The 1153433-nt window shown below is 39.0% G+C and overlaps 10 protein-coding genes across 33 annotated transcripts; 8 read left to right on the forward strand and 2 right to left on the reverse strand.

Annotated features, from left to right (window-relative positions):
• The first annotated feature begins 297413 nt into the window (after positions 1-297413).
• TENM2 (teneurin transmembrane protein 2) lies at positions 297414-723723 on the forward strand. Of its 4 annotated transcripts, XM_030458896.1 has the most exons (31): positions 297414-297639; positions 332305-332580; positions 335225-335246; positions 560977-561192; positions 573473-573711; positions 606522-606585; positions 610500-610531; positions 612473-612498; positions 613659-613665; positions 616567-616772; positions 623508-623703; positions 626407-626508; positions 645284-645478; positions 650544-650744; positions 652229-652414; positions 672462-672608; positions 681982-682192; positions 686763-686882; positions 688474-688735; positions 689385-689652; positions 690666-690809; positions 693893-694142; positions 700238-700470; positions 701975-702129; positions 702624-703498; positions 709962-710137; positions 711731-711966; positions 715512-715808; positions 716689-718303; positions 720912-721042; positions 722081-722842. In XM_030458896.1, the coding sequence occupies exons 1-31, from the start codon at positions 297414-297416 to the stop codon at positions 722840-722842; spliced, it is 8076 nt and encodes a 2691-aa protein (XP_030314756.1). The 4 variants fall into 4 exon arrangements, with proteins under 4 accessions (XP_030314756.1, XP_030314752.1, XP_030314753.1 ...); XM_030458892.1 differs by lacking the exons at positions 335225-335246; positions 610500-610531; positions 612473-612498; positions 613659-613665 and adding exons at positions 466778-466861; positions 522048-522257; positions 697021-697041 and having other exon boundaries at positions 560958-561192; positions 606522-606635; positions 652229-652441; positions 722081-723723; XM_030458893.1 differs by lacking the exons at positions 335225-335246; positions 610500-610531; positions 612473-612498; positions 613659-613665 and adding exons at positions 522048-522257; positions 697021-697041 and having other exon boundaries at positions 560958-561192; positions 606522-606635; positions 652229-652441.
• An 11588-nt stretch (positions 723724-735311) lies between these two features.
• Positions 735312-800952, forward strand: WWC1 (WW and C2 domain containing 1). 3 transcript variants are annotated; one of them, XM_030459286.1, is made up of 23 exons: positions 735312-735772; positions 762868-762977; positions 767241-767444; positions 769117-769193; positions 770136-770215; positions 771112-771241; positions 771781-771927; positions 772909-772982; positions 777742-777984; positions 779502-779591; positions 781869-782398; positions 786268-786376; positions 788107-788187; positions 790036-790122; positions 792290-792482; positions 793798-793950; positions 794540-794640; positions 795435-795579; positions 796290-796454; positions 797838-797930; positions 798648-798878; positions 799579-799700; positions 800224-800952. In XM_030459286.1, the coding sequence occupies exons 1-23, from the start codon at positions 735654-735656 to the stop codon at positions 800288-800290; spliced, it is 3351 nt and encodes a 1116-aa protein (XP_030315146.1). In that variant the 5' UTR covers positions 735312-735653; the 3' UTR covers positions 800291-800952. The 3 variants fall into 3 exon arrangements, with proteins under 3 accessions (XP_030315146.1, XP_030315148.1, XP_030315147.1); XM_030459287.1 differs by lacking the exon at positions 762868-762977 and adding an exon at positions 739205-739293 and having other exon boundaries at positions 735693-735772; positions 800224-800944; XM_030459288.1 differs by lacking the exons at positions 798648-798878; positions 799579-799700; positions 800224-800952 and having other exon boundaries at positions 735468-735772; positions 796290-796437; positions 797838-797924.
• A 220-nt stretch (positions 800953-801172) lies between these two features.
• On the forward strand, positions 801173-815161 carry RARS1 (arginyl-tRNA synthetase 1). Of its 2 annotated transcripts, none has more exons than XM_030459170.1 (15): positions 801173-801248; positions 804575-804709; positions 805195-805383; positions 808306-808417; positions 809330-809430; positions 809680-809801; positions 810114-810234; positions 810512-810641; positions 810968-811072; positions 811957-812135; positions 812645-812754; positions 813061-813166; positions 814039-814211; positions 814397-814644; positions 815010-815161. In XM_030459170.1, exons 1-15 carry the CDS (start codon positions 801204-801206, stop codon positions 815117-815119), a joined length of 1986 nt encoding a protein of 661 aa, XP_030315030.1. In that variant the 5' UTR covers positions 801173-801203; the 3' UTR covers positions 815120-815161. The 2 variants fall into 2 exon arrangements, with proteins under 2 accessions (XP_030315030.1, XP_030315031.1); XM_030459171.1 differs by having other exon boundaries at positions 801183-801338.
• Positions 815162-831141: 15980 nt separating this feature from the next.
• Positions 831142-833501, reverse strand: LOC115599115. Its single transcript, XM_030459396.1, has 3 exons — positions 832996-833501; positions 832587-832949; positions 831142-831707 (listed from the first exon to the last, which is right to left on the reverse strand). The coding sequence occupies exons 1-3, from the start codon at positions 833499-833501 to the stop codon at positions 831488-831490; spliced, it is 1089 nt and encodes a 362-aa protein (XP_030315256.1). The 3' UTR covers positions 831142-831487.
• A 7508-nt stretch (positions 833502-841009) lies between these two features.
• On the forward strand, positions 841010-846654 carry CCNG1 (cyclin G1). 6 transcript variants are annotated; one of them, XM_008498729.2, is made up of 7 exons: positions 841010-841207; positions 841870-842133; positions 843186-843439; positions 844030-844108; positions 844192-844290; positions 844506-844700; positions 845332-846654. In XM_008498729.2, exons 2-6 carry the CDS (start codon positions 841870-841872, stop codon positions 844695-844697), a joined length of 888 nt encoding a protein of 295 aa, XP_008496951.1. In that variant the 5' UTR covers positions 841010-841207; the 3' UTR covers positions 844698-844700; positions 845332-846654. The 6 variants fall into 6 exon arrangements, with proteins under 6 accessions (XP_008496951.1, XP_030314969.1, XP_030314966.1 ...); XM_030459109.1 differs by having other exon boundaries at positions 841010-841184; XM_030459106.1 differs by lacking the exon at positions 841010-841207 and adding an exon at positions 841257-841375.
• A 102-nt stretch (positions 846655-846756) lies between these two features.
• NUDCD2 (NudC domain containing 2) lies at positions 846757-850805 on the reverse strand. Its single transcript, XM_030459112.1, has 4 exons — positions 850554-850805; positions 849796-849844; positions 848496-848647; positions 846757-847619 (listed from the first exon to the last, which is right to left on the reverse strand). Exons 1-4 carry the CDS (start codon positions 850785-850787, stop codon positions 847536-847538), a joined length of 519 nt encoding a protein of 172 aa, XP_030314972.1. The 5' UTR covers positions 850788-850805; the 3' UTR covers positions 846757-847535.
• A 112-nt stretch (positions 850806-850917) lies between these two features.
• HMMR (hyaluronan mediated motility receptor) lies at positions 850918-863165 on the forward strand. Its single transcript, XM_030459187.1, has 18 exons — positions 850918-851010; positions 852087-852185; positions 852730-852806; positions 853613-853693; positions 854339-854527; positions 854830-854916; positions 855397-855497; positions 856665-856739; positions 857413-857591; positions 858351-858499; positions 858807-859021; positions 859628-859744; positions 860576-860734; positions 860977-861129; positions 861226-861325; positions 861573-861749; positions 862271-862433; positions 863146-863165. Exons 1-18 carry the CDS (start codon positions 850965-850967, stop codon positions 863163-863165), a joined length of 2187 nt encoding a protein of 728 aa, XP_030315047.1. The 5' UTR covers positions 850918-850964.
• A 4690-nt stretch (positions 863166-867855) lies between these two features.
• MAT2B (methionine adenosyltransferase 2B) lies at positions 867856-878724 on the forward strand. Of its 2 annotated transcripts, XM_030459213.1 has the most exons (8): positions 867856-868005; positions 869464-869658; positions 870517-870631; positions 870922-871074; positions 873289-873339; positions 873805-873998; positions 874938-875051; positions 877136-878724. In XM_030459213.1, the coding sequence occupies exons 1-8, from the start codon at positions 867943-867945 to the stop codon at positions 877304-877306; spliced, it is 1056 nt and encodes a 351-aa protein (XP_030315073.1). In that variant the 5' UTR covers positions 867856-867942; the 3' UTR covers positions 877307-878724. The 2 variants fall into 2 exon arrangements, with proteins under 2 accessions (XP_030315073.1, XP_030315074.1); XM_030459214.1 differs by lacking the exon at positions 873289-873339.
• A 4877-nt stretch (positions 878725-883601) lies between these two features.
• ETF1 (eukaryotic translation termination factor 1) lies at positions 883602-910348 on the forward strand. 2 transcript variants are annotated; one of them, XM_030458944.1, is made up of 11 exons: positions 883602-883723; positions 883820-883958; positions 898542-898717; positions 899506-899645; positions 902933-903071; positions 903289-903479; positions 903996-904125; positions 904537-904692; positions 905470-905534; positions 906709-906856; positions 908249-910348. In XM_030458944.1, exons 2-11 carry the CDS (start codon positions 883873-883875, stop codon positions 908329-908331), a joined length of 1314 nt encoding a protein of 437 aa, XP_030314804.1. In that variant the 5' UTR covers positions 883602-883723; positions 883820-883872; the 3' UTR covers positions 908332-910348. The 2 variants fall into 2 exon arrangements, with proteins under 2 accessions (XP_030314804.1, XP_030314805.1); XM_030458945.1 differs by lacking the exon at positions 883602-883723 and having other exon boundaries at positions 883811-883958.
• An 8645-nt stretch (positions 910349-918993) lies between these two features.
• FBXW11 (F-box and WD repeat domain containing 11) lies at positions 918994-987414 on the forward strand. 11 transcript variants are annotated; one of them, XM_030458970.1, is made up of 17 exons: positions 919062-919146; positions 927532-927611; positions 932174-932230; positions 935412-935513; positions 952664-952749; positions 955134-955196; positions 956279-956504; positions 964919-965105; positions 965966-966056; positions 976214-976351; positions 976755-976873; positions 977708-977957; positions 979051-979169; positions 979787-979897; positions 980883-980961; positions 981566-981754; positions 984888-987414. In XM_030458970.1, the coding sequence occupies exons 4-16, from the start codon at positions 935477-935479 to the stop codon at positions 981725-981727; spliced, it is 1668 nt and encodes a 555-aa protein (XP_030314830.1). In that variant the 5' UTR covers positions 919062-919146; positions 927532-927611; positions 932174-932230; positions 935412-935476; the 3' UTR covers positions 981728-981754; positions 984888-987414. The 11 variants fall into 11 exon arrangements, with proteins under 11 accessions (XP_030314834.1, XP_030314830.1, XP_030314832.1 ...); XM_030458972.1 differs by lacking the exon at positions 952664-952749; XM_030458971.1 differs by lacking the exon at positions 932174-932230.
• The last annotated feature ends 166019 nt before the right edge of the window (positions 987415-1153433 follow it).

Genomic DNA, 1153433 nt, shown 5'->3' on the forward strand with positions numbered 1-1153433 from the left:
ATGTGCAAAGCCTGACAGTACAGAACACAATGCTATACAGCAGGATAACAGAGGAGAACTCACCTGCTGCACTTCAGGGCCTTTCTTGAATGAAAATTATTTATATGGATGTTCTACAGTTTCCCTGTTAGCCCTAGGGAATGCCTTTGCACTTGATTAGGGAACAAGATCCCACCTTTATAGACTCAGTAAGATCTTTACATGTTTAAATACAGATAATTAATCCACATGTTTAAATACAGATAATTAGTCTCAGTTCTCTTTTTTTTTTTTAAATAGACCCTTATTTGTGGGGTTTTGGGGTGGGTTTTTTTTTTTCTTTTCTTGTACCACTTGTTGATTATATAGTTTAATTTTCAGTGCAATATGAAATATGTTGATACACATTTTAAAACTGATCTTAAAAAGGGAGTTGGGAAGTCCTTCACATCTCTCTATGTAGCACCGTGATGAGATATGAGCTCTGGACTAGTTGGGAAGTAGCTCTGTCCTCCCATAACCTGTATAAAGGATGAGCTTTTGCTTGGGCCCAAGTATCTCCTCTGACAGAAGCTCTTCTCTGAGCTTTTCAGCAGGTGAAATGAGCTGTGCAGAAGGCTGTACTCAGCTCACAGGTATGTGCTGTACCCTGGGATGAGGAAATTGGTGGGAATAGTTATCCTGTCATTATTTGCAGTGTCTGAAAATTGCATGATGACCCCTGGGACTCAGTACATGGTTATCCATCATGAGAGATGATGGCCTACAGGCTTATTTTAGTCCTTGTTTCTTTGTTGTCCTAAAAGATGGTGCATTCTGCCAAATACTTACATGAGTTCAGCTATATAGGTGGGTAAATATAGCTGAACCTTTATATTTTTTCTCTACTGTCATGGATGAAAGCTTGGTTTTCATCATTACTCAACTGTAACATGACACTGGTCCAAGATAAATTTTGGTATAAGTGTATTCCACCATATATGGAAAATAGTCCAGTGCTTTTACTTCTCTCTCTGTTGGAAGACTTGTTACTGACTGACTGTTTCAAATTATTACTCTGGAATTTCCCATTTGCCATATCTGTAAATAACCCTTTCTCAGAGAGGTGCTGAAAAGACAATTCAGTTGCTTGTTTCATGGAATTCACACCCAATTAGAAATAGAAATAGAGCAGGTATATTAGTGTCTGATTCCTCTTTTCTGTCATGTGCCCATCCTGTGTATGGAAGGAATAGAAAGGCAGACCTGTTCATGAGTCTGGCCTGCTACTGGCTGAGGGACTTTTTATGAAGCCATTTCAAAGCTGTTTTGTAGGCAACGTGCAGCAGGTTATTCTGTGTCAGGGCATTATACAGGGAATGTAATGGGAGCTTACTGTGCATATTTGTTTGTGCCAGGCTGTGCTCCAGTGTTGAGGTGTCAAATTCACAGATGAGAGTCTTACCTTTAATTGATCTACTCTGCCACAGGTTAAAATTAAACACACCCCTCCCACCAAAAAGCCAAACCAACCCTAACTGCTGGTTGTGTTCCACTCTGATGCACCAGTTCCCAATGACGTTGTCTCACTTCACTGCTTTCTTGGAGGTGGGGCTTAATCTGTGAATCTCTTGCATGATATGTTAGAAGTGATTATCTGAGGCTGAACTGTCAGGTTACCTGGGCTGTCAGGAAGTTATTTTCATAAGCTATGTCTTTGTGTTGATATTTATGGACTATAGGTTCTATGCTTTGTTGGATTTTACAACTGAAAAGCTAGGTGCAAGGTATTTGATTTAAATGCTGAAAATGGAAAACTGAAGGTGAGGGTAAATTACATTCCACACAAAGTTAGCATTGTGGTTACCTGTAGAAGTGTGGACTTTTTTGTTATATTTCTCTTTGGTCCTTTATTCTTACATATTTATATATATATATATCTATCATATATATATATATGATTTTCTTTTGCCCAGAAACTGCCTTTTCTAAATATGTCAGTGACTGACATATTTATGCCTAGTAAATTACCTGTGTTTTGTTTTTTGATCTGAATACTACCTGAGCTAAGTGAAACATACCTTCAGGGTGCTAAGAGGTTTCCCATGATCAAAGATTAGAACTTTTTTAAATTGAGTTTTTTACAGTGCAACAAGGTACCAAACACTTGTTTTGCCTCCTAGGAACTTTAAAGTCAGTTTTAAAGCAAGAAATAAATAATGAGATGAAAACAGATTATTTATTTTTTTCCTGTTGTGTGCTGTCCCTTATACCAACATTATGACATCAGATTATGCCTGATCTGTGGGAACATGGTATATTTTGGATTCCAGGAGTGTGACAGACATTTTTACATTTTCCAAATTACCCTCAGATGTAGTTCTTAACTGTTTTCATTGTCTGAAAAGCATATTTTATAACTGTGGGACTGTTATCTTTAGGTCAAATTACTGTCTGCTGAAGCATGGCCCAATTTTCAGTTTTAACATGAGTCCTTGTTTTGGTTGTGAAAAAAAAATATAAAAACACCCATTGACTGTGAGGTGTTTATTTAAGTTTTACTAAAGAACTACTGATTGCAAGGTAAGGACACTGTAATATTGAAACTGCCTTCTTTAAAAGCATTGTCACTTATGCGATGGTATAAAGGTTGAATTTGTAGCTGTGTAACTATTGTGTGGGGTTGCTTAGGTAGTGCTGCTTCATCTGCAGATACTTTCTGTTCTCTCTCTTAAAAAAAAAAAGTCCTGACACTTTTACATTTCAAGACAGTTAGTCTCTAGTTTTTCACTATACCAATTAACTGTGAACTATTAGAGAAACAGTAAGCCATGAATCATCAGCTACAAGTAGGCAGAGTTTAAAAGTCAAGAGATTGGGCATTTCTTAATCTTACATACATTCAGCATCAAAGTGAATAAATCCAAGGTTAAAAAGAAAGGCTATCACATTCCCACTGGTTTAGAAAAAAAAAACTTTCTTTCTTTCTTTCTTGTTCCTCTGGTAATCCAACACAACAAAAGAAAGGACCTGATTCTGCAGTCCTCAATTCCTACAAAAAGCTCTTATTCCTATTATCAGTCACACTAAGCAGAGTATAGGATGAATAGACATTATTCACAGTCTACAAATAAAATTCACAGGAACAAATAGCCTTCTGTAAACTTTTAGTTCGGTGGAGAGTCCTCAAGAAAATGAATACTCTCATTTCAAGGGTATTATGTGTGGTATTATGTGGCAATTCAATTAAGAACCTTTGAAACCTTTAAAAGCTTGTACTCTGCCTAACTATGAGCATATAAATAGTCTTGGGATTTCATGGAGTTCCTTATCTCTGACAAGTCAAGCTGGAGTCCCTGTACTGCTGGGCTGGTGAGAGGCTCTTCTGCATCTTGCAGAAGAAAGGCTGGAGACATTTCTGAGGTCAGAACTGAGAAACAGTTTCACCAAGGCAGTGTCTGTAAGTCAGGATTTTGACACTGTTGTAGAGCATTTCACTCTAGCAGGTCTCTTGCAATGGAACAAGCTTTCAGAGCAGTGGATACTGAGTATGCTCTGCTGGGTTGGGAATTTCTGAAAATTCTAATTGAAGTAGGCTCAAATTCAGATTTCTGCACTTCCTCACAAGATCAGTACGCAGAGGTAGGCTGGTTTATTCTGGAGAGTATTTTTCTGTAGAAAAGATACTCAGCAAAAGTGACAGCCTTAAGGAGAAAAGAGTAAGGGAAAGAATAATTCAAACCTAATTTTGAAGCATTTTCAGTTCTTAGAACATATTGCACAAAAAGTTCAAAGAAGCATTGTATCTGTATTTGCTTGATCTTTGGGAGGTAGCTCAGTTGAGAGGATCTCCTTGTTCCATAATCCATACTTACTTTGCCAAATTGACATGTTTTATAGCTCTCTGTGTTAAACTAACAAAATATTCTGTCCAACACAGAAATAGGAGGAAGAGTGAATTTAGTATTGAGTGTATCAGAGAAATATCTTTAAGTAGCATCCAGCTAGATGCTTTCCACAGCAATGGTAAGAGTTCTAATTTTGTGTGTGAGGCATTTTTAGTTTTGATAGTAAACATTTCAGACAATTCTAGTGCTAATGTACCCAAGGCCAGTGCTGCTGCCTTATCATTACTTTTTCTTTCTCAGCCATTTTTAGTATTGTAGGAAATCCTTGTAGTGGTTCCTTGCTCAAATATTTTCAAGAAAAAAAAAATAATCCAAAGAAACACAGGAACTGATAACATTCTGCTTTCGTTGTTTTTCTCAAAGCAGTCTGTTGACCACACAGTAACACTAAAGTAACACTAAAGCTTCTGATGTGTTCAAATATATTAAATAGGAGAATTAATCAAATTCTGCTCTGTCATTAAGAATAATAAATAGCTAAAAATCCTACTCTGTTGGAAATGTAAAATTGCTTAATTTAAATTTCTGTATCAACAATGCTGAAATAGAGGAAGCAAGTAAAGTTAGTAAGTGGCCTGGTAAGAATCATTATGTGATCTAGTTCCACAGAGAGAAAATCAAATGTTGAAATATAGTTTTATCTGCATTAAGTTACTAATTTACTATCACATTAGTTATGAACCAAGATGGAAACATTTTTAATTCCTGATCAGAATAACAGTAATTAGACTAGAGACTTGAAAGGACCTGAGAAACTGTTCTGAATCATCCACAATCTTGGGGCAGAATGTTGCAGTCTGATATTTCCTTGCAGTAAACTTCCTTCAAATGATACATTTTTAAATCAAATTTAAAAGAAGAAAGAATTTCCTTCCCAAAAATCAGAAATGATCTATTTCTCCAATACCCTGTGAGAATATTTGTAATCATTGCTACTTAAAAGTTAAATCTACAACAGCATTTCCTCTATACCCATCTTCCTTTCACCTGCAGTAGGTGAGATACAGTTGGTGTGATGTCCTTCTATGTTCTGGAAGGGTATTTGCTGAATATTTTTTCTTTTTTTTTTTTTCTACTTATGCAACTTTTTTTCTTGATTTTTTTTACATTGCATAGATTTCTTTGCTGTTATTTTTTGGATGGAAAGTTCAGCAGCTTACAGGGGAAAAAAAAATAAAATGAAATTGTTCCCTAAGACCTTACAGTTTGGACCTTTAACTCAAACCCTTTCTGTCTAGTGAGAACCTTCATCATCTTACTCCCCAATTCATACCATAATTACACATTTTTTTAAGCAGTTAATGCATTTTACTGACAGAAAAAGTTGCTGTGATACAAATTTGGTTGGGGCACTGCTGGTGTCACAGAAAGATTTTCTTTTCTTCTCTTCTGTTGAGGGATTTTCTGTCTTGTAATGATACAATAAGAAACTGTATTTTAAAAAGCAGATGCAGTTACACTTTACATCAAAATTTACATTACAGTTTTAGCAGTTTCTCAAGAGTGTTGGTAGAGATTTGCCTTAGATGTAGACTTACCCACTGCTCTTCAAGGAAGCAGGTGGCTTTAGCCCATGTAGCTCTAAAACACAATTTTCTGGTTTAATAACAAGCTGATGCATAATGATACTCTGAGAATTAAAAAAAAAAATCTGTCATCCTCTCTTCCTTCTCCTCCTGGGGTGGTGTTACTTGAATTGTTTGAGCTGTAACAATTTGTAATAGGATGGTGTGTGTCATTGTATAAACATCATACACATTTCCTATTATCCAGAGTGCCAGAAAATTATAGCAATGTCACAGTAAATAGAGAAACTGAACACAAGAATTTTCAAGACACTGAAGATACTAGGAAACAGCCTCAGGGGATGTTTTTCTGATCCAGTCAAGACTCAACACTTGTTACATGTGGACAAAACATCAGATGTTTTAAAAACTCCCTACCAAACCCCCCCAAAATCTCAGCCACAAAATGTAATGAACATGGGTCCTGTAGTTTTTCTTGCAGCTGCTAGAGCAGTGAGCTATTTAGTAGGACCTATAGAGCTAGAATTTATCAATACAGTTTTGCAAAGACAGTATATTACTATTTAAAACTTTACCATGTCTCCATGGAACTGTCTTGTTATGAAGCACCACTATGCATTCCATCATCACCCAGCCAAATCTATATTCCAGTACATTAAAATAGCTGAAAATGAAAAATTGGTTGTCAGTTCTGTTTAAAAAGAAGCAAGCAAACAAAACCAGAAGCCAAACAGAAGAGGTAAAAGTGCAGTCAGTAGGAATTCTGCTGCTGTTATCAGTGCACTGACTCCCAGCATATATAAAGTTATCTTCTTGCTGCATTTTCATTAAGTCAGGTCTAGTACTTCTTGTTTTTCTTTTTTTATTTTTTTTTATATTTTTTCTTTTTAATGTTTACTTATTTCAGTGATGCAGTTTGTAGAACAGCCCCTCAAATAGCAGAAGACAAGAAAAGTGACCTGGCGTGAGAAAAAGTTGTTTAAAAGCAGGAGGATGGAAATATTTCTTGTTGGCTTTCCCAAAAGCAAATGTATCATATTGCTACTTCCATAGGGTATAAATATTATTATAATGTAAATTAGCACCTGCTTTTCTCAGTGAGGAATTCACAGCTCTGGACTCTTTCTGTGGGTTCTTTCCAGATACAAACAGGCACTGGATATTCAAGTAACTTCTGAGTTCTGGGCAACCGTTGTGTTTAGTAATGACCTCTGCGGTTTTGTAGAAGTAAAGCTGAGGCTGAAAAGGAGTGAAACATCCCAACCCATTGTTCTTGACATATTAAGGATTAACCCACATATTTTCCTTTGTGGTTTTGTGTAATTGTGACCTTACAGAGAGGATTTAGAATTTAACCATGTTCTTGAATATGAGGACTCAGTGACAAAGTCTGCCCTTCCGCTCATACAGAAAGCAAACTCCAAAGTACATTTCAAATTGCCTTGTACTGATACATCAAAACATGAAAATAAATGTGAAGCACAGAAATTTTGGCCCTCAGGGACAACTGTGCAGTCATCATGGGTGCTGCAACACTTCCCACTGATGCCTCATGGGGTGAAACTGTTTGCAAGTGCTGACTGACTGTGGAGAGGAGGGAGTGGCAGTGGGTTGTGAAGACAGAATAGGGTAAGGGCTAGAATGTGTTAGCATACGAGCTGACATGCAGGTATCCCAGGGCTGAAGCTCAGTCACTGAGTGCATCTGGCTGTAGAGATATGAGTGTTAGAGTTGCTCTTGGTCTTTAATCGCTGCTTAAAAGGAGACTGCTTTTAGAGCTAGAGAGATAAAGTAGGGGGCAATCTGATCTGGAGATGTGATGTAGATCTTACCACTCCTTCTGCTTTTAAAGCAAATATTCCCTCAAAAGACATAGAATCTCAAAGGCAAATTTCTATTTGCTAGAACCATGAAATTGGAATACACTTGGTAAGATAATCAAAAGATTGTACGTTGCAGAGGTGGTTGTTTACTCCATGCTTTCAGTCCCACAGGTTCATTACATTTAGTCAGATGATTTGGAAAACTCTTTATCCTTGTTATTTCTCACACTTTGTTTAATTTAGTGATTTCCTTTTCTCTGCTTAAACTATAGATTCTACCAGTCTGATTCTTGCCCAGTGCAAAAAAAGCTCATCCATCCACCCTCACCCCCAGTATCAGCTTCATGCAGAGGAGGATCCATCCAGTCCTTGGGTGGTTCCACAGCCAAAAAAGTGTAACAGGTACCTTGCATCAGCACCCATTCATTCACACTTTAAGGGAAGATAAGATAATCATAAGAATTTCTCCATTTCCAGATGGAGACCAGTGACAAATTGTGTTCCTCAGGTCCATACTGGGACCTGTACTCTTCAATATTTTTATATCAATGATACAGACAGTGGTATTGAATGCACCATCAGCAGGTTTGCAGATGACACTAAGATGAGTGGTGCTGTTGAACTGTTTGCTTTTTATTGGCATACAAACCACACATTATGAATCTCAGCACTGCTGGCTTTTCCTGTGGGGTAAAAAATATGACCTGGTTTAACTCAAGTCTTCAGCAACGTTCTTGCAGGGAAAACCAGGTTCATTCACAAGTATATGATCTGATCAGCACTAAAACTAAGTAATTATTTTTAAAGCTTAAACATACCATCAAAAAATTGTCGGTTCCATGTTACTTTTCTTGACCCAGATTGCCAGTGGCATAAATCAGTATACATGGATGCTTCAGCTGAGGGTCTAGATGCTCTCATCAGCTTAGCTGTGTGCTGGACATGAACGTGTAAAAGTAGACTCCCAGACTTTTTGAGGCCATAGAGTTTGCCGCAGAAAAAGTGAATGTTACAAAAAGTTTTAAGTCCTGTGCTGTTCCTTCTTTTTAGAAGTGGTTCACTACATCTCCTAATCACAGTGCATTATGTTTCTGCACTCCAAATGCAAATCACTTAATCGCTTTCTTAGTGACAGCAAGCCCTGTCAGCAGTAGGTACTTTGAATGTGCCAATAAGATTTTTAACTGCTTTGAAATGGTTGCAAGAGACACAGTTTGGGGAGATCACCATCAGAGCATTCCATCAGAGGGTTGCAAAAATAGCAGAGCTTTATTTCCAGCAGCCTATATGCAATGAGCTAATAAGTGATTACTGTCTTTGTGTCTTTATGTTTGAGGACTAGGTAGAACATTTTGTTCTGTTAAGAATGATTGTGCCTTCTCAAGGCGTGTGAGGTTTCATTAATATTAATGAAGCTTGCATGCACACATCAGAAAAGGTCTTATACCCTATATAATCACTATTTATGTAGGGAAATTTAGCTTCATCATTGTCTACTTACTAAAAATAAGCCATGTGCTCTTGATTTATAAGTTCTGCCTCGTTTGTGTTATGGTCTTGCTGTCTGAGGCTGTGTAACTACCTCCTGCTCATTCCAGAGAAGGAAGCTAACTCTGACTTACAAGAAGAATGCCCATTTGTCAGGGGTCCCTCTGTCATTTGGAGAATCTGTGAACAAAGAATGTGAAAGCTTACATATTAACACAGAAGTTCAGCACTTTTTATTATTACTTTTCCATGATTCTTGTTCTTTTTTTCAAGTGTAGTGTAAAATGCCTTGCATGAAGTTACAATGGAATTTAGAGAGCAAACACAATTCAGAGCACTTCCCACACTGCAAGTGCTTCTGACAAGTCTGTTCCTTTCATTCAGTTCGAACCAGTGACTCAACAAGATGAGCTTTTATTTTTAATCATTTAGAAACATTTCCAAAGAAGAGATGAGAAAGGTTTCTGCATTTAAAGAACTATAAACTGTTCATGAACATCACAAGTTCTTAATATGTCATTACATGTAGTTATGTATATGCCTACAAAGTAAGTACTTTTTGACAGTTTAATTCAAAAATAAACACCAACATTTAAAATGCTACCTTTTCTATATGCAGCTGAATACCAGCCAGGATTCAGAGATACCTGGAGTAGAAAATCAAATGACAGAAACATCTGAAATGTGGTCTCTGTATTTATCCAAGCACTTTGCTCACACTACCATGGCAGTGGTAAAATCTTTTTGCATTATTTGTGTCTTATACTTGAGCAGCTGTATTAAAAAGCTTACAGGAGCAACCTGATCCTGTAATTAGAAGATTTTCTGTAGAATGTTTACTCCAGAAACATAGTGAACAAACACTAATAGTCAAATTGTATTTCAGGTTTGTAAAAGCAAAAGACAAAAATAATGCTCTGGTGAATCATGAGAGGGTAACACCTGCTATTGAATTTCAGGATGGTTACCTGATATTGTACTTCTACATTTTCCTATGGTTTCTCCCACTTTTTAATTTTAGGTATTTCTTTTAAGTTCATTGAGAGAAAATGGAATTTGAAAACCAGATCCAGATTTTCTGTGACTCTGTTACATTTTCTTTTATTTCATAAGTGTGACTTCAGTCAAATGATTAAAAGTTTGATATCTCAGAGAGAATTGATACAGACCACACACCACAAGTAAATCCAGCAGATATGGAATAGTGAAAATAAGTATTGCACACTTTACATTATCATCAACAATATAGGAGCTCTAGAAGTTTTCTATTTTTTTTCTCAGAAATCGGATGCTTTGACTTTTATTGGATTTGATTTAATTAATTTAATTAGAATGAGATCACATTCCAAGACAAACTACGTATGTTCATTTTGAATAAGCCTCATATGCTGTGCCTGAATCCATACAATTTCTATCCAAGTCTAAAATACATTCACCCGTGTGGGGTAAGCTTAGAGCAATTATTCATCATTATTACTCCTTTTTTCCAATAGAACACAAAAACGGAGAGCTAGGGCTATTTATCTGAGAAGGAAAACACATTCTTCTCAGGATTATTTATCTTACATCAAGTGTACATTGAGAAAGGAGTGGCAGAAAAAGTAAAATAAATCTCTGACCTTTACTGCCTGCCTTTTTAAATATTCCTTGCCTCTTCTCTGGCAGGTCCATAGCTTCCAAAAAGATCTTTCCTTCCTACAAAGCACCTACTGCTAATCACTGCACACAAAATCTTGTGTGTTCCCTATTTCTTCTGTCCTTTCTTTTACTTTGAGTATTTGTCTTGTGTCCTCTTGTCATTCCACTCTTTTGGAGAGTGTAACACTCATGCTATATTTTCCAGAGTTGGTGAGTGTTCCCAGTTCTTTCTTGGATTTGTGTCCATCCCTTTCCCTTACAATGTGTGAAGGGGACACTTCCAATGTCAGAGGTTTCACTACGTAGGAACAGACTAATTTGTAGTGGTTTGCTAAATTAAAAAAAATCTGAGACTGATGGCACTTCTAGCACATTACTTGAGCATTTCCTTGCAAATGAGAAATTTAAAGAGTTCTACATGTCTATTGCAGTGAAAAAGATGCAGTCCTGCTATTGAGGCTAACGCCTCAAACCATATTAATTTCAGAGAGGTGCAGGAGTGAATGTCTATTTAATGTGCCTACCTAAAAGCTACTATCTCTTAATCTGATATGAGGCTTTGAGAGAGGATTAATTAGGTCTACTACTGGAGCTTACTACGTAGTACTGAGTTCTTTGTCTATTTGGGGAAAGTTTACCTTCTTCCCTCCTCTCTAAGCTTAACTGTGAAATGCATTACAATTGTTTTCAAGCCAGCACAAAATTGTTCTGAAATTGATATGAGCTAGAAAATGCCTTTCTAGCCACCTCCCCACTATTATAGATCACACTGCTTTTGACAATCTGCCTGACTATGGAAGCTAGTGATGCTTGAAAAAAAACCTAAAATTTAGGCAAGAAAACTCATGGTACAAATGATGATATAGAACAGGATCATTGGATATTGATAAAATATTTCTGAATCTATAATTTCTCAGTGCTCTAGCCATTAGGAATAAGTGGAGCATATTTTTACAGTCAGCATGGGCTCCCTACTGATATTACTTCTGTGGTCATATGGTAGAAATAAACTACTACTCTACAGTATTATGCAATTTCAAGTGAGGTTACTAGGGAAAATTTTATAGGAATTAAACTTGGGTAAAGAAATAAAAGAGAATTTATCATCTGAAGTAGTCAGAGCATTACATTTTGCATACTGTTGAGAGAGGCTAAGCAGAGCCATAAGGAAGCAGACCTCATTCAAGCTGTGGGTGTAACACTTGAAGCTCTGAGAATTAAAGCAGTTTTTGCTTGCTTTAATTTGTGATTTTTGTTCTGGAAGTCCTTCCAAAATGGAAACCGTGGGCCAGCTCCTTTGAATCTGGTAAACTACACTTCAGTCACAAGCAAGGTCTTAATGCTCAGTGCCACAGGCACTGGGAGACATGGTGAAGAGGAGTCATCCAACACAACCTTGAAGAAGGACAGTGTTTGCTAGTGATACATCTCGTCCTGTCTTGGAATTCATTGTACATTTGTGAAAAGGTAATTCAATACGTTCTGTATCACTCCAGCCCCAGCACAAAAACATCTTATGATTTCTTTCAATGGTTCAAACTTGCTTATTGTGTCTTTTCTGTACTGTTCCCAGTGGTCACAGGCCTTGTCTGACTGATTTATTTATCCCATTGCAGTGGTGCAGACTATGACGCTCAGCTCTTGGCTAAACTTTTCTGTAGCATTTTTTTCTTGACTAAATGTTAAAAGAAATTTATTGAGGATGATTTTTAATTATAAAAGTGCTTTGGAAAGATTTTTATTCACCTGTATAATTAGAAGACATTTTTAAAGAAAATTTTCCAATTAATTAGTCCCTAATGAAGCTCAATTTGTTTTGAGAATTAACCTTTTCTGAAAATAACAGGATGATTTAATGCAAGTTGTTCTGCTTATTTCAGTGCATACTACAAGTTCTCTTCCACAACTCTACAACCCTCTTAATGTAATAGGTGATAGAATTTAACTTAATAGCTTTGTGTTCCCTAAAGCTCAACTTATGCTTTTATGGTGACTATTTAACACTGGAATACCAAGGCTTTTCCAGAACTTTGATCTGAGCTCTGCCTTATTTCTTGCTCCAAACTCATTGTGCCGTGGTTGTGAAATCACCTGTGGGGGCTGTATAAAATGTGGTTGCCAGTTTTTCAGCCTCTTCATGATTTTGCTCTCTGTTACTTGAGTCAGCTCTGCTGACTTGCTAAGTGGCCAAGCATACTCTCACCAGAGTTTATACAGCTCTGCTTGTGTCTGATTCTATCCTTTCTCTGGTGAGACTTGCTTGGAGTCAGTGGAGTTAGAAAAGAGTGAGAGAAGTTTGCATTGTAGGGAGGTAGGACTGTACTTGGCTCTTGGTTACACAGATTGAGGTCCCCAGCCTCAGTGGCCTTCCCTTGTATTCAGGGTATTGCAGGGTGAGTCTTTCCAGGCAGGGGAAGGGTTTGTGCTCTGCCTCATCTCAGATGCTGCTTTGTTCTCTGGATTGCCTTTAGTACAGTGTCTTGGCTTGATTAAGTGGGAAAGTCAAATGTTAATTGGGTTAAGCAACTTCTTAATTGCATGGATTTTGTTTTGAAGTAATTATAGTTCATATTTTAGTGTAGTGCATAAAATGTTTTAAACAAAACATGACAGTATTCAGTAGACCATGGTATTAATCACTGAGTGAATGAAGTGCTGCCATTAAAGTCTGCCTGTATTTACAAATGTACATTTTTACATTTAGGTCAATGTATATGACTTGTGACTAATAAGAGATAAAATCATAAACCACAGCAACAGAACTGAAATGTTTGCCATTCTCAGTCAGATTTCTTTGCCGAGATGGGGATGTTCAGAGGTAAGAAGGGCAGCTAAGCATCCAGTTCCTGTTGAAAGCACACAGGTTGAGTTCCTTGATTTACTCTCACTTGGGCCTAAGAGAAGGTTCTGTTTAATGTTGTTGCTGAGCAGCTGTAACAGCTTTGAGGCCAGATTTCTGCCTTGAATGTGGAGGCATGAGGGTCATTTTGTTTCCCTCTGTGGTCATCATGTGTTGACATGGGGGAAGGGTAAATGGATAAGGACATTGGTGCTCTGCCAAGGTGGCACTGGTGTTCAGTTGCTTTTCATACTGAAATACTGCTGGAAACTGAGGCAGGAAGAAAATAACGGGGCAAAACTGATTTTATTCTGTATTTGAGAAAATCTGTCATATATATATGAATGCCCTAGGACTCTGACTGGTTTGCACATCTCTCCTTAGGAAAGACAGTATTATCTGACATCGGTTGGACAAACAGGTCTTTCCTAAAAGGGAATAATGCTATCTGCTATGAAGAGAGATGAGGACTGTAGGCAAGCTGAATTCAGCTGGAGTTCAGCTTCCTGCAGGGAAAAAGCTGACTGAGCTGAATATTGAAAGCACCTCAGGAAGCTCTGGTAAGAATGCTGGTCTGTGTCCTACTTCAGAATAGTTTGAAGGTAAAACCACAGCTAACATTTCATCTTTAAATTATCCCTTTCTGCAGACAATGATAATTTTGAAGTGGCTTAAAACAGGAGCTGCCCTTTTTTTGAATTTCTAATACTAAGCCAGATTTAGGTGTAGGTATCAGCAAGTTCTGTTGAAATGAGGAGTCTGGGGCTGCCTAGTAGCTAAGTGGACTTACTTATATTTAGAAAGTTCTGAACAGAATTAATGACTGGAGCAATTGTTTCTTTTCATCCTGTCTCCTACAGGCATTAGCTCAAATTACTTAAAAAAGAAGCAAATTGTGGGTTAATACAACTCTTGTTTAAGAGGTGGTTAAGGCTGAAAACAGCAGAAAGTATTGCAAAACTGACTGATCACCATTTAAAATATTTGGCAGTTGAATCTAGTGATGCCTATCATCTTAGAGATACACACTGCCTCTTCCCTTTTTTTTCCCACCTTATTCATTCAGGGTGAGATTTTGTCTGGAACATGATGTGCCTATCTGTCATAGAATTACACTTAAGGAAGAGAGAGAAACAAATACAGTGCCTCTCCCAAATAAGGCCACAAGTTTCTCCAGCTTCACGTTTCTGTTAGAAACTCCATGCCTTTCAATATTCTGTACGTTTTAGTTAGGAATAAGTGTGCTTTTCAGATTTTCTGCTCAGGGCCAAGTAAGCTCTTCTGTTAAAGTACTGCAGTAGGAGTGGTACTCCCTAGTACCCCCTTTTGGACTGAAGTGACTTTTCATGCCAAATGTTAAGCTGTTGGGTCATTCAAGGTTAGATATCTCACCATGATTACCAGCAGTGATTTTTCAAAAAGTGAATTTAACATCACATTCAAGAAAAAACCAGCATGAAATATCATAATTTGTCTCACTAAAACATGCTGTTAAATGGAAGAGAAATATATGTCATTCATTAAGTATTGTTGATTTAGCTGACAGTGGTAGAAATTTGAGAATACTTTTATTATACTCTAATTCTTCTATGTTCATTCTTCAATACAAGTACTGTACTTGGAACTAATTTTCATCTCTTACACATTTCATAATGCTATTAGTCTGATTAATTAATGCATAATATATCCTGGAGACTAATTTGTTTACTTCTGCCGGGCTCATTAGGACTTACTATATAAATGTGAGATTAGATTTTAAAGTAATCCACCTTCTAAAGATGGAATCATATGTCTGCAGTAAACTGGCAAATGAAAATCTGGTAATCTGTATCCCTCACTGATGTGCAGAAGTGTGTTAGATGTTAGTGATGCTAGAAGCACAGCTAGACACATCTCACAACTAAAATTTTTTTTTACAATAGGCATGGCTTTATGTATTTCAAACCACTGATTTATGTGAGTAATTTGCCACTGCTGTGAGTCTGAATGGAGAAGTACATGCATTTTTATTTTGTATTTGAATGTACGTTGTATTCTCATAGGGTTTTGCCTTAGTTATTTTACTTTTTAATGATATTTTCAAAGCAGAATGAACAGATAACTCTTCTCTGAGGCTAAACATTCACCAAGTAAGAAAAAATTTTAAGAGTTGCCTTGAGTGCTGTGAGTCAGTCTAGGTTTTGTTGCTCTTTCCTGTATAATAACATCACATTGTTATGAGCTTTTGCACAACTGACCTGAGAGGAACTTACTATTTTTAAGTCCTAATTTCTCATACTGGCATGAATTCTGAATGTTTTGTAACAGTGGTGCAAGCAGTGCTAGAGAATTGAGTGTCATTACAGAAAGAGCCAGTGGTAGCTCCTCTAGAAATATATAGACTTACGTAATGAAATATGAGTTCCTATATATATGTATGTAATGATATATATATCATTCCAAAAATGCAGTATTCATTGCTACCTTACTGGTTCTTAACCAGTCATTCAAGATGATTTCTATCCTTTCTGTTTACAATCTGTTAGCCTTTTCAAACAGAGGAGGTAGGTTAGTGCTTTTCCAAAAGCTTTTTCCTGGGCCAGTATTCTCTTCAGACAGGTGATTTATGAATGTCCTTAAATTTATTGTGGTCACTAGCAACAAGATGTGAAACAAATTATTGTGCACACATCTTTAATTTCCAAAACTTAGATCTGAAAACTTGCTGGCAGTGTAATGAGACATCCTGCTTTCAGTCTACCTTTATTACTGTGAAAATACTCTTCTTTGTATTGGCAACCTTAGGTTTGCATTCTGTCTTGATTAGGAAAATGTGAATCCAGAAAATGAAGAGAAAAAATTAAGTATGTTTTTCTTTCATCCCCTTTCATAAAGAGTTAAAACACCAATAATTTACAAGGCTTTTAGTTTCAATTTAAGTCTTCGTACTTTTTTCAGGAGTATTTCCATTACTCTCATACTATTATGAAATCACAGATGGCTGCAAAGTTTCTAGGTGGTGTTCTATTTTTTTTTTTTTTTTTCATCAGTAATTCTTGATTATTTTCCTGTGTCAGTTCCTCTGGGAAACTATCTGTTTGGGTCATTCTAGAGATGTTCCTTGAGCTACCTGCCCTGGAAATGGTGCTGTTGTGCCAAGGAAACATAAGAAATAAACTGATTGCCTAATTACTCAGTATGGTTGAAAATCTTGTCTTCACAAGGGTCCCTTGTTTCTTACTGCCCCCAAACTCTAGCTTCAGTGACAAGGAAATAACAAGCCCACCTCTGCTCTGAGGTTTGAGTTTCTACTTCATAACTGCTCTAGTGTACAAATGATGTGATTTCCTGTTTAGACAGAAATTTGGGGCCAAGTCTATGCAACCAGCTACCCAGCAACTACATCAAGATGTATGTTGGCTCTTCTAGATGTCAGAGTAGGTGTTGTAAAGTGGAACCCATTTCTCAGATGCTTCTCCTTGACAACACTGTCAGAAACACTTATGGTTAAACCTTGATCACTGGAATGCAGGAGGTTTGTTTTTTCATTTTAGTGGGAAGAGAATGTGGCCCTGAAAGCAGTTAGTGGAGTGCCCAGGACAAGCTCATTTGTTTTGCTAACACAGTTCAACTATGTTAGAAAATATTTTTCAAAAAGAATTAAACTTTGATCTGGTTTGGACAGGACTAATGAAACTTCCTTCAGAGCCCATCAGTGCCATTGGTTTATAATCAACCAGAGGGACTGCTGTCCAGTGACAGGAGACACTGCTCCAACCTAAGGGAAACCAGTTGCATTTGCTGTGTCAGGGTGTAAGCAAACCCGACAAGTTAAGATGTCTTGAGAATTCTTTTTCCATCAGCAGGTATTTTATGTGATTCAAAACAGGGTAGGCAAAGCTTCCCTTGGAGTTTTCAGTGTCTGTCCTTACTGGTACCTCCATGGGGCTGAGTAATGTCCCTTACCTCAGCAATACCGTGCCTTTAATTTCAAGTATTGAGCCTTGGGGAATATCACTTGCATGACAGTAGAAAAGAAATGAATTGTTTAATGTTAAGCACTTGTTTCCAGGCTGCATTAAACTATGGAGGGATAAACAAAGCATGTAACTGTCCTTCAGCGTTGTTGATTAAAGCTTAGATTATTTCAACTGGTTAAAACAATTTTTCTTGCCATTGATATTCCTGTGGCAGAGACCAGAGCTCATGTGCAGAAAGCAATTTTAGTATCATCCAGAAGGTAAATGCTCAGCACTGTGGCTCTGTGCTGGGCTCCCTGCAAACCATCAGGAAAGAGTGGGACATTCAGCACTCTATTTTACCAGTTTTCAATATTTTATTAAATTATATTGCTTGAAATTAAAATACACTGTATGTAATTATTGAGAAAGGAATGTTCCTGTTAAGTGACTTTGGGATGTACATATTTACAATAAGGTATGACATGTACATAAAGGCTATCATTGCTGGATTTTTCTCTTTTTTTCCATAGTTAACACTGCTGATGGAAAAAGCAAGTTTACTCCACAGCTAATTACTTAGAAGCTTATCCACTATTATTTCCAGATAAGCAGAATCTGGGAAGTTATATTTATCCTGTGAGAAGAATACAGTGATTAAATGGAATCACTGTGAAAGAGTTCGGATAACTTAAAAAAAAAACATTTAACAAATCTTGGATTTGGGGCTTGATATTATGGCAATGTATGTATGTTGTGCCCTGGAGCTGAGAAGGTATCTGTCAGTTATGAGAGGCGTACATCAGACAAGAGTGCACTGTAACATATACCATAGTGACCTATGTCATAGACCTAAGGGCACTGGTGAATGTTTTTAGAATCCTAAATTACACAAATGACTTAGAAAACCATAGCCAATAATTGGCTAAAATTATCTTTATTCTGACAATCAGCTTTGCAGCTGGAGAAAGCATGTATTTCCAAAGCAAAAGTATTCTTTTGGTTTTTTTAAGACTACAGCAAGTAGCAATGAGCAAGCATGAACTAAATAGTAAATGTAATTAAGCTTCCATAAGTATAATGCAGGATGAATTCAAGGATAGTGAATTACCTGTGGCTGACTACAGATATTCTGGACAAAAGGTACTTGATGTTTTGAATAGCAACATGTCTTAGGCCAGAGTGTCATCATGGCTACAGAAAAAAGTTAGTGTCTCCTCTCTGCTGGTTTTTTTCAAGGCTGGTCTTTCATTTTGCTCTCTGCCACTACACGGATTTGTGCAGGTGTCTCATGAAAGGGATAGCGGAGTTAATCTAGATAAAAAATAATCTAGCATAGTCTAATTTCAGAAGGCTTTCTTTTATTAATTTATCTCCTAGTCTGGTTTTAAATCATATCCTAAGTTCTCAACTGCCTTGCAGCAATTTCACCCACAGAACAAGGCAATGTAAAGTGAAGCAACTCAGTGTTGTAGCCACAGGGACAAGTTTGTAGCTGAAAGCAGCATTACAAAAATGCTCCATACATTCAGGCACATTTTATACAAATTTCCTGGTCATGTCAGTGCTTACTATGGATCAGATGTTCTGCCATGTGGATTGCTGCTTGCACTCTCCATTTGTGCAGTCCTTGAAAAGCCACTGCATTTTTATTTTTTTCGTATTATTCTTTTGCTTATAGACAGTAGTGAGTGTAACCACGTTAGTAATCACATTAGTATGTTTATCTAGTAAGTACTTCAGAAATGCTGAACATCATCCCTGAGCTCTGGGGGAATTAAGTGGACTTTTGAGTAGTCATCTTCCCCAAAACTCCAGAGCCTATAATAGCCAAACTGCTGTGACAATGAAGGAAACAGGTTCAGTCTGGTATTGAGTAAATCACTGAAGTCAGATATAACCCTGACTCACTAAAGCTGCATCAGACGTGGGCATTTACAAGAATAAAGACACGACATTTCCTCTAGCCTTGGAATCCATGTACTAAATCAAGGTGTACCCTATATGGTATGGATAACAAGAAATTATCTCTTAATTTTAATCTTTATTAAAATTAATTATTTATTATTTTTATTTTAATTATTATTTATTAAAATTAATTTTAATTTTAATAATCTCTTAATTTTAAAAGAATAGTCAGTTGCTTGATTTCATCCTTTAATATGTGCCCTATTTTCTTTATCCCCCTATCAAAACCCTTTTTTCACTCATGATTAGTACTTTCACCTACCTCTCAGACTGCCTTCTGTTTGTCATTATATGCATTGCACAAGGACAACTTCAGTCAAACAATATTCCTGGCTTTAAACAAGAATCTGCTCAAAAATTCTCTTTGAGGAAAAATCCTATGTAGAACATCATCCTTTGTAATCACATTAGTAAGAGACTAAAGTAATTTCTTATCACCTTTGCAAATTAGGATTTTGTTAGCATGCTTTCTGTTTCTTACAAAGATTGTCTTAATGAATACACCAATCTCAGTTATTCAGAGAAAATGGTAGAAATGTTGCCAGAAGAGTTGAATTACACTGAACAGTAAGTATGCAGGGTGGCAGTATTTTTTTTTACATATAAACACTAGATGTTGAGGTCACAAGCAAAAAAAAAAAAAAAAAAAAAGATTCCATTAAGGATTATTTTTCTATTAAGAATTTGGAAGTTATGCTGTAATTAGCCTAATCAATAATCCAGTCCTGAAATGATTTCCAATTTCCTTTACAGTGATGTTGGTGTGGGTGAAGGTGGCAGAAGTAAGAGAAGGAGAGGGAACAGAAAAGATATTTTTTTCCCATCTGCTGATAGATTAGTGATCCCTGAATCTTCAGTACAGTTCTAGAACTGGAAACATAACAGAGAATCTTCATGTTTATTGATTTTCTCAAGGGCATGATTTATATAAAAGTATTGTATTTTGACATGAAAAAAAAATCCCAAGACTTATTCAACCTCCTTAGAGAAGGAAAAGCGCATCCATTTCAGAGTAAGCGAAAGTGTGTCTATGTTTTTAAAAATGGGTTGTAACTTGTGCAGAAAACTTCCACTCATGAGGCTATGCTTCCTGTGTGTGCCAGGAATGCCCTAGGGATATTTGAACTTAGCTAAAATTTTCAGAAGTGATTAAGAATGTTGTCTTCTTAATTCTTCAGATGTTGAAAAGTAGGTGAAAAAATACCTTGATATATCCAAATGCATCTACTTAGGTTCTTTTTGTGTTCTTCCTCCAGTCTGGGTTTATCAGAGTACCACTTGTTAGTTTGCATAGCCAGATCTAGTTTCTTATACTAGATAAGAGGTTTTATCAGCTGGTAGCTTTGCACATGGGTGTCATTCTCCAGAACAATATCTGTCTTCACACTTGCATGGAGCGACGTGGGCCAGACTGGGCTGTAACACAGTGAAAGGAGAGAAAAGGGAAAGTGTGCAGCACTTCCCTGGTCTTCTCACTAATGTGCCCTGGATCAAGCTCTTTTCCTAATATCTCCCTGGCTTTGGTCTGTTGTTTGTTTCACAGAGATTCTCAGAAAGTACTTCTTCCCAACTCACCTGTTCTCATACTTTCACTGGAGCTATATAGGGAAAGCATCCTGTCTAAATATTAATACTGAGTTAGTGGATCAAGGGTTGGACATTATGATCTCTGAGGTCCCTTCCAACCCAGCCAGTTCTATGATTCTATGATTCTCCAAATGATCCTCTGAAATATTTGAGCGTACCCAGTTCTTAAGGATTGTTGCTTGTGTGTGCATAGTATGTCAAATTTCCTGCTATTTTCACTTCTACTTAGAAATGACACTTATTAAACACTGAGGTAAATGTACTTCTGTATGAAATTTGAAACTCTAAATTATTTTTAAAGCTGTTGGCTAAGACTTGTAAGACATCCAGTTAAACTGTGTTTATCCAAGGACTGCATTTAAGAGGCATCTCTCTCTCTTTATTGAGTTTGGAACTTGCAGACACATGCTCATCCCCCTGGTCAGACTGTCATGGTTCATGCATACTGTGTTCATGCTAGTTGTGTTCAGAGGAGAAAATTACCTGTTAGCCAAGCTATGCTAACTTTCACATCTTTTTAATTTCTGTATGTCTTTGCTATGTTTCACTTTGCTGATAAATCTTTTCTCCTTTCTCCCATTTTTTAATCCTTCAAAAATTTTCTGAATCTTTATCTCAGTCAAAAAGATTTATTCATTTTCTGCTGTTTGCTCCCTCCTGGGAGTGCTCATACCCCACAAGCATGTCCAGTTGCAGGATTGCTTATCTAGCCAGATGTGAAACAGGAGCAGCAATTAATTGCTGATGGGCTAATGGCTTTGTAGTGGCTTAGCCAGCTGTGCAGCAGAGTGCCCTCTGCACAGGAATGGGTAGTGCCCAACTGAGTCGAGTCCTTTTGTGATCCGTTTGTGCTGATAATGTCTTTCCCATGTTTTAGACATTAACATCTGGAATACAGTAGTAAATTTAGATCTGCTCCTACATGTGCCATGTAGATGCAGAGATCTAGACGTGTGAAGAGTGCAGTCTGCTACAAGGGTTGCTGGGGGGAACACTACTCTGAGAAGAGCTTGTTTGGACACGACAGCTGGTAACAACGTAGTTTTTTGCAAAGAGAAAATAGGCATCTGAATATGGAAAGCCAAAACAGAGACACTGCAAAAATAGTTAAAAAGTAATTATGCTAGAATTCTGTTGAACAGCCCCTCCCTTTCCAAAAGGGGAGCTTTGCTGAAAATCCCAAATACAAGGTGAAGGACAGACTGAAGCATGCAGCCTGCGGATCCAATGCTTCAGTGAGAACAGATGGTATTCTGAAACAGTCCACTTGTGATCATTCCATAATAACAATTAAAGCTGCATATTCCCTAACAGAGGTGCTTTCAGCAGCCTGCCAATTCAAAGGCACATTTTCAGCCTTCCTCTTCTAGCATTTGTTTCCTTTTTGGGTTTTGTTTTTTTTTTCCCAACTTATCTGAATCATCTGACTTTTCCAATGATAAATCTTTCTGTTAAAAGTCAATACACAGGTTTTAAATTGACATTGTTTTCCTGCTATAATAGTCTATTAACTACAGTAGGAAGTTGTTTTACTGTTCCAGACCATAGCTGTATAGTCATGTTTTTAGTTGCACACATGTTGGAGCTGTACTTGGTTTCCAAGGTGTTTGAGGTTGCTAATTACACAGTGAATGCAGTGTGTTTTCTCATTGACTTTGTCCTTGTGAGCTAAAGTGTGGGAATGTTATAAAAAGGCAGCAGCTGTAACTGATGTTCTGATCACAGTGGGCAGGCTGATATAAATTAATGTTGGTTTGTTTTGTTTTTTTTTTTGGTAAGTGTCCTGCAAACTTCTGTTTTACTAGTTATAGTGGACTTCATACCCTGATAGGTTGTATAGTAGCAGACAACCATCTGGTAACCTGGGCTAGCAACACTGAAAAAATATTAAACTGCTCATAAGTGCTAGGTATACAGATATTACATCACACTTTCGTGCTGAATGTGATTTGAACTGTGATGCATTTCCTGTAAAATTTTCCAGAGGTCGGTTTTATTCTGATAATAATTTCTTCCTCCACAGCTTGTCAGTTTTACAATATTGTACATGCATCATCTTACTGATATTATATTTGAAATATATAAGTATGTTGAAAAGCAAGTTCTCCAATCAACCCTTGAATTATGAATGCACACCAGAGTGTATTATACTAATGCTTAAACAAATAGGGAGTCAGGCCTGAGTGATGCAGGGTTGTTGGTAAGGCACTGAGTTCTTACTGTATTTCAGTCAAAGTAGATGTTCATTAAAATTGAAACAAATGCTTGCTTTCATCCTTCCTCAATTACTGGCTGTTCAGGAACCACTTAGATGAGTAAGCTTTGTTTGATTTCTGTAATTCTTATAATGTTTGCTGGAATGATGCCAGTTTGCAATTGATGAGATGGAGAATACAGATACCTACCTTACGGATGCAATTAAGATAACCTAGTGTTTGCATGGGATGTACATAATATTATGTGTTTCCTTCTCTCCATAAATACTGAATTTCCTATATATTAGATAATGAATGTAAATGCTTTCTTACACCATGTATCATCTCTTAAGAGATCTTCTGTTTTCCACTAGTGTTTTAGAAACCATTAGCAGAACCATTTTAACATTTAAAACCTATTTACGTTCCTGTGTCAGTTGCAGTGATTACTTCATCCTGGGCTGATAGCTGTCATGCCATCAATAAGAGATGTGAATGGTAGGACTTTTCTAAATGGAACCAAATACTTTCAGAGAACATGGCCCAGCATAAAAAAAAACCACCAACAAAATGAAAAAAAGAAATGAGTAAGTATGTCTGAAGCTCTGAAACAGAAAGTAATTAAGACTCTTGAGTAATGACTTTACAGAAATAGATTAAAAGGAAAATAAAAGATAGTTGGCTTCTTCTACAGAGATTCTTGGCTAGCGTAGCTTAAACTGTTTCGTTCTTTTGCATGGTTGTGCAGGGCCAAATATATTAGCTGTGTTGTGTTATTGGAAGAAATTTTGTAGCTAGAATATATCGTGATATGTCCATGACATCTGTGGGAAGGCAAAGAACTAGTTCCAAGTAGCTCAGAGCCTTAGGAAAACAAGGTCACTTAAGATTTAAATTATTTTTGAAGGCTCAAGTGAGAACCATAATACTTTGTGCTGGTGGAGTAAATTCTGTCCAACACTAATCAGTGGGAACTGTGATCATGTTAATGAAAATAGAATATAATAATTTTCTAGGTTCTTCTCTGTGTCCTTTCACTTCCTCACCTGCAAGAAATAACCAAAACTTTCAGTTAAATAGTTGAAATGTCTCACAACAGTCACATTTCTGTGTTATTTTAATGTCACAAACCAAAGATGTTTCATAGAATCTTTCCATAACCTGTTCTTCATTGGTCTTCAGAGATCATGTGAAGAGGTGCATGAGTGCATCATACAAGAACAGACTACGTATAAACAATGATGTTATCTGAAATTAGACTTTGAGTCACAAAGTCCATATTCTTGGTAGGAAGGGCAGCCTCCTGTGCCAGCACTTCATGTCTTTTTTTTTAAAGAGCTGAGGCTCTCTAGTAAGATGACAAAGACCCACATGGGAAGAGGATTCAATGTGGTTTTCCTAACAATTGAAACATTTAATTACCTCTTTTTTTTTTTTCCTTAACACATGTATGTCTACATCGCAGTTAGGAAACTTCAGTCACTTTGACCAGCTCATAGCATGATCACAGAACCTGGATGTTCTTGATCTGGCTTAGTCTGTAAAAGTTGCTGACTCAGGCTGACTTTGCAGTGGCTTAACTATCAGTAATGATCTCCATGCTGAAGCTAATGCAAGCATACCCTCTCAGATGAAGCCCAGTAAAGGTAGGGTGATTATTTCCTTTCTTCTCCTGGCTACCTGGTGCAGTCAGTCTCGGATAGAGAAGCAGAGGCTGACCACTTCCTAACAGTTCCCAGGCTGCTCTGGCTGGTTACTCCAGGAGGTAAGTACTGTGCTTTTCCCATCTTTTGTGACAGTGATGACAGAATCATTGCCTGGTAAACAGGATGTTAACAGAAGAAAAACTGCTGGTGTCTCTCTTCCCGGATGGAATCACTTCTGTTCTCTTTTACAATGCTTCCTTGCAGAGCTCCTTCCCAAAAAGTTTTCCCTATCCTTCTCTCACATCGTGAGCATGTTTTGTTACATGTCCCTGAAATACTTCATTGTCATCAAAAGGAATAAGAAGTTATGTGTCTGTCCTTCCTTAGTCTTAAGCCTTTAGAGCTTTGTCTCTTGAAATGGAGCAGTCTGGTTTACAGACAAACATTTTAATTCCTCCTAGTTATAACCCAGGAGAAACTCTGATAGGAACTGAAAGCTGTGTTGGGCTCTACTTCTGGAGTAATTTGACAAAGTGACGCTTGAAGTTAGTTTGTGAGATGTGTTAAAGAATCTGTGTGTACATACACACTGTGCAGCTTGTGTACTGTATATACACTGATTTTTATTGCTAGGTGTGAAACTTCATTTTTCTATTCCAATGCAAACTTTAGGCCTTTTTGTGTTCCTGTCTGCTTTTTTTCCTTGTATTTTTAAACCAGTGTTAAATTATAGAAATACAGAAAGCAGTACTGCAGGATCTTTATGTTAGCAGATAGCATCATTCTCAGTTTCTGGATCTGGCACTCTGCTGTTTTTCTCTATTTCTCTAGCAAAAAACACTTGCTTTTGTTGACAAATGTACTCATATTGGTAGTACATGAAATTCTAAGTATGGCAATATTGGTAGTGTAATTCCCAGAGGTGTGTGCTCTGTCTAAAGCCAGGAGTAATCTAAATAATTGGAACCTGAACAAGACCATGTCTCTGACAATAATGTCTAAAGATAAATAGCTTGACCCAGGATCTTAGCTGAATTTAAAATCAGGTAAAGAGCAGTAGCTGATGTCTAGAAGAAGATGGTCTATTGAAATGATTTATATCTTCTGAGATTTGTGGTTCTGCATGTTTAGTTAGGTGCCAGGAGGAAAGGGGAATCAGGGAGTCAGTGAAGGCAGCAGAGTGAACTGACTCATCCCATCGTCACCTGCTGTTCCTCAGAGAGCATGAGATGCTGTGACACCTTCCATACCTCTGATCTGAAATTCATCCAAGGTCACTCAGAAGAGACAATACTTTAGTATCTGCCTCTAAATCTGGAGAGCGAAGAGTTGCCCTGTTCTGGGGGCAAGGGGGGCTCACTGTTTCCATGCAAAAAAATTACATTTTTTCTCACATTGAGGCAAAGTTAGACAAAAGGTGTAAGACCATCCAATTTAACAAAGTGGCAAGAGTAAGCAGCAAAACAAAACCAAAACATTACAGAAATACCTAGCTGTAAGTTTGGTTTATTTATTTAATCTGTTTTACTCCCTTACTTAATATTTCAGTTTTCTCTCTTCTTATTTGTTTGATTCATAATTAGTGTAATTTCTATCCCAGTTTACCTCACATGCAAGATTTTTCTTGATGTCTACCTTTCAGTTCCTGAGTAGAAACAGAGGTAATACTGATACAAATAATGGAAAGAGCTGCTTCTCCCTGGATTTAGCAATCAGTCAGGCAAATGTTTATCTGAAGAATACCTTCTGAGGTTTGTTTATCTACATAAAATCAAGACTGGGATTTCTCTGTACAGTAGATACTGTTTAGTTACATTAAACAAAATATTTGCCAGGAGCCTGATGTGAATTTTTGCCCTGTGTGATTTTGTTCTTTATACAACAGGTACATAACTATCTTTAAAGCAAAGTGAACTCACTAGGAAGGGCAGACCCAAGCTGTCAGTGGAAGAGATCCTTTGGGCACCCATTGAGACCAATGAAGAGTAACTAAAAATAGATGGATTTTGTTGCCTTCCTGTTTTACACTGTTTGAGTCTTAGTTGCTGTGAGATGAATGGCAGTCGAGGCAAGACATTCCCCATTGCCTCTTTCTTGTGAATGCTCTTAAATAGCTTTTAGATGTGCCTATATCATTCTAGGTCTGTTTTCTTTTAACTTGGGCTTGTTTCATCTCTCTGAGTTCATTGCTACTGTGAGATCACTCTGAGCAAAGACTGATTTAATACATGGAGGTGCATCTTCAGCTGTAAATCAGGCTTTAATGTTCTTGGAGTCTGACTGATTTACATCACATTATGATTCGGTCTTTACCTCTAGGCTTAAAATTTACAGCCCAAACAATTTATATTGCAACCATTTGACTCTGTTTTACAGAACAAATATTTTTAATCCACTGTTTCCTTGGATCCTAATTTTTGGGTCAAATTCTTCGTTACATCCAGGGAGTCACCACAGTGTTATTGGCCATGTGCTTTTCTGCACAGATTTAAATTAATTATGCTCATTTAAATGAAATAATCATTGTGTTTGCTGGCACATCGTTTGTCCTCTACTGCTAAGATGTGTCCAGAAGAAAAAGCATTTGTGTTCTTATCCTTCCCTGGCTGATTCATTCCAGGTTGATATAATCAACTATTTGTACCATCATGGATACTATTAATAAAGATCTGAGGAAATTCTACAGTATTTTGCACCCTAGCTGAAAGTTCTTTTTATTCTCCAACAGTAAGGAAATATCTACTGATTTTTACATCTGATTTTTACTTTTACTGATTTAGTGATACCAGGTTGAAGCCTTACCAGCACACTCTCTCCCAAAATGGAGTTCAGGCCATGTTCTAGACTTGCTTTTTTTTTCTTAGCGTAATAGAGTGCTTTCTATTATGTGGAATCAGATTCACACATTTGATCTCATCAGCAGAAAGGTTGGGCCTTTCTGTAGCTTGTTACTGCTGTGACTCTCTGCATCTTAATTTCTGGTTTGGTTTTCAAGTTGCAGTTGTGACAAAGTGATGATGAGCTGTACCACAGGTAGTTGTTTGTTCTGTTTAGGCTAACATCTGTTAGCCCCAAGATTTTGTTGAAATATGCTCACAATATAAATGTGAGAAACTCAGTGTCCAATTATGTGTATGGTACTAGTGTATGATGTAATACAAAATAAATAATAAAAAAAGAAAAAACCAACCCAAAAACCAAACCACAAAATTATAATGAGAATTGGTTTCCCCAGCTGTGCAGGAGAATTAGACATTTGTAAAGGCATTACAGAGCAGAGGGACACAGACTGGTCTGTCAAAATATACTGTTGATCACTGTCGTTAGGATGTGCATTTTTATTACTGGATTCAGTCCCAGAATTATTTGGCTCTGTCTTGTATACTGTAGAGGAATTCATCTCTCTTGTTCTTGATATAATAGAGATTCACAGCATCTCAGTTTCAGCTGGTTAACCACTATAGAAAAGGAAGGTGCACATTTCATGAGGATCCAATCATAGCAGGTCAGTATATCAGTAAAACTGTCTACAAATTAAATCATCACTTTCTTGTGACTGCTCTTTCTTGGACACTGCTACTTAAGGGTGCAGGTGAAGATGATAAAAACTGTTCTGATCTGTAGTTCCTAGCAGCTAACTGGAGTTTTTCCACTAGGGTTAAAATTTTGGTGGGTTATAAAATGAGAGCCTGCAGAGGGGGGAAGGTAGGAAAAAGGCAGGTGCAGAAGTATTGGGCAGCAACACAGACTGATATGAATGCAGATAAGCTTAAAGTTACACTTGGGTAGCATCTTAAAAGTGATGTAGATGAACCCCCTCAATGTTTTCTATATGGTTCAGTAAGGCTCTTTGAAAATCATTCTGGCGTAGAGTATATCTTTTTAACACTTCACAGTAAGAGCATGAGCAGAAGTAGAGAGATTTGTAAATAATTTAAAGATTTCTCAGGCTCCTCAACTAATCACAGAGTTATTTATTAAAAATCTATTTAAAGCATTGCATTTTTCTCAATAAATATTCATGTTTATTTTAATAAGTGCTTTACAGATTTATTTTAATCCCACCTAAAATCCTCCAGTGAGTCAAACCCTTCATATTCAAGTCCAGGTGTACAGACAAATCTGGAATGTATTTCTAAGATCTTGTAGCATAGTTATTAAGAGTATTATTAATAACAGCTATTTTTGTTGTTGTTTTTGATTTCACAAGAGAGCACAGAAGCTTGCAGCTGGGATTCTTTGAAGAAACACTCTATTCTGCAGGGAGCTTTTATTTCAATAGAAACAATGAAATCAGTTAGCATAGGTAATAAAATAATTATAGTAATTTGTTTTGGCTATTAAGTGTTGAATCCCCTTAGCTAATCATCCACTTAAAGCTGTTACTCAAAGCGCCATAGTTGCTTTTGCCTTAAACATCATAAATTCCTTTCAACTGATAAATCCATTTTTAATAATTCCAGCTGTGCTTTTCTACTAGTGTTAATCTGAGTACTATCAATAATGTAATCTGTTGTAACTCAAAACTAGTAAAGGCTATTTCCCATTGTCCCACAAGAAGAACAGGCATTCCTTTTCTGCTTGGTACCTGGTTACAAATGTATTTGAAGGTCACTTGCTTTACATTTAGAACAAGCCCATGGCTCAGCAACAAGAGCTGAACTAGAAGAGAATTTCCTCTCAGGGTGTTTAGAAAAAGCTGTATGTGAGCTGGCTCGACATACTGTTTCACTGTTTGGTACTCCTGAAAAGTACAGTTTTTCCTTCAAGAGTCCTCTAGAAGTGCCAAGAAAACGTTGGTTTATCCTGACTTTTAAAGGGAAAAAAATACAGTCGTCTTCTTAATTTTTTGACACCAATTCTATTTTCAATAATTCTCAAAAGCTGAGTAAAGCCTTTGTTAGGTGATGATATAATCGATTTTTCGTTGAAAGCATTCTCTAGATCTCTGCTTTTAAATACTTAAAGCTCAGGATATAGGGGAGGTTATTATTAAGAGATTTTGATATCCACATTGCTTTTTTTTTATAAGGGAGTGTTCTTTTGTTTACTTCTTGGAAGGATATATAAATTAACATCTTTTGGGAGTTACAGAGAGGGACGGAAGAGGATTGTAGCAATAACTATGAACATGGAGTGGGCTCAGTCCCAGCAGCAGCCACTGCCTGAGAAACTTGCTGTTCATTTCAGCAGTGCAGCTCCTGACAAGAGACTGAGCTGAAAGCAAAAGTACAAGACAGAAAATTACCTTTATGCTGGCTCAAACCAGGACATACATATTCTGTTATTTATTTTCTAATTTCGTTGGCTAGAAAAGTGCAATTTGCTTTGTAGTAACAGTCCAGCTGGCAAGAGAAAAGTTCATTGTGTATTGAGACTTTTTTTTTTTTTAAAGCCTCTGCTCTGGAGATCATATGATTACTGACAGCTTCCACATACATAAAGAAGAAGCTTCAATGTATTATTTCCACTTTAGAGAGAGAAAATAAATGACAAAAAGTACTGTTCTAGAGGTTGCACTTTGTAAAAGACAGTATCGTGTTGTGAAACAGCTTACTAGTGGTTTTGACTACTTTCGTTCCTCAGTATTTAGTTTTGTTGCTCTTAAATCTTAGACCTTCTTTATTTTCTGTTTTGATAAATGCTGGAAATGGGAAAGGCAGTAGTGTAATTCAAATGTGCAGGCCAGAGTGTGTGTTGCTGTGACAATCAGTTCAGGTACATTGGTGTATTAAGTCTTAAAAACAAACAAACAAAACAAAACAAAACAACCCAAATAAACAAGGAAAACCACAACACAACAACAGCAAGAAACCCAAAAACAAACCAAAGGCAGTCTAAGCTAATGGCCAAACACTACATTACTTCTTCAGTTACCATGAAGTTTTTCCTCTCTTAAAATGCAGCAAAACACATTCACTTAGAAGCAAGAAAAGATTTCTAGATTTCTATAAGTGATGGATTTAACACACTGGATAACCTCTTCATTAGACAATTATGTGTTTCAGTCCATGGGATATGAGCTGTATATTTTTCATAGTATGTTTTCAGATGTCAATGACCCTATTTCATGGAATATAAGTCACACTGTGAATTTAAAGATCTGAAGAAAATCAATAGATGAGGCATTGTAGACTTATATCAGCTAAAAATATTTTTTCAGGCTTTTTTTTTTTTTTTTAAATCTTGTGACTGAAAACTCAACCCAAACATGAAAAGTCATTGTAAGACTCTGATAATAATTACTAGAGTCTTGGATTTCACTCTAAAGAGCTTTTGTTATCCTATCATTATTTGAAGTCCTAATCCACCAGGTACCACACCTCTGGGTGGACACCAGTAATAAAAGAGGGAGTTAAACCATTGAGCAACAAAAAGTGTTGCTCTGCATCGATTTTGAAATTCTTCTTCTATCTTCACAATCAATAAAATCCCATTTTACAGACACAATGGACACTAAGAATTATGATTGCACAGGCATGCACTTGGTGCTAAGAACAGGGGAGACATTTTCACAAGCAGCTTTCACTGACACTTTAATCAAACTGAAAGAAAGTAGACTATCCCTTAATATGCTTCTCCCCCATAAGAATGTGTGAAACAATCCCAGTCTATTTCTCACAAGTTTGAAAGTTCCATTTTGGACACTTGAAATTATAAGAGCAAGCCCCATTCTCAGAAGTGCATCATCAGGGATTTAAACTCATGTTTCTCAGGAAAAGAGACTGGATCATCATATGCTCTGATTAGATGTAATCCAACAGGTTTAATCCTGAAAAAGGTGACTTTTATGAATACTTAGCGATTGTGGGGATACAATTTTATACTCAGGACTTGAGAACAGGCAGAGCTTTGCTGTTCTCTGCCTAGTTCTCTTGGATGCATGGATATTAAATATGAGAATCACTTTAATAGTGAAACATAAGAAAAAATGAAGAAGACAGCAAAGTGGAACAGTAGCCCAAGTCAAAGTATAACTAATTTCAAGGGCACTTATCGTGCCACTTGGCCAGAATTATTAATCATTTAATCTTTTTGAATGAACAAAATACCATCAAAAATAGCAATATGTAATTCAATACAAATTTAAACAGAAAATAAAATATATTTTTAGAAGTGCATATACACAGAGTAAATATTTATAAATTATAGGTTTTTTTTCAGGTGGTTTCTATTGAGGAAACAGGGATTGTTGGCAGGACTGTTAAAAACACCTATGATTGTTTTCCCAGATAAATAATCATATGTTCTATGATGAAGGAAAAACACAGTTTAGATGTGTTATTATTAAAACCAATTGCATTTAAATAGTAGCATCTTAGAATTTGATATTTTTAATAATTTTAATTACTTTATGTCTTTACGCTAATATCCAGATAAAATATAAATAACATTGAGGAGAATATCTTCAATTTACAAAAGTCTTCTGGATTTATGTTTGGAGTTTGACAGTGATTTTTTCTTTTAGTTGTTTTTTTCTGAAGTAGAATCTTGCACATAAATTGATAAGAATTGATTTTCAAGGTATTTTTAATTTTATGATACATATGAGAATGATTATTCATCTATAAAATTGCTGACTAGGTAGTGAAAATTTAAAACATTCTAAAAAATCACCCGTAAGTCTCAGACTTAGTCAGCAAGGATTTTGGCTCAAAAATTTCTCTGTGCTTTACTTCTCATGATAGTTTTGAGAAACTATTCATATATAACTTTGAGCTTCAATGTTGTACTGAAATTCACTTATTTTATCATAGTTCATCCTGCTTTCAGCTACCTCAGGCAACACTTTAGAGGCTGTGTTGTTGTAATGAAAGTTACTAGAAGTACTGGCAAGTACTTAAGCTGGGTAACAGGTCAGGTGGGAACTTGGGGGAGAACATGGACTGTTACAAAACTGTTGCAAGAAGCACATAGTTTAGGGCTGCAGATTCTTCCATCTGAGATTCTGTAATGCAAAACTACACTTGGAGTTGAACAGAATAGCATTTAATTTTAAAATTGCTTTAGATCTGTAAATGCCATGAAGAAAAAATTGAGCATCAGACAAAAGTGAATAATATTAAGGACCAGCATCTCAAACATCTCTGTAGACGTGACCAAGGAAGAAATAGTAACTTGCTTAAGGTCAGAGCAGGACTCTGTTCTGTTGTGCATCATCATTACACTTTACTTTTCATGCAACATTTCCTAAATATCATTTGCCCAATCTCATATACCTCATATGCTACTTCAGTGACCCAATACAATCTCAATGCTTTGCAGTATTGTTTGGTGTAAGTGTGGATTAATGGGAGTATTGTAACTTTTTTAATCTTGAAACTTCCAGCTTTCAGTATTCTCAACTGAAATTGTTTCTTTGATTAAGGACTGCCATTACTAATTGTTTTTGTATATTGCTTGGATGGTTCTAGTTCAGTTCTTCAGCAATATCTAACAGTTCTACACTCTCAGTAATTCATTAGAACCTTATGTTCTGTTCCCTGACCAAAGCCAGAAAAGAAATATCTGGAACAAAAGCTAGTACTGAAGTGGTTAATGGCTTCCTACACTGCTCATACAGCTGCATCTTTATGTCCATTCATTCCTTGCATTAAACTAATGCATGGGGTGGCAACCATCACTGAGTTTGCCTCTCTCACATCTATTCATGCAGCTCTGGAGGAAAGGTCAGATAAGGATAACATGTCAAAAGGGTATAATTAAGACTCAGAAAGATTAATACCTGTGGTATTTAGTGAAATTGCCTTCTAGTGGAATGCTCATCTATTACTTTGATATTTAACATTTCTGCTGTTAAAATTTTAGTGCTTGTAAAGGTACAGAATTGCTGTCAGACACTTGGTTTATATGGTCTTTTTATACCAAAGGAGAAGCAACCAGGTGTGGGATTTTAGATTGGGTAGGTTGGTTGGTTGGTTGGTTGGTTGGTTTTTGTGGTGGTGTTTTTTGTTTGGTTGGTTCTGGTTATTTTGAGTTTGTTTTTTATATTTTGGTTTGGGTTGGGTTTTTTTCTGGTGGAATTCTTATGTGGAAGTCTTTCAGTATTTCCAGTAGAAACTTGTATTTGGCAAGTTTTCTTTACTCACATCAATTGATTTGACAGATGGTGTCATTTTAAGAGGATAAGGAAGAATATACCAGTAACAGTATCTGAGATATGTGGAATGGGGTCTCTAGTGAAATAAAAATGTACATTTGTAGGATGAAGAGGAATAAATGTTATTTAATTCAACATGAAGAAAAAGATCTTTTTTACATGATCCAGTGCTTACTTTATAGAAAGCAGAGAAGCAGCCTGTTCAAGTTTGTGGTACAGAGGAGCTACAGTTGCACCAGCTATTCCAGATGCTATACAAACACATAAAAGTTGGATTACTTCTCAAGAAGTTCACATAAGATGTAAAGACTAGTCCAAGCTGACACCCCAAAGCAGGTAAAGTCAAAATAGTATCTAGTTGGGTAGTAACATAATGAAATCATAAGGTTTTTTTCATTACTCATCATGAAGATTGCAAATAGCTTTCTGTTACACACTTTACCTTCATTCTAAAAAAAAAATATGCGAAGTGCAGTGGTGAAAATTATAGCAAAACAAATTCAAATAAAAATCTACAGTGTTTTCCTGGATTCGTGGCCTTTTTTCTAATCATCAGTTTCTGGAATAAATGGAAATTTTGTTTTATTGAGAAAAAGGTCCTGCAGGATGTTTACATGACTCACACTTATACAAATGGAGCTGCTAATTAAGTGACTCATAGATAGAGAAAATCTAGATTCACTCAGGAAAACTTTTACCTGGCTTTGCTACAGGTACAACAAGTATCAAGATGTTGAGTGGTGGCAGTACTACATATGCTGTAGTAAATGTACAACACAGGATGCACTAAGTGCTCAATGTAAGGATAGGATCTTCAAATGTCATCAAAACAAGGAAATTCAGAGCTATCACTGAAATCACCACTGTAGTATCAGTGAAATCATCACTGTTATGTGAGAGTTTACAAGATGACACCCCAAAATTTCAGTTGTTCTGAAAAAATTATGATTCCTGTGAGTATTGTATCTCTACTCCATTGATTTAGTCATGGGTGCATTTTACAAAATTACAAATATGTTTAGAATCACGTAATGTCAGGCTGGAAGGGACCTCAAGGATCATCAGGTCCAACCCTTCTAATATTAGTGTTTATATGAGACATCTCAGCACCCCAATAAGCTGAGACTTCCAACTTTCCAAAGAGAGGGAATCCACCACTTCCCCTGGGGGAGGGCAGCATTCTAATAGCTGACTGATTTCATAGTGAAAAATTTCAGGTTAATTTCATTAATTGTGCTTGTCTGTCTGCTTGGCCTGGGCTTGACTGTACTTTCAGCTGAACACACAAGGATATTTGAGGTATTCAGAGTACTTCAGATTTAAAAGAGGTTTCACTAGTTGTCTTCCAAAGCTTTGGGAAGGTCTTCTTATTGCTTACCATATAGGAGGAAAATTTCTTCTTCTGTTTGTAGAGATGAAAGCCTTATACTGCAAAGAAAGGCATTCTAAAAGAGAGTTACAACTTTTTATTTCCGTTCTTGCTTTCATTTATGGTACTGATTTTGAAGTATGAGGATAGGGGTATAGCCTGGAAGTTGTTTTGGACTCTGTGTTACCCCCACAATATAAAAAAGCCTTTTTCTTTCTGCAACTGACAAGAAAAAATACATTGGGGCTGAATATTTCTGCTTTAGATTTAGGTATCAAGCACCATCCTTCTCTGGTATTGCCAAATGCATAGAGTAAAGCAAGGGATTCAACACCTTGTTGAATTTTATGTTACTGTGTCAGCATCTGATGGGAACACAAGTATTCAGTGTCACAAATATCTCATTGCTAAAAGCAACAATAGGCTGGACAGGACAATTGAAAGAAAAAAACCTTTCATTCATTCATTCTTTAGTCAGGCAGAAGTTTCAATGAAGTGGGATGTTGTGAGAGGATTGAGAGAGAAGTATTATTATTTATCCAGATTTTGTCTCTCTGAAAAGTAGCCAAAATAAATACCTAAACTGAGTTTTTAATTGCCAAATATTTTCAGAATTATAATAAGCTCTGTGAGTACAACTGCTTGAATAATAGATTTTTTTTAAAAACCTTTTAAGGAGAAATGAGAAATACTGTCTGATGTATCTCATCCATTTACAATGGTGCTTCACCTGCACCTAGATCAGCTCTTCAGGTATGCAGCAAATGTTCTTGAGTACTTCTGCCTTCCCATTGCCTATACTGTCTCCTTAATTAGCTGGTTGTGTATCTTGACTTCTTATAAACTTTCTTGGGGGGGATAGTGTGTATATGGCCATAAAGACAATTGCATTGAAGGCTTTGGAAGCATGCAGAGGATTTCTGTCACTTATGAAGGCATGAGTTTGCCTTTGTAAACTGCAGGTATCAAAGCAGCTTTCCTATTTTGTTTGGACTCACCATGTCGTAACAGGAGGATGAGAGGCAGCTGTGCTTCAGACCACATGAAGTAATTTGCAGACACATTTTAATTGCCTTTTAGAGAGCATGAAGGAGTTCCAAATAGTCTAATGAGATCCAGCAAACACCTGTGAAATGCTTTTAGACCCTCATGTAAAACAAATTAAGAAAGAAATAAGGCACAAATCTAGTATGTATATTCTAATGGAGGTTAGAGAGGATAAAAATATTTTCTTAATTATTCACCACATTCTTTAAGACAAAAGTGAAGAAAGCCACAACACATTCCAGATTTTTCATACAGCCAAAAACACAGAGAGAAATTTCAGCAAATGGTCTTTGTGAAGCAAATAATATAGGAGCCTTAGGAGGAGAGGCTTGTTTGATGTTGCATTACAGATTCTAACTGTAATTTAATGAGGTTGCATTATAATTTCAATGTATAAATGTGGTTTTAATCATTATGTTGTATCTCAGCAAAGTGATTATGGTCAGTCTCAACTAGAAGTATATGGGACTGTACCAACTGAGATCAGAGGTGTTCTGGAGTGCTTTTCCTCTCTTGAGACTTAAATATAATTGCAGAATCTCATTGCAAAGGTCCTGCAAATCACAGAATTAGTTATATTTATACCTACATAGTATTCTCTGTAAATTTCTCTTTGCTGGAATTGGGGGTTGCAAACCTCTGCTGACAGTAAATTTGTTGTTTATGTTTAATACTTGACAGTTTAACAGAAATAGCACATGAAATATAGAGTGAAGATCTTTGAGGCGAAGCCTTGGGTAACACAAGAATAACCCTGTTGTGCTTTGACTCTGTAAAATACAGTTAACACCCCTGTGAGAAATGCTATGGAATTCTTAATGTTCAATAACAAGAGGTTTTTCAAAGTAGATTGCTCAAAGAAAATTTTCAGAAATTTAGAAAAATTATTCCAAAACCAAACAAAATTGGAAGCCCTACATAAGGTAGACATTGTGGATGTTGCAGTGTGTGCTTGCTTTTCAAAATCTGTTCTAGTAAGATTTGCAGAAGGAAGTATTTCTAAAATGTCTTTCTTTAGCCTTAAAAAAATGTCCAACAGTAATACCTTTCTGCCTTCAAGAACTCCAGCAAGTTGATGGAAGTTATATAAGTTAGACATTAACTATATAGCAGAAGAATATCAATTTGACAAGAAAAAGTATATGTTTGACATTCTGTATTTTATCATTTGAACTTGCAAGACTGATTTGTGGCTTGCAATAATGTTGTCTTGGGCCTCTTTGGAAATGTTACATTGCTCAAATGATGAGAATGCTGAATGTTTACCTTTATAGAGAAAGGAAGGAAAGTGTGCTCTTTGGCTGACATGAATGAAATGACAGCTCAGCTCTAAAATAAGACATTGTGCAGTGAGGCTGCTGTATCATTACTTCCTTAGCAATGAAAAATTTCACTAAAAATCATCTCTCACACATTTTGTTGCAACTTATATTCTTCCTCACTGGCAAGGACAAAACTGTTTAGAGTATATGAATCAAAAGGAAGACTTCCTATGTTGGGTGCATGCTGTTGCTTAGCAGAGAAACTAAACTGAGGGAGAAAATAGAGAATACCCATTCCTCTCTTCTGATTAATCCTTCAGAATTACTGACCTCTTTTTTTTCAGAAGCAGTTCAGACATGAGTAAGACATAAATTGATTCATTTTTCATTTCTGACACAATAGAGGCAGACTTGAGAAAAAACACATTGCCTCATCGTGTGCAAATTATATAAATTTCTCTGTAACATTATGGAACTTGTTGTCACAGACACTGTCTGAAAGTTCCTAAGGGTGTGAAAACCCCAGCTGTGTCAGTGTCATTACCTTGTCTGGGAAGCAGGGAGGTGTATTCCCACACTGGAGACTGCTTGGATCACACAGACCACTGCTGAGTGCAATATATGAAGCCAAGTGTCAGTCTTGCACTAAAATGGAACCAGAGAGAGAGGTGTGTGGTTTAGAGGGAAGCTGCTGTTACCGTCATTCTTAATCAGGAAAAAGGTAGACATATTAATTAGCAATCATTCATCATCTTCAGTAAAGAGTTAAATCATCTGACTTTTGAAAGATTGTAACGTGCTTTTCTATCACAAACACACATAATTATTATAACAACACTTGAGGCTGTAAACCCTCTCTCTCTCTCCATATTTTTTCTTGGAAAACGTTCTGTCACAGTAAATAGTAAATATTACTGAATGCTTTTAGTGACAGTAGAATAAATGTACAGCAAATGCTTGGAGATGTTACATATTTTTATCAAAAGGACTGTTTTTTACCTCTGTATGAAATATTAAAAGCTTTAGTGTAAGTACAGCTGAACCACAAAACAAGGAGAATTTGATTTTAATCAGGATCAAAAAAAGTGTTTTCTACACAACACAGGTAATATTGTAAACAGTTTGTGGAAATAGGTCACAGTTGTGTTAAAATAGGAATCAGACCTCTGCTGCTGGCCCTCTGCCCTCAGATTTTAGAATGTACCATTAAGAACTTAAAAATAATGAAGCCAAACTAAAATATAGTCTTATTTTCTCCAGAACGTGAGCCTTGTACTCTTACAGTCTTTATTTGTATAAAATAAGCTGTCCACATATAGTCCTCTACCCACCATTGATTACCTAATTACACAATCACACCATCAGTAAATCAGCACAACATCTGTGACCCCACATGTCACTGCTGTAGCCCCCTCTGATTCCCCAGGAGCTTTGCTGAGGCAGTTCTGCTGACATAATATATTCATTATCCATTAGATCTGGCACACGCTCTGCAGTGCTCAATTACAATACAATCGAGCGAAGGGCCTGGTGTCAGCCAATGTAATGACTTTCTGATTATCTGTCTTTAAATGATGAATGAAATGAAAATGTACTATTCAAACCAAGTGTAAGACTGCTAAAGATGCTAAATTAAAATTGTACGTATACACTTTATGGAAAGAAGGATGAGGGTAGAGGGTGAAGGTTTACCTCACGCTCAAAAATTAAAAAAAGGTAGAAATCTTCTCATAAACCACTGAAAAACAATCTGGTGGAATGATTTTGCCTTCGAAGTTGTTATCGTGTGCTCATGAATTTTCTGATCATCTCAGATGTTTTCAATCTCCCAATAATTCATTGGAAGGATTTAAAGTTCAATTATTTTTTCATTTAGTTTTCTCTTTTCTTTTTTAATTGGAGAGATGTAAGTAGTTGATGTAAATTTGTGTGTAAAACCATTTCTTTAGACTAAAGATGTTTATAATACCTCTAATATTGTGTCATTTCCAACTTTATATAATTTTTTCCCAATTCATTAATTATGGCTAATGCTCTACGTGGTTTCAAGTTCTACATGGAATTCTCTATTTTATAGCTTATTGTTAAAGAGGTGTTTGGGAGGAACAGTCCTGGCCTCCATTTTATCTTCAGATAAGAAGATATAAGATGTTCATGTTGTACAGTACCAACCTGTAAAATCTTAGATAATGAATGATTTAGATCAGTGCCAGATGTGGTTTCTTATAAATTTTTTCAAATCACAACTTCAAACAGCATGTAACCATGTCTCAAAATGTAGGCTATTATCTTACAGAGTAAACACAACATACCAGTATGGGGAATAATATTTTAACTAAACAGTATCCTTCTGAGTAGACTAAAACAAAATGAGAGATTTCAGAATATGCCAGGATTTTAAATAGATGTGAGATTCATAAACATTCTGCTGTTCAAATAATTATGAAGCAGGTGTTTGATGGCACAGTCATTTCTCTCTCTGTTTAGATCTTTTATCATTTCAGTTATAATGGAAAATCCCCCAAAGCCACGTGTTGACGTGTACTTAAACTCTTACTTTGGTTAGAGCTTCCCATTTTACACCCTTAAGTGGAACGTTTCAAGTTTTTGAGTGGTTTGCATTGTTTCTGGGAAATGTATCTCTACCTTTTCAACAAAACTGTGACCAGTTTCAGGGCTATTTTTTTCCTGGAGTACCATAGTGGAACTTATTGCAGATTTTTGCAGTGCTTCCAGATATGTTCATTGGCATCCTGGTATCTACTTTCCAGTAATATTTCTAACAAAAAAATTATATTGACCTGACATAGACTGTGGACAAAGTAATTCTGTTGCTTGTAGACCTTGTCTGCATATTCTGAGTACACATTAAATGAGTAATAAATGCAGTTGCAATTCAGAAGTCTATAGGTGAATGAAAATGAAGACAGACAGTGGCACACCTTTGGATTTGTAAAGGTATTCTGGTCAGTTATAAAACTTGATACTGCACAGCAGCTGAAATAAATTTGGTTTTACAAATGCTCTCCCATTCGGGAAGCTTGAGAGAGAAGTAAAAAAAAAAATGTGGAACCTTACTGGGTCTTTATGAATTAGGATGAATTTATGATAATTTGGAGAGGAAAATGAATCTGCCTTAGAAGTGTCACCTCTAAATGAAAATCTACCCAAAGATTTTATTTGTTTGTTTGTTTCCTCAGCTGTGTATTTGAGGTTGAGTTAACTTTTCCTAGAAGCAGGAGTATTGAAAAGATTTTTAACCTCTTTAGAACTCTGGAAACTTCTTTATTCCCCCGACCCCAGGATCTCATTTTGAGTAGATATTTGCTGATAAGCTTTCTGATCAAAAGCAGAAAAATATGTCAGCATAACATGAGAAGTAGAGATGCTATCAACAAATAGAGGGACATTCTGCCCTTAGAAACACATTGGTTTAATCTGAACCATGGGGCAAATTTGCTCTGGGTTGGTTGCAGGAATCCAGATGGATCATACAACTTCATGAAAGGGAAGTTTGGAATGTATCAAATAAGAAGAGAATTGCTGCTGAAATTATTATAACAAATTCTTTACTACTGTATATAATGTTCATACTGTTTTAATCATAGGACTTTAGTCCTTTTGCTGTAGCTTTTAAAAAAAATCAAGGACTGATTTTTTTGGAAGTCAGTGAATTTTTCAGCTGAGTTTTTTTTCCAGACCTAGGAAGATATGTCTTAAGGTGAACATTTCCTGCTTTTGAATGATAAAGATGTTTCCATCCAATTCAGTTATAAATGAGTCCTATCTCCACAGTACAAAATTTAAAAAATAAGTAAAAACCCCCATCATTTAATATTTTCACTTGGCTATAGAACCCAGACCATATGAAAAGTTTAAATGTGTGACACGTAAGTATTGTTTTCTTTAATTTTCTTCACTCTGTCCTCTTTGGGCATAATCCTTGCAGCCCTGAAGTTCCGTAGGATCAGGTAACAAAGCTGGGATAATGCAACAGAGCACAAACCCTGGACTGTTCCTTAAGTAAAGTAGAGAGATGACCTCTGGAAGAATAAGGCAATTTAGTGCAGCTCCACTGGATTTACTCCTGTTTTTCTTGTTAGTGTTAGAAGGAAAAAAGCCAGACAGCAAGGAAAAAAACAAAAATGTAAGGAAAGTCAAATAAAGGAAAATGATTGGAAAGATTGTAGTAATTTTATGACTTTCATAATAGCTAAGAAAACTTGCAAGTTTACAAACTAATTGGCATAAATACACATACTAAAATAATTATAAATGCACATTCAAACCTGAATACTGTATCTTACTGTTTCTTTTTTGTAAATCAGGTGCTGACCTTCTGTGAAATAACACTAGAGAATCTCTTGAACAACATGTAGTTAGTAGTCTTTAGGATTTTAGTATTCTTTAGGATTTTAGTATTAGAGAATTAGAGATCTCATGGGAGAATTTGGTCGCTCCAGGAGATGTGTTTCCTCACTTCTTTCTTCATTTGTATTTCACAAAAGAAATTTTTCACACTAGAACCAGGTGCTTGCTCTCCTGGGATGACAGCCCCTCTGTGCCAACACATAGCCAGTGATATGTTTGATAAAAAAATTTAATGGAGTGGTATTATAAAATCTAGTTTATGTGTTAATTTCACTGTAAACTCCAAGAGGTTTGGCAACTGTGAGGAATTAATGGAGTGCAGCCCAAAGCAGTACTTTTCTGCCCTCCAGGTCCTGACACCATACCCACAAAAGAGCTCAAGATGTCACCTTTGGTTTAAAGGCAGGTGTGTAATGCCTGGATTTATTGTAGCCAGGGATACAACTCCCCTTGGGTTTTGAATTACCCCAAGTGAGTTACAGCTCATGCTGGAAGACTCCATTATATTCCCAGGCTCTGTTTAGTGGCATAGGCTGACTGATTTAAGATGGTGGTTATCAGAGGTGATTGTGGTGTCTGGATAACATGAGTTTCCTCCTTGTGTTTCCCTTTCATGTAGTTTTCTCAGACTTTTATTTGAAGGCCATATGGACAGTTTGGTTTTTTTTTGGTGTTGGTTGTTTTTTGTTTCTTGTTTTTTTTTTTGGAGGGGGAATAGAAATGAAAAAAGAAACCCAAGAAAACCACTGTGGCAGCCATGTAGAAATTAGGCTAAGCTGTCAGTGTTTATTTCCCCTCTTTTGTTTAATCATGCACATGTACGAATGTACTGCATATATGTACATATTTATCCCCTCATGACCACCATCTAACATCTGACCCACAGTGCTGTGCAGTCAGTTAGGCTGAGAAGCAGTCTTCAAGGACAGTCTGGAAAGCTTAAGACATCTGTTTTCCATGATATCAACTATAGCTGCTTAAAGATTCTAGGGTCTAAAAAGTGTTTCTATCTTCTGCCAGTAGTTGGAATGCATACTTATCTATTTCAGTGATATCAGACATTATCTGCTAGTGTTGTTATTCTGCTTGCTAGTGATACAGGAATATTTATGCAATTAAAAGGTACAACTCTAAAGCCTTGCCCTGGCTTTAGATGTAGTACTGATGTTGATGATCTACATGTGTGGGCATATTTTAGATATGCAGAAAAATGCATAGGTGATTAGCATAGGAATTGTAAGTTTATACTAAAATATACACAGTTGATGTTGGGAAATGCATTCACAACCTGTCAGCTTTGGCTGCCTGACAGAGTGTTCAATTATGCTCTAATCGAATAGCTGCCCAATGTAGGCCACATAATGACTTCCTGATTATCTGACTTTAAATGATAAATGAAATGAATATGTAACATTCTTTTCAAATACAGGCTAGTCACTGAGCCAAATTAAAACTGATTTTGTGCCTTTTTATCTGAAAAAAAATTTTCTATTCAACAGGTGTTCTGTTGCTAGTTTTGCCTTCATTAAGATAAATGCAGAAGAAGTTAACTAGGATAACATCTTATCTGTTTTCAGACAGATGCTGGAGGTGTTAAACAGTGCTTAGGTTCTTCTAGGTTCTCTCTTTACATTGCATTGTTATAAAAAGCAAGGTCATATTTACATTATCAGTTCCTATTGGAAACATATGCTGGCATTGCAACAAGTCTGTTTTGAGTAATACATTGTACAGCCAACATTAAGGTCTGAATAAATTATTTATTGGTCGTAGTACAAGATGTTTTTCCAGTCTGTGGAATACGGCATTTGAAATCAAATAAACCCCTACCATCTCATTGGGAGAGCATACACTTGTTAAAGTGAGAGCTGAGTCTCATAATGATCTTTTAAGGGCTTGTTAGGGAGATGCCCCAACCATTTTATCCAACAGTCTATGATGGGCATTTTTCTGAAGCTCTTCTGTTCAATTTTAATTATGACTTTCTGTGCCAAAGTGATTTGTGTGAGAAGTTGTCTTTGTATCAAGACTTGAAATAAAGCAGGTCCTGGAGCAGGAACTGTTTCCAGCATATTCTTTTTTCAATTATTGTTCCTATTAGGCAGATAATGGCTGGGAAGAGGATCTCAAGGCCCACTTAATTCTTTCTTGAAAGTGTTTTAGTAGTCAAAAAATTTGAGAGACAAATCTCGTACTTAAAAGGCAGTGTTTTGGGAATGATCCTCTTCACTTAAAATTAAATCACCCCATAGAAATAAATCCCTTTCATGGAAGAAATTGATGAAAATATTTGTAATGGGCAGACTGATTATGATCCAGTCATGAAGGTGTTTTAAAATATATTCTGTCCCTCTGTGTCAGACCAGGTGACAGGAAGGCTGCACACACACAACCCCCACACACATACCCTGCCCCTGCTTTAATCTGGGAGAAAAGCATGAGAGATACAGTTGACTTGAGCAGCAGATCATTTTTTCAAACCAGTAGGTCAACTATATAAGTAGTTTCTGTATGTTTACCATAAAGGGATTTTTTAGGTATTAAATAATATCTATTTTGAAATAAAACAAAGAATTCCCAGAATCTGGAAAGACATGGTGTTTCTCACTGAACTTCTTGGGACTATATTAGAAGTCTTTTTTAACTACTTTTTAGCAGCTGGAACACACAACAGAAGTAAAAGGAAGAGTACCTGAGCTCTTACACAGTTCAAGTACTCCAGTTGCCTAAGTTCCCTTGATTTCATATTGCTGTGCTTAGGATCCTTTAAATTAGCTACAGCTGAGCTGACTGCAGCTAATACATATTTGCTGTGAGCATGGTTATTTCCTTAGTAGATCTGGAGTGAAATGGAGGCTATTTCTGTTTCCTGATTAGGTAAGTTATTATTTATATCTAGAACAAGCAAATGTAATTAATTGAAAATGTCTCTTTTTTTTTTCTTTTCTTTTCTCTTCTTTTTTCCCCTGTACTAATAATTGTTACTATGCCAAATTGAAGTAATTATAGTGGATGTCTTTACTTATGCAGGCTGGGTAGTTCACTGTTACTAACCCCCTACATTTTAGTGCAATGCCTGAATATTTGTCCTGTGGTTTATTGTTGTTATTTTTGGTTGGTTTGTTGGTTTTTATAAAAGATAAAGTGCGTTTTCGTGTCGCTGCTGTGTTAATTTTAGCAGTACTTTTGCTGCCTAGTGGGAAGTGATGTCTGTTTTACAAAAATACTGGTACACTTTCTCTTACTCTCTGACATTCAGCAAAGAAGAAAGAAATATTTTCTCTGTTATTTACAATCCATTAAAAACAACAAACAGCTTTGTCTCTTCTTAGTTTTATGTTAACTTAGTTGGTTCTTGGATATCTCTTGTAAACACTCGTCAAAGAGCGTTCTACTATATAAATACGATATAATAACTGCAGTTCTGAGGAATATGTTTATTTAACAAACGAGGAGAAGAAATCGATCCAAAATGCATCCTGTCTTACTTCCAAAGTTGCTGTGGGAAGAATGTGCTAATCTATTTTTTCGGTGCTTTACTATGCATACTTTTCTGACTTTCTTAGTTCTCCATTTCTCCATGCTGTCCATGAAGAGAACAATAGGTGGGCTGAGGGACACTCTTAGATGGGTTTGAGCACTGAGGAGGGCTTCTCAGTAAAGACTGGTGACTGCATGTTCATAGTCATTCTGACAGGAAAGGAGAACAAACAAACAAAAAGGCAGAAGGGAGAAAAGGGTATAGACTTTTCCTAGAGTTCATCCAGAAAAAAACAGGTATTTTTCCAGCTTTCTTCCGGTAACAGCTTTCCTAAAAGCAACCAGGTATTCTGGTTATAGGACTTTAGCCATTTCTCTAACATAGATGACAAAATACATTTCTGATTGAGGAAAACTGCTGTATGTGGTCAGGTAGCTATTCCTGCTGGTGTTGCTGGATATCTCTTAAAGAGGCAAATCCAGTGAAATTAAATATTTCTTATCTGAACACAGCAGTATGGTATTAGTTATGTTATAAAATGTATATATTTGAAACTAAAGAAGGCAAAGGAAAATAGTACTCAAACCTGATCCTTAGAGAAAGCTGGAGAAAAGACAGCAACGAAAACCTTCGTTAAGAAAAGCCTGTAACAGTCTCTCTCCCAGGCCTTCTCTTACACTTCTGCAGTATGAAAACAACAGATAGTCCAGGAGGATATTACTTTGATTAGTTCTGCAATGTTTTATTGAGCCTTAAAAGGGTGGCACATAAGCCATTCATCGAGTCAAGTATGAACATAAAAATGCAGAGAAATTCTTCTGAACCTGTTCTTTGACTGTTATGTGTGATTGGTACGTGCTCTAATGATGTTAATCATCTTGGCAATTTGAAATACATTTTTCATTTTTGAAACTTGATTGTGCAAGAACCCTATTTGGTGCAGGCAGAACAGAATGAAAACATCTGCAAAAAGCCAGGCAACCTCTTGCTAATTCCCCAGAGTGAGGGAGTGTTGCTCCTTCATTATCAAGATTTGAGCAATCAAAGAGGATAATAACTTTAAGAACAGTATTTGCCTTTTTATTGATTCTGAATCAGGATGAGTTAGATAAAATGTATAACTTAATGTCATGTCTCTATGTAGGATTCATGAATGTTGCTAGGACAGTAAGTGATAGATCTGTGTTGACAAGGTATTTCTAATTCTGTCTAGGTTGGTTCCTCTCAGGGACAATTATTCCAAGGGAAGTTCAAGGGTGAACAGGAGCTATTTGAGCTCACAGCAGTGCTCCTTTAGGGCTAGGAACTGGCGTGCAGCAGTTTTCCAGTATTTAGCAATTGTTTAATTTTTCATATTTTTTTCCATCTCTGGTTAGTATGTAGCTACATGAAATTAATGGTTAGTGCTTGTGGGGTTGGTACACTAAGTCCTGTACATTTAGAGGAATGTAAATTGTCTTGGCAGGTTTTGGATACTCAGCAGGAATCATGCATTTGTAATTGGGAGGCAGGGCAGCATACAAAATGGTCTCAGATGCTTTTTGAGAGTTTTTTGAGGAAAGGGAAAAAGAAATGCATGTTGCTGAGTCTTGATGCATGTCATTTTTCTTAGTTGTTTGCTTTCTCTAAGAAAAAATAAAATAATAATAAAAAGAATTTCTACCTGTGAAAATGGATGCTGTTTTTTGGGGGACAGTACGGATGGTGTTGCTATCATTGTAACCAATACTGGTACTAAGTAAAGTATCCCTGCATACATAGGAACACATGAAATTGTGAAGCTGAACTCGACTGAGAAGCTCTAGGGTTTTAAAATTGCCTCAGAAGTTGCCTGTTTTTTATCAAATTAGCAACACTTACCCGAAAACTGCATGTGTAGTATGAAGTACCAAAGGTGCCCATCCCTGAGAAGCGATCTGCTGGGGAATGCCTCACGCCTCCATTTTCCTGACCCAGAGCGGGGTCCCCCAGGGCCTTCACCTCCTCCTTCTGTGGTTGTAGGGCTGTTTCTCAGACTTCTTTTGACCACTGCCTCTTTCCTTTCTTCCACATGTTTGTATTTACAGAGGTTCTGTCAGGGTGGGCCCAGCTGTGCCCGGAACCAGCGGGTGCCATTTTGTTCCTCCGGGAGGAGCCCGCAGGAGGTGAAATCCTGACATAGGAGCACCTGAAAGCTCACCTGGTAACTGACCAGGGGACAGCAAATGGAAACAGAACTGGAAGCAGTGGTGTAGGGAGTTTTTTAAGAATATTTTTTGCTGTAGCACTTCTGTAACACTTGCAAAACTTTGCTGTTAAGATGCTGTTCGCTGGTATAAGATAAAAGAGGACACTGTTGCTCCAGCATACAGGCAGGCCAGATGACTTTGAAGGCAGCAGTAACAGACATGGATGGAATTTAAATCCAGCTCTGGATTCAAATCGAGGTATGTAATGAAGGAATTAGAAGATTTTATCTTCAAGTTTGAAGCTTATCAGCTGGCCACATGACACTGGGGTGTATGGGCTGGGCCAAGGACAACTGCTACCAGGAATTGTACTTACCCACAGAGTGCAACTGGTAAAATATTTCCTATAGACAGGGAGGAAGTTCTGAAATGACCTTGCATTGAAATATAGTGTTTAAAATCTGTTTTTTTGTGTTAAATAAATGAAGGGAAAAAAGGATGGGTCAGATACTGTACAATGACAATTAGGATAATGGGTAACCTTATCATGCAAATGAGTCTAAAAGGCCTTTAATCACTGGGCCTGCATGGTAAAGGATCTGAGTTTATAACTACCTGTTGTAAATGCAGTAAGAACAAATATTGGAAATGGGAAAAGAACTATTTAACTAGAAGGAAAATATTGCTAAAGGAACTGAGTTCTGTGCTACCTATTGGAGGATCTGGAATGGCCTTTGAATAGTTTAATGGGGTCAGCAGAGTGGTGTCATTTTATGAAGAGTATAGCAATGGTAGTAATTACAATAGCAAAGGATTGTCTCAGATATCCAGTGTTGCTTTCCCAGGTGTTTAACTGTTTCTTTAAACCTTGAGGTGTTTTTTCCATTATAAAAGGATACATCTAAGTCAAAACATTCCACCTCCTTTCACGAAATGGAAGTGTAGCCCTACAGTATAAAAGGTGGTGGGAGATTGCTGGGGGTGATGGTTTTGGGAGCCAGATAATCATTACTTCCCTCTGAAACACAGAAGACTTAAAGAAGAGTGTGGTGAAATATTTGCTTTTTTTTCATTCAACCCTGTCAATGTCGACATTTCACATAACATAGAAGAGCTGTGAGAGAAAATGTAATGATTGTAAGGACCAAGGAAATACATTTCATTGCAGAGTAATGTTGAATGTCTGATGTGCTAATGTTACACCAAGTATCACAGAGGCTGCTGCTGGACAGCCTTACTATTTTTCAAGAGGGAAGTACAGTTTAAAGAAATTTTGAGGTTTGATTGTTGCAGAAGTCATACATGGTATTCTGTTTTGACAAGAGCTAGTTGCTGTCAGCAATTCAGTGTGCTGAGTACAGGTATACAGCTTCCATCTTTGTTCTATTGTAACATCAGCGATCTGGGCTGAAGTCATACTGTACTCACATACAGCCTCTTCCAGGATTAATCTTAATTTTTTCTTTTTCTGATGGTATTTTAAAAAATGCCTATCCAGGAATATGTTGTTAGTCAAAATGTTGTTTGTTATTACAATACTCAGAAGTAATTTGTCCAGAAAAACACACAAACTATGGAGCAGTGTATTTATGTGTATAACCTGACATTTTTTCCATGTTCTATGCTTCATTCTTGCAAATAGTCCTACTAAAAATGTAAAGAGAAGGTATGTTCTTCTCTTTCACTGGTCTTACCTGAGATATGAAAATATCTGAATACAGTGGAATTCGTATGGACATATTTTTCCTGTAATTTCTGAAATTTTTAAACCATCTATGCTTCTGTATCCTGACTTAGCAAAGTTTAACAGGACAATTTCATTTAAAACTTTCATTGTAGCTATTGGGAATTAAAATCAATTAAGGGAGGAAATGCAACTATGGGAGATAGATACTGCAGACTTTTTAGCAAAGAAAAGTAAATCTGCTAAAGCTAAATGTATCTATTCTGCCTTGAAGACATTTGTTCAGAGAACCGAATGTCATTTCCCAGTCCTTCACAATATAAATACTGAGAAAATGCCAGAGTATCCAGACACAGAGAAAAGAATCTCAAAAATCACTGAAATTGCAGAATTTAATGCTAGGAAGATCTAAGTCAACAAAATGATTATGTGTTTGTTTTCTGAAGAAAGTGATAGAAGTACTCAGGTAGTTTGTACCAAGGAAGCAAGGAAGTTTGAGCTTTGCACTGTTGGAACCCAGGCCCTGGGTCTGCCTAGGCTCCATCCATTGGCTCTGAGTTTGGCCCTGGATAAACTCAACATTCAAAACAATATAACCTGTATTATGGGGGCTCAGAAAATGAATGACTAAAGCATATCTGCACATTATAGAACAGGATTTAATGTGATTTAACACTGAAGGATTTGCATACCTGCTCTTTTTTTTTTTTTTTTTTTTCTCCTCTCTTTCTTCCTCTACCCACTCCCACCCCTCACCTTTCTGGATGTACATTTTAAATGACAGATCCTCTCAGATAATATACACGTGGTGAGGCAGTACAATCTCGAACTGTTAGTACCGAACAATTGTTGATGGAACAATTCGACCATAAGCCCTGGGCTAAGCCCAAGGACAGCTCTGCGTAAAGCATATCTTGTAGCCGCAGTAGACAAAACGCTGGGGCTTCTTCAAGGTTAAAAAGTAAACAAGCGCTGGGGCTTCTCCAAGGTTCAAAAGTAAACAAGACAGTTAGATCAGAGAGCTTGGCAACGATTGCAACATCCATGAAAAATCTCGAATGTACTAGAAATTCATTAGCTCATTAATTATTGTTTAAGATTTGTAGCCAATCAAGTTTAAACTTTTGTAACAAAATGTAGGTACTACCAATCAGCAATAGATATACGTGGCATTAGCTCTTAGAATAGTGTATAAATATGGCCTTCTGATTCAATAAAAGTTAGACATTTGTTTGCATCAAACAAGTCTCCGTCTCGCATCTGTTTGCATCAAACTCTCACTGCGACAACGTGGTACTCCAAAAAAATTCTCCAGACACAGTAAAAGCTTTTAGAGACTGTAAAACTGATTATCTCTTCTGTAGCTCTTTTCATCTTCAAAGCACTTACTAACATTAACTAATTAATCCTCACAGCGTTCCTGTGAGTTAGATATCACTGCCATTATATAGATGAAGAAATTGAAATAAACACTTTGTGACTATCTTGTGATCACCAAGACAGCTGGTGACATGGAATTAGAATACACAGACCATGTACTTTGAGCTTCTCTGCTCAGACTGGCATGCCATTCCTCTCTTGACTGATGTGTGTATAGGTATTAGTACACTAATTGTGGCTGTGGACTGAGTTTAGGGTAGTGGAGTCCTGTTAGGGATTGCTTTGATGGGAAATCTGTAGTCAGACTTTTATCTTTCTAAACCCACTTCTGCAACTTTTTCTGGAATGGTCCAGAGTGCAAGGACAGCTGTTTTGCAGATGCTGCCATTGTTGGTGCTGTGACTTGAGCTCTTCCTGGTCACCAGCAGTTGAGCACAATGGCTGAGGCCTTAGGTGGGCTGCAGCAGAGTGAGCTCAGTCACTTTGCTTTTCTGTGAGTGCTGAAAGCTGCCCTCAGAAGGAGGGAAGGGTTTTGGCTCTGGTTCTGTCAGTAAATAGTGATCAAAGTTCAGCAGACATGCTCTTAACAAAAATTAGGAAGTATAGAATTAATATTTAACCTGATTACTACATTTTGTCTGCTTCATTAATTTTTTATTGCTTTATGAAAATGCTGTTGATGGAAATAATATTGACAGGGTGTGTTCTTTTTTTTAATATCTTTTGGTAAATGGAAACTTATTTTCCGTATGAATACAAGTGATCTAACAAGTCATACTGGGCAAATGTTCTGATAAGACTATAATTCTTAGGGCATTAATATTTTATGTTGTTCATAACTCAGCTTTAAGAGATTAATAATGGAGATGTGAGAGCAGTCCTGTCTTAAGTGTTCATAATCATGGTAATATTATAAGACATAGTGTAGGAAAGTAGCTTACTTACAGGTAACTCTTTTTGTTTGTAGAGGGAGAATTCTGAAGGAATCATAGAATGGTAGTGGTTGGAAGTGACCTCTGGAGATCATCTAATCCAACCATCCTGCTAAAGCAGGTTCACCTTGACCATGTTGCACAGGATTTTTGAAACCAGGTGGGTTTTTAATATCTCCAGAAAAGGAGACTCTACATCCTCTCTGGGCAGCCTGTTCCAGTGCTCTGTCACCCTCAAGTTTTTCCTGATGTGCAGGAGGAACTTGATGTGTTTCATGTTTGTGTCGATTGCCCCTTGGCCTGAGGTTGGGCACCACTGAAAGGACAATGGGCCCATACTCCTCACACCCACCCTTTAGATGGTTATAAGCATTCATAAGATCCCTTCTCAGACTTTGCTTCTCTGGATTAAACAGATCCAGGTCTCTCAGCCTTTCCTCGTAAGAGAGTTTCTCCATTCTCCTGATTGCCTTAATTGCTGTCTTCTGGATGCTCTGCAATAGTTGTCTTCCTTGAACTGGAGAGCCCAGAACTGAGCACTGTACTCCAGCTATGGCCTCTCAAGGAGGGAAAGGATAAATCTCCCTTAATCTGTTGGCAGTATGTTTCTTAGTGCACCCCAGGGTGACGTTGGCCCTCTTGGCCACAAGAAGAGTTGGGAATTAAAACTTGTTCATGGCTCACTTGTCCACCAGGCCTCCTAGGTCCTTCTCTGCAGAGCTGCTTTCCAGCCCATCAACCCCTAACCAGTACTGGTGCATGGGGTTATTTCTCCTTAGGTGCAGGACCCTGCACTTGCCTTTGTTGAACTTTGTTGAACTGTGAATTGGGTTCACAGTTGTTCCTTCTGCCTCTGAAATAAATCTTAATACCCCAGAACTCTGATAGGATTTTTTTTACCTGTGCATTTGTATTTGAAGTGTGCACTCAGATTGGCTGAACCGCTTTCAAATCAGAAGTAGCTCTTCTAAAAGGCAGAAGAATGCTTGGAAAATTTGGAGATAGATAGTATTTAAACACAGTGACTGACTGAACTAATGTAGTAAGGAGAAAGAAAAGCAATAATTTATTGTGGAAATTATTGGAACATACAGCGTGGTGATATTTTGTAAACCTCTTAAGCTAGTTGTGGGCATAGCAGAAATATTCTGATTGCAGACGTTTTATCCTGCCTCTTACGCCAATCATAAGAAACTGCTGACTGTCCTCCTCTCTGCAGGAAGATACTGAAACAGAATTGCCTTTTGAAGATGAGGATTCTTTTGAGAATTCTTTGCTGCGTATTAGAAACCAAAAAAATCTCTTTAAAGTGATGTGTCATTTGAAAGGTGTAGGTAGAATAAAAATGTGGTATTCATATTTTTATAGAGTTTTTCTCTCTGGCCCTCTTTTGCCACAGAACATGTGTATGTGTGTGTTTGCACTTGACTCCCTTCTCTTTTGTTGATGTTGTCTTCTCTGCCCCTTTTCTTCCTATCTTAGTCATATTTTCTAATCTGAACCTGAACCCAGTAACAGTCAAGTTGAACTCTTAAGATAATGAAGTTAGAAATTAAGCAATACAAGGTCACCTATGCAGAACTGCCCCTGCTACCAGCATACCACAAGCTTGATCAAACTTATAAATTTACTTGTGTTTTCCTCCTGCTTTTAAAAGTGCCTGCACACAATCTGTGCATACTCATACCTAATGGGTTAAACACATGAGTGTTTATCACAGCCCAGCAGGCAGGATACAGGTATTTTCAAACAGGACTACTGTATCCTTATCTCAATAGTGCTAATAGTATCCCCTGCCAGAATAGACACAACAGATGGAAGTATCTGTAACCATTATAGGTTCTCTGCATATTTCTTCAATCTAGCCTGCAGCAAGCCTGCCATTCATGGTGATCTTGATGTTTCGGATGATGTTGCAAGATGCAGCTTTAAAAATACTGACAGGGCACTGATCCTGACTTAAAAGCAGCATAGCCTCTACTGACCTGTGAGTTGAAACATGTCCATTTTGCCAGACTGGCTGCTTTTCCATCTTTGTTACACTTCTTTCAATTCTGGTAGTAGTTCCCTTTCATGTCTGAAACCCTCTGTCAGATAGAGATGGGGTTCAGATCATAGCCACAAGCCAGATAGAATCAGTATTGGAAGCCTAAAATCTCCTATTTTAAAGGTTAATGGTAGCTAATTAGTAGTTTTCAATCCACCAAAGTCTGTTTGAGTTTGGGGAGAGCTTTCATTTCTTTATTTTGCTGACTGGATTAAACCTGACACTATAACCTAGGAAATGGACGAGCCCATTATTGCAAATTATTTTTATTGTCTACAATATTTGCATACTGTGGTGCTCAGATACACTGCAATCATACAGAAATCTTTTCAGTGTTATGACTCCCTGTTGATCTGCCTTTAAATGATTAATGAAAGTAATGTTGCCTTCCAGCTGCATGTATGACAATGTGTATTGCCACCTGAACCTGCTTTTTGTTCCCTGGGTGGCTGGGGAATTGGTAAAAATTGGAGGAAATTGGAGGTAAAAACATCCATGTAGCACTCTTTTTTAACCTGCCCTAATACAGTTGGGTTATTTGGATATATTTCTAATTTTGTTCAACCTCCCTGAAAGAAACCTTCCTGAAATTCAAAGAAAAAAGTGGCTATATGGGGTTAATCTCAGGATTTTTTTAGATCAAATCAAAACCTTTGGCTATTGGTGAGCCACAGGTTCTTCTTGATCATGTAAGTCCCTCCATAACCCACTTCAGCATGGCACTTTTGAAATGCAGAAATCTGTCACTTCTGAGATAAACCCACTAATCCACCTCTCTCTGGCACATTCTGTGTTCAGTGGGCAGATTCTCATATGGATATTTTCTATCACTTCTGCCAGTGCTACCTCTGTATCATAAAATGATGGCTTTAACTAGTGATTTCCTGTTTTTCAGATTCACCAGAGAAATCCAAACACCTCTCTGTGAAGTATTTTTGGAGTTTATCCCCTGCTGCAAGTCTTCTCTAAGGTAATGATTATGAATAACAGCAGGTGTATTGTAAACAAATTTTCTGGAAAATGTTTCTTGCTCATCAGAAAAGCTTGTGAATTCTGTGGTCTGCATTATTCCTATCAGCATCAGCAGCAACCTCTGTCAGTCTTTCTAGTTAAATATCCATACAAGTTCTTGCTCTGGTTATTTTTGGTTAATTTTTTTAAAAAATCATACTTCCCCTCTTCATACTGTTGTCCAAATTCTACAGTTTCATGTCTCTGTTTTTGCTTTACATTCCTTTTTTTGGTATATATCTTATCTCAGTATCTCCTGCTTGGATATTTTTTGTCCTCTCTGAGAAGTCAACTCAATTTAGGACTTTTAGCTGGTCTCACTTTTTTTGACTCTTTAGTTTGCTTTTATATTAAGAATATTTTGTGTTGTTCATTCTATGCATGATCATGCTAATGAGACTGTGTCCTTTATTTCTGAAATAACTTGTCATTTATTTCCCATGAGGTTTATGTATGTACTTATTTTCTCTGAGTTTCAAAAAGTTTTCCAGTGTAAAGGTTACCTTTGGGTACTCTGGTGGAATGTTCTTGTGCTCAGATCCTTGGGATTGTGTCTGTGTAAATGCATCCAAGCACAGTTTTGTGTGTGCATATATAAAAGCCTCCGTGCATGTGAAGGTGTATGTGTATATACATCTGCAGCTTTTGTCACTACACTGAAAACAAACTCCCTCTATATAAATATATGGCTAAATCATTAAAGAAGAGTGTTTTCTATAGAGGACAACTTGGTGACTGTAAGGTCCTTCTAATTTATTGATCTCTTTCTTAAGGTCTGTTCATAGTTTTGTGCTTTGATGGAAAAACAACATCTGTTTTATTCTAGCACAGTCCATAGTGATTTTTTTTAAGATCACTACTGACACTGCTGCAGAAATCTCTGGTTTTGGGCTTTTCTTATAAGGAAGTCTGGTTATTTGGGGAAATAAAAATGGGAATGTTATTCAATTGCTTTGGTTTCTTGTTGAAAATTTAGGACACAGGACACAATCATGAGTCTCTTCTACTACTTGTATTGATTACTGCTGCTTTGTTGTTTAGATGAGGATACAGCAAGATGGTAAATTGATAACCCTACATCACCGTTTTGTATTTCACTGTTGTAAGGAATTACTGAGGAGCTGAGGAGAATTCTTGTTCCTCTGTGCTACCCTAGCGATTTTTTTTCCAACTGTCTCAGTGTTTAGTGAAGTGTTTTACAATTTGGTTCTTTTTCACAGAAAAAAAAAATAATATATTGTCAGCAGAAGGTTACAGCACTTAGAAATTGGTGACATGAGGGGCTGTATCTGCCTATAGCTTCCCTTTCCACTTTTGAGTCAGACATGCACCGGAAGACCTTTTCCTGAGTTTTGGGATCTAACATAACACCACTTAAGAAGCCAGGATTTCACTGTTTGTTTGCTTCTCAGGAGACAAGCTTGGTAGTTACAGTTGGCCACAGGACTGCTCATATATGCAAGTTTTGTAGAACTGACAGATGAAAAATCTACAGCCTGTATACAGTACAGCCCAGCTCAGCACTGTAGTAGCTGAAGAATTGAGATGGCTTTTAGATGGTGATTATTCTGCAAAACTTAGTTGTAGCCAATTAGAGGAAGTTAACACACTTGTCAGGGGGAATGTAACTTGGAATTACACTAATTGACAATGGACAATAATTTGACTGTGTCACCTGACATTTTTTGTTTTGTCATTGTATGTCACTTCCCTTGCCTTTCCCAAATAACTGTCAGGCTCTGTGGTCCCAAAGACTCTGGGATCTGTTATGCTGCTACACTAACCCATGAGTAAACTGGTTTTAAATTCTGGCTTTCTTAGCAGCAACACCTGAAAGGTCACCAGTTTTGGAGCAGGTTTAAAATATCCACATGCACTTTCCATCTGTGAACTCAGGTTTTGTATCTATGTTAATTATTCAGCACTGATAACTACAAGGGAATGTAATTTGATGTTTTTAAATAAAAAATAATGCCTTAAATTATATTAATTTCTTCAGATTCCCAAATTGATGAGTCAGGTTGCTCAAAAAGTAAACCATTTGGAATAAATAGTTCCACTAGTAGATTTTAAATACTAAATACGTCAAAATGAAGTAAATGCAATACAGAATATGCCCCAGGCAACTGGATTATAATATATGGTAGTAATCCACAAGCATCTTTTCATATTTTCTAGGTGTGTCAAGATGGTTTCTTGTGAGATGCTAGTCAGGGTTAAGAAAAATGTAAATTTCATCACTTTGAAGCCACATGGTTTATGTTTCCTTCTTAAGATTCAGGTACTTGAAGAGCTGATGATTTGTGCAAAATTGTGACTTCATACCTTTCTTCTGCAAGGAAGTTCTTTGTTTGCATCTTTAATGTGATCATCTTGGTTTGAAACTGATGCCTTAGACTCGTTCCTGTACTCAAACCTTGTTTAGGTCCCAAGAAACCTTGGAGGGCAGTTGAGGAAGTGGTTGGGTTGATGGATTCTATTGCCTCTGAAAGTTTCCATTACTCCAGTCACACTTTGCTGCCTTTTATAATGTATAAAAGAACAGTTCAACAAGTTGCATATTTATGGAATTGATTAAAAAAAACATCAAAGTATGTTGTTTTGGAAAGTATTATACAATAGAAGAAAATAATTTAAATACAAATGCAAATATTGAAGTCAGCACATGGTGGGATTATAAACCAGGATTTTTCCAGCAGTGAGGGAAAAGCAAATCCAGTGTCATGTGAAAACACTGGTTAGAAAGAATAAAGAATTAGTTAAGTAGTTCTGACTTCTGTGTGGCTGTCAATGTTTGCTCATTAGTGGTGTTCAGGTTTTACTTTTTGTTCTGTGGGTTTTTTTCAGCTATGTCAAATAGACCATTTTCATAATCTTCATCTAGCAGCACTTCAATTCCTCCATAAACATTAGGGTTTGTTTTTTTCCTCAGAGCTTTTTTGTTTTGTTTTATTTTCTCCTATATATAAGTCTCTGAGAAAATGCATTATTTCTATTTGGCTCCTGGAAGTGTACTGCCATTGAAGCAGGGCATCCACTTTGAAGAAATTCTGATAAAAATACTTCACAGCCAGCCACAAATATTTATAACCTTAAGGTTGTCTTTGATACTAAATCAGCTTTCAATTACCATTTTAGTTACACTGGATTTTATTTCTTTTTTATCATTTTCAGAATAAGCAAACTTGGGAGAATGCATCTATTTTAAGACTCCAATTACTAATTATAGCTAACTTATTACCATATGTTATTGCTGGCTTTCTAGAATATTTTTTTATATAGAATTCATCAGCTAGTGGATTAAATTCCCAAAGATTTACATGGGCCATTGCACAAGTGTTGAACATGCCAGAGTATTAGTTAAGAGAAAAATTTAGATTACATTGTAAATTTTGTTCTTTTTTTATACGAGACAGAGAGAAAACCACCGTGAATCCTGAGATATTTGTTTAATATTCTAATGAATTTTATGTGACATTTTTTTTAAATTCTCAAACATACTGGATGTGATTTTTAGCAGGAGAGTTTGGAGTACATGGAGCCAGTATCATATTTTATGATCTCTGAGACTTCATGTGCTCTGTGATCGATATGAAATGCATCAAACAACTTGTGTTGAATTAGGCAGGAAAGTTATAAAAAGGGTATCAGTGTGAAACTGTGGCATATAAACAACCTCCATCCAACTCAATGAGTAAACATTGTGCTATTGTAATCTTCAGGACAATCTTTGATCCATTAAAAATACAATATATCCTGGTATATGCCAGTATGATTCAGTCCTTACTGAAGTGTGAATATTTTTTTAAAGACATCAGAGATATAAATTGAAATCAAGGAATCAAGTCATCACTGCCATCTATTTATGTATTTATTTTTTCTTACTTTCGTCCTTTTTTTTCCCCTTTTTTACTACTCTTTTTTAGCCAAGTGTCTTCTGTGTTCTAATTTTACAATAAGTTCAGATGAACACCTGAGGTCAGGAGAAATTCAAATGAGAACCTCACAGTTCTCTTACCTGTATTTATTTTGAAAACAAACACACACACACAAAAAAAAAGACAGAGAGAGAGCATGCAGCCAGGGTAGCATGTTGAGATTCTGGAGAAGCTTATCAAGCATTTCTTAATCTCCATTTTATGGATTAGACACCTTGCATTGGTTCTTTATTTAGTGATATGTCACTTGCTAAGTATTTGTGACTTGTTTTTTAATAATCCCTAAAGTTTGGCTATTGGGTATGATTAGATTTTTCTTTTTGTAAATATTAATGGAAGGGGAGAGGAAATGATAAGTTCCTCTGCTCAGTGAGTAAACAACAAAAAAATCCAACTTCATATTTTAACTTACCCACATGATTATAGTTTTTATCAAATAACTGCCCTGGCTTCAGCTGGAATAGAGTTAATTTTCTTTCTGGTTTTTGGTACAGTGATCTATTCTGGATTCCACATGAGAACACTGTTGATAACACCCTGATCTTTTAGGTGTTGCTAATTGTCCTTACAGTAGCTAAGGACTTTTTAGCCTCTGTGCCGTGCCAGTGAGAAGCTGGGAGGGGACACATCCAGGACAGCTGGCCCAGACTGGCCAAGGGATATTCCCTACCATATGTCGTGTTCAGAAAAGACACTGGGGGGAGCTGGCTGGGGGGGGAGCACCAGAGCTCAGGAACTAGCTGGGCATTGCTCAGCTTGTGGTGAGCAGCTGTGCTGTGCATCACTCATTTTGTTTTAGCTGTCTGCTGGGTTAATCCACAACATGTGTGTAATGAAAGCCACACGAAGTAGGATGGAGTCCCATATTAAATGCCAAATCCATACTTGTGCCAATATTATTATTGAAATAAAAAGGGGCACTGCCACTTTAGCTTCACATTAAGCAGTGATATGTTTTTTTAATGTTCAGCCAGTGGGCTTCTTCAAAAAAAGTTGTTGAATAATAGAATTTTTCTGTGACTCCTGTACCAAGGTCTGCAATGATTATTATAACAAGTACTCCATTAAGGGGGTTCTAACACATAAATGTGGAGGCTTGAAGCTGTTTACTTTTCTCCCTGAAATGTTTTCTGGTGAAGTAATAAGGTATCTTTTCATGTTACTAATACAGGTCTTTATGGATAGATCAAAGATTGCATTTGCTCTAATACCAGTCTCTGTTTAAGTAGAGAGAGAAGAGGCCTGAAGTAGCATTTGAAGGCACTATGGTGTTACTGTAATCTCTAAAGGTGTTAATCAGGAAATGCCAGCACAAATCTTAAAAGAGAAAAAATGCAAATAAAGAAAATCAGGAGACAGAGATATGTGTAGAAGTGTCTGAGTGTTGTAGGACAGTTTATATTTTTAAGCCCAAAGTAAGTGCAGATACTTATTTTGGAAGATAGCCTACTATTTTCTGATGACATACCAAGTTAGGAAAAAAGACAAGATTTAGAGGAGAGGTCTTGCAGTAACATTGTTTTGCCTGTTAAATTGGATTAGTAGCTGTACAGCATGTACATTTTGACTGCAAATGACTCAGAGTACCCCTTCTTCACCTATCATTTTAGCAAATTTCTCTAGTAGTGGGGTGCACTAGGCAGAAATGTAAACAAAAATGATGCTGAGTTGCTCGTGGCTTCAGCTGGGAGTGTTTTTACATTCAGTGTGCATGTGCATTCATGGAAAAGCATGAAAATACCATTAGCCTTTCTAAATCCAGCCATCAGCTTTCTGGTACTAGGAAAGGACAAGGGCATTAAAGAAGAAAAACCATTATATTCTTACATAATGTTTAAGATTATTTGTGGTTAGTACTTCCTTTTTACAAAGATGGAAGTTTTCTCTAGTGGCATTTAAGTATTTAGATATAACTCTCTTCATATGTCAAAATCTCATCACTTGCTATGAAGAGTAAATTCTACATTGCAAGTCTTTGCTCCCAAACCTCCCATGGAGAGCTTAGGGGTGAGGTTGGTCATACATCCTGTTCTCCAGGAATTGAACAAAGAGTTTGCTTGATGATCTGTTTATAAATATAGTTTGTGCAAATAGGGAAATATTGTTTTTCCTGTTATAGTATTACTGTTGCTATTAAAAGAATAATTACTACACAGCCAGCCATCAGAAAACAAGCTATAAACTTTATATTTTCAAAATTTCAGTTTCATATTAATAACCTACAGTCAGTAGTGTCTAAAAATGTAGATTACTGCTGCTGGACAGTTATCTTTTAGCCAAAAATGAACAGAAAAATGATGTGACTGATGCTCCTGTGTGCAGGTTATTTTATTGCTAGTGAAAGAAAACACAAGAAACAAGGAAATACATCCCAGATTTGTAGCAAAGTCATTGTTTAGGCAAGGAACTCATGATTTATCCAAGAGACATTGTATTGCAGTGCATTGGGCTTTGAGAGACAGCTCATCATAATCTCTGGGGCCATGACCTAGCAGATTAAATGGAACAATGTAGCATTGTCAGAGCAATTCTGTATAGAGGAGAAAACATTTAATTCCCCCCTCCCCTTAGTGAAAGCTTTGAATTGATTTACTTTAGACACTAATTTATTGTAAGTTGGTTTTATATTAAATCAGTGTCCTGGTTTGGGCACCAGTGTTAAACCGTGACAATCAGCCACCAGATTGTTAAAGGAGTTATTTTAGGAAAGATTGGCTCATTTAAATGAAGAGGGACAGATCAAAAACCTCAGAATTTATTAGTAACTTTGTTCCTGCCATTCATTTGTTCAAAACGAATATAGCCTTATTTTATGTTTGTTTTAACTTTCAGAATATTTGGAGGCATGTAAACTGTTTTTTTATTCCTTTTTGGCACTAAAAAAAAAAAAAAAGATCTTGGAATGCCGCTAGGCATCTGAATAATTGGAAATTCAAAGAATTCTTGAGGTGGAGAAACGTGCTGTCTTTTTTTTTTTTACATATATTTTGCAAAATGGAACAGATAAATACTATCTGTTCTTTGTGGTCCCTTGATTTGTTGTAGTTACTCAACTCTTCAGAATAAACAAAGAAACGTGTTATGATAGGATATATGCTTTTCACAAATGCAATTCTTCACTCTTAGGAAAATTACCTGAATATTTAAATAAACATTTTTCAGTGAATGCCTTTTCCCTTTCTCTGAAATGCTCAGTGATTGTTCAAATGCTTTATGCTTTCACTTTGAACTAACAGTGTGAAGGAACACTGCTAAGTGCATTAGATTTCGATAATCCAAAATTCCCTTTGGTTCAGTTTCTTACTTTATAGCTATCTGTCTGAGTTAGAGATCTGTTACCATGTGTTCATCTTCTTCCTAAATCTATTCACTAAGCATCAAAACTCATCAGTGAGATGGAATAATGCCATTTAATTAGTCTTTGATATGCAGTTAAATTAGGTCTTAATAAGGGACAGTGCATCCTAAAATCAATTATCTTGCCCTTCTTAATAAGAACATCTAATTAGTAGGTAAATCGCCACAGTTCCCCTTTCATCCTACAGGTTTTACAGCCTTGTGGAGGAGATGAGGCTGAGGAAATTGCTTCTCAGTAGCTCAGAGAAATTTTAGGGCATATCTGAAAACAAAAAAAAAGCTTTGCCAAGCAAACAGCCATAAGGAAGAGAAATTAAGATATAGGGAGGGAGGGAATAATCTCTTAAAAATCAGTTTCTCAATAATATTGCCCAAATTCCTTGTGCTGGGTCACCTACCTGACAAAAGGAAACAAACTCGATGTTGCCTGCAGCAAGCTGTCAAAATCCAATGAGTGTCTGTCCTGGGGTTCATTGCAGTGCTGTTATCAATTAGCCAAAATATCTATTTTCTAATGGAAAGTTGTGCAGCTACACAATTACAGACTTAAGCACAGCCTTTACAAAATATGGTTTTATGTGGAGAATGGCTTTCTTTAAGAATGAGAATCAAAATTCCAGAGAGAAAAATAATTGCTATGCCATCTGAAAGCAGAAAACAATGGTTATGGAAAAAGTTATTCTTTATCCAGAACCAAATTTTTTACATAATTTAAGCACAGAAGTGCTGCATTTGAGATCTCAATCTTTAACCAAGACTTTCAGCTTATTCAATTTAATGTTTTTTCCCATTTTTAAATCTATGTATAACAAACCTAACGGCTGGGGAAAAAAAATCAGTTAGAAGGAGGGTATTGCAAAGAGCATTAAGGATTTCTTGTCAAGTTCTGTCTTTCTCAGAATGCTACCAATCACCTACAGAATTTAACAGACCTTATTTCATGCAGTCATGTAGTCTAGGATACAGTATAGTGTCTGATTTCACATTTATGAATTTTTACTTTCTGAAGATGGAGTCATTCTCTTTTGTTAGTCAAATTTTTTGTCATGGCCAAACATTTGAAGGGGACTCAAGGACATGCTTCTGATCCATCATCGAATGGAGGAGAGGCTTTTTTTTTTTTTTCATTTTTTTTCTGCTGCTACTACATCCTGCATAGTCCCTTCACACTAAACTTCCTTGCCAGCATGTCAGAGACATTTTATAGCTGTGAAAGTGTGATGTTATTGCTTCAGATTCCCTTATGCTTATTGTTGCAGGTTTTCTAGACACTTTCTGGTGTTAGTCATTAATGACAACACACTGCCCCCATTTACTGAGTCTGAGGTTGCCGTCTGTTCTTTGGTTTTGCTCCCTGCTGTATTACTCATGCTTTTTGTGGAAGGAAACATTCTGAAGGCTGTTCTCCCTCTGAGACTCATTGGAATTATGTGTTCTTTGCTCTCTATTCCCAATTCATATGCTTATTGCAGTAATGCAATTCATGATCTTAACAGTAGCAGAAAGCTGTGAGAACCACTCCTTCTGTCTGACTTTTAATTGGTCTGGGACAGGAATGGCTAGGATTGGAAGGGACCATGAAGATTATCTAGTTCTCCAAATAGTACTATTTACACTGGTGTCTCTGATACTGTGTCAGTGGTCATCTTGCTGCTGGGCAGCCTAAGCAGCAGAGGAGAAAAACAAACGTGTCACCCAGTACCCTTGTGTGTTCTCTGTCTATTCTCAAGCCTTTTCAGTTTTTCTAACCCTCTCCTCAATCTACAGTGGAAGGTTGAGATAGGGTGGAGATTTTGGTAGTCTGCCATCCAACCTAGGGGCAATTTAAGCTGCTCTGTTAAATATGCTTCTGCTGATAGGCTCACATTTAACTGGACCAAAGGAAATAAAATGAACTAATAGTATGGCTTCATGACTGTTCTCCATTGATGCAGGTATCAAGCTTCTGGATGGGTATTAGTTGCAATTTTAAAGCTATTTTTAAAGCATGTAATGCAATTATAAAAAGAAAATAATCTAAGTTGACATCTTAAGTTTAAATGGTGAAGTAGACTAACTTTTAATTAGTAATGAAACACAGTGGTAGTTGGGGAAAAAAAACAATAAAATGCCACACGTTAAATGTGTTCCCAGCATTCTTGGTTTTATGTTCAATTTCACATGTATGTAATGTCTTGTAAGTAATTTTAAAAGTTACCCAGCTTTGAAACTCAGCTGGACAATGTAAAATATCAGACACCCTTCCACTGACCTCTGCAGATTTCATATCTGGTCCATACTGGGGGCTTAAAGGTCATCTTCTCCCACTCTGCCTTTTCCCCAGCTGTACATCTTATGAGAAGACCAAGCTGGAACCCATAGGAGTCACAGCAGCTTTGCTGGGTTTCAGAAACAGCTGTGTCACTATGCTCCCAAAGCCACTTTTTATTGTAATATTTTTTCCCTTATGGCAATGGGTCTGGATCAAACTGTTGCCATAAAAATTACTAGCAAACTGTTTAAGGGGCAACAGAAGGTCATGTTGAAAATGAGTGAAAATTCATGAGTGAAAATATTCATTGCTATGTTTTCCAATACATTACATAGTCCAGACAAAATTACAATACCAGTTTCACTTTATTTTATGTCTATTTCTCTACTTTTCCCATTTTGCAGTGTACCTGCTTAGGAAGGAGTCTTTCTTCTTGCAAAATATTGAAAGGTTCATGGCATGTGAGTTTGAGAAGCTACCTAATTCAATGTTTGCTGTTAAATACAATTCATTTTTCCTGCACGAAGAATAGCTGAGGAGAAATAAAAGATAGCTTTGTCTTCTTGTCTGCTCCCCACTACAATAGCAATGCATCTTATCCCTGCCAAAGGGCATGCTGAATTCAAATGTAATCACCAGACAGGACAAAATGTCATCTCCAAATGCCCTCTTACTTTATTCCTCCTTTGACAGCTTTTGTTGTCTAGCCCATGATTCTGTGGAGTGAGGTGGGTTCTCCTCAGCAACATCCATCAATTCTGTTTATAGATCAATATTATATCTTTTGTTTAAAAACAAAACAAAAAATAGGCTTAAATAATCCACCTATGTTCAGTGTCAGGGAGTCAACAATTCTCTATTCTAGGTCTTCTCTATTCCCTGTCATCTTGCCTCCTCAAAGGAGCTCGGACATTCTGTTGCTGTCACCTTGCTGTGATCACCTTGCTGCATCATATAGATCCACAGCTTGTAAACAAAAGGACAGAGAACAGTTTGACAAGTGGCAGTTCTGCTAGTAAACAAATCAGTGATGCATTTAGAGTGATTAGCAAGCATTTTCAGTGTTTGAGCTGGGTTTGGTGCCTGAAATAGAGTTTGCCCTAAGACCTTTCTCTTAAGGATGCCCCTTCTGAGAAAAAAAAAACCAAAAATTTGTAAAATTATTTTCTGGCTTCAGATGTAATACCTGTGTGAGGCTGATGCTTTAAGCTGTAGTTTGTGGGCAACATTTGGTGTGGTCTGATCCGCTCGCATTCTGTGGGTGCAAATTCCAAAGACTGAGGATCTCTACTGAACAAGATGTTAGGGAGGCAGTTAGCTGTTCATTTGTATAAGCAACAGAAAGAAAATGTCAGCACAGGAGCACATCCTTGGTGCAGCTACAGCTATGACTTGGTGCAGAAGATGGAGGAATAGGCAACTTAAAAATCTTGACAATCTCAGTAAGTTGTACCTATTTTTATTCTATCCATCTTTATTTGTCAAATGGATTGTTTCATGCATTTCCAAGGTAACACTTTTAGGCTTTTGTGTATGTGTTGTCTGCTATTATCTTGAGGTAACCTTTCAGAGTCTCACCCTAGGTGTCAGAGGCATGTTTAAGATTAATGCTTTGTCTTAAGGAAAATGCAGAGGCTGAAACAAAATGGAATTAGAATCATTACAACACAATCTCCCTGACATTAAGTTCAAGTTATAACAAAGTTAAAGGCCTGTAGAGTTGCTTATCCTGAAATTTTTGTTATCTAACTCTTAACCTTATTATTATTAACTCAAATTAAAATGTTATTTAAAACCACCAGACGTCTTTCCAGACAGACCAGTTACTTTACTGTCCTTTTCTCTTCTTTACATGACTCTTGAATCACACATCAGTGCAGAGTGTGAAACAAAAAGAAAACTGTTCATGTGTTTAAAATTAACCTTGTGCTGACATAAAGGACTACACAGAGTAACTGGTAAGAGAAATCAACTATAGGGTGTCTGCATCCAGATCTGTCATATTTAAGGGTTGTTGGCTGGTAGATCTGGCAATCTACCTGGCTGGATTTGCTACTTCCCCATACATACCTGTGTGGTTCATACCTGATATCCTGTTGCTTCCTTGCTACTGCAAGGATTTAATTCCCAGGGGTTTTTCCTATCATTTTCCACTTACCTCTACATTTTCTCTTTTTCTTTCTCCCTTCTCTTCATTTTCTCCTTGTACTGCTTTATTTCTATTTGATTTTACAGCCCTTTCCTCTATGCACACAACAGTATTAGGAGGAAAATGAAGTAGGCTCTTTCATTCTTCCCTGCTGCCTTTCTGGCCCCAGCCATGGGGATTTGCCTTTCTCATGTAATGAAGCCAAGCTCATTACAAGCCCAGGCAAGGGAAGCATGAAGCAGTGACAGTAAATTCCAAACTCTTGGCCTTGGAGGCTCCAGCACTGGGTAGGGTAAGCTCAGCAATGCATTCTGTTACTCAGCATCATAATATATGCTACCCTTGCTCAAACTCCTTTGCACTGGGGAGCTGGGGTGCATGGAGGGACCAGGATGGGAGGATGTCACCAAGCAAAGCTAGGAATGGAGATGAAGGTGGAAAATTACTGGGTTAGTTTTCCTCTCTCAGTAGCCTTCTTCCCTTATGCAAGTGCATTCTTTACCTCTGACTGCAACTGTCGTACAGCTGGATAAATGTGTAAATAGTAATTGACTTATCTTGACCCATTGTTCCATTTGAGAAACAGGTTACTTAACAAATGAATGTCAAACACATTCCCCTAATTTATAAATTGTACTGCTACTACTTGGGAAGTGTTATGACTTTGAAGTTAGAGTTTAATAACAAGGGCATAGTGTTTATGTTGCCATCCTTTATGTACACGATTAATCCTGCCACACAGGAAACTTATATTATTTAGCTGTATTTTCTTTTCGTTTTGAAAGAGTATCAATGGTGTGTTATATGTTGTCTAGTCCTGCTGGAAATCATAAAGACAGTGAGAACACTGTACAATTGCTGTTTCTGTTTTAGCTTCAGTGTTCCCCATAGTATTCTACTGCCTTTAGAGTTTCATTTCCACAGAAACACTTATCGATAGAAGTGATTTATTCAGCATTTATCACTCCACATTACAGTTATGTTTTCTGAAGAGAGAATTACACAGTGCACTATCAGATATGAATATGGACTGTTTTGCTCCAATGTGTGCATAAGCTTCGTTCCATCAGATAAGGAAAAGTGCAAAAAAAAAATTGTAGGAGGGCAAAAATATTTTATCAATAGCTTTTATCTTACTAAAGAGCTAGTAAAAAATTAAAGAATTATCTGGTCATTAGTGTTAGTCTGTTCTATAGCCAGTTCAGTCAGTAGCCAATTTTACCATTTGAGTGCCAAAACCAGTGTGTAAACATCTGTCTAAATAACATATTTTTAAGGCTAAATGCTAATCTTTCTTTTCTTGATAAAAGCTTCTGGCACAGCTTTGGAAAATATCCAGCTTGCCTGTGTATATCCAAACTCAGAAAGGAATTAATTTCAACAGCAAAAGGAGGGGCAGGGAAAACCTTCATTCTTCTTTGGACAGGGGGGTAAACATAATTAACAAGATGAGGAAAAGGCTGGGGTACTTAACACCTTCTTTACCTCAATTTTCAACAGAAGACAGGTTGTCCTTCTGAGGATTGGAGACAGAAATAAGCTGAACAACCCTCCCATAATCTAGGAGGGAGCAGTAGTTGGGCAAGAAAGTGAAAAAAACTCTTAAACTTGAGTCTAGAAAAAATTTCAATAAGTATGTCACCAGGATATTTCAGATCTCCTAACAGAGATCTTGAAAAATGAGGGCAATGGGGTAGATGTTACCAATAAGAGACGAAATATTTCTATAATCTTTTATCAGCAATCTTTTGAATGTAGCATTGATCTTTCTGTACTAGAAACGAGATGACTTAATCTCTTGGCAACATCTCTGGTAATTTGCTAGTGATTTTATCATGTCTTCAGTATAAAAAAAAGGGATCCATTTGGCTCTGTCATATCCCATGATTGGCACTCTATTTTTGAGTTTCCTAGTGTTGTGTTATTATGTTCACTGTAATCTAGCAATAGTAAACAGTATAATCACAGGGGATTCAGCTTCAGTTGGGGTACAATAAACTGGTAGGTAAATAGAAAAAACAGAAAAGTTATGGAAACATTACAAATGTCAGTTCAAGTTCCATTCATCATGGGAAAATATAGATTAATAAAACAGAGAAATTTTGTCACATGGGACCATATAGACTTTAGCAGCCATCCAAAGCAGCTCGTACTCAGAAATTTCAGGACTGATTGAAAGATGTATACTTCCAGCAGAAATGAAGGTAGTGTTAGCAATGTGGATAATTGGTTTTGTCAGATATGATGGGGACCACATATTAGATGGTATAGACATAAACAAAACCTTAACATTTGAAAAAGATTTATATGATTTATATGAACATGGGGTATTTCTCCTGTTGTATTTGGCTGTAGCAAGAAAAAAAATCTATATAAACTTCAAAAATATCAACAGAAGCAAGTAGACTTGTTGCATTTTTCTACTTGAAAATTTAAGACTGCAGAATTTTCTCAATCAATGCTCCTGAAAACTAAAAAGAAACAGAAACTTTGAGAGTATGAGGAACCTCATTATGCTATGCAAAAATACGTTCTTTTTATAAAAGCTTGTTGTACAAAATACAGATGGGCACAGATTTCCCTTCTCTGTATGCTGAAGTGATGTGTAAAGCTTTTAGATGAATCAGTAAGCAGAACATTTTATAGAAACTTTTTCAAGACATAGTTGTTGCTTAGTAAAACACCCATTCAAAATAAGCTTATATTATGTGAAAAAGACTTGTAAATAACACAGACACTGTAAGGCTTTATCAGAAAGGGACCCAGATACGAAATAAACTTTGTGTTCATCCCCATGGACATGCTTTGTCTAGACTTTGAATTAACATTTTTTTGCTAGTGGATTCTTACAGTATAGAAGAAAACATTGTAGTCAACAATGGAAATAAAAGTCCAAATGCCATCTTCTAGTTTTATATTGGATCTTTCAAATTCAAATGTGTTGAACATGTTGCAAAATTAACACCCATTCTGACCTTTCTTCTTTCCCCTGATGGTGTTCTACCTCTATGGCATGTTCCATGGACTCTGGAACAGACTGCCCAGGACAGTGGTCAAGTATCCCTGAAGGCATTTAAAAGCTGTGCTGATGTGGTGCTTGTAGATAGGCTTTAGTGGTGGACATGGCAATGTGCTAGGTTGATGGTTGGACTTGATTCTGAAGGTTTGTTCTGACCAAAACGATTCTCTGAATCTGAATCAATTTCAGATTTTGTTCAGGAAAAGCAAAGGTGTAGAGAAATAAGATAAATCAGGTGTCTCGAATTGCCAGTGAGTGGGTGTGAGTCCACCTGTGCCTGATTAGGACAGGCCCCTATTGGGCATGAGCAAGGCCAGGGGGCCAATAAAGGTGGGACACACACCCACAGAGAAGACCTCAGCTCACTCTGGTGTGAGGCATGGAGAGGCCAGCAGCTCGTCGAGCCTCTGGAGCAAGAAAGGCTCTTCCCGCTACACTTCTACCCTGGAAGCGCTGTGTGGTGGCTGGAGTCCTGGAAGAGACCAGCAGCGCGTCGAGCTTCAGGAGCAAGAATGGCTCCTCCCGCTACATTTGGTGGAGAATGCGGGCAACATACAGACATCTAAAGAAGCAGCAGTGTGAGAAGCTGGCAACAGGAACATTATCCCCGATTTGAAAAAATGCCTGGGCTAACACTCTCCCTGAAAGGTATCAAGCTCTTTGGTTTGGAAACCCCTGAACAGAGGGAAGCCAAGATAAGGATTCTCTCTTTGGAAACCCCTGAGCGGAGGGAAGCTAGGAGGATGGAATCTCATGGTATGGAATCCCACGGAGGAAAAAGAAAAAAAAAAAATATAAAAAAGTAAAAGTAAATAAAAGTAAAAGTATGGAATCCCACGGAGGTACCAGAAACCCATGAGGAACCAGAAATCTCTTTGGAAACCCCTGAGCAAAGGAAAGCCAAGAGAAGGATTCTCTCTTTGGAAGCCCCTGAGCAGAGGGAAACCAAGAGAAGAGCAGAAACAGGAGGGAGAAGAACAAAAGGTAGAGACTTTGTGAAAAAGTGCCTGGGCTGACATTTGGTTGCCTAAGCTAGGGTTAAAATCCTGTAAGTTATAAGTGTATTTTTGTAAAAAATCCTGTATGTATGTGTAAAAGTCCTGTACTCGGGACCCCCTCGATGCTCTTAGCTGAGTGTCCCGCGGGGCCCGAAGAAAAAATGTGTATTTTTGTGTAAAAAATCCTGTGTGTCAGTGTATTTTTGTAAATGTGTATTTTTGTGTAAAAAATCCTGTGTGTCAGTAGGTATTTTTGTGTAAAAAATCCTGTGTGTCAGTAGAAAAAAAATATGTATGTTTAAAAATCCTGTGCAAAAAGCCTGTATGTTTGTTAAAATGTCTGTAAGCTAGGGCAAACCGGGAAAGCTTTAAGAAAAAAAAAAAAAAAAAAAAAAGGGGGAAATGTAGAGAAATAAGATAAATCAGGTGTCTCGAATTGCCAGTGAGTGGGTGTGAGTCCACCTGTGCCTGATTAGGACAGGCCCCTATTGGGCATGAGCAAGGCCAGGGGGCCAATAAAGGTGGGACACACACCCACAGAGAAGACCTCAGCTCACTCTGGTGCGAGGCATGGAGAGGCCAGCAGCTCATCGAGCCTCTGGAGCAAGAAAGGCTCTTCCCGCTACACTTCTACCCTGGAAGCGCTGTGTGGTGGCTGGAGTCCTGGAAGAGACCAGCAGCTCGTCGAGCTTCAGGAGCAAGAATGGCTCCTCCCGCTACACAAAGGATTGGAAGCAGGACTTCATTTAAGTATCATTCCAAAATCATTCTTTTATCTAACAGTTGACAGATCATGAAAGAAAAAACAACACCTTCCTGTCCAGTTCCATTGATTCCATTCTACAGTTGTGCAATAATAATAATTACATTTTTAAAAAACAAGCATGTTTCAGTGCTGAGTCAGTTTCAAACATCCTTCACTTCTGATTTTCATATACTATATCAATTTTGATTATTTCTGAGGGAGATGGGTTAAGCTGACACAGGTAAGGTTTGTGTAATATCTGTAAAAGAAGCGAAGCCAATTTGAATGTCTGATCAGGAATCAGAAATCAACCTAGTTTTTGGATCACATGCTCATACATTGCCCCTGTCATCTTCTACACAGAGCCCAGGGGTCTTAAAGAGTATTTTAGGTAATATTCTAGGCATTTCTTTTTCTCATGAAGAACCTAATTATGCTAGAAATTAATAATTTAACTTATAAATAGAATAAAGAAGAAAACATGAATATTATATCCTACAGCTAAATTTTTCAGCATGGTGTGCAGGGAATTAGGTGCAAAAATCCCATTTATGTTAATGGAACTTGCATGTCTAATTCCTAATGCACTACAGTGCAAATTTACCCCCTGGTGTCTTTGGTGCTACAGGGGACCAGCACAGAGGGGTAGAAGAGTAAGTGATAGATTTGATGATCTGCCAATCAAAATGGCAACCAGAGAAAATTGTAAAGCTGACTTTAACCCCTCCCTGTAGAAATAGTTAGACTATATGCTTTTTTCCTTTGCCAGATGTCATCATCCATCAATTTGTCATTAAGAAAATGACACTTAAAAAAAAGTAAAGATTTGTATTTCCCAGAAAGCCAATAGTTAAAAAATAGAACGAGGTAGAACTTCACGTAACAGCAAATACTGTATGCTGCTTAAGTTGTGATACTTGAGGTTTGGATTGCAGTGCTTAAAGCTTTCTAGTTTTTTAAAGGATTTTACATATTTGCAATATTTTAAAAATTGGAAACCATAAAAAACCCTATTCATACTGCAGGGTAATCTAGATATTCAGTGAATGTACCATCTGAAGCTTTTATTTTCTTTTTGTTTCTTAGAGATGGAGGTCATGTATATCTGCTTAAGTTCATTCAAACTGTATGGTTAGTTGGGTTCTTCTGGTGCTACTTCGTGTGTGTTTGGTATTAAAACCAAAACACATAAATCCCCAAAACAATGACAGGTAACAAAAATGTTCACATCTTAACAAGGCACTATTTGTTCTTATTTTCCTGAAGGCTGTCAAGAGTCAGCATGCAAAGAAAGCTTTTTAGCTAAGTAGGTTGTCATTTCTGTTGCTACGCTGGTTAAATTCAAATACAGTTTAGAAGTTTCTTCTTTCCCTTTTTTGGGGGGTTTTGTTTTGTTGTTATTTTTTTCTAGTATGGGTTTAAAGCATCATGGAGAAGCATAGGACATAATTTTCTCAATGTGACATACCCTCTCTTCTTGTATAAATAACATCAACATGTTGTAAGTGTTTGGTAGACTGCCTTTAAACAGCTGTTTTGTTATTAATATTTTATTGCCCTACGTTTTCCAAGATATTTTGACACTTGCTATAATTTCAAATGCAGCTTTTCTTGGAGTTTTTAATGGTTTGTGTATATCTCTAGACAGTTTCAAGATCTTGAAGCTGTCACAACATGTTAAGTAGGCAAATCAGCTAACTCAGTAGTTTCAAGACATAATTTTCTTTGCACAACTTCAATCTGCATCATTTTGATTTGAAATTTGAATTTGAATTCCTTATTAACAGGAACTGACTCATTGACAAACAAGTCATATAGCTTATGGAATAGAGTATGTTTCAGAATAAGTGGCTTCAAAAAGCAAATCATTGATCAAAATTCTGGATTTCCTGTTGCTAACAGACTATTCAAAATCTGCAGAGGCTGCTTATGGTTAAGATTTCAGTGGAAAGCTTCCCACATGTATATTACAGTTTCAAAATATATAAAATATTCAACTTGACAGCTGTCAGACCTTTATGCATTTGACCTCAGTAGCTCAAATCTAAATTGCTACAGGTCATGTATGGGACTGTAATTGTTTTAACATTTTAATTTTCTTTTTTCATTTACTTCTTCCAGTCCTGAAGGGAGTGGGAAAGTGAAGGTCAGAGTAATTGTGAAAATGGAGAGTTCTGACTTTTTATTCATATAAGCAGATACTGTGCCTATGGTCAAAACTGTAAGCTGTCATTACACTGCATTGCTGTTGACATCTGCCCTTTTTTCCCAGTTACACCCTTCCTAGGATCCTTCACAGGCTGTGATAGCTTTAACACTGAGTCTGCCCGCCAGAGAATGCTGATTGTTCTCAGTCATGTGTGGCGATGGGTTTTTCAGTAAGAATTACTGTAACAAAGCAGAGTACCCAATTCTGTTTGTAGAGGAACTTGGGTTAGGCAAAACAGCTGTCCTAGAGGTGATAGGATTAGTGTTTTATCTACAAAAGTAGGCCTCACTTCTACCTTTTTCTAAAATTAATTATAAGCTGGTAGAGATTGAACAGTGTTTTCACTTCTTGTGTTTTACACCAAACCAAAAATTTGAAAGAACTTCTGCTGTTTTCTGTCTGGACTGTTTCTCATGTGCTGTGATAGTGACTTCAGAAGAGGGACTGGCTCTTCTCTCCACATCTCAGCAGATGGTGGCTGTTTTGAACACTCATACAAAGCTTTAGTAGCAATTATCCTAAGTCTGTGTTTGAGAGTTTTCATGAAAAGCAAAGAAAAAACTGCCTGCATGCTTTAAAAACAATTAGGAAGCTAGAATTCACTGCTCAATCTTTGTCCTTTTCCAGGTAAAACTCTATATTAACTTCAAAGACAGTGTGCTAGAGTAAAGTCTTTAGGATTGAACTTTCAGCAAATAGACAATCTGATATTTAAATCTCTTTCAGTAAATGTTGTTTTGCTTAGTAGAAAGAAGGCAGATCTTCTCACAATATAAGATTTATCATAAGGACTTTGAAGTTTAAAAAATAGAAATGAATACATTTGACTTTTTAAATATTTGAACAGTTGATGTGACTTAAAGTGTCTGTGTGATGACACTTAGTAAAGAGGGTTATCTTTTCATATGTATGCATTATAACAACACACATAAAGTGCAGTTTTTCATTGCTGTCTGGCTACAGTTTGCTGCCTTACTGGCACAAAGAAAAAGTCCTTTGGATGTTGAGCAATTGAAGGTGCTTTTGCTTTATGAAATTTCCCTGCAAGCTTCAGAGCAGAAAATACTCTTCAAACAGCGAGTGTGATCAAGGTACTACAGTTAATAATCCTGAATGCCAGAATGATCCCTTTGAGCAGGAGGTGAACACCAGGTGTACCAGTGTGGGCTGGTACACAGTCCTCAGGACTGTGTACAGTGCTCAGGCCAGTTTCCTCTCTCATCTGTGATTTCTGACCCAGAGCTCAGCACAGCTGAGGACCCAGCTGTGTACTCACAAAGATGTGTGGAACAGAAGGGCAATAAGGGAGTTGTTTGCAAGTGATTTACATCAGCTGAAAGTATTTAATATCTTGTAGTTAGTCAAAATGGGAATTATAAAACTCAGAAGATTGTTGTGAAAGAGTATCTCATGGAAGTTTGTGGTATGTCTCTTTCTCTCAAGTACTTAACTAATAGACAGGGTTAGTAATCTATTTGGTGGGAAGTTTTAAAAAGTAGTAAGTAGTGCTGGGCACACATATTGATGTTGATTTAGGAGTGGAGCCCTGCCTATTTAATGCCCAGGACTGTAACATTTGGTGAATAAAAATATTAGTAATATTTGTGCTTATTCATCGTGAGGTTTTCATCTTTTATGTTTGTGTAATCTAGAAGGAATTCAGTCTAATATTATGTGTGCTACTTAATATTATTTTTCCTGCCTGTTGTAAGCAGAGAGTCCTTTATCTATCATCATCTCTGTTACATATGCTTATTATGTGTTATCAGATGAGACCTTTGCTGAAAAATCTACTGTCTGATCCAGCTCAGGTTGCTAAATTCTGTGCCAGGTCCCTGTTAATGAGAGCAGATTGGAATAGGCAGAAATTGTCTTCCTTAAAAATGCATGTTTAGTACTAGATTTCATATATGAAAAGATCAAGTAAAGATTTTCTCTGTCACTGAAAATATACACCAAGCAAGCACTCTTTTCTAGTCTTGTCTCTAGATGCACCTTCACAAGGAAAAGGCTTTTCAAATAAGCCAGGTAAATACTTAGCTGTATTCTGTTCCCTGGAGAGCAGAGTAGTGGTAGTTACTGCTATAAACGTTGCAGGAATTTTCCTCCCCCTTGGCTCACTCATCTCTTCATCTTTCTGCAGCTTTTGTTTCTTCAGAAGCCTCTCTGTATCCCAAATGGCTGTAGCAAATAACACCAGTCAGCTGCTCTCAAAACTCATTATGAAGGGGGAATGACTCAAAATTTCTTTGCACATAGCTAGACAGTGCCTCTCCTAGCCAACAAAGCCTGCTTTGAATTGAATGGTGGAGTGAAATAAATCACCAAGTCCTGTGACATCCAGTGAGCACCTGCCTTTTTTAACAGTGTGGGTAGTGTCAGGGCTTTGAAGACCAGCAGGGCTTGGTTTTCTCTTCCCTGGTAGCAGAAGGTATTATTCCCTCCTGCCTTGCTTGGGTAACCTGCACCACTGGGTAAGAAAAAAAACCAATGCCCAAGTGAGACATGAGACAGGTTCTGTCTGTGCCTCTTGGAAGGATGTAGGGAGAAAAGCTTTCTGTAGCACGAAGGACAGAACTCTGTATGTGTAATTGAGAACAGCTGGGGCTGGGCACTGGTCCTGTGGATTCAGTAACCTGAATTGTAGCAGTCAGTGCCTACACATGGTCGTGCCCCGAGTTCTTCTATTCCTAATCTAGCAAGTTATGCTTAAGATAGTTTTCTTACATCAAATTATATTGTGATGTCTGTTTGTAGAACGTTTCTGTTAGTTTTGAGTAAATAACTTTTATTTTTTCAAAACCACTATTTGTGGTGAAAATGCTGCTGCAAATAGCGTGAGCTTTTTTTTCACATTTATCTGACATTTTAGTAGGATTCAGACACTCATGTCTTGAATCTGTTCTGTAAAATATTAACTGAGAAATCTCTTAAATCAGGTCTGTTGCTTTTAAACAATTTTGATAAGGCTTTAAGCAACAATTAAAGCTATTGTAGAAACTTTTTTCAGAGCTAGAAGTTTGCCTTATATAAAGCTCACAAAATGGAAGAAAATATTAATTTTTTTAGAGCAATTTTCTGTTTCCTACCTAAGTACAATAATTTCTTACTGGGCTTCCAGTAAGAAGTTTATCCGAGCTTTATTAGAGGGTCTTGTTCAGCAGGGTGCTGAGCCTTTCTGGCCTTAGCTGCAAAAAAGCCATTAAACCAAGTCGTTAACTGACTAAAAATCTTGTTGACATGAGCCCACAGATGTGCTTGAAGTTGAATACAAATATTACATCAGATGAACACTGATAATATGATAAAATGGAGTATTCTAAGTATGTAACATGTAAAAAAAGCAAAAGGGAAAATGTCTTTCCCACAAAATTTAAAAATGTGACTTATTTTTAATCATCTTAAATGCATTTTGGTGGAATGTCTACCTTTTGCAAGTGAGATTGATATTTGAAAAAGATGGTGGCAGCCAAGCCTCATTTGTTTTTGCTGTTTCTTTGATGCTCTTGAGAACATAGCATGTAGCAAAAGTCTGTGTCTTTTAAATACAAACATGAACCCAGTGGTCAAAAGAGAAGCATGTGATAGCGAACTCAGAAAAGCTTAAAAATATGAAGTCACACTTGATGCTCAGGCTGGTCATAGGAGCTTTTACTAAATGGCAAGCTGAGTTATAAGATTCTTAGTGGGAGCATTAGGTTGGTGACATTGCCCAGGCACAGCCACAGCAGTGGTGGCACCATGCTGAGCTAGCAAGTGTATGATGAGCACTAGGCTGGTGGTGACCTCTCAGCTGCTCCAGGCTTTGGATTCAGAGTAGGATGTGTCATTGCATTCTGTAGTGTGCCTGTTTCTGTGAAGCTTTCCTAGGATATTTTTTTGTTTTTCTGTCTTAAAATCGCTGTCTGGCTTTTGTTTACTACCCTTGCATTGTTAGGGTATGTATTACAGGCAAGTAAGATGTGTGCTGTCTTTTTGATCCTTGAGTATTTTCTGAATGAAATAATTATTAATTGAAGCTGGCAAGAAGAGAGGAAAGGAAAAATAGCACAGTTTACTTACAAGTAATGTGACAGACTCATAGAAACATTTGTAAGGCTTTTAATAATCAATTTATAGAAGTAGCATGTTGGCTTTTGGAGTAATTGTATAGTTTTTTAGCCTTCCTGAAGTTCAGGTCAGTGCTTCATTTTGGTCTTCACAAGTAAGAATCCGAACTGTGATTTAGTTCTTTATTCAGGAGTAGGGAAAACTCCACAAATTTTCAATAGCAACTAAGAAAACTCAGAAAACCAGTTTAAATTATCTGGGTTGCTGATCAAATTCAAAAACAGGGAAGATTTCATTTGTCATGTTGGTTCTGTGTTAGATGAACACAGAACTCTTCAGTAGAAGAGTCATCTGAATTTGATTTTGTGACATTCCATAAATTTAAAAAAAAAAAAAAAAAAAAAAAAAAGAGTAACACGAACAACATTCTCTTTTCTATTCCTGGAATTAGATTTATAGAGACGATCAGCATCATATATATATGTATTTATATAAAACACTCTATATAACAAAGAACTGCAGACTGTAAGTACTATTATGTCATTTTGACATCCTCTTCTTTTCACTTACTTGCCGTGTTCTACACCTAGAATGATCTAGTCTTTAGGCAGAGATTAAAACAGAATCAATAAAAGGCAAATAGAAAAGCCATTTTCATCTTTTATCCTGACTTTTTCATTCTACCCTATTTTCAGTGAAATGCTTCTGAAATTATATTCTTGAAAGCAAGAGAGATTTTTCATCTCATTTTCTGAAGTTCACTGTTCTAGGAAGGTGGATGATTCAGAATGCTGTAAAGAAAAATATCATTCCACAACTTGTGGATAGGGATAAACCTAATATTTTTCTTTAATTATTTTAATGTATTTTTCCTAGATATAGATACCTAGAGCATAAGTATTGTTTGTTTTTTTCACCATCAGTGACTCGAACACTTCTGAGCAAAATGTGTATGTTATTGTTATTCTTTAAGACTGTTCTGTGATGTGAATTGGTTTTGACTGGCATTTTGAATTTGAAAAAGTGATTTGAGGTGAGAAATCCAGATGCCAAAGGTGATTAAGTATTCAGTTCTAATAAATAATACAGTGTTTTTGTGACTTGTTTATGGAGCAATAGATGCTCATTCACTTTGGGTATTGTATCTCAAACTGAGGGTCATTGTTGCCAGAAGAGTTCAAAGAGGTTATGAAGTGCTGGCTCCAGTCAAGAGCAATTCACTTCCTCCCGTGTCAGCAGTGGCTTAACCTCTGTAAGGAAGAGAGAGGAAAGACACTGGAAATGTTTAGTAGCTTTTATTTTCTCTCTGCAGTTGAGTTTCTTTTAGACAGACAAGTAAATAGCAGTTGACTGACTTAGAGCAATGTTTTGTTGCCCAGCACAGGAGGAATTGGTTTCACATAAAGACAGATGAGCCAAAATGTATAACACCACTGAAAAGAAATTATGAATACACAAGTTGTTTAAAACAGGATATGTCACTGCTCCATGGTCTGTGACACTTTCTAAACACTGTCATAGTTTTAGTACCATTACTGACTTCACTTTTTTTTTTGTTGGAGATTGATCCACTCTGGCTTTGACTCTGTCTCTGGAGTTCTTTGCCAGTCCGTCTCCAAATTGTCACAAACTGTTCAGAGCCTTGAGCCAGGGATCCCTTTGTGTGCAGCTGAAGTGTCTCAGGATGCAAGTGCACACCAGCTTAGATAAAGCAAACTTAGGGTGATCAGGCCTGACTTTTTTCCTGCCTTAAAGCTGTGTTTTTAACTTTTCTGTATAATAGATCTACTGACTGGATGTGGAGAGAATTTAGGGTATAGTATAACAAAAAAATTGATGGGGAGGAACAACACTGGGTGTTGGGGAGGATGAAATCACAACACTAGACTAAGGGAAGGACACAAAAGTCAGGGCAGGGTTGCTGGGTGAATTATTTGCTTAAATTGACCAAAACCACTGTGTAGTCTCATACTCAACATGTCAGTCCTCATATACATCAGCTTATTTTTTTCATGGTCATTCAAGGGTAATACAAGGACAGATGTGAGGTGTCCCCCTTAAAGAGATTAATATTGTTTCACACTATACAATGTTTAATAGCACTTACAGAATAACATCTTTCAGTAAAGAAATACACAGAAATTAACTATTACAATCCCAGTCTTGTACATAGTGCATTGCTTAAAGAAACAGAGCTGTAATAGACAGAGAACGTAAATCCCCTGAGCAATTGAATCTACAGCTAAACTGTAAGCTACAAGAATAAACCAGCAGAGCTGATGAATGATATAAATAAATAAATCTTCATTTCTAATTTGCATGAGGGGTTAAAACAAAAAACAAAAAATCCACCACACAAACAACCCCCCCCAAAAAGAACAAAAGCAAAAACAAAAAGGGAAAAAAAAAAGCCAACAAACAAACCACCAAACACTTGTACAATTATAAGGCATAGATGCAGTTTTATGTCTTGGGATTATAAAATATAATGCACAATGGAAATTAATCTAAAAATTTGCTTACATAAGGTAATTCAGTGCTGTGTAATCCTTTCCAACACACACAATTGTAATATGGCAAATACAATACTAACAAGGCTAAGAGATTCAAGTTAGTACTCAGTGTTCTTGTATGTGTTTCAGTAATGTTGAAAAACTGACAATACAGTTGAGTCCTCTTTTTTTTCCACTCTTTTTGTTTTTAAACAAAGCCAGAAACTAGCCCTTGTAGGACTCTAGAGATGCATGATACAAATTAAATTGGAGACTTGAATGGACCTACACTGGAAATGACGTACTCTTCTCTTCAAGTCTGTTAGGATTGATCTTTGAAAGACAATTCGAAAAATCTTTTTTTTAAATGCTTTCTTCTCCTCCAAAATTAACTTATTTTTCTGAGCTCATCTTGACTATTGAATAAACCCCAGGGTAAAATGCCAATTCTGTTTTAATGTTATTTTGCATAATACATTTCGCATTGTTGAGTTAGGGTACCCAGAAGGAAAGAAGCAGTGTTAAATTATATAATTCTACAAATCTTTGTCACCTTTCATATTTTGATTAGTTTAATTTGTAACATGTTAACAACAAAGCTATGTTTTGAGTTGTATTTCTCACACTTCCGTCTTGCAAAAATAGCGGTGTTAAGTGTTTGTACTCTTTAAAAATGCTCTGCATTCCTTGTTTAGTGTCATTCCTCTCAGGCAACATGACTACCAATATATATGTGTGTGTCTTAAAGATATGCAATGCATGCATCCACACATTTATTATGCATGAGATCTGTGGCTGGTAAGATTTCTGTATACAGGTCAGATAGATCTTTCCATCACTTAGCTAGTGTTGGAAGTTGCACAAGAAGGCATGAAGCTGTATGAATGCTTCTCTTTAAAGCTTTCCACATTTCAAAATAGCCAGTGCTGGTTGTGCTTTTGCTGGAATGTTTGCTTGCATGAGGTGCAGAATGTTGTCTCAGACTGTGTTGGAAGTTGAGGGTGTCTGGCACCTCTTGTGCTCTTTGGTAGCGTAACTGCACAGCCAGGTGTGACTGATGTGAGAGTAGATTGGGGAGATGGATAGGGCTTCAGTATGCACTGCAACTTGAAAAGATGACTCAGAAAAAAGGAAGAAGGTATCTGGGATGGTTAGAGTTATTCATTCATGTCTGTGCCTGAGTTTAAATCTGTTACTTAAGAGCAATAGACCAAAAATACCTTAATTTCGTTCTGTTTCTTTGTGACTTCAGTGAGTGCTCTCTGTCTGATTTCAAGTTACATTTAATTTTGACAAATTTTGATTAATGCAAGCTCTGCAACAGTTTGCTGAATGAAAGCTATTATGTCTTGGGTTCTCACATTTGTGTGCATATAAAACTGAAAAGAAAGTTATTTACCTTAGTATGTGCCATATTTCAATTTAGAAAGGTTCTAAAGAGTTACTCTACCCTGATTTATTGTAGAAGCTCTGAAATGCAAGGTTTTTTATTGTCTTGAGCTTGTTCAGTGCTCTTCCTGGCATGAAGTTATAATCCAAAGGACTCTCTATCAGTAAAGCCAGGATGTAAGCTAGGAATGTAAGCAAGTTTCAGAAAAAAATGCCAAACAGTTTGTTAAATAGACCACAACAGAACAAGTCTATTATCATTGCAAAACCAGCTCTGAACTTAGTATGTGAATTATGTGAATACCTTGGGAAAACGTAGTTAATCCATCACCAATATTTGGTAATATACTTCTGATACCGTGTGGTGAGTTTTATCACCATTAATTCATACCTCTCACAATAGATTGTCATCTCCTAAAGAGGAATAAACATAAGATTTTTTTTATTATTTTTATCCTTATGTGGTTCTTAGTCTGGATGAGTGTAGAAACATGGTCTAAATCCTACTACTTTCTTTAAAAAAAAAAAAATCCAGAATGTTCTTTTATCTAATATTAAAAAGTTATTTTTGCATTAATTTCTAATGTTGTTACCATTTCAGAAAACTTCAGCAAGGGTTTTGCTGCTTTTCCAAACCTGGTAAATTACCTTTGTGCATTGAATGTTTTGAAATAATATACTTATTTAAATTTCAAACATTCTAATGTGATGTGATCCCATAAATCCTTAAGTGACTTGTGCAGAGCTACACAGGGCATTGTTGATTTCTATGAAATCTGGGTTGTACCAGTGGGAACTGATTCATCAACTGGCCAAGAACAGGGCTCCCATAATCAGGAGTGCTCCTTTTAGCAATCAGGCATGAATGTAAATGGAATTAAAACTCCAAGGGTTCTAAGTGCACTGCATATACGCAGGCAGAACAGATGTTTGAGATGAGTTCTGGAGCAGCAGCAGCCAGCAGGGACTGGTTTACATGCTGCCAGGCTGGGAGAGCCTTTTTGCTGACACAGCCATGCTGAGGCCCATCAGAGGAGCACCTGAACATGCAAACCCAGTTATCTTCTCATCCAAAGCTTTTACTTTACTCTTTTAGAAAGGGTTGGCATATTACAGGGTGATGAAACCTTTTTTTTTAAATCTTTTTTTGAGAGCTTGTATCGTTCTTGGGAGCATAAATTTTTTACTATCTTTATATACATACACACCTATTAAGCCTTTTAATAAGTTCTTTAAAATCCAGTTTATATTCCAGGTGGTACAGTTTTTAACATTTGCTTCTTCTTTTTGTTCTCCTTTCATTCTGGTAGTGTCAAAATACACTGATCTCAGATGAAACAAATTTATTTGGCGTTTGGGAACCAAATAATATTTGGGAAGAAATCAATGTTAATGTTTATCTAAGAGACAAAAAATACCAGTCAAGCCAGTGCTTCTCAAACATGATGAAAACAAGTTTGGGGTGTTTTCTCTATTTTAATTTTATACTATGTCCCTTAGTTTGCCTCTACCAAATGCATTTTGTTGAACCTGATTGTTCTAATGACAGAAAATAAGCACATCAGAAAGTAGTGCAGAACAGAAATTTTTTGTATGAGTAGCTGATCATTCACTTCATGTTTTGTATTGATTACTTCAGTTTGGCTTCCCACCTAGGTCTTCTTCCATCTTTTAATATAACAGGCTCTGTTCTATTTTCCCTGAGGTGTGCAGGTTTCACAGCCCTCAGCCCTGTGTGGCGTATGATGGATAGATAGTTGAGAAGAGTAGCTTCTTCAAATCTTGTTGAGTAAATCAACAAGATTTAGCCTCTCCAAAATCAGCCAGCCATGCAGCTGTGTGTGGTGATGACACTTCATCTTAGCAAAGTGTTTTCCTGGTGGTTTAAAGCTCTTGTATCTGTAGGAGCCATATCTAATTGCTGAGCACAGAGTATTTGTGTTTCTATTTTTTTTTTCCATCCCAAATGTCTTTGGTGATACCTTGTCCCTCTGTGTTTCAGTAGTAGGGACAACTGCACACTTTTGCCCTTTTCTGCTTGTATGATGATTTGGTTTCCAGTGAGCTTTCTGGCATAGCATAAATAGCTTAGATGCTATCTTTAAATGACAAATTTCTGAGGCAGCTGAGACTTTGTTGAGGGCATGGAACATCAAAACAATCTTTTGTGATTTCATGATACCAGGATCTCATGGTCTCTCACTCTACTTTTTGTTTTCCTTTTCCCATTTCCTTTTTGGCACTGTGCCAAATGTGATCATGGAACAGGAGTTGATACCATGACCTAATTGAATAGTGATAAGCAACCTTCTTTTATAATGAATGGCATTTAGTTCATCTACAGTACTCAGTTACTGAACTGCTTGAAGTTAGCCTGAAGTTTGGAATAGGAGGCTGTGTATTTCACTGAGTGTTTTCTGAGAGCCTTGTGTCTGCTTCTCATTGCTGATGTTCTCAAAGATTTCTCTTGGTGTGTTTCTACTCTTGGTTTCCTGTAAGCCTAAGGAACTTCTTTTTATGCTTTGAATTTGCCAGCTTGGCTTGAAAAGTGCATACAGACCACAGGTTTTGTTTTTTCCTCTTTTTTTTTTTTTTTTTTTAATTTCTTACTTAGCTCTTGCTGAGACAGTGGCACCCCATCTAAAAAATGCCTTAAGTACAACCTGTGTTAGCCAAATTGTGTACAATATATTGACAAACAGGAGATTTGTATGTCAAACATTACATGGGTCCCTGACGTCGTGAATGGCAGAGTGGTTTTTTGCTCCTGTCTTAACTACAAGACAGCTTTGAGTCAGCTTGGTGTTCTTGTAACTTTTCAGTTTGTTCACACAGTCAGCTGCCTTCCTTTGCCAGCCCCCTCACTTACAGCCTGACTCTTGTCCACAGAAAGTGTCTGCAGTATGAACCTACCCATTCATTGAGAAGAGGTTTAATTTAGTAGGCTAGATCAGAGGCCCAACAAGACCAAGTTTAGAATAAAACCTTGGGATATTATTCAGATTTTAATTAATTTTCCACTAAAGTAATACTCATAAGGTAGCATGTACAGGAAACATAAGTTTTTTCCTTGATGCTTGATGTTGAAACTTTAAATGACAATGAATAAACAATATAATAAAGGTTATTTTCAAATGTTCACAAAGGAATTAACCCACTAGTACATATACTAAGTGTTATTTTGTTAACATTTCCTGCTACATATTCTGGATTAATACTGTTTTTCATTGGTACTGCTGGCAAGATGAAGTTATATTATCCCCAACAATAACAATAGTTTCCTTAAATTTCAGTGTATATTCAAGCTTCCATGACTGCAGTGTTTAGATACTTCTTTTGCTGATATCAAAGAAAATATGATTCACTAAATGTCATGGAAAAATATTATAATGCTAACACACCTGAGCTGTGGATTGTAGAGCTCTCTGTTTTGTGGACACTGGAAGTCAACTGCTCAAACCTGTTTTCTCTAGGACAGGAAGAAGATGCTCATAAGAAGTATTCTACATCTCTGGAGAATATTGATAGCAGGGCTTTAGTATTTGTTTCACTTCAAGTAAAATGTATAAAATAGATCAAAGCAAAATAATTTTGAGGTGAAGGAAGACAAAAAAATGAACCATGGGGCCTTATGTAATGAATAGTCTAGGGCATATTTCTCAAAAAACTGTGGGTCCATTTGTTAGTTTTATACCTGAACAGAAAGAACCAGTTATCTACAGTCTTCTCCAGTGCTGCCTGACCAGGTCACCATGTAACCGATTGCACAGGTGAACTGAAGGGTTGGAATTTTTTACTTCTGCTTCTTCACAACAGAGCTTTATCAAACAAGTGTCTGTAGATTCTAACTTGGTGCATTATCACTCCACATTTCATATAGTCTCCTTTTTACTGTGCTTTAAATAGAAAAATTTTAGGATTATACTTGTTTAGTAACTGTGCAGTGAAACCTTTAGCAGCATGATACTTGGTTAGAAAGTTAATAGAGGTGCTCATGAGACACTTTTTGCCTTTCTATTGTGCAAAGAGAAATTATGTGAGAATGGGATATTTTTTTTTCCCAGTGATATTTTGCTCTTCAGTATAGGATTTTTACATGCAATAATATATACAAACTATACATTGTTATCCTGATTTCTAGAGTTGCTGAACACATTGATTTTTCTTTGTGGAGACTGCTCTCTTCATTATCTTCAAAGGTATGGCCATATATGCACAGTGAAAGGATCTTGCTGCACAGTAATGCACATCTGACTGAGATTTTGCAGTTTTCTGCAGTTCAAAAGTGGCTCTCTGGCTGATGTCAATGGTCTTGCAATCAGCATCTTTACCATTCTTTTCTAAATCATTTGCATCTTGCATGAAGAAAACTTCCTTTTCTCTAACTAATCTGTAGGACACGTGGCTTAAAATTAGCTGTTGTGATGTAAAAGTGTAAATACCCACAAATAAATAAGAACATCAATTCCCTTAGTGTCCAATCACATAGCATTTATGTAGCAAACAAATTGAACACCAAAACCAACAACCAAAAAACAATACCACTAATGAAAAAAAATTGGAATGGGGGATCCAGCAGAAACTGAAGGAATGGTCTGCTGCACTAGCCCTAATTACATACCCTGTCCTTTGAAAACAGCCTACAAAAGATGATACCAGAATTACAAAGAATTCAGTCCTCATTATCTCTCTTATGGAACCAATAAAATAGCAGTTTGCACAGGAATGTACAAATTTAAGTAGCATTCTAAACAGATCAAAAATAAGAAAAAACAACCATCTTTTTTTACTGTGATATTCAGAAAATTAAGGAAATTAAAATATACTTAATTGCTTTTATGTTCTTATGGGTTTTTTCCTATGTTTCACTGTCAAAATTGATTTGGATAAAAACCAGATGCACAGTGTGTAAAGGATGGTTTAGTGGATTCTCTAAAGTGCCTATAGACCTTTGAGAATTTTATTTCCTTTCTTTTCCTTTATTTCCTTTGAAACAAGTGTACTTTGGAACTCATAAATATCACTGTCATGCCTTGTCTGCTTTTTCTTTAAACTTATCTTTAAAAAGTTCTGCTCTGTGGATATTTAGAAGACTGCTTATATGGTTTGAGAATTAAGGAGGGCAAAACTTTGTCATCTTATTCAAGTCTGTCCTTTTTATTTCTTTCTTAGAGTCAATAAATACAATCCTCAGATGTTTGTCTGTGATGCAGTTCTCTTCTGATTATTTTTTCTCCTGGTTTTTGAGTCTTCTTAAAAGTGAGCAGCTTGGGATATGTCAACTCTGAAACTGTGTTCAGGTGGCACAGCAAATTTCACAGTGTAAGCCTAGCTGAGCAATACAGAAGTTTGAGAGCTAGGAACAGAGCTGCTAATTTTTATGTTCTCAACTTTAAAGAAGTCATAGCCATGAGGGTGTGCAAGGAAGTTCTCCAGTGAGTCCCTAGAGAGTCAGGCACCTGGGGAAGGGGTTCAGTGGAGATATCCACAACAGACAGAAGATGAGGTAAGAGAATTAATGAAATCAAGCTCTAGAAAAAAACTGTAAGATTGAAAATGTAGTGATTTGAATTATTTAATTAGGTTGTTTTTAATATTATTAATTTGCAAATTATCTGTAGTTCTCATACCTAAAGAAAATTTGAGAATAATCTCCTTTTATTCTACAAATATTACAATGAAAACAAGAAATATTGGCAGTTCAGCAGAATTTTAAAAGCATTGTGTTCTATGGAAACAAAATTAAATCCTCCAGATTTTTTTGTTCAGGAAAAGTAGAAAAGCCTTAAATGCCTCCTTTATCAAGCACAAAAAAATGGGAAATAAACAATTTTACCCCAGTAATTTATGGACTTAATGTAAATACAATTTAATGATGAAATTTCTTATTTTCTCTGAAGCCTTCCCCCACGGCTGTTTTCAGGGATTTGAGCTTTCCTCTACTATGACCTAATTCTCAAAAAGAAATTGTTGTAAACTCTAGTTTACCTTTGTTTGGTCAAAGGTGTAGTTGCTAAGTTTTGCATCTTTACATTAAAGACCAAGAGTTTTTCAGGTTTTAAATTATCAAGATCAAAATTTGAGCAAATGATCCTCCAGTATAACAAGGGTTGTGAAAATAATGCAAGGGTAATGTATACATATTACCATATACATTTTTGTCTATTAGTGTCGCTGCAAACTTTATTCAGTCAGCATGGCTTCAAGTGTGCACATGTATGGTTTTTAATTTTTCATCTTACTTTTTCCTTTCAATTTTTACCTCTTTCCTCCTCCTTCTTTCTTTACAGTAACAAAATAGTATGGAAATGTCACCTTTCCTGTGTGTTCTCTGGGATTATTTGCTTGTAACAAGTAAGATTGCAGTATCTGTTGAGGCTTTTTAGAACTAATGAAAATTATCAACATGTCACACAGCTGCATTTCAGTTTTGTTTTTCAGAGCCCAGAACAGAATTGATTTTATAAATAGATCCTAAATGTGAGCACAGAATGTTCATACTGATGAGTTCATGAGAATTCATTTAGAAATACTTTTACAATTTACCCATGAAGAGGAAAAATAATTATATGTCAAATAGAACAATGTGAAACAATTTTTTTCCAGTCATTTATGCAATCCCCGATCCTACACAAAATATCTTACATAAGTGATTTCTGCTTTATGCTCATTGATGAGATAGAAAAGGTTACATGTGTATTAGAAGAAACCACGTGCTCTGGTAAATGGAGCATCTTGTTTCACTGTAACACAGATTCAGTGAGTCTGACAGAGGTTTGGTTTTATTTTGTTTTTTTTTTTAAATATAAAAACAATTAAAATTATCTTCATCTGGGCTCCTTTTCCCTACTGAAGGTTTTTCACAATTATGGTAGTGGTGGTGGAAGAGAAATAATGGAAAGAGAAATACCTCTATAGAGAGGTCAGAGGTTTCCTACGTTGTGTCTAAGAACAGCTCCATTTCTGGCAGTGACTGATCAGCAAGGAGAGATGACAGTGGCTGCTTTTCCTGTCTGAAGAGCTATTGCTCTTTGGTGATTTGGGTGGTTGCTCCTCTTGTCAGGTGGCTTGTAAGGTGGTGTAGTCACACCCTTTTCTCCATTTGCAAACAGGTTAAAATGCTGGGGTGTTTTTTCTCTTAAATTGAACTTCGCAGGTTCATAACTGCAATGTCTTACCAACCACCAGCAGAGACTGAAAAGGCAGTACAGGATTCTGCAGAGTCCACATAAAAGGTGACGTTTTTTTGACAGTTCTTCTCTTAGAGATGTTCATTGCATTTCTCACTGTTGCAGTCCAGCTCTTTTTTTCTGATACTGTGGAGCCTGAAACAGATTATTGTTGGAGCTGTGTTGAAGTCCACACAGATGATTTATGATCTTTCTGGTTTGGGGATTATACTTCCCTTTTACCAGCGGTGTGGATATTTGTAAACTAGCTTACAATCTAGGAGTCTTTTTCCATTCTGAAAGAAATTTGTAAAGACATCAACCCTCATCCTTCTGGGGACTAAGGCAAGGCATTTTTTTTTTTAATATATATCATGCCCTGAAAAAATCTACTGTAAATTTAGATGCTGTGTGTGCGCTTGAAGTGTTTTGATGAAGTGCATGGAGTTCAATAGCATGGTTTGGTGGTAGTGTATAATATCAATGAATGCAGCTGCAGTATTTGCATTTATTTCTGGTGTTGTGTAGGTCTTTTTGTGACAATTTTTAGATGGCAGTGATTCTAGATTTTGTTACTTGATTTAATTGAATTAATGCCCTTTGTAGTATTTTATATTACAGTATGTATGCCTGGCTGGTCCACCTTATTTAAGAACAGGTGGCTTTAGCCAGCTCATCTTGGATCCAACTTTGCAGATGTTGGGCTAGATGACCTCCTTAGGTCTTTTTCAACTTAAATTATTCCACAAATGGATAATTCCTACTGCTTGTAAGATTATTTGATTCGTAGCAAGCAACAGAGGAAGATGAATAGTGTTCTTCCACAGCCCATATGATGTTGATCTCTGGGACACTTTCTGCCTTGAAAAGTCTGGTTGGGTGGTAATAATTTGGTATGTGTTATCAAAGTCATTTGTATTTAATTAAAAGAATCAGCAACGAGATACATAGCACGCTTGCCATCAAAGCTGAAATGTGCTTTGCTGTTTTGAATTATAGATCAGGAATATGCCTGCTAAGTGTCATCCAATTGCCAAGATATGGCCTCACTGAATACATAAAATATGACTTCAGGGAAACTGGGCTCATGAGCAACCTCTAGCATGCATGGTAGCACAGCTGAAATCATTGGTAGAAGAACATGTACAGTTGTTCAAGCCACCTGATGCTGAGTGGGCTTTAAAGCTTGGATGGCATTAATATTATCTAAATCAGTGATCATCATAAAAAGTTTGGTTTGGGATGTTCAGAAAGTATAATTTTTGCTATAGAACAGTTTAGGATATCTCCGGAAAATCAGCATCTGATCACTGATGGGAAAGTACAATTATGTTCTTAGATTCTTTGATATTGATATTTTTATTGAATGTAACCAGTATGGCTGATGTCATGAGTAATAACATAAGGAGCAAAAACCTGAGAAGCATAAAACATTAGATCACAGGTGAAATAGTGTTGTAGCACGCGTAAGTGTTTCAATAAAGCTAAAATAATTTTGTTGGATATTTTTGTTTTATAAGTTCTTACTGCTTGTTCTATTTTTCAGATCACTTTCCATATTATCCTAGCAAGAGCAGTCAGTCATTCATCTCTGAGTTATAATTTTTCAACGATATTTCTCTCACACATTATTTTGTACTGTTGTGCTGCATGACCCTCTTAAAGTGATTTAGCTTTTTAGCAAGAATTCAAAAGTAAAATCCATGGCAGATTTTGATTGAGCCATGCTGCAGGATGGAACACTGCCCATGGCTTTGATTTTGACAGAGTAATACTTCTGCCTTCATCTCTATAAACTGCACTGACAACATGGCTAATAGATTAGCCCTTTTCTTAATTCTCTTCCTAAAACCTCATTGCTAGCTATGAATTTATGTGATGTACAAAATTAATCTATATAACGAAGGCTGTCAGAGCATGAGGATTGGTTAAAGACTTAAGCAGATCCTTATACTTCAGTTTCTTTGGAGAGATAAAATGCATCTTTTTTTTTTTTTTTTTAGGGAAAATTATTTATCTGCATTTATCTGCATTTGCTTATTTTAAATATCCCATTCTCAGTACTTCGGGCCTGGATGAGTAAGGGTAAAAAGATGTACTGATTCAAATCCATGATTTGATTTCAAGTTGGATTGGTCCTCCTTGTAATTCTGTGCCACAAATTTAACAGAAGGTGCCTTATACAAATTACAGCTTGTTCAAAATGTAGCTGCCAGAATATTCATTTGGACAAAATATTCACAACCCACATTTTTTTCCAACTTCTGGATCTTTTGCTGAGTTTTCCAATCTGTTGATTCTGAGCTTCTGTGTGTTTCCTGATTAACTGGCAAGTTCCTGAAATACACCATTTTAGGTATTCCTTGTATTCCTTTGAACCCAGGCTAATTTCTAGCTTTTTTGTCATGCTCTTTTGAATGTCTGCTGGTTAGTCCAGCACAGATAAATGAGTGGCTGATATGACTGTAAATTTGGGAGTTAATTCATTTTGCTACAGACTGAATGGATTCATTCTGTCTGATATATGAAAAATCTTTCCAGTCACACTTGAATAGACCGGGTAGACTGACATAGATTTTCCATGGGACTGAAGGGCTTGAAGAGGGACACCGTGAAAGGAGGTGGGACTTTTATATGTGAGCTTCAGAGAGCTTCATTCCACATTGCCATGAATACATTCTATTGCAGAATGGCTCCGAGTATGGACCAGGAGTCCAGTCTGCCTTCCCATCTGTCCAGGCTTCCAGGGGTGTCTCCTAACTTGCAGAGGGCTCTCAAGAAGGCTGTTTGAGAGTAAAACGAAAGAATAAAGAAGAGGTTGAAACTAAAGAATAATGTCTAAGAATCTGTCTTAGGCTGACAGGGAGATGTTTCTGCCTTCCACAGCAAAGTAAGGCAAGGTTTAGCAGAGCTCTCTCTGTCCCAGCACTGCATGGTCTGTGCAACAAAATGTGATGTCTGGCTGCTGCCTCAGGTCTGTGTCCTGTTTCTTACAAGTCTCTTACAAAATAGAGTTCTAAACCATTTACAGTGTTGAACATTACTTGAACAGATATTAATATACCGGTTTGATTTTATTTGGATCCCTTCCTAAGGAGAAACTGTTATTTATATTATAACTGTCAAAGAGTGGAAGAATTGCATTAACAAACGTATTACATCCATGTGTTTATAGATCCAGACTCCCTTAGGGGGATGCTGCCAAACATGATATTCCTCACGTTTTCTTTGCAAGTTGTGTTTTAGAGTAGGAAAAAAATATGCTGTAAATGCATTATTATCATAACTGAGGCCTTGATTAAATATAAAAAGTTTAATCACATCCTTAAATCTCACTGAGGCTAGGGGGGCATAAACATAAGCTGAAAATTTAGTGTATGTGCAGCATCTTTAATGACTTGGCTATGTATTTTTCTTTATTTATTTTTAATCTGATGTGGTGCAGTGCACTTGTAAAGAAGTAAAGATCCTCCACTTCTTCTGAAATATTCTAATTTCAGAGGATTCATTTATTCTTTCATACTGCCAAGTGCTTTGACTGGTTTAATGGCATCCTGTTTTTCTGTAATAACATTTAATAAGTGTATAGGAGTGATACGTTTACCTTCACATGCCAAAAGATGGCCTGCTCTTCACAGGACCATATCAAATTTTTCTTCTTCTCAAGAAAAGATATTCCTCAGTGTTCCTAAGGGCAGCAAGTAGGAGGTGTGTGTTGAATAATCTGTTGTGCTTCTGGACTTAAATTTCTTGTGCCATAGCAACATAAAGTAGTCCAGAGGGCCACTTCAAGACACCTCATAGCTCTTAGGGCTCTTGAGGCCAACGTCAAGGTCCCTAAATTTTAGTTTTGCTATTCTTATAGTTGTCCTATTTAAATGAATTCCTTTGAAGGATCTCTGTATAGAAGCCATTTGGGGACTGGCTCCTAAAGTTAAAGCTTCTTGTTAACAGCATGAGGCAGTCTCATGAAATGTTGACACAATTTTCCAGGGTGTTCTAAAATTTAATATACAACTGAAGTCATTGTCCACTGTGAGGTGAATACTAAGTTAAGGAATTCTACATCAAGAAATCTCTTCATAACACTCAGAAGCTTTCATAACATATTTGATCTTTCTACAGTGTTTAAATAGGATTTCAATTTGTTTAATTAAAAAGTCAAGTTTGGAAAGTTATATGGAAAAAAATGGAGTATATGAGTTCAAAACTAGACTGGGTGAGAGAAAGTCATATTTCTACTGAAAATAGAAACCAACTCTGATGGAAACTTCTTTATTCCAGAACTAAAAGCTCATGCTTTACAGAAACTGTGAAAATTGTCTTTCTCAACCTGTTCAGTTCATCTGTGTTCAGTGTGTTTGTTAGATAAATGTTTTATCCAGTCAGATGCTGCATTTCAGGAGGCTAAAATGTTTCTTAAACAAAGTCCCAATCACTTGCAAACAGGTTGCCCCCAGAACACCAAAACAGGATTTTGTCTCTTCCCACTCTGGGTCCCAACACTGGTCATCACAGTAATTCCTGTGTCCCCATTTGTCCCCTGTGCATCACACTGCTCCCCACAAGCCACAAAACATGTCCTTTGGAAGTGTCTCCTGCTACCCTGTGATCCATGGCCACAGTGCACGTGTCAGCTCCCAAAGCCACACCATTGTATTTAGATCATTCCCAGATTCAGATTTTTATCTGTTACTAGAAGTTTTATAAAGCTTACAGAAATATCATGATATAAGCCTCATGGTTAGTCAACCTTGAGTCTAGAAACATGTAAGAGACTTTTGGGGAGGAACAAAGGTGGCTGGCAGCTTCTTGTGGCTCTGTGCCTTTGTGTTATTGCTTCATCAACTGAGACTAAAGAAACACTTTCCTACCTGCTAATCTGGAGGTTATTTATATGTAGCTGTATGAAAAGGAAGAGTCTCTAAAACTTGAGGGGCACCTTTTCCATTCATGTCCCCAAGTGTTCTTTTCCTTACTTTATCAATAGTATCATCACAAATGTCAATACTTGGTACATTGATGTGGCTCTGAGGTCAGCAGGAGGGCATTAATGGAGCCAATAGGTGAATTTTCATTCAGTACTGGGTAATTGAAGGTGGAAAGAAGCCTATCATAAAGCTCTGCAAGGAAAAAAACCCAAGGTCTTAAGGCCACTTTTACACTTAGGAGTGGAAGGAGGTGGTGGGAGCTCTAGTCTTTAGAAGTAAAGATGTCTCTTTCCATTCTGTGCTAAAAAGTGGGTTCCAGATCATTTAGAAAGTGTTAGCAGGAATAAGCAGCTTTTACCTGATGCTTTTAATCTGAATTTTCAGATTGTGTATTACAAGCAATGACAGTCTCGCAATACTGCAATGCAGAAAGAAATGTACTTTATTAGCTTTTGTGAAAAATAAACCATATTACCTGTATTTACACTAATTGTATAATTAGACATTCAAATTACAGTATGTAAATACTTAGTAATCAGCTAAAATTTGCTTTGAAAAACAAGATAATTCCCTCAACACAGGCTACCTTAAAAGAATTTTAAGTTAGGAGAAACCCCACAGAAGTACAATGAGGAAATGAGCCTGCAGTGGTGAAAACCACAATAACTGGGGAGCAGTGTGTAATTCCATCATATCCTTTTGTGAGCAGGTATGTTTCATACCTAAGCAGATGATGTACAGTGTAGTGAAATAAATAGTTCTGGAGAGTCTGTAAAGCTAGAGCCCCCCTCACTTAAGGGCTTTACCTTTTTCGCCCCCAAAAGGGGAGATATCTGTATTTTTCTCTCTCAAAGACCTCTTGCTTTTCAGCAGATCTGTTGGACAATGCCCAGAGTAGGGAGCTGAATGTCTCAATGAGCCTCAGAGCAAGACTATGGCCAAACATACTTAAAAAGGAAATATTAGACCTGAGAAATTTTGCTGAGTAAACAAAACCCTAGATATTTGCTATGCTGATTCCCTCTTAGCCTAAAACTGTTCTAGATAAAGTGTGTAAATAATACCATTTCTCCCCATGGAACCTTACTCTCTCTGAGTTAAATAATCAAGCATAAATTTTGTAAATTGCTGGTTGTTCTTGACTGACATGTTTACTCAGATAATGTAACAGTTTTTCTCAAAGAAATCTACTTAGTGTCTAGATGACATAAACATGTTGGTATTTTGGGGTTTTTTTGGTTGTTTTTTTTTTCTGTTGAAGAAAGAATTCCCAAATGTTTTGTTTTTGTTTTTGTTTTTTTTTTACAGTTCTGCCTATTTCTCTTTCAGGCTCACAGCCTCATTTAGTACTTTCTCTTTCCTCATGCTAGTTCATTTACAGCTTCTCTCTGCCAATATCTGTAGAAAGTGGATTTGGTGAGTTCAGGAATGGTGTCTGCTCAGGAAACACCTTCCTCCTTTGTAGATTGCACCTCAGCTTGTGCTGCTGCTGGTTTTGCTGTCTGGCATGAGTGGATATGATAAGCCACACACTTTGCTTGAACACTGATCTCCCCTCGTGCTAACTTGCTTTACTTTTGTACACATGCATCTTATGGTACTAAAGTGAGAGGTGAGGTACTGCAGCTGCCTGACACAAACCAGCACAGCTTTCATATGAGATGCTGTTCTTCAGGGCTAGAAACTCAGAAAATAACATTGATATTCTGGCCTGCTTGCTGACACTCCTTTACTTCTGTGGTACAACAGTAAATGTTGAGAATTTTAAGAATCAGAGAAGGGGGCTGCAATGTTATGAAGTGAACTCCCCCAGGTTTTATTGTCAGATGGAAAGCTTGTAAAATTTAGTTAGGTATTAGAAAGAAAGTTGAAGCAGCAATATAACTGAGCCAGTATAGTAACAAAGAGCAGTAAGCTCTTGATAAATTAAAACAAAGAGCTTTACTAAGAATGTTTAAACTGTTACAGAACCAGTATTATTAACTTATATTAGCATAAAATAACATATAAGCAGTGTTATTATAATTGTTAATACTTAAAACCTTTGTCGTCTTCTTCCACAAGACCTAAGCAGAAAGGTTTTTGCTTTTTGTGACAAAACAGGTTTATCTCGGACTCTTTACCAGACAGGTAGTAACTGTGTCTTCCTTCCTGGCTATCCACACTAGGTAAGGGAGGTACTGAGCAGGGACTTCAGGGCTGCCACCTCATACCTGAGGAAGCCCTGGTTTCCTGCCACCAAGGGGCAGTGTGCCAGATCATGGGTTTCTTTCCTAAATAGAAAGTGTGCTTGTAAGGACATTTACGAGCACATCCTGCATGGAATGAGGATGGTAAGTGGATCAGCATCATCCCCCAGCTCCGTTGGGTCGTGGCTACAGTGGGAACAAGAAGCTGAGAGCTGCTTTGGCTTGGGCTGCACCCTTGTCTTGGCACCTGTGTTTCTGGTTGTTGAGCACCTGCTTTTAATAGAGTGTAAAGTTATGTGAAGTAGCTACTTGGGAATGCTGAATAATGGTCATCCTGACCAGCTACAGGTGGCCTGCCCTTCCAGGTTATGTAGTTGCAGATTGTATATTCAAAAGCTTGAATTAGGTAAATTCACTGGTAAATTGAAGTAATCCAAGCATTTCCAGGATGCAGCCTTTGTAATCCAAACATGTGATCAGGATAACTATGAATATGCTTTGCACTGAATACATAATCCAGCAGTTTAGTTTAGAGTGTAGAGTAGCTGTTAAGGCAACCACGATGAGCAAATTCTGGCCTATGGCTGGTGAGCATTTAGACTTCAGTGGTTGTGGGGAGGGTAGCAAAACCATTGGATTGCCAAGTTATTTGGCTTTAATACTGAAGTGAAGACAACCTTAGTGAAAACCAATGGAAAACCTCTCTATCTATAGTTTTAGTCCAAGTTTTATAAATTATTCAAGGGAAGGTGTTTTTTAGAAAGAAATTTCTGGTGTTGCAGACTTGGAAAGGATAGAGATGGAAGAGGCAGGAAAGGTTCTGGGCAGTGGTGTGATGGCAAGATAACTTGCAGAAGCTGAGGAGACTAATTGTTATGCTCAAAAATGGTGTATGCCCTACTACTGATAAAAATACAAGAAAGATTCCTTTGGCATTTCCAGTATTTGGAATTCCCTGTCTATCAGCTCTAAAAAAGATCCCTAACTTTATACAACCAAAAGGTTTTTGTGTGCCATACAGTCATAGCAATATCTGTGTAGATTTGGTCTGTTTCACAGTTATTCTAGGGAAAGTATGAGTTGTCTCTCTCTAGAACAATAAAGAACTACAGTAAAGAATTATAATATCCAAAGGAATCTGGAGGTATTTCCAGGAAACAACAGTATAGATGCAGTGACTTAAAAAAAACTGTCCTTCATTCCAAGACAGGAAAAATTCTCATTACAAGAATGACAGTTTCTCCAGTAACTCATTTGAAGGCAATTTAACATCTACTTTGAGACAGAGCAGACTTGAACATGCCGTAGGGACAGATATGGGTACAAAGCAAAAGATTTCTCTCAAAAAATCCAGTATAGTAATTCAAGGTCATGCTCTTAGAGGGTCTCTTTCATACACTGTATTTCTTTCTATACCACCAGCCATGAAGTAGCTACACTGCAGGCTCCTTAGTTCATCACATGCTGGAAAATACACACAGCAAATTCTCCAACAGTGCTGAAGATTTATTTAACTTAATAGCAGCTTGACACTACAACATCCAAAACTTGACATGGTGTTTTATTTCTATGTATGAACCAGGACTTTCCAGAAGTGATCACTTTTACCAATGCATATTATCTCATGTCAATCAAGGTAATGCTTCTGTGTAGCTTTCCCTTATCTGAGGGGATATATTTGATCAAAAAAACCCAAACCTCTCTAAGCATTCTTATTTTGACACCCTCTGTCTAAAGGAAAACCAGTTTTCGATGAGAGCTTTTTATTAATCTGAATATATGGACGTTTATTAATGGCTTTCCCTTGAGCTTTGCTTATTTTTAACACTAAAAGATGCTTCAAATTACAGAAATTTGAAATATCTGATTCTCCTTCTTGTAATTTAAGGTGACTTTGTGTCATACATATGTTTGGGTAAGTACTGCTCAGAATTTGGATTCAGATCAGTTCTAGGAAAAGCTGTGACTTGAATATCTCCCCCAAAACTCCTGCTATTGTTGTTTCCTCATGTACAGAGCTGTCAGTGCTGCTTCTTTAGGGAGACTTGATTGAAATCAATGTTATTGGGAAGTGCTCCATTAGCAGTCTTTCACTTCTGGTGGTGCTGCCTGCTAAGCCTGCTGTGCTTTAAGCCCAATATTTCTGTATGACTTCTCAGTCCAGATGTACACAATAATCAAATTAAGACTAAAACAAGAAAGCCTGATTATACTGCTGTGTCTGTGGTTAAGTCTCTTGACTGGACACTGGCATCCACACAGTGATAGGCATAGATGTATGTGGAAATGGCAGTGTGAATGCTACTGGTATAAAATAACAATCACTTCAGTGGATCAGCAAGACAAAAACTAGATCCCCACAGTAAAATGAAGGAGAATGAAAGGGAGTCAAGTGTTTTATCCTTTTCTTCCAGTTCAGTCTTTTCAATCTCCCCATCCTTTTTGGCTCATATGCTTTCCATCATGGTACCACAAAAGGTTGTGCTGTAACTTTAAACCACCTTCAGCTAAGTTCAAGCACACTGTGAAATTTAGGCTCTTCTTCTGGGCGATGAAATTTTAGGCTCTTTCATGGAAAAAAACCATAAGGTGCTGCCAGTAAGAATTCAGGCCAGTTATTTGTACTAATCTCTTTCTGTGGCACTGTGCACTCATGTTCCAATGCAAAATTCCTTCCCAATTTCCATTTATTAACCACACCCTAATCCTCATTCTAACAAAATAAAAAGGACAAATTACTCAGAAATGCAGTCGCTGTCAAGCTGTCAAATGGTTACAGGAAGATAGCAATTAGGAAAATCTAACAGTGATTTGAAGTCTGAGTTTCAGATCAATTGGCAAAGGAGCAATCAGCTTTCACAGGCCTTTGGCTGGCTGTGAGATGTGAACACTCTGGCCAAGGCAAGTGCCTGCTTTGTTTTTGATCATTCACTTTCTTTCCATGCTTCTTGAAGGGGTGCATCACCTGGTATCAGGCCCTCCATCTCATGAGATGCTTGGTTGACATGTTATTTTTTCAAAATTTTTTAATGTATAGTTAATGTCTGTAGCTTCATGTACTTGGATGGGAAAAACTGACAATTCAGAGTTACATACAGATCCAACTGTTTTTCACAGCACTGACTTCATTTATTGTATCTTGTATTACCCCAGAGCTGGAGAGAGCCACTCGCTGCTTATTTGTGGGTGTAGTACAGACCCCCTTCAGTAGTGTTTGCCACTAGAAAGTACTTGGAGCTTTTTTGGGCACTATTAAAAATTACTTTAATAAAAATAATGGCTTTTGATCACCTACGTGTCCTTGTTTAGCTTTTCCAAATATTACCATTACTCTGTTTTGGCAATTTCTAAGACCATTACTGTAAAATACATGCCATGTGCTCTCTATTTTGTGAAGTACTGCAGTGAAAAGATGAGATAGGTGTGAGAGGTCTCAGCTTGGCTTCTTCACCAGTGCCACTGCACCCCAGCACAGCTGTCCTTGGAATGCTTCCCTGGGCCTTTCTGCTGGCCTCCAGGATTTCTGAGACCATCAGCCCACCTGCCCTGCTACTTCTTGAGTACCCTCAATGGAGGCTTTTGACTGCACTTGTGGGCTTGGGTAAATTGAGGAATGAGTGAAAAGTCATGATACCAGAGTAAGGAAAAGCATGTGTCCATTTTACCTTCTCTGACCCTGTGTAGTTTATCCTGAAAGGCAGTAAGGACAGGGACCAGGCATTTATCTTCCTCCTGGAGTCCCAGTCAAGGGTCTGAAAAGCAGCTGTTTCAGGAAACATTTATGATTGCACACTCTCGACACAACACAGCTCTCAAAACCCAAGAAGAGATCACAAATTTCTAAGTTGATGCAGCATGAAATTCACATAGGTATGTCTTGAAAGCCTCAGGGATAGGTTTTCTCATCATTGGGGTGAAAGGAGGGAAAGTAACAGTTTCCTATTATGAATTATGTTTGTACTTCTCCTCTAATTGGGAAATGTGAGATGATATGTAGAAATTAATATAAGAATTTATGCTTGGTGGAAATGAAAGATGTGGTTTTAATTCAGATTCGGTACTGCTGTAATTTCTCTACACTACTCTACTATGGCCACTACATACTTCATTCCTCTCTGTCTTCCTCACTTCTGTGTTGAACTTCCATGTTTAAAATTTCAGGATAATCCTTCCTTCAATAATATGTCATTTTCCAAACTGATATTGCTTTCTTCTTTTGTTATAATGTAATGCTGTTTCTTTGTTGATTTGATTCTTTATTTCTCACCATCCTTTTCTCCTTTACTTACCATTTTTATGCCAAATGTTCTGTAATATACTCATGCTCACAAACATTCTTTCTCTCTCCCCTTGCCTAATTGCTATTCTTTCTGAACTCTTCCAATTCTCACCTCCCTGTGCCAAGTCCCATATTTCATCTGTGCCAATTTTTATTACCACTACTTTTATCTGTGTCTCCTTCAAGCTTCTATCACCTCTTGTGTTACTGCAAACTAATGATCAAGTGGGAAGTGTGTCTTCTCTTTTATTCTTTCCACTTTCAACACCAGTGTGATTAATCCTAGTCTTGCTGATTGGCTCATGTATTGATGATTGAGCTGCTTTTCAGATTTCCACCCTGTCTTACTACTGGTATCAAACGGAACTCCAAACCATGAGAGTGCTCGACACTGTCAGGAAAATGTGAGTCAGTAATTTACAAAGTTGGGTCTGTGTTTCATACCATGTCCCAACTTGTGAATGCAGAAAAAGCTCTGTAGGTCTCAATTGTGAATCAGGATACAGCAATGCCACTGCATTACCTAACCTGGCATCCCTCAAGATGAATGAATTATGAATACAATACCATTATCACTGCCTCTTGGCAACATCTTCACTTTCTCTCATGCTGTGTACCTGTCATTTGTTGGCAGTGCTTTACTTCCTCCTTCCCCAAGTATATGTCAAAATTCATGGAACTTTTGTGTTTTTACTACTTTTGGTAGAAATTTTCATGCATTTTACGCTGAATTCCCCTCCCTTTTTGCTATGATGCCATTAGCCTCTTAAAGAACACATTTTTTGCTTTCTTCATTTCAATAATTTTAGTTTGGTGAGTGATAAACTTTATATAAAGTGTTTCCAAAATCACTGGCAAATAAAATAGATAACATTTTATTCTTCTATATATATGTTCTTCTATATTTGTATTGGGATTTCTAATGTGTAAAATTCAGGCCTTCAGAGAGACCACAAGCAAAACTGTTAAAAGTGTGGGTACCTAATCTGAAATATGAACATGTGGTCAAGACCCTCTTGAAAATTCTGCTCATGATACTGGAAGAACAGTCTTATGGGAATGAAACTTATTAATAAGTGAACTAATGTTTTGGACATATCTGACAGATTTGAGGCTTTTTTCTTCTAATAAAAATGTCCTCTGTCTCTGATCAAAAAACCTATATACTCTTCCCTTGCATGAAGTTCCTTTAATTGAATCTTTTCAAATCTGTGACAGTGCATATTCAGTAGAATTTACAAATATATTCAGTAGAATTTACAAATAATGTGGTGTGGTCAAGTCATCTTACAATGTCACATCAAGAAGTGGGAAAGTGGCAGCCTTCAAGGAAGAGCTCCTGTAGAAGAAAAGCACTGTATTCATCCCCTTTTTCCTTTTGGATTATCTGTCTTCTGTCTCCAGCTTTATAATCCCTTTCCACAACTGGAGTAACTAAAATGAACAGAGAATGGGAATACACCTTTAAAACTACAGTGAATCAGCTCTTATTAAACCTTGCTGGGCCACTGAAACTGTCACAGAGTCAGATGAGAGAGATTAATTCATCTTCTGTCACTTCAGAGAACAGAGTTCAAACCAATCCAAGGAGACAAAAAAGACTTTTTGCATGCACGTTTAATTTGTGCAGTTGTCAGCAGTGAGGTGCTTCGAGCTGCTCTGCCCTAGTTTCCCAACTACAAGGTCTGGGTTTTGGAAACACCCCAGGAGCTGAACTTGACAAGCTGGTACTTTGTTACCAGCACATGGGTTAGTTAAGGTGCTGCTGGAAGGCTCTTGTTAGGGGATGGTTTGCCAGCAGATGAGCTGCTTTTTTACAGACTCTGAAATGATTGTTTTGGAGAGGGTTTTGCATGTTGTGTGTTGGTAGTATGTTTGGTTTAAAGAAAGAAAGGTCAGAACAGAAAGTGAATGTCAGACATTTGATACTTGTCTTCTTGTTGACCATCCTGATGCAACCAATAACATGGCTGTAAATCTGTCCATGGGGCAGGTATAATTTCTGAACAACATCATCTCAGCTGTGAGTCTCACCTGCGGCCCTAGAACAGGTTGAGCAGAGGGTTACTGAGTGCAGAGAAGATGACAGAGGCAGCTGCACGGGGCCTCAAAATGGGGCAGGAAGGAGCATGGTTCTTGTTACACCTTTTAAAAGTGTACTGGTTATGTTTCTTCATGTGTGAGACTAGACTGTAGAAGCCAGTACTGTTATCAGCACGAGGCTGAGGCAGACTTGTGTGCAGAGGTTATTTCTAGTCCTTGAAATAAGTAATTTGACGTGGATATATGCAGAAAAGGTTACACAGGGTTCTCCAGCTTCCCTGTCTGACAAGATCAGATAATGTCCATACATGCAGGAATTGCCTCACAATTGCTGAAATTCACTTTATTGCAATTTTCTGCTACAGTCCTGTAGAATTTAATACATCTTAATCAAATAGCATTTGAGAAAATGCATTTGATATGGTTGCTTAGAAATATTTCTAACACGTATAGAAATTAATAGAAATATTATGTTTAACTTTCCAAACCGCAAGACAAATTTTTGTGGTATTACTAAAGCACTTGAAGATTTTAGAAATTAATCTTTTTTAATTATGTCAATGTTAACACAATTATTGCCATGTTTTTACAACTCCCACACAAGATGTAATCTGTACTGACAAATATCTCTGATCCACTGTTACAACATCACTTGAGTGCTATTTCCAAGAGAAATACCCAATTCACTGAATTTCTGTAGTAAATTCTACTAACTCTTTTTTTGTTTGCTTAAAGAAACCTTAAGGCAAGAAAAATCAGATGTTCATAGAGATCTGTACCAGTAACTCACTGTGTACAGCTAAGGAGCTGGGCTGGCAGAAAGCCCTGGTACAGCTTTCATTAATGGTATGTGGGAAGAAGGCATAATTGGTCTCCAGATCTTAAGATTCCAGTTGTTTAAGAGCTCTTCAAATATGTGCAGTATTTTTTATTCCAGTTTCACATGTTGCAGACGTGAAAGCACAGAAAAACATAAATCTTGCATTTTTATATTGAAAAAACTCATACAGTTTTTAATCTGCTCACTGGCTTACGTAGAATGCCTGGGACTAGGCTAAAAAGCTCCAAGAATAAGGAAAAAACACATCAGGTAGTCAAATGGCACCTCTTGGACCTATTCTTGTTTATTCTAGGAGTGTCTTCCTGTATCAGTTTCCTCTTCTTTATGATATATTCCTGAATGATTACTTTGCCTGCATTTGTAGAAGTTGTCTCATTAAGTCTTTCCAGATGACTTGCAGAGCTTCTTTCAAATCTGAAATATTCCATACAATAATATGATGCAGATTGTTAATTAGTTTCTGTTGCCTGATTCTACATTCAACATAATTCTTAAGTTGCAGTGTCCCACTGAAGATTTGAGTACACCATGAAAAACTAATGATTAATTCATTAATTCTGTCTGAAATACAAGTTACAAGATATAGGGTGGATGTTAACGTGTAGAAGTTCCCAAAAAATTTTCATGTTTGATGAAAAAATTCTTATGATCATAAAGTGCCCTAAATTTTAGTATAGTTATTAAGCTGCAAGATCACAGCAGTTCTGGGCCTTGATCATTTGATTTACAAGTATGTATGTATTATAATATAGCAGAAGTGACTGGCTATTGAAACAACAAGCATCCTGTAGTTTGAAAAATCATTGACAGATTATGAGTGACAAAAGAGAAATATATTTGTAATTAATGTTCTTCAGCACAAAGAGCTCTAAGAGCTCCAGAAAAAAAAAGGAAAGTAGCTGTATTTACAATAAGGTCTATTTACTCACGTTCCCCATCTTCTTCCTATATTCTTCACCAAAAGTCAAAAAATATGTCAAATCCATGAAATCAGTAAAAATCCCAGGAATATTTTTAGCATCTTTGGGTGCTAAATCTTTACCTGCATAAGAAGAGAGTAAAATTACAGGATAGGGTGAAGAAGGTGAATCTGAAGAAAGTGCCAGAAAGGTAAAGGCCCCCAAATGAGGTACCATTAGCAAACTGGCAGAGAAGAGCAGGCTTTTTAAATGCATAAGAAGGGAAGGAATAATAAAAGGAAATAAAGGGAATTTATGGTTCTTCTGCTTAAGAGGATGGAAGAGGAAAAAAAAAAAAAAAAAAAAAAAAAAAAAAAAAGGTGTGTAGAAAGCTGCAAAGCTTAATAGCTACTTTGCATTAGCCCTTCACTAAAAAGATAATGGTTACTAGCTTAATGCACTAATAGTAGTAATGTAGAAGTGAGATGGAGGAAGGAATAGGTTAAATAGTGCCTACCAATTTAAGGTAGAACACATTCAAATAACCTCTGGAGAGACAGGCAAAACTCTCCCTGGAGTGAGGTAGCATCAGTATCAAAGCCATTGGCAATTTAATTAGTGAGTTCTTGGAGGGAATTTCAGTCGGGCTGGAAATGAATGCCATAGAATGACATCAAGCAGTTGTAAGATCCTCAGACTCCAAATTCCACTTTTTCAATTCACATCTCCGGCCCAAGGAAATGCTCTGCAGCTGTGAAAATCCATTGTTCAATATGGTACCCAGCCCTGACTGAACAGCCTGTCAGCCTGTTTTGCTAATTAGTACTTAATTTGGCAGTGGTCGTTACATGGCTAGCAGCCAGCCCTACAGGCTGTGGGGCAAAATCCTTCTGCAAAATCCTGGTCTTGGAGTGGCAAATGCTACCTGATGCCACTTCATCCAGCAGTAAGTCAGCCTCCCAGGCTGCTGTGGGTATTACCTGATTGAGAACTCACGTTGTTTTTTAAAGTTCAGGGCCTCAGCAATATTATTCTAACCACACATGAAGAGAAATCATGAAATCACTGTGATTGCTGTCCAGTCTTTGTAATTATTTAATTAAAGTGCCACCTGTAATTAGGTTTAGACTGTCAGTGGTTCCACAGCATAGTGGTGTCATTGATGATAACATAAACAATTACAGATTCTTTTCTATTAGGAAATATAAAAATATCATGACTGGGAATACTTAACACTATTTTTTTTTAAAAAAAAAGAGCAAATAAAACAAATTTCTATGGAGTCTTTCTCTTTAATCTCTGCAAATGAGGCATTTCTGGATCTAGAATGTGTGTATATCTTGGTTGTTAAACAATCAGCCTCAGTTAATTTCTGGTTCCAATTCAAGAATGGGAAAGCAGCACAGTGCACATACTATTTTGCTGTCAGAATATCACACATGTCATTTGCTTTGCAGAAATTTCTCCAGACACTTAAGTCACCTACTTGTGTCTTTTGCAGTTTTTCTGATGCAGAGAAGGTGTTAAAATCCATCCCTCTTTTGGGAGAAGCTTATGCAACCAAATGCAGGATTCTTATGACCCCTTAGGCTGTCTCTGTTAAAATGGTCTAACCAAGCTTCAAGCAGCTGTGTATTAAGCAATGGTAGAAGCATAGCAGGAGTTCAAAAATGTCACTTGCCCTCCTCAGAATGAGAGAGCAGGTTCAATAACAGGGAGTGACAGATTTCTCCAGGCACTCCTCCCCCCTGTGGGGAGCCTGCCATGCAGGAGAGGCTCTTACTTTGTGGGCAAATCCCAGCATTATTGATCAGCAAAGCACAAGAGGAATGAAGTGTCATTTGCTTCACTCTTGTCCTGGCTCCAGCCAGGTTAAGCCTTAACAACCCTCTTTCTATAAAAGATGATGAAAACATCCTGGTTTTACAGTGTACATATAGCATACACAACTAACATTTATTTATATATGGTATATATGGGTATATATTTAACCACTAATTTGCATATATCAGTGACTGCAATCTTTTATATTTTCTGTGCCTGTGATCCTTCTTCCTCCTTCCCATTCTCAAAATCTCTGGCTATGACTATTTGTATTCATCTAGCCCACCTGTAGAGGCCATATCTTGTCATACTCCATAGTTGTGTTTCTCCTTGTAGATTGGACAGTTTATGTTCCCTGTCCAAATAAGGGGAGAAAAAGAAATAACTCTTCTCGAGCTGTCTTTAGTGATGTCTCAATCTTGTGTCCTCTTCTCAGCAAATGTTTCTGTCTATTCTTCATTCCGTTTCTGAACCCATCTGGGATGATGTGTTAATATAACACACTTATATGTGTGCCAAATGGTCTCCAGCATTTCTGCTAGTGATACACTAGATCCTCAGCTGCACAGCAGCAGCTTAGTGCTGGATGGGATGCAGTGAAAGGTGTGAAGGGAGCTGACCCAGGGCATTGTGAGGCTGCCATTTACTATCCATGACAGACTGTAGCAAATGAGGGAGGAGAAAGCAAATGTAACACCCAGCTTGGTAAAAGATGACAAGGAGGGTCTCTCAAAGAGAATCCAGGGGTCCTAGTGTAGAAGAAATTAACTCTGAAACAATTTAGTTCTTTTTAAAAGAAATTTTAATAGATAACGCCAAGGGCACTTAATTTTTCCACAACTTTTTGCATTTCTCTAACTTTGGTGTGTATAGAATTCCCAGCTCTTGCCTTGTATGACCTCAGAAGTTCATCTGTCCTTAGGGCTGTGTCCAGCAGCACCCAGATGGGCCATTAGCAGTCCCAAAGCCCCACAGCCAGCACCAAGGCCTTGCTCAGCTGTTTTCTTGTGCCCAGTGGGCTGCAGGAGTCTCTGGAGATGGCACTGGAACACTGCCTGTGCTCTGCCTTCTTTGCACAGTTCTGCTGGAGGTGCAGAAAAAGCCTGTGGCATTTTTCTATCAGCTGTGCATAAGGAAACTGTCATCCCTTGCAAATGAAATAATGGGGCAGGAGAATTTTCAGTCATTTATTGCTCGGATTAGATTCATCTGTTATTCTCCTTTGCTGACATCAGAGATTGTGGCTGTGGGCATTTGGCTCCTTTACTGCTGCTTGGATGGGCACCTGTGTCATGACAGGAAGTTTTTTAAGGTAGCCACTAATGTTTATTAGCTTTTCTCTCAGCAGTATGCCATTTCTTAACTAATGTTTAATATTTTGGGAAGTGTGGACTGTAGTAATACTTACTACTTTTTTCATAGAAGCAAAAGCAAGAGGTCTTGCATTTGAAATGCATCCATGATAGTAGATAGGTGAGCTCCATGTTGTAGTGCAGATAGCAATTTCCCTGGAGAGAGCATGGATGACTGTGGGTGACCTGAAGATAAATGTTATCTACTATCTTGGCATGAAATATTAGTGGTGAGCATTTAATGTGGTTTTGCTTTCCCACTTTATTTCAGGAGCAGAAATAAACCACTTTTGTTCCATTCAAACAAAGCCTTTTACAAACTAATACCCCTGCCAATGTTTGCACTTCAGGTGACTTTACCAGTCTGACAGCAAACAGCAATATTGAAGGCAGATAATTTTTAGTAAGTTACTTTGAAGAAAAAGAATAAAAAGAAACCTTTGTAATTATAAACCCTGATTATGTAAAGCAGTTAGATATGAGCTTTTTTTGCTTTGATTGTGTATTTTTCTTTTTAAATATCTTGTTTAGAAATCCAAGTGCTGAAATGGAGGATTTTTATTTAACATTTAAAATGAAATGAAATATTCTTATTGTGCAGCACTCTGCTTATAATCTTAAGAGGTAGTTTATTTAGCTTTATAGCAACATTTCAGCATGCTGTTTGGGTGTTTGAACCTCATTGCTTTCCCTCTTCTCATTTTGTTATCATAAAATTCAAAATATTTGACAAGAAATAGGACTTCAGAGACTACAAGCACAATCATACCTCCCTAACATCAAAGGGAGAAAAGACTGAGATGAGCCATCTTGACCAACATAAAACAGGACTTTGACATTTTGATGTATTGACAACACTCTGGTTTGGGGGGTTTTTTTCTCTCTTATTTTTTTATTTAGGACAGTAAAAAGAGGATATCCTAAGGACACTTAGGACTTACACACCCTGTAAGTGAGAAGAGGTGTGAAAAGCATCTGTAGCACCACTTTGCTTTGAAAAGAGAATAAAATCTACCAGACAGTAGGTAGATTGCCTGGCTGAACATCACATAAAATGTATAATGCTCTGATCTTTCCTTGCTAGCCACTAGAATAGAATATAAATTGATTTATTATACCAGCGTAGCGGTGAGTACGTAGGACTTGATAATACACTAGAACCTAAAAACAGACAGGCCTTAGGATATGCCAAATAAATGCAACTCTTTAATTTTTATTTTTTTTAAAATAATGACCAAAAATTGCAATCCTGTTCTTTGGTATCCTAAACTGACCTTCAGTAAGCTGATGCCATTATTACTAACAAATAGTTACTCACAAATACATTGGAAAAGAGTTACTCAGGTCATATTGTCATTTTCCTATAATGTAGCTATTTGGAACATGGTGTATCTGTTTGTTTGAAATACAGTTCCTGGAAGTCATGCATTTGCACACTTAGGAAAACTGCTTGTAAAAGAGATAAGTGCTTTGTACAATAAATTGTATAATTCCTTGCCTACTGGAAGATTACGACAAGTTGTGTTTTGTGTTAGCCTGCCCAAGAACAAGAGCTCTTTACTAAATTCTAAATTATTTAACTTTCTGTGCTTAAATATGTTTTTCTATGATTATTCAATACATTAATATGGGAAACCTTTTTTTTTACCATCAATGTGACACTGATAAGCAGTTCTATATCTTGAAAGACTAAAAATATTAAAAGCTTGATAAAAACAGAATTTTTTTTCTTTAATGAAAAGCAAGAAAAAAAGTACATTTGGGTTATTTTCCAAATCTGCATCTCTTCCTAATGTTGTGCTGTTTCTCAAGGCAGAATGGGAGCAGAGCTATAATGAAAGTTGAAGGGCATCTAAGGAAAAATTAGAATTACAATAATACTGCAGTTTTAGTGGTATGACTTTTTAACATGTAAAAAAAAACATTTAATGAAAATGTATTTCACTATCACTCAAATGTATACAAATGAGATCTCACTATCAGTATGTTTTTCAGCTAATGTGTGTATTTATGGTGTATTTACTAAATACTGAACAGAATTTAGTCATGAGCCTAGTATGACTGGTGTCATAATTAGTTTATATTGTGTTTCTTTTAGATTCCTGGTGGGTTTTAGTCAATAAATAATTTTATTTATTAGCAGTTACTTTTAAATAGAATATTGTTTGGTTTATATTAAACATAATGCCATTCATATGATTCACAGTAAAAAAGGAATTCTTTGCACAGGAATGTAAATAGCCAGCATAAGTCAGCTTTAAATGTGCAACCATGATATCAGCACCTGAGATGTAATATTTTGACTGCTTTGTCTCTAAATGCATGAGAACATTTCCCTAGCACTGTTATGAGAAGTGATGATTTATTGAATCACTGAGAGGTGGAGCAGTAGGAGTAGCACATGGTGTCCTTACCTGGCTAAACTGGTAGAAAATGCTTTACAGAAGCATTGCAGAAAAGGAGTAATGTTTATGCTCTTTCTTATTTTTCAATGACAAGCAGCTGTCACCATCTCCTCATCAGGTTGTTTATCTTATATTATCCTATGCTGTGAATTGGAAACAATCTTGTGAATTATGATGGGCTGAAAAAAAAGAAATTGGAAGGGTAGGAAATGAAGGCAACAAATATTTGAATTGTTTGTGATTACTGAAAAGGATGTTACACCTCCTGTTCTCTCTGATGTAGTCAGGAGTAAGCAAGCTCTGCTGTGCTCCTGAACAGGGCTGACTGTGTGCATGGAGAGGAGACAAGGACACTGCTGCACAGACAACTGGTCACTGATTTTGCTTTAAAAAGGACTTAAAGCAAGCACAAGAGGAAAGTCTTTCCCTGCACTAATGGGATGAGGTCAGTTGTTGCTGTGGTGCCTGGGAGCACTGATGTATGTGTGAAATGTTTTCATATCACAAATATATTAGCAACTTCCTTGATGTCAAGATGGGAAAAGAAACCCACCCTGCTCATGCATAGCCTTGCTTTCCTCTTTGTTGTACTGTGGTAAAGGGAGAGTGGTGTTGGCAGCCAATCTGATGTCAGATCTTTCTGTGATTCTCTCTTAGTGCTCATCAGGGTGCCCGTGGACTAAAGCCCATCCACATCACAGTTGCAGAGGCAAACTACTTCTTGCCAGGCACAGAAAATACCAATAAACATTACATATTCACCTTGCCCTTTTGTAGTTTAATAAGGGAAAGTTGTCCTGGTGATTGCTCAGCTATCGAGCACGAAAAATTACAACTCCTTTTATTCTCTTTCTGCTCTTTTGTCAACAGAGACTCCTCAGAGTAAACTACAGAGGGTGCATAGAGAGTCACAATAGGAAACATAATGGGAAAATAGGAAATTGCCCAGCCCGGGTGCCAGTCACAGACGAAGGCCTCTCTCTTGGATGTAGCTGGGTTTCTTTGTTAGCCAACATTGTTTCCCAGATTTTCAGAAACCTGTTTATACTTCTGGGATATGTCTGCTGTCCCCAAACCCTCTAAGGTTTATTAATGTGAGTTGTATGCCTGCAACCTAGATTTCTCCCTTTGTTTTTGGTGGGGTTGTTCTGTTTGCTGGAAGAGCTACCTCTTCTGTGGTAGCACAGCAGAGCTTTGCAAAGCACCTCAAAATACAGAATAGTCTGGGGGGCTACTTTGGAAAAAACCAAGTAATAGAGTGTGTGTAAACATTCTTTGCTTTGAAGGTTTTTTGTTTAATTTTAGTGCCACCATTAAGAACTGGCATCCACTCTACGTTACTTATACTCTAAGTTTCTGCTTTGTATGAGAGAGAAAATTGGCTGAAGCTTGGTTCTTTTTTTCCCATTGAAGATAACAGAATCCAGATCCCAGAACAAAAGAGCTACAAAAGCCTCTCCTTTGTTAAGCTTGAAATATCTTTACTAATCTATAAGTCTACTGATCTGCTCTATGTGCCAGTATGAATTTAATAGTGATTTAGTGGCATATAAGGAACTGAGTCAAACTTTTGATTCTATCTTAATCTTATTCATATACCAGTAGCCATCATAAACCAGCAACAACAAAAACCATCAGTAGACATAAACACTAATATTCCAGCCTACTTTTAATCACTCTCTTTTTTCTTACATAGGAACAGATTGAAAACTGAAATTAATATGAAGCCTTCCCATTCTGAAGGCTTTCAGCCTTTGTGGTCATTCAGTAATGTCTGTGGTAGCTCTGCACTTCTGCTTGCATACAGGAACTGAAGTGCACAGCAAATGTACTGTCTTATAGATAGAAAGTTGTAGATGTAGAAAATAAGACAACATTCCAACAATGCTGTTCTTGCATTGTATTACAGTATTTTACTCAATGTCTGCTTCTGTGTTGCCTTACAGGGGCAAGTCAGGCTCCATTTCTGGCAGACCCTTTAAAAAGTATCGTGTCTTACTGCTTGTAGAAGTACTGAAGTAGCAAATTTAAGACACAGATTATATACACTAGTTTATATCTAAGATACTGGGAAGGGTCCTTATATGGCTCCATAATATCCTAAAGTCTGATTTCTCTTTTCATTCTGAGATATCTGACTTGCTGCTCTGGGAAGTTCTGGTTTCTAATATATTGCCTGGCAAAATAATCATACTGTATGGAATGAGTTCATACATTACCATGACTCACATCAAAAGCTGAGCAGATGCACAGTTAAGCCAGCTGCTTCCAGTAAATAGAATTCAAAATCTTAGGTTTATTTTAATTTTATCTACTGTATTACATATGTACTTCTTCATTTTTTCCAAGAACACATGATTGTTCCCCCCAACCCCTCTCTATTTTGCAGATAGAAGGGACCCTTTCTCAGCTGGCTAAACAAACCAACTTTCACATGGGGAGTCATAGTTTTCTGAAACTATATATCTTTTAAAAAGCAGATCCCTGTATGTATATCAAGGTAGAAAGGCAATACTAACAACTTGTCTGGTAGAAAACTTTTGAAACTATTTGACCAGGAGATCATCTCAAATGCAATTGTTCAGTTCTAGGTTTGTACATAAAAAAATAATAAAATAAAAAAAAAAAATATAAAAAAAAAAAAATGTTCAAAAAAGAGGAAATAATGAGAGAGAAATTTGAGCAATTGACAGCAGCATGTTTAGGTTTTCTGAAACATTCTGTTGAGGAATGGAAATGTCTGGAAGAATTGCTTTTCATGTCACACATCACATGTCCATCCAAGAGGATTTGGATTTCAGATACTGAATTGAAATCTAAATCTTTTTCAATATACAGTTACACTGGTTTTCTTTAAACTAATTAAGAATAACTTAACATTTCAGATTCAGAAAATTTAGAATTTGGCTTCAGTGTTTTACTTTGGACATTTCTCTTACCACTGGATTGGGCACAAAAGGTTCTCATGGCTCTTCAAATAACCAGTTTTTTTCTGTCCATTATCTTGTACAAGATGGGATATTTATCTTGTCATCATTCATTCTTACCATCTGCTCTGCTTGAGAGGTATGGGCCAATATCTGGCACCTCACCAGACACAGGCTTGGATTGCAAAATCATATTCTGTATAGGTAAGTGGAGCTAATGTGAGGGAGAATAAGGATGAGATGTGAGCAAGTCACCAGACAGAGAGCATACCAGGTTTTCTTTTCTGGGTTACAGCCATGCAGATTGATATTTAGGTTTTTTTCTTCAATAATTAAAGCAAAGAGCAGTAAGGATGTGTGTTTTCACCTTCTTTGAACTCTTTGGTTTTAGTGTGGTGCGACATTTGCATATTATTCTTCTAATGGACTTAAAATGCTGTGTTGAAAAGCAAGTTTGTTAAGACCATACAGAAATATTCTGCAATTCTTAAAATTTATATTCAGCAATTTTTTAAATTGATGGACTGAGAGAATCTTCCCCAGTAATCCTCTTTAGAATAACATTACAGAGTCTATTACACAATTGCTAACTGATGAGCGTGTGGGAAATAGCACTGGAGTGTGTTGGTCTGTAAATTCAGGGAAGGGAAGATATTCTGGGTATGAATTCATTGTTGCTGCCAATTAGAAATTTGCATTTCCATCTGCCATCAGAGCACTGTTTGCAGGTAAAGGTAAATTGGGGCAGTATGTGCCATCAAAAGTATGGATGTCCTAACTTACTTTTTACTCATTTATCTTCTGCCATAACGTGGTGTTTTACAGGGGTTTTTGTGTCCCTCTTCACAATATCAGCTAATATAATCATAGGAAATTTTAGGCTGGAAGGGACCTCTGGAGGTTGTGAGTCCAAACCTCTTGGTTAGAGCAGGGGCAGCCCTAGGGCCAGTGCAGTTTGCTCAGGACTTTCTCCAGTCTGGTCCAAGGAAAAGCTCCAAAGACAGGGACTCCATGACCTCTCTGTCCAATGCTTGGACATCTAGTGACCCTGCAAAGTTCTGCTGTCCCTATTGACCAAGTAGGAACAGAATGGAGTCTTAACATGCTTGGCTGAAGTTAACCAAGGTTACAATGTTGGCTCTAACTAAAAGCTTCTCTGCGAGCAATAATCTTACTGAATAAAGTTGTTGTATTGGGAAATAAAAGATGCAGATCAAATTAGCAGAGTCCAGTAAGAATATATCACATACCAATCAAATTAGTTTGTGTAGTGTGTTAGTTTGCAGTGTGATTGAACTTGACTCCATCAGATTTGTTTGGATTACCTCTGTAGTGAAGTTGTAGCCCAAAATTACTGGTCCTGGGTGACCTAAAAAGCCTGGCACAGAAGGGAAAACACATTCTCTAGTTAAGAGTCTAAATTAAGCCTCTTAACCAGTAAATTGGTATAATCTTTCCCACTAGCAACTCTGATGGTGTTTCTTGGTGGGTTTTGGCTGCCTGATGACTTTCAAGCCTTCTCTTCTTAGCAAAATTAGGAACAAGTCAGTAGTCCCTAAAGGTATGTGAAATTCAAAAGCAATAAGGTAAAGAGCAAAAAGAGCAGCAAGTAGCCTTATAGCTAGGAAAGCAATATGTATATGTGAAAAGTGGTTTCCATGAAAAATAGCTAGCATGTGCTTATAATCTCATGCTTTCAAATTATTTTTTTGGTTTTTCTATTTGTTGTTTAGGTTTTTTTTTCATACCAGAAACTCAAAATGGATGGACCACTTTGTTACAGCACAGCACATGTCCTGGCACACATAGGAAATGGTTTCGACTAGCTGGAGGCATCAGTCCTAGTCCCAGAATCCAGCCAAGGTAGTTGATGAGCAGGCAGTTGATGCAAACCCTTCCCCGGGTGCATCCCTGCTGCAGCACCAGTGTGTGGGTTATCTGCCAGGGTAGTTGTCCACACACTTCACCTGTCAGTAGCCAGTGCTTCTGTATTTCTCTTTCATTTTCAGACACATTAAAAATTTATCACAAACATTTAAAGAAGAAAAATGCATTGACTTTTCTGAAAGCAATTTGTTAATTAACATCAAAGGGATGAAATTTGCCTTGCATTGCCTGGTGAGTGGCATTCTTCCATCGTCCTGGTTGCTATGGCAATGAAGGAAACTCGTTTGTTCCGGGTCACTCCCAAATTTGCACATGAAAGCATTAGAGATTACTGCTGTCTAATCAAGTTATATGGAAAAAATTTAAAGGGAGGTACAATGTTTTATAGCCAGCAACCCTCAACAGAATAAAACACAATAGCTGAGAAAAAGGATTATCTCATGCTTTTAAAAACATACTAGGAAAGTTCAAAATGGTATGAAAGCTTTTTTAGGCAAACATCTTGATTGTTTTTAATGCTATTTTCTAAATGAGGAAAGCAGAATCACATTTCTATTAGAGAATTAGTATTGCCCAACTCCAGGGCTGGATCTGGTATGATGAATGAGGCATGTGCTATGTATTCATTAAATGACTACTTTTGAGCTCTAGATTCTTCGGTGTCACAGTCTCTGGTATTGTCAAATCATTACTCAAGTGCAGAAAAAAAATGGTTCTCTGAGTATTAATTAAATCCTCATAAGCAAAGTCAGTACTACCATGGAACTTCCAATGGGAAGGCTCAGAAGCTCAGATCTTCCTGCAGGTACTTTCTGAAGGTTGCAGCACAAGAAGAGTGTATTGTGTCTGCATGTCTGAAGGTATTCTGAAATGCTTCAGGAAATGCCAGGTGCATCATTGTAGAGACTGCATTTTTTATTAAGCTTGTATTTTCATGTATGAATTAAGGTTTTCTCTTTGTTTTTTGTTAGGTTTTTTTCCCCACTGTTTTTTTTATTTGCTATTTATTAGATTTTCGTTAACTGCAGTCTCCAAACAATATTAGACATATTAAATGCTGTTTAAATGGAAATTTCCTGAGTGTAACAGCAGTTATGGAAACAGGTCCATTACAGAACAAAGCCTTCTTACCTTAAATTTTAATTTATATGATTTGACAGTAATGTTACTGAAGAAACCGTACAACTGAAGAAACATAATGAGTTCTTCAAGTTATCTTTTAAATTCAGTATAAGCAGATGTGTAGCATCCTGTATCTTAATTATATATGAGGATATTCTTTCTATAAAATAGCATTGTTGTCATGGAAGCAATCAAAACTCAGCAACAAGGAAATGGTGTTTGACTGACCAAGGCTGGTTTTAACAATGCAAAGTCAATCAGTGCTAGACTGGAATTTTTCACCAGTAAAGCAAAGTGTAAGATATAATATGTTTTATGATTAGTACCACTGAAATGTACAAGGAGACTGTTACACATGTCCTTACTAGAGAGGCATTATCATTAGTAGCATCATGTTGAAGTACCTATCCACGTTTGCATATATCTTTGGGAGAATCAATTAAAAATGCTATATTGGTTACATCCAGTTAGTCATCTTTAATTTTGTGTCATCCCATGCTTTCAGGAGACTTTCACATCCTGATTCTACTTCTGACATTTTGTTCCAGATTTGAGATGTTCATGTGTGATTTACCCCCTGGCATTTTTCTACAGAGCAGAAATGTGATTATGCTCTGTATTAATCCATCTGATGCATTTGTGTGTACTATACACTAAGTCCAGATAAATGAGGGTGTTTAAGGAGCAAATTATAAATATGATGGAAAATGTTAGTATGTGCAAGACTCTGAGGCTGATAATTATTTTTTCAAGTCTTAGGTCAAATACCAAATTGAAAAGTTATAACCACGTCCTTAGTACAGTTTATTATTTTTTATCTGCTCTCTTCTACTTCCTACCAAAGGATTTTTTACTTTCTTAAGTTTCTGGGTTTGAGGGTATAAGTAGTGGATGTATCCTGTCTTATAGCTGAGATTATATTAATTTCTGACTGCATGTGCCATTTGCAGGTCCATAAGGAGTTCTCCTTTCCTCACCTTTGCCTGTGTGCCAGTGCTGCCAGCTCAGTAGCCCGAATGCAGATGAGCTCTGCTCTGCCAGCTCTAGGAGAGGCCTGGTGGTTCTTGGAGGGGAGATGAAGGTGACCATTAGTGCTCTCCATTACTTTCCAGCCTGTCTAACCAGCACTTCAAGATTATTAGGTTCCAATATATGGCAAAAAGTGCATTTTAGCAGCACCAATAATTATCTTTTCAGCTAAGTGATTAAGCAGGTGCTTAAGTGCCTTGCTAGATCAGTCTCTTCAGTATTACTGCTGACTCTAGTGGAAAGGGACTTATGACTCATAGTTCTCAAAAGTCAAACTCAAGTTAATAAAAAATAAATAGATAAATGTAAAAAGGAATGTTAGCAATAGAAATTTGTCCTCTCAAAGCTTAGGGGTGACATTATCCAGCTAATAGAACATCTAAGCGACGCTTAATGTTACTCAATTTTTAGGACCCATTATTTGATACTACATACAAAATCACAAGCAACGATTTTCAAATACTGGAAAAAATATAATCACAAAACATTATTGGAATTTGAGAGGGCTTCTGTCTTCTTCAGCTTACTGGATATTTTTAAACTAGGGCTGCTGACTGTTCTTTGTATAAAACCAGCCCTGGCCACTTATATGCAAAGATATTCATACATGAGTAGGCATCTTTTCCATTCTCCAGTTCAAAAGTGTTTTGTCTACACTAGAACAAAAGTGATACTGTGATTTTTAGCTAACCAATTGCACATCATGAATAATGCAGAGTAAAATGAATAACTCATCAGCAACTCGGTGCTGAGGTATATTCTCACCCAGTGTCCACTATTTGTGATATGATTCATATAAAGTAGCCTGCTTCTAAACTCCTTGTGAACAGAACAAGGAATGCATTCCCAACAAACAGTATTTTCGGTATTTTTGCCAGCTTCAGTCTCAACTTTTCCTTGTGATTAAAAATCTAGCTCCATATGCTGTGCCCTAATTCGATCTGAAATTATGGGAATAATTTATTTCCTTATACAGGCTTAAAAAAGCATTTATTTCTTAATTCAGTTCTACAGCAAATCTTTCTGGTTACTTTTAAGCATACAAGAAAAGCAGTACTTTATGAAACTGATATAAGTATCAGAAGGACTACATATTTACTGTGGTTGTGCTCCCTTTCTCTGGCTTACTGAAGGAAGGAAAAGAGAAAATGTTCTGTGTTTGCTATAACCCTTTTCACATCTTTTAAGTATATGATTGTGTATAATAAACAGTTGGCAATTTTAAGAAAATGCTGCACTTATGAATGATGAAAAACTATTGCATCACTTGGGGTTTTTATTTTGAAAATGTGATTCCACATTCAAAACTGAGTATTGAACAGAGTGGAAAATAGCATTTTTTTCTCCCAACTCAGTGTAAGAGAAGTTACTTAATGAATTACTTTCAGATGATGCATTATGAAGGAATGGAACCCAAGTAGTTTCCTAAACAAATAGAGAGTAAAAGAGAGTAAAAATTGAGATGAAAGATAGGTTTGGAAACGTAAGGAACAGGAAGCTGGCAGCTGAGGCTTTCCTTTGAGGGGCCTTCCACTTGTGGCTTTTGAGTACTTTAGGAGAAGGAACATGGCCTCAAAGCCAGCTCCTTTCTCTCTCCCTGTATTTTGCCATAGTAGCAGGGTATGAGGAGATTTTGGAGAGGCAGGGGTAGTTTTTTTGGGGTCACTGACAGCAGCAAACAGAAATTAACTAAAACATTTTAAGATCCTTTCATCGACCTTTTGTACATATTCAGAGCAGTTTTTACAATGTCACTGTGGGTATATTGTCAGAAAAAAAGAATGAGAGAATGTGGGGAGCTGGTTTCTGTGCTGAACATCAGCTTCTGCTGCCCTCTCTTCATACCCCCTCGGGGGTGCTTCAGCTGGAGCAGCTCAGGCTTCTCTTTCAGCTTTCCTGTATAGATGGCAATCTTCACCACACTTACCTTAATCTGAAAATGAAATGAAGTAGGAGTAGTATTGTTTAGAGACTTTGGTGGCAAGAGACAGGTAGAAATCTAAGGCTTCATTATTGTTCTAAAGCTGGTGCAAGTTCGAAGCAGTGAGAAAGTTCATTTCTAACTGGCAAGTGCTCATATCCTGAGCCTCAGGCTACAGTCAGATATAATTAACACCCTTTGACAGTTTGAGAAGGGAGTACAAAGACCATCTGAGCTGGGGACGTTTTGTAAAAAAACTGTTTCCTTTGCAGCTGAGATCTTCAAGGCTGATGCACTTTGCTGAGAGAAGTGTGGAGAAGTCAGCATTGCTGCTGTCAGAGCTTCAGCTTTTCTGCTGATAATCTGGATACTGGGGACTGTGGAAACATTCAGTATCCTAAAAAGACCCTAAAGTTAAGTGAAGTATTAGAAAAATAAAAATGTGGCTTATAACTATCAAACGTGTGAGAACTCTCACAGTTCTTATTTAAATTAGTTTAGGTTCTCTCAAAAGAAAACAAAAGGCAGGAAAAAATAGAAGCAGCACTGTGCTTCAGCATGAAATCTTTCTGGCATTGGTGGAGCAGTCTGTTTTCCACCTCACCCAATTCTCAGTGTTTGTTCCAGATCTGTTACAGTAATATTGCTTTTTCCAGTGCTATAGTGTGGTGAGAAATGCATGCGTATTTTCTTCAGCCCTGAATCTTGCCTTCAAAGAATCAATTCAGACTGGTAGTTTTCACAAATAAGCTATTGTGAGAACTTTAGAGAAAGAAAATAATTTTAGCTTTCAAAATGAATTGGCTGCTGAGATCAGGAGCTGGAAATACCAGGTATGGCACCTATACTTACACTAGGCTATTGTGGTCATGGAAAAAAGGAGGGGCCTGACTTCCAAAGATGCTGGAATGATGTGATGTTGTGAGCATTTCTGATAATGAGGCTTTCTTTTTTTTTTCCAAGTAAATATGATAGGACTGGATTTTTAGCTTTTTTTTAAATGTTAAATTTAATTATTGACAATAAAATACAATCTTGGTAGTTTTTATTTCCTCTCAATGAAATGCTCAGAAAAACAAAATAGTTTCTGTTTTGCCCTCTGTTTGCCCTCTGAAACTCTTTACCTGCCAAAAATCAGTACACACTTGCATACTGCATGTGCTGAGTTAACTGTATAAATTTCCTTATTTAGGTTACTTTTTTCTTGTCATTTTAGTTTCCTTAGTTGATTGGCCTAAAAAGTTGAAGTAAAACATCCAGTTTTACATAGTGAGAGCAAGAATCATACATTGCAATATACTCCACTAGCTTCTGAGTTACTTCTAGCTAGCACATATGCATAATTTCAGAGCCATCCTCCAGATTTTCCATTTCTGAACTCTTCTCAACTAATTCCTAATGAAAATCAGTAGAAGCACACTTTTGAATATTAATAAAATACAATACAGTGTTAAGAGCTAATCCAGTTAAATCTCCATTAGACTCTGGCATTCTATCTGTCATTCCTACAAAAGCAGATTTTCCTGGTGAATCTTTTTAAATGCCTCAGGTTCCTTCTTAGCTCATAGGCTCAGAATAAAGAAGGAAAAGTGCTGGTAATGTAGACTGAAATGGAATGTGTTTGTTTTTCTGTGCTTTTTTCCCTCTACTGCATAACTCTCTAACTGCTGTGTTCTTGGCACTAAATCCACATGAGAAAGTAGAGTTACATTGTGAAATGGCAGCAGTTACTGCAGTGTGTTTTCAGGACAAACTCACAGCTGTCAGCTTTTGGATCACTCAAGTGTGGAGTTAGTGCAGGGAAAATGTTTAGCCTCAAGGGGGAGAAAGCCAGCTGCCATGTCCATTAGCACCCTTTGTTGACCATCCAAGAACACCAACAGCATCCAAAGCAGCTTTGTCCCAGCTCTCTTGGCTGGAGGAAATTATTGGAAGATGCCCAGTATGTGGGCAGAGTGTGGCATGGGTGAAAATAAAGCAGAGGTAGAAATCCATTTAGATTTTGAGTTTGGTTGATTTTTTTTTTGGGTATCCTCAAGTAGAGATTTAATTTCCACCTGTCCTTTCAGAAAGATATTCATGAAAGGCAACAGAAGACAAGACAGTTAGCCCCTCTGCCTTGCATGGTGGGTGTAGAAAAACAGGCCTCTCAAAAGGATAATCAACTGAATGTGCTAATATTTGAGCCAGCACTTTCCAAATCTTCAATTAATTTTTTGGGTTGAGGATATTGGGTGCTCAATCTGAGCACTCCAGCTGCACTTGAATTATCTGAGACTGTAGATGCTTGGGATCTCCTAAAATGAGATCCCAGCTGTTTCTGGCTGATAAGTCTAAAAGTAATAGTAACTTTTGACATTTTTATATTAAATTAAAAATGGAGTGCTTTCATTCAATATTTGTATTACATCATAGTGCTTGGGAGCCGAGTCACAAATCAGGACCTTACATTGTAGCGGGAGGAGCCATTCTTGCTCCTGGGGCTCGACGAGCTGCTGGTCTCTTCCAGGACTCCAGCCACCACACAGCACTTCCAGGGTAGAAGTGTAGCGGGAAGAGCCTTTCTTGCTCCAGAGGCTCGACGAGCTGCTGGCCTCTCCATGCCTCACACCAGAGTGAGCTGAGGTCCCCTCTGTGGGTGTGTGTCCCACCTTTATTGGCCCCCTGATCTTGCTCATGCCCAATAGGGGCCTGTCCTAATCAGGCACAAGTGGACTCACACCCACTTGAGGCACCTGGTTATCTTGTTTCTCTACATTACATTATTCAGAACATGAGATAAAGAACAAAAGATTGCCCTGATCCCAGAGATCTTACAGGTTAACATTAAGTGTCTGTGTAAGAAACAAACTAAAGAGTACAAGGACACTGTGAGATAGCATCTACCAGCATGGTCTCAATATAAGTGGGAGCCTAAGCAGTGGCAACTTTCTAGTTTGTAAAAATAAAAGGGTAAGGGGCAAAAGTTTAAGGCCGAAAAGAAAATAAAACAGCAGCTCTTTTGTATTATCTGTCAAGCCATGAACTACACATCCCCTGAATTTATGGTAAGTTATTCTTATACCTGCAATAGATGGATGTCTCTCTTGCTATCTCAATACACTACTGTTTGTTCTTGTTCTGAAATTACCGTTTCCTCTCTTTTTGTAACTGTTCTACCTGGTACTCTAATCAGCAGATGAAGCCTTATTTCTGTATAGATTATAACTGTTGAATTGGATTATCTTTAGATGTCCTTTCCAGCAAAAATGATTCTGTGATTTTATAAGGAAAGCCAGAGAAATTACTATTGATGTCCAGATGAACATCACCCAGTGAAAATTCTTACCTTGTACAGTTTTATTGAGATCTCCTTGTTTGTATTGAGATCTTCTTAAAAAAAAAAAAAAAAAAAAAAAAAAAGCACAGCTGACACTGTGACAAAAATTCACACAATAACTGTATTTTATGTTAATTTCCTTCTAAAAGATCTAGTGCATGTGTACATGTACATAGAGTTGTTTTATTATATTGTGTGGGTAGATGATAAGAAAACACCCGGGAAAATATTTAAGTCTTTCATTCTCCTGTTGTATGTGCACTGCTATTAGTCTCCATAAGTGTTTGTAGTAAGACTGAGGCATTGTATTTCAATCTATGAAAGATATGCCACTGTTTAATTAAGCAATGTAGAGGCAGGAATTTGTTTGAGCCATAACAGAAGGGTGTATACACAAAGAACCAGATCCTTAGCAGAGTAGCTTGAGTGTAGCTGTGTCAAGTCTCCCTAGCGTGGATGGTGCATCCACAGTGCTGTAAGCACACAGTAGGTAATGTTTCTGTGTGTGCTGATTTGTGGTTGAAGGAGAAATTGTATTGACAATGCAGACAAAGAATTTTGGAGGAGCTGTTTACAGTTTGCTGGAGTAAAGGAACTGCACAAAACCTATATGACAGTAAGCCTAGACTCTCCCCGTTTCTGTTAACATTTTTTTCCTTTTAACTTATCTTTATTTATGAGACTGAGCCAAAATCCTGAATCTGATCATCATATTTGGATAAGAGTAGGAGACAGATGTGAATTTCAGCATTCAGAGATATCCTAGCTATCAGGCTGGATGGTTATTTTTTTATAGTTTTAATCACTTCCTCAAGTACATGACATTCTTGATTTGGGCTACCTACATTTTTCCATCTTGGCATTAAGCGATAAGGAATTATTCCTCTGTGTAGGTGCAGCTGCAATGAAGAATCATCCTGACTGCTTATGGCTTTCTAATTTTAATGAGATAATCACAGAAGGTTGTGTAAATCCACTAATGGCTGAGAATACCCTCCAAAAAATAAGAGTAAACATAATACAAGAAATGTTCTCCCACAGATGCCAAAAGGGATTCTTTTTCAATCTATAAACTTCTTGTAAAGCTCCATTTAAAGTATCATATTCACTGTAGCTTTTCTTGTCTTCTGCAGGACCTTCTAGCCCTGAAAACCTTTCTTATCCTCCTGCATTCCATAGACACCTTGTTCTTGATTAGTCATTTTACTACTGTTAGAATTCTGCTTCTAAACATACATATGAAGACTTTTATTTCTGTGCTGATCAGCAGAAAATAACCACAGCATGGTCACAGAAAATTGTGAATTTTCTGCTTACTTTCATTAAACAGTAAAGAACTAAGGCCAACAAAACATTTCCATCCACTGATGTCTGGATCTTCTCTGGAGACCTGATGCTATGCTTTCTGTCTCTAAAATGCTCTTCCACTTGGTTCACAGAGGATGGAAATTTGATGGTAAACTGAATAGGAATTAGTATAGGTTCTTGTAGCACAAATATTTAAAGCATTATAAACACTGTTAATGATTTTGTCGACTATCAGAATAACATTAGAACAAGGTGTCTATTGATTCTGTTTGAGTTTTGGTCTTACTGGTTGTTTTTAGGTGTTTTCTTTTTCTCTCTTATTTCTGCATTTAGGATCTGTGCTTTTCATTTTTGTCCTATGTAATAGGTGTGTAGAGAACTAAGTGATATCTGTGAGGGGTTTGTGTGTTCTTTATGATCTTGTATAAATAACAAGGATGCATGTAGATGCTGACAAAAGATGCAGATTTCTGCAGAGCAGTCCTCTGAGTTTTCAGAATCTAAGCAGGATGTTTCAAGTAATCCTTAGGTTTTGAACTAAGACTTTGCATGAGATAAATTTCACTTCCAGACATTTGGAACTGCAGGTGGGCTCCCACTGTACAACTAGGAGTGTTTAAAGAAAATCAAACCCCTTTATTTTGTCATTCATACTTTGGAAGAAAACCAGTGCAATGTCAGAAAAGTTTATTGTCTTAAAGTTGATGATGCTTTCTTTGCAGATTGTTAATTTTTCTGATTGAATGAAAAAAATATGTATTCCCTCACTTCAGAACTTGTGAGAACAAGCAGTCAGGATTTTTTTCATCTACTCATCTTTTAATAATTTTCTTGCTGCTGTAAAGAAGCTGGTAGTATAATGGGCAAAACATTATGGGTAAACCATATAAATTTTCAAATAGTGGTAGAAAACTCCTGAGGAAAAATATTTCCATCACAAAGTGTTCTCTATTCAAGGGATCTTTGAAGTCTGTCATAGGACTCCACATTCAAAAATCTTCCTGCTTTGTTTCTTTTTTAAATTAATCATTTGGACATTCTGGAGGTCTTCAAATGTTTACTGGCTGATTATTAAGACACCAAAGTACTGAAGAAGACTCATGAGGCTACATATTCACCCTCTTAGCCTTTTTATATTTTATTTTGACAAACCATCAATTGGAATTTTTAATTCAAGCTATTCTCAAATGTTACAGCATTTTTACACAGTATATTATCAAAGTATAGAGTCCTTTGATAAGGGTAATTAAACATGCCAAGTTTGTTTCCATAGCCCTAAGTGCCATTGCTTAGTCTTTCATTACATTCCATGACTGACTTCAGCTCACTTGATTTATTTACAGCAAAGCCAATGGCTATGCTCCAGACATTTCTAAGTGGTAGTCATTATCATCAGTTATGAGAGTTATCAGAGTTAAGGAGGAAGAATTATTTTGGAATAGATTAAAAAATGGACATTAGAAAGTGCAATCACAGAGAAATGTATGTCACTTTTACATGTCAGTTATTAATGTCAGTTGTCTGTATAGAACAGGACTTTTACATGTGCCCTTTACTCTGCAACTTAAGGCCATCCTGCAGACAACTTCTGTACCTAGTATGAACATTTGGAGAGTTTTGGAGAAAAAGCAAATTGAAATCTTTTTCAACACTAGTAATATAAGTAAAGCTCTGTTTTGAAAAATACATACTTTGCATTACAACTCAGGCGTTAAGCTAGTGGGATCATTTTTCCTGCCCTCAAGTTGTCACTGAGTAAGTTGATTTTCTTTTTTTTTTTTCTAGAAAGGGAATAAAGAGGACATTTCTACTGTTCTCTAAGTGTTTTGGATTCACAAGCTAATACCTGCTTTGTAATGTATACACTGTCTGATCCTTTTAATTTGCTTTTGGTTTGTCTGAGAGTGCTGGAATTTCCCACTGTTATGCCTTTGATTTTGTCACTTGAAGACATCCTAGCAGCAATTTCAATTCAAGAGCAAGCTCCTCTTTATTTTAGAGTTGTTTAAAAGTTTAACGAGTTATGAGTGTGTTAATAAAGTAGCAGTGATAGTTCAGTAACAAGGTTTAGAATTGATGTGTGTGTTAGCAAGTACATTAACTCTTCAAAAATAAAAGCATGTGAAATAGCATACTACTGACATAGCTGATTATGATAATGCCTTCATACAAATTTTTGAAAATCAGATACTATAAAATACCATTAGCTTTATGTTAATAAAATATTTTGCTTGATGCCTTTTAAATTATTCATTTGAAGTAGTCTAAAAATGTAAAAGAACTCTTATTATCATTCAATTTACATGATTACTTTAAGTTCACTTTTTCAGCTGAACATAAACAGTATAAAATTCCCATCAAGCTTTTTGGATATTTGAAATGTATCCTTTTTATGCAAAAATCACAGCCTGTTAGGATGTCAAGGTAGTCATCAGTATAAATGTAACTTCAATTGAAACTGTTTTGTACATATGAATTACTGTGTTTGCTGATTTGTCTCATTATTACTGCTGTATTTATTCGTGTGCCCTTCTGAAAGATGCAGTTTTTAAAAAAATGAAAGCTAAAAAGGTCTAATAATTAATATTATTATTATGAGAATTTCTTATAAGTAATGCAGGGATCAAGGTTACCATGGAAGGAAACATTGGGTTTATTGAATGTGAATTGTTATTTTTAATTACGCTGGGCTTTGTAAGACTGTGGCATTAATCCGAGTGGGAGTAAGGCAGTTTAGGACTCCCCTAAACAATTAAAGAGCAGCAGATCTCTTTTCCTCCCTTCATCAGCCCTTACAGGTGGGCTGAACAACTTCTCTGTGCTATTTGATGGTGGCTGAAATTTGGAGAAGGTGTTACCTAGTGCAAGATGACAGATCCATACAACTTTCTGACCTCTGGGGTCCCTGCTGTTTCTCAGCAGCAGTTCCAACTTCTGTGGAGCACCAGATGATTTTCTGTTTTCCTCATCTATTTCTGTGAGGCTGTAAATCTATTTCCTTTGATTGCTAAGGCAATTTTTAACAGTGCAGATTTGTCATATGAATTTGGTTCAACCATCTTCGTGAGCACTCACTGAGTCCATGGTCCTCCTGGAGTCTCCCTCTCAGTGGCACATTTTGAGGAGAACCTCAAGGGAGCCACTGTGCCCAAAAGGGTGACAGTGACACAAGTCAGTTCTCTAGGCTTAGTTTTATGGTTATGGAGTTTTCTTTGGGATGTCCTGAGGAGTGTTGTGTGCACAAAGGACTGCAAGACTAGGGAGATAAACCTTGGCAACTGGAGTAAGGCCAGAAAAGGAATAAGCCAGCTTTTCAGTCATTCAGAAGGGATACAGCCTGAAATTCAGTCAGCCCTGGGTTGCCATCAGCCAGCATAAGCAGGGGATTCTCACAGCTGCTGTTCTCAAGCCTTATTTATTATAGGAGGTCACAGAAAATAGATGGTTTCATCTCTTATTTCGAAGAGTCATCTCTGTTTTCTGTGCTAGAGACTTAATCTACAGCAAAGCCATTCTGGCTGTGAAACACTAGACAATGGTCTTCCCCTCTAATTAGCAATTTTTCTCAAATGGTTGTTTAATCTCCATATCTAAGTTAATTTGAAATAGCAACTGAAAACACAGAGAAGTCCAAGAAGGAAGGAAATAAACTGTATAGCTTTGCTAAAAAAAAAGAGCTTGACAAAATAAAAGCATTTGGATGTGATGTTTGCTATTAAATGGCCCTTTCTGTGGCTAACAGCATTTGCATGAATGCCATGCTGTCTTAAGTTCTCTTTCCAGAGTCACTTTGAGAAGATAAGTTAGTATGATGGGAGTTTTGCAGGTAGCCAAAAAGTATAACAGAAAGAGAGAGAGAGAAGGAGAGAAAGAAAAAGAGAGGAGGAGAGAAAGAAAGAACTGATTCTTTGACCATCTTTGACTTATGTTCTTAGTGTTTTATTAGTGAAAGATAACTTCCTTTGACAGAAACTGATTGAACAGACTTAAACCCCAGAGATTTCATAGTAATTTCATGAACATAGGTGCTCTGTGGCTGTAGTAATCCATGTCTTTAAAGCTTTTCTTACTTTCAGGAGGTTGCAGAGCTTGGAACAAAGCAATAAGTATTGCAGATTATTCTGTATGTTTTCCGTGTAATTATATCATTATGTTTCTCTATTTTAATTGGGTAAATGGCTGCTGTGTTTGATGACAGCCTGTACCTCAAAAGTGTCAGCTTCTATGCAGCCTAGTTTATATTGGCAAGGTTTAGAGATGGTCTTTCCCTGAATCTGTAAATAGGGAAGCCCTAGTAAAGGGATTTTTTTCTTTCTTTTTTTCCTAGGCACAACTATGTAGGTAGCCAGGAAAGTAATGATCAGTTGAGTGCCTTATAGATGCTTTTTTCTTATTTTCTAAAATTATGTAGGCCAAACTAAGGAATATAAAAACAATCTTCAGTGTCTTTGTATTTTTTTTATTGTATTGTTGTATTTTTGAAGATTTAACATAACCAAAGCACTGGGGATATGAAACGATTTGATAGAGGTGTGACAGTTTATCCATTTTCACTAGCTGTCAGTTTGGCACGACTGTTTTTGGCATTCTTAAGATCCATAGCTTCATATGCAACGTGGACATTAGTGTGCTACAGCAGCAAGAAGGCAGAGTATTTTTGGTACATAAGGCAGTAATTGCTCAGAAGTTACTGACAGAAAATGTAGCCTAAAACCTCTTCCAGGTAATAATTTGCAACAAAAGGGTTAGGAGCAAGTGGGTGTAGTAGATGAGGCTCAGAAACTGATACTCCCTGTTGGGGATGTTGTTTTTCTTTTAAACTGGTAAGTTGTCTTGTGATTCCTGGTATCAGGTCATGTCAAAAAAACATGATATGACAAAATGACCATCAGTTCAGCAGTGTTAAGCAAAATGGTTCCCTTAAATTGCTTTTCATTTAACCTTGTTAAAATTACTGATACAAAGAGAAAGAGCCTCCATTATACAGTCTTTTACATAAAATATCTTTTTGTGTAATGAAATTCAGAATAGAGCTATTAGCTGCTGCCATAATCGTAGAAATTGCTTTAAATGTGACTGAGCTACTTGCAGCCTTAAAATCAACTTAGAGATGGTTGATTAATAGATAGGTAACAGATGTCTGTTGAATTAGCTGAAGAGAAGTGCTGTGACCTAGTAAGCATGCATCAATATAGCTCTCCTTTCTCACAAAACAACATTGTTTCAAAACATGCACTTCAGGAAGAGATAGGGAGTACAGTTCTTGTCTCCTGAATACACCTCTACTCTTCATTTACAATTATCAGGCTTTGGTGAAGGACGTGCCACAAAACTCTCTTCCCTGTAAGTGCCTGTTGCTGAGCCAGTGTGTGGCCCTGGGACCTCCTGAGCAGCTTGTGTTAATAAATAAACTGAGGTGAAAACTTGCCCAAAATAATTAACTTTACCGAAGAAATAATTATGATAGATGGGTCTTCAGGGGTCAGGGCAGGTGGAGTCTGAGGAACCAGAAATGTGATACACAGGTATAAATGGCAAAGCAATCTGATGATATGATAAGAGTTTGGACCCTTCTGGGGTCCTTAAGATTGTTTGCATAATAGAACAATAAAAAATCTTGACCAGAGAAATTGCAGACCTATTCTCACATTCCACTTCTATCTTGCATTGTACAAATGTCTTAGCTGAAAGTACAAAATGCTAAATAATATAGTATCTTGCTAGCCAGGATGTTATGCAATGGAAGTGGTTTTACTTTGTGTATCAGTGTCTAGCTTTAGGGTTGGTTTTTGTTTTTTAATGTTTAGGTTGGCTTCCTTTATATGTCCTGTTTCTTTGTTAGTTTATTCTCTTTTTCTTTTGGTCAGCTTTGACAAGACTCCTGTGCCAAGGTGTGAAATGTTTTGAATTGTTTTGCAGCAGTATTTGCCTCTCTGGGAGGAATCAGAGTTGGTTTCACTGTGTCTCATGTGGTTAAGCTGCAGATGATTTGCATGAATTGCTTGTTTCAGCTGCATGAAGTGTCTCTCACTCTGGACTCTGCTGTGATTCTGAGGAATAGATGCACTATCAGTCACATAAAACAAAATCAAGTTTTACTTTTCTGTGACATTAATCCTCACTAGCCATAGGCTTTATTATACAGTTTAGCTCCTTCTCCATGTGAGGGGAGGAAGACACACTGGTGGGATGCAGCACTTAGGCGTAACAAACTTTTCACAGGCATCATGCAGCCTGGTTTTATCTCGGGAGATACCATTGCTGATAGTCAGGGATGGATAGGAAAGAAAATCCTTGTGTAACCTGTATCAGAAATGAAACTTTTTTCACATCAATGGATTGCCAATACAACATATTTGAAATGCATATAATAAGCTGTTTTCTCCTTTACAGTAATTTTTAAAGATACATTTTCTTCTTCAGAAGAATATATATAAAACCAAGGCTGGTCAAGCTGCGTTCCTTGAGCAGTGTAACATTTTTATATGCAGCCACGCTTGACGTGAAAGCCACAGGCAATGCTGCAGCTTGTTGTTGATGGTTTGTCAGTCATCAAGTGTCCCTGGCACAACTGATGTATATGCAAATACAAATACTTGTTGTGCTGCTAGATATTTTAAATGTCAAAAAACTGGTTACTCTGTACAAAACTAGAGCTTTACAGTGCTTGCATGTGCATCATGGTTCAGAGATTACAGATCAGCTGAAATTATAGAGCTGTTTCACATAGAAGGTACTGGATCCATTGTGGAGGAGAGGCTGCAGCCTTCATGAACCTAAGGCTCATGAAAGCTGTTGAGGCATCACGTCTGAGGTTTCATATCTAATTACCATTCACCTAAGACACCAGAACATTGTGGCTAGAGTCAGCAGGGTAATGTGTTCAAAAAGTCTGCTCATTGTTTAGATGAACAAAGAAATGGTCACGCTTTCTACTAATCCTGTGAGTGATTCACTGCTTTCAAATGTCTGGATAGAAATGGCAGCAGGGAAACTCCTGATTGCTGAATCCTTCTGGTCAGAAATGTCCTGGGTGCCTTCTTACAGAACTTCAAAAAGCCCCAAATTCATTATTTTTTTACTCATATTTGTTATTTAGCTGTCTGATAGATTTTGAAATGGATATATTTTATATGTTTTAAAATGTTAAGTAAGATTTTATAGTCCAGAGGTTTAATTGAATATTGAAATCACGTTAAAATAGGGTGTAGTTTGACCTAACATGCATGGGTGATTTGAACAGTAGAACAGAAGGCTAGACTGATCAGCCTCTAGGTAGATAAAATGTCAAAGAAATTACAAAAATATCTGAGGTGAAGAGGGCTTTGATATGTCAATCTCAAGTTGTAGATGAGATGCAGAATTCTATTACCAGAGAGGAGTTGTCATGAAAAAAGCAACAGCTTTGAGGTGCAAAACTGAAAGCCAGGATTGTTACAACAGCTGGCTTTCTTACCTTAGGAAAAAAAAAAAAAAAAAAGTTTACTTTCATCTTGTAGCATACCACTCAAATGATAAGACTGAGAGTCACATTTGCTCTTCAGATTCTCACACAACACCCAACATGATGCTTTCAGCTTTCAGCATCAGGTATCACTTGTCTGTATCAGAAGACAAACTGTGGTCAGTTGTCAGCCTCCTGTGATGTTCTGGTAAGAGGATACAAAACCACAGGCTGTAACAAATTACAAGATAGGAATGTTGCATCTTCCCAATTTCGTCTTTCTCTAGTTGAAAGACAAAGTTACAAATTAAATAGGAAAAAAAAAAAAAAAAAAAAAAAAAAAAAGGCAGCTAACCTATTCATTTTCTTTCTCAGTACAGTTCCTGACTTGAACTCCTCAGTTTGTGATAGGGGTTCATGGTGTGGAAGTCACTTTGAAGTGTTAAGCTTTGTCTTCCTGGGGAGCATCTCTCTGTAAAGGCAGAGCTGTGATATTGGTGTGCTGAGTGTCGTGCCACCTGCTCTCCCTGTAAGTGACCTTGGGACTGTAACACAGTCACACAGCAGTGGGCTGACGCTTCAAGTCTGAAACTGTTTGCCAGCGGCAGCTTTATTTGTGTGGAAATTGCTCAGCTCCAACATTTATAGCGTGGTTGTTGCTCTGCTAGGATTCTTCTCTGATCTGTTGATCTGTGCTTCCTTTTCTACTGACAAAGAATTCCCTACTCATTTATAAATGCATGAAATTAGCAAACGTCCTCATGATAATATTTTTATTTAAATTGGGCATTCACAAATTGCTGAAAGGTCATAATGCCAGTAGGAAAAAATGTGACTTGACCCCCCAGTCTTAGCAGCATTCAAGTGAAAGCTGAAGTAGTTTGTATACATGCTTAGAGCCTGGGCTCACATTCTGGATTTTGGTTTTTCCTTCCATTAGAGGGACTGGAAAAGTAGCCACATTTGGGAAAGAGCTTCACTACACAGTGCTGCGGAATGCAGCTTTTGATTCTGTCCCATGTTCTTCCTCGGTTGAAATGTGAGAGGCTGGAACCTTCCCACAGGATTTGTGCTGAGCTGCTCCATCTCCTGTGGTGTGGGTACTGCCACTCAGCTCAGCACGGGTCTGTCCTGAGGAATTGTCCCTCTACTTCCCTCTTTGTGCCTGACAGAAAACTGAAAAAGCAGATCATGTGGAAATTGAGTGCTTCGGAGATCTAAAATAGTTATGCTGTTTATGCAGTTAATATTTATAACAACTAAGGATTAATTATTATACTGTTTATGCAGTTTGGGGTTTTTTTAAGAATTGATTAATAATTGCTTGCAGAAGTTGTGTCAGATGCAGACCAAGTTGGCAATGGCTGAAATTTTATAATTTGAGCACTTGAAATGTTTAGTGGCAACTTGAAATGGTTTTCAGAGCTGTAGTTCATGTCTCAGTTGATACATGTCTGTATTACTAATTATTATGACACATATTTTTTGCATTTGCCAAGAATAGAACCAGAACAGTGCTCTACATTAAGGGAATGATTTCTATTCTAACTCTCATACATCATCCTTTCACTTCATTTGGAGAAGTGAAATTTCTCACTCATACAAGACCAGGCTGTTGGAACTTAAAAAATCTGTGCTGATCATGATGATAACATACTGTGCAATTTGCTTCATAAAGTTTCAGACCTAAGACACTATTAATGTTCTGTTAAGAAAAGAGATCTTGTTTAAAATACAATATGGATTTTTTAAAACAATATGGAAGGTTGAGACAGTAGCAGAAAAGAGAAACTTTACAGGAACTGTTTACTTATTAACCAGGGCATGTATCCTGACTTGTGTACTCTGGAAATAGATCTGACACCCTGGCAAGAGATGAAAGATCATATAGATCATATAGAGATTTGCCATTTTTATATAAGATTCTTTCTCTTAACTGTAGAGAAGTAGTTACTGTTTGCTGCCATGAAGGAAAAGAGCAGCCACTCCCTGAAAGTCCAAATCTACAGCAATATGCAGAAAATACTGAAATTCATGTGTTCCAGCAAGTAAGAATAATAAAAAATCATGACCACATGAATAAGAACCTTGTAGTATCAGTAATATCACAAGCTTTTTCTCAGTTATGTTTTCATGTCATGGTTTTGTATAGAACTCTTCATGAATGAGATGGATGGATTTCACATGTTACCCATTCCTTTTGATAATCCAAGTTATCTTGACAACTTTATTGTCTTAGATACTTCTACAGTAGTTGTAATACTGCAGTACATGCAATCCATTCTGCTATCACTGGAGTAAATGTTTTGTTTGGATGTAGAATATGCTAAAAGGTCTTTTCATCACCTCAGAGTGAGTGTAGTATCTCCACCCCCTGTTGGAGAAGGCAGGCCTTATATATTGACATTTGTTGGCAGATCAATAAATCACACTGGAGAACAGAACTGTAATTTGATTACATTCCTAAATAAAACCATTTGTAATTGCACTTCATGTTAGCTACAAAATACTTCCTCAGCTCTTACTGTTGGTGATCAGCTGCATAAGGCATTGCCATTTTTTCAGAGAAGATTTTCATGCTTCCAGAAAGAATGTGTATTAATTTTTAAATTCATATTTACAAGTAACCTACATAAGACCTGCTGATGTCTTGAATTTTCATAAGACATTCTTTTATGAATTACAGACTCATAAAATGTCTCAGTAATTGTAGCTTGAGTATTTTAATTTACCAGGGCTATTTCTAGTACAATGCATTTTCCATTATAAGTAAGATTTTGCTTATAAGACTTGGCCACCAGTAAACAGCAATAAACAAAAGATTGTCTCCATTTGAAAGACATTCAGCTCCAAAGCAAAATGGGTGGATCTCATTTATGACTGTGACAAATTCTTTTATAGATTATTCTTTAGCCAGTCCTAAGGAATTTTAACTTTTAAATTTTTTTATTATTTTAATTAATTTAAGGCTCCTAAGAATACTGAATTTCACAATATTCCAGTTTTTAGCTGAATGTAGTTAGCAAAAGTCTGTCTGAATATGGTATTGCATATATACTGCTAAAACAGTAGCACTGAGATGAGTGTAATAGCCAAAAATTACTTGTGCTATTTCAGTTCATACAGCGATGGTCATCTGATGAGAAAGCCTTCCTTGTGAACTTCATACAAGAAGAATCTAAGCTATTTAACATTCCCAGTCCCTTAAATGTGTTTTTAAGAAGCATCTGCTGCTTTTAGTATCTTGTAACCTATGTCAGAATTGAAGAGCCACATGTTTAATTTCTGCTTAGTATTTTCACTGTGGATTTGATTGGAGTTTATATGCATAGTAAATAAACTGTTTATCATTTAAATAAGTTCTGAGGTTTTGTTTTGGGTTTGCTTTTTTTTGAACTTCAATCTCAATCTAAGTATGCTAAGGAAGAAAAATGAAATAATATGAACACAGTTGCTTCACTAACATATGTTATTGTCATCTACTTGCTTTCAAGTTAATTTGCAGGAGTAGTTTAACTGATAATTGAACTTTTTTAAACAGATGTACATATGCTATGTGTATGTCATAAAAAAAACAAAGTCCTCATTCCGGTTCTTGGAGAACTGAATGTGTAAAATCTTCTGTCTGGTTCAGATGGCCCAATTTTTCACAAGCAAAGGTTCATAAGAAACCTCATGAAAGTGTCTCTGTAAAATGAATTTCCTTGGAGTAAAACTTGCTGATCCAAATCAGTATCTCAGATATTTATCCTTATTAAAAGACAGTTTAAAATTCCTTCTTAAAATGAAGTTTTCGTCTCCGTCAAGAAAACGCATAATTCATCTTAAAAATGTAGGAAAGCAAGCAAGCAGTCAAAACCCCCAGCTATTATTATACAGGTAGCTGGAGAGAAGGGATCAAATCCCTATGAATACCAGAATTTTTATTAAATCTGCTAGCGTGTTCTCTATTTAGATGCAAATAAAAGCAACAAAACATCAAGTTTAATATATATATGTAATCGGTGATCTGATAAAAACTGGAGTCTTTATGCCAAATTTATACATGTTATTCCCCCTTTTATAATTATACTGATAGAGCCTCCATTGTGAGAGAAACACAATAGGAAGCCTAGTATTATTAAAAAGGACCCAAACTATCAAATTTGTAGAACAATTATTCTGTGTTCACCTGTAATCTCCCAGAATCTTTTTTCTTTGTGTGTAGATACTTTCTTATAAGTAAATTAATAAAGAATAAATATAAACAAGATAAGAAGAGAAAATTGGAAGTCTTCTCAATATGATTTCTTCCCCCCCAGCAGGAGTTACAACATAATTATGTTTCTTTTTCTCCAGCTCTTTGCTGTTGCCCAGTCAACACCTGAGGGATCATGAACAAACCTGGGAGTAAGTAATTTAAATTCAAAGCTTTTGCATTCAGATACTTTTTATGCTTGCTATTGCTTTCAACTAGCAAGGAATTTTCCAGACAAGTTTTTAATTAACAGGCAAATTTAATTGATATGTAAGTTTTCTGTAAATGGAAAAGATGTTCATGAGAAGTATGGGAGGACTGCTTTATACTCACCATTTAAGACCTCTAGTTAATTTGCACATTGATGTTTTAGTTGAATGAAGCTTCTTTAGTGAATAAATAAAACAGCAGATATAAATATTTGAAAGAGCTGAGAAAGAGTTTCCCAGGATGATGGCTGACTTTCATAGCACCTAACACAGATCTCACCTTCAGCTATACCTGACAGTTTAGCTTGATGTCCCTATTAAAAAATAATTACCTGTTATGAGAATTCACAGGTACCATAAGCAATCTATTTTGCTTAAATAAACTTTTTATATTTCATTAGGTTCAGGCAAATTTCATCTAACTTTCCTGTCTAAAGTATAGGTGTCAACTGGACTTATATTCTTGTGAGTGGAAACTGAGAACTGTTATTCTAACAGCCTTAAAATAAGAAGAGTCACCTTCTCTAGGTGGCTAAGAGCCTGGCTTTAAAATGCCTTAGGCTTTGACTACAGGAATTAATTCCCTACGGTTTAACAGGAATCTTCCTCGTTGCAAAAAGACTGTTGTGTTGTGTTGTGTTGTGTTGTGTTGTGTTGTGTTGTGTTGTGTTGTGTTGTGTTGGGGGGTGTTTTGTTTTGGTGGTGGGTTTTGGTTTTTACTTGCCATGGGTGTGGAATTGCAAGCCTGTATCAGGTTTTTTAAGGCTTTGTTATGAAGCCACACTGTGCACTGGAGATATTTTACAAGGTAGAGAAGCAACCAGGCAATGAGTTTGTTGTGATTAACAGGGTAGTAGGGCAGTGCACACATTTATTGGTGAGAAGATTTATTTCCTCCTCTATCATTACTCTAGCTCTGTATTCGTCTTGTAGAACAACTGGGGAGAAAACAACAGTATTGTGTACTTAGCATGATCTTGACACCAAGTTCCATAATTTCATCTTGCTGCCATAGTTTTTGAGTATTTGTTTCAATATTTATTTGCTTGGTAAGCTTAATGAATAGGTGCAAGTGATTGGGCAAGAGAGACCTAATTGTCTTTTATTACGAAGCAGATTGTGCAAGCTCCTGTAAGAACACTTATAAATACTTGCCTTCGTTTGATGAAAATTTAACTTTTGGCTGAGAGTACTTGATCTGTGTTTGTGAAATACAATCTTCCAAGGAAAAACATGTGGGGTTTATTGTTTTTTAAAAAATTGTGTTTGTCAATGAGGTACATTTTTCATAATAAACATCAAAAGTACTCCAGCCTTGTAAATAATTTTTATAATTTCCCATATTATGAGTTTTATAATAATTCCTCACAGGTAGAACTAGGGCTATAACCCTATAACTAAGGTTAAATGTGACCTTTGTTGCATTTGCAGGAAAGATCAAGTAGTTTTTTGTTTTAGAAAATACCAGCTATACATTTTAGGAAAAATACCAACATCTTTCCAAGAGAATGGATATTTCTTTAAAATTTCAGGCCCACCCCCTCTCCTTTGTACAGCAGCACTGAAAAGGAACTTTTCTGATGTGATGGAAATAGGACACTACTTTTCTTTGTGATTGTTAATAAGTAGAGGGCAACATCTCTATTATAATATTTATTTATTTAGAATTAAGTATGAGCAATGATTCCTAGAACAAAGCTGTATGTGTATAATTAGTGTTGTATTCAAGTACATAAACTTTAAAAGGTGAGGTTCAGATAGGAGCTTGACAACTCCCCAGCCAATTACCAAACCACTTGTCTCCATGCACTGACCAGCTAGGGAACAAGCCTCTTTATTCTTCTAAAACAGATGGTGCTTTCAGTGTGCTGTAAGGTCACCAAATTCAAGCTGTTACAAACCAAAAATCAATTCCAAAGTTTTGAAGCTCTCAGAGAGCTGACTTGGCTGAGCAAGGCACTCTGTTCTGATGTGGAGGAACGGGTGTATGGCAGAATGTCACTGGGCACCTGGGAGCCTGATTTAAGATACTCTTTGGGTCTGATCCAAAGATCAGAGAGCAAAGGCTTCAAGCCACCTTTAACTTCCCAGGAGCTGAATTGGGCATCGTAATACTAACCCAAAGAGTTGGCTCAAAGCTTTATGAAATTGTAGAATATGTGAAAGCAAGCTGTGAAGACTTAATCCAGATAATATCACAGCAGTATAACGATGGGCTGGGGCAGCAACTGGGAGATTTGGCAGGGGCTGTCTTGCAAAATGGCCAGCACTTCCTTCTTTGGGGTTGTTATTTTTTGCTACAAATAAAAAAGATAGGTTGTTAAAACAAATATTTTCAAAGTATTTCACTGTATATTGAACAGTGAGCACTGCTGTACACTGAGAAACAAATTAATGACTCAAACATTGCAGCACTATCCACAGGGGCTCATTTAAAAGCAAATTCATGACAGAACTGGAAACCAGCTTCAATGCAAATGAGCCAGTGTGATGAAATCTGTAATGTTTGATTCATTAGTTTGTCTCTTGTAGTAGAGCAGTGATCATTGTTTATTGTATCCTACTAATGAAAGACCCTTAAAGACAAGGATTTCCAGCTTTCTAGATGAGCTTTACTTTAGCAGAGAAGCTCTTTCACAAAACCTTTTGTGATCATTTGGAATTCTTGCAGCATCTGTACTAATTAGTTTCATACAAGAGTAATATTTAATATATATATTTTAGTTATGATACAGGCTAGCAGATGGAAAGGAGAGCCAGCATCATATGATCTGCTAGTTTTCCAAAGGCCACCAGCAGCAATATGGTATAGCTAAAGGAAGAAAAATACTGGAAAAAAAAAATCTTGGCTATGCAGTGAAATACAAAAGTTCACACACACCTCCATCTTTAGATATGTTGCTTTCCAGAAGATTTTAATCCACTGTAAAACCAGGTTTGAATGTCCAAAAGGGATGGGGAGTGGTCAAATGTTTTGTTTACCTTTTATAAAAGGTAAACTTTGAGAGTTTTAAAAGTGAGTTTTGATACATATGCTGGTGGTGTACAGGCAGTGCCATCAGCCTCTCTCCCCTCAGCCTTTAGCTTGTTTCTCTTCAGCCATTCATGTGATTATAGGACTGGGGGAGACAGGAGAGAAAAGAATTATCCATGGCCACTGTGAAGCATACCATAAAGTGAAGCAAATCTGGGCTCCAGTGACAAAAAAAATTCTACTTGACTCAGTTTCAGCATTTACAGCCATACACACAGACATTTGTGTAGGTTTGCTTTTGTTAGGATTTGCCAGTATGGTGATGGCTTCCATTAGAAAGGATCTCCACGTCATTGTTGAGAGATGAGTGGTGCTGGCCTGACAGTGTACCATAAAAAAAGAGAGAAGTCTTTTGTTGTTTATCAGCAGCACATATTAGAAAATTGGCTCCACTAGGATTCACATTTTTGATATACTTGTTCCAAATCCAACATGCACTAAGCCAATCTGTCTATTTATTTCCATTCTGTATTTAAAAGAGGGTGATATTTAGGCTTGTTCATTGCTAATTGCCTTGCAGGTACTTCTAGGTATTGATATCTACAATTAATGACAAAAAAGGTACAAACACAACCATTTTTTTAATCACATCACCATAGAAATGGAATTTATTTACCAGATTCTCAAGCTGTTTTTTTATAATTGGACAGTTTCTGTTCTCAGCTTTTTCTGAGATTGTAAACTAAGATGTCAAATATAGTCTGGTACAAAACAGATAGGTCTTGAGGGCAACTAGAGAAGCTTGCAATATCATTAGAAATTATATATAAAAGATCTTTTCTGTGGAACTGACTGGCTAAAAATCAAACCACAGAAAACCTGTTCCTGCTGTAAACAGAGTTTGGTTTTCATGGCATACTATGTACTGAACTGAAACATCACACTGTTTTTCAGTGACTACCAAAATATCTAGCAAAGTGGGATTGAAATAGGTGTTTAGAAGTCTATTAATTGTGATCAAGATTTTCTCAGTGTGTCTGATGTTGAGTAAGCTCTCAAGATTAGGGCAACCAAGCTGGTGAAGGGACTTGAACACAGATACTATGAGGAGAGGCTGAGGGAGCTGGGGCTGTTCAGCCTGGAGAAGAGGAGGCTCAGGGGAGACCTCATTGCTCTCTACAACTACCTGAAAGGAGGATGGAGCCAGGCAGGGGTTGGTCTCTTTTCCCAGGCAACTCTTAGTAAGACAAGAGGGCATGGTCTTAAATTGTGCCGGGGGAAGTTCAGATTGGATATTAGAAAGAATTTTTTCACGGAAAGGGTGATCAGACATTGGAACGGGCTGCCTGGGGAGGTGGTGGACTCTTCGTCCCTGGAGACATTTAAAAAGCGACTCGATGTGGCACTCAGTGCCATAGTCTAGTGACTGTGGCGGTAGTTGATCAGGGGTTGGACTCGATGATCTCTGAGGTCCCTTCCAACCCAGCCTAGTCTATGATTCTATGATTCTAAGATAAATTTTGGAAAACCAGCTAACCATAATAAAAACCCGATATGCTCAGACATTAGAAAGTAAATTCTGTGAAAATTTCATTTTACTTTTTATCTAACATTGGGTATGTGTTAGTGTGGTGACCGATTTAGTTGTCAGCTTCCCCAACACCATTAAAACTCCACTTCTGCCTAACATCCTATTTTACTGTAGATTAAGGGTGTTGTACATCTTCTCTGAATTCAAAACTATTTGAGATTTCTGGGACGAAAATTTCTAATTATTTCAGTCCATTAATAGCTAGTTCTGTTCTGTAAAGCTGGTGGCAAAAATCCCCCTGGCATCAGTGATTCAGAAGTAAGACCAAGGAATGCTGCATTTTCTTTTGAATAAAGCTATCGCTTCATCTACCTGTTTTCCTTTAACCCACTTAAAAACAATTTTTGTGGGTGTTTTTGAATTTAGCAAACCAGTATTTCTTGTAGTAGTAGCATCTTCAACTCTAGAACCAATACGACACTTCATTACCTATTCTATGTCTTTCTTGGAATAATTTGTCTCCTATTTTCTGTGATTAGCAATGCCATACTGAGTGGGCCTTCCACCCAGGGCACAGTGATTTGTGTGGCTTCTTTCTGAGAAGGCAATTGTGCATTCTGTGGGTTGGCATGGGAGCAGTGTGATAAAGAGCTGGGCAAGGTGTAGCTGTTGTGCCTTCCAGCCAAGAAGTAAACTGCAGGTGTGCTGCTAGAGATACAGACTGGGGTGAAACACAGGATGGAGGGTTGAAGAGGCAGGCACAGGAGAGGAACTGTGGAGCTGTTGTGGTGTTGAAATACTCATTCTTTTAATGAGTATTATTATATTTTTTTATATATATGTGAGTATTATATGAATATTATATTTCACTAAATGGTTCCGTGGTATTGGCATCAAAGGGTGAGCAGGGAACATACAGTTAGCAGGGACACAGTGTAAGGTAAACTTGGACTTTCTATGAATTTTTTTGCTCTCTGTTCTTTTGTGTGGTTTTTTTTTTTTTTTTTAAGTTATCCATGTCTGTCTATTAGATCTTTCCTAGTCTTTGAAGTCCTACCTAGCATGCTGTTTTTTTCTTCAAAACCAATTTTTGCTTATCTTGAGCTTCACAGCTTTGTTGTGGTCTTCTGTTGATGAAGCATTTTCTCATGGTTATGTTTCTCTCCATTCACAAACCATCATGGGTCTGTTGCTTCTGAATGTTCTGTTTCTTAGCAGCCTCTTTGTACCATCTCTCCTAGCATGTCCAACCCTTTACATAAGTCTTTCAGATGGTTTAATTCCTCAATTCTTCAAATGATGCTATCAGCCCTGTTTATGTTTCTAGGCACAGCCAAAGAATATATCTTGGATGCTCTGTTCTGTTTCATTTATTTGTAAACGGGTAATGTTGTAAGGAGTTGCACTTGCCATTGCCTCATTTAGTGTACAAAAATTACAGTATAGTAACTCAGAAATATGTTATCTCAAAAGAAGGTTGTGCTTATGAACTTTTTCTCTTTTGTCAAGCTACAGCAGGGGTTTTAGGTAGAACTTTCAAAACTTTTTTTTAAGTTATTTTAAGATGTTTTAGAAGCTTTTCAAATAGAGGTGCTATTAGTAAACAGCTGAACTAAATAAGCCACTAGAGATTTTATTTCAGTATTTTCCAGTGTCCTTCTGTTGAACCAAATGTTATAGCTTTCTCTTTTCTTACCTTTTATTTTAATATCAGGTAAAGTAGCTTTCAAAAGTGACAGTCACTAGTCCAACAGACTGTATGCAAGAACAGTTTTAGCTTTTCATGTAAGTTTTTAAGAAATAACTTTGTAGTTTAAGTATAGGCATGAGAAAACAGAGATTTAAAATGAATTGAAAAGTTGCAGTTGCTTAAAACTATTTCCCTGGTCACTGGCCTCTATTAAGATTTTGTAAGAGCAAGCACTGGCATGGTTTGAAGGCTCAGACATGGTTTAAAGAGTTTTGTGGTTACAGCAAGGTTTCAGATGTGGTCAGTTGGAGTAGTGCAGTGCAGAGATTTCTGAGCTGAGTACCTGAGCCAGGGCCCAAGCTGCCTACGTCCAGTGCTGAGTGCCACTGTGCCCTGACTGCTGTAGAAGAGGTTGTGTGAGCTGGTACTGGCCCTTATGTGAGTTGTTAGCAACAGAAATTGGTCCCATGACACCAGCATAACATAAATAGGTAATTTCTGAAGACTCATTACCAGCATGTTTTGTAATGTATTGTTTTATTTTATTTTTAAGGACCACACAGCTGATTAGTCAAAAAGCAGTAGTACTGTCCATTTTCCTCTTGTGTAAAATGTAATTTAGTTCTTGCAAAGAATCTTTAGGAAATAACATCAGGTTTTGCAGTAAACGTTCAAAGGCATTGTACAGAAATAACTTGGAGACTTCCTAGTTAGTTAACTGGTCTTTCTTTAGATGTGATATTCCTCTCATTGTGTTGTAAGACATACGACTAAACCAATTTGGTCTTTAATTCATAGAACATGCTGTCAACCTCACCTGTTTTTGTGTCAGTGCTTACTTGGCTATGACTGCAGATGTGAGAAATTGAATAGTAATAAGTCTCTTGCTTATTTGATATGCGATTTTTAGATGTTTCATGCTATTTCCATATATACATTTTCTGAGAACTAGCCTTTAAAATTACTTTTTACTTATCTTCATGACTCTAGTCTTTGAAGTAACACTTCAATGATAGCTGAACTGAGATATTTTAACAATTTCTGAACAGGGTCTGAACAGACCTCTCAGTATTCTGTACCATGGTAAAGAATTCCTTCCCTCTTGAAAGTTTTGTCATGTAGGAGGCTATTAAAGTTATGAGTTTAGGCTGAGGCATGATAAGGCCTGAGTCTTACTGATGATGTCATTATAGTGGTCAATAAAAGACATGGAAAGGTCCAAAGAAGGGCAACCAGGCTGGTGAAGGGACTCGAGCACAGACCCTATGAGGAGAGGCTGAGAGAGCTGGGGCTGTTCAGCCTGGAGAAGAGGAGGCTCAGGGGAGACCTCATCGCTGTCTACAACTCCCTGAAAGGAGGTTGTAACCGGGTGGACGTTGGTCTCTTTTGCCAGACGACTTTCAACAAGACAAGAGGGCATGGTCTAAATTGTGCCAGGGGAAATTTAGGTTAGATATTAGAAAGAATTTCTTTACAGAGAGAGTGATCCGGCATTGGAATGGGCTGCCCAGGGAAGTAGTGGATTCTCCGTCCCTGGAGATATTTAAAAAGAGACTGGATGTGGCACTCAGTGCCATGGTCTAGCAACTGCAACGGTGGTAAAAGGGTTGGACTCGATGATCTCTGAGGTCCCTTCCAACCCAGCCAATTCTATGATTCTATGATTCTAAGCAAACACTTCTCATGCTACTATGATCAGCTAAGCAAATTAGGATACACAAGCAATTAACTCTTTAATTAAGATGGATGACATTAACCCTTCTTAAACCCTGCTCATCAGCATTTGCAACCAGAAAAAGATGGATGCCTTCTTCCCAAGAAATCTAGCTTTTATTTTTCATTCTTTGACAACATCTCATTCTTTCCACTTAGTAAACAAATTCACTGATGAACACTTCCAACTTCAGAGATTTAAACACCCCTGTTCAATCCGTTCTTAGAGGTAAAGTATATGAATTTGTTGTATTTCCCAGGCAAGTTGCAATGAATCTGTATTTCTAATTAAGAAAAACAAGGGGCTTTTGGTACCTAAATATATAAGATAATATTTATTCAATCAGCATGATGTGCTAGAGGCCACATAGTTAAGTACTATGGAACTTCTTGCCTTTGAATGGGGTTATTCATTCTGACAGAGGTGTGTACAAATGGAAAGAATAAAATTTCAGTTCTCTGTCCTTGCAAATCAGAAGGTTCTGTTTGGAAGCAAATAGTTTATATCTCCCAACATTTAATAGATATTTTGCAGTATATTTTCAGAAACATTCAAATTTCCTAGCAATTGAGCTGTTATTGCCCTTTTGTAATCCTGCAAAATTGCAGGTTTCCCACAAATAAAGTCAGTTTCTCACTACTTTCCATTTTTAATGACATGTGGTGCATATACAAATTCAGGAAAGGGGCAGTCTGTTTTCCTACTACATGTATTCAAATAGCCTACCCTGTGTTTAGCAAACAGACTGGAATCAACTATTGAAAACAGGAATTTAGTGTTGTTTTAACCAATAAATCTACATGTCTGTAATGTTTCAGGTACATCTTTTATCTGTATGGCTGTCACTGTTGGTAATTGTGAAGCAGAATTTTCTGGGTGATACTAGAGGATTACTTTCTGCCTCTATAATGAGGTTCAGATTCAGAAATGCTGCATGTTTTCTTGAAATCCAGCCTCTCTAAAGAATGGAAAGTCTATATGATCTTTCCTCCTGTAGTTGCACCATTAACTAAGGGGAAAAAAAGGAAGTTCTCAGCATCTATTAGGTTTCTGGTTCAGCAGTATAGGGTTGCAGCAAAGAAATAGAAAAGCTCTTTAAACATACACAGGATTTTCATAGTCACTGGTTTAATGGCAGTTAAAATTAATAAGGTTTCAGTTTCCATTCACACTTAATCACACAGTAAGAGTAGTAGTCCAAGCGTTTTCCTGAAATATGTTACCTCTGTCCTGACCTAACATATCTGTGTCCTGCTGCTGGTGTCAGGTATGTGAACTTATCCAGATAATTTTCTCATCCATGTTGTTTGGTGTTCTGTTACCTGCAAGCTCCATCCATGAGATAGTTCTTCTGAGATGAGTTGCCAAGAGTGTTTTGGTTTCTTCTTCTAAAAAAAAAAAAAAAAAAAAATAGTTGGAGAAGTGGAGACAGGCATATATAGGAATGAAGTGGAAAGGAGAAGAATTGAGACCATAGCTAAGGTGAAATATATGAAGATGTAGAGAAGTTACACAAGTCAAGTGTCCCAGTGGATTTACACCAGACTTGTAACTGAGGTCCTTTCCATTCAGGAAGTCCTTCATGGTTCAGGTGCACCAGTAGAACTGGTTTTAACTTTGCTTAGCTAGGGTGAGTAAATTTTTTCCCCGACTTTTACTGCAGAAACAGAATGGTGTGGTAGCAGAGGGAATTGCTGACTCCCTTTTCTAGGTTCAAAAGCTATGGACCCTTTTGTGAAGATACATGGCTTTTGGATACCTGTGACACCATTGCAGATAGAGAGGCTCAGTAGGACTTGGGGGAAGGATAAGGCAAGATGAGCAGTGCTTTCATTTGCCATGTGTACACACAAGTTCCTGTCTCTCTCATGGTTTGTAGAGAAACAAGATAAACCAGGTGCCTCGAGTTGCCAAAGAGTGGGTGTGAGTCCACCTGTGCCTGGTTAGGGCAGGCCCCCTATTACCAGGGGGCCAATAAAGGTGGGACACACACCCACAGAGTGAAGCTCACTCTGGTGCGAGGCAATGGAGAGGCCAGCAGCTCATCAAGCCTCAGGAGCAAAAAAGGCTCCTCCTGCTACATTTGGTGGAGAATCTGGGCAACATACAGACGTCTAAAGAAGCAGCAGTGTGAGGAGCTGGCAACAGGAACATTCTCCCTGATTTGAAAAAAGTGCCTGGGCTAACACTCTCCCTGAAAGGTATGATCACCAAGCTCTTTGGATTGGAAACCCCTGAGCAGAGGGAAGCCAAGATAAGCATTCTCTCTTTGGCAACCCCTGAGCAGAGGGAAGCCAGGAGGATGGAATCCCATGAGGAAGGGTTAAATCCCATAATCCCATGAGAAACCAGAAACCCATGAGGAACCAGCAAGCTCTTTGGAAACCCCTGAGCAGAGGGAAGCCAAGATAAGGATTCTCTCTTTGGAAACCCCTGAGCAGAGGGAAGCCAAGAGAAGAGCAGATACAGGAGGGAGAAGAACAACTTAAGTCGGAAAGGCAGAGACTTTGTGAAAAGTATTTGTAAGCTAGGGTTAAATCCCATAAGCTATAAGTGTATAAGTGTATGTTTGTGTGAAAAAAAAATGTTTGTAATCAGTGTTGTGAGAAGCTAGGGTTAAATCCCGTAAGCTATAAGTGTATGTTTGTGTCAGTCGAAAAAAAAAAAAAATATGTAAAATGTATGTTTATAAGTGTATGTTTGTATGTTTAAGTGTAATGTTCAGCGTTGTGTCAGTCTTAGAAGCTAGGGTTAAATCCCGTAAGCTGTAAGTGTAAAATGTTTGTAAAAATTGTGTAATCAGTGTTGTAAAAGAAAAAAAAAAAAAGGGGGGGGGGGGAATGTAGAGAAACAAGATAAACCAGGTGCCTCGAGTTGCCAAAGAGTGGGTGTGAGTCCACCTGTGCCTGGTTAGGGCAGGCCCCCTATTACCAGGGGGCCAATAAAGGTTGGACACACCCCCACAGAGAGGAGCTCACTCTTGTGCGAGGCAATGGAGAGGTCAGCAGCTCATCGAGCCTCAGGAGCAAGAAAGGCTCATCCTGCTACCTGGTTGATTTTGCCAGTGATTCCCCCTGCAGCAGAGGCTGCCCTGCAGAGGAAAGGTCCCTCTTTTCCTGCTTAGGCAAGTGCTGGCATCAGTGTTTTCCCCTTCTGTGTGGCTGCTGCCATGCAAGACTGGGGTGTGGGGACATAAACCCCACCAGCTATTTTTGTCATGCTGTACTCAATACCTGTGTTATGTCTGATTGTTCCTTGCACTACCTGGAGCCTGAGGGGTCACCCAGCATGCTGGTCTTATCCAAGCAGTGTGGTCTTCAGTAAGAAATCCTCATGTATGATCCAAACACCCTCACTTAGCAGTTTATAGCTCTGGTTCCTTAAAGAAGGTGCAAAAGCTTCCCTACTCATGGAAGACTGTTGCACCAAAGGAAATTGAAATGGTGAGGAGATGAGCTAAGGAGCTAGAGTGTGACAAGGAACTAGCCATCTGTGCTTCAAGCAGAGTTTTTGGCTTCCTAACAGAAAATTGAAATACAGCTACTTGAACTGCACCATGATTGCCTTACCACAAGTCCATTCAAGTAAGATATTCTTTCACAAGCTTCAGATGATACAAATCCACACGAACAAAGAAAGATACAGAAATGCAATTATAAAGGGCACAAACACAACACCACAGATTTTATAAGTGAACTATTACAGTTATTAAAATGTTTTGGCTTTGTAACAGAACACAAATCTGCAGTTTTGCCAAAACCTAGATGTGAGACATTTGCAGAGGTGACACTGTCACTTTTTCAACTTGAGGAGTGGTTTGGCACACAGGGTGCAGCCTGCCTGTTGCCCAGCAGAGGTGTCCAGAGCCACCCACTGCAATGGAAATGGCAGGGCTTTCTCCTTACAGTCTTAACAGGAAAACTGTTGCTAATTTTATACAGAAACCTTCAACAGAACATCACTGTTGAGAATTACAGACAGAGATAGGACTGCCAAAACAACCTAGGTAGTAAAACCTGTTCAGAAATGAATGTCACATGTGCATCTGTACCATAAACAACTCTTGACAAATCCATTGCATTCTAGAACAAGTAATGAAAATTTTTTCATGTATACTTAAGCATATATAAAAACGTACATCTGAAATTATTTTCACATATGTATATGTAGTTATGGGGGAAAGAAACTGAACTCTTCAAATTTTTAATCCAGCTGCTTGGGAAATCATTACTTCTGAAAAGGCAGTACTCACTGCTTATATATTTGTAAAAAAAAAAAAAAAGTAAAGTATTGCAATTTAAAAAGATAAGAGGATATTAAGATGGAAGACGTTACATAAATAAGAAGCCCATTGTAGAAATGGAGAATAACCAGAAAGAAAGTTGATTACTTCATTTTACTACTGACAGTTCAGTGAAGTTTCTGTTTTAATATTATGTGCAAGCCAAACTGCCAGGTTTTATTTATCATTTGGTATAATTCTCGTCCAGGATACTGGAAAACCTCTCTTGTGGAGTTTTACCTCTTTAACCTCAAATGAAAACTGTCATTCCGTCTGGATAGTGTCCAATATGTCACATTTGGTAGTCATCAACCAGCTCGCCTTATAAATCAAGAGCACTGATTAAATAATCAAGATTTTTGAAATGCCTTGAGGGAGCTGTAGTTGCATTAGTGATTAGTATTCAGTGGTAATACTGAAATCTATTTGAGCTGCAGATATAAAACCGCGTTTTGCATACTAGACATAATTAGACAGATTGTATTCAGAAAGTGTACTTCCCCTAAGACAGCAGAAGGGTATGACTTTTGCCATGGCTCCATTGTTAGTTTAAGTGAGCTTTGTCCTTGCTCTTGTACAGTCCTTCATTCACCAGAATAAAACCTTTTCTGCAGCCGTGTTGTGGGAAAATGAAAACTCCAGGCAATAGCTTCCTTCGGGAAGCTGGTTAAATAGAACTAGCCCCAGAATGGAAAGCAATTTTAATTAAAAATCTTTTTAGTTATTAAAGCTTAGCTTACATTGTATCATTCCTTTTGTTGTTACAAATAAGCATTTTGTCATTCAAATCATTCCCCTAATACATGTATTACTGGCATCAAGGGGGAACTGCAGTTTACCAAAGCAACAACACTTACTGGTTGTGAGAGGGACTGGGTGAGAAATGTCATCCATAAAAAAAAAAAAATAGAACTGAAGCCCTAAATCCAGTAATGAACTGGAATATAAATGGAGAAATGCTTTCCTGAAACCCCACGTTCAGATTACGCAAAACTTTGCAGGTTCTGTCAGTTGTTTTTACAGTTCTTTGTCTCTGGATGCCTGCTGGGACCTGAGTGATGCTCAGAAGGTAGCAGTGACTGAGTCCTGAGCTGCCCAGAGTCTGAGAATTCAGGCGTGTTCCCCACAGTCCCTCTGCCAGCTGCAGAATTTCCCTGGGCGGTGGGAGATGCTCAGTCCTTGCAGACTCATCTTCCCAGCTGCCAGACTGACCAGTTTCAGCTAAAATGAAAGTGTATTTTGTAGCCTTTCAGATAGGCCAGAATGTCTTAGAAAGCATTACATTTCCCCAGGTCTGAGACCACTGGTTTTGTTAGGATAGTATGCTCTGAAGATAAGCAACAATATTTAAGTTATCTTTACCTTAAAAAATGAGGAGAAAAAATACCCCAAAAACCCTTGCAACTGTCAAGAGAATATTTAAGCCCTGATGTGGAGCCTTGCCATACATTGGTCTCTACATTTTATATTACCTTGCAGCATAATGTGTAATCATACTTCATACAGTCTGCATTAAGTGGGCTTAATGCGTGCTCATCACTGAGCTGGAGGTGATTAGAGCTGATGCTGTGTAATCATTTGAAAGGGGAAGGGGGTGATGATTTAGGGTTGATCTGTTTGGCTTCCTAGCCCTGCTGATGAATTTTTTGAGAGCCTTACGTATTCATATGTAGCCCACTGGAAGGTGGTAGTAGTAGTGATGCTTGTCCTGCCTACCAACAAACCTTGAGACATGAAAAGAAGCTGGTTTTGGTGTTTTTGTTGTATTGGGGTTTTCTGGTCTCACTTAAATCTGTTAGATGAAGATAATAATTCTCGTTTAAACTTTAATTGTTTGCTTACATCATCATGACTACAACAATACCATCGCTTTACTTGCTGCAAGATATTTTTTTAATCTTATTTGATAAAAAGGAGGCATTGTGTGAGGATTACGTCCTTCATAGTAAAGAAAATGAGGCAGAATTTGGCATGCCATCATTCTCATGCATGAAGCTAGACTTTCTTCTATCCCGAATAGGCTGCGTGGGAGTTGTCTTTGGCAACTGCTATCACCTCAGCTGTGTGCAGCAGTTGTCTGGGAGAGTGCAGGCACACTCAAAAACACAGTGAGGATCATGCTAAACATGCTCATGCCTGTGCCTGGCCCAAGTGTAACCTCTTCAGCCCTGTCTAGTGAAATCCTTACCAATGAGGTGTGCAAGTACTTGACTGAATCTAGCCTTAAGGCACACAGCACTGCTGCACACACTTCTCTAGATGTTAGAGGTTTCATTGCTGCATTGTTTTGGTAAGTATAAACACATTGATACAGATACACACAAATAAATGGCTAAAACCAGAAGAAAAGCTTAAGAGAAAAACTTCATTAGCCTGTTAATAGCCTTTCCTTCTCCTTGTCCCATTCTAGGGATGGCATTGCCTAGTAATCCCAGTCATGGTCAAAATCCTGTGGTTATTAAGATCCAGTATCTACAGTACTTGAACAGAACTTGACATTAGGTTCAAACAGAAAATGATAATAATAATAAAAAGATTAGGATGTAAATATCGATATTTTCTCATTATAAGCAAGCACTATTTTTTTGCTAGGTCAGATTCATAGCTAATTCCATTTAATGTGCTTGAGTATGTGGAATATGATCTCTGCATGTTCCAACTGAATGCTTCTTCATTTCCTACAGTAAATTGGAGATTAGAGATGTTTGACCCTATCACACTGTACTTGTTTTGTTGTTTGATGAATATACTGTCCTTCAGTTGTTATGTTAGTTATTTGTTATTGATGCAGACTTTGCTTGTCTTAATGTCAAAGACAGCTATATTTTTAGCCCCCATTTCTCCCAAATTTTTCATGATAAACAGCATGCCGTGTGAGAAGTTCAGCTGCTTATTTTATAAGTTCACTATCACTCTAAGCTAGTATAATTGTGAGTTTCCTGTTGATGAGTTCAGTGTCTTCTCATATGTCTAAATCCTTCTCATTTTATTTTCATATAATAGTACAAAATATTTTGTCATTGACCCTGCTCTCATGATGTTGCATGTCCCTTTCCCCCAATGCATTTCATCCTGATGCATACTTTTGGTGTCAAGCAAAGGGTTGGGACCATAAGCTCTCAAGGTAGGTATTTTTTCAAACATTTTGTGGCAGACCTCTGCAGATTTGCCATTTATCTACTCTGCAATGTCACCTTTCTACATATTGTGTCTCTGTTCAGTCCCTGCTGGACAGTAGAACCAGTGTCTCACCTACAGCCTTGCTGAGTGGTAGCCTAGAAGACTATTTTTTACTAGGTTTTTGTTTTTGTTTTTTTTTATGGCTCTGACTACTTTCTTTTCAAGTGTTTTCACAAGTCTTGAAATTTCAGTCTCCAGTTTTACTGGAAACATAAGTGCTTCTCATTGCTTTTATTTAAATCTCATCATTAAAGACTACAATTTGGCTTTGCCTTAAACGGTGATATTTTCATTCATTAAATAACTGGAGTTCCATCTTGGCATATAGATAGAGGTAAAGTACATGGGCAGAGAGGATTAACAGAAGCAGAGAAAGACAGTTTTTTTTGTTTGATAAAAATAAACTTTAAAGTTTTAAATGCTCATTTGCAGGATAGAATATGCTATTAGCTGATCTTCTGAGGAAAGTTCCCCGCTGAGGTTTGTGAATGTTTTGGTGGAAGTGAGTAGGGAATAATGAACAGAGCCCATTGATGTGGGTATTTAAATCCATGTGCCTCTTAGCTTAATACAGAACATTAAATTACTCTGCTGAATAATTAGTCATTTGTCAAGGAAAATAGATACTTATTAATGGATGATTTGCCATATTTCATACTCTCCACAGCAGACGTGCTTACAATTCTATTATTTAGAGAGTGCAGAAAGTCATCTGTATCTACTCAGCTATGAACATGGAATCTCATTCCCTACATTTAGTGTTGCTGGTATGCAGAAATTCCTGACTATGTTTTTTAGAAAAAAACAATCAGTTCTCATAATTCTGTTACATCATGCTGTAGTTTTTGTTTTGTTGTGGATAAATGTTTCCCAGACTTGACTTCTGCAGAATCTGGAGCATCGTATCCAAGTATGGGCTCCCTGGTACAAAAGAGGTCTAGAGATACTGGGAGAGTCCAGCAAAGGGCCAGCTCTAGGTGGACTTGCTGGAGCGAGGGGATCAGACTGGATGAGTTACAGAGGTCCCCACCAACATCAACCATTCTGTGATTCTGTGTGACTGTGTACAGTGATGTTCAAATTCACCAGACATGGAAAAAAGTAATGAAAAAGTCTGATGCCACCTTTTGTGGACACACATACATGGACTATATTGAGTACCTGCAATTCATAGTAAAATACTGCCACACTGCAGCATTTAATTTAAAAACAAAACAAAACAAAACAAAACAACAAAAAAGCCAGTTGCTAAAATGACTTTTTATAAAATGAGCACAAGAGATGTTGTGTATTGTCTTTAAAAGCACATGAAAGCCCATAAATATTTCTTGTTACAGGGAAAACACTACCTTTTTGCTGACGCTACTGACAGCAGGAGGAGGAGGCAGTAATAAACAGGATCTGAAAGAACTAAAAAGGAAAGCAACAAAGCAAAACTGGTCTGTATGTGGTTACATGTAAAGAATTATTAAGAAAAGATTCAGGAGGGGTCATAAGTAAAGTAATGGAATTATATGAGGAGAAAGTTCTCGGTTTCATCAAGGGCTGAACTTTATGCCCACTGAATGCAACTGCCAGACTCTCCTGGGCTTTATATCAATCTTCAAATAAAACAGTTTGGTTAGTGCTGTTTAACCAGTGTAACAGCAAGTCTGTGTGAGATGAGGTTCATGTTGTGTTTTTAGCATATTCAGACTGATTAGAACATAATGACCAACAGGCTGGGTGCATTCAGCCTAACAAACTCAGTGTCTGACAGTTTTAATTACCAGAAAAGTCCTCTTGCACTTATTGTAAATTATCATGGATGTTTGGATCTCCCTTTTTAATATATATGATACTAACTTTGGTCACTTTGCAAACTAATACTCTCCATGTCAGCTGAACAAGGTAAAGTCTAAACATGTATAGTGGGAAGTTTCTTGTCATAGATGAAGCTGCTTGGGGTACCTAAAATTCCCAGCTATTAAATCACCTGGCAGAACTAGGAGAAAATTCTGCAGCTTATACCTAGATAACATCCTGACCACACATCCTCATCAAAGGGATAAAAAAGAACCCAAGAACTGATAGTTTTTATAGAGAGATTGCAGTGACAGAAGACTAAAGTTTATCAGTTTGCTCCACACTGGCAGCACTTCTATCAAGTGGTCTAACATGTTTCTGTCTCTGAGAATCACTTCAGCAGTAAAACACTGCACCATTTGGAGCATTGATGCTCACTTAGCTGCATTGTTTCTCCACATAGAGAGGAGGGATATCTCACCTCCATCTCAGAACAACTGCACTCCAGCTGGCAATCACTGTTCAAGCTGAACAACTCTGGTATTTGTAATAAGCTTTTGCAGCTGCTCCAACTCATTCTTCGCTTTTGTATATCAGATTTTGCATTTAGTATTTTCTTCCATTATTTCATCTGTGATATTGGCTAGATTCCTCACAGATACACTCCAAATAGTAATAACAAATTATACTACCATTAGTATAATGGTAGTATACACATTATATTATTATTTGTATTATAATTGTATTATTGGTATCATTATTGTATTATAATTGTATTATATTTCTACTAATAATGTAATATTTTTCTACAATTTAGGCTACATAAAGTGGGATAAACAGATATTCTCCTGTTCCTTGGTGGCCTTTTTTCTTCTCTATGGGAGACAGCAAGTTTCTCATTTCACCATGCTGTCCTCAAAGTTCAGGCTATTTGGAGGCTAAGCTGTGGGTGGAAAACTGCACAGCAGACAGGAAAACGTGGGGTTGATATATAAACCAAGCTATGCTTTGTCTGTCATCATTGCTTTCAGGAATACAAATAATACCACCTTCATCTGTGTAGTGCTCCTTAATAGTGTCTTCAGTTTTCATGAAAAATACTGCAAGAATTACTTTCTTGTAAATTTGGAACCTAAAAACTGCAGTTTTTAAAAACAAATTCAGAAACAGACAAATTCATAAAAGCAAAAAGCTTGTATCTTGTTCCCAGGTTGAACAAAGCTAACAGAAAAGTGATGTTCCCTTTCATGAACTGTGAAAAATGCTGTAGATATTTCTCTGGCTTAGCAATCAAATGAAAACATTCTCTGTTCACTGCTTGGTCTGCAAGCTTTGCTGCAAGCAGTGACAGCTTTACACTAAGAAGACCCAAAGGAATTTTCCATGAAAGCAGAAGTGTGCACCACATGAGCAGGTGAAAATGTGATGGAGAAAGGTGTGATGTCTCCAAGTTTGCTATAAGCTTAACCTGTAACAGCCTTTATCAAATAGATGATATTTTCTTTGATTTCCAAATGCCTGTGGATTTAGTAGTTGAACACTATTGTGGAAAATCTCTTATTTGGCATTTGTGTACATAAAGATACAGTAATATATCCTTTAAAAAATTAGAATTCCTCTTGTCTCTTAATATGCTGCAAAAATGCACTTGTAAGGGTACATTTAAAATATCTTTATTTCATTATCTCATTATGTTGTAGGTTGGCAACTAATTAGTATAGATATTTGAAGTTGAAGATTTAGAGGAACCAAATTACTGCTCTATAATGTAATTAATCATAGAAAAGTTTTGTTCAGCAGCTAATCTATTAGCTACTACACTTCTTATTGATACTCATAACTTTGATTAAGATTTTTGGTGCTTTATTCAACATCTAAACTTATTAATATGAGATTCCATGAAGTATCCATTGCCTCTGGAATAATGTTCTCAGGGAGAGAGAATATATTCCTGGCACTAGACTTCAGCAAGAAATATGGTGTATAAGCCACCAAAGATCATTGAATGTTAGCAGTCCACTGGAGAAGAAAACCTCAGGGTATCAGACAGCCTTTTCCTTTATGCCCTTCCCTCTTGTTATTCTCCTGTACTTCCAGGTGTTCTAAATAGTAAAGACACAGTCACAGCTCAAAGTCTTAGACAAAACTAAGACCAAGACTCTTGCTATCTCCTTCAGAAACCTATAGCAGAGATACTGCTAGGGCTTGTGAGTGGCATTTTGTGAGCATCCTTGAACGGTTCCCTAGTACCTAAGAGAGGGGGAGAGGGACTGCATGGCTCCATTTGAACTTGGTCTTACTTTACTGCTAGAGTTGGGATGCTGTCCAGAACTATTTTCTATCATTTCATTTACCTAGACAATTTATCCCTGAGAAGCAGAAATACCTGGTAGGATTTCAGAAATCAAAACAGATTATCCCATAACCAAGTTCAGTAGCATTGTCCTATTACAATTTCCTCTTCAGGTAAAAATGGGACAGGATATACAGATGTCCATTATTTCTCAGGCATAACCTATCTTTGAATAAAACATAAAGACACTTTCAAAAGAATTTGCACATGCTTCAGGATGTGCCTGTATTGTGGCTCAGATCATTTCAACAGCTTTGCTTTGACTAAGAACAGGAATGCAGGAGGCTCTAAGAAACTTTGAATTGTTTGTCACAGCTTCCTGGCTGCAGCCTCTCTGCCACAAAGGGATCATGAAATAGTTTCCTTCTCATTATGGTTACAGTCTGGGCTGGTCAGTTTTTCTTTTAGGCAGTCTCCCACTTGACTGCAGGTTTATCACACATCTGTACTCACCTCTGTAGTTCTAAAATGTTTTTAAAGACAATCTGCTCATAAATTCCTTTGGAACTGTGTGGCCAGCTTAGTCAGTGAGATATAGACTCCTCATGGATTGGAAGAAGAGATGATATCTTTTATTGGGACTGTGAGCATTTTTAGCTTTAGGTGCTTCAGGATCTGACAAAAAGACTTGGATGCCCACAAGCTTGCCAGCATTTTCAAATAATATTTGCTGACCTAATTGAAAATGCTGTTTCAGAAGCAGGTCTTACCTTGCCTGTTTTCATTGACAGCTAATTAGAAAGATGTATTGAATTATGAAGCTAAGTATGTTAATGCTTCATCTCTATATTTTTTAATCTATCAAGTCAAATCATTACCAATTGCAACACTCGACATGAAAGAAATACTTGAGCAATCCCTTAGAAATGCCAGCTAAAGAGGATGACAAGCTATTGACCAGTTGTTTGGGAATCAATTTAGTCCATTTACTAGAGGTTGGAATATTTTACAAAGTAATTGGTTTTACTGTAAGATGGCATTATTCAGAATACTCCAACAGAAAATAACTAGTTTTAAAATAGTAACTTCTCTTTGGGTAACAGATTGGTAAACATTTTAAAATTCCTACTTTTCTTTGACTTGTGTGTGCAAGTCTTTTGGTGTAATCTGATAGAAATGTAACTATATTCATATGCTAACTGGGTGTTTCTGTTAGTTATTTGCAGTTCATGCTTTAGTGGCCATTTAGATAGGTTTAATTATCATGTCAGACAGCTCTGACATATCACACTACTCCAATTTGTTAAATGCTTTAAATAACCCATAGTAAATAGGCAAAGACTAAGCAAAGCAAGCTACATTTTAAAGAAACCAAACCATAAACTCATACAGTAGTAGGATGGTATGTCTGGCAAAGACTTCCTTTTAACCAAATCCACTTTTTCTGTGATGTTTGCAAATAGGACAAAAAAAATTTTATTGGGCATGTTGTCTGCTAAAATAATAGTTATTGCTCAAATAATGACATTAATACTACTGAGTGTGGACATTTGTTACAGAAGAATATTTTGCAAGTGAAAAGAGTTTTACTCATTTTATTACAGTAAGTTTATTATACATATTTTTAGTCTATATCTCAAGGGGGATTTTCTCCAGATATCATACTGGGATTAATATTAGTAAAAAGTAGGAAATGTCATATGAATAGCAATTGTGTACTGGGGAGCAGCTTTGGGTATATTTCAGATTTTATTTTGAAAAACCGATAACGAGGGAAAGCAGTTGAAACTCAGCACCTGAAATACTTGTAAAAGCAGAAGGGTGTACATGATATAAATGCAACATTTTCTCTTACATATTCTCATGGATTTTTAATTTCATTTTGCTCTTATCCAAAATTAAGATTTGGTATTACAAGTTTAAGTGACATGCAGATTTCTTTAGACACCAGGTTTTTATATGTGCATATTAAATGAAATGCAGAAAAGTAGGACACGAGGCTTTGCTAAGATGTAATACTTCATGGTTAGTGCTCTATGGAGTTAATATAGTAATTATCTGCTTCTCTTATTTTTTAAATGATGCTTGAAAACAAAAAGGCAGCTGCATCATTATGAAGTACAAAATGTCCATTTTACAGATTCAGGATTCAGAATCAGCAATGTGTGACCTCCCAGAATTGTGGTCACACTGTATTGCACTGCTTGGTTTCTCTGTAAAGATTTGTTTGATTTGCATGAACATTATCTGTAAATCGTCATAAGTTAACTCACTAGTGGAGTTTTTCTCACCAAAATTCCCAGTGATAGCACCAATGCATCTCCAGTGAGATTTTTTTGGGTGCTACAGTAACAGTACCTGGGACTTTTCAGAGACCTCTTCTGCTACAGAGAAGCTGCATTGGTGAGAACAGTGCTGGGCAACAGCCAACAAAAGAAGCTGCTTTATGCTTTCACTTTAGGAAATCAGTATGCTTGTTCTCTTCCATGGGCCTTAATCTCACCATGAAATTAAAGACATGCAAGTCCGAGTTCTACTTAGAAACATTTTTGCTTCCATAATTCATGGGCAAATTTGATGAAAAATCATGCACAGGTGTTATTACTGTGTATGCTTCATAATAAATAGGTCAATAATAGTACATGAATTGCAGACTTCCAGCAAGAATAGGGTTTCACAGAATCACAGGCTTTAAGGCCACTGGGGATCATTAGATTTTGTAATCTGACCTTCTCTATACCATATCATATAATGTCATCCATTTACTCTGTACTGAGTCCAATAACTTATGTTTGACTAACACATCTCTTCTATATTTGCCTTTATATTGAATTTCTTGGCCAAAAATCCATTACCATTTTTGTCAAGTCTACCATCACCTGAAAGAAATTTTGGGGATTTCTTTTACTGTATTAAAAACCTATCATTGGGAACATGGTGCTAAGTTCCTTTAAATGGAAGTGATAATTCTAGAGGCAACAGTTTTGGCTGATGAGTAGAGTTTGTGTTGGGCTTTGGGAATCTTCTGAGTGAAAGATTTATCAAAAATATAAAACTGCCTGCTCTGTTCCTTCTTCATAGTTTTGCATCGTCAATCTATAAAACTACTTTCAAGTATTTATGTAAATTGGATTGCTGTAGTATGTTTCTTAGGGCATTCGTTATCTTTCCTGTAAGAAACAAATGAACCCTTAAAAAAGCAGCAAAAAACCCTGCCTCAATGTAAAATAAAAAAATAAAGTGAAGAGCAAATATTCCTCCTGTTGATCTCCTCCTCACTGAAAAGAGGAGGCTTTTATCTTGTTTCCTTCTGTAGGGTTTTCAGAGGACTCCCTGTGAAGGTAATAAAGACTCAGCAATACATCTGGATCATGTAAATGAGAAGCCTTATTCTCTTCCCCACAGTATAGCTCATGTTCCTATAGATACTTAAGTTCAAGTCAGTGGTGTGAATACCATCTGTGTGCAGGTTGTTTCTGGATATATTTTGATAAAACCAAGGCCCAGCTGTATGGACCAATTGATGTCCATGAACTAGCACAGTGAACTAAACAATGTTAACATCATGTGCAGACTGTGCAAGGCTTCATAGAGCAGCATATATGGCTCAAGCATCTTGCAAAATTATTTGGAAGTAAGCTAACAGTTCCTGGACAGTTTTCATGCCTGCCATTACTTCTAAAATTTTGGTGTGTTACTTTTTTAAAGGTGATAAAAACTTTTTGGCAGACTTAGTGCTTTTGGATATTTTTAATACATTAACAGTACAAAGCATCTGAAGGACAGATAGTTTATAATGAGCAGCAAAAATGAGAGCTATTTTGTTAGGCTGTGTAATTACCACTTGCTGATTACTTTTAATTGGTGAAATAACAAATAGCTGGTTTATCTCTTTAAGCTTTTGACCTAATAACTGCACTGTTTTTTGTTTTGTTTTTTTTCATGAAGCATCTCGTTTGGATGTAGCTAGAGGCTTTCTCAGTGATTTTGTTCACAAAGTTAAAAATTATTCTCTGGTTAGTTCATAGAATCATCAAATAGTTTGGGTTGGAAAGGAACTTTAAAGGTCACCTGGTCCCCCCTCCCCCTGCAATAAGCAGGGACATCTTCTACTAGATCAGACTGGTTATTGGTTGGTACACTTTTTGAACGAAGTACTTATGAGTCACTAGTAACATGTTGCTGTTTTTTTGTGGAATTTTGTGTGACTTTCCAGGTGAAATAATCTTTTTCAATCAACTTGTAAAAGCACTACTTCACGCAAAACCACTTACATTACGAACTGCAGAGCAGTGTTGGTCCTGTCCTTCCCCTCTCCTTCCTTTCCATTCTTGTAACTCAGTCTTTGCCAGGTACCAACAAGCTATTTGGTTAAAAAAAAAAATAAATTAAATCTCTGGACCATATCTCCATGTATTAATATTACACAGTAATGTCATTTGTATATGGATTTATTTCTTGATGTTATAAAACCCCATCCAGGATACAGGTTTAACATTCCTTCTCTTCTGTTTTATAATTGAAAAGCATATATATGCACAAGCATGTTACATGCTCAAATTATTGCCCCCTCCTCAGACTGTTCCAGTATTTAAAGCGAATTCTGAATTTCTTCTTGCTTTAAAATAAGACCATTGCTGTTCATAACTTATATAATATGAAAAGCTGTCCTTTTAAATCGATTCTAATATAAAAAGGTGTATACATGCGCTGAGCTCTTTTCTTTGATCAACTCTTTTCTTTGAGTTGATCTCAACTCTTTGACCAAAGTTGAAGTTATCATATTCAACTGTTATAGTTCTCTGCTTTGGAAAAGGTTAGCCCATATAGAAAACTAGGCTTTATAAAAGGCCTTAATGTAGATTTTCATGACAGGGAAAACCATAGCTGACACAATCAGAAAACATTTTTGGGATCCAATAGGAAGCATTTTTTATCTGTAAAAAAGGACCCAAAATTAAAACAAAACAAAACAAAAAAACCCAAACCAAAACAAAATAAAAGATAAAGGAAAAAATCTTTTTAAACTATTTTAGTCAAGTAAAAGATTTTTCTCTCTTTTTTTATCCACTCAGTCTGTACAAGTGCTGTAGAAGTTCTGTGGACAGAGGGAGTACAAAGAAAGTTTCGCTGTCCTACAGCTTAAAGCAGTGGCATCTGTTTGTAGTCAAGTGTTGCAGAGCAATTTGAAGTAAACTATTAGTGCTCTTTTTTACCATTCCTTTGAAAGAATCCTAGGTTTTCCTTCTAGAAGTGTGGAGTCTGCACGAAGTAAAACATTACTCTTTAATCAATGCAGACATTAGTCTGCTGGTAGGCTCTCAGTAGAAGAGAAATATTGGTACAAAGTTAAAGGAATAGCCAAATATGATGAAACCATGACATTAATTCTTCTCTTTTAAAGAGTTAAATGAATAAAAAAGAATGGATACCTAGATATTCTCATAGTATTTGTTAAGGATTCAAACTACTTTATGGACTTTTGTCCTGAAGTTATGGTGGAGCACATGTTCCTGATTTAATTAATGTAATTAATTAATTAAAAATAAATAAAAATTAATAATAAAATTAATACATAAAATTAATGTAATTAATTTAATTAATGTAAAAGTTATTTTTTAAAAATTTTTTTTGCTTTTCCTTTTTTGTGGATTTTTTTAAAAATAGAAACAGGTTTGCTGTTTTGTCAGCATTCATCACTTCTGACTGGTTACTCCTTGCATGGCCAAATTCAGTCCTTGGGTAAGAGATATGGATTCTTCCAAAAGAGGAGATTGCTCACTGATTTATAGCTGCTGTGAGCTACACTGACCTGTGATGTTTAAGATAGAGACTAAAACATCTCATTGGATGGTAATACAGACAGAAGGAATCATAACAAAAAACCCCACTATTATCAGATAAATAATTTTTAGTAATGAGAGAACGGGGTTAAGTTAGATAAAGGTAGGTGCTTAATATGAATGGCAACAGCTACTCAGATCACAATACATTTATAATATTTGAATTAATAGTTGAATAATAATATATATTGAATATTAATAATATATATTGAATTATATATATAATATATATATTATATATATATTCAATATATATTGAATAATAATATAATATTTGAATTAATAATTAGTTGAATATTCTTCTTATTTTTCATTTCCAAACAATGAGCAATCAAACATCAGTGATTCAAAACTCCTTCGGTGGTGAAATAAAATACAAAATTACATGAAATTATCAAATTGAGCCCAAGTCCTGTGAGGAAGGGCTGAGGGGGCTGGAGAAGAAGAGGCTCAGGGGAGACCTCATCACTCTCCACAACTCCCTGAAAGGAGGTTGGAGCCAGGGGGGGGTTGGGCTCTGGTCCCAGGCAGCTCTCAGTCAGAAAGAGGCCATGGGCTTAAGCTCTGCCAGGGGAGGTTTAGGTTGGATATTAGGAAGGAATTCTTTGCAGAGAGGATGATCAGCCATTGGAATGGGCTGCCCAGGGAGGGGGTGGATTCTCCATCCCTGGAGGTTTTTAAGAAGAGACTGAATGTGGCACTGAGTGCCATGGGCTGGGAACCACAGGGGGAGTGGATCAAGGGTTGGAGTTGCTGATCTCAGAGGTCCTTTCCAACCTGGCTGATTCTTTGTGAAATTAAAAAAAAACCCAAGTGTCTAAGTTGTCAGCTTCACCATCAAGTAGCAAGTAGTATCAGCCAAGTACAAGTAGTATCCCTACATGGCATATCAGTCAGTTTCACTTTTACAGTTGATGAGATATTCTCTAATTTAATTATGGTTTAGTTGCCTTTGACTTCTAATGCAAGGAAAATGCCAACATGCTTTTTTTTGAAGGACTTCCTAGTCATGTTTGTATTCTGTGATTGGCATTATGCAGTTAACACTTCTTCCACAGTGGTATAAACACACTTGACTTTTTCTCCTTAAACAAGGATGTTAAAATATATGTGAGGTTCTTTTCAATATTGTAATATAACTATTTTAATGCTTGGTGATGTGAAGACAAATCCAGAAAAACAATAAAAAGGAGACTACTTCTTTCTCTGGGCTTTGAGATAACCAGACTGAAGGAAAAATAAAAGCGCAGCCACACCACAGTTTATTGTCTGACTCAAAAATAAATTTCTACACCAGTTGCAAAGACAACGTCATCCCAAGATTGTAGATGAAGGCTTCTGTCACACAATTACTCAACATTCAGAATTCCCTCTTTGCCAATATGTGTCTAATCCTTATGCCCCTTGCACCTGGTTTACAAATAAAGAATTGCTGCAGCTGAATTTTCCAGCCATTCCTTCAATTAAGAGATAGTGAAATAGCCAGTGCTGAGATATTTGCTGTTAGTAGTGGACATTTTAGTCCCTGCTTGAGTGCTTAATCTCCCTAGGATCCACAGGAAGAAATTTATTTGATATGAGAACCTTTGATATTAGAAGTTATATTTAACATTTCAAGGCTCATTTGAATCGGCTCAGCTCACTGAGCTGCTAAAGCATACAGGACAACACAGCCTGTAGAGGGGAGAAAACTATAGATGTGTTTTGTTGCCTAAAGGTGTACTACAGAAAATGACAAAAAAAGAGTTGCTTAAGATCAAGTGCCAAATTTTATTGGTGTCATTCATTCCAGATGTCACCTGACAGCACAGGACTGGTGTATTATGGAACAGAAGTGTAGATGGATCAGGAGCAAAAAATAGTGCTGAGATTTCTGTGCCACATACTGGGGAACCTCTTAAACCAGAAATTCTGTTATGACCCACAAATGCCTGGATTGCGTGCAACACCCAAATTTGATACCGATCCAAAAACCTACTATATCATAAAAGTATCTCACGATTCCTTTTTCCATGTTGTAATACATTAAGATGTTAGGAAACCTGAGTTTTCAGTAGAGATGGTGCAGTCAATAACATCTGCTTGCTGTGCTTTGCCAATGTTCTGATGGCTACTGCCAAACACTTAATGTAAGCATTCAGCCAGGTTTCTGCCCACAGCAGAAATAAGTGAATAAATATGCTTTTACATAGCTGTGCTATCCATGCTAACACATTGTTTTGTAGCCTCAGTATAAAATAGAAAAAAACCAAATCATTTCTGGAGTTATATATTTTGTGGTACATCAAAGATGGAATCCTAAATAGAAGGTTTTGTCCCTTTAGAAAAGGGGATCTTTGTGCTACTCAAAAGAGTCTGGCTTCTAAGTATAGCACTCTAGAAGAAGTGCTTTCTGCAGATCTGTCCTTTTAACCAAGTATTTGTGCTGATAATGTTGAACTGATCCCGAGGTTCTCATTGACCCAGTAGGACCGATTTGGCTGTGGGGAGCGTTTCTGTTAACAGGCCTGAAGGATTAAACTTGTAATTAATTTCTAGACCAGCACAGGTTTTGACAAGACACCTGTATTTCTAAAGGTGGTGTGAAGTTCTTACAAAGACAAGGCATGAAATAAATGTGCACGTTTTCTTCTTGCCACATTTCTGGGAGAGCCAACGTGAGTCAGTGGTCAAAGAATACAAAAGTCAGAAAATTCAGTGAAAAACAAGAACTATTTTTAGAGGAAATCAAACTGCCTGGTGTATAAGCTTGTATTTGTAGAAAGAATAATTACATACAACTGGAGTGGTACCTCATGGAATCAAGAAAGGACACAGTGATATGTTGCCCAGTTACAGTAGGGGAAGGTCAGCTGCAGGCTCTGAAAAATCAGTAATATTCTCTGTGGAAATTCAAATCAGTCGTGGGTCATGTCCTAGATTTATAATAATCACTTTAGCAGTTTTGTGATAGAAAAAAAACAAGCAAAAACCAAACCAAACAACCCCATAGATTTTTCAATATTTTTCAATGTATACAAACACAATTGGAACTAATACATAACTTAGAAGATCCTGCTGGTTTTAGTATTTTTATTTTTATATACCAAACAATACTCAAAATCCAGAGGAAGAGGTGTCAATCTACAAGAAGTTGGTATGTCAAATTTTAAAATTATATAAACTCTGGTATAATTAGGCTGACATAAAAGATACAAGTGGTAAGGTAATGAAACTTGCATTTACTGGATATTCAAAGAAAATGCAAAATCATTTAAATTTACATACTTACAGGGAGAAAGTGTGGTTTAGCAGAGGCAATTAACATGAGGAAGTAAGGCAGATGCTGAGCAAATAATTCATAATGAATAATTTCTTTGCCTCAGTTTGTGTTTGCAAGTTTTCCAAACAAACTAGGTTTTCTGATGTATATGTTCCAACTGTTTGCTGAATAATATCTATGCATAATTTTTTGTCTGTAATTCATTCAAAAGCAGAGCTTTTTGAATATTCAGGCATTTTTGAATGGGTATGTAGGTCGTGCAAGACATTTCTCTCTTCAATTGGAGAAACATAACTTAAAGCTTGTCCTATGAATAATCACAATATTTAGCAATATTTGCTTTATTATTTTACCAAACATTGCAGCTAGTAAGTTATTTGTTAAAATAATCATAGAAAAAGACATGCAAACAAAAGGAAATAAATTAGTCTAGCATCCCCTCTTTTGTTTCTCATTTGAGTAAAAATTAATCGTGCTGTCTGTAATTCTATTTGTCTGTAATGAAAATACATGAGGTAGCTGAAAAATCAAAACCGTAAAGATCTTCAGGTTCCACGTGGCTGTAGAGTAGAGTTAAAAAAGAGTTCCTTGCCCAAGCAGTTGTGCTCTAATGTTCTTGATCCATTCTGGCTGGTTTGCTGCCACTTGTGCAGCTCCCTGACACGACAGGCGGCTGTTCCTGACCTGCTCTCTGAGCTCCTTCCTCAGTAACTGATGCCATGGGCAGCTCCAGGCTCTGGGCTCTCAGACCAAATGTGGTATCAGCCTGTGCTGCATAGCATAAAGGCAAGACTTCCATGTAGGACAATAATGAAGATAAATATACTATTTGTTGGCAGTCAAGGTGATTAACTGTGAGAGGCAGGCTTAATTATGCTAGTAGTAATAATTGGTGTCATGGACAAACACCAAGTATTTTATAGCCCATTGTTAGAAATGTGTTGAAGTTTGAATAAGAGCACAGTAATGAATTAGTACAAATCCAGTCTTCTTCTAGAGCAGGCATATATTGTTAACTGGACTCAGATTTATTTGGAATGCTGGAAAAGTCTGTTTTTACTTTCTCTGTAAGTGAAGCAGATCATCAGGTCTGGAAAAGCTGCAGCCTTTTGATGATCAGCTGGGTGGTGGGTGAATTCTATTTGCAGAACCTTATTATCCATGTAGCAATGCATCTGGGGGTTTTTTTTGGTTTTTTGGTTTGTTGTGGGGTTTTTATGTCATATTTTTATATTTACTACATTTATACTTCGGAGTCTCTATCTCAGTTTACTATTTTCAATAGCAGTAATTAAAAAAAAATAATCTTGGTATTAGTGAGCTGAGTTTCACATTTCTAAGGAAACACTGAGAGAACCTCTCTTTTTTAGGTTCCTTTATATCCAGTTTAAACACTGACAGTGAGAGTTCAATATAGTACCAGTTTACATCTTTTTCCTGAGATCAGAAATTATCCTGGGAATAGTTTATGACATGAGAAATAAAAAGGATTCCTCAAGCCACTCTAACAGTAATAGGACAGAAGAATGCAGAGGATATATAAAAACAGTTTTACAAATGTCATGTATCAGTGTGAAAGTTCTACAGTTTTCCTCTTTTACACTGAGTAATGTGAGAACACCAATACCATTATTTTAAGTAACTGAAGTATACCTGTGTGTCTTTGGAATGGAATAACCTGCTTGCTAAGTCCTGGTGTCTTGGCCAGCAGTTGGCTCAGTGGTAGTGTGTTGGCCAGCAATTATGAGTTCCTTTAGGTACAAAGATAGTTTGTGTTTAATGAGCATGGCAAACTAAGCAGTGTTTTGCAAATACAGAAAATAACATGTGACATTAAAACAGAAGGAAATTGTACTTCATTTATTTATCAGATTTTACATGGCAAACGTGATTTCATTTTTAAAAATAATATATATCAGTTAAATTAAGAAAACAGCAGAAAAGAACATATCCATTAAACTTATATAATTGAGCATATATTCTCCTTGTTCCTTGGGCCATTTGCCTCCTCCTACCGTTTTTAGCACTCACTTTAAATTTCCACATCTTAAAACATCTGGACATAGTAGACCGTGCAATTGTTATGTTTTGTTGCCTTCTTTTTAATCTACAGTTTAAAAGAATATGTTTTGGAATCTAGGTGTTGCACTAGCAATTGCTGAGATAAATTATTTTCATAATCTTCAAACAAAAGTTCTAGATTATATGTCCCTGCAAATGCAGCTTCTGCTCTATCTTCCCATTTTTCTATGGCTTCCTTTATTTCTTTTTGCACTGAGGAAATTCTTACTGGTGGAAGTAAGAAACAACATGGTTTTTTTGCACTCTACATATTTACAGCAAATAAACTGTGCACATCATGTCACTTTATAAATCTCTTGCCCGATGCAGTTATACCCACTGCATTAAATATTGGGCTTCTCATGAGCTGCTCACCACAGTTTTAACACAACAGATTGTGAAAGGAGACCAGGCATGAAAACATCCTTTTTATCTTGTACCTTTTGTCAGACAGTGTAACTGAGGAGGGCTACGTTCACCATACAATGTTCAGGCACTAACAGCATGTCCATCTCAGAGAAAAATTGTGACATCCTGGTCAGTTAGTAGCAAAACTGGGGCCCTGATCCTGGATGGGATTGTTGGATTTTGTCAGAAAACAAATAAAGTAGGTAATGTCGTGTGCTTGTATAGAAGGTTCTTCTCTAGGAAAATACTTTGCACTAAAAGAGAGTAAAAGAAGGCACAGAGCATAAGGGCTGCTTAAGAAAGATGGAGTTAAAATAAGGTTAAGCATATAAAAAACAGAATTGCTTCACTAATAGCTTAGCTAGACATTGGTTGTGTAGTCTCTGTTATTTCATTATTTCATTGAAAATGCTATTCAGCAACACAGAATTTATACTATCTGGTCAAAAAAAGTTATTCCCATTCTGAGAATTTTATGTTGTTTTACTAGTATTAAATATTTCTCATTCTCTTGGTAATTCTTGCATAGTAAGAAAATGAAAATTTATTATTCTATTTTCTAGTTCCAAGCAAGCCTATGAAAGTTAAAAGATTCACTGATATATCATACTTTTTCTAGGCAACAAATTCAGCTTTTCTCCCCTCCAGATCCTCCCCTCGTCTCCAGAGTGGTCTTTTTTAAAAGTAACAAATGCTGCTAGTGAAGTTTGTGTTGGCACTAAATGCAGGGATAGAAGTGTGTCACTTAGAGGTTAAACTGTCACAGATTGCATGCCCTATTTCATATATTATACTCTTCTGGTTTTAGGGTTTTTTGTTCGTTTGTTCTCATAATTTTCCCCCCATCATTCTTTGCCTTTTTACATGCACCATCCAGTAGATGATTTGTCTGCACCTTTTTACATACTTACTCTTTCTCTGTGTGGTGTTCCAGATCCATTACTCTACCACTTCTTGTGGCTCAAACAGTTTCACTGATAAAGTGCTTAAGAGCTATCTGTTGCTATTTACTGAAACTTTCATTTGTGTACAGAATGTATCTGTGGTGCACCTCATCTACACCATTACCACTTCATGCAGAGCTGAGAAAGAGTGCTTCCAATATCAGAAATAGATGTGGATTTTATCCTTAGTTGTCTTTGTTGGTGAACTCATTGCTAGTAACCAGAATGCTGCCTGACATCCATGGGTTTTATCATCATTGCCTTGTAGTATTTTCTCCCAGACCAAAGATGCAAAGGCATTTCTGTATAGGTACAATTACATAAAGCATATACTTTTCCTTTAATGTAATGGTTACAACCTCTCAGCAATTATGGCAGGAAGACAAGTGAAAGTGCTCATTCTCTGTGGTGTCAAAGCCATTAAAGTGGTTGAGAGAATTAACACTGTAATAGCTTGCACTCAGTAGTAGTTCCATAGCTTGCAAAACCAACCTAAGGACTAGTTAGCATTTTTATCTTCTATTTATGTTCAGTATTCAGGAACTGGAATGTAAAATGCGTATTAGAAACCAGTATGACTCCAGTAACTGGATGTGCCACAAGAGGGTAAGCGACCACACGTGTAAGAATTGCACTGATATTCATGTTTTTAGTTTAATGTTTGTATTAACAGTTTAGGATCATTATATAAGCACTCCTAGCACAGCAAGTACAGAGGAAATGGAGCATCCCACCAATTCCTCAACAGTGATAACTGCTTTCAGTACCCACAGTGTGCTATTTCTTGAAGAGCTGGACAGTTTGAAAAAAAAAATCTCAAAGGCCAGTGAATTCTTTTTTTGATCTGTTCAGTGAGTAAAGGTTCATCTTTTGTTTGCAGGTGCCATTTAGTTTACTTTAGCAGTGAGTTGGCAGGTGTAGTCTTCAGAATTGCCTTGAAATGTCTGTCGTCAGTGAAGGGGAGGAGGAGGGGTTTTGGCATATAGGCCTAGAGTTTCATGTATGTATGACACCCTGTCAGCTTGCATCAGGACAGACCAGTGGTGTGCTGCTGGACTGTGCATGGGGAGGGTTTTCACTAGGGATGGTTGTGACTGGGGTTGGTTGTGATATTTCCACACTGCAATTTCTCTGAACAAAGTTATCCCTCTCTCAGTACAAGTGGTCTTTGTGTAAGTCTACACATTTTCTTTACTTTCCACTGAGCACAAAGACTGCCTCTTTTTTTCTTTTTTTTTTTTTTCTTCTTCTTCTTCTTCCAGAACTGCAAACTTGTTGATGTCTTTGAATTGTTCAGAGCCATTCAAGCATATAGCAAGTAGGTTTCTAGCTTTCTGCCTGCTTGGTACTTCCATTTGAGCCATTGCAAAGACAGGCTGTAATTCTTACAATGTAGATGGGCTGGCTGGAGAATGGAAGGATAAGAAGACTAAAGGGACTGGAAACTACCTGAAAATTCTAGTACAATTTCAATACCTTTCACTTCTTTTTGTTTGATGAGTTACAGACAGCTTCTAACAGTATTTAAGAGGTGAAACAAATGGCCTTATTTTAATGTCAAGCATTCACAACATTTACTGAATTACCAATTAGTCATTTCAGTCTGTTAAAGTTCTATATCTTGCCACTCCTGTGTTGGTAGCTTACTGCACTATACTTGCATATTTCTGCCGTACCACTGTGTGGTTATTTCCTTGGAACAGGAAATGCCACATGGATTTTTAAAATACAGTTTTATTTTTTTTATAATTCAGGCTACTGTTCAAAGGATGTATTTCTTACTGTGCAATTGCAGGCATGTGAAAATAGGACATCTAAAATCAGGTACAACTAAGGATATTCTGGTATATATAATAACTGAAGGAAATTGTAGCAATTAATTAATCTTTTTCACAATGTCTAAAAGCATTTGAGAGGCATTGTTCAGTAAGCTAAGCTTTCTCTTTATTCTGAAGAGCTGAGGCCTATGTTGCTGCTGTGGATTATCACAATTTATAGCTTAAACGACTGGAAGAAAACTGGTTTTCACCTGATGTGACCTCTTGTGCAGTGCCAGCCAGTGAACTTCACCTGAACTTCAGCCAAACATCCATCCCATAGCTTACATTTGAAATGCAACGTTCAAAAATATTTCCAGTTCTATTTAAAGACTCCAGGCAATGCAGAATTCCCATTCCACAGGTAGAATGTTCCAATCATTATGTAGCTGCAGTACTAAAATTTCACCTTCATTGTACAATGCATTTACATAGCATCAGCTTCTAAAAACTCCCATTAATTGTGCCTGGTTTGATCAAGCCATAGCAATGTGTGTGGTGGAGCAGGTACATACTAAAAAAGGAATAGTGATATATAGGGACACACTGAAAAATTAGCAGCTCCAGGTTAGAAAATTCATTATTTCTAGTAAACTGCTGATCTTTTTGTTGTCTCCTTTTCCTTTAAGTCACACTGAAGTTCAGTTTTTCAAAAACGTGCCAGAAAGAGAACCATGGCCCTTCTGAAAGCAGACAAGATGCTCTCATATCAGCAGGTTCTGTAAGTGACAAAGTGATACCAAAGGTATTAGGGACTGAGACTAAGAAATCATGCAGGTTCGAGGCTCTGTACCACAGACATACCTTTTAAACCTCTCAGGCATGGAGCACTCACTGGTTCAACCAAGAGGACAGTGACATGTCTGCAAATCCCAGTCCTCAAGGCACTTCACTGAAGTCTGAAGAAATAAGTTTATATTAATTTGGGTTTATAGCTTAGAACTTGTTCTTGAAGGTAGGCACAAGGATTCTTTCCTCTCAAAAACTGAACAGGCCTAATGGATTTAAAATATCATAGACAGCCTGTGGTCACCATTTATTTACTAATCCAGGAGAATTCTAACCCATGACATTAGGTATTTTGTTTATTCTCTGCAGCCTCATGCATATTCAATCTCACATATCACATTCCCAGGAGAATACCCTTACCACCAGATTAAAGGGATAGGAACAAACCTCTTTTCTGTCGAAGGTGTTTCACCACATCTAAAAGAATCCAAGATAAGTTTAAACAGAGAACAAGAAGAAGTGAGACCATGGCTCCCCATCCTCCATTTAGGACTTCCACTTCAGGGAGAGGGCACGGTTATCCTTCTGAAACATATATTAATTGTATCTCAGATATTCTATGTTTTATATAGCTACCATTAATCTGAGTGTGGACACAATGGCAGTATTCCCACATTGGTCACACTAATAATGCCTAGACATGTAACTTCTGTTTATTTTTGGTTTGCTGTCTGCTACCCATTCACTTGCAGCTGTCACCTTTACTAACCTATAACACTGGGAGAATATATTAATTTATTCACCAGGACAAACCACTGCTGTTTCCTGTTAAGTGCCTTCCAGAAAACAATCCCCCAACCTGAAGTGTAACCCATGTTCTTTTTCACTGGTGTCTGACCTTGGCTTCAACACTTCTGTTGAACAAATGAGGCCACCTTACTAAGGAGTCTAGATTAGTCTGTGCCATCCATCATAATTGACCATTAACAAATCCTTGCTGGGTGGCACTTAATAATCTGTCTGTTTGGTCTCTCCCAAATCATTGATATATTACATAGCTTTGTAATTTTTCTTTGTATTCTACTGGAAATACTCCGGAGAGGTGAAGATTTACAAATCTCTTAAGATTTTATGGACTCAACATGTTTTGGTTTTTGATAATTTCTCTTTAATCATCGAAAAAGATCAAGTTAAGTCAGGTGCTTTATGGACTGCTATTATAGACATTCCATTGCCTTTTTCACCAAAACTTGTGTTGCATCAAAACATAGTTTGACAAGATTTCTTTCACATCAGTGTAATTCACAGACTTTCTTCCTGACAGGTACCACCTATTACCTAACTGCAACAATCTTTTAAACTCATCTCTAACATTCATTTTTGCAATCTAGGTTATTTTTTAAGCAGGGATTATATCCAGTAATTCTCTCTGTAGAATCAAGACATCACCGTGCGTATTATATTAAAATTTAGACCACAGCATTTGAGACAAAAACACGTCTTGAAATCTGTGAAATGCCATAGAAAAAGATGAGGCCAGGGAGAAACTGTGACTACATGGATCTTTTTCAGCCCTGAGTAAATGCAGTCCTCAAGCTACAGTATTGCATGTCATTTACCAAGTTCTCCTAGTGCACTCAGCTCTCCCCTCTTCTCAATTAACCTTGAAAAGCTGAGAGATACTTCCCTGCTGATTTCTGGATTGCCCCTTAAAACTCCTCTTTGTTGACAGTTACAAAACTACAGTTGCTGTTAGAAAATTAACTCTGCTGTAGTCTCTTTCTAATCAGACATTTCCAGTATCTTTTTCCTATCTATACCTAACCCAGTGGGCTCTAGTTGACTTTATTTCTCCACACAAATTTTCTGTTTTATGGAGTACAGGCATGAAGATGGTTATGTTTCAGCAGCACTTTTAGCTCTGCTGCTGTGCATTACCCATGTCTAAGGCTGCTTTTCACTGCTGTTACTGCATATCCCAGCTAATTTGCTACTTTCCTTCTGGCAAAAATCTGTACAAAGTTTTTTAGGTTGGCATCAAGCTTGTGTCTTGCATTTAACCATCCTCTTGTTTCCTGATCTACTGTGCTATAGTGATTTTATTTTTGCTTGGTTTTTGGTTTTGTGCCATTGGTGCTATTACAGATGTGTAGCAAGGGAGCAAATTTAAGGTTAAATAACAGTCAAAATTTACACTTACAGAAAAGATTAGTATTCTGCACAGGATTTACAAGTATCATTACATAAAGGATGATGTCTGGTGCACCCCTGTGCCCAGTTCACTGAGAAGTGAAAGACTATAGCTGTATTAAATTCTTTCTGAAGGAGTGCACAACAGTTTGTTGGGGGAGAAAAAAAAAAAAAAAAGCAAGCAATTTTTTAACAGGGTTTGTTTGGTTTTTTTCTCCCCGTGACCAGATTTTGTCGTCGTCGCTGCTGCCGCCCGGCCTGCCCGCAGTGGCGCGGCTGGAGGTGCGGGGCGCGGCAGCGGGGCCGCGCTGCCCCCTCATCTCACTGCTGCCGCCTCCTTACGGCTCCGGCGGCGGGGTTCCGCGGCCCTCCGCGGGGGCAGGCTCCGTCCTTCCCCTCAGCATCCTCGTCCCCTTGCCGGGGCGACGGGACAGGCATTCTGAGGCCGGCTGCGTCCGCCGGCAGCCCCACCACCCCCCGGGGCCGTTAGCCCGGCGTGCCCGGCGGCGACGAGGGGGTCTCCCCCCGTTCCCGCACCTCTGCGGCAGTGCCGGGTTGGGGCAGCCCGACCGCCCAAGGACGGGAGCGGCGCGGAGCACCGTCAGCTGCCATATGCAGTGACGGTCAAGGCAACAAGGACACACACACTGCGCCGCGGCCTGACGGCGGGGGGGGGCTGCCGAGGAGCTCCCGCCTCCGCCGGGCAGCCCCCGCCGGGCCGGGCCGCGCAGCCCCCTCCACTGCCGCCGCCGCCTCTGTCTCCCCGCGCCGCCTCACGGCTCCGTCAGGGCGCGGAGGGGGCCTGCGCGCGCGGCCGGGTGCCGAGCGCGGGGATTGGCTGGCGGCCCCGAGCGCCGCGCGTGCAGCCCGGAGGCCGGCGGGGTTGCGGACAGAGCGCGGCTGGCGCGCGGGCGGCTGAGGGGAGCGCTCGCTCCGCGGCTCCTCCGCCTCCTTCCGCGGCTCCTCCGCTCCGCACCGACCCCCGGGGGGCTTGTCACCTGCCGCCGTGCCGGTTCGCCCTGACCCGCTCCTCGGGGAAGGGAAAGGGAGAGCAGAGGGAAGGGGTGTCTGTCCCTCGTCAGTGAAGGAATCCGCACCGGTGCGAAGTTATCTGCCGGAGACGGTGTGAGGCACTCGGGCTGCTCAACCCGCTGCTGGTAAACGCGCTTTACTTGTTACTCGCTTAGGGTTCTCCTGACTGCTTCGCGTTCGGCATCAGCGCCTGAAGCTGCAGCGTTTCCATCTCTGTCGCTTCCTTTCTGCCTTCTCCCCACCCCCAGCCTTCCCCCCCTTTCTGTAATTGCATCAGGAGAGTTGACAACTTATGATATGTGTTTTAAAACCCGGCATTAAGTGTTGTGTTTCCCGGAGCCGTGTAATTCAGCAGTTGGAGAGGTCATTAGTTGCATGAGTTCCAGGGGAAGAGGAAATTGTCTGTGCCTCTGCAGTAAGTGCTGCTGCTGTTCTGCCTCTTCTCATCCTTGATCCGCTGGTATTTCTTTTATTTTCACGGTGTTTTAATGTTCTTTTTTTTCTGTAGGCTGCTTCCTTTATTTTTTTTTTTCAATTGTTTTAACTTCTTTCTCCTCTCTCTTCTGGGAGTGAAGTGGACTTGTTGGGGTTTTTTCGGTTTTTATTCTCTTTTGCTTATGCCAAAAGTGTAGAAAGGTACCGCTAATTCAGAAACTATTGTCCTCGGTGCCTCTTGGTTAGGAGCAGGCAGAAATAAAAGGTGGCAGGCATTTGTATTCCAGAAAGGAATTGAAAAAAAAAAATAAATAAAATACTGCTTTGCATCATTGCTGCAGATTTGCAGGAAGCAGGACAATAATATTATGTTGTTTGAGGAGAGGATAAATATAGAAGCGCCTTAGTGTTTCACGTATATGCCCGCGATTGAGCTGTTCGGAAATTGCGCTTGGTAAGAAATCCATAGCTGTGGAGGAAGAGCTTGCTGGCATGTATCGCATACATTACTGAGACAATGTACCAGTGTGAGCTACCGGCAGAGTCCCTGCTACACCTTCCTTGGAGTGGCAGTTTGACAAGATACTATTTTGTTTCTTACTTACACCCAAGCAGAAATTTCAATAAGGTGGCTTAATTGATGTGGATTGAGTTCTTAACTCCTCATTTCTGAGCCAGGCTCCTGTTTAAACACTTCTCTTTTGTGTCGTTAGGATGCTTATAAGTGCGAGTGTAAACATTTATCTGTAGCAATTGCAGATGACTTATACCACTGATGTCTTGTGTCCTATGTGCTTTTTATGACTTTGCTTTGTGTCGTGTTTCTTCAGTACTTCAGTGTTCTGTCCTTTATGAAGCCTTATAATGTAATGGCAAGTGTTGTTTCTGCATACATGAGTGTACATAAATATTTATGTATTTATGTGTGTAATGTTTGGCTGGTACTTTTTAAAATTTAACAAACCTTGTGTTGGGTAGAAAAATGGCTATTGAAACATACCTGAAATGCAGGAACACAGAATTAAAGGAGAACTTGTCTGTAATATTTAGTTATATAGTTAAAAGATTATATAAGATGAAAGAAATTCAAAATGCATGAATTCTCAACAAGTAAGGTCTGTAAGTAGTAGGGTTGTAGCAATCTTACAAAACAAGGCTTTTCTGAAACAACATGGTGTGCAAGTATGTTTGCTTATCTAATATCCTCACAGAGCAGTTAAGGGATGATGGTTAAAATATAATGCGTTTAAAAATATGGTCTTGGTTTGCTAAATTCAGAGATAATGGAAAAGTAATGTCACCTGTTAAGCCTGAAGCATTATGCAAGTCTAATAGTTAACTATGGTTGTAGAGTCTCAAAAGTTTTTTTAAACCTTATAAGAATTTAGAGAAATGTGATTCTCTCTTCCAGACACCTGTGTTATCATTCAAATTATACTGTTTTGAGAAACCTGTGAATCTCCACTGTATAGAATGATGGCAGGTGTTTTTCTAAGGGACTTACGTAAGTGCTGGGTAAAGTGGATTTTTACAAGGGGCTAACAACATAAAGATAGGTTGCATTTCTTGAATTGTCAGGTTTTAAAATATATGCAGTGTGCTTGGACATCATCTTCTTGTGCATCGGCAAAGCAGTAACCATGTTACTTGCACTTGGCCCATATGCTGAGGTTTCTAGTCACTGCCTAATAAATAAAAACTATTCAAATATTTCACTGATATGAAATGGCATTTATGTGGCATTCAGAAAGCCAGCTGTGTCATCTGAGGTTTAATACATTTTGAGAGGAAAACTTTTTCAGCTGTGGTTTCTTAGTATCTTGGCAAGGTGTAAGAACTCAGAAGTATATTTTTTTCTCCCGTGTTCAGAATAATAAAAAAAAAATTTCATCCAGATAATATTTTAATTTTCATTCTATTTATTTTTAGAAATTATCTACTAAGATAGTGCTCGTATGTAAATGATAATTTTATAATTCTCTATGTGCTTATGTTTGAGGATAATGGAAACATGTTTTCATGACACAGTTATGAAGCTTGAGGAAAATTTACATCATTAGTGATGGTTTTTTCTGCTTGAATTGAACTGTTTACATTTTTAATGCTTCATACTAGAAGTCAGATAGCTGCATGAGAAAATAGAGAAGGCACTTCTTGTCCTAACAGGACCTACACAGGGATTAGCTATGGTGGGAGCTTTCACTTGAGGGGCTGATAATTAAATTTCCTTATCTTTTTGAATAACATTGCTATTTCTGGGAAAAGCAAGAATACATATACCAACTTGTGGTATGTTGAAATCACAGCTTTGGCATTTTCCTGTCAAATGCTGTCCTTTTTGTTTCAGTAGTCAAAGAAAATTTATTGTGAACAGCATTACGATTATATGGTGTAAGCTCTATTAGTGATCTTAGGCTTAAAAATATTTAGAACAACACCTAAAAGGGACAATGTTTGCTCAGTTCAATCAAGGTTAATGTCTGAGAGACAGCTCTCTTGTCTGAGAGGTCAAACTAAACTGAAGGTCAGTGTAGATGCAGACTAAGCTCTAGCCAGTGCAGACCACTCAAGTCAATATACCAATGTTCCAAAGGCTGCTCTATGTTTGTTTGCAGTTCACTGTCAATTCAAGCCCTCAGTCCTTAATGTCTTTGTCAAGAGACACACATAGGAGCAGCATCACTGAAGTCCTTTTTTTAAACAGAAGACCAAAGAAATTTTAGGAATGATCCTTTAAATAATTGTATTCTTCTTTACAAACAGGTAGTTCTAAAACACCTGTCCTCCTCTTCCTGGGTCTGCAACAGGAAATAGAACCTAAGAATACTGATCCATGAGTGTTTTAGTCCTAACTTGCTTTTTCAGAAGGTTAGTGTTTAATGGAAATAGCAAATTTTTTTCAGTGTTTTGTTGTTTATTTTCTTTTTTGTGGTTTTTGTTTGTTTGTTTGTTTCCCCCCGTCCTCCCCCCACTGTCCTTTCTTTATAATTTCACAGTTTTTTTAATCAGGAAGAATAGTTTTGTACAATATTTACTGTGCTACAATGCAAATCATAGTTTTGGTGATGCTAAGCATATGCAGAACTGGTCCATACTTCCTGTCCTGTGGTATCACATCACAGAGCCTTCATACCAGCAGATGGTGACTTATCTTTCTAGTTTTTGTACTCCTCTTCAATGTACTTATATGTAGAAGATGAGATAGGAAGTTAGTCTGGCTGCATCAGGCTGTTCCAGCCAGAGACCAGACCATATTTGTGTCCTGCCCCGTGTTCTGATTCAGAGTCACTTGGTTGAGCAGCTACAGCAATGTCTAAAACATTTTCTGCAATGGAGTTTCACTTAATCCTATATTTGAAAAAGATACTTTGGGGCACTTAGTTAGCTAAAATCTGTCTCGCATTTACTGGTCTCCATTGGGATCTGATCATGCTGTTGAAGTTCTAATACATTGTTTCAAATCCACCCTGCTGACTAACCTAATATCATCATAGACTTTTTTGGGTAAGTAGGAAACGTGCTGAGTTTAGGTATTCTTAGTTTTTTTAATATTATTTAAACAGGTTTTTATTTTTCATTTAATTGATTAACATTCAGTATCAAATAGTGATAAACTGTCTACTTTTAAATTTGTTGCTGAACATCAGTAACCTAGTACTCATCCAAATAGAGATTTCATTAGAAGGTTATTAGCAATAAACTGTACAACCTTGAGTTACAAAGTTGTCTTTAGCTGAGCAGCCTGCACAGGGATATGGGATGCATGCAGCTGCCTTGCGGCAGTGTCAGCGTTCAGACACATCCTGGGCTCATCAGGAAAGCAGTGATTTTACATCACTCTTGTGTCTTTAACTCAGGAGCTGGTTTTGTAGATGATGTGTTTTATTTTCTGATTAATGGAAAACAAAGTTGCACTAAAGCAGGGGGTTGATTAACATTTTTTGATGGTTTATGTTTGTTGTGTGTTTTTCAAGTATAGTGCCAGTAAAGTAGTACTGGGGAAATTAAGAACAGGGTATCACCCTTTTTGGTTTTGGATAATTGAGTGTTCATTATACTTTTGTAAGGGACTTCTCAGGTATGTAAATGTGTACAGAGCACTAATTTTAACCCTGTAGAGGTACAAATGTATATTAAAATCATAGACTTAGATAGCTGATAATGAAGAACTTTAATACTAGCTGGGTAACACTGTGGCTACCTTAGTGTCTTCAGCTGGTCTCAGGTCTCCAGATTTATCTGTGGTTTTTCAGGCCACACAGACAAGGAAGAGCTCCAAGGATTGTTCAGGGGGTATGAGAGCGTATCAAAACAATGGGTGAGCATTTTAGTGAACTACTTCTAGAGTACAGAAATAACTCGTGTGAAAAAGCTGCTGTGGAAGGTACTGTGTGAGTTGTATACCCTGTACTGTGCCTGCAGTGTAGGCAGGAGCAGCACACAGCTTTACACTGGCGTGCTGCTTAGGGGAAGCAATAAAAGTGATAGCAGCAAAACTGTCTTCTCTTGCTTTTCCTTGTTCATGCAAGGCTTTTGTTAACACAGTGATACCAGATAGTGTAGATTTTCTGAACCACAGTCTCGGAGACCCAGAGGAGCTTTTAGTGTGGGTATGAGCCCAGGTCTGCCAAAGTTTTAGACAGATCTTCGTTTATGGAAGAATATTTGAATGAGTAGAAACCTAATATTTGTGACTATAACTGGAACTAAACACAACAGTACCATGAGAGTGGATCTGTAATTTATTAATATACTAACAGTTTGATTTATCTGAGTGTTTATATCACGTGTGTGTAATTACCTAAAAGACAATTGAGTTTATGTCAACATTTGAGTAACACATGTAGGTCTGCTAGCCATGAAGACAAGAATTCCCATGGTGAATGGCTCTGATCAGTTCCTTCAGTTTTGGGAACATGTGCACTAAATATCAGCTAAAGAACACTGGCAAGCACTGTTTAGGCAGACTGTAAATGTGCAGATTGCTATTGGAAATGAAGCAACAGAGAACGGATTTGTAAAGAAAGTCGACTGTTTAGAGATGAGCGAGTGCCTATAAGGTGATCAAACTTCCTATAACCTTTACTCACTTAGGATCAATTCTTAGTGTGCCTCTGGACTTTATCTTGCATCTGTAGCTGAGTGAATTCCTTGAGAAAAAAAAAAACAATTTGTGTCTAGATATTTCAATTCAGGCACACAAAATAAATGTATATGTTTTGGTTGTTAAGTCTTTTCAGGAAACGTTTCTGAGAAGTAGACCTCCAGGTAGATTGTTAATAATTTTAAAAATAATGTATAGTAGCAAAGATTTGCATGTAGCCTTGGTCACAAAAAGAACTAAACATGTTGTTTGGTTGGTTTTTCTGAGAATTAAGTGAGCAGACTTTAGTTGTCTCCCTCCATAGAGAATAACGAAAAATCTTCTTTCCACTTTCTCTTCATCTGCTTGTTTTGTGGACAGAGCAGTGTGAGAATAGGTCTCTTAGTGCAGCGCTAAATTTGGGAGCCACAGCTCTGTTGACTAATTTTGAGGTGCATGGTACTCTAGTGCAAATCTTAGTTGATACCAATGGCTCTGGCTGCAGAATAAAAAACAAGCTGTGTGAGGGATGCTGACTGAAAGCCAGAATGATGTCAACTTCTTTCTTCTTCAGAGCCTAGTTGAGGTCTAGAAATGACATGACAGTGGAGCTGCAAAGAAGGTATCTTTTCAGAAAATTATGTCACTGGTCATGAGAAATGCAGTAGAGCTTGCTTCAGCATTTTTCTGGCGTTACAGTGATCACTATCAGTCAGAGTCACAACTATTTCAGTAATCCTTCTAAAAGAGGCACTCTGGAAGGTGGAAATCTTTTCATGGTACTTTGTTTCATCATTGCAGAGCAAATAAGAGAAGTAGTCTCTGAGATCATGATACTGATACCCAAATTGCCTTGCAGTGGTACCTGTTACAGAAACAGGGAATCCTCAGGTGATGACTGTCATCCCTTTCTTCCTCCTGCTCCTTTATGATCACTGCCTAGCAAGGTGTTACCTCCTGCATCAGGACCCTGGCTACAAACATCAGTCTCTGTCTTCTGGAGTGTGAGGAGGAGGAAGTGGGAGAATAATGCAGAAAATGAGTGACCTAAATATTGCTTCACCTGCCTTGGGGTGTTTGTCTCTTAAAAAAGTGTATTTATGGCCCTTGGCTCCACCATGGCATCAGTGTTCCTAGGGCGAGTGCCTATGAGACCTCGAGCCATGTGTTCCCCCTCAGAGAAGGAAGGGAAGGGCTGGCAGCTTCTGCTACTGTGCTCCTTATGTTACCAGTGAGGATTACTAACTAATAAGTTGAGTGAAAGACCTTTCCTGAGCTTTCATAAGCAGCTGTCACTGCTGGAGAGAAGTCATGAGAGGTGAGAAAAACCTGTGGTTTGTTTGTGGAGTATTTATTCTTTTACTGAAGCTCTAATTACCTAACTGAAACTTCTTCCATCTCTGTAGCAATCCCAAGGGACTCCATAAGTTCCTCTATTTCAGCTGGCATCCTGTATCAGCTCCCTCCAGGCTTAAATTGCCTTTCTTTCTCTTGCATCTTTCCTTTATAGTAGTATTCACTCTTCCCCCTGTGTTTCTTAAAGCATCTAAAATAAAAGCCCTTAATAGATTGCTCTTTTACAGAGTAGCTTAGGCATTTCCTCAATACCTGTCACTCTGCCTTTAACCTTCACTGGCTGCAAGTACTGGAGTGTATACATTGTCAGTTCTGTAGGTCTTGAACTTAGCATGTGTTATGAGATTAGGGTTTATAATTGCACTCTGGATAGTTTAAGGTCAGCTCCTGGCTGGTCTTTCTCCTTTGCATGTGGATGCCAGGAGAGGAAGGGCTGTTCATTCTGTTTTCTTCAGCAGTCTTCATGGTGAAAGCCAGAATTCAGACTTTGTAGATGCTCCCAGCATAAGTGGTTATTTCCTTCTTCCCTGGAGATGGCATGCAAAGGGAGCAACCATAATACTTTTTTAAATACCTTGCTCTTACAGAAAAAAAAGCAGTATGGGGATGTGAGGTTTAGATCTTTTGGGAAGCTGCTGTGGTTGCTGCTTTGTACTACCTCTGTTTGCCAAAGTTTTCCCACCTAGCCCTAGGTGTACAAAAGAGTCTCTGATTATAGAAAATTTCCTGGCCCAAGAAGCACTTGTTAAAAGCCTTGTGTATAGTCAGATTGGGTTAGTTCTTTTAAGATAGAAGCAGGGCAGATATTCCAAAAATGTTAAAGCAGTTTCTTCAAAAACAAACTGTCCCTGTGAATTGTAGAGTGGGAAGGAATGTCTTTAAATTTGCAAAATAACAATAATTAGATATAATGGCAATTAAGCCTGAATTAGCTGTGTTTGAATACTAGGATCTGATCCTGTGAATGGTCATTATTGTCCACCTGTTGTCCTACCAGCTGTGGTTAGAAGGGATCGCCTGCTTAAGCAAAGCTCTGTTGGAACATTTTTTTCCCACTGTTGTCTATTTGCAGATGAATTTAATTGATGCATTTGAAAGAATCACAGAATCCCATAATGTTAGGAGTTGGAAGGAACCTCAAAAGATTATCAAGTCCAACCCCCTCTTCCAGAGCAGGATTACCCAGTGTAGGTCACAGAGGAACACACTCAGGTGGGGTTTGAATGTCTCCAGAGAAGAACACTTAAAAGATGGCTACATGGTACTGTAATTTTGCTAATAAAATGCTGTTCAGTACTTAGTAGGCCGTAATATTGGTACATCAGAACCTATCATTTATATCTAGAAAGTATTTTTTGTTTTGCTTTTTTACAAAATGAGCAGCAACAAGCAGGTATAAATGAGCTTGAATCTGTGGCTTTTATAGTTAATGGATGCCTTGCAATGGTTGCAATGACTTCGGATCAAACCTTGGTTGCACATGCTACTTTTTTAGTTCTATAGGGAGATGAGCTTTCTTTTTTGCTACGTGTTTTCCTTAAAAGAAATGCAGATTGTTTGTGCAACGTATGGCTCCAGGAGCAATTACCTAGGTTTAAGAAAAGCACTCAATGCTTGCTCTAACATTATTCTTCATTCATGCAGTGCAAACAGAAGTAAACCAGGGACTTTCCTGGTGGCTGAAGAGCAGCTATGTGTTACTCCATCTGTGTCTTACCTTGTTTGCAAAAAAGAACATTGGCAGACATGGTGAGCTGCAAGGACTATGGCCTGTGTACTGTTTCCTGGGTCCAGATGGTGAGCTAGCAAAAATATGGATTGAAATCTTTCTTGCTGTCTTCCTTCTCCCTTCACTTACCTACCCTAGACTTTATTCTGGCAAAGCTGTGTTTTAAGCTCCAAGACATAAGCTCTAAGGGTTATTTGACTTCGTGCAGTCAGTTCATGAACATTTTGGAGTCTTATTTCCTGTGTCGGTCTGTGTCAGAAGCCATGGTATGCATCACTGTTTATTTTAATGTAATGCTTTCTATGTCAGATGGTTGGGTGCTGAATTTGTAACATTTATGCCATGACTCTCAAACGAATCTCTTTGGTTGGATAATGATATTGTCTCTGCTTTCCACCCTCTTCCATTCACTGCTCCCTTCAGCCATGACATCAAAGAGGAAAGTGTTACAGGTGTGTTTCAAGGGTTGTAGTTGACTAATTATGGTATTGACAGAAGTTGCATAAATATTTAGTGACTTTTTTCCTATTGTTTGTGAAATCTTACTTGTGTCTATTACCAGTAGATGATAGCTGAAAGCTGAGTTTTATAAATGAATGCTTATTTCCACTTTGATTACTTGGGAAGTCCAGAGAGCTGTTTTCCTACTCAGCAGCTATTCAACTCACCTGTAAAAGTAAAGTAAAGCTTTCTGTATCATGAAAAGCAATCTTTCCTTTGGTAGGAAAACAGCAGTACTGGATAAGCTAATGCATTAAAAAATAGGTTTATTCTCCACTTAGAAAAAAAGCTGTTGTGGACCTGCACATATGGGTCCTGTGTCTGCTGCCTCTGAACAGCAGACAAAAATCTGCTCACAGAGCTTACAAACTGTTCTTTCCTTCCAGACCTACCATTCTAGATTCATTTGGGAACTGGATTTACTGCCCAAAATGTATCAGTTTTGTGGAAATATGCATGTATTTATGTGTACCTTTTGCTGTTTTGATTTAAGGTTTTTCCAAAAATTGCAAATGTTCCGATTAGAAAGTGTTTTGGAAGATGAAAGAAGTTGGATGAGGTTCCATTAGTGTAGGAGGGAAAGAAAAATTAATCCAATTTTTAATTTGAGGTAAACAACTTTGTTATAGAGGCTATCCGCTCCCTCTGTGATTGGTTTGCGCACAGACAAGAGCCTTTTGAAATAACTGAAGTGGCTCTATTATATTGGAAATATATGGTGGCTAAGTGACCTGTGCAGTTATTACTCCTTGTACATTGTGGAACCATTTTCCTCTCTCAGTTACCTAGGCACAGGTTCAGTAATTTAGCCCTTCTCTTTAAACATCTGCAAGACTGAAAACCTTTTGTGAGCAGGACAGATGGACCTCACTGGTCACCATGACTGGTTCAGTGTAGAAGCTCCGGTGGTTTTCCCAAATGAAAACTTGGGTGGCAGCACTAAAACCTTGCTGTCATAATTTACTCTTTTCTTGCTGTCCTTGAAGAATAGTTTAGATCTGTGTTAACTAAAAGCTGAAATTCTGGAGTATAAGAGCTGAGGTCCTCTTATTCCTGGGATACTCTTGGCAGACTGTTTCAGTTTTCTCATATGACTTGCCCTGTGATCCCTGTGGGTATTGCGGTATATGTGTTACTCAAGAATTGGCAAGATGAATTTGCACAATTTCTAGCAGAGAGTAGCTTCTTTCACTGTTAGCTGGACTCTCCTGGCCTGCCTGCACACACACACACACACACACACACACACAGGAAGGAACCCTTTACATCTCCCCAGTTCCTAGCTACCATTTGTTTGAGTTCTGTTCATCTTCATTTTGGGGTCTACAGGACCTCTTCTCCGACCTTTCTGTTTTCTCACGTGCTGACAGAGATTGCAACCCAGAAAGAATATTTGTTCTTCATGTTCCCTTCCCACAACCCTGCTGTCACTTTGAACTTCCTTAAAGACTGGATAGTTTTCACTGAGAGGAATTGAGGTTATAAATTAGAGAAATAAAATGAAACCAAATCCCAAAATCACCTTTAAATGATAATAGTTGTAAAGTATTGGAAGAGTGCATCTACAGCAGCTGTGAAATCCTCACTGTTACTGACAATACAGTACAGACCAGACAAACATCTATCTAGGATGATAGCATTACCATTGATACTGCTTTGCAGTTAGGGGACAGAGTAGGTGACTTTGCACTGGGCATCCCTCCCAGGTGCATTTTTAAGCAATGTACTGAACCAGCACTATTGAATAGAAATAGGTGGATCTGAACAGATATCTACCTATAACCTTCCAGCTTACTTTCAAGTTTGCTTTGTAGAAATTTGATGTGTTTTGCAAGTTACTAAACTGGAACTTGTGAATTAGGACAAGTGAAAACATGGATAACTTGAGAATGGTAAAAACAGAAAAAAGGTAAAGTGCAAATGGCCCTATTTGGCAGACAAGCCCAACAAGAGAGAAATAAAAGCACAGAAACATGCTTTAGATCACAAAGAAATACTGTGAGGACAGCAGGAGCCAAGTCTTCATGGTAGTCCCTAGAATGCACCTAAAGTAGAGTAAGATGAAGGATTTAAGCTGTATTAGCTTTGTGAGGGAATGCCCTGCCTTGCTTCTTGTTTCCCTCTATTGCATCAGTACTGATCTTGTAAAAGTGGAAGTAGATGCCCTCTGTGACCAGCTCTGCAACAGTACTACAGAACAGCTCCTAGAACTCTGAATTCCAGTGAGGTATCCCCAGATACCCTAGATACTGCTGAGGCTTTCCTAGAGCACAAGGTGCCTCAGAAAAAAGGACCATTCATCCAGACTGGCATAATCTCCCTGCCTGCTTTATAATATCCATTACAGTGGAATTAGTAAAATGTTGAATATTGTCTCTTTTAATGGTATCCTTTAAAACTGAATGTAATGATGATTCCTCAAATTGGGGAACATGGTATTGAGTGGCTTTCTAGTGATTAATAACTTCAGTCAGTAATGTAACAGATTTTTGCAACATGATGATGAAAAAATTCTAATGAAGGTCAGGTATCAAACGGTTCCTCAATTTTTTGTTTAAAAATCTGTCAAACTTTGCAGGATTTTCTTTTTTCCAGGTTTTGTTCAGCAGGCCTCCTCAGCCCTAATGGAAGACCCATGATCCTGACAGATATTTCAGTGAAATTGTTAGAAGACCAGACCTGGTTTCTTGAAGAAGACAATTGATGCTGTTGAGCTTCATGCATGATGAGAAGGCTCAGTTTAGTTTTCAGACTTAGGGGAGATGGCATTGTTGAGCCTGTGTGTTAGAACAGGACTGGGTGAAATCTTTTAGTTACTGATGAAATAGCCAGCCCAGATAGCCCAGTGGTGTCATGCTAAGTTAACTGGTAAATGCTTTCTTCTGTGTCTTTCCTATAGATGATGGAATCAGTTCTTAGTGATGCAAGAAAGACAGAAATTTGTTTTTTCTCAGTTAGTAGGGTTTTGTTAGCCCAGTTTTGGGTTGGTAGATGAGGCTGCTTATGTTTCACAGGCAGATGACCTTTTTACAAGGGCACTGGAAGGAATCTTTTCTTAAAATATCTTGTAAATAGTTCTAAATTGTTGCTAAAATCAAATATGTTTTCATTTTTCCTCATTTTCATTTGTGAACCATTCATCTGTTTGTCACCAGCCACTGATATCTCTATAGTAAGTAAATTCCTGTTAGTTACCCAGAAAGCAGTCTTTATTGTATGGCATACTGATTCCTATTATGACCTAATTATATTTGCTACAAAACATTCATCTATGAAGCATTAGATAATTGTGATTATTTCTCTGAGTGACAGAAAGCAAACGCAGAAGAAAAGTTAAAGAAAATAATCTTAAATCTTTTGAGTATTGAAAGAAAAATGATGCAAGTAAATTCTCCTGTGAATCAGTACTTTAAAGTGAGCACAATGCTACAGAAGTATAGTTGCATTTAAGACTTGGCAGGCAATCTCATATGAAATCCTTGCTGATCAGAATCTATTTCAGAGAAAGCAGAACACCACACAGGCTGTTATTTTGTACCTGTTTTGAGATAAATTTGTTTAACGTTTGGAAGCATATACATGTGTTCATATAATTTCCTTTGAAAAGTAAATGTGGAAAGTTATATTTCTTGTTAGTAATTCCTTGAAGGCAGAAGAGAAATCTGATAAAAAATTTCTTGTTAAGAGGCAGTATTTAACTCTAGAGTTATTACTGAATTAAATAATTCTTAAAACATCTGTTGACATTTTTCAAGCCAAAATATTTTTTCCCAGTTTAAGATTGCATGTGAAAATTGAACAGGAATACAGATATTGACATATTTTAAAACTCTTAAATCTTTCTCACGTACTAAGAAGCTCCTAATGACTTGGAGAAGGGGGGTATATATTATTTCAGAATTTAAAAACAAACCCCAGTATAGCACAAAGTACAGTAACTGATTGTACTACACATGCATCATATTGTAATATTTTTTAAAAATTAAAAATAAAGCAGGTTAGAACTTCTGTGGGAAAAAAAAATATGTATCTCCGTGTATCTCTTTAAGCTGTATTGAACAGCTATAACAGAACTAGGCAAATAAATGCATGCAATCTGCAAGTCTTAAATGTATTTTGTCAGAGAACTAAAAAAAAACCCAAACAACTCTGAGATTTATTAATTTATTTTTTCATTTTCTAATACATTTGTCTATTTAATCTTCTTTTTTACACTTTGACAATATGCATTTCTGGGGCAAAACCTGTCCTAACAGATTTCTCAAATATCTTCAGTGTTGTGATTGTATTTGTGCAATGACTGTTAAATCCTTCACTATGTTGTGGAAGAGTATACTTATTTACCACCACATTTGAGAAGGAATAGCTGTTGTGTTGTCAATATGTTAAGTATGGTGCTTATGGAGCTTTCAAAGGTAGGATCTTCAGAAGGAAATTAATGTATTGTTCAGCTGCAGCAGTGAAGGTTACAAATTAATAGCTGATGGCAGGTGATGGGATTCCTTGTCCCTGCAGAGTGACAGGAAGGCAGGTTAGAGGGCAGAGTTAATGGTGTCCCTGCTCTGGGGACCATATTTTATTTCTTTGTAACACAGAAAACTACACAGAAAACTGTTTTGTCTGTTGAAGAGTGCACACTGCTTCCTAATGACCAAGGCATGTCAAAAATAATTGCCTAGCATGGTGTCACCATCAAATATTTACCTGTTGCTGTTGTGGCCTGAGCCAGGCATGGGTGTTGGCAGAACTGCTTGGGTCAGTTGTGTGCCCCAGTGGGATTACACTTGGGTATCTGCATGAGCAGCTCCTGTGCTGCAGCTGGGGGTCCAGCTCTCAGATGGATCCATGCTGTGAACCTACTAAGGGAATAGGTTATGCTGTTTCAAAAGGGTAGGATTCCTAGATGTATTTCCAGAGTGGAGTTGTTTTCTTGTCTCAGTTGATGCAGTTGTGCTGCCCATCATTGTTTTATTGATATAGTGCCCTGTATGAGAAATTAAAGAGCACATGTCCAATGCCTGAGAACAGATTTTTCATATTGTATTTTGTGACAATCTGACAGAACATGAGAAAACATGACAGCCTTTCTGCTTCAGACATATTTATCTATCTAGGTGTGAGTGGCTTGTCTGTAACAGCAGCCAGTGTTGAACAACTACATGTAATGTTTAGATGCACATGGATGTGCCTTTACATCTGCAAATTAGACATGTAAAGTACTGTTGATGGACTTCTTACGCAAAAGTTGTCTTGTCCCAGGTCTTTCCTGAATAGTTTGTAGACTTTCACGCTTGATCTCAATCTACTGGCACTTAGAATTCCGGGCTTTTTCTAGCTGTATGGAATGGTGAAGCAAATTTATTCCATTATTCTCATTGCCATATTTGCTGTGAGTGTACTTTTAATTTGTTGTGTGCTCTTAGAAGAGAAATACTGAAGTCTAGATAGCTGTAGGCTGGCACCTTTCCACAACCACAAATGCAAGCTTCCTGTTAGCCATGATTTCTCTCTTACTAAGGATGTGGTAAAGTGTAGCTAGAACAGGAGTGGACTTAAAAATCTAATCTCATCTGTAGCCAATGCTGATGACAGATGTGAAAAAAATGAGTTTTTTCTTTATCCTAGCTGCTTGCAAGCATCCTCTGAAATTTGTATAGTAAGCACATCATTTCAGTCAAGCTCCCCTGAAATGAGGTTTATCACCCTGGTTAAAGGTGAAGAGGCTCAGAAGCAAGAAAGCACAAGAAATAGGAATTCTGTGTGTGATCCAGCCTGCAAGTGCTAAGGATTTCTTTGTCTTTCACAGTTCGCAGAAAATATGTTCTCAAACTGCATGTCATTATGCTAAAAGAAAAAACCCCAAACAAAACCAAAATAAAACAAAAGCTATATTAGATTTTTAAGTCAGCTTTGATTCCTGCCCTGCTGAATAGAAATGAGCAGCCTAATAGTGCTTAGCAAGTGATGTTGTATACCTGGTGTTACATCTGAATACGTGGGAAATATCTCTGCCTCAGACTCAAGGAAAATGGAGTAAGTCCAGTATTAAGTAAACCACTACAAGATCAAACTTCACTGTTCTTTTTGTATAAACATTAAGGCTGGGTCTGTGTCATTTCCCTAAGTTCTTTGTTGCTTTCTTCAAAGTCATTACTGTCACATTTTTGTTTCTGCAGCCTTACCACTATATTACATGTTTACGTAGTCTGTTAGTTAAAATGAAGTATGGCTGTGTCTGGACCAGTTCTTGGCAACTTGCATCCCTTTGGCAGCTGGGAATTGTGAATACCATGAAATGGTGGTGGGGTTTTGTTGTTGTTGTTGGTTTGGTTTGGTTTTGTTTTTTTTATAGCTTGTGCTTTATGGAGATCCATTAGTAACCACCCATTTGGGATATGCTGCTTCTGACTTAATCCACTGAGTTCACCATTAATTAGAGGATATCTGTGCTTATGTGACTTGAATTCGTACAGTATAAATGCCTTAGTGTTTTCAAGTCACTTTATTATGTACAATAACATTTTATTTCTCTCTTCAGTGGTAACACTTCATTCTCTTCAGCTCATAGAAACAGAGCAGATGAAGACAGCACTCACCATTCTGAGAGCTGCATGGGCTGTACTCACACTATATACGAAAAACTTCACAGTTGAATTTTAGCAAATTAGATATGAAATTATAAACCTAAAATTATTTGAATAGCAAAACAGAAAACAAGTACTCCATATTTGACAGTCTCATGCATAGTTTTGGAGAAACATATGTGAAAGAGCTTGGTTTTTTTCCTTTCCAGTATTTGCGAGACAGCAGATTGAGAAACTAATGTTTTATGGGTTCACTGCACTTAGTGTTGTAGGGGATTTGAAGGATTGCAACCCCATCTTGTCATTTGATGGAACCTTTTTGAAGCTTTAGTGGTTGGTTTAGATTCTCTAACACATCACAGCTTTGAGAGATCTCCAGCATTATTGTGCTGTCTGATTGAGTCTGCCTTTGCTGGAGATTACAGATGTGATTATATAACCCAAGAATACAGGCATATAGATAAAGATGAAAATCCTTTGTATTATGTGGCTTTGATTTTGTTTGTTGGTGGTTTTGTTTTGTTTTTCCCATTTAGATTTCAATTGACTGTAGAAACTTGGGGAAAAAAAAATAGAACACAGACTTGGGAAAAGAAAACAGTAAATTTCAATTAGGAATCAGATTAAGTAGGGCTCCTGAGAACACATGTAACTGTGACTAGATACATGTTTGTGTGTGTGTCTATACTTGTATCTGCATAAGGCTTACAATGCAGATGCCTTTGCTCTTCACTCAATAGTGACAGTTAAGAGTATTTTTTCTACAAGATGTAGCTTCTTCTGTATTAATTCTTAAGCTTTATCTGACCATTTTTTATTTGGATGAAGATGGTTGTTTTGTTGTAGAAGAAATCAAGCTTCATTAGCAAAATGCAAAGCCTATCATCTTTGCCATCTTACTGGTCATGAAAGTGTTGGATTTTACACAGAGCAGCATCAGTTGCAATTAACTATAGCATTCTGATTAGTTTGTTTATTCATAACTCTTAGTGTTGAATAATTAATGATAAGTTGAACTTTCAAGTGGATAAGAACATCATTCTAAGCTTTAATAGCATATTGTCCTAAAGTGGCTTAGCTGTATTGTTAAGTGATTGCTGTGTGTAGTGCACATTGTTGTATGATGACTGAATGCTGCTAAATCTACCACTCTTTTAGATACACATCATAATATTGTAAGCAAAAGTTACTTTATAAAAGTTCTGGTGAAAAGTTGTTGGTTCAAGCCCTGTCTTTAAGTGTTTGCTGGAAGATAAGTTTACAAAAATGCACAGGTCAGGGAATTTAACTTAACTAAAATTAGATTTGTAGGTATGTTTACTTTTTGGAAACGTTGCTTTTCATTTGTAATGACAGAAAAATTATTTTAGACTTTCCTCAATAGCTAAATTCTATTTCCATACACTTTCAATTACAGAGGCTTTGTATTTTTAAGAATTTGAGTAAATAACTGTTTGTCCTATGTGTTGCATTTGAATTCATACATTTTGTTTTTTCACACTGCTAAGTGCAATAATCAATCGTGAAGCAACCAGTTCTCTAAAATAAAAATATAGTAGCTCACATACTTGAAAATAAATGTATGCAGGGAGGATATTTTCCCCTTACTTTTGCATGGGCATGTGAGGGAAGGATGTTTTCTTTACTTTTGCGTTACTACCAGATGCACACACAAAGTCAGATATATGTTTACTCTGTCTATTTATAAATACAGGCTATTCCTTTCAAGCCACAGTAAAGCTGTGTATTTAGTGGGAGCAGTCTGAGGCAGAAACAGAAGTGACTGAAAAACAGCTGTTGCATCCTGTTTTCTCTACTCACTCCCTAGTGGGATAGTATGTTGCTTGTCTCCAGACAGTGGCTGATTATTTTCTCCTGCATGTTCCCAGGCTGTTAATGGGCTCTGGATGTGATGAAGCAGCATCACAGCACCACGTCTCTACTTGGCTCCCAGAGAGGAAATGGTGTCCTTTGTAGTCTGCTCTAGCCTGCCAGAGAGTCAGCAGTGGCCTACACAAGAGAGTAACTAATTCATGATCTCTGACCTTCTGCGTGTAAAACAAGCAATATTATCATCCTCATTTGCACTTCTTTATTATTTACTGCAGTGATAAAATCAGAGGCCCACAGACAGGTTTGAAGTGCTGTTGTCTCAGGTTCCACTTACGTAGAAACTGGTAGCATTACCAGGAGGATGTGATTTTAAGGCTGATTCAACAAACTCTTCAGAGGGCCCCAGAGATCAGGTGTGCTCCTGGCTGGATGCACTGGTGCTGTGGTGCTTCACCCCTCCTCTCTGTGCTCCTGGGGCTGCTCCCCTGTGCCCTCAGACTCCACTTCTGCTCTGGACTCCATGGGAGGCATCTTCAGCCTTGCCTTTCCTGGATTACTCTGGATACTAGGGAGTTGAGGTGTTTTACCTCCTTCCTAATTTCATAGACTGCTACAGCTTTGAGAGGGGATTATTTTGTGTTTAACCTGCAATCTTGAAATCACCCTCAGCACGGGTCAGGCAAAGGACAAAATGCTGGCTGAATGTAGTCACAGCACCCAAATGAAACAACGCAAATATTTCTGCAAAGAGAGTAAGTAAGGCAAAAGATTCTTAACCAGTTTTTCATTAAATATATTAACAAGTTCTCCTCACCTTCCTACTGTTAGCTCACTTGGAGATTTTCCCAGCAGTCTCTCCTATTGCATCAAGTATGTTTTAGAGAAAAACTTCTTGGTGAAGCACAGCAGTTGCTGACAGTCTTGTCATGAAATCTTTGCCCTTAAAGATGAAAACTGTTTTATTTGTCTACAAAAGTTAATTATTTCTTATGCCAGAAAATAGACTTAATGGGCTTTGTCACTTTCTTGAAGGTCCTTGAGTGTTCCTCCATGTTTTGTTTCGTGTATTTACCTGTCAGTGACTCTTTCCTTCTGCTTTTGGTGATTGAGTGTTTGTTTCTCAGCATGAACTCTGATTTTTTTTTCTTTTTTTTCCCCCCAAAATTAATATTTCTGTGTCTATGCATCCTTGATACAAATGTCAGGAGTGAGTGAGCATAGGTGACTCATTACTAGTTCTGGATTGAGATGAGCACCATGGTAATCAGCATTTTGTGGACACCAGGGGCTTGAAGCAATTGACCTTCATCATCTTGCTTTCAGCATTACAGAAACATGGAGTTTCATAGGCAAGCCAGAAGCAGAAACCAGCGAGTCTGAGTGAATTGGCATTTTATATTATATCTTTACAAATATTCTTTTGAATGTGACCTGGACTTTGTTAAGCAGCTGTCCTGTGTGACTAATGATGGTAAAGATCATCTTCACCATTGTGGCTGAACTGGTTATTATGAGCCTGTGTGAACAGATCACCCTAGAGGTGCTATTACACCTTCAGTCAGCAACCATTTGTTGTCAGGGTTTCAGCATGGGTTTTGATAATGTGTCTGTTTCCAAGTGGTACAAGAGCTCTGCTTTTTCCTTCAGGTGCATATGGCATATTATATAAAAAGTTACTCTTGAGACTCATGATTGATCTGGTTTTGCCACATCAGAAGTAATTTGTAGTGTACAGTCACACTGTAGTTGATCCACACTCAGTCTGGGTTCTCTCTGTGGTTTCAGTTTTGGATGAGAAGGCAGGCTAGATGTGGCATTGTGACCCTGGACTCCTTTATTGTATAACAGGGAGAACTAAGCATGTGTGCTCAGAGGGAACAGATGTGGACAGTTAATTCTGTTGCCCTGACCAAGTGATTAAGGGAATTAAACCTGGCCCATTCCATTATGCTGAGTGTCCTTACACCCACTCCTGTTTTGAAGCAAAATGCTGTTTAAAGTGAAGAGTTATTGAAAAGCAGAGCACGAAACAAACATTCTCAATCACTGGTGTGACATCTAACCTTTGTGCCTAAACACATGCTTCATGAATACGAGACTGCATTGCTGTGACCAATTGAGTTAGACTGTTCAAACAAAGAATAGTGTGAGACAGCCATTGGAGTTGTGCCTTATGATTAAATTTCATTAAAGTGGCATCTATTAAAAAAGGGCTATGTTAGTAAATACACACAGAAAATTTACAGTGTGTTTTGTCTATAGTGTTAGGATATATATTTTAGTTGTTTTTCAAGAGTATTGCTCTATGCTTTTCTATCAATCCTTGCCCTGGGGTCACGGTTTAGAATTTTTAATTTAACTTAGCCTGTCACAGCAAATGTAGAGAACTAGATATATGAGAAATTGTACAAGTTGGTTTAAAGAGGAATTATTGAATCCCTCCACTTCAATGGATTTAAGAAACCAAATTTCACTAGAACACAATTGATTATATTTGTAAGAGCACAGTTCTTACTTGTAAAATATGGTCATGCTAATTTTAACTATTTTGTATAATTGGAAAGCCCTAACGTTCCAGGAGTGTTCTCTTGTAATATTGACGGAAGATTAAAGATGGGTTACAACCTTGAACTTGAAGCTTCAATGTTTTGAACTTAGTATAATCAGGTAAATAAAACAGGAAAGATTGTCAAGAGCTTGATTAGATTTTTAAGACCTGACATTATACTAATTAAACCCTAACTTCTAGTAACTGTGAAATGTGTGAGGGATTCCTATTTATTGGGATAGAAAATTGACATACTCTGGTAAAGGCAGATGAAGGGAAGGAAAAGGGTGAAAGTGGGTGGCAGGTGGAAGTTCAGAAGCAGTACTTAATAAAGAATTTCACCTCTCCCATCAGAAACGAGATCTCTCTGGTGTTTCTGCAGTACCACACCCTCGGGCATATCTTGTGCTGTCTGTAAGGCTAATCAATTTTTATAGCCACTTCAGGCATGCAGTCATTGAACAAGTTCAAGAAAAGCCTCTATTACTTAAGCTCAAAATTCTGTGAGGATGCAAAACTAGTTATGTCTTTACCCTATTCTTCAAAGCCTCCTGCCTATAGGTGAGTGCAAGACAAGATAGATGTGCTATTTTCTCTGTCCCTTGTACGTTGCTTTTCTCAAGGAAAAATTTTAGTCCAGCCCTATGACTGCCTGAAGCAGTAGGTACAGCATAAACTTAAATAGCAAAACCTCCCACTTGCTTCTGAACAAGAACTATGAAACTAGTCTCTACCAGTTGTTTCATTTTGATATTCATCAATATCCTGAGCTACAGGAAAAGAGTTGGAACTGGACATAGGCTGAGGAAAGTGATGTTGTGGCTGTTAACTCCCTCAGCTGTTAACTAAGTGCTGTCACTTCTGTGGATGTTTGAATTTTACAGGAACTGATAACTTAGACCACTGCTCACTAGGGAAATATGTTCAAGTGTATTTTCAAGTGTTGATACATTAGACTGCTTAATTTTATGGTCCTGTGATTGAATGTAATTAATATTTTTAAATTAATTTCAGGCAACCTGCTTAGCATTCTGTGTAAGCAGGAATCAACGTTAGTACCTACTGTTTTCTTATGCACAATTATTTTGCAAATATTTGCTTTTGTCACTGCTATTTGTAAACAAAATGAAAGCTTTTTATTTTAATTGAAAACTAAATAGGTCTTTCTCAAAACTAAGTGTTATCAGAATTTTTGAACAGGAGCAGTATTTCAGCAGTATGAAACTTAAGAAAGAAGACACATTTTTTTTCCTTCTTTCTGGTATGCTGCAGAGCATTTAATATCATTTTTTGGTTTTCTTTTCTTGTTTTTTTTTTTTCAAGACCTTGAACCTCTTTGGTTCTCTTTTATTATGGTAGTGTCCCCAGTCTCAGTCTTTCAGATGTATGTTAGACTTCTTGTTATCATCATGTTAGAGATCTGGGGTTTTTATCTTGTGAGCTCTTGAAGGTGCAGTGTTGTTTGAGAGTAACTGAATCAAAAACATAGAACTAACCAAAAAAAAAAAGGAAAATTTTGACTTAATGCTTAAAGTGGAATTGTACTCCAATGTAGTTGGTGTTTTGGTGTTGTAGCTTATCTTTCTGGATTCTGGGTATGCTTTATTTCTGCAAATTTTCAGCAGAACTTATGTGAACTTTTAGCCTACTGCTTGCAGGAAAAAAAAAGAGGGAAGACTGAATTAAACAATGACAAATGGAAATGTGATGGGCTGTTCCTCTTAGTTCTTAAATGGAGGACAGGTGAGTCTGAATCAGCCACTCTATACTTTCTCCCCTACTTTCTTACGCTGTACCAATGGCTGGTACAAACTAGAGAGCCCCTTGACTTGCCTCCCCTAGCCCATGACGAATGGATCATCACAGCCTTGGTTTCTGAGGCTGAAGAGGACTAAAAGCTCTACCTGTCCTTGTATTTGTTACTGCTTCCAAGTCAGCAGAGTTTGCTGCAGCCAGCAGTGTGCATCTGTGGTGTCAGTGAGGAGACTTGGGACAGTGCACCAATGCTGTATGTCCTGCCTCTTGTGTGAGGTCTGCCAAGCAGGCAGAGGAATTGTACAGAGAATTGTTCAGAATAGAAAAAATCTGAAGTGGGATTACAAAGTATGACATTTTTTTGATTTTTGGTTTTTGGGGTTTTTTTGGTTTTTTTAAACCACTGAAACAGTAGGGAGTTATTTTTCCTTCTCCAGAATTTCAGATACTATTCTGAGTTGTTTTCTAACAGCATGCAATGACCCAGTAAGCCCAACAGTGACCCAGCAGGCACATGCTCTTCAGTTTCCACACTGTGGAGGAAGGTAGGGGTGTTAGTGAAGCTATAGGTAATGATTAGTGTAAAAACATGGCAATAATTGGGACGGGGCATTTATGTGTGTACATCAATGTATTTACTTCTGATCATGTGAGTTGTAATGGAACAGGCTAAAATTATCTAGCATAAATTCTATGAGTTTCTCTTTAATTACTAGATTTTTAATTTCCTTATAGTTTTACATGGAATTAAGTGTCCAGCTGATTTTACACTAGGATGGTTTTGGCAAACTCTGGTTGCTGTCTTTAGCCATACAATTGTTGGTATGTTCTATCAATACTGCAGTCACTGCCCTGCCAGTGGATTGCTGTTTGATTTGCATCCTGTGGGATGTTTGAAAGATGACAGGAGGAAAGTCAAAATGCAAAGTTCTAAGAAGATGAAAGAAGAGTTTTGAATCAAATGTTGCAATAGCAAGCAGCATTTTCTTTTTATGTGATCCTGAGGCAAACGCAAAATAGAAATATCTAGAATGCTTCTTGTCTAATAAACTAAACCATGAAACCAGTGTGGATCTATTCACTTCCAGCAAAGAATCTGCTCTGCTGGTTATTGTTACTATACTGGGAAAAGGAAGGAAAAGAAAAGAGAAAATGTTTCATTTTTTTCCACTGCTGTCACCACTCATCCTAATGAGGACAAAAAAGGTTACCTCTACAAGGAGCAGGATGCTTTCATGTTCTCTGAAACCCACCTGCTCACTTCTTAATGAGAATGTAAGGTTTGGAGATAGTGCATTTGTGTTAGGTTATTTCTGAAATACATTGCACAAGAAATAACTGTCAGCTGCCTATTTGGTAACTGTGACTTTTTAAATTCAGTTATCTTATGAAATGCTTTTGAAATAAATTTTTGAATTCTTTATTCTGACTGTCCTGGACCTTGTCAAGTATCAGACATCAGCAATATCTCTGTCTTGGGGTATTTTACACAATGCCTATACCTATGAGCTTCCAAAGACTATTACTAAGGCAGTGAGGACATGGTTTTTTAAGGTATTTTTGACATGTCTGACCTGTAAGTTTCAGCTAGTGTTCTGTCATACATAAATTGTATAAGTACCAGGGAGTTGATGGGTCATCAGCATCCTGTGCTGTACAGCTGGGGTGTAAAGGGCAGTTGGAAATTATTAAGATGGAAGTAGGTTTCTTTTGAGATGGAAAACTACGTGTGAATTTAGGCAGGCACATTTTTGTTTGTCCCTTGGAAGTTAGGCTGTAATGTATACCAGATTTCATAGACCACAAGACATACAGCTTGGACTTTTTATCTGTTACTCCGTTGGTTTTTAAGTATATAAATAGAAAAAGTAGGTGTGTAAACATTAGTGGTTAAAAACTACTTGAAACTTTGATAAAGCTGTTCACTTCACTTACAGTCACATGAACAAACCAACCAAGATAAAACGTCTGCTTTGGAGCTTTGTCAGTGAGGATAAAGTTAATCAGCTTTATCAAGCCATGAGTTAATATATTTAATCAGAGAATGCTCTGTTCTCTCCATTTTTATGGAACGAGTGTTGCTACTGCCAAAAGCTGCACAGAGAGGGACAAACAGATCCTCTACATCCAGCTGCCAGATCATTCCAGCAGTTCTGAGATAAAAAAAACATTTGGATTTCCATATTAATTTTAATTTTGTGTCTGTAGGTCATTTAGACTAGGTAGTTCATGATTGCTTTTTGGTTTTCTATTTTTGCTCATTTAAATAATCTGCTTTATAGCCTAACCTTGTGACTTTCAGTGAAACACTTTTTTTCTTCTAACTTGTTAAGGGATAGATCTGGCCATCCATATCTAGCATGTGGGATTTTAGTTTATTTGCTTTTTGGTTACTGAAGTGGTGCCTGAGAAGAAAATAGCTTTCCTGGCAGGCACAGGCTTACAGTAGCAATCAGTTGCTTCTTCTAACACAAACCAGTTAAACCTGATGGAAGAATTGCTTAACTTGCTTTGTGCTAAATAGCTCTCTGTTATCAAAAATTCATGGGGGTCATTGGCCTGCTAATAGCAGTAGCTCATAGAGTAATGTTGAGATAGAGGAACAGAAGTAGGCTTGTTAGTGTCAAGTAATGCTTAGCCAATGGTAAGTGGAACTTAAAAGCCTTAAAACTCTTTTAAGCCTTTGCCAACACGTATCTTGTGATGGCTGAATTGACCTGGTAATTTACAGTGCTGTTGGGGCACACTGGACTAACAGCTACATGAGGTGGCAGGTGGAGTTACCAGGGCAGTGCTTAGTGAGAGGGAGAACAAGGTGGGCACGGAGTCTTCTCCCATACTGCTCCCCCATTTTATCAAGAACTGGGAGGAGTGTTCGTACTCTTTATCCCTTTCATTCTCCAAAGGTCCTTAAGGAGCAGCCACAGACTTCACTCTAACTCTGGAAGGTTTTATGTTTCACTGGAAGGGAGTAGAAGGAAGAGAGTTTACGTGTCAACAATTGAGATTTACAGATTTGAAAAACTTGTCCTTGCTGTGGTTGCTGTTATTTCACAGATTTTTAACCTGATTCCAGATTCTTGACCTAATCTTTCTAGTGCAAGATGCTTTCTGTTGCCTCTTGGATCTTTCACTAGCTGCCCAGAATTCAGAAAGAAGCATGCCCTCAGTACTGGAGCTCCCACTGACTTCCTGCTCTATGATTCAACACCTTTGCTGTGACCTTAGGATGAATGATGAACACTCTGATAATTTGTTTCAGATTATATTGGTTTCCTCCTGCGAGCTGTGCTTTCCCTCTGTGTAGAGGGGAAGTTACAAGGGCGTGACATGGTGCCCAGAAATGCCATTTATTTTCAGTTACTTAATTCTGTTTAAACCAGGACATCATCTTTGAGTCACTGAATGAAGAAACAAATGAAGATTTTGAATGTTATTACAGTATGTTCCCTCAGGTCCTAATAGAAAGATTAGTGGTACATAGACTTTCATCATACAATCATATTCTGATGAAAAAAGAGATTGTGTTAATGACATGAAACCACTGGAAGTCAGTGCTATACAGTCGTATAGTACAGAAGTCTAACACTTTTATCTTCAGCTTGTTTTCCTTCCTACTGCATAATTGTTTGTTCACTTTCAGATATTTCTGCTATCTGATGGATAAATTTAGTAAGATAGCTATTCATTGGACAAAAATGCTGCCATTTTGTAACACAAGCATAACTATCTTCTTATCTGCCTTTTAAATGTGGTTTAGCCGAGAGTGAAGGCGTAGTAAGTTCCATTAATCAACAGTGAATCATGTTTGTAAGCTTTATACTGAGATTTAAGTGTAAAAACTTATATTCTAAAGCTTAACTCCTCCCCTGAATTTTCTAGGTTTTGTAGGAGCTGATAACATCACTAACACCTAAGCAGAAATTGAACAGTACTTGTGGTGGTTTAAAGTGATGATCTCTCTTCTTGCTAGGGAGACAGAATGCTCTAAGCATAGGTCTGCACTTGAAAACAGAATGTTTCAAATATATTGTTTTGAAATATATGGATTTCATTTTAAAATTCTTCTTTAAGGTTTTGATACAGTTTTTCTAAAACTAGAAAGTTTTTTTTTGGGTTATACAGGGTATAAACTAATGATGGAGAGTAACTCAGCAATGGGAGATTTAATTGGTACTTGCTGAAAATGGAAATTATTACAATTCCCATTATTAGAAAACTCCAAAATGAAACAATAAATATATAGTACAGAAATTATGCTAAAAAATACTGTGGACTACAAAGCAGAAAAGCATTCAAGATAATTGAAGAGGGAGTTTAATATTTCTGTGTGTGTGTGTGTGTGTGTGTGTGTGTGTGAAAAATATTACCATTTAGCACAGAGATGTGACAAATAACATGATTTTTTTCCCATCCACTGAGCTGGGATGTCTGTATTTCTCTCTGTGAATGTATGTGGGATTATCTTCCTTTTCTAATTTGTAACTATTCTCCTGGCAGACAATACATAGTGCTTTATCCACACTTGTGTCCCTGTGTGGTCACCTTTTGGAAGTGCTTCGTGTTTCACTACTGTGACAGCCATCTGTACTGACTTAGAATACAAAAAAGAATTCTAACTGTGAGACGATAGTTTTGCCAGAAGTGCCTTTTCTTCAGTCTACTTTATCAACAGACTGCAAATTAATTTTACATTTCAGAAAAAGGCCATTTATTTGCCCGGAATGTAACAGTCTTGGGCAAAGATGGTAAAAAGCATCATTGGAAAAATAAGGATCTTGATCTTTTCCACCTAACTGGTGAAAGCACCACTCCATTCTCCTGGTCTCCAGGTCTCCTTTCCAGCCTCTGCTCTAAGAGGATGGAGGTTGTCTAGGACAGAGAGATCACATCTTTGACCTTTTCCTAATTTAATATTTAGGTAGGCAATGTGGGAAATGCGAAGGAGAGAAATTCTGAGGGCACTAATAAAATTCCCCTAGTGGTATTTTTCTGATATACAAGACCATCATCTGCCAGACACATGAAAAATCAGGAGATAAAATTAACTAGTAAGGAACTGGTTTATTTTCTCCTCTTTTTAATAATTTCTCAGTTCTTTTCCTGGGCTCTTCTAGCAAATATATTGTTAAAGGTTAAATGAAATAAAGAATAGAATTAATTCTCATTAATATTATAATATTAAATAATGATCTATGATCAATAAATGATCTACTATCAAATACAGTATCTAAGATAGAGATGAATGCATTTTGCCTACTGGTTTGTGTATGGTGCTCCAAAAAATATTACAAATGAATGCATCCCCCAAATTTTAGTCCTCTTAGGCTGTCTGAATTAGTTTAAAAAGCACAGTGAAGCAAAACAAAAACATTGGTTGGTACATTAATATTTGAAAGACTTCTTTTAGAATAAGCTTTCAACGTACAATAAGTACTGTAAGATCCCTTTATGCTTACCTGCTGAACCTGTACTGCTATTGTCAATATCTGTCATGCCTGTGACATTTTGTTTTTCCTTGTCCCTGCTATTCTCACCTTGGGGCTCTTGGGCAAATGGGAATTTCCAAGGGCACACAGGTACAAGAGAGCAGTCCTGCCCACAGTTCTGTGTGGGGGGCCACCTTTTAAGGATCCAGCACTTTGTAGAACAACCTGACTGCTCAGTGACTACAAGAGCAGGCTTCAAAGTGTGTCACATTTGGAAGTGGGAGTTTTGTGCTATGAAAAAGGCTTTTTATTTTGTGATTGACCAGCAGATCTTGAGAAGAAGACGGTGTCTGGAGTATGCTTCTGGACATCAAAAATCAACCCGTGTTTGGTGCTTAACAAGCTTCTTGAAAAATTGTGTTGTGAAATTACAAGCTAAGCTGTGGCATTGTCCTGTGATTTGACAGTCAAATCCAACTTGACTTTCTTAATCTTGATAAAACTGGGTACATTTCATTTTCCTTGGGCTTGTGGTTATGGCTGCTCTCTGAGGTGGCTGCTTCCAAATACTCTAAACTGTTAGGGCTAGAGCTAAACCAGACTTAACTTGTTCTGCTCTAGGTGTTGGAGTTGTCTGTACCTGCTGGCTGGTGTGTAGAAAGCAGAGGTCTAATAGCATGGAGCTCCTTGAGGCTTAGTTTCCCTTATCCTTTGAGGAGTGTGCTGTGTTGCTGTGGTCCAAAGCAACAAATACTGGATTTTGAAAACATCAGGTTAGTGCTGGCTTCTCTTGACTGTAGACAAACACTGATGAAGGTCTTTCCTGTGTTCCTGGTCCCAGGCAAATATCTCCTATAAATTTCTAGTCATCTGCCATGAAAAAAGGACATATTTTGACAGAAGGTGGGGCTGGATGTCATTTACAGACTAGATCATACTACGTGGTGGGCTTGTTTAGGTTACTAAACATGGTGGGCTTGTTAGGCTATGCTGCTGTTTTGTTAATAAATGAATATTATTCTTGGTAGAAAGAGCTGAAGTCTAATATTGGTTATAAATCCTGATGCAGTTTTTAGAATTCACACCTAGTTGTTAGATCAAAGCATTTACATTCCACCATGCTACTTCTCACCTCCTTAATTCTATAACTGCATTGGTTTTGCAAAGGCTTTATGTGTAGTATATTATACTAGAGTATTTGGATATTTTTTCACTACATGTGGCAGTGATCCACATTAGCTGACACTTACATATTTTTATTTAAATTTGTGTGATAATATGTATGGTTTTCTGCTAATCTTTCTATTAACTCAGCCGAGAAGTCTGTATTTTAATGTTGCTTTATTTTACACGTTTTTCATCTTTTCATGTTTATTTTGAACAGATCCTTTCTTTGCTCAAGCAGCTCTGTAGCAGTATGTACAAAGTTGTATAAATATGAAGCTAGTTACATTAGCCCAGTGCAGTAAGCCATGAAAATACAAGTTCCCATTTTCTATTTCAACATATTTTCTTCAAGCTGTTAATAAACAAATAGTATCATGTTGTATTTAGTAGTATCACAGATTCACTGGCACTATTCAAAGTACTTCATGAGATCTGTAGAGATAAACACACTGGAAATAGGAAATACTGGAAATCACTTGAAGTCAGCTGGCAGGAAACATTTAATACAAGACTGTACATGTACAGCTGTGTAACCTTATTGATGGTTACTCCATGACAAAAATGCAGCTGTAATGAAAGATTTAAAACATGTTCTTAATCGTTACTTTTCTGGGAATTCATTTATGTTAACCTTAGGAGCAGAATAGACCTTTACCAGCCATCTTGTTGGTGCTCAGTGTGCTTGTGTGTGCTGTTTAAAATGTGAGCTGAGTCGTGCACGCCGTGGCTTTCCCATAGGTTGGTGAGCTGCCCTCTCATGGAAGTGTCCAGTGCTGGTCCACAGACCTGGTGAAAGGAGGGTTTGGAGCTTGGCAGGTGGGTGGCTTTAATGTTTGGTATTTCTGCTTCACTTCAAGCTGCCCATTACCAAATGGATACCCCAAACTAATTTGACAGTCCTGCAGCATTCCCCAAAATCCTCACAAATTGATTATTAACATCAAATGCCAAAGACCCATGGACGTGGTTTTCTCCACTGAAACAAAAGGCACCTCTAAGACACTTTTCAAGAGAAAAGTTTATTTGCACTCTTTCATCCTCCATTCAAGTATCTTTCTGAATTAGCTTGGATAGTGCTTTCTGATGAAAGAAGAGGATTTCTAATATTATTTTTATGGTTAATAGAGAATAGTAATTTCCATTTTTTTTTTCTTTTTACTTTCAAATGCCATTTTCTGGTGAAATTAAAAATGTAATTTGAAATGGATATATTTTTTTGATGAGTTGAGATAAATGGTCAGATGTCTGAGATTGCAAATTAAGTGTCTTACTGTTTCTGTTAACACAATATACCAAAGTCTTCTCTGACAGTTTCTCATACATTTCTGTGGTGCTGAATATTTTTCTCCGAGCTTCAATACTGTAACATGGTTTATGCTGTTACAGTTTTCATTACAGATTATTATTTAGAGATTTCAGTTGTTCAGCAATGAAAAATCAAGTGGAATCTCCTTGACAAGGGATTTTATTCACAGATCCATTTTATATATTTCTATCAAATAGTTATGCACTAGAATGCTCATTAATGGAATTAGAAAAAATATATATTTGTACATTTTTTATTAGTTTGCTGACATCTTAGTTTGCTGTTCTTAACTCAGCTGAGTTGTGATCTGGGATTTGTGCTCTGGGATTGATGATAGGGTTTGAAGGTGACAGCATTGAAAGGGATTGCATGTGTTTGGGGTCTTTGTTTAAAAATTCAACATACTGGTTAATGAAAACATGTTTGTAACTATTAGAATCAATCAAATGAATCCAATATGGATAGCTTCATGGTGTGTTTTCATATGAATTGTTTTCACAGAAAACTTTGTACTATTCTTTTATTAAGCTGGGGGTATAATTCTTGGACAAAGACTGAAAGACACCAGCCTTAACTCTTGTCACAGAGCAGTTTTTAGGTGAAGGGTGCAAATAGCCAAGTACAGTCACTGAGATCACTGGCCCGAGCCTTGGCTACTGCCCATAGTTAGGGCTAGGGAGCAGGGCTACACGGGCTGCTATGTTTGGGATTTTCTGTTTTGGATGGGTATTTCTTGAGCCACATTGCTGGAGTTTGGCATATCCACGACTCTTTGGATGGTCTGTACACACTGACAAAGTGTGTGATTTAGGGCCTTTCTCTGAACAACATGTTCCTGTCTTATGTCAGCTCTGAAGGTGTTGGTCTTGGCAGGTATCTTCACCAGGACTGGCACAGCAGTAGAGAATGAAATACAGTGGTGAGAAGTGAGTGAATGGAGTGATACTGAAGGGCAGTATTGGGATATTATTTGGCATCTGAAATTCAGGAAAGCGTAGAAGATTCAGATTCTTACAGAATTTATTGCTGGGTTACCACAGTCTCCTTTCCAAAGGTGAACTAATGATATTGAAATCCTATAGATGTCTGTGTATAGGGCTCCAAAAGGTTGGTCAGTATAAGGGGAAGCTGTTGTATATTGAAAGGAAAATTATTTGTTTTGCTAGATTATGGTACTCAAGCAAATGCCTTGCTTTTTGACTAGGAGGGCACAGTTTGAATTGTGCTTAGTAACAAGTGATGTTGGGCACCTTAGAGAGAGTACATGGTGAACTCTGCATAATGTGCTTTAAGAAATATGTATTTAGTTTGGCATTAATGTAAGTCTGAATGCAGGCATTTATTGTGTCCTACAAAAATAAACCATGTCATAAATTGTATTAATTATCAACATTTGTACTGTGAGCTGTTACCATATCTATTTCTGTTCTGAAGATGGCATGGTAGGAACAGTTAATAGTAAGAATGTGGTAAAATCAAATACTCTGTCCATAGTTACTCCAAGTCTCCCAGTGTGTGTTTCTGTTCAAAAACCTGTTCTGGAGACAGGCATGGAGAGATTTGGAATAATGACAGATTGACCATCCAGACAGCAGGCCTGGGAAAGATACTGGGAATCTTTCAGAAGACTGGTTTACAAAGAAATAAGCAGTAGGGGTGTAGTTGTCCTCACACACAGCTTTACAGGAAGCGAGTCTTAAGCAAGCTCTATTCCAGTTTTTAAAGAAGTTCAAAGGCTTGGCTGATAAAGGTGAGGGTGTAGCTGTACCAGCCCTTTTAGACAGACAGTTCTTCACATTGCGTGACATTCCAGTTTGAAAAACAGCACTGCCCTGCATCACTGGAGCACAGGTTAAAGGGATTAAAAACTGGACAACTGAAAAACCTAAAAAATTAGTCATAATAATAGAGTGCAGCTCCATAGGGATCAGCACTGTGCTTGACACCATTTAGCAGCTTCATCATTGATCTGAAGTACATGGAACTGTGATAAAATTTGCAAGTGACACAAAGATTACCAAAGCAGTAAATAATGAGGGCAGAAAGTAGCATGGAGTTATCTATACTGATTCTGCCTGTATTGAAAAAAGGTATCCTGATTCAGCCAGATGCTTATTGAGAAACTTCAGGGCTCACAAACTGGCAAATCAGCATTCCTGTTACAGATACAACAGAAGGCCCAGATAATCCTTACCTATGTAGTCTGAGACCTAGTGAGTAATGGATTGATCTGTAAGCACAAGGATTGAGTACTGGAGAAAATGGGGAATTATCCATCTCTCTGAATCATTACGTAAAGTAGTGATAGTTCTGCCGTAGTTCAAAATGGATTAGTGGGCTCAAATCAGGAGTAATGAACTGAAATTTCACATCATTTTGATGTGCAGGAGGTCAGGCTGTATGAACTAGGATTGCCTCTTGACCTTGGACTACATCTATAAAAAGTCCTGAGCTGACATCCAAACCTGTTTGAAAACATTTTCTATGTAAGCTGGTGTTTTTCATTTGGGAACTTGCTTGTTCCTTTAATTTAAGGTCGAAGCTTTATTTTTGGCCTCCACTAAAATGTGCTTTCTTTCCACATGCTAAATTCAGACAAATTAAGTTGTCAGTTTTTCTGACACAATACAGTGCTAGTCTAGAATGTTGGAGATTTGTTTGTTTGCTTTTCCTTTTGAGTTTGAGGCAAAATGTGTATACAAAGTAAAGTCTTCCTTGAATGAGATACATTTTTCATACTGCTTTTGTGACTTGTGATAAGAAGACGTTCTGGCCTAAAAATGAAGTTTGCTTTTGACATAAGGGGGAAACTTCTTTGAAGGCATGAAAACGAGGAATATTTTTTTCAAAACATTTTAAGAGCAGATTTAGAGTTGAAACCTGAACAGCTGTTTTCAAGCTCATACTAATCACCTGTGAACTTGTCAGCAAGGTGACACAGAGCTGTGTTATGATGTTCATGTTTCTTAAAGAACTGGTTAATGTTCCCAGGGGCTGGAATTCTGTTGTGGCAGCACTGAAAATGTGAAGACTCTTTCCTCTTTTTTCTAACACATTTTGCAGTGGCAGATACACTCCACAGTCCCTGCTGTTTCAGGATTATGCCTTTTCCTTGCACATTCTGTGCATCGGTCCCTATTTAGAGCCTTGAAAGTACCTGGGTCTTGGCAGCATTGCTGAAGGACTAAAAAGTCCCAGACAAGTCACCTTCAAACTGCTCAGCACTCCCTATCATTGCACACATAGATGAAGAGCACGGAGAAAGGATCCATTTGCTGTCCTGTTCTGGTGGTGTTCTTCAGACCTATGATACTTCATGTTGCTCAGTAATTCCTACTTTTAGGGGACATTCATGTTCCCTAACAAGGAGCTGCTGACTTAAATGCCCTTGCTAAGAACTTATGTCCTCTAATGTAGTCAGATCAATATTTCTCTCTGGAATATATTCTTTTCAAATTTTGCAGGGATTTCACCTGTCTATGTCTTGTCCTTAAACTCTGAACACTTGTGTAACCATTACATCCATGATAAAAATCCTTTCTATTAAGGTAAGGGTAATCTTTATCAGATACAAGGATGAAATTATGTCACAACAGACTTGAAATTTTTTGTAGTCAATGAGTGAAGCAAAAATTATCTGTTCTGTTGCATTTACCTTTGTATGTGTTTTGTTGCGGGTTGTTTGGAAATGTGGCCTGGATCTTTGTTTTTCAGGTCTGCCAAAAGTTTAATTTTCTTTTTAATTTGAATTGCAATGTTCTTTCCAAATCACCTCCAAAAAAAAAAAAAAAAAAAAGGCAGCTCTTCAGAGAGTATCTGTGTGTGGCAGTGGTGGTTGTGGAAGGAGAGAGTTGCAAAGCAGGGAAGGATGTGTTTTGTTTTTCTTGTGAGTTAATTTTACTTACTCCAAAGACTAAGTTTCTAATAAATTTTGTGAATCGAGCTGCTATACAAAACCAGAAAGTATCTGTGTATTGCAAGGCTATTGGCAGAAATGAGGGGTGCAGGACAGCCAGAGGTGGAGGTCATTACTTAAGTAGCCTTAAAGTGAAGCGTACAGCAGTAAGATGAGCTTTGTTTTCTAATAGAATGCACAGGTGCAGAAAAAAGTATTGGAAAAATGCATGATGAGTTAAGTATTATGTTCAGAGGTACCAAAAAACCCTCAACATTCCCTCAGGAAAGCTGGAGTTGCACAGTTTGAGACTGAAATACAGCCATGAAAAAGCACAGCCAAGTAAGAAATTGCTGCCATCTTTGAATAAGGCTCTGCAGATCTTTTATCTGGATTTGGGCTCAGGCATATGATGATTATGGTGACTCACTTGGTAGCTGTATGACTGGGGCTTGCTATTATTGATCCAGACGTGTAAAAACATCTGAGTTTTTCTTTTAAGGCAGGAGGAACACACAGCAACTGATTAAGAAAAATACCAACTTTAGGATGAAGATGTAGAATTGGGTGGGAGAGGCCATGTGGATGAATGTGCTGGGTTCTTTTGTACAAATTAAGGCAAAAGGAGAGAAAATCTTGGTAGTTGGACACTGGGAATTATGTCTTTCAGAAGAGGTTTTCATGGTATTCAAGTAAAGAGCATAAAGTAAATCCTGCTTGGAGTATTTGTGTCTTCCATAGCAGTATGGTGTTTGGAGTGTAGCCTGAGAAATTTATGAAATTCAGGTGCAAACTAGGGATTAAAAGGTCAGGTACACCTGAACATCTAACTATAAAACACACAGTGTGAGTAGTAAGAAAGAGGATGCTTTTTATTTTACAAGTGGAAACCCCAGATGAAGAAAGCAGATGAGCTTACCCAGAGAAGCTCTGTACTGCTGTGACGTGTTCCAAGTCTGAGCCACTGAACTGTCTCATTTCAGAGTTTACATAATGCTTGAAAGGCTGAGCAGAGTATTTGACTCATGATTACTTGAAAATCAGAAATAAAGGAGAAGCAAACAAAACACCCAATGCTATTGTATTGTATTCACTTTTGCAAAGATGGGTAGCTGAATGCTTAATAGGCTGTAGCTCTCTGCTGGTGCACAGCTGCCTTCATGTGTCTCTGGTTCCACATCAAAGGTAAGGTATGGGGCAGTTAACTTGAATCTTTCCATTACTGCCATTGAGTTAAAGTTATAATGGGTCTGAGAAGCATTAATAAATCACACATTTTCTCAATGATTAAAGCTAAATAATGAATGTCAGAGGGAAACAATCTGTAGATTTTATTGATATAGTAACTTTTTTTAACGTAAGGACCTCATAATGGAAGAATATGATTTATTTGAAATGTTGGAGCTCATGTGAGGCAATCTGATGCTTTGGAGCAGACCAAGTGTGCTCATAAATGCTGGCTGGGCCTGAGATGAATCTTGTCAAAACAAAAAACCCCACCATTTCAAGACAAATGACTGCAAGATTTAAAGCAAAATGGAGAATATTTAGATTTATTTTTTTTTTTTTTGTCAAATGCTTACAAAGAGTATAAAAAATTGATTTCTGCATGTTTCTGAGAGCAAAGGGTAAAACTTCCAACCCACTGCAGCATGCTCATCAGTACAATGCATTGAACTGGTGTGAGGTCCTGACACTGAACATGGGCTTTTGACTTCTCTACAGAGCTGGGCTGATCCAGAAATGCACAACAGCCTGTTTTACCAGTCAGCACCATTCTCTGAGTTTCAGGCTGTGGCTTTATTGGGCTTTACATAGGACTTAACCTATTAACCTTTCTCTGTGAGAGGACTGCCACTGGTTTATTGGGAATCAGGGCACACCTGAATGACATCAAAGGCACGAGACCCACTGTTGGAAGTGAGAATTCTGAGGGCAGTGAGTTGCAAGCAAAACCAAGTAATGTTTCCATTATGACAGTCATACTATGTTAGATAACACAGCAAACTTCAGTCAAGCAGAAATGATAGGATCGTATAAAAATAGGACTGGAGAGGACTTTAAGAGGGACTCTGATTTGTTTCTTCCCTGAGGACAGGATGCAGTCTCTTTATTGTCATTCTTATCAGGCATTTGGCTAAGCCATTTATAGAGGTCTCCAATGATAGTTCTATGACACCTCTAGCCCACCTACCCAACTCATTCTCTATCTTTAAAAAGTATTTCATAAGCTCAACTTTAACTTTGGTTTGTGCAGTTTAGATTTCTTACTGTTGCTAAATTAATAACTACATGAATGTGAATAAAATCCTTTCCTTTTTTCTTTTGCGTTATGTGCAGTTGAAAGTGTCTTATCTTGTCCCATCCCCTTTCTCTTCTGCATCAACTTCTTAAGCTGAACAATTGAGGTTGTTTCAACCTGATTTCATGTGGGTGATGTTTTCTCTGAGTATTCTTGTAGTACTCTTCTGAATCTTCTCTGGCTTTTCTCATTCATGAAGTACAGTGCTGCAAACTATGTACAGAACTGCAACTGAGCAGAGATAGAAGGATTATTTCAGAGTCTGTTTTCTTGTTTATACAGCCTTATATAAATATAAACATAATATATATTGAGAGAGTGAGAAACAGCATGATACTGTTGATTCATGTGCAGCTTGACACAGCCAACAGCTTTTTTTACTGCAAGACTACTTGTTTCTCCTGTGTTTGTGCACAGTTGAGTATTTTACCCTAACGGAAAAATCTTGGCCTTTTTCTCACTGTCATGAATTCTGCTTTTCAGAAACATTTCTCCCATATGTCAGGCTGCATCTTAATGCAAAGCCTGTCCAGTAACTCACTGTTATCTCATCTTTGTGTTGTTTCTAGATTTTAAAACTCCAGATTTTAGTCTGTAAAATAATTTCCTTTGGAAGGGACCTTGGTCCAACCCCTTGCTGCAGCTTCTCAGTCCAGGTGTTTTGTTGCACTAGATCAGGAGCACATGCCTACAGGTCAACACAAAACATTCTTGAATTTTGAATGTGATCTATTAAAGTATTCTGGGATGGAGTATTCTGAAGTAGCTTTCTCCTTTTACCCCTTAGTTGTCTAGCTAGACTGTCTTTTCTATTGTCAGAAGGTCAAAATGTGAGATTTTCAGAAGTAAATAACTCTTCATTATCTCACTACTACTCCACTTCAAGGATAAACAAAAGCTTTAGGTAGTCAGTGTAAGCATTAAATAGCTCTTGAATAGGAGCTGCCAACTTGGCTTTTCCTTTCCCTACCTGGGTGGCAGTAGCATATACTCAGGGAACAGTCTTATTATTTTAGGACACACAGCAACCTGAGCTCCATGCCCCCACCACGTTGAGCAGCCAGATCCTTTCTGAATGGCAGGTTTTAACATTATCAGAGGAAAGGCTATTTGGATAAAACACAATACTGTTATGAGCTGTTACAGTAAATCCTTATCTGTGGCAAGCTAAATCTGGGGAATGATGCACATCCTTATTTTGATCAACAAACTGCCTGTTGTTTAGAAATAAACAAAGAGGTGCCTGATGACTGGCTGAATTTTAAGATGTTGGTGCCATGTTCTGCAGATGTGTCGAAGATGGTAGAGAGAAGCAAAGCTGTGGTTTGAAGTATTTTGATCTTGGGCTTACACTGCAAGGAGAGGTTTTGTGGCTTTATAACTTCAGGAGTAATAACCAAAAACAGGTAATGGCATGTGAGTCTTGGCCACATGTGCCTGGAATTGACAGTCAGGACCTGAGTCAGGATGCAGTCCTGCAGTTGTAGGAGACTGTGGGGCATTTTTTGCTGTGGTACTTGGAAGTACTTTGAAATCAGGCTTTCAGATTTCTTTACTGTAGACCAAATGTTTTAAAGCTACTTAATGGATTAAACCAGTGTCTACTGCTGCATGATTATTTTTGGTACAAAATATTCTGTGTGCTAGGCATGCAAAAGGAGCTTAATGGCAAGGTTTGAGGTTTTGGGGTTTTTTAACAAATGATTCATCTTTGCTGTTCTCTAGTATAACTAAAGATGAAAAATGTGATAGAGAACCAAAAAATTGCAATGTAGTTCTACAAATGCATAATTTTGTAGCAGTTTAAATAGCATTGTTACCAGTTCTTACCCTTTAGGTGAAGTATTTGGATGAGTATGATTATCCTGTACTGCCCATTGGTATGGCCTGCAATGCTCATGCTTTTTTCTCAGAACAACTTCCCTGGTAACATTGCCTTACTTGTATGTGTAAGTCTAGTGAACTTGGTGTCAAAGCTTTTAAATACCTTGGGAATTCTTGGGTCATGTCCAGAAAGCACAGCACTTAGTTGCATATATTCCTCTGTGTTCAGAGCAAATGGATCTTTTGTTTTTCTGGAAACTTGATGAATTGCTGCCAATGCAAGCTGATAAATGCTGCCTCTGAATAGCTGTGACGTTACCAGGTGATTTCACTGTGAAATGGGGGCATGACATAGCCAGACCTTGAGTAGTAAGTACCTGTGGGTTTAGTTAAGATTGCAGTGAATGCATTGTGGAGTTGGGGAGAAATGCTCAGAAAAGGGAAACGTTCCAGTGAAACAGTCTTCTCAGCCTGTATCTTTCTTTGAAACTGAGAAATTTACTTTTATTATGTATGCAGTGCTCTATCCTAGCACAGTCTTTTAAGGATATCCTGTCTTGCCAATACCGAAATATTAAATTTTGCAGAGGAGATCATCAGTTCTTTTTATTGAAACAGATTTTTTAAATGCTGAGTGGTCAAAGGAGAAGGAAAATATTTTTCCTTTTTTTGTTGTTTTCTTTTTTTTTTTTTTTTTTTTTTAATGTGTTCATCATTCAGCCAACCAGAGAGCTTATCTACAGACATCACAACAAAAATTCCTAATAATATTTTTAAAGCAGATTAGAAATAATCTCTCTGCATGTCCTTGCTCAGGTGACCTCCTGGTTTGTTCCCTTTTAGTTGGGCACTGCATCATCAAAGCACTGTTTTGCTGTTTAGTATGGTGTATGTGAAGTTGCACTGGATCTTTATCTGTACCTCATCACCCACGAGAAGTAAGGCAGCTGAATACACTGTACAAAGTCTGCCTGCTTTCTGTAAAACATATTTGGGGAGCAATGCCACTTGAATAATGAAATGCTCAATGACACTGCAGAAGGCAGGAGCAAAAGAGAAAAATACAGTACTGAAGATTTAAAAATTATTTTGGTTTAATTCAATATGAACTCCATGTATGATTATTTAGAATGATTCCTCGTGTTGACCACAATTATAAATTTAAAATCTGTTTAGGTTTGCATTTATCTTCTCTCCATCAAAGGGGATTGTAATATTGATGGAACATGTATTTGCCCGTTCTTGTGAGAAAAGGTGATTAAAAATATATCTGTATTATTCTCCATATGATAGCAACTTATAATAAATTTTTAATTGACCTGTTCTGACAAAATATCCAAGTAATGTGCTTCTCTTCTTCTGCTTATAGAAAATGGACTCAGACCTGTTTACTTTTACAAGGTTTTAATTAAGTTAAGGGCTTCTAAAGTGACATAAATTAGGAAAGTGAAGCACGAGCGATTTAGTTAAAAAATGGTCTTTACACAAATTTTCATAGTGTAACACACAAACATTAAATGGCCTTAAACAATTACTTGATGATTAGAAGTGTGGATATCAAGAAATAAAGGATTGTAAAGGAATAATCTTTCTGTTTTGATTATTACAAGCTAGTACTGATATATTTGACCTAAAGGAAAATCTTTTTCAGAGGTATTTAAAGGGATAAGTTTTTGCTGACTGAAGAAGGTACTTGTAGCAGATAGTGGTTTAGGCTATGGAAACTATAGCCTAGATGAGTTAGCACTTTGCCCTTGAAGCAGAAGAAGTTAACTTTAAGTAATAAGAATGTAGATAACAGAAATAACAGACCTTGGCAAGAGTAAAATATCCCATATTCTGCTGATAAGGAAGATTACATTAACCAATTAGAGGAGGCTCTGCTTTGTGTGAACAGATTTTATAACCTATCCACTTCTAGTTTTGAATGTGTGAACAGTTTATAACATCCAATCATAAAATGTGTCCAATGCATGGGCAGATTATGAGAATATAAAAGTAGACATGTCTCATAAGTGAATCACTGATGCTTAAAGACCCCATGGTGTCAGTCTTTATGAATCACCACAGATACTGAATTATGTGCATTCCAGATGTACTTCTTAAAATCCTAATGTTTTGAAAATATTGGAATATTGATCAGTCATTTAATATCTCATGTATATACACCTCATAGTCGGGAGGTATACATGCAAATCAAAGGAGGTTTTAATGTAATTTAAGAGTAAATGCAATTTTGGTTTAGGTCTGATCCAGTGTCATCTTGATCTTTCTAAAGGGTAATTTTGAGTGGGCATTGCCAAAAAGCAGTTAATCAGTTTGGTCATTCACCAGCTATTACATTTCAAGTTTCTTGTTCCTTTGTGTGTTTTGTCAAACCCAGGCAACAATGAACGTTTGAGCAAGCCTCAACTATGTGAAGATATTCAGGGCAAGAAGTTAGTTTTACATATAGGAAGTTGGAAGTTTTGGTTCAGCTCACTGCATCTTGCTCTGGACATGAACAGCCTGGTGCAGCAGTAGCTGTAGTGATGCCTGCAGACATGGGCAGGTGATGGCTGGGAGCATCATACAGTGCTAAATACTGCACATGCAGCGCATGGATCTTTGCTCATGGGTGTGGAGGGCTGCAGAGAGGATGCTCTCAGAACTGATGAGCAGAATCTTCACGGAGCAGCTCATGTCCTCCATGACACTGAGGTGATAGAAACTGTTCCTGTCAGTGAACTGCAGTCAGCGTTGTACTTGGTCCTCTTAGCAGGTCATTCACACTCTTGTAAGCAGTGACCCAAGTGCCATAGTTTTTGTTTGTTTGTTTTTTTTAAGGGGTGCACATAGTTGAGCCTTGAGCCTTCATGGTTTTTTTTTCAGTTGGAAAACTTTTTTTTTTTTTTGCATTAGCGTTTTGTTTGGGTTTAGTTTTGTTGTTTGTTTCTCCCATGAAGAGTGCTGTTGTTGATAGAAAAAATAAATAACTTGCATGCCAATGTCATAGGAAGTAGTAAAGTCATTATTGTTTCTAGTGAGGCAGCGGGTAAAAAAGTATCCTTAGGTTCCTTGTTTGTTTCATTTGTTTTCTTTTCTCCCTTGGGGAAAGGTGGCAGAGACATGGGCATTTGTTATCTTTGCTGATTATGCAGTACCTGGGGAAGAGTACTGCTCAGTAACTCTGTTTTGCTTATTTTGTGGCTTCTCTGCACCCTAGTCCCCTCCCTCAGCTCCACCCCACATAATGGCATTCAGGCAGTGAAGGGGTTGAATTACCGACCTCATATCTGGAGACAAATTTACATTTCACACCGAACACCATAATTTAATGAAGGTTTTATGCTGTCATGGGTACTTAATTATGCTAGAGGCAGAGCTGAAATTTAATATTGTTCCTCATGCAGGGAAGATTTACTACTAGCTCATTTTCAAAAGTCCTCTAAAAGAGTATTCCTTATTCAGTCTTGTTGTTTTTAAAGCAGATTGGAATAACCCAAACTCTCATGAGTAAAATTTCGTATTAATTGCTCAGTGAAAATAATGTATGTCTTTAGTTTATAGGTTTTTGAGAAGATCTGTGGATTAGCTGGCTTTGCAACAATGATCATTGCAACTTTTACCCCCCTTAGCTGCTGAACCCTGATGATCTACATGTAAATAATTATGATCATTCAGGACATCTAATGCTGTACACACACTCATATATATATATCAAAATGACAATTTGAAAGCTCTTATGGAATGCTTCTGTTGGCATTTCCTATAACAATTCTTGCTCAGAAGAAACTTGCCTTTCCAATCTTAAATTCCTGTGTTCCTCATAATAAATGAGGTCACACTGCTTTGAGACATTTTCTCTAGTTTCGAGGCAGGGCCCCATCTGTCTTTGTGCACCACTGTGAGGCAGTGGGGTAGAAGTTGTAGTAACTTTTTTTACTAGGGGGCAAGGGGAAGTCTTTGGGAGCTTTTGGAGATACTGAGACACCAGGGAAAATTCCAGGCTTGAAACAAGGTTACGTTTATGTGTAACTACTACAACTATGTGCCATGAAAAAAGCAGGAATTACAAATGTTAATTCAAGCAAGCCTGAGCTATATTATGCCACACTGGCTGTGATGGATGCTGAATTTGAAATGTCCAAGCTCAAGATCTTTTGTGGGGAGCAGGAGACAAAGTGGGTGTCATTGCTCTACCTTGACTGCTTGTTACACGTCTTCTGCATGTGCAGGTCAAGAGCAGCATTTCTCTTTGGTGGGTCAGCATGAGACACTTGTGGCATTGACATGGGCTCTACCTCCTCATGCTGCGTCAGTTTCACCTGCTGCAGATGGACATCAGTGACTTGCAGTGAATCCTTTGAGTAGCTGCAGACTGGGTGCTGTAGTGTCAGGCTTCCTGTGTTTATACACCTATGCCAAAGTTATTTTATTTCTTACTCTAAATGAATGTCTTGAGGTGTGTCTGGGGCCCAGGCAACTGGAATGTGTTAGAATATCCTACAGAGGCACAGGTTAAACATATACAGGACAGTCATGTGAAAATATGAACTGTAATGCTACATGCTGCATTGATTAGTAGGATTTATTGCTGACATATGGGCAATATCACTAAGAACAAAAAAAATTATCTTAATTATTTATGTTAATTAATAAAAATAACCATTTCTGTGTGATGCTTCAAGATATTTCATGGGGTTGTTTGATTTTTTTATTCTGCAGACAATGGCTGCTGCTGCTCTGTTTAGCCAGATAGTGAGATGTCTTGACTGTTCTGTGTTTAACAGGAGTTAAAAGAACTGAGTACTTCTGCAGTTCAGACTTTTTCTAATGAAGCCTTTAAAACAAAATCAGCTGCCCTTTTTTGGGGAACATTTTTTATTCAAAGCTATCATGTCATTTAGATATGTGGCAGTTTCATACCTGATAACTTTTCTAGTAATAATTCTTTATCACTGAGAACCTTAATATGACAGCTCCTGAGTCTTAGATGTCCAGTTTCTTGTCACTGGGTAAGAGAATGAGACTGAATGGCTTCAGCTGGGGAAACATTTGCTGTAGTTAAGAGCTGATTGCTTGCTTTTGGCCAAGCTCAGCTTTATATCATTTGGTAAATTAATCCATTCAGGTAATTTAGAATTTAAATCATTACAGGAATGCCATAAAGCAGGGTGTTTTTTTTAAAGATGAGAAAACTTTCTAGCGATTTAACATGTTTCATTATTGTTTAAACTGTTCATAAATGAGGGATTTCCTTGTAGAAGGCATCTTTCAGCAGAGCAGAACTTCCAGTCAGTGTTTTTTAGATCACTGTGAGAATTCCCAGGTTTGGTACAGCAAGGAAGGTACTGTTATATTTGGGCTGCAAACCCCATCTTAAAACCATAGTTACTTCTTGCCCTCTGCCAGGTAGGTAAGCAAAGAAGTTCCCTACTAATTGTTTGGCTGTTGGTGCAAAACTGAAACTATGACTGTGCTTCAATCAAAAGAAGCCCTTTAGCAGAATGTGTTAGTCACAGGTAGAGGCCAAGTGTATCATTATCCTGTAGGAACAGCAGGCAAGATAATGAACAGCTAAGGACAGGGGACAATGGAGAGTGAAGCATGTCCTGTCAGCCCACTGTCAGTCCAGGACATGCTTTGAGCTAGAAAGTGCTGAAAAATTGCAGGGTGATCTTTGGAGAAAGAGTAGAAGGCATGTAGTAATTTTCTGACTGACTTAATGCTTTTGCTGTAATAACCAAAAGACTTTAGAAAACAGCTTTGGTGTTTAATATTTCCCTTCCTTTGAGACAAACAGAAGCTGTTTTCTGGGTTTCCAGTGCATTTTGCTACGAAACAGAAGGAAATAAGACCTAAAAGAGACATAGTCTGGCATACTTTTACTTCCTATGAAGCATGAACAGCTCAGGTGAGAAGTGTGTTGTTTTGGAGCTGGAAAATAAAATATTACACTGGAAAAGTGACAAACCTCAAAAAAAACCCCAACTACTCAGTACAAGATCAGCCTCGTAAACACCAAGCTCAGGATTCTGCCTGTGTTGCAGCTGTTTTGCATCTTTCTGAAATCAGTGGTCTGCAGAGCCAGCAGACCACTAGTGGGGGAGGAAAAGAGACCAGCATGGAGGAGGGAGAATGGTCGTGAGTTTGGAAGAAAAAAGATAGAAAAAGGTTGTCAGGAAGTTCAAGTTGCAAAGTGCTTATTTTGTAAGCTGAGTATGTGTTGTTTGCCAACTGCATATAACCTATATATCTGGGAAAATACAGAAATTGAAGAAAAAAGTAGTAATATTATGTATATAAAAGGTCACAAGAAGGTGAGTGAAAGTGCCAAAAGAATACCTGCCTTAAAATGGTATTGTTTGTTTGTTTTTCCATGTTACTATCATAGAGATTGCTGGAGCATGTAACATGTTTCTCTGCTTGCCACTTGTCTCAAGTAGCCCGCTCTGTGAAACAATAACAACCGTTTTATCTCTAGTTTCTAATTGTTGTAAGAATGTGCTTAGAGCATTGCTACAATTTAAAACTTAAAACAACTACAATATGATTTTTCAGTTCTGTTTTGGTTTTTTTTGTTTTTTATTTTTGGGAAGCAGAAAAGAAAATAATTACATTTCTCTGCAGATGTTCCACTTGAATATAGAATGATATGGTGCACAATAGATGCTTATGGAAGTGGTATTTGATAGTGCTGCCTATACCAGAAAAGCAGAAATAAAATGAGTGGGGGTTTTGTGTGTTTATTTGAGCAGAAAAATGAGGGGTACTTCTGCATCTTTTTAATTATTTCAAGGTCATTTTATCTATGTGGGTGTAAGTATTTCATTGTTTATAGCTATGAAATGGTCTAAATGTAAAAAAAAAAATAATCATTTTACAGTAGCATCAGAAATAGTTTCTACTCTAGAAGGCTTGCAACTGTTGACACACTGTTGAGTGCTAATGATGTATTTTTTCTACACTATTAAGCCTGATTATTCCCACACACACCCCTATACCTGCATTTAATTGACGTTGCTAAATTTTCTGCAGTCCATGAGAAGGCAGATCATAATAATTTTAAAAATGCTTTAGATTTGGCAAAACACTGAAAATTATTTTTTTCTACTGCTTGATGTTTGCTTTTATCTTAAATGTGAAGGGAATAAAATGGCTTCAGATCCATACAAAATGTATATGAAAAAATAACTGGCTAGAAATCATGTCTTCTCTGAGTTGTTTTCCCCATGAAGGATCTAGGTGGTAAGAGGGGGACAAGATGGAGCAGCTGGGGAGCCATTTTCTATCTGATGTTGCAGTAGGTATTTCTGAGGAGTTTAATGCTGCTTCAAAGAGCTAATACTGTTTGGCTGAAGTTGTCCTCCTTTCTCCAAGATAGACAAGTCTCCTCCTGAGCTTCTAAAGAGCTAAATTGTTGCAAGACAAAAGGGAATCAAAGGAAGCAGCTTTTCAGTGAAGGCACCTGTAAATGTAGAAAAGGTTCAGAAGGAGAAGTAAAGAATTATCTGTCTACCTCCTGACTGGAGAAATTATGGGGAGAAATCTGACTTTATCACCCTAGTGAGGTTCAGGGCTGAAGTCTCATTTAGGCAAATGGAAAGTCTCTATTGATTTTATCAATTTATTTTTCCCTAAAAATTGTCTTTTCTGTTGGTTGCATCTTGGACCTGAACTTGAAAACACTTCCATTCTTTGTCCCTTTCTCCACTGGTCCAGGGTATACTTTCCATTCTAAAACCTACTGTAGTGTATTTTTGCCCATATATATTTGCTGAACCCTTCTACCTTTCTCATTCTGAATACTGTGATAACCAAAAGCAGCAACTACACTCTGCCATATGGAGAAGGATGTAGTTGCCTAGTGGTTTTAGTTCATGCATGGATTTTGTATACCATGTATACCATGTCAGATACATGCTGAATCTGGTCTGCAGTCTCAGTTCCTATATTTTTAATCTTCTGTTTCATGTTGGCAGCTACTTGTTCTCCAGGTGTTCCTTGGCATGGATCCACTTATTATGGTGTGTTCCTGTTCATTCACCTGCCTGTCATCAATCTACAGAATTAGAACATCTGAGCAGAACCAACCAAATTTTAATTCTACATGCAAAATTTAACTCTCCTTCATAATTTTCCATGATGCAGATCCTGGTGTTATAAAAAAGAAATAATTTTCAACAGCTACATGAAGTGACCTGGTTAAGGATTCTGTGTGCCCTCTTGTCATGAAGTTTCATGTTTTAAAAAAAGTTACACCAAAGCTGTAGCAGTTAAAGGGATGGGGAAGGGTGTCCAGATGTGGGAGCAGTGAGGCCAGCAGAGAGTGTGTAAGCTTGACCTTGAGAATGGTGCTGAGTACTGTGATCTGAATCCCCTCTACACTGGTTATCTTTGCTTAAAAATAGAGTGTGTTTAATAATTCTTAATGATAGTCATCAAGGAAAGGGTTATTTGCATTGTTATTGGTGATCTGTTGTTGTTTTCTACAGACTATGTGTCCACGACCAAATGCCATTGTGCCATGGAAGAATTTTGAATTGCAGCAGCAAAAAGACTTTCACAGAGTTTATAGTGTGACTTTACTGAAAGAAATGATGCTTTTGTTGTGATCTTCTATCATCTGAAATTGAACATAAAAGCCTCTGTTAAAGCCATCCTTTAAAAACCTTTTTTCCCCAAAGTGAGTGCTTCTGATTTCTTTTTAGTTGTTTTTTGATTTATTCTTTTAATTAAAAAGCAAGTGAAATTGGAGAACACTGCAGCCTATTGATTGATTTTTGTGAATGATGATTTAAATGACTTAACACCAAATAGTAATCTATTTCCCTTTCAATCCATTGCCAATATTATCTTGTAATACAGTGCTAACATAGGATTATATCTCCCATTAATGCGTTTAACAGCAGATGACAAATTTTATTAAAATAGGAAGGGCCTCGTGCTCTTCCACTTGCCCTGGTATAAATCAGAAGTCACTGCCTTGAATTGAAAAGATCTATTCTTCTGTAAGAATATACCAGTGTAAATTAGGAAAGTCAAGCCTTACGTGTGGTGATGTACCAAATTATACTACAGGATATTTAAATTCTGTCTCTCACTGTGAACAGCAGGATACCATTTTTATCCTTCCTGTTGAATGCAGAATCAGTTTTCCATTTATAAATTGAGCCTGAACAGAGTGCTCTCAGCACTGGCTGTTTTTTACTCTTACTCCACATACAGAATACATTAAGACACCTGTTCATCCTTGTAAGGCAAACTGCAAACAAACCAAAATACTTTTCTGTAAGCAAATTGGGCTGTGATTTGTGGAACAAATGAAGTTTCACTGCCTGCAGATTTCTGTCCTTCATCTCTGATCCCATCAGCAACCCTCCCACCAGAAGGATTACCAGTTTCTCTCTGCTCATATTCCTTATGATCCTTCCTCTAGTCCTTTTTTCCCTGCAGGAATGCCAGTTCTTTTTTTATCTCTATCCTTTAAACCTTTCAACAACACCTTCTTCAGGTTCCTCCTGTATCCATCAGCAGTTCTCTGCCTGGCCCTGGGTGACTCAGGTGCTGACTGGCAGCTTATCAGCTAGCAAACAGTTATTAACCTCAGATTTCTCTTCTCTGAGGTGGTGCTAATTTGAGTCTTTTGTTTTACTATCTGACAGATTTTACTCAGATCTCAGAGGAATTTAATATCTTCAAGGTGAGTGCCCTGTGTTAAATTTCATAGAAATGGCTCAATAGATATTAAAAGTGGGCCTTACTACCTCCTCCTTGTTCCAGTGATTGGTCTCTGTCAGACTAAGTTCAGTTTGTTTTTGCTAAGCTGCAGCTCTTCTTTCTCCTATCTTGCTCTCTCCTTTCACAAGTGCAATAGTTACTACCCTTGTAATGATATTGTTGTCTGGACAAGATGCAAACACAGATCAGGAAAGGAGTGATTAGCCCCTTATTCTTTTTAAGGGCATGTATGCAACTTGCATTATTAAGCTTAAAGATCTTGCACTTGAGGACAGTGAGAAATGATTCCTTTATGAATACCAAAAAGAAAAGAGGAAGATGAATGCTGAAAAAAAAAAGGAGAGCACACAATTATAGCAGATAAATGAGATGGAAATATAAGTAATGATGGAACATATGAGGCTTGAAGCACCTTCTGGAGTCCTGCTAGTTCCTCCTTCTCCCAGAGTATTTTTGGGGTTCTAGTCTGGCTCCCTGCTCAACCAGGATCAACTGAAGCAGGTTGCCAAGGACTGTGTCCCCTTGAGTTTGAGTTTCTTCATGGATGGAGACACCACAACCTTTCTGAGCAACCTGTGCCAGTGTTGGACTCCCTGTGCTGGAAAGCCATGTTGAAGTGTAAGCTCCTGTGTCTCTGTTGGTGCGCAGGGCTTCTTGCCCTGCCAGTGGGCTCTCCTCTGTTATACCCTCCCTTCAGGTACCTGTGCCACAGGGCTGATGTCTCCCCTGGGCCTTATCTTGTCCAGGATGAGCAGTCCTAGCTCACTCAGCCTCTCCCCAGTAATATATGGAAAAGTGTGTAACGCACCAGTGTATCCTGAATTAAGGGGTAACAGTCACAGAAGAAAGTTTCTCGGTCGAGAAAAACCAGTTCTGAATAATAGCCTACATGTGAACATTTGCTTTTCTGGCAAAAGCAGGGAAAGGTGTAAAAATCTGAGAGCTGAGCTTCTATTCTGTGAGAATAGAAGTTGGATGACAGGCTCTACTCAAAATGGTCTCTTGAGAATTCTTTTCAAGTAGAATTATTATGTAGAAAATATTTTAAAATCTTAAGACTTTATTAATGATAGCTACATAAGGTTCCATGCTGGTGTTGTTTTTTTCAGTCATGTTAGGAATGTTTAGCCATTACCTTTCTAAATTATTGTACTTTGTATGTATTTTATATGCATATATATACATATGAGCAATATTTGCATTGGATTACTGAACACCTCATTGCAACTTCTCGTCTACTTCTCTAAAACAAGTGTTTTCCAAATTCTGTGGTCTGAAATTTGATTTAATTATGTTTTCTGGAGGTTTAGTGCTCATAGGTTGGCTCCCCCATGTATGCACAGATGTGTACTTTCCCCATTTTCATTGTAAAGGGGAAAATGTTCAAACTTCTTTCCTGTTATTGTTAGGTTAGCAAAGCCAAGAGCAATCAGTGTCCTGTTAAGCTCTACTTTTATCACTGGCTATGTATAGATTCACTGTCTTAACTTTTAATACTTGAAAATCCTGTCTGAGTGTATTCATGCTCACTTAGGTGCTACCCTGCATTTGTTATCCAAATAGCAATAATCTCAATTGAGTTCTTTGAGCTTGCTTGTTGCATTGAGTCTGTTCTGTGTTTAGTAAAAATTAAAGCATGCCCAATTTTTTAGATCAATGTGTACTTAGTGGAGAAGTCTGCAAGTTTTAAAATTGTCCTGTTTGTTTAGTCCTGAGCACTGGCAGTAGAAATAGCTGGGAGCAGAAGAATTATTACACTGTTTATGGGATGGGTTTTTGCTTAGCCTCATAGCACCAATTTTCCTGGTGAATATAAGGGTTTTTTCTCCATGCATTGTTTTCCCAAAGTTATAGTATAAATAAATAATGTATAATTTTATTTTTATCACAGTAAATATATTTTTTTGAAAAACTTACCTCTGAGATTTTCAGACTGTAGTGGATACTATATACAAATACTGAGCAGAAATTTCTGTGATGCTAAACAATGTGCACATAGCTTTCTAGGGCCTAATGAACAAATGAAATTATTTTTTCTAATGAGGGGCTACTGATAAGGCATAAGGATTTAGAGATAAATGTGTTTCTTTGCGTTGTTTTAAGGTCCTAACACAGGCCCTAAGCTAAGGCATTGTCAGGTATTGTAGGAGGAAAAGATGAGGAATAATAAACAGAATCTACATAAAAAACCAAATATGTCCTTATAGTATAGTTTGCAAAAGTCAGTTTGCTTCAGTCTTGTGATACCTATGACCCTTACTGAAAAAGCAACTGACAGCTCACTTCTTAATAATCTGAAAATTTGGTATTGCTTACTTTGAAATTATTTTGGAAGCAACATCCAAAAATAATCCAACTCATATGCCAGTTTTTTTGGGTTTTTGTTTTTTTCAGTGAACTGTGAAGGCTCTTGATTTTTCCACTTCCATAGCTGAGAGAGATTAGGACTTCAGAAAATGTAATATTAAAATATATTATGATTTGGGAATAACTATTTTTATTTATTTACATAATTCTATAGAAGTAATCAGGTTAAAAAAGAAGTCCCAATAAAAAGATGGTTGAATTTCCCTGAACTGCTTAATGAGACCTAATGTAAAGCTGAATTTCAAATGACATTACAATTGTTGTATGCCCTAATTTGAAATGACAGCTCTGGCTTGCCACTCAGTTGCCCTTTTATTTTGTGTCACAAATTACCCAAGCATGTGGTTGTCTGTCACTGTTTTATTTGAGCAGTGCTATACTTGGAGATGGGGAAAGTTCATTACAGTACTTTTGTTAGAACGCAACTTGCATTTTGAGAGGGAAATAAAGGCAGTTTCAGGCCCTATTTAGACTTGAAATATGGATAGATATGGAGGAGTGAAAAATTCCTTAGTTTTCCACTCTTCCTAACAAGACAGTTGAGTGCTCAGTGCAGTTTATACTGATTAGCAGCAATATAATAGATGCTATACTGTTAGTAGATGACTGATGTTGTCTATGGTAGAGAACAGCTGAAACAATTCTTCAAGCTGTATGGTGTTTGTGACACTGAGGTTTCTCTTGTGGATCTTTCTTGGCTTTCCTTAGATCCTTGTAAATCTGTGCCCTCTCCAGCACAGTCCAGCAAATGAGCATTTCCTGCGTAAAGGACACCTTTAGTATTTTTACAGGGGTGGGAAGAAATAAACACATTTTGAACTAGACTGCTGCTGGTTCTACTTTGTCCCACGACTCTTGTATAGAAAGAGTCAGGAAGAGCAGTCCTCCGAGCCCTATGATTTCATCAAAGGGGGAATGTGTTATGTGCATTACACTGGTCCTGTATTGCTGTTTTCAAGCTGTTCCCAGGGTGGGATGAGAAGGCTCTGCCCTGTGACTTTGGAGGGAAAGTTTTCTGCTAACTGCCTGGGCACGGGAAGGGAAGGTGATTGCTGCTCATTCTCTTCAGATCTGATCAAAGCACACTGGGATTTTGACTGTTTAATATGAGTTGTGAATCCAGGTTTTTTTGTTGTTGTGGTCTAGGCAGTTCATAGGAATGCAGAGCTGTGCAGGAGTCAGTAAATAAGAGGCATTCTTAATCAAGAGTTGTGATTATTATTGACTTTTCATAAAATACTGTTGCAACAGTTCCTTCTTTACTGGAATGTTAAGTTTTGCTTATACTCAACCCAAATTACACTTCTAGTTCTGCCTGGTGATAGTGCTGTGCATGGCTGCAGAAATTCCTGCGTTCCACCAAAAGATGTTTCTCAGTGCTTGAAGCTTTAGTAGCTGGTGCAATGTAAAGAAAGAAAAAAACAGGACTTTATCTGCAGGCTGTGGTAGGACTCAAGGCTGTAGACCCATTTCAGGTGTTTACCAGCTGCTGCTCCTGCCAGCACTAAATGGCTGATGCAGACAGGGTTTCCCTCTCCCCTGCTGGTGTTCCCTTATCTTTCAGGTAGTTCTGGTTTCATTCAGCCACAGGTAGGCTGTGTTTGGCCTAGTAGGATTATCCATCTTTTCCCTCTCCCCCTCCCCTGATGTTTGCAGCTTTACCTAAGGAACTGTCTGTTGCCTTTTGAATGTGGTGACCATGATATCCACCTTCCAAGCTTTGCCACTCTGTAGTGGGTGGTTTGTGTTTTCACTTTTTCTTCTCAGTGAGCATAAGTCTGCTGTATCGTCAGCTCTCCTGATTCATATGCTACAAGAGGCTTCTTCCTGCAGAGAGCTTTTGTTTGTTAAGCAACAACTTTTAGTGTTGCTCTGTTGTAGCATTTTTTATTTATTTCTGGATTCATGGTCTCCTTCCTGTTTGGGATGACCACCATGTTGCTTCACTTCAGCTTCTGTGTTCTTTATTTGGAGTAAGGTTGCTGTATCTCTGAAGACGTGAGCCAAGTTACTTCTCTGGTGTTTTGTATTCAGCTATGATTCAGCTCCTTTTTTCATTCTCTGTCTCTTGAAAACTGTTAAAGTGCTGTTAAATTTTTCCCATGATCTTTTCTATTACTTCAAGGACTGCATTCCCATTCTTCTTGGCTGGTCAATGTATCCCTTGAAAATGTGAACACTTGTTTTCAATTATTGCTCATACTCATTTGAAAAAAAGCTAAAAGTTTGCAAAGATGTCAATCATTAATTGATACAGAACTTAAATACTTGTCCTCCCCCCCCACACCTTCCCCTATAGCTGCATTGAAAAACCTGTGTTTTTAATTTTATGACTGTTTCAAGTTTTGTTACTATTATGCATGATTCAAAATTCAGTTAATTTCCATTTGCTAAACTACTACCTTCTTTCATATCTTTTACTAACTAATAGGAAGAAGAAACCATAATTTTTATTTCAAGTTTGACCAAAAACTCATGATTTTCCATTATATGTATGAATGTCAGGATGAGAAAAACCACATCTTAAATGATTTATTCTAATTTATCAAGGGTATTAGGTTTTGATCAATTTCACTTGCAGTTATTATCTATGTTAAATATCAAGTATGTACAAATATTCTCTGATTTGTTGGAATGTTTGGGATCTTATAAAACATTAGTTTCTATAAACTTCTTGAGGATTATAATGGTATACATGGAATACAAAGCTTGTATTCTACATTCAAAGTCAGCTGGTACAGAAGTACTAGTTTTCTTCATTTTTAAAATGCTGTGTACTGGTTTTACTTAAGTAGATTCTGCAAGCATCTATCAGACTATTGAAATATTGAATATTGAAATTTATTATATTAAAATAATATTGAATTAGAGTACAGTTAATATAAATAAATATAATAAAGCTGTCAAAAAAACCCCCCAAAACAACACAGAAAACCAAACCAAAAAAAAGGACAAGGGAGAAAAAGTAAAGGACTCAGTTGACAAAACTGGCAGGTTTGGTTTTGCTGCTGAGGTGAAGTCAATGAAATCAAGAGGTCAGGAAGGAATGTCTCAGGCTCTGTTTCCACCATCAGTTGTCAGTGCCTGATCAGAACATTCCTTGGTGCTGATTCCCTGCCCTGGGCATTCCTGCCATCCCCATGTGCTGACATTTCATACTTACATAGCAATCCAGTGGGACAGATTAAAGAACAGATGGAGGCTAAAGTCGTGGCAAGAGGAGACAAAAGAAATGGAAATAATTTGGTTAAATGTCCAGTCAGGTTCATTGAGTAACCATGCCTTGGTCCAAAAGGAGAGGAGATGGTGCAAAACTAGGAAGACAGTTGCTGAGGTGAGAAGAGAACTGCCTCTGGTAGCAATATTGTCTATTTTATTGTGCTCACAAACATCATGACTGCTGCTGATGTATTCACATGGCTTAAGTCCTGAAGAGAGAGATGAACTGGAATATCTGTGTCCCGTCAACTTTTTATAGATAGCTGCATGTTCCAGACTGTGGCATAGACAGTAAATGCTCATGTGTTCCTATCTCACTAGATACCTTAATCTCTAAAAATGTTGAGCATTCTCAGCTTACAGCTGACAGCACTCAGAGCTCTCCTGTATAGTGCACAGTGACGTGCAATGCTAAGTGCTGTGAAAATTGGGCACTTGGGGCTAGTGGATATGTCATCTACATCTTCCCATGCCGAGATCCCAGCCAATTGAATGGGAATTGTGATTTCTGAGGTGCAGGGAAGATGGAGTGATTGGTTAATGCTGGGTGGCACTGGGTGGTGAGAGCTGAGGGGTGCCTGCCTGGCTTGGGTGCCTGCCTGGCTTGGGTGCCTGCTGGTAAGAATGGCTGAGAAGATGTTTCAGTGATGCTCCAGGGGTGAGTACCTCTCACTTCTGGATCTAGTCGCTTGAAAAATAAAATACAGCTACCAATACTAGGCTGTAGCATAAGGTATGTACTGACAAGGACCAAATACAAATGGTCTGAGTCATGTAGAATTTTTAGTTCCCTGATTTAGTATGCTTGCAGCTCTGATACTCCATTTCTGTCATTGCTGCCTGTGTAATCTATAACTTTCATCTAAGAAACAAGACTCATTAATTAATCATTAACAAGGGCAAGACATGTGACAGCATCAAGTGTGCCAAATTTTCTCTTGAAGTTTAAGTGTCTGCCTGCTTACTGACACCATCTCAATGCTACTGGCAGATTCCTCTGTCAGGACTAGATGTGATTTTATGGAATTTTATTCCATTTACTCAAGTGGCACTCAAGGTAATTTACAGGCTTTGTTTACATTTAATTACCCCTCTTTGTACTCAGATGGGGTGCAGTGTTGCTGTGGTGATTAGCACTGTTGGTGTTAGCTGAAATTTAAATGACCCCAGCGCAGTGTGGGAAGTGTTTGTACTTCCCACAGCACAAATAGGCACCCACTGGAATTTTTAAATCTGTTAAAATCTTTTAAAAGATTTAAAAATCTTTATAGGCACCTTGTTTTTCCTGGCATTGAGGAGATGAGTGGATAAGTGTGTGAGCTGCGCTGCAGCAGTGTCCTGCGAGGGAAGCGCGGGAAGCACCTGCGGAGCGGGGCGGAACTGGCGCGGGGCAGCCCCAGCCTCACCTCATCGGGAGCCTGAGCCGCTCCTGTGCCGCTCCTGCCAGCGCTGTGCACTCCCCTTACCATTACCACGAATCTAACGAGGAAAACTGCTCTTTTTCGCCAGATTTTCAATTCTGTTATATCGTCTGTTTTGTTAAGTTTACATTTGATTACAATTTTGTCAGAAACTTGCAGCGTGGCTGTGAGGCAAACGGGTGCTTTTCTGGGTATTCCTCTCATCCTCCTGCTGCTTAGGAGCTTTTCATTTCTCATTGTTAAATGATAAAAATTTGAGACTGAGTTTTTCAGACTACAGAAATGCCAGTGACAGGTTGGTACGTGGGCCATGCCTTCTCTTATGAGAAACAGTGTGTACCCTGGTTCTTTGCTGGTTGTGTAGTATCTGATGAAATTATTTTTTGAGGCCTCAGGTATTACTTGAGCCATAGGAGAAGTCTGAAAGGAAGAACTCGTTTTCTCTATTTCTGCTGTTTTTCTTGCTTGCTTTCACTTAAAATGCTGGTAGATGTAGACAAATATTTCTCATCTGTCTTCATACAGAAAAGCACTATAAGGTAAAAAATTGTTACAATTTAGAGAGAAATTTCAACTTGTCAGACAACATTTCTAGCCAGCCTCAATAACAAGTAGCTTACCAAAAAAACTTAAAGTGAAACGCAAGACTTGTGGGTTTTTTTTTTAGTTACTTAAGTGATTTACTACATGGATTTAAGATGACTTTTGAGGGGTTTTGATTCAGTTATAGCTAGGGTGTTTGATATTTTTTCAGACCTCTCACATGTAAAACAGTAATTACAGCGCTACTGCATTTTGTCAGGTGTCAGAGCAGGAATAAAACCAAATGTTTTTAAAATCATCTCTAAGTTTGAAAAATTCTGTTCTTACTGCAGTCTTCTTTTAATGTAATCTTTGTATCAACTTTTGCCCTTTCCCTAAAAATACCTGGGCTGGACAAGGACTCCTTCCCTCCTGGGCCAGCAGGGCAGAGCGCTGTGCTACCAAGCACTGTGTGCAGCAATTGTTTTGCCTTCCAAGATGAAAATACGTCTGAACTTTAGTTGGGAGTGGCCACACCAGTCATTGGTAGCCAAGCTCCCCATAATCAGTTTTTAAAGCCTGTGTAGGGTGGTCTGTCTTGAAGATTAAACATGAACATACGCTCCTGGCTGCCAGTTTTGGCACGAGTCTGACTTGAGGCAGATTCTAGCTCTGACAGAATTATTGTTCATTTTTCTTGGTATAGTTTTGGCATTAGTACCTGTGTAACCTGGTGCTGCTCTTGTGAATGCTTCTGTTTCCTATTTAGCATTTGCTGAAATGTGAATATGCAAAGAAGGAAGGTATTGAAGAATTGGCAATTATAACCAAATACTGTAAATGGCACAAAATTACCAAAGCAAAAGGTATGTAATAGAAGTGGAATTTGCATTGAGGCATAGGTTGATAGGATTGCACAAAAGAAAATAAGCATGATAGTGAAAATAAGGAGATTATGGAAGTAAAGACTGCATTCCCACCCCTAATTAGTGAGGTTATCTGTATTTCAGCTTTTTCATTTGCAAATTAAAAGAACTGGGTTTTTTTTCACATTGATTCATGTTCCTAGAAGATCTTATGGCATGATTCTGACCTTAAAGATTTTACATTATACTAATGTACAATGTGCATTGAATTCTTTGTCTTATTTAAATAATTGATGCTTTATAGAAAGCTGTTGGCCTGAAATGCAATTATGCCTATTCATTTCCAGGGAGATAGACCTCAGCAGTTAAGTACTGCTAGTACATCAAGCCTCTTTTTTAACCAAAAAGAAGTACCATTAATTTAAATTCAGTGAAAGCAATAGATAAAGCTGGCAGTGTTAAATACTTTAAATGTTAAAAGAAAATTGTCAAAAAGTTGCCTGTGTAGCAGTGGAAAACATTATCTTGTCTTCATTTTTTAAATGTATTTACCAATATTTGGCTGTACTGTTGATGGTCTGCTTGTCGGTCATGGCGTCCAGCCTGTGGTGGTTTGGCAAGTTGGCCAATGTCTTCTTCACCTTTATTTCTTATTGTTCAATTTTACAAAGCATGGTAAAAAAAATTTTTTTCCCAAATCATCTTGCAGGTGGTTTTGGCTCTACTTGGATCATTTAATTGATCAGGTGAAAAATAAATAATTTGCTGAGGCTATGGACATATGAAGTAATTTTTCTTTTTCAAAAATAATTTTGAGCATAATGAAAATTATGAAGAACATGTGGGAACCAGCTGATAGCATGAAGTATTGCAGACTGAAAAATAAAATAATAAACTGACAGAAAAAGCAACCAAGTGGTCTGTGAAGTGGTGGCCTCTAACAGTGCACTTTAATTTGACCTTTCCTCAGTAAAGTTATCTGGAAAAAACAAATGTGTTAATCCAGAAGTTTTGAGGAACACTAACAAAGACTGTCTTGTCTTTATTTGAGAATTGAGTAGAAAGGACATGGTCCATTTCTATCTCCTGGTTTTAGTGGTATAAAAATTAAATGACTAAGCAATCTTGTTGCTTGAGTGTTTCCTGTCAGGGTAGGGAGAAGAGCAAATGAATCTGGAAGATTATTTTTCACATCCAAGAGTGATTAGATTATGTTGCCCTTTTACTACTTAAAAATTGAGAAAGAAGTACCAAAATACCTTTAAGGTCTTATTACTAGTGCTATTACTAAGGTGCTTACTACTAGTATTTTATTGTTCATTCTTTCTGAAAGATACAATTTTTTTCTCTCTGACAGATCCTTCTTGTTTTTCATTGCCCGGTGCATTAAGAATCCTCTCTCAACTGATGAGCTAAAGGCACCACCCACAACACCTGCAGAACAGAGCATTGCTGACCTCCCTGTTCTGTGAGTAGTCACAACTTCAGTTTTCTATGCTACTTTGTTCTGGGATATGTTTATATTGTTGACCAAAGTGCTTCCATCTATTCTTGAAAAATGCCTAGAAAGATCTCCACAGGAAAGTGTTTTTGTCTCAGCACAGCAATTTGTCTCAGCCCTTTGCTTTACAGCATCTACTTCAGTCTTTTCCAGCCCAACTGAATTAGTTCAGCATTCTGCACTAGGAGAAATATGCCTTCTCCCTACCCATCAGGATTTTCATTTGCTAGTGTTGCCCATCCTGACAAATTCTGGATCAAATGAGCATGATGATAGCAATTTATTGTTCTTGGCCTCAGAAGAACTATTTCTTCTCCGAAATGGGCCTTTTATTCAGATTCTTAGAGAACAAAGCTTTTTAGTCTATATGAATGACTGCATATCTTAAAATTGTAAATCAGCCTATACTATAATATACGCTGTGCAAAGAGAAGATAAAGAGAAGAACCTTTCAGATTATCTGTTCTTTTGTGGTTCTCTAACTGCTGGACAGAATGCTCACAAGACACCCTATAATTTAATTACTGTTGTACATATGCTCTGGGAGTTAATGTAATTACACACAGCAACACACTTATCCCAGTATGTCCAGCACTGGAAGTAAGCTGTCTTGCTTAGGAGTACCTCAAGAGAAAAGGAAATAAAACCTTCAATTGATGGTTCCCATAAATTTTAGTTGGTTTTAGTTTTTCAATTTTGATCTTTGTATTCTATGGTGGATTTTGATTTTGCAAGATACAATTCTTACTCCAGCTATTTAATTCAGTACCAGTATTTTTAAGACATTACTTGTTGGTTGTGACTATTGTAAAATAAATCGTCTACTCAGAGTGTGTTTAATATAACATTTTAAATTGTACATTGTCTTTCAAAGCATGACAAAAGTTGTGTGTTATAGATATTCCAAGCAAACCATATTCCAAGCAAATTCTCACTCACACTGAAGAAGATCAATGCATTCTTCTGCATTGTTTGCAATGGGTTAATGGGTCTCATTATATATTTTCTATTAAAAGGTTATTGTCTGACTCCATGGCTCTATTTCTTCAGTTTTGACAACCATTAAGATTTGTGCTCCCATTTATTAAGTAAAATATCCTAGGCCTAGTTTCTGAGCTACTTCTGCCAGCAGCACATACCTATCTTTTACTACGTTTTGGCCAGCTCCTGAAATGTACCTTTAGTGAGAGGTAACAGTAATTTCTAGTCTGCTTCTGCTTATTGCTTTCCATAATTGTTTAGTCTTCTGGCTCCTTCCCCTTTTCTATTGTAGTTCTGTGCTCATAACCTCACTTCCTACACCTCCCAAAAAAACGCCCACTTAATCAAAAAACAGCTGCCCAAACCATCTCTCTTGCAAAATCTCAAACTCCAGTCCCACTGAATGAAGTCACTTCCATGTGAATGCATGGATGTACTTCTTACAATCTTTTAAAAATGCGGGATCTCATTTGCTTAAATATTAATAACAGATTTGGGGAAAAAACCTCTATTTTCTACATATGTAGTCTGGTAAATAATTTTTTATTTTTAAATACATTTTTATCATTTCCTAAAGCAAATTATTTATTTTCCAATAATATTTTTGTACACCTGTATTTTTGAATAGTTGTGTCTTTTGTTTCCTCAGCAGCAAACTCGCAGGCACAACCTGATGAGTAAAATATTTGCATTTAGAAATGTGTTCATGAAACCAGTGTAACTTCTGCTATTGATTTTTATTTTTCTCCTACCTAGCTATTTTGGCAGCAAAGGTAGAATACCACCTTGTGTAAGCATAAAACTTGGAGTAAAATAAATTATATGCTTAGCAATAAGTTGACATTGCTGTAGTGCTGGTCTCCCATTCCTCACCCCTTGCCTATATTTATATCCAAATAAGAAACAAGGCATCAGAAAATTGTTTTGATTGATTGATTTATTTTAGGGTTTTTTTTTTAGTCAATACAGTAAAATGAATGCTTCCTGGATTTATCAGCAATAGTTCAGTGGGATGAAAGAGCAAGTGCATATAGTCAGTGAGAATGGATTGTTGTAATCTGAGTGATGATTACAGAATTCATATGTTGCCGATGCTTTCGTAAATTCTTCTGTATCTCCAGGTACTTGTTTAAGTAAAACATACATTAAAGAAGAAGAGATACTATTTCCTTATATTTCTGTCTTTGTTATGAAGTTTAGTAGATTATTAATGGGGTTTAATCTATTCATTCTCAGCAGTAACTTCAAATCTCTCAGGACCTATGGCCACACAGGGCCTTAGCACTGCAGAAATACCTGTTGGCAGAGAAATTTATTAGGTGGCATTTCTTAGGATGCAAGATTTGATTTGAGGAAATACATTTTTCACTGTCATTTTTCAGGTCCTACCTGAATAGATGAGAAATTGTGTTTGATTTTGGATAAATTCAGGTCTGTCAGATGTATCATAGACGAAAATAATTCAAGCGTAACATTAAGTTTAGGATGATTTAAAACAGACACAAAAAAAGGTTTACTGTATCATAAAATATTATAGTGGTGTCTAGATTTGAGTATTCAGACTGAGAGGCTATAATGAGAACCTAACTGATTAAAAATACCAAATTATCACTAAATATCAAGTACTGGTGAAGATAACTAGATGTTTAAAATGCTGGATTTTTGACAGATTACTATGGAGCATATGAAGTGGAGTATTGATAAACAGATTCTGATAAGATTCAGTATTTTACAAGATTTCTCTAGGAGTTAGGTAAAGATTTTACTGACAGTAATCTGCATTTTGTGTCAAAGTTGTACATTTTCAATTACATAATTTTCATAGACAAATGAGCTTTTGTATAACAGAGTCTGAGTGGGAAATATGCATCTCGGAAACAAACTACATTTGAGCTTTGACCTTTGATTTTTCTAACTAAGGGCAGGTTTTAATAGAAGTCAATTTAACAAAGAAAACTGATCATTTTGCTCCTGTGGGAATGTAGGACTGTGGGTGAAAGCATGGGGGGAAAATATTACAGCTGTTCAGACTGGCTTAGAATGCAAGCTTGAGTGAAATATCAGGATAAGTGTCTGATTACTTTTTAAAACAAACCTGAAATGGACCAATCTTGACTAGAAACTCTGAAATGACATTCTGTGGTGGTCCTTTGATACCCCAAAGAGGAGTTTACAGATCATTAGAGATGATGCTCTATGAAATACTTGTGTATAACCTGCTACAAGGAAACGTGTCTGACATGAAGGAAAAGGTAAAATCCTAGCTGTGCGTGCTCTTAAGAATCTGTCTCTTATTAATGGGTTTATCTATTCTTTCCTGTACTGAAAACTCTGTCATGACAGTTCTAGATTTTTGTGGAACCGATACTGACACTGTAATGGAGTGATTCCAAAAGAAACTCTGTGTGCTTGAGAAGGATGTAGCCCTTCATCTTTGAATGCTGAACTACCTCATGAAAAGGAAAAAGTTAACAGTCAGCATCCTTCATGGAAGGAACTTTCTGTTTGTAATTGCGTTGTGTCTGGAGTTTGAGGTAGTGATTGTGTGGGTGTCCGATGAATGTTTTTGGTGGAATAGAGCACATGCACATGTGAGGTATGAGTGGAGAAAGCTGCATTTTGGTTCCATTCATTCCAGTCCAGATAGGTGCCTTTGCCCTTGTGAACAGCTAATTTTCTTGTCTATTTAAGGAAAAAAAAGAAAAAAATAAAAAAAAAAAAAAAGAAAAGAGAGAGAAAAGAAGGTACTCTTGTGTAAATACACATTTTCATCCAGGTTTTTCTCTGCTTTTCATTGTGCTGTTTGTGTTTATAGAAGTAGCAGGTATAAAATGGCTTCATTACGCTTTGAATGCCTGTTATAAAATAGACTCTAGTTCTGAGCATGTGTGAAATTAAATTTCAGAGTAACTTTTAGACAGCAAACTCTATATCTGCTTGGAAAAGGTCTTCAAATATGAGGCTTTATAGAAAGAAACCACAAGATGCTAGATGGAGTTGCCATCACAGTGAAAAATAAAAATCTTCCCTGCTTACAGACACGTTGGTATCGGGGAGAGGTACCACCATTAGCACTCCATCTGACAGCTGTGTATATTTGCCACTGAAGCTGGGACATGAATCAGTTACAGTAGCCTGAAAACAGGCTCAGATGTCATCCTGGAGATGGCTGCTATTGACTGCAGGAAAGGAGATATTAGAGAGAGCAAGATACCTTGCAAGAATAAATCAGATTTGAGTAATAGGGAGTCCTCCAAGGGTGCTAATAATGCAGTAGAAAAACATGTCAGTAGGGCAGTGGAGAGTGACAAGATTATGCTGCACTGTAGCAGTCTTGCAATTCCAGTAGGTATATTAGGCAACATGATAGCACAAATAACTTTTGTTCTACACTTCCATTCTTCTTTTAAACTTGTAATTGTGCGGGGGGGAAGGTTGTGGTTTGCTAGTTTTCTTTCAGTTTCTATTTTTCCTCAGTTTTGTCTGTGCCTTATACAAGTTTGTCATTTACATCAACATTTCCTATGTTGTTACTATGCTTACAGTCATCTGAAGTGGAAAACCAGTTCGACTGCCAGTGTTTGTGATCTTTTCTAGAAAATGAAAATATACTGAACTTTCACATTATGCATTTCAGTAGAATAGTTTAAACATACTTTTATTGTATAATAAACTCAATATAATGGGATTAATATAATTTATTTTTTATACTAGCAACTGCTCACCTGTTTTGCAGGCAGATGGGTATAATATTACCTTCTAGAGCACATACAGTAGAAACAACTTTACACAGGTCTTTACTTCATTTTTTAAAACCCCTTACAATCTGGTCTGTGTTTGTACAACACGAGGTCAGCTGCAGTAGTGCAAATGTGCACTGAAAAAAATCTTCCTAGTGTTAATTTTCTGTTTTACAAATTGCATCTTATTTTTGAATATTACCTTTGTCACAGCTGTACTGTGGATATCACAGACAGTTGAAGTTACTCTCTCTTTAGCAGAAATCTAGCTTATTATGCAGATACCACTTCTGACAATGAGCATCTGCATTCACTCAAGACATGGAGATGCTGGTGGATGTGTCCAGGCATCTTCATTTGTTAGGCTGTGTTGTCCCAGAATAAGTATGCAGAATGTATTGCATTGGAACAACCACAATGCAAAAAAGCAAATGCACTGGAGGTTTCTTTGTATAATAACTGGCTGGCTGCTGATTATAAAACAAGTAGTTAAATTCAAGTAGAAGGAATTTTTCTTTAAAAAAAGTCTAAATATTTGCTTTATCTCTTTTTTTTCGTTTCTTGTTTTTTTTTTAATCAATCTCCTTGGCAACAGAAACATCTGTTGCTTTTCTCATAGTCATTGCATTCAAAGAAAAAAGCTGCTTCAAAAATAACGAGAGCAATTTCTATGAATTGGTTACTTGTTGTTGCCAAGATGTTTTAGTATGATAATAAGACACGCAACAATTGGCCTATTTCTTTAATTGAAACATAGCTATCTAGTTAGCTGGTGCTGGTTAGGTGACCTATAATTTATCAGCTCTAACAGGGCATTTATTATGTGGTTTTTCTGTGTGTCAGAGTCAAGAATGAGCTTGACTATTTCTAGTTTACTTAGGAGATACTTAGTATCATTGTGTGCATCCTTGTTGCACCTAATGTTTTATTAATTTCCAACTTCAAAGCAGGTCACTGCAGCGTTTGCCTTGAAGACAGATGACTAAATATGCATGGCCTTACAAATATATTTTTCTACATCAGTGTACAATAAAAAACAGTGTAATTAATTCAAAATACAGAGTTTGTTTTATAGTGATGCTCTTTCTCAAATTAGTGTGTATTTTTTCAGTAGATTGTGATAATGCAATTTAAAGCTGGTACTAGGTTTCAAAAGGGTCTACTGATTCACAATCTTTGCCAAGACTTCATTTGTAAATCACCAGAAATTGGTACATGTAAGTGAGATGTAGAAAGAAGGGATCTAGGAGTGCAGGGTCGGGATGTGAACTGGTCTCTGAGCCAAGACAAACAGACGGATCTTTGCAGCACTGAGAGGAAAGGAACTTTGTTACTCCTGTAGCCTTGAGTGACTGGCATTTAGAGCTAACACCATCTGAAAGCAGCTGTATGTATGCTTGGACACTACTGCAGAATGTGAAATTTATTTCTTGATAGTGTGAACTTGCTAAGCTCATCCTGTGGAGGTTAGCAGCAGCAGCACTGGAGCAGGGGAAATGTTCAGCTGGGCCAAACTGGGAAGGCTTAAGCTCAAGTGGAGCTGAAGTAGCAAGGGCTAGCAAGAGTAACCTGGAGAGGTCCTACAGGAATGTATGTTTATTGCAAAAGGAATTTCTAGGTCTTCATGAGCCTACTGATTGGTGGGGAGAAATCTTCATGATGGACACTGTGGAAAAAGATTAAACACCCAATGCCTACTTTTCCTTTCTCTTGACAAGCAGTATCTTAATTCCAGACCTGTGTGTGTACTGTCCTTGAGGAAGAGAGTTTCAGACAGACTGATAAAAGGGTAATTTTGTGCCTTTCATACATGACAGACTGGCTAATCTCAGTCCCTGGGAATACTGTGGTGGTTACTTTGAAATCCAGTGACAAACATAACATGGATGAGAGGGTAATAGTGTGGATTTAATGAAGGGCTACCAGTGTTTTAGCTGTTTACCTTTTACAATTATAATAATAGCAATGTCAGTAATACTACATATTCTAGTGACTAATCTGACTACACTGTGTGTTATAGCAGAAAATGAAAACGAAGCCTTTGACTTGAATTTTACTCCAAAGACCAGCAAAAATTTTAGTTAGTGAAGGAGAGTAAAGTTTATTACTATTTTCTGCAACCTTTATTCACATTCATACTCTCCCTGATGCTTTCTTTTTCTTTTTCTCTCTCCAACCCTAAAAATAATAATGCTTCATAAGAGTACTTCTGGAACATGTAGGTGGCAAAAATGGTTTTGAGAAGGTTTACCAAAGAACCATCTGGAGCCTGTATGAGGGCCAAGAACACTGAGAACTTCCTCCATGGGAGAACTGATTAGCTGGGTGGAGCAGTGAGCAGTACTATGGCTGTAAACCTTTCAGATGGCCAGCACATCAGATAGGTGGGCAGGCTGCCCAAATGCCATGTCAGTGGGAGCTGTAGGTAGCAGCCTTATTTCCCCTTAGGCTGTGCTGAAGGACTAGTGGAAGCCATCTGCTATCACACTGGATGTGCAGAGTAGTCAAAAATACAAACATAAAAGCATTTCCCATTCCTAAGTAAGTGCCTGTTCTTTGTATCCGTTGTATGTTTGCACTGGAGCTGGTTATCCAAAGCTCCTTGGGGATCAGGCTGCTGTAACAAATGGGTAACAAATGGGCTTTGGGCTGGCAGGGAGGGGAGAGGCTGAGTTTTAGTGCAGATAGAAGCCATTGTCTGATCATCCTACAGAGCTTTTGTGAACATGGGATGTGGAAGAGTACCTGTGGGATGACCTCAGGAGAGGGGGGCAAACTTTCATCAGTTGTGGTCAGGGACAGAGTTACAAAAACAACAGGTATTGTGGCAGGAAGAGCTTTTCAAAAGTAGCAAACCTTGGTGTCTTGCAGTGCCAGGAAGGAGCCAATGCAGGCTGCTGCACTGGGTGTCCCCTCCTCTGTAGGCAGTCTTCTGCCTGATGCTGGCTGCTAAAGTAAGTAGATGGTTATCCCTGTTGGCTGTTGAGTTTATTCCAGGGGAAACAAGTGTTGATCCTATGAAATAAGAGTAGCTAAATAATTGTAATCTCGCTGCCAGTGTCATTTTCTATAAATACATTTAGAATAAGTGGATGAAATAGGTAGTCATGCATTTCATGTCATATGCAAACTATCCACTACTGTCTCTGGATTTCCTTACTTGCTTAGGATGGATCTCAGTTTGGGTTTGGGTTTTTTTTGGTGTTTGTTTGGTTGGTTTGGTTTGGTTTTTTTGTCATCAGTGTAAAAAACTAACACTGGATGAGAAAGAAACAGCAAACAGTGTGCTTGACAAAGATAGCACTCTCAGTAGCAGTTTTTCCAGGTATGTTTAATGGATGTAAATGGTCTTCAAATGCTTCCACAGCAAATTGGTGCCTTTTTGACATTGTCAGTAAATTACCTGTAAAGGTAATACCTGGTAAGTCTTCAGTGCTTGTGATGTTTGTATGAAAGTTAGTTTTAAAGACAGACTTCTCATGAAGACTACTTTGATATTCCAAAAATGAATCCCAGTCATCTTAATGCTAATGTAAGACCAAAAATTTGTAAGACAATTTTTTTCATATTTTAAGTTTAATTCTGATTTAACTTGTAATGACTACAGTTGGTAACAGACAGAAGAAAATATACATGTAAATACAATATTTTGATGTAGTTATTAGATTATGTAAGTTAAAATATGTACTTCGGCTGGACTGAATATTCAGAATCTCCCTTTTTTTTTTTTTTCTTTTTTTTTTCTTTTTTTCTTTTTTTTTCTTTCTTTTTCTTTTTTTTTTTTTTCTCCTAAACTGTTGCAACAACTACATGAAGCATATGAATATAATTCATTTTATCAATAGTCTTGCAAGGAATGTTTCATTGGTGTTTTGTTAGTGGTTTCTGTGCAAAGTAAGTTTGTTTAAACTAGCTTTTAAACTAGCTTTACAACAATCAAGTAATTGTCTTAAGCTGAATCTAGGTTCTGTCACTGTGTTTGAATAGTTTCTTTGTCTTATAAAGTGACATTGTTTCTGTAATTAAAAAAAAAGAAATTCTGAAGGGAAGCGATGAGAAGTAATTGTCTTCAAAATTTGCAGGAATACCTGTGTATGGCACATACTGTTGTAAGACCTCATACTTATTTTGAGCTGAAGTTAAATTTTTGTCAAAATGGCTGCATAAATTAGAATGACAGGACCCAATGTTGCTTAGATATTGATTTTCTTTCCCCCCCTTACCATACTGATTATTCATTGCTGTGACAGATCAGTCACACACATAACAATACTGAAAGTAATTTTTAAATTATATATTCTAGGTATACTACAAAATCACACTATTTTTACCAAATCTATAATGCAGACTCATTCTCTGTAGAGCCTATTGTTGTGTGGAATCCATTGTGGTCTCCAGAGGAGTTTAGAATCAGTGGAAAAATACTTTTCATCCGCCAAAGGAAGTAGGCTGTTTGACAACATGCATTTGTCTACAAAAGGTGAAGGAGTATCTGATGAAATATACTTTGCCAATAAAATAAATTGCCAAACAAAATATAATCCTTCCTCAAAATATGTTTAGCCTACCTAGTGAAATATTCTACTTTCACAAAGTGCATTTTTTTTCTTGAATTATTTTGATTTGTTGTCCGTCAGAATGAGTAGATAAAATGTTTTTTTTGGTTTTTTTGTCTGACACTCTATGTCAACCATATTTATATATTGATAAAATACTTTTAATTTGAAGATATGCATTTAATAGGTCACCTTGAACTGGTATTTGTTTAGCTGAAACAATAAACATACCCTGTTTGTGGTTGGAGATGCTCACTTCTCTTCCTAACTCTGCAGGCAAAATAATGGCTTTGCAGTTTTTACAATTGAGCTACTCTTGCTGTGACATAGAGGTATTTAGTTTTCCTCTGGCAGAGTTCTGTGGTCACTGTACTAAAGCAAAGTATGCAATTGTGGGGCAGATAGATGTGAATGTCAGTACCTGTTCAAGCTCATGCTTGGTCAGTCCTAGAGCCTGATTTACTTACATCCACCTGTGAACCACAAGTTTGCAGCTAAATCTTGTCCTGACTTCTATGGAGCCAGACCAGATTCTTATCTCACTAAGAATTGGCAGGATGGGAAGGGGTAATGTCTAAGCAGAGGAATAGCTCTTCATTTCTAATTGATTTAAAAGCTTTTTTTGCACTGGTTGTAATCCTGCTAGAAGATAGATTTTTCTTCTCAATGACAACTTCTTACTGATCTCAAAAAATGAAAAATACCTTTTTTTTTTCTATAAGCAAAGCTTTTTTAGCCCTTATGTACCTGTTAAGAAAGGCATAAATCTTTGGGAAGAGAAATACAAGACTCCTGTAGAGTTTCTGAATGTCAGTGTAGAAATCTGTACTACAGGATCTAGAGTTTAGTTTTGTAACATAGTGTTCAGGAAAAGGATTACAGATTTTCCTATTTTATAATTAAAGTTAGTAACATATATGAGGACTCCAGATTTTCATATAAAGCAATAAAAATGAAGTCACTTTGAGACTATCTTTGGAGTAGTCTAAGATGGACTAGTTGTGGCAATAAATAAACATACACATGGTTCAGTTGTGATTCGTAAGTACTGGACCAAGGGCCAAAGCAATCCAAAATCTCCAGTCCAGGTGAAATATCTCCTGGAAGAGAGTGACTGAAGGTTGCTTTTACTTGGAGGAAGTAAACAAGATCATTGGTGTCATTGCTTGCTTTCCTGATTCCAACAATATTAAAAGAGAAAGTGTGAAAAGGCTACAGTTTCACAACAGAAGTGCATGTTCAGAAGTTAAGTTTACACTAGAATGTTTTGAATGAGAATGGAGTTATATACTTGACTAAACAGAAAGTAATACTAAGATTTAGCCTCTTCTGAAGACAAAAAAATACCATGTTACAAGTGGAAAATGTATTGCAGGGCTGGCTCCTTCACCTTCTCTACAAATCATTTCCCAGTTGTTTCAGGATGAACTTGATGCGTAGAAAGACATTTATTTTTTACACGTATAACAAAGAAGTTCCATTTATTTTACTTTTATTTCAGGTGCAATAAAATAGAAGCTTTATTTAAAACAGATGTATCTAGAAATAGGCAAATTAGGCTATTAATATTATCTGAATGTTGTGGAGTGTTACAGGCAGTACAGGCCTCCTCCTTTTCTCCTTCAAACCAGTATGCTTCTGTTAACATTATTTGAAGTGTGACTACCTGAATGAAATTATTCATGTTTTGTTTAATATATTTATACCTTAATTTAGAAGATATTACTTCCGTAGTCCCTGTCACTGCTGTGTTTCTGGGTTGATACAATAATCATGTTACAAACTACACATTAGCTTGGGACATAAGAAAGGTTTGACAGAGCTCACTTGGCAAATAGCAGACTGATCTGTATGTGATGTATAGGAACTCTGTGATTTTCTCTGAGATGAGAAATGAACCTCTGCACCTGGGGTTGACTTGAATATCTGGGTAAATGTCAGAACTGTTGCATTTTGGTCTATTTTGATGTAAATCAGGATTGTTCCCTTTTTCCTTGCATAATTTAATGCTTTAAATCTTTATAGGAGCAGCCTGAAGATTAATAGTTGTTGTAGGAGAAACTATATAATAGATTTACAGATGGTCATTTTGAATTATGTATCATTTCATATTTTATTATGTAATTGAATTTTAGCCAACTAATGAAATACCAGTTAAAAAAAACACAGATGGTTTTTGGATATGTAGCTGTTGAACATCAATCCTTCCTTTTTGCTTCAGCTTGTTAGTCCACCAAGTGTTGTGGAGCTGAGGTGTAAAAATGGCCAATTTATTGTGGTTTTTCTTGGTTTAAATTCTTGGTTGGTCCTGCAATGCTGGTGCTTTCATTGACAATACTTACATTGGTTGAATATTTGTGTCTGTTACTTCATGTACATGTGTGGACTTAAAAGACAAACTTATTATTGCCTTCCTGCTGCCTGATGGCTGCATTTCATATTTACATCTTGCCTTGGATCTGACTCCAATTTACTCATGTAGTGTTTTACCTGAAAGCTAACCCCTGTCTTGCAAGATGACAAAGAACTTCAAAAATCATGTATTTTGGGGAGCTCTTGAAGGAGAGGACAGATTTCATTATGTCTCAGCTTCTAGAAAAGTGTCCACCTCTGAATGTACTTTGTCAGGCACCAAAGTCAATACACACCCATATCTTACGTACCTAACCAGCAACTGAAATTCATTATTTCCATTGATCACAGAACTAATGTTTTATTGAGAAATAAACAATACAAGGTTTCATATTTAATGGTTTAAAAATGTTTTCTTTAATAGTTTACACATCTTACTTCTAGAAATTGTAGTAGAAAATAGCTCTCTTAAAATGTCTGTATTGAATTTTCATGGAAAATTAATATGAGTACTAGGAAAATTATGTGAACATGTGTATGAACCTGATAAAATTTGGTGACTTTGTAGTATAAATATATATAATTCTATATCCAGTCTCCTCTTGTAGTCTGTGCTATGTATGCGTGCTTAGCTGAAGACATAAGTCTCAAATTCTTTCCCAATATAGTGACATTGATTGCAGATAAAGCACTATTTGAATTAAATTAGTTTTAAGGAAGCCTAATAATTGTAAGCCAAAAATAAGTATTTCAGTGCCAATGTTAACACTATGTAGAAAATGTTGGAATTTTTTCCAGGTTTTGCTAAATCATTGCCATTGAAGCACTCTAATAATTTTACAAATAGAAATAAAACATAAACATACCCAAATCAACATGTATAAGGTGATGTTAAATTCAGAATATGGAATACATTTAAGGAGCACCCATTTTTTAAAATACTTTTCTAAAATCTTGAAATAGGGAATATTACAACTGATTTATAAACACTGTTTTAGCACCTGGCTGGAGTGATATAATTATTAAATATTGTTTAATAATTATTAAATATTATCTGTGGTCTCAAGCTTTTACTGTCAGTTGATTCCCTGCAGACAGTTTCTTACACTTAGGTTATTTTCTTCTGAAGGAAATGAACCAGCCTATTTCTCAGTGATAACTAGCTGTAGGTTTTGTTGATCATTGCTAACAACTCATAAATTAACTCACGTTTAACTGCAGTGTTAAGCATTGATGGTGTCATTGCTGAGAGCAAGCAAAAAGTGAGGAGCAGTCTGGCAGTGTTCAGTCTTGCCCTCCTGCATCACATCAGATGCTCTTTGTTCCATCCCCAGCCAGTCCAAACAATATCCACCCTGCCTTTAGTTAACAAGAGGATACATTGATTTACAAATCTTGGTTCCCACGTGAACTAGGAAAACACATCTGGTATGAATGTTCAGTTCAAATGCACTGTTGCTATTCCCTTTGTAAGTCAGGTTTTGCATGTCCCTTTGCATTTATTGGTTCCTTGCCATCTTGAAAGACTGCTAGGGATGCAGTAATCCAGCAATGCATGTGAGACTGAGATGAGCACCACTGTGACAGAATTAGATGTCTGTGTTTGGCTTGCATTTCTCTAGAGTACAAACACTGGCTTGGATTTGCACCAGTCCGTTTGATGGGTGTCAGTATTCCTGTGTTTTCCTCACCCCACCTCTACGTATAGTTGCTGGAATGAAATACAACTTTATTCACATTCACAGATTTGTAACATTCAGAGAATGTCTCTTGCCATTACCTGAACTTCTATTAATTGATGGGAAGAGAATACGATAACCCTTCTAGATTAGAGCAAATAAAGGAAGTAGATGTGTTCTGGATAAAACGTAACTGGGATTTTCCTGACATTTCCTAGAAAGCCCAGGATGTCTCAGCAAACAGAGGTGTTTTTTGGGATGGCTGCTTGCAGATTAGGAGGAGTTTCTTATTTTCAATTAATAACCAGTCACTTACTGAATTTGTTTGGACTGCTGTAAGGTTAAGAACATTTTAGGTGGACTTCTATCAAGTCTTGTAGTGAGTTTAACAAAGATGAATCCTCAGAGATTTGGATAGGATCCCACAAGGATTTTGGCATTGAAAGATATTGTGTACGTTCTCCTATCTGGGTTTTAGTGCATTTTTCATTACCTTAAGTGCCAGAGTCAATTCTATCACTTTGAGTTTGGAGTAGTGTCTCTCTGTGCTTCATTCCATTGCCTCTCCCTGGAGTCTTTAGTCAGCTCTTTTCATCTGAGCTTTTCACTGTGATGGTTTTGTAGCTTCCTCCGACTTGAAGAGTGATGACAGGGACAGGCTGCTTTTGCAGCACAAGCTCATATTTGCTCCACTGTAGTGAGCAAATAATTGCATAATGTGGAAAATGCCTTATACTGTATTTTTCAGTGGGAACTTAAAATTTCCTTCTTTCCTATGACTGTGACATTTTTTTGTCACAAAAGTTGTCAGGCACCAGTGATCCTTGAAGTGATGAGGCTTAGAGCTTAGGTTTTGCTGGTCTGTCTGAACAGGCTTCCAGTATCCATTGTAGATATGGGAATTATATGCCAGCAAACTGGCAGAGTGATAATACATGCTCTGAAATTCTCTCTTTCTGTATTGTACATGTCATCATTCAGTTGCTGCCATTAAAAAAAAAAAAATCTAGGGTGTTGTGTTGTACTTAAATGGCTGCTTTTTTTCAAATGAGAGGTGTTTGTTTTTCTTTTCTTAGTATTTGTTTTTATAGGAAGAAGGACTAGAGAGTAGTGCCACATAACACAGGGGAATTAATCAAACTTCCTTTGTTTCTCAACATTAATTGTCAGAGTTTTTTTTGGAAAGTGCTACCCAGAGCAGAAATTGTAGACATCACAAATGACAGAGATCAAAAATTAGGGTGTTTTCTCTCAGTCATATGGCTCTGATTACACAGGAGTACAATTAACAGTTTTGCTAAGCTGTGGCATGTGTGCTGGTAGACTCTCTAAGTGCTGAAATTTTGAAACATAAGAATACTAATATTTATTTCCTTTTTAATAAAGATCCTTCTTGTAAAATGGTTAAAAGTATTAAAAATGTAAAATATTTGTGGAATTCAAATGATCTTTGATAAAACTGGGAGTATTTAGCTCTCAGGAAGGGCAACTGCAGTCTTAATCTGCAACCAAAAAGAGTAATTTGCGAAAGGCTGTCATAATAAATGTTCACTTAATCAGTTTTGGAGAGGAATGAAATGTAGGAAAATGCACTGGCTTTAAGAAAAAAAAGATTATTTTAAATTAAGCTCTGAATGAGAGCTGAAGTTTTGATAAGTTGAACAAAAGCAACTGTCTAAGGATGATTCAAAAAGCAATATGTACAATTTATCGAAGTAAAATAGCTTCATGCAAACATGTGTTTTGACTAATTATTTTGAAGTGAGCATTATGAATGCTTTTTTGAATTGAGTAACATGCAAACCTTCATCTAGGAGGTAATATGTCACCTGCAAAAAAGGGCCAAATAATTTCAATGCCATTTTTGACAATACGAAGATAATTACAGAAAGGCTAAAATATAACCTTAAAAATAAGTCAAGGATCTTACAAGGAAAGTTAACCAGAAAAATAATGGATTAGCAGAAGAGAATAACATAAATATATAGGAGTGGAAGTAATTAGTTCAGCTAACATGAGGTTGCTCATTATTTTTATATATTATTATGAGAGTATTACATACTGATCAGTACACACTTATTTTTTTAAAGGTATCTGATCTGAAGGAGTTTCATTGACCTTGTGTCCTGTTTTATTTGTTTAAGTGTGAGAATTTATTAGCAGTCTGTTGCAAGCCTGCAGTTAAGTTCTCAAAAACAAGTCATTAGTGAAGAATTTTTCATGGTTTGTTTTTAATATAAAGGGACAAGTTAGTACCTGATACTTGTTTGTTCTTAAGCCATTGAAACTTGAATTTATCATCCTAGGCTCCATGTTTCAATGCACAATATACAGCAGAATTCAGTTCTATGTGCAAGAGTCACTAAAAGTATGCTCAGGATTTCTTATAAATGGAGCTGGTCATGCTTAGTTCATGCATCAGTGAGGTAGAATTTTATCCATGATATCAAACTCTAGGTTTTCTTGATCACAAGGGAGAAAAGATTTATTTGTCTATGTGGAGTTAAAAGTTGTTGAGAGATTTTTCTGCTTCACACAAGAGGAGAGCAGGACAGTAAAAACCAGCAAGTGATGCAGTAACTCAAAGTAATATCTTTTGCTAGGGTGATGCAATATTTTTTTTCTGTCTGCAAAGTGTATGCAGTTTGTATTTATGAAATGGTTTAGTATAACTAGCCTATCAAAACATACTGGAAAACATAAATATGTAACAACACTTGCAGTTCTGATTCTTAGGGTTTTGATCCATTTTGGAAGGTACAGTGCTTGTCATGTTTAGGGAGAGTCCAGATGTGTTTTCTGCATCTTCCAAGGAAACAAGGAAATAACAGCTGCCTGGTGTAACAGAAGAAGAGGTACCTTGAACTCTGGAAAGAAGGGAATATGTGAAATAGTTATTTATATGAATTGAGTAATTGATTGATCAGTTAATAACTCTCTTAATTTAAACCTGACAAGGAAATTGGTAGTTGACATTGTTAAATGTACTCAAATGAAGCAGAAAGGGGACAAAAGAAATCCTATAGATATGTGACTGTGGTATGAGTATTGCTTTGATGAACTAATGCAGTATGGAATCACTGGGAAACAATAAGAGATTATAAAAGATACAATTTTCTAGTAATTTTTCAGACCATAAGCATTATGTCTAGCATGTACAATGGGGGAAAATGAGGGAAATTACTGCAGCTAGGAAAACATGGCATTATTCTTTGTTTGCAGTGAGTTTGCATGTGCCCTATATTGTTATTACATCCTAATTATTTTAAATGAGCTCTACAAAAGCATTATGTCATTCCTGAATTTCTTGGGAAGTGTAAGCATCTGGGTTCTGTGAAATTTTGTTGTGTTTTTGTTTTGTACTGTTGTTTTTCCCATAGCAGGTATGTGGGATTTGCTGATACTTAATAGATTTAACACTTTTAATAATGTTAATATGTAATTTCCACTTCTAGTTGAGTTCTTGCATAGTTTCCTCTGCATGTGAAAAAAGGTCATTAAAGAAAAAACAACCACATAACAAACTAAATTCACAGAGAACTTTCTTCTACTTAATTTATTGTTAGGTTACTTCCAAAATACGTAAGGGAAAAAGGAAGACATACATTATTGATTTTTTGCAGTTGTCTAATGTATGTTTGTTAATTGGTAATCTGCTATCCAAGACATTTAAAAATAAACTTTATTCACAGAATTCTGTGAGAAAACATCAGAGAAATTTCTCTGAAGGACCAGACTATGTGGTTTAGCCTTCAAGTATAGAGAATAAATTTATGGCTTGTAATAATTGTTGTGATCATTGTACTTGAGTTACTAAGGGACCCTTTATTGATCATGTTACTTATTAACAGCTAATGAAGCTGCATTCTAAAAATTTCTACTTAAGCTTGTTTTCTGGATTTTTTAAATGGAAACATTTCAAAGGGATGTTCAAATTTAGCCCAAATACTATTTGAGTTACTCTGAAGGTACTCTGTTGCAGAACTCTAGGACTAAAGAGTGTGTGCTACATCAAAATTGGTGTAATGGCAAAATTAAAAAGTACAGCAGTCCTTAATTAAGATGATCCTTTCTCCCATGTGGTTAGAAATTGGGAGATTTTTTGCATGCAGTGGAAATTCTGATTGACTGAAGTTGTTTTTTTGTGTTTGCAAAATGAACCAAAGCTAATCTGTGTTTTTCTAAGATAAAATAGTTAGAATGTTACAGTATAATGTTTTGTAACTTTTTTTTTTTTTTAAATGAATATATTGAGTGGCTCTTTTAGAGACACTCCAGTGGGTCTTAATGTAACTAAGAAACATGACTGTAAAACAGATAACTCTTTGCTACAACAGTGGCCATTATGGAGCTAGAGTGTGCTAAAATAAAGTAGTTAAGCTCCAACCTTATGTTCATAGTAGAAAGACTAAATGCCATGGAGGTAGAATGTATGGGTACTCTTTTAAAAAAGTATTTGGTAATATGCTCTCATGGCAAAGGTACTGAAAGATATTGTGTTACAGAGCTTTTTAATTTGGGTTAAGAAAGTCTTACTATTTTTAGGAGGTTTATATGGAAATTTGTATGCAAGAGGCATGAGAAGTTACTGATAGGAGAACACTTAGTGTAACTGGTCCACAAAGCAGTGAGTTTATATTGTTACAACTTGTGTGTGTCCTGTGAATATGCAGAGTAAATGTGCAGTGACCACTGTGCCTCTGTAGAATCCTTCTTAGGATAGGAACATGAAGCATTTTCTTAGCTCAGTAAAAAAACCTAGCAGATAAAGTACTACTAAAATAATGTTGAAGAGTGAGAGGATGGGCTCTTTACATTTCATCTTAGATTCATAGGGTTTTAGTGCAGATAAAGTGATACCGAATAGCTCTAGGGGCTGTCACTGCTATGCATAAAGCCATCTGATGCCTCTTCAGCCAGCTGCCATTTTAAGAACTGCTGGGCAGATGAGTATCCTTTGACTTTTTTCCCACTACAGAATGTACATGGCTGAATAAAAGCTCTCAGATGCCTCTGCCAATTTAAAAAAAGGAGTGTAATGCCCATGACTGTATATATATGTTACATACATACATATAAGTTTACAGTGCCAAAGATCAACATTGCTTTCACTATTATTTTCTCCTTTCCTCTGTCTGACTTTTTAAGAATTGATGAGGGTGCCTGGTCTGTGGAGGGTTTGTTGCTGCACAGAGGCACTGCCTGTAGTATGACAGCAGTGCTGTTGGCATGTTCCTCAGTCACCATGAACCATAGGCATCAGCAAAGTGCTGTCGTGAATAAAGGAAATGTTTGGGCAGAACAGCAGAATAATAGAATGTGGTTTATTTAGTCTTACAATTACACCACTCTGGGGCTTGGAGTTATTATAATTTCTTTAACCGAGCCATGTAGGTTCAAGAGAGGTGTTACTGCAGGGTGAACTGTGTGTACTTGAGTAGTATTCCATATATGTGAATTTTAACTGAAATACTCATGCAAGAGAAAAAAAGGGTCATCTTAGAAAAGTGAAGGAACTCAAGTGATGTAACACATGATCAAATATGTGCATCATTGTGAATTACAGGAGTGAGGAAAAAATCATAGTGATGTATCAGTTACTTCTGTTAGTTCTTGGTCTGAAATTTTTCTGTTTTATCAATTAATTTACTCAGAGATAATGACATTTCTTGAACCAATTATCTCCTATTGCCAGTGTTAGCTCCTGTTAGCACTCTGTGGAACTGTCAGATCAGATGAAGTGAATTAAACCTGTGACATCCAGAGTGAAGAACAGCAGCATTTATTATCTCGGAGGTCATCCCTCAGAGCAGCATTCTCAAACCAGCAGTCTCTTTTTACAAAGACTTTTCAATAAGTAAGTGACCTTGATGACCTATACATTTCTCCTTCAATTGTTTCAGATGTATAGCTTTCCAGAATGCATAATAATGAGGATTATATGAAAGCAGTATGGAAAAATATTATGGTAGCAATAGCATAGCAGAACAGACTGCTAGGAATAGCTAGAGGATGTGTGGTTTATACGTTTGGATTGGAATGTCCTGGTGAAAATTTTTTTGTCATAGCACTGTGCATGAGGATCAGCATCTTGTAGCCTACAGGTGTGTACAGCAAGTCTGGAGCCTGCACAAAGGGACAAAAGAACAGGTCAAGAGCAACTCCAAGATGTTGGAAGTGTGTGTACTGACAGCTTTTCTAAAAGAGTACTGAGACTATGTTACATGCAGTGTGTGCTTCTATTAGATGATGCTGTGGTTAAAAGTCTGCCTTAGTCATAGTTTCCATCTCAAAGGAAAGGCTTGATTCTTCTTAACTGCAGAAGAAGAAGCAAGTCTAATGTGATTATCATCATAGGAAAATCTGTGGTTATGAAAGTGTTCAGTATCATTTGTGCTTAATGATCTGCTTCTCTTAAAGATTTCCTTTCAGGAAAAAATGATAAAAAGAACAAAGGGAGTCACTTGCATGAGTGGGCATAAGTTTCAAAGGCAGAAATCAAACTACACTGTCATTTATTTATAGCTCCTATATTGCAGAGAATTCACTTGTGCTCTAGCTTTCTCTTAAAACTATGCTTTTCGATAGAAATTTGAGCATTTAAAATAGAATGTTGGAAGATAAAAGATGAGAAAATCTGGAGGTAAAGTTGTTTTCTTGACATTCTTTTTAAGGTTTTGCATTGTTAGAGCAGGACTTTGGTACAATGGGAGAGAGAATTGGACTTGAGCAGCTGTTATGCTTGGACTTTTTCCTTACAGGTCTCATGTACAGCATCAGTGTCTATCTATATTCCTTAACTCACATGCTTTATTTCAGTCGGGTGTCTAATCTTTGCATTTGTTCAGTTCTCCTTGCTTGCTCAGCAGAACTTTCACTGTTTGTATAGTTCCTCTTTGTGTATTCTAGCTGGAATGGGCAACTGTTAGAGAGCACTTTGTGTCTTGTGGAGTAGTGCACATCTGTGAGTACAGGTTATCAGCTCACAGAGCTGATAACTCTCTTGACTGATAATGATATGATACATAAAATTGTTTTTATAGGAATACCTATCCATATAATGATTTAATTATACTTTTGGTCAAGGTCTGTCAGTCAAGTGATTTGCCACTCTGATGTCAAACATTTGAATACTAGTTCAGTACCTTTAAAGTAGGTAATGTCAAAGTAGCTGACTTGTAATCATGCTGAATTGAACAAATTATCAAAATCAAAATGTCATTAAGTTACTCTGTCAACAGACACTTGCAATTCAGTTGCAATTCAGTTTAAAAAAAGCCAACAAAATTAGACTGCTAAGTTTTATGGTGCAGTCTTTCAACAACACATTGCATTCGTATGTGCTTCACTTGTTCTTGTTTTTGGGTGTGCTTTTTTTATTTGTAATGACAAACAGTAACTCTGACATTTACAAGCTTTTCAGCATGCACTTAATAGTTTGATTGTAGTTTCACTGTTGCTCTTTCCAGGCCTGAGTTTTCATCCTCAGTTGCCAAGTGCACAGAGATGGGAAATATTTTAAAATACATGGTTTGTTTTTTTTTAAATTGTAATGATATTTGGCTCTCTTATTTCAATAACAGATGAAATACTCTATCAGTTGGTATAGCTGCAGCCTGAACTTAACAGAGTATTTGAGCAAGTGTTTAAAATCCAGAATTCTGGAAGTCCTTGAAACATGGTCTTAACAGCAGGAAGTTTTTATGTTGTTTGTATGCTGGACAGAGTATGAGATAAAGGCTGGCAGTAATGATTTTCAGTGGGCTGGTGCTGCATGAGTAGTTAATGATGAAAACAAATTGGGAAAGAATAGTGCCTCACTCTCAAAGGATGCAGTCATTGGCATGGTTGAAGGAACCACATGGAGCTCATTGATTTTGTGAGACCATGAGAAGGGGACACTTTGGTCAAGTATTACTGTCTCTCACTGAAACTAACTTGATTTTTTGTTCTTGAGCTTCTTATGCCTTCATTATATGTAATTATGGAACTCCTTTGCTCAGTAGTACAGATAGCTCCCCACCACCATGTTGAGAGGGACATTCATTTAGTGTGTGACATTGCAGGTGCATTCCTGTGGTAGTGTCTTCTTCCTTGTGTGCTACAACAAAGGAAATATATCATGTGTATTGGTTTTGAGCTTAATTTGGTTGGTGTTTTGTGAGTATTTTTCCTTTTAATTTTTTTTTTAGTGAAGACATTTAGCACTTTCTTATTTTCTTAATCCTTCTTGCTAAGACTAAGCAGGTAGGGTGCAAAGTCTGTAAATAGCAGTTCTGTATTCACAGCAGGATTTGCAGAACCCTAATGTAGGGTTCTGGTTCAAACGATCAACATCAGTGTAAAGGAATGCCCCTCAGGCATTTGCATCATTTCCACAACCAGAATGACTATGTGAATTGCTAAGTAGAATAACATGAAGTCCTACATTTGGTATAATTTTGAAGGAAACTGTCCAGGAAGACATCAGTTTCTCAGTTTCCAGTGCTGGACATAAACAGTCATGGACTCCCAGGAACCTGTGAGTGACAGATTTCTAACTTTGTTCTCTGAAAGCAGAATAGATAATCTGTTTGCTGTTTTTAAAAGGAGCATATGTGCAGCAGGAAAAACAGAATGTTTTATCATGGCCAGAAAGCACGAAGTCTTCACCGACTGTCCCCTCTGGGGACTCAACTATTTTTCTTTTGATTATGTATATTACTGCATTTCTTGTCACACTACAAATTAACCTACCTTTTCTGACACTTTCCCAACTATATTTGTTCCTGGATTGGAGAATAATTCTGCAAAGCTTATGCATTCTGTAATGCCTGCTTCCTTCCATGATTCTGAGCTTGTTGGCACTTCTTTAAAAGAAGGATCAAGTAGAAACCCTCAGGCACATCCTGCCAAGGCTTTAATGCTTCTCTCTGACACAATCCACAGAACATACTGGCATCCCTTTAAAGTGGCCACAAAGAGGATCCCACACCTCCCTTCTCCCGGTGATAGCTATTCTCACACAGTGACATGCTCCCTTTTTGGCAACAGTGGGTCCTGCTATCATTAAAAATTTACGCTTTCTCTGAAAATCTTTGGTTGTTTGAATATAACTTTTGTAGCTGCTTTCACCTCACAGCTTAAGAACCCAGAGCATCTCTGTTATCCTGAGAGAAAGCAAAAGGCACTTAGCCTGGCATTTAGCTTGAGTCCAAAGTCAGTCAGTACGCTGCTGTGCATTTTTATTAATGAATGTTTTGTTGCATCTTTTCCAGTCTTGAAGACTGTTGAGAGACTGCCAGGTTGCCTGTTGCTTGCCTGCAGAGTGTTGTTTGTAACAATCTAGCTTTCATGGAGTACCACAACTCTTGTTTCCTGTAATAAAGTTCTGGGTAGGACTCAGTGACCCAAAGCTACAGCCTGGGAATGTCCTCGTGGCTGGAGGGGCCAAAGTCACTGAGGTTTACTGGATATTGTGTATCGGTGGCATCTGGTAGTCTTAGCCGGGTGATACTTTGTGCCTCAGATTTTATATTGGGGCAGATCTCTTGGATGGAAAAGGAAGTTTTAACTTCTTGTATGAATGTATGTTTCAGAATAGCCTGAATGAATCTGTTATGTTTTTTTAAAATGAAGCTCTACTAAAAGATCAACATGTTATTGGAGATGGAGTCTCTGATTGCCAGTCTTTGACTCTCTCTCTTACTTGTTTTCCCCTGAGACAGTACCTGTACCTAGCTTGTCATTCCCCTTTTTTCTTTTGGGCTGTTGGTGTCCCTAGCTCAGACACCCAGCAGAATGAATGCTGCACCACTACATCTGGTTCCCCAAGTGTGGTGGAGTAGGATGAGGCTCTGTTCAGCTCAGCCACCTGTTCTTGCTTTCCCTGCCACTCACCTGTTTGCCAAACTTGTACCAGACAGCTGTCTTTAGCAATCTGCAGCCACACACAGCAGAGGCTGTGGTGTTTATCAGAGCTTGCAGAATAATGTTGCATATCCAAAAAATGGACATTATTGTGAAAGATATAATAACCAGGAGATACCTATTCTCTAAAACACCACTCATGCAGGGCCATCCTTATTTTTTTGTTCACTCAAGCAGTTTCTGTATTCATGGTACCTTTTCTCTTTTCAGCCTTTCATCCTCTCCTGTGGGAATTCAAAGCAGATGTAAGTTAAGGTCGTGTTGATTGCTCATGCTCTGGGAAAATATGTTAGATTTTAAACCTGAGGATAGTATTGTTCCCTAAACTGCTGTTTGGATAGAGCAACTTACATTCTCCAAGTACTCCAAGTATTTTAAGGAGATATGTATGGTTGATTTGGGGTTGGTTGGTTTATTGGGCTTTTTCTTGAAAGACATAACCCCTGGCATAATTAGAAATACAATTATATTTGCTGTTGTGAGATGGGAAGAAGTGCAAGCATTGCTTACCTAATAAAAATTGGCAGTCCTTCTGCTCCTTTGTTTTAAGTCTGTTTTACTGTAGGTCTTTCTCTCATACCTACAAAGGTATTGTTGGAAAAAAAGAAATTAATTTCAGGGAACATAGTTTTCTTTTGGTAGACAGAATGACCTTATTTTAGAGACTTCCAAATATATATATATATATATATATGAAAAAAGGAAAAGAATATACCAGGTAATATTGTAGATACAGAAAACTCATTTTCACCCATAAAAAATGTTTGTGTATGCTGAATGAAGATTAACTAGCATGGTAGTGTCTCTTTAAGGTTATTGTTAAAACAAAGATTGTACAAAAATGATTCACCAGGGCTGCTGCTTGTCTCCAGGCTCCTATAATAGGGAGATGATCTCAATCTGCCTCCATGCTGTTAAAATGATGCATAAGCCTACCAACATTCTCAAATGATGGAGTATTATTGCAGTCTCTTATAAGTTGGGCACTGAGATAATTTGGCTGATGTTGGGGAAAGAATGTACCATAACCCCTGTGGCTCAATTTCATTGAATAAATATGGCATGCTGCTGCTTTTGTTCTCCTTGTGTATGGACGAACAATTAACATGTCAAGAAAAGAAGAATCACAGAATGTTCTGACTCTTTCCTGTAAAACTGCGGTTCCACACTGAGCTGTGTTTTTGAAGTTATTGCACAAGGTTCAGCATTCTATATCCAAAATATCAGAGGCATCTGTCTAATGCTTCTTATGGAAAGAAATGTTACTAAAGTTGGAAGAACTAATGAGCACCATAGTACTTGAGCACCTCTCATGCTTGAAGAATAGCATAAATTTTTATTGCCTGAGGTAAACGGGATCTGCATAATGACTACAACATGAGTTGTTAAAAAATGGGGTTTTGTGTAGGGGTAGAAGATAGCTATGGTCATAGGTGCCTATTGTTTTTATTAAAACAAATTAAAAATAACCTTCATCAGTTGTCCACAACCCCTTGTATCCACAACACCTTCTCCTTGGCTGTAGGAGAGGAGGGAAACTAAAACCTTTTTAAGGCTTTAAGGCTGTGTTTCTGACACTGATATGGGAACTGAAATTCAGTGTAACACAAAATCAATAGAAAGCAACTCCTATAAATTTTAATTCTCTAAGTAAGAATGAACAGTGATCATTTTTTTTTTAGGGTTTGTTGGGATTTTATTCTGTTTAAACCAGATAAGCTGTCCAGTATGAAAATAATGAATGGAAGCTAAGTTGTAATAGGCAAGGAGCAAACATAGTTTCATGTTAGTGTATGTTTTGTGGAAGGCAGGGTGAATTAGCCTGGTTTTCATGATTACAGCTTCCTTAAAGTAATTTGCCAATAAAACACTTGTATAATGACCTATTTCATAAAAATAAGAAGCTAATGATCATAGAATTTGCAAAAGACAATTGTAAGTCACAGGCTGTAGTTACTAAATCTTTATTGCATCTTTGAATGATCTTTGAAAAATTGTACCAATATCTTAATTTTGCAGGACCACAGCCTTTCATAGTATTTCATGTAGAGGCTGCCTAACCTGGTATCCTACTCTTTACTTTGGTAACATTAGATTCTCTTCAAGAATGCTTTCTAAACACTTTAGTAGTTCAAAGAGTATTACTTTGAAGCTGTTATATTATAAGGCATTTTATTACATTTTTATAACAAATGTATTTATTAAAAGGTGTTTTTTACCTTTATTTCTACTGATGCCTTACTAGAGAACCTTGACAATCATTATTTCTACAAATTAGAACCTGAATTTTAATATGATTCTATCTATTTTTAAAAAGGTTTGTTACTTCTTAAGGGTTTGTGCATGTGCAGCATACAGGCAACTGCAAATTGCCTTTGTTGAAGGCTGTGTATTGTGTCCTGAAGTGGTTATTGCAAAGAAAAGAGCAAGAGATAGGAATGCCCTTACTTTATATTTTTTTTCCAATGGAAAAAAAAAAAAAAAAAAAAAAAAGAAAAAAAAAAAAAAAGTTAAGATAAATGTGTCTTCATACTGATAAGAAAGTGTCTATGACACGTCCTCAATCTTTTTAATCTTTTTTTGACTCCTATGATATACTCTGTTTATTAGGTCTTAACCTTTCTCTTGCCTGAGTGCAATTCTGAAATCCAATAGTTTCGCCAATAGCTGAACTGGGTAGTTCTCTGTTACTGTGGCAATATTGTAACTTCTGTTTAGTGAGGAAACCTTTCCCATTTCACCATATTTCAGTGTGAACAGAGCATGATGTAATCATGCTGGATAGCAAATTACTTCATCTTTCAGTAACATGCCTTTCCATGTTGTCTGCATGGTAAAACTTAGATTCTGGACCCTTCAAAATTCAAATTGCTTGGAGATACTGTGGCAAACTGCTGTAGATCCATGGCTGCATGAACTACATTGCATTCAGACTGGAATACCTTAAGACTGTGATACAGGGGTTCAGAAAAGCTTCATGTTTTCTCTGTATCTTGCTGTATTGTTTCTGCAATTCATAGTGATTACATTTTATTTTCTTTTTTATTTTTTTTTTAATTCACTTAGCTGTCTTTGACAGTGCTGGTAGGTTCAGGCCACTTATCTAACTGTTCTGATATTTAGCCTCAAAACTCCCAGCCTCAGAACTGAGCTTCAAAGTGTTGTTTTGTAAGAGTCAAAGTTTTGCCTTTTAGATGAATGAAGATTCCCAAGAGTTTCCTCTAAAGTCTTATCACTAATTTCTGCCTCACCAGATTCCTTGACCTAGATACTTCCCACCGTTGGTTGCTTAGAGGGTAAATCTTGCAGCTGCTGCCACTGGTTGCTTTCTAGATATAGGGAGATCTGATAACAAAAGGTGAGAAATTCCTCTCTTATCAGAGAGTGGGAGTTGAAGGTCAATTTTATATTGGTCTGTATAATTTATCTAGCTGCTACAACTCTGATGAACGATTAAATTTACCCTTTTCTGTGTAGCTATCAGTCTTTGAGTGAGGAATTAAGTTTCTAGAGTTAGTATTTATTTTTTCATCTTTGGTTACAGTGGGCTATTACGTAGCGTTGTAACTTCTGTGAGTCAAGGAGTGAAAAAACCAGTGTCACTTTTCCATTTTCCCCTAAGGTCTTGTATGGCTGCATGTCACCTAGCACCTGCTTTTGGGTTGGACACCTTTGGCATCCACGCTCATTCTCCACAAAGCTGTAACTCTGCAGGAGTCAGTAATTTACAGCTTCTTCCTCCACTTGCTTTTCCCCTCAGTTGAAGTCCCTGCCCTTGCAGGAAAGGAATGGGAAGCTGACATTGTTTTGTTAAGTGTGAAATTGTTACCCCAGTGAGATCAGTTGAAAATTTGTTGTGGCAGAAGAAAATTCTTGTGCTCTTGCCCCAGTGCCTGTGCTGTGTGGTGTGGAAGATGCCCTTTGTACTGTGTCTGCTTCTCCATGTTTCAGAGATTTTGGTTTGCAAGTGAGAGAGATGCCATTTTTCATGAAGATGCAGAATTAAATTCAGGTTTATATGTAGAAACCCCCCAAAATCAAGAGTTAATTTAGCCGTGTCACAGCTTAAAGACTTGATTACAATTTTTCTGTACTTCACCATGAAACACCATCCCATTATTTTCCTTGCATGAAAAGGGAAAAAAAAAAAAAAAAAAAAAAAGAGTGAAGTAAAATAGTCAAGGAAAATAATAGGAACTGTGAAAGCAGTATTTTCTTGTTTTCCTTACTTTAAGGGACACTTGGAACAGTTTCAATCCAGTTTTTCAAAAGTAGAGACTTTAGAACTAGGATCTTTGAAACAGCTTGCTATAACAGGTGAGTGTGAATTAACCACTTTCTGGGAAATACAACATAAACCTTACTTTAAGGGTTTACAATGTTATGTATTCAGAATTGATATTCAGGATAATTTTGCTATGTGTGGCCCTGTGAAAGCCTAATGTTGCAGGTACCTGTGATCTCTGTGTTGCTACTGAGGAAGAGTAGAGGCAATTTCAAAGAAGTTATTGGAATGTTTTATGAGACATTTGGACAATATTTAAGCATGGTCCTTCACTAAAAGGCTTGTTTCCTGGCTCTAAAATGGGATTTCCTGTTTGAAAGGCAGAGCATTTAGACACATGCCTTTGAAACATGCCTTTCAGTCCCTAATGCACTTTTGTTTGTTGGAGACAAAGTGTACGTTATCTCCAAAAGGTTTAGAACCTTCATAATTCAAGTAACAGTACAGACCAGGGGAGCAAGACTTATGGAAATGGTGTCATCCAGGGTGTTTTCTGCCACAGGTTTCTGTGTTTGGAATTTCTGTTTTATTTTGAGAAGCAAAAGGCTCTATAATTTGCAGAGAAAAGGCAGAAAAAGATGTGTGTGTGTATAAATGAATTTTCATATAGAAAGACTTGGATAAAGTAATGACAAGCATGGTGAATAAACTGAGTAAAGCTTCGAGTGGCATTCATGAGTGCTAACATTATTCTCCTCACATTGCCTTCTATAATTTTTTTCTTTTCCTTTTTCTGGGCCAGAACTGCATACCTAAAATCAGAATTTATAATTTATTGATTTATTATTAGGTAAAATCTTCCATGTCAATCATGTTTAGCAGGTTTTTATGACTGCAAAAGGAATACACATCTTGGTTTCAGTCCAAATTTTGATCTGGTGCCTTTTTTGTAATTTTTTCCTAAAACAACATGCAGTTCTTTCTGTGAGTTTTTTCACCCCCAGGAGCAAATGTTTCAGTGTTCCTTTTCCTGTTATAAAGATCAATGCCAGAAGCCTGATGCTCATGTGCAATAATCCTATTATAGAAAACTAGAATTCACTTACAGTGCAAGAAAACAATTTAGTAAAGAAACAGATGTAAATTTAAAGCTTGCAAAGGATTACTACAAACAGCATAAAATTATTTTTTGTTTGGAAAATAATTACAAATATCATAAAATAATCCTTTTTGTGTTATTTAAACATGCCTTTCTGTCTGTAATTACTATACTTTTTTTTTCTTTTTTAACTACTTGCAAATGAATTTACAAATGCTAGAAATGAGGATGCTTTGTTTTCAGTCAGTTGTATCAATTGCAGGGCAACTGGCTGACTCTTTAGAGGACTTGTGGAAAAAACACTGGAATACTGTCAGCTTTAGATTATGCTTTTTTTTTTCCTTACTGTGAATTATCCATAATTCAGCATAAGTTGCGAGCTCTCACCACAAAGATTACTTTATGCTAAAAAACAAGGTCAAAAATGCTGCTGTGCAAACTAGGTGGAAGTGTCAGCAACAACCTGTGTAAAGCTGCAAAAGAGAATGAAATAAAATCTACCCTAACAGATCCACTTATTGCAGGTAGCATGCTCGTGTTGACCTAAGGAATGCATTAATGAATGAGTACATATATATATACACACACATATATATATATGAACTAAAATGCATATTCATTTGTACTCACTGTAAGGTGAAAATGATGGTGTGGTACATGTGTGGTAAAATGGGCTGTTTTCCACCCACATTGAATTTATTGACTTTTGAGCCAGGAAAGACCCTGGACATGTAGCCGGGGAGCTGCGTGGCTCAGCAGAACACTCCGTGCCTTCGGGCAGTGATGTTGCCACGCAGGAAGGGCTCCAGTTACCCCCCGAGTGGGAAAAACCTTGGAGAAGAGCACAGATTCCAAAAAAAGAGCCCCACAGTGCATCCACAAAATACCCACACAAAATGGGATATGAATATGAATGCTGACTCAAGAGCCATGGGGTGAAATACAACATTGGATACACCGAAAATAGAGAAATTGCCTCTTGAATCAGTGAAACCCTGGCTCCTCTGGCATAGTTCATTCTTGTGAAAATGTATCAGACTTGTTTCCGGCTTCTGTTTATACTGTTGAAAATGTATCAAATTTATTTCCATCAGCAAAATCTCATCAACAGACCCCCCTTCTTTGTCAGGACGAAAAAGATAAGATGCTAGCAAATACAAGAATTCCAGGAAACCTGAATACAGAGGGAAGACCCACATTTAAGAGTTTGCAACCGGTGGCACTAATTGATGAGAAGAAGGAATTTTTTTACTATAAAAATTCAGAGGAAAAAGGGGAGAATAAGAAGTGAGAAGAAGTGGATAGAAGTGAAGAAGCAGCACGCCAAAATCCTGAAGTGAGCATAAGTGGACACAGGTGGACAGGAGCCAGCAACAGGAAGCACCACCAAGAAGCAGCAGAGAGCACCCCACTGGTGACAGAGATCCAAGCAGCTCGAGGATTCTTGAAAGGGTAAAAAAAAAACAACAAAAAAACAAAAAAACAAAAACCAAACCCAAGCTAGTTAATCGTTCTCTTTTTTTCCTTAATAACAGTTTCCCTGGGGGATTAATTTGTTTAAAAACCTGTTTTCCTGCTGTTTCTCTCCCACTACTAACTCCTTCCTAAAAGCTCCTTTCCACGTGGTGTCATGGAAATTCATTCAAACCATAAACCTGGTTACTTTTGCAATTTGTAGGACGTGGCTAACATTTCCTCACAAACAAAATAAAAAATATTAATAGTTATGGACCGTGGCAGGTGGGTAATGCAGCTAAAAAAAAAAGGAAATTGTGCATCTCATCTTTAATTCTAGATCTGCTCCTTGAAAACTGACAGGCATTTACAGAAGTGGCTAAGGTGTAAGGTGCCTGTGTGCATGCAGTACAGTAAGAGTATTTTGAGGAGAGGTTACAAGTCTGGACTGATATTCTTGTTTTAATCTAAGATGCTGTGTCTGGTGGAGGCAGGGTGTGTCAATGTTGCACAGCAGTAGAAGACCATAATGAAGTGTCAGCATGAATTTTTGTCCTTACTTTTATCTGTTTAAGAGTTTAAGACAGACCATTAATGTTATTTTAATGTAGTGTTCTGTGGTTGAATGTTCAGTTACAAATGCAAGTTGAAATATGCTATGATACAGTGTACTGAGGAAGAATTTGAAATGGGTGGATAAGCTCGGGTACTCAGAAATAATCTTTCTTCCATTCTCATTTTGAGAAGGATACTGTTAAGTAAGGCCTTAGTTAGCTGTGAGTTAATTTAGGACAAAATATTGCACTTATTACTTGATAAATGGAAATGGAGGTGTCTCATGCTGATTGATTTTTTTCCCCTCATACATTTTGCCCATCACTCAAGCTGTGGCATTTTTTATACCAGCTAATTAGGTTCATTCTGTGTAGATGGACAGCTAAAGTGACTCAGCAGGGCAGAGTTAAATTACTTCCGTCCATCCTGCTATGCTTGTTAACAAGTCATGAATATCCTGATAGTCTTGGGGTGTTTTGTTTTTTTTTCCAGTATTTTCAGAGAAACTGAATCATGGGCTAAGAATTACTCTACAAGAAGGTTTTTAGATATATTGAAAGTGATTATCTTTTTCCTTGGCAATAGCCTGTAACACAGTGCTTTACCTAAAATGTTTTGATGTTCTGGTACCTATACTGACTCATTCAAGTATAGCAGAATTCTACATGAAGATCAGTATAGTTAACTTGCCTTAGAATCAATTCTGTATTTTCTATCAGTTTAAAAAAATGTTCCAGTGTGTTGTTAACACTGGAAAATCTTCGAGAACAAGAATCCTTCAGAAGGAGAAAAATGTACAAAGGCAATGTGCACATTGTCGTTTTTGTCTGTGTTAGTGACTCCGGGAGTAGAACAGGTTTTAGTAGAAATATAGGTAAGTAGATGTATCTCAGGGACAAAACTGGTTCAGGATGTTTATAGTAAACATAAAAAGAGTTTAGATAGATAAACTGGTCTTACAAACAAAGTAGTAGGGCCATGATGTTAATTTCTTTCTCATGAGAGGCTTTTATCATTTTGCATTGTATTTTTCTGAAGCATTCATCTGAGATCCCTCCAGCATCTTGGACACTAAGCATTCAGTAAGCAGCAGTTGTTGCAAGTGAATACCACTCCAGAAAAATATTAGTTTATATTTCCAATTTCTTCCTGCATCCTGATAGCTAACTAGTTAAGCTGTTTGCTAAGCAATTGCCTTGATTCTCCAGCATACAACCTTAAACTGGAGTTGGGAAAGGAAAGCTGTATGGGTGCCTCAGATATTTTGCAGTACTGAGATGCAAGATGGTTTGTGGGCTGCAGTAGCAGCAGTATACTTATTTCTGATTGAATTCCCTATTCACTTTAATTAGGCAGAGATGTGAGGTTAGCTGGTGCTAAATGAGTAAGTAATGGTCCTCAGTATATAGTTCCCTGTGAAAAAATAACACTCAGCTGATGGGATGTTAGTATATTAAAGAGTTTTTACTTTTGAGTGGGAATTGTTTTTTCATCATGACTCTAGATTTCCAAAAGAGATGTGTATAGTCATCACCTAGAGGCTGATCTCTCAATCATCATTTAAGTAATGTCTGTATATTCGAGGCCTGCTTCATCTTTTGAGTTGATAAGGGGATTTATTTGACACTAAATACAAAGCCAGCTTAAACTATGAGTATACAACATTTCATCAAACTAAAATGCCCGATACAGTAGATTCTGAAGGCATAAACACATTTGGGTGAATGCTAGATGATGTTCATGGGTAGAAACTTCTTGTAAAAATTAGCATTGTTTGCATGAAAATGTGGTTGATTTTTTCCAGTGAAGTATTTCATGAGTGTAGTTTTTGAGAATATCTTTCAGTGAAATGTTAACTATTTCTAGAATCCTAATTTAAAGAAATCCTAAATTGAAGAATCCCCAGTGAAATTCCTTTTTGAACCATCTCTAGCACACTGGTGGGTACTGTGGGTGCTCATCTGGTTTGGAACTCTCTTGATTACATGAAACAGGCTGGTTTCCTATGAATTGCTCAGCTATTGAGTTGTAATATTTTTAATCCTAGGATATTAAACATTTTGATAAATCGGGTAGATCTTTCTGGCTTTAAGAGGTGTCTGGGGAGAGCAAGAGATTTGAAGAGAGCCACAGTGCATGGAAAGCTTTGGGTAACAATTGAACTGCAGATAGAAAATGAATAGAAATGAATGAAATGGCCACTCTGCTGTGCTTTAGTAGTTTGAAAATATTGGTATATATTGATCAATGATTCTAGGAAATATTAAGGGAAGAAGAATGGCAATAATCCCATGTTTTATCAGTTTATCTTTCTTAATCTCAGCTCTGTAACCACCTGGAGTGGGGGTATTTTCCCCTACAATTTTCTTTGTTCCAGTAGGATTGATGAAATATGACTCAGCCCAATTTCAACAGTCAGCCTCTGGTAATTGTTCTGGTGACTAAATACCTGAAAAGAACTTTACATTTCCCAAATGGATTAGATTACGCATGGGGTTCCCTCTGGGCTCTGAAATTTTTAGCTGATTTGCATCTTGATTTTAATGCTTTTGTACTAATGAATAAACTTGATTGAGCTCAAAATGTTTGATATGACTAGGAGGATGTTTGAACCTTGGAGGATTTTTTTGTGTTATGTTTTTGAAGCTTTTTTTTTTCTTTCTCTCTTGGCTATATCAGAAATCTCTACTGGAGTTAATGAAGGAAAGGTGAAACTCTACTGCTTATCATATCAATACAGTTTTGGGTTTCCCAAGAGAGAATTTCTCATTTGTCTCAAGGTGATTTTTTTGGTGTGTTGTGCTTAAGTTGTCTGAATGATAAATAGTGCCCTAGGTAAGTTGCAGGCTGTATATGTAACAAAAGTAATATTGCATTTGAAAGTTTTCTGATAAAGTAGAATCCAGGTTTGCATTGAAAAGCTAAGATGAATTTTAACCACATTTATGCTGAAATTTCATCAATCTGGGCTTATTAAGAAATGAAAAAATAAATAATTTTCTTACATAAAATACAGATATGTACAAAGCAGTGTAAATACTTTTATATCTATTTCTGTATTTTTTAGCATAAGAAAACCTTCAGATAAATTATGAATATGTGAGCAGTAGTATTAGCATCTTCCTCCATCCTAGCCAGGGCTATTCACTTGAAAATTGTCCTTTTGAGGCAAATTCCAGTCAGTGAGATCAGTGGACTCTCACAGCTCACAACACTTGGCAAAATGGCTGGGATCAAAAATAACTTCCAGCTGTCTGTGTTGCAGTTGGGTGTATATACTGAAAATGAGTAAATGTGGTGTTTATATTAAAAATACTTACAATATTAACAAAAAATCATTATCTTACCCCGTGTCATAAAAGCACTTATATATATTAATAACACTATGAAATGTATTTACATGTTATTACACTTACTTTTTTCAAGGTTACTTGAATTACCAATTGCTCTCTATATTTGCACAGTTTGTAATAATAAGTCTAAATTTTTAATATGTCTAGAGCAGGAACACCTGATAATGAAGATGTCTGAAGGACTTTTGAGTGTAAAACAATTTTTTCTCAATTGTATTTATGAAAAGCTTTGCTTATGGGATGACAAAGTGGCTGTCAGGAGCACTGATTACAGTGGGGAGAACTGAGGTTGAGGGAGTCTTCAGTTCACTGGAAACCATTCAGTAATGTAGCCTGGTTTTGACCACCCCTGGCTCTGGGTTAACTTTCCTTACAGCCAAAGCCTGGAGGCTGATTCACAGCCTGTCCGTGCTGATGGGAAGAGTCCTGCAGGATTTGGGATCAGGCCTGAGATCCTGCAGGGTGTTTAGTCAGAGGGACAGGAATTTACTCAGATGTCACCCACACTTGGGAGCAATGGGGACCTCTTTGCCTCCTGATTCTTTAACCTCTCACCATTTGTTTTGTTTTCTGGATGCAGCAGTTCATCTCTTGCCATCTGGGGGTAAGGAGTTCTTGCAGGGTGAGTGCCTTAATTGTTGGTTCCATGTGGTACCTACATGAAGCCATGGAAATGGCAGTACCGATTTTGCTGACAGTGTTAACAAGATAAAAGTGTTTCTTCAGAAATTATATACTTGGATATAATTGAATTAATAAAAGTACATCAAAACATTGAAACTAGTATTTCTGAAAACTTTAGAAGCTATGTATATTATCTATACCATGAACAAACATGTTGGCATCACACAGGGTTCTTTCAGAAGGGCTTCTATCTGCTTAAACAACACTTTTCTCTGACAGGAAGGAACCTGTTCAGATTGTCTTCCATGCTACTCAGACTCATAGCCAGTTGCTGTTTCAAATGAAGAAATCAAACAAACAGCAAACCAAACCAGAAGTCTTCTCCCCAAGGAAACAAAATAGCACACGAAAATGTTACATTTCTTAAGTCCAAACAGGCAGCATGCTTACAATCTGTAGACTTTCACATTCTGCATCTTGTTTTTAAGTTTTATCTTATTAAATTATTAATGTATGCATAATGTAAAATAGGGAAGCATCTTTCTAATTGAATTTGTTCTTCAGAGTTTATTTAAAAATATTTTTAATCCTTTTTTCAAATTATTATTTCATTGCAACTATTACTTAAACTAAACTTAGGTGGAAAGGTGAGGCAGTTTACAGTCATTGGGCTGTTCACATTGCACCGCTTTCACATTATTGATTTCACATTTGATAACCTCTCATTAGGAGGCAGAGTATTTTTGTTCAGCTGTTAAGATCTGTTTGTAGGAGGAGTTGTAATGGACCTCAAAAAAAGTCAGCACTGTGCAGTCATTCCCAACACGTGCTTCACTTTCTCCTGAAAATGCTGGTGACTGCCAGCACTGACCACAGATCACTGCTTTCAGATACATATTCATTGCATCCAGACACAGCTGGAAGTGTAACCTCATGGGATCTAGTGGCTGCAGGTAAAGGTGCAAAAAGGAAAGGGTAAAGAAATGTGTGATTTGCCAGCATAGGAGTAAAAAAGATCTGAAAGGGAAATAACAGATCTGACAATAGATGAAAGCAGAGTTGCATACTTAAATGATAGATTGCCCACGAAATTCAGTAGGTTTAGGGCCTTAGAGTTAATCAGTGTTATTTCCATGCCTCCTTTAACTCGGATAGCTTTAGCATTATCTGTCTCCAAATGTGTCCTTTGCTTTTTCCACCTGCTGCTGTCACCAGTTATTTAACTCTCCTGCTTGCAATTTCATGCCTACCTCATTCTTATATTTCATTTTTTAGTTTGCACTGTTTTAGAGAAACTCAAAAGAAGTTTCTTGCATCAAACTTTAAATACTCTGAGAATATGACACATGTGCCATTTTTCAAGGACACACTCTGCAAATGGCTCACAGTAATCTGTTCTAGAATGCTTCAGCTTTAAAGGGCAAAAAGATTGTGACAGTGGATTTTTGGTTTTGTATGTATGTATTTATATTTCTAGCACATTGGATAAAGGGCTGTTACACAACAGCCTCTTGGCTCCAGAGTTGGTCTTTGTACCAGTGTTTTCTAGTGCTTTGCAATGTGATTGTGTAGCAAACTGAATGGGTATTAAAAGATTTCCTTTCTGCTATACTATGTCATCTCCACCTTTGTATCCTCTACCTGTCAGACTCTTAATGCCTGACTCAAGTTTAAAACACGTGTCCTAGTTTCTGAAACTTGTTTTCTAAACTGCATATAAACTTTACATGGTTTTGGCATCCTCCTCATTTCTTTTATGCTGACTTTGTTCCAGTCTTCATCTTATGTCTGACCCAGTTAAGTGCTTGTGACGTTTTCAATGTTACTACTGGTAATTGAAGTTGTTTACTTTGCTTTGTGCCCAAAATATCCCTGTCTCTTCAGATCTGTTTTTCAGACAGCAAGAAGCCTCTTTACTTTTAAGTCAGGTTCTCCCATAGAGAACTGGCCATCAATACAGCATCCTGGCCTCACTGAAATCCACACACAGCTTCTAACAGTCCAGTTTGTCCTGAAACAGAAATCTTTTGTCATATACATCTATGATAGCAAAGATAGTTGCCATTTGTTAAAGTTCAGTGATAACACATAGCTCTCTGGCACCATGTTTTGTCTGTTCTCTTTTAATCACACTGCTAAAACAAATCACAAGTTATTCCATCTCTGCAGTGATGAAGTTAGGTCCCGTATCCAGGAAAGCTCATGAGGATATTTTTGTCTTAATAAAAAAACTATATAATTTAACAGAGTATTGTTATTTTATGGCTCTTATAGAAAGGTAGCAGTGCAAGAACAAGAAGAGAATTTTTACATACCTCTTCTTGTCTTGTTAATCCATTACTATTTTTTAGCCCATTCTCCTGGTGGGAAAGCATGAAAGGTATGTGCAGGCAACAGAGTTAAGCTGGGATGTCCTGCAGAGATTCACTATCACACAGGGTAATACTGCTTTATCCATCCTTCCCATACCATCTCCCACAGTTGTGTTAAGCCTGTAGCAAGTGCAACCTTTACAAAACAAGATCAAGAGATATACCTTACCATTTCAATTGAATACTGGCTTTCAAATAGGATAAAAGGGTATTTCTTAGCAATGACATATTGTTGGCATTTTAGTATATATGTGATAAAAAATCCACAAGTGGGAGTTCACATTTATAGGAATAATAATTATTTATTTTTGAGCCCTACATCTGTGGATGCAAGTGTTAGGGCCACCTTCACTGTATATGAAGGGTAACTTAGAAAAGTCTTTTACAACTTTGATTGGTATCCCGGATACCAACTTACCTTTCTTTTCCACTTCCTTTGCAAGAATAATTTTAACACCAAGACTATTAAACAGTGAGCAAACAAATATTAACTATATTTTTGGGAAGTTACAGATTTTCTGTAGTGACAATGTAGAAGCAAGAATACAAAGACTACTGGGATATAGCAGATCAACTCAGTCAGTCCTGTGTCTTCTGGTTAAGACTGCCTGCCCCATAAGATGATGGAGCCAGATGAGAAGATCTGCAGTGAATTGGGAAGAAACCAGTGGTTAACTTTAGGTGAGAGTTAAAGGAATTACCTCTGAGAACCAGTATCCCAGATAATCTTCTTCTACTCTGATTTCAAAAATGGTTCAGTCTTAGATTCTTCTGCCTCTATATTACTACAATAAATAATGTGAAAAAAATTTCAGAATCTCTTGTACTTGATTTTGCATATAATGAAAATAGTGAAGTACATTGATTGTAGTGCAGTGATCCACTGAATACATTGTTTACATAGAATACAGTTCACTAGCTAAGCAATGGGACTGCAAACACGTAATTGACTGTCATTCAAGTTGGATTTAACATCATGGTCTGCTCTTTTGGATTCATATTGTATACTTTTAGAAAAAAAATGTTCATGATGAAGTGAGTTTTTATAAAAATCAATTTTGAGGGCAAAACTTGGGCAATTGTAATTTTTCCCATTATTTTGGCAGTGAATAGATTAAAAAAAGATCTCTGCTATGCACACAACACGTCAATGTAATTCATAGATCTTAGAAAATACAATGTATGCATGAAGTATCTGATAAATAAGGCAGAAGTCTTTAAATTATTTTAACACAATCTAAAAGCAACCTGGAGAAGTGCTTCATTGTTTGGAAGCTTCTGATTCTAGAGTGCTAATGGCATAATTATCAAATCAGTACTGAAGTGCCTAGTTAATTATTATTATTAGATACTATGAAAATAATATTCAAATTATTTTATTTCTTTGTTTAGGTAAAGAAAATATACACCTTAATGAAGCTTTTCTTGTTTGTTTTGTTTTGATCTAGATTGCAGGTCTGATAAATTCTAGAATAATTAATTAAAACCAGCTCTGGCAGAATGAAATGGTGATATATTAATTTAAAATACAACATGTAGCTGACAGATAAGTTCCTTTGTAATTTAGGTAGTAGAAACTTTTTAGAGGGTGGTTGATAGCAAAAATAAAACCTGCTAATAAACAGACCAGTAGCAAGTATGGATACCTACATGAAATACTGGTTCCAGTCCATTAATCTGTACTTCTTACCTTCTCTGTCCTAAAATGCAGCTTTCCAAGTGCAAATCATGGGACAGGGTGAGGAAAGAGTTAAGCACTTCTCTATGTCACTGGTTCCACAGTCTCTGCCAATGCCTCACCTGTGTGTCCAGGTAGTGTTGTTTATCTGCAGCTGTGTTTAGGGGGCTTTTGAAAAGTAATACTCATATTATCAAGTATTAATGATTATTTGATAAACTGAGAGATGTTAGTCACTGGGCGAATGGTATGCTTCTGTGCAGAGAAGCATTCTGAACAATTACTCAATTCTGATTTTCCTGTTAATTCCAGTTTGTTGGGTTTCTTTTTTTTTCATCTGGATTATTTCTAACTAGCACAAGGCACATCTTTCTGAGACATTCTGGTCTATTGTCTATGCGTTATGCTTAGATGTATGAAAGGCACAGATGTAGTAATAATCCTTTAAAGCTGTGTAAAGAATATTCTAAAGTCATGATATATTGAAGGAATGTCTTAGGTTTTCTGATGTGGTGGCTCTCAGAGAGGTGTGGGTATGTGTTCTATGTCAAGGGTTGCAAAATATATGCGAGGCAAAATAACTGATACATGAGGTCATTTAAGCTCATCCTGACCCTGAATCAAACTGCTTTCAAGATTTGAGGACAAAAAGAATTTCTATAATATAACTTTTGCACAGCATTGCTATTTGGTTCCACTAGGGATTGGAAATGTGGAAATACTATGGAATAGTGTCTGTCAGCCTGAGCAAAACCTAAGAGCAGTGAAAATCTCATTAGCCTGTGTATCAGGTGAGATCCAGGTCTTGACCACTTGTGGTCATTAAAGAAGTTGCTCCCTGTTCACAGGAGTAAAGGTGTTAAATATACCTTGGATAAATTCCAATTTATGAAGTTAGGTTTTGTCTGAATTCCCTACTAGTTAAATTATTTGCTTCTTGTTCTTAACTACAGTGCAAGAACTCTTTGATTTAATAAAGAGCTTCTTGCTTGTATCCCACATGCATATTTTTCATTGACAGAAGTTTTATAACAGTGTATGTTATACCTTAATGGAGTAATATATGAAAAAGTTACAAGCAATCTGAAGTGGAGACTACAGTGTTCAAACTTTATTATGCAACAGTTTGCTCATGTGTTGCTTAAAATATATATGCTGTGTACATTAATGGCTCTTAATTTTTAAGCCAAAGCCCACGGATTAGTAGCAAGCTATCCTAGCACTTTTGGTAGGATTGATGCAGAAGAAGTCTGCAGCTCATAATGCAATTTTATTTAAAAATAGGCTCTTCCAAGTCATCCCATATTAAAATGTATAATGGAATATCCATGTAACTCTAGAACTCAAAGGAGGTCTGTGCTAGCAGGAACTGCGGCTGGTGTAAGTCCTTGTAGTTTACAGCCAGGCAAATGAAAATGCTCACACATAATTTGTTGGAAACGAGGCTTTTTACAAAAAAAAATTTATTAAATCAATTGATATTTAATAAGTGTTTCCTGATATATTTTTGTCCAATTGTGTTTCATGAAGAATTTTTGTTTATTTCATCATGCAATTCCAAACTATATCCAGGGCTGGTTTGTTTGTTTGCTTGGAAAAACAATCTTATGTAAAATATAATCTCTTTAATCTATCAGTTGCATGTTGAAATTATGTTGGCTTCCCTAAAATTACAAATAAAATACTACTGTGGACAGATTGTCACTTAGGAACTACCAGCACCTGTAAAAACAGGAATATGTTGGCTATTTAAGGTAAGCTGGGTTTAAAGTGAAAGTACTCTTCAAAACGTAACAATCAACTCTTTACTATTTTTTTCATAAGATAAATTCAGGAAGATGGTAAATGGAAGTGTTACAATGGAGGAATCTTTCTAGTATTTCCAATATAAAAGGAAGGAAAGAAATGTGTGTTAATTTTCATACATCTAATTTAATAGCCAGTTCAAGAAATAATTGACCACATGCTTAAGAAGGTTCTGCACAGTCCTGCTTGCTTCTTTTACACTATTAATTGATTTAAATTTCAATAAATATGTAAATGTTTATGTTGTAGCATCCCTAGGCAGAAATAAAATAATCTGGCAATAAATTGTTACTTTAAAGTGATGTAGGTATTGAAGAGCTGAACAAATTTGTGAAAATCTACAAACTAAACATAAAGATAATAAAGTGAGACTAGAGACAAGCCTTCCTAAATTTAATCCCATGAATACATGGATGGCAGAATTGATGAGCTAGAAAACAAAGTAGCAAATAAGTTTTCTAGGCACCAGGAAAATCTAGTCTTGTGAAACATAGCTGTGAAATTAGCTTCTCCTGCCTTTCATCCTGGTTTGAGTCACTAGATACCATGTGTTGAGGCTTCCTCATTTATTCCTCATTTGGATTTAGAGCACATCTTATGTAAAATCTTATGACAACTTCTGTTTAAGTACATCAAATATTAGGATGTAATTTTTGAGACTTTCTTCTTTAACCTGCTTTTGAGTGGGGAATATATTGGTTACAAACAGCTTGGAAGAACTCTTTTGTAAGTCTTCAAGGTAGAAATTGGTTACTCAGTAAGCTTGAATCTCTGAGAACTTGACTTTTATTTTACCTTCACAATCTTCTCTTGTATTATTTTGCACATTACAGTTGTGTGTGTCAAGTCCAGTTGGTGGCATGTATTGTGTCCCTTCTTGAACTTCAAACCTGCCATGAGTGGTTATTCCAATTTCTGCTCTTAATGTTGTCTTTGCAAGAAGTAACAGACAGGGTGTACACACAGAACAACTCTACACTCAGACCTTAGATTCTGTTTATAAATGAAATTAATTAAATCCTTGAACCATTTGATCTTCTTTGTCCTGTAGAGGACCTCATACAGCATACAGCAGTGGAGGCATTTCTCAGTTTTTCTGTGAAGAAAAACTATTATTGAGGCAGAAATGCCACAGATATAGTAATTAAAATAATCAGCTTTGGCTACATCTCCTCCCCCAACCTGCCCCCCCAAAAAAAAAAACCAAAACAACCAAAACCAAAAAAAACCCAAAACCAAAATCTCTTAATTTCTTGATTGCACCAATTAGACATGTATACAGTCATCTTACAGAATTATTTTAGAAGAGAAGTGGTAATAACACTAGTTTAATATTAAACATATTAAGTAATTGTTTAAATCTGGGAATTTCCTCATGCTCACAATCAGTATTTTCTCATCAGAAAATGGAATGGATATTAAATGGGATAGAGTGTTGGAGCTGCCTTTGCCAACTTGTAGAATACTGACCGAGTTCATAGACTGTGAATGGATGGACCATGAAGGGTTGAATATGGTGGAGTAACCACCAGGAGATAAGCCATTTACTTTCCATTCTTTTGTAGACTATGCACCAGAAGATGATCCTAAGTAACAGGCATTTAGCTTGATGCAGGAAAGGGCCTCAGAACATGTCAGAAAGTATTTAATAGATGGCTGCTAATAGACAGCTGCCAGTCAAGTTTACAAAACCCTAACTAAACAGGCAGAAAATCAAGAGACTCAGTAGTTGTATCGACATCTTAGGTTACATTAGCCCAAATATTGAACAGGAGGAGGAAAAAAGATGGGGTGGAATTGAACATAAAAGCTAACAATTACTTGTTTGCAAGAGTTTGGGGTTTTTTTCCTATATATGTCTGGGTTGTGCAGAAGAAATAAAGTCCTAATTCAGAATGAATAGTTCGAAAAGGAGGTTGGTTTTATTTTAACTGGAGTTTTGGTGCCTGTGAAATGAAAATAGGTCTGTAGGGTTTCTGGGGGGGAGCAGTAAAAGGGGGATTTTCACACACTAAGGTTTTTTCAATATTTATATAAGGACTAGGATAAGTTAATAATAATTGAATATAATTATTATTAATTGAATAATCTGCTGTTAAATTTCTGCTTTACAATTGTTTACTTCCTAAAATACAGCAGTTCACAGATGTAAAAAATGCTAAGGACTGCATTTTGAAAGCAAGCATGTAAGTTTGTAGTTTACAAGTAATAGCTTTGGATTGTGACAGAAGTAATTATTATTTTTTTTTTTTCCTTGTGCTCTCCAAAATGCAACATACTTTCAGATGGATATGCTGGATCTATATTTCTGTTCAGAAATGTAATATTACTAGATAAAACCCAGGATTAATAAGCATAGATTAAACAGTGGTCTGGGGACCAACTTGTCCTAATAATTTTCAGGAGGTCTTAAATGCTAAACAGTTGTGTTGTTTTAGGGTATTTACAATATGTGTGGCATCTCTTACAAGGTTTCACAACAAACAACTTGTTTTGGCTACAGTGGCAGCTCAGAAGGAAGCAGAGTAATGAGCCAAAACTCCTGAAAGTTTTGCAAAGGGTATTGTAGCTTTACGGTTTCTATCAGATGCAGTGTTATCTTCAGCTTATTTTTCTGAGAGGGTTGGTGGGTGTGTTCTTGTAGGTCTTGAGTGTTCGTGGAAATGTTGGTGCATCATTTTTATTTGCCTTTAACACCAGAGTGGTCCCAATTTTATCCTCCTTTCCTGCTAATTTCTGTGGACTCATATTTAAATACTGAGTAAATGTCAAGTATTGCTGGATCAGAGTTTTTGAGGCACACCAATTATTTTGTGATTAGAAGGTCAGTTACAGCTGATGCTCTGCCACCAGGCCTCTTGGACTTTGTTTCTTCTCATTGTTAATGTGTTCTTGAAATAAAACTAAATATTCAGGAATTTATAGTTAGTCTTTCTCCTTTATGTTAAAGTTGCTGTTGCCTTCCACGTAGGGGTGGCATATTGGTACATAGGGACAGGGAAAGGAGTTGGTCAGGAAAAGGGTGAGCATCAATCGATATTGGATGTCATAGAGAAGGTAACTCTGAAAGAGTGAAGCTGGTAAACTATTCCAGTAAGGTTTATAAGCTGCAGACACTAGACACTGTAAGCTATCTACATGCTTACAATGAAATGCATCAAACATAAAGCAATATTACATTTGTATCATCACTGTTTTGCAAACTCCTTTGTCATCCCCACCCTGAGCTCCAAGAGAAAGGTTGTGGTCCCAGCTGTCTCATTGATTATATGCCACTAGTCCTTGCAGCACACACTATTGAATTGCTTTTCCCTCAGGGAAACAATGTCTCCAGGTGTGCTAATAATAAAATTAATAGCTTAGAGAAACTGCTTGCCACAGCAGCTGTGGCTCTGCAATGAGAAGATCGATTCCAGTGTTTAACTGTCCTCATTCAGTAGTGGGTACCCAGCTCAGCCACCACTGAGATCCATTCAGTCTCACAGTTAATCAATACATCCCTGATTTAAAACAAAGAACCAAGATTCGGGATTAGAAGTCTTTCTGAATAAAAGGATGTAGGTTAAAACTGTCAACTCCCTTCAACTATTATCTTAACATAAAAGTTAGTAGTCCTTTAGCTAGTGCTTCCACAGGAAGTAAGTGTGGTACTACTGAATATATCCTACTCGTTTTGTGAAACATTCACTTGCAAATATTGGAATGTAAAATGACACTTGTATCATCTCAATCTGGCATTTTGTAGGGCTTCATGAATTTTTGATTGTAACTGAGAATATGACTTCAGTGTGGATAATGTCTATTGTCATACATGGTAGTTACTCTGTCACATAGTGCTGCTGTCTGTAGCCACAGGTTGGACTAACAGCAATATGTCTTGAGGGACACCAGTGCTTTTGGTATTAGATATAGAGATTGACATTCAATTCTGAATGCTTAGCAATGTCAAGGTCTGGCCTATGTATGGGGGAAAAAAAACCCCAAACAAACATGTTCTTATAAGAAAATGGTGGGAAGTGAAAGAGCACATTACATGTTTCTGTGTGGGACAGGGGACTGGAATTTCAGCTGCAGCTGCTTAGTTGCAAGAGGAGTGAGAAACTTGGTCAAAATCACAGCTTGTTTGCCAAAGCATTTTTTTTTAACCTATCATTTGGTCTAATGACAGCAATTACTGTTACTTGTCAGATTTAAATTCTTAGAATATTACAACTCCACCACAGCTAACTACCACAACTCTACAACAGTTAGTGAGGGAAGAAGCTGAGAAGATGGAAGAGGTCTGAGATGTTTCTGTCAGGCAGTAACCATGGCAGTTCCCTGCAGAGGGAAAATAAATTCTCCTTTCCTCTCCCTCAGATTTCAGTGAAAAGGAATAAAAATCAGCTTTCCCTGTTGCATTCAATACCACCAGAGGAGTGTGGCTTCATTGGATTCTTTAGAGTTTTAGAAATATAAGGCTGAGCACTGAAAGATGTCTTAGAGGTCTGCCCTATCTGGTCATGGCTTTATATATAATAAGCAGTTGGAGTTGGTATTAGACCTTAAAACACAAAGAGTTAGGGAGGGTAAGGTTCCTAAACAAATGAAAGTATTAAACTGTTGTTCATAACCTTAAAAGAATTATGTATGTGATAGGAAGCATGTAGAGGTATTACTGTGTCTTTCTTTACATCACTTGGCAGAAGAGGGTAGGAAAAACCTCTGCTGTCAACAGAGGAATAACTGAGCTCTGAGCTGGATGATGACATCATCTCCCAAAGGATCTCACCACCACTCATTCCTCAGCCACTGTACTTGTCAGTAATGTGATTTGGCAGGAGAAGATATGGAGAGTGAGAAAATCCCTTAGAGAAGCATGTTTAAAAGAAGACTTGAGCCACCTCTTATTTACACCAGCAAGTAAATAAGTGCTTGTATGGATGGGAAGCATCAGCAGTGAAGAAGTGCTGGTGGGATTTGCAGGCCTGAGAGGTGTATGCTCTCTCAGACCTGATGTTTACTGGAGATTCTGGACTTTTTTTTGCATTAGTTATTATGACAGATGTGGGAGAAGCCTGTGCTTCTATTTTTTTTCAAGTGCATTTCAGTTGACTTGGCCTCAGTAAATTGTTTTCATTTTTCAGTCTCTTAATGAATGATAAAAAATCTAAAGATAAAATGTCCCAGGATAAATAGTTTCAAGAGAGTACCAAGGGCCATGATCAGATCCCTGATGACTTGTTTCTTTCCTCCTCTACGTCCTAATGTCCTTCATTTCATACGCAAAGGTTGAGAGCAAGATATAAAGATAAATCTGTTAAGCAACAAGAAACTTTTTTCAAATGGAGACCATGGTCTAGTTAGGAGGGCAGGCATTGTCTGCCAGTATGACAGGCTGTATGGCATGGGTTTGTGGCAGATAATTTTAAATTATTGCTGAGAGTTATTAGCAGGAGTGCAAGCAATCCTTTGTGGTTTTGATTGTTGGAATAAATACATTTATGAGGAGAAAATGTGCTCTGTTTCTCAGATACACTGCTGGACACAGGCTTCCAATGAGGAAGATCTTGAAGGTGCAAATTAGAGTTTGCTCTGTTGCTTCAATGCATTTGCAAGTAGTGGGGCTGAGACTGAGTAGCTTTAGGAGATCTGTAGGACTGTATTCTGGAAGAAGTCCAAGAAATTGGTTTTTATCTGAAGAGCAGCGTTCAGATGTGAGATTAAGGAATTCATGTGTCTGCCATATGAGGGCGTTGGTCTGAATAAGTCTACGTTATGGGAAAAACTTAGAAATCCTGCTCACTGAGCCTTCTTTTTTTTTTTTTTTTCTTCTCTTTTTTTTCATTGGGTGTCATTGCAGGTGAAGCTTTTCATTTATCTATGAAAAAATATTATTGCATTTTTGGTCTTTTCTTCAGAGTTCCAAGCATTCACCTCTTTATTTAGTGAAAACTGTAATTTACAAGCCAAGTGCATATGCTGTAGCTGCAAACCTAAATGGTCTGTTGTACTGTGTTCTGATCCTGAGCACTCAGGCAGGAGTCCCACTGGCCCAGCTAGTACATGATTACCTATTTGAAAGTGTAATGTATGAAAAAAAAAATTCCAGATACAGTATCTCAACAGCCACTTTGTCCTTTGTTATTTCATTTTCATGAATTCTTTTCAGAACATACATATTAAATGAAATGTTCTCTGAATCTATCAGGTAAAGCATATTCCAGCATATGACTGCAAGTTGTTCGCTCATTCCAAGAGTTATGTATTTTTGTTCCACAATAAGATATCAGTAAAGTAGCCTAGTTATGTGAGTGTAGTTTTTGCATATGAATTTTTGTTGTGACATAAAGTGGGTGTTTCATAAGTCTTGTGCAGGTCATATAGCACAAGACCCTCTTGATGGGCATAGCCTTTTTTGTGTTACATTAGCACAAATGTGTTTTAAAGTACATTCAGCTTTAAGAGAACTAATTCCATAAGCTGCAGAGGAGCATCAGTAACTGAATAACAGACACTACTCAGTTTTCATGCATATTTCACTAAATAGATAAAAACAATTATTTTTTATCAAATAGAAGTAATAAGAAGTATAAGAAGTAATTTTCATTAAGATGTTGTCTTATCATATGATGGATGTTGGTTCCAAACAGGGGAACAGATGAAAATTGGCTTTAGAAAAAAAAAAGCAAACTTGGAGAGAGAGAGAGAGAGAGAAAAAAGAAAAAGGTCTTTTTCATGGCTTGCCAATACTTACAAATGTACTCTGACAATTCTTCTGTCTGCTTTTAATTTTACGGAATTAGCAACTGGCTTAGTGTCACAAGGTATATATAATTTTAAGAACTTCTTTGGATATTCTGCTGTACACCTAATTATTATTATTATGTTTCTGAAAAAAAATGTTCGACTAACTAGAGAGTTTTAATAGTATGAACAGCATGTTTTAAACCACAACAAAAACTAATGGATAGTATTTTGATTGTCTACCTATAAATAAGAACCATAAGCCCTGTGAATGTGGTTTTATCTGGTTTTTAAAAACTTGCAAAAACCATAGCAGATTGTATCATGTAACAAACCTTACTGAGATTCTCATCTGCAAGTGAACCCTTAGTGCTGTTTGCTGGCGAGCTGTACTTCAGCTGGCTGATGGGGAAGGAGGTTGTTGAGCTGCACAGCAGCCACAATGCAGGTGTCCGGTTCAAGGGGTATCCAGGGAGGTCCCTCCATGTCTCAGCTCCCTCATCACAGTCCAGAAAACGAGCTGCTTTATGTCTTGTATGAAGTAGGAAGAGAAAGAACTGCTAGTGCAAAGCTGTGAGTTCAGTTCTTAGATTTTAAATTTAGAGAAGTGAGCAGCTCTGCAGGAAGCTTTTTCCTACCACCTACATCTATCTCTTTGTACCCCCTCTGCATTTACAAGTTGTCAGCTAGGCTAGCAGAGGGGGACCCAGCTCAAGAAAGTTCATCCTAAATTGTCACTTTTTCCTATTGTACCGATGACTTCTCTGTGCAGCCAAGAGAAAGAGGTGGAGAGGGGAAAGCAAAAATCTGTGCTAAAGCACTGCTGAAACGAAAGGAAATCTCATAAGGGGAAAAGGGATGTTTTCTTTAACCCTTAGGCTATTTCTTGATAAATTTCAAAGGTTTGCTGTGAGCAACAGAGGTGTTAGTACTTCCCAAGTAGCTTGTAAAATGTGAAGCTAAACCTTGAATTAAGATTTTAAGCTTCATACAAGTCTACTTATCAACCCCTCCTATATCAGTCCCAGTATGACTTCCCAAAACCTAAAGTACGATTTGTGATGGCATTGAGAAGAGAGTGCCACACATGTGCAGATCAGTCTTTAAGCTTTTTTTTTAAAAAATAATTTAATAATGTAAGTGCCTTGTGTAGAAGTACAACTATGTAGTATAAAAAGTCTACATGACTTTGAGGACTAAATGAAAGTCCTCCTTTCATTTATAGGATCAGAGTCTAGTAAGAAGGTGTTGTCTGGGTTTAATTCTAATCCTGTTCAAACTCTCTTCTTCTAGAAATGAGTTCAACAAATGAATTCAAGATGGACAATATTTTCAGTTATTATTATAAAATGTGGGGGTTTGTTATCATTCAAAGTATAAATATCTGTAAGCTACAGTTTAACAACACAAGCATGGAAAAGATATAAATGCATAATAATTCAAAGGCTGGGGTCTTTATTATCCTTTTAATGAATAACAGACACTGCAGGTTTATAAGCCTTCTGTGAATATTTTGCTTTCTTGCACAATGACAGTTTAGTCTCATCTGACTTCCATGAAATTATATGAGAGGTGAATCTGATTATTAGTTACCATCTGAAATACTCTGGTCAATTTTGTTAGCTTAATGTTCTCCTGTGGGACGGATAAGTGTTCAGAAAAGGGCTATAATGCTTGTCTAGGTTGTTGGGGTTTTTTCCCTATATTTTCCAGTGCTGGAGAACTTAGAAGAAGGATCTTCTCTCTTCCTCCAATTTTTTAATCAATTGTTTTACTTTTATTCTGTGATAGCCAAATTGTATTGCTTGATAGCATATCAGAGCTTTGGTCCATCAAATTATAGGATGTGTAAAATAGTTACAAGAAAGAGAGATGTGGCAAAGATCCAAGTTGCAAAGTTACCAGAAGAGTCTTTTTTAGGGAGTTACAAAAAGAGAAGACTGTAGAAATAATTTTGAAAGCATAGTAAGTAATATTTGTTAGATACTTAATGAAGAAGAAATGAGGCTGACATTTCATTTCATAGATGCATTCCTAGGACTGCAGAACATCAGCACCTTGGGAAGGGAAAATCATTTCTGTAAGAGCTTTAGGTCATAAATGTGAAATAAGTCCTCTCTATGTCATTAATACCAGGTAATGTCAATCACTTCTCTAATGCAAAAGATAACTATAAATAGAGCAATTACTACATAAGCAGTCAATTATAAACTGATACACTGTGGGGAAAAAAAACCAACAAAGAAAACAACAATACATTGGCTTGCTGTCATTTACAGAAAGGGTTTAACCTTTAACTGAAAAATAAATAAGTGATTATGATGCTACGGAAAGGAATAGAAAAGCTGCTGTAAGGAAAGAAGGAAGTTGTGTTGCTTTCATTTGCATAGGAGTTGTAGTTCATTCCTTAGCCAAGTTCCCTTTCTCTCTAAGATTTAGATTGAGATGATAGATTGAAATGAAGGTCCTTTGTCACTACATTGCCACAGAGGCCAGAATTACTATTTGACCAGTGAAAGGAGAAACATTTTTAAAGAAAATTGTTCAGAGCTGCAGTTTAGTTCTCCAAGCATCCGTTCAACAGCGTAGCACAACAGCAGGCATGACAGGACTGACTCTACTTGTCAACAGGTCTAAGTTGTTTAAAAGCCTCTTGTTCTTTCTCCTGAGTAACTTACCTTGTGTGCCTTAAATAATTAAATCAGACATTGAAGTTACTGAGTGATGAACCACTTAGTGGCAGACATTAGCATTTTTATATGTAAATGTAAACATGGTGCTCTAAAACAGAACCACCCTCTCTGTTATTTAACGTTTCTGCAGATTATATTGTTACAGATAGGTAGTGTCATGGTAAGTAGTTCTTACTGTGCTCCAGTGACACAGTTAGTTTCTTCACTTCATGTTGTAGAATTAAAAACAACTGAGAGGTGTATTTGAAATGCTGAGACTGTGATTGTAGAGGATGTGTTAGATATTTTTTATGTGAGTGTCTGCATTCTGCAGACATTTTCAAATTATAAAATGTGGAGCAATGGTGTGAACTGGAAGTGATATGAGTACTGGGATATATTATTAACCTCCCAGAAACAAATGGTGAGGTCAGCTAGACAAAAAAACTCTTTATGAGGACAGGTAGTGGCAGCAATGACATCAGATGCAATTGCTACTGGTCTCAAGAACTTTTGGACAAATTAACTTGTGCTAGTGTGAGAACAGCCCTGTGTTCTCTACTTTATGTCTCAGTGCTGTAATTTTGAGGACTGCTTTTTGACTGCTCTGCTTTATTTATTGAGTTGGGACTCTGTACACGTTGGTTAATACTCTGTAATGAATACAGTGAATTTATGTTCATATTTATAAAATCTGTGAAATTTGCTACCTATTCATATATAATCAGTGATTCTTAGGTCCTTAATTGTATGTTTCACAGTAAAAAAAAATAAACTAAATTCAAATGATATTGTATGTTACTGTAACTACTGTAGTCCTAACAATACAGAAACTTTTCCTAACAGCTTTCTGTCCTTGATGATTTTTGAATGGGCTGTCGTACCTTACTTGGGAAAACCTTTTCAAATTGTAACTGAAGTGACTGTGTGAACTGAACAAGTTTTTCTCCTGGAAATAATCATTGTACAAATTGAGACACGTTTCTGAAATTCTGTATCAAAAATGTGTAACCCTTGATCATTTGTGATAGCTGTAATAATTGTAACTGCTCAGTGGTGTGAACATGTAACTTGTTAATGCAGTAGCATTTAACAGGATCAGATGTGACCTTTTCAATCAAAACTATCTTGAGACTAAAACAGGCTTTAAAATTGCATACCTCAAACAGGAGGTAATTCTGTTTCCTAGATGCAGATAAAAGCAAGGTCAGAACCTAGAAAGAAGTTAGAAATCATGTAATACCAAAGACAAGGGTGTAATACTGCAGGGTGAAAACAAAATTTGGCTACTGATTTGTGAAGCTGTTTCATAGAATGCTGCTGTGCTAGGATGCAGGTTTATGGACAGGAAATTTAACTTTTTGACCTTTTATGTTTTCAGGAGGTCTATAGTTTTCGGGAGGGTTTTTTTGTTTATTTGTTTGTTTGTTTGGAAAGTGCCCGAAATTGAGACGGGGAAGAAATCTTTGGGGTTTAATTACACAGTACTGCCACCTAGCATCAACTCAAAGGTTTGTAAGTGTGTTCGGAGATTTATTTTTTTTCTGTTGAACCTTTTTATCAGCTTTAAAAGTTTAAGTGCTGAAAGATCAATCCTGAATAGACACGTGTTACGTGGTAAACCTTAGTTAATATGAAAAGCTTTTTAATTCAGAGATATGGAAACAGGAGTAGTAAAGGTTTTTTTGTTAAATAAGTACAATGATATAGCTAAAATATTTACCAAGTTTGTCTTGGGAAAATGAAGAAATCTCCTCATGGCTTTAGTGTCCCAGTTTTGCATGTTTCTTAAAACAAAACCATCTTTGGGGTGATAATACAGAGGGTCACAGAAATCAAGACTGATTGTGCAAGTTGCAGCAATCAGATGTTTGGAAATTGGTGACATTTGATTACGTGTGTCATGGTGACATCCAGGGAAGTACCCTCTCTCTCGAACCTTGTATCTGCTCAGCACAGCACATTGTGAAGTCCTTCTTCTGGTACTCTCAAGTGCAGTGTAAAGCCAACACTTCCAATCAGTCCTTATTCATCTTTTAGTGGTTTCCCTCCCCCCCAGTTTTATTTTATTTATAATAAAGAAATACCAAAATATGCTTAGATTGATGCTGTATTTATTGAGTCCTACAAAGGAGGTAATAGTAAGTGTTAATCAATAGTCATGTCTGAATAACGTCCAGTACAACCTTGTAGAATTTTAAAAATTAGTTCTTATTAAAATTATTGACTTGTTTTGACTTACTGTGGTTGCAGCTGGAGCGTTTTTTCATCCTAATTAGGAGGTTAGGTTACTCTGCGTAGACTGAAGATAATGGTATAATGATTGTAATCTTGAAACATAAAAATCAATGAGAGTTAGTATCAAAATCTACCAACTGTCACAAATTATGGAAATTATTCAGGGATTTAAAACCACTGTGAAATAGTGTTTCCTTTCATTTTTATAACATATTCAAGCACAGCTACTCAAGAGAATTTCTATTAACATAAAGCAAATATCAAGTGGTGCTCAGATAGTTAAGGCCACTTCTTAATCTATAATATAATTTACAAATATTTTAGGAGAGATGAACTAGTCTTATTTTTTAATAGTATGTATTTAAAATATATATCCTATTACAAATTATCTAGTAGTCTTATATTGTAGTTAACAACCTACTCTGTTTTATGGTCAATTTTATTTGTTTATACAGTAAAGAAACTGAAATATGAAGGCAATGACCTCATGTACACCTGTACCTTCGTTGGTAGCATCATGAGAATTGGAAAATAATAGGTCATTCTATAGATACATATTCCTTGTTTTCACACTGCTTTGTCAAAGGGCAAAAATGAGAGAAGCAGCCAAAAATATTAGTTGCCACTGTTTTCACAGTGAAGCACTGTTGTGCTTGAGGTTATTTATAGTGAATTTGGTTTTGATATTTGATATATACAGACCTTACCAACACAATCGGGTGTAAATCTGAAAACCTGCTCTGATATAGATGGCTAGATTAAAAATAATCCATCAAGTAATAACAAACTGGAAGGTTTTTTTTTTTCATAAAACTACCCAGAATGTGTGCCTGTATAAATAAATAAATATCCAAATAAGTGAAATGTGCAGTTACAGTGGTGAACAAGGTACATGCTATTTGATTAGTCCATTATCAGTTCATGGGCAGCTTCCCATTCCATCTGGCCTGTCTCCATGGTTTATTTTCCCATCTTCCATTCCATAACGTAAAAAAGAGTGTTGTGCATTTGAATATTTATGTCACATGGAAGGGGAAATGAGGAGCAAAACTTGTGTATTCGACAGAAACCTAAGCTCAAGCTTTCATGTGAATATTAACCAAGTTGCCTCCATGTTGGTCCTTGTCTCCTTGGAAGTACCGTAACACAACTCCTGTCAAGTTTTTCAATGAAGCACCAGAAGTTTGGGGTTCAAAGCTTACAACTTGTTTTGCAATTTTTCTTCATCATCTGTGTAGAAAGGGAAATGCTGAAAATTGATCATAACGGTCTTTTAAAAGAATATATGTATTTAGAGATAAAAATCACAGAATCATAGAGAGGTTGGGGTTGGAAGGGATCTATGGAGGTCATCTTGCTCAGCCCCCAGATTATGTAAGACTGTTCTATTTTTTTAGTGTCTTTTTGAAGACTTTGTGTTAAAAAAATGAAGTCCAAGCCATTTTCAAGCATGTTCTGTCCCAGGTTACCAAATATAGGTTCCAGCTAGAGTTGAAATGAACAAATGAAAGTGGTTCCTCATACAGCAGATAGCATGGACTCATGAGCTTCCATGACAACACATATTGTGACTGCAAAAACACAACATTGACTCCAGAGGAGTCTGAGATGTTCTTTCAATTTGAATTGCCTCACATCAGTTTGAATAGAACCTGAGCTAAAGAGACTTTTAAGTTTGAAAGTATCAAAATGTATAATCTCCTCTTCGTTTTCCCTGTATTTCTGCTTACTGCCACTGCTACAAACAGGGTGCTGGGTAGGGTGGATCCTTTGTGAGAAATGCTTTTTGTCCCTCTCAGGTACTTAATGGGAACCAGTGGGGGAGAAGGGGAGGAGGGCTTGTGCTTGAGAACTGCAGTTTTCAGATCTTGATAGAATTACCAGCTACCTTTATTTTACATATCAACTCTCTGTGCTCTATCAGTGTCCTGTAGAGAGAGAATAGGGCAAGCTTGCTGTTGGTGTTTGTAGGATATCAACATTGTTTTCATGTATTTAAATATATGTGTGTTGTATAAGAAATGGAGGAGCCCTTTACAGGGTTGTAGACTGAGATGGAATACAGATTTCTTTCCTAAGAAATAAGTTTTCTTAGAGTACTGTGTAAGACAGCACAACAGATCACAGCTCTTCACTTTTTGGATTTTAAAATGTGCATAGACCTGAGTGTGCAGATGGGGTGTGGACGTGGCAGTCACGTCCAGTGCCACTGACCAGAGTGTTGCTCAGAGGTTCAGAGTCAGCTGATACATAACTGTACTGTCATGAGTTGGCTGATTTTCCACATGGTGTATTTAAATTTTAAATCAGATACGTTTTTGACAAAATCAAATCTTATATTGCTATGCTACTCCACGTTTTCATGGGAAAAAGGCTTTCCAAATGATGATGCTAACTCTGCTGGGGGGCAGAAACTGGCAGAATTCTCATCTGATACAAATCAACACAGCTCCATCAACGTAGTAGAGGTGAAGTGATTTGTAGGAGCTGCAGAGCTGATAATCATCATTATCTTTGTGTGAAGAAAATAAAACTGGCTCTGAACATTTGCACACTATATTATGAAATTATTTGAAAAGTGTATATTAACCTTCCACTGTTAAGCAAAGTAGCTTCTGGTATCTGTTATAAGAAAATACAAGTTTTATAGCACTTGAAAAGGAAGCAGTAATTTTAGCTTTCCCATTACCATTACTGGTAGGCCAAACCCAGCTATGCCTGTGGTTTCATATGCTTTTGAAAGCATGCTGTAATGTCTGTGTTTGGATTGAAACCTGCACAGTGCTGGTGGTAACTCCCATGTCAGTAATTCTTTGGATTGCTCAGATGATGAAACAAAATTTGTGGCAAGCAAGTCTTGTCTATTAGCATTAATACTGTATTCCAGAATTTAGGTCTAATGAATTTGTTCCTAATACAAAACAAGGAGAATTGTGACTACAATAATTTAAATCACATTAACTCACAGAGACTGCTTTTCTCTGTAATGGTGTCAAATTCAATCTTCAGTGTGAAAACAAATCAAAACATAATTTTAGTTAACTGTTTATTGAAGAAAAAAAAAATATTTTCCTTTGTAGTCTCTTCAGAAACAACTAAGCATTAACTCCGCCAAATACTGAATTATAAGGGAATTCAGTTTAAAGTATGTTAACTATACATTTTTTGACATTTGCTGTAAAAGACTAATTACAAAACTAATGCCTTGAAAAAGCACTCCTTTTCAAAACAGGTAGAGCACCTGAATACTTCTTGTAAGTGGCTGCACATGTTTTGAAAGCATTCTAGTAATGTTTACAACCTTCCCAAGTACCTTTTATATTCAGCACATCTGTGATCCTGTAAGGCTTGCAGTAATAATCAGATTGCTTAACTATTCTTTTTTTTTTTTCTTAAGATGCTTTTATTGATTTGGGGCAGGTAAACTTAATTGAAATCTTATTTATTTGGGGATAAAAAGGAATTGAGTATTAGTCCAAAAAAAAAAAAATTCAAAGGAGGAAAATTTTTTACACTTTTAAAGGCCTGTTCAGCATAGTTAAAAATTCATGATTTTGGTTTGCATTACTTGTCAGATGTAGAATTTGGTCTATTAGTACATTTTGGATCCAGGGCATCAGTTACAACGATTACTGAATGGTACTGCAGATACAGGGATAGTGTATTAGCTACTTTTGTTTAATCAACCCATTTCTCCAAGTGACTTTTGCTGACTAGTAATGATTACTTCAAAGGCTCGTATATAAATATACCAAGTTGAAGCTCATTAATTTTCAGTAATTTTGGAAATGCACATGAGGAATAGCTGAATTTTGCAAATCTGTGCTGTTGGCGCATGCTGGACTAATTTATAAAGAGAATTTTAGATTGTTTCAAATACAACTCCACCAAGAATTTGTGAAACCAAGAGAAATGATGTAGTAGGATTTTCAGAAATGCAGATGGATTTGGGGAACAGTCAAAATTGGAAAGCTATAAATGCTAAGAAGCAAAAATGGGTCTAAATTCAGTAGCTGAAATCCAGGGGTTGTTAATGAAGTTCTGGTTATCAATTGAGACAAGAAAATATTAGTGTTGTCAATATAATGCTGTTACCCATACTCTGACCCTAGTTGCATTCCTTTGGTTTTCTCTAAAAAAAAAAAAAGTTATCTGAATGTTTTCTAATGTATTACTTATTTTTATGTAGTTGTCCATTAAATCTGCATTGTGCACTTTCAGTGTGACTTTTGGTTTTTGTCACACATGGATCTAGAGCATGCTGCCCCAAATACTTTTCCATTGCTGCGACTCTGTTATTAGTTACATTACAGGGCTCTAACATGAGTCACATTAGAAATATTTCATGTAATAGAAATTATGAGTTGTTTTATGATACAACACCTTGCTTTTCTATAGTTGGGTTTTTCCTGGGAATGGTAAGGAGACAAGGAGACCAAGGCTTTTGGTCTTTGTCCTAAATTATGTTTCATAGAAAAGTGAGGATTAGCCTGCTTGTACATAGATGAGTATACTTATCCTTAGATTTCCCTGATTTCTGGAAACCCAAGGAAGTATGCCTGAGTCCCTGTATATTAAGAAATCAATCATATATTTATGACATAAATATATCTCATCTGCAGAAAGCTAGCGTATGGTTGAGGGAGCAACTTTTTCTAAAATTAAGTCAGTATAAATTACTAATAAAGGAGATGTTTGTGCTACATAATACACTATGTTCTGCAAGTCTTCTGTGCCACCTGTTATTCTGTGTTTATTGGAAAGACAGAACTAGAACTGTCCAGAGTCCTATGATCTGTCTTGCACGAGATTTTTGCAGTAGTGATGTACAAGATATCACTTCAAGTGGCTTTGGCTGTGCCACTTATAAAATACGCAATCATACACTTGTCAGTGCTCTTTTATTGGGTAGGAGGCTCTCTTTTGAGGAGTATGAGTGGTCTGAGGTACCTAAAGTTCTCTTCTTCCATCTACTGAGCTCACAGATCTGGTGCCTCTGGGAGTTGGTAGTCACATCTCAATGCCTCTCTGTGCAGAATTTGCTTTTTCAAATTTGCAGGTGCATACCACTGAAAATGGCATCAAGGAAGAGTTTTGTTCTCCCTTAGTTTTTGCTCTTTAATTTTATTTTAATAATTTACCTAATTGACCTAAATTTACAATCTGAGGGCTTTTAATGTGTATGAAAAGCTTTGTCAGATAACCTTTCAATTCTGTTTCCTAGTAAATTAGGTTAAAACTGTTCATAGTTCATTGATTTTATTTCAGGATAATAAAGCATTTATATTGTTTGCTTCCAGTTTCCTTCCTCTGAAAGGTACAGAGATAGGAGGCTATTTTCCCCCCTGCTTGTAATGCAGAACAACCTACTGAAGCTAAGGGAGGCTTTAAATAGCAGGGTTGCTCTGTGACTTCACTCTTCTCTTTGCCTCAGTAACTTTATATATTAAAATATGGGATTGCAGTGGTTTTCTTTGTGAAGAGGAGAAATGCTTTAAAGAGTAGAGCATTATCAAAATAGTCTGTGAAAGATGCAGTAGGATGTTACTTAGAGCAGTGTTTGTTCACGATTGAGGTGCATGTGTGACTGCCATTAAGCCAGAAGACTGTGTCTGGGTGATCAAGTTTCATAACATAGAAGTATAAAATTTGAAATTCTGGACCTGTCAACATTGAATGTAACTCATCACAGAAATAAAACAAAAAGTCCCAGAAAATTTAAGTTGGTTTTCTGACTTATTCAGAGTACAACAGTTCTCTCTCTAACTCAAAACTACTGCTGGTAGCAATCAAAGAACTTGCTGGTTTACACATGGGTGGTCCTGGGAGACCAAACCCTAGCTATACAAATCACAAGAACACATGTATGACTCTTCCATCTCTAAACCCAGGCCCAGTACCTTGTGCCCTATATGTACAGAGAATGCCTACTGCTTTGAACTGAGTACAGTGAAGAGGAAACTTTAGCCCCATTCCCTCCAGTATATTGGCTAAAATCAGCTGGGATGGGGTCATTGCTTCAGACCCACTATACGTGATGTATTGTGCAGTGAAATAGAAATGGAAGAACTTGGTAGGTAAATCACTTTAAAAGCTTCAGCTTTTGATAAATTTTTCTATTTTACCACAAAAAAATAGATTTATCAGATAGAATAATGTACCGTATAGCTTAATATCATGCACACACAGCTCAGAGTGGTCATTGGGCAGCTATCTCTAGGACTGGTACAGGTTGATGCCATGCTGGCTGGGCTGTGAGAAGAAGAACACATCTGCATCGATACACATGATGTGGGCATGTGGCTGTGACTGGTGGAAAGATGAGCTTTCAGAGTTAGGGGTTACAATTCCTTCTCATGCACCATTTTCTTTAGTTTCACAGTAGTGTCATTATACCATGCAGCAGACTTTTTCTCTTTTGGGTTTATTTTCATGTTTTTAAGGTACTGGTTCGAAGTCAGTACTGTCAAATGACATGTTTGGAAACAAAAGGGGTCTCAATAATGTCTCTGGAATTATAATAGAGTTCACGCTTATTACTTTTGTAAAACTGTGCTTTTATTCCCTGTAGATATTGTTTCCTCTAGAACTGTACTTTGAGCACTTTCTGTTCCCTCTGCTGGCCTGTATTATGAAACTCAAGTATTGACAAAGCCCATTCTGCTTTCCCTGGCATACCATTCCTGTGTGATTTCCTTGTGTTGTGCCCTCAGCATGATGTGCAGCAAGGACCCCAGTGCAGTGATGTGTGTTGGTCCTCTGCAGTCTGTATGTATGTGCAGCCATAATAGAGCCTCTGCCTTATTGGGCTATTGAAGCTTTGAACACAGCTTTAAGCCTGCAATTTAGGTGGATTTTTTCCTTTAAAAACCTCTGACTTTTTACACCTTTGTACTCAACTTAAAAAGCTTTTGTCATGTGTTTGCTTTACAGACTGGTTTCCTAAACAATCACTTTACTTTTGATGTTAATGACTATGGAAATTTTCCTAATTTAAGAATATTATAAAGTCACAAACCACTGAGACTGGAAAGTGCCTTTTGAGCTCACCTAATCTAAGCTTCAATGCTGAACTGAGCCCAGGATGCGGAGGGTTTTGTGCAGCTCAGTGTTGAAAACATGTAAAATTCTGCTGCCTCTGCAGCAGCCTCTGCATATTTGTCCCACAGTGTTTTTCACTCACCTCATTTCTGATCAGAACTTCAGTCTGCACAAACCATTTCACACTCTCCTTTGCTTCCCCTCACTAAAGCCCCTGTGACTGATTCTTCTCCATAGCCTCTTAGGTAGAGGTAGGCCACAGCTAGGTCTCACTTAGCCATTCCTTTCCCAGAATCAACAAGCCCAGTTTCTTCATTTCTGCATGCAGCTCACATGCTCCAGTCCCTTGAGACTCTGTGACTTTCCCTGCACTTGTTTCAGTTCATGAAAGTCTTCCTTGTTTGGTGGGGGGAGCAGAACTTGCTCCAGTATTGTTTCCATCTGTAAAGTATTGCTAAAAATACTAAAAAATCATTAACCTAGGTAGCTACTGTGGCATTGAATCAAAGACAGCATTTTAAAACTTGTGTTTGAGTTTTAAAAGGTGGGTTATGATGGTAGTGAATTCCAGTTTCAGGATGTAATCGTATTTAAACTGATATTTATGTTTTTTTCTCTGTACATAACATCAAATCCTTAGTAGGAGAATCAGCTAAGTTATGGACCTCCAGTGGCTTCTCTGTTTTCAAAACAGAAGTTACACCCTTCATCATTTCCAGTATCTTTAGAGAATAAGTAATTTTGACAACGATTTTAAACTTTTTAAAATCTCATTTGCTGTAGAGCAGGAAGTGTGTAGCTATGCAAGTACAATAAGGACACACAAGTACAATAAAGACACACTTGAAACTTCATTGAAGCTCTACATTTTATTTTGCAGGTGTTGGTGATACAAGGGGAAACAACATTTGTTTTAAATTTCTTTTAAATCTTTCTTGCCAGGTTCCCTTAGGCATGATCTTTATCTTTGTTATGAAATGCTGATGCTACAGCACGGAAAGTTTGACCAACTCAGTGAAAGAGTGGAGGCAGCTCTGCCTTCGTTACACAGCAAACTGCCTACCAGATGGCAAAATTGTAGGGGTTGCCTTGAATGCAGTGAGCTTAGTCTTGAGAAGAAATTAGACATTGCAGCTTTGGTATTGTTCTTTCTGTGAAATGGCAATGGAAGGAAAGGACAAAATGGATTTAAAGGTTTCTTGTTGTTTTGAGAGGGTTTTTTTAAGTGGCTACTTCCTCCTGGCTGTTCTTGCTTTCTACTACTCAGCCACATATGGTGAATAGGGGATGCTGGTTTGTATTTCTGATGCAGTGACTTATCTGAGAGAGTCACCATGTGAGCTCCCGTGTTCTGTGCTGGCACAACTTAAGACCTTTCTGTCTCCAGTTGTCTTCAGGCACCTCCTGCAAGCTTTTGGATGAAGTTCACACACAGGCTTAGAATTGTGGAAGCTGAGCAGCCAGGATGGGCTTGCCTCTGACAATTCAGCCACATGAGCCAGTGACTGCTGACAAAGTGACTCAGGGAAACCTCTTACCCACGACCAAATGCCAGGCTTGCTTTGGAGATACCCATGGATAGGGAATAGTAAAGAAAATGATGGTTCTGTGTAGAGAAACAAGATAAACCAGGTGCCTCGAGTTGCCAAAGAGTGGGTGTGAGTCCACCTGTGCCTGGTTAGGGCAGACCCCAGGCAATAAAGGTGGGACACACACTCAGAGAGAGGAGCTCACTCTGGTGCGAGGCAATGGAGAAGCCAGCAGCTCGTTGAGCCTCAGGAGCAAGAAAAGCTCCTCCTGCTACAGTTCTGTTGAAGAAGTCTGCAGAAGGAAGTTGCAGTGTAAGAGTGTGTGTCAGGTTACATATACTGTACTAAATGACTAGGCAGCTAACATGTGGCCTTTTCTCCAGAGTGAGTTTCCTCCCTGGTGGTGCTGCCTTCTTCTTTATTATTTTGAGATGGAACAGAGGATGTAGTAGTATCTTCACAGTGACTCTACAATATTATGAGGTAATTGCTGCTTCTTGTGAACTTGGAACAGCTTGTTTCCTGGAAGTGAAATAAACCTGGCTTATTTCCTAACCCATTCTGTCCTCTTCTGTTATGATAATATGCAAGCAAATGTTGCACTGCTGATTTAGGTAGACCAGGGTGACAGGACCCCAATTCTCTTCCTGCCAAACCCTTGCTATATGGATACTGGAAACTCACTTGAGAGATTTTGAGTCCCAGCTGGTCATTTTATATAATAGTTGTATTCAGTTTATATGTTTCCATGAGGTTTGTTTAATTTTTATAAACCAAATTGTTTTCCTTTTTTGAAAGACAGAACAACAGCTGAGGTGTAGCTGTTAGCTGAGAAACAGTGCAGTCTTCTTACTTCATTATTCAAAGTTTCATTGCCGTCTGGGGTAATCTAGAGTTTAAAGCATTTCAGAAAACACTTTTATGGAAGCTTTTGAGAGACATTGCCATCTACACCTTGTGCCTTAATGTGGTGTTCCCTTGTCTTGTATTTATATATATGTATATATATTCCCTTGAAGTTTTTCTTAGCTTACTTTGAACTTTTAAAACAAAGAACCACTATAGGAAGTGGGTATTTCTGATAAAGTCTGTGTTTACAGGGGCTGAGAAATCCCAAGGAGTAAGACTAATAATTTACACAAATAAAATGACTTTTTGTTTTTTTGTTTGCTTTTCTCCCAACAGAGAGCTTAGCTGAGTGGGTAATTTACTTGTGTAACTGGGAATTGTTGTCATGATTGAAATTCTGCTTAATTCTATTAGGCGTTTTAAAATATTGTTGCCATTTATTATCATGGTAAGTTTATACAGCCTTGAAAATGGTGTCTAGTAAAGTCTTCTCCAAAGAATATCCTCTTAAGTTGACACTGCTAGCAGGGATAAAGAACATCAAGGCATCATGTTCATGACTATATGAAAATGGTTAGCATCAAACTGAGGTGAGAGAGGTTCCATGGAAATTTTTAAAAGAAGGGGTGTGTTTCTTGGACAGGACGAGAGAGAATGATGTAAATTTAGAATCACAAGCAGGTGGTGTTCTCAACTGAAATGATAAATGAAATACCTAAATTCATAAATGTAAGTGTGATGAGTTCTGAGTATAGTCTTGTAGAAGTTTGAATCAGTGAGTAATCTCTTGAGCACTATGATCTGCTTCTAGAGGCATCCTTTGCTGAGATATGCACAGGAGCTTTGCTTTATTTCACATTCTGGAGAAGTCCCTCCTTAACAGTGTATTATTGTAAACAAGAGTAAAGAAGAAATGAAAGATGCATTCCTCATTGTTTTATTTTGGCTGATCTTGTACCCAGTAATACAACTTATGCTATTGATAGGAGTAATGAAGGTGACCAGTGTTTGTAAAATTATAGCATATTGTAGCATAAGGAGGTGGAGAGGAGCTAGAAAGGAACTGTCTAAACATTCTTGGTGTTAGGCATGCTCGGGTGCAAGGAAAGTACAAAGCCTGTCATGTCAGTTATATTTCTCAACTTTGATAGCACTGTCATGTGTTTAGAAATGAAAATCCTTCAGTCTTACAGTGCCCAGAAGTTTTGAGTCAGCTGTTGATTAGCCTGGGTATGAGACTCACCCCTACAAAAAAAAAAAAAAAAGGCTTGTGGAAATGAACAGCATTCAAATGCATAACAGAAACTTTGGGGATAAATAAGATTTTTAAAAAGATGAAAAGACAGAAGAGCTTGACGAGGCTGGTGTGGTTAAAAATCACATTAACTTAATTGAAGGCAGCATTCTATGCTAGGATTAGAAGGAAAAAAACAATGTCATGAATGGGCAATTAAGTAAAGCAAGTTCTCATTCATTGCATGGGTACTTGGATTTATCTCACTTCCAGAAATGCTGATCAGTTTGATCAAAGACTTTACCACAAATTATTTGGACAGTTGATTCTTACTCCAAAAGTATTCTCTAGTGATAGAAAACTATTACACAGGATCATTAAAGCATGCTTAACTGCATTGTGTTAATTATGCAGTGATAAATTATTCTACCTTTCTTCATTAACAGCACTTTAAAAATAGATAACAGTATTGTTTGTTCGTTCTAGACAGTAGAAGAGTAATAATGTTCTTCAAGCAGTTATTTTTAACAAACCTAGTCTTTTGAAGTGGCCAATTCATATTTGATCTTTAAGTTTGTTCTGTGAACTCACTCATCTATATTATGTTAACTACTTACATTAAGGGAGAAGTTGGCTGGTTGTATTTTCTACAGTGACTTGATTCTCTTTTTTGTCTGACTGCACAGAGCAATGACAGTATGTAGATAGTAACTGTATTAACAAGCAGGAAACCAGGAACTGGAACTCCAGATTCCCACTGTGCAGCAAACTCCTATGGCCTTAGATGGGACACTTTAACTTCTTCTGTAGAATGAGTCTAACACAGGTTTAGCTCTTCTGGTTGTCCTAAAGTCTAAGGAATAATTCTAAATCACTTTGAGTTAGGGGTAGAAACACATGACTTTGAGGTAAAACCTCTTTTGGGGTTTTTTTGGGCAGTTTTAAATGGATGTTAATTCCTTCTTCAGAAAAGAAGGAAAATTTTTCTACAACAGTAGAAACTTGAAAACTTCACATGGCTGAGAAGCTCCAGGACACACAAGTTTTTATTCTGTCACTTTTTTCTTTACTCTGCCTTCAGACTCTTTCTTCTGTTTTACCTCTGTGTATCCAGAATGAAAAGGAGATGTCATTTCCACTTCATTTTTATAATTAGTAAAGATCTTCTTAGTATAAAGTTGGTGGGTTTCTCAGTGCCTCTGCCTGACACCCTGAGCACTGGCAGGTGCTTAGCTATGTAGTTCATAGGGAAACCTGCATACCAGGGCTGGCTTTAAATGAAAACAACACATCTCTCCTTTGTTCTCTGCAGCCTCTAAAGATGACAGTTCCTCTGAACAGAAAAAAATTATAATTGTGTCCCAGCAAAACCAGGTCTTCTATTACTTAAACTTTAATCAGGCACCAAAACTGTCCAGAAATAGCTATTTAACATGTCATAGCAAATATATCTAATTGTCAATGCTATACACATAGTAGCTACATTAAAAGAAAAATACAGTATTTCAAGAGACAAAAAAAAAAAAAAAAAAAAAAAAAAAAAAAAAAATAATCAGAAGAAAGACTTACCAATGGAAAATGAGGTTGCACCGAATATTTGATTTCTGGCCCAGGTCTAAACTAGGATATTTGTCAACATTATTTCATAAAACAAAATGCACATACTATAGTAGTGTTTTATTTTTTAAAGTGCATTTTATTTATTGACTTTTTTAAAAGGCAGAGGTGATCCAGAAGTAGTGATATACATTTTCACTAGACTGACATTTTCACAAAAAATTACAGCAGTTAAATAACCCTTTTACATATTACCAGAAAACTTGTAATGTGCCAAAGCTTAATAATAGAATTCTATCATTTCTAAAATAGCCTTTGCATAAAAAAATTAACAGCATTTGAATGTCTAAATCACAAGCTTATTTCCAATTGTTGATGAAAAGAAGTACAGGCTTTTAAGAGACCTGATTTTTAATGAGCAGATTGGTACATAATGTACTACTTTTAAAAAAATAAAGGCCTTTCTACATTGTGTGCATTATTGTACTCTTTTGATCTGGTTGTTCTAGGTTATTTAGGGGCACAAAGTAAATATGAAGTGCTTTGTTTTCTCTTGAAGTTCCAAGTGATTACTGCATTCTGTCTGTTGTGAGTGGCAGTTCTAATGGCCATGTGTGCTGTACTCATATAAGGGATCATTAGAAAATGTAAGCAACAAGCACATAACTTCAGTAAGTTCAGTGTATAAATTAACTTCAAATTTAAAGAGTTTTAGCATAGGATTTGTTAAGCCATTAAAATTCATTTTGAGTCCTCCCTGTTTATTTGACTTTGCTAACACAAAATGTAGGAGCTAATTTAATTAAAAAAATAAAAAAAACCCCACACCCCTGAACCCAAACCTGGTTTGTGTTTTTTACTTCCCCTCCCAACATGCTATGTTTTTATGCCCTTCAACTACCCCTCTGTTCCCACTGACACTCCTGTTCCCACTGCTGTTGTCATGCCCACGTAAGGAGCTGAACAGGAGCACAAGAAATCTGATTCTGGGTGAACAGAGACTCCAGAGCTTATTAGACATAAGTACTTTGTAAAACGGGCAGTGTTTGGCTATGCAGCAGCAGCAAGTGCAGGATGTCCCATTTATTGCTTTAGATTCACTCTCCTGGGAAGATTGAGATCAGCTGAGATTACACTTTTGTGAAAGTTGAGCAATGCTTTGCAAGCCATCAATACCTTATACATTTTTCCAAAAACTTAGATATGGGGGGCCTATTAGTGCTTCATAGATACTTGAAGCAATGATAGATGGGATAAACTGTTGAAGTAAGTTGTTATGAGTTGTTTTACTCTGTAGTGTAAGTGGGTCAATAGGAGCAGTCTTAGTGAAATCCTTTGGAAAAAAAAAATAGGAAATTACATCAGTTACTATTTAGGTCAATTACTCAAAATAAACTGCTCATATGTGCCCTTGAGACAGGCAAGTCAAGGAGTATCAGGAATTTTAAACGCGAATTGAATCTCTCCACTATTCCTGCCTGGCCAATGCTTTCACAATTTATCTTTCCAGGAATACATTACATAAAGATTTTACTACCTAACAGGGGAAGACGTTTATTGAACTGAAGCAGTATTTTGCCTATTTTAGATAAGAAAAACGTGAAACAAGTTCTGTAGGGGTGTGCTACAACTTCATTTCTTCATTCTTTAAGCCATGTGTGGTGATACTCTTGTCTGAATTGTAGGAGTGGCTTGTTGACTATGCTCTGGAACTGCTTTTTGTTTGCCAGGTTTGCTCACAGAAACTCTGAAAGCAGAGATGAGGATGCAGGAATATTGAACAGGAGTATTTTCTTGTGTTTAGGTAAATGAATTTAGTCACAAATGCTTAGGATCAGAATCAAAATTAGAAGTAGTGTAATAAACATGAACAAGTCATTGACTTCAAATCACAATAGAAATGTTTTTCAGATGTACTAAAATTTAGTACAGTTCAATAGATTTTTAATAGTATTATAAAGGTAAAATTATTCACCAAAGTATTATGATGTCTGATTTTTGCATCAAGATTTTCCTTAAGAAAGGTCAAAATAAAGCCTTTGGGACATATCTATACATATTTTAGGTTCATTTTCTAGTGTCAACCTATTGCACTTCTTGGCAACAGCAATGCAGGTGTTGCACCTTGCATTCTACATGGAAGTGTCTAAGGAATATTTCTTGGTGTTCTCAACAGTAGAGCATTGTATTACCATTGCCTTTCATTGTTGTATTTGTAGCATAATTGCACAAAACTGTTTCAAACAATTTCATTATATCTTGTCTGCCTCTGAAGATGGTTTAATAAGCTAATGTCATGGAAATACTCAGAAGTTTGTTCTCAGCCATAGTAAATCCTTCCTTCAACTATAGAAACAAGGAATTAAATGTTCTTTCAGAAGCAGTGCAAATCAGGCCAGACAGCTTAAAGTTTAGCCATTGTAAAAACAAAAAAGCTCTTTGTTTTTCTGAACTGATAAATGATACCTTTAAATGGAATAATAGGCTTTTGTACTGAACAGCAGTGAGAAGACATCCAGAGAGTAATCGGCAGCTTTTCCTCGGTACTGTCCTGTGAATTCCCCTGTTTGTGTTTTATAATTGTGATATATCAGTATCTGAATTTGATGAGATAGTATTGAATCACAGGGCCAGTTATCAGTCATCCAGACAATCAAATATCTTCTCAGACTTCAAGGAAATGTTTGTGCCACCAGTGTTAGTTTTCTCAGGACTAGTACAGACCTAGCACAGGATGCCATGAGAGAAAGGCATGCATACAAATGCCAGCTCAAAATAATTAGTGCTCCAGTGGTTAGGGTGTTCATGCTTTCTACAATACCATCCATTTTGCAGTTGATTCATGCTCACTGTGCATATAAATAAGTTCACATGCTATAATAAGGGTGTCCTAATTAAGCAGACTGTAAGTATCTATCTCTTTATGGTCCAGTGATCAAGAAGATATTTACACAGTTTTGAAGAACCCCAACTACTGAGGTGGATAAACTGTTCATCTTGAGGGACCAGGAAGAGCAGCATCTAGTCATGTTCTGTGGTGCACAAGAGCACTCAGTTTCCAAGGTGTGTTTAGAGAATAATGAAAATGCAGAAATGTCAAGGCTGGAAAGGACCCCTGGAGATAACCTGGCCCAACCTTGGATTCTGTTATCCAGGGGTAATAAAATCAGTTGCTGCTACTTGGGAACATGTAGCAGCATGTTAAAGGATCATGTACACCTTGGTAATGCATTAAAACTGAATATCCTCTATGTAACTTTTCTGAATGCTTCATTCTTAATTGCAATCCCTCCTGCAGGAAGAACAGAAATGATTAAAGCTGGTTTGACTCTGCTTTTCTTTGTACTGTTGCATAACAGGAAGAAATATTATTCTCTCAGTTCTGTGTTGTTATCAGCGCTCATTCAAAATCAAAAGATAGCACTAATTTTGATTTATCATTTATTTTTTAAAGTCTTCAATGAGATGATAATTTAGTTAGAATGCAGTTCTCTTACAGTATTCAGATTTCTTCCCCGTCACCCATTCAGGTCAACTATTTCAATTTCTAAAGATGCATCATGTGAATCTTCTCTTTCTTCTCTATCTGTGGCTCATTGTTCTTCAAGGATAAGTCAGGGAAAGTAGAACAAAACAACATATAGAAGCAACTTAGCTCACTCTTTTTTTTTTTTTTTTTTTTTTTTTTTTTTCCTAATCCTATCCTTTTCCTTTTTTAGGTGACAGTGACAGACCCCAACTAACAGAGTGGCTTTTCTGGAAACAAGCTGCCTGACTTAGCATAATGGATATAAAAGACAGAAGACACCGCTCTCTGACGAGGGGCCGGTGCGGGAAAGAATGTCGCTACACGAGTTCCTCCCTGGACAGCGAGGACTGCAGAGTGCCAACTCAGAAGTCTTACAGCTCAAGTGAGACACTGAAGGCATATGATCATGACACCAGGATGCACTATGGAAATCGAGTTTCTGACCTGGTTCACAGGGAGTCAGATGAGTTTCCAAGGCAAGGTATGTTTAAAGTGGTTTCTTTCACAGTAATGTTTGGTAAATGATTTCTGCTCCTTGTTGAAGTATGCCAGCATTATAAGGAGTGTTAGTGAAAGCAATGGAGCACCATGGATGTCATTTTACCAGTATTTCAACTGTTTCATGTTAACTTAGGAAGTACTTTCTCAGATTTCGGATGCTGTCAGAATTCACAATTTGTAAATGAGACAGACCAAGATCCACCATTCAAAATATCTGATAAACAGAAATACTAATGACCTTCGACCAGAAGTAGTATTTGTCATGGAACTCAAGGTTGGCCAATATATTAACTTTGTATTCTGTTTCCTAGGTCCATTTTAGAAATAATAATGTCATTTTCACCTAAAATTGTTTCTCTTCTACAGAGTACCTGTGCTAAGTGAAACACTGTTATGGTAGCACCCCATATTGCCAAAATATATTTATTTTTAATCATGTGCCTTGGAACACCTTTCCTGTTCTTAACTGCTGTGTAATTGAAATGTGGGAATGGGAATGCTATTTCCTCTGACTTAATTTTGCTACTGCGTATCCATCACCTCATAAAAACTGGAAGGAGAAAACTCATCTAATTGCTTTTGTAATTAGCTGCAAGGCATTATCATGGCATTGAATTCCTAGACCTAATATTTGAAGTCATTTTCCTGTGTGAACTTGTAAGCAATCTCTTCTTTATATATAGTTCTGAAAATCAGTTACTTGGTTTTATTTCAGGTGAAGACTCGGGTATGGTTTCTATCAGGCAAAGTATAGGCACTTTTTATGCATAAACATATAGCCCTTTGTGCCCCTGTCAATGGAAGGTAAACTATTTAGTACATCTTTACTTGCTGAAATTCTACTCTTTTACATAAGTGCATGTTAATGACATAGGGTAGTACTCTACTATACAGCATTATTATTTATTCTGATTCAGGAAGTTCTGAGTTGCCACATTTCTCTGTGGATATGATTCAGTGAAAGGTCATTTTTTATACCTGATACCATGTGATTCAACTTGTTCAAAGAATTCTGCCAGCAGCCAGTGCTGTCTTCACCTTCAAATCTATTACTTACCATCACTAATTAAACCCTCATCTAATCCCTTCTTTCTCTCACATTTGTGTACAGACATTTTGAAGTGTTTGCATTGTACTTGGTCAATCAAATACTCAGTTCTATTTTCTGGGGTAATCTCTCCTCTTGTAGGACCTTTCTTTGCTTATAGATATTTGCTCAGAGAGAACGCATCAACATGCAAGTAGATCACACGAGCTACTGCAGCCATTTTCACTGTGGTTTGTTCAGCCTTTGTACAGGAGTCATCTAAATATTACTTTACTCGGTCTGAATGATTGATGCTTCAGCTCAAGTGCCTTATTTTAATTGAGGTCATTATTTGGCATTTCATGAAGAAGTTCTTTTTCTCTTCATTACTGATTTGACGACTGTTCTTCCTTCCCTTACTCTTAATGTGTTTTTATGCACCCTCTTGCTGAAGGGGAGTACTGGTAACTAAATTGAAATGTGCTGCAGAACAATTTTTTTTTTAAAGAATTTTTACCCTCTGCTAGTCTGTGTTGTTTTGTCTACGTGAATAAGTCTTATTTTAGAGAACCCAAGTAAGCTTTTTTGTTAAGTACTACGAGCAGTAACTCCTTCTTTTCCTCTGTGTGTGAAGTTTAGAAAAGAAATTTATTTAGAAAATAAGTCTGTAGGATGAGTCTTTGTATTTGAAAGCTTGATATTTTTCTCATTGTAAAATTCTTCTACTGGCATGCAGTTTGAGATAATGTGGCAAGCAGATATAGATTAAGACTTGAGAGATGTTCTCACTTCCTATATTAATACTTTGTGAATAAAAATGAGGTTCATATATTAGGAAATACTATATCTTATGCATGCAGTTTCCAGTTGCTTACATCTAGGGATTTATACACTTAGGTATGTTCTAAATTTGAATGGGTATTTTGATGGAATTAAATTCTGTAGGAAACAAATTTGCTTAGAGTAAGTAGTTTGCAGAGGTTTTTTTATTATTCTGTTATAAAACACCTGGCATATTTTTAAGCAATTGTAGGTATTTTCCTCAGCATTTTCTGCTTTCTATTGGTAAAGGTATATGCTTTTGATTTACTGAAGAAGATCTGGTTTAACCATGGCCAGAGAAGGATTTTTAGCTGCTGCCTGATCACATATTACTTGATTTTGAAAATTTTGTTTAGCATAAGGCCAAGTTTTGCTACTTCCAATTTTTGTTCTGGCTGTTAACAGTGAAATGCTACTAAAAACTGTAGTCAGACCTCAGAAGTCTGCGACAGATCTGAGTTTGTTTCAGTGTTGTATTGTCCTGCTGTTATGACAGGTTTACTTCATTCATGAAAATCAGATCTCTGAGGTATAAATGCCTCTCAAGGCCAGTGTGAATAGAGCATTTGATAGGAAAATTGGATGGTGGTGTAAGTTTAGCTCTGAGAATACAACTTGAAAACTTTGTGATCATTTGCATACTTCGAAATAAAGTTTTTTGTGCTAGCTGTTGACAAAGGCACCTGCCAAAGAAAGTTCCTTTTTGCTGTAGGTCCTATTTTCTGGTGTATTGCTTCTAATTTTTGGTATAAAGACTTGAAGGATGACACGATTGTATATTACCTGAAGCACCTTAGCATTACTTTTTTTAAAAAAAATTATAATTTGCATTACTCCTGTTGTGCTTTTCCTAAGATGCTTACTTGTAATGTTTATTAGTAGCCAAATCTGCCTTTTAAAGTCTGTTTTTCATTTATCAGTAGTACTATTTATACAAAATAATTCAGTATGTTTTTAGTATTACAGTGACAAGCTTATTTTTTTATCATCTTCAAAACAAATATTCAAGTTTTTGGCTAAAATGGCAGGTCCAGTTCATGCTTGAGCTAATTTGTCTTAAATTTTCCCTGCTACAGATAGAAACATAGTTGTTGTTCAATACCTGCACTGGATTAGACAACAGATGTGAAAAATGCAGTCCTTCAGTGGACCTGAGAGAGAATTCCAGCATTAGAATTTCTATTTAAAATTGAGGAGTCTTTCTTGAATGCTGTATTTGAAAAGGAATAGAATACTTTCTGCTAGGATGCGTTAAGAGCATTCTGACACCTCAGAATATTTGGAATATTTCACAATCTTCTGGTAATATCTGAATTTCCCTATATTATGCATTTTTCCACCAAAGAGAACCAGTTATCAAACTGTATCAGACTGTGCCTATAAGAATACTCTGTTGATTTGTGAAAAGTTTTAAACAGAGTTTCAACAGGGTGATTGCAGAGTTCATTATTTCAGAGTTCCTAAAGTCGGAGTTCATAGCATGTGGATTTTTTACTTGAGCCAAACATGAGGCTCAAGGTGATTGCTGAATTGCCTGCTTTGTCATTCTCAGGTGAGCTCTAGTTCAGCAGTGAATCTCTGCTCTGAAATGTTGTAGCAAGTAGAGTATATGATTGCAGGTATTAAAAGTAAGTGTAAAAACCACACTCATATTAAAGTGGACCCAAAAGTCTTCTGAAATATTTTGAATATGTCACAGCACCTCTTTTTGTATTGAGATATAACTTCAGTAAAGGAAAACAGCCAATACAATACCTTTCTGTATGTCAGTCTATATTCCATTTTTTATTCTCTCCTGCTTAAAAAGGTATACATTTAGTATCCTGTTTAACACTATAGGTCTATTAGCAGGAGCCAGAAAGAATAGTGACAGTTATTACAGTAAATCCCTTATAGTGTCCCTTAAGATTGTCCAGTATTTTTACTACCATCAAATAAAAAATAAATTTACCACAATAAAATCTTCAGAGGGAGGTACTTGGAATGTGTAATGCACTCAGATGTCTTTCACATGAGGTTGAGTTACTATGCCATATTATTCAGCAGCTCAGGTATTCCCTTCTGCAGCTTTTCTCCATCTGTACTTTAAAGGTTTCTGAAAGAAAACATAAAAATATGTAAACCCCCAAAACCCAAACCCAAACCAGTTTGATGAATCTACATTTTATTCTTTTACGGCTTACTCTACCGTGAGCATCTCTGAGTGCTGAGAAAAAGCAATGTTTTTTTTCTCTCCTTGTTCTACTTCACATCATAAATGTCACCAGATAATTTACTGGGACACATTAGAAGAACTGTACTTCAGTAAGAACATTTAATGAGAGTGATTAAGCTCGTTCACATTTAAAGATGTTCTGTGTTCAGCAGCGACTCGTGCTGCTATCTGGAGGGTAGAGTTGCTGTCACAGGTTTTTAGGCCTTGCTGTTTATATTCCCATTAACACTCAGGTGAAATTTTGGTTTTTTTCATCAAACAATACTTGTACTCAGCTTTTAGGCTCATATCAAGCCTCCCTTCCGAATCCATTTGAGTTTTACCAATTTAGGTTCCATATTTCTTCCTAGAACCTGTGCCCTTGGAAAGTTAATGTGTTTATATATGCATACATAATGTATATGTGTGTATGTGTATTTGCTTTAAGACACTGAAGAAAACATTCTCTTGTTATCTGGCTAAAGTGTGTGCAGTCTTAGTTTTCCTCTGCCATGTTGTCTGAATCCAAGATGGAGACAGGTGGTAGAAGCCTGAGGAGGAAGCCCTCACCATGGATTCAGATGTAAGGAAGCTTCTGTTGGGAAAAAAGCTTGAAGGCAAGTTTCCTGCTATAACCTGTACACATGTGGAACTTGCAGTGCTGTTGAATTAAGATTTACTATGATTGTAATGGTGACCTAAGAGGTTTATTGCCTAAGAGGTATGCTTATTAGAGGTTTATTACAATGTTAATGAACAGTTTAAACCGTTTATTAATGTGAGAAAACAAGATTAATCAATTTCTCTTATCTAAAAAGTATGGCATTAGTGAGAAGTAAAAATACTTGAATATTTAATTCAATATTGAATTCAAAATATTGAATATTTAATAAAGCAAAACTGTTGATCAAAATCTTCCCAAATAATAACAGCTTATATAGTTCTTATTGTTATGTGATTTAAAGACATGTAAACACTTTTATTTGTGTATTCATCTGTGCTGTTATTGTTAGTAGTGGAGTTACGTAGCAGCATTACTAGACTAGCAAATAAATAAAAGTACAAACTTTCATAGCACCCTTCCCCAAATATGCTTAGGAACATCTAAGAAAGTCTAACACAATATCTAACATGTTTCCTCATGTTTTATACTCTAACATCAATCAGGAAGCCATTTGAGCTGTAATACTGAGATCTGATAAACAGGAATTAAACTAAAACTTTGTATATATTAGATCTGACTGACAATATCATAAAACCAGAATGAAATCTCTTCAAAAGTGTCTTTTTACATCATGAAATAGACTCTCAGTCCAATGACTTGGGTACTTCCCAAGTACATATACAGAAATAATTTTCTCTTGCTCTTTTGTGTTGTTTGTTTGGTGAGGATTTTTGGTTTGCTTTTTCGTTTGGTTTGTCATTTGGTTTGGTTTGGGATGGGGTTTTTTTGAACAGCAAAGTCCCTGGTTTGGAACTGGTAGCTGATACCAGTTCGGATTATCTACTGCTTTCCACCTCCCTTTCATTCCCCTTCCATCCTCCATTCACCAGTTTGTATCTTCAGACACTGGAACTTCACCTGCTGGGTACTCAGACCTGCCAAAACAGACTGATGGGAAGGCAGTGCCAAACACAGCTGTATTGTATGGAGGTGACTCCTGCTCTTGCTGTTTGAGCAGTTGAAAATGTAGTCACCTAGGAAGCCAAATACATCATGTCATCAATTCAAGTACTACCAGAACTCTTGTTCTAGGAGACCATAATAAAGATGAAGTTGGAGGTTAGTAAGATGCTGTATTGTAGAACTTGAGATAGAGAAGCTTTGCTGCTGAGAGAGGACTTCAAGAATAATTAATTTTACCAATGCTGGAAAGCATACTATTCTAATATTAATATATATTTGTAGAGTAAACACTGAAAAGCTAAACATAATATGTGAATTCTGTGTACACACACACAGTTTCTCTCAGGGAGGAATATTTTTATTCTTGGCAGTTTCTCTCTGTTGGTCATTGTTAAAAATCAGAATTTGTTTACATTTTAAATTTAAGAATCAGAATGCAGGTATTGCTGCTGCAAGTAGATAGTTACTGTATAGATGTGAGCTTATTTTTTTCAGAAAAGTTATTTGGCTCTCAAAAAAAGCTGCAGCTTTTTAAATAATGCTGTACTGGAGTCCTCATTAGTTGATTCTTAAGTTGAACTTGGTTTTGTGCTTGTTTGTTTTGGGTTTTTTTTACATCTACATTAAGGAAGCTAGATATAGACAGATAACTTCAAAAAAGTAGCTAGTGTGAAGTCATGTAATCTGAGCACACTGTGAACGAAAGAATTTGGTTTTAAAGGAATTGGTAACTCTAGAATAGGATTAATAACCATTTTAATGCAAATGCATTTTAACAACCACTTGAAAATCAATAGAAATTATTCTTCCTATACTCAAGAATTACAAATTTGCATCAAGTTAAAAGATATTGTGCTTCAAAATAGAGAAGTGTTTGCCTTATTGTTAGGACCTGACTGTTGAAGGAAACCTTTTTATCCTCATTCCTTTGCTGAGCCATGTAATAGAAATTTAAGACTTAGGATACTGAAAATAATAACTTTTTTTATCCTATAAATCCTTCTCCATTTTCTTATCCAGATGAACACGCACTGTTCTATGAAGTTTGTAATATTTGGACACATCTATGTGTTTGCTTCTTCTCATATTAAAATTCGTTGCAAAGAGAAATGAAGTACTCCAAGGAGCTGAAATAATATTCTTTAAAAAATAAAATACTCTGAATGAAAATACGTGTTCTTTGATTAATCCAACCTGAAAAATATTAAATTGCTAACTTATGCAAATTCCACAAATACTCCACCTTTGCCATTTCTTGTGTTTAGAAGGATCAGCAGTGTAACCTTGATCTTTTTTAGGGTGTATTTTTAGCAAGAACAGTTTGGAAGAAAGGCTGATAGCTAGTGAATGTTCTCAAACTGATGAAAGTAAGAGACTCGGGTGCTTCTCTAATACATGTTACCATGAAAATCTCAGATTGAAAAAGCTTTCATACTTGATCTGGGCTTGAATTGGGCATCTTTGCCTTTGCATCCTAGGCTTGTACCCGAAAATTAGTCTTTAGAAGTCAAATAGTCCAGAATTCTCAGTAGTGAGTTTTATTTGTCTGTGCTTTGAAATTGGAAACCCCTCTAAAACTTGTTTCTGCTGTAGGGAAATTTGGCTGTTTACTTGACCTTCTCCTTTGTCATCATGTAGAAGAAATAAGTGGCTAAATGAAATGGAAATATCTGCCTTGAAACTGACAAAATACATTTATTTTAGTTTTTACATTGTTCAACTGTCCTATGCCTGTTTTTAGTGTTCCCATTTTCAGAATGTAAGGAAAGGATTAGACATTTGTATGCTTTGGAGTGTGTGGAGGATGGGTTAACCACCAGGCTGAATGCACTGCTCCAATGCACAAGTCAGTTTTCAGCTTGGATGCATTGAACAGGTTTTAGGTGCTTATTGTCTGTTCTATAATTGTCTTTTACACCTTAATTTTCTCCATGTTCTTTTGAAATAAGTTACAGTTGTTAAGGATCACATTTGAGACTCAGTGGAAAACTTAGTCTATGATGATGATGATGACGAGGTTTGTGTTTACTTTGTTATTCCTGTTTGTTTTAGTAATGCTTCAAATAGATTATGTGATTTTTAGCAGCTTTTCAAATGCTGTGACTGCACCCAACGACAAACAGTTTACTTAGTAAGAAAAACAGACAGAAACTTTCAAACAAACAAAATAGAACAACCACTCAAAACTAATTTTCTTCCTTAGAATAACATGGATGTTTTGGAGTTGGGTCAAAGAGCTGATGACTTAAAGCCTATCGAAATGAGTAGGAAGGAAAACAAGCAGAAAGTAATGTTGGGTAAGCAAGACCCAGCATTTTCATTTATTCTTGGTTGATTGATTTTATATTATTTGTCTCTGGATTCAGAGTTTAACGTCAGAAGGCCTACCATTTAATCTTCTTTGGCCTGCTATCCAGTTGCTCATTAACTTTCATCAGATTATTTCTACATTGATCCTTGTAATCTTCCTTGAATGAAGCACATTCTGGAGTCTTGAAAAACATCAGTAGGCAGAATTGGAGCCCACCTCCATGTTAAAAGTAGATGACAACTTCTCTTTGGATTTTGGAAACTGGCTTCAGTTGGTAGCCATTAGGTCTGGTGATGGACTGTACTATTTCACTGGAACACACATAGTATGCAGTGTGTTTTTTGTCAGTGTCAATTAGATTCTACTTTTAAGCTACTTATCTTTTCTATGAGCTCACTCTGAGTTCGTCATGAGTATCTTCTGCATGAGTTCAGATTTGTTGCTGTTTAAAGGCCCTTTCCTGTCTTGTAGTTTCTCTTTAAAGGAAGTAAAATGTACCATAGCAATGCCATGTGTGCTTCGGTGACAAAGATAACGAAATGTTGAAGAGACAGTCACTCGTATAAAGACAGCCCTCTTATGCCACTTTCATGTTTGTAGATCCAAACTTCTAATTAGCATTTGTCTGGTAGCAGTAAGTTCCTATTGAGCTGCTAATTCTTCAGCCTTGCTGACTTGACAAAATAGCATGCAGATACTCTTATATGTTGCTATTTTGTTTTGTAGTGCTTAGCTTAGTGGAAGTGTCTTAGAGTGAATGCAGAAGTACATATCTCTGAATGCAGACCATACTGGAAACAGAGACTGACTGTCCTGAAGTGTAATGCTTACTCAGCCATCTGATGAGATTTGAGCACTAAACAGTGTGAGAAGGATGCATAAAGCCGTTTTATTACAAGATGCTGTTATGAATGGTAGTAGCTTTCCTTATGGTATACTGCTGTTGCCAAACAAGTTGTATGAATGTAAGCAGTTTCATTTGTAATTGCTTGCTTACATTTCCTTAGAATATTTGGGTTATAGCTTTCTGTGATTCCTACTCCTCTGCTGGTGGTATCCCCTATTCCGTATTTAATTCAGAATCAAAAGATACTTTTAAAAACTGTTTGGAGAAAAGCCTCTATAAGGAATGATGTACAATGGGTCTCAGATGTTTGTATGTGTGTGTGGTAAAACCTTGTTAAGAGGGATGTAGAAAGCTTATACAGAAAATCTCAGAAAAACACTTCTGTGTTTCTTCTTGCAGTAAGAAGTAAAGTAAGAGATTTCATTTTAGCTGAATTTGAGCAAAGCCAGCAAACAGGGAGAGGAATTGCTTGCCTAAAGAAATGTTATGCAAAATACTGTTGTTAAGAAGTAGGCTATTTGGTCAAAAAGCGGGTATTAAGAACTAAATTTGACACTTGAAAATCTTGTTGAAGTAACCCTAAAAGCAGTGCCTGTTGTCTTCCTTATGATTCTATTCTCTTAGCTCTGTGTAACTACCATCATATTTGATGATGCCAGTGAGCTCTCTTTTCCGCAGAGCAACCAAATGTTTTTTCAGTCAGAACTTTAACCAAGTGAGATGCTTTCTGGGAGCAGATTACAGGAGAACAGTTTGATCATCAGTACTGAAATTTCTCTTCAGTGTAGCTTGTCCAGTGTAATTTTGAAAGTCAAACCTTGGTCTCCTGTTGATTACAATGCAAGATTTTTCTTCAGCTTAATGAAAGTTTGGTTTTTTAAGATCTTACCAATATCCATCTTTTCTGTTCCCTGGATTGCTTCCTTTGCTAAGTCATCAGCCTGAGTATCACTTGGCACCTCTAGGACTGTAATCATAATATATCTGTGTGCACATCACTCTCATATTCCTTCTTCCCTTATCAGCTCATTTACCCACTCTTGAGTTCTGAATCTTGGTAGCTGCTCTCTCTGTTTCTCTCTCCCTAGCATATATATGCAATGTATTAACATCATGGGAAGTTTCATCTGTTGGTGGGATTAAACAGAGAGCTACAGCTGAGGTTTTTTGATTTAGCACTTCCACCAGATGTTGTAGAATGTAAAGAAAATGGAAACAAATATCCAGTATCAGTAGTATTTTTTTCCAGTATTCCATGTGAAAAAGATGGACTAGGGTTTGGTTGTTTTTTACCTAGGTATTAGCAAGCTGTGTGCTGACTGCTGGCTAGAAAGAATTTTATGATGTGAAGTAGTTTCTCAGTTGCAGGGTGACTCTGTTCATTTCAGCTTTATCTTCTCGGATACCGTAATCAATTCAGTTTGTATAAGTATCGAAGTAAAAATTATCATTGTTTTATGTTTTGATAGAAAAAATAGTCCATAATGTAGAATGAATGACATAAATTTCAAACAAATGGCCCATTCTTTTGTAGCAGGTCTAGTATTTTAGCTTTTTTGAATTACTTTCATTTCCAGAAGAATACTGTGTTTTTAAGATGGCGTTTATGATGACATGTTAAAAACTCTAAATATAACAGTATTATTTTTTTGCAAGTAATAATACATTCTTTTTTTCCTAGTAATATCATATCATTGTGTTTTGGAGTCTTCCTGTCCCTAAGACAGGAACTTGAGCAGTATTGAAAGAAAGTTAAAATGGTGTTTAATTTCTCTGGGAACATATTACCTTCAATGAAAATTATTCACAATATGCTAAAAGTTTACTACAAGAAGTGTCATAATTGGACATCAGTCTTACTTAAGTAATCTTACCAAAGTGTCAGGGAGGGTAGTATTAATCAGATGGTTTCTTGTTGTGAGGGTTCTGGTTTTAGTTTCTAGTGAGCCTTTGAAATTTTGGTGTAATTACATTTAAGCTTTAATTTTGAAATCATGACAGTGAATAAAATTCTGTGTGTGGATGGGCAGTTAAGTGTCTGCATTCCTATTTTTTTCCTGAATTCTTATAAATACAAAAATGAAACTCGTAAGACATTATTACCAATATCTGCTTCAAGCACTGAATTTATGAAGTGCATTGTTAATAATACGGGGAATGGTAGATCACAGCTGTAATTCTGTGTCTTCTGAAGTTAATGAACAGATGCAATCTTCATAATGAAAAATTTAAGGTTTAAGTGGTGTATAAGACTGCCTGCAGATCTAGAAGCAGTTTATATGAAAGAATGTTGAATGTGAGGGACTTAGAAATATATGTTCTCTAAATATGTATTGTTAGAAGTCAAAAATCCTGTGATTGTATTCGGGATTTTTCTAGTCTGAAGACTTCACAGAACACAGCACAGAAAACCGAAGTGTTATTTGCGCTCTGAAATCACCGTGTACACAACATTGTGGTTTTAGATGTCTTCAGTATTTCAGTCAAGTGATTCTCTCTTGTTGACTCAGTGCAGCAATCTTTCATTAGTGTCTGCCCATTTCTGTACCATTTCTTAAGTAAAATAAACCTTTGTGCTTACTGTTACCTGCTCTAATGATCCATTTGTTCCTGTGCATTGGCTATTCTGGGATTATTGCTACAAAGCAACACAGAGGTGCTGGTTTAAAGTGTTGCAGTCTTTTCTAAACATCCCACTAGCCACATCTGTTTGCTTTTGAGACAGTATTGCACAGCTAAAGCTTAGCTTGGCTTTCAGAACTGACCCTTAAGGTGAGCATCTCAGTTCCATGGTGACATTGATGCTCAAAGCACAAGGAAGTGTTGTGGCACGTTTGCCATGTCCCTGGGTTGCCCTGCCTGTTAGTGCTGGGGTGGTGTGGGGCTGGAAGCTGAAGCTGCCTGCTCCTGACACAAGTGGTTGTCCCCACAGGAGGCTGGGAAGAAGCTATTGCATGTAGGCAAGCTTTGAGAGGTTGACAGCATAGAAACTGAGATGAGAATTGCAATACTGCACTTCCTTGAACTTGTTTCATTTTATGTAATCGAGATTGACTGTAATTGAGAGTATATTTGGAATAAGAAGGCTTTGTGGTTATCAAATATGTCAGCATTGCTTTTTATGTTTATATGTCGGCTTTGTAACTCTTATAAGCTGTTATTGCCTGACAGACTCCTCCACCTTAAATTCAGTTTCTTAAATGCATCTTCTTCCCTCATTTTTTTGACAGCACAATAATGTTATACCTTGATTCCAGTGTATGTATCCGACCCAAGGGGTTTCCTGTGTGGTGGGATTTTGTGGGCATGGCTGTGGCAGGCAGAACAGCTCATGTTACTACAAGTCCCTGGATGTATTGTTTTGGAGTGAATTTGCTGTTGACCAGGTTGCTTCTAGGTTTTTTCTCCATCTTGAAAAATATAAAGTGATAGAGTTTATCCAGCTTTTTTTCTCAAGTATTTTTTTTACTGCTGTTTATCTTAGTATCCAGTTTAACAAAATTTATATTAAAAAGAGTTTCACAAATGTGGCAACCTTACCAAACGTGATATTTATAAGGCAGAAACCTGGGCTTTCCAAAATGTGGTGACCAGCTCTTGAACAAGATGGGGTATTTGTGCATAGAAACTACTTAGTACACATAGAATGATTTGGCAGATTAATGAAACCCACAATTAAGAGGTGATTTTCACATCTGTAATGTCATATTGTAAGATATACAAATATTATTTCACAGGACTGATTCAGTTATGAATATGAAGTATCAGCTTGCTCCACTGTTCAGCTGTGGACTAGTGGACTGGCAGAATAGAAATATAATGTAGATTCAAATTTGATTTTCTGAAAAACATGGTTTTCCTAACATGTAGTGTTTTTCAGTGCTATTCCAATCATCACATATTCCCAGCATCACATTTTCCTGTTCTCATTGCTTAAACTATAGTTGAAGAGGATGAAGTTGATACTCTCCTTATATCTTCCAGGTAACAGAGAAATTACACTAATCAGTATATTTGTTAGGCCTGGAGAGACTTCCATACCTGTGTTGACACCAGGACTACACAAATATTAAAGGGCTCAAAATTATTTTTACCATAGGTACTCTTCACATGATTTAAATAATATTCAACAAGAGAGAGGATATCCTCTGGTAGCATATAAAAAAAAATGCTATTACCAAAATGCAAAGTAAATTTCTATGAAACTGGAATAAATAAAGCCTCTGGGCATGTTTATGGTGCTGTTTTTCAGAATAGGAATTAAAATCTGTGTCTCTGGAGGTCATAAGACCATTTAGAAAGGAAGCAGATTCATAGTAAGTATTGTAACAGCAGTGAATATCAAGTAAGCTTTTTCAAATTAAGTATTGTATCTAATGTGTTTAAAGCCTGCAATAAGTCTAATTTACTTAAAGCTATACTTATACAACATGCCTGAAGAAATACCAAGTTGTTTAAATTAATCTTACTCATATGTGATGAGATGTTTAAAGTTAGGACTTCATTTATTGTTTGCTCATGTCAGAGAAATTCTCCCCTACAGAAATGACAGAAAAGGCCTTTATCACTTCAGCTTTTGAGAGAGAAGGTGAGGTTGAGCTAAATCTGCACAAACTTTACTTTTTTACAGGCTTTTTATTAAAAGATATATTTCTCCTCCCAGCAGCTCTTGGAAGAGAGTATTGTGGTTTAATTCTGCCTATGATTTTTGACAGCCACAAAGCTCCCCCCCAAAAAAACCAAAGGAAATCTTTGAGTGCTTTAAGAAGCTCAAGTAATAAACAGGTGCTTTTTTTTGCAGAAGGATGTATATAGATTCTAGGTCCTTATCACTTCTTTCTGTTCCACATCGAAACATCTTTGTACAGACTATCTTAAACTTCTGATGACTCATGGCTGTAAATTAACATACAGCTTCATCTGGAACGCAGATGAGAGGGAGAGGGCACTTGTGGAAAGTGGCTTCTTGTCTTACTGTCTAGTAATTATTCTCTAGTTTTTTTCTTTCAAGGACTTCTTTGCAAGAATCTATAGATTCTTGGCAAAATATTTTTGAGTGAATTTGTGAATTTTTCTTTCTTTTCTGTGCATTCTTTACTCTCCGCTTCATTCCTACACAGCAGAATTGCTATGGACAAGATGAAATAGGTCTATGGGAAGCCAGTGATATGACTATAGCTGGAGGCAGTACCCCGAAACCCAGCATTGACATAGATACTTCCAGCAGGACAGGAGAATGCAGCTGCAATCCATTTACCTTCTTACTCCTGTTGGATCCTCATCTTCTCTTATCCACAGTAGGTTACCATTTTGGGAAGGGGCAGCCAGCAAAACACTTGGTAAATTCTACAACCTGGGAAGCATTATCTGACAATGTCAGGAGATGGACAGAAGGGGGCTGGGTTTGTTCCCGGGGGTTTCCATGACCAGGTCCACAAGAGGTTCTAAATCATTCTGGCGAGTAGAATGAATGTTTATACTTACTATTCTTTCTCTGCCCTTACTTTGTGCCTATGGCACAACTGATGCTTAAGGGGGGCTGAAATGTGTGTGTCTGCCTTTATTTATCTGATGGTGATGTGACTGAACTGCATTTAAAATTACATCCTTCATCAGCTTGTGCATTCATAACTTAGTATGAGCTAATGAGCTTTTTTTTTTGATGGTTTTGCTACCAGCTTTCTTGAATTTCCATTTGGCTTTTTGTGCTAAAAAAAAAAAGGTGCAAAAAACCTTAAGAAGTTTTCTCCTGGTACAGAACCTTTTCAGTACTATGAGAAGTATTTAGGCCTTGGTAAAAAATGCCACATCTGTATTGTTTCATGTTTCAAAGCCACAGACTGACTGAAGGAAAAATGAGGTGTGTAACTGGGACTTGCTTGGAATTTCAACAGTAGCCAAAGTGTATCTATATGGGACACCTAAGGTGCAAGAGTTGGAAATAACCCTGTGTTAAACTGGGCTCACTGTCAGAAGGAAAGTAGCTTTGTTGAGTAGAGAAAGAGTTACCAGAGAGGAGGGATGAGGCAAAAGCACATCACTTATTGGGGATTCCCCCCCACTGTGATCTGCTTGCTGGCACCTGGGGGTTCTACCTGAGCAAGAAGCCTTCAGGAGAAAAGCTTTCCTTAGTGCCTGTGAATTAAAGAAATCATTAATTAAGAATTTAGGAGGTTTGCTCAACTGTTGAAAAGAATCAAATGTTTCATTAGCACCCTGTGTTCTTTCCAGTTTTTTGTAAACCAAGAATACATGACTCCTGTACAAAGCTGAGGAATGAAAATATCAAAATACTAGGCAGTAGCTATGTTGAGTCCACGTTCCAGATAACTGTTTATTTAGTAGGACAGATACAGTGAGGAGTATTAGGCTAATAACTGGGATGACAGTGCATTAAAATGCTCTTGAACATACACGTTGATCTGCTTACGTTGCCCATTGCAGTAAAGACAAATCTTTTGTTTTTATAGCTAGATAAAGTCTCAACACACACTGCAGACAGGTGAAAAGACTTCAATGTTTATATAATTGCAATATATTTATTAATCTGTTTTCCAGAGTGAATCATAGTGAGACTTTCAAAAACAATTTGGATCAAAAAATTAATAGGAGCAAGAAATAGAAAAAATGGCATAAATAATGCAAGAAGTCACACACACACAAAAAATAATAATTCAAATCTGGTAATTATTTTTACATCAATATTTTGTCAGTGTGTTTTATCAGCCTCAGAGACAATCATGTGCTAAGCTTGGTTTTATTTCTTCCAGAAGAATGTAATATATTATTCTCCTAGGTTGTGTACAAACATTTAAAATGTTTTCATGATAGAACTTCTTTATAAATCCGTAAAATGCAGATGACAGTTATCTCTTATTTAGGATTGTTACATGCAAGAAGTAATTTTTCAACTGTAGTTCCCTAGAGTACTGTATTTAAAATGTATTTGTATCACAGTCCTTACATAATTATGTTTATTATTTTTGTTGTATAGACATAATTCAAACCTTCAGAGAAAGCAAATATGATGTTACTTTCCAACAATGAGCATTTATTTACTTACAATGTTAATTTTAAGTTTCAGAGCTTTTGATTAGAAGGAAGGAAAAGCAAACTTTATTTTGAACTATGCAATTATTCAGTACTGATTTTATTAACCTATAGGTAATCCGGGGCACTCTGAGGTGCTACTCTTTTTTCATCTTTTTCACAGGCCTCTAAATGATAATGAACTTGTCTTGATCTGTACTTCAATCTGTGGTGAGAGGTGGTAAATGAGAAGTTATCTGTGATTTAAAATCTGAAGAAAACAACTTGAAAGGCATCTACTTCATCTTTTATGTAGCTAAAAATTATATAAAATGGAAGAATAAAAAGACTGAGTTGAATGCTTAAGAATGAAAGCTGTATGAATTTTAAGTAATTCATGTTGGGTTTTTTTCTGAAGAGAGCAAAAGCTTAGTTCATATATGGCATACTGATTTACCATATCTTATTTAAATAATTAGAGATGTGTAAATTTGATTTTTTTTTTTTTTTACTTACTCTACCTCACGTAATATACCACTGGGATAAATTATTTTGGTCTACTCTCATTTTTGCAGACAAAGTGTGTAAGAATAGAGATGCAGTAAGTTGCTTAGGGGCAGGAATAACATTGTGAGAAGAAAAGAGGAAAAAAAATATCTTTGCATATACCTTAGTAATAATTTTTTTATATAAGCTGATATTGTCACTGGTGATTTTGTTTTTCTCCTCTATCTGTTGTTTATATTGCATATGTTCTTAATGAATCTAATTACTTTGATTCCAGGCAAGCTTCTCTGAGTAGTGAAACTTCAGACCATTTATCACAAGGGAGAATTTCACTTCAGTTAATTCTGTGCTCCTTACCTTCTAAATTTCTGGGATTTCTGGCAAAGATGTATTTCCTTTAAACCTCACAGGAGTGTAATAATAATTTAGAAAATTAAAGTTTAAGAGTGCTTTATTAATTTCTACCAAATACAATTTAGAAATAGGAAGGTGAAGTCAAAGACACGCTTTTTACTGTTTGTTGGTTTGGTTTTTTACCATGGGAATTACTCATATTCAATTAGTTTGACAGATATAGTATATTTTATTCAGTAAAGAAGTCTGACACTGCTGGACTGGGAAGAAAAAAAAATAGTCAAGAAAAGGGAAAGGTAGACTTGAAGAGACCCAATAGTGAATGCTGAGTCAGGACTCTCACCTTAGAGATGAGCAGGAAAAGAAAATAGAAGGAAGAAGGAAAGAAAATTATCAGCTGAATTTTTAAAATACTGGTGTTGAGAACAACTTACATTGCTTGTTCCAGTATAATTTGCAGTCCCATGTGCAATATTTACAGTATTTAGCAAAAAAGTGAAGTGGCTAAGCCTTCCTGACTTGCTTATAAGCAATGTAAATCTTGCATTGCATTCATTAAATATCTGAAACAAGATGATCTTCTGTTTTTCTGAAATTCAGGGTCCATCTCACTGTCAAAAATAAATATTCCTTTCAGAGAATGTCTATCCAACCCTGATTTAAAACAGAAAATTAAATTGCAGGATTTGAGTTGTTGATGCTGTTCTTAGGGCAATAATCCTTTTGAGACTTTGGGCAAGCACTTAAGAGCTCTTTTTCCCTATCTGTCACACAGAGGGTAATGGTATGAATTACTTCTCCCTGAGATGCTTCTCTGTTTTTGTAAAGCATGATATAGCTTAAATATGGATGCTAAATATAGTTAGATTGGGTGTATATTTCTTTATGCTGTGTGTTTGGTTGTTTTTTAATTCTGAAGCCGGTTTCAAGGTTTACACAGAGCTTTGTAATGTTCCTCCCCCACCTGAGAGGGTTGCAGGTGAGGGGGAAGTGAGCCACCTGCCAGCTTCATGTGCTTGCAGTTTCAGCTGGACTGTTCCTGTCAGGATCTCTCACTGTAGCAGATATTGTCATTGAATAGCTTTAAAATCAGAAAGAAATAGCCTCAGATTGTGGGTTTTTTAATGAGTGTCATTCACAAAGCTGAGCCTCTATAAACTCCAATAAATTCTGAAATCTTGTTTGATGTGGATACTGGTGCATAGAGCATTACTGGCTTTCATTGTTTTAAAACAGCAAAGTGTTTGGGAAGATAAAACCATAAGCTTTAACTGATCCAGCTATGGCAGAGGAGGATTTTTTTTTTCCCAGTTGGTTCATGTCCCTTTCCTTTTCCACATTGAGAAATAAGTTGGAGGTGGCTTCAGAGCAGAATATGGCTCATTGATAGAGAGGATTTTGTGGAATTTATGGTTTGAAAATGGGCTTCAACAGGTGAAAAAAAATGGGAGTGGAGAGAGTAGACTGAGGTAGAGGGGAGAAGTCTTCACTTGGGTATGTCCAGCATTAATAAGTACAGATCCAGTACTATGAGCTACTCATTAATAGCTCTTTGCTTGCTCAATAAACAACTGTTTAACAACTCCAGAGGAAAAAGAGCTAATCTGTCATCTAAAAGCTTAGTAGTTAAAGCGACTGTCTAGGGAGGTAATTTTTGACTCTGAAAGGGGGTCCTGCACTGTTGTACATACTGCTTATTGTGCTTATTGTCACCTAATAGAATTCTATTTATAAAAGAAAGAGTCAGCTATTATTGACATTAACTAAATAGAACAAAACAGTTACCATACTTTTGAATTTCATGATGGTACCAGGATTTACCTATAGTTATAGTAGGAAAGACAATTAGAGTCCTTAGTAATTTAATCTTGAGCAAATCTTTATTAGTAAGCACTTAGCACTTTTTTTTTTTGTATCTGAAGATGAGATAAATTTACCCCTATGTGCTTGTCCTTTTACAATAGCTTTAAAATTCCTTTAAGTGGAGAAAAGATTGAATTTAATCTATTAAGCCAATGCGTGGTTTGTTTTTCTCTTTGTGCAGAATATTTTCCCTGTGCTTTTTCATATTTGGAGTATGTTTGAGTTTGAAATGGCAGCCTGAAGGTTTTTCTGATGAATTGCTGGGGTCTATTAATTTGTATGGTTCGTTTGTGCTCTCCATAGGAAAGCTGAGTTTGCTGGTGCATACTTCAGTTGTGTCGGAAATGCAGTTATATTTTAAAGTGATATCTAGTCCCTGCAATATTTTTTTCCATCTGTGTCAATGTATTTGGAAGACTGACTCTCTGCAAGGTTGAAAAGAGTCAGTTCAGGCAATAAAAATAAATTTTATATAAGAAATTTGTGAAGGAAAGCTTCAGTGGCTGGTAAAGGCTGTTACAGGAGTGCTGAAGGGGCACAAGGTCTGTTTAATAGTGACTTTTCCTGAAGCATGTCAATTTATTCATGCAGTGGACCTTGCAAGCCCAATACACAGATGATATTTTCTTTTCCTTACTGAATAAAACTCAGTAGTGGGTCCTGAGTGTAAAGATTAATTAGTCAGTGAATGTTAAAGGTCTGTTAAAGCCATTATGGCATATGTCCACAGAGACAAATATGGGCTATAAAACATTGTGTTTGAAACTTAATTTTACATGTGTATGTTTCATTAATAATAATGATGGTAGTACTAACTGTAGTCTTTTCAGCCTGAAAGCTCTCAAAGGACTAAATGCATAGTGCAGTGCCTACTGTGTAGGAAGGATCATGCTTCCTACCACTGAACTGCAGTCTTTCCAAAGCATCCCTCAAGCTGTGCTGAGCTCTGGTTATGAATGGCCATTGCACAGACAATTGTGTAGAGCAGGTCATCCAAGTCTTTCTTATTCAAATATAAGCCCGAGCTCAGAGTACTGGGATATAAATATGTCCATTTGTTGAAAATGGCAACCAAAAAGGTGCATGCACTTACGTATATTTTACTTATTATAGTTTGGCTTCAGAAAGGTGCTCTTCCCATTGGTTGCTGGATTTCAACCAAGCTCTGAGTTGCAACATTATTGAACTTCTGACTATTTATCAGAAGTCTTCATCTAATTTAACAGTTTTTAGCTACTGGTGTAAATAGGAAGAATTTTTTTTGTAAATATAAACATATGTATGAGTTGAGAATGTTCCTCCTCACTTCTGTGGACTAAGCAGTAACTGTTCTGTCCATACTGGAAGTGAATGATTGTGCTGCCAGCACCTTTAAAAGTGAAGTGCTCCCGTTTGCACATTTTGCAGACTTCTGTGAGGTTTTATTGCATTCTTGTGCATGTGTTTTGGTTTTTTGGAAAATGGTGACTTTTAAAGTAATTTACATAAGTGAACTAGCAGATACCTCTCTTACATTTATAGATGTTCCAGTATGGTTAACTAGAATTATATATATTACTTATTTTCTGTCCACAGATTAAGATTTAAGTAAGGAGTGAAGTCCCTAGAGGTGCTTCCAAAATATGTTGTAGATTTGTTTACCCCTTTAAGTCCAGCTATTTGGAACTTGTTTAATTAACATAAGCCTTATTTACAAAACTTAAACTGAAATAAAATATGACTATAGATATATTCTCTGTCTGCTTGCAAATTAAAAAAGAAAAGTTATAAAAAAAAAAGTTAGTGTGATTGGAAGGGAGCCTCCTTTTCTAGATTGGACACTTGCATTGCTATTATTCTCATCATAGTGCCAGAGTTGACTCAGAAGATGTCAAGATATATTATATCTTCAATATAAAAGAAAAAAGGTACTGTTTTTAGTGTCCAGGTGAAAGACTGCCATGTCAGATTCCCAGATGTTTGTCAGAATGCTTTTCAGACCCCCAGTTACAGATTTATATCTGTGGTTATTTTAAATATTTATGAGATCTTTCCAGTAATGGAGAGAAAGGTTTGCATTCGACACTACATGTGTAAGTGTTCTGGGGTTTCTTTCTCTCTTGAATTACCTAGGCTCCTGAATTTCATAATGGAAGTGTTTAGGAGTAACCATAAGCTATTGTATAAGGTGTTGTGTTGATGTCAAACCTGGAACACATGGATAAGAAATGGAAAGATGATGATTTGTTGAATCCAGTGCAAAGATGACAACATGAAAATTACAGTTGATAGATGTTGTGTCTATATTAAATGAAGCTGTGGTACAGTAAAGAAAGGATATTCTTGAAGAGAAGGTGAACAGAAAATGTCTGAAAACTTAGTGGCTCTCACCAGTTTTCTTACTGCAGTTCCATGAATAATAACTAATTGCATGAATGTTTTGGAGCCTCCATGGGTAGTCATACTGGAGGCTTTAAGAATTGAGCACGCTCTAAAGAAATTGAATTAATCACTCACTTTAGCAATGTATTTATATTAGCCAGTGAATGAATGAAGTCAAAGGGCTAATAGATCTAGTAAGCAAAGCACTTGCTTTTCAGCTGTAGGTCAAGCAGCAACTGCAGATCCCTGAGGAGCACTTATCCTGGAGACAGCTTGGTTTCAGTGTGCTAAAGTGACTGACAGAGCCAAGGCTATGACTGACAGCTGTGCTTTTTGGACTTCATCAGAATACCTTATTCTGCCTGAAGTCCTATCAAAATATTTCACATCTTGTAATGAAAGCTCAGTATAATCTTTTAAAATAACATTAGTTTATATAAGCACACTTTATTTCTAACATAGTTACACTGAAAAGGCTTGTTTATTTTAGCATCTAGTTCTTTTTTGAAATATCTAATTTTACCTGTATGTCTCATATTAGTTAAATTGCATATGAATTGTGGATTCTCTAGAATTTCTTGTAAAGACTTTCAGTAATTCAGAATATTTCCAGTACCTCATTTGCCTTTCAGTGTGGCAGAACCCTGGAATAATACATGTGTTAAATTGATTCTTGTACATGACAGTTGCTTCAGGTGTCTGCTAAGGTGTGTGCCCAGAGTTCCTTAGTTGTATGTATGATAATCATTCCTCACAAGTACTCAACAGTTACAAACAGTTGTAATTTGGGGCCAAATTTGGGGCCCTTTTCAATTTACATAAAAAGGGACATCCATAATCAACAAGTACAAAGTTGAAGAATGCATTTTCCTAGGGATAAGCTTTGGTTTAGTTTTTGACTTTTTCAACAGTTCCCCCTTTTGCTCAGTATTTGTTGAAATTCATACATTTGTTTTTTGGTGTAAATATATATTGCTTACCAGTGCTTAAGAAAGCCAGTGCAGACTACTGACAGCAGAGAAGGAAAAGCATTCACAGTATAGAGGTGAGGGTCAAAATGTGTTTGTACTTTGGGAACAATAAGTAAAAACAGTAAAAGTTTTCAACAAGAAATACTTCAGAGGCAAAAATAGTCTTAGTAATTTCAGTTACTGGGGACTGAGAAGAGGTAGCAGTATTCTTTGTAGGTGAATGGTGATGCACAATGTGGATTTTTCATCATCTGAGGTTTCTAAATCTCCCTTTCAGCCTTTGATGCAAAACTTTGCTTGATTTTTCCATATATTTTATCATATAATGTGAATTAAGTTCTTTTAATATCTAGTCTTCATAATGGTCTTCTCACCATAATAATGGTCTTCTTACCATTTCATTGTTTCACTGTATGTTTTTAATAGATAGGAGCCTTTTCATTTGTAGTGGCAAAATAAAAACATTTTTAGTGCATTTTCAACACCTCAAATGAATTTTTTACTGTTGCTTTTAAATCTTAACAGCGTACATATTGTGTAAATTCTGTGAATGGGTCATGTCTAATGTTAACAATAGCACTACCATTAATGCAGGCAAGCAAAGTTCTGAGCGATGGGTCTGGTATACTTTATGTATGGTTATTTCAGAGGGAGTAATGACTAACAAAACCCAGTAACAATGTGTAATTTCATGCATATAGTATGGCTAGCAAATAAAGTGCCAGAAGTTGCAACTCAGTGTAGGTAGTTATTTGCTGGATTAATACTAAAAACCTCTACAAATGCAGGTTGTGAATATAACATTGTAGAACAGCAATTTATTGCACTATAATTTACTTTATAGTGCCACTTATTAGCAGTATCACTGTGGAAGCTTAAAGCTCAACTTTTGTGGAACAGATGTTTGGTGGAATAGGAATGGCCAACAATTACAAATGCCAGTTTTTCTTGTTTCCATGTGAGTATATTTAACAGCAATGTCTGAATTAGCATTCCAGAGGTTTTCCAGGCTCGATTATTTGAGCTGCTCCTTCTCACATGAAAGTCTTAATCTCCTTCACAGCATAGACCTGTGAAGTATAGGAAATGACTGCAGGGCATCTGTACCTGATAAATAGGCATTCTAATGTGGGTCAGAATAATGTGAGCTTTCTCTGGCTGTAGCATCTCCAGGTTGAGCCATCTCTAGCAGGTAGAGCCAGGGAGTAAATGAGTGATGCAGTTCTGCAGTCAAGAACTGCTTGTGCAGGCATCCAAGGGAGCATGTGAGGCTTGCTAGTGGACTCTAGCCCAAGCCAAAATGAAGCTCTGATAGTAAGAGCTGTTCCTGAAGGGAGGGACATGGAGCTGTGACTCCCCAAACTCCCAAAGGGGCCCTATGACTATGCAGATCCCTGCAGTGGGAGGATGCAGCACCCAGCTCAGCAGCAAGAGCCCTCCCAGGCTCTGAGAGTCTTCCTTTGTTTGCAGATCCAGGGCCTTTGTTTCCGTGTCAGTGATAACTAGATGAAAGATGTGTCTTCTCTTTAGCCTCCTTTAAAAGGTTGAGATGCTGGGCTTGTTCATGGCTTTGGAATCAATCTTTGACATATGTGATGGGTGGTTGAGTAGGTATTCATACATAACAGTCCATTTGTGTAGTGTTCAACTTTCCCGTAGCTGTCTGTCAGAAAGTTCTGAAGTGGGTTTCTTTAAAGACTCCCTGTCTCCTGAGGAAAAGGGGATAAGGCACTTTGTCCCCGGACAGGATCTGTGACTCATTATGTCAATCAAACTCCACTTCAGAGGGGAATAAAGAGATTTGTATCTCAAAGCTGTGCATAACGACTTCTCGGCTTTTCATTTCATATTTATGAGCGGTTTACTTTGAAGTGTTTATCAGGCAATACGCAGAAACATGAGAGAGCATTGCCTGAAACCATGTTCAAGTGTCTAATCTGTTAAATGCTTGCTGAGTAGGCTAGTTCATCAGCGCATGCAATGCAAAAAAGAGAGGAAAAAATAAACTTACTGGGTTTTTTTGAGGTTTGGGAGTAGAATCTTTATATTAACAATATAAAAAGGATTAATAATGCCAGGCATTTTAAAATAAATGTAATGTAGGAAACTTACAAAAGTTGGGTATGTTCTGTGTTAGGTAGATAGTTTTTTGCTTGAAAGGGAGCTTGACAGTACTTAGTACCAAAACCATACAGTGCCACATCTGCTCTTAAGACAGGAATGATCACAAGATTCTCACTGGCAGTTCTGAAGGTTTGAGGCATTTGTAAAAGCAGACTTCTGTAGGGGTTTTCCTCTTCTCTCCAAAAAGGGCTTTTGCTGATACCAGAAGTGTTAAAAGAGGATGAAAGAATAGCAGTGGCATTAGCCTGTGATGGAAGAAAATTTTGGGCAGTATTACATTACCCGTTTACTTTGTGCTGTGCCTGCAGTGTAACTCTCAAGAGGCAAGAATTGTTAAATAGGTCAAAGCTAAAAGCCAAAATTTTAGGTATAGTGAAAAGTAAGTGCAAGTGGTTTTCTCATTTTAGTACTGGTCCAGTGAGTTAGATAGAAGAGAGCCTGTGCCTGAAGGTTATTGTTTCAGTTCCCTGCTCACAAATTTTCAGCTAGCAGTTCTCTGAAGTCCTCTGAGATAAAGGACATCTGGGCTGCGGTGCTAACAGGAGTGCTGTAGCCCACAAAACAACATTGGAAGATTGTGGTTTGTATGAGGTCAGTGCCTGGGATTTACTTGGGTGAGTAGTTTCTCAGGATATGTGGTACATGGTGTCCATGCATGTTGTCCTGCATTTAATTTTAAAAGAAACTTTACTTTAGAGATGATTTTAAAACATATTCATAGATACTAGTAATTTTTAAAAGAATCTACAGAAATATGGTTAGTTCACTGCTTGACTTTTACCAGGCCACTTTTCATATCATTTTATGGTTTTGTGCTGATAATTTCTGCTTTAACAAAAAGTAATAAAGAAAAGAAATTCATTCCCCTCCACTGAAAACATATCTGAATTTGAATGCCTTGATTAGTGGGTTCCCCATTTTGGACTCCTTAAAATTATCCCTAAAATGTCTAAGGCCACAGATGATCAGTACTGTACATTTCTGATTAGATGGCTATAGATTTTTCTGTTGAGTTTCCAGATCTGAAATACCTGGAGAATATTAGGGTTTTTCACTATTTTGGCTTCAGGAATCTGAAGGATGAAATGGCTTTCATCTTGGTTATATATCCATGCATATTGTATGCCAAATTCCGAGGTTTGGCTTGGGTGGTTTTTTGTTTGTTTTGTTGTTTTTTTGTTTCCTTGGGTTTGGGGTGTTTGTTTTTGGTGGCTTTTTGGTATTTTTTTGGTGTGTGAGTTTTTTTTGTTTGGTTTGCTTTGGGCTTTCTTAGGGTTTGCTTGGTTGTTGGGTTGGGGGCTTTTTGTTGTTGTTGTTTTTTAAGGAAAAAAAAGTCTTATTAAAAACCTAATCTCTAAAATGCACGCTGCGGTCAGTTTCCATGGCAGAACTTGTAGGAGAACTTAAATCAAGTGTAGTTTTCCAATGTGTATGCCTGCCCCATGTTCTGAAGTCATTAAACAGATGACAGATAAGAAAACAGAGCAAGAAAATGCCCTAGAGAAACAGAAATCTGAAATGTAAGTAGATGTGCATAGGTTCAGCAGTTCAGATTCAGCAGTCTGAAAGCAATGGATAAATTCCTGAAGTATCCATAGAATCGACTGGGTTGGAAGGGACCTCAGAGATCATCAAGTCCAACCCTTGATCCACTACTGCTGCCTAGACCATGGCACTGAGTGCCACATCCAGTCTCTTTTGAAATATCTCCAGGGATGGAGAATCCACTACTTCCCTGGGCAGCCCATTCCAATGCCTGATCACCCTCTCCATAAAGAAATTCTTTCTAATATCCAACCTAAACGTCCCCTGGCACAACTTAAGACCACGCCCTCTTGTCTTGCTGAGATTTGCCTGGGAAAAGAGACCAACCCCCCCCCCCCCCCCCCCGGCTCCAACCTCCTTTCAGGGAGTTGTAGAGAGTGATGAGGTCTCCTCGGAGCCTCCTCTTTTCCAGGCTGAACAGCCCCAGCTCCCTCAGCCTCTCTTCATAGGATCTGTGCTTAAGTCCCTTCACCAGCTTAGTTGCCCTCCTTTGGACCTGCTCCAGCACCTCAATCTCCTTCCTAAACTGAGGAGCCCAGAACTGGACACAGTACTCAAGGTGTGGCCTCACCAGGGCTGAGTACAGGGGCAGAACCTATCATGGTGGTTTAAGCCATCTGAAGCTACTGGATAGCTTAACACATGTTCTATCACACCAGTAATTACAAAAAACCACTTTTTATCTGATAAGACAGTGACTGAAAGCTCACAGGCAAGGAGTAAGGGACTGGGACCAGAATGGGCAAGCTCTCTCATCCAGGGTACTAATCTACCCCATCCTCCTTCCAAAATAAACATGGTGTTAGGTTGAAAACTGCCTGTGACTCTCATATAGCCAAAAGGGAAATACATGAACTAGCCTTAAAATGCTTCATATTTGCAAATGGTTTGTAGGTTAAAAAGTAAATTAGTGTGAGGATTAATGAATAGTCCAGTCTAATTTCACTCTTGTTAAATCCAAAGAAGTCTCTAATGGTTGTCTGAAGAGTGAAAAACAAAACCAATAACAAAGTAGGGAAAAAAAGGCATTCTGTGATACGTAGGTATACTTGACCTTTATCAGTAAGATGTGAGTTTATCATTTCACCTGCTCTGGAAGGCACTTATGTCAAAGCACTTACAAAGTGACATAATGTGTGTGTTAAAAATAGTCAGTTTACCCAGCCTGTACAGTAGCTCTCAAATGAACCACATTTTGGTCTAGCTCTGAGTAGTCTTTACTGTCTTGTCTCCTAATAATAACACCTCGCTAGGAATTCAGTTTGATGCTGAAGATCTTTTATGCAGAACTAGGCAATAAAGAATGGCCAGGAAGTAAATTGTTTGTTGCTACAGCTGGTTCTTTTGTAGAATAGGTGACCTGGCTTTTTAAAATCTTGGTCAATATTTTCCCATGGTAAAGGAAGACTAACTAAATCGTTTTAGGGGAGGGATCTGCTGGTGACTCTTCAGAGGATCAGTGCCAAAGTGTGGTCAGAGCTTCACTTACTGCTCAGCACATTTGCTTCTCCATTCTGTTATGAACCAAATAAAAGTCAGAGCCAGCAGTTCTTGACATTTTAGACAAAAATGGAAGGGGAAGGACAACAGAAGGGCTACAGCCCAATTAGTAAAATGGAGTTTCAGAAGAGCAAACAGAGTCTCAAACAGCAGAAAGTTAGAATAAAAACAATTTATAAGCTATTTATTGGCATAATGAATCTTTACTTTTGTTCATTGAAGAAGAAAAGGGGAAAAGCAAACTAGATTGAAATTAAAATACTGGGGCTGGAATTCTGAACCACTGGAACAGACAGAAATGTTGATAACTTAGAGGAACAGATTGAAATAACCAAGCAGAAGTGTGCTTCTGAGGTGGAGGAGAATGCTGGCAACAGCATGCACCTACCAGCACAGCGGCCCAAGTGCAACAGGCTGAAATAAAGATGGTGACGTTTACCATATAGTGACTAGAAAAAAGGGAATCAGAACAGCATCTTATTTGATGTGTGTGGAAAATGCCACTTCAGAGATGTGGTGCATAGAAGGGAGGTTGGTTTTCTTCCTTCCATATTTTTGCAGAAGCCTGGTAAGACCAGTCTGTACCAGCAATGAAACTGATGGCTCTACTGTGCTGTAGCTTGTGTTATTGCAGATTCTGTACATGCCAGAAAGGCCACAATGAACTAATTTTCTGTGTTCACAATTGTATATGCAATCTACAAATTACAGTCATTGGTAGATTTCTTGTTTTAAGGGTGTCTGTTTCATCTGTAGCAAAGTTCAGGACCAACAATAATCTGAATTGGTGCCAACTGTTCCATTTATAATATCACAACTAAACTGGCCATGAAAATAACTAATTATATTACTAGGAATAAAAATTAAAAAGCTGAAAGCAATTTATAATCCAGTCAAATAAATAAACTCATTTTCTGATGTCTTCATGAAGCATACACAAGTGCTGAATAAAAGAAAATTGTTTCTGTTTCTTGGTAGCTATACTGTCTTAAGTAGTTTAATCTGCATTCCTTGATACTTAAATCAGATGGTGCTCCACCTAAATTGAAATTTGGGGGAAGTTCTTTCCATTTTAATTTAGTTCCTTTTGCAGTCCTTTATCAGTTATTCACATTACTTTACTGATTGTCCTCCTACCAGGATTAGAAATGTAGAGTTAAAGACTGGCATCTTTGACATTTCTAAAACATATTATAAGCAAAAGCATTCTGAAAGTAGAAACACAAGTTCGGAGTCACATAGTGGGTTAAACTTCTGCTCTTCTACATAAAGGATACGATGTATATTATCATTTTTTTTTGTCATTGTTTTTTTGTCATCATTGTTTGTCAGTGACATGATGTTGACAGTGAAGATGCACCTTGTGACTGAACAGCTAGAGCTAAGAAATCTCTGTATGTGCCTGGAGATGTTAGGGAAATACACTGTCCATGTTCCTAACTTGTGAAGCAAGGTCTGAAAGAAAACATCGAAGGTTCTGTCCTTGATGACAGCTGATTCAGGTTTTTTGAGAGTTCCCAATCAAACAGTAATGAAAGTATTACCTTATTACCTGTTACTTAGACTCTTTCTTGAGAACACACTGTATTTACCAAGTCATGATCTGTGGCTTCCTTTTTACATTTTTAATTTTTTTTTTTAATTGTGATTTTAACTGTATAATTCAGCAAATTGTCAAAGCTAATTTATCCCTTGGTAGTTTCCCTGAGATTTTAATATGTGTTTCTTAGTAGAAATTAGATTGATATATTAACAAAGATTAGCTGTACAGTGGTTTATCCAAAAGTACTTACATTTATGCTCAATACAGGTGTTTTTCTTTCGTGCAGACCGAGCAGAGCTTACTGTCCTTTTTCACACAACTTAAAACTTAGAACTTAGAACTTAGTTCACACAACTAAAATGCTCTTACAACATGAGCTTTTTACACCATCATGAACTAGACATGCAAATGGAACTGGGATATCACTTCATTCTCTTCTTATTCTATCTTTAAAACTGATTCCTCTTCAAAATTTGCTTTCTACATGGAGCTGTAGTTCTTGTTCCTAAACAAGAAAATACTACTAAAGCACCAAACACTTTTGGTGCTTTTGTAGTAATTTTTTTTCTTTTTTTTTCTTTTTTTAAAGAGATTTGCAACCTAAGTAACAGAAACAACCACATAAATCACTTCACAGTTTGAGTAATCTTTAATGGGAATAGAAATTATGCACACTTCTTGTCATAAAATTCTGTCAAAAAATCCCCAACAGCTCAAAAAAAAATTACTGTTACTTTGATGATGTTTGGGCTGGAGCTGGGAAGTTTACAGCAAGAACATCATTATTTCCCATGAAGTTTTACATTCTTTGTTTTTTCTTTGCTGCTTATAAAAGAGTGAGTAGTAGGGACTGAATTTTAGTCATTGATAAACCCTTTCTTGTTTGTATGTATCACAATACATAGTTTTGATTGTTGCTTTCAGTCTTTCTAATATGTGGAAGGTAGTTTCTGCTAGACCCCAAAGCTGCCCAACAGCCCAGTTTTTAGCTTTGTAATGTAGTGAATGTATTTTGACAGCAGTAGAGTGGCACAATTAATTTCAGAATGTTAAAATGTCTATTATCACAAATGCAGAAGCATTTCCAGCCTTGTTGACATAGGAAAAGAGTGTATTATTGTAGTTTTAAATATAAAACAATACTCATGTTTTCTTGTCACTTTAATAAAAATCACAGAAAATCAGATTAAGGCTAGCTTAGGTTACTACTCATACTCTTGGGCTCTCTGGACAGTAAGTGTCCCTAAAAGAAGAGATTTTTTTTTCCCTTCTGCTGGAGGTTGCCCAGGAAGCCATCATGGATGTTGGTCATGCTTATGCGAATACTGGTATGCATTGTGCATTTTTATCACACAGAACCCTGTGGATTTCTTATTCTGGTTTTACCACAAAGCAGTCATTGCCTTAAAAGTGACAGATGATCCCTCTTATTAGAGATAAGTATTCACATGAAGTTGCTTGCACACTAGTGTGCTAATATCTGTAACAAAATTTCACAACATGCATGTATTTCAAAATTCTACTAAGTATTACTGGAGTGGGGGTGTGTGTGTATACATGCATTGGCTGGGTGACAGCATCTTGGAGATGGACATCGAGACTTCTCTGGTATTCTCATACTTCCCTGTTACAGCAACAAAGCATTTCTTGATTCCTTTCATAAAAGGGCTTTATGAAATAAGATTTATCATTGTCAGAAGTTAAAATTCATATTTGCTCAGTTATAAAATGTTTAGCTTAATTAAATGTATTAGTTATCCTTACCTGTAATTGGTTATAGTAGCAAAGAATTTAAGTGGCATTCATCCATTTGAGTTTAGGCTTAGCCTGGTTTTGAACTGGTGATCTAGTGTTCAAAGCAAATTTATTATACCTATGCATTATTGGTTTCAGATACCTTCCTCTGAAGCATCTTGCAGTTATCACAGTTGGATTAGATTAATCTTCATAAGGGCAATTAATGCAATTAATAATTACCCAAACCAGACCTCAGCTGAGAGGTTAGATAAAAATAACCTTTGTTTGTATGGTAATGCTTTCCGGTCTTAGGTGAGACCATGAGTAGAACTGTACTTTGTTAAATTAAACACACTTTTAGTAAGTATTTTTATACTTAACAACTGAAGCAGTAAATTTCTGTAGAAGGAAATGTGCTCAAAGACAATAGAAATAATGTGCTAATTAAAAGCAAACTATTCTTTCTACTCTTTGGAGAGACAATTCACAGCATGCAGATTATAGGCTATGATGATCAAGTACATAAGATTATATTGCAGTTCTAGACTTGTATACTAGTGGTCTAGCTTTGTATGAGATAATAGATTCACTTCAAGAGAGCAGCTGATATTAACAAGTTTTCCTAAATGAAAATTTTCTAGTGGTTTCTGTAGTGTGGATGAAGGGACAGCTCTCTTCTATACAAAAAATAAAAAAACCTCGCATGTTGGGTTTTTTTTCTTTTTCTTTTGTGGTGTATTCTTCAAGAGAAAGATATTTCTTTCCCACCAAGAGGGATCTAATATTATCTCTTTTCATTTACTGTCACCAGCAATTTAATAGATGCTACAAGAATCTGAAAGAAAGCACCCTTAGGTCTTGAACGTGTAGAAATGGATTCTGCCTGCATGTTTCAGTCCTGCTTAGCAAGTGAAGTGTCTGTAAAATGCAGTTACTCTCAACTTCATGTAAACTACAGAGACAGAGCATGTTGTAGAACACTGTAAGAAGCCATCCAGCTGCCCTCCCTGCTAGTGCTAGTAGTGCATCTCCTCATGGGCCAAATAATCTCTGTGACTTCCTGGCAGCACAAGTGGAGCAGCCAGAATAGGGGAAGCAGCAAGGACTTCTGTCCTCCTTCCTTCATTTGCGTTCTAAGGGGTCTTGATTTGCTTCATCTCCTCATCACTTGATGGAAGTTACTTCATGTAGGGGGCACTCAGTCTTAGCCCAGGGCTGTGTCTGTGTTTCTTTGCTCCAGCTCTGGGATGCTGTAGTTTTTTCTGGCCGTGGGAGCGTTGTTATTGGTGATGGTTGTGATCTTTGGATCCCAGATGGAGTAATCTACCAGTCTGTGTGGATATGAAATGAATTAGATATTTTCTTATTTTTTTCTGAGACCATACTTTATTTGCAAAGTAATGAGTGGGTTATTTTGATGTATGCATCCAGAATTATATTTATCCTCTAGATGTACTTACAGTAGTGGTTTACGAAGGCCTTTAATACCTTAGTGATCAATTAAAGCTGAGCAAATTAGAAAATATTATATTAGTGAATGCAGTTCATATGTTATTCAAGAGATGTGGACAATTTGATTTTAGGGAAATGAGGCATGTTGGAGAGATTGATCTAGATATAGTAAAGGTCTAGGGAGCACACCTATAGTGTTTCTACCTCCTTGTAATTAGATTTCACAGTAATTTACGGTTTATGAAGATATTAGGAAACACAATATATGTAGATACATTTTTATATAGTTAGATGAGTATCTGAAAAATACTTTCATATGTGTATTTACATATAAAATCTAGGTATGTATATAGATTTGAACAACCTCTCTAAAATATGTTCTTATTCACTTCTCTGATTATCCAAGGACAAGTTAGTCTGCCATTGTATACTGTCCTACATATAGCATAACTCCAAGAGTGTTTTGCAGGGGGAAGCACTGAAAATTAATAAAACTAATTTAAGATCTACCAGAGAAGAATACAGTTTTGTGAGAGAGGAAAATCCCTAGAATATTTCATGTCTCTCATCAGGATGCTTGAGAGATTTTCTGCTTTAAGACTGTAAGGAGATTTCTGAGAAGCAGCATAGATAATCCTTTCCCAGAGGCTCAGAGGCCGATTACATTTGTGTTCTCCAGTTATCTGATGCACTTCTCAAATTATTTAAATTTGGTCAATTTTCAAGTCTTTTTTCTCCACGTGTCTGGAAGATGTCCAGTTCCCAAATAAAACTCAAGTGGATTAATTAATATGTTTTCCTTCTATTCAGTACCTTTACCATTTTTCTCAGGCAAATAAAGTATGTATTTCTCCGAAGATGAGATTATAGCCACATTTTGACTCCAATATAGGGAGCTAATCAGAGTGAAATCATCTGGGCTTCTAATGACAGTTAAAAGCCACAGAATATCATTAGCATGTTTCACTGTGTATATAAAACAGCTTAATTAAGCTAATAACTTCACTTTTGTAATTCTAACATGTATCCAATGTCAACATGCCCTCTACCTGTATAGGTCAGAAAGTATGGGACTATTAGGCTTAGATTTGCTCCATTTTCAATATGTAATATTTTGCATTGAATTTTTTTTTTAATGAGCCTATAGTTAGTTTGGAAACATGGCTGAAACAAAAATAGTCAACTGAGCTGTTTTTGTTAGATGTCATGTTTATAATTTACATTTTCTGAAAAGCAAATGTTTCATCTTCAGTGTCATAGTAGAGATTTTATTTTTTTATAAAAGGGAAAAAATTCTGTAGGCTGTTGTCCACATGAGAAGCTCATCTTTAGGAATGTTCAGTTCACTGCTTTTGACTAAACCACCAAATTTCTGATTACTAGAAGAAATATAAGAAGGCAGGCGAAAATGTGCTAGGAAGATTCAGGTTAATTTGGTGTTCATGGAAGAGAGCTGACTTTTTAAATGTCAGCCTTCTTAAATTTTGCTACTGATTGCTTAATTTCTTTAGAAGCAGAGAGTAACATCCTTTACCTGATGTTGTAGCCACTCTCTTGCTGCTGGCCTGTTTTCTGGTTGATCTAGAGCTGAAAGAGAGCAATGAGTCCTCTCTTTCAGGATGTTCAGTGTTGCTGTCTGGACATCACTGGATAAAGCTGTAGCTCACTCTTCAAGAAGAAATTCATCAGCTTCCTGTAACTGATGAGTTCTAGGAATAAATGTTAAGTAGTGCCTGGTTGTAAATTTTGTAGATTTGTGCATACACCCTATATCAGAAAAATGCTTTAATAGCTAGGGGTGAGACTGGATAGGGCTGATACAGATAGATGAACCAAATAGATTGAATACTGCATAATATTTGTGGGCTTATCTGTGAAAGTAGTTATAATATTGATCTTAAAAATAAAAGGAAACCAGTTAACTTCCTTTGTAACAGAAGACGTTAAGAACCTGTATTTTTATTACCATCCTCTTCCCGTTACTTTTGGAAATATACACACAAGCACAGATCAACCAGCAAGTCTGTACTTTATGACCACCTTGAGGGATTCCTTGTGCTTTTAAAATGTATGAGACTTGGTCCACTGAATCATTATAAACTGCCAAAGGTCAGATGTTTTGACATTGTTCCTGAAAGTTCTGACTTTAAAACCAATGATCTCCTAATTTTGATGTCAGTGCAGACTTGCTTCTTGAATATGATGAAAAATGGTAGAAAACAATTGCAGTGATTGAGGTCTGTCAAGTTTTCTGTAGTAGATAATAAACTGTCAGTCTCACCAAATGCAGAAGTGCAAAGTTGGTGACAAGGTTTTGTTACCCTGATGATAGCTTTACATTCTTATAAGTGATCCTGATCTGGAAATCCTGTTTTCCAAAGTTTTCATTTGCTATGATATATGAAACCATATGAAAACAAGAATTACAAATCCTATCTGTATGGAGGACTCGCATATGAGAAAATGATTTTTGTAAGAAAAATTTCTCTTTTCAAGTAATCAAATGCTCACATTTCAAAGCTCTTGTTCTTATCCTATAAATACATGGTTAGATACATAGTAAAGCAGGTCAGGTGATTAGCACTTGTCGTGAGCTTCACAGGAATCGTATAGTAAGTGATTATTTGGGGTTGAAATGCTAACCTAAAATTTAGAGACCTTTCTTACTCTTGCTTTGTGTACTTCAATCAATTTTATCTGTATTTAATAAGTTTTAGGTTTGTGCACCGGAGTAGTTAAGAGGAATTTAAAAAGTCTATTATTTCCAAACTTAAATACACTCTGTTTAGTTGTTTATAATTTGGCTTTTTTTTTTGTTGTTGCCCTTTTAGGAACAAACTTCACCCTTGCAGAGCTTGGAATCTGTGAACCCTCTCCCCATCGAAGTGGTTACTGCTCAGACATAGGAATACTCCATCAAGGCTATTCCTTGAGCACTGGCTCTGATGCTGACTCAGATACAGAGGGAGGAATGTCTCCAGAGCATGCCATCAGGCTGTGGGGAAGAGGGATCAAATCCAGGAGAAGTTCTGGGCTCTCGAGTCGTGAAAACTCAGCGCTCACGCTCACCGACTCTGACAACGAGAACAAGTCAGATGAAGAGAACGGTAGGACTTTTCCTTCATAATATTCTTAAAGCATATGTATGATAACATGATTGTATATAAAAACACTTGAGTATTCCTTAAAGGTAAATTTTTCGCGTCTTCTATTTGACTAAAGCTTCTTTTTGATGTTGGGCATATTTTTTTAGCATTGGGCTGAAGTGTTAGGCAACATGTCTAGCATATAATATGATAGATAATCTGTTAAATCTGTTCTGTCTTGTAGTTTACTGTCCACAATAATCTTTCACAGAAGTTTGTGCTCAGAGTACATTAAATTAAACACTCATGGCAAGTAGAAAGAAAATCATACAAGAAATAATTTCTCAAATGTAGTTTTTATACACATTTTGAAGTAATGTTCATTATCTACAATATGCTACAGTGGTGCTAATTTGTAAATTTGGGGTGTTTTTTTCATATTTGAATAATATGACATTGGCTTATTGGTAAGTACTGGATGCGTTTTGAGAAGCAAACCTATGTGTCCAACTGAGACAAAGCACTTCTGTTTGGTTTAGTTTATCAAGTTCACAGAAATGAGACTTAGACAGGGCAACAGTCATTTATGACAAAATAGCAAGCCATTGGTTGATTTTCAAGGTAAATGGTATTAAACCAGCTGCCCTTTCAAATGCAAATAAGCCAAATTTGTGTTTTTCATACATACTGGCTAAGATTTTTTACCTGGGGAATTTATTGTGCTCACCTATTTTAAAACAAAACTTAAGAGGAAAACTAGAAAAATGGATTTGCAGGCATCTGTCCTTCATCCTATAGGGTGCAAACTCAGTGTAGTTAAAATATGAACTTAGTTAAAATATGAACATAGTTAAAATATGAACTAAAGACTTTGATACTTGCCACTCTAAGGTGGTGAAGAGGAGCCTCTGAAGCTATACCCTCAACTATTCAGGCAGCTGATATCAGACAATGAAACTAGCTCTCTGATACACATATTATTTGTGATTAGAATTTAATTTGCTACATGTTGGGTGCATTTTTGATTGTTGGAAAAAAAAAAAAGTCACACAAGTATGAAGCAATTATCATATAACATATCTATAGGGGTGTTAACTTCAGTAAACATTTTAATCTTACTCTCTCACAGATTCCAGTTAGCTCAAAAATCAATGCTTCTTCACATCACTGATTTTATGGAGTTTTGGGATGCATTGTCATATAGATGGACAGTTCCCCCACTGGTTCAGCACCACACTTACAAAACCATCATTAATGTCTCACGCTTGTGTCCAGCAGTGGTTTCCTACATAACAAACACTATGACCTCCAGAAGCAGCTCAATAACCTGCTATGTATTTGCATTGAAGAGGAACAAGAATCTTTAATTCAAGAGAAATTTGCTTTCTGGTACAGTTTCAGATTAGGAGGGTACTAGCAAAGCCCAAGATTTTTTTTGTACTATACTTTATCCATATATGCCTAGAAATGTTACAGGGAACTCATTATGTCTAGATCACTGAATTTATTTAAAGTACTATTTAAGCTTTTTCCCCTGATACAGTTCAACAGTTGTGTTACAAAGCAGTAGTTGAACTCCAAAACATGGTTATTTATTTTAATGTTGAGATGCTATCACTTCAAATTTTATTCAGCTTTCTATTTAATACTTTGAAATTTGCAGAGAAGTTTATGATGAAACTGTGAATCTATTTCTGAGATTATTTTGGTTTTGTTGAACATATGCTACTGTCTCTGAGTGCGAAGACCAGTTTGAAAAGTAGAAGCCCCATGTTCTTCTTTTGCTGGGGGCTCCAAAAGTGGACACACTACTCCAGGGGTCTCAAGATAATGTGCACCTACCATTTTGAGATAGGGTATCTTATGTTTTGTGTACATGAAGAAGAGGGGAAGTGTAGACTGACTTGATTGCAGAGCAGAGTGCTGCTTTCAGATGTTAGTACTGCTTGGGAATCTTGTGCCCATTTCCCTTCCAGACTGACTGAGGTAGCTTGGAGGGACAGATATAAAAGAGAAGAGAGGAAATGCTGCCACGGTGGTATGATCTTAGAGTTCATAACTGAGAAAATGTCCAGGTGATCCTAAGGAAATTATGAAGCTTAAATGAAATGTCATGTACCACATGCGTCACTCATCTACAAACTTCTTAAGCAGGAGTGCTTGTGCATGGGCATACTTCATCCCTTTTTTTTAGGAAGGCTTGTAAAGTACTTTGTAAATGACAAATTTAGAAAGTCATTAAGCACTGTATCAAAGCTCAGTTGCTTAAGTGGATCCAATTTTGATGTGCTCTCAAAACCTGAGGGCACTTCTGATAGGAAGTGGTTTCCTAATGAGAGAATTGACTAGCAGGAATGACTTTTAAAGACTTAGCTACACATCAGCTACAATTTTGTCCAGGTAAATGGCTGGCTTATGCATTCAGTGCAGGGGGAATGGCTAGATGATAGGGCTAAGGACAAAAAAATGGGTGTGTAGTACTGGTTAACTTGACAGCATTGAGTAAAACAATATGAAATGACAGAGTATAAAAAAATATCAGTTACAATTTTTTAAACTGTAGCATGGGTCAGCAGAATGGTGCTATGGGAGTAACACTAAGCAGGTATACTGGAAGAGCTTAATAAGCGTTCTCTGGAAGCCAGTGTTTGGTGATACTCTACAGAGCAAAGATGCACAAATGAAGGGTTATAAACATACAACTTTGACTCTCAGTTTCTTTTAGCTGGCATTCAGCAATTTGGCAGTGATTAGATGTGCTATTCAGGTCAGTGTTGAACAGAAAGATGTACACCAGAACCTCAGATTTTTATTCTGAAGATTGTTTCTAGCCCTCTTGATTATAGAAAAAAATGGGTGGAATGTGAAAAAAAAGAAACCCCAACAAGAAGCACATCATGCATAGTGTGCATGTTATTCCATGAGTGTCTGCAGTCTTCTTGCCCATTAGAGCCAGGGTTTCAGTGTCTGTAAAAAATTGTGTCAGTGATTTCAGAACTTCTGCCATAGTCTGTGCCTAACACTGGCTGCTGAGCCTTGGCCACAGTGGGTTTTGTCCATGTACCATATGAGGACCTGGCTGAAACTGTGTCCTGTTGTGCAGTATCTTTGTTGAGAGTAACTTATCTGGATAATATGAATGCTGTGTCTGCATTATTGTGTGAAGGTCACAACATGGAGAGCTTTTTAGAAAAACTCTCAAAATAACCATGAGATTTTTCAATTAATATTTTAATTGTGAGCCTTTCCATCTCCTAAAAAGAAATGATGAAACTCTTTTTAACAAGAACTCCATCACAGCACATAATTCAGTTTGTCATTTATGAGGTTTAGTAAAGCAAGCTTAAGATGATTCAGGTCACCAAGGTAAGGAAGTGGCAGCACCTTTGTTCCAAGTATAATTGAGTTAGAATAATGCATTTTTTGTACTTTTCTAGGGCAGAGATGTGTGTCTGATAAAATTAATCCAGCTTGGTAATAAATGCATTTGTGAGTGGCTGATGAGCGATAAAACCTGTGCAGTGAGGTTTCCCTGTACATAATGTAAAACAAAATTTATCATGGTGAAACAAAAACATACACATTTCACATTTTGCCTACGAGCTGAAGCACACATCACAGGAAGCTGCACACTGAATTTATTTCCTGTCTTCCCTTTCAAAAGGCTGAAATTTTACCAGAAACTCCCTCTAAATTTTCAAGCCTGACAGTGGTACCTTTGCTTATCTAGCATATCCCACTATTAATAACCTGCCTAATTACAAAAATTTGCAGGTTTCCCTGCTTAGTGCATAATTAGGTCAAGGTAAAATACTGTTTCTTTTCAAGTCAGCCCTTCATTTATCAACCTTGGCCTGAGTCTAACCACTGAACTCTCTTTGGTAGTAGAGTGAATGCCTACACGCCATATGAGGCGTGTACTCACAGGTATGGCTGTTTAAGTGTTATTACTTTTTCTAAATAGTTCGTTTGATGGGCTTTGTGTTTACACACTGTTCCTTTCAAATAATCCGTCAGTTCATCAAAGACAGTGTATTTGAACTGTTGTTAGTGTGATGTTGAAATGTAACGTTTCATTCAAGTTGAACAGAATTCATAATCATTTAGGAAACGGATCAGAAACTGTATCTTAACTCTTTTAGTACCAAGGTTTATAATGTAAATAGTAGAATGAACAGATCTTGTTGAAATCTAAATAATCTCTTAATTATGGAGTTTCTAGAGAGATTATTATTACTTCACTCTCTCTTAATAAAGAAAATGTTTTTAGCTAATTCTTAAGTAATAAATAGTGAAGTTGTACTAGAAGTTGCATTCCTGAGATCAGAGGAGAATATGTCTAATTTATGAGCCTAGATTTTCTGTTGTTAACGCGCAAGTTTTTGTAGAAGTTCCTGGAAAAATTGGAATTTTGTTCAGCTACTATAGAAGCAATCAGGAAGCCAAGTGCTTTCTTTTTCCATTTCACTGTACTTCACATGGAAACAAGAAAACTTTCTGCTTAATTTCAGCTTTTACACGGTCAATGACAGCCCCTTCCTTGACATTGGTAAGGGAAATACTTTTATATATTCATTCAGTCTTTCTGTAGCATCTGAAATTGCTGACTCCCAGACATTCTTTCTGTAAGAAGCTATAGGGATGATTGGCAATGCTTCAGAAAGGCTGAAGTTCTGCCTCTTGAATCAAGAGGAAAATTTCTTATGAGCAGCTGTTTGTCCACTTCCAAAACACTCTCCTGTTAAGTTTTTGGCTCACAGACCTCTCCTCAATGTTCTTCAACATCTCAAAAGCTGTTGTCAGCATTGCAGACCATGCTGAAATCTTAACCCCATGTGAATGTGAAATGCTATCTTTCAGAGGGCTGTTTTTTCAGTTTATACTTTGTCTGCCTGATGGTTGAGGAAGATCAGATTGGACTAGAACCTGTGAAAGGAAGATACATTGATACTGGAGAGATTGAAGGATTTTTAACAACTTGCCTTTTCAGTGAAGCAGCTTGCTATTGAAGGGTAGTTATCATTGTTCTTAAAAATGCCCTCCTACATGTTGCAACTTACTTTTGGAATGTTTTCATGTAATAGGTTTACATGAAGCAGAAGCTTTAAACTTTTTTTCTGAGGCTGAACTATTTATCTCATTATAATGACACCAGAGGGTGCCATTGCAACCTTCCATATTCTTGTGCTAAATAAAACCCACTGAATTTTGGGAGAGGTACTGCTTCTAAATGGTACCTCTTCAATTGTATAAAGCAGTGGCAAGAAAAAGTGGCCTTATGGAGAATAATTTGCACAACCAGTAGCAGAGCTGAGTGTGGATTCAATTCTGTAGGCGCCCCTGTTTTCAGAAAAATCAAACAATAGTTGGAACAATCAGGTCCTAAAAAGGGACTGTTTTGTTGTTTTCCACTTGGGTTTGTTAGTTAATACATTTGACTATATCTGCTTATGACGTGCTTGCGTGCAAACTCTCCATGGCACATTTCTTAACATGAAAAATCAAGTTGCCAGGTGCTTAGTACGGTGCAGCAGAATAGTGCTGATGTCAAAGAAGAGGCAATTGTATTTGTGAATGCAGTCATGGAAGGAGATATAGTTCCTGCAAAGGAAGCTGCTGAGATAGTCTGTGCTGGCTCTTCGAGGCATCCAGGTCAGGGTCCCTTTCCTAATATTAAAAATGTATAAGACCCTCGTCTGAAGTATCTCCAAAGCTGCCAACTGCTGAGGTAATTGTAAGGCTTTCCAATAGCACAGTGCTGGTGCAGAGAGCATGACCATTTTGTTCAAGAAGCTGTATTTGCCAGGAAGTTTGAGACCCCTCTGGAAGCTGTTACTTCCCTATCGTGTTTACCCTATTGAAACTGAGATGCCATCTTGTAAGAAGGCACAATATCATTTGCTGTTAACAACATGCCTTTAGGCAAGGCACAATATATGAGCATCATTTGTTTGCTTAGAGCCGTGGCTAACAGGAATACTGAAAGGTATCAGTTGGATTTTTTCACACAAATGGCTAAGGGACTTTTGTCAACATCCAATTAGCATTCAAGAATGAAAATACAGCTTCTGTTTCCTCAAATGCTGAGCTGTGAGAATGAGTAATGATGATTTTTTGTGGAAAAAATGCTTTAAAAAAGCAAACCAACTTGAGTGCTGCTAGGTAAGAAATGGGTTTATCAGTTTTTCATAGAACACTTTTCTTTAGTAAACTTGAAAAAAGATGAATTGCAGGGAAGTTACTTATTCTTAGGGAGTTACATGCTCTCTTTGTATCTCCCACATAATGCTATAGCTTTAAGCCATATTACACATACCAAACAAGGGAATGGATGTACCTGCTTAGCAGAGTGGAGTTTGTTCTTTGGAGCTCTTTTTTCCTCTTTCATTTTATACCTCATTTTGCCAACTTAGACACAACATTTTTTATACTGTTGCTAAGAAGTTTTTTTCTGAGCAGATTTGTACCAAGAATAAAATGAAGGTGTGGGGTTCGGAGGGATCAGGTCAGGGCTAAGACCTCCTGCAGTGTGAAAAGAGTGGGTGAGAACAGCAAGTGGGACACGAGGTGCACAGGAAAGAACTCACCAAATGCTTAGGTTTAGGACACACCTGTGCAAGGGGGTGTAGTAATCTGCCTTCAAAAATGTGTTTAATAACCATGTGTGTATGCTGTTTTCTAAAAGCATGCTATAGCAATACAGAGAATAAGTTTTGATGCTTTTAATCTGTACATCAATGCTGATGTTCACTTTAATTATCTGTTTCATTCTAGCGAACCTTCTAAACTGTTGACCTTGAAGGGTTAATATGTCAGGGAATGCCACAAGACTGATAGGAATTGAACATTTGTGTTTGTGTTACATGTTTATAAATGAGATAAAATAATCGGAAGTTTATTATCTTTATCCTTGTTATGCATTTCACAGCTATTTCTTAAGTTGACAATCTATATAAATAGTTCAGTCTGTTTTCTTGCTTTGCAGAGCTGTATGGGAGGACTTGAACATAATTCTGAGGATTTCACAGTGACAATTATTAAGAAAAATAATTGTGCATAGTGAAATGTAAAGGAGATGAATGGGTAGCTGGACATTTTCTATGGCTTTGGGAAATTAACGTTAGGCTTTTTTAATACATTTTTTAGGTACTTAATTTTTTAATGCTATTTTTGCTATATTTTTCTCCCATCATTTTCAGTCTTGGTAAAAAATATGAAAGCATTTGCTCATCTTTACCTGAAAGACCATTTGTTCTCCCTTTCTGCATTTTTTAAAAAATAAAACATAGCATTGAGCTTTAGACTTTAATGTGGTTCCAGATAATCTCTTTTTGCTTGACATGTGATGCCTTAAAAGCCCTCTTTATAAAGCAGAATATTAAAGCATGACTATTGCAAAGCGAGGGGTTTTTTTTTCCAATGTATGATGAGTTCTTTGCATGGCTTAAAAAAATGGAGGAACAGATCATCCTAGAAAAAGAGTGATCATCTTAGGAAAACAAATCAATATTCTACTTTTTGCTATATTTGTCCTTCCTTATTTGAGTCTAGTTCACAAAACAACTGCATGTTATAATGCTTCAAGTTATGTCAATGGTGATAAATTTTGACAGTTTCAAATATTTGTTTTATGTATTCCCTTCTTGTTAAGTCTTTTCTCACCCTATGTATGGCAACAGTATTCTCATTTTTTCTTAGTATGAAAGAGATGGAGGGTTTTTTAACAAACAAAAACTTTTCAAACATTTTAAATGAGATTTAAAGCTCCTAAAGTCTTCCTTGAGCTCTGCTTTTATGTCTCCGAGGAGCAGAGCATACGTGGCAACTTCTCCAAAAAGATCCTCTCAAAAGAACATATGAAAGATGAAATACAAGGATTTTTAGATCAAAAGGATAATGATTTTTTAAGATCTTTACTATGTGATAAATTAGTCAGAAAGTATTATAGAGATGTACAAACTTGCACAAGGAGAGAGAAAAGAAAGCAGACAGTGACTTTGAAATTAGTATAGACATATACCAAAAGACATACAAGGTTTTTATAAACCAACAAGTACTGTAGCTTATGTGCTTGTTAGAAATCCAAACTATGTGAGGGTGATGAGAAAAATACTGCTGAGATTGCAAATACTGTGTTGTATAAGATACTATTTTATTGATATTATTATATATATATATTTATTTTTTTTTTAAGCTACAGCAGTGCTAGACTGCTGACATAAAATAATCAGGAGTGATGCAGTGACTGTTCAGAAGCAGTAGCACCAGCAGTAGCCTTTGGTGTCACTCAAGTCTTCCTGTACAGTATAGGCTGCATATCAAGAATGGTGAATAAGACTTTACCTTTCTTTTATTTCTTTAAGAAGAGGAAGAAAAAAGTTATTTTTAAACCTGTAAGTAATTAACTATCATATATGAGTACGGGCATAAGTTGCATGTTTCTAAAAAGAATTATAACCAGCAGTCTTGTCTCTGTATGTATGGAAAAAGTCTGCTATTTAGTAAAAGCCCAGCAGAGTTTCACAGCAATGAGACATATGTATCCAAAGGGAGATGCTGGACCAGAACACATAATAGTGTTATCATTTCTGTTTCACATTTCTTATATGAACACTTCTATGACTCATTCATGCTTTTTTTGTGAATGGATTTATTATTGATTAGTTTATTTTTCCAGAACAGAACACAAATATAGTGAACCTAAGTTTTCAAGGAATTTGGTACCATGTTAGGTAAATTGATTTCAGGTGCTATTATTAAAAATGCAATACAAAGCCCTTGCCAGGTGGCCTGTATTTAGCAAGATGATCATGCAGGTTGAACATGTGCTTGAGTGCTGACTGGTTCATACTCTAAATCAAGTATGAAAAATCATCTCACAGTTATTCTGTTCTGTAAGGATTACCATCAGTCACCCAGGCATAACCTCTCATCACACACACCCTGTGGGACCACATCACACCCTGTGCTTGATTCCAACCTAAGGAGAGTCTTAGAAGACTTGGTTGGAAGAGTCTTCCAACCTTAGAAGAGTCTGTACCAATATGTGGTGGCCCAGCCTTAGTCTGCAGTGACCATCACTTGCCACCTGCAGCTGCTAATCCCCTGCTGCCAACCCCCTTCTTGAAACCAACATCAGTTGGAGGCTGTTACCAGTTAGGGGAGGGTTTGAAAGGCCATTTGGAAACTTCCAAAGACTTTCCTAGGTCAGTATTGGTTAACAATAATCATGGAGCTCTTGATCATGATTCCCTCCAGCCTTGCTGTACTGGTGCTCTGGCAGAGCCAGGAGGGTGAGGGCAGCAGCCAGGGCTGAGCTCACCTGGGCTGGTGGCTGCAGATATCTTGTGTCTGAAGAGCTGGAATCTCAGGATAGTCATGGTTGGAAGGGATCTCTGAGATCACCAAGTCTGGTCCCAGTGAGTCATTCTATCTTCCCCAGTTTACACTCTGGATTTAAAAGTCGTGCTTGATGACTTAAGAAGTAGATGCATAATCTATACATTTATCATTGGGAATGAAATAATCATTTTGGTTCAGACATAGGTGAATAACTCCTTGTGTTGGCTTAAAGTCCACAAGGGAAAAGGATTTCCCTGGAGAAATGAGTTGGATTTCTGAGGATTTAAAGGACAGAATTTGTAAATTACATCAATTTGGCATATTGTCAGACCCAGGCTTTTTCCCTTTATATACAGAATTTGTGTGATCTGCTCAGTCCAGCATCTTATTTATGACCTATATCATTACAATGAATTATGTGAGTTACTTCCTTTTTTATTTTCCTTTTTAATGTAAGCATTTTGTTACAGAAATTCTAAGTTGAGCTTGGAGTGTTATGCTATAGACATCTGTCTCATTAAAACTTGAGTGAAAATACAAGATGATTATTTGAATAACACTGTGTCACCAATAGTGCTTACAAACTATACAAGAGGTGCTGCTGCTTCCTTATGGTTCTCTCACTGTATTTCACCCAGTACACTTGTGCCTGTGTGCGGGTAGTTCTTTGAAAAAGAATAATAAACAGGTACAAGATGTGATGTCAAATCTAGTTAATCAATGTACTAGAAATAAATTACCCTAAATTATGTTTAGGAAAATAGTAATCAAAGTCTTGAGTTGTTTGGGTTTTTTTGTTTCTGGGTTGGTTTTTTTTTGTTGGGGAGACAGATGGCATATCTGCTTTAGCAGAAAATATCCAAAAGAATTTTTTTTTAATCCTATCTTTCAAAACATGGCAATCAGAATCATATTGGAAAAGAAATATTAAATTTAATAAGCCATATGTTCAGTGAATTTACTTATTTTGTTCTGAGATGTAGACATCGAATTCACCTCTGTGTCCTTTTGTGTAAATTAACTGCCTAATTCTCTGCTACACAATTGAGGTATTTAACAAAGTTCCAAATGTGCAATGGATCATTAGCCAAATAGAGCAACTAGTTTTCATGTTGCTAAAATAAATGCATTTTGGTGAACAGTCTGCAGTTTACCAGAGTTCCCTCTGTGGAGTTCAGCATGTTTGAAGATCAGATTGACTGGCAGCTTCCTCGGTATACATAAAACAGATCTAAAATTATTTAAAATAAAAATTCTCTGAGGATTTTATCATCTTTGCTGTTCTACTGTACTGAAGATGCAGATGTGCCAGACGGTTCTGCAGGATTCTAAATGCATTAGTGAAACCCTAATACTCTCTTTAACAAATATATGTGGAGCAAGAGGTTTTCTTAGCCATCTTGTACCCACTCGTTTTATTTATTTCATGTAATTGGCATGTTGTTCTGCTTTTATAGCTTGTTAAAATGAGATGTGAAAATGGCTGTAGCTGATGGCTGCTAGAAAATCTTTTCCCCTGATAGGCAGGAAGAACATTTCGTAAAAAAATTATACTGCAGATTTTAAAGCACTGTACTCTGCCAGTGAGCAGCAGAGATGAAAAAGATGAATATAATGGATAGGGATGTATAGCAGAAGCAAGTTTTAATGACCTTGGATATATAAATTAACATCTTGCATAAATGCCCTAGTATTGAAAAGGCATCCTGTTGTAGGGGAAGGATACTGGTGTAAGCCAGGGCTCCTTTGCTCTCCTGTGCTAATGCAGGGGCAGAGGTGTGGTGCAAGAAATCTGGTAGTAGCAGAAGGTATTTTACTTTGCTCTTTCAAAGGAAATGGCATGAAACAAGGTTTTCTAAGCAACTTCCTGATCTCTCTAGCAGAGTATGTTCTTCCATTTGATTTTACCTAACTCTCCTTCTTGTGTGCAAAGTCTGTGCCATACAGTGATTCCTTCAAAGCTGGTCCTTGCTGCCAGCACCTGGGCAGGTGAGATCCAGAGCAAGAGTGTGGAGGAGTCACTTCCCTCAACTTTTCTGTGCAGTCTGGCCTGTATTCCCTTGCTCTGTCACAGGCTGCATGTTCATCTCTTCTAGCCTTTCTCTAGACCATTTGATTTCTTAGTTTGCCATGTGGAAGGTCAGTCAGCAAACTGTGGTTTGGGAAAGGGTTTTGCTTGTTGCTGCTGTTCAGTTTTCTTGGTTTGATTATTGTTTTTATTTTCTTTTTCTTGGCAATATAACAAAATTGGAAACATGCTGCACGTATTTTCTTTTTTTCTACCCTTCTAGAGTCTGCTGCCTTGATATTTTACCGTGGGTTATGAAACAGAAGTCATTGGTGCACCAGTGAAACCTGACCAGAAACTTTTGCTGAAGTAATCCAGGGGAGAGGGAGCCTGAATGTTAATGTGTTTAGTAAAGTTTTTTCCATACCATGGTCTCTCTCTTGCCCCCCTGTCCCTCTCTCTCATTTCTGTGTCTATGTGAAATGACTCCAAGCTGGACATTGACCCTAGCTGTTAATATAAAATGAAGGTTTTATTCAAAGGAAAATTATCAAAGTCTTCACAGTAGTGTTCTGTGGGCCAACAAGTGGCTTCACTTCTTGAAAACCCTTACCACAAATTACTGTGGCAGTGAGCTTCTTCAGCTTAGTAGGTAGGAAGAATAAAAACATTTCTCATTTAGAGAGAGATAATTATTATGTAAGATACTTTTTCGTTCTCTTTAACTATGGATATTTCCCACTTCCCACTGTCACAATATAAATCTGTGTGGTTTGGTCAGAGAAAATCAGGACTCAGGATTATAGTAAAAATAGAAAGATGAGAGCATCTATATCATGTTTTAGAAAAAAATTCTGTAAAGGAATGTAGGTACCGTTGTATATATCGAAAGCCCTACAGCAGCTGTTTTGAGTATGATTAGAGTATCAGACATTTGGAATTTCCTAACAGTTGTTTCTCTGTGTGCACTTCACCTGATAGGCTTTGACTGTTCTGAAAGTAAAAGAAGGACCTATGGGCCTCCAAAACTACAGAGCTCTGTGCACTGATGTATCTTCTAGAACAGGTATATCCTGTCCCCAGGAGAATTTTTTTTTTGTTTCATACCACCAGATAACGATACTTTGCTAGCAGAAGCACAGAAAATCATATGCCATGACATACTTTATTATTGCACAGCATAAACTGTATTTTAGCTTCACAATTATATCAGAATAGTCTTAAAAATAAATCTACCATTATATGTTTGCTGTTCTAGTTGACAGAAGTTGTATGTAAGGAATTAATTATATCAGGATTCATACGTAGTAGTTTTCCCAGTGCATGGGTAAAAGCTGCATAGGCAGAAACAGAATCAATTTTCATTGCTTTCCTCTAACAAGGCCATGTTAAGAGTGGCCTTATTTGTGATTCTTAACTCACCCAAATTAGACTTGTGCAGTCATTCTGTATTTATTAGCAAAAGAAAGTAACGAAAATAAGTTCAGAAATTAAACCAAGTCAATACAAAATGTGAGGCCTGATAGACAGAGCTTGCTTGCCTGATCCAAGTCATGCAAGACCATATGCAGTTGTTTGGCAGTGCCTCATTTAATACATTTCATGGTTCATTTACTCTTTGGTTTTATTACTTATAATGGCAGACTTAATTCTGAATGGTGAAGTGCAGTGTATACTGCAATACAAATCTAAGACTTAATTCAGAAAATGTAGTGTTTTACTCCAAGAAACTTAGGGTAAATGGTTGGCAGATGAGCAAAAGTGTCTCCTCCCCGAAAGGCAGGGGGGCTTCAGCCCATCTTATGGCATAAATGATTATCTTTTTGTTCTTCTATAGCAGTGAACTGTGGAGGCATGATTAGGTAGGAATCCATGCTAAAACCCAGTGTCTGCATTACAGGTTTTCAAGAAAAGCTTTTTGTTTATCTCTTGGATTACAATGCAGATACTATTGGAATCTTTTCTGTGACTGAATTGCTATGGGGAGAAATATGCAGTCTTCCCAGTGACTTATCCATTTTTAAGTTGTAGTGACATGAAAAAAAAAATTACAGTGCTGAACACCATGATTTTAAAAGGTCTTTTCAGTCTTGAACAGCTTTTGGAAAATAAAGAGAATTTTAGTGTCAGGATTTCATCTGAGAAAGTAGAAGACCAGAGGACATCTGGTGTAGCCCTAGGGTCCTCTGTCACTAAGGGCATTGCACTGTCTCACAGCTGGCTCATTGTTTGATCTGGAATTAGCCTGACAGAGAAAACCTGGTAGTGCTGGGCAGTTCAGTGGTATGTTCTGGGTGTTACCCAGGGCCCAGTACTGGGGCCATTTCTCTTTTGAAGTCTTTATCAATGATCTGGACAAAGGGGATCAAGTGCACTTGAGTAAGTTTGCAGATGACACAAAGTTGGGCAGCATGTTGATCTGCCTGAGGGTACCAAGTCTCTGCAGAGGGTTGTGGACAGGCTGGATTGATGAGGCAATGTCAGTTGTAGGAGATTCAACAAGGCCAAGTATTGGGTCCTGCACCTGAGTCCCAACATCTCCACACAAAGCTACAGACTTGAGCAGGTTTTGTGGCCTCTTGTACAAGGGAAAGTTTATTTAGATAGCGCAAAAAAAAAATAAAGTGAAAGAAGTTTTTCTGCTAATAACATCTTAGAAGTTGCTGTAAGGTTTATTTTTTATTTTGTATGCCAATATCAGGTCTTTAGAAAAAATATTTATAGTGTAGCATTTGATTTCTAGGCAATAGCATAGCACCTGCTAGATGTGTTACAAAGAATGATCAAATGTTGTGTGCCTGTTCCAGTGTAAAATATTGGTAAAATGAAGTATATCAAACACATTTATCTGCTGCAAATCAGTTTGTCTCAGAGAAGAATCAGTTAGATTTTATGGAGCCTAATTTTGTTACTGATACACCTGAAATGTATCTGATACACTGTATTTTTCTTCCCCACTAGGTCAAATAAATCATCCTTTTCTTTCTCTTCTAGAATGGACAGTAAAAATAAAGCCACTCTATGCCATTTGTATATAACTGGTGTGATTTACTGCATGTCTGAATGTAAAATCATAAAACTTATAGGACATGGTTAATACAAAACCATCAAAATAACAGAGTGCAATTCTAAATTTATGAGGCTGAACTTAACACTGAATATCAACTAGGAACCACATTGATTTCTGTAGTGCATGGCTTAAAAACACATTAGGTGGTATAACTGCAAGACAGTACATTGATTTAAGCGTAAAATGCAGAGCACTCAATACTTCACCACCTAACATTTCCCAGTAATGAACAAAGCTGTTGTATATTGAAAGGAAAATTATTTGTTTTGTTAGATTATGGTACTCAAGCAGATGCCTTGCTTTTCGACTGGGAGGGCACAATTTGAATCGCGCTTAGTAACAAGTGATGTTGGGCACCGTAGAGAGGGAGTACAGGGTGAACTCTGCATAATGTGTTTTAAGAAATATATATTTAGTTTGGCATTAGTATAAGCCTGAATGCAGGCACTCTCATTTCAGGGAGAGTGCTTTGGCAGGTACAAAAGATTCATTGCATTTTGGAGGCCTCTAATTGCTTTTAAAACGTTCAACATTTGCTTTCCTGATTCATGGCCAGAGAGTAAGTCTATAAATCTCTATTACTCTTGTTCACTGTGTTTTGCCAAAATTAACTCTGTTTACACCAGGAAACACATTTTTGACTTGTATTAGGCCCCAATACACCAAATGTCTTAACAAGTGAACAGATTCATTGACTTTAGACTAAGCGTCTGAAAGATGAATTGAATTAACCCTGACAATTCATCTAGATTTAATCTGAAATAGAACATTCTATATGGGGATTGATAATGGGTCTGTTGAACAGGATTTCCTCACAGTACCCAACATCCTGAGTGGCATCCCTGTCCTTTTGAACGTTTTGGTGCTGCAAACAGGACCTGAAGCAGCTCAGTCACTGACTTCAGGTGAGTGCGGTCCCTGGTAGGTGCCAGAACCCAGGAATGGCCACCAGACAGCTGGGGACACCTCCCTGTGGTCATGCACGAGAGCTCTGCTCCTTCACTCACTAGGATAGGAAAGCAAAAATGTTTTAGTGGCGAAGTTTAGTTTTGGGTTTTTTTATTACACAAAGTTTCAGTCTCCATGACATGCAAAATAGACTGAGATGTTAGAGAATAATGTTTCTAATCATCATTGACATTTGCAGAGAAGATTAAAATTTAATAAAATTAATTGTCCATGTTTTAATGGCTCACTTTGCAATTAATCATACAACTTTAGCTTCTACTACACATATCTATTTTGTTCCTGCAGTGTTTTTCTTTACTGTGAAACTTACCCAGAGTAATTACCATAATTTATTAAATAGTTGGCTATAATTTTTATTCAAATTAATGCAATGTAATTGTAAATTATGATTAGTGTGAGTAAACTACTTTTTAAATTTTTTAAAAAGACCTTTTCTGAACCTTCTATGAATATTTTTTTTTCTTTTAAAGGAAAATCTCCAACTTACTAGAAGAATATAACTTACTGGCGTTATATTTAATGCCAAGCACAGAATACATTGCTTTCACTGCTGTGCATCTCTAGTAATATAATTTGAAGTGCTAGGGCCCTTTGCATCCATTTCTGAATCTATTATTAGTTGATTAAATTAACTGGCTGGATCAGTACAGTGAGAAGAGACACAGTAATGATATTACACAATTAGTATGCTATGATGAATTGTCAAGAAAAGTAACTGTGACAGCCCTGTGGCCATATGCACTTAGCCATGCAATTTATAGTCATTTGAAAAGCCAAGGACTTTTCAGTTTTGGTTAGGAAATTTGTTCTTGCTTTTGACAGAAGTTGAGGGATATGTGTGTATCAAACCAGAGGGGGTTTACATGCCTACATGAAAAGAAATCAAAGGCTCTCTTCGACTGCTAGCATTTGGGTGAATTGCAAAGAACCAGCTTTAGAAAAGGATGCCTTCTATTGTAGCTGTGCCAGTTTTTTAAAGTAGGCTATGATATGATGCTCAGTATATGATAGTGCAGTTCCTTTGCAGTCATAGAAAATAGTATTACTTAGGGTATGAGAAAAGGGAATGCAATCTGGTATCACACTTTCAGTAGTTACAGAGCACCACAAATTCTAGTACAGAAGCAGGGTCTTTTTAGGAGGACAGTAAATACAGCTGTTTTTTCTCCTTACAACAGTTTTGAGGCTATTTTGAATGTCTTGTTTTGTCTTTATGCAAATATATGTAAGCAAAATAAAGATTGCCAAACACCATAAAGCTGCTGCTACTTACAGTAGGTAATCAGTATGTAAAAATTGTCTTGGGGCCAATGTTGTAGCGATTCTCACTCTTTTCAGCTTCCCTGGTTACTTGCTGGACACTTGGAATTTAAATTTAAAATTTTTCCTCTTTAACATTTTCCATCTTGAGAGTTGGCTCTTTCTATAAGAAAGATGAATCTACAAAGATCTTTTCAAAGCAGTGACAAGTAGAGCCTGAATCGAAAAGCAAGTAGACTCCACCAAAAGACAACAGTGTGTAATTAACTCATTCTTTTGTGAGCCTTATAAATGGTGTCTCATTAGTACCATGGATATGGACTCTTTTCCGAACATCAGACTGAAATTTATGTTGAGCTCTTGTTGAGATTTATTAAGTGAAGTTTTTTTATAAAGTGGTCATTTTTGCTAATATTAGTTATGTCAGTTTAAACCTTTGTGAAGCAAAGAAAAGTGTTTAGCACTCTGTATTTTTAGAAGTTATATGATAAACTGCATAATTTTTATCCCTCTTGCGATTGCTTCCTGATTTTTGGTGCTGGAGATGATTCTTCAGACATCCATGTTTGCTGCCTGGTGCTAACATAGCAGAACTGCTTTTGTGTTTGTTTGCTCCAGCTGATTTCACTTTGTGTGTTGTCAGACAGCTTTAAGTACAAACACAATTTTTCATTTTCATAAAAGAATTTCACATGCTAATTTAACATTACAGAGAGACATTTTCCTAGCTGTAGTCTGCAGCAGACCTCTAAAGATCACATAGACCATATGTAAAGCATATCAGTCTGTACTTATGATGAAGGCATAAATACCACAGTATTGTTACTTCTGGTATTTAAAAAAAGCAATATAGCCACACATAAATTGCAAAAAAAAAAACATGATAACTTTTTGTTTGAGTTGGGGTTTTTGCCATATTTACAGCATCATTATTTTAAAAGACTTTTTTTTGCTATTAGAAGAGAAAAAGCTGCTTCTGAGAAGAGATGATGAGAAGCCACCCTTGTGAAAAAAAGGCAGCTTTTACTATAAGTGGGTGTAGGACTAGACCTAACATTTAAGTTAAGTAATATTACAGAGATGCATGAAATCAAAATAACTTTGGTTTATATTTGCCTTGCTGTATGTGGTTGGGAGTTGTTATGATTTGGCTGTTTGATTTGAGGGCATATTATACTTGAGTGGACTGGAGTGATTCAATTTGGGCTCTCATCTCTGAGTCACCCAATAAGGTAAGCATTTAAGATCTTGCCTGTAAGTGCACTTGGTGCTTTTTTGTAGCGTGTAACCAGCCTTTCAAATATTGGTGTTGGACAGGATAGACAAGGATCACCAGCTGGAATAAGCAAAAGATTATTTAAAAAAAAAACAAACAACAAAACCAAAACAAAACCCACACAAACAAAAATAAGGAGAACTGCAAGAAAGCTGGAGAGAGACTGTTAACGAAGGCATATAGTTACAGGATAAGGGATTTTAAACTGGGAGTAAGAAATTCTTTCCTTTGAGGATGGTGAGACCCTGGTACAGGTGACCCATAGAGGCTGTGGCTGCCCCATTCCTTGAAGTGACCAAGGCCAGGTTGTATGAGGCTTGGAGTAACCTGGTCTTGTGGGAGGTGTCCCTGTCCATGCTGGGCATTGGAACTAGATGATCCCTAAGGTCCTTTCCAACCCAAATTATTGTGTGATTCATTGAAAAACAGCTTTGACATTAGAGTCTGTTAGGAACATGTAAAATGGAAGCTGGTTCTATAACATGCCTCTTTTCCATATTGATGGATATTGTATGCCTTGACCCAGAGAAGGGCCTCTCAAATCTTCAGTGGCTGGACCACTATGGTAAATACTTCTCAGAAGTAACAGTCAGTCAGAATGATCTGAAAAATATTGCCTAGAGTATTTTGTCATTCTGTTCTGTATTTGGAATCTAAAGAGCACTTAAACCTGAGCAGGATAACGATAGTTGCACTGAGGAGTCCACTCTTGCTACCCGTGGAAATGAATGCCTTTGATGTCCCTTCACTGCAGAGAAACACAGTAAGCAGCTAAATGCCTTAATGCATTCTACCACTGAGTGATCTAAAAGCTTCTGTGTGCATCGTGGAACTTGTGCAGTAAGGTTTTCGCTGTCAGTGAAGGAAAATGAATGCCTTTAGCTTTAAAGTTTAAATGCCTTGCTCAGCAGGGAGCCCAGAGAGATTTGTTCAACTGAAATGAGCTTATAATAAGGCTTTCATCCTAAGATAAGTAAGGACAGCATTCAGTAGATCTTTACTCTCTCACCAGAAAATACAAATAGCTTTCTCTATGTGTAACAATGCTGTTATTGTCTTTCATGTGATACGGTGCAATTCACGCTAATAGACATTTTTTGTTGTAGACTTCTATAAGGGCATGTTGTAACTACAATATATTTTAAAATGCTGAAAAATGTGAGTTGCAGCTTACATATTACATACTGTTTATTTATTTTACCCCCCAAAAATGAACATTAGGATAATATCTACAGATAGTCAGTAGCATGATATTTGAAGCCATTTAATTGTCCTCAAACTTTGCAGAGGTTCAAAATACCTGTAGACAGGTTTGTAGCAGAAGAATATCCATCAGTGCTATTAACCATGGAACCTCTCCTGGCTCTGGGCAGTCCCAGAGCTGCAGATTTCTTGAGGCTGAGGGATGTGTGAGAGCTCTCATTGTGCTTGTTGGAGACAAGAAACCAGGCTGGGTGGACCATTTGTCTGTCCTGTTCTGGTGCACCTGTTCTTATATTCCTCCTCTTGAATCTGTGGCTTTTCTAGCCCCACCCCAATCATGGGTATCTCTTGGGCCATCAAGATGAGTTTTTGACACATGGGTTTCTGTTGAGATTATTAAAATAGAATTTATTAGTAGTTTCTCTCTGCTGTTGTTTTGTGTGTGGTGTTTGTTACAGGGTTTGTTAGAGTCCCTAAAAAGCTGTTAACAAGCTGTCAATTATAGTGCTCATGCAAATCAGTGAAACAGAGAGTGAGTGACTGATGTGTGCAGTATGCCATCTCAGAGGATATAAACTGAACCTTTCCAGTTTTCATCACTGTCCTTGCCGGCACTGTCTTCTTAATGTCTGTAAGACATTCATCTTATTGTTCCTTTTACATGACGTTTACAAGTTGTATACAGTACTAATATTAATTAGAACACATTGTATTTTTTTGTTAAATACCAATCATGTAAGACTAAACAATGACATTTATAGACCAAGGACTTCAATGAATCTATTTTCATGATGGTTTAAGGGTGATATTTACAATTTTCTGGTTTTCTGTAGTTCACTGGAATCATCTTGTTTTCAATTCTACCAGTACCCTTTGTATTTTCTATTCACTTGTTTTAATTTTTTTTCTTTTTTTCTTTTCTGGGAAACCTGTTATTTCTTGGACTCTCCTTTTTTAACTCTTCCTCAAGGGTTCCCAGCCAGGTATGTGTCTCTGCACATCAGTCATCAAAACTTCCATGGCTGCTTATTTATTTATTTTCTAAGTAGCTCTCAGAAATGAAGTGTGAAGTATGACGCTCATACTTATTATCTTAGTCATGGTTCCCTCAGGAGCATGCCACAAACCTAATGTCTTTCCAATTCTCCATCAAAGTATTAGCACAAATTTACCTGTGCCCCCCTTGGTTATCATGAACTCTTGGAATACTCACCCAATGTCATCTTGGACTTCATGTTTCTGAACTTGGCTGCTTAAGTACCTATCGTTTTGATAGTTCCAGGCAAAATTCAGGTGCTGGTTGTTTTTTTGTTGTTTTTTTTTTTTAATGCTTACCACTGCAGTATTTTTTTCATCTGCTTTGAGGAAGTGGAACAAGGTAGTGGCAATTGGTTAACTTTGGTGTTCATCTGTTGAAAGTGAAACTACTGATGGAATACAAGCATCTAACATCTGGCTGTGATGTTTAGCAAGATTTCTATTTAGTAAAAATGTCAGGAAGATTTTGAAGGGAGTTTTATGGAAGGCAAGCTGCTTTCCTGTTGATTTTTAGAGCTATAATGAACATCAAAAGCTTTTTAACTTGTGAATTCCCCCCGACTATATGTGCAGTTTTAACTGAGGAGGGCAAGCAGCAGATGACCTCTGATTCTGTTGGAAATGTAACGAATATATGCACCTAGGAAATCCCAGAGAATATGTTTATGGAGGACTGTGTAAATAAACCAAAGTAGGGTTCTGTTCTAACTGTCTAAGGATTTGTTGAACAATTAGTTCTCTTTTGTCTACTCACACTAGGACATACCTAGATATTTTACATTTCTCTTTTAAAAAGACAGTTGGTGTTCTGGACTTAAGAACCCATAGAACATTTTAGATTGAAAGGAGTGGCTGGACATCATCTGGAGGTCACTGTCTCACTCAAAGTACTTTATTCATCCTGTCTTGTATTCTCTAGCTTTGTACAGACTGCCTGCTGTCTTTAGCATGGTGATTGCAGAGAAAGGTCCCAGACACCTTGGTAAGTCAAATGATCTGATTTTGTGGGCTCAGACTTGTCACCAGTTGTAAGGCGTCTGAATCAGAAGGAAGTGATCTTTCACTATGTAGTATTTGGCTCTTGAATTTCAAATATTTAGACCCTTGGGCATCTGTGTAACTGGAGTAAAAGACTCTTAACTGAGTGTGCTGCAGAAATTGAGTGGGTTATGTGCCTACTGACTTGGTTCTGCTGCATTAATATCAAGGACTGTTATTCTTCTGTGAGATGAATGAAATCAGGATAAAGTGCCACATTCAACAGGCATTCGTATTCATTCGTGAGCAGTACTAAGTGTGTATTCAACTTAGTGCCGTAATTTTCCTGTGATATCTGGTAAGCTTATTACTTTGCAGGAGCTATTAGCTGAAGTTAGGCTCACAATTACAAGGAGGCCCAATCATGCTTTTGCTTCACAGAGCATGTATGACTGTAAGAAGCTGATTAAGGTATTTGTAGGATATTAGTGAGAGGCTGAAGGGTTGTCATTCCCTTTTCTGAGAAGATGGATTTGTTCAAAAAGCTATTTAATTGGATTGATAATTGATTATCTGAGAAAATACATTTTCAGCAGAAAGCTCTCCCCAGTCTGATAAAAGCTTGTCTTTTATGGATTTCTAGAATGTAAGATATAAGGACAGATGTCTTCCAGTTCTAATTTCCCAGCTAGAACTCTGTTAGAAACCTCAGTTGTAAGAGAGCATTGTACTGTCAGGATGTGTTCGAATTTACTTTCTGTTTAAATAATCAACAGCAATGGGCTGCAGCATCTGTCATTACTGTCATTACTGTACATTTTTAGAATTGTTAATTCTATCAGTTACATCTACAAGCAAAGATTTAAAGGGTTTTTGTTTTATTAAAAAAAATCTCTTTAATCCAACCATTGCCGTTAAGAATATGTTTTTAAATGTCTATTTTTTGTAAAAAAAGTTTATTATCGTCATGTAGGTGAACCACATGAAATTACAGAAATAGCATTACTGAGTGAAAACAAGACAGCTTCTCTTTTTTTTTCTTCTTGAAAATGTGTTTTATCTTATTGCTTCAAATGTGCATTTTGTAGTTAAAACAGGAACCTTGGAGTTGTTGCTTGCATGTTTTGGGGGCAAGGGAAGAGAACCAGATATTATTCATGTGTAGAAAAACACAGCAAGGATTTTGTCTCCTCTCCTCCCTCATGGATGTAGCCCCAGAGAACTGGTGCAGGAAACTAGTGGCAATGTTTTACCCTTAGCTTACAGTACTGCAAAAATATTGCTCACATTAGGAATACATTTAATTTTAACAGGTTCAATGTTAGCTCAGCATCTTGAAAGGCTGCCTTCTATTATTATTACCCTGGGTAATAATAGTTATGTGAGGAGGAGGAGGGAGGGGTGGGTTGCTTGGGTTTTAGGGTGCTGCAAAGATTTCTGACCATACTGGAGATTTAGAATTGTACATAATCCACAGAGTACTGGAATTAAGCATGTGATTGGGTAAGTCTTGTAGAACTCTGCAAAATAAAGATCAAATAATAATTGTTTGGGGACTTGGTTTTTCTTTTGAGTAATCCAGTCTCCTAATCCTGTTTATGATGAGTCTATGGGGCACAGGGCTCATATTCTTATGCTCTATATTACTGTGGTACCTGGCAGCTTTTAAGGCATATGTTTATACCTATTTTGAAATCTAGCCATTAATATGTATGTAGTTGAAGGCACAAATTGAAAGTTTGCCTTATTATTTTCCTTTTTTTTTTTTAATCCCTTCCTCTTCAGCCATCAGAGTTGATTTAAAATTTCACATGTGAAGCATTAAGAATGTTCTCAAAACTTGAATGTTACAATTTTGTGCAGACAAGTACCTCTTAACCCATTTACAAAAAATATAAAGTTAACTTGACTACATAGGGCTTTTGGCATGTTTTACACTTCATGGACATTGACTAAATCAGCTGTGTTCAACACACTTATTAGTATTCATTTTATTTCTCAGTTCCTTTGAATAAAACATGCAAATGTTTTGGGGCTGCTTACTTTATTTTGATTTCTTAGTGGAAAATTATATCCACATAAGTAAGCATGAACTGAACAGCAATAAATCATTATTTCTCAGATGACCAATATCAGCGGGAATCTCGTATACTTCTCTGCTGGAGTTAATTTCTAAATTCATTGAATAATTACTGGTGCTGCTTTTTGTGTGTGAAAAACATTCTTCTTACTCTGATTCTGTTCAGGCTTAGACTGGTGTTCACAGGCACACATCCTAACATGCTAGGGTTGTCATTTTTAGGACGCAGGAAAAGGAAGGATAAGGAACATGTGTACATTTTATAAGAACAACTAAAAATTCATTAGGAACTTTCTACTGTGTAGGTTAAGAAAAAAAATCTGCTTCAGGTTATTTTAACAACTTTTTAAAATATTGTATTTTGTCAAATTGCAGGTACTTTATTGCTATGTTAATAACCATGAATATCATGAACTGTTTCTGAAGAATAATCTTGTCAATTTTAAATTGTCGTTAAAAAATAGAGTGGTACAAACTAAAGTGCCTCTAAAGAATACCACATTTGGGCAAGCTCTTGAGATTTTAGCAACAATTACACAGATGGTACTGATCAGCAGTTCCACGAAAATGTCTTTTGCTCCAGACTTAAGACCAGTTGTATCAGTGTATTTTGGAAAACAATAATTACTTCATCATTTCTGAATTAGGAGAGCAACCTGAATTCCTGCAGATGTGCTCTGCCCACACAAGTTGTGCTGGGTGTCACTGGGGTTACTTACAAGGAGCAAACACATCAAGGAGAGAGGGTCTCTGGAGTTGGAGCTGAGAAGCTGAATCCTACAGGTGTCTCAGGGATATTAAGTCCCTTTAGTTGAAGTGAATGTCACCTCATCAGCACCACTGATGCCATAGTAGGTAAAATGGGGAAAAAAGTGATTGCTTCTTGATATTGAAGTGCAGTTTTCCAGTCACTTTTTGTTAACAAAGAGAGAAAAGAGAGTACATATGTACCTATGTGCTGTGAAACTTGTGCCTGTTTAATTTTTCTTAGATATAATTAAAATGTTAATGACTCATACAGTATTGGCTTGGTTGTTCATATTTGTTTATATGAATCTGCATTTCCATGTATATTTAGTACGTTACACCTAAATAACCTGTTTGGAAGAGCTCTGAAGGAAAAAAAAAAAAAAAAAAAAAAAAGGATAGCACAGCTTCCAGCACCCTACAAGGCACCCTAAAGAGAGACAGCTTTCCAAAACAAGGGCTCTAGGTTCTTGCTTTGGCTTCACAGTAGCTGCTAAAAAACTGGGATTTTTGGCTGTGGTGTGGTGGGTTTTTTTGGTTTTTTGTTTGTTTGTTTTGGGTTTTTTGTAGAAATGAAAATTAATATTTGCTTTTTCCTTTATTTCCCATGGGCAGAAGAACATATGTAACAGTGTTCATTACCTGCATTGCATACAGGTGCAGACACTCAGTGCTCCTGGGATCTTCAGGTTTGTGATTCTTTTGGAAATAAATTTGGCAATGGTTCTTTGCACATCTTTTCCAGTAACAGCTGCAGTTCCTTTGCCTGTTGTTCTGGCTGCTTCCTCTTGCAAGTGTCAAACTCAAGCAAGTTTGGATAAATTTTGTTCTTCTTTCTCTTTCCTTCTCGTTCTCTCCTGTCTTCTTGGTATTGTGTTGCTCTAGGGGAAAAGAGAGAAGCTGCCATTACTGAGTGTTAAAGAGGTAATACTGATGCCCCACAGTAAACATAAACCAGTGGGCCTGCCAGATGAGTCTGGCTTGCAGACTCCTTTTTTTGCATGGTTCCTCATTCCATAGAGAGAGTCAGGAGTGAGTCTGGCTGTGCTGAAGGACTACATGTGTGGCCCACCTTGCTGCAGGATGCCAGTGGGGGTGGCATTGGCTCCCAGCAGAAACCTGTGCTGAGTATCTGAGCTCAGACTGGCTGACATGAAGGAGTGACCTTCAGAAGGGTGAGTGGGTTTAATAGCTGAGTGGTGGTGTCTGACAGGTAGATCAGTGTCAAGGTTGAAGGAAGCCATTGCTGCAGATGATGATTTGCAGAATTCCTTGCTAGAAAGGAAACCTAGCTTAAAATTTAATATCTGATGCTTTTAGCTCTGGAGATCTATGATTCAACAATGTGTGTAAGCCAGGATGACGACCTTCACAAACCCTTAAGCCATTAGTTAATTCAAACAAACATAAATGTTTGACAAGTCATAAATACCACAGAGGTTGAATGAGTGAAATAAAAGGAGATTTGTGTGCATACAGGAATCACCAAGTTTAGGATCTTAATGGTATTTAAATGATTCATTTATGTCCAGATAGAAATATAGTTTATGCATGATTCTGAAGTTATTGCAACATACCAATTCATACCTGCAGGCACAGGTCTGACAGGCAGCACCAGCTTCATGGTGGTTTTAATTGCCAAAGGGCTGTTTTGGTTTTCCATTTTTTTCACATAAAATATAAATAGTATATAGAGAAGTCTTAATAACTGGCTAAGGTGTCTTAGCAATACTATAATTTTTAATCCAATAATTCAGAAATCCAATATCATAGTTTATTTACTTACATAGCAAGCTGTATATATATATATATATACACATATATATATTTATATATTTATTTATCTTTTAAATATACTGTACCAGAAGATATGAAATCAAGCTCACCTTCTGGTTCAGATTTAAATTAATAAAATTTTCACATGCTGTCAGATGCAGACAGGAATTTCAGACTCCTACTAAACTGGACCTGTTTCCAAAATTAAGATTGCCAAGTCATTTATGTGCTTGGGAGTCTTTTACCCATTTCTTTCCTGTACATTAATTGTTTGTATGCAGGGACTTGCCTGAATAAATCTGTTAGTGTGAATTGTCCTTTTTTCCATCTCTGTCAGAGACAATGCCATTATTGTCCCGTGCACTATTCCAGAACACTGTTCCCTTTTCCCTGCAGAATGTAAGCACGTGCCATGGCTTCTGGGCAGTTTGGGTCTGTACAACCAGACCTTCTTCCCCTTGTAAGTCCTTTTTTATCCAGCTCACTAACAGGTAGGCCAGTGATTTCCCTTTTTTTCTTCTCCCCTGCGCATGTGCGCTCAGCTCTCACTTTTTCACCAGTGGAGCTTCTGCACTGGACCAGTGGTTCTGCAGGTGACTTGGTGGCAGAGGTCAATGGATCCACAAGGGGCCCCTGTGGCAGCACAACCCCTGCCTTGTGTGTCTTGAGGTGGCATCTCCTCTGAGCTAGAGCAGCAGACAGGTGGGATTCATCTCACAGTGGAAGAGAAGGAGATGCTGAATGGAGATCTTCACAGCAAACCTCATAGGATGAGAATTTGGAAGGCAGAGATTTTTGTGTTAAATAGTGTTTACTTCGTCCCATTTTAAGGTGGGCACCGATTACAGTACTCCCCAGTTACAATGATAGTGAGGAAAACATCTGGAAATTTAAAACAGCCATCTTTTTACTGCAATGTCTTCTACCTTTGAAGATTTTAGCAGTGAAGATTATGTGAGTAGGTAATGGCTTGTAGAAATTCCTTTTTTCCTGGTGTTTAGTGTTAAAAATCTGTCCCTGATGTCCTCTAACATATGTCATTTTTATTCTAGTAATTCAATTACTTAAATAAATTATACTTCTTAAAATGAAATTTTACATATTACATTCCTCTGGATCTGAATTTTAATAAATATTAAATATTTTCTGACTTCACAAAACTAGCAGCCTAATGATAAGGAAGTATCTTGAAAAGCCTCAGACTATTTAGGAGTTGTTACATTTTTAGCAAGCTGTTGCCACTATAATGGGTAGGCTGCATTCTGCCTTTGATTTACTTTCTCTTAACTACATTGATTTCTGTAGCCTAATATATATTTAATTAGCAGGGATGTGATTGCAACCAGCATTATAGAGCTTTTAAAGGATAATAAGTTCCAGGGTGTATTTTATAGATTTTTGTTGTTTTTTCCACCTCAAATATTTTAACCAGCGAGGAAGGTATAATTTATCTTACTGTTACACTTCTTTGCTTTTTTATTAATTGTAGCTGAGGTTGCATTGAGATTCAGTGGTATATTCACATTTTCCAAAATGCACTTCTCTTATTTGTAAGCTGTTACCTAATTTATAAACTATTTTTAAAGGAAAGGTGGTCTTCCCTTGAAATGCTGGTGGGTCAGCTGAATTCAAAAAAATTTGGGGTGGACACAGCCCTTTCTTGTGGTGAAGGAGGGAAAAACTGCAGAGACACAGGACAACTTGTTGTTTAGGTTGACTTTTGGGATGTCATTGACAAGGTTGGGTTTTTTTCCCATGTCTAAAGAATGGTTAGAGAAAAACGGAGGAAAGTTGTTGGAACGAGACAAGTTGTTGAAATTAGAAAGTTGTTGGAACAGTAATCCATGTGGACATCCAAAACTGTATTATAAGCACTGTAGGGAAAGTTACTGCTTTCTAGTTGTAGAGAGACTCGTGAGACTGTTTGAGTGTTTCTTGGGGATGGTGGTGAATAAATTATTAACCTTTTCCCATCCACTTCTGCTCTCTGAAGACAGAACTCTGGCAAGTGCACACAGGTCTGGCACTGATGCCCATCCCATGCCTCTCTAACATATGTTGCTGTCCACACTTGTTAAGTGGAAGGGGTGTAGAGAAGAAGAGGACAGCTTGTTTTTCAAGCTCTGCAGCCAAGAGACAAGGTGCAACAGAAACAGATGGAAACACAAGATGTCAGTTGATACAGCATAAATTTTGCTCAACATGAACACTGGATTAAGGGCCCAGAGAGGATATGGAGTCTCCATCCTTGGAGGTATTGAGACCTTGAGTCCTGACCAGCTGAATTCTATTGTAGCTGGGAGATTGGACTTGATGATCTTGTCCAATAAACTGTTCTGTAAATCTCTAGGGCAGCTTTTGTACCAAGCTACCTGTTTTGGTTAGTTTCAGAATGAGGTTTCAGTCACCTCAGATATGGCTTGTAATACCGATCTTTAGCTTTGACTGTTCATGCATGTATTTAAGAAACACTGTGAATATGGCAGGGTAAACTTAGTTTCATAGAATTGTACTGGAATTTGTGTTTTGTAATTCAAATGTTTTAGGAATAATGTAAAATGTGCCCTGGATTGTAGATTCCCTTTGTACTTGAATTTCTATAGCTGTGTTAACAAATATTGTTAACATAAGCTGAGTCTTTCCCTCTTAAATTCCAAAGAAAGGATAGCCAAAAGTTAAATTCCCCTCTTGAATAGCAAGAGGGAGTTTCCAGTTGAAGCAATGAGGAGCTTTGTAAGGAGGAGGTGACTGATGTTGCTTTTGGTTAATGGGAAGAGATGGAGAAGTCTGCACTGAGGAGAGTGGCTGCATATGGCAAAGGTACTAGATCAGTTATTGTCAAGTACTGTAGAGAAAATGAAGAAAAAAGAAAATTGGCTTGGAAATGTCTTTTTCCAGTCCTTGCTTATCAACATGAAACATCTGCTTCAGCTTGCACTGGCTCCCACCACCAGCCCACATCACTGATAGGGTAGAACTCCTGCTTACATGCAACACAGCACCTATAGGCTTCCCTGAGCTGTATTGTAATAATTTATTACTGTATGCAGGGGATGTAGGGTATGTTGCAGGTTTAAATGTAAATGATTCCAGTGCACTTGGATGAGCATCACATATGGAAATTAGCGTTGGCACAATTAGTTTTTGTTTGTTGGAGTCTTGATGTTGCTAAGCTACAGAAGGAAATGGACCACTCAGGAAATCTGCAAGTTGCTGACTGTTTGCACAGAATCTTTTTAAATGTTACACTAATCATGTGATACAGTTGAGCCTCTCTTTAGTGTAAATAAAATGGGTATTTTTTTCTAAAGCCACCATCTTAGTTTTAAAATATTCCTGTCTTGTTATGAATACTTGTACCTATAAATAGGAAAACAGCTCTGCTTGGGTGAGCTTTTTCATCAAAAGATCTTAGGCAGACATGTGCAGACATGAGTATGATCAACTCCTGTATAGTGTGAAAGAACAATACATTTGTATTTAAGGATTGCAGTTACTTCCATTAATATCTAAATAAAATAGTTTCACACAAAATACAGCCCAGGTTTGTACCCATGAATAAATACAAGCTGAAATGCCTCATGTTAATTTTACTTATGAAGTAAAGTTGAAGTGCTTGACTCATCCCCTCCATGAATTCCCAGGGCATCCATGGATTATTAGAGCTTGAAATACAAAAGATAAGTGCCTGTGATTTCATAGACAGATGAAATGGCTAACACCATTCAAAAGAAGGTGAAATTTTGACCTCAGGATGGAATAGAAGCAATCCTAGAACTCTCCTTTCCTATGTACCTCCCCACACTCCTGAATATTCTGAAACACTTGTAAACTAAAAAGGGAAACTTGGTTTTTCTTTCTGTTTTTCTTATTTGTATTCATCATAGGTTTAGTTAATTTGTGTGATACCGCAAGCCCTTTTGATGTTAAAGTTTTAAAATATAGGGAGGGAATAAGGACAGACGTTTGAAGATTTTTACTTAGTTTTTATTAAATAAAAGGTTTTTATTTAGTTTTTTACTAACTTTTTACTTAGTCCTCTTGTTTTGAACTGTTTATGAAACAAAATCGTACTAAGGATAGCAGCATTTGTCATTGTCACAAAATAAGTTTGAATACCGAAACCTCTAAGGGCAGTTGTAAATGGATGAATTGTGTGAAACATATTTATTGTTTATACATCTGAAAAAAAAAAACAAGATCTGAGCATGAAAGTACAGTTCATGTTTTAAAAACCTCTTGGAATTCTCAGATCAAAATATAGGGCTTTTTTGCACTGCAGAGGCTGTAGTTTCCTGTTATCTGTAGTATCTGTAGTTTGCTGTTACTTGGGTTTACTTGGCAGTGTCATACTTTAGAGGACAAGGAATAGTTTTAACAGTAACAGACTTTTCATCTCTATTTCTGAACAGGAGTTTAGTTCGGTAACAGTTTTAATGTTAATGAGCAGAATCTAATGAAATAGGTACAGCTGTGTTAAATTCTACAAAAGTATCATTATTAGGTTCTAGTTTTATATGTTATTCAAAATTTAAGGGTTTCATTTCATAGCATAGTAGGGCAAATATTATCTCCTCCAGATGCAAATAAAATTATACTTAATATTAAAATCATATCTTAATTATTTCTAGGCAAGGTACTTCATTCTAAAACAATGCGTTCTTTTTAGCTGTGAAAAGCTGTTACTCAGCAAATAAGGATTTAAAGTAAACTGAGTGTTTATCATATAGTATTAGAAATCAATTATTTAAGTCATTATATTTTCAGTCTATGAATACAATATCTTCAGAGATTTTGTATTTTATGGATATTTAGGTATGCCAGTCAGTATCACATGGGAGTTGGACTCAGAAATCAGTTTGTGTCTCTTACATAGAAGATAGTTTTAATTTCTTAGAAGGAATAAGAACCTGTGTATGTTAACAAATGCATAGGTGAAGAGTTCTTGACCCTAAGGATGCAAAAAATCTGTACATGGTTAGCACATGAGAAGCCTCAGTCAGAGCCAGTAATGGACCCACTACACACAGCATGTGGTTTCAATTACAGCTTTATAGGACTAGACGGCATGGTGCCAAAAAAAAAAGAAAGAAACAATTGAAATCATTCTCTTCTTCATGGTTCAGATACTTGAGCCTCTGGTTTCTGTTCCCTTATTAATGTTCACTTCTATCTGTGCAGAATTCAGGCTTGGAAACTAGGAATTCGTTGCTTGAATATGTAGAATATAATCTCATTAAAGAACACTAACGTATAGTGCTGGTAATATATCAGTTAATTATTTGCTGTGTGATAGTTGCCTTCAAGGTTTATGTGCTCAAGGTCAAGAAGTATTTCTGGAAATTGTCTAATTTGTCCCAGTCAAAAGTAGCAAAGTTCTTTTAATAGACAGTTAGCAAAATAAAGGTCGTAGTCCCCTCTCCATGTAATTACTTAGCAGTTAAATAATTTACACCTCCAGGCCTGTCATCTCTTCACCACCTCCACAACCTGAGGGAGGCAAACACTTCTGTCACTTTGAAAGATCCTATAGTCTCTGTTCCTCTTGTTGAAGATGTCTCAATGTCCTGTCCTTCTCTGAGAAATAAAGATCTTTTTTTATTTTATTTAGAGTGTGGTGCAGGATCCCTTGCTGCTCGCTTGTCATTTACTCCTGTCGGTGTGAAGGGATACTGAGGTTGCATAGCAACTGATTTTTTGGCATTGCCATTCATTTTGTGAAAGAGACTATGTGCACAGCCCTCTGTCCTAGGATGCCCCACAAAGAGGGACATGGTGGCATTCAGGATATGCAGACTTGTCCTACAGACCTCTTTAAGGATTCATCTCTATTACAGAGCTAAAGAGGACTGCAAAGAGGAATGCAAAGAGACCGAATCACTTTATCAAGCACTACTTAATATTTTCTAAAGCCTTTGAGCCCACTTTTAATGGAAACAAAGCTTTCTAGCATTCCCAGGGGTTTTTTTGGTTTTGGGTTTTTTTTTGTTGGTTGCTTGGTTGGTTGTTGTGTTTGGGGTTTTTTTGCGGGGGTGGAGGGTTGTTTGTACAGGCTGTTTAGGAATAATAGATTTTCACTTGTAAAGCTTATTAAAATGGAAGAATAATGTAGTCAGGTTTGCAATTCTAACTCAACTAAATTATTGTTGAAGTGATTAAGCAAAGTAAGAATTGTAGGGTATTTAGTACTTTTCCTAAAATGAGACAAATTAATATAATTGAAGATATTCAGATATAAGCAGAAGATATCCCTTCATGTGTAGGTTGCTAGATTTCCCTTTACATAAAGAGTATTTTCTTTGTACAGTTGAAACAGATGAATAAAAAAATATTGAAAGGCAATTTTCTGCTTGTCTACCTGTTAGCATTTTACCACATTTTGCTTTATAAAATAAGCTGTGCCAGTGCTCATTAAATCAGTGATACATATGTGGTTTTAAAAGTTATATTAGATTGTATGTTGTCAAACTAATTTAGTCTTAATTTGCTATTTTGTTAGTCACTTCTTTTTGCTTGGGTTTAATTGCCACCATTGTATAGGGCTGCATCTTAAGGAATTCATTCATAGTAATCACTGATGGGTTTGCAGTCATCATAGAATCAGAAAATTGCTTAGTTGGAAAGGACCTCAGAGATCTACTCCAACCTACCTCCCATGGGCAGGGATGCCAGTATTTCCAAAAGACATTCTCAACATGCATTTTATTGCCAGTGTTGCACTTGTTTGTCTTCTCATCCTGGAAGGTTAGTCTGCTATAAATAACCTACCTAGCATAAGCAGTTGAAATATTTGAGCTAGGCTTTTTTTGCCCCATGTGCATCCTAACTCCATATAAAACATTTCTTCTCTTGCTCCCAGAAAGTCTTTGGTCCTAAAAATACTTTCTCCCTGCCTCTCAAAGAGGAGTAATATATCATAAATGCCTGGATAAATATGGATTTGAGGATGCAGTCTATTGTAAATGTTAATGCTGCCAAAAATAGCCTAATCTTTTTGATATCTGATTTCCATTTTTTTAACCCTGCAACAATGAACATTCTATTTAATATGGCCTTTCTTTTTCTTTTTTTTGTAAGACCCCACCATAACTTGACACCTATTTTCTTTTTAGTCTTCATTTCTTCTGTGCTTCAATTACCACAATTGCTATTTTAGTTGCTTGAATTCAGGTCATGACTATCAGTTCCTAGAGCTTATTCAGCCTGTTTTTTAAATTGATATCTATCACTTTTAAGTGCTGTAACACGAATTTTACATAAATTTTCATATGTTGAAATGCAGGATTAGAATAAGAACACTGTTTCATCTTTGTTAATTTCAGCTAGATCCAACTGCTTTTTTTCTTGTTCTGCTGTGTTAAGTCATTTAACTATTTGCTTCTTCCCTTTCTGTAAATTAGTTTTGACTTCTGGAAAAGCCTGAGTGTGAAAGTATTCAAGGTGTGAATGGGCTGACAGGTCCTTGCACAATATGAAGTGGTTTTGGACTTAAGTCTTAAACCTTTCTATCAAATGTATGCCTGTACTTTCTCCAGGAACCTGCCTTGCACAGTATTTATCACAGTCAAAAAAAGTTCTATATAGAATATGTAATTCCCAGTTTATCTATAACTTTGGGAAAAAAAATCCAGGACTTTCAAAAAGTTGATGAAATAAATCATCAGTTTAATTTTTACTAGAAATATCAAATTAAGATAAAATGGTTTCATCTGTACTTCCTAAAACAAAAGAGAAGAAAATAAGAGAAACAAGTCTCTTTGTTCTGTGTGAAAGAGAATACTTAATCACACATCAGCAGAGAATTAAAAAAAACAGCAGTACATGAAAGTATTCTTTTTTTTTCTTCACTGAACAAATTAATTGCTAGCAGTGGAAAAAAACTACAAAGTGCTTTTTAAAAATAAAAAACACATATCTTAAATTTAATAAACAGGAGCTAACACAAGTAAAATGAATCCCCCAAAATCAACTAGCAACTGGCAATTGGTTTTGCATCTCATCAGCTTGAAATACAAATCAAACAACTTTTGTGCAAAAGCAAATTTGAAAGACTAATTCTACAGGGATGATTTTCTCGGACTCATTTCAAAAGCTCCTGTGTGTCGAGCAGACACTCTCTCTAGTTTAATTTATTTCAGAACTGAAATCTAGCCAAATGTGGAGGTCTTAAACCACCTAATAATATTCCTTGTAATATTCCTCATAAAATTGTTTTCAAGCTTTCGTAAAATAGGTAGAAATAATATTTGGTATTCACTAGAAAGGAGCATTTGTCTATCAGTAGATAAGCTGACAAGTGCAGAAAGGGGATAAAGGGAAGAAATAACCCACAAGTGAGTCAGGATGCAGGATAATTGCCTCCTTATCCCCTCCAACTGACCTACAAGAGTGCATTATGTTGCAGAAATCTAAGGGATATAAACTTATCTTTGCAACTGGAGTTCTCTGAGAAATTGCAACATTTATTCTGGGTATTCATATACTTCTTCCTTTTGTGGGGTTGAATGACCTTAAATTGTCAAATTGTCAAAAGATTGTCAAAATACCCAAACCAAAAGTAAAATAAATATTTTTGCAAAACAAATGCAGCAATGTGGACAGGGCTGAAATATACCCCATTGGGGGATTAAAAATTTCTGATGAATATGTTGCTGATATATACTGAATATCTCCTCCTTCATGAAAGAGAACAATAGTGAGGGAGGAGGCACAGCTGAGGCACATCTGGCCTCACAAGCATGGAGAGTGAGCACAAGGGAGAACTCTGACCAGTCCACACAAGCAGGGAATTGGTCTGTAGTTTCTGGAAGATTTAAGAATTGAGTATTGAAGAGTTTTGGATTTTGTCCTAATTTCTTTATCTTGCTGATTATATTGGGAGTGAGTTCTCAGTCTGTTGGTTTTATTCTAGTGTAGGGAACACCTTTCAATAGTACCTTGCCCTATGTGTGAGATGTGCATTAAAAAGAACTGAGGCTGCTACAAGTTCTCCCTAAAATAAAAGAAATAAAGAAATGCACATTTTATTAACTTTCTCCTCTCTTTAATATTTTTTTGTGTGTCACTTAGATGTTCATCTCTGAGATAGTATTGGTTTTTTTTAACCAGTGTTGTAAGGGGGTTTTTACTCACTGTCATACTGCACAGTTCATGCAACCAGAATAGATAGGAATAGATGAGATCTAGCCACATGGTAAAAACTCTGTGCCAAGTTAGTGCATCTGACATGGCAGTTTAATTGTCCTGTGCCACCTTAATTCTTGAAGACAGTAGTTTATTAAAACAGAAAATTATGACTATACAGTTTTGTGTGTTGGTGATAGGCTGGATGACTAATGGGGATTCATCTTTCTGTCTGTTTCAATCTGCTTCTGCTCACTGAGCAACACCCATCAGCTTTCCAAGGTGGGTTTTTTTGTTGTTTCCTTTTGATATTGGTTATAGAAAATCAAAATTTTATTGTATGGTTTAGTTCCAAGTATTTATTTTAAGCCAGATAGTGGGATGGTTTTGAGTTAAACTAGTCGGGTTGGTAGCAATTGATGAACTAAAAAAAAAAGATTAAATTGCTGCTTACTGATGATGTCTTCAAAAGCTGTGGAGAGACTGAGCAAGAGAAGTCCCATGGAAAATCAGTGCAACTTAAGCTCTGAAGACAGTTGGTAAAAATGTTGCTCTAATGACCTAAATGGTTTTTCACATGCTCTCAGCTGTAATATACAAGAGAGATCAGGTCGGTGTAAGAAATACCTGGAATCTCCAAACATTTTTAGGCAGATGATAATGTGAGTGCTAGGTTGTTATCTGTCCCTCATTCTTACCTAACTTAAGCAGTAGACTAAAGCATTTTTAATTTAGAGACTGGAGGGAGGGAAAACAACAAAGAAACCCCCAAATTAAACCATACAGATTACTAGGTAGCTGTATTCCTCAAGCTCATGGTTTTGTCTGCACTGCTCTTTGTACCAAAGCTCATTTCATACAGGCATTTGGTGTTTGTTTACATCACACAAAGAGGACAAGATTTAATCTTACAGCTTTCCAGGCATCACAGATTTGCAGTTTCTAGGTGGTGATTTTTAGTTCAATCCCCTTAATCATTTATATGGTTAGTAGTTTGCTGTTCCGTGAACCCTTTGGGGAATTTTTTGTTCACTTTACCCTAGGCACTAAGCATATATGTTTGCTGATACTGTCTAATGGCATGACTTTCAGATAATAAGGAAGAGGAATAAGGGGAAAGAACAAGATTTTAGTCCTGGTAATGTTTTTCAAGAGGAGAATGATGTTTTTCAAGAAGAGAATGCTGGGCAGCAATACAACCGTTACATTACCTTGATATTTTTCTCTGTCTCATGAGGAAGTCCATGGGCCATACACATGAAGCTGAACAAATAATGACTCAGGGTCTAATTTTCTGCCCTGTTACCAGATGGTATAGCATAGGAGGAGCGGTTCCTAGTCTCCTATATTCTGCCAATTTCTGTCTCTTATTGGTTTATAAAGATCATATATGTTTGTACCAAGCTAAGTTCCTGTCCTAACTAGTGGATATTTGAGAGTACATCAACCAGTGCCTTACCTGACATGTGGCAAAGGAGAAAATCAGTATCTGAGACGTAGGAGCAAGAGCCATCCCTTTTAAAGATATGCAATGCTATTGTTAGCAGACCTTGCAGCAATTCATGTGACTCAACAGACTGATGTATCATTCAGCTGAAACTTCAGCTTCAGACTCTGTTTAAGGTCAAAGACAGAGGACAGACTGGAGCAGTCTTGCAGATCTGATATCTGTGTATGTAACTGAGATGCAGATGTGCAGAGAGTAACTCCTTTTATTGCATGTCTGGAGCATGTAACATTAGAGAAGAGACTAAGAGATTTGGATTTGTTCTCTCCCAGCAGAAGAGCTCATTTCTGTTCATGTTTTCCTTGAATACAAGGAAAAAACATTGCCATGAAGGCAGTCAAGTACTGGAACTGCTAGCCAAGAGAAGTACCTCATTATCCATCCTAGAAGAAACTCATAGCTCCACTGCATCCTGCTCTATTAGGAGCGGCTCTGTGTGGCAGGTTGCACTAGGTGACCTCTGGAATTTTTTTCCAGTCTACAGAATTCTATGCATCTTTGGTATATCCGTGCATTTAAAGGAGCTTCAAGTCCAGATGTGCTTATACGAGTCGGCGTGATGTTTGGGTTTGGTGTTTTAAGCCTATATTTGAGCTCATGTTGTGTGATTTTGATAGTAACACAGGAAAGCTCAGTGGGCAGATATAATACAAATTCATTGGTTTCTCAAAGTGTTAGAGTCAAGGAGACACTTGATGAATAACTAGCCCTACTGGAATACCAGGATTTGCATCATTAATAAATGCCTGGACATGGGGTGGCAGGAGTCCCTATTGTATGGTAGTTAAATAGCATCAAAATGAACAAAGAAATATTCTCTCTTTGGCATGGCTTGGATGCCTTTGCTATGACCACTTGCTGCATAGACTGCAGAGGGAGGCAGAGATAGGGGGATGAGGCTTGTCCAAGGCTGTGTAAGGCTGCCGGTGATTTGGGAAATAAAGTTAGGAGCATTGAATTCGAGTTCAGAATGCTGATGCTCAGACCATCCTCTCTGTCCTTGGTTCAGAGCAGCTCTGACAGAATGAAACAACTGTATTTTCTGACAGTGTTGCATGTAATTTTTGTGATGAGCATTCTGAAAGTCGGCTTCAAACAATAGTGGAAAGTGCATGCGGCTACATAGATCAAACTAAAGGACTTGATGCACAAAAGTAAATCTTTTAATAATTGCTGCTTGCTTGTCAGGGATGGGTGCTTGACATAGAATATGCAGTGTCTGTTCGGCATCCTCTTTTTTGTTCTTTTGTACATTGACCTTTTTAGACCTTTTGTTATGAATTCACATTCAACTGGAGTATGAATTTTACTGAAGGTTGTGATGAATTACATAATCTTGAGAGTAGAAATCATTCCAAGGGATGAAAGTATCATCATTTGTCATTTTAAGCTATGTGTCGTCATCTTTCTATCTGAGTATTAGCTGTGATAAACTTACTGTTTTTACACTGCTGCCCTTCTATAAAGTTTTCTATGCGTTTATAATAAAGATACATGTGGTTTCAAGAACGGGCAGGAAGTGGCAGAGAATTTTCAGGTTTGGTTTTGATGTTTGGTTTGGGGGAGGGTTGTGTTTTTTGGCTTTTTTTTTTAGAAGAAGAAATGCTTGAGAATTTTATTTCTGGGTTAAAATTATTATTGTAAGTTTGTGGGAACAAACTTGTTTTGGGGGTAACTACAGTCTTTTGTTTAGGAAAAAGATAAGTCTAGACAAATACTTCTGGTAAAAATTGTGATTCCTCTTAGATGAAGAATAAAAAAGCTAACATTTGTTGAAATGTAATGATTCATTTGAATGACCAATTTTCTTAAGTTTTTTTTTTCTTTTTTTTTTCCTATGATCACAAAATGATTAATAGGTTGATCCAGCCTGCATTTATATTACATTCTAATTCTGCTTTATATATTCTCTAGTGTCAAAGAGGTAAAAGTTGAAATTGGACTACTTTTCATTATGAAGTTAGGGGTGGAGAACTGTAAATTATTCACCTCCATGGAGGACACCAGATTTATAAATCTGGTCTAAAGAAAGTGAAGAAAGATGTCTTGTACATACTATTTGTATCATAATTTTAGTCTCTGGAGTTTATGGCTGGGAGATGTTTTCAGATGAGGGACAGATAACCTTTCAGCATTTGCATTTCTTTCACTGCATTAGCAAGAAGCTAATGACTTTCAAAGCAAAATCTCCTAAAACATCTGTAACTCTACTTTTGTTGGTAATAGTAAATTTACCTGTGTTTTCACGAGAGGTTCAGTATGGATACTGAGTGCATGTGAACAGCTCCTGTGACCCATAATGTGATCCTCTCTAATGGCATTCCTTGTGGTTGTCAAATACAGCTTTCTGGGGTTTTGTGGAGATTAAAAATATTTGCTGTGAAAAGAATGAGAATGAGAGTTCTTGTGACAGTTCATAAGTCCTTTTAAGACTATTTCATATCTGTGTATAAGAGGAGAAATTGATTAAAACCAGAGTTTGTGTATTGCCCTTCATTCCTCTTGAAAGCTTTATCCTATGTTGTCATAATTAAAACATGAGTTAACTGCTCTGCAGTCTTGAAAAGCAAGCAAAGCATGGAGAATTGTTTTTCACCATGTACATTTTCTGCCCAGCTTTCATCAGCATATTTCAACTGTACTTCACATTGGATTGAATTGGAGTTTATATTCACATATAATGGAGACAGGTTAGGCTGAATTCTGAGCTCAGATTTTCTTGAGATTTTGAATAACTGTTGATTTAATTCAGAAAACGTGGAGAAAAATTGGTCAGATTATTAGACCACATGTGGATATTGTTGAATCATCCAAAGCCATACAGAGAAGATATTTAACAGAATGAAATAAAAACAATCAAACAAAACAATCCACCTATTTTTTTTTCCTAAGGTAAGGTGAGTTATGAACAGTTCTTGCACACCTGATATTTTAAATACCTGCCTATTCAGCTTTATGTGGCTCACTTAACTGTTCTGTTCCAGCTTTGAATAGCAATAATGACATATTTCCAGACATCTAGGTTAAGGTGAAGCTATTGTATCTGTCAATTAACCTGTTTTTTGTCAGCCTGCCATCCTGATAATTTTGTGTATATAGTAGAGTCATGCAAGTATTTTCTGTCCTCTGGCAGAATGAAAATTTAGCTTTCCCAATCATTATGAAGACTTCTTTTATTTTCTACACAAATATGTATGCTGGGACACTTGTGATATATCAGCTGTATCCCAGGACATCTGATGCCCATGTAGAAAGCATTCTCCCTTTCTCACGAGTGATCTGATTTGTGCAAACTTCATTACTAACTACAGCAATAACTATTTATTTAGCAGATACTATAATGCAAAATTCATTCCAGTGACAATGTTCATGGGAAAGGAATGCCACAAGCAGAACTGCTGTTTGAAGCCTTTCATTCTTGACGCCCAGGACTGTAATAAACTTTTACATAATTTTCAAGGCTGCTTCAGATACTCTTGTCAATTAAACTGCCATGCAAGCCCTTTGCAGTCGGTTTGTAGCCATTATTTAATATAGTCACTGAATATAGTTTTAGGAGACTTTGTATGACCAGTGAAGTACTCTCATCAAATGTCTTTCTCTGCAAAAATAAAAATGAACAAACAATAAAAAAGGGTTGAGGAGCTGGGGGGAGGTAAAGGAAGGACTGTGTTAGAGCATGTGTGCTTTGGTATTCGGGTGGAAGTAGTGAAGGGTAGGAGGAAACATTGTCTCACAGAGTGGTGAGCGAGACAACTGTTTTTTGGTTTTTTTTCTTTTTCCCTGGTCTGACTTGTAGGATGGCAGTACTAGCAGTGATACCTGCTAACCACAAGAATGCTTTGACTTGGGAGGCATTTGTGTGTAAATTTGTTCATTGTTCTTCAATAGATTGTATTATGTATCCACAAAGTATTACTGTTATTGGACATGGGTCGAGGGTTTCAAATACCTTTTGCCAATGTGGGCTGATGTGCTGGTTCCATTTACAAAGCCTGTAGTAGTTCACAATGATTTTGTAATTCAATCTTCAGTTCACCTTTCTCAGTAGTCAAGATTACTTCATCTTCAGTTCAAACATTGATGACACTATCCAAATAAAGAGGTGGGGACATTTGATAATGTACCAGTCATGTTAACTGTGCTCCACTTTCAACAGAAATTGAGTTTTAATGAGGCTTCATGTTGCTTGGCCAGATAGCTCAAACTAAGCAGACATAGAGGTGATATGGTCACAAGGAGAGGGAGCAGTGTTATGTCACACATAGCTGAGATAGGGATTTCAGCAGGTGCTCCTCCCCCACAAACCAACCAAACAAAACCCAACAACAGCAAAAAGACCATACAACACTGGCATTGTCTTACTGTAGCTTTAATTTCTGGCCACAAGTCACAGCATGTAGGAAGGGAAGTCTTAAAAGATTGTACTCTGCCTTAGGACCTTGATTTAGTTGTTCACATAAACCTAATGCTTCCATGTTTATGAATGCCACATTTTCTAAAATTAAAATAGTAATTAAAATAAAACTCTTTCCATGGCTCTGAAACTGCAACATCTGAGATCACATTTATTTGGGAATTGAAATTTTACTTTCATTCTGGCTTTAGAGCAGCTTTAGGGGATTCCTGAACCCTTAGGTAGGCTTCCAAGTGTCTAGTCCCTGTACCTTACAGTGAAACTTGTTGTGCAGGATAGCAGAAAATACACAGTCAAGATACCAAAACCTTGTGTCCTGTCATACATCACCTTCCTTGCTCTCCTGTATACAGACTCTACCTTCTAGAATAACTTGAACTTTAAGCTTCTGGAATAACTTTAACCTTCTCTCATCTGCTACACAGCAGAAAATCAGGTTAATGCCATAAATTCTTGAAGGATTTTGTTGTTGTTTGCTGCTCAGTCAATTGGTTGAAGCGAGAGTATAAAAAAGTGTCACTTTTCCCCTATTTATATATTTATTTCTGCAGTCATTAATATATTGCTGTCTGTCTCTCCATGGAGCTATCCTTCCTTAAGCAATTAGGTTCTGCAGTCTGCTGCTTACTGCATCTTGAAAAGCATGACAGGGACATTGTACTCTGGTCACATGACTGAAAGGATGTAAAGGAAAAAGAGAGGTATAGCAAATGTGTTTCCAATCTCTGTAGAACATATAAGAGAAGGTTTTATTCTGTACTTGTCAGAGAGGATCTCATTAGAGTACACACTTTCCTGTTCCTGAAGAAGTTCTTGTGTTGGATACTTTAAAAGAGAGAGTTCACAGAGTTAAGATTTGAGGGCATAGGCTTCCTTCTAATACAGGGAACTGTGATCACAATGGACTGAAAAGTTCAGAAGCCATTTTGAAGACAGAAGTAATATGTACAATTTGCTTTATTCAGAAGCTCCCTCATGGTGCAAGTTCACCTGCAGAGCTGCAGAAGGAAAGGAATTTTCCACTCTGTTGTCATCCGCTGGCTCTAAAAGTAGCTGCTGAATAATAATGGACCGGATTGGCTTTAACTGAATTTTTTTTAGGTTTTTGTTCTGTTTTGTTTTAAATTAGAAACCTATCCAGGAAGCAATAAGGAACTGAGGAGCACAAAAACCTCAGTTTGAGTTAACCCAGTTGTGGTGAGTTAAAGCTACTGGTGGGCTCTGTGCTGGAGCCCACCTCAAGCCATTGCTGGGAAACTCACTCACCTCTTTACCTGTAGCCTTGGAGAAAGCTTCCACAGCCTTCCTGTGGTTTTGCTAATTTTCACTCATTGCATGGGATCAAAGTATTAGTAGAGATGTTTCTATGTATGTTAGAAAACTCGGAAAAACTAATAAATCTGAAAAATCTGTGATGGGAATAAATATATTTTCTCTTAGAATCCAGCTCCTAACAGACTGTCAAAGAGAAACAGGCGTCCCCAAACAGTACAGATTTGAGTCCTTAGAATAACATCTTGAAATGTAACTTAGTTATTAAATAATACATAAACTAAGAATGGGGAATGATGGTGGGAGTTTCTGATTCAAGTTCAAGTAGGCTTCTAACTTTGGAAATTGTGTTATTCAATTTTTGTTGTCACAGTCTACTATTTTTTTGCTTTTCTGTTACTGTCTCTTCTGTTGACTTGCTGATATCATTTATTCATACTATTATTTCCCATTTTTTGAAAAGCCTGTAGTTAAATTTTTAAAGCCTTATATTTTTAATGATCAGAATTACTGAAGCTATCTGTCCCCAAAGAGACTCTCCTTTTCCAGGTTGGCTGCATGTGTGTTTTAGAAGGCAGAAGCTTTTTGCCAGTACTGCTGTCTGCAGCACGCTGTTCTTGGGAGCTGACAAGCAGCTCAGGCTGGGTGTTTCCAGCACATTGCCCACTTTAGGACATCTTTTTCAGGGCTTCTTGTCTAGGTGACACCCTTACTAGAGGTAGGATTGGAAAGGAAGATGGAAACTGCTTGCATTCTGGCAAAGGCTTGGTCTCTGTTGGTCTCTTGGTCTCTTTGTCTTTCCCCTCATAGACAAGATTTTCTTCTCTGGGAAATTTCCCACAAGGTTTTTTCTTTACTCCCCAGGGATAATAGTGGTACTGAGCTCAGGGCATAGGCAGAGATTCACAAAAGGATTGAGACCATGCTTTTTTATTTCCTCTTTAGAGTGTTCTAAATTTATCATTTGGAATTGGTTCAGATTGTAACACAGCAAAATATTACTGAGCAAGCTGGGAACCTGAGACTTTTCCTTTAGTTGGGCTGTTCTTGCAGAAAAACCTTTAAAATGCCCTTTTTCTCCTAGCCATAAGCAACATTTTATCAGCACGGTATTTATTTTTCTACACTGAAAATTAAAAATCCTAGTTTTCTCATCTGCATTTCAAATGAAACATTTTTAAATTAGATCTTAAACTCAACTCTTTCAACATTTGCAACAGATTAAAATTGAGAAAATACTCAAAAACAAAGCAAACCAGAAGCAAAACCTTGAAATTTGTCAGATGTGGAAAGGCCCAGTTACTGGAAGAATCATCTTGAGCCTGACATGGTGAACACTAACCATATGTTTAATTTTAAGCAACATATTGGTAGTTTCCTTTAATTCTCAGATGGATATTGTATCTAGCCAGTGTGAGAATAATCCTTGAAAAATATGTAGCTTTTTAAAATCTAATTTCTGAATTTGAAATACAGTGACAACACGTTACAAACCTGGAAGGTGTTGCTGGTAGTTTAGATCATCTTGCTTTAATATGGAAATTATTTGTTAAATGTCCAGTCCAGTTGATTTGAGGTAATTATTCCAAACTTTTAGGCTTACAGTTTTCTGTCTCATGATTTACTTAAACATCTCTTAGATAGCCCTTTGAACTGCAGAATGGTTATCTGTGGAGCCACTTTTTCATTAATTTCTCAAATTCTAAAAGATGGTTTTCACTTTATACTCATAAGTACAGTTTCATGCCATAATGTCCTGGTTTGGGCCAGGATAAAGGTGATTTTCTGTCTTGTACTTTTGCTTTTAGCTAAGTCTCTTGTAAGTAGTTGCACTTGCTGAAATTAACAGCAAGTTTCTCAGACAGTGTGTGCTTCTAGGATTGATAACACTTGATGTTTATAGTTACTGCTAGAGACTGGTATGCAGAGCCAAGGACACTGCTCAGCTCTGAGGAAAACATTTTACTGTCCAGGAGGATACAGAGGTCCCACCTGCAACCCTCCTTTGGGGAGGAACAGACAAGATAGATGCCAGAATTGACCAAACAGAGTATTCCATCCCATATACGTCACACTCAGTATAAATTTGAGGCATCACGAGGGCCGAGCGAGATCTTTTTCCGATTTCCTGCTTCCCTTCCTTCACCCGGCATCCTGGAAGGATCCCGTCCATTCGTCTGCCTGTGGTCCTGATCCGTGCCAGCCCATATCTGTGTGTTCCTGCCTCCGGTTCCCGACTGCTGCCGACTCCAGGAGTCCAGCCTGGACTTTCCCAGGGCTGCCCTGCAGCCTCGGTGGTGACGTGAGATTTATTGGGGGAAAGGGGGAGGAATGTGGTTTCCATTTTCCTGTATATTTGTATATATTTAGTAATTTTTCCTATTTATCATTACTGTTCATTAAAGTTGTGTAGTTTAGTTTCCAACCCATAAGTCTCTCTCCCTTATTCTCTCTCCTTTCTTTATCAAGGAGAGAGAGATTAATAGAGAGCGTCTGTTATTCGGTTTAATTGCCGGGCCAGTGTTAAACCGTGACACATAATGTTTTTAAAACAAAACAAAATGCCACTCATAGGAGGAAGGAGATAATCTTAGTTGGTTTATGGTCAGAGATGGTGGTGGGAGTATGCAAAATAATGCAGTATATGACAAGCTTAAGTTGTGCTAGAAAGCAAAGGATTGTTTTTGCCTTCTAGATGGCATGAAAGCTGGAGATGTGAGCTGGAAGAAACTGTCCACTTCTGATTACCATGTCAGTCTACTTGGGTATATGCCTTGTTTTCCTCACAGGTGAGACAGATGGTTGTATCAGTTCAGGAGCTATGCTGAAAGTGTTCCACATGTAAGATAAATACATAGATACCGTTTGCATATGAAGAGAGATGATACAAAGGTCTTCCTGGCACCACATTTTCCAATACTGCAGTTTAAGTCTTGAGATGAAAGTCTCAGTGTGAGTGTTGCTATTGGGAATGACTGCTGTTGTAACAGAATGCAGAGAAAAAGGGCCTGGACTGGAACCACGATTGACTTTGGGACTTAATAATATAATAAGGCTTTATTAAGCCAGCAATAGGCAGCCTCACAAAATGAAATGAGCAAAGATTACAAACACATAGATCAGTTCCTTGTTATTCAATACATAAATTGTAGTAATCTCTATTGATAAAAATTAATTGATTATTTTATATGGGTCAAATGTAATTATAGATCAAGATAACATTTCTTAACAAGGCAACATAGCTTTTTGAATGTCAGACCTTATAAATTGCACAGCCACAACTTCAGGAGACCTGGAGCACGTGCTCAATTTATTCTTTCTTAGAGTTTTTTGCCTGCCTCTCTTGTTTCTTTTCCCTTTCTTCCTTAACTCCATTTGTCTGTATCTCTGGTGTCATTATATGTAGACCTGAGTTTGGAGGCCTCTCAATATGGGAGGTTTGTGTTGCACTGATGTGATGGCCATATCAGGACTCCCAAAACTCTTATATTCAAATCAAAACATAGTAAACTAAGCATAGGAATAGTCCAGTCAACTTGACTGCAACAGATGTAAATATGGTTAAAAATTTCTTCCACAGACTCGAGTTTACTGCAGTGCCATCCAAGACAGTGATACTGGAATCCTCCTACACAGCAAATCAATTTGACAGGGTCTGAAATAAGCAGAAATAAGGAAAAGTAAGAATGTGAAACTCTTCATATAATGCACTGATTCTTAGCTATTAATTTCTGAAGATCATCTGAGAGGGGTTTTAATGTTACTTATCATACCATTTTGTATGTGAAATATGTAGGAGTACAGTATGAGCTTTTCATTATTGTTTTTCTCACTAATCAAAGCTTACAATTCTTGTCTGCTCTGTAGGTTTTGGTTTATCTCCACTGACAGGATTGCAGATAGGCTTATCAAGTAAGCCTAGCTCTTGGAAAACTGAAGAGGTCTTTTTTTTATTCTAGGCAGTACTTTATTCTCGACAGGTCTAAGAAAAACAACAAACAGGTGCTCTACACGGATTACTGAATATCCTTTTTCCTCAGCCTTGATTTTTGGTAAAGTCACTGTTAGACTTCTTTGCTGATGTATTAATTTAAGCTTTCTTCCAAAATAAGTTCTAAAGGTCTTTTGTAGAACAGGATGTGAGAGGAAAACAACACTTAGACATAAACTAAAGAAGAAAAAAGATCATAGCAAAAATATTTCCTTTCTTGGTCTTGAAAAACAAATTTTTGTGCACATGAACTTCAGTAAGTGGAGCGTGTACGATGCATCTACACTAGGATGGTGAGATGGTCAATTTTCATAAGGCTCTGGGATTGTTGGCAGTATCTTTTACATCACCACTCTTAAGTTAGTGTCTTTTCTACTTGTTTAAAAGCTATATCTGAAAAATAGGAAGGACCTAGTCTGTGTTAAAAAAATCCCAGGAAATTTGATTTGAGTAATATATTATTCCATAATTAATGGAAAATATCTTTATAGCCACACATTTATTTGATAGTCCTGTAATCTTCACTCTGAAACAGTAAAGGTGTGTAACAAGGAAAAAATAGGGATTTTGAACATGACCAGTGTTTTTGAAAAAACTGTAGAATTATTGTATACTTACTTTTTTCTAAAATCTTGTCAGACCTGTGACCTCATCAAATAAATTGAGAGACATGTCCTGGGGAAAAGAAAAGCTTATGGGAAAAAAACCGTGTTATGTGACACATGAATTTTAGTAGTGAGAGAAGGGCAATTATAAATCACAGTTTTCACAGAGGCTTTTTGCTGGTTTCTACTTCCCTATATATACAGCTTTTTTTTGTCAATATAACTAGCAATCTCTAGCATGCTAAAGCTGACCTGGTGGACTGGAGGTAAAAGCAATGATCAACTAATGCTAAGATGGACATATTTTAATGTTGGGAATATACAAAACTGAATACAGTGCTGACTCCGATCACAAATGCATCTTGTGTTGAAGTTTTCATTGCTTTGTTTTGGTTTGGTTTTTTTTGAAAACTGCATTTTTCCTGCTTATTAACATAAGATAAATGGAATAAGGTTCATAACACCACTCCCCATTCTATTTTGACTTGACAGTTTTGTAGTTCAGATGAGACTCTAATAACCTCTCTGAGTTCTGTTTACTCTAATGATGTCCAATAAATGGTATTTGAGCCTATTTAGGATTTTAGGCAAAAATAAAATCAAAATACAACCAAAAATACCATTTTTTTAATATCAAGTACAGTTTCTGTGATAGATTATGCCTTTTACATTGGAATTTGTTATTTTGCTTTACATCCCTATTTGTCACTTTGTCTTAAAGTGATTGTGATCCAGAAAATTTGCTATTGTGATAACTGTTTCCTGTTGAAATTACATTTGTCTTCCACAGAATAAGAAAATGGTGTTAGGAATTATTTTGAGGTTTAGTCTGTCAGAGCTTCTGAAAAGAAGTGCAGAGCGCTACAGAACGGATGGTGAGACAGACTTATGTTCTGCAAGATTTAATTGTGGGGTCCATAGCTAGTGGCATGTGTTAACCCTAAGGGTGTAAGGAGTAAAAAAAGATAAAGGGAGGAAGAGAGGAAAAAAATAGAAAACTTACCAGTGCTCAGCTGGGCAGAGGAGGGGCAGGGTCTCCCAGGTGCTGCTGATGGTCCCCCTCCATGAATTTCTCACAGGGACTGTACCAGGTTCTGCTCAGGCTCCCCATACTCATGGTGTCTGAAGATGCCCTTAGTGTTTGCAGCATGTGGTGTGAGCAGGGCAAGAGGCACACATACATATCCTGTGCTCAGGCTGATCATTGACTTTAATGGCCATTATCTTGTTCCTTATTCATTAAGCCTTGTTTTCCTCTAAAGAAAAGAGAAACTACAGAATCAAGGATAGGGAAAGAGAAAGGTGTAATGATTTCAATGCCAAGAGGAAATCAGCATAACATCAATATCGTGATATGCAGCTGCAAAGCCATGAAAACAGCAGCATAAGAACATCAGCATGGGAGCAGGGGGAATCCTCTGTCCCACTGCTGGGGGGTGAGGTCATGGAGCAGATGCAGAATTCCAGAAGGGCTCTTAGCATTGCAAAGGTAAAGGCCTGTCAGGCCCCATGGAAAAAGACGCTAAAAGACTACAATCCATGACAGGAAACCTATTCTAAAGGAAATACAGTAGTCTTGCACAACTATTTTAATTCTTTCTTAGCAATTTTTATACTTCTGTTTCAATCTTTTTCCACACTTTACTGAATTATGGCTTGAGGAAAGAGAGCAAGAGACATTTTTACTGTACAGCTAAATGTGGGAAGAATCTAAATGGCAAATACTCGTGGAGAGAAAAGAAGAAAGGAGGTGGTCCGTCTGAGGATTTCCTTGCTTGCCACAGCACTCTCTTGGGCCTTTTTATCTTGATGTTCTCTATTTGTTAACTGGTAGCTTTTTGCGAAGTTTTTTTCAGTTGGAGCAAAGAATCCTTTAGCCTATTTTTGTTGTCAGACACCAAGAGCTGATGGTGAGCGTGGTGGAAACCTTTAGAGGATCCTCAAAAAATACAAGCTTGAGTGTCAGGGAATGATGAAGACACTGTACAATGTACTCATGGTACAGAGATAAAGTGCACAAGCACGTGCTGGAAAACTTGTGTTCTGCTTGACATGGAAATTTTGTCAGTTCTGGGAGCTGAGTGGTGGGGGAGGGGGGACCTTCAAGGCCCAGACTCTGTGTATGAAAATTACCAGGGTAGGCATTTTGTGAGGTGAACCCACATGTTACCCTTTCTATCAACGGTAGCATTCTGTCAATTGTAGCGTGATTAATTAATTACAATCGAATGGCTGTGTTGCAGCACCATTTGATACCTAACTACTTGAGCATCTCTGAAGGTATGGCAGTATTAAGATAGACCTAAGCTTGAAATGGTAAGAAATATTTTATTGCAAAGAGAAAACAGGACTCAGAGATAATTTATGTGCTTGTGTAACAGAAAGAACAAAGAATTTTTAACAGTGAATTAGTATGTTGTTTAGAACACAATGAGTTTTATATCCTCTGGATGGGTATGGCAGCAGCTTCTCCCACCAATATTTATGTGCTAATAAAATAGTGAAATAATAAAACAAAGCCAAGAGTGCATTTTTAACTTATATTGCTCATATTAGATCCTGCTTACAGACAGTTAAAATTTTCTTTCCCTCTCCAGCTTTATACATTGAAAAATAGTTACAACAATAATAAGAAAGCTTCCTTAAATTTATTTTCAGTAAGTTATAGTCAGCTTTTTAAAAATATTGTATAACTTGTTAATCTATTTTCCCTGCCAAACTGGGTGTCTTATTCAACGATAAATTGAATACAACGCTTCCCCCAGGCAGAGAGACAGAATACCAACCCCTGAAAGTCTGGCAGCTTAATTGACATTTGGTGGTAGCCTTAGGCAGAAGTTAATTTCTACCCTGTTTATATATATGCATATACTTTTCAGAAAGCATGCAGGCAGCACTGCAGATAAATTAAGACTAATTCATATTGTAGTTCCCAGGTATACACTTGTTGAAGTGACATGAAGCCATTTAATTTTATGAGTGAAGGAGTTCCTCACAATTAACCAAATCTGTCAGCCTTGAAGGAACAGTATGTTTCCAGGCAGTTGGATGAGGTTTTCAGCACGTTATTTTTATTCAATTGCTATCCAGTGAATACAACCATCTTGAGATACAGTAAAGCTAAGGGGTTCAGACTGTGTTCCCAGAAGATGTTCCACCTGCCAGAGCTCTGCTGGTCATGACTAGCAGTTACCAGACAAGCTGTTAGGGCAAGTGCAGGCTTTATTCTGGAAACCTCACACATGGCTTCAGATAAGTTCCAGGCAAGCTGCCTTAATAAAACATAATCCACGATCTTGTAAGAACAGAAGTATCAGGTCATTCAAAGGTAAACAGAGGATTTATTTAAGTTATTTGATTAAAATTACATTTTTAATTGTGATCTGTTTCCTTTGTCTATGTAAATTGAAGTCAATGAATGAAGTCCAAACAGCAGTGGTAAAAATTCTGACTTTAAAAAGGAATGGTTTTGCTCAGTGCCAGCTATGCAGTTAGTCCATTTCTTTTACTGTGCCACTCCTTCATACATATCCTGATGAAAGTTCAGCTATTTGATTACACCTATCAGTGCTACAGGCAGAGAAAATATTTATCCAACTGATGTTATAAAGTGGTGTGTTTGGAATGTATATGGTTATTAAAGCTGTATTAATCAGCTTGCTCAGGGAAGGTCTGTAAATCAAAGCTCAGAGTTTTTCCTGCAGTCAGTGAGACTTTTTATTCTTCTGAGTATGGGAATAGTGGGGAAAAAAAAAAAGCCCAATATATTTTTTCAAGTATTTCAAGAATATCACCTTCTGAAGTGTTAAGCAAGCAGCTGCTTTGAATTGCCTTAGTTATTAAAGTAAACTTTGTTTTTCTTTGATTTCACAATACATACTGTCTTGTTTTATAAAAATTGTATGTAAGAAAATGTTCTGATGATACAAGTCATCAGCTACGGTAAATTCTTTAATAAAGTCATCCTGGGATGTTGTTTTTTTTAACCATTCGGGCATTACAGGAGGCAGGAATTACAGGAGCTCAATAGGAACATTGCTTTAACCCAGAATGCAAGGCATGGAACTGAAAATCTTGATCAGAGACTCATTAGTAGCTGCTAATTTCTGTTAGCTTGCTTGTGAATTTAGGATGTGCTTAGAGCAAGAGTTTAGCAAGAGTTGAGGTTTGAGAGCTTCCTGGTGAATACAGTGGGACCTGACCAGGTGTTGTTCCACTGCAGTGTCAGGATCTCAGGTATAAAGTGTTACCTGCATAAATGACTAGAAGTTCTCCTTTAGTTCTTGCTGTGTGTAACACTCACACTCTGACTATTTTACTGTTTATCAGTGTATCTCTGACCAGTCTTGTACAAAGATGCATGAGAAAACTGTTCTGAAGAAAAGAAATTGGGCAGCTGAGCACTGATGTGGTACCTGTGTCAGTGTTTAGCCCTTTTGTGCATATGGAGAATAGGTGACTTGTGAGTTCTTGTTGTCACTGGGTTTCAGTTGCTCATCACTGATGTTGTTCACCAAGAAAACGTGCCAGCAGTGTGTGTGTGAGCCTGTGTGATACATGGAGAAAAACCTGAAGTGAATCACCTGCAGGTAATCGGCAAACCCTTCTGTGCTTTGTTGCTATATTTAAGTTTATGGATAATTTATCACCTGCCTGTCTCTTGAATAAATTACATGTACAAATGAAGACAGAAAAACTGTAACAAGTGTTGCTTTTGGCTCTGGCAAATTGTCATGAGAGACTCTTATCAAATATCTTACAGACTGCTAAGTAGTTCATGATTGTGAATGAGTGAGTCATTCTTGTAGTTATTGTTTTTGCAGTACGAGCATTAAATATTCTTTCAATTCCGTGATAACTTTGAAATTATCTAATACGTTCGACATAGTAAAACCAAACTGATTTATTATGGAAAAAAAATAATCAGAATTTAGTTTCAGTATAACTGTAGTTAAATGTTTGGGGTTTTTTTTCTGGTGCCGTCTTTTGCAATTTTCCAATGTATCTTTATATTAAAGATATATTACATTGTAAATTTCTTCCTTAGGCAGTGTTTTCCAGTTTCTTCTCAAAAAGAGATTTTCAGGAATTTTTTTGTGGTGTTTTTCGTTTTTGCGTCTACTAACGTGGTTTTATTTAATATGACTACTGGCAAACGAAGCAAAAGGAATGAACTTTGGAAATTGGCATGATAATAAATGCCTCATTGATTCTTTATTAAACTACAGATGTACATTTTGTAGTACTCCATAAATCAATGGATTTTTTTTTTTCATTCCATTTTTATCAAATTTTACTTCTCATAAATATTCATGTGCTGCCTCTGAGAGTTTGCTTTAACTCCTTGGTCCTGCACTAGGTCTGTCATCTCTGTTAAAAGGCTGCTCAGAGGCCCTGAGGCATGTTGAAATCTGCATGTATATTATTCTTCTGCAACATAAGGATGAGATGCACAAAGGGAATGCCTGATATTCTACAGGTAGATAAAAGATTGCATTCCTTTCTTTGCTGAAAACTTAAGATGTTCTTCTTACATTTGAAGATTTGAAAGATGTTTTTCCTTTTTTTTTTTTTTTTTTCCCTTTAGTTTAATTCTACCAGTTCAGGTGCTTGAGCTCACTGCTCAAGTCTGCTGGACTGATGCTGTTACCCCCTGCAGCCCAGCTCTTCAGTCTTGCTCCTTGCCAACAGCAGATGCAGAGATGCAGACTATTATTTTAAAGCTCTCGGCAAAGTCAGTATAGCTATTCACCTGCACCTTACCCTCCCACTCATCTATTTCATTCCAAAAGCTTTCAAAAAAAAACCAGAACCCCTTAAAAATAATGGACTTAGATTCTTGCTGTGACAAATACACAATGTTAATGATTAGTTTCCACAAATAATTATACTGTTAATGAAGCAGAGGAAAAGAAGAAAAAGCTTACACAACTGGGGCAAATGACCTTAGTTTTAAAACACTGATGCTCCTGAAGTGTACCTCATGCTGTCATGGATTTCCCCCCCAAAAAAGTCCACAAGAGAAAAAAACCCAAACACAAACTGCTAGCCAAATGCAGTTATTTATGATTAATACTTACATTTTAAGTGATTAATTTTCTTTTTCTTATATGTGATTACATTTTGCATTTCACTCTCATGTTTTAAGACAAATTTCAGCTTTATTTCTGATTTTTAATTTCCTTGAACTACTAGAATGATACTATATTTGGGTTTGCAGTATATCAAAGGAATCTCACTTGGGATGACTGTGGCAAGACAACATCTTTCAAAACCCCCAAAGAATTCAAACAGAAAAAGTTCTTTTACACAAGTTTTCTGCTTAGATGATTCTGTCTGCCTGATGGTGTGGTCCTGAAATGTTCTGCTGGTGGTTGTGACCAGCCATGGGAGAAAGCTTCCTTTCCTATGATTGTATCTAGAAGATCATTCCTGCTTTTTACAACTAACCTTTTTATAGCTCTTTAAAGCTCTAAAGCTAGGTAAAATTAGAACTGTTTACATCAGGTTTGATGACTCAATTTAGTGTTAAATAGACAAAAACAGAAATGTCAGAATATAAATACCTTTGACAAGCTATTTCATGGAATTAATTCAGATGTAAACAGTGCATTTGATTTTGAGGTTCTCGTTTTCATTTAGATTTTATAATATAGCTTCATTCAGAAGTGGATGAGTAGATAGAACGTGATGAATCCTGATTATCCTAAGTAAATACTCTTACAGAAAAGGCAGTGCTGTGTTTGAGAAAATATCTGTTATACTTTATGCAAAAAAGTTGAAATTTTAGCTTTTTGTCACAAATCCTACTTCATAATCCTCAGATTACATTTTACTTTGTTGCACTTACTATTTGTACTAAAAACATTTTTTTAGTACCAGCTGTGTATTCAAAGTGAGACAATGTCACATCTTCAGTACATCATTCTGTTATTACACTTTTTCAAATACAGTGAATGTTGTGAGGTGAGCTGAACCTAAATGTGTATCACTTCTTCTCAGGATTAGAAATTTTATAAAGGTTCACTAATTTGCTATATAGAGTATCCTGAATCTGTAGGAAATTGAGAAGATAATAAAAAAACAAAAGTAAAAAAATTTCATTAAGGTTTTAGTAAGGAAAAGGTTTCAGTGCACTCTGCCGGGGGAGAGGGGAAGACTAGAAGTTAAAAAAAAATCCAATTACGTGTCATTTGTATTATTGCCAATATAACTCTTATGAGTAGGATTTGAAGCTGAGCCTATGCAGTATGCTACAGTAAAATACAGCTAATACATTTGTGTGAGAAAAGTATTCAGACAATTTAAAGTGTGCTGAGGTTGATAATCATAAAGTTTCTAATAAAAGAGGGTTCAGTGGCATAAGATCTCCTGAGCAGGAGCTGGTATATTTAGAATTAGGGATTTGTCTGCTGAGGAGTTCTTGAAGCTTCTTCTACAATGTAGCTTTACTTCTCTAAATCATAGTAATCCACACGTGTAAAAGCATCTAGGATTTTAATAAGAAACATAAGACTGGGATTAAATTTTCCTTGCCTCTTCAAGCAATGCATTTTCAAAACCAAAGCAAAAGTAACCACCTGGTAAACCTACTAGTCACCATAACAGATCATGACGGTGATGTGTAAAACTGCATCTTGGTGTGCTGTTTTCTTTCTTTTTTTTCATGGTGATCCGAAGATTAGCTAAAGACTTCTGTAACCAGTGCTCTCCCTTCTTCTCCGAAGGAGGAAGATTTCTTTCATAAAGGGAGGTCATCAGCCCTGTCCCTGAGTAAATTCCAGAATAGAGATGTTCTTCATCTGTAAGGTGCTTTGACTTGATCTGAGATACAAAGCTTTACAAAAAAGCATACACTGACACACTTACATATTGTATGTAGATACTTACCTGACGACTTACCTGACGCAGCTTGAAAATAAACTTACAAGCCTCAAAACTTCTGCTCAAACTCTTCATAAACTGTGAGTATTAAAACCATGGGCTTCTAATATTCAGTTAGGATTTTCTCCTTTGTTGAAGAGATCCAGGCGAATGTTATCCATAAACCACTGGGGAAATCTCTAACCCTGCAAGCCCCTAGAAAGCAACAGGAGGAAGCCCTGGGCAGCATGGGCTCAGGTCTGTGTTGAACCTGATCTGAGTAGAAGCTCAGAGTAGATAATCTCTGGAGGTTCCTTCTAACGTCAGTAGTTCTGAAATTCTCTTGTCTTAGTTTTGTGAATGGAAAAAGAAGAAATAGGATTAAATAATAAATTTTAACAAAAAAAAGAACCCATATCAACCAGAACCATTTCACTTCTTCCTCACCACCATTTTGTGGTAACTGGTCTATACACAGTGACATCTGCCCTGTTCTATCCATTTTAGTTTAAAGTCATGACTTTTCTCAGTGCTTCTCCATCATCTTAATGAATAAAACATTTATCAATGACCTTTGAATTTCTAGTAATCTTTTTATGGGTGCTCGTTCTTTGTTTCTTTAGTTCCCATTTTTGTTACTCTTGCAGACACCTTCATGGTTTGTACGTTTCGGATTTTTTGTTTGTTTGTTTTTTGTTTTGTTTTTCTTTTGGGTTTGTTTTCTTATTTTTTTCAAAAAAGCATAAAGCTCTTTGTAGTATGCAAATTTCTTTGCAGTTCGTAGCCATATGTCTTAATTTTAACTCCTAGAAGGTTCTTCCATTATTTCAGAATAACAACACTGGACATTCCTGTCATCCTTAAAGACTGAACTGGGGAATCATATCACTGGAGATCCTGAAGTGTCTTCTGTATTTTTACACTCTGTATCTTTACACTCTGTTTACTCAGAGGCAGAGAAAATAGATTTGCATGGGACTTGTACCCTGTACACTCTCTCCCCAACTTGAGAGATGACTTAGTTGCTTTCACCAAGATAAAGAAACCAATTTCAAAATGAAGTGGACTTTTAGGAACTTTTAGGAACAGCTGGTTGGGGTTTTTGTTTTGGTTTGGTTTTCATGTTGAGCACACTGAGTATGTTGCAGGTGCTGCAACCATGCCCCAAGTTTTCCCTCAAGCCTGTGTCAGGACATGCTCTTGAAGGTGGATTCTTCACTTCCCAGGAGAAATGAGGACAGTTTAAAATCTTCACAGCCATCCTTTTGGAACTGAGCATCCTCGGGTGTTACTGCTCTGGGCCATTAGGGAAGCTGATGAGTGTGGGCTGCCATTGAGAGGCAGTGGGAGGGCTCAGTCTGTTTTCCTGGTTATCTGACCTGCATTTTGTACAGTTATTGTTCCCATTTAATCACAGGCTCTGTGATACTGACTTCACATGCTGGATGGTGTTACTTACCACATCTTGGTGTGAAATTAATCCATTGCAAATTGCTTAAGTGTGTAGACCATATAATTTGTTTTCTATTCCTGTTATCAGTTCAGGGGAGAAGGACTCAGGAAAAAATGTCACAGAAAAAGCTCTATTGTTCATGACATTGCTGGCTAGTTACAAGGAGTGTGGAACCTGGAAAATCAACAGTGTTGGTGAATTTAGTAATTTGGGCCCAAGGTCTGACATGATGTGTGTGTGACTGGTATGCTAGCACAGCAGCAGGTACAGAGTACTGATCTCTAGTATTTGTTCATAAGTTTTCTTCTGTGTTGTAACATGCTCACCTAGCTAGGAAATGAAGCTTAAATATGGACAAGCAGGAGTGGTAACGAGAGTAAGGTGGAAGTGAAATCAGGAGTTGAGAAAGGCAAAGAATTTAGAAGACTGGCAAAGAAAATAGTGGTGTGAATCAGATAGAGAGAAGGAAAGTGGCTCTGAGGCTGTTCAAAAAAGGGTTTCTCCCATATTAAGCATGATGTTTGTCAGTTTCTGTATTTGCTAAAGTACATTCATTATTTGTGGTGATATATGGAAATAACAGTAGAGGGAAGAGGAACATTTAGAGTGTGATACTTTTACTTTCAGCTGTTTTTATTTAAATGAATGGAAAACCCTGACATGTGGTAGACTTTCCATATGAGCTTCTCGCTCATTACTTTCGTACTCCGTAACTTAGTCCTTACAAAGTATTACTTTGTTTAAAAGCCATTATTTGTATGGATGCAAGTGTCAGCAGTTTGTGATGTGCTACCGGCAAAATTAGGCTACTGCTAATAGAAGGTGGCATACTAAATTAGGCAGACAGAGTGGTGTGTGAGCTGGTGTGACCTATTTCTGCATTTCTTATGGGAACTAAAATTGAGGAATAGATGTAAGAAAAATCTTTGACCCCAGCATTGCTTTCATAATCAGCTCCCAAGTTAGGGGGATGCATAAAATGCCAGCTCACAAGGAAGGAGAACTATAAACACGATTTGTGTGTGTTACTTGTAACCATAGCTGTCAGGCATATATTTTCTGATTTCATTTCTGCTTCTCGTTTTCAAGAGATTGTTGTTATTAGGATGTTGATATCTATTGCTTTATTTATTTTACTCCAGTACTTAAGCAACAAATTTTATCTTGCCTTCATTGCCTGTGTTGTCTAGAGTGAAAACACTATTATACAAGAGACCTTGTAGTTGTGCAGTGCATTTCTGTATGGATTTTAGGACAGACTGGAAAAGCATCAGCTTACCTACTGCAATATAATATTCTATAGGTTAGGAGAAACATAATAATGAGTTGCAAGTAAAACTAAATATTACTACTTTTCTAGTTTCTAGAAGGTCGATAAGTTGAAAAATTCTAAAAAGTATGTTACTACTAGATGTTTGCAGATTTTTTTAAAAACCCCAAGCTACTGTAAGACGAAGTGGAATAGTGCAGCAGGATTGTAACTTCCTGCTTCTTTTTTTCTGTAATTTTGTAAGACTGTTATTTTTTTCCTTTTCCTGTTTCAGGCTTCAGAGTAGTGAATACTAGAGGTGAAGGTCTGTTGGCACGTCTCGCATTGAGATTTCCTGTGCTTGATGGTAGTAGACAAATGGGTAGGGACAGAGTAAATTCTTTGGGATTATTAAAGGGTGAAAATACATGTGGAAAACATTTTAAGTGTCTCTTAAATTAATCAAGAACTCCAAAATAGCTAATAAAAATGAATTCCTATCTTCACATGTGATTAAATAATCCTTAATGAGAAGTAGGTCCTTTGTTAGACACTATGCCTAGCTAATTGAAAAAGTATTTTTTAGTACACTCCAGAGCACATGAATGAGCAAGCATGGCGTACACATGGAAATGTTTATTACTTGTTGATATTTAAAAGTAGCTAAATTAATCTTATTTAAATGTCTGTGTTCAGCCAAAACAGTGTTATGGTAATTACACTATGTAACTTGAGGAGGTTATTTTGCTTCAGTCTCAGTTTGGAAAGTTCAGTGTATTTCCTGATTATTTTTTTTCCTGCAGTTCATTGTTGTTGTAATGAATTCATCGTGGCTACTTAGATATGCAGAATCTAAATCTATACCACATTGATTTCTCTTTTCTTTTTTTTCTTTTATGAATATTAAGCTTGTCTTAAAACCATGGTATGAAAAAAAATCACATTTGTCCTGCAGGAGAAAATATTTCTTTAACCTGCCAGGGAGAAGCAGTGACTGGAGGCTCCAGTACAGTCATGGGATTGTACAAATGCTGGTTTGACAAATCTGGGAAACCACCTCCAATCCAGTCCCTACTTGAAACCAAGATTTCATTTTTCTCAAGCAGGACATGATTGTGCTTTTGATTAGACAGAATTGATTGCCTTTGGGTTTCCTTTCTCACTTTTGTTTAACTTTCTTGCTTCTTTCCACAAGGCTGTGGTATGGTCATTCCTATGTTATGTGGTTGTGGTTTTACCAAGAACCAAAACTCTGTAGCAATGATGGAGACAATGACTGGGACAGGTTTCCAGCTAGGATTCTGTGCAAGGGGAGGACTGGGATTACCACTAAGATCATTGTAGATACTGTATGCAGAATGCTTGCACCACATAGTTAATAGTAAATAAATATAATAAATATGTTGGAAATAATAAATATATGATTATTATATAATATATAATTAAAATAAAATAGAAATGAAATAATTATATAGTAATAAAACTCTTGGAAAAACTGTCACAAAGATAAAACAAAATTCATGACTTCCACAGACAGTCTGGTATTGCCCTGATGAAAAAAAATAAAAATGCAGACTTGAGGTTGAGAGTATAATTTTATACAAGCAGAAGTTAAACCAAGATGCTTATGAAAATAGAATATAATTAACCTGTTGCAACAATGCCAGCATCTTGCCTGTTTGAAAGACAAAACTGTGTAATACGAAACAACGCAAGAGTGAGAAAAACAAACGCTTGCTTATCCAGGGAAATGCAGTGACCACATGTGCTCATGCAGGAAATTTGGGCAGCATAATATTTCAGTTTTCAGCCTGAGTGATTTGTACCAGAGATCATGTTCAAGAGATGAATCTGCACAGGGAGAGAAGAGCCCCGAGCAGCCTCATCTGCAGGGTGCTCCTTTCTCTTACCTAGAGCAATAAGCAGGTGGTGTTAATTACCTATTAATATGCAGATTCTTCCTAGAAAGAAGAATTTCCAGGCCAGTTTGGCACCTTCCTTCCATTTCTTGTGCAGGATAAGGAAACCCCATGGTTCCGAGCAGCTGAAAATGTAACCATAACCAGGGAGCTTTTGCTATTGAAGCAGTGGCTCTAAGATTTTGATGGGGCTCTCTCAGCCCTGCAGCTGATTGATTGGCTGTCAGTCCTAGCTGGCTCCTTTCCTGACCTTATTATCATGGCCCTGCCTCAGCCTCAATCTTGCTGCTTTGCAGAGTTTCTCTCATTTGACTTTTCATGGCTATTTCCCTCTAAAATAAACCTCTGCAAGTTCTCAGAAAAGGAGGTCAGAGGTTATCAGCATGGAGACCAGTGCTATGTCTGACTGTTTCTCCTCTCATGTGCTCTGCCTCTTCCCCCAGGAGCATCGTGACTCCAGAAGAACTGTGATGGACATTTAGGTGTCCTGGTACAGGGAGATACCAGCAGTTGCTTGTTACGCTGCTTTTAATCTCATTTTTTTTAGATACAAGTGTTGGTTGTTCTCCTGAGGTATCACTAAGGAAAGAATGGGTAGCAGATGCATATTTGTCTTTCTTATTTTAAGACATCTTTGCTTTGTATAGTGAGCAGGTTGTAATGTCACTTGATCATAAGAAAATACCCCAATGAACATGGATAGCAATTGAAGCAACTGATAATGTGCAAACCTATTTGGTATTTTGATTGCTGTGTAAAGCAGAATAGTGCATGTAACCTGTCTCCTCCTCCCACGGTACCTACAGATTCAAGTTACCATTTTTCCAGCCCATGTCTCATACACGTGTCAAGATGAAGAACATGCAAAGCTTTGTTAGAGTGTGCAAAATGGTTTACCTTCCTGGATCCCTGAATAACATGGGCAGGCAGTGTTTCCTGGTCCTTAATCGAACACAGCATTTTATTTTGGAGAGCTCTTATTTATCCCACAGAAATAACCTGGGTGCTGAGATTTCTTACAATTAGGTAAAACTGACATTTTACATAACTTGGGGATTCGAGGAAGTCTCAAACAACTAGCTGTGATTTCAGAATAAAGCTGTTTTCTAACCTGAAGTGTTTTGGCAAATGCTAATATAGGATGGAAAATAAATAAATAAACAGAAATAATCAAGCAACTTCTTTCCTGATATTAAAATTGCTTTGTATAACAAGAGTCAAGGATTCTCTTGAATACAAGGAATTTTAACAGTGCCTAGCTTGGTATTAAGATAAGTGTTTATATTTGAATGCAAAAAAAAAAAAAAAACAGTAGTATTTAAAGCTGTCAGTTTAATGGTTTTGTCTAATGAATTCTTGTTTAATTCTTAAGAAAAAGAAGGCATAATTGGCTTAGGTTAATTTGGAAATCATGCAAAATGTTAGTCTTTGAAACCATTTTAAGGTTTTACTTTCACTTTTCTAATTAGCATTTTGAAAGTTATACATGCTCTTGATTCTAAATTAAGTAGAATAATGAATGCCAAGTTAAATTTGCTTAAGTTTGGGCCGGCACCTATTCAGGCATTCAGTCAGAGGATGTATATGTTGAGTATTTTTAAGATTACTACTTAATTATTAACACTCCTAAAACACTATTAAACCATAGCAGGTTGCTAGCAGGCCTTCCGAAAGTTATTATTGTGTCTTTAAAAAATGGAATTAGTGAAAGAAGCTGTAATTGTGCTCTGCTCATTTTCTCTCAGTGTAGTGAAGCCTGATGCTGCTTTCAAGTAGGAAAATTACTGCTCACCTCTGAAGAAGGTTGTGGTACTGTGAGATCATCACTGGTGATCATGTTCCAATAGCTACAATTTCTGGTACAGTACCAAGAAAAAGGAAAGGACAGTAAGACGGTGATTTTAATAATCTATACAAATTACACTCTTTGCTCAAGCCCTGTGGTTGAAACTCATTATTCTAGCTTTATTGTTTGCTTAGGAGTGTAAACTGTGACACAATTAAATTAGAAAGGGAGCCTTGATAGATATTCACAATCTGTGGCTTTCAGAAAGGAAAAATATCTGTCACAAAGTTCAAGATGATCTTGTTGGCTGTGCTTTTTTGTCTCCAAACCAAATCATGCTGTTGGATTGAATATTTGCAGCAAGAAAAAAAGAACTGTGTTGCATAGGGTGTGATGTACTGGAACCTTCAAGGAAGTAGACTGTCTCATTTTTTTCTGTTGGCATGGAACTGTGCTATTTATTTTCCTATGACTTTGGATATGACCTTCTCAAATTGACAGAAATAATGAGTCATTTGGGATGTCTCTAAACTTAATGTTGGTCAGCATCAGATCTTTCTGTGGCATAGGGGCATGAAGCTCTGACATGTAACTCCTAGTATTCTATACCCAATAGGACTGGCCAGGCCAGGCCATTCTTGGAATTTTTTAGTATAGTTTTTTTTAATGTAAGTGCTACAGTGGTGCTGGCTTTGCCATCAATGTATTACATAAACCCTTGCTGAATAGGTTCCCCTGAGTGACTCCAGAAGCATATCGCCCATCTGTAAGAATGTACAAGTTTGTAAGTACTCAGGGCACAATGATGATTACAAAACCTGCAGAATTCTTTGTTCAAATGAAATCAATAAAATAAATGGTTAATGTTTGCACTTTGTGAAGGGATAGTCAGGTGTGGAAAGTCTTTCACTAAGCTCAAGTGGCTGAGGAAATGATTTGTCTGCCAATCTATTGCCTACATCTCTTCGGTGCACTGCACAGTCTGAGAACTATGGTGAGGTTTGTGTGCTGTGGCAATCCTGGATGGGTGCTTTCTGCTTTCTATGGCCAGCACACCAGCTGTGTAGATAGCATACAGGATTTCACAAGTTAGTCATTTATTTGAAAGGAAGGATGATGTTGGTAAAGCCTTGTGCCCCCCCTGGTACAGGGTGACAGGCACAGGGGCAGTCAGCATTTCCTCTCCTATATCTCTAAAATGTAAGTTTTTGCTGGCACCAAACTTTTAGCCCATCGGTGTTAGTCATTAAGGTTGGTGGAGAATCCCTTTTGAAAAAAATCAGGTGATCTATGAGTTTATGTGTATTTGGATATAGTAACCCTTTCATCTCCTGTTTGCCCTGGCTTGAGAGCAGCTTGTGGTATGATTGTTATTTGGAAACAGCATGTTGTTTTATAAGCCATTCCACAAAAGCACGCACCATTTCCAGTTTATTTGTGTATGTTAGGCATGCAGGATTATCTGAGCTACAGGTTTAGGTTTTTCCTGTACATTTAGGCAAAAATGAGAAGTAGGAAACATCTGATATTTCGGAATAGAATATAAAATACAAACAACTTAAATGCTAGCATCCCTTGAGAGAAGACAGATCATTTTTCTACAAATAATTTAAAACCATTTTAATATTTATTTAATAGGTGTCTCTCTGAGTTTGTTGTTCTGCACTGCTTTTCTGAGTTTTATAGGGCTGAAACATTTACATGCAATGGAAGTAGATTAGAGCACATGTTAGTATGTGCTTTACAGACCTTTTTTGTAACCTGAGTGAGAACTTGAAGTTGTTGCTAAAGACTCAACATGCACTAATTAATGTACTGTGAAGTCACGTTACTTTCTCAATTGACAGTGTTCCAGGAGAGATGATAGAAGGGAAAGAGAGGCTTATTTTTACTAGATATTAGTTGTACACAGCAGTCTGTGCTACTCTACACCACCATTCACAGCCAACTCCTGTCTTTACCGATGGCAGTCTTTTTCTTGTACATTCTTCTAGAATTTTTATTAGTCTTCTGTGCATACTTCTTTTTAGAGTGCTAGAAAGTAATGAAGTTGTTCCTAATTTCATTGCTGTGTGAGCGCTCTGTCTAATCACAGATCTGATCCATCTTAATCTCAATCCTTCAGGGGCCTTTCTTTTTAACAGTTACCCAAAGAAGACCTATATAGAATCTCTGTTGGAAGCTTTCACACAATTTCATTGCTTCATGAAGAATTTATTAATTTTATAAAGTATGTCTGAGCAATGCATCAGTAATTTATGAAGCTTCCATCATCATTTTTGTAGACTGTGTGCATGTGGGAAATATTGCTTGTGCCACTGGAATGGTGCTCAGAAAACGGAAATGAACACATCGACCAGGCTGTGTTACAGCTGTTTCCTGCTGTACCATTTTTGAATGTACTTCAAATATGGAAATTCCCTGAAAGTTATTTGTGCTTTCAAATGTAATAAGAGGGGGAAAAGAAAAAATAGGGGTGATTTTACGTTTTACTGTATGTTTTCCTTCAAGAACCAAGTTTGGTGGATGATTTAGTGCATTAGGGACTAGAACAAAGAGCTTTGTATGGTTTCTAGTCTGTAGCCACTATTACAGCAATCTCAGTTACTGGTGGCTCTTCCTCTTCTAATAAAAAGTCACTGGAATTCAGGGATATGTCCTGGTGCTGCTGTGGTCTCAGGTGAGATTTGTGGGTTTCCCATTTCCCAGCTGGGCTGCACAGCTCCCACCTAAAGCAGGAATTTATTTTATGTGGATGAAGGAAAGATAACACAGTTCTCATGTCAGTTGTGAATTGATCACACTGGCTTGTCTGCAACTGATAAATTTAATATGGGAAACAAGGTGTGTGTGCAATGTTCAGTTTTATCATAGTGGGAAAGGGAATAAAAGCTAGCCATTCCTTTGGGACTATAAAACATTTCTCTTTAGTTAGTTGCCTAGAATAAGTCTTTTCAGCAATTGATTTATAGACAAACTCATGCACTGCTTATTGCTAAAGAATCAACTTTAAAAAAAAGAAAACTCAAATGTAAATTGTATTTTGCTTTGATTATTCTTCTACATGCTATGGAAGACATTACAGAATTAAATTGAAATGCTGTTACAAGATTATTTCCTTGAAGTTCTGAGCATTCTGAACTGAATTAGGGAGTTGGCAGAGTGTAAACTATTAAACCTCATGCATTTTAATTTTAAAGGGCATTTCGCTAGTATTGCTTGAAGATTTCAAGTGTTGTGTTCTCAAACCTAAAGGGTTAACTTTCAGTTACTGATTACTGGGTGTTTACCACTCAAAGGCGATAACATGTGCAATAATTAGAAGGATTATTGTTCTCACACCAAAAATTTAGGCACTTAGTTTTAATTTTCTGACATTTCTTTGGCAACATTCTCAAACTCCTACCCACTCTCTGTAGGCAAGTGATTAATATGCAACGTTTACAATAGGGTTATTTTAAAATGCAACCTAAATGGTATCTATAGCACACTATAGTTAAAATTTTAGAATGTTTGCTTGCTCTCAGCCTGGGCTTTACTACTGCTAACTTTTGTTGCTGAAATCACTAAGAATATAATCAAGAATGTGTTTTTCCATGAAGCTGGTGTTAGGGCTGCCTTTCCATTGACATTCACCCTTACTCTAAAAAGTAAGATATTGCTGGAGCAGGTTTGCATTGGCATATGAGAATGAATAAATGTGTGCACGAAAGGCAGTGGCTGAGACCTGAAACAGCACGATCTATTCTTATTGGCCACACACTATAGCTGGATCATGCTAATAGAGAATTTGAGACAGTGGGGAGTTAGGTAAAACAGGATTCAAAGCGGAGTGATTTCTTCTTCTAAAGAAAGCTTGTAGAAATCTTACTTTGTATCATTCATTTTACAAATTGAGTTTAAAAATCGTAGTGAAAATAAAGCCCATGATAAAGCCATGAGATATCTATGAAGCTTCTTTTCATCAAAATAAGATACAATTCTAGTGCTTATGTTTTCTGTCTAGATGTATATAAATAGATGCCTTGAAAATGCCGAGTATCCTCAGGAATATCTTAATAGGAACTGTTGCTGAGATGCCAAGATACCTATTCAAGCTATTCTTGGGTATCTTTTGAGAACACATTTTTCACTAGTTTGTGAAGTGCTAACAAGGATCCACTTGTGCAGAAATCCCTAACTATACATTAGAAAGCTTCTTAAGAGAAAAATTCTGTAAAGTGCTTATGAATGAATATCCCTGGCACCACTGATCTTCACTGAGTGAAAGGGGAAGCCATGAGTGCTAAATAATTAGCTGAAAGTGCTTGACAGTTTATAGATTAAATACTTGTGATACAGGTGTACCCACTGTATTGTTCATGAGCACTGCAGATAAATAATATAAACTGTATTTTTAATGCACAAAGTGTGTTCAGGTTAAAGATTTTTTGCATAAGGAATTGTTTTGAATGTGATTGGGAGAGGTGGGTGTGCAATAAATTTAGAAGTATTCATCTGATGTACTCTTGTTTTTCCAAGTTTTGTTTTGTTTTGGTTTTTTTGCATTTGAAGAAAGATAAAAGTATATGACCAAAGAAAATGAAACTCACGGTCACCATCTACATGTATGTTTTAAGATGTAATAATAGAGGCATTTTATGTGTGGGCTGGCACTTCAGTGTAAGTCACTGTGGTTTCATTATATTTGTATTTACTAAGATATTGGTGCATATACTTCAGTTGTAGGCTTTTCCTCTGCTTATTATGATACACACAGAAATTTCAGCATATTTTCTCTTTAGATTGCTTGTTTTCTTCCATTTTGCACTTTTTTCAACTTCAGGATTTTCTTAATTAGGCTTTACCAAGTTTCTCTCCATCTGTTTGGTTTTTTTGCTTTTGTTTTTTTAACTATAATAGCAGGGAGAAAAATGAAAGTGAACAGGAAACATCCTTAAAGTTTTTACAAGATTACTTTCACATGGAAAAATGTAATATGACTTAGTTCTAAGCATATATAAATCTATCCAGAAGAACAACGGAACTAAACCAACTCTGACAGAAAATAACACAAAGTATACAGTATGAAGGTTAAGAGTTAATGAAAGGATTAAACCACTTCTTGGAGAATAATCTGTATGCTGGTGTGCTTTGTTCTACGAGTTGTGCTGTTGAGAGATGCACTCCAGCTTTACCTCCACTAAGGGTATTTTCTGTGGAGGCTAAAACTGTCATTTATATATCCATAGGATATAATCTCAGATAAATACAGATACACACGCTCCTTTATACATCCATATGTTCACAAGGACACCAGAAGTGCACAGTCTTCCCCCTCAAATAATATGTGACTGTATTTTCCAAGCAGCTTTGGATGTTTTGGGTTTCAAACCTTGTCTGGGTATTCTGGATTTTTGCACTTTTTCTGCCTCTTGAAGGCGACAGCCAGCCAAGCCTGGAAAGCTGGCAGCAGGCTGTCAGCCTAGTTTTCTCAAGATTGTCTCTTACTCAGGCTTTTTAAATGTTCTCACCTGGATTTACTCTGCCTTTTCTGACGTATCCCCATTGCTTGGCCATTTTACCCTCTCTGCCTTAGAAAAAGAGTCAAAACCTTGTAGCTTTCTATAGAAAGCTTGTACGGCCCAGTTGATGGGAGTGTTCTGCATTTGAATTTGAGACCATGGATCCTCATTCTGTCTTACAAATCATGTATCCAGTGTTATCCAAAGAGATTACGCTTTGGTATTTTAATGAAGTTCATGAATGGCCACTGCTTCTCTTTTTCGTGTCCTTACTGCTATACCTCTATTTTGTTTTAACATAGGTCTTGCTGTAATGAATAGCTCCCTCCCTTTACTGTAGAGCTGTGGCATTTGTCAGCAGCTTCCAACAAGCCCAGGTGGATGTTGCTTGTAAAGCTGAGCTAAAGAAATCCTCTCCCTGTAGAAGTAATTTTCTATGCTCACTTTTTGGAGTTTAAAAAGTAAACAGCATATGTCCAAGAGTGTGTAGGAGGCAAAGAATGCATACACTTACCAACTTGTGTGCTTCACAAAGCATGGACTAGATAGCTGCAGAAACACAGTGCTGATACTGATAGTATGTGCTTGACAGAAATTTGCAGGAAGAGAATAACCTTAATGAAGTGTGTGGTTAATTAACAGCCTAATGGAATTAGGCTAAATTAGTTAACTAAAATGGTTAAGTCATATTAAGTGAATGTCATTTTTTCTCAAAGTATAATTTTTCTATATTTTTACATGGATTTTTATCTGATGCAGTCCTCTTACTAAAAGATGCACTCCTGCATCTACCTTTATGCTTGATTTTGACTCCAGAGGTACAAAGAGAGAAATCCTTCACAAAACTGAGTACATGTGCAAGCACTCATTTAAACTGTGCAGTGGTGTGATTTATTTTTTTTTAATTTTTCCTCCATCCTGTCATTTGCTTTATTATTCATGTAAGTGTAGCTATCTAAAGAGGAATCAGTGTGGTAGGAGTTTGGAAGATAATTTTCTGTCCTTTTCATTCACACACACCCAGATGTACACCTTTTAGTAATGCCTGTGTTTGGTTTTCAGCCAGCAATTTTGTTATCAGTCAATAAAAACTTTGCTGAGATACCAGGATTTTTTTTTTATTTTTTACTTTTCAAAATTACTTCATTTCTAAATTTCAATCACAGAATGTCTTTGTTCATAATCTTTTAAAACTGTTGGAGAAGCTCTGTGTGAATGTAACTCGGAGTGATTTGAGTGGTTCTCTGATGTGATCAGGATACCTTTAGCTCCTGTTTTGGGGAGGTCTCAGAGCTAGGGACAGCAAGGCCACACAGAAGCTCTGTGCCATCTGCTGCTGGTACAGGAGAAAAGGGAGACGAGAGGTTGGATTAGGTGCTCGGTGAGGATTTTTCTGTTGTTGTTCCTAGAATGTCAGACTGGACCTTCACGTAGCCAAATGAATCATTAACAAATGTGCATGGTTAAGCAGCAGAAGTCAGATGGACCAGAGGCAAAAATTATGAATCCCTCTTTGAACCAGCCAAGCCCACCTCTGAGGGGCTCATCCAGAGCATTTGTCTCCTGCACCGCAGCCCTTAGCGTAATCATCTCCACCGATGCCTTACAAAACCTGTCTTAATGACTTTCTTTATCACATTCACTTGGTGTACATTAATGAGGATTTTTTTAGTTGTGTTCCTGCTATTTATCTCTTTTAAGACTACTTTCAGTGTTTTAGCATCATGTTCAAAAGGCTAGTCAGACTTCTGTGCTCACAGCCTCATTAAAATTCTGTTCTGCACATCCTCTGACTCACACTTTATAATCTATCAGAACACCTGTTTTCTTTACAATGGCCACAAGGCAGCTCAAAACACTGTGGTATTTAGCATTTAATAATAAGCACAAGATATGTAGTTTTTGAGACTTAAAATTTCCTTTAGAAAAGTGTATGGAAAAAAAATCAGGTTTGAACAAATTATCTGAATTCTTTTCCCTTTTCCCTTCCCTCCCCTCCTCCCTGTGGTTCATTATTTGAATTTTGACAAAATGCAGAAATTCTGTAGCAGATGGAGAATTCCTGCGTGACATTAGGCAGTTGTCATGACTTGAACTGTGGTGTTTACCTGCAGTATTAGCAATTTTAAAATTTGTTAGGGCAGGAAGTGATTGAGATTTGTTATCTACATTTAAATAAGAGCCCTTCACAAGCAGTTCATTGTAACTCTACCCCTGTGAGGATACTTAGAAGTTCAAGTATATTGTTAACATCTGTCCCTTTATCATTCCATTACTTACATCAACAGTGGGCATTGCAAACATTTTTTTTAGTTGCTGGCTTGTAGAGCTGTAGTACTTAGCTTAATATTAGCCATTTGATACAGAAGCAGCTTGAGGGCTCAGCATGGGGTGACAAATATGAACTCAAAAGGCGAAAGCCTGTCACTGTTATGTAAGTGAAGATTCATTTCCCAGTGGATATGAAAAGCTGTATCTTTAGTGCCCTAATAGAGGACATGCTGCAAGTTGATTATTGTAATCCTACAGTGTTATCTCATCAGTGAGTGGATTAAGGGAGTTCTTTCTGCTGAGGGGTCAGAATAAACATTTTCATGTTTCATGGAATGAACTCCCTGCTGTGTCATAGACAAATAGAGGTGTTATCGTAGAACATTTTACTGAACATGGTAAACAAAACTATAGTAATCTACCAGTGATTCTTCCAGCTTTCCACTGTCATATAAAATAGAAGGCCTGCTGAGACTGAAGTCAGGGAATTGCCACTGAGAAGGAAAAAGGAATGTTACACTTAATGAAGAAGCTTGCATCCCTCTCTGATTAAATTAGATAACATTGTCTTAGCCTAGTAAAGGTTCTGGTGTGAGGTATTGCATAGCATTTGGAATGGGAAAAGACTCCGTGGTCTGAGTTGGTCAAAGAATCAGGGATGTTGAAAGTATTTTAAAGAACTTAAGTTGAAAAGGTGAGGTAAGGAGATAAATGTGCAAGTGGAGCAGGTATGGAACATAGGCAGATTTCACATATTCTGTATGTTAGAGAACAAAACCAGTGGCTTTTCTTCTCCAGCTAAATGTTGTTCTTTTTGAAAACTGCTATTCCTAGGGTGAAACCTTTTTCTCTGAAATGATTGCAGGGCACATTTTATTATGAGAACTATTCTTGGTTACCCAGCAGCCAAATTCTGTGTGGCATCAGAGCACTGCAAAGATCAAGGGTGGCAGCAAATGCAAAGGAAGAACCAGTATCACATTGAAGTACAAGACCCGGAGGTGCCTAGTGTGGAGGCTTCCCGAGTCTTGTAAAGCAGGTGTCAGCTTAGCTCTGTCCTCTGAATTACTCAGTAGCTACTGCAGGGATTTTATAAACGGAAGAAGAATTCTCTAGAATGACTGTGGAGTTGATCGCTTCCAGTAATTCTTAGAATGGATTCCTTGCTTGCATGGCAAATAATTCTAAAAATTACAGAAAAAAGTAAGTGGGTAGTATTCACAGAAAACACATAGGGGAAAAAAAACATGATAGAGATGCCAAGTTGCTATGGAATATTTTAAACATGCCATAATCTGCAGAGTGTACCCATATGTCTTCAAACACAAGGTAAAATAATGGATGAGTATCATGATAAATACTGAACAAAGTGCACTAAAGAAACTGAACTCAGAGTTGAAATTTCCTTTCTACAGAGAAAAAAAATCTTTTGTGCATAATTATTTCCTTTGAGATATGAACAGGATCACAACTTCACACTTCTAAGATGCATCATGTCCCCTGGCACCTTCCTGCCCTCCAGGCAGAAGCTTTATACTCCTGACCTCTTCCAGCAAGGCTGATTTGAGCCAGCTGCCCAGTTCCTGTTCCTCTTCTCATTCCTGTCCCTGTGACAGTTCCTGTACTTGTGCAGGTGGCATTGCATGGGTGAATTTTCCGGATCAGTTTAGAGATGACAAAATTTAGAAATTTTGTATTTTTGTGGGGGTTTTGGTTTTGGTTGTATGGGTATAGTAGGTTTTTTTTGAAGGATAGATCAGTTACTTTGTAAAGTCAGATCCTCAGCTAAGATGTTGGCACTTTCCTCCTCTCCTCCAAGCACTTTTGTCAGCACAAAAAGTTGAGCATGCTGAGTGGTGAAGAGCTGGGGGATGGGCAGGGTGAGTGGGTGCAAGAGAAGGAGGGACTGATCTGTTTACACTGGGTTCACCACCAGCACAAATGACAGCACAGAACTGCACTCTCAGCAGACAATTTGATTACTGAGGCAGTGCTCCAAGCACATGATTTATCCATGTAGCTCCAAACAGATATGAATAGAGCCAGTGTGCTATTGCAAAGTAAGAATTCCAAATAGAGGTTAATCAGATGTGACAAAAGAGAAGAAAATGGAGACAGAATTAAGCAAAACATGAGTGTTGTATAAATGAGTGAACTTGAAACATTACATAGAATAAAACATAAAATGCTAGTTATATGACATAGTAAAATCTGGTTGATTTAAATCATTCATTTCACAAAAACGTTTTCTCCAGAGCCTAAAAGCAGAATTATTACCAAGGTATATGTGTCTTAGATTTGCTTGTGCAGCAGAGCACAGCCGTGGCTACTGGAGCCAGGCAGACTCCCATGACATCCACGTTACTGGGAAGGTGCTGGGGCTCCATCAGTGACTGGCACGATAGTTTGCTGTGTAGCTTCTGTATGTGATGTAGGAATCAAACCTGCACCTAAGACTATCTGACTGCCAGCTCTTGGTCTTCCCAGTAAAGCAATGCTTATGGAGCACTTGTGCTGGCATAAAACAAACCTTGTCAAGATATCTCTCTGTGAGATTTATGCAGAGTGAAATAAAAGTGTGACATGGCCACCTGATGCATGAGACTGCTGTATGAAGCATGACACTTGGCAGCAGGAAGAGTGCTGAGCTCTGCAGACATGCCAAGTCACACTCATTTGGAGTGACTCAGACAATTTTTTTCCTTTCGGTTTAGAGCAAATATAAAGCTGAATAACTCCTGAAGTTTGAGGGGGTTTTTTCTGCAATGAAACATTTTTCTAAAGTGTTTTTTGTCTGGTTTTTTGTTGTGGGTTTTTTTTTCAGTGCCTCTTTAGGTGTATGTTTTCCTTCTGTACTTTAATCACACTGTTAGCCTTTCAAAAGAAAATGTATATGGATTTTGAACATGAATAATTAGAAGAATGCATTCTGCATTTGTCTCCCTCTCTTATAGAAGCATAAGTTGATTTCAATCTTGTTTTGTTAAAGCTCACAGTTCCACCAGGCAACTGGGAACCTAGCCATAAGTGTAGATTAGCTCCTTGTTTTTATCACCTGAGTCTTTGTGATGGACAAAAAAGAAACACAAACACATGTAAAGTCAATAATTTATTGTAAAATAATAAATGAAATTGTAGCAGATTAATGAAAAAAAAAATTGGCTACCTGTAGCTGTTACAGAAAAAGAAAGAAAGGTAGAGGGGAGAAAGGTATTACAGGAAAAAAACTCAGTTAAAAAAAAAGTAGAAACAAACATTGAACGCAACACATTGCCCTGCATCTACCCCTTTCTTTCTTACATTGCAGTTCCACTGGCCCATGTTTGTAAGGCAGTGGACTTCAGCATGGGAGGGAGATTTTGATGTGGCAGGAATGGTTGTGCAGGTGGGGAAGGCATCTTTCTCTTTTGCAGGGAAGAGTGTGATGTTGCTGTAGGCCCTTTTTTCATCCTTTTCCCTCCAGGGAATGCTTGGGGATTCTGTTAACTTTCTGACACTTTTTCACCTTGCTGCTTCTTCCCTGTTCTGCAGCTCTGTGTAACTTCTGAATTTACGGTGTGTGCAGTGCCACATACCCAGTATACATTGTTCATTGTTTTCTTTGTTATCCTTAAAAACAGTTTTGGATGCCTAACAGGCCTCATGTTTTTCTTTAACTGACCCCTGAAGTATTTAGAGTGCTGGTGTTTCCCATGTCACTCCATGCCCCTTTCTTTGCAGCTGTGACTGCTGTGCAGAGTGCTGTGTCATTACATTCAGAAATACTAAATGTTGCCCATTTGCTGTAACTATTTGCTACAACACCTTTAAAAATTATCATTATTTCCAAAAGTGAAAAAAAACAGTCAATAGCCATTTGGTTATTAAAATAATCATTGATAGAGCTAAAAGCTCCAGCATGGCTGGGACAAAGACTGGAAGGGCCCGAGGCCGGTGCTCTTGGTGAGCATAAAACCTTCCCAGGCACTGGCAGCACCTCTTACACTGGCATCTATTGCTGCATTATTAAACAAGTCAGCAAGAGCTCTGCTGTCTGATTTTGATAGGATTGTCCATTGCTTCTGTCTTCCCTACGTGAATTTATTTATAGTGGTGATACCATTCATGATAGGATGAATAATAACAGTGTGATAAGTATCCTTTTTGCAGAGATGGAAAGCGTATATATATGTTTCCTTAAACTCAAATAATTTGTGAAGGGAGGCTGAGGTTAATCCTTGATATGTAGTGAATGTAAAACCTTCAAAGGAAAAACAAGTTGGCAGTAGCAAAAATGCCAAGAAAAATTGCTATTGATCATCTGAGTGGCTCTTTCAAAATCTATCACGTTGAAGTTACAAAAGGCAAATCAGTCATGTTCTGGAAAACACTATGCCAATATAGGTCTATTTTATAATCCTACTGCTGCCATACCTCCTTCATGCCTTTTTTTTTTTTTTTTTTTTTTTGCTATTGTCTGTAGCCATGCCTACACAGCTGTTTTAGGGGCCAGTCTTTGTCTTTTTTCTTATCATGGGAATTTTAATAACTGTCTGTTCAGTGCAGCCAAACTTACCTTTCTAATAGACATAATAGCAATTATGTTATAATTATGTCAATATTTAACAAATTACAAAACATATGTATAAACTATAAATGCATAAATTAGGAAGTAAAAACATCTAAGCTTTTGAGGCTTATTTGTGGTAGCATAAGTTTACCGTTTTTACTCTTTGTAGTACTACTGTGATTGTGATTGTTTCTGTTTGGTGTTTCTGTATCCAGTGGATAGCAGCATTCAGGTGTTTTATTCCAGCAATTGTGTGGCAACAAGTTCCACAGGGTAACAGTGCATTTACATTAGTTGTTCAGAAGCTACAGTACAGTTGGTTCGTGTCTCTGTTTCTCAGGCTAGGTAAATGTGCAAGCAGGAATATGCAACTAAATTCAGTGAAGGGGAAAAACAGGGAAAAAAAAATGGAAATAAATAAGACAACCAGGAATCTTATATCTACTTGAATTCTACTTTATAAAACTGATGAACTTACAGGAATGTAATAGATGACTTAGACATATTTATAATTTTTATACTCTATACCCTTATAAACATGATGTGCATGTGTGTGATCTTTATTCAGTTTCTCTTTTTCTCCAGAACAGTTGCTACCATTCACCCCTCATTATATAGCCACAGGAGTAAATAGGTTAGAAGAACCTCATAGATCCATGGAGTTAAGATTATGAGAGATCAGTCTTCAAAAGAGTGGTAGCCATAATGAAGACACAGAAATTTGTTTAATTTCCTGAACACAAAATCTTTTTACAACACAATTTCTTGGACCAGTGGAGGAGAGCATGTGGCTATTGACTCTGTGAGGTTTGGTAAGGATACTGCCGCACAGTTTAGCAGCCAGCTCTTACCTGTCATTTGCAGAGACTTTTGGTGTTTAGGTTTGGCTGGGTTTTCTGGGGGAAGGTGGTGGATTTTGTGCTGTCTTGTTTGTTTGTTTTTTAACACTTGCTCCATTTGATCCATTAGGGGGAACATTAAAGCAGAATGTTCGGCTCATTAAGTTCCAGTCATGCAAGACTTTGATTCTTGGAATAAAAGCTCATGCACTTGGAAATATTTGAAAAAAATTAGTATGTAGATACTTGAACAGTTCCAAAGTGCAATGGACTTTTATGAAATACCAAAATCCATTTGATAAAAAATAGCAGGTTCCATGTGCCAGGAAACATTAGGAGAACATGCATATACAATAGCATTTCAGGCTTTTCACCAAGGTGTAGAAAGATCAACTACGTGAATCCAAGGCTATTAAATACTTCTAATACCCACTAAGAATGTGTTCCTGTTATTATTTGACAGCTGTATAAAATCAGTCTTCTGACAAATTATTCCTCTCCATTTTTTATTAAGATAAAAAGTTTAATTATTGAACTTCACAATGAAAGTCAAATTTCAGTTAGTGAAAGAGAGAGAGAATGCAGAAACAATCCTTTATTACACAATATAATACCATTTCATTTTCATAGCATGTGTGTTTCATTATCGTAAAACTTGTGCTATTACTTTCTCCAGACATTTAAATGAATACATTTTGGACATACCAGGAACGATTTTCAAAATTTGCTTTTATTTTAAGTAAAGGCTGGTGGTTTTTTATTTCTACTGTGATCTTTTCTGTGTTCTTTAGGAAAAAGTTGCCTGCTAGATAAGTAAAGAATAAGAATTGTCCTTTCCGAAGATTCAGTTAATTCAACATTTTGCAAGGAAATGGCAGAAATAGCACAGAGTGGAAAGCTGCTATGAGTTACTAGAGAAGACTTTCCTTACTCATATAGATGGTGGGTCACAAAACAATTCATTGTAATTAGTGAAAAAAAATTTTTAAGCCATACAGTGATTAGCCCTACACTGCATTCCCATGTGTTCATGCTGTGTCAAGAAAGCTGTTGAAATTAAAGAATAATGTACTGAATAGAAAATATTTTTAATACATTAATAATATATCTTGAAGATGATGAAAACTGGAAGAACACAAAGATGCAGATTATTAGTATTCTGTACCAGTTAGGATTCTGTTGCTTGAACTACACATTATCAGAAAATAGGCATGTTCCTGCCCTCCCAAGGCTTCTCCTATTTTTATGTAAGTAAAAATTGTTTGAAGGAAAACCTGATTTGCCCCTTGCTCATCCTGGGTAAAAATGTTTCTTACAGACTTGTGCAGCACAGCGGTTGCTGCTACTCTTTTCATGATACAGTAAGTAAATTGTACCAATAAGCCTATATGATCAATCTTTTTAGAACCAGAATGATTTCTACAAGCAGTAGCAACTTAGGTATACCTCAGGTAGTTTGCTGTCTTGACCATTTCTCACAAAGACAGCTGCATAACCTCACTGATCTCTAAATGTATTGGTGAAACTTATATAAAAAATAGGATAGCACAGGCTGTTTGTTCTATTTAATAATACTTCAAAATGACCAGTGTTTCCTTTCAGGTTCTAAGTGATGTGTTTGAACCAGAATAGATTCCTGTATTTTTTTTTTCAAAGATCTCCTCATTTTATGCAGAGCACTGAAAAACTGGATTGCAAGTGTGCTTGTTTATCAGTTTGTACTTTGAACACAGCAATTTGTTAAAGCAGGATGGCTCTTACACTCTTCTTCTAACAGTTTAAACATTTGTCTAAATACCTATAATATCTTGCCTTTTAAATCCCTAATAGGTGCAGTCTAAATACTGGATTTGTGACATGTTTGGCTCTAACCAGTCATTTATTTTGAACATCAAAGACACAAATAAGCAGTGGCTTTTTCACTCCTTCAGAATATCATCAGACCACAAGTAGATTAATGTGCTCTAAATCCACAAATGGAAAGTTCAATTATTTGCAAGAATTTCAGCTCATGTTAATTGGCATCTGCAAACCCTGTCTTCCCCAGCCAAACAAGTCTTGAATCTAGAAGTAAAGTAACTAACGAGCCTTGCATTTATCAGCAAAGGAGAGAACTCAATGCTCTTTACAAGAAATTGCCTTTGGTGACTTCTGTTGCTTCTGTCATGGACTTGGAAGGAAGATGATTCCCAAGGTAAAGATGTGGCAAGTTTGTCATGCATACGGGAGTGTTCCTGTGCAACAGGAGCGCTGAAACTCTGGAGTTTGGTTCTTATTTATCTGTGTAATGACAGAGAACGCAGTCATCTTCTGTCTTAGACTGCTGTCCACTATAGTGGACTGCTTGTCCATAGGTTTATACAGAGGCGTATTTATTTCCTCTGTATCCCTGTCCCTATCACTGTATCCCTGTCCCTGTATCCCTATCACTCTCTGTTACAGCAGTGATTTTTAGGGTTGTAAATTGCAAAATACTGCAGTGTAAGATAACCCAAAATACAACAATGTAAAGATAACCCATGATGTTTATTAAGGAGAGAACAGTAATGGAAGTTGGAAGGCATAGCCATTGTAGGTGACATTAAATATGTTTGTATCAGTAAGCAAACAAATTTCAGAGAAATCGGAATTTGCCTCTGAATATCTGTGAATAATACTGTGGTGATTTAATTATGAAAATTAGATAAAGTTATCAAATAAATGTAAAGGATAAGTTACTGTCTCAGGATACGTAGATATTGCAGAACTTATTCTTCTGCTGAATAGGTGAAAAATGAGATGTGTATTGCTTTGATAGAAAAGTTTGTATATATTTCAGAAACACACTCCAAGCTGAAAAGAAGAAATGTCATTGAAAAAGTTTAATGCAAAATTGTAGTTTCTCTTGCCAATATCTGTTTTATACTGGTTCTAAGACCTTGTGTTTTATTATTGTTTTAACCATCTTGATTTGCACTACTATAATCACAAAATGTCAGCATGAGGACAGTGATAATCTAGTCATTGTTATGTTTCAATGTCACCTTTTTATAATTTGTGCTTAGTGATCATTTAAAATTTTGGTATCTATCCTGATTGATTACTGAGGTATCATTTGTGATACAGCCAGTATTTGTATGTGAGCAGTACTTGAGTATTTGTGTTCAGAATTAACATGTCATCTGAGGAAGGTTTTTTTGGTTGTTGGTTGTTTTGTTGTTGTTGTTGTTTGTTTGTTTTTGATCTTGTTTTGTTTTTTACTTTGAAACACCCTTCTTAGATCTAAGTATTAATATTCTGTTAGACAAATGGGGTTTTTTTATCATAGAATGACACAGTTAACACTCCCTTGCAGTTTGGAACAATTTTCTGTGCATCATAAAACCAGATATCAATCAAACATCTGTAGTATAAATTTGTAAGTTACTTTTTAAGACACTTTTCAACTCTCGTGACATTCCAGCATGTTCCCTGGAAATGACCATCAGAGATAGCAATTTGATGTTCTCAGTATCTGCTTAAGGAAAAAAATTATTTCCCCATTTATATTTTATTCCAGATACATTTGAAATGAAGCAAATTTAGCCAGACTATTCAGAAATGTAAAGGATTAATCGATACTGTTTTGCATTCTAATATTCATAGTTAATTCATGAACTATTAAAAGAGGAACCAGTTAATGCAGCATGAAAATGATGCATGAAATCTGACATCTCTAATCTTGAGACAAAACACATCCCTCCAATGAGTGTTTTACACTAAATGCAAAATATTGACACAGCCCTATTGTATCAAACAATAGACTTCTTTCAGAAAGATAATTTTACAGAAGGGGTAATATCATGTGATGTTATTAATATTTATGAAATATGATAACAGAAAAAAGGGAACTGGGATAGCTCTGCTATCTTTATAGACCCTATCCATTTCAGTTTCAAAATGTTTTTCATTTTGCACATCAGACACTAATTAGCAAATATCTAATTAGTGTTAGAAGAGTAATTGCTCATGGGAGTTGTTGAGGCTTTGAGCTTTCATGCATGCAAAAATAGTGACACTTTAGGTACATTTGTTAAGGTACAGTAACTTCAACTTTATTTTTCTCTGAACTGTGTGAATTAAAATAAAAAGCAAAATTAAGTTCCAATAATTGGGGGTGGTAAAATGACTGTATTAATAAAAATTTAGACTAGGACCAGAAAACTTAAATGTATAGGTATTTTGAAACTTCTGCAGGAACTGGTAAATTCACTAGAGAGAACAAAACATTATATTATTTTCTTTGTTTTTAGTACGTGGGTAAGAAAACTTATCTGTAATGTTCCTTTTTACAAATAGTTAATGATATATACATTAAATCATTGGAACACACAGTACAGCTAAGGATGGAATATTCAAAATGCTTTAGGAATTCAACCATTTTGAAGTTTTATAGTTTGAATATGCCACACTGATGAGCTTCTTGCTGTGGTAGTTAATAAAGTTGTGGGGTTTATTTTGCATTTTTCTTTTATGAGAGACATGAATTTTATAAACAAAATCTGCCTTACCAGTAATTTTGTCTCAGAGCAGAAAAATGCATTTTAGCTTGGAATATAGACAGTGCTCAGTGTAATGCATTGTGCTTCTGTCAGCATCAAAATTACACATGCAAGGGAGGATATTAAGCTCTTGGGTTTCCTTTTTGGTTTTGGCAGTCTTCTAAGTTCACTCTAAAATAATGTAAGTGGGAGCCCATTTTGGAAAGCAGCCATAGTGTTGGAAATATATGAAATTCATGGTAATAATAGCATAATTATGGATTTTTTAAAATACACAACTGTCGTGGACGGCGGGGGACAAACGACACATACACGTGTTTGAGGATATGTCTCCGACTTTATTTTCCAGACGTGATCTTTTATATGCTCCGTAATTAGCTGATGCATATTCCAGGGCCTGAGCTCATTCATTGGTTAGCTGTTACTTCATCTTGAAAACAATGGTGGACATCCTCTTATCTTTTACCTTGCTAAATTCCTGTTCATGCTTATGACCTGTTAAACTGTCATCTATGCTTATGACCTGCTAAGCTGTCATCTATGCTTATGACCTGCTAAACTCTTATCAATGCTTAGTCAGACTCTTTGTCTGCAAAGATCATGGTATTACTGGGTTCTGTTAGATAGAATGAGTTCTTACCAGTCTCTGCTCATCTGTCTCATAGCCACGTTCTGTGAGCCATGCCTCCATACTAAATCTCTCCACACACAACAAATATTAAGAAGTGCTGGAGAATGAAGAATTAGTCTTTTGATTGTGTTGAATTTGATAATGTAGCCCATTTTGCTCAAATTTCTGAAATGTGTATCAAATCAGGGTGCATTTTATTTCATGTTCATGACCAAAACTGCTTAATTTGTTTGATTTTAAATACAACATGGGTTAAAAATGTAGCTTTTAGATGGAGAAAAAGCAGATCATCTGTGCCCTCCATGTCTATATAGGTGGATGTGGCTTGCACTGAAGCTTCGAGTGTCCTCAGCAGAATGTTTCCTCCAAGTGATGCAGACTTTGTGCAGTGTCAGTTTGTCATACTATCCAGTATCTGATTTGTAAATATTAGAGAAATTGAGGTGTACATTTTGTTGAGCTGAATGGGAAACAGATGTATGTAAAGAGCATAAAGTCTCTATGTGCTTCATTTTGTTTACTGTTCAGGCAGCCAGATCTGCATAGGGTTATACCTATATCCCAGGTATAATGGTAAAGCTATCAACAGCACCTACCATGCAACAGGAGAAGTGACTATGAACAGTTTGATCAAGTGTCAGCTTTTTAAAAGAAATTTACACATTATACTGCTGAGCAGAGTATTTATTCTGTGTATTCAAAAACAATGAGCTCTCAATTTCAGGGTTTTTTTAATATTTTCTGTCTTAGCCTAGTTCTCAATTTCAAGGTTTTTTTAATGTTTTATGTCTTAGCCTATCTCTCAATTTCAAGGTTTTTTAAATGTTGTTTTCCGTCTTAGCCTCTTTTTAAAAGCAGTGCACATTGCCAAATTGTGGGTTGCTGTGTGCAGCTGGAACTTTTAAGTATGTGAATGAAAATGTGAGTGTGAAAACCACTGCTTAGATTTATAAGTACTGTGTGAGGACTTAATAAAAGTGTTGGTAAAAAAATTCAAAGTCTCGAAAAAGAACTTTGTAAAATGAGGTATGTTAGGGCATAGTATTCTTCTCATTGACTCTGTAAAAACAGAAAAATTAGTGTGTTTTAGGCAATATTCCATGCATGGCTTAGCAGCAATATTGGAAATAGACTGATACACACTGGTATGGTCTCCTAGTGTTCTTTAGAACTTTGTGGGAATATCAGCATGTCTTTTTTATCATCAAAATTCTGTAGACTTTTTTAATTTCAACTACTGTCTACAATGATCATACTTTGTTACTGCCTACAGCTTGCAATCAGCTGTAGAGTTTCTATAGAAAATGTTAGTGTCATCTCCATTTATAGGTGAGAAGCTTGAGGAAGAGGAAGGCAAATGCCTAGAAGAAAATTTGAGAATGCAACCTACTTTCCACTGCTTTCCAAGCCAGTTTATTTAAGTCACTTGTTCTCACTACTGTATTATCTGTACTAGAAATAAGAGTTTCTGAACCTTACTAAAACGTTTAAACATATACTGAAGGGTTTAGGTAAACAATCTTGCTTTACAGGTTTTTCTTTAGCTTTAAGGTTGTAGTTATTTTTAATATATGTGTGTTAGTTTATTTTATTTCACTTGAATTCCTCACATTTGTCAGAGCAGGGCATGTTTGTCAGGACAGGGATTTTCTCATACTTATAGAGAATATCTAAAACACCACTCAGATGAAAGAAGAATCAGGAAAAGCTGATAGAATTCTGTTTGTCTTCTTTCCTCAAAGACTAATCTCAGTCAACTGGAGTGTCCTAATTTATAACACACCACCCTCAGGTTTTTTCCTGTTCCCCTTCCAAGTAGCTGATGTATCAATGAAAATGCAAGAGCAGTCCCCCATGGGTAATAGGGATGCTGAGACACTGCTGTTATTTTCTTGTCAGAGGATCTCTAGATGTGCCTTCAATTGATCTGTTCTTCTGTGCCACCTTTTAGTTTGTGTCAACCCAGGAGCAAGGACAGGTTGTTTTAATTTAAGCCGTTTTTTTGTTTGGTTGGTTGGTTTTTTAATAAAGATTGGATGTGCTACATAAACAAAGATTTGTTGTTCTGTATTGATTTTATGTAGCAGAATAAGCAAAATGAAAAGTTGAGTCATTATATTAGTCAAACCAAAATTAATAGGAAATTATACCTCTGTTTGTACTCTCTTTCACTATTTGCAAAATTTCTGTTAAGCCAATGGACTCGAGGTTGTAAACATGAGGTCAAGATAGGCTTTGCAGGTGTTGGACATCTGTCTCAAAAGATTTGATGGTACTTCCACACAGCCTAATTAGCAAGGACAAAAATCAAAGATATGTATGTAGAGAGAGCAACAATGACTAGATCGTAAGCACAAATCATAAGCAGATTCTTGGTATCTCATGGTGATATACCACTTGTAGGAAAACTTAATCTTCACATTTTATTTCATTTTCTCTCTCCTGTTGCAAAGATATACTACAAAAAAAGACATTTTTTGCTCGATGTTATGACATAACTTATGATATGTAGGCAAAAGCATTCTTTTCAGTTATTTATTATATTTATCACATTTTAGCTTATAATCTCCTTGTGGCTTTTACCTTTCTCTGTTATAAAAAGGGACTCCGTAAAAGCATCTCCATGAACTTCAAAACCTTTTTAAAGTCACTTCAGGGTGTGGTTTCACCATGGAAAAATATAGAGCTGTGTTGTAATGTTGTAATGATTTTAGGAAATATTCTCACTGTGTTAAATTGCTTTTATGTAATATAACCCACTGAAGTCATGAGACCATCAAAATAGATTCTGCTGATGAGTGAATCCCAAAACTTCCTAAGATTGTAGGTTAACCATCCTAGCAACAACAGTTTCTTCTACAACCAATGTAAAACCAGAATACTTTTGTGAATAAATATATGGAGTATATACAAGCACTTCTTTTGTTTAAGATAATAAAAATAAAATTTAAAATCCTGGGTTCATACCTAGTCACGTGACATTTAGATTTTCCTTTATCTGTATGGGTTTTAGGAGACCATCATATTTCTTTTATGTAAATTGATGTTTTTAACATTGTCTCCAATAATGTTCTTCTCTTCCATACTCTAAGTTAAACTATAATGTATCACTTTTTTATCCCTAGATGTATTTACATGCTTGATCAGAATTACAGCCAGGTAGTACCATCCTCTCATTACAGTTTTACTTCCCTTTCAATGAGAATGGCTCATTTGAAGTTTGTGAAAGGCATATCTGTATGGATTTCTTAGGATTACATGTGATACAGCAGGGAGACTTGCTAGAGATTGCCTGTTTCAGGCTCATGTTGCAAAACTAGACATCAGCCAAATTAACATCTATCTAACATTTTTGCCTTTCAGCCAAATGCAGTCAACAAATTTAAATCTTTTTTAGCTGTCAAAACCATCTGTCACAAGATATTTATTTTTTTTGTATAATAGATTACTTAAGGAAAGCAGCATATGGTTGAGTGAGCTGTACCTATGGTGCAGCTTTCCCAAATCTGTACTACCTATGAAACTACTAGAAAATATAGATACTTAAATTACTAGTCCTGAAAATTTAAATAAATATTGTAGAACTCTGCATGTTTTAGATTATTGGATCCCTTTGTAAGTTATCTTTCAAATATTTGTTACAAAAAAACAATGTTAATTTCTATTAAAAATTTAGAAAATGTCACCCTGCCTTTTTGTTTTAGAACAGTCCCTAGGATTATAAATTCTTCCTTGCAATAAATCAAAGTGTAAAGACCCCTGCATTCACCTATAGGTTTATTTGCTTATATTAAGACATTCATTACTTCTTGCATAGAGGAGGATATAACAACTAATTATTAAATACAATTATATATAACTGTAATAAAACCCTGTAATAGTAGATCCAAACAATGACCAAAGCAAAAAAGCTCTCCATGCAATCTGTAGCATTGCATTGTGCTAGATTCTCATTCCATCAAGATATGGCTTGTATATCTTGGTGACAAAGTCTGTATGTTTTATTTACCCCTCTAAATAATGCAGCAGTCTGCCCTGCCCTATCTTGCAATTTTTCCAGATGAAATTCATAGTGAAATTCTGGCCTCCCTCAAGTCAATGGGCCTGATACCTCAAAGTCAGGCAAACCTACATGGGCTGCTGGCTTTATGGTCTTTTCTGCTAGACAGACACAGTAGAAGTCCATCTTTCAGATTAATTTATTTGTATACATTCCTTCTACTTTTTAGGTTTTGATTTATAGATGCTAGAAAAATAGGGGTTTTTGTTTTGCTTTCCTTTTACTAGCCCCAGAGCACATAAAAATCATTACTGAATATTAGATACTTTTCTGTGTGAATAGTGAGTAGCTTTGTAGATGGGTGGGACTGGAAGTACTGAAGATGTGACATACTTCATCTCTGGGGAGACAAGAAATATGTTCACCCACACCACTACAGCCCTTCAGGGAGCATCTTATGTTGCTCATTCGTGGTGCAGCTTTGGATTTAATTTCAAAGCAGGAAAAGTACTGTATAAAAACATTGAAGTAAGCCACTGTATTTCATTAGGTATTAATAGAAAATTTTTAAGTGCCCCAAAAGGAATCTCTCTGGGCCTCCATGTCAGTATATTTTGAGAGAGGCATCATTTGAACATATGGAGACATAGAAATCATTCACTTAAATGTATGTCACTTTTATCTTAGATTTGTCATCTAATTTTAATATTTTGAATGCTATTAATAGTTTTAATTGTATTTTGCCTTACAGTAAATTGTATTTCTTACTGACTGCAACCCAAATACATGTTAATTAACATTATTTTTGTTTTTTAAAGCTAGTTAATTTTTACTTGCTTTGAAAAATATGCTGTGTGTATACACACGTGTGCATTAACATGCTGCAGACTGGTTTTGGGTTTGGGGAGAGTTTAGAAATAATTTTAATCCATTAAAAACTTAATTACTGTGTTATAAACGGTGCTAGTATCAAAAAAAGAAAAATGAAAACTTAAAATCACATTGTAAACCAATTTATGTTGCTAGAACCCTACTGACTTCAGTGGAATTTAGAACGTTTTGGGATTTTGGCACATACGAATAAGAAACCCAAGCAACCCCCCCAGAGAGTCACTGGCCAGCAATTCTCTGTTCCCCTGTACCCACTCACAAGACTTCTCCTTCCCACCATCCTCTTCTGGCCCGCAGGCCATTACCAGTGCATGGGCTGTCAGGTTTGGAGCAGGTTCTGTGCACACTGATGGACCAGGTCGAGTAGAGCAGGCAATTCTTGGATCATGTAAAAACTGTCAGAGGGACAAGAACTTTGGTGTCTGTTCTGTGCACGTCTTGGTTTTTCTGTGAAACTCTTATGAATCCCAGACTAGGGAGGTTCACACAAATTTGTGTTTACATGTAGCTGACTATTTCAAGGAAGGACTGACAGAGAAGCAAATTTTCCCTGAGAGGCAGAGCAAGAACGTACCAATGTTGATATTTCATTTCTAAAGCCATTGGTTTTCATTGTAGAAACTAGAATTCTGTTTTTCCTCTTTAGTATAGCTGTTCTGTCTGTTCTTTTAAGTGTCATAAAATATTTGGATGTATGATAATTTTAGTGTTGATATTTTGAGGTGCAATGGACTGTGACAAGGTGAAGCATGAGCCTGTCATTTTCTGGGAAGAGGTATATTGGCTGTAATCCTGAGTAAAGATGATAATCATCATTACAGCCTTGTGGCTACACTGAAAGCCCACCACTGGAGCAAGAGGTATAGGTATTATTATTTTTTTCTACAGTGCTTAATAAAATTAAACCTGTGCTTTTGTTCAGTATGCTCATAGCAGTCCCTTTTGCTTGTTCGGGAAATCCTTATTATTTTGAAGCTTCATTTTGATCTGCCAAGGCTATAAGCTCATCAATGGAAGGTTGATCTTAATATCCCATGATGCATGGATGAGTGGCTGCCAGTCAGTCCCCATAAGAGTGAAGGGTCACTGACAGTCTGCAGCTTACCAGTGCCAAGCCATACTTGCTCCTATCCTGTCATCCTGTCTTTGTCTGTTACTCTCCCCTGCCAAGCCTGAGGCTCAGAGGCTTCCTCTTCACACTCCTCCCACCTCTGAAGAGTGTACTGCTTGCCAAAGAGCTGCTTTTCTGAAAACTCTTCTGGGAAAAGAATGGCATGGGGTTTTGCCCAACTTATAACTGGGAAAGTATAAGTTGCACACATGGCATGGGGTTTTCCCCAATTCGTAACAGGGAATGTATCATTCCTAGCTGGAACCATGTGTGTTCTGAGTGAGCTGTGCTTAAAAGGGAAAAATGTTTTCACTGGTTGGCAACACTAGGAAAGACAGTATAGGCTGTGCTGTCCTTTAGCCACTGGCAGGCCAATCAGCGGAATTTTTTTTGTTGACTACCAATTGTGCTGTCCCTGTTGGAAAATTCTATTTTGGCTAGGTTAAGAACCATGAAAACAGTAAAGCCTAAGAACCTCCAGTGTTTAGGAATGTGGGCAAAGTACCTGCAGGCATAGGTATAAAAAAGATTAAGAGTAAGAAAATTCTTTTAAGTGCTTTTTCTTTAAATTGGGTTTTTAGCTTTTATTTTATATGTATTTTTTCTTTTTCTTTTTTTTTTTTTCTTCTTCCTTAAATTAATATTATTCTTAAGAATTTGGGAGCATTATGCTGGGAACATATGAATGGATTATTACAAAGACTTGTTGCTTGGTCTTGTTTACAGGATTTTTCTTTTCCCAGGGCCTTCTAACATCATGTCCATTATTCACTTCCCTAATGTACTCACATTTGCTAGAATAAAACCTTGCTGTTTTGAGGACGAGTGCACCAAGTGCTGTGGTTCCCAGTTTTTCCGGGTGGTAAATCACCTGAGAAAACTGTCAATGTTTCTTTCCCCACACCTCAGTATCCTCCCATTCTCACCATAATTCCTGCTTCCTGACGTCTTCCTCTCTCTCAGGATTGCTGAGCTTTCTTGGCTTTCTTGGCTGTCCTGGGACTCCTGTTATTTTCTCTCTTGACATCAGCAGAAGGTGTTAAGCAAGTTACAATACTAACTAAATTATTCAGGTTGACTGTAAATGGGGCTTCTTAAGCATTTCAGAACTGATAGAAGCTTCTTTCGAGCATTTCCTTTCCTAGTCCAGTTTCCATGCATAATGACTTTGAAGTTGGCCATAGCAATTTGCAGAGGTGCCACACCATGCTTTTCCTGCCAGGTACCCATGTCATACAAACATCACGCCTTGGCAGGTGAGGAACGATTGCATTTAAGCATGTGGCATTAATAATAATTATGTTCATAATCATCTTTGGGAATAAATTAATATTGTTTTCTTACATATGTATTAGGTTAACACTTAGCTAAATATTCATAATTAACAACTTGAAAAGTCTGTATAAACATTGGTTATTAAACCCTTTAATGGGTCCTGTGAGGTATCATTACCTTCATTAAACAAACAGACAAAATTGACCACATCAAAGATAATTGTCTCAGCCAATTTCCAGCAGTGAATTACAACCTGAGATTCAACTTGATTTCCAGAGCTCTATTTCAGTCATGGATTTTGCATGCTTTAAAACACTGACTCCCTGGAGTGCAATGTAAGTTGTCTGAACAATCAAAATATTACCGTTTACATTTTATTTTCTAGTCAACACCAGAGATAAGTTGTCAAAACTGTGGGGTCTTGGGGGGGTGCCTGTTGAAAACCTGTTGAAAATTATTTCTTCTTTGTTGTTTCTTGTTGGTGGTGGTGTTGGTTGGTTGGTTTGGGGTTTTTTTTGGTTTGTTTTACTTTGTGTTTGGGACAACTCTTCTGTCTATTAATAGTTATGACCTTTGGTGAGTGGTTTTTTCTACTTGGAAATAAAATTACTATAGCAAGATAGTACCTGAAAAATTAAAAGCTATGTTAGAATGCTGTTGAAAGTTAACCCAGTGGCTTAGAAATGTCATACACTGTTGATTATAATAAAGCTTCTGTGTTGAATATTATTTGTATGTGTTTCTCTGGTGTGTTTTTAATCATTAAGAAGGGAATTACACAAAGTAATGTGTCTGGGTTCCAAGTAAGTTGTTAGGCCTGAACATTATAATTTTTATTTGTTGTTTGGCTGCAGGACAGTGTATGTCTGTATGACAATACAGTGTATTATCCACTTAGTAAATGAAATAGATGCAACCTCCCTTTTCATCCTCCCATAAAGATGCAACCTCCCTTTTCAGCATCTGTCACCCATGCAGACAGACTGAGAGGTGGAAGTTCAGTCAGGGCTCTCATTTCTGCCTTTTCCAAACAGGGTTGTTGGTTGGTTTTGTTTTGTTTTATTTTTTTATATTACTGCGCAGAGTAATAATTTTCTAGGAATGTGCAGATGATGCAATGGCTATGTCTGTTTACTCTGGTAAAGACAGCCTGGGGACTCCTGTCCCTTATGACCCATCACCACAAGGTGACATGTTTAGAATCTGGGAGTTGCATAAACCAAAGTATGGATGCTACAACTGAGGAAATTTAGTGTACTCTGAGGCTATAAGGGAACAGGCTGAGGTAAGGTTCTCGGTAAGTGCTTTGCTTTAAGTCAGAAGCACTCAAATAGACTGAGTTCCTTGTGGCCAGAACAAAAACATTTTAACGTTTCCATGGTATTCTTGGAAATATGTAGTGATTCTGCTGTCCCTGTCTCCCTCTGTTGTTCAATTTCTAGTTTGGTGTTGGGTTTTTTGTTTTTGTTTTGTTTTGTTTTGGTTTTGGTTTGGTTTTTGTGTGTGTGTGCCTTTTAATGTTTGAGTTTGGGTTTTGGTGGTTTTTTTGTTTGTTTTTTTTTTTGTCTTCCCGAATTGCAATTGAGTAGCTAGGAGGGCAACTAATTTTAAATAATGTTTTATTTGATTATAACTTAATTTAAAGCTTTTAGGTTTGATTGGACTCATAGAAAAGGTAATTTTTCATTCATCAGTGGTGTAGTTAAATATTCACTATATTTATGTGTTTAAAATTGTTACTCTGCAGTGAAAACTGTACACCTTAACTGTTCAGATTACTAGCAGCTCTCAGTTGTGCTAATTCTGGGTTTTATGCATGAGCAAAGCCCACAGACTATACCTGAATCTCTAAGAAAATGAAAGATCTGTTTCTTCAGGCACCAGCAGCCTTGTCACACTGATGACTGGCGAGACAGAACTGCCATTAGCGTTAGCTCCTTGGCATCTCTTTGATCAGCGAGCCCTGGTCAGCTCTTCAGGTATTCCCTGCACATCACAGCCACAACTGGTATCCAAAGGATCTCTCTGCTCTCTTCGTTCTGGAGCTCTTTCTCTGTCCAGACACTGTCAGTTTTGGTTTGTATCAAACACAGCTCTCTCCTAACCTTTCCTTAGAAGGTGCACACACAAAGTTCCACTGTCTTTCAGGTCCAGCGTCACACAGCTGCATAGCACGCTTGCTGGTTCCTAAACGTTACTTGAATCCATCTGACTAACTGGTGTGCCAGGCTCTCCGACTTCTTCGTGGCCCTTTCTCAGGGCACAGGACGTTCCTTTTTTCTCGTTCAAAGGAAAACTTCAGTGCTGGAAGCCCTTTCCGGTGGGGTTAAGCCGGGGGCAATGCTTGGTGCCCTCAGCAGGGCCAGGATGGTTCCGAGCGAGAGCGATCACCGCCCTGGCAATCAGGGACACCGGGGCCGGCACCCGCCGGGCCAGACACGCAGGTGCAGCTCCTGAGGAGCCAGCGGACACACCTGCCCCTCCCTGGAGCGCGTGCCGCGTGCCTCCCGCTTCTCCCTCAGAGCGCGGTCTGCGGCGGAGCGGCAGCTGGCGCCCAGCGGAGGGGACGGCATCGCACCGGGGGCTCCCGCCCCGCCCGCAGGTGGGTGATTCGTCTGACCGTGCGGCTGCGGCTCAGAGGTGTCGGGGGCCCGGGTGGGGATGGACAGGGGGACTACTTCCCGCTCCCCAGGGAAGCGTCGGTGCCGGGGTCCTTGCGGTGCTTTTCACCGGTGTCCAAAGTGCGGCGCTGTCCCCGCGAGAGGCTGCATGCGGGGCAGGGCCGAGCGTTGCGCTCCGGTGCCGGGCAGGGAGCGGCTCCGCTGTGGCTTTGCGGGCGCGGATGCGGGTTTCGCCTCAATGAGGGCCTCGGGTATTTTGAGGAGTGTGATTGCTTCTGAAGCTTCTGTGTCCGAGTTCAAAGGAAAAGCAACTATAAGCTCTCTTTTCTCACCACCATCCGCCCCCCCTCCGCCGTCTCTCATAAACCCAACAACAAAGAAAACAAAAAGAACCCAAACCCAGAAACCCGGAAATCAAATAAAAGATCCCAAACATGCACACAGAGCCAAAGCAAAACTTAGGATGTGTTTCGTGTTTCTATCTGTTATCCTGCCTTCTCCATATTATAGAGACCCCGGGTTCAGGGACGTTCTGTGCTCACTGAGTAGGGGGAGGAGAGGAGCTACTGGGGGCTTCCCAGGGCGCTGCTAGTTCCAGAGCAGGAAAAAAGGGAGCTTTGGTTTCTTCAGGCACAAGCGCCATTATATGGAGAGATTCCATCTTAAAAGAGTTTCGGTGTTACAGAAAGTGCTGCATTAAGAGATTAAAGACTGTCAGTCCTCTGTATGGATTCCACCTGTACAGCTATGTTGAATTCAGTTTTAATGGTGTTGGGGGATAAAACGCTGTGTTTACAGCCCAGTGGTTTGAGCCCTAGCATTCTCCTTGTTTGCTCTTTTAGTGAGTACTGGTTGTTGTAACAAAACTTGTAAATGCATTATTGACTTAGTGATTAGTGCAGCTCTAATTAGGCAGGTCGTCTGGTTGACCTTATGTGTGGTGGCAGGTCACTCCATCACTGCATGGTACCGAAAGGCTGCTCAGAGCACTTCGGTGCTTGCTGAATTACATGAGCTGCTTTGGGACCTGTAGGCAAGGCCTGTGGGAGGTGGGCTGGGCAGTGGTTACCTGCCCAAGTGTCCCTGCAGTGGAGGGTGCTGTTTGTTCTTGCTCAGAACCACCCTGGCCCAGCTGAGGGAAGGCAGATGGTGTGCTTCCTGACCACGGATGGGTCTTTTTGTTTTATTTGGAGCCACCTTAGAGCACCAGAAATCCAGGGCTACAAGTTGATTGTGTGTGGCCACTATTTCAATAGTGTACATAAGAGAAATGTGAATATGCCTTTAGTGCAAGGTGGCTTATCCTAGACTAACATTTTCTTCCTGCTACCTTAATGGTAAACACTTACTTTGTTGTGTGAGCTTTAAACATCAGTAGATGTTGAAAGCTTTTCAATAATACCCTTTCATCAATCTTAAAGGACTTCTTGACAAGCATATAGAAATGTCTGTGTTCGGGTGAATACCAAAAAATGTGTTGAAACTACTTAGCCCTTGAAGCAGGCATTATTTCTGATGATAGAATGGGTTTGGTGAATTCTTACCCAGCTGAGAAGGGTTTTTTAAATGTAATTCACAGTACTGTATATTTGGTCACACTTTTTTTTTCCTTTGCTGTGAACATGTTTTGGTTGATGTCAATTAATGCTCTGTGATTTTGTTTAACATAGTATCTGTTATAATTGAGACAAAAGCTAGGTGATATGGTAGGGTTAAACAGAGCAGCAGAATGTTCAAAACATCCTGTATGACTTATGCATTGCATGACTGCAGTCATATCCTTCATACTATGAAAAAACCCTCAACAGTATAGTATTAAGTTGTTTAGTTACTTTGAAACCTTAATGAGCAGAAAATGTATGGTGGATAAGGAGCAAGTTTATATGTATTACATTCCATTAGAGATCCAAATGTTTTCCCACTGAGGTCAATAAGCAGTTTTAATGGAGAAAAATAGGGGGTGTGTGGGGGGAGATGTTAAAAAGTTTGGTTGTGGTTTTATGTGTCAATGCCCCTCCCAGATCTCTTCAACAGTAGTTTTCAAAGTACCCTTAGAAAGCAGCTGTTAATTCTATATTCTTTTCATAGCCAGGGGGGTGTTGAATCACAGAGAGTGGAAGTGTATTTTTAAAAGCCCTAGAAAAGGAAACCAGGAGGCTCATGGAAAGAGAAAACAGAAAACAATTCAAGCATTTTTATAAGATACAATCTCTGGGGTTTTTTTCCAATACTGGAGACCTTAGGTTGTCATGCATTTGGTGCTCTCTACTATGATGAGTACTTCACAGGTAATGTGTGTGGTGACTGGCAAATGGTATGGCATAATTTGTATCTGTTCCAGGTGGCTTCCAGAGGTTATTTTTGTAGGTACTCAGCATCTGAAATTTGTGTTTCAGTCCTGATTTCCCAAGTAAGAATCAGATTATTGTAAAAGAGAGTTATCTGGTAAAGTTTTGAATTGCTCCTGTGATTGTCTCAGGAGAGAGAATGTAAAAGAAAAATACAGCATTAAACTGCTTAATAAAAAAGCCTCTTGACTCATAAGTAGGACTCCTCACATATGGAGGCAGAAATTAGGGATTGTGCAGTTGGTTTTGTATGCTGTTGTTATGGCAGTAATATGGAAGTTTCTTACGTTATCATTGCTGTGGTAACTGTTGGTGTAAAGTTACTGGTTCATCATGGGTCTGTTATAAATGTGCAGAAAGTCTTAAGAATTCAGTTGACTTGTAGGTTTAGAGAGCTTTACAATTTTGTTTCCTGAGTTAAGTGGAATTTTAGGTGTTCTGTTATATAGTATATGACAATTCCACTCGATCATTACTTGAAAAGGGTTGAAGCATTTAACAACTTTTCAGTTGTTACTAGTAGGGTAAGACCTACTTCTGTAGACCTCATCTTTTAAGACCTTGACATTATAAATATGAAAACTGAAGTTAAGTCCGTTTGCCTTTTTTTCTTCTTGTTTTTTCAGTCATCTCCTGCAGGCTTATTTTCCCTTCTTAAAGCATTCTTCCCCATTTAAGAGTTTTTTAGGCATCCTTGCCACATGGCACAGATCAAGCTCAACTCCAGGCACTCAGTAGGTCTTTGAACCCAGATATAACAAGTACTTGAAGGAGGTTTCTAGATTTGGTTCTATGCTTCCACATTATTAAGGAGATATACATCTCAAAGCATGTGTTTTTACCATTTTTCCCTTCTCTGTTAGGGAGCAGTGGCCTTTTAATTTGTTGACATCCTTCTGCTTTTTGGCATCTGTGTCATAGGTGTAGCAAAACTACATATATAGCATCTGGAACTGAATTCACAGTAGAAAAAATGTCAGAATAGAAGTCAGCCTGAATATAGGTCAACTTAGTGCAGAGGAAACCAATGCATCTTCAAAGCTGTGGCTCAGAAAAGTACTGAATGCTCAGGGGTATACTTAAGGAATGAGTATTGCATATTAATTCAGAGGACTGGGCCGTAAACTACACTCTGCTCATTTTAAAAATGTGTTGCCCAGTACTCTAAAATAAATTGTATGCTCTGTGAATCTATGTGTTCTATCGACTCGGTGTAGATTTGTACTTCGTGTAGAGAACTTAAATTATCTAGTAGTGAAGAAAATCCTTTACAAGTCATAGAGCTCTCTCCTGGAAGCTGGCCTTTATCTTTGCAAGCAGAACATACCTATACACTGTGAACCATCTCTCAGCCAATATTATTAGAAGAAATAATGGCAGACAAACCTGTACCTGGTAGGTATGTGGTATTTTCCATCCTTAATGTTAATTGAATCACAGGTGGTTCTCATGAACTGGCTCTCATTTAGGCACAAATGAAGGTAATCACTGCTGATTTAAAAAATGTAAATCATCTGTGGGAGATACTTCAAGGCTTGTTCAGCAGTGTACTAATGGCAGTTTGAAATGGCCTCAGATCATGTGACTATTCAGACCTATAGTTCAAGCAAAAATTCTAAAGAGAAATGTGCCAAGGACACACTAGTACAAGTTGGTGCTACAGAAGTCTGGATTTAAAATGTCATTTGATAGCATATTTTTCTGTAGTTTTACAAGTAAAGACAATGGAGGAAGGAGAGGAATTGCAGGTCCTGGAATTAGTATTCCCAAATAACCAGGAAAATACTGATTCTCTCTTATTTTAGTTTTTTGAACAAGTAAAATTTATAGAAGCACAGACTTCTATTAATTAAATGCCTGATTTAATAGTCTATTAACACTTACTAAATAAAAATGAAACATTACCTATATTAACACATAAAAACTTAGGTATTAGTTATTAACACATAAAAACTTAGGTATTAGTTTTTGTCCCTTACTGAGTTGCCAAGGATAAGAATCAAAGATTATTTTCAGTAGCTATTAGAAAGCCTTATGACTCAGGGGCAAATTACAAGCTGCTTCTGCTGAAGACTCTTCTGCTGGTATTTTTCTTTATTTCCTTTACATGACACTTGTCTCTTTCTTTGTTCATGTAACACGAGTAGTCACAGATAAACTTGTTCGGCCATGCATACAGTCAGTGAAGTTGTAGTGTTTAGACCAAATGGAGGTCATAAATAATTTTAATATATAATGATGCTATCACATATATTCAGTTATCAAAAAGCAGTATTTAGGTGGCTTTATAATTCATGCCAGCAGTAGTATCCCATTTTATTTTACTCCCATCCCAGGATGTTAGACGTAGCTTATGCTTGTGCAAGGTCACGAACTTGTGCCTCTTACCAGTAAAATTATCTCTGATCTTTTACCAAAAAAAATTTCATTTCTTGTTGTGAATTCGATGCTGAGAAGTCTGGATAATACAAGACACAATTTTCTGCCCACCCTCTGCCTGTGGTCTAGCCCTTGTGCTGTGTTGTATTTTGTCTGAGCAGTGAACAGATTGCAGTCCAGGGAATGGTGGTTGGGGAGGGATGAAGGATTTAACAGCGCTTTTCTACTTTTATAGTGGTTGTGGTGTAGGAGAAATATCCAAAGGTATTATTGAAAGAAGTGTTGTGTAACAAAAGATGGAATGCTTTATTAAATCAACCCCTACAACTGAAAAAAAAAAGATACTTTAAGACGCAATCTTTTTTCAGGTCTGAAACAGAAGCAGCAAAACCAAAATGTTTAAAAATTAGTTCTGTGTTCATACCGTCCAACTTTATAATTGGCAAAGAAAATGTCGTTGCTGTTGATATTGGTAAAAAATAAAGTGGTCATTAGCTCTTCTGCAGAGCTGGAGGTTTTCATTTTGCTCCAAATGATATATAGTCAATGATTATCTCTGGCTAGTAGTCCCTTTAATATGTATAGTCTTTTGCCAGTTTATTTCCTTATAATGTGCTGTCATGATACTCCATGTTCTAGATAACGTTGATGCATGTTCCTGGTCGGGGGTTGTGTGGAGGGGGATTCAGCAGCACTGGAACAATGCAAGGTGTTCAAGTGTTCTTCACCATTCTGTTGCAATGCAAGTTTTGGGTCACAGCCATATAGTGTGCGTTGATATGTGGGTTAATGAAATCCTAGACCTAAATCAACCAGAAGACTGATCCAGATTTATAGTAGAGAAGTAAGAGATCAATAGGGCTTCTGTGAATAAACTAGGCTTGGCTTCCTTGTGTAAAATTGAGGGAAAGCTCTGAGTTGTTTTCTGTGTTATGGTGAAAGTATAAAAGAAATGGGTTGGTAATCAGTTCTTTGTATCTCTGTACAAAATGGCATTGCTGATACATTTCGTTGTGTCATTACTTTGTAATGTTCTATGCTGTGGTGCCTGTGTGCTTCTGCTTGAGTAAGCAAATTTAACAGTAGTTAAATACTGTCTTTGCATTCATGTTAGTCAAAGACCTAGCCTGCCATGGAAGTGTGGCTGATTTATAGGAAAACTTACTCTATAGGAAGATAACTTTTTTTTTTTTTTGTTCACTCCAGCTGTCAGAAGTCAAGCAGTTCAGTGTCCAAACATTTTAAGTTGAAACATGAAGGTCAGTTCTTGTAGAAGAAAGTTCATTTAGTATAGCTGGTAAATTTATGCTTAGTTTTAGTCACACAGTGTTGTATCTTTTATGAAAACAAACAAGCAAACTGTTTGAGTTTTCTCAAGTGTTTTGTTGACCTTGGATGTAAATTCAGGTTTTGATGGCATTGTGAATTGGTAGATAAGCCTGTGAGAATGAATAAATACTTCTAAAAGCACGTATATATGTGTTTGCTTTTTATGACAATTGTTATCCTGAATATAATTCAGTACATTGTAAGATATGTGCAAACTGCTTATCAAGACTCCCATGAGAAAAGCAATATACCAGTAAGGGTGAGAAAATATGAAATGGAATAGGAAATTGACAGGAAATATCTCTTCCCTAATGGTTATTGTTATTCAAGTTAGGTGTGCACAGGCATGTGCCCATGCGCACACTGCATAGGCAGAGGGAGCTAGGCACTTCTATTAGAATATTTATTAGCAGTACTCTGGAAAAATTTACAGTAACTGAACACAGGGATCTCTCCTTCCTCCTTCTGCTCCTCCAGATCTTTAGGTGGTGGTCATTTCCTTCATGTTTGGAGGAGAGAGCAGAAGGCCTTACAAAAGAGGATAGCGAGTTATGTACAGCTGTTAAAACATCTTTTTAAAATTAGATAGGTACCCTAAGATACAGTTTCCAAAATGTAGCTCTCTGTGACTTGCATAAGCTAATACAGAAGTATGCTATAACATTGAGACCTAGGTCAGGATTTCCGGAATCTTGCGTGACTGACATTGTCCTTCCTTTTCCCCTAGTAGAGTTCAGATGCTAAGATCCAAGGGGAGACCCAAACAGGATGACGCAGCTAAGAGAAAATGTATGTTCGGTTTCAGGTTTGTTTATACTTCTGCTGCCCCCAAAGAGTTATATCTCCATGTAACAGCCAGGTGTGGTGTGGTGGAGTTGTATTGGTTCTGTGGACAAGTATTACAGTGCTTTTGAACAGCTGACCAGTTGCAAGTTGGCTAAAAACCTGTTTGCCTTTGAATTAAAGAGCTGAAAGGTATCAACAGAGAAAAGTAGAGTGCAATGCTATAAATTTTATATATAGTTAAAAGAAAGCCAACAAACCAAGAAAACCACAAATCTCACAAAAAATAAAACCCTCCTTCATCTTTCATGAAAATGAATTGATTGTACAAGAACTAAGTATGTGTACCATTTTTCAATGAGGAGGATCTAATGATTAAATTTGAAATTCAGTTTATAGTTTCTAATGACTTTTTAAAAAAACAGGAATCTTGTCATCCTTTAATTAATTAATTGTTAATTCTTGGTTATGTTAATTCTTGGTCATGTTTTTTGTTTTTTTTTTTACTGTTTGGTGCAACTTCATATAGAAGTAAAAAAAGGAATAGGCAAAAGTGTCTGTAATACCCTTTTTTTAAAAAACAGATTTATCAAAGCTAATATTGTGTTGCTATGAAAATTCTGTTATCAACATAAAACATTAATTCAATCATTTGTTTATCAGTGGCAGTTTGTCAGTAGTTATAAGTAGAATTACATCTGCCAGTTAAACTGTGTTGTAAATTCATGTAGAAATTAGCAGCTCCTAGTTTTTGGGAGTGGGGGAGGTGCTTTTCCTAATAAATACATTAATTTAATTGCACATAAATTCATCTCTAGAAGATGGTTGAGGAGAATCTCAGGTATACTGCACACAAGTATGCGAATCAGGCAAAAGCAGGCACACATTGTGATTATCTGTTTTCAAACCTGGAAGAGACAAGAATGTGTTGCTAAATGAGAGAGGCAGTATGTCATGCTCACGGAGATAAAACCAGAAGCTGCTAGACACTTTGGCTTTATTCTGAAAATTCTTTGCTTCAAAACTCATCTTTTCTTCATGCTTATCCTCCCTCATGTTCTCATTCTTTCTCTTTCTCTCATTGCTGTCTCAGTCTCTTTCTCATTGTTCTCTCCCTCTTTTCCTGTCTTTGATGCACATACGTTGTCACATTTCATTGACTCTCCCCTCTTCTCTGTTCTTACACTCACGCCTAGTGGTGCTTTAGCCAGAGCTTGCAGCCTCTCAGGCGAGTTTTAGTCATGTGTGAAGCTCAGTTTGATCGAGCGCTCGTTTTCTGCCTTTTCACTCTTGCAAAAGATTAAAAGGTGGCGTCACATCGCTCCCCTGCTCTTTCCCGCAGGAGGGACTTAAAAGGGACAACAAAAACTAATCACTTTCAATAAGCATTTTCTTGCAAAAAAAGGGACTGAGCTGTGCAATTTGAGGCTGGTGTTGAGGATTGGGAAGGCTAGAGGATGCTTCATACTGCAAACAAGGGAAGGAAGCCTTCAACTGAGGCAGGTAAGAAGTGCCTGAATCTGAATGTTTTATGGAGTGGCTTGGTCAGAGCGGTAGATTTTTCAGCGTTTTGTAACTGAGGCAATCAACTGCAGCAGGAGGCAGCATCTGTGTTGTATCGGATTCCTTTTGTTTAAGATGTAAAGTATGTATTACACATGGAATTAGAAATGTGTTGGTGGTGCTGTATTCACAGTGAATGATTGTTTTCCCCCCTTTTCTCTGTGTATCAAAATAAATCAGAGAACCAGGTTTTGAGGAAGCTGGACTTCGCTTCAGATTAAATTCAGTGCTTAAATCATGGTATTAGAAAATCTTCGGAGTCTTATAACCCTCGAGGAGCCTGGCATTCTGCAATGTGTCTGCAAGAGCTGAACTAAAAATTAATGGTACTTATTCACTATTTATTTAGCAAGGTAATATCTAGCATTGAGTTTAGGTCTAGGTGAATATGGTTTGTTTGCCTGACATTTCGTCCAGTGAATAGCTATTACCCTTTTAGACATACTGTAAAACCTATTTCACGTTTACGTTTTGTAAATTGAGATTAAGTAGCACCCTGAATGAAATACGTGACTGAAACTCATAAACTGCGTCTGTGTTTAGTAAAGCAATCACTAAATTAGAATAATGGATTTCTGTCAGTTGTCAAAGGGAGTTAACTCTGAAAGTGCTGTCCACAAGTGCACTTGGATTACAATAAAAGGCTTTCTGTTTAACAGTTATTGAGGGGAGCTAATTTATCATACAAAGCCCATATATGAACTTAAGTCTTGTGATAATGTAAAATTAGATAGCTTAGAGTGTCTGTGGTTTTGGGAAACATGCCCTTTTATTCTCTGCAAAAATACATTGAAGGTCTATAGGGATTCCATAGGCAGAAATACAGTGAATTATTTGTAAAACATTACATGCCAATGAGTGTTTTTTATTCGTAACTAGAATATATAGCTATTGGGACTTGTGTTTCTGGTCCATGCTGTCTTTGGTGCCTGTTTCCCTCTCTCCCTACATTTCTGCCCGTGTTTTATGGTTCCTCACTGTATGAAAAACTAAGACTGTAAATAGAAGGAAGGGGTTCTGATCAGTCATGTTAGGAATTTCATTGTTGTACTCAAAAGTGAACAAGCTGTCAAGGATTGTTAGGCCATCAATAGGGATTTAAAGGAAAGCAAATAAAATTGTAGTGATCAGAGTTATTTGTAAAAGTAGAGGATTAATTAACTGGGTCTGAAAGCAGAGCTATGAAAATCTAACTTCCTGAGCTGTCATAAAGTAAGCATTGCTTGATAGGTGGAACTTAGTGCTGCAGACCTACATATGAGCATACTGCAGATAGAAATCAATTTGTTTACTTGAGAACTTTTGTCTTTATGCCACTTTACCCTAATAGCTGAATCCTGCATGCAGATGTGCACATGCATGCGCAGTGCTATGTACCTGGCAGGATTCAGTGGCAGTGCTTTCTGTGTACGTTTGCAGTGGCTGATTTTACAAGCTAGGCAGTGACAAGCCACCATGCAGCTCAATGGTATCAAACCCCCAGGGAAGCCTGTTCTCCCAACAGTATTGAGGGACTTGAGGTGTTACTACTTTTATCTTCAGTGGTAGTTAATCATATATATTTTTCCTTAAATAAAGGGCTAGATTGTTTTTCTGAGGGCTTAGATAAAAGAATTTGTAAAATGCTTCACTGATTGGTAGTGGACATTTTCACTTTTTAACTATAGTTTTATTGAACTTCTTGTTTGTTATTTAGCACTGGAATTACCATTACACCTCTTTCAAAAAATGTTCTGATCATTTTTATGAAACTCTTTTTATGCTTCAGGTCTGTTTAAGCACATGTGGGATCAAAATTAAATTAATAGTAACTTGTCTCACAAAAAAATGGAAGTCCTGGATGTAATGTGGTATTTTAAATTATATTTCATGACTCAAAGTAATTGCATCCAAGTGTAAACAGTAGATAACTTTCAATATGTATTATTCATCAAGAGTTTGTTCCTCATGAAATGGCAGAAAACTAGGAGGCTGAAGCTGAGCTAAGTTGGTCTGTCTGAGACCCAGAGTGTAGGATATGAATTGCATATCATTCATCTCTCCTTTTGGCATTTGCTAACTCTGACCTACTAGATGTTAAATGTTGATTAATATAAATAGCAGCATTTTGCTGATATTCCAGTAGATGTTGCTGGAGAGCAAAGCAAAGATTACTTCACAGAGGAAAAGAAATGCAGTGAGATTACAAAAGGCAAAGAAAAATCCCAAGGCAAATGGTGATGCAAGCTGTTGATAGTTTAATAATACGAGATCAAGATTTTTTTTTTTTTTTTTTTTTTACATCATCATCCTAAAAATTCAGAGGATGCATATGTGCTGAAAAGAGGTATGTGTAAAGCCAACTGTCTTTTGTAAAGATTTTCAGTTTTCACTTACCACTTTTAACATGTTACTACTAACATCAGCATTGTTTCACATGCGTGCTTTCTCAGAGGAAGGGCTGAAAGACTGCCCCTAAACTTTTTGGGGAAAAAAAACCCCAAACATAACAAACATTCAGAAAAAACAAATGTTTTCATTTAAATTAAGAAATCAAATTCATGCAACATCAAAAATAGAATTTCATGCAGTGAAGTTGCTTCCCTTTGAGAACAGTAAGAGCTTACCAGATCCACATATAACATAATTAAAAGCAAAACCCCACTGTCTTTATTAATTCGTATGTTATTTTTTCATTTGTTTATTTTTTTTTTAAGAGATGAACAATTTTGATTCATCATCTTCATATGTGCATAAATTCTGAGAAAAATCCTGTGGTGAGTCTCAGAACAAGAAATTGAGAGTAGCTGATGGCAAATAAGTGAATAGGAAAATGTAATGTCCAGTGCTAGAGCTGCTTTTTTTAGTAATCTGATAAAATAAAGCAATCCCAGAGGAGGTTTTTTTGTAGTGTGTAGGTGCTAACTGATGCAATTTCAGGCAACCACTGACCTCTATCTGTGGGAATATTTATTTTTAGAGGTGATCATCAGCCATAACTGATTTCAAATTCAAAACAGCAGCCTGCGTTGTGTTGGTTCTTAATCCTAGCTTTCCATGTAAAGTAGGATAAGTATGCAAAACTTAGAATACACATAATAAAAATGTGATCTCTCTGCATGCACTTTTTAGAGAAGAGATTTCAGTTTTTAGAATTGAAATTACTATGTTTCACTGAATTTTATAATAGCAGCATGGCTCTATGTAGTTTACTACTTACAGTGTAAGAAAATTTCAGCTCCTGCTTATAATTGGAAAAAAATGTAGACAGAAAAATGTGTGACAAATTGCTCCTGTTATCTCCCATGTCATTTCAATGGGGAATTATTTTTTGTAGTTTGGTTTTAGTATTTTTATGGATTTTTGCAGTTGTGTGCAGTAGGATTTCTTTCATATGACAAACTTCAGGCAGGTGTTTTTTTCCTATGCATATATGCTATTGCCAGTAAGGGTTTTCTTTAATATTCATCTGCTTTGTTGAGTTTGTGCAGGTACACAACTGTGTAGATACTAAGGTAATTAATTCCTTAAGCTTTAGAAAACCATTTGCAAACTTCCTGGTAGAAGTTAAATCTTAATGTGTTTAACGAGTACGATTTAGGAAACATCAATATTATATGTATTTATGGAATAGTCACAGATTGGGTTTTGTGCCTTATTTTCTTGTTTGTTTTTTCTCAAGCTTAGAAGTTCCTAGAGCTTTAGAGGCAGTGAACAATTGATACTGAAATGGAGTATCTCAGCTGGGCATGACCAAAAGTTCATGAGCACTTTTAGATTTTATAAAGTTCTGTGTCATTTGGAAAAATAAACCTCATTGATACCGGTGAGAGAATATTACTAGAATTTTTTTCTTGTGCTTTCTCTCCCTTGGTTTACTCTCAGACTTGTCAGTGCAGTAAAATGATACGTGATTTAGTTTAAAAGATGGTAATATGTCATCAGTTTTTAAAGCAAATTCCCTGTTGAAAACAGTGGCAAATTCAGTTTAAAGGCTTATGACACAGTATAGCCCTAAGGAATCAACATTTATCTTTGTATTTCCTAGTTCTCAAAGTCATGAAAAGCAAGCATATTTGTGTAGTGAAAAGCTATTTATGAGGATGCTAAGAAATGTTTAGAATAGCTGATTAGAGTGACTAATTCTTGCCACAGCTGAGTCCAGTGACACATTTCTTGGCAGCAGCAATATTGTATTTCTAGGTTTGTTTATGGATGCTTATGTATGTATAAAGAGATGCACCAATGCAAAATACATTTTTTTAAGTTAAGCCCAGTTCAAATTTTAAAATATGCACCTAGTATCATCTTATTGGAATAGAGGAGGAATGGATGTCGAGGAGTTTTCAGTAAGTTTATGAAATGGAAAGCTATGATGTGTACAGGAAAATGCACTGCAGACAATAGTAATTTATTTATCTGGGAAGCTTGTTTCAAATGCATCTCTATCAGTTTGATTAAAATTTGATGAAAGGTGTGTAAAGATAATTATGAAAATAGAAACAGGATTTGGCAACGAAGTTGTCGTAAGGATGTAACTTCTCAAGGAAAAGGGATGGATGTTTCTACGGCATGGATGTTTATATTACTGTTCTACTGCTGCTGAACTGAGTGAACTGAGTGCCTTGAAGTAGCAGAAGCAGGTTCTCTTTCAGCTGTTTAGTATAAAATATTTTTTAGTAATGCAGTTCTTACTCTTGTCTTTATACATGGATTTTTTGAAAGTAAAAAGTTGTCATCTTACACTTTATTGATTTAATTATATTCAACCTGTAGCTCATAGCTGATTGCAGATCAAACTTTGTATTCTGTTATGTGCAATCATGTGTGATGTGATGACAAACATAAAATGTTGCATTAAGGAGCTTTATGCACCCTACAAATAAATTTATAACAAAAATATTTTAACTAAGGCTTTTTGAAGTAGGAATTTTTTTTTTCACACCATTCTCCTAAACTTATCATTGTGAGCTACCAGAGGATAAAGTTATATGAATATATCTTGTAAGTGGTCCTTCTCTAAAACAATTGCAGTATTAGAAAACCCTTTCTATGTTTTCTGGGCATTTTGCTATGAAACTTAAAGAATTTTCAGTTGGAAAATGAGCCTTTAGACTTTTATCAGTTTATTTTATGTATATTTGTGGTAAATATTTTACTTTTTTTTTTTATACTTGACCACACAGTATTACCAACTATGCTAACATTGTTAGGGAGAAGCATTGCTTTTTCCATCCCCCTTGTTTCTCTTTATGATTCAATTAATGCCTATTTTGAATAGATTTTATTTGACAAATTCAAGTCCTTAAGCCCTCTCTGTTTGAACTAAATGTCAAACCCAACAGTATTTTGCACAGTTTTTATCCCTGGCAACAAAATGGTGACAAGGAAGCTGCTGCAAGATGTTATCATTTGGTGGCAGGAAGAAGTATTGATACGATACTGAGTTCTAAGAGACTTTCTTCTCTCCCTGTATACAATAGTGACTGTTTTCTGCTAACAGGGAGTGCTGGTTTTGTGTCACTCCCTCCTCAGCAGGTATTCATGCTTAAATGAAATCTTTTTTCTCTCAATATTTGCATATTTATACTTGCAGCTTAATTCTGTACAAAACAGATAAAGAAGGCTATGGTGTGTGTGGCTTGGAAGAAAAGGGAAAAAAATAAGCCAGAGATTCTTCAAGGCTAGAAAACACAGGAATTAAAATGTTTCTAAGAACAGCTGGTGGTGAGAGTAAAAACTAAAATCAAATACTGCATGCAGGTATCTCCAAAGTCATTCTATTGTGGCATTGCTCTCATACGTGTACATGCACAGAAATGATGTATATGTGCTATACATACATACATACAGTCTCTAGAGGTCAGTAGAATGTAAGGAATGGGCAGATGTTCAGCTCTCTAAAATGAGACTTCAAGATGCAGCATGTGCGTTTTGGTTACCTAGAAAAGATGGATATATTTCTGATGAAACTGAAGTAATTAATCAGAGTTAACAGAGAGCTAAATTACAGAAAATCATGTGTCTTGTTGCAGAAATGAGTGTTAATTATTTGTTTTAGGCAAATTTCTGGTAAATACATATTTACATTCTAAGAAACTTGACAGAAATCCAAACCATTATTATTGTATTATAGTTCATTATATTGCATATTCTTACTACCTTTGTTTGAAAGGATTCTTAGAATGACTACAATAAAAATTAAAAGCATCAAAAGAGACAGGGTAAGTGAAATGCTCGACAAATCAGGACTACAGCATAGGCAACACCTTTTTATGTTCTTATGATGAGTATCTAAGTGAGGTGTGGTTTTGGCTTCAGAAATATAAGGAGTGGATTGGGTGTCCTGCGAATTATTCTGTTTTCAATCAGTTAAATAAGATAATGGCAAATAGCTGGCTAAGATTGCATCTTAAGAAGACCTTAGAAAATATTCAGTGCATTCATGTTTCAGAAATATATTAAAAGGGGTTTTTAAACAATAGGTAACAGTGGCCAGAGTAAGTATGTAGCTTACACCTTACACTCACAGGTATGCTATTGCTGAAAGATGGATTCTTTTGAACATACAGTGCAGTAGACAATCCATTTGTGGCTAATCATGGTACTAATAAATTGTGTGATGATCCTGATCGGGGGAACCTGATTTTATGAATCACTTGGTCTCTAGTAGTTCTGTCTTCACTGCTTTTTTTAATGTGTGACAAGAAGTGTATGCTTATAAAATAGTACAAAAGCACTTGCCTTCAATAACAAGCACCTTCAAAAAGCACTGCAGAACTCTGAGAGAATTTGAGTGGCCAAAACATTTGGATGCAAAGAAATGTGAAATTACAGTGATAATCTGTATGACTCTAAAATTACAGGTTTTTTCAATTTAAGTGATTTAATTTCCCTGCACACATTGCAAAGTCAGTCACCATAAGCTGCTGACTTAATCTTGGATGCATTCTGCTGTCTTGATGGTTGTTGTGGATTTGTTAATATTAAATCAGTAATTGTTGGCTTTGAAGAGGGATTCAGCATCTTCACCAAGAGCTTAATAAACTATAAAATATGGATTGCCTTTATCCTAATGGCCTCTGAATCCTATTACCGTCCCATTAGAGAATAAGGGATTCTAGTAATTCTGTTGTTTCCAGTGGTCAGAGAGTACAACAGGGAAGGGCAGGGGTTGATGCAATTCATCTCTTGCATTAGTGTAACAGTGAGTCCTTTAGCATTCATTGGGAATTTTTTCCTTAATGCAGGGAGAGTGCTGGCAACCAGATTCACCTGCACTTTGCCAAAAAACCACACAAAAAACCCACTGAGATTTTCTTCATTACCTCCACTTCGTAAACAGTATGAAAACAAGTTGATAAGCAATTGCCAACAGTAGGCTGCAGTCTAGAAGGGGTTTCAGTTGCTATCATTATGCCAAGAGGTATATGGAAATACCTCTTCAGTCAACATCATTGTTTTTTTAATTAATTGCATTTATACCCTAGTATTCTGATTATTTTCTGGAAAACATAAAAGTACTTTATTCCTTTCCTCATAAATGTGAAGTATGAAAAATGTAAAACAAAATATAAAGACTACAGGTGGTGTAAGTGGTAAAAGTGAAACTTCTGTGCATTGATTATTTTGGCCTGTATATACGGCCTCCAGTGATGGTCTGTCTTACTAGAGGAATTATTTCGCAGTAAAGAGAAACGTGAAGCATTAATAGTTACTAGGTGTGGGTAGAAAGTCACAGATAGAGGTTCTGTCTGCCATCAGTAGGGAATGAGGCTAGCAGTTCACATTTTTAGTTCCTGATATGATTTTTTTTAAGTGTTTAATGGAGATTTATTTGACACCTAAATTCCAAATGCTAGTGAAAAATTGATTCTGTTATGAGAGCAAGATCAAGAAGAGGAAAGTTTCAAACAGATACCACAACATAAAGTTGAGAGGAGCTTGTCAGTGTAATTTTTCAGATAAACAGTGTGTGATATACTGATGTACATAATATACTGAGTTTGAATTACCTTGATTCACTAAACATTTCTAGCTAATATTTTCCCATTTATTTATTTATTATTTTCTATTTATTTATTCTAAAGGAATTATTATTCAAGGCTGTTGCTTTGCCATTATTTATTTACTTAGTAAATCAGATGAGACTAGCAATTATTGCTGTATTTACTTTTTTTTTCGTTCAATGTTTGTTTCATTCTACCATAATGTTGCCTATAAATATAATAGTTCACTTTTATGAATTTGTGCAAGTATTAAGAGGAGGTAGAGAAGTATTTGTGCAATAGTACTAGTCATATGAGTAGCTTTTTATGTCCTACATGTATTTATTTATGCCTCCTGCATGTTTACCAGCAGAACTCAAGAAAGCAGAAGAGAGAGATCTTTACAGAAACACTTGAGACTGAGTGCTCCATAAATATTAATTACTTTGTCTCTAAAGTATTCCTTCTGTTAAGTTTCTAGAGCCCTCCAGTTGTTCCACACACATGCTTGTTCACACGTGGACAGGCACCAATATCTGTTTTATATCTCTGGTAGTACTGGGTCTTGGAGAAAAGGAACTGTGTAGCTCTTTGTCTTGCTGCATTCATTACTTCTCAGAATGAAATTTTACAATTGGTCATCATTTTTATGGGGGTTGGAAAGAGAGCCTGAATTTGTATTCTCCAAGAACTGCACCTAAGTAATATGTTAAAATCTAAAATCGTGAAACAGTAACCCAATTTCTTCATTGTGAAATAGATAGGTTGTCTTATCTTTTACAAGAAGTAGTGAAATTCAAATGCCTTATAGTACGTTATGCAGGTAGGTCAGTGTTACAGCTGGAACCAAATCAAATGATTTGGTTTCATGCTATTTTCCATACTCAAACCACCCTCTTCTTGATTTACATTAGGCAGGTCCATATGTCTCAGTTGGTTAAAGTCTAGTTATGTTAAGGGCTAAACAAATGTGTAGGAAGATGTGATCCATGTGTTTTTGAGTTAATGTAATTACAAGCTATTTATATTAAAAAATTTGTATCTGAATGTTTTTATGGTTTTTCTTCTTGCTTAAGAGGAATTTGAACACTCAGTCCTCTCATCCAAATCATTAATGAAAATATTAAAGAGAAGAGGCCCCAGTACTGAACCCTGGGGGACACCACTTATGACTGGTCGCCAGACAGATTTCATTCCATTCATGACTACTCTTTCAGCCTGACCAGCCAGCCAATTTTTTATCCAATGCAGGGTGTATTTATCCAAGCCAAGTGCCATAGGTTTCTGAAGAAGAATGTTGTGAGAGATGGTGTCAAAAGCTTTACTAAAGTCCAGATAGACAATGTCCACAGCTTTTCCCTCACCCACTAGGCGAGTCATCTTGTTGTAGAATGAGATCAGGTTAGTCAGTCAGGACCTGCCTTTCATAAACCCATGCTGACTTGGTACTGATCACTTTCTTATCTTGTATGTACTGTGTATGTTATCCCAAGTGTGCCGAGATGTTGTTATGGTCTTGCATGTGGAACTGTGTATTCCTCACGAGTGAAAATGGCATTATTCACGAATACCTGAATTCATTTCATGTTGCGAAATGCAATATCCTTTTGCAAAGTTGGAGTGCAATCTTGGCACTGTATTTCAAACCCATACTAAATTGCAGTTTTTGTTCAGTGTGTTAGCCTAACCTGTATATTAAACTATAGCTATGCAAGTATAAGTAACTTTGTGTGGTGGCACATAGAATTTTTTTAAATATTTATGCCTTCTCTGCCTTCTGATGCTGAAAGAGCCTTTCATGTACATTGCCATAAGGCCTATCTGCATCAGAATGCCTGCTTTTTGAATTAAAACATTCAGTTTAATTTGTGAATGGATCTATTACCGTGGTAGCAGTGGCATTTGTGAGAGACACAAGTGACACTGATTGAAGTAAGCATCTGATTGAATCTGAAGATTTTAATACCCTAGACACTTCTGACTCTGTAAAAGTCAGACATTGCGTATGGGTTTTAGACCTGCTTATGCCAATGTTCTGACCATCAGGATGCCAGAGGAGGAAGAGTCACTCTTGATTCTTCTGCCTCCCACTTTGCTCCTCAAAGTATGTCTTAAGCTGAAGTACTGCTGCAACTTATGCATCATGATAAAACAAAATTCTAATACATTCCATTTACTTTCTTAACAAAAATGTCAGCGCAAGTTTATATTAATCCCAAAATTATACTGTGTGTATGTGGAGAGAATGGTCCATACAAGTTGGAAAACTGATTGAGAAAACCAGACTTTGCATTTTATTTTCACAGTGAAGTCCACTAATTCAGGCTCACTCAGCACCACATGGAGTTAAATCCTTCTTTTGGTGTTTGCAATATAGCTTTTTTTTTTCCTTCAGTAAATTTTTGGATGCATCTTTCAACTAAGAATCAGCTTGTCTTTTTGTGCGCATAGTCATTGGGATGACATGAAGTCTATTGTTGATGTCTACAGAAGAACATAGTGTTTCAGTGGCTGGTTTGATACCATAAAAAAGGAAAACCTGCAGTTATACTGGCACTACACTGAATTTGAAGGGAAGGTGTTCTTTGTATCTTGATCTCCATGACTCAGTAGTAGTTTCTTCTTGTCTATGTTGTCACTGTTGTCTGTGTGGTAGTTGGCCTTCAGGAGGAATTCTTGTGCTGCAGTGGCTTTTTATTGCAAGGCTACTTGAAAAGTACAGAGCAGTATTGCAGTCAATGCAGTACACTTCATTTGTATTGTTACCAGTTTTTGTGTGGTCATGTTGTATATTAGGTTACTGATATAATCCTGAAAAAATATCACTTGTCTCCCCAACATGGGTAGGAGAAGGGAAAATGGAAAACCAAACAATAACATCTCAAACATGGGTGCTGTTATGCTGGGCAGTGGAACTGTGGGGTTCTGTGTGTTGTGGTTGCAGAGACAAGACTCACCACATGCCTGAGTCTGAGATCTAAAGGGATCTGAAGAACTGCAGATGATTCATTTTTTTTTTTCCCTTGAACTTTATTTTCATATGGGTGTTTTTTCTTCTCTCTAGTGTTTTGGCAAAACTTCATGTACTGGCATGTATGCAGCAACTATCTGTAGGGCCCTGCTTTTTTGTGTGTAAGTAAAGAGCATTTCAACTAGAAATAAAATCAGAGTGATTAGTTTTGTTTTGTTTAGGAAAGTGTATGCTTCTAACTTTTTATTTTTTCAGTTCTACTTCTTTAACATCAAGTAAGCAAAAATAAAACGTATATTAAAAATCACTAGAGAGAGTTTCTGCTTTTACGTGAGCTCAGTTTTCTCCTGTGCTAAGTCTCCCGAGATCTGTAGACATTCAGTGCCAAGATAACATTGGCACCATTTTCTTATTGCCATGGTGATCTTCAGCTCTGTTAAATACTCAAGGAAGACTGTGGTATTTTAAAACAAGTAGAATTTTAGTAATTAAAAAGGCTGGACTAATCTTTCTAAATTTTGCCAGCTTGGGTAAATAAGGAAAATGAATTAGGTCTGAACAGGAAAGTTATTAGTCTGCTTTACTTGATTAATACAGATTAGTAGTCAGCTAAAAAGACGCTGAAAGTCAAAGCTGGATTGGGAGGGGAGAGGGGAGGACTGATGAAGGGGGGGAGGTGGTAGCCAGGATGGGAACTTAGTATCTGTGGTGTACCTACAGTGTTCAGAATCTCTAACTGGGTTTTGCAGATTTTCCCCACAAGAGCACCAGGAATCATCTGTGGCTGCTTGCACAGAAACAATGCTCCCTTTTGCTGGGGGGTGACTGGCAAGAGGGCTGCTGCCTCGCTCCGTGTCTGTTGTCTGCATGAGGAATTAAGGACAGGAGCACATTTCAGAAGATTTTCTAATTAATGCTATTGCTTGAAAGTCTGGCTCCTCTTTTTTATGTGCTGTTTTCTCAAATGCAAATTTTACGCATCCCAGAAGGGAGTGAAGTTTTAATACTTTTATCATTTTCTCGGCAGTGTGCAGTTAGTGTGAGTCAGCACTTCAGGTTGTTGTTTTATCATGTTCTAGGTTATTCCCTCCACTTATTTTTTTGTTCTTTCTCTTTTATGACCTTCTCAAGCACACCAATCACTGCAAAAAGACAGTGTAAAGTGGGCTGACACTCAGACACCTGCTATGTTAATAGATTTGGGTTTTCTAAGCAAACAAAAAAACCCTTGATCTTTTTACTCACATGATTTCAACCTATTATTTTGGGTCAAATTTAGCCCTATATCCACAGTAGCTGTTATTGCAAGGTTTTGTATTGCCTTCAATGTTCGTGTACAATATGCTTTTGGCAAGTAAATAAGCACTTGAAATTAAACTGGTTTGTGTTAAACTTACTGGAAATTCTGTCAAAAAAATATAAATGGCCGTGTCAGTTCTTTTTAACTGCCTCTAATCTTATAAATTTCCTCATTGTCATCTACCTTAAATTACCTGTTAAAAAAAGCTTATGATTTGGAGGCAGAGAGGCATTTTTAAATACTTAGTTCATAGTAAATGAAATTTTATTTTTTTAGTTGCACCACAGAAAAATTAAGCAAGATTCTTCTTCCATGTATCATGTCATTCTAGAGACTACCACTGTGCTTATTAAGTGTTTAAAGGCATTTTTTGTCTGTTTTGTATGTTAAGAAACAATTTCCACATTATGCCATATTTTGAGGCTTTGTGAAGCAGAGCTTCCATTGCCTTGCTGACTTTAGAAACATAAGTGGAACTACGTCCAAATGGGATCAGTGTGCATACCACTTTTAATTGGAAATTTTAAAACTTGAGCTGATTTTAAGTGTAGCAATGCACACAAGCTATGCTAAAGAAAATTCCTTTTTAGGTGTGTGAAGCAGGGAACATAGATCAATGTTGAGGAGGTCTTTGCTGGAAGCTCTCCTTGATAGAACTCTTGTGTCTCTCCTGCCTGCAGTTCTGTATCGATGCTGTGAAGTAGATTGTGAAAAAAAGCAGATATGAAAGGTTTGGCATTAAACAGGAAATTTGTGTTTGGTGTCGAATGGGTACATGAATATTCAGTTGTTTGGTTGGTTGGTTTTGGTTTTTTCTTCTCTATTTGTCAATAAAATTATCTGTATTTAGAAGATAGAGTCCTTCACTTGAGCTATGGGACAGCATCATCGTGTGGAAACTCAGATTTGATAGCTTTGCAAGCTCTCCAGCACAGCTAATAAAAAGAGTGCCTTTCTGGGGGGAATACAAAGCAGGTGTTATGAATGCATATCCACCCACCCTTTATCCCCCAGTTCATCTGTAATCCTCCTGATTCACATTGGATGCTGCTGCCTGATCTTAATATGTGCCAAAATGTGTATCAACACAATTTCACTTTCGTAGAGGTAGGTGGATTTGGACAGCTCTGTATCAATTCCTGAGGACACAGAGTCCCCAAAAATTCCCCAAATGGTTAAGACACTAATTAGTGGGCACAGAGCCTTGCCAAGAAATGTATCTCTGGCAGAGCTCCACTTTCACTGGGTGTGTCAGGATTTTCATGATTATTATTTTTGTACTTCATATGTGATTGATTTTCTTGAACTGGGTGTAACCTGATAGCTTGTTTTTATTATAAGTGAAAAGAATACTTGGCGGGGTAATAGTTTCAGGTTTGGTTTGTGGGGTTTTTTTTTACATTTTTTATTTTTTGTTTATTTTCCTTTAAAAAAAGGATAAAAATGTTACTTCTGACTGTTATTGTTACCAACTCTTAGCAAGGACTCTGGAAAATAAATAAGCAAAAGTCTCTGTTCTAGTTATCTTTAGCTTAACTATGCTTCTTTTCTTCCTAGTTCAAGATGAGATGAGAACTACAAATAGCCTAAATTATTCTGTAGCATTTATATCTTGTTAAGTTTCCTGTTTTGGAAAATATGCAGGAAAATGATTATACGTCGTATTCATCTGGAGGCTGATGAGTTTGTTATAATTATGAAGATAGATGTAATGAGATGAAGGCATCTCTTTCTTTGGCTCTCTGACGAGTTCCTTCTCTTCATATTACTGTTGGTTAACTATTTTCTAACCAGAGTTCTTCAACATTCATTTCTGCTATTTTGGGGAGTTACCTCCATTACTGTGTAGGAGACTGATTGGCAGCTCTGGTGTATAACTAATTAAATTCTATATGCACATGGGTGGATAGCAAAGACCCTTTCACATCTCATTTATTAAGATAAATCTCCAGTGTAATTATAATTTTACCATTTTTTTAGTGTGCTTAATAACTCTTTGAGTAATTTTGTAATTCTTCCTAAAATACAGATTAAGTATATATTATTATATATTGTATAAAATTACAATGATTTTTTTTTTATTTTTGGTTCATGCTTACTTTTATTTTTCAGAAAGGAATTTTCTTCTCTTTCTTCTTGTTTTCCTGTTTGTTTTTTCCAATAATATTGTAATTCCTATGCTGTCTTCAAATACTTAGCATATGATGCATTATGAAGCATTTAGGTGAGGAAACTGTAGGAGAGATGCATGGTTCAATTCATCACTTCCTGTATAGGGAATAGTGTTAGGCAGATATCTGTGTGAATTAGACTATGAATATTTACTATTTCATAAGGTATGGTGAAAGAGTTTCCTTAGTATCAGTCTAAGAATTGATAAGGTTTTTTTTAAATTTTTTAAATTTTTTTTTTTGTGGTAATGTTTTTTTAATAAAGCTCTCACATTCTCTGTTCTTACTGTGATTAGGTATTAATTTTGCTAATTAATTATGGATACAACAATGTGTATTCAACAATGAATCTTACATTCTTTTAGGATTTTTCTCAAGCCCAGTGTCAAACAGTTTAGCATTTGGAACTTGAATTGCTGCTGTTCTGTTTCCAAAGTCCTCCCTTATCCAAGGAATTCTGTCTGTTTGGGTTTTTTTTCCGTGTGCTTTTGTTTATGTGTTAGTAATGTTTGTGTATATTTGTATAAAATTGTCTAGATGCTTAGTTAGATAACTACTTATAATATTTCTATGAAGAAGTATATGCATAGTCATATTTACATCCTGAATTCACACTTCTAGGTATCTTCACTGCAGTTAGATCTTTGCGGTTTATACCTCTCCATGTTTGTGTTCTCTTCTTGTAATCTTTCTTTCCCCATTCTGCTTCTCATTGAAGCTCAACTGCTTGCTTAGTTTTTATTTGCTGGGTGTACACAACTTAAAGTGTAGGAGACAAAGTATGCTTCCTTTCTGTCCCATGCCCATTGTTACTGTAGATTCACAAAGGTTTGGTTGACTTTTATGTGGTAATACCAATTTATAAAAGGACAGAGGGCTTGGAGAAATCTTTGTTACTCTTCTGTCCAGCTCTGCTATAAATGTAGAATTGCTAATTTTTGGCGTCTCATACATTGACTATTTTGGTATGAGCTTTTGTAACAGCAGAAGTTCTATCTATGCTTGCAGGATGGCTCTCTTTATCTGATTTAGAAGTATTCGGGATTTCAGTGGAAGAAACAGCACAATTTCATCTTTCACAAGAAAGTGTTCTTTATCTTAATTGTATATACATCCATTGCCTTTTTCTGAAGCTGAAATTTTACCTTGACTGGAATGCTTTTGAAAATTTAACTATATAGGTATTTAGTCATTATTTACCTTGGATGTTGAGAGTAATTCCAAGCTACACTTTGCAACCTTGGCACAGAAGGCATCTTTACATTTTTCAAAGTAAGATCACTACCTGGTCCAAATTTTGTTAAAGAAATGGTCAGAAGAAAAGCAGGAAGAGTAGTAAAATGTCCTGGAAAGTTTTCCAAATGTTTTATATGACAGCATCATTCTTGGGCTGTTTCTAAATAGAATATAAACAATGTCTGCTGGTTTGGGTTTCTTGTCTTTCCCACATCTCCTTCTTAATCCTTGTGTCTCACTTTATGTTGATGATAATGCCATAGAAAAAGGGAGACTGGTTCTCTCTGGTCACTAAACCTGTAAATGTGTGTTCATTTTAGAGATGTTGGATGACTGTCCACTTCAGTTAATACATTTACACTATTAGAGGGTTTTGGGAAACAACTCAGCAGTTCTCACAGTTTAGAATGTGAGTAGGAGCTTTTGAGAGTCACTTTGCAGGAGTAGAGGTTTTTCAGCTGTTCAGTCATCTGGGACTCTGGAGGAATGCACAGGGAAAAAAGGATACAGCTTCAGTGTTGGTGAACTAGACTCTTCATATTTGCAATCCTTTAAAACAAAAATAATTGCCAGTTGGAGTAGGATGGTTGTAACTATAAGAGTAACTTTCTGCAGGGCTGCCTTCTATTCATTTTTGTACAGCAATTTTCTGTATCTTACGAGTGTTTTCCTAGAGGCTTTGGGTTGTGTTAGTAAATATCCAGACTTAAGATAGAGTTGTAGGGAAGCACGTGTGTATGTGTGTGCAGATACGTGTTCTGCCTGATGGACAAACTCATATGATGTTTCTTTAGGTGTTAGAATCATACAACTTACCTGTTCCATTCTGGGTTGATGTGTAAAAACTTCTTTCAGTGAGCTGTTACTTCAGAAATACCTTTTGCTTAAGTCTTCTCATGTTTTGCTTTGAGGTCACCAACTAAGTTCTTTAAATTCCTTAGATGCTGAAGGGACTGTTTTTATATAAGTGGCTAAAGAGTTAGTTAACTCGTAAAATGGCTAAGCATTTAAATCCCATTGGTGTGTTTGTATTTTGAGTGTTTGCATGAAAAAAAAATGGACAAAAGACTAGAAAAGCTTAAGAGTAGGGGGCTGTTATACTGGGGGTAGGAGTGGGGAGTGGGGGGAAGGGCTTGTAACACCTTCCTGGATGACAGTGCAGAAACAATTACCCATTCTCTATATTTTCTATAGTAGAGAGTAAAGGTTCTACTTTTTTCTATATCTTCTTTTTGGAGGCTCTAGTTTTCTCAAAATGCCATAATGATACACAGACATATATTGTAGATTTTTTAACTTGCATCTTTTCATTGTTATTCCATGCTATGTTGTCTTTGCATTTTTTGCATTTTAAGGTATGCTGGTGGCAGAAATCCTTGTGTTGGTAAATAATTCTTAAATGAAGTCTGTCTTTTAAGAACATGACAAGAAGAGCTTTACATTAAGTCTGTGTTTCTGAAACTTCTAAGTTGTATTTGTTGAAATGGATAAGTGTGGAAATTGCCAGGGCTTTGAACAGAGATACATTTTAAGCTATCATCTTTCAGTAAGAGTGTACCGTAAAAAATTTTCTTAAATTTCTTTTTTTCTTAAATTGGTGAAATAAAACACAGAGCATCGCAAAATAATAACAACTGTTATTATTATGATATTAGGAGTTTGCTTTTTTTTCTAGAGGTGAGTTGGTGATGAGAGCGTAGATGGCATGAGTTCAGTGAAAGCGTCTGAAATCTGGTGCTTGAGGGCATGAAGCTTTTAGCTACTGCTTACCTTCATCAGCACTTTTTTTTTTTCTTCCAAGAGGAATTTAAAAATGGCTGTTAGTGTGCTGTGCAACGTTTGCTTCCTTGTGCTTGCATTTTTTATTTCAATTTGGTATTTGGTAACAAGGACATTTTGCTGATATATTTTAATGAGTGCTTGGAATAAGCTGTGTTCTGTGAAGACCAGGGCACGCACATGGCCAGCAAAGATGAACGTTCCATTGTAGAGTTCTCCTGTCCCTGCCAAAGTGACCTTGGTTGGTAGAAAGATGATAGAGTACTTTCCTGGCTGTGCCTGACAGCAGTGTGATAGCAGCACATTTGACAAATAGTTCACATTAAAATGGGGGGCAGTTTCGACAGCACTGGCGTCCCTATCCATCAGTCCTGATTACTACACAAACGTCAGCCATAGCACAGAGCACATTTGTCAGAGGGAGTAAAATGCAGTTGTTAGTAAGAACACTACCTGTCATACTAGTGGACTAAAGCTTGCTACATTGACTTGCTGCAAATTTGCGAAATGGCTTGACGAGTACTTTGAGAAAACACTTCCTGTTTGTGGAGTACGGTGGGATAATTAAACAGAAATACAAACTTTGGATATGGATGCTTGAGAGCTTTTGTGTTCTTGGGCTACCTGAAACAAATTGGGAGACTGTCTTCTGCAGAATGCCTAATGGAATAATGAATTAAAATGCATAATGTAAGAATTCTATGAAATGCCTGATTCAGGTGGGATTTTTTATGTAATGGAGAAATTATAAAATAGGATTTAGTTTAGAAAAGGCGAGTAATGGAAGAACTGGATGTTGATTGATCTTTCAGTCACAGCTACTTATTCTTACATCTTTCACCCGTCTTTCCTGAGGCTTTTATATAAATATCTAACCATCGGAAAGTAAGAATATTTATCAAACTTTATCAAACAGGTTTCTTTATCCTCAAAGATGAAGTAGATATGGAACTTATTTCATAGAAAAATAAGTCTGCTTTAACTTAGAGCACTTGTTTAATTTTGTCAAGAAAGATGTTTTGAATACTTACATAATTCCTCTTCAGATATGAGCATGTGCTGCTTCATTTTTCTCCTTTAGTTGTCTGCAAAAATCTAAGTTATCCTTCTTCAACACAGGAAGAATAAACCTTATAAAAAATAAGTACATTTAAACCTCAACCCCCGTCCAGTATAGTGGATATATCAAAGTTCGGATACAGACAGAGAGTTGTTACATCTGTTTCCATCTGTAAGACAGTAGAAGCATCTATGAAAGGTGATTGTCTTCTTGAAATGCTTCTCTGTGTCTTGAGTAGGAGACTACCATAATCCATAAATAAGTTTATGAACACCTTTGAACCATAGGAACATTATAGTGTTTTATTCATATCTTGTTCATATGCATAGTTTCTGTTATAAGTATATAGGATATATAAGTAGTAGGATACTAGGAGAACTTGATTAAAAAAAATTGTCATATAATGTAGGATGTTTTTCTGTGGTTGCTTTTGTGACTGTGAGTTGCTTTTAATTAGCTTTACTATTATGTATAATTCATAAAAAATGAAGCCCCTGAAGATTCCTGTGTCATAATAAAAGAATTCTGCAGACGGATCACAATTCTGTAGTAAGCTACAGCACTGTAAACAATGTTTTCTGTACAGACTAGGGGGTTTTATAGTCATTGAAGAGAGTAGCACTATGTTGTAAAGAAACAGCCCTGCAAAACTGCCATTCCTGAGCATAATAGGGAATTTATTCTGCCTCTTACCCACTCATTAGTGAGTATTCAGTGGGCAACACTTAATAAACCTCCACTACCTGAAATAATATAGTTGAGTTTTTTATATATATGTAATCTCAGCGCAGTTTAGATTTCCCGCATCAAGCTTTAGCTTGTTGTGCTCAGTTCTGCATTGCACTCTCAGAAACAAGGTGTAATAATGACATCACTTGCCTGGCCACAGTCATATTGCTTCCCTAGCTGTAAATGTTGGGGAAGTAACAGGGACACTCTTCTTCTGAAGGAGAGCCTAAGTGGGGTTGTTCTTAAATTTTCTGGAAAATTGGAATTTCTGTAACATTTTTTAACCCAAAACACACCACTTAGGCTATGGAATGAAATTCCTGGTAGTTTCATGACTACTTGGCATGAACCTTGAGCTGTTACATTCTCAGATCAGCTGATGCCTTGGGAAGGTAAGGTGGAGTTTGAAACCTGTAGGCATTCGCTGGAGTATTTCTCTCCTAAGGCAGTGTGGAACAATTTCTAAGTCAACTTCAACACCTTCTGGCAGGCTGTCATGGAATCTGCTGAAAACAATGAACTATGACAGCTTGGTTTTCCAGCTAACTCTAATCTTTACCACTGAACTCCTCTAACAATGTTTTTACTGCATTCCACTGCATATTGAAACACAATTACTGCAATATGTGAGAAACAAGTGACTTAATGATTATTCTGGGGACAGTTAAGAAGGCCTGAGGTTTATAGATTGTAGCATCATTATATCTTGGAAGTTAATAAGGGAGGGGTGTGGTCGTTAGACCATTTCAAAGGCCTTAAAAGTAAATTACCTAGTGCAGCAGGGAAACACACCAATATTCTATGCTTTCAGTTTTGTTCATGTGGAAGAATAGGAGACAGAGCCATATGAAACTGGTTAAGGGGGAGAATTTTTTAACATGGCGAAATACTTAGAACTTGTCTGCTATAGAATCAAGAGAAATCTTTTCAAGTAGAAAACTTCATGTTAATGTAGCTGTTCTTCATCTGATTACTGAATTATTTATTTCAGAGTGTTTTCTTTATGTGGAGTTTATGGACATTATCACTTTCATACTTCATCCCACTTTTGCATGTGCTTTATGTATTTACATACTCTTCATAGAATGCAGATAGCATCATCAACTTGCACATGGTGTATATGGATAGTTTCTTTCATTACAGCTCTATCTCTGGCACAACCATTGGTGTGCTAAAATGTGAGAGACTACATTCCTTCAAATGTCAAAACTAGAGAATCAGGCCTGAGCTTTTTTCTTCACTTTAAATCCATACATATGTCTGATTTTCCAGACTTTTCTATTTATGTTAAAATTTCAAGGGGACAGCAAGATAGTGAAGGTGTCAGAGTACACTGCTAGAAATCAATATTTTGTAGAGGACAAGGTCTTTTTTCAACATATTATTGTTTTGAACAAAGAGTAGGAGAATCATAAAAATTCCCAGATTTCAGGTTATAACATGACTTGTGTTTCCTTGAAAGAAAGGTTCCTTTCTTGGAGGTCTAAGTATTGAGTTTGAAAATTCACTTGTCCTTTACCTTGCCAGTGTACTTCTCTTTCTGTAGTATTCTGCCTAAAAATAGTGCAACACTAGTCTCTAACTATACGAGTTGAAAACTCCTTTGAGTTTTGATGTTTCTGTACAGAATTTCGTGCTGTGTTCAATATATTCCATAAAGGACTATTAAAGTTGATGGAGGAAATTCATGAGCCATTCCTACCAAAAGTGTGTTCTCTAAACATACTTGATTTAAGTCACATTAGTCACACATGTTATTTCTTGTAACAGTATAGGTTTATACTTCATGCTGAGTTGAGGAAATTGATAATGCTTTCTTGTACAAGTTGAACCACCTAATTAGATAACAGCAAGATAATACTTTAGGGGGGTAAAAAATAAAAAAAACTTATCTGTGTTTTGAAGTGTGTGTGTATGAAGAAATTTTGTCAATAAATTTAATATAAAGTAACAATTTGTATGTTTCTTATGGCTCTTGGTCACACTTTATAGTTCATTTTGTTAAAAAAATAATATGGAGAAGCAAAGACATCTTCAGATATGACAATTACTCCTGCTAGTGTTTGCAGTGATGGAAAAGAAGTTCCTGCAGGAAGTAAACAGCCTTACAGTTGTTGTACGCATCTGAACAGCTGGAGAGGAGCTTGACTTGGAAATCACCATCTTTTTGTGATGATTGCTTCATTGTATATTTATCTTTGTTTTTTTTTAGATCTTCTTGCTGTACATACCTGCTTTAGAGATGGCTCCCAGTTGTCAGTTGACTGACAAAAGATGTTCCTGCTATACCTCATAGAAAATGTCATTGTAACTGAGCCATCCCATTTGAGCTGGAGACTCATTTGTACCTGGATGAGCAAACTCTGACCAAAGAGGGCTGTCAGTACATGCCTCTTATGTCTTTTATTAATTTCACAAATCTCAAGAAAGGATGGATGTTTAAAATGTTAAAGGGAAGGGATTGTTTGATTTGGGTTTTGTTCAGTGTTTGATAAATTACATAATAATGTCATAATTCAGCACAAGGATGGCTCTAAAGCAGTTTTAACAAAATAGGGTGACAGTTTTTTCAATTGCAGTGTATTTTATTGGGTTAATAAACATCTGTCCATATCCATATCAAAAGTCAGTTTTTCCAAACTGTTTCTGAAAACAACAATATCTTATTTAAATATTAATTAGATAATACCTTGGTTATGAATGAGGAGCTTTGATGCTAAAATATTCTGGTGCCCAATTCAAACACAAGCATTCATAGTTTGTAACTTTGGCAACAGCAGAGTGTAAGGTGAGTAGCTGCCAGCAAGGGTGATTTGACTGATGTGCTGGAGTGGGGCAAGAGGGCTTCAGATTGACTCATCTGAGGCTGCAGATTCTGAAATGATAATTCCTATGGGTGGGGTACTTACCAGTGCAGTTGACATATTCCCTTCTGATAATCTGAAAAATAGCCATGACATTGGCTCTGGAGGGAGTTGCTTGGCAGCTATCCCTGTGTATGTGAGAGAGAGAATGTGCTGTAATTAGTGTCAGTAGAATGTGGAAATGGAGTAGAGAGGAAAAGGCTGAATTTTATTAAATTAATTGTTTTCATCAATAGCTAAGCAACAAACCACATCTAACACTGTGAATTAATTATGGAAAATATTTGTTCTGCAATACGCTTGCCGTGTAAATACTACTAACAAGCATACAGTTCAATGTCCTATATAACATTGCTGTGATATAGAGGTGTATGAATATATGACAGTGTAATTTTTTTTAATTTTCTTCCTCTCCTCGGTACTTTTTCATATCTTTTGAAAAGGAGAAGATAAGCTTCAGGCTCTTTGCCTTTCAAAGATACACACCAGAGATACTTGATATATGTAGTAAAAATGTAAGAGTGATTTTTTTTTGTTTTTGTTTGATTGGTTTTTGGGTTGTTTTGGATTTTGGATGTTTTACTTCAGGCCTTCTAAATAGTGCCTAGATGTTTATAAATAACATTTCCACTGTCAGAAGTCTGAAAATAGACTGCAGTTCATGAAAAAAAAAAGCAACTGTCAATAATTTTCAGGATAGGAAAATAGTCTTGTATTCTAATTTAGAATTAAAGTATATTTGAGTTTGGAGGGCTGTTAAAACTAGTAGTCATGTCATTGCACTCATACCCAAATATTGTTTACCTTTTTCTTTTTTTTTTTTTTTCCTCATTTTTAAATTCTCATTTAATTTTGTTAAAGTAACATCTGTATGGCAAGGCATGTATTTTTATGATGATTATTTCACTTCCCAGGCTTTATAATGCTACCCAAAGGCATACTGAGCTAACCTAAAAAATCACTTTTTATGTCTTGTTTCTGAATAACTGGATGAATTAATAATAGCTTGTCAGTATATCAAAAATGTGCTTAGGTTGAGCAAATTAATAGTGTATTTGTTTAATTTGAAAATTTTTATTTTGTGAGTTAAGCAAATAAATAGCAGGTAGAATATTTTATAGCAGGAGTTATATGAACTTCTAATGTGCAGACTGGGTGTACAGCAAGGTAGGAGAAAGGTGGCTTACACCTGGAGTGATCTTTTCAGTGCAGTAAAGAACTGGAGTTCCCAGCTTTCAAAGAAACTGTCAAGTGTCTCGTCTGTGAAAATAGCTCTCCAAATCAGGCTTCTATAGGTAAAATATAAGTGTAAACAAGTACTTTTTTTTTTTTTTTTTTAAGTTCTGCAATTAGGCATCATCATTTGCACAGTGTTAAACTGTGAATGAAGACTGTCACAGTTTTGTATGTCCAGAACGTGCTTTTTTAAGGAGCTAAGTAAGCTACAGTATAACAGAACTAAGTGTTTAAAGCCTACACTAGGTATTGGGATATCGGGTTTGTAATAAGTGCATAGTGTTGCTAATTTGTCTCGTCAGGACTGGCTTGCTTTTCAGGCAATCCCTGTGTAGCAGTTCCTGAGAAATCATAGGTCAGGCATGTCAGGACACCTCAGTTCCCTTCTGCACCTGACAGTTTCTGGGATTTCACATCCAAACCAAATGTGATTTTTTACTATCACGACAAGGACTCCCAGTGACAAATTATATAATAAAAAATACGAAGTCCTTAATACTGTTCTTTAAGTGAACTTAGAGATCTAGAGGGAATGTTTTTCAGCATATTTCTCAAATGATTGCTTTCTGTGGCTTTTTGCAGTGATACATGTCTCTTCACTTGGTCTGCTCGGTAACAGTAAAAATTAAAAAATGTGGCACATCATCTCTGTCACTTCAAAATAAGTTTATAAGATATGCAGAGGAATGGGGATTGCTTTTCTCTTCCAGCTTCTCTAGCACGTCTTTTTGTTTCATGTTTTTTTTTAAACTCTTCTTTAATCTTTTCAATTTAAATGATTAAATTATAAATTTTAAATTTAAATCCCTTCTGTAGGAACTATTACAGATAATATTTATATCATATATATTATTCATAGAGTATTTTTTAATGTATTGCATGTTTGTGTTACACATGAATGAAATATACACTTGGATTTTATGCATTTCGAGTTGGATCCAAAGTTTACTTTTTGGATTACTATGTGATACTGGAAAGACATTGTCAATTTTAAAATACATATAAAGTAAAATCGACATACTATAGTTTCTTAGTATAAAGCAGCTCTAAAGTTTGTAGGTTTTAGGGATAGAAACATTTTAGGAATAGCAACTTTTAGGAATGACTTGTTAGTCCTGTCTTGAGCCAGGCAGCTTTTCATTATTTTTCATGGTGAAGATAACATAGCCAGAAAATACATCCTCTGGGAAACTATGTTGAAATCCTTTCCAAGAGTACAGTATCCCTTTTAGCTAAAGAAAGAAATCTGAATTATGTCTTAATTCACTCCTAACAAATCTGTGACTGTTTCTTCTCTTCATTTCTTATGTTCCCAAAACTGATGTTTAGAAATTAGTTCCGTGTCTTTTGATTTCAGAGTTCAGCTGATAGGTCTGTTAATGTCCTTTTTCTCCCCTATTTTTCACTTCATAAAGGCAAATGTTGCTTTCTGATCTTCTGAGACACTTCATCCCCTCTCCATGTTCTGAAATCATCAGTAATTGGTTAGACATCTGTTTTATTTTTTTTATTAAGTATTTAATTGAAAGCTGTACGCTCAGCCTTTTTTAGTCTTGATGGTAATATGTCTGTGAAACCAAAATAAACTTTAATTCATCGATTTAAAAAATATTATTATACACATTGTTTTAATTGTAAGTTATATTCACAGTCAATTGCCTTCTTAAAGATAAAAGCAAAATCACTGGTTAATAATTAATTAAGTTTTAGCGTAACTTTTCTCCTCCCCCCTGCCTTATACTTAAGGGCTTTTTTCCTTCCCTTGCAGTTTCTGGCTCATGTTAGGCTCTGTATTTCGATCTATCAGAATAAAAGTACAACATAGAACCTTACTCTGCTATAACAGAAACAGGATGAAGAAAAACCCAGAAAAATTAACAAATGAGTTGTCAAGATGAAAAAGGGATTCAAATAAGTAGAGTTTAAAACCCATGTCATTAATTGTATCGATTCTGACAGCTGACTTGATTTGATACATATACAATAAAAACCATGGAAAGTATTTTTAAACATTCTTTGAATAAATGAAATTCTCTGTTTTGTAGTCCATATTGCTTTTGCTCATATATAGTAAGAGTAAACATAATGGAAAGACATGAAACCCAGTAAATATTCTTAGATACCTAATAGTCAGCTGGGTGGAAGATCACCACTTTGGCCATAATATTTAATTCCAAATGATAATATCTTAAATGGGATACAATTCACTGTCAAACAGAAATGACCGCAAAATCTTAGAGGCTTCTGTAAGTCTTGTTACTTTTTCATGACTACAAAAGATGTTCACTGTAGAGGTAACTTGTCATGCCTACTGAATTTCAAAATCACCGTGTCATTTGGAAGAGCTCAAATGTCATTGTAAAGAAATAAACAGGATGATGTATAAAGCAGAAGCAATATCAAATGAAAATTGGCAAAGAGGATTAAAATGTAATGAGTGAAACACATTTTCGTGACTAATAAAATTATCACCCGTTTATACATGTTATACACTTGAACCCTTGTTGACACCTGAGGCTGGGAAAATATATCTGCTAATCAAAACATGTAATTATATCCTATGAAGCTGAAGTAACACACTGAATCCTTGCTGTTCATAATGTTAATGATTTGGGAAACTCATTTACCCGAATATCTCAGTTTGTCCTTTCTTGTTGTCCTTTCATGCTTCTCTTTCCCAAAATAGTAAGGTCAGGGACATGCTAAAGCAATTAAACATTAGATTTACAGAAGAGTGAAGATCACATAGATTGCTGGTATTGATATCATTAAAGAAGAAGGTGCTCTCAACAGTGACAAAAAAACTTGTGGTTGTAAAATAAGGAAAGCAAGATAAATTAAGTATTAACTCATTGGAGAAGTAAAATTCATATAGACCTTCACTATAGGTGGAAAGTTGATAACTTGTAATTTCCCACTGGCAAGACCTAAGTGCCTGTCTTCAGAGTCCATATTGATAGTGAATCAAAGAAGATGATGGTCACATAAAAGGAAAAAAAAAAAAAGATGACTTCTTGTGTGTAGGGGTTTGAGCCCATACATGAGAATTACAGAAAAAACAGGGATATAAAAATACTAAGTTTAGTGATGTGATAACAGATTAGTGTATTTTTCTTTGCAGCTCAGTTCTAAAGTAGCATTGTAGAGATGTGAGAGACAAGTCATCCTTGTGTAGAAAAGAAAATTCCTTTAGAAAAATTTCCTTAAAGTATGTCACCATCAGTGAAAGATATTCTGCTATAGCTACAGGAATAGTTCTCTCTCTTCTGTTGTTCTGTGTATGCTATTAGCACAAATTAGGGGTGGGGTGGGAGCAAGGAGCAATAAATGTAATGGTTAGTTGAAAAGTACAACCAGAAATTAAAAGACTCAAGGTAACATGAAAATCTTGTTTATCACTAGTTCTAGCAGTTCAACAGAATCTTCAGACTAGTTACAAAGTTGATAGTAAAAAGGAGAACTGCTGCTGCTGTAAGCCAGATGTTATCCATCTTAATTATGTGGCTCTTGCAGGAACCAGTCCTGAATCACCAGTCCTGAACATTCTTTTTATTTGCTTTGGGTTTTGTATGTCCTAACTGTCTTAGATGAATCAAACAAAAAACAGCAAGGAGAGTTTATAACAATGCTGCTTTACCTTCCTTCAGTTGCACCATTTTTTGGCTAAGTGACATTCAATGATAACATTTTCCTTCATTTTCTGAAAGCCAAGATTATCTATAGTATGTTTCTTTAGTCTAAAATTTTAATCATGTTTAATCACAAGAATCTGTGAAGAACTTGTATTATAAAGCTGCATTAACGAGCATAGATACCTTTACATATTTAGTATTTAGATGATTTCTAGAAAGCTGGAAATGAGAAGAAAACTCATAACTTGCAATATTTAAAGGTAAATTAATTCAGTATATCATAGTTCTGTTGATTTGATCTTCTTTTGTACCCTAATTTCATGTAAGGGAGATTGCAGCAGTATTTACGTATTGTATTTGCTATATGCAATACAGTTACTACCCTAAATTTTTCATTTAGATCTCATATTTTTAAGTGCAGACTTATGGAACATCATATATATTCTGGGAAAATCCACAACAGACTTTTTTTTTTTTTAATTAAAAAAACTTCCTGTGCATACTGTGAAATAAAGTTGAGAAGTCTAAATAAGTTGTCTGAATGAAGAGAACTGATAGGTTACTGTTATAATACTGCATTGGATCTGTACATGTGCATGAGAAGTCTAGCACGTGGATGTTCTGTTAGTTACTGGTGGTTACTACTACTAGAATTTTAGTAGCTGTTCTATCTATGGTGGGATATATGGCACAAGTCCCGTGTATTAGTTGTCATGAGTACTTAAGAAGTCAATGTATCACTTCAGTACTGAGGTTACACTTCTCCTTGTAGAGACATTAGGTATGCTTTTTGGTTATGAACGTAAAATTTTGTAGCCTCCTGTATGCTTCATTCTGCAAACTGACAATGTGTTGTGGAATCTGAATACCTGTGCAATGTGGTCTTATTGGGTGTTCAGTGACCAGGAGCAAGGCAGCAGGAATTTGGTTAAAGGAAGGTAAAGTGAGTCTCTGTAGAACTTTCTGTTGTAGTGGAGGTGTGGTCTCAGTCACAGGCCTTCAGTCTCAGAAAGCTGTGTGACTGTAGTTATACTCTAGTGCTGCTTGAGCTACAGTATGAAATCCAGCAGAGCTGTTTGTCCAGCAAAAGTTAAGTTTTGAAGTGTTGTCAGAGGTACTGAGTACATATTTATTTCATCTATTTTAGGTGTCTGACTTTTTTTTATTCTTGTTCCATACCAGTATCTACTTGGGGATTTCTAGTTGTGATATATAAATAGTTTATGTGAATCAATCAGATGTACTTAGAAGTGTTGGTCCTGTTTGATTGTAGTGATCATCTTAGTCTTTCAGTTAGGGCATCCACCATCAGTTTACTCTCAGTTTACTTTGACAGTTCTGGAAGTAACCTCTTCCACTATGAACCATGAACATCTTCTGCATTATGTTCACAGATAATCTAATTCTTGATGCAGTTGTGATACAATGTAGAGCAACATTTACTAAGTGGAAGAGATTCCTTTATAAAAAAGCATAAAGCCCCTGTTAACTTGTTCAGTATTTTCATCCAATCTAGTTGAAGATATAGTTTATAAATGAAAATTATCTAATTTGCTTTATGGTTTACTTTCTTTGGGACATTAAGAATCATAATATAAAAGCAGTTTGCACTAAGAAGGAGTTGGAAAGTGTTGCCAAGATGCAACAGTGCTGTGTGTGCTTCTGATTTCAGTTCTGTCACAAAACCAGTCCACAGGGCTATGAAGCAACATCAGGCCAGCTGTTCTCAGGCTGCTTACTGCTATATTTGCTTGCTGTGATGCTACCTTTGACTTACTTTTGCCTCTAGCTCTGGCATGCTGGAGTTAGCAATGAGATACTGCTTATAGGGTATTTTGATGTCTCTTATTCTTAGCCTTTTGGCTTTTTTCTTAGTTTTGAGACTGGTATCGCCCATTTATTGCTATGTTCCTTTTTATATGCTATTAAGTGGACAATGATGAATACTGACTAATATTTTCTGTTAAACTCAGTGGCTGCAAGAATATTCAGCATTTCTACATTGAAGTCACTAATTTGTATTTTTCTTGCTTTCTCTTTAACAAAGACTGAATCTTTCTTCATTCTCTTCCCTTTAAAGTAGAAGGGTTTGATGTCAATTAATGTTATATCTACTTTTCAAAATCCCTCCTTTGTCCCACAGTGGACCATGTATAGGATCAAACAGCACTCATTTAGATTAAGTAAAACATTTATAGAGAAGCTGTCTGTGTGCTGTCTTACATTTTCAGTGTTTCCATTATAATAACTGTGGAAGGAGAAGGAAATTGGATTTATACTTTTTTTCCCAGTCATTTGTCACATTACAAGTGAATATACTTTTAGGTAGTGTAGTCGATAACATAATTAATGCTAAAAGGCAAGTTTGGCATAATCCCAGTATTCATAAATAATCCAGTCTTCATGAATTATCACTTAAAACAGTAATATGGAGTAAGGTGCCATCAAGTTCTCAACTGCCAGGATTTATACTAAAAGGCTTCAGAATGCAGTGATCTTTCACTGTGTACCCAGATAGTTGTAGTGTGCTGTCTGCATTTTGCACGTGTGCACCTGGGCAGAATTTTGGAGTGTTTTGTGAGGAATTTGGTGATTCTCTGTAAAAGCACTGTCTTCTGCTAAGGTTTAGATTGCTTTTATCTATCCACTATTTGAGAGAATCTGTTTCAGGATAAATTGACAGTCTGCATTGGGTCTTTTTTACTCAATCACTTCTGTGCTCCTAGTACCAGAATGTTTTCAGAAGAAGCACTTCTGAAAAGGAAAAAGTAGGTATAAATGGGCCGCTGAGAATTTATTGGTAGTTTGGTTGGCAATACAGTGACTCGTTTGCCTGTTCACTGAATAGGTAGGGGCTTTTCTAACCAGAGTATTTCTCCTCCTTAGAGATAAAAATAAGAGCTGGTAACTTAAGGATGGAATGAACAAGAGCTAAGACAGCTTGTCATTGCCGAATCTTGTCCTGACAGCTGCCTTAGCAGAATGCATTTCACAAACTGTAATTGACAAAATACTTGAAAAGTGCAGCTTAAAACTGAATTTGTGGAGCATGTGAAACTAGACAGGATGAAGTAAGTATAGTCTTAGGAGCACATAGAGCTGTCATCATGCACGTAACTCTCTTCAAAGAAATTTCAAAAATAGCCATAGGGAAACCTAGACTGCCCTAATATAATTATCTGGATCATTACTGTAATGAAGCTTACTTTTGGGGCCAGGTCATTATCCAATATTTTGTGGTTATTATTAAAAAAAAAAAATCTAATGCTCTAAATTCAGTCATAGAGAAAGGGAAAAAACAAAAAATTCAGCTACTAACTGCTCTGACCTTTTGGATGTTGTACAGAAAATTTTAAGTTATGGTTCATTTTGATTCTAAAAATATTGGGCAACAGTGAACCTCATGTCACTGACTTTTGAATTTCTTGTTTGAGAACAATTATTACAAATTAAGCTTGGAAGTCTCAAAAAAGAAAACCCTCCTAATGCATCTTCTGCTTGATGGAAGGCATTCAGAGGCCTTTTTTTTAGGTGAGTTGTCTTTTCTATTTCAAATTATTAGTGTCATTAATTGTCTACATAAAATATTATATCTCATAGCACAAGGTTATGGAAATAAATTATACAACTTCAGTATAAATACTGGGAATTTTCAGAGTACTTCTAAAGAAATGCAGTTGCAAAAATTAGATGCACAGAACAGAGCTAGCACTGCCAACTGCAGAGCACTGTGGCAGTAAGCACAGTAGTCTCCTTTTCTTTGTTGATTGTAGTCATTAGGCTGTACTTCCAGTTGATGCACTTTTTGGTGTCATTCTATCTCAAACTGGCATTAAAACTTTTATGAAGGAAAGGTAATATAGAGGTAAACAAATGGTGCTCATTTCCTCTTCAGTTGAGCTCCTATTAGATGGATTACTTTGAGAGAGAGATCATTGAGTAAAAATGTGTAAGTGTTCTTATCAAAGCCTCCTATGTCCATGCAGTCCCCAGCAGACTTCAAAAGGACTTATACCCAAGGTTTTAATGAAAACATAAACCAACAGGGAATAGCTAAAAATAGACTGCAAATGAAAAGGAAACTAGGTCATTCGCTATGTGACTCAGTATTTGTACCTTAGGTAGAATATATTGCAGTGTTTTTCACATCATAAATATCCTGCTGGTACATGTAGAAAGTATAGTGTAAATTTATTTAAAATACAGAGACTGTTTTGAGCCATTATGTCTAATGATTTCTCTCTAAATGCACAGGATAAACTTGTCCCTGTACTTTTTTCTCATCCAGGCTATTCTTGTGTAAAAGAGCTGAATTTGTATGGTGGTTTTGAGCACCCAGTGTTGCAGCAGCCAGTTGCACTTTTTTTTGCAGTCACTGGGCAATTTAAGTTTTGCTGTTTTTTTAGAAATGAGCAGAGAAAACTGATAGCTACTGAGGTGATCATTTTCTGTATGCGAGGTTTTATCCAAGGTAGTGAAGACAAAGACCATGAAAAATTTGCTGAAGAATCTCTTGTTGCTGAACAGGTGGGAGAGAAGATAGGAGGTTACATTGGTAATTGATGAGGAAACATGCTGGGGTCCAAATTGTCTGTTATTGTTTGTGAAAGCTATTTTAGTGTGACAGTGAACAGTCCTATGAAAGGATATCCACACAATATTGCAGTAAAGCAAGCAACCTTCTTTATGCAATACGAGGAACCAGTGGAAAGTTAGTTTATATAAAGGACAAAACAGAAGCTATCACTGCCATTTTTTAAAGGCTTGGGGTATCAGTACTTGGAAGGGTAGATATGATGAATTCTGTTTAACAAATGATAGAGTAAAACTGTAGAGGGTAAGAGCCAGTGAGATGGGTTAACCAAATTATGGCATAGTTTCCTTGTGAAAAATGACTTCAGTAGTTCAATATTCTTTAGTCTAAAAAATCCCCAATTGACTGGCGACATGGTTGTAATCTGTGCAGTGGTGAGGTACAGGGAGAAAGTGAGTAACAACAGTGTTTTCCCTGGGTGGCAAACACACAACATCAATTGTGCAAATGGCAGATCTAAAATGAGCAGAAGCCTATTTCATGTAGGATTCGGGGAAGTTGTTGGACTTCTTGCCCCTGGACTTTGTAAATATTAACAATTTACAGTGATTTAAAGCCAGACTTGAGAAATTGATGGAAGAAAAATCCAACCAGGGCTGTTGAATAAAAATGTTAGAAAATCTGATATACAAACACCTTTCATTGGCTATTTGGAAGGAGTGTTTTGGTATGTTTACTCTAGTTTATACTTTTCCTTAGTGTAAAGGTGTGATAAGAGATCACACCTCTATAGATTGCACTTTGGCTCTTTTGTCAGAGTACTGAGAATAATTGTGTTACAAAGCTGTAGGTGGTCTCATTATAGAGGCTGAAGAGATAGTTGGTAAAATCTGAGATTGAAGTCTTGTCCTTTTCAATCTTTTTCCATAACAAATGCCACATTAGGGCAGTAAGTTTGTATAGTTGTCTTGTGAATTGTGTCAGTTCTTAGTTATTAAAAAATGATGACCAAATAGATTTTACCAAATAAATAATATGAAGACTCTAATTAGTTGTTTGGGTTTTTTTTTTAATTTAATTTTTACTAATAGAACTCTAGAAAAAGGAGAGAGATCAGTAAGTAAAAGTAGGTCTAAAGGTTGTTCAGGCTCTTTAATTAACTAGCTCTAACAATTCAAATACAAACAATCATTAACAGGGAACAACTCAACTAAATGAGGAAGTCAGAAGCTGAAGTTATTACTTTAAGAGCTTTGTTTAATTTGTGAGGCTTCATATTGCTAGAACATTGATCTCAATCACCAGCTCCCCAGAAACAATCTGTGGGTATCTGGTTTAGTGTTTCTCTATATTGTCAGGGGCTTGCTTGTACCTCATTAAATGAGCAGTGAGGTACAGTGTTAAAAGCATAGAAGGTGTTCTAGGTCCTAGGGAATATTCAGGTCACTGAAAGAAATGCCCAGTATGTCAGTAGGACTAATATGTTAGTGCTTTAGTTCTTTTTACTGTTTTGTTCATATGCCTTAGCTTTGCACTGTTGTTTTGACATAAGAAATTGTGGTTTTGGAAACAGGGTTACACAGCACCCAGCACGTTACACTAACTTAGTGCTACTAGAATTGTATGCTTGTATTAGGAAACCTTCTTTCCTTTGGTTTATGAAGCCTCTGATGTTGATTTGATAGCCATCCCAGTTCTCTGTTCTGCTGGCATTGGTTAATAAATTAAAACCAGTGCCATCTTATCCAAAGCAGCTGATGTGGCTGTAGTCCCTTACAAAGAAGGAGTAAAGCAATTGGGTGCCAGACTGGGGATAGCAGTGGAGAGAGGAGGTCACAGGTAGTAGTGATGTTCCTGCCTAGGTAACAGCTGAGACATTGTTAGGCCTGCTCAAAAGAGAAACCATAAATGAAGACCAGCATGATATTTGGTGATCAGCCTCTTTCCTGTGAGAAGCATGTGTCTTCTAAAACTAAAACTGCTCTGTGATGGGATCCTACAGAGGAGAGCCTCTGACTGCCTCGTGTGCAGTTTGCTGAATCATGTGCAGAAGACAAGCAAATAGTCTTGACCATTGTCTGACCCACGAGAGAGTGGTTTAGGAATTGCAGTTCTTGTTTTCTGAATTGTGAAAAACCACTGCTGCTACATATGCTATTATTTAAAATTAACTGTATCAGCATAGATTTATAACTTTCATTAGGACTTGAAACACCAAGCTGAAAACTGGTACTAATTCATCTTTGGAAGTAACATAGAAAAAGCAGATTTCTTTCTTTGTAAGTTACTTGTAGGGTCAAACAGAGATGTGGACAAGGGGGGAATTGTGTTTCTGAGGACTGTATGAGAGGAAAACATAGTAAATTCACACAAATTTTACCTTTTGCAGATGTAAATATGGCATCTGATAAGAACTAAAATTAACCTAATGATCTAAAGATTTACTTGCAAAGGATATTTTTTCCAAGTTTTTGGCAAGTTCAAAGATTTTAGGTCATTGTCTGTTCTTTCCTGTCTGATAATTGCAAATTCTATTACTATCCCTTTGAGGTGTTTTTTTATAAAAGACTGTGCTGAACCTGAATAAAAGCCTAATAAGTAGATTAGTTAGAACAATAGTCCTCATGAGGATGTTTGATTCTGAGTGTAGCTGCTAGTAATAACCCAAAATGCAATTAGGTTTAACTCGCTGTGAGTGCCAAAGTGAAATAATACCCATTATTTCCCTTCAGATGACACTGTTTTTAAAATGTCTCAAAACTTAAATTATTATTTCTTTTGGGCATTGGTAGCAATTTTTTTCTTTTTCAATTGTTGGAGAAGCAGAGCTTGGAAACTTAAATTTTAGCCACTTGATGTTTGACATAAAAAGGAGGGATGGCTGATCTTCCTTGGGGGACCAGTTTGTTGTCCTAAACTTTACCAGTTTTAAGGATCAAATATCCCAAGGTAGCCACAGACAGGTAAAAAGAGGAAAAAAAGCAGATTGGGTAACATACACAAGCTTAAAGCGTAATGTAATAAAATGTCAGTTGATAAACTTTTGATGGATTAATTCTGGTTTTTCCTCGAGAGAGAAATGAAAATGACACATCTATTAAAGCAAAAGTAGGAACAGTAAAGATTTCAAAAATTTGCATTTTCTAGGGTCTGATATAGCAGAAACTGTAAAATTGCAAACAAGTTAAATTACATAATTTAGTTTTAAGCACCACAAAAGAATTGCATTGTTTTTAATAATTTGGTTCCACTTTCATATTAAAAAAAGGAAAATTTAAAAAACATAAAACAAAAACCTAGTGAAACAATTGCATTACTTCATTTTCAATATATTAATACATATCCTATTTACTTAGATTTATTTTCTCATATTTTAAAAATGACGTGAAAACAATCGCCAACTTTTAGTATTTTGTTTTTGGGGAAATTGCTAGTAACACAAAAACGAAGATACTTGCAATGATTTCTTTTTATTTACCCAAGTTTTATATGATTAGTTGTCGTGCTCCACACTTTGTATGTATTTGCTTCACTTGCATATTGTTCTTAAAATTCTTTCAGTGGTGCATTGCTGAAAATCTCTTGTTTTACACAAGCCTGTATCATCAAAAGTAAAGCCATTGTTATTAGACATAAGGCAAAATGCCTGAAAATTACTTCTAGTACATACCACATCAAACTTGGGTTGTTGTGTGTGGCAAGGGGATGTTTAGCTGCTCTAGGAAACTGTCTAGATTTTATTGTTTGTAAAAATTATAACATGTCACTTAAAACTCCTTTTTACCCCCCAAAACCAAAGAAGTAAAACTTGGGAACTGTCATTATTTGCTGTTATTTCTGTTGCAGACATTTTAGGTTAAAATACATGAGATCCTAACAAGAACTTGTTGCCTTCCATCTTTAGCATGCCAAGTGGTTTGTTTTATATTGCTTAAGTCAGTCATTTTTATGTCTCGTTGTCAATGAATTTGCCTTTTTTTTCCTTGCACATAATAAGTTAGTGTGGTATACAGTACAAGTTTTCATTGATTCTGGTGAGTCTTGGGTGCAAGACTAAATTATTATCCTATAAAAAATATTAAGAAATTGAACCTTATATATTCCAAGTAAGATGATATGCCAGTTGAAGCTGTAAAGGCAATGAAGAACAAAAATTGAAGTAATCATACATTAATTATTAAGTTTCTTGTTTTACTGGCTTGTACCAGGAAATGCTTTTAATTTAATAAAAATAAGATTTATATTTCCTGCTTACTGCATCTGAAAACTCTCCTGTTCCTATAAAATTCAATAAGAACTTTATTTTCTGGTTTTCAAATATAAGAGTATTTCCCATTAGCTTAATGTTTTCAAAATCCAGGTATATTTGAACTAGTTGTAACACTGAAAGTATCCTGGTTTTTGCTTATTCAAATAGTCTATTTAAAGTGAAAGGAATTTGTATGTTCCTGTGTGGCCTGCTACAGGTGACTCTGCTTTGGTAGGAGGGATTGGACTAGATGATCTTTCGAGGTCCCTAACTTTCTGTGATTCTGTTGTATATACTGAAATCTGTCTTCTGAAAGGCAGAGTTTTTTATGAGAGAAATATAAACAATAGCAACAGTGCAGTTTCAGTGGTTTCTGTCTAGTTAAGATGCAGCTGAATGAGCCTGATTATTTAGACAGTCAATGTACAAGTCATCATGCTGCTGCAAGAAATGTGTAAGAAGTGATCTGTTATGGCTGAAAGTGTGCTTTTTCCAAACATATAATAACTCTGCTTTTCAATATTAAAAGTTATGTTTTAGAAGGATGTAATGATACTTTGCTCTAGGAGTAACAGACAAAGTGAAAATAAGTTAGTATGATCTGAAAGACTTGCTGTTAAATTTTAGCATGTACTATAGCCAGATTTTTAAGTACTCTCCTTTTGGTGGTTAATGATACTGACAGTGGGTGTATGTACCTCCTCCAAGCAAGATTTCACCAGTACTGCTGCTACTCAATATGCCTTTTTATTTGTCATTGATAACAAGATAAAATATGTTGCTATCTCTCAATAATATTAAGTAGTGTATTTTTATTATTCCAGAATGCTTTGGGTGGGAGGAGGTGATATATTCTATTGGACATGTTACACTAAAGATGAATGGATTGGAAGAAAAGGAGAAAAAGAACCTTCTCTAAAATGTATTTGTTTTATTTCATTTAGATTTTCACACACACCTTTCTGAGAAATTGAAAGACAGACAGACAAGCTGGCAGCAGCTGGCTGAGACAAAGAACTCTCTAATACGTAAGGTTTTTATCTTGCTTAAACTGTATTCTTTTTAAATTAAGAACCTAGTTTAGAGTGTGTGGGGTTTGCAGTGATTAATCCCATTTATGTTATGCTATATCCACCTGTTGTGGATTTTGTTTGTTGGTTTTCCTCCTGGGCATTTGTATTTGTTTGAACAAACCTGATCTTTCCTTACTACATAGTTCTGTTTCATAGTTGAGTATTTCCTTCCTGATTTGATTGAGCTAAGTGAGAAGATGGGGTTTTTATTGGGAGTCTTCACTGAGTGTTTTTCCCTGAGCTGACATTGCTTCACAGGACAGGCCTCATTACATGGAGTGAAAGAGCTAAGATGTGGAAGAGCTGTCAGATCTGAGTGTACACAGACATGATTTAAGAAACAATATGGTACATATATCAAGAAGTATTTTTTCAAAAGTAACTATGTGGGGTTTATCCCACTGGTAGGAGCTTGCACGTGACAGGTATTTCTTCAGCGATTCTTAAATCTGACTTTCTAATGAAAGATCTAATAATAGCTTTGTTAGTGTTGAGTCCTGATTTTTTAAATTTTTTTTATCTAAGAGTTTTAGATTCAGACAGTCATACTTGATTCCTCATTGAAGTTTTGCATCTGAGGGGCTGTACAAAACAGTCAGGATTTTGTTGGGTTCTTTAGGTTTGTGGGGGGATCACCTCATTGATAGACAATTACCACAGCTCCCTATATACAAACCTTTTTGTTTCCTTGAGATCAAAATGTCTTCTGGGGGGAGGAGGAAGAGGTGGTTTGGAAAAAAGCTTGCAATGTAATCTTTAGCAAAAGAAAAGATTAGCAAGCTAATTAATATAAATCCAAAGATATCTTAATTTTAGTATAAAGGTAGTGATTCAGTGACATCTTCCTCATGATGTTTCTTGAATTCAAAATATGGTCTCCATTCACTAGGTCTGTACACTTACACTAACTATAGTATCAGCTTGTGCCCTTACTAAGTTTGTAGGGATCATTTTTGTAAGAACTTTTGTCTTCAGCACGGCAATTTTTGCCTTTTATTTGACAGCCTAATGAGATGAAAGACATATTTTGATATTTCATTCTTCTCTTCCATTGCAACTGTGACCTAGTACATACACAAAAGATATCTTTCCATTTGGGCTTTTCATTTAAGCACTTAAGTTAATGCTCTGCTGAATAAGGGCCCTAATCAGGAATAGTATTCTGCTTGATTAATAGAGAACCATTGTCATAAAATACATTTTTCTCATCACCTCCAGTTTGATCTTCTGATATTCTTCTTGCCATAATTGCATCATTGTTGGTAAAAACTAGTGAATAGCGTTATGCTTTGAATCTTAAACAGTATCTGATCATGTACTGGGATGGTTTCTTACATCAAATTCTGAAAAGTCCTGAGTATCCATGACCATGTAGTTAATGCCACCCTAGAATGCTCAGTGTGTTTTCAAACTGGAGATAAGGACCATTTATTTTATTCTCATGCTTGTTACAAGAGCTGGAACCAAAGCATTTGGGAGAGCAATTAAATATCCATAATTGCCCAAGGTGGCACATGTATGGTTGGTAATAAAGATGAAATTAAGGAAGAACAGGCATGATCTTATGTGTATATTCATTTCCAAGCATTTGTGATTATTTCTGTTGCACAAGGGATTTTGGCACAGACAAAATAAATGAGTTATGCTATACAGATCATACTAAAATCTCAACACTTGAGTGTATTTTCTACAATCATGGAAAAGTTTTTTGCAACAAGTATCATCTATGTGAACAGTGTCTCTTCTCATTTGAATCCCATTTCCAATTTTCATCAGGTGTTGTTTCTCTGGTTTAATGTTTTTCCTTTGACAGCCTGAAACCCTTCTCATCTCAAATTTTTATACTGCTTATAATTTTTGGTATTGTGTTTGTTCAGGGCTCTAGAAATTAAGAATAACGTGAGAATGTATTAATAATGATATAGCAACACAGAAATATTTGGTAGTATTAATTCTCACCTCTGGCTTGACAGTAACATGCACTCTAGAAAATAAGAACAGAGGAAAGTAATAGAAAAACTTCTTTACTTTTTTAAGTCTTATTTCTTTGGAATCCTAAACCTGATATGGCTAGCAAAATAGCTCCGTGTTTTCTCTGAAAGTTGTATGAAAGGTGCAGTGAGCTTACAGGTCCAGATGTGCTAACTGGCATTTTTGTCAGCCTAATCTACTAGGTTGCTAATTCAAGGTAATATACCAGAACCGAGCTTTTGCCTCTTGTCCATTTTAAAAGTGCCATAGCTTTTCTTACACTGAACTCGATGCTGCCAAAACAGAGGTCACTAACCTTGGTTATAATGCTCAGATGGCATAGAGTGCATCCAAAGAGTGCTGCACAGCTTTCAGTGTGCATGTTGTGTCAACAGAAGAGGACACCCTAACTAGACCCCCTCAGACTTCTCATTGTAAGGATACCCAGTAATCGATTGGGCTCATTTAGTGGGTGGATTGCTTTGCTTTGTTCTAATAGCATGTGAGGTTTAGTGATCTATTCAGCCTTGGCTTTGGAGGAAAATGCAGCTGGTGCAGACCAGGAAGTAATGGGGGAAAAGTAGGTGACAAACACAGATATTAACAATGTCCAGTGCTTAAGAAATACAGGCAGAGGGATTGCTGTCAGCTCTGTGTACAGACTTTGGAAGGAAAAAGGATAAAAGCCTCCCGTAAGGAAAATACCTCCTTCACCTAGCCTGGGGAGTAGACCTAAATCTTACCTTTCCTGACTTCTCCTTTTCAGGGAGAAGGATTCTTAATAGATTTAAAAAATAAACAAAAAACCCACACGCCAGAATATCTTAAATCTCTCATGCTAAGCACCCAGAATTAGAAATGAAAGCTAAAGGTCTTTTTATAGCTATAAAATAATGTAACGAAGCTCAGATAATTATCAAAATAATGTAATAATGCTTTTAAAGCATTCAGATAGTTTATTGAGCAATATATAAAAGTAAAATAAGAAATTTAATACCTCAGCTTAGAGTACAATTTGAATAGGACACTCATCACGGGCCTGTGCTGCTACTGAAGATAAAAGTTTCTTGTGTAGTGTGTGCAAGCCAGCTGATACATGAAGTGCAATAGAAGACTTAACAGAGAGGGAGGAGGGATTGAGAAAAGTAATTAAAAAGCATATTGCAGTGCAATAACACTTGCTGTCTGGGGAGCCTTATTTTCTACCATTTCCTATCTTTTGGTTTACATTACAGACATTGTGGTGTTATTTAAATGTCTTTGATATTTGTTTCAACGTGTTGATCTGGAGTATATTGTGAAGATACAAATCTGGACATTGTATTGGAGTCCATAGCTCTAAATTCATGCATAGTCCTTTCAGTGCCAAAAGGAGACATGAAAGAGTAGTGTTATTAAGTTGTATCTATCATGTATTGTTGCAACAAACATACAGCTATCTGAAAGACCTATGGTGAGCTGTCACGTGGGAGTAAATTCTCTACTCATTTTTGGACATTATTAATTGAACTGTAATTTAATTTAATTAGGGATTCTTTCCTTCCTCAGGGAAGAAGTTTAATTGGATTTTATCCTGTGCTTGTGATGTTTAGATACATAATGGAAGTAGTGGTATGGGGATTTAGGATGATCACTCTATGGCAGGACATTTGAAATCAGTGAGAATGGTAGCCTAATGTCTGGTAGCCTTCAGACAGTAGTAAGTTCTTTTACTTTAAATAATGTATTTAAATACTGTGTATTGATACTGTGGCTAATTCTTATAATAATTGTATTTTTGTTGCAGTAGTGAGGAATTTAGGTCATGCTGCTGCTTTTGGTGTAGGTTTCTCTTACTGAGAATGATATGGGTTTGCATTTCTGGGAGGTTTATTATATGATAAAAAATTGTTTTATCATTGGATTTTAACAATGATTTCTTTAAGTAGCTAAGTCCAGGTTATAGAATTGCTCCTAATGTAATATGCTGTTTTGTTAAGGAACAATCAACCAGAGAATATAACTGCATTACCAAAAGCATGTGATAAATAGAGAATGTAGAAAATTCTGAGGGGGGAATAATGCTCTCTTGCTTATTGGGTCCTAGAAGAAAACAATCTGACTGTAATACCAGATGTCTCTCCTAGGGGCAAACCTAACACGTCTTAGAGAATTTGTCTTGAAAACACTGGTATTTGAAATAAAGAATTTGCAAATTTGTTTAAGATGCAAACAGCTTGTATGTTTAAAGATTGAACTGCTAGAAAAATACTTGTTCAAGTCAGCTTATATTCTGGGGAATTCTATGACAGTTTATACAAAATACCTTTTTGACTTTAGACATAAACCTTCTACCTTAAAGAGGCTGCTGAAATAAGTTGCAATTTTTAATACGAGCAGTGACAAAACCATCTGATAGTGTTGACTTATTCCATAGCATTCTCATGCTGAGTGATTTTATTTCACTTTTTTCAGAAAAGGTTAATGACACATCTCTGTGGTGGAGGTGCAATTTGCATGATTAAATGTGGACATACATTTAGGGAAAATAATAATAATGAAGCTGTTATGGGAAAATGAAGGAAACATTAAACTCCTAAAAGGAGCTTTGAAAACTTACAGCTATGCTGATGCCTTTAATTTATTTAATTATTTGTATTTTTGCTTCTATTTGACTTCTGTCCTTTCAAAATACATGGTTATAATGGGAAACTTTTCATTTAGTCTTTCTTTGCACAATGACACTTTTGGTTCTTAAAGCAACCTTACTTCTGGATCATTTCAGTGTCTTTGTGGCTGTCAAGACAGCAGGTTCAGGTGTCTTGTGGGATCAGTTTCAGATTTTTTTAAACAGGATGAAGTATTTAAGGGATCATAATGTACTATGCTGGCATTTCAACTGCAGAGCAAAATAAGGAGGTTTATCTCATGATCCACTTCAATACTGTGCTGTAAGAAACATGTTGTGTCATATCTGAAAAAAAAAATTAAATACATTTTAAAGGAATTACTATTTCTTTTGTTTGCATGTTTGCCAAAGTCCTGAAACATGTAGTTTAAATGAAGCATCATGTTAGATCCTTATGAACGTTGGCTGAGGAAACATTGATAGAAATATGTATAAGGTTAAACTTTTGTACTTGCAGTTATTTTAATATTTTCATTCAAACTGCATTCAGTTTGTTATTTTAGTAATGAATGTGTGGAAAAGCAATGCCTGAAAAATGTGATTAATGTTAACTATCCCAATAAAAGTAAAAAACGAGCAATCTGATTTAGTGGGTTTTTGTCTTTGCAGATTGCATAGTAATTAAAAATAGGATTGAGAACTGAAATGAGAGTTGCACTCAATGTGTACTGCCTGTATTTGACAGCGAGCATTTAAAGTCATCCCATGTTCCTTACAAGTGATAAAGAGATTTACATAAGTTACTTATATTGCAAAGCATTTGAGTTGACCTGATCTATGTCAACATTTCATTTATGAATTATCAAACCTCTTTGAAAGGCAGCCTTATGTACGTGTTTTATCATTTATGTTAATATGAAACATTCCTCAAGCTGCTGTTCTTGAAGTTAGGGTGAAGGATCCCTTACTTATTCATACCCATATGTATGCTGTGAAACTTAAATAAGGAAGGAGACAAGAAACACTATTTTAAAAAAATAACTATATACATATTTTTTATGCTAGTGCTATAATTCCTTAGCTTAGGTTTACATACATAAACTGCTAGGGTAAAAGTGGAGGGAGCCTGGCAGGTGCTTTCTTTGTGGGTTTCTGTAGCTTGCTTTTATAAGCACCTTCTCTTGTTTGTGTTATGAGCTGGAAGTGTAATCTGAATCTGGGGCAAAATGTTTGTATTCGTTAATAGTAAGTTAAGCAAAATTGATTACATTGTACCTTTAATATGGAGAAGCAATGAGGAAATGATGGTTCAGTAGAGTGAACACGTTTCAGAGACAGGTTTTGCTCTAGTGTAAATCCTCAGTCTTTCCATAAGTGATTGCACTTAGTTTATTAATATCTTTTTTATTTAGAACAAAAGCTTCAGTCTCTCAGTTAAATCTGAGGTAGAAAAAAGCTGTACCTCAGATCCCACTTGACTTGAACTACATGGTCCTGATTAATGACAGCATTGAATGTGGTGTTAGTGCCAGGAGACTCCAAAAGGACTTAAAGACTTACAATTTTTTTTTAAAATCACTGATTTTATTTGAATAAATAGCATGTCAAAGTAGGAAATTAAGTGTATTTTGGAAAACTTAAATGATCAGCAACTAGACAAAAATAAAGTCAGGTGATCTGTTTCTCTTTAGATACCTGAAATCTTTATCTGTTACTTGTCAAGCTTGCAAAGTCTTCAGAGGTCTTTGAGCTCCATAATATATTCATACTTAGGACAAAACTGTACTGCTGTCCTACCTCCTCCTTCCTCTCAAAGGATACCTTGTTATTCTCAGTATTAGATCTTTCTCCAGAGTTTTGATTCTGAATTTTGAGTTTGTGTATCATGTGAGATAATAATTTTTGGGAACGTATGTCAGTGCTTCTTTTTGGTAATAAAAACAAAAGCAGCTTGTGCAGCCTCCCTGACAGCTTTATGACACAGTACAAACTGAACAGCCACATGTTCTGATTTACCAAGTAAGTGACTGTTTAAGTCACTAGATTGACATATTCGGAGTCATAAAAAGCATCTCTTTTTTTAGCCACTGTCAGGTCTCATCCTCTCTAAAGAAAACATTGTCAGAAGTAACAGAACTGCACTTGCAGTCAAGATTCTTATTGTCTTGTACTCTTGGCAGTGAAGTTTGAAGCCTTTGGATCTAACTCACAGCTAGCTTCATTGTAGGTTGGCTCCTGAACATTGCCTGATTGTAAGTCACTTCTCTAAAAATTAGTGAGCTCTGTATCTTAAAAGCAATATTCAGTACCACCTGCATTCTTTTAGCTTCAGTTGTGGATTTATGTCAACAGTTTTGAATTCAGGAAGAAATAAACACCAGAAATGGCATGGCTGCAGAGTACTTCTACATATGTAATAAAGGCTAAAAGGATTAAAGGTCTGCAAACAGAGGCACAGTTAAAATAAGGAAGTATGTTTCAGCTAGATTTGGGTGACTCTGAGAAAGATTAATAGGACTGACAAGTATTGATTTCTTCATTTCTGAAGTCACTTATTTGATAAATGTTACCCATATTCCTTTGAAGATGGCTCAGAGTTGGTCACATCTGTGTTGTAAGGAAACAACATTATTTCAGGCATGTGTGGCTGTCAGGGTGGTCAGTACTGCTAGTTAAGTAATTAAGTAGTAGTAACAAGAAAAGTAATGCAAATATTAAATATTACAAAAAAATGGAAATGGTACTTGCTTTCCTTTCCTTTACTGTATTTTCCCAGGTATTTCCTTTCAAGTCTGTGGTGGCAGGAGACATCAAATTGCTTCAAAGTTAAATTTGAACTAGGGAAAGGACAGACATATCTTGTGAGTGCACATACATGGGTAAGAAAAACATAGGTGGAGATTCATACAGGCAAAGTTTAATATCAGTAAAATCTAAGTAGTTGAGCTGCTTTGTGTGAGTTAAGAAATGTTATATGAAATAACAGGTACTGCTGGCACCTTCAGGGGTTTTAAGTGAACTCATTCATGAGCAGGAGCACTCTGGTTGCTGCTGGTTTGTTTGGGGATAATTTAACTTGATATTTTAGTTATGTAGCTCAGTAGTTCCCAGGGATTTCGTAGTAGATTAACCCTTTAGAATGAGAAGTTGAGATGGGAAGAGGTATTTGGATTGCTAAAGCATCAGAATAGTTTTGTGATCAGTTTGCTGCAGTAGGTTGTTGGGGTACAGACATTACTATAGCCTCAAACCTTCCTGATGGGATGCTTCTCCATGGTTTAGCTTTATTGAAACAATTTAAAAGGACTAAATGTGATCCAATGAGTAAGTAAGCTTTGAACTGTTTTCTTAGAAAATTTAGATAATTTATGTTAATAAGATAGAGGCAGCATAATTATAGAATGCTTCTACATCTCTTTTCCTTGTAAAATTAACATAGAAAAATACATTTTTATTTGTGTTGAATATGTGTTTTACCTGTATTTCTTAGTCTGCTTTTAATGTAATATAAATGCCATTATAAATTTGATTCCTTTACCTGGTCATGTTATTTTACATGACAATCCATTTAGCATTTAGAATTTTCCTTTTTTTCACCTTCATTGTTGTCACTATAGAAATACATTCTTCAATACTCATACTTGGGGGGGGTGTCGGGGCATGTGTGTGTGTTATTTGTTGTTTAGTTTTTTTTCCCTTGTACCTAAGGTAGGAATTCTAAGTGAGAGTTGCTGGAATTCCTGTTAAGTACAAGTTTTTCCAGAAGGTATTCAGATTTCTACAAGATCCCTTTAAAGTGTCATCTCTTAACATTCACTTTTTCTTTCATTTTGGATCTTGAGAAACTGTAATTTCTGAAATGTGCCTTTTTTCACCCTAGAATGTGTTGCAAAGACTTGACTTGTCATTTGCAGTGAGTTAGCCAACTAAGATTAGTTGTAGTAATAAAATTTCATAAAAACAGAATTACCTAACTTTAGCATTTCAAACCTTGGCCAGTCAGACCACTGGAATATAGAATGTGTTTTGTCTCTAAAACTGTGCGGTGTTGTTATTAACATGTTTTATTGTGCTTTCACCAAAACTGTAAAAAACAAAAAATAAAGAAGGATAAGAATTTTTTATTCCAAGACCCACTGATACAAGAAGTTATTAAAATTCTTTGCTGAGAAGGCATTAAGCTCCTTTTTGAGAAGGCTGGGCCCAGAGAGTGGTGCTGAACGGGGCTGCATCCAGTTGGTGACCGGTCACTAGTGGTGTCCCTCAGGGATCAGTGTTGGGCCCAGTTCTATTTAATATCTTTACGGATAATTTAGATGAGGGGATTGAGTCCATCATCAGCAAAAATGCAGATGACACTAAGCTGGGGGGAAGTGTCAATCAGCTGGAAGGCAGGAGGGCTCTGCAGAGGGACCTGGACAGACTGGAGAGTTGGGCTGATTCCAATGGGATGAGGTTCAACAAGGCCAAGTGCCGGCTCCTGCACTTTGGCCACAACAACCCCATGGGGAGCTCCAGGCTGGGGACAGAGTGGTTGGAGAGCAGCCAGATAGAGAGGGACCTTGCAGTTTGGGTTGACAGGAAGCTGAACATGAGCCAACAGTGTGCCCAGGTAGCCAAGAAGGCCGATGGCGTCCTGGCCTGGCTCAGGAACAGCGTGGCCAGCAGGTCCAAGGGAGTGATTCTGCCCCTGTACTCAGCCCTGGTGAGGCCACACCTGGAGTACTGTGTCCAGTTCTGGGCCCCTCAGCTCAGGAAGGATATCGAGGTCCTGGAGCGGGTCCAAAGGAGGGCAACTAGGCTGGTGAAGGGACTCAAGCACAGATCCTATGAGGAGAGGCTGAGGGAGCTGGAGGTGTTCAGCCTGGAGAAGAGGAGGCTCAGGGGAGACCTCATCACTCTACAACTCCCTGAAAGGAGGTTGGAGCCGGGGGCGGGTTGGTCTCTTTTCCCAGGCAACTCTCAGCAAGACAAGAGGGCATGGTCTCAGGTTGTGCTGGTGGAGGTTTAGGCTGGATATTAGAAAGAATTTCTTTATGGAGAGGGTGATCAGGCATTGGAATGGGCTGCCCCGGGAAGTAGTGGATTCTCCGTGTCTGGAGATATTTCAAAAGAGACTGGATGTGGCACTCAGTGCCATGGGCTGGGAACTGCAGCGGGAGTGGATCAAGGGTTGGACTTGATCTCTGAGGTCCCTTTCAACCCAGCCAATTCTATATGATTCTATAGCTTTTTGTAGAACAGTATTATTTATATGTATAGCATAGGTCTAAAAGATACATTATGGGTTTTTTTCCCTGACAGTCACGTCCTATGCAAGTAACTGTTTGCTGGGGTTGTAAGGGCTGCTATGAAACTGTCATCATTAAAGTACTCTTAGTTTCAGAAGTGCCCTATCCTGTAAACCAGGGATCCCCTAAGAGAGTAGTACAGGGCATATAACTCTGCTGCGTATCTTGACATAGTGACCTACTCTCCTTTTATTTTTCCCTTATTTGCCATAAATTTATACTGGCCAAGTTTAAGTCTCTTGGCATTAACATAAGCAAGCTAGAAACGTGTTAAATCTTACTCCCAAAGCAAGATCAATAGTGCAGCATGTGCCTGTGTCAGAATTGTAGATGTGTGCTCAAAAAGTATTTATTCCTACAAGCATACTTTCTGTTCTTAGAGGCTATTGATCTTTGCAATTTTGCACTTTTATTAGCAATATATTTTTGTCTGTCTCAGTTACATTCATATATTTTTGAAAATTAAGGTAAAGAAGAATCAATATTTTCATAAACTCTTACTCTTCTTTTTAGGAGTTTTTGTTTGGGCCTATGTAGAGAGCCCTTTCATATATAGGAAGGAGGAGGTCACAGTTTTATTTCTTGGAGTTCAACAGAGGCAAACCTAGAATATCATCCACTTCAGAAAATGAAAATTATTAAATTTTATTATCTCATTAAAGACAGAATTAATTTAAACATCTACTTAGCTTTCTTTAATAGACAGGAGTCCTGAACAGTTTGAGTAACTATGTGTCTTTTAAATAGCAAAATATGAGAGTTGAGTCAGGATAACTTTTCCAATCCAACTTCAACTTTGCATACTTTTGTTGAAGGTTCATGCATGCCTCCTTAGATCTCCTAACTGCATTTCTTTAATTTATAAGTGAAAATAATTCTGTATTTGCATATTATAGGAGTGTGTGTGTTTTTGTAGTGAATAAAGACGATCTGCATAGCTGTGATTTTGTATAAGTACATATAATTACATTTACAGGAATAAATACTTTCATTATTGTCACGGTTTAACACTGGCCCGGCAATTAAACCGTATAACAGATGCTCTCTATTAATCTCTCTCTCTCCTTGATAGAGAAAGGAGAGAGAATAAGGGAGAGAGACTTATGGGTTGGAAACTAAACTCTGTGTCCTTGGCTCTGCATACCAGTCTCTAGCAGTAACTATAAACATCAAGTGTTATCAGTCCTAAAAGCACACACACTGCATGAGAAACTTGCTGTTAATTTCAGCAAATGCAACTACTTACAAGGGACTTAGCTAAAAGCAAAAGTACAGAAACAGAAAACCACCTTTATCCTGGCCCAAACCAGGACAATTGTACTTATACCCAAATTGAGAAATAGAAAGCAATAGTATGTGCATTTTTGTGTGTCTCACCTGGGATTGCCTATGTAGCATTGAAATATTTTAAACTCTATTATATTGTTGGGCTTTTGTACCATGCCTTGAGCTTTCATGTTTCCTAGACATATTTCAGTGAAGTGATGTAGCAATTTACTATTGTTTCACCATTTATTTCTAAAGAGGAAAAAAATCTGACCTCATGGAAGTGTAGGTATTTCTTGTAACTGTAACTTGCTGTTCATTACTCAACTTGAAAAAATACAAGATCAGCTTTTAGTTCCTAATGAAAAATTGAAGACGGATCATATTTAACATAAGAAATGCTTAAAAAAGACCTAGTAGAGGCAGTTCCTCATTTTTAAATTGCAGTTTTCTAGGTTGTTATAGGAAAATGACAGCTATTTTTAAAATATATGGTCATATTTATGCATGTTCACATTTTTTTTATTTTTTTTATTACCCTTCACCCCCCAGCCCCCTAAAGCTATATCATACACAGTTTGGGAGAGTCAGGATTACTAGCAGATGTCTTGTTAATGAAAAGTGGTGACACTGCCTTATTGTTCATTTGAGGCTTTGTTCTGACAGAGATAAGTGACATGCTTGGGGTTACCAGGAAAATATGATGTCATCATTGAATGAGAGAGCTCTGAAACAGACTTCCCAGTTTACAAATAACTTTCGAATGTGCCAGATCTGACAAAGAGAGACATCTATTCTAATGCCTGAAGCTCTGACGCTGGAGTCACTTGAACATTGTGACTTCCTGCCACCTATTTCATATAGGTTTCAGTAAATAACAGATTTTCAAGTTCCAGAACCAATCCCCATTATTCATGCCAAAGCACACTGCATAATTTGCCTAAACTTGGAAACAAGGGTGTACAAAGAAAGAATAGAAGACTGCTTATTACTATAGTCTGTGTGTATGAGAGGCTGTGATTTGCTTGTGCTGACAGAATTTTGACCCTGTGTGTAGTTAGCAGCAAAGATAAAAGCTGTAAGCCCATCTCTTACTCTTTTAAACCCTACCTGAATCACCAAAAATAGATATCTAAAGTCAGAAAATGTCAGTATTCCTGCTGAGAATGGAATGAGCAAAAAGTTAACCTTACTAACTTAGAGAATGTCTTTTGGGCTTGGTGGCTGGACTGAGAGACTTACAGAGGTCCTTCTAACCTCAATTGTTCTGTGAGTCGGTATAAGTATCTCCCTCCGTGTCTTTGTGGTATAAAACCAGGATAATTAATTTGTGTGAGCCCTGTAATTTTTTTTTTTCTTGAAACCATAATAATCCTGACACAGTGTGGGTACTTACTCTGCTGAGGCTTTTGACATAATTTTTGGAACTTGCCATTCATTCAGAACCCAGATCATTGCTTGGTCCACTGTTTTGCTGCAGGTGATTCCAGCAACATGAATAGCAGTGGGGTAGAGATCCCACTATTCTGGATTCAAGGATACCTGTATCCCAGTTCCTGGTATTTCTGATCTTAAATATCATTCCACGCCGAGTCATGAAGTTCTCTTTAGCACAAGTGAAGTACTTCAACCTGTGCCTTAGTCAAACTTGACGTTGTTTGAGGATAGCAGATGATAAACAGTTTCTTTTTCCTAGACTGTCAATATTAAGTTATTTTGTGCTACTTGTACAAAAGGTCCGTCGCCTCATAACATGATGTTGGTTTATATGTAAGTAAGAATTACAATACTAGGAATTATCCTCCATGTAATTGACAAGAACTCTAAACATTCCTATGCCTCCCCCGCTGTATTTGAGAAAACATTTTGAGATCTTTTTCTGCATGGCATGTAATAAATCTATAATATAAATATATGTAAATATAAATATGTATATAACTATGCAGTAAATCTATAAGTTGGGAGGGAAAGTCAGCAATAACAATTGCTTTACAAACCTGGCTGACTGGCAGCACAGAAGCAAAATTTTAGTCTTGGAATGTTTTGTGTAAATCTGCAGTGGAGAGACAGGTGCTGTGCTGTGTTTCTCAAGATCATAATGAACTGGTTTTTTCATTCTCTTTGCCCTAAGTTCTCTAGTAGAGATACTGTTTACTTACCTGAATGTAACAGGGTTCTGACAACAATTGCCTGTTTCTTGATGTTCATCAGATAACATATGCAGCTGGTAAATTCTATTTGTTTTTTTCCAAAAGTATTGAAATGGATGCCTGCATATGCTTTTGGAGTATCTTACTGAAGAGAAAAAATATGTCTATGGCCGATGCTAATTGAAAAGGTGGGAAATTTGCACATATTCTTTGCCCTCATGTTAAGAAGGTTTTCTTAGCTTTTGGGATTTGGTATGGCTCTTCATAATGTATTATATGGTTTCATTGTTATTCGTGGCTTATTATTTTCATTGGCATGAGTAGCTATGGTTACTGTATGCCTCCCACAGTCCCATACAGGGAGATTGTGAAGGTTTTAAATTGTTTTATGATACATGTTGTAGTTTGTAGTAGTAATTTTTTACCTTCCACCCCTAAACTTTATTGCTTGAGAAAATAATTTTTGATCACAGCAGTTCCATAAACCTGCCTGAAAAAAAGGAAATATGGTAAAAGGCGATGTTTGAATTCTGAGGCTAAGCTTTTTGAGAAGACACATACATACTTCTTGTCAAGGGAATAGAATGTGGAGAGGGAAGCCCATTTAGTATATCCTATCGTAGGTGCAGATGAAAACTTGAAAACTTGCTCAAGACAAATACTGTAGTGGTTAACCTGCACTGGGCCATTACGTTTGGAAGAACTCAAATGATAACTGATAGAGAAAGAACAGAAGAAAAAAAACAAAATAATAATAGCCATGAGATATTTCTCAGTCCTGGAGATCTTTAGTAGCTATTCACCGAGATAAAATTGGACACAGTTCTCCATAATGTAAAGCAAAACAGCTGCTATTCACACTCTATGCAAAGGGAATGGAACTTAATGTGCTAGCTCCTGTATCCTGTCTTACATTTTGTTTACACAGCCGTGAGATATGTTTAAAAAGAAAACTGGGTACATTATTTAAACCACAAGGGCTCCTGAGCATTCCTTTGTGAGCAAAGCAGCAGCAAACATCTAACATCCATATGGGGTGGCTGATAACACTGGATATTTTCCAGGGCTAGTCATGCTCTCTCATGGTGAGTACAAATCCAATGTGTGCCACATGGTTCTGTGCTGCTGTTTCCTCTGCCATAAGGTACTCTGGCATGGCATCAGGGTTTATCTGATCCTTGATAGTATCATATTAAAGTCTGGCTGCCAGAGCAACTTGATTGAGCCGCAGGAGTCTAAGTTTAAATCAAGAAAATCATTAAGCTATTACACATTACAAGAGAAGCTAGAAAATTCAGTGAAATTTTGTAATATTTTCACTTTGTGTGTGTATACACTCATAGAAATTTTTCATTAGTCTAGTAACTTCCCTATTATTTTATACATATTCCTGATCTGTATAAAACAACCCACTTGCATAGTTAGTATACGTAATTTCTTTCTATTTCATTTATTACTAGCTAAAGAACCACAAAAATAGAAAAATTAACTTGCTTCTTTCAGCGAAGTAAATATTTAAAAGTATACTTGTTGACTAATAACCTAGTTTTAGTTTTCTCAGTTTGGTATCTACATATTTGTATTGCTTTGCTGCAGGCTGCCTGATCAATACCTTCACTGGTTTTGTTTTTAAAACACATAAAATAACACAATGAAAAAGAGATGTACATATACTGAGTGTGTATTTACATTTATACTTAACATTTACATGCATAAAGGTAAGTTAATTGGAGGGATGACTGTTCAGAATTGCAACATGTGGGATATGTTTTCAAAGGTATTTTTTCATTTTTTTTCTCACAGGGAAGAAGAGAAGTGGGATTTCACTTGAGCAAAGGCAGGAGAATGCACTTAAATTAGTTACATCACTGTATTGCACTGGTGAAGTTTAGGCAGACAGGGAGTACAATAGTCAGTCCTGCTCTTTGTGAAAAACATGAGAAAAAAAAAGGGTCAAGTCTGTTAGATGCATAATAAAATTTTGCTTGATTGTTTTTCAGTGAGCAAAAGCTCTTTGCACTTGGTTTGCTGGTGTGATTCTGTGCAGTTTGGGCTGTGCTGGTCCAATAGAATTGACAGTGATATCACACAGTATATCCAGAAGAAACCCTCAGCGTAGAGTGTAATGTTATTTTTGCACCTCTTACAAATTTGCTTTTCTTTTTAAAACATGTTGGTTTCTAAAAGCTTTATATAATTTTTGGTCTCTTTTCCTTAAGTTGAATGCCTGGACTTTAATTGATGAACTGCAGTCATTCAGCTGTCTTACTGGTTCTGCTTTTTGTAAGGAATAGCTTGGACTTGTAGGTAACCTATATGTTTAAATGTATCAGCTTTTCTTTTTGTTTATATTCATATTTCTGTGCCTGAGTGGTAGCACTTCAATGTGCAGTATATATGACACTATATAGGGGTAAGGAATGGCTGGAGCAGTCCAAGGGGCATGTTTAACACAAAGCACAGAAAGACTTGTTTACAGGTCAGGATCTGAACTTCTGTTGATGCTAACTCTGTACTAATTGGTTATCTAGATGATAGTAAATAGGAAAAAGGAATATTAAATTCAAATAGAGAAGTTCATGTGTACTTTTTGTCTCTTTCCCTTCAACAGCTCTGTGAATGCTGTTAGATATTTGTAGGGGCACAGGAAGACAGGTTTGCTGTGTTTGATCTAAGACAGAATGTCTCAGTCAGATAGGCTTGTGTTTTTCACATTGATCCCTAAACCTAGCAGACAGGTACTCTTTCTCATCCTCTGGTTAAAAAAAATAAAGGAGTTAATAGCTTTTCCTTCCCTCTGTTTTTGAGCTCCCTTGTCAACAAGTCTGGTTATCTCACGCGCTGTGTTCCTTTCCTTTGTTGAATCCACTAGTTTGCTTTTCTTCTTTCTCTCCTGCACCTCCACAATTGTTTTCCCCTGCATCTTAAGGAGTTCATTTAAGAAGTAGCAGACTTCCAGAGGAATTTTGATATGATCTCCAGTCAAGGCGATTGCAATCTGTTACACAATCACGTTTCAATCTGTTAGCAAGATAAGAGTTTAAGAAGGGGTTTTTTTTGGCTTTAAAAACTTTGTAACAAAACGAAGCAATTTAATATGCAGTCAACAATACAGCATAATATCTACAGTAATGTTTTAATAAAACCATGGTTATCTGCCAAGGAAAGATATTACTCAAACAGATGATAAAGGACCCAAAGATAAAACTTAGAATTGCAAAAAAAAAAAGAGTTACGTCTAAGCCTTATGAGAAATATGTGCCGTAGTATTAAAAAGAGAGCAATAGTGACAAAACCTTCATTCAGCTCCTGAGAATCCTGTGATGTGCAAAATGACTCTTCTGTAGCTGTGGTACCTGTTGCAGCCATGTACTGCCTGATGCTGCTGTATCCAGTCCAGTAGGACTGGACTATGCAAAATAAGGCAAAAATACCACTACACCTTTATAGTGCTAGAGGGTAGCATTTAGTTACATTGTGACTGTTAGGAATGATAAAACTGTTTTGGGTTTGTTTGTTTGTTTGTTTGTTTACTTTTTTTTTTTTAGTTGCAAAAAAAAGAGGGTATGTTGTCATGAGAATATAAACCAAAGTAAGAGGTAGGAGATTGATCAAGTCAGATTTTATCAGAAAAAGCCTCTCATTTTCCATTTTCTGCAAGTATAGAGAATATAGTTGAGGTAATGATAGTATGGCAATCTCTTAGGTACGTGTTAGGACGTTACATGTCACCATTTTGGTATTTTACCAAAGTACCAAGTATTTATTAAGATAAATAAACTTTATTAGCCCTGTCTCAGGGTAAGGGGTATTCACAGTCCCTGATGAGCCTGGAATCAGTCAGTTACCAAAATGGTATTTAAAATAAAAACTTTTGAAAAACTAAAACAAGTTAATTCAGAATTTATTTTGGATAAGAAAGCAGAAATGGGATATATCTATAATGAAGACTAGGTCCTCCTATCTTTAGCTAGGAGTAATTAATGAAGTTCAGTGTGTGACTTGCAGTGATAGTCTGGAAGGTGTGTGCTTTGGAACTGGGTACCAAATGTTTGATACTGACAGGGGAAAAAAAGAAATTCAACTCTTGAAGCTAATGTTTTCAATGTTTTTCTCTCTTTGTCATCCTCATGGGGCTAGTCAAAAGTTCTCTATTCTGTCTCAAGTTTTTCTCTCCCTGTACTGTGCCTAGTATGGCTGGCCTAATGAGCTGTCCTAGGATTCCTTTCTGGTGGATCATTGGAGAAGTCTGTCTTACTGAGGAATGTACAGAGAATTGCAGGATGTTGCAGGAAAGCACTGGATGTCAGAATTAGGGAATAAAAAAACATTTTTTGGCAGTTTGGTGGAAGCAGTTAGGAAGGTATGTCTTCTCTTACTCCTCATCCCTTGTCAGGAGGCCGCTGCCACAGCATGCGTGGGGCAATAAGAAAATGTGTCAGTACTACAGGTCAGTTCTGTAAATGTTTGATCAGGTTAACTCAGATGAAATTAGATGAAAAATATATAATCTGTAGCACCTATGTTCTAATACTCTAGTGTTTTCAATGTATTTCAGCAAATTATATGGCATGGCAGTCTTTCATCTGAATATGTCATAGTTCTTTTTCCCATGTTTTCTCTACACCTGCAGGTGTTCTCATGCACCAGAGACAGAGCTTTCATGTGCTAGCACACTGAACCTGGCTGCCTTCTGCTAAGTGGAGTGATAAGCTTCATTTCTGTTGTTGATTCATGAAAAATATTTTGAAATACAGTGATTTCAGTTCAAGTGAAAAATATTTTTATTATGTTTGCCATCCTTTTAAGTCTGTCAGTATGTATGGTAAGTTAGAAATAACAATGAGTTGTTGTGGCTATAGCAGGATAGCAGGAATTTACAGAGAACTGTGTTCTGTGTTGCATCTGATGAAGTTTGTCTTGCTTTGAAGCAGGAATGACCTCTCTGACTGAATACCAAGGAAGTTCAAAAAACTCTCATTGTTCTTGAAATACATTTTTATCGTGAGCAGGGATGGGCAAAGTTAAAAAGTAGAAGACCGAAAGTAAAGAAAGGAAAAAATGCCTTTACTGAATAGTGCAGATATTCTGGAGCAGAGTTTAAAGTGTCTATTTTTTTGGCTTTGTCATTTTTATTGTATGCATCATGTTACTGAAGAATGCTTAATTATTCAATTTCTAATAGAAGTTAGAGTAATTTATTAATTCCATTGCCAAATCATAAATTTTAGTGAGCATCAGTGACTGTTACTGTCATTGGTACCACTACTCTCAAGGGAAAAATTTATATTTAAGTATTTCAAATATCAATTCAAAAGCATATAGAAAACATATTTGTAAATGTGTTTAGATACATACATGTGCTTGTGTTTACTAAAAGTATTTTATGTTAACCAGCTGTTCAACAAAGGGTCTCTTTTGGGTGATAGAAAAAATCTTTTTCTAAGATTCACATTTTTAAGATGAGGACTGACCTACTGTCAGCAGTAGCATTTTAGAAGTTCTGAGAGTTTATCATGTCCGTTGTATGCAATGTCATAAGACTTTGCAAGGTTTGCAAAAATCTATTAGGTACTGTTTTGGTAGTGTACTTGTACAAATACTGTACACCTCTCCTAAAGACAAATGGGTGTAATGGCTCAGCTACAGCAATGGTGGATGCAATGATCGTGTGTCTGTGCTGGCTACCTATTTGGTTTATAAATGGTTCCTACTGGGAATTTGTACTTGCTTGGGAAAAAACAGAATTAGGGAAGAAATTGCATTAGCACTTGAAAATTTTGCAGATTTTTCCAAGGTCTCCTACTGTGAAGAATAGCAGCAGTAAAGAAGGTAGGGTGTTAAAACATTGTCAGTGCTGCTCCTGTTAAATCTGCCAATCATGTTCTTGTTTTAAGATTTTAACAGTTCTGTTGTGTACAAAGAAGTTATTTGCACATTTTATACTGTCCATCACCTGAAATGTACCCTTTAATTACAAAAAGGTGTTTGACCCTCAGCAAGCGTTTACTTCTACTTAAATCCAAAGACAAATGTGGAGGTGGTTTCGTGAGTAAAATAACATTTAAAATGTTATAAAATAGAGATAGGGAGGCAACAGTAAACACACATTTTAAAAGGTATATATTTTTAAGCATTTGTCAGAAACGTTAACCTGGTGTGATGTGGAAATGTCAGAAGCATTACATGTGCAGGACGTGCATTTGGCATTTCGCTGTCAGCAGGGGAGTTCTTCTACAACTGATTCCTCAGGAACCACACGCTGAGTCTGTCTGCAGGGAGGAAGAAGAGCTAGGGGTAGAAGCATATACTGTTTATTTTCTCCTGGTCTGTTACAGGATTTGTTTTCTGTTAGGGAAGATGTGATTGTCAGTCATGGTGTATGACTATTTTCTGGTGTTGGAACAAAATATTTCTTTTCTGCAAAACAGGAATCAAAGTTTACTGTTAGTCTCTGAGGTACAATTGGACAAAGACTAGTATAAAAATAGTTAAAAATATTTTTAAAATCAAATGTGTTTAAGTATTATCAGCTTCTGAATTTTCACTGTTTTATGGGGAATATGTAGCATGGTTTTATTGGGGTCTCTTTTCAAGCATAGGAAGGGGGGAGCATTGATTCCTGGTTTAGTAATTTTACTTTCACTCTTCTCCCTGCAGTTCTGCCAGATAGGAAAAAAGCTGTTTGCTGTACTATTGAATTTAAACAGAAATGTTGGCCCCCATCATGTGCACTATTCCAGCAGTTACAGTCATTGATGATGTTGCAGTTGCTGATTTCAGCTACAGATTCTTCCTTGCCTTATTGTATTTTATTCAATTTTTAAAGTGTTTATTATGGTTAGGTGATATAGTCTCAGTTATTGAGATGTGTTTTGTTCTTAATTTTACAGGGTATAAGGCAGTGTTTTCTTTTATGAATAAACTGCAGTTATTGAGGGTACCTCGTCATTATCAATCCAGAGAAAACAGAAATGGACAGGAAAAGAACTTTTTTTTTTTTTTTTTTTTTTTTTCCTTCTGGTACTATATAAGTAAAAGAATTCCATCTCATTTCTTTAAGAAGTCACAAAGTGTCTTTGAAACCTTTGTGGAATTATAGGGAGTTTGTAAATAGGAAAAGTTATTTCTGGAACTGAAGATTCTTAAATTTTTTGAAAGAAGTGTAGTAAGACCCTTTAATTTCCATTAAAAATGCATAGCTTTCCTTCATGAACAATTGTTCTATTAATTTTTTTTCAGTAATAGGCCAAAATCCTGATTACTGTGCATTGCAGCTTCACTAGCAACAAATAGATGCTAAGGCTGAACCATATCTCATGTGGTAGCAGTCATTATTTGACTATGAGTAGTATGTAAGAAGTCTGTATTTCCTTTTTTTGGTTGGTTTGGGGGGTTTTTTTGTTGTTGTTGTTTGGTTGGTTTTGTGGCTTTTTGCTTGCTTGCTCTTAGATGTAGTTCACTACATAGGGAAGGTAGAAGTGAATCTTATCTTGATCAATAGTTCATTGGTAGCAGGATAAAAGCCTTTTCTTGAACTTTTTCAAAGCATCTATTTGAAGATCGTGGGCTACTTAATATTATCAAAGAGGGTATAAAAGCTGAATTATCTGTCTTTGAGACAGCAACATTGGTCCTTATTAGTGAAGATGTTTTTTGTTCTGTGTGAAGTCACCAGTGTTTTGCCAAGCTCTGCTGCTTCCATTTTCTTCATCTGCAGTCCTTTTCAGGAAGTGCTCCTGATGCCCGTACACAGTTATTCCTGATCCCATCTCTGCTACACCAGCAGATGTGCAAAATAGCACAGCTTGTGATGGGTTAGTGAGCTGCTCTAGCAGCTCCTCTCTCTGAAACCTACTCTGTCTTTTCACTGATTGAGTTTCTCTTAAGATAGGTGTACATCAGTGTTCACTCATCAAAATATCTCACTGGGATATTCCTCTGTTTCATATGGTCTGTGCAGGATTTCTTCCTGGATTTGTAGCTCCAGGTTCTTGCTACCATCTTACGTTCGAAAGGGGCTGCAAACTGAAGTTTTTTTCTCCATCAGAGCACAGAAGGTTATACAAGGACATCTAAGAGGATGTGGGGAAAAGATGTAGTAATCACAATTTATTTAAAAAACTAGTTTCATAAAAACACTTTTTTAAAACAAAGGACTGAGACTGTACAATTTTACTTTGGCTTTTAATCTTCCTCAAGTAAAACCTAATCACAACTGTAGCTAGTGCACATATCAAGGAAAAAAATTCAACAGCTGTAGTTGTTCAGTGTGCTTGGGGCTAGCCTGAGGACCTGTCTGTTCCTCTGAACCATACTTTGATTCCCATTCTGTCTGTTGGGTTGTGAAATGAAAGTTATTTTGACCATGTAAACTTCTGGATAAAGAAGAGTTGTAAAAGAAGGAAGAGAATTTAATGTTTTGGGGACGCTCACAGAATTTCAGTGAAATCACTAAATACTTTCACTTTTTTGTCTAGTGATGCTGAAATTTTCCATTGGAATCTCAGACTTTGTTAGAATGTTTAAATATGCTTAGAGTTATATTGAGAAACAAATGGTAAAGTTTAAAGTTTTTAAACAAAAGCTTACTTTTTCTAGTTGGTTCTAGATGTGTTGATGCCTACATAATGCAGTATCTGAATGACAATTTTTTTTTACCTTCACCAAGGTTTGAAACATACAGTAATAATATTTAGTACATCAGTGATACTTCATGGCTGTCCATGTTTTTCTTGTTAATTACCAAGTGTTTTATTAAATCTATGTAAAGACTTCATTGTTCTCTTTAAAGAACTCAGCATATGTGGGCAAAGTCATGTCATGTCATATCATGTCATGTCACAGCCTCTTACCAAAACCCAGTATGGTGAAAGCTTAAGTTGTCACATGGTTCTATTTGTTTTCCATTTACGAGAAATTAGTAAAATATCTTGACATAAGAAGAAATCTACTTTCACTTCCATTTTTTTTCCTCTTTTGGTGCATAAGATGATAGTGTCAAAGCTGAGATATTGAAACATGGAATCAGGTGTAGCTTAGAAAGCTGTGCAAAAGTATTGAAGTTCCATTGTACCTCGTTTTTTAACTCCCAGATTGATGGACCAGCACTGAAATGCACCTGTGGCTCTATACTAGTAATGGAAGCTGAGCACCAATGAGGAGAAGGAACAAATGAAAAACTGCTTTTAATCTTTTAATGTTTTTTAATAGTGTCATTTTCATGGCTTTTGTTGTAGCTGTGTGTGAATGATTATCTGAGTCAATGTTAATGGGATTTGAAGATGTGGTTCCATCGTGCTCTAATTATTTAATCCTGATTTTCAGACAATGTTTTATTAATGGCATTGTGTTAAAAGTCTGATAAGTTAGCTTTAAGTGTCAGAGGAAGAAGTGTCTAATCAAAAGAAGAGAGAATTATTGTTTACACTGAAGTTTTCTTGGCAGTGTTGTTCTTCCTGCCCTTCCTGCCCTGTTTCTTGGTGAGAAACATTGCTGTTTAAGACATGCAGTCTTGGAGTAAAGATCTTCACTTTCACACACTTATGTGTAGAGTTGTTTTGAGTTGTTTAATAGAATTCTAGCCCACCATCTCTATTCCTCTTGCCTAATGGTGCTGATTTTTTTTGTTCCTTCCTTAGCTTTGTCTTTCTGCAACTTAGAATTTGTAATGTTCAATTGACCAGATGATGAGTGAATGTCAAATAAAAGTCTTGCTGTCAGCGTTCTGCTTTTTTGAATTTGACTTTTTTTTTATTGGTTCCTTTGAGGTCCAAATAGAAAGTGCAAATGCAGGAGCATCTTGGGATTCACAGAAAGAGGGCCTCAGCAATCCAGCCTTGGTTCTCCAGGTACTTACCTGCTGGTATGCAATATATTTTTATTTTTGCAGGGAATTAGCTTATCTTACAACTAGGAAGACATTTTGAGAAAACATATCCTAAAACTGAGAGGGGAAGGCATTTAGCTGAGTAGAGTACATCCTTCAGGAGCAGCAGGGGCACGTTGCAGGCCCTAAGCTTCCAGCATAAGGTGTCACTAGTGGTCTCCCACTCTTGCATGACTTCAGCCCTTCTTAGTGACAGCTACTTCCTCTTTGCTTGTCTGTTGGGCTGAGAAGTTTTGCGTTAGCTGCTTGGGCCACATTTTCTTCCTGTTGCCAATCTGTTTGTGGTTCTTTTTTTTTTTTTATTTTATTTTTTGGGTTTTATTCCTAGACTTGTTTCAAGATAGAACTCTCTTTCATTTTCCCTGGTGCTTTTGATTCTTCTTTTTCTTTTCAGTAATGTATATAATCTGGCTTTCTCCAAAGTCACAAACATAAGAGTCCTAGGAAGTTTTAGTATGAAGAGAAGGGGCTTTGGTCTGCTATGCAAAACATAATTCATAACTTGTCTGCAGAGTGATAAGCATACAGTTAATCACAGCTTCCTTACTCAAAAGTTGCTCAAATTAATTTAAGCTAAAATACAACTTCTGGTATTATACCATGCTGCTTCATACTCTTATTTATCAGAATAGTTACATTTACATGTGAGATGCAAAGGATGATGATCCCAAAAATCAGGCTTTTTCATCCGTATAATCGTTTTTTGAGCATTTTCTAATCAGAGATACCTTCTGCATTAGCATTGATGATTTTCAGTTGCACTGACACATTTGTTCTATATTCGTGATTTGCAGGCTGCTTGGAATATTTTTCCACTTTACTGTGTGAATATGTTTTTACGTGTACAATAAAAGCACTGGTTCCAGATAATGTGCTGCTTTTGTCTGGTCTCAGTTATTCCTGGGAAACACTTTGAAACTGTGGGCTCTGAGGATGTGTTTCACTACTCTGCTATTGTGGTCTCCACTTTCACACTGGGATGGAAGAACAGAATACTTATTTATGATTGCCAGATAAATGTTCATGCTGGGTGTGTTAATGGAGAGCACTACCAATCCCTTTCTATTTTGTCTGCAACTGACTGATGACTGTATGCAAATAGATATGCAGATGAACTTTTTGGCTCACACTCTGTACATACATACACAGAGAGGCTGATCCAGTACAGACATACAAAACATACTCACAGACTCACAGCCTGACAATAACATCTAGGTACTTCTGCAGTGTCATGTGTATGCCCAAACTCTAAAGGTGACAATGAAAGAAGATGGCTTCATACTTGCTGTGTTAGCAGATCAGCCTTTATATACAATCAGTGTGCCTTCAGTGCTGCTATAAATCTAGGCAAGTGGGTGGAGTTGTGGCTGTTAGAAGCTTACACACACAGGAAAGCAGTAGAATCAAAGAGTGACCCTAAAGTACACGTAGAAGTCACTGATCTGATACACTAGCAGGGAGGCTACTGGGGAAAAGCCCTCATCTTTCAGTGTATAGTACTAGTAAACATACAAATTAGATGTTGGTGTTTAGCCTAGATTATTCTGTGGCTATCATGTTGCATTCAACAAGGTTAAAATATATGTATAGTTAAATAACATCTAAAAATAAGGAGAATTTTGAAGTCCAGGTTATGGGCAAAGTCTGACAATATTTTCAGCTGATTTTCTATGAGTAGATTATATTTAGAGACCCTTTTATTTTAAATCTGTGGACTATACCCGTATCTTTCTTTAAAAAAGTCTTTTCCTGAAGCTAGGAGGATTGTGATGTTGAGGCCTAGAAATGTGCAGTTATTTCTAGGAGTGGGAGCTTGAAACACAACATGAGATCAGGAAGTTATGATCACATTAACAGACTAGAACATATGTGCCTCAGTAGACATAAATAGTGCCAAATCCAATGGGGCAAGAAGGAGTAGTATGTACTAATATGTTAAAGGTGAAATGGAGGTGGAACAGTTTTCATGTTAAAACAAATTAAATTGTTATGACATGCTGTAGGCTCCAAATAACTTCTGGCCGGAGGGCTTAAGATTCTTACTTCAGAATAAGAAAATACAGAATTAATCTTGTCTAACTTGAAGATACGCTGTTAATATATAAGATATGCCGTTAAGCATAAGTAATCATCAGTAAAATAAGACAGTCACTCACAGAGTGATCCCTTTTGCTTTATTTTAGGGTGGCATAGGAAAATTTCCCTTTTGTGGTGTTTTTCTCTATTCATTAGCTGCAGAGGTGACTGTCTGACTGGATATTGTTAGGTAACTATTTTTAAATGTTTAAGATTTGTTGAAGATTGTCCTAAACATCTGAATTGAGGCAGGAAAGTGTGTTCTGTTTGAAATTCTCCTCCAGCCAAAAACATCCTGTCTCATATTCTAGGTGAAGATATTGAATGATACAGACTCTGGCAGTATTTTACTGGCTATTGGGTGCCAGCGGGACAGTGGAGTCATTAATTCCTGCCCTTTGAGCCTAGCAATTCAGACAGTTTTTTGGCTTACCAAGAAGTCCCTTTGTCCACATAATGTTCTTCAGCTCACAGTTGAGAAGGTTGTAGGTGAGGGTGTCAAGAGATTCACTGAAAACTGCAGAAACTGCACTGAAAAAGTGCAACATCAATTGCTTTCTCCTCACCACCATGGTCAGTCATCTCATTTTAGAATACAATTATTTTGTTCAAGCATGATTTGCCTTCTGGTAAATCTGAGTTAAGTATTACTGGTTATCTTCCTGTTAATGGTGTTCTTGGAAAAGGTTTCTAAAGAGAAATAGTTAAAAATCTTTTAAGGGATTATTCTAGGAGATACAACTCACTCAACTCAGTGCCCCAGGTTCCCTTTTCTTGCTTTTCTTAGACAAATATGACATTAGCAAGAGCTTGCCCCCATGGCTATGGTTTGTCATGAGCGAATGTCACTTTAGTACAATCCATCCCTTTGTTCAGCACTCTTGGCAAAACCTGTCCAGTCCTGTGCATCATTCTCTTACTTCCTGCCCCCTCATAGGTGCCACATTTCTGGCACATCCTTAGTGACACTGGAATTTAATCTTGAATTCAAAGTCCAGATTTTGCTAGTTGTCTTCCCAGGCTTCTCAGGATCCCAGACTCAGGGATTTCATGATCTTTTCAAACTGGTACACTCTGTAGTTAAGTGGTAGTCTACTTCCTTCTCATGCTTTCTTGAACTCTGTAAAGCAATGATCTTTTTTCCAGTCACTCATGCTCTTCTACCGTGTCTCCATTATCCTGGTGATGTCACAGATTTATGACTAAACTTGAATTTATTGCTGGTTTGGTTTTTTGGGTTTGGTGGTTTTTTTGTTTGTTTTTTGGTTGGTTGGTTGGTTTGGTTTGGGTTTTTTGTTTTTTTGTGGGTTTTTGTCCTGAACAGGAATATGGAGTGTGCTTCTTTTGGTCTTCCCTCTTGTATCCTTCCTCCACTTACACCTCCTCCTTGATTTTTGAGTTCCACTCTGTGTTTCATACTTGTACTTCTGCAGCTATGTGATAGATCCATTAACAGCTTTGGTAAAACTCCTTTTACAGATGTGCATAAGCATAACATTATACTGTATTACTTCAAGTTTTCATTTTCTGGCTTATTTTATCTAAAAAGAAATTTGAGCTGCAATTAAAAAGCATAAATGTAATTGTAGTATCATTTTGGCTATGAATTTTTAAGGCAGATGTCAGCCCACTGCTAGTTAGGATGCTTTCCCTCTGCCCAAACCAGACAAAGCTTTGGGTTTTGAGATGTGTATCGGAGACAGTCGCATTTCCAAAAGCTGCTCTGTACCCTTTTGGAATTTATAGAAGTTACATCACAGAGATTTAAGCCTTGAAAATCCAAAGGATAAATTGTATTTTATTTTAAAGTCTTTCAGTGCCTTTAAGAGTCTGAAACAATTCTTTGCAGTTCAATAAAAAAGAAATATCCCTGCTTTATAAACCTACTTCAGGGGGGTTTGGTTTTTTCTCCCCAAAGCTTTCCTTTGAAGCTTACCACTTGATAGATTAGCCCAGTGCTAAATAAAATGGCCTTTTTAATGTGTTTGGTAATTGCTGCAGAAAGATTCTTGGTGGCTTATAATATACATATAATCAGATTAGTTTTGAATTCTCTGTCAGCTGAAAATGTAGGAGTAATCCAGTTCGTGGTTGCTTACCTCTGTTCTTCCTGATGCCTGGAAGGGGTGAAAGCAAGCAGACCCACATCAGCATCTCAGTCAGAAGGAAGGAAGGCAGCTAGTTTTGTGGTGCAGAGAAGCAGTAGATCTAAGCCTCTAAGGAAGACTTCTGAAGTTATTGACAGTAACCAAGTGGGTTTGATATAAATTACTTAAATTTCAAAAGCCTGCTTGTGCAGGTAAAATCTCAAGTCCAATACAAATATGTAGTGAAAAATCTGCTCCAAGCTGTAAGTTTGTGGCTATTTCTCATACTTCAACTAATTCCATTGGGCAGTGCTTCTAAATATGGCTCTTCAAGAGAATGGTTGTCCTGCTGTGGGAGCGTGCAGGTTTCTAATATGCTTAATCAGAGATTGAACTGCAGGACCTTCTGGACACTCTGTGTGCAATATAGGAGCTTGAGTGAAGACCCAAATGATGGATTCTTTGGGTCCTTCAGTAACTTTTTTCCTACTGCTTTTACCTTTCATGGGATTTACTACTCTATGAAAATAGCTTATTATGAGATTGGAGGGAACTTGCATGTCACATGTAGCTTTTAAAGTATTTTGCTCTCCATCTCCTTCATCTGAGTCTCAGACTCATTGTAGTTGAAACAATTTAACAAATCTTTCTTCACTTATTCTCTTGGATCTTGCCCAAGCCACCCTTCAATTGTTTTTGTTATAGTCACAGTTTCCTCTGTTATGGCACAATGGGCGAGTTGATTGGTTCAGGTGCTGATTTTGTAATTAAATCAGGTTATGTTCAGAGCAGGGGAAAGACAGCAAATAGCCATTTTAATGATAGTGTGCATATGTAATTAATCTAAATGAATGTCAAATTCTAAGTAGTAATCATTGAAGATTCATTCTGGCTTCATTAATAATCAAATGTACATATATTTATTAAATGTAGTATGTATGAATTAGCATGCATCAGTACGTGTGTATGATGTTTAATGCCTTTTGAAACTTGCATATCAAGAAACCGTTCCCCTTGTCCAAGGGTTACCTTGAAAGTAATATTTTTATATACTTGGTATATTTTCATAAGCTTGAGTTCTATTTCTTTGTAACTTTTCATAAAAGAGCAGTTGCACCAGAAAGAAGAGTTGTACTGGCTACAAGGCCTGTGCATGCCCAATTACTTGCAAATCTTGCAGTATAATGGTCTATTAAGATTGTAAAAAACCAAAATATTTTCATACTCTTTATATGATACCTTTTTGTTAGAATGCCAACATGACTTTTGTTTACAAGCTTTATTTAACTTGAAATTATGAAGGTAAGTTTTAAAGCATCTAAAATTTTAGCAGCTACCAAGTGTTTGGCAGTGTGGAAGCTAAAATCTCAAGATGCAGAAATAAATGTTATGGTACAGATCTGTTTCATTGTGTTTGTTGTTCATTAAGAGATAAAAGAGGTGTTTGTAAGGATAAAGGGATTAATTGTTTCAGTTTACTTCTTATGTCAACAAAAATATTCAGCAGGTACTTAAAACATTCTTTATAATGTGTTGTGGAGGGTGTGTGTTTTCTGTAGCATTTTTCTGGTTTTGGAACCTAAATTGGAATCGTTACTTAAATCGGATTTGAAAAATACAAAAATTGATACTCTGCCTACATTGGCTGTATTTTAAAGGTATCAGCACTTCAAAGCAAATCAGATGCAACTGATTCTGTATCTAGCATGGTAAAATGAGTTCAAGGTGTCCTGTGGTAATGCTAAATTAAAATGCTGTTTGTGGAATCCGAGCATACAAACATGGTATTAATGTGTCCTTTTTTTTCAGAATGGAAGGAAATATGTAAAGGTATTTTCTCATGTAGGAAAATAACTGTGAACATTGTAACTTGATAGATATTTGGTTAGGGTACTTGATGCAAGATCCTTTCTCCTCACTGGCTACAGATGTACTGATTTTAAGTCTGCTGGACTTGCCATGTCTGGTAGCAAGAGTGCCTTCTAATAATCCAGTCTCTCTTTTCTTATTGCAGGATAAAGTAGGTCTTGGAAACAGTCATGTAAGTGCAAGCTCTAGATGTGGGAAGCATTTTGATGGTGGGGTGAGGAGTAAGGTTTTATTGGGAGGACTTAATGAAGTGAGAGAGATGGAGTGATCCGCTTGATAATAAAACCTAACTTCCATGCCAACTCCATGCTGCTAGAGCATATTACTAAACAGCAAGAAATGTGGCACAGATGTTGTGGCAGCCATATTTTACACCCTCTGAAAGGTCATGTCGCTTGTTATTACATTCAGAATCAATATTAAGTGAGTGTTCCAAATTTCAGCTGTCGGTTGAATTTATTGTTGCAAAGCAAGGCTGAAAGGTTTTCAGCTGTGATTCAAGCAAGTTAACAAATTATTAGTAGAGAAGTATCCACGGTGGAGCAGGAGATCCTTGTTCCAACAGAAAAGAAAGTTGAATTTAAAATCATAGAAATCAGAGCTGGGATGTTTAGTCCTCTACCTCTGCCATAGTGGACTTGAAGTGTCTGTGTGAGTGCGTTGTTCTGGTCACTGCAAGGGAAGGTTTGCAAACAGATTGAATTTTATGCAGTGCAGCGAGATACTGCCTGTGTGTCTGGTGCACCTACCTTTAAGTGTCTCTCATGCAAAATATTTGCATCTCTGACATGCAAAAAATCATTTCCAAATTCCTATAATCTGTGCATAGTCACAATTCCACTTTTTTCTGTTGTTGTCTCTGGTAAAAATAAACACAAATAGGTCTGAGTGAGGAAAGTGGCCAGTAGTGGTCCAGAGAGCTGCAGTGGAGGCTTTGGATGCTGAGTTTGCACCTCTGCTTTCACCATGGCCACGGTAAAGATAAATGGCAACACCAAAAGAAAGTTTTTAGGAACAGAAAAAAGTTAACCTTGTTTAATGGGGATGGTTTTCTGGGAAGGGATCTTGTGCTTTTCAGTAGCCACAATTCAGATCTTTGTAGTTTTGTAAGATGTTGGAATTCCCTGAAGTTTCTAGGTGTTTGCTTTTTTGATGCCACTTACAGAGCTGCTTTGAGCACAAAATGAAGAAAAAGTCTTGCAGGCTAGAATTTCTCATTTGTTTTCAGTAGGTATGAAAGTGAACTTAGGTGTAAAGCATGTTTTCTTACCTGTTTTGTGTATCTCATGATTTGCTCTTTGTTCCCTATATTCAGATAGTTCCATTCTGCCAGATTTCAATTTCTAAAGGCTTTTGCACAGTAACTTCAGTATCTCTCTAGCATGTTCTCTTGCTTTTTCTTTTCCCCTTCTGTTCTAGAAATGGTGGATTTTCCTTCTGACACATGTGAAGGAATTTCTACCATTTCAGATTACCATTGGTATATATTGGTATTTCAGCTAATCTGTGGAATTTCTCTGATTCCTCTTTCATTTCACTTAAATTTGAACAGTCTTCATCCTACTTGATGTAAATTCTTCAGCTAGAAGTTTATGGCTCTTCAAGCTGAACATGAAAAGTAGGAGAAAGTACAAAAGAGCAGTCAAAATGGAGAGCAACAGGAAAGACATGTTAGCACATCTGCCTTTTTTGTAGTTTTTCTCCCAAATTGTTTGTCAAGGGGGTGGTATTTGTTTTTGTTCACCTTTCAATTTTGAAATACCTTCTTCTTGTTCGTGCTAGTGTCAAGAAAAAAAGCAGCAATGCAGAAGTCTAAATACTGTTGTACTCATCTGGCCTTAGTAGATATCTGATTGACTCACACAAAGAGTTATCCTTAAAAATCATTGACAGAAATGGGAAAATATATTAGTCTGTTCAGTACAGATTTTGGAGAAATAAAACAAATGGGATTAAATACTAAAGCGGGAGAGCAGTGAGGTGGATGTATTCATGTACCAATGGTGTTCTACTGCACCACTGTGTACTATTTCTGGACAAAGCATAAATTTGGTCATTTGAACCAGACTGAAGTTTATAGAGCTGTTTGGAGTTACCCTCAATCTGCCACATGACTTCTTGTTACAAAACAGAACTAGATTGCAGCTTCCCTGCTTTCTGTCCTGTGTGTTGCTGCTTGGCCCTCACCACCACTGCTATTCGTATTCTTTTCATTGTTTCTGTTGCCTCAGTAACATCTTTACCTATTTGCATTGGCAATGATCTTTTGAGACTACCAGCCCTGAAAGGATCAGACATGTGTGTGAAATCGAATTTTCAAGGCCACTGTGAAAATCCACGTGTTTGTTTTCTTCTAAAATGTGGAAGGGAAGCCATGGAGACATTAAGAGAAAAATCACTATTTTTTAAAATCAGAATATCTCTACATCTCCTTATGGATGAGAAATGTACTTTAGTGCTTAAGTTAAATGGTTAAACTAGATCATAAACTGAATTTATCTACTGCTGTCAGCTTAAATCTGCATAAAAAACTTCTTGTATCCTTTTTTCTTTCTGTGTACCTCGGTGAATTAAATACTCTAGGTTGTATGGCAGCCAAAATCTGGCACATTAAAATTTACAGATGGTAAAAGGCATGTCTTTTCATCTGCCAATGTGTGATTCAGATAGCACAAGCATACTTCAATCCACTTGACCTCAATAGAGCTGGCACAGCCTTCTTTTCCACCCTATTCTCGGGCTTGTTTGATAAAGCAAAATCAGTGATGTCTCTGTGTGAAGAGTAGTGAGGTAACTAAAAAGTACCAAATAAGTATTTTTACTAAAGAAGTATTTCTGTTAAAGTTCAATTTTTTTTTTGTACATGCAGTTCAATTCTGTGGGTGCCAGGAAGTGTCCGTTTGATAGTTTAAAGCACTGTCTTTCTTAAAAGATAATAGTAAGTAATTTACATGCCAGAATCTGAGGGCAGGTACACGTTAAAATGGACAAAACATCCTAATTCTACTAAATTAAGTCAAAATGGTAGAGTTAAAATTATTACAATATCAAATTATTTAATTTACAGACTGTATTTAAATGATGCAACATTCTATTATAGAACTACAAAACAAAACATTTTAGTGGGGTTTTGTTATCAGAAAATATTTTGAAAGATGCTTTGTTGGAACTCATACTTGGCTGAGTGTGGGATTTTCTTGTCTTAATGTCTAGAAAAAAACTTGTTAAAAAGCGGAGAATAAGCACATGGCTTATTGTAGCTTAAAACAACTCTGCATGCTGTAACCCATTCTTAAAGCCTTGAATTCTTTTCACAAAGGTGAAATATTTAAATCAGCAAGTCAGTTCTACATCCAAATTTGTGTTAAGGAATTGAGATACCTAAGATGTAGGCTCTTATTTGCTGGAGCCCCATAGGATAGATGTATCATGTAGTGCAGAAGTTGTCAAAATGGAAGAGTCAGCATGCCACATCAAAAATTCAGAAGTACTTATTATACCAACTGTAAGATTTTGATTAGTTTAATTACCAGTCTTTCTTCTCCTGATTTTTACTAACCTGTACGTATCCTGATTGCAGCTCACAAGTAGTGTGTGTAATAGAGTAATGTATTGCACTCTAAATTTTGATAATCACTTGCAAAACAAATCTGCCTGCCTGCTTTGGATAACAACACATGCTGCAATTCTTTCTGGTTTTCTTGTTGTTACTTAAGTCTCTCTACTACGGATGCTATTTTGCTAGATCAGAGGTTGTACTTAAGCGGTAGTAGGCTTGTGATTTGGAAATCTTGAGGACATGAGACTAAATTGAGTTGTAGAAGGGAGTAAGCAAGAGGACTGTCACATGTGCACTCCTGTTCACGTTGAATCAAAGGGCAGGACCCCAGGTTCAGACTGCATCCACTGTTTGTGGAATTCTTGACCACAGAAGTTTTCTCCTTCCTTGTGCTGACCAGCATCTGCCTTCATTCATCTCCTCTTATGTTGAGGAGCTACACTCCCCAAGCAAAACACTCATTTTCATTGTTTTTTCATGTAGTCCTGTGGTTAGTAATTCTAGTCAGTCATAGCAGGCTTTGGTTGAGGTTAATCTATGCTTTGGTCAAACTGTTATGGAAAGAGATGGAGTAAGTGCATGTGAGACTGAAGATTTGTCATTCCAGTCATTGCTGGACTTGAGTCGGGAATTGTGCATTAATATTTTGGGGGGGGTGTTGTTTTTTTTTCACCTTGTTTCCACTTTCAGGTGGGCTCTTTAGCTATATTGTGGAAGCAGCATCTGCTTTTTTAGGTTTTTCTGAGAGCTAAGGCTCTAACAACCCAGAAGGCCGTTGTTCACAGTAGCACAGACTGTTTTGTGCAAGTTTTTCTTCCCTTCTAGAATTCTGTGATTAAAGGTAATTCTTTAGGAAGACTTGATAAGTACAGGTATTTAATGTGCTCAGATATGCACAAGGCTTTCAAAGGGGGGATCTGGGATTCTATACATGAATGACTAGAGAATGCAAAGGCTTCAGGAAACCTGGAATTCACTGCATGCCTCCATGTTACATCCCCAAAAGAATAACAGAACAGAGGAAGGAAACCAACCTATTACAGTTAATATCAACATTTGTGATCTATTTTTATTATTTTTTTCTGTATTTTGCTGATGAGTTTGAGTGTTTAGGCTGATCTACTTGTTCCCTCACCCTCCAGCCAGTGACTAGCATCATCATTACAGTACAGGTGGACACTGGAGATGTTTTTGAGAAGCATAACCATATACTTGTCCAACTTCTTTCTAGGCATACTCACTGAGGGCAAGTTACAGTATCAGTGTGGTATTTTGGAAGTTCCTATATTTATATATTCCCATGCCAGTTTTGAAGGGTTGGGGACAGTCTTTTTTTTCTTCTTTTTACTCAAATTCACTGTATTCTCTCTAATAAATCACACAAACGTTCTTCTTTTGAAAATTTGGCACAAGACATTCTCTTCAATTCTTGAGGTGTGGACAGGCAACATTCTAAGCCAAGCCCCTAGTGCTCTGTGGCAGTAGTAGTGTTGTTTAAAAAATTGACCACCGTCAGCCTCTCAAGAGCAAGATGAGGTTGCTCATGGTTCCCTGTCAGTTGGAAAGTCAAAGGTTAAGATCACTGAGGGGATCTGGAAGAAGAAAGGAAAGCAATTACTCCTTCTAAGTTATATAGTTGAACAAAAACCAAACCAAAAAGGATACTAAATGAGAAAGAAGAGTAAGATTTTTACTAGAAACTAGTAACTAACTCAAAATATAGTTGCCCCTTTCTGGAGGAGGGGAAAAAAATGTTGGTAGCAATTGAATAGAAAGTTAAATTGTGTGGTGGTAAAACAATATATAGTGTACAGGGAGAAGGGAAGGAAATCTGTCAAAACCTCAAAGAAATGTCGGGAAAGAAAAAGGGGAGAAATTAAGCTGGCTGCGAGTAATGTTTATATTAAGAAGAGACAGTCCAAAGTTCTTGCTGTCTCCAGATTACATTGAAGGACTCATAAAAGCAATTAGCATGTAGACTGTTCTTCTAAGTCCTTGTAAGGTTCAGCATCTAATTACCCATTAAGTAATTGCTGGGAGCCAGCAGATGAACTGCAAATTGTTGATGCCCTGGGATAATTTGAAATACTTCGTGTTGGTAATGCTTGTGTTTAAAAAAAAAATAAAAATATGTGGACATCCTTTTAGGATGCATGTGGTAATTTGAAATTATGCAGTTTCAGATGGAACATCAAATGGTTACCTTGGTGTTACTGGTTTGTGATTTTGTTCTGATGAAGTGGAGCTGATGCCATGTCAAAATGGACTGCTCCAGTATAAGAAACAGAAAAATAATAAAATAGAGAGATACTGATAGAAGAAATTGACAAAATAGAGCAGTTAAGCAAAAACGTTTGCTATTCAGTGCAGTACATATATTACTTAAAACAAGTTAAGAGATTTTCAGTGGTGTTACTCTTGCTTCAAGCTTTAGATTAGTGGTGTCACTATTACACCATAGACATCTACTCTCTACTGACTGAAAACAAGAAATGATGTAGTGGAAAACATAAATCAAAAAGGTAACTGCATTCATTTCATTGAATTCTACTGCAATACTTCATCTGAAAGAGGAAGAACATTTTTCTTTAAAGGGGGCAGGTGGTAGAGTTGGTTGGAAAATTATGAAGCCTCATGAGTTAGATGTACTTTATGCTTTTGAATAATACTGGACCATTTGATTTTCTTCAATCCCATGCATTCTAAGAGCTGCTACTGAAAACAAAAGCAGTATTTTTATCTTGTATTAACTAATTTGTTAGTTACTGTGTGGAAATAGTAAGTAAATGCAGTCTAAAGAGTTTAACAGTTTTTTTACACACATGCCCTTAGTATATTTTTAAGTCTTCTGATGCACAGCATGGGAAAATAATGTTTATGTCAACAGAGCAACAACGTCATCGGTGGTATGAAATTGAGAAATTGTTGGATTTGTTTGTAAAACCTATTTCTGTTCACAGGTTTTTTGACAGTTATATTTATTGGCCTTGTCACATTTTAACCCTAAAATCCAGGTAGTTGATGAGGAAAGAAAAAACTATGTGGAGAAAAGAAAAAGCAGCACAGCTGTTGTAATATCACTGTATTAGTGCTAATGTATTGCTGTTTCCTTGAACCACAGATCTGAACTGCTGAAAACAGATATGTATTTGGCTTTGAATTGCCATCTGTCTTTCATCATCCAACAAATACTTGCCTGTCAAGTATTCATGTTTTAATTTTCAAATTCTCTGTACTTTCTGACTCATGGAAAAGAAGGTGGTATGCATAGGTGTGATGTGTGAAAAAGAACAAAATTACTGAAGCTCTGTTATCCTGTTACAGTCACAGTACCTATGAATACCTATGAAACTATCTCATTGCTCTTCTTTTACCTGAAGTAACATGTTTATAGGATGATAGATCTCTGGGTTGGACTTGTGCTGAAGAGGGAACCTTCACTGTCCCATGTTGTATAAAGAGCTCACTGCCATTTTGGGTTGGAACCATAAAGAAAGTTGTACCTCCTGTCTTTAGCATTGTCACTGCAAGATATAATTCACACACATATTTCATCTAAGGGCTCATCAAGCTCTCTCACTTTCAGGAAGAAATGAATCTACCATACCTTACTTCTTCAGTCATGGTAGTTTATATATTTTAGAGGGTTATTTTTACCTGATAATTCTGATTGGAAAAATGTCCCTGACATGGAGAATTCCAAAAATTGTTATTTCTGAGGCTTGAGGCAGGTGGCTGCTTCATCTCCTGCTTCACTTATAATGTATAGACACTGGGGGTATGTTTTCTGACTCTAGGTCCTTCTTATCACATACCCCGCTCTGCACAATGAGAGATTCTAAATTTGTGGGAAATCAAATGGATGCATTTTTCTGTGAAGGCAGTGCTACCAAATTGAAGTCAGAAGTTATGCCATAAATGTATGGCTCATAGGTGAACAACATTTCTTTACAGTCCACGTTAGAAGAATCATCTCACTTTTGGTATATTCCTGCCTGTTGGTACTGATAAAATATGCTTTATTGTGTGGGAGAAAAGCTGCACATGGTATCCTCTAATGGAGGCTTACTGTAAAGAATAATCTGAATTTATAAAAATGAGGGAAATGGGTGTCACCAAAGTGAGGTAGCAAATGGATCTTTTATATAAAGGCTTTTCATCCCAGTCATGCCATCTGTATTTCATTTTCACTGGAATTAGCAAGATTCTAGATTATACAGAGTGTAGAGGTCAGTTTAAATGAATTAAAAAATGCAGTATTTTCCTCATTGAAAACCAGGTTTGAGACATTCTTTACAAGAACAGTGGTTGTTATGTTTGCACTGTGGTTTATGGAGGCATCTGGAGCTGTGTTCCACCTTTTATGTTTCAGGAGGAATTGTACGTGCACAAAGTGCTATCACTGTGGTATCAGTTTTCTTCAGTCAGCCTCACAGATATGTAATGTAATATCTAAATCTCAGGGGTTGTACATAGCTGCAGAAATGTTGCGAGGATAATTTATTGTTGTATGTTAATGAAAACCATAATTAAGAAATAAATATTTTGCTAATAATATGCTAACAACTTTTCTGAAAGGTAATATAATCAGAGACTTCATTCTGATTTTTCATAACATTTGCAGTTGTGTGTTTCCATTCACACAGATGAAAAGACTTCTAGGTTTGGTGTTACAGGGTTTTTTATATCATCATAGTTCCAATCAGGACTAGAATTTTTAATTAGGGATTTGAAAGATAGTTTCTTGGACCTGGAGCAACTATTGGCTGTTTATAGTCTTCAGTGTTTTTTTCCACTGGTAGTAAATGTTGGGTCTGCAGTGCCTATCTGCAGACTAAAGTTGGAATACAGCCTTTCTATGTACTATTAACAGAAGTAGAAATACTGAGTATCTCTTGTGCACTCCAAAAATAGAGAAGTATTTTGGGGTGGTCTAATAAACTGACAAGTAGAAATTCACAGTCCTTATGAAAAAGAAAGGTGGTGTATTCCAAAACATTTTTATTCTGTTTTGAAACAGTAGAAGATGCACTTGTACAGGTACTGCAAATGCAACTTGGTAGCTTTTTTCATAATAGAATATTACATGATTTTCACAGGTGATTTTGTTTTAGATATAACTGCTCAATGAAGCCACTTACCATGAGCTGTAGATTCTTCCACATTTCTAAATTGTTTTGTTATTGTGAGCAAACTAGAGCTCAGGAGGCATGTTTTAAAAGTACTAAAATCTAGCATGTAGCTTTTATTTAAGGGTTCAACATTTTTTAAATGTATGGCTATACAGGCCTTATAAATTTACCATCACTGATATTCCAGGTATTCATTCTGTAACACTGACTAGTTTTAAACTCTTTGCAGAAATAAGGAGAGAGTTTTGGGGAAAATACTCAAAATGGTAATGTGGTCCATGCAGTCCTCCTCTTGCTGCTGAATAGCAGCCCTCAGACAAATATCTGCATGTAGCTGAACTGCTGATATGGGGAACAACAGTTTGAGTTGTCGTGATGCCATAATGGCTTTTAGCTGCTCACCTTAACCTGCTTGTCTACAGGCCAAAAAAAGTTAGAACAGTGATCTTCCTTTATGAGAACTCAGTGTATAAAATTTTAACTACATGGAGAGTTTGAAATGTCAACTTGGTTCTGTTGTTCAGACCACCTGGGAGCTGGGAAGATGGTGGTGTTACTCAGCATTGTAACTGCATTCCTTACTGTGAGGGTGCTCAAACCCAGCAATTGGCTTCCTGGAGATCCGGTTGATGCCTCAGGGCTGGCAGCGTTGAAGAGCGCAGTACCCATAACAACATGCTTGGTCATGGTCAACCCTGAGTTGCTCAGACACTTGGACTAAATATACTAGTAGGTTGCTTCCTACAGTCTACTGTACTTTATTCGAAGTCTTAAACCAAAGCATTGTGATAAACTCACCAAAAGCTTGTTATTTGACCACAGTCCTTGAAAAATTAATACTTTATCTGTTGGAAGATGGAGGTACAATCCTCCTGTGCATTAATGTGGCTGCAGCCATCCATTATTAAGTGAAACTTCTGAATTTATGGATCACAGCCAAAAATTGTGCTGACTCTTTCTTCCTTGGTTATTGAAAGCAGGTCTGAGGGTTAATTCATTCAGTATCATGTATGTCAATGTGGCTCTGAAACAGATAACCAGTGTCCATGCCTGACTGGAGGGCAAACTGGAGGAAAGCTGAAAGCTTTTCTCAGCTTGTGTCTCGAGTCACTTTGCAACACCTTTGAAACAGTGTTCCTTCATTTTGGGTCACCTTTCTCATAGTCACAAAGCAAGGTACTGCCTTCAGTACTTCCCATTTCAAATAACTGTCAAAAAAGCAATAACAGTGAACAGGCTAATGCATAAAATACATTCCTTAGTTGCTCTTAGGTTGTAGAAAAGCTGTAAATGGGCTGGTTCGAGAAAAATGTTGCCAATTTCCACTTCTTTGTACACATATTGAAGTTTGAATATTGCATTGTTAGAGGTTGTTCAAGTTGAAGCAGCAAGCTGGGCTTTGACTTAAAATGTTAACTCCTGCCTGATTTTAACAGTCTAAATATTATCAAAAGAGTTATGACTGATGCCAGCTTTTCCTCAGTGAAGTAATTGTAATGTTGAATACAATACCATTTTAATAATGACTCTTTTCTGCCTGCTGTCTTTAAGCTGGGTGCTGTACTAATTCTATGGTACTGGAAGAAGATAAATATGCATGGATAACTTCTATTAATACTGGGCAAATAATGAAAAGACAAATAATGAAAATAGCTTTTTTAGTCCAAATAATTTCTAAAGGAAGGACATGGCAATTTGTGTAGTTGGTGACTAGTCTGGTTTTCTTAAACCATTCTCAGGGGTATTGTTACTGTAATAAACTTTTAATCAAGCCTTTCAGTGACAATATTGAATTTTAAAAGTTAGTAGTTACTGGTTACAGCAAGGCTTCTTTAGTATACTGGAAAATCATTCTGTGGTGATTAACATCTATTCACATCAGGGAATGCATTATGGGCTCTGAGTTATCATGGAAATTAATGCAATCTTCTTAAAGGGGCTTAAAATATGGTAATAGATACAGTACACTATCACCTGCAGCTCAAGGTACCAAAGTTATTAAAATTGTATATAATTATATTTATTTTGCAAGCATCTAAATGAGGGGAAGAATGACAAACAGTTTAATAAAAATTAAAAAGATGGGTCAATTGAGATCTATTTGGATTTTTTAAAAATATATTTAACAAGTATATTAGCAGTTGTCATGCATAAGAAATACTTGATATGTCCATTAAAGTTCAAAATCTGTGGCAGAGCTGTGGCATCCCTTGTACTGACTTCATATTAGTGAATTCAGTCAGCTGGGATGCTTATGATTTGCAGTAGTTAACCAAGGAGAGAAATCTGTAACACGTCTAATTTTTCAAGGTGCTGCTTTTTACCTGAGCACTGTGCTTGTTTTTTTGTTTTTTAAGGGTCATTTGAAGATTAATTTTCCAGTGGTCTTAGCAGTAAAATATGAAGCTCAAAGTATGACACTTGCAACTCAGTTTTTTAGTTTACACCTATGCAGGTATCCTGTTAGGAGCAGGCTAGCAGAGGGCAAATCAGTGCCACCTAAAAACAAGCAGGTAGGATTAACTTGAGTCTCATGTAACTTTTATACTTTCTCATTTAGAGCTGTGATGCCCATATAAATAGTAATGATATAAACTTGACTTCAGCTCCAATTCTTCAATTAAATTGATGGAGCTATCCAAGAAATAAAAGTGGTGTTTTTTCTTTACAAAAGTTATGATTATTTCCCCAGTGTAAAAGAAAATAATATATGTGTTTCTGTTGGCTGTCTCTGGCACGATGAGTGAATATCTCCTTGTTCCTTATCTCCTTATTCTTTAGATGTTCTATTGGATGAATCCCTGCCTATCTTTAAGATAACCAGAAGACATTTGATGCCAGTATTCATTGTGCATGTAGCACATGAAGTGTAGAGCTGGAATGCCAGGAGAATTTCCATTTTCTGTAAATCTAACAGAAAATGCTTCTTACTGTCACTCGAGAAGAGCTGTATTTTAAATGAAAGCCACGATTTTGATTTTTTTTTTTCCTTTTTTCTTTTTTTTTAAGTAAAATTGAGACTGTAGCTCGCAGTTCCTTGCAGTTCCAAAGAGTATGAAGTAACAGAGAAATGGCTTCTGAGTGGGGCACAATGCTGGGATATGTGTGGTTTGCTTGCCATAGTACAGGAAAGCAAAGTCTGTGCAGTATCATTAGATTATCATCCGAGAGTATATTTGTTTCAGTGTTCTCAACAGTTCCTTCAGCCTAGCATCATAAAAATTATGTTCTTAATGAGATAAAAAACCTCAAGATTTACAGTATAGGTGTGAATTAAGAACCCTTTTGTCCCATTTGGAGTGAAGTTAGAATTAGGATTTAGTCCTTATGTAGATATCCTTGTCTAGCTGTAACACTTGAGATTTACTTTAGCTTTAGTTTGAGACTGAGAGTAAGTAGTTAAAGACCAAAATGAATAAAAAGAAGGGATTTTTACAAATACCCACATACCAAACCTATAACAAAACAAAGAAACCCTTTGTCAATAAACACATTCATTCACAAATAGGAGCTATGGTTTTCTCAAGGGACATGACCAAATCCAATAACTAAGAGCTTACCAGGGCAATAATTATGGTATTTGTATCTCTTAAAATTGGCTTTGACCTTTCCCTTTGTGTGGAATTATTAAAAAATTGAAGAGGTAAGTATTCAGAGAGACAGATTTATGTTAGCTTGTGGTTTGCTCCATTTTAATGTGGTCAGAGCAATAAAGACTCTAAACAGCTCCTAGGGTTTGTATGATGAATGACTGCCTTAACTGCTGAATCACAGTGTTGCACTCTTAAAATATGAAAATATAAATTTCTGCTGTTAGGAACTATACTTGAATGATTTACTCTGTCTCAGGAATATGTATGCAAATGTATTTGAATAAAAATGAAACAATCTTTACAGGAGAAAGATGGAAGTTGTTGGATTAGAGAAATTGTTTTTAAGGTGTGGTTGATTTTTAAGTAAATCAAGTGTGCACACATTTGCTTAGGCTATTCAGGCGTGTCTCCAATAAATTGGTCATTAATCATATAGAGGAAAGTTATGATGAGATTTTATCAATTGCTGAACATTTTCCTAATGCAAGGTGTTATATGTTGTCAGTAAGCAAGTTGTTGTTTTAGTGGAAGTATGGATAAGTAATTGTTACCTTTTCATATTTCCTTAGTGGCTTCATTTATTAAAAGTGTTTGCTCTATTTGGTAATCTGTGGTGCATCAAGATGATGGTTGAAAACTGATCCTTAGGATTTAGGGGTCTTAAGCAGCTTAAAATTGCAGCTAAAATTACAAGCTCAGGTTAAAATTAAGGTTTAAATTTTAGGCTTTAAGCAGTCTGGAATGGGGAGAGAAAAAGACAGAAGCCCTGGACTTAAAGCTAACAGTAAGGTTAGTGAAATACGTGGTAGTCTTTTCAGAGACTTGTAACTAACTATTCCTTTGACACCTTTTGGCAGATGATGTGACAGGCTGTAGGCTGCTTCTCTCTGTCAGTCTCCCCTGTCGTACAAGTTCATCTACATTTCCTGAAAATCCATCTGTCTTTGTAGGGCCCTGCTGGAAAGTCTGAGAAGATGGACCTGGTGGAAGGGTTGAGCTGGACAGGGGCAAGCCTTCTAACTCATTGGACTTAAGCCAATTGTTTATTTAGGGCATTCAGCTATCATATAATGTCACCCATCACTTACTGCTTTTTTTTCTGTGGCAGAAACATATTATGTTCCCTTTTACATTCATACTCAGAAAGTGTGTACCAAGAAATTGGTATAACTGTTGAAAAAATAATGTTAGTGATGAAAAAACAATCTTTGCTTTTTAAGCAAGTGTAGAGGTTTTCATTTGCTGTGTTTGTTTTGATTTTGGAGGAAATGCTTTTCAATCCACTGACAAAAGTCCAGCTGAAAACTTAAAATCCAGGCATAAGTTTTCCGCAAGCTCTGAGTAACTTCCGCGGAGCTGAGAGGCTTTAGAGATACCATGGTCTTGGACAGTTGCAAAGTTTAGGTTTCAGTAAGCCCAGAGCTTTCTGAGGATTAAAATGACCTTGTTTTTCTTTTCAGGGATGTTTAAGATAATGTGAGGTGGAATGAACAGAAAATCTATTAATACATTAAGTGTTCTTCTATCCCTGAAAATGGTAAAATAAATGTTATATAAGTGTGATTCTTTGTGCTTTAGTGCAGGAGGCATCTTTTTGAGCACTAGGAATAAAAATTATCCATAATCTTTTGTCATTAGTTAAACCTAAGCTAGGAATCAGAAATCATTGTACTACCTTTACAGTACTTTTTGTTTGGGGCTGCTGGCAGTCATGACTGCAGCATTTACTTACACATATGCTTGGATGTGTCTGTATATATTTGTATGTGTCTGTATGTACATCTGCAGTATACACCTAATGCTCATATATTAGATGTTTTTTTAATTATTTTTTCTATGATTAGCAGTAGCATAAAGGAAGATCCTTAAGCTGGGGACTGCCTCCAATGAGCCCAGCTACTGAGGAGAAATAGCAAGACATTTTTGCTTACTATGAGACTCAGGTTTTAAAACCTGTAACATATCTTTTATAAATGAACTAGTATCTTTATCCAAATGATAGTGAAATACAGTCCATTTGAGTTGTATCATACATTACGTTAGCATAATGTAATGAATTTGAAATACTGCACAGGATAGTGCTGGGGATTGCTACCCTTTATAATACACTTGCTTTATTTTTCAGTGGGTCTTTGAGTCTCTTACAGGTTTTATGGATTTTTTTCATATATACTATGGATTGAGAAGATATTACATCTCACACTAAAGTACTAGTAAATGAGTTTATTGTGAAATGCTAGGGGTTGACGTGACTTAAATTTGCTTTTTTTGCTGTTATGTCACATTGTAGTGTATGTGTTTATCTAGTAAGTAGCGAAATCAAACTGAATAAATTGCTGTCACTCTGTGTAGTTCTAGTATATAAATCTGTGCTTCTGGGGCTTAATTGCCATTCTAACTCAGAAGATAGTAGTTTTGTGCTCCACTGTTATTGAATGATCACATGGATAATTTTGTACTCCATGTGAACCTGAAAACTGAAATAGCATTGTATTGTACACAGTAGAAAATTTACATAGGCATTGTTTTTAAAACCAAGTGTTACTGGGCAGAAATAATTCAGTTTTTAAAAACCTTATTTGGTAAGTGTTGCATAGTATACGCAAATGTTGTTTTGATTGTACAACAGGTAATATATATGGCAAAGGAAACTGTTTCTGCTATATTTCTCTACCTCACTGCTTACAGGTAATGCCAAAATTAGACCTGGAGCTGGTCTGGAACTGTTTCATTAGGAAGTGAGAGGGAAGCTGCAGTGTGTTTTGAGAGGTTTTTAGATGGGAAAATTGTTTTTTCCCATCCTTTTATTTGTGACACAAAGTTATAAATATAGTAGTTGGTCTCATTTTACCTTAAAATTTCAGTGTAAACTAGTATTTCAAAGTATTATCCTGAGTTAAGAAGTTAAGAGAAGTTAGAAGTTGTTTGGTGTGGAAACCTGAGTTTATGCAAGGGTGAAAAAGAAATAATCCCAGACTGCTTAAAGTACCTCTTAATGCTCTGTCTCTGTTGATAGACTGAATTTCTGACAGTGAAGGCATATACAGTAATATTCAGTTCATCTTCCCTGACTTCTCCATAAGCCTTCTTCTGAGTTTAGTTATGACTTATAGCTTGAGCATGGCATTTGGGAAAAACAGAAAAAGTAGTATAAATGTAAATGTGAAAAGCTACAGCTCATTCTGTTTTTGAAATTGTTGATGTGAAAGAACTCAACAGTGTTTTATTTAAACAAGGTCTGCTTCAACCTTGATTGACTTGCAGTAAATTGCCTGGTACAAGAGGCAAAAGGAAGTGGATAGAAAAATGGCAATCAGCACCAAATGTTTCACGTATTGATTGACAAGCACCAGAGATGTGCTAGAGTAAGATAAATTGGCTAACAGAGACCATTTTGACAGCTCCTGAGACAGGAAAATTGTTCCTGTTAATTTGCTGCTGGGACCTTGTCATTTATGGGGATATATATTTCAGTGCCTTCTAATGGTGTAAACAAACTTTGGATTCCTAAGTAGCATATTTCAGCTTCAGTTGCTTTAATTCTTCTCTGTCCATGGATTCTTGAGCTGTACTTATAAAGTGCTTTCAGATCAAAACTATGAGAGAAACTGTCATTATTTTAAAGATGAATGTACTATTTGGTATTTCATTGTGTATTTCATTTAAGCCATTCTATATCCTGTTGATTTTATGTGGGGTTTTTGCTTTAACAAAAGGTGTGGAACACAACCTGTTTATTTTGAGGGGAAGAATGTGTCTTTTGTTCTGGCACATTTAACTGTAACTGTATTGAAAAGGTTTCTTACCTTTTTAACCAAGCACCTGATTTGGTGCTTGCAAATGACTTTTAATCAGGTTACAGATTTTCTTAGTCCTGCAGAGCAAAGCTCCCTTTTCCACATAGTAGTATTTAATGTATGTAATTTCTTTACATTAAGAAGAAATTTTATCTTTTTCATTTCCTGAACTGCTCTCTCTGAGTGCCATTGGTTATGGTGACATGCAGCAATGCTAAATTGTTAATGGTCTGGTAGTCTGCCCATGGCAGGGGCTTGGATCTAGATGATCTTTAAGGTCCCTTCCAACCCAAGCCTTTCTGTGAGATTTTGTCTTGTAATTTGCTACTTGGAAGGACTTGACTTTGGCTAAATCATAATACAACAAGTGAAATTTTTCCTAAACCCCACTTAAGAGAAATAGTTTTCAGCTTTTGTTTAGGGAAAGGGAGCAGATTCCAGTGCTTGTTTAAGGTGTGGGTCACAGACAGTAAATTATATTGTCCCTTTTCCCATAATTTATATTCTGATTTTTTATTTGAATCCACTTCCTAAACTCTGATCTGAAAATCAAGTTTACAAAGATAGGAATATTTCAAACCTTTTCCAACACAAGGAGTGGACGAAGTTTTATCTGCACTTAAATTGCTTATTTGCAAGTGGTGTATTAGTTTTGTCCATAATCCTGTTGTCAGGTACTTTCCATATTCTGTGTTGTCTTCAGGGAATAGTCAGCTTTACCAGAAGTTATTACAGAGAGTTTTAAATGGCTAAACAGACCCCCCAGCTCCATCTTAGTGATGACATTTAATTTCTCTCTTTGATCATGCAGTTTAGCTCCAAGCTGTGTGTTCAGATCTGAGCACAGGACACCATCCTGAGCTGAATGAACGCCGCAGCCTGGTGTTCCTGTCAGGAAAAGACTGAGTTTGAAAGATCTCTCTGCAAAAACACTTTAGGACTCTAGGGTGAAATCCTGGCTGTGCTGAAGGCAAAGATACTAAGATGCAATTTGACTTCTATGGAGCTAAGATTTCACAGTGGCTTGCTATTAAATGGTGTTATGGGGACCAATAATTTGTCAGGGCACACAGATGTTGAGTGTAAAATGTTATGGCAGTCTTAAACACTCATAGCACCCATTAAACGTTTAAGGAAAAAAAATGTTTAGCTGCCTGAAGAGGCAGTAAGACACGGGAAAGTTAAATGCTTACAGACTTTGGTGCTGTGGAAAATCCTGCCAGTGACAGTAAAGCCTTTAGTTTCCTCGTACACCCAAAACTTCTACTAATGTCTCTATAGGTAGTATAAAAAAACATGGTTACATCTTGAGAGAAGAAGCCAGATAAAGCAAGAAAAATGTGAATTTCAAGATACTGTGTCATTTTCAATACCAGTATCAAAAACTAGGGAAGCTTTATTCCCATCATACCTTTCCTAGTTTTCTTACTGCACTTCAGTATCTCCCAGCACTCTAGAGTGTATCACAGCAGCTACTTAGCACTGATTCAGAGGTGCATTCCACACACATTTAGGATGGAAAGAGGAATGCTGTATTCACATAATTGGTGTGACTGATAAAAGTAGACTTTGATAACCTGAAGCAGAATTAGCTAGGATACTGGCACTGCGCTGTACGACAGAGCAGATTTTAAGCATATTGTTTAGGCACTTACATAATACTGATCATGAGGAACCTTGAGTTCACTTCACATTAGTTCATCAGAAATTAGAGCTATTTTTCAGGGGGTGTTAAGGTGTTAACACAAACTCCCTTATCATTTTCCAACTTCAGGGCTACTTAAGGGATTTGAATTACTTTCACAGGGCTTGTTAGATAATTACAGGTTGGAGTTTTCTCATGCTTGTTGAAGATTGTGCTACATTTTTCCCACCTGTTACTGACTCCAGACACCTGAATTACTAATTGTTAAAGCATTTCTGGAACTCGATCTTTCTAGTAGAAATAAAACCAGCATCATATGGTAGGATATGTAGTGTAGATGGCATTAGTGGCTGTTTAACAGTGGTTAGAATTTCAGTAAAACAAGATGATGGTAAACAGGAGATGTATGGACAGCGGAAACAAGTTTTTAGCACAGCATAGTCTCTGAACTCTGTGTCACTAGATTAAAAATAAAAGCAAGTACTTGTAGTTTTGTGTAAGGAGGTAGACTTCATAGTGTGGCTGCTAATTACCTACCTAGGGCCTAATTACAACCTTTCATTAGTGGAATTCCCTGGCATGAATGCTTAGCTCTGTACAAGCTGATAATTTGGTAAATACAAAATTTTCTTTCTTGACAGTTTTTAAAAGCTCTGGAGGCGGAAACTTAACCACATGTGATGGTTGTGAACCTTCTAATAAGCTTCCTCTAAATACATTGCTTAGCTAAGAACGTGGTTTTTGTTCCACAAGGAATAGGGAGCTGATGAGTTTGTCATACTGTAATGTTAGTTATGATTAGTTCAGTGGAACCTTTTTGGGGGGGAAGTTAAGCTAATGCAAGTTCATGTGAATTATGTTTGTGTGGATTTGTCTGTTTTGTCTTGCTCTGGTTTTAGTTGCAAAATCAGTGGCATTTTAAGCTTTGGAAAGACATTTTTGACTTTATGAATGATGGGGAAAAATCACTGAAACAAACTACTGTTTTCCATCTATGAAGGTGTCCAATGTATGCCAAGTAGTCAGCTTGCTACTATAGTAGGTTCGTGAAGGAAAAGAGTTTCCTAATCTTACTTACTGATGTTTTTTCCCAAGACAGCAACAGCTTTTATAAAATGAGGCTTATAACTTCTCATTACAGACTCTAATCAGCCCAAAAGGCATTGAACAGCTGCAAAACCCTAACATCTTCTAGCTGCAAGTTGTTTTTATTATTTATCTTCGTTTAACTAAAAAAGAAAGGAGCGCTGGGTGATTTAACAAGACAAGAATTAAGTTACATTAGCTTTTGACAGCAGCAAATTATTCCTTTACATACTGAATTGGTTTAGATAATTTTAGTCATGACTGCTTATTTTTAATTCCCAAATTCTGTAAAACTGATATATTTTGTAGATGGATTGCTTAGGAAAATTAATTTAACACTGAATGGAGAGGAATGATTGATTTCCAAGTTAGTCTTATTCTTCTGCACAGATTTTAGTAATGATAGTATCTTCCAGTCTTATGGTGATTTTCATATTCAAGAACTACATATGGGCGGTACTTCAGGAAGTATTAACCAGATAAAGAGTTTAAATGGTTTGAGGAAGATAAAATTTGAACATGTTTGTAGAATGCATTTGTAATAAAAAACAGAGACGAGGATTTTCTGGTTATCCTTCATTCGTCCCTTTTCTATTACCTACAGTTTTCAAATTGTGTTTCTGGGTGTACAGTTTATGGTTCTACCTCAGAGGGCAGTGTAGAGGAATATATTAAATATGGGCATTTTTTAGCATGAGGTATTTTCCTCTTTTTTAGTAACAATCTGATTGCTATTTTCAAATTGTATTTTTTTTTCTATCACATATAATACCTTAGGAAAGATTTATTGTTGCAGAAATTTATCCAGCACTACATCAATGCTAAACCAGTGAGACTTCATGCATTACTGTCACGAAGAGTCTAGATTTATTTCTGTTTGCTTGGGATTTCCTTGATTTAGCATTACCTCCACCCCATCCCCTGTAGGATTGCTTTGAAATGAAAATAAAAATTATAACATGTCTAAGAAGAAACAGTCTTGATTTTTAGGATATTTTTATTTAAAGAGCATTTTAATGTCTGGACTATTGAAATGCTATACCTGCACAGATAGATCATGAGTTCTAGGACTATGTTTTCTACAGAAATGCACTATTTTTATTGCACAGTGTGAATTTAAGCATCTTTTAAACCTGTATTTTATGCTGCATCAGATCATCCTATGTTACTAATTTGTATTTTCAAAAAGGAGGTGCAGATATGGGTTAGTTTCTTTGGTGCCCTTTTCCTAAGAGCTTTTGTCCCCTTAAAGTTGGGTTTGGTTTTTGCTGTTTTGCCAAAAGGCTCTAGAAAACTTGGCTGTGGTTGAGGGAAGAATTGGTTCTAATGCATGCTTGAGAGAAGAGGGAATGGATGTTGCTTGCAGTAGTTTGGCTGCAGTGTTCCCTTTGGAGACCTTGCCAACGTAAATGTTTTCACACACTCTGAACACAACAGGAGTTCGTGTGTTGGTGATGTGATGGATCTATGACTTAGCAACTCTGCTGGTCTGCTCCTGCTGCTCCGGGGAACCGCAGCACAAGCCTTGCAACATTTCAGCCACCTTGAAGTGAAAAACCCACTGAAAAAAAGCGAGAAAGGTCTCTGGGCTTCAGGAACCCAAGTGAAGTTTTCCTTCAGATTGTCTCGGGCTGGCAGCCAACCTGTTGTGCATACAGTCCACTAACACATAGCTGTAGATGTAGCTGTCACTCTTCACAGACAGCTCCACTGTTTCTTACTTGTCAGAGTAGAAGCTCTGGTGTGTGGGTGAAAACAGCATAAGCAGGCTCTCTGTGTGGCCTGCAGGGCTCTGCAGAGGAGTTACTGACAAAAACCACAAATTTATCTAAACAGGTTGATAGAAATTGCCTCTTAGGGCATATTATTGCCCATACTTTAGTTACATTATTCTTGTTATTATTGTTGCTGTTATTATTACTTTCACTCTGTTCATGCACTTGCTTGGATTTTGTGCTTTTTTGTGCGAAAGGTACAAACCCAAAGTCCTGATTTGTATTCACTGATCCATATTTGAGCAGATCACAGGTGATGACTTACTGTGTCTAGGTCTCTTTTGGTTTGTTCCTCTTTTCATTGTTCCTAAGCCACCTTCTGTCTTTGCTTAGTGTGATATGATAGTAATATACATAGGAATATGCCTTCATAAGTGTAATTTATCAGTGAAAATACTCTCTTCAGGTATACAAAATCCTCAGTGATACATGATAAAAATGCCTGGGCTTGAATAATCTATGTAGATTTTTGCTACACATATGCCAGTGAAGTTAGAAGTGAGTTTCCTGATGGATGAAGGGCTTGAGAATGCCATTGCAAGTACAGTAAGCTTTGTGGTCAGAATTTATTGCCTCTGGGATTCAGATCTTTTCTAAGTTTTTTTATTAATGTGGATAACTTAGTGGATAACAAACAGGTTGTGATCTTTGCCCAAACATAGTTAATGGCAAAATGGCTAATGGAGGAGTCTCGATTAATCCTTTAGACCTCTTAGAAAATTCTTTTTTGAATATTCTGTGTGTGTATCTCTGTGGTTATATTTATTTAACTATGAAATATATATACAGTTAGATTGCTTATATGTTGTTGGGTAGTAGTACTATGCTATAGTACAGTTAGCTGAAAGATTACTTAACAGCTCTTCAAGATGTAGTTTTGTAATGCATATTTATGCAGTGCCTGCTCACGTATCAAAATTTTTAATTTATATTTGTTTTTGTCATGTTTGTTCCCTGCTTCCTGGCATGCACCGTGGTGGAATTTAGAGACCAGGATTTCATGCACGCATGGGTTTTACCAACCACAATACTCCAGAAGTCCTTTGCAGGAGAAGTAATGGGTTGTATGGAAAGTGCATCACCCAAATAGTTAAATGGCTAATAAGCAGCCCTCTTCTCTTCTCTGATTGTTTCCTTCATTTATGTGTATTCATGCTAGGAGTGATTGCAGGAAGGGTTTTTTGGATTGTAATTTTTTTGGATGGTTGTTTTTCAATTTAAGGTGGTGATGGGTTTTGGTCCTTTAGGCTAAGAGCAATCAGAGTATCTCTTTTCCAAAGACCTTATTGTGATTAAGATGAACAGAACTCTTCCTAGCTGTCTAGTGAGTGCCTGGACTTGAGACAGTCTGCTCTGTCACCCACCCTATTGCCACAGTATTCCATGGCCACACATGGCAGGTTCGCAATGGTAAGTTTGTGCCTTGCTCAACCTCTGTCTGGCTGTGAAACTGTCCTTAACACAGGGAATAAAGAAATGCCTCACACGAACCTCTGAGCTGCATACTCAGCTTTTGGGGTTTTTTGGGTGTTTTTTTGGTTTTATAGAAGTTCCTGGGCTGGTGGAGAAAGATATGACAATGTTAAAAATTTTAAATGGAAACAAGAAGTCTGTGCTGTCTGTAATTGAATTTTAGGGTTAAAAATCAAGTGTTAGGAGGGTAAAAATGGCCTTTGCAGGATGAGGTGCCATGTGGCATGGAAGCCCAAATCAGAATGCTCTCCAGAAGAAGAGTTGTTGTTTTACTCACTCTAAATAGTAAGATAAAATAAATGACAAGAGTAAGTAATATGGGGGAGAGGATGGTAGAGGAAAGGGTTTTTTTTATTGTCTGTTTTTTGTTTTGTTTTTTTAAATGCCTTGGTACTGTGTTTAGTATCTGTACAAGTCTGCTATGCATGAGTGCAAGCAGTCTGAACATGCATATGAATATATGCTAGAAGAAGAACGCATAGTGGGTTTTGCTGTTGTAGACTATCTGCTTTTAAACTTTGGTTTCTCTTTGTACCATTTGTATCTAGTTTGCTTCTTTTGGTATATTACACAATTATGTTATTGCTGTCAGTAAAAATAAGTATCTATTACGTTGGGTTTCTGTCAATGCAGAACTAGAGTTAAATCTTACTCATGGAAGCTTTACTATATTAATATACAAAGACTATACACAAATTGTAGAAAATCTTATTTGTATTACGGATTTAGCTTCTGAAATCAGCAGTGTAATAGAATACTCATGTTACTATATGTCACAGTATATTTCATGATCCTATGTGGTACTGCAGGTCTAATTGTGAAGTGGTGGAAATTTGGAATCATAACCAGAGATGAGGAATTTCAGAATATGACTGTTGTGGTGTCTGCAGACACATAAATGAGTCTGCAAAAAGCTCAGGATTACAAAACCTCTGAAGATCAGTCTGTTCTTTTAAGTGGAACAATCCATTGAACTTGACCAATGTATTAATATTCAACAGCATGAACATCTTAATTCTAACTTAAGAGTATATAGTAATAAATTGTATTTAGCATGCTCTTTATAGACTAACTGCATGTGTTCTGTTCTCCTCAGTAGTTCTGCAACCATTCTCAGCTGTGGTACAGCAGAGAGTTACCCTTCAGATTAATTTTTGTGAGGCAACAAAACTTAATTAGTGTCTCTTTCTGTTCCTCTTTAGTAATTTTTCAACTCAGCACCAAATTTTACAGAAGGTTGGGTGTCTTAATATACCTTCTGTTTTTCAGGGGCTGGGAGTGGAAAGTTGTGCAGAGAGCCCCTCTGCTGTAGAGGGAAAAGCTGTAGCAGGAATTTTATGTTAAGTACATGCCAAAAGAATCAACTTCACAGAAATATTAAGCCCAGTGATGGGAAAGCTTTTGTTCAAATTTGGCAGCTTATTAGGAAATTCAACCACAGAACAGATTAGCAATAGGTTTTAGGGCGAACAGGCATCTATGGTTTTTAGCATTTATTTAGGAAGAAACCTTCCTCTAGAGCCAACCTCCCAACAAAATCATGTAGTATTTTAACAACTGGGTACTTTCCTCTAAGCTAGGAATAGAGCTGTAGCAATTAAACATTTTACCTCATCTTCAGGGACTTGAGCTGTATTATATCAGGAAAGAGAACAGTGTGGTTAGCTTTCCTGGAAAAAGAAATCTTGTTCTTTTAATTTTTCTCAATATATTCTGCAAAAACTTACCTAAATTTCCCTGAAATACCACATACAGCTTACACAGAAAAATCTTTGTCCCTTCATCTTGTGACCTCATATGTCCATTGTTTTTACAATACAGTAATATATTTTCATATGATACAGTAAATGCAGTTTTGAACTTATAAAGCTTTTTCTTTTAACTTAATAATGCTAAAGCAGACACAGAGTATGTGGAAAATTTACTCACACAATGGGCACAGTGTCACATTCCTGTCTGAGGTGTATCAAACTTCAGCCTCTCTGCTTGTTGCCAACACGTTGCAAAGAATTAATTAGAAACTCGTTTTGCTCAATCACTTCCCTTGAGTGTTTAGGATATTCACAGTAGTATTTCATAGGAATAGCATAATCATGAATAATAACAGTAATTATTCCTGTCACCAATATTGGAATTATTTCCTTGTAAATGCAAGTCCACAAGGAAAACAGCCAATTCATATTAAATATTCTCTAGCAGAAAGATGGTAGATGAGGCTTGCTATGGAATATCTTAAACCCATTTCTGTCATATGATAACTTGGTCATTTGGTCTTATCATCCATTTATCCAGTGCTAAAAATATAATAAGAAACAAGCCTAACAGTCACTTGCCTATCTCCAGGTATTTAACATCAAACTTTTTGAACGTTAGAAAATAGTCTATACTATTTGCTGGTACCATGCACACTGGAAGTTTCTTTAGTATCTATGTATACTTTTAGTTGATTGAAGTTCTTTTGAAATTAGTTGTCTGAACCTTAGTGTAATTCATATGAAGTGAGGGTTTCTTGATTCCATAAATGAAGAGGTAACTAGTGAGAAAGCCAGTGTATATTTGCTACTGTTTCTTTGAGACTGATGGAAATAAGACTGCACCATGTTACTCAGTTTTGCTCCATTTTAACATTTGTAGCTAGCATGCTGCTAATCTTTCTTTGCCTCACAGACTTTGGCAGTGTCACAGAGGTCATATTTTCCTATGCATGAATTATTGATGAAAAATTTCTCCAGTGCAACAGATAAAATTCCAGAGATCAGAATAGAATGCACATTCATCCTCTTCTTCTCAGCCCCATAACTGGTCAAATTCTAATAGACCAAACCAAGGTCTTCATCTGTTTGCATTTGATGGAATGGATATTGGTAAAAGTTATGAGTGGGCCGTTCACAAAAGCAAAGAATAAATAAATATTAACAATTTTTTTTTTGTGGCTTAATGCCACTAGTTTAGTCAACCAGTTTAGTTAACCATTCTTACAGGCTGAGGTATGTTGTACACATTAAGGCTTGCATTTTAGTGTTGAAATAGATCTGTCTGGAGAGCTAGGCAAGAAATTCTGCAGCACCAGTGCAGAAGGAAATGGGAGTGAAAGTACAGGAAAGCTTAGAATTTCCTACCCATATTATGACCTCACCCATTAGCCGATCTCTATAAATAGAGTAATTCCCTTTCAGTCCTGATGTCTCCTCTGCTTCTTGTTACATGCATCAGTGGTTTTTAGAAGCATCTACAACAAAGGAAAACCTTAGAAAGTAGCCTTCAAATGGTTCTTGTTATGTACCTCTAATAAATTCCTCTACTGGAGCAATTTCATTGCTAAAAAACCCATACAAACAAACAAACAAAATAACATCAAATTCAGACCACCCCCATTATTTTAGGAGATTACTACTCATATGTGTTTTAATTCCAGAAATCAGCTCATTTATAGTCCTCTTTCTCATTGGCCTTACTTAGCGAAAAAAAACCCAAACCCAACTATTTTTGTGAGAATTCTTCTGGTCAAACATAGCTGATATGATTGCATTTTGCAGCATCTGAGAATACAGGTCAGGGCCTCTGAGGGCCTGGCTGCTGTGTGCCCATACTCCCCAGAGCAGCCTGTGCCAGGTCCAGTGCTGGGTACGTGCCTCAGCTCACTGGATGACTTACAAGCTGGTGCTACAGAGGGATTTTTGGGATGAGTTCCCAACTGCTCACAATGCCTTGAATATGATACAAGGGGACAAGTTTGTTCCAGTGGAGAGGTTTTGGGGCTCTGTGCTGCAGTAATTGTGTGTGACAACAGACAGTTACAGTGCAATTACTTGGCTGTTTGGGTTTTCTCATTACATTCATTACTGATCTTTGATCCCTGTGTGCTCTTTCCCAGGTCGTCCCATTCCACCTACATCCTCGTCTAGCCTTCTCCCATCTGCTCAGCTGCCCAGTTCTCATAATCCTCCACCCGTTAGCTGCCAGATGCCATTGCTAGACAGCAATACGTCCCATCAAATCATGGACACAAATCCTGACGAGGAGTTCTCTCCTAACTCTTATCTGCTAAGAGCGTGTTCGGGGCCACAGCAGCCTTCCAGCAGTGGTAAGAAAATTGCAAACATACGGAATTTGTTTGTGACATGTTTGTGTTGGTTTTATGCATTTTTTGGATGTGTTCTTACATCACCACGTGTGGGAAACGAGGTGCAGAAAAATCTTGCTGCTGTATTTCAAGGGGATTTTTTTGAAATACCAGGCACGAGTTTTTGTTTCATTTTACTACAGAGAGATTTTTAGTTTTAGGAGTGTTAGAAGCTGTTTAAAAATTACTATTTAATTATTTTCATCAGAGGGGTTTCTTTATCGAAGTAGTTTACCTGCTTCTTGGTGGGTCATGTAATAGAGCAGTGTGTGCACAGTGGTTTTTTGTTCTGCATAGGCTAGTCCTGCATCTCATGTAGATGATGAGGTTTTGTACATCTAATAATGTGTGCTGCTTCTGCCATTCGATGTCTGTTCTTATTTCAGAATCTGTCTGATTCTGTGCTCCTAATGTCACAGTTAACTAAGATACTGCTATTTTTCAGCAAATTAATGCTTTTCTTTGAAGACACTGTTTTAAAACATTTGCAGTTTTGCTATCAGTCACCTAATCTGTAGTGTTTAGGGATTTCTTTCTTTTTTTCTTCTTTTGTGTTAACAGATGCTGACTTTGACAGCCAAAATGTTGAGAAATCAAGATGCAATTCCTTTTAGAAATACAGACTAAGGAATGCTATTATAGCTCTGTATTTGTGATTATTTTTTTTTTTCTTTTTAAACCTACGTATCACCTGTGCATTTCTTGCCTATTTATCTTGACTCTAGGACTGTGCATCTTGTATGCAGTTTCTGTTCTTCTAAGGTTGCACTTTCCTGTAGCAATACAGATCTGAACAGTAATGGAGATTACATGCATTGTGGAACTGCTGGCCTTTGTGGGTGTGCACAGTACACTGCAACAATGCCCTTTAAATGCTGGCTAGTGGTGCATGTTAGGAGGATGAAACAATAAGATGAAATGTAAGATGGAGTCAGGATAAGGTGAAGCCTCTTCCTTAAGCACTGGATTGGAACAAGTTGCCCAGAGAGCCTGTACAATCTCTGTCCTTGGAGGTTTTCAAGAACAGTTTGGTTTAAATCCTGAATTCTGACCTGACAGTCAGGAGGCTGGACTAGGGACCTTCTAGAGTTCCTTCCATCCTGCATTGTTCTTTAATCCTGTGATCCAATCTCTATCTCAGATACATTAAAATATAATTAGAAATAGAAGTTATAATTCAGAGATTGTGAATGCTTTCTTTTTACTTGAGGTTTGACAGTGGAAAATATTATACCATTTTTGAGGTTTGGGGTTTTTTACTTGCTTCAGGAGGATCTGGGTAGCTCCAGATCTCAAAATTTATAATGAGCAAATGAGTGGAAACTGTACAAATGGAAAAAAAAAAAAAAAAGGCACAATTAGAACTTAATCCTGCCACTTCTGTTAAGGATAATAAAAAGCCTTGCTCCATCAATGGCAAAAGGAGGGGCAGGGAAAATCTCCATTCTTTGTTGGTCATGGGGGGAAATAGTTACCAAAGATGAGGAAAAGGCTGAGATATTTAGCACTTTCTTTACCTCAGTTTTCAACTGTAAGACAGGTGGTCCTGAGGACAGCTGCTTCTGGGGATTGTAGACAGAAATAAGAAGCTGAATTGTAACCCCTGTAACCCTGGAGGGTACAGCTCGTGACCTGCTGAGCCACTTGGATCCCACAAGTCTATGGGACCAGAGGGGATCCACCCCAGGGTGATGAGGGAGCTGGTGGAAGAACTCACCAGGATGCACTCCATCATTTACCAACAGTCCTGGCTCACTGGGGACATCCCAGATGATTGGAAGTTGGCCAATGTCACACCAATCCACAAAAAGGGCTGGAAGGAGGACCCAGGAAACTCCAGGGCTGTCAGCCTGACCTCAGTGCCTAGCAGGGTTATGGAGCAGATCATCACCCACAGCACCTACAGGAGGGACAGGGGATCAGACCAGACAGCACAGGGTTAGGAAGTGCAGATCCTGTCTGACCAATCTGATTTCCTTTTACTATCAGGTGACCACCTGGTGGATGAGGGGAAGGCTGTGGATGGAGTCTGCCTGGACTTCAGCAAAGCCTTTGACACCATTCCCATAGCATTCTCCTGGAAAAGCTGTCAGTCCAGGGCTCAGCCTGGAGCACTCTCTGCTGGATTGGGAGCTGCTAGAAGCCCCCAGAGAGTGGTGCTGAACAGTGCTGCATCCAATTGGTGTCCCCCAGGGATCAGTGCTGGGCCCAGTTCTGTTTAATATCTTCACTGATGATTTAGATGAGGGACTGAGTCCACCATTAGCAAATTTGCAGATGACACCAAGTTGGGGGGAAGTGTGGATCAGCTGGAAGGCAGGAAGGCTCTGCAGAGGGACCTGGACAGACTGGAGAGTTGGGATGATTCCAACGGGATGAGGTTCAACACGGCCAAGTGCCGGGTCCTGCACTTTGGTCACAACAACCCCATGGGGAGCTCCAGGCTGGGCACAAAGTGGCAGAAAGGAACCTGAGAGTCTGGATTGATAGGAAGCTGAACTGAGTCAGCAGTGTTGCCCAGGTGGCCAAGAAGGCCAATGGCATCCTGGCCTGGCTCAGGAACAGCGTGGCCAACAGGTCCAAGGGAGCAATTCTGGCAATCTCTTTTGTTTTCTGTAGTCCTTACCTTCAGAGTGTTTATAACAAAATATCATAGATAGTGATAAATACCTTAAATGAGAAAAGCTCACCTCTTTTTGCAGCTCATCCTTGTTCCTGTAAGTTTTTCAGAATTGCTTTAACCATCTAGGTGATATGGAAAGGTAGACCATGCTTCTATTATTCTTTAATTTTTTTAAAATAATTTTTTTAATTCTATATTAGTTCCTATGGAAGCTTAGCAACATATATGCAGACATTTGGGAGAAAAAGTGTAAGCTGAGTTTTTTGTTTAAATTTGGTGTTGGGTTAAAATGGAGTACTTTTAGATATTTAGACCTAAGGCATAGATTCCAGATAATCTTTAATCATTAATGAATATTTGCTGGCACTCTCTAGGTTCTTCTTTAAGCATTTCTATCATAGTCTTCAAAGTAAATGCTGAAGATTAATTATTGTAGAAGCCTCGTACTGGTTACACTAGACAATAAGTGTCCTCTTGTTTGTGTGACTGTACACTTATGCTTGCTTCAGTCTCTACAATTACAGGACAGCTTCTCAACAAGCTTAAGATGAGTCTTCTTGCATATGAGGTGATACTCATCTACATATACTGACTTCCCTGTTGTCACAGTTTGACACTCGGACAGCAGTTAACCAAATGACAGATGCTCACTATTAATCCCCCTCCCTGATGAAGAAAGGAGAGAGAATAAGGGAGAGAGACTGATGGGTTGGAAACTAAACTACACAGTTTTAATAAAAGTAAGTAATAAAAGTAAGTAATAAAAGAGTAATAATAAAGAGGAAAAATTATTAAATATATACAAATATACATAAAATTATACCATGTTGCTCCCTCCTGTCCCTCAGTAATGCTCACATCACTCCCAAGGCTGCAGGGCAACCCTGGGAAAGTCCAGGCTGGACTCCTGGAGTCAGCAGCAGTTGGGAGCTGGAGGCAGGAACACAGAGATTCAGGCTGGAATGGATTAGGACCACAGGCAGACAAATGGATGGAATCCTCCCAGGATGCCAAAGCAAACAGGGATGGGGAAGAAGGGCCAAAGTGAAGGGCTGAACAAAGAAGGCAGAAGGGCAATGTTTTTGACCCTTGTGATCGATCAAATCTATACCAAGTACGACATGTATGGGATGGAATACTCTGGTCAATTTTGGTCATTTATCTTGTCCATTCCTCCCTAGTGGAGGGTTTGCAGGTGTGACCTCTTTACTCTTTTTCTGGAGGGCAAAATGTTCCTCAGAGCTGAGCAGTGTCCCTGGTTCTGCACACCAGTCTCTAGCAGTAACTATAACCATGGAGTGTGAGCAGTCCCAGCAGCAGACACTGCCTGACAAACTTGCTGTTCATTTCAGCAAGCACAGCTATTTGCAAGAGACTTAACTGAAAGCAAAATTACAAGACATAAATTAGCTTTATCCTGGCCTAAACCAGGATACCTGTGCCCTTCACAATAGCCATTCTTGATGTATCTGGAAAACTCATTTGCCTAAAAAAATTACCTAATCAAGTCTTTCATCAAATGAGCAGTCTATTGTTGATATTATGCAGGCCTTTAATCTACAATAAATCTTTGTTAGAACTCATCAGAGCTTCCACTTTGAGAGAAATGTGATTATAACACTCTTAAAATGACATTACATCATCGGGGTGATTGGTTTATCATTTTGAGAAGTGACATCAATCATAACTCGCATAACCACACAGTAAATGAATTCAACCTTTCTACTGCAGAACAATGACACAATAATTGCTCAGAATCAGACTTAAAATGAAATCACAAAATGCACTTTCTTTAAATATGATGTTAACCTGATGGAATATATTATTAAAAATAATGTTTGAGGAAATTCTGTGTAATTATAAATATGTGAAAATGTATTCCCTTTTTGCCTCATTAGAACCTGATTTCAGTTGAGGAATCATCTTCTGTTCCACAGATATTACACTGTTTTTAATTGAACTACCAGCACTTATATTCCTCTGCTTGTATTTCTTAATATAATATGCAGTACAATTATATGTGATGAAGGACAAGAGGCTTTTGAAATCTGGTACACCTGCTGATAGTATTTTTTAAAAAAACACATATTACAGAACCAACTTAGACGTTTTCTCCATGAAAAATAGTGGACCTTGGGTTTTTTCCTTTGAAAATAAGGTCAGTTGCTTACACTGTTTTCCAGGATGCTTTCTTACAGCTGACAGTAGCAGTAGTTTTGTTTCTTCTTCCTGCAGTATTGTATGCATTTTCTTTCTAGTCATACAGAATGACTCCTCTTGAAATGCCATTTTAGTGGCTTCAATCATAATGCAATATAATAGGCTGGGTTTTAGTCTTACTTGGAAAGAAGGTAAGGGGTTTTGTTGCCAGCAGCTTTGACTTTATTTTTTTATATAAGAATTATTCCTATTAAACCAAAGTTTGGAATCCCAACAGGAAGACTATTTAGTGTTGAATCTGAGTAAAATAACTACTTGCACAATCTTTTGATACAGTTGATCCATAATTTGATATATTCATAATCTTCAACCATTCTAGCAATGAGAAAGTAGATGCAGAAAAAATTTCAGACTATTTTGATTTTGGAAAAACTCTAAACTATGCATTAGATGATGTCACGTTTCTCAAGAAGTTAACTGATGTTTGACTTGATGAAGGAACATGCCCAGTTTTTCAGTGTTAACAAATGCTTTTTGCTCACAGACAATTAAGAGTGCAAAGCATTGGCTCACTGTAATGGTATTTGCCCACAGAATTGTTTGGACATTGCTTACAAGACAGGGTTTGCTTGAAGTTTTTTTCACAAGCAGCTTTTGGCTGTGAGGAGAGAGGAATTGAGAAATCTGTTGGTTTGAGGTGAAATAACTGTTTAGTATTTTCTGTGAGGTAGTAGTTGAAATATGCAATAAGACTCTCTGCTTCTGACCCTAGTTTCTGTTAATTTTGCAGTATACATATCTAGAAGGATCTCCTGAGTTTAACAGATAGTACCAGTATGTAGGATTTAATAACTAATAATGTATTGTTACCACCACTTTCTTGCTGTTTACTCCAGTATGTAGAAAACTTTTTTTTCTGAAGGAAATCAGAACTTCTACCAATGGATTAATGTAGTTGGAGATCTTATTTGAGATTCTCTGCAGGGAGTGCTTGGAAGTGTATGTTTTATAACCCTTTACAATCTGACATCAAACAAACAGATATTTCCAGTTTCTATTGTATAATGCCAACTCACACAGAAGATGGTAATCTTTGAGAAATAAATGAATCCTACAGAAAAACAATTACATCTCCCTCAGATGATGGATCTGAATATCACCCCTTACTGAATGGAGAACACAGTTTCTGTCTCTGCCTACTTAGATGATAGAAAAATCAACAAAAAATCCGGAAGCCATAGCTCATTGGGTTTTTTTCCTAAGGATTGACTGGGGCTTATTTGAGAGGCTAAATCAAGGAGTTTGGATATCTCTGTATGCAGCACCTTTGTCTTATTGCCAGAGACATGAGTTTAAACTGTAGATAAGTAAGATAAGTATGCATAGCTGGTCCAGGACAATATCCAGCTGCTGGCTTCCTAGAGGGACTGTTAATGTGGCTCAAAATGGAGCATTAAACATTCTGCGGAGGGGGTTGGTTTGTTTTTGTTGGGATTTTTGGTGTTTTTTGGTTGGCTGGTTTGGTTTTTTGTTTGTTTTTTTCATTTGGAAGTTGTCATTCTGAACCATTTCATTAGAATTGGAATCTTCTCCTGGGTTGTGTTATAGCCGGGGGTAGGAAGAGCTGTTGTTTTACTTTACTTGTTGCTTGTGTTTGTTTACTTCTGATTTTGTTTATTTTGCTCTCTATGCATGACTTCCAAGATAGGGAGGAACAATAATCACAAAGAAAAGTTTTGGCTTTCTCCACTTTGGCTTCTCTGTCCTAAGCGAATTTGTTAAGATTTCAGCAGTGTCTCTCTTGAAAACCCCTTTCAGAAAGTTTCAGTTAACACTTCGCTAAGTTATGCCTAGATCAGCAACAATTTAAAATCTGTTAAGGTTCTAGGTCTGGGGTTTTTTTTTCTGAATTATTTTATGTGCTTTCTAATATCTGTCTCCAAAAGGGAGCCCTGTGTTAAATTTGTGTACAGAACTTTGTTGAGGAACAACAAAGAATATAGACAAACAACAACAGAATATATTCCTGTTCAATATATTCCCAGGGAAATGCTATAAGCAATTTTTTTCTGATGGCAGTTTATAACAATGCAAAAAAAGAGCTGCAGATTGATAATTTTAATTTCTATTTATAAACTAGGAAGAAATTCCTTTTGTTCATTTTGGGGCCGCTGGTCAGAATTTCAGTGCTGTGAGCTGCTGTGCACTGCAACAGAAGCAGAGGAAACTAATGCTAATTGGAAGGATTCTATCCTTAATGCTTAATGCTGCTGAAGAGCACAAAACACCCTGTGCTTCTGAAAGACTTCTTTTCAGCAGGTGAAAGTGTTCAATAAAGATTCCTCTGTTACAGTAGATAAGATTGAACAGAAATCAATAGAAGCTAAATCCTGTTAGTCTCTAGTGTTTATGCTATGAAAACTGGCACCTAGCTTGAGGTTTTAAGCAGTAGTCTTCTTCTGTGCACATTGTTTTAAACATTGCATTTATTTAGTTAGAAAGTTTTTAAAGAGATACTCCCTCAGGCCCCTATTTGGTTTTAATACTTAAATTCTCTAAATCCTCAATGGCTATTCACATTCCAATTCTCTTGCATTTCTGAAGCACTAGGTCTGATTTTAGAGCTGTGGTCTGGAATTAGAAATGGAAGGAACAGCATAAACTGTATTTTCCCATTAAAAATGAAGGCTGTACTCAAATATTCACTCCATGTTGCTGCAACTACTACTGCTGATAAGCTGTGAGGCATATGTTGACAGTGCCAGCAGATGTCTGAATTCCAGCCAGATTATGTTATTCTAGATATTAAGATATTGCAGTGACATTGTTAATTTATGAATTCATAATCATGACAGACAAAAAAATATCAAACAGAAGGTTCTATGGTAGTAACAATAATGCCTTTATAAAACTATGGAAGTGAGAAGAGATTATAATTCTGTTGTTTCTCTATTTTTCGTAAACTCACCATGGTTTTTAGAGCTGTGGAGATTTTTTTTTTTTTTTTTAACTGTGTTTACATCATTTTAGTTTTAAGGCTTGTAAATGTGCTGAACTGGCAAGCTCTGGAGTAGTAAAAATAGCACAGCAAAGCAGCTGCAGGTCCATCCTTCCAAGGTTCTATTTCTCCAGTGTGTTACTCTTCTGTTTTCCAAAAACTGCAGTGAGGCCAGGCAAACAACTCGGCTAGTATGGCCAGTCAGGCCTTGTTTTTTTCTTGTTACTGACCCTGATTTTGTCTCCTAGCAGCTGGTTTGAGATGACCCATAAATGCCATGTGTTTGAAACATAAAGGCTAGGTACCATGGCTCCATGCTGTCATGCCAGGAAAATGGGTGTCCAGACTTGGTAGCTTGCTTGAAAGCTGAAACGTATATTACAATTAAAAGCAGAGTAACTATTTTTTGTCTTGTTTTTCTTTTAAATAGTGATTTCATATGCTGCTTGTGGGTTTTTTGGTTGTGTGCAGAAAAGTGTACAACTCACTTTTCATTGGTGATGTTATAGTCCTAACAACTTCTGTAGGGGATTCTGAAGCTGTTTATATGGAACTGGAACACTTAGGAAAGATTTCATATTATCTGTCACAAGCAAGATTTGGTAGCTGATGCAAAGTGAAGAGTAAAGCACATGTAAGTCATGTGCACTCCCCAGACAAAAAAAATGAGATCCCAAAGGTCTTTTCCAACCTGAAAGATTCTGTGATTCTATTTCTAATGTTTTTACTAATATGAGCCTCTTAACAAGCAAATATGTAAATATCATCCCCACTGTGGGGTGTGTTCAGAGCCAAGCGTGACACTTCAGCTTGGTTTTGCCTGTGATGTTGCTCCTTCCTTGCATTGTGTCTGTTCTGGCATCACTTGTTGATGACTGGCTTACTCCGCTCTAAATTCAGGAATTGAAGAAGTTTGAGTGGAAGTCTTGAACTGACCAGTTCCTCTGCTGTTTTAAATTCTCAGTTGTTTATAATAATTACATACTAAAGCTACAGATGGGGCATTATTTTTCTCACGTAAGCTAATCAACTGCACATTATTTCCTTCTTTTATTATGTTACAAATAAGTTGTAATTTATTTTTCTGCCAGATTCTTACAGAGAAAGGCTGAATGTTTGTGCAAGATAATTTACTGGCTTAATTTTTCAGATATCTTATCATCAAGGCATAGAGGGAATCCCCTTCCATTTTATCAGCTCCCCAAAAACTCTGTCTGTGGCATTAAAATGTGAATGCAATTGCATCTCTTTTTCTCTTCCCTTTGGATTCTTTGTTTCCTTCCAGTCTATGGTGATGCTGCACTTGCTCCCAGTGTCCTAGTTTGTTTTTATTGCAGCAGCCTTTTCCATCTACAGAGTAGGGTGCTGTTTGTCATTCAGCTCTCCTTCAGTCCCTGCCTCACTCCACAAAGGGTTTCCTTGCATGTTGCTCTTTCCATTTCATGCATTTGTGTGGAATATGATGGGGCCGTAACAGTGTGATTTTGAGTAAGAGATTTTTTTTGTCTTATCAGGTCAGGTCTGATGCTTGGTTTCTGAGGTTTTTTTTTCTGCTTTTGTCGTGTTGGGTTTTTTATAGATAGAGAGATACAAGCAGAAACGTAACTGCATTTTGATGGTTATAGTGATAGCTGGTATGGATCTCACATATCTGAGATCTGAAAAAAAACTAGTAAATAAAAAAGAAAGAATTGGCAACTTAACATGGAAATTGTATTAATTTGGGAAGACTCCTTGTTCTTGGTGTTCTGTTAGCTTAGAAGCAATAACTAGAGCACTGCAGAAAATGAGAATGATGATTTATACATGATTAAAAGGCCATATGTGGGAATAGATGCCTAAATATTCCAAACCCCTAAAAGCTAGGGAATCTTACTCTCATACTAGATCTTTAAAAATCTGCCAAAGGGGGACTGGTTTACCATAAACTACCATGCCTCAAAACTTCCATTTGAAACAACAGCAGAGAAGTTCAGTCTTGTCTCACTACACTCTGGGAGAAAGATACCTGACTTTGTTGTTTTGAAACATTCTTCTTGGTCTTGAATCCCCCAGACTGGGGGGGGGGTACTTGTTTGTACGTAATAAAATGGGAAGTTCCAGCTGCTAATTAATGTGATTTTGGGATAACTCAGAAATCTGGACTTAAATATTGTTGACTGGTTTAATTAAATCTGTAATGTATGGGCCATGGCAATTACTTGGGCTTTTACAAAAAAAATAAATAATAATTCTAGTGGAATCACTGGGAATTTTGGACAACAAACACCAGGGTCACTCCTCATTATATACACTGTAGTGAAATGTTCTGCCTAACAAATCAGTGTTTGAGTGTGTTGTAGTTATTCCCATAAACAGGTGGGTAATTGTTTCACTTGACACAGAACTGTCAGTTAAAGGGACCAAACATGAAAAGGTGTAAAATTGTTGAAAGTTTGAGAGTTCCAGCTATTTGGTCAGGTGAAGGGAGTTAAAGCTGAAGTGGTAAATGATGGCTTTGAATTATTCCATCAAGTAGTGAGAATGAGGATTGTGACTGGCATGGTTTGTGAATGCATATAAACCCATTGTGACCCTGCTGTATAAGTTTCATCAACTCCTGGCACCTTCATTTGCATTGTGGCTGAAAACTTGCTGCAAAGAGCAATTGGTAAGGCTTATGTGGTACAAAAGAGGAAAATTTGACTTCTGCAGATTTGGTTAGGAGGAACATTATTAATTGCTTCAATCTCAACCAAAATGTTAGCTGGGTTTTTTTTTTCTATTTTAGATGTCAGCCTTTTTTGTTTAGTTTTCATTGTGGCTAAGAAGCAGAAAACATAAACCCCACCACAAACAAAAAAGAGATGCAAATCCTCAAAATGAAAGTTGAAAATATTTGCTTAAAAATCTTACAACTTAAATGGTTCAGCATTTAAAAAATTAAATAATTATTGCTTTAGTTAGATGTTTCTGCATTTTCCAAATCTCTTGTCCCTTCCTCCATTATATTTTTCAGCTAAAAGTGTAGCAAAAATTAATTAAGTATTCATTAACAGTTTCTCTCTTTGTGGTCTAAAGCAGGTCATAATCAGACACCAGTTAAAGAATAGCTATTTATTCTAAAATCCATTAATTTAGCAGGCATGGGAAGGCCAGTCGGTTACAGCTGTGAGTGTTCTGCGTGGCTGGAGAAGAGGGTGCAGAGGAAAGCAGACCACCTCGAAGGAAAGGAGGGATTTCTAAGAAAGAGTCCACCTTCCTCATTCTTAAGTTCCTCTGAGATCATGCCAGAAACACTAATACATTAGAGTTTCGCTTCATTTTATTTATTTGGAACAATTTCCATTAGTATCCTGCTGTCACAAAGCAACTGGTACAGCTCTTTAGTTGTGGCAGTTTTAGTCTGGGGAGTTTCAGCAATCACTCACTGAGACCCAGAACCCCAACAGTGTAGCTGACTCCTCTGGGTAACATGGAATTTAAAGTGTTCAGTTATATTTATTTCATCTGATAGCAACTTCTTAATATTGAACATTGAAATTTCTTTGAGGTGATTAGTACTGGTGGATCTTGCTGATCAGCAGCTTTTGTGTCCAATGGTTTCTTCATATGGATTGATTTATGGAAGAATACATCATCTTTACAGGGTAGGCTGATTCAATTCAAATTTCAAGATTCCTAAGGGGTCTTCAGACCCAACTTCAGTATTTGGATGGCTGGTCTGAGATTTTTTTCCTCTCTAGGTGGTGGGGTTTTGTCTGTTTAAATATATATTTTAAATACATTTCTTCCTTCTGGGAGTCTTAATTTTGAACCATTTAGTAACAAATCTGTTGTCTCTATGTTGGTTTTCGATACGAAAACCCATATATATTTTGATAAGATTTGATGTGTTCTTCACCCTCAGTTTGTATTTTGAAGTCTGTTGAAGATACGAGACACTGATAATTTAAATGCATTCTAACTGTATGTGAACATTGCTAAATATTCCCAGGAGTAAAATGAGCAGCAATGGAGAATGTTTAGAGAAATATGTAACAAATTTCTCAAACACAGAACAACCTGTGGCACAAATCTGCCTGCTCTAACAGGCTTCATAAAATTAAAGCTAACTCATTTTTAATGCTCTCCCAGCTGCCTTTTATTACTATGCTAGCAGGTGATAGTGACTCTCTACTAACTTATTTGTACCCTATTCATCTGAGTTGTAATGAAACTGATTTTTTGCTTTTATTTGTTCTTAAATCTTGATTGAGCCACTAATTCTTTGCCTTGCTATTTTAGCACTTTTTTCATGTGCTCTACTTTACAACTGGATTGATGCAGAAATTTTTATGCCACAGCTATTTAGCTGCAAGCAGTGAAAGAAGGATAGATAATCGAGCTTAAAATAGTAGTGATTTGTTGGCTAATCCACTTCGAACGTTATATGTTAGTCAAAATATAGAGGCTGTAATGTGAAGTTTTTAAATTTAGAATCAAATTTGAGGTTCCTGTAATTCCATTTATCTCTGAGTCACTTACTTGAGACATTCAGATTTGATATTGATAAAAATACAATCACTGGGAGAAAAAAAGCTTGAATCTTCACACGTGAGACAAGTAAAACAAATAGAATGCTGTTGCTTATAATGATTTTAAAGTTATGTTGCTTTTTAGAGTGTCAGAGGAGCTCCAGCTAAGCCCGTGGTACTCTTTGGGAGTACCTAAATATCGGTGGCTCAAAACAGCACACCAAGCTGTGTCATGAATTGTTCTTTCTCACACAGGCATTACTGGGCTAGTCAATTCATTGGAAATTTGCACAGAATTAAAGCTGCATAGTAAATATTTCATATTTATTTCATAAATAAAAATCACATAATCACTTGTGAACACATGTGATATGTAACTTGGAATATCCAAGTTTCTTCTACCAAAGTAATGGAATACACAACAAGTTCTGGATGGTTATCACAATGCTGAAATATTACAGTATGGAGAATATCCTCTGATGAGGTGTAGATGTACCACTGGAGATCTTAATGGAATATACTGACAGCTGTCAGTAAAGAGAATGTTATTAACCAAGAGAAAAAATAATCATTATCAAGAACAGGGTAATTAACACCTATGCTTACATGCTTCAGTGCTCCCAAAAATTGTTCCAATAGACACGATGCATATGCAGGGGATGAGCTAGCAATTATATAGGTACACATAAATATCATCATTATTTCATAACCCTTAAAAAGCTTGTAGCCTCTTACTTCTAAGGTGATCATTACCTTAAAACTTCTATGATTGCACATAGATATGATAGCATTTTGAAGTAATCAGACAGAATTAGTCCATAGAAAACCAAAAACTTTAGGTGTCCTGTAGTAGAACATGTTTGCTAGTATGTTCTCATTGCTGAATTTGCTACTTTAGGATTTGATTGAGAAGTCTTTGAAAATGAGATTGTTCTCAAATATAATGCCAGAAAACCTTGAAATCCACTAAACCAGTAGCTGAGAAGTGTACAGATGGGGGGGGTTGGCAAGCCAGTGTTTTTGGTAAAGGTTTTCTCTGCTTGAAGTCAGTGATTAGATTGTTGGTTCATTTATCACTAGTTTATTCTAATTTAAATGAAAATTAAATTAAGCAAGCTTTGATTAAGATTCTCTATGAAGAATATAAGTGTTGGTAAATTATAATTACTCTCAGAATTGTTAAGTAATGGCAATGCTTAAAATGTTTCCCATTACCTGGCTGCTTTTTTTTATTCGTTTCTTTAGGACTCCTCCACTGAGCTTTTGTGCACTCCTGTTCTGTTTTACCAGATTATAGAATGGCTTAATTAAAACCAGGCTCTTCAAAAGCCAGGGCTGAACACCAAATTTTAACAGCTGTATCTATTAGTCCTTCAGGATTTCTGCTGTATCACCTGTCAAATGCTTGAGCTTCTTCAGCATCAGTAAGCATAAAATGAGGACTGTCAATCTGGGGGGTTTGGTGTTTAGGCTTAATGATGGAAAGGAGAACTAGAAGCTGAAGTGAAGAGAGCCAAAGCCCTTGAGTGTAGTAAAGAGGAAGGCTGAGCAGAAATAAGGAACTCTTGGTTGGGACCCTCTGGGACTGAGTCAGAAAAGCTGTGGCCTGCCTTTGCAATGCCTTTGAAGGTACCTCCCAGGTTCAGTCAGTGACTGAAAGTCCTTACCCATTGTGAGTACAGCTGTAGTGGTGTTTACATTTATAGATAGCACTGAGAGAAGCTCGATCAATGGTAAATTATGTCTGTGTTGAGGCACCCGTATGCACGTGTCCATGCTCATGTGTTATGCATAGATTACATGCAATATGCATATACAAGCTCTGCATTTGTATTAGTAAGTTTATGGGGGGAAAATGGAGGTGGAGAAATTGATTAGTTGTGGGGTTTTTTTAAATTAGGAAGCATCTGGGTATTTGAGAAGTTCTTCTGGACAAAAGCAAGGAAAAGTGTATTATCTGTAATTAGAAATAATGTATAATTGGGTCATTTGCCATATTTCTGCCGTTCTGATTTAGTTGAACAATGTGATCATTACGCCACCAGTTTTCAATAGAGGTGTCACAATGAAAAATAATTGCAATATTCCACAATATTAACTGTACCCTAATTGCAAAAGTTTTGAAATCTAATTACCATGAAAGCTAATGTGGCAGGGAACATTAAGCATAATTAGTGTATTTTAAAAAAGGGAAAAACCGTTAAAAGCTTGTTATTGTCTCGTAAGGTAGCTAGAAATTAGCTGGATGCAGAGCGCTTTCATCTAGCTTTTCTGTAATTTTTGTTATTAGCACAGACTGCAATAAATTTATTTGACATAGCCCACACCTGCTAACCCTGCAGGAAAGCATGTCTAATGTGCACAGGTCCCAGGTTTCTCACAGAATCTGTCACAATTTCCTGGAAGACAGCAATGACTAAGGTTTAGGTGTGGGCTGGTTCAGGGCAGGGGGCTGTTGGGGATTTTTTTATTGTTTGGTTTTTTGTTTGTTTGTTTTTGTTTTTTGTTTGTTTGTTTTTGGTTTTTGTTTGTTTGGGTTTTGTTTGGGCTTTTGTCCCTGCATGGTCACTCATGCTTCACTGCTCCAATTTCACTGTGCTTTAAGGAAATTCTGCAACACTACACATAAAAAATGCTATCATGAAGCACTTCCGAAAAATTATATGGTGTGTTATTTATATGCTTTCTTTACAGAACAACTGCCTGCTTTCACACAGAGTGTGGAAATTCACTCATATGATTAGGATTTATTTTTTCAAGGAAAGAAAAACAATGGATCACACCACCTGTGTACTAAAAATGTTTCTTTCTGTATAGCAGGGGAATAGCATTGGAAAATAGCATCCAAACCATACAAAGCAGTGCTGCTTTTATCTAAGATCCAATTTTCAGTAAGAAACATCCAAAATATTTTCCTCTGGTTCCTTTTTTTAAAATTTTGCAGATAGAAACTTTTTTTTCTGGTTTTGCTGTTTTTGAAAATTATTGCAACGTGTTTTGGAATAAGCTAGATCCATATTTCTATATGGAGGAACCACCATGAGTTTCAGTAGCTCTGCTGCTGCGGTGGCCTCCACGTTCCTGTCAGCATCAGCACCAGTACTCCCAGGAAAGGTCTTGACCAATTGATTTGATCTGAAAATTAATCTTGCCCCCAGGGAAAAAATGAGTGCTTGGTTCACATGCTGAAAGCTCCTGGCAGCAGCATCCCTCACAGTTGCCCAGTCATTAAGCAATGGTGCAGGAGAGGGTGGGGTTTGGTAGCAATCCAAAATTCATCAGCTGTTGGCCAGGGAATCCTCTACTAATCTTTGCCTGAGGTTACCTTTCCACCCTCGGCTGCCAGCAGCCAGGGGGTGCTGCTTGCAGAAGCCTCAGCCCTTTTTTTCCCCCTGCCTCTGGCTGCCTCCTGCTGCCGCTCTCCCTTTGGGCCAGCTCTGGAAACTGGTTGGGTGGATGATCCCAGTAAGCTGCCTGGCACGTCAGCCTGTCTGGACAGCAAGCTTTGTTTGTAGTTGGATTATCAGGCTGGTGCTACTGGCAGTACACTGCTGGTGCCACTTGGCAGAGGCTGGGGCTAAGCTGCTACTTTTGGCAGCAGTCTGGACTTTGTCAAAACCAGCTGGAAAGTACCTCTACTTTGGGCCCACTGTTTGGGTCTCCTTTAGAGTATGTCCTATCACGCTGAGACAAGCTCCTCCTTATCCCTCTTTTCCTGTGTAAGTCTTAACTGATTCTCATTGCTGAGCTCTCTGGGCCACATGTTAAAATTGTGCCTGCCTCTTGCTACTCCTTTCTGTGATCAAGGACTTTATAGCTTACTCCATCATTTTTATTTTTGCCTTTGTGTGCTGTTCTTAGTTTTTCTTTCTGCCTCCTGTTATTCTTCCTTCTTCTATTTATCAATAAACAGTTTGGCTCTTGAGCCATGGCAGAATCACAGGGCCTTCTGACAACAGATGGAAATAGGAGTGATCACCTTTCCCAGGCAACTGAGGGATATGCCTCATTTTTTAAAGATGAAATTTAATGTATCTTTTGTCTTGCAAACAACTGTAAGCTATGTGTTTTGCAACAACTGCATTGATTTGTTATTTAATGCTTATTTTTAACTCCTTGGCTAAATCCCTTGTGATTTATTACATAAAACATTTTTTTATTAACTAGATTGAAACAGATGAGAGTGGAGCACATGTGTTCTCTCACACACGTGTGCTCTCACACAAATTTAACTACGTATTCAATACCCAAGATCAAGCTTTAGCTTTTCAGGAAATCTATTCAGGAATCTGGTTTTCCTCCTTTATGAGAAAGGAGGATTCCTTTCTTCCTTCACTCTCAAATGTCTAAACAACTACCTATGCATTCAAAGCAGCACATAAATACTGAAAAGAATAGATTTTTTTTCAGTAGAGAATGTAGAAATCTGACTTCTCGTTACCACCATAGCAAACTTTAGTTCTTACTACAGTTCAGCATATTTAGAACTGAAGCTTGCATATTCTTCTTTTTTGACATTCTCTTTCAAAAGTGAACAATACTAATTGTGATGCTAAGAGCTTGTGTTTATGAAGGTTGATTTGGTGGGGAGCACCAGCTCTGAGAGATGGAGTGCCTGCAGAAATACTTGCAGCACTGTTACCCCTCAATGCATTCTCTATTGGTAGCATTTTGGGGAAAAAATGAAATGTTCAGATGTATAATTTTGTCCTTGATATCTTGGGAGGTGTGTGTGTAATTTTAACTTGCTTTATTTTTGGCTTGCTTAATGGTTTGGAACAGAAGAACAGGTTGGGGTAGGGAAAAATCACAAGATTTTTGTGTTGGTCACCTATACCTTCTTTTCCCCATGAAACTATTGCCAGTGGGTCACTGACATTACCAGTCCTCATGAGCTCATACAGTGCTGTTCTTGTCTTCAGGTCCCTGAGAAACTAATGGTGTGTCCCTACTACTTGCAGCAATCGAAGACATCTGAATCTTCTTTGATCTCCTTCTTTTGTCCCTTTGCTGCAGTTTTCACAGAGAGGGAATTGCATTAAGCTGCCAAGCCCAGCTTGCTTGGCTCTCTGCTGAGGAGGGTGGTACTCTCATTAGTGAAAATGAGCATTCCTTTAGCCATAGAAACACTTGTGATTCTGAGAGGATTCTAAGCCCCTGGAACATAGAAATATAAAGGGAAATAATCAGTAACTATTTTGTGTTCTGTGTTTAGATGTATAGGAATGTATGTTCCTCTTCTTATGGAGACATTCTGCTTATTTTTCATGTATGTTTAAAGCCAGACATTTCCTGTGGGAATTTACTCCCATAAGTAACTGTCCATTTTTTTATTCCCACCAGCTGTGTGTTTGAGTAGTCACAGCAAAGTTTATGAATCACTTCTCCTTGACGGATTATAACAATCACAATATTCTGCCACATAGCCAACAGCAGCAACTGAATATTAGCACTCTCCAGAAAACTCTGTTCAGTAATTAAACATTAAACCTCTGATGCCTATCATCATCCAGTGCCAAGACCCTTTACAATGCAGGTTTGTAATGTTCAGGTAATAATATTAAGGACTATAATTTATTCTGAAAATGTAGCTATCTGAGAAGAATGAATTTACTGAGATCAGAATTTCCTTTTTAAAATGGCTTTTCAGGACTTTTCTGACATTCACCCTGCAGTAGTATTTATTTAGTTAAGAAATCCTCTGAATGTAGGATAATTGACAAAGACTGATGAAAAGAGCAGTATTTAAAACTGTGGCAGCAATAGCAGTGTGTAATGTAATGCAAAAATCTGCCTTCAGTAAGGAAAAAATGGTCCAGCAGTACTTCAAGCTTTGGGCATCGTTTCTGAGTTAATATGCTTCTGTTTGGTGTCAATGTAATATTGAGATTAACTAGCTAACGAAGAAGCTTGAGAAACTTAAGAGAAAAATTAAAACTTGTAACAAATATGGCACTGCAGATGGAAACTGTGAAGTCTGTTTTCCATCAGTGTGTGTACATAGCTCTTTTAATATTATGATGAGAAATAATAAGGTTAACCCTCAAATAAAATAATAGCTAGCTCTGTGTTGTTTAGTAGCAGCCACAGCTCCTGCTCACCAGCTGAAGCCCTCCTTTCACTGTTAGTAATGTTCTGTTTTACACAAAAATGGCCAAGGACAGACAAAACACATGTAACTTCAAAAGATCTGAAAGATGTAGTCTTTGCAAAAGCACATGTGTAGAAGCTGGGTAATGGTCAGAAATAAGGCTGCCCGTGCAATCTGAATTTGCTCAGTCTCTTCTGCAGTGTCCAGAAAGCAGGAGCACTGCTCCTTAGCAGCTTTGTGGCCATCCCCATGGTAAAAGGGCTCTTTTCCTACCATTCTCACAAGGGGTTTTTTTCCAGCTTTCTTATTTATTCAGTACTTGGTCTACTTGCCTATCCACTCGTAATTCTCATTTTCCTTGCTAATCTTCTAGTGTTTCTTATGAACTGCTTTCCACTCTCTTTTTCATTTGAACTAGCAATGAACAGATGCAATATTTGAAAAAGCTTTATTTTGCATATCAAGATTTCCTGTAATGCATCCCTAGGATATAACCTAAGGTGGGGAAAGTCGAGTCAATATTGCTTGGTTGTAGTCTTGATAATAGGAGATTAACACCGCTAATTCTTATTACCAAAAGTGAGTTTGTCTTGCAAGGTATTAGATGTTAGGCAACTCTGCCTAGAAGCAGAGATTTGAAACAGAAATTCCATTAGTCTTAGAGAGTCTTCTCAAGGACTCAGATGCAACAGCAGTAATGCTGTAACACGTTATTCTAAATTTTTTCACCTGAGACTATTATAAATAGGATTTGCATTTCAGGGAGAAGTAAAAGATCTGACTGTACGTTTTCATTCTTTCCTACTTCCTCACATCTCTCATGTTTGGAGGAGTTTGAAATGTTAAACTAAGGAGGGAGTTAACAGAACTGTAAGGACAACCCAGTGTTATCATTTGCTGTTGAGGTTTGTATCCTGGTGCTACCTCCAGGCACATGGAATATATTATCATTTAAATGCAGAGCTCCATATAGCAGCAATTCTGTTATAACTGTCATGTGTAATTACACTGAATGTGTTTGCATGTAGCTGTGTAAGTCTGTAGGTATGTAGTTCTTTGGCTGATTTGGGTTTGTGTTGATTTTTTTATTCACATCAAGAAACTGATTTTAGATGTTCATGTGTGTCTGTAGACAACCTCAAATATGGCTCAAAATCATAAATGAGATACCTGCCTAGATGAGATTTGGTGGTACTGCAAAAAGTTTTGTTGCAATATTCTGCTTTAGAAACTGATTAACTAAACGAACATGTAGCTTTTGATAATTTTATTGATATTTGTGAACCTTTTTGTATTAAGGTGAATTTAACCATCTTGCATGTCTTCTGTTCTCATAACAAAATAAAGTGTTGGACGATCCAGTGATATCAGGTAGAATGGAGCAATGTTAGTTCCAAGGAGAACTGTAATGAGTGATTTTTAGATAGGTGTTTCAGCAGGTCTGGATAATTCGGTTTTAGGTTGTAGTCTGGATTAAATTATTTATTTTTTCACAAAGGCTAGAATAGTCATTAGATTATTTAAATCATCTTGAAACCTTAATTCATCTGGCAGACTGCTCTAGGGTATTAGAAAATGTTAAGGGGAAGAGGAGAAGAAATTCTGAAAGCAATTAGAGAAACCTTTTGCCACCTCTCTTCAGCAGATAAAAATCCAACTTTTTGCAAGAAAAATCTCCTCGCATCAGTTTCAGCATCTTACAGACAGTTGTGCTATCAATATGCAAATGCAGCAACTAGGAAAAGCATGTTAAGATACTTGTAGATTATTCAAAATTAAAACAGCATCACCAAGAGTATAGATGAGATTTTTTTTCCCTTCAAATCTAAGAAACTTTATTGAAATTGTTCAGTATTTTAATTTCAAATACAGTTTCTTGAGCAATCAAGCTTGTGATCTTATTTTTTTCCCTATGCATATTCATGTGTGTGTTTACATATTTGTTTGTTTATTGCATCTGGTACTTCAGTAATGTGTAATTTCTATTTCTTCCTTTTGTCTGGAGGCCTCTCATATTACATTTAGATTGTATCCTTTATCATCCCAAATTGACATTTATGCTTTTACTGCTATTGTTTGCCTAGCTTCTCTCTGGTATGGATCAACAATTTGTTTTAATCTCTGTCACTTCTCTTATCTCCCTCTACACAGAGATGCAGTCATTTTGTACCAGCGTACGCCTACAGAGATTGTGTTAGCAACAGTGCAGCAGCTGCCCCCTCCCCTCTCTGAAATGCCAGGGAATCTTAATTGCTTTTCCAGTTCATTTATAAGAATGCAGAGACAACAGTATGTGTGAGACCAGTTTTGACGAAAGTAATGGTATGTCAGTGCCAATGAATAAATAAATATGATTTACATAGAGAAATACTGTGGCAATAGAAAGGAAGTCACAGAATGAAAGCAAATAATAGTTTTAAGACTTTGTTCCTTATTCTTAGCAGGAAGCTGAGTAAAGTCCAGAGTGCAGTAGGGCTTGACTTTACTACTTTGTAAAAGTAGCTTTTGTTTTAATTTTTTTAAATTACTAGCTTGACAAATTTGAGGCATAAATGAAAATGAAACATGAAATGCTTGCGTTTCCAGAGGCCTCAAGAAGCTGTTAATGCTTCCTGTGGATTTTGTGCTTTCTAATAATTTTTAAAGTTTGTGTACAATTCCTCCCCTAAATCTGTTCAGTTACAAGCTCTGATATGAAACAGTTTATTAAGTAAGAAATAGGAGCATAATCTGTGTATGGACAGATCTGGAGCTATATGCAAAAGGTTGAAATGAGTCAGATTTATGTTTTGAGTAGTGCCTCTCTCTCTGTTGGAAAGAAGACATTGTGAGAGCAATCAGAATAATCACCTAGCAGAGAGCAGGCTGTAGGAAAAGAGTTCTGCAGTACTCAATACATAAATTTAGGTATGAAGGCTGATAATGCCAACCTAAAAAATAATCAGGTGAGCAGGGGTATAAAAAACATGTAGCCAGGACACCTGTCTGCTTCCTTTTTCCTGTTTATAGACCAACATCTCTGACCCTCTACACAGCTTTCAGTGCTTTGATGAGCCTTCTGTTTTGCTTGGGGTGAATTTCATGCACCATGAGTTCACCATTTTTTGTAAATGATGATGGCAGTGCCTAGTGCTCAGGAAGCAAACACACAGCAGTGTATGGTGTGGCAGGAAAAGATTGTTTGCGTGCATATACATCCCAGGATAAATACCCACTGATTTGTAGAGGACAGTCACCAGCTTGGTAGGAGACAGTACTGATTGATACATTTAGGAGAGAAAAAGCTGTCAATAGAGGAGTAGGAGAAATGTCATAAGGAAGTGCAACGTGCATCTAAAATTTTTATTGAGTTATTTGGTGATAGGAGCAATATATCTATCTCATGTAACTAAAGACAAAGGTAATATTCACCTACCTCCTTAACTCCAGAAGCTTGGTGAAATATCGAAGTAAGTGAATACATCTGTGCATTTCCCTCAGCAGTGTCTTTGTGAGTGACAGTGTTTCCCACTTATATTCCCTTCCCGTATTTTTCTCTTCTCTTGTCTCACATAGCAGTTACTGTTGGGTTTATTTCAAGAAAATAAATAGGGTTTTGGAGAGTACATGGTGCTTAGGGGGAAAAAAAAAAAAAAGCCAGCGGTGTCCGGTTCTGCAGTTTGGGCATGAAAGCAGCCCAGCAGTATGCCTGTGCAGCTTGACAGTGCCAGTGCCAGATAGATAATTCAGGGACCACAAATAAACATTGAGCTATTTCTAGGTTTTATGAATTATGATGGGGTTTTGTCCACATCCTCCATAAACCTGAGGCAGACAGCAGGCCTGTCTCTTACAGTCTTATCAAATGTGAATAAACAGGGCCTGTAGCACTGTAGCTCTTTAATTTATGACCTAGAGCAGCCTTACTTAGTTTTGAGTCTGCAATGTCTCATTGACCAGCAGCTTTGTTTGCAGTTGCACTGAGCTTCTAATTGCTTGGAGCTAGAAAATCAGATGTGTAAACTAATAATATCTGAAGAACAAATGTGTTATACTCACATCTGGACTGGCTAGTATAAATCTTGTGAATCACCAAAAAATGAGAGAAGTGCCTTTTTCACTGAAAAATTATGAAATGTTAGAAAGTTAAAGACAGTGTATTATTGTATATCATTTATGATAGCAATATAAGTACTTAGGCTGTGCCTAACCAACACTTTTTGGTTTTATTTTGCTCTGTTGAGGCTGCAGTTGTTTTGAACAACATATATAAATAACTGTCTTGACCCAGAAACTAAAGAAATAATACATAATGCAAAATATTTGGGTTGAACAGGAAGCTCCAACTTCACTTATAAGTACATCAAATATGGACACAGGACTCCTCCATTTGGAGTTGGGGATACCTCGATCCCTTTGACAAGTGAAGGATTTTCCAGGGAGTGAACCAGAGGGACAGCCACATGTCTGGCACTCATAGATCTCCCAGTGCCTTAGCTGGAGAAGCTGCAGGAGTGAGAGGTGCTGCAAAGCCCCACCTTTCAAGGTAAGTTCCTGCTGAACCATCTGCAGAGACCCTCAGTTAAATACCATTGATCTCTGCAAAGTAGGTGAGCTTGCAACTTTTTAAAAATAGTTCTGCATGCTTACAAGATACTTGATCAATAGATCTAACTGTTATAATCTAACTGTTGTTGTAACCTGGTACCTGGGTTTCCTAGGTAATTGGTTAATACATGCCAATAGGAGAATTATGTTGCTACATCTGTTTTGGGCAGTGTAGGTGATCTTGAGAAGAAGGCTAAAAGATTTCCTGTCCTAAGCAGTAGCAGTATACCTGATTTTTCAGTCTGACACCACACTGCTGTATTCATGGGTTTGTGCTGTGCTAAAGGAGTCAATCAAAAGCCACCTTTTGTCCACCTGAACCTTTGGGGAAATTTTTTTCTTTTATTAGTCCTTTATTACTTCATCAAGGAAAACCGTGTGCTTATCACCTTATGGTGACATAACAGTGAGTTCTGGTTCTCACTGCTGTCATCAGATGTGCACATATGTGTTTATAGCTGATGTTAATTATGCAACCCTTAATTCTTGTTCTTCAAGCAACTTAGCCTTCTTGTGTTCAAGCTTGCTCAGTATTCTCAGTTTTAAGAATGTATAGATCCTTGATATGCATCTCAAATAGTCAGTGGCATGCCAGCTATGTGGTATACTGTAGCTCACATTCTCATTTAAAAAAACGAAAAACAAAAAAACTGACCTTGAATGTTGCATTTAGGAATTAATGCAAAAATTCATATTTTCTGAAACCATTAGCATTCAGAATGCATAAATAACTGTCTCTAGTGGCTTTTCTGTTTCCATATATATCTGTACCTTAACGGAAAAGTAATATTTGAATAAGTCATTGAAGTTAGTGAATGCAGCTCTGGCATTATTTGTTCATGGTCTTGTTTCCTTATGATTTACCCATCAGCTTGCTTATGTCTGTCAATTATATGAATTTACAAACCCTGTATTTTGTTGACCATCTAATACAAAATCTGATTTGGAACCTGGAGTTTCTGCTAAATGTATTTTTTTATAATATTTAACCTGATTTATTTTTGATGTGAAACAATCTTATAGTGTTCTTTGCATGCTTGACCTGTCATTTGGATCTGCTGTATCACCAGCGCAAACAAAGTCTGCTGTTAACTCTTAGACCATGAAATATTTCTGTTGTTCCATTCTACAATTTCTTTACATGAAACAATGTCTGTGACAAAAAAGAGAAGAGATTACATTCTCAGTTTGACACTGGCAGCTGTATTAGACTCTTTGCTTAAGTTTGCATTTCATTGAACCATAGAAACTGCACCTTGAAATACAATTTGGTAAACTTAATTATTTTTGCTTGCTTCCTGTAATATTTCAAGATATGTGAAAATTAACTGCAATAGGGATTATCATATACATTCCTAAAATCCATGAAGTTTATAATGAGTAGATAACGCTTTGTTGTCTTATGCTGTTTATTATCCCCTGTTTGTGCCATAATCAAGTCCTCTTATTTCTTCTGTTTTGAGGTTAGAAGCTCTGCCTAGCTTGAATTGTTTTATTTAAACCTTACTGGTTTTTTTCCTTCCTCAGATATTATATTAATCTTCTTTCTTCTAGTTGAAATCTTTGGGTGGTAAGAAGCTTAATATCACCCATTTTGGGGTGTTAGAGGAACACAGAGCAGGGTGAAACACAATCCCATGTGGGGAATCCCATTATTTATTGAACACAACCCAGTAAACTCACATGACAGTAGAGCTACCTGCTGAAGGCCATGCTTTCAGCAATCCAGAATTTCACAAAAAGTTTTGCTTTCAAACCAGTGCTCCTTCCTCCCCAGCCTGCCTGCCCCTCACCTTTTGCCTCCTTCCCACAGCAGCAGTTTGAGACACACACACACACACACACACACACACCCTTTGAGACTGGGAAGGCTCTGTCCTGCTGGGGGCCAGGCGAGGTCCTGCCTGCTGCCTGGGTTCTCCTGTGGCAAAGCCTGACCTCTCCCCACTCTGCAGCAATGTGGCCACTGAGGGGCTGGAGGCTCCAAGCAGAGAAGCAAGCATGGGCAGGAAATGCTGGAAGGGAAAAGTCAGGGGTAACAGTGAGGGGCTGGGAAACAGTGGGTTTGCAGGATGCTTCAGTGAGAAGAGTAGAAGTTTGGAGGGGTCCTTGTATGGACCTACCATGGACATTCTGTGAAATAATGTTTGAATATTTTTTAGGGAAAAATATAAAGTTCATGTTTTTCAACATATGTAGGTATGTGACTTCCGGAGAGAAAGATATTTTTACTGTAGGATTTTTTTTCTGTATAATATCACAGAACCACAAAACCAGAAGGGATCTTCCTACAGAGTGGTGGTCTCCCTGATCAGATCCTATACATTTGAATGGGAAGACAGATTACACATCAGGAAAGGAGGAAAACAAGTAAATGTTGTTAATCCTTATCAGAAGTGTGCAGTCCTGTTGAAGTAAAATACTTCTGGCGCATATGGTATTCATAGTTAGCCCATCAATGCAGTTGCATGCAGCCCTCATGAAAATTTATTTTACTATCAAATTAGTTTTTTTTTATTTCTAGTGATTTGTAATATTAATTACCAACATAAAAACAAAAATGTGTTGCACTGAAACAAATGGATACATTTTTACACTTAGATTAAAACATTACTTGTAATTGTTTACAATGAAATCTCCTTGCTGACACAGTGGTGTTAAAAGGGTTATAGACTTTAAAGGTCTTAAAAGAAAACAAAGAAGTACATTATCTTCTAACTATGGGGTAATCTACCATTTAGTTACCCAAATATTGCTGCATTTATACTGTATCATGTACTTATCAAACATCTACATGAGTCCTTAACTATTTCCAAAACAGAAGAGTCATTATTTACCCACTGTGAAAATAGCCGTGTGTTAGTGGTATTAGAAATCATTAGCACTATTAAGTCTGTTATCAGCTATGCAAGCAGCTGGAAATATCCTGCAGCTCAGGAGGGCTCCAGAATGTTCCCCAGTCATTATATTGTAGATCACTTTGTTTTCTTGTACAGTGAAAACAGATTATAATCACATTCATCCACAGGCAAAAATAGAAGCTGACAACAGTGGTAGAACAAGATTTATGAAAGTTTTCATTGCTTGGGGCCATATTGTGTAACGAGATAAGTGTTGTCCCTTAGATGGGAGCAAGAGTGAACAGTTCAGCTGTGTCTCTCTATCATCTTGATGCACTGTCTCAAAATGACACAGTTTTGACAGCATAAATACAGCCTGAAACATTACAGATATCTATAAGCAGGATCCATATTAATTGTTAATGCATGAAGAAGATAGATCTGTTTATCCTAGTTAGTGATCTGTTTGCTTGAAGAGTAAACAATATATAAAAGTACTGATTTTGTCTTGGCATTGCTTGCTTTGAATAGTATTGACTCTGAAGATGGTATCTTGAGGTGTTTGGGTTAAAATAATTCCTTTACCAGTGTTTGGCCTGGGTGAGGTTGACCGTTCAAACAGTATGTCTAAGTGGCCTGACTAAAATAATTTATTTAACATGGCTTAAGAACATGAGGTTGGGCTTTTTCTTAGCAGAAGCATATTTTGCAAAAATGGCTTTTTCTCAAGAAAAACAAAGCAGTTTTCCAAAAGCTAGGGTTTTCAAAGAGCAAGGATGTGTCCATGAAAGTATCTTTTACCCTTCTATGGGTTTATAGCTATCAGCTGTTTATTTTTTAAGACCCTCTGAAATAGTATTGAGGTTTAAGACATAGTTTCCCAGGACTTCCCAGTAACATCTCTGAATTTGGAAATAAGATGGTGTTTTCTAGGACTAAGGAAAAGGAGTATGTTTCATAAACTCCTGCATGTTTGCAGTAGTACAGTTGACCCTGTTCGATACTGCGTTCCTTCTGCCTATGCAGTTCCCTTGTCCCATCCTTGGCAGGTCTGCTGCTTGATTCCTCCTCTTCTAATTTCCCCTGAAGAGAAATGCAAGCTGTCTTCCAGGAGCTCTGCATCTTTTTCGTTTCCTGCTTTTCTTCCTTGCCTGTTCAGCTTTCACAGTTTCCCCTCTACTTGTTGCTCCCTCCTGCCCAAGGAAGGTGCAGCCAAGCAACTTCTCCACTGCCTCTGCCACCCTTCTCCTTTCTTCCTGGCAGTGCTCCTTCTGTCTCTTCTTTCTACCCTCTTGCCTCTGTTGCTCTGGCCACTCTCCACATCCAGAGGTTTGTCAATCCCCTGCCCCACAGCCCAGTTTCTCCTGCTGGCCACAGCAGCTTTGCTGGGAGCCCAGCCCAGAGCCAGCAGGAATGATTTGCTTCACACGGCTCAACATTTGTTTCTGAGCAAGTTAAGACCGTTGTTACCTATCATGAACCTTTGTTGTCTCTGAGTATTGTCTGGTGTGTTTCTGAATGCCCAGTAGCTATATGTACCCTGATAACTCTACATACCTGATAAATTGTTTACATGATATGCATAAATTCCATAATTTAAGAAAATTCAACTTTTTCTATGCTTTGATCACACAGAGTGAATGATTGCAGGACTGATTCGAAGTGAATCTGTAACTTTCCTTGCTGTTAATGTGAAGAGCTGAAATCTGCATCACTTGCATGATGTGACAGCACAAGCTCAAGTATGTATTACTAGGGCCCTAAAGATGCTGAAAATGCCTTTTCTTTTTATGCAAAACACACTCTGGTATAACCTACCTGGAGCAGTCAGGAAGGCTAAAATACATATTTCACTAGCTGACCCAAGTGAACAAATAGGTGAAGAAAGGTTGGAGTGGAAATTGTTACATTTTATATAATGAGATTTGTGTTTTGAAACAGGCCGGGACTAGTTTGTTGCTATGCAGGTATGTCAGAATTCCTACCATCTACCCAAGATACTTGAATTTCATGCAAGCACTGGAGTAACAATTTTAACCAGGTATATTTGATTAAGTAGAAAACTGTCGTGTCTTTCTACTTAAAGCTGTAAGGATACTCAACACAGAAGGGAAGACACATAGGGAAGAGAAGGATGGAAAACTCCAAGCAGCGTTTTATCTAACTAGAAATTAAGATTGCACAAAATGAAGACAAAGTATCTGATTTGCATTTCTATGTCACACAAAAAAATTGAAACTTTGTTATCTAAAGAAGTTTCTCAAACATACAGTGCAAGGTATGCCAGTGGGTGGGAATTGCATGTTTCAGCAGATGCTACAGGAAAGTTGTTTTTGCTGTAGATAGGATACTGTCTGTTCAAGGATACTGTCTTGAAGAACACAAATCATACTTTTCACTAAGGCTGTGTTTCAACAACAGAATTATACAAAATAATTGGCCCTTTGTGATGCTGTGAGTAAGAGATGTTTATTCTGATCTTTTTACTAGTTAAAGATGGATTCTTTTAAAGGATAGATGATAAGCTGTGAAAGGTAATTCTGAACTATTGCCAGAATGTTAGGACAGGAGAAGAAATAGAAATTACAAAAGGAAAATATGAAAAAAAAACCCAACATAAGCCAAAGATACTAGGTAGCAAAAAGAGAGGTATGAACAGTAATGGAGCAATAGTATTCATGGTTTTTTCAGGGAGCTTCAGAGCTATGGCACTATGAACCAGTCTGTCGGAGCAAGATGGTGCTGCATTTGTGTGTGCTGGTCCACTCCACAAAAGGCATTGTGCTAAAGTGCTGTCTTTCTCTTCCTTCTCTTACCCCTCTTCTTCTTCTCTGTAACACCTCTGAAAGGCTTTACTTGTCAGTAATACCTTTCTGTTCCTTTTTCTTTCCAATATCTCCTGCGCCATTGCAACCACAAAGGTGCAATATCCCTTCCTGGGATGGGATGTCCTCTCTGGGTGGTTGTCCTCTCTGCAGATGGGCAGTGTTCATCTTCAGCACACCCGTAGAACTTGCTCCTGAGAAGATCATAGTCTGTTCATCAGACTGTTCTGTACCACCAAGACTGGCCTGTATTAATAAACAAGGAATCTCAAGTGGGGGCACATGGTGCCTGGTGCACCCACCCACCATCCTCACCACTGGCTTCTGTGCTCATCTGAGGGTTTAGTCAGTGTAAATAACACCTTGCCTTAGGTTTTGAAGGTTGTTTCAGAGTAGGTTGGCACAGCAGCACAAAAGTTGTCCAGTGGCTGAGGCAGCTAAAATCTGATGCCGTGCCTCCAAAGGGCAGTGAAGTCTTGGCACCATTTTTGACTAGAGAAGGAGGATTGCAGCATGCACCGGCTACACAGTGAATGAAAAGAGTGTTCCCACCTTACTCTCCATATCATTATGGTTTTGGTACTTGCTCTTCAATTTGACTCTGATGCTGCTTTAGCAGCAGGATCCCTCTGTTCAGAAGGTATTTTGCTGTCAAAATGTATTTTTAATGAGAGAACCAGCTGTTCTCCCTCAGGACCAAGATTCCACTTGCTCCTTAGTTTGCTTCTTAATTGTCTTATTACTGTTGAATACTTTAATTTTTTTCTTGAGTATTTCATAAATTTAGAGTTTTGTGGAGTCTCAGTTAATGAAAAGGCATCGTACAACAACAGAGAGTTAGTTCTCTTCCCCTCCATTCATGCCACTGCCTGTCAGATTTCCCTGAGCATGTACTGAACAATATGCAAGTAAACTGAAATAGTGAAACCGTATCAAGATGTCTGTCAGCATCCTACACAGATGTGTAGTTTGGGTTTTATTCCAGACTACTTGCTTGTAGTAGCGAAAATATTAAGTTCTAATGATGATTGACTTGCATGCCCTGTAGAGGGTATGTTTTTCTCTTACGTTTCTGTTAATATGTCCTAATTAGACATTAGCTTAAAAATGTAATCCTCTCCAATGGGTGGCAAGACTTAGGTTCTGTATCATTTGGGAAAATCTACGATCACCTGTGGGAATTTTGTTTTGTTTTTCTGTTGTTGTTGGTTTTGAACAGCAATCTAAAAGGTCAAGCAGAATGATGGTGTGAAAAAAACTGCAAAAAAACCAAAAAGAAACCAACAAAACAAACCTGTTTGAAAGAATCGTTAAGTATGGTGTATGTAAACACGCACAGGAATTAGTTTTCATGTGTTCTGTTTTGTTATGATGGGAGAAATGTATGTGCCAGATGAGGAAGGGCTGTTTTAAGAAGAAAAAGATCAGGGTGATTACAGGGGATTGAGGCTGAATCATGTGGTTCAGTATTAATACATTGTTCTCTGTGATTCAGTTTGTATCTGTAAAATTCTGATAATACCCTTGCCTTATGAGGCTTCATTTAAGAAGTATCTTAAAAAGAACACATGACAGATATTTTAGAGGACACTGTGCTATCACTATTATTATTATTACATTGTGATTGTTAGTATAGATCAGTGTCTGTAACATTGACTACAAGTTTTGACAGAATAAACTCCCTAGTCTAGCTTTCCTGAGTAAAAGGTTACTGTGTTTTATGATCCCTGTCTATACTATGTTTTACTACTCAGTTTAATGTCTCTTCTGGCTGCCATGTTTGCAAATATTTCTTTCAGAAACTCTAATTTAAAATAAAATCTTTGCTATCTGGGCATCCATCTGCCTTTTCACTTCATCAAAGATAATAGTAATTTTTGAGTTGTCTTGATCTCTTCAGGTTGCAAATGCAACTGCATTCTCCATGCTGGAGCAGCGAGACCTGTGAGTATTCAAAGGGGCAGCCCAGAGCTGAATTTACGAATTCAAACTGAATTCTGCTGCCTATGGAAGAAATGCCAGTCATGTAGTATTGCAGCTGGTGGGACTCTGGAGGCAGACAAAGGCTTGTTTCTTTCTTGTAATTATTTGTATCTTGATGGCTTTTAAAAAGAAAATGCTATTGAAAATGCTGCGTACTTTTTTGATACAGTCTAGAGATGCTTGATTTTTTTACCTGTTCTACACACTGGGAAACAGATGGTCCAGGTAGTAAAATGCTGGCTTCCCAGTAGCTGTGAATTGTCCCAGGCAGCTTCTTCAGGAACCTTGTATTTACTGGTATATGTCAGTAAGTCTTCATGTTAACAGTTTTTAAAGTCAGTGTTTTAACTGATTATCAGGTCATTTTCCTAAAGGAAAAACTGTGTTTTTGTTGAGCTGAAGGGGTAATACTGTAAATATTTCTTAAAAAAATTCTCTGATCCTAAAAACCCCTAGTAGAGGATTGTACTAAGATACTTTTTAAAATTTTTCTTTTAAACAGAGAGAGAAAACTAGTGTATTTTTTGTTGTTGATGATGGTGCTGTTGAACTGATAACAATTCTAGATTGGTATGCAGTACACATTCTGTTGAATCATCCTAAGGCAGTAATATAAGGTGGAATAAAAAAAATTCAGCAGTTGACAAAAGTCGGTGCTTCTGGGAAGTGATGATAATACTGCCTGAGAAACAGAGAAAAAACTTGATGCTGAAAGTTGTGTTCTGTATATTTAGTTTCACTAACAGTCCAGCTGCCAAACTTCTTGGTGGTGCAACTTGACGGTACAGACTTGTAGAACATCAGAAGAATTCAGTCATGAGTCTACTGATAGATTTTTTTTCATTCTTAAAGTATCTGCAATACCTGTAAAGCTGTTTTATTAAGCATCTCACCAAGGCATTGCTAAGATCTCAGTTGCCCATTAGATCTTCTCTGATGCAGTAATTTATTTTGAGAGACTCCTGTATAAATTTTTATGAGGTTAGATTAAACAAAACAAAACACAAGGTTATCTTGTGTATTGTGACATTTTTTTAAATAATGAAGAAAGTGTACTGCCTTAAACCACCTGTGGCTAGTATTTCTGTTGCCCCTTGGCAAACAGCTTTGTTCTTACTGGGTTGTGTAAAATCCAAAGGACTGCTGTCATAGCTTCGGGATGAATTTCTCTTGCACTTGACTCCAGAGTCACAATGAATTGGAAATTACAATTATTCTTATGTCACTGAAAATTTTAAGCCTCCTCCTTGGACCATCCAGGGAAACATCAGTTTTCAAGCTGTACTCTTATCTGGAAAACGTCACCAGGCCAATAAAGCTTGCCTAAATATTTCTGTTCTGAAGTTTCTGCGTGATGTTAAGAAAAATATATGTCTTCCCGTGCTCTTTGGTGTGATGCTTAGTGTATCAAACTGTGTGAGCTTTGGGGTGGATGGGTGTAAGTCTCTAGACAGGGTCCAGTTCTTGCCCATTCTGCAGAAACAGGTATAAGAGCATTCCACACTGAAATGTTCCATGGTAATCATGATAGTAGTGAGGAATTATATTACTTAGAAATATATATTTTTCTTGTTAGAACGTAACATGTGCCTCCTTCAGAGAAAAGCTGTATATTTAAGCTACAGAAGATGAAGACACCTTTACTTTCTCTTCAATATGTTTTATGTCTAAATCATTATTGGAAAACAATATGAGGTTGATTGGGAAAGATGTGTGATGTGTGGATTGTTTTCTAATTGGAAAGAAGACTAAACTGTGTGACTCATTTTTATGATACATAAAAATGGAAATAGTATGCCAACCTTTATATATGTCTACGCACATTTGTGTATACATATGTAAAAGAAACAGGATACTGAGTCTGCATAAAGCATTATTATTATTATAGAGATGTGTTTTGCCATTGACTAGCTGTTATTCTATACAGCCAGAGTACCTCATGCAATGTGACAATTAATATTTAAGTGATATATTTCAGAAAATATAATTACTATGTGGTATCTCAGATAGTACTAATTTGTAGGGCAGTATTTTTAAACTTTTTTGTAGATGACCCTCATGTGAGAAAATTGGTTGTGTGTCTGTAGTCTCTCAGGTTAGATTCCTGATGAATGAAACTACTTTGTGTCCTTTGCTCTTGTGAGTACGCACACCACTTTTTCACAACCAGCCCATCTGGTACAAGAGCCAAATCTGCCATTTATTTGGCTCCAGCAGTGCTGAGACCAAGCTAATATCCCTATGGCAAGCAGGCTGATTCTGTCTAGATGGACTTTGACATCTTCACAGAGTATCTCATCTCCTCTGGTTTCAGGAGCACGATGGAATAGCGGTCGAGCACTGCATACACAGCAACAGTTCGGGTCTGGCAGAGTTAAATTGGTCTCTGCTGCTTCTGCCTCCCATGTGCTGAACTTGTGCCCCGCGGCTGGGAGCTGCAGACACAAAGTGTTTGCCTTGCTCATGCTGCAGTGGTATCTGATTGCCTTGTAAGTGGTAAGGTAATTTACCTTCAGCGATCCTGCAAAGGGTATGGATAAAGACGCTTAGAAATAACAAGTGACTCGTCCATAATGGGTTGCCTCAGTCACAGTAGGATATAGAATCTATGACAAAGTCTTAGATTTTATCCATTAAGCCACCTTTCCCCTTTTTTGTGATTATCTGGATATTGTGGGTAAGCAATGGGGTATTTTTTGTGGGGGTTTTGTTGTTTCTTTTTTTGCCACAGCAACATTTCATTTTCTGTTCTAATGCTCTGCTGAGGAGATGTCTGCAGCACACTGGCAGAAACTTACTCACTGGCAGTAACTTAGAATTTTATACCACACATTTACTGAATTTTCAGTTTGAAATGTAGTCTGGGATGACAGCCCAGTTCAACTTATTAATGCCTTTTAAAACATGCCAACAAAAGAAGGAACACCCAGCAAATGTTTCGGGTTTACAGCAACAAAAGAGAGGATATTCATATCTGTGGTTATGAGTGAGATAACAGGCTTCTTTACAGCCCATGTTGAAAACATTGTCAGAACATTTAGATTCCATTTCAGTGTGGTCTTGCACAAAATAATTTAGAGAATTAAAGCAACTGAACAAAGATCTGAAGCAGCCATAGCATACAACAGTATTTATATTGCTGGGAAGGAACCCTGGCCCCACCCACTAAACTGAACCAGAGTTGGGATCTCAGGATGGAAGTTCACCACAGAGAAATTTCTGGTGCTGTATTGTGTTCTTGGGTGTTTTCTTCCTGACCTCGAGCAATGCAGTCTGCCTGTGAAATTGCATTTAGCTTGGATGGTGGCCCTGTGGTTCTGTGAACAACCTGTTACACATGGTGATAGCAGATTATGTGGTTTCCTTCAGAAAACAGTGAGGTGAAGTTATTTGAATTAAGAACTAGGATCCCAAAGGCTGCGTTTCTAATGCTGGCTAGCAAGGATTTTCTGGAGGTTTATTTTATTATTTCCTTTCCATGCATCAGCTTCATTATCTTTTTGATTTCAATATTTATGTTTAGATGTACAAGTTTATAGTTGCCTCAGTGTTCATTCCAGAAATATAATGTATGTTTGGGTTTTTTCTTTTAGTTCTTTTGTGAAAAGGATTGATGAGGAGGTGCTTTTCCCTAGCATTTAATCATGGCACAGAGGCTAATTCTGCACAAGTAAGATACATTCTACATTACTTTTTTGAGTTAGTGTTGACAAAGGACTGGTATACAGGAAAGTGACTGCTTTACTTAGATTAGGAATGCTGCCGATTCTGCTTTGAATTTAATCTCTGGGGTGGAGATTAACTTGTTCTCCTCCGATCATTTTGCCTCAGGTACTTCGTGCACATATTAGGTGACTGCCATAAAGCCTTGGAAGTACTTGCAAAAAATTTTGACCAAAGCAGATACGAATTTAACAGGCAGATAGGAGATTTCACTTTGTACAGTAGGAAACGTTGAACTGCAGAAACAGCTGAGAAGTGGGGTTTGGAAGTGTGTGCTCAGGAGCATGTAGCCATCACTGTTATATCTGTAACGCTGTGACATCGAGTGGCTTTCCCTGACCCCTGGGGTTGCCAGGCTTCTGCCAGAGGATAGCTGTTAGGATGCAGTGGCCCAGCCTCCTGAAGGATGTGCAGCAGCTGCTCATCCCACAGCACTTCCCATGGCGCCTCTGGTTCTACTCTGTTTAGTGGGGTGAGTTTCTTGGTGTACCTGTGGCTGCAGATCCTGTGCACTCCCTTGTGTATACAAAAGGGGGGAAGATCACAGTGACAAAATTATGCTCAAGTTTGATATTTTGGTGGAATTTGGTTGTTTGTTTCTAAGGACACAAGTGATTACTTACATCTGTCTCGAGCTGAATTTTACTTCTGTGCTACCCTGACTTGTTGAATTGTTTTACTGGATAAAATGAACAGAGCAAAACCTATTATTCTTTTATTTTCATTTATTAGGATTTTGGTTCTCCTTAAACCTAAATAAATCTATTGGATAGCTTATGATTACTTCAGATATATATAGATCAGACTTTGTTTTCTCAAGTTACTTAATTAGAATGCAGTTTATTTTCATGCAGCTTCTAATCTACACATTTGAAATTAGCATTGCTGATATTCTTGACCACTGTAAAATCTTTTGAAGAATCAGACAATGATGATATGGTCATCAGGCCCGTTTTTTTTAGAACTGCTCAGCACAATTGATGTGTACTAAAATTCATTAGAATGAAGTATGTCTATTTGTGAATTTAAATCAGAAATAAAGACTTTATAAAAACCAAAACCAAACAAACAAAATGTGGAGAGTAGCAATATTTGAGGTTGCGGTTCTCTGATTTTTGCTGTGGTTTTGAGAAACATCTGCTTAGATCTTACACGTCTGTGATTGTATAGTGTACTCCAGTCAACCCCCTAATTCATCTAGTAATTGAGAAAACATTATTTCCTCAGTATTTTTCCCCAGGTCAGTAAAGACAACTTGCTATATAAAAAATAAATCTCTTTCCTGATGTAAAATGCCAGATGCACTTCATCTAGACACTTTCTGTTAAAGCTTCCAAGTAATAAAGCAATCTGCAGAAGGCCATAGAGCATAACACATTGTAAGGTTACACATGGCACACACATTGTGCCAGTCTTTAAGGCTGCTGTTCTTCATTATGGGACGAGTGATTTACTTTTCTGAACTTCAGAGCTCAGCAGATTTGCAGGTACTACAGCTGAAGTTTTAATTTAGGCCAAGATGCTCATAAAGAGCTGCTCAGATGTTCAGATGTGAATCCAATTTTATATCCCCGGCAAGTTCAATAGTTTTCAGCTTCTGCTTTTGATTAATTTACACAGATTTATGAAGAAGCAGCATACTGAGCTTTTATCTATCTCATATACATATGAGTGTGTGTGCATGCTCCAGAGTTGATACTTTTTACGTCTATAGGCTTTTATATGTTTTAATATAGCTAATATAATATCTCTGTAATGTTTTATTCTGTATTAAATGCTACCTTCATCTTACACCAGATTTCTGAGGTTTTGCTGCTGCAGTAAATGTTCAGTTACTTCTGCACAGCTTTTTCTGTGCAGTACATTCTATTTACTATGTGAGAACTGAATCTTGAGTCAGATTAATTCATGGTAAGAAGTTCAGTTCTTGCTTCCTTAATCTTACAGAAATTCTGTTCTCATTGCTGATGTGCAGCTGGCTCACTTTTGAGAACAGTGTCTAAGATGTTGTGGTTGCAAGATTCAGAGTCTTTACATAGCTGGCACTACTGTGTCTCTTGGAGCAATATTTTTTTGTTTATGTGGCTGTGACTTTTCCATACTTAACCTCCAAAAGAAATCATAGAATCATAGAAAAAGAAAAAACTTCATCCAAAGTAAGGTGAAAAAGTATGAAGAATATGAAAGATCTGAAGTAATTTTAACATAAGGGCACATGTTTGCACTGTATCACTCATCAATATCCACTTGTTTACATCCAAATATGCTTTGTGTAAATCCAGCAAGCAGACAAGTAATTTCTCTTAAGCTTCTGTGCATGTGGATTGTATCCAGATTTCCTTCCTGCTGTGTCCAGCTTCACATGCTGCTGGGGAGTGGCACAGGACCTAGTGTAGATTAGATATTTGTGTTTCAAGAGGTCCAGCTGGGGGTTTTAAACAGTTTTATGGGCTAGACAGTCTCTTTCTTTCAAGCTTCTATGAGACCTACTTGAGGCAGGGCTACTGAGGTGAGCAGCACATGTGACGGCCATAAAACTTAAGATGTTTGTGAATGGTGTCTTTATGTTTGAACCAGTTAACACTACCATAGGGCAAGCATTCAGGCAACAGACATTCAAAAAAGGTAAAGAAACTTTTGTGCAGCTTTAAAGCAGCATGTGAAGGACACCGACTGTATTGTGATTTCCTTCTTGAACTTCTCACGGAAGGACTTCTGCTTGCCTTGCAAAAGTCCCCGTCGGTCTCTTCTACAGCAGACAATTGATGATCTCTGCCTCCATCCCCCTTGCAGCTGTACTGCTGTAAGGAGCAGGCATTTTCCTTGCTTTCTGTGGGGCAGGTGGGTGGCAGAGCCGTGCCGGGAGCAGGCAGGCCCCAGTCAGTGCTGCGGGTCAGGCCTGCTCACCCCTTGGGTCACCAGTCTTGGAGCTGCAGTTTGTCTGGTTCTACCTGTACAAAAGAAATGAGGTGGTTTCCTCTTCTCTCTTGGATGGCTTGACCTGAAAGTGTAAAATACCCCCCTGATGATGAAAGGAGTGTTGATACAAACTTCAGCATTCAGAGGCCTGAAGTGGCCTCTCCTGACTGTGCAGCCTGGTGCTCGGCTGGGGTTAGCCCTTCCTTGAGCAGTTTGTTGGCTTTTTGGGTGAGTTTGCCTGTGGGTTTTTTTAATATTGGCCTTAATCAACTTAGAGTTAATTGTTTGGTTCTGCAATTTTTCTATAATATATTGTTTCATGTAAAAGATCAGTCTAACTGATGTTTTCTTTTATTGTTTGAGTCACTAGGTACATACTGTGCTTCAGTTTCTAAACTGAAGATTAGTGTTCACTAAAGAAAGAACAGCTTGATATAATGGCTAAAGCATGTGGCTCATAACACAGTTTTCTTTATTCTCTTACTTGATTTTTATTACAAGTAAATTATTGTGACACATGGCATTGCATTTAAACTCATTTACCACTCTGCATTTAAGTATAGAAAAATGACTACACCAGAATGAAAACTGCTTATTCTATTTTCTTCTCACATGCATTTTATTTTAATCCACTTATAATCCACTTATCTTCTTGATAAATTTATTTTCTTTATCAATGCAAACATATCAGCATTCAAAAAAGGAGAGAGGTTTGAATACTTTGTCATAAAAAAAGCACAATCTGTCATTTTTCAATGAAAGAAACTGAAAAAGTAACAATTTTCAGATCTTGGTGTGTGTTTGTGCATTGCTGAATAGAAAAATACAGGCCAATTCCTGATCACATGGAAGAGCATGAAAATATATTATCATTGCATTGTTCTCTTTTAATATTTGAAGTTTAATCTTGTTTCACTGGCACAAATACTGTTAATTTGAAGATGATTGGTACACTAACAGCGAGTGAAAGCAGAGTGAGACCTCTGATTAGGTTTTATAGAAGCCTAAAAACCATCTTGTCACAAGCTTTTTTTAATCCAATAAAGTTCATCTCTAAGTCCCTGAGAGAAACAGGGAGAAAAAAAGTTTCTCTATGGGTAGAGGTATAGAATAGTCAAGATAGACTGCTGTCCTAACTCCTCCACAGAGGTGCCTTTTAGATTCATAATGAAGTCTGTAAACAGAGTCTTCATTAACATCCCAACTATGCAGCCTTGAAATACTGTTTTCTAGCTCTCGTATCTAATAATCATTGATTTCATTTAACTATTTCAAATACCTGCAGCTCCAAAAGGTGTTCAAGCTCTGTTCTGTTGGTGGGGTTTGGCTTTTTTCCATGCATTGTTCCCTTGAAAATGCCAAGGAAAATAGTATCATCAACACACATTTGTGATTTGTTTTTCTTTTCTGTTTTAGGCCCTTCAAATCATCACAGCCAGTCAACACTGAGGCCACCTCTCCCTCCTCCTCACAACCATTCACTGTCCCATCACCATTCCTCTGCCAACTCCCTCAACAGGAACTCGCTCACAAATCGCCGGAACCAGATCCATGCACCCGCTCCAGCACCCAACGACCTGGCCACCACCCCTGAGTCTGTGCAGCTTCAGGACAGCTGGGTGCTCAACAGCAATGTCCCGCTGGAGACCAGGTGGGTGGCATGGACAGACAGCCCCAGGGGAGGCACTGTGAGGTTCTCTGAAGTGCACATTAGGCTAATTAGGAGATGGAATTTAGTTCACTTTGTGTCAAGGGAGGTTTTGGATGACACAGCACTGGGAGTTACTGATGTTAGAATACTTAGAAGCCTCTAATATGTGGCTTAGAAGCCTCTAATTTGAAGGTGTACTGGTGCACATCTCTGTTCACATATGCCATTTTAAAGGCTTTTATTATATTGGACCATCCCTGCATACACAACTCATGGTATTAGTATAGAATATTTTGCTCACAGGCTTAGGGATGACTTACTTAAAATTCACATTGACTGTACTGCTGAAAAATTACATATTTTGCCTTTCCTGGAGTAGCACACAGAAGCTCATCTGCAATTATGCATTTTTTGAGACCTTGAGAAACAGTCCCAGATTCAAGACTGACAGTACTATAATTTGAATTTATATTTCATCCAGCATACAAGCTCATTTTAATCCCTTGGTATGCATTAACAGCTTGATGCCTGTGGGGCAAACAGTTGCATATAAATGAAAAAGTACAGCACTTAGGCTTGCCAGACAAATAAATTAATAAATTCCTGACATGCTGGAGTTCTATGTATTCTGGTTTGTTGTCATTTGGGATATATAATGTCAAACATATTTAACTTGTGCTTTAAATAGGGGTGCTGGCAGAGCTGATGTCATAGCATTTAAAATTAGGTATTGTTGTGCTGAAAAAAGTGATTGGAATAGTAGGGTGTGCTTGTGTGCCCAGGTAGTTGTAAAAACAGCATGCAGATAGCGGAGCTGGACTGCCTTTACCATGGTTCATACCACGATTTCAGCTACAGGGTTGCCACAGCTTCTGTGGTGTTACGTTGAATTGCATCCTTCTAGGAATTTGATGCTGTGCTGCTGGATTCCACCCAGAGTAGCTAGGTATGGTATAGTTACTCCACCAAGCAACCTCAGCCCAGTTCCTCCCAGAGTTTGATTAAAGCCTGCTTTCTGTTTTGGAGCTCTGGGAGATGTTGGTATAGCTGGATTGAAGCTTTCAACACCCAGGCTGATGTTATCCAGCAGTTAATCAGCAATGGTAGCAAATGAGAGTGAAAAGAATGGGGAATCTGTGCCCAGCCTGTGCTCCTGTGATAAGCTGTGGAACGCTTTCAAAGGGCCTTCATTCACATTGCCCTACTTTGCTAAACTGGTAACATGCCTGCCATGAAGAAGTGGGGGGGCTGAAAAGCAAATGCAAGTTGTTCAAAGTCTGGGATGTCCAAAAAAAAGAAAAGAGATTATCACTTAATGAAGGTTTTGAGCAAACTTTGGACAAAAACAAAACAAAAACAAACAAACAAAAAAACCTATAACAAAACCAGAAACAACCTGATAAAAAAGAGTGAAGGTCTGCTCTTAGCTGCTGCTTCTGTTAAAGCATCTGTTATTACTTAGAACTTAATTTTGACTTCCCAGATTTTGTATTTATTACTATTAATTACTATTTATTACTTAGAACTATAAGATAAAAATGTTGGTCCAAATTGGCCCAGGCCAGTTGTTGCTGTGGTTCGTTGCCCACTGGATTATAATATACTTTTAATTCCAGACTGGAGGAGTAAACTCTTACTGCTCCTGGTCTATCTGTTTTCATGAGTTGTTCTTCATATGAACAATATACACCAGTACCTGAAATATGTAATTACTGATGGGTTAAGAATGTCATGATTTTCCAAACACAATATTGGTTTGGAATTCCTTGTGGCATTCACAAAATTATCATTGTTATTATACTGGTATCCCAGAGAAACAGTACTGAATATTTTCCTTTTTTTGCTTTCATTCTCTGATTTTGTGCCTGTTCCTGTTCCCTTTATGTCCAGACAACAGTAGTAGTAGATCTGTAGCCTTAAAATTGGTATCTCATCTAAATTCATACTAGTAGCCACAAAACAAATGACACCTTTTTGCGAACTTGTTAGTTCAACCTTTACTTTTATAGTTTTAGGTTGTTTGTGGAACACTGATCCCTCTTATACTGCCTCTTCACAGCACATTACACTTGAATTTTTTTTTCATATTGTCAGTTTATTAATCTCAGTAATAGTGTGCTCAGGAGGTACAGCCAGCACTGACAGCACCCACTTTGTCAAGAAAAATTTCACAACTTTTGATTTTACTTTTCAGTTATCTTCAGTATATTCTGATCTCAGCTATGCAAGCAGTCAAATTACTAATTGTGAAATAAAAGCAGTAGCTGAGCTGTTTGGAAGGAATGCTTTATTTCAGCTCTACAAAACTTCTGTTACAGTTAAGATTCCAGACTTTTCTTTACCTAACAGTACCCACTGCTGAAACAATTGAACAAACACAAGGTGGGTCTTTCTGGATGTTGGGGTTTTTGTGTGTGTCTTTTTCTTGTAACAACTATTCTCTGTTCCCGGCTTTTCTGTCTTAGGCAGTTTGGAATAATTGAGACTGTTTGGACACAACATATTTTCCAAATTTGCACATTTTCTCTGCCTCTTTTCAATATTGATTGGAGGGTTTAATCACATTTGTTTTATTTTCTTTGTGTTGCAAAGGAAGCTTTTGCTTGAGCGTCTTTTCATGTGCCCTTTTAAGGCAACTATACCCCAAGTCTCTGTGTACCCTTTGTAGCTCTGTATTTTTAAAGTAATTATGCTTAGCTGTATTGTAGTAGCTTGCTGCTTTTGGTGGAGTAATGAGACTGCTAAATGCTTTTACAGAGTTGCTAACTATGCTTTTTTATTATTGAATGTTTTAGGTTGGAAAGGGCCTTTAAGGATACCTTGTCCAACCCCTCTGCCCTGGACAGGGACATCTTTCACTAGATGACATTGCTCAAATCCTTGACCAGCCTGACCTTGAGCACTTCCAATGATGTGTGCTTGATTTTAGTGTGTTTGTTTCTGGTTCAAGGAAATCATGGACTTAATCTTCCCTAGTCTGCTGCTGCTTTATGGCTGCAGCAGGCCCCCAGGTTGACTATTCTGTTTCCTTTGAAATATGGGTCTGAAATGGAAGGATTGAAATATCTTCAACTAAGAAGACAGTAATGCATTGCTGTAGCATTTTTATGGTTCTGTTTTTAGGATTCATTTCTGCAGCACTTAGCTGCCTTACCTTTAGGCTCAGAGCTGTTGTTTAGTGCTCTTTAATTTTTATTGTCCTCTTGCAGTCTCTTTCAAACTGTCTCCTCCTCCTCCTTTCCAAAGGGCTGTTTTCTATGTTTTTCAGTGGAGGTGTTCCTTTATTATTTCTTTAATCTTTGCTTTCGAAGAGAATGACTGATGAAAATATTGCCTTTGAACATCCCACTGTGAGTCTCATTACTTCTAGGCAGCTACAGAGGCAGTGCTCTGCTTTAAAACTTCGAATGCTTTGAAGGTTCTGTAAGAGTACATGCACTGTAAGAGTCCTCTCTGGCAGGGAAACCTCACGCAGGGCTGTAGGCAGTGGTCAAAACCAGAATGATTCATAAGTGAGGATGAGAGAGGAACTCGGATGGATGGATGGATGTTTGAGATTGCCTAATGAACTAATCTTTCTCTCATACTTCATATTGATAATAATTTAGATGGTATCGTTAAAATTAATAATAATCCAAGCAAAAAATAAGACAAACATATATAGAAATTGTTCTTTTTCTTTAATCTTATACTCTGAAATATTTTGAGTCCAAATCTTTAAATTGTAAAGATAATTTTTTATTTCTTTGAGCTTGCTCACTAGGATCTGTTCCTATGCTTTCAGGAAGACTATTACACACTAAAGGTGCTTCCATATTTCAGGAGAGAGGATAATGGCCACTCTACTGGTGATTACAAAACTGTCATCTTTAGATCTTGTGTGTTGTGGTTCAAATCTGGGGTTAGTTAAACAAAGTTTAAAGATTGAGCAATCTGAAAATTAACCTTAAAATTAACAGCCACCATGTTACTCTTGAAAATGTTTGCTGCTCCTGGAGTTCAAGCCATATTTCTTACTTTACCAGTCTGATTCCAATATAGTCACTCTGGGTTAACCTGAGGAGAAAGATCTTGAACAAAAATGGGAGGTGAGGGGATGGAGGAGCAACATGAGCAGTATCCGAGCCTGTTCCAATGCAGCACATGAACTCACAGTCCTTGGGGCAGCATCTCAGGGCAGCATCTGCACTGCACTCAGCATTTTCATATCTGCAGCCTTCCAAGCTGAAGGTAGAAGGAATGAATGCTGAATATCTATGCACAGGCTGGAGCAGCTGTGGCAAAAAAAAGCCAAGTGCTAAGTACATGAAGAGTGGGATTTAGTGCTGAGGTTGTGTCTTCTTTCAGAAATAAATATCTGAGATGTTGCTAATACTGAGTTCAGATGCTGTACCATATTAAGGTGTCAAAATGAGCTGCGAAACTTCTGAACTGTATATGTAACTTGAGGTTTCAAAATGTGTAGAAGTTCCAAGTTACAGCTGCTCTTCACAACTGTGCCCATTTTGAATAATATCTCAATATTTCGATATCTTTATACATGATGGCAAAATTTTCTTGAACAAAATAATGGATTTCTTTTCCTTTTGTTAATGCAAATGTATAGGATACAATCAGCATAAAAAACTACTTGCAACAGTTAAATATTTCCTCAGTCTAGTTTTCCTTTGTCTTAAGTGGCCTTCTCTGACTACTTATTCCACTGTTTGGCTACAGGCACATGTACTACAGCAGTGTCAGAGGCAAGAACTGACTCCTTCTTTCTCTTGTTCCTACATGTGAGGGTTGCAGGAAGTTTGTATGAACTTTCCACAGAAATGGGATATGCATGCATAGATTCTGGGTCTATCTAAAAGTCAAAAGCATTCACAAGGACTTAACACACATTTAAGCTGTGTATGTGGAGGAATTACAAAAATATTGCGGAAAGGTCATTTTTAGCAGACTAAGGCAGTATTATTTTAATAACAAATCTCGACCCTGATAGGAGAGAGAAAAAAAGGGTGAAGGAGAATACTATAAAAGCAGGATATGTAATGATGGTTGAGAGAATGAGTCATGATGTCTTCTTGCACATAAGCTCAAAAAGCTTTTACAGATTGCAGATAATTGCATGTTTCCATGACCTTGTTAGTTTGCTTTTTTAAGTTTTGCATTGTGTACATGAAACTCAGCAGGTATATTTGGGTGGTACGTTGGTTGGCAGGTACGTTTAGGGTGATGCTTTTTATTTTTAAAATATCATCTCAACTGATGTGGTTTCAATTTCTGTTTTTACATTTTCCTATAGACTGATACTGTTTCATGTTTTCTTGTTAAGTAGGTAGTTGAAATAAGAGACAGGGAAGTGCTTACATGTATGCCTTTTAAAATGGAAGTGTTTTGAAATTATACTCACTAATTGAAGCAGAAAGCTAAAAATTAATGGACCTATTGAAATGCAAAATACTGCTGTCAATGTCATAATTTTTGGAATAACAAGTGTAGGTATTAGTGAATTTCATCACTTTAACTGTACTATTTTACATACTTCTTAGAACTTTACAGCAGAAAATACACAAGATTTTTCAATTCAGAAATGAAAGGTCCCGTGAGCTGCCTAAATCTTCCTGTGTCTCATTATTGTATTTACATATGCAGAGTCACTGATTTTTTTGTTTATGTCTGTAGCTATTCCTGTTGCTCTTTACTAGCTGCTAACTAACAGTTTCATTGTTGCATTTCTGGAGCAGTGGAAAAAAGAATATGCCTGAATTTAAAGGGTTAAGCAGTTATTTACTTGCTAACTCCCATTAAAGCGCATTAGGATTTAAGATGACAGGCTGAGTGGGTGTGCTCACTGCCTGTTGCAGAGTACCCAGAATCTTTTTTGGCCACAGAAGCAGAATCATGATGGTAAGAGGTGGCCCCTGCAACTTCCTCAGTTTGCTGGGCTGTTGCGAGCCACCAGCCAGTCAACCCAATGAAGCCCTGCCAACCCTTCCCGGTTTCCTCCTTTCAGATCGTGTGCCTTTCCATGGTTGTGCTGTCCCTCTCAAGTTCTTGAGCGAGTGATCCCCGTCTCAGCAATCCTTCCTCTTTCTCTATTTTTCACCTTATCTTTCTACAGACTCTCACAGCTCTTTGTCATGGTTCCAGGGCAGGCCTGGACTGCAGGAGCAGGAGCCCCAGGAGGCCACAGGCTGGGGGCAACTTACAGTGAGCATTGGGAAGGCTGTAAAAGCTTTTCCAACAGTATCTCAATTAACGTCTTCCAGATCAAATGCAGGTTGTCTTGTAAAAAGTTACCTGGTACAGAGAAAGTGCAGATGTTTTCTTTTTTTTTTTTTTTTTTTACCAACTCTATTTTAAACCGTGGTTTTGAGAACTTTGCCTGTTTGTTTTTGTTTAGTAATATGAGAGATCAGGGTGCCCAAAGGCTGGCACCTGCCTTTTAGTACAACATCCTATCTTCCTGTCAGGCAGCTTTCAATTACTCTGCTTTTTGTGTCCAGCTGTGTCTTTGTTAAGAGAGCAGAGATGGCAGTGACAGGCTACACTGGGACTTAAGGCACCATTGCTGACACTCTGCTTAACACTCCACATTTTTTAGAAGACACTGCCTGGGGATGTGAAAAACCCAGCCTTTAAGGAATTGTGAGCCTTTCAGGAGATAGGGAGATGGTATTAGAGCTGTGCTGCAGGCTGGGTGGCTGCTGTGAGATTCAGCATTATGTTACAGTGGACAGAAGTGTCCCCTTGGCATTGATGTGTTCATTCTGAGTTATTGTTTCTGTGCTTAATAGAGTGTCCTTAGTTCCTGCACCATGCACAGTTAGTTACAAATTTATTATCTGCAGCAGGCTGAAGAACACTTGTGTTTTATCATGAGGACTGTCCTCTGCTACAGACATCTTGGAAGCAAGCGTGCACATAGTCACACTTGTAAAACAATTAGATAATTTATGTAAGTGTGTATCTTGTATCCTGATGGGTGTAGTTGGTAGATTAGCTGTGATTGAGACAGTTTCTTGTAAGGGTACAATTTAAACACATACAGATAACAGTTTAAACCTTTATTGTTAACTTAAGTGCATTTAGGGAATACCAAAGTCCCTGTATTCTAGACACTAAAAAGGGCAGAGACTTGTCTGCAATTTTACCACTTCAGAGAGACCTCAGCTGTGTACCCCTGACTGATAATCCTAAATTGCTCTGCTGGAACATGCATTTAAATCTCCCTTGGGCGAAGACTGAGATACCATGTCCTGGTTTCCCTGGGCCAGAAGCCCCCCAGGAGCACAGGCTGAGCTGCAAGTAAACAGGACCTCCAGCCATGGAAGATGCCCCCAGTGCCCAACAGGGTGTCCCACCCTCTCTTTGGACTCAAGATAAATGGGAGTTATGCTGAGATTAAGTACTTTATGCTGGTGTTTATATTAGTTGTGCTATTTCATTAAATCCATTTATGTTTCAACCCTCCTCATCCTGTTTCCCCTTCTCAGGATAGGTAGGGGATAGGTCATCAGGTGAGAGCAACTGCTTCAGTTTAGGCCCAGATTTTGGCTAGACAAAGACAGCCCCTTCCCCAGGTAACCAAGCTTTGCATCAAACACTCAGAGTTCATTCTTAGCATAAAAAGGCATAAGGATAACTTGTATTTTTCTTTGATGTTGTTTTCTTTTTCTGTGGAAGTTAGAAAACTGCTATAACACTTCATTGTCTGAATATGGCAGCCAATTTGAGGCTTCCCCTGACATAAAATAACTCATCACTACTTGTTTGGAGGACTGTGAAAGGTTATTTTTTTTTCCTCCAGTGAAACCCATCATGTTACATTTTATATTGCATTGTTTTTTCTGGTAAGAATAAAATTATAAATGAATGTGTGTTTACCACACCTTGAAGATATTTAAGTCCTAGAACTACTAAACTGAGCTATTTCTATTCTCATGGTATGTATCTTTATTATTACTTTTAAAAACCTATGAAAAAAACTATGTAAGAAGACAATTTAAGCATTGCAGCTCTCTATTTCTTTTTCCATACCGAATAAGCTTAGGATAGTATGAGGAGGGAAAGAAGCAATTTATGTTAGAATGTATCTTGTTCTTCCTTTCTACTGCAATTTTTCATCTCAAAAAGCCTTTTTTTTTTTTTTCTTTTTTTTCCTCAACTGATTATTGCAATGTGCTGCCATGACAATCTGACCAGAAAGCAGGAAGAAAAGATTGCTTGTTCAAAGAATATGGAAGTTAATACAGTCTGTCAGACCACTATTCCCTGAACACCAGAGATCCTTTTGACCTGCGGGAAAATAAATGCTATAGAGAACTCTGGATTAATGAAGAAAGCAAAATATAGCTTTTTCCATTTACCATTAGTCTACAGAACTGAGGACAAATGTCCTTTTGCAAGCTAAACTTTCCTAGATGTCACCTTTCTCATGGCATCAGTGATGAGGTCCCAGTCTGTGACCCAGTGCATCAGCAGCACGTATGCCTGAAACAAAGGAAAGGGGGGTGACAGCCCAGAAAACCCCAGAGCAGGGGAGAGAGCACTGAGCTGGTGACAAGCCAAACTTATTTTCTGGGAGCAGCATTCAAGCTCCTTCCACAGCTGTCATGAATGCTTAAATTACTGAATAATTGTATAATGACAAAGGTATTTTGTAGTTTTCTGGTACAGGAATGTGTTCACAGTGCACAGAAATTAGGGAGACTAGGATAAGACTTAGCAATTTTACTCCCATGTTCTCACCATAGGAATTAGTCCCAATCACATTATTAATGCTAATTGTGAGGTTGAATAGTTGTTTTTCATAATACTCTCTAATACATGAACAGGTAAGATGCAGAATATGCAGGTATTTTAAGTTCTAATATGGAATCTATTTGAAATTCAATGAATAGGTACAAATAAGTTAATTTCTTTTCAGAAGTAGTCATTGTACATTGCACTCCCAGTCTTACTGCTGTCAGACTGTAATTAATATTGAGAAGTGCTCATGTTTTCTCTGTGCACCTTGGGCCAACAGACAGTTGGTTGCACCAGTGCATGTCAAATCCCATAAAAATATATATAAAATAAAAATATAGCTATAGATTGTTGGGTTTAGGTGTAGAGTTGAGACAAATCAATTTAATTTCATTAGTAGTTCAATCTAGATGTAAAACTGAGGGGTCCAAGGATTTTGCCTTTTGCATTGCCAGTCCCTCTGCTGTGCCTTACTATAACTTAAGGTATTTCTACTAATCTGGTCTCCAGCTTATGAGTGCCAGTTTTCTAAAAAGGCTTGGTGTTTTTTTGGGTTTTGTTGTTGCTTGATTTTTTTTTTGGGGGGGGGGTGGGCTGTGGGTTTTGTTTCGGTTTGTTGGGGGTTTTTTTGCTTTAAGAATGACACCTTTTAATGTATCCACTGCAATTTGCCTTTTTTGATTCTATCACCTTCTGACCAGCTTTAACAATATGATAGAGATCATATCTGCATTCATAAGTATTTTGGTTTTCTTTATATATTTCAAAGTAGGTCACAGTGGAACTGTTTTTTATTCTACTTTTTTTCTTCTGACATAATCATACTGAAACAGTATATGATTGATGTCTTCTATTAAAACATATCTAGATATTCATTAATTCAATTTTAATGGTAGCAGGGTTTCATTAGATACCTGAGTTTACTTTAACAATGCTTTATATTAAATTTTCTGTCGCTACGGTTGCTGCCTTTTCAGCTAAGAAGAATGCAAAACTCCTGGGTTTAAAAACCTTGACATTTCAGATAAAGAAAATTCAAAAAACTTCAATTTCCAGTTTGATTCTGTGAGATCTGCTTTGGGCAGGAAAAAAAGAACAAACTGTTAAAGGAGAAGGGGGTCCTGGGCTGAGACAGATGCAGGTCGCTCCTTCCCCCCACCTCTCCTTTCCCAACCCTTGTTTCTATCCTGGAAGCTGTATTTTATTCTCAACAAGAGAGAGCAAGCAGAAAAAAACTGAAATTGCTTCTGCTAACAAGTGTTAATCAGGCTTTAACCAGACAAAAGGAATAGGTGTGTCAATAGATTCAGTGTAACACAACCAGCTTGTTAATGTGATTTTCCCTAGTTATTTTAATTGAACAATTGCAAAGTAAAGAAACATTTGAAATTAAGTGTTCATGAAATCAGACTTTTATTATTTCTTGCTTTCTTGTAACTGGCATGTGTGGTTTCTAGTTTAAAAGTCTAGGTCATATAAAAGGGGGAAAACATTTTAACAATTGCCTGTAGCATTTTTTTCTCATGCATCATACAAAATGTGCAGAAAAGAAAATATTCTAATGTCTAATGAGCCTCACTGATGAGGAAAAAAGAAGGGCAACATTATTTGAAAAATTAGCAAAGGTTACTGTTAGGTAGCTGGTTAGAATGTTCCCTTTTTATTATTCTAATTCTTTCTTTGCTTTACAAATACTACATAAAAAGCAAAAACAAAAACAACAAAAAAAACCAAACACAAAACTCACACCTTAATGAAACAAACAAAATCCCCCCCCCCCAAATCCTCCAAAACAGATTTAGATTAATTGAGATAGTTAGGCTTTGGAAGCCACTTCTAACTGTGTGCTTGTGTGTCTCCAAAGCACAAACAAAAAGTTATGCCAGCGCATGGCACCACTGTGTGAGGTGACAGAAGTGTTTTCTGAGACAAACTAAATTTTGATCACTATTGTAAGGTACATACAAGGTCATTTGGGGTTTAAAAAAACCAAACAAGCAAAATCTCTGAATACCGAAGACAGTGTCAAATTAATTGATTCTTCATTTTCATTAACAGAGTTCATAATGATTGCATTAAAAAAAGAACATATTTTCAGAAGCTGTCTTCAAATGTGAATGTTTAATGGTACAACTGGGGAACCTGGCCAGCCTTCCTTTCACTGGTATCCTACCTGTCTGCTACCTGTGTACAAATTCTCTGCCACTTATGCTCTGGGTTTCACTTCAAAACAAACACTGTAATACACTTTCAAATCACTTTGGTTTGTATACTAAGTACGCTGTAAATTCTGTTCTCTTAAGTGCACTCATGCATGATGACGGGTTGGAAAATGTACTGAGGAGACATTTCAATTTCAGTCTTCCAAAATCATTGTTGTAATAAACAGTGCTGGCTTTTTAAGTGTTAATGTTTTTTTTACTTTTGAAGTAAGACCTGGGTTGTTTTTGACTGGGTTTGATGATTTTGGAAACTACTGAGTATCTTCAGTCTTGCTGATTCCAAGGAGAACTTGTTTTTCAGAGCTGTGAAGGAATAGGATATGGGACTGATCTTCAGAGTTCTTCTGTCTCAAAACAAATGGCCCTCTTGAAGACCACCACCTTTCTTCTCTTTTTATCATATATTGAGAACTTGTTTGTAGTCAGCTCTTCATGAGTATGAGAAGTTAATCTAGAGATCAAATCCAGTCTTCTAGTTTGCTTTTTCCATTGTTGGCATAATTTTCTGGGAATTTGTTAGGCAGTTTGTATTGTCCCTTCTAATCTTTTTAATAAAATTATGAGCACTAAAAGTCGTCTTCTGCTGAATTCTGTGCTTATAGTGATTGCTTTAGTTTGAACCAAACCTGTGTACCACTAGGGGAAAGAAAATGCATTTTAATTCTTGCAATATTTTTTCTTACAGTACTGTTTTTTGCTTTATACATTCATAATGGATTTTTTTTTGCTGGCAGCTTTTGTCAAGAGTGTTAAATGAGATTCGTAATTTTTTAATCTCAGAATATTTGTTGGGCAGCAGATCCCATAGGGAAGTCATGTAAACCTATGAACTCAATAAATGTTTTCTTTTTACGTATTCTGTTGTACAAATATAAGCTGCAGGTCTTTAGCAGTGGAATTAGTTGCTTAGTCCTAATGGAACACAGGCAAAAAGGAATTGAAAGTGACATCACAACTGAATATGACTTTTGTTCCTAGACTGCTCACACTTCTTGCAGGTACCATCTCAACTGGTACACAAAGACACTTCATTTGTCATGCTGCTGTTTTATCTAGTGTCTGGTCAAGATGCATCTAATTACAGAAAAGATTGAGCAGATAGCCTGACACTGTTTTAGTGAAAGTTGTTATACTCTGGTAGCAAAAAGACTGGCAATTTTCATCATCTTATCACTTCGTGCAAAATTATTGGGTTTTTTTTTTTGTTCTAGTTCAATTTAGCACATTATGGCATGGAACAGGAATAGGAGATTTTCTTTCTTGCAAGAAATGGCAAGACAGGAGTTGCCATTTTCAGCTGTGTTCAATTTTATGTTTTTCAGGCATTTCTTGTTTAAGACATCTTCTGGAACTACTCCGCTCTTCAGTAGTTCTTCCCCAGGTTACCCGCTGACCTCAGGAACAGTCTATACTCCACCTCCCAGACTGTTACCTAGAAATACGTTCTCCAGGAATGCATTCAAGCTGAAAAAACCCTCCAAGTATTGTAGCTGGAAATGTGCTGCTTTATCTGCAATTGCTGCTGCAGTCCTGCTTGCCATCCTGCTAGCATATTTTATAGGTAAGTCTGTATTTTCTCTGTCAAATTGCATGACTGTATCAGCAAATGAGACTTGAGTAGATGAAAGGATGGTCCGTCAGTTTTGTAGATTTGTGTTCTTACTGAGCAGTGAAAATTATTATTTTTTATATTTATTAATGAGGAAAAAAGAAAATGTTCAAGTCCTGTTCACTGTCATGAGATTAGTGCAAGCAAGAAATCTATTCAGGGTTGTCAATGTGCAGTTAATTTTATGTGTCAGGTAAAAATCTTTCATGGATGATCCAAACAGAGGGTGACATAATGTTTTTTTCATGTACTACCATATGTTTAAAAACTATTTGGAAAAATTGTGATAGATGGTGAATCCATATAAATAACAGAAGCTAACTTGAATTGACATACCACATTCTACCTTTACATAAAATACACAAAATAATTTTGACTCCTAAGTTTTAGTCTTGTATCTGTTCGTGTACCTAAATCCCTGGTGGTGTTAGTTCTCAGTAGTTCCATTTTGAGTGTTATTATTTTCTGTATTTCATGCATCCTTACTATTTTATACGCAAAAATGTAGAAAGGAAACTGTAAATGTTATGGGTTTTTTCTGTGGTCTTTCAAGACTTTTTAACATGCTCCTGCTATTTTGCCTGTCTTAATTTATATCTGACTTCCTCTCCCTTGGGTAAAAAGAACTCCCTTGTTTTGGAGTTAGTTTCTAAGTGTCTGCACTAAGTGCCTAGCTGCGTATTTTTACCTTTTCCAGTGAATTAACCAATATGGTGATATCACAGAGCTATCACAGAGCTAACCATCTTTCTATATGTCTCCTGTAGAAAACCTCAGAAGAATGAAAGCCTTAGTCTAATATATATATAAAAAAAGATTGGAAAGCAAATGATGTATTGAACTTGACAGTTATCACACAGCAGCTCCCTGTTTGAGTGATTATACTCATGGGAAATTATATACTGCAAGCTGAATATTTTAATCATGTGAATAACTTTGAAGTGATGGATTATGAAATGTATTTTTCCTTGGTATTTAGGTTACTGTAATCTAAAGCAAAGTTGTGCAACATGGTTATTGCTTTATACACTTTTATACACTAAGACAAGAGAGAATGTAAGGCAATGCATTGACTCTTAGTAATTTCTGAATGCTTTATTTCAAGTAATTACATAAGTGGTCCCTTTTGACAGTTTTGAGGTCTTCATTCCTGACTACAGAATCATGAGTGCAATGAATACAAGAAAGCAGATTTTAGGAAGAGGGTGTTGGCCGTATTTCAAGCTGCTCCTATCCCTAAAATTCTGACATCAAAATACATTGGGAGGAGCTACTGCAATATTGCCCTTCCCCCTGCTTGTCTTGTTGGGACTCATCATTTTACTTAAGCCCAAGGTTAACAGTTCTCACTTTCCCACAGCCTCAATTATTAGGACAGATTTGAGATTTTGGTCTGATCTGAACTTTAACCTGGTCATTATGAAATTTTAAGAAACACAATGTTTTTGGAAATAATGACAATATACCTTGTCAGAAGGAAATTGGAGGTTCTATTTCCTTTAAGACACATGTAGATTGATGGGTTAGATCCATTAAAGGCCATTGAAGTTTGGATATTTAGATAGATTCTTCCTTTACGTCAGTCTTCCTTAACGTCAGTTAGTACTGACGTTATCTGAGTTTTCCTAAATTATCTTCTGAAACTTATCCTATTGTCTGGGGAAAATTCTTGTAAGTTTCTGTGGCATTTGGGTTACTGTGAAATGGCACATGGATGTTAAAAATATGCTTGGTTTCGTATGTGTACAGTTTGCTATCTTAGACATATTGTTCTATGCCTAGGTTCCTCCACCCTGAGCAAGTTTCTGCAGAAATGTAGACACACGTGAGATTCACCAGGCTGAAAATAAATCAAGCAGCTTTGGATTTCTTTTCATTAAGGGACTAGACAGAGGCAAAAAAAATTCAGATTGTTTCCATGAAAAAGAACATTTTAAGATGTTTCTGTGGCTGAAGTTACACTGTTTTTAATAGCAGAGAATAGGACAAATTCACTTAAGTTAACTTTTTCCCTATATGGTAGACAGAATGTATTCTGTTTATTTAAAGCTAAGTTTATCACTTCTCCCTATTTCTTCAGTAGCCAGATGTAAATGAATTGCTGAGTATAAATTGGTGTTAGTGCACAATATTGTGGTAAAATCCAGCACTCACGTAAATAAAATTGGTCTGCAATCCTGTTTGAGACATACGTCATTTCACAAAACCCAGGAGTTATTTCTTTTATCAAGGGGTGACGTATGAAGAATGTAGAGCCAGCCATTCAGATTAGGACATCCTGAAGATATTGGACTGGTGGTAAAACCCAGTTACAAGAAAGTAATTTATAAAGTGTCGAAAGAAAAGCATGTACCACACGTACTGTCTTCTTCAGAGTGTTCGCTTCAGAGGTTAAGGTGATAAAAGTGATGAAAGCATTTGTCATGTTAAATTAGTTTTTTCCAACTTCATGCCAAACTTGGTGGGAAAAAAATATTAAAGAATAAAGGAGAAGAGGAAAAAGGGAGTCACCTTCTGTTTTCCACAAAGTAATTGCTGCCAAACATAAATATTACTTTTTTTTAAGCCCCTATGCTCCTCTGATTCCCATCAATCTAACTGTGTATCAAAGAACATGTGACCATCAACATGTCAGTATGTTTAAAATGTGGTATATTTAAAAGTCTGTGAAATTTACTTTTGGGGGGAAAAAAAGAACCCAAACCCAAAAATCCCTGTTATTTCCTGGGAAAATTAAAAGCTACAATAGGTTTAAAGATATTCCACCTAGAAACAGTATATTGAGACACAGACTGATAACTTTGGGAATACTGATTCTGTTTTACCTACTCCTGTTATGTGCAAGAAGGTACAGAAAAAATACAAGGGAAATTATAGAAATTATGAGACTAGTATGCTTGCACTACCTAGTGCATATGTTGCACATGAATATCTTTCAACTCACTCTTCAGTGTTATTTGGCCCTAAAGTCACATAAGGTTTATGATAAAGTTTCAGTTTTCTGCATAAACTTTAAATATAAAATATATTCATTTCTGTGGTATAGACAGAGATGAATTGACAAAGTGTCTGGCAGTTAACTAAGCAAATGGAAATGTGGGGGTTTTTTTATTCCTTAATATAATTTAAAATAAAAGCATGATCATAGAGCAAATATTTTGTTAGACATCTTGCTGTTAGAAAGCATCACAGGTGTTTTAAGGATAAAAAACATGTAGCCGAAGAGTGGTTGATATTTTTTGCTATCCCTCTTCTACCCACAAAAGTATTAGTTTCTGTGCCAGATGGGATTTATCAGGTTTCTGAAAAAATTAGATTTGAAAGTAAAAGTCTCATCTTTGCTCTGATTCAAATAAGAGTACCTACCACCATTTGCATGAAATTGTATTCTTCAGGTGTTTGTATCAAGTTGAATTACAACGTTCTCACAAATGAATCAGGTAGTTGCTAAGGAATGTGCTTGTAAGTGAAGTTCATTAATACTTGTAATTTCTTTCAGTTGTAAGTCCAACTCTACTTTTGACCCTGTTTCCACAGATTTGATTAATCAAAACAGTTTGTTCAAGTGGCTGTTTTATCAGTTGATTTTTCTCTCTCTCCGAGATGTTTTTGACAAATAGCAGCCTACATTTCATTTCTTAACATTGCATTTGGTTTCTTTTACTTGTAAAGTCAGAAAGCCACTGACTTTGTCTTGTCCAGGCTTCACTGAAATGAAATATGCTAGACATTTTGGAAACTAAGACTGATAAAAGGGAAAATGATGCAAAGATGGAACCTCTGAGAGGCAGAGGTCATCTGGCTGCCAATCACTGCTAACAGATTCACTTGAAATCAATGTAAACTGAAGGAGCTCTGCATCTTGCAGGATTAGCTGATGACAGAATGTTCTCTTCTCAAATTTACATTGAAAATAGGTGTCAGATTGGGGGCAGTAATTAAATTGTAGAATATGCCTGTCATATTCTGAATGTCACACATTAAGTAATTCTAACTGACTGGTATCAGTCAATCTGAGAGAGAGGTGTAGTAGCTTGGCAAGCTTGTCTGTTGCTACCTCTGAGAAGAGAGGCTTTGAGCCTTGCAGCAAAAACCATCTGGCCCCATTGCATAAGAACACTATGCACTGGTGTAGGGGATCATGGAGCTTGGCTTCAGGAACTTCAGATGTGACTTTCTAGCCTATCAAGTATCCTGTTTCAGTCGAAAGATGCAAGAAATTGATTAGGTGAAGGAGTCAGTTTTCCCAGAGGCAGAATGCTCCAGCATGCTGTACATGCATGGCACTACAAAGAGTCGGAGGTTTTATATGTGATATTGAGTATGGTTTGCTTGTGCTTTTCTTGAGTGAAAAATAAAAGCTAGAGATTGTTTCCAAGAAAACCTATTGTTTTGTCTAGTTAGGATCTTGGAGATAAGGGAAGTAGCTCCCTTTCAGTGTGAAGAGACAGTCTTGGCAGCCTGTTGGATTCCCTTTGCCTTTGTTGGGAGTTTAATCCAGTAAACCTCAGCACTTGAAATTAGAGTGAAACCAGTGTTTCCATAATTGACTAATGTTATTCAGTGCTTAGTATTTGAAAGTGAAAACCCTTCTGCTTAGCTTTTAAGTTGAAGAAACACTCTGAAAACTTGTCATGAAACAAGAGATGAAGTGGATATTTTTCTTTGTGTGTTATTAGGTTTGGTTTTGGAAGGTCACATTTTTGTTTGGTTTTAAATGCATATTGCACAACATAGCATGAATCTCTGAAAAAGGATTTTCACAGGTGGTGGTAGTCCATCTTAGAAGCTCTTGAAATATATCACTGTAAACTTGAGTCAAGTATTGTAACTACTCAGCTGAATTTAGCGATTCTATCTGATTCTGCACTACTCAAAACATGTAGCGTGGTAGAGGTACAACAAAAATAAGCAATGTGGTGTCGTTTATCCATAAAATTATAATTTATGCAGTGCAGGTTTTGGGGTTTTGGCTTTTTCAACTCAAAGCTGCAGAAATTACTTCCTCAGGTATGCTTCTCTTTTTTCCTTTACCTCAGCTGTGAAGCACATGCTGTGTTTACATGCAGTGTCACAGTCCTAGAATACACAAACAAGAAAACGCCCTGGGTTTCATAATGGCTGTGCAACAGAGCCTGTTTTCACTTTCATCAGTGCAAGTACTGAACGTTATAAATTTTTTTAGTAGTCAAGTATTTAATCCCATATCACAGGTATAAAGTCTTGTCAGGGCAAAGAGATAGCAGAGGTCAGTAGTTGCAAAAGAAGTCTTGCAGCAAGTCAGGAGCAAAAATTACACAAAAGCTTTGAGATGCTGTGATGAGAATTGCTTTATAACCTCACCCAGCATACTAAGATGAGATCATTGTCCAGAGAAAGGTTGAGGATAAGGGATATTGAAGATTAAATTTTGCTAATATAATGCCATGTCAGAGGTACTTATTAAATAAACCTGTGGTCATGCTCTCTGAAAAGTTGATGCTCAAGATCAGTATAAAAAGTCTTGTTTTTCCCTAGGGAGACATTACTATGTTAGCAGCTATTTGTACTGAGATCATGTATGGAGTCATATATACTATTTGCTGCTCTGATTCTCTGCTAACTCGTTGTGTTCTTATGCACTTAGCATGCCTACGATCTTATTCATTTTAGTGTAGACGTACATGTGATCATTTAGGACCGCAGCTCTTGCTCAGTGTAGTAATAGCAGATTGAAAGATGTGACATGGATTTCCTCATGAAATGGCTATGAAAACACAAATAAAAAATACTTAAGTATACTATAGAGATAAGCAAATATTCAGGGAACTTGCTGGAAAATGAAATAGAAGAATAGGGATTACATTCAAGTAGTGAAAATAAGACAGGTTAAGCTACAGAAAATACGGAGGGGAAAAAAGTGGAACATTGAGAACAGAAAAGACAGCGCTATGAAACACAGGAAAAACTCACCATATAGTGTGGTGAAACTACCTCCTTTCAGTAATTTAAAAACTTGTTTAAGAAACAGTTAAGAAACTTGTTTAAGAAACAGCGTTTTCCATGACAACCTGTCTGATTCCTAGGCAAATGTTGCAGTCCAGATTTAGATTTACAAGGTTATAGGACAATCCAGATTGGAAAGCATCTCAAGGTTTCTAGTCCAGTCTTCTGCTCATACCTGCTTCATCTCCAAAGTCCATCCTAGTCTTTGAAGGACTCAAAGGAAAAAGACTGGGCAAGCTGTTCCACTCCTTGACTGTCCTCATGTGGAAATAAGTATTTCCTTATGTCCAGGTTTTGCCCTTTTTCAGTGCACAGACTTTGTTTTGTGCTCTTATGGTATACCAATGTGAAGAGCCTATCTTCTTGATAACTTCTAAGTACTGGGAGGCTGCTTTTAAGCCCCCACAGGTATCTCTTCCCCAGGGCAAACACACACAGCTCCCTCAGCCCCTTCTCCCAGGGCAAGTGCTCAAGCTCCCAGCCACCCTGGTGGCCTGCTCTGTTTTACTGATGTCATCGTTTTATTGGGAACCCCAAAACTGGGTGAAGCTATCCTAGAAGCATATTAATGACTTCAGAGTGGTTGGGCATAATCATCTCCCTGGGTCTCCTGGGTGTGTTTCTGTTCCTACAGCTGCTGCCTTTGTTGCCAGGGTGTGTAGCTGGCTCATGTTGGGCTCTCTGCCCACTGGGACTCCAGGGTCTTTCCCACAGAGTTGCTCCCTGGCCAGTCAGTCAGTCCCCAGTTAGTCCCCCACTGAGAGGAGTTATTACCACTGCTAATGGTTTGAGGCATTTTTTGCCTGAAAAATGATGACTGCTAAACTCTTAAGACATGTAATCCTTTCACTGAGTATGAGTGAATGTTTGTTTTCCACAAAAGGATTTGACCATGATTAGTGTGAGAGAGGCAATGACTTTGTTATTTATTAGAATAAGGGCTGTAGCAAGGAGAGCCTCCTTTTTTGGCTAATACATGTATACTTCCTTAATATTAAGTGAATCGTGAATACTTCATTTCTCATAATTGTTTCTGACAGCAGAAGTTTGAATTACAATGACAAAATGAAGAATGTAGTTAGTTAAAAAAAGTCATGTTTAGGCTTGTATGTTGAGCAGATTTGGTAATGGAGAGTATCACTGCTTCTGAGCCCCACTGTGATTATTAGATATGATTAATGTCTTTATCTTGGCTATTACTAAATAATGACCAGAAAAGACAAGCATTTATATTAATATAATTCCTGAATGCAAAAGGGATTTCATTCTCTTATATTGATTTTATAGGACCTTACCTAAAACTAAATATGCTCTGGGTTTAGTTTGTTTTCTTCTCTGGGATGTCCAGATTTACATCATGTTTTTTAGCAGGCAATATACATAATTTGTAACAGTGCTATGCTTAATTTTAAAGCTCTTTTTAATTTGCTGGTTGGCTGATTAGTTGATTACTTCCAACATTCTTCTGAATTGATACTTTCTGAGGAAAGTCAGAGAACAGATGTTTGCACATACTAGTGCCAGTGTGACAGAAAAGTTTCCCCATTTGCTGGTTGCAAAGGGGTGCTCTGTTTCTGTGGCACCTTTTTTGCCTTGCAGAAAGTGACTTAGATTAGACACCACTCCTTGAAAGGTCAGTCAGTCTGCTGCATACATCCTGCCTGTACCTGCATGTTAACACTTGTTTTGTTTAAATCTTTGTGTACTATACAATTTTTGTAGTGATGCTTTTGGTTTCTGGGGTTTTTTTGTTGTTGTTGTTGTTTATGTTGGGTTTTTTTGTTTTTTTTTTATTTGCATCTTCTGCTTCCAGTTTAATAATTCTTTCTGCAAGAGTCTTCTTGCTGCCTGTGAGCTGCAGATGACTGCATATAAGTAATGCAGTAATGAGATGCTGAAGGCAGGAGATGATCAGCAGGTCCTGTCCATGGCTACTTCAGCAAGTAGGGCATGAACTGCTCATTCTGGGTATCCTAATTATGGCCTCATAAGCCAACTGTAGCCCATTTGTACCACAGGCAAGTGCAAAGCCAAACTGCTACTATCAAATTAAACAGTTTCACAGCAGGCACAGTAACTGTTACCAGAGAAAGGCAATGCACCTTCATAGTCACATTTATCTCACAGTAGTGGGTTATTATGCCTATATCATGTAAGGTCTTTTCTGAGCAAAGAACGGTGCATATAAGAATGTGATGCAGAGTTGGGACCTAAAAATAGGCAATCATTTTTAAATTGGCCACAAGGCAGCAGAGAGCACAAAAAGAATAGACATGCAATTTAGGCATGTAAGATTTATTGAACCAAAATGTTTATTATACCTGTTGTTTCTTGCTTCATGCATAACACCTTCTACATTCTGAGACTCCATTAATCATTGAAATGCAAAACCCCAACCCCACAAGAAAAGGGAAGAGCTCATAATGGACCCTGCTCATTAAGAAAAATTTTGGGATCTGTTTAGCCTTATTCTTGTATGGGGAGGTTTTAGGTTTGATGCCTTTATGTCATTTTAACTTTTAAAATAATGTTATTGTCTTTCTATTTATTTTGAACCTTAAAAACACCAATTTTTTAAAATGTAGGTCAGGGATTTGGGGCTTGGTTCATCAAGAGTATTAGGGTCTTTTTCACAAGAAGATTTTTTCTGCATCCCTGGAGGCTTCCTGAAAATCCTAAAATAAATAATACAAAAATTGTTATTTTGAAACATAATTTCTAGCACAAACCAGACCTGGCTGTCTAGATGAAGAATAAGCTTCAATAAATGGGAGACAGATGCAAGCCTCTTCAGTATGAAGAGTAGCAAGGGTGCAGAAATAGAAATAGGTTTTCCATTACATGAGGGATTATGCTTGGGCCCAAATGCCAAATATTCTGTGGACCGCAGCTGCACTTTCTGTCTGCTGTTGTATTAGCTGGTAATAGTAAAACTATGATGTGATGGTAGAGACAGCTATTTCTTCTCAGAAATACAGAAAAGTTGCTTTCCTTTCCTTTTCTTGGATTGTGATATTGTACTCCATGGCGTATCTTAAACTGGTATCCTTTTGCAGCAAATAGACTACAAATTAGAATATTCATTCTCCTTGAGCACCAGCTGAGGATGCACCTACAGCTGCAGATGTGTGCCTCCTTAGCCAGTGTTTCCTTCTGTTGTTCTGACACTCCTTATTCAATTCACAGGCTCATTATTTAGTTTCACAACCTGGGTCGTTGCAATTGTCCATGCAGCCAGGGGCAAGTGCCACCAATTAGGCCTGTGGCTAAGGAAGTGTGTTACTATTACTGAAAACAGTGAATTTAGAGACATTCAAGAAAAGAGCATGATGCATCTTGCTGCTTGATTGGTTTTCTGTCATTTGATCTCCACTGCCCACTCGTGTAGGCATGCTATTAGAGAGAGTGCAAATAATACTGGTTTTCAGGATGTAGGTTAGTGAAGGGTTTCATTCAATCTCATCTTAAAATATTTGTAAATGGAAAGTACTAAGGTTGAAAAGCTGTGATTTTTATATTATCTTTTAGATTTTGCGTAGGCAGAATGAGCTATGTCTTTTGCTTTCGGGATATATAAAGGTTTAGCAGCATTTAATACACATGGTTCTATTCATCCTCAGATTATTTTTTTCTTTTCATAAATCTCTGCTTGTTCTTTCTATAAACATCACTGTGGAAATGGTTTGCTGAACTCTGTTTCACTGTGCTGTGAAGTATTGTTTTAATATGCTGTTTGACTTTGTTAAGTGAGCATTCATAAATCACTCATATATTCTGCCATATTTACCAGTAGAAAACTGTAACAGCTAGAACAGAAAAAGGTGTTTAAACACAGTGCAATTGTCTTAACATTGATTTGAAACTCCTGGAACACTAGATACATGGCAGATAAATTGAAAGAGTGACAATTTGTTTTGACTGTGCTTCCCATGAATTTAGGAACAAATATTTAATATGGGATTCCCCATTCTGGAAATCCTGGTTGCCAGTTTTAAAGCTATCTGCATTCCAACCTGCATTTCAATCTGAGACTGAAGACTTTGTAGTAGCTACTTTGATCAGAGGAGTATTTTGCTGATGATTTTGTTCTCTGTGCAGCACAGTTGAGGGGTCAGTAGGCAGGTGCAGCCTGATAGAGTAGTCTGTGCACTCCCTGGGCTCATTCTAGGACTATTTAAATAGCTCCAGAGACAGGGGAAAAGAGTGAACTGCAGGCTGTGGGTAGTGCCACAAATCCTCCCCTGCCAAGCATTAGCAGGTTCATGGCCTGGACCCTGGAACTGTCAGTTCTCAAGGTGGATGCCTTTGCCCTGTGTCTGTTACCAGTATGCACTGAGTCATTTCGCAGAAAAGAGGCAATATGTGGCTTTGGGCCACATAAAATTCATCCTATTTTTTACCTTTTGACTGTGGAGCCTTATCCTTAGCACAGATCTTGGCTTTCCTGACTAGAAAGGTGTAAACAACAGCTCAGGGGCCAAAACTTAGGAACTGTTGTTGTCTTTAACATGTAGAAAAAACTCAGCGCTCAGCACCCTCTAATATTCCACAGCAGATTTTGTTTTAAATGCTGTCCATTAGTAGCTTCTGCTGCGTGCTACAGCTTGTACACTCTTGACAATCACAGACCATTTTGCAAAAGAGGTATTGGTTGCACCTATTTCATACCTTGCTTTTTCTTTAGTATAGTCGTGACTCTGGAATTGCATATAATTTTTTACAGTTGTTCAAAGCAGTGAAGTAGTTTAAGTTCAGTACTCAGGGATTTGCCACATGAGTAAATTACTGAACAGAGCAAATCACCAGTAAACTTCTGTGTGGATACTTTTAGTTGAAATTTGCAAGTTTTCTTACTCAGTTTTACTATGTGGCCCCAAATGTTTTTGTTTTCAGAGGCAAAAGACTTCTATGTCTTGGAAGACAAAGGTTAGGCAGGCAGGTAGTTGTAGATGAAGGTGAAGGAGTAAAATTATAATGAAGACAACAGTGAATCTTTGTGTCCCTTGGGAAATCATGTACCTTCTTGGCTCAAAGAAAATGCAAAATCCTAGATGCTTTCTCCTCACTTTAGTTAGGGAGTGTCTTTACGGCTGTGAGACTGCTTCTTACCCTCTTTGGTTGGAATATCTATGGTTAACTATGATTTCCATTAACTGTATGGGCACTATGCAGTATCTGGTCAGCCTTCAGGAAGTAATGGTGCTTGTCAGTGTCAGCTGTGGGCTGGGGGAGGCCTTTGAAATCCATGTGTTCCACTGTTGTGAAAATATCCCTTCTGTCAGCTCAGGAAATGGAAATCCTGCAGTCATTATCCCTGGTTTTCAGTAATACAGTTGCCTTGCATGCTGTTTACAAATTGACACATTATTGCTTAGTATAAAATGCCATTTCAGTTGGAACTTTCTGAGTAGTCTGTTAAGATAAAGATAGTATTACTCTATGATAGCTTTACCTTTTAAAGCTAATCCTGAATATATACAGTTTTCCCTAAAGCCTCTTCTTGGAAGTCAAAGGTCTGAATTGAAATGGCAAGCTTATAATAGAGGTTAGGCTGCAGATTATGAAAAGGCTAAATATGCAATAGATGGAATTGTCTTATACATGTCTCTAGTTTGCTTTTTGTTTGTGTTAATGTGTGTACATAGCTACAAACTGAACTGATTTCTCACTGTATATTTTAGTGATGTCCTAGTGATGTGTTTTATGTGTTACTAGAATCAATTAAGTCTTACGTAGATTTTCTCTGTACGAAAAGTAACTAATAGTGCTAGAAATTAACAGAAATTAAGAAAATAATTCCCCTATATTTTCATTCACTTATGTATTTGTCAGAATTTTACTTCACCTACACCCGTTCATAAAAATAGTCCATGTGTGCCTTTTGTGAAGGAAATGCACTTGTAAGTATGAAGCAAGGAATGAGAACTAATAAACTTGTGTAGGTTTTTCTGCAGCAGAGGTGAAATTCATAGTATCAAAGAGTGTGCTGTGTTTTGGAGTAATCTAGTACATACTGGCTGCCAGTAGTTACTGATAAGGAATTATGAATTGTTCTCTTTTATGAAAAATGTGACAGACCCATTGTTGCTACAGGGTGTTTCAGTGCAATCTTTTACCTAAGTTTCTGTATAACATACATAAAGTTCACTGAACACTAAATCTAGACTCTCCCAACAGATTGACAGATCAGCTGGGTCTCCAGAAAACTGCTGTTCTCTGTGTACATTTCTGGGAACTACAGTACTAGAGAAAGTCTTCAGGGCTTTAGGACAAAAGCATTTTGTCCCAGTTATAAACTAAATGCAAATCCCTCTAGCTCTCATTTTGGCAGTATGGATTTAAAAGCAGATCACCATTGGGCAAAACTCAAGCTGCAAGTTTTCTTAGGTACTTCTTAAGACTTTAAACCAAAGCTTATCTGTTTCACTGGCTGAAGGTTAGATGCAAGCTTCTGTGACCACAGGGTGAGATGAGAGATGAAGATGCAATGCAGACGTTTCACTTCCTCCTCTTTCAATGTAATATCAGATAGCTTTGACCATCTATTTCTTCCCTGACCTTGGCAGAGTTGTAGCCACTACTTCACAATGTCTCTGTCACCACTTACCAGCTGTATGAGCTTACAAGACAGAAATAGGTTGGGATGCCATGCAAGGAGAACATGTAGAACGAGTGTCCTAGTGAAGGACTAGCAGATTGGGCTGAATTCTGCTATCCTTCTACAAAATCTAGCCAGCAAATTGATAACAGAATTCTTTAACTTAAACTGAAATAAAATCCCAGGTCTACAGAAGGATTTCCATGCACCACCTGATAGCCCTTGCCTCTGTGGGTAAAGTGAGGACTGATAGATTCTTTTGATCATAAACCTTTTTTTTTTACTTCCTTCTTACACAGTTTGTATTGCCTTATGGACATTTTCATTCTCAATTGCATGGACATCTTATCACATATCACTGATGTCTTTCAAAAATGTTGTTTTACTTATGCACTTGGATTCTATTGAGCAGAAGCACATACTCTGTGGCGCGCTTGTAATTACAAAAATGAACAAAAGTTCATGTAGAAGCCATTGTTCTAGATTTTATTTTCCATAAGAAAAAGTGAGTATCACATTTAGGAGGAACAAATTTTTTTATAAGTTTTATTTATTTGTGAAGCAGTAGCTGCTGTGATTGAAATTAAACGTGGGATCATGCTGCTTCTGATTAATTCTAGTACAGAAAAGCCAAAAAAACAGCTTGATTTTTCTATAAATAGGCTGAATTAGCTTCTGGTAAATAATGATAGTTGGAGGAATGAAAAAGAGACAAAAGTTATATTTCCTGCTCAATGAGTTTACTTATTGTTTTTCAAAAAATAATGCTTGAAGTTAAGACTAGGATTTATTGTTTTGTAGAACGGAGATGAATAATAGTTAATGGTAATTTAGTTTATAAGCACTTCACTGGGGGGAAAGTTAATGTTGTTATTCCTACATTCTGGATTACTACACTGAGTTTCAATAACGTATATATTTGAAATAACTGTAAAAAACTGAACCTGAGTATGCTGGGTTTGACTCTGCTTTGGGTAGTGTCAGGCTCTATATTCTGTCATGTAATAACGAGAGCTAATGAAGAGTGTTGGGTTTCAAAACAAAAAGAAAGCATAGCACAAAGTGGTTAAGTTTCATTCCTATTCATGCCTATTTTCAGGTAGTTCAGGGCCAGAATGTGTGTGAAAGTATCTGTTGATAATGAATTGACTTCTTCACCAAGTACTGGAATGCTAACACAAGATTCACTGCACACACTTATCAGAGAATCTTAGTTGTTCATTTCACGTTTGGAGCCGTGTTTTATCATTATTTTCCATTACAGTAGGCAAAATAATTTTTTAACCAACATCTCAACACCTTTAATTGTGAATAACTGATATTATTTAGTTATTTTAATGAACCATATTGGTGTGCTACTGAAGGTGTGTTCTTATTTTCTACTTAATGTGAAGGCCAGCAGAGGTTTTTGGATCTGTTTGTCACAGTGGTTTTCTCACTGTCCTGCTCCACCTAATCACTTGTTCTCTAGAGTTTGATTTCCCCAGGTAGCTCCATGCAGGAAGGGTGCTGTAGCTTTGAATGCTACCAAAGCAATTAAAGTCTTCATCTGGGCTTCTAGGATGCAGGACTTGCTTTCTCAGCACAATCTTATCCGTTTTTATTTCAGGACCCAAAATTATTGCCCCTGTGGGACAAAATACTGCTTTTCAGGCTGTTTGTTGGGGAAGCACTGCTTCTTGGGGAAGTGCAGCTATTTCTGTATTTTTTTTTCCTCCTGCAAGGTGAGCAGAAGGAAAATGGAAATCAGCCCAGCCCAGCTCTAAGGAGGGGAGGCTCTGCTGAGGGGACCAAACCCTGTGATATTAAGTGAACCTGATGGTTGTTGCCAGAATAATGGTCTGAGGCCCTTTTGTCCGCATTCAGTGCTAAGTCCCTTCTTGTCATTATTTTAGATAAAGTATTATGCTTTTCCAGAATAAACAATGATAAAGGAGCAATTTCTTCAGAGCAGAAGAGAAGCTGGAGCACTGGGGGAATCTTTCTGTATTTCTCCTGTTCTGAGACTAAATGGCAAATATCAGGTTCTGAGGCTATCAGTCTATAGTCTTTTATTAGCAGGATATTAACCTTAAAAAATAAAATTACTTGAAGCATAATCTGATTTGGTAGAAGCTGTAACCATATTAATTAAATATTTTACATTAGCGCTCTGTTTTGAAGGTCAGAAGATAGGTTATATTCTATTTCCCATACAGCTTGATGGAAAGAAGTTTAGATAACAAGGAAAAAGAGCAGTGTGTTATTTCTGCTTTCTGGTTGATTTTCTTTTGGAAGGAGCAGATCCCAGCCTCTTAGTGAAGCTTGCAAAATGACTCTGCTTGCACAGAAATCTGCTCACCTCAGGTTTGCTCATCCATCTTCTAATGCAGATACTACACACTCCTTCTTTTAAAGCTGTTACATGTAGAAGACATTCCTTTTTGTTTATGTTCCTGTTACAGTTGATAACGTGTTTTCTCATTTGAAAATCTCCAGGAATCTTGATTCTGATTCCAAGGAAAGTAATTAGTATGTTGCTACTGAAAAAAAAATTCTAAGGCCTTGCAAAGGAAAGATAAAATATAAGGAAATATGAATGTTAGCAATACCGATTTGTTTTCATGTTGACAAGTCTGCCAACATACCCAAATTGCTCTGAAAAGTGTTAGTTGTTTTGTGAAGTTTTGTTTTGATCTGGACAGTAAGATCATTATTGCAACCAAATAATGATACAGATTAATTAGGGTAGAAGTTGCAAAACTGTTTTAAGTCACATGTTTCTAAGGTACAGATTAATAAAACCAGTTCTGCTTTTCATGGTCATTCCAGTTTGACTGTAGAATTTTGTTCACCTTTTGGATAATTTTTAATCTTCAATTTCTTGGTGGAATTAGTATAGAAAAAGGATTTTCTTCTCAATGCATATGAATTTAAACACAGCTGGGTACATCTTATTTTCCTGCTTTGAAGATTGCTCTTTAAGTGCTTGTATTCTGGTGCAACAGCAATGGTATGCTTTGTGCTACTCAAAAATTGAGTAACTTCAATCTACAGCATTTGCATGCCATTTACGTGAGTATTTCTGTCAGTAGGTTGCATGTGCAAAGACAGTCACAGTTCTTCTTCCCGTCTTTTCCTCATCTGCTCCCCAGGTTCCATATATTTTGTCAGTTATCACCACAGCAGGTGTCTTGCTTCAGATGGAAGCCCAAAAATATGTGAATGAAATAGCATATAATTTAGTGATTGATTTACAAAGCAGACTCTGAAGAGGAAAATGCTGCTCCCTCTGGTATCAGCAGGCAACCACTAAATCATCAGCCTACACCAATGCACCATGCAGCCATCCACAAGGGACTGTTGAGGTAAACAAAGCTAAGCAGCATGCCACGGCTCTAAGGTGCCAGAGAAGGGTGGTGGAAGTGGAGGCTGTTTCTGTGCTGGGCAGGTGTTGCAGTTTGCTTCCCTGTCACAGCTTCCCTTACTTTGTAGTGCTTCTGTTAAGGAGGAAAACCAGCAATGTTGTGCTCTTCTTTTTGACTCAGGCTCCAGGATGCCAGTGCCTAGGTACACCAGACTAATGTTGCTGTGGCTGCTTGAGAAGTGCTCAAGTTTTTAGGTGTAACATTTGACAATTTTTCACAAATCCAGTGTGAGAATATGTAACATAGGATGTTGCTCAATTGATTTCTTAAGGGTCTTAAGGATCAATATTGGTATTTACTGAATCACTCCTTCCCACATGTATCAAATGTGGGCTGTCTGTGAGGTATCAGGGGCCATGTTTCTCCTGAGGATAACTGCCCCAGGCAGGGCTCAGCTGTGTGCAGGGAGCTCCCTTGCAGCTCTGGGCAGGCATGGGGCAGGGCCTGGGCTGTGTGCAGGCCTCCAGCAAGACATCATGAGGTGAGTGAGGGACTAGGGACATTGGTGATGTCAGCCTGGTGCTGATGGAGAAAGCAAGTTGTTTCTTAGCTCACGAAACATTTATTTTCCTCACAAGTGATAAGGCACCCCAGAGGCTCAAGCAGGGCCTGCTGGGTGAAAACCCAGGCCTTTCTGAGCTGTTTTTGTTTTCACAAACTGAGATCAGGTTTAGAAGCTTTCAACTCTAAATCATGCATAAGCAGATGAGATGATGAAAAGGTTCTGAGGGAACAATCTTGAGTGAACATACAGGGTTCAACCCCAGATTTTTTACTCTGGTCTAATGATCAGTTAGACTCAGTCCAGTAGACATTGCATTCTCCCTGATTTCACAAAGCTGTCAGTGGCTGTACCCTTCTTGTGCAAAGCATAAAATTGCTTCTTGGATCTTACAAGGGAATACTGCCAGTTACTTTAAAGTAAACCAGTTTTCCTTGCAAATACTAAGGATTTTTTTGCATCTGTCTAAAGACATGACTAAAACTGTTGCGGCCCAGCCTCTGCTGTTTTCATATAGTTCTCTTGCATTTCTCCATAAGGAATTAAGTTGCATTTCTGTGTTGCACATGCAGCTGTTGAACCTCTGTTGCATGGCACTTTTTGTGTCTCTCTAGTGATGGGTTCATGTTAAAGTATAAATTATATGTGGTATTTCATTGGCCACAGTTGGTTGCAGAGCATAAAACTGGTGCTGTGAAGGATGGCAGATGAATTCACATAGGGCATGTCTTATCCTCCAGCTCACTTTGAGGGATATTACTCAAATCAGTGGAAACCATAAAACATGGAACAAGTGGCTAAGGAACACTTAAGCTATTTAAGGATACTTTTATTTTGATCTCTCCTACACATAAATCCTAAAATTCTTGCCATTGAATTTACATGGTAGGTGTAGTGAATACTTCAGAAAATAATACCACTAATTAAGAGATACCTTGAGGACTGGGTGCAGATACAGGTAGAACATGCATTATGGACCCATTCTGAAAATTTTTTGTCACAAGTGTAGCCATCAATGCTGGCACAGCTATTCTCAAAAGGAAAGTCTGCATTTGTAAGTAAGATTTTGTAGGTTTGATTCCACTGTTTGCAATATTTTAATGGATGCAAAGTTGCTAAAATACAAGTTAAAAGATAAACCAAAGTTTTCGTTTAATGACTTAGATTATCTAGAACACCAGAATCACTTTAATGGGGCAAAACGTGTGTAGCTTCTGCTGAGGACCCTGTATTTGGCAAAGTCAGAAGGTGACTTTCTGCAATTCTCTAGGAGTACCTGGCTTGCCAGTACCCTGGAACAGTAGCCCTTTTCTGCCACAGCTTTGGGAATAATCTTTGCATTGTGGCTTTTTGCATGTGGTGACTGGTTTATGTCACAAGGATGAGATGGCTGCATTGTGCATGCTGCATCCCTTCAAGCACTGAAACAGTTCCTAGAAGGGCAAAGATGGCTGCACTTGGTGGATGTAACTCCCAGACTCACACCACTGTACTTTATTGCATATGGAAATAATAAATAATGTACTTCTTTCTGACAGCTCCCTCTGCTCGATCCTCTCTCCTCCCTCCCCAAAGGGAGGCTGCAGGCTCAGATTTTTTCCTTGATTCCAATTTTTAAACTTCATCAAAATTTTCTGAATAAGAGAGGAGGGAAGAGAATAAGAGAATTATTACATACCTCTGAAGATGAAAATCTTGTCTTGATTTTTCACCTTTAAGCCACTGTTCCTTTCTTTTTGAGTATAAATGCTTTCCCAGAAGCATAAGTGACAAAAGCAGTTGTCTGCATGGATGTCCCCCTTGTAAGTAAGTCTTTGGTTTTATCCCAGTGGTGCTTACGCACATTTGCATCATGTACTGAGTATAGTATAAAGCACTTTGGAGAGTGAATGTTCATTGTAGATTTGAAGTACAGTCACAAGTTGATTGGAATATATGTTGTTCTTTTCAGCAAGTTCTTTATAGTTTATTCTTTAGGGATCTTTTAAAAGGCATAAGTCATTGACAGGATTGCTATTAAAAGTAAGCTGTCTGACTCTATCTGACAGTACCCTTCCCCAGATTGCCCTTTTCTGCCTCCAGCTCCCTTGCCAAGCTGTATCTTTCTGTTAGTGTACTCAGGTAGGATGACAGAAGGGGAGAAAAAGATAAAAATAACCTCTCTCTTTAAGAATACTGTTGCCTAAATAAGGTTGTAACTTCTATAAATCATATGGGTGCTCTTAAAACCTACAGAAAAGAGAAGTAGGTACTAGTGATCTGTGACACCTTTACTCTGACAGGGCTGTGTATATAGAAACAGGGCAATGAAGCAATAGAAACCAATAAGCAGCACCCTGACTCCCCGTTCAGCGTAAAGTGCCTGGCTCTGTCCTGGGACCAAAACCACCTCGTCACAGTTCTTATAAAGCTCTCAAGCCGAGCTGACACACTCTGCTTCCTGTGGCTGAGACTCTGCCTCCTGGTTGTATAGACAGCCAGGCATGTAGCCCAGGAAGTTTAAGTTTGTACCTGTCAGGCATATTCTAAGTGGTACATGAGTATGGACAACTGCCCCTGCTTGCTGGAGGAATTGGATGGCATTATGAGTGGGCAAACATTAGTGGTTTCCTAGCTGGCAGATCAGGGTTATGTTGGCATTGCAGACTCTGTGTGAGACTCAGCTCAGTGTAACTAAATATGTCCATCATATATGCCACATAGGGCATCAAGATAACTTTTTTTTTCTTTATTATTGTCATTCAGCCTTTTCTGGTTATTTACAGATTTACAGTTCTCTACCTGAGAAAGTACTGTGTGAAGGGAAGGGTGTTTTAATCATGCCTTTGAGTTTTCTTCTTTACAACAACCCATATTTTAATAACCTCATTGGAGTTTCATGAACCTGAAAGAGGTCTCAACATGCTAGATGTTGGTTTCAGGATTTCTTAATACAGCCTTTTGTTAAGAGCTCATGTTCTTCACAATCTGCTCTATATCCCCACTCATACAGATATTCTGAAATAGTTGAAACTCAATGATTCCTTTTTAACTTGGAAAAATATAGAGGAATTAAAAAAAAATGTAAAATGGAACTTCTCATTATTACCAGTGCTATTGTGAGAACTGAGCTGAAAGCCATACAATTCTCTCCATGCCAAGATGGGGAATAACCAAGTTTGTTTAGCAGGCTTTTCATGAGTGTCAGTCCTTACATGGAAAGCTCCTATTGTCACCTGTTTCTAAATGCTTCAAATTTAGGAAGCCTGCTGCAGATGGTATCAGTACTTTTACTGATCTGAGGCCTTAGGCAAATTCATTTGAATTGCTTTGAAACTGCATATTCAAAATTCAATAAAATAAGAAGGTCTGATGGTGCAGCTGCAGCGTATCCCTTCCAGCTGGGTAAGCTGAGATGTTTCAAGGCTCTGGACTAGCAAAGCCTGAGTGTGATACACAGATTATACAGAGAGCTGCCAGGGAACAGGTTTTGGCAGGCTGGGTGTAGCGGTACCCCCTGCCAGCAGACTTGGGAATAACAGTGGCTTTCATGCTATGTGGCATCTTTTGGTAGCTCTCCTAGACAGAAATTTTTTGGCACAATAGTGGCGCAGTCCAGTGGGGGGGGATTGCCTCAAGGGTAAAGGGATGGAATGTGGGAAAAACAATAAAATGAAAATGCTCCAGTTGTTTTGAAAGTGATTGGCCTATCCTGAATGCCTTGGTATGGATCCAAAATGATCCACTCTGTGGGCGGGTTTTGTTAAATTGCATTCAGAAATCATGTTTGCCCTTGGGCAAATACCCTTGCTGTTCTGCTTCCTAGAAAAGTCACGTGCAACAAAATGGAATTCACATGGTGCTTCAGTCAAAAAGCTAATGTCAGTCATCATACCTTTTATGCATATCCAGTCCCTTGGTCCTTTGTGCCCATTTAAATATGCAGAAGTGCTTTTTTTTATTAGCTTGCCTGTAAAGCACTGATATATATAGGCCATGTAATTTATTGCAGTATAGACCCTTCTCTGCGTATTTATTCAGCGCCTACAAATATAAATTAAAATCATGAGACATAAAATATTTTGGTTGTTGGGTTCTGATTTTCTGAGATCTCTGCTGTTAAACTATGGAAGTAATTCCTTTATGCGCTGTGCGTCCATGCTTTCTAAATAACTACTTCTGTAGCAGTATGTGGCTTATCGTTGTAGTGCTGGTATCCTCGTGAGCTTCATAGTTCTGGCACAACCAGCACAGTGCCTAAAGGTGAGATAATCAGAGAATACATGCAGGGACATTATTTGAGTACCATATCGTTGGACTGCACAGTAGGTCCCTAGTTACTGAAAGGGCTACCATGAAATTTAATTTAGAATTTTACAAGCACATTTTGAATTGGAAGTCTCTGTAATAATTTTCCCTTTGCTCAGCCTTTTAACTGTGAAATTCAGTTGGGGAGTTTTGAAGCAGCGGGTAGTGTCACAGCACTCTAGAGGGATTTTGCCAGAATTCAGCTAAAGTGCTTGCAAGTGTCATTTCCATATTTAACTAATTTCAGTTTTTAATTAGCTCCATGTGAAAAATGAGAGTTCATGCTGAGCTAAGCTGTCAGCATAGAGTCTTGTTTCCTTTCTAGCCTCTCAGGACAATTATTGCAGCATTCTCTGTTTTTTTCAATGAGAGTTCTTAGCCACCCCATGTTCAGCCCTCCCATTGTTCCCTGTCAGGACTCGGTGAGAGTGTTGTGTCTAGCTTGCTAAAATGGAGAAGGTAAGTTCTGAAAATGTTTCAAATACAAAATTGGTTCAAAGAACTTCATGGGTCAGACGCAGAAACGTACAGCAGAATATAATGCATTCCTTCCTCAGAGCTGGCGGGTGGTGCTGTGCAGTCAGTTTCATTGTTCAGAACAGGATTTGATAATTTCAGCTTCATTACTTGTTGCATTGGGTAATAGGATGATTTAGAAAGCACAATGTGAAAGCAGAGTTTTTCATAGTTCTTTCTGCAGTCTGAGTGCTGACAATGCACTGCTCCAGAGACTGTTTCGTCCCCAGGGCCTGTGGTTCTCTACAAAAAGAGGACAGCTTTTGCATAAAATTCTGCAATGTAGAGTAGGGATGGAAATATGTTAAGCCTGCATCCAAATTCAGAATTTACCTCTAGGACTTGAATGCAAATGTTAAAATTGTTTTCAAGAATGAAGTGAGAGCTGCAATTTATGTAAACTCTGCAAAAACATGGGATTTGAAGAGTTGTGAAAGAATTGTATGAACTGATAGCAATCCTGAGTTGCTTTTACATGACAGTTAGAGAATACCATTGTTACTTTGAAAGTATGCACTTATTAAATTGTCAAAATCACAGTTATAGGAAAACATGGTGAAATAATTCTGGAGATGTTATCACAGGAGTTTTTTTTTTAAACCCACCGTAGAAGATGAGATTAGAAAAGATATACGAGTAGGTGTGGTAGTGTCCTAGAAAAATAAAGGCCATGTGTACTTTATTTCTCACGAAGTAGTGTGGACAGCCACTTCCAGTATACAGAAGTAGATTTTCTCTATTAGACCAAAAAACCAAATGCATCTTTTCCAAATCGAAATGGATGGAAACAAAAATAATCTCAGTTTATCGTACTGTTTGGGTAGAATAATACAAGATTAACTCTTTTTTTTTTTTTTAGATTAGAGTAATACGATATTTCCTTTGATGGATGATACAGTTAAAGGATACATAATCCTGGTTGGGTTGCTGGCCAGCTGGGTGTTAGAGACATGAAGCAGAACTTGAGCCTTAGCTAGGAAATACTAGCTACTGTATTGTCCCTTGGTACTGTAAATTGTCTTCTCTTTAAAGAATAATTCCAGGTTATTTTATTGGTATTTTTAAGCAATATTGCTACATATTGTTAAATATATATTGTAATAGTAATTTAGCATAATTTACTTATGCTTTGAAAAGCATATGTTATTGAAGCCAAAGTTTTTTGAGAGTATGTAATCTAGCTCATATTTTATTCTGTGATTGGTTAACTAATTGTATACAGTGTTGCACATGCTAATGGGTTATCGCTCATGTCCATTTCACCCTGCAGTTTAAACTCTTGACTTTGGAGGGTAAAGTTTTTTATGGGTTGCATTGCTATTGCCTGCAGAAAACACTGGCTTTGGGGGCATTGTTATGATATTCGCAGTCTCAAATACTTGAAATAAAAAGATGAGGTCTGAAGTGAAGCTCTCTCTGCAGTTTTGACTTTGATTACAATGGGCCTTGATTTTAAGCATCTCTAACCTGGCTAATGATGAACATTCTGCATTATGACCTCAGAACTGGCTTCTGCACCATTTTGTATGCGAGACAGAAAGCTTCATTAAAATGATCAGGGATCAGATGCTCTATGCAATAAGCTGGCTTCGTTCTGTTTTGGACAACAGCTTCATCTCTAACAGATATTTCTGCTATCTCTGTTGTGAATTTTGTTACGTCAAAAAGAGGATCAAATTGAGCTATTCTTTAAAACCCCTATTATAAAAGGCAACTTAGGATTTAATAGAAGATGCAAAGTAATACAATTACTACTATTTAGTAAGTGTAAATCAGGATGATGTCAGATGAATCAGGATGTAAGTATCTGAATTAAATATAATTGTCTTCTGTTATTCTTGGTTCACAGTGCTTGAAATGGATTTCTCTAGGCTGGTGTGCTATCATGATCATTCTTGGGATTTAAAATGTATATGTAAGCTTTTCTTCATTCATATATTGGCTGACATATGCAGAGAGAAATTCCTGGTAAAATGTATGCTGCTGCAGTCTGAGAATTTGCAACTCTGCCACTTATAAATAAGGCAGTTATCCAAAACTGAAATCCTGGCATCATATAAACCCTTGATTGGTTTCTGTTTTCTGCTGCACTTCCATATTGGTGTGATCACACTGAAATCATGTCCTCGCTTGCAGCTTGCACTTCCTTACCTGCTCTAGAACTGTAGATGGGAAGGAACACATGCAGGAGGGCAAACTTGGTCTCTGCTTTGTTAGAAAAATTATTCTTCCTGTTGAAGGAAAAATAAGCAAAATTCAGACTTGCAAACCTGCCTAGAATAAGACAGGTATAAGTTTAAAAATATAATATATACCAGCTATAATAAACCCATTATGGGAAAGCCTTTATAGGAATCATGTAAGGACAATGGAAAAATATTTTCTCAAAACTATAACTAAAGTCAAATTGGATAGTTGTTTTGGTTTTGTTGGTTTTTGTTTTTTTTTTACCATTAAAAAACACTGCAAAGGAAGACAAGTTTTCATAGATGTATCTATTCTGGATTAGTAGGACATCTAATTCACAATATTTTATTTGCATCAGCTTTGCAAGGATCTTTAGAAGGTACAAATCTGCCTAGATGCTAAATATGATCTGTACCTTTATCTCAGGGTGAAGATATGATTTAGGCTATATTTATATATACCTTTTGAAGCCTATCATGAAAGAATTATGCACAGTTTATAGCGCTGAAAATTAATAAGAGGCTTTGGGACAAGAAATCATATTTACTTTTCATCTTTGGATTTATTTCGTCTTTGTAATGAACTTTTAACTCCAATAATTACTTTGTGTAGAGAGTAAAACCTTAAATTTTATCACTCATGCCAGGTTTTACAGCCATGTGATTAAATTACTGTTCTTTCTAATTCCTGATAAGAAATTCACATCTACTCTGTAATTATAAATTATATTTTTTGTACTGTGACAGAAATTTGACCATTCATAATCATGCAGCTCCACTTCATTACGTGTATGCAAAGGAACAACAAAGGTAAAAACTATTTCCTTCCCAATCTGGCTAACATTCAGAGGTTGAGTCAAGATCTGAATGCTTTCAAATGGTTACATTATGAAAATTTTGTTCAACCTACATGTAGAGATTGAGGCAGTTACAGTTTTGGAAGAGGAATGTAGTCAAATGTTTGTTTTGATATCCCTTAGGGTTGTAATCAGAATTAGAAGTAAAGCAGTTGTTTTAATTCTTGTAAATTCAGGCATCAGTGATTTAAGAGAGTGTATTTGTGTCTACATTGCTAGAACTGCCAGTTTCAGGTAAGTGAGGCTCTTTCTCCTCTTGGTAACAGAATAAAAATGAGCTTTTCATAATAATAGTGTCATTTAGGTTTGAAATTCAAATTGGATTCAATTTGCTTTGTATTAACATTGAATACTAACAATTTATAAAATAAAAAGAAAGAAAAAAAAAAAAAAAAAAGAGAGAGGTTTTCCATTGTGTTCTAGATAAGAGCAACACTTTCTGCTAAATTAAACCTATTCCACGAGTGGTGGATTTTGGCAAGGCTGGTAAAGTGGATATTGCATAATGTAATTTGGGACCTTAGATGCTTAAAAAATGCTGTACTAGGTAAATAAAAATACTAGCACTTTTCTTGCTGGTTATTAACCATTGAATTCAGATGCAAGGCCAAAAAGATTGCATGCAGCCTTGAATCTTAAAGTTACCATAAGAAGCAAATTCATTTTATACAGTCTCACTAACTGATTAATCTTGGGTTTTCTGTTCTTTGTATGATCTAAAGCCTGTCACAAGAATCAATGAACAGTGCACTCTGTTCTACTACTCTTTTTTGGTTTTTATCATGAGATTACAGATTCTGAATGTGGCATGGAATGCAGTTACCCGTTTTGTGACAAAGAATTGCTCATAGTGACACAAAAACACTTTGCTACAAAGTGGCACAACATAGGGGACTGAAACAAGGAAAGTCAACAAGTCCCAGGCAGATCGGTGACTGGGGAACTAACAACCACCGAAGGTGCAACTCTTTTTCTTGCAGGCTGAAGCTCTGCTTGCCTGTTGTTATCCTTGGAACTGGGTGTCAGGTGCTCACATCTTCAAGTTTTCCCGCACCCCAAAGTAACTGTGACTGTGTGTAAGCTTTTTAGGTATATTTTTAGAAGTAAAAAACCTGAAGCTGGACATAGAGAAATGAACTTTCAAAGCACCACATGGCGGATAAGCACACAAATCACATTACTGCTAATGGGATTTGTGGGTATATCTACCATGCTGTGCTTTGAAAATTTATTCCATTCAGTTTACTGGTGTGTTCAGGGAAAGACATTAGTCATCTTGGACAAAGAGGTGTGACCATATTAAAAAAAAAAAATTTAAAAATTGCTTTCTTTGAGTCCCTCTATTTGTTGTAAATTAAGACAGTGACAAGGAATCATCGTATAGCCTTCTTTCCATCTACTTTTCATATTTAATAGAATGTATTTTTTAAAAAATGCATTTAATTCCCAGCAGAAATTTTTGTGCTGATTATAAAAATACACTCATTCTTAGTTCCTTTATGGTATTTGTAGAAAATGCTCTTTTGGGCTGGATGCTTCGTAAAGCAAAAGCCCAGGTCTAAACAGTTTGTCTAAAAGAGTTTACATGCTGAGGATGAAGTTATGGCTAAGGATTACTGTCCTGTGTTTAAGACTATGTAAAGTCAGCTCTCTGGTTGTGTTTTCAAAAAGGCACAGTTTCTCTCTCCAGTGAGCAGAAAGAGGACGCCTGGCATTTGTGCCAGCAAGGGGGTGCCCATGCTTTCCCCTCTTGCTCTGCAAAAGCACTGTCGTCCCAAAGCCTACAGAGGCTCTGCCTTGGTTTCCCTCGGCTTATGTCCCAGTAAGAGAGGTGCTTAAAATCAAGTTCTACTGTGAGTGTGTTTATAAGATCACTCTGGGATTGGAGAAGCACAGGGCAGTATTCTCTCTCCAACAGAGAGAAGGCTAGCAGCTCCAGGAGCCTGATATTTATTTATTGCATTCATTTTTTCATAAACACCCTGAGTAGTCAATCCTCTTGGCTCTCCTCATTGTGTGAGAAAATGCACTCTGAAATTCTCTTTAGAACATTACAGGTTGTTGCAATGCTTAATAAAACTGTTGAAGAGCTCAGGCGCAGTTAACAAGAGCAGAAACTTGTAGATGGGTATCATATAGGAACTTGAATGTGGATTAACTATCAGCTGAGTTCAGTTGATGGAGAAGGGAAAAACATGTTATGCAGTGTCACTGCAGTTAATGCAGTTCTTCATTTTTTAACATTGTAAACAAAAAAAAAAAGTGACTGACAGTGAAAGGCCTTGTTTGATGTTATGTTTAGGATAAATGAGAGAAAAAAATGGGTCTGTATTGTGCTCTCTAGCCATTATACACGCAAAGCTATTGTTTTAATGAAAATTCTGTTAATTTCAAATTTACTAAGACACTATGGTGCGTATCAAATAGCATACTGATGATTTAAGATGATTTACTGAGAAAAATGACCTTGAAGTTCCCTAAGAACTGTTAGTCCAGATATATATATATATTGGTTTTTACTCCACTCTAGCATATATTACTTTATCTTAACCAGGTTTGACTTTGGTCTTGTCCCAGTTGTTCAGTTGCACTACTTGTTTATGCACTTCCTAGTCATCCCTCTTGAATAACAGAGTATTAGCAGCAGGCTGTGCTACCACCCTGCACAGCCTGTTTTCCATTTCGAATTCTATAATGTCATATATAATAGGTTTGGATTTATTTAAGCAACACTTGAAACTTTCCATTAGGTAATATATCAAAATGGCAGACATGTATCCAGCAAGACATTTGGCTTTTATTTTCCTTTTAGAAGGCATGGGAATGTGATGGGTTTTCCGAGATCTCTTGGATAGCCTCTGGAGGACTCTAACATCCTTATTAAAGTCACACTAGGTATTCAAGGAAGAATAGAAAGTTCTGACAGTTACTCCTGAAGAGACTGAGACATACCACTCTTTCTCTGGCACCGAAAGATTCTACTTGTTCACATTGTTTATTTTAAGACTTCGAAGTAACAGAGACTCATCTTTTTTGGTAAATATATGTTGAAGTGGGGAAATCACAGGTTAGAACTGCTTGGAGACACTGTCCCTTTCTTCTTGTAACAGAATAAGAAAGGGCATTAGTATAATTGAGTCCAGGGGCTCGAGTTCAGCAGCTTTTTTTGAGACAACTGCCTCAGCCATCATTTTATACAAAGTCATATGTTCCATTCTAGCTACATACTGTCAGTGCTTGTATTCCTCCTACTGCATATGGGGCTTAAGGCTGGCCAACAAAATTATGGAGCAAAGGAAGGTGTCAGCCTCCATAAAAATATCTAAGACTTCCTCAAATTTTACTTTTTTTGCTGCTTTTCATATTTTCTATGAAGTCAAAATTTGGGGTAATAGGACTTTTACTGGCATCCCCAATGATGAGATAGCTTGTACAAAAATAACACTTGCAGAATTGCCAATCTGACAAAGCTTAGTTGTCCTCTGTGTTCAGTTTCCTTTAATCCTAAAAAGTGTTAGCAAATTACAGATCTGGACTGAGATTTAGTTCAGCAAATTCTGATTGTATGTGTATATGTGAACTTTCTTGTAACCTCTTCAGATGTGAGGGAAGGCTTCTTACTTTTCTTGTTACAGCTACCCAGTAATCTGTGCTCCTCCGAGACCTGAAAGCACTAGTTAGAATCCAGTGTAGTGTTTTCAGGCATCATGCAGGTTTTTTTCCATACAGTTCCTCCACTACTCCTTTCTGACCTTCAGACCCCTGCTATTTCTGTCTTGGGCATCTCTTGAGGAGAGGTTGTCAGTTGTGATGAATTGTGCATTCATTCTGTAATGGGGGCAAGTAATGGCTAGGGAATAGGCCTAGCACACTTGTTTTACTTGTGACTTGGGTTGAACTTGAACCTGTTTCTCCAGAGGAAACCGATTATGCTACTAGTCTTTTACATAACTGTTATTATATGAATACTAATCAAGACCAGTAAGATAAATTTCTAGTGTTTGTGGAGTTCTGTTGCATGATCAAGAAGCAGTAACTAGTAAAGAACCAGGAGTCTCAGTTGAATAACAATTAAACAAACAGTAACAGTGCAATAATATTTCATTATTTCTTATCTTTCGGGGCATACATTTATTCTTTTCACATTATTCAGGCTACCCCCAAGTATATTGCAACAAGAGGAATTATGTCATCAACTCACAGGTGGATGGAAAGGAAACTTTTAGTGTTTACACTCCCCTTTATTACAGTAGCCTATGTATAAAAATGTGTGCTTTTAGTGTTTATTGGCTAATGCTGTCGTGATATAATGGACCAATTTTATTATTTTTCTTCCTCATGAAAGGCAGGCCTGCTACAGTTCAAGATAATATGACACGATGTATTCTGACAAAGTCAGATTATAGTTTGATGGGTTCATTCTGGATGAAGATACTTCAGCGTTTAGCAAGTGTGACAACTTGGAAAATTAATATAAAGAAACATTCTGAATTCTATTGACTTTTATAGTCTTCACATCTTTTTGAGTCACTCAGGGAATAATGAATTTTCCAGCAAGCAAGCAATGTGCATCTCCCATACCTCAACTGGGAAAATGCTGTAGGAATGAGGAAAATGGTAGTTCACCAGTCTGAATCTCTCTGCCTTTGTGTAAGTACAGAAGCTGATACTGTTGGCAGACACTGAGTTGTGCTGTAGGGAGATGCCAGAGGTGTCTTATTTTAAAAGTGCATGGACAACAGTGAGAGGAGAGCACAAACGGAAGACAAAGTTTTCTGTGGTCCATTAGACTAAAGTCTGAATTGAATAAGCATTGGGTTTATGGCCAGAATGAGAGAAGACTGAATGAAAAAGGGATGCAGGGATGTTACTAAGGCTTAGAGAACAGCCAAGAAAGTTTTGCATGTAAATTTTGTAATGTGTTTCTGTGGAATTGTATAGCTTTGGGGGTTTCTTAAAATAATGTGTGATTCACTCTAGCAACCTCTTTGTTATGTAAGTCTTAGATTGATCCATGACAGTTCTACCACCTGGAGTGATGATCTAGTTCTCTGGTTTTGTCCCTGACGGGCATGCAGGTTTAGCTTCCAGTTTGGGCTCCGTGTGTATGTGCGTGCTGCTGCGGTGGGAGTGAGAGGTTGATTATTATTTTTACCCAAACCTCAAAATTTTACCATGAGAATTTATTGGGTTTACATTCATATTTTTTAGATAATATAAATACACAATTTACTATCCTGAGGTAATAGGTGCTAGTATTAAATGAACCTGAAAACTTACTACAAGCTCAATGTATAAAAGATCAGATACTAGAGATGATCTTAGGAAATGTACTTAAATGTTAAAGGGGGAAAAAGCATACAAACCCAAACAATGCCTTCAGAACAAATGGAAGTACCATACACATAACAAATTGAATGAACAAACAAACAAACAAAAAAAAGAAAACAACAAAGAAAACCAGAACGAATATCCAAAACCAAAACAAAAGGAACAATTACAGACAACAAAGAAAAAAAACCCCACCATGCAATCCAAGCTTAAAAAATAACACCAAAAAAATGGGAAAGGGGAACAAAATCACTAACACAAAATTATTTTCTGGCACACATGCATTCAGCTTCTGAGCGCATCCCCATATTTCTAATTAAACGAGCTTCTACTTATTCCTTTGCTGGAGGCATTTTTGTTTGATTAACAGAATGAAAGGTTAATCATATAAATTTGCCATCTTATAGTGTTCTGAAGCAGGAGAGAGTGAATAGGTAGTGCCTTGGTCTCGCTGTGCGGCTGCCAGTCAGGTTTGCTGTATGCAGTGCAAACATTCAGCTTTCCCCTCGGGCCCTGGTGACTTTTTTCAAGGTATTCTTGGTAGAAGGTGAACACTTCTCATGTTTCGGTTGTCGTAGTGGAGTTTTGTAGAACACAGAATGGATACGTGAGCTGTGCAGGAGATTGTCATCTTTTCAGCGTCTCTGTAGGGGACCTTAAGCAGCCATGCAAATCTCTGCCCTGTTAGAAAGGGCTGAAATTGCTCCTACCTAATGTGCATCTGTGATTAAAACACAAAGCAATGGAGTTATTAATGAAATCATGTTGTTCCTGGAAGCAGGTGGATCAAAGGTTTTCTTAATACCATGTTAAAAGTATCTTTTTTAATTCCTTGTCTGAATTTACCTGGTAATTGTAAATTAGCAACTCTAATTCTCTTGGACAGATCATTGGTTATTTCCTTATTCCTTTGTCGTAAGGAATGGTTCGCATTCAAAGCAGCAGACTCTCGTGTCTGCCTATGACCTACAATTATGGTTATGTTTGTTATTAAAAAGAAAAAAAATTGTAACTTTGAATTGACACATTGAGAGTACAAAGCTCGGAAATTCACTTAATCTTTATGCACTCTGCTTACGGGGCAGGCCAGCTTTGGAGCCCTGGTGTTTGCACGTCGGGTGGAATTGCTGACAGCACAAATATGCCACAAGCTGCTCTGCTACCTCGCATCCCCTGGCCCTCTCATATCCACAGTGCAGATGATGCCTTGATGGGGACTGTTCCTATCCACTAGTAACTTGTTTGAGGTTTATGAAATTGTCTTTTGGTTTCATTGCCATACTGAAAAGAAAATCAGTTGCTTGTGATTAGACTATAAAGCCTTTTTAAGTGCTTGTTTTGGAAAAACAAAAACAGTTGCAATTGAATAAAGCATTTGATCCCACATAAAATTCTTGTATGCTTTCCAGGAATTATTAAACATCGTCTATAAAAAAATTATTGATTAGTTTATCCACAAAACATCCTCTTCAGATTGATGCTTGGTATTTTTTTAAAATACCAAACACTTTATTATATTTTCATTTTGTTTTTCCTGATAGCAAAATATTTTTCAAATTCAGCAGGAATGCAAAATCTGTTAACTACCCTCTTCACAAAAAATACTCTCCTAATTTTAGTTATTCTTTTTAGACATCTGTTTGATCCATAGCTCTGTGTAGAGGAAGATGGTGTAATGAAAGCTGTCTTGCTTCTCATAAATTCTTCATTGATTGTGTGCTGAGAGATTTCCAAAGTTGGGATTGATGGATGGGATGGGAACCCCTTTGCTTTGTTTTCATGGGTTTGGGGAGTGTGCATATGAATCGGTCACATCTAGATGGATCCCTTGTACTTAGAGATGGCCTGAGTGAAGTCTCAAGCACTGTAAATGGCAGTTTCTCTTTTCTGTCCTAATGTTTAATCTCCGAACGCTTCTCTGTGTGGCCACTGCTGGTCCATTTGTGACCACCCCATCTCTTCTACTTGTACTTGGACACAAAATATTTGCTAATTTTATGTAGATCTTACACTGAAGTAGTGAGCAATTATGAGAGTACCTGTGTTCATCTATGTATTGTGCCCTAAACTGATGGTGAATCCTCTGCTTTACAACATAACTGCAAATCCTGTTCTCTGTGGTATGCAGCGTATACATCCTGCATAAGCAGGAGTGCTGATGGTGGACATAAAGGGAGTGAATCTAAACATCCTTGTGGGCTTGTTTATTCGTCACCACACCTGAATTGGCAGGATGCCATAGGGATACTTTAATGAAAGTATGGAGATTTTTTCAGGTAGCTGCTGTTCATACAAGGTGAAGATGCACAAAAATCCACAAGCTGAAGGATTTGGGCCTGTCAAGTCTCATGCATCATGCACAGGACTTACTCAGTTCCCCCTACTCCAGTGCCTGTAACTCATGCACTTGTCAAGGTGATGCTGTGGCCTCCTTCCAGCTCCACATCCCGGGCTTTGGGAAGGCCAGTGATGCCACAGTGCTACTGCAAAGCTCCCCTGGCCAGGACTGTGCGTGGCACGGTGTGCTGTGGCCCAGGTGGCTGAGTTTGATGCACTGGATTAGAAGAAGTTGTGAGGTCAAAGGACTGGCAGAGACTTGAGTTTGTCAGGAAAGCTTAATCTACAAAATGAAGACAAGACTGTTAAATCTGTTGATTTAAATAAGTTGTATTAACAAAAAATAATTGTGTTACAATGTCATTAGCGTACAGAAGGCTAAGCTAATTTTATAATCAACATATACATTTTCACTTGTAATTGAAACACGGAGCAGTGCTTTTTTTTCCGAGAGTGTATCCCATGTAACGTGTTTTTCGGTAGCACATGATGCCAGCTCTGAACAAAAAGCTCACCTTGGATTCAGTGCAGGGACTGCAAAGCAGTTCCTTTTCACCCTTCAGCATTTAAAGGATCTGGTAACTGAGCAGGTTTTCTGAGTCACCAGGTTTTCTTGTGGTTGATGCCTTTTTTGTTTTGGTTTAGTTTCGTTTGGGTTTGTTTGTTTGGGGTTTTTTTTCCTTTTTTTCTTTGTCCTTTTTTTCTTTAGCACCTTAGCGTGTCGCCCCTACTGACGTGTGTCGGTCTGTCCCGCAGCGCTGCAGCTCCTGGGGCTGGACTGGCGGCTGCGCCCGGCGGACGGACGCGCCTTCCCCCACGGGCTGCGCCCGGGCGCACAGGACGCGGCGGCGGCGCCACCTGGCGGCAGAGGTGAGGGGGATGTGCTGCACACCCGGGCTGCTCGGCTTGGGGCGGGTTGGGTGTGGTGGTCTGTTCTGTTTTGTCTGCTTTTAGCATGGCTTGTTTTCTGCATTCTGCTGCTGGTTGTCGCTGCCTGGGTGTGGCTGCTGCTACTCTGTCCCGCTCTGCACAGATCTTTTCGTTTCTTGAACCTCATCTGCTGATGAATGAAGATGTTCTTCTTCAGATGCTAATGAATAACCAGTAACTGCTTTTACTGGGTTCATGTCCTGCTTCCAGGTGCAGCCTAGAGATCTCAAAGAAAGAGAATAAGCTCGACTAAGGAGAAGTGCATTATACTGCTTAAGAAAAGTCAAGAACTTTGGCTTCCAGCTAGGACCAAATTCCTGGATTTTTTTCTTTTTTCTTCAGATGGATTCTAATATAAAACATCAAAGACAGCAGAATTTTCTGCATAGTAAATAATCTGTCCTCTGGTATTAGTATGAGCAGTGCAGTCAACAAATTAATTCTCTTTTTCCCAAAAGAAAGCCTGTGTTCAGTGGAGGGTGACAGAGATAGGGAATGAGAATGAGGGAAAATCTAGAAACAGAAATACTTGCTTAAACTGAGAAAGGATGCATTAAAAACACAGAAGTTATATGTCATGAAGTGGATTTTAATCACTTATGAAAGTCAATGCTTTTCACTGCTTAGGTTCAGGTGCTTGCTGCATCCCAGTAAGGCTTTCCCTGGTTATTTCAAAAAATATGATAGGAAGACAGTTCAGAACATTTCAGTTAGCCAAGGTGCCTCATAGACCTTCGTGTACTGTGAAGGTGGAATGGGTTGACTGAAACAGGTGGCAAGTAAGACTGCTTGCTGTTGATAAACAGAAGAGTTTTGTTCAGAGCTAAGCATCCTCTTGCTCTCAGGACCTGTGGCTTGTGTTGTAATTGCTGATGGCCCAGGCAAGTGTTAGAAACAAATGTTAACATTGGATATTTTGATGAAAAGGCAGTTAAAAGAGACCTGTGAAAGGACACAGAGTCCTTCTTTGGTGTGCATTATTATTTCATGGATTTGCTTCCGTTTTCAATCAGTCGTGCAGCCACACCTCAGCTTCTTCATGTTTTCCATGGAGACTAATTTTAGTTTCCTCTTTTGCATTAAATCCACCATCATAGAGGTGGCAAAAACCCATAAGTTTTCCGACAACTGTTTGTTGGCTTGGAATTCATCTCTCACTGACTGGAGGTCAAACTGGACAAATAGCACATCCCTTAGTACAAGACAGGATGTCTGTATTGCTGCTGAAGTTCTTCCAGATTGTGGGCAGGTGAGAGACCCTATGGTTTTAGACAGGAATCTGAAGAGCTTAGGTCTGCAACTATGGTCACTTAGCAGACAACTGCAGTGTTTAACACGTTTCCAGGTTCCCTCCCTGCAGCTTTTTGTTGCCATCTCTTGCAAATACAGGACAGCAGAACTGTTGAATTGGAATGCTCTCATCTTCCTGAGGCACTTCAGTGCAAATTCTGTCAGCTTATCCCAGACCCACACTAATGAGCTTTGCACATCTGGAGAGGCTGAGATCCAGGCTGTTTTGGGAGCAGTAACCTCCTGTAAAGGAGACAAGGAGACAGGGCTGCTAGTTACATCTTAAATTGTTGCAGTTAGCTTTTTTCAGAGCATGTTGGAAAAGTTTACTTGTTCTTCTGACATTTTGTAGAATGTTGATAATCTGGGAGAAGTGGGGAGAAAAAGATTTAGGCAAGTAATCTTCCACAGTGGAATAATGTGAATGACAGGTTTGGATGAACACAGGGGATGTCTAAAAAACAAGGTCTTATATCAGGGAAGGATGAAAAGTTTTTCTGCCTCACCTATCCTTTTTTTATGTCCAAGTTAATACTGCTCTCTTGGCAGTTTTTAGGAAAGCCTCTGGCAGCTTTTACCACAACAACCATTTCAGGGCTCAGGGCTCTACCTGTGAGGAGTGACCTTTCTATAATTGACAGAACTCAGGATGAAGCCATTCTTTTCAAAACATGGGTCTTCTAAAGACAACTTTCACCCCTAGAGTGAGAATGGCCACTTAAACACAAGCTGTGCCTACTCAGCAAGCAATGCATTTTCAAGTAGAGAAATTTGGAAAAAAAAAAAAATCAGATATTTCAATTTAATCTGCTTGTGCCTTATTAAAATACCGAGTTCTGATAGGAAATAACAAAACTGCAGTTTAAGAGGAATGTAAGTTACTTTGTTACTGCCTTTTCCTATCTGAATGAAAACAACACCCACTATTACTACAACATAGTTGCGGGTTTTTTGTAATTACATCCTGCATCTTGCTAATGCTGGGGGTGTCTGAAAGGAACAGGCAAGTGCAATGGGTAGAAAAATCCTGTGCTACTGTAAAACTGCAAGTGAAGTTCACCGTACTTAGAGTAAAAACGAAGATCTTTGGTTTTGCTTTTAGGCCCTGGAAGTCGTGGTGAACTAGGAATTCAGATTAATATGTGACTGTCTATGTGCTGTTTTTCTTTCTAATTGACACAATATGCAAGAGTCAACTCTGCTCATGTCAGAGGACAGCTAAAATAAAATACCATTTGTGTGGAAATAGTCAAGCTAACTCCAGCCGCAAATTCAAATAAAGAATGCTTCAGTGTTTTTTTGTTTATGACATAGTACTTTTGGTTTGCTCACAAAACCAAAAGATTTTTTACTCATTCAACATTGACTTAGTATGTTTCATCTTAATTATTTACTGCAGTTAGGTTCTGTAAAGCTGGAAGCCAGCAAAAAGTTGTGGTGTCTGATCCTAGAAGCCCACATTTTAGAAGACACCGCAAATAATTATGGGCAAGGACTGTGAACCTGAAAGATCATGTCAGCTACCATGAATATGCTGATTAATTGGAAAAGGTAGATTTGAATGTGTTCTATTATGCACATAACACAGGGTTTGTGTCTCTTTGCACCAGCCAGCCTGAGCCAGGGTCCTGCTCAGCTGATGAGATATTTCACTGCCTATCACAGTGTGTGGATTTTTGAAAGACCATTACAGTTAATTAAATGGTGGAATGTTGAAGTGTCATGAAAAATACTTGTTTTCAGTTATCAAATGCAGCATTATAAACATAATGGCAATAACAACGAAAGATAAATTTACTTTAGAATTGGACAGCATTGTAATTGCCTGAGAGAGGGGAAAATCAGACTTCTACTACTCAGATAGTTGCCTTGTGTAGATCTGGAAAGCTATACTGAGCAGTCAGAACTGAAGCTCTTCAGGTTATCTTCAGCTCCTTCCAAATGATGTTGAGACCTCTGCCAAGATGATGCAGCTTTAAGCCACATTTTGGTTTGCACACACAAATCATTATTCTCTAATTGTAAAGGTATCTATTAGCAGTGGAGCCGATGTGCAATGTTGGAGGAATTACAAAATTATGAAAGGGAAAAAATTTCCTCCTGTATTGGTGAGTTTGGGTTCAGATGCAAATAGAATAGGCCCTGACTTGACCACCTGGAGACACTGGTGCTATCCACAACTGTGTTCCCACTGAAATTTAATCAAATCCTAGTCACCAGATAGAGGGATTGGGGAACAACTGTAGGGAACTCTTTGTCATGTTGCAAAAGATGAAAATCTAACACCTCATTAACAGTGTAAACAACATGAGTCTTTTAGCTTTCACTTTTTCCTTTCAGACACTTTGAAACAGGTGATCAAAATGTAATAACAATTAATGTATTTTAAATGTCACTTCCATTACCTTCATTCATTTTAATCAAGACATGCCATCATTTTCCAGGTGGATTAATCTTATTAAGTAGTTATGTGGCTAATGTAATGTACATCTTAATTAACACATTAGCGAGCAGAAGTGTTAATACGGACACTGTAGAGACTTGCAGTGGTGGTCTTCTGAAAATACACTAGGGCCTACATCTGTCTTAAGAAAGGCAAAGTATTTGACTAAGTTCAACACAACAGGAATTCTACTTTTGTGATGATGTTGATGGTGGTAGTATGAGTTGCTGTGTTTAAAGGAAGATGATGATGTGTATTATATACCATCACAGATTATTGTTATGTGGATGCAAAAAAATCACAATAGTATGTATTCTTTGTGAAATGCAGTGAACTAATAGATCTTAATTTTACTTCAGTTAGAATTTGGTTTCGATTCTGCAAGTACTGACTTTTGTGAAACCTTTCCCGTATGAGTGTTTAGACGTGCCTCAGTTTTGAGGTGTATCAGGGTGTTAGGGCATTTCTCCGAATTCTACCTGCAGTGACAGATTGTTTAACTGCAGCTGAGCCAGAGCTGTGGTCTTAAGCAGACATTCATTGCAGAATTTTGTTCATTTTGCCAAAATAGAAATATGGAATACTGACCAGAAAACCTGAGACTGTGGGGTTTTTTGCCAGAAGCTGTGTTACTCCTGAAAGCTCACACAAATTCAGAAGCTTCTTTCCTCCTCACTTCACAAGACAGAGCTCATTAGTACCTCAGCATCTTCAGTTTAACTGAAGTTCAAAATGTGTGTCATAGCAGCTTCTCCAGACACTCAAATTTCCTGTCTTTTTACTTTATTTCATCAGCAGCTGACCTATTGCACAAATTTCTAAAACAATCTCTTTTCTTGTCCTGGGACAATTAGGTATTAGGGATAGACACTTTGAAACATAAGTTCATATAGGAAGTGATAAGTGTGATAATAGTGCAGAGCACTGATTTTTCCACTGAAGAAATTTGCATTTTCTGCTTTTCTTGTTTGTCTTTCTGAAAGAAGAAGAAATGTCTGGTCATATAAGTAGCAAATTTACCTGAGGGGAGAAAATGAAGCTATCACTGGAAAACATAGTAATTCCCACACAGTCTTCTGTGGCAAAACGTCAGCAGGCTTTATTTTGTATTGAATGGTTTCCTTTACACAGCTGTACTGTAAATTTCTTTGGAATCCCAAGTCATGTGTTTAAATACCTACATAAAACTATGTAACAAACCCTAAGAGAAAAATAAGTTAGATAAAAAGATAGGGAAAGCTATGTCTGCAACAGTGATTTAGAAGAAATGCAGAGGTACATGGAAGAGAATCCTTTTTTATGACTATTGGTGATATGTATTCCCTCTATTTAATCTGAAATTCTCTAAATTGTCTTGGTAGTTCATTATGGATCCATGGGAATGGTTATTCTGCTAGATATTTTTCAAGAATCAAGACAGTTTACAGTCGTCACTGTTATAAAGGCACACAGTCAAAGCACTGGAGTTAATTGCTATTTAAATGTGATATCTGTAGAGTGACACTGCTGGTAGCCAGATTCAATTTTTATTTTTAGATTTTAAGTACTGTATGGGAGCGGAGCCTATAATAAATACTCGGCTATATCTGGTTACAGTGTGGATACGGTTCTGCCTCCACAGCTGACACTGCTTGACATCAGTTAAATTAAAGGCTGGCTAGGCATGTCCTATCAGCTGCCACCTTGAAGATGACCTCCAGCTCAAAGATGAAGCCTGCTGACAAGTGAGCAGGGGGAGTTTGCATTGCTCTTGTCATGTATTGCCTATTTGATAGCTCTAAAGGCAAAGATACTTGAGTGCTAAAACAGTCTTTTCAAATGTATGCCAAAATAGTAATTCAACTGGGTAAATAACACTACAGTTTAAATGAATAAGTGTTATTTAGTTGGTAAATATATGTTTGACGGAGAGATTGAAAAGGCCCCCCTGGGTAAGATGAAAAAGTACAGTTTTAAAACTCCCTTTTTTAAATGATCTTAGGAAACCACAGGAAAAGAATCAAGTATCCATGGTGTTACAAGGTAAACAGATGAGACTCTAAAGCAGTCACCAACAGCAGTGATAATGATGTTAGGGTTTGTTTGTTCACAATAGTATGAGTTGTTTGGGTTAGTCTCAGTGCCCAGATTTGTCAGTTTGTCACATCTGTAACTTCACTCTAAATACAATTTATGGTCTTTAAATGTCATCTGCAGTGGTCCACCAAAATGGAAAAGCTTGTAAAAATAGCTGGAGGGGAGTCAGTCAGGTGGTAAGATACATTCTGTACAGGAGGAGGTGAAGACTGAAGGGAGCTATAAAAAATGTTGGCTTTAAGAGTCTCTAGAGACAGAGTTTATAAGTGAAGTTGTTAGTGTAGAAAAAGGCACTGCAAATATAAAGCCAGGAAAATGTTATGTTTTTCAGGTTTAAAAAAATAAATGTAAGCCCATCAACTAAGAAAAGAGGTTCAGTGGGCATATCTTCTTTGCCTTTTATTTCTGTATTTCGAACTTGTGGAGGAAGAGACCCCTTTTTGAGACACCTTGTGTAGAATTTTTATGTGCTTGTTCTGCATTACTCATCTTCAAGGTGAGATTTTTTAATAGGTCATTGTTAATATTTCTGTTTCAGTCATTTGAGAACACCAAAGACAATGACCAACTCAGGGGCGCTCTCTGTGTCAAAGCAAGGAGGAGAACCAAGACATGCTCACTAGTTTTGTGTATCATGCCAACTTGAGTAACTCAGCAGGAGCTTCTGAGAGTATGATTCCATAATACATAATCTTTAGAGCTCTGATAACTTCTGTTAAAACTTTACAACTTGTTAGTTAAACTTGCAAATATAAAAGTTATATTTTATTACAACTTCAAGCATTTCTAAATTACATTATTTCAGCTTTGTAACATAAAGCCATAAAACCAGAATGTCAGTTATTAAATTCTTAGAAGCAAAAAGGATTCCTTTCAGCGTGCTGGAGGTGTGGCAGCATCTGTTTCTTCCAGACATGGCACAAGTTGGATGTAGCGTAGAGGCATGCCACCCTGCAAAAATACTCAAAAATAAGGGGTCATCTGTCTGTTCCATTCTTTGTTGTAGGTTAATTGAATCTTGATCACTTGTGCTAGATTTTTATCTAGCCTGCTCTTAAAACCCTTTGCTGTGTCGACCCCCAGCTGTCACGTTCTCTTCTGAGGTAAAATTTCCTGAGATACTGAAATGTTCCAGAAGGAATGGTTTGGTTTAGAAACTAGGTCACTTACCTTGTAGAGCAAGAAGCATCAGTGGGATAATGCTTCCAAAAATAATGCCAAACGGAACTGAACATTTCAGTATTAGAAACCTGAATCATGCCTCTAGTCTGGTGGATAATTAAAATTTCAGTTTTCATGGTTATCATTTTCATCTGTTTTTTAAGATAGCAACTTCAAAATTTTAATGAGAAATACAAAGGAATGGTCTTTTTCTCTTTTTTTTTTTTTTAATTTTTTTGTTGTTGGGAAAGGTTGACATCAAATATATGCGTTTATGTGTGAGGTGCATGCTGAAGTAGTGTGAATGTAAGTCCAATTCTCTTGGTGACTGTAACATAGTTTCTTTAGCTTACTTGAAGCGTGTGAGGGTTCTTGACTCTGAAAAATGCCCCTTTGCAGACAGAAATGCAGAACAGAATTTTTGCAAACTGACAGAGGCTAAGGCTAAATTCAACAAGCAATACTGAAACTTGAGCCTTCTTATGAATTAGATCTATTTTCAAAATTATAATTCTAGGGAATAAGTATTCAGCAGTCTTAGAAGCATTATAATTAATTAAAGTTGTAGATGGTGGTGTTATGAACCTGCTAAATTAAATGAGAAACAGGTTTCAGCATGGAGGGAGGCTTCTCATTTCAAACATATCTAAGCTCTAAATTCCCACCAATTTTATGTGTGGATTTCAGAAACAGATTGCACTCACTGGCTTCAGTATTCCATATGTCAAAGCTTTCCACTAGCTCCTATGGACTGAAGCAGTCTTAATGTAGTCACAACATTAGCCAAGTTGAAAAAATATATAATGCAGACAATTAATTGAGTGTAACATGTCAGGATACTGGAAGCAGCACTGGTGTGTTAATCTTCCTGCCTTTATTACCTATACAGCTTTTATCATAATAATAATGCTTACTGTAATACCTTGTGGAAATAGCTTTTCCTCTGGCTGTTTCATTTTGGCCGTGGATAGACTGGTCCTGAGGAGCAAGGTGGTCTGTCAAGGTTCTCAGAATAGATAGAGCTGATACTCATTTGTATGCCCAATCTGCTTCCAAAGAAATAATTTACAGTGTACTTTTCAAGAACAATGAATAAATTTATCGTTTATTACCAAAAAAATTTGGAATATTGAAGTGAAGTGTGGTGATGTACTCAGAGGAGAAGAAGCAGCCCTCTTAGGAGTCTTAGGCTGACTTCCCAGCTCTGCCAGTGTTCCCAATATCACATTCAACAGGTGATTTTCTGTGCTCTCTACCTCATTTTCTTATGTCTGTGGACAAGGACTAATTCAAATTCTAGTGAGATAGTGCCTGACATCTCTGAGATAAGAACTTGGAGATATCCTCTGCTGCAGTAATCCATTTGAAATTATATCATGTAATTTATATAAAATATTACATGTTGGAATCTGGTTGATATGTTTGGATTCTTGGATGGCTCTAAAGACATGTTGCTTGACACTCTCAGCCGTTTTTTGTTTCTTTGCAGCCTGTCTTGGCAGCTTCTCTTTTTTGTATTGCTGTGTAGCAGTTGGTATTCAGAGCCGTCTTTTACCATTTCAAAACACTGCTAATATAATACCTATTTCATTATGTACAGGTATAAGTGCTGCTGACATAGATAATTTGGAATCTGTATTTGAAACCATGCTATTGCAGCTCTCTCAATTAAAGATAGTCAAGACAGAAAAGCTTTTATGTACTTAGCTGCTGGAATTATATGTCATTCTGTGCCATAATGTTATGTTCATACAGAGCTGGACTATATTTCCAAAGTATTACAACACAAAAGAAGCCACAAAGTAAACAAAGACTGCCAGGTTGTATTGGAAGTGTCACTACCACCTAGTGTGATTAATATTTATTTTAATAATACCTCTAAATTTCTGTGATTGTTAACAGATATTTTCTATGATTTTCTGGTCTTTATAGTATCCATTGTAATGGTCTGAAAATGGATTTATCACCATGTTGTTTAGGGCTATGGAACACAGAATCAAACGTAGCTATATAATGTAGCTTGAAAACACTGCTAACTCTTCACAAATCACACTCCATTTTTAATACATGTGTAGCCTCAAAACCATCCTGCTCAGCTGAGAACAGAAGGGCTATGTACCATGTTTTAAAGGTTGTCTGTTTTGTGGGCTGGAAGCCAGAGCACTCAACCAGAAAGGTCTTGTATCTTGTCTTCAGTAATGCATGCTGCAGAACCATCAAATGATGGATTTTAACTACCCATGGCACAAAGGAGAAAAACTTGTATATAGACCTTGTTTCAGGCAGACAGAACTGTGAAGGCAGCACATTGCATTGTACTGACTTTCTTTCCAGAGGGAGAAGATGCGTGTCAGAGTAGAGATACTGTCCTCTAAATACTTTTCTGTGCATTTAATTTCTTTTATCAATTCTGTTGTCCACGACCTGGGGTTTATTGGACCACTCTACTATCTAAAACAATGGTAATAAAAACTTGTACTCAGTCCATTTAGATTGAAGTTATCCCTTCAGTTCACCTTTCTGATAATATTTTTATGCCCTGGTTGCATTCAGTATGCAGCTGGAAAGAGCACAGGGAGATTTGTATGTGCTTTATTGACTCTCTACTGTTACTGTTATTTGATCAGCAAAGAGTAGTCACAGAATTAAAGAGCTGGAGGGATTAGAAGATTGCAGATGCTCCACAGGAAAAGATTCACAGTCTTATTTCTTCAGATTCAGGAGGTAAATTATTACATGCTGATTGAAACAGGTAGCAGATTGCCTCAGAATAAGGAAGGAAAGTTATGGTTTGATTTGTAAAGTTAATCTTTAAGCTAATCCCAGAAGTTAATCTTGGATAAAAATACCTGTATTGAAATCAGTTATCTCATTTGATTCGTGTTTGCTTTTACTTTATAGGACCATGGGTCACTAGGAATAGCAGCATAGATAGCGGAGAAACAGAAGTTGGCCGCAGGGTCACCCAGGAAGTTCCCCCTGGAGTTTTTTGGCGGTCTCAGATCCATATCAGCCAGCCACAGTTCCTGAAGTTCAACATATCCTTAGGGAAGGATGCTCTTTTTGGTATTTATATAAGAAGAGGACTGCCACCATCACATGCCCAGGTACTTTATGAATCTATTTGTTGGCTTTAAATTTCAAAATGCAAAATTTAGAGCACCTATTTTAGAGTTTTGTTGGAGCTTATGGAGTTCAAGTATAGGGATTTTGGGGAATTAGTTTGTGATATTTGACTGAACACCCTCATGTTAAGATTTCTAGATTGCTACATACTCAACAGTATATTAGTTGAAGAGGTAATCAGTTATGTTCCTGCCATTCAGGTTTTAAAGATAACTTGCAATTTGTGACCACAGGTTTTCAATCTCTGACAAAATCTTGGCACCAATTTTGATAAATTTATGTGTTTATTTATCAAAATAACTCATCATGAGTCAAAAATGATGAGTGATGTTGGTCAAACTTGTAGTATGAAAGCACTATATACAGTAGGAATGCTTGCATAGCTAGGTGTGTTAACTTCTTGGTAGAAGTTTCAATCTGCAGGCTGGTGGAATGGCATCACTGGGGTTTGCGAAGGACTTTGACATCACTGCTACCCAGCTATATTCTCATTTACTTAGATTAGAATTGCAATGAGAAATAACATATTTGCAGTTACACATACTAAAAGGAAAGAACCCTCATTCTTCAGAGTGCAAGGGAAGCATAAGTAGCAACCAGCTTGTATCTTCATGAATATCCTTGTTGCTAAAAATCCTTTCTTCATTCAGAAATTATCACATAAATTTAAAATGCTTTATTTAGTATGTGATTTTCAAAAAGCAAATGTTGAATTCCATGACTTCTGGGAAACTCTTAGGTAACATTTCTAGATGCCTTGCCCTGATTTACGAAGAACTGCTACCACTGTTATTTTCATTTGGCAAGGCAAACTGCAATTACATAAGTGGTTAAAACATATGATCTAAGCTGAAAGCCCAGACACTTGAACCTAATTGCATTACTGCTTATTGCCATATAGACAAAAGCAAGTTCTATTGTCTGCAAGGAGATACCAACCATAAGTGAGCTGTGTCCATGTGCATGCACAAACGCAGGGTACAGTTAAGCAGTTAATTTTCTTGGGATAACTATACTTGCATTCACTGAACATTGGATCTGCTTCCCAACATGAGGCAAATTTATGGAACGATTCTGCATTGCCTCTTGTTCCTTGGTGTTTACTCTTGCCTGTAGTCTGAATTAAGAAATTTAGAGTTGGGAGGAAAGGAGAGAAGAGGTTTGCATGTGTTTATGTAACCTTTGCTTCTCAGAATTTGTGAACAAGGAGCTTTGACTATTCAAATTCCATCAGCTTCCTGTAGGATGCTCTTTTAAGGTGTTCCTACAGTTCCTGAATGTATATATCTAGTTGATAAGAGATCAGCTATCCACAGCACAAGGAGGGCAGGTGGCCAGTTTTCCACATAGCTGGAGGTTAGCATACTGAAGCTCCATACAAAAGCTAAATAAACTGGGGAAATTGTAGAGGGCTGTTGAGTAATTACAGTGGTCTCAGGACAGTTATGGAGGTATGATGGAGGTATGCTTATATCTTTTACAAGAAAAGGAGTTTTGAATGTAAGTGGTAGTACAAAATATTATTTTAATTAAAGCTGAACTTCAAACTTCTGTTGTACTGTGATCATAAGTATTTGTTCTAGGTCTCATTATAGTGTTCTCATCTGAGAAGGCTAGTATCAGGCAAGGTTCTTCTTTCACTCCAGCTTACGTGGCTAGGAGATAAATTTCATTATCCTTCTGCTAAATTAAATAATGAGAAATGTCAGCTGCGTTTCCTACTGAGCTGGATTCCTCCTCAGAGTGCAGTTTTCCAGTCTTTAGAGGAAGCAATTCCAACCTTCTATTTAATAATTGGAGTGACTGAAAATTGCCAGTAAAATTCACAGAATTAATTTTAATGGATGCAGGGTGCCGGTGCTTGTCAACAGGGGGTGGTACAGAGGAATATTGCTTGGTATTTTTGACCAGCAAACTTCAGCTAACTACCTAGGGAAATAATTTTTTTAAAAGGAAGGCAAGCTGTTAGAGACCTGAGTTACTGAAAAGAAACCTTATTCTGACAACAGGGAGCAGAATGGTTTTGTGTTAATGAAAATAGTGTGAAGCTGACACCAGATGATATTTTAAAATTGAAATTTAAAATCCTTGTTTCTGCAGGTTAGGGACATGATCTCTAAGCAGTGAACAGCTTCACTTGGCAGTTCATCACAGATCAGTGCTGATATGTCAAGCCAAGTAAAATCCTTTGTGGGAGCAAGTCAATAATCAGCAAGTTAGGTACATGATTAACCTGAGACAACAAGATGCAGTTCCTCTCTGAGAGCCCTGCTGAGATCTAACCTTCTCAGTATTACTATTTAGCAAATATTCCAAATGCCTGGTTTAGTCAGTCAAACTGATGTAGCCATGAAGCTGTCTAGGAGCTGCCTTATGTGGCATGTGAATAAGGAGTGGAGCTCCAGAGGAGAGGTAAAAATACAGTTCTGAGTGGCAAGCTGACCCAAAACAGAAAATGTTTTCTTTCATGCAAAATTCTTCCAACCTGTACAGTACTACACAGAAATAGCAAAATACACATTGCAGGCTTGAAATGATCAATAGGAAATTGATCAAGGGAAGATAGTTGTATTATTAAAATTAATAATGTCTAGAGGATGAACTGTAAATGTCAAATAATGCATTAAGTGACTCGACAGATTTCAACAATTACCATGTTACTTCATGTTGGTAGAACATTCCAAATGACACATGAAACAAGGTACCCCTGTAGAAACATCACTGTAATTTTTTGAGAAAGCATCATATGCAGTTATATTGTTTTCCAGCAGAGTTTATAGTTACAAATTCTTTGTAATTTTTATTTAAAATAGTTACAAATTTTTCATGTCAAAATGAAAATTGTTTAAATTAGAACAGGAGATGGCTTTATTTGAAGCAACTTGGATAGCTGGGGAGCTTCAGTGTTACCTGGTTTTCTAATCAGTGCTTAAATGCATTTTGATGCTCTGACCACCTTTAAGTTACCTGTTGTCAACTGTGCTGCTGTTCCTGAAAGCTGTGCTGCACTGTACAGGTTGTGTTGTGTCACATACAAATGCTGAAACAAATAATTTGGCTGTCACTGTGGGTATCAGATGTTTCATGGGTGTATTTTAATGAATAATTACCAGCTGGATTTTATGAAGAACTAATTTTTAAGCACTTCACAAATACATTTCCCTGACATATGTTTTCTTGGCTGCTTGGGTCTTATAGGGCATTGGCATGAAGACAAAAGCTAGCCACAGTGCCAAACATGTTTTTTCCTTCCTTCCATTTGCATATGCATCCATTACTAAGACAAGAACTTAAAAAAATCTTTCTTTTTAATTTCTGATTTCAATCACTGTCAGGGATTTTGTGGAGCCACGCAAATAGTTCCAGATCTAAGAAAAGAAAAGATTATTCTTGTGCTTTGTCTTTTCAGTCTTTACCAGTGCAAAGCTCTCTTTGCTTTGCCATGCTATCAAAACTAGTTCACTGTCTGTAAGCAGCTGGGCTCAGTCCATTTGTGCTATACGGGTGGCACTGTGCACTGGAGTTACTATTGTAGACATTAAGTTAAAAAACTCTTTTGATAACTCCTCCTGGTTGCTGGAAGAAGGTCGTTATTATTTGATGAATAAAGTGCATCAAAGGACAGAAAGCACTGAACGGAAAAATAATAAAACCAAATTGCTTAGAAAGGACTCAGTATGTGATTCAAGTTTGTAAACAAAACTGTGCAGTGGTGTTTTGGTACACTGTGTAGTAAAAATAAACTCACTGAAAGTGAGAAGTAGTTTGGCAAGTCAGTTGCTTATATGGAGCTTTAATTGTTGTCAGTACTTTCCCCCAGCAAAACTGAACCCTGGAGATGTAGTCATTTGGGATTTCTGGTGTATTTTGTTTCTGAGCAATTGTTGCCTTTTTTGTGGTCCTTTCAGTATGTAATAAAATAGAAAGGATCACTGAAAAAAATAAAAAACCAAAACAAAAAAATAGTCAGTGATACTTCCAGATTCCTTCAGATGTTCAGTTTGGTTTGACAGATCCATTCCCTAATTCATTTGAGTTATGAATTTACAGTACTACCTTGATGACCAGGGATTTTAGATTTTGGAGCACATATACCTTCTACTTGCTGATACAGTAAGATTTGTTCACTCAGGGAACCACTAGCAAATGCTTTCTATTCTTCCTTTTTCCTCAGTCTGAGGAATCCAAAGAGGAATAAAACCATATTATACCCTGGATCAGTTTGCACTAGTATTTCACCATCCATGAGGTTATTTAGACTTAGACATTTTGCTTTACCCTGATCATGAAATAGTTCTTCATAGTTTGATTAGAGGGGCTATACCAGTCTTAACTGAAGTTAAAGTCATAGCCTTACAGCAGCCATGCCAAGAGACCTGCTCTTACTAGGTCACACCCCATGACTGTGAAGAGATTCTGCAGTTAAAACTACTTCATGCAGTTTCAGCCTGAATACTCTTCCCCTTCGATCTTGCCGACTGCTGAGCCCTCTCTGCTATATGAGGTAGAATCAGCATCAAACAGGGGGAGGCAGAGGAACCTGCCAGCACAAGCAGAGATGAACAGTGTGTTGCCAATGAGAAATGTCAGCTTTTATTGCTACTTCCTTACCTGACCCTTTGTGAATGATTGTTCTGAAGAGCAAGATTTCTTTTTCCCAAGGTGTTGCCCAAGCAATAACATTTCCCAAAGAGGGGATGAGTCTGTCCTTAACCTCTGACTGTTAGACAAGAGGTTTTAGTATTTCCAAATGTTATTGATTTAAGAGAGTGAGATGTGTTTGGCATCTCTGATTCTCTGAACATTACTGATATGCCAGTTCTCTAAATTTCTGGGATGCTTTGGTTTAAATGTTCCAATTTACCTGATAAACCACCTCCTGCAAAATCCTCTGTAAAAACAAAGGCTCAAATGGAGGGTAGTCTGATAGTAACAGTTTGGTGACTCTTCTTACTCCTCTTTTTTTTCACATGGTTAGGGGATAGGGAACAGTGGATAATACACTGACTGTGACAGGAGCTTTCAAGACTGGTAGACCTGGGCTCAAATTCCTACCCTGCCCTGCATTTCCTTTGTGCCTGCATAGTGGTGCAGCTCCACATGTTTAACGGGAGGCTACTGGTACTTCCATACTTTTCCCTTTGTTACAAGGCTAAGTGTATCCAGGACTTTGTGTTTCTCACATAGAACTGTTACAAAATCTCAAATAGAAAGGTCAGCTTTTATATCCCAGTCTTAGACAGATATGTACTAAAGTGTTAGAGTAGTCCACCTGTCTGTATCTTGTACTAGATAAGAGAACCTGTGTTGTTTTATTGCATATTGCGAATTATTTGCAAAAACCCACTGTTGTTGAGTGGAATGCAGCTTACAAGATGGGCCTTTGTGGTTCTTTAGTCTGTTTAGTATGCAAGATGACAGTTTTCTGTTTAAACTGAAAGGAGGTGAAGGTGGATGCTTTCTCAGCTGTTGCAAGCACAAATGGTATATGCTAGAGATAAGGGACAGAAACTCATGGCAAGCAAGCACACATACTATTACTGTATTTTATTGAACACATGCATCTTTCTTTAGGCATTTCTACCTCTGTCTACTCCTACGCAGATGTGTCTAAAGATGTGTTTTCATAGGGGACTTGTTATACCACTGTCAAAAGATTTGATATATTGATTTTGTTGTTTCTTAAGAACTTCCTTTAGATAGGGACTATTGAGCTAGTAAGTTGAACATGGCATCAGCTTGAGAGCTCCACAATCACTGATATTAAAAGCAGGAAAAAAAAACTGTTGGGACAGCTAGTCCAGCTGATTTGTTATGCAGAATTATTTCCTGGTGTAGATTAACCAATATTCCTTCCATTCCTGTTTAATTGTGTCATGCAGTGGCATCTCCCCTGGGAGGCTATTACTGAGCTTAATAGATGGGAGGCTTATCTGACATTCATCTTAAATTTCTTCTTTTCTTTCTTAAGTTTCTTGCTATTAATGGTGCCATCCCTCTTATACTCCAAATAATCACTTGCTGTGTTTGATCCCTTTAACAAAGATTAATGTAATGTTCTAATTTACTAGGAAACCATCCAACCACAAAATCTCAGTTTTCCTTAATGTAATTTCAGTTCCTTCAGCCACTTGATTTCTGTTATTCCTTTCCATGCTCCCTCTGGTTTTCTGTATCCTACCTGCCCCTGATTGTTCCACACACAAACTCAGGTAAGCAACTCTTCCTCTGTGATATAAAATTCACAGAATGTATTTTTATTGGCTACTGAATTACCTAAGCTCAGACAAACATATTTCTTGTTTGTGCTCTTCCTGTTTGCTTCCATCTTCATGGGTCTTCCATTCCATGGTAGGGCTGGAGCTCCATCTGAGACAACTGTTCCTCATGTAATAAGAATTTACAGTAAACAAGTGCTTGGGAAAGGGTGGTTTGCTCATTGGTTGAAGGTTTCCAGCTTTGAAAGCTGTGTAGGAACCTGAAATTTAATTATTCAAATTGTTGCTTTCCTTTCTTTCTCAAAAATCACCCTGTAGAGAAATAAATATTACTTGCACATTGATGTACATTGTGGAAATACTATTGTGTTACAAGGTTGAAGAGAAAATAAAGTGTAAAATTTTGAGCTGAAACATAATTCTGTATTCAGGTCTTTTTGTTTGGGGTTTTGTTTGTGTTTGTTTGTTTTTTGTTTTTTGGGTTTTTTTACCCTGCAGTATGATTTCATGGAACGCTTGGATGGGAAAGAGAAGTGGAGCGTGGTGGAGTCCCCACGGGAACGTCGAAGTATTCAGACCCTTGTTCAGAATGAGGCTGTGTTTGTTCAGTACTTGGATGTGGGTTTGTGGCACCTGGCATTTTACAATGATGGCAAAGACAAAGAAGTGGTCTCTTTCAGTACAGTTATTTTGGGTAGGTATCTCCACAAGCTGAGAATTTCTCTGTTTATGCCTTTCCTTCCATAAAATCCTAATACTTTCTTACAATCTTCAGTATTTGGCCTGTTTATCATGTTGCACTTTTTTTTCTTTCTCAACAGTACTCTGTAAAAATGTGTATAATGGGGTCTGATGCTTACTGAGTGATTTCTCTTTTAAACTTCCAGCATTCCCATAGATCTTGTTCTGAAAAACAAGAATCAGATTCGTTCAGTCTGCATTGAAGCATCCTCCAGTTAATATTTGTCCCCCATTAACTCTGTCATTTTTATATGACTTACTTGCTTCTCACCAGTGGAACAGGATCTGAGAGGAGAGTCATTTAATCTTGGCAGAAAGTCAGTTCAAGATTCTGACACGTGTGAGTGAGGTTATTATATGCAGTCACCCCAGAGATTATTTGCGTCAGTTAATTAGACAGATGCTGTTTTACAGCATACTACTTGCCTAATAGTGAGCAATCTCATCAACATGGTGGAATCAAACTCAGAAGAACACTCAGCTGATGATCTGAGAAGGCTGCGGTTGTGTTGGACGAATAGGGTTACACTTAGTTGAAAATCAAACTTTACTCTAAATTCTCTAAGCTTTATTAGAAGATCTGTTGAACTTTGAAGCATTTAATGGTCTTTGCTGAATATCTTGTCACAGTAGCATTAAAAAAATTCTGATAGTCTATGTATTATTCTCTGCTGGCTGGGGAAGTGTTTAATGGCACTGTATTATATAAATTGTAATTTCTGTTAATTTAAGGAAAGAGAATGCACGAAGTCCAAGGGAGTTTTTAAGCTTAAAAAATAGTTGGTCCTTTTGAGTCTTGCCTGATTAATGATATGAAGGTTAATTTTACATTAGTATAAAATTTATTTTGGTGACTTAAGTCACAAAGGGTGTAGGAGGATAAAATACTGTGTCATTAAGTATGAATATAATTGTTTCTGTTGATGAAAAAATATTTCTTCCATAGTTTATACATTGTTTTGCAAAGAGATACTAGGTGCTGTGCATGCTTACATATATATATATTTTTATTTATTTATTTATTTGCATATTTGGCTATATAAGGCTTTTTCTGCTTCTCCAAAACCAACAACAATAGTGCTTATACCTTATTAGGCCTCATTGTTCTTAAAAATCCCTCAGATATGATAAGATGTCCTTAAAAGAGCTGCCTGGTCCAGAATACAGCTTTCAAAGGCCTAATAGACTACTTGATAGTGCAATAATATTAATTGGGTTGTAATGTAGAGACAAGTATAGTGTTTGATCCAGTTCAGATGTTCAGAAGGTTTCTCTGGAAGAGAAGAAAGATTACCAGAAATATTATTAGTTAACTCCTAGACAGTACTAAATTTACCATGATTTTGAATATATACAAAATGCTTTTGTGTGCCATGAGAGAAAATAATTAATAAATCTTCAGACAAGCTTCTTCACAAGACAGCTTGATATCTTTAGCATTACATTTCAATTTTTATTTCCATCGTTTGCATAAATCATTTCAAGAGGCCAAGCTAATGACACCTCTGAAAATTTCCTTTGGGTTTTTTTATTTTATTTAGTCCTGCAACTATGAAATTAGATTTAAAGTTGTGCTTGAATCTTTTCCTCATTTCAGTTTAATTTTACAGGAAAGTACTCTGTATGGTTCTGCTAGTCCCAAATCAAAAATTCATTTTCTGTGTTGTACAGCTGCCATTTATTTGGTGTGTGGGACTGATGGAGCCATTTAGTTTGGGACCACAGGTCCCACAACAGGGACTAATAGTGAAGAGTAACAACATTCTAATTATGTTTTTATTCCGATAATTTGGTATTGAAAATATGTTCTACTGAAATCCAACTGCTTTCAAATGAAAGTGATTTTCAGAACTAATTTCAAAACTGGAGTTTTATTTCTAGGTTTTCATTATACAAAGCAATGTATGTATTACACAAATAATAACAGAAACTGTGGAAAATAATTATTTTGGTACAGCTGAAGTGTTATGTTCAGAGTGGTGTGCTCACTGAGATTATGGAAGTCATTAACACTTTGGTCAGTCATTTAAACTTTTTGTTGCTAAACCTCATCTGTTTTTATAGACCTCTTCTTCATCCTCCTGCATAATCACTTGCACTTTTTTAATTAATTTTTTTAGGTTAAACAATATTTGCTGGAGCAAAAGAGCTTCTTTTTGTTATGTCCAGCAGATATTTCTGTCACCTTAATTCATGTGGTTTTAAATGTCTGTTGGAGGAAAAGAAGATAGATTTCTTGGAATAATCAGTTTCACATGGAAAAGTGGTTGTGCAATATGAAAGTGCCATTGCAAAGGGGACAGTGTCGATTTCTGATGAAGCATTATGTTTGCTGCATGATGTGAATTCAAACATAGCTGTAGAGGTGCAAAAGGCAGCCCTGACTACCTGTTGAAACATGAGACTTGAGCACTTTCAGAGGGCTTTGAGTTTTAACGGTGCTTGGAGATTTATATGACTAGTGTATCACCAGATCTCTACACTTACTAATACTGTGGTAATACTTGGTACCTTTCTGCTTCACCTAAACTTTGTAGTGGTGTTATTAGTATTATTATTATTATTAGGTATTATTCTTCTAAACTGAAGAAAAATTAGGCGAAAATCTGTAACCTAATTAGGAACCGACTAATACTCCTGCATGCTTGTATTTCAGATTCAGTGCAGGACTGCCCACGGAATTGTCATGGGAATGGCGAGTGTGTATCAGGTGTCTGCCACTGTTTTCCAGGATTTCATGGAGCAGATTGTTCTAAAGGTATCATTTTTCCTATGTTTGCAAATAGCAATAGTGAGTGTTTGTGATGTGTGTAGATCTACAGTGACTACTTAGCATGCATCCAAGCTAGAATCAAACAGATTAATATGCTTTTTTTTTCCTTAGATTTCTTAGTTAAATATAATGAAGTGAAAGTATTACTACGTTGCTGATGAACTTGAACAAATACAACTTGTTTGTGTCAGATATAGTAGGCAGAAATGGCTGAAAAGATTTATTTTCTGTAAAGTAGATTATTATCAGTGCTTTCTGATAATCATGAATTGGTCTGCAACAGAAGACCAGTTATCATCATCGACAGCATGCCATGTATATTCTGGCTTGGCTGAGTCTTACTTCTAGTTCATTGCATTTTTCTTGCTTATACTACCACTCTTTGACCAGGGGAAGTTCAGCTTTTTTAGGAAAATAAGTAGGATTTTATCAAGTCTTAAACGCTTTTCTTGAATTTAGATTGTTAGTTTTAACAACTGAAAGATGCATGATTATCCAGGATTAAACAGAAATCTAAAAGATAGCTGAGAATTGCCAGTATTTTTTACTACGTTTTTCTAGGAGTTTAGGACAGCTGTTGTAGGGGTGAGATTCATAAAGCAGGTCCTCTGTAGTTTACACAGCTGGTAGCACATATATTGTCTCAATCAATGGCTTAGTTGAATCACCTGCTGTTCCTGAGCCCAGTCACCACATTGTACAGTTCACTTCCTCCTTAGTTTTTGTGATATTTAGACACATTGTAAATATCATGTGCTTATAGTTGTTTTCCACAGGAAAAGATTTGTTACTGTTCAAAGGGCCTGGTGTTCGAAGCTTATCAAAAGGCCTTGAAGTGCCTTAGAGTGTACTAATTTCTTAAAATCCTGATCCAGCCATAAAGAAGGTTTTCTGTTTTCACTGGTGTAGCAAGGTGGTGTCCAGCATACCTGTATTTGTCCATGAAATACTGCTTAATTAAGCTGCCACAGTCATACTGGAGAGAGTAATTTCTCTTTTGTGTCTCTATATTTTTCGCTTAAAGGTGCCATAGTACACAAAAACAAAAAACAAAACAAAAAAATATAAAACCCCTGAGAGCCTTGGAAAACTAATGATATTTCCATGCTAGCCCTACTCATTTTAAAAAATGCTGTTTGATAACCTGAGAAATTAAGACACTTGGCAAATAGAGGAGATGTTTGTATATAGCATAATAAGTGGTGTGATAATGTGTGCTGTGCTGTAAATGCACATTGAGAGCTCTGTGTATTGCTGTGGTGTTAACCTGGGAAAGTGTGCATGCAGTGACTGTGCTTCCCTGCCACTCTTCACATATACATGGCCATCAAAGCAACTCATCTGCATTTTGACTTGTGGAGCAATCCTGCATTGTGTACTGAACCTCTGTGTAACACCGTGTTCTGTGTTAGTGCTATGTCAGGTAAATAGCTTTCTTACAGAGTACTTGTCAAACTGTACCTGCCAGGCTTCTCCTACCTCTCAGTACTTTCCCTCTGCTTTCTCTGTTGTCTCTTTCCCTTCAAAAGCAGAAATGGTTTCTTGGAAGCTTCTATCAACTCACTTATTGTGTTCTTGTCAGATGTCATGGTATCTCTAAAAAGCAAAGAAGCTTGGAAAATGACATAAAATGATGAAGTAGGTGGGTTGACAGAATTCTGGTGTTTCTCTGCAAGGCCATGGCTGCACATCTAAAGACTGTGAGACGTACCCAGAAGTGTGCAGCTTAATTAGGCTGTAAGGGCTACGAGCCTCACCCAGTTCACAGGCACTGTCATACCTGTTCTCATCACCACAGATTTTTTCACTCACTTTAATGTTGTTTGTATGTGAGAGCAGTTTCAGAAGACAGAAATCAAAAGTAGGATTGTATGGATAGTAAAATACAGTAAAATGAGATAGAGAATTAAGTATATTCTAGCGTATTATATGCACAAACACATGTACATTATACAAGTATTAGTTCCATAGCAACACATCTTCCAATGTTTCAGTTCTCCACTGTAAAATAATTTGGTGTGAGACTTAAATAATAAAATACAGAAAAAATGTGAACAAGCTACTGAGATGGATTTCAGAACTTGATTCATGTAATAACACAGCAGTCTGGGAGCTTCATGTGGGGTGAAACCAAAGTTTGAGAGACGAAATACATCATCTTTATACCAGTGAATCCTCTGCTACAGGGCTGATCTTGAGGGCATGAGAGGAAATGCATCTTGAGGGCACTCTTCTACAAACTATTGCATACATTGCATGGGTACTCCCTCTGTTATTTAACTCTGTTATTTAACTCTAGAGAATAAAAACAAAATTTTAAGAGAGACACCTCAAATTTTACTTGAGATCCATTAGCCCCAAGAAAATAACATGAAAGTTAATAGAAAGAGATGAACATCTGGCTCAACCTATGGGCTGGAATATTATTTCATACCATGCTTGAAGTGGATGAAATTTCATTCACTCAATCTATGCAAGTAGTTAGAGCCAGTGGAAGACATGCTGTGAAATAAGCTGCACTCTGAGTAACCTCTCATGCACAATTACCTGCAGTAATTATTGATAGGAAGTGATGCTATGGCCAAGGATCAATATAAAATGCAGACATGCAGCTAAGATTATATTGTTCTGGTGTGTTGTGACTTTCTGATATTCCCATCTCTTTCTCTATAACCTCTATGACAACCATCCAAGAATATCAAGATGTCTTTCTTAGTGTTCCCACTGTTAATGTCTGATAATAGTTTGGTCTTTCATCTGCCGAGTTCTGTGGTAGATTTGCAAGCAGGAATCCTTTGTCATGTCCTGCTGTTCACCATTTGTAGAGTTCAGTGTTACAATGGGATGAGTTCCTGGAAGTGACTGGAGTTGGATGTGATTTCATTTCATCTCGTAATATTTTTGAGGGATGTGCTCCACTCCTTTAACAAAAGTACTTTCAAAGACATTGTCATATACTGTTTGCAAATGTGTTCAGGGTGCCCTTTAATTTTGCAGTTGAAAATACGAGGATTTGCATGGTAAGCATGTTTAGCTAATCTGAAAAGGTAAAGCAATGCACCATCTCCTGTGTTTTCAACATTGAGATGATGAGCATAGCCTGTTAAGAAATGGTGTCCAACTTGTAAAAGAAAAAAAAACCTGAGTCAGGTATCTTGTGTGAGCTGCTGTGAAATTGCAGATATTTCTTGAGTGTTGAGTGTTATGTGATAAGAAACCTGTTTTATATTTTAAGCTAAATTGATTGAAGGCTTTTTGCTTTTTTTTTTTTAAACCAGAAATTTGTACCATGTTTGTTGACTTTTTAATCTGATTTTAAGAACTTTAATGATTCAGATTTATGTTATGCACAGTTTCTTTTCCTGTTCTCCTTGTGTGGGTTTTTCATTATTTTATTTTCATTCTGTTTGTTTTTGGCTTACTGGCAAAGGACGGCGCCACTTTAATAAGTATAAAAAGAAGGGTAGGTTTTTTCAAATTTCTTTTTATTTCTTTTGCGACATCTATTTAGTTTGAAATAGTTACTAAGCTGTAAAGTGTAGTCTATCTCTTTTTAAATTTATTCTGATGGATTTGCTGTTTCTGATGATTGCCCACATCACAAGAAGAGTTCCTACCACTGCCATTTTCTTTGTTATGTCTGTGCTTTTAATGTCTGTATAAAAATATAAAAAGCTGTCAGTTATTAGGTAACTGAAGTGTAATTGCTAGAAGTAGCAGCGACTCTTGCTTCTTCTCAGTTATTATTCAAACTTCAGTTGTCTGGAACTATTCTTGCTCTGAGGTTTTTCAGAGGCTTAGTGCTTGGGCAACAGTTCATAAAGTCATGGGGTTTGTCCATCGAGTACTCTGCTTGAAACTGTCCTCTTCATGCCATGTCCAAAATGCTCCCAGTGGCATCAGAGATTCTGGGAGTAATTGCAGTTAAGAAAACATGCATTTTGGGGTGTGTCTTGCTGAACAATTCAGTACTTGGTTCATTGCTCTAGGGTGCTTGCCCTGCATGAATGAATGGTGTCAGCTGGTAATGGGGGAGTTTGTATTTCCTCTCTGTGTGAGTAAGGAAGACAACATTCACCATCATAACCTGGCTAGAAATTTTAGGAACTGGAAACAAACAGAAGCTCGGTGGAGTCTGAAAGGCAAGGCCAGAGGTGGCACTGACCAGTCTTTCTCCTCTGCTTGTTCTGCACATTTTTGTAGGGTGACAGAAGAGATGGGACCCATGGAAAGGCAGCACGATGGGTCTGCCATGGCACAGTCAAACTGGAGAGTGTGTGTCTTGTACTAGTCAAGTGAATCAATGCAAATTTATGCAATAACAGATTATAGATCAGACAAGAGAAGTAAATTGCGTTAAAAATTACGGTACCCAAAGCAGATTGGTTTGGCAGAGAAAACAGGGGAGAGGTAAAGCACTGAATTTATAGCATTATAAACAGGTTGCCCTGAGCCATAAAAGCTAATCCTTTGTGCTTAATGCTTTAAAAGCAAAACAAAAAAATAAAACAAGCACCTGTCTTCAGGAATTTACCATGTAAATGTAAGTTGACACGGAATGAATGGGAAGCAATCAACAAATGTGGAGATGTAAAAAAACCTGCTAGCTATTGTTATAAATACACCAGCAGAGTGACTGTTGTCAGTTTGGGGGAACACTGTGGAAGAAGGCAGTGTTAAGGTGGGGCGATGAAAGGCAAATGTGCTTTCCAGAGGAGGCAGAGCATAGGGAAGAGCTGAAAAAGCTCTTTTTTAGTCACAAAGAGGTTGAAATCAAAATTCTGGTAGTGACCAGGTCTGTAAGTGAAGTTGAAGCATGCTCAGCTTCTGTGTCGTAAGTGAAAAGGACCTGAAACAGGACTGGGAAAGAAGAGCCGTGTAGCTGAAGGTTTAATTAACAAAGTGACGACATGATTTTTGCACAGTAGTTGCACACAGACATGACTGAAGAAGATGGAGTTTATCAACACCGGAGAAGGCAGATACTGTTTTGCTGAAAGTTAGGGTAAGAATTCTGAGAGAGATGCAATGTAGAGGAAATCTAAAATTTTGTCAAACCTGAATGTGAGGTGAGAAAACAGATGACTCAAAGAATAATACCCAGATTATCAATCTGAATGATATACAGAACTTTTTTATTTATTTTTTTTTTACAGAAATGTAGAACAGTGGTAGTGTCCACTGTGATAGAGCAAGAATACAAGGGAAGGCTGAGAAGGAGCATATTAGAAAAGAGAAAAAAAGGACTTTATTGGCAAGCATTTTATGTGTTCATTATCATAGCATGTCTCATCACCATGAGACACCATACTCATCACCATACTCATTTTATTTTAAAAAAGTGCTTTTCATTGAAAATACTGCATTCATGACCTGGAACAGACATGTATCTCCTATAACTTCTTGACAAAATCGAGCATGTGCAGCTTCTCTCTTATTTTCTATTTCTAGGTGGGTTTGGTTTTGGATTTTAAGTGTTTGTGTGTGTATGAATGCCAATTAAATTACATGGTGTAGCAGAAGCACAGTCCTGGATTGCCACTTGTCTCTTCTCTCCCAGTGGGTGGAAGCCTTATTTTGGTACTTGAACAGATAAGGCTGTCTTTGGCAGTGTTCTTCTCCAGCAGTTCCCAGCTTTATGACTCAGTACCTTGAAATGCCTTTGTCATAAATTTTCTTCTCATTTTCCTAGTTTTATATTATTAGCAGACGTTTTTCATTTCTGGCAAACTGATCATGTCCTCACTTGTCTTCCAGTGAGTTCCATGTACAGGGCATGTACTTCTGCCCTCACTTGGCTTATGTTTTGGAGCTGCAGTACACTCTGAAGGGTGTTGTGCCATCATCAGCTGTGCCTAAAATAATTACAGAATAAATAAATGGGCATGTAACCTATTTTTACAGTAACTGGAAGTCATTGCCATCTATCAGCTGCTAGCTTGCCTGCATGAAATGAGATAGTACCTTTGATCCAGTGTCAGGTAGAGAAGTATAGCCAACACAAAATCCACCACTCTCTTTTCAATAGGCAATTTCAACAGGAGCCAAGAACTGAAGGCGTCACAGGCTGCTTTCTGATTGTTTTGTGGTTATGGCTCCAAAAGCAGCTCAAGGCACACAGTCAATAGTGTGACAAGGAATACACTACAGGAACCATCCTTTCTAGTCTGCAGCTTTCCTCATCAATCCTCATGAACTGTGTTGGAGATGAAAGATAAAAACAAGGGATAGGAGAGTCTGGTCTCAGGGATTCTACAACAAATGCCATGTTAAATGTTTTATAACACAAGGCATTTAGCATCCTTACATTTCATTACTCTTTAAAAGATGTACCTGTCCCACTGCAGATCAAATGTGAGGATTAGCAGATGTTTGCAAGGCATGTGCTATTAGTAACAGAATGGGGAGGTAAGACTCAGGTTACTCTCTCTAGCCTACACTAAGATGGAATGGTGCTTTGTATCCTTTGCATTCTTTGTAAGGGAGTACTTACAATGCTGAAAGTTGTATCCCAGTACTGCTTTTATGATTGTGATATTTGAGAAAAAATAACTTGAAAATTATGGATTTCAATGAATGAATTATTACCTTCTTAAAGCATTATGGCTTCTGCTGATTCCAGCATCAAGTTCAAGGTTACAAAGTTTAGTTACAGAAGGGTTTGTACTGAATAATTTCAAGTGGAGATGCTTTTGTTGTGTACAGATATGTCCTTCCTCTGTTATAGTTGTGGCTAAATAGGACAGCAAAATTACTTCTAATTTTTAAAGAAATTTATTTAATATTGTAAAGTTACCAAATTACTCATATCTAGTATAGAAACTTAATTAGCATTTGTTTTCTATATTAAACCATCAGTACACATATAGCCAAATTTGTGCCTATGGATTGCATTGCCCTTTCATATGTTTCTAAATTCCTGGTGGAGTATATGACCTTGAAAGTATGTTTGACTCCTTTCCCCAAGATGCTTCCAGGAGAGAGGTGCAGCTTAAAAGACAGACTTCTTTTGGTAGGAGAAAATTTCTAAGCCAAAGCCAAAAAGATTAAAAAAAATCTGGGGAATGCTGAGAAATTCAGTAATAAAGGAAGGAGGAAATAACTGAGAAAAGCTGCTAATTCAATATCGGACATAACATGATTGGTAAAAAGAAACAGAAATGTAAGTAATGATGAGTCTCTGGTTTCTGTGACCAGTACTGATCCCTCATTACCCAACCTGCAGAAAGTCAGAGACCAAAGGCAGAGCCACAGGCAGCATTGTAGCTGAGGCCTACAAATTAGAACTGTGTATTCTTGGTTTTATATGAAAAGGAAGTTTGCTTTGCTCATGTCCAAGATGGAAAGCATTTGGAAACACAGCAGAATCTTATTAATGATTTTTTCTTCATCAACATTATAATAATATTTTCATACTTACTAAAAGCTAGGCATGATCCGGCATTGGAATGGGCTGCCCAGGGAAGTAGTGGATTCTCCGTCCCTGGAGATATTTAAAAAGAGACTGGATGTGGCACTCAGTGCCATGGTCTAGCAACTGCAACGGTGGTAAAAGGGTTGGACTCGATGATCTCTGAGGTCCCTTCCAACCCAGCCAATTCTATGATTCTATGATTCTATGTTCATTTGATCTCTCGCAGGTGCTTTTGAAGCCAGTTCTATTGTCAGTTACTTCACTTTGTTTCTTCCTTTCTTATACATGTGCAGAAACAGCCCATCTATTTACACAAATATTTTCTGTCTCTATGGGATTTGAATAAATAGAAACTTTCAAAAGGTTTCCAGTGCAGCAGGGAGATGGGCATGCAGGATACAAACCATTATGCAGCTTGTTTCTAGCCAGCCAAAAGTCAGAACTTCCAACCTTGTAACACTTCCGCTGGTGACTAAGAATCTCTGCTCTGACTATACTCTTGTTGAGCTGAACTGTGCTCACTGTGACCTGTGCTTTGTAATTTGTTTTTGTGTTTGTTAGGTCATTTAATTGTGTTGCAGTCAACATTTTGTATTAAGATTGCATTGTCTCCGTGGACTTGTACTCAAATGTTTATTTCATTGAGATCTAAGAGTTTGTCTTGGCAGTTGTGTTGGGATCATTTTGAAGTCCTTGCGATAGTGGTAAATGTCACTGAAGCATCTATGATTAAGTGGAATTGTAACTCATGTTATAGAAATGCAGCTCTTAAGAGATCCTGAGACATTTCCCATCCCTGAATAACAGAAACAGTCCTGAATCAGAGCTGTCAATTTCAGAATGCATGGGGTTTTTTTTGTGTATGTACATTTAATCTACATTTGAACCTGTAATTTAGATCTTTCCCTATGTTTAAGCCCTATTTGGGTGAGATTAAATTCAGTCAGCTGTCATCCCCCTTTGCATTCTCAAACAAATTTCTAATTCAAAAGTAAAAAAATATTTCAGTATCTGCAGCTACTGTGAAACTGTGCAATTAATCATGTTATGATTCAAATCTTTTCTAGTAAATTGAATAAGGCAAATAGTAATAACTAAAATGAGACCAAAGCAGTCTGGGTTTTAAATACCCAGAACACTGCAGCCTATGAGTGCAATCTGATTTGTACTGCACTGTTGTTTAGCCAGAGCTAAACCGTTACCAGAGAAGTAACAGTTTTTATACCTTTCACTGGGAATATTGTAATATCTGTGAATGGTGTAAAAATCTTACGGAAAAAATACTTAAATGTTCCACTTTTTAGATTTCTTTTTCTAGATTCATAGATGCTTCGTGCTTCTAACGCTTCTCTGTTATAAATCGCAAAATGTGTTTGAATGGTAATTCTAGTATTTGGTATTTGTCCTTCTGCTATTTGTGAGTTTAAAGCATCATCTCAGTGATTACTCACTGGCTCTTTCCACTGAAACAGCTACTGAAATAGACAGACAAATGAAGCTCTGCAAGCTTGTCTATTCCAACACCTGTTTATTTCCATCTGTTTGTATAAATTTAAATTTTTCTGCATGTTCTTGTATCAGCCTCACTGCTTATGTCTAAAGCAGGAATTTCACAAATCTGATTCGGTGTTTCTAGTTCCCACAGAAAAAAGAAATTTCAGTTGCAAGGTGTATTTTCAGGACATTTGTATCCACCATCTATATTCCCTTTAATCCCATGTATCATGCAGAAAATTGAAAAGAATTCGACCCCCTCCCACTCACCCCCTTTGAGTTCTTTTTTTTTCAAAGGAACAACTTGTGACTGATCAGTCACGTTCTTCTGTGGTAAACCAGAACCAGTGCAGGCTAATTTCCACTTGCTCAAATGTACTGATGTATATGAAAAAGAAATGTGCTGCTCTTTAACAATAAATTAGATAGGGAGAACCCAACTGGATTGGCTGCAAATCAATCTACCCTTCTGAAAATCATGGGAGTGTACTGCTTGGAGAGCTACAATCTTGCCTCTAATGCAAGCAGTTGCAGAGCTCCTGCAATAGTGGAGAGAGAACAAACAGGCTGAGTGGTGTTGAATCTAGAATGTTCTGACAGGAGCAAGTCCTATACTACTGGAAAATGTTTTTTATGCTCAGCTCTGGCTTTTCCAGTGAGACAACACAGGGGCCTTTTTCCCTCCCCCCTTAGAACTCCTGTATCCTTCAAGAACTAAGGCTTCATTGACAGCTGTCTAAGCTTATCTTCATGCTAGCAGTAATGAGGCTTCAGCCTTTTCAGTCTTTCACCACTAAATTAGTTCCAGTATATTTAATAGTAGTGCTGCTCTATGTTTGCAGGCCCCAGGTCAGTATTAAGGTAAAAGGTGCAGCCCTTCACAGTAGTTATTCTTTGCCATCCTTACTTCAGTGCTCCGATCCATTTGCTTAATTTTATTTTCCCCATTCTTACTTCATTGTTTTTGTTACTAAAAATATTTGAGGGGTCTATTTATAAAGCAAAACTTTCTTGTTCAAAGTGACTAACCCCAAAGAGATAATGTTAAAAACATGCTGTGGTTCTGGAAATTGCTTGTAAATAGGGTGGGAAGACATAGTCATATTTCTTGTATTTTTAATTTTTTTTATAATTCTAAGCAAAGCAGTTATCTAATGGAAACACATACTTTGTAGAATGGTAGAGGAGGGAACAGCAAGTGTCGTCTTTTTAACAGATAAAGTCACACTGAATGCAGTGCAAAAATCTATGAGCTTCTTGATAAATTTCAGCCAAAGTGAAGGTTTGCTGAGTGTTCAGAAGAATGGAAATATTCGTAGTGCAATTAATGCTGTTCAGTCACTTCTGTAAAAATCCTGCCATTTTTTTTGTAGAGCAGCTTAAGTACTTATCGATTGAGAACTGTAACTCCCAAAATGGAGGCATCCCCATATCTCTACAGGTATTTTAAATGAATTGAATTAATCATAGGCTTAAAAATCTCTAGTGATCTTCGTTAACTTTCCTGGGTTTAATTAAAACATCTGTGCGCTTTTAATTTATCGATTCATCCAACTTATATGTCATGTTTTTAACACACCCCAGCATGCTCTGCATCATTTTTAACCCGATTTCCACTTAAGTAAAGCAATTAAATTCACCCTGGATTAATTAAAGCATCCATACTGTAATGCTTAAGTCAGCGTGTGCTGCTTTCCCCAAATGGTTTCTGAATGTCAGAGATTTGACACACCTGATGAGTTTTTTGTCCTTCTGGAAATTCTTGTGACTCTTTTGCTTACTAATGTGCAGTTTGACACAGTTAGGCTAGGGAGCTTGGCAATGCTCAGGTTTGGGCTGCTGAAGTACGGATGGCAAAGCATGACTGCTCTAAAGGGCTGCACCTTTCATCTTACTACTGACCTGAGGCCTGCAAGCATAGACTGACACTACTGCTAGATAAAATAAATGACTTGTGTGTTCTGTCATCAGTTTCATGGAGTAACTCATAAAGAACAGAATGTCAGTGACAGTTACTAATTCTTGTTCATTTTTCTCCTTCTGGGTTGTCTTCTACAACGTGACTTTTGCCTGGAAGACCATGAGGTCTTAAAGCAACTTAAAAGATATTCTAGATCTTCTAATTGTCATTGTTCTTTAGAACATTTAAGCCTGACAGAAGTTAGTGATCTCTGAAGAGTAGGAAGCCTGGTCAAACTCTGTTCTTCCTGAGCATGCAGACATGTTTGTAAGGCATAAAGGATGGATAAATGGTCCTGGATTCACTCAATCTCTCATTTCAGAATGATTTTCTTGGGGTCAACACACCTAGGGTTGTGGCAGCTTCTTACCAGGCATGTAGCATAGAAACAGCATAAACTGGTAAAAGTGAAAAAGTGTAAAACATGGAGTGGGGTTAGAAGTTAGTTCAGATTTTCATATCCATGAAGGAACACCAGTTAAAACTGAACTGCAGAACAGTAGTGAAATGTGCACCCAAAGGATTAAAAGATGTTCAATCTTAACACGTGAAGGAAAGTGTTATTAAATAAAAAAATAATTGCATTTTTAAATCACAGACAAGAATACTTATATAGTTAATGCCTCCAAATTTATAGAATTATCTTCTAGGCAAATACTTGGAGTAACAAGGAAACAAGGGATATGATAATTTGTTATATTTCAGTACTGTTTTGTTTTAAAAAATGAAGTCCAGAGCTGATATTTTGAATCAGATTGTCAGAAATTCTTAAATAACTGGACTGATTTCCTAAAAGGCACATGTTTGCATTTCTTTTGGGTTTAGTGGTTTTGTGAATTTTAAGCCATTTAAAATTATTTTTAAAATATTATTTATATTTAAACAGGTATAACTTCACCCAAGGAGGTTGACTGTAGGGCAGGAACTTGCTTGTAGCTTTTGGAGTTAATCTAAAATTATCCAGGTCTTCGGTATGCAATTGTAATACAGTTCAGCTCAAGCATGGGTAGAATACATCTTCATGTGCTGACATCTAAATCTCATTTGTCAGTAGAGGAGAAATTAGCGTTTGTAAACTAAATGCTACATGTGTCATCTTGGTAAAGACCAAAAAAAAGAAAAAATTGTCAGTACAATGTGACCATATTAATATTTTTTAGGTATTTGGAACCAGGTCATTGTAGATTACATTGGGTTTGGATCTTTCCTGTATTTCTGCTCCAGTTTGGAACTGATCAGGAGTACATTTATTGGTTTCATAAGACTGTCATGAACAGCAATTCATCTTCTTTTAAGAGTGGAAAAATTATGCCTAATCTCTCAGCAATAGCAGCTTAATTTATGCTAAAAAGAAGTCCAAGTGTGAGATGTTGTGGAGTAAGAAATAATGATCCCCCAGAGGAATAGCACCCAGAACCTTCACTGCTGAGGCTGATTGGTAAGAAGTTTTACCTGCATCTATCTTCACTACAGTTCCCAGTGATCTTTGTTAGTGAAACAAAGAACAACTTGAATTTGTGTTACACTGCAGTGTAAATCAGAATTGTATATAACTAAGAATTTCTGCATCTCTGTCCAAAGAGCATATCAAAACTGCCCAATCTGTAGGTTCAGACAGTTTTTAGAGAGAACTATAGAATGTTAATATTAAAGACTCCAAAAATATTCACCCTCTTTCATTACACATTACTTCCCTCAAGCTTAGGTACACTGGGCTGGCTTGCACTGATAAGTATAAGGAAGTATTGTTTGGGGAAAAACAGACTCAAAAAATTTGGAAATGAGAGGACTCAAAATGTGTCCATATGTTTGGAAGCAGACCAAGTTTTTGTCTGACCTAAAGAGAACTTCATGAAAGGCTTGACAAGTGCTGTGCCTGCTAAAACCGGTGCATATCCTCCAATGTTGGATCATAGTGGTTACAATAGACTAATAAGATGTACAAGTATGTGACCACATGTACAGAACAGGTAATCCTTGTGCAGTTTCCTAGGTGTCTGTGCCACCAGGCACGTTTCTCTTAATCTGCGGTGTTTAGCAAAAATTGCAGGAGTGAAACTCACTTTCTCCTCCTGAAGAGGAACATCTGCAGATAAAAATCTGTTTTTCTTAGGCCTGACACAGGTCTGTATTGTTCAGCAAGGGCTGAACATAGGAGTATAAACATAGGAGTATAAACAGTCTCTTGGTGATGTTTTTTTCTGATTGTGTTTGAATGGAGATCATAGGTAAAGGTGCAATGGCTTTTTACCCAGGGTTTCAGATCTGATGGTGACATATAGCAGATAGTTGAGGGAGAGTGAATATTGTTCCTGTCTTTCCTTCTCCAGGAAGTTATTTTGGTTCCACAGATAACTTGTCTTACGACTTCCTACAGTAGCTGATGTCTTTTTTATATACAATAGCCTTTGTAGATTTTAATTCTAAAAATTTATCTACTTATGTATTAAATCAAGGAACATTCTTCCATGCATTTTAGCTCTTCCAAAAATCTTGGTAGAAGTGGTTAATTTAATAGCAGCAATTAGGATGTAAGGGCATTTTATGTGGTGTCTAAATTAGTGTAGTCTTAAACTTTCCCTTCAGCATTCAGTCTTAATTTTCCTCACTGCTTACATTGTATATAGGCAGTCAAGTTCATCTTTTATGCACATCATGTTGTGGTAAGAAGAATCTCGTCTACATACAAGATTAGGACTCTTAAGCATTATAGATACAGCCATTCTGCTCCTTACTCAAACAGTATTACCCTTAAGACTTGATGAAATTCTGCATATCCACACCAGTGACTCCCCTTACCAACCTGTCAGGAATGTCTCTCCATACCATTCTGTGGTACAGATTTTGAAAAATTTAGCATGATGTGGGGTGACTTTTTATAGCTTGTTTGGGCTTTGAATAAGCCTGTAAGTGGCACAAGGGAAGCTAATCATCTTATGCCACATTTAAAAATTTACTTCTGGATGTCAAACTGAGTTACATGCAAAATAACAGCAATATAAAGGCCTTGCTTGTGACCTCGTCCAGGGAAGGATCGCAGATGAAAGTTTAAAAAATCATTCAAGTCTGCATATTTTTGTTACCAGAAATTCATATAACTTTAAAGAGAATTATATAAATTTGTCTATTTTTTGAGGAAGTATTCAGCAGAGAACGGATAGCCCAGATTATAGTGGTACAGGACTCTCTCTGGACCAGTGTAATGTTTGCTCTACAGCAAGAGGAAATAAGCCAGAACTCCAAATCCTGTTTGGAACTTCAAGTAGTGGGGGAAGTCCTCTCAAATAAGCATCTGTGTAACTAAACCAAATTCTGCAACAGCCTCCAAGAGTTTGGCTCCTCAGATATCCTTTACTGGTTTCTTGCCGTGCCCTAGAAGAACACCTCTGGTGAGTATGTACATGTGAATACCATAAGGGAGGGTGAAACCAGTGTGTACTCAAGTTGCAGGTGGGATACCTGTGTGTTAAGTGTTAGTGCACAAACTGGTGGCTTTTTATGCCAGACCATTTGGGCATTACAACTAACCATCTCCCCTGCTAGTCCATGTGTAAGAGTATAACATGTTATCAAATCACCTTTGCTCATGAACCGAGGAATGGGAACATTACTCCTAAGTATCTACTGAAAAGTAATCTTTAGAGAGAGAACTATTAGAGGGATGTTTGGCCAATGTTGATCAATTTATTCTCTTAAATGTGTGTAGCATACAGGACTCAAAGGTCTGTAGCATCCATCAATCAGCTGAGACCCAGGTTAAGAACTTAGTCTGGTTTTGTTCAAATACAGGTAAAAGGGAGGTTCACATCACCAAAACCACATTTAGGCCTTATATCTGTTGTGCTTTTCAGACTTCACTGACAAGATATACCCTTATGCTTAATTTACTTGAATGTCACCATAATTCCTGAAGACCTCTCTCCAATTTTTGACAGTGATGGGATATGATAGCCATTGCCTTTATGCAACTTCACCTCTGCACAGAAGTGAGGTGGAACTTAATTGTTCCGTTACATAAATCAACCTTCCTTTACAGTCTTTCAACAGACTTGGCAAGTCAATTCTGTCCTGCAAGAGGGGCAGTTCACTTCACATAAGGAAAAAAACCCAGCAGTCCCAGATAGTAATTCCATGCGATTCTGGAGTAGTTTGCACATCAGTTAAAGACAGCTGGATGCACGGTTAGAGTGGAATGTTATGGGTCTGGCCCTGCAGCACAGCAGACTCTTTTTTTACTACCTGCTTCTGTTTCCTATAGAAAAGCAGCTTGATTCTCTCTCTGTTCCTCACTTAGGATAGCCTATAAACCCACAGCAAAACCAGTAATGAATACCTGCTTATTACAAGCAGTGAGAAGCCAGCTTTTTATAACCTACTCTTCCTTGCATTCTTGCTTACATGTTTCTACTGCAACCTTAGTGACATGACAGTCAATGCCAAACATCTGACCAAGAACCTCTGTCATCTTTTTCACCCTCAAAGTGATATTTCTGTTACATAGTTTTTAGAATATGTTGTAGATATGTTGTACAGCAGAATGTTGTAGATTAAACTTTGTGGCTTTTTAGTTGCACGTGTGTTCATCCTAACTGTGTTCTTTTCATCCCAAAGGTTAAAAGACTGATTCTCTTATTTGTCCTAGTCAGTTCTGGTGTCACTAATGACTTGGCAGTGCCTGGCTGCAGTGGCAGACCTCTGAAGGCACATTGCTGTTCAATTTATATACGAGCTTTGCGAGATTTATGAAACATAGCCAGACCTCTGATCTGGCTTAATCGTGAAGAGATGAATGAAAAGCTGTGACATGGCTTTCAGCTTTACTTAAATTCCTGAAGCACCACAGCAGAGTTAGGGAACACTAAAAAACTGCTGTGGGAGCTCTTTAGCCCAAGACCCAGCACCTTCCAGTAATCATTCTTCTGCTGTGTCAAGGTCTGATATCCTAGATGCTAAACCCTACATATTCAGGTCAAAGGTATGGATTTAAGAATGTTGAGATAGATGTTCCAAGTAACTGGGGCACAGTTGCCCATTGCTCAATGAGACCTGTGGGCAGGGAAAGGAGAGAAGCAAAAAGGGAGCTGTGCACAGCATTTTTGAGCTAAGTCTAGAGCTAGGTCACATCTAAGTCATTTGCTGTTTTGGGGGGGTTTCTTTGGGTCTTTTTGTTTGTTTTTTGTTTGGTTTTTATGGGGTTTTTTGGTTGTGTGGGGGGTTTTTAAATTATTTTAATAATGGCTTTATTTCTCCTCAGTCCCTTTTTGACTCAGGAGAGGTTTGCAGAACAGAAGCCCTTTCAGCTGTCAAATGCTATGTTGATCTGTAAAAACAACAACCAAACAAAAAGCTATACTTCACTTGTGTCCATCTTGTAAGTCAACTCCAACAAATGAGTTTGAACAAAACTGCCCACTGATTTTTTTATCTTTCCTTGGACCTTTTCTTTGCAGCTTTATCACAGCACAGGGAGCAGGTTGGGGGCCAAAGCAAAGCCCTATTCTGAATGTCCCAGGGCAGCTGGAGAATCCACATTCAACAACCTCTAATAATGATTACCTTGGGTCTCTGCAATGGCTCAGAATCATGTGAAGATTTTGCATCTAACAATATTACTAGCTTCTTTGGTGGACTTGAACAAAGGGACTGCAAGCATAACTACCTCAAAAAGGAGCCAAGAGGTGCCCTATTCTAGAAAGATTTTTGTGTTAAGAGGAGGCCCAGATAAAGGGACAGTGTCTCTGCAGTGTATCACGGTGTGGAAGGTGACACCAAGAAACTTGCAACTTAAAAGTACTTCAGGTCTTTGGGTCAAGATGCTTTCAGTCCTCTACATCATGGCAAAAAAAAAAAAAATGAGAGCAGGACTGAAGTGATTATCCTTCTTACAGTGATTTTGAAAAATGTATCACTGACAGCCCAAACAAGACTTGTAATTGCAGTGAAATGGAGAGTTACCTGCAGAGGAACTGGTTGTGTCCCAGGGTTTCATACCTGAAGAGTGGAAGTGGTCATAGTTGTTCAGTAGTTTCTTTATAGCTGGCCTGTATGACTTGCAGTAGCTACAGCACATGTAGGCAGTGCAAAGCAGTGTGTGCTGAGGAGCCATGACAGCCTCCAGGGTGTGATGCTTCAAGTTGCTACTATTTATTTCATCATGTTGTTTATCATGGAAAGGTATTTGATAGTGACATGCAAAAAGTTATAAAATAGGCTACCCTAGATATGGACATAATGGATACTTATCTGTATTGTAATTCAGTCTAGCTGCTTTAATACACTTAATTCTAAAACCACCTGCAAAAACCAAACTGGGAGAACTTCAGTGTAAGCTTTTTCACTGAACACAGTAAAGCATTTGTGAATATAGGTTACCTCTGAAATCAGAAAGTTACTGCTGGAAATTGTATTTTATTCAGATTTTTTAATTACACTACTGTAGAAATGATAGGCTTAAAAAGATTATGCATGTGGCATGTGCCCCATCCACCCATAATAATTTTCAGCACTCCTAAAGTTTAGGTAATGTCTCAGGTTATAAATCTGAATATACTTTTTTTCTGATCAGTTTTTCCCATTCCAAACAAACAAATTAATGTGAAGAAATCTTATGCTGAATTGTGTTTTTCTACCATATCAATGATACAATTAAGAATAATACAAGATTACAGTGCAGAAGTTGAACACCTGGAGAGTTACACAGCTCTATGTAGGAAATCAGTTATTTGGGTTCTTGATTATTCAGGATAAAGGGATAACAGAAGCAAGAGGACATTAGGACCTTTTAACAATTCATAGTGTCTTTTGATTTTATTTTTGGCTCTTTAAAACTAGCTCTCAGTCTCTAATTATTTAGAAGGTTGAAAAGACAGGAAAATACTTTTCAGTCTTCATAGAACTGCATCAGAGAGAAGAGCACAAAAGCATAACTTTTCTTAATAATTCACTTCATAATTCCCATTTTCTGTTATTCTTTGTTATTTTTTCCATTTCTCTGGCTGGTGACCAAACATTCAGTCTTTGCCAGGCATGTGAGTTCACAAATTGCCGTGTTAACTTGGGAGAGGTGGGCATACAGAAATGTGCATATGCCTTAATGTAATGTTTATGTGCAGTTGGCTTTTAATAAACCACTTGTTTCTTGCCATGCTTTGCATATGTACATCTGATTCCCACTATCTAAGAGCTGGTGACTCCTTTTATTATTAATAGGCTTCACTTACTTTTTGTAAATCAGTATTTGTTCAGAATGTGTTTTACCCAATGTATAATACAAGAGGGAGGGATAATGATCAATGACTTTTTCTTGCCAATACATAAACAGTAAAAGCAGTCACTCTGGGATTTAGAAAAAACAAGGTCAGCAGGATGGTGGCAAGGTGCATTTGTCGTAGATGAAAGCTTGTGTTATTCCTGTATTAAAGATTCCTACAATGAAGACAAGCCAAAGGATCTAAAAAAATGTTGGGGACATTATGTTAAAAAGTGTTATGGAAGAAGAAAGATGTTATATAATAGATGTTGTGGGGACTGAATGTTTTTTGTTCAGCTGTCTGTGACATTTGGATGTTATCTAGTGGAACAAGGCAGTGTAATGTCAGAATCAAGTCTGTTAACATTACCTTTCTAGTTATCCCAAATATCATCAGTAGTATATAAAGAATAGTAGTTGTAATCTCAGAATGCCCAACACATGTGTGCTTTATTAATTATTAATCAAATTATCTCTTTGAGTAATCAAAAGCTGAACTACTACAAATTATATTAGAATTTTCCCCCATTAAATGAGCATGTTTGAGTATACATATAAGTATTTGGGAGGGGATTTTTAATGCACTTTTTCATGACTACCCATATGACCCTGGAAGGTGTTTTTCTTTTGTTCGATTTTCCAGCTGCCTGCCCAGTTCTGTGCAGTGGCAATGGTCAATACTCTAAAGGCACCTGCTTATGCTACAGTGGCTGGAAAGGCCCAGAATGTGATGTACCCATCAGCCAGTGTATTGATCCCTCATGTGGAGGTCATGGTTCCTGCATTGAAGGGAACTGTGTCTGTTCTGTTGGCTATAAAGGAGAAAACTGTGAAGAAGGTAGGACATTTTCTTTCTATGCTGTGAGTTTGCTGTGAGTGGGTTGTGGCATTGTTTAATGGATAGGAAAAAAGGTAAGGGCAGAATAAAAGTTTAAATGTAAGACTACTGTAGCAGATCTTTATAAAAGAGGGATAAAAATGTGGTCTCTCACAGTTTTAGTGATCTATCAAAGTTCAGACAAAACTTCTGGCCATCTGTACACATTGTTTTGCAGTATTAAGAATGTCTACCATGAGTAAACCTGAGTAATTCCTTTGTTGAAGAGCAAAGTATTTTCTTATGGATTATATTTATTGAATAATTTAGATGTGAAATGCAGACAGAAAGGGAGCAGCAGCAAAGTTGTATAAGGCAAACATATCGGTCACTTTGGCAGAAGTTGATGAAACAAATTTGAAAGACTTGTGGATCTATGTTACTTACAGACTTAATGAAGGGCACATTACTCCTATTAGCTGCAATCATACCGGCTTAAAGAAAGGCAGATGGTGTACACAAATAATAACTCTCCCCAAATACAGAAAAGCCCTTTATGTTTGTGTCCAATTCATTGTGCATGTAGAATGAGCAAATTTAACACAATAACCCATGCAAAAAGTGGTCATAGATCAAGATCAATATTGGTTATATTCACAGTCTTTTCTGTTAGAATGCACAACATAAATTGGATTGCTTTTCATTTTCAAATGAAGCAGTATGGTTTTAAAAAGGAATTTAACTCCCCCAGTGATGTCTAAATCAGTTCAGCAAACTTGGGCACATCCTCAGAGCTGTAGTAGTACAAGCTGCTCTATGATATTCTGAAGTTTATTAATTTCAAAAGAAAGAGCACTTTGAGGACTGAAGTGGACTGGACCTGCCTGGTTTTATAACTAAAGAGGTGCTGTGGATTATTCTGAGTGGAATGAAGAGGTCTCACCACATGTATCAATTTTTACCTTACCCTGTAGTGAACACCTGTTACGCCCATCAGAAAACAAAGTGAAAAAAAAAAATAATGAGACTAAAAGCAGTAAAGGTTTAATTCCTTGGGTGTGGACTGCAGTCAGCACCTTTAGGACAGTATCCTGCATTTGAGTGAAATAACTTTGCTAAGAGAAAAAAAAAAAAAAGCCAGGATTCTTACTAGTGACACTCTCAACACTGCCACTGTCATCTCCTTTCAGGAAAGCTTCAAAACACTGCTTATTAAAGCTCTAATCCAGAATTAAATTGAAGTCAGTAGAGTTTTGCCAGTATTTTTTATGGGCTTCATTTTAAGCCATAACAGGAAAATTCTATAATGTCCTTTTTGTATGCTAAAGTTGATAGCTCTCACTTCACCTTGAGTGTATGATTATAGGAAATATTCCAAAATTATGTGAAATGCCTTGTAATAGCTGGCATTCTCATCGGAATCACAGACAGAAAAGACTGTCTTTAGCATGCCCTTAAAGCATCCAGTATGAATGCAGAAACTCTCTTTCTAGTACAAACTGCAACTGTTTCCTTAGTTCAGTTAAATTACATAAATTTCATCATGCTTTGTGTTGTTGTATAAATGCTTGCATTATTAGAGTGCCTGACATGGTTGGTTGGTTGGTCTTTTTCCATTTCTTTAAATTTCACCTTGTAAGCAGTTCCTTCCTTGTCTAGATTGCCAGATTGTAATTTCTGGCTAGATTATTTTCAATCCCCGAGCACTCTATAAGAGAAATAAGATCTTGTAGTGCTTAATTCAGCTTATTCTATTTTGCAATGGGTGAAATGAACACAACACAAATTCCAGAGAACCTTATAGACCAAGCTAGTGCATATCTTTTTGCAAAGGTGTTAATGTTAGCACCATTCAGAAATGGAAGCACTGCAGAAGTTTTGGGGGACGTTAACTAGTATATGAGGTGATATGTATTATTTAATAAATTAAATAAATTAATTTAATAAACACTGTGTTTGAAAGGATTTTTTTTCTTAGATAAATAGATTACAGAGGCAGGAGGTATTGACTGCAGACTTGGAAGGGGCCAATAAAATGACAAGAAAAGATAATGTTTTGTGTACATCACTGGGCAATAGATAAGTCAATAAATTTATTTACAAATAAATAAATGATTGTCATGTTTCTACTCTAAAATTCCATTTCTTCTGTATATATTTCTCACATTAGCTCTCACATTCAAGAGCTGTGAGAAAAAGGATAACATGAATTGGTTTCTCTACAGTTGTAGGTAATTATGCGGTCTTAAAGTTTTTGCATAAGTTAAAATAGTACTATGGTAATGGTAGAATGTCACAAATAAATACATCTGTATTTATAATATATGAAATAACCTATATTCATTTGAGCTTCCAAGAAGAATGGTGTAGGTTGATTCATTTACTGTTTTCTAGCTAGGATATTGAATTAGAGCAAGTGGGTCAGCATTTTTTTCTTCCCGTTAGCTTTTTATTTCTGATATTAATCACAGTCATATTTTTCAAACAATTTACTTGAAATGAAAGTGGCACCAAAATCAATATTTGTGATGCACATTTTTTTGCAGCATAAACACTGTTGTTCTATTAACAAATTTCCACACAAGATGAAGTGGAATATTTGTCAGGTTTCATTCAATCTGGTTTGGGGGGAGACAAGTGAAATTGCCGAGTTCAGCTCAGTTAAGGGTGGTTTTCTTGTCAGTGTCACGGTCGAGTCATTTTTCAATGACATTTAACTTTGTAAGTGTAATTCATGGCTCTTTGGGGGCTTTATGGTACATATTGTTCAGAAAACTCCTTGACCTCCTTTTTTTGTCCTTAGGGATATAAATTGCTTTCAGTACCTTTTCTGTCAAATCTACAGAGGGCCTGATATTAAACAAGCTCTAATGATCTGATCTGCCAAGGGGCCGTGAGATCTAAGCCTAACCTACTTCCTTGCTAAGGCACCTTTTCCTTTGTTTAAATGCTAAAGAAGCTCCATTTATAAATCCTTATTAAATACTATTGTAAACCTTTCCAAAGACTTGATGCCAGAACCTCTGCAATGTAAGTTAATGTAGTTGTATTGCAGGGAATTACCTTAGGCTAATTTTAGCAGCTGAGGATCTGGCCAAAACAACAAGAGCATGTATTAAAGTAGAGAAAGAACTATGTTAAAGGCAAAAACTCACATCAGTTTATACTTCGAAAGCTATTACTTACACATATGACAGAACAAAGCAGTTATCAAGAATATTTTTCTAGGACAAAGGACCAAGGTTCTTTGTGTGTAATTCTATAAAACCAGGGTGATTGGTGGTTTAGGGGTATTGATAGGCTTGTTCTGTGGAAATATGTATCAGCTGCATGAATACTGTAATTCAGGATAGTGGGAAGACAGTTAATTTACATAGCAGAAGGTGGTGGGTTTTGTATGCTTCATATTGCTTTCATTAGTACTTTGATTTGAGAAGGGAGCTGATATGTTTCTGGCATGGAGAATACATTAGGACTCATCTGTGTCTACTAAAGGTAGCTGGCCTGACACATACAATGTTTTACACATATTACTCTCTTGAATTTTCCATTGAAATATCATCATCTGGAAAAAATAGAACAGACTAAACCCTCATCCTAAAAGTATATTGACCTATATATGTGTGTTCTTTATTTCTCTATTCAATCAGGCTGTTGTATGACAGCTCTGCATCTTCTGGGTTTTCAACAGAAATGGTATGAAAGAACCATTCTCAACTTCAGACAGTTTCTAATTTTTTTAAGTACCAAGAAGGAATAACAGTGTAGGACAAGCATTCTGGATAATTTTAAAAACCATTAATGAATTTATCAAATCTCATCTGAACTGACCCACAAAACAGTCTTGGTTTACCTGTGAATATGATATTGCATTATCTTGTTTTCCATTCCAATTAACTAACCTTTAAATCTTTAAAAAAAAAAAATCACTAAAATAAAAATCCTAGAAGAAATTTTATAGTAATTTATTCCTGTCGTACAGTAACCTGAATTAAAATCAAAACTTCTCTGATAACTCATGTAATTGCATGTCAAAACGTGTATGCCTTAGTCCTCTATGTTGTATCTATTCTAAATGTTCTGTAACTATAGAAAATACTTTGACAAGACTCTATGTTTATAAAGAAGGTGAGATTTGAAAGATCAAATATTGTAAACATAAGGTAGAGTGAAAATGCCTCTGCCTTAATTTAGAAGGACCAACTTGGAAAAGATGAGAGATAAATCACTTTCATTATACACTCAGATCTGCCTAGAGCTGCAAGAGAGAATGCCAGTCATTCTTGGTGCTTCTGTTGTGAGCAAATATATACCAGTCATGAAATGAATTAATTTTATTTAGGACAGGAACATGACCTTGGCCCTCAATTCCACAGGCAGCTGATAAAGCTTCCTTCTGTGGTGGTACTTGCAGTACAGCATAGTATACTTACACAAATTAATGATACAGATAAATTTTGATAAACAGTAATATTACTGATAGAATGGTTCATAACATTCCTTTATTTATCAGGACTGAAATGGCAACTGAATTTTCATTGGTTGATTTTCCATAAAAGCTATTTTCCACTTTCTCCTGGGTGGAGAAAAGATGTATCTTTGGTTTTAGTTATTTCTTTAAGAGGAATTATCTGCAGCTAAGAACTAGGACTCTGTTCCAGAGCTCAGCTAGTAATGGAACATGAATCAAATGTTTAGGAGTACCTGAATAATTTAGGCATCTAAATGAAGCTGAAATCCACTGTAAGTTTAATTGGAACCTCACTGTGTTTCAGAAGCCTAGGTGAAGGCTTATGTGTGGACCTCTTATTCTATATTTGTTATTTTTAAGTCCTTGTGACTTCCACTACAGCTGAAGGCAGTTTTCATTGTTCAGTCACACCCTGTTTTCTTTGGAGCTGATGTAAAGCACAAATTACTTTGCACTTTACCATTCTCAGACCAGGTGTTATGAGTTGAAGAACTACATCTACTTGCTTTATTTATCACAGTGGTACAAGCTTTTCTAAGCAGGCAGCTACATGTTTTCCATACATCATATTGTGTGAACTGCCCCTTCTCAACTTTGGTTTTTTTTCTCCTTTAGTTGATTGCTTAGATCCAACATGCTCCAACCACGGAGTCTGTGTGAATGGAGAATGTCTCTGCAGCCCGGGTTGGGGTGGAATAAATTGTGAGCTTCCCAGGGCCCAGTGTCCAGACCAGTGTAGTGGGCACGGATCCTACCTGGCTGACACAGGTCTTTGTAGCTGTGATCCCAACTGGATGGGTCCCGACTGCTCCGTTGGTAAGAAGAATATTTCTTCCTGATTTTGTGAAAACGGTCCTGTTTTGTTAACATGTTAAGAGCTGTGGTAAACTTGAAATGCAGATAATTTAGAAAATGGCCTTTGGAATGTGTTTAGTCCTGTTTAGGTCAGTTGGGAAGAAGTGTGTATCTATCTGATACCTTTTTTTCTTACAATCTTAATTTGAGAAAGACAGCTGGGGGGGGGGGGCAAGGACGATGCAGGGTAGAATTTTGTATTTTATTGTAATATTGACCCTTCTTTGGACTGAAAAAGTTACTTAAGCACTTCACATCTTTTTCACAGTTGTAAGGGATAACTTCCATAGTTTATAAATAAGTTTATAACATTTGAGGAATGGGAAATACTAGAATTGAGTACATTTTGGGGGGTTACTTTACTGCACATCAAAATGGATTTATTTCAGGTTTATGAAAAACCAGAAAATTCTCTTTTCAAATAGTGTGTATCCCTTTTCAATTGTATGTGGCATATTTTTTAAAAGTTTCAAAGCAAGAACCACTAAAAAGCAGGCATAAAAGCATAGGCCAAAATATTTCATCCTTTCCAAAGCTACAGTTCCAGAATTTGATTGTTCTAACAGAAGGAGCTAAAGAGAAGGGAAAAAAAAAAAACAAAACAAACAAGTTTTGACAAGACAGCAAATGTTCTATTTGTGGGGAAAAAAATACTGGAAATTTTGCATTTTCATTGTAAGCTGAACCTTGAGATGGGGCTGTTGGCCATAAGCAAGTCTCAAAATAATAATTACAGTTTTCACACTTATTTAGTCATTTCTTAATATTAATGACTTAGAGTACCCCAACAGTTAAATGACTATAAAGATGTGCTTTTTCTGCTTCATGCATCAGCAGCCAGAGAAATTCATGAGTGAGTTTCACCCTCAATGTCTTTGATAATGCATAAGGCATAAGACCCTTCTGCTTCACTACAATTTCAGCTTGCAGGGAACAATAGAAGAATTTTTGGACTCAGAATCCAGATAACTGACCATGTCTATAATAGCATTCCCTAATCTCTCCTTCTAAAGTGTGTTTTACCCTTCACTCCTGGAGTCTAAATGACTCTGAATTGTCACCATTCTCTGCTGAATGAGTTTTAGGTGTATTTCAGTCCCATTCTTAGCATATCAATGTCTGTATCAAAATCACCAGTGGTCCAGGTGTGAGTGAAACAGAGCTATGGGCTTGCCTTCAGCACTGCTGCTGGGTCTCAACAGAGGATGTCCTGCATGAATTCACAGGGGTTTTCTAAATAACTTTTTAAATACAATTTAGGTTGTTAAGCAAAAGTTAAATTCTAGTTTGGATCAGAATATTAGCCAGTCAGCTTTTGACAGCAAATCATTTTCAATAAGAGTAGCCCTGTTCTCCTCACTTCTCCCCTCAAGACCAGGCTGCTGCTCCTGCCCCTTTGCTGCTGGCAGAAGCTATGTAAAATCTGTCTCCTTTTCTCCTCCTAGAAGTGTGCTCTGTAGACTGTGGCACTCATGGGGTGTGCATTGGAGGAGCATGTCGCTGTGAAGAAGGGTGGACGGGAGCAGCGTGTGACCAGCGTGTGTGTCATCCCCGTTGTACGGAGCATGGAACTTGTAAAGATGGGAAATGTGAATGCAAAGAGGGCTGGAATGGGGAGCACTGCACCATTGGTAGGCAAACGACAGGCACCGAAACAGGCACATATTGCTTTCTTTTCATAAATCGTAGAAACATAGTTACTGTTGTGTATTGTAATAGGCTGTTCCTTTAAGGACCCTAGTGCTTTCAGATATTATCTCCCACTCAAAATGTGTTGGGTGAAATGCAGATGAGCTCTTGGAATCATTTAAAAGCAGGAACAAACTGATTTGTAGAGACAAAGAAACCCACACACCACAAATTGCCCAGCGAATGAATGTTAGTAAGTAAAGATGTAACAAATGGTCCATCATGGTATCATCTGAGCCAAGATTTTCAAACTTAACTAAACATTCTTTTGTGTGAGTGGCATCTTTTTTAATTTCCTGGTCTGCTGCATTGGTGCTCTCCTGCTATTATACATCACATCTGAAACCCATCACCAGCATCCCTACACAGAGCAGGGGTCAACTTGTGGAGGAGTAAGTGTTCCCCATGTTACCGAAATAGCTCCCCAGCATTCTTCTGTGTTGTGCTGTGACAGTGGACATGGTGTTTGCATACAGACAACCCCAGCATGGGAGAGCCCCATCAGTAGTGCAGCATGCTGCTGTACCCTTTCCTAATGGTGTGCTGTTCAGCACAGCACTGGCATCATGCAGAGTGCTGTGACTAAAAGGCTTGCAGCTCAGCTGTCATGTATCTGCATGGGAAGTTCCAAAAGGTTACACTTACACAAAGGAATGATCATCTGTCCTCTCAATTACCCTGCTTGAAAATTACGCTGAAGAGGAATTAATGGAATGAAGTTCTCTGTTTTGTCTCTACAAGCAGTCAGGTGGGGAAATTGGATTATTCTGTAAAGTTACTGAAAACAAAGGAAAAAATTGTTTTCTCTTTGTCATAGTAAAAAATTGCCAAGTCTGAGTGGTCACATCTCTTTAAAGAAGCCAGAGCAAAACTATCTGGAAGAAGAGTTTCCAACTACTGAGACAATGTGAGATTCAGGCAAGAGTATTTTTCTCCAAAAAATTTTGGGAGCACTGTGAGGTATTCTTTAAAAGAAACCCAGTGAGTCCGAATCCAAGGTCATGTTTTAATTATGGCAAATTTGGTATGGTAAATATATGGTAAATTTGACAAAGAAAAGGAGTAGGTCAATTGAGATATTCATGGCCATCAGGGGCCTTAATGGAACAGTCCTATTACAAGTGAATTGTTATTTCTTTACTTAAACGTATGTTGAGATTCTTGCATCCCTCAAGCGGGTTTAATTCCCCTCTGATTTGTCCCTGGATATACAAACCATTTCTGATAAACACACATGTTGAAAACTAAAAGTATACTTTTATTGGAGAGAAGAAAAAAGAAAATTAAATAAGAAATAGATACATGTAATTTGGTCATATCCTTTGATGTTGTGGTGCTGCATGCTTCTACCACACTATGCTAATATTTATATCAGAGCTTTTATGACTGAACACTTTGTCACCAACATAGATGCAGAGTATCTTTTCACAACTGCTTTCTGACTACCATCCTATCAGTGTAACTCAGATCAATGCAGGCATTTTGTTTTCAAATTAAGTACTTCCCAGACCTTTACAAAATGCCTAGTACATAAATTCTTACTGCATTAAATTGTGTAATAATTGCTTATTTTTAAAGTTGATGCTTTGCTCAAAATTTTGTTTTGCTTTCTAATATTTTAGTAATATCCTTATGTTTAGAGGTATTTAGTGTATGTAAAGTCTTCATTACTGTGCACACAAAAAGATGCCTTGTACTGATGTGTTAAAGGAATTCTGGAAATTACAAGCTGAGCTGGGGAATTCAGAAGTGAGATTTTTAGTCAACCTTGCAGAGTGGTGAAATCAATATTTGGATGTAAATAATTCTTTTCAGATGAAAATGGGTCATGCTGCTAAAGTGATTAAAATATGCATATGATTTTTTGGTTTGGTATATATATCAGAAAGGTTTCCTTGAAACTTACTGTGTGTCTGCCTGTGACAAAGGTCAGAAAAAAAATTAAGTGGTTTGCCCTTCTTGTTATTTTATATTCAATTTGTACAGTCCTGTGTTGCCTGTTGTATGAAGTCATACGTATTCTTTCAATAATAAGAATTATTTTATGTTCAGATCTTCAGGTCTGGCTGTGAGGCCATTTACAAAAGCACAAGATATGATGTGACACATGGAATTCAGTTGAGAGGCTCACCTTGATCCCTCTTCTTTGTGTTACATAGGGCTGAAACAGAGAAAGAGTTTGGAGGGAAAGGGTGATGAAATTTTTGTCAGTATTTGTACAACAAATGCTAGAAGTTACCACTGGAAAAATGTATCCTTAGAGCTGGCTGATAGTTTGGAACAAGGATCAGTTGCTCAAGAGGTTCTTTAGAAGGAAGAACTAAAGTGTACTTAAGTTTTATGGAAAGTCAGTTTACAGTTTTCCCTTTATCGTTTTGCTTCCAACTCAACTGTCAACAGACCATCTAATGTCAGAACTACTCACTGAGGAGTGTCCACCATAAAAACAAAAATGGTTTTATTTTCAGTTCTTTTTGTAGAGTACCTGGCAAAAAGTCTGTTTGTCCGGAGACAGAGCCAGGCCAGACCCTACATTATTAACAGTGTGTCTGGAGACTCTCTCCTTTCCCTGTACATAGTTTGAAATTTTGAGTACCCATATTAGGTCTTAAGGAGCAATGAATGGCCAAGCTTACCTTACAGGACAGTTAAGAATTTCCCTGTATTGACTTCAAGGAGAACAATGTGAATCCTAAAGAAGAGTTTATTAACTCTAACTTTCCATTTATTACTATTCCTAGTCTGAAATCTCTTGAAGTCAGCAGAAGAATTGGATTTTATCCCTGCAACTTTAGGTCCAGTCCTCTTAGAACAAATCAATCTAAATTTTGAGGGGAAAAAAGCCAAACACAGTTTTATGTACAAACCAAAATACATTGGTTTTTGTTTGTATTCCTTTACCATTTTCATATACTATATTTACATGGCAGTGGAAAAGAAATCATTACAGCAACCTGCAGGTATCCAGGTTCATTCAGGCTATTTTACTCTATTTGTTAGTAGTTCACGGAATGCCTAACCTTTGGCATTCAGATACTGAGTATCCAAGCTCAAAAAATTTAAGAAGAATGCAGTTTCTCATTGCATTACCTGCATTTTACACTAAAACTATCCCAGAATGCCACTATTAGCTCAGTGTTACCAAGCTTTTTGTGCAAAGCAGCTTTTATCTATTTGCAGTCATAGATTTACATCTAAAAGTCAGTGAATGCAAATTCCAGGTTACTCAGCTTTTGATAAATGTATTTCCAAATACTATAAAAATTAAAGGGATGGTGGCTGGTCTTGCTCAAATGCTTTAAGTATATGAAAGAACTCTACACAGGCCCTTTGCTACTTCAGGTAAGAGGAAAAATTGCTTACTGAAGTGACAATAAAGAAAATTAATCTTTTCCCAGTGCAAAAATAGGGCTCTCAGGATATGTTTATTAAATTATTACTATTCACTGATTGCAATTATGGAGGAAGTTCTAACTAAATAATAGAGGGTAATCTAAATGAGGGGAAAAAAAATCTGGGAAAACTAATAACAAAGCGAAAGAGTAAGATATAGGACTTGATAAATCTTGAACCAGTTTTGTGCCAGAATGTTAAGGTGGACAATTTAGCTTTCCCTTGGATCATCAGAATGTTGTGAAATGTGCTGTTATAAAACAGAGGTCTTACTTTGAAAAAAAGTATTTGGATGTTTAAAGCTGTTGATGCTCTGCTCTTTTGGATGGTGTTCTCATATACACTGTCAGGACTGTATACTAAGGATAATGGGGTATATATGGAGATCTTAGAGAAATACCATGTTAAAATGTAATTCTGTTTGTAATTCATATTCCTGCAGGATGAAATATGACTGTTATTAAGTCCTTGGTAGAAATCTCAGTGAGAGATGAGTGAAAGCAAAATTTGATCTTAAATGTTTATGAGTAAAATATAAAAGTCTGCAAACATACTATATCTTGTACGGGAAGCTCTCCCCAGAAGATGCTCCACGAAGTTTTCTTTGTGGCACTCTGTAGTACTCCCAAAGCCTCCCTCTTGTCTGCTCATGTCCTACGTTAGGTGCTGGGTGAGCACTCCTGCTTTCAGACAAAAGACTGTAGTAAAGGACATTGATAATATGGATACTCTGTTGCAGATTAGGATCAAAACAATTCCCATCTTCTCTATTCCTTTTTTTTTTTTTTTTTTTTTATTTTCCATGCAAATAAGCTGTACCTGGTTTGACAGCCATAGAAGCCAAAGCTCCCGTCCTTTACCTGCAAAGCAGGACACAGAGGGATGCGTGTGCATCTCTGCACTTCCTGGCTGGGATGGTGCTCTTCCAAATCTAGCTCCAGAAGTGGGGATCTCCTTTCCTCCACTGACTCCTTGGCCTCTGTATTGAAAAGATGCAATGGTAGGACATGTTCCTTAGTCAAATAAGAGATTTCTAAATCTGTGTTAGCCCTACACCCTATCATCTATATTTTCAGGGCCATGAATAAAGAAGAAAGATTTGAAAGAACCATGGTCTTGTCACTTAAATGGTGGAAAATAACTTAAAATTTCCAGATGCATAAAAATGTGCAGGAAAAAAAGAGGTCTTTGTGTCTGGGTTGAGTTTAGGATAAGTTTAAGTAATGATATAGGAGATTTGGGTTAGGTTATAAGAAAAGCTTTGTAAGAGTAAATGAAAACCTGAAGTTGATTGTCCAGGGAAGTTGTGGAATCTTTATCAGTGAGGCTTTTAACAAGGATTTAGTCAAACTTAGGTCAGGAGGAGCAGAGAAGTAATTCATCCTGCCACAGGGCAGAAAACTGACTATAAACTATTGAACCATGTGAGCTCTCCTGCAGCCTTACTCTAAATTAGCTTAAAAGGAAGCACTCCTCCTAAGTAGCTTATTTTATAATGGCCTATGTTAAGATTTGTACTGCCAGACCCTTTTAAGAATCAAACGCCTCTCTTAGAAGTAGAAATGATCATTTTTCTAACCAAGAAGACTAATCTGTGTTTTGTATTTGCAGAACAATGGGTTATCAATGTATATATTAAACCACACTGAAACATCCAAACTAAGAGCAAATATTACACCCACTAAGTAAATACTTCAAATCCTCTCCCTTTGAAATACCAAGACTCATCCAACTGAACACTAGATGGATAGTACTACACCTCTGGTTTTCCTGAAAAAGAAAATGTTTACTAATTTTTTTTCGTGAGTGTTCTGGGATGACTGTGCCCTTTCCATCTTTTGGACATGCTTATGTTTTTTGTTGACTCAAAAAAATACCACATGTAAAGATTACAATTAAGTAAATTAATGGTGTTATCTTTGGATAGAGCAGGATATTTTTGTCCCATGATCAGGTTCTTTCTTTCAACATTTTTTTCTTCTACTACTAATTTTTCTTGTTATTATAACACTGATGATTCAAAAATGAGGCAATTTTCAGAAGAGATGGAAAGTGTGTGGGAGGAGACAGAGGAAAGCCATTGTATCTGACAAAGAGCAGTTTCAAAGAAGCAACACATAGTAGATTTCTCCAATACACTTCAAACTTAAAATTCATCTGTAGCAGTTTTTAACCTATCAAGGCATAAAGAAAAAAGCCTCTGATGATGATGACAGAAATATAGATTGCATGCTCTGTATAGAGAGGAACACAGTTTTTTGTTTTATTTGAAAAATACATAAAAAATATTTGGGCCGTGGCCACTTTTCGTTACTGATGATAAAGAAATACGTTGGTAAGACATATGATGACCTGACCAAAAATGACAGTGACATTGACTGTTTCTGTACCTGCAGATTCAGGTTCCCCACCTGTATGGTACCATCAGCCTGCTGTCTTTACACCAGGTAGCAGGTTTTTGATAAGCACATCTGTGATGCAGTCTTTTAGGTAAGTGGTGTCAAGCTTCCATTTGGAGAGTGGTAAGCTGGGTTCTCCCCAGTGTGTCTTTTCAGCAAAACTGAATAGTAACCCACATTTCATTAATTATTCTGAGATATTCTCAGTTCTTTCTGATTTTTTCTGCACATAATTTACATTTTCATTTCTGTTACATGAGCATAGACAGACTTGTAATGGAGGAATTTTCCTTATAAAGTGATGTTTAGTAATATATGTTTCATCATGTTACATTTGATAACCAAACCCAGGGATATTTGGTAGTCAATTAGATCAGTGTTCATGTAGTCCAGCCTTGCTGTGCTTCATTTGCAAGTTCCCAGTAAATAAGCAAATAGAAATTTCTTCTTGGAAAAGAATGCATTTTATCTTTTCCAACTATATTTGCTATGGGGTGTGTTGTTGGTTTTGTAAATGTGTCATCTTTTATTTCACCTCCAAAACTTCTGGATAAAAAAATCTCTCATCTGTGAAGGCCTCAGCTTAAACACTGTGTAAGTACCTTTTGTTTTGAATGTCCCTCTAGTTTTTGCTTCTGGATTGTAACTCTATTATTCCATTCCCAGTTACTCAAATATACCTTGCTTTTTTGTTTTTTGCATCAGGAAAACAATTTCTGTGGCACTGCAGAATCCAGGACTGCCATATTTTATCCTCTTACTTTGTCACAGCTGAGCAAGGTAGCTGATTGTAAATATCTTTAGAATTAAATCTTCAATGTAAAGATATATACAGTGAAAGTAGTTTGACTTTCAGGGAATTTAGAAACAATGGCTTTTAAACTTCAGGATTTACTTGGGACATCTGGGGACCTTTCTTGGCTAAAAGGCAAGCTTATTCATGAGGAAGAACTTTCCTGCTTGCATTCTTTGCTGAGGGCTTCCTCAATGACTGAAATATGTCACAGTGCATTTTCAGAACACTTCAGTGGCTTTTCTTTATGTATAGGATATTTGCAGAACATGACCTTATTTCTTACCTTTCTAGCCCCAAGATTTAATGAGTGTATTTTCAGCAAAGCTTCTTGCATTTTGTCTGGTACTTCAAGGATGCACCCAGCAGATACTGCTGAATAGTTTTCCAAACTAAAATCACATTTCTTTTTTCTCCTTTTGGAGGGGCTGCTATGTGAGTTATATTGATTTTCTGGTCAATTCTTGAGCTCTTAAAAGACCACAAAAAGAGGGGGAGGACAATCAATCAGGCAGCTGATCTAACTTTTGAAAGGGCAAAACTGATTTTGTTGTGCCTAGGAGTATTCACAGTATCAGGCAATCTTCTCTTCTTCCACAGATAATGTTTTCTGTGTTATTTTGTTCCTGGTGGTGTCAAGCACCACTTCAGCAAGTGAGTGAATTACATGGTGTTGCTGGATACAAAACAACAAAGACATGGGAATGCTTGTTAGAGGTCAGTGACATAGATTGCATAGAGATAGAAGAGCAGTACCAGATCTTGAGAAATAGGTACCTATATACAAATATATAATATTTCTGCACACTAAGAAACTAATTACAAAAGAACAATATCTGGCCATCCTTTTGAGGCCTGCTTGTTAAAGGGTATCTTTCCCTTGACCATTTGGAAATGTTAAGAAAAATTTTCATGCTTGAAAATGCAAATAATGACAAAACATTTTGGCTGGCTGCTACAAACTACAGAATAACAATTTAGACACAAGGCTTTAGCTTCTCAGCTTCTTGTCAATTTTGTCTTCAGTTCTTATATAGTATCAAATTAACAGTAGGATGCATTGGAAGTGAGAGGCTTGTCTCTTCCTAAAGTAACTGATTCTTTTGAAATTCTCTACTTCATACTTTCTTAGTTTAATGTTATATTTAAAATACTGGTGTCAAAAAGAAAAAAAGTGGTCCCCGTGTTACCTCTGAAGTGTCAGTTCAGGATTTTGTTGTGTGATCTACATAGAGCTTTGGGGAAAAAATGAAGCTATTGAATTTTTTCTTTAAACTGTCAGTTATCTCTTGTGCAGTTCCTGCTTACTGAGGATGAAATACACACTGATGTTGAATATTGATACAATCTTCTTGCACTTAGAAGCCCTTACTAAGACAATTTTTAAAAGATCTTAATGATTTAATATGGGGATTTGTTCAGGATACCAGCTATGAAGGTATCTTGACCCATTTGTATAGAACGAAGTCTTTTACAAAACTTGTATTTTTCAGCTCTTTTCTCTTGTTCTTTCTTTTCGTTCCTATTCTGGCCTTTTTATGAAATGCTTATTAGGATAACCTCACTTTAGAGATTACTCCTGTAGAGAGAAAGCATCAGTCTATTTCAATTTAGATACAGCTTTTTTATGCATATAAGAAGAAGCAGAAATTATCCAACAGAAATTATCATCTAATTTATATCTTCTTTGCCCAAAGAAAGTACAAACAACATTTATGTTACGGAAATATAAGAACTTAATACAAACCTTGATTGTTCTGTAAGGTATTCAGGTCCTAGGTTATTGTCCATGTTCCTCTCTGTATGTTTAAAGTGCAGATAGTTGGTGTAATAATGGAGTCATTATTATCTGATTTTCATCTGCCATGAAAATTAGAACTAAGTGTTTAGATATCTGCAATTTCCAGGACATCCTTCTGTAGTGTTTTGAGTGACACATAGTATTGATTGGCAAAAACCTGCCCATCTCATTCTGTCATTTGTATTCAAACACATCCATGCTGGGATAGAGACAAAGCAACACTAGTTCTTCTTCAATCTAGCAGCAGTTGAAAGTCATAAAAGTACTAAAAGTCAAAGTGGAATCAGGCTGTGAAAAATCAGTGTGTTTATTCTCATTCTGTCTTCATCCAGTATCTGGATTTGAGCAGTCCAGCTGTCTCCTTGAAGATATTAAAATCTGAGAGCTTGACCCTTAGCACAGGGTGCTGCACACTTGATGGCAAGTAAGTACCTCTCTTAAACAGTTCCCATGGTCAAGCAGTAACTGTCATCTTCACAAGGACTTCAGTGTGATACGGATCATAGCATTATCCTTAATGAAAATATAGGCAGAGGAGACGTTTGCCTGCTTATCCATGTAATACTTTTCTCCCTCATTCTATTAAACTTAAAAGATACTTCTACTCTTGCCTTACTGTAACGTGCCAGTTCTGTGCCCCATGCCCAGTATCTAACATCTGGGAATTGCTGCCTCTTCTTGTGCCATCTGATTGGTTAATGGGAGCCATGCAGTGAGTCCCAGATGTTCAAAAGTAAAACAATTTCTGCATTCTCTCAAACACAGCTTACCTAATGGTACCTAAGTCCTACCCAACTCATTTTCTCTGTTGTACGGTGCCTGTTAAAATGCTGTGGGTTTCCTGCATTCTGGAAATAGAGAGCTATAATTTTTACAAACTGCCAGTCAGTGTTAGGGTTTAGTGCTTTTTCCTCGTCCCATTGTAGTTCTAGTTTCTATTCACAGTTTTTAACAGTCCAGCATGGAGCAGGTTGATCAACTCAGCATCAGGAGATTGTAGCCTGCTTTTTAAAATGCTGTAAAATGAGATGCTGTACAAAATAACTGCAAGGGAAGCTTATCTATTCCTTTCTTAATTTTTCTGGAGAGATTAGGGTAGGCTGAACTACACAAGGTGCTTGTTGATCTTTCTTATAGATAAAAAGTATATACACTCATAACATTTTCGTATAATTTTACAGAAACTCATATGGACTAAAGATGGATCTATTCTTTGTTTATTCCAGTTAACATAAAATTACAGATCAGGGGTTTTTTCAGGTAGATGTTGAAAGAATCAAGTTATTTGTGAGTATGAGAAATGAGTAAGACATAATAAAAAACCCATTATTTTTAATTAAAACTAGATTAGTTTGTAGGGCAAAACATTATAAGGTTGTTTATTTTAGGCTAGAAACAATACTAAGAGAGCAAGTATCCAAAAGAACAAATTAAAAATTACAAAATGAAAAAAATAGATTTGTTTAGGAATAACATATTTGCCTATAACCTGGAGAACATGGTGATTTATTGATCTTAAATGTAGTTCTGCTTCCACCGCAGTGATTTCCCAGTTGTTAGGCATCAAAAGTGATTGCTGAGCCTCTTGTGAAGTGAGTTCCTTAAGAACAGCACTGAAATTATTTTTGTAAATTGACCATGCACAAGCACAAAACCTTGAGCGTCCCAGAGGAGGCTGATTCTCCTAAAACCACAGACATATTAATCCAGATGAGAGAACTGACTTTTTGTTTTAACCACAGGGAATTCCAGAGAGTAGAACTCAGTTCCTAATGTAGCATGGTGCCATCAACTTTTCAGCACGTTTCAAATATAAACAGATCTGGCTTCTTTGCTTTCCATTTAATAAAGCACAGCAAAATGTGTAGATGTTGGGTTACCAATCACTTCTCTCTGAAATTGATAGAGGAATTAGCATTACTGTGAACAATTCTACAATGCAAGACAATGTGCCCGGAATTAAGCAGTTACAGAAAAGGAAATTGTGTGTCTTTCTCCTTCTTCCCAATTTTCTTTTCTTTTTAAATTGCAGAATCCCTTGCATTTGAACAAGAAAAGTATTACTGAAAGCAGGAAGACAACAGATCTTTATTTATTGCTGAAAAGTGAGGGAACACGATGAATTTGTTGAAATGTTAACAGATTCTGATTAATTATACTTTTTTTTTAAGAATAATTTGATAACAGTACAGGAAAAATGATGGCAATATGCCTTCTCTTGTTTCAAAAAAACCCACAGATGTTTTATAGTTAAGTCAGAAAATCGCTGCATAGGAGTTTTTCAGGCACATGCAATGAAGGCTGACATGGCTCACTACATAGCACTGTAAATAGTGGAATTGAGGGGCAGGACAAGGGGGATGGGAGTATAGTGACATGGATTTTTTTATATACAGTGCATATTTTTGTTGGCTTCTTTGTAAACTGGAGATGAAATTGGTTTTTGTTACTGCCTCCCTTGGATCATTATTAATTGATTTTTTATCTTTAAGTCAATCCATATATATCTCCATTGTGTCCTGTAAATGTTTGAATCTTTGATTTCTACATTCATTTTAATCTTTTGATCCTCCAAACAGAAAATTCAGTAAGTAAAGGCTGCCTTCTTCCAGCAAGGCATGTATAACCTATATCAATGTCTTGATTGATATTAAATAGAAGATTTCTTAAAAATTATTTGCAGAATATGACCCTAGATCTTAATTATTATTATTTTCTGTAGTTTATGTCTTGAGAAATAGATGTTCTAAAATGTGAGGAGAGATGGTAGTTGTGAAAAAATGGCAGTGGAGTGAAAAAGATGTCAGTTCTTTTCAGTGTTGCTTCTATTATTTTTTTTGTCCCATGAATAAAAATTACAGGTCCATTGAGGATAATGTTTCACAGGGCTTCTGCTACTGATCAATACTTTGAAACGGGTAACTTCATTCCATCTTAGGAAATAATTAAAATCAGGAAGTTGTTTCATTCAGAATGCAAAACAGTCATGCATGCTGGAAAATACACTTAAATGTGAACACTTCAGTTTACCGAGTTGTACCTTGAAGAGAAAGGGGATGTCATTAAACTGCAAGTTAGTTTTTCCAGTGAGTGATACCTGATTAAGGAGGATTTTTACCAAAATTTCGTATTTAATAATCTTAAGTCTGCTTTTTCCTGTTCTTGAAGTTCTGTTGTGTTTTATTGTTTGTTTGTTTGGTTTTGATTTTTAAGCTGAAGCAAGTATCGTGACAACACACAGCTTGCACCTTTTCACCTGACATGAATTAGTGACTGAAGTGGATTAATCCAATGGATTGATCTACAATCATATTGCAGCTGAAGTGATCTCCAGATTTCTTGCCCATCTCCTCCTTTTAAATACTGTGTTCCTAGCAAATAGTCCCATTATAACTAGTAGCATCCTGCCTGTCTCAGCATAGCTTAAAAATTCTGGCAAATATAGATGCCAGGCAACCACGTTAAAAGGCTAGTTGGTGCTAAAATGTTAGGACTTCAAAAACCACACAGTGTGCAGCCATTTATTGGAATTCACGGAGTCCATCCTTCATGGAGAACTGCTGCAAAATATAATGCATCTGTCTATATCACATTTTCATCCTGAAGGGTTCCAAAGTTCTGTACCAAACTAAGGGGTATTTGGTCATACTAATCTGTTAGGCAGTAATGGAGGAAAATGCATACTTATGTTAAGGCTCATATTTATTCTTCTCATAGACAAAACTTGTACACTTAGACAGAATCTGCATTTGCATACCTGGAAGTTAATTGCTAAATTATAAAGTCTGTGCATACATCAATATCTGATTAGTAGCAACTAATTATTTTCCAATAATGCCCGAGAAAACTAGGATTCCCTGCCCTGAGAATTATGAATTATCAAGCTCTAAAACTGAAGGATCTGTAGATAATTCAGGTTGGAAGGGATGTCAGGAGGTCATCTTGTCCAACCTCTTCTTCAAGGCAGGGTTAGACAGGTCACAGGTCAGACAGTTGACTCAGGCCCATAAATTTTAAGGCACCTGACTTCACACTTTACTCCCAGGTCAGAATAAAATATTAGAGGTACTTCAGTAAAATGAGTATAATTCTGAGTTTATACATCATCTTAGCTGTTAGCAACTGTAAAATTAGGCATTGTTTTCTGTCTGAATAAAATGAAGAAAAATCAGGTCACCTATGTTGAACTTTATAAATTTAAAGGTTTTGAATTATAGTGGCTGGGATTTGACAGCACATTATCAAATATTCTTTTGCCAGACACAGATACCACTTAACACAAACATCAGATGCTTATGTTCATCATGTAATGTAAGTGGAAATAATTTTTCCTCTTTGTCTTTCCCTATGGTACAAAGAGGATAGTAGAGGTAAAGAGTATAGTAATGTGACACAACTTCATGCATCAGCATATATGAGATTCTTGAAGTTTTTTAGTTAATAAATATATCTAAAAGTACACCAAAAACTGTGTTCAAATAAAGTTCAAACACATATTTTTGAACAGCTGTGGCTGCTATGTATTTAAAATACTAAAAAAGCAAATTGTATTGTGCGCAAGGAGGTTGTGTAGCCATTACTGTGTGAATTCCATTTTTTATAAATGAATTACTGAAACTCCCTGCCATAAAACTGTGATTAATGTAGAGATTTTATTTTAGTTATTGCATGCAATTAGTTTATGTATTCCTTTAAATGTAAGGTTCATGTTTTCCTTGTTGTTCTCGCTCTTCAATTGACTGAACTTACACATCATGTCTGATAGGTCACTATATCATTACACTGTCACTAAACTACTTATGTAGACTTTTTTTAGAGATAAATCCAACTTGGGAAGGATTTTTTCCAGAAATGTTGTTATATATTACAAAAGGTGATGCCACCCCTTGTATTCCATATGAGAAACATTAATACAATAAAAGCTTGTGGTTGTGGTGCTCGTTTTATGACGGCAGTTTCACCCAGCATTATATTCTAAATGGATTTTTTTACAGTAAAATCAATTTGAAAGAGCCAGCTCTCTTAAATACAAATTTTACTGCATCTTTTATGTATCTTTTTGTTTGGTGTATGATTATGGGTTGAAAATGAGTCTTGTTTGAAAAGAATACACTGTATAACTCAAATGTGCTGCAAGGGTCAAATTTTAGTTCTTGCTAAAAATCACAGCAAATAATCTACTTAGCCTGTAGAAGAAACTGTATAGCTCAGATGTAGCTTTTGGGCTGCAGCTCTGTCTTGACTTAAATCCATATGTTTCATAAAACTTGGCTTGGCACCTGACCAGGGCTAACACTAGCAGGCACAGATTTTTTCCTTCAGGAAGATGATAGTGACTTCTCCTAATACATTCTTCTTAATACTAGCAGTTTCCTTTTGTTTGAGGTTTACTTCTCTTCTTAACAGTTACACATGGTTTTGCTTACATTTTCTTGTTTTGTTTGGAAAGCTAGATGTCCTCTGTATTTTACATGTGAAAGACAGAAATTGCATAAACATACGATAAATACGAGAAAGAAACTCTAATATGGCTTACATATCCCAAGCTATTTAATGAACCTTACTTAACATTCATAGCTGTCTGCCTCACCTCTCGCTCAACCAATACCAAATTGCATTGACATTTGTTTAGCTTCATGTTTTGGATGTGAGTTTATTTTAGTTGAAATACAACTTCATAGAAAATAACTTGGATGTGCCTTCCATAATGCTATGTGTCTTTTTTTTTTTTTTTTATGCCCCTTCTTTGGCTTTAACCAAGCCCTGGAAGCTTTGGAATTGAAGGATTAAAAAATAACAGTAGCAAATAAAAAGCGTAATTTTATTTTCAACTTTGTTAGGTACCTTGTTCTATGTTTTATTTCCTAGATAGCTGTAGGCATACTGGCAGCTCACTGAAGGAAAGAACAGAAAATATGAAAACTCTGATTATCCTCTAAAATCCAAATTAAACAAGATGCTATTACTGTTTTTATGTAATTTCTTTATATTCTATTGGTCCCAATATATACCAGACTACTTTTATTACCTGCAGTTCTGTAGTTAGCAGCTGTAAGGAGGAGAATTTAAATGTTCCTTTGGAAACTCGTGTATCTTGCAAGTGAGAAACCCCTGTTCTGTACATATGTACTGCAGGGCAGCTTCACCTCCAGGTGTTCTGCCACCTAGCCCAGCGCCAGCTCAAGTCAGAGAAGAGAATCCAGTGACTGCCCACAGGCCCTGGGTAAGTGTCACAGGGGGTGAGGAGAGGAAGGTGAAGGAGACAGGGGACATTGCAGACTGCAAACAGGTGGTGGGAACCCATAGTAGCTGCTTGAGTTGGAAAGTTAGATGGCTGATAGAAAGGTTTGCATCAGAAGGACTCAGAAGTCCTTGGTTTACACCTTTACAAGGTGTTTTTGTATTTTGATTTCCTTAAACTGTTTAGTTAAAGTAATTTATGCAAAGGAAAATCTGTGTATAGCTGGGTACCAGGGTATTTGTGTGTTTGTATGCCTGGAGTTTGTGAATACCAGGGAAATGAAAAGGACCTCTGTGCAGAATTTACCCCCAAATTTGATTAGAATCATTGATGTACTGCCTAGATACTGGAAATTATTTGCTGTGTTAAAAAAAATGAATTAATCAACTTAGAATTCAATCTGAGAATAATTTCATTGTAGATAGAACCTGTGAGTGTTCTCTTATAAATGTAACCAGCACTATCACAAGCCCTGTCCGTGCTGATTTTGTTTACTATTCATAATGATTCTGCAGAATTTCTTATTAAATTTAGCATTTCATAAATCTTTCACAAGTTTTGAAACTAAAAAAAAAAAAAAAAAAAAGAAATTAGAAATAGACAGAGCTTACATTAGGCCTGGAGGAAGGGGTGGACTGAATTGTGGTCCCAGCGGCCTTGGAAACATCAATATTTGTTGTTTTCTATACTATTTATTTTTCTGTTGTTGCAATGAAAACACTGTGATTTGTATTGTGATAGCATCTTCTAGGCCCCATCATGGACTGTGGCAGTGTTGGTCTCCACAGACAAACAACAAAATCTGGTATTTTAAGATTGTCTTGTCTTTTGAATTATACAGGCTTTCAGACAAGAGGTTGCTTTACCTGTTGTGTCTAACAAAAGTTCTGGAACCTTTTTTATCCCTTATCACTGTGAATATTAATGATGTGAAATAAGATTTATGTAGTAATTGTACATATTTAATAGTAGTTGCCTGAGTACTCCTCTTCATATTGACATATTCCACCTTCTTGCACTGTTTTCTTAAATACCATCCTCTTCTGATACAGCATTACCTTCTTAGCATCCAATGTAGGTCCCCTTCCTCTTAGTCATAGAGATAGGCAAGAGGCAGAAATCCATTTCTAAAAGGAGGAACACTTGTATTTTATGGTAAAGGTAGCACACTTTTGTTTTCCTTAACTTACAGTCCTCTCGTGTTGTTAGTGAGTATTCTGCAATAAGTAAGCTGAGAGGAAATATATTCAGGCAATAAACACTAGCCATAGTGTTCCAGAACTGCAAGATTTTAAAGACTGTTCTGTTCAGTGAGAATGGTAAAAAGTATTTTGGGATCTCATATGTACAACACCAGTTTGCATCATTCTCTGTGAGATTTAGAGATACAATGCTTTGATTTTCTCCTTCACAGTATTCTGTGAATCTCCTTGCAGTATTCACTGAGTATGAATTCTGGGCATTTGGAGGGGAATCAATTTTCATGTTTTGATTCTGAAACTGTCTCTTACTCTGATGTTCCTCCTTGAATGCCAGTCACAGATTTTATGACACGATGTTGCAAAAAGTACTGAATTCTTTCTTGCTGTTTAAATTGTAAGTGCACATATACGTGTATTAAAGATCCTGCTTGCCATTTCTGTGGGTAATCTGGAGACAAAGAGAAAGGTGCTGCTGTAGTCTCACCTTTAGCAGCAACAGAAGCATTGCTAGAAAAGTGGGAGACACTTGAACTGCTCTCATCCGTACTCTGCGTGGTGTGTGAATAAGTAGGCTGTCGATCCAGCACTTTAGACAAGCCCTTTCTTCTTTTTTAACCTAATTTTTGACATTCTCCATTAAGCATACTATAATAGAGAAGGTGAGTAGAATTTCTCTGTACACCAGGTATAGCAACCTGTCTGCTTAGTGTGAAGGGTCCTTATCTGTGCTGTGACTGAATGCTTTGTACACTGGTGGCTTGCTTCCTAAGGTTAGATGTTGATAGCCTTCCCTTCTATGGCTACCTTACTCTCCATCTTTGACTGCCTTTCTGAGTGAACTTGTAAGACAGACAGGAGGCAATATACTGCTGGGCATGAGCTGGAACTGTGGAATGCAAGGAAACTTTAACAAAGCACTTAGTGCTGGGATGTGTGTTTCCATCAAGGACTGTATGTCCAGCTTTGACCACTGAGTGTTTGCTGACACTCTTGAGGGCTCCTCAGTCAGGCACCATGTGAGTCTGGTCTGCTGTCAAAACCCATTGAAGTGCGTGAAGGAAGTTCATTGGTCGTCATCATTACGGCCTTGCACCTGAAGGAAGAGCTAGATATACTCAGTGCACTGCCTGGATGTAAACTTTCTATAAGAAAACTTGTTAGTAATAGATCATAATGGATCTCTGTTACCTAGTTGATCAACAAGCTGTTAGAAAAAGGTTTTGTCTAACAATTTGCTGTGTAAATACTTGCTTGAAGAAAGGCGTAAACAGAACTGCATATATGCACGCATGTATGTATAGATATGTACATAACCATGTAAAGTATCTAAATACTTGTCCTATACTTAAAGCTCTATTTGAAAACCAATACATCATTAATGTTATAAATCTTTTAAGGAAGACAGTATCAGATCTTGTTGTAGTCTACTGCTGGGTCTTTTCCCTTCCTTCTGCTATTTATGTCACTGAAACACAAATCTGTCTTTGGAAGGCCACAGTTAAATACACTCTGTAGAGGTAACGTAGTGTTTCCTAGCAACATCATGTCTGTAACAGTGATGCTTGATTCTCACTTTAAGCTAAAAGCAAAGTCATGTCCATTAATCCCCAGCTGCACATAAAACTTCAGTGATTTTGCTAGCTCCCTACTGTTCATGTTTTCGTCTTGCTCATATGCTGCAAAGCAAACTGTTTCAGTGATTTAATTCTCTTCAGTGCCTCAGTATAAAGCCAACCATATGTATGTGTATCTTCACAATTATTCGGTTTTCATTTTAAACAAATCATTTTTCCTAGAGTATGATGTTTTCCCTCAAACATTATCATTTTGGTCATACAAGGAACCTGACAAATGGAAGATATAAAATAAAAATCTTGACAATATATTACCTGTGCTATAATGCCAGATGTAAAGCCAAAACAGCCTTGCATTTATGTGAAGGAGGCACTGTATTTTTATTACACAGCAGCATACAGACTGAAAACTTGTAGGGCTTGTTTCTATCTGCTGGTAGCATTTCTGTGTAAAATAACTGAATGGTCTTGGCCGAGTTCACAGAGGTTTGGTGTCTTATTCCACAGAGCTTTGATGGATATCAAGATGCTGTGCCAGTGCTAGACATTACACAGGTTCAGGCACAGAAATGTTGTTTGCTGTTACTGTGTAGAACCTTTTCTGTGGTACAGCTAAGATCTCAGAGGTCGCAGTCCAGCAGCTTCCACAGGTCCATGTACATTTTAAACAAAAAATAGTAAAGGAAACTTTCAGCATTATATCAAAAATTAATGTGGCTATGAACTATGTAGTCCTAATACGACTTAATCACTATGAACTATCAAGTAACAACCCAGTGAGAAAAAGTACAAGTGCTTACATATTGTGGTACCAATTGTGTGAGTAGGCGGGATACAAGGCAGCTTGCTTTCCTGCATGGTAAACTGCAGCAGCATGGAAACTGGTATTGGGTCAGAGGAACTTCTCTCTAACACTGCCTGGCTACAGCAGAGGCAGCTGGAATGGGTAGGAAGAGACAATCTCAGAGCTGTGGGTTTCTGACTAGGTTTGTGGAAATGCACAGTCAGTCTAAATGGGTGATTTCTGCAAGTCTGTTCAGTCTTTCTGCACTAGTATAAAAGCTGAGGTAGCTTGACAGCTGTTCTTGTCCCTGATCACCTGCAGAAGCCAAGGGGCACAGAGGTGACACACTGTCAGTTCAGTCTTTCTCCAGTGCTGCACAGGTGAAGTGGTGCTGCTCAGACAAAGAAAATGTACTTATTTGTTTTCAGGATATTTCCCACTGCTGCCTTCCTTGCTTGCAATCAGTACTGGTGAAGAGTCTCCACAGTCTGGTAAGGTGCCCATTAGTTCCTTGGTGCTCTTAGTGCCTGGGGAAGGGAGTGGAGTACTTAATGGTCAAAGCTTGGGGTTATGGTAGCAAATGCAAAGGACTAACCCAGCTAGTTGGTGACATCTGAGAGGGTTGCAGTAGGACCTAGAAGATCTTCATGCCAACAGTGACCTGTCACTGCTGTTAGAGGGGAAAATCAGAGAGCACAAAACTTTTTGAGGTATTTTGAGATGAAATTTTCTGCTCAATACCAATAGCAATGAGATTAATTATTCCAGATTTTCTGGTGGTTGTGGAGACGACGTGTTTAAATTCTTATTTACAACCCCAAATGAGAAAGCTTGTGAATGACTGAGACCCAGCATTTACTGTGTCAGAATGACAGCCTTCTCCTCTTCCTCACACTAATGAAAAGGTTCTATGAGAGGTCTGCTGAAGGGCTCTCAAATCTTCTTTCACCTCCACAGACAAACACACACCTGCTTGTGTGGATTTGATGTTGATGAACTTGATTGTTCATGCCAATGCTTTAGGCATCTTAGAGGACAGAATTTAGTTTTCTTACCCATATTCATAATGTTCAGTAAGATAGAGTATTGCCTCCTGAGACTTGTTTAATTTCAGAAAAATAGTTGAAGTATTCTGTTGCCTATGGATGGAACACATAGGCACCTTAGTAAAAGTAATGGGTTTGTTCCTAACTCAGCTCTTGCTATAATAAGTCACATCATATCCATAGCTTTTGTGGGATATATTTTCTAACGTATCTTTCAGAAAGTATGAAATGTTTTGGCACAATATATGTAAGTTTAGTGTTAAATAAGTAGGTATTTTAAATGGACTTAAAGAAGGAAAATATTTTCAAACTCATTTATTTGAAGTTTGTGTTTAGAGAAACTCTGGAGAATTATGCAATGCATGCTGTAATAGCCACCTTGAACATTGATGTGCTCGTTGCAGAAGCCATTCTCCTTCATATAGGTATATAGGAATACACATGAGACTGTCAACAGACTTTTGATTTTGTCTACTGTCTTGAGCACAAGATCTGAACCGTTACAGGGTTCTTAAAACATAGCATGATTGATGGTAGGGCTCCACTTCTTCTGGTTTGAGTTAGATCTCCATTTCTCTGATCCATCCCCTTTCTTTACCTTCTTTCTCCATACCAGTGCTGTGGCTCTGGCCTAGGCGAGTGTTTGTCCCACCAGCAGGAACAAGTCTTTTTGTCTGCACAGTAACATTGTCAGAAGCCTGAGCAGGAGCATGAATGAGTGTGTCATGTACTTACCTTCTCCATTTCTTCAACCAGATGGCTGCCCTGATCTGTGCAATGGCAACGGGAGATGCACGCTGGGTCAGAACAGCTGGCAGTGTATCTGCCAAAGCGGCTGGAGGGGGCCAGGATGCAACGTTGCCATGGAAACCGCCTGTGCCGATAACAAGGATAATGAGGGAGGTGAGCCAAAGTCTTTCTGTTCCCAGTCCCTAAACAACACAGAGTTGTACACACTTTCTTCCTGACTTGTTTTCCATCAGGACTTCACCTGCCATTGTTGTCAGGTGATGGTGTTACTTCAGTTTTGAAACACACAAGTCCAAGGGAGCTGTGGCCTCCTGGAGGGTCGCATCGGGAGCCACCAGGCTTCCTTAGGCCCAGCACACAGTGGAGAGTATGGCCCAGCAGACGAGTGAGTTTTCTGGTAGGCTCTTGGCACTTGTGAATTGCAAACCAAGTTGCTGTGCCTGTGCGCACAAGCCCAGGGGCTGGTTGAGCAGGGTATTAAGTGATATTTTCCATGCTGTGCTGGAGGCCGGGGTCCTGCTTTTGTGTACACAACCTGTGTAAGTGGTTGTAGCTTGCTGTCATATTGCACAAGTCACATGGCAGACATGAAAGGGCTGAGTGAGGTGTGCTGAACAGTCATACATGGTATGGGTCTGAGATCCCAGTTCAATTTTCCCACTCCTTTATCAGGAGTATCCCTATTAAATACAGAAGTGGTGTTCTATGTTTACCTTTGAATATAGCTTTACTTTATCTCATTTTGTAGAGCTTTCCACAGTGTGTGTTTTAGGCTGTGCTAGGCTGAAAGCAGCTCTGAGAAGTTGTGCTATCTAGATAAAATGGCTTAATCTGTCTTGTTCTTTTGTAGTAGCTTTCTTACACCTCTCATTGCAGTGTCTTTAGAAAGTCATGTAGATTCTTTTTCATTTCTGCTTTTCATTAGAAGTCAAGTCTTAGACACAACTTCGATATTCCTTCACTTTTCTTTGGCCAATAATTGATCCAAAGAGCACATCTGTTCTTTGCTTATTAATAAATGCTCTACTCCTCATGTATTTCCTAAAGCTGCAAAAAAGCATTTGTCTTATTTGACTGGCTGTTTCTAGGGTAAAATTGTCATTGAGAAAGTGCTTTAATTTTAGGCAAAACCTCAGTGTGTAGGCACTGTCCATAAATCCTGAACTGAGGACCAGTTATATTTGATTTTGACTACGTGGTATTAACTATATCTGAATATCACCCAGGCATTTTAATTTGTAAATGCTCTGTTAGTTCCTTGGCTTCAAAGGCAATCAGTGCTTATGGAAATAAGTAAAAAGAGATGGAGCTGATTAATTTTCAGAAAACCTGCTTTATAGTGGTCACTGAATTTTAAAGACAGAATCTAACTGCCAAGTTACATTAGTTGGCATTGAACTATACAACAAAACCCACTAAACTTGTGTTAAGAGGCAATGTAAGAAATTAAAAGGTGAACTGCTTAGGTTTGCTGTTTATACAGGCTGGGAAGGAAAATTTGTAAATGGATGTATCATGAGATTTTCCTCAAAACAAGACATGAGTTTGGAAAACTCATGACATACTGGACTCTAGACATACTGAAATAAGAAGGTTTTCACTTATCTCAGACTATATTCAGCACTTGTAAAACAGATAGACGAATGGGTAAAAATCATAGAATCATAGAATTGGCTGGGTTGGAAGGGACCTTGGAGATAAAGTCCAACCCCTGAAATGACCAGTTGAGATTATTCAGCTGTTCATATCAATCTAAGACTGCAGAATTCGAAAACTTCATGGAAATTCATGGAAGGTAAATAGTAATTCATCAGTCAAAGAATGCATAGAATCAGTGTGCTGTACAACAGACTTCTAATACTGATTAGCATTAGTGTGCAGGGGGTGTGTTTTCTGATTAACTGTAGTCACACCTGAATGCAAACTGCTTGGCCTGGCTGAAATCTAGAAAGATTAAGGGGAAACACTCTACAGATGTTCCCAATGTTTGCATGTTGAAGTTGTTTGTTTGTTTGTTCTTTCTTAAGGCTAGAGAGGTTGCTGGTCATTGCTTCTTGTGGGAGTGTAGATAGTTTGACAATTTCTTCCCATTCCCAAGGGCCAGAGACAACTTGAAAAGTCTGTTTGACCTGAAGACTTTGCTATCGTTACTACTCACTTAATAGTGTCATACTTACTACATTTCTGTAGAGTTTTTCTACAGGAGAGCTTATGTGAGGTCTGACACCCATTCAGCTAGGTGTTTCTCCCCCTACTTGCAAGGTCTCCCTGAAAAGCAGGACAGATGTGCCCTTGGATTCAGCCCCACTGAGCTTTGTCCCCAGCACAGGCAGTGGGGCACTGCATTATTCTTCTGTCTCTCACAAGCCTTTTTTAATTTTTGTTTTTTCACGTTGCTTGATTGGATTTTGAGTCACAGATTTCTTTGAGATGGCCCGGGATCCTTGCCACTATGTGCTGCAAGGGCACATGCATTGTCTTTCCCATCTGTCAAATTGTCATTCACAAGAGCTACAAAAAAAAAAAAAAAAAAAAAAAACTCAAACCTGAACATAGCATTAATTGGAAAATTCTTCTGTTTTCCAAAACATATTTGGATTACATAGTCTCCTTCCTGTGGCTGTTTCTAAATCTGACCCCTTTCCTTAATCAGTCCCTCAGTAGTCTAATAGCTATTAAGCATCTTTTGGAGGGATTAGACGGCTTTATTTCAAGACCTTTACTTGTGATTATAATGTATAAGCTCCCCAATAGACATGTATAACCAATTCAATTCACCACGGATTTAATTTAACAAATTAAGGGTTTAGAAATTGTATTTTGAGGAATGGGCGAAGGTACAGTACTTTATATGTTGATATTTCTTCTGATGCATTTCCTAAGAAAATCACCACAGAGGAAATTTATACCCATCTCTTCACAATAAGTATTTTATGATAGCTTAGTTGTTCTTAAATTGCAAAATGCTTTTTGTGTCTTGGGACAACCTTCATAAATTGCATATATTTAACTAGATTTAACCTTAGACTTTACAGTGCCTTCAAGTAAAATGCTTCCAAGTAAAGCACAGCAAATGTCATATTCCTTTTCTAAAGAAAAGTTGCCCTAGGTGTTGGTTGCAGTTGGTACCAGGAGCTCATGTTTGAGGTACTTTCCTCCTGAATCCTGTGAAATAATCTTGAAGGGATATTTAGCAACTCTGTCCTCTGCAGAAACAGTCCTGTCAGGAGTCCATATCACCCACTTGGGTGGAACAGCTTTCTAGGCTGTTCTTTCCTGCTTTCCCTCTTCTCCCACCTTTTACATACTTTCAAACTTCCTCTATCTGTGTTTATAATTTTTATTGACAAGACAGGTAACAGACCCTCAGGAAACAGAAAGTTGCCAGAATTTTGCTAAATTGTTTTCTTTCAGATTTGATCAAGATGCAGAGGGAAGTATAGACAGGTGGAAAAAAAAAATCAGTCACTGCTTACATCACAGATCACATTTCTCCACAAAATACAATTATCTGCCCTAAAGTTGCGTGGGGAAGGAGAGGAAGCAACCCGTAGCAGTGTGGAATAATAAGCTAAATAGAATGAAGAATTCCTTGTTTGTTATGCAAAGTGGGGACATCCTTTGAAAATGAGTTTTAATTTATTTCCACTTGGCTATCCGAAGAGACTTGTGCATATCTCAGAAGGCAAATTTTGCCCTTCAGTTTGCTACTATATAGCTGTAACCCCACCAAGAACTACAGTTGGCAGCAATTCTGTTTGGCACACTGCATTGAAGATAATGAATGAGAGAAAGCCAGCTTTCTGCTCCAGTATGAATTCTCTTCAATTCGTGAGAAAGACACATTTTTAGAGGAGTTCACTGTCAAGACAGTGCTCTTGACTGATTGAAAGGCTGTTTATTTGAGTTGTCTTAGAAAAACTCATATCTGAAATTAGATAGAAAGAAAATAGAAAAGAGAAGTGTCTTTCTGCAATAAACATTTAGGAAAAACTGCTTTTAGAAAATTACAAATCCTGTGACTTGTTACTGCATCAGGCTCGTGACATTTAAAATAATACAAGTATTTCACAGCACAAAAGCAAATCATGTAATTTAGCTTGCCTCGACAAGCCTTGCCTCAGCAGGGGTCTCTAATTCAGCACAGACAAAAGATTTTATGAAGTTCTCACTAGAAATACCCAGAATACTCTTGGCGCAGAAAATACCTTCCCAGAGCCCGTACAGTAGTCAGTTTTAGAACATTAAATGTAATGAGTAGTTGAAATCTATTGTGGATAGGAGCCAGAATGAGTCATGTAGGCTTGAGTATAAAATCTATATCAAAACTAGACATTATGTAAGTTTGACAAGAGCTAATGAGTGTGCTGCTATGTGATTTTGTTAAAACTTCATGTCAGCCTCTAATCGCCTTTATGCACATTAGCCAGCTTATCCTTACACTGTCCCTCACGGGATGTTACTACAATAACATGCTCTTACAACCCACAGAGAAGCAGAAGCAAGACATTCAGTGACTGTAAATTCCATGGCATAAAAAGCTGCATGGGTATCTCTGTGTAGACCGGCACCCATCACACATTTTTTTTCCCAATTTTTTTTTCTCGGTGCCCTCTAGGGTGACTGTGCTCTAAGCAACGTGTAGTTTGAAGTTGGATCATCAGTAATCCACCAGCATTCTCAGGTTCTGAAGAGCCATCACACACTCAGTGTGGAGCTGGAGCTACACCTGCAGTAGTTTCTTCCAGCCAGTGCTCTCAGGATGAGAGTTTTCCAGACTGCTAGAGCTCTGGGCAGCACAGAGATCCCTAGTGGGCAAGGGAAGTAGGGCTGTTGCTTTACCAGTGTTATATTCCAATCTAGAGCTTCCTCATGGAAGTTTTTTTGGCGCATTCAGAGGCACACCTAGCTTACAGAGAAGATAGTTTTTTCCTGCTTTAACACAATGCTGGATTTACAGTCCAGCTTTTCCTGAAAGGAAGCTGTCGTTTATGGTTCAAAAAATACTCTCCTGTGCTCACATTTGGCCGTACAAGCCAGTGTTTTAACAGATATTCTGAGAGTTTATAGAAAGGCTTTCCAGTTTGGCTAATTGAGGAATGGGGCTAGGACAGATTAGACATATTTCCTTTCTTGTTAGCTCTGGGAACTTGTGAGGATTTCTTTTGAATTATGTATGCCAGTAGAGCAAACAGTAATTAGATCGAACTACAAAAGTGAAAAGTTTGGTTAAATACTAGATAAAACTTCCTGATAATAAGATATAAGGGGCTGTGGAGTAGCCTGCCTGTGGAAATAGTTCTGCATGCAGTTTTAGAGCTCAATTAAAATATTTCTTTGTTGGCAGAGAGAAGGCCTATTCTTTTGATAATCTGAGAGAGCATCTCTAATTCTTTCACCTTGGGTGTATTAATACTACACATAATTAAAATAGGATCATGATAAATTAACTAATTTGCCCTTAGAGTGATCAAAGGCCCTTTTGCCCTCAGGGTTCGTAGTAGCTGATGTTCCCCTCTTCCTTGCCTCCATTTTAATTATCAGTCTGAAATGTTTATTGGAAAAAGAAAAATTTCCAGGAATTAAGCTCTGAAAATCACCAGCTCCTGCAGCTAGTGAAGTGTAAGGATGCCCTCTACTGAGCATGTGCTCAGAAGTTTTGTTTTAGAAACACAATTGTCCCTCCCTGCTGGGTACAGAAAGCATTTTCTTGCTCAGCTGGATAGCGGGGCAGAGTGGATTCATTCTAGTGCATCATGAATTGGACCTGAAGCACAACCTGAAAGTATTTCATGAACAGTGGAAATTAATGATAATGTACTTGTCGGAATTAAAAAAAGGAACAAACCAACAAACAACCAAGAGCTCACATGTCAACTTTCAAAGTAAGATTTAGCACAATTCTGGAACACTGCCACCTGAGCATGCAAAGAAATCTGTTCAGTGGTGAAGGTGAACTGGTGATGAGAGGTTGGATATACATTAGTAGTAAAATTCTATTTCTACCAAGAGCTTTCTAAGCCTTGTAATGATGTTCAAGAGGAGCACAATAATAGGGCCATCTTAAAATAGAAGTAAATTATTCTCTGTACATGTAATACTTAACACCTTTCTTTTTGCTGTGTAGTCAATTCTGTCAAAAAACTTTTGTAGAACAGAGCAAAGAAAGTCTTCAAAAGGAAAATTATGTCACTTGTTTTGTTTCTGAAAAGATTTGGAAATGAAGAAGTGTGAAGGACAATGAAAAGCTAATCCAGTACTTCCAGGTTAAATCAGATACAAATTTTCCTCTGTCATTTTTCTTAATTGAGGCCAAGCCAGGACGCTTTTGGTCTCTAGTTGTTCAACACCCTCTTAACTCCCCTTATGATCTCTTCCCTTTAGTATACTGGGTTTCAGAGAGCTGCTAACTGGACACTTTAAACTCCAGTGCATATGCTGTGAAAAGCACCAGTATCTTGGTGAAGCTAATGGTGAGGGTTTTGTCATTGAATTAACCATATAAATAATTCAGTGTGCCTGAGAAAGTCTGGAAGATGACAAATTCTGAAATATATATTAAAAAACAAAGTACTGAATTCTAATTAAAACTTGTGCTTATGGCAGAGTTTTCTTTCAGAGAAGGAACATTTTTTCTAGCCCTCATTTTAATCATCTGAGTCGAATGCAACTAAATTATTCTGTAGCCATTCACCTCATATGTAATAATACAATATGGCTGAAGATACAGGCCAATAGGAATGTCGTGAAGTGCGAGGTCCTGTGTCCAGGAAGGAACAACCCCAGTCACAGATGTATGCTAGGAAACATTTTTTTTATTGTGCGGATGACTGAGTACTGTAGCAGGTTTCCCAGAGAGGTTGTGGAGTCTCCATCCTAGGAGACATTCAGAAGCCACCTGGATGCAGTCTTGGGCAACTGGCTTTTGATAGGTCCCTGCCAACCTCAGCCCTTCTGTGATGATACATCCAGATAGCAAATTAGGCAAACATGAGATAGAAACAAATATATTCTGACAGTACTTAATACCCTTTCAAAGGTAAAGTGAGAGAATTCAGAGCAACAATGACAGCAGCAGTGCAACTTAAATCTTTGTCACCAAACAGCTGAGCCTAGGTTCTGGCTGCCTATGCTCAGCAGATCTGTACCTTGGCTCTGCCATTGCTACAAGCTCTGTCCACTAGTTGGCATAAGGGAAAAATACCTGAACTCCCAAATCTTCCATCTGGGAATAAATTAGGGTAGGGGAATATAGCCAAATATTCTAAGTAATAATGTTTCAAACAAGTAAATCGTGTATATTTATATAATGGCATATGCTTGTCTTTTCTTAATGTTTTTGTAAGCATCTGAAAGTGTGCAAATCTGAATTCACAAAACGGTGTAAAACCTTCCTACACAAAAAGAATCATACGCAGGTTTCTTCCTGGCATTGAATGGAGATGTTTCTAACCTCCCAGGTCCTGAACTGGTAATTCAGAGCACTTTGATTGCCTGCTTGATTGTTTGTGAGATAACAGCACAATTGGCAGTGACAGGATAATTTACTGAAGATTGCAATGTCAGACGAGATCCAAGGGGGGTTGTGAGCATAAAGATGTGATTCGCATGACTGACAGGATGCCAAGAGATTGATACGCCAATTGAAAGTTCATGGTGTCATCAAAAGTGCTCATTCACAGCAGCCCATAATCTGCTCTGTGATGAGGACATTAGGGACGTGACATATGCTCACCTCTAATAACAGGTATAGCAAAAATAGGATGCAGGTTGAACAGGTAAATGTAAATTTGCCAAAGGGACCAGTTTATATCCTGTTATTTCTAATGTGTTGAAAGGATTCTCTTGCCTGGCAGCTGTCTGAATGAAAGGACTGAGCAGTCTAAAGCAGGGGCAGTTTGAAGCTCATAGTTGTAGAGGTGTCACAGACCAAGAAGGAGCACAGGATGCTGACAAAACATTCTCTGAGCTTAATAGGAAAACCGCCTTGAGTTAGTCTGAAGCTAATGGTGTCCTTACAGTGATGATATAAAGTGGGTGGAAAATGGGCTGTAGCAAAAAATGAAATTCCTACCTCTACATTGGAGAGGATTTCAAGATGAATGGAGTGCTTAATGTGAATAGGCGACTGACCTTAAAGCAATGTATAGCTCTCACAGCAAGGTAATCTGTCTAACTTAAATTTCCTTAGAGGGCAGAATGAAACATTGTCAGTGCACCTTGGCAGTTTTGCTTTTAAATCAGAAACTGTCATTGAAGGCAGACAGAGTCTGTTGGAATTCTGAGGCTAATTGTAAAATAAGAAAGCTTTTCATAGATTTGAGATTTTTTTTGTTGTTGTTTTTCCATTTATCAGTGTGTGGGCTAATGCTGGCCCATTTTCCATTGAAAATACTGAAAATACACAAGTCAGCTAAGCTTCTGGAACATTCTTTCTTGTGTACAATATTCAGTAGGTGTCCAGGACATATTTTATCCAAAAGTCACATTAAAATGCTTTGGGGAGTCTCTGGAAGTTTACAGATTGCAGATTGACTGTGATTCTTGCCAGTGTAGATAAACATTTGTTTCTAAATTGATAGAGATTATAATATTTTAAAATAAATTATTACTAATATCTATATAACAGTAAAACTCCACTGACAGTACAGATTTCAACTAAATGAGTAAAGATGATGCAAATAAGCAGGGATGAGTCTTAAATAAGTAAAGGATGACACTAGAAGTTGTTACTCTACATGCTAAAAATACTCAGTTGTGATTTATCTAAGTATACAATTTGGTCTACTGAATCCATCATGGATTCAGTTTACATTTCTGGCATTTAAATCCTAATTTTTCTTTAAAATACTTAAGAAATATTGATGAATGATCTAATATGTGCTACCAGGCCTCAACCCACCAGTCTTGTGATTGATCCTTCCTTATCCAAGTAGATGAACAAGTTCTGATACAAGAATTAATGGGACATGGGGGTTCCTTCCCCATTATTTGCCAAAATGGGTACAATGTAATTTTTATTTTACTTCTGCAATGAAGCCACCCCCATCTCCTTCCCTTATCTCTCCATATGGAACAAATTAAATAAAACACCATAATTCCCAAGATTCTTATAGCCCAGCAATAAAATGTAAAAACTTTGTAAAAGAAGCAGATGGGAAGATTAAAAACAAACAAACCACCAAACAAACAAACAAACAGAAAATCCTATACTCCTTCTGCTATTCCTTCTTATTCCTAATATCAAGCCTTAACATATTTCTCTGATTCTCATCTGACACTGGTTTAAAGTTGGGATAGATTTTTATTTGACACGTGTTTAAATTAATTAAAGCAGTAATGGCAGTGTACTTGAGAAGGTCTCATCCTTATTGTATTGTTGGTCCAATTAGCAGTTTTATTGCCTAGAGAGGTTACGAAGAGTAAGCACTAACATTTTTTTCCCAGAGCCTTAAGATATCCATTAGATATTACTGCTCGATAGCCCTGTGCAACCTGCTGAATTTTGATGATTCTTACCTTTCAGACGGCTTGGTTGACTGCCTAGACCCAGACTGCTGCCTCCAGTCTTCTTGTCAAAATAGCCTGCTGTGCCGGGGCTCACGAGATCCTCTCGACATCATACAACAGAGCCATTCTGGTTCACCAGCTGTGAAGTCATTCTATGATCGAATCAAGCTCTTAGTGGGGAAGGACAGCACTCATATCATCCCAGGAGAAAATCCCTTCAACAGCAGGTAGCAGCTATAAATATGAAGCTGTATCTGTGTAGTTTTGTCTGGGAAAATTTGTGCCAGAGATTTTATTTGTGTTTTAACATGAGGTGCTTCATTCAGATGCTTCACATGTTTGCCCCTCAGGCATCGTTCCCAGTGAGGGCCCTCTTTTTGTAGTTTATGATGTGGCTTCGGTTTTATAACATGGCATTTTATTAGTATTTTAACATATTGGCAGCACCTAGAGGAAGGTTCCTGCCACTGAAGAGGAGTGTAGCGGGAGGAGCCCTTCTTGCTCCTAGGGCCGATCCTGAGACCTCCGGGTTTAGCCCATTCCTGGACGATGTCCTAGGGCTGTTCCTGTGGCCTCGGGATCTACCCCTTCTTGCCTGCTCCTGGGGCTCCTCGAGCTGTGGGCTTCTCCATCCTCCCTGAAGAGTGAGAGCCCCCTCTGTGGGTGTCAGCTGCTCTCTTATTGGCCCCCTGCTCCTGCACATGCTCAGGAGGGAGGCCAGACACAGGTGAACCCACACCCACTCATCAATAACTCAGGGCACCTGGTCCTGTCTCACTACAGAGGAGCTTCTGAGGTTTATAATTTATGAAGGCTGCAATCTAGAACAAGTGAAAATGCAAACAAGTTTCCTGTCAGAAAGAGATGACACTTTGTTTAGTGCTGCAAATACAAGTTTTAACAATGGAATAACATTTCAAGTTATTTTAAAGGTACATTTTTTTAACATAGAGGGAGTTGTTATTTATTCTTCATATAAAAACTTGCACTTTCACTTGCATAATCTCACTAGGTTTTTGTTTCCTTTGAGATTTTTTTATGTTTGTCCTTCCTGTGATTACTAATTAAATATTTATAATGAATATAAAAGCCAGCACATTTGTTACTTGATGGCACTGTATGCTTACAAGATATGAGGTGTTCCTATTTATCATTTAAATGTGGATCCATGGAAAGAAGCTAAGAAATTGATGAATACGTTAATTATGTTCATATTGCCAAAGTTAAAACTGAAGAGTGAACTGCATTTGGTATAAGGCCCAAGAGATTGGACTGAAGGAAACTGATTTCTAGTCAGATTTTTGTTATAGGCATACTGGGTGGTGTGGAGCAAGTCACTAAATAATTGTGTGTTAAATGAGGATCATAATGTTTCTGCATACACCAGGCAGATTCCCATTGCATTCACCTCTACCATGCTCAAATTGCTCAAATATCTGACAAGCCCTGCTGATCACTACTCCATATAATACAGACTTTATTCTTTCTATAAAAATACTCTGCATACACACACAGACTTGTGCAGAAAAATGGAAGAAAATGGCTCTGTTGCTATCTAAACTTGTGCCTTTGCTATTTTCTCATCAGCTCAGTAAAAATAAAAAGAGGGAATTCTTTCCATTTTTTCTGCAATAATATGTGAAAAGGAAAACAAGAAGAGAGATGACTGGCTCATGAGGCTGTATAATTTGTCGAAAAATAAGTACAGGCTACAGCATAAATAAGCACATAGCCCACAGGCTGGCTGTTACATGCTGATCTATGTATGTTTCAGTCAGAAAAATTCCCTTGAGTGAAGAGGAGGAGGCAGTTTCCTGTTTTGCAGTGTGTGCTGACCAGTACTAGAGCTGTTCCCTCATTAAGCCACCCAGCACAAAAATGAGTACATTCCCTGTGTCAGTATTCCACTTTCATCTGAGAACATTTAGTTGTGTTACTAGTAAGACACAACAGTTCATTCCTAGATCCTGTAGTATTTTATAAAAGCAGGTGATTATCACCTGATTTTTGAGACGTGTCCAAATGTCTCAATGAGTATAGTGATATGCAGGCATTCTTGTGCCATCCAAGAAATACTACAATTTATATTGGAAATAAGCAAGCTGTTTATATATGGTTACATGATGAACGCTTCAGAGCAGCCTCAGCTGTGCACTTAGACTCTGAGGCTTCTTTGAAAAACATACATTTTAAATTTTAGATATTTTTTTTAATATGTTTTCTAGGGTTCCTGGTAGCAGAAGTCTTAGTTGTGTTTTATTCATCTGAAGCACGTCACATATTTTAACATATCTTTGCAAATGTCATACTAATGACATTTTAAAATTGGCCTTAGCCTCTAAGTTGTGAAGGTATTTTTGAGAATTCTACAGCTCAGATGTTATTTCTGGTATCAGTTTTGTATGTATCAAATGTATAGTGTCAAATTGAAAGTTATAAAACTAGGGGGGTTGACTTTTTAGAAGTGCCACAGGGTTAGATTCCATTTCACATATACTTAAGCTGCCATGGTCTGAAGAAGTAGCTACCATGAAAGATAATTGCCTCTTTTCTTCACTCAACCTCTTATTCCATTGGAAGAGAAGAAAAAAAGTGGGACAAAACAGCAGTTAGGATTTTCCTCCAGTACAGATGTAAGAAAAGGAATTTATTTCCTGCCCTGCTAAGGAAAATGCATTGATTGCAAAAGTATTTAGATCTCAGTGATCATTTCTGTGTAGAAACCAGGTGAAAGACAGTGATAAGGTGAAGAGAATCAGCTAAGTGTTTTCACATTAACTTCCTTTATAAGAAAAGGACTTCATGTATCAGCCTGATTTGTCAGTTATGCTTTTAAAAGATTAAAGAAAAAAAAAAAAAAAGAAAAAAAAGCTTGTCCTACGTATAACTATTAGTTAATATATTACTTCTTATAAATCCTGGTTTTAAGTACAAATTTTAATACCCATTGTTACATATAAATTAAAAAGATATGTTATTGGCCAAAATGTTCTCATTCAAATTATTTCCTGAAATAATGAAACTGATGGTAGAAAAACTTAAGTCATTATTAGTTTTCTTCTGCCTTATGATGATTTTTTTTCCCTAAATCTCTTTTCTGCACTGTTCCCCCTCATAAGGTTGCTTCCTACAACTGTGTGTTTGTAACATAATTCAAGCAAATTGAATAATTCTAAAACAATGCTCTCTGCCCAATATATTCCCTAAATATATTTTCTCAACAGGTATTGATGTCTATCAAATTCCATATTCTATTACAAATTGTTGATTTCAGAATTCAAAATTTGACCTGAAGGTTCAATTTGACCTTGAAAGTTCTAAAAGAAAAGGAGCAGGAATGGCTTGTTTTCAATAACTAGTTTCTTTTCTTAAGGAATGAAGAAAATATTACACCTTGTTTGGAAGAAAAATATGAGGAAGTAATTATTAAATAGCCAGTATAATACAGCACTTTGAACATTAATTGACTAATGAAGATAGATGTGCTCCGATAGTGGGACGATGCAAGCATTTTCCCAGTTTTCAGCACAACACAGGGCAGTTTAATTCCCTCATCCTACATCTCAGGCTAGGTCCAGAAATCCATGATGGGAGGATGCTGAGCCTGAATCCTGCTCAGGTCCAGTCCTGATACAGACTCACCTCAGACACATGCCTGTTAATTTTCTGGCTCTCTTTTGCTACAGGTGAGAGGTGGTGGCTCATGCTGGGAGCACTTAGGGCTGAAATAGAAATCTTTTCACCTAGTACTACAGCAAAATGCAATTTTGCAATTCCTGAGATAAGGGGTTGTGACAGGATTTAACTCTCTCTGTGTTTCCCTGGATTACCTTTTCCTTTTTTTGTATTTCCAGTGCAGAAATGGAAACTCTTTACAAGGAGCTTTTTTTCCATCTCCCTTTTAGCATGCAGCTTCCCTGACTTGTCTATCTGCTTCTCTGAGGGTAGAGGGAAGGTGGAAGGGAAAGGAACCAAGGGATCGGGCCTACTCTCCAGCTGCGAAGGGGCAAACTGGCCATGCTGGAGAGCAGCCAAGTAGGGAGAAGCAGGACTTGCTGCTTCAGTGCTGCTGCACTTTGCAGCAGCAAAGCACTCTCCACAGAAAAAACCAGCCTGACTGCACCTTTTACAGGAATAACCAGTCTTCATCTCCTCTAGGTTGGGCAAAGTTGCTTAACCTATTGGCAAAGAAAACTTGGTGTTTTGCCTGTGCCTAAAACTGGCCTTAAAACCAAACCCTTTCTCCTCATGACAAAGTCAGATGCAAGGGTTCTAAACTGGGACCAAATGCAGTGTACAATCATCAGTCACTCCCTAAAATGATGGAACATGAGCCTTCACTTGGAAGACTGGCTGTATAAAAGAGAGGTATGGCATTACACCATAACGTTTTGAAGTATATTAAGCATCCACAGACATGCTATTATAGGCAGGGAGGATTTTGAAAAGTGCCCAATCATTGCGTCAGTGGGACTTCAAGGTCACAGTCCCTGCTTGGCTGAATGTGAGGTAGCTTTCTACTCCACAAAGCATTGTGTGAGAAAGCCTTATTAGATAAGGAAGGCACCAACTCCTTTTCTGTATACACAGACCACGCTGAATAGATAAGCATATTCTTGATTTTGGTCTATAGAGAAAACTGGAGAGTATTGTGGTATCTTCCATCTTAAAAAAAAATAACAACTTTGGACTATATTAGAATTAGCATAAATGAGGCACAAGTTTTCAACTATTCTGTTTATAAACAACTTATCATTGCATTTTTAACTAATTTCAGTACCTTTAATTATCTTTCAGTCTCGTGTCTCTTATAAGAGGGCAAGTGGTAACTACAGATGGAACTCCTCTAGTTGGGGTCAATGTGTCATTTGTCAAGTATCCAAAGTATGGATACACCATCACTCGTCAGGATGGCACGTGAGTCTGCTTGCTTCATTGAATACCTTCATTGAATACCTATTGCTGATTAACAGATGGTGTGATTTGATGGAACCATGTGGTATTGTGAATTGCATTCCTCCCAGGGCAAAGAGCTATCAAGTAAACACAGAAGTAATTTTTCACATGGCATTTTGAATGCTAACTGCAAGTAAAAATGAAAAGGCTGAGTTCTGATAATACCGTGTGAGAAGGCAGACTCCTTTCAAATCAATTGCTCTGTATCTATGAAAACACTTGTGGACTACAGTAATATTCAGCTGAGACCAGAAATACTTGATTATAAAATGCAAGGCAAGCTAACATGGCTGGAGAGAAAAAATAAAATAAAATAAAATAAAATAAAATAAAATAAAATAAAATAAAATAAAATAAAATAAAATGAAAAAGAAAAGAGTAGAGTAACTATAGAATAGTATATTTTGTTAAAAGTTCCCTTCTGCTTCTTATTTCCTTTTGGAGATTTGCTATCTTTTGAGTTTCTTCAGGGTAGAATGTAATCAATAGATTCCATGTGATATATAATTATAAAATTTTCTGTTGTGAAAAAATTCCTTGTATCAGCTGATTTGAAGTGCACAAAAATTCAGATGAATAAAAATCAATGTGTCATGGTTTATCTAGTTTACTATCTGTGGTTCCTAAAACAGTAGCTCTGTGACACATGCACTGCAAACATTTGCCAGTTTGTCTTGATCTTAAATGCAACCAATTGAATTGAAATAATTAAGATGAGTAAACTGAACTATAATGAGTATTTAATTTCCTCATTTCCCAGAATATTATTCTGTTATAATACAACTATAATGTTGATTTCAGTGGTTTAATACTACAGTAAATGGTGAGCTGAACTGTATGGAGAGCAGAGAAGATGACTGATATAATTGAGTAATTTGACACATTGCAAGCATTTGCAATAAATAACTGATACCTGCTTCTTTTGTCAGAACAACCTAGAAGTATTTTACACATTTAGGGCAAATTTCAAAATGCTTGAGCAGCTCCCCATTACTACTGTGTTCATGTAGGGGGTTGTGAGTAAATAATCTCTGAAAAAGGATAGCTCAGTTGTCCTGGGGACAGGAATTCTTATTTGTAGAACACAAGCAGCAAAAACTTTCATTACTATTCTTTTAAGAGAGAACATTAAGAACACTTGTTCTTAATATTCTTTAAAGAAAGAGATACTTTTCTTCACCCACTTCAGTGTCCAGCTTGGTCTGAACTTGGCTTCTCTGCTGATTCTATATATAAAGGTGACCTGTAAGAATAAATGTGGCGCTTTTTTTGTTATGTTTTTTTTTAATTATTTCATGCAAATGTTATAATATATAGAAACAGGGTGTGTACGGGTGACTTCAAACCATTGCTTGTCTTGGCTGGATTTCAGTTGTTTAATGCCAAGGTTCAAATCCCATTAACTCATCATCATTTGAAGTTGATCTTTTGAAGCATAACACTTAAAATATACTTACTAATACAGGTACAACTATATAGCTATTTTATTAGCCAGGAATGCTATAACTGGAATTATTCAGTATTGTTGCTTCTAAAGTCCACATTTTTCTAGGTTTGACTTGGTTGCAAATGGTGGTGCATCCCTAACCTTGCACTTTGAGCGAGCCCCATTTATGAGTCAGGAAAGCACAGTATGGTTGCCATGGAACAGCTTCTATGCCATGGACACACTTGTGATGAAGACAGAAGAGAATTCCATTCCCAGCTGTGATCTAAGTGGCTTTGTTCGTCCTGATCCACTCATCATTTCGTCACCACTTTCAACTTTCTTCAGTGAGGCTCCTGGCCGGAATCCCATTGTACCAGAAACCCAGGTAAGAACAGTGTGAGTGAAAAAAAAAAAAAGAAATTAAGTGGTCACTTGCTAGTGCTGACCTGAGCACGTAGACAGTTATCATTTGTTCCCTGGAATTGCTTTAGGTAATGCCTCTGTAGAACTGCATTCATTCTGACAGATACCAGGTTTTATAACGAGGTCTGCAGAAGATATCTTAGGCTTGTGTCACCCAGACATGTTTATCTTTGGCTACCTTGCACTGTCTTGTTATCATATAATATATCAAGTATGTCTCTGTATTTCAGTTGACAGCATAGGTGTTTCAAGAGAGTTTTGCTTGGTGTCTGCTGCTAATTGCTAATTGCAGGCTGTTTTCTTTTATTTTTACATAGGGCAAAGGAAAATCCTACTGTTTCACTACTTTATTCACTTAGTCAAAGCTTTATACTAACAAGTAGCAAAAGCTGCAGATTCCCGTGACTATTTCGTATGTTCCCCCTTGCATGTAAATTGCTATAAAACTACTTGTACATGTGGGTCCAGAAATATCAGCTGAGCTGCTGAGCTGTACTGATTGGAGGATAACCATTCCCAGTAGCTGTAAGTTCATAAGAATATTTAAGGAGAGCATATTCTAAAAAATAATAAAGCACTAATGTAAAATGTTTGATCTTTTTCCTATTCAGGTTCTTCATGAAGAAATTGAGATCCCTGGCTCTAGTATAAAGCTCAGCTACCTGAGTTCCCGTACTGCTGGATACAAATCCTTACTAAAGATCGCCATGACTCAGTCCCTTGTGCCACTGAATTTAATCAAAGTTCATTTGATGGTTGCAGTAGAAGGGCATCTCTTTCAAAAATCATTTCAGGCATCTCCCAACTTGGCATATACATTTATCTGGGACAAAACGGATGCATATGGTCAGAAGGTTTATGGGTTATCAGATGCTGTCGGTAAGTCGATGCATACAAGCTCCAAAACTTCCCTAATGACACCTGTAATTCTTTGTAAGAAAACCACAAAGAGAAGCAAATACAGACTAAACAGTTATTGTCTTCCTGGTATGGTGTATCTTGTGATTTTTCTTGTATACAATAAAGACCACATTTGGAACATCTCAACTACCAACAACATGCCTGTGTTTCCTGAGTCCATTCTAACTGTTCATTTTTTTTCAGTTAAGAAATCAACCTCATGCTGGATTGGCTGGCATTCTTCAGTGCATTTTGATTTTCACGCTTTTCATTACTTATAGCCACTTGTGGTGTAGTACATTTGAAATTAAAATGGTAGCTTTCTAATGCTGTTCAGTCATGTAGCTATTTTTAGTTAACTTGGTTCTAGAGTGACTGGGAAAAAGAGTGATGATCATAATATTTTTAAGATTTCCTTTTCATATCAGAATCAGGAAAACTGTCATGTAACAGTGCTAAAATTGGGCATCACAGATGTGCCAATGTGGAAAGAAAAATTTGTTTTTAAAATCTTACTTCTATTATATTTTTCTTTCTTATATTATTGAATAAGTTATTGTTTTTCTCAGTAATGCTTACAGTCCATATGTGCTTAAAAACACACAAAATTTTGCTCCTTGGTATGTGGTATGTAAAAGGAATACACTAAATAAATGCTGTGAGCCTCTGAAAAAATAAGGGTTTGATCTTTTCCTGGTATCTGATAGAATATTATAATTTTAAAATTATATTTCTCACTCTCACCAAACCAGTCACGTCCCATCCCCAGATATTCAAAGAGAAGGGATCAAATCCCTGCATAGTACATGTGAATGAAGTTCCAAATTTGCATCTAATCAAATATCTGAATTTAATATTGTAGAATAAAAGAGAGGAATATAATCAATTCATCTTCTTAAGGAGGCTGAGGAACTGGAATGCTGAATGATTAGAATATGCTCTGGACATTTAATTCAGTGTTTGTTCAGCAAGTATATCACTTTTATTTTCAGTTTCCGTGGGTTTTGAATATGAGACTTGCCCCAGTCTCATTTTATGGGAGAAGAGGACAGCACTGCTGCAAGGATTTGAACTAGATCCATCAAATTTAGGAGGATGGTCTTTGGATAAACATCATGTACTTAATGTCAAGAGCGGTGAGTTAGTCAATAATTCCATATTTTTTCTGTGCTATATGGGGTTTTGTCACGGAACAGTTTTTATTTGCATTATATCTAGACTTGAAAAAAATGCAATTCCTCCACTCTTTTTGTTTGATCTTTAACTTAGTAATGTATGGGACATGTTCCAGTTATCAGAAAATTTTCACAGAATTACAACAGATTTTCACAGCATGTATTTCTAAAAATCAAAATCTTTATCCTTTATTGTTCATTTCTTCCCCTGCAGTGTCTTTCTTCCTTCTTTTTCTTATATTAACCACACTTATTCCTAGTTCCTTTTTGTTTGACCTTTTTCCCTCTAATCTGAGATGGGGCTTAAAAGGAGTATGAGTCTGTAATGAGATACTGAGTCTCTGTCTGTTTCTTTTGTAACTTGAATCACAGAATCAGCCAGGTTGGAAAGGACCTTCTGAGATCATCAAATCCAACCCTTAATCCATTACCACTGTGATTCCCAGACCATGGCACTGAGTGCCACATCCAGTCTTTTTTTAAATATCTCCAAGAATGGAGAATCCACTACTTCCCTGGGCAGCCCATTCCAGTGTCTGATCACCCTCTCTGTAAAGAATTTTTTCCTAATATCCAACCTAAGCCTCCCCTAGCAGAGCTTAAGTCCATGCCCTCTTGTCTGACTGAGAGCTGCCTGTGAGAAACCGACCCCCCCCTGGCTCCAGCCTCCTTTCAGGGAGTTGTAGAGAGTGATGAGGTCTCCCCTGAGCCTCCTCTTCTCCAGACTGAACACCCCCAGCTCCCTCAGCCCTTCCTCACAGGACTTGTGCTGGATCCCTTCACAGCCTCCTTGCTCTTCTCTGGACCTGCTCCAGCACCTCAATCTCCTTCCTGAACTGAGAGGCCCAGAACTGGACACAGGACTCAAGCTGTGGCCTCACCAGGGCTGAGCACAGGGGCAGAATCCCTTCCCTGGACCTGCTGGCCACGCTGTTCCTGAGCCAGCCCAGAATGCCATTGGCCTTCTTGGCCACCTGAGCACACTGCTGGCTCAGTTCAGCTTCTTGTCAATCCAGACTCTCAGGTTCCTTTCTGCCACTCTGTGCCCAGCCTGGAGCTCCCCATGGGGTTGTTGTGGCCAAAGTGCAGGACCCGGCACTTGGGCTGTTGAACCTCATCCTGTTGGAATCAGCCCAACTCTCCAGTCTGTCCAGGTCCCTCTGCAGAGCCCTCCTGCCCTCCAGCTGATCCACACTTCCCCCCAACTTGGTGTCATCTGCAAACTTGCTGATGACGGACTCAGTCCCCTCATCTAAATCATCAGTGAAGATATTAAACAGAACTGGGCCCAGCACTGATCCCTGGGGGACACCAATTGGATGCAGCACCGTTCAGCACCACTCTCTGGGGGCTTCTAGCAGCTCCTAATCCAGCAGAGAGTGCTCCTGGCTGAGCCCTGGGCTGACAGCTTTTCCAGGAGAATGCTATGGGAATGGTGTCAAAGGCTTTGCTGAAGTCCAGGCAGACTCCATCCACAGCCTTCCCCTCATCCACCAGGCAGGTCACCTGATAGTAAAAGGAGATCAGTTTGGTCAGACAGGATCTGCCCTTCCTAACCCTGTGCTGGCTGGTCTGATCCCCTGTCCCTCCTGTAGGTGCTGTGGGATTGTCCCCAGGATGATCTGCTCCATAACCCTGCCAGGCATTGAGGTCAGGCTGCCAGCCCTGGAGTTTCCTGGGTCCTCCTTCCAGCCCTTTTTGTGGATTGGTGTGACATTGGCCAACTTCCCATCATCTGGGATGTCCCCAGTGAGCCAGGACTGTTGGTAAATGATGGAGTGCATTCTGGTGAGCTCTTCCATGAGCTCCCTCATCACCCTGGGGTGGATCCCCTCTGGTCCCATAGACCTGTGGGATCCAAGTGGCTCAGCAGGTCACTTGGATCCCTCCTGGATTATGAGGGTGCTATTTAGCTTCTTATTTGTCTGCAATCCCTAGAAGCCAGCTGTCCTCAGGACAACCAGTCTTAGAGTTGAAAACTGAGTTAAAGAAAGTGTTAAATACCTCAGCCTTTTCCTCATCTTCGGTAACTGTGTTTCCCACCATGACCAACAAAGAATGGAGGTTTTCCCTGCCCCTCCTTTTGCCATTGATGGAGGAAGACTTTTTGTTACCGTGAATGGAAGTGGCAAGATTGAGTTCAAATCATGCCTTCATCTCTCTAATTTTCTTTCTATATGACCTAACTATATTCCTAAAGTCTTCCTGAGTAGCCAGCCCTTTTTTCCATAGTCTGTAAGCTCTCTTTTTAACCCAGATTTCCTTCATTATCTCCCTGTTCAGCCAGACTGCTCGTCTTCCCCTCTGGTTTGCCTTTCAGCACACAGGGACAGCTGCTCCTGTGCATTCCGGACTTGCTCCTTGAAGTACACCACCTAGACCCCTTTGTTTCCAAGGGCTGTTTCCCAGGGTACACTCTGAATCAATCTTCTGAAAAGGCCAAAATCGGCCCTCCAAAAGTCTAGCATAGAGGTTTTATTGTTGACCCTCCATGCATCCCAGAGTATTAAAAACATTATTATTTCATGTCCACTGTGCTCCAGATGGGCTCCGACCACTACATCTCCCACCAGCCCCTCTCTGTGAACAGAAGGTCACATTTTAAAGACATTTTAAAGAATTTTAAAGACAGAGAGGCAGAAAGGTAGATTACAAACAAAACATAACATAGGAAACTGGGATGAGAGGACCCAGAGACACAGATTAGGAATATGTGTTCTTTGTTGTTTGTCTTCTCACTTTGCAGTTAATAGCACAGTCTAAACCATTGTGCTGGGATGGTGAATTGTATGGCAGTGTTTTCTCTCATAATGAATACCAAAGGACCATGGGCCTGTGAGTGTGGGTGTGTTTTAGCAGACAATCTTCATTTCACCTTTATTTTTAATACTGCAAAGCTCTCCTACTCTTTTTGCACCAACGAAGAACCAAATGGTGGAGTTGTTTCAGCATACAGCCCTTGATAACAGCTGTTGAAAAGAAAACACCCAGAGTCCCTGCAATGAATGATGCTAATAACCACTTTTTTCCTTCTTTGTTATTAGGTATATTGCACAAAGGCAATGGAGAAAACCAGTTTCTAACTCAGCAGCCAGCTGTGATAACCAGCATCATGGGTAATGGGCGCCGAAGAAGCATATCCTGTCCTAGCTGCAATGGCCTGGCAGAAGGAAATAAACTTTTGGCCCCTGTAGCACTGGCAGTGGGTATTGATGGAAGTCTCTTTGTTGGAGATTTTAACTATATTCGGCGCATCTTCCCATCCAGGAACGTTACTAGTATACTGGAGCTGAGGTAAGGTGTTAATCTTAGTGCTTCATTTCTGTAGCCTGAGCTCAAATCAGCCTTTACCATTACTTTTTATAATTTTGTAAAACATTGTCACTTTCAACCTATTTAAATCCCAGTGGAGAAATGGGGCACAGAAATGCATAGTTCAAAGTATGTATTTTATCAGAGCAATGACTATAGAGAAGGACTAAAGAGTACAAAGCAATTTGTACAAAAACACCTTCTTCTGTCCTGTTGGTGACCATCTGATATAATCTCCTCCCAGTACTATACATTTTTTTTTTTTTTTTTTTAAAGCTACAGAACTGACTGCCATTAGGTACTGAGCCCCAGTGATGAGCAGAGGTATAATAGTCTTACAATGTTAGAAGAAAGATTTTCCTATCACTGGTTTTGAGAGCCACTTTCTGATTTCTTTCCCATACTCGTAAGCCTGTTCCTGTAGGTTGGCAAGTGCAGTAAAGATTGAAATACAGTCACTCTGCATCATCAGAACTCCCTAAGATTGTACATCATTCCTCCCATCCTGCACCACCCCACCCCCAATGTTCAGGTTTGGTCACTTAATAGGGAAAATGTGAGTGTAGAGTGTACCACTTCACCCATTTCTGTTCCATCTTTTTTTTTATTTTTTCCATACTTCTAGGAGACAAGAGCTATTATTTCAAGCTGTAACTGGACCTTATAGTTACAGCACTTTTGAGGATTCGCAGAAAAATGAGGAAAAGCATCTTGCATTGACTGCTGATACTTCTGCATGCCACTCAGGCAATAGGATTAGTACTCTTGTAAACCAGATATAGCTGCAAAGTACACTAAGTAAATTTAGGTCTTTAGCCTTTTTCTTTTTTTTAAAGGCTATATAAAGACAAATATCCAATTCCTCTGCTTCCACTGTACTTTAGGTTTTTAATTAGTGGGGAAAAGTGCAAAATGATTGGACTGTTAGAGAATAGGAGACCAAGCTCTATTTTACACCAGTCCTCCATTCATGTCATTCTGTTGATGTCACTGTTGTAATTTCTGATTTATATAAGACAAAAGAGATCTGATTCAGGCCAATTCTAATCTTAAATCATTCTGACACCTACCATATACACCATCAGTCTGCTTCATTGTATTATTAGGAAAAAAAATCCTAGATTATCCAGTGCTTTCTGCTAGCAGCTCAGTAGAAAACTCAGAATGTAGCTGGCGTGGATGTGTGACCTGCTATAAATAGTTATATCAATATAGACTATGACTTTCCAGTAAGAAGAATATGCTGGGGTTTTTTTTTTCTAATTTGTTCACTTCCGATCAGCTTTCTAGTATATAGGACTACAGCTTTATAGGTGAAGAGAAACATTTTCAGATTAGGATACTTAATATAAGGCATTTTCATGCACCTCACTTCCTAATACTAGCCTGTGACAGTTTCCTACCACACCTGGTATTTGAAAATTTTATTTCCATGTTTATAATGGTATTAGTCTGAGTACTTTGCATTCTCTCTCTGCAAGAGAGAACTTGGGCTTTTCAGCACATGGGATGGAGAACAGGAAAGGATATCAGTAAAGAAACAGGAGATGGACTTACTTATCTGCTTTTGCCCAGTTTCTCTGTTCTTTTATGAAATTGTTTTCCATAACCTAGTTGCTTTAGCTACTGTAATAACTATTAGCAATGAACAGTAAAGCTATTGTCTTTTGAGTGCTCTTGGACAGATGCACATCTTGACTGACAGATCAAGGACTTGCAGTGATGCCTTTTGGCACCTTGTATCTCTAAAGGGAATTAAACAAACATCATCTATAGCAGGAATTCTGATTCAGTGGTGATACTGAAATCTGTATGAGTTACATGGGCAAGAGCCATTTAAGTATGATCATGAGCAGAGACGAGATAGTATCAAGTTGTTTGAATAACATTGCAAATAGCATGTCCACAAGTATTGTAACCTAAGTACATGGCTTTATTTAGATTAGATTTCACAATTTTGATTTTATGTAAGCCAATATACATCTTGAGTAACTCAGAGTCTCCCAGTGTGCGTATGTGCTTTGCACTGTCCTTTCTGAAGGCTCCTGATCCTGACTAACAGGAATTTTGACTCAGGAGTGTCCCATACCACGCTTAACATTGGTACTGCAAGTCTGGGGCTGTGCATTACTGCTGCAGCTCAGGAGTCATGCACCTCCTTGTTTCATTCAGTGAATATTCCTGAGTGGAAATGACATAAGCACTGTGGAGAATGTATTACTTCTAGGAAAGCTAGAGACACTTTGACTTTGTGTCTAGACAGTAAACTAGGGATCAATTAATGTTATGTCTCTCCTATTGTGCAGTATCTTACTGCTCAATTAAAAGGTTCTTTTTACCCTAAGATTTGCTTTGATGGGCTTAAATAGATAGCAAGTAGCACCAAACTTGCTTTAAGCAATTGTTTCCAAGATTGGGGGAGAGGGAAATAGACTGCATAGTAGAAATTTGTTTAGAAATAGCCTGTTGGAAAACTATTTTTATTAAAGAGGCTGCATCCAACTGGTGGACAATATCCTAAGCCCAGTGCCTTCCTCCTTCCCAGTTCAGAAAGCCATGAGTTTTCCTCTCTCCTAAGCTACATATACTTTCATGTGAAAACTCTTCCAACGGTCCTGAAAGTTTCCTGTAAAATATAAGGGGGGAGGAGGGTGGGAACAAGGGTACCCTACTAGGGAATTAGCTTGCAAGTCTGTCACCTCTAGTTGCTCTTCATCCATAGACCACACAAAGGCTAGTGCTGAAAAGAGGTATCTTCTCCTGTGTCCTTTTGTAAAATAAAATAAATACTATGTTTGCTTTACCATCTATTCTTCAGCTAACTGTTTGTTCTTTTTTCTTCTGTTCCCTTTCTATAAAGAAATAAAGAGTTTAAACATAGGTAAGACACGAGCTCTTTCCCATATAATTTGATATAGTTTGTTTGCCTCATTGTGTTTGCTTTTTGTGTTGTGCTTCTTGTGTAATGTTATGTTATTCATGTACCATATATAGAAACACTTCTATGTGCTAATGGTGTGTTATGAATATGATAAGCTTCACCAATTGCTAAATGCAGTCAAAAAGCAACCAAGTAAGTTCTGACAGTAATTAGAGATTTCTAGTAGAATGCAAGTATAATGAACCCCGAGCTAATTTCTATAACAACACTTTTCCCTGCTGTCTGTAATTGATCTAAATGGGTCAGGTAAACTACAACAGCAGTTTTACAAATGCCAGAAAGATTCATAAAGCACTAATAATGCAATTAGGTCAAAAACTAATTTACCGGTCATTAATGATTTTCTGAACCCTCTTTCCTTTTCCATTATTTAGTTTCTTTTTTCTTTCATCAAATATATTTAACAGTCCATCAACATGTGGGGCTGGTTGTATGCAACCACTAGATCCAGTCCCTGTAAAATTCATGAGGGAGGCATAACTTCTCTGGACATTAGGAGAAAAGATTTTTCATTGTCTTACCTGAGCACTAGGCCTTGTGGATGGCAGCAGCATAGGAAGTACTTGTACCTTCTTCATTGCCAGACCTGGGACAGAGAGGATGTTCACCCTGGAGAGTATCAAGGGCAAGAAAAAAAAAGGTGTTGTAAATTATTCCATAGTGTCCTGTGCATCACCCTTTTAAAACCACTTCCCTTTCTGTAATGCGAAAGAGCTCTGGACTGAAGAGTATAATTTCCCCTTTACAGCATATCTTTTCGTAACTCCTCTAAATGTTCTTATCTAGATTAATTCATTCACATTTTACTAATGATTATTGGTGATGCTGGAGGCTTATGTGCAAGCATAAGCTTAATTAATTTTTCAGGTGTTTAGAGATTTGCTCTGAGCAGCTTCTCATTGTTGCACTGTTGAGAATTTGGCGCACATATGAGAAGAATAGAGAGGACAAGCTGATGCTGCCTGTCCTTGCTGTAAGGCACCATGGTCCCTCACAGAGAGTCAGGCTGCCTGTGGTGGCAACTGCTGCATTCATTGGGGAGGGCTAGAGGTGGAGAAGTTATTAGCTTACTATAATTTGGATAAAAGATTACAACAGCCTGGAGAAAAGTGAGGCAAAGGTCTTTAATTGCTCTGATGCCAGTTAGAGAAATATTTACTTCTCATTTATAAAATAAATCCCTATTTGAGTTTAAAATCTAGTAGTTTCTCAGGGGACCTGATGACTGCACACTGATTCTCACCAGTCACCTTCTGCTGAAATCCTTTATATATTTTACAGGGAGAGTTCTCCACTCTTAGTTCCCTTCCCGAGCTCAGGAAGAGCAGAAATGGTTTATTGTTCAGTGCAAGGGGAAAGGAGGGTAGAAGAAAAGAGCAGAATTTCAAAAACCATGACAAATGTTCCAGTGTTTGCATGGCTCACATACTTGAGAGATGCCTTTAAATAGAAAGAAATATTTTTTTGTGTGGCAGGGAGGACTTAGCTTTGTTTTGGAGGGATGAGGAGACTGGGATAAGTGTCTAGTGAAGAGGTACAGTCTGCTGCTGAAGATAAGGAGATGAACTTGGGGAATAAAGAGATTGCAGCCTAACTTCAAGCATGTCACTAGTCTCCCTGCATAACTTTGTCAACACCACTTAACCTCTCTGTGCCTCAGTTTCCTCCTCTGTAAAATGGGTAATACCCATCTTTTTAAAGTACTTTGAGATCCATGCATGAACTAAACCTGCAAAGTATTTTTTGTTTATTGTATTTTTTTCATCTCTAATATCTACACTCCTAGGCTTCAGCAGATGGTATTACCTCTGCCTACTGAATTTTGATCAAACCGTTCTTCTTCCAGCTTTCTACAGTTTTAGAACAAACTGTTATTGACCTAAATTCTTTGCATGTCAAAGACTGGCACAGAGGAAGATAACTGTAGAAAGTGATATTTTTGGCCCTCTGTATTCCTCCAGATCTGATCATGACCACATGAATACAGTGGTCTTTATGTTGCAAATAATCCATCTGCTGAAAGTGGCTTATAGTTTCAGCGAGTCTGATCAAGAAATGGCTTATGTCCATCATAACTTACCTCTGTGTATCCTCACTCTTGGAGAAGGGCACTTTTGCCACATGAGACTAGGAGTGTGGATATTTGGAGGCAACTATGTCTGGTTACTGGTAAGTAACCATTTTTTTTCTCTGGTCTTCATTTGTCTTCTCTGCTTTGAAACCATCATTGACCTTATTTATGCTCACCCATAGGCTCCAAAGGCTGGAAAATTCACATCATGCTTAAAATCCAACTAAAATGAGTTAAACTGGCCAGGAAAGACTTTGAAAATATTTCTGCACTGCAGTTCTGTGTGTGTGACTGTATATATATTGCAAAGATTGACATTTTTTGGTTTGCAGATGATTTGCTAAAGTAGTTCCAAAATGTGACAAGCTGTCAAAAAAATATATTTCAGAAGAAAAATTCTTTCCATATGAGCACCCATTCTAATCACAAACAGAGGACCAGTTTTCCAGTAACAGAAGGTTTGGAATTAAAGTCAGACACTTGGGGTCTCTGGTTTTAGTTAGATAGCCAACTTCATCTCCTGTAAATGAGATTCTTGATAAGAATGAATGAGAGAGCAAATTTGCTTTAGGAATAAATTTGTTATGCCTATGCCTCCTATTTATACAAGACTTCACAAATTTTGTGTTGTAATATAAGTATTTCAGAAGCTGGTTCTTTGATCTAACTCCTGTGAGTTCTGCTTTTAAACAAGTTTAAAAAAGGTAGCAGGAGGGGGAGCAACAGGTAGAAAGAGATAAACCAAAGAGAACTGACCTGGAGCAGAGCTGAAGGCTAAGGAGATCAAGAGAAAAGTCTGCTATGCAGCTTTGACTTACTGGGCTCTGCTGTGCAAGCTTTGGTGTAGCAGGATTAATGAGATTTAAAATTGTAGTCCCTCTGAAACACTAACCAGGCCTTAATCAAGTTAGGTCCTCAGATGAAAGTCCTTCAGATGCCACCTCTGTATAAAGGTGTTCGACGCTGTGTCGATCTCTGTGTCTGATGAGTACCTGAGCTCTGAAAGCCAGTGAAGTTTCTAGACTGCTCAGCTTTTTCTGTTTTATGCTTTCTTTTTCTCTAAAGCAACAATCCCGCTCATAAATACTATCTGGCCGTGGACCCTGTTTCAGGCTCCCTGTACATATCGGACACCAATAGCCGACGGATTTATAAAGTCAAGTCCCTCACTGGCTCCAAAGACCTGGCTGGGAACTCAGAAGTGGTAGCAGGGACCGGAGAGCAATGCCTGCCCTTTGACGAAGCCAGATGTGGGGATGGAGGGAAGGCAGTGGACGCAACACTAATGAGCCCACGAGGTAAATCAGGAAAAGAAGCTGAAGAAAATTACTGCATGAGGCTAGGCTGGATGTGGAAATAATTATCTGGCAATTAAATCACTCCTTGCTCAGCAATTTTTATTCTGGGTTTTAATTACAGTGGATTGGCAAGCGTTCATGCTTTGTTTAGTTAAAGAAAACTTTATTACCCCAACATTGCACACTGCAAAAAGAGAACAGAACACAAATTAGCAGGGTACCGCTCACTCCAAGCAGCAATCATGTAAACTGGGAAACAAATCACTGTGTGAGATAGTCTAGGGGGAGAAAAACTACCTGCTGTGGTTTTGTTCCAAGTTTTATTCTATGTGTCCTCTTGTTCTTCAGAGGCAGAGGAAAAATAAAAGGAATTTTGTTGTTTCCAGTTTCTAATTTTTAACAAAAACTTTTCAAGATTTATGTAGAGATCTGGGGATTTTTTTTCTTTTTAACAATTTTTTTTCCCACTGTTTCACTTTAACTATCAGGATGATTTAATCAGGTGTATTGCTAGATGTTTCAAACCTCTTTGCATTGTATTTCAATGGCTGATGATAACTAGATGATCTTAAAAGGGAATAAAAATGAAAGGTCCTGTTTATTCCTATAGGTAATAGTTTCAGTTAATACATACAGAGTATGTTAACAGGAGAATGCTGCTTGCCATGTGTTAAGATAAGCCTCTACAAAGAAGTTATGAAGATAAAGCTGTATCTTCTCTCACTGCCCAGTAGGATGAGCACTGCCAACAATTTGAAGACAAAATTTTTAGATCAACATTTTATTTTCAGCCCAGGAAACAGACAAGGCAGCATGCCAAATCAAACCAAGAAAGGCAAGTGAGAGAACACCTGCCCTCCTTCACAACAGGCAGCGACATCCTTCTGTTCCTCCAAGGCAGCACCCCTTCATCCTCTACCTTTCCTCTCCAAGGACTCCTAGTTTTACAGGCATTGAACCTTTCCTTTTTTTTCTAGGCTGGAAACCTCTGTCTTCATCTGGAAAACCAGATGTTCTTCCCCTACTCCTAACTGTGACAGGTCAAAGAATTAAAAAACATGCTGAAAGAATATAGTTGCCTCTTAAGTTTTTGAAACTTTTTAAAGCAGTTTTAAAAGATTGCTAAAAATTCTCCATTCTGAGTAGATCCTTCAGATGAAGAAAATACCACCTCAGATTTCTGAGTTTAAAATTTTGGTTTGTTTTTTTTTCAGGATTGGGTTTATGTAATGTATCATACAGGGTTTGACTTTTTGGCACGTTTTGGGGATTTCTGTGGTTTTCTTTTCTTTAAAGCCCCAAAAGATACAGCTGCTTGATGCTATTTATTCAGCAGAAATTCAGGTACTTGAAGGGTTCCAGGACCTGTGCTCAGATTGCAAGGAAGGAAAGAACAGGGGAAGTGAACAAACATCACCATTTTGTAAGCTTGTTAATAAGATGAAGCCTGCCTTGAAGCTCAGAGCCACACTGTGTCACTGATGCTTGGTTTCTGTATTTGCAGGAATTGCAGTGGATAAGTATGGACTCATGTATTTTGTTGATGCCACTATGATTAGAAAAGTGGATCAGAATGGGATTATATCAACCCTGCTGGGCTCCAATGACCTAACTGCTGTTCGACCACTCAGCTGTGATTCCAGCATGGATGTCACCCAGGTAGACTATTGCTGCATTTATTTTCTTCTCTGCCTTAGAAGAGATGGGCATCTATTTCAGGTGATTTCCTGGCCATTTAAGAAATACATTATGCAGCACAACATGATAGGATATTTTATTTATTACTGAAATGAGTGAATCATCCTTTTAATGTAGCTAACACAGGATATTTATGCAACTATAGAGAAATCAGGTTGAGATAAAGGGAGTTATTGTCTTAATTGCCTGTTTTTATGTAATTATTGTAAATCTTCCACAATGTAGTACTCCTTTCTTGCACAGAAACACAAATAGCTGAAGTTACCACTGCACGTAGCTTTAATATTTCAAAAAAACAAAGTCATTGTTTGAAATAGTTGCCACTCATGACTTGGTTTCATGATTTACGCTGATAAACCGCTCACTAATTTGCTGTTGTTACACGTGGAATTTTAAACACTGGAAGTGTACTTTTCAGTTACGAGTTTTACAGTAATAATTTGTGCAACTCATAGGTACGGCTGGAGTGGCCTACTGATCTCGCTGTCAATCCCATGGACAACTCACTTTATGTCCTAGAGAACAATGTTATTTTACGGATCACAGAAAATCATCAAGTTAGCATTATTGCTGGACGCCCCATGCACTGCCAGGTTCCTGGTATAGACTACTCTCTTAGCAAACTGGCTATTCATTCTGCACTTGAATCAGCCAGTGCCATTGCCATCTCACACACAGGAGTTCTTTACATCAGTGAGACAGATGAAAAAAAAATTAATCGGCTACGCCAGGTAACTACCAATGGAGAAATATGCCTTCTTGCAGGGGCAGCTTCAGACTGTGATTGCAAAAATGATGTCAACTGTAATTGCTATTCTGGGGATGATGGGTATGCCACTGATGCCATCTTAAATTCACCATCTTCCTTAGCTGTGGCCCCAGATGGTACCATCTACATAGCTGATCTTGGAAATATCCGCATTAGGGCTGTCAGTAAAAACAGGCCCATTCTTAATTCTTTTAACCAATATGAAGCTGCATCTCCAGGAGAACAGGAGCTGTATGTCTTCAATGCTGACGGGATTCACCAGTACACTCTCAGCCTTGTAACTGGGGAGTACTTGTACAATTTCACCTATAGCAGCGATAACGATGTCACAGAGGTGATGGACAACAGTGGCAACTCCTTGAAGGTCCGTCGGGATGCCAGTGGGATGCCCCGCCACTTACTGATGCCGGATAATCAGATTGTCACGCTGGCTGTTGGCACTAATGGTGGACTCAAGCTGGTCTCAACACAGACCCTGGAGCTCGGATTAATGACATATAACGGAAACAGTGGTCTCTTAGCAACGAAGAGTGATGAAACAGGATGGACAACATTTTATGAGTAAGAATGTTTTTTGGATATATTAAGCGTACATTTATTTTTCAAATGGTAGTGAATAGGCCCGAAACTGATCCTGCTGAAATTTGTTGTAAGTTTTTCACTTATGCTAAATAAGGCCAGTACATCTCAGGCTAGTAGGATACTGGAAATGATTGAGCGTCAGATTTGCCAGGTCCTTTGGGTGAGTAAGGAACCACCTGAATTCCTGCCCGCAGTCTGAGGCCAGTGAGGAAGCTCACCCCCCTCCAGCATGAAGGACTGTGAGCTACATTCAGAAACACATTTTTGATTTAACAATTGGGTCCTGGCTCTCAGTCATCAGGAAGGTTGTAGATAGCTCACATTCAGACAAGCTCCCTGCAATCTATGGCTCCTGTTGAGCTGCCTGTCTCTAGGAACCCTAACACCACAGTTTCTTTTGGAAGTCAAATTATGTATCTCTCTGTTCATATATTATTCGTGGTTTTTTAAAGGCTGAATAACTTCACTGGTTGTTCATTTTTGAGACAAATGAGGAAATGAGATCCCCAGCTCTCTGTCAGACCCCTTGTGTAACTTCCGTAATTTGTAGATAACCCAAAAGCACACTAGTGTCTGGGAGCTTACAGATTAAAAAGACAGAACTTCCTCTTTAAATGAAATTCATCAGAGAAGAAGTTCAAAATTATATTTAAAATCTAGAAAACATAGTGAGATTTTTTAGTAGTTACCCTACTAGTCTTATTGCCATGTATTGATAAAAGCAGTTTTAAATTGAAAATATATGTAACTTTTAAGTTTGGCAAGTCTGATGCCCTATATTTTGTTTGAAATAGTTAATTAATGATGACTAAATACTGTTTCTCAAAGTAGCAGATAGAGAGCATGAACAGGACTATATATTAATTTTGGATTTTAGGTTTATTTTTCAGGTTACAGACTAGTGATGAGACACACCTATTTTATTTAATTAATGAATTCACCTTGGCCACTTTAGTTTTATAGAAAACATAAGTAATGCCGGAATAAAAAGGACTGTACTCAATCTGCTCAAAATACATCTGAGTATTGCACCATCAGTGTTCAGTTCACTGTTTTGGTTCCGTAAAAAAGGAACGCAGTGCCCTCTCGTGGTCCACTTCAGATGTGGCCCTGGAAACAGCCACTGCGATTTTTTAGCTAGACTGTGCATAGAGATGTGGAGGATTTTTGTCCTTGGTATTTTGCAAAGAGTACTCCTTTATCACACATTAGTTACAAAACTAATTCAATTATGTGACCACTTGAAGGTATTACCTGCCGATTACAAGACAGTAAAAGCTCAGCGTACTACAAGACAGTGTTAAAATCTCACATTGTTGCTGAGATGTGAATGCCCTTCTAGGTATGGTGGTTTTGTTGGTTTTTTTCCTCAATAGCTACCTATCAGAATTCATTCATATCAGAATTCATATAAACTAGCTGTTTCTCAAGCTGCCAATAATTAATTATCAAAGCAATTTAAAATTTTAAAGCTCTACATGAAAATCAAGGAAACATTTAAAAAATGTCATTAGAAACAAGTTACAAAACTGGTGTAACTGGTGGCTGACAGTCACATGAAGTACTGTGTTAGCGTGATGTAGTAGAAAAATTGTACTGTGATTCGTCAGTAAATACAGAAGGTAGGTATTTGACATCTTACTGAGATGCATCTGAAAATATAATTTAATGTGTATGTAGTGCTGACATGTTGACAAGATTCTTCTCCAACATCAGGTAAGAACAGAAGTTCAACCCTTGCCTCAGGTCACTGGCAGTTAAGTACCATATTTCTATCTAAATAGTACAGCCAGCCTGAGTTACTGTCTTAGATGATTAGTACCTTTGATGAGGCAGTGAAAATAACTTACTTTCTCACAGGTATGTGCTTACATTCTCTTAAGCATAGAGCCCATAGATGAGAGAATGGCACAGATATTTGTTGAATTAAAAATGCAGATACTTTATAGGGCATGTCTATAACAACCTGTACATGGTGACTGTTATCTAGGTTAGGAAAAAAGCTATGAAGTGCAATTCACCGTCACCAAGATACTAAAAGATCAGTGTGTCTGTAAGTTCATGGAAGACTCTGAGGATTAAAAGTTAACTATATGCACTGGAGATATTTGTTAAAAAATACCAGAAAGAGAGAGAGGCTGATCCTAAGCAGCTGACTTAATATGATTTGTTCTTTCATGTACCCCACACAGCTGAGGGGTTTATTAAAAAGTTTATGTGAGGTATTTAAATTGAATTTACAAACCTAAACAATCAAAGTCCACTGTCAGTTGATACTGGTTTCTGATTTGGTTTTCGTATTGAAAAATCTGTATTCATCATTAGATAAATTATCTTGGTAGCCATAGTTCAGTAGCAATTCAAGATGAAATGAAACTTAGATAACTTAAATATAAGGACAACAAGATAGTCTTCTCTGCCATTACATTCATGCATTCATACAGAGGTAATAATACCTAAAATTGTAAATATGGCAGCAGAACTGGAAAAGAACAGATGTCTGCTCAATAGTAAAATACTACATGAACTGAGGTTCTTAGGAAAATATATTTACATACATTTCTATCAGCCAGACACAGAAGTGCCATGCTATGTTACTGGATCAATTCCTTTCTTTTACCTCCAACTGTACCCACATACTGCTCACAGAGTTTAATTTATGCAGTATATCTGGTGTGCATGGGTATATGCAGAGAAACGCATCCACAAACTATTTGTATGTGTGTGTGTGTACACCCTCCAGATGTATATTGTATGTATAGTGCATGCATAGGATATGCGTGCAGTTCATTTGCAGTAGGAACAGGCAAGACTCTTAAATAATACAATAGCTACCAGCAGGCTCACATAGGGTAATTTAAGCTTGGTTTGAAGCATGAAGCAGAGATCTTTGAGGTGGTCCTCAGTCATGTTCCACTTGGTCCTGGGAACATCCTAAGAGAATGCTGCATTTTTCTTGTTGAATCATCTTGGGTTTTATAAGGCAGAGAAATTAAGGATGTATGTAAATGTATGTGGATCTGTACCTTGACCTGCTCTCTGTTAAGTCCAAGCTACTGTTCCTCCTTTCTGCAGTACTTCATGTGGCACTGTCCCACCTACTCCTACCTACAAGCTGCTAGCAGTACGTGTTCACAAACCTTGAAGACCAGTTGCTAGCAATAAAAATTGTGTAAGATAGAGAGATGCCTTCATACTCAATGTGGGAGAAGGGTCTACAGAGCATGCCACAGGTCTGCTGAAGGGATGCACGAGTCAGATGTTTGTAGTTCCCTGAGAAACATTCAAACAGGTTAGCCACCTGTGGACAGCTCAGAGCCATGGCACTGTCAAGCCCTATCTCTGGGCTGCAGTAGAACGTGTCAACAGCTTTCATGGCTGTTCTAGGCAATGGTGCTGCCCAGAGGTATCCTGAGAGCTATGATCCTGGGAACCTTTGCCTGCTCAAGCAGACTTGGTCACAATTAGAAATATGTCAATGAACTAGCAGTGCACACAGGGAGATGCTGGTATCTTAAGATATACTGGTGTTGAGAAAGGCTCTCTTCCCTTGTGATTATATTAGTACAAAAACTTGGGGTGAAACCTTCGTCTAAAAGTAGTCAGTAACAAAAGCTTAGGAATGTCAGTGTAGTTCAGTGACATACGTAGTGGATGCTTCTGAGGAAGATTCCAAGATGACCCAGGTTGATTAGTAAATTTGCCGTAGCAGAATTTGCAACAAGGTTCATGTCATGGAGAGGAAAGGTTTATAATTATTTAATTCCTATATAACCTTATTCTTATTATTCAGATAAATGTCTGGGTGTTGTATTCTACTAAGCACTTGCTCTCATGTAATAGAAATTAAAAAAAAAACCAACTCATTAATATGTCGCATCTACATTTTGTAGTACCTAAGTTTCTGGTTTATTCATTTAATTTTTTTACCTTAAAGGTATTTTTTAAACATAGGATTTTTTTTATGCAATGGGTGAAGTAGAAATGCCTTCTTTGTACATCAATATTGCAGTGTAGTGAATGTTGTGAATTTTTTTTATACATCTGTATTGTAAACTAGATAGTCTGCAGAACTCATAGAGAACATTTTTGTATGTATCACTTTAAGTGTGTCCACCACTTGCGTATAAGCCCTATTAATCTATGCCATTGTTGCCTTCACAAAATTGTGGCCAGCACTGGGAAACATACCCCACAGCATAGAGTAAAACACTAATTTCTAGAAATAGCTTTATAATACTTTCATTTTCTGTTTCAATCTCTGTACAACCTCATCCATATTTACTTTTTAGACTCGAACAGAGTTTTTCATGGAGCAGCCCACAGCAATTCCCAGTAATTTTTCCCAGGTTAATTAGAAACCCAGCAATGTGAATGAAGAGTTTAAATTAATATCTCATTTGCATTGCCTAAAATATCTTTGCTGATAAAGAATTTCAGCAGCCATTTTTCTGGATATTCATCAAGCCCTACATAGTCACACTGAAGCCCACACAGACTTTCCTAGTTTGTCCTAAATCACATTGTTTCTTCTGTGGTAGTTGACACCCTAGTATTCTCTTCATCACTCTATTAATCTCTAAACATAAAGTAGTCCATATACAGACTGTTAAGGTGTATCTCATAATTAACCTTTGGGATTTTTGAAACTCTTCATTCTTTTTGGTTTTGGTTTTCCTTGCTAGATCAATGATTGTCAAATCTTTGTCAAGATTTTCTATATAGCCTAAACCAAACCCCCTTTCACAGAGTGTCTCAACATATATCTCAGTGATATGGCTTAAAAAAAAAAAAAATTATATATAGGAGTAGAAATATGTGACTTTTACAAAGAAGACTCATGTTGCTTAATCTTTATTTGTTCCCAAACTGCTTAAATGAACACAATGTATTACTGGTTCCTTTTAGGTTGCATGATGCTTTTTATTGATTTACTTCTTTGTCTAATACTTCCATTGGTTCTGGTAAGGCTTGTTGCTCCACAGGTGATTTTTTCCCTTCCTCCCCAATACTCAGTTGAACGGGCACGATTATTTGCAATGGATTTGAAATGCATCTTTTATTTGTACTAAATGAGGAGCCAGACTGTGTATTAATTTTGAAGATACGCTATACGGTTGAGGTGACCTATTTGAGGTTTCTGTATTATTTAATTGTAAAAAGTCATGTTGAAACCACTGACTTTTTTTCATCTTTACAGCTAACCATGATGCACAAAGAACTCGGCTAACTCGGTGACACTAAACGTGCTCCTCTCCTCTTCTGTTACTCTCAGGCAGTGCAATGGATTTACCAGTTCTCTTCCAGGCTTCCCACTCCCTGGATTTCTACATTCGAAGGATAACCAGTTGGTTTCAATCTCTACCTAAACTTTTCCCTTTATCTACACAGGACATTTTTTCTTGCCTTTCTGCCATTTAGAAGTATGTGCGCTTTGGCAGCAGCTGGGTGAGAGACTCTTGCACAAGTAGAGAACTGCAGCAAGCAGAATGCCAGACTGGAATACTGATTTTGTTTCAGGTCCCCATTTATTGCCCTTAAGATCCAAGGGACTACTTCCTTAGCATACATGTGCACACAAATACAGCATACTAAAGGAAAGGGAGAAACAGTATGATTTGATTTCAGGCAGTGTTCCTTTATTCCCCCCCCTCCTCAGTCTTTATACTTTTAAATAAAATTAACACAATATACTCCTGGAGAGCCTTCTTTCTTTTTTCCCAAATTTTTGGTTGGTTGGTTGGTTGGTTTGGTTTGGTTTGGTTTTTTAAATCTTTATGCCTCTGGAACACTTAATTCATCATCTAAGGTATCCTCAAAGTGCTGATTGCTGCCCTTTGTGCAACTCCAACCTATCCTGTACTTTAACTTTTCATCATTCATCCTAATGACCCGAAAGATTGACCCAATAATGCAGTTCAGTATCACAGATAAGATCTAAATGAATTTATGTTCTCAAGCTGATTTCTTTCTTAATGTCTGACAAAGTTTATTCCTTGATATGTCACTTAAGACTATACTTAATAGTTTCCACTAAGTATTCAATTGCTAATGTGCAGTGTATGCACTTGTATATATTCTAGTATCCCTCATAAGTCCACTTCCTTTGAGGGAAATGCAACTATTAAAATACAAATTAATTTACTAATTAAAATTGTTTGATCCAAACATCACTCTGTATATCTGTAATAACTTAATTAATTTCATAATTTAAAAGATGGTAGCCTGGATTTACACTCATGCAGTTGAGATCAGTATCTCTAAAAATTAAATAATTATTATAGACTCTTTCAAGAACAGAAAACTAGATATGGCCAGGATGTTCTTGAAAATCTGTTTTATTCTGGATTTTCTGCACAAATATCGTGCATTGTTAATACATTGGGTATTGAAATGAACATATATCCTCATGCTTTTTTGCTCTCACTAACTTTTCTATTAGCTATGATCATGAAGGGCGTCTGACCAATGTAACACGTCCCACTGGAGTGGTAACTAGCCTTCATCGGGAAATGGAAAAGTCTATTACCATCGACATTGAGAATTCTAATCGGGATGATGATGTCACGGTCATCACAAATCTCTCCTCTGTGGAGGCTTCCTATACAGTTGTTCAAGGTACCAAAGCACACTTCTCAGCACATCTCCTAACCACAAATACCACTTGAGAAAGCAATTGGCAAAAGATTTGCGTTATTAGCACACTCATGAACAGGGGCAAAAAGTGTAAGGTCTGCAAGAAAAACTCCCATAAAGCTTACTTCTAAAATGACAGGTCTTCACGACAGGTAAGAGACATTTCACAGTCATGCTTGGTGACAAGTATGTATGGTCTTTATATGCTGGTGTTACTTAGTCCTGCCATCACTTCTTGGGTCAGGTACACCTTACCCACTTACCTATTTCTCTGTCCTGCACTGCAAAATTGGTTCGCACTTTAGTGCCATAGAGGTGCAGTCTAACCGCTGAATGTTGGCTGCATGGGTAGAAATCCTTATGGAAAGAGAGGCTCAGGTAGCCTTCGACTATGAGAAATTAGATCTTCCAAAATTATACACACTGTTAAATAAAATGCAGAACAATCAGGGCAGTGGATGGTCTTGTGCCACAGTCAGAACTGAGAAGTGTTACAGCCTAAGTGTGGCAGGAGATACCAGCAACAAAGCAATTAAATGTTTGCCTAGAGCTTTCCAGTGCTACCCAAGCATTGTATCTGATGAAGAGACACGGTTATCAAAGACAGACTGAAATCTGTTGAGTGATGGGGTATTTTAATTAAGATATGTCACTAGAATAAGAAAACCATCCTCCAACTATAGTCTCCTCCTGATATAAATGCCAACATTTATAGACTATCATGCCATGACATGTCTGGTTGCAAAGACTTTCTGTTACACCAGATGATTAATTACGTAGCTGCTCTTGGTCTGTCAGACAAGTGTCGATGCTTCGGTGACAGCTTGCACTGTAGTGCTCCACCCTGGCTGTGAGTGGACTTGGCTGTGTCAAACAGCTGGAGAACAGCCTCGCCATAAAAGTATGAGATTATTTTTATAACTCTTCGGCTGCACGAGCCACTGCTCACAAAGGCCAGGTGTGGTGTGCGCATCAGGCTGGTGCACTTCTGGTGCAAGTAAAGGCAGGCAAGTAAAGGACTGCAGCTGCCAGCTTGCATTGCTGGAGCCTCACACCTTGAGGATTTAGAGCCACACTGGAATTCTGTACAAAGCCTCTGCTTGGAGACAGTTTTTAAACAGAGGGAAAAAAAAGAAGAGACACTTACTTCTTCCTATTCATAAAGAGTCCAACATTCTTTATTTTTTCTTTTTCTTTTTCTTTTTTTTTTTCCTATTTGTCCTGGAGTTTAATGTTTTGTTGCTTATCCAGCAGTTCAGTTTTCAGGAGTTTTTGTTCTTATTAGAAATAATGTGGTTGAACACATATCACTGTGCATTTTGATTCACAATTACAACAAAAGGGAAAATATAATGATATAAACACAGTATTTCTCTGCAGGCTCACTTTTCAATACCATTCTTTACATGAATCAGTAACATCTGTAATTTCCACCACAGTACCATGTAAATGGTAATTGCAGGCTGACTTCATTTAACATCAACAGGAGTGCAATAAAAACCCAATCAAATTAAGCTATATGTTTTCTTTATGACTGGAGTAGCTAAATTTTTTTTTTTTTTATTATTGCTGTAGATCAAGTGAGGAACAGCTACCAGCTCTGTAATAATGGTACTTTGAGAGTGATGTATGCCAATGGCATGAGCATTAGCTTTCACAGCGAACCTCATGTCCTGGCTGGGACTGTGACTCCCACCATAGGACGATGTAATATTTCTCTACCAATGGAAAATGGTTTAAATTCAATTGAATGGCGCCTGAGGAAGGAACAGATTAAAGGCAAAGTGACTGTGTTTGGAAGAAAGCTCAGGGTAAGTAGGATCTGCTATTATAATAATGATCTTCTGTGGGTAGAAAATTAGTTTTCCGTTTTTTACTTTCTAAAACTGTACAGCTCTGGGATTGTTTTTGGCATGGCACTCTTTTCTTTATTTGAGAGTTCAGTTAACTGCATGGGATCATCTGCTGCAATTACTAAAAGTATTCCAGAAGAGGTTATTAGCATACCCAGAATATTGCTGCAAGACACTGCTTAGGAAGGTGGTGATGAAATAATCCAACCACTCACCACTTGTAGAAATGCTATGGCACACTGACCATAGTTAGGCCTGGGGAGCAAACGCAATTACAGCTTGGGTAGCTATGTTCTGATTCTTTAAAATCCCCCTACATATTCACTGAGACAGGCATATTGTGTTTATTCCCTTTCCTGAATGGCACAATTGGAAAATAATTGCTGTAAATTACAGTCATAAGCATAGGATAAGAAAGACACACAGGTCATGTAACCCATCCCTGGCCAAATTAAAGATCTGTTGCAGCTGGATTAGTCCCATTCTGAGCTTAGCTGGCATGTTTTTCTAAAAATGTGTCTAAAATGTCATTGCTTCTGTAAGTACAGATCTGGAAGGGCTTTGAGATCCTGGGCAGAAAACAAATGTAGTGCTGATCAAGTCCTGTTTCTTTCAGTAATTCATTATCATTGGGCATGACATGAAGTTCTGTGTGTTCAAGATGATATCATCTTGATTTATGACATGCAATATATGTAAACAGTTACATAGTCATTTAAAAGAACAGTAAGACTGGGATGTTAGATTTTCATATTTTCCTATTGCTTAACATCTAGTTCACTGTGTTGAATTAGCATGACTTTCCTGTTTCTCACAAGTCCCCTGAATGCACGTATTGGGGAGAGACAGAAGGTTAGATAAAAAATGGAATGAGATTACCAGATAATCTTTAATGACTAAATTGATTCATTTTTGATGTGTTGACCTGCAGAAGTTGATTATAAGTAGAAAATAGATCAGCTCTGCATTTTGACCAGGTGTTCAAAATAAAAATAAATGGGACCCTGAAATGAAATTGCTGTAATCTTAACTCTCAATACTGAAAATTTAGTACAGATACTTGTGGTAATTAGATGAAGTTAAACATGTCTTAGAGCTGAAACCTTGCCTGGGATGGCTTATCTTGCATCATGTTTATGCAAATCAAAACACTGCTTTATCTAGCAACACCTCAACATTTAATTGTCTGGTGTCAGTTCCTGTAACAATAATCATAGATCCATTTAGCTCTTTTAAATGAAAATCATGAGATTATAACAGGTTGAGTGGATGGAAAATGAAATTTGAAAATGAGGGAGAAAGCATAGAACTTGTTTGCATCTCATTTATTCTAATTCATCTTTATAAAATATTTAGTGAATGAAATGCAGCAATCGTGTTGGACCACTGCAGGGAGCAGGTGGCAGGCAGGGGAGGCTGTGGCAGTGGGGACAGCTGTGGCACGTCCTGGTACAGAGCCGGGGACACTGCTTCGGACCTGACACAGCGCTGGGTGACCCCTGAGAGATCACAGGAAACCAGCTCCTGAATCCCCAGTACCAGGAAGAGTGTTAGTCGTTTTGTTTAGGTTTATGTACAATTAATTTGACACTACAATTACACTCTCTGGTTTTACTTCCTTTACAAAAGAAAATTAAGTCACTGAATTATCCAAGCAAGCGATGCTTTATTCTTCAAGCAATGTTTGTGTGTGTGCGTAACTCTCCTGTGCAATCACTTACTACAAACCCCTAATACTTTAATTTTATATGGAAAAAACCTAATAACCTTTATAATGTTTTGGAGAAAAGGGAAGATACCTGGAGTCCAACTTTCCTACATGCAGATTACAGTTACTGTAATAGAGGGAATAAACCCCTGAAATGCCACCTCTGAAGTTTCAGAAACTAAAAACAAAAATGAAATAAAACAAACAACAACATTTTTTGGCAAAATCTGCCTGTCTTTATGAAACTTGATTCTTTAAGTCACACATTAGCCTTTTAATGTTATAGCAAAATTTTTTTGAGAAGTAAAAGCTCTCTCCTCCTTTCTCAAGGGAAAGAGAGGGTTTGATATGCCTCTGTCACCAGGACTGATCCTACATTTACACAACCAGAGCAACCAGTTGAGAAAGTGCTAATGTTTGGCTTTGTTTCCATTACAGTGGGGGAACAGAGTAGGATTTTGTTTTGCCAAGGTATTTAAAAAACCCAAACCTTCTCTTTGAGTCACAGGTGAAGTTGTTGCTGGGATAAACTTTGGGAAACCTACAGAAAAGACCTAATTCTAATGATTGCTCACTGAGGAAATGCAAACTGTTAAAGGGCTAGATTTATTCATGGAAAAAATTAGGATAATTAGTGATAATTTGAAATAATTACTTCTTTACAAACACAAGATAGTATTAATTTAAAATTTGCTTTCTTTATAACTGAATTCCTATTGGAATGGGAATTGTTTTACCCCTGCCAGTGGAAATATCTCAGAATAACTCTCAAGTCCTGAAGAAAGGTTCAGGGTTAATTTACTTATTGTTTGATGTGCAGTTTAATTTTGGGTAAGAGAAAATGTTGCTTAATCAAAGCTACTGTAAAAAGTAAGTTGAAGAACAAATTCCCAGGAACTAATTAATACTTTTTAAGTAGACATTGCTCTCAAATTATATCTAATTTAAAGACTTCTTTATTAATGATGCATCTACAGTTAAATTACTTTAAAAAAAATTTATCAGATTAGCTTGAATTCTGGGGCTTTGCCTCCAGTGAATATATTTTTGTCCTTCAGTGTAGCACTAGAAGCCTCTCCATTTGACATTCTTACACTCCTTTGTCTCTTTTGCCTTTTTATTAGAAAAAAAAATCTGGGACTTAAATGCTGTACTTGGATTTGAAAATTATAACTGGGGGGGAAAAAATCTAATTATTTAGCACTTCTGTTTCACAAAGCTGAAAGTCCACCTTTCCCAACCTGTATGATCAGGATTTTAATCAGAAGAGATGAAATCCACCTCAAGGGACTTGGTTGAGAAGGAACTATTGAGTATTTGGAAAGTACATGACGAAATCAAAACGAGTTCATCAGCAGGCTGTAGCAGCTACAGAGCCTAAGTGACTAAGCCTCAACAAAGACACAAAATTACGATCTCTTTTGTTGTTCTTTGCATCGTTGTAGGGGGACAGGCTCAGAACTACCAATAGCAGAAGCAGAAAAAATGCTTCCATGCAAAATAATTTGTTTCTCTGCTTCGTGCTCATGCTCTGCACTTCAAGACCTAGATGATCAGTAAGTCTATCAGTTCTGACAGTAATGAAGCCTTTGTCTGTAAGACTACAGTTCTCATGTTGCAGGGGAGTGGGATATGTCCCAGTAAAACACTCTTAATTACACATTAGAAAGTAAGAGCCAGTTAATAGGAAGATGTCTTGTACATCCAAAATGCAGGGAAATCCTATTTACATGCTAAAAATCCAGAGACACAGTGCCCACTGCTCGCTGAATGCAGCATTTCTTTCATTCCACAGGTGCATGGAAGGAATCTCCTGTCCATTGATTATGACCGGAACATACGTACTGAAAAAATCTATGATGATCACCGGAAATTTACACTGAGGATCATTTACGATCAGATTGGGCGTCCTTTCCTTTGGCTGCCCAGCAGTGGCCTGGCTGCTGTCAACGTCTCCTATTTCTTCAACGGGCGCCTGGCTGGGCTGCAGCGCGGTGCCATGAGTGAGAGAACAGATATCGACAAGCAAGGCAGGATTGTATCACGCATGTTTGCAGATGGGAAAGTTTGGAGCTACACCTACCTAGAAAAGGTAGGTGATGTTGTTTTCCCTTCTGACATTACCTACAGAGACAAAGTACTGTTTGGCTTTATTTTAAGCTCTGTACCTAGCATATACACACACCAATTATCTAAAATTTTACATATTCTGGCTGCCAAGAATCCCTTGTACCTGCTCTCAAATTCCTTATAATCTGACTCATTTTTAATGGGAAAATTGTCTTTTGTTATTTTCAAGAAAGCAGTTAGGCTGCCATATAATGACATAAACTAACACAATGAATCATGGTTAATTAAGACAAAGAATACATGAGTAAACCTGACAGAAGGTTCAGGTAGAAACAGATAATTAATCTCTAGTCATTATTTACACAATGAAAATATGGGCATGTATTTTTACATAGCCTAATTAAAACATTTCTGTCATAAAAGTGTCTTAAATACTTAACAATTACATATAATTTTGCCTTTCCCCTCCTTGAATCTGTTGTTCTAAGCAGACCAGAACTGATGTTCTCTGCTTAGTTTCTCACATATGTCACTGTAATAATTGTGAATTGCAACTTCTAGTGGAAAGATAAATCAAGTAGTTTATCTCACTCCTCTGCATCCTGCAGAAAAAAAAAAAAAAAAAAGGAAAAAAATTAAAAGTCTTACTAAAGAGAAAATAGCTAACAGGCTGCTAGCCTACACTTTCTTTTGCAGTGTCAGCATACTTATTTTTGAGTAGCACATCCTCTCATCTGCCAATCTGCCAATGTTCCTGGGCAGTTTGGTGCCCCTAACTGATGTCTCTGATTTTCTTTTCATTCATGTAACGTTAGTGCCTGTTAAGTAAACTTTACTTTTCTTTAATGCCCTCTCAGAGGTCACATGCTGAAAGCTAGTAACTGTATATTTTTTCCCTATAGTCAATGGTACTACTACTTCAGAGCCAACGACAGTATATCTTTGAGTATGATTCTTCAGATCGACTTCATGCTGTCACCATGCCAAGTGTTGCTCGGCACAGCATGTCAACTCACACCTCGATTGGTTACATTAGAAATATTTATAATCCCCCTGAAAGCAATGCATCAGTAATTTTTGATTACAGCGATGATGGCAGGATTTTGAAAACATCATTTTTAGGTACTGGACGACAAGTCTTCTACAAGTATGGAAAGCTGTCCAAATTATCTGAAATAGTTTATGACAGCACTGCAGTAACTTTTGGATATGATGAAACTACAGGTGTCCTAAAAATGGTGAATCTGCAAAGTGGAGGGTTTTCTTGTACAATCCGCTATCGTAAAATTGGCCCTCTTGTTGACAAACAAATCTACAGATTCTCTGAAGAAGGTATGGTCAATGCAAGGTTTGATTATACATATCACGATAACAGCTTTCGAATCGCAAGTGTCAAACCCATAATAAGTGAAACACCTCTCCCTGTTGATCTCTACCGTTACGATGAGATTTCTGGCAAGGTAGAGCATTTTGGCAAATTTGGAGTTATTTATTATGATATAAATCAAATTATTACTACAGCAGTGATGACACTGAGTAAGCACTTTGATACCCATGGACGAATTAAAGAAGTTCAGTATGAAATGTTCAGGTCCCTGATGTACTGGATGACTGTGCAATACGACAGCATGGGAAGGGTAACCAAAAGAGAGCTGAAGCTTGGTCCATATGCCAATACAACCAAATACACCTATGATTACGATGGAGATGGGCAGCTGCAAAGCGTAGCAGTGAACGACAGGCCAACCTGGCGTTACAGTTACGATCTGAATGGGAACCTTCATCTCCTGAATCCTGGAAACAGCGTTCGGTTGATGCCTCTGCGCTATGACCTAAGAGACAGGATTACGCGCTTGGGTGACATTACATACAAAATTGATGACGATGGATTCCTGTGTCAGCGAGGCTCAGATGTATTTGACTACAACTCCAAAGGACTCTTAACAAGAGCTTACAACAAAGCAAATGGGTGGAGTGTTCAGTACCGCTATGATGGACTTGGCCGAAGGGCTTCCTGTAAGACTAACCTGGGGCATCATCTGCAGTACTTTTATGCTGATCTTCACAACCCAACAAGGGTAACTCATGTCTACAATCATTCCAATTCAGAAATTACCTCTTTGTACTACGACCTGCAAGGTCACCTCTTTGCAATGGAGAGTAGCAGCGGGGAAGAATATTACGTTGCCTCTGATAACACGGGCACACCCTTGGCTGTGTTCAGCATCAATGGCCTCATGATCAAACAACTTCAGTATACAGCATATGGAGAGATCTATTATGATTCTAACCCTGATTTCCAAATGGTTATTGGGTTCCATGGAGGGCTGTATGATCCCTTAACCAAACTCGTCCATTTCACCCAAAGGGACTATGATGTCCTGGCTGGACGCTGGACATCTCCTGACTACACCATGTGGAAAAACATTGGTAAAGAACCTGCTCCTTTCAATCTGTACATGTTCAAGAGTAACAACCCCCTCAGCAATGAACTGGATCTAAAGAATTATGTAACAGGTGAGACTTCATTATGTTTCTTATAAATTACCCTCTGGTTTGAAGGTTGATTTGGGAAAGAATTTCTCTTTACTGGCCATTTCCTGAAATCCTCCCATCAATGCTGGGCCACTTTTCTTCTTGTGCTATGAACAGGGCTGCATAGTCCTGATCATTTGTTACTGCTTCTCCCTGAATGAGTGGTACTAAATGAGAAGCCACAATGAATTATGCATGGGGGAAAAAAAAAAAACAAAAACCAAAAAGCCCACTGTATTTTGTGTAAATATTCAGTTTAAGTACAACCATAGCGCTGTTCCTATTGAACTAACACTGTAGGAAGATGTGCTATTTCTAATTTCATACAAAGAAAAGTGAAGTCACTTCCAAGAATCATTGGCAAGTTAGTCACAGAAATCAGGAACCAGATCTGCTCAGCATCTCTGCCCTTCAGGGCTACTTTCAAAATTAACTGCTGAGTGAGCCCATGGCACATTATACATTAATACCAAGAATGGAATTAATTAAACCTATTTTCCCCTATTTTTCTCATTTAACTTTTAATATGCAAACAGTCTTTAGTCTTTAAAACAAAAATCTTGATGCTTTTAAAAATCATTTCCTTCTGAAATACTTAGGAAATGTTATGGATTGTATAGAGCTGAGAAAGAGAATAATTCTAAGTACTTTTCTATTGTCCTACATTCAACAAAATTCCTTTTGTTCATCCACCAGTGTGATTTGGATTTTGTCATCTTTATGATATTTTGATACATTCTGAAATTGCATTTGTATAATTGATCCATCCACTGGATGAAATCTAGGAAGCTATACTGCATTTTGGTATAACACATACCTTGTAGTCTGTTAAAATGCTTCACTAGTGATGAAAAGAGTTGTTGTTGCATGGACTAAGCAGATACCTTACATAAGAATTGATCTGGCTGGCATACTGGTTGTCATAATTTAAAACAAAACAACCAAACAAGAAACTTCCTGATCCCAACACATTCTTACTGTTAACCCCAGAAACTCTTTATTCTCAGGTTTTGATGAAAAGGAATTCCTGTATCAGGTGCAGTGCTGCAAAGCACATTAGCTAAGCTAATACTAAGCTAATACTAAGCTAAATACTAAGTATTTATACTAAGTATATATACTAAGTATATGGATCCTCTGTTTTTGTGGAATTAGGGCAGCTTAAGTGAATTGTTCAGGGGATACCTTTATACCATAAAATTAATAAATTAAAGCCTTAAAAAGGAACAGTAACCCTGTGCTGCCCAGAGCTAGAGGAAAAACATGGTAGGCACCATTTGGTGCATGATACATACAAATATCCTCATAGAAGCAATGTTTTGGTGCTTATTGTAATGTCAGGAGAGCTAAGAAAAGATAACTTGTGCTGTCAGATGTCCACAACTAAGAAGTATTACACTTTTTTTCTGTAGCATTTCCTCTTATAAATTTTGTGGAAACAAGGCTTTGCAACAGCAAAGCACGTGCTGTGTTGTGCCTGAGCATGTATGTCATGTATGAGGTCATGCAGTGCAGGCCTGCTGTGTACCTACCTACTGCAGCAACCCTGAGCTCAGCTGGCAGCCCTGGTGTCAAGAGTGCCTTGCAATAGTGGTATCTCTTCTCAAACAAGGAGTTTGGCTCATGTGAAGAAGTGACAATAGCAGTACCAGGAGCCATCATAGGCCAGTGAAGAAGAAGGCCATTGGAAAAGAAAGGAGAGATTTTTAAATGAAAAACGGTTCAGGACATAGTCCAAATCAAATGGGAACTGGCCATGCCCCCACACTGCTTCCTACCTCCATGGCAGCTAGAAAAGAGAAGCAGAAACAGAAATGTAAAATTACAGACCCTTGTTTTTCAATTGTTCTAGTTTAAAAACACCAGTTTGATTAATAAAATACATCAGTAAGTCTTAATACTTGCTGAGGTAGAATTACCATTATTAATTTAGTTAATAAACTTTCTTTCAACTACATATAAAGACACAGTTTTACTGGTCAAACCCAGAGACAGAAGTTCCCAAAGCTGTAACAAAGCTCTTGTGCTGTTCCTACCCTTCTGTACTGGGCCTGGACAGATGGGGAGGATATTCTTGGTACCTAAGTTTAGACATCTGAATTACAAGTTCAGCTTCTCGCTGCATTTAATGGAGCCCTGACTTGATGACCGCTGATAGAAACAGGGTGTAGAAGGGAAGCCATGTATTTTTCTCAAAGGACTCTGCAGATGTTTTTAGGAGAATTAACCTAAATACCCACTATTTTACAATACAGGTTTACAATATAGGTTACATGAGCCACATCAGGTGTCACAGATGGGATAAACATTGCATAGAGTAAAATAATAATCCATGTGCTGTAATGGCAAAAGAATGGAAAAGGTGGTATATTCCTGAAGAACTGTTTAGGGTTAATTTAAAGCAGTATTTGCTGTGCCTGTTCGTGGTGGATTATCACAAGTCTGTAAAGTTCCATGCTGTAACACAAATTATGAGTTCTACTGCTATTTGAAATTAAGGGAGTCAAGGATGGATGTCCAAAACATTTTGATTTCTTATAAGCCTTATACAAATTTATATCTTACTTGCCTGCTTACTTTTGATTTTTAGATGTCAAAAGCTGGTTGGTGATGTTTGGATTTCAGCTTAGCAACATTATTCCTGGTTTTCCTAGAGCAAAAATGTACTTTGTGGCACCGCCATATGAGTTGTCCGAGAGTCAATCATGTGAAAATGGACAGGTAGGCAGAAATATTCTTTTTCTTGATGAATTTGCCCCACTCTATGAATAGATTGGCTGGCTGTTCTGTAGTTACAGCAGGCCAAGTATTTATTTGAGTGTAAAGCAGAAGTGAGTACAGCTAGATTTATACTAATCAACATACGCCTTTCTTTCCAGCCTTCGTTATTATCGTAATTACAGTGTCATTAGTTTGTCTTTTATTGAGTTGTTCCTTGATTAACAAGTCATAACTTGATTAACTTGATTAGCAATGACAAACGAAGACATTGTCAGGGTAATTTATCATCTGTAGTACCTTTGGTAAAACCATTCTAATAATGTATGTGTTGCAATAAACATAAGTTGGTACTTGCTGTACTGCTAAGAAAGACGTTTATTAAAGTTTACTAAGTTTATTAATGGGTTGGAATTTAAGAGTACTACTAGGTCAATTTTAAACTAAGCCTATGCGAGCCTCACTTCATATCTGTGCTGAGACATGTAAAATGTTCATAAAAATGTAAATATACTGCCTTCAGAGGCTTCTAAGAAATCTGAGAATCTAAATCTCCTGTTCATGTATTGCTTTGGTAATCTGGAGCCCAAATCTCCTCTATTTTCAAAAAGGTCTACTTTCATAAGCATATTAGTTATATCTACTGGTTGAAATCTCTGGATGAAAATGTCCAGAAGTACCATCTCTTAATAAATTGTTTGGTTTAGGCTCTAATTAAAATTGTGCTAGACTTAAGTCTTACTTATTCTTGTAACAGACAGCATACAATTTGCCAAAAGTGAGATTTGTGGTACTTTCATGCTACAACACATAGATTGGTAAGAATTATTTTATTAGGTATTACTGATAGTAAAATAATTTCAAAATGAGTGTTTACCTGATCCTGAATGTGAATTCAATGAGGGTGAGGGTGGTCCTCCCACAGCATTGAAATTTTCACTGCATTGTTTTCCTTTAAAAGCAAAGATTATTATTGGTCTCTGAAATTAGTATTCTCAGATCTGTATCTTCTTTGGTATTTTTTTGTTTTGTTTTCTCCAGCTAATTACAGGAGTTCAGCAGGCAACAGAAAGACACAACCAAGCTTTCATGGCTCTTGAGGGACAGGTCATATCAAAAAGATTACATGCCAGTGTTAGAGAAAAAGCAGGTCACTGGTTTGCAACAACCACTCCTATCATTGGGAAAGGAATCATGTTTGCTGTGAAGGAAGGCCGTGTAACCACAGGCATTTCCAGCATAGCCACAGATGATAGCAGAAAGATTGCCTCTATCCTTAACAGTGCTCACTACCTGGAAAAAATGCACTACAGCATCGAGGGGAAGGATACCCATTACTTTGTAAAGATAGGCTCAGCTGACAGCGACCTGGTCACCCTCGCCATGACCAGTGGGAGGAAGGTCCTGGAGAGTGGAGTCAACGTCACTGTCTCCCAGCCTACCCTCCTCATTAACGGGAGGACTCGAAGGTTTACCAATATTGAGTTTCAGTATTCCACCCTGCTGATCAACATCCGCTACGGACTGACCCCCGACACAGTGGACGAGGAGAAGGCGAGAGTGCTTGACCAGGCTCGGCAGCGAGCCCTGGGGTCAGCCTGGGCCAAGGAGCAGCAGAAGGCACGGGATGGCCGCGAGGGCAGCCGCTTATGGACAGACGGAGAAAAGCAGCAGCTTCTGAACACAGGAAGGGTTCAAGGTTACGAGGGATATTATGTCCTGCCTGTGGAGCAGTACCCAGAGCTAGCAGACAGTAGCAGCAACATCCAGTTTTTAAGACAGAATGAAATGGGAAAGAGGTAACTAATTAACCTGCTGTCATCCTTTGCTGGATGAATCAGTAGTCGTAACTGTTATCTCCTCTCCTAAGGAGATGAAGACCTAAATGGGGGCACTAGGCTGAGCTACTTTGGGATAGTAAGTGGCAAAAAGCTCATATTTTTTGAGTTCAATGCTGCTGTTCAAGTGATTAAAAACCACATCCTGAAGTGGATTAAAGCCAGACTGCAAACTCTCACCATACAAATTAAAAAGTACCCCTGAAATATTACCCACTTGTTCTGGGTCTAAAAAAAAAAATAAAAAGAAGGCCTCGTATTGTATTACCTCACTCCATTGACACGTGAGCAAACTAAGAAATCCAAGTGGGCCACTTTCACTAACCAGCTGATGAAACACAGATGATTCAGACTGCTTATTTGATAAATATCCAGGAGGTTTTCATTTAAAGCAAAATACAGGTGCATTTAAAACATGACTTTGGGGTGATTTGTGTGTAGCAACTGGAGGACAATGACAATGCAAGTGAGAGCACACTGGAAATAGTAAAGGAAAATATATTTAAAAGTAACAAAACCACACTTGCACTCTGACCCTCCACTTGTCTGGCCTGAAGCTTAACTTATTCAAAGAGGGCAGAGTGTAAAGTTACATTCAAAATGGTGGCTATAAATCACTACAGATAAATTTCATACTCTGTTTGTCTTTGAAGATTTCCATTGTGGACAGTATAACACAGTTACAGGGTGTAGTCTGTTTAGATTCAGTAGTTTGTTGGTATCAGTTCCAGTAGAGCTGTGGGCATTGTGTTACACTATTGCAAATGGGCACCACGTCAGATCACCCTGTACATACATCAGCCAGAAGGCACAATCACTGTTTCAGATTTAAAAATTATTAGTGTGTTTGTTTGGTCGAGAAACTGAGACAATCACATTACAGTCACCACAAAAAAAAAAAAAAAAAAAAAAAAAAAAAGAAAAAAAAAAGAAAAAAAAAGGAAAAAGAAAAAGAAAAAAAGTCTAATAAGAACTTTGGTACAAGAACTTTTTTGTAATATACATGTATGAATTGTTCATTGAGTTTTTATATTAATTTTAATTTGCTGCTAAGCAAAGACTAGAGACAGGCAAAGATAATTTATGGCAAAGTGTTTAAATTGTTTATACATAAATAAAGTCTCTAAAACTCATGTGAATTACTAGTCTTCCATTGTGAAATATTTTTAAAGTGACAAAGGATTAGTTTCTCAATGTGTACTAATGCATACAGCATCTCATATGTTGAAATAACTTCCTGTTTTATACCATGAATTCCGCAGAGGGCTGGCCCTTTGATCTCTGGGTGAGCAAAACCCTACATATGTATCACCCAAAACTCTTTAGGGGACAGCAGAAACTCAGTAGAAAACTCCTTTAGAAATTCCACCTCTGCACTTCACAACAAGCAACCCACAAAATGCCGTGATTCTATCTTGTTATTAGTTTAGTTGCATTAAAGTAACATCCAAACAATTTGAAAATGCAATGATCTAATATTAAATAGAAGACAGAAGGCCATGCTTTGAACCAGGAAGTCTCCAGGAAACCTGTCTCTTTTTTGGGGAGACTGCTTCTTTGTACCACATGTAAAACTGGAGGTAAGATCAAAGTCACTCTCCTAAGCAAACAATCACTCCTGATGATGTTAAAAGGGAACTACTCATCAACCAGAGCTCTGCTGCTTTTATCTCGTTTAAGTATATAGCTAGGGAATTCTGCTTAATTTTGAGAACAGATTTCCTTTTGGGGTTGCAAATGAGTTTTTTAATGATTCATCATATTGACAGCAATGCTTGAGTAGATACGGGGCATTAATTCTCTCAAGGGTATTTTTAAAGCAGAACAGTTCAGGGGCTGTATTGTATAACACTGATAGCACTCAGTGCATCTAATTTTTGCTGTGCAGGCAGTAGCCCTTCTGTTCTGACCAGAACATCCCACCTATGTTTGCCCTGTTACTCATCCTCTAAAGGATGAGTCTGGGTACATTTTCAGATGAAGCCCTGTATGTCCATCACTGCAGATGTTTTTCTGTGCTGATGGACTTGAAGTGCTGTTATGTTAGCAGGCAGTGCTTTACAAGTGAAACCTCTTAAAAAATTAATATTACTTTTTTTTTTTTTTTAAAGGGGGCATAAAACATGATATCACAAGGTGAAGACACTTTTTCATTATCACAGTTTTTTTTGTATTACACTTGTCCTATGCTGGTAAGCTGCTTAGGTCATTTTTGGAACTGAATTTTTCTTGCAGTTGGGAGTGCTGAAATGAGAACCTGTTGCATAATCCCCAGTGCCCTTTATTCTGTTACCATTCTCCTAAATCTGAACCTTTTCATAGAGATTCTGCTACTTCAAAAGGAAATGGAGTTAAACTAAAAACTGAAGTACCCTTTTAAATATTAATTACTATGGAAGAAGATGAAACATATGTAGGGAGTAAACTCCCTAACCAGCTCCTTTGCAAAAAAACTCTACACATCATCAGGATTTTATTCAAAAGAACTTTTGAAAGCTAGTCATATCTATTACTATCTTTGGGTTCCAAAACCTCTGTGCAATTTAGCAGAGGTCCTGTGGAAAGCATGAGCAATACCCTTGCTCTCTTAGATCCACCTATTATATTGGACCTGATCCAGGCATTCCCAACCCTGTTGCTACACTTGCTTTGTGTTTCCATACAGACTCCCTGCCACATTTTACAGTGTACCCACATGGCAAACTCTCCCAGCCTGTCCTTTTTGGCAAGTAAGCCACAGTAGGTCTAGTTACTTAGAAAAACATTTGTGTGCTGCATCAAACAGAATGTAAGAATTTCTGCTTTTTATAATTATGACTAAGAGACAGATGCTCTCTTGTCTGGAAAAAGAGCTGACTTTTAGGGGCCCTACTAAAGAGCTTTTCACATCATAAATGGGGGAGATAACTGGGCTGATGTGTCCATGGCCAACCACTTATGGCCTCCTTTCCTGTAGTCCCATCTGGGGTCCACTGTTTATTGAGGTATCTTTTTCTCCCTTTTCCTTTCAACAACACTCCCTTTCCTCACTCCCCTGTAACTGGTCTCTTGTTCCTCTCCAAATCTTGCTTTTCCACTGTCCTGCTTGCTACACTTTTCTGTATGGAACTGGCAGTTAACCTAAAGTAATGCCAAGGAGACGTGAAATGGGATCCTTCTTACGGTAGAGCATGTAAGTGGTGACCTTAACAATGACAGTGTCTGGAACAACAGTGAGACCAGGACAGGCCAATGGCAGCCATGAAAGGACCTGGACTGAAAAGTGGTCCTGGCTGTAGAAAGGCACAGAGCATGAGCCCAGGAGCTTTTGATGAAGGTTTGTCCTACCACATGCCAGCGTAAACTGAGGTATCTGCAGAGCAAGCACAAGTCCATGAACAGGCTTCTGTTTGAAGCTGAAACCAGATGAAGAATCAGAAGTAGAGCACTTTTTTTTTTTTTCCTATTAGATTGCTGCAACTGAAGGAATTTGGTATTTATAATCTTGCATTTTTGCATGAAAAAAACTATCCAGTCTTTGGGCCGCTTGAGGGCAGCTGTGCCCATGAGATGCTCAGAGGTGCTGGCCTTTGCCTCCTTGCACTGCCCCCAGCAGTGCCATGTTAGCCTTCCCTAGTGGGCTCCTAGTGGGAGTGTGTCCCAGATAAAGGCCCCAACAGAAGCTCTTCCAGAGCCAGGCCAGACGAATGGATCCACCACACAAACACAGACCTCTGAAATGATACAGAGTCACTCTGAACGCTGCATGGGTGCCTGGCTCTGGTAATGCTAGTTTTCACATCTCACCCCTTTGGTAATGTAGCCTCTCAGAACTTTCCTGGCATAAAATGAATGTGCCAACAATATTCTGTTTCTGTATTACTACTCTGCAAACCCCAGACCTTCATGTAGCTCGGGCTTATCATTGCAGTAAGAACAGAAGCACTAGATAACTGTACTCTGCACTGCACATGACCCAAGTCTCCTTTGGGCAAGAGTTACTTGTGCAAGCCAGCATCAGCCTTCCCCAGGAATCCAAGAAAGCCATGTAAGAAGATAATTTGCATTAACTCCTTTGTGCTGTTATGTCTGTTAGGTTGACTCTTTTGCTGAGAGCCTTGCCAACACTTCTAAAACAATTGGTCCTGCTTGAACCCCATGTCTAACATTCATCTTTGAGGCTGCAGCCCTAGGAAACTCAAAAGGCAAAGATGTTGGCACCCTGTCATACTGCACTGTGCTCATGTGGTCATCTTGCATGAGAACCACACACTAAGGTCAGTTATTTAGTCATGTGGCCTTTATTTTAACTGTGAGATCTTGCCTTACAAACTGAGGTTGGATAACCTTACAAGTCCTACACCATACAAATGGTAAGCACGAGGCTCTTGATTGCAGGAAATACCCAGATGAAAAGACCTTTTATAGCTATAATTTTTTATTCAGAGGAAATAAGAGTACTGTCCCTGGGCAATTTTGAATGTGGGGGTAAGGAATAAGGCCTTACTAGCCAGAAGTAAAGCGTAAAAGGCTCCCTGGCTTTAGCTATGTGGGGTAGTGAAGAGGTGCCGGTACCTATCTGCCTCTGATCTTTTCTGACAACCAGGAAAAGTTCCTTCCCATCCTCTTCCAGTATAGCCTGCAGCATGAAAGTTTCCTTTTTACAAAGCTTAGTTTAAACCTTACTCATTGCATTTGAAAACTGACACTCCTCTGGAGCCAAATTAAGTCCACCTCAGCAGCACCAAGTTCTGAGGGCTAGGCGCTCATCCACCACAGTACACTCACTGAGGCAGCTGCAAAAGACATTTTACTTACCAGATTTCTGAATTAGAGAGAACTTACAGCATTAAAGTCACTTTCAGCCCATGGAAAACAGTGAACAGTTGGCTCCATGGGCCAAGGGCTGTCACTGGAGTGTCCTGGAGCTGGCAGGTACCAGTGTACATATATTACATGTTGTAACTGCTTGTTTAGGTCTATAATGTTGAAAAAATTCTGTCTCACTTGTCATGTCTGTCTTTCATTTCCCTAATGAAGATCAATTCATGCAATGACCAAGAGCTCTAGAAATGCCAATACTACTGACAATGTCAAAGCACAAACTCCCCTGTGCTGGTAAAGCCTTTTCTTTTTCCAACTCACCCAACACAGCAGTGCTGGGCAGACCAGGAGTCACAGCCCTGAACTGTGGGTGTCTACAGGCACACCCAACAGGTGATGGATTACTTGAGCTACTAGGAAAAGCAAGTGGCATTTAACAAGCAGCCAACACTGGGTCACACAACAGTCACCATGACCTGCTTTGCAGCACCCTCCCAGCTGCACCCCTCAAACTAATAGGCTACATTGGTAATTTTAATCTCAGCTAACCAAGAGCTGACTATGTTAGCTCAGCCTCTCCACCACCACAAATAAATAATTAAAATAAAGAATAACTGCAAGGGGAAGCACTGATATGACATGCTTAGGCATCTAAGCCAGGAATTCAGTCACACGACCCAGGCAGGGAAATGCCTTGGCAGAGAAGGCAGGGGCTTGCCCCTGCCAGCTTCTCCCACACATTATTTGGATAGCTGCCTGTGAGTACCCCCTGCATGCTGCTGGCTGGTAATTCTCTGCAGCCACCGGCCCCAGGAGCCATCTCTTAACCTGGAGAACATGAGATTTGCATCACGGCAAGAGTCAATGTCCCAGCAGGTGCCTTGCACCCGCCCATGGGCTTCAGTTCACCTACAGCTTACCAGGTGCCACCAGCCCTGCCCAGGCTTCCCCATACCTCTTGTAGATGCAGAGGAGTATTTGTGTTTCCACAAGTTCTGCAGTACTTCTTCAAAATATCTATCTAATATAATAGATCATGCTTTCCCTGAATTTCTTTATTAAAATATTTGTGTAATGTCAGCCTCTACCAAAGATTTAATGGTTCTGGGGTTAGAGTCAAGGCTACTGCTGTGGTGCCTCTAAGCCAAGGGGATAAAACAAAACAAAACAAAACAAACCCACAAATAATAAAGTTAAATGGGGTAAAAACACCATGGGAGAGAGCCGCATCTTATCTTTCAGAGGGAAGTAAGTGAATGCATCCAATTTATAAATCCTTTAAAAATAGGATTTACAATGGAAGTAGCAGTTAAGACATCATGAGTAGAGAAGGTGGCAGGCAGTATACTGTAATGCTGTCCATACTGTGTTACAGCAGCTCTGCAGCATTGCTACTGAAGAAATTGTATTTACAGAAGTTCTACATCTTTGGATGACATCTTCGGGCTTTAGTCTAATTTTGTGGCATTTAAAAATAAAATCTGCCAGCAGAATTGTGTTGACTGTACTACTGCCTGTTCTGCTAAAGCCCAGGCCTTGTGACTGTTTCAAATACGTTTCCTTTCCTAAACTTCAGTAACTGAAGATATCGTGTAAATATAAGTAAAACATTAAGAAACATGACTCAGTGCCATAAATCAATAACCCAGCTGTTGTGTTTTTAGAGGTCAGCAACAGTCAATAACTCACTAGACTCTTACTTATAAATCAGACTTTTTTTCATCTGTCAAAAGTTCTTCCTAGAGATAAAAAACAGATCTGTGTTTGCCCCTTTGCGCTTTAGTGATCTTTCTGAAGACATGCCTATCTTAAAGCCTTGGTCTTTGCCCAGGTTGGGGTCAGCAGGTTGTTTAAAAGCCCTTGACAAAGCAGCTAAAAGGAGAGCTTTCACACCTCTCACAATACAGAACCCTTATTAAAAAGAAGGGGGTGGTGTAGGTGGAGGCTAATGGAGGACTTGGAGTTCAGCTCCTTTAGGTTTCAGTGTCACAGGATGGGGAAGGCTAACCTGAGGTTAAGAGCAGGGACTCAGAACCATGTCCACCTGGATTTTTAGTAACTTTAAAGGCAAGAGACCACAGCCTCAATGCTCAATCACCCTCACAATAAAAGCAGTATTTCTTATGTTTTAACAGAATTTTTTTTATTTCTTCCTGTGCCTGTTGCCCCTTGTCCCGTCACTGGGCACTGCTGAGATAACCCTGGCTCCCTCATTGTTACCTCTCGTTTCAGATGTCTGTACACACTGCTAAGATCCCCCCTGAGCCACTTCCTCTCCAGGTTGAGTAGTCCCAGCTCCCTTAGCTTGTCTCCCGATAACACATGCTCCAGCCCATCATCTCCACAGCCCTTTTCTGGACTGCCTCCAATACTTTCCTTAGTACAAGGTCACCCAGAACCAGGCCCATCCCTCCAGGCAGGTCTCACTAGTGGGAAGGATTACCTCCTCAACCTGCTGGTGATGACCACCCTAATGCAACGCAAGATAAAGTTTGCCTGCTTTGGCAGGACACATTGCTGGCTCATGGTCGACTTGTACCCCCAGGTCCTTTTCCGAAAGCTGCTTTCCCAAGCTTGTACTGTTGCTTGGGGTTGTTCCTCCCCAGACAAAGGGCTCTGCACTTCGCGTTGCTGAACTTCAGGAGATTCAGCCCCTTTCTTCAGCCTTCTTCCCGGAGGGCAGCAAGACCCTCTGGATTACCAGCCATTTACCCCAGAACCTTCCCCCTTTGCCATGATCCTCGGAAGACAGCAGGGAATAGCCAAGCAGTGTGATGGCCAGCTCCCTCAGCTCTCCTGACCCAGCAAGTCCCCGGACCCCATCCATGTCCTCCATCTTCTCCCTTACCTGACATGTCTCCACAGAGGACAAGTCCTCCTCGCTCCAGACTTTCTCCCTGTGTGCGCTGAAGGCAGATCATTCCAGGAAAGGCCCGAGGCCATGTAAACCATTTTTTGTGTGTGTGTCACCAAAGCCTTCCACAGCCATTGATCTTCACAGAAATACGAAGCATCAGCTGGCAGCCCAGTGCTGAGCCTTGCACCCATCAAGGGAAGCAGCATCAGCTGTGAGGGGCCCGGAGCCCGCCCTGCCCCTGGGGAACAGCTTAGCTCGGCCCCCGAGCTGAGTCGGTCGGGCATACAGTACAGTGTGTGTACTGCCGGGCATCACTGGATTCTGCTGGGCTGTTCTCGGCACAGCGGGCCCTGCTAGGCGGCACCGGGCAGCACGGCCGCTCGTCTCTCGATATGCGTTGCCGCCTACGGGCAGGGCCGCGGGGCCCATTCCCTGCGCTGCTCCCTTTGTTCCGGTGCCTCTGCTCGAGGGATTCTTCCTAAGGAGCAGCGCGACAAACGTTGCTCGAAACTGCGTTTGAAATCCAGAATCTGGTGGCTGGGGCTTTGCAGAAGGCTTAATTAAACTTTCCTGTTCGTCTGAAATCTTCCTTTAGCTTGATTGGCTTATGAAAAGGTCCTCATCTCTTCCCCACTTGACTTCCATCTGGCCTTTCACTTATATTCATGTTTCTGAATTTCTTTATTGTTTATTCTTTCTCTTCCACTCTCTGCTAGCTTGCACACCAGCCTCTTGGAGAAGTCTGTGTGGTTTCCGCCAGGCTGCTGGCTGTTTGTTTTTTTTTTTTTCCATGGTTTGTTTGCTGTTTTTCACTGTACAGGTGAAGGTGTCTGATGGGTCTGAGGGTGTCTGAAACTTGTTACAACCCTTTTGCAAGACGCCAAAACAGAGCAGAAATCCACCCAGCAGATTTCCCAGGGTCATGTGAAGCCCAGCCTGCTGCATGCATTCTGTTTGACAGTCACCTTGGTAGAGGAACCTGAAACTCTCACATCTCACCTAGGCTACACAGCTCAATGTGTGTGAAGAAACATTGTTCTAAATGTATAGAACAAAATTACAGATGCTTAGTCTGGAACAAGGGTTGCAGAGACCGGTGGGACATTGGCCAAGGCAAACAACATCTGCCAGAGCAACCACAGGGCTTTGCAGATGTCTGCTCCTTTTTGTTTGTTTTGGGGTTTGCTTGTTGTTTGGTTGTGGGGTTTTTTGTTTTGTTTTGTTTTGTTTTTGAGGGCCTCCTTTTAAGCAGTAGTTACAAAGGAAACAAATGAAGCAGCTTTGCTAATGTTGACAGAAAGTTCCTTTTATGTTGGGACTGTCAAGGACAGCAGGTGCACTCTTCCATTGCTCGGTGGGCACCTCAGCTCTGCCAGCCAGGCTTGAAACAACTTCTGAAAGCAGAAAGGCTTTGGGGTACTTTTGAATTGAATATTTCCATCTTTACGAACCTGGTTTTGCCTTTTTTGAAAAATTAAAATGCCATTTAGAAACTGAAAAAAATTGACATACAATTTGGGGGTGAGCAGCGTGGGGAGGAGGGTCTCTCTAGATGGTTAAGGTAACCCTCAGCAGAGATTATATTGTTTCAAGTAGAACAGTACCGGAGGCGTTAACCAAAATATGGTATTTCAGTTACATGTATTTGTTCACTAGCAATTTGCATTTAAACTCATTTTTCCTCCTATTTCAGTTCAGACATGCTAAGATACTGACCAATATTGTGGTTTGGCAGCTTTTGACATCTGTAGTTTGGTTATTCAGTCAATTAATAATAGAGTTTCAAGAGCTGAGTACAAAAATACAGACTTTTCAGTGCATTAGGAAAAAAAAAAAACAACAAACAAACAAGCAGCAAGCAACCAAGCTTCTTGGAAACAGAAATCACCATCAGAAAATGGTTGCTCTTGTTACTGAATAATTTGTCAGCCAGCCTGTTGTGAACTCCGCAAAGCTGGATGGGATGGAGCCGTGCACCACATGAGGTCATGCTGGAGACATTGACCCCGGGGCAGAAGAAAGGTTTCTGCAGACTTTGTTCTCTGCTCTGTTCTTCTTTTTCACATAGGTAAGAGCTTACCTATCAAACAGACCTTCCCTTTCTTTGCTCATGTGAAAACAACCACCTGTTTGTTTACTGCGGTACAGTTCAAACAGACTCTGATAATGCTGAATTCTTTTGTTGTGAGTATAAGTGGTAAAAGGGAGTAAGTTACCATATGCACATTCCTGATTACATTCATAACTTAATATGGTTCAATGAGAGGTGGTTTTGCTTTGGGTTTTTTTGAGTTAAGAAAGGGGGTGGGAAAAATAAGATCTTTTGACTTGAGTCAGAACTACCTGAAACTGTTTTTACAGTGTGTTTATTTTAAAAGCAATTATAAAAAAAGATTTGCACAATTACTTTTTTCATAAACACAGCTGATGATGTCTGGAAAAGAGAAGGTATTCATTAGCTTCTTTATATAAACCTTTCTCTATGTGATTTACACATGTTCAGAAAACTTGAAAAAACACGTTAAAATGAAATGGAAGTATCTCTGTGCTTGAACGTAAGATTACAAATAAAGGAACTAGAAAATACATTTTTCTCACTTTTCTCACTAAAGTGTTCTCACTTTTTATGCTGGCACTGACCTTGTATCCCTTCCTACATTGCCAGGAGCTCCTTCATGCAGGAACCGTCCATGGGTGGTAGGGGGGGGTGGCCAGGGTAGGGGTGCTCTCAGGGTGGGGTGGGGGTGACAGGGGAACAATGTCCGCAAAGAGCGGCTGCTGGGAGGTGATGGATGAGCTGTTGTTGATTTTTTCGATAGTTACAGTTCCCCTGTTAAATGTCTTTAGTACATTGCTGAGTGTTTTACAAAGAGAGAAACACTGTGCAGAAGCTTAAAAGCAGGAAAGAAAAAATGATGGCCGGCTGCAGCAACTAGCCCAGTGCCCCACAGAAATCCATTGCACTCTGCTGGCATCAGCCCAGGACTCCTGGTGATACTGGTGTCTGCTCACTGGAGCGGCAATGCTCCCAGTCCTCCCAAGTCTTCATTTCCAAAAGCAACCACAAGCCTCATTTAGAGTTGTAGACAGTATGTTTATTCCCTCATTTTTCTTTTATTATTATTTTTAAAGCCTTGTCTGTGGTCCTGTTCATAGAAGCAACATTTAGTGGCCCCCTTAAGATCTGGCTTTAGATAAAATGGGGTTAAATTGGGCTGTTTTCCAAATGCCTCCCTTACAGTTTTGTCTTAATTTTCTTCCCCGCGCAGCCACTTTGTCAGGCAACTGCTACTGCATTCTGCTTTGGTCTCCAGAGACCTCAAAGTTCTGACTCCCAGCAGCCCATCAGAAAGCCTGAAACAAGTTATCTTACTCTCAAAATCTGGAACAAAAATGAGATGTTATTTCTAATTGTCTTGCTTGCTTATATTTCTACTCTCCAGCCCTTTGGGCCTCCCCTCTTCATATCCTCCAGTTTCCTTTTCCACGCCTGTGCTTGGCAGGGATCCCTGCTCCATTCTGCTCTTTCAATAGCTGGAGCTCTACAAAACTTGTGGGGTTTTTTTGTTTGTTTGTTTATTTGGGTTTTTTTTATCTCACCAGCCTTGATAGCAGGAAACTGGCATCAACTGGTGCTCCCTGGGGAAAATTCAAGCTCTCATTCTGTGAGAATGAGGCCCTCTCATCACCATGCTGTGCAGGTCATCAGCTCGTGGCCTGATCCTGTGCCATCTCTTGAGCTTTTACTGTGACATTTTATTGTGGCCATTCTGTTCAAGCCTAAATCACTGATCTGTAGGGATCAGTGCTTGAGAGGGCACGTTTTCATAGCTCCTTCCATACTGCACTGCAACTGCTCCAGTCACTCTCAGGTACTGGTGACCCCTGAGCCAGGAAGCAACCTGCTCTGGAAAGGGCAATGTCCACACAGGGCTGCAACCATCACCCACCTGCTGGCTTGTGCCTTGGATCTGGGATCTTCCTTATGCTCTCCTAACATCTTTATAACCCTGCCTTCTGCCCAGGGTTTCACTGTATCTTCACACCTAGCTTCAAAGAACTTTAATTCTCAAAACTATATACATTGAAAAGTCACCAGTATCACCCTCAAGGACACCCTGCAGTCAGCTCCCGTGGCTGTTGGCTTACCGATGGCAAAGGACGATGGCAGCAGCAGCACCTGGGGGGAGCCCACCTGGGGGTCCCTGTGCTGGTTTGGGAGGGGGGGCCTGTGCTGCTGGGGATCCCTGCACAGCCGCAGACACTGCAACGCTGGGGGCCCGCACTCCTGAGGGCTGGTGCCTGGCTGTAGGCAAGTTAGCATCTGTGTTGCTGCAAGTGCCAGCACCTCAACACCCAACCAGCCCGAGCCCTTGGGGCGGCCTGCTCTGTACATCTGGGCACTCCCTCCACCACCTCCTTCGTTTCTCCTCGCAGGGGCTGAGCTGTGCCGCAGGCCTTCGTGCGCAAGAGAGTGGTGATAACCGCAGCGTGCGGGCTTTGGCCTTGCAGCTTCCCACCCGCAACAGTGTCTTAAAGACCGAGCCCCGGTGCCGCCGCAGGACCCTCCTTGTCCCTTCCCCTTGCTTTCCCCCCCCTTACCCCCACCCGGCCACCTCCCCGCGCGCGCCCGCCCCGCAGCAAGTACCCCCCCCATCCCGCCGGCAGGGGGCGCTCTCCTGCGCGCGACGGCGGGGCGGGGCCACCATGGGGCGGTGTTACCATGGGGGCGGGGCCTCCAGGGGGCGGGGCGCGCCGCGGGGTTTTGGGCGGGGCCGCCCCGGGCCTCCGCCGGTCGAGCAGGAAGTGGAGGCGTGAGGGGCTGGGGCCTCCCGCGCCGCAGGGCTGACCGACCGCCCTCCCCGGACCGCCCCCGCCGCGGCGCTGCTTCGGACTCCTCTGCCCGCCTCAGCCCGGCTCCGCCCCCGTCGCGGGGCCAGCTTGTGAGGCTGCCCGGCGGTGGCTCGCTCTTGCCCGGCTGGGCCGTCGCCGTCGCGGCTGTCGCAGTGGTCGTCGCTGCTCGCAGGAGGGGAGGCCAGAACCGGGGCCGGACCCCGCTGCCGCTCCGGCGCGGAGCCGAGCGGTGAATGGGGCGGCGAGGCCGGCGGTGGGGACGATGCCGCGGAAGGAGCTGCCCCTGCCCGAGGGCTGGGAGGAGGCGCGGGACTACGACGGAAAGGTGTACTACATCGACCACGGTAGCCGCACCACCAGCTGGGTCGACCCCCGGGACAGGTGAGCGGCGGGGCCGGGCGGCTAGGGGCGCAGGAGGCTCCGATCCGGGAACCTCGGCTGCGGTGTGCCTGTCGCAGGGCTCCTCGGCGCGGGCTCTACTCGCTCCCGAGTTGCCTGGTCGGTCGATACGTGCGGCTGTACCCGGGTTCGGGGGTGGCACTCGGCTCCGCGGGGAGCCGGATGGGGCGCCTTTGTCGTTCCCCGTGGGTCTGGCTGCGGGCTGGGCACCTACGCATCGGTCGGGAGGTGGGAGAGTGGGGGAGGTTGGTGAGATTTGCTACGGTTGTTCTGCCCTTCACGGCGTCCCCCTCGCCTCCTTTCCCGTCCCCAGGCTCCGTGCAGACCTGCACTGACCGCTGTCCTTGGCTCCCTCGGGGTGTGGAGCCCCCCTAGTTCCCCCCGAGCAGTGCTGGCTCGGCGGGAAGGGGGGCTGCGGGGGGTTCTCGGGTGTCGGTGAGTCGTATCGTGCGCCGTGGCCCCCAGTGGCTCTCGTGAGCGTGGTCACCCCCTGTCTTCTTTCTGCTTCCTAGCAATCTCCTTGGGCTCCTGCTTGCTCGGCTGAGATCTTCCCCCATATTGCTGGCTTTAAAAGTGAGAGAAACAGAAAACGGTCTATTGTTCAAGATCCAGATAGTTTTCCAAGCAGCACTCTGGTCCTGGCATGTTCTAGTTCCGTGCTTGAGGTGGTTGTGGTAAGCCAGGGTACGGTAGCGCGGGCGTGCAGGAAGCTTGTCTGGATCACTGGTGAAATCTCAAGTTTTTAAATTTCACATTTAGTGCTCTGTTAGCTGAAGTTCCTGGGCACAGCATCTCCAAGACTCATCTTGTTCGTCTGGAAGTTCCAACAATCTGAATATGCAGTCTGTTGTTGATAAATGTTACACACTTCTCCCATCTGACAGTGTGTGTTATCGTTGCAGGGTAGCTAGTGTAATTTCTTATTTTGTTTTCCTCTCTTGATCTTGTCTCAGCCCCCTGAAGGGGCTTCCATTGTTGAGGGGACACCTGTACTTTGTTTTTCCTCCCCAGTTTTACTTGGGTGTTTTCTTTCTTAAATACAGAAGTGAATGATTGTCCAGTTTTACAGCATTTCAAGGAGTGTTCTGCATTCCAGGAATAATCCTTGTGTGTACTGCACACAAATGTAACCTGCTGTATGATGGGCATTTGGAACTTGTTTTGAGGCTTCTGTTTCAGAGATGTGGCTGTACCACAGGGCAAGTAACTGTTATTTCCAAGTGTATTTTTAACCTTCAGAACACTCAGTGCTACCTTAAATTAGGGCTGCTTTTCTGGCATCTTCATTTTGTTACAGTTAATGAAGGCAAGTGAGATATACTGGCTTATAAAAAATCTCTCCTGTGTCTGGTTAGTGACTTGAGAAATGACCCAAATGTCTAAATGTGTACTTTATGTACTGGTAACTTGTATCACGTAACATATTTTTGTGCACATAGAAAAACACCTCAATACACATGGCCCTGATGAGCTTTGCCTCTGAGTCATCATCAGTAGCTACTAAGGAAGTGAGCTGTACTGGACACTAGCCCTGAAAATCGTCAAGGTTTCAGAGAGTTTATTGGTCCAGCACTAGAACAACTGTGTGACAACACTTAACCCTACCTGGGGGACCATATGCTTGTAGGAGTTGGAGCCCTGCTCTGGCATAAGAGAATTTTCTCTCTCCACTAATTATCACTGTCTGTGGATTCCCTCCAGCTTGTGGGAAACTTCTCACCAGCTGAAGTTGTAACTACTCCATGCAGTAGGTGAACTTGGATTTATGCACTGATGGTTGAATTTATCAGGCAATTTTATGTTTAAAAATGTGTAGCCCTTGCCTTTTACAAGTAATCTTTAAAATTGCTGGAGCTGAGAGGCTGGTTTACTTATTTGCTATATTGCTCTCTGGGTGCTACGGTTGCATATGCAGTCTTATAGCCAGCAAAAAGCAGCAGATACGGGAAACAAGACTGTAAAACCTTAAGTTTGAGAGATGTGGAAGAACATGTGTGTGTTGGGGTTCACTCTGAATGCAGCTGCTTGTCAGTGAGACTGTGCTTGTGCAACACTCAATCAGTTTATTTAAGTAATAACGATAGGACAGACATGTTTTTAAACCTTCCCTGAATCTTTCATTCTGGCTTAATTTAATGGAAATAAACACAAGCAGGGATGCCATCTAGCTTCAGGGCATGGGCTTACCTGTTTGGTTTTGGGTTTTTTTTGTCACAAGAGTTGGTGTCAGATTTGTAGTGTGCTAACTGAGGTGGGTTTATCTGGCTGCTAGGGAGGCAAGCCTGGTGTGCAGGGGGGTGTCATCAGCAAGGAAGGGGGGCAGGGGTGAAAGGTGGGACCTCAGCTGGCCTTGGACTGTTAGAAATTAAAAGCTGGGCTGGTGAAGCTGCTGTGGCTGGTGGGTTTCCAGCTCTCCTGTGACGCATGACACCAGGCTGGCAGGTGAGCTGTTGGTAAGAGGGGCCATTAGACTTTGCTAGTAGGAAGTCAATGGCACCTGGTGGCATGTTACTCTCCTGTGTGACCCGACTCAAGTGATGCCTTTTAAGGCTATACTAGAGCTCAAGGAAGTCCTGGAAAGTCTGTGGATGTTGGAACATTTTGGAAAATTAAGTTGTCTGAAGAATGTTGTGACCTGACAGCTACTGTACCTGGGGTGTGGTATAACAGCAGTTCTAGTGGCCAGATTGGGAGGGGGAAAGGGTGGTAAAACCAAGTGTGCTTTTCCTTGTGTAGAAGGAAGCTCACACAGCTGACTTTATTTGGTAAATTGGTTTGAAATTGGGTAATTCAGGATTTGGTTACAGTGCAATGGGAGCTCAAACCTTAATGAGGTAGGGGAAGAAATCTGTCATTCTGAGATTCAAAAGTGTGCATGATCTTTCATGTATGCACCCGGGGGTACCATTTGGTAAAAGATAGCAGAGGCTTGTCCCAGCTGCTTTTTTAGCACAGGGAGTGCATCTGCACTGTAAGCTGCTGTGCTCAAAATAAGAATGGTATCTCAGAAACAGCAGCAGCAGCTGCTGCCTGTTCTTAACCATCACTGACAATAAGGAATTGCACCAACAGAGTTCCCTAAGTGAGATTTCTGCTTTGATCAGACTTGAGAGTTGGAGGTGGATGTCTGTTCTGGTGGGTGTGCTGTCCTTGGGTTCTTTGCCTTGATGTTAGGGGAACCTTAAATCTCCCTCAAGCTGTCTTTGCAGAACATAGTTTTTTCTCTCTTGGCTTTCAACCCTGAGGCTTCCTGATGCACTGAGCAATGGGAGGGTGCCTGATAACATGTCCCACTCTGTAATGTGGATGCATTGAAAATAAAAAATAGTTATGGACCACGACACACTCGAATATTTTTTTCACATACTCTTCCCACTGGCATGGTGGTATAAGCAGTTTTTTCTGTTGTTGTAGATGGAGCTGACAACATCTCATTTTACCACAATCACTGGGATCCTGTTGAGGGTGAAGTCTTAGTGAAACAGGAGCGCTTCTAGCCTAAGGTCAGTGAAGCTGCTGAACAGCAGCAGATGTTTTCAGTTGTGGGAAGCAGCAGTGTCTTGGTGGCCCTTCATGCTGTAAAGGGTTGGAGCTGTTTATTAAATGAAAGCCTAGATTCTGCAGGTCCTCTCTGAAATCCCTTCATACTCCATATGGAGGTTTTTCCAGTCTGAACCTATAAAGCAGAGCTTTGGTGAGGAGAATTAGGGAAGAGATTCGCCAGGTCTCAGGGCCAATATGTGTGTATGTTGTCACATGTAGAAGACTATTGAGCTTTTGAAACAGTCAGGGCAACAGATTTATTGCAGAAGATTGAGGTTTGCTGAGCCTGAGGATCTTGCTGAGGAAAAGTTAGGCATGTCATTGAGGACAGTCATCTAGTCATGTCTCTCTAGGTCTGCCTTCTAGTCTTCATGTGAAATACTGCTGGGTATTTTCTTTCTCCTGCATTATTCTGATCTTGAAGCTTTTTAGCATCAGCCTGCTCTGCAAGCTTGATTTCCAAAATATCTTTATTAAAAAAAATGTAAATGTGATCATCATGCTAAAATTTCACATACAACTGTCCAGTACTTGGATTATTTGCCTATAGCATAACTGTAGCTAAATATACCTAATTTAAATGTGCAAGATATTTAAAATGGAAGGGCTAGAAGAACTGAGAGCAACAAAAAGCAGGAAGAATAAAAGGAGCTGTGCATTTCTGTAGGTGATAATCAGTGAGGAGAAATGAGAAATTTCAGATGGAGAACTTCTCTCCCATGGCTTTTTTTCTTTCATCACTGGCAGCAGTGTAGGTCATGCAATTCAAGGCTGCTAGTTTTATGCTTGCTGTTGCCTTTCTTAGATGATAGCTAGCCAAACACCCTGTCATTTATGTGAATCTGCTGCCTTCTCATGTTTACATTCCCAAAAATAGCTGATTATTTTGAAAAAAATGGGTAGTTTAATGTGTGCTGTCAATAACCATTTTCCATGAGTACAGAAGCAAGTGACAGAAATGAAGTCTTCAAACTGCTCGAAGTGCCATCTCTGGGAATGAGTGTTTTAATGTATAGGGCTTGTGCTGTTCTTAGATTTTTTTTCCCCCTCCCCCACATTAAATAAAAATCAATTAGTTTATATAAGTACTAATATATAGCACTTTAAAAACATCGTTACTAATGTCAAGAGACTTTCAAGATGAATTAACAGAGTGGAAAAAGTGAATTGGAGCTAAAATCAATCAGGCCTCTTCAGTTATGAAAAATTAAACTTGATTTCTCTGTTTGGTTGGTTGGGTTTTTTGTTGTGTTTTTTTTTTTTTCCCTGAGGCTCCACAGACAAGCCTGTGGTTGCTAGGATGTATTGATAACTTTGGAGACTGCCATCAGAGACAGGGTTCGTCCTCACTTGTGCAAACTCCCTTCAGGTTGGTGCTGCTTTTTAACAAAGATATTGATGGTAAAAGTGTGGTATGCACATGTGTAGTGGCAGAAGATGTTGGCAGTGGCTTCAGAACTACTAAAAAAATTTTGTTTGCCCTTTGGGACATGTGGAAAAAGAAAAATGTAAAGCTTTGTTCATCTATGCAGCTTTTTAATGTAAATGCTTGGTGGCTATGCTGATGGCACACCTTAAGCTGATATTCCATATTGGTGCAGGGAGTAAAGTCCAGAAACTGTTCTGGCTGAAAAATTTTATTGTACTGTCTGTACTGACCAAGTTTTACAGGGAGAAGATTTTCACCTGCTGAAATTACCCTACTCCCAGCAGTAGTGTAGAGCATCTCCTAAAACTGTATACTTGCACTGGTGTCTTCATAGCATGGTTATGGGAAGATGAGTTTGCAGCGAGCTTTTCCATGTCTGAATCTGACTTAAATTCTTCTAGCTTGTGTCAGAAGACTTACTGAAAGACATGAGAAGGCTTGTCCAAAAAATTTCATTGACATAACTTGTATATAAAGAATTGATGCATACTATGTGGCTGAGGGTGGTCTTGTCACTGACCTGCCACACTACCTTTTCAGACTGGGCTCCTACCTCAGTTAGTGGAGGAATTTATTAGTAAATGATTGATATTCTGTACTCCTGAAGGTGACTGCAAGGCTAGCCTTGCACTCTGCTCAGCATGCCAAGGAGTGTCACCACCCCATGACATGTTCCTGCATGTGGTAGGGAGACTGCTGATCTTGTCTGCTAGGAGTGAAATGTTCTGGCCTTGACTTGATGCTCAGCTGTGTCAAGTAAGGGAGAACTTCAAGTCTTCCTGAAAGAGGGGTAGAGATTGCACAGCTGTCTTGGAAAAGTCTTGCTGATGTTCTCTTTGGCTTCCTGAACCTGGCAGCCTTGAGTGCCCCTCCAGCAGGGCAAGTGTTAGGTGAAAAAATAAAAGAATGAAAGAGTGGCAGCAGCTAGGCCAAGTTGAGGGGATATGTAGACAAGTGCTTCTGCATCCACATAGGAACTAGACCACTTCTTTGGAGAGAAATACTTTTTATTCTGGATGGTTACCATTCATGAGACCTGTTTAGTAAGTTTACATGCTTTGCTTGTGGCAGTGAGAATTTAGCTTTAACTGCTCAAATAAAACCCAGAGCTCTTGTTCCTAGAGCCTAAGGTTACCACTCCCACCTCCCTTCTAAACTATATGCACAGATAATTGGCTGAACAAACAAAAGACAAAACTGCTCCCAGTAGAATAATAACTGCCTTTCACTGCCACTCATCCAGTCAAGTGACATCTGGAAGAATCTCTAGAAAGTCACAGGAGGTTTGTGTATAACGGGAAGATGTAAAGAAGCCAAATCCTACAGCTGTCAGTGTTCTCTGGTTTTACGTGACTTTGGATGGGTTCTTCTGGCCCGGTTTGTTCTGTGTTTATGCTGGTACTTGGAGCTTCCTCCTCAGCCATGATGTTCTACAGTGTAAGTACCCAACACATTTAAGCCAGATGAATTGCTTTCTCAATCTTACAGAGGTGCTGTGGGGATTAATTAGTTCTAACAAAGTGCTTTCTAGCTGGGATGTCAAGCTGATGTATCAGGACTAATGGTATTGTTCAGTGAAACTATTTAGTTCTACTCAAATGCCTAATCACTGTTTTAGAGTAATTTACTCTGTGGAGGAAAGCTTTATTGATTTAAAGCATGCAATAAACAGTATTGGTTTGCAAAAGCCAGTCATTCATATCCACGTTATGCAGAGTTGGGATGCAAGGTGGTCCCGTAAGGCTTTTGAACTAAAATGTAAGTGAATGACTCCTTAAATTGCCCTGCACCAACTTACAGTTTTCTCACATCCAACTTAAAATGCCTTGATAGTATTCTCCTGAGGGCAAGGGCTTGTCCCTCACAACCTTACCCCAGGGAGGATGGCCTCCAGCGTACCAGCAGTTGCCAAAACAATCTTCTGGACCCTTGGAACAGCACAGGAAAATGTAGGTTTTCCCAAAACTGCTCTGTAAAGCTGTGTTGTGGTAAACTTTGCAGTTAATTTTACCTGTGCCTCCCACAACTTTTGATTTCATGTGGCAGCAGAGCCTCTACAGCTGATAGAAGACAAGCTGGTGGCCCAGCTGTGCAGGCTGTCCCCATGTCCCTATGCAGCCTCCAAGCTATCCAGTGCATGGATCCTGCAAGATTCTCTTAGAGGGGCTCAGGCAGTTTGGTACTGGAGGTCAGCAGCAATTTTTTTGACTGTGGCATTTAACCCCTGAATAAATGTGAAGAGCATGTCACTGACTACTTCATCCCAGCCACTTAAAGTTCTTGTATTTTGACTCTTTGAAAGGCTCAATGTGTTTTTAACTAGCTTATCCAGATTACCTTAAGGGGAAATTGTGTGGGGGTGATAATGGAAAGTATGACAGTCACATGTGATTCAGCTCTGCAAATTATCCATTCTGTTTCCTGTGAAGCATCTCAGGTTGGTGGCCTGCCTTGGGTTGAGCTGGGTCAGTCAGCCTGATTCAGGTGAAAGAGAAGCCTGCAAGAATACCTTTGAGAGGTGCTTATCAGCCTCAGTTGGTAGAACTGTCTTTCTCCGAGCTGCTGAAATGCCAGGGAGTTGGAGGTGTGTGGGTGGGGCTGGTGGGGGCTGGCAGTCAGGTGAGAGTGGGCTCCTTGCTTGCACTTTAGTCAGCCTGGGTGTTTCATGGTGCTCTAGAGCTGAAATTTCTGCTTACCCCAAGGGTGCATTCTCTTAGAGGAAATCTTCAGCCTGTCAGGTACAGCTCCACAGGGCTGCTGTGGTTCATGGGTGGGTTGAGTGGGATTGCTGGGGCATCTGGTGTTGCTCATCTGGGAGCTGTGAGAATTCTGCAGCAGTGCTTACAGGGGTAAGGTCTGTACTCAGCTAGTGATGCTGCTCTGTTTTTCAGCTCTTAGATGTCTGCAGTGCTCTTTAGACAGGCTTTTGCTGTTCAGACCTGACCTTGGTTCAAAATGGTGCTACTTCTGTCCTACAGCATCTCATGTGACTTTGGTTCAGTCTTCTGGTTGCTGCTTATGACACTTGCTGTTTTGATGAGGTTCAGCTAGCCAGAGATCTTTCTTCCTTTAGAAGGCCTCTGCTGGTGCAGCAGCTTCTGTGTTCTTTATAGGATTTTTCCAGGTGCTCCCTACGACTAATAGAGTGATGTTAATGGTGCAAATTCATTGGCTGCTGTTACTCTGAATTGCTGTAAGGTGGGAGTAGAAACTTTCCACAAGTGAGAATTTGGTATGAAAAGGAAGTATTTTACAGATAAAATGGTAAGGCTTGCCTAAATTTGAATGGCCTTTACTGTATACAGTGTTCCAGACAAGCTTCTTGTATTGAGTTGTGTAAAACCAAAATAGTTAACATTTTAGTACTGCAGAGTTATGGCATGATTAGACTTGTAATCAAATCACTTTGAACAGATTTTTTTTGTTGGATCATGTATGTAGTGTATTCCATTAGTCGTATGTGTTAACCCTGAAGAGAATAAGGAAATTAAACTCTTCTGTTCACTATATTATTCAGAATTGCCTGACATCTGATCTTGCTCTTCTTCAGTTGGCATTACTCCCACTTGTGTAGATCTTTCTAAAATTCCTGTTACATTTTCATCCAGCTAGCTGAAATAGCTTGTCAGCCAGCAAAGCAATAATACAGACTTGAATTTTTTTTTTCTGTCACTAGTAAATATTTCACACTGCAAGATCTATGCACCCAAGTTAAACGATCCATTTCCTTGATGGGTTACCGACTGTTTGGTTCTTAGGTGGACACATACTTAGAAGGCTTTAGGCATCTTAACAGCTGGTTCTCAAGAAGTAATTTTTCCAGTAATTTTCTAGACATAGGCTGGTGTGGCTGGTAAAAAGGATCTACTTTCAGTTCTCAGTGAGTTATTCCATCTTAATTTAAGCTATATGTGCAGGAAAATGAAATGTCATGGCTGCAACTGTGTCCCTTGGCTTTCTGTGGCACCAAGGTTTTGAAAGATGATTTGGACTTCCTAACTTTTCTGTTTTGCTTTTTAAATTTGAATGTTGAAGACTCCAGGTTTAACTTAAACCCAGTCTGTCAAATATCAATGTGATAATCTTTTCAGTTGAGTTGGATATAGAGTTGAATAGAGGTCATGCATATCATCATATGTCATCCATTAATTAATCGTAGAGTATCATATGATAATTTCTCATTTAATTGTCTCACTGGTAATTCATTTTAGAAGATATGTGCCATCATGGTCTTTGCTTGATGCTAAGGATAGCATAACCTGCATGCAAATACTTTGTTAAAGCACATACTGTTTGATTGCTTGGTCTCTTACACTCAGGCATTGCTCCTCACTTTCTTTAAGATATCCTTTTATGAGGAGAATGTGAGAGTAGAAAGGGGAGGGGTATATGGCCAAGGAACCTGGCTCAGTCAAACTGTCTTCCACGCAGGCTTGTTTTCACACAACCCTTGTAAATGCCATTCTTATCTCTAAAGCAAATGTTGTACTGAATTTTCTTATTTCTGTTTACCCAGTAGTCTGTAGCTAATACTCCATAGTGCTTTTTTATTTATTTTCTGTCAGCTTCCTGTACACACTTTTTCAATTTGGAATGTTAGTTCTGACTACAGCAGCTTAGATGGGGCCGGTGGTCATTTCTAGTGTGGTCACTACTGGTTTTGAGTCAGGTGCTGTTGTGGTTCTTTTCACTGGGAAAAGGTACCCTGATTATCAGAGGCAGACTTGACTAAAGCTGAACATGCCACAGTTCACAGCCTGGTTTAGACATGTCAACAGGCAGCAACTATTTAGGGGTGATAGGGCTTGGTCCTATGTCAGACTGTGTCCCACCATGACTGGCTGCTGCCAGAGCCCAGGTGGTCTCTACCTCAAGGCAGTGAGATGGGGGCTCATTGCTCCCATTTTTTGAACAGAGCCAAATGACACCATGTTTTTGAAAGAGGAAGGCAGCTGGTATAGTTAACTCCTTGGTGTTCAGAGTTTTGCTGTGTAGTAACAGAAATGAGAACAGTCCAGGTGGTAATACACAGCTGTAATCTGATTTATTACAGAATACATTTGCAGTAAAATAACTTGAATAACTTTAACAATGACTTTTAAAGGCAATATTGTTTGAATTACTGCCCTGGCAGGAGTAGAAGCATCGCAGTGCTTCTCTGAGTCATACTTCTTCCCAAATCCCTTGTTTGAAGAGAAGCTGAAATGCTGCTTTTAGACTAGCCTAGGAACTTGGTGAAAGGTGTAGGGAATAATGGAGTTAGGTCAGTGTGGATTAATGGTTTTCACATCAGAGTTTTATTATTTATATTGCTTCCTGGATGCTTAGAGAGGGTTTATATCTCCTTAGCTAGTATCTTTGCAGCTTAAGTGCCACTTGATGCCTTTGTGTTCCCAGCTCTGATGCTCACTCCTTTTTTCCAGTGATGGTGGTTTCTATTTTTTCCTCTCACAAGCTGTATAATAACACTGCTTAGTTTCCTTACAGCCACGCTTACAGGTTTTTTAAAAGTCTCTCAAAGTAAGCATTTTGCCTGATGGAATAAAGGTTTACAAAATGTTTTTTTTTAGTTAAGAAAAAAAGGCAAGAAATAGACAATTTTTTTTTTTTAAATGCAAATTTATCTAAGCAACTCCTTAAGAAGGGAGGGATGAAGGAATTGAAGATGAAAACCTGTGTTTATATGCATGTAGAAGCTTGGAGGCAAAGAAATCCATTCAAAAATACACAATAGGATTTATGGTGAGAAGTGCTACATGCATATTCATGTCTAATTTGCAGATCCTTTAATGATTAAATACTTTACTCTAGAACTAAATAACCTCTTGTTGAAATGAGGGCTCTAGTGCTTCTCCAGTAGATGGAAAAGGCTGGGTGGTGTAACAGATCTGATACTCTGCCTATTTTTACTGTACTAAAAGACTTTAGGTGTGTGTTGAGCGTTATATTAGGATAATCAGTAACTCTTGAACACAACATGTGAGGCAGAGACTTGCAAGAAATATTACCAAGCTTACCATGCTGAAAAAAAGTGAGTGTTATGATGTTTTTCTCAACTGATTTTAATGTGAAGGTTTATTGTCTTAACTTTCATATCCTGTAGGCAAGGAAGGAGGCTTAGAGTGCTGATGTCTAAAATAAGTAGCCTTCATACAAGTGAGTCACCTTTATAGTGTGTAGCCTCAGTTCTTCATGTAACACTAAAAAAAATTAGTAAGAATGAATGCACTGTTGCTGATTCTTCTGGTCTTGAGAAGCTTTCATCTACTATATGCAAAGTACACACCTTCCGGTGTCACGGAGGGGGGAAAATGCTGCTCTTGGGTAACTGTTTCCTGCAGCTGGGTTGTCAGGGCTGGTGAGCAATTTGTGACCACAGTTTCTGGTCAGGGTCAGGTGATGTGACAGCTTTAACTTGCCCCTCATTCATCAGACTAAATGATACTCTTCACTGTATGCCTCTTAATACTGCTGCGATAAGATAAGATTGGAACTTGTCATGCAATTATGTTGTATGCTCTGTGCCTGAGCTTGGTGTCCTTTGGCAGCTGGAAGTAGCAGAGTCACCAGCTGTTGTGCTTGTGCAGCAGACTGATGGCCAAGTGACATTGGTGTTTCTGTATTGCTATGGTCAGTTATTAAACAACTACATTTTGGGGGGATTGAAGTTCTGCTCAGTTCTTAAAACTAGACCTGAGCATGTTCAGTAACATCAAGCCAAATTGTCTTTGTAGACTTTGGAAAAACGGTGGTTTGTTCTTGTATCTGGACCATCAAGAAGTGTGCTCTCCCTTGGTGTTTGTGACAGCACATTTTGTAATTGCTCCTATTTGTGGCTTTTTGAGCTCTTTTTCCTTTGAATGTCCATTTTGCAATGTACAAATCCTTGCTGGAAGGGAAAGTCAGCAAAGTTCTCATGTTCCTTCCTCTCCACTAAGGCTGTGTTTTCTGATAGCTTTTCATGCTTTTCTCACAACCTGCCTCTGGGATGCTTTGGTTCAACTGAACAAGAAAGCAGGGCAATGCACTTTATTTACTAAGGACTAAGGCACAGGTTTAACAAATTGCCCTTATTATTGCATGCACACCACACCCCCCCTTTTTTTAATTTATTCACAGGTAGATTCTGCTACTTGATGGTGATCATAGGAGAACCCAGGATGCCCTGTTGCTGTCTTGTGTTGAGATCAGGGAGGCATGTAGCAGAGGTGATGTTCCTTGGTGCTTGGGGGCTCTGCTGTACAAAGCTGTACTTAGGCCAATTTAAAATAATGTTACCAGGCAACTGAAAAGTTGTGGGTTTTACCATGAGTACTTATAATTTGGTATTGTCTGCCATGTCAGAGCATCAGTGTGTCTGAGCTGTCTGAGTCACCTAAGGGGGTGAGGTAGCAGCCCTGGGTACTTGGAGGATATTGGTTTAATTCCATAGAAAGGACAAAATTGGGGTAAAAGATCCCAATCCATCTTAAACTGAGCCCTGCGTGGTTGAATTCTTAGCTTTATGGGGTAGACACTTCACCGATCAAGCAATTGGTGTCTGGACAGGGGAAAGGCTTATATGCAAGATGTGGTGTTTCTGCTTACCATGAGCAGGCTGAGGTGTCCTTGAGCCCTTCTACAGTGAGAGTTGGCCATTCCTTCAGTCCTGGTACCCATCTGTCTCCTCAGTAAGCTAGCAGGCATGCAGAAAACTTCTTGGATTCAGCCAGGCAGCTGTGTCACTTTTTTCTGCTCTGAAAGACAAACTACAGCTTAAACATCAGATTGTTTTCTCAGTGCTGCACTGTGGACTGTAATTCCATCTGCTTGTGGCCCTGTGAAGGTGACACCTGAAAAGGTGTATGCTTCTTTCTGGATGTTCTTCCTCTGTCTTCTGCATGCATAACTTAAGGCACAGTTTTACCTGTGTGTTGGCTTGCTCAGTGTGTTTTGTTTGGTAGCCTAGCAGAATGTTCATTTTTCTCAGAAATGCTGTTAGAATTTCAGTGTCATGCTTGTTTCATCAGAAGCACTGCAGTTTTACTGTCCTTTGTCTTCTCTAGTCTGAAACAGTAGAAGCATCTATTTATGCCATTGATTTGGCAATTATTTGAAGGACATAATTAATGGAAAGGAGGAGCGTTCAAAGGCTTATGGCAGTAAGGTCTGTGTTTCTTATGGGTCTACAGATTCATCACTGATTTGGGAACTTGATAGAAAGCTGCCTTTCTGGATCAGTCTGTAGGCTAGCTTGAAGACAAGGGCAACAGGAATATTTGCCAGACATTTTCAGCTTGGTTGTTGCAGCTGAGCTATGGATGATTTATTAAGGTGAGCTGATGGGAGTAAATTAATATACATATTGATAATTCTGCATTGATGGTATAGATCATTGTTTCAATAGAAATTAATAAAATCAATAACATGGTTAAGCTTTTTGCTGAACAAATTTCTGTTAAATCTCATTCAGGTGCTGGTTGTGAAGCAGTACTTAGTTAAGCAGCAAATTTAAAACCTGTGAGATGGTGATTGTTTGCTTAAGATACAGTGCTGTAAGACAACGTCAGATCCCTTAAACGTAACTTTAAAAGAGTGGTGGAAATGGACAGATGAGATATTTTAGGTAACTGCCTTGAGCAACAGGGATGGCTATATTCTAACAGCTTCAGTAAGTTACCAACAAGCTAAAGCTGGGGTTTGCTTGGGCAACTGATAAGGAGCACAGTGCTCAGTGTCATTTAGTTGAAGACTGACCAGTGCATGTGGTGTCTGCAGACTGTACTCCTCAGTCTCTGCTCTCAGGTCCCTTCTGGGGTTTGTATGGACTCAGAGGTTTCCAGTAACACTTTCTACTACCCTGACTGCTTTAATTTTACCTGAAATATCTTGCTCAAATACTGGTTTTCACTGAATAAGACTTGAAAGAGTTTTACTTGTTCAGATGCTTCTAATCTTTTTGTAGCTCAAAAGCTACAAAAACTGATAGCTATGGGGAAAACATGTAATTGAGAGATCTTGGAACAAAACAGTGTTTTACACTCTCTGAAAAAAAGACTTCTTATTTTGGGGAAAAATGTTGCTGAGGTAAGCTGGAGAAGGATGGCTTTCTAAGAACATTATCTATACAGGGTTTGGATTGTGCAAAGAGAAGACTGAATTGATTTGCTTTTCAGAACCTTGTTCTCTAAATTTCAATGAAAAGTACTGTAAGGTAACTGGAGATGAGAACAAACTGATTTTATGGAGACATGCTATTCTGCAGTTTGACATCTCTTGATGTGTGAGCATGTCCTTTTGGAGGTGTTAGCTTGAAAATCTGGTGGTGGTGATTTAAATAGTAAAATCTGTTAGTACTTACCTGTGTGAGCAACATGGATTTATAAAGGAGCTGAACACAGCATCTGAGCTGCTAATTAACTTGGCTTTTAAGTAGGGCTTTTTGGAAAGTAATGCTGTCTTTCATCCCATTCCTCTTTGAAAGGCAGGATGTGTACTGGCTTATGTCCCTGGTGACCCAGGATATTTCATGCCCCACAAGAAAATACCAGGAGTGAAATGTCTGGAGTCTTAAAGCACAATAATGAACAGACTAACTGACAGTGCATAGAAGGGAAACTGTAAAAACTGGTGCCAAGTATCTACCTTTGAAAATGTAGCATGATGTATGGGTAGAAGATTACTTAGGACAGAGCTTTCCATAGAATGGAGCCATGCTATGGGCGTGAAACCACTTAGATTGGGGAGGGGTGGTGAGGTGTAGAACTCACCTGCAAGTATTGTTGGATATTCAGAGCTCTGATAAGCTGAAGTGAAATACTCAGAATAAATTTCTTTTAAAGTAAGAAATGCCAAACTATCTCATAATGCACAGCTATTGCCCTCAAATTTTACATAAAAAGCACCCAAATGCTTTGTTAATGAGGACAGGAGTGAGAGAAGAAGCCAACTAGTGCTGAGCACAGGTAGATCTGTGCAGCTGTATGCCTCTGCCACTTGTCATGAGCCTTTCCAGCTGCTGCTTGTGTGAGGTCTTGCAGCATGAAAAAGACTTGGGGTCTGAGCTGCTGAGCTGGAGGCTGGGTGCCTGGCCGTGGGTGGTGGGGAGAGGTGTTGTGCATTGCAGTTCCTCTGCCCAAAATCAGTGGGAGCAGAACCAGGCACTAGTAAATGGAGACAGAAGGACTGAATGGGAGAGGTGACATCTCTGCTGTGCCAGAAAGTATGTCTGGCCGACACATGGGATGGGGATCTCCATCTGGCATGGTCTCTGTTGAGGAGTGGCTGCTGCCATAGGAACAGAGGTCCTTCCCTGTCGCAGTGCCAGGGCTCTTTTGCTGTGATTAAACCCAGGACAGCCACATTAAGGTAGGTAGAGCTGCTGGCTCAGAAATTGAGCTTTTTGTCTTCACAACCTGTGCTGCTGCTTTTTCCTTACTAGCATCACTCTTGCAGAATATGGCTTAAGCATTATGCTGTACTCTGCCTTCAGATGCTTTGAGTGGTAAAAAAGGGAATAGGGATTTTTTAACATGGTTGGGGGAGCAGTATGCACAACGGGGGTCACACACAGGCAGTCACTCTTGCAGGGCTCAGTGTTGTGCTCCGATGTGCTGTCCAGGGAGCTGCAGACATTCCAGGTACTTCTGTTGATTTTGGCTGTATCTAGGCATGCTCTCGCAAAGAGCAAGATGCGTGCAGTGAAGTATAAATCCTGTCCTCTAATGATGCAAAGCACCATTGTGTGTGCATACATGCTCAACAGATTGTATTATTAGCTGGCTTTGTAAGCACACAGCGTGTATGATTCTTCAGTAGCCATCTAGAAATACTGTGCAATGCAAGGAGTGCCTGAAGCTTGTTGTATACATACACATATGACTGCTGGGTGGGGGAGAGAGGGCTTTGTCCCTTGTACCCTGAGTGGTGCTGGGGGGTATGGTTTAGGAGAGATCTTTGTGGAGTAGGGATGACGGTTGGACTCTGATCCCAAGGGTCTTCCTATCGGAAAGATTCTATGAGAAGGGCCTTCCCCAGACTGTCACTGTCACTTCTGCCTTTGCCCTGAGCCTTGAGCTGTCTGGCAGCTCTTTCCTCTGGCTGCTGATGCTGTGCTGGTTTGGCTGCCCTGGTTTGTGGGGACAGGGTGACAGGGACCGTGCCTGTAAGTAGGCTCCATGCAGCATCCTTAAAGACAGGCTCAGAGGACTGTAGCCACATGCTTTAAATGTGAGTTATGACCAGAGGCCCTTCTCTTGTCCCGTGGGTTTGGTTAGGCTTCAGGCCAGCCTGCAGCCTGGTTTTGTATCAAATACTCAGTTGATGAGTGCTAATCCCAGAGGTCTCTTCTCATTGCAGAGGTATTGTGACCCTGTGGTACAGGAACTGCTGCGTGTAGTGGCCAAGTGGCTGCCCATGTCTCTTGGGAGAAGTGTTGGTGTCCTGGGGAGCTGGCTGCCAGGCAGGTCACTGGGGTGGGTGCTACGGAGGAACGTGCCTGGTTGTGCTGGTGTCCAGGAGATGGAGAGGGTGGGAACACATACCAGGGCCCACGGCTGTATGCTTGGGATTTTACTGGAGCCAGGGAGGAGCCAGCAGGGAAGTGAACATGACTTTGAAAATCCTTATTGAGATGGAAAGGTACAGCCAGGGAGCACATTCCTCTGGCTGGGCAGATGGTTAGCTCTGCAGCTGCACAGAGCTCCATCAAGCAGCTCCTTTCCATGGATCCTGGAGATCTTTCCCAGGTCAGTGGCTAGGCATCTGTTGGAGCCCAGTCAGGGCTGGCATGTAAAGGTGTGTTTAAAGTGAAGGGGCCAGCTTCTGAAGTTGAGCATTTCTATGCACCTCATCTGTAATGAATAACGTGTGAAGACAATAGCATGGCAATGTGTGGCAACTGGAGAAGACAAGGACCACATGAAGGGACTAGTTTTAATTGCAGTTCCATGGCAGATGAAGCTCATCTATGAGTTTAGTGCCCTGAAATCTGGTGAGCAGACAGCTTATAACCAACCAGGGGGCTATGCTGCCTCTGTTCTGGACATTACTCAGTTGCTGGCATGCTACCACCTGCAGAATCCCTCTAACCCAGCTGTAAATTCATGCTGCAGACAGGTCTGGGTACTCCTTTGTTGTGTTAGTGAGTGGAAGTGATTTGACTGTGCAGTAGGGGAGGGCAGAGCTGCTAGACTGGAGGAGCAAAGAAAGTGCATAGGGTGGATGGTGGGACTAATTCTTTTAATGGAAGAGGCAAGCCTGAGTTACTCCCTGGCATTAGTATCCTGTGGAACTGACACAATTCTCCCTCCCTCCTCTGTACTAGCATGAGTCTTTGTACAGTTGCATGCTGAGTCAAGTTAAACTGTATTGCCAAGGAATTGATCTTTTTTAAAATGCTTTTTGAGTGCATTTAATCCTGAAGTTTGTCCCAGGAAGGTGTCCTGGTACAGATAAAGCAATTGTTGCAGTGCAAGTAAAGAAATCACAGTTACTATTATGACTATGTGAAAAAGGTAAATAATCAATCCTGAAGAAATCTAAGTATCATTACAGCTTGACTGTGACTGGGGTACTTTAATTAGTGAGACTGTGCTGCAACTTTGGGAGCAGATACTAGAAATTCATTACTGCTTTTTTTTCCTCTTGACCAGGTGGAATAAAAACTTACTTCTTTCTTCATGGGTGTGTGAACTTGCTCTGGTTTGCCATGCTTTTTGTTAGACCAATTCAGGTGTTTGCCAGATAATTCCTTTCTAACTGCTTAGCATGGAGCATTTGGACAAAAATCTTCTCTGGCTTATCAAATTCAGATTCTTTTCAGTTTCAGAGGGTCTAGATGTCTGGTGGGAATTTGGATGTGTGCTAATGATCTTGGAAAATCTGTCAGTAGCTACTGTGGTATGGCCTCTGCTCAGGAAGATGGAGCTTGGATTGCTTCTACTTCTAGTACATGAATACTTTTCTCCCAGTTGCGTAAGATGAATCAACTTGCTGAGGTGTGGGATGAGTAGATTTGCCATCAGTTGTGGTCTCATGGAATCAGTATTTGGTCCTGTTCAGTGGCAGAGCTGTCAGGGTTGGCAGGCTATGTGTAGCTGAATTACAGAGAATATGCAGTGTGTCCATAGCCTGAACCTTGGCAAAGCGTGGGATGGTGTGAACGTTCCGTTTCAAGATTTGTGGACTTGCTAGCCAGCTTCCTTGTTGGTCTGAGCTTGGTGCCATAACCCTAGCTTTTGCCGTGACACTTAATAAAGACAAATGTAACATCTTAAGAAAACAAAGTTATTAACTTGTAAGGCCAGGATGAAATGAAGCCTGTTCTGTTGTAATTTACCTCCTTGACTTCTTAATGTGGTGCAATTAGTATGGTGGTACTCTACTGTACCTGCTGCCATGAGCTCAGAGCTTTAATGTGATACAGAACCTTTTTAGGTTTGAAGTTAACTTTTTTTGGCTGGCTAAAGTTGTAAAACTTGAAATCACTAGTAATGAAAGTCACACCAGGTATTTAGTGATAACGAAGACTATGGTTAGAGGATTATTAAATGCTCACCCATCTACTTTTTTCCAGTGCAGTTTGTGACCTGGTTTTCTGAGGAGTGAGTTGCCTGCAGGAACAATGACTTGCCCTTGACTTAATTTAGCAGAATGCTGGTTGTCTTCTCACAAGGACCTCGCTATCAGTTTCTTAATGTATATGTAGGAGGCCTTGGCTGTTGGCATTCACTTCTGGAAACCTAAGAGCTAATGACCAGTACTGTTGAGGTGAAACTTTGTACTATAGCATTGATACCGGTGAGGTTATAATGTCATCAGTAAACCAGTCTTCAGGGGCTATTTTGGTTTTATTTTCCTTTGTTTTAGAAATGTTGCTCTTTCCTGAGAAGGCGAGCTATAAATCCAATTGTAATTTGTCATCAGGGTATGTTTTACTGCTCCTACTTAGCTGCTGAGCCATTCTATTACATCCTCTTTGGACAATTTATACCGGTTGCGTTCATAAGCTTGTGTTCACAGAGATCCTCAGATAATACTCCCTGCAATAATGTTTGAGTTGTAAGCAGTCTTGGGAAATGAATTTTTCATAAGGAGTTTTCCCTTGAATTGTGAAAAATGGTGTTGCTTCTAGGATTTTTCATTTTTTTAAATAATATTTTGAATAAGACTGAAATGATCCTTCTGGTCAAGAGATAAGGATGTTTTAGGGAAGCTCACTTGTTTTTACTGGGCAGTGAGAATTCTGTGCAAAGAGGAGGGAAAGGGTTCTGTGCAAGTACAGTGTCCCTGGAGGGGGCAGTTGGCTGTTGGCTGTGGCTTTGGGGGTTGAAAGGGCTACCTGTGTGTTGTAGATGGGGAAAAAGGGAATGCAAAGGGTATGTGGTGCTATAACTGCTGTGTTAAAACAATCTGTATGCAAAATATTGAAATTGAATAATTGAAAATGAATAATGTTTTTAAGACTAAGTCAACTCAACTCAGTGATGAAAATCTCATTTTTCCTGTACCACACCTCAACAGCTGTTGTTTTGTATTGACTCTAGTGTGTGAAGTACTGAACTAGGCTTTGTCCTTCTAACAGCTCTGTTTGTAAATACAGTGGCTTCATGTATTTACAGTTTGTAAATGCAATGGCTTGTAAACTTTAGTGACTTAGCTACACAGTGAAGTTTTATTTTGGATGAAAAAGGTACTAAACCTATTAGCTTAATACTCTTGCCTTATGCTTCTCATCCATGGGATAACATGTTCCTGAATGCTGAGGTACAGCAGTTGTTCAGTACTTACCTCGTGGCCAAAATCTCAAGTATTTCTTTTTCTGGCAGTAGCTATTGGTTCCCTGCTATAGCAGCTGTGTTGTGATGGTGGATTCTGTCCTATACATGTCTATCTTGAGGCATCTTGCCAGTGTAAACTGCTGCCACCCATACAATGGGCAGCCTTTCAGAGATGTAAGAGTGCAGGCTGTAAGAAAAAAGACAAGCCTTCCAGTTCATAATCTCCCAAATTATGTCAAACTAGTCTAACTACCCTGTCCTTGGTAGACATTTACCTCTTACTGTGAAATGAGCATCTCCCTTCTTCAAGAGCAGTCAAATGTAAGTGAAGAGAGAGCTGGCTTGGTTTTAATTAAATCTGTTCAGGCTGTGTAGGTTCCAAGCCTGCTTCTCATTCTAGAAGAACTGAAGGCAAACTTGGGAAACAATCTCAAATACTTACAACTAAAGACATTTGAATGACTTGCATGGGTAAAATATAACTTGTGTTCTTTATTTTAGTAGTGTTGTCCTGTTCCCATGAAGTTGTACCTCACTCTTTTATATCTTTAGTTATTCCATTCAGGAAAGCATGCAGAATATACGGGCTGCCAGGTGAACTCATGTTGTGAGACACCTCAGCTCCCATTTCCTGACTTTTTAACCTTCATCTATCTTCATCTACCTCCCAGGAGTTTTGCATTTGAGTGATTTAAGAAGGTATGAATGACCTCCTGTCTCTCTCCTGCTTGCTAGATCTGTAAGTGGTTTTTGATAATCTTCTCACAAATAATTTACTAGTTCTTTGCTTCCAGGGGTAAATGATCTGTACTGAAAAGAAATGAATGGGCAAACAGACTGTCACTCTACAAAAGTAGAGCTTGTAAACATGCAAGCCTTTTCTTAAAAGAGGACAGAACAAGTTGGCAGCTAGTTGTTAGACTGATATGTGCTAGGCACACCCATTGTGGCTACTGGGGTGTTGTGTATTTGTATTATATATGCTTCCATGAATCTGTGTAGTAGGAATGTAGTAATCTATTAAAGATATAAATGTACTTGTTTGGAATGCAGAAATACAGAGTATTGTTTGACCTCTTAGGCATCTTTAACATCTCCTGATTTGCTTTGTGTAGAATGTACTTGGGCAACATGTGACTTTCTGTAGAAAAGGATGTTACCTGCTCATGCAGAAGTAGAGGGTCCAAACCGGCAAATTACATACAAGTCAAGATCACCTTAATGAGGTGCAGTGGTTATGTCCTGGCCAAAGAGGTGTAAAGGATGTAACTGAGTTCTTGGGTGTCAGTAAAACTGTTTAGATTATGACAGCCTGAAAAATGAGTTCTGTAGCCAGATGGTGGGCTTGCTCATTGGAGAGGTGGCCCGGTGCATGGAGTGTTAGGAGCCAGGAAGAAATGCAAAATGAAAAATACTTGGGAGGCTGAGAAGATGCTCAATAACCATGGCAACAAAGGAATCAACTTCTGAGAAGTTTAAGTTGCCTGAGATTTTGGGTTGGGTTTGTTCTTGGTTTGTTTGTGTGTGTGGTTTTTTGGGGGTTTTTTTTTGGTTGGTTGTTTTTTTGGTGTGTTTTTTTGTTTGTTTGTTTTAGGGTGTTGCTATTGCTGATGTTTAGGTTGCAGTTTAAGCAAATTGGTTTGCTTCTCAGCAACAACTTCAAATAAGATGGTATTTTTCAGACTCCACCCCATTTTTACTATAAGGAGGCTAATTCTGTACCTCGTTAACCTTTGTAGCAGCAGGACCAGGATGCAGTGCTCTACACATTGACAGTTACTGAAAAGACATCTGTTTGGGGTAATCAGAAGTTGAGGGTGACTGCCTTTGTGTGGGTCTTGGAATAATGTCTGGCTTCCAGAAGTTCTAAATGATGTCTTATTTGATCTCTCATCAGACTGTTTGGAGTGTAGTTAAGAAGCTTCAAAGATATGTGGTCACTTGTTAAAGGCTCCTTGTTATCTGGGAAGCACTTTCTCATTTGTTGTTCTTACCTGCTTATGGTGGTCTTGAATTACTCCTTTCTGTTCTCTTTGGTGTGTAGGTCTCTTTTTCTAATTCAGTGCAGTTGTGAGGTTTTGGTGGAATTGAGGGGGGCATGTGGCCCAGAGCAGCCTGTTGTATCACTGCTGAGGAACCTGGCTGTTAGGAATTACATGTTCTCATCGCCTTTTCTCTAAATAGCAGTCGGAGTGAGAATCCAAGGGACTGTTGCATTGTGCTGAGATGTGTGGTGGTTGGGAGGCAAGGAAAGCTTTGCCAGCAATATCATAAAAAACCTGCAGCATCCAAAGGCAGTTCTCCCTGCAGTGAGAGAAGATGCTCCTAGGGCAAATAGTTACTATCATGACAAATAGCCCTGGTATTTGAGGGCTGGATTACCAAGTTGAGTAATAAAAGTGTAGAAGTCTATTTTTAAAAGCTTTTGTGAGGAGACTGCTCTAGTCCTAGAAATGTCATCCACAAAGTGATAGGTTTTTCTATGCTGAAGTTCAAAAATAATTGTCTTGAATGGGGTGACCTCATTAAAACCAAAGAAGCTTGTATGTTATCAAATGGAGCCTCCTGGCAGTGATTCTTGCCTCTGACCTTTTGAGCTAGAGTAGGAGCTCTATCCATTTGCAGGTTCTTCAAAACTTGGACCAGCTGGTATCTTGAATGGTTACCCCACTCTCACAGCGGGCATCAAAGTACTTTACCCTGTTCTCTGTCCTGGTCTGTGTAGCACATCCTGGCACATAGTGAGCAGAGTTTTTTTTAAAAAAATGTTGACATAGAAGCCATTGAAAATAACCTCTGACTCCAAGCTTGTTCCAAAAAATGTTTGGTTTAAAAGCTGCGTGGTTTTGTAATAGAAATGGTATGAGTGAAAATATCTGCCAAGACTCAATTTTGTTGCCTTGCCTGACTACTTGCCCATGAAACCTGCCTGCCCCATATACTTGCTGTGTGTCTGGGAGTGCAGGAGGGGAGGGGAGCAATGAGTAGAGCAGTTCTGCTGTTAGGTTTTGGTGGCCAATATTATTAGCTGTAAGAGGAGCTGACGTGAGTGATCTGGCTGATGCCTTTGTTCTATGTGCAGTGCTGCTAAGCTACTACCCTGCTACTAAGGGAACAGTAAACTGTAAGAAATTCCCTGGTCTATGGCTATGGTCTACACCCATATAGTCAAGAAGGATTTCATGTAAGACTACGTGATCTGAACTGATTAAAATAAGGCTCTAGTGTTTAAATAGCTTTACTGTGTTACGGGGGCTTGAGGAACCCTGCAAACATGGAGATTAAGTGCATTTATCTGCACTGTAGAGATTGGGCCATCCACCACTGGTTTACAGCGCTTCATGTCTTGATGACCCAAGAGCACTGCTTTCTGTTCTGTATATGTGTACTCAGCTTTGAGCTGAGCTAAAATGCTGTGTGTGGGTTTGCTAGATTGCTGTAGGCCACCAGTGGGCATTGAAATCCAGTAATATAAAAAAATAGCATTTCCTAGTTTAAGTACTTCAGTGTTTTTCTCTTACCTTCATTGTATTAACTCCAGATTTGTATGTGGCACAGATCACCAATTTTCTGATCCAGTCAGGAATCTCTATGATCTCTGTAGCTGTGTTCAGCAAACCTGCTGTCAATCAAAAACGTGCTATACAAGGATTATTTGCCTTTAGTTTCCTGTGTAATGAGGATTTGAGTGATAACAGCAGATTTAAAAACTAGAGAGGCTTCTGGAATCTGAGAAGCATGTTTCCATTTAATAACGTTTGCACATGGTAACATTGGCTTTTAGTTTTATCTGTGAAAGAAGCTGAAGGTGACAGATCAAATGTTGTAATAAATATAAAAAACCTTCTTGTTTTTAAAATGGTGTGATTTATATAGTAGAGCTGGAAAGCTTTGTTTCGTGCTGTGGGAGCAGGACTTGAACATCATGTGCTGTGCAAATACTCTCATTATTGGGGGCAGATGTTTCGCAAAGGTGGATGTCTTGGTGCAGTCACTGGGCTGAGAGGGGACAGTGGATACTAAGATACTTCTCAGGTTAGGAAGTTGGGTGATGCTGTTATATTTTAACTCTTACCAAGATTTGTTTCTGAAACAGTGTCATTGACTTGTGTGTGGTGGTTACAGAGTACTGGTTTCCAGCTGTTCTACTGATCCTAGTCAGGTAAACTGGCATTTCTTGAGTGAAATCAAATGAAAAGCTAATATCTTCAGAACTAAGAAACTATGATGGTAATAAATCTAAGTTGATTGGCCTCTTTCAAAACCCTAGATATTCCTTAAAATGCTTCTGGTTAAAACTGAGCTGATGGGGAAAGGGTAGTCACAGGTAAGAAACACGAATTAACAGTAAATTGCTATGACATGAATATGTGGCTTACTTCTTTGTGAGCCAGAGTTTGGCTATGATTTAAAAATATCTTCTGTGGCTTAAGCTTTTTCTTTTGTATGAATTGTACTCCAAGTGTTGCCTCTGGCTTAGTAGCCCATGAAGTGCTTCAAGGGTCGTTCTGGTTTAAATAATGCTCTAAAGAGCTTTAGAGCAAAGCGAGCATGACTGGAAGATTCAGACAAAAAAAATCATGTCTGACAATGTCTTATTTTAACTAGACTAGTTTGAGTTTAATAAAAAAGCTATACCCAACAGACATTAAGTTTCCCTTCTTAGTTTCTTCTCTGTGATGGAAGATCAGAAGTCAAAGTCAGGATTTTCTGAGCTTCTGAGTGCATTGCTTTTTTTGGAAAGCTGTGTGAATGTATCCAGAGATTTCCCTAATGGAGGATGTTAAGGAAACGTATAAATAATTTCTGAGGTTTCCTTCCCTAGTTTTAAGCACAATGGATGCAAGGGGTCTGTTTCTCAAGAGTGCTGCTTTGAGTCTAGCTACAGAGAAGATAGCATGGTTTGATGGGGTTGAGATTTTTCCAAGGCTGCTTGGAAGGAAGGTTTGAGAATTGCACAGGACATCTTTCAAATAAGAATTCTGCTGTCCTGCCCTAGGTTGAACTTGTCTAATGAGGAAACAGTCCTGGGTAATGCAGAAATAATATACTAACTGAACTACATCTTGCTGTGAGAAAAACTTTACCTTTTATTAGTCTGTCATGCTACGTTGTGATATGCTTGGGATATGCTTGATTTTGGGCCCCTTCTGGAAAACAGGTTTATTTCAGGTGTTATAACTACTAGAATCATATCTTAAAGAAATAGTTTCCTTTTTAATTCTTTACTTGTGGCCTTGCTACACAACACATCGCACGTCTTTCATCTGTAATTGTTGCATTAAATCTTTAAGTTGTGACAGTTTTGATTTGTGGGTTTTTTTTTACAACAGCAAGGGTGAAAAGTAATTCCGTTATGACATTGCAGTTATTTGGGGAAATAGATATGACATATGCTGTCTGTAATAAATGGAATTCCTATTGTAATTCTAAAACTACTCCTGTGTTTGCTAGCTAAATGACAAATTTCTCCTTTAATGAAATCTCCTCTGTACAAATGGAGTAGTTGCAAGCTTGTGGTCAGCCAGGAAAGATGACAGCACCTGTCCATGCTTTGGTGGTGGGTGTTTCTGGTGAGCTATGCTGATAAACTGAATCTCAAAATTGAAATAACTGTTTCTGAGCCCTAGTAACTGGCAAGTCTCCAGTTGGCTTGTGTCATTGCTGTAGCAGATTTTTTCTCTTTTTCCAAAACTCCCATCTGCAATCACTGACTGGATTTAGCTTGTGTGTTACACTTCGTATGGAAACAGAAATAAGCATCCTTCAGTTGCTTGGTCTTGACTCTCTATTGAGGTTGACAGTTTCTGAGCACATCTAGAAGGAATTCTGCAGCTTCTAGCTACATAGACCATCCAATGGACTCTTACAGTTTTTCAGTATTTGTTTTGATGGAAGAGAAGGCACCCTCAGGAGCAGCCTTGTGCCTGCAGGCAGCACTGTGCCTTGCCAGGGAGCTGAGCTTGTGTCTGTGCCCTGCTGTGGCACAGCTCAGGTGCTGGGGCAGCCAAGGCTGAGGGAGCTGTGGTCCCCATCACCTGCAGTAGAATCCCAGTAGGTCTGTGTTCCTCTAAGGGGTGTGAGCAAGCCACCTGGAGTTGCGTTCAGTACTGCTCCTTCCCTTTTCTTTCTCTCTGTGCTGCTTTCACTTTCTTTTCTTGAATGTTAGTAATTCAGTTTTCAGAGGGGTCAAAGTGCTAACTGAGTGTTTAAGTTAAAATTTGCAAACAGCACTTTATACTAATGAGTAGTCCTAAGATGTTAGGATGAATCTACCAGTTGGTCGCTCTATGCCTCCAGATGACATGTGCTCAAAACTTACTCAGACTGTCATCTTTCCAGCCTTGCTGAATTGTCCTTTGATACGAGATCTTCTGCAAGCCTCTGTTTCAGTCCCTGGCAGTGGGTTGGAAAATTGCTTTCTTAACCACGTTCCTGTGGCATGCGGCTTGTGTGTGGTGGAGTTTGGCATGTTTCCACAACTCATTTTTGACATTTGCTCTTAGTGTGTGCAGGGTGACTGCTAGAGAAGGGGCTGTGGTGGTGTCCAGTGCAGGTGTCCAGTGCTTTCTGACCAAAGGGCTCTTCTGGTAGGTCCCCACACAAAGCCACGTCCCTCCTTTTGGACAGGCCACATGTGGTACAATGGGTTTCTGTGTGGCATCTATGGGCCTCTAGCTTGTTATACTTTTGGCAGCAGGGTATTGGAGTGATCTGCAAGCCTAGTTCTTCTGGGCTTGTGTCTCTGAAGTGATATGCTTTGGGAATTGTGTTGATGCAAGCTGCACCTTGTTAGTGCAGAGTCAAAGGGAGGAATGGGGCATGGTTTTGGTGACTTAAATAAGCGTATGCTCTAAATTTTGTCTTTAGTCAAAGAAGCACTCAAACTGTTGCTGGATATGTCCTCTCTTCAGAGCAGTGTTGCAGAAATACTTTCTCATTTGGAGGGACAAGGTAGTGCATTGTAGTGATACTGAGAAACTAATCTGGTTTGTCATTAATGAAACAGAACACATTGCAATGCAAATGAGTGTAGTTGCTTGACAAGTAGTCCCACAGTCCTCAGCACTTGTTATTGATTGTGCAGTCTTAATTATTCATGCTATGCAAATTGCATTTCTCATCTTGCTCATTGTTGTCTACATATTTTTGATACAGGACTTGCATGCAAACAGTTTTTTTCTTTCAGTTGAGAGACAAGGGTTGTTTCTGGCAAGGTTCTTAATGTTCCTTTGCCAAGCAAGTGCAGATTGAGTCAAGCAAGGCTCAAGAGTTCTGGTCAGTTGTTTGGAGTAGACATCTTAGAGTGTTCTTTTATTCATCCTAAATATTATTTTGCATTTCAGGTATACTAAGCCACTAACATTTGCGGACTGCATTAGTGATGAATTGCCATTAGGATGGGAAGAAGCTTATGACCCTCAGGTTGGAGTTTATTACATAGACCACAACACCAGTAAGTGACACCTTATTGTGTTTTTACAGTGTATGTGTTCTGGGCCTGTGTTAAAATACACGGAACACAAAACCACAACATTGATAGCAGCATGCTTACAAGTAGATGAGATCTGCAGCTTGTGAAATCAAATCCTGTCCTCCACCATGCAAGTTACTTTTTCTGAAACAAGAACTTGAAAGCTTCAGTTTTTTCTTTCTCCAAATCAGCAGTCATGTTCAAGTTGATATTGTGGACACACCTCCTTATGATTTGGCTCTACTGAGGAGTCAAAGTAGGTAGCAGTGACCTGGTTTGTTCTTGGCTTGGAATTTGTTGATGTGGCAAGACCCCTGGAAACAATGTAAAGGTCTTGTATTTTTGGCAGGGATAAACTGAAAGACTGCATGAGGTCCCTGCTGCAGCAGTTGCGTTACTGGGGAGTAAACTCAGGTAGGCTGGGAATATCCTTGATCTGAAGCCTGCTGAGGGACATGGAAGCATGTTGGAGCTCCTGAATATTAGTTAGCAGAAACTGTGGTTCATAGTTGAAACAAACCAGACGTGATCTTAGTTTTATGTTTTAGATGTTGTCAGGGTGAACGTGCAAAGTCTGTTGCATGTCTTGAATCCTGTGTTGGTTGGGGCAGCTACCTCTGGTCTGTGCCACTCAAAAGCATCACAGGATTCAAGGATATGGAGTAGGCTTCAAACCATGCTGATACCTACATAATAGCAGTTGCTCTTTGAAACTTTAACTTCTATGGGAAGCCAGATGCTAGAAGAGTTGATCTAGAATTTTCAATTAAAAGGTTAAAAAGAAACAAAATCATGACCCTATTTCTTATGCCAGCCCTAATCCAAGTCATGATAAAGCAACCATGTCTACTTACCCTCAGCTAATCAAAAGGCTCATTTTTGTGATTTATATTGAAGCATCCTTGGGAGAGTGTTCAAAACCTTCTTCCTTTCCAAGGTCTCTTTCAGATTCCTTGCACAGGAAGGAGCTGTCATCAGAGGCCGTTAAGGCAATGGAGGCATGTTGCTGCTTGTTGCACACTAGAATTATTTGAGAGTCATTAGAAATAAGACCAAGGACAGACCTAAATGAAATCTAAAGCCAGGAGCTGTTAAAAAAGTGAGATGTAGAACACTTCTAACCTTCTTTCTGAGGCAAAATAAATACAATTAAACTGAATTGAGTACCCAGAATATTCCTAATACAGTGTTTAATGCATAGCCATGAGTGCCTCTCCCTGGGAGAACTTCTTTGGGATTTGATTTGCACAAAGAAACAATGATTTTCTTGCCAGATGGTGATGCAACCATAGTACAACTACATTCTTTAAACATGGAACAATCAGATTTATTTCTGACAAGCTCAACCTTAAATTACAAACTGACGTAACAACAAATGATGTAATAGCCCACATTTCTGTAGTAATTTCATCTGACTTCTGAATGTATTTTGCATTTCTAAGTAGCTGGGACAGACCAAGAGCCCATGGCCAGCCTTTTCAGAGATTGATCTTACATGTTTGAAAATCAAAGCTCAAAACTGCAATGAAGGGAGTACAGCTAGTGCTGTGATTACTGAGAAGGTCGCGGTGGTATTTAGAAAAAATGGGAAAAAAGCAGTTTTGGTACCTAAATGCATTGTCCCTTCTTTCCATGAGCTGGCTGCCAAGTGTTCACTTGGTCAAGTGGTGTTTGTCTGTGTTTCACCACCTGACAGAGGTATTCAGGATGATGTAGATTTGTTATGGGCCTTCCTCCTGGTTGCTTATTAGGGAGGGCTTTCCCTGCAAAAGCTTCTCTGCCCCTCATAGAATCATAGAATTGGCTGGGTTGGAAAGGACCTCAGAGATCATCGAGTCCAACCCTTGAACCACCATTGCGGTTGCTAGACCATGGCACTGAGTGCCACATCCAGTCTCTTTTTAAATATCTCCAGGGACGGAGAATCCACCACTTCAGTGGGCAGCCCATTCCAATGCTTGATCCCTCTCTCCGTAAAGAAATTCTTTCTAATATCTAACCTAAACTTCCCCTGGCACAACTTAAGACCATGCCCTCTTGTCTTGTTGAAAGTCGTCTGGCAAAAGAGACCAACCCCCCACCCGGTTACAACCTCCTTTCAGGTAGTTGTAGAGAGCGATGAGGTCTCCCCTGAGCTGCCTCTTCTTTAGGCTGAACAGCCCCAGCTCTCTCAGCCTCTCCTCACAGGGTCTGTGCTCGAGTCCCTTCACCAGCCTGGTTGCCCTCTTTAGATTATGGGAGGAATGGGTTGCTAATTTAACGGACAGTGGAAATAACCAAGCTTGAAGGAGTCTTAGGTACAGGTAGATTTATGCTCAGTGTCCTGCATTAGACTCAGTTGTGTGTACTTTGGCAGTGTACTTGTTAAGTTTGATATTAAGAGTCCTGAGTCATGGTTGCTGGTGCTGGTTCATGTTGTCTGGGCTGGGGAAGCATCTGGGAATGGGGGGACAACTCCCTGGATAACTCAGATTAGTCTTCACTTCTTGGTCCACTTGTGGAGTAAAGGGATTTGCTTCATCTGAGTGTAGGTAATGGTTACATGAAAAATGGGATTTTAGGGCAGGAATAAAGGCAGGAGTCTGGGATTTTCAGACTCTTTCTGTAGATAGGCTACTGTGTTCTTTGAACATTACTTTTGCCCCTCCCCAGAGAGGCCACAGTGCTGCCAGGGAGAGCACAAGCACCTACAGCTGGCACAAGTAGCTGCTTTCTCCTCAGGTTATTTTAAGGCAGAGATTCAGGTCCGGGCTTAGCTTTGACAGTATATCAGCTGAAATGTTGCTTCTTTTAGCGGGGCTTTTAAAAGACTTTTCTTGAAATGATTCTACCAACTCTACTGCTAATGTCTTCAAAGCTTTTTAAAAATTTTTTGCAACATCTGAGTTTTGCTAGGTAATTTGAAATACCATGTGTTCTTTTGGCTTTTGAGATACTGTTGAAACAAGTTAGAGCTCCAGCAAAACTTTTTAATTTTAAATAAAAACATCCTGTTAATTTGCTCCTCAGCATGATCACAGACAGCTTGTGAAAACTGTTTGGTGTCCATCCCTTGTGTAAAATCCTTTATTGCTAGTCCTGGTCTGAGGTTTATCAAACTTCTCTTGCCTACATCTGTGTATTGTTGTATTGGTCTTATGCCTTACTCACTCATACCTTCCACCATGGCAGCTTTTACTAAATATTTAAAGATGCTCTTAAGATACACAGATTAGATTCCTACTGATAGTTTCAAGCAGCTCCTTTTTATTAATTATTTATTCTCTGGTAACTAGACATGCTTATTCAAGCACAGTAGTTTAGAGTACTTGGTCAACTGAATACTGGAAACTATTCCAAGCAACAACATGTAACAGTCTTGAAATAGAAAATGTTTTGGATGTTCCTTAACAAAAGCAAGACAAATGCTGACAATAAATTTGCCTGATTAGTATTAGACTAGCTGAGTGCCTGTGACCTTATGGGTTTTTTCATGATTGGAAACCTGAGAAGCAATGTATTGCATGTGTTGGGATGAAGGAAATGGAAGAAAAAAAGAAGAATTTTTTTTAAGAAAAAAAATTTTTCTTAAATTCCTCCTCCTGTATTCTGCAGTGATTTACTGCTGTGCCTGCTTTCAATGGAGGGAATGTTTATTCCCCTTCTGAGGTGCTGTTTGTAGCACATGGCTTGAGATGCTTTTGTTGTTGTGTTCTGTGGTTTAATCAGTCTTTTTTACCTACCTCTGGAAGGTTTTCTTTCCCCTTTTTACTAAAAGTCACATGGCAGCCAACAAGGACAGGCAGCTTTGTAATTGCTTTCATGTTGTCAGATGCAGTGTAAAGCAGTCACATGGCAATGATGTTTTCTGAAAGTTTTATCAGTGCAATAGAAGAGGTATTAATAACGTAAAGCAGTTGCAGTAAAGGTAACAGTCAACATCGGTAGCTTAGAGCTTCTGTGTGTGTATGCTTGAGTGCATATTTTAAGAGGCAGAACCAGAGTGGCTTCAGCAGCAGAGGAACTGGAGAATTGTACAATAACTGTCATGTGTGGTTCTTTACAGCAATTCAGTGTGGTAGAGCTCACTGGAGTTCATTGTGGATCAGTGGCCACCTCCTAAGAAAAAAAAGAACATGTTCTTATTCTGCTATATTCTATAGCAAAGGGCTATTTGAAATTATTGCAATAAATGGTGGAGCTTCTCCAGGAAGCAGTATAAGCCTGCATTACCTTGATCTTGATTTCTTCTATTTTCTTTCTAAGAAACTACACAGATAGAAGACCCTCGTGTGCAGTGGCGTCGGGAGCAGGAGCATATGCTGAAAGACTATCTCATCCTGGCCCAGGAGGCAATTGCTGCACAGAAGGAGATCTATCAAGTGAAGCAGCAGAGGCTTGAATTGGCCCAGCAAGAGTATCAGCAGCTGCATGATGTTTGGGAGCACAAAGTGGGCTCTCAGACCAGCTGTAAGTAGATGCTGAACTCTTATGCAGCAGCTTTCTCAAGTTACCCTAGCCACGCTAGGACAGTAGAATGCTTGAAGCTGGTCCTCTGGTAGAGCACTGGGATGTTAGGGGGTGTCACTCTTCACATTTGCTCAGTTTGTCTCAAAAGCAGTAGCTGCCTAGCACCTACTATGTAAAGAACTGTTCGGCAGTGCTGTGTAAGGCTCACTCGCTGGAGTCTGTGTGCAGATTTTCATAGTGAGCATCAAAGAGTGTTAAGAAACATGGTGATTGGCTGAATGTGAAAAAATAGTTGCATGTTATTCTCCTGGAGTTTTTGGTCCAAAGTATAGAAACAAGGTATGAAGGCTTATCTCAGATAGCATTCCCAGGCTCATTTGGAGTTCAAAATCAGAGGTAGTATGCTGTCTCAGGGAGCTAAGGTCTGTGTTTTATGCCAGACAAAAGCTAACATTAGTGAATTATGTCTCAGTGTGTGAAGAACATTGTTTTGTGTTCCCTGTAGTACAGGATACATCAATACCTGTTGCTTCACAAGTTGGTGCAAAAATGGTTATAGAAGGCCTGTGTTTTCCTTATTATTACTAGCTAGGAGCTGGAAAATGTCCAGGGGAGGATTTACTTCCTGCAGGTCTTCTAGGTTGTTTTTTTTTCCAATGATCCTTAGCACTGCAGACTTTTCTGTTCTTGATAGCCACATCAGTGGACTGACCTCCCTGCCATGTTTCACTCTTGCTGAGTTCTGTCTTAGTGGTGAATTCCACTGGCTAATTCCATGCTTGATGTTTAAAAGTAAGTAGTTTTCTGTGAAGTGAAGGATTCTTACTTGACTATGGTTTGATCCATCCTCTCTGAAGTACTGGTCTTTTGACCTATTCTTAGAGTGCTCTGCCTAAGTACTGGTATAGCAGAACTGCATACAAAGAATGCTGTGGATGTGAATTACTTAGGCATGATGTGATCTGTTTTTAAAAATACAACCAAACAGAACTAGAAATGCTTTCCCATGCTTCAGAGGGTATAAACTGATGGTTGTGGGGATCAAAATATCTCCCTTGCCTACAGCAACAGACGTGCAGCCACACTGCACATTGGGGGGGGCTTCTGTACCTTTTAAAGCAGAAGGGTTTTAACTGCTGCTGAGAAAACAATTACATTCTTAATGGAACATTGATTTTAATCCATTGACACATTGTAGGATTGGTTATTTTCTCAAGGCTATGAGAAGGCTTGCATTGCATTTTTCAGTTTCTTCTTCTTAGCTTTTCTTTGGTTTTGGGTTTACTTAAGGAGAAAGTAAAAAAAAAAAAACTTTCTATGATACATGTCCTTTCAGTTCTGTTAAAAGCCTTCGGTAATGCAGGAAGCCATACTATTGAATGTAGTGAATGTGTTTGGGAGTCTGAGTTAAGTGTTAACCATGAACAAACAAGGCTGTTGAAGATTCAGGACATGCTTTGGCTTCTTTAGTATACACTTTTTGTGGAGTACTTGACTGTACTGTTGCCCCTCCCTGCTTTGAGGGTCGGAATAGACCTGGAAAATGGGTGAAAGGCTTACACCAGCTGTGTGTGGAAGCCTGGGTGTGCATGAGTGACTGGAATCTTGAATTGTGGTGTTGCTAGTAGGGAGAAAGGCAGAGCTGCCAAACTGGGTGTTGTATTTGTTCTAGTGCTCTCTGGATCATCGTCAAGTTCCAAGTATGACCCAGAGATTCTCAAAGCAGAAATTGCTACTACAAAATCCAGGGTAAGTGATACAAATAGACCTTTGCTTGCCACAGGTAATCTTATATTTCCAGACCTTCTGGCATATCCTAGAAGGAGATGTCAAAACATTTGAATGAGCTATTTTGCCATTATTAATGTAGTAGATAATTTATCAGAATTCTCAAACATTGCTATCTTGAGTGTGAAACACTATTTTCTCCTTAGACTTTTGACTCTCTTGGCAGCTGGAAGTACCTGCTGCTGTACAGATATGCTGTGAGGTGTTTAGCTGCCCACAGCATATCTGTATAATGGCTCCTGTGTGCCACAGCATGGGGGAACTGCAGGTTCTCTTCAGGGACTGGAAGCTATCTTGTCCTGGGCTCAGTGTGGGTTGTTAGCAGTGACAGTGCGTGCTCTTGTGCAGAGCTTGGTTTGGGGAGAAGAAAGGACTAAAAGTAGGTCACTGTGGCCTCTGTGGAGGAATATAAAACAAGTTGTAGGGTCAGTGAATTTACAGTATGTATTATGATCCTGCTGTGTTATTCATGCAGTGTGAGGCCTTTTAGTTTGGTTCCTTGGAGGATGGCTTCTATTGTTGCAGCCAAACTCCTGTCCTGATGCCTAATGCTGTTTTTAATGTCTGGGAAGGTTTTAAACATTTCTGAGTGAAACTTGCATGTTTCTTTAATGCCTCTCCTGAATTTTTCTCTCCTTTTCTGCTTATGAGGTTGGGGCTTCCCTTGAGCTCCTTATTTGGTGGTATAATGTCTGGGTACTGGGTAAAGCCCTAGTCAGTGATAATGTGAGGAGGAGGAGGAGGCAGGCAGGGCTGTTAGCTGCTGCTGAGATTAAATGACTGTAAATGATCTGTAAACCTTGTTTAGAGTGCTGTCTACATTGAGTAAAATTTGAATTGAATGGGTATTGCGGTAACTAAATAGTCACACAATACCATTCTAAAAATGTCACCTTGCTGCAGGTTAATAAACTCAAGAGAGAAGTAGCTCACATGAAGCAAGAGCTCCAGTACAAAGAGCATGGATTTCAAACACTGAAGAAGTAAGTTTGTTCTCAAGATCTTGCTTTCAGTGTGGAACATCTCTGGCTTGTAGTGTAGTTTCCTCTGCCTAAATAACCTGAGCTGAAATATGCTGCTGCTATCTTTAGGCATATGCAACTTAAAGCAGTAGACAGCCATGGTGCTTGTTCTCTCAAATCCGTGCCTGTATCAGATGGACTGCATTAGAACTGACTTCATGGCCAAAAGATTCTGAACCATCATCTCTTCAGTTAGTGCTATTCTGTTTTACTTGGTATTTCTCAATATGGATGATGCAGCACACAGACAATTCTTAATTATAAGAGCTATTGTTCTAGGGCATTGACAAAAAAATTGGGGAGGAGTGGAAGGGTAGGAAGAGTTTCAGGTACTTAGCTTTGTGTGACTAGACATGTGGCATGTTTTAAAGAATGCCACTGGCTAACACCTGATTCATTTCAAGTGTCAACTGCAATAGAATTTCTCAAAGAGGGAAGGATGAGGCAGCTGGTAATTGGGTTGTGCAAGCAGATACATCTGTGCATGGGAGGACTGTGGCTGGTTTTCCAAGTCACAACTGAAAAGAAGGTAATTCTCATAGATCGGTATCTTGGTCCTCTCCAGGCTAGGAACAAGGAAACCAGCAGCAGTATGCCCAAAAGTATTGATTTTGTGTGCACCTTTGTCTTCCCTGAGGAGTCAGAGATATGATGTGACTAAAAACAGAGTTCTGAAGCTTAATGTGCTTCTGCATGAAGCAACCTAGATGTTACTAGGGTTCTTAGTTCCTTCTCTTGTCTTTTTTATACCTTGGAGTATGTTTTTCTTAAAGTAATGCTAAGATGTATTATGCATCTTGGATTATGTAAACAAACATGTTAGTTGTTTTTAGCTTTTTTTTTAAATTTCTGTGCAGAATTGACATGAAAATGTCTGACACTCAAGGTGGCTACAAACTTGATGAGGCCCAAGCCATTTTAAGTGAAATGAAAGCTCTCAAAAAGGCCATCACGTCAGGGGAGAAGGAAAAGCAAGACCTCATTCAGGTACTGAAATGGTGACTTTGCAGTATTTTCTGTTGCCGTTGCTATCAGATGGACTCTGAGAAATAAAAGTATTTTGCATTTCAGGTATGTAATCAAGATTTTTATTAGAATCAGTTCTGTATTGTGGTTGGACTGCAGACTCTTCAGATCCTGGAAAAAAGTATAACATATAGGAATTGACAATAGTAAGCACGTGCTAAGATGTTTGTTTTAGGGTTTACAGATCAAGAAGGATCAACTTCTGTGACTCTACTGCTGTCAGAGAGCAGACCTGGAGAAGCCATGAAACCACTGTAGCCCATTTGGTCTGGCACCTCCAGCAGAAAGCCAGCCTGTCTGGGCAAGGCACTCTGCTAGTGCTTGTGGGCTGCTTGGTGTGGCAGAAGGTGCAGTCCAGCTGTGCCCAGCCTTGTGTTTGCGGAGCCCCACCGCTCACAGGAAATGTGATCAGATCTTAATTGTGTAGTTTAGGCTAAAGATCTGTAGCTGAGGTACTTCGAGCAGAATTGAGCTCACGTCATCACTTTTTATGGTTTTAGAGCTTAGCCAGGCTAAAAGACAGCTTTGTGAATGACAAAGGATCCCAGCTGGACCTGTGGGCCAGCAGTGTGTCTCTGGAAAGCTCCAGCCCTGTGTTGCCCCGGCAGTACCTGGATGTCAGCTCCCAGACAGACGTTTCAGGAAATGTGAGTAATGTGTGAGAAACTATGTACGTGTGGAGACATTCTGCTAAACTAGAGGTAGTAATGCTTCCGTACGCGTAGGCAAGTCTTTTTGAAATGATACCTTCTCCTGGTTTAAACTTAAATGTGACCTTCATTTTTGTATGCAATATGAATTTATCTCTTAAGGGCAACCGGCTGTTACCCCTTTCTGTCTACATCAGAACAACCCAGGTGGGAATAAAAGGGAAATAAGTTTTATTTTGCCTGTAGGTGTAGCTTCTTGTGATAAAATATTCCCTCAGCTCTTTATAGCGGTGATAAGAAACATTCCGCAGCTATGTGTTGGCTAAGCTCTAAGGAGGACTCTTCCCTTAAGAATGCATTTGGCTTTCAGGGTGATATGAGTGAGAATTATAGAATATGTGCAAATATTTTGATGCCATCAGATGTAATACTTGTAAACCTACAGTCCCACTTGCACATCAAGATCATAAATGTCAGGTTGGTGCCAGGCTTGGCAAGGACTTGGGCAGAGCTGCAGGTACATTGTATGTGTCTCAGAAGAGAACAGAAGCCTCTTCTGTGAACCTTTACTTAAATGTTTGAAGTCACTGAGTCAGAGCACACATGTGACTGAAGATCTGCATATAGGGACATGCAGTCCCTTGTCTTAAAGGCTTCACAACCAAAGCAAGATGTCATCCAAAACAAATGCGAGGCAACGCTTAGATTGCAAAGCCATTTGTGTGTGCATGTAAACAGAACCATGAGATTCATGTGGTAGATTTTATTTTTTATAAACTACACCAAAAAGAATCTGGATCTTGTGGGATTTGAAATATTTGAAGAAATCATTAAGAATGTAATCAAAGGAAGTATTTTCCTCTCCTGTGGGTGATGTGACTAGTAAATGAGATTGACAGGAGGAATTGTAACTTGTAATATCAACAGTTTCTACAGGGAATATCAAAACTAAGCTTCTGATTCTGTATTTTGTCTCAGTTTGTTACCAGCAACAATAACCAGTTGGCTGAGAAAGTGAGATTACGACTTCAGTATGAAGAAGCAAAGAGAAGGTAATTGTTTGGACTGTTGAACCTTTTGTCTGTCATACAGCATATTCTGAAGACACCTTTCACTAGAAAAGGTGCTGCTTGTTTAAACCCAGCACTACTGCTAAAAAAAACATGGCAAATTTTGAGGCAGTGAGGCAATAGGCTTTCTGGGCCAATATTATCATTCAAGAAATAACCATTCTAGAAATTACTAAGGAGTGACTAATACCTGAAGAATTGAGCCTGGCCACACCTGTGGGGACATTAGTGGTTTTGCTAGCTGTTGCCAAAGCTTCCCCATTCCTAATAAGGAGACTACACTGCAAGGCGTGTTCTTACTCTATTCAAAATGAAATGAATCCTTGCATGGTTTTAAGTCTAAGGATAAATGTATATTGTGTTAACACCTATCATATCAAAATATGATTAGCAGCTACAATTCCAGAACTTATCTCTAAGAATGTAAGTTTTCACCCTTGCCTTCTGATATGAGATGAATGAAGAACAGATTTTAAAAGCTTATAATCTACCTCACATCAGTTTAAGCAAAAGTTTTCTGGTATTTACTTTTTCTAATAGCTAACAGTTTACTCAGTTGTTAAGTTAAACAAAAAAACCCCAGCAAGCGTTCTTACTTAGACTTGGGCTGAGTTCTTTTTCAGCCATGTGGCCAGTGATGTGGTGACTTCAATCTTAACTGCTGTGAAGGGACTTTGCAATTTCAGAATAAACCTCAGTCATGGGACAGGCTGTACTTGGGATATATGGAAAGATTTTTCTTTGGTCTGTGGTTAAACGTAAGAGCTTTAAGGCTGAGTTACTCATGATCTTATCTTTAGTATATTTATGTTACTTAGTAGCATAAAATTTGATCTTTATCTGTGGCAGTTGTCAAAGGCTTTTGACAAGAGCATTGGCTTTTTTTTTGGTGGAGCAACTTTATCAGATCTATTTTGCCAATCCAAAACTTGCCAAAACTACCATGACATTCAACTAGTTATGTGACTTTTGAAACAACAAAGTTACTAATCTTCCAGATGCTTTGCTGAAAACTGATTTAATTCACACTGAATTTGTCTTCAGATTGAAATGTAGCATTTTAACTTTAAGCTGTATATTTGCCAAGGAGGAGTGAAAAATTACAAACCAGATTAAAGAGCGTATTAACAATTTTAACTTTTTATAAAACTTAATAAAGGTAGTGCAGTAGTTCATTTGAAGTAACAATGAAGAGCACACAACACAATCTTGCAGTTAAAAGTTTGATTTTCTCAGAGTTTAAAGAACATTATCATGATGAAAGATGGGTCTGATTGGGCATGAATAATTGATGTCAAAAGTAAAAGATCTGCAGCTATCGGAGCACTTAAGAGATGCAGAAACAAATCAGTGGTTTTTCAGCTGGAGCAATAGTATGGATATAGTGACTCACAAGGAACCTTCTGCTCCTGTGAAAATCTCCCCTTGTGATAGAAGTGTTTCCTGTCTCCACAGCAGCATGTGAAAATGTTCAAAAAACACAGTAGAGGAGCAAGTACTTATCCCATGCACATGTTAGGAAGGGAGCCAAATACAGTTGAAATACATCTGCTTTATTAGCTCTGCATTATCTGACAAGAAAATAAGGCCTGAAATCAACCTAATCCCATATTAATTAGGTCAGAAATACTAGATTTAAAAGGAGCTAGTGATTTTGAAAGTGGACTGTAGCAGGCTGTTTTACACCAGTGTTTCAAACTGGACATTTGGCACAGATGTAGGTGAACATCTTGCTGAACTTCACCACTCCAGAAATGTCAGGGTACAATTATGCTCGTTCCCTTACCCACAAGTAAGTCCTTTCCTTTCACAGCTAAGTGAGACAGTGAGAGCCCTAGTGCAGATAATGTTAAATCTGCAAAAAAGAACCATGGACAACCAGGTGATAAATCTTTAGCTTATTAGATTAGAAACTGATAATGGATATCATGACCAAAGACATGGTAATGATGCATCTCAAAGAGAATAGCTAGAGAAGCATAAATGAAATCAAAGAGGCAACTACATGATATTGTACAGTTTCAGACACATAGTATGACCTGCTGTATGTCTGCATAGCATTTTTACTCTGTGCACTGTTTAACTTCAACAGTTAAACTTTCATCTTAGGTTTTGTGTGACTGGTGGTATCTCTGGCACTTTGGAGTTCATAAAACATACTTCCAAAATATTTTAACATCACATTTAGCAGCATTTCAGCAGTGGTGGATCTGAGACTGGTCAGTTTTAAGACCACCTTCTACTTTCTTCTTCAGAGAAAAAAGAAATCAGAGGCTGGTCTGAAATAGGGTTGCTAATTATCAGTGGTGGGTGCACATCTTAGCATATGCTTCTTTGAAAATGCATAACCTCTGAACAACCTCCAGAGAATAAATTTTAGGTGTTTTCCCTATGTCACAGGTAAGTACTAGGTGTCCCCAATTAAAGAGAGACTTGATGCAACAATGAATAAATCTAACTGCTTTTGCTAGGTAAAAAGAAAACAGCTAAATAAAACTTGAGCTTCCTGTTTTGTATTTAGTTCAGTACTGCAAGCTAGTGGCCTTTCAGAAAGATGATATAACCCAAGTCCAGTATTGCTGGTTTCTTTGCAGTGCAAAGCTATCACTGCTCAGCAATGGTGTAGTTCAAATGCAGTCAGTGAATACTGAAGAGCTGGAGCTTTCAGCCAAATGCCAGGCAGTCTGCAAAATATTTCTTGTGCAGTGATGCTGTTTGGTTTTTTTTTTTTAATTAGACTATATAAACCTCTTAACTGAGAAGGTGAAAAAGAATGATAATTTACAAAGGGTAAAATCTGAGGTTAGTTGAAGAAAGTGGTTAGGCTTGGATATGCATGGAGAACAACTTCCATCAGAAAAGCCGTATCTATGCAAATTTATGCCAAAAGTGATCAGAGTAATGCCACCCAATCCTCTTAAACTCATAACCCTTCAAAATGCACAGAGGAATTCTGGGATTGTGAATTAATGCCACTGTTAATTCTTTGTTGGAGCACATTATTGCACTTAATCACACACTCAGAACCAAAACAGCTCCTAAGGAGACCTAAAAATATTTGAGCTGAATATCTATCATTTATGGAACTTTAATTAGAGTAAGCAACCTGCTGTGGGAAATGGGTTTACAGAAAGTGAGGTTTCCCTTCAAAAGGTGATCTGTAGTTTGTCTCCTGTGATGGAGGAGGCAGGTCAGTCTGTGTGAGCTTAATCCTTCACAGGCTCTCTCGGGGCTCAAGTTCCTCTTGGCCTCTACAATTTTGAAGGCAAAGCTTTGTAGCAGTTCTGTAGCTGCTGCTGCCCAGATCTTCATCTTATGACTTACTGCACACATTGATTTTGCTTATTGGTGGTGAATTTTCTCTGTGCCTACATGTGTGCTGGTTTGCTGGAGGAAGCCTGCACCATCCTGGGCACTTCTGTAGCAGGAACCAAGTTTTAAGAAAGAGGTGAGTCCAGATTAGCAGCCACAGCTGTTTGCTGTGATTGATTTAATCCAGTAATTCTGTCACCAGATCACAAAGCCGTTTTCAAAGGGATATGAATACTGGACTTTCATTTTACTTGTACAGCATTTCACTTCCTGTTCTTATGTATTTAATAAACCTGTGAGAGATTAACCTGAAGTAATCACAAGAAGGGGCATGTATACCTGGACTCTAGTCTTCAGTCAGGTGAATTAATTTTGCAAGTATCTTGCGTGATATTGCAAGATACTTTTCCTCCTTGTTTGCTTTCCAAACTTTTGTAATTTCTACGTTCCAACCCATTCTGTCCTCCTTATTCCCTTCTCCCCACTCATACGTTTTTGATTGTGCAAGTTCCAGGAATGCCAGATACCTGTTAACTCTTACTCAGTTTTGTCTGTAAGATTGATTCTCACCATACCACCATGATCACCCCATCAGGTCATGAAGAGTTTAGGTGAATGAGTCCAAAGGAGACAGTATCCTTGGAGAACTGATCAGTCAGTGATACTTTAAACTGCAATCTGTAATAAATTTTATTTATCTGTAATAAATAATCTGTAATAAACTTTAAATTTCCTGCAAATAAGTGGCTCTGGATTTAGGTGGGATCATGTTCTCTCTGACTCTTTACATACTCAGGTGAACCTACTACCAGAAGTAATGTAGCTCTTTCATGTGTCCAGAGTGCTTAGTGTTGAGGCAATAGTTGGTTTCTCCCAGCATATGATTAACTTCTCCATGCATATGATTAACTTCCTCATTGTAAAGAGAAAAATAATTTCTAAACTTTCAAGTAACCACCGATCTTTATCAGCTTATCTGAATCATATCTGGAGAGTATATAGTTCTTTTCCATAAAACTGATTGAACATCAGATAAATTTACCATGTGATTCTGTCTACACCAAGTACTGTGAGGTCATTATCTATAACTGAAACACCCTGTAGTATATCTGGCAGCTTCTTCCTAGATCCAGAATTTCTGTTGTACTGTTCCCTGACTGGTGGACACTGCAGGTTAGCCAGAGACTGAGCTTACCATTGAGAGCAATCCTTATTTAAAATCTCATCCTTCATGTCAGCATCCTCCTATCTACCACTTGACAGAGTCCTGGCTAGGAGGGCATGATAGTAAGGGTAGTTGTCCCTGAGCTCAGAGCCTTCTTCAGGGCAATGGAAGATTTGGTTGGTTATGGTGCACCTCTGTATGACTGGAGCAGTAGCTGAGACCCACCTCATGGAATAACTGGGTTTTTGTTTTGTTTTTCTGCAGAATAGCAAACCTGAAAATACAACTGGCTAAGCTTGACAGCGAGGCCTGGCCTGGCATGCTGGACTCTGAGTGGGATCGTCTAATATTAATTAATGAGAAGGAGGAGCTCTTAAAAGAGATGAAATTTATTAGCCCCAGAAAGTGGACTCGAGGAGAGGTGGAGAGGCTGGAGTCAGAGAGGAGGCATCTGGAGGAAGACCTTCAGGCTGCTAGAGACACTCAGAGCAAAGCTCTAACTGAGAGGTAGGTTACTGTGCAAATGACAGAGCTTGTCTTGTTGGGCAACAGATAATTTGGAGCAAGCAGCAGCATCCTGGGGCTGAATGCTGATAGCAGTATGCCCTCAGATTTCTAGGAGATTGTTTCTACTTAGAAGGTTTCTGAAAGTGCCTCCCAAGAGGAACCTCCTCCTCTGCAGGTGGGGAAAACTTGTTATTCCTGCAAATGGATCTTCTATGAGAAAGTAAGAAAAGCTGAAAATAACCCAGTATGTTAGTGTACTATGATGTTTGCTTATGAAGCCAGCACCTCTCAGTAGCTTCTACAGTCTCTGTGCAGTCTGGAGCTTGGTAAATGTCAACAGATGGAATTTTTAAAATTTAAAATTTGTTGTTTGTTCTGAGCACCCTTATATGTGATTCTAGTAGGAAATGGCATTTGACAGGGCTGTGGGAGTTGTATGGAATATCCTGTGAATCTAAACTATCTGAAAAAAATGCCAACTATCCTCCAAAATTTCACTTGTGTTGCAGGAGGAGGTCTCATGGGAATGTACAGTGAGGATGAATACTGCATTAGGCATTGTCTACAAGGACTTTACAATCTGAATGTGTTAATGTGGGTGGCTATGGCAATATTACTTTTAGCTGCAGTCTCTTGAATACATATGGAATAGATCGGCTGCATTCACTGTGTCCTTGGCACTCTACTCAGCTAGTTTCATTTCTTATAAATGCTCGGTGTTCATACTACACCGATTTTCTGCATAGTCTTTTAATGATTTTAGCATGCTGGAAATAATGTAGGCATCTCATATATTTCAGCTACAGGACTTTTACAAGTCTGAAATATGTGCCATTTGACTGTAAAAGAATCTTTACAATTAAATGTTAATTAAGATATAATTTTACATTTATGCTCTGCTGGTTTCACTGTAAGCTGAATGATTTTATTTGAATTTTAGTAATATGGCCCCGGTCTATTGTGACGCAGAATTAGCATATTTCTGGGGCAAGATGTCTTGTCCAAAAGCCTGTGAAGTTAGGGTGTCAGTACCTGAGAGCACGTATTTGTATCTCTAATAACCAATTCAGGTGTGAAGTAACAATCAAGATGTTGCTAAAGTCCATAACTCATGAAAAGCCTTAATGAGATGGCTAATAAGTAAATCATGCAAACCTTAGTCAGCCATAGGTAGGCCTTACTGAAAATAAATGACAGTATTTGCATCTTTCTCAGCTCAGTAAGTATATGAATGCAATAGCATATAGCAAGCAAAATCTGCCAAACTTTTTTAGGCCTGATACATTAACTTTCACAGTACTACCTATACTTATTTTCCCTTTTGTGAATGTTTGTGGCATTGACTTCCACTTGTAAGAACTGGATATTGGTAAACACATACACATACTAACCAAAATCTGTCCAAGTCTATACTGTGTATTCTTTCTAGGTTTTGAAGGATTTGTAGAAAGAAGTTTTTGTTTACTCCTCATTTTATTTAGTAAATGATGCTTTAGCTCATCTTTTATCTTCCTTAGATTGAAGATGAATAGCAAAAGAAATCAGTTAGTCCGAGAACTGGAAGAAACGACACGATTAGTTGCCATGTTGCACACCCAGCTGAAAAGGTATGTAACCTTTTATAGAGGCCTTACCTGCTTGTAGAGTAACTGCCTTTCCCTGCTAGCAATTTCATCTCCCATCTGAGAGGTCTAGAAGGCCTTCTAGTTCTAGTAGTGACTTAAGACCCCTGTATAGTCAATGGAAAGAGAAGCCTTAAGGATGTTATGTCCCAGTCAGTTAAGATGGATGCTTTACAGGAGAACAACCTTGTGGTGGTGCTTCTGACATCAGGAGATTGCACAGTCTCTTCTATTTCAGCTGTTTAATATTTAGGTAACTAAGGGCAGCTAAGGTTATTTTTGTAAGCAATTTTTTCACTAATGTTTGAATTACTGAAGTGTACTAAAAGCTTAGGACTCACACAGCAAGTGAAGTAAATCTTAATAATACAACTACACCTTCATGTATGAGTCTGGTGATAGTGTTTCTCTAAATTTAATTACAAGTGTGATGTTGCTTGCAAGGTAGACCATGCATTGAGATATCCTGTAGTCTGTCATTCATATGCTATGTAGCAATGCTTCTACGGTCAGAATGTGGTCTGGTTGTTCAGGCTGTAATATCATAAGGTTAATGTTTCCAGACAAATGTGCGGTTGCAGGCAGCAAGGCTGACTCATCAATAGCTAACATTTTTATCTTAGGAAGAGAATTTGGTGGGCTGCTTGTTTGTTGAGGTTTTTCCTATTTAGTACTGAATTTGCTCTGTTTGTAGCTTCAGCTCTGCTTGAAATCGGTTTCATTTTGTGAAGATGACACTGAAAAGACGGGCAAGAAATCATAATGCAAGACTGACATGCAAATAAGCCACCATGGAGAATAGATGACTGTAATGCAGTGGAAATGCATCATATTTCATCATATTTTCATTTCATTTAGCTGATTAGGGATCTTTTGAGGTGACCCAGAAGCATGTGAAACTAATTTCTTCCTAACTGTTCCCAGTGTTCTTGGCATGCTCTGTTATGAGAATAAGCATTTGTTATTAACCCCATAATGCAAAATGTCTGGCATTCAAAGGTATGCAGAAAATGAAGTTGAGCTCAGTTTGTTAAATGGGAAGTATTAATTAAACCCCCTTCATTTATAGTGAAATACATTGAAAAGCTGTGAATTTTAGTCCTCCCCAGTCATGTGCAAAAACATCTGTGTGTTTGTTTCACCAAAAAGTTTTTTTTAACAAAGGTGATGATGCTGTGTACATTGCCATTCAAATGCAGAAGATACTTTGTGCCAAAATTGTACTAAATTCTTCATACTTAGCTTTTTTCTCAGAAGATTGTGGCCCTAATGATAAAAATGAAGCTTCCAGCTTTTACCCCATAAATAATACATAAAGGATTGTTAGGCTTATTAACATCCTCATTGTTTTTCAGTGGGGCAACTTAAACCAATTATACATGTGCAGAAACTTTTCAATAGCTAATCTGAAGTGGGGGTTATAAAGGGTCTTTAAACAGTAACGAGCAAGTTAGTATCTGGTGCAGGAGAGCTGCTTTCAGTAGTATTTCCAGGGACGGGATCTCTTGTAGTCAGTACTGGAGGATTTGTTGGGTCTTCGGAGCAGAGAACAGTATGCAGTGGTATCTGGGCTTACTCACCTGAAGAGACTTCTGTTTGGTAACTGCTTAAAATTAATTTTGCTGAGTTGTGTTCCAAACAGAGATATCTAGGGATAAATAATTTGTCACAGCCCAGCTCCTTGCTCCCCTGTGCCCTGGATTCCATGTAGCAGTCTTTCACATAGCAGAAAGCTGGCAGGATTTACCTGACTGCTGGCGGTTGCCATCTCTGGCCAGTTCAAGGTAGCTGGGATACTGCTTTTTGGCTGTGGTTCCAAGATAGAGGCAAATGTAAGGTAATTTCCATATGTATGGCAGTTTCTTGCAATAACTTCATCTTCTTGCATGGGTCTTGCTTGTTTTTGTGGTCTGCTTTGAAAATTAACAGGAACCATAGATTTTTTTTCCAGACAGATACAGGAAGAGAATGTTTTTACCAATTTTAATTGATTGGAAACTACTCGTTAGAGTTGTTTTGGCTAAACAATCCTCTTACGAGGTTGATATAGTGCATAGAACATGCATATGAGCTATATTATTTTTAGTGAAAAGTGACCCAAGTTCTCTCCTGGGTGGACTGTGGTCTTGGATTGTGGGGACGACTAATGTCTGGCCTGAGCTAACAAAGCATAATGATCTCTAAGCCACTGGTGACATTGCAGTATTGTCCTGAGGAATCAGGAGATAAGAGTGTAACAGTTTTCTGACTTGTTTCCTTCAGTCTCTCCACCAGCATGCTTTCCCTCTCCTCGAGCAGCAGCCCAGGTTCTCTTGCATCCAGCAGAGGATCTCTTGCTACCTCCAGCCAGGACTCATCCACCTCAGCGAGTTTCACTGATCTCTACTATGAGCACTTGGAGCAGTTGGACTCAGACTATCAAAACAAGCTGGACTTTCTTTTAGAAGGAGCCACTGGGTTTCGACCGTCAGGATCTATCACCACTATCCATGAAAATGAGGTAGCGAAAACTCGCAAAGCCGATACCACCAGTCATATGCAGGCTCTGAGATCATTGTCTGGTACTCCAAAATCCATGACATCACTGTCTCCAAGGTCATCTCTCTCTTCTCCATCTCCACCTTGTTCTCCACTGGTGATAGACCCACTCTTAACTGGTGATGCCTTTTTAAGCCATACGGATTTTGATGACACAGAGATAAGTACGAATCTCTCAGAACTCACCCTGAACACTGGGAGTGGCAACTGTAGACTGGAGGAGCCCAGAGCAGGAGATAAACATCTAGGTCAAGGTATGGTCACCAACTATTTGCATGCACATGCACACGTTTATTTTTTAATGTCGTTTACAAAGCATTGAGAAGGGAGTATTTCAAAAGCTGCCTGTCACCATGATGTCTTTGTGTTGAAAACTGTGTGTTCTATCTTACTTGGGTGTAAATGGTTGGTATTCTAATTTGTACATAAAAACTGCTGCTGCTTTGATGTCTCTTGCAGAAGACCAGGTCTAGGTGTGGTTTTGGAGTACTTACATGCATGTGTACACAAATTACAGGGATTTCATATGCACATAGAAGTGGTTGTGAATGGGATTCCTGGTTTAATTTGACACCAACCTATTCAGAATGTCCTCCAGTATTTTGTGTCTGGGAGGCACAAAATGCATTATTGACACAAACTTTTTGCCCAGGCTTTTGTGAAAGGCTGGAAAAGCCATTTAGCTGCGTCATAATCAAATGATGATAAAAATCCTTGCCTGCCACCTCAGCATGCATGGGGTCTTGGTTTAGCTCTCGGTAAATTAGTGGCAATGAATTTAACCTCAGATGAGCAGATATGTTGAGGTGGTGCAGAATTTCTGCTGTTTTGAGGGGGATGGTTTCTTAGCAACAAAAAATGTGTTTAGATTGTGTGATAAAATGAGTCATTTAGAAGCAGTGGATGTTCTCATACATGCATATAGCTTACTGATGAGTGGGAAGGGTTCACACTCTTTTAAAAGGATGTCTGAAGTGGATGAAAGGTGGCAGGGCAGCAGTCAGGGCACTGGTGTGAGGGCCCCTCTGGACCCCTTGGGACTCTGCTTGGGATAAATGCAGTGGAGAGGAGTGAAATGACTGTGCTTGTAACTGCAGTGGCTAAGAACTTTAAAAGCTCTTGGAAGCTATAGTTGTATGAACCAGCAGTGCAATTGGATTCTGATTTTCATAGGATTATAGAAGAGCTTGTGTGAATAAAGGGAACTGGCACCATGTTTTCACTGCCTTCTGCTAACACTGAAATACAAAAATATACACGAGTGCAGATCTTCTTCTTCAAGCTCCTGTTTTCCTGCGAGCAAGAGGTATTATGCATTTGTGTAGGAAACACTAATTATTCTTAGAACTGGGTGCTGATTAGCTTTAACCTTCCTAGTTCTTCAAGATTTGTCAAGGCTGTTAAAGCTCAGGTGTTAAGCAGATTAAGTGATTAGTGCTGTTAGCCAGTCAGCAGACAAAATAATCACCATAAGTAGTTTATTTCAGGGCAATAATGAGATGAGATTTTACTCCCTAGGCACTTTTTAGGGAGTTGGGGCCAGTGGAACAGCTGAAACACAGTGGCTGGATCTGGGGTGGCCAGTACTTTGCCTCACAGGCAAAGCAGGCTCATGTGTTCCTGTAAGTAGAATTGAACAGTATGTGTGTGATGGGTTTGCTTTTTGCTTCTGTCAAAACAGAACCTCTGCAACCTTTTGAGGCTTGAATAAGGCTTCTTCTCACAGCTGAGTGCTACTTGAACAATTAAGGTCAATCTGGTGGCAAAACCTGGAATCTGACAGTCTGGCATTTTCAAGGAAATGGCATGGATGTGAAGACAGTGCATGACATGACTCTTCAAGGTTTTGCCTTGTGTGTCCAGGAGAGCCAGTGACAAAGAAAATGGAAGGAAGTGAAGCACAAACTAAAATCTTGGTAGGAGTGAGAAAAATGTTACAAAAACACAGCAAGTGTTGTCTGCCTGCTTGGAAATACAGGAGAGCTGAGTCAGTTCTGAACTCTTCCACAAACTTCTTTTTTAGTGTGATGCTTCTTTAGAGAATCAAAACAGAAAAATCCAAATTTTGTTAAAATAGCCCCTTGAAAGTTACAGGTTCAGTGAGTGTATAAGACTTGCAGGGCTGAGCTCCAAGTCCTTTGCAAAAAGTCAGGATAAAGGCAGATGTGTGACAAATCCTTTTCAGGGAACAGCTGATCTTTATTTAGGTTTGCACTTCAGCATTCTTCTGTACAAACAGATACCACCCTTACTGCTGGGGTTTTTTTGCACCCTTTGCATTTTTGCCCCTTGGCCACAAGGTTCTCAGTTGAAGTGGTCAAATATGATGGCTACCTGGGTTGAAACAACTTGATGCTATTGGTCATTGAAGGAGAAGGAAGTGTAAAGAGTGTGGAGACTAACTTGCTGTATCCTTTCCAGTGAGTCACTCTCATGAAAAGGGATTCCTGAAGGGGCATTCTGGGGAACATTGTGTAAATTCAAACAACTTAATCTAGGAAACCAGCCATGAGGGAAGAAATTTAATTTCATCATAAAACCATGGCATATAAGAGGTGCAAAGCAGCACTGGGGAAGGAAGAAACATAGTTTTGACCCTTGCCCACACACCTCCAGCATAGCCTATGGTCAATAGTGCAGCAGGGACCAGGTCCTTGCACACAGCAGGAGAGAGCATGGATTAAACTGTGAATGCCAGTATTAAGTGGGTCATTTGCTTCTGTTAATGGCTGATCTGTTGTGTTACAGATGCTAACTTTGATTCCTTGGTTCATCCTGTGGAGAAAAGGTTTTTGTTCAAATGTTCCATGGGAATACCAAGATGGAAAAAAAAACCCAAAACATTCAGAGGTGGTGTCAAACGCATGCATAAATGGGTCCAGATTGCACATGTGCACTCAATATATTGGTGTTATATGTAGCACCCTGTACTGTTGGTTATAGAACAAGTCCTTACATTACACAGTAACCCTGTTGACCTGGCACACTTTTTAAATTAATATTTTTCCAAACTTTTTAAAGTTCTCTAATTGGCTTTCTGAGACAGTGGGGAAAAAAAAAAACCAAAAAACCCAAAAAACAAACCTTGACCTTGGCAGTCAGAGTTGTCCAGACACTTAGTGGAAGCATATCTGTGTTCATCTATGGTGGTTCAGGTGAAAAGGTTCAGAATTGTGAAAAATTTCGAGGTTGTGTCTTTCCCTGTTTTGTAGCACAAGAAATCTATGTGAGATAAAACCTCTTTGCAAAACTACTGGATTCATCTGCCTCTATTTCTCTTTTTCTCTTCCCTATCTCCCTTACCCTTCATTGCTGCATGTGGCTGTTACTTTTAATCCTATAATCTCTCTTTCTCTCCATATTTAGCTAGTTAGCCTGGTCTTTCTGGACACATCTGTCCTGTGAACAATAACCTTTTGAGTTTATGGGTAGGCAGGTGGTGATTTTTTGCTAGGCCCCCTCCTTAAAGCTAACCTTGGTATAAGTTCTCCAGGCTTATACCCCTCCAAAATTCATACCTGGCCAGAACTTGGTCCTAAACATTTGCCCAGCCCACTACTCACTGGGTAGCTAGGACCAGAAAGCCTACTACCTGCTTGAGTGACTGGCCATAGCAGCTGTTTTATTGGCTCATATTTGACTTTACTAGAATTTAGAAGTTCTTCTGCACATTGCACATCTGTTCATGTGGACCTCCTTGCCTTTCCAGGGCTTTGAAAGCCTCTCCTGGTGTTGCCTGCAAGGACCTGCACCCATGGAGGTCTGGGGGTGGCCTGTTGTAATGGACCCAGCACAGCCAGGGCTTAACCTCAGTCTGTGGGTACACTGCTGCAAGTAATTAATGGGCGTTGACCAAGCAACGAAGCCTTCCTCTCACCTCTGCCACGTGGGCCTTTCTTCTGGCTGCCCAGGGCTGTTGGGCACATTCCAGAACTGCTAACTTGAAGGTGGCACAACCCGCCCTACCTGCATCTTTTCTCTCTCTTCAGAAATGTGCTGTTGCTTAATGATACTTGGGTGGAAAAAAATGCAGCTTAATGGGAGGATGAGAAAAAAAGCTACTCCTGTTCCAAGGCAGTTTTTCATTAACACTTTTTGCTTTTCCTCTGTGCTTTTCTGATAGGTATAAATACAGCTGGAGGGACGGCATTGAAGGTGGCGTGTGTGTCCGCTGCAGTGTCTGATGAATCTGTTGCTGGAGATAGTGGGGTGTATGAGGCGGCTGCACAAAGGTAGATGTCAGATGTCTCTTTAGGAAAAAGCCAATGACTCTGCCTTGAACACTGGAGTCAGCTGGGATACTGCTGGTTATGATCCTTTTTGTAATTTCATGGCTAAATTGTCCATCTTGAATTTCTTAATACTTCTGGAAAAACTATGAGCAGGTTGAATGTCATGATAAGGATGAACCGTGCTTCCCATTAGAGAAGTAGCTTGAAGCAAGCTGACAGAGAACTGCTTTAACAGCTGGTCTGTTTGGGAAGGTGCTGATAAGCTGTGATGGTTGCCCTGGCAGGGGTGGCAGAGCCATCTGGCAGGTGTGAAGTTCCCCTCCTGTCAGTAAGCTGTCCAGGTGTCAGTGATGGCCATCAGCCCTAGGGAACTCGGGGATTTATGAGGATAGTGGAAGCACCCTGAACTGCCTCATGTATGCTTATGTGCTGTGATGCAGTTCTGGAGTGCTTGGATCCAGTGTGTGATTTCTGCAGAACTTCTCCCCCTAAGTGCAGAGCTTGTAGTCAGAGCTGAGTGTCACTGCTCTTGATGGGGTTTTGGACCTCCCTGCTTGCTAAAACTATCTGGGGTGGTTTGTAAAGCTCAGTGGAAGGTCCTGATCTGCTGCAACTAACATGGGTTTTCCTGCTGTTTTTATTGGCATTGAGGTGAGTTATGGAGTCATTTGTTGCAAGACACAACTGTAGATGTGAAAAATTGCTTATGCCTTAACTCACATTCATTCATTCATTATCTTCTTCCATTCTATAGCTAAATGAGCAATGTATTATGTTTATAACAAGAAGTTATAACAAGAAGTTCTGATAAGAAGTTGCAGTGCGTCTGTAAAAGAGATCTGGACTCAAGCCAGGCAGTCAAGTATCTTAGGGCCCCTGCCTCCCCTCCACGGCAGAGGGGAGGAGGGATGAAGAGGGAGAACTACAGAAGGAATCCCATGCACACTTGTGTGTCTGATGTTAGTGCATGGTGTTTTGGTTCTAATCAACCATTGTAATGCCTTCAGTATCACACTGATGCCCATAATAAATGGTGAGGGTAGAATCAGCAACATGTTTGTCCTCTGTAGCTGAAAAGTAATTAAATGCAAGAGAGTGCTAAGTAATATTGAAAACACTTAGGAGGGAAGAATGCTAGTCCTGTTTTCATGTGCTACAGCATAGCTTCTTAGTTAGACAAGGAATGTAGTTTTGGGAACTTTCAGTGCATAACACTTAGCAGGAGGACAAACAATGCAAGTAGTTGTTTCAAGGAGGACCAGTGAGTGTACTCTGTCACTTTTAATATGCCTAGGGAAGTTTGATTTCTTAAATAAAAGAATTACTTAAATCTAATCAAACTGGAGAATTTTTGCTGTCATGATGCAGGACAGGGTTGCAGCTGTTAAGTCTTATTTCTGTTGCTGGCCAGTCAGCTGTATTTACTAAAATCTAATCAAGGGTACCCTTTAAAAATCCCCCACTACCTTTTTTTTTTTTTTTTTCAGCCTTTTGTGTGGCTTTTTTGGCAGTGAAGGAGGAAGGCATATGACTTTCTGCTGACAAGTACTGTAATACATACCTATAAGGATCATTGCACTTCTTAAATGGGCTTTCTTTTAGCTGCTGATTTTACAAAATCGATATACCCAATGCCTGAGTGGAAGGGAAAAGTTTTTGTTACCACCTAAATGTGAGTACTGCAATAAAAGGGAATTCAAGTCTTTAGTAGTCTTTTTTTTTTTTTCCAGACCGTGTGTGTCAGAAGTGTTGGTGTTTGACAGTGATGATACAGAAGTAGTTGGGTCAGCTAAAGTGCAGATTGCAATGAGGTAAGTGATACATGTTTTTATTGGGTTTTCTTTCCAATGGAAAGAATTATATATGGGACTTAAAATCTATTGCTTTCTCATCTGTTTTCTTACTGTGACTATTCTGTTCTATTAGTATGAACTAATGACCTCTGTGGTGCAGTTGAGAATTACAGAATCACAATGTTTAGGTTGGAAGAGACCTCCAAGATTACCCAGTCCAGCCTTTGACCAGTACCATAATCTAACTACTAAAGCATGTCCTTAAGGACCAGGTCCAAACTCCTTTTAAATGCCTCTAGGGAGGGTGACTCTACCACTGTCCTGGGCCATTTCAATGCCTGACAGCCCTCTCAGTGAAAAACTATTTCCTAACATCCAGCCTAAACCTGCTCTGGTGCAGCTTCCATCCACTTCCTCTGGTCCTATCACAGTTCACTAAGGAGAAGAGGCCTTTTCCCTCCTCACTCCAACCTCTCTTGAGGCATTTGGAGAGCTCTAAGGTCTCCTCTCAGCTCCTCTTCTCCAGACCAAACACCCCCAGCTCCCTCAGCCACTCGTCACAGGATTTGTGCTCCAGGCCCTCAGTGAGCTTCATCGCCCTTCTCTGGACACGCTCCAGCAATTCTATGTCCCTCTTATAGTGAGGTGCCCAGAACTGAACACAGTACTCAAGATGTGGCCTCACCAGAGCTCAGTACAGAGGGATGATAACCTACTCCTGCTAGTCACAGTGTTCCTAATACAAGCCAGGATGCCATTGGCCTTCTTGGTCTTCTTGACCTGCACACACTGTTGACTTACATTAAGTTGGCTGTCAACCAATACCACCAGGTCCCATTACATCTCTGTAACCACACTTCCCCAGGTCAGTAACTTACCTTGGGGTTGTTATAACCCAGGTGCAAGACCTGGCATTTGACCTTGTTAAACCTCCATGCCATTAACCTTGGCCCACTTGTCCCACCTAAGTCCCGCTGTAAGGCTTCCCTACCCTTCAGCAGATTGCAGCCACCTCATTTAGTGTCATCTGCAGATTTACTGAGGGTACACTCAATCCTCTCAAACAAGTCATTAATGAAGATATTAATAAGATATTATAATAATGAAGATATAAGTTATTACACTTGATTTCAGAAGGTTCTTGACCCAGGTATCTTTCATGGCACTGGAAATTAACTGATGATACTGTGGTATGAGAGTGCAAACCAGCAATGGGAGCACTGACAGTGCTGGACTGCAGGAAGCATTTTTCTGGCTTGCAGCCACCTTTATTGTGCTGCTTGTGGAGGAAAAACTACTGTGAATGACAGTGATAATGATGAACTGCCCTGAATCCCACAAGTAATGGGTAAGGTATAGGAAGGTTGATAGAGCTACCTTCGTTACCTGACTTAGTGGAAGGCTATTTGTGACTTGAGGAAAAATAAGTTGAACAAAACTATCTTATCATGGTCATCAACAGAAAACAATGGTTACCCACAACATCATCTTTATTGTACTTCAATTATTTCTAATTTTAAATTTGTAATATTACAATCATTATATATGATGTTTCGAAAGGTTTTGGTTACAACACAGCAATTTAGCTAGACCCCAGGAAAAGCAATGTGTGATATGTCTGTGTAGTCAGTTAGATCTAAATTTCTAAGCCTTGGATATTCTGGGTTGTTCTAAATTCTGGTTGTCTTGGTAGCAAAACCTCCTGTAATATCAAACTGGTTTTGTTTTAAACTGTAGCAAGCTACGGTTCCATTACATCTTTGTCTTGTTTGTAAATTTTTTTATGTTGGTGGCTTGTGTTAATGAATGAAGTGGAATACCCACTATTCTTCAGTAATCATGGGGTATTTTGTCTTTCTAATTCAGATATGATGATAAAAATAAACAATTTGCCATACTGGTCATCCAGCTGAGTAATGTTCCAGCACTGCTGTTACAACAAGATCAAAAAGTGTAAGTAACTGAAATAAACAAGCTTTTGAAGTATTTGCATTAGATTCCAATGGGAATTATGTAGATGTTTTGTGTGGTTTTTTCACACTGTTAAAAATTCACCCTTTTTGAAATGCTTCTACATGTTATATGCTGCAACATTTATGAACTATTAAATCTGCTGACCAAAATGAAGTGCAGTTTTTTCCCAAAAAATTGGTATTTGATGGGAAAAGACTTGCCTGGAGTTAGTCCTAGCTGGCAAGGTTCTTCACCGTAGCAGTGTCCAGAGCAGCTGCATTGATGGGAGAGGGGCTGTTTGTCCTGCTGCAGAGCTTATCCTTGGACACCTGCACAGACATGTATGTCTGTGCAAGGCCTTTGACACCGTCTCCCACAGCATCCTCCTGAAAAAACTATCAGCCCGTGGCTTGGACAGGAGCACCCTGTGCTGGGTTAAGAACTGGCTGGAGGGCCAGGCCCAGAGAGTGGTGCTGAATGGGGCTGCATCCAGTTGGCAGCCGGTCACTAGTGGTGTCCCCCAGGGATCAATATTGGGCCCAGTTCTGTTCAATATCTTTATTGATGATTTAGATGAGGGGATTGAGCCCATCATCAGCAAGTTTGCAGACGACGATCAACTGGAAGGCAGGAGGGCTCTGCAGAGGGACCTGGACAGACTGGAGAGTTGGGCTGATTCCAGTGGGATGAGGTTTAACACGGCCAAGTGCCGGGTCCTGCACTTTGGCCACAACAACCCCATGCAGCTCTACAGGCTGGGGACAGAGTGGTTGGAGAGCAGCCAGGCAGAAAGGGACCTGGGAGTCTGGATTGACAGGAAGCTGAACATGAGCCAGCAGTGTGCCCAGGTGGCCAAGAAAGCCAATGGCATCCTGGCCTGTTTCAGGAACAGCGTAGCCAGCAGGTCCAAGGAATTGATTCTGCCCCTATACTCAGCGCTGGTGAGGCCACACCTCGAGTACTGTGTCCAGTTCTGGGCCCCCCAGTTCAGGAAGGATATCGAGGTCCTGGAGCAGGTTCAAAGGAGGGCAACCAGGCTGGTGAAGGGACTTGAGCACAGACCCTGTGAGGAGAGGCTGAGAGAGCTGGGGCTGTTCAGCCTAAAGAAGAGGAGGCTCAGGGGAGACCTCATCGCTCTCTACAACTACCTGAAAGGAGGTTGTAGCCAGGTGGGGGTTGGTCTCTTTCGCCAGACGACTTTCAACAAGACAAGAGGGCAGGGTCTCAAGTTGTGCCAGGGGAAGTTTAGGTTAGATATTAGAATTTCTTTACAGAGAGAGTGATCCGGCATTGGAATGGGCTGCCCAGGGAAGTAGTGGATTCTCCGTCCCTGGAGATATTTAAAAAGAGACTGGATGTGGCACTCAGTGCCATGGTCTAGCAACCGCAATGGTGGTTCAAGGGTTGGACTCGATGATCTCTGAGGTCCCTTCCAACCCAGCCGATTCTATGTGGAGAAATGTACAGCTTCTACTAGGCTCATTGGCAGCACAAGCTTTTTCAGTTCAGCTTGATACTGAACAAGCTGACAAATTTTATTCATTTTTGCATAGGTGTTTCTACCTAGAAAAGGGTATGTTAGCAGCATGACAAATTCATAGAATCACAGAATTGCTCAGCCAGGGAAAGACCTTCAAGATAGTCCAACCTCATCCTGACCCTATTACCTATTTCTGATGACCCACCACTATACCATGTCCCCACGTACCACATCCAGACTATTTTTAAACACATGCAGAAATGGAGACTAAACCACCTCCCTGTTTAAAAATAGTTACAGTGCTTAACAACCTGTTCTGAAAGAAGTTTCTCTTGATATCCAACCTAAATCTCCCCTGATGCTACTTGAAGCCATTTCCCCTTGTCCTATCATCTGTCAAATGTTGCAAGTTGCACAGATGTAAACCACCACTTAGAACTATAATGCCATGATGTTGGGTGACCCTGTTCAGAAGGGTGAAGTCTGGAAACTCTGGGCACTTGAACATCATCTTACAGCATCAGACATCCTTTTTTCTTAGTTGACTGATATTCCAAAGGATAGAGCAGGACAGTCACATCTCCAGTGTGTGGGATGAATTTTACTGACAGTTTTTCTGGAGCTGTTGCTGTGGAGGGAACTGCAGACCTGTGCAGTAGCACTGACTGCAACTCTTGTTTTCAACAGGAATATTCGTGTGGCCCTCCTGCCCTGCTCAGAGAGCACAAGCTGCTTGTTTCGCACAAGGCTAGTGGAAGCTTCAGACAATCTCATGTACAATGAACTGTTTTGGGTTTCTATCTCCTACCCGGCTTTACGCCACAAGACTTTAAGAGTCGATGTTTGCACTGTAGATAAGACCCACTTTGAAGAATGTTTGGTTAGTATGAATCTGTTTTAATATCTTTGTTGTTTGTGTACTCTTTTTATTACACAATCTTAAACTTATGGAAATTTTTGTTGAAAAATTTTTGATAATCCTTAGCCATGTGATCTCTTAGTGTTCTTTACAGTAGCAATTTTGATCAGGAAAAAAAGTTAGATAAATGTTTTGTTACAGAACTACTGGTGACTGTCAGACTATTAGATTTCCCTGCTTTCATGATTGAATGTGAATCCCTACCTATTTTGCTTTATTTTGCAAAAATTTGTTGTAATTTAGAATGGATATACAGCAATTTTGAAGCCCCTGTAGACTACTAAAGGATTTTATAAAAACCACTACTGCTCTACACTGCTACAATCCATTAATATAGTTTTCTGAGTACTAGTATTACTAGTAGCCAGCTGCCCCCTATTGTTGGAGGGTTTTTTTGCTCAGTGTTGCCCGAATAAGATGGTTTTATTAGAACAATTTCTGGATTATTGTGTTACAGAACATGAGCAGGGTGCGTTTAGATGGGACATAACCATTAAGTTACAGAAAAAGTTGATTTTCTGTCCTGCAAGTGTGCCTTAGCATCTTCCTTGGCAGGAGGGGTAATGTTTTATGGTGCTTCTTCATTTCTCCCTTAACTTGCCTTGCAAAACACTTTGAATCAGGAACGAATCTGTTTTCAAAAGGGGTTTTTCTCTTTTGGCAGCATGTACAGTTCTACAGTACCTGAGCTCTAGGTAGGAGCATGCTAGCTAGCAGGATGTGTGTTCAGCGTGCAGTCTGCTGGTACAACAGAGTCCACTTGGACATGGATTAAATGCATTGTGAATGAGTTTTACTTTGGTTTGGAATATGTCAGGATGTGAACTAAATGTAACAGTAAAAAAGGCAGATGAAGAGGAAACAAATATAAAAAGGAATATACACACTACCTCAGTCTAAGTCATTGATTTTTGTCCACCTTGCATATGCCCTGAAAAGGGAGTCTGCATCCCCTGTTCACTTTCTCTTTTCCTTTGAAGGTCTGGCTGTAATTTGTCCCGAGTGTGGCAGCACTGTTCATACTGATGCATTCTTTTACACAGGAGCTGTTGTGAAATACTTGGTACTTAGATTAGAAGCCCTGGGCAATAATAATAGTTATTGAACATAAAAGCTTACTAGTGCTGTAGAAATGGGGATGAATAGGGCAATTTTTCTTATTTTCCAACCTGCCCAAGCGAAGTAGTCCTTGGTTCTCATTTCACTCTTTCTTCTTGCTAGTACAGTAGTCAGTCTTTTTAGCATTCCATTTAAACTGCGTTTTTGCTCTCAATAGGGTGGAGTACAAATTAGCCTTGCTGAAATATGTAGATCTGGAGAGAAATCAACCCGTTGGTATAATCTCCTTAGTTACAAGTATCTGCAGAAGGAAAACAGGAAAAGTAAACAAGGAAACACTCTCTCTGAAGTACCCTACCCTGAGAAAACAGTAAGTACAACTGTGTAAAGCAGAAAAATCTCTTAAGTACTAAGGAGAGGGTTCATGTTGCTGAAGGACTGTTATAGTAGCAGAGAAGTGAAGGCTGAGTTTATATTTAGAATGTGAAAATGTCATTAAGTGTATCAGAGTAATTAACATGTTGCTTACAGATATGCCTTAGTCCTGGGCTAAATCCTTACTGAAATCTGCTCCTCGGGAAGCTGAGGGATGTGCTTTGTGGCCTAGTATGAGATGTGTGAGCTCTTTCCATTTTTCCCACCAGGCAGTTCACCTGGCTGTGATGAACTTGCTGAATGAGTGGAGATAGTTAGCTTTGCACAACAGGGCATGCAGTGTGCTCAGCCTGCAGCCACATACCTGCACTTGCTGATGTGGTGGGCAGGTGTGCACACCCAGGTGTGACTGAGCACTGGATGAGTGCTGCCTGAACAGCACAAGTGTAGAGGCTGTAACTCTGGCTACCAAAGAAGTGGTTGGATAGGTTGGACACAGGTTGGACCTGTTCTGACCAGAAAGGCTGAGCACCTTGCAGTTTGCAAGAGTCATGTCTTCACCAGACACCTCTTGCTCTCTTCAGGACTCTGTCTCTGCACTCTTGGAGCAGACAGCTGTTGAACTGGAAGCTGTGGAGAAGAAACTGGAGAAAAGCAGAAGCACTTTAACTAGTGGAGAAACCTGGTAGGTAGTATTTGAGCACCTTAGCACTGAAGGGTGATCGGGGCATTTGGGGATTCTTGTGCCAAGAAAAAGATCAGGTGGTACAGAGCTGTGGGAGGATGGTTCTGTCTCTTTCTGTGTTTGTGAAAAGTTGCGTTTCTTCTGTTCTGGAGGTTGTGCTTGGGAAATGAGACCAAAGCTGATAGATTTTAAAAATAGGCAATAGCACTATGCTAATGTAGTTATTTGTACAATGTTCTATGAACATCCATGAAAGCTCCCCCGTATGGTGCAAGGCTTTGCCTATATATTAATCTTGGCTGTTGTTTACAGGATTCAGAATCAGATATTAATGAAAATCAACATTTGAAATAAAAAGCAAGCCTGACCAATGGGTTTGATGGAGAAGCCAGCTGTGAGTTCAAAGGAGGTGAAAAGGATGTTAAATCAATGCTTCAATTTTGTCCAGCATCATTTTTTAAACTAAGATCAGTGGCATCCTGAGAGCTTCTCTTAAGATGCACTCACCTTAAGCTCTGACCACATGGCTGAACCCTTAGCTTGCTTCTTTTGCAACAAGAGCAGCATAAAATTTTTGGCTGTAACAGTTGCCTTCTGGTGCAGCTTTTCTCCAGTTTCACTTACTCCCTTATGAGCCTGTGTTTGTGTCATGTCTGTGGCTATAGGATCTGCCAGTACAACTGGCTGCCATAGGGAAGTGTTTCTGTCCAGCAGCTTACAGGACTTAAGTCTCACTGTAGCACCAGAGTATTGTCCACAATAAGCCAGTTCAATAACGAAGTTGTTCTTACCAGGCCAGATGAAGAGGTTCCTGACCAGGAGGAACAGGATGAGATCAGTGAAAACGAAGCAGAAGAGGAAGAACTCTGTGCTGGAAAATTACCATGGGAAACAGAAGAAAGTTTGAATTCCCAGCTGCATGTGGACATAGCTGTGAAGGTGAAGTCCAGATCCTTTCAAACAAAAGATGAGTTAAGCTTCCCATTGCTCAGCTGACTGGGTTGCCATAATTGCTGAGCAAATCTACAGCAATTATTTATTTTAACATTAAATACTATGCTTAAATGTTTATCTACCTGAAATCTCTTTAAATAACACTATATGACCATTGTATCCCACAGGTAATATAACATCACTTATAACAACATTTCTTCCTGCCTTTTTGCTGCTCGTGGAGATGTTTTCATGTGGCAGTGACTTTGACCTTGTGTAATTCTGAGCGTAGCTGTAGTCTGATAAATGTGCTGTGCGTGTGTTGTCTGTACGTGTGCGTGTGGTGCTTTGGATCTTTGCTGCAGGAGGGAATGTTCTTCAGAATCGCCCCTCCATTTTGTATGGATGTAGATTGCCAGGTCATGCTGGTGCACTGGATCCATAGGCCAAGCTTGTGGGAATCAGTTGTGTTGTGCAGCCATTGATGGTTGTGGAGCCCTTAGGGAGGGACAGGGTTAATGTAACAGCTACCAAGTTTAAAGAGTTGAAGTGTCAGTACACACTGCATGCAAAGGGCTCAGGAATGTCTGTTTTTGAGCAAGATGCCTCTGGGACTGAATGCAGAGACAAATCACAAGTGGCTGTCAGACAGCATTGGGTATGTGTCATCGGTAAGATGGCAAGCTGGCATTTACCCTGCTGAATTTGTCTCACAGGTGGATAAAGAGACAAACACAGAGAGCCTTGCACAGTCTTCTACTGTAGTTCGTCCGAAAGATAAAAGAGCAACAAATCCACCCCAGACTCAGTTTGTCCGAGGCAGCACTATCATCCGCTCAAAAACGTTTTCACCAGGACCACAAAGTCAGTATGTGTGTCGGGTAAGGAAAATGCAATCTTGGGGTTACAAATGCTGGATTTAATAATGAATCCTTGATCTCAGTATTCACTTGGTCTGAATTGTGCCCAGAGACTTGACACTGCTTGCTTCTCTCCCCTTTTTATCTGTTCTTATCTCCTAGGCAGTGTTTTTCCTTGAAACTAATAGTATTAAGGACAAATGTATTAAAATACGTATGTGTGCAAATGTCTGTGGTATATACATCATGTTGAGATGCCCAAACTAACCTGGAAGGGCTGATGTAAGACAGTGAATCGGCTGCATATCAGACCCTTTCCTGGTGCTTTTAGACTGTGTGCCAGCCTGCACTGCATTTGCTGTGTCCACCCGACTTCAGATGAGATGAACACAAAAACTCGGTAGAAGTGGAAAGTAAAGTACTTGACAGTGTCATCAAAAGCATTGTGGAAGCTTGCAAGTGTGCCTTGTCTGAGGGCTACAGAACAGGCCACATACTTCCACTGCTTTGAAATGTTTGTTCACAATTATTGACTGGCTTGAGAGTTAGCCTAAACTATAAAGAACTCACTTTTTTTTTAATTGAGTTGGCAAACAAGCAAGCCCTGTTTCATCACACATAACCTGTCCTAAGTGGGCATGCTTTTAACAAGACCTGAGCCAGATTTGATGTGCAGGTTTTCTTATTGAGAGGCAGGTGCTTACATAGAATCAAACCTTACATAATTTGCAGCTGTCACCAGTGCTCGGGCGTTAGGGGTATTGTGCCCTAGCCCATGCAAGGTCCCACACGCCTGTTCTCCCCCAACTTTGAGGAGGAACACAAGAAGGAAATTCAACCCTATGTGAGCTGAGCTCTTTTGAACGGTCTAGAGATAGTTACAAAAGAAGGTAGGCTCTATATGTGCAACATGACAACTCTTAAGTTGAGAAACCCTGTGGGATGGCTTACAGGTAAACTTACCTCTTCCACTACTAGCTTAACACAGAGGTGACTGAAGAAAAGAGAAATCTAATAATATAGTCCCATGTTTTACAGATGCTAGGAAAGAATATTTTTTTAATTAGTATTAATTGGGACTTAATTTCTTAGGCTATTTTGCTCAGCATAGTTACTTGCACCAGAAATGGGGTAGAGTCCCATATTATACCCTCATTCAGTGTCTCTTCATGCAGCCTCTTCCAGAAAAGGGACAAAGATCAAGGCTTGTGGCAGGCTCTGGGCATGCCAACTAGATTGCATGTTTTGTACTTGGATGGGGGTGGCAGTGGCCAGCTGTAACCTTTCACAGAACTTGATAATTACTTTGCATTGGTACTTGTGATCACTTAGATAACCCTCTCATCTTTCTAATCCTGTGTGCCTTTCTTTAATGAGAAATGTGTTTCTCACTTTGACTTTCAGCTGAATCGCAGTGATAGTGACAGCTCAACACTCTCCAAGAAGCCCCCCTTCATTCGAAATGCAATGGAGAGGCGAAGTGTCCGAGTCAAAAGGGTAAGAACATCACTACTTCGTGTGTTTCTCTAGCATAGGCAACTGTGAAATTCAGAGAACTCTTAAAGGAAGAATTTCCAAACATGAATCGATTGCCACAGCCTTTTCTTTTGAGAAGTCTCTTAAGACTACTTTTCCTTGATACATCAGAATATGACAGGAATGTTTTAAGTTGGAACTTGATAATAAATTTGAGGAGCTGGAGAGGGAGGAGGATGAGGAGGAGAATGATGCCTCAGATGCTAAGGTGACCTTGTCATGGCGACTATAGCACACAATGAAACCCTGTGCCTGTTTTGAGGGTAGTCACTGAAATTGCCCTGGGATACAGATGCTGAGCTCTAAAGGAGATACTTTCCTTGAGGCAGCTTGTGTTTGGAACTATCAGAAAGTGTCATAATATGTTAGTGGAAAAAAGTTTTTTGAGCTGCATATTGGCTTTATCTGAAGATCAGGCATCAAACTTAGGATCAGGGTGTTCAAGAGAATTGTTTGATTTTGAGAAGCTGCTGTTGAAGGAACTTGTGGAATCACTGCAATAAGGCAGCTTATCTATATGTACTTGCTTGAATTTGTGCATTTTGTCTTGATGGATTGAAAAGCAGGATCAAGAGATGCTTAGTGCACTGAGAAATTTTGGATAAATGGATCTCCTCTTTGTGAGGGAGCAGTTGGGACATTTTCCATCACTGCCTTCAAACACATTTCCTTTTCTAGCCTTCAGTCAAGTCCTTTGGTACAGAGCGCCTAATCCGCACTTCCCTAGACCTGGAGCTGGATCTGCAAGCTTCAAAAACGTGGCATGATCGGCTGCTTCAGGAGATCTTGGTGCTGAGGGAACTGAAGGAACAGTTGGAACAAGCTCAAAGTCAGGGTGAAAAGGAGTTGCCTCAGTGGGTGAAGGATGATGAGAGGTTTCGACTGCTGCTGAGGCTCGTGGAAAAACGAGTGAGTAATACCTCCCTCTGGATTTCATTCAATGTGTTAGAGAAATATGATTTGAGAAACGGGACACTGGACAGTCAGGAAATGAAGCCTTGGCACTGCAGGTGCTCACGTCTCAGGTTTAAGGCTCCATTGAGATATTGAGTGGCTCTTCCCAGGTGTGGCATTGGTAAACTGCACTCTCCACCTGCCTTCCCACAGATGCAAGGCTTAGGAAGATGCGTTACATGCCTTGTTTCTTCTAAGTGAAATAATGGCTGTGTAAGACTTGTTCATGGGCGATCCTCGGCTTGAGAATAGGATCCTTACACTTATCAAGTGAAAAGTGAGGTCATAACAGCATTAGTGGCTTTAGGAGCCCAATAGTATATATCTGTTTGTGAAGGGTGAACTGCAGGGCAGGAATGGAAAGGAGACAGGCCTAATTACCAAGCTCTTCAACAGACTATTAAACAATTATGAGTGGCATTACTATTTTTCTGGGTAAGTTTAAATTAAAAATCATTAGCTTCAAAAGGAGTGCATTTACAGGTGATGTAGGTAAAACTTGAGAAATATCTTGAATAGGTGATGAGTAAGGTGATTTCCAGAGCCAGCATCTTCCAAACCTTTTAGCTTCAGCTGACATATTGCTCTATCTGGGTATAAGGTGGGGTAAAATGATTTCTCTTGGAAATGTAACTCTTCCACGATTTTTTTTTAGGTGGAAAAAGCAGAGCACAAGTGTGAGCTCAAGGCTGATAAGATGATGAGAGCTGCTGCCAAGGATGTCCACAGGCTGCGAGGGCAGAGTCGAAAGGAGCCTCTGGAAGTACAGTCATTCAGGTGATTAGTGGTCACTGGTAAAGGGGAGGAAAAACCAACTGCTGCCCTGATTTCTCCTGTGGGTGACTGAGATGCCCATGAGGAAAGCTAATCTTTGTAGAACTGGTTAACTGTTCTACTTAAGCAAAAACATGTGGATTTTTATATAAAAAAGTCTCAGAGTGAGGGAAACTAGCTGCAGCACTGCATGTGATCAGAAAGCAGCTGGTAGTACTCCAGATCATTGACTGCCTGACAACAAATGCACAGATCCTTTCTTTAATCCAGAAGCAGCCCTTCGCTTCCCTAAATAACATGCCTAGAAAGCAAAAAAAACTTGAGTCTTTCTGAAATGGATTCCTGGTAATATCAGTGTTGTGAGTTGAATTGTAAGAATGTCCCTTGTCTGGTATGTAAGTAAGAAAGAGGTGAGAGGATGTGCTGCCACTCCTTGCGGTGACGGTGGGATAAATTATAACATGGATACGATGGACATTTCTGGCAAGGCTGTAGTTGCATTAACAACTGGTGATCTTGTTTTTAGAGAGAAAATGGCATTTTTCACACGGCCCCGGATAAACATTCCAGCGCTGTCTGCAGATGATGTGTGATGACCAATAAAGTATTTACTTTCCGGACTATTCTACAAATGCAGTTTGGGTTTTGAAGTTATTTATATGGTATTATGAAGGTACTAAGGCATTTGTATATTAGAGCTTTTGTTAGTATGTTGATGTTACCAAGATTTTTAGGTTAAAGTTCTATCATCACAGAAACCAGCATTAAAGTGGCAAGATTGTATAGTTTGTATATTTAGGAATGTATTTTTGGGAAATAGAATTTTAAATAAGAACAAAAGCAGTGTCAGGTGCTGTTACTCTTAAATAATGCAGTTTAGACTTTTTGTACAGCTCTACCTTTTAGAGGCTTTACTGCAATAAATAGATTAGAAGAAACCTCACCCTGCCTTCTCTGATGTTGTGCACGCTTCCTGCCATGTGTCCAGGACCCTGCGGGCAGCCGATCCTGACTCCCGCGGGCTGAGTCATTTCTCTGAGCTATGAAGTGTTTGTGTCTTGCCAGGTGAGGATCAGTAGGTGTGGGTGTGAAGCTTTGAAAGGTACTTGCACTTTTTAACACTGGTACTGAAGCTGCTGTCTGTGACGGGTCTGTGAAGGTGACTTGGGGAGCCTATTGATGCCCCTGCTTTGGGGAGAGGGCTCCATTTTGTCTTTTTTTTTTTTCCCCCCCCCCAATAAAGTGACCTTTCTGGGCAAACCCGCCGTCTCCTGTGTTGTCTCGGGGGGCCGGGGGCAATGCGTGTACTGCAGGTGCTTAAGATGGTTGTGGGGGGGAGGGGTGTCGGGCGGGTGTGTGGGGGAGCTACGGCAGGCGCGGCGAGGGGCGCCTTCCCCTAGGGCCATGGCATTCCTCCACGCCGCCACGGGGCGCTACCGCAGCCCGCCAGCCTACTTAAGGCTCCTTGAACCCCGCCCTGCGGATTCTGCTTCCGGTGGCCCGAGGATGGAGGCGCGCGTGGCGCAGTCCGCGGCTCGGCTGGCGCGGCAGGTACCGGGCGGGTCTTGGCGGTAGCCCTTAAGACCTCCCTTGAGTCGGGCCTGGAAGGTCCCGGGGCGTTTCGGGTTCATCGCGGTGGAGGTTCGTCAGCAGCGGCGCGGGCCTGGGGTGGGCCTGCGGCGGGGCGGGCTCGGCCGGGAGTCTGAGGTGGGGTTGGGAAGGGCGAAACGCAGAAGGGGCTGAATAGCCTTCCGCAGCTTCTGTTGTGTGTTTCTTGAGATTGAAGGCGGCGCCGAGAGACTCGCTCGTTCCGAGTCCCTGAGGCCGGGGTTGGTTTGGCGCCAGACGCTTTGTGGTGAGGGCTCGAGGGGAAGTTTTTGGGGAAAAAAAAAAAAATTCCAAAAACTACGGGGAAAAAAAAAAGGGGCGGGGGGTAGAGGCAGCGGTCAGGCGCCGTTCTTTGAGTTACCGTCCGCGTTCTTTCTGCTGTGGTAGCCATGCAAGAGATGTCCTGGTTCTCGGTATTTAACTTGTGAGGATTTTTTTTTTTCCTCCCTAAACAAGAATTTTTGGCTATTTTGGTGGTGTATTCTTTTCCCATACCGACCTGAGAGTTTCTGGCCCTTTAGCTTGTGGTTTCTTGTTTTTCTCCTACCTACTTAAGAGTTTCTGGGCATTTTGCTTGTGTGTGTTTTCCTGCCTGAGACTTTCTGAAAATTTTGCTTGGTTTTTTTCATTCCTACCGTACATGTTTGTTAAATAACTTCGTGTGTTTTCTACTCAGTTCAAATATATGGTAAGTAAGCACTGCCATAAAATACTGAGGTAATAAATCTGGCTCTTGAATCCTTTCCGGCTTGTCTCCTTTTTTATGCGTTTCTTCTCTGCAGCTGCTAGGAGAGGAGGGGCATTTGGGCAAGGTGGTTTCAGCAAGGTGGCTCTCCCTTTGTTGTCTGCTTTGTAGTCCATAAAGAAATTTCAGTCACTGAAGCAAAGCAGGAGGGACAGTGTTTGGTTTTTTTGGCTCCTGGAGGCTGGAGGAGGCCATGTGGAATTACTGAGCTTGAATATGGGACGTGTCAGTTGTGTCCCAGCCACGTGCTTTCTTGTCTAGCTTTTCAGTAAAATAACCCAGCAAAGCATAGGATCCAAGTTGTTGTCCTGAGTTGGCTCGGTTTGGCAGAGATAGTACCATGCAGCAGGCAAGAAGGCAGGGGTAGGAAGAGAAGTTCCATTTTGAAATGCTTAGGCCACCTTTGTTTTTTGTTTGTTTGTTTAATTTTTTAATGTGATGGAAAAAAGCTTTCTAACAGTAAAGCCCAGAGACAGAAGCTTATGCAAGTTTTCTGTTAATTCAGTATGGTCTTTGGAAGGCCTTGTCCTGTGCTAAGGGAAATGTTAGGATGATTTCTGTCCTACTGAAAAAGCTATAGTTTTTTTGTATTCACAGGTGAGGGGAAGATGTCTAGTACTCAGCTGATCAAAGAGAGCCCTTGGAGATGTCAGCATGGGCTCATGTAGTTCCTGCAGCTTCTCATGAGGTGGTCATCAGGTATGACCCTTTACTGACTAGTTGTGATGTGTCCAGGGCTGTCCAGACAGTGATCCAGGGGGTGATGCTTCACATCCAGAGCAGCGGTTCTTCCCTTTAGTAATATCTGGCATTCATAGGTGATTTGGTGGAGAGACCTCAAAGTACTCATTTTGAGCTTGCTCCACAAACAGGCCAATTTAAATTGTTTCATCTAGGCTGAGTTACAGAGGCAATTGTGGCAGCTTTTTTTTCAGGGGGACACCAGAAGGGGGACATCAGAAGATTTGATGGCCCAGGTTTTTTTCATATTGTTCCTGTTGTGTCAAGGAAATGAGCCTTTTTTGCTAAGGTGTGGTGGCCTTTTTGGCTACAGTAATAGCCTGAGCTGCCTTCTGCTGTGACAGCTGTGGTTGAGGAGAGCCTGAATGAATCAGATGAGGGGCTGGCAGTGCTCCCTGCCTCTCCTCTATAGCAATATTGGGTCACTTGCATTTTCTGTAGCCTCTGGACTACTATTTTGAGGCCAGGTTTGTGGCTGGTGGGCACAAAGACTGTCATGGGGAGGACAGGAGATGGACAACAGAGATGAAATTTCAGATATTTTGGTTTCTTTTGGGAATGGTGTGAGGAAAGATACTGCTCCTTGCAGCAGCTTTCAGCTACTGGGTTATGGCTGGGTGTTGGAGCATTTACCCATGTCCTGGCCTGTAGAGTCTGGAGGGCTACAAGAAGCACAGGGAAGTTTATTTGGTACATAGAGGTCCCCCTGAAATTCCTCATCACAGTTTTAAGGGAGAAGCCATGCTGGAGATGAGGAAGGAAAGGTTATGTGGTGAGGTGGTAGCCACTGGTTGCCATTTTTCTCTCCAGTTGGGGTTTGAGCTTGCTGTGGCTGTGCAGGTAATAGTGGCTGCATCCTGGGGAAGAGAAACTGTGGCCTGAGATAGTGAAACTGGCCAAAGGAGGCTTTAGGGAATACAGAGTCAAATAATTTGACAGTTTTATTAGAATAAAAAAGTGTAAAGTGATTATTTCAGGCATGAGTTTTATTAGCAAGACCTGCTGTCTGTCTGGAACTTCTGTTAGGGTATCTGAGAATATTATTTTACTGTTTCCTTTTAAGAAGGTTTTCAAATGTCTGGTTTTGACAGAGATAGAAACCACCTCTAAACAGTAAATGGATTTATTCAACTTGCATGTCATTGCTGTTTCCTTTATGAGGCAAAACTAGAACTGTATCTGAGATCTTGCAGCTCCTCACCTTCGTGTCTCATCCCTGTCCCCACTCCACCCCCGCCATAGTTTGAGTAGACCAGGATAGTTCTTGGTACCAATACAAGGAACTAAAGAGAGGGTCTCTAGGAGCCTGAGGGTAATCTGAGGGGTCAGCTCAGGTTTCCTGTCCATACTCTGTAAAAGGTAGGCAGACCGGAAGCCCGCCTCCTTTTTCTCCTGTTCTTTGCTTTGCTGCTGCTCTTCTGCATCTTGCCAGATGCTCTTCAGAGTCCTCATCCATCAGGTGATGGGAAGAGCCTTGGAGCCCTCCTGAGTGTGCCCTGGTGCAAGGTCCCTCAGGCACCTATTGCTGCCAGGATTGAGATGAGGTTATACATATATATTCTTCATCCCATGCATTAATGACCTTTTCCTGTTCTATTAAATCTTTTTTCAGTTTTAATTTCCAACTTAATATTTCTCATCCTTATTCCCATTTTGTCTTGCCTCAGGTGGATGGGGGTATAATAGAAAACATTTCTGTCCTCTCGTTTGTGGTCTGCCCAGATGCTAAACTGTGACACTCCGCTCCAAGAACTACTGTATGACAATTTAATTTGCTTTTCAGGAAAACGAAATCAAGTTGTTAGCAGCAGAAATTGAGCATCTGAAGAACTTTGGGTGCTTGGGAGTCTCTCTGAGTCTGGAAGGTTTGCGAGACGAGAACGCCAAGCTGAAGTATCGGTTAAATTTCCTTCAGAGGGTAAAGGAATGAAGAATTAATGCTGTAGCATGAATTTTTTTTGTCTCTTTAAGACAGGGTAAATAAATGAAGTTATAGCTAGTCACGTGTAACAGTGTGATCACCCTGCATTCTGACACCTTAATAGTTGTTGGCACATCAGATATTTCTTGGTTCTTAAACAAAAACCTGTCATGAAAAATGTCAGTAGATTAATAAACCCGTGCTGTCAGGTCCTGGTAGTCCAGCAGAAGTTTCCACCAGGCTTACTAGAAAGGTGTGAGAAGTGACACAGCCCTGCATGCAGGGGAAATGTTGGTGCTGGGGGATTCAAAGGGAGAAGCAGTTCTTGAATTGCATCGTTTTCACGCCATGTGCGTTGCCTTTGTGCTGAAAGGCACCAGCAAAATCTGCCAACCCTGCTTGGACAGGCAGCATAGCAAAAAAGTGACAAGTAATGGCTTTTCAGACATTGTCAGTGAAGCCTTACAGATTTCTTTTTTCAGAGCCTTAGAGAAGAAAGAAGTAAAATGGCAAAAAGCATGATTAATATCAACAGCTGTCTTCAGGACATCTTTGGAGCTGCTATTCGGGCTGCCTACCCAGACTTAGAAAACCCTCCACTAGTGGTGATGCCGAGTCAGCAGCCCAGATTTGGAGACTACCAGTGTAATAGTGCCATGGGCATAACACAGGTGAGCCTAAGCAATCTTGCGGAGGGGAAACAAAATGGGGACGTTGCCTCTTGGAAGCTAAGTGTCAGCATGGTGACACTTATGTTTGTACCTGTTTGGGGCTTGCTGCAGGCCTTGGGGTTGATCATCTAATGGCATTTTATGGCATTTGCCTTTGCTAAGCAGACCTTCAAACTCCTGATTAGATGACTGGCATGGGAGAGTTACATCTGTGTCACACAGAAAAACTGCTCAGTTTGTGGGATTTCAATCAAATTGGGAGTTAACAATGCACTGATTTATTAAGGATGTATAGTTAAGTACCGAGTAGTCAGCTCCATGTATGAAGCTGTTACCTGCAAAGCAATTTATCACAATTGTGGACGGTTACAAAATGGTAGCAGACACCTACAAATTTCTAAATGCTATTTTGTTTAAATGGCCCTGTTGAGTGCATGCAAAGGAAAGAGCGGGCACATTTTATCCTAGTTCATGTCCAGAGTTAGTTTGAAGATTGTGGTGTTGCTGCTTTCTGGAGGATACTCAGGCAGAGGTGACTCCAACAGAAGAAGAGACACTATGGGAGTTGTTCAGTGGGCTGGGAGAATGCTGAAGTGAAACAGAAGTGGGGCAGAAAGAAGGTAGGGCATTTCTAGCTTAAGTGCCAAAACTTTGAATTCATTCATGTCTGTGGTTGAAGAGGCAGGCTCTTCGTAATGACAAATACTGTATTTTCCATCTCAACAGGAAGCAATATTATTTCTTTGTTAAGTGTTCTGGTGCCAGTTCACCTTTATTAATCTCTTAGACTGGTAATGTTGCTGCAGCTTGAGCCACCAGGCTGTCCCAGGCTGCCATCTGCTGTAGCTGTTGTCCTGGCCAGTGAGTGCCCCGGACCAGCACAGATACGTGCTAGACAGCAGGCTCTAGCTCTGAAGTGCCAAGGCGGAAGCAGCCCTCAAAAATATGTCATCTTCCCTTGGTCTTGTTAGCATTTGCAGCTGGGCTTCAGCCAGAGGAGCACCCTGGGTGAGTGCACTGACACGGGTTTTCAGATTTTAGCTGGTTTTTTTGACCCCTGCTTTACCCCAATTAATTCACAGTTGAGATTCTGGAGCAGTCCTGGGTTCTCATCGTCGATGTTGTTTGCGTAACTCAGTGTCTAAACAGGCCCCTTCAAGGCAGGGTTTCAGGTTGCAGGTTGTCCTGGAGAGCAAGGGTTCCGAGTGCTGGGCTTGGTGGTGGATCACACAGGCTGCAGGAGCTGTATCTTAGGTTGGAAACACGCACACATATGGCACACTGGGAGGGTGCTGGTGCAGCAGAGCCAGGGGATGTGGTGTGGACATTCCCCTCTGAGAGCAGCAGGTCATGCAGTTTGTCAGCCTGCGTTTTGGGGACTTGTCTGTGCTTCATCTCTCCCTGTGGAGCCTCACCTGCCCCTGGCTGTCCCTGTGCAGATATGGGCTCCAATCACCCAACAGCACTAGTAGACAGCACTAGTAAGTGCTGGGCAGCAGTCTCCCTGCTAGGGCTCATATGGAAACAGTCCACACAATGCATATTGTTCTCCTGGCAGCTTGTAAGCATTTTAATGTCTCAGGTTTGAGCCAGATGCTCTGCTTGCTCCCTAGAGGAACAGGAGCATGGTGATTGTTTCTGGAGTGATTCAGATAATAGGCCTGTCATCTGGTGTAACATGCCTGTAATCTGGTTATGCATTTATCTTTCCTGTAGTTTGAAGTTTGAGTAGCATTAAAGGCGATAGTGTTTTATCTTCTTACCAATTCTAAGCCTTTGCTATTTGTAAAAATCCTTTTAAGAGTAACTATGTGACAGGTTAAATGGCAAGTTGAAACTGAAGAAGTCTCATTTAGCAGCAGACTGGAAGTATGCAGTCAGAAGCAGCAGCCAGGGTAAACCAGGGATTACCAAAGGGGTGCATGCTCTTTGAGGCTTTGATGGGAGGGAGGTGAGACAATACTTCCAAAGGCATCCTATTAAGAACAGAAAATTACGTACTGAGAAAGAAACAGGCATGGTAATTTTATACAGTGAGAAAGTACTTGTGTGTGAGGGATGGGTTGGGATTGCACACAGGATTCTTTGAAAGGGCATTTTTCTAAGATTTGCAAATAGCCATGTGAGAGGATGCTTTGGCAGTGGAGTGGTGGAGTTGGACTGGGTGATCAGAAGATCTTCTCTGACCCAAACCATTTGAATTCTTTCATGCTATATGAACTTGCATCATGTTTCTTGAGTTCCTCACAATGGGCCATTTATGTCTGGAAGTAAAAGGAGACCTACTTCACAAGCAGCTTATCAGATTGTTGAAGAAAATTGAACAGCATTAGGATTATGTTTGGTTGCTGGGGTTATTGGAGTTTGTTTATTCAGTATTTAGTATGCTTGAGTCTAAGGTAGAACTGAAGGCACTTTATTTAGGTAGGTTTTTTTATCAGAAATGACCAGACTTTCTCTGAAACCACACTCAGCATCTGCTGTAGGCACAGTTCAGAACTTCAAGATCTGAATGCCAGAAGACCTGAGGATGCCTCTGAGACTCAGGAACAGGATTTAAAAGCATAGAAGTGTGCCAGCTAGATATATATATTTATTTTTTTTTTAATGCCTTTTAGTAGCTTTGAGAAGTTAGAAGTTGCCAAACTACTTAACAGGTTCTGAAGAATAGCCTGGAGGATTTTCTTCTGACTACCCAGTATTGCCCTTAGCAGAAAGGAGTCAACATCTTGGGTCCAATTAGACTTCTGTGTAGAAAGATGTTGTGTACTACATGAAAATTGATAAACATGTTTTTCTTTGTGTTTCTGTGTTAAGAAGCTAAAGGATCACAAGGATCCTTTCAATGCCACAGTTTACATGCCTTGTTTCATTCTGTAGAATGTTACAGGTGACTGGTTTTAACTCTTTTTGTTGTTTCAGTTACTCCTCAAAACCAAGGAACAGAAGGTGAGCCCACGAGAAATTGCAGAGAAAATAACAAAAAATATTCCTGCCAATGAATGCATCCAGAAGGTTGAAATAGCTGGTCCTGGTAAGATAGTTTATCGTTATACACTTTGTATTTTTAAAGGCTGGTAGGGCAGTTTTGTACTGGATGGTTATCAGGGAAGGAGAGCTGAGTTAAAGTAGTTTGTGATTTAAAACTGCAGGGTGGGCAAATCAACTTCTTCTGTATCAGTGAGCATTGTAGCCTTCAGCCTTGTGCAGCAGCAGGAAATCTGCCTCTCTGTTAGAACTGGCAAGTGTAATCCCGAGCAATGTCATTAGTGATTTTTCCACTGCTAAAGGACTAGCTTTTGCCATTGAATATCCATGATGGCTATAAGGCAACAGTCATGAATTCATAGGAAAGATCAAAATGCTGTTGATGCCATTGCTTGCATGGTGAGGACACCTTGTCCTCTGGGCAGGGAGATGCTGGAATAGCAAGGAGGTTAAGTACTGCATCTTGTCCCTGTAACCCAGGAAGAAACACAAGGACTGATATTTCTGTGGCAGCAGCTTGAACAGAGATATCACATGGCACAGCCCTTGGGGAATGGAAGCTGGTTCATGAGCTTTGTGCAGCAGAAGTAAAACAAGTGTTCCTTCACAAGCACAGAATATCCCAGGTGTAACTGTTTTAGGATAATCAAAAAGGAGAGACAGCAGGAACTGGTTTTGCATACTGCAGACCTGGCAAGTTTAGTTTATTTTTTTAATTTAAAAAAATGTTTTTACAAAGCAACCTTAGAGTGACAGTATGCAAACAGGAGTTACATCAGTGGACTACCTTGCAGCATCTAACTTTGTCCTGTTACTGAAAAATATTTTTGTTTAGTCAGGTTAGCTTCATATGCTCTTCTGCTTGATGTAAGGAAACAGAAGACTGAGGTGGAAGGAAACGTAGTTTGTGGTGCTTCTGCAGCCCCAGGACTCATTGCTTGTTTTCTCTTCTGTAAAGGTTTTATCAATGTGCACCTGAGAAAGGATTTTGTGTCAAAGCAGCTGAGCAGTTTATTGATGAATGGAGTTCAACCACCAGCTGTTGGCAAAAGGAAAAAGGTATGGCAGTATACATCCTCTGGAGGTGACGTGCTGGGCTGCAGGTGGCTTTGAAATTCCCCCCTGAAGTGATGTGTTGAGCAGCAGATGACATCCATGTCATCAGGTTGTTACAGCAGGGTAAATGGGATGTGACTGGAAGCCACAGAGCAAGCTGCATGTACCTGGTGTGGTCTGTGGTGATCGAGAGCCTGGGCTGCCCATGGACTGCTGCCTTTATTAATTTGTTGCTTTGGTCCTGTGTCTCAGGTGGTGGTGGATTTTTCATCCCCTAACATTGCAAAGGAGATGCATGTCGGCCACCTGCGGTCCACTATCATTGGAGAAAGCATGTGCAGGCTGTTTGAGTTTGCAGGTCATGATGTTTTGAGGTGAGAGTTGACTTTTTGGGTGGTGTTTGCTTGCCTAATGAATATTACATGATACAAATCTCTATGCTTTGGTCTGTATTAGTCTTTTTTTTTTTTTAGCACCTATCAGATAATATTTTGTGTGGTAAGATACTAAGGTGAGGAAGTGTAGCAGAGCTAGAAAAGAAGATGGGCAGCAGCTTCATTGCAGTGAAATTGGGCAGGGCGCTTGCCTGGTTTTGATTCCTGATGTATCTTTAGAAGATATGTATGTTCAAAATGCATGTATTCTAAAACATGTTTGAGAAATTACTTTGTGCTCTCTGCTTCCAGGTTAAACCATCTAGGAGATTGGGGCACACAGTTTGGAATGCTAATTGCTCATCTCCAAGACAAATTTCCAGATTACTTAAGTGTATCTCCTCCCATTGGGGATCTCCAAGCTTTTTACAAGGTATTTATGGCAAAGAAGTGCATTATTTAAGTCAACATCTGACTGAGGCACTTTACAAAGTGCAGCATAGTTTTGGAGACAAAAGAATTGAATGACTGTTAGTAGATTATTGCAGCAATCTGCTGCTGGGTGATGCATTGCAGTGCCTGACATCAAGCTCTTCTGTGCAGGCTTCCTCTGCCCAATGAGAGGAGTGTGCTTGGGAACTGTTAGGAATGTTAGCTGGTTTTGTGGGAGGAGAAAGGATGAGGTGTGTTCATCTAGTGTTTTACCGTAGGAATCCAAGAGGAGGTTTGACACAGAGGAGGAATTTAAGAAACGTGCGTACCAATGTGTGGTGCTGCTGCAGAGCAAGAACCCTGACTTCATTAAAGCCTGGGAACTGATCTGTGATGTGTCACGCAAAGGTGAATTTCCCACATTCAGACACATGTCTTGGCAGTAGAACCATGTGCCTCACTGTCGTGCTTGAGCCCCTTCTCTAGTTTTCATGTGGAAATCAGTGCCATGCTCCCATGAGAAGCTTAAAGAAAAGAAGCTGGTACAACCAAAGTACCTGGCTTGTCTGCAAAGGCTTTCAGTTAAAGCTTTTCTTTCCTGAGTTCTAGTCTCATGAGGTGGTGCTTTCTACCAAGAGGTAGAAACTGCCTTCATGGACTTGGTGTAAACACATGCCACCTGCTTCCACTGTGTGCATTGAAAAGAAGTCTTTTGTTGTGTTTCCCTTCTCCAGAGTTCCAGAAAATCTACAACTGCTTGGACATCACAATCATAGAGAGAGGGGAGTCATTCTACCATGAGATGATGAAAGACATTGTGAAAGAATTTGAAGATAAAGGTGAGGCTTTTGGTCTCAGAGTCATAACTTCTGCAGCTGTCAGGATGAACAAGGTAATCTCCTCTCAAGCCAGACTTAGGACCGATGTTTCGCAAGCAGCATCTTCCCCACCCTTGCTTATTTTCTCAGCCATGTTTCCTGAACGGATCTTGTGGTGTTTTGTGCTTCTCCCAGAGCAGCATAAGCAGATTAGAGTCTTGCATGTTTCATTCCAGAAAGCTAGAATCAGTCTTGCTGACACCACAAGCATTTGGTCTCTGGTATCTGTAGGCAGCAGCATGAGGTGCTACAGTGTGTCCTCGGTAAACAAAACATGAAAGACTTCCCGGTCTTAGAATTTTCCTGAATGGGAAATGCCTGAGAAATCTCTAGGAAGATGGTGAAAGCTTTGGATTGTGGTGACTTTGAGGCTGGCAAGAAGCTGAAGGGAGCATGATGAGTCTATGGTTTTCTTAGTTTTTTCCTGTCTGGATCTGCCAGTTGCTGAATCCCACCATCTGAAGTGTTCTTACTAACATTACCTGTGAAAGACTTAGCACTTAAGTCCTCATTGCATTCCATTGCCTTTAATGCTTTGGTTTGTGATGCTGTTTTTGTGGCTCTAGAGGTGGATCTGGATGCCAGTGACAGGAGTTTTAAAATCCAATTAGGTCTTTTCTAGTAGGACTGCTTCCTTGTGCTTAGTGCGAGTTCAGTGCGGAATGTGACTTGGTGGGTTGAGGGAGTTCTCATTGGCTTTTTCCTATTGTAAGCCATTAAGTATTTGATAATGTGAGTGGATTGCCTTTACTTTCTGGTACCATCTGGGAAGGTGAAGAATTTCATCCTGTTCTGGCCCACAAACCTCCCCATTCAGTATGACACAAAGTTCATTGATTTTCTAGGGTTTGTCCAGGTCGATGATGGCCGGAAGATTGTGTTTGTGCCAGGTTTCCCTGTCCCATTGACAATCATGAAATCAGATGGAGGTTACACATACGACACATCTGACCTAGCTGCTCTTAAACACAGGCTGTGCGAAGAGAAGGCCGATACCCTCATTTATGTTGTTGATAGTGGCCAGGTGAGTGTGTTAACCTCTGCTGTCACTGCTGATACAGCTTGCTAGAAAGTGTGTTAAATGACAGATGGAACAGAAACAGAGGTAGAAGGCTGCAGGGGGTTTTGGTATATTTTCTGATGTCCCTTCTCAGTGATATCAAGGCCAGTGTGGCTGGTGAGCTCCATGAAGTGCCCCTAGAGCCAATTGTATGGAGAGGGATCCAGTTACCACTGGAGGTGTCTGAAGTGTAAATCTCAGTAGAAGCAGAACAAGATTTGTACTGCTGATACTTGTCTCCCCTTGCCTGAGGAAATGCAGGGTTGTCAGCTCATCAACTGTGCAGTGATGGGAATTTGCAGGATGCTGCTTCTGTAAGCAAGGAGAACTTTGAGAGGTGTAATTTTTCTGTGGAACAAGAAGCATTTGAAGTCTCATTGTGAAAGCAGTGTTGGAAAGTAGATAGAACCATGAAGAAAACTGTCCCTGGAGGAGTGGGTCAATAACCAGTTGCTGGTATTTCTTACTTGCAGTCAGTACATTTACAAACAGTGTTTGCAGCTGGTCAGATGATCGGCTGGTATGATCCCAAGGTGACCAGAGTGGCCCATGCCGCATTCGGAGTGGTGCTGGGAGAAGACAAGTAAGTCTTTGGATGCAGTCTTTCCTCTCTAAATGTTCTGAAAAGGATGTCTGAGCAACAAGTATGTATGCAGCACACCATAAAACCCAAACACACTGGCTCTGTGTTGTGGTCATCAATCTGCACAGTCCCTGATGCTGTGCCAGGGATCTCTTGGGCCTGAACTCTGCTTGCTATCTGGCTTTGGGGAGGGGCCCTGCATATGGCTGTTGGCCATGCAGTGGAAGCTGACATAAGAACCAGTAGGTGGCAAACATAAAGGCCATGAGATGTTATAGTTTATCTCCCCCGTGGGGCATTTTTCAGGAAGAAGTTCAAAACTCGTTCAGGGGATACAGTGCGTCTTATAGATCTACTGGAAGAAGGGCTGAAACGAGCCATGGACAAGCTGAGAGACAAGGAACGGGACAAGGTAGGTGTGACAAGTAGCTTCTCTTTCCTGAGAGCCTCCCAGACCCATTCACAGTTACAGTTTCTGTGTTCTGGGTGTGAGCTGTGAGCACAAATGCTGCCATACCTCTCAGGAGATGTCATGGGTCAGCTGGTCAGCACAGTCCCTTGACAGCAGTATGGGGAAAGTCATGAGGAAAGAAGAAATCGCCTGACTACTTGGCAGTGAGAAAATGTGGGCTGCAGGCAGCGCGAGCCTCTGGCTGGTAACCCAGAGCTTTTTGCAGACAGGAGAGGAGAACTGGTCCTGGCAGGGTGGCTGGGCTTGCAGGTGTTCTCGGTCGCACTGATGTGATGGCAGTAGCAGTGATTACCATGGGATGCTGGAGGCATTGGCAGAACATGAAGTAGCAGCCCTGGCCTGCTGGACTAGCACTGACTTGAGGTGATGGATGGTTGCGGCTCGGAGCCTCGGAGGCTGTGGCTGAGATTGTGCCAAGTCCTTGACTTAATGAGATGACTTCTGCCTGTCTTGGATGCCAGTGGCCTGGAGAGAGGGTTGATGGGTAGGATGGCCAAGTGTTGGGTACATGTATGTGCAGTTCATAAGAAGGAGCACCCTATGAATGTCCAACCTGTAAGGCACTGTGGCAGAGAAGTCCTGCAAACCTTCATCAGTAGAGAGTCTTCCTTGACCTGGGCAGGACTGCAATAGCATTTGATTGCAGGAGAAGATTATCTGGTGTGTGTCCAGGTGAAAAGGCGAGGTGCAAGTCATTCAGAGCAAGGTGTGGTTAAAATGCTTTTCTCTAGAGTGTCCAAGGCTGCCCATTGCAGTTTGTGAAGCCGGTAGCTTGCTTCCTCATGACTTGTTCTTTTTTGAAATTCAATCAGGTCCTCACAGCAGAAGAGCTGAAAGCTGCTCAGACATCAGTCGCTTTCGGATGCATTAAATACGCAGATCTCTCCCACAACAGACTGAACGATTATGTGTTCTCCTTCGACAAGATGTTGGATGACCGTGGAAACACAGCGGCGTATTTGCTGTATGCCTTCACGCGCATCAGGTGGGTTCAGTGCCCTGGGAGTGGCTCCCATGCTCTGTGCTTCTTCCTCACAAAAAGGAGACACAAGGAGAGGGGTCAGGGAGTTGCACCAGTGCTGCTGGAGATAATTGGCAGCCTGAGCCCAGGTTTTGCACAGCTGCCTCAGCTGAGACCCTCCTGAACTGACTCAGTTTGGATCTTTTCAGGGCTATCGCTCGCCTGGCCAGTATCGATGAGCAGATGCTGCGGAAGGCAGCTAGGGAGGAGGTGTTCATCCTTGACCACGAGAAGGAGTGGAAACTGGGCAAGTGCATCCTGAGGTTCCCTGAGATCTTGCAGAAGATCCTGGAGGACTTGCTACTGCACACGCTCTGCGACTACCTTTATGAGCTGGCCACCACCTTCACGGAGTTCTATGACAACTGCTACTGCATTGAGAAGGACAGGCAGACGGGTGAGTGTTGGGCCAGAGGTGCTGCATGTGCCTGTGTGACATGAATTGGCAAGGGTGGTCTGTGGGGTATTGGTGTCATTCAGGAAGGCTATTGTGGAGCTGCTTGCTGACAAGCAGTGTCTATCTGGGACACATGAAGATGAGGCACAGCCTGTTGTCATCATTGCCCTGTGAAGCAGGAGCATTGAGTATAGACTTATGGGAAACCAGGCACCCAGAAACAAGCATTCTGGTTAGTCCACTAGCACAGGCAGACCAGTTTGGATATCAGTGTACCTGTCCCCAAGGGCCAGACAACATTTGCCTGGGAAAGTCAGCACAAATTGTGAGCAGGTTGTGAGAGCTCCTCTGTTTCTGTTTTACAGGACAGATCATCAAAGTGAACATGTGGAGGCTGCTGCTTTGTGAAGCCACGGCCACTGTCATGGCCAAAGGATTTGACATCCTGGGGATCAAGCCTGTGCAGAGGATGTAGCTGTTCCCTGTGGGGAGAAAATTAAAGGACTAAACAACTGGAGATGTGTCTGTGTGGAGCTGTAGGTACTCTAGGGAAGCAGAGCAGAGCTTGGACAGTAAGTTGACATGTAGGACAGACTATGTGTCTGTCAGGTGGGACATGAGATGTGTCTGTTAGGTGATAGGAGAAAGGGGAATGAAGGTGAAGGGTTGGGAGGATAGAAGGGGGAGACTCAGGGGAATGAATGGGAGGGGGAAAGAGGGGATTTAAGGAGGGATGTCAGGAGGGTTGTTCAGTGGGGATGTGGGGGCTAAGTGTGGGTGAGGGCAGATGAGGGGAGGGAGGAAGGGAAGGAAGGCACTCATCTGAGTTCTCTCACCTGAATGGAGTTCTCAGTTGGGATCCTACATCTGTTCACAATGCTAAAAATTTGACTTCAAGGCCCACTTTAAAGGAATGCAGTCCTAAAAAATGAAGGTACATATGTTACACATGTTCACACAACAAACACAGTTTCTCTCCACTATCTATATTCCCTATTTCTGTCATGTGTATCTCTGATCTATCTGCCGTTTTTCCTGTCTGCCATCTCCTAGCTCCATTCTTCTCTCACTTCCATCTCTCTTATCCCTCAATTCTCTCTCTTCTATCTCTTAGCTCCAGTCTTTCTATCTCCTATCTGTTCTCCTATCTGCTACCTTGTAGCTCCATTCTCCTCTCCCCTACCTTCCCACCTGTCTTTAACTTGCTGTCTTAACTATCTACCCATCTACTCTTTAACTGGAGCAGTAGCACACATGACACCTAAGGTGACATAGCAGTGGGCAGAGGGGTAAGGCCAGCCTTGAAGAAATTTGGACCCATGGGAGACAAAGGGGTCACTTAGCAGCCCTAACCAGGTTCCAGAGATGTTACAACTTGCCAGTCTGGGGCTGGAAACCAGAAGCTCCAACATACTGCATGAAAGAACTGCACTGTGCCATAAGGCATGACCAATAAGAGGTGAGTCAAGAGTTTGTACTCCCCAAACACATCATCACACATTTGGCACAGGAGAGCCATGACTCCAAACTGATTTGTGCACAGCCTTCAAATACCTACTTAAAATCTTTGCAGAACCTTTTCATTCCTATGGCCCAAACCAGGCTTCTGATACTTCATTGTGCATTCCTGTCAAATGGCTTGACAGTTTGGTAGAGGGTAACCAGCTCACCTCAGAAACAGAGCTGTCAGACCCTACCCTTTGAAGTGGGAGCCCTACTCCATTAATGCCCACTTAGGAAGAAAAAAACAACAAAAAAAACCCCTAAGGCTTCTAAAAAGTGATAGAAAACTCAGTTTCCATTTTTGGCACTATTTCAACATGACATTTATGTGACCGACAACTCTCAAAGTATGATTCCCAAGTGCTGAAACACAACTGCACAGCAGGAAAGACCTGCTCAGTACTGCAGGCCTTGCAGCTCAGTCACATCTCTAGCTGCCCTCACATCCCCATGTGAGGCAATGAACTGGCTACTCTGGGGGTGTGTGCAATGTTTGCATCACAGCTCTCTTTTTCTACCTTTTTTTTTCCTACCTTCTTCCTCCCATAGATCTGTCTGTCCATACACAGGAGCAGTAAGTCTAACAGGCTTACCTCAGGACACCAGGTTAGGCTTGAATGCTATCACACATTGTCTAATTGGGTCCAAGGACACCTTCCTGCCTGCCTACTAACAGATGTTATGCAGCCAAGCTACTCTGACAGAAATCTACAGAATCCTTGTGGCTCAGTTTGGCAGGAATCATCTTGTTATCACCCAGCAGAACAATGTGCCAACAAATTAGATTCTCCCAGATATCTGCAGGTGCTTAAAACTACACTTGAGCTTAGGCTGCCTGTGCAGGAACTACAGCTGCAATTGAAAGCACCACCTTAATGCCAATAATGGGCCCTGTGCTGGGTTCCTGGACAGCTGGACTTACGGGCAACTGTCAAAAGGACTGTGGGTATCAGGAAGGCAGACTAGCTCCTATGCAGGCTAGTCAGTGAGGTGGCAATGGGGCCTTTCCACTTCTCTCATTGCTGAACAATCAGCTGCTGGATTGCTGAACAACGCTATTTGAGACAAACCCCAAGCCTCATTCCCCATCTTGCCCTTAAAAGCAGACACTGCTCCTAGGCCAGCTACAGAGGACATTGTTCTGGTAAAGAACACTATGGACACCAGCAATTAACAGCATGGAGATGCACTTATTGGTGGAGGTAACTGCACTTACCTAGCAAAGGAGGAACTATCCTGTCCTAGGGTGTGGAGGTGAAACAAAGAAGGGGCAAGGCAAACAGCAATGTTGTTTGGGGTCATCTGGTTTTCCTCAACAAAAGCAAACACAAACAAAAAAAAGGATTTTCAAAGCTCGGTTTTCTTTTGGAAGAAGGAGAATAGCAGCCTGGACAGCCTGAAGCTGCTGCTCCGATGCATCTGAAAACAAAAACAAAAAATTATGAACCTCACATGTAACTTTAAAACATGAAACTCACCCATCAATAGAATCCCATACAGAGCACTTGCTCCTGAGGCTCGATGAGCTGCTGGCCTCTCCATTGCCTCACACAAGAGTGAGCTCCTCTCTGTGGGTGTGTGTCCCACCTTTATTGGCCCCCTGGTAATAGGGGGCCTGCCCTAACCAGGCACAGGTGGACTCACACCCACTCTTTGGCAACTTGAGGCACCTGGTTTATCTTGTTTCTCTACACCTGGGCACTGCCCGGGCACTCTAAAACGTGACAAGCCTGATTCCCTCTGGTGAAACTTGTCTCTTTCTTGAGAATCAATGCCCTCCCAGATGTCATCACTGGACTGGGCCAGTGATGGCCCTTTCCAGCTGGCATTTGCATTAACGTTATCTCCACAGAGTTCAAATTAAGGCTCAGCTCTTCTCCTTCCTTTTGCTGCTCTGCCAGGCCATACTTTTCCATGACTCAGGGCGCTTTAGGTTGAGATTTTTAAGGAAACAGCCTCTCAAATGATGGTTGTGTCTGGTTCTGAGATGCAGAGGCTTTCACAGTGTACTGCCAACACCCATCTACTCCCTGGAGAACTGTTTCTTAAGAAAACACTTCTAAGTTGGATTTTGTTTCTGGTTACTTTTGAAGTTAAGCACGTTCGTGAGAACTTTGTCCAGTTTAGGCCAAAGTGGTAAGTGATGAAGCTGAGAGCAGCTTTCATAGCAAACACCTTTGTGAAAGATGGTATAGATCTGTTGACACCAGTGTTTTGTGGACACATCCTTTTGTTTGTTTTGATACGTTAAAACATCTGAAATTTTGTCTGAGGCACTGAAATTATCTGAGCCACTGAATTTCAAAATTTTCTTAGCTGTAATATCTGAACTTATAGGTCAAAATAGACCCTTGTGTATTTTTTTTCATTATTGTTGTTCAATTGAGACACTTAAATGCAAAGCATTTTGTTTTGTATTTTACTATTAGGAAATGTCTTATTTAGTTTGGAGAAGAGAACAAGTTGGATTACTTAGTCTAAAGGAGAGAATATGATGGTGGGCATCTCTCCAAATAAATAAAAGGCTGCTGCAGTGAGGAAGGCAATAAATCTGCTCTCCATGTTCATAGCAGAAACAGGAAAAAGTAATGGAATTCCAATTGCAGAGAAAAAAAAAAATCAAGCTAAGCCTTAGGAGAACTTTCACCTGGTGAGGCTGTAGCTCCTGGAGAAGACTGCTTGATATCCCAGACCTCTTCCTGAGGATCATCAGGATAACAGAAAGGACTTGTTTTACCTGAGGGCTGGATGATCTCGGAGGGGTGGGAGGTTGTCTCTAAGCCTTGAGGTTCTCTGTTGTTTTGAGGGCTGCTTTCTTCAGGATGTTCTTGACACGGAACCAGTCTGGTAAGATACTGTAGGTGTGGCAAGCAGGCTCTGCAGGAGAGTTTGCTGAGCCCCTGCTGCATTTGGCAGGGGAGGTAACTTTCCCCAGCCTGTGCAGCGTCTGCATCTGCATTGGCACAGGTGGGGCTGGCAGAGGCAAAATGTTTCTTTTAATCCTTCTAAGAAATTGCAAAATAAGATGTGATTATAGAACTGTTAAAAAGGAATTACTACAGAGGAATTTCCAGATGCTCATAGAGAATAACTATCAAAGAATGAACAGCAAGGTTGAGCTATTTATCCAAGTCTGGTTCTCTCTTATTTTCGCTTTCAGTTGACAAGTACTGTCTTCCAGTCCATGTAATACTTTCTTTTTCAGTCCAGTTAATTTTCTGCCTGGTAGTTAATTTTCTTGTCCAGGGCTGTTAAAATTCTTTCAAACATAATTTCTCAAGAGAACAAGAAGAACAGGATCAGTTTGTGTCCTGCTGTGAAAAATAACTTGGGGATTTTCTGGCTGGTGCTAAGCCGGTTTCATAGTGGTTAACAGATGCTGTGGAGCTGTGGTATGGAGCAGGAGGCAACTCTGCATGATAGGGTATCAGAAGGTATCACAACTGATAACCTCCCAGGTTAATTACTGTGCTGTGACTGGCCTTCTGCTTTGAATCAACACATTGTGTTTAATTTGAGAACACTCTATTATTGCCTTCATGGGGCTTCCGGTTGCTATTTACCTGTGATGGGGACACTTGCTTCAGAGCCACCTAAGTGATTTAGAGACCAAATGTAACCATTTTGCAGGATCTCATGCCTGTAGTTGATTCTGCCATAATGCACCTTGCAAATGTTTCTGTGCATTCCAGCCAGTGCATAGGTAATTCTCTACTACCTTTTCCCATCCAAGCTTGTAAATCCTTATTACAGCACTGCTCATATGTTGTAGAAGTCACCATGAGATCCTGTTGGAATTTGTCATCTAACCAAGAGGTTCTGTACTCGATAGAGCAGCCAAATGCTCTGTTTATTCTAGTTGATTCTCTGGGAGACGGTCCCAGGGATGGAGAAAGATGCTGTCCTGAAAGAGGGTCCATTACCAGGGTGCAAAATCCAACCCACACAAAGAGCTGAGCTCTTTGCTTTAATGGCCATTTCTGTGCAGAGAGGGGAGCAGAGCTCACTCAGTTTCCCAGAATGCCAGTGCTACTTTTATACCCAAAATCGTGAAAAGGAACTTCAACATTATTCTACTGTTTGCACCCAGGACTGGTTAACCAGTTCCTGGCTTCCCTTTAAAGTGGCAGTGCTCAAAATTTTCCCCATATGTGGTGAGAGAGTAAAAGCTGAAATGCAGCAGTGTCCATTCCTGACCAGAACTGCTATTTCTGGTACAAGCATGTCAGAATGCTTTTTATTCTATGACAGCTTGCTTGTCCTCTTGTCTCTGAAACATGACTTGATTGCAAGGGTTAACAGAACTGTTTGTAGCCAGGCTACAGTAGTTTGTGTGGGAAGTGTTGTCTCCTACCCAGAAGTTACAGCAGTGCTTCCTGCTACCTGTTAGACACCTGAGATGATTGTATGCCATGTGATTGTATTTGATTGTTCTTTATTTTATGGGCACTACAATGTGACTCAGGTCGTTGGATCCCAGGGATAGTACTCACAAGACCATCTCCCTGTATTATTCAGAAATATGTCCTTTCCCACCACATTCCATGTGTTTCCAGAAGAAACCAGTGATTTAGGTCCAAATACTTGATATGGGGTGGTCACATCAAATGCTGGAATATCGGTTTTACATGTTTGGATCAATAGGGTGGCACTGAGGAGGGATTTCCTGATAGGCCTCCATACCTCATGCACTCCTTCAACCCTTGAAATTTTAGTCCACTGTATCCTGGCATTATAAGGATCACGGATCCATGATTTTGGCAGATGTACAGGGCCTGCTGCCCTGGTCATATTAAACACAAAGAACAGTTTAATAGGAATAGCAAAAAAAAAGTAAACCATCTTCAGCAGATCTAGGCAGAGCAATACATAGTCAGTATAGTTCCACACTCATGTAAAACCCTGAATCAAGACCCATGCTGGATTATGCACAGCATTTTCATCCTTCCTTGATACTAAGGGAGAAGAGACAGGTCATCCAAACCAATGAGAATGGTGATAATATATACAAATTATATAAATTACAATACTAAAAACCACAGAGGTGACTGAAAAAATCAAAAGCAGCATAAGTCTTCTGTTTGTGGTGAGCCTCTGCAGTACTCAGTAGATTTCTTTCCTGTAGGAGAAAAGAAAACCTGGTTCCACCAGAACCAATGCTAAAAAGAAGTTACAATCCACCTGGTGTTAATTTTATGTTCTCTGCCATGGGCATCAGTGGCTACCCATGCATACACATTTATAGGAGTCTTTAGTACCAGTGAGACCTGCCCAGCTGTTGGTACCAGCACTGGTTGTCCCGGATAGTGTGAAGGACTCCTGGGGTCATCAGGTCCATCATTTTTGAGGGCAATAGTTGGTGCTTTAGGACAAAATGATTTAAGTTGTGGACACCCATTTACTCCCCATAGATCGTTCACCTTAGTCATTGCATCCCAGAGTGGGTCTGACCATTCTGAATCTTGGGGTCTGAAGAATCATTTAAGAAGACCTTTTGTTCTTTCCACTATCTCATTTGCTTGTAGGCAGTAGAGAGTATGGAATACCCACTGAATTCTTTCATTCTTTGCCCATTGTTGGACTGTCCTAGCAGAAAAGTGAGTACCATTATCAGATTGGATTGACTTTGGTTTGGGTAGAAAGATAAGCTAGATTTTTAGTCTTTTTACTGTACTTTCTCCTGTTGCTTGTGTTACAGCTTCTGTTTGTACTAATCCGCATACTACCTATACTCCTACCAATGCATATTGTTTCCCTTCTGATTTCCAAAAGGAAAAACCACTCATTTACATTCTGGCTTTATTTTCTAGGTGTGAAGTGAGACACTGGCACTGAGGAGGATGCAGTGAGGGGTGCCTGGAGTGCAGAAGCAGCAGTTTTGGGGTACTGCATTCTGTGGTGCAATGCACCAGTCACCTGGCATGGCTTCTGTTGGGCCCTGGCTCACAGGGTCAAACCTCCTGCCCCAGCTCCTTGTGCAGGTCTGAGCCCCCCCGGTGTCAGTGGCTGAGAGCAGGTGGTGTGTAACCTCTGCTGTGGCTTCAGGCACCTCTTACCTGACCTGCTGGAGAAAAATCAGTGATGTGTTTGCATCTTCTCTGCCTAAATATGCATGTCTTCTAAATGATGCCACTCTCCTTAGGAGCTTGTCTTCCAGGGGATTGTGGTTTTGGGGGGTTGGGGTCATGCTTTCCCAGCACCTGGTGTACAGTAATTTTTTCAGCACCCAGGTTCAGCGGGGGTCCCTTACAGATGCCCTGAAGTAAAGTTCTCCTTCATATCCCAACTGAGCAGTCCTGACAGTGAGCTTGTAGGTCCCGACAGCAGCTTGAAGTTTTGCTATAAACATCATTGTCCTTATGGTGATCCTGATGTCCAGTGCTGTCCTCATGACTCAGTGAGGGCCGCTGTGGAAACAGGGGAATTGAGTTGACTGTCCTCACCTGAGTGTCCTTTTTGTGTCTGCAAAGCATTGCTTTTGGCATTACCTTATAATCAAGTTTTGCTTTCTTTGTTCCTGCAGCCCCTCCCACCCTCCTCACCAGGACAGACCCCAGGGTCTCTACAGAAAGCCCTTAAGGTGGAAGAAGAGAGAGGGGCCAAAGAGGAGAGGCTTCTGCCCTGTCCTCCTTTGCCTTGGAGTGCCTTTGCCTTCATCTTTTGTTCCCTCTGCACCTGGAACTCATTGCTCTGTTGCCATCTCCAGGTAAAAGGAACCCTTTCTCCATCCTCTGCCTCTGGGACTGTAGTTCCTCAAATTCTGTTTTCAGTTGGACCCTTTCCTCCTGTTGTGAGGTATTGTCTTACTGTCTGTTAGATCTCCAGCCTAAGATGCACACCCAGCTATCCAAACACAGAGGTTATGTACAGGTTAGTCTGCATCTTCGTTAGTTTCTCAGGAGATGATTAACACACTAATTTAATGCACTGGAACTCTAGAATTTGCCAATGTCCTTATCACATGCATGCCTGAGCCCCTCGGGGGTCCTCTGGTGGTCTTCAGCAGTCTCCATCCACTTGCCGATCTCGGGCTGTACACATACTGTGTCCATCCTCTGTCTTGTCCTTACCATGCTCATACACAAACCAGCCTGTTCTGGTGTAGCTTCCATTAGCAATCCTACTCTGGGCTGTCATGCCCCAGGTCTTCCTCCTCATCTCTCTGCACTACACATCTTTGCATAGCGTAGCAGTTACAAAAGGACTTCAGAATTCTGTCTTATTCTTCCACTGCATACCTTATGAAGGGAAGAACCCACAGTCCTGGGTATCAACCTTTCTTTTTGCCTTGTCCATCCATTCCCCTTCCAGTTCCTAGCCCCCTCATGTAAACCTATAGGAGTGCCTCTTTTTTGGGGGTGAAATAATTCAGTGTCCTCCTCTTGCTCCAGCTCGTGTAACTTCATACATCTCTGACCTGTACTGCAAGCTGAACGGTATCTTTTTAGCCTGTCTATTTCTGTCCTTCTTCAAGGAAAGAACAAAAGAATCAGCACTTGGCAAATTAACACTACATTCCCTCTGCCGCTCAGGGTGGTTTCTCAAGGTGAAAACCATACCAGCATACATAACTTCATCCCATTTTCCTTCTCGTCTTAAAAACAACATTGACATCTTTTCTGAGGCAGGTGACAAAGCTTTAAGGTCCTATTTCAGCTTGTTAGATTTTGCAAAAATAATTGAGCTGAGATTGAGAATGCTGCTTTTGGTAGAGAGCTAGAGAAGTGAGTTATAGAGCAGTGGGCACTTAAAATGTGTTTTAGGAAACTTGCTCAATAGTATTTTTCAAGTTATATTTTCAATGTTTTGTGTTAATTCCTGGTGAGATTTCAATAGCTATAAAGGTTAAGGTTAGGGTATGCCTTAGCATGTTATACTGGTTTGAGTGTCTCTTGATGATGATGGTGTTTCCCAGAATGTTGGTTGTTAAACAGCTTCAGAAGCCATCATCCCCCTCCCCGTGTATTTGAGTATGTTGTTTGAACAGTGGAATTCTAAATACTGTGGGAAAGCAGTCTGTGGAGGCTTAAGGATTCCATGTGCACATCAATATGATTGTATGAAATCCTTTATTAACAACTTGCACTCACTTTATATAGAGAAGCCTTGTTTACACCATCTTACCATGCAGGTGGCTTTGTATTCCAATTACACATTCCATTCTCATGGAACCTTCTTCTCACATAATTATTTTCCTCTTCTGTTGCCAATTAAGTTATCTCTTTCCCACTAGCTCACTTTTAGAAAGCCTCTAACTAGGCCTCAATAGCCATTAACCCAATGTGGCCTAAATTGAAGTAAGTCAGGATTGCTCACAACCTGTATATTTCTGAACTGTTTCCCCAACATATTCCCCTTTTTGGTTTTTGAGCAATTCTGACTTATTTCTTACGTAAGATAACATGCTAATGATATATTGTCATAAACAGCATACTAGTAATGCAAAAGCAATAATATACCAATAATGCAAAAGCAATAATAACATATCTGTAATATAAAAGCAATAATAACATATATAACTGGTAAGCCTTGCCTAATTAAATCTGTAAGCCAACAAGCTAACTGGTATATTTTATGATTTTTATCAATTCTTACTGAAGGCTTTTCCTCTTGCTATGTGTGATACAAATGAAACAGCAAGAAACCCAAATTTCAAATTTTCCCTTGTTTTCTAGGCCTAATTGTTGCATTGACCAGTTTGATCACAAATGTTATTGATAACTCATTAGTGCTCTCATCATGAGGTCACGCTCTTTTTTCTTCTCATAAGGGTATACGCTCTTCCCTTTTCTTTCCTTCTTTTTTTTTTTTTTTTGATTGTATGAAATGAAAAAGGTTTTATTATCGAATCATGTATTCTAATGGTTTCAAACTAAACTTGAAGAAATTTCTTTCTATCACACCACTCCCTGCATACTATACAGTATTTTGCAGTGCAGCTTTGAGCATCTTTTAAACTCTTCTCTTAAACAATAGATCAAATTATAATCAATGTGCCCATCAAAGTAGGTTGTTTTAAAATATCTGAAGTTCGCATAAAAGCAGAGTAGTGACGCAACCTAATTGAAGCCAAATTATTTCTATTTCATGGATAGCGAAAATCTCCTTTCAAGGAAAAGAAAATATCACTATCTTCAATGAGTAGCAGGTAACCCTCAAGTTACTGCCTACCAAAATTCAGGCCTGGACATTTGATGCCCAGAACAATGTAAAAATATTTCCCACTTCTGCTTCATACCTTTGAGAAGGCATTAGAAAAACTTTTCTTTTTTTTGGTCTTTTTAATGAGGCTATGTGGTGTCCTTTCCTCCCTCTCCCAGCAGGACTCACAGCTACAGTATCTGCGGGGACAGAGGCAGCACCTGCAGCTATAGCAAGCTTGCTGGGAGCAATCGCCAGGCACACGAAGGGGGGTTGAATAGCAGCTGCGGGGGAAAGAGGCAGGGGGTTGGGAATTTCTTTCTCTCCGCAGCATTTCTCGGCCTCTGAAAAACATTCTCATGAATCTATCATACTCCTTACCAATATATGAGAAAAATTTAACAACACCTACCAAAAACTCTAAAAACCAAAACACTATTACTGCTAAAATCTGGTGGAATCAGCCGAAAATAAAATAAATCAGTACAATCTCCCAAACCAAATACTTGTATCAGAAATATTATCACTGTGAATCCACATTTAAAGGCGTTTGTTTCCATGGTCGAACCCATCTGCTCGGTACCCAACACACTCCAGTACCTGTAAGTAAGCACATATAACCCCGACCAGTCAGTTTCACCTCTGCCGGCCCTTCCCATTGTCCAGTGATGGAATTCTTGAATTCCACCAAAATTTTGTGGAAGGTTCCGAAGCAAAGTCTGCTAAAGCTTTTTGGTGAATCAGTATCGGAGGTTCTGTACGATCTCCTGTAAGGTGTAAATAGTTCATGACATATACAGCCTTACTTAACCAGTCCTGAGGAGGACTCCCTTCCTCCTCCCTTTTTGTCTTTCAAGGAGTGTCTTTCGTACCGAATGGCAATGTTCCACTACTGCTTGACCCGTAGGGTTATGAGGAATACCAGTAACATGTCAAATACCCCATTGTCCACAAAACTGTCGAAAACGAGCAGAAGAATAAGCGGGGCCATTGTCTGTCTTAATAGACTGAGGTACTCCTAGAACAGCAAAGGATACATATAGATGTCTGATAACATGTTTCGTTGCCTCACCAGTCTGAGCAGAGGCCCAAACGGCCATAGAAAAAGTATCTATAACAACAGGCACATATTTTAACCGTCCAAACTGTTGTACATGAGTGACATCCATTTGCCACAGTTCCAAGGATTTTAAACCTTTAGGATTGACTTCCATCCCAATACCAAGATCAACCTTTTGGCAATCAGGACAAGATTTCACAATTCCCTGGGCATCCCCCAGAAGTAAATGAAATTCCTTCGCTAGCACTTCAGCAGATTGATGGAAAAATGCATGAGATTGTCGAGCCTGTGAAAAAACATCAACAGAAGGACCAGTCCACGCTGGTGCAACTAAATGGTCAGCTCGGTTATTGCCGATAGCCAAACCTCGGTCACTAAGATGACTCCGGATATGAGTGATAAAATAAGGATGTTCTCTTTCTGCTAAGAGTCTTAATAACTTCTGCAATAAGAAATACAAATGCTTATTCGAAATTTCCTTCAAAATGTCATGATACATTCTTAAAACAATACCTACTACATAAAGTGAATCAGAGACTATATTTACAGCAGTATTATTCCACATTTCAAAAATCCAAATAATCGCAGTAAGTTCAAGGGTTTGCAAAGAGTCAAATGACTTCCCTTGAATTAAATGTTCTTTCCATTGCCAGGCATCTCCTCCCAGGTAACAACAGCATTACGAGATTTTTTTTTTTTTTTCCGGCGGCATCCGTAAAGACCATTAAGCCGTCCACTGGACTGTCAGACAAAAAACTACATGACTCCTACTGCATGTTAGATAAAAGTGGTAACAAGCGATATGAGGGGTAAGAATTCGTTATTTCCCCGCTAAGCTATGCCAAGGCTATTTGCAGGTCTGTGGAAGTTCGCAGTAGCCAAACCAAATAGTCTTGCATAAGGGGCAAAATGATCTGTCTCGGGTCCACTCCAGCGATGTCTTGACATCGCACTCTGTCTTTTTTTGGTTTTTTTTTTTGTTGTTGTTGTTGTTTTTTAAATCAAAACCAATAATAACAAATATAACTGATAAACCTTGTCTAATTAAATCTCTAAGCTATCCCTATATTCTTAAATGATTTAACCATTCATTTAACCCAGTATATGCAACAGTTAATTTTTTCATGTTATCTTAATCATTCATTTTTGGTTGTGAATTGACTCTGAATGATCAGCTAAATTTATGCAAATACACCCTATCCAAGTCTTCACAAACATAACCTAAAAGCTAACAATAAAATGTCAGTGGCAGCACAACTTTGTAAAACTGCATGTCTGACACTATCAACACCTTTTAGCATCTGTGTTAAAATATCAAAAGTTCATCTGCTTAGCAGAGCAACAAAATAGCATAATCAACAATCAAGATATATAGATCCCATAATCAACATATAAACGATCACATAAATTACAACATTAACAAAAACCTGTTATCAATACAACACATTACGAAAAGCACAGTTCACACTACAGTGGAAGGGCTTAAATAACTTTTTAGTATGAGGAAGTTCAGATGTCCACTGGCGCATAGAGCCAAGGGGGTAGAGGAGGCTTATCCGACAAAAGTTAGTCGGGGGGGCCCCAAAAGCATCCCCAGACCCCTCCCGGATCACAGCACGGTGGAGTCCTGGTTTCCTCCATGGTTGCCAAATTGAAGCCCAAAAAGGCCTAATAAAATTGTTTAGAGACAAAATGCCAAGCCTATAAACAGCAAAAGCACACATGCACACACACATTTTTTTTTTTTTTTCTCTGCTGCGGTGTCTGCAGCAGGGCTCGTTTTCTGAGCAGCAGCAGTGTGTGCGGGGGGGCGAGAAGCGGCTGCGGAGGCAGGAGTGGGGGTGCTCTCCGTACCAGGAGCAACTCTCACTCTCCGCAGCAACTTTCAGCCTCCAAAAAGGCATACTCATTCTCATAACTGTGTTTTTTGTCTTACTTCTCACCAATATAAGAAAAACTAACAACCACTAGAAGATTCAAAAATGAAATGATATTGCCACTAAAATCTGGTAAAGTCACCCTGAAACAAAATGAAATGGTACAATTTCCCAAACCAAAACTGCAAGTATAATTACCAACCAAGTTTTTTATCTCTGTATGAAACACCAGTGTACCATGCACCACAATATACATCAATATTGAGAACTGTATTGCAATTATGATTCTTAAGCAGCTTTATCTTAAGCATCTTTACCTCAAGCAGCTTCTAACAATTGGGCTGCTGTAGCACCTTTTTGGGAGTAGTCCTAATGCACATTTAGTTTTTTCATGAGCATTGTCATATGCTGACATATAAACAATTTTTTTTTTTTTTTTTTTTTTAACAAATCGAGATGTGACATTACCACTGAACAGAAGTGATCCATAAATTTTGAATATGGCTCTGCTCTCTCTGTTTAATATTTGTAAAGGAAAGGTTTGCTTGTGCAGGATCATGAACAATTTGCAAAGCTTTATATGCCAATTCTTTTGAAAGTTGTAACACTTCAGTTTGAAACCATGCCTGCAAATCTGCAGGTACAAAAGGACAAGCACCCAGTAACATTTGTGCTTGCACTCCGTGTAATGCATCGGTGCTCTGTCTAGGAATCACAGCTGCATTTTCACGTGGCATTTACCATTTATGATGAAATTGCAATTGTTGAGAAGGAGTTAACAGAGAATCAATGAGCATTTTTGTGTCATATGGCGTCAACAATTGAGCAGTAAAAAGATGTTGCAAAAGAGATTGAGTAAATGACTCAAACCAATTTCAAACCATACTGTGCAATGGCAACTTCGACTTCTTTTATCATTTTCCAATCTAATGCAACCCATTGACCTCCTCTTCCTGGTCCCACAATCACTGGAAAACCATTAGACTCATATTGGGAACCATTTCTCCTTCAACTATAGCATTTTGAATAATTCCCTTCCATCTAGTTACTGGATACACATTACCATCCCCCCCCCCTACCCTCCCCTCCCCATGTTGGATCTGGAAGAGGTAGAGCAGTGGGTGTTGAAGGGTTAAGGGAAATAGGAGCAGGAATAGGAAATGGATCAGGGGGTAAAAATGGATTAGTGCCCCATTGTTCGGGATGTTCCCTGGAGCAAAAACTAGGGTGTTTGGTTTTTTTTTTCAGGGGTATACTCATCCTTGGTCTCCAGTTCCTTCAGTTTCTTCCGCAGTTCTCTTAGTTGCTTGTCTCCGAGTCCCAGTTCTTTCCTTGGTTGTTGCTCTATAGCAGGCACTGATGGTGTTGACAGGTGAAGCAGAGGATTAATTGTAGGCAACTGTGGTCAAGAAGATAAATCAAGCTTCCGAGGTGGAAAGGTGACAGAGCAGTTGGGAGCCGCGGCAGGCGGGCGCGAGGTGGGGAGTCTGCATTCCAAGATTCCTCGCCTGTGTTCTCCGGCTTCTCTCCCTCTGGGTCCTCTGACAATTCTGGTGGTGTTTTCGGTCGCTTTTGGTTTTGTTTCTTGGTCCCATTTTTACTTTTCATCCGACCCCCAGGGTCAAATGGCACAGCTGGCTGAGCCTGAATCAGTACAGTCCCTCCAGGTGCTGGTAAGGGTATTTTAGGTGTCTCAAACAACTGTTTAGAGGTCAGGTTCATATTTTGAGCATTCATCAGTACTGGTGGATCAGGCATTAAGACAGCAAACGCTGAGGCTGCTGCTGACCTCTCACTTTTCATTTCTTTTAAGGTTTCTCTAATCTGTTTCCAAAGAGTCACTAAATGTTGTGCCTCCTTATCTCCATCGCTACTTTTATCCCATAGGGCAATACCTATGGCTTCCCAAGTAGGTAACTCAAAAACAGTACCCATCGAGGGGATCAAGTCTCTATCCTGTGCCCATTTCAGTAATTCACGTAAGGTCCTGCCTTCGTGTACTAAATCTCTCTTAGAGAGAATATATTGGAGGAGCTTAACTACTGCCTCTTCTTGTTGTACATCAGAGTGTAGACCCCATCTCCTCCCCAGCCGCTCACCTGATCAGGGCAAGATTCTTCAATTCCGAGCTCGTTTATTCCGTAGCCGGGCACCAGCTACATAGACTGCCGGGGCAGCAATCTCCTTTCGACTGGCCTCTCCGCTCCTCTCTCATTCGAGCTGTCTTCATCGCTCCTGGAAGCAACAGCATGAGAGTCCCTGGTCTGGGCCATCCTTAGTCCCTGGTCCGGGCCACCCTGGGTCCCTGTTTGGGCGCCATTAGTGGGAAAACAGTCTGCGGAGGCTTAAGGATTCCATGTGCACATCAATATGATTGTATGAAATCCTTTATTAACAACTTGCACTCACTTTACATAGAGAAGCCTTGTTTACACCATCTTATCATGCAGGTGGCTTTGTATTCCAATTACACATTCCATTCTCATGGAACCTTCTTCTCACATAATTATTTTCCTCTTCTGTTGCCAGTTAAGTTATCTCTTTCCCATTAGCTCACTTTTAGAAAGCCTCTAAGTAGGCCTCAATAGCCATTAACCCAATGTGGCCTAAGATGAAGTAAGTCAGGATTGCTCACAACCTGTATATTTCTGAACTGTTTCCCCAACAAAATACTTACTGTTGGACATCTTTAGCTTCCTTTAGCTTGGACACCTGCTGTTTTTTCTGCCATCTATCTACCAGATTCTTGGCCATTTGAAAGCTAAGGTAAGGAGCTGGGAGGGGATGAGGTTGCAAATTGGGAGGGGTTTTAAAGTTAGTGTAGGGGAGAGGGCTGTCTGGGTGCAGTCCCCTTTGGGAGGGTAAAGGGAGTAGGAGAGTCTTCAGCACAATGCCAGCGTGTACTGGGCAGGGCAGGGCAGCTCCAGCCTGTGTCTGTGGTGTGCTCTTGGTGTTGTGTGTCTCCCGTGTCTTAGACTGTTCCTTCCTCAGGTCTTGATGTCTCCATAGCTCTTTGTGATCTGCAGGCACCTCAGAAGCCCTCATGAGAGTCCAGAAGGCATCTCCTCATCTCAATGGCTCCTGCTGAGTGCTTCTTCTTGTGCTATTACACCTTAAAGTGTGGATCTGTCTGGCACACCTTGTGCTGTGCATGTTTCTGAGCAGTCATCTCTTGCAGCACTGAGCCAGGTGCTGCCCACATCTCCACTCTTGAGACTTCTGTTTCCACACAGTCATCTTCTGGAGTTTTATACCCATGTTCTTACTGGTCATAGGTCTTAAAGCTCAGCTTCTCGTGCATCCCTTGCTCTGGTTTGTTCAGAAGTTTTCTCTCGTGGGCGTCAGCAGTTGCCTTTCTCTTGGGGCCATCCTGGCACTGTCGGGCTTCTCTGCCAGCATCATCTTCCCTATGGGAACTGCTGTTCTGGCTCATGCTCTTCTTATGTATTGCAGTCATGTTGCTGTACTTCAGAAAGTGGAATCTTTAATGGAGCAAAGACAGGATGGTCACAAAAAGATGTAAAGGTTTTGTGAAACCAAGATCATGCTGTTAAAAGAATATACAAGAAGATAAGGAGGTACGTGCTGTGCTTAAAATGTGGCAAGTGATAAGGAGAATCATCTGTTAGAGTAAACAAAACAAATGTGTATAAATGTGTAGAACTTTGTCACTTCAGGGGGCTGGCTGTGTGGATTACCACCCAGCATCCCCTTTTTTTGCACAAAGGTGCAGTCAATGAAAACATCTCTGCTACATATGCACCCATCAGCATCTCACATCCTGGGTAAGTGACCCCACTTTTGAGATGATCACATTGCTCACCATGTCTGTGTGTAGTCGTGGTCTGTGTGTGAGGGTTGGAGCTGCCCTGGCTGGGGGTACAGTGACACTACAGACAACAGGGGCAGCTTCATGGGGGTGTGGTGATATGCTGGTCTGTGGCAGTTCTATTGGCAAATACCATACTGTCCATCTGGGCAAGCAGGTGTAGGCAGCTGCCAGTTATTTTCATTGGATTTTGTGTGTGCCACAGGTGGGACCTTGGCAGCTGTTTCTGTGGAAGTTGAACAGGCTGGATCTGGAGTGTGCCTGAGCTTGTACAGCTGGGGCTCGATTGCTGTGATTTGTACTTGTAGCTGTAGTTAGAGGCTATATGCAAGACCACCTCACATCTCATCAGACTACCTGACAGCATTCAGGTGACTTGATTTACATGACTGGTTTGGATTGTATTTCATGTGCAGTGACAAGCTGGCACTGGGAAGGACCTCGGCAAGGTGAGGGGTGCCTGGAGTGCAGAAGCAGCAGTTTTGGGGTGTTGCATCCAGTGGAGGAGCGAGCTGTGCAATGCACCACTTACCTGGCGGGGCTTCTGTGGGGCCCTGGCTCACAGGGTCGAACCTCCTGACCCAGCTCCGTGTGCAATTCCGCGCCCAACCCCCCTCCACCGGCACTTCCCGTGCTGCGGGTAAGCGCGGGGCTGCGGGACCAGGCGGTCGCTGACACCGCAAAGGTGAACGGGGGTATGCACCGAGACAGCGCGTGTGCCCTGCGCTGCGGACACAGCTGGGAACCGCACCGGTCCCTTTCCTCGTGTGTGCATTCACACACACATTGGAGCCGAGCTCTTTTTTTTAATCGCGGCCGTTCCCGGGTGCAGAGCGCGGGGCTGCGGATGCCGGTACAAGCGCGGGCACTGGGGCTCTGCGCGGCTGCGGTGGCGCTTTGGGCGCTGGGGAATCGTCACTGCCGGCGCGTGATGCCGCGACGCTTCTGCTGTGATGGCGGCGCTGCTGCCGTGCGGTTGACTCTCGCCGGGGACGGAGCCGCCGCGTCCGCTTCTGCCGCCGTTGGCGGAGCCGGCGGGCAGAGTGCGGAACGCCAGTCCACCGGGGGGCGCCGGCTGCGGTCGCTCCGCCGTGCCGCCCGCCTCTAAGGCGAGGAGAAGCATGGGAGCGGCGGGGATGGTAAATAACGGGGTGGGAGGCGGAAAGCGGGAGGCGCGGGGCCGCTCCGGGACGGTCCTGGGCGCTGCCCGGGGCCACTGAGGTGTTCGGGGTTGGAAGGAGGGTGGAATGCCCCGTCCCGTTAGCGCCTTCTGCTCGCCGGTTCCTTGGGGGCAGGAGCGGCTGCGTGGGGCCGGGAGGGGGTGTGGAAGGTCCCCGGTTCCTCTGGGCAGCAGTGTGTGTGTGGGGGGTGCGTGTGTTGTGCAGGCTCGGTGCCGCCGGAGAAGTAAAGGGTGAGCCGGGCGGCTCTTCCCCGCCCCCTTCGGCATCACCCACGGGAAGTGCAGAGGGGCTCCATTCAGACGCAGTCAGGGGCCGGGTGGCTCGGGGGCACGAAATGGGGGGAGTTTTTGTGATTTCTTTTTAAGATTTGGTTGCAGTACCATTTTACGGTTCTTTTTTTCTTCCCCGAGGGTCTTCAGTCTCAATCTTGGAGGTGTATCTGACGTTGTACTGAGCAGCTGCAGTCCCTTCAAGGAATGCCTTGCTCATTGAGGCAAAATCTTGGCAGCCAGACCTGCCTGGTTTTTTCTCTTGTTTCAGAAGCCTGCAAAGACGGGAGGTATGTGCTGAAGTCTTTATACTTGGAACTTTTGTTTGTTTGTTTGTTTTTCCTTCCACTAGATGGGTTTCTCATCACACAAAACATTTGCTTTAGCTGTTTTCTCCACTTCTGTATCTTGTTCCCTATCCCAGGTGGTGCTGCCTTGTGGCAGATGTTACCTAAAAAGGACTGTCAAGAAAAGGGGTAACAAGGCTGACCATGGCACTTGGGCTCTCAAAATCTGAAGGTCTGTGCAGAAAACGGGAATCTGCTGGTAGGAGGGATTCTGTTTGCTTCTAGTGGTAGTAGGTGCCTGACACCATGCCTTCTGAGAACTTTTAAATTTAAATCAGGTGGCAAAACCCCCCATTTATTTATTATTTTAAAATTATATATAAAGTCCTTTATTTTTAAGGTCAACAGAGCTTTACTTGAGGGGGAGGGGGAATAAAGTTATTCTAACAGACATCCAGACCTGGCATGATCTCAGCAGTGTTTTCACTGAAATGAAATGAAGGGGCTGAGACAAAAGCGCTTTGGTTGCTGCTGTGATTGAGTCCCGTCTTTGCTGAGCTGCTTAAAATATCCATCTGAACACCTAGAACCCAGTTTCACTCCATTTTCTCCTGGGATTCCTGGCCTCTGACATGTGTGCTTATTTTCATTTTAAACCCTCCCCTGGTTTAATTAGTCAATGAATGAACCGAATGTGAAGGAAAGGGGTTAAAAAACAGGAAACCTTTACTGTGACCCGGGGTTAGAAGCGAACTCCAACGGGATGTGAGTTGTTTGTTCTAAAACCTCAGAGGGAAGGGTGCTAGAGAAATACATGGCTTCAGCTTAGTAGGGGTAGTCTGTAATTTGTTTTTTTCTGTGAAAGCTTAAAACTGCAGTTGCTGTTGGCACATTCCAGACCAGGTGAAGTAAAGGGATTTAAAGACAGAAAGTGTCGCTTTCATGCCTCTTTAAGCTTCCCTTATTTGTCCATGCACTTTGCAGAGCATGCTAATTAATAAAATGGAAAAAAAAAAAAATCAGACTTTTTGGAGGCACTTGGGTTTTAGGATGCGTGTGTGCTCTGTTCGTGTTTTATGTCAAAACCAGAGCAATGTTGTTTTCAGTCAACAGGATGTCTCTGCTTTGCATTACAGAGAAATCCCCAAAGAAGAAAGATCCGGAATCTGCGTGGTCGAGAGAGACCCTGATTCTCTCTGTGGGAGAACTCCTCCTGGCTTTGGCAGAAACCACAACAAATGTTTTTAAGTGGGCAGTGCTGTTTATGGCTCTTTATCCAAACATTCAACGTGAGAGCTGGGAGACACTGAGGAACTCTGTGTGGGATTTTTTTTATTTGTTTGTTTTCCTCTGTATTGCAGATTTAAACTGCTTTTCCAAAGTGGTGCAGTGATGTGTAGTTGGGAGGCAAAAAGGGAATATTTCTATACATTGTTCTGCTGTATGATTTACCAAATATAGGGTAGGCAGATGTGAAAAGCTTACTTTGTGTGCATATTAAGAGGTTATCAAAGGACAGATCTGATGATAAAATTTTAGTGTTCCTTTGTGAATACATTATAATGAAGTTTTAATATTTAACACATATAGTTGGAACATACTTAAGTTTAGTGTAGTGATGCAATATAGTGGTTGGCAGATGCAGTTAATAAACAGTAAGCAAATGCAATCAAACATTAAATGGATAAGGTAAATGAAAAGTGTAAAAAGCATCACTAAGAATCTGTATCTTAAGTGGTGGTGTATCGGCTGAGGTACAATTTCTGTTTATCCTGAAGTGCCTCAGTTCACACTAGACTTATGTCCTCTATGCAGGTCTCTTTGTGCTTTCAGAGAAACAAAAAGAGGTCTGCTTTTATCCAAGTCTGGGCAGCCTGGCCTGGCTCTCAGGCAGTGTTTGTGTCTTAAAACCAGGGCATTTTCTTCTCTATGATGACCTGACCAGGATACTGTTTTTCACTGAAGACAGTAACAAACTCACTTTGTGGTTTTTTTGTCTCCTCTGCATCAGCCAGTTTTGGGGAGATCTCAGGTAAAGTCATCCTCTGCTCTCAGAACTTGGGAGATGGTGAGTTTCTGGATTTGGCTCCATCTCTGGATAAAAGCTAAGTATACTGTGACCTTACATTTGTTGAGACTTACTCTGTCCAAACTTTACAACATACACCCACATAGCACTACATCTCATAACGTGGCTCCACTGAGCTGATTTTCACCTCTTTACTATGACGTCAAAGGTTATAATTTCAGATGGAAAATCCTGGTGCTGCTGGTATAATTTTTCTGCGAGTGCCCAGAGTTTCATTCTTTTTTTTTTTTGTAAAGTTCTATTACTTTATTATTTTCATGATTTCATTATTAAATTTTCACATGAAATTTAAGCTTCTGGTTTTGTTTTTGGGAGGAGCTCTTTGTAAGTTTATACAAACAAAGTGTATGTGAGTAAAGAAGAGGCAGTTTGAATGCTTGTGAGATTACTTAAATAATGCTTGAACTTAATTTTAGAAATAGAAAAGCCTTTGGTTGAATTTGATTGGTATATTCAAGGTTTGTGGTAAAACGCACACCCGTAGCCCGATTGTTGGTGGTGCTGTGGGAAGGGTTCCACGTGAGGGTCAGGGCCAGCCAAAGTTTTCAGTGGTCACTCTTTGTATTTGTTTGCCAGTCCTGTTCGTTCGGAGTTCTGGGAGCCCTATTGAGCAACAGTGGAGACAGGCCACCGAGGGCTGGTTGGTTCGAGGTTTGTGGTAAAATGCACACCTGTAGCCCGACTGTTGGTGGTGCTGTGGGTAGGGTTCCACATGAGGGTTAGGACTGCCAGAAGTTTTTAGTGGTCACTCTTTGCAATTGTTATTGGGTTTTTTTTTTCTTTGCATTTTACCACAAATCTTTTGTTGTGGTAAACTTCTGCTGGCCCTAACCCTAAACCTAACACTAAACCTTCTCTAACCCTATACCCTAACCCCTAATGCTAACCATAACCCTAAAACTTACCCTAACTCTAACCCCAACCCTAACCCTAAAGCTAAACCCAGAAAAATTTAACATAAACCCTGACCTAACCTAAATGTTAAACCAAAACTGTCTCTAATCCTTATCCTTAACTAAGCCTGACCTAACCCAAAACCTTATCCTAAAAAACCCTAACCGCAAGGAAAAACTAAGCCTAACACTAACGCTTCCCTAACCCTATACCAAACCCTAAAGCTAACCCTAACTCTTACCTTTACCCTATCCCTTACCCTAACCTTCACTCTAACACTCTAAGGGTTACCCTTACCCTTATAATAAACCATAACCCTAACCACTAACGCTAAACCTAGCCCTTACCCTAACTTAAACCTAAGCCTAAACCTAAAGCCAAGCCTCTAACCCTAACCCTCTAACCCTAACCTAACAGTAACCTAACCCTAACCTATACCTAAACTAACCCCAACCCTAAACTTACACCCAACCCTCTAACCCTAAACCCTAAAGTAACCCTAACCTTACAGTAACTTAAACCCAAGCCCTAGCCCAACTGCAACCTTAAACACTAACCCTAACCCTCAACACTATCCCTAACCCCAAACCCAGGCTCCAACCCTAAACCTAACCCCTAACCCTGACCTAACCCTAATTGCTCTCCCACTGTATCTCAATATTGCTCCTAAATTCCATATAAACGGGCCTGGCAAAAAAAATGCAGAGTGACCACTGAAAACTTTTGCTGGCCCTAACCCTCACCTGGAGCCCTACCCACAGCACCACCAACAAACAGGCTACCATTTTCCTTTAGTACCTAAAACCACAAACATTCAATCCCTCAGCTGCTCTGCCATTTTTTCAAATTTTGGCTGCCAAATTCAAAGCATTTACACTTGGCTTTCTAACACAATTAAAAATCATATGGATTCATATAATTTTGCCATAACATTATCATCAGCTTTTCAAGAACACTTAAAATTGTGAATATTCATAAAGTAAACCACTCACCTGCTTTTTGCAGTATTTCATTTTGCAGCCATCTTCAGTTTTACAACGTGGGTGATGAAGGGTTTTGAGACAGCTCATCCAGAAGCCAGATTCACTCCACAGGCAGACTCAGCCCTTAAACCCAACTGGAGGCTTAGGTTCAATTGTCCTGCCCCACCTCTTTCCCACAATCCCCTGGAAAAACCCCTCCTCTCCTTCACTGTATCTACCTGGGATGAAGGAGCCTCACCTGCAACACATCTGAGAACATCACACCCTAAGCCCCCACCCTATCCCTCACTACTCCCCCTGCCCACTGCTGCAGTTTTAACCCTGGAGCTACAAAAAGACTCGGGACACAGAGAATTAGAAAATGTTCACTAAAGCAAATCAGAAATTTCCAGCAGTGAGATGGGGACAAGGTTCAGAGCAGAATACCATGGATTTATCAAGGCTGAATGTAAGGCCACCTGCACCATAGACAGCCAAAATCAGAAAGGTACAAATCTGATGGGGTGTAATACTTCCCTTGGCATGTCTATTTCAATCCCAAAGTCTCTGGAAATGTAAGCTTTGTAAATTTCTAAACCCTCACACTAATTGTATGCAATATTTTAGGCTGAGGAGTATCTACATATATCCATGTGAGGCCAAAACGACACAGTTGCAAATATGATGCACTGTCATTCTCCTTGGAGAGACTTAAAAGTCCCTAGAACTAAAAAATAAATGATTACACAAAACCCAAGTTATAACATTCTTCTGGATAATTTCATCTCCAAAATTCCAAATATCCGGACCTGGACCTTAAATGTAAAGAGTGACCACTGAAAAAATTTCTGGCCCTAACCCTCACATGGAACCCTACCCACAACACCAGCAACAATTGGGTTATGGGTTTACTTTAGTACCAAACTGTTGAATATTTGACCCCTTGGCCACTCTCCCACTATTACACAATACCACTCTAAAATTCCACACCAACAGGCCTGGCTCCGAAACGCAAAGAGTGACCACTGAAAAGTTTTTCTGGCCCTAACCCTCCCATGGAACCCTACCCACAGCACCAGCAACAATCGGGATACAGGTTTGCTTTAGTAGTCAAACCTTCAACCATTTGACACAGCCGCTCTTGCACTGTTGTGTAATTCCCCTCTAAAATTCCACACAAACAAGCCTAGCACCCAAATGGAAGGGAGGACCACTTAAAACTTTTGCTGACCCTAACCCTCACATGGAACCCTACCCACAGTACCACCAACAATTCAGCTATGGTTTTGCTTTAGTATCCAAAACCTCCAGTGTTCGACCCCCCCATCTGCTCTCCCACTGTCTCACAATTCGCCTCCAAAATTCCACACAAATGGGCCCAATGGAAACTTTTGCTGGTCCTCACCCTCCCATGGAACCTTACCCACTGCACCACCAACAATCAGGTTACAGGTTTGATTTAGTACCCAAAACCTTAACCATTCAGGCCCTTAGCCACTCTCTCACTGTTGTGTAATTCAGCTCCAAAATTGCAGGAAAACACTCCTGGCTCCCAAGCACAAAGAATATTATCTCTCATATCTGTCAGCTCAGCTCTCTCATGTGAGTACATACATGGCTCTTTTTTTACCTCACAAATGTTATGCTACTTTTACCCCAAAAGGCTTTAAACTCACCTTGTCCTCTACTCCTCCAGGTGTGACAAGCTCTTATCCAGAAAATGCTGTGCTTTAGGAGTTCTTTCTGTCACACCTGCTCGCTGTTTGCAATTTGCCACTACTTTCAAGTGCAACTCACTGCCATTTGAAGTGAAACTCACCATCTCTCCATTTTCAAAAAAAAAAAACACCCCAAAGCACTTCAGAAATATTCTTACAGCAAATGCATAACAAACAAAAAATCTTCAGAAACACCAAATAGAGACTGAAGAACATCTTTTCTCAGAGTTCATTGGATGACTTTTTAGACTTGTGCATCCAGCTGTAGGCTATCATTAGGGCCAGCCAAAAGTGGTGCCAAGAATGCTACCTGGAGGCTAAATATATTATTCAGCATTCCTTTCAGGAATATTTTTGAAGTAACAAGCTGATAGGCTTAACTGAAAAAAAAAAACAAAACCAAAACAAAAAAACCCCAAATAAGCAAAAAAAACCCTAAACAAACAAAAAAATCTCCCCAACATTGTGATGAGCAAATTTCATAAAACCCACCTAGGTTTGAACTAATTTCTACCTAAGATTTAGATTACTTCCTCCCATTTGGAAGATGCATGTCCTTAATACCTGTATGCATAATAGTTAAAAAAAAATAGTTTAAGGCTCCATATAAATTCATTTATTTGTCACATATTAACCACTATTTCCTTTGAAGAGGTAGATCAAACACAGCTAAGAGGCTTGTCTTAAAAACTAAATATTTTCTAGAATAGTTCTGAGAGCTGTTTTTTTTTCCCAACATATTTTTTCCAGACCTTGTAACATACTTAAAAAAAACAAAACAAAAAAAGAAGTTGATGCACAACCTGACTTGATATTTTCATGACTGTCAACAGCTGAGGTGTCAACACGTTCACCTCAGCACAGCCCTGAGTAACTCTTGAGCAGAAAAGTATCTGTTACTTTTCTCAACCAAACACAAGCAAATGAGGCAGAGGGACACAGGTGTGTTTGTGCAGGACCGCCTGAATCCCAAACAAAGTTTACCAGCTCACCCTGTGTGAAAGGAAAGAGCGACCAGGTCTTTCTATTAGTCTTTGCCTTTTTTGTATGCACAGCACTATTTCTAAGAGACTGGAAAATCCCTGATCTCTACCCAAAAGACTAGAGTCTTGTAGAGATGAAGCAGTCACACAGATAATTGCAACCAAGAAACGGAGCAAGGAGCCCTCAAAAAACAGCAAGGAGCTGTAACAAACATTTCAGACTCTTACTGAAGCACTGGGTGCAGAAGGGGAAATTTTTCCTCTTTCCACTGAGCTGACAGAGCTCCTCACAATGCTGTGCACGGCGGGACGCACATTCCCGTGCCCGCTGCCCTGAAGAGAAAGCTGCAGCAAGGCGGAAACCCGGCGAGGGCTTTCCAGCACGGGTTCTTGTACTCTGCAGCCCGCCGGAGGACAAGGTAAGGACCGGCTTTCTCACAACATGCTGTAGGACGGGACGGGACCGGCGCCCTTACCCTGAGGCGCCCGCAAAGGCCTCTCCCCGAGCTGGCCCTACCGCTCCGGGGCCCCGCCCCTTCCCGCCAGTGCCGCCCTCGGATTGGCCAGCCCGCGTGTCTGTCACCCCCTGGCCCCCGCCCCAGCACTGGGCGGACCGGGGTGGGCTGGGGTCCGCTCGGTGTTCTCAGGCTGGTACCTCAGGCACCGGGCAGCGCTCAGAGTGACGTCTCAGTGCTGCTGCAGTTGGTACCACGAGTCCCGCAGGCTTGCGGCTCTCCTCACGAAGGGGTGAGCGGGGCGACAGGGAGAAGGTAACGACACGGGGACAGGCTGGGCTCTGCCGGAGGTGGGTTTGGGCTCCACCGGGGGCGGGCTTGAGCTTCTCCGCGCGTTGCCCGTCCTGTCTGTGGGGCTGGAGAAGTCGCCTCGTCCCACCGATGAAGCTGACGGATGTCTCGTCCGCCGGCGGAGTCCCCGAGGTGGCGAAGGGCAAGTCCGGGCATGTCCCCTCTGGGATCGGGAGCGCACCGGCACAGCTGCGGGGACTTAGACGTGGGGTTACACGGGGTCAGGCTGCGGAACCCTCTGGCCTGGTGCTGGCAGGGCTGTGGTGTCCCCCCAATCCCTGCGGCGGGTGTGTGACTCAGTAGAAAAATACCGTGGTTTCTGTGAGTAGGAGAGGGACGGGACCCACCCGGGCCGACAGCTGACGGTGCTGGTCGGGCCCCGCACAGGAGCAGGTTCGCTGCCGGTTGCTGGGGCGCCGGTGTCGAGGCCGCCAGTGAGAGCCCGAGCGGACCCGTTCCCAGATCCACACATGTGGTTGTAGCAGAAGTACTTGGACTTAGAGGAGTAGTTCCCATACTACTGTGAAGTTAGTGAAGTTTCTATCTTTACTCTAGAGACAGCTGTAACTTCGTAATTTCCCCCTTTTGACCTGTTTGATACGTTTAACACCAGTTTCTTGTTACAGATGATTGAAACACTTGTAACCACTGACACTCAGGAGCTGCTCTGTCAGCTCACAGCCCTGTTGGAACAGGAGTTACGATGTCTGCCCAAGGCCTCTGGCCTGAGACTGATTGAATCCGCTCACGATAATGGCCTCCGAATGACTGCAAAGCTGCGAGACTTTGAAGTGAAAGATCTCCTCAGCTTAACTCAATTCTTTGGTTTCCATACAGAGACATTTTTGCTAGCTGTGAATTTCTTGGACAGATTCTTGTCAAAAATGAAGGTAAGGCTTTTTAGAGTAAGGCTCTCAGTCATTAGCTTCTGCTCATTGCATTGTTTGTTTTATAAGTTAGAACATCTTGGGTTTAGATGGCTGAAGTTTAAGCTCTTTTCACAGCCTCTGATTGTGCAAGAACTAAAAACTTATGTGTTTAAACTTCAGTATTGTTAAAAAAGCTGTTTCCTCTGTAGAAGAGAAGGAAGAGGGCATCAGTTTCAGCTTGAGGATGCCCAAAAGCCTGGAAATGAGGGCCATATTAACACATATATTAACAGTTTGTCATGCCTGTTGCATGTACACAGTAACATTGAATTACTTCTTGCCTCGTGTATATCAAAAGGCTTGATGCTGTTTAGCACTCAGAATCTAGTAAAATATTTAGTTAGCCCTCCATTCTATTGTGCATATGTGGTATGCTGAGCTGGGTAATTTTAACTTGTCTAATGAGATAGGATTACCACTGTACTATCTGACCAAGAGCAAAAGCTTAATTTCTTTGTGTGTTAAAACAAAAATGAGAAAGCTAGATGGATAGTAACTGATTATTTGAAACAATTCTGAATCCAATATAAGCAGTAAAAATGGGAACTGTAAAGTGTATGGAATTAAGTAAATCTGTTGATATGTACATATATATGTGTGTGTGTTTATAGAAAAGAGTAACAAAAAAAGGGTGGTGTTTTTTGCGTAATCCAACATGTACAATACTTGAACAATACTATTGCATATGTACAATATTAAAAGCTTCTGATAAGGCTATTACCTCATTAAAAAAATGAGATCTACCTCAAAATATATTTTTCTGCAATCTTGCTTTTTAGATTAATGAGGCAGAACTTGTAGTGTACAACCGTCTTCTCATTTAGTTAAGTCAAGATAAGAATCTAAGTAGAAAGAAGTGTTTCCCAGTCTTAAAAAAAACCATAACAATTCCACCCTATCCCTCATAATTTTTTCTTAGAATACATTTTTCCATATGTAATTCAGTACTGCCATATTGAAATGGCTGATTAAAGGCCTTCCTCTGAGAGTAATGAGAATTTGCTTTTATTTAGATACAGCCTAAACACTTGGGCTGTGTTGGGCTCAGCTGCTTCTACTTGGCTGTGAAGGCATCAGAAGAGGAGAGAAATGTTCCATTAGCCACTGACTTAATTCGAATAAGCCAGTATAGGTTTACTGTTTCTGATATGATGAGAATGGAGAAAATTGTACTGGAGAAGCTGTGTTGGAAAGTCAAAGCTACAACAGCCTTCCAATTTCTACAACTGTATCATTCACTCATTAATGAGAATTTAAGCTGTGAAAGGTAAAATATCTAATGCTTATTTTGCTGAGAGTGCGTATGATCCAGAAGTCTTTCTGTGTAGAAAGCTAAACAGGGAAATTACTACAGTAAATTACCATTCTGTATTTAAAAAAAACCAACCTCAAACTTTCCCACTTATTGGTATCATAAATATGAATAGTTTTGATTTAATATAATTTTAACTTTGAATGTCATTTGCATAAATTTATTTAAAGAGTACTGCCCTCTGAACAGAAAACCAAACTTGCTCAATAATGATGGTATAATCTCTACTGCACTAAGTATTGCCTCATTGCAAAAATTTTAAAATCTGGCTTAGAAAGAGGTTCCTTTTGCTAGTAAGCACTAAAATTCTTTGTTGATAAGCCTATTTTGACAATGCACCTCTCCCCTATTGTAACACAAGGTTTATTACTGTCATTAGGAGGGCCCAAACTGAACACCTGTTTGATTGTAACCCTGGAACTTCTGGGACATACAAGGCCTTTGTTGAGTTAATGAACATTCTACAGCTTCTCTGAGTTTCCAGGGTAGTGTTGCCATGATCAAGCTTGCATTCTTCTATGTTCACTCATCTGTTTTTACTGTAGGAGAAAATACCTTAATCTTGAAAGACTTGAGACCCAGCTTAAAGCATGTCACTGCAGAATCATGTTTTCCAAAGCCAAGGTAAATGTCTTGAAAGCTCAAAGACAATGACACCACTGAAGCTTCACAAAGCAATGCTTAAAAATATTTTCTCTCACCTCCAGCCTTCTGTCTTGGCACTGTCTATTGTGGCACTGGAGATAGAAGAACAAAAACTGCTGGAATTGACAGAGGCATTGGAATTTCTGCAGCTGCATTCCAAGGTACGTATAAAGTTTCAGGGGAGGAAGAAAAATGCAACAGCCTACATAGGGGAAGAGGGAGCTCCACTGGCATACTGCTGGTTTCTTTTGTGGCTTTGTTGTTTTGTTTGTTGTTCATTTGTTTTCTTTCCATTTGGCTTCCTGTCTAATGAAATTACATGCAGAAAGTAAGTATTTAATGACGTATTAACATGAGATTCTGTTTGGGTATTTAGATAAACAACAGAGATTTGACCTTCTGGAAGGAACTGGTGTTAAAGTGCCTTACAGAATATTCCTCAAGCAAGTGCTCCAAACCAAATGTCCAGAAATTAAAATGGATTGTGTCTGGACGTACTGCACGGCAGCTTAAACATAGCTACTACAGAATAACACACCTCCCTACAATTCCAGAGACCAGCTCATAATAGGTAATTTCTTCCAAAATCTACTTCTGATAATGTAGAAGTAATCAGCAGTTAACAACCTCAAAGTATCTTATTCTGTATAGGTAACCTATTGAAGACGTAACATAAATGAAGCAGACCTGCCATACAGGCTGGTGCTTGAGCCAGTGCTGTACCTAAAGAAGTGGCAACCTAATATATGAACTTTGGAGAAAGAACTGAGCTTCTGGTGTGCTTGTGGGAGCAGAAATGTGGTCTACAGAAATTCTGGCCGAATTCAAAACTAAAATGTGGTAAAAAGGCAGAGAAACTTGGCTTGCTATTATCCTAAAAAGAATCAGCTAAGAGGAAACAGTTGCCTATTAGAATGAGTTTCATGTGATCACGTAAACCCTCTTAAAATGAAGACAGTTAGAAAGTTTTATTTTTATAACTGCTTAGTAAAGTCTAAAAACTGTAATTCTGTTATTTACATTACTATCCCTTTACTCTGTCAAAATAGTGAACTACTTCCTTATCTAGACTTTAATTCAAAAGGCTACATATTTTCTCTAATAGCTGTCTTACTGTTGTCTTGCTATATTAAACTCTGACACTTTGGTTCTTGTAGAAAGCCCTTCAGTTGACTGGGTTTTTTTGTTTGTTTTTTTAACAGGAGTACAATTAAATGAGCAGAGAACCATCATGTATCTTGTCAACAGACATGTGAATATTTGAGAAACAAAGTCTGAAACAATTTTAATAATGAAGAATGCAGCTCATGGAGACAATATGTAATGTTTCAGACTAAAGATCCTTCCAGCAATTATGTTCTTTTCATGAAGATTTCAGCAATATTCAATGTCAGTTTTCAGTCTTACTTGCTAGACTGTTTACTGTTGAGTAAAATAACCACAGTAACAAAAGAAATTTTAACACCTTATATTTTGTAGACCAGCTTACGTAGTCTAACTTTGGGTTACTGTAACTGCAGGTTCATTTCCCAAAGATTACATGACACCAGAAAAACATCATGTGCAGTAGCACAGTGCTGTATTATCTCTATCAAACTAAAGACTAATCCCACTTAAGTGTCATGTGTCTGCATGTTCATGCTGTGTAAGGCACTGGCCTTCTACTGTAGATACCCAGGTTTCACTAGGCTATGTGAAATACACTGAACATGTCAAGCTGTAAGAGCAGGAGAAAAGAGAAACCTTATTTCATTGCCTTGTAAAGGTAGTCACTAACACAGCATCAGTGACTTGAATATTTTGTAAGAGGTGTAGTTAACTGGGATTATAAATTATTTCATAGAGATGCCTAATGAAGGCTGAGGGAAAGTACTGGGTCACCCACCACAAATCTGATTCAGTTTTCAAAAGTTTAACTGTACAAGAGGTAAATGCTGATGCTGAACTGGCACATTTTACAAGTACAGTAGGAGCAGGGCTGATGTCCTATCTTGGCCTGTATGTAGGAGCAATCTATTTGAGAAACATTGAAGATTGCTTCAACTCTGATGTCTTTAATGGCAAGTTTTGTAAAATGCAAATTTTGTCAGAAGACCAGATGAGTACTTGAGGCGGATCAGGCTTCAGGTGCTAACAAGGAATTGAGTAAGAATGTACTGTAGGTAAGATGGTTAGACTTGTTGGAAGAATGCAGATACTGACCTCTTCAATTCTGTGTCACTGTGGAACAGAGTCTTTCAGTGATAAACTACTAGTAACCAGTGGTCATATGAACTGGCTTAGTGGAGAAGGAGAGATCAGAAAGTTCTGAATGTAATGTGGGCTTAGATGTTAGCTGACCAACCCTTACCCCTGAGGGAACGAGTAGCTAAGGGGGGAGACCATTCTTTGCATATCTCAAGCTAGTTAAACCTTTCACTTAAGATTTGGTACCAAAGCTCTATACTGGACAAATCAAGCCTCCTCATGAACTTATGGGAGTGACTCCACTGTGTAGTAGGTAATGAGGTTTTGCATCTGCCAGTGCTAGCTGTCCATTTTGCTGCCTCAAAAGCATACAAGCAATTTGAACAAGGGTGTGGTCAGCCTACAGGGGAGGATGGAGAAGATACAATGTGCAATTGTAATGGTATTGTCATCTCTCAATATAAAGATATGTCTCTTCCAATTAAACATTGAAATGTGCTTTGCTGGGTAACTTTTTTCCTGTTCGTTATGAAACATCTTACAAAGGAAGCCTATAAAGTGTTTTGTGTCTGAACAGTACCTGGAAAACTTAAAGGCAGGAGGTAAGGAATCATGAAGATTTTTAAGTTTGTTTTTTAAGAGATTGATGATGCATGGGAAATGCTAGAGAATCAACAGGAAAAACTTGAGATGCTTGACTGAAATTATTTTTAATTACTCTAAATCCTGTGAGATGTGAAAGTGTGGAGAAGACTGATCTAAGTATCTTAGGAAAAGTGTAACTGTAGCCATCCCAATACTTTCCTGTTGCAAGTTAGAAGAAGATATTCAATATCTTGTTTATACAATCTATTCTTCAATAGTGAATAAGGTATTCTTGCATAAAGGCAACAGGTATATTCATAACTGAGTAGTTTACTGTGGTGTATCAAAAAAACCCCAAGGAACCCAAACCCAACATTCTGCTTAAGTTGTTACTTTCCTGTATTCACCTTTCTCTATACTTTTGTCTCTTAATATTACGAAGTTAAGACAGCTTATAAATCAGCTGGTTAACACTTGAGTCTTCATTCTACTGGAAGGAATCTTCCATATTTTCACCAAAGTAATTACTTGACTACAAGCTGCTGAAGAGATCACTGAAGTCTTCACCAGTTATATTATTTCAGTCTTAAAGTACAATGTGTAAATTCCTCTCCAAGAACACAGATAAAAAAGTTTACTTTTCAAGACTAGAAAAGTCTGGTCCTCCTTTGCTGTAATTTCCAGAAATTTCTGCCCCACTGAAGTCAAATCCAGGGTTCTGATGGAGATAAAAGTTGAGTACATAGATTAATCTTAAAAATGTTTAAAAAAACCCAAACCACAAAACCAACAAATAAATAAATAAAAAACCCCAAACTGTTTCTGCTAATGTTCTACCATTCTAACAAGTATGTATAACAATCAACTTGTCATGGCACTGAAATTCTTGGAAAACTCATTAACACATAAACCTTGGACTGTCAAGAGTTTGGTTGCCTGCTGTGGAAGTGAATTTGTAATGCTGTTCTCAATTTGGCAAGCAGTTGGATCTTCCAGTAAAGAAATATTAAGGAAAGTTAAAGACAACTTTCTGTTTTCCCTTTAAGTTACTCCAAAAATGTAAGTACCTGCCATGCTGGATAACACATTTCATAAAAGTGATGTTCTTTCCTGCAGTAAGTAGTTTGCAGATGAAGGTGTTAAACTGCAATTTTACTGTAGTTGCAGTAAGTTGCAATTCTACAGCTTGTAGTAAAATTTGAGCAATTTTACTAAAAGGGTAAGGAAAATATTTTCCAATGAACTATTCTACAACATCTGATCTTATACGCAAACATATTCAGTAGAGCATTATATTAGAAGTATATTCTAAATATGGGTCTCTGAGAATTCTAGATGAGAGACTGCATGTAGGATAACTTAGATGAAAAGTGTCGTTCAACAAACTCCCCCAAACGTAACTTTTCACAAAACCTACAGACAGAATAACCTCTTGAAAGTGTGCTGATAAAGCCTCATGAGCATTCTATACATCTTAAACTACAGTATCTGGTTCCATGGCACTGGACAGCAGAACAACTTTGCTCAGCTTTCATGACCATAATAGCTGTGTGCAAACACAAATATAAGTTGTAGTAACATTCCTTTAACTTGCCTCTCTTTGGAATCGCTCCAGTGTAAGTTTTCTTTGCATCTGGTCCTGTACCCAAGGATCAGCAGCATATTCATTTTCTAACAGAGATGTCCAGCAATTTCCAGCATCTCGATTTGTCTTCATTAGAACAATTCTTATCAGCTTCCTGTCTTCTGTTGAATGAAAAGACACATAAAATAATCATTGTATTCAGTAATTTAAGTACCTAATGCTGATGGCAACAGGGTTGTTGATTAATAAATCTAAAAAGAAACAAGTGGCTATGCAGCCACCTCTCCCCTTTCTGGCCTCTAAAATGCCAACACAGCTTTAAGGAACTAGAACTTGGCTCACAAGTACTTCTCTTGCAAACATAAACTGACCTTTTAGAGAGGTTCACAATAGAGAAAATATTTAATCTCTTAATATATACAACTGGGCTAAAGTAATAAAGGAGGAGTTGGGGGTAGGCTATATAGAGAGTAATTTCTGATAAAGGGCAGGACTAAGTTTTATCAACAAATGGAGGAATAATCAAGGATTCACACACAGACAGTATACCTATAGACAATATATTTGAGGTACATTTCAAAGTTAACATGTAGGATGTTTAGTTCTGCTCAGTTGAGTAAGTACACCATTATAAAGTATTTTGAATATTCACATGCTTGGACAAAAGTGGGCATCACTTCATGTTGTTAAAACTTCTAGTTTTCATGTTCTGTAGCAGTAATCAAAATTTAGAATAAATAATAGAAAACAAAATCCATCCTAGGAAAACACTGAGAGGCACCGTTCACAAACATGGCTGCAAAACCCAAAAATATTCTGAACACTTTACAATATTTATGACATAATGATCAGAGAAGCTTTTTTTTGCTCATTATCTGTAGGCACCATAGTGTGATTTTTAGAGAGCTTTTTATTCTCTTGGACTGTAAGCTTTTTCACTCATCCCAAAAATATAAGAGAAAGAGAAAACCAAGAAAAGTAACAATTATGGAGAGGCACAGATCACATTACTGTACTGTAATTGTCTAGCTTTATTGAGGGTTTGCAAAAACTTCTCCCTCTATGGAACCATTTGTATGTAATCCATTGACTGTTACCTTCCAAGATGAGGTATTTTTCAATTAATCTTAATCTCTTGGTCTTTTGAACTACCTCAGTTCCCTAGTCTGGTAATAATGATTGCCTTTTCCACAAAGCTGTGTGCAGTGAAGAAGGCAATATTTCCCATTAAAAAAAGGTAAACTCTTCTGCAGCATATTTTGAGACCTTCTGTTGCCCTCATAATGTTATTCCAGATGTAAGTTATTACCTAAGGTCCATGTTCCTTCATCAGTTACTGTGGAGTCAAAAAGTTTACCCTGCAAAAGACACGTACAATATTACAAAACAGGAAAACTTGTTCCCTATCCAGTAAATACTAAATTATGAATTTTTACATCCATCTCACCTTGTCTTCTACTGATAAGTAATAGGGTGATCTGGCCCTATATGTATAGACCTGCACACAGTCAAAGAATTATATTTTGTTACACCATTTCTTTAAATATTTGCTTTGACTGAAGCATTCGGTAGAGTGAAACTGTTTGTCACGGTTTGAGCATCCCAGCTGACTGGAAGGGCTCGTGTTTCCCCGGGTAATGCCACCTTCAAGCCTTGCCGTGACAATGCCCCTGCTCCTGCCAATGGTCGGGCACAGCTCTGGTGCACTGCACAGACGTTATGCTACCAGGAATCATTCGCTACCAATGTGAAACGAAATCTACTTTTAGACGGGTTTGGGTTTGCCTGTTTGTTTGGGGTTTTTTGTTGGCGTTCAGCAGGGATGGAAGCTGTGCTCTGGAACACGGCAAAATCCCTACGGCAGGAAGCAAATCCGCGGGAGCGCGCTGCCCGCAGCTTTCTCTTCGGCTTTAGAGAAGACCATGAGGGTCCGCAGAACTGTTCCTAAGAGATTTCCGCTTTAGTTTATCTAAATCTAGATATTTAAAGGAAGGGAGGAGGGACGCTCCAGGCGGCATAGAGGTAATTCGATCCCAGCCCCCCCGCCGCCCCCAGGCCCGCCGGTACCTGAAGCACCTCCCGGCCCGCCACGGAGAGCGCGATCTGCCGACTCTGCAGGTTACAGCGGACATCCTTCGCCCGGGTGCCCGGCGGAACCTGCACCTCGATGAACACCTCCTCCAGGGTCTGGTACCAGCGGCCCCAGGGCGTCCCGCAGGGCACCACCCCGCTCCGCTCCTCGAACGGAGCCGACATGGGGGACACCGCCCCCCCCCACCCTCTGCTGCCCGCCCCGCGCATGCGCAGCGCGGACACAGCCGGCCCTCCGTGGTGCCGCCAGTGCGGCGGCGCGCCTGCTCCGTGGCAGTACTCTGATTGGCTGAGTCGGCCTGGAACGAGAGCAGTGATTGGCTGCCCGGGCGCGTCATCCCTTTGAATGCCGCAGCCGCGGGAGCGCGGTGTGTTCTGTCTGTAGCCATGGCCTTCTCCAGGGCTCCCCTACGGCGCTTCAACGAAGGCCCAGGTACGTGCCCCCCCCCCCCCCCCTCGGTCTCCTGTCCACGGGAGGGGAGGGGAGGGAAGGGATACCGAGCCTTTTGTCGTGGTGCCAGGGGGGAGGGGAGCTGAGGGGCCGTTACCTCAGTGAGCCCCGGTCCTTCTGCCCGGGCTCCCCCTGTGAGGAGTCGCCGATAACTACGGGTACGGGCCTGCCTCGGAGGAAAGTAATCCCTGGTTGTAGGGAAAAAGCAGTGAGCATGTATGTATTTGTATCACATAAAATGGTGGCAAACTCTAGTTTTCTAGCCTTCTGGTATGGAGATACAAAACCTCCAAGAGCAAGCACAGAGCTGGTCACAAGCGGAGTGCTGCTGAGAGAATCTCTTACGTAGGAGTTTCTCGCACTCAGCCTGTAGCTGTAGATGAGGGAGGGCCTCTGCTGCCTTCACCTGTTCTCCTATTAAATGCAGTTGCTCTCATTTGCATACAATTGAAGCAAACATAAGTTCTTATTGGGCTTGAGACCACGTGAATGTAGTGATAATTGTATGAAAATTTGTAGCTATCGTGTTTCTGTCTGCTGTTTCCCTTAAATTGCTGTTTTTTGGTTTTTTTAGGCAATATTAAAATAAGAGGTTACGTTCTTTGCAGAAAAAGTTTGTCATTCACTAGCATCTACATAATAACTTCTAAACTGGAGAAAGATGCTGAAAAAAACTTGAATCTGCTTTTTGTCTTTTAACAGTTTAGACTGACTGGCTCGTTCACCAATTAGCATTAAGATCTTCTAACCATTTGGGTTCTTTCTTTATGGAAGTCATTGTACTGCTATCACTAGTAAGATGTCTTGTGATAGTATATATTTAAATCACAGGTTTTATTTTATTGGCAGTTTAATAATTCAACCTTTTCCCTTGATACTTGTGCTGTATACATTTTTTATAAACCTCGGTCGGAGGAGAGGAGCTGAGACTCTGGTTTTTGGTTATTTGGGTTTTGTTTTCAAGTTGTTTTAACCTGCATTAGTTACCAGCTCATTGAAGTGGAATCACTGTCATTTACATTAACAGTTCTTTGCTGTTCTGAAATTTTTGTTTCCAGTGTGTACTCCCCTGCCAGCATCTTCTGATGTTAAAGCTTCTGATGCACTGAAAAGTTCTCTGTCCTCTGAAACATGCCAGCGGGTTAGGAAACAAAAGAGTAAGTCCTAACAGTTGCAAAGAGCACAATGGTGTAGTATCTTTGAAGGCTACAACTGTTAGTGCTTACATCCTGTGACTCTCCTGTTTTTGCTTAGAAACTGCTCTCTGTTGCAGGGGCTTACCTTACAGCCCAATGGGATACCAGCTGTAAGAGCACATGCACCCAAATCTTCCAAAAATTGCTTTATATGTGACTTTTGCTAATTAGAGGGACCTCCGTAGAGCAAATAAATTATTTAACTAATGTTAACCTTGTTTTTAGTGATATTTCCATGGAGTTTTCAGATCTCAAGCATGCCTCAGTTGAAAACATCATGGATCTGGCTGGAGCGAGGAAGTGTGGCAGAGTTCTCAAAAAAATTCTCAAAGTTTCTGTAAGATCTGTTAAGTGGTCAGATGACTGCCTGATTGCAGCAAGAAAACAGCTGACATTAGATTTGTCTTTGCTATAAAAAGTCAATTAACCTTATCTAGTTTGATTAAACTTCTCTCACATGCACACACCCTCTGCCTTCACTGTTCATTTATATTTCCTTCTGCAGGTGAGACAAATCTGAACAGTGAGAAGAGTGCACCTACTCCTGTAACTGGGAGGAGACTTGCATCTCTTGGATCAACAGTAAGGCTCTTCTGTGGTGTCTGCTGCACTTCTAAATTCCAGCTAAAGCTTACTGTAACTTGTTAAATCATGTAGCTCCTTTATACAATTACTATTAAGCTTCTTAAGTCAACTGCAAAACACATTACTATGCCAGTGTTCCTTACAAACTAAAATGGAAAAACGAAATTGCAGCATCTTTAGGAATCAAATGGTGGTGACTTAGGACTATGGAGCTGGCTTGTTGTCTTTGGCATTACAGTGTTAGATGTTTCTTGCTCACTGTGATTATGGCTGCTTCTTTTTAGGAAGGTGGAGGGCAGAGCAGTAATCTACTGGTAAGAGAAACAAGGAGAGAATTATACTGTATATGCAGGTTCACAGTGTTGTGTTGGGGATATGGATTTGAAGCTGTTCAGGTTAACAAGTTGACAAATTATAATCCTGAGTTACTAATTTAGTTTGCTAGACTGAAGATGTAGGATGGAATTCTTCAAACAAACCTTTGGTTAAGAGATGAAATTGTTTTTTATGGATTATGGAATTCAGGGAGTACTAATGTCTCATACTTTCTTAATATCCTTCTTGTCACAATGGTTATGAGCTATCCACTCAGAGTAATGTCGATGAGAAAACACAGGGTGAAACCCATTGTAACCTGAGAGTTGTTTAGCTGGTGTAGGGAAAGAGATGTTTGGTATTTATTTTTTGTGTGTATCTTACCTGTGTTGTGTATACAGAGGTGTCCACTTCTATATTTTACTGTCTTAAGTTAGTATGCAGCTAGAGATCAATTTAAATATTTCTGAGCCGTCTGTTTTCAAAAGCCAGCTACTTGGACCCTGAAGCCTAAAAAAGATGTTATCCTCATGAAAGAGAAAAAGAAACAGAAGGCACTGGAGAAGGAGGTATGAATATGTCATGTGAATGCAATCCTGTAATAAATTTCCCCCTTAACATAATAAAAAATAGCTGATAAAACTAGCCTCATGTATACATAGTGAACAAGTAGTTTGCAAAGTGGTCTGTGTAGAGCTGAGCTTATCAAATGTTATGGGATGTAGAAAACATGGGGTTTGCTAATGGAATTACATTAAATCCTGATGTTTGTAGACAGCTAAGCAACCATTTTGCTTCCTTTGTTCAATTTAACTTTTTGATGAAATTTTGCATAATTTAAGTTTTAGTAGTTTTAAAGGTTTTGGGCTAATGTTTTAAAATATAAGTTATGAAGCCTTTTAAAATTTAAGAAGGCAACTAGCTTTTCCTTATTAGTACATTTTCTTTCTGTTCCACAGCCATCAGGACAGTTTCTGTTCTATTGTAACTTTATCATGTATTGGCTCAACAGCATATGTCAGAACTGCAAAACTGGTGTGTAGTAAGAGTTGTAGTAATTCTTTTATCTCCTTTTCTGAGTGACAGAATTGAAGATATGTATTCTGAATGAAAATTATTACAGTTTGGACACTTAGCTTCTCCAAGAAAACCAGACATAAACTAATGATCTTATTTAAGAAGAATAATAAGAAAGAAAATACCTCTGTTCTTAGATTCGTGTATTAGTGAGAGAACGTGGAGAGCAGGATAAAAAACTTCAGGCTTTGGATGAGGATTTTGTTAAGACTGAAGCAAAGCTGAGTGCTGCAGTTCAGGAGAAAACATCTCTTTTGGCAAATGTTGCATGCCTAAAGAAACAGCTTCTGGAACTAACAAGAACCAATGAACTGCTGAAGTCAAAGGTATTCAGACAAACGCATCCTTGCTTTTCCTTTGCTTTTATTAAGCTCCCTGGGTGAGAGAACACTTGAGTTTCTGATCAGAATCTGTTTTCACATCCTCTGTGCCCCTTCACTGGCACAGGATAGAACACACCTGATTTGGCATCTTGTGTGCTTTGTCTGAAAACTGAACGAGACCTGCTAACATCCCTCTCAAGGATGGGTAGAGACCTGTGATGTGGGTGGGTGACCCTGCTAAAAGACTGAGGAGTAATTGTTATAAAGGAGTCATGCTTAGTTGTTTTGTATTAATCTCTAATAAGCTGTCTGAAGATGGTGTACAGAAGAAAATGAGCAGCCTATGCATGGAGTTAATGAAGCTGAGAAACAAGAGGGATGCTAAGGAAAAGGTATGACCATTTGCACTGCATGTGATAGTAATTATGAGCTGTTTAGAAACAGACAATGAAAGGTTTACAATGGAACTGCAGATTGTTGCTGTCTTTAACTTAATAGTTTCCTCTTCTTTCTGTATACTGAAAATAGAGAAAGATGAAACAACAAATGTTCTTGGTTGTTCTATTAATGACTAAATCTGAGTTCAAGTGATGAAGCCTAGAAATACCTCTTGCAATGCCAGTCTTGGTCAGACTATTAATTTCTCTGAAAGCCAGTGGTCCTAAGTACAGTTTGAAGCTCTTATGCATGCTTATATTTCTTGGGTGGTTGCTGTTTCAACAGATAGCTAATATCTTCATGGAGGAATACTTTGAATCACATTTAGCATATTAGCAAGTGCAATCATTAAATTGTTATTAAATTGTCTCTTAAATGATAAATTTTTTTAACTAAATCTCATTTTGGTGATAATGCTTATCTTTTTTTTTAAGACTGCTCTTGCAAAACAGGAAAACATGGAAATGAAGCTGCAGGAAGTGCAAAGGAATCTAGAGCAGTCAAAAGGAAAAGTGGCACAGTTAGAAGAAAAACTGTAAGTAATAAGGAAAGGAATTGACTTAGATGACATTTTTATCATGCAGCTGTACTTACATGCTTATGTCTAACTTATGCATGTAGTTTAAGGAAAACACAGGCTGTCTCCATGGCAAAAAGGAATGAAAATTATTCATATTGTGACTTGGAATACATCTGATGGAACAAAGCTTTAGGAACTGCTGTATTCTTGTAAAATGAAAATACAAAATATTGTTCCTCTAGTGTGTCTAACTTTCTTCCAAAAGGCAAACCATAAATTTAAACCCTTTGTTTTCCACTGTGGTATTGGTGAAATTTCCTTGGTTGTGGGGTGAAGATGGAAGACAAAAACAATTGTTGTGCATCATGTAGATATTCATATAGATTGGATGCTTTGGTGTCTGCTCCTTTAGGTGATTAAGTTAGGAGTGAGAATGATAGTGTTGCATCAGGAGCTGAGGTCCTAGTTGAAGTGCCAGGCACTTCACACAGACTTGGTAAGTACCTGTACCTGTGTTCTCCAGCCATGTATCAAACAGCAGTTGTGGTGCCTTTGAGGATGTTTCACACTAGACACATTCCCTGAAGAACAGCAGCTGGGAAGTGTCTTGGCTGAGGTAGCAAAATGTAGGGAGTTCCAAATGAGCACTCTCTTCTGCCCAAAAGATGTAACATGCTGCACAGGAGCAGTGCACTAAATGGATAGGCTATTTCTGAGGATGGTGAGTTAATTTAAGGTATATTTTACATCAATTTTGTTTGTTCAGCACTGTAGCATCCTTCTTAGAAGTATGCTTTTACTTGGCATTCAAGAGCTCAACTATGAGTAAAATTTTTTACTTGAAGGTAAAATACACAAAGCTAATAATGCAGGTACCACAATTGGCAGAGGGAATGGTGCTTTGTCTACCTAATGCACCTGGTCTAGCATACTTTCTTGTGGCAGAATATGGCTCAGATTTTCACTGCCAATTGAGAAGACTATGTAGAACAAGTATCAAAAAAGGGTAGTATCACCTCTTGGAGCTAACACCAGTTTGTCAGAGAAGCTAGACTATGAGAAATATGTTTGATTACTAAGTAATGCTGTTTTATTTATACTTTCTTATCAGTAAACCAGTACCTTGTGTAAGTAGCTCTGAATTGTTTAAATATGGCTGTAATTAAAAATTCCTGGTTTTAGGTCTGCTAGTGAGAGAGAGAAAGTTGAAGATAAGTCTGACATTGAAAAACTTCTGGAATATATCACAGAGCTCAGGTAACAACTAAGCAATAGTATGGAAGTGTTTTGTATCAGGGTCCTGAAATTGTGGTTTTTAACCTGAGTGATTCATACATAAATAAAGCTAAATCCATTTCCTCTGAGGTACTGAGAGATGTCTTGTAGCCCTCGTTTGTAAAATAGTGTGCAGTAGGCCAAGAAAAAAAACAACCCTCTTGGCTTCCCATGGACTTTGCAATACTCTGATTTGCATTTGAGTTTTGATGAATTAATTACATATGAGCAGCAGTCTTATTATAGAATTACTAATCCAGTGCTTTGTAACTGATTGCAACTAACTAGTCTTCACAGTTCTGTATCCCTAGCTCAGAAAATGGTGAAAGTATCAAAAATTTCATTTGTTAATATGTATGCTTTTTTATCAAAACTCAAATTTGTAAAAATTTGTAGTAACTATCTGTAAAGCAATTATAATGACTAATTCTGGTTTAATCAAACCTTTATTTTTTCTTGTGATTCTCTAAGTTTCTTGTGCAACAAAACATCAGTGCTGAAATACACCACTTGTATTTTTAATTGAACTGTCTTAATGTGTAAAAACTTGTCTTAGGAAGTAGGCAAAGGCAGTTTTCCTGATGGAAACCCAGTCTTAAACATTCTTTGTGCTGAAGTGTAATCTTTTTAAAAAAACTTGAATTTTCTCCTACAGCAGTGTGGCAGATGCAGTTGAGAAATACAAACTAGATATTGCCCAGATGGAGGAGACAGTGATAAAGAAAGACCAAAATATCAAGATCCTGATGGATACCCTCAGAATAAAAGAGGAAGAATCATCTAAACTGATAAAAGAACTTGATGAAAGGTGTCAATTGCTTGAACAAGAAAAAGGTAATTGTTAATTCCCAAATGTGGCATCACTGGCATGTCTTAAAGTATCTCTGATAGGTTTGTTCTAAAATGTCAACTTAGTTGAGTTTGTTCCAAGTTAAGCCATGTCTGAGCTCCAGCTGAAAAAGCTAGACATATTTCTAACAGTATGGAAAATACCTTGCATCTGGCATCTGTTTGGCCTAAATTTGCATTTCTGTGCAGGGTTATTAAGTAGATAGTATAGAAATAAAAATTGTTTACTTGGTAGGCATGGTTTTAATCTGAAAGCTGAACACAAGTAACATTCCTTAATCTGCACTGAGAAGCAGTATGATATTGTCTCAATCTGCTGTTAGCAGCCTGTGCACAAGTTCATTGAGATGCTGAGAATGTGTGTAGGAATCCTTATTCACCTCATTTCCACTTTGTCTAACAAAGCCAGCAGTCCTGCAGCCTGAAACTAAGTCATTTTTCTGTGTATCATTTGGCTTGTATGTGGTACTATTATGTAGAAAGTTTTGAAATCATAGTTCCTTTTCTTCAACCAGTGATACTGCTGCCCTAATGAAGGCTAATTCCTTCATCCAAAGTTTTTTTCAGCTGGTGTACTTTCAGCCAGTTTTGAGGAATTTCCAGATAGCTTAAAAATGGGGGGGAGGGGGTTGTTTGTTTTACCTTGCCTAACTGCAAAGCTAGAATGGAAATACTATGAAAAACAGATATTGTAGTTCTCTGAAGATAGAGAAGGGAATTTGTGTTGATAATTCCTCCATGCAGAGAAAGAGTTGTCTGAGAGCAGAGGAAAATTCCTGAGTATGATGGCTGAAATAGAAGACCTGAAAAAAAAATTGGGCTTAGGAGAACAGGAACACCAAACACTACTTCAAAAACATCATGATGTGATCTGTCAGCTGCAGCAAGAGAAGGTAAATACAGACTATAAAATAGTATAAAAATAGACTCTGATCCAAATGACTGGCACTAAAGATTTTGATTTTGGCTATGTATGTCATGGCTGTGATAATAATGGTCTCATCTGGGGAGTCTTCAAGTGGATACTGGCTAACATACTGCATGATCAAAGAGCTCTAAGAATCATTGCTGGTGTGATGGGTGTTCTGGTTCTTCCTGTAGATAATGATCTTATGTTTGTGCTTTTAAGTTTGAACACTTAAAAGTAGTCTTTTATTTCTAGAAAAGTACTATTTAAGTCTGTGATTCTCTGGCATGCAGGAGCTGTCTTCATCCATGCACCAGAAGTTACTAGAGTTTCAAGATGAGGTAACACGTGAAAGATATCTTCTTGAAGAAGAACTGAATGTCACAATGAACGAGCTGAATAAATTACATGCTAAAGAGAAGAAAGCTGAAAAGTTGGTTAAGCATTTGGAACAAGAAATCAAATCTCAAGCTTTTGAACTTTCACAGATGGAAGTGAAGTTGAAAGGGTTTGTGAAAAACTTTGATGCTAAAGCTCTGAAAGGAAAAATGTTAAATCAGTTGTATAAGAGGCTTCTTCTGAGCCTAATTCAGGTTTTGACTTGAACAGATCTAAATTTGTTTCTGGGTGGCTGTTGATTGTTGATAGTGGTTAGATAACTCATCCAGCAGAGTGACTTGAATAATTTTTATATTGTCTTAATTTAAAGTTGTTTAATCAGAGTGCTAAGACTTGCTTGAGACGCTGGTACTTGCAGTACTATGATGTTGCTGAGAAGGGTAAGACACGTGTTGTGTTGGATGTTTGTCATGGAGAGAGCAATGACTAGGGAAGATTTTCAAACAAGTTTTCTTCCTTTAATGGACTGTAAGTTTACTATTAGGTATCCAACCTATTCTACAGTTATCTTAGAAAATAAGGGGAGGGAGAAATACCTAGTTAAATATGATATAAAGACTGTGCTTCCATATTTGAGAAGTTATGGCAGAGAAGTTTGTTGTTTGTCACAATTAATTTGTTGCTTCCACTGCAAGCCTTCTGTAACTGATAAAAGCACTTGCTAATGTTTTCAGACATCTTATCTCCAGAGTAGAATGCTCTATTTTTATTTCAGGAAGAATGTGGAGTTGGAGCAAATGAAGGAAACACACAGCAATGCTGTTTTGCAAATCCAAGAGGAGCATAGCAATACATTGGGCAAACTTGGCAAGACTGTTGCAGAGTTCGAAAGGTATTTAAGTTTCATTAAATTCTAGGATAGGGATTATGATGAAATGTGGTGGGTGTTCCTGTGCCTTGGTACTTAACACTGTGTATGAGTATTGGCACAGTGAGGTGAGGATTATGGAGTATTTAGTAGCAGTAAGAAATAGGTTTATTCCTTTCAAGTACTAGTCAAGCCTAAGGACATACTCAGTATCTAGTTCAGGAAACTGAATGTTTCTTCTTCCAGAGTGTAACCAATTAGAATACTAAAGTGCTCTTCAGTCTCTAAGTTTTAGCTAGTAATGATGTTGTCTTTGCACTATAATCTGTTGCAAGAAGACTTCTTGTTTAGGCTCAAAATTGGCACCAAACTGAGAATTTTCCTGCAGTTCTTGCATATCTCAAAATATTCATTTGTTAAAATATTTAAAAACTGATACTGTTATTCTGTTACTGCTAAGTGTGGAAGGCACCCTTGAAGGATCTAGTGGGATATTTGTTAATGCAAGCTACAGATAGATTTATTTTTTTTATTTAAAATAGGCTTTAGATATAGAGGTCTCTTTTGTTTAAAGTGTAAAAGTATCTGTATAGCAGAATTTCACAGAATCAGAGTTGGAAGGGACCTCTAGGGATCATATAGTCCAACCAATTTGTTGTAGTCCTCCTGCTTATGGTTTTATGCAAATGGGATTTGACTTCATTAACTCATGATTGCTGTAATGGAACACAGCCATATCTCAAGATAACAAATTCTTCTACTTGTCAATGTTATATTGGTCTTATAAACCCTGAATATATCAATGTGAACTTTATCACATGTAACAAATTTTTCCTTATTTGCATTTAATACCAGCTACAAGAAGGCAACAGCTGAAGAAATATGCAATCTTAAATTAGAGAACACCACTCTGCAAGAAGAAGTTGCCAACCTAAAAAAAACAAGCCAAGAAAATCTACAGCTGCTTCAGGAAGCAGAATACACTAAAAATAAAGCAAAAGAAGAATGTGCAAGGTACTAGACTTCTGCTTAAGCCAAAAAACACCAACCAGAGCTGCCTTCTTAACTAGAACTTAATGTGGTGCTCTACCAAATAGAATGAATATGTAAGCTTTAAGTTTCTTTGTTTGCACAAGCCTTTATTTTGGTTCTTCTACTAACAGCTTTCCAATTGTGGTTACTTCTGGTTTAGAGAAGTGTAAAAAAAAAAAAAGAAAAAAAATAATGTAAGGGCTCATGGATGGTATTTTCTTCAGGATGCTTTTAGAAGTCCAGACAAAGCTTGCATTAAAAGAAGCAGAAACTGAGAGAACGAAAGAGTCTTGCCTTGCAGAAATGACTAAACTTCAGGAAAAAATGGAAGAGCAAACTGAAGATCTGAAAAGAAAGCTAGAAATGGAAAGATCAAGGTGACTTTTCTCAAATTCAGCCTGCATATTTGTAGCACAAAGTTTTAGTGTAAAGGCATTGAGAGCTAACAATGAACATATTACTCCACTTCTTAGGAAAACCATAAATGAAGATGTGACCTCTGACTTGAAAGAAGAGATAAAGACCTGGCGTAATCTATATGAAGACTTGCATAACAAAACCAAGCCTTTTCAGGTGTGTCAAGTAGATGTTGATTACTATCTGTTGACATAAGACTTGTGCAGTTTACTCATGTTCTGCTCTTGAGTGCTGAACATGGTATTTGCCAGTTTAAGTTGGTTGTCCTGCAATGGTTTCCTAAGCTGTTATCCCTTAAGCCAGCTATTCCCCTTCCCAAACCAGACTTTCTTTTGGGGATTGTAGTTCAGTAAAAACCTGTATATAATTTCAAGGTTTCTAAAAGTTTCAGTATGTATTTCAGCAACAACTAGATGCATTTGAAGCAGAAAAGAATGCACTCTTAAATGAGCATGGTGCAGCCCAAGAAGAACTGAATAAACTAAGTAATGCATATGCTAAACTACTTGGCCATCAGAATCAGAAGCAAAAAATCAAGCATGTTATGAAGTTGAAGGAAGAGAATACCCATCTGAAGCAGGTTTGTGAAATGAAAAAGTAGAAATCTCAAAGTTACAAATTCACTTAGCTTTGCTCCAAATATTTATAGACTAATCCTGCAAGTGACTTGCTTTCTTTGGTTCTTAAATTCCCTACAAGAGCTAATTAGCAGAAACCACCCACCTCCAGAAATAGTAAGAGAATCTGTTTCAGGTTTGACTGAATGTATGATATACAGAGGGACCACCAGTGCAAGTAGGCACCTCTACTCTTAGCTTGGTTGCTTTTTTTATCCAGTTTTCAAGGTTCTAGACTTGTTATACCTTGGTATATCTGAAAGCAGCACATGAAAAATTTTGGCTACCATCCTGTGTAGTGGTGTTATACTGCAACCGTACAGTGGTGCAGTTTCTCTGTATGTCTGGTTTGGGTTTTTTTTAATGCCACCAATATTTATGTATGTTTGTGTTCAGCATTAGTCAGAAGGGCTGCCTCAGTAAATGATGAAGCAGGCTTTTCTCCTGTTCTTAATCTAATTTCCAAGCATTATGCTTGCTTTAGGATGTCTCAAAACTGCGTGCACTGTTAGCAAAAGAAAAGCAAAGCAACAGAGATCTCCAGGAGCAACTGAATGCAATCCAGGGCATTAGGCGTTTTGATCCTTCCAAAGCTTTCCAGCATGATAGCAAGGAAAATATTCCTCCAAAAACTCCTTTTAAAGAAGGTAAGTTTAGATAGTGATGTAACTGTGTCCTTCTACCTCTTATCCAGAGCAGGTATGACTGTCTTGCAATCTGTGCATTTGGAGAAGGAAAGAGAATAGCATCTCATGTGCTTAACAACAGATGTTGGAAAGATGTATGGATGGGGTACATACAGTGTACTGTTCACTTGTTGCACATTTCAATTTAATGTCAGGTCAGACAACAGTTTGGGGAAGGAGTGGGTTCCAGAGAACCAACCAGCTGGTTTGCATGTGCTTGCAAGATGTAAAATTTGTTTTGTTGTCTTATAATCTCCAAATTTGCTTCTGTTATACAGTTTTCACATTACAGCTAACCCAGGTGATGGGCAGTCTCTTGGTGGCAGGGGTAGCAGTGGCTCAGGCAGAGGCTTGAGCCCTGCTTCTTTAGCTGCTACCTGGCAGGACCTTAAACTGCTGTAGCAATAAAGCTAAGATGCAAAAAGCCTGCAGGTGAATGTGGAATGGAGGTCAAGATGGCAAGAGCACAGGGGTACACAAAGGGAAGCATTGAAGAGAGTGGAGGGAGGGTATGGATCTCAACCAGCCTTTCATTTTACAGTATGTTTTAGGGTCTGAAATTCTGACTTGCCTTTTATGGTAGTCTAGTACCTTCCTACCCCTGCAGACAATTATTTAATGTGGTAGAACCAATAGTGAAAAGCCCAAATTTAGTAACATTTTTCCATTGCAGGTAACAAAAACAAAATTTAATCTCTTCTTGGTATCAGGAAAAATACCATACATCACCAAGAAATTTATTTACTGGAGTAGACTTCAATGCACTGTTTGCTCAAGGTGAACTTGGATGCTGTATATAACACAGATTAGTAGAGGTACTAGATAAATGGTCAAATTATGTATTTGTAGAAAAAATAGTCATGCTCTAAAGTGAGAAGCCACTTGAGTATGTTTGAGTAATGGTAACATCGTTGCATTGTTGAACTCAAATGTTCACTGTTTAACTTTTTCCTAAGCTGAGCAGCTTGGTTTGTTTCCACAGAGCAGTGTCAGCTCAGAAAAGGTGAAAAGGAACCAGACAATAAGGATGAAAATAAAATTTTATTTAAAGAATATATTTTTTTGCATCTATCTCATTTACAATTTTATGCTAAATTTACTTTTGCTTTTTATGGTTGTTATAATACCAATGACAAGAGTTCTGCAAAGACCCTTATTCCTCTGTGACCTATGCAATATAGACCAATGAGAAAATGGGACTGTGCATTTAGCTTTATTATTAATGAAATGTGTATTTATGGCATGCTAATTTAAATCCTGGGGCTAGAAAATGCAGCTCTTGATCTTCAGAAGAGGATTTTCAGTTCAAATTCCAATTAATTGCATTTACCTAGATGCTTGCATACTGTGGCCAAACTTGGTATCTTAAGAGAAATGTCTAGTCTGTGACTGCTGTGCTCACTGAACTAAATTGTCTTGGTATTTCTGTAGGCAGCTGTTGTAATTGATTGATGCTATGTGAAGGGAAATAACTTATTTTAGCTGGGTGGGAGGATACCCACTGTGCATGAATTTTGACAAGGTGGAAACAATCTGTTTAACTGCAACTAAAATTAAGAACATTTTAATTCAATAAATGTTTTAATTTAAAGAATTTGTCTATTTCCTTCCCAAAACAGCAAAAGAAAACCCCAAATTAAATTACATAGTGTAACTGACTTAACCTTTTGTTCTAGTCTCAAATCTTCCCAAAGCCCCATATCAGTCTTGCCTCAAAACCCTGTGTTCTGTAATCTTAACCTAAATGATTTTGGTATGATACACATGACCTGCAATTCCCCTTCCTCTTAGTACAGAAGCAAACACTGAACTTGAGTGAAACATGGAACTCAGTGTTGTTTTGTTTACTGATATCCTGCATATGGATTCTGCAGAGAGACAGTACACAAAGCTTGGCATGTGGAGTGTTTCTCCATTTACAATGACATTACAACCTTGCAGAGTTGATAACACCTAGGAAGGGAGGTGCCAAAAGTGTGTATTAAGTCCTAGGACAGAAATTGACAGCTCTTGTATCTTAATGTTCTTTGTGTATCTGTTGAATTACTTGGCTTTCTGAAGACTGAGGGTGAGGTGTAACTTGAGGTATTTGAATTAAGAAGTACTTCATGCTTGATTTAGCAGTTTGCTTATGGTGTTGAGAGACATTTGGGTGGGGAAGCTGCTGAAAGATTTTACTCCTGTATTTCTCATTGTAGAGAAAGAAGAGGTTTTCATGTCTGAAAGATGTAAATGGGGTAAAAGAAAATTGCAGGCAAAATTTGTTAGACTTATTTGATGAAAACATTCTACTGACAGAAATTGATGCTACACAGCCTGTGTGACCAGTAGTTAGCAGATGTGAAATGAGTGATTAGACAAACCAAACACCATCTAGTGAGCAGGAGGGAGGAAAGAGCAATGGGGTGGTGGGGAAAATCTATAAACAACTCCAAGACATTTTACAGTTATTCTGTATACCATTAAATTGGTATAATAGCTGTAGAGTTGTTTTTGTAAGACATTTATCTTGCATACGTCGTTGCTGGAAGTTGCACTCTTTCTGTGTTCTACTGTTTTTTTTAAATGCAAAATCACTATTCATAAATCAGAATGTCAACATCTGATGAAAAGCCCTCATGCCAAAAAAATGGAAGGCATCTTGTGTTTTTAAAAATGTTATATAAGCCTTTCATTTCAAGAGTGAATATTAACAGAAGATTCCACAGAACTTAAGCATAGCAATGGGGACACTGAGTGAAGGTACATTTCTAACTGAACCTCACTTCTGGTGTTTGAAATATCCTGCCTCAAACTGGGAAATTCTTTTTTCAAATGGGTATACCAACTGAAGCAAAAATTTCCAGCTATCACATGATTATGCTTTCATGATTGCCACACACTTGGGTCATACAGTTTTAATTCTTCAAACTTTATAGCCTAATTAGCAGTTTTGTCTAGGTGTCATTTTAACTCCTGTTCAGACAATCCGAGGTAAGCTCTAATAATCCCTGCAGATAATTATGCTAGCCTTAAAGCAATGTTGATTTTTGGTTTAGCTTTGAAATATAGATAAATAATATACAGCCAGGGGAGAATTAAGGGGGAAATTTTGAGTGCTTTGTGTTGCCTTCAGTCTGAGCAATTTTGCCAGTTTCATGCTTGTATGAAATGTACATTAAAAATTGGAACCTTGAATACTGGTAGCTTAACTTATCAGCGTTTACTGTAAGAATCAAATATTGTAGAACACTTTTTCACTTAAAAAAAAAATCTTAATTATTTCTCTGATCATCCATCTCACTGTACTGTAGCAAGGTCTGGGTTGTACTTATTTTAAATGTAAAATGAAGATTTACTGGAACTCTCAACCTGGCTGAGCTAATTAGAGGCCTCCTCTTGATTTCTGTCAAAGGAAAACTGCTTAAGACCCAGTGCCAGTCCTTTGAATAAACTTTATACACACAAGGGGCTGCACTTGCTCATTCTGGTTGTTCTGAAGTAATAATTAAAGTTTATACTGAGCTGCTTAAATGGAACCACTGGGAATAAACTAAAAGCTCCACAGGATTCAGGGCCACACGTGGTACTGGTTTTGGATTAGCATTTTGGTTCCAAAGGTCAACTTAGTTATTGCAGCTTCCAGTTCATGTGCTTTCTACAGGCAGAAGCAGACAATCCAATGTGATTGAACTGCAGTAATTTTCTAGGCTGCTAATTCTTTCTACAGTATCAGGCAATGCTTGCAATGCTGATGGAAATGGAGCAGGTAAGGCTTTGGATATTTGCATTAATAGATTGCTGCCATGCTTTGAATACAGCATCTGGGGAAAAGGAAACAGGATGAGAGAGACAATTACACTTCAGTCCCTGTGAATTCCAGTCCGAAATGTTAGTTTAGTGAGTGGTGCATGTACTCACCCAGTGATGCATTATGCTTAATAACTGATATGAACTCCACAATAAGTTTTTATGTATTCTGTCTAACCATAGTGATTCACAAAGTGCATGAAATGATAAATAATTTGAAAATAATGCTACTGAATTCAATGAAATACTGAAGAAATTGCTATCTTTGTAACACAATAAAGTCTATTTACATATAGTTGTATAACTCTTATACTGGTGACCAAAACATTGTACAAGTTAATTTAGGGTTCTAGCCTAAGAATCCCATGTTACACTTTACCTGTTTTCCTTTTGCTCAAAGCCTGAAAGGGAAAACTTCTATTTCCACTTCATTTTCTTTGTTCTCTGGTACAGGGGGTTTTTCCAGCCTGTGTTGGGAGCCTGAGATGTGTGCAGAGCTGATAACGTTAGTGCTGCAAACAGTTCAGCTTCCCTTTGTAGATTTTTCTTCTTAATTTTAGTTGTGAGATAATTATTTTTTAGTAGAATTGTGAGATTAATGAGAATTCATTGTCCATAGCTTGTCACAAGGAAAAACAGTGCATCTGTGTTCCAAGAAGGTAGGAACTGGCTCAAGTGGTTTTATAGGTAGATTTATTTGTCCTGTTAATGTCAGTTGTTTCTCACAGGTAAAAGTAATTTACAGTTCCATTCAATTTTTAGTAGATATTCTGATTTCTCTTCAACTAGGTGTTAATTGCTGTAGTATCAGCTGTTTTAATCAAGTGAAACTAATTCATTAGGTAAATGTGTGAAAATCAGTCTTGGCTACTAATTCTTGTGCGTTTACTCTAAATCCTGTTAAAACCAATGCGAGGCAGCACACAGACTGTTGATTTTGTGTTGGAAGTACCACAGTAAAAAGCTTCTTTTAAGATTTGTGTAACTTGGAATACTTCCATTTAAAAAAAAAAAAAAAAGGTGAATTTGTAATTTTTTAAGTGTAAAATGCTGTGTGGATGGTAAGTACTGCAGGCAGTGATTGCTTCCCCCATGCAGGTGCTGTTCCGCTAGGCAGTGGATTGGGGCAATTAAACCATGTGCATCGCTTTCCCCCGTTCTGAAATGTTCCAAAATGTAGCATGTGCCAGAACGTGTAGCGCTGCTGTCTGTTCTCAGCCCAATCGGGTGTTCTGGTCCAATGGTACTGTTTCATTTCACAAAGAGTAGATCCTGCTCCTGCATTTCGTAGAGGTGGAAGATCACGGTTCCGAGGGGGGGGCTGCAGGGATTGCTGCAGTATCTCCATCGCTCCAGGGAGCCGCGCAAAGCTCTTGAAGCCGGGCAGCTGCCCCCGGACCGATCGAGAGCGGTACCGGGCCCGGGCCGCCAGGGGGCGCCTTTCCCGCCCCGCGGCCGCCTTCAATCCCCGCCCCCGGGGCGCTCCTCAGCCAATCAGCGCGCGGCGGCAGCAGGCGCCTGCGTGGCTCCACCCCCCCACCGCCCAATGAGGGCCGGGACCTGGCGCGAGGTCACGTCACGTCACGTCATCCCTCGCGCAGCGCCCGGCAGCCCTGCGGGCGGCGGACCAGTGGCGGCGTCAGGCCCCGAGCCTTCGGGCCCCCGCCCCGCTGCCGCCGCCATGGTCGGTCGGGAGAAGGAGCTCAAGATCCGCTTCGTGCCGGGGCGCTGCGAGCTGGTGGAGGTGAGCGGCGCCGGGGGCCCGCGGTGCGGAGGTTTTCTGCTGGTGCGCAACGCCGGTTCGGTGGGGGCCGCCGGCTGGCTTCCCCCCGTTCCGCTCGGGCAGGGCCGCGGTCTGCGCCGCCGGCCGGGACGCTCCGGGGCCTGCTCCGCGCTGTCGGAGGGAGGGGAGCGGCGGTGCCGCCGAGCGAGGCCCTGTGCCGGGCTTGCTGCCGGGAGCGGGGTCGCGTCTCCCTGGGGCGCCGTGCTCCCTCTGCTCCCGGCTGCCGGCGGAGAGCAAGCGCCTGAGCAGCGCTCGGTCCTTGTGTGCTTCCTTTGTAAGTTACCTCCCGTATCCTTGTTCCGCCGTGGGGCGTCGGTTATCCCAGAAGCTTTAACAATTTCCTATCATTTTGCGGTATCGGGACAGCAATCTCCGTAAAGGTGGCGGTGGTGTTCCGTAGCGGGAAGCTGTGCCCCTGCAGCCCTCTGGATCCCGGCGGGCCGGTGGCATAGAGATGCGTTTACATAGTCGGGACCACTGTGCAGGAATGGCACAGATGAGCACTTGTGTAGATTTGTTGGTTTCGATTGTCACGTTTTATTGTCAGTAATGTTCAACTGGTGTAGCTGCAGCCGTGGGTGTTTGACGTTCAAGTTAAGTGCAGAACAACTTTTTTTCAATGTAATTTGCCTTCGTTTGTCAGTCCGTGACTTTAAGAAGAGCTCTTGGGTTTGATTTACTTTTTCTTACTGCAGCTGATATCGAAGCTGAATAAAGGGTTCAGCCTTGGAGTGACTGCACTGTCCTGATTTTTTTATTACCATAACGTGTGTTGCAGATTTTGTGTGAACTGATTTTACACAACTGTTTTCAGTACTGAAATACTTACTAGCTTAAGTGAAGTTGTAATATGTTGTATAGACCGAGAGTTTAAATGACCAAATGGCTTAAACTGTGGTGAATAACAAAATTATTGTTCTTTTTAATGATAAAATCCAAGTCTTCAGGTCTCACAGTCATTGTAGGTAGCATCACAGTGAGTTGTATTGCTGCAGCCCCAAACAGGAGCTATCCAGAATTATTTGTTGTTGTATGTGGACCCCACGTGTTACGGGATTTAGTTCTACTTTCAAAAGAAGTTATTTCCCTTATTTCAAATTACACAAGTTATCAGGTTTTCAAAAGAAAAATTCTGTCTTAATTAGCTGATAGATTTTGGTTTTCTCTCATGCTGTGGAAGTAAAGGAGTTTCCCATTTCAGTTTTATTTTCATTATCTTCAAAACTATGTTTAAATACTTGACTAGGTACAGTGCCAGTGTTTCCAGAGGTTTGTGTGCCACGAGACACTCCAAAACTCATGTGGCAAGGAAAGCTACGTAATACAGTAGCACAGACTGTTGCCTTTCAGAATTTTAAAGAAAAAAAAAAGTAATAAACAATAGTAGAAAGTAAACTTTTTCTGCTCTGGTTTCCATAGGAAGATGCTGATATTCCCAGTAGGCGAGTTTTGATTACTGGTGCTACAGGACTTCTTGGCAGAGCTGTGTTTAAAGAATTCAATGAAAATAATTGGAATGCTGTTGGCTGTGGATTCAGGAGAGCTCAGCCCAGATTTGAACAGATAAATCTTCTGGACTGTATTGCTGTTCATGACATAATCCATGACTTTCAGGTAGGTTTTGGCCATGTGAGGTTGATGGATATGGTCCTTCATACATGTAGTAAATCAGTTAATAGTACTGTTCTGATACTGAGTTCCTGTGTTTTTAGTGGGGCTAATGCTTTGGCAGAGTTGCAAAATTTATGTCTACCTTTTCTGCCAAATCTGGAGTGTAAGTTTGCTCTGTGGATATACGTAGTTCTGAACCTTCTGACTGCAGGTAACAGCACTACATGTCAGCATGCTTGCACTGGTCGTTGAAAGAAAAAGACAAATGTGAGTTATTGGCATAGTAATTAGAAGCAGTTCTTTTGAAGTTCAAGCATACTTGAATAGAACAGTAGTATGTCTAGTTTACAGTGTGGCTAGAAGTTCACTGTTATTTCAATCTAACTTGCATGGGGAATATATAAAATGTGAAATACATTATGCTGGGTGCCATCCAGTGTTAATAGTCTGTCTCTGTCAAATAAGCTATGGGTAAATGACTTACTAATAACAGTTCAGCTAGCTTTTTAAGTGCCATTATGGGTGTAAGATGTATGTTGTACTACTGTTGTATCTTAGATTATTATCCAAGTTTAAAAAAACCCACAACTTCGATCTTGCTGTAAAATCAAAGCTACTGAAGATTGTAGTTGCAAAATTAATAACATTTTTTGGGTACCTTGAAGCAGCATGATTCTATCTTTCTTCCTAAGGAAAACATACTCTTCAGAATGCTATGGTAAAAATGAATGCTACTACTTTTATTAATTCTCACAACTTAGTGAAATGCCTTTTTAGATGAGGGAAATAATTACTAGAGTTAGGGGGCAATTGCAGTGTCCTGCCAATTTTTGTTGTTTAACATTACTCTTTAATTTCCAGCCTCATGTTATAGTGCATTGTGCTGCTGAGAGAAGGCCAGATGTTGTAGAAAGTCAACCAGATGCTGCTTCTCAGCTCAATGTAGCTGCTTCAGGGAACTTAGCAAAAGAGGCAGGTAAAGTGATCATGTACTGGATTTGGTTTCTTGTTAAAATAATGCATTTACTTTACTAGGACATAAATATGAGTTAGTTGAGGTGCTGAATTTAATTTTTTTTGTCAGCGTGCCATTCATTTTCCATAAGGGTAGCATACATGTCAATGTGAAGGAACAGTGAAGAGAAAAATGAGAAAGAATGAATGGGGCTAGAAGATGAGGTCCTTCATAGATATGTTTAAAGGTTTATTGGGATTGCAGGCAAGGAATCAGTTAAAAGTGGCTATGTATGAATGTTTTATTTCTAGCTGGAGTTGGAGCGTTCCTTATCTACATTAGTACAGACTATGTGTTTGATGGGACAAGCCCTCCTTATAAAGAGAATGATGTACCAAATCCCCTGAATTTATATGGTAAATCCAAACTGGAGGGTGAAAAGGCAGTCCTGGAAAATAATGAAGGTAAGAATACACTCACACAATTTTGATAGATGCTTATCATTTTTACTTAATGGTGTAGTAGTTTAAGAGAGGCATAAGTGAGCAGTGAAGTTGCAAAACTACTGAAAGAAGATTTAGCAAAGAATGTGACAAGGAGTCAGTCTCCCTGCTCATAGAAGTCTGCTATTTGTTACCAGTTGACTGAAACTTTATTTCTTGTCCTGATCTCCAGTTGTGTTACTAGACTTTGCTGATGGACATTGACAAATCTTTGTCTGGGAATCAGCTGTTCATAAGGAAAGATCAAATACATTGTCAATACATTGTAATGGTACAAGCTTTATCACCCTTAATATATATGTTCCTCAGCAGGATATTTTGAAATTGTTCTAAATGCATGTCTACCTGAAGGGAAAAACAGACTTGTGATTCCATAATAATGCAACTTTTGTAAATGTTGTAAAACAACAACTTTGTTGTTACTCTTTTGGTTTCCTCACTGATCTCTTCTTTTACTCTTATTACATCATCCACCCACCAGGCCATCCATTCTATTTTTACTCAACTAGCTTACCACACATATCAAATTCTTTCTTGGCACACTTTCTAAAGGTTTAGTAACATATTTTTGGTTTTAAACAAATACATTTTATTTATTATTTAAATCTTATTTAAAACCTGCATTCAAAATATACAAATATAATTTTTAAAATTCTACTTCATAAGGGAAAAAAGCTTGGGAACTGAACTTGTTCATGTAAAATTCTTTTCTTACGTAAAAGAGAGTTTTGGTTGTTTCCAGTTAGTACCCTGTCAGTTCCATTCACAGATTCTAAGGAGAGTAGCACTTCGTTTTCTCAAAGAATTTGAGGAAAACAATCTCAGAGCACTTGCACAAGAGGTTTTTGTTATGTCAGTATGATAGCTGCCCTGTGATTCTGATCTGCCTAACCGAGGCAACAATAGATAAATTGGTGTGATAGTCTTTCAGTAAGCAAATACATACTGTATTCTTTAAATGATAGGCCTCAATGTAGGTTTGCCATTAGTAGCAAGACAGAGACTTTCTAAAAAATACTTATATAGGAAAACTCATAATTCAGTAAACAATTTAAAAAAAAGTTGTTCACTTCTCACTTAAATATCATCTCTGAATTTGACTGATGCTGTTTGCTCCCTCCTTTAGATTGGTCATGAAGACTGCACCACATTCAAGTATGTGTGGGTATCTTGCTCAGTCCTTCCCCCAACTCAACACTACAGTTTTGTTTCATAATTTTTCTGAGCATGATCTGTCAGACACTAGTGGGTTTCAGCAGTGGTATTAATAGCAGAAATAGTTTCAAAGTGGTGCTGAGGAAGATCCTAGGAAATGTCAGTTCTACTGTTTCATACAAATAGAAGTATTTTACATGTTTTAGTCATCTAACCCCTAATTTGATAGCATTGTATAGGTAGAATTCAAATGTATGTAGTTGTGTGAAAGACTTCTCTATCCGCTTCTGTTGTATAATGCAAGAATGTCCACTGATAACTAAGGGGTCTTGCATGCTTTTTAAAAACATTTTACTTTGGTTCGGAGGGGACACAAGCTATATTTTAGTATTCATGCTGATAAAAGTAAAGTTCCAGTAGGTCTTCAAAAGCATTGATGAATAAGCTATTGGTCTCCAAGTCTCAGCTTACTTGAGAACAAAAGGCAGGCAGTCTTTTTCTCAAATAACGAGTACTTCTGTAGTAGAGTCATTTTAACTAATATTTCAAGAGAGGAAGAAGGTATTTGCAGAGTGACTAAGTGATTGCAGAGCAGTAGAATATCAGTGTGATGTTGGCATTTTTGTTGTAATTGTTTTTCATGTGTAAGTACATCTTTCAGTTTACTTTCCTGTGATGATAATTTTTGTGTTAGCTTTTCCTTTTTTTGGTCTTTCTAATAACTATAGCACTTTCCTACAAATACTTAAGAATTGCAATGACCTGGTGACTTCCTCTTTTAATTTCAGGACTGATAGGAAATTTTTAAGTAAGAATGTCTGTATTACTTCTAATGGCTTTGTCATAGCCCTCTAGGATTTCCTCTCCCGAGAGTCCCTTTGAGTCTTATAGTATATAGTAATATAGTATATTCCATCATAAAATACCCTCCTCTTAGGGTAAACTAAACCTGTTTAGTTTAATTTTTCCAAACAATATCTTGAAATCTAATGTTGTTTGCTACTTTATTCTATCAACCAATTCCTCATTTGGCAAGATGTTATTCGTTCCAAGGTTCATGTCTTATTTCTGGTAAATATTCTCCTCTATGCAGGAGGCTTCTGCATGCTGAAAGAAAAATCTTTGTCTGTAATTGATATTTGAATATGGTGATTTGTGATGGGAGGGAATTTTTGTTCTTGCTCTTATCCAGGGATGATGGGGAGTGCTGGAGTGGGGAGTACATAGTGCAGTTGCTCATTTTAATTTTAAAATTTTTGTTCTAACCCAAACAGGTCGTCTTTTCTCTTGCAGTGTTAATGAAAGCTTGTTAACTTCCTGGAAATCAATGGCATAAGTGAAAATAAGTTCATATAAACTGAGTCTATGCATTTTTAATTTATATAAATTAAAATTCTGAAAGCAGCCATATTATTTGGATTTACCTTGTGATTGGTAGATGCTTATTATCCCCAACATATTTCTTAAAACTTCCATAACTCTCTTCATGTTACACGACATCCCTTGTACCAATTCATAACAATGTCTGTCTTTTAGATGCTGCAGTACTTAGGATTCCTGTCTTGTATGGAGAGGTAGAAAGACTGGAAGAAAGTGCTGTGACTGTTATGTTTGATAAAGTGCAATTCAGTAATAAATCTGCCAACATGGACCACTGGCAACAAAGATTTCCTACTAATGTCAAGGATGTAGCAGCTGTTTGCAGACAACTAGCAGAGAAGAGAATGCTGGTAAGAATTGAAAGAAGCAAGCTTCTTCAAGGTAAAAAAAAAGGTTCCAGTTCATGGCTTGTTTCTGGACAACTGAGAACTGCATATAACCTGAATTATTCTTTGCATTTCTGGAACCCAGGGAGGGAGGAAAAAACTAGCTGTAATGCTAAAGTATCTTTACATGACATTGCATTGATATTCTGGCATTTGAAACAAAAACAAGTGGGACAGATCTTCTGGAAATTTGTGGTGTGTTCTCAAGTGTACAGGAAAGAAATGCAAATACCTTATATTCTGAGAAACCTTTTACAAGTTGCCATTTTGGACTAGTGGTGATTGAACATAGTTCTCAAAGATGCCCTTGTTTATTGTATTAGGAACACTGAAGTGGCCAAAACAAGCCACTTGAATATTTTGTTGTGTTTATGTACCACAGCAGCTGCAGATTACTACCTTTGCAAGGTAACAAAGCCAACCTACCATCTTTATTTTTCATACAAATAACTTGGGAAAGAATTGACCATGCACATATAGTAGACATGGTTCAATCAATTTGATAGGACTTGTACATGGTTTTCAGTTTAACATTCAGAATGTGGAGTGGTTTGTATTAGGTTTAGAGTAAGTGAATAGTAACAAATAGCCAAGTTCCTCCTCCCTGGCTCTTTGACCTTGGCTGGTTGGCTGACGCACTCCTTCCCCTCCTGTTAGTTCTACAGAACATTAGGTCTTTATGAAAAATCAGGTCAGATACATGAAAAAACAGTTTTCAGTCTCAGTCCCTAGTCAGGTGTTCTCTGAAAATGTCTGAAACATTTCTAGAACATGAGTGAGGTTCAGTAACATGCCTTTCAGGTTAGGATCTCACTGGAAGAACCTGCACATTTCTTAACACAGGAATTAGTCTTAGGGCTACGTGGCTGCTTTTTTCATCTGTGCTTCCTGTTTCTTCTGTAGGACCCATCAGTAAAAGGAACATTTCACTGGTCTGGCAATGAACAGATGACTAAATATGAAATGGCATGTGCAATTGCAGATGCTTTCAACCTTCCCAGCAGCCATTTGAGACCAGTAAGTGATGTGCTGTTCAAGATGTAGAAAGATGGATGTGTTTTATGATTTCAAGCAGTAGGTCTCACACTAGCTACACAAAAAGCTACTTCTTATGTCTAGTACAGCAGATGATGCTGCCAGGTATCTTAACAGAGGAAAGCAACAGCTGCTTTTACTTGCTGAATTATGAGAATAGTCCATCAGTAACCAGTTGGCAATCTATATTGTAATGGTATTTTTGCAGAACTGTTCCCCTTAGTCATATTTAAATGCATATCTTTTGTTGTATTTCTGTCCTTAAAAAAACCCTACTGATTGACAGAACATTAACTTGAAGGAAGGAATCTGTAAAAACTTCTCAATAGTCAGATTAGTTTCTGAATACATACACTTAAGAACTTCAGATCATTTTTACTTTGCTTAAAATACCTATTCTATAGTTTTATTAACACTGAAAACTAAGGCTCTTCTTATCATAGAATCATAGAATCATAGAATCCTAGGGGTTAGAAGGGACCTCGAAAGATCATCTAGTCCAACCCCCCCTGCCAGAGCAGGGCCACCTAGAGTACATCACATAGGAACGTGTCCAGGCGGGTTTTGAATGTCTCCAGTGAAGGAGACTCCACGACCCCCCTGGGCAGCCTGTTCCAGGGCTCTGTCACCCTTACAGGAAAAAATTTTTTCGAATATTCAACTTGAACCTCCTGTGCTCCAATTTACACCCATTACCCCTTGTCCTATCACTGGTCACCACTGAGAAAAGCCTAACTCCATCTCCCTGACACTCACCCCTTACATATTTGAAAACATTGATGAGGTCACCCCTCAGTCTCCTTTTCTCCAAACTAAAGAGACCCAGCTCCCTCAGCCTTTCCTCATAAGGGAGATGTTCCACTCCCTTAATCATCTTCGTAGCTCTGCGCTGGACTCTTTCAAGCACTTCCCTGTCCTTCTTGAACTGAGGGGCCCAGAACTGGACACAATACTCCAGGTGCAGCCTCACCAATGCAGAATAGAGGGGGAGGAGAACCTCTCTTGACCTACTAACCACCCCCTTTCTAATGCACCCCAGGATGCCATTGGCCTTCTTGGCCACAAGGGCACATTGCTGGCTCATGGTCATCCTCTTGTCTACCAGGACCCCCAGGTCTCTTTCACCTACACTGCTCTCCAGCAGGTCAGCCCCCAACCTATACTGGGACATCGTGTTGTTCTTCCCCAAATGCAAAACTCTACACTTCCCCTTGTTGAATTTCATCATGTTTCTCTCTGCCCAACTCTCCAGCCTGTCTAAGTCTCTCTGAATGGCAGCACGGCCTTCCGGTGTGTCAGCCACTCCTCCCAGCTTAGTGTCATCAGCAAACTTGCTGAGGGTACACTCTATACATACCAACAATGTTGGGAGAGTATAGCATGTAAATAAGATTTTTATTTATGTCCAAAACAAATTCCAAGGTTTCTGAACTTAGTAAAGGCTGGAACTGAATTATGGCTTGGAAGATGGAGATTAAAAAATGGAGAACACTTAAGTCTGAATTTCTTCTGCCCAAATCTGTTTTTCTTCAAGTTGATATTAACACATGGTTCTGGCAACATTTCAGAGCATTATTACCTTGTCATTATAGTCATAGGGTGAAAATGGGAATAAAACATAGAAAAGCATAAATGGTGAGCAGTAATTGAGTGAGACACCTCATGTTACACTGCCTGACATATCTTTTGTTGAAATGGAAGTTAACCATAAAATAAGCAAACAAAGAAACCCAAATAAAAAAAAACCAAAAAAACAAAAAACAAAAAAACAAAGCCCAAACAATGAAAAAAACAAACCCCAAACCTGCACAAAATAGCTGTACAGGAAGAGAAGCATGTACTGTATAGAAGGCTATGATCAAAATAAAAAAAGATCAAATAATAAATAAAACCCAAACAATCAAACAAACAGACCCCAAACCTGCACAAAATAGCTGTACAGGAAGAGAAGCATGTACCATATAGAAGGCTATGAAGGAAAATTCAAATTTAGTAGATAGAAGGACAAACATTCTTATTTCTGATTAACTTTTTGTTGTGTTGGTCTTTCTCTGTTTATTTCTTAGATCACTGACTGTCCAGTTGTGGGTGCTCTTCGTCCAAGGAATGCTCAGCTGGACTGCTCCAGGCTGGAAATGCTGGGGATAGGTCAGAGAACACCATTTCGAACTGGGATCAAAGAATCACTTTGGCCTTTCCTTGTTGACAAGAGATGGAGGCAGACAGTCTTCCATTAGTTTATAACTTTTTTAAGTAAAAGTATTGTATGTGGCACTTTTTTAAAAGAAAAATTAGTTTTGTATGAGTGTTCTTAAATTGTGACATTTATGAGTTATCATTTAATCAGGTAAACATATGGTCTTGCACTAGTGGAATTGTTAGCCTACAAAAGGTTCAGTGACAAAAACTGAGCCTATTTGGTGTCATGGATTCTTCTTTTGATTTGTAATAGTCTAATGTTTATTCTTAGTGGTTTATGCTTCTTAGTAATCAGTACCATTTGATGCTAAGAATGATCACTTGTAGATTTACTTTTGGCTGAAGTATGTTGTTGATGCTTAAGGTCTGTGCTGTTTTTGTATATACCATTTCTCTTCATTAAAAGATGTGGAGAGTTAAAAACCGATTTTTTTTGTTATTACCTTCTGAAGGTGGTGTTCTTATCAAGTTAAACTGAAGTTGGAATCTTTTGTTTTGCTTGAGCTCTAATCAAAGTGTTTTTAAAAAAGGTGAAACTTTATATTTTCAATTATCAAGTGTACTTTTTATGCTTGAAATATTTTCAGAATGTTCTGTAACTTGAATGCCTGCAGCTTCATAATTGTACCGTAAGTGGTATGCATTTATTTTAATGGTGATACATAAGAGTTAGAAGAGGGTTGGGATGGGTGGGGAACAAATAGTTTAACCTGGCTTGTCAGGGGTGGGTGGATTGGACTTGTAGGATCTTTATTTTTTTCAGAGTAGGGGACTGTTTTGGGTTTTTGTATTAAAGCATGAAATATCTTCATCTTTTTCTTCTTTTTTGGCAGCATTTGGGATTGTGGGAAGAAGGTGTTTGTTAGTTAACACATGGGAGAGGGAGAAGAAAAGTATTTCAAGAATTTGTGGCACTGTGTTGTCTTTTGCACCGACCATCAGATCTTGCACTGTTGTAGCTTGTTCTGAAACAGCAAAGCACATATTTTGGAGGTTTGCACCATAATAATGTAACTACAGTAGTCTAATATAAGCAAATCTTTATTCTGCTTCAGCCTTGTCCCTAAAGTTGAACTCAGTAGCCAGGTGAAGTGGAAGAAGAACATGGTTTGTAAAGGTTGACTTCATTCTGAAGTTGTAGAATCATCAATATATAAAAGTCGTGAGATTGCCAGATTATTAGTAAAAGTAGGAAAAGCTGCATTTAGATGATTGTTCTGATGTTGAAATGAAGGGGGAGGAGATGATGATCAGCTTTTAATTAAAAAAAAAAATATGAGGGGACACTGGAAGATCCTCAGTCTGTTTTTCTAAGGTCAGCTTTACACTTAGTCCTTTGATTTCCAACTGGCATATGCTAAGAGATCATAATCCTGATTTGTTTTCAGTCTGAAGTCCTGATATACACATGTTAACTAATCTCCAAAATGACAATAAATGTCTATTGCCATCATGAGAAAAAGTTGTTGATTCTTTCTTTATCATCAGGATATGTTCATCTTAATCATAAATACTTGCAATTATTCTTGAAATGTTTGTGCCCTGTCAGTGATTTTGTTTTTAATCCTCTCCCTCCCCTGTTAACTGGATGAACTACTTTTGAGTTACACCAGGTTGGATCGGTTTTTCTCTGTCAATGTGCTGCTACCTTGGGCATGTAATAAATGTACACACCAGAGAAAGCTACAGAGGTTTGGAAATGTGAACCTGAAATATCCTGTGAAACCCAGTAAGAAAAGATGAAGATGAATGTTGCTGGCACTGCCAGTAGTCCAAGTAGTCCAAGCAAATTTATTTGGTCTGTTAAGGTTTTATGATTGTGCTGGAGCAGGCAGGCAATTAGAAGTATTAAAAGCTGACAAGGCACAAGGTGAAGATCAAGAATATATTTAAGTATTCTAGAAGAAGTGGAAATAAATATTCTGAGCCGCACATGCTCTGCAGCAATGGAGCTTCAAAAGATGGGTGTAGGTCTGAAGAACTGAAACTGCACAAACATTTCTTTGTATACAACAGGGTTTTCAGTTCCCACAGGAATACCTCGAGAAAGGAAGAGTTTGTGAAAAGGGTCCAAATGAAAGCAAAAGACTGTGTTCTTCTCAAAACAACTAGTGTAAATTGCATATCAGTGGTTCCATCCTGTGTCTATTCTGTGCTTGTGAAAAAAATTTTCTTGGTAATAACTGTTATTGGATCCATTCTGGATTTTCTTTTTTATTTAAAAGCAGACAAGTGTCCAACATGAAGCTGTTGGTATCCTGGGCTTTGATGGAGAACGTGAGCAAGTTAAGTGTCTGCCAGAACTCCTGGGTGGGGAGCAGCTTTCTGGAATCTGTGTGTTGTTCACATGCAGAAAGAAGGAATCTGGTGTGGGATGGGGGTTTATCCCTTGTGTCACTGCTGCACTAAGCTGCCTGGAAGTCCTTCTGTGATCCACAGTACCAGTGGGACTTTATTTTCAGATGCTTGTGAAACAGGCTGTAGACCTGGAGCAGCTCTTGCCCACTGCTGCTTCTAGCAGCCAAGTCTTCCAAGGAGATTCACTTTCCTTGCCACAACATACTGTTTCTCATTTTCCCTCGTTACTTTTTGTGTGTAATCAACTAGAAAGAAAATGCAGAGTTCACAGCAGCTTGGTCCTGACAGATCAGATAAATATCTGAGACAGGGAGGAAAGGATTCTTCTGGTACTCCAGGCTTGGTGTGCTGTGCAGTGGGGTGTCAGCAGCAATCCAGAGTTTTCAGCTGTCTGACTGCAGATGGGTTGGGGATTTCCCATCCAAAATTCAGCACTTTGCTTTCAGCAGGAGAATTAATGGGGTCTTGGGATTCTTACTCTGCTGCGGGTGTTTGTGGGGCGGGTGGGAGTTGGGTGCAGCAGGCTAGGATGGAGGGCTTTCATTGGGTGGATGTCAGTCTTTTAGAAGTGTCCAAGTGGTTACAAATTCATTGTGTGTGGACCCAGGTCCCGTTTTTCTTTTTTTTTGGGGGGGGGCAAGGCTGTATTTGTCACAGGAAGGTTGAAGTGCATTTGGGTGGTGTCCTGGTTTGGGCCAGGATGAAAGTTATTTTCTGTCTTTTGCTTTCAGCTCAGTCTCTTGTAAGTAGCTGTACTTAACTGAAATTAACAGCAAGTTTCTCAGACAGTGTCTGCTTCTGGGACTGATAACACTGGATGTTTATAGTTACTGCTAGAGACTGGTGTGCAGAACCAGGGACACTGCTCAGTTCTGAGGAACATCTTATGCTCCAGAAAGAGAAAAGGAGTAAAGACATCACACCTGCAGCCCTCCTTTAGGGAGGAGCAGACAAGATAAATGACCAAAATTGACCAGAGTATTCCATTCCATATGCATCATACTCGGTATAAATTTGAGGGATCACAAGAGCCAAATCCCTTCCTTCCCTTCTTCCTCACCTGTAACTGTTTGCTTCAGCATCCTGGCAGGATTCCATCCATTCCTCTGCCTGTGCTCGTGATCCATTCCAGCCTGAATCTGTGTGTTCCTGCCTCCAGTTTCTGACTGCTGCTGACTCCAGAATTCCAGCCTGGACTTTCCCAGGGCTGCCCTGCAGCCTCGGTGGTGATGTGAGGGTTACCGGGGAGAGCAGGGGAGGAATGTGGTATCAATTTTCCTGTATATTTGTATAGATTTTATAAATTTTCCTTTTATTATTGTTCCATTAAAGTTGTGCAGTTTAGTTTCCAACCCATAAGTCTCTCTCCTTTATTCTCCTTTCTTTATCAGAGAGGGGAGGGGGATTAATAGAGAGAATCTGGCATTTGGTTAACTGCCAGCCCAGCATTAAACCATGACAGGTGGTGTGACCCATGTAGATCCTGGGAAGTTCTGAGGAACCTTTGGCTGCAGATGTGTATGTTCCAGGTGTGCAATCATGTATCTTGCATGTGACATTGCTTTGTTTTGTCACTGTACCCCTGCTCCTGGCATGTGTGTGGGCTTGGTAGAGGCAGGAAGAACTTGGCTGTGCTACTCCAAGAAGAATCTCCTTTACAAAACTTGATTGTAACTTCTGTCCTGAATTTCCTTCTGCAGGCACTCCTGTCAGATCCCTATATAAAGCTTCAATGTGAAAAAGTAGGAATTATTGGGCAAAACAAGTTACGTGTTTCAGCTGCTGAAAGGAGATTTCTTAAGTGAAACAGGTTCAAAATCCTCCTCTCTGGAAGCTTTTCTTGCTGTCCCCATGCAAGTGCAGGCAGATGTTCCTGCAACAGAGCCAGGGGTAGACCAGAACAGCTCTGTTCCTGCTCCCATGCTCCTACCTCTGCTCAGGACTTGCTGAGCCATCAGGCAATGGGTGGATCATCATCTCCTAGCCTCAAGGGTCCTGAGTGATTGATCAGGGTTGGCCTTTACTTCTTGAATGAATCATTTTCCCTGTCACAGTTTAAAGTCATCTTTCATAGATGTTCTTTATTTTTTTATGCACTGTCAACCCATGGAAAGGATGTTTGGGGTTCACTGCCTGCTGTCATTCTCTGTAAGCTGATGCTCATGTTCAGACGCTTACAAGTGCTGCAACTCTGCAATAAATCACCATGGATGATCGTAATTAAGAAAAATATTGCACATGGTGGAGTCTCTCCCCCTTCTCTGACAGACAGTGGCTGCCAGAATGCTGTGAAAGGCAGAGCAGCTTTTTAAAATGCTGTCAGAGGTGGATGCTGCTGGGCATCTGTGCAACCAGACAGTGGGAATGCTGTGGGGGACCCACGGCACTGACTGCTGTGTTGCAGAGCCTGGAGCAGAAAGTGGTGTGGTGAAGTGGGGCTGGGAGGTAGTAACTGGGGTGGTCTTTGGGAGCAGAGTCCTTGGATGAAATTGGAAGGGCAGGATAGCCAGGGAGGCACAGGAGAAGTTGTCCACCTGTGTATGTTGTCTCTGTCATAGCAGGTACAGAAAGGTCCATCTCAGCACATCATCTCCTAAAGCCAGGCATAATGCACTGTCTTACTGTTCTGAGGAGGATTATAGAGGCCTGAGTGGGACCAGAAGAGAAGAAGGACTTCAAATCTACCTCAGGAATTCACAGCATCTCCATGACATGACCCCATGGATAGAAAGAACCAGCTTGAGGCTTGGTCCCAGAACAGTTTGTACTCAGGTGACAGTGCTGCACAGCTCCATCCTGTGCCCAGCTCCCAGTATGGCTTTGGTGTTCCTTTTTTTTAAAAAAAAAAAAAAAAGGAACAAGCATATGGCTTCAGCACCATTTCATCATCATGTTTTCAGATGATCCCAGAGGACCAGGTTCTGCAGCATTCCCCCAGGCTGCAAGGCCAGGCAGTGGGGCAGACCAGAGAGGCCCATGCTTATCTTCCCTTCCCAGCACAGGGCTATGGGGCACCGTTCTCTGGGCAGCAGCCACCACCTCCCCCTGTGCTCTGTGGGTGCTGTCCTCTCACCTTCTCTTCAATGTCTGGCTAGGCTTACTGCCCTCACCCCTTCCTTGGTGCCTCCAGCAGCAGCCTGAGCTTGGCCAGGACCTCTGAGGCCATCACACACACCCCCCTCCTGTCCCCAGGACAAGGAGGGACAAGGTGTTTCTGGGATGTGGCTGCAGATTTGGCCGTTTTAAAAAGACACGGAGGGAGGGGACAACAGGGGAAACAGTTTTAAAGCTTCCAGAGGGGAGATTTAGATACCAGGAAGAAATTCTGTTCTGTGACGGTGGTGAGCCCTTGGCCCAGGTTGCCCAGAGAAGCTGTGGCTTCCCCATATCTGGAAGTGTTGGAGGCCGTGTGGGATGGGGCTTGGAGCAACCTGGGCTGGCGGGAGGTGTCCCTGCCCATGGCCGGGGGTGGGACAGGGCCCGAGAGGAGGCAGAGAACCCCCTTTCTGTGAGGGGTGGCCGCATTCCCCCGGAGGCAGCGACATGGGGGAGGAGGGTGACGCTCTGCTCCCGTCCGGAAGGGCTGTCAGGGGGTAGGGGTGAAGCACAGAGCGTGGCACCGCCCGGGGGGGTGACGCTGAAGCAGCCACGGGGCCCTGAGGGTGCTCCCCGATCCGGGTCGCGGTGCAGGGACACGACCCCGGCCCCGTTGGCCCCGTTCCCCCCGCTGCCCCTTTAAGGAGTGCCGGCCCCGGCCTCTGCGCTGTCGCGAGACTCGCCGCTCGGCCCCGCCCCGCGACCGGGCAGCGGGGGGCCGAAGACTACACGCCCCATAAACCCCCGCGCGGGAGAACGGCCAATGGCGGCTCAGTCAGGGGGCGGCACCGCTCCGGCTGTCGGCCTATGGCGTTGCTCTTCACTCCCGCGCGGGGCGGGGCGGATGCCCGCCTCCCGCCCCGGTCCCCCGGAAGTGATGTCACAGGCCCCATGTGAGCCGATTGCAACACATGCAGCGCGGAGAGGGGGAGCGCGAGCAGCCGGTGTCCGACGTCAGCGCCGCCGCCAGCCGCGCGCCGCCGGGGGGGACCGGGCCTGAGGTGAGGGCGGCGGCGGCAGCGGCGGCGGCGGGCGGGCGGCGGGGCCGGGCCGGGGCCGGGGTCTAACCGCTGTGTCTGTGCGCCCGCCCGCCGCAGGCCGCAGCCGCCGCAGCAGGAGGAGGAGGAGGAGGAGGAGGAGGAGGGAGAAGATGGCGGACGATCCCAGCGCTGCCGACCGCAACGTGGAGATCTGGAAGATCAAGAAGCTCATCAAGAGCCTGGAGGCGGCCCGCGGGTGAGCGCTGCGGCCGTCGCCGCCTCGGTGGGGAGGCGGGATGGGCCGGCGGGAGGAGGCCGCCCCTGGAGCGGGGACGGGACAGGGTGGGGGGAGTGGGGGTCCTGGCCGGGTGGGGAGCGGAGCGAGTGGGCTGCCGCCCGGGCCGGGGCTGCTACCGCGGGGAAGGGGGAGGGCGAGGGGGAACTCCGGCCTGGCCACCCCTTCCCGGGCCCCGCTGCCCTTTTGTCTTACCGCGTGGTGAAGCGGCAGCGGGGAAGCTCTGGCTGGGAGAGGATCGCGGGTTTGGGGCTCGATGAAAGGTGCCGGGAGGGCCCTGTGCCCGTCGGGACAACGGGGGAGGCTCAGCCGCAGCGGGGAAGCGTCACGGCGCTTCCCGTACGAGCAGAGAAGCGCTGCCGCCCGGCTCCCCCCCTGCCTCCGCCTGACTGCGGCCCCTCCGCTGTGCCCCCACTCCCCGAGCGGCGGAATTCCCCGTGGGGGTGTCTCAGGTGCCCGTCCCAGCTACGGAGGAGAGGGGACGCCAGGCTGGGCTGGTTGCGGAACTCCTCCCGTCCCTCCCGGCCTCGCTGTGCCTTCCCCCTGGCCGCCCCTTGCCAGCTGGCACTGGGGAACGGCGGATTCCAGCCGGAGTAGACGGCTCCGCTGGCCCCGCTCAGGGCTGGGCTCCTCCCCAGGGAGCAGCTGGCAGGGGGTGAGAGCAGGGAGGCAGGGGCCTGGGCAGTGGTGACTGATACTTCACTGAATGGCACTTACTTGATCTTGCTTTTCACCTTCCAGTGAGTGTTTATTCTATTTTCCTAAAACCAAGGCTTTTTCCAAATTTGGACAAATTTGAAATATCGTCCTTGTGCTTTGGATTTATTTTTTTTCCCCCTATTCCAGAAGTAAAACTGCTGGATGTTCTTGCAGCCTGTCCCATGCCAGAGGTGACATGGTGCCTGTATCTGTGGGTAGCTCAGCAATGGCTTGTTGCAGGGCTTGAGGAGCCACCTGGGCTTGAGGAATTGTAAGAACTATGGGTACCAAAGCTGGGAAATAGGAAAGAAAGAGTGTATCTTGGTGTACAGTGCAATAAAATAAAAATTAAGGGTGACTTTTTAACTGCCCTGGTGGCTCCAGTTTCCTCAGGCTCATCTGAGCTTGTGTTCATCTTGCTGGGGCACTGCTGCCATCAGCATGTGGCCACCCAAAAGGCAGGTTACCTTCAGGCAGCTTGTGTGAGCCAAGACCTTGTCTTGTTCTTCCCTTACTGCTCATGTATATTCTTGTGTGCAGAGGAGGTGGGGGAAAGCACTGGGCTGAAAACTAACCCAGGCAGGAGGGGAAAGAAAAGGAGAACCCAAGCCATGACTCCTGTTTTTTGTTATCTAACTTAGGATGTAGCTCTGCAGTAGATGGGACTAGAAAAAGGGAGCATGGGGCCAGAGTTTTCTTTCCCTGCAGCAGAGTGGACTTTGGCTGCTGATTGTTGAGCTCTGCCTTCACACGATGCTGGCAGCATGTGCAGGGAGGTCCCAGCAAACATAGGAGCACATAAACGACTTCTGCCAGAAGTTACAAGGGCTGGGGAGCTGCAGGCAGCTCTGAGTCCCTGTGTCAGTATGAGTTAGGAGAGGGCTTTGGAAGTGTACAGTGAGCATTTTGGCTCTCCCTGATTCAAAATGTGTCAGCTTAAGCGTCTCTTCCTTTAGCCACGGCTCTGGTGTTGTTTGGAAGAGGTGAATGTTGCAGAGAGCAAGATGAAAAGTCGTGTCTGGGAGCTTGCTAGAGGGCTGGCTTGGAGCAGGTGGCTGCTGGAGTAGCAGCTTCTTGGGGATGCAGCCCAAGCGTCTCCCCTTTTCCCCATCAGTGATCCCTAGCACAGCTTTACTGTGTGGTGAAGAAACTGTGGGTGCTATAGAATGCGCAGGAGGTTTAGCTGAGCTCTCTGGATCCAGCATATCTCCTAGATGTTGTGATACTGCCATTCCTGGATGTAATTATGGTTTTGAGCTCTGCCAGGGGAGGTGTAGGTTAGATATTATGAAAAAAATTCTTTACAGAGAGGGTGGTCAGGCATTGGAATGGGCTGCCCAGGGAGGTGGTGGATTCTCTGTCCCTGGAGGTTTTTAAAAAGAGACTGGATGTGGCACTCAGTGCCATGGTCTGGGAACCATGGTGGTGGTGGATTAAGGATTGGACTTGATGATCTCAGAGGTCCTTTCCAACCTGGATGATTTTGTGGTTCTGTAATATGGGTGCTGGCTGCTAAACTACCACAGGTGTGCTGATTACTCATAAAGGCATGTCGTGCTTCCAGAGCAGCATAGCTAAAATTATCCCAGGCTGTTTGGGTCCAGTAAGAGGAAGAGATGCTGCAGCTTTTGCCACCAGAAGTGTTAGGCTCCCCAGCACAAGAGGCTTGAGGCAGTGGAACAGGATTTTCCGGCCTTTGGGAGAGTCATTTCCTCTTCCTGCCAAGTAGGAAGACCTGTTCTGGGGTGGGTTAGGGGGCAAAGCCTTTAAATAAGGTGATGTAGAGGGCCAGGGACTCCTTGGCATCTCCAACCTTCCCTTACTCATGTCCTCCTCATAGTGACCCAGCAGCAGTGTCCCACTTTCATGTGCTGGTGGTTCCTGCAGTGGATCAAAGGGAGGAAGCTGGAGCTGGACATTCAGTTTGCCTATGGCAGCTGGTGCACCTCTGCTGTTATCCAACCATTATTGGTAAAATCTCAATATAATCTGCAGAACAGTACCAGCATGTTCAGTGAACCTGAGAAGTAAGAAAATGCTTTCGTTGTGTCTGGGATAGATGAGGTAAGTATTTGCTTGGAAAACCAAAGGAAAACACTCCAGCTTCAGCTTTACCTGCAGCTGATCAGCCAGATCAGCCAGCAGCGTGGGTGAGACTGATTCTCAAACTTGATGGTAACATCCCTGCAAGAATGTTCTGTTATTTTTCCAGCCCTGTTTAGGAAGGCTTTCTCATTGATCTTTGGATAGTAAAAATCTCGCAAATCAAAACAATGAAAAATAAATCTTAAAACCTCCAAACCCACCCTGCAGGGAGTTGGAGTTTTTGTCTGCATCTTGCTTCCCAAACTAGAAGTTTGTTATCTCCTCCTAAGCTCTCCAAAGTTGAGTTGCAAACTGTCTGATACAGTACCAAAGTTAATTAGTTGATCTTTCTGATTTGGAGAGAGGGAAAGGGTGGGTAGCTGGTGTCTACAGAGAATGTGTGAGAGCAGATGGGGCTCTAGTCCTGTGCTACAGGCAATTAACTTTTCTAGACAGAAGAAGATGAGAGTAAATGGCTATGATAAGCAAGTTAAGCCCTTGTGAGAAGTTTAACCTTTTCATTCATCTCTGGTAGCTTCTGCTTCTCCCCTACAAAGAGGTTCTGCTTTCAGTTGACAGTTTTTGTATAGCAGACTCTTGATGAAAGACTCTGTCCCTCTAGAAGTTGCAAGCATGATTTTGCATGAGGATGTTGCAGCAGCTCAGGTCAAGAGGTGGTATTCCCTCCATTAGGGCTTTTTTGCTGTTGCTTCATGCAGTTTTCCAGTGTCAGTGTTAAACTGACAATTCCTCTTTGTTCCTTGCAGTTCTGAATAGTTAGCAGAGCTGTGCTTTTTTTTTTTTTTTTTTTTTTCCCTTTTCTGTCTTTCTTTCTTTTCCTGCTAATCTAAGCTGTAAATGCGTGGCAAAATAGCATCAGCAAAACTATCGGTCTCTGTGTGCAGGCTTAGGCCTGAGCTGCCACATCAGAATCATATTTGCATAATGGTAAAACCTTCAGGAACTTGCTCCCTTGAGACATCTCTCCTTCCAAATGCAGGGCTATACTTCTGTAGCCCTTCTGAGTTAAGTTTTCTGGAACAGGGAAAGAGAAGGCTAAGAAGATGGTGTCTTTGAGGGCTTTGCCTGCAAGCAGAGCTAAGGCTGACAATGTAATGAACATTTTCCAAATAAAGTATTTTGGAAGGTGATGAATGAACAGGGCAAATGTAGAAGCCAAGTCTGAACAGGTAACGTATTCCTGATTGTAACTGGAAGAAACGTGTTGGTGGGAGAATGGGGAAATCTTGGGGTCTCCAGAGCAAAGTGATGCAGTTTCTTGCTAGGTTTTGGGTTCTGCCAAGATGAGACTTTCATATGTGGTATGGGAGAAACCAAATGTGAGACAAATAGCAAGTCACTGGCAAGGACAGAGGCCTTAAAATATGTGGGAATCCCTGCAAAACAAAGCATGAGGGTGGAAAAGGGTGGAAAAGCTAACCTGTTGCTTGGATGTAAATGATTTCCCAAGCTTGTGTTGCACAAAGCCCCATTTGTGGCTGGATTCTCCTGCAGTCCATCTGGAGCATTGCTGGTCCTGGTGGAAGGGCTCAGTTTGGAAATCAAGGTGCTGCTGTTTCCCAGCCTCATGCAACAGGGTCAGGAGGCTGCTTGGGTGAAGGTGGGTGGTAGGCTGCACATATCCACACCTTATTCTGGGGTGACCTGCAATGATGCTAGCAAGTAAGTTGGCAAGGCTGAGACTTGTCTGGACAACCTGGTGGTTCTGGAGAACAAGATAGTTTTGGTTTGTTCTCTTAGTGTGGTGGGTCTTTTCAAAAGTGACCTGAAAGCTCACCTTCATCTGGGTTAGCATTGCAGCAGCCCTGTTGCAACCCTATTGCAGCAGCTTGTTGGGATGCATTTAGGGAATAACTGGGGTCACTTGCAAGTCATTATCCTTTACAGGTTCACCTTCCTGCTTTGTTTTGACCAAAGCTCTGGGAAACTGGTGGTGCTGGGGTTCCCTTGCTGCCCGGGTGAGCTGTGCTTCTCTCAGGAGTTGGGCAGTGCAAACCCTCAGTCACTCCTGGGAGCATCTGCAGCACTTGACTGTGGATGGGCTGTTCTCCTGACAGATGGAGCTGCACAGATTCATTGCACTGAAGTTGCAGCTCTTGGAATAAGTATGGAGCAGTTGAATGTGCTGGAATAGTTGATTCTGGGGTGAACTCCTCTGCTGCATTATATAGGCATGTAAGATCCAGTACACCACATATAATGTGTCCTAGGTGAGTATAACACCACCACCACCATGTCTAGGCAAGTACCAGAAGAAATATCTTCTTTTAAGTGCTGGCCTATGTCAAGAAGAGGATTTGCTGTGGTCTTTGATCTCTGTGACTGGTTTCTGGCTACTCTGCTGGAGATGTCCCTGGTCAGAGGCTCCCTCCACTGCTGGCAGTGGATCTCTTTCCATACCATCTTAGTTGGGATCTAGTTGTTATGGCTGTGCCTTTGGTCTGGGCTCTGGCAAACAGTTTAACCTTTGATACAGGATTTGTCTTTGCAGAGCTGAAGTTTTCACCTTAGTATGGTGGAGTATGATGGAGACTTGACCTGGGTCTGGGTGAGCTGGTTGATATGTGAAGGACAGTGCTGTGACAAGGTACTTCTTGGCTTCCCAACTTGTGCTATGTTAAATCAGGTTTGCAGTGCTGGTATGTCAGGCTCTAGTGCCAGTTGTGGGGTAGCCTTGAAAATCTCTCTACAGCAAGCTGATGTCTCCAGTGGGCCTAGCTTTGCTAGAAGTCTTCTGCTGAAACCTGTCTGGGACAGTGTTGGGGTAAAAGGCTCCTTTGTGGGGAATGTGAGACAAATGAGTAGGATGAGGACTGGAAGAGTAGCATCTTCAGGGTGGCATGTGGAATTTATCTAAACTGGCAATGAATTTTCTGCTTTGGCTTTACAATCCATCATTACAGTGAGGAGTGTTGGAGGAAGAGGTTATAGTTTTAAGTTCATACCCAAACCAAACAGCTTCCTCAGCCCATTTGTCTTAAGGGTGGCTTCTAAAGGAGGGTTGTTGTGACACCGTATTAGTTGGTTGCTTCTGTCTAGTTGTTCTAAAACATTTCCTGGGCTTTCCCACCTGCCTGCTCTATCTTTACCATTTGAATTACAGCAACAATTAGGAAGTGCTGTTTGGAGAGTACACACTAGCAAGTGGCAGAAAATGACCTGATCTGGGAGAATGGTTACATGTCAGACCAGAACTTCAGTAAGTGTTTTATAGCCTTTGGTAGTTAGGCAGCCTGATACTCTGTTTTACAACTGTGTGAATCATTAGTGAGCAGTATGATTCATACACAGATCATCATTCACACAGAGTTAATGAATGAACCCCTGACTGCTGAAGAGAAATGACGTGGGAGAGGATGGGAAGGAGCATCTCAAAAGAGGACAGACTTTTTTTGGCTTTGTGGCAAATGGAATTTCCCCCCCTCCCCTCCCATGTTTGCTCCCTACTCCCTTGTAGCTCTGAGGCATTAACATCTTAACAAGCAAATCTGGATTTGTCGCTTCAGTCCCTCAGTGTACATCTTGTACCCAACTGGCCCATTAGCATAATGCAACAAGTCTTTTTAACTTGGAGCATTAATAATTGGAGAGGGAGGAGGGAGAGCAGGGGAGCTGTGGCAAAACTGAGCCTCTCAGTGAGTCACAAATGTCTGAAGTGCAGAAATGTCTGTTCCACTTACCAGTAATTGGGCATCCGGGCTTTCTGCATGAGGTCAGATGCAGCCAATAAGGCCTATTCAAAACATGCCTACACAGTGTGTTTTGGGATGTGTTGCCTTTGATCCAAAGATTTCAGAGTGGTATGGATTTGCCTTCCCTGTTGGTGTGCTGTGTCCATGGGTTCTGGTTCAGTGCTCTTAGTTAGGCAGTACAGGATGAAGTCAAGATCTGCTCCTGGAGCAGCAGAACTGATGTTGTACCTGGGTGCTGGATGGTGTCCCAGCACCAACCAGCCACAGCATCGGAGCTGTCCCCAGCTGGGGACAGGAGGGAGCATGGAGCTGCTGAGGTTGACCTTAGTGCAGGTGGCATGTCCTGGACCAGCGGGCACGGGCTCACTGTCACCTGGGCCGGGTGAGATCTGGCCAAATTCTCTGCTCTGTGGAGTAACAGAAGTCTGTGACCTGATTCTTCCTTCACCTCCTCTGTCCCGGAGGAGCATGCATGCTGAGCTCGGGAGGCAGGACCTGGCAATGGGCCAGCCACTGCTGAGGGGGAATACACTACCTTGCCTGACCCTTAGGGAGGCTCTCAGCCTTGCCTTGGCTGAAGCAGCCATCTGCTGCCTCCCTGTGGGAAGCTCTCTTTTGCTGCCCAAGCAGGGGGGGGCACTGGGGGGAGCTGGCTCACTTCTCTCTTTCAGGGTGCGTTCTGGCTTGGTGCTTCTCTAGCTTGCTTGCACTTAGTAAGCTTGCTTGGCAAGCTCAGTGGGGTAGGGTTAGAGGGCAGAATACCTATGTAGGAGTGACTAAATGATCGTGCTTGAGCTGTTTTTTGCTACCCGGAGTGCTTTTTGTATATAATCTTCCTCTAATGCTGGCAGATGCAAGCAAAGATTCCTGTCTAGGGCTATGGGACATAACTGCAGTGGAGAGCTTGGCATTGTGTGAGCCATGGTGGCAATAGCTGCATGGCCTCACGCTGTGCCGCTAAGTGACTTTCCTTTGTCTATGGTGGAGGTGGCATACAAAGGCTGAGCAGGGAATTAGCTATCTGGAGTGCTTCTTTGACTAGGAAGGGGGGGCTTGCTTTCTCCATTTAATGCTTATGCTTAGAAGTAATCTTGAGGAAAGAATTACTTGGATCTCCTGGCTCTGTGATCCTCCCTCCATATCCACCCAGCCTCCATCTTGTGCTTTTTCTGTGCTTCTGTTGTGGGACTGGACCCAGAGAAGTCATACCTGCCTTACTGAAGCCACCAGTTCCTAGGAAAAAGTATCTTCATACGCATCTTAAGATGTCTTGGAAACCACTGAGAAACATTTGTATTTGTATCACCTTTTAGTAGATGACCCAGAGTTCTGGTATATGCTGTGGTATATTCTGTGCCTCCAAGGTGGGGATGGTGAGATTCTTTTTGAAACGATGCTGTAAGAACTATTGCTAACAGCATGACTTTCAGCTCAACGTTCTATTAAACTTCAAAGGAGCTAAGGGTACTTGCCTTTGTGGTGTGTGCTCTGTCTGGGTATCAGTGCAGCACTTCTGCTCGAGCTGTTCTTTGAGCCCATCATCTGAACAGGGTGTGGGAATTCATCTGTTTCTAATAGAGACCTCAAAAAAAGTTGTTGCTTCTTCAAGCAGTAGTTAGGTTGAGGCATATTGGCTGTGTTTGTTGCAAAACATTCAACCAGTGTTCTTGCAGGCAGTCAGCCTTTGGGAAGGGTTCCACATGTCATTGCTCAGAAGTACTGAGGGGATCTTTGGCTCTTAAGATTGTCTCTGCACTTTCCTAGCAGGCTGATGGGATTTCCAGGAAAAGTTATGTAGCTTTTGCATCTGCTGTTGTCTCTGTAGATTTGGTGTCTCAAGTGAACTTCAGCCACTTCTTATTTGATGAAGGCTTTTTCTTATTAAAAGATATCAAGTCTTAAAGGGCACAGCCATGGCCAGCTTATGCACTTCACACCCGTAACTCATAAGTTTTAAGAGTTGATACATAGGGCTTCCCTCTGGCAAGGTCACACAGGGGTGTTGCACACAGGGCTTATATGAACAGAAAGTGTCTGTGATTCATAAGAACCCAAACCAGGCATTTTGCACTTCATTCAACACTTCTGCTCAGATGCAGGATCAAAAATCCCTCAAATGTTCTTTACTCACCTTGCTGCTTGTGTGAACTGTGCTCTGGACATTGTCCTTTGCTAGGGTACCCTGGGTCTGCAGCACTGTGTGAGTCTTGCTTCAGAAGTAGTGCTCCTGGACCTTTGGTGACCTTCTGCCTTGGATTACACAGATACTGCTGACATCCATCTTGCAGCTGGCTGTGGGCCTGTCAGTGATGGAACCAGTCTGGCCACTGTATAACTTCAGTGGTCTTGACTGGCTGGGTGGCTTGGGCTCCTCTATACATGTGATGCCTGCCCAGTAATCTGCTGTCCTCTTGGATGGAGACCAAGGGATGTTACCTTGGGAAAGTAACACTGCTTGAAGTGATGTGTGGCAACAGTTATTTCATAGAAAGCTTCCTGGCTGTGGTATGTGGTTAAGATCAGATCATCTCAAAGCTGTTTGCCCGTCTCTGGCAGTCACATGCAGGCTTTGTGCTGCCCGTGGTTCCTAGGGAGAGCAAGATGTTCATGAAGCTGGTGTAAAAATAAGCTCATGTTGAGTCACAGAGAATCATTGACCTTCCTTGCCGAGTCTCCACATTACACAGTGGGCAATTAGTGTAATATATTTCACTGTGGAACAATTACAGCTCAGCTACTGCTTGTCAAGTCTCCTCTGATACCAGAGGATAGGCCAGTAAGTGCTATTTATACAGCATGTCTGCTAAATTAATGCTCTCCCTTGCCAGCGTGTACCCCAAATTCCAAGAGACAGGTTGAGTTGACTGTTCTCCTCAGTCTTCGGGTGGGGATTGCTCATCTGCCAAATCAAGGTTGGTGCTTGATGTCATAATGTGGCCATGCAGGTAGGTGTTTTACTGACATGACACTGTGTCACATGGTGGGAATCCTCTAGAATATCACTTGACCTGTTTCTAGTTTTTGCTGAAAGTCTAAGGATCTGCTCAGATGTTCTTCTGACGGGCAAAAGATTAGAAACCAAATTCCTGTAGGTGAAGGTGGCCACCCAGAACAGGAGCCTCAGCTGTCAGGTGTAATGAAAACCATCCTGGGATTTTAGTTGGCAGCTCATTTCCAACTTGACACACTGTGTGCTTTGTGCACTTGCCTTCTCTCGTGGTGACTTCCTCGTGCTGAGCTGTGCAACACGTATGCAGTGGGCACCGTGCCTGGTGCCAAACGTGGCTTGGGGCTGGCACAGCCAACCAGCTGGTGTGGGTGTCCTCTCTGATATCCCTCTGACAAGAACCCAGTGGTTCTCTTCAGTCTGCAATGCCACAGCTGTTGGATGGTACCTCTTGAGCGGTGCAGGGAGATCTGGCAGGGAAAATGAGCTGCTTGGGTGCCATGGTACCTGCTTGCTGGAACAGTGGCAAAACTGGCTTTTCAGGGCTAGGTTAGCAGTGACTTGGCACTGCGCACACTGCCACTTGCTGTGACAATTTGCTAACACTTGCTCTTATGTCTTCTATGACTGGGGAGGCTTTTTGTTTTGTGGTACAGTTGTCTGAAATTCAAACTGTAGAAACATTAATGTTTTAATAATGGAACAGGCTGTCCTTCTCACAAACCTCCATTTTTAAAGAACGTGCTGTCTCGAGAATAAAATCTGTTTGTTTTTTATTCCCTTGCTCCCCTAAGCAGTGCTGTGGCAGGTTGTAGGAGCAAGGTTGGAGCCTACCTGCAGTGTTTTAGGAGCAAAGTTGGAGCCCTGATCGTTTATCCTAGAGATACCCAGTGCTGGTACCCTCCCAGGCCTCTCTAAATCTGAGGTAATTGCCAGTTACTGCTGGGGCTGCACAGTGTGATCAGTAACCATAGTACTCAGGCAGAGAAGGGTTTCTGCCTTTCCAAAGGTTGTCTCTATGTTTCTCTGAAGCATGTGGACCTTTAATGCTTTTAATTGTTTTCTCCTCTCCAGTCCCTGGTGCAGCAGCACACATTGTGCTGTGATCCGGGATGCTGGTTTCTTAAAAAACAAAGCAAACCTTCATGAGCATTTTAGGTCTTCATCCGTGTACTTGTGTTACTCTGGCAGCTGTTTGGCTGTGCTTCTCAGCTCAGGGACACCAACTGTCTTGAGCTGCTTAAAACTTCCTGGCTCGGTTCAGACTGAAAGCATTAGCTGCCAGCTGATCAAGTGTAATTTGTCTAGGGTGCGCTAAAACCAGGGAGGAGAATCTCTTGGCCATGCTCTGTGTGGAAATGGGGATCCTGATGAGCAGAATGGGATCTGGAGGGCTTTGGGTCCAACCTTCCCCAGGGAGCAGTGAGGATGATACAGGGAAGAACTGGCTCATTGCATGTTCAATCCCAAGCTGTCAGTGCAAGCACTGACCTTAATCTAGATTGATTACTTAATTGTTCACTGTAACAATTCTGTAATGAAATTGTCTGGCAGTCTGCTCGCTGTGGTTGGCAATGGCCTCGCAGGCAGCAAATGTCCCATGTGCTTCACATGTGGTGGAGTCTGTAGGTTTAGAGGTCTGTTTGGAAATGCCCCTTTTGGGAGGTCATGGTCAGCATGATTTCCCATGTGCCATTACCAAGGTATTCTAGAACCCAGCACACAGCTCATATGGCAGCTGCAGAGGAGGAGGAGCCATGGGAATTTGAAGGAATACCTGTTGTCCTTTTCAGGTGCAGAGGCTGCTGCGTTGGGTAGGAAACCTGGATGTGGTGTTGCTATGCAGAGTAGCTGCTTGTTTCCTAAGTGTTTTTGAACTGCAGTTTTCTTACAAACTGATTGCTACATTTTCATAGAATCACAGACTGGTTTGGGTTGGGCCTTAAAGATCATCTAGTTCCAATTTCCCTGCATGGGCAGGGGCACCTCGCACCAGACCAGGTTGCTCCAAGCCCCATCCAGCCTGGCCTTGGACGCTGCCAGGGATGGGGCAGCCTCAGCTTCTCTGGGTAACCTGGGCCAGGGGCTCAGCACCCTCACACCAAAGAATTTTCTTCTTTCTTTTGCTTTGTCTCATTGAGGTAAATCTAACAGATGCAACCACACGTTTTCAGACCTTGGTGTCCTGCAGTATGGTCAGGTCCAGGTGTAAGCTTGCTCTGAGAGGGTCAAAACTGCACTTCTGCATTAGGGTAACAAGAACCTTGGTGGTCTGTGAGGGAATTTTACAGCATCCTGGGCACGTGTGCAGATCTGCTTCAGCTGGTGTCTTGCTGGTGTGTCAACCTCTCTGGGACATGATCTAATTTAGTGATCCAGTCCTGACCCATGTGCTCGTTTAAGGAAGAGGGAAATGAGCAGAGAGCGCTGACTGCTGCCTTCAATTAGCAGCTGCCTGATGATCTACTTGGCCGGGTGGGGTAGCAGGCAGCATGCAGCAGGGGCTGCTTCCCTTGGTGTGCTGGGTGCTTGGGGATATGGTGTGACAAGAAGACTGGCTCCTTGTGCTCCCAGCAGCCTGGGCTGCTGGGAGGTGCTGCTGCTGTTTCTGTGGCCAGCTGCTCCCCTGCTTTTTTTGCTGGATGCTACAGGAATTGGTTAGTGGCCAAAATAGCTTTGCCTGAGTAAATAGTAGCAAAAGCACATCAAACCTGAGCAATACACTTGGTGTTGGTAATGGAAGGTGCTTTTGGATATAAATCCAGGCTGGAGTTTGCTAAAGGGTTGGACCAAGAACAGTGCTGTGCTGTATTAAGCTAGTTTAGAGAGTTAAATAAGGGGGATCATATCATCTAAGAGGCCCTTTTCATTTATTTGTTTGTAGTAATAATTCAGTAGTAAATCAGGAGGCCTTGAAGTCCACTGTGTTACCTTGGGTAGGGTGCTTTGGGCAGGGTGTTGCTAAGGAATAGTGATTTGACTGGCACTCATGACTCTTCCAGATAAGATGCTGTGTGTGAAATAAATACTCACCAGTTGGGGTGAGCCCTTCAAGGTGTGGCTCTGGTACCATCACGGTACAGGGAGCTGTGCCCTGGCCAGTGGCTCTGCTCATTGCCTACAGCCACCTGGCCAGGGTTTCTGGAGCAGTGAGAAGTATCATGAGGCCAGGGGTTGGGATTTCAAGGGCTGGCTTACATTAAAAACTAAAGGTACCTTTACAAGTGCTTTTTTTACTGAAGAATTGGTCTTAGGAGAGCACACCTGATGTCCTTCTAGCTATTCCCACCTCCTTCCCTAGCTCTCTGCCTGCTCTTTCCCCTCTAGCTTCAGTACAGGAAAAATTATGTGGAATTTCATAGCAGAAGAGGCATGAAGTGCCCCAGGGGCATATACCTGTCCCCCCTGGCCCATTGGGATGCCCATAGCTGGTGCAGCACCTTAGGTGTGACCTGCAGAGCTTTCTAATTTCCGGGCAGGCTGAGAATTTCCCAGCAAGAACCAAGCTGTGTGAGCTAACTTCAAGAGTGCTGCTTTCTCAAGAGTTCTCAAGAGTTCCAACTTTTCTCAAGTTGGTTTCATTCTGATCATCCTCTTGCTCAAAGAGGCCTGCTGGGAATGAGAGGCCATTATATCTCCCTAAGGCTCATGCCAGTCACTGGGGTAGCAAACTGCTTTAATTGAGTGGTACATGGAGTGTTCTTGGCTGGTGTGACCTGGAAGTCTGATAGCCGTCAGCATGTCTCAAAGCTCCTTCTGGGAATAATGTGTGCAAATGTCTCTTGAACTTTCTTGATTAGTAGTACATATGGGGATCTTGGATATTAAAACCAATTACTTGTCTTTAAGGTCAGGGATTTATTTGACCTACCAGCAACTATTTCAACTTGGCCTGAATTGAAGGTCTTTGAAAGAGAGCTGTACAACTTCTGTAAAGAGGTTAATGAAGTGATGCTTTTTAAACTATTTCCCTGCTGTCTCTCTAGCCCAAACACTTCAGGCAGGACGGTAGTGCATGACAAGCTCAAAAAGCAGCAGGCAGGTACTACTTTAGGCTTGTCAGACCCTTTTTTATGACTGAAAAGCACTTTGTTGGTGCTCTGACTCAGAATCCTGAGTAGAGGATTTTTCACAGAGCTTAGCTGGCTTGCCCTCGAGAGGGCTAGAGGACACGGTGAGGTACTTGATTTTTATGCTATTACTCTAACACAAAGTATGAGGTCTGGGTTAAATTTAAGACAATGCAGAAGCAGCACTTCAGCCATCTGGGATTCCTCAATGGCAAATGGGGAGGTACCTGCTGGAAGGCAGGCAGGAGCTTCTCTAGTTGTTAATTTGGCTTTAGAGAGGCTGCTTTGGGGATTAAAACTTCTACAGGATCCACCCTAAAGCGTAGGAAAAAATGAATATCAGTCTAGGGTTTTTTTTTCCATTTAACTTAATCCAGTTAGTGATTTGTGGGGTCTTCTGACTCTGCCTGGGGTTGGTGTTTCTCATCTTGAAGGCTTGTGTTGAGGCACACTTTACTTAAAGTAGCTGCGAGAGCTGGTGAGCTTCTCTGTAAAGTGATAGCAAGAAAGTAGAAAAGAATAAATGCTGCAAAAGGATCCCCCAGTTGACTTTTCTGCCTTCATCTGAGGAAAACAATGTGTTAAACCAGCACTTGGACTGGTTAGTACTCCAGCTGTCTGAGAACAAATGGAAAGGGCTTAAAAAATGACATTAAAGTATGTGTGGCTGTGTTGTGGGAAGTGATCTCTGCTGAGGGCTGCTTACATGACTTTAGCTTGCAGCCGTAAGCCTGTATGTATGTTCATTTTTTCCAGAGTGATATCACAGGTTAAATGAGCAGCTTTTAGAGGACTTGTGTGGTAGTGGCTAACCTGAATACTTGGTTATGGAGTCAAATCCTTGGGAGAGCCTGTTTTGATTCATTTCTTCTCCCATTATCGTCCATCGGAAGGGGACTTAACCGATAAGTGAAACATCTGTGGGGCAGGATGGGGGATGGTAGAGACAGCTGTGTGGGGGATATGGTACGAATCCGCTCTTTGCTTCGGCTGTTGGCTGCTCACAACCCTTCTCTTTTTCCTTTCTCAGCAATGGTACCAGCATGATATCCTTGATCATTCCCCCCAAAGACCAGATCTCACGAGTGGCAAAAATGTTAGCGGATGAGTTTGGCACCGCCTCCAACATCAAATCTCGAGTGAATCGCCTTTCAGTGCTGGGAGCCATTACATCTGTACAGCAAAGACTGAAACTCTATAACAAAGGTAACTTCTAGCTTGTATGGATGCTGGAAAACTTCCCTTACTTGGGAGCAGCCTTAAGTTCCTGCACTATGCAGTTTTCTGCTAATCAAATCTGTTGGCCTGTGCTGCTCTTTTACAGTGAAATTCCAGGTATGTTGCCCATGGATTACTGCTTCAGGGGTAGACCTTGGGGCTAGAACAGTAAGGTAGTCCTTGCCTTTAATAAACCAGATTAGTGTTTTGTTCATAACAGTGCTGACTCTTCTGAGCTTGGCTAGCTCTAAGAGCTGTTCCACAGGAGTTGATTTGCATTAAACTAGCAGGTTTCCATCAATCAGAAGCTTATGTGTGCCTTATGCAGCTGTCATTGTTTTGAGAGGTAATAGAACCAGGCTATCTAAAATGAGTTCTGGGAAAGTGTTCATCCCTATTGTCTTTAGTGCCCTTCATCGAGATGATTGGTCTACAAGTGATGGTGTAAGAACTAGGAAAGCTTTATGGGGATGTTCAGATTTTACTGGATTCTAGGAGCTTGCAGGCTCATGGGTTTAACAGAAAGATACATGTTCTTCCACCTCTGTTGCAGGTCTTTACCTCATTGTTGCCTGTAGCTCCCAGCTGTTCAGGATAGGTGCACTATTAGTTTGTTTTTCATTGTAGAGATCTGAGAGGGATGGGGGAAATGGAAAGTTAAAATCTTGGGAAATGCATTGTCAACTCTGCCTTAAGTCTCGGCATACTGGTTAGTTTTGATGTGTACAGCTTGTGATTTTTCTTGCTGATCTAAAACTGCATTGTGTACTTTGTAGTACCTCCAAATGGTCTGGTTGTTTACTGTGGAACAATTGTGACAGAAGAAGGAAAAGAGAAGAAAGTCAACATTGACTTTGAACCTTTCAAACCAATCAATACGTCGTTGTATTTGTGTGACAACAAATTCCACACAGAGGTAAGAAGTCTCTGATTGCCTGATGGTCTTTCAGTAGTCAAAGTCAAGCTGCTTTGCTAGACTCATTGGAACAGTCCTTGGTGTGCTTGGGTCCACAGGCTGTAGAACAGCAGGCTTTAATTAAGACTGATTAATGCTGATGAAGCCGCTGGATGGCTTATGACTGGCTAATGTTCAGAAATGGGTGTTATTTGCTGGAAGCAGCTGAGATGCTATCTAGCTCCTACTATAGCTGACTTTATGACCCAGCTAGCAGCCACTGAGTTTGTATAACCCACAGTCATAAGCTTTGCTCTGTACCTGGAGGCAGTTTTGGGGGTTTTTTTCGTAACTTCAGAAGTTCAGAGATCTTACTCCAATCAATGCCATAAAGTAATGCCAAGACAATATTAGTAATGCCAGTCTCAATACCAGATGTGTCAACTGAGACCCTTGATGGAGAACTGGCATGTGCTTGGTCTCTGGGGTAAAGTGGGATTGGTTTTATTCACTGTTAACTTATCTTAGCTCAATGACTGGTTTGAGGCATATTTAAATTAACAAGGATTACACTAGTCTTGGCTGCATGAAGTCTGTTTATTGCATCTAAGTCTCTTTTGGGTCTCTTGTCAGATGCAGAGGTCTCAGTATTTGCAGTAGATAACTGCCTGCCTTTCATGCCTGTGGTGTTCACCACAATAAATGTGTGAATTGAGACGTAATTGCTTATCATCAAACCCATGGGACATGGGCTTGACAACACCTTCAGTGGTGTAGTTTTGCTTGTTTGCTTTGGTTTTTGGAGATCTGATCCATGATTGAATTTGAAAGGGTATGAAGAGTACAAGGGTTGGAGGTAGGAAAGGTATGAGTGGTGCGCAGGTGAGGTACATCTCTACTGCTATCTCCACACAAAGGATGAAATTCCAATACATCTTTGACCTGCCAGGAGTACCAAGGCTGTGCACAGGTCCAGCTCTCGAGCTCTGCTGAGCCTGTGTGTCCAATTGCATGTGAAGGGTAAATGAGGAATTCAGGAGAAGTGCAAAGCTGAGACAAGTATCTGTCTCTGCAGTTGATGGCAGTGGGTGGACATTGGTGGGATGCCTTCTGTCCTATCAAGAAAGGGATAATTTGGTCTTTGCTGCAGCTACTACCTCAGGGCACTAATTCAATACAAAAAAGTAACTGCTGCCTGGTGGACAGTTCCCAGGAGGCAGCCATAAATACACTTCTGCTTCTGTGTAGTATTGCTCAGCAAGAGAGAGGCAATAACTTGAGAGGAATTTGTGGTAACTGCTACTACTGATGCTGTGATTACCTACAGCACCTTTCTGCATGGGCTGTTTGCTCTCCTGTGTCTTTTGAGCATGCGGTTATTTTACCTGGTATTGTATCACTGCAGAATCAGATCTTGCTGTAAAAAGCCTGACTTGAGCGATTACATGACGTGAGCACAGAAGTCTTGATTTTTCTCTCTTTTGGTTGTAGAGCCATGTTTTTAAACTGGTGTTTCCCCCCAACATACAACAATAACTCACCAGCTGGGCCATCTGACTCAGCACATCAATAGATTTCCTGTGCTAGTGTGGGCATGGCAAGGAGCAGAAAAAGAACTTGATCTTTACTTTTTGGCTGATGTTGCAAAGGAGACAACTCAGCCTGGTCTGAAGGAACAGGCTAAAAGCAATAGTCGCTTTTTTGTTATGGATAGGTCAAATCATGGAATTGCTGACATAGCATTAGTGAAGAGGAAACTGAAAGAATCACTGATCATTGGATACTTTATTAAAATAAGAGGGAATCAAGAACATCAGGGCTGTAGTCATCTGCTGCCTGGCAAGAGTAGCTGATAAGATTTCCTCCAGATATTTTATTGCCTATGTGAAACTGAAGTTACTTCCCAAGAGGGATATAAACCCTGATGTGTGTCTGAAGGGTAGGATTTATAATGACTTATTTTGATACCTTGGCTGGAGCATTCATTCCAGTCACACGATTTGCTTGGCTCTGTCCCAGTTAAATAGATTGCAATGTAATATGCCACTTCCTCCTCTCATTCAGCCCACTGCTGAGGAATTAATATAGAATATTTATTTTGGCCAGTAGAATCCATTAAACCGTAGTGTCTGTTTCTTCTAAGCTTGAAAGCTGTAGACTTGGTTGTGTGGATTTTGGATAAAGATGAGTTATGGTTTTTAGCCTTTCCATTCAGCCCAGTAATCAAGCTGGCAGGCGTACAGGCAATTAAAGGTCCTGTGCAGCAGACCCATGCCATCACTCTTGCAGCATTAAACTGGTGGCTTTAAGCCATCTGGATTCTGACAGGTTCTCCATCCTGCTGATGTAGTTTTGCCATCCAGAAAGAGGATTTTTGCCATTACTTTTATTTGGCAAGTATAAGTGAAGTGTGCATGCTGCATGTGCCCCTCAGGCTGCCGTTGGTGGGAAAGTAGCCAACAGATTTTCTTGAGAAAAGAGTGTAGAATTTGTGTCCCACACCACCACAGCCAGGACTGAGGAGGGAAATGGACAAAAGGAACTCAAACACCCTGATACTAAGCAGTACTTTAGTTGTTAAGTCACCTTCAATGATGTTACAGGATTAATTTAACCCCCTTCTTTAAGGGGAGAAAAATTGAAGGATACCTTTATTTTCCAGCAGAAATATTATGGCTGTCTTCTCAATAGCCATTTATGTACAGGACAATTATTGCCTCTATTATTTATTCTGCTTTGTAAGGCTCAACTTGTGGATTTCATCATTCTACCTTGGGATATTTTGAAGTCAGCAGGTGCAGCAAACCAGTATTTGTGGCAGTTGGCAAGTTGAAAGCGGGTCTGTATTGGTGCTTGGTGGTATCAGACTGACTGAGCAGCGAGCTAAGCAAGCTCTGCTTTCTGGGCTGGAATGCTTGGAAAATTACTCTTCTAGTTTTTCCAGCCAGAAAGGTGATGCAGCCTTGCAGAGTTGTGATCTGTTTCACTTAAGACTTTCTAGAGCTGATTGTTAGGGTTTTGCTATTACACCTGCCTGTGACAACATATGTTGAGCTGGTAGTGCTGTGAAAATAGTTATCAAGCTGAAACATGAGTTTTCTTACTGCTCTTGGCACCATTGTGTGAGATAGTAACGAGGGGTTTTCTCAGCTCCCAAATCTGCTGCTCTTCCTCCAGTTTATTTGTAAAAACAGCACTGGAGCACCTACGGAACTAAAATTTCTTAAGGTGTATTGTTTCTGGTAGCCTTTCTGAACCAAGGTGCTTAACAAACTGGTTCTTACTGCTGGCGTGGTTCTCTGTTCCAGGCTCTGACGGCGCTGCTTTCTGATGACAGCAAGTTTGGCTTTATTGTAATAGATGGTAGTGGTGCACTCTTTGGAACTCTTCAAGGAAACACAAGAGAAGTCCTGCACAAATTCACTGTGGATCTTCCAAAGAAGCATGGTAACGTGCTAGTTTCTCTGGACTGCAGCAGAAAGTTGGGGGGAGGAGGTGTGAGGGAAGAAGAAAGGAACTTGGCCTGTTAGCGTTTACTAGCACAAGTAGTAATGCCACTTGGTAGTGTCTGTAAAGACACTTGGCTTCAGTTATACACGGGGCCATGCACTAATAACCTTCCTGAAATGGAATGACTCCCAAACACATTTGTTCTCTCCTAAAGGTAGAGGAGGTCAGTCTGCCTTGCGTTTTGCTCGTTTGAGAATGGAGAAACGACACAACTATGTAAGGAAGGTAGCAGAGACGGCTGTGCAACTCTTCATTTCTGGTGACAAGGTGAATGTGGCTGGTCTCGTTTTAGCTGGATCAGCTGACTTCAAAACTGAATTAAGTCAATCTGATATGTTTGATCAGGTGAGTGACCTCTTCTGAGCAAAGCCCAAATGTTTAAGCTGTCAGTAGTAATGTGGTGATATTAGTAGCAGCTCTGGTATAAGATGCATCACAAGAGGACTAACCTTAGTGTCTAAAGTGATTTTATCTAAAATGAAAATCTGTTATGCTAAAGAGCTCTTCCTCTCCTAATACCTCCTGCAAGGTTACAAGATTTCATAGTAACAGAGCTAAAAAGAAATCCACCCTCCCTGGTTTGGAACTGACATTCCTATACTTGGTGTTCCCAAATCTAAAGTAGAAGCTTTATTGGAATTAAACTCCACTAAACCTAATCTCTGTCTGCATTGCCTAAAAATTGTACTTCAATATTAAGTATTCCAAGTTGCCTTTGACTCAGAACAACTGGTTGCAAGTGAAGCAAAATAGATTAATGCTGTGACTCTTGCCAGGTACTTATTCCAGAGGCATTATGAAGTAGTCTTGTGGCAGTGCTGTGTAATAAACTTTTTCTTGTCTCCTCATTTTCTTGTTCAGCGGTTGCAATCCAAAGTGCTCAAACTAGTTGACATTTCATATGGAGGAGAAAATGGATTCAATCAAGCAATTGAGCTGTCAACTGAGGTCCTCTCCAATGTGAAATTCATTCAAGAGAAGAAGCTAATAGGTATGTGGCTACCTGCTCAAGTATGTTTGAATATCCTGATCTTGATTCTGACCTCTTGGTAATGCCTTTGTGTGCTGCCTCAGCCCTGCAATGCTTTCCAGCTTGGGCAGAGCCTTACTTGTAGTGATTCCTTCTGTTACTTGGACACCTTCTCAAATGGTACAGGTGATAATGAGACTTTTTAGTTTCTTTCCCCCACCAGACTTCTCAGATCTCTGTTTTATCTTTTAATTTGAGCTCCCCTTTATTTCAGGCCTTCTAAATTACATGCTTTGAGTTGTTACCATATCTCTGGTTTGTTCAGCAGCATTGCAGTCTCCTTTTCCAATTTCTTCATGCATTCAAATCATTGTTAAAAATCCATGTGGCACAGTCAGCATTCATGACAGCTCTCTGTATCCCTGGCTGCAGGACGATACTTCGATGAAATCAGTCAGGACACAGGGAAGTACTGTTTTGGTGTTGAAGATACACTAAAAGCTTTGGAAATGGGAGCAGTAGAGATCCTGATAGTCTATGAAAATCTGGATATAATGAGATACGTTCTGCACTGCCAAGGCACGGAAGGTAGGTGGTGCTTCTTTGAGACTGGAAGGTCTGTGTGAGTGACCAACTGAATATGACCCAGCATGTGGCCAAAAGCATACTGGCTTGTATCAGCCATAGTGTGGTCACCAGGGCCAGGGCAGGCAACATCCCCTGTGCTGGCCTTTGGTGAGGCTGGACCTCAAATTCTGGGATCACTTTTGGCCTCTCAGGACAAGATGGACATTAAAGGGTTGGAAGGTGTCCACAGAAGGGCAGTGGAGCTGGGGAAGGGTCTGGGGCACAAGCAGAAGGGTCTGGAGAACTTTGAGGAGTGAATGTGGGACCTGGGGGTATTCATCCTGGAAATAAGGAGACTGAGATGGAGACCTTGATCCCTGGAACTCCCTGAAAGGAGGCTGGAGCTGGGAGTGGGGCGTGTTGAGCTCTTCCCCCAGGGAACAGGTAGATAGGACAAGAGGAAATGGCCTCAGGTTGGGCCAGGAGGGGTTTAGATTGAATATTAGATTAAACACTGGCACAGTCTGCCCAGGGAGGTCACTGCCTCACCATCCCTGAAGGGCTTTCAAAGCCATTTAGATGTGATGAGAGCCATAGTTTAGCACTGGACTTGTTAGAGTTGGGTTAATGGTTGGACTTGATGATCTGAAAGATCTTTTCCAACCAGAACAATTCTGTGATGCTGTGATCAGACCCTTGGTGCTGTAATTGCTGGCTGCTCTCAGTCTGTTGCTGTCTTTAACCTCTGTCTGGTAGTCTTATCTGACCTGATATTTTTCTTTACCTCTTCCTTCTCAGAGGAGAAGATCCTGTATTTGACACCAGAGCAAGAGAAGGATAAATCTCACTTCACAGATAAAGAGGTATTTCAGCGTTGGTGCTTGCAGACTTACTCCATATGCCCTGGTGCAGCATTCTGATTATTTGCACTTATTGTCACAAGCATATGAGCACAATGACCTTTCTGGCACTCAGATATGACCAAGACTGTAGCCTATGGCTCTTCTGTTCATAGAAGACATAACCTCTGGAATCTAGACTTGCTTTTCTCCAGTCCTCCCTGCTGCCAATTCCAAGGTTGTGTAAACAAGTTGAAGTGACAGGCAATATGGAGTCTCTGACAACTGTCTGCTAAGAAGAGTTTGATAGGCACCATGAAATACTCAGGCTAAGGTCCCAAACCATTACTCCCTGCTTATTGTGCACCAATTTTGTCAATGCAAAATAGCTGTGAGGCTAGAAATTATCACACAGATTTAAGTGCAGGGAGTGGTTGCTTCCTCATGTATTTGAAACGTAGATTTATCATTCTCTGCCTAATGATTTCTTGCCTGTACAGGTCAGAAAACCTTGATGGGGTAGGGGTTCTGTTACTATTTTATGCAGTCTTCCTATGTATTATTTCATCAGGTCTGCCAGTGCCATTTCCAGCTGCTTGCCCTCCTGGTGGGGTAATTGCTAATTCCTTCTGTGCACAGAGGGTGTACAGTGTTATTGGCATAGAAACACTGCATCACTGGAGATAATCACTTGAGCTTTTACTTAGAAAACTCTGCTTTTTGCTCCTTTATTTGCTCCTAGTATTTCCTAGAGTAAACAGCACTTAGGTGAATGATTGTGAGTTTGTGGGATATAAAGCAAATCTAAAGAAACAGTCAAAATTAGGAGTGGAGCATGAGAGGACAGTCAAGCAGACAAAAGGTATTTTCTGTCCTGCTTCTGCACTAACTTCTGTAGTCCAGAGGCCCAAAACAAGGCCTGTCAATACTTAATTTCTTGGCACCAGGAGCCTTCTGCTGCTGCTGGCACTGATAGGAGTGTGTCAGGAATTCCCACCACCAGGACCTGGCAAGTGTGTCAGGCTACTCCAGCCTGCCCAGCATGAAGGCTGGTGTCTCTGTCTTAGGACTGAAAAGACAGTGGTGATGTTTAAGCCAAAGACAACTTTTTATGTGAATTTTCTTAATACCTAACACCTAACATGCAGTGACTAACATTTTTTTTTATTACATTTTTCCCCCTCAAATGTCTACATAGACTGGCCAAGAACATGAACTGATAGAAAGTATGCCCCTTCTGGAGTGGTTTGCAAACAACTACAAGAAATTTGGAGCAACATTGGAAATTGTTACAGACAAATCACAGGAAGGATCCCAATTTGTGAAAGGATTTGGAGGAATTGGAGGTAAGTGGCAAGACAAAAACCAATGTTTTTTATTTTTAATGGTTGATTTGATAATCTGTTACCAACATAACATGAAAGATAAGCACAATAATCTTGTCTTAGTCACAATAACAGTTTAAGAAACTATCATGTTTGTCGGGGTTTCCAGGTGAACTCAATCCTTGTTCAGCAAGATGATGTTGCATGTTAGGCAGTTGTCACCTCAGGCTCTCTTCCTTGGATCTTTTTGTCCTTTGGGGTGCTCAGAGTAGGGACTGTCCTTTTTTCCAGCTGCTGAATTTCTGAAGGGCTGTGAACTTTTCTCTCTCTCTGCACAGTTATTGTTTTGTGAAAGCCCTTGCCTTGCTGTGTACAAGTGGTGCATGAGAAACACCAGCCTTGTTTCTGAAGCAGTTGGATATTTATACTTGTCTCTCGGAACTTGTACTTTGCTCCCTGGTCTTCCACCGCTTTTCAAAATAAAACTGTTTTTAGCCTAACTTGGACAAATGAGGCTTCTGAAATCTTTCAGGCTTTCTCTCAGGCTCACTGACCAGTTTCAGCCAAGTCTGGACAAGATGCAGGTTGCTCATGAGCTTTGGGCTGTCAAAGTCCATTAACAGGGTAGAGCAAAACCACCTGCCATACATCGTGCTCTCTCCCCAGATGAGGGATCCCAAGACAGAGCTGCTGCTTGTTTGCTGATAAAGCAGCTGTTGCTATTTACTGTGTTTAGGTTGATGGGTGTAATACAGAGATGAGTGTCTTTCTAGGGGCCAGACAACACCAGTTAGAAGGGAATAAGCTTAAATTGTTCAGCGACACTAGGAGCAACAGGTTTCCAGGGTTTGTGATTCCAGAAGTCCTGCCTGTCCTGCCAGATCCAGCCTCTTTGGTGGGATACTCCTTGCCACTGTGCTTCAGCCCCTGTAGTCTTAAAAGGAAATATTCCTTGAATACCCTTCACCTAAGTAAATGCTTCCAGGAAGCCAAGGTGGTGGTTGGGGTGGGAAGAGTCCAGGAAGACATCCATTAAGTGCTGCTTTTGCTCCACTGGAAAAGTTAGGTCAGTGCCAGCTGCCTTCTGATACATTGGGTAGGCTTCCATCTGAGCAGTTAGGCTGGGACACGCTATCTGCTATGGGGATTTTTTTTCTAGAAGAAAGCTGCTCTGTGCTGGACAGGTAAGTGTTCCATCTGGCAGGGAATTCTGTCAGGCTGCAAGGTGGATATGACTCTCTTGGACTGCATGTCTGCTGGGCAGTCACCAGCTTGAGCGATACAAGTGCTACATTGTCTTCTGAAAACTGAAATGAGAAACTTCTGATGTGCAGGCAGGGCTCAGTAAACTGCTTAAAAATCCTTTCTGGCTCTTTGAATTGTGAAGAAGCTAAAGAGTGTTGTTTTTACCAGGTATCTTGCGGTACCGAGTGGACTTCCAGGGAATGGAATACCAAGGAGGAGACGATGAATTTTTTGACCTTGATGACTACTAGGTAGTCGACCTGGGTCCGGCAAAATGTGCCTCGCCCCTCCAGCATCCAACCCAAGGAGCAAACTCATGGTGGAAAACACAACAGATCCCTGCCTTAGAATTGGAACATTTCCAGAACTTGATCCACAAGCATTGGATATAAAAAAAAAAAAAAAAAAGCAAAACCCTACACTTTGATTTGTCATAGTGTCAGTACAGCAGCAAACTACTAAGTTCCTATATGCCACTTTGGACTAATTTAAAAAGAATCCCAGTTTTTACTTTTACTCAATGGTGAAATTGGTTGCTCTTGTATTTTATGAAAATGATTTTTTTAACCTTCATGATACATTAACTGCTGTAAACCTCTTCCTTCAAAAATTAATAGAAATAAGATCCTACTGGTTTGTTTCTTTTTACTTTGGAGAAATCAATTGCTGCATTTTGCAGCAACATGACCCATTTACATGGCATTCTCAGCTTAGACTGCAGAAGAAGAAATGCAATGAAATCAGAGCCATTCATTCTCTTCATAAGAATGAGAAGGCACTTACCTTGAGTGCTGGCTTATAATGTGTGGCTTGCAAATTCAGATGGTTTGAGGAGGCTTACCAGCCAAACGTGCTTTAATCTATTTGCAGAAGCACTGCTCTTACAAACTAGGAAATGCACTTCATTGATTGCAATGAAAATGCTGCTGATGTCTTGGGCTTAATTTGGATTTGAGCAGTGCAGCCTTCAGGATGATTTTTTTTTTCCAGTCTTGACAGAAATAAACATATGGTTTAAGTGAAGTAAGGTACACTGCTTTGTTTTGTCCCTCAGTTTGTTTGGTTTTTTTTTAGTTTTTGCTTTAGGACTGCGTAAGGTTTCCTTGATTATGTGAATTTGAACCCACCGTTCTTGAATGGAAGCAGGTATTTTACAGGAATAATTAGTAAAGGGAGTCCTTGCCAGAAACCCTAGTACTGGTGAGTTCGGAGCATTTGATACTAAATACATTGAACATTGGCACAACCCACTGGGGATATCCTCCATCTCCCAGCACTAAGGTAATCTGGTGGATTGGTTCACAAATGTCCTGTAAACCTGATGCTGAACTCACTCGCTCTTTCATGGGTTAAAACTTGTGGTTGCATCAAGACTCCAGAAAGCTTTTTGTCTGGCCTGCTATATAGATGAAAATGGCAAAGGGTTTTTCAGATGGTCTGGCAGGCAGAAGATGAAGTGAACATTAGCTTGAGATAATGCACAAGTCTTGTTTCTTTTTGTGGGGTTCCTGGGGTCTCTGACATGGTGGTGCCTGGAAGCTCTGTCACTCTGGGTGCGTTAATCAAAAGCAGCTTCTGTTCCAAGCTGCATACCTGCCTATTTTTTTTCTCCAATAATCCTGTTTCACTTGAATGGAAAGGGGGAGCTTGTCCTACAACTTCTGCCACACCATTCTTTGAGGTCCAAAATTACTGTCATTGTGAGCAATATGATTGGTAACCCTGGTGTCTGACCTGGCAGGTGGCTTTGCTGTTATTTTCACATCAAAGCTGGAATCTCACAGAAGGTGTGACTGGGTCTGCTGTAGATTTGCACAAACCCAGGTTTGAGCACATGTGCGGCTTTCGCAGTGGTATGTTCTGGATTTTGCCATTGTAAATGGGTCTAATGTGACATGACAAGACCAGAGAAATTGGATGTAAATTTACATTTTTGAATATACTGCTTGTTGTTTCACATGATACATTAGGGTATGCAGCTCCTTTTTTGTAGTTTTTATTTTTACTATTTAAGTTTGGAAATGATGCCAAATTTTTGTATTTCTTTAATCAATGTGTTCTCTTCAGTGATATATATTGCATTATATATTGATGTGTATATCAATATATACTGATATGTATTACACTTACACATGCAAACACGTTAAACGGGGGTGAAAAATCCTAGCCTTCGCATTCTATATAGCCTCTGCAGAGAGATCCCAAGCAGTGATATCTTGGTGTTGTGATGTACAGAAATGGAGAAGAGTATTAAACCATATTTAAGAATATAGTACGGACTCCTGATTTATTTCCTTCAGTTCAGGAAAGCTTTACTCTCAGCTCAGTGCCAGCTCCAGGTCAGCGCTTGAGTTTTGAGGTGGCTCTTCTGTAATTGGTTTTGAGAACATCCTGTTGCTTTTTTAAGCTGTAGCAGAAATCCAACTTGAGAAGAGGTGAAAATCTAATGACCCAAGTTGGAAGAAGCCTTTGCTCCCCTGCCTCTCAGTACAAGACCAGTCCAGATCAGACATCTGCTTGCTGTGCAGGTCCTGTCTCAATGGCTTTCCTGGAGGGGACCTCAATCCCAAGATGGGAAGGAGTTACATAACAGACATCATTGATATAATGAATTTTAACTGCTGTTATCATCACCTTGCCTTGCTAGGCAGTGACTCCACTGATGCTGAGCATCCAGCCCCAGGTAGCTGGTTGCTACAACTGTGCTCTGCAGTTGTAGCAGGCAGGGAGAGCATGGCTCGGCCTCCTTGGGGCTCAGGATAATGGAGGTTTTGGAGACAGGACCTTTCTGCTGAAGCAGAAATAAAAATGATGCATAAACACACTTTTCTGCATACATCTCTTGCAGTCCTGGGTACAGAAACCAGATCACCATTCAGCTCCTTGGTGCACATGAAAGCATCAAGCTGAGATCACAAAAAACAAAACAGACAAACTCCCATCCATCAGACTGTGTCACAGGAGCAGCTATTGCTTGGAGAAAGCTACCCACGCAGTCTCACCCAATCAGGCATGTGGATGTATATTGTTTTCAAAAACCCCAGAAATAGTTTAACCCTTTACTGGCAGCAACAGCAAATCAGTTTTCTGCTTTTTGCTTTTGCATTGAGGAGGAGCAGCATCACAGGAGGGATGCCTGGAGCTGCCTTTCTAGTGCCAGCCATGCTCCATGCCAGACGTGCCTGGAAGCTGCAGTTTCCTCACACACTGATCATTTTGGTGGGTTCTCGTGTCTCTTTTTCTTCATGTTTCTGTGAGAATACACAAGTGCGTCTATGCAGAGCAGTCCTGTGCTGGGGTCCCCCTGCTTGTGCCCTGCTTACTCTCCAGCTCCTCCCTGGGGCACTGCACACTTTAAGATGAGGTCACTGGGGGGAAACTATTTTCTTCCTTACTTGTGCTGAAAAAAATGGTCTCTGGGTCCCTTTAACCCTTCAGACAGCAGTTCTTGTGGCAGGCTTGCGGTTGTCGTGGTTGTGAGATAGGCATTGGCATTCAGGATGATCTCATATTGGAAAGTGCTGATTTACAATAATTTTTTTGCTTCAGTTTTTTTGCTTGTGTGTGTTTTTGTTTTATATCCAGTAAGCCCACCCCATTCTTGCAGCATTTCCCAGTTTGCTTTTAATTTGGCCCTGTGCATGTAAATGCTCTGATAATGCTCTTCATTTTCTTTCTTTTCTCCCTCTTTTTTTAAAGATTGCTTTTTTGTATCACTGTAACTAAAGACAGAATTTGCCCTTTCTACCTTGTTATTTTGGGAGCTGGAGCCTGGCCTGCCCTGTTGTCACTAGGAGGCTACAAATGCCATTGTCCTGGGAAGCTGAGCGTAGCTGGCAGTGCTGGAAGGCAGCTCTGGAATTTCACTCAGCTATTTTTAGTCAGTGGTGAAAAAATGCACTTCCAACACTTTGGGAGTCTTTTTCAGTGCTTAAATAAATCAAAGGGTAAATCCCAACTTTGCACTAATGAGTGAGAGGAGGAGGTGACCTTTAAGCTGGTGAAAAGGTGAAGCAGGGCTGGAGGTTGGGGAGGAGGAGCCCCTGCTCTGCCCAACTGGTTGCTGCCATGTTTGGGATGGGAAGGGGCTACCAGAGTGGTAGGACTTGACCATAGTCACTGGCCTGTCCTGCTCTGTGCAAGTGGTCACTATGTGGAGGTGATTCCTGGCTGTTCTCCCTGTGCCTTTTTCAGGGTTGGTCTTTCTTATTCCTTGTGTGTAGCTCTGGTGGTGCCATGTGTGCTGGTCTCCCCTCTGCAAAGCCACCATAGTGACTGCTCTGGCTGTGGCAGGTCTTCCAAAGCTGGGTCCTGGAGGCAGGAGCTCCTGAAGGATGCCTGGTGTGAGTCCAGGTGGCTATAAGGCCAAATGAAACTCTAACCCACACTTTTTTCCTTTTTAATGCCAGGGCAGGGGGTTTCTGAGAAGCTGCTTCATCTGTTTGGCCACCAAGTTTTGGTATCAGTGGGCTGCCTGCAGAGGAGCTTTAGCCAGACTCACAAAAACCAATAAATCTGTCACGGTTTAACACTGACCCGGCAATTAAACCGAATAACAGACGCTCTCTATTAATCTCTCTCTCCTCCTTGGTAAAGAAAGGAGAGAGAATAAGGAAGAGAGACTTATGGGTTGGAAACTAAACTACACAACTTTAATGAAACAATAATGATAAATAGGAAAAATTACTAAATATATACAAATATACAGGAAAATGGAAACCACATTCCTCCCTCCTTTCCCCCAATAACTCTCATGTCACCACTGAGGCTGCAGGGCAGCCCTGGGAAAGTCCAGGCTGGACTCCTGGAGTCAGCAGCAGTTGGGAGCTGGAGGCAGGAACACACAGATATGGGCTGGCACGGATCAGGACCACAGGCAGACGAACAGACAGAATCCTTCCAGGATGCCGGGTGAAGGAAGGGAAGCAGGAAAGGGAGGAAGGACAGGCAGCTGGAAGCAGGAAATCAGGAAATCCAGTTGATTTCTTGGGAGCTGCTTTCAGCCCAGGTTGCTGTAATTTAGCAGCCTCCCTGATTCCCCGTGTTGCTGCTCCTCAAAATCCCCTGGGAGTGCTTGGGACAGGTCAGCCAGCTGTGCTAGGAGTTTGTCTCACCCATTCCTTGGCCACGGGAGGCTTTGGAGATAGTGTTGGGACATAAGCACTGTGGAGGCTTTGGGTGGACACCTAAGGATTGGAGCAGCAAGTAAGGTATAGGTCAGCAAGCAAGAAGGAAGAAGTTTAATTAGAGTTTACCTTGTTTTGAGGAAGGGTTTTCCTCTCTATTTAAAAGCAATTTCATTGGCTTACACAGGGATTTTGGAGTTATCCACAGGAGCCCACCATGGAGCAGGTGATGAGGGGTAGGCTGAGGGACAGCAAAAATGGCTTACAGCAGCTCCCAGTGACCCGATGTTGGAGGAATGGGTCAGGTTCTCTGAAAGGCTGATGGTCATGCTTAACATCCCAGGTGAAGCAGGGGCTTTCTGTGGGACAGGTGAGCAGCAGAGGTGAGCTGGTGTCAGCTGCCCTTGCTCCAGTACTCCTTGGGAGCCAAGAACATGTTTCTGGAAGGAGGTTGCCCTAACCCATGTTACTGGTGGCAGCAGCCATTCCAACTTTTAGACTCTGCTTCACCTGTTTATGTCAGGATGGAACAGATCTTAAACATCTCCCGCCTGTGTCCTCTATGCATCGTGAATGTGACCAAAGTCTTCATGGGTTTTCTGAGCATTTTTAGGGTTGGCAAAGATGTGCTTTGCAAACACAAGGCAGGCTGGGGACTGGGTTTCTGCAGACTCACTGGTGGGTTTTCATCGTGAGATTCATTCACTGCTCTTCAGCCTTCTGTGGTTTGATGCCTGGGTCACACTCATGTGCTAGAGCAGCTCCAGGAGGAACATCCCAGGCTGGAAGGAGGCTGCCAAGGGGGAATGCTGCATGTGGCTTTGATGCAAGGAGCATCAGCTGCTTGGGGGATGTTCCATGTGGATTCCGTGGGGTTCCTCTCATGGTTTGTTAGTTTTTGTGTAACATTTTATTTACTATCTTTGGGCTTATTTGCAGGGAATGCAGGGGCTTGGTGTGAAAGAGAGACTGATAGACGTGGGAGGTGAGTGGAGATAGTACTGGGTCAAGGTCCTCTGTTGTGAGCCTAGCTGAGGATAATTGAAATTAAATGAAGATTGAATGCTGCTGTGGCCTAGGGGCTCCCAGGCAGGCAAACCCCCACTCTTCTAGGGGGCAGTAGGGGCTGAGGGGGACCACAGGGCACTAATCAGGCCCAAAGGCCACACGGTTGTAATACATGGTAAAAAAGTAACCTGGAAATAAATCCCAATGAAGTTCAGCAATAGGTCTAGCTCTTTCCCTTTCCCTTGCAAAACAAGTAGGTGGTTTATGGTTTAATCCCTCACTGCCTTGTGCTGGGAATAAAGGCTGTGCACAGGAATTTGCTCTCAAATTCTTCTTAATGGGGTAATTTTGCTACTTGCAGCCCCTTGCTGTTTTGCTGAGGTAGAAGGATGTGCCTGAAGGGTGCTGTGTGGCAAAGCAAGTCTGCTTGTAGCTTCATCATGGTCTCTCAACTGATTACTGGCTTCATGAGGTTGTCTCACAGTTGGCAGGACCCCAGCTGCCCAGATGTCACCTCCTTCCATGCTGGATGGAGTGCCAGCACTGCCTGCTTCCACACCTAGGAGCTCCTGTTCTGCTTGTAGAGCCAAAATCTTGTTCTGGGTAAGCTGTCTACTCCTGAGCAGTCCCTTGTCAGCTCCTTTGTCCTGCTGATGGCTCTGTAAAGTTAATTAAATGCTGAGGACTGAGCTTTGCAGCACATTCAGCAGATATGATCCAGTTCTTGAGAGCACAAACCTATATCCAGCAGCTCTGCTTTCCAGATAGAGAAGAATACAGATCAAATTCTGGGGACAAGGGAAGTTCTGAAGCTTTGTGGTCTGCTGGCAGTGATGGCATCACCAGATTTACCCCCTGAGCCCCTGGGCTGAGCCACAGTGGAAGAAGGTTTGGTTCTGTTTAAAAAGGGTGAAATGACAGCAAAATGGAGGGTGATGAATGCAGAAACCCTTTCACCTTCATGTAGAGGTGAGAGCCTGGGAAGGCTGCAGAGCCAGGCTGGCTCTGAGGTTGGAACAGGGATTTCAGTGATGGGTTTTGTTGTCTCCATCCAGTACAAGGTACGGGATATTCCCTCATCTTGAGACCACAAATATTGGTATTTTAAGCCCCTCTTGTGCTTAACCTCATTATTTTTAGGTGCTGCAGCAGAACTGGATGAGGATTGGCTCCTTAATTCTTCAGCAGGCAGCAGAGTTACTGCATTTGACATCGGGCAGGGGTAGTAATCATTATAAATCTGCTCAATTTTTCCCTGATCTTTAAAAAAAATAAAATAAAATTAAAAAATCATCAGACTTTGTGTCACCCCAATTTAGGTACAAAATATTTCTTTGAAAGGAGGATAAGCATTCAAGTGCAGTTGTCCCTGCCCTAACAAGCTTTGCTTATATCTTACTCCTACTGGCTGTGAGTTCCATCACCTTTCTTCCAGCAGAAGCATTGGGAACCAGGTCTGCCCCTGCTTTTTTGCACTGTGACTTGTCACTGGCCTTTGGATGACCTCTGATCCCTTCTCAAACAGCCAAAAGAAACCATTTGGAGATCCTAAGGTGAGGGGTTCTGTGAGTAGACTATATTAGGCTAGGGATTTTGGAAAGGCATCTCAAGTTTGGGATATAGATAACCACGGATCTAACTCCTGGAGGATGCCAGCAGCTAACTACCACTAGCTCCATAGCCATACCCTGAAACTGGGTTGTTTGACCACTGCCTGTCTTATTTTTTTTCTTTTTGTTGTTGTTTTTCACCTGCCTGCAGCCTTGCTGGGTCTGTGGTGGGACTGGGGCAACATCCCTGCCTGGGGGTATGGAGGGGCTGTCTGTGAGGCACACATCACTTTTCTCCTCATCACATGGGTGTTTGACTTCAAGGGGGATCCCTGAAATAAGGGACAAGCCAACAGGATGATTCCCACCTGACCTGGGTTAGTTGAGGCCCCAAAAAATTGCAGAAAGTGGAAATGGGCTTAGAAATAATGGACTTCACAGTAAAGATCTGGGAAGCAGAAAATCAAATGGTGCTCTAGCTGGGAAATATTCCTCTACTGTAACTCATGACACAAACTTCCTGGGATTTATTTTTGAAACAGATAATTAATTTTGCTTCAGTATGGTGAGGACAACATCATCCTCAGTTAATTCTTTTCATGTTGCACAATGTGGAGATATCACCACCAGTTCGTTGGTACTTGGGTTTTCCCTCTTCCTCTTCCCTCTTGTCCTCATCCTCACAGGAAATATTGCAGAGTGAGTACTCTAAATTTTTATTTTAATCTACAGATAAGAAGATCAGTGTCCCTTGTCTTGGTTTTCTTGGTATTCTGCACTAAAACAAAAAAATTGGATTCATATATAATGTTTTCCTGAATTAGTTTCAACATTATTCTCTTTCTTATCATAGGAATTTTTTTCTTTTTCACGCAATTAAAAACAGATCACAGAAACCTCATGTTCCATCTCATGCCACAGTTTCAAAGTTCCACGTCTGCTTCTAGAGCATCAGCTGTGATGCATTAACCATTCAGATCAGACCATGGATTTTTTTCCTGTTATGGTTTGTTTCCTTTTTTAAAATTTTTTTGTTTTTGTTTTTTGTGTTGTGTTTTTTTGTTTGGTTTGTTGTTTTGTTTTTTTTTTTTTTTTTTGAGGGAGGAGGGAGTGTGTCCTGTCCTGGGCAATCCTTTCCAGAGTCAGAAAAGTAACTTTGGAAAGTCCTACATAAAATAATATTGTCCTGGTCAGCAAATCTTTTCTCTGTGTATATTTAGACTGAGACATGCTGATTTTTGACTTTGTTGTCACAGATATCCGCTGCCTCATTTGATCTCCAGAATGAACAGCTGATTAGAGGGAGAGCAAAAGCAAGCTGGATTTTGTCCCACCTTGTGGATACACAGTGGTGCCATTGTGAGCTCACAAAGGACAGTGGTGTCACCCAATGTGAAAGTTCTTTCTTCTAGGTCATGGTGTGAAGGTGGAAGGAATTATGAGGGATGGGTGAAGGACCTCAGGGCGTTCAGCCTGGAGCAAAGGAGGCTGAGGGGAGACCTTCTCGCTCTAATTCCCTGGAAGGAGGCTGGAGCCAGGGGGTGTCTCTTCTTCCAAGGAACGTTTCAAGAGGAAACAGTCCCAAGTTGTACAAGGGGAGGTTGAGATTGGAGATTAGAAGAAGCCTCTCCACAAAAAGGATTATTTATTATTGCTACTAAACACTGGCACAGGCTGCCTGGGGAGGTGACTGACTCACCAGCCCTGGAAGCTGTTTAAAAGCCATGTAGATGTGGTGCTGAGGGCCATGGTTTAGCACTGGATTTGTTGGAGTTGGATTAAGAATTGGACTCAATGATCTGAGAGGTCCTTTCCAACCAGAACAGTTCTGTGAATTCAGCCTGTGTCTGACAGGAAAATCCCTTGGATGTTTTTTACATGGAAATGGAGCATTTCTGGGTCAGGGTCACTGGGCACTTGCCCAGCCCAGGTTGACGTCAGTGCCAGTGTGTGATTTTGGGCTTCATCATCCCAGTGAGAGGACTTTGGAGCACTGGCATTGTTTGGTGTTGGCTTTGTCCAGAAAAATGTAAATGAGGCAGCTTTGTGTGCACATCAAAGTTTCCTCCCCAGACTCAGCAGCAGTTGTTTGATGGGGTCGGAGAGCTGCTGCTTGTGGTTTGTTATAAATGCTATGAAGCAGGCCTCATGGTAAGTATACTTTTAAGCATCTTTGTAGGAATAAAATAGATTTCTGCTGACAAGACACACAAAGCAGGTGTGTCGTCAGAAAGGACTTGGCACCATTTCAGTTTCTAGTCCATTTCCTATCAATTTGGCAGATATTTAAACAGGTAATGGGACAAAAAATGCTTAGCACAAAGCTACTGAGTCCATTTCCATCGCCAGCACAGAGCTCCTGGTGCTGTGCTGTTACACCAGATTGCTAATTACTGTGGTTTTGCTTCCAATTTCCAACTTCTTCAAATGCACGGGGTCCCTGCTGCCTCACCAGGTGCATCACCACCCAAAGCACCTCAGCTCCCAGTGTCACCAAGCAGTGGTGGTGGTAGAGGACGGCAGAAAGCTGCAAGATACACCCGTAAAAGCTGCGTAGCACCTGGCCTAAACACGTGGAGTTGTTCTTCCTTCGTCCCCAAGTGCTTTCAAGTTTTAATCAAGGAAGCGGAGTCCTCGTGCGTGCTAGGAATTTCTTCCCGGGTGGGTCGGGAGGGTGTGAGGGGCACTCCCGGTGCGTGCTGCCCGAGATAACGCTACTGCACGGCAAAGAGGCCCCACTGTCAGCCTGGCACGGCAGGCAGGAGGGCAGCAGGGCAGGCTGAGGCGGGGAGCGGATCCCCGGTGCCCCTTCGCCCTTCTGCGAAAGGCCCAACAAGTGGAGCAGAACGGCTCCCTTCGGTTCCACAGCCCGGCACAGCAGCGGGAGAAGCCACCGCCGCCCTCGTTCCCCCTCGCTCCCCATCTCTGGGCCGAGGCGGTCCCAGTGCCCGGAAGTGCCGGGGACCCCCGACCCCCCCCCCCCCCCCCGGAGCTCCTCCCCCTGCGGGAGTGACCAGACCCCCGCCGCTCCCAGCACCCCCTGCGCGGGCCGCAGGACACGCCGGGAGCGGGCTCAGCCAATAGCAAGGCGGGGCCGCGGGGGACGCCGGGACTTGTAGTCGTTTCTCGGAGGCGACCGCGGGCCGGCTGTTTCCTCGCCTCTTCCGTGCGTCGTGACGTCGCCGGGAACGCAGCGTGCGTGCGTGCGCGCGCGGGGCGGCCGCGGCGGGGGGGGCACGGGCGGGCGATCGGCGGCGGCAGCGGAGGGGCCTGAGGGGAACGGGGCGGCGGGGGCGGGCGGGGTGCGGTGCCGTGCCGCGGCGGGGCTGCCGCCGCCATGGAGCCCGACTCGGTGATTGAGGACAAGACCATCGAGCTGATGGTGAGTGGCCCCCGCCTCCCGCGCTGCCCCCTCTCTCCCTCCTTCCCTTCTTCCTTCCCCGCCGGCAGGCCCCGCCGCCCCGCTCGGGCCTATGGGGGGTCCGACACTGGCGCCCCACGGCGAAGGTGACTCCGGTAAGCCCGGCCCAGGCCCACTGCGCCCCCGGTCCCCTCCCTGCTCCGCTTCTGTGGCGGGGGGGTTTTGGGGTGGGCTGGTGGGGGCCGTTCCGCTCCCCTCCTCCTCCCCCTCCTGCTCCCCCGCCGCCGTCTCCCGGCGCAGGCTGGGGCGCCACTAGCGCTGTAATTTAATTAAAAAGAAAAAAAATAAAATAACCTCCTCTCTGAAGGCAAAGCCGCTCTGGGAGGAGCGGTGAATCGCCCCCGGTGCGCCGGGGATCCGGGCACGATGCAAAAACCGAAAGCGATTTTCCCCGGAGCAGCCCCGCGGGGTGGGTTGGGGCTCCCGCTGCCGCCGTCTCCCCGGCTTCAGCCTCCCGAGGGGGTTCCCCGCAACCCCCACTGGGGCCCTCCCTCAGCCCTCGGGCCCGCCCCGGTAGCCGGCGGGCCCGGCGTTGGGGGTATGAACCCCGGCGTGAGGGTCCGGGCCCGGGCCCCTTCGTGTCCTTCCGGAGCCAAACCGGTGCTGGTCCAGCAAATATGGAATTATCTAACGAGAACCTAATTGGTGTGTGCCCTATAGCCCCTAATTAACGCTTACGACGCTAAATTTGGGTTAGTTGAGAGCCGGCCAGGGGGAAGCAAGAGAAGAGAAAAGCTTGGGGTTTTATTTGTTTTATTTTTTTTTAATAAAGACAAATCCTAGATCTCGGTAGTCAAGTATTAGAGGCCCTTAATTTTGCTACCTTTAGGGATGGATAAAATTAAGTTAGGAACACGGAGTAATTATCACTAAGTATTTTCTAATGTTATTGCTTTTGCATACAAAATGTCACATGGTCACGCAGAACTGAGTGGTAAAATGGCAAAATTTGCTTTTAAGGCACTCTGAAGGTGAGCTGGCTTCAGTGGAGACATTAAATAGCTATTTCTTAGCCAGTAGAATTGTTGCTAAACTCATGAGTTTGGAAAATCCAAACATTTTTAAAGTGTTGTCTGTTCTCAAGAAGCATAAATTATAAAAAAGCAAAAAAGGCAAATTGCAAAAACCCCTTTGTGATTCTTTCTGTGTTTGTTTCTGCTCACTGAGGCCCTGTAGCTCAAAAGCAGCCCTCAGCAAGCCTCCCCAGCCCAATCAATGTCACCGTGGGTAACATCAGAAGTGGGTCCACCTTAGTGGACTGCATCATGGAGGAGGATAAAAGCTGTGGAGGAGGATAAAAGTTGGGGACAGCTGTGCAGGTATCCCTTACAGGATGAGTCTCCTCCAGAATAAGATGTCTGCTAAATTTCTGAGGTATAAAGTGAGTTTGAGTGGATTTTTTTTCTTTCCTGGAACGCAGGGTTACTAATACTCAGCCTGGAGTTATATGAGGTGCTAAAATAGCATTTGAGGCTGGAAGGTATGGTTGCCTCCCTCAGTTTTCTTGCTTGGTCTTTTGTAAGCACTTTCCCTCTTCTCTTTGGGGCCAGATTGTCAGCAGGGAGAAGCAAATGTAACATCTGCTGATAATTGTTGTGCCCTCTGTTTGCGGTTGGACCTGGGGAATATGCTAATCAATACAAATATCAATGATGTAATTCAGATTTTTAGTTAGGTAGTAGGAGATTTAAGGCATTTTTTTCTGACACAGAAAGTTAATATATGTAACAAAAACTAATAAGACAAATGATTCTGTAGACTCCAGTGGAAAATGGTGCTGTGAAACGTAGTTGGTAGTTGAATAATTTCAGTTCTAGTGATGAGAAACTCTTGTGTTGGAATGCTCAATGTTTCACTGAAAGCATTGAAAGTCATCCTTAAATGAAGACACCACTTGGAGGTTTTACCTTCTCCTGTGCTTTAGAAGACAAGAATCTCTGGAAGATTTGGTTAAATACAAAAAGCATAAATCAAAGCTGTGCTGACCAAGGTTTCAATCAATAATTTCAGTATTTTACACCACCTCTTTTGTCGGTTGTTAATGCTGGTGGCAAATGTCCGAGCCCTGGGAGCAGCTCAGCCTGTCAGACCTAGCAGGATGCATTTCTTTTTAAGAACATTATTTTTAACTAAAAGCAGGATGTTTTATGCTTCTCTTTGATACAGGAAATTGGTTTTGGTACTCTTTGGGTACTCAGATCACTTCCAAAGACTAAGGATGAATCTGTAGTAAATAGAGGAGTGAATGTGTAATGCAGAATTTCTGAGGAGCAAATACAATATAATACTGATAAAAAAGAGATAAAGTGTCAACGTGTTAATTGCCTGCAAGTTTCAGTTCTAGCCCTCTACTGGGCCTTCACTGGATTCATTTGCATTTACTTAAAGAAATTTCCAGTCATGGAAGTAGTACTGTTCTGGTTTTTTGAAGGTGGAATCGAAGAAAAATATTCTGGGGTTTCAGAGTGGCAACTTGCATTTACTATATGAAGTTTTAGTGAATGTGCTGAAGTCTTCTAGGACAGCTCAAGGCTCTACATGTCCTCTTCTAGTCTTGTAAAGCATGTCAAGTAACCATTGTGCTTGTGATGAGCAATTCATCTAGTGATGACATTTCATGGTATCTGCCTCTGCAGGCAGGGCACACTCAGGTGCCTGCAGAGCTGATTTCAAGAGGCACAAGGCTGCAGACTCAAACTGGTGTTGGCTGCAGGAGGTCTAGGTCAAGGCTCATGGCAGATCTCCTGGAGCTGGTTTGAGTTCAGATACCTTTGCACTCAACGCCATTGCAGTTAAATGCTTTGCATGAGTGGGCAAACTATAATGAGTAGTAAGGCAGTAATCCAGAACAGATGGAGGGCTAGCCAGAGTGATTGAAAGGGTTCTTTCTTTCCCTGGTTTTGATTTTCTCTGTGAAATTAGATAACTGTAACCTTCTTGCTCCTTTAAAGAGCCCAACTTGTTTCTCTCCTAAGATAGAGTACCAACAGCAATGCTTCTGGAGACAGTTTTTTTTCTCTGACCGATTCTGAGTTGTGTCTAAAATCTGTGTTGCTGAGTTGCAGCAGACCTGTTCCATGCCTCTGCCTTCAATACCTGCTCAGAGCTTTGTGGTTTTAATTTTCTCAGGAAGCTTCACTGAACCATACAATTGTTTTCCCAGTGGACTTTCAAAGCAGGGAGTAATTAGCTTCTTAGTTTGTATTAAAGTGGTTGTAAAAGAATACATAAGTGTGGCAAATACGCTTTTTACGCAAGTTAAAAACTTAAGTGTTTATGGGGTAAACTGCATAGAGTTTAAGATGTGGATATTATAAAAAAAATTAATCCTGTTGCTCCCAGGCTCTGGTACCCAGCAGACAACTTTGGACATGGTTATTGAAGCAGGAAACCAACTGTGTGTAAATTCTCACATACTGAGCTGGTTATCATCTGTCTTTCCACTGTGTGTCTATGATGTGTGTGCTGTTCTCCAAATGCAGATCTTCCTGCTGCAGAGTTGGCAGTTTAAATTCAATATAGCACTGCTCTGTCGCAGGAGCTTGAAGGGGTTATGGAAAGACCACACTTAGGAATATAACCAAAAAGCACTTGTTTGCATTAAATAATTTTTTTCTATCTTAAAGTTATATATATGAAAAATGTTCTTCCTGATATAGTACATTCCTGTCCAGGACATTTCTCTGTGTCTCATAAAAGTGTCCAGTGTTTAAGTGCCTCCGTAAATAATAAATGAAGAGCTATAATTTAATACCTTGCCAAAAGTCTTTCAGTTTCTCCTGGCAGATATTTGATGTGAGCTGAACATCTTCAAATTTAAAAAGTAACAATCTCAGAATGAAGTAATTGATGTGGGATGGTCTTGCCAGTAGCAACTGCTTCTGTAAATCATACCAGTGGTACCTGAGGTTTCTTGGCTTACTGGAGCTGGAGATGGTTGTGCCTCTAAAGTTTTTAAAAGCTTTAAGTTGCAAAATAAATCCTAGCATTCTGTTTGGAAACCGGAATACAGCTGCTGTATGTATCTCAGTAGAGTTGTAATGTTCTGGCTTTTTTCCTCCCTGTTTCAATCATTGAAAGCCAAGCAGGTAGTTACATTTTTATGAATTTCCCCCCCCCCCCCCCCCCCCCCCCCCGAGGAGTAGATGCAGAGTTAGTAAGGTGTTTGCAAGCCTCTGTGTAAACTCCTTGTGCTTTCTTCAGTAGGATAACTATCTATTTGCTTTGCAGTTATCTTTTTTTAATTATTATTCTTCAGTAGCTAAATGGGCAGAGCTGAGAGTTGCACATCTAACATTAAAGCAGTCAAGGGCTGGACAGTTACATTCATGGGGAGAAAAGGAAATGGCTGGAGCAGATTTCTAAAGAGGTGGTGGGTAAGATGGCTGCTGGGGGGGCACAGACCGGCCTTTGGGGCAGAGGATGCAAGATCCATGCTGCTGCCCAGGCTGTCAAAGAGTCACATTTAAGAGAGTGAGTGCCTGTGAGAGGAAGGATGCAAATATAAAGAGAATAGATGGCAGTGACTTTGGCAACGATGCAGAAAATGGGAAGGAAGAGCTTCAGAAAATGAATTAGAGCAAGGCAACTGGATTTAGAGCCAACAGAGTGATGATGAAATGGGGGAAGTGGACAAAGAAGTGTGGAAAGCTGTCTCTTTTGGGAAGGGTCAGATGAAACAATAGGCTGAGCAGGGAAATGGGATGGCAGAGGGAATAAGAATACAAATATGTGGAAAAGAAGTTAGGAAGAAAGAAGTTATATGAAGTTTGTGATCATTATGGTGTCAGCTGTCTGTTTATACAGGTGAAGGAGAACTGCAGAAGCTCCATTTTTAGGGAAATTTCTGAAACTTAAGTTACTTTTAGGTCTTAATAGAAAAAAGTTACAGTTTCCCAGGAAAGCTAAATGCTGGTGTTAAACCAAGGGCTTTCTAAATCTCATTTGGGATTCTGAGATCTTTTTTGCCTCTCAATGCAGTTACATTTTCTAACAGGACTAAATTTTCCAGCCTCTGCAACAATGCTGAGCAAGTGAGAGGCAGCAGAGAAGGTTCCCTTGCTGCCTGAAGGGTGTGAGTAGCCTCCTGTGTGTGTGAGCACCTCCGGGGAGTTCTCAGGTGGAGTTGCCTGTGAGCTCTGGTTTGGGACCAGGACGTCCTGAGTGATGCTCATAAATCCCTTGCCCAGGTGTCCCTGTGGAATGAGATCCCCTCTTGGCAGACATGCTGCTGTGCATGCCAGCTGCCCCCTCAGAAGAGTGATTGGGTTGCTCCTTTAAAAAACTGTAAAGCACATGTGTGCCATTTCTGTACTTCACAGTGTGCTGACTGTATCCCTTAGGCAGAGTTGTTGAACACTGCTAAAATTTGGGTCACTGAGGAGTGTTGCAGCAGCAAAGCAAAGTGCCTTGCTAGGGCTGTACCCCTAGAGAGACTTGGGAATGTTCTTTGACGGCTGGATGTACCTTTTCATTTCATGTGTGTTTTCTAAAACACCTTCACTATGTGTTAGATCAGCTTGGTGTGTGTCTTTGGATGCATTACATGTGGTGGCTGTTGAGCTTAGAGGTCCTTTTGCTTTGACATTTTTAGTTTTATCTTCCCGTGCTGCTCTGAGTGCTTGTGCAGCAGCGTGCAAAGGCAGATTGGTGATGCGTTTAAAATGAAATGGGTGGTGCAGCAAACGTGCCAACATGAGGAGAGTGTGGGGAGAGGAGAAGAGACTGTGGTCATAAGAGGGCTGTGAAAAATAGTTGAGTTGCAAGGGAAAAAATAAATTGAAGAGAAATGAGAATATTTACTGTGTTGTTTAAAGTGATGCTGATTAATACTGATACTTATATTCCAATTTTTTTTCTCTGACAATGTCTTTTTTCTACTGATGCTACTGTTAATGTTGCTATATAATCTGACTTCTTTGATTTCCACAGTATTGATAGTATCCTCATTATTTACAGAAAATCCACTTTTTTTGGAAAACCCTTTTACTGGTGTATTTATGAGCTCAATGGTGTGGCATCTCACAGCCTACTCCATTTGTCTGTACTGCTTCCACTCCTATCCCACGATCGAGACCAGATAATGCAAAAATTAATGCAATGCCATTTGTATTTTAAAAAGAAAAAAGTGTTGACTCTTTTTTGAAACTTAATTAGCTTCTCATGTGTGTTAAATTAATGGTGGGAGCGTTTGAAGGCATGTTGTTTCTTCATTGCTTTAACGCAGGTCCCCTCAGGAGTTGCATCCTTGTACTTCTGCCCCAAGAAAATAATGTTTTTATTTGTGATCAAAGTAGTTCAGCTTTCAGGGCCTGTTTTTTGTATTAATACAGTCAGAAATTTGTAAGATGTAGGTTGGTGTCTACTTGTTAGGAAGAGGTATTGATGTGCTTTCTGGGTAAACAGGTAAAAAAGCTTTTTGGGTCAACTTTGAGCTGTGGCAACACTATAAGGTTTTATTGTGTTCATTGACTTAGAAGGGAAACACAACTATATATTCAGTTTTATGAGTTGTGGGGCTGCATTTTGAGTTTTGTATTGTTGAGGAGTTCTTGGATATGGAGTTCTGGTACAAAAGAAGCTCTGATAACTTATGTTCTTTGCCTTTTTGTGAGATGTATGTTTGTATTTCAGGATGGCTCAAATGATCGTGCTGACTTCAAGTCTTCTATCCTTTCCAGTCAAGCCAATTTCATACAGCTCTTTGAAAATCCATACTCAGAATCTGCTTGTAGAAGCTGTTACAGCTAGTGTTTGATAGAGATTCTTCTATCCAATTCTATTGGGGCAGCAAAGGACTAGCCAGGGAAACTTGATATTGAGACTTTTTCCATCATGCCAGTTATTCTGAAGACAAAAATCAGACCTGTGCTGTAACACCTGCAGATGCTGTTCAGGAATGCCTTCACATGAGGTGCCTCTCCTTCCAATGCCCTGCTGACTCTGTTTTGACTTAGCAAATGAGTACGTTTATATAATTTTCATAGCTGGCTTACTGAGCTATATTGTACTCTTAAAATTCTGAGTCATATGCCTTGACATCTTATCACTTTACTTGGCAAGCTTAAAAATTCTAGATTGGACATGATCTCAAGCTTTGTCCTTGCTTGCTGCTTTGTCCTTGAAATGTCACCCTCTGGCTGACTATTGCTTTACCAGTGGTAGAAAAGCAGAAAATCTCCCTATGATGAAGATGCTTCTTTCTCTGAGTAGCTCTGGGCAGTTGGGACATGACTGTCCCCACTGAGGGAGTTTCTTGGCACAGGTGTGAAAAGTGGCAGTTTCTCCCACCCTTCTCCAAGTTGCTGGCACTTAGAGATGTGGGGCAGAGACATGGGAGGCTGAAGAACATTTGGCTCAGCTCTCTGGAGGGGCTGAAAAGCAGAGGAACAGATGAGATGTCATATTTTTCTGTGGATGGTACAGCCTTACGTTCTATAAGACATTGCTGTTGCTTCTGGCTGCTGTTAGGGGACATTGTAGGCCATGCCTCAAGCCTTTTGGATGTCTGACATGGAAGGTGCACAGTCTGGTCTCTAGGATATGCTTTGGTACGTGCATAGCGTTGTCACTCTGGAGAGTCCTGTTGGAGTTCAAGCTGTTTTAAGTTGGTCATGGTCTAAGCATACTGCTGAAAGTACTGGGTGAAGGCCTTTTATCATCTTTCTCAGTAGGAGGTGATTTTTTTCTTGTCTCAGGAGTTGCTTTTTCCTTCTTGGCTCTCTTCTGCTTTTTCCTTCTAGTTTTTTTTTTCAGACATGCCACAATCCTAAAACTTAGTGTGTTCGGTGCCATCATACAGCTTCTAAGTGTCTTGAAGGCTCCATCTTTGTGCTACAGATTGGCAAGGCAAAACTTGCCAAGTCTTCCATTTAGAGTCTGGAAATAGGGAACTAATCATTGTAATAAAATGCTTTAGAGTATGTGTATGGCAGAGTAGGATAACAGTGGGGCTGTTTTGCAAACCTGTGCTACGGTTCTGGCAGTTTGTGGAGCAGGTTTGTGAGGTGTAAGCTGATGGCTGAAGCTTTAGCACTTGCTTCGTTGTTTGCACTGTAGTTTCTTCTCACATTCCTTCATCTTTGCAAAGTGAGCTGTTGCCCCAAAGCACTTATTGTGCATTGGGTGAGTCAGGGCAGGAGGAAGAGCAATTTCTTGTCTGTAAATCCGTTTCTTTGTCTTAGATCCACCAATCCGATGATCCCACTAATGTAGCTGTGAGGGGGCTGGTAAGGTGCCTAGGCTGCCTTGTCTCTCTAACAGCATTAGGAGTACATAATTGGGATTTCGTTCAAGAAAGAAGTAGATACACCAAGCTGAAGATGATTGGCTGCTCTCTTTTAACAGACAAGTCTGAGAAGGAAAACCCATTCGAATCCCCTTTCATTCTGGATTGGTGGATCTGAAGCCCAGAAACAAAGTTTCAGGTAAGAAGTCACCCTGTACTATATCTTGCTGCTTCTGCTTAGATGAGTTTGTCTGCCAAGTCAGTATCTTGCTTTACCTGCTTAATGTCCCTGAAGTGTTAGAACACACCAAGTTAGCTGCTGAGCTTAGAGTAAGCTGCACATACAGTAAATACACATGCAGTTTATTAGGAAATTGCAGCTCTAAGTGTGAAAAAGCAGATCTGGGGACATAAAGTAGACTTCCCTTGTGCAGAACTGGAAAGCTGGATCTACAGAGGCACTGAGCAGATGGCTTCAAGATCCTGCTTCTGCAAGGACAAAGCAGCCTTATCCAAGACCTTGTTGAACTTCTCAGTTGAGTTCAGAAAAGTAATATCTGTCTGCTCTGATTTCTAGCCATGTGGTCTGCTGAGTTCATCAGAAATTTAGAGAACTTGTCTAATTGTTCATAGTACAAATTCCAGCAGCTTTATCCTGCAAATGCCATTTGAAATTCTGTTGTGGGCAGCACTGGGAGTCAGTCTTAAACTCTTCATGAGATTTCAGTGTGAAGTTCTGTTCCTGGTTGTTTCCATAGCATAGCTGAGCCAGTTGTGAGGCATGGTTTTCAAGAGGAGCTTTTTAAGGTATAGTGGCTTGATTTCAAAGTAAGGGAGCACAGTTGTGTTTTGAATTACATTGATCTGAGATTTTGAGAGGACTGTAAAAGGCTACAACATGTTATCTGAGACACATAGGGAAGGTATTTGTGTGCTGTATGAAGGAAAGCTGGGTCTCTGGCTGGTAGGAAAATAAAGTTATGCGAGTGGAGTATCTGGTGTGAAAGGAAGACTTGCATCTCCCCTACTGCCCAACCTTATTGTGAGATAGTGCCTCAATGAACTTCACAAGTGATTTCTGAATTTGGTATGAAGCAGTACGCCTCAGTTCCTTTTGCTAGTAAGAGCAGTGGCACTGAGCAGCTTGAGTGTGCTCTTGTAGACAACAATTAAAGCAAATGCTGAGGCTTCAATATTGAATCTCCTGTAGAAAAAACTCTTCTAGGTGCTGTTTATCCTTGTGTATTGTTTTAGCTCTGTGTTTGTTTTGCTGGCATGGTATTCTGTGTAAAAAATTATACTTGAATTGATGAAGATGTGTATAATGAATTATTTGTGTGCAGGGTGCTGTTTTTTCCTGGTCTGATTTCTTTGAGTACTTGAATTTTATTTGGTTAAGGTGGATTAGCCTTGGGCATGCTTTGTTAGTACAGTTCTCTAAAACAACAACAGCAAAAAAAATCTGAGGGAAAAATCTAAGGGTAATACTCATTAACTTCAGTCTGACACATTTTTGCAGTCTTGTCTAATATCAGATTGCATTTGTTCTATGTACCAGTCAGACTCACCTTGGAGTTAACACTGCAAAATAACATCTTCCCGTAGAACAGCCGCTGTTCAGGGTGTGCCTTTTTCTAAACTGAGAGGCTGAGGAGGAAGAAGTGAATCTTTAATGATGAAAACTGAAAAGGGGAAATAATTCAAAACACACTGAGGTGGGAAGCATAATATATAGTCCTGCTGATTAAGATCCCTGATGTTATGATATTTAATATTGCTTCACTTCTTGAAACATGAAACAATCCTATCAAAGGCAATACTAAAGTGAAGTTGCGCTTGAAGTGCAAGGGTGGAGGCTTAGTTCTTGTCCAAGTTTTGAGTTTTGCACTTCAAAAAGTAAACTGTAAGACAGCTATCAAAGGCTATGTAAGCATTCCTCCAGAGCATCGGATGTACCAGCCCTGAATGTGAAGCCAGTGTTTTCTTATGTGCTGAGCCCAGACTCCATACACATTGAAACTCATCAAGTTGCTGTGCCAGCTGCCTTGGCTGTACTGAATTTTTACATGGGTTATTATTTTTAGATTCTGTTAGGCCTCATCCTTAAAAAACTTAACAGAAAAGAGTCTAAGACAACTTTTAACATCTTTGAGGAGTTTCAGGCATGTTTTTCTAAGTGTTTAAACTTACTCAAAGTATTTTACTATTTCAATTGGTAGTGCTAGGGCTCTTTTTAGTGTTGTTATTTTTTTCCCCCAGTTATAATTTCCTGTGATCAGGTGTCCTGATGTCTGTAGATGTCTGTAACACCTCTGTTCCTGCTGTGTCAGAAGATAGGAAAGCTGTTACTCTTTTAAAAAGGCCCTTTTTTAATGCAGCATAGGATATATTAATCCAGAAAGGAATGTCACGCTTCTGGACACTCAAAACTGCTGGATTTGAGATGTATGTACATGAAGAAAGCAAGGGTTAATCTAAATACTGTGTGTTTTGGAAACTCTAGATGATTTCAATTCACATTCAGAGTGAATTACATAAATGTATTAGGGTATTCTTCTTGAAATACTGTACACTGAACCTCATTCATCCTGATGAATAAACAATAATGGAGTAAGATTGTTGTTACATTCAAAGAAAGCATTTAATCTTTTCTCCACTGAACCCATATTCCTCTTGTAGCATTCGCTTTGTTATAGCAAACGCATATTTTGATCTTCAGGAGCAGAGTGGGACTGCGTTATTCAACACCCTTCTGTGAATTCCTTGTTCTATCTAGAAGAACTGTGTGGTAATGAGAAGAATTTATCTGATAAGTGATTTTCCCCTTTGTCTTGCTTTAAATTTTCTTCTTTCCTCAGTGTTTTTACCCACATGCAAGAAGCTCATGTGCAGATCTTGAGTGGCTGTTGGAAGGATGTCATGTTGAACAGTTTTTATTTTGGGTGGCAATCATTTAGCTAAATAGATTTTTTTCTGATGCAAGTGTGACTCGGCAATCGGTTACTTATTTTTCTTGAATGATCTGGTAAAAAGAAAAGAATAGTTCAAAACATTTTACAAGGTAAAATAAGTTTGCTACTCTTGGTTCTTAGAAATTCCCTTCTGCATTTATATTTGGTCTAAGGACAAATGGAAGAGTCATTACTCCTAAGAGAAATTTTTTGCCTTACTTAAATTGAAGCAGAATGCTGGAATGCGTATGTAAAGCTTCATGGATTTGGGAAGCCTGGTGAATGAATTCTGCCCAAACAGCCTTCCAAATCAGATGCTCAAGACTGGATGTGAGATTGCATTTTGGATATGGAAAAGGTAGTGGTGTGATGGCACTTATTCCAACAAGCTTGAATAGAGCATGTGAATACACTGCACCTCTCAAGGGACAACTTGGTTTTGAAATGAGAACAGGGAGAGTTTTACAGAGAACTACTATTGGTCTGATGTAAATTGTTTCTTGTTTTCAAGTACCTCAGCAAAGATATTCAATGTTGTGCCAAAACGTGCAGCATAGTGCCTGTGTTGCCGTGCCAAGCCAGGCTGTCACTTGTGGAACACGTGTGTGTGTTGCCTGCATGCCCCACACTTGATTTCCAATTAAGCAGTCACATTTAAGAATTCACCTTAACAATTGTCAGCCTTTTGCAAATATTCAGAATACTTGTTCCCATATCTGGTTGGTTCAACACTGTTCTGCTTGTCACTGTTTTGAATTAATCGTTAAGGTAAAACACCAGGTAAGATCTGGATGGGATTCCACATAGCAAAAGGGGATGGAGTTTGCTGAGTAGCAGGCAACTATCCACTGCTGAGTGTAAAATAATGCTGAAGGCCTTTTAACAGTGTTACTGCATTATATTTTTTCTGTCTTATTGTGATTAATGCTGATTTTTAGAAAAACTAAGATCTGAGCTTGATATTAAATTTGACTTTAGGACCATATAGCTTCCATAAACCATCAGGCTGTCCTTAAGTCTTAATTTTGCTTTTCAGAATATCCCTTTTTCAGCATTAAATCTGAGCTGCTGGGAGCTGAGCCTGTCATTCCCAGCCATGGAGAATGATCCAAATAACAGCAGTTACCCCATGAATGTATCACTATTAAGTGCTAATGGAAACAAAGAAGTATCAGTTCTGGTGGTCCAGACCTATATCAAAGGAAAGTAAACATTAAATTACCAGTGTTGAATAGCCTCTGGGTTTCTTGTAGCTAAACCTGAAGAGGATCCAGAATGGAGGTTGAAGCTTTTCGGTTGTACCTTTTTTTGCCAGTCCGGATCTCTATTTGTAGCCCTGTGGACATCCAGAACATGAAGTAACCTCACTGAATCAGCTGGTTTGTTGTCACAGGAAAGTTGGGAAAAGCATTTCAGATTTGAGTATTTGTAAGCTTTAATTATTTGCTAGGTTCTTCCAATTTCATTTTGTAATAAACTGCATAAGAAAAAGTTATTGAAGGAAGCATGAATTCATTTAATTAGTAGCACTTCTTAATGAAGCAGAGTAAATCAGCTCCTTCGCTCGTTTTGCTGTATATTTCTTTGAAATTCCAAAATACCTCCCCTCACAAATCTTCTTTCGAACTAGAAACTGATTTACAAAAGCAAGGATCTTTTTGACTTAAGAACAGGATTTCCCAAATTGTAAACACACCAATAAATTTTGGTTCCTTAAATTTTATCTTAAATGGGTGAAATACGACTTCTTTTTTTAATACGGAGTAAGAAAGTGTGAGGATTGCTGTTCAGACATAACTCTTAATTTCAGATGCACTGAAACAAAAGATTCCTGGACATTTTACTGCACACCCATGTGAAGTACAAGGTGAATACAAATTTCATATTGTTCAGGAGGTGATAGGTTGGGCTTTTTTCTGCTGCCTCTGTCCTTAAAGTTACCACCTACAAAAGCATATTTATTGGAAGAACACTGCTGCATGCTTTACTGTTAATATAGGAAGCTCTTAGTCTCTAATATTTAAATATATTGAAGCATAGTCCTTTCTTATTGAAATTACTGAGAATTTAGTTTTGAATGCAAATGCTTGAATTTGCATGGGTTGCTGAAATTTGAGAGTTAACATTTAAACCTAAATCTTGAAATATAATTCCTGAGGCTGGATCACCACAGGAGGTCTTAGTGTACGGAATTACAATCATGAGGCATCAAAAAAATCACAGTGACAGTTTTTCTGTTGGTCTTTATTTTGACATCATTTGAAGCCATGTGAGTCAATTATAGCTCTGCATTTCAGTGAGTTGGTTCCCTAAAATTTGAGTTTTGATTGGCCTTATCTTAGCCTGCATGGTTCTGTTGACCCTGGTTTATCTGTGCATTTAGTAGTGTGCTCATTGGCCAGGGGCATTTTGCCTTTCCCAAAATTTAGTAGTAATGCTGCAACTCCCTGGGATCCTGATGAAAGGAAAGCCCCAGTTCAGGCTCTTGTTAGGTAAAAATTAAATCTTTAGTAACATACACTATTATGGGGGTTTTATGACAGTTCTTATGCATGCAGGGTCAAGTAATAACATGTCGTGAAGCACACAAATATTTGCACATTCCTCTTTTAGTGTGAAGTAGAATGTAATATTTAATCTGTAGCATTGTGCAATATCATCGCTACAGCTCAGTGGCCAATGATTTTTATAAATCCTTTTATTCAGAGTTTCATAATACTAAAAGAAGGTTTTTGTGTGGTGTAAACTTGGCACAGAAATGTCCTCTGTGCCCAATGTATTTTGAAATAAAATAAAAAGTTTTCTCAAGTTACCCAAATTTTTCGTGTTCCTAAAATTCAGCTTATTTAGATAGAGTAGTTCCTAAAACAAAAGCCAGTCTAGGGAACTAAACCAATGATTTTCAGATTGTAGTTTGTGGACTCCTGTGGGTGTAGATTCTTTATACACATTATACACACAGTTTTGTACATCTTATCTGAAAATCTTATGAAAGAAGTTTATTTTTCTTATTAATTATTTTTACCAAGTGACATGTGCAAAACTGGAACTTTTACTGGGTGCGTATCTTTAAAGTGCAAAAATTTACTTGGATTTCACATAAATACCTGCAGCAATGCACTGAATTTCAGTTGTTCAGTGTTATGGTAATGCCATTTACATATTGTGCCTAATAAGATTAAATAATGAAACAGATTAGAAAGGAAGTTTCTTGATTTATATACTCTTGTTATGAAGCAGAGCTGTAAATGGTTTGTATAGCATCCTGCATCTACAGTGTCATGATCAGTGGAATTGAACATCCTGTATCTCTTGAAAAATGTAGAAATCTTTTTTTGGTGGCTCATGGAAGTTAAGGTTTCCCTAATGTCAGTGGTGGACTCTCTCAGAACAAATCAGGGAACTAAATTTCCAGTGTTTGTGTGAGGACATACCGGACATATCAAAGTAATTATTAGATACAAGGGATTAATTATTTGATGGCTAGATTAACATTTCTCTTAACTTTAAACAAGAAACTTTTATTAATATTAGTGATCTTTATATATATTTTGAAGGAAGAATAGTACAATATAGCAGTAATTGTTTATTTTTGCCTCTGTACATAAGGTATATGCACCCACTCGTCACACGAGTACATAGCATAGAACATCTGTATAGAATTTCAACACTCCTGCTGGAAAAAAGGAGAATTCCAGTGTGTTTTGGTGCTGCTGGGATTGTTCTTCTCCTGGTTTTGCTTTCATTTATCTTCTTAGCTTGGAGATGAAAATATTAGGATTTTTTTATTATATTAATAAGATATAAAGCAAAACAGAAGGATGTTTTAATCTCTTCAGTTGCTCTGGGCTTCCTCTTTCTTCTCATTACTGGCATAAGAACTGCTTTCCCTGAGTCTTCACCTCTTTCCACTTTCAACTCTGAACGGTGTGGGATTTTTCTTTAAAAGATCTAGTGTTTATTATAACTAAATTGCAAGTCTGTGTGAAAAAGACTGAAAGCAAAGTCTGTGCCAGATTTTAGAGCTGGGTTTGTGCACTGCTCGACAAACTGGATCCTCTTTCCTAACTTTATCTGATGGTTATAGTGGATGTACTACTTTGTCCTTAAAAGGAACTGTGAAATAATACCATGGAGCAATAAAAAGTTTGGGGAATCTGTCTGCATCAGATCTCTTCAGCTGCAGAAAAAAAGAAAAAAAAGGATTTCCAAACTTTTTGTCATTTCTAGTGTCAGCAATGTGGAGTCTGGTAGTTAAGCTTGGTTCTTCTGCCTTGGGTGATGTTACTACAAATAATAGATGTAGTTAGGGTATAATTTGGCTTTAGGATACTCTCAACTGATAACACAAACTTTTTTCCCCAATAACCTGTTTAATGTACTGTGCATCTTGACTAAGCAGAATTTGGTCTTAAAATTTGAACCTAGCTACGTAGTGTTCCTCTTTAAAAATACATTTTTTGGTTGTGTCATTGTCCCAGTACATAGAGCATAACCTCAGAAGTTGTTGGCTTTGCTGTCACATTAAATAGCCACAAATTGTTTGAGAAAAGTGCAGGATGCCAAATCTCAATTACCTGAAATCCCTCCAGGTTGTGGTCTCAAGATTTGCCACCCTAATGAGAAGCTCCTGCACTTGGTTTCTCCAAGGGGGACTGCAAAAGTAAAATCCTTACAAGCAGTTACAGCCAGGCGAGTTTGCTGAGTATGGCATCTTCCCTCCCTTATCGAGAGCAGTGTGCTGATGGACCCAAACTGTAACAAATCCTATACTCCTGCTAGTAAGAGAAAATGTTCAGCTGGGCACTAAAGCCAAGCGGTTTCAAATGAGGCAAATTCACTCATTATCCTTGCTAGGAAAGAGGGGTGGCTTATTTTCTGAAAAGGATCTTCAGTTGTTATTTTACCCTTGGCTACTAACCTTGTGATTAATATAGAAATAACATAGATAAGTACCCACGTTAACATACTAATGAGTTGCCTGCCTTGAGTGATTTGTTGTGGCATCTAACTGCTTCTTCTCTTCCTTCCTTTTTGTCACCCTGCAGTGTTCTGTGCCAAGGTCTTTGTGGCTAGGCTGCTCCAACCTGGTAGAGAGCATGTGCGCACTGAGATGCCTGCAGAGCATGCCCAGTGTCAGATGTCTCCAGGTGCCTTTCTTCTTTCTTGTTGTAAATGTTATGCGTATGCTGTTGAACATTTGTTAAACTCTCAGGACTCTGTTTTATCAAATTGTTAAGTCTGTTAAATGTTTTTTGTGCATCCTTTTCTGAAATCTTCTACGTTAACTGCATTGTAGGAGTGAACATTAAGAGGGCTTTCCTAATAGCAGGCTCTTGTGGGGGGTGATGAGCTTTTGTGTTATTGCCTGTTTACTGAAGTTGTGATATAAGTAGCATAGTTGTGCATGTTGCCTGCTACGTTTTGCTTTCTCATTTAATTTTTTAAAAAAGTAACATAATGAGCTTTGCTGTTTCTCTTAAATTGCAATGAACTGACTAGCCTGTAATATCTGTCTGACTGAATTTAGCAGGGACAAGCTTTTTATTTTCTCTTTAAGTGTGATCCTGGTTATAGCTTTTCAGTCCACTTTGCTGGGCACACTTGAATGCAGAATAGTCAGCATGGAGTCCTGGAGCTCTCTGGGTTTGTTACTCTGTTAATTTAGTTTCTTAACTTTTTAAAAGTGAAGAACAAGGGATGGGGACTTGCTCTGCAAAGATCACTAAATCTCAAGTTCTCCGTTGGTTTTCTTCTAGTAAGCTGTTGAAGCTGAGCCTGTGTAATTTATAGGTGGGGAATATCTGCTGTTTCTTTGCTGGTTTGGGAGGGATTGAAAGCAATGAAGAGGGACATTTTGATGCCAATTAACAATTTTGAACTTCCGGGGTATTTGCATTGGAAAGGAAATACAGAACCTGTGTAGTAACTGGATGGCACTTCCTGAAGTGTTTCTGAATGTAACATTTTTGGCAGACAATAACTATCATTTAACTATTATTAGTATCTTTTATAATATAGTAGTGCTATTCAGTGTTCAGTCTTTCATATGTACAAAACGGATGCTTAAGTTGCTTCTTTTTTTCATCTGTAAATGAAAGCAACAAATTGAGTTTTGTTTGCAGTCAGTCCTTGGAGATCAGACACTGGGTCATATGAATGTATTGCCTTGGAGAGTAACCGTTTTATTTATTTACCTAAATTTATTTTATTTTAAAACCTCTCTCCTGCAGAATGTTGTCACTTGAGTTCTGACACATTTTGAGTTTCAGGGTAGGAGCAGTTTTGCTTAGCAGTTTTGGGCTTCTTAACAAGCTCAGGTTCCCTACTGCAGGCAAGGCATGCATCTCTGCAAATACCTAGTTTGGGAGTGGCAAGGACTCCTTAATGATGAATCTGGGAACTTTGCGGCTGCCCAAGTTGCTTAGAAATCAGGTCTCTAGAAATTTCTCATCCCTTAGCACACCATGGCAAATTATTAAGTTTTTTTCCCCCAACTAAACTTTTTATTAACAAACAGAACAAAAAAACCCTAAATATTCAATTCAATATAGGTTCAATAGTGAACCTATTATGAACACATTTTTCCATTCTGTTTTATGATGTCTATCAGTAGGTACATAGTAGTTTACTGCAAACTGAGCAGATGAAGGCTCCGACCAGGCTTAGCAGTAGATCAGTTGATAGAGTATACATTGAATTGCAAACTTCTGTTGGAAATACTGATTGCTGCATGAAATACAAACCAGCTTGTTCGTCAACATAGTGCTTTAGACACAAGGTTTTTGGAAACCTCTTATCACACAGATGTGGTGTCATATATAATTAAAATCAGGGCTAATGCAGCTGTTATGTCAGGATGTGTCACTCTGAAAGATTTCTGAAACCTGAGTTGTTTTCAGCGGTTGCTACAGATCTGTCAGGTTTCATGAAAGCTGGATTGAAGTACTAGTTAATTTTTGTAGGATTTTTGCTCCATGTACCTGTAGGAATTTAACAACCCCAGAACATTTTAAACTATATAATATTAGCAGCTGTTAGAAAATGTTAGTGGGGAAGTCCATTATTGCAAGGACAACCATGTTGCTCAGGCTGGTAGGGTTGCTTTGAAGCTACTGGGAGCTTGTTGTGTGGAAAAAAACAATTTTGTGTGTCCAGCCTGTTGCACTTGAGGAGTTACTGAGGAGGGATTTCACTCGAGTGTTTCATCCGTCCGCCTGTTGCAGGGCTTATGCATTTCTGCTGGCTGCACCCTCCTGATGGCTTATTTAGAGAGCAACAGGGATGGAACTGTCCTCTGCAGATGCCTACCAGTTATGCTGCTTGGTAAGATGCAGAGAGAGCTTTTTTGATTTTAATTGTGTTTAAAAAAAATTAATTCTTAAATATGGGGATTTCTTTTTAGAACCACAATTAGGAGTAAAATGGTTTGAGTCTTTTAGAAGCATTTATGGGAGATATATATTTTTTTAAAAAAAAGATTCTCCTTTCGGATGTGTTATTCAGCGATGGCCAAAAGGGAAACTTGCATGTGAAAGTGGCACCGGCTGCTTCTCCCAGTTTTTTAAATTTTGGCATCATGACTTCCCCTCGATCTATAAGCCCACATGTAAGAACTGGTAGGGCACCTGTACCAGGAGATCTTTGTTCTGGAGCACACACTCAGCGTAATGGTAGTTAATAGGAAGTTTAAAAAGTAAAGTTCAGAGCCTTTCAGTGATTCACAGAAGTTTTCTGGGAGTTTTATCACTTATCTGTTCGTATGTATAGAGTAATCAGTGAGATCAGTGAGTAGACTAGAAGGAGGGAAAAAAAGCCTAGTCTTAAATCTGGAGCCTTGTGGCATTTCTTCAAGAATCTCTTAAGTCTTGGTGCTTTTTCAAACATTTAGGCTTCAGGAGTAATATACCATCAGTCTAAAGAAGAAAGAAGAATTTAGAGTTTGCTCTTGCCTTTCCATAATGTTAACAACCATAAAACCTAACTAGGCTCTTCTCAGAAAAAGCTGTAACATTTAAGCTAATATCCTCTGATGCCAGTAGATTGGAGGTAATGTTACAGTTCTCCACAATTAGCCTGATTTTGGATTCTGTGCTTTTTCTCACACAGTAAAATACCTCCATAGTTCCTGTAGTTTACTGAAGAAATACTGTATGCTGTGGGCTGTTAGTGAATGGAGAAGAGAAGTTTGGAGAAGTTTGCTCTCATCTATTCTGAGTTACAGCCTAATTGATATTATTTGGAAGGAAAGTGCTCGGAACTTCTTATCACTTCTTATTGTTAAATTGAAAAGCATACACCAAATGCAGTTCATAATACTTGAAACAGTTATACATTCTGAGGCCTTATTTTTAACTATTTAAGTACCTTTAGTAATATTTTTGTGCCAAGGAGCTTACCATTATGAGCATTATGGATTCAAATAGCTACTATTTTCATTCTGTCTTTGATATGGATTCAACTGGAAGACTTAGAGCACACTGATCTCTTATTTAGATGTTTAGTGAAACTGGTTCTGTTAGCAGTTATGTAATGCAGCTGTCTGGATAGGATTTTCATCTTCATGAAGCATTGCAGTGGTCTTGAACATATTTTGTCATGATGATTTGAGAAGTAGCTTGGACAGTCCTGGCAAGCAAAGAAATGGCTACTGCTCTGAGTTCTGTGAGTAAACATGGGCAGTGTGAACTGAAAACTAATCATTAAGCAGCAGAAGTAAAGTACTCAAACAGCACTTTGAATTATTGCATAATGTAGGTTGTGATAATGCTTGGGGAATAAATCATTAGATAAATGGAAGTAAATTACCCTAGTAATCAAGTACTGCTCAACCAACTCCTTTTTATTCCGTTACACTTTTCCTTGATTTTTTTAGAAGAGGTCATTGTAGCTCTCTTCCATAACTCTGCTTAGTTTTTCTTGTTTATTTAGACCTCTCCCCCCCTAGTTTGGGGTTTTTCCTACACCTTTCCACTTATTATCCTTAACATTTTCAGTTTAATTGCATGTACTATCCTGCTCTCCCTTTTCTGTTCATGAGTCGGGTAGGTAGCTTGGAAGTTTTATCTGAACACTGATTTACTACAGAAACAATAAACTTCTGACTTCCAGAGCTTCCAGCATGAGAAGGCACCTTGTTTCTCCAGGGGACAGATCTTAAAATTGCCTTAGTGGCTTTCTCAGCCTTGAAGCCACCCTGACACTTCCTGGCCCACTTGCCCAGTGGTCTGGAGTCTTGTGATAGTCACCCTCTTGTGATAGTGTCCTTGATCCTTGACTCCTGCACATTGGGATGTCCAGCTCTCTAGGTTTTCCTTGATCTGCATTTTCATTCTTACACCATGTGTCCTGGTGGACAAGTGGTATTGAAGGTGACACTGACTTAGTTCTTGCCAGTGTCATTCCTCCTTAGAGATAAAGACATGAGTGTATTGATTTACTCTCTGCAGCTGGAATCTGTCTTCACAAATACATGGTCTTAAAAGCCTTTTGAACTGGCCATTTCATAATTTATTACTGTTCTGAAGAGCTTGCAGATTATTTGCCATTGGCAAGTGGAGTCCTGAAACGTTATGGTTTTAACATTTATTCCTTACAATAGCGTTTCTTGCAAAGGAAATGATTCGTTAGCAATAAGGAATGTCAGTGCTGTGACAGCTGATACAAAGAAGGAAGTTTATCTTTCTATTTGTTGATAACATACAATATAGCACTGACTTGCTGAAGCTTCTACTTGTTATTCTTTACTAATTTTGAGCTTCTGTTGGTTGCGTTTCTATTCAGATACCAGAAGGAAGTACCACAATGGAAACTATAGTTGGAGAAAATTCTGCTTGGAGAATTCTGGAATTTTAATATATTTACATGAAAACTTCATCATCTTTTTTTCCCCAGTAAATGTTCAGGCATGAGATGTGATGCAGTATTCTTAAAATGACAAGGAGTGCAGTAGATGCATTCTGCTAAAGCCTTTTCCTATGCATGAAATCACAAATAGGAAGGTGATGAATAGGCTGTCTCTCTGTAGTCTATGTCCTTTTCAAAATGTTATTCTTCTATGCAGCTATTAAAATGAGTTGTAGCCAGACAACTGCTTTGCTTCTTCTGTTAGGTTTGAAGTAATTTACAAATACTGTTTGACAAGTTTTCTGGTGTTTTGCCTCAAAACAGTGGAACTGTTACCATTTCTTTTTGTAAGCAATCCAACAGGTCCATTAAGAAGAAATACAGATTTGGTTCTTTTTCTTTAAATGAACAGAGTGTTCTCTTCAATATCTGAAATATTTGTGCTTGTCTCTATTTTAAACAGACTTCTTTCTGAGACAGAAAGTATTAAAACTAAGCATAGTGTGTCAGAGGCAATTAAAGATAGCTTTCAGTAGGCCTGATACCATTTTGTGGTAATGACCTGAATTTCCCTGTTTAGAGATTTGATGTAAAAATGCCCGTTTTTCCCTCACTTAATCAGCAGCAGTGCTTCCCAGCATTGTTGCTGCTTCTGGCTGAAGCTGGAGTCTCCTCTCAAATTAATAGCAGTTTGAGTGTTGTTTTCAGCAGTTTCTCATAATATCTGTATCCTTTTTTTTTTTCTTTGTCTTTTTTTTTTTCTTAGTATGTGTGGTGCAGACTTAGAGGACTGATATCACAGCTCACTCTGGTGTTAGCTGCATACATCGCAGGTATTTTGAAAGGGTAACATTGAATTTTACCCTTTTTAATTTTTTTTCCTTCTGCCCCAGTGCCCAGCCGTCCTGGTGATCTCTGCCAGAGCCCACTCCAGTATCCCAGCATATTTCTTGTACTGGAGTTCCCAAGCCCAGCATGTATTCCAGGAGTGGTGTCCCAACAGCCGGGCTCTGGCTGCAGCCTCTTGTTGTGCCAGCAGCTTGGCAGGGTGCTTCCTGCTGGGGTGGCCAGGGCTTGTTGCTAGGTCTGGACACCAACACAATTAAGTAAATGTGAAATGCAGGGATTGTTTTTCTTATCTAAGCATGATTTATTACCTGAAGGAAAGTGTTACTCTCAGCACTTTTTCCAGTCATCCTTTATGTATCCAAGTGCTTTCAGTTTTATGACTTTAATTATTAACTGAGCCTGTTTCTTCTGAGTGACAAAAAGAGAGACCTTCTCTTTACTGGGTCAATTCATATTGTTTATTTTGAAGTAAAACAGAGCAGTTCCTTCCTGGATTAAATTTAAGACAGCGAGCTGGTGTTGAGCTACGAACCAGAGCTCTTCCCTTTTAACATCCTTAGCTGAGGAGCAGCAGTGTGCTCCCTGATGTCAGAAGACTCTCAAATGGAGTAAAGCTCAGTGAATTTTGGTTCCTGATTTTCCCCAGACGGGCATCAGTCTCTGTGGCTGTTGGGCCCTGTTGGCCCTGGGCTGTAGTAAGCGCATGGCAAATGGTGTTGGGCTAGGAGGGAAAGCCACTCCAGTGTGTGTGAGCGCTGCTGACCTGCCTGCTTCTGAAGGGCTGCTTGAACCATGTTGTTTTCATCACAGGTTGTCGAGAGCCCAAAGTATGACACCTTTCATCCCCAAGCTGCATGCTTGCCAGAACAAAGGAGTGACTCCTTTCAGGAGCTTCTCTTCCTGAACAGCTTTTCAAGTTACCTTGTCAGTGGCTGTTAGCCTGTGGGCAGTTCTCTCACTTCAGTCTTTGCATCAAAAGTTGCTGATATTCACAAGTTAGTGATTTACTTATCAGTAATCTTTATGGTAGAGATAAGAGGAATTGGTGATATGACCCCCTCTTGATTTGTCATTAAGCTGCTGTCTGCTGCAGAAGGGACTTCCAAAGGTAAAAAAAGGAACATGATCTTAGTTAGATATCTGCTCCTAATTCCTTTGGGTGACTTGCTAGCCTACCTTTTACTAGTGTTTCTTTCTTGTGCCATTTAGAGATCACAATCTGTTCCCTCTCAGACTGGGAAGGATATTTTCCTCAGGAGGCAAGTACATTTTTTGGTGGTGGATTCATCTTTTAACACAAGATACCAGACCTTGCCTTGGTAAATCCAGAGCCGTTGCGGCTAGCTGCAACAGATGAGCATCATTCCAAGCATAAATTTATGTTCTTCAGAAAAGTTACCGCAGTCCCACTATGTTTAATATATTTCACATGTAGCAGGCAGGTGCATTTTCTCCTCATAGCTCTCAGGATGCATCTGCAGAAAACTGTCTTTGAGTGGGGAGATGTTGTTGACCACACTTTAGTGTTTGTGTTTTCTCAACCACTTTTGGAAAAGTGAGGGTTTTTTTGCTTTTTCAGCCTATTATGGTGCAAAGAAATGTTCTAGGTAACTTGCATCACTCTTTGCCTGCTTCTGCTGGGAGAGTGTGAAATTTTTCGCAGGAGAGGGGAAGGAAACTCAAGGCAGTCTATTCCAGCTATATTTCATATAATCCTCTTCCCTGCAGGTGTTTGGTCAATTTTCCAGGGAAGAATTTTCAAGGAAAGAGAAAAATATAATGAAATATTTCCCATGAAGGTCGAAATTATGTTTGTGCGGTATCTTCACACAGCACTGGTGGACAACTTCTCAGAAATGTCCGGGCAGGAGGATCAGATCCCTTGCTTGTCAGGAGTTAAGCAGCAGTCTTGGTACCAGTGTTAGTAATGATTTTGCTGAAATAATAATAATTCCACTCTTAAAAGAGTCATTATCATAAGGACATTTATTCTTTCAGTGTGAAAAGCTCCTGGGGTACTTAGCAGTCAGACCATTCCTGTGTTTCCCTCAGCTTCCTTTAGTGTCATCCAGTGAGTTGTTCCATAAGTCTTCAAGACTGTGACAGTCTTCACATCTGTGGTTTGGGTTTTATGATTCTTTGAGATAGTGGTAGAACCCAAATACATCAAAGGAGGTGTTGGAGTCAAGGGTAGTCGAAGGAAGCATAAGAGTCAAAGCCAGCAGCAGAACTGAACAAATTTTACCAATACCCATTTGTCAGGTTTGGAAGAAGTGGTACAGCAGAGAAAGATGGAAACCAGAACTTTTTATTCTTTTGCATAATCTTTCTGTGTCAAAACAGTCATTTTTGCAAAAGCCAGCTATGGAAAGGCATTACATGATGGCACAGAGTGGGCTCCCAGTGCTTCAGATATGTGGATTTTACAGATACTTAAGAAGCTTTAGCATTGACTTTATTGCCCCAGACTTTTTACTTAGGTTGTAATCATTGAATCCTGTGCAGTGACTTTGTTCTGGTGTTTTCAGAGATCCTAAAAGCAAGAGCTGAATTCTTTGCCTTTTAATTCTACTTGTTTGTCTCATTACTCAAATTCACTGGTGATTTTTGATACAATTATTAGGACAGACTTTAGGGATTAGTCAAATTACACTGCTAAGCCTGTTTTTTTGGTATCTGTTTCACAGGTTTGTTCTTGAATGAAGAAACTGTATCTAAATATATACTATAAAGTGTATGAATGCAAACATCTTTCAGCACTTGAGCTGTTTTTCTTGGACAGAGACTTAGAATTGAAAAATTCCTGTCAAGGAATTTGGTTGTTGTAACTGATAAGTATTATTGTGCCAAAGGGATTAGGGAAAAGTTTAAAGAGAAGTTTAAATGACAGATAATTGTATAACCAAGAAATAATAAAGAAGCCTATATTACTGACAATGGATTAAAAATTCTCTTTATATGAGATACTCGGTAGCTAAGAGTTAAATAGCCTACTTGAAAAATCACTTTTTTGATATCTTTAAAGTTGATAGCTTGAAAATTGTATATACGATTGAAGGGCTTGAGTGCACGTTCAGATTTATCTTTGAAAATAGAGTACTTTTTTCTGCTTTTGAAGGAATTTGAACTAGGGAATTTCAGGGCATGTAGAACCCTCCAAAAAATATTTACCCTAATGTTATGGGAATCCATGTGTAATTTTGTACACATAAGATCAGGCTGTTATAGCAAATATAATCTGAAAGTGCCAAGTTTGTGTGTTAGTATGTTTTGGGAAAAGAGGCCAAATGGTTTTGAATTCAGTACCTGAGCAGTACAAATGCAGGATGCCTGCTGCTAAGTGATTGTCATAATTCTACTGTAGAGACTTTTATATTGCCCTGCAGTATCTATTAAATTCTTTTTGAGCCCTTCTAACTTCAAAGGTTGCTTTCAGTGCAGCTTGTCAGAAGCAAAAGCCATTTCAGATTCCTCATCAGGCCACAGAAACCGTAGCTGGCACATTGTTTAATGCTGTCCTTTTGTTAAGAAGTGGAAGAAACATGTTTTTCATACTGAAACATAGTTTTTGTATTGAAGTGACATCAAACCCAACTGTCTGCAGACAGTGAGGAGATGATTGCTGGCACGCTGGCATGGTCACAGCTCTGGTTTCAGGGCTTTGTTGCATAACACGTTGGTTTCAGCTGTTTCCCCATTTACCACCTTCCATTTACACCACTATGAGCTGGTGTGCTATAATGTAAAGCAAGTCACTGATGTGATACAGATTTAAAAATAATCTCCCTAAAAGAGGGACCTAAAACACTGAAGAACTGTTCCTCCTATTCTCAAATCCTTTTCTGTAGAGTCTTATGATGATTTGCCATTTGTATTAACTGTATTATGAAGCTATAGGGGGAGAAGTGGTACTGGGAGAAGTGGTCAGGAGCATTTAGTCATCCATTATATAAATAATCTGAAATCTAAAGTATGCAATTGCATATTCTTTTTAATACCTAGATAAAATAAGCACTCAAAAGCAGAGTGTCTGCCTAACCCCAGGCAAGGCTGATTGGGCAATTGAAAGAAAATTATTTGGGAATTCTTTTCACATCTCATACTACTGAAGATTTTTAAGGCTTTTCTCTTTAGCTGAAGTTAGTCTGCAACCTTTTTGGGTTTTTTTTGGTTTTTTTTTTTTGAGATAAAGTTCTTTTCCAGGTTTTTGGTTGCTTGGATATCAGGAATGACAAAAGCACAAATTGTGTATAAGCAAAATATTGTGTTTCAGATAATTGATGAGTGATTAGGATTTCCTGAGTAGTTTTGGTGGGTTGATGCAGTTTTTAATGTGTTGCCAGATGTGGAATACGTTGCCATGCATCTTTGGAGAAAAAAAATGGACTTAGAGCAGTGTGAGGTTCTGTTTTGGAGAAGATGGCTTGTTTTAGCCTTCAGTTTCATGGAATTTTTCATTGTGGTGGCTACTGTTTTTTTGTATTTCTTTTGTGTATATACACCTCCTGTTTCACAAAAGACAAGTAACTGAGGGTTATTTCAGACTCCTCAATGTTTCTGCGTAACCTTTTTAAACTTTTTTTCTGTAAAAGTTTATATAGAAACACCCTAAAAATGTGGTTGAAGTTTTGCTGATCCTTGGGTTAGAGCAAAACCATAAGAATAAATTCTGCTGTAGTTCCCGTGGCCAGGGAAAGCAAGGAGGGATGTAAACAAAAAAGTGCCACAGTCTATTCTTAGAAAAATTTGTTAAAAGACATAAGTGTGCTTGGAGAAAGGTGTTGAATGTGTAATTGAAACTTAGAGCTGCTTTTGCTTCCCAAGTCCTAGTGTTTTAGTACTTAATGTGAGTAAATTTGTGACTGTGGGCTTGTGGTTATTTGGACTTACTTACATTTAAATAACTCTTCACTTATGTGTGCTTTGGTATGTGATGTTTGTGTTTGTTGCTCAGCCAGTTTTCTCAAGCTGCATCTCTTCCTTCTGTCTGTTGGATTCTTTTGCTCCAGGGTAAAAGAGCTGCAGATCTTTTCTATATCCTAGGGCAAGAAAAAGTTCATAAGCGCCAGTGGATGTGTTAAGCAGCAGTGAATGTAAGGAAAAAAAAATGGTAAGGTTTTGACAAAGAGGTTTTATGATCTGGATTAGTATTTCTGATCTTGCTCGTGTCCTTTCCTTCATCCAGTTTTTTGGACGCCTTCCTCTTGAGTGTTGTTCCGCTCTTCAGGCACATTGAGGTAGCTACATTTGGAGTAGTTGGTGTCCGTGGAGCCAGTAGCAGACATCTGAACCTAAATTCCCCTCTGGGAATTTTAACTTTGCACCAGGCAGCCAAGTTGTGAATGTAGTTAATCTTAACATTGGATAATTTATTTTTGATGAATCTCAAGTCCTCTGATTACTAGCTCAGCCTGAAATTTGCTTCTGAGATGTTACTTACCCTACTTTTAATCTGCAGTATTGTTAAAGGGTTATTAATTGTGTAGGGGAGAGTGGTGCATTTTCTGTCTTGTGTTTACCCATGAACAGAGCAAAATGCACTTCGTCTGCAGCACTGCACAGCGTGAGGTGTAATTTGAATTTTGCCTTGCACCTGGCTTGGGATGTCCAAACAGTGCAAACAGTTTTGGAAATGATGCTCCATAGGAACTACTTGGCTTGTAGGAGGTATGTGCAAGTTGGTTTAGGGCTTGGAAACGTGGGTGTAGAAGTAGTGTGTTGGAGGGGTGCACCAGTGAGCTCTACAGTGTCACGGCTGTTCAGAGAGTCCTTGAAGTCAGCTGCTGTCTGTGTGCTTGAATTCCTGGGTTAAAGTGGTTCTGATAGGTGTACTAATTTCATCAGTCAGCAACAAAAAGCAGCTTTCTAAATATTTTTTTTTCCTTTTAAAAGTGAATGTGAGGAGGTTTTTTTGGATCTGCTCTAGGAAGTGGAAAAGTCGTTATAATATTGAGCCAGTGTTTTGCCCTTAGTTTTCATTTGTAATGTGTTAGTTTTTTAATATGGGAAATAAAAGCTGAAGAGGCTCTTTACTAGGTATTAAGACAATTTCTAAGATAGTAAATATTACTTAGTGTTCTCATTATACAAAAAAAAAAAATAAATTGATGATGCAAAACCAGTAATAGTAGCTGTAGCCGAGACACAGAAGTAACTTCTCAGTTAAAAACAAAAACCAAAAACCCAAACCCAATACCTTGCTCCTGCTATCTGTATTTATTTTTACAGCCAGTTTGTCATGACCATGTTTCTGATGTAAATGTTTCACTATTTAAATTATTTAAATTTCTCTTTTGGGGTTTTTGTACCCTAGAGTTGTGAAAATTAATTCAAAGATGTTTCAGGAAAAGCTATTGCAGCCATAAGAGACATGAGTGCTTTAACATCCTACTTAAGTATCGAGTGTCTTCTGCTCTGGAATAGAAAGTGCATTGCTGGCTGGAGTGCTGCACACACCCAGGATCTGCCAAGAAAGGCTGAGTGACCATATGGTTAAAGACATGGACTCGAAACAGCTGAAAATCAAGCAGCACTTGGAATCTGAAGGTATAATTAAACCTCCAATTAGGCTGGAAAAGGGCTGCAGAGTCCAGCTGGTTAGAAAATAAAAGCACTTTTCATTTAAAGTATAACATGATCAGTAAGTGCCAGGTAGAGCATTGCAGTAAGATTTGTTGCCTGCCCCTTACTCCTTGATGCTCTTTCACAACCTAAGATTTTTAAAATTACCTTTATTATATTATTTATTATAATTTTTTCAGCTGCCAGGTTGAGCAAGTAGGCACTGTGGAAAATGTTCCAGCAAGGCTTCATATACCCTCAAACCTTGCCTAGCTGAATTTAAAATGCTTTTTTTTTTTTCTTTTTTTTTTTTGGTAAGCTTATTCTTCATAAATCTGGTACTTTTAGTTTTAAGGGGCAGGTGTAGAGAAAAAGATTTAAAAATATATATTTGGGGCTCAGTATATTTCTGTTCAGCAAAATGGTTCGCATGGTGTGCAAGTTTTGCAAGCCCTGATGCTTCCGTGTGCAGAATGGTGCAGGGATGAGTCATCAAATTGCTACAATTACACAATTCAGTCCTCATTGTCCTTGTAAATACAACATATTAATATAGGATGGCTACAAGCAGGTTTTGATTACTGACTCTACTCCAGCCACTCAGAAAATTAAATGAGGTTGGGGCGTGTTTGGAACAGTTACGCAAGGATTGTGTTAGATATGATCCTGCTGTACCTGTTGAGGTAAATCTGCCCCTAAGAATTAAACTATTACATTTGTTTGTTTGTTTGTTTTTTTTAATAAAAAGAGAGACAGAACTTGAATTGGCTGATGGGTCAGAAGCATCCTCCCCATCTAATTTTAGAAACTATACATGCTGCAAAAAACACTCGTTGTCTCTTGGGACTGCTGTAATTATGTGGGTTTTTTTCTAGTGATATCCATTTGCTGAGTGGAAACACAGGCATGTTGGAAAACAGCCTGTGACTTGGACAGGAGTAGCACTTTTGTTTATTAACATCCTAAATTGACTGCTGCTTTAATCAGGGAATATTTGTTTTTTTTTTTAAAAATAGTGATCTTTATGAGAATCTGTATTACACTATTTCTGAAGTTGTAAAAGCCAGCAGGGTGATTCAGCAGTTGTGCTTTGCAGGATGGGGTATGAATTATCGAATTAACTCCTCTGCTGGGTAGTTCCAGGCTGCAGTTTGTGCTTGCAGCTGCCTGTGAAAAGGATGTGCCATCACCAAAAGTCAGAGCCCTTGCTTAGTGTTTTGTGGAACTGGATTATAATAGTAACAGTGAACTGCTGATCGTTTTTGTGTGTAATTTAATTTTGAAAACAAGTTATGTAGTTTAGTCCTCTGTAGGCACAGCCCACCTTGATCTGACTTCTGAGATTATCTTCATGGTAAGTCAGACATAAACTGAGTGTTATGAGATGCACGGTTATGTATTCACGGAGGATCAGCAAGTTGATTTTGTAATGAGGGTAAGGTGAAGACTAAAATAGTGATACCAACTGCCAGTCATCAAAGTATACAAGATAACCTGTGTAGTGCCTGCTTGTCTTCTTTTAAACCTCCAAAACTGTTACGGAACATTTAGATGAAGCATGATTTGAGATTTTCTTTCTCTCAGCAGAGAGATGGGGCACACAAATGCTGATTTTTGGGTTATTTACTGATCTTGACAAATCTTCCCTAAAAGTAGACCCTTGAGAGTTGTTAAGTTGGGTATGTAGGAGCATTAGGTCTCTTTTAAAAACACCGCATCTACAACTGGTGGCCAGACTGTGTGTTTTAGAGACTAAATACAAACTGCCTAACTGCTGGTACAGAATTTACCGTCTCTGCTTCTATATTTCTTGGTGGTTAATTAGAGGCCAAATAAAAATGATGCATTCTTTTTCAACTGTGTTTGTTTTTTTTTTTTTCTAATTTTGACTTCAGCTGTTGGATCTTGGTAGATTCTTTTAGTAATTCAAGTATATTTTTCTTTGAACTTCCAGCAATAACTATGCTAAAATAAAACCAGGCAACTGGGACAATAGGCTGGCTAGCTAGATAAAAAATGTAGTGTACTGAGCTTAATTTGTGCAGGTCCCTAGCGCTTATTTAAATAGTTTAATTTAAGCTGAAAAAGCAATTTCAAACACAGATGTCAAATATAGACATGTCCATGGTCAGCAGAGTTAACTTTCAAATTAGAATTGTAAAGTATCTCCAATTGGAACTGAACCACAAGGATGATCTAGTCCAACTATTACTCCTTACAGGAATACCTAAAACTAAATCAAATTTAACTTGATGAACCTTAGAGCTTTGTTTACACAGTGCTTTATAGTGACTGTGGGCAGTGGGTTGAATTTATCTACCATCAGATATTTTCAGAAGCTCTTTTTTTTTTGAAAAACCATTTGGCTGTGGGCTCTGTTTTCTACTTTTCTCAAGGGTTTTTTTTTATTTTCTCTGCCTGCAAAAAAAATGTGGTTAACTCACTACATTACTGCAAAAATGAGTAGGGGAATATTGCAAAGAACCTATAGGCAACTTGAGTGAGGTTAGGCCCATAGCTGGAGGTATGTTGTCACTGGTGTGGCTTTTGTCATGTCAAACATCTTTAGTGCCCAGATTTGAATAGCTGTCCATACCTTTTTATGCTTATTCCTTTGATAGGGTCATCTTTTGTGCCTTTCTTCTGTATCTAGCCTATGGCTATGCTTCTGAAGACATTTTGAGTGATTAATTTGTGCAGTGCTTGAGATAAACACACTTTGGCAGTGTCCACCCAACTCTGACCTGGCACTTAGAAGCACTGTAGCATTTTTGCATCTTTTTGCAGACTGGTATGTACAAATTTTGGGGGATGTGTGATACTTTAGGGATTTGGTCCTTTCTGTGAGAAAAGTTGATTCACATCTCATGGAGTTTAAATTAGAGATTCTCTGAATTCATTTACTGTTTGTGCTACAGTATATTTTTATTGAGTCTCTTAGTAGTTAAAAGAAGAAAATCCCTTCCTATCCGTGATCAAGTATCAAGATGTTGTTAATGAACATTTTTAAACAGATTCCTGGATTAGAAAATGGTGACCACAACATCCTAAGGGAGAGGCTTGCATTCATTTAGAAATGCTTGAAACCACTCGGGGAGTTCTGCCTATATTAAAAGCGGGAAGCTGTGGGACACATGCTCCTTGCTTTTAGAGAGGATAAAGATGGTTACCCAGCTTGCTTCCTCACTGATGTGGCCCAGTTGTCCCAGAGGATGGCAAGTTCCTCTCCTTCACTGGGTGAATGTGTAATTAATACCTTCAGCAAGCCCTGTGCTGGCAGAACTGGTTTCAGAAGGCAATTCCAGTAAGCTCCAGCTTAATCTGCGGTATTTGACTTCACGACACCCAAGTATGTATTAGTTTTTATCATTTTTTCAGCTTTTCCAAAGCTAGATGTAGATATGATTTGTTAAAGGAAATTAGAGCCTGTTTAGCTGGTCTGTTTTGATTAGTAATTTAAACTGAAATCTCTTGATCTCTTTTCCAGTGAGTGGAAATTTCGTAAAAAATTAGCTTGTAAAAGACTTACCTTTGTCCTTAATCTAGGTGACTATTACTGGTGTAGTCTTAGGGGTACTGAGAACTAGAAGTTCTTGTTTTCTGTTACTTTCCCTTTCATTATAGACAAAAACCATAATAATGGAAGACTGCTGTTCTTTTTATCCAAGGTAGCACAGTTATTGTCTAGTTTTGTCCACCCATGCTTTGTATCCTGTGAATCCATTCTTTGGTGGGAATAAATTTCTCATTGAAGAAACTCAGCGGTGTTGTCTTGCTTACTAGGTACTACTGCTGCTCCTTGTGTGTTGTCCCAGTTCCCAGGATTACTGCTGACATTTCTTTAATTGCTCTCCTGATACTGGGACTAAAACTAGGTTACAGAACAAAGCTGCCCCATGCTGCTTCTTTCCAGAGTCTAAAGGCGCTCCCGAGTCCTGCAGCACAGTGCGAACCCAAACGTTATCTGCCTGTAGCTAACAGAATCTGGTGAGCCTGTACAGGTTTGATTGATTTCTGCTAGAAAAGATTTGCATCTTTTTTTCATAGATGAAAGGATGAGCCTTGCAGACTGAGTGCTTCTATATTGCAGGAAAATTAAGGTGCTGTTGTACCTAGTTTGATGAAACCTCATACATACGTGGAACTGTGATTCTTGAGACACCAGTTTTAGTTGCTAGCAGGTATCTAAGGATCTTAATTGAAACTGTGATTTATGAAATTTTACAATACCTACAAAATTGTTTGCCTTTGGGGATCATTCATAGTTGTTTTTATTTTGGAAGCTTTTCATAACCTCCAAAGGAAATGAGCTCTAGGTGATGACTCTTTTGTCAATACCTCTTTCTCCCCGTGTAACTTTTGAACCTGTTTGCTGTGTTTATCTGCATCTTACAGAAATCCTAAAGACTTGAGGTATTGTGGAGCAGAAAGATTAAAGAAACCTTGAATTTGCTGCAGAACTAAACAAGGAATATGGGATGCAAATGTTCAAGAAACACGCTTTTAAAATTCTGCAGTTTGTAGAGCAGTTTGTAAATTTTACTGCCACTGCTGGTTTTACTGTTAGTGAAAGTAAAGACAGAAGCTTTTCTAAGTGTAACTTTATTCAGTTGGGTTATAAAAACTATAAGGCAATGGAAAACATCTACTCTTAGACCCATGGTTATCACCTTCTGTTTTCTGTTGCTCCTGTTCCCAATAGGGGATGACGAGCACTTATTCCAGGCTAACTAATTAAGGAGTGACAGGGGGTTGGAAATATTCATTCTACTTTTACAAGAGCTGTGAGCAACTTCACAAGAATTTCTGGAAAAAAACAGGATGAATTGACAGTATTTAGAAGTTACACTTCCACTGTGAGAAGCTGCTAGGCTCTTGTGGTTGTGGGGGTGAAAAATCAATCCTCTTCTTGCAGAATCTTGAGGTGATGAGGGAAGTGGAGCATGAGGAATGAAATGAGGATAATCTGAGAAAGCTGAGTCTTTTTAGCCTGAAGAAGAGGATGCTGAGGGGGGATCTCATCAATGCTTATCTATACATACAGGGCTTGTGTCAGGAGGATGGTACCAGACTCTTCTCAGTGGTGCCCTGCAACAGGACAAGGGGCAGTGGGCACAAACTGGAACACAGGTGGTTAAGCCTAAACAAAATGAAAAACTTCTTTACTGTGAAGGTAACAGAGCACTGAAACAGGCTGCACAGAGGAGTTGAGGGGTCTCAGTCTCTGGAGACATTCAGAACCTGTCTGGATATGTTCCTCTGCGATCTATTCTAGCTGATCCTGATCTACAGAGGTCTTTCCCAACCCCAATCATTCTGTGATTGAGAACCGGCAAGTGCAGGTCAGTTGTGTTGTTGGGGCTCCATGGCCTTGGCAGTCACTCTGTGAGAGCTCATCACTTTATCAGGTCTTGATGTTGTTTATCAGCAGACCTGCAGAGGAACATCCACTTTAAAGCAGCTTGGGAAAACTTCGAGGCAGGTTTCTGTAGAGGGTGTGTGGGGTAAACAACAAGGTAGAGGTTGAGAGAAGGGAGCAGCAGCATGATGAAGGGGAGAGTTGAGCTTGTAGATGCCTATCTTCCTTCTTGCATAAGAGCAGGAGGCCTTCCCCAGCAAGGAGAAGTGACACCAGCTGTCAGGAATTTTGAAGTTATTCTTTGGCCAAGTGCTATGGATGTACAGGACAGATTAGAGTTGTCTAATTGCTTCTTCCAGACAACAGGACGGGATCCACTTCTCATATTTTACTCTTCAATTAAGAGACTTAGTGGTTTAGAGACACATCAGACTCTTGAGTTAGCATGTATGCAATCTGCCCCCCTGCCCTTGGCCCCCATATTAAGTGATGAAGACAGAAATAAAGCGAATTTGTGCTCCCTCTTGTGGCAGTGTCCTGTGGGAGAGCATCATTTGGTGCTGGTTATGAGCAGTGTGTAGTTCCCAGTGACTGGAATGGATTTTGAGACCATCAGTTTGAAAATGTGGAAGAGGTGATTTGCTTTTCCAGTGTTACAGTTTGATGTACATCCAGAGGCACTAATATATATATATATATACACATATATATATATACACACACATAAAGCATACAAAACCTTTACTGCCATTGGCCATTTTTGGTTTACCCTCAAGCCATCTTTTGGGCTTGTATTTATGATTGTTAGTTGAGTCATAATCAGCCAGAGTGGAGTTTTCCCATCACCCCATGGATGCAGTTTCCATAGTGTAATCTTTTGTCTGCATGTTGCATGTTTTTCCATGCCTACCTGTAAGGCAGAAAAGGGTTCAAGGTGAAGTTCAGACAAAGCACTGGAGTCAGGCAGGGGAGCAAGGCCTGGAGGGCTAATGCTGTTACTTTTTAAAAATTTCTGATTTCAGTGCAGTACAACCCTTATGCCAAAAAGAGGAGGTGAAGTGGTGAGTGCTTGTGAGGTGGAATCGCATTTTGAATGGAGGTTGGATACAGTTGTGAAGGGGTTAATCCCATAATCCATGGTGGCAAGAGTGACGGAATTGTGTGACTTATTCCATCATGTGTTTTACTTGAATGCATTGTTCCTCTTTCTGCTGAGACAGCTGGTAGAGAGGAAGAAGGCTGCAATAAATACAGATGAGGATTAAAGACATTAATTTTTTCACAACAGCACCTCTGCCAGTGAGGCCGTTATCTCCTGGGCATAAATTACAGGGTTGGTGGAAAGCTAAATGAGCAGTGGTGGCCCAGAGGGGTACCAGTGAGTAGGTAGAAACGGAGGGTAATTGGGGTATGGATAGCAGAAGGGAGCAGATAATTAAAAAACAAGAAGGGAAGTGAAAGATGTTGAAGAACTGAGGTAAGCTCTAAAAGACATTTGCAGCTGAACATTTGTAGAAGTTCTTGCATCTCATTCTGGAATAAAAGGGAAGGAAACAGTAGGGAGGAGGAGTTATGATGTGGGGAGAGCACTGTAATTAAGTTGGGGTGAAGAAAGTTAGTGACTGCCAAGGGTTATAGGATACAGATTGTGGCAGTGAGTTACAGAGGCATTCTGCAGAGAACAGTCCCTTCTCCTTGTCATAAGATAGAGCTGGAAAAACAATTCATGCTCTGTTGCATGTAAGTAGCATAGTGATTTTTTTTTTTTTTTTTTAACTAGACATATTCAATTTAACTTTGGCAGAAAGTGCTAGTTGATTGCTTTGACAGGTTTAATTATTTTGGCTTGAGTAGGATGAAAGTGAATTTATTTCCCAGTTAGAAAAGCGTTGAAAGGCTGCATGAAAACCTGTCAAAGGAAACTGAAGAGGGGTTGGGGAGTTATCTTTACAGTAAATGGGATTGATAAACATGTCAGTTAAAAGGGGAATTTGTTTATAATAACCAGGTTTTGTGGCCAGAAATTTTTGATAATCCCATTCACTGGGAAAATTAATTTTATCTGTTCAGTTGTTTTGCTTTTCGTAATGTTTGTAGAATAAGGGGCTGCCATAGAGTAAAAATTGAAGTAAAAATTCTTTTATCTTTTCCCTAGAACACATCAGTAATGGAGGATCAGAATGAAGACGAGTCTCCAAAGAAAAATACCCTATGGCAGGTAAGACTAACACTGGTGTGGAAAGAGTTGCCATCTTTTCATATGTTCCTGTGTTTGAGAAACTTGTGTCTGCATAATCATCCTTATATGTAGTTGACTGTATCAACCTGAAATCAGCTCAGCCTGCAAGTGAAGGATGACACTGATGTGAAATACTTCAGAAATTACTTGATCTTCTCAGATTTTGTAGTTTATGCTGACCTTGAAAAGACAATTCTGCATTTAACGGGTGCTTGGGAATACTCTTCAACCTTCCTGAGCACGTGGCTGTCATTTAGAGGGAAATATTCAATCCCTTCACATGGCAAGGAATTGCAACCAATTTGCTTTGAAGAAGTTTGGGAATATTGCAGAGAGCTGGCAGTTGTTCCCCAGCAGCCCTCTTGTCTCCTGAAGGGCTCAGAAGAGCCTGTCATCAATCTTTGGTTCTACTTAGTAATTAGCAGTAAGTCCTGGGGTGTTCTTCTTTGTAGCATCAGTGTTTCTAGCTAAAGCTTTCAGAGTTTTAATGATGTTTTTATGTCTCTCCCAAACATTGACACCAGTTAAGACAAAACAAGCCCTCAACCTCCTGTAATTACCAGTTTTTGTTGATGGACAAGAAATTCAACACTGACATGAGGGTCTTGAATTTTTGTGTTAATTGGACTATTAATACCCAACTTTGTCATGTCTCTAAATGTGTATTACTTTAACTGCTGGATCATGTATAAATCATTTGTGGAGGCAGACTGCATTATGCAGTAGAGGCAAACTGCAGCATACAGCAGAAACCACTGGTTTGATCCAGAAAAGTTTGTTGTAAGAAAAGAATTAAGTTCCTTGCTGTTGAAATAGTGAGAGCTATAAGCAAATCACAGTGTTTCAATGTGAGAAGTAACTGTAATTGTGAGCAAGGTTCATCTTTTATCTGTGAAAGACAAAAGGTGTGTTAGCTTTAAAAATTTATTTTAAAATTTAAAATTTAATTCTGTTGATTATTTCGTTCAAACTTCACACATTTTCTCCCTCATGAGAGTTCTTATAAAGCTGTTCTTATTCTTGTTTATTTTTAAATACTGATGTTCCTTTTCTAAAAACAGATAAGTAATGGAACTTCATCTGTGATTGTCTCAAGAAAAAGACCATCAGAAGGAAACTACGAGAAGGAAAAAGACTTGTGTATTAAATATTTTGACCAGTGGTCTGAATCAGATCAAGTTGAATTTGTGGAACACCTTATTTCACGAATGTGTCACTATCAGCATGGACATATTAACTCTTACTTGAAGCCCATGTTACAACGGGACTTCATCACTGCATTACCAGGTAAATCAATACTTATTTTACAAGAGGTGTATTTATACTTTTTTGTTTGTTTGTTCAGTACTTTGGGGTGTATGCAAGATTTCCAGAACATTCTCCAGGTTTAGATTATTTCTTATCAAAAAAGTGATTCTTCCTAGTCAAATGAGTTGCAAGAGTGTTGCTGAAGTCATTCATTTCTGTGATTAATTGAATTGGCCACTGGATGCCAGTGTTGTTCCAAGTAAAGGTGGTTGTGAGTAGCATATCCTGAAGAATATATGTTTAAATTGGGACTGAGTTGTTACAAAAGTTGTGTCTCTGCAAGCTCAGGTCTGAGTTCTTCTTTCATACAAATGCCATAGGTGTAGAAGATACCAGAAAGGTGTTTTCATTTGTGAAGTCTTTGCATTTTAGTTTTGTTCTGAGTTTCCCAATCTTGACTAAAAATCTTCCTGCTTAGATGAGTGAATCTAGTTTATCTGATCTTCTTTGATGACTAAAAAGCAAGAGCACTTGCAGGTTTTTATGGTATAGTCCAACTATGATTCCTTCAGTGGCTCAGAACCTCTCCTGCCACCCATCCATGGAAACATGTGTCAGTACTTTGAATATGAAATCTTTAGGTTTCCATCTCCTGGTAAATTACATGTATTTTTCCATTAATTTCTGGAAGGAATTGTATCCCTGGATATTTGCTGCTGGGGAGAATGATGAATTTGATTCTTTGAAAGGTAAATGTGTGGACATTGTTTCCAGAGTGGAAAATGAGCATGAAATATTCTGTGTCAAAATATTCTGTGTGCCACTGGCAGTCTGATAGGAGAGATTCCCACCTGCAGTAACTGTGGAGTCTGTGGATGTTATCCCAGGACCTATTCTAAGACATGACTGGTTTCTGGGACAGGCTGCATGTGGCTGGGCCTTTGTTCTCTCTGGAACTGCAACATGTTCACAACACCTGGAAGAATTCAACTTCTGGAGGTGATGGGATTTTGTCTCACTTGTGGTTGAAACTAGCTTCTCACTAATTGGAGTAGAAGAGAGAGCTTGGGGTGATACGGATCCTTCTATGTGCTCTATTTTCTCAATAAACAGGCTTAAAATGTAAAAGTCAAGGAGTGCCCTTTCCCGCATACCTCCATGTCACAGAAGTTATTATGTAGAAGATTTAGTTTGTGTGGCCAAACACAAAAATGTGCCTCACACTTGGACTGGAGAGCTGTCTCCTTTAGGTTGTATGGATGTTTCCTCCAGCTTGTTTTCAAAATACTGAATTTTTTTTTCTCTAGGGACAATATCTGGCATTAAATAAATAGAAAAGAAATAGATAATCATGGTCATCATGTTCAACTATGAGCTTCAGTTATAATTATATTGTCTTTGCTTTTATTTGATGCCTCGGGGTTGGTACCAGAATGATACACAGTTCTTTCCAATATATTCCTAGGAAATTTCTGGGAGCTGCGTAAGCTGGCACTTATTCATGCCATGTTTGTATATATTAATAAATCTTTATATTTACAACTTTTGTTGCTTTTGAAGAGGTAAATATTTGGAACTGTTCCCATGCTCAGCCTTTCCTAAAGGGTAATTTGTTTGAAGAATGTCTGTATACATTTACTCAAGAGCTTGATGGGAGTCAACTGAAAACAATCCTGCATTGGACTAAGATCACAATAAAAGATAAAAGTGCTATTGTTTAAAGGATAGTTACACTTGTCTTAAAGAAGTAAAATTCCTTTGTTTTAAATGGGAATAGTTTTTGCTTGCTACCGCCTGATTTTACACTCAGAATTCAGTAAAAATGGAAAAAAAATAATTGCATCTATTGTCCCTTTGCTGAAAGTGGTAACTCTGGCTTGCTTCTCTGTAAGTGGTGGCAGAATGCTTAGTAGTTACAAGCTAGGCAGTAGTTGGGCTCTTTCCTTCAGTACCAATCACCATCCTGTGGTCTGCCCAGCTGTAGCTGTGTCAGCTTCTGCAGGTTCCAGTGATCAAGTGGTTCAGCAGCCTGAACTCATCATTGTGATCCATCTGCCAATCCTTTAGCATGTAAAAAACAACTCTGAAAAGAGTGGTCTACATGGGACAGCATAGTATCAAGAATAATTTATGTCAACTTTTTTACATTCAGTTCTTTTAATTATCTTAAAGTTGTTAATATTCCTCGCATGATCACCTCCAACATGTGCCCTTTCCTTGAATGAATTACAATGTTGACCCTTTAGCATTACTTTGTCACCCTTGATTAGGAAAGAAAGTTCCTTTCCTATCTGCTCTGTGTGTTAAAACTGTTAAAGAACCATATGCTGAGTCAGGCAATTAAAACCCTGCCAGGCTTCTTTTGAAGTTGGTTTCTAAAATAATAAAAGCCTGTACAGTTCCATGATCTAAATGACTGTTTCATATCTAATGTTAGTCAGTTTTGCAGAGCTGACATCCCACGTTTGGGTCTCATTTTCAGACAAAGTGATATTTACACATTGAACTTTGAAATCCATGAAGATTTTAATTGTTTTAATTTATAAGTGAAATTCAGCTAAGCCTTTGTCTGGTACTTATAATCTACAGCAGCTGTAATTTTTCACAATTTTCTATAAAACTGCAAAAGCTCTTGTAGAGGCATAAGAGTTGGGAGTAATGTTTTGTAAAGTGCACCAATAAATGCTAGATGTATTTCGCAAAACAAACTTGGCAGCTTTTAGTACCTATTTCAGAAACTGTTTATAAAACTGTTATCTTTTAATGTGAAATAGGTACATGCAGCTATTTCAGACCTTAATGTGACTCAAGTTTAGTCCTGCATGATGTCTGAAATAATTGTGGTGTGTCTTATCTATCAGTGCTCTGGATGTGTTCCTACAATGTTAATTACAATGTTTACTTGGCTTTTTTTAAATGCAAGCAGTTTAAATCTGCACACTTCTGCAAGCAGTAAAAATCTTAAGAGCAAACCTGGTGGCAAAGCATTTATGTTTGTGTTCAGTTTGCAACTTTGAGTGCTTATGCAGTCATAGGAGACAAAGTTTCTGTATTCTAACATCAGAAAACACTTATTTCTGACTTTTTAAAAACCTGGTTAGAACTGCAACCAGGGTTATACACAACAGCGAAAATTATGCAGATTAATAAAGAAGGCTTTTTTACATATTAATAAAGAGCCCAGTAATTTGCATATGATCCTTAAAACTCAATGAAATATTGGCTTTCTAATGAGCAGGCTGCATGTGTTCCAAGTGCTGAGTCCCAGACTGATCTGCATCCCTGTAGATGTTACTGTTGTCCTGGAGGTGTGGTAACTGATTACAGTTTGCATTTGTTTAGTTTAATTGATCATTAATGAGCATTTGGTACTGGGGTTGCACTGCACTCAAGAGTCTGAAAAGCCCTTGGGTTAGTGAAGTGAATAAAACCAAGCTGAGCACTTGTCACTGGGGTTTTGTCTCTCCATATGTAATGATAGTTCCAGCCAGAAATGGCAGCTGACCTCTGGGGGAAGGCTGAGCTTTTTGGTGGTGGTACCCTGGTCATTTGGGTTGTGTCTCCAGACTTGAGGCATGAGAGGTGGCTTTGGATCCATATTTTGGCAGCTGTTTAACAGAGGGTCTTCACTGCACTTTCAAATGCAGTTGTGTGAAAGACTGAATAATTGCAAGATGTTCCTGCTTTGTTGTGTTTAATTTTTCTTAAATTCTGCACACCTGCGTTTAATCTGAAGAACTCTCTTTTCAGAGTATTTCACAAGAAAAAGAAAACTAAAACAAATTGGACGTAAGTTGATGAGTACACACATTCTATGACTTGGACATCACTCTCATTTTCTAAACAGGAAGTCATAAAACCATGGGCTTCAACGCTCCTGTTTGCCTCGTGCTAAAAGGTGTTAGGTTAGAAAGCAAGCCCTGGGGTGTGCTATCTACCATCTTGACTGTGATCCAAACACTTTTTAGTAGTCTCAATGTAGTAATCTATATCGAGTTTCTCTGAAACTACTTACCTGGCAGTTACATTCGTACTCTGCACAAAGAATTTAAGATGCAACATACAGATTTCTACTGGTAGAATATTCTGTATGCTGTGTATCAAACTCCTGAGGTGTTTGTACTTGGTTCAAAATAACTTTCCTGCTACCAGAAAAAGCAAGTGATGAAGTAGTCCTAATCGTGAAAGACATTTCAAGCTCCTCTTTCAAGCTGACCTGTTCAGTGGCTTCTGAAAGATCAGGTACATTAGAGTAGGGGTAAATACCAAAACCTATAGGAACAAAACCCCACAGAACCATACAGTTGTTGAGTTCTAAGGGTGCTTTGCAGTGTAGCTTTTTTATTAGAAAGTACCTCTTTTTTGGGGGGGAGGACAATTACTAGTTTATTGTCAGGAAATGGCAGTAACAGGCAAACTTTCAAAAAATTCTTTTGTGGATGAACATCATTTGGACATAATCTATTTGTCTGTCACTGTCCTCCTTGGCAGTTCATTTTACACCTGCCATGTTCATAATCTTCACATTTCAAAAATTTCTCAGAGCCACAAGCAAGTTGTTAGAAACATAATTGCCAGCATGGCTCCTTTGTCCTGTAATCTTTCCTTAAGATCGAAGTAGGTGCAGAGTTGTGGTTTGATTAAATGCTTTTAATCAAGTAAAGTTTCCCCCTCCTAAGAACATCAGTTTATGTGTGTGATGGTTGTTTTACTGAGTGAATGTGAATTATGCTAAATTATACTTCTCAACTTTGGAATGAGAAAAGCATCCAATAGCTTGTCAATATCTGTTTAGCACAGATCCTGCCATCCCATCTTTATGACCACTAGAGAGAAATTTTGATGTTATGACCAAAATGTGCTCGCAAGGGGACAGCCTTTGGCCCTGCAGCCTGTTTATTTGGTGAACTTCTTGTTATTTATTTGCTCAATCAACCTCACAGGTGTATGAGTAAATAATGTTACACCTTAAAAGTGCAGACACTGAAAAATTTGTCTGCCACCAGCCATCTTGTGCTGTTGGCCTTTTTGGAACCCAAATACAGCTGGAGAGTGTTTTTCTGCTAAGCAAGAGGAATTCAGGTGATCTGAAAAGGTTAGTTTGATGTGTGCCTCTGCTCTTCTGCCATGCCACTACTGATTAAAAATGCTTTTCATGTGGAACAAGCAGGACAGCATCCTTCTATCCGTGGGAGAACTGTAAGGCAAACATCAGTGCTCTTGGCATTGTGCCACATTTTTTAGAAAGACTGTTGGCTCAGAGCATCTACATTTTCTAATAATTTCTAGGTCTGTTAGTTTAAATTACTTTCATGTTTACTCTTCATATCTCCTAGCTACTTCCAAATGTTGCAATCATTCATTTTTATATTTTTATTAGTAAAATAATAAAAATTTATATTTTTATTAGTTTTTATTGAAACATAGTAGCCTGATACTGGTTGAACTGAATTACCATTTCTCTCCTTTTGTAGCACTACAGTCTCTTTTATTACTCATTAATTTGACTAAATATCCCTGTGTGAGGTGAATATAGCCTTTAGCCCTGAATATAGCCTTTAGCCCTGAACTGTAGTCCATGTGGTGGGAGAACAGTGAACATGCTGACTTAGTAGTACTCTGGAGAGGGAGAGGAGGGGGATCTGAGCTCAGATGCTGTATAATGGCTGTTGAAAGGAGAATGGGGAAGCAAAAAGGGAGCCTTAAACACCTTCTAGAGAGGAATATTGGTGTGCTCCTCTACTAATACCGAGTTTGCAAGTGCCCTGTTTGTCACACCTGCAACCTTAAAAGTCAGAGGAGTGCCTACTTAGCAGACCCATTTGTTTTCTTTATTTTTATCTATCTGTGTCCTCCACTTTGCACAATGAATTAGCTTGCCCTCTTGATAGCCAAGGATTCATGGTATTAAACTGACTCTTGAAAATGACCTTCTGATGATTTTATTTTCCAGGAAAACCTTGAGAACTGCATCAGATCACATAACATGGCAGTAATATAAATATATCCTGAGAACACAGTATTTAGAATCTCAAAATTATAATTCACTAGAAAGATCAGAATGCAGCAGACCCAAGGACTTCTTTTATGATGTATTTTAGTGCCCTCGTGTGTTCTTCAAACCTGATGTAAGAGTTGGTGCAGGTCAAAGCTGCTCTGAGGCTTAATACTGTTAGGAGAGGGTTTAGATTTGAGATCCACCAATTATTTGGACCTCCTTTTGTTTATTTGAATCTATGATGATTGGTGTTGAAAAATCTGTATAAACTCAGTTTACATTTTAGGAGCTTTCACCATTCTTGAAAGCCTTTTTATAGTTCTGTAAATTAAGTAGAAGAAATGGACGCATGCTCTTCATCTATATGTGTTTCTCCTATTGCTGCTTGTTTTTATGAAGGCCATACAAATTTAGCATGCAGTGGAAGACTCTAAGAATTCAGTTTCTTAAGTCTTTAAAAGCAACAGTACTTTGATTTTTTTTTTTTTCACCCAGGATTATTTGAAACCTGAAGTGGGCTGTCATGAGATAAAGTGGAAAATTAAAAAGGTTGTCATCTCCCAGTTTGAAAGATTTATTTCATGCTTGGCCAACTAGCATGTGCTATTCACAAAAATGGAGTTATTCCAGATTTCTGATTTAGTTTTTGGGCAAAATTGCTTCTTTGAAATAAGTAACAGACTTACCAATGTTTTTTTTGTGAGACCAGTGATGCTGAGGTTGGAACAGGAACAAGAAGAGTTTGGTTGCTATTTTAAATATAGTGCAAGTATGTTTTCTAACGTGTTGGTACCCTTCCCCAACACTATCATGATTTTTAATCTTAACACCCTTAGCAGGAGAGCAGGTCTAGGCAAAGACCATGGGCACAACCATGCAGTGTTCCAACTGGTTTATGTCTTGTTAGATCTGTGGTGGCAGCTTACTCGATCAATCATCTTTATTCATGTGCTTATTCTTTCTGTCTGCTTCAGCTGAAGTACCTAGTGGTTTTGGATAAGTATTAACTGGTACTTATGAAATAATAAATCCCAGGACATTGCCTTACCCAGACCTGGATCAATGGGCAGGACTTCAGTTCTGGTATATTGAACTTCTGTTGGCAAGTTGAATGCATTGAATACATCAATAGTCACTCTGCCCTGATATAAAAGGATCACAGGGGTTAATAAGCTGCTTCTGGCAGCTGGGATTTTCATAAGGAAAGTCAGTGATTCCCCAGCCCACTAAAAATTTTTGTTCGATGACCAACACACCTCACCCTGCAGGTGCAAGGAGAACATCAGTCATGTAGGTGGATGTTGTTTCTGGGCTATCTTGGTACCACTAGAGGACTTTCATATGGAATAATGTTGTTTTAATGGGGAATTTGCTTGTGCTGTGCTTATAATTACATTGGAAAATCTTTGTGCAGCTAAATTACATTTACTTTGCACTGGAATTCACAGTGCAGGAGGTGAACTGTCACCTCTCATTATTTGAGAGTTACTTGACTCCTGCTGATCCTGAGGTTTCTTTACTGATTCTCATACTAGAAACAGTTGCCTCCTTTGGCCCCAAAATAAATGTGGTGCTGAATGTTACAGCCTGGTTTATTCAACTTGAAGTTGTTTCAGAAAACGTGTCCCTCTTGATTTTTTTTTTCTGTAGCTGAAGAGAGGCTTCAGAACCCCCAGCTTCAAATCAAAGTAATTCAGTAGTAATTTCTCTAAGTATGGAGCCTAGTGACAATAAACCCTCAATAAGGATAACTGCCTTAGGTGTTAAAGCATTATTTACAATTGATGAATTACTGTCAGGCTCATTGATTTCTCCTTCCCATGCCAGGCTGCAGGGCATGGTGGCTTTACTGCCGCTAGAGTCCAGGACAAAATTCAGGAGAGGCCTTGGCACTCATTATAGTAAGAGCTTAAATAGGAAAGATGTCCTTGCAAGAAAGTTTTTGTAGCATCTTTGCTCATGTTTCTACTGGATATGTCTGCATTTGTTCCTGTGGAGTCCTGTCTTCTGATGAGTTGAATTATCGATTGTTATATGTAAGGGGATAGTAAAAGAATCAATATTTTAATTTTTTTCTTACTGCTGCTTAGTTAAACATCTGCTCGACAGTGATATTCTCTTTGTATCAGGTAGCCCTGTGCATTATATGCTCATAGACTGTGCCCAGAAGCAGCAGGATGCTTTCTGCTGCTTGCATGCTGTGCAGAGCTTTGGTTTGTGCTCAGTCTGTGGAAATGGGACAGTCCAGGAGGCAGAAAAGGAGTAAAGAGTTGCAGACATTTTGTTGTAACTGTTTGGGCTAACGGGTAGGTAGTGCTTCTTGGTATGATAATTTAATTATCATGTTGCTTCAGTGCCTTAAAGCTGTGTTAGCTTTCTCTAAATGTGTTGCAAAGCTTGTTTAGTAGTTTATTGTGAAGGGATTGACATTTTAATTGCCTTTATTTCTTTGTAGAGCAAGGATTAGATCACATAGCAGAAAACATCCTTTCCTATCTTGATGCCAGATCACTCTGTGCAGCAGAGCTGGTATGTAAGGAATGGCAGAGAGTCATCTCTGAGGGAATGCTATGGAAAAAATTGATTGAAAGAATGGTACGCACAGATCCGCTATGGAAGGGACTTTCAGAAAGAAGGGGTTGGTAAGTACCTTGACAATCACTAAATTCACTTTTTACAGCGTGCTTCTTCACACATTTTCCTTATCATGAGCTCTGCCAAAAAGTAAGCTTATAGTAAATGGGTCTCACTGAGATCTTATCTCTACCATGGACTATTGGCTGTCTGGTACTGCAGTGAAAGCTGTCAGCTCCCCCAACAGCTTTGACTTTGTTCCCTGTCCCTTTGACCACCAATCTCTGTAAACACTTGCTTTCCTTAGGGTAGCTCAATCTTCAAATGTGTAATTGTTTTTTTGCAGAGAGAATGAACAGTTAGAATCTTTTGAAGGGATTTTCTCTTTCTGTCTTTTTTTTTTTTTTTTTTTTTTTTTTTTTTTTTAAACAAATTACTTACAATAAAATCTTATCTTGTGAAAATTCAGAATAGCCAATTGGGCTATAGAAGCCTATCACAAAGAGCTCACCACTGATGTTTGTGACAGTGAAGTTATTCTGTTCTTTCCATGATCTGAAGTGATGAGGTGTTCTGCTCTGGAAACCTGCTTTTCTGTGCTCCCTAGTGGTGTGCCTAAGAAAATGCAAAGCATATTTTAAAGAGCAAGAGGAAGAAGACACTCCACTGGCTAAAAAAACCCTTAGGAAGCAATGAATCCTGACTTGGAAAACCATAAGGAAAACACCTGTTGCCTTTTTAGTCTTGGACACTTTAAATACAGCTGTCAAATTGTAAAGTCACAAGGGATTGTAGCAGCAATGCTAAAAATACTTACAAGTGTTCTGTGAGAATGTGTCATAAGGTTTTGTGCCTCGCAGATTTTTAATTCCTTTAAAGTTTGGATTCTTTGTGGTAATTTGAAAAATATGTTTCTGGTTCTTTCTAGGGATCAGTACCTGTTTAAAAACAGACCAACAGATGGCCCCCCAAATTCATTTTACAGGTCCTTATACCCAAAAATAATACAGGATATAGAGGTAGGTATGTGTTCTGATATGTAATGTCTGCAGAAGAAATAATATTGCATGTTTTTAGAGTTTCAAAGATGGTGAATGTTGGAGCAATCGAGTGTGTCATGTGTATCACAACTCGTTTGTGAGCTCTGCCTCTTAGACAATATAAAAATAGCTTCAGCAACTTTCTGCTACAGTACGTGCATTACCATGATCCTTCTAAGTGTTAAAACAATCTTTTTTGCCTTTGAAGATTTTTGGAACTCTTCTGGGACAATGATTTTAATAAAATAGCTGTTTTACTACTCCAAAATAATTCCACATATTGCTGTATGTTCTGATGTACTGGTGATGCTCACTTAGAAAGTGATCTTAGGGGTCAATGCCTTTAACACTGATCTTTTAAAATGCTGCTCATTTAGTAACTGATTGCTTCTAAAGCAGTCATGGTTGCAAATACAGCTTTCTCCAGGGGATGGAAAGCTTTTTCCAGTGGTTTGATGACAACAATCAGTCCTGCAGTGATAAACACAGTAGGGGTGTTGTTGGTAAAAAGACTGTAGCAATGTTTATTCTTTTCTTTGATATAAAATATTGCTTATCTTGTTCAAGAGTTAAAAAGTTGGGCTTGCTCAGTTCTTCTAAAGTGTTTCTGATAAATTGGGATCATCTTAGTATTCTACCCACCAACAGAAAATCTTGCTCATTTTGCTGTGTACCCACCACAAAACCCTTTAAGTTACACCATAGGCTGCAATGTATTTATTTTAACTGTGTGATAGATGTGGAATTATTGGTCTGAAATTCATTAGTGGGGAAACGTGTTTTGATTTTTAAGGCAGATGTGAACAAATCATCCTGCTATGGCAAATGTGAGTTTGTGTTGCTTGGCACTCAGTGGACAAAATTATTCAGAACTCTTCACCTATCTGTAAAATGTATCTGCTGGAAAACCATCCAATTTTCAAATATCTTTTATAAACCTTGCTACACAATTTATAAGCATTTAAAGATAAAGAACAAAGCATGAAGCATAGACTACACAAAATAAGCTCAAACTTGGTATTTCCTTGTGAACTGAATGATACACTTGACATTATTTGAAGGGAGATGTCTACTCTCTGTAAGGGATGACAGAATGATATTGTGGTGATGAGAAACCCATGGGATTAAGGACAACTCCTAATGCCATATTTTCTTGCTTTCTGTAAAATTTTAGCACTGTTCAGTCATGAAAACAGGTGAAAAGCAGTGTGAAAAGATGACCCTTGTGATGATGTAGAACACTGCAAGAGTTCAGATTTTAAAGTTCAGATTTTTAATGTTAACTCTTCTCAAACTAATTTATTTAGGTATATGTGGAACAGTTTCACAGAGGTAATTATTGTTAGAGATGTGAGTATTCCTTAGAGGTGTTCTGAGGCTGTTCAGCCTTTGGACTGCCACAGTCTGTTATTTCACATATTTTTTCATTATATAATTATGAGGTGGATGAGGTGATAAATGTAGAACAGGCAGAGTAAGGGGTTATCTTGTGTCAAGCTCAGAGGTGGGGCTGTCAGAGCGGGGCCTGCTGTGTGTAAAACAGGCAGTGTCACTACAGCTTCAAAATAGCAATGTGAGTAATCAGAGTGGGAAAAGGGTTGTCTTCTCTGAGGTGTGTAAAGAATAAAACTGGAAGCTGTTGCCATAGTTTCTGCCCATTCCAAACTGCCTGGAAATCAGGTTACTCTTACACTGCAGTGTCTATCCTTAAGGATGCTAAATATTACTGGGGCATGTGGGAAGCTCCTGTGTGTCTTGAACTCAGAGGGATGCAAGAATAGAGAGGGAGAATTAAGCTTCTGTTTGCTCAAATTCAAGAAACAAATGTGTGTCTGCTCTTCTGGAGTGGTGAAGTCTTTCTTGGGAAAGCAGTGGCTACTTCCAGCGTCACTGCTTAGGTGGCACGCTTCCCACTTCCCATTCTTTGAAATTGCTCCAGGGAGAAGGCAGAAGGATGGGGGGATTGGTGCCATGTCAAATTTTACCCTGTTCATATATTGCCTTTAGGCTTTCTGAAATAGCACTGTTTTCCAGGTGTCCAACCTGGAGTAGGGTTAGTGTTCCTGCTAGTAGTCTTCCACTTACAAAAGTTTACTGAAGTTTTTCTAATAAATCACCCTTTAAAGCACTTCTCACAAATTGCTTCCCTTAAAGAACTGTCAAAAGAAGCTTTTAACACAGTTTAAAAATGTAGATGGTGAGTAATACAAAACTTAGCTGTAAGATTAGGAGTGCTTATTAACTTTTTCCTCCCCTTATTCTGTTTTTAAGCCTGAAGCCATGCTCTTAGTTTTCTGCTTTTCCCGTTCCTTCATTTTTCAAAGCAATGTGCAGAAGCTTTTGTATCTCTGTATCATCTTTTGTATCTCTGAATACCAAAATGTTTTTTCTTCAAATATTTGTCTGGACCTTAAATAAGATCTTCCTGTTTCTGTCAGAAAGTCAGAGTTCAGGGAGCTAGTGATGAGCCAAAGGCTATATTAGCATTTATAGAATTATGGAAGTATTTTTACAAGATATTTATCTTGTATCCAAATGGCTTTTTTTTTTTTTTTTTTAAATACAGTAAAATATATTAAATGGAGCACAGAAATCTTGTCACTGGGTATTCTACCTGTGGAGCACAAAGATTAACCAAATTCTGCTGGACTGTTTGTAATGATAGGAGTTACTGTTTTACTGCAGTTGGTACTAAACTGAGTTGTGGGCAAAGATTAATTCAAAGGAGAACGCACTCCTTCCTTTGGACTGACTGGCAGAATTTGAAAAGTAATCTAAACCCTGAATTAACAATTGAAAGGGAAAATGAGGAATGATAAATAGCAAATTTGAATTCTTTCCCTAGGGCTGTATTTGCATTTTGGGTCAAAGGGCCATGCAGCCACAGTGTTGTGAGCTGCAAGGTAACACAGACAAAGGGAGGTTCCTCTGTCTCTCTGAAAATTTGTGAGTGCCAGTATCTGTTCATTGCAAGCCAAGCACTTTTTAGGAACAAAATGTCACTTCTGAAATCATTGGATTTGAAAATCATAGGACATTTAGAGACCTGAAACTAAATGCTTGGAAAGAGGTAATTACAGTCAACCGTTAAGCCAAATATTTAATTAGGTTCCATTTCACAAGAGGTGGTCCAGTAATTTTACATGTCTCCAAGTCAGATGTTGACTTGCCAATCTTCTTGAGGAACTTTTTAAAAAAGGAAAACCTGATTTGGGACTTACCATGGAAAAGGGAACCTGTATGTTCAAGACCTTGTTTATGGAGATGGTGTTGTTGGTGTGGGGTGTCCTGTGCCTGGGTGCAATCCCAGAACCTTGTGGGGAAGCTCAGCTGCTTTCATGGAACTCTGAATTGGCATGTTGCCAGTGTGGGAAGTTGAATATTGCTGATTCCAGAACCCCAAGTCCCTGGATTTTTTCCATATTATTTGTGAAGCTTGGCCAACTATTCAGTTTTCCCCCCAGGATTAGCACAAGAATCTGTTTCTTGTGATGAGTTGAGAAGATTCATTTCATAAATGTTCCCCTTATCTTTAGGCACATGGCAAGTGCCCTCATCTTGTTTCCATGAAGACTTAGGTCCACCTAATTAAGATGAGAATAAAAATGTTATTATGCTGAAGACTTCAGGAAAATGTGGTGCCAGGCAATCAGATAAGCACTGCGTGCCATGTGTTCTTCTGAATTTTGAAGAAGTTCAGATTTTAGGACTGGAAGTGAAATTTTAAAACCTTGGGAAAATTTGAAAAGGGGAAAAAGTCAGCTCTCCCCCTGTGTCACTGCCAGCACTGGGAGACCTTTGTTTATAAAAGTTGCAGCCTATAATTTCTGAGGGAAATGGGTTTGTTTAGTACTGTTCTAATTATGATGCTGGAGAAATTTTATGTGTGTGTGTGGGGAGAATCTGGTCAGCATTATATGCCTAGGAGGTTTTTCAGCCATCCTTTGAAATCTACTCCACAGGCATTTTCCAAAAGGCATTTCTTAAAAATCAAACTGGCCAAGGAAAGGAGAGGCTTTGAAGGCAGGGATGAACTTCCTGTGGTGTCCAACACAGATCTCAACTCTTGCATCTGAACAGGAGAGAAGTCTTCTTAGAAGTGCCCCCAGCATGGCTTGAATTTTGTTGTTCCCTTTGCCAACATCACACCTATTTTTCTCCACAAATGTGCAAATTGAGATTAACATTTTTCTGCTGCAGATTGGAAAGAGGCATTTACTGGAACACTTGGAATGCCCCTTTACTCTGGCAGGGTCTGGTAACCACCTGTTTAAAATCGGGTGCTGCCCTTGAGTGTCTTTTGGGATCTCGTGCTTTGGGGCTGGTGCTTGGTACAGACATCAGAGCTTTCAGGGATGAGCAACTGCTGTGATCATCTGTATTCTCCTATTACAGATTCTTCTGAGTTAAGACAATTTTCTTCCTCCCTGGGGAAAAAGAACCATACGGGTCAGATCAAAGTTGGCAAGCACAGCAGCTTCTCTCTTGACAGCATCCACCAACAGATGTGTGGGGCAGAGCACAGGGTCACCATGCAGCTACACCTCATCTGTGGGAAGAATCAAAGTCTCTTGTCATCTTGCTTCAGCACTGTGTGCAGTCTGCATCAGCCCATCACGCAGCACCACCACCCTGGGGAGTGAGATGGCCCTTATCCCTAGCTCTGAAATGTCAGTTTATGTTGCCTTTTTTCTCTGCTTTGTCTAAGCTGTCTCTGGTGTTAGACACTGCTTTGACACTCAGAGAACATGCCACCTTGTGTTTGGAGCAGTCAGTGGTACTCTGCTTTCTCCCACAGCTGTTTCCCACATCCCCATTGTGGCAGTGGCCTTTAATGCAGATTCTGCAAGTCTTCTCTCTTCCTCTTTAAGACATGAGCGTATTCCACTGTCTGGATTCACCTACCTCAGCATTGTAAAGTCAATCTGTTCTTTTTGAATGCAGCTGCAGAAAGGGTTCAACCAAGCTGTGGTAAGACTCAGGAGTAGCTTTACTTGGTAGACCTTTGTGTAGCTTCATACGTATTGGATCAGTCACATGCAGAAAGAGACAGCACTTAATCAATTTATATTGTCTACATTTGGATCTTATCTAAGCAGCTGTAAACACTAGGAACTTAATTTTTTAGGTCTCAAGTTCTGCCAAGAAATCATTATTTAATTTTAACATTTGCTAGGGAGAGTTTCCCATTCCTTCTTCTCTAAAGTTGTTTAGATTTTTGGACTTCACTGTTTATGGCTTTTTCTCTGCTGTTGAAGTCCATACTAAAAATGTTATTTTACCCCAGACTGATCTGGAAGCCAGTGTAGTGTCCACAATCCTAGCTTTTTGGCCTCACTTCAGTTTCAGACTGTTCTACAAAACACAGCCTGAGTATCCTGTGTTTTTTGTTAATTTTTTTGTGTGTGTGTGAAGGTGGACTTTGCTGCTTGTATTAACCAAATGCAGCCTCAACTTTAACTATATTCATATATATCTGCAAACATTAGCATATGTTATTTGTTAGTAGATTATCCCAATTTCTTTTTGTGTCGGCCTTGCTTCAGTTACTCTTCATGGAGGTGCTTTTTATTCTCGTGCAACTCTTCCATTTGGATGAAATGAAGTAAATACCAAAAATGAGTTGGTCACTGTTTTAAATTAATCTTCACTTAGCTTTACTTCCTTGCATTTTTTCCTATGTTATTTTTGCCTACCTCTTCCCATGGAATGTGGTGATAGTTTATCCCATGTAACTTTGTTTTCTTCTGGACTTTCACTTACCTTTATTTGTGAATAATCTAAAATATGAAGAACTCTTGGTAGTGGAAAGCACAAACTCTTTTCATGAGCAGTAGAACCTGCATTTCCAGATGACTAGTGGATAAATTCTAATTGCAAGACCAAACAGTTCTTATGTGAGTGACAGAGTGTCATGCAGCTCCAGGTTTCAAAGCACTGTGAAAGTAAAATCCAAAACTAGTGTTGTGTAGCATGAATCTGTTGGTTCAGCTTTTTCATGGAAAGGTTAAGACTATTACTAGGGAAGGGCAATATGCTTAATGGTAAAAGGAGTATCATAAATAATGGCAGGCTGGTTTGGAGTTCTAACAGTAGTAGCAGTGCATGTTCCAAGTGTTGGTACAAACATCTGCATTCCCTGCTGCTCTCTTCCAACGATGTGTTCACTGGCTCAGGTGATGGTCTGCTCAAGTCTTGGTGAATGTGGAATTGGGTATATCACACCTGCAGCCAGGACTCTTCACCTGCCCCACTGAGAGGTGTTCAATGATGATGGTGGGGATGGTGGATACAGGGCAAGTACTTTTTCCTCCAGTCTGAGTTTTAGTTGTCTCTGCTGCTACATGCCTGCCACTGGCACTTGGCTCCTAAACATGGTTTATAGAAGTGATGACACTCACAAGGAAGATGCTGATGCTCTTTACTTTTGAGGTGTTTATCCATCTGTGGGTTGCTTCAGAAGGAAGTCTCTTAACTTCATAATTAATGAAATATTAAGCTCTCTATACCCTGATGGCATTTCTTTGCTTTCATCTTTCCCCTGTCACAGTCAGGAGGGATTTTCCTTTTTCTCTTTGAGAGAATGTGAAGAACAAGGGTTTGGATTTTAGCTGCTTCTGGTGTGCCTCATGCTTCAGCAGAAATCCTTACTCATGTAACAAATGCGGATTTTTCTTTTTCTTCCCCAGCTGTCCTACAGGAGAATTGTGTGTTCAGAGGGAAAAGAAAGTTTCTGGGATCAAGATAAACCCACTTTGCAATAACGTTCACAAGGATAAAAATGCAATTTTTAGCTGAGGAGCTGAACACAGTGTGCATTATCAAATGAGAAAAAAACCTGTTCTTAGTAGATTATCCTTAACACTTCCAATGTATAGTTAGTGTTCCAACTGCTAATCCAGATGAATTGCATCTCTTTTTGCTGTTCATCTTTGTATGGGTGAACATATTCTGGCTTTGTCAGGTCTTGGCTATACCTCTATCTTGGACTACTTTATTTGTGTTCTTTTTTCTCTAAATGCCTTTTTTAGCCATTTATACATTTCTTCAGCTGCCAAATGGCTCTCCTGCTGTGGCAGATGTTTTGGCTTCATGCTTGGTCATTATCCCTTGTGTGTGCAGATTTTGCTGGTTATACAGCACTTGTCAGCTACTTGCTTTCAGGAAAGTGTGAGAAAGTTTTTTTCTGTGTGTGTGTGAACTAAGGAGATGGTGTTCTGCAACAGAGAATCACAGAATGGATTGGGCTGAAAAAGGCCTTTCTGGTAATCTAGTCCAACCCTCATGCAGTGAGCAGGGACATCTTCAACCAGATCAGGTTTCTCAGAGCCCTATCCAACCCAACACCACTCTGGGCAACCTGGGCCAGTGTCTCACCATCCTCATTGGAACATCTTGCTTTTGATTTAGAAACCCAAGTTCAGAGGCATATATTGGTGTTGCATCTATCAGTAGTAGGTTTGGTACCAAAAATATGCAAATAAACTTTAGGTCTCTTCATCATTGACTCCCTGATGTTTGCAGCAGTCCATAAAACACAGCATGAAGATGCATGCCTACCTGCTTGGCCTAGATACAGTTTATGAAGATCTCTCCTGGAAGGAGGGTGTAGTTGAAGCCTTTTACTAACTGCGCTGTTAGGTAACAACCCAAAATTTCCTACAGCAAAGGAGCTTTCATGTCGTTGCCAGTATTGTATTAACATGTTCCTTTACAGAGGGTCCTCCAGGTTGCCCACCCACTCAGCCTTATGTAGTCATCTAAAATAATGTTATTTCTCTATACATCCACATCTGTTTTCACTCTCTTGCCAATTGGAATGCTGCTGTATATTCACTGTATATTGTGGCTACTTTCCCAGCACACTGAGAATTTACGCAGTGTAAGGGGATTTTACAAGTTCTCAAAAAACATGAAGTATTTTCCCACAGTAGCCACACCATATAATGTCTAAATGAAATTACATCTATTCACAGAATGAAAATGTGCACCTGCATGTGACTTACTGCTTTTCACATGGACACACATCGTAGCTGACTTTCTTTTATTTGAAGCCAACATTTTCTTACTGAGAGCTTACTGAGTAACCTCCTCTGGTGTAATTCTAAGAATTAAGTCAGGCAGTATCCTGAATGTCTGGTGCATGTACTTGCATTTGCTGATCTGCTTGGAAAATGGTTGCAAGCAACATTTCTGATTTGTGGTGTTCCTAATATATTCTGTAGCTATCACTAATCACTGTTGCAGGAAGCTAAAGTGTAAAGGTGCTCGAATGGTGCTTGAGCACTCAGCAGCTGGAGCAGTCCAGCACGTGTTATATGCAGCTGCTTGTTTCAGACGTTTCCAAGAATGTTGCTTTAGGAAAACTTTCCCTTAAGATTTCTTAGAAATTAATATCTGAATGTATATGGTTTCTAAAACTGTTTAAATTGGCTGACTCTAATCTGTGGTGCTTAATCTCCTGTATCTTCAGTGTTAGTATTTCATTTTTTAAATGTCTTGCCTTCAGATCTATATTATATTGGTTTACACAATGTCTAGAATCCTTTGTTGTTTGCCTGGGTCACTTCTGGAACAGCCCTGGAGATAATGAGTTGTAGTTCTGCCCCTTTAGCACAGCTGATAAATCTTCAGATAAAGCTTGAGAATTGCCTCAGCCCCATGCTGATCATGTGGCAGGGTGAGCACGCAGAGGGCCAAGATTTCGATGTTTTAAGCCCAGTTTCCAGTCTGACCATTAGCAGTGCACTAGTTGGCCAGAAATGATGATCCCAAACTGACAGCTGTCTTGCTAGCCTCCTAACTTCCCCACCAAACTGGAAGAGAATGGGAGAGGACGAAGAACTTGACAGCATGCTCCTCTTGAAGTATCTCATGGTTCTTCTGATGTAGACAAATTCCTCTGGCCCATTGGGGTCGTTCTATGGCTGTGTATAATTCTCCCAAAATTGCATAACAGGAGACAACTGAGAGAGTAAATGCATGGAAAACCAAGTGGTAGGTTAGTTTTCCCTTGGAGCAGATGTGTTTTCTTAGAATTGGGACATCCTAGTAGCACTGTACTTTGTCTTTAACAAGCATTCCTGTTGTTTTTCCATTTTTGGTGGTGCTGCAGAGGTGCCTGCTGTTACTTTGAAAGTTAGGGTTTGGTTATAAATAATATAAATTTCAAAACAGATGGTCAGTGAGCTTCTCCCCAGGTCTCCATGCAGTATTTACAGGGATTCCCAGGGAAGTTTCTAAATAGTCTATTCTGGTGCCTGTACTGAGAAATGGAAAGTATCCCAGCCTGTGTAGGTACTGCAGCTGTTGGCTTGCAGTCTTGTGCATGAATTCTCTTATGATTGCTGATATGAATTTCTTATCCAGTATTCTACATTTCTTTGAAATCATCATTGGTTGTCTTATAAGTAATAAAGCTGATTAAAACATGGAAATCATCCTGGTTCTCCTATGAAAGAGTTTGTGCCTTCTGCAGTTGTGTCAGGATCTTCTTTAAAAATGTTTTGAAGAATGAAAATGTTGAGAATTACAGTTCCACAGATTTTAAAGGGGGGGAGGTAAGTTTGGATTGTTTCAGTTTTATTTGTATTTTTATCAGGCTTTAGAGGAGGTTTAGAGGTGTTTAGAGGAGCTTTTTGTATCTCAAAATCTCTTTATAAGATTTGTAATAACATTTAATAGGTGAAATGAGTGGGTAGGGGAAGGCAAGGTTCAAGAACTCCCCTCACCTCCTGGTTGCGCTCAGCAGTTCTGTGCTGTTAGTTACTCAGAAGAGGCTGGACCTGGCACTGCGTGAGCTCCTGGTTTAATCTTTGCTGCTAATGTCAGATGCTTGTGTAAATATGGGGGAAACTGAATTGTTATGAGATGTCTGTCTCCAATGACTCCTAGGAAGATTCTCATTAAGGTTACTTGAACATAATTTTCACTACTAAGCACAGCTTTTGTCATGACAAATCTAAAAAGTTCTAATTCTAATTCACAGTGGTTTGTGTATGTTAAAAATAAGTTGTATATGTTTCAAATGAAAAGGTGATGTATGTAAAAGTGGAAAGCTGGCTCTGTGGATGTTGGAGCAGTGGTGCTGGGGTGTGCAGACTTGTGCCTGACTCTTGCCTGCTTCCCCTCGTCAGACTATAGAATCCAACTGGCGATGTGGACGGCATAATCTGCAACGGATTCAGTGCCGCTCTGAGAACAGCAAAGGTGTCTACTGCTTACAGTATGATGATGAGAAGATTATCAGTGGCCTACGAGATAACTCCATTAAGGTAAACACTTTTCCAAGCCTTTTCCTTAGGGAGAAGTGGGTAAATCTGCCTCAGAAAACTTGCTGCTTGTGTTTCCTTGATTTCTCTTGTCCCTTCATGGGACAGTGTGTATTTGTGGAGGGTTTATCAGGATGGGATGTCTTCTGTAGCCTGCAAAGTTCTCACCTGCACTTTCCATTTTCTTTCACAACACAGGCTTTTATTTTTTTGTGATCATTGGTTATTTCACTGTTCTGTCAAAAACTTGCATCAAGGAGACTTCCTTAACCCAGCAGGCAGGACAGGCAGATTACCCATGGATTCTTCCTGCTGTCTCTAGTTTTTTTTCCTTGTCTGTTGCAGCAATGTTCAAGTCTTGGATCCACATTAATGATAAGCCATTTATACTTCCTGTTTTGAACAGATCTGGGACAAAACAAGCTTGGAATGTTTGAAAGTACTAACAGGACATACTGGTTCGGTTCTTTGTCTGCAGTATGATGAAAGAGTCATTGTAACTGGATCCTCAGATTCTACAGTGAGGTGTGTGTTAAGTTTTTGCACAAAAATCGTTTGAGTATCAGGGCTGGGAATATTTGCAATAATCTCTAAATATCAGAAAACATTCCTAATATGAATGTGATACTGTTATTCCAAAAGCAAGATATTCATACTTTGCAAAGAATTGCATTCGATAATTTTCTTTTTTCAAATCTGTCTGTTCTTACTTTTAAGTATTTGAAGGAATATGACCTGAGTGACTCAAAGCATATCCTGACGTTGAGCAAAGATACTCTGATACAGTTCAGGGGAAGGATCTTGTCTCCTTCTGGTGTCCTACATTGGTACACCAATATCAATCTTTGTAAAACTTTAAAAAGAAGAACTTGTCATAACACCCTTCAGGTGTTATAAAATAAGTTGTGATTTTTCACTTTATGTAAGCTAGTAGGTAGCCCTGGAGGGTGCTACGTGTGCTAAATCTGAGTGAATGGTATAAAACTGAAAAAACACCAGTGGTTACTACTGGTTTTGGTCTGTTCCATCACTTTATACATCGTACAGGTTTCAGTCATCCTGAAGGAGTTGGAGAACCGTGGTTGTTATTGGACACATTGGAGAATTGTGGCATTTTCTCCAAGCAGTGGTCTCAGCTTAGGCATTTCCTGGCATAACTGTTCACTGGTGTTAATAACGGCTTATAAGTTTGGGTTGTGAACCAGGATGCTTCCCCAGCACCCATCTTCTTGCTTTCCCCAAGCCCTAAGAGATGTCAGCAACCAGAGAGCTCTCCTTTAGAGACAGCAGCAGATTTGTGCATGTTTATACCGTGCAGAGCCATCCTTCATTTGGAATAAGGTTTTTCTCTTTTTGCAGAGTGTGGGATGTAAATACCGGTGAAGTTCTCAACACGTTGATTCATCACAATGAGGCAGTGCTTCATTTGAGGTTCAGCAATGGCTTGATGGTAACATGTTCAAAGGACAGATCAATTGCTGTTTGGGATATGGCATCACCTACTGACATCACCCTACGCCGTGTCTTAGTTGGCCATCGTGCTGCTGTTAATGTGGTGGACTTTGATGACAAGTACATCGTGTCAGCATCGGGTGACAGGACCATTAAAGTGAGTTGGTAGCAGACGAGGTGTTCATGGCAGTGCTCTGCCTTTTCCTTCCCCTCTGGTCAGGCTGCTACCTTCTGCTGTTACCCTCCTTACATGCATAACTGGGCTCGTAACATTTTTTGGCATCTGTCCTACAGTTGCAAAATAGGTGAGCCCATTTGCTGTTTGAACTCTAGTCTCAAGATGGGCTTCTTTGTTAAATGTGGTATATCTTGTACCTTTTTCCAAGCAGTATTTTTTGTTTCAGTTGGCAGCCCTGTTTCAGACATGAAATTTATCAAAAGTTGCCTTTCCTTACCACACCTTCCCAGCGGCCCAACCAGACTTTGCCATGTTTGAAGAATTAAGGGGCTGTATTTGAAGAGTGTTGCATACCAGAAGATTTGAATTACCCAGAGTATATTAATACAACAAAGGCGTTTCCACCCTTCCATCTTTAGAACCAGAGCTACTTTAGTCTGTGCCAAAAAGCTCTTGGCAGCTTGATGTCCAAATATCTGCCAGAGATTGTGCTGCACTCTGTGTTAGAATATGAGCCACTGGTTACTCTACATTACAACTTCAATTGCAGTTCGTTAAAAATGGCAAAATTGATAGAATCATTTAATGTTAAGAAAGAAGCAGCCACTAGATTTTTACAGATCACTGTTTTGGCCTTCTCTAGCTAGTAGATTGCTTGCAATTTCTTTGGTAAAAATTGTGGGCATTTTGTGTGTATAATAACTTCCACTTTTAAAACTGATGACTAACTTGTCAAGGTTGAAGTGTAAGCAAGCTTTTGTACTCCTTTGAGGCAGTACCTACTGCCTGAAAATATTTTATATACAAATTCCCCTCCCCCCCCAGCTTTTCTCGTTGACTTGATGTGCAGCAGCACTGCTGGTGGCTCTTGTCACTGCCAGGTCCCCATCCCACCACTCTGCATTAACTCCAGGTACTCTGCCCATAAAAATACCACATAGGTTTTCATTCCACTGTCCAGCAAAGGTTGGCCTCAGGTGGCTTCTGATTATGAATTCGTAATGGCTTTGGTGAAAATTCAAAAACCTTGCTTGGGCCTAAATCTCAGGAGTGTTCCTCTTGTGTTTCACAGGTCTGGAGTACGAGTACGTGCGAGTTTGTTCGCACTCTAAACGGGCACAAGCGGGGCATTGCCTGCCTGCAGTACAGGGATCGACTGGTTGTCAGTGGATCCTCAGACAACACCATTAGGTGGGTGCTTGTGGGCAGCTGTGGGTATGTAACAGTGCTCATTTGTATGGGTCAAAACAGGATCTCCCCTGCCCCTTGGTGCTGTCCTGAACAGCTGCATGTGCCAAACATCCCTGGTATGTCTTGTTACTAGAGCAGAGGATGTAGGAATGGAACTTAAAGTAAATGTACCACATCCCTGTGAAAAGGTGGGACACTGAGGTTTGTGTCAAAGATAAACAAAACTTAACCTATCACAATATTTCTTTCAACTTGTGTTCTGCTTGGAGAGTTGAGGAAGATGTTGGTTGCTGGTTTTCATAATTACTTTCTGAACCTCTGAGCAGTGGTTTATGCAGAACAGAAAGAAGTGTATTGAAGCTTTGTAAGATAACAAGTGTCCAACCTTTACTAGGATGTCATTTTTTAATTACTAAATTAAATTTTTATATATGGCAGCTGCAATGCAAACCTTTTTCTGAATTACATGCAAGGGACATTTCCTGCCTTTTTAAGCCAACTATGTGACATCTCCCCCAGAAGAGCATCCAGTAGCATGCTTAAATTCCCTATATGCGGGGCTGAGGAACAGTGCTGAAGCTCAAGTTCTCAAGGACTTTTTCCTCTCTTCTCTGAAGGTTATGGGACATTGAATGTGGTGCCTGTTTAAGAGTATTAGAAGGCCACGAAGAACTGGTTCGATGCATCAGGTTCGACAATAAGAGAATTGTTAGTGGAGCCTATGATGGGTATGTTTTTAAAAGCAAGTTTGCAAAATGTTGCCTTTCTTAGCAAAGCGTCTTTTGAAAGCCATTGAGCCTCATGGTCCCTTACGTAAGAATTCTCTTCTGATTTACCTGCTGGATCAATATTTAAATGAGTGAATTTTGCTTAAGTGAATTTTTTCTTAAGTAGCCAAGAAACTGCTTTTTGATGCTCTTTAGCACACTTCTAAATTGTGTTATCACTCAAGCTTGAGTTTCTGTAGAAAGTAAAGTTTTGTTAGGGTGAAATGGCATTCCTTTGTTTCTTCCCTTGGGAATTGCTCCTTGACAGGTCCCGTGTGCTTGGAATAGTGTAGGCTTTCTATCTTTATGATGGCAGCACTGAAAATGTTTATTGTGACTTTAAATGTATCTTGTGGCACTCTCAGGAGTCTTGAGTGACCATTTCTGTTGGGCTGAGAGCAGGAGCCCCACTGTCATCACTTCTTGCTCAGTGCATCGTGGATCCATGACAGCTTATGTCCATTCCCAAATTCAGTATTGTTTCCTCTGCCCAATTTAACTTCAAGTGAACAGTAGAGTTACTGAAAACAATACTTGAACTGTGTTTGTCCTTAGCCTTTTGTTTGGGTGTAGTGTCTCACTGGGATTCACAGTCCCAGCTTAATTCCCATTGAAACCTTGCACCTCATCAGTAGTGCCATGAGCTTTCCAGAGCTTTCAAAAACAGCTTCTGCATTTGTAGTCCCTTTGTCTTTCATGCAACCTGTCCTTGTGGTCATCACAAAGAGATCTACTCTATTTGCTGCTAAAAAGAATTACAAAATTATATCTCTCTTGCACAAGATTTAGTGTTAGTATTTTAGTGAATAGTGATTTTAGCAATTTGCTTGATCCTGATGAACCAGCTGTAGGGAAAAACTAGTGTACTTTCCATTGCTGTAAATGTTACTTCTATGCTTATACTTGAAACAACCCTCTCATAAGGACCTTCTTATTTACTTTGTAGCAAAATTAAAGTTTGGGACTTGCAGGCTGCTCTTGACCCTCGTGCCCCAGCAAGTACATTATGCTTGCGTACGTTAGTGGTATGTACAATTCATTCCTTTGGGCTTATCTGCAACCCTTTATTCCCCTATAGTGTGATAGGTGAGAAACTCAGGATGCTTTGTAAAGCCCAAGCTGCTGCTTCCTCCAAGAATAAAGAAAAGTTCATGTTTTGATATACCCTGAATGCTTTGGATCTGAGCTTAATAGAAGGACTAAGTTTTTCTAGTTTGAGATTCTCAGATACTCTTAAAAGAAATAAATCAGCATGATGTTGCATCAAGTCATTGTAGTTATTAATGTGTTTCCCTAATATTGCTGTAGGGCTGGCTTTAAATTTTCTTTTATTAAAAAGGAGAAGGGGAATTGTGTGGGTCTTCCCCAAACCTTTCTTCTAACCCTTCAGTTTGGAAGAAAAAGGTGAGAAGCAGGAGGCTGAGTCAAACATTGCCACAGGAACTATGATCACTTTAGAGGATGATCAGATTTAAGGTTGTTGCTTAAGTTATATTTTTCTTTTTAATTACAACTAAGGGTTTCTTTATCAGACTCTTGGAGTTTGAATGCACTGTTCTGTGTCCAGATAGATGTGCAAGTACAAATGTTATCCTCTTGCCTTGCTAACTGTTGTCCTATTGCTCACAGGAACATTCAGGACGTGTCTTTAGACTCCAGTTTGATGAGTTTCAGATCATTAGTAGTTCCCATGACGATACAATTCTGATTTGGGATTTCTTAAATGTGCCACCCAGTGCCCAGAATGAGACCCGTTCTCCATCTAGAACATACACGTACATCTCCAGATAACAGTCTGCACTTTACTACCCTCAGAAGGTAAGTCTCCCTCTTTTTACCAGGTGTATTAGAAAATAAAACCCCTTTATGTGACATTTTTTCACTTTCTAGTCTTTGTATGATAATGCTTTAGCTGAGCAAATTTGTCAGGTTCTGTTACCCCCTTCTGCAGTCCCTCCTCTTTATGATCGGGTACCTCATGTAGTTTATGGAAAGTTATACTCAAAATGTTCTTGTGCACTGAGTAGACTCGGTGTATTGTAGAGGTACTCCAGCTGTCCTGTCAAATCAGGGTCTCTTAGAGTTCTTAATTTATCCTTTCTCTGTGTGAAGCTTTGTAGTGAGCAGTTCTGTGATAACCATCAGATAACCAGGGAAAGCTTTCAGAACTTAAATATTACATCATGTTGAGCAATATGGCAACTCAGAATTGTCAGAAGCTGTGCACCTGAGCTTTGCCTATTTGTTTCCATTATTCCACCAGTCAGCTTCCTTGAGTTCTTAAAGCACTGTAGGTAAAAGCTCTGCTGTAGATCCGTTTGTTAGGACAGTGGCTTCTTATGCCATTTATGTGGCTGCCAGCAATTGCCCTTCAAACTATAAACAGGTGGGAATGCTGGGACTCTGAAGTACAGCAATGGCCTCACCCCAGCAGAGTGGCCACCCCTTCCCTGTGCTCAGGCTGGGTGTTCCTTCCAAGGAACTGGAGACACCTTAGCTAGAGGAGGTAGAGCTAGCAAGGCCCCAGCAGGAAGGATTTACTTTATTTGAAGTAGATAATTAATAATTTGCTTAAATATAGTGGGAAAAGCTTTCCCTGTCTTCATGTAAGCATAGATCTTCATTATTTACCCTTACATGTTTGTCCCTCCTGTGGACATGAGTTACTCAAGTTTTTCCTACTTCTGTAGGGGCTGTGCTTCTGGATAGGAAATAACCTTGCCTTGGGAAGAGACAGTTTGCTTCTTGGAGATGCTGGTTCTTAAAAATTCTTTTGTTTTTTCATCTGTAAGCATTCCTCAGGAAAGTGTTGGCTGCCTTTCTTACAAACTGAACTCATCCTCATTCTAAAAAAAGCCAAGATAACATCCTCTCTGGGTGTGACTCCTGCATCTGTTGTACTGTTATGTTTTACAGAGGGTCAAAGCACAAGGTGGCCACTGGCAGACCGAGTTGCCTCCCTTTCTGTAATTAATAAATATAATTAGGCCCCTGATTAAAGAGAGAAATCCTGAAAAATCCCGAAGAGTCAAGTCCCCTTCAACACTGCTTACCTTGTGATTTCTGCTTCAGAATGGTTTTGTTTGATCCAGGATGACATATTAGCATCCTTGTCGAGAGTTTGCTGCTGTCAGTGATGGTAACATCTGTAGGGATTTGGTCCTGGCTTCTGTGCAAACTGAGTCCATACCTCAGGGAACTTCTGCTGTGGAAACTCCAAGGCTTGTTGAAGTTGAGTGGTTCTCCCACTCTATGGAAAACTTTTTTTCTTTCTTTATTCTATTTTAATAGAATTCTATTTTTTTATTCCATTGCCTTTTCCAGCAGATAGAATAGGCTACACAAGAAGACTACAGTAGTTTAAGGAGCAATCTCCATCTGTCTTCCAGTTCACAAACCAGTGCTTTCATCTGTTAACTTGTAAGGTTGAGATTAGAAAAGAAAAAAAGAAAAAATAAATTTTTTTTTCCTTTGAAAATATTATTTTTATTTGGTAGGCTCCTTTTATTAGTTTTGATTCATGGAAAAGCTATACATAGTGAGTCTCAAGCACCAAAGAAATACGAGGAGTTGAATACAATTTATATCACCTCACTTGACCATCAATATTCTGGTGTCTTACTTTCCTTTCTTGCCACATGTGGCCTACAAGACCCATTGTCATTGAGATCTGTCCATGAAACATGAAATGCCTTTGCCAGCCTCTTCTTCTGCTCAAATTCTGCACACTTAACAGTTCTGCACAGCTTATGTCTGACGCACAACTGAAACCATGCAGACCTCCACATCCTGGGAGCTGTTTGTGCTGGTACTGACAGTCCCGTAATAATTATTTCCTATGTAGGAGAGATGCAGTGATGTCACTTTTTGACAGGTTTGTCTGACTTCAGAATCGAAAAAAAACCTATGGTCAAACACCTAATATTTCATTATGATATTTAATGAAACAGTTTTATATGCTTTCAAACATGACAGTTTTCTGAATCCTGAAGCAGCCCTCTACACTTTTTTACAAGGCTTGCAATTTTCTGCCTCTTCAAAGCGGATCATATTTGACAGTCCTGGCAATTGGCTGTGAGAGTTTTATTGCTTTCTGTTGAATTCCTGTTGTTTATTGTAACATGATAAAAATTGTTTCCATATGATAGTCTAATATTGTTCTATTAAGCACTAGGCCTTGGGTTTGGGAGAGGGAAGTCAAGGGGAAGTGCCTTAAAATTTTTTTAACCTTTCATGGGTATTTCATATCAGAAAAAGGTAGTTCCCCGTAGTCCATAAAAACTGTTTTGGGAAGTGGCAGGTGAAATCAAAGTTCAGCTTTAATTACACTAAGAACTTGCACTGGCTTCAAGCTAATAATAGAGTCATGTGGCTAGAAAAGGTAACCAAAATATAAAACTACTTGAGTTTAGAAAAACTGTCTGTCTTCTTAAAAACTCCTGTATTAAAGCAGCTGAACTTGCATCCTTTGTACAGCTTGCTCCTCTGCAGCATGGAGAAGAAAGGGAGATCTCCTGACACTTGTGTGTGTGTCCTCATTTCAGTAAAAAACATTCAGCATTTAGCAAGACAGGTGCTTCACTGTTGGTCTCCAGGAGGGTTTTTCATTCTAACTGCATGTAAGAAAACTGCCAAATTATAGGGGAGCCCTCAGGGACCCTTCATTGAGAATCTTGTTCTGAACTGAATTCAGAGCATGTTCTACAATGAATTGTGTCCTGTAGAGGTGTGTCTCTCCTCAGAGGAAGGACTTCTAGCACAGAGGGAAGTGTTTACTGGCAAGCACCTCCTTCATGTGTTGCTGTCCTTGCAGGTATTTTGCTCCTCCAGTTCCAGTTTCAGCCTGGGGTGCAGAAGATGGTGTGTGGGACTAACTTCTTCCAGATGTCTCCAGCTGTTTCTTTTTGGTTTGTGTCTTCTGTCTGTTTAGTTTCTCTTTTATCTTTTTCAGGGTTTCACAGTCTTGAACTACTGGATTTTTGGCTACTACATGCCTGAAGATATTGATTGACAGCTAAAGTCAGAATTGGTTCTAGATGCTGTGTAGATGCAAAGCAGCACAATTGTATATCTAAATTTCTTAATATTTCCTGTTCTCAGTGGTCATCTCTGAATTTACTACAAATTCACTGACTTCAAGTAGATGAATTTCAGAAGCCTATCCTTCCCTGCGATGAGAAATCCAAAGCTTCACATGTAAATTGTCCGTAGAAACTGAACTCTGATGGCTTATTTTTCAGAAATAAATCAGAAGTCAAGAAAGGACTTGGCCTAATTTATATTGCTTTGCACTTTTGTCTGACTTTAAAAGAAAAACAAACATTCTCCACTGAAATTTGGGTGCCAAACACATACCCAGAATGTACAGAGCTTTGCTTTTCAAGTCACCAGGTCCTTTAGACTTTACTCATGACAGGTTCAGAGCCCGTTTTGATTGATAGAAGTGTACGTTGGACTCTTAGAAATATTTCTGAATTGCTCAGTAATATTTTTGGATTACAGTTTACTTGTTTCTGCACCAATAATTTCTTTTAAATTAAAGACTACCTGTAATTCAGGCTAGGTTATCTGAACTAGTTGTATAGCACGGTCTTTTCCTTTTAACTGTGCTCTGGACTACAGCCGTCCTATGCTTCCTAATGTTTGGTATAGTCAAACCTTTCCTTGTGTGCTTGCCTCATTTCAAATACTGTATAAGCATGTAGATACAATGTACATAACAATGTAACCTCCGGGTGCTGGCAGTCAGGATTTCCTGACACTACAAACTAATACGGAATGTGGTAGCACTTGGCAGCAGGATGTTCTAACTACTGGCACTGTAGGAGTTAATATGAGTTACCAAGACATTTTCTCTGCAAAATGAGGTTTTCAGTATTCATTAGGATTTTTGTTTTTTAATGGGAACTACATATTTTAAAATGTAATTTCTAAACTTTTTAAAAATTAAAAAGCGTTTAATTTATGTTCTGTATCTTATATTTTTTTTCTGCAGTATTTACAGATGTCTTTCTTTGAACACCAGTAGGTCCTCGCCAGCACCTGCGGGTGTCCTTTGTTAGCATTAGTTTGGCTGCTCAGTGGAGAAGACGCCATGGGCCAAAGTTAAATTTATTTATGTCTGATTTGTAACACTTCCCCTCAGTGGAGTGGAGGTCCCTTCAAGTCAACACTCTGGTTACCAAGCTCGTCACCATGCTCAGTACCATGCTGGTTTTCTTTTCTGTAGCTGTCAGCTGTGACTATGGTGTGATGTCCTGGTCATGATTGTTTTTTGTTAGCATGATTCCTTTGATTAGGAAGTCTCAGTCATTTCTTCTTATGTTCTCATAATCTCCCCTCTAATTTTATGTAGTCATAGAAGTGCTACTGCAATTTTTTCCTCATGTCAGAAGACATGGATAAATGCAATTGTGAACGATTTATCTGCATTAGCCATGTATGACTGCACCCATTGGTGGCTTTTCTTTTGTGCTTCAGCCAAGCTCAGCTTGAAGTCCGCCTGTTTTCCTGGGGAAGGTGTGTGCTGGCACAGAAATGTGTTGTCATTCCTACGTCATGGTTGGTGTTTGTTTGTTTGTTTTTTTTCCTCTGGCAGCAGTTTCTTGGGTTTGCTGTTGTTTTCCTTTTACAATCAGAAAGGTTAGGGGCTGGCCAAGGGATCAGGTTGGCTGTGGTTAGACACATCAGTTCTGTGTCCAGGGAGTTCAAAAAAAACATCCATCAAGATGTCACCGAGCCGCTACAGCAATGCGACTGAAAGTTTTCTTCTCTTCACCCTTCACGTTGAGAGGTGCTGGGATCAGTGTTTAAGGGAAACTCCCATTTACATATAACTACAACATTTATTTCATCAAGATGAGCAAATATGATGAAGTACAGAAGATTAAAAACATGCTCCTAAATGTCCCCTAAATGATAATTATTTGGTAACCTTAACAGTACGTGAAAGTGTCTTACTTCACCCTTCTCATCTGATAGCTTTAAAATGAAACTGTTTAAAAAGAAAAAACCTGTTGCAGCCCTGAAGAAAAAGGTATTTGTTTCTGAAGAACGGAGTCCTTTTTTTAAAATGCATGTGTAAGATTTAAATTCCTGTTTTTCCGTGGGAGATAATGGTATTTGAACATGCAGTCTAAACTTCTTTGTGCTTTGTGTAACATAGCAGTGGGCTTCTGTGATTGGCACCCAAGGAACTTGACTCCTGGGATTAATGGTAGTGATCCTGGCTGCACTCTGGACTTTGTTTTGCTAACCATACCTGAGCAACTGTACATTACTGCTATATTAATGTTTCAAAGCACTGGGATAGTCTAATTCTAACTTGTAATTATGTTTGCCAATTATCTGTTTGGAAAGTTGGTGTATGAACAGCTTCTTGAAACTGTTAAATTGTACAGATATCGTTCATGATCTAAAGCTTTGTACTGTGGAATGTGCTTAATAAAAAAAAAAAAGTTTGAACTTAATTTGTCAAATAAATGGATGATAACATCATGTGACCAACCATGGGTATCACCCATCAGTTAACAGGCTCAGGTTTTTTACCCTTTGTTACCGTGCACACTTAGGTCAAAAAATCCTTCTCAGAGGCACGTGCATCCTGCTTCCCTGCAGTGGCATGCGGCAGCACAAACATCACAGGAAGAATCTTTTTTCTCTATCAAGAATGCAGGTAGAATTTTTAAAATATTGCCATTTCTTTGGCTGCTGACAGTATCTGTGTTGGTGCCCTGAGCCCTGGGCAAAGAAAGGGTCTTCCAGTGCTGGTGTTGTCTCATGAAAAACTTTCTTGGGATTACTTTAGCTAATGTGCAGTGACAAGAAGTTATTCAAAGTTCTCATCTTTACCCTGTATGCCCTACTCTCCTGTCCCTAGTTTAATTTGTGAATTAATTTTGCTTTTAACCAACCTGAGAAGTTGCTGCTGTGTGGTAAATGAGTTGCTCCTGTTCATTCTGAGCAATGAAAAGTTACTGGTGGTGCAGCCCCTCTGCCATTCACACCATTGGCACAGGGGCGTTGGTAAGACCTCGCTGCCAGGTCCAGGGTGTGGGGGGCAGAAGGGGATGAGAATGTCTCATTAAAACATCATTCTCCACACTTTGTGGTGCTTGAGCACAGGGCTCACCCCCATCTTCTCTTAGAAGTTATTTTCGGTAAGGTGTGTGTTGGAAGCACTAACCTGAAATTTTTTAAAGGTGCTATAAACTCCGTGCTAAGAATCTGAACAAAGTTCTGGCTAAGTGTTGGCAAATTTAGTCTTTAAAATGTCTCTCTAATGTACTTTTTATTCTTCTTGGCCCAATCTGATACCGGATAATAATTTTTAAAGCACCTTTGCTGCTGCTCAGGCTGTAGCTGCACTTAAGTGAGAGAAAGGCAAGTAAAATCTCATGTACTTTCTGCTAGAAGTGCACTGTAAAAAGAGAAGTCTTGCTGAGCTTTTTGAGGGGGTTGTGAATATCATGCTTAATACTTTTCACCAAATAAGCCATAAAACCTCTCTGATCTATCTACTCAAATCTGGAGTAAAAACTTTGAGGTCAGACTGTAAGATTCCATGTTACCTGGGTGACCTTTGTGTTTTGTTTTGTTGGGTTTTTCCATGTGTTTGTAGCCTGTTTAACAGTCGTCTGTAATTCCCAGCAGAGAACCTTCATGGTGAAGTGGTGAAGACAGCTCTGCTGGGGACTCCCACCCATCCTGGCGTGGTCTGGGGCCTCTTTGAACTCTTACCCCACACTGACGGCTCAGAGCAATGCCTGTGAATGAGGTAAGAGCTGTTGTGAAATTCCCTGGGAGCATGGGGGCAAGGAGGGGACAGCTCTGGGGATCATCTGCTCCTGGCTAAGGAGAGGGCCCAGAGTGGTGTTAGGGTGGGAGATGTGAGGTAGCCCTGGTCACTAGTTGGATGGTGAGTTGGGGTTACTGGAGTGCAGTAGCATGTGGCTTCACACCTGATGCTCCCAGGGGCTGGGGTACCTGGAGCTCCCATTGGTCCCCACTACTTCTGGTAACTGGGTGATAGCAGAGGGAATGAGGGGTATCTTCTGCACAGCAGTGGGCTTGGCTGCTTTGTGTCTTGGACTCAATACCAAATTTGGAAAGATAGTGAAGAGAGCATTGTATTAAGGTACAAGTGGTTGATTTCTGCAGTCAGAATAAATTTTTAATGTATTGTCTTATACCTCAAAATCTGTTGTGAAACCAGACTCAGAATAAGTAATCAGAAGGAGAATGTTTGGGTTTTTTCTTTTAGTTTTAGTTTTTTGTCTTAAAAGTCTAGTAGTTTAATTTTAATCATAATTAAGCTTTTTTGAATTTTATTTTCTGTAATCAAAGCTGCGTTACTAGATATTAGCAGCAGGGTGAAATTCTTGCTTTAAGACACAAAAAAACCCCTTTATTTCTTTATGGGCATCATTTGACAGGAAGGTAGGATTATTATGGGATTCTTTAAAAAGCTCTTACCTGAAGAAGAACCTGCAGCAGGGGGGCTGTTGTACTTTAGTCTCTCTGGCAAGGTTTGGTGCCTGTGGCTCTCCTGACTTTCCCCCCAGAGTGCAGTTCTCCAGCCTCATCTATCACCCAAGGGAGGTGATTGCTTGGCTGTCACTGCTGGGGTTGGTCACTATCCTGTGCCTGTGTCTGCAAGGACATCACTCTGGCTTTTACCACTGTGTCAGCAGTGCACATTGACAGCTTCCCAGCAGAGCTGCTGCCTGCAGAAATGTTCCTCTTAAACGGAACTCAGCTCAGCCTGGGTTGGCTGTGGAGGTCAGAGCCCTGCTGATGAGCTTAATTGGATACAAATGCATTTCGTTAATGAATGGCAAGTGTGATTGAAGGAGGGGATGGGAGGGAGAAGAGCAGCAGATGAGAGAACCCAGGAAGAGATGTTTAGGCCTGATGTTAAAAATGTCTGTCCTGGAGCTTTCCCCTCTGCAGTGCAGAGCTGAGTTTCTGCTTGACTTTGCTGAACCTCTCCTCTGTGCAGGTTGTCTTTTCTCCCCAGATGCTTGCTAGTTTTTTGCGTCTGCTTCTCACTGTTTCCAGGACTTTGGTTTTTCTTTCTGAGCAGCTGTGAGATGGAGAAGACACAAGTAGAGACTGAGAGCAGGACTGCAGGGCTGTGGGAACGAACAGGGAGGGCTCAGTGGGAAAACGTGGAAAAACAGAATAGCTGGTAGGGATCAATGTGTGCAGGGAGCACTTGGATGTGGAGGAACGTGTCACTTTTCTGTCCTGTATGAGACTGGTTGTATTTCTGCAAAGGCTGCCTGTGCCAGGCATCCTGCCAGGGAGGGCAGCAGTTGCAGGGAGTGGGAGTTTTGGGTGTTTGCCCTCAGTCCTGCAGCTGGGCAGACATCAGATCCTTTCACTGTGATGGAACTGGGGGCTCTTAGCCTTTTAGTTTGGTGTGAAGAGAACAGGCCCATCCTGAAACTTTTTCAATGCCTTGTGGAAGCTGGAGAGAGAGCAATATGTGTTTCTGGAAGAGATCTTGCTGGTTATGTTAGCAGGCACAGCTCCTCCCTTTCCACAGGTAAGGTATGAGGTACAACCTTGTCTTGAATAGTGTAAGGACAACCATAAGTCATAACAAATTTTTGTTAACTAATTACTTACTTAAAAATACTGTAACAGCTAAATTATTTTCTCCAAGTTTACCTGTTTGCCCAGCTCTGCCTATTCAGGAAGCACCTGGAATTACTTGTTGGCCTTTGCTCCCAAAGCTTTACAGCAAAGTGAGTGGACACATGCAGGGAGCTTTACAAGATCTCCCTGTGCCAAAAGCATCAGCGGATCTTACCCCTGTGGCCTTTGGGGGAGCAGGGATGAAACTGCTTGCTCTGGGTCTGGAAGTGCCCTGGTGAGAGCAAAATCATTTGGGTCGGAGTAGAGCAAACTCCCTTCAATGTGCAGAGGCTGGAGTCCTCCATGTGCAATGTGCTTCTAGCATGCCTGTAAACCACAAACTCTCCAGGCAGGGGTTTGGTGGCTGTTTTCTTACTTGTTTGTATTTTTGAGCTCATGCATTCATGGTTTTGCTTAAGTCTACTCTCTGGGTTGAAGGGCTGTAACTTGCAGAATTTAGAGGTTGGTGTGGGTCAGTGCAACCCCTCAGGGAGAGCTCAGAGAGGTTGGGGGAATGGATCTGGTCCCCTGAAGTGTCCCTGCCTCCCAGGCAGGCAGAGCAGGAGCTGAGTGTGGAGGTGTTGCTCTCCTTGTCCTGTCCGCTGCTGAGGGCTGTGGGGCACTGTATCAGACTGATCCTGCTCTGCACCTTCAAACCCACCTTGACTGCACAGTGAAGAGACAGTGTGTGCCATTGGGTGCTCTGGTCTTAATTACAGAGAGAAGAAAATGACAGTTGATAGGTTGAAAGGAAACAGCAAGTCAGGCACTTACCGAGGGGGGGAGGGGAGGGCTGGTCCTGAGCAGAGCTGTCAGCCCCTCTGCACAGGATGGGATGTGGCACAGAGAGTCTTTGGGGAGCAGTGAGTGTCCTCTAAAAGCCATGTCTCAACATGGTCAAACTTCTAGAAGGGAATCTCAGATTTGTTACTTGCACAGGCTGTATGAGCAAAGCTGCAGCAGCTGTTCTGGTGATCGGGTGGAAACAATCCTGGAGGTGCTCAGATCAAGGGCAGCTGAGGGCCAGCAGTGTGCTGGGGAAGGAGGTTGCAGCATGTGGACCCCTCCTACCCAGGCCCACAAACCAAAGCTGCTGGTGGTACCACATTGTTTTACCATCAGTCTTTTTATTATGGAGGCAGTGTGTGGCTGTTGGCTAGTAACTAGGACTTAAACAGGCCAGGGGATGGCAACAGGGAGGCACTTGTGACATGCTCTGAGGGCTCATGAGACTGTAAGGAACTGGGGGACCTGTGACCAGCTGCTCTACAGCACTCTAGTCCAGGCAATGCTTTGGTATCCCTGTGATCTGAGCTGGTTTTGAGCATAGGTGCTTCCTGCATGGGGCTGTTAATCATGTCAGGGGCCATCCTGGCCTGGCCTGGCCCAGCCCCTCTTCCCATCTCCACTGCAGGAGCTTTCTTACCTCCTTTCCAAGTGGAAAGGGAACCCTTCTGCCCCCATGGGTCAGGGTTCCCTCTGATTTTGAGTTCCTTCACCTCCAAGATCCACCCTGCCTGCTCCTCTGCTGTGCCCTTATCCCAGCAAAGCTTGATGTGCTCCCAGCCCCCTCTTGCACCTTCAAACAATGAAGTTACAGGGCTTAGCTCTGCCAAATGGTGTCAGGGCTTTGCATCTCTAATGGTCACAGCACAGAGGTTGTGGGTCCCTGTGTCTGGCACCCACCAACCTTCTTTGTGCCTGAGGGGTGGGTGCTGCCAGCCCTTACTTCATCCCTGCTTGCAGGGGATGGATGCTGCTCTCCACTTCCACGAGCTGCTGATGTGCAACATGAGGCCAATGCTTGCACAAGTCAGAAGCCTCCAGGAGGGTTGGAAACAGCCATTTTTTCTTCTGGAGTGAAGAGGAATATATATTATTGGAAGTTTATTCTTGGTACTTGCTGGCAAGACTCCATGAGCAGCAGTGGCCATGCATGCCAAGAGGAGAAGATGGATGGGGGGAGTGCCTGCTCCACGGAGACACTTCCTCTCTGGACCTGGTGGACAAACTGTGAAATGTTCCTGCTGTATGTTTATGGATCCACCACATGGGCAGCAGGCTGGTGTGAGATGTGTCAGTGGGGGAATGGCTTCCCTCATATCCAGCAAACGGGCTGCTCAGACACTGCCACAACCTCTGCTCACCGGTGGGGGGAGGCAGCCCCTGTATTGGTGGCCCCTTCTCTATCTGGAGACAAGTCTCAGGCTGAAGTAGAAACAGCTTTCCTCATCTAGATGATTTAAAGACTTGCAATTTCATCTTTTCCTTGGCGCAGGCCAGTGCAAATAAAGTGAGATGCATTTGTATCTCTTGGTTTTTTGTTTTTTTTCCACAGTCAAAATTTTCTTTTCCTCCTTTTTTTTTTCTTTGAAGGAGCCCTTTGAAGGTTTTATTTTTAATTTCCAAACACATCATGCTTAGAAGAAATATTTGCTCTTTCTCCTGTAAAGGCTTCCACTGAGATGGGCTGGCACTTCCGTATCGGAAGAGAAAGTGAACCCAGGGGCTGGGAGTTCTGCTGGATGAGGATCTTGGCCAAGAATGCCACAGGAAGAGGTGGTGGTGACCCTTTCAGCTGGAGGAGATCATGGCATGCCCATGGAGCCACCTCAATAGCACAGGCTTCTCTCAATCTGGCGCATCCCTCCAGATTACTGTGAGGTCTTGCTAGAACAAAGAGCTGCTAACAAAAAAAGAGGAGGATTGTGCTCAGCCATGGTGTGTTTTCGAAGGTTCTCTCTCCTTCTGCCACCAGATTTTCTTTGTTTGTATTCTGTTGATTGTATTCTTTCACCTTGAATCCCTGTGATTCTTATTACAAGGATTCACCTTGAATCCCTGTGAATTTCTCTAGAGCATCTCTGGAAAGCAGGTACTGGCTGTAGGACACACAGTGTTCAGCCAAGTGCTTGGTTTTTTTCCCAGCTCTTACCTGCATCCATGGGAAGATGCTTTTCCAGTTGTTGCTTGGCCCTTCCTGTGCAGTGTTTACTTGTTTTCTACAGGTGAAGAGTAATAGGGACGAAAGGTCACAAAGGGTTTCAAAGTTGTATGTTCTGGGGTTTTTCTCATTATTTTTAATAGCTTTACTGAAATTTACCTATTGCTAAGGAAATTAGCTTACAGGAAGTATGTTTCTCTAAAACATTTGTTGAAATCCTTGTATTTTGTAACAACAAAACAAACCAAACAAAACCCCAAGCAAACAAAATACAAGACAAAGCAGTAGAGAGATTTCAGGATTTGAATCTTTCAGCTGGGGGGAAATCTTGGCATAGGTGGAGCCAGTGACTTCATGCCACTCCTTGTGCTGCACCTGGTCCTGAAAGAGGCTGAGTTTGCTATGGGAGCCACCTGGTTTGTGTGGAAAGTGAGTTACAGGAGGGAGTTCTCAGAATTTTTCCAAGTGAGTGAGTCCAGAGTTGTGCTCTCAGCATCTGTATTTTTACAGCACCAACCACAATATCCCACTGGATCAAGATCAAGGCCTCGGCTTTTATTTTCAAGGTATGTAATGGTCTGGGCTATAGATTTCTGACAGCCAAAAGCTTCCATCCTAAACTCAACATCTCTGACATGGCAGATGGGTAGAACGTGGCTGTGCAGGACATGGACCTTCCTCTGCAATGCACTGAGTGTCTGGGGGATTCCCAGGAGCAGAGGGATGTTGTGGACACTGTTTGATCCTTCTTGAGCATCCTGGGGAGCCTCAGGGACAACCTCTCCTAAAGAAAAAGCATAGGAATAATGCAAAAAATAAATTCAGCAAAGATTCTCTTCTGCTTTCCACTTCCAGCAGTGCTAGTCCTAAAAAATTCCCAGGCCAGACCCACTCTACAGGGGTGCAGCCCTCCCTTGGACATGCTGTTCTACTGGCAGAGGTGGAGAAAAGGCACCATGTGCCAGATACGAGCTGCATTGCTTAGAGCACTGTTAAAACAGTCTGTGATCATCAGTGTGGTTTAAAGCCCACTTGTGGGGATGCTAAAATTATATTTTGGTTGCTCTGTTGCAGCTTGATGAGTTTTTATGATCCAGGCCGAGGCTGCTGAGCAAACTGCCATGCTCTGTGTCAATGACAGGTTTTATGGCCACCCTGTGTCATGTTAGACCCCTGTTCCTGCAGCCTTGCTGTGCCACTGCTCTGGAGTGGGATGGACTGGAGCAGTCTATGGCTTTTCCAAGTTCCAGCTGTTCCCTGGATACTTTAAAAATGTTTTTGCTATGCTCTGTGGTACTCAAACAAGACACAAGTGAGCTGTTAATCACTTAGATGCCAGGAAAAAACACTGCTATGAGAGACAGTGTCTTCTACAGAAACACTTCTTTCCAGGGAAGGTTTTTCACTGACAAGAAGCCAGAATTCAGGATATAATATGGCAAATATCAGCAGTAATTAACCATAACGTTCTCTTTGAAGACATAATTGAGGCTGAATCCAGGTCCTGTAGAAGGATAATGGGCTTATTTGAACATAGACCTCTCTTGATTTAGTTGCATGACCTTGCTTGGTTTCCCTGGGTGTTACCACTGTCCGTAAACATGTGGTATGAGCCAAATGAAATCTGTTGGCACTGCCTGAAGCTTTTATTCTTAGATTTTCCTTTCATTTTATAATTTAGATTTTATTCTAGACAGTAATTAACGAAGTCAAAACTACAGCTGAATCAGATAGATTCCATGGAATTTTCAGTGTGCTTTATGCATCTCTGCACAACACAATTGGATGTATCTAAATAGGCATTAGAAATACTGGGTTTTGTCTTTGATAATAACCTAATGCTGCTCCACTGTCTTGCCTGAGCATCATCAGCGCTTTGGGAAGAGTATTTGGTTACAGCTGCATCTGGAAAGGCTTGGAGTTTGACCACCCTCTCTCACACTATCATCTTTCCTTCTGTCTGATGGTGGCTGTAAACCTGGAGCAGCCCTGGTGGTTGGGTAATCCAGCCATGTCAGAGGAATGCAGGTTCTTCTTTGTCTGTGGGATTTCTGGTGTCAGCACAATGGACTTTCTTACCAGCAGATGAACACAATGATCTTGCAGGTCTTTCCTGTCTAAAAACAACATCTCTGATGAGTTTTGCATGTGGCTGCATTCTTCTCCCTGCAGCATGCTCGCCTGCACTGTGACTGCTCCTCAGAGGTGATGTGGGGGGAATCGATGGAAAAAAGGTGCTTGGAGTGTTCAAGCACACACATTGTTGACTCCAAATCCCCTGGGCTGGTTTGGCAAGCACGAGGCAAAGACATCCTGCTGGCTGCTCCCCAGTACTTCTAGGCATCCGTTCACCTCGGCACATGCTCCTGGCTGACTTGCAAACTCTTGTCACACTGTGTAGCAGATGCCATGAGACTCAAGCTGTGAAAAGGAAAAGTCCAAACCACCAGCATCTGGATTGAAGCACAAACGTTTCCCTCCTGAACAGGATTGCACTAAGGAGGAGAGGCGTGGGGCAGTGGCCAAAGTGGTGTAGCCCTAAACCTTGGCTTTCCCTTGGGTGGGAGAGAAAAATGCCTCACCGGTTTTGCACGTGAGTCCTCACTTTCAGGGAGAGCTGTTGGTGTAGACAGGTTGGGTGCACGGTCTGTCTGAGAGCTACTGAGGACCTTCACGCTCCTTAGTGCCCATCCTGCTGCTTCTTGGCACAGAACTCTGTCCCTGTTTGCAGCTGCACTCCATCCAGCCCTGGCCTGATTAAAAAGGGAGGGGGGCTGGGGAGAGCAGCACAGCAGCAGGGAGAGGGGCAGCCCCTGTGGTCTGCCACTGGCAATGGTGGCAACGAAAATTTTCTTTGCAGAGATGCCCTGTCTGTCCTGGTTGCACCCATTTCTTAGAGACACCAATGTGGATCTTGCTCAGCATCTCCTGGATGAGGAAAGCAATGGGCAGCCCTTCATCTTGTGAGCTAAATTTGATTTGTGGGGCATTCACCTGGTGATCCTAGGGCATCCAAGGCAGGGATGGATGTACAACAATGAGGCCCTAAGGTTCAGAACCCACCATGGGTTTTGTGATATAGTGACTATGCTCACCCTGGCACAATTGGCAGCAGGCCAGGCAAAACCATGCATTCAAGAGAGCTGGTATGGGAATGTTCCAAGGCAGAGCCATCTCACCCACCTCTGCTTGGCTGTGATGATGTGAAGCTGCTGAACACCAAACCCTGCTCTGGGATCAGCTCCAGAGTGATGCTTCACTGCACCTTGAGCTCACTACAAACTGCACACTGCCATGAGCATCCACTGATATGGATGCAGATGAATACAGAGCACTGGAGGGCAGTGAGGAGACAAACTTCTCTTCAGTGATGACTCCTGCCTTCTGGCCAATGGATGTGCTTCAGAAGTCACATTCAGACCAGAAGCCAAGTGTCCAGGGAACCACCTGCACAGCCACCAATGCTGGACAGCATTGCTGGTCCAGAGAGATTCTGTCAAGGACAGACGATGCTTGCTAATCGCATTTCAGGACATATAATCCTTACTTCACACATTTTCCCAGACAATATCTTTCCATATAATCTTAATGATTCCTGCTGCAATAACAAATAGGCAGCCCTGAGAATAACTTCACACTTAATTGCTTGTGCCAAGAATCTCACCACTTGGCCCTTCTTTGGGTGTTTTCCCTCCAATCCATCTGCACAAACAGAAGTGGGCCAGTTCTGTGCCTCAGGAATGAGGAGATAAAAAGGCAATAATTTATTTTTCCACCAAAGCTAGAAGTATTTTATAGAATTTGCTAAAGTTTTTGTTTCAGGAAATTTCATCATGTCTCCAGGAAAAAAAAAAAGCCTAATTGGCCTCAGATTTTCTAACTCCCTTTTCATTTTTGTAATATGAGGAGGTCTAGGTCATCTCAAGGTCACTGCAGTTAGTGTTGCTTTAGTGTACCTCTGTGGATACCTCGTTTCTGTAGCAGTTTTTCCTTTAAAAACAGCCCTAGCCTGCTGCTGTAGCAGCCACTTTCTTTGGCAACCATTTGCATTCCTTTAGCATATGGAAATATTTTTTAAAACACATACCAGTGTATGCTGCTTATAGATGAAACTCACCATCAGAAACAGAGAAAATGCTTCTGAGCTGTTTGAACGTTGCTGTAAAATATAATAATAATAAAAAATAAATCCCTCAGCATTTAACAGAAAGCTGCCATTTCCAAATATCTAGACTGGAATTTTAGCTAATGTCAAAATTAAATGCTGATGGTTATCAAATCAATAAAAATGTTTTGCTTGGGAAAATTCTAATTTTACCACCCTCCCAAAACTTCCTGCTGTCTTGACATGTTGGATTACATAGCTTCAGCTGGTGAGTTCATTCCACGCTGGGTTTAGCTTGATTTTTTCTGATCTATCTCAACAAAGCCATTAATTCTAAGTCTTTTATCTTAGAAAAAATTGCTATGTGGTGTCTTGAAAGTGGAGCAAATGCTGAGTCTGTATATGTTGAGAAAAGTTTAAAAAAATCAACCAAATGCAGTAAGTTGTGTGTACCTGAATGATCAGATTTTTTTGTCAACAGATAAGGCCAAAAAAAGGATGGGAGAAAGGCTGTCTGTGTCCATTGCTAAGGAACTGCAGCACGGAGGAAAAGAACATCTTATGTCTTGGATAAAGTCTGGGCCAGATTAGTGCACTGCATTAACCTTAGTGCCAATGTTGCCTATAGCAAGGCTTAACTTTGGGCAGGATCTCTTTGAGAAGAGATAAATGGAGAGGACCAGCAGCCTGCTCCATAGTGATCGGCCACAGGAACAGCCATGGAGCATCTTCTCAAGCATTTGGAAAGGCTCTTGGTGAAAACAGGAACATGCTCAAAGGGCAGGGCACAGCAGCAGGTAGCTGCCAAGTAGCTGGGTTGGTTAGCTGCATCATTTGCCAAATATATGGGGGCAGCTGCGGGAGTAAGGGCTAGGAAAGGAGCTTAGGATATGGTGATGTTACACCAGGGAGTCCAATCGTAAGCAGGACTTGGTAAAAAGATTGTTGTAGAAGTGCTGTATTCCTATGGGAGAATTTTAGTGTTTTAGGCAGGCATGTGGTTAAGCAGAGTGTTACTTGAGCACTGAGGTAGCTGTGCATTTATGTGTTGAAAAAAAAAGGGGGAGGGGAGATGTATGATATACGGTTTAAGTCTCTTGCTTGCTGGAGACACATTGGTCCTTGAATCCTCCCAGTTCTGATTTTCTGTCACATCTAGGAGATTCACACAGGTTTGAGTTTATGTTGTTCACCTTGCAAAAATGTAGTCTTTTCACTTGGCAGCATCCTTGCAGGCTCTGTGAAAAAACTTCTGTGTGCCCAGTGCCAGTGATGCCTTAAGTGAAAGCTGTGGCCTGAAAGGCAAGAGGTCAAACTTTGCTTTGCTAAAGATCACATTTCAGCAATCAGGAAGGCCATAAATACTTGCACTGGTTGCCTTGACAGGGGCTGGATATAAATTGGAATGGAGGTAGAAAAATCAGATATTCAGGGCAATTAAAGCAATACCAAAATCAGCCCTGCATAACCAGAGGGCAAATACTGATGCTGGAAAGTTAATTAAAATAATAATAAACCATGCTTTGAGGGCCTGCTTTGCTGCAGAAAGAGACTGCAACAGGTGTGGGGTAGCAGGTGCTTGAGCTAATTTGCACACCATGACCAGCATGATAATGCTGTCACATGTGCCCTCCTCATTGCACCTTGAGCTTTGATGTTTGGGAGATCTCTGTGAGCAGCACATAGGTCTTCTAGCACAGAGGAAATATGCATCCTGTTTTAGTGCTGTAAGACAAATATTCTTAGTCCTGCTACTACATGAGAAAATATACAAGGCACCCTCTTGAGTGTTCCTCTCAGTGTATTTGCTGTTTAACAATCACCAGTTGAAAAGGTGTGGACAAAGTGTCCTAAATTGCTCAGTGATTGCTCAGTTTTGTTGCAATGACAAGGAATACTATGGAAGAGGTACAGTGAAGACCTGCCTGTGCAGGTTTGTTGTTTGGGTTTTTTCCCTGTGGTTCTTTTAGAGCTGATAGTTATTTTGCATGGACGTAAGAGGGAAAGCAAACGTATATACTGTATTTGGCTAATTAAGCTTAGAGCAGCTAATTTCTTGGGAACAATGACTGTGAGCAGGTTTTGAGTGGGATTCCCTTACACTTTTTTCTATGTTGTGTTCTGCAGTTGATAGTATTGAGAAATGGACCTGTGTCAGTACTAGAGGGCTCAGGTTCTCCCTGTGCTTTGGCAGGTGAGAGCCTTTTACTAAGTTTGGTGTAGTCAGATTATTTCTTGGGTATAAATTCTGCCATGGCACCATTTCAGTTGGCAATCAAACTGGTGGGGTAAATAGCCCAGCCATGAAACCAAGCTGAAGCTGGGGTTGAGTTTCTGAGCAGTGAGCATGGGTTGGTGGGTTGCCTCCCCTCTTTCAGAGCTGTTTGTTCATTCTGGTTCTGTTCAGATACTCACCTGCTTGTTCATGCCTTTACATGAATCCTTTCACTCAGCTACAGCACAACCTTCATATTGCTAGTGGGCCCCTCTTCCTCAACTCTATACAAAGGAAAAATTTGTAGCTATTATTGCAGGTCTTAAGTTCTCTCTCTCATGACCAGACACATGGCCTGATATCTGTTGGCAAGCTGGGAATACAAAATGAAACACCATTATATATGATCTATTTACAGCTGTATATGTGCTTGTGCTGATCCATCTGTGTTTTAGGCCATATGCCACTTGGGGTACAGCAGGAGGGAAGTCGATTGAGAAAACAAGTTTGCAGCACAACGCTTTTCTACTGGTGATCTTGGGTAAGATCTTTGGCCCTCAAGGTTTCATTTTTCTCTGGCATCTGAAGACCACTGTGAGACAATAGCAAGCCTGATGCCAGGCTGTTAATGTTGAATGGTTTAGTTCCAACAGAGTTCAGTCTTCATTCAGCAACCAAGCTGGATGGCTGGGTTTTCAAATGGGGTCTGTACACCTGGTATCACATGCTTTTGAAAATCTGTGCTGTATATGCAGCTGAAATTGTGGTTGCTGGGAGGTCTGAATCCTGCATGGTGATAAAATGCCCTTCCAGGTGGTATGGGACCCTTGTACGCAGCTGATTTTCTGGTTTGTTTGTACCTTCTGCTTACCCTGTTTTGCCTTATTAGGCACATAATGGAACTGGCAAAAATGCCAGTAACAAATACCATATTTTTCTGTTGATGAATTTCCTGCAAATGCCCATTTCTTAGAATCTGCTAGTCACAGCTAGCTGAGCACTCCATACAAATGTATTTCAGCTTGCAGAATGTTGGTGAATTATTTGCCTTGACTAGCTTTTTGCTATTTACTGTGAGTTATGCAGAGTGATTAGTCAGTCACGTATGTTAAGTGCTCGTTTTGTTTTGCTTTTTCATTCCATGACCAGATAGCTGAAACAAGAGGAGTAAAGTGAGGAAATACAAGTTGCCACATAGAGACTTCCAGCATGAATGCCAGAGCCAACACACATTCATGTAAGAGCTGGCGAGACTTTTACTTCTTCCACTACCTCTATGACATTTTGGCAATTCCTGAGCCCAATCCTAAGTTTTTAACTTGTCCTATGTGATACAATCCAAATCTGCTGGGTCCCAGTTACTGCAATGATAGAACAGGCATCCAGATGATAATTCTTTTTAAGGAAAATCCATATTTTTTTGTGCAAGAACTTCATGGACTGGATGTGTATCCTTCTTGCTCAGCCAGTGCTGCAGTGCAATGTGAGAAGAGCATCACTATTCATATGAACAACAGGGCTCTAAGAGTTCAAGGTAAATGGGGGCACAGTTTTATTGTAGCTTATTGTGAGAATAGTTCATGGTCACATGTGCAAAATGTGGGGCTTTAATTTTCCATTTTTAAAGAGAGCTGAGAACACATCTGGCCTAATTCTCAATAATGAAGTCCTCAGTGGGAGAGAATCACATTGATTAGAAATTGTACTGTATGGACTGGCAGGACGAGAACTCTACTGAGCTGAGACCCTCTGCTTGTCCCAGTCACAGGCTGGTGCCTGCTCTGCTTTGACTGAGTTTGGAGTAGGCCAAGCGGTTTGTCAAACAGGAAAATTTGGGGACTAGTTTGAAATGAAGTGTTACTTGTGTGTACAGTATGAAAACTATTGATTGAAAGCATATCGTTCAAATGACCTCATGTGCAGTTACCCAAAACTAGCATGCATATAGAGCTCAAGCTGCTATTACTCTCTTTAGATTTGTGTTCCCTGTATAATTGTTTTTTATTACTTATGTGTTTACCTGTATTACTTACCTCCTTAGCAGCAGTCCAGAACCTATTGCTTTTAAATAGTTTGTAAGCATCTTCAAAAAGAACCTCTTCCAAATATATGTCCTCCAACTTTGCCTAGGGATAAAGATTCCCTGCCTTCTGGAATAGATAGGGGCATTTTTAAACTCCTAGGAAAAGATTTTGAAAAATTTCATAAGATTTTGGAAGTCACAGAGGTTGAAGATTAATTTAGACACATTGCTGAACTACTCTGAAGCTCAGGTATTAAATTTCAAGCATCTCATGTCATATCCCAGAGTAATAATATTTAAAATTACTGGTTGATTTTGAAATTTTGACTTAATAATATCTTTTCTTGCCTTCTTATACTTCCATTCACAGAAGAATATCCATATTCAACAGCAAGTGTGATCCAGAACAACAGGAGCAGCAGGTACAAAGCAGAAGACAGAGACTGTCAGTGCTCGGGCAAGCCTGGAAACATGCAAAGCAAGGAAAAGAGTCATAAAAGGAGCAGAGATGCTGGCACATGCAGATTTTCATCTGATGGCCATGGAAGTTACTCAGATATGTTCAAGTCAATTTATACCTCTATCTTTGACCATCTTTTCAATCTGGGTTAGGTTGTTGCACGCTTTCATTGAACAGTTGTTAACTGTGGGGGGGTTTCTTCTCTGCTTCCCTCTTTCTAGCACTTGTAATTCACTATCTTGACTTCTGAGTGGTCAGAAAGATCTGGACTACTTGTCTGGGAAATTTCCTTGATAGGGAGGAAGAGGTGAGTCTGTTTTCCAAACCTCTCTTATTCCTAAGTTATTTTCACCCTTGGACAGGATTCTGATGGCAAAGCTGAAGCTAATAGCAGGTGCAGATCTATTTTCAGAGCTTCAGCAAGATCAGCACTGTCTCTCAGCACCTCCAGCCAACAGCACTCAATTCTCTGCCCAAAGCATCCCATGACACTGCAATTCAGAGTCCTAACTCTTCTCCAGCACAAAACAGGGCCCCACTGCAGAGAACATGAGCTTGGCAACCAACTTGGAAGTGATTTCTATCCCATATATTCAGCCACCTGGCTCTGCTGTCGATGAAGTAGGTTGTTCCCCTCACTTCGTTTTGGGGCCAGTCCAGCTGGGGTTATCTTGCTGACAAAGAGAGCTAAAGGGGTCCCTGTTTGCTTATCACCCTTGAAAGGAATGGCAAATGTTCAGGCAGACCAGGCACATCCCTCCTCTCCCCAGGAAATATTTCACTTCTGAAGAGCATGTGAGTGCAGAGATGTTACACAAGTGTCCTATCCCTATAGCACACTCCCTTGGGAACTTCTAAATGAAACACCTTTTAGAATTTTACAGGCAACTGAAAAATTATGTAAAATTCCAAAGTAAGCAGAAAGTATCGATTTTTCTTAAAAATGAAATAAAACTTTGTAGTTTATTAATATCTTTTTGGTGAGTCCTGCTCCACTGCTTTATCACAAAGCAAATAGGGAGTTCAGTGATAGCATGGATTAAATGAAAGGGGCAGATAGCTGTGAACATACACTGTACCTATTTCAAGCTGCTGGTGAAATGTGAAATTTTACCAGGATGAACCATTTTCTTAGGCTGTAGTTTCTTCAGTTTGGCCCCAAAGACAACCAGAAATAGAGCAAAATATAAAATTTATAGATGTATTCTTAAGTATAAATAATAAAACTGGCAAAATGAAATCTGGTACCTGCAGGATGTGTATCCCATCCCTTGTCTATTTCCAGTGGTTTATATGAAGCAAACTTCTTTCTGCTGGGGATTGCACAACTTCTGTGCTTTTACATGCAATTACCTTTTACTGCCCAGACAAACTGTCAGAGCATTAACCTGAGGTTTTCTGTGTAATGTTCCAGATGCATGTTCCCCTTGAAAAATCCCATAATTCAACTTATTTATAGCTGGATAAAAAACAATGCCTCCAAATAGAAGTCAAAATTTAGAGAGATTGGCTAGTACAGCATTTTAAAACCCAGTTCTCAGCAGGTTATAGGGCTGGGGAGACGCCATAATAGGATATTGAAATGCTTTTCTTTTTCAGAGTTGGCAATAAATTCCTTGACATCCCGTTATAATTTTATGAGCTGGTTGAGATTGTTGTATTGCATTAGCTCCTGAGAAGCCCACATTCTGGGAGGAGCACAAGCATGTGCCTGCTGTCCACCTACATGCAAAACCAGAGGTGGGTGAGTAGGTTTTTTACTCATCTGTCTGTTTGGAGGAGATACTTAAAGCAACCTACAAACTCTCCAATCTAGTGTGGCACTTTAGTGCCACAAGGGATTGTCTCAGATCCTTTGAAAATTCTGGTCTGAATCTTGAATGTCAGTACCAGTTCACACATGGAAATAGGGGTGTGGAAGCCAAAACCAAAGGAATGAATATGTGAGCAGGAGCTTGCTGTCCAGGCTGCATCAGTTGTCTCCTGTGTGGACTCATATCACATGATATTGGAGCCCATGATAATCTGTAAACAGACCCAGTGCTACATGTCACCTGTATGAACTGATTTTGCAACTGTTAGGTTAAAAAACACTAGCAGTCCACCTCCTGTGCCTTCACTGAGTATTTTATGTGCTGTTTCCTGTCATGCAATGTAAACAAGAATATGGACTGAAGGGAATTTTCTATGTGCTAGTTATATACATAACAAAAATGTACATACGACCTGTCATCTGTTTCTTTTTCCCAATGAACTGCAAAATCAACACACACAAATATGTTTATATGAACAGGCCAGAAAAACAGCTGGTTCATCAAATGAAAAGGGGCATACTTGGCTCTGCTAGGCCAAATGCTCAACTGGATCTCATGTATTTATAAAGTGAGAAAGTAGAGCATATTTGAAAATGCAGGTGTATAAATATTTCTGCCAGACCTGTTGGAGTATTTGAAGTCTCCCTCAAGCTGCTGCTCTGACTCACTGTTTTCCAGCATGTGGGGAATGCTTCGTTGTGGGCAGAGGCAGCCCAGATTCTGGGTACAGCATCAGCGGGCTGCACTGTCCCAAGGGGACTTTGCCCCAGAAGCCCTGGAAGACATTCCTAGGCCTGACCTTGTCCTGACACATAGAAGCACGACAGAGATGGGGCCCAGCAGCAAGAGGAGGATGGGGTGGAAGCTTCATCCCGGATGGAAGCAGTGGGTTGACCCTGTGGAGGTGCTTCAGGCAGATGTGGAGCTGACAGCTTGTTTCCTTGGCCTGCCATCCAAGAAAGAAGGCTGCAACTCAACTGCCAGCATGGAAAAACTGCCTCAGTTCTTAAGTCTACACTTCAAAGGCAGCCATTATATTTAGTGTTACAAACCCCTTAATAATCCCAAGGAGGGAGAGCAGAGCAACAACATTGGCACACTGACACAAACTGCAGACCTAATGCAAATATTGTATTAGATATTTCTCAGCAATTGCTTCCTCTAGGGTGCTGTCACTGCCCCACATGGAAAAATAAATCCTTTCATAATAAAACACATACAAACACACACACGCCCAGGCACACACCTGCAGAGCCATAACCCAACAGTTGCATAACTCAGGTTCTGTCTGTTATAGAATGATCTTGAGGTTTATCTAAGCTGCAGACAGACAGTGCAGGGTAATATTCTTATACAAAATAAGTTTTCCAACATTTGATCTCCTTTTCTGTATGTAGCTGGAGTGCACATGACTAAATAAAACAATTATTAAGAGTTTTTTCTGAGTTATCTTCTTTTTTCATTAATGGGCCTTCTACATGAAAAGCTTGGTCAAGTAACAAGGTATTTATGATCCAAAGAGACAGAAACAAAGCATAAGATCTACAGCAAAATTTGAAAGTACAGTGATGTTTAATAGCCTGGAGATCCAAAGAATTTGAAAGCAGAGTAATATTTAATAACCTGAAGCTCCACAATCACGCATCCATCGTCACACAAGCATAATGCACTTTGTCTTCAAAGAACATCTGGCAAGTTTTGTGCCAAACTGAATTTTGCAGGCAAGCTCAGAAAGAAAGAAAGAGAACCGGCAAGTGTATTAATGAATTCCACAGTTAATAAAAAATATTTTCATCTACAAAGCTGATGATAAGCTTTGATGCCAGAACTAGAAGTGTTACATTTCTACCAAACTCCCACGTGAATCTCACTTCAGATGCCTCATGAGCATTCCCTGCCTCTACCTGTCCAGTGAGTGCACTGCCTCAATTGTGTCAAGCAAAGGTGAAATTTTGAGCTTTTTTTGGTATTCCTGAGTGTAAGACGAAGTCTGCATGCAAATGTGTCTGGGCTGAAGGCCTGAGGAAGAGCTTCAGCTTTGAAAAAAAAAATGCTGAAGACATGATTGTGCTTTATGGAAAACTGTGGCACAACACCTGCTTCTTTCAAAAGGAGCTGAGCTGTGTCAGTGGTATTTAGGCTACATGGTCTGTATATTACCTTGGACTACACAGTGATTTAGAAATCTGAGAATATTGTTTCTTTAGCTCATGGTGAAGGAGTCTCTAATGTGAGCAATGAAATATCTCATCTGGGATAAAGGAAGTAATGAATTTTACCTTACTTATAAATGTGATCTGAAGAAATCATCCATGGGTGTTGTACTATTAGAATTTGCTATCTCAGGGTTTATTTTAAGTATGTTTTTAGAATTTCCTAGTTTTGGTAAAATCCACAGAAGAGCCCAATCATATTCCACTGACTCTCAACAATGGCAGAATAAAGGCCCAAACTGGATCTGTTCCCACAAATCCTGCCAGTTGCACCTCTCCCTCGCTCATCATTATGCTGATGAAAGCCACTAGCTGTCACTACTATATTGCACTAATAAAGTTAAAATAATATTTTTCTGGCAATAAATGTCCTGACTCATAAGAAAGTTGGGTTATAAAAACTGTGGATAGTTTGGATTCCTTCCAGCTAAAAACAAAACAATTTTTTTTCTTTTTTTTTTTTTTTTAACTAAAAATATTGGATCCAAGTTCAAAACAGCCATTTAACAAATAACATTGAGTTGTATTTTAAAGGGAAAATACTTTGAAGTTAATACCAAGTAAAGAAACATGGTCTGTGGCTCTGTGAATTGAGATGATGGGAAAAAATTATATCTGAAGGTCTACAGTGCTAAAGACAAGGCTTGACTAAATGCAGGGTTGGGGACATTCAGGAACACTCATATTCTCTTGCTCAACCAGAAAGTGAGGCAAAAGGCCAGTGAAATAATCGTAATAGCAGGAATAATACTGTATATTTATATGGTGCCTTTCATTTCTCAGGTTTCCATGCTGCAGTCCCCAGCTGACAGCAGATACAATAATCATTTCACTCACCACTGAGCAGGAGCCACCCTTGGCAAGGCCATGGCAGATGTCAAACCTCACATTAGGAATGGCTGCTCCAATTCAGAAAACCATGAGGGCTTTTTGCAGCAGATAGTGTATTTTAATGGGCCAATTCTGCATTTGTCTGTATTGGTGGAGCTAATTCAGGTTTTCTCTTGTTTTTGTCTGCTGCAGGGGGAAGATGTTTTGGCTTTGTTTTGGCTTTTGACTTTGATTATTGAAAAACTGGTAGGTGAGATCAACTTCTTAACCCTTCCTAGGAAGAAATTTCAGGTGTCTCAAGTGGCCTCCTGATTATACCTGTTACCTAACAGAATCCATACATTTTTCTTTTCATGTCACCCAGGCAAGAACCAGACAGATCTTACTTATGCTGCTGCAGATAGCAAACACACTAAATTCTTGATGGTGGAAGATGCAGAGAAAGTCTTAAATCCTAATAAGAAAACGCTCAGCTGAGGTAGGACCTCCCTTCTCTATCTGGGAAAGCTGTTTTGAAGATAAAGAATTCAGGGTTGGTCCTTTTCAGATGAGGTGGGATGAGAAGGGTATTTTCAGCCCATGTGAATCTTTTGCCTTCTGTCTACCAGTAAGTGATCTGGACATCTTCATGCAACTAGCATTTTGGTATGGATGTGAGAGCACATATTAGGAGGGCAGCCATTTTTGTCAGTGTAGGATCCTGTCTCCACTTGTTCTTGTTCTTGCATCACATTAGCTATTGCTGCTTTACAGAGGAGAATTTTAGAAGCTGAGGACCTTCGTTTACAATCAGTGCACTCCTTTTTGGAGTGAAGTTCCACCCCTGTGTCTGGGTGGGTCATGATGCACAATGTGAGGGGGTCTCGGGGGCTTTTCACTCCCAGTAAATGGAGCTGCTCTAGGAGTCCTTGCCCAGAAAAATGAAGAACTGTTCTGTACTACTGGCAGATGTGATCACTGAGAGAAACAGGTTCAAGTTCAGGACTTGAGTAGTTTTAGCCTGTGTCTGCTGCGTAGCATGAGTAGGTTACAGTTTAAAACAAGTGTAAACCATACTCTGGCTTTTATCCACAAAGAAAGAGCTGGTTAACCTGGAACTAGCACCAAAAGTGGTAGGTGAAATATTTTCTGAAGTGTCTGGAGCTAGGCTAAACACAATATCTGGTATCCAGCCAAAACCTGGACCCTCACAAACACACACTGTGACTAAAAGTGGAGGGAAATCTTTGCCTCTCTCTTGAGAGGTAATACTATAGAATTTGTATGTTCTAGGCCTAGGTTTACTCTCAGACAGAGAAGGAATGAGATGAAGAAACGAGGCAAAGGCAAGAATAACTCACTTCCCTGGCTCAGGTTACTGACAAAGGCATGAAAGCCTCAGCCTGTAGTATAACTTATGACCTATCAACTCAACCAGAGTCATAATAAGAAGGGAGAAATCAGATGAGTAAAGCAGTAGGGGAAAAGCACATTCTGAGAGTAATGGCAACAAGAGGTTAGTTCCCTAGAAGTTATCTAACCACATTAGATAGCACAGCTTAATGACTGAGTCTGCTCCCAGTGTCTAAAGAATAAATAAAATGGGTTTTTTGTTGTTGATAAAACATTTTCTCCACAGCAGATGGATTTAATATTTCCTGGATCTGTACTGTTCAAGACTTGGAGTGAGGATGCTTTTCTATGATTGCATTATTGATGGCTTTGTTTCCAAAGGATGCAGACTTGGAGAGTTTCCTATGGCTTGTTTCTATAAGCTGTTAATTGAGAACTTTTGTCTCTTCCTTCTTTGTTTCCTCCCTCCATTCGCTGACGTACGTGTTTGCTCCTGCTCAACTTCACTTCTCTGGGACCAGTTAGTTCCTCCCACTCCTTCTTCTACTTGCTTCTCTCCCCTGCTCCTCTTTCACTGCCACTTTCATACCTCTCAGCTGTCCAGACTGGGGGTATGAGCATAGATTTTGCCTGGCTGATGGTGGTAGCAGGCAGTGCTGGTGTCAGCATGCCACAGAGCTCCCCCTCATTCAGTGTGCTCCAAATAACTACCAAGTCACTCTTTTCCCAGGGCACTATAAATGGTGAAACATTCCCAAAGTGCAGTGCAAGGAAGCAGAATGACTCTGAAGTGCAATGTTCTCTCAGCTGAAGGATAAACCTGAGGTGTGCAACATCTCCTGTGACACAAATTACTATTCTTTTAAAGTGATGTAATCTTCAATGGTATTTTTTCTGAAAGTTACCTCCCAAAATAAGCCTCTTTAAACTAGGTTCTGCTTATAAATACATCTAGCTGGTGTGTAAATACATTCAGCTGCCACAAGATCATGTAAATTCACAAAGATCAACATATACCGTGCTGGTATAAAGTACATTTCTTCAGTAGGGCTGTGTTAGTTTTATACCAGTCAAGGAGCTGGCCATGGGCTTTTAAATGAAAAAGATGTGCTGTGTCTAGGTAACTGATGACCAAAAGGCTTTTTAACATGTGAGTTTTCATTCCAACATACCTTATCTCTCAATTTTGTGAGATGGTACTGGTTTTGCAACAAAATTGAGCAGCATAACCTTCCAGTCCTGAAAACACCTTGTGAGGATCTCACTCTTCTCTATTGGCAGGTTGTCAGTCTGGTCTTCTTCTTGATCAATTAACACTTGAAGCAGACCTGAAGTTCAGACTGTTTAGATCAAAGAAGGTAAACATAAAGTGGACCAAACACTATGGAAACCTAGCAAACCTAGCAGTGTTACAAGGTGGTCAGAGCTAACCTATTGGCATATATATATATATATATATATATTTATATATTTGTCTTCAGACAAACAAAATTTTAGCTGTGGAGCCTGAGACAGCCCATGGCTGACAGCATGCATGAAACCTGCCCTGCCCTTCCAAAGAGTTGTGTTCTATTCCCACGACAATGAACTTTTGTTGGACAAGCAGTTATTTGAAATGGCAGAAGGACTGAGGGGCTGGAAGAAAAGTCAAGAGGACAGCAGCCCCTTTATAGACCAAGAATCCTGACAGTTGCTGTAGAACATATGTTGCCTCCTTGCTGATCCAAAGTTCAAATTCTATTTTTTAAATCAAAAATATATACACAATTAAAAATTCAAGATTTCCTACCTTTTTTTTGCTGTCCTTCAACTATATGAAAGGAGTCACTACAAAATCTTGAGTAACATAAAAATTTAGTAACATAAAAATCTTGAGTAACAAAAAATTGTTGGTTCTTAGTTTTTTTCAAAAAACCCTAATTCATTAAGAGTAGTTGAATTTAATTTCTTATTTAGCCTGCAAATCCTTCATCTTTGTCTATCTCTAGCCCACTTCCTCTTACTTCAACACTTCCTGCAAGGTGGATGTGGTGCTCACAAGACAGCATTATTCCACAATGACTAAGTTGTCCTGAAGTGTGTTATGGTTTAATAACAACAGGAATTAGGTTTGCTGCCACCAAAACCATTTTACTATGGCATGTCCCAAGACAAAAAATCCTCTTGTGTAATAATAAGGGGAAAAAAGTGTTTCCATCCACTTGTACAAAAGAAGCCTCAAGAGATTAATGCTATAAGAAGAAACCAAACATGAATCATTTTAGGAAAAAGTAGCTATTATGTCTAAAGGAAACTGCAAGTACTTAATCAGACAGAGAGATTTGGGAAGCAGTATTATTGGACCTGTGAGTTACAGGGAGACAGCAAATCAGATAATAATGAGACAATTGTGCTATTTGCTGAGGTGGCACTGGCATCTTGGGATATTGTGTTTTGTGTGTTCCAGTTGAATGGAAGGTATGAGTGATTTGATGGGGAATAAGTATCCAGGAAAATAATCAGGTGAGTGACAAAAAAAAAAAAAAAATCGTGGGAAATAGCTAAAAAGAAAGCAAATAGTGAGAGTTTCACTAGGTGATGGCACAAGGAAGAGTGAAGGAGTTCATGAAAGCCTGAAATGGGAAGAGGAACCACCACAACAAAATACATGAGATGGGATCTGAAGGGTGAGAGGAAAGAAAATTTTAGGTTGACTAGCAAGAGGGGACTGTGGAACCTCATAAGACTCAGAACAGGCACCCCATCCCTTAATTTTATTTAAAATAAATACATGAAAGTTCTAGGAAATACCAGACTAAAAAGATTGAGTAAATTCGGGCAGGAATGGGAAGAATGGTTAAGAAAGGAAAAATTAGTTCAGTCTTTCTTATCTCTAATTTCAGAGCAGATTCATTCTCAGCTTACTAATGTGCTATGGGGTTGTAAACTTTTTATTAGGTCAGATAAGGGGTGGCTACCTCTGGAAAGGCTCCTAGTTACTCAAAAGTTTGAATCAGAAGGAACAATCTCCTCTCTTCCTCAGTCCTTCCAATCCTAGGCACCCAAGAGCTATACCCTCAGGGCCACTTCTGAGACTGAGTTAAGGTTATTTGCATTTGGTTAATCAAGGGAAAACTCGAATGTACAGTTACAAACATGAGCATAGTCTGTCTTCTGAATTGGCACTGCACCCTCTCTGGCTAGATATCAGAGATGAAAAGACAATCCAAAGATACATAATATGGATAATAAAAAGTTAATGAAATCTTCTCAGACCTCACAGTGAAAGGTTCACTTTGGTTCATGTCTTATTTCCTCCAGCCTCTTTGCAGATTATACCCAGCCTATTACACTGGGTGTAAGGTAAAAAATAAAAATGATAACACTGGAGAAGTTTCTTAGTTGCTTGTGACCTCTGTTTCACCTGAGTAAGAGAAACAGAGATATGCATTCAAAAGTTTTCAAGAGCCTTCAGTGGATGGGAAGTGAGCCACATGACCTGTTAGTGTCCTGTTTGGTGGCTTTTGTACAGGCAGACAGTGAAGCAGAGGGAAGTGAGAGTTCACTGAGGAACAACAGATCCTCATCAGCACTGTGCAGACACAGGATGCCAGCCTGAATTCCTGACATTAACATTTGAACTGTAGGCAATTGCCAATGGTTGTCTAGCCAAGCCAGCCCAAACAAGAAGTTCCTCTTGAATGTCAAAATTAGAAATAAGATATTACTCAGCTGGACATCACAAGAGTAGCAGTTGATCACACTTCCTTGGAATAATTTAGGACTAATGCTCTCCTTGCTGGAGACTGCAGGTACATAACCCTGTTTTGACCTGTCATGACTCTCTTCCAATAGAGCTGCTGTAGTATTATACAGTGCAGTCTGTAACTTGGAAACAGCAACGTCTTGATCTCATGGACTTAGTAAGAAAGAAGAGGTAGTTTTGTTTTTATTTAAAAGCCTTTTAACAGTGCTTGATGATCCCCTCAATGTCACTGCTTGGTCTATTATTTATGTGTTTGGGGATAGGGATGTAAAGAAATGGGATGAGGAGCCTGGGGGAATAGTCAGCAGAGCCTGGGGTCCTGTGGAGCTGCCTAGTGCAACAAACAAATGAACAATTTCAGGAAGACTAAGTCCTGAATTTTTTTGTTTTGGTTTGGTTTTTTTGGGTTTTTTGTTTGTTTGTTTGTTTGGTTGGTTTTTTTTTTTGTAGCACAAAAGGTCTTTCTGTTGTGCAACTCTTAAGAGCATGATGAAAAAGCTGTGAATGAAAATCAGCCTCTGGCCTCACACACAGGACATGTGGGCAGGCACACACCCACAGAGTTGCCTAGTCCCTTACTTTGTTTTCTGGCTCTATCTTGGTTTCAAAGCTCGTTGGCTACCACCTACCTGACAGGACTGATGTAGAAAGCATGAGACTCTGGAGCTTGAAATAAAATGCCAGCCCTGAATCTGCAGATGTAATGATTTGTCCCAGTGGGAGAACTGTGACACACCAAACTTAAAATTTGATCTTGCAGAGTTCAGGTCTTCTAGATTTAAAAAAAGGCAGATAAAAAAAAAAAAGGTGCATCCCAGCAGAGCTTAATTTTTCTGTCACCGTGGGACAATGAGCAGTTAAAGCTACATTAACATCTGAAGCTGGCTTGGCAGGCGCTCACTGCAGCTGCAGATCTGAGAGCAAACTTAGAACTGGCTCTCCTAGATGCAGCTGCAGTGGTAGTTTATGGGATGGGGAGGGGTGATTGTTAACTTGAATTGCATCCTTCTAGGTTATTTTTTCTTTCATTATTTGTAATGAAATATTATTTTCTTTTTAAAGCTTAGGATGGCTCCAGTCAGCAGCATGAGTGTGTAGGTGGGGGCTGCACTGCCTGCCCACCATGCTAATAACTCTCTCCTGTCGTGGTTGGCATAATTCTGTGTGTGCATGATCATCAATTTCTTGCTATAGTGTGAGACTTCTAGATCAAAGAGGTTTACAAGCAGAACCTCCAATGTGTTTGAGGTTTGCCCATCACTACATAATACTTCCCAAGAGCGTATTTCCCCATTAAAAAGTAGCCAGACTTGTTCCTGACTGTGTTATGGTTAGTTTTGATTCAAGGCTGCCTCCAGAGTCAATGGGAGTGTGCTCTTGGAAAGTACTATAACAGAGATGGGGAAACCTCAAACATTTTGGAGGTTCAGTGTGGAAACCTCTTTGGTCTGGAAGTCCACCAAAAGCATGTCATGAGACGGTTAGAAGGCTGGGTGGGGTTTACGTCTGAGGATAGAGTGCAAAAGTGAGAATTGTTTAGCTTGGAAGAAGAAAGAGCTGGAGAGTATGTGAGTGAGGTGTTTTAGAAAGATACCATGAAAATTCACTCAAATTAACATTGCTCCCTAATATGAGAGCAAGGGGTCAGTTAGCAAAAATGAAAAAGGGAAAATACTTTACCATGGACCATATAATAGACTATTTAGAAACCCTGATCCATGATTTAGCAAAGTTTTCATTATGTGCCTCTCTGTCTCATCTGTATGTCTTGCCTGTGAAGGTTATAAATAAATTGGAGTGCAGAATCAGTCCTAATTGTGCTTTTTAAATAGTTCACCTACCAGAGCTTCAGGACCTGTGATGCACTTTAGCCTTTTCCTCAGCATCTATCTACCACAGTTTTTTTGAGTATGTTTGATAGAAAAAATTGGCAATCCTTGGGCTATTTAAGCACTTAACTATGACAGAGTACCTAATGGGATTTTTTAAAGTACTTTCATGACAAAATCCTGTTAGGAATCCAGTATCCAGCTTCTTTTGAAAAGTCTGCCTGGTAAGTGTTTTCATCCCAAAAACTTGAACACACAAAATTCTGGTTGTCTTCCACTGTGCCTCCCAATAACGCAACAGTACCACCTCCTCTTTAGGGTACCTTGTGGTGGTAGATACTTCCATGATGAGATATCTAGGAAGTGTAAAAAAAAAAAAAAGCTTAGAAAGACTGGATTTTTTACAAAATTAGGAAAGAAAAGGTGTTAGTTCTGGAGATTGGCTCCTCAGTCAGAGCCTTCAGACTAGTGTTGGTGTGACAATTTATTCCAAGAACATTTCTGGATAAAGTACCTTGCTGAGTGTGTCAGCCATCAATTTATATAAGCCCCCCTTCTGTTCCCTTCAGAAATCTTGTGATGCTTATGGAAGGAGTGTAAACAGGTATGTTTGCCATGCCTATAACCTGGCACTATTAATCATAGTCCAGATCTGTATTGACCTCTTCAGGGCTGGGGATGAGAGGAGAAGAAGAGGAGGAGAATTTTGTACAAGTATCAGATTAGTTAGGTAAGAAATAGGTAAGAAATAGGTGTTTATGAGAGGCTTATTCTCATCTTCCAACCTGGAGCTGTTTCTGATTCTGTGATCCCAGTAAGGCAGGGTGCAAATAGTCATCACTGGCATGGGGAGAACAGTGACAGGCAGTGATCAGCTCTGCTGGCACTGCAAACTCTATTTAGTCTTCCCTGTTGAGAATCCTTCAGTTGCTCATGAAGGCAATATTTCTAACACTTGGAGATATTTCTTTTACTTACTATTAAGCCTCTTGAGGAACTAGAGCAGGGCTTCAGAACTGCAGCTGACAGAAAAATGCAGAGGAACTTGGCTTATCAGAGAAGAATGCAGCAAGGACAGTTTTAAAGCACTGGAATAGCACTGCATATTGGTAACGGGTGCAGCAACTGGTCCCTTCTCTGGGACAGGTATGAGATGAGATTTCTTGAGGTAGTGTTCATGTAAAGCCCCTGCGATTAATATAACTCACCACTGGATGTCATTGTTTCTCTATAGGAAAGCGTCAGGAAAGCTTTTATTTGGCAGTAAAATTGTTTTTATTGTCTTTTCTTTTTTTTCTTTCCCAAATAAAGAGCCTCACATATGGGATATTCAGGTGTTTGGCACCTTTCCACTTGGCTATGGCAAGCTCAGGAACCAGATTACGCTTCTTGTTTTCCTAGGGTGGAGAAGGTTTACAGCCTTATGATGAATATGGTCTATCCTCAAGCTTGCAGCTATCAAGGCCAGATCGTCAGCTGGTGTAAATTGTACTGCTCTGTTGAGTCAAAGCAGCCATGCCAATTTAAACAGGCTGAGGATCTAGCCCCTTATGTCTGCTTCTTTCAAGTCCCACTCAACTACAGCCAATCTTTACTGCTTCCTCCTACACCTCCTCTGTGCTCTTCTGTCCCACCTTTTTATTAGTGTTTGTTATCGTTAAACAGGCCTGTTCCTTTTTTCTCCTTTCTGTTTCAAAATGTCATCTAAATTTTTGTATTAGTCACTTTTCCGTGTTCTTTTTTCTTTTGTTTGTGTTTTTTTCAAGATGCCCCTTCCAGATGCAAACCTGGAAAGACAGCCTTAGAGAGATGTGGTCAGCTGGAAAAAGAAACAAGACATATAAACTTAGCCTAGAATCTTGTCCATTCAACTTTACATCTGCCTTGGCTTTTTGGTTGTTCTGAGTTTGCCTCTGTTCCCGACTCAGTGCTAAGTTTCCACATGTAATCCCCTCCTTTAAAAAACAAAACAAAACAAAACAAAACAAAAACCAAACCCCAGACAAACCTCAAAATATACATTTCAGCAGGTAGAACTGTCATATGGAAAATTAAAAATCTTTAGCAGCATGGGACTTTACCTTCTCAGTTCCTGACATGGGCACAGAGAAGCTGTGGGAGGAGGTTAATTTTAATATAATCAGCAGCTCATCTGCTGATAAGACCACCATGTTTCCTCTCAGTTGCTGCTGTGGCAGACACTCTGTGCCATCCTTCAGCAGTGAGGGAGGATTTTCTTTCTGGAGTTTAAGGAACAGAATGGAGCCATTGGCAGAGCATGACAGAATGGACTTAGTTGTCTTCCTGTTTATTTTTTCCTTAGCCAAAGTTTGGTATCAGCAGGAGGCTTACAGTGTTCTTATCATCTTTCAATCACACCTCCTTACCTAGAATGACAAGTGAATTAAACCAGTTAATTATTCATACAGAAGGAAAACATATTTCAGCATCACAATGACAAAACAGACCAATTCTTTCCACTTTATATCTACCAGATGTCCATCAATCAGGTAGAATATTATGCGAAGGATCTTGAAGACTTTTTCTGATGAAAAGTATGAAAGGCTGCAAGAGAATCAGAGTGTGCTCAGTCAAATGAGCTGTCATTTGTTTTTTAATAAATCTGCCTGCCTTCCTTGCACACAGGCAGTGATAGATAATAATGCCCCTTTATGCTGTGCATTATCTTCCTCAGAAAAGGTGTACTCCAAGGTCCAGGGTTGCATGCATTGAATGACGAATCTGATTGCTCCCTTCTTTCCACACCAAATTAGTTGGCTGTTCTGCTAGGGAAAGCACTGCACCGGGTCTACATAAAGTAATTCAAGCATCTTGTTTCACTCAGGGTTCTGGAGGAGATTAAGAGGAGACTACTGCTCTTTGAAAAGGGTGTGGAGAAAATAGCGGAAAAGTTTTGTGAGATGGTCTTCATCCAATTCATGATAGAACTTTGGTGTCAGTGAAGATAATTTGTAACTAAATAGATGATGGAGCTCTTTGTGAGCTACAAAGACTCTGAAGATCTCTGTTGTAGTGAAACAATGCAATTTCAGAAGGCAAGGGTCTTGCCCCGAGGAAATATAATTCAATTCTTAGCTTCCAAACACTTGAAATCTCCCTTTTGGTATAGGATAAACTGAAATATTATGAGTTGTAATATTGGTGTGTTATAATCTCAAATGTGGCTCTAATAACTCCACCTTCTTACCAGTTAAATAGGTAGTCTGTGAGGGTTTGGATCTCACTCATTGGGTTAAACAGAAATTAAAAAACATTCCTAACTTGTGCTCCTGTTACCTTACCTGGTTAGTCATCAGGGCTGCAGCAGAGAGGGGTGTGTTCTGCTCAGATTTCACTAGGGTAATTATTTTTATATCTATTTTTTAATTTTTGTGGTTTATATGCACAACTTATGTCTCTGGCAATGAACAAGGCACTTTCACCTGTATTATAAAGGTTTCTCTTGGTCTCTGACATGTGATTTTCAGCTCCAATGACAAAATCAGGTTTTTAATTGTTTTTTACAAGAGTTAATTTCCTTATTTATTTTGCCAGCTGCTCTCTTTTGTCATCTGCATATATTCTTTGGTTATTACATCAGTATCTTTTGGTGTAATGTGTCCAGGTCCCTGCTCATTAGGCTGTTTAGGGACCATAACTGAACGAATAATTGATAGAAATACTAAAGAGAGAAGGCAGAAGATATTAAAAATAGAACAGGACATAATCTGGTCTTTGTCATGGAGGTCAATTTGCATCTCGGCTCTACCACTGCTTAGATTACATACTCAGAGACAGTTGTATAAATACTAATACAAATTTATTTATTTATAAATAAAAATATAAATTCAAATATCTCAGTTAAAAACAATAAGACAGTTTGTGTGGAGGTAGATCAGTAATTATTTTTTTTCCCTAGTGTTTCTGATTTGTCAACAAACACAGCTACATCGTCTCTGACACAGATTGCTTTATGGGTCAAAGTCTTCCAGGAAACACTTTTTAAGGCCATCAAATAAAGAGAGTAGAACATTTATTTATTCACATTGGTCTGAATATTGTCATTGTTTTGAGACAAGTTCAAAATCTTATAGTTCCTATCATGTTGATGTAACAAATTGTGTGGCAGTTAGCATTGTTTATTACTCAAAAACTGCTGTCTTGTGAAACTGAAGTTCCTGCAGCAGGTAATGTATAGCTGATAGGTACACTGCTGAGGGGTTTTAGCAGCAAGTAAATGGTTTAGATGTTTAACTCCAATGAAATAAATAGGGTTTAGGCTTCTTTGTAAATCTTAACTGTCCTGCCTGTACATTCAATTTGATGACTCACTGCTGTGATCCATCTGCCCAGGCTGGAATGTGGCAGCGATTCTGTGCTAACAACTCGACACAGTGGTTTATTTTTCTGAAAAGGAGATGTGAGGAGTAATTTGTCCAATTGAAACTGCAAGGTGAGTCACCAAGGTGATGACAAGGTTTAACTTCCTGCAGCCTGGTCTCATGACTGGAGAAACACTTTAGCAAGTCTTGCAGGAGACAACTTCACAAAAAGCTGGAACACATCTAGCTGACTGTCCATCAGGAATGCTCTCAGAATCTCTCCCACTACAAAGATGAGACTTTAAAGTTGTGGTGTTTTGTTGTTTTGTTGTTTTGTTGTTTTGTTGTTGTTTTTTTTTTTTTTTTTTTTTTTTATTGTGGCTGTGAATATTTTAAAATGACTAGCCAGGCTTGAGAACTCTCATCAATGACTTTGAAAACAGGTTGGGGTTCATTCAAGCACTAATTCAGTGTTCCTTTCTGCTCCTCACAAGAGCAAAGGAGCAGTTCATCACTTTAGTACTTGTGGTATTTCAAGAGGAGTGTGAGACTCAGCTCCCTTTGGATGCCTTGAAAGGTGTCCCTTTCCAATCCTGCTGAAACTTACTGTGCTAAATGAAAGCAATTTGTCAGGATGTTCCCATCCTGAATGCTCATGTAGCACAGTTGCCCTTGCACAAGTGACCAGCTTCTGAAGAGCCAGTCTTTGCTTCATGCATACACTGACAGAGGGAACAACATCTCTGAGTCTCAGGCTGTTGGGTAACAAATTAAACTTCTGCTTCTTCCTCCAAATTGTAGCTGATACATTGACATTTTGCAGCTGCTACACCATTAACATGGTATTGCCTATAAATGATATGAAAAAAAAATAATTTTCAAGTGGTAGATTTGACTTATCTTCTTGCTCTAGGGGCTCTAAAGTGGATTTCAGCCACATTCAGTCACAGCCATGTCAGTCTCAATTGCTCAAATTAAGCCCGTTCCCAATAGGCTAAAACTGTTTTTGTGTCAGAGGTCTGTGTAACACTTCACAGAGTTTTGACCCAGTAAATTTGTCCTCTGGAGCTGCTCTTGTTTTTTCCAGCACCTAAAATTCCAATTTCTCAAAAGAAGTATTAAATAAAAGATTAGGTGTCCAGCTTTACTGCACAGTATGTGCCATGGAAGGAGGGGCCAGAACAAGCCAGTATTGCAAGACAAAATTGAAAGTAGCCCAAACTGTGTTAAACAGTAAAAATGTGCAAATCTCAGGGTTTAAACAGAGATTTTGATAATGACTGTAAATAGGCCAGTGCTGCATTTCTTTTAGGTAAAGAAAGAATAGACATGCAGTATTCTCTCTGGCTTCTTTGGAAAAGCATTTAGAAGCTCTCACGTTATATAAAGATACAGGAGAAGCAATTAGCACTGAAGTCAAACTGCAGCTCTTAGTCTGAATAGCACTTCACACAAACAGACCTGCTGAATCCCAAGGTTTTATTCAAGTAATGAAGTGTTGATCAGGGTAATTAAGGATTGCCAGAATTGGACCCTGAAAGTAAACTAACAGCTTTCATCATGCAGGACCTTAAAGCAGGGTGCAGGCTACAAATCAAGTTCTCTGCACTCTCACCTTTCAAAATGAAATTAGACACCTCTTCTGCTCTTCTAGGCCCAGTACCCTATTTAGAAAATGGACTTTTTTTGTTGAGCCTAGTAGGTAACATGGTAACACTAAGAAGGGTACTTGCAAGTTTGTGTCATCCTCTCAGCTTATTCATAGCTTCAGTGAGGGTTTAGCCTATCCCTAGTGCTTCTGAGGCTGCCCCTCCTAGATTTCGACAGCCTGGAGCCTGTTTTGCACAGTTCACGGACAGTCTGAAAAGTACAAGTGTGACTATGAATATTAAGACTGGCAGCAAAGTATTTTCTCATGGATAAGGTCTATTTTTTTTTCCAGTGTGATTTTATGCTATGATGCTACACAGATTCGTCATTTTGGACCTTCTAGGTTATCTTGATGACAAATAAACTGCAGGTACTTTGAAGGATCACCTGCTGTGCCAGGTGGGATTGATGTAAATGTCTGAATTACTTCCGAGTTTTATACTTTTGTGAAATCTAATGTTACATACGTGGCTGAATGTGCACAGTGTGTATTGAGAAATATAGACCTGAACAGCATAGATATGAAAAGATGCACAGAGCCTGTGAGTTAATATACTCCCATTCGGGCAAAATACTGAGGGTGGTTACTGTGAGTTTTAACATCAGCAGCTGTTTCTCTGTTATCATAAAAATGCAAAGTTCAGTCTCATGTTAGACCTGGGTAAACCAGATGTACTTCATGTTTCAGGTACTGCCCCCTGAAAATTATTTTCAGCTAACAGCAGCAAAAGCACTGTGCAGCCAGGATGAATTTATCTTTTGATGGAGCAGCTACTGAGTAACTAGTCCAAAACTCCCCTAAGACCTTCTATGATGCTAACTCCTTCCAGTATTGCCAGTTTTTACAGTTTAATTAAGATTTATATCTGCTGGTGATGGATTGGTGTTAAGATGACACGTCAGTTGTCACACTGTTCTTGTCTGCCTGAGGGAAAAGCCCTGTTTGGGTTTGGATTTCTTACCTACTTCCTTCTTCTAGCAAAATAGATGGGTGCTAAGGAGAGCAGGCAATGCTTCCTCTGGGGAATTTGAAGGAGTTGTGAGATAGGAGAGAAAGGATGGTAAAATATCTTTGCTGCTATTTGCAGTTGTTCTGCTGTATGTTATCTCAGCAACAAAGCCAGGAGGGAGGATCTGCAGGAAAACTGGGGGTCCCTTAGCTGTAGGAGGGACAAAGTCTTGAGGATAATAGGAGCACAAAAAGCAAAATATTGGCAAAAGATGGAAGATAATCATGCAACTTTCATTTTTGGGGACAGCTAGCAGTCTTGCATTATCAGATAGTCTCTCATGCCAAACCATAATCTGGAGTGGGAGTTTTTGGTGAGTCTGGGAGTGCTGCTAACAGACTGTCAAACTAGAGATGAAACTAGGGGGTCATTTTAAATGTCAAAGGGTAATATAGAAACCATTTTAAAAATATCTATTGCTTTTTTAAAAACTTGAGCAATTGGCCAGGTGGGAGCAGCCAGGAAACTTCCCCGGGGGGGGGGTGGGTGGGGTGGGGTTGGTGCCCTGTCAGCAGAGCAGGTGCAACCCATCGCCTTCACCCATCAGCCTGCACTGATTGGAAAGGAATCAGGACAGTGCCAGAAGGAAGCGTTTTAGACTGTTTATATCCCTCTGATGCACAAGGGCAAGGTTGGTATCAGCAGTACTGTGTCATGTTTGTTACTTTACAGTCAAGAGCGCCGGGTCCGTCGGGAGGCACATCCCCTCCCCGTTCTGAGGGGAAGCAGCTCTGTCCTGAGGGGAATCTTTCCCTCCACTCACTCAACTGCTTGCTCCTAGGAACGTTTTTTTTAATATCAGCTTGAACCGCATAACCCCCGGGTAAAATCACCACAGGTAAAGCGTTCCCTGCCCGCAGCCCCAGGGCTTTCTCCTCACCGCTGTGAACAAGGGTGGAACAAACCATTGCGCAGGAACGGCCTGGAAAGGAAGGGGCTCTGGTTCTAGCGAAGTAGCAGGCTCCAATGGCTGTCTGCTTAATCCCTGCGGCTCGGCCTTTCAGGTATGTCAGCGTCAATTATAGAGCATTTTAGAGAGGGCTTTTCCGTAGTGCCGTCTGTCTGTCAGCTCCCAACCCCCCCTCCTCTATGGAGCGGATGGTACATTCCAGCGCTTCGGGCACAGGTGCGGGCGTGGGACAGAGCGCTGCACTGAACCTTCTGGAAAGAGCAGGCACCGCGTGCTGCCTGAGGCGAAGGCTGCAGGGAGGATGGCGGCTGTGAGGAAAAGGGCGGCTTTGGGGAGGGTGGTGGCTGCGGACACGATGGGGGCTGCGGGGACAAGGCTCCGGGGTATTCCTGGCTGCCTCTGGGGGTGAGGCAGGAACTGGCTGACACCCCATAGCCTTCGAGTGTTGTGTTATTTTTGTTTGTCTGGTGCTGTGTACAGTGGGGTACTCCCCATAGCAAGAGGAGAGGGGGCTTGGGTTGAGGCAGTTTCTTAACCCCCCTGCCTCAGCTGTTAGTCTGTAGCTACTCCGGTAATCAGGTCAGGCCATCAAGGGGAATATCCGGGACTCCGGGGCAGTTTCCAGCTGGAGTGTTGCTGTTCGGGAGGTAGTTGCAGACAGGACCTGGCTGGAGTTAAATAAATATCAGGAGACGTAAATGCCAAATATTTTGGTTAAAAATGAAACATGGTAACAGAAATAGATTTGTGTTTTGGTGAAAAAGGAAGCAATATAACAAGATCAGATTGCACTGTGTCCAATATTATTTTTGTTAAAAACAAAACACTGCAAGAGAACTCGATTACATTGTATTCTCCCTTTAGGAAAAGAAACAAAACACGAAAATAATGTAATAGTAGTAGATTTAGTTCTATCTCCACATTTTTCTAGAAAATTAAGTTGTAGCTGTTTGGTGCCTTATTGGGTGGAGAAAAGGCAGGTGTGCAGCATCACAAACCAGATGTTCCAACTGGAATTTTCCACTGTGGAAGAAAACTAAATTGTCCTGTTAGCACAATGTAATAATTAAGTCTCTGTTCATTTATATGTGTCCTGTATAATTCATATACACATGAAGGCACTGATTGCAGTCTGTGGAATAATTTATAATTTATAATGAGGTATAAAAATGATACTTCTGATTACACTGCCTGGGACCAGGCATAGAGGGGATTTGGTCCGAATTGATTTTTTTAAAATAGATTAATGGTGTTTTTCAGAATTAAACATTGGCTTATTTTGTACTGAATTTTGTTCTTGTTGGTTTGTGGATTTTATTGTTTTTTCTAAAGCTTTTCCTGTGGTTTAGTGTTTCAATGCTGGTTTATAAAAGTAGATGAACTTAAACATGTTTGTTAAACATGTTTCTTCAGAGATCTGGGAAAATGCTTATGTTCTGAGTTGAGGAGCTTTTTGGAGCAGCAGGATAATGGACCCTCAAGGATTGCTCCACATGTGTAAGAGTATATATTAAGCCAGCTAGAGAAAGAAATATCAATTTAAGATTCAGCATATCCACTGTAAATAGTACTTAAGTCTCAGAGTCTTTGTCAGATTTCTCTGCTTTGCTATTCTTGGGGGTGGGCGTCTACTACAGTCAAGAGATTAAAAAGGTAAGACTGTTTTTTTTAAAGGTTTTTTCTTTTTCTTTTTCTTTTTCTTTTTCTTTTTCTTTTTCTTTTTCTTTTTCTTTTTCTTTTTCTTTTTCTTTTTCTTTTTCTTTTTCTTTTTCTTTTTCTTTTTCTTTTTCTTTTTCTTTTTCTTTTTCTTTTTTTTTTTCTTTTTTTCAGATTTTTGGTTGTTTGGGTGTTTATGAACAATGGGCAGTTGTAAGACCTAAATTAGGGGCCTGTTATTCATTTTGAAAAGCTCAGTTCCCCGGGGTTAAGTTTTACTTAATTTATGGGAGACTTTCATAGGGACAGTTACTTTGCTTCGGAGGTTATAGATATTAACTTTGGAATAATTCCCATTTTTACTCATGTCTTTTGGTCTACTGTTTTCCTTCCTGACCTCTCTTCCTCTATGTGTTGTTGGTGTTGTGTTGGTTGGTTGGATGGTTTTTGGTTGATTTTGTTTTTTTTGCAGTGCACACAGCTCCCAGCAGAATTGCTGAAATTATCTCCAGGTGTATGTTCAAGCACTGCAAAGTTAAGATCTTGTTTATAAGCAGCACTGAGTGCCTTTGTATCTGCCATGTGCATACCCATCATGTAGGCTGAATTTTGTTCTGATGTGGGAGTAAGTAGTCATTTAGCAGATGAAGAGGTGCTTCCATGTGCTTGGGGCTTTGATTTGTTTCTAAAGATCCTTGATTCTTCCTGTGTTAGCCTGTGGGAGCTCTTTTATGGGAAACATGGATACTTTCTAAGACCCATCTTGGGGAGGGTCTATCATTTACAAGTTCCAGAAGTGGCTCTGAGGTTAATCATCCTTATGAGATAGGGTGCTGAAGTGGGTGATGACAGATTAGTTTCCATGGCTGTTTCCAGGACTTGAAGGTCCCAGATGGAAAGTTGACCAGTCAGAAGACTGTTTTGTACAACACAGCCACATGTGTATGGGAAAGTGGTTGTCTACATTTATTTTTGTATTAAAGTGAAAGAGTGAAAAAGACACAATCCTGAGTTTTCTCCTCTGTTCATTTCTCACTGCTTGTGCTTTTCTTACATCTCCTCAGTTTTATTCATCTCTTGATTCTGGACAAATGTGCAGGTCCTAATAAGCTCTGGTTGTTTTTATTTGACTGTACATGGAAATCACTAATGAGTAGACTTGTCAGTCTTATTTGCTCATGTTGGGATGTCAACATTGCTGTGTTTCTTCAGAATGGCTTCTTATCTAGGTCTGAATTTCTGAAAGCAAGTTCATTTATCTCCCTGTACTTTTGTAAAAAGGGTTCAGTGTAGTGGGGAACTGTCAGACTGGGAATTAGTGTCACAACATAATGGTAAGATGATTTACCTGTCCAGTCTGATTAGACTGAGAAGCCAGTGTTGATGGGGGAGCAGCTTCAGTGGTGATATTTTTAGCTGAAGACCAATGAAGTGCATGGGGAAGTAATTTAGCAACAAAGGAATATTATGATAGTATTATAGCACAACATTGAGGTTCACAGTAGTAGAAGAATTATTGATTTGTAATGTTGTTATGTATTACAAGTTTAAGGATATGTCATTTTTTTCTGGCAGGAAAAAAAGATAAACTCTTATAGTGGTTGGTGTACATGAAAAATGTTCATAGCAGAAAGCTGTGTGAAGCTATAAACGGTTTTGGTGGGGCATTAAATGACCAAGTGAAGTTATGAACTCTCTCCCTATGAATATGTCTCCTGCTGCAGAAGAAGCACAATCTAAATGAATAAGCTTCAAAATAATCAAAATATTTGGGGCCGTATCTTCCTGATGGCAAGTAACCAAGGGAAAGAGATGACAAAGTGGGTATGAAAGAGACATGACAGAATTGAACAGATTCTGGGATTGCTTTTTTTTTTTTTTTAATTTATTTTTTTTGCTATCTCCCTGGAGACCAAAGCTTGCAACTCAGATCTTTGAAGGCATACAAAACTCCTGTCTTTAAAAAAAGAAAAAAATGTGCTGTGTGTAGCTATAAATTTGGAGATGTTTTTGTCTTCATACAATGACTAGGTCTTGGACTGTAAATACTTTGATTTCATTGTTTTAAGTATGTGTAACTCCAGAAATGACTGTTCTCTACAGGCAGTGAAGGTTATAATGCTGTTATCTTGTATTTATCAATAACAGATTAGTATTATTTATGCAAATTCAGTATAATTAACCTCTTTATGGGTAATAATATTTGCCTGTTAGACCTATTACAAATCCTGCTTTATAGAAATGGCACACATCTTCCCATTTTATTTTTTTCCTCTCAGGGCCACTTTCCTATCTTATTTTATGACACGTACTATTTTCTTGTCCTGACGTCAACACATCATTTGCCCTACAGCAGTCTTTTGTGTTTACCCTGTTTCATGGAGTTTGTGTGTTTGCAGAAGTTTTTACTGCTGTCTGTTTGGTTTATTTTCAAGAAGGAAGCCCATGGTGCTCTCTAGGCTTCTGCGTAAGAAATAAATGGGCACAAGTTCTGCTTTGGTTTTTCTTTTCTTGCCTCTGCTGGCACGCTTCACGTGTAACAGTGATCTATCTGGACTTTAGTGTTTCAGCCACTTTCAGATCCCACCTTGCCATAGTTTTCCTTCTTTATTTAGTCCAAGTTGCATCTGTGGTGTCGACAAAACCTGCTGTTTTCTAAAATCTTTTCTGATGTAATGTTTGTTTTCCCTGTCTTGCCAACTATTTCTGCTTTGTTGCCTCCATCCCTTCTGTGAATTCGATACCTTCGTAATTTAATCTCCCAGTCAATGTTTTAACTCACATTTTGAGCATGCCAGTTACATTACACTCTCCTTTAGCACATGTGCTTCTAATTCACTGTATTGTCACATACCAGCTCTGAGAGTTGCTATGGATCATGTTTGTAGTTCACTCCTTCCTCATCTGCTGCAAGGAGAAGTAGGAAGGTGTAGTTCACTCATCCTCCCTCTTTTACCAGGGAGCTTCCTTGTGAACTAAAGAGAGATCATATGACAAATATGGCTGGGGTAAAGTTTTCCAGCTAGGAGTCTTTAATAATGGGATCATGCATGCTACCTTGTTTGAGTGCAAAACCAAAATCCTAATTTGAAGGTTGTGTTCTTCAAAAGATTTTATTCTTTTAATCTGAAATTCTGTTATTATCTTCAGTATCATGTTTTATCAATTGCACCAGTTGGTTGCCACAGAGCAGCAGGCCATGCTGCATGGCTGCCTTTCTATAAGGGAGACAAGAGTGCAAAAGATGAGGCTGTCTCTCCTGCCCTTGTTGTTTAATGCAGGTTGTTCCACGTGGAGCAGAGTTGATGAAACCAGGTTCTAAAGAATTTGTTACCAACAGTTTGGATCTCTGGTAGGTAGGAGTAAACCTTGTGTAATAAAGGCAGCAGCATGAGTTTGTCTCTCTCATAAAGTACTCTCTTCTGTCTGGCCATGTGTTTTCAAGACTTTTGCAGGACAACGAGCTTCAAATAAATTTGACAGAGATGTAGTAATGAATGGCACAGGTTGTTGGTTGGAGTAAACAGACTTTGTGGTTGTTTAAGCCTTGTTTCCCTAAGAAAACAAGCCTAAAATTAAAAGTCTCCGGGTATGGGAGGACATATGAAAAATATTTGCATAAGGAATCTACAGTTCTGTAATTGTGGCATTTTCCATGTCTCTCAACCATTTAAAAGTTCTATCTATAAGCACCAGCTCTGTGGCTGTGGCATACTGGCTGGTATTTCTGGCTGACTTGCAGGTTGGGTTTCATTCATACAGCCACATTGCCTGTCCTTGACAGCCTCTGAAACAATCCTGGTTCTGGAAGCCTATTTTGACTTCTGAGCTTTTGCTGATACCACTGGAGAGCATAAACAAATTCAGTATCACAATGCAGTCAGTGTGACTGCTAATGTCTTGAGTAACAGCTATCTTGAAGTTTCTCCAGGAGCTAAAAAAGGAAGAGAGTAATTCAAGAGTTATACGACCTAATCATGAAGGCCACAAAGCTCATATTGGGTCAATAGTCAATGGCTGATTAGTATGTTCTTTATGAATAGTATATATTGCATATTAATACATACATTTCTGTAGCCTACAATAGGGTAAATATGGCGGCTACTCTAGCTTTCTTCAGTGTTTCGAGTTATTAAGAGTATTTTGTGGAATTCTGTCCCATTAAACCAGTTTGGGTGCATCTGGTAGGATGCATTTATTTTCTTACATAATTAGCAGTCTCTCTCTTTGTCCTTTAGCAGTTGATGGCTTTAAACCTGGAGATTTTGTCTATTGGGTTTTGGAGAACTCCAGGTGTTATGTGTGTAAAAGTATGATTTTGAGAAGGAATATTAGTTTTTGAGAGGGGTTCTTTTTTACTGGACTAGTAAATTGTAAGTGATAGCAAATGGTTTTGATTTATATCCAACCAGATTAAAGTTTGGTAATAAGAATATAATTGATATCTGCCTGTCTGTGATCATGTGCAGTGTTCAGCTTAGGTACTGACAGACTTAGGTCTGCATTTGGAAGCTGATGTCATGTTGCATTTACAGTTTAATACAAATAAGCAGCATTCTTTTGTGCTTCAGTGAGTGAGTGTAATTACTGACAGATGTGTTTTAGGTTAACCTTCCCAAATTGCTGACCATGTGTGGAGTTCCCCTGAAACTACTGCAGCATAAGATCCTAGTTGGGTGATGGGAGGGTGAAGGCTGCACCACTAACATGGGTGAACAAACAGAAGCAAGACTTGTCTCTTGAAAGGCTAGTGCTCCTGTACCCTGACTGCTTCACAGCACTGGCAAGCAGCTGTTTCTTAAGGAAAAAAGCAGCATGGCAGTTTTTCTATAGCTTGTTCTTCCAGACATTGGTCTGGTTTGTGCTAGATGCTATGCTTGTGTGTGTTTGGTAGTTCAGGATGACAGTGAAGTGTACAGCGTCTCACTCTGTTGTTCTGCCAACCCTTTCCTTTTCAGTGATGTTATGTCCAAAGTTAAAATGGGGCTGTAAGAAAATGTTGTAATTTTCTTTAAAGCACTGCATGGAAAGTGATTTGATGTATTGGCTTGAGTAAAGACATTGTTCCTCCACTATGTATGTAATACTGGAGAAGTCTGAAGAAATGTGTGTGCCTTTACACACCTAAGATCTAGGATAAATACTGTACAAATGCTTTATTTGAGTTGAATGTTATCAGAGTCCTCTGAACATTTTGACAAAATTCAGTGCTATAATTTAGCAGTTTCAGATATGTAAAATTATCTTTTTCCCCCATCCTTCATTCCTCCTGAGACTTAAAGTTCTTGAAGGGATCAGGGATTGCCAGAGTACTAACACTGGAAAGGAGGACTAGGTCTGTGGGGTTAAGATAGTTTAACCCTTTACTGTCCATCTTACAGTGCCACAGGATAGCCCCTGTCCCTGGAATAAAAAAACCTTCAATTCTTTATTATTTGAGACCTCAGTTTGAACCTGAACTCCCTGATTCAGCTCCAGCACAGGCAGTAGAGAGGTAAATCTGCATTGTGAGCATAGTCTTGAGGGTGAAGGCATTCTCATCAGGCTGGGTTTGTATGATGTTAATAGATAATGACTACTAGTTAATTATTAAGACAATTGGTAAAAGTACACTAAAATAGGATGACTTCACAAGTGAAATGGTGTTATGTGGCCAAGCTGTGGAAGCTCATCTGCCTAATTAGCAGCTGGGTCAAGTCTCATTCTTTTAGAAACCTTCCTTGGGATACAGGTAGAGAGAAATGAAGATGAGATGAAACATTCTTAAGCGAAGAGATAAATTGGATGTAGCTCTTGTCAGTATACCACTGTATCAGACTTTTCTGTGAGGGATTGCTTGCATATCTCTAATGTCAGCCTGTGGTGATGCAAATAGCCCAAAGAAAAAACAGATGTGTGTTCTGTAATATTTCATACAAAGTGGGGGATTTTCTTTACTATGAAAAACAGTGTTAGTGAAGCTGTCTCTCAATGTCAAGTCTGAAGCAAATTTTTATGGTTAAATTGTAAACTTCAGGAGATCAGAGAATCACAGCAATGCTCTCCGGTTTAGGCAGACACAATGTGAAATTTTCTGCTATAAATAAAGTCTTCCACACTTGTTTTCATAACGATGATGTTGCACATAAAGCTTTAAACCTCAGCATCACTTTTAAAAAGTAACTGGTGCTTAACTGCTGAGGGCAACCTTAGCTTTTTATGGTTGGTAGTTATTTCTCAACTTTCTTACATCATCTCCATTGGTGCTGTGAGATTGATGTAGGAAATTTTGTGCAAATGCACTCAATCAGGAAGCCATTGTGTCACCATTAGCTCTTAAAGATGTTCATTGCAATGTAGCATAATTGGCAAGGTCACCATGGAACAAACCTCTGTGATTTATAAGTTACAAATATGAAGTCTTTAGGAAAGTTGGAGAAGGACTTTACAGGTCACCTTTATTTTTCCTACCATAGATGCCTTGCCTCACAGGCTTCCTTTATGTTGCTCTGTATTATTGAAGTGAATAAAGAAGTCACTGTGAAGTTTAGCTGAGTAGAACATTAGAAATAGTTCTGGTAGGTTTGCTTCAAAAGAAGCAAATTGAAGAAGCACCAAATAAAATATGAATGCTTAACTAAAATGAATGAAAGTTTACTGCAAATAATGCATTTAATCAACTGGCAGCATAAAGAGTTGGAATTTATTTCTATTGTAGTGCTAGTATAGTGAAATCCCCCCAGGATGTGTTGCTGTCGTATGGGTGGTAGCATACACTGTACAGGGTGAAGCGGAGCTCACCTGAAAGAGCATACCATCTAAGTAGAAAAGAGCAGGAGAAGGGAGGTGGTGGTATTTACACTTTAAAAATAGGAAGCTGAGGCCTGGAGGAGGTAAATGAATTAGCTAAAGTTAATCAGAAAGCTAGTACTCAGTGAGAGAGCTGGAAGCAGACTTCCTGCATCTCAGGCATGGCTGTGACCAGAAGTTGTTCTGCTTCTTGGTAAATTGTTTTTCTTATAGAACAAAACAGAACTTGATGTTTACAGAAGATACATTTTCACTGGTTTTAGGAGTTCAGTAAACCAGAAAACACAGAAATTCTTTCCATGTTCTTGCCGAATTTTCTGACAGTCCCTACACTACTATATTCAGTTTCTGAGTTCCTGGAAATAATTTTTGAATTGGTAGTTAGTAGAAATGGGGTGGGAAACTTAGCACCATCTTCTTCTGGTTGAAGGCCCTTTTTAATTCCTACTGCCATACAAAAAAAAAAAAAAAAAAAAAAAAAAGTGTATCATTCACAGTCAGTAACTGTGGTGAGCAGTTTAGCATTAGCCAGGAAGCTAGTTGGATATATTAATGCTGCCACCCTCTCACAAACCAACTGCAAACCAAAGTGTGTTATGGTCTGGTGCTGTCTTTAATGTTTCTTTGTAACCCTGACTGTGTGTTTGGACCTCGAGAATTCTTTATTAAGGGAACATGCTAATTTATAACCATACAAATGTCAAAGGCTGTGATTTATTACCTGATAAAGAATTAATCCAGTGTTGCAAGATAATATTGCAATTTGTGGATTCTATATGGAATAGGAGATGAATGCAGAATAGATGGTGCCAGAAGCTCATAGAGAAACCTGGGACAGGAAGAAATGAGTACTGCAGTGGTGCCAGCCAGTGTCTACCAGTGTATCAATCCATCTATTTTGAACCTAGTTCCTTTCCTTTTGAAACTCCAGGCTCTCATTATTGAGATCTGCTAAGAAGTCTGTATTAATTTGATTTTATCTTGAAAACAACTTCTTTCAAAAAAGCACAATTTGTCCAATTCTAGAGTTGACTGAAATATACAAACAAAAAAAGTCAGAGTTAAAACTTGAAACTTTTGTGAGTTTCTTTGAGATCCTTTGAAAACCTGTGGCTGCTTCTACTTCATATTGAACAAGTGAGATTTTTTTTCTTCTTAAGTAATTACTTCAATGGCTGGTGGAAACAACTATTTTGTAGTTTTGGCCAAGTTTGTCAAAGACCCCAGACTTACAAACACAGTCTGAAATTTAAAAATGTATAAGGGTGTTCAAATAATTCTGTACAGTTTTCCTAGAAAAACAGATGTAGCAAAGACAGTATGAAATTTTAGTCCTAAATATATTATAAATGCTGCTGGTAGTGCTGCCTGTTATTAAGCTTGCCTCACATTTCCCATTTTAAGCCCCTGTTTTCAGTGGCATATAACTTTGCCAAATTTTAACTGTTTGGGCTGAAACTTTCCATGCTGAATGTCTGCCTCAGATTAATTGTTTGGAAAACTTAAACAAAAAATGGTTTCACCATTTCTGGGAATGAAATTAAGAGAAAAATATTTTCTTTTGCCCATGCAAACTTAATTCTGGCATTTCCTAAGTTTTGAGTGCTTAGGTCTGAAGCCTTCATGTTTTTGTATATGTATGTTTATGTTTCCTTTAGAAAAGGAAAGTTTATAAAATAATACCTATGTAGAGATATTTGGCTAGCTAGAGAACCTTTAACTCTACACAAAAACTGTAAATAATTTAATTACGTTGATTTATTGTTTTATCCTTGGGCAATTTGATTGAGACCTGATTTCAACAGACTGATCTTTCATAAGGGATCAGACTAACTTTTAATTCAGTAAAACTCTTCCTTCAATTGTCAGATATAAAGCATGGCCAATGCTCTCCTCCTCCACAGTTTGCTACCAGACTGAATTAAAGTTTAAAGGGCACTTTGATTTCAGGTGTTGGAATACATCCCAATGTCACCCATATCCATTTCAGTCACAGGTTTGATCTTTAGGTGTTTGAGGTGAAGTTGTCTTATGCAACACTCTCAGTGTCTCCAGATACTGAGACCATCTGGTAAGATAATTTTAGTTGGATCTCTGATTTCTAGTAGCCTAAATTTGGGTTTCCATTGCCTAAGTCTCTTGCTCCTCCAGAGAAAGAAATTAGGGGAATTTCCCAAAGCTTGAACTTAGTACAATGTGAAGAAAAGAGAAACTGAAGTAGGCACTCAAAGATTGTTTTATCTAGATGCATATAAAACAGAGAGGAGAGGTGAGGTAACAACCAATGTCATTGCATGTACAAGAGTGCAGTTTAGTCCTGTTGACTGAAAACTCCTCAAACAGGGAGGGATGAACTCTCTTGCTGTTGAAGAACAGCTAAGCTGTTGTTTCTTTTTATCATGCTGTCTGGAACTATTTCTGCTGCTTGTGTTGCCCTTGCATATAGCTTTTAGGATATCTACTTGTTTTCTGGCTTTTGCCATTACCATTTTACCATGCTTGTTTGCTGGTTGTTTATCCAAAATATTTCAGAGAATTGTGCCTTCCACTAAAGCAAATGTTTTGGCTGAGCTTTGGTTGAAGTCCTTTATATTTTAAATTGGGAATTTTGCTGATTTACATTTGGGAAATGGCAAAAATCCCTGGATTATTTTATATTATGATTCCTAGGAACCACAGCAGACTTCTGGGACTATTTCCATTATCGTGGACTATGGAAGAAGAAGTTCTTACAGTTTAGGAAAGGATGCAAAGAGTGGAGATATTCAGACAACAAAGTGAAAAGCCTCATTTGATGCTGTACTATCTGGGCATAGCAGGGATGAGGACCTCCTCACCACTCTGCTCATGGTGTGGACTGAAGAGACCTTGCAAGTACAGAGAGGGTGTTTGTAGGATAGTGTTGGGTGAATAGTTAATCTTATTCAATACATTTGAACAAAGCCAGTGTTGGTTAATTTCACTAACAAGAGGGGCAAACAAAAGTAATTTGAAGAATGCTGGTTTATGTGCGTATGGCTTCATCTTGCTGAGCAAAGAGATGCTCAGGTTCATGGGTGTTCTGGAAACTGTTCAGACCGACTTGCATCTTTGGGACCCTGCCAGGTTAGATGGTCTAGTTATGTGTGGACATGGTTATTTTAGTGATATCCTCAAGGTAACCTCTCTTTGTTGCATACTTCACTTTAATTACAGGATAGATTTTTTTATGAAAAAAAAAAAGGTTTCTGGTTGAAGTATTTATTCAATAATTAAGATAGATTTCTCTCTTCTTTTGAAGAGGAGAGTTGTTGGGAAATCAAGTAGGGGTGTAAATTATATCATTTGTCGTGTTAACATTATTATTGCCAGGTTTGTTTTTTTTTGTTGCACTGCCTGGGAAATTCTTTTGAAAAAAGAAAAAAAAATTATGCCAGCTTGATACATTTTTTCTGTATTTTTGGCAAGAGCTGTGACAATAAAATAATTGTGTCCCTGTGCTGGAGGCCCAAGGCAAGACTTACTGCTTTTCACAGCTTCTTGTATACTTAGCTCTAAGCAACATTAAATAAATATAGTTTGATCAAAACAACATGCATCTCTATAAACTACCTTAATTCCCTCCTGAGACTAATAGCAACTGCCCTCAAACAGGATCAGTGCTGTCCTCCCTCTTCTAATGGTGGCCATTTTCCAATTAGAGGATACAAAAGAAGATTTTGCTCCAGGCATTACCAGAGGACTATAAACTGCATGCACACTTCAAAGACTTTTGAGCTAACTTGGATTAGGCTCCCTTCTTGAATGCTCTTCTGTGGAAGGGCTCTCTCCAGCATCTTGGGCTCTTTCCAGTCTTGGCCCTGGGATGGCTCTGAACCCAGTCCCTCAAAGATGTGAGTGGTGGCATATGCAGAAGGGGAACTGCTTTGCACAGCCTTTCTCTTGAAATGTTGTCTCTGTCTCACTCTGCTCCTAAACCACATGTGCATTCTTTCAAATTGGATTTCAGTGGATGTGGTATTTTCCCTTGCTTCCTCTCCTGGAGGGGTGTTGATGTGCTATTAAGCAGCTGTTTTATTCAGCTCCAGAGATGGCTGCCCTAACTCCACAACCTGCAGAGAATGAGGGATTGCTCAGGACTAGGAATACAGAGCAGCAGTGTGTCCCATGTGCCGTTGGACCTTTCATGCAGCAATTCTATACCTTTACTTATCAAAGCTCGAACATTTAACCAAAAAACTGTTGTGCTTAATAACAGCCTTCAGAAATCAACAGCTCAACAATTTCGGTAGAAATCTGTGTGTGTTGTCAGTGATGCTGTACAAAATGGTCTAAGAAAAAGAACCTTAGCTCTGCATGGAAATTTGGCTTCTGCTGTTCTCTGGAAAGACTCAGCAGCAATGCTAATAGGGTGTATCAGGCCACATTTTTATTGTGTAAGAGGGGTGCAAAATGGCAGCTGTGTTCCTCAGAAACCATTGCAGTGGTGTTGAAATGTAGGTTCTAAAAAAGCAGAAATAGCACCTGAACTTGACAGACTGAAGATGCAGTCATCTTGACAGACCTCTGGGTTTGCTAGTGTGAGGAATAGCCTTAACTTCTTTTTAATCACAGGTTTTTAAAAGAATCCTACAAATATATTACTGGCTTACAGTGTTGACATAAGGAGATTTGGACAATTATGGAGGAGCTTAAACTGCAAAACTGATGTTGCACTTTAGCTTTAGAGAACTATTTTTAAGATAAATTTTAATATGAACAAGGATGTATGTTAACAGCACTATAAAAATGCAAAGACTAAAAAATGGCTGTCTTGTTAAGGAATGTGTTAGGAGATACTTTTTAGCTCACCTTGAGATGTCATGTTCTTAATGCAGATATTTAACATGAAATTATGCCAAAGGTCCTTACTTTAATGTTTACTTATGGGTGCTCCTTGTTGAAACTGCTGCTCCCAACACTTCATCTAAAGCCAAGCAACAGCAGAGATCATGGAGTGTTTTCAATGACAATAACTCATCTTGCCCTTCTCAAACAAGGAGGAGGTCCCATGCTCTGGCCATCTCCTGCTCTGCAGCGTGCAGTGGACATTGCTGATGTGTCTGGTAACAAGGTGGCAGAAGCAGAACAGGCTTCCAGAGCAAATGGGTGCTTGCCATCTGCTTAAAGGTTTGGCTTTTCTGTGGATGGAAATCCCTTGCATGTCAGTGCAGTCCAACCCAACTCATAACTGTCTTTGCAACTGGAAAACTTTTTTTGATTTTAAAGTTTACATCGTTGACTCTCAGTAGCTTTATCTTGTCATTTTGAGAAAAACTGCAGTGTGAATGCCACACTCTTAGGAGTCAGTAATTTGTCTTAATGAAACTGACTTTGAAGTATATCAGACAAATATTTCTGCTTGTACTGATGTGATTCTTATGGTATTGCCACATGCTACTTTGTGTTATCCCATAAATACTTGAAAATTAATATAGTGCCTTTTAGTCTTTTGTTTGTTTGTTTATTCTATATAACAACTTTTTCTGGTGCTTTCTGTTTATCTCGAGTAGTCTTGCCGATTTATACTTCTGAGGAGGAGTTTTCAAAACTGGGTATGGTATCTGAGCTGAGATCCATCTCATGCTGAATACCATACATGTCTCTCATGCTACCTTTTATTTTGTATATATTTTCTTTTCTACACTGTGGTGTTGCTGTCTGATCCTCACAGTCTTCAATTATAATTATGCTATTTTTATGTTTGGTATCAGACACAAGGAATTCCCAGATTCTGATGTGTGCAACTAATGTTTTTTCACTTAGGTTAAATTTTGGTTTTTTCCATTTTTTTCCTATGATTTAAGAATCATACCTATTTCTTTGAGTTATTAAGATAAATACTAAATAAACTGTAGCTGGGGCAGAACTAAGCAGAACCTGGCTCTGTGTAGGAAAAAGAAATACTAGCTTGTTCAGTTTGATTTTTCTTCTTTCCACCCAGCTTTGCACAGACATTGAGATGAAGAAATGTCCTTAAAGGCAGCATCTAAGCTTTACTGCATTAAGATGCTACAGTCCTTGTCATCCTGTCTACCCACTTTTGCTGATTTAGGGCATGAACTATATCTGCTGCCTTTCCCCACTCTACGTCGTCTGTCTGTCTGCTCATGAAGGAAATAGGCTACATTGACGTGATTTGCTCTCAAGAAATCCATGTTGGCTATCAGTCATCTCTCTCTCTTGCTTAAAATTTTTGTGTAATGATTTGTTCCGGCATTTTCCCAAGAACTGAAGTTAAGTGAAAGGGCAATTGCAGCAGTCTCTGAAATGTTCAGATGCTAAATACCCTATGATGCGATGTGTCTGGAGCAGGTTGGCTCTAACAGTGGGTCCATTTATAAACCCTTTTGTTTTTCGTTCCCAATGCTAACATGAAATTGTACCTCTCTGATGCTGGGCTGTCCAGTGCTGCCATAACTGCTTTCTTGAACATGTCACTTGGGTTTTGTGGCCTGCATATCTGTATTAGCCAAAATATATTTCAGATGACAAAGTCTCCAGCAAAATGCTGGAAGTAATATGAGGCATTTAGTGTTCAACATGAAGTATATAAAACTTACTCTAATTTTAGCTAGTGCAGTTTTGGCACAGCATATTATTGGTGTTTAAAAAGAGAAGTACAAATAGCAAGAAAAATAGTTTTGTTAATTAAAAATTGTTTTGCAGAATTAAATAGAAAATAACCTTTATTTTAAGGCTGTAGCAGTTCCTGAAACCAGTCAGTGCTGTGTTTCTCTGCAGTGCTTGAAATATGTCAGGCAGGTGTTTCAAAAGTCCTTATGCTGCAGGGAAATATACTCTGATGTAATCTGCCTAATTTGACTCTTTGAATTACTTTCAAGAACACTTGCTGTTTGCAATGGAAATAGCTCACCAGCCACTTCAGAGAGGACTTTGTAATGTGAGCTGGTAAAACTCTGCAGGTGTAGTGGGCTTTTTATTTTATTTAACATCTTAGGTTTGTTTACTTAAATGTGTTACTGAAAAAGTGACATGAAAGTGGTTTAACAAGTCATTTTTCATTTGAAAAATGTTTTCTTATTAACAAAGTTAACATCCAGCATTCTGCAATAGAATTACCAACTCCAGGAAACCACATTTTGTCCGGGAGAATGTTTCCTGAGGCTGAAATTCCCCAAAGGCTTTTGTTTGGTATTGTACATACCTGAGGCATTTTGGCATAAGCATCAATTAAAAAATGGGAAATGGTGTTTTCCTTGTTAATTCTTGGCTACTGAGTGGAGGTTACTGAAAACGCTCTGTTTTACCCAAGCTCTGCTTTAATTTACTTCCCCCCTCAATAATGTTAGTTTATGAATTAGACTGGGTTTGCCTCAAGAAAAAAATTCTGAGATGTCACAGTTCATCACATGAACTCTGAATAGAGTTGAACAGTTTTACTTGATCAAAGGTCGTACTTTTTGAGAAAACCATCTGTGATGATAACCTGAAGATGATGTTCAACATGCAACGCCCTTTTTCTGATAACACGCAAACCCATTTAAGCTGGAAAAAAACAAATGAAAACTAATAATGACCAATCTGTGCAGCCATTGGCTTCCAGGTACTGCTTTCAGGTACTACACGGTGTCAGGGAAATTAATTCCAAGTTTGGTTAGTGTATTAGTTAACTTCACTGGCACATACTCTGCTAAGTCTATATTTCAGTAAAAAAACAATTAACAAAATATGTGCCATTACAAGGAGATGCTGTTTTACATGATAATGAGTTGTGGGATTTAGCAGGGACAGCAGATTTCAGTAGATTTGGCTTTTTAACTGACCCTTACTGTATTTCATTGCTTGTGTTTCTTTGAATCACTCCAAGTTCAAATATACAAATGTAAAAATATTGTTGCTGATGTTCAGAGCTCTTCTTGTTGGTATTGTGTCAGTGTCAGGAGTCAGTTTTAAACAACCATTAGGTGGTTATTTCAGAACTGAAAGCTAAGCTCTCATTTTTCAGTCAGGGCTACCATTTGTCTTGCCAAGTCTGTAGTTTTAAATCAAAGCCATTTTTGAATTATCCAAGCACAAAAAAAAGTAAAAAAAAAAAAATAAAAAAAAAAATTAAAAAATCCTGAAAAATAAAATTGACAACTGTGACTTTTTCTTTCCACATTCATCTACCTCAGAAACAGATGAAAGGATTTTATAAGACTTTCCAAAAATATCCCCCTCCATGCTAAGGGCAGAGTTAGTAAAACAGCAGAAAAACTGAGCAAATCTACTACAACTCACTCTCTGTTTTGGCAACTCTTGTCTCTTCCTCCTTTTCCAATTAAAGTAATTTAGTCCAGCATGTTTGGTTGGTACTCATATTTCAGGGATAGCTGCTCTCGGTGCAAGTATCTGTGTTTACAAAAAGCTTGGTTGTAATTCATTATTTTCCACAGGGTGTTAGTCAGAGGTCACACAAGTGACTGAAACAAGGTCACACTTGTGAACATTTTCTAGCTGAAGTTAAAACTTGGAGTGCCCCACAGACTGAAACAAGTCTAACTAAACCAGAAAATGAACAGTGGCAGTTGAGGAAAAGTCTTTGGAAAATAAGTTAGTGTCACATTGTAAAGAAAACAAATAAATAATGATTTTCAAACTTGATGGACAGGGAAGGAAGAATAGCCACTGTTTCCCAAGGAATAATTCTGCCATCTCTGAGTGTGCCCAAATGAGACATTTCTGTCCCATTAATTTACTGGAGAGTTTACAAACAGGTTGCAATGAGATTTCACACTTGATTTGTGTTTCAGTGACACTGTGTGGTGTGTAACAACTGTCTGCATCTGACCATGGTCCCTGAGAACCATGTGTGCATGCCCAGGATTGCCATGGTAGTGCTAATTAGGTGGAATAAAGTGTTAACCACAAACAGTGCTCTGCTGCATTCCCTTTGAATCAGCTGTAATGATTTTATGCTCAATAATATGATCACATAAGTGGGAAGCCGTAATGAATTAGCTGGTGGCTGTTCTTGCAAGTGTTCATTTTATTACAATAGTCATATCTGGGGAGTACCTCGTGCTCTGCAGTATCCATGGAAAAGGACCTGCATTCCAACCCATAGGCGATTTTGACTTGTAAATCTGTTTTTATGAGGTGTATGTGTGTTCCTGCCCCAGGAGAGAGAATGCTGTTTCCAAATGGGCATTTGGATACCATATGCTTACAAAATGCTGGCTATCACTCAGTAAAAGTGAAGTTCCTCCTCTTGGTGAATGCTGCAGACCTTCTTAGTGAAAGGTTTATATCTGCAACACACTTAGACAAATGATGAGTGATAGATGAAAAGCTTGAGTTGGTGTCTGTGATCTAGTCTGAAGTTTCAGCTGTTCAATAGGTCTTGAAACTGATGCTCATTCATTGTACTTTGCATGCATTCAATCAAAACCACCATAATGTCAATGAAAATATTCCTATGTGGTTCAGGTGATGTGAGTTTGGTCCCATATGAGTTTGGTGACTGTGTGGCATCTTCATTTGTAAAACAGAGTTCAAGCTGCTCTTTAGGTTAGATAGAGCTTCAGTGGGGACTGTGATATCTCAAAGCAAAACTCAAAGCATGGTTCCTGGGAACTGACAAGGGGAAAGCATGATCTGGGAATAGCGGGAGAGTCTAGAAAACCAGAAACAAGAAAATAAAATTCTAAATATACTCTGCTTCAGGCTGGCAGCAGTGTAGGTGATGCATGGGTTGAGTAATTTCTTATGGTCACCAGATCTGTTGTGCAAGGGCATGAAATTTAAGTGTTTTTTGTGTAACACCTCAGATGTTTTTGTAGGTGTTTTTCACCACAGTGGGAAACAATGTTGCATAAAGAAACAATAAACCACATGTGCAAGTGCAAACATCTCTTTACATGTGCAAATACATGTTTTGTCAGCCAAGAGGCAAGGAAAAATCCCTACTGAAATCTCACAAGCTGACATGAGGAAATGAACGGCTCCAGGGCTTGCTTGTTCCACTCAGAGGGAGAATCTCCTCCTCTAGTCCACCTTGGTGGCCACTTAAAGTTCAGGAGGAATGAATTCCTGAGATATTTGCAGTCCAGGTCTGTATTACAGTGCAGTGTTGGAGAGTCTTCTGAGTATTGACATACACACTGAAAAATTCCAAAATGTCAAGGAGCAAAGGGGAAAAATAGGATTTGTCCTTAAAAGGAAAGAAATTCGAACTTCGAGCATTATTACATTTTGTTTCTGGGTTATGACAAAGAACTCAATGGGTTTGTGCCTTCCAGGTATTTCTGGCCAAGTTGGTAGGCAGACTCAAAACCATCCCTGCCAAATTACTTTAAAGCTTTGACTTTATACTGATAATTCACTGTTTTGTGAATTAAGCTTGAAGGCATGTTGCTACATTGACTGATTCTTCCTTCTGATTATGAAAAAACCATTTTCTGAGCAGTGAGGACTTCTAGTGACACCAGGGGACTTGCTGCTGTTGCCATAAGGTTGCAGATTTGTTTGTTCAGTTACTTCAGATAACTGTGTAAGATTTCATAGGAGGCAGATCCCTGGTTCTCTTGCTTCAAGACGTAACACTTGGGCAGTGCTGGTTTCCTGGGAGGTTTATCCAGGGTGCTGCTTTATTTGTGCTGGTTGAGATCCTGTCTGCTGGAGCATATTGAGGTTTTCATTGCAGAAAGGTTAAAGACAGGCTTCCTGTACCCATCACCCGTAGCATGGCAGAACCATGGCTTTTGCTGGTCTTGTGCTCTGGTAGCTGTTGGTGAGCCCAGTGTGACTCCTCATTCACTGATGAAGCAGTAAACAGGGCTCTGGTGTAGAGAAGGCAGGTCCAGGTCAAGATAGAACAGGTCCTTGATGATCTTTCTGAGTTTCATGGCTTTCTTCCATTCTTTGAAGGCCCCTGTATAGAGAAATCACATGCCTGTTATCCCCTGTTTTGCTTAAAAGAAATTTTTATCCTCAGAGGTGTTTGAGAACAAAACCCAAGCAGAATCTCTGGGCAAACAAAGGACAAGTGTAGAAAGTACAGTTATTACTTTTCTGAAACTCATGACTGTGAAGGCAAATTTTTGATGTTTTGAAACCTGATGTTAATTAAGTACTTCAGGTTGCCATTGCTGTGTGAGTTGCTCTTGCTCTTGCTTTTAATTCCCCATCCACGAAATAGGGACAAATATTTTCTTACCACATATCAAAATCATGTTAAAAATGTACAAAATCCAGATACCACGGTAGTGGAGACCGTATAAATATCTAAGATAAACACACACCAGGATTGGAAAATGCATTTTATTTCTAGCAATACTATTTCTGTTCCTTTTAACAGAAACCTGGTAATTTGGAATGTTTTGGTGTTGAGAAAGCCATTGAGGCAGATTAATAACACTGTAAATGTTTTATTTTTGTATGTGGGCAAGATAATATCATTAATATCTGTCTTCCTCTGGCTGACTTTGTGTGGATTTTGCACAGAGCACTACATTAAAAAGAGATTACCCTGCTATGACCCACTGAGTTTCCTTTTCCACCCAAAAAAATACAGGAGAGAGCCAGCATGCTTTAGTTCAAATAAAAATGGATGTGCTTCACCAGTGCTCTGGTATGCTTTGTAGTTTTCAAAATAAAATTAGAATTCAATGCAGAATTTCTGCTTTGCTACAGCATCAGAGAGGATGGAGGAAAGAAAGAGAGGACCAGAAGTTGTTGTTCTTCTGCTAATCTGACTTGTGCTTCTGTGTGGGCTTCCCAGTCCTTTCTGGTGGGGTTTAGTACATACGCCACGTTCTTAGAAAATAACAGCTCAGTCCAAAGCCAGAGGCAGATTGTGGCAACCTTCCCATGGATTTTCAGGGGCTCTGGACCAGGTCCTTTCTGTGAAGAGGTCAGGGTGGCTTTTTTTTTTTTAAGGTTTCTATGACAACCAAAGAAACCACAGCAACATAAACTTTATAATATTAGCCTTAAAACCCAGGGAGAGGTGTCAGAACCGGAAGACATGTCTTTGAATTCTCAGTCACTGGGGTACTGCAGGGTTTGCTTTGGGTTGAACTTGAACCTGACTTCTTAAATATTCTTGTGCAGAGGGCTCTGGGCAAACCTCCCCCCCGTCCACTGCAGCAGATGAGGCTTTGTAGGGGAGAGGTAGAGGCAAGAAGGAGAGGTAAAGGGAAGCTAAGAAAAACTCTAGTTGGCTCCCTTTCTCTTGCCTGGAAGTACAGAGTCAGTTGGTTATTTTTGCTTGGTTGTGCTGTTAAGAGATACAGGATGGGTGGTGGGAACCATAAGCATCTTCCAGTGCTGTGGTCATTCAGCCAAAGGTCACCTGGAGGCATCAGGAGCTGTGCATGCTTCTTGGAGCTCTATTGACTATGGCAGCTTGCTACGGTATGTGGAGCCCAGTTATTTCCTCTTCTCTTAGTCGAATTGCTACCCAAATCATCTAGATCTGAGGTTTCATCTCCTGCCCCGTGTCATTTTTCTTATCTGCCTTCTTAGATATTGTATGGTTTGAGCTGTAATGTCCAGGTTGTGAAATGGAAACTTTTGACAAAATGCTTAGTGTGATTTAGAATTGATTATATAAATACTTATGTACTGGTAAAATACTTCCACAACTGAGCATTTTTATAATTTCAAAATTATTTTAGAAGATGTTTTATTCACATTTTGAAAATTTTAGAATAGATACTGTTTCAAGAAATCTGAAATTATTAGTGAGAAATTATTCTTATGATCTGAAATTAATTTTCTTCTGATTATTATTCAGCGAAGTATTTTGTCTTTCTTAAACTAATTTTTTTTGTACCAACCTTCAGAGTAGAAACTGTTTTGTGGGACAGGAAATCTATTTCACATTGGCTCTGGTCATTAGACCAGTTGGGAAGGTGCTTTCAGTCCCTTTAAGCATGGGTTTAAACTTCTTTGTTTATCAGAAAATACGCGATGCTTGATGAAGAGTTGGTTAATGAGTTGGTTGATGAGTTGGTAAGCTTCCCCAGGAAACAAGCAGCCAGCAACTAATAGTCACTTTAAAATCTAAAAAAAAACCCCAAACAAACCACAACCAAAACCCAATTTAGTAAATCTAAGTGGTGGACAAATTAAACTAGTCTTCTAGTATTAGTCTTTTCCTCAGTATTGGAGAATGTAGGTATTTTTACTATTTTCTGCAGCGAGAAATGCCCTCTTCTTTTCCTTTAGGCAGCTCCTGCATGTGGCTGCAGTTTCGGGACGCAATAAATTGGGCTCCCACTCCCATGTATGTATCCAATTGTCCATATTTCATGGATCAGTTTAGAGTTCAGATACCTGAGTAAACTTCATTCCTGTGCTGAGCTCAGAGAAGTGGTGGCCTGTCAATAGGACCTGGCTGAAGCCCAAGGCTGGGATCCTGAGTGCTTCAAGTTATGGGGTGTGCAGTATTCAGATCCAGACGTGACTTTAGACTTGAGCCTGTATCTAGAAAAATTAACTGTTACAAGTATGCCTGTGAAGTCTTTTGGGATTTTTCCATCTGTAAGTGTTAACCATGAACCATTCCCAAGGTTGTACTCAGATTTGAATTCCTTCCTCTAAGACCGTACACTACCAAGCAGTGAGGGGTGGCTTTTTGTACTGGGAGAAATATCCCTGTAGTTCTGAGGTAATAGAAGAAAGATAGTATTTTTCAATCAACATGCTTGAAAACCTACACTTTGCTTGTGAGAATCTCATAACCTTGATCAGGTTTCTCTGATTGTGAACCAGTGTGATTATTAAATGACTCGGTGTAGTCTGACATCGTGTTGATGTTTTGTGTCATTCACACCTTTTGTCATCACTGCCTCTGGATATCACATTTCAGAAGAGGATGCTAACAAAAGCAAACCCAGATGATGTGAGATGCCCAGTTTCTGCAGGGAATGTATTTATCTCCATTACCAGTACATTTGTTTGGTGGTCTGTCAGGAACATCTTGGGGTTTAACTGACTCTCTTTCAGTTGAAAGAAAACAAATACAAAATTTCCTTTTATGTTATTCTCTCTGTTTCCCTATTAATAGCGACTTTGTTATTTGTTACTTCAGATGGAAAGCTACCAAGAGGCTTGTCATAAATATAGACCATTATTTACAGAAAGTGTGAATTTTCTATTCATTTTGATGTATAAATCTTCCTGCAAGCATCCATGAAGTTACATTTCATGTGCAGATCACTGGATGGCCTCGTTTTCAGACTGGGTGAACGGTCAGAAACTGTTCCTGGTTTCAAGCAGAGTTCAAATAGATGTCTGGGGTCCATGGTCAGAGGTATTTAACTCTGTTCAAGACTCAATTGCAAATCAGAAGTGGAAAATATGTGTGGGACACTTTCTTGCTCACATTACCTGACCTGTTCAGAGGTTGTATTTGCCATGTTTGAGGCAGGGTGACATGCATCATTTGTTCTCAATGAAATATTTGAAATACTGTGAAATAATTACTCTGTGTGTGTGTATTTATTTACTTATTTATTTATTTGAAGCTAAGTGGGTTCATCCAGGAAATAAAACTCATGGAATTCATAGGTTGCAGGAGTCATACTAATTGCTGAACTCACTGCTCAAGCAGAGTTATTTGCTAGGAAGCATTTAGTAAGTCTGTTGGCAGTGAAAGTGTAGAGATGACACTGCTACCAAATTCAACATCAACCGTCTGGCTGGTAGCAGCCGTGCAGGAAGGTAAATCAAATGAGAGATGGTGATTTTGCAGGCAGGAGACTTGTTTGTCCCTTTTATTATTATGAATATCTAAATGAGTTGTGATAATCACAGATGTTTCTCCTGGTGGGCAGACCTTAAGGAATCCTCCACTTGTATTCTCAATTGCATTTTTTAAAGTTCCCTGAAATAATTGGAGAGGATTTTGAAAAACCTCTCCATATAGATTTGCTTTTATACATGACATTGTGCTGTGTTTCTCTTGTGTCTTTATGAAGAATCATCACATAGCCTGTACCTTTCTGGGTACCTGGATTAGACTTCAGACAGGAAGTAATGTGTTCCAGTTTGGAAGGAATCTACTTCATAGTTCTCAAGAGTCAGTATAAAAAAAAAAAAAAAAAAGCAAAACCAAAAGATGAATTTCATGTTTAGGAAGAACGCACTCACTTTATGCTGCACTACTCTGGTTCTGTTGATGTTAACTGATTTGTCTTGGCAAGTAAGTGGGGAGAATATGAGAAAGTAGCAAATTGCGGGATTATGCACAAAGCCAATGATTTCACTTTACCAGATAGGTTCTTCTTGTTTCATTTTCTATTATATTATGGTAATTAGTCAACAGTCTGATTACTGTATTCAGGGATTAGTGTCACAGACAATTCATCACAAGCTGAACATGTGTTCTCTTGGATGTACCATTTTCCTACTTATTTCCTACTTATATTTCCTACTTATTTCCTACTTATAATTACACTTTCATTGTGCACACTAGTCAGAGGAAAAACTCTTCCTCATTAATATTTGTTTGAACATACTTGCACTTATGTTTTTTTCTTCAACTGGGATAAATCAATACAGATATCAATTCAGCTTTTAAAGACAATTGATAGATCATATGAAAGTATTTTGTACCTTTTAGGGTTGTGTATATGCTTAGTGTTGTTAAGTAATGTAATCTCATTGTTTTTCTCTAGGCAAATGGCTTTTCTGACAGTTTTAATATTCCTGCAGTGGATAAGAAAGAAGTAACATTTAACACTTGTGCCTTCTCCTTGCCTATGAACTGTGCACAGAAATTGCAATTCTGATCTGAAACATACAGTTCTAGAGATCAGCAAAAAGGTGAGACTGCTTTGCCAATATTCAGCACTCTTGAAGCCTAAAGCACTTACCCTGGTGGATTTGCCAGCATATTATCAAAAGGCTTCAGTATACAGCTTGGAAATTATTTGGTTACCTATCCCTTAACTCTTAACCCATGGTACTTAATCTGAGCTCTCAATTCTTCAAAACATCTCATAGCCTGATGTTCAGGTCTTGTCTGGGATTTGTTAATTTGGATGCAGTTTGAATGGACAATATTTCCACACTTTTGATGTAATTTTAGAAGTGGAGTTAAGTAGCAGGACTCTGGTCTGGTGTTCCAGGAACTGTATTGAATTAGTCTCCAGAAGACGGCAGAAACAGCAGAGTTTCACTGGTGTACTATATTTTTTAATTGATATACCCTTAATTTGAAATTATCTTCTGGTTCATGTTTTCCTGGCTCATGGATTCACTTCAGGAAGTTGAATGTAGTGTAATGGCAAGGTATGCATTTTTCTTTGTCAAATTAAATTGTATTTAAACAATGCATGATGCCATTTGGGATAAGAGCAAGGAGGCCCAGTAGTGATTAATATAATATCCATACAATGATTCTTCTCTTACATATAAAATGTAATTTTAAAACAAAGCTGCTAAGGCTTATCCTCACCAAGGCACTGGCAGGTTGAAAATCTGTACTTCATTGTAAAGCCAGAGATCCAGCAAAGAAATTAAAAAGCCCTTCTTATCCCCAGGACTTCCCTACAACAAGTTAAAAGATCCTTGAAGCATTGGGTAGCTGGGTTTACCTCCTCTTCTTGAATCCATTCCTGAAGGATTTATGGGGTGTATCAGATGCAGGAGAACTCTCACTGGTGGGAATACATGTTTGAAATGTGAATTTGTGCTTTTGCTAATGGTATTAAACAAACAACTGCTTACTAAAGCCCCATAGATGTTTCCATACAGCAGTCTCACAAAAATAATCTGTCAAGAACATCTTCCTGTCAGGAGTTCTGTGTAGCACACAGAGGCATCTAGTGGAATAACAACATACTGCAGGCCCTTGCAATGGTTAATGTTGGGCTATTGGAGCTTGTTGGAAAGGCAGGGGAGATTTTTCATGGAATACTAAATGAAAAATATATGCTTGACACTTAAATGAATACTTTTTTGAGAATATCCAGTACTTTTAGCTGGATTGTTCTGTTTTTCATTGCAGTCTGCTTGGGTCTGGGTGGCCTCTCTTGGATAGTAATGAGCCTTAAGATGTCCCACACATTTTCTTAAATTGAAATTCTTTGTAAGATGTTTGGCCTCACTGCCAAATCCACATAACCTCTTACCAGTCCACTGTAAAATGAGCAGTTTTGCTGCTTGGTGCCAGCTTGGACAGCTCCTGTAGGATCCTAGCTTGAGTGGTAGCTGCAGGGCAGGCTTCCTGGGGAGGTACAGCAGTGAGCAGTGCTGTTGTGGCACTTAGCCTTTAAGGAGTGGCAAGCTGGGATTTTTAACTGATTTTAATTTAACCTGTGATTGGGGATTTCAGTTCACAGACCAATTGTTTCACAAGGGGGTGAGGGAAGAGCTACAAGTGGAAACTCGCAGTTTAAGGCTGGGCTGGCCACTAAGTGATGACAGATGCTCTCTGTTATATTTGACATGTTTGACACTGCAGTTCAGTGACAGGAACAGCCAGGTCCAAGGACAGGAGAAACTTACTGTATGGCTGGAGCAAAGAGGACACAAGAGAGAAAAATGTGATCTGTGATCATCCTGCTTTTAGAGCTGCTACTGGGGTGAAGCAACACACTGCCTCATAAATAGCTCCAGGTTATAATGCTCTTCCACTCCAAATTCTGCTGCATGTCACACTAATATTTGTATCAGAGAAAGACCTAGGGTGAAAGAGACTTGTGTCATACACCGAAGAATTTCCACTGCAAAAGTTGGAGGATGGATCATTAGACTGACATGGTCTTCAAAAATACTGAAAAGAGAATTGACATACAGATATAAAAATATTTTTGTTGTTAACTCAAAACATAAGTTCAAGGTCAATAGCAAATAGATGTAGTAGAGATGTAGATGCTGGGCTGAGTAGCATTATGTTATCCAGCTTTCGTGGAAGTTTTCAAAAGAAGTCAGTTCTGTGATGGTGTTGGGAAGATTTGCACTCCAATACCTTTCTCTTTCAATAATGTAAGTGAAACTGAGTAATAGGTACAAGTAAAGCTGGACCAAAGCTGACCAAAGCTTTAGAATAGGGAGGGGGGAAGCAGAGTTGATACTTGGAAAATGGAAAGTGATTAAAATATTTTTGGGAAAAAAGACAGCTCTCAGCAAATAGTCATTCCACTTGGCTTCTGGCCCATCTCAGATGCTTCTTTTTCAGAACATCCAAGTATGAATAATCATGGCATGATCCTGGAAGCTCTGCAGCCAAACTTGCTATTCTGTGCATGGCATCAGGCACCACCTACAGATGGAGAGACTGGAAAACTTTGCATTTTCTAAACCTCACCTGGTTATACCACTGTGTACAGTGAGACCTCCCTACTGTGTCAGTCTTCTCCTATTGTCGAGGTGTTCTTTTCAGGCCTCAGTTTGCCCCAGAATCTCAGAACCCCTGAAAAAATTTTCCAGTTGGTGCCTTTCTGTGTTCATAGGTATTGTGCCTTTTATTGATGAGAAGCATCATAGTCATCTGCTTCTCATCTTGCTTGATCAAGAAATGATCATCTTAGGCCTCTTCCTGCGATTGCCTTTCACTTTTATTTTGTTGATCTGCATAACAACAATCAGTTTCTCCATGAAAGGCCATTGTTCTGCAGTATCAGTCTGCATCATTTGTCCTTTCTGCTTTGCTGACACATGTCAACTTAATTGTTCTTCTTCCCTGTTTTCCTTTAAACGTATTGAGAAACACAAGGAGCTTAAATTAACTTCTTCAACTTAATCTTTATCAACTTCTATACCATGATAATTTGCACTGCCATGAGCTCAGTCCTGCTGGCAGAAGATGGAAGAGCAGAGCTGTCAAACTGAGAAGTGTATTCGTATTTGATACTTTGCCTTTCCTTAGAAAATGTCAAGAACCACCAAATTAGCAAAAGGAACCTTCCCAGTGTGATTGTATCAGGAAAATCAGATTGTGGGATAGTATGTGGTATTCGTTGTAGAATGAAGAGTCTGGTTCCTTAAAACATTGGATGGCGCGAGTTCTAGGTGACATCATGGTTTACAGGCCAAAGTTTGTAGGAAGTTGCCTGCCAAGTAAGTGGCAAGTGTCTGCACAAGTGATGTGTGTGGCAGACAGTCATTCCTCTGTGTTTGAAATAGATATAGCATATGCAAACGTGTGTTATGGCATTAAACATTTCCTTCAAAGCATAATGGTGGTAGATAAGAGTTGATGAATTTTAATTGTACTGTGAAGCTTAAATTTGGCAAAACATTTCATCTTAGCAAAGCCCTTGGTCATATATATGCTTTAAGTCTCGCTGTTTCCAGTGGGACTGAAGCATCTGTTTGGGTTTTGTGGAATAGCATCCTGAGAGGTTTTGCTTAGAGAGAAGAGTAGATTGCATCTCTTGTGTGCTCTTCAGTAAGGACTTACTAAATATTGGTTCTGAATGTAATGTGAGGGAGCAGCTGAGTGAGAGGCAAGCCCAGTGGTGGAAGTCCTGAGCCAGAAGTTTCTATGCTTCTGTCTAGACCAAGGAGGTTTGGAAGTTTTCAGATTAGCTTTGGATAAGCTTCTGAACTTGTGCATGCTTCTCCTAGCCAGATCAGACCTCTAAAGAGCTTGAGGTTTGTCCATTGCTAATTTTCAGATGCATTGCATTAAAAACTCCTAAGCTGAAAGGTTTCTTATTTTAAAAATAGAATAATGAAACAATAAATCAGAAGGAAAAGCATGCTGGAAAAAATGTAGAAAACAGATGAAAAGCAATTGGGAAAAGTGAACTTCATAAAAATACCATACATGCCAGACCCTTCAAATATGATTTCCTGTGTACTGCACTTTAAAAAACATGGTATTACAACACGGTAGTGGGTGTGGGGGCCAAAAATCTGAAAGAATAAAGTTTTGTTTGATCTTGAAAGTTGAATGGATGTCATTTGACCCATCCATGATCTGATCCTAAACCTAGGACATGTGAGATTATTTTCCACTCGATGAGTGTCTGCACCCCTCCCTTGTCTCTCTCCACCCTCCCTTTGAGCAGATAGTGCTGACACACTTCCTGTTCTGGGCTGCTGGGTACTGCTCTGGAGCATCCTGGCACCCGAGGGCCTGTGGCTTGGGCAGAGGACTTCAAAAGCAACTTCTGGCACAGGCAGGAAATATTTTGAAGTGAGTTTGGGTTGCTTCCCAAAACGACCTGCTCCAAGCAAGCAGAAAGAAAGCTTACATTATCTCATGTAAAAGACCCAGATCCTTTAAGAAACCTGCCAGAGGTTTATGAAATACTGTGTTACTGCTGAGAAACCTTGATAAATGTAGTGACTGCTGACAAAAATAAAAAGCAAACATGATGTGGAGGTAATAGCTCAGACCTGTGTGTCTGTTCCTAGTTGCTCAGGATCTAGAATATACTTGGTGTGTGTTTTGTAAATGGTGAAATGCACTTGTTTGGTTATTAGTGAAAGCCAATTGAGTGTGTGACGGAAACTACAGAAGAAGCTACTCTGTGAATAAGATCTGCTTAGCATGAAGAAGTTAGAGTTAGTACTAAGGCATCTTCTGGAATTAATGTTTCATACAATTTCTGCTTAGTGAAAGGTTGTATAATTAGAAGGACATTGGGAGCTTTGGAAAAAAAGAGTAAAAAGCAGATCCATGTTGTATTTCAGTGTACAAGTAGCATTTGCCTTGAACACAATCTTGAGATGAAGTGGAGCACCAATATGTAACCACATGATTTTTTTACCAGTGACTGCCCAGATGCATAAGTTGCATTTAAAAGCTGAGGTTTCTGCTCAACAGTTCTTTCCTGATAGTAAATGAATTGCAAGGTGGTTGCTTGTTACTGTAGATCAGAAGGGTCAGAAAGTACCCTCTTTGGAAAAAACCCACAGTATTTCTTGGACATTCCTCTCTTTCTTCCCTTTGTAACCGATTACCAAAATAAAATGATCTAAATATTACCTGTAACTAGAGAGGCTGTACTGATTTGATTTTTTGTTTGTTTGGTTGGTTTTTTTTTAATTTTTGTTTTCCTTCTGGGAAACTTCAGCACACCAATGGCGGTGCTGATGTTTGCTGTTGGTTACTCACAGCATCTGCAAAACCAACACTCTGAAGTACTCTTTCAAAAGTCAGGACTGTTTTTGCAAACTAACCTTTTCGATATTAATGAAACATTGTTACTATCTCCAAATTAATAAAAGCAAACTAAGTTTGTTTTTGAAGCCTTAAGTAGTTTTCTGTGCAACATTTACCCTTTGCTGACCTTGCTTGTCAACCCTTGTAATTTGTGTCACTGCTAGGAATCATCTCCCAGTATCTGCCGCATTAAATCCACCATAGCTCGAAGTCTTCTGGCACTTTCAAATAGTACAGCTTTGGCTCTCCTTTAAGTTACAGTTTTGCTTTGTTACTTAAGCAAATCTCTCATATTCCGTAGCTCCATTCATTAGATGAAGGACCTTTAATACATGGAAAATTGAGCTTTTTTAGATAGTGGGAATGTCTTTCCTGTACTAACAGCGGTGAAAAGCCTCAGATAAGGCTAAAAGCCTTAGAGTTAATTAGACAGGAATTTCCTTAAGTTGTCAGTCTGTTTTAAAAGTTGTAAATCCAGGAAGCAACAGATGGCTGAGGCAAAGTGAGAGCAGATTAAGACCTACATCTTCTCTGTAATGGCAAGTACTATGGAAAATATTTCTGAACACAAAACTTAAGCACTTTGAGCTATCTGACTCTTTTATCTACTGTCTGTGCTGGAAAGCACTGGAGCACATACATCAACTCAAAATGGCTGTGTAAGCCTCTAACAATTCCCTGTTCTGCAAAGCTCTTAACCATGTACTTCAGTCCTGAAGAAATCAGTGGGTTTGAAACACATGTTCAAAGTAAAGGTACATGTTGAAGTGCTTGTTAAATTGCTGTCCCATGTATCTGTAACAGTGTGCAATTTATTCCTGCTTGACCTTTTAGTGTTATATTCAAAGCTAAGCAATAAGAAGACATAAAATGTTTGTAAATGCTCAGTCACCAGCCACCCAGAGATCAATGAGACACACCCCCTGAAATAAGTCCTGCTTTTCCCTTTTTCCCTTTTTCCCTTTTTCCCTTTTTCCCTTTTTTCCCCCTTTTTCCCCCTTTTTCCCCCCTTTTTCCCCTTTTCCCCCTTTTTCCCCCCTTTTTCCCCCTTTTTCCCCCTTTTTCCCCTTTTTCCCCTTTTTTCCCCCTTTTTTCCCCTTTTTTCCCCCTTCTTTTCCCCCTTCTTTTTCCCCTTCTTTTCCCCCTTCTTTTTCCCCCTTCTTTTTCCCCCTCTTTTTCCCCCTTCTTTTTCCCCCTTCTTTTCCCCCTTCTTTTTCCCCCTTCTTTTTCCCCCTTCTTTTTCCCCTTCTTTTTCCCCCTTCTTTTTCCCCTTCTTTTTCCCCCTTCTTTTCCCCCTTCTTTTTCCCCCTTCTTTTTCCCCCCTTCTTTTCCCCCCCTTTCCCCCCCTTCCCCCCTTTCCCCCCCCTTTCCCCCCCTTTCCCCCCCTTTCCCCCCCTTTCCCCCCTTTCCCCCCCTTTCCCCCCCTTTCCCCCCTTTCCCCCCCCCCCCTTTCCCCCCCTTTCCCCCCCTTTCCCCCCTTTCCCCCCTTTCCCCTTTCCCCCTTTCCTTTTTCCCCCCCTTTCCCCCCTTTCTTCCCCCCTTTCTCCCCCCTTTCTTCCCCCTTTCTTCCCCCTTTCTTCCCCTCTTCTTCCCCCCCCTTCTTCCCCCCTTTTTCCCCCGTTTTTCCCCCATTTTCCCCCCCTTTTTCCCCCCCCTTTTCCCCCTTTTTCCCCTCTTTTCCCCCTTTTCCCCCCCTTTTCCCCCCCTTTTCCCCCCTTTTCCCCCTTTTTCCCCCTTTTCCCCCCTTTTTCCCCCCTTTTCCCCCTTTTCCCCCTTTCCCCCTTTTCCCCCCCTCTCCCCCCTTCCCCCCCCCCCCCCCTTTCCCCCCCCCCCCCCCTTTCCCCCCTTTCCCCCCCTTTCCCCCCCCTTTTCCCCCCCTTTCCCCCCCCTTTCCCCCCCCTTTCCCCCCTTATCCCCCTCCTTTCCCCCCCCTTTCCCCCCCCTTTCCCCCCCCCTTCCCCCCCCTTCCCCCCCCTTCCCACCCCCCTCCCCCCCCTTCCCCCCCCCCTTCCCCCCCTTTCCCCCCCTTTCCCCCCCTTTCCCCCCTTTCCCCCCCCTTTCGCACCCCTTCGCACCCCTTCCCCCCCTTCGCACCCCTTCCCCCCCTTCGCACCCTTCCCCCCCTTTGCCCCCCCTTTGCCCTCCCTTTGCCCTCCCTTTGCCCCCCCTTCCCCCCCCCCCTCTTTCGCCCCCCCCTCTTTCGCCCCCCCCTTTTTCTCCGCCCCCCTTTTTCTCAGATTGCCAGCATCAGTGAATAGCAGATGATGACCTCCACTGCCTGAAAAAATAAAAATAAAACCATACAGAGAAAGGGCAAACCCATCACTGTCAGTATGTGCTGTAAACAGACATCTTTTGACAGATTTATTTGTCAGGGTGAGAAGCCTCTGAATCAAAATTTTTAAAAAGAAAAAAAATGCTATGAGGGTAGCACAGGCTTGTTTGAGTGGAGAAATATATTGGTGACTTTTGTTCCCCTTTCAGCAAAATGCTTCTCTCAGTGAGTTGTTCTGCCTTAGTGTTTGCAGCAGTGGGTTTGCAGTGCCTCGTGTAGGACCCCAGGGCCTGGCTATGCCACACGTTTGTGGTGCTCTGGTGTATGGCAGAGTTGCTTTTGATGCCTCCAGGTGCTCTGCACTGAGCTGCTTTCACAGAAATGAACTCCTGAGGCACTCAGGCTCTTTGTTAATGCTAGTGATTATTTGAGGTACCTGAGCCTTAGCCTGCACTCCTGGAGTGGAGCAGCTGTGGGGGGATGTATACTGCAGTAACTCACAGTGTAATTACTCATGTAAATAAAATGGTGGTAAAGTACAAAATTTATTTTCTTCAGACAAATACGACATACCTGCTTGCTGTAGAGCTATTCTTGCCATTTGTATGGTGCCTGCATTCCATAGGACTGTACTCAGCCATAGTTGCTAACACCACTGCAGCCCTGGTAGAGCAGCTCTCCCACCCCCTGGTTCAGCTGCAGCTTCCCAGCTCCTTGCCCTGATTTCGGGCAGGGCAGGATGAGTTAAGAGCCCCAGTGTGGAATGATTGTTCTGATTGCTCTGTTCGTACGTGCAGTTCTGCTTTTGAGACAAGATTTGAAACCTGGGCATCTAAGGTTGGTCTCTACATAAAGCAAGGCATGCTCATTAAAGGAAGTTTAGTCCCATCAACCATTTGTTAATGATTAGATTATGTTCTGTAGATTCTTGGGGTAAATACTATTGCACTAATCCAGAATATGTGATCTCTATCTTGAGTGGGACTTTTATTGAAGGAAAGAAAAGAGGAAGGATAAACCTCCCCAACCACATAAATAAAAAGGTTCTGTTGTTTGTAACGGGTCTCAGAACCTTACTGATGAGAACATTAAATGTATATATAATGAAGGTGTGGTTACAGAATAGTTTGTTGTGAGAGACAAGCTGTTCTCTCTGGTGACCATGCCCTCTAGCCAGTTGATACAGTGAGAAATTCCAGACTACTCTGCCACTGAGCAATGGTTCATATTTTGTCTTTTCTGCCTGCTTCGGCACACCCTAGCTTGAGGTGGAACTGGAAGTGAAATTTCTGGAATAGGCAAGGAAGACCATTCTTGTGGTATTGCCATTCCAGCCAAAACCAGGAAGCATTGGAACATGTGCCAAAGGGGAAAAAAAAAAAAAAAAAATCAGACTGCAAGGGAGAGTTTGCCAGCCTGGTTTGGAAAAGCATCTGAATGTTTCAGAGGTTATCCAAACCAGACCAGTAGACTTTCACTCACTATTCTGTGTATGAGTAGAGCCTTCTGATCTATGCTCTTATTAAGGAGTCTCCTGTATTTGGTTGCTTATTAGCAGCTCCAACCTACCAATTGTGATAACTTGCTTCCCCATAACCAAAAGTTCCTGCTGTGCAGCCAGCCTCCAGCTGTGTGTTAAAAAGTCTTATTCTTGAAAAGAGATAATAAACAGAAAAAAAAAACCCAAACTGATCCTAAATATGTTCTGTAAGTGCCTCTACCCATTACCCCCTCCAAAGTAATTTAAAGGCCAAGCAGCTTCTTGTCCTTTGCTCTTCAGCCTTAGCTCCATCCACTACCACCCACTGATGGAAGAGTAATCTGATCCTGCTTCTCCCATGTCAGTCCTATTGCCTGTTCAGCTTCTCTTTGCTTTTCCAGGATATAGATCTTACAGCAGTGAGACTTTGAGACGTGGTGTTCTTGTTGGTAGCACATCCTGAGCAATGTTGCTGCCATCTGCAAAATCTTGAAAAGGTGAAATATGATGGAGTAAGAATTATCGCTGCCTTTCTCCTCTCTAGACAGTTGTGACATCTGCCAAGAGCTTTGAATTTTCTGGCTATGAAGATTTGCCTAAAAAAAGCTTTCTCATTCCTCTCCCCCTCCATTTTGTCAGGACTCTACCAGGAATACTAAAAGCATTCAAATCATATGCTTAAAGGCTCTTGAATTCACTCTAGAAATGATCTGTTAGGGAGCATTTTACACCTTTTGCTTGACTCACTGAGGTATTACAAAAAAAGCAACCTCTGAAAAAAGTATCCTCACAAAAGGACCATCCCCACTGTTTTAGTTGTATTTCTGTTTCCAGCTTAAACATGATGGGAAAAAGAACATTTGTTTGAAACAGCTTTTTAGGAGAATGAGCTGCACAAGTAAGACTTTTCCAAAAGAAAGAATAGTGTAAGAATAATGGTATAACTTACTTACCTTTTGTTCGGATTTTTTAGTGGAAAGGAAAAAGCAGTGCACCTACTTTTCTTAATGAATCTGGTGGGAAGTAAATGTAAAGATGCTAGAAAAAGATGAAATGGAGAAGATAATTCTGTGTATGTGCTAGTAGTTAATAGGCACTCGTGTTCCTCAAGTCATCCCAGCATGCAAAAAACTCAGCTGAAGTTAAATCCAAGGCCATTTGAGTTATCTTCTTCAGTGCCTCTGCAATGTTAGACAAGTGATAGCTTAGAACAGGGTCTGATGCTGTAGTCATTTGGTGTATATGCAATATATCTAATTACTTCTAAAAGGCCTATGTGAGTCAAATGCCTAATTAGAGTTTTCTGATGTCTATAACACTGCATCCTTGTAAAAAGCATGGGAGGAATGAGTGGTTCCATTGTCCTGATAATCTTCAGAAGTCCATGTTTATTAATAGGCAATGCCAGAGCTCCATGTTCATTACTCAGTGCCCCTTGCTGCATCCCTTTACTTGAGGGGAAAAAGGTGCATCTTGTTTAGATGTCAGTGGGAACTACACTGTCTCCTAGCTTAAAAAGAGGTATGCCAGCAGAAGACATGACCTTATACTTTAAAAAGGCATTGTAGGAAGCCACAAGCTCTCAAATCCAGTAAATTTTTTTTTTTTTTTAATCTGGCTGTAATTTTAAAGTGGAGGGAATATCATAGAATCACAGACTGGTTGGCCACCTGCCATGGGCAAGTGCTCCTCCCACTGGACTTGGTTTCTCCAAGCCCTACCCAGCCTGGCCTTGAAGACTTCCTAAGATTGGGCAGCCACAGCTTCTCTAGGTGACATAAATATACCTATTTATGTTTCCTTTTACAATTGGTATTTGTTATTGTTTGGCAGTCTTAATGCGGGCTAATAAAATTTATGTATATATATTTTGGGGGGCTACTGTGAGTCATTATAGATACTCTGTCTTGTTTGGCCTGGTGTTCTGCTGCACTGCTGAATAAAACAGCTCTAATTCTCTTAGCTGGAGTTATTTAAAACCTATTAAACCCTATTGATTATCAAATAGCCTATTTTTATTCTATTTTTATTAATTTTTGCTCATATGTGGTAATTTTTCTTCTTCTTGGACAATGATCCAGGAGTATTGTGCTGTTATTGAATAGTAAACACCCAGGATATGGCTACAGAATAAGAGCACAGAATGAGAGTTAGGATGATCACATGTGCTTTTACTGAGAGTTTGTTGGGTACCTGTAAACAAATAATCAAAATCAGTAATAAAGGTATCTTGGGCTGCTATCACAACAAAGCAGAAACAAGGAAAAATGCATGTGTCTGTGGGATGAGACTTGGTTCTCAACACAGACTTGGCTCATGTTAAAGGTGCTTTACTCTGCGAGCGCAGGGCTGAACCACGTTGTGTGCTTCTGAAAGCATTACCTGTGATTTGTACAGCAGACATGAAATCTTAGTGTGGTGACACTACCAGAACCTAGAAATATATTAATATTTAATTCTCCTAATTTCTGAAGCACATACTTTGTTTCCTTTGTATTAATAGAAGCTGTATTTTGGCACCCTTGGAAATCACTGAGATCTTCCATTGGTGTTCCAAGCAGCTCAGCAGAGGTTTAGCTGACTTTGCTATGAGCAGTGGAGCTACTCTGCAGACTGGACTTGGAATTGCTGTATTTGTGGTAGAAAGATAGAGGAAATAAGTTATGACTTTATTTCCATTTAATTTTCTGTTGTGATCCATGCATGCTGCATGGGCCTTGGATTTGAAATAGAATATGTGTGGATTCTTCAGAAGACAACTTTGTTATCCAGATAAAACTGTGCATTTCGGAAACAGAACACATCTGCATTGTCGCACGGCAAGTTCAAAGCCAGTCAGAGAAGCTTATGGGAAGCAGCTGTGGGTTGTCTTTGCAAATTAGGAACAGAATGTACTTGAGGGTTTGACACAACAGGTTTACACTGTGTGATTAGGTAAAGAAAATTAATGTCTGCTTTTAATAACAAGAGCAAGTAGCAGAAGTGGCAAAGTATTTCTAATGACATCATTTACCCAGCTGCTTAACACATCTGTAATGTGGGATGTCGTTCCAATTCTGTAACACTTCATCCTTGCTCTTCCACACTTTTGGGATATGGGATTAAGTTACCTGTCTGGAAGGGAGCAGCCTGGGAAACTTTTGTATTTGCTCTTAGTTATCAAGACTGGTCATGTTAAAACATTGCATTAGCTATATATATTTTTTTCCAACGTGCTAATTACTTCAGTGACTTTGGCACTTAGGCAGAGATCCCTCAGCTCTTGGCCAAGTTTACATCTAGGAATGAAACATTTGCAGCAGCTGCAAAAATGTTTTTACTTATTTAGAGCATTATAATGTTTTATAGCCATGAATAATGACAAGTGTATAAATCACTTATTAATTCATAATGTTAGATGCTTCCCCTTATGGTGTCTGAGACGATGGCATGGAAATTATACCTATATGGCTGTTCTCCATTTCTGTGCAGACACACATGTTGGCTACATGTACGGTGACTGTTTCAACTCCTGGTACATTCAATGAGATTTCTACTTGAGTGAGCTTTCATTCAGGCTCCTTTACTCTCTTTTCTTTGTAAGGTTGCAGCTCTGTAGAACTACCATTGAAGTGGTGTCTGAGACTTCTGCTTTCAAAATGAGGGCTTGTTTTGTGAGGATCACTGAATTTTTGGGGTTGGAAAAGATCTTTAAAATCATCAAGTCCAACTATAAACCCAGTGATGCTGAGTCCACAAAACTGCCATGGCCAAGTAAGGATGGGTTTATAACTGTGTCTGTAGCATCACTGGAACAATTATACAATTATAATTGATTAGTATACAAGGAAAGAAGAATATAATAATTAAGTCTTTTAAGTTACATATTTCTTTTCCACTCTCGAACAGCTGTAACATGGTTGAAAATTTTGTTTTTCATATTTAGTGTTTCTCCTGAATTATGGACTTTCTTAGAATATTAGTACAGTGACAGATTATGTTTGGTGTGCTTTGGGAACGTTACTGAGCTGCACGATTTTATTACTGTGTGACTTAGCCTTCAGTTTTCAAGAAGAAATGACAATGCTAACTTGAATACAAAATTGTAGTGTGGCTGGAGAGAAATAAGATACTGACTGATACTTATATGCAAAATAGAATGGGTCCACAGGGGGTTATGCTGCAAGTCAGAGAAAGAGATGCTATTTATTCACTGTGACATAATAGTAAAGTGTTGTTTTTTTCTATATTACCAGTGCAGGATTAAGGTAGATGATCTAAATATTGGAGGGGGGAGGGGGAAGCCTTTTTGGGAAAGTCTTTCTTTTAAGGTAGTATTTAATATAGAATTTTCTGAAAGCTTAGATAATTAGTAAGGGCACAGATAAGTCTAATGATTCTCCTTTCAGCCAACAGCTCCATTTCATCACAACTTCGTATGTTCTGTTGTGTTAGTGTTCTTGTATGTACATTTTTATTTATTTGTGTGTGCAGTAATGGTTAAATTTCAGTTGATTTCATTGCAAAAACACATGGGTGTTTTTCAAAATTGGAATTTTCCAAAACTGTTGAAATGAGCTATAAAATTTCTGCAGGGTTTGAAAGTCTCAAAGTTTAGTTTGCATCCAAAAAGCAGATTTTAATTTATACTGTGAGGGGGAAAAAAAAACCCAAAAAACGTTCAGGTGGACAGCACAAGCAAGGATGAAACACAGTTTTAGAGCAGGCTTATAGATTCAAAGAGAACAGGAGAACAGCAGTTTTTATAGCGAAGAATGAACTTCGTATACCTTGAGTTTTATGTCAACTGTTACTATTTCCCTTTCAAGTTTCCTAAGGAGGCATATAATTGATACAGTCGTAGAAAACCCAACAAAAAGAGGAAGCACTGACAGTTTGTATCAGTGAGAGAGATACCACGCAAAGCTGGTAGAAGATTGCACTCACTGCATATTTTAGAAGTGGGCAAGTCCAGCCACGTGATAAAAACAGAGAGTAAAAGTTGCACAATTTGATCCCTGAGTGCTCTTGAACTGTAATGTGACCTTCAGGTGAAGGTCTCAGACCAGGAGCCAAGTACTTGGTTAATATTAATACATTAATATTAATAATTTAAATATTAAAATAGTTAATTTAATTTTAAATGAATAAATTAAATCAACAAATTTAAATTTAAAATTAAGAATTCAAATATTAGATAATATATGTTAATATATCAGTATATTTATATAGAGGTAATCCCTCTTGCCAGCCCCTCAGTGCTTCTCAAATCTGTCTCCTTTTCTAAATAAAATCAATCCCAAGGTAAACATTATCCTCTGTTCTTGGAAGAGGCAGAGATTTCCCATCTGGCTTATCTATGTTGCATTAGAGCTACTGATAACATGCTGAAAAACTGCTCAGCCATTTATCAATAGCCCAGATGATTCAAATCAAAACCACATCTTCTCAGAAAACATCTTATCTGCACCAAAACGATTTGTTCTGATGTGGGAATCATACATGAAGTCCTGTGTGATGTGTTCTATGAGGGGTTTGCTAGATAAGTATAATTTTTACTTTTTGCCTTTACACTCCATTAATGCTTCCAATAGCTTGAAAGTGTTGCAAAGTTTAATGGATTTGAGTAAGAAAAAGCAGGTGAAAAACTGAGCTCCATGAAACTAAGGTGGATTTTTGTTAGTGGAGCCCAGCAGAGGAGGGGTTAACATGGACCAGAGGGCTTTCTGCAGAGGGTGTATGGATGCATCCTGGGATGCAGAAGGATCAAGGCTGCTTGGAATGCTGGCTGCCAAGCCATTTAACAGTCGGCTGTTTTTGTTGAAAAGGCAGCTTGAAAAGTTAAAACCTTCTGATTTTTCAGAATCAGCTGGAGAGCATTATAGTCACGCAGAACTGAAGGCAGACAACTCATTAAAATTAGCATTGGCCATAATTAAAAACATGCTGGGGGGAAAAGACCATGAGAAGAAACAGACTCTTGGAAAGCGCCTTGCGTTGCTCGATGTCTAAATGGAAATGTAGCTTGCTAATTGATTTAAATAATTGGTAGATTACTACGTGCCTCACTAGCTGCAGTAGATACCAAAGCTGTCCTCCTGTGAATGGTGGAGCCCCAGTTATCAGGGGCTGTAATCCAGGAAACAAATATAGGACCTTTAGAGAGGTAGCAGAGAAACCAGATGGGCATTGCAGGCTCTCCTGCATCGTGGTGAGGAGAGATTTGCTCCTGCTTTCCAAAATCTGTTCCTAGCCTTTTGTGTTTCTGCGTGACAGCTTTGCTTCTCATGCCAGTTAGTAGTTGGCATCACTTAGGAATTGCTTGGCCATTCACATCCTCCTCTGAGACCCTTCTAGAGGTTGTGTGCTACCTTTGGGTATGGGTTTGGTCCATGCCAGTTTTGTGTGTTCATGCCTGGTCCCCAGTTAAGACTACAAATGTACACAAAGGGAAGAAGATTTTCAGGGGAAAGAAACTCAGACTGGAGTTCAACCTTTGCTGAGAATGCAGATGATGACCACTGGCTTCAGGCCAACTTTGGGAAGAGTGGAGGGGAAAACTGGACATTCTAGGTCTGTAACAGTTTATCCTGTGATGGAATGGGTATAGCATGGCTGTCCTAGCATTCTTCCTATTGCTGTGTTGCTGTCTGCAACACCAGAGTGGGTTTTGACAACAAAATGTCAGGAGTTGCCACTCAGCCTGCTGCTCTCTCCCCTTACCATCAGGGGCAGTAAAAGCTGGTGCCAGGTTGACGTGTAGTCTGAGAATCCTCAGTTATGAATGTGCTTGCAAGGTCCAAGGGATTTGAGTCAATAAAGTTGGTGAATGTAGGTCGTGTCTATCATGGATGGCAAGTCAGGGACCACATCTGGCATCCGTCTGGTCCCTGCTCCAGGTTCCTGAGGGTGATGTAGCTTTAAGTACAGGCAGTGCAATCAGATTAGCAATATCAGCAGGTTCATTTGCAGCATTGTTGCTAAAATAATGGGTCTGCCAGTATTTACACCTGCACTAAGAACTTTGCTGCTGGGTAATGTAGTATTTCTTTTCCATTTGTTCTGGAAAATATGCTTAGTTTGTACAAAAATTATCTTCAGAAGCTCCCATAGTAACTTTTCATCAAAATAAACATTACTGGGGCTCAAACGATAACTCACACTGTTTCACTTGCTGGCTTCAAGCAAACAAGCAGCCGAAGTGAATCCCCCTCCTTCATGTACTTTTGCAGTTTTTCAGTGCTGCTAATTTTGTATCCCTCCAGTCCCTTTTAAGAGGAATTTTCATTTCATAGTTGTTGCATATGGTTAGGAAGTGTCCCTTTCCACACATCATAATTAATTTTTCTCTTGGCTTCTATTGTATGACACAACATAAGTGTGAAAAATCTTCTCATTAAGTGTCAAGTAGCTCCATGTCCCATCATCATGCAGAGTCTTGTGGTTGTACATGTCTTAAGAAAGATAACAAATCCTGCTCCATAGCCTTATATGGGCCCTACTGGCTTCAATTATGTGTTGTAACTCAATGACTGCCTGTCCTGGTTTGGGCCAGGATAAAGGTGATTTTCTGTCTTGTACTTTTGCTTTTAGCTGAGTCTCTTGTAAGTAGTTGACACTGTGACGCTGCCCTATTAAAATCATAATGCAATTTATATCGGCTTTTACTGCACATTGTAACATGATGATAGACCCTTTTGGTGTGATGGCTTTTGGCTTTTTTAACAAATCAAAATGTAGCAGCCCTCCTTTTTATATTCTTATATAATGAACTCTTTCCACAGCTCCATCTGATGCTTATTGGCTTCTAGAGAGATCCTATTCCTAATTTAATGAGGATTGCATCATAATGTAATTCAAGCCGGCTTTTACAGCCTATCCTCACACACCAGTGCCAAATCATAGTGTCATAAAGCTAAGTGGCTTCTAATGGACATCACACCTCTGTGTCCCCATTACACCCTATTGCTGGCTGCAATGCTCATTTCAGCTTCTCTAACATGTTGCAGGAGCCTCTGGTTCATCTGCAAGCCCTGCCCAGGCTGGCCTGGCAGACTGCTGCAGGCTCTGGGAGATGAAAGTGTATGCACAGCCATCTTTTAAAGGCTACTTTAGAGAAACATTATCTACCAGACTAGAATGATTCTCTTGATTCTCCTAGGTTACCACACAGATAGAGGGCTGATGTCCTTCTCTCTTTTTGTGCAGAGTTTATCCTGGAGAAACTTTCAATAAGGCATTTATTTGCTTCCTGTGCAAATAATAATTTTAGGGCTATAAGATTGTTCTGTTTCCAATGCCAAATCCTTTTTGGCTTTTATATTGTCTATTAGGAGGTTTTCCACAGTGGAAAACCAGAGAATTCCTTTTTCAATTTGTATTACTGGCAATTAGAGCACTCTTGTCTGAGGGCAGAAAGGATGAAGGCCCAAAATTCTCCTCTTCTGGTGCTCAGCGTGGCCAATGTTCTTCAGAAGATGACACAAATATTTACTGCTCCAGTATGGAACATGAAAGAGCATTGGTTTCCTGGTATACAGGTAAATCTGCTAATGGGGGATGATCTAATCCTGATTCCCCTTGAAGTGTCTCCCAATAAGGTAAGGTTCACGCATCTTAAGTATTATTGTAAAGCAAATTCTAAAAATGGGTTTTATTTCCCCAAACTTCAAATGTCTACATCTTTTCTAGTTCCCTTAGTCTACCCTTGTAGTTGGGAGGGAAAAATTATATCAGTACATAATCATCAGGTTTAGTATAGAAAAATCATTGTGGCTGAGATGAATTGGCATCTGAATGGCATTTTCCATTGATGGAAAATTGGGATCTGATGACTAGTTAGATGGAAAATCCCAGTCTTGGTGAGATGACTGTTCATAAAAATATCATGGCCAGTTACTATAAATTACAAATTAGGGATTTTTTTTTTTTTAAAGATCTCCATCATGTGTAGCGGGAGGAGAGCGAGGTTAGCCTGCTGCTAAGAACACAACCAGCCACTCTCCAAGCTAGTTCTAGAGTGAGCTTGGGTCTGGCCAAGTTCTGTGGGTGTGTCCCACCTTTATTGGCCCCCCGGCCTTGCTCATGCCCAATAGGGGCCTGTGCTAATCAGGCACAGGTGGACTCACACCCACTCACTGGCAATTCAAGGCACCTGATTTATCTTGTTTCTCTACAATCATGTCTTCTGTTCTCATGTTTTCATCAACATGTAAAGACTCAGCTTTTCTCCTTTTTTTCACCTGTTCCCTTGTAACCTGTGTTGTTCATACCCCTGCACATTTTTCCTTGACTTGATCAGCATCCAAGCTGATGCTGGTTGTAACTGAATGTTGTTGGCTGACATTCAGTAGGATCTTTCTTCTCCAGGTCTCTGAGAAGAGTTGGTGAAGTGCAGCTCAGCCTAAACACGTGCTGAGAAAGTAGGTGCGCTGGGAGGCCATTGAGGCATTAATGATCTTGGCACACACCTGATAATTTCTGAATCCTCTCAATGAGCTGTGTGTTCTGTCTCTGATTCTTTGTGATGCTGTAAAAGAGTAAACCTTGGCCAGGATTTCAAGCTGACATGGAATGTGGTCCTAAGTGAACTTTTGTAACTTTTGTTATAACTCTCAGGGTATAGTATGGGAGATGGTGGGGTCAGACAACTCAGACTCCTATAAAGCCAAGCTTTGCTATTTCATCAACACAGACTGAGGTTGGCAGGGGGGCAGTACAGGAGGTAAAAAAAACCCAAAAAACCCAAAAAACAGTTTTATAGCAGAATTTTTTTCCATGAAGTTAATATTTTCTACTTGTGGGTCCTGGTGAATGATACATGTTAGTCCTGCCTGACATGTCCTGTCCTGAAGCTTAGGAGTCCTGGATGTGACAGCTTTGTTGCCCATCCTCAGCATACATGGGTTAGGTGCTGCTGGGAAGTGTAAGATGCTCCTTTCCAGCTCTTCTGGTTTTATAGATGGTCAGTATTTTGGCTCTCAGTCTAGGCCAGCTTGCCTGAAGCAATTAAGAATAATACTCACCTGGAGTGAGTAAAGTGATTATCTAATGTTTTCTAACTATGCTTGAGTCACGTGGTAGATGGCCCTCAAGATTTTTGGGGGCAAGAAAGCAAAAAAAGATGCTGCAACTCTTCACCTGGATGAAACTGCTCATCTGGGTGGCTTGTGAGGCTGCGGCACTTCTGAAGCACAAACACAATTTATGATGTGTGATCAGGGAACAGTGAGCTGGCTCATGCCTCCAACCCCTGTCCCTGCAACCCCTTCCAGTACCCCATTTCCTTGCCACTCTCTCCATCCTGAATCCCTTGTTATGTCAAGAAGAAAATGTTTTGCATAAACAGAATGATCTTTCCTGCTGACAGCAGACTGTGTGATCACATATGAGTGAAGCACAACTGAAGCAAAACCCAGTAAATAACCCCATGGTTCTTTGCATCTGTAAGCAGATGATGCATAGAGCACCCTATTCCTGCTACTCATCCTACAAAGTCAGTTTTATATACTCCTCCTGCCCAGAGGAAGAAAAACTAAAGCTATCTTTGAAATCCTTTTGCATTCTTTCTTCAGACAAGATCTTTTCCCTGCCTGAAGGAATTAGACTTCAATATTCCTTGCTGGCTGTGCCAAAAAAGCCACGTGCTTGTGTTCAGCCCACTGACTCTTTGCATAAACATCCTTTTCTTAGATGTGCTCATGGAGCCATGGGCCTCACACCTTATGCTGCTCTGCTCTCCTGTACCCCCTCACCTTCCAGTACCTGAAGAAGCTACAGGATAGCTGAGGAGGGACATGGAATGATGCGACAAGGGAGAATAGTTTTAATCTGAAAAGAGAGGACATTTAGTTTAGACATGAGGAAGAGATTATTTGGCGTAAGACTGGTGAGACTGGCCCAGGTTGCCTGGAGAATCTGTGGCTGCCTCATCCCTGGAAGTGTTGAAAACCAGGTTGGCTGAGGCTTGGAAAACGTGGCTTAGTGGGAGGTGTCCCTGCCCATGGCAGGGGGCTGGGACTGGATGATCTTTAAAGTCCTTTCCAACCCAAACCATTCTGTGATTCTTTGATTCCCCCTGCAGCACAAGAGGAGGGAGAACAGGGCATTCCAGGGGCTCTAGTTCAGGAGAGGTCTGATCAACACATTTTGTGTAAATTTTGTAGAAAAATTAGTGTTGGAAATAAAAAATCAGAATTAACTGCTGGTGGCATGTTCCAGTCTGGGAATTTCATTGTTAGCAGAAGTAGGGGCATTTAGAGATTATGTTGCAAGGAGGAATTTTTTGTTTTGGGGACATGATTTGCTTAGAGGTGATAGATTATAAGACTACAGAATGGTGTGTCATCTTTACACAGTTTGCATTTCATTTATGTGTAACTTCTTAGTGTGTTAGGATAATTACCTTTATTTAGTATATCAGGATTTGCTAAGATGATTGCATCTTTACCTCTTGCTTCCAAGGTAGAGAAGGACAGTGTTTGGATTTACTGCATTAGAGGGATGTTGTGTAACCTATTTACAGTAGAGAAAGGTTGGTGTTACAAGTTTCAGCTATTTTAGGAGGCTTGGTATAAAAAACAGGTGAATTAAACTTCAAAAGCATTCAAGCAGATAAAATGAGGAACATATTAAGTGAAGTAGACTGGCACTGTTTATTAGAAAATGGTCTATGAAGGAAAATTGGCTAAACTTTAAAGAGGTGCTGGAGTTGGCTCGGGGGGAGTGAATATATCTTAACTTAGAACTCAACATAAAACTTGAAAACCAATGTGGATGAGTGATAAGTTGTTAAAGCTAATTGTGAGTGAAAATAGAGCTCTAAAGTGCACAGGAGTATGGGGTTGTTGGAGGGATTTAAAGGGGTAAAGCTGTTACACAAGTGCAGGATCTTAAAAAAAATCATGGAAAAATCATGGAAAAAATGGAGAGTAAGTAGTTAAGGCCATTAACCTGAAGAGTCCTCTGGTGAATAAAGCTGTGAAGTGAACCAGAGGGTCTGCTTTTGGGATATTTGCTTTTTCCTCAAACAAAAAACCCCCATATGTTCCCCAAGGATTTAGTTCCATTTAATGCTGTACCATTAAATGGTGCAACTCTTGCAAGGCATTTTAAACGTCCTGTATTTGATTACTTATCGTGCCTGTTGTTATTACTAGTAACTAATACCAATTAATATAATATTTATACAGCTTCTGCAAGGTAATGTGCACAACTGCATACTGTGTGCTGTAACTATGTAGCAATATTTATTGGTTATAGGTTAGTAGAGTGCATATAGTATGGTATCTATATGATAGGACATTTATCTTTATTAAGTGTTCTCCAGAAAGGTCTTAATTTTGTTTGTTTCAAAGAAAGATGGGACATGTAGGTACCAGGTAGCCCAGCTTTAAATAGGAGTTTTGAGGAATGAGGGTATTTGCTGTGCTTTGCCCACTGAGGTTTTCAGCAGCCAGTGTCAGAGACTCAGTCCATTAGGCACTCCTGTCCAACTCCTCACTTCATCTCTTCAGGAGAACGGGAATGGCAAATCTTGGGCAGTGAGCATGAGTCTAGTGGATGGATACCTTCTTTTTGTGTCCAAACATCCCCTGCATGTGGCAGAGGCCCTGGACGTGTGCAGGAGGAAGGGTTCAGCTAACCCCTCATGTGGCTGGGAAGGTGTGCTGTGCCCTGGTGGCATGGCAATGCCAGCCAGAGGGCAGGGGCTAAACCAGGGGCTGCAGCTGCTGCCTGGGGAGGATGGTGTCCCAATGAAGTGTGCTTCAGTGTAATAACATCCCAGGATGTCTTTCTCTCTATGCCAAAAGCATCTTCAACAGATGCCTCAAATGCCTCCTTTTCCCACCCCCCACCCCCTTTGGTTTTTTGTTTGTTTTTTTGTGGTTTGTTTTTTTGGTTGTTTGGTTTTGGTTTTTTTGGGTTTTTTTGTTTAGGAATGCAAAGCTTTTAAATGAATAGCTTTTAAATGTAAGCCATAGCAGTTAAATAGGATTAGGGTTATTACTTATTTTTTAGGATAAATACAGAGTAAAGAATTGATTCAGTCATTACGTCTTTGTTGTATAAAATATCTCTTTGAAAAAACCCAGCACACAGAGTCCATCCCTGTGAGCTGAACAACAGCAGCACAATTTAAAGCAGCAGTGCCAATATCCAAGAAGGGATCAGAGTTTAGTTTCATTTTGACATGAACACAATAATTTCCACATTTTGAAATGTATTGCCACACATTTGAGGTTTGAACAGTGTCAATGGATTTGGACTGGATGGACAGATCTGGTGGTAGATAGCATGGGTTATTGGAGGTATTGGATGGAGTCTTCCTTGCAGGGCACTGCAGAAGGTCCAGTGCAACCAGAAGCCTGTTAAGGAAGAAGGTTCGTGAGATCCAGAAGTAGAGGATAATTTTATGGAAAACTGGAAAGATGGAGGTCATTAAATGAAGCATCTTCATGTCTCACAACTGACAACTTCTTTCTTCTTAATTAGAGTATGGAATCCATAGCTTTGCATAGCAGTTAATAGGTTTAAAGCTGTTGCCATGGGTTACCACACTTTATCTATGCACTGCAGATACACAGATGTGCAAAATGCAGAGCTCACTGTAATGGAATGGTGCTTTGGCTAAGTTTTTGTGGTATTGAAAAGCTGAAGAAAATTAAACATCCATCTTAAGTGAGATTCCAAAAGGAGGAAGATCCTAAATCAATGCAAAGAAAATATGTCTTAAACAGCTTTTTTTTTTTTTTCTTCCAGTAAATGTAATAAAATATAGAAATAGAAATATAGAAATTAACTGGAATATTATTATATTATTTCATTGTGGTTTTGGTAATATTAAATGATACCTTGTTAGCCTCTACTACTTCTGCTAAATGTTTTATAATTATTCCAGAATGAGGAATCCTTTTTGATGTGACTCAGTTACAGTAATTTTACAAGCAACCACTGAGAGATTCTTAGTAGTGCAGGGTTTCAGTGATAGGAGTATTGTACTCTAAACAACATAGGAGTTCTTAAAAAATCCCATGCTGCTTTGAGACAAGCTAAAACAGAGGTGCCAGTATTGATTCATCTTTACCTCCCAAGTTTGTCCTTCAGCTGGAGCTTTGGCTAAGCTCAAGTTCTCAGCCCCTTAGGGAAGTGCCAAGTAGGTATCCTCAGATAGAAGAGTAAATGGTAAAGAAAATCTCCTTTAAGAAAGAGTTAAAAAAAGGAGCAGTGGTCATCATCTGTCTGTTCAGATGCTGAAAGCTGTAATGTTTAATGTGCTGGTACTTGGCACTTATTTCTTGTAGTGAGACAGTGTCAGTGAGAACTGACATCCTTCATTTTACTCAGAAATGTGTTCTTGGGCTTCCAGGCTTTTAAATGGCATCATTTAAATACTGCCATTATGGCTTTTAGTCTAGAAAGGAGCAGAAGAATGTTTTTGAGAGCTCAAACCTGCTTAAAATCATAGCAGCAGTAATGCCCAGGGAAATATCATTATGGTGAACTAAATGGTGATGAAAACAGATCCTGGCTTTTTTTTTTTTTTTTTTCTTCCATCTTTTGGAACATGGTGGTAAATCTGGGATAAATTCTCTGATTTTGCACCAGTTGAGCAGAACAAAATCTAATGTGTTTAATAGATTCCTGGGTTTTAAGTGCAGGACTTTTCTCAGAGGTTATTTACATTTCTGGAGAAACAAAGCCATGTGAATCCACAAGTCTCACAAAGATATTGTGAAATACTTTGCAGTATCACTTTGCATTTTTCTGTGCAGTAACCAAGTCGAGGGTTTGTGTAATTCACTGTAAAGAAACTCCAGGGCACATGGTATTTGCAAGTGACATCTGGCATTGCAAATACTTCCCCTTCTGGTGAAAGAATCTGTGCTGGCCTTTGTGTCAGTGTTTATTGTAAAGATGGCTGGGCAGGAGGTTTGTGACTCAGGACAGCCCTGGTGGGAGGTATTACTCAGGTCCTTGTGAACCCTCAAGGAAGTTCAGTACAGTTTTTAAGATGTGGAGTTTTTTTGTGTGTGTGGATTCATTGATTTTTTTTTTTTAAATATATCTTTTTGGTTAGAAATAATTTTGAGTGAGATGATTTAAATAAGGACAGATGTGTCCTGGTTGGGCTTCCTGTGGCTGAGGAACACATTCTTCACCACTGAACTCCAGGCTTTCTGTCTGCTCCCTCTCTGTGTCTTCAGCATCTTGGAACATGTAAAACTTTTGCTTCTCTCCTTAGGGACACCTTGTATATTTTATGACATTGGTTTTAGACCAGCTTTAGCTGTCTGAGTTCACAAACCCTGTTTCTTCAAAGTATTTTAGGAATTTGCCTGGGATAAGAAAGAGAACTGTAGTGTCCCTTTATGAATAAGCAAATGAATGAGTTTAATCACAAGAGTATGCACTTTTATTCACTTTGAGTCCCGTGCAGTTTTTGTTGGTGCAGATTTTCTGGTCTTTTTATGAAAGGTAGAGAAACCCTGTGACTGCCGACCCTGAATTTTTTTTTAAATGCTATATAAACTGTATAAGAAAAGAAAACAAGATGTTTATGATAAGAAAATGTCTCCAGTGTAGAGAGTACTCTGGGGCTGGAGATGTTTTGGGAGTGCTGCTGGTGGCTCTGGTGGATGAGAGGGTTGATACTTGCATTTAGGGAAGCAAAGGAAGAGAACAGGCTGCTTGTGCTGAACAAATGTCATAGCTATCCTCAGTGTAGCTAATGACTCATTTAGCATATAAAGGGAATTGAATACTATAACTACAGTTGCTTTTCTGCCATGCAAAAATCTATTAACGAAGCTGGATGTACAGCAAGCAGATATAAATTTTGTGGCGTGGATTGTCTCTTGGCTGTCATGCAAGAGAGAAGTCACCTAATGCAGAGACCTCCAAGTGTGAAATCCTGTTAAGTGGTTTACTGCAGATGTTAGTGCTGGGCTCCAGTTTTTTGCATGTTTTATATACAAACATTTTTGTAGTTCTGCTTCTGACCCTAAACTAGGCTTTGCAAGATGAGCCTTCCAGAGGGAATGATGGAAACACTGCTGTGTTTAAAACTCCCAGTGAAAGACACCCAATAACCACATCATGGGTGTCTCCTACAGTATCTGCAAACCAATTGTTTCAGCACTGAGCTTGTATTTGAAACTCTAAGTGACATTCAAATGTAAAAAATGAACGTGCCAGTAAGTGTTACTGATGCAGGACTACAAATGAATGACCTAGTGCTAGCAGAAATAAGGAAGAATATTTATTTCCCTTAGGGACCTCAAGGCCTGTTGATAAACAACTCCAAGGGCATATCCAGCTAGGAAATGCATGTTGTCTTTGGCCACTTGGTTTGACTCATTCATCCTGAGTTGTCTGGACTTGACCTCTTGGGGAGAGGGAGAGAAGTGGAGAGGTGGTTGCAGTGAGTAGTATTGCTTCAGAAAGGGCAGGATAGTAGTATTCTTTAAAATGAAGCTTTCAACTGCTGTAAAAGTAATGTCATTCTCCTATCCCACCCTCTTGAAATCTGCCATTATCTTTGAGAGCCTGGGAGAGGGTAGAGATTTGCTTTGACTGTGCATTGTTATTGCTGATCAAAAGGAACTGTTGGACAGCTTCAAGAACCGTAAAAAAAGTAGCATGTAACACTGCTGGAGGGAAGTCAGGAAGGCTAACTGCACATAAAATAGCACCCCAAACTCCCCATATTTTACAGTCAACACAGCCAGAATTTCCCATTTGCTACAGAGGTGGGCTTAGAAAAACAGAAAACAAATCCCACCTGCAGGAATTCATCAAGTAGTTTGAGAGAAGCTGGCCTGGGGTGGGGGTGGTAGTTTAGGGAATGTAACTTTAGCCCAGCTGCTGCTGTTTAGCCAAGAGGGCACCTTGTTAAACTCAGAAGAATCTCAAAGTGGAGAGCTAACCAAGCTGTAGGTGAGAAGTTCCAAACCCTGTGCAGGTTGTGAGGAAGGCCAAAGATTTATGCAATTGCTACAATGGATAAGGAAACAATTCCTTTGAGTGTAGTAGACCTGACTGAAAAACAGGCACTGGGGAACTGAAAATACTATTTTTATTACATTTTAACCTCTTTCTAAGACTTAGAAGAGTGGAGAAATTCTTAGCTGGTTTTGTTACTTACAGGTGTAATTCATGATGTGCAGGTGGGTGTTTTCTAGATAGCATTTTGTGCTGATGTTTGAGCCATGTGAGTGCCAATAGTAGCAAAGCAAAGTTATTTTGCAATTTCAGATGCGGTTTCCTTTCTGAGTGACTTTTCTCTTGTGGTTTGTTGTTTGGTTTTTTTGTTTGTTTTATTTTTTGTTTTGGTGTTTTGTTTTTTGTTTGTTTGATTTGTTTTGTTTTAAACAAGAGTAACTTGTAATGTATTTATATATAAATATATATTTAATGCCAGACACCCTGTATAATTTTAACAATTCACACATAAAACGTAGGTTTGTTTGCATTCTGGTGACTGCTGACACTTTGACTTTCAGCAGTGCCTGAACTAGACTAGAACCATAGACCAGATTTGTCTTGATGCTCTTAACTACATCAGTATTTCTTTTCCAGACCTGAGCACTCCCATCCTATTAATTCTTTCTGGTTGCTGTAGATGAGGACTGCTATGTTAGACCTTGGTTTGTAAGATCAGGCTTTGTTTTTAAATCTTCTTGCTTTTTGGCATTTGTCTTTTCTTTGCATAAAGCTGAGGGATAAGGACTGAGGTGCCTGCTGGTTGGGGTGGCATCCCAGAGCTTCCCACACGGCTTAAGTTTCTTGTTATGTAACAGGAAATTCTAAAATATGGTAAAAATTCACTTTCTAACATTTTGGCATATAAATGAAAATCACCATGCTTCCAATTCAGGCAGTATGCTCTCACATATGTTTTTTGTCTCATATTGAAAGAATTTGTGCTAATTTGGCTACATACTTACTCCACCCATAGTTTGCACATTCTCTTCATCTTTCTGGTAGGGTTTGCCTCTGAAGCAGGGAGACAAAATAAATTTAAGTTATAGAAGCAAAGCCAGCCTAGAGGCTCAGTACAGTGCAGGTTGGAGCTCTGTTTTGGGGTTAAGGTGTTCTGGGTCTTATGTGGAGTGAGGAATGGTTGGCTACTTTACAGACAAGGGATTTTTCTGGCTTCATTGTTGACGTGCTGCCAGACAAGTCACCTTTTCTTTTCTCTGCTTCTTTACTGTTCATACAGATCTGTGCCACAACATTTCTTCAAAGATATATATATATATTTTTATTATACACTAGGATGCAGTGGTCTCTATTGGATCTGCACATAGAAATGCCAGAGAAAAGCTGAATTTGAGGGCACAGGTCAAGTTTATTTGGGTTTTTTTTGTGTGTGTGTGATTTTTTTTTTTTTTTGGGGGGGGGGGCAATTTGTTTTATATATAAATATTTATTTTTTTCAGCTAGGTTCCTCTCTCTCTTGGTAGTTTTCTCTGCTAAGTTTCAGCTAATGTGAAACATAGATCATAGGACTGAATGACTTCCCCAGACCCATCAAATCAAGTCACTTGCTCTTGGAGGCAAGCGTGCAGCAGCATTCTCTTCCTAAATTCATCCAGCTTTGCCTTATAAATGGAATATTTTACATACCTGCTGTTTCAGTTATGCCACCTTAGCACAACAGCTCTGTAAATACAGAGCAGTACATAGCAATTAAATATAATTTTAACTGAATTTTTATTTGATTTGGCCAATTAACTGTAATTCATGTCAGCTTTGCCATACTTGATGAGATGCAGCAGGACAATGATGACAGTATTCATGATGGTTGATGCAAAGGTTTTAATCCATAATGTGAGGGCTGCAGATAGTTATCTCAGAGAGGTGTATGTTCTGGAGAAGAGAAGAGCACCTTCCAGTACCTGAGGGGCTTCAGGAAAGCTAGGAATGGACTTTTTACTAGTGCATGGAGTGACAGGACAAGCAGGCATGGTTTCAAGCTAAAAGAGTGGAGATTTAGATGAGATATTAGGAAGAAATTATGTGCTGTTAGGGTGCTGAGCCCCTGGCCCAGATTGCCCAGAGAAGCTGTGTCTGCCCCATTCCTGGCAGTCTGGAAGGTTGGATGGGGCTTGGAGCAACCTGTGCTGGTGAGAGATTTCCTTGCCCATGGCAAGGGGATGGAGGTAGGTGATCTTTAAGGTCCCTCAGTCCAAACCCCCAGACCCTGGGAGACCAGGGTGGTGTTTCATCTTTGGCTCAGGTGCCTTGGAGCTGCTCTGTCCTCACTGTGGCTGTTAAGCTCTAGGCTGAAGAAGAACCTAGCAGTAATGAATCTATCTTTGATGTATCTGGATCTGACCCAGGCCCAGCTGATTGAGGGACTTTCTATCAGTCTTCTTTCCTATCCATAACCATCCTTACAGAATGAGCTTTCCCCATTGAAGTGTTTTGATACACTTCCATATTTCTTTTGCAATGCCTCTTTCTGAAAATCACTATGTTGCCCTGGAAAATTTAGATCATGTCTAAAATACATTCTTAACTGGAAAATGCAGTTAGAAAAATGTCAACCCACTCCTCTTCAGAAAGGTCCCATTCATTGACCAAGACTGAAAAATGCAAAACCACCTTCTTTCTCAGATAAATTCACTTCTTTTTCTGTGTCTTTACACTTCATGGGAATCCCCAGGAGGATGTGGATGCTGCTGTGCTGTGCAATGGGCTTTTCACCCCTGGCCAGGCAGCTGCATGGACACCCCCCCTGACCTGGTAATGCTTCAGCCACCATTGCCCTCTTTAGGGAGCAGGAGAGGAGTGCTGTGAACCCAGAACTCCATCTCTACTCTCACCTGATCAGCCTCAAAGTTTTGGAGGTTCCTCTGTCCCTCTGACCATGCATGAGTAAAAAGCTAAATGGTCATTTAAACATATAAATGTTGTGCAATGTATATCATCTGCATATATATGTAGATGATCCAGGAGGCATTTGCCATTGGAAAGCTCAAGCTGTGTGCTCTCACTAGGTTACTATACAAACTGGGAACCCATGGAGACAAGTCATACTCTCTTCTTGAGGAGGTGCTTGTCAAGACAGAAGCAGCATGGAGAAAAGGGGCAAGACATTTGTAACTAACCCTATAGAAAAAGGTATGAAGCTGAGACAAGAAGAAAGAAATGGGTCCAGGACAGAAAGCTACATAGCAGAGCGGGAGGAGGAGGATCATTGTAGATTTGTTGCACTTAGCATTAGGAATTGCTACAGAGCATGCAGGTTGTAGTAATTTTCTAATACTGAGTAATATGTCAGAAAGGCTATTCTGGATTTAGACCAATATATACAGTTTCTTGTCTAAGCAGAACCATATGCTCAAATGAGAGATCATTTTATTTTACTAGGATGGACAGTAAGTAGAAACACATTCCAGATTTCATAAGGTTTCCTCCCCCCCTTGGCAGCCACAGTGCTGCTTGTGCTTAGTCTATGGTTTTTCAACTGTTTGATAACTGTCCCTTATTTTACAGGACTCCAAATCCTACTATGTCATGGTGTCTGTTGAACTGTGACTAATGACTGCATCAGAAAGCTCATTCACCAGGTCACCCTGGCTGTACCTGGGAATTGTTAGTAATAAAATAAACCAGACTGATCCACACAATATGGCAACATGCTGTACGGTAGAAGACTCAGGTTTTGTGTCCTTCCTGTAATTAAGACTTAATGTTCTGTGTGCAGAGACTGACCTCATCCAAATCTTTTCTGACAGCCTAGAAGGAAAAGAGAAAAAAAAGCCAAATTGGTGGAATGTGCATGCTGGTGTGTAATACATGAGCCCTGCACATAGCAGGTTGAGCAATCAAATATACAAAGGTATAAATACAATTTTCCATTGATAAATATACATAGGTATAGGTATATATAGAAATTGGTGTAGGTTTATATAGGTATATATACAATTTGCCATTGGTCTAAACTTCTTGTGCAGCCCCTGGTAGTTCTCATTTTATTTCTGGTATATTGTTCTGTCTCTTTATATTAATACCCACCATTGCTCCTGCCTTGGTGCTGAACAGTCCTGAGGCATAACAAGATGTTTTTGGCTTGATGCAGCCATATAATACACCCCTCTGGCCATTCACCTGGGATTTTCCCAGATAGACCGTGGATTTGGTGCATGTCAAACTCCTCAGTGTGCAGGTACAGGAGGTCCTGTGCCCCAGGCCATGCCAAACATCTGCCTGCTGTCCTTCCTGCTGGAAGCAGTAACTGCTGGCCATTGAGTGGTAATCCTCAGAGAGGGATTCTGTTTAGTTTGTTTGGGGAATCTGCTGACATTGCTTTATGAAGGGATAGTCTGATAGGTAGTAGAGGTCTCCTCTGGGTAATGGAACTCTGCTGGAGTACAGGTTGGGTGAGAAGCCCTTGGGCAATCTTGGTGAAAGGAGTCAAGGTGCTAATCCCCTGCTCTGAAATAGTTGCGATACCCAAGCATGGTTCTCCCCGTGCCATGCTTTACATCACAGCTTGTTGCTGGATCACTAACTATGCTATCCTGCTCCCTGAACCACAGGGGAACCTAGGAGATGGACTTATTTCTTCTAGTACTGCTTTTCATCTAGATCTGCATGCTTCATTCCCATTCTTTGGCAGGACCTCTTTCAGCCTTGCCTTGAAATGTCCCCTGAGCAAGTGTGTCCTCCCTAAGGGAACTGACCATCACACTGCTGAGGAAAAGCTCATCTCACAGAGCTTTGGTGATGGAAATCCTGGGAAACCACCCCAGCTGTGCAGAGGGCTTCCACCTTTGCAAAGCTGGAGGCTTATGGAGGAGTGGGACTTCTTCAAGAGGTGCTGAGCAGGTTGAGGAGACTTTAGATGGAGAAGCACTTTAGGGGGACGTCCAAAAAAGGAGCTCTCTGGGAATTTTTGTAGGTGGTAGATTTTCTTAGGAAGTCTGGAAGATCAGAGAGAAAATTCTGACACTGCCATGTCTTTGGCAATAGAATTTTATTGAATGGTGTTGTTCCCTGTTACTATAATACTTCAAGAGAACACTTCCCACTCTGTGCCTTTGTCATCAGAAACATTTTTGCATGGGTGACCTCAAAGAACCTCTGAGAAGGGATATGTGTGTTTACCTACACTGTATATACAGTATATATACATATGCTAAAGACCATTTGCTTGCGTGCATGGAACAATTTTACACAGTTTCAAACTACTGCTTTTAAAGGAAGTCTGATTGCATTTATTTGGTATGTATTTTCAAAATTCTAATTTCATCCTAGAGGAGTGTTTGTAGGAGCTTTGTTACAAATAACTCCCACCCTCTTGAAAAAAGAAGCGTTTTTGGAAAATGTGATGTGTGTTCTCTGGATGAGTAATTGTGACAATCATAATAGCTACTCATGAGTTTACTGCTTTTCATTTGCTAAGTTTAAACCTCAGTTGTGTAACTAAGTCTGTGATTTTTAGCTCAGTTCATGTAGCGGTCCGACGCATGAGAGCAAATACTACAAGTGATCTTCAATGGTAGCCCGTGCCAAGAAAGATCTGAAAATGTGGAAAAAGCATCCCAAATGACACATGTTCTGTGGGGCCAAAGAATTCCATGTATTCAAACAGACTATTTTGGTTTTTCTTGTGGTGGGGACCTGCCTTTCACTCTGCTATTGAAACATCATCAAAGCCTGGGAATCTGAGGGACATTCCAGTGGAAACCTTTGTAAGGCTGCAGTGGAGAAACTGAAATTCAAAGCAGGTCTGTGGACTTGGCATCACTGGTAGTAACAGCACAGGGTGTGCTGAAAGGCTGTCTTGAGGCAGCTTGTGCTGCTGCTGAAAGGACCCAGGCTGGCTCTGATGATTTATTCAGCCCTAGTTAGGGGCAAACTGTTCTGAAAGTTGTAGGATACTCCAGGAAGGGACTGTTTAATATTTTGTCAAAACTCTCCAATTGGTGGGAATACCCTGTTTAAAATGGTTTCAAGGAAGATAAATAGTTGTGTGTATTATCTCTAAGTATGGAGATAAACACAGTTGTTCTATACAAATATTGGTTTGACCTCAAATTATTTCATTAGCAGCAGTGTGTAAGGCTGAAAGCAGCTGCTGGCTCTGGTGAGCATCTGCAGTTTGTGGTATGGGCTCTGGTGATGCTCTCTACTTGTCAAGATACATCAAATCTATCTTTTTGCGCAGTGTCAGCAGCCTTAAGATCTGGCACAGCATTGCATAAAGGCAATTTACTTTTAATGCTATGTGAATGGTGTATTAACAGTCCTGTGATCATGCAGATCTTCCTGCATGCCATCTGTTGGCATTGTGTCTCTGTACTGCAGCCACTGTATGCCAGTATGTGGTGGGAAAAGGCCTGGTTTCCATCCCAGTGGTGAGTCACGTCTTTCCAGTTTGTGCTCTCACGAAAGCTGCTGAAAACACTGCTTGCAAAGCCATGTCAAAGCTGAAATGGTGAGGGAAAAAAGGTATTGACTTTGTTTTTTCGGTTTTACCCCAGGACAACTGCAGCGATTTTATCGGATGGTATCTTTTATAACCTGGTGCAGACCAGGACCTGCAGCAGTCACTTCCTGTAGCAGTCTTATCCTCTGCAGCGTTTGCTTCCTTTTATGCATAATTCTGTTACTGCAAAGTGAGGCTTAAATGAAGGAAATATACTCAGAGATGTGTCTATGTAAAGAGTATATTGTGTGCTCAACATAAACTTCCTGCCTTGCATAGAAGCATGGGGGGGAAAGGGTGAAGAGTGGGGAGAAGGCAGCACAGGGCAGCTGGAATACCACAGGGCAACTGCTGCTCTGCCACTGCATCCCAGAGGACACATCTGTGGCAGCCAGGAGGCTGAGCAGCAGGAACACGGGGTGATAGGGAGGAGGTCTTCCCTCTTATATGGGTGGCTGGCTATGTCTTCACATATTCATTGGTAATTTAGAGCAAAATGAATTGTTCTGATATTTTCTAAGCAGGCTGCTTTCTGTTTTGACCAGTATCTTACGTTCCTGAACCATGACCCAGCAGAGTATCTTTATAGTTCTATATAAAGCCCTTAAAGGAAGGTAAGGTCATGTGTGATGGAGGACTGTAAGTAGAAGAGCTGACCTTGAAAAATAATTGTCCACCATTTTTTGTTTTAAATAAAAGGCAGCTTATAGTGACTGGAGAAAATGAGAGTTCCCTAAAACTTGTGGAATTATCCAGTGCTCAGGAGGTGGTGTCCTGTGGTGTGTGCCTACAAAGTTTTTTCCAACTAGACGTTTGTGATGGATGAAAAAATTGTTTCATGACATAATGTACACACCAAAGGGGCTTTTTTTGAACACTTAACATTTTCACTGTAGGCTTTTATTGTTTGTTTGTTTAGCTGTTCTTTTTTAACTTTTGTACCATTCTTTGAGCCTGGAGGCTGGAGATAAAAGATGAAGTAGGGAAGAAACTGTCAGTAAATCCTGATGGCAAGCTGTGATAATAAAAGGACATGTCTTGTTTCACTGTTGTTGGCATCCCAGGCCATTAAGTGCATTGGTGTTGGATTATTTGGCAAAACAGACAGCTGTAATGTTATTCAAAACAATTGGTGTATTTCAGATGTGGAACTGAAATTTCCTTTGTGGCAGTATTTCTATTACAGCGACTGGGAGCAGAGCAGGAAAAAGCTCCTCAGGCAAAATCCCCCCTTGTGTAACACCATGAAAGGGCTGACTCCAGAGTACTTGGCACAGGGGCTGTAACCCAGAGGTTGTAGACCCTTGGATGTGGGGGCCAAATTTGATCAAGTCAGCACTAGGAGTTGAGTTAACCCATGGAGAATCACAATCTACACAGAATTAATTCAGCTTAAGTTCTTTTTCCCCCTGGATTTTTAATAGTAATGCCAACAGAATGTTGCAGAATTTGGACAGTCATAAAACAGAACTGCTGCAGCTTGAAAAATACTTTAGGCTGCTACTGAGATTAAAGCAAGCCCTAGATAGCTATATAACTGTCAGACAAATCAAAGTGTGGCACGGTGTGCTTCAAGGGAAGATATACTGTGGCTGTTCAACAAACTCCAAATACTGCCTCAGAGTTTCCAGCATAGTTACACCAGGACCCTTCGGGAGGGCAGATGGATAAGGACCAGATGTCCAAGAGTGATGAAGATGTACTTTCCGGTGAGCTCCTCACCGACATGGATTATGACTCTTTGCAGGGATCCACAGGCTCATCTCTTCACTTCAGCAATAAAGACAGGAAAAAGATTGAGGTGCAAATGAGAAATATAAACTGAGATGATTACTGGTTGGGAAAACTCAGTCCCCATACTGCAGGAGTCATGTAATCCACAATGCTTTTCAAGCTTAATTTGAGAGAAGCAGAGGTGCATGGAGGATGGTTTCAGTTTCCAAGAAGTGCTTTTTGACCACTCATGCTTTTGAAAAGTAAAAATAATATCTTGGCTCAGAAATGACTGTGAAGCATAGGTAATCTGCTTTTGGCCCCCTGCCTACTTACCTTCTCAAAGCAGAGCTTATGTATTGTGATGGAAACATAACAGCTTACCCTGCCAAGGAACAGGTCATTCCTACCAGGGCCTGTGAACGAGGAGTTATTGCTGCAAGTAGAAAAGCTGAACCAAATGCATCAAAGAGGTTGAATTCTGGGTAAATCTGCAATTCAGAGTTACACCTGAATTTTTTTTATAAGAAAAAGCTTTTTACTCACTTTGGGGTACCTGTCCAGCAAAAGCATCCTAAAAACATTAAATGGAAAAGAATCAAGTCTGGGTTTGAGGCCAAATGCAATTCTTCAGAGGTTCTTTGCTGTTGTTTTAATCATGAATCTTTATACTCTGAGCATGTTCTCACACAAGCCTTCCCTTCCACTTGTGTAAAACTTTTGACTTTAATAAATTTGTTCTCATTTTATTCTCCAAGAAATAAAACTGCATTGAAGCTCAAAGCCAGATTTAATCTCAGGTATGGCCTCAGAATGCTGTAACAATAGTTTAGAAAATTGGCATTTTTACTGTAGCTTGTTCAGGGTCTTGTTCAAATTCTGTATCAGGAAACTTCTGTTCTCACTTTTCGGTTTCATACAAATTTTTCTGTCTTCATTTTCACACAAGTAGGTCATATTGGATAGCCATGAGTTTTATGGATGCATTGGTGGGTTGTGTATCACAAACTTTTATGCTTAAGATGACACCTGGAGAACACAGGTTCCTAAATCTTGCACAACTCAAACTGTTCTACAAAAGGTGGTGAGCATCTGTTTCAGAAAGACAAACCTGATGGAAGTCATCAAGTAATGGAGCATTTACAGGAGATGTTCATCCAGCAGTTACTTAGTAGAAGCAATGTTTATAGCAATGATGTTTTCCTGACTCTTCACATGTGTTTGGGAACTATGGCTCCTGAAGCAAGTCAGTTGGCTTTTTTAGGGATATAGCTACATATTGTCTGACACTGTGTGCTTGATTCAGAGGTCTAAGAGGGTACACCGGCTTTCTGGATCTGTGGATGCTTTACGTTCTTTAGCACCAGTATATGAGAAATATTGGAAATGATTTCCCTGCTGTGAGACTGCCTTAATATCAAAACTTTGTTATGTATTATAGGAAACTAAAGAAATCAATTGATACTGAATTAAGTTATGCATCGCGTAACCAACTTATTAATCATAATTACAATTTTCATGAGTTTATAGTTATATTTTGCTATAGAGAGTTTTATTTTGATGTTTATCATGTTTAGTTCTGATAATATTGTGTTTATACCAAGGAAAAGGAGCTGAAATCATTACTTTTAGCCCCAGGACAAAAGATAAACTTCTCTTAGCCTTAATCTAAAATTATAAAGAAATCAGAACTGAAGTTGCAGACTGCGGGTGGTAAAGTGTGGATAAGCAAAACAAGTGTAGGAAAAGAGATTCATCAGCTAAACCAATTAATCAATTGGTAAAAATATTAACAGAACAAATAAAAGGCAGGAAAGAAAGGGATTTATACTTAGACAAGTTGGAAGTCTAAGAAGCACTAGAAATAACTACAGAAAAGCTCAGTGAGGGGGATTTTATTGGAGAAAATGAGAACATTTACATAATGGAATGATTATTTCTCTTAAGGGAACAAAGGTCAAGTGTGCTGACTAATGCTCACGCCCGTGGGCTGGGGTTTGGTTGGCTGTAATCAGAGCTCCTGGATTTTCTGTGTCTTCATAGTGACAGCAGGGCTGTAAAATCCCCAGGGAGTTGTAGCACCTCTTGTAAGTGGGAAGAGGTGTCAAAGTTAGAAAGCAAAGGCTGTGGTTTGGTTTCTACAGGAGGGATCTGTATTCCTTCAGTTCCACTGGAATCAAAGCACCTGTAGTAGGGAAAGATACCCAAGATGCCTTGGTGTACAGGGCTGTGCTGTGCAGCCCCAGGGCCAGCTCTGAAATTATTTATCCTATAAAGCAGGGAATAGTGGTACCTTTAGGGAAAGAATAAAGCAAAGCGGATGATTTGGTTTGTATGGTACAGCTATTTATATGATTTTGGGTGGATTTTTGGCCTGTGTGAAGAACTGATGTTAGGTGTGGACATTGATTTTTCAGTGTGAGCCTTTGGGTACTGCTGAGCCTCCTGACTGAACATGGTTGCACTTATGTACACAGTAGTCCACTGAGACCTAAAATACACAAACAAATGTGCATATTTCAGGTATAAGCAGACTATTGTGTACACAAGCCTTCTTTACTGAGCACTCTGAGCATGACTGTAGAAGGAGCAACCTTCCTATGCAGACTGAGATTCAGACCTCAGCTGAACCCCTGGTACTGCCCTGGGTGATCTTTGCCAAACACACTTTTTCAGGAGTGGTGAAAGTAACAGCAAAGCTGGGTGACATCAGAATTCCCTCCCCTGAAACCCAAGGCGTTATTCTGCAGCTGATTGTGGGATTCATACCCATCAAAGCCAAGGAGTTTGTTTAGTTATAAATGGAGGGTTATATAGTGACAACCCTGGAAGTTTGGCCTTTGGGGTGAATAACTCCGCAGGACTTCTTTAAAGCATTAAGAAGAGAGGAAGGCAATGGAAAATGGGAGCCTGGCAAATACATAAAAGGCAAGATTTGCCTGTGTGTGCCTGAGAAATGAGAAACCACGAGAATGTATCCTTGAGCAATAGATTTCAATTCTGTCTAGGTATAAAACAGCTTAAGGAATGCCATGAATGTCATTGAAGGGCAATGACTTGGGAATCTACTCTTAAAAAAGTATAAAGTGCTATAAAACTTGCTTTGTTTCGGGAGAGCACTATGGAAATTGAACAAGATTCACAAGTAATTCGTCTCAAGCTGTGGACTGGTGTGTAGGTTTCTGCAGCAAGAACACTAATATCTGTTAAATTCTCCAAATTAGTTTAAACATTCCAGAGAAAGGATGTAATTCTCTGTTGTATAGGGAAGGAATTCACCCTTCCCCCCAGTCTTTCTGCTTCCCAGGGACTCGAGAAAAGAACTGAGATCAAGTCAACCTATTTTTGTTTTTTCCATTTAGTAATCAGGTCCAGATTGGTAGTGACTGAAAAAGAGTCCTGTCAGAGGAATTTTGTGTGATGGCTCAGACAGGGATGGTGAGCACTGAGTGTCCAACCCAAGCTGGCAGCTCTTAGCAGAGAGTGGAATTTCAGTTCCATGGTTCTCAGGTTTAGGACAGGGTATCAGCCTCTTACTGAGGCAAAACTTGCAAGCTGCTTGCACTTACAAATGAGTAGAGATGTATTAAGATGCTGAGTTATACTTATTAATCTTTTATGACTCCTTTTATTCATATTCACAAGGCACTACTAGGCTTAATTAGGTCTGGGGAAGATTCTAGATTGTTTTGACCAAGCATCTGTTGAAAGAGGAAGCAGGAAGTTAGATGGCATCTTTAGCAAAGCAAAGTGGGGAATGGGCAGGAGAAGCACCAAGAGAAGGTTGAACTTGTTTGGGAGTCATGAAATGGGTGCTACAGATTTCAAACCTGTCTGGTGTACCTGGCCTTGCATTCAACCCCTTATATGGTCAGCGGTGCCATCTTGTGTTAAATGAGTGCTATTTTTGGGAAAAAATGCAGATGCTTAAAACATCTGGGGAAAGGGGGTTGGAAGAGCCCTTGAAAAATTGTGGTGTGAAGTGAGAAGAACAGCGAAGCTCACAGGTCTCTGAGACAGAAAGGCAGAGGATGACCATGACAAAACCAAACGAAAATAATCCTTACAGTTCAGACAGTACTTGTGTGCTGGAAAGTTTGTGGGGTTTTTTTTGCTAAAGACTTCTTAATATAATAGTGAAATTTCCTATCAGGGTACAAATAACAACAGCACATACGCTGGATGCACATGGGCTAATCTGAAAATGATCAGGTAGCGATGACTTTGTTCATGCATCTTTTTCCAGTGCTTGACAGAGAAGCAGGACAAATCCTGGTGAAAGCAGAGGTAATCTTTGCACTGTCCCACCACCTCACACTTAGGAAGTTTCTGTGTGTGTCCAGTGCTTCTAGGGTTGAACTTGACTGTGGGGTTATGGCTGTTGGCCCCACTACAGAAGGATTGGAGTGGTTGCTGGTGTGCTTCACCTCCAGCACAGCAGAGCCTTCTCAGAGCAGCCTGGGCAGTGGGGAGCATTTGACTCTTTCTATGTCCTTTATCTTCAGATTCCTGAGATCTTTTTTTCTGATGTGCTGGCATAGATGCAGCTCACAGATTACATTTGTTGAAGAATTTCTATGTCCTCAGCAGTGGGATTTTGTATACATTATATATTATATATATATAAATATATAATATATGTATATGTGTATGTATATATATATAATCTAGCCCTTCAAGGGGTTGGACTGCTAATTTGCACCCATACAGTCCTCAGACCAGCCCATAGCAAGGGAAATCCTGTGTTCTCTTGGGAAGTTATCAATTCTCCATGCCAGTGTAACATTTCCTGCTTTGCACTCATACAGTAGTGCTCCTTTAAATTTCTTTTTTGCATGTGTTCTTAACTGAACATATATCTCCTCTGCACAAACACCCACAGATATTTTGCATGCCAGAGTGTAGCTGTAGTGCAATGTCCCTTGGCTCAGCAACTTACCCATCCTGGAACGTCCTGTGCAGATAGTCTGAGTACAGATGATTCATGACCCAACCCCTGTGCACTCAGCAAATCCATTGATGCTTCTGTGATGAACTCTTAGAGCACCTGGGGAGGTGGGAAGGGGATATTCTGGAGTCCCAGGAAGAGGCTGGTGAGAAGTGGTGCATGGGCAGCCACATCCTTGCTTCTCACGCTGCCCTGCAAGCAAATGGAGAACAGAAATGAAGTCATCAAATCTGTGCTTTCCTCTCCCATGGAAAAGCTCACTTTGAATCTGAAAGCTGCCAGAATGCCTTTGTGTCCTTCAAAGAGGCAATGCCCATGACAGATGAGGTAGGTTATTGCTAGACCTGTAGCTGGGTGCTGTCTGTACTCAAAGCACAGAAACATGACTGAGCAAATTAATGGAGAGCTCTGGTCAAGAACATTTATTTGCACCTTCAGCACAGTGGTGTTCAAGCTGGGCTTTCAGTGACCATTTTGGTGAGAAAAATAGTAGGTACTGCAATGGTGTAGTGTGTTTATTGCTGAAAATGGTCCTTTACTAACTTTCTATTTAGGAGGGCTGCAGTAACATCTGGGGGCCCCAGCTGGATTGAAAACTGTCATGGGAGGAGACTGAAAACCAGTTCCTACTCCAAGTGTTGAACTGGGTAGCTAGAAAGAAGGCTGCACTCTCCATCACTCTCCATTGCTGTTTCAGAGGCAATGAGCTGAGGTACAAAGATGAGGCTCAGGCCTTTCCAACCAATGGATGACTTCCTCACACAGATCTCTTCAGTTTCTAAAGAATCTTAAATGGCTTGTCCAATTTTTTTCTTGTTTCCTGACACAAAGAGTGATTTTTCAAGGGAAAGTAGCACACAGGGGAAAATACAATTGAAAAGAAAATGGAAAAATCTTTAGTGGAAGTGGCTTGAGCATCAAAAGTTGTTTTGGGGCATTTTGGATTTTTAATAACCAAAATGATTTTTAGCATAACCAGAGTGTTTCTGTTATTGTAGCTGTTGACCAACCTAGAAATGCTCAGCTGGATAATTTTTAACTAATTCAATCTGTAATTAGTGAATTAGGGGTCTTTTGACCTCAAATGGAGATTTCAAAGCTGACAGCCAGTTCCCATAATAACATCCAGCCTGGCAGCTTCCCTGAGGCAAACCAACCCAACCAGAGTTCTGCACATGAGCTTTTTGCACTGAGATCTGACTTCAGGCAGATCAATTCATGCAGAAATGTCTGTGCACTGAAGCCTGACTTCAGCACACGAAGAACTTTGTGAAATAAAACCTTGGGGAACACACCTGACCTTCACATAACCAAGTCTGAGTCAGTCCCTGGGAAATCTGGAGAAAACAGGGCCCTGCAGATGACACAGGGTTTTTAGTTAAGTGGTGTTCTGGCAATGAAAGTTTATAACTGTACGGGGAAAGTGGCTTAGGCCATAGAAGAGAAAAAATCCCTAAAAGATGCTAGAGAATCTATGGGATTAGCATTTCTGAGTGGGGAGGATCATATTGTATGCAGATTTCTCTAGATACAAATACCAAGTCAGAAAACAGATAAATTGGTTGGACCAGCATCTTCAGAGATGAATGGCATGCAGGCAATGAGGAAGGAGGTAATTAAACCAAATAATGCTGTACTAATGGAGGACTGATGCTGCTACCAAATAATGATGTGCTTCTGTGAATGATTGGAAAAGGAGAGGGTTTCACTGCGAGCCAAGCAGCTGCATCCATTTGTTCTCCTCAGATCATAGACATGGAAAGTTTTATTTGCTATGGCACATTGAATGTAATTCAAACCAAAATGTTAATTTTGGGGGGCATGAAAGTAAATCTTTACAGTGCAAGGTATCCCATAAGATGCACTGTCATAATATAGACACAGAAGACATTTTCTTCGCATAAAATCACACAGCATCTTTGTCCAGCCTCCTTGGCAGAAGGACCTGTTGGCAGGGCAATCTCCTGCAGGTAACTACTGCCCATGTATCTGGAGGGACTAACCAGAAGTATCAGTAGTACTAAATCCCCAGGCTTCTAGTTTATGCATAGTTCATTTTCTACCTCATGCCCCCAATGAGCTCTTCAAGAAAGAGTAATTCAAGTTCAGTGCTATTTATCCCTCCTGCTCAGAGCAGCGTGGCAAACCTCCAGTTTCCCTCTGCTATCCCTGGAGGGATCTGCTCTCCTCGGGCTAGGTGCCAGGCACTGGCTGGGGGCCCAGCCCCGATGAGGGTATCACTGGAGCATCAGCTCTTCCCAAACACAAACACACCTCTTGGGAATGCCCCATTCAGCTGCAATAGCCACAGTGGAGATGGTATTCAGGTAACGTCACTTTGGCCACTGGCCATGGCAGCAGAGGATTTATTATTTTCTCTGCAAATCTGCCTATAAAGCTTCTCATATAGTGTTACGGATGATATCATTCCATGTTTAGGTACTTATAAGATCTATTTCAACCTTTGAATGTATGCAGAGATATGGTCTTGGCAAAAATAATACTTGGGTCCTCTCTGTTTATTGGTAAGGATGTTTAGCATGTACCTTCCTTGTTGGGCTGTTTGACCTTACTATTGTTTTATCTCCTTTTAGTTTTCTCAGTGTATCTGGGAGTGGTGATTCATCCTTTTTATGTTTTATCAGATGTTGTAGCCAGCCAATTGCAAATACCGTGGAAGTACAAATGCTGAGTATTGAAGATCTGTGCATGAATATCTTGATGGCACCTATGAAAGTAACCTTTCCATCAAGTGGCTGGGCATCTAGTAGGAGCAGGGTGGTGTGGCTAAAACAGCTGAATGAAGGCAGTGGGCATGGGAGAGAAGTGATTTCCCACTACTTAAGGTCTGAAGTGAATCGCTAAAGATGAGAAATTATCTGTCCAAAGGAAAAAAAAAAAAAAAAGCTTTGGCACCTTTAGGAATTACTTCCAGGCAGTATAATTTGGATCTCTCTCCTCCTCAGGGTCCTGCTGGCTTGTGCCATGTTACACATGAAGGCATCCTATAGCTCTCACTGATTATTAATGCACAAAAAGTCAAATATTACAACCTGAGAGTGGAAGTTATTCCTGTTTCAGCAGGTCTTCCTCTCTTTTAACAGCCAGGAGGCTGAGCTCAACTTTGATTTCCATTTGATTATAGTGTTTGCACTATAATTAGAGGACTCAGAGCTGAAGAGGTTTGTATTTGTGCCCATGCCTGTATAAAGTATTACCTGGTCACAATTCTCAACTGACTTATGCCTGTGGCAGGAGCTCACAGGACTTTTGTTGAAGGTTAAGTCTGCAGTGACCAAAAAACCAGAAGGAAAAGGTTTGCATTAAATTCCTGGGTTTGCTGTGAGCTTCTATGGTGGTCACTGCAGTAACAAAACCAGATGTGCAGCCTGGGTGTGTGAAGTGGACTTAACTTGGTTTTGTGACTGGGGAACAAGGAGTAAAAGTGGTTTGCAGATAGATGTCTGGAGAGATTATGGAGCACTGGTATTCTCTTGGATGCTCCAGTTATGAATTCCTGCTGCAGCAAAGAGAAGCTGAGGATCTGGGAAATGAGGCTGAGCCTGCCCATGTAGCTTCCTTTAGTTTGCACAGTATGGATTTGCTAATGAAGAGAAGTGACAACATTCATTACTTATGGAAGGTCCTGGGAAAGATTAATGACTATATATCCAACTCTTTTCATACCTCATTAATCTTCACTGCACTTAATGAGTCTTTATTGATTCTGTCAGGTTAGGTAATTTCCATTTATTTTATTGAGGTGTCTTAAGTACATCCTTATCTATATTTTTTCCAGTTACCCTTCTTACAAGTCTGAGCAGCTCTGGAAGAAGGATGAGCCAGAGCTGTCATTGATGGATTCAGTGGTCAGAACTGGCTGTGTGGTTTTGTCACATTTAGCTGGTAGAAAACTAGTCCAACAGAAACATGAAGGGTTTTTTTGTCTGCAATGCTGTCTTGAAATGACTCAGCAGAGGTTTCCCTCAGTGCTGGTCCTGGCACAAGGATGAGGGCATGAGCAGAAATCTAGGGAGCAGAAATATCCAGGAATCCCTCTACAGAACAGAGACCAGAGGTAGATTCATGACTTCATTGAAAATACTGGGCTGGTAAATGGGTATAGCTGTAATTTTTCTGAGTTGGGCAAAAGAAACTCAAATCCTGTGATTTTTAGTTAGCTAATTAATTTTATTTTATCAAGTAGTTTGCATGAAAGCTGTTGGCAAAAGCTTGCCTGTCTCAGTGACTTATCTCATCAAATGGGGACATTCAGGGGTGTGGACATTACCTGTGACTTGCTCATCCATAAAAGAAGGTACTCATCATAAAGACAGCCAGTACTGGAAGGAAAACCAAGCAATCCCCCTCCCTCAAACCAACACAACAAAAAACCTGCCCCTGAAATTTTTTCCTCTCAGGACCAGCCCTGTGAATAAATCTGTGAGTCCATCACATTTTGACAGCCTGTACAAATTACCCATTGAAAACATCTGGCAAAAAAAGCTGTAAAAACTCAAACCATTCATTTTTCCCATATTCTTCAGGAGAAGAGAAAGAGCATTGCATTTTCTGTTTGGTAAACTGCTGGTTGTGTCAACAAATAATATTCTCTATGGAACAGCAAACTGAGCATGTCCTGTTGTCCTTTTGAAGGACACATGTTGAAAGGCAGGGCAATTTGCTCCAGGTAATCCAACACATTGGTTGATGTTGGTACCTTCAATTTGTCTCTGGAACTCTCTGGTGGGGGTTTAACTTTGGCGTTAAAAAAACCAAACAAAACAGCAACAAAAAGCCTCAGCATATTGTTCCACTGAAATGAAAACTGTCCCCAATGTCTGTGCACTGTTTAATTGATCAGGGGAATTACAGAATTCTCTGTGCCTCCAGTTCAGCTCCTTCACAGAACTAAGTAACAGATAAAAGCAGAAGCTCTCAGTGCTTAGTTTTAAAAAGCAATTATTCACAACAGATTCCCCCCACACACTCACCTGGCTTTTACACATAGTGTAGAAGACAGTCGGATAGATGCAAATGTCTGTAAATCAATCAAACTTGTGGGTGCGTTGCCAGTGCTGAAGGTGGTATGGATAATGACAGCTTCTGTAGGAAACATGGATTGAGGGATGGTGGGGACCTATGGCAGGGACAGTGATATGGGCTTCTGTGTTTGCCAGCATGAGTCTTGGAAGGTTGGTTTGCTCTTGGGTGGTAAATATCTGTGGCTTTGTGATCATACTGTGATTTTTATTCATACTCATCTCTACCAGGGCATAATGTCATACGTATTTTGCTGCATAGCCTTGTTTTTATCTGTGGTGTTGTGTCTGTTAGAAATCTGAATGTGATTGTGATGAAATTAGAATGTGGTAGATGTTATGTCTTTAAATTAGGCTGGCACTGGACTTCCAGGAGCATCACTAACAGCCTCTTCCTTGCTTGCTGGCAGTTTTGCCCTGTTTCCACAGGTTTGTAGCAGGGGATGGGAGAAGGAGAGAGGAGCAGGAAGCAGGGCATATGGACTGAAAGAAAAATCTAATCATAGATCCAGTGATTCTTATAGAGCAAAATCTGTGGAGCTACAGAGAAGAGCCTTGGGCAGTGCAGGAACTGGTCTAAACCCTGTGGATTGTTTGTTATATGTTCCTGGCATGGGCTGGGGTACCCTCCTTATCCTCCTCAGAGGTGGGTGTTATTGTGGACAAGATGGCTTTGTCCTCCTCAAAGCTAAGGAGTAGAAGTAGCTGTGGATGCCAGAAGCCTCTGTTTCTGGTTCCAAACAGCAACAGGCTGCAAAAGTTAACTTGAAAAAAAATCCATCTCCGTCCTAGAAACATGTACACATCTGGACGAGTAGTTATGAAGATTAATGTAATGTACAGGGTCAGAATTCCCACTGACATTTACTCAGTTTGTCCAAACAAGTTAGTGGAAACCTCCTGTGAATATGAACTGTGCTCTGCAGTGTTGCACAGGCATTTAACATCTTGGATGCCAGTTTCCTCCCAGACACGTCTGTAAGACTTAGTCTCTAAGTGCTGTAAAATATAATTTGCTGGGAGCAAAAAAATCACAGAGACAGGGTATAAGTTTCGAGACCTAACTACAGAAAAATAAGCAGAAACTATGTTCTCCCTGTCTCGTGACCATAGTTGAATCTAAAATCTGTTGTAATGCAGCCAGGTTTTCAAGAAAGATGGGAAATACATGTCAGTCAGACTTGTGCCAAACATTTTTACACATTAATGTGTAATGCCTAAAAGAATGCTGAGATGCAATGGTAGGTATGTAAGATTTGTAGAGAGAATATAGCCCTTTAAGGAGCATGGACATTGATTACATTAAGGCAGCATGAAGGACTGGTGTCTGAGGCTGCATGGCAAGTGTTCTGTCCCAGTGCTGGCCATACTTCTCTTCAGGCACCTGCAAAGGTGCTCTTGGATCCTTTGGGATGGTGAACATTATATAACACAAGCCATTTTTTGGGGTCTTATGAACAAGTTTTATTTGACAGCCAGCTCAGCAATAAGAAGGATTGACACAAAAAAGGGCAAAAATCTCCTTTCCTGCCCTCAGGTCTGATGTCAGCAGGAGTACCTCATTGAAATATCATGCTTTTTAGCCAGTTCCTTTGTCACATCATCTCTTCATTGCATTCTTTAAGCAGGTGTAGCAGTGTAAGACAGGGTCAAACCTGAATGGCATTGCCAAATGGTAAAATTCTCAAATTGCAAGTTTTGCCATGACAAGTTAATTACGCAATATGCTACTGTTATTATTCCAACCTTTTTTTTTTTTTTTTTTTTTTTTTTTTATTAGGATGTGTGAATGTTCACAGCTTGAAGGCAAGATGATGGTTTAGTGTATATTAATGTCAGTAAGAAATGCAGGTCCCAGATTACCGGTTGTTCTGCCAGTGTCAAAGGCTGAATATCAGACATGAATGTTTACGAAGCTTTTTCTCAGCATGGTGCAGAGCTGAAGGAAGATAACCTGCTTTTTTCCATGTTCAGCATTTCCCACCCTGTGAGAACCTAAATTATGCTGATGTAACTACTGGCTCTGCAATGTTAACAGGAAGATAAGGGGGTAACAATTCATTTGTAGCCCAAACTGATATAAACCAGGAGCACATCTCACCATGTGTAGGTGGCCTCTGATCAGAGGGGGACTTGAGTTAAGAATATCTGTACAGCCCTAACCCAGCAATCAGCAGTGATTAATAATAGTCCTACAAATCATTTAAGGATGGCTGTGAGTATAGTCTGAGGTATGATCACTATGGATTTAATTTACAGTGGCTTTGATACATCTCTGAAATTAAATTCTGTCCAAGAAATCAACACACATTTATATATTTTTGTGCTTTTATGTTCGGGAGGGGAAGTGAGTACCCTGCTCTTGAAAGTGGAGATTACTTCATTCACAAGATTCTGGCTAGTAAAAATAGATTTATTCAGTTTTTGCATGTTAAATTCATTCAGTGCTGAAATCATTGAAGCAGATGCAGCAGACCCAGTTGAGTTCAGTTTAGAATCATGTTCTGAATGATGATGAAAGAGAAGAAATGTGTTACACTACATTAAATAAAAGGAGGGGCTGTGTGAGTGTATTGAACACTGAGTTTGCTCGTTTGATTTGTAAGCCTTTGAAACAGCCTGCCAGTTTCTTCAGCTAAGTACATAAATTGTTTAAATCTTGGTTATGTGTTCTCTGTGTTTGCTGTTATCATTGGAAGCAGTTTTATCAGAACTCAGTCCCCATGGAACTTCAGAAAGTTGCCAGAATGCAAAGCTATCTGAAGGTCATTTGCAGCCTTAGCTCCAGAAATCACTGGCTGCTGTCAGCTGTTAGAATAGTGTTGATTTGTGTCATAGTAGCTCTGCAGAGAGCTGGGGGGTATTCTGAAACAGAAGCAAAAAGTGGTTTTTCACATGCAGGCAAGAGACACATCACTGTCAGCTCTGAACACCATCCCTCTGCTACGATGAGAGGCAATAACTCCTCCATGGTGGAGACTGCTGACAGTCAGACAGGCTCTTGAAAATGTGTCTTCACCAAGGATTTCATAGGCAATTGGCAGATGTCCAGAGGTGTTAGGTGTTAGAGCTGCTAAGGCCACCGAGGATGCACATTGACTTAGCCTTGGGTTTCTGCCAATTCACTACATGACAGTGGAACAAGAGTGACCAGAGAGGATGTTCAGCCTCCCCCTTTGGGAGGTTTTCAAGACCAGACTGATTAAAGCTCTGAGCAACCTGGTCTGATCTCGTGGCTGATCTGCTTTGAGCAAGAGGTTAGAGTGACAAGACCTCCTGAGGTCCCTTCCAACCTCTCTTGTCCTGTGATGATCTCCTCAGGAGGCTCTGCTTTAAAATGGAGGGGTTGGTTGGAAGAGAAGGCTATCAGAAGCCCTCTCTGACCTATGAGTCAATGCAAAGTTATTTGGACTGTAATCAGAAGAGTTTGTCCTGGGTATGCATCCATGTCATGGACATGGGACCAGATGGAATCCAGCCAAGGGTGGTGAGAGAGCTGGCAGAAGAGCTCGCCAAGCCTCTCTCTGTTATCTACCAACAATCCTGGCTCACTGGGGACATCCCAGATGATTGGAAGTTGGCGAATGTCACACCAATCCACAAAAAGGGCCGGAAAGAGGACCCAGGAAAATACAGACCCGTCAGCCTGACCTCAGTGCCTGGCAGGGTTATGGAGCAGATCATCCTCAGTGCAATCACACAGCACCTGCAGGATGGACAAGGGATTAGACCCAGCCAGCACGGGTTTAGGAAGGGCAGGTCATGCCTGACCAACCTGATCTCCTTTTACGATCAGGTGACCTGCTTGGTGGATGAGGGGAAGGCTGTGGATGTGGTCTACCTGGACTTCAGCAAAGCCTTTGACACCGTCTCCCACAGCATTTTCCTGAAAAAGCTGTCAGCCCACAGCTTGGACAGGAGCATCCTGTGCTGGGTTAGGAACTGGCTGGAGGGCCGAGCCCATAGAGTGGTGCTGAATGGGGCTGCATTCAGTTGGCGACCGGTCACTAGTGGTGTCCCCCAGGGATCAGTGTTGGGCCCAGTTCTGTTCAATATCTTTATTGATGATTTAGATGAGGGGATTGAGTCCATCATCAGCAAGTTTGCAGATGACACTAAGCTGGGGGGAAGTGTCAATCAGCTGGAAGGCAGGAGGGCTCTGCAGAAGGACCTGGACAGACTGGAGAGTTGGGCTGATTCCAATGGGATGAGGTTCAACAAGGCCAAGTGCCGGGTCCTGCACTTTGGCCACAACAACCCCATGGGGAGCTCCAGGCTGGGGACAGAGTGGCTGGAGAGCAGCCAGACAGAGAGGGACCTTGCAGTTTGGATTGACAGGAAGCTGAACATGAGCCAGCAGTGTGCCCAGGTTGCCAAGAAGGCCAATGGCATCCTGACCTGTATCAGGAACAGCGTGGCCAGCAGGTCCAAGGAAGAGATTCTGCCCCTGTACTCAGCCCTGGTGAGGCCACACCTGGAGTACTGTGTCCAGTTCTGGGCCCCTCAGTTCAGGAAGGATATCGAGGTCCTGGAGCAGATCCAAAGGAGGGCAGCTAGGCTGGTGAAGGGACTCGAGCACAGATCCTATGAGGAGAGGCTGAGGGAGCTGGGGCTGTTCAGCCTGGTGAAGACCTGGGGAGACCTCATCGCTCTCTACAACTACCTGAAAGGAGGTTGGAGCCAGGGGGGGTTGGTCTCTTTTGCCAGATGACTTTCAACAAGACAAGAGGGCATGGTCTTAAGTTGTGCTAGGGGAAGTTTAGGTTAGATATTAGAAAGAATTTCTTTACGGAGAGAGTGACCAAGCATTGGAATGGGCTGCCCACTGAAGAAGTGGATTCTCCTTCCCTGGAGATATTTAAAAAGAGACTGGATGTGGCACTCAGTGCCATGGTCTAGTAACTGCAGCAGTAGTGGATCAAGGGTTGGACTTGATGATCTCTGAGGTCCCTTCCAACCCAGCCAATTCTATGATTCTATGATTTTGTAGTTATTTCACAGTAACCCCTAACCTACCATTTAAGCTGCTGGAGTCCCAGCTTGAGGGTCTCAGCCCTTGAAGGGACAGTGTGTTATCATGTCATTGTCCCCATAGCAGAGGGGATGGCTCAGGTCTGCTTACCTCCATCTGCTCTTTTGTGAAAAAAAACCCCACCAAAAAAAACCCCAACAACAAAACACCACAGTGAGCAGTACAGACCTACAGTGCACAGGCTCTCCCTGTGAGAGGCAAAAATATTTACTTGTTGACCTTTTCTATCATAAACCCTTTGAACTTGTGTGCATGGACAGTAAATAGCTGAAGAGCAGAGAGCAAGTACCAGTAAATTAGCTGTAAGGTGCTACTATGTAATGACTAATGACTGCAGAGGTTTTTTTCACTGATTTTGTCAGTTTAATTATGGGTGATAAGCTGCAAATGCAACTTAGGACAGTTTTCACAAGAATGAATGTATCTGGTTTGTGTCCAGTAGGTTTTATTGAAGTAGCTTGCAAGGAAACATGCTTCTTGCTTTCACTTGTGTCCCACACAGTAGTTGAAAGATTTCAGATGAATTCCTCATTGCTCAAGGAATACTTAAATTTAGTTTCCATAAGCATATAGCAATGAAAAGAATGTCCTTGCTTGGTGGTGATGAGAATAGGCTCCAATGGCCAAGGATTCTCCTTGAGAAATTCTAAATCTAATGTCTAATGGGTCAGGCTCCAAAGTCTGGATTTCTTTGGTGGAGAGGTTTTGGTAGGATTTTTGAATCAGTTTGGTTTCCTAGAATTTTGTATTGTTTCTTTTGTTAGAATCTAAAGAATGCTTTAGCAATACCTCAATGGCAGAAACCCAGAAGGTAGGTTAATGCGTGGCTTTGTTGAGAATATCTTGTGTTTTGGGGCCCTGCATTACGTGCGTCACTGCACATGAGTGCCCTACATTATCTGCAGGTGGTGGTGAAAGGGGGGAGTCAAAGGTCCAATTAGCACCCCAGGAACAGCTGGACCTCATAAGTTCTACAAAAGAAGATTCCTCTTAACTCAAATTTATCCTTGGGGAGCCATATGTGCATAGCTGTGAGGATTTTGGAAATGATGTGGTGCAATGACAGGGAGATGACTGGCAAATATTAATTGGGAGGGTGGCCCATGCCAAGAAATTCCTTGCGATCAAGTTACCTTCTTTTCATGCAAAATATTTACTGAGTTAGAGCAAAATACCACAATTTAATTTACCGTAACTGTGTGGTCATTCTACAATGACTTCAAGAGAAGACCTGGCTGTCTGGCAGCTCTTGGGCAGGCTGTTGTGTTGCCTCAGTGACAGTGAGGTGGTCAGCACATCACCTTGGGCTCAGGAACTGCTTTGATTCAGATTTTTCTACCTTTTTATTCCCCAGCATACTTTGATTTTGGAGTTTAAAAACCTCCGTGTTGAAAACGTTATTTTCAGTTCTTAAAATGTCAAAACTCTGATTTCGATTGAAAATACCAGTGTTTGAAAGTCTGCTGAGCACATCTAATTGAAACACATTCAGTATCATCTGTTGCTTGTGTAGGCTCTGATATTGATCAGTAGCAGCATTTTTTATCAACTGTTCTGAAATTGTAGTCCTTTTTAAACTTCAAAATTTCAAAGGTGAGCCTCATGTTAATAAAAATTGTTAAATAGCTGTACATTATAGTCACTAGAAGTTTTACATTTGTAATGATTATTGGACCTAGGAAAATATTTGCAATTTGTAAGTATCTTCAGATAAACCCTAAAGACTTCTCCATAAACACAAAAAGCCCCAGCTTTGTCATTTGTAAAGTCCACGTCTTTTCCCAGATATGACAGCCTGTGAGGCGTGGAGGTAGAGACCTGGCTGTGAGGAGTGCCACCCTCACTGGGTGGTCTACAGAGTACTCAAGTTCTCTTTGGTAATAACCTGGAGGACACGAGCTGGATCCCTAGAGTGTGCTTTATCTAACAGCCTCTGCCAGTATCAAAATACTTCTGCTTAAGGCTAATTGGAACAAATTTTTTCAAGTTGAAAATGAAATTTAGGATTAGGTGAAATACTAGAAAAAGGAAGAGCCTGGAAAAATACCACTCATCTCCTCTTTTTTTTAATATTTTTGTTGATGCTTCATGCCCAGAGATTTATAGGGAAAGTTGCTGCCATGCTGAAAGCATGGGCCACGTGCGTCTTGAGGAATCTCAAGTTTGCACATCAGCATTACTCAACCTTCAGGCAACGTGCAGTCAGTTTTTATTTTCACTCTTCAGATTGTTTCCATTTAATGCCCTGAAGCAGCTCGATGAATTACAGTGCAATAGAAAATGACCCTTGAATTGGCCTGCCAGATGATTTGCTCCAATCGCTCCCAGCTCGGCAAGGCAATGCGTGTTTCATGTGGCTGCCCATGTGCCCTGGCTCCTGGCAGGGAATGTTGTGATCCACTGCCCTGTGCCAACTTGTATATCAAAATGTTTTCATAAGGGGAACCCCTTTGTGTTAGTCATCTGGTTGTCAAACAAGACCTGGCTGCGATCCTGGACCTGGCACTGGATGAAATATGTGCACTTTAAACATTTCATACTTAAACTGATGGGAATGGGCAATTCCTCAGTACTTTTTCAAGGTTTTGAAACAATAAATGTCAACCTAAGGGCAAAGTGAGACAGATTTCAGATTAAAGGGACAAGGTTTGCTTATAAACCCCTTAGTCTCAGCCTCCTTCATATTTCTTAAAACAAGGAACAAGGAAAGGCTATGTCGTTCTCACTGGGCACTTTTGTCAATAAAACCTTTTCCTTCAGTAGTATGATAGAAAGTTTTCAAAAACAAATTTTTCTCATGGATTCATGACCTGGCATCCCATTGACAGTTTAGTATTCTTCCAAGCAGAGCTAAAGGCTTTTGTTAGAAGACCAGTAACACCAGTCAAAAGATCCTTTCATCCCCAAGATAACTAAGATATTTCTTTGTTTATTTTTGGCCCTTAATTACTTTTCTGATCTTGGTTTAATCTGTTCTGCTGAAGCTTGTCAGCACCTATTGCCTTTAGTTTAGGATCAATGTCTTGGGAGCATGAATAAAACCAATTTTTGTGTAGTGTCTCCCTGTCAGGTCTGCTGCCTGAAACCCATTGAATTTTCTTTCAGAAGACCGTATTCTATGCCCATATAGATGGAAAAAACTTAATTGCAGTGAGTAGTTTTATACTCCTTAATACCTGCGACAAGGCCTCCTGCTTTAAGGCTGATGTTCTGTTACTTGCAATAAGAGCTTCTTGTTTCTGTTGTGTTCCTCAGTTTCCAAAGAAAAAAGGCCTCAGAAAGAATGATCACTTAATTGAATCATAGAATCATAGAATTGGCTGGATTGGAAGAGACCTCAGAGATCATTGAGTCCAACCCTTGAACCACAGTTGCGGTTGCTAGACCATGGCACTGAGTGCCACATCCAGTCTCTTTTTAAATATCTCCAGGGAAGGAGAATCCACTTCTTCAGTGGGCAGCCCATTCCAATGCTTGATCACTCTCTCTGTAAAGCAATTCTTTCTAATATCTAACCTAAACTTCCCCTGGCACAACTTAAGACCATGCCCTCTTGTCTTGTTGAAAGTCATCTGGCAAAAGAGACCAACACCCCCCTGGCTCCAACCTCCTTTCAGGTAGTTGTAGAGAGCGATGAGGTCTCCCCTGAGCCTCCTCTTCTCCAGGCTGAACAGCACCAGCTCCCTCAGCTTCTCCTCATAGGGTCTGTGCTCGAGTCCCTTCACCAGCCTGGTTGCCCTCCTTTGGACCTGCTCCAGGACCCCGATATCCTTCCTGAACTGAGGGGCCCAGAACTGGACACAGACCAGCTCCCTCAGCTTCTCCTCATAGGGTCTGTGCTCGAGTCCCTTCACCAGCCTGGTTGCCCTCCTTTGGACCTGCTCCAGGACCCCGATATCCTTCCTGAACTGAGGGGCCCAGAACTGGACACAGACCAGCTCCCTCAGCTTCTCCTCATAGGGTCTGTGCTCGAGTCCCTTCACCAGCCTGGTTGCCCTCCTTTGGACCTGCTCCAGGACCCCGATATCCTTCCTGAACTGAGGGGCCCAGAACTGGACACAGTACTCCAGGTGTGGCCTCACCAGTGCTGAGTACAGGGGCAGAATCACTTCCTTGGACCTGCTGGCCACGCTGTTCCTGATACAGGCCAGGATGCCATTGGCCTTCTTGGCAACCTGGGCACACTGCTGGCTCATGTTCAGCTTCCTGTCAATCCAGACTCCCAGGTCCCTTTCTGCCTGGCTGCTCTCCAGCCACTCTGTCCCCAGCCTGGAGCTCCCCATGGGGTTGTTGTGGCCAAAGTGCAGGACCTGGCACTTGGCCGTGTTAAACCTCATCCCGTTGGAATCAGCCCAACTCTCCAGTCTGTCTTAATTGTCTTGTCTTAATTTTGACTTAGTAAACTTTTCAAGCTTTTTTAAATGTACACTTTGGAGTTAAAAACTGAAGTGAAGAACTGTTCTGAGTAATATGATGATCTTTCTATTTTGAAAATCATTTCTCAGAAGCAAAAATTGCCTGTACTTTTTTTTTTTTCAAGTAAAGTGAGTTCTTCAAATATCCCACATAGGCTTTCCATTGGTGTAAGCTGGTGTTGCCCCACACCAGAGGGATTTCTCAGAAGGCTTTTAAGAAACCTTGCTGTACCATCTCTAGGACAGGGCTGGAGACCCAAGTTCTCTCAACCTAAGTCTGACTTTTGTGCTTTCATTTCTGTACACTTTAGTTTCTTCTCTTGTTCTTCACCGCTCTTGTCAGCTGGGGTGCAAGCTCACAAGCTTGCAAACTCTTTTGCTTTATACTGATGCCTATACAACAGCTTGCATACTTCTTCCTGCCTTTTTAGGTAACGCCTTGACATAAATAGTAAGTTTTAGTGTTTTTTTTTTCCTAGTGGAAAAATGGTTATGCCATCCTGCTGTCTGGGTGGAGGGGGGATGCTTTCATGCAGCTTTTGTAACTTTCAGCCAGATTTGACAGAGAAGGATGGTGACCACTGTCTCTTGAGACCAGGTAGTAGGTGAAATAAATGTAGGCACCTGAAACTCAGATTTCTCCTCTTACTGGGTACAGATCTGTTGAGGGCAGTTTTTGGTGCCCAAATCTCCTCCCCTCTCTGCACCAGACCACTGTCCTGCCTGTACCTGTCCAATCCAGATGTGTGTAGCTACAGATGTGCTTACAGGACACCTCATATGTGTAGCACACCTTGTGCTGGTGGTTTTGGTCATCTTGAGTGTGGGAAGGTGCCTGTCAGGGAAACACTGGTAAGTATTATACAGGTGTTCTCATTCAATTGTTTTTTTGCATTTCCCTCTCATCTCCACTTGATGACTCCTTTAGTTCCCACTGACATCGGTTGATGCCAACAGAAAAAGAAATTGGCTTCTGGAAACCCCATGAGATTCTCGTGCCAGATGATGCATTTTTAAATGCACATGTAATTTATAACTAGATTTTTCATTTTTCTTTTAAGCCCAGTTGAGAATAGCACGCCGAGGACATTTAGCATTTGGGCAGTCAGAAGTTGCTGTTTTAGAAGAATGCTGCAAGGGAAGACATCAGCAAAAACTGTTGCAAAGCTGTGTTTTCACTTCACAGGGCTTTGTGGAGGTACATGCTTGGGTATGGTTCATGTGGGATCGTTTCTCTGACTTTCACTTTGAGTTTGAGAGTCAAAGGCATTTTAAAATTTTAGGTCAAACTCATTAAAAAACACGGAATCTCACCTGGTTTCAGCTCTCTAAATCACAAAAACCAGTAAATCCCCTGTTGGGGTTTTGCTACAAATCTATAAATCATGGAGTGGGTGTATTTGAAGCTGGGCCCAGAACCTCTCTGTCCAGAGTCAGCGTTGCTCCAAAAGTTCATGACTTTTTTTTTTCTAAACAAGTCTGTGGAAACATGGGGTGTGAGTGACACATGGGACAGATTTCTGGGGAGATCGCAGAGATAGCACCTGGCTTTGGGATTTGCTCAGCATAGGGCTGTATCTTGGGGACTGAGCTCACCTGCCTGATCAAAGAAAGATAAACGATTTTAAAGGAAAAAAACCCAGCCATCCCTTCCTTCTTTTTCTGATGTACCCGGGCAGCACCAGCTCCTCCCTGAGGAACGTGGCTGCCCCTGGGCTTTCCTGGAATTCCTGCCTGCCTGTGGTTTCTTAACCAGTCCTGCAAAAATGTATTTTTATTGAATGTTATTCTAAACGTAAAACTTTTAACCTGTTCAAATACTTTCCTTTGTACTGTAGACATCTGAGACTATTAGACATTAACAAGTAAATGTACTTTTTTTTTTCTTTTCTTTTCTTTTTTTTTTTTTTTTTTTTTTTTTTTGACTGCTTCAATCTGCTAAGTAGTTTTCTTTGGCCTGGTCTCCCTATGTCTTGTACCAGAGGAAACATGACTGTGATCTAATAGCATATCTCCTCAGTATCTGTCTCCTCAGATTGTAGATGTAGGTGTGTTTTACTTCAAGTTAAAAAAGGGGCTTTATTTCATGGCAACTCATTTACTCACCCAAGGTCCAAAGATGTGAAAAGCTAAGGGATACTAAATTGGTTCTCTTTGATTCTCGCATTAAGCCTATAAATCTTGTGGGAATAGAGAATATTAAGAGAACAGAGAATAGTAAGACAAAGAGGTTTCAGAAGATGAAATTGACCCCTTTGCATAGTGATTTTAATAATTAATATAATGTGTTCTTTGACTTCTGCCACCTCATGTCTATACTCATGTCACTGAAGTTGAATTTTTAAGTGACAATTTTTGGAAAGGAAATGCGACTCTGGCTACCACAGAGCTGGCTTAAATGATTTAAAGAGAGGGCCTTAAACTGTGTATGGGAGTTTGGTTTTACACTAGAAATCCTGGAAGACTGTGAAGGTGAGAAACTCAGCAGATGCTGTCTGCAGTGTGAATGGTGGCCATTGCTCTCTTCTGAATAAAAATAGTACAGGTTTAAGCATGGAGAAGATTTTTTTCCCAAGGCTGCTTGAAGCAGAGCTCCAGAATTCTACCTCACAAGTGCTTTCTGAGTTAGATTTTCATTCCAAACTTATTATTCAACAGAAGTTCTTATAATTGTGTAGTAAATCCAATATGCTTGTAGGTTATTACCTGATTTGCATATGCAAACTCACCGGGAACACCTGGCAATTGGTGTCTGATGTTTTTGCCACCTCTCCAGTGGGAGGTGGCTGAATTTTAACCATCCATTTACTTACTCAACTGCTACCATAAAAGGCAGAAATTATTCCTTCATCTTCATCCATGAGCTGTTTTCCTAAAGACTGATCACAGCAAGAACTTTCATTTCAAACACAACTGTCAGCAGCTGATAGCCTCTTCCCACATTACCCTGACTCAGATCTTGACACGTAACCCTCACAATTATTTTTCATCCCACAAAACTTAATATTTACCAGGTAGAGTCAATCTCCAAACCACAGAGTGTAATTTGCATTGTTGGTGGCATGCATTATACATGACCTAAATAAAACCTTAACCTTCCACTAATATAATTACGTAAACACAACTCACACTTGACTGTGGGTCAAATACTTCTGGGTGGCACAGAAAGGTTTTCCATCCTCAGTTGTGTAGGGCCACAGCTCCTGTGTGGGGCAGGTGGGAGCATGGATGATGGGGCCACTTGCACAGGCTCCCCCGAACAGGGTAATTAACACAGAAGTAGCTCTGTAATTGTGTGAGGCTGGAGAGTCACCAACAGTAATCCTCTGTGCACAAGCTCCCCCTTACGGAAATGAAAAATACGAAACAATGCGGTTGTTTTTTGTCTCCTGGGTCGGACAGGACTCAGCTGATCAGTGTAAAGCAACTTCTGAAGCCTATGGCAGTGTTTTGAGACTCCATGTTTAAAACACATGTTTTAAGAAATTGTTTTATGCTCACCATGACACACATGGTGGTGGTGTGTGTATGTGTTTATAGTCCAGATGATTTGAGCTGCTTTCAAAGCTGAAATTTCTTGAGACATCCTGGTGATAAGCAATGGAAGAGAGGCTCTTGGGACTATGTTGGCACAGTAGGAATTGCCGGTCTGCTACTCTTATGAGGAAAAATCAAGTCACAAGGTACAAATAAGTTGGGTTTGGAATAGTTTTTATACCTGTTTCTGAGAATACCCTATGATGGCTATTTTGAGTTGGATCCTGGTGGTAGAATTTCACCCTTAGCTAGTAACAGTAAAGAGTTTCAAGCTCTTCAGGTAAGAGACGCTGCCTTTAGACTCAAACGTGTTATCAGTAATCTTGTGTTCTTGTATGGTCACTTTATAACAAGAACATGGTGATAAGCACTGCTGGCGTGAGAGGGACATTGCTGAGACTGTAACATTCAAGAGCAATAGTTATATCTAAACTTCTCCTCAGGGTCACCCAAAGGTATTCTAGGTAATGCAGTTATGTAAAATAGTTCAAATTGAAAATGAGGTTAAAAGTTTGTTTTGCCCCTTTCCTAATGGCTACAGCAGGTGCAGTGAGAGCACGTTGAATGGTTTCTATTAAAACAATGAAAAAATCTACACTGATGCTGACTGTGTGCATTGGCTTGTGGCTTTCTCACCCATTGCCTGAACTCTCTTTTTCTTGCCAAGTATCAAAAGAGATCCTAATGCTCACCATAAAAAACACTCATCAAAATATATGCTTCTCGTTCCTTTATAGTCACAGTGGTTTGTTTGTAATGAGCACCAGTTCTCTGATCATTGCCATGGGATCAGCGTTCCTGTTGTATGTATTTTCACTTTAGTAAGGAATTAACTCATGTAACACTACAGAAAAATGCCCTGGACAAGAGGGTGAAAGTTGCTGAAGCTCAGCCTGTTGAGAGGTCACCAGAGCAAGAACTGTAACAGTTCATGGTGCTCACCTGAGCCCAGTCAAAGCCATTTAAACCTTTCTGCATGCACTAGTTGCCATTAGGCGAGTATACTTCCGGCTACTTCAGAAATTACAGGATTGTTCTGGCTGGAAAAGACCTTTCAAGATCATTGAGTCTAACCAGCAAATTCCAAGGCTGACAGCCAGAGTTCAGTTTGGCTGGGTTTAGCTGCCTGGAGGTGATGCCATAAGTTGGTGTGAGACCTGGTTATACTGAGGTCCAGCAAAAGACCATCTCAGCCATTAGTACTGCCAGATTTTAAGAGTTGCCAGGAAAAGAGTTGGAGGAGCACAAAGCATTTGTACATGACTTCTAATAGAGCTAATTTTCAATTACTTTTTTAATTAAATGGTTTTATGACATTGAAGCATTTTTAAACTTAATTAAGGTTTGCCACCTCTTTTCTGTGCTGTGAGGACAGTAAAACCTCTGGCATTCAGAACACTGCCCCTGCAGTTTTGAATCCCCCTTTCCCATTCATGGTAACTTTAATTTGCTTCAATTCATATATACATTTAATATTTCTTCCAGTTTGGGGAATTTTTTTGTTGTTGATGTGATGCATTTTTTAACTTCTTGTTTACTGTAATTTAAACATATTTTTGTTTAGTTTGGGTGAATTAAAGTAAAACTTTTTTTGTAGACCTTATTGTCAGCAGAAAACAGAAAAGTCTCTCCAGATAACACAATGAAATATGGTTTCTTGTGGAGGAGGGAAAGAGAAGGCCTGAGCCAAAATGCATCTAGTACATCTAGGATTCAGTTCAAGTTTTGTTGTTTAATTACTGTTCTCTAATTCTGAGGTAGTTTAAATAGCTTTGGGTGTTATGGGCCAGTTTGTGATGGAAGGAGAGGTGCACCTGCATCTTCATAATTGTTCATTTCTCCAAGCAGAGGCTAAAAAGCACTTTAATGCTTTAAATATGGCCAAGAATGGTTATCCTGAGGGGTTGGAAGTCTCAGGAACCTTGGCATCCAGGAGAGGTTTGTAGGGCAGTGCACATGCTGCCAGGATGCCCCAGCAGTGTCCAGCAGTGCCTGATGCTCAGCTCCAGCAGCATTCAAGTCAGGCACATTATGTCTGACATCCTTCCCTCAGCACTAATCATTTTTCCATTTCAACAACGGCTGTTTACAGCAACTGCTGCCTTATGTTTGGTTTGATCCTGGTCCAGATTTTGCAAGTGATTAAAATGCTGCTAATAAAGATATTTTAACTAGGATTTACATGTTGACTTGCCTTTTCCAGCTACAAAAGGTCTTCCCACTGCTGCTTTTCCGTGCCTGCCTCAGCACGGCTGACTACCTTGCCATTTCAGGGTGACCTGGTAGTCCTCCATCCTCACCAGTGGAGCTTCAGCTGCCCTTTGCTATCCTCCCCAAGGAGCCCCAGGAAGGTGTGGGGAATGGCTGGATTCTGAGAGAAATCCAAGTGCCCTTGCAGGCTCATGGAAGGGAGGTTATCAGACACAAGTTGCCTTGTATGTTCCCTTTACCACATGCCCTATGGGATTTCTGTTGGAATATCCTAATTTCACTCACGTGGTCAAATAGCAGTGGCAGTTAGAAGAATTTCAAGATAAAGCCCAAGCTATCACCAAGGGCTTTGATGCAACCTTTATCTCCAGTTACACCTGGACACTAGAGTTATGGAACTATGAGAGGTGCTTTTTCTGCCTTTTTTGGGTTTGTTTGTTTTTAATTCTTTGTCAGAGAATCCAAAAGGTTTGCAGGATAAGCAGTGGAAGCATGCGTGATCCCCACCTTGCATCCCCTTGTGACCCAAGGATCTGGCCCATGGACTGGAAGTGAGCCTCAGCTGAGGCTCTAGGGTGCTGGACATATCTCATCACGCATGTTTGGGTAGGGTTTGAAAGATGCCTGGCTTGTTGGCAGGAAAGAGGAGAGCAGCAGAGGGTGCTCACACTGCACCAGCTGCAGAAGCCAGGAGCTTGGGGAGAGGGTGTTGTGCAGGGGAGCTCCTCTGTGTATTCTGAGCTGCTTTCCCTTTCTCACTGCTTTCTCCTCAATCCCTCCCTCTGCAAATGTAAGCTCTCCCTTCTCGACTGGGAGAAAAAAAAAAAAGGAATAAAGAAAAAAATTTGGGCCAGTGCCAGCATGCAGCGATGGGATTGTGGATTGGCATCTGGCTGTGACACTCCAGCAAACCACTTACCTTGGAGGGGGCTGCGTAGGAGTGCGGAAAGGGCACAGTGTGACTCAGGCATTTTTAATTACTGATGGAGAATAAAGTGAATCTCATGGTGGGATTTGTTCAGCAATTCACTCATGCTTGTAACTACAGGGTTGCTCCATTGACTTGGCTTGAATGACCCTGAATATATAGCCACTGCTGTCAGAATAAGAAGTGTAATAATGTTTGCTAAAGGCAAGGTGAAATGAATCAAAATATAAGGAGAGATATAATTATTTGCAAATAAAGGTTCAAAATACTGTTTAATGAACACATTATTGATTTAAAATTTATTGACAGTTCCTGCTGAAGGCTGCACAGTTTGACAGACAAAGCACAGGATTAAGATTGGGTTTCTGTGGTAGATTATCTTCTCTTTTTATATTACTTTTCGTCTCCTTCCTCTCTCTTTTTGTGTGTCACACACCCATTTTTGACTGCAACCCCCCTTTAATGTTGTTCTGCATATGGCCACAACCTGGTTTCATGGAGACCTGAATTATGTCTTGAACTGCTTATACAGTACTAATTACATTAAGAAAAAATTACTTTGCTGGGCTTTGGATCAACCTCAGAAGGAATACATTTGCATCTCATTATTTACTCTGGAGTTCTGCATGGACTCTTTCTGCAAATGATAAAAAGCCTGGATGGGGGCTCAGCCAGGGACTGGCAGGAGGACCCCTGCATGGTGGCTGCAGTGGTGAGTGATGTGGTTCTTGCCTGTGGTAGAGTTGGAGCAACCAGCAGGTTTGTGCCCTGATGCTGATGGATGTTTGTCTGGAAGGTATGCTTCCAGCTGAAGCTTTTGTGGCCAACGTGAAACTTGTGGGGGATCTGTCCAACAAGGGTGGGTCAAAGTGGGGTTATTTTTCCCTTTCTCAGAGTAGAGGTTCCATCTCTTGAGTTCTTGGAATCACAGTTAAAAATACAGACTATCTCAAGAAGATGCTTTGGGTTTGCTATAGCAGGCTTTGGTAGGCTGTTGTCAAGAGGTTAGTTAATGTCTCATGTTCTTTAAAAAAAATAAATTATTCTATCAACCCAGGAAAGGGGTGGGTTGGTTCATTGAGGATTTTGTAGATGTGGAATTGTTGGCTCAGGCTTTTAGGCCTCATTTCTTCTATTTCATGAAAATAGCTCAGTCTCTGTATTGCCTTGCAATATCTTGTGAGTCCCCTCGGCTACCAGCAGAGAAAAATATATGTATTAAGAGAGACATTTAGTCTTAGAGCACATGGACTCTTTGGGAATCGGGGTACTGTACAGTATATACACAGCAGATAGTCTTGCAGTCTGTAATATCGCCTATTAGTGTAAAAAAAAAAGCCTGGAGGTGTGTTGTGTTTGGTTTGTAGTGTACATACAAATACTGTTCTTTGATAGTTATGTTTGTTCAGGGGGAAAACATACTGGAAAAGAACCTTTGATTTCAAGATTAGGAAGGAAAATATGTATGTCTCTAGTTCCTAGGACAGAGCGAAGCAGTTGGACAATATTCAGTACAAGGAATAAGCAGAAACAAAGGGAGGAAAAAACATTGTGAAGACACAAATATTCAACTTTTTGCAGTTTTTTTTTCCCTAAACTATACCTAGGAACTACCTCAAAATCAAAAGAATGGCCCGAGACTGTCTAAGAGCTGTTTAACCCCTGGCAGAAAGGAATGCCAAGTGACAGTGTTCTTGGGAAAGCCCTGGGGAACAGTGGGCTGCCCTCTGGCAAGTGTGAAGTTCAGATACACGGATACTGGGGGAACAGCAGTTATAAATGGTGAGTCAGTAGCAAGACAGAAAGTAAATGAGAGTTTAAATGCACCAAAGGAGAGATTGTTTTTCTCTAATGAGCCATGACTGAGAGTGTTATTTTCTTCTAGTATTAAACATCTGAATTTTTATGAATTTTTCATTCAAATATGGACACAGCATTAGTTAGGATCTGTTCTGGAAATGGTAAAAAAAATTCTCCTGGCTTTCTTTAGTGCTTTTGGAGGAATAGTCTAATCAGTGTGAGTGGAAAAATTGTGCAGTGATGCCCTGGTTTATGTTTAATATAGTGAGATACTTACCTCTGAACCTGTTTGTAGCTATTACTAATTAAAAACAGGTGACTGAGCCTGTGTCAGGTGTCTCAGCAGTGTTTATATCAGTGTTTGGAGCTGTTATATGCACAGATTCTCCCTCGTGAGCTCGTAAAAAACCACTGTTTGATCTGGCCATCAGCTCTTACATCTTGATTCTCAAATTAGCATTATTCTAATAAAATACTCTAAGATCCTGCCTGTTCCGTATCCAAGGGAAGATACATTAAGTCTGTATTGCATTAGCCAACAATATAGTGACCTTATCATATGACAGTTGCTGGGTAATAATGTTTTGCCCTTCTTATCTCTAGTACATTCTTTTAATGATCTGAATGTACTTTCAAATACAGTGAATTTAATCTCGCTGCCCTTTTGTGTGCTGAAATTGTATTAATATCCTTGTTACACACATCAAAGAACTGTAAATGAGGTAACATTCCCATAACCCACGAAATTTGTTGCCAAGCATGTTACAAAATGCAGTTTTTAATATCACTGTGGCAAAATTTTCTAGCCTGGTGGAAGATTCCTGTTGCAGCATGGGTAATGGTGTAGATGAACAGCTCTAAAGGTGGTTTAGATGGTAGCAGTGGTGACTCCTGCCAGGCCATGTAAATTGTCACATATGAAAAATTCTGACACAACAGAAAACCTGTAATGGTGCAGTTTTAGCGTGCCAAGCTTGAGGTGTTTTGATGCAGAGAATGAACTAAATTGTATTTCTAGTTTACTTCTGTCTTCCAATTTTGAGTGCTTCTTCCTCTGTCCTTTTTTGTCCTGTTCATGTAGACCAAAAACCTTCTTGCTAGTGGCTCTCTCTTGTATGTTTCTTTAGGACTCTATCTGGAAACATATTGTGCTTGTGTTAGGTACAGAATTTGTTTCGTTCCCCATTAAAACTGTTATGTTTTTCAGTGGGGACACTCACTGCAATCTAAATCTACCACAAGCTAGATCCAAAAGTTGTTCATTAAGCAAACACAATTCAGATGAGTTGAAACACTTAATTAGCAATTATAAATTTGTGCAACATATTTACTGACGTTATTAAGCAAAAATATTAATGGCTTTTGTGCTTGAAATGGTCATAAGAGAAAAGTGATTTAACCACATAAAGGGTTTTAAAAGGAAAAGATTTTGTCCTGGCCAGTTTAAGCTTCAACATTCTGGGGTCTCCTGGTTAAAAATAAATAAATAATCCCAGCCAGCTGTAATGAGGGTACCAGTGCATGCCTGGGATTACTCAGGAGTTGTGCTGCTACATCTTGCACTGAAAAAGCCCAAAGTTCCAAGCTGGTATTGTTAAACTAAATCTTCAGTAGACTGTTCTCAGGGTGAAAACTGTCAATTCATTCTATCCATTTGGGTCTAAAGACCCCAAAAAATTTTCCCACACTAACTGGGTTTTAGCTTCCAGACAGCAGTCCTGATGCTAAGCGCAACAAGAGGTAGAATCCACTGACTTAATGCTACTGTGTTTACCTACTGGTGATAGCCCCACACATGCAGTCCTCCTATTGTTGTTCAATATCCTTGAAGTTTGCTTCTTACCCCACACTGCTTGCAAGCTAGGAAGATCATGATTATACTCTGGCTCCTGCTTGGGCTGTAGTTCATGACCTCTTGTTTTCAAATTTCATAAACTATAGTGAAGTGCCAGCAAAACACGAGATGTGTGTGCTGCAAGCCAATCTCCTTCTGAATTTGCCTTGCAAGCCTGGTTCAGCCAAGCGTGTTGCTGTGGAGTGCCTGTAATCTATGGTGTATGTCTGGGGCTGGAGGAGAAAATGTAATTCTATAGCCTCTGTGTGCTGATACGAATTCTCCTGCCTGTGTGATATGATGTGGGACCACAGCCAATATTTTATGATGTAGTCCTCTGACAGCAGGCTAATAAGTGAGTCATTTCCTACCGTCCCTTACAATTATACTCAATGCATTATGGGAAACTCCTTACATATGGTCACTGAGATATAAGGACACGGTTCAGTGGTAACTGCAGAAAGATTTTAATCCCCTCTCCAAGTACCTGTGGAAGGTCATATTTTTGCAATGAATTTTCTCTCCCTTTAGGAATCAGCCTTTACAACTGCACCTTGTCCATGGCAACACATTTGAGGCTGAATCCCTCAGCTGGTTCCACTGTCTTGCTGTAAGAGTGCCCTAGAGAGCATGTCCCCAGCACTCCATCTGTTACATCCTCAGGGGAATATGAGAGCATCCTGCTGCCAAAGTGACCTCTGGGCACCTCTGCCTGTGATGTGCAAGACCTGCTCTTGATGGTACTCCAGACAAGGAGATGGGTTCCTTGCCCAAGAGGCCACCCAGCAGCACCTGAACCGGGAGGGTGCCTCCACAGCAGCACATGCAAGGGAGAATTCAAGACATTCCTAGCAGAGTTAGCATATGCAGCAATATCTCTTGCATGCTTTTGTGAACCTTCACAATACCCCTGGGGAAATTTTGCCTGTCTTCGTCTGAAGGAGGTGTGGATTGTCATGATGTGGTCACATCACATCGTGAGACAGTTGCAAAGATGAGTGACTAGGGATAGATAGGTATGGGAATGGAAGCATAGCTGTGTGGCAGGCGAAAAGGCTGAGGGGCTGAACATGGCTGTTTTTAGGATAGGAACACTTCTGTTTAGCATAGCAAAGGAAACTACCTCCAGGCAACCTGTTGTGTTGCAGAAGCAACTCCTTTTTGCGGAGTAAGGACTTGCATTTCATTATCTGTTTGCCAGAAAACACAACGAGATTCAGCTCTGGAACACCCTTGATAAGAGCACACACCAGCAGAACAGCCAGCTGCCTAGTTGAGACCACTGCTCGGCAGTGGGACACTTCTTTTAGAGGGCTTGATACTAAGCTTTTCTTGGCCTCAGTTCATCTGCTGTCCTCCATCCGGCTGTGGAACTCCAGCTAGCAAAGAGGAAATGTGGACACTTTCCAAGAGAGCAGGTATCTTCCACTTGGCAGCAAACCACTAAATGCCTGTGCTTGCTGCTCATCCTGACACAGGACCATAAATGTTAGGTGACCTTTTCCTCCTCTAAGGAAGTATCCTGCTATCACCAGCAGAGTTGAGAGAGAACACCACTGAGTACATTTTGGGGTTTGGTGAGCTTCAGGCTCTCTGGGGGCCAGCATCCATAGTAAGGAGGAGAACAGCTGCTCAGCGAGTATGGTGGGAGTGGAGTGGATATCCCGAGGAGCACCCCAGTTCATGTGGAGTTGGGTGGTTGTGGTTTGTTGCCTTGTGGAGCAGATGGAGCTGCTCTGTTGGATGGGTGTTGCTACAATAGCCCCAAGCTGTATATTGTAGACCCCCTGGGCAAAACGCAGAGGATTATGCAGAGCGATTTACCCTCACCAGCAATCTGTGTTCATTGGTCATCATGGAAATGTGTGAGTTTGAGGTACAGAACAATGCCAGATTTGTTCTTAGAGTCTAAGTCGATTTCCGTGTACAAAACCTAGGACGACAATATATAAGGCTGTAGCTGGTGGAAATCATAAGCTGTTAGGAGAGCGTGATAGGTTTATGCCATTTGAACAATGGAAGTCTGTTGTTTCGATGATATGATATATGCTGAAAGTTTTCAGACTATATATATTTAAATAGAAAATGTTTCAAAGCTCTGATATATGCAATAGAAGACTCATTATGCTGTATGGATTTGTACTCTCCATAGTCTGATGTGACTGCACCTCTATATCATCTGCTGCTGGCTGTCAGTGCCTACTGGAGTGCATGGAGCTTAGAAGGAGTGCAGCCCTCCGGGAATGATAATGTACTTGGAGGGGAGGGGGGTTCTGCTGATTGACTGGAATGCAGCACGAGGCTGCGGCTGATACAGGGAGGGGGACAGGTTTGGAAAGCAGCTTTCTTTCAAGCAACTTCTGAGTCAGGCCAGACATGTACACCCCACCTGTCAAACAAAAAGATGTTCATTCCTCTTTGGGCACGTGGCATTTCAAAATTCTATGTAATTTTCATATTGCATTCATCTTTCTCTTTGTGTCCTACAAACTGTTCTAGTGCTTTACCTTGAACAGCAAACTTGCTTAATGAAGAACCTAAGCTTGCATTCCTAAATCCCATTCCAAATGCTGTCTCCCCAAGGTAGGGCAAGAGATGAGGACCTTACAAAAAAACTGAATCTCATTTTCTGTTGTTTCTGGAAAGTCAAGAAGTTCATTACCAGCATGGCTGGGGTGGGTTGTGGTTGAGCAAGCCCTAGAGGTGAGCAATGGGTGAGGACTTAGTGTTGCTCCAGAAGATGCAGGTATCTGGGGTCTGGCATTTGATCCCACACTGTCCCAGCTTAAGGTAAAATCATGGAAGTCAGGCTGCAAATGATATTCTATTTGTAGAGCAAAGAGTGTTTTCTGTCTCATCCAAAAGAACTGTTACTGAGTACCTCAAAATGCAGATTTATGCATCCCAGTGCAGATGTGAAGAGTTGTGCACCTACCCCTTGTGTGCAGGCACAACTGCCCTGGTCTGGGCAGATCTGGGATCTTGCCTGTGTGCTGTGAAATTGCACAGGAGAAAGTTCAGAAGAGAGAGAGAGAGAAGAAACTGCATGAGAACGGGTGAGTCAGCTCCATGGTGGGGATGATTTTGATATGGACAAGAAGTCCTACAGTTCTAGATCCCTTTCTTAATATTCTCACATGTTAAAATATTTCAATTTTTTCAAAATTATGACAAGATATTGTAGTTTTTACATTGCTTCTAAACATTACAGTATTTTCTAACCTCACTTGAGCTTAGGAAATCTCCATGGTCTAAAATTTGTTTTTTAAACACTAGATATTTTTTGGTGAATTTCATTTAGTTTATGGCTTGCTGTCTGATTCTGGAAACTTTCAAGCTGCATAGCTTAGCTGCAATTAGTCAAACGGAATTTTTTTTCTGTCCTGGGTCTGCGGTAGAGTAGTTTTTGTAATTTACTTTCCCTCGTGTGTTTGCTGCCCTTAATAGTTGATTATGAGTTTACTCGTATAGTTCCTTATAGAGCTTATATGTTGCAGAAATGGAAAGAGAAAACCCTGCCAGGCAGGATATTTCTTTAAAAATCATATGCAAACAGAAAGGCTAAGTTGGTAAGAGTTTCAAGTGTCAGCCATTCTGTGTCTGTGTTTGCCTACCTGTAGAAGCTATGAACTATCTCAGAAGCTGGTCCTGAGATTTTGTAGACTGATGGGCACAACGCATGTTGCCTTGGAGGGCAACTGCTCTTCTGAGTTTCATTATAGATGAGTTCTAGAGAGACTTGACAGTGTCCCACGTCAAGATGAAATTCTTGGCAGATACCACCCTGTGGTGCCAGCAGATTCCTTCTGCTGATCAAGCTTAATGAGAATCTAGATCAGGACTCCAGGTCATTCCCAGGCTGATCTATGGCCATGATGTCATGCTCCAGCTGGGTCATATTTTACAGAGGATTGGACATGTCACTTCCTTCATGTTTCCAGGGTCCCTGTAATTATGCACAAGGCCAGTAATGAGCATGTTTAAGCAGAGTGAGCTGAGCTTGGCATCAGCTGGCACAGGGGCTGTGCCTGGAGCTGTGGCCACCCCAGCAGGCCCTGTCTTGCAGCTTAAGCTGTCTCCATGTCTTGGCAGTAGTACTGGCTGAAAATCTGGTCTGTTGTCACTCTCTTTTAGTGATACAAATGATTTTCTTGTTCACAAGTAGCTAGTCAGGATCTACCACCATAGCTACACATCTGGGGAACTGCAAAGTAGCATGACCATGGGATTGACAGAGCAGTGAGCATCACTCAGGTGCTCTGAGAAGTGTTATTAATAGTTTTCATTGGAAAATGCTGATCATATTTTAAACATAATGTTCAGTAGGGGTGGCAGCAGAGCAGTGAGCAAAGCTGTCCTCTGAAAGTGTAAGAGACCCAATCCTCTGTCCAACAAGAACTGACTGGAAGCAGCTAAACCAGCAGCCCCCAAACTGCAATTTTTCATTGTCCCTTCTCTGACAAGGGCCACAGTTGCCACAGAACAAGTCACAGATGTGTAGTCTTCTGCTGGCCCATGGGCACAGGGCTGGATGGCTCTTGCAGCTCATTGCTAAAAAAGGTCTTGATGATGTTCCAGGGCAAGTCTGCAGTCTGAAGCTGCAGTTTTTTACATGGAACAGGAGGGCTTTTGGGCCTCAACTCAACATTAGAACTTACCAGAGGCAGGGAAGGACAGGACTGAAAGAGGTTTCTGTAGTTTCTAGATTCAGGAAATATCTTGGATCACATGAAATGCTGGATTATTTTTTTTTAATGCATAATGGAATGTTTTAAAACTATTAAACAAAACAGCATTATGAAGCTCTTCTGGTGTTTTGCAGGCCCCATTATTTATTTTCAAATACCTTTTTGAATATAGTGTTTGTACCTGGCCTTTGAGAATCTACTAAGATGCTTCACATGGTTGTGTGACACTCTTGGATTTAAGGTCTGATACCCCTCATGCTAACAGGGACTTGAAATGGTCTGAGGTTAGCACAGTCCTTGCTCTCACAGAAGTGAGATGGAAATGGAACATGAAATGAATATTTGGATCAGGATGAACAGTGTGGATCTTAGGTGATAGGTCAAGTCCCTGGCAAGGTCTCACTGAGCAGAAACAACAGACAGGCACATATGTGATAAGTTGCATTTTCCTCAGTGAAATAATATGTGCTAGCTCTCAGGAGCTTGGGGACAATCTGACCAGGAGAGCTGCCGGCATGGATTGCCTATTTCATTGTGTGACACTGTCTAATGTAATTTTATTTATTACCCTGTGTAGCACCTATAACAACAAGGTCTGGGCTGTTACAGAACAATGATTCTAACAAAACATACTGCAAAATTTTTATGGCCTTTGAGACTTGTGCTGGCAACTTCAGGAGATGCAGTGCTGAAAGAGGCAGAGCACTGGGCTGCCCAGCCTGGCTGCCCCAGTGATGGCTGAGCTGTATGGCTGGGGCAGGAGCTCTGCGCTGCCCATCTTCATCCCACCTGGAGCATCTCTTGTTGTGTGTTCAGGCACCAGATGATCCCTCTGACATAGAAAACCAGGACTGAAAGCAGGTCACAGAGCTGCCCCCCCTGAACCCCACTGCAAGCAATACGAAAAGTCCCAGGGGAACATGTAGGAACATGTAGGGGTATCCCACTCTAAACAAAGTTCCTGCTAAAGCACAACCATGCAGCTCTAGAGCAGAACCCAGCCTTGCTGTCCTGTTTCTTTTGGATGTTATAACTCTGGAATTTCATCTCTTGCTGCACATCTGGTGGCCTTGCCGATAAAGTCACCCTTCAGACTATCCATTTTTGTCAAAATCCACCTGCGCTCCCCTCTTAAGTTTGGTTATAGTCTGTCACATGTGACAAACTTCAAAATTAAGTGTCATAAAATTTTTCAGAACCAAGAATATAATTCTTAGTTAATATACATTCTCAGGGCTTCTTTCTTCCCCAGAAGCCTTCTGGGAACTAAGAGTATTTAGGAAATTTAGGCTGGAAAATTTCAGTCTTAATACATTTTACTCTTACTCCCCATACTGTTCTAAGCTGGGTTTGGAGTTGAGGATGTTTAGATCCCACTGTTTTTGCAATGATCTGAAACAGTTTACTGTTGGGAAAAAAAAAAAAAGACCTGCTGGATTGTTGCCAGCCTGTTACTTGAGCCTTTATTGCAGCTTTTCTCCCTCAGTACATATTGTGAATTAAATTGCCTAGTCCTAGAAGCCAAAAAGTTAAAATGCAGCAAAGTCTGTGTCTGAGTGAAATAAGGATTATAAAAGGTGACTTGGTGGGATAGGAAGTGTAGAGGAAACTGACTGATCTTGTGTGTTCATCTTTTAAATGTCATTTAAACATGAGGTCTTTACAATTCTTGATTTCCCAAGCCTATGTGAATCAGCAGTGTGCCACAACCCTTATTGGTGGATTTTTCAAGCTTCTTATCTTTCAGTTGGGAACCTGAGAAAGGGACAACATTCCCCAAACTCCTCAGCAGCTTTCTCAGAGCTGTGGGCGACAGTGAGCCCCGGGCCCATCACACCACCTTGGTGTGCAGGGATCCTGCTGAAGCAGGGGAAATTTGAGCTGAGCTGTGTTGAAAATCTGTCCAACTCAAGCATTTTAAAGATATTTAGGCCTTGTTCCACTCACTATTGTAAGGCCTAAGCAAGACAGCTTATGAGGCTTAAATTCCCTTGAAACTGGTGGCAGAATATCCCTGTTCTGCATCTTCATTAAGTATCTTTAAAAATCAAGCTGGAGATTATTTGTAGCCCCAATTTGTATTTTTATTGCAAGGCTGTTCCATTACCCTGTAAATAGCCACAAAACAAAATAATGAGATGAGAAGAAAAAACAAGATATTTTTTTTTTATTTAATCCCTTAAACCCCAAGGATAGGGCAGTGCTTTCCTGTAAGATAAGCTGGTCTAACAACTTGTCTTGGATCCTCATTCCTCGCTGAAAGTCTATCTTCTTCCTACTTTTGGGTGGAAAAAGTAATATCTTAAACATACATCTAGTGCTTGAGTCCCCTGTATGTATACCCAATGCATGTGGTGCTCTCCAAGGGAACAAACACTACTGCAGTTGAGTCAGCAGGATGGTAACACTCGTTTAATCAATGTTTTTTAGTCAATATATACTAGTATGGCAAAACAATATTTTTGCTCTGCAGGGAGAGTAACCTTGTATTTCCTAATATAAGAGCTTATGGATAAAATATTTATTTAACCCATTAGAGGCTCTTTTACCATATCACTAATACAAACAAAAATCACTTTCAAGTATCATATACATTTGATCTACTACCATTTCTTTAGAAGAAGGAACCACTCTTTTCCAAAGAATCGTTTTGAATCATCATCCGTGATTTTTACATAATTATAATCATGTAATGTTAAAAATGCAAAATGTAAAAGTAAAAACCCCAATAAAATTATCTGACTTCTTCATTAACATGCCATAGAGTATCATTCATGTGGTCAGGTGAGTTATAGTTAGAGCATGGACTATTTGTAGAGTTGTGGCCTGTGTTTACCAAAACATTCAGCTTGCAGAGATCCTATGGACACCCACCCTGAGCAGTACCTGAACAAGCAGGCAGCTTCTGAGGCCTTTTAGGCTCTGTTGGTAATGTAATTTGCTGTTGTTACAAAGAAAAGCAATGGTAGAAAAATATTCCAAGTACTTTTTCAAGCCTGAGAGTCATTCTGGTAGCTGAAGGCAATACAGTGTCTGTCTGAGAATGTCAGAGGCATCTGTTATCCACAGTCCCTTTAATTTCCACAAGATTTGCCAACTTTAAAGCTCTTGGGTATGTCTCACCACTGTTCAGCTATAGCGTGGGAGGTGGGGAAAGATGCGTTTCTCCAGGGGCACTGTCCATTTTGTGTTCATTTCACTCATGTCTCTTTTCCTCAGGTGCATGTTATGTGTGCCCCATGCTTTCTGCACCAGTGTGAAGATGACTGTCCCCTCTCCTTGCCTTCCTTTGGATGGGAAAGCCATTCTGGTGGTGTTCACAAACTCTCTCTGTGAGAAAACAAAGCAACTTCTGCCAGTGCAGAAACACATAAATCTTGAAATCAATATGCCTGGGAATTTGTATTAGATGTAAAAACTCACTGGAGTAGTCAACTGTTTTTTGGATCTTCTGGTCTAATCTTGAAGTTTCTACAGCCAGTTACACTCTGTAAATCATCTTCAGGATGTATGTGACTGCAATGCAAGAAAATAGATGTTTTCAGATTGGTGAGAGGATACTGAAATGAATCTCCACGTGGAAACAGGAGTCCCCTGTAGGTGGTGGCATGTGTGTCATCCAGGTTTGCTGTTGTCTTCTTGATCTGGTGAAACCTCCCAGGGGTGCTGCAGAGGAGTAGGTAATCGGGTAAAACAATGGCAAGGCCACAGAAACAAGCAACTTGTGCTCTTGGGGAGCACAAGTCAAGTCATTCTTGTCATCAGACATCCCAGTCACCTGCTGGGATACCTGGGGGAAAAATTAGAGTAGCAAAACACATATTGTTTCTTTTGTTAGAAGTGACAAGTTTGGTGGAGATGAATTGGCCATCTGTTCCACTCCCAGTGACGTTCTGACAAGCCATAAAGCTCATTTTTATATGTTGCCACTTTCCATCAGCACTAACAAAAGTCAGAGGGAATTGTTTGGGTTTTTCCTAGAACATTCCTTCTTTTGACAGCATGCAACCAGGAGCCCTTTCCACAAAGTTTTGTTCTCCCTCTGGCCTCTGCGTGTTTGCACAAGAAATTCAGGTACCTTATCTCCAAGTGATAGAGTTATCAGACACTAAATCAGAAACTAAAACTCCTCCATGGGCTGCCCAGCAAAGAGCTCTTGTCCAAGCAAACACTGTCCATCCCGATGCCAGTCCCTGGATCTATGCAGGCTTCATCTTGTAGGACAGTCCCAGTCTTTCCATTATGGTTTAGGGTCATGGCCTTCTGTCACTGTTTTCCTTTCATGGCTCAGATGACATAACACGGTCATTAGTTACACCCTAATCGACTGCTGTGGTATCCTCTAACACATCTCTGAAGCTGCAGAGTCCCCCACGTCTGGATGCTTGAGCTCTTCTGCCAGATGATAAAGAGCATCTGATTGCACTCACCATTGTCACCCAGGATGGTTTTATCAATGTGGGAATGTGGAATTTAACCTCTGTGCAGTGTATCTTACTTTATATATTGTACAAGATACATAAATCATACATGGTAAATAGTATCTTACTCTACTGAGCTTGTGGTTCTGGTTTTCAGGACAGGTGATAGTTGGTGTCTGTGGGACTTCTTGCTGAGGTCCCCACCTTTCCCTGGCTACTCCAGGGCAGCAATGAGGCTGCTGGGGAGGCAGAGGGGAGAGAAGTGACCCTAGTATTTGACAAGATGAAGCTCCTGTGTGAAGAAATGGATTTGTTTTATATATTTAGATTTTCCAAATTCCTGTAAATATTTTTAATAATAATTATTTTACAATACTTTTCCCTTTCTGAATAACTGTTTCTAAATGTGGGCCAGCCAGCTGAATCCTGTGTTTCATTTCTGTAAGTACATACTTTGAAATACCATTAACTAAACAAAACTACACCTTTAAAATACATTTCTTAGCTTTGTAAACTTGTTAATTAAGTCTCACTTGTGTGGACAGCAAATTAAATTAACCACAACGTTGGGTTCAAAGAGATCTTTCACTCTTAGAAAAAAATATATAGATAAAACGGCATTTGGATTTTCTTTCTAAACAACTTTCTTAGGTAGATGGAAGGACTCTTGGAATTATCTTTTTTTTAAAAAAAAGCTCTTCAATATTAGCAGGTGATGGTTTGAAGTCTTTTGAGAGTTTCTGTTCCAGCTGCCTGTCCCTGGGGGCATAGGTGACAGTCAGGTGAGCTCTGGAAACCAACTTCTTTCTTCTTCTTCTTCTTCTTTTTCTGCCTCTGCCCTGAAGAGTGCTTTACTGAGGCTACCCCCCCTCAGAAGCCACCCATGCTCCCTTTTGCTAACCATGACTGTCGGGAAGAGCACAGTGGAAAACACACAGATTAATATAATCAAAGTATTGCCATTTATTGAGAGTAGCAGTAGCCCTTTTATACACAGTCAGGCTGATAACATAAGCATATTGCTGATTGGTACACCACATTTTTCATATGCCACAATGAACTATCTAACGGGTTAAATACAGCTGTTTATGTGCTGTCTATGTGATGCTTTCCCATCTTGTTATTCTTCTTTTCTGCTGCCAACTCCCTTATCTTTTGCCTGTAGCTGATCTTTTAGTAACCTTGCAGCTGGGCCTCAAGGCCCTTAGCTCACTCTGGCTAAAGCTAAATAGTCAGGATTGCTCACATGTCAATTTTCTTCCAAAGATTCTTCAACACATGACAGCAACAGAAGAGCATGGTTTGGCATCAAAAGACCATGAAATGAAGTAAGCAGCATCAAACAAGCATCCTGGGACTGTTCTCAGGCCATTAAATTATAGAATAAATATTCCCATCCTTTTAAATACCTAATTTACTTCTATATGATTACTAAAGTATGAAACAATACTTCTGGAAAGGAGACAGGGAATATTTACTTACTCCTTCTACCTCTCTCTGCATGGCTTGATGGTGGCAGGCAACTAAAGGCAACTGTGCTGTTCTCTCTCCATACTGATGGCAATTAAACAGAAGGGAGGTGACATAAAGACTTGGAAACTGGAGGAATTTGAAACTCTCAAGTTTTGGGACAGGGAAAGTGTGCTGCGGGAAGAGGGGGACTGTGCTACTTGCAGCCCAGGATGCAACACTGAGGTAATTTTTAGAGTGATTTTATCTAAAGACAGCCTATCTATTTAAAAATTAATTCCAAACTCCAGTGGCTTAAACTTTCCCCTCACACACTTATGGCTCTATGTCTTCTGTGATAGTATTTGCGATTTATACCAGTGAAGGAAAGGTACAGTGAGCTTAGCTTTGTGATCTGAGGTTTCTGTATGTGTAAGAAAAGCAGACAAACTGTGATACTTTCTCTACATCTATCCGCTAGAAAAGAATAGCTCTAGGATATTTGAAACTTGCCTGGCATTAATGAACATCAAGAAGTCATGCCAGAGCACTGCTGATAATGCCCCAAAACTCCCTAGTTTTGGGTTTCACCCTGACGTTTCCTAGAGCTGAACACCAGGAGCTGAACTCAGCCAGCAGCTGCAGTTCAAATCTCTGAGATGAAATTCAACACTGACAGCAAAGTAAAGCCCAATGAGTCGTAGAGAAAATCACTGCAGAGGACTCCTCTAGCAAGTGTGCTGGTATGAAATCTGGGCCTGTAGTGGATTATTTACATCAGGGGCTTTGACTGAACCTCTTATTGAAGGCACAGCTGCTGCTGCTGCTCCTGTCACTTCATGCATCTTGCGGGAGGGAATTTCTCTTTAATCTGCTGTAGCCAGGAGAGAAGTTGCACTTACCCTGCCTTTGACTGAGGGAGGCTGATGCACAGCACTGTGTGGACACCTTGGCATCCCAGGCACTGCACATAGCATCCCTGGCATTGCATATCGCATTCCCTGTGTCACTGTGTGTATATTTGCAGAACCTGCTTTTGTCACAGTGAGGTGTGTGACAGCAGCAGAGGCTGCTTGAGGAGGCTGGGGAAGTGACTGCAGTGAAATATCAAGCTCAGGCTCAGCAGTATTGCTGCCTGCTGGCAGGGATGCAGGAGCTTGGCTGCTCCCTTTGAAGGGCACAGCCCCGAATTGTCTTTCTCCCCTTTTCTGCCCTGAGCAATCACGTCTCTTGCAAGGCTTCTCCCCATGTATTTTTCTCACTGGCTCCTGATAAGCAAACACAACACTTGGAGTAACAGGGTGGAGGCAACTCTTAACCATGATGGAGGAGATTGGGATTCATTCTCTCTCCAAATCTATCAAAGGCAGATACCAACTGGGGTTGTACATTACAGGCATACACATGATATAGATATATTTTCAGGCTAGGATTTTTTCACTCTGTGCATTTAGTTTGACTTAACAGTGTCACCCCACTTTCTGTAGTTTACAGAATCCACACTCTGTCATTTCTGTTGCTCCCATAAGGACAGAATTTTGCTTTCTTTCTTTCTTTTTTGTGCACTTGCACCTGCTGTATGTTTAATGTCTCCTTTAAGCCTTTTTGTCTCCAAGGGGCATGCTGCAGTAGGTATGGGGTGTTGGGAAGGCACAGAAGGGGAGTGGAAGCTCAGGAGGAAGAGGAGGGAGTCAGAGCACTTGCTACATACCCCGGTGCCCTTCTGGTAATCCAACTCTGCAGTCTAGAAATGTGGTTTCAATTTTTCCTTTGAAATATGCAATGATAAGTATTGCCAATGCATACTGTATTCCTCCTTTGAACACTGCACCCTTCTCCTGTAGCCCAGAAGCTGTAAGAATTGCATCTTTTGACAATAGTGTTTGACAGTTTGCAAATTGGATTCATATTTCGAAAAATAGGGAAGTAGGCTGGAGGTTGGTCACTAGATCAGCCTTTTTGTATTCCTTTAGTTATTTCTTCAGCTGCTCTGTCCAGTTGGAAAATCAGTTCAAGGGCCCCTCATCTTCTCTTATGAACCTATGCAGTTGTATGAACAATTTTCTAAGGTCTCCTTAGGGTGCTCACTTGATGACTTCTGCAAGAACTGAGTAATCTTTTATGAGTTTCTGCTTCCTTTTAAGAGGGATGGTGAGATGTGTGGTCTTGGCTGGGTTTGATGTCCACTGAAGCTGTAACTCCCCATGTTCCTGCTGTTCTGCTGAAAACATCCACTCTGCTCTGGCCTTGAATCCTTCCAGATCAGAGGTTTTGGTTTGATATTTAGAGTTATCATCTTATGCGTGTTTCCTCAAAGGACTTCAATGCGTCTTACAAATTCAGTTAATTCTCATTCATCTCAGCATCACACAACTTGAGGCACAGCAAGTTTAACTTAGATGTTGTTGTTCAAGTTGATAGGAACTGTAAACTAGAACACAGCTCAGCACACAGGAGCGTCAGTGCTCATATTTCTTCCGTTTTGCTTGCAGAGTACACTTCTTCCCACTTGTTAGTAACATCTGTGATTGGCCCTTCCCCTTCCCTTTTTAGAGCAAAATATTGCTTTGCAGTGAAACCAAAGGTTTTCCAAAAGTTCATCTTAAGTTTTCAGCTCAGTGTGAATGCTCAATATTTTTGAAACCAGAAAAAAGTAAAATGAAAATGGTTTTCAGGAACTGCTATGTAAACTCAGTCACCCTTCCTAATTTAAGTGGATTTGTGTGCTCCTTCAGACTTCTAAATAATGGTCTGTGCAAGTCCAGATTTCAGAGCATTTCCTTCAGGATCCTGTTGCTGTAAATCTTGTCTTGCTATAGTAATGTATCCCATGGACAGCAGAGGATGGACTGGTACTGGTTTGATGTGTGTGCCACCCTGTTCTGGTACGGGAACTGAGAGGCATGAGGGACCTAGAGCAGAGCTTTGTAGGTTGAATGTAGACCTTCGAGTCTGTTGGGAAGTGGGACCTATATTCAGGAAGATGAAAATGAGGCAAAGGATGAGGAATGCCCATTGCTCTGTCCTGTAGATCAGAAAGGAATTAGTGACCAGCTGAAGAACTATGTAATGGGGCAGAGTGGGGAGAAAGGGAGGATCCCAGTCCAGATCCAACATCTACAGGCAGAACCAGCTCTACCCACATGAGACACTGGGCTAGTGTGGAAATTCAAAATATGTTTGTGTGTGCTCCCTGTGCTTCTGGGGCATTGCTCAGATCTTCCTGGGATCCAGAACTGATCAGCCCGGGACTTTCCTTGGGCTCATCTTCCTGTATCTTTGTTCTGCATTAGGATTCAAGACTTCTCCCTCTTCTTGCCATCTCTTTTGGTTTCATTAACAGTGTGAATGTCCATCTTCTTACCTGTAGGTCTCCAGCCTTGGTTTCTGTTGTTATGGCTGCTTGCAGATCACATGTCAGAGCTTGTTTTTTGTGCTGTGAATCTGTCACTGCATCACTTACACCTGTCTGTGGTTTTCTTGAAAATAGCTCATCTACTGTCATGGCTAGGAAAAGATGAGATCGTGGGAAGGCAGCATCTGAAAGATGAAAACTCTGTGATAGTATGACTGTAATGATGTGAACTTGGCTCCTCGTTGCAGATGCAGCTCCCAGCGTGATTGCAGTGATGTAAACAGAAGGAAATAAGGGATTGCTGGGGTGTGTACATAATCCCTCACTGAATTCCCCTACTTAACTTAATAGCATCTTATCTCCAAACTCTCTCATATATTTTGCTGAAAATCCCTCAGTTCCAATCTCATTCAACCTTTACTGTTGCTGCTGACTTCATTGTTGTTCCTGTAGCTCATCCCAAACCCAGTCAAATATTTCCAGAGAAGGGTTTAATTATAGGGCATTCTTCCCATGTTTTATAACTTTAGCTAAGAGTGAGTTCCCATCCAAGAACTGAAAAGCCCACATTTGTTTGATTATCCACTGTAGTGTTTGCTTCTCTTCCCACCAGACAGAAATGGGCTTGTCACAGCACATGTCGCTCTCGAGAGGAGGGGAAGTGTGGGTGAGAGGAGTGTGTTAGCACATCACTTCTTGAATAAGTTGAAGCAGTGTTAATAATCCTATGTGCTATCCTGAAGAACCTTCCTGAAACCTCTCTCCAAGGCACAGTTTCCTTCTGGGTATCCAATAATCCACCAGTGGGGAAGGAAAATGATGTCTGCAGAGGTGCTAATTGCTCATGTTTATCGAAAGTCCCAGGATCTCCAGAAAAGTGGGGTGGGCATTTCCAGATAGGAAACTTCCTTTGGACTAGCCATTTTGGAGAACTCAGCCAAGGTGATTTACAGCCCTATGCACCAGTGAGTACTTCATGTGGGGCTGGGCTTTGCTTTTAAGCTGTTGAATGTTTAGTATGGAAGTGATGAGAAGTGACTGTCATTGAGGCCGTAATAATGGACAAAACATGCAAATGGCTGTTTAGAAGTGGCAAAAGATGTAACAAATTACTGTTCCACAGTAATGGAAAGTTAAAAAGCAATGAGCAGAACACTCAGGTACAGGAGTTAACAAGGAGTGATAACTCTGCTGTTTGCATCTCAGTACTTGTAGCACTGCAGGATGTGAGAGAAGGATTATCCATAGTCAGGCTTTATGGAGAGGGGTCAGTGGCAGGAGGCAGAAGTTGGGAGATTTCATCATCCAAGTCTGGCACGCTACAGGTCCTTTTCCTACCGCATCTTTAACCTTCAGGCATTATATAGAGCCTAACTGAAAAAACTCTTGTAGAACTAACCTCTTGGTTGAGGATACAGTCCTGGACAGAACTAGTAAACTCTCCTTTGATTACTGCTGGCTTTAAAGTATTCCCTAAGCAAATACACAGCAGGAGGAAATCGGTGACTTCTCACTGCAGGAAAGTTCAGGAAAACTTTCAGTTCTATGAAAATTCTTGGCCATTGAATGCTGCTGCCAAAGGCATACATCTGAAATACATTTGCATGTGACTCAGACAAGAGAACTATTAATAGGTCTTTTTAATACATGGAAGTGTATTTAAGTCATCTTATTGTCATTAAAATAACATTTCATTTGTTTATAATCCAGGTGAAATACTGCAGCTTTTTTTGTTGGTTAGTTTATAATTTCTCCAAAAGGGTATGAATGATGTTTGGCTAAAAGAAAGATTTTCTCACTTAGGGGTGCTGAACCAGCCTGCAGGCAGAGAGAGGAGGGCATAGGGTACTCAGGGCTAGGCAGGGGGGGTTGTTCTCTATTTAAAGGGATCAGGTTTGCTCCATGTTGGACTCGTATGGGTCTGGTTTTTTCCAGCTAGCTTTGGGCAATGCTGAGCCCAGCAGCAGTGCTGGTGGCACCTCTGGAAAAGTGTGTTTAAAAAAGGGCAAACCCACTAGCCAGAGGATGAGGGGAAAAATTCCTATTTTAACAGGCAATAATTTTGATTAATTTTCCCCAAGTTAAGACTGTTCTGCTCATGACAGTAATTGGTAAGAGATCTCCCTGTCAGTATCTCAACCGACAGCTCAGGTGGTGGTCCCACGTAACCACTGAAGGTGACACTTGGTGTGCAGCTGAGCAAGGTCCTCCCTGCTTGGTTTTCTGCATGGCCAACACATTGTAAAAAAGATTGTGTCATTCCAGGACTCATTCTCAATAGAGAAGGAAAAAGATCATCATCATTGACTCTGGTGCTGGAGAGCAGAGGCTAATTCAGAGCCTTTAGAGCTTTTCTGGGAGTCCTGAGAAAACCCCCTCTCTCTTTCTGTGCCTCCTGATTCTTTGTTACTGCTCTTGAAAATGACTTTGGTAGAGGAAAGGGCCCCAGAGGATTAAATCAGAATTTTTCCTGTGTTTTTTTGGTATCCTTCGAGCAGGAATCTGCATTAGTCAGCAAATTATGGGTTTTTGACTTAGAATACCACAGTTGTGTTTTGGCACTGTCACCCTCTTTTCTTCTAATGACAATAGCATTACAATTATGAAGTCCTTTAATTGCAGAAGCAAGTGTAAACCTTTGCAAACCTTGAAGTGGCAGAGAAAATACTCACTTTCAAAAGAAGATACAGTGCTGGGTGGCTGGTAAACTTAGTTTTCAAGTGTAAAAGACATCCCTGCTTTATGTTAATCTGCAAACCAGGCTGAAAAGATTCCACTGATCCTTTCATAGCAGATATTGGTGTCAAATACTGACTTGAGAAACAATTTATTTTAAAAATGACAAAAATGAGACATAATGAGGAAGGGTGGAGCAGCATCTGGATTGTTCTTCAAGGTTTTTTTTCCCTCCGTTTTATGCCACATGTCCAGAAGTATGAGGCTGTATGACAGTGTATGCAAATAGACTAACAGGCAAGGAAGCCTGCTTGGCTTTTCTGGCATAATACACCTGGCATCACCTTCTTGCAAGCCTCTTTTTGAGATTAAATAACAAAGTCTGGCAAAGGAAAAATAGTCGAATTATATTGCAGCAAAGCAGGTGGTGTCCTTATATGAGCCAAATCATGCAAATTCCTAAGTGGCCCTGGCTCCTCTGGGTGGCACAAACATGAATATATTGAGAATCTCTTATTATGTCATGAGCAGCTGAGTCAACAGAATCTCACAAGAAAGAGATGTCTTCTCCAGGCAGTGAGGCTGTTGGGTCAAGGCTGGAAAAGGGCTGGGAGGCTTTCTTTAGCTAGCCACAAAACAGTGGTTTGCATTCAGTGTCAGTTGAATGATGCACAGTCAGTTGGGTGACCAGTTGGGGCTGTCTCTGTGGTGGAACTTGGATGCCTGAGTCCAGAAGCTCTGGGCAGCTCAGGTATCTGCAGCTCCTCAGCCTGGGGCTGTGAGCTGTGCTGAGGTCAGGATGCCTGAGAGTGAGGGGCTGAGGTGTGGGACTCATCCCAGAGCTTCCAACACTGCTTTTTGGGCAGGTGTGTCCCACCATGTGCAGTGTCTATCAGAATAGACCTTGGACTCTGCAGAAGGCAGATAATGACCAGTTACAAAGCCCCAGTGTTTTCTGTGATACATCATATTCATTACAGTCCCAAAAAACCATGGCAATGGTGTAAGGGACTGCAAAGCATCACAGTCCTACCATGTGGACAGCCATGCTTCTCATGAAAGCTGTCCTACCCTGAGAGGCTGCATCTTATTCTGCTCTGCCAGGACACCTGGGGCTGGTTGTATTTCACTTAATGCTGAAATCCTGGTGCCAGGTTTTGTAGCTCACATAATTCTTTAAAATGTTAAGAGCCAGGAGATGGTGTGTGGGATTAGCACTTTCTAGCACAGCTCCTCTTGGATGCCTTGAGGTCATCCCTGCAGAGGTACATCGTGTCTGGTTCCTTCAGGCCTGGCCATGAGTTGTGTCTTTGCTGAGGACATGTGTGGCCTTAGCCTAGCATTCATCTCTTTTTTATATAAAACTCTGGAGAGCTCTTCTGTAGGTTTGCTTGAGTAATTCCTCCATTTACCTTTGTGCAGTATCCTCATTCCCCCAGCTCCCCAGGCTGTAGTGTGATTTCCATCAAGAAGCAAAAGCTAACTGAATTGGAGTAGGTTAGAGCACCAGACAGGCTTGTGAGAGTTTGTAGACACCATGCAAAGGGCAAAGTGTGGTTTGCTTGAGACCAGGTGGGCCAAATTTGGGTCCCTGGACCCTCATGCACTACATTTTATTCCTGGTGTGTTCTGTGCAGTTGCTGTGAGGAAGCAACTCCTCCCATGAGGATGGCTCTGTCAGTCTGGTCAAGGGAAAGTGTTTACAGAGATTTCATCAAAAACTGAGAAACATTAAATACTAGTCTTGCTCAGAACCAGGTTCCAAAATTCTTGCATTAAGATTTCACTGGGGGCCAGTTGTGCTCAGCATCCAGCTGATGTTTCAACAGACAAAAGGCAATGCTCAATTTTCTGCTCTTTGCCACAAAGCCAAGTCATTCATTCTTTGGTGCGAAAAGAGAAGACTCACTGAATCGAGAGGTGGAAGATACCTGGTAGGTCATCTTGTCCATCCCTGTCCAGCGAGGGACTTTTCCTGAAGTGTCCTTCTAAGGATATTAATAAGCCCAGTTATAAACAATTAAAGCAGTAAGGCTACACTGCTTTCCAGGGGGAGACTTTCCGCAGTCTAATCAGTTACCAAGTGCAAAACTTTCCTTGTTCCTGAGTTTTTCTGTGACTTTTATTGATGATTTTTTGCTTTAGTGCTGTAATACTTTTCTTATTTTCACTGACTCACACATCTGAGGGCCACTAGGGACCAGAGGCCTTACAGCTTGGCCCCTTGTTAATGCTGTTGAATCAATTTCTGCACATTTCTTACATTTTTTGTGAGAAAATCCCACTGTGTTTTCAGCTAAGGCAAATCATCTTTTGAATTCCCTGAGCAGCTATTAGAAAAAGACTTTGGTGCATGACTTTGGAGCAGCTCTGACTGATCCTGATACCTGACCTATAGCTCCTGTGAGGACCAGCAGGTCTATCTGCTCAGGCAGCCAGCCTGCACTGTGCAGCCTGGAGATCGATCTTCCAGCCAGACATTTTTTTTGCTCTGCTATTTGAGCAGAGGGATTAAAAAAGGGGCACCTTATCTCTAGCATAATTGTCAATGTCCTCATACTACCTTGCATTGAGGTCTGCAGAGGGACAGAGCTCACTGAACTTCTTCCCACCAAAATGCCTGACTAAGCTGTGTTTAAGGAAGATCAGTGTCAAGGTCAGCCCAGACCTATGTGCTCAGGCACCCGATTCCCAGCCAGCCTTGCACATCAGCAGTGGAGATGACGTGAGGCACGGAGAGGAGCCCCAGTGCAGAAGCAGGGTGAGGTCCAACTACAAAGTCCAAACTGCTGTGCCAATGGGCCGCAGAGGCTCTGACCCTAAGTACAGATTGCTGGCAGGACAACAGCAGTGAGAAAAACAATCCCCAAGCAGTAAATATGGGCAAAGCTCTCAATCTAATGGAAAAATCCAGATGCATCTGTCTGAGAATCTGAAGACCTCTACAAGAGCTATTTCTAACCCCCACATTTCCTGTGAGCGTGGCTTTCCTAGAAATGGATACTGGATCCTCCTTAAAGGACTCAACTGGGGCCTCTGGCTGTACTGACTTTCCCTCACCTGCTTGGTTGCCCATTTATTCCTGGAATTACAGCATCCAGAAAATAGCACTTTACAGAGCTCATGCTAAAATCTGTGGTTGAAAAGCCACACAAAATGAGCCTTTGGAAGTAAGTGTATGGAGATATTGCTTTCAGTCTACAGTTCATAAAGGGGGTCAGTCGTGATCCAGCTTTGCAGAATGATCTTCTGTCTGTTATGTGCCTACTAGGTGGCTTTTTATGTAACATGATTCCTCAGTGTAGTGTGAAGCTGGCATTTCTAACATGGCATCTTCTGAAAAATGTTGGTTTAAGATGCTTCTAAAATATCCCTTGGGCAAATTTTCTGATTCAACCAAAGCATTTGGGTCTCTTCTGTTTTTAATGTTATTATTATACTTCAAATCTTACAAGAATTACTACTACTACTAAATTTTTTATTTCTTTCAACTGGACTTCTTTGAAAATGAAAACTGTAGGCTCACCAGAGCACTCTGTTCTTGAAAATTATTGATAATTTTGAAGTCTCTTCATCTGTTTTTCCCTTCTCCTGTTGACCTTTGGATCACTTTGCTGATTCCAGCCCAGTTAGAGGGAAGAGTACAATTTGTGGAGATAACTTCCAGTTTCATCAAAACAGGTCCCAGGTAGAGGTTAGAAACCAAAGACCCTGAATGGAGCCGAGGGAGCAGGCAAGTAGGGCTGTGACCACTGTTGGTAGTCTGGCACAGTAGTGAGTTCTAGAACAAAGTGTCTTTGCATGCATTGCATCCCTACACCACTGCATTTTCCTTCACAGTTTCCTTCCTGATCCCTGCTGAAATAGAGGGCAAGTTTTTCTGGACAGAGACACCTCTACAGCTGCAATAAATAATGGCTTTACAGACCACTGGCCTGATCAGCTTTTTCTATGGCAGGAGTTTTCTGGGTTCATCTTCTGTTTTTCTTTCTACTACTGGTAATTCAAATACATCCTTTCTGAGGACTGCTGTGATCACTAAAAATGACAGATCTGTCCTTGTCCATGTTTCTTTCCCAGCTCCTTTCTGAACACTCCTCTGTTGGGCTGGTAACACTCATCTGTATGCAACTTTCCTTACATTTTGGCAAACACTTGGAATTTAAGCAACAATAAATTTAAATGGATAGGACTAAGAAAGAGGACAGCTTTTGGAACATAGAGCAAGGTGGTTTTTAGTTTTTTGTTTTGCTTTTTTCTAGATACGTCATCTACGAACTGTCACGTGGGACTGCTTTTTTAGAGACAAAAATATCATGTACCTGAATGTCTGTAACTGCACCTGAAAGTGATTTTCTGCACCAATCAGATTTCCTAGTTGTCCCCGAAAGGAGCTGTCAGGATCAAACTTTGACTTGTCATATTTTTATTTCCCTGTGGTTTTGCTTGCAATTAATATATATATATATATATATATATATTTTATTTTTTTTACAATAAACACTTGGAATATGCATGAAATAGCCAGTTCTCACTTATTTCTGACAAGTAGAAAGACACAGGTTGAGGTTGCCACTAGAGTAGTTTTCTTGAGATGGCACCAATTTTTGCTTGCTGAATTTGTCACTGCAGCCATCCCTCCTATGCCCTGAGCCAGGCTGCAGGTAGCAGCTCCACTATTTGTTTCCCAACCTTCCTTCAGATGATCCTTCTTAGCAGGGAAACTATACACATCCCCAAGATATGCAGTGGGCAGCTTTCTAATCCCTCAGCAAAGCTGTAGATGGTACCTTCTATATCATAAAGCTTCTGCTCCTTCCACAGCTCCTTCTGGGCTCTGGCCAGTTTACTCCATGGCCAAGAGTGGGTCGCCTCTTGCTCCTTGGGGAGTCACTTCCCTGCTACAGTAGATCCTACCAGTAGGAATATTTTCCAGATGTGTAGCCTGAGTTGGCCCTCCTCTTTGCTCCTAGCTGTGCTCACTTGCTTTGTCTGTGGTTTTCATGTGTTTAAGCAAAAGTGTTGCAGCCCAGTAGGACCAAAGGAAATATTTTCACTGATTCTCAAAAGAATTAATGACTGAAGGAGATAAAAAAACCCAAAAAACACCTTGGGAGAAATTGCTATTCATGAGGGCTTGGAAGGACTTGGAGATTGGCTCTTCTTCCTGTATAGGAATTCCTCTCATCTGGCTCTTAAATCTGATGAGAAAGCAGGAAGCTCTTGTCTGAATTGCACTGCAGTGATTCAGCCCATCTCCTGGGCTTTGTCCTCGCATCTCATTCTGTGCACAACTGAATCTTCATGGCATGAACTGATTTGAATGCACTGGTTTTCCTTGGGCTGTGTTGATTTACACTGGGGCCCTTTTCTCTGTATCAAGAGCCTATTGGTGGTCCTTACCTGTGAATGGTAAGTGCTGACTGGAAAGGCCCAGGTGGTATCCTGAGGCCAATGCACCAACTGCACTTTGGAATCTGATGTGATGCTTCTGTTTTCATATCATGCTTCTCATGGTAGTGCTCGAGTTCGGTCCAGAGGTGGAGCACAATGATTGCTGCCACCTACATGTGAAATTTTCATAAGATCTTAATTTTTGTGGACCGCAGTGCACTGTGTACCATCCTGAGGGTAGGTAATTCTGGTGGTTAAGGTGAAGGACTAGAATGAAATGCATGTTCCTGCCCAGTGACTCTCTCTTTGTCTACTGGTTCCTCTTAAAAAGGAAGCAAGAATATCACCCACTGTGTCACCAGCTCTAACAGGCTTAGGACTGAAATGCAGCTGTGGTTTAGGGGTCAGGTAGAAATTGTGGTGATGTTCTGGTTTTGACTGGGAAATCTTTTTTGGTCAAAAATTTGACCTTTCCAGTAGGGGCCCATGGTGTGCCAGTGGTGATACTGAATGTTCGTGGGCAAAAGAGCTGTTAAGAAGAGGATGACAACCCTCCATCAAGCATGTAACAGGAAATAAAGGACCAGGTTTACGAGGTTGTCATTGTTACCTTGAGTGCCAAAAGGCTGGGCTGAGGACTGTGGAGCTCCTTGCTTCTACATGTAGCATTTTACTTTGTATGATCTTGTTTTCATCCCAAGTGATCTTTAATCACATCAGCATATTTAAGTAAGCATTATTATAAAATTTGCATTATAGGGTATGGAATCTGTAAATTTATGAAAATGGCTGGGGTTTTTTGTATTAATCTACATAAAAATTTCCCTCTGAAGAAGAGCAAAATGTGTGCTGGAATGTGAGGAAAGAGCAAGTGAGGCTGTGATGCAATACTCAAGAGCTCCACTTTGGGTCTGCAGGCTGCATCTGCAAACTGCAGCAGTGAAAACAACAGAGCAGCTCTTTGTGTGATATGTGAAGTGCAATTATAATGTGAAATATGAAGCTGGTATCTTAATATCTTAACGATACTGAATTTATTTTCAAAGTTAAGCTGTGCAGAGTGAATCATTTATCAGTGGGCCATATGGAAAGGCACTTATCTAAACCCCCTTCTTAGTCCCAGGTGTGCCTCTCTGGCAAGAACAAATCACACGCAGCATTTGGAAGAGAACTTAAATTCCAGATGCTCAATTTCAAAAGATGCATTTGCAAAAATAAAATAAGGCCAAATTTTGCAATATGTTATTTTGCTGCAGCCTCAGTGAAGTTAATGAGGTTCCAGGGGGGTAACTGACACCAAATACAACTCAAGGGATCCCCTTTCTTACTGTGTTACTCTGGTTTCATGCCAGTGTTAATTTTGGAGGAGCTGGTCTGTCACAGGAAGGAGAACCCAACCAAAAGTGTCTACCATCTACTTCTTTCTTTATGTCTTATTTATAAATATATACAGTAGTGAGTAGGGAGCGTTCATACTGATCTCACTGCTGAATGATGGAAGGGTGAAAGCAATAGTCCAGCTTTCAGCTGACTTCAGACGTACAGCTCCTGGAAGTTCCTGCTGTGGGGAAGAAGTGCTTACCTCCAGCTGGCTGGGATCCCCAGGTCTGCCACAAAGCACTCTACTGCTGGGGACTGGTCTCCTAGGGAAAGCGAAGACTACCAAGACATAGAGTTAAGTCTGTCTTCAGCTCCTTGTTATCTTGTTATCCAGGAAATGAGAAATCACAGTATTAGGGGAGCCTGATGAAAAAAAAAATCTTGACAATCACTTAAAAAAGGGTTAAGGAATTATTTAGAATAAATAATTTTTCTCTACCAGAAACTGCAGTTTTGGTGGAGACAGAAGATGCTGCTCTGCACAGACCCATGGCTGAACTGTCTTCCACTGAACATTCTGTTTTATAGCAACAAATTGATGTGGATTTATCAGAAAACTTGGATAAAGCTGTTGAGCATTTCCAAAGTGCAATCCCTGAGCACCATTGAAAAGGACTGGAGAAGAGCCTGCTTAGACACTGCAGCTGAGAGCTGCAGGGTGGACTCCAACTACAGAGGGTATAATTACTGGGAGATACTGAGCAGCACTCTCAAACTGATTGCCCAGTGACTGCTGCCAGTCAGAGCTGAGGTTAAATCTCATATATTGGCAGCAGGAATTGAGGCTGGTAACCAGAGAGGATACAGTGGCTCTGTCTGCAACTGATCTGTTGCAAGTGTAGCAGATGCCTAGATAGAAACTGTTGATGTTCAGACCCCTGAACATCCACTACATGTGTTTGGGTGTTGGTGTTAGGCTGGAGTTAGTCTGGCTTCCTCTAAGACAAGCATGTGGCTTAAGGCTGCCTGTGGAACCAAGGTTGGGTCTCCTGAGGCCTGCTCCAGGATGGAGAACATTTGGTGTGCACCCAAATGGAATTTCCAGGCCTGTTTCAGTTTAATCCCTGGTGAGCAGCACCCGTGACTATAGTTCAAAAGACTTGGGCATGTTCCTGCAGAAAGGCTGTGGAGCAATGAGATCTCTTTCCCGGATCTTGAGATGCTGGGAAACATCTGCCAGTTGGTTCAGATGATGGGGTGGCCTCCAGGAGACAAACACTAAGCTAAGAGATTCAGAGAAGCCTGACAGGCTACGTATCCTAATAACACCACAATATAATGGAAATTGAAGGCCTGACTACATTTAAGTAATTTGAAAATCCCAGTACTGTTATTTATGAGATGGTGTGCACCATGCTTACAGAGGCACCGAGTGGGCTCTCCATGAGTTCCCTCCCATCTGGAGCTGCCTGGCGGTGTTAGCACAGGATTACATGGGAAAGGATTAGCTTTGCTGTTGGCAGAGCAGGTTCATGTGGGCGTTATGCAAACCCAATTGGCATCTCTGTGAAGCTGCATGGTGATACAGGCACAAGGGTGCATGGTAGCTTGGAGGACACTGCTGCATGCTCCAAGAGGTGGATGTGGTAGAGATGATGCTATCAGACCTGATGGTTATCACCTTCCCAGCAAGAAGGTGACATCAAGTATCAGTAGAACTGTATTTCAGGTGACTTGGCTGGGTTCTAGGTCTCTCTCCCAAAGCAGCAAAGTGGAAAGGAGATCCCCCATCCCATGTCCACCACAAGTGAAAGGCTGTTCACTGTCATGGCTGTGTCTCAGTGCCTCATTGCTCTTGGTCTTTCACTTACATTTTGAATTTCCTGACCCTGATTCTGTAAAAAATACCTTTCCTGAGCCAGCTTAAAAATCTTGCACTTTTTCTCTTTGTTTGGGTTTTTTGTTTCTTACACATAGTGTAGCCTGGAGACAGCGAGTGACTGATTCCCAAAGAAAAATATCTCTGTTGCCCAGGCTCATGATTTATAGAATGACTTTTCTGACCAGTTGTGTTTTCCATTTAATATATTTTCTGTTTTTCAAATCTCCCCCTTCAAAGCGGAAATGCAGTGTTCCTCAGAGCTGGGATGGGGGAATACTGCTGAGAGCTCAATTTAAAGGTCAGGGGCCTGGGGGCCGGGGTGTGCCTTTGCTTTCTGCTCTAAAATAGGCTGAAGACAAAGGTGAAGAAAGAAAAGAGAGGTAAATGCCATAAGATAATAAACAGGACTGTATGTGCAATCATAGGACTGCATCTCACGCTGTACATCACCATGGTGGGCTCATTAATGTTTGAAGCATTTCTGAACCACCGTTCCCCAAAAATGTCATCTGTACAAAAACATATGAGGTCAGCTTTGCCATTTCCCTGCACTGCTTTCCCCTGAAAGAAGCCAGCAGTGGGGCAGGCCAGCTGACATCCCACAGGAAGGGCTCCTGGGGCACACTCTGCTGAGTGAGATCTGGATCATGGGTGTCTGTGGATTGGGTGCTGCATTGGGTTGTGCCACTCAACGTCAGCCAGGGCTAATGTGGGAGGAAGGGTTTTAGGAGGATTGGGAAACCACAAGAGACAGTCCATAGCCCATGGCTCTTCTCTCCATCCTTGAGGCACGGTGTAGACAGCTGAAAAGCAGAATAAGTGTTGCTGCTCTAGAACCTGCTGTCTTGGGGGTCATTAATGCCCAAGTCAAGATGTTGGAGATTTTAAATTTTATTTAAAAATTCAGCAGCACCTAACAAAGAATGCAGAACTCAGGGTATCCTCTTCATTTGGATGGCCTTGGATCCAGATTGCAAGAGAGGGCACTTACCACCAGACTTGGCTGTACTTAGTGGCAAAGTAAGTTCCTTGTTCCTCCTTGGAAATCTTTACCATGTATAAAGCAGAAGCGTGACACTGGCTGAGCCCAAGGGATGGCAGCAGCTGCAGTTCTCTGTCTCTCTGCCTGTTCCTGGGGGTAGGTTTTAGGTTAGACATAAGGAAGAAATTCTTTGCTCTGAGGGTGGTGAGAGGTTGCCCAGAGAAGCTGTGGCTGCCTCATCCCTGGAAGTGTTCAAGGCCAGGTCAGATGGAGCTTGGAGAAACCTGGTCTGATGGGAAGTGCCCCTGCTCATGGCAGTCGTTTGGGACTCAATGATCTTTAAACTCCCTTTGAACTCAAACCAATTTGGAAGGAAATCATAGAATGATGGCCACAATTCTTTATCCAGTGATTGTGTCATGGCCCAACTGGCATCTCTTTTAGGGGCTGTAACTGGGGCTTTGCTTCATTTTAGTGTTGTTCCTGAAAGCCTGAGCATGGCTCAGACCTGGGTGTGAGAAGTAGGGGCTGGCTGGGAGGTGGGAAGATGGACTGGGAAACCATCTTTCCTGCCAAAGCAGTCAGGTTTCCTGAAGCACCTTGTCACTCTGCCCAAGTTCCCTCTTGGACCAGGGGCTGTTAGCCCATCTCCACACTGAGTGCTGACAACTGATAAACTTCAGACATACTTGATACACTGATCTGGAATTTTTTGTTTTCAGATGAAAAACCATCAAAGATAGTAGTATTGTTTTCAGTCATTAAGGTTATGTTTTTTTTATAAAGGAAAATGTTGCACTATGATTAAATTACCAATTTCAGATTTTAAAAAAATTACATTTGAATATTTAAGATACAGTTGTACGTGCCACCTGGGAGGTGTTCTTCAATATGATGCTGTTTTTCCTTTCAGAGCATCTGCTGTCTCTTGACTAGCCTCGGTAGTGGTGTGTTGCAGTGAACACAGGTTTCTTGTGCCTGTATAAAATGTTTGTGAACAGCTCTCCTGTCTGCCCTGTGGAATTTCAGCTGTGGCCTAATTCAGTCCCACCACATTCGACTTCAATTGCAGATGGTTCTGTTCACATTTTTGACACCAAAAAACCAAAAGGTGGGATCACACAGCAATGGAGGGAGCTCTGGGATGTGAACCCAAAGGCAGGAGTTTCTGAGGATGCATTTTCTGTGTAATGGCTGAGAAACTACTTTGTTATTTTTTTTCTTCTTCTTTTTCTCTACATTCTCTTTCATTTTTCTGTATCCTTTCAATTTTTTCTTAAAGAGAAGAAAACTAATTCTGCTATTGACTTAATTGAAAAAGGAAACTGAAGACTATTGACTTAGTGGGAGTCAGAAGCCCAGATGAAGCTAACTCTCTGCGCCTTCTTTTCTGCTGTGAAGTTGTCACTGAGACTGTGCTATATTCTTTTTAAATTTAATTTATGAAATATCGGTGAAATTTGGAAGGGCTTGCAGTGACTGGAACTCAGCAAGAAGTAGAAGTTTATGGCCCCTAAAAAGAACATACAGGACCAGAAAATCCTTCATGTTGTCCCAGCTAACCATAGAAACAGCCATTTTTTTTCTTATAAATAATCTCAAGGAAAAGTTAGTGAAACATAAATTAGAACGACTGCCACTGATTTATTTTTCTGAATAAAAAGGACATTCAGTAGCAGGTCATTTGTTTTTGTTTTCTTTCAGAGTAAATGGAAACATATTCTTACCTCACTTTTCTCACAAGTACAGTAGATTTCCTAAGCTTGTGTCAAGGTTTTATTGCCAGGAAAAAGTGGTTGAATATTCAGCATTTGTAATGAGGGCATCATTAGACATGGAATTCAGCTGTCAAGGGTGGTACATTGGTTTTCTAGGCGTGGGGCTGAGCTGGTTAATGATCTCTGAGTGTCACTTTGCCGGACCGTTAACTCTGAACCATTTTGCACCTATAACTTTCCTTTGCATGTAATTTTTAGAGAAGGTGTATTTCTGGACAAGAAAGTGCCAAGACTTGATGAACACTCCAAGGAACCATGTCAGTTTAGGAGAGAAAGGGGAGTTTTTATTTACTGCAAGTACTGAATGAGAATGACTGTACCAAATGGGACCCCACGTCTGTGGTAGTATCAGCTCTTTTAAAGGAAATAGTTGTCAGAAGGTTTTTCTGAGTGCTACCAGAAGCACTGAACATTCATCTCTCTGACAAATTACAAAGTCACTATGATCAAGTGGATTACAAATAGGACTGGAAACTCCATAGTTCTTGTTCTGGCTCTGTCCTTGACTCTCTTCTGTGACCTTAAGCAATTCGTTGTGAACTTCTCTCAGCCAGATTCATTGCTCCTGTAATTCCATTTGATATAGTAAATGAGGAAGTGTATGGCCCTATATATCTTAATTTTCCTATCTGTAACCGTGGGTGAATGCTTTTGGTATGTAATTATTACCCACAGGTTCTGAGATGTTTCAAATCTTTACAGCACTTTGATGTCAGCAAGCCTATTTGTTGATATATGGAGTATCTGTGCAGCAAGAAGTTTTAGAAAAGTTTAAAGCTTTCATCTGAGAGTGGGTGGAAAAACATTGTACCTATGTTCTTTATGTTTAATCTTGTTTTCAACTTTCTTTTAAGTGTAAGAATTTGCCTATTGTTTTTTTGCCCAACAATTACCTGTGTTCTGCTGAAAGACCTAACAGCTTCTAGAACTTTGTCTGCCTTGTTAAACACAATAGGAAGGTTGGCCTGAATATTGAAAAAACTTTAAGAAACTCAGTTTGACTTCAATACCTCTGTTATCTCCCCAGCTATGACTGAGGCGTGGCAAGAGTGATAAGGGTGATGTCCACAATTCCCACTTGAACAATTTACAGACTTATTGCAAGCTCATTTTAATTATTCTCAGTAATTTTCTTCAGTGGGGAGGTAGTTGGCATTGATTTGTAGCTTGGAACATCTTGCTATCATCTGTATACTGCCTTGGATGCAGATGCTTAGCAGGATGTAGCAGTATCCAAAGGTCAGCTCTATATGGCAGTAAGGTGGTGGGTGCTGTTGGGTGGTGGCTGCTCAGGCCCTTTAGGGCTCCTGGTGATCCTGTGGCATTGGAAAACTGAAAGTAGGGGTTGTGCTGGCAGCTGTGCTGCCACATGCAACCTGTCTTGCTGGGACTGTGTGTGTCATATGCTGGCAATGTCCTGATGGGAACATATACCACGTGGCATTCCAAGTCATAGTGTCTTACGTGGAAGAAAGAGCCATTGGAAAGCCCTTGAGAAATGTCCTGGAGCCCATTGTTCAGAAAACCCCCCACACTTCTGAAAAGTAAAAGGCTGGTGCAGTGAGAGGTGACTTGCTAGGGTGATGAAGGAGGTAGACAGTCTCACGAGACTTCAGTTCTCTCAGGCTCCCCAGTTAATACCCTGCACGAGAAGTAACTTTTCTTTTCTTTTATCTCTACCATGTGCCCAGGGCAGGAAGTATCTCAGTATGCAGTTGCATGGTGCTGACTACAGTGAGGCTTTGATCTCAATTAAAAAATCCAGACAAAGAAATCATAATAACTTACGACTGTGCAGTTGTCTGTGGGATTGCTGCAGTGATGAAGACCGTTCCTAAACTATGCTTGTAGTGTAAAAGAGCCTTATGGGCAGCTTTCTTTTGGTCTTCAAGCCCATGGTCACATTACTAGAAACACAAAAACTATGGATTTGGGTTCCTGTGCTGAGAATCCAAAGTGGAAAAGAGACCTATTAAGTCATTAATTTTGCTGGATCTTGTCAGAATTATTCCCAGTGCCATGCTGTCACTGGAGCCTGATCCTCTCTATTTCTGAATAATTCAAGCCCTGGTGCTTCTGCTACCTTTTACTTGGAAAAATTATTTCAGTGTCTAATAGAACTCCTGGGTAGGAAACTCATACTCATTGAGTCCAGTAACTGCTGCATATAATTCCTTGAACCATCCAAAACAGTTCCACCTCTGTCTTGGGTGGCTGTGCAACTGAAATCACTCAAGCTTACTAAACCCAGCTCTTTAGTCACCATTTTGGCCCATCTCCTTTGTTCTTTAATCTGTTCTGGTGAATCTGCCCCCAAGATTCCTCTGGAGCCGTCAGGAGGGATCAGGCAAAAAAACACAGAGGGGAAGTAGTCTTCATTTACATTAAGCCCATGTTTATGCTTGGCTGACTGTGTAAAGCATCCTTTAAAAAAGAGTGCATTATGTTGTTTCTGTAATATCAATTAATAAAAGGAGTATTTACACAAAGTACAGTAAGCACCATTTCATTAAAATTACAAGTTAAATCCACACATCTTGGATTCCTGGGCTAATCAACAGATTTCTCTCTTTTTCTCTTTATATTCCCATTCTTCTTTGCTGTAGAGGAAAGTGTTTAAAAAAAATAATTAGGTCTTGAAAGCTCAGAGACCATTAGAACAAATCATAATAAAAAACATTGGATTTTATTCTTTTTCCTTTCCTATATTTCATCAGTCACAAGCTCTTTGCAGTCTGGCTCACAAGCCCAGGAAGCTGGCAGCAGTCGCCGGTTTTGCTGTGATGGGGCACCAGAGCCTTGAGTGTCTGGTGCTGCAGATTTGTCCTCTCCAGAGGACACCATGGAGGCCTTTCCAAAGGCTCTCTGAGAACATTTGAAAATTATTTCCTGGTTATTAATTTTCCTTCTTGTTCATACTGGTCCTTTTGGCTGACATTCCAGTGTAGGGACTTTCTTACTCGTCCAGCTTGAGGTATCCTGGGGGTGCAGGGGTAATGCTGTACCAAGGGTTACGCCAGTCCTTTTCAGCACAAAATTTTGTGAAGGTTTTATTGATTTTAGGATGGTTGCTTAATGCTAAACTATATGAAAGCATCCCATAGCATCAGAGTCCAGAAGCAAAGGAGCAAGGCCTATGTAGAAAACTAATCACACCAGGATCTTGTTATATTTCTTTCTTCAATATTAAAATCCCTTTGTTGTGAATAATATCTTCAGTGAGCCTTAAAATTATTCAGTGAAGTGTTTCTGCTATCAAATTCTTTTCAAGACTAGCCTAGTTGTAGAATCTGAAGAAATCACCTCTGTGCAAAAGGGCTTTACAAAGACCTTTGCAGCAATTAATCCCTAAAGTTTCTAGAGCCAAGTTTTGATTTCCAGCAAGGGAAGAAAAGCCGCAGCTGCGAGTTCAGCAGGATGGGGATGCTGCCTGGACCAGGTCTCAAGTTAGCACTTTGCCTTCTGACCCGGAGAAAAAAAAAAAAAGTAATCAACTAACCTGCAGAGTTAAAATGAGGGAGCTGCAGGCTACTGAGCATGCTGAAACCTCAGCCCACTGTGAGGCTGGTGGGATGGTGGGGGTGAAGGAAAAGCACATGGGGAGTGTGCTGGGCGTGATGGGCAGGGGGTGGCTGAACCCTGAGCCCTAGTGAGGGCAGGAGGACGTGGAAAATGACAGTTTGGTGATTTTAGTGCAAAACTATGTGGACTTGGAAGCAATGTAATTTTCTTTCATTCATCTTTTATCTGAGAGTTGGCACATAGTGTTTTGGATAGAAACGAAGGAGATGACTCGGGGCTCTCTTCTGTCGTCACTTACATGGTGTGTAACTCAATATTTTGTTTATTTATGGGAAAATTCTTTTCTGCCTCTCCACGAAGATTTGCGAGAGTAAAGGAAGCATGAGGAAGGAGAGGGCCAGCCCTCTCCACCCCAAAGTGAGAACACTGAAAAAATAAAACCTGGCACCCAGGCTGCAGCTGACTGAAAGCGTCTTTCATTTGTGCATCAAAGGCCAACGGATCCCTGGCCTCATCTCTCCCAGCCTACCCTCAGCATCAGCCAGCTTGCCAGAAAAGTGTGGGCCATAGGAAAATAAACTGTGTGGGTATGAATAGCTCTGATCTATCGGAAGCCAATAGCAATTAAAATGTCTCACTGGTATCTGATTATCACAGCACACCTCTCCCTGCTAGCTTTAAATTATCACTTCTTAAAAAGAAAATAAAAATCAAAGTGTTTGAGTGGGTACAAGAGATAAACCCCATCATTTTTGTGCTCCATTTGTACACTGAGAATTGTCCTGAGCTCTGTGACTGTGATATTTTAGTGATATTTGGGTTGTCTTGCTATACCATGCCCTTTCCCTTCTGCAGCTGAAAGTGTCTCTCTGTCAGGTACATTCTTTTCATGAGGACAAGTTCTGCACTGAATGTTTTAGGGCAGAATAGTGTAGTTAAGGATGCCAAATTATTCCAGGTGGTTTGATTATATTTCTAGGCACAAGGCCGGGCTGGTTAATGGTCTCTGAGTGTCACTTTGCCAGGCTAGTAATGACAGAGGCACTCTGCAATTCCTGCCTTGTTTATGTCATTGCTTGGAATGTTGTTTGAGGATTCAGCTATATAACCTTAGGGGGATAAAATGCTTTGGCTTGGTAAAAAGGCTAATATGGACAAGTCACAAAATCTTAAGCTGAGAAAGGAACATTGACTCTACAAAGAAAGAAAAACATTTTTTAAATAATGACGCTGCCTAGAATTTGCTTGTCTGAAAGAAGATTTAAGGGATTTGACATGACTGGGCTGAAAACCACCTAGAAAAATCATGATTTGGCCAGAACAAGGACAAAAAGAATCCTCAGTGTCAGTCCCAGTCTATCTGCCTGTGCTGCTGCCTTCATTCATAGACTATCACAGACCATCAGCCATCAGAAAAAATTTTGTCAGCAGAAGACTTTGACCATGTAGTGAAAAGACAGAGAAAGTCTAGGAAACAATCTGCAGGGGCAGAAAAGTATTACAAGTGCAGGAAAAAGAAGTATTTTGAAGTTGTCATCGAAGCTTCTGAAATATTTTATTAGTAGTTTTATTGCAATGTTTCTCCTAAATATACTCAATTTAAACTGTTGTTGTATAGAAAATTTATCAGGGTAGATATTTAAAAGGGTGGGAAACTATTCATTAATTTGAAAAATGGGCAGGGAGTGTTTATAGGGGCTTTAATACGGGGAGAGTGCAGTAGGAGGCAGCTGGGAATCCCATGTGTGCTCCTAGGAAGTTCTTGTTTTCACAAAGGGTGCTGGTAAAGGTGCTAAGAGCCATTTTTTGTAAGGGTGTTGATAGGAAAGAAAAAAGTAAACGAGACTGCAAAGAAGGTAATTTACTCTTTCAGGGGAGCTAGAGCTGCCTGACATATAGGAAGATGCACAGATGTAGGTAACATGCTGAAGGTGCAGTAAGGTGTCTTTTTTTTTATTCTTTTGAGGATTTTATTCTCTGCAGTGATGTGAAGTTGGTGAGTTGTCCTGCAGATCCCAAATAAACATCTGAGTCCATCAGTGCTAAACCAGCAAAGGACAGAGCACTGCTGATGTCTGTCTGTTGAAACCAAAATTCTTTGCAGAAAAATAGGAATTCTTCCACTTCTAACTTTAAGATAGTTTGGACAGAGTATCCTCCTTTTTTTTGTGGCTTAATTATTTATTAACTTGAAACCTGCCTTTACTCTGAGGAAAGGGAATATATAAAGGCAATCAGACTTAAACTTTCCATAATTATTTAAACAAATTGGTGTGACCAACCTCACCTCACTGTGTCTGGGTGATCAGTTGATGATCTTCCAGAAATGTCTGTGTACTTCTGTCTGTGCCTTCTGCCTTGCCCTGGAATTCTGCTTGGGTTCTGATGCCAGTGTGGTTGTGTGGAGGGTCCTGGGACAGTGGCAGAGGTGGAAGGCCTGGCTTGTCTGCAGTAGCACAAAATGGTCATTAGTTTCAGGGGCCAAATAAATGTCAGTATTTTCAGATGTGTTCACTGAGTATCAGTCCTGGAATATCAGCAGAGCTATTTCATCCTGGTAGCAGATGCACAGCAGTGAAAAAATTTGCAGTTGGTTCTCTGGTCTCCCAGGTGATACTGTAACCACTGAGCAGCTGGTAATTCTAGAAACTGCCTCTGTTATCTATATAACAAGAAATTTCACAACAAATCGTAAAAAAAAATAATAAAAAAATAAAAGCTGCATTAAAATTGGTGAAATTCTGCTTTGACTCATTCATCTTTTCCAGTGAAAATGACTTAAAGCCAATCTGAGGAGAGCATTGCTTTCACTAGCACAGCAACACAAGTGAAATAACCCTGTAGGTTCATCACTGACTGAAGTTTACAGCAGGTGTGTTGAAAGCCCAGTCCTGCCCTTCACAAGGAAATAAAACTGAAGAACTCCCATTTCCAAAATTAAGGATGCACCAGTGCAGGGTGTCAGGGCTTAACCTTGGGAGCCCCATGAGGCTGGAGGAGAGCTGGAGAGGTAACGCTGCTCTCTGCAGGGATTTGATATCATATGAGTTCAACAAGAAACAATCAATTGAGAAAACTCTAGGGCTAAATTCTGCAGAACCTGAAAGGGCAATTAATTCTACTGTCTGCAAATGAGGAAGAAGCAAAGCCATACACATCAATGATTTCTGCTGCAGTAGCATTTGCCAGTGGTCTCAGGACTAGGGTATGGAATCACCATCATCATTATTGACTGGTTTGGATTGGAAGGGACCTTAAAGATCATCTAGTCCCAATAAATACAGCCCACCAAAGGACAGTGCCTTCTTGAATAATAATGAAATTAAGCACCAGGTTAAGGCTGGAAGTATGCATCAACACTTCCCTGCTTAGTAAATAAAATGTACTGAATGAGATGTTAAAAGATTTCTTAATAAGGATGAAATGTTAACTTCTAGAAGAAAGAAGGAAAATACGTCCAGAAAAAAACACTAATCTCAAAAACTCAGAGTAGATTCCAATGTGGTGTTGAAGCAATTTCTTAGGGGGCACAGGAGGAAATGATAGATGAAATAATAATAGATCCCAGCCCTGATACCTGGAAAAGCAAAGGGCTGCACAGTGCAGGGTGCCATGGTGTTGGGAGGATGTGTGTGCAGTGTTCATGGGAGTGGCTTGTGCCCTAGGGGAACACGTTTTGGGCATGTCTGTTTGCCTGGCTTCAGTTCAGAGCTCTAATCATAGAGAACAAAATCCTGAGCTTGAACCCTGGGCTTTGCAGCTCTTGCAATGTGTTTGATAGGAGGAGCAACATCACCCATGTAGACCTGTACCAGTAGATAGGTTTAGTAATATGGAGATTTCCTTTAGCATGCCTGCCTTCTAGAGTTTCTTATTTTCATACACAACACCCTGAAAGCCTAAACTTTTCCTTTTTTTTTTCAACACCAAACTTTGAATATTTGAGTGCAAATGCCAAACGCTTCGATCTGGTGGTGCTGTTACCCATTATGTGGGTTCTCTGGCTGAGCTGCCTTACATTTGCTTTTCTTCCTCTGTGGACAGGACTTATGAGGGCAAATTTGTTGCCCACTGAGACATCCTTAACCAAGACAGGGCACCATGATGCCCCGCAGAAGGTGAAGCTGTCTGAACCCCGAAGACATGGGGATGATATTCAAGGTTTGGAGGCACAATGGGTTGTCACATCCCCAGGTGCCCAGGATCTCTCTTGGCAGTGCTGGGGATAAACAATAACCATCTGAGATCCCTCCCTTAGTCTGCATTCCTTATCTTACCCTTAGTCCTGGCTTGTTCATGTTATTGAGCCTGCACAGGGCAAGACACTGCAGGTTAAACATCCTAATTACAGCAAAGAGTTCTTCGAACAGAGTGAATTACAGTAATGAGATCATTTCTCTTTTTGAAAAAGCTCCTTCACAGAGAGGAAAATGAGGAGCCTTGATGGTATGTACACAAGGGGGGAAAGCACCTGTAGGGGTCCATGTATCCCCTTTCTCTGGGGGGAAAACCATCTTGTTCCAAGTCCCAAGGGGTCTCACTGGCTTTTCCCAAGAAAAGCTGACCCAGCTCTGCCAATACCAAAGCTGGCAGTTGTGTGTCTCACTGATTTTCACAGAAAAAATTAAATCCTTTTCATATTTATTTATTTAGCAAGCTCTGCAGCTGTGAACATATTGGGAATAGTTGCAAAACAATAGTCTCTGGGGTCTGTGCACACAAATCATTTGTAAGCCTGAAGGACATGAGGACACTGGGAGGAAGCAGAGGGATTGTCTATTAACCATAATGCTCATCAAAACTTGTTGATAAAGAGCACTGCTTGGGTTTTTCAACTAATTTGTCTCCTGCTCTCTGTTTCCTCAGGAATCTGGTTTAATACCCTACATGGTAATGTAATTGACTGTAGAACCATAATGTAACCAGAAAATGAATCAGAAGGAATTATTTTACAAACCCAGCACTTAACTGCAAGCCAGTGGCAATCCGCAGCAGCCCTTTTCATCTGCTTATCTTCATTATGGCATTAGAGACACTGTGCTCTGCCAGACTCTGCCCAACCCCACACTCACAGGCATCCTCTCATTTGATTCCTTTTTTCTTGAGAGAAATGCAGCTTTCTGCTAATATCATAACCTCATTATTAGAACAAGTAAATAATAAATCAAGGCTAATGTATAAATAAAAGTGTCAGTCATCCTTATACCGTACATGCATGGACATGGAAGTCAGGAGAGGAACGGGCCAGGAAGAAACATGCAATTTTAGTTGGTCCTATGCTTAGCTTAACACAGCATCTCTTGCAGAAATGGAATTATGCTCTCCTGCCTGACAGGTCTTCTTTTGGCTTAGCTATCCCATGTCTCTAACCACCTCCTCTGCTGGCCGAACTGCCAGGAGCTGCCTGTGCCCACCGGGCTCCTGATTCCCAAGCTCTGATGCTTTGCTGGTGACAGGACTGTGTTTGGGAAATCTGGAGTTTATGGAAAAAGGGCAGAATGTTCATGTTCCAGAAATCTTTTTTCCAGCTCTCAGCATTATTTGTGGTAGCCAGAAGAATTTGAAAATACTGGGAAAGATTTTTTAGTATAGGCAAAGGTATTCAATGGGGATGCTTTTCCTTATTATTATTTCTCCTAAACGGGAAGTGTGTGCAGAATGTACATTTTAAATAAAAAAATTATTGTCAAAATTGATACGTTTGCTTAATTTAAGGCAGACAGGTTCAATTTAACTGTCTCTAAGCTGAGAAAGCTTTTAATCATCTTCATATGTTTCCTGTCACTGGTGGTGTCTTGGGTAAATTATTTTGGGTGACTCAGCAACACTACAAACAGTGTTTAAGGCAAGTATGTTTTCTTTTTAAATCTCTAATCTATTTCCTTTACCCTTAATTACTCTAGTGTTTTCATAACTGTTCTTCTTCTGGCCTGTGTCCAAAATGTTTCAGGGGCAGCTGCACGTGTGTGCTGGTTACCAGCAGCCATCCTTACCACTAACAGTGTTTGAATTTGTTCCCTCTTCACACCATCACTTGAATTCCACTCTGAGTCCATTCCAAACAGTTATAGCTAAATCCATGTGAAAGTGTGGAACATTCATATTATTTTGAACCCAGAATTAATGCTAAATGTCCAACTGCACTGCTGATGTAAGATTCTAAGCTATTATAAATGCATCATGGAACACATAACAGTTTATTGAGGCTCAGTTAGTGTGATTCATTGATTTCTATAAGCTCAGGGTCTGACTGAGATTTTAATAAAAATTCAGAGTAAACTTTTCACTGTGAGCATGTCAGCTCCCCAGATTGTATTTTTGTCAGCAAAGGGAATGAGAGAAGACAGTGATGCAAAACAGAAAAGATGCTGGGATTTCTTGAGCTGGTCAGAGAAATATTTACTATTTGTTAAGTAGTAAAAACTGTTTGCTAGTCAGTTGCCATCTGCCTTTATGACATCAGCCTATTCTAGATAGGGCAGCATCCACTTTGTTGTGTGCATTATACTGACTTCACATCATGCACTGAACAACTGTGTGTTTAATTTAGTTTTTAGTTTTAATAGAGACTGAGGACATCCAGCTCTGCTGTTCTGGAAAGGTTATGGATCCTGTGGATTTAGCATACCTCTTTTTGCAGGTTGTGCTCTATTTTCTGTATTTTATACCTTTTTTTAAGTTCCGTAGCTCATTTGGTTGTTAATGTTACTGTAGGCTTCTTATATAAATCAACCCACTGCTGTCTTCCTGGGTCTGGAGACCAAAGAAAATAATAGCACCAACAGGTGTGAATTTCCCCCTCCCCCCTTCAACTTAATCGACTGTTAACTTCAAAGTCTACTTGTGACTGCTTAAAGACTTAGTGTCAACCTCTCCTGCTACAGGATGTCCAACAAATGCACTTGTTGTCCAGCCCCAAATGGACATACCAGTTGTTCCTTCTCCTGGAGTGGACATTCCAGAGGAAAGTGCTGCTGGTGGCATGGTCCAGCAGCAGGACAAAGGTGTGAGGCTCGGCCAGTCCAGCTGAGGATCATGGGGATATTCTTTTTGAACTGCAGATGCTGGCTTTACCTCCTGTAAACTACCACTTCTTATAGTTTTTCCCCATTCTGTAAGGATGTTTCTAAAATGCTGAGCAATTTTTGCTCATCTGCATCCAATACTGAGAACTTGAACAAGCTGTGGAAAATTTTACCCTCCTCAGGCAGAGAGGGTGGAGAGGATTTTCAGACATATTTTCTGCTCTTTTTCTGTAGAAATAAAGACAGGCATCAACTTGCATTTGTGCAAGGCCATCTATTTCCAACAGCTCCAACAGGATTTTGCAACTTATGAGTAAAAATAAACTTTTCTAAAGGACACCAGAAGTATTGATCATATGCCCTTCATTCTGTTGCACTCCCAATGAGAGCAAGTTACTTTACCACCTAAGCCTTAGGACTTATTTTTATTTTAATTATCATACTGAAAACTCCTGTAGATTTTCCCCCAAATTATGACTTTCTACATCTCCCATCTGCATCATAAACAGCTATTTCTTGAGTACTTCTGACTTGTTGCTTTTGCCCTCTCTTCTCATCTATGATCTTGCTGATTTGTTCAAAGATGTTTCAAAAATCACAGTATCATCTCTCCTTCTCCCTGATGTATCTTTCCTTCTCTCACTTTAAGTCTCTTCTGCTTCTTTCCCATCTCAGAAATAGGAGCTCCATTTTATCACCCTAAAAACATTTATTGTTGCACTGTGCAACAGTTTGTAGGAGTGAGTAGTATCTTTCATGTTGTTTGCTTGTACTTTCTGATCTCTACCCACTTTTTGCCTGTGATTTTCATGTTGTTCTTGTTAAAATAAATCAAACCAAGACTTGGAAGCTCTCCATTCATTGGGTGTTGGCAAACAGTGCAGCTGTTGCCTGTGATGGGGACAGCTGTGGGGTGCAGGATTACAGGTGGTATGGTAGGTGCTGCATTGTTCCCTCTGATGGGTGTGTGCTTGATGCTCCACACACCTGGAGAGAAAGGAGGTGGGCTTGCAGGTGATCCAGCCACAGTGACAGTGCTGCTGCTGCTTGCTGCTTCCTCTCATGCCAGTGCCATCCTGAGGGGTAGAAGAACACATCAGCATCAGGAATGAACTGATTGAGCCTTCACAAATTTGGGGGATTTCACTGGAGACCTGAAATGAAATCCGATTGTGAAGGAAGCATCAGGCTCTCTCATGTTTGGGTAGCCAAGAGTTGCTGGTCCCCTGCATAGATGGATCCCATAGAAGTGCTGTCTTACTTTAATTCTATTAATGCATCCTGTTATTATTTGTGGTAGTTAAAAGGCAGGAAGATCATGGCCTGATTCGTGCAAACCTGGCAGCATCTGCCAGTCTGGCAGTTAAGAAACTGTCTCTGGATCTGGAGTCATCTTCAGAGAATGCAGGAACCCACCGGATCATTTTCACAGTTTCTTTTCTGGCTTCATAAACAGCATCCAAGTAGAGAGGAAAGTGGCAGAATGTCTCAGGTGCAGAGTATCACAGTGGCATTCCCAGCTAGAGAAGCTTTGTATTCCTGAAATTGTTTTCTTAGGAGTTGTCTGGTTGTGTAATTTCTTCCTTCTTTTTTTTCTTGATGGTTATTCTGATCTCTGTGTTTATAATAATGTGTATTTAAATCATAGAATCATAGAATCATAGAATAGGCTGGGTTGGAAGGGACCTCAGAGATCATCGAGTCCAACCCTTGATCAGTAGTAGTGTGGAGGCATGCCATGGCCAAGCTGCTTCTGCTAACAATAAAACAAGGGAAAATTGATATTTATGGAGACTTGGGAGCTGGCTGGGCTGTAGCTCTTGATTTTTATTGTAGCTGACTGCAAACTTTTCAGACATGAGAATCTGTATCTCATTGTGGAGAGCTGGTTTCCATTTCAATCTGGGTCCCATTATTAGGGCTTGGTTTACATTCAGTAGGGTTGGCCATGTGCAGATTCACACAAACAAATATGGAATTTGTGTCTGTAGCTTTCACTTGTGGTATTTAAACCTCCACCTATTTGAAACAGCTCTGTAAGAGGATAAGAGTAACTAAAATGTTCCTCTTCCTAATGGATGGGCATGTTGTATGGTGACAAGCAGTCTAATAAAAATTGTTTGAATTAATTTCCATGCTCTGCTGAGTCACCAGGGCAAGAGCCAGCAGTGTTAGGGAAGAATATTACAGAAGATGGGAATTGCTCCTGCTCACACTGCCTGTCTCTTGTTGGTTAAATAGAGGACCCTGTCTCCAGGATTGTCATCAGCCCAGAATGTATCCCCAACAACAGTTACCCCTTGGAGACATCTCCATGCTATCCACAGAGATTTTTCAGGTTCAGGGTTTTTTATGTCCGCAGAGCTTTTACAGTTCCCACTTAATGTAAGGAAAAAAAAAATCAGTTTCCAGAAAAGCTCTTGGTCTCTTGGAAACCTGTTCCATTTAAGCAAGGATTTTCCTGTTGATGATAAAACCTTCTTTGATGAGATATTGTAACCCTGTCCATACAGGAGAATATCAGGTGCTGGAGGCTTCTTTTAAGAAGTGCCTCTAAGCAGAGCTATGTGTCTGTGGACAGTTGACTCTCTTTGGAGGAATATATTATGCTGGGGAGGTGCCTTGGCAGAGATGAAGCATTCCTGGGCAGGTTGCCTGGAGAGAGGCAGTTGCACTCTCTGCCTCTGAGATGGGTCTGTTCTTGACCACTGCACTCAAGTGCACGGGGAGTCATGGTAAAACCAAAGGGTATTCTGCTGTCTTTCTCTTCTATTTGTAGGGTCTCCTTGTCCTTGGGAGACTCCAAGTCTATTTCTTCAACTCTGATGGAGAGCTTGGTTTTTTTGTTTGTTTGTTTTTCAAATTATGGCTGCTAACCAAATTACTCCTAAAAGAAATGGTTACTTGATCTCCTCACTGATGAAACAGGGTTCTGACAATTTCTGACTGAAGGGGATCACCTAAATAAGTACTTTTTCTCTGTAGGAAAAAGTAATTTTGTAAAACTTTGTGTAATAAGGGATTAAATTCTCCTCCCCCAAGTTTCATACCAGGACCAGCCCAGCATTCAGAAACAGCCTCACTGGGGGTGGATGCTTCCACAGCTCATCTCTACTGCTTCAGTGTTGTGCACTTGGTACATTTGTACTTTTCTCCTACAGTAAAACTGCGTAATTCAAGTGACAGAAACTGATTCTATTCATGCCACAAGTTATGCCAGTTACATATTATTCAATTACAAGTTTGTTACTCTGAGTCTCTCAGTGTTGCATGGAAGAGGCGAATTGTATTTTGTAGTACAGCTGCCCTATGGGACAGCTTCCACACAGGAACATTTTAACAAGCTTAATGAATTTAAGCTGACTTCTTGAGAATTTAACTGTGCAACTCAATAGTCTCTGGACAAAGTTCTATTACAAGAACATGTAAACATCATATGTCTGATTTGTCCTTTTCCAGCCCTACATTTTCTTAATTACATGGGTGAAGAACATGTGCTCAGCTTTCAGTTCCCATCCAATTTCCATGGAATCCCCCTTCATACCCACATTGGATGAAGGAAAAATGAAATGTGTCTGTGCTTGGAAAGTTTCCTTTTTTTTTTTTTTTTTTTTTTTTTAACCTGGATTAATAGTTTATATACACATAGGATACTAAACTTATTAAAAGAATTTTAAAAGAGTATGAAAGCCCTAAATATCAGCTTTTAGTGATCCCTTTTCAGTTAGGGAAAAAAAATCAGGACTCATCCCCAGAACAAATGAAACACAGTTTACAAAAGGGAAAAAAGTAAGTGTCAAAATGAGTTCAGAGGTGGCAGTAGCCCTTGATGTGAACATTTGCTGTGGTGAATTGTCCTTCCTGTGGTCATACTGAACCAGATGATATCATCTTTGGTTGTCATCTTGTGCTAAGACCTCAGTGAGAACATTGCTTGGGAAGTCTGTATTTTTTTGCAGTGTTAAATAGATTACTGTTTATAGCCCTCAGTCTGGTTTTGCTTCTCGGACAAGAGCTTCTTAATTGTACTGAGTGCCGAATACTTTTAATATTATATTTGAAACGCTATCCAGATCTCCAGAAAATACAAGCTGGCACAGCTTCTTTGGTGATGGTGGGATTGAGGTCTGTGGGATGTGAGGGAGCTGACACCACCCTCCTTTATATGATCTTTGTTCTCTTTCTAGAGAACACCCCTGTAAACTTCCTCAATTTCTCTACAAAATAGAGATTTTTTGTTTACTTACTTTTTTCTTAAGCATTTTACAATTATCCTAATCTCCATCTGAGGTTTTCCATGGGTACTTGTACACACCAGCTGACAATAGTGTCAAGCTGCATTATATTTTTAAATTTGCTTCCTGCAATAGGGTTGTGCTGTCTCAGGGCATGCTGAGACACCAAAAACGTATGGAGCACCTATGTTCAATGTCTCAATGTTCATCTCCTGGCAGCATGTTACAGAAGAGAAAGAAACAGAATAGAGGCAAATGGAAGGACAGAAAAATACTGTTTTCTAGTAGTGTTAAGACTGAATTAATGGCTTTTATTAATGAAAACCTTTCTGACCTAAAGCAGATGCAAGCACTTTGTAAGCTTTAGTCTGTTTCAAGATTATTCTTCACTGGAGGATAATTCTGTGCAAAAGTGTAAGTGCAACATTACAGATGCCATTGAGCTGTCCGTAGGAAAATGATTTTGCATCTCTCTGGGGCCAAACCTGCAATATTTTCAGGCACCAGCTCCTGCTTGAATTTGTGCATCTGTAGCCTGGGTAGCTGCTGCACT

The sequence above is a fragment of the Calypte anna genome, chromosome 13 (assembly GCF_003957555.1).
Source record: "Calypte anna isolate BGI_N300 chromosome 13, bCalAnn1_v1.p, whole genome shotgun sequence".
Classification (NCBI taxonomy): Eukaryota; Metazoa; Chordata; class Aves; order Apodiformes; family Trochilidae; genus Calypte; species Calypte anna.

What these genes read in the sequence shown, in the direction of transcription:
- TENM2 (XM_030458892.1), top strand. Translation starts at nt 297,414, where the DNA reads ATGGATATAAAAGACAGAAGACACCGCTCTCTGACGAGGGGCCGGTGC. An exon ending in GGCGCCACCTGGCGGCAGAG is followed by an intron (nt 606,636 to 616,566) that starts GTGAGGGGGATG and finishes TTTACTTTATAG; the next exon opens with GACCATGGGTCACTAGGAAT. An exon ending in TCTAAAGAATTATGTAACAG is followed by an intron (nt 718,304 to 720,911) that starts GTGAGACTTCAT and finishes TTTGATTTTTAG; the next exon opens with ATGTCAAAAGCTGGTTGGTG.
- WWC1 (XM_030459286.1), top strand. Translation starts at nt 735,654, where the DNA reads ATGCCGCGGAAGGAGCTGCCCCTGCCCGAGGGCTGGGAGGAGGCGCGG. An exon ending in AAAGTGCAGATTGCAATGAG is followed by an intron (nt 788,188 to 790,035) that starts GTAAGTGATACA and finishes TTTCTAATTCAG; the next exon opens with ATATGATGATAAAAATAAAC. An exon ending in TACCCTACCCTGAGAAAACA is followed by an intron (nt 793,951 to 794,539) that starts GTAAGTACAACT and finishes TGCTCTCTTCAG; the next exon opens with GACTCTGTCTCTGCACTCTT.
- RARS1 (XM_030459170.1), top strand. Translation starts at nt 801,204, where the DNA reads ATGGAGGCGCGCGTGGCGCAGTCCGCGGCTCGGCTGGCGCGGCAG. An exon ending in GTGGTGCTGGGAGAAGACAA is followed by an intron (nt 812,755 to 813,060) that starts GTAAGTCTTTGG and finishes GGCATTTTTCAG; the next exon opens with GAAGAAGTTCAAAACTCGTT. An exon ending in TATGCCTTCACGCGCATCAG is followed by an intron (nt 814,212 to 814,396) that starts GTGGGTTCAGTG and finishes GGATCTTTTCAG; the next exon opens with GGCTATCGCTCGCCTGGCCA.
- LOC115599115 (XM_030459396.1), bottom strand. Translation starts at nt 833,501, where the DNA reads ATGCCGAAGGGGGCGGGGAAGAGCCGCCCGGCTCACCCTTTACTTCTC. An exon ending in GCCGCCATCACAGCAGAAGC is followed by an intron (nt 832,950 to 832,995) that starts GTCGCGGCATCA and finishes CAGCGCCCAAAG; the next exon opens with CGCCACCGCAGCCGCGCAGA. An exon ending in CCCCACAGAAGCCCCGCCAG is followed by an intron (nt 831,708 to 832,586) that starts GTAAGTGGTGCA and finishes GCTCCATTAAAG; the next exon opens with ATTCCACTTTCTGAAGTACA.
- CCNG1 (XM_030459106.1), top strand. Translation starts at nt 841,334, where the DNA reads ATGAAGCTGACGGATGTCTCGTCCGCCGGCGGAGTCCCCGAG. An exon ending in CCGCCGGCGGAGTCCCCGAG is followed by an intron (nt 841,376 to 841,869) that starts GTGGCGAAGGGC and finishes TTCTTGTTACAG; the next exon opens with ATGATTGAAACACTTGTAAC. An exon ending in TCATGTTTTCCAAAGCCAAG is followed by an intron (nt 844,109 to 844,191) that starts GTAAATGTCTTG and finishes TCTCACCTCCAG; the next exon opens with CCTTCTGTCTTGGCACTGTC.
- NUDCD2 (XM_030459112.1), bottom strand. Translation starts at nt 850,787, where the DNA reads ATGCGCGGGGCGGGCAGCAGAGGGTGGGGGGGGGCGGTGTCCCCCATG. An exon ending in TGAAGGAACATGGACCTTAG is followed by an intron (nt 848,648 to 849,795) that starts GTAATAACTTAC and finishes TTCATTCAACAG; the next exon opens with AAGACAGGAAGCTGATAAGA. An exon ending in TGGAGCGATTCCAAAGAGAG is followed by an intron (nt 847,620 to 848,495) that starts GCAAGTTAAAGG and finishes TATCTCCATCAG; the next exon opens with AACCCTGGATTTGACTTCAG.
- HMMR (XM_030459187.1), top strand. Translation starts at nt 850,965, where the DNA reads ATGGCCTTCTCCAGGGCTCCCCTACGGCGCTTCAACGAAGGCCCAG. An exon ending in GAATATATCACAGAGCTCAG is followed by an intron (nt 856,740 to 857,412) that starts GTAACAACTAAG and finishes TTTCTCCTACAG; the next exon opens with CAGTGTGGCAGATGCAGTTG. An exon ending in ACTGTTGCAGAGTTCGAAAG is followed by an intron (nt 859,745 to 860,575) that starts GTATTTAAGTTT and finishes ATTTAATACCAG; the next exon opens with CTACAAGAAGGCAACAGCTG.
- MAT2B (XM_030459213.1), top strand. Translation starts at nt 867,943, where the DNA reads ATGGTCGGTCGGGAGAAGGAGCTCAAGATCCGCTTCGTGCCGGGGCGC. An exon ending in AGGTTCATGTCTTATTTCTG is followed by an intron (nt 873,340 to 873,804) that starts GTAAATATTCTC and finishes TCTGTCTTTTAG; the next exon opens with ATGCTGCAGTACTTAGGATT. An exon ending in CCAGCAGCCATTTGAGACCA is followed by an intron (nt 875,052 to 877,135) that starts GTAAGTGATGTG and finishes TTTATTTCTTAG; the next exon opens with ATCACTGACTGTCCAGTTGT.
- ETF1 (XM_030458944.1), top strand. Translation starts at nt 883,873, where the DNA reads ATGGCGGACGATCCCAGCGCTGCCGACCGCAACGTGGAGATCTGGAAG. An exon ending in AGCCTGGAGGCGGCCCGCGG is followed by an intron (nt 883,959 to 898,541) that starts GTGAGCGCTGCG and finishes TTCCTTTCTCAG; the next exon opens with CAATGGTACCAGCATGATAT. An exon ending in AGGATTTGGAGGAATTGGAG is followed by an intron (nt 906,857 to 908,248) that starts GTAAGTGGCAAG and finishes TGTTTTTACCAG; the next exon opens with GTATCTTGCGGTACCGAGTG.
- FBXW11 (XM_030458969.1), top strand. Translation starts at nt 919,238, where the DNA reads ATGGGGGGTCCGACACTGGCGCCCCACGGCGAAGGTGACTCCG. An exon ending in GGGCACAAACTGGAACACAG is followed by an intron (nt 952,750 to 955,133) that starts GTGGTTAAGCCT and finishes TCTTTTCCCTAG; the next exon opens with AACACATCAGTAATGGAGGA. An exon ending in GTTAGTGGAGCCTATGATGG is followed by an intron (nt 979,898 to 980,882) that starts GTATGTTTTTAA and finishes TTTACTTTGTAG; the next exon opens with CAAAATTAAAGTTTGGGACT.